Source organism: Megascapheus bottae, chromosome 16 (genome assembly GCF_031878675.1).
Source record: "Megascapheus bottae isolate mThoBot1 chromosome 16, mThoBot2.hap1, whole genome shotgun sequence".
Taxonomy (NCBI): Eukaryota; Metazoa; Chordata; class Mammalia; order Rodentia; family Geomyidae; genus Megascapheus; species Megascapheus bottae.
This window is the reverse complement of record NC_143524.1, coordinates 29,292,190-30,396,908: the sequence shown is the minus strand read 5'-3', so window position 1 is coordinate 30,396,908 and position 1,104,719 is coordinate 29,292,190. Positions and strand designations below refer to the sequence as shown.

General features: G+C 38.3%; 5 protein-coding genes, 1 long non-coding RNA gene and 5 pseudogenes across 9 annotated transcripts; 7 read left to right on the top strand and 4 right to left on the bottom strand.

Moving 5' to 3' along the window:
- Positions 1-13,953: 13,953 nt before the first annotated feature.
- Positions 13,954-18,038, bottom strand: Dbx1 (developing brain homeobox 1). The gene is made up of 4 exons (XM_090348941.1): positions 17,672-18,038; positions 17,025-17,126; positions 14,870-15,072; positions 13,954-14,295 (listed from the first exon to the last, which is right to left on the bottom strand). Exons 1-4 carry the CDS (start codon positions 18,036-18,038, stop codon positions 13,954-13,956), a joined length of 1,014 nt encoding a protein of 337 aa, XP_090205067.1.
- Positions 18,039-79,751: 61,713 nt separating this feature from the next.
- Positions 79,752-100,676, top strand: LOC150053073 (lymphoid-specific helicase-like; annotated as a pseudogene).
- On the top strand, positions 99,206-99,312 carry LOC150053074 (small nucleolar RNA U3; annotated as a pseudogene).
- Positions 100,677-136,407: 35,731 nt separating the features above from the next.
- Htatip2 (HIV-1 Tat interactive protein 2) lies at positions 136,408-152,082 on the top strand. Of its 2 annotated transcripts, none has more exons than XM_090348001.1 (6): positions 136,408-136,514; positions 137,033-137,228; positions 138,918-139,025; positions 147,703-147,840; positions 150,375-150,436; positions 151,707-152,082. In XM_090348001.1, exons 2-6 carry the CDS (start codon positions 137,034-137,036, stop codon positions 151,939-151,941), a joined length of 738 nt encoding a protein of 245 aa, XP_090204127.1. In that variant the 5' UTR covers positions 136,408-136,514; position 137,033; the 3' UTR covers positions 151,942-152,082. The 2 variants fall into 2 exon arrangements, with proteins under 2 accessions (XP_090204127.1, XP_090204128.1); XM_090348002.1 differs by lacking the exon at positions 136,408-136,514 and adding an exon at positions 136,548-136,707.
- A 2,373-nt stretch (positions 152,083-154,455) lies between these two features.
- Prmt3 (protein arginine methyltransferase 3) lies at positions 154,456-235,261 on the top strand. Of its 2 annotated transcripts, XM_090347998.1 has the most exons (16): positions 154,456-154,526; positions 154,756-154,897; positions 156,471-156,553; positions 158,547-158,596; positions 159,455-159,557; positions 163,318-163,477; positions 164,880-165,021; positions 168,891-168,956; positions 170,431-170,552; positions 178,911-179,010; positions 192,433-192,511; positions 201,908-202,095; positions 204,055-204,141; positions 227,995-228,045; positions 228,240-228,327; positions 233,697-235,261. In XM_090347998.1, the coding sequence occupies exons 1-16, from the start codon at positions 154,499-154,501 to the stop codon at positions 233,804-233,806; spliced, it is 1,599 nt and encodes a 532-aa protein (XP_090204124.1). In that variant the 5' UTR covers positions 154,456-154,498; the 3' UTR covers positions 233,807-235,261. The 2 variants fall into 2 exon arrangements, with proteins under 2 accessions (XP_090204124.1, XP_090204126.1); XM_090348000.1 differs by lacking the exons at positions 227,995-228,045; positions 228,240-228,327; positions 233,697-235,261 and adding an exon at positions 202,820-202,878 and having other exon boundaries at positions 204,055-204,140.
- Positions 235,262-275,949: 40,688 nt separating this feature from the next.
- On the top strand, positions 275,950-322,935 carry Slc6a5 (solute carrier family 6 member 5). Its single transcript, XM_090348940.1, has 15 exons — positions 275,950-276,462; positions 279,095-279,233; positions 281,662-281,793; positions 282,062-282,235; positions 289,467-289,608; positions 290,794-290,926; positions 295,862-295,996; positions 297,731-297,834; positions 300,238-300,362; positions 305,291-305,403; positions 306,159-306,290; positions 307,532-307,631; positions 314,820-314,920; positions 319,552-319,719; positions 322,780-322,935. The coding sequence occupies exons 1-15, from the start codon at positions 275,950-275,952 to the stop codon at positions 322,933-322,935; spliced, it is 2,367 nt and encodes a 788-aa protein (XP_090205066.1).
- Positions 322,936-336,523: 13,588 nt separating this feature from the next.
- Nell1 (neural EGFL like 1) lies at positions 336,524-1,097,786 on the top strand. 2 transcript variants are annotated; one of them, XM_090347996.1, is made up of 20 exons: positions 336,524-336,800; positions 344,667-344,795; positions 406,825-406,975; positions 453,267-453,437; positions 498,137-498,233; positions 516,929-517,001; positions 518,359-518,441; positions 530,314-530,448; positions 531,648-531,750; positions 545,720-545,793; positions 554,921-555,020; positions 569,727-569,855; positions 713,680-713,805; positions 810,176-810,298; positions 919,544-919,639; positions 1,053,849-1,053,989; positions 1,081,769-1,081,962; positions 1,092,242-1,092,418; positions 1,094,375-1,094,599; positions 1,097,030-1,097,786. In XM_090347996.1, exons 1-20 carry the CDS (start codon positions 336,746-336,748, stop codon positions 1,097,078-1,097,080), a joined length of 2,433 nt encoding a protein of 810 aa, XP_090204122.1. In that variant the 5' UTR covers positions 336,524-336,745; the 3' UTR covers positions 1,097,081-1,097,786. The 2 variants fall into 2 exon arrangements, with proteins under 2 accessions (XP_090204122.1, XP_090204123.1); XM_090347997.1 differs by lacking the exon at positions 1,053,849-1,053,989.
- On the bottom strand, positions 787,137-798,440 carry LOC150053068 (uncharacterized). Its single transcript, XR_016538150.1, has 3 exons — positions 798,282-798,440; positions 787,496-787,606; positions 787,137-787,305 (listed from the first exon to the last, which is right to left on the bottom strand). It is a non-coding gene; the product is annotated as an uncharacterized LOC150053068 (long non-coding RNA).
- Positions 792,187-793,193, bottom strand: LOC150053069 (methylthioribulose-1-phosphate dehydratase-like; annotated as a pseudogene).
- On the bottom strand, positions 825,805-826,458 carry LOC150053067 (complex I assembly factor TMEM126B, mitochondrial-like; annotated as a pseudogene).
- On the top strand, positions 843,081-844,448 carry LOC150053066 (isocitrate dehydrogenase [NAD] subunit gamma, mitochondrial pseudogene; annotated as a pseudogene).
- Positions 1,097,787-1,104,719: the final 6,933 nt, after the last annotated feature.

The following is a 1,104,719-nucleotide window of genomic DNA, read 5'->3' as shown; positions in this document are numbered from 1 at the left end:
TCATTCATATGAGTGTTGTTGTGCCTGCCTGGAGTGTGTGTGTGTGTGTGTGTGTGTGTGTGTGTGTGTGTGTGTGTGTGTGTGTGTGTGTGTTTTCCCCATCAAAGCAAACAGGGCTAAAAAGTCATCAGTTCATAAGAAGAACTCAAGTTGCTGTGATTTCTCATCCAAGAAACTCATCTGTGTGGATTCGTAACCACGGGGAAAAAAAAAGAAAAGAAAAAAAAAAAGAACCCATTTTTTTTTTTTAAAGATTTATGTTTTTGACCGGGAGTTTGGCCTAGTGGTGGAGTGCTTGCCTAGCATGCATGAAGACCCGGGTTCAATTCCTCGGTACCACATACATAGAAAAAAGCCGGAAGTGGTGCTGAGGCTCAAGTGGTAGAGTGCTAGCCTTGAGAAAGTCCAAGGACAGTGCTTAGGCCCTGAGCCCAAGCCCAGGACTGGCAAAAAAAAAAAAAGATTTAGATTTTTGTCATTTCTCGAGCTAACTACCTGACTGGACAGTGATCTGTCTCATGCAGGAAAAGGCAGAAGTTCCTACAAATCCACATGACCCATTGCCCTAACAGAAACCCAATCTGCTGTGTCTCTAATGTTTTGCTATTTTCTTTATGAAGTGTTGTTTATTTCTGTTTTTATAAAGAAAATCTTTATCGGGCCCTAGTAAGGGAGTCTGTTCATGATCAGGGTTCTTATTCTCTCATTTGAATTTCCATTTCTGAAGTTGTGTCTCAGAATTTGTGTTTCTTCTTTCCTCCGCATAAGAGCCTGACCCAAAACTGCCCACTTCATGTGGAATGGCACCCAATTTTCTCCCCCTTTGAAAGGAACCAAGGATGATGTGTCCCCTCAGCTGATGAATAGAAAAACCTTTCAACACAGCCCCTTGCTCGAACCTCTGTAAACTCACTTTCCTGCTCAGCCTTCATGACTCATCTAGATGCCAGTGTGTCTTGCTCTATTTTGGTTTTTAATAAAACTTTTAAGGCAGATATTTAGCCTATGACTGGAGGGGCCACACCCGAAGCCTTCAGGTAACCCCAAGGGGTGTCTCTTCCCAGTCTGTTTCCCAAGCAACGATCTTATACCCTCATACTGTGAATTTGGGAGGAGGTAAAATTAACTTCCTCTTGGGCAGTTTTTCCAGTCACCTTGTGACTGACAATATTGTTTGATTTTTTTTTTTAATGACATCCCTTCCCCTTCCAATTCCCAGACTTCCACCCCTGGGTCCTAGTGCTTCCTGATAGGTGAACAGTGACTTCAGGTGGCACAGCCCTGTGTCGGCCACGGCTCAGTGTCCTTCCTAAGGTTTCAGGGAGCAGGGTTGTCTAATATACACTTTTCTGATTTGATCATACTTTTACTTTAATGTCACTCACCTTTGACAAAGTGACTTTGTACTCATTTACAGCTCTGTCTGAAATTTGCTTCCATTTGCCTTTTTCTACAAAGTTAGGCTAATGTTGAAATATATGAAATTCTATGCAACATTTATGTGGAGTTACTAATGGAAGCCAAAAACTTTTTTTTTTCCCTTTCCCCAAACTGCCAACAATTATACAGGCCATAAATAAGATGGGGAAATATCTTTTTAATTTTAGGGTTGGGGGTGGGGTAGGGGTAGAATAAGGAGCAAGACTTGCCTAGACCTTCTTTGTGTCTTGAAGACATTTTTTTATTTCCTTAAAATTCTGTGTATTCGAATCTGATTGAGGCAAATCTACTTCAAAAGGAAAAATAATCCAACTTCGTCTATATTGAATGGAAGGTTTGCTGTTTTGACCAGTGGAGCAGTTTATGAAATATGTTCTATAAGATGTACATTTTTTCATTGTAACATAGAAATTGTAAATAATCGATTAAAGTGCTGCATTTTGATGAATTTTTTCTAGCCATTTTTAAAGAGAAAACTAGGAATTGAGTATTTTGTGTACGGTATGTCTCCATCCTCCCCGCCCCCCTTCTTTCTGCCTTCCCTCCCTTCCTATTTAATTTTCATTGGTCATGAGGTTTTTGGATTTGCCAATGATCTGCTGGAGATCATGCCCCACATCACAGAGAATAAAGCTGATGATTGTACCAGTCTTAAATTATTCATGATTCAATAAAATTGATGCTTATTTATTCAGATTAGTGGTTTGGCTTGTCTGTGCTAGAGTAAGAGCTCCTTGATGGGTTAACTTCCTGCCAAAAGGAAGTTGTTCTTAGCTGGAGGCCACAAACATTGCAAAACAGCATTTGACAGAATGTCATCACCATTTCCCTTCTAGTGAGTGTCTCCTGGAGTGCCCTTCACTCCGAGCTTGTTAGGAATACAGAGATAAGGTACCATCACCAATGAACCAGGCACATCTGGTGGAAGGGAACTGCTGCCAAATGGTAGGTTTGGGGTGGCAACTGAGAGTCACAATTTAATGCTTTTGTTTTTACCCATAATTACATGTTCTAATTTCACCTATTTATGGAATGTAGTGTGATAAATCAATATACCTATACAATGAGTAACAATCAAATCAGGTTAATTGGCAACCCTCCTTAAACATTTATAATTTCTTTGTGTTGGTAACACTAAATATCTCTGCTAGCTCTTTATAAAATGTATATTAAAATTATAATCTGTAGTCCCTACGTGGTTTTGTAGAACATAACTATGATAAGCTATTTGTAGGACATATCAGATTATTGTATGATATATTCTGATTATGTCCTAGAAATGGGATTTGTACACACAAGCAGGATGGGCTAGATGACTTTGAAGAAAAGGGAAGGAAGAGAGCTATGCATTAGTCCTATAAAAATTTCACATGGAATTCCACATGGAATCACAACACCCCTGAAAGTGGATTGGCTCTCCATTTCACAGATAAGTAAAATAGCTTCAGTTGACATGGAATTCTCCACTTATTTGATTCTGAAACCTAAGCTCTTTCTGCTATACTGTGCTATAAGCTGCTTAGGCTGGTCTTGGAATGGAGAACTGTGTATCCCCTCTGTATTATCATTTGGTATTAAAAAAAAATTGTCCTAGAAAGGAGCAGCTTAAAGCACTGTTTTCTTGAGTGTTTGTGGGCTAGGAGGCCAGCAGCCTTGGCAGTTTCCGTTCCCTGGGGGTCTTCACAAGGCTGTGTGCACGCATTTGTGAATGCGGTAAAGGTTGGAAAACAAGTTTTGACAAGAGCAGGGTTTTTTTTTTGTTGTTGTTTTTGCCAGTCCTGGGCTTGAGCTCAGGGCATGAGCCCTGTCCTTGGACTTTCTCAAGGCTAGAGCTCTACCACTTGAGCCTCAGCACCACTTCCGGCTTTTTTCTATGTATGTGGTACCGAGGAATCGAACCCCGGTCTTCGTGCATGCTAGGCAAGCACTCTACCACTAGGCCAAACTGCCGGCCCAAGAGTAGGTATTTTTTAAAATGTCTTTTAAAGGGAAAAAATAGTTACCACATCAAAATACTGTCTCTTAATAAACATTTTACTACATTAACATATTGAAGTATACTTTGTTTAAACCAAAGTTTAAAAATTTCTTCCAAAATCAATAAAACCACAATGTCTTTTTCTTAATGATATAGTCTCCATAAAAAGATGTTAAGCCACAGTGGCTCAAGCCTGTAATCCTAGCTATTCAGGAGGTTGAGATCTGAGGAGCAAGGTTCAAAGCCAGCTGGGGCAGAAAAGGACCTGAGACTCTTCTCTCCAAATAAACTCTAGAAAAATGGGATGTGGGGCTTGGCTCAAAGGTAGGGCAGTAGGGTTAAGCTGTAGAGTTCAGGGACAATGCCCAGGCCCTGGGGTAGGTCAGCAGTGTTGTGCTAAAGAGCTCAGAGACAGCCAGACTGAATTCAACCAAGTTGTAGTATTTAAGACAACAGTTTTTAATAGTATTCACATCTTCTTAGATTACTGAAGGCCTCTTGGTCTACCAAGACACTGGTCTTACACTGACCAGCTAGTAGGTACTTCTACCATAATACCCTGTCTAGTTGGTTTTTTTTTTGTTTGTTTGTTTGTTTTTTTGTATACCCTATCTGTTTTGCAGAATTGCAGGAAGCAATGTGTGAAGAAGGCTCCCGGCTGTCTTCCTGGTCCTCCCAGCTCTGCCCGCCCAGCCTGTATAATCCACACAGGTGTCACTGGATGGAGCATCTGGGTCTCCAAAAGCCCAGTCAGGTCTCCTGTGGGTGGGCATTTCTCTACAGAGGTTCCTGTGGGCCCTGTACAAGGCGATGTCCTGGAGGTTCCAGGACATTGGCTTTCCAAGTTGGTCAGTGCCATCCCTATGGAAGTCCACTATGATTGACAGGGGAGTCCTGGTGTCTAAAGCTCTGGGAATTTGGCAGGGGGGTATTCCAGGCGGAGGGAATATTGGAAAGAGCACTGGGATCTGGAAACCTGAATCCGTGCGCCTATCCTGGTGGCGGCTACTCTCAAGAGGAACTCCACTTACTCTGGGCTGTAGTTCTCTGTAGAAGATTCAGCAGCAGATTACAGCTGTGGAGTCACCATGTACAACAGGAGTCCATGAAGCCCTTCCAGCCCCCTATTCCAAAGCTATTCCTAGGAATGGCCACCTGGGGGTGGCAAAGCCCAAGCAATTCCAATCATTTCAGCGACCAGCTCCCTTTCCCATTCTCCCTTTTCTTTCTTTCTTCCTTTTTCTCTCCCTAACCCTCCCTCTACCCTTTACATTCTATATACAAGAAAATAGGAAAATGAATGAAATGTTCATTAGGTATGTTCTTAAGCCAAATAGTGTTCTCCCATGGATATATGTGACTTGTCTAACAAATGTAGAGCTGGCACCATCCATCTCTACACAATGACTGCATAAGGGTCTAGGGCTAGGTTTCCCCACTGGAGGGCAGAGTAAGGACTTGACCTACAGAGCCTGATTCAAAAAACTGGCATCTACTAAAGACTACAATGGCCTCCACCAGTAGCAGCCACTCAGTACTACTACCCTTAAGGAGGAAACAGAGGCTCAGAAAGGAAATAAAATTGTCCCAGAACAAACCCTGAACCAGAACAAGAACTCGGTGTCTCTGCTTCCTTTCCAAAGGAACTGACTCAGATGTAGTCAGGTGCACAAGTTTCGGAGTTGAGTGAGGGATTTGCAAAGCTGTGGCTCTGGGCATCCATTTCACGCATGGATATATCCTCATGCACTAGATTCTGTGAGTGCCCTCCTCTGCCTCCATTGGCCTCTATTTCCTCCTAATTGAGCCCTGATTTTATGAAGAAATGACCCTGGCTCTGTCTACCACCGCCTTGTCATTCGGCAGAGAATCTGGTAGCTGCTGGAAGAATGGAGCAGAGAGACAGGACAGGATCCTTCTCATGTTGAACCACTGGCATCAGGAGTCCTGTTTTGCTATAGATTGATGATGATGGTGAGGATGGTGATACCTACATACTAGAGTTAGTGCAAGAATCAGATGAGTGAAGATGCATGCCCTCCTTCCATGACACATCTGCCCTGCCTGTCATAGTTGTAACTGCAATGGAGTCAGTCAGCCTAATGCCCTCTCTCCCCTTCCTGTGCAACAGAACCACACAGAAGTTAGCTTCCATTTCCTTTCCTTGAAGCTCTATGTAGACCTGTGACTGAGTCCTGGAGCAGAGGTAGAATGGGGGTATGCCGTTTCAAGAAAAGGACATGGTCTTCTTCCCTCTTTCTTCCTTTCATTGTGTGATGACTGGAGCCAGAGCAGCTTCTGAGGACCACAGAGTGGGAGCCAAATATTCACGAAGGTGAAGAAGTGTGATATCTTAAATCACAGCAACCCCATATTACACAGGTGAACATGGTGCAAGACCTTTGTACACTACTGTTACCTGGAATTTCCCCTCATACCCATAAGTTAATTAATCTGTACTTTAGGATCTTTTTAGCTAGTCTTTTCTTTCTCATAAAGACTCCCATGTGTAGTTCTGGGGCCAGTTTTTTTTGTTGTTGTTTTGTTTTGTTTTTTAACCAAATGGCACATCCCTTCACTTCCCCCACCTTTCACATTTCATTCAATACTACAACCTGTTAATTCCATTCTTCGTCCTTCAGTGTCTGTCCTCATTACTACTCCCCTAGCTGACCTACTATAATTTCCTACCCGGTGCCAAATGTCTCTGCTTCTAGTGTTGATGAGCAAGTTCCTTCTCATAGTATTCAGGATGATTTAAAAAAAAAAGAATAGTACTTTAAGTCCTGCAAATCCAGGTTAGAGAGGCTCCTGTGTGTCCCTGTCCCGTGTAGAAAAAAACTTCAAATCCCTTGGTGGAGCTGTGCAGCTTCAAAGAATCCCACCCTAGCCCAGCTCTTTGAGCCCATTCTGATCCAGGCCATCATTGTTTCAAAATACACATAGACCTTTCAAGTATCTTTCTCATGATCTCTGCATCCCTTTCTAAAAGGTGTGTATGCTCATCTAGATGGCTGCTAAAATACCACCTCCTCAACTCTTCTGAGTACTTCTAAGCCTTTATTTCCCTTATCAACTCAAGGCCTCAGACCTTTGTGTAGGTGTTTTCTTTGTTTTTTGTTTTGTTTTGTTGTTTGTTGTTCCCCCCCCCCCCCAAGATTAGTGTTCTACTTGGGCCATGCTTCCTCTTCCAATTTTGGCTTCCTAATTGGAGCTAAGAGTCTTATGAATTTGATTGCCTGAACTGGTTTCACACTAAGATCCTCATATTTCTGCTTCCTTAGTAGCTAGGATTACAGACATGAGCTACTTACGCTCTGCTCTGTCTCCCTATTTCTTTTCTTTTTCTTTCTTTTTTCTTTTTTTTTTTTTGTCATCCTGGGCTTGAACTCAGAGTCTGACCACTGTCCTTGGACTTTCTCAAGGATAGAGATCTACCACTTGAGCCTCAGCCCCACTTCTGGCTTTTATCTATGTATGTGGTACCAAGGAATCGAACCCAGGTCTTCGTGCTTGCTACACAAGCACTCTTACCACTAGGCCAAACTCCCAGCCTCTGTCTCCCTATTTCTTAATACGTGATTTTTTTTAATCCATTTACTTGGTCATCTCCTCCTCTCTCACTGGATTGTCAGGTGCCTGAAAGCAAGGTCCAGGTTTATTCCGAGTATCACTTTAATTTCAAGAAAACCAGGGAGATACTTATTAAAAACTTGGCAAATGAACGAATCCTGAAATGAAAAAAGCCTCATTTCAAGGACCATCCTCCTGCTGCCAGGCTGTGTAGAGGAATTCTATCAGCATTTCTGAGGAACCTGAGAGCAGTGAGAGCTACCTCAATACCTCACGAGCTTGTGAAAATTAAATGTGAGAAAGCAAAGTGGGGGAAAAACATTTAAAATCTGGACAAAATCAAAAGGCTAATCTATTGAGGTTAAAAAAAATGTAACATATATTAGAATGTGGCTCATCCGGGTGTAGGAGGTCTGCTTCTTTACACATGGTTTAATCAGCCAGAACTGTTTGTTCCTGGCCCCTGCCTCCTGTGACTCTGATGGTAAGAGGAGAATTTTCTTGGTACACAACATAGCATCACATTCACCATCAGAGGCTGCAAAAGATTCCCTTTGACTTGAGGATAAGGAATTTAGCAGCAGCTGCTAACTGAAATACAACTTTTTGCTTAGAGCAATCAAAATTCAATGTTTCTTGCCCCTTGATTTGGTTTGCTGCACTTTTAGTGACTGCTGGGATGTGGTATTTACAGAAAAGTTTAGTAAAATGTCAGGGCTGACCTGTCCTTTCACACAGGATGTCTGTATGGTGTAAATAATCCTCTTTTAATCACAGTCCAAACATAGTCCTAAAACAAGTTGTTTGTGCCAAAAGGAATTCCAGGAGGCATTACCCTGTTGGGGCAGGGGGGCAGGGAGTTGAGATGAGTGGGTTAAATAATAGAACCCTCCTCCCTACCAAGCTTGGCGTAGGGGAACTTCACTCTTCTTCCTTTGGATCTCAGAGAAAGAATTGAAGCTTCTTTTTTTTTGCCAGTTGTACAGCTTGAACTCAGGGCCTGAGCACTGTCCTTAGACTTTTTTTTCCTCAAGGCTAGAGTTCTACCCTTGAACCATAGCACCACTTCCAGCTTTTTTCTATATATGTGGTGCCGAGGAATCGAACCCGGGTCTTCGTGCATGTTAGGCAAGCACTTTACCAATAGGCCAAACTCCCAGCCGGCTTCATTTCTTTTTTAAATGAAGACTTTTTTGGGGAAGAGAGAGGGAGTCATGGGGTCTGGACCCTGGGCCTGGGCGCTGTCCCTGAACTCTTCAGCTCAAGGTTACCACCCTACCCTTGAGCCAAGCCCCACTTCCTGCTTTCTAGAGATTAATTGGAGACAGGAGTCTTAGGTCCTTTTTTCCTGGGCTGGCTTTGAACCTCAATCCTCAGATCTCAGCCTCCTGGGTAGTATTACAGACATGAGCCATCACACCCGACTGAAACAATGTTAAGTGATTCCTTGTTCTGCCTTATACAAATCATACTGTGCTTCCAGGCAAATTTCTCTACAGAACTTTTCTTTGTCATTAGCAGGGAAAGAGAAAGGGTTTTGGAGGCAGAAAAAAGCAGAAAGATCTCTGTGTCCATTTTTTTTTCATCTGTAAAATGAAATTTTAAAAAAAAGTTATAGTGCGGATTAAAGAGAATAATATAATGTAAAGTAGTAATCACTGAATCTAACATATAATACATGCCTAAAAACAAATAAACAAAAAGAATGGGCAGGACATGGGTAGTGTACATGTACAAACCTAGCTATGCAGGAGGCTGTGCTCTGAGGATCCTTGTTCAAAATCAGACCAGATAAATCTAAAAGACTTATCTCCAATGAACCAACAGAAAGCTGAAACAGGCATGTTTCAGGTGGTAGGGCACCAGGCTTTGAGTGAAAAAGCTTAAAGTCCTAGTACCAAGCAACAAACAAAAAATAATGGTAATTTTTGTTTGAAAGTCAGTGACACTGTAATTGCTGAACAAAAATAAAAAAAATCTATTAAGGATGTATATGTACAGGCAGCAACAGGTCTTCGTGGTTGATTGATTGGATGGTGTGGAAGGGAATGGCATTAGGAATGTCATTGGGATCGCCAGATGTATGTGTTACTGGGGGTTAAACTCGGGGTCTCTGTCACTTGAGTCATGCCTTCCTGAATCTCTGAGTGTGGGGATAGAACTGGTGTGAACACCTAGCAGAATGGCTATTTGTCAGATAGTAAGTGCCTAATAAAAACATTTCTCATTACAACAATAGATTCTTCTTTGCCTTATGGATATAACTATTGAATTCTTTTGAACTAAAGTCATCAAATCCAAAAGTGAGCTAGTGATATGGCTCAAGTGGTAGAATGCCCAAGCTAAGCCCTGAGTTAAAATCTCAGTCCTGCCAAAAAATGGAACACAACAAAACAAGAGGGGAAAGGGGGGAAAACAAGATGAGGGTATGGGTGGGGGAAAGGGAAATGGGGACCAAGACATGAGAAAGGGTATCAATGTATGTGAAGTAATGCACCTTCTATGTGGCAAATGTAATGTAACCCTTCTATTAATTACAACAAAAAATATATGAAAAAAAAGAAAAAAGAAAAGCTCTCGAAGGAGCAAGAGTTAGAAGGGTATCTATCATATAATTATGTTTTGAGTTCTAAATTGTCTTATAATATTGCTCTTATTTTGCTGCTGGAAATAATGATGATGGTGGTGATGATGAGTAATTTCAAAATGTGAGGGTTTTTCAGGTTTTTTGGTGTTTTGGTTTTTTTTTTTTTTTTTTTTTTGGTTTTTTTTGTCAGTCATGGGGCTTGGACTCTGGGCCTGGGAACTGTCCCTGAGATATTCAGCTCAAGGCTAGCACTCTACCACTGGAGCCTCGGGGCCACTTCCACTTTTTTAGTGGTTAATTGGAGATAAGAGTCTTGTGCTTTTTAGTGCCCGGGTTGGCTTTGAACTGTGATCCTCAGATTTCAGCCTCCTTTGTAGTTAGGATTACAGGTATGAGCCACCATTCCAGGCTTGAATTTTTTTTTTTTTTTTGCAAGTCCTGGGCTTGAGCTCAGGGCCTGAGCACTGTCCTTGGACTTTCTCAAGGCTAGAGCTCTACCACTTGAGCCTCAGCACCACTTCCAGCTTTTTTCTATGTATGTGGTACCGAGGAATCGAACCCAGGTCTTCATGCATGCTAGGCAAGCACTTTAACCACTAGGCCAAACTCCCAGCCCCTTGAATTATTTTTTTTAATTGAATTATTTTTGTCAGTTGTGGGGCTTGAATTCAGGGCCTACGCACTGTCCTTGAGTCTCTTTGGCTTCAAGGCTAGTGCCCTACCCCTTGAGCTACAGTACCATTTCCAATTTTTGAGTGGTTAATTGGGGATAAGAGTCTCATGGGAACTTTCCTACACAGGCTGGCTTCTGTGATCCTCAGATTTCAGCCTCCCAAGTAGCTAGGATTATAGGAGGAAGCCACCAGCGCCCAGCACAATTGACTTTTTAAAATTAAAGGAACTTTATTGTGGTGAAAGCCATCAAATAGCTACTGTTTAAGCCACTTAAAGTGTGTAATTGTATAGGGTGCTTAACAGATCTCTAGATCTGCCTTTGTCACTGGAACTCTCCTGCTCCATTTCCCTCTCTTCTCATCCCTGGAAGGGAGAATTCTACTTCTGTCTCAAGTACTAGTATAGATACCACATACAGTGGTATAAGGTTATTCATCTTTCTGTGTCTGATTGTGACTCAAAGTTCATCCATGTCAAAGCACATGGAAGGATTTTCTTCTTTTTCGATGTTGACTAATATTCCATTGTAAACACAGACCATATCTGCTTCTCCAGGCATTCAGTGAAGGATGTGCAGACATCTCCCACCTGCTAGCTATAGAATATAATCCATTCCCATGCCTGAAAACAGCTGACTGTAAGTTAAAACTGCTGCAAATGCAGTGAATATATTTGGACAGGCGCCCATCTCTGGATATCCAGGCAAGAGGATTGGGAAGCAGAAAACGATGGAATCCCTGAGTTTGTTCCCTGTATGAAAGGCAGGCATACACTGTGTTGAATGTTAAGAGAGAAAGGTGAGGGAGGTTTCTTGGATTCTAATCATTATGAAGAATAGCATATTGAAACAATTTTTTCCAAGGCTCCTCCAGTCACCACAAAAAAAACCCAGTGATGGGCTGGGAGTCTGGCCTAATGGTAGAGTGCTTGCCTAGCATGCATGAAGACCTGGGTTCAATTTCTCGGTACCACATACAGGGAAAAAAGCCGGAAGTGGTGCTGAGGCTCAAGTGGTAGAGCTCTAGCCTTGAGAAAGTCCAAGGACAGTGGTCAGGCCCTGAGCTCAAGCCCAGAACTGGCAAAAACAAACAAACAAACAACAACAACAACAACAAAAAAACCCACAGTGATTACCAAGATCAAGAGAAGACCTGCGGGTGATATTTGCATGAAGAACATTTGTTTGAAAAGGGAGAGAATTTAACAAGAATATATTCACTTCTCCCCTAGGACATAAGCTATTTGCACACAATACTACCTAAATTCATGCTGGACAATCTTGTATTTTTACTTTTGAAGGTGAGTTAGAATCACACAGGAACGTGTGTGTGTGTGTGTGTGTGTGTGTGTGTGTGTGTGTGTCTTATGTATGGTAGAGACTAAACTCTTAAAGTTTCAAGCCTTAGCTATGACATTTTCTTTTCTCCCATGATTGCTGGTTAAATCCATCATTTCCACCAAATGCTAGTGTTCAAAAAGACTTTTCTTTGTGGACCCCAGAGTCTCGCTCTCTTCACTGAGGCCATGAGTGCTGCTGACATTCCTGTTGAAGAACAGTCATACATAAAAGACAGTGTGTCTCCATCTATTTTGAAGCTTTTCTGAGGATTCATGTGTAGGATTTGTGTGTGTGTGTGTGTGTGTGTGTGTGTGTGTGTGTGTGTGTGTGTGTGTGTGTGCCAGTACCAGGGCTTGAATTTAAGGCCTAGGCACTATTGCGGAGCTTTCTTCCATTGAGGTTGGGACTTTACCATATGAACCACAACTTAACTTTTGGCTTTTTGCTTGTTAGAGATAAGAGTCTCACAGTCCTCCCGCCCCCCCTTTTTTTTGCCCCCAGACTGGCTTGGAACAGATGACAGATGATGCTCAGATCTCAGCCTCCGGAGTATTTAGGATTACAGGTGTGAGCCACCACATCCCGATTGTGTAGACTATGAAGGAGAAAAGGAAAGCCATTGCAAACTGCAGCTCTGAACTTCCAGCCTCTCATTTCAGTCTTAGAGGAAGATTATTGTGAAACTAAACTGTCTGGGCTTTCTTTCCTGTAGCTGTTTTATGTGTCACATAGAGAATATGGCTTTGATGACACAGCAAAGCAGAAAGACACTAGGCTGAGAGCCAGAGGCAAGTTGTGGTTCTGGTGGCTTCTTACTAGCTGGGGGACAAGGCGGAGGTGGCAGGGAACTGTGGATGAAAGCCTTGTATCTTAACCTTCAGATTCCTTTCTCTAAAGCTTGGGTTAGACCATCTTACATTGTGTGAGCTTAAAAAAATCTCTCAACTAAAACAGCCACTCTACTTTTTATTTGGCATTTATTCATTTGACACATATATATATCTTGATATATATGTATATATTTGATACATATATACACATATATAAAAATCTGTACATGGTAAAAATACAAAATATTTCTTTATAAGTTATGCAATTAGACAGCTATCTTTTTTTTTAAGTTTAAAAACAATTCCAGAAAAAGAAAGAAAGAAAAATCTAGTCAGTCTTTTTTCTTCTTCTTTGCCAGTTCTGGGGCTCTCAGGTCTTGGATGCAGTCCCTGAGTCTCTTTGTGCTCAAGAGTAGCTATCTCTCTACCACTTGAGGCACAGCACCACTCTGGCTTTTTCTTAGTAGGTTAATGGAAATAAGAGTCTCACAGACTTTTCTGCCAGGGCTGGCTTTGAATGGTGATCCTCAGATCTCAGCCTCCTGAGTAGCTAGGATTACAGGTATGAGCCACCAGTACCCCACCTAGCCAGTCTCTTATAGTCATTCATAATAACCTTGGTATGAAATATACATACATAACCTATATACAACATAGTGTACAGTTCATAAGAGCTGTGCAAAGACATAACATTTCTCATGGGGGGAAAAATTAAAGAAACTTCAGATTTTCCTCTCTTTCTGTCTCTGTGTACCTCTCACCCAGTCTTCAGACCTTTGCAGCTGAGTGAGTCCTTCCCAGAAACCAGAAGAGTGATAGGATAGAGTGCTTGGTGCTTGGACTGTGGATGCTAGAGACTGGAAAGTTTGCAACATGCATACAGGAAGTGACTTCCTACAGCTCTTCATTTGGACAATATACATGTTTTCCCCCAAAAGAGTCTTTGGAAATGAGAGAAGACTACACACTCATTTGCCCTTAGGCCAGAAGGCACAACTACTTCTTTCTCAGCATGCTTGTGCTTCTAAAGAAACTGTTTTGGGAGTGGCAGGGAAGCTCTGGCTACTGGAAAGTCAGGGGTCCTGGGCGTGGTTATATACTTGAGTCCTGTTTCCTCTTTCGTGAAACCCTGCATATTCAGGGTTGTCCTGGCTGAAGACCAGCAGGGCTTTAATCCCCTCAGCGTTAACCCTGTAAGCTCCAGGCTGTGGGGACAGAGATGAGCCCCACCCCCTCTTCCCCACACCATTCAAAATCTACTGCACACAGTAGGGTTGTAGGGGTGTGGGGAGGAGAACCTTATGGCTGGGACCAAGACCTCCATTTCTGTGATTTGGAGCTGATGTAGGGGGACATGTCTCTTTGGGACAACGGAAAGGCCTGTGGCACTGTTGGTGACATCGTGGCAGTGGGGAGGGGGCGACAGAAGGAGGGGGGCGCGTCAGCGTCCTGTCCGCTGGCAGTCTGGACCCCCATCTCTTCGGTCTGAAAGTACTTAGCAACAGTACCGGGGGGTGGGCTGGACAGGCTCCTAGGACACAGTGATCTCCTCGTCCTCCTCGCCTTCCTCGTCCTCCTCCGAGTCGGAGAAGTCCGAAGGTTTGCCGGGGCTGCCGGAGCGCGCGGGGGAGGCGGGCGGCGGCGGGAGCCTGGGGGTCGGGGACGCGAGGTAGGCCGGGCGGTGAGGGTGGCGGCCCGGGCGCTCGTCGTCCTCCGGGTCGTCCCCGGGGCCTTTCTGCCCCACGTCGCTCAGGTCGGGGTGCGGGTTGAGTTTCGTGGGAAGCGTCTGCTCACGGCATCCCCCGCTAGACAGCAGCTCGCGCTCCTTGGAGTTGCGCCACTTCATACGCCGGTTCTGGAACCAGATTTTCACCTGGGACAGCAGGCGGGGGCGAGGTCAGCGAGGAGTGGGGAGGGGGGCGAGGTGGGGGAGGGCGAGCTCCGGCACGGGGAGGGGGCCTCCGGGCAGGCCATATGGGTGAAGGGGGACCCAGGTGGGGACAGGGGGTCGCCCGGTCCCGGAGGGTAACAGCCTTACAACTTCTTGGTTCTTCTTTCCCTGGCACGTAGCCTGGTTGGGTGGGGGTGGGGGTGCCGGGCCTGGGATAGGGGGGAAGTGGCGCTGTGGCCCAAGTGGTAGAGTGCTAACCTTGAACTGAAGGACCCGGGGACAGCGCCCAGGCCCTGAGTTCAAGGACCTGACAAAAAAAAAGGAGGAGGAAGAGGAGGAGGAGGAAGAGGAGGAGGAGGAAGAGGAGGAGGAGGAGGAGGAGGAGGAGGAGGAGGAGGAGGAGGAAGGCTCTCTGAGGAAGCTGCCTCAGGTGCTCCTTGCTTCCCTAGGCCTCGATTTTTCCCGAGTCTGCAATGGGCCTAAGTGATTTCGGATCACCAACCCCCTGCTTGGCAGGAGGCAGAGCGTAAAAGGCGGGGCGGAGCCGGGTCCTCACCTGGGAGTCTTTCAAGCCCAGTTTGGCCGCCAGCTTCTTGCGGTCGGGCTTGCTGATGTACTTCTGCTTCTGGAACATCTTCTCCAGCGCCTTGCGCTGCACGTCGGAGAACACAGCCCGGCGCAGCATGCCCCGGCGGGGCTTCCCGCGGGCGGCCAGCGGCCAGGAGAAGGTCCCGGGGATGGGCACGACGCTGGAGGAAGCTGCCGAGCAGAGGGAGGTGGCGAGTGAGTGGGGGTGTCCCCCAGGGGCGGGGTAGTGTCCGCCCCTCGATCGCGCCTTTCCCAGTGTTTTCTTCGCCCCCTCTTTCTCTCGGTTCCCTTCATCTCTTTAAAGCACGCCTTTTTCTCCGGCTAGAGAATAGCCATCGAACCTACAAACCTGCAGAGAGTGAAAGGCGCTTTCCGCCCAAATAACTTTCCCTTTCAACCATGCAAACCCGGATTAGAAAGGAATTGGGGGGGGGGGAGAGAACCACCAAAATAACCCCCACAATGGCCTGGTGCGTTTTGTTTCCCCCACTCAGCGTCTGCAGGAAAACCTGCATAGGCCAGCGAAAATAACTACAGGAAAAATAAATTTCAAAAAAGAAAACGAACACATTTAGCCACTCATTCCTGTAGTCACACCCCCAAGCCTTGTAATCTCACCTTGGTGGCTTTTGCATCATTTAAATGAGAATTAACTCTTCGCTGATTTGCTGGAGAGGGGCAAGTCCTCTGCTGGATGATTTTTGTTTGAAAACTCCAATCAGTATTCATCTTTTTTATATTAATCTTTCTTCCCCTCCCCCACAAAACATAAAGAATTCGGCCCGAATACATGAAGAGTGGCAGCTAATTAGCACATTGCCGGCTTCCCAATGGGTATTGGCATGGTAAAAAGGGGGAGAGTTTCGATTTAAGAGAGAGAAAAAGAAAAAAAAAACAAAAGTAACAGAGACTCTAATGAAGCGTGAATGGTAATTGTGTAGTAATGAACTAACAGAAAAAGGCTGTGGACAAGCAGAGAAAGCCATATATTACTGGGACAAAAGAGATTTACACTTTCAAACTAAACACAACTGCAGGCCAAGACCATTGAGAGAATACTGATGGCAGAGGCTTCTCTTTCCCCCATCGTTCTCATTAAATGGACATGAAAAGCTATTTATAAGGCTCGGGTTGTTTTTGTTAGCACATTGAGAGTGAGGAGAAAGGGAGCAAATTCCATGACCAGCGGGAGTGTGAATGGTGGTGAGGGTGGTGGTGTTGGTGGTAGTGGTAGTGCTGAATTTCCTTTCCCTATTAAAAAAAAAGTCAACTGCTTGTTTCTTTGGCTGCTATGTGGGAGAGCTCTCCTTGCTTTGCCCACCCGCTCCCCCACCTGCCTCTGAGTTTTGATCATTTGCAAATTTTAGGAGTCATCATTTGAATCACCAGGGGGAATTCAGGCTGAACACCTCATGGAAACAGTTCAAGGTGTTTCTCCTTTACAGCAGGTGACTCGCCTGCCATCTTAAGTTTACAAGCCCAACTGTCTTATAATAAGCCAGCGGGGAAAGGGTACAAGAAGAGGTTGGGTAGTCAGAAATGGAAAATCAAGGTGAGGGGAGGCATCTAGTTCATCACTCCCCTCCTCTGGCTAGCCCTCGGCGCCCCACACAACAGGGCACCCCATGTGGTCTTGTGAAAAAGCCCAAGTACTGAATGAGCCTTAAAGAGAAATTAGCCCCGGCTGGTAGGTGTCTCTGGGCAGCGTGGAGGGGCCAGGGTCGGTCTGTGTGTGGCTGCCCAGAGGAGCTGACCAATTGGTCATGGTGCTGAAACCTTTGTGGGAGAATCGTGGTCAAGTGCAATGACTCTGTGGGAAAACGGTGGCGTGAAGGGATGCCAACAGCTCCTCGCCGGGAAGGGAACCGCCTCAAATTGGGACCATGACAATTCTTGCTAATTTGTAGAGCAGGGAATTGGTGCAAAGTGTCAAGCAGTCACTGCTTGTGCTAAATAGGGCATCAAATTGGCGCGACGGATTCGTGAATGTTGTCGCCTCGCAACCTCTGAACCAGAGCGTAACCCCGAGGGGTGGACGGAGAAATATCGCTCCGGCAGAGAGGGAGAGGCCAAGGCTGGGTGCCTGCTGTCCTGCCTTGTACAAGAAAGCAGATGAGACTCACCTGGGAAATAGGAAGATCTGATGAAGGGTTGGAAGGAGCCTTCAAAGTAAGGAAAAGCGAACGTTTTGGGTGGAGGGCTCTGGAGCAGGCCCGGAGATGTTTCTGGCAGACAGGGAGGGGAGACAGCATTTGATTACCTACTTGATTATTGTGTAGCACATGAGATAACGAACACTGCCTGATTTCAAAGGCATCTTAAAAAAAAAATTGACAAGAGTCAAATAAATGTTCCTAACACTCGCCCTCCTGTAGAAACCCTCCCTCCACCCCCAAATTTCCATCCTGGGCACTCAGAAGAGAGATCGCAGATACATAATAATAGCGAACCCCCAAGGCATGTCGTGTGGACTGGCATAACGACATCTCTTGAGTCTTTAAAAGTTCGAGGGCAGAAATTTCCGACGCCTCGGGCCTGTGCTCAGCCTCGCTGCGCCAGAGCTCGGCCCCACGCGCGCTCAAGTTCATTCTGAGCCTGGGTCAAGCCTGAGGGTGGCTACTTTTTCTGGAAGTGGCTTGGCCTTCGGTCACATTACCCAACAAGAGGGTCTCTGGTTTCTGTTGGGGACCTGCGTGCTCAGGGGCTCGTCTGTAAAAAGTCCAGAAAGTTGGGCACCTGGATGGGCTCTCAGCGCGCTGCCTTGACTTACCTGTTCTGGGAGCTGAGGAGAGGATCGCATTCACCCCAAACTTCAGAAACGTGGGCTCGCTGGCCGGGGAGAGGGCAGTCTGCGGAGAGCTGCCCCGCCGGTTTCCTGGACCCGGGGAACCCAGGTCTGAGGTCCCAGAGTCGGTGACAGCGGCAGGCTCCCCCGGCCTGGGTGGTGACACGCTGGCTGTGTGCGCGTCCCGGGGCAGGTAGGCTGGGGGCCGGCTGATGCGAATCAGATCCTCCACCAGGAAGCTAGAGTGGCCAGAGAACGCCGACTGAAGGGACTGGGGCAGGGTCAGCGTGGGTGTGGGCCGCAGGAGACTGGGATAGCCCGCGGGGGCCGCGAGCAGCCCGCGGAACATCATGGTAGGCGAGGGGACGGGTGGAATGACCCCTTTTCCTCGTGGCTGGAGAGCACAGGCCTCGCTTCCCTCCCCTCCCGGTTCCCGCAGTGCCCTCTCAGGGGCGTAGTAACTGTTGGGCTTGGGCGTCTCGTGGTCCTGCCGTCGAGGTGACGGTTTTATAGCGGCCCGCCTGCTCCCCGTGCTTTGAAAAAGTGACAGCTCTGACAATGAAGTTCAACAAAGTTCTCCACTCGAGCTTCATTCGCTGCAGCCTCTGGGCTCTGTGATTGGCGCAGGGGGTGCAATTTATGATTGGATTAGTCTTCATAAGCCCGGCCCACACAATGGACAGGCAACAAAGGCCCCCACATCGATTCTGCAGATCGACCGCCTCTTTGCAATACAGTGCGCCCCCACAGCTCTTGTCCCGCCGTTTTTTGTTCCGAAGCAACACCCGGGCTAATTAAATGCCTGTTTAGAAGTTCCAGATGACATCTTGTCTCATAGGAAAAGGAATTATTTAAAGAACGCACTACATTTATTTGCAGCTCCTTCCTCCTCAATAAATATTCATCGAAATACATCTTCAGGTTATTAGTAAAGTAACTCCTTCCCCCTTGTGTGGGTGGGGAATGAAAAATTTCAAGTCCTTGAACATGAGAATATACTTCCCTCTCCTGTCTCCAGCCCTATTGGTCACTGGCTCCAGCTGAATCGTGAAACAGATGCAAGGGATGTGTTTAAGTCTCTGTTAAAAGTCTCTCTGGCACAATCTGAGAGAATAGGAAATGGATGTTTTGGGGTTAATAAGTGTGTCTGCATAAGAACAGTGGACCTCTTGATTTGAGCTGGTTGACCTGGAGACTAGAGAGGCAAGCAATAAAACCAAGATGGTGCAAACCCCAGACAGTATGGCAAACGTTTTCCAGAGAATTTTCTCCAGGACGATGAGGCTGCAGAGAACCCCACTGACATACTGGAGAATTACACCTGCAATCGGCTCAGTCCTAGAGAAAGCAGCAGGATCCCTCCGGACCTGTCCGCTTCCCCTGCTGGCTCTCAAGCACCTGCTCTGGGCAGTGTGAGATGAAACTCAGTAAAGGTCCAAAAAGAACGATTTGGCCACCGTTTTCGCAGCTTCCTGAACTGAATGGCACTGACCGATGCTGAAACGTGGAGGGAAGAAGAAGGCTTCCCACTCACACCAGGAAAACCTTGCCAAAATCTGGAATGAAAACCCTGGAGAAAAATTCCCTCTCTTCCCTCAGGGTTGGGACAGAGGTGGCCTTGAGCTTTCAATCTACCATTGCTCTGCTCAGCGAGATAACAGATGTGTTAAATGTCCCATTCATTTCTTTAGTGTGGCTGAACCTCCCCAAAGAGAAGTGTGCAGTCCCCCCAGGCCGCCCTGATCCTATTAACCATGCACTAACTGTCACCTTCAGCTGGTTTTCCCTTTTGCTTTTTAACACAAAGCTTTCTCAAAAATCTTATTAGCCAGCTTTATTTCTCTCTCGATGGTTTTGTTCAGGGTGTTTTGTGTTGATGATCTCCATGTTGCTGCTTTAACCATTCATTAGAAGTGCATCTGTGATTTATATCACATTCGATCAGAAAGGCAGCCTTCTCAACTCCTCCCTGAATTCAAATTAAAAAGGTATTTAGGGATGGGCTCTGGAGACGGAAGTGATGCTGGAAGATGGGAGAGGTGCAGTGTTTCTTGGGGAGTTCTTAGTTGGCAGGCAAGGTAAAGAGGAAGGGGGGGGGTGAGTAATGGCCAGGCAAGAACTTTGAAGTAAGTGGTTCTTTAAATAGGGGGAGCACATTGCTGGAATTAAGTGGAGGCCTCTGGGACTAACGAGAGGCACAAATCTTATCTCAGAACTTCAGAGGTTCCTCTTGGCTTGCTGTTTTGCAGGAAAAAAAATAGGCAAGAAAAGTTTAAACTATTTGAACATTTGCTATGGTAACAAGTTCACTTTTCAGAGCTGCTGGGGTCTGTCTGTCTGTCTGTCTGTCTGTCTGTCTGTCTGTCTCTCTCTCTCTCTCTCTCTCTCTCTCTCTCTCTCTCTCTCTCTCTCTCTCTCCCCCTCCCTCCCCCTCCCTTCCTCTCTTTCTCCCTCCCCCCACCCCTTCTCCCTCATTTTCCTCCACTTCTCTCCTTTCTCTCCTACTTTCCTTTACTCTCATCTTAGTCCCCTCCCCCACCCTAGCCAGAAAGTTGTGTGTTCCAGAAAAGAAGTGGTAGTAGCTGTGGCTACTTAGGCTTTAGTCCCTATCCATAATGCATTAGGCCAGTCTTCTGGGTGATGCTACTAAAGCTAAAACACTGAGATACCTGTTTGACTTTTGTGGAGGTAGGAGTTTGAAAACACCCCCCCACACACACACCTCCCCACCAGGAGCAGTCCCAGGACACCACTTTCGTTTGGCCTCTTCATAGCTGGCGCACTTCCTGGGGCAACAAGTAGCTTTAGCTGTGACTTTGCCAACATAGACACACTCCCAGCCCCCCTGACACACGCGAGCGTCGGGCCTCTCTACAGGCGAACTGCTGCTAACTTCTCGGCATTGAAAAGGCAGTCCCGACTCTTTGGAAGGTGGGTCAACCCCTTGCTGCGATCCACGTGGACTGGTTTCCTGCAGTCAGTCCTCACAGCCTCCTAAAGAAAGTCCAAGGCACCAAAGGAGTGGGGGGGGATCAAGAGCGGGCGGGGGCTGGAGTTGGTTGCCCCTGAAAAGGCAAAATAAATCCCAAAGGAAGCAAGAAATTGGGGAAGGGATCTCACTTGAAGCGATCTCCTTGAACACGCCTTTTCAAACCCTGTGATAGCCTTAGGGGCAGCGCTGTGAGGCGGCTGTGGCTAAGACCTGTGACGAATGCCATTTGACCTGAGCCCCTGGGTTTTTGTGCGTCCTGCCATTCATTGTAATGTCGTTATCTTCAAGTTGATGTTTGGAGAAATCACTGCGTCCTTTATGCTAAGCTGAGCTTTCTGCCTAGTTCTCTTTCAAGGAAAAAGAAGATGGGAGGGGAAAGGAGGCTTGGAGGAGGCCTTGGCTAATGACCCAACTCCAGGGGTGAGGCCCAGAGCAGAGCTGGCTGCACGACTCCCTGAGGCCCACAGAACCAAAGCTGCCAGGGCTCTAGAACCAGCTTAGAGAGTAGCATCGCTAGGCAGCAAAGAGACGGGGGTGTCCCAGCCCCACACTCCAAGCCCCCCCATCTCAAAGCCCCCTGCAGTGTGTGCATCTAGGAGCCCCCAGGAGAGCTTAGGACACCGAAGGAGGGAAGGATGCTTCAGGGGAAAGAAGCACAGGGATCTGTCTTAGCCTTCCCTGGAGATGGGGAAGAACCCTGCAAAAGGTTCTAAACTTTCTGGCCTCCACAGAAGAAGCCAGACTTTGGCGGTCCACCTTGGAATCCTCAGCCCTAGGGAAGTTTATTGGCAAGATCATTAAGACTCTGGGCCTAGACTTGAAAAAGCAGGGGTTGCCTAGGCTTCTCTCATCCAGGCTGGGGGCTGGGGTAGGGAGGGAAGAGAGAGTTGCCCCACCAGGCAGTGGGGCACTGGCTGAAAGCTTTCCTACCGCCTCAGCCTCTCCATTAAGACAAATCTAAGGGGTTCACCTTTAGAATAAACCACAAGGAGCTACCGGCTGGCCCAACCCTTTCTAGAGTTTTCGCCTCCGCTCCCCCCCATCCCTTTCACACTCACTCCTCTCTTTTTCCTTGAAAATCCTTCTATTGTGCCAATCAAGCAGATGGTTTGCAGGAAATATAGCTTGGCCTCACTGACCGAAACTAATTTTAACTAGCTTTCCAAGCCTGAAACGTTTGTTTTGCTCTTACAAAATAGCCCCCAAAACAGCTGGCAAGGGTGAATTAAACCCATTAAAGACACATTTATAAGAAATTATATTCACATAGATTGCCCGAACCCCCTTGTGCAGCCTAAGAGAGGAGATGAGCGCATTTAAATGAAAATGTCTCCAAAGGCTCCCCTCCTTAACATAGCCTGAAAGTCTCAAAACATTTTACTAAATAGATTAACTTGACTATTGTCTTGCATCACATTTATCAGCTTCATTAAGTGAATAGCTGAACAAATATATTACGCATGCATGAAAAGCTCTTTTTCCAGGGGTCTCATTGTATCCTCAGCCCTGACAGGTGGTTAACTGTGTGTTGTGTTTTTTGTGGGTTTTTTGTGTTTTCTTTTTCTTTCTCTCTCTCTTTTTTTTAACCCAAAGAAAGAGAATCTCTGTAGTGCAGTGAAGCCCGTATTCCTTTTGGATGCCTTCCACATCAGCGATATTAAACACAGCGAGTGTTAGGCAGAGGCAGTTTGAACCTATTCAAAATAATGAAAATTAAACTGGTGCAGCCAGGCCTTCCATAGTTTTTCTTGCCCCTTTACCTTATCTGGGAAGCTCATTTCAGATTACTTCTTTTCAAAGGTAACATAACCCTCCCCTGTCTTTGAAATAAATGACCTTTGCTTTGCTCATGGAAGACGATGTGATTAGGTCATCTTTTAACTCAGATTGGAATCATTTCACTTCAGTCTTTAAGGGAAGCCCTCTTCTCCTGGGCCTCGGTGGCTCTATGGATAAATTGAAGGGTTGGCCTAGACAGCATTCTGAGGGTCTTTTCAGATTGGACCTTGTATGGTTTAAAGGCATTCAGCTGTTCTTGGCTCACTTTGGGGGAGGGATGAGCAACAGCTCTCAGCCATTGGGCCTCCAGATGACCGGAAGGACATCATTTCCAGATATTAATGTAGGCTAGAGGTGCTAAGAGGGAAGAAGTTGTCTGCTTCTTAGATCTCAAGTTTCACTGGGTGGAGAGAATGAAAGTCTATCATTGGTCGCCAAGTCCTACCATTCCATTCTCCAGGAAGTTATTGTGTCCTGTGGCCAGTTGGCTCCTCTTTGTCTCTTAATCTCAACTTGAGGTATCACTAGCTGACAGGAGAAAGATTTAGAGTACCCTGTCTGGCTCTCTCTTCCTGTCTTCATCCTCTCCTTTAAATTCCTTTATCCACTGAAGTTTCTTTCTACTAGTGTCCCATTCCCTCTCCTCTGCCTAAAACTATTGATTTGCTGGCCTAGACTCCTTCTGCTTAAAAAGGCTTGGATGCAGACAAACGTGGCCGATAGATTCTGGATAAGAAAAGGCATAGGGTGTTTCTCTCTCTCCCTCTCTCTCTCTCTCTCTCTCTCTCTCTCTCTCTCTCTCTCTCTCTCTCTCTCTCTCTCTCTCTTTCCATAAAAAGGGCTGTTTTTGTTGATGGCTAGAGGACAGGAACTTGGGAGTTAACTCTTTCTAATGTCTAGCCTTCTATTTGCTATCTCCAAGGACCAGGGATGCAAATAAGATGTCTCATGATGTAAAAAGTTAGTGCTTAGGTGTTTTGAGATCTATACCAACCAGTTTCAGACTCTCTCCAGATATATGCTGTCTTAATATCAAAATTTAATTTTTTCCCAACATTTAAAAGGTCTTAAAGGGAAAAAAAAGTTGTCAGTGAAATAAGACCATCTTCAAAACAAGATTTTTGCTTCATCATCTCATCTTTTCTTCCTTTTTAGTGTTAAAAAGGAATATGCTTTTTTAAACATAAAAGGTAGAGAAGTTATTTGTAGAGCTGAAGTTCTTCAGCTCCTCTTGTCTTTGAAGTTTACAGATATTCAGGAGCAAAGAGGTATTTTCTAGTCCAGACATCCATGGTAGGACCAAAAGAGTACTAGATCTTTATAACGTAGTGAAAATTAGTTTTTATAATTATTTTTCTTGTTTTTTTTCCCCCCTGAAGTGCAGCCTAGAGGGAGGATTGATGTTTCAAATTATGAGCTCCAGCACGGAGAGGAAATAGTCCAAAGTCTGTGGTCCTCTAACTTGCCAGAGGATTGCTCACTTGAGACTAAGGTAGGGACAGAGATTAATGTGGGAAAGAGAAGGAGTAGCTGGAGAATAACACCTACTTGTTGGTTTTAGTCTGTAGAGGGACTGATTCCATAGCATAGCATAGCATAGGGTAGCACAGCACAGCATGGGTTCCACAAATGTCTGAAAATCCAATGCCAACTTCATCTGTGGGGCGAAAATCATATATAACCTTTTCTGTCAAGGCTTCTATTATCTACTATCAACTTCCCCTCCAAGGGCAAAGAGAAAATGAAGGTTCATTAGACAGAAATGCTTCCATATCCTTCCTATCAACTTACCCTCGCGTCAGTTCCCACCCCTGCTCAGTTCCCGCTTCTTTGAAGCTTATGTTGTTGATCAATAGATCAACAGAAAATATTCTAAATCATATTCTTTACCTCTGCCTTGCTTTGACCACAGAAAAGAGGCTTATCTCTGAGGACTGTATTGACCCAGGGTGACTTTCTGGCTAGGTTTTTCCACTTGGTTTCAATCAGTACCAGAAATTAGTACCAACTCCAAGAATGGAGGAGAACCTCACTCCTTTCTTTCCATGTTGCTTTGTGTGTCCGGGAGCTTGAACTCAGGGCCTGTGCATTGTCCCTGAGCTTTTTTGCTCAAGGCTAATCCTCTACCACTTGATCTATTTCCCCAATTCCAGTTTTTTATTCATTAATTGGAACTAGGAATCTCAGTTACTTTTCTTCCTGATCTGACTTCCAACTGCTATCTTCAGCTCTCAGCCACCCCACGTAGTTTAGGGGTAAGCCACTGACACCTAGCTTCCTTATTGCATTTTTAAAAAGAGGGACTGTAGCCATTGCTTCCATAATTTTTGGACTCACCCAATATTGTTCTGCCAACTTGCTGTCTATTTGGCCTTAGGATACAATGCCATATACTGGCTTTCCACTGTTGCTAGGTTTTGGGTGCCTAAATCTTCACTGTTTGCTTTATCTTACCTACCTCTATAAATGGTCTCTTCCATCTGAACTAGCACTGTTGGTGGGATTCTGATGAATACAGATGATTGCTCTTGATTATTTTTTCCCCTCTAGACATCAATACCTCCCCTGCCATTGGTCCTTTCAAGTTGTGCTCATTTCCAAAAGCCCCTCCCTTGTGTTCATCTTTAACAGTCTCTTCTTATGGGTCTCTCTAATTTCTGTAAGACTTGGAATATGTGTACAGAAGGACTTCAAATGGCATACCTGACTCCTCTCCCCACCTTACATTGTGAAGGAGCAGGCACCCTAGAGTGTGGGCATCGGGCCTAAAATCTGCCCCCAAGTTTATCCCTCCCTGGCACAAATAGGCATCTCTGGACCATGTCTCAAGCAAAGAGGAATGGGCAAAGAGAAGCCTGGGAAGAGATTTATGAAGTCTCTGAAACCAGACAATTAAATCTATGAAATTCCATGAGCTAGTAGTTATTTTCTAAAATATTATGTAGAGATGATTCTGAGGCCAACTCTGGGTAATACAGGAGAGGTTTCTTATTAGTCAACAGTGTTTTCTGCTCTAAAGACGGGACAGTTAGATGATGCCTGCCTGTGTATCTCTGAAATGAGGATTGTGAGCAACTGGAAGGAAACTCCCCATGCAAAACACATTTGTGGCCTTGCGATCATGTTAACAGCAGTTCTCCCAGTGACAATGATTTCCCATCAATGAGCACAGCGCTAGGGTTTCATGTGATTTTATTTCATTGTCTCCTCATAATCAGTCCATTTAACAAAGAAACTGAGCCTCAAGAAGTAGAAACTTGGGCCGGGAGTTTGGCCTAGTGGTTAAAGTGCTTGCGTAGCATGCATGAAGACCCGGGTTCGATTCCTCGGTACCACATACATAGAAAAAAGCCAGAAGTGGTGCTGAGGCTCAAGTGGTAGAGCTCTGACCTTGAGAAAGTCCAAGGACAGTGCTCAGGCCCTGAGCTCAAGCCCAGGACTGGCAAAAAAAAAAAAAAAAAAAAAAGTAGAAGCTTAAAAAAAAAAAAGAAGTAGAAACTAGCTTGCAGAGAGCTGTGTCGTTAATTTGATGACAGAAGCAGATATGGGTCAGGGTGAGCTGAAACAAAGCACTACATTGGCCAGTGGAATCAGAGAAAGGACTAGCTAGCAGAGCAAGGGTTTTCACTTCCGTTCTTGTTAGTGCGTCTGTGTGGTACATTGCAGCATGTTTATCAGAATTCTCCCATTTCATGGAGAGAAGCCAGCCACACATCCTCTCATCCATCCTGTCAATCATGACAATGGCTTCAGAATCTACCAAAGGGTCCCCTGGAGGATCCCTTGCTGTGGGATTTTTTGGGGGTCCATCTTGGGACAATGCTGGTTCTGGGCAAGCAGATGACCAAAGGAAGGTTCTGAGAACAAAAGGACAAAAACAAGGTTCTGTTCTAGGAATCGGGAGGACAAGAGTCAATCTGGAGAGTCTAGGAGTCTGTTAGCAGCAGAAGACAGTAGTATTGTGAGAAGGGGCTGAGTCCTCTGGCTGGTGAACTAAGTCTACTACTAAATGATTCCCTCTAGCACACAACTGAAGAGAGCTGAGATGCTGAGGGATGATACATATGGACCAAATTGTAGAGGAAAGACATGGAGCAAGGAGCTTTTAACCGCCGTGTTCATCCTGAATGCAGTGGACAGCCACCACTGCAGACACATGCCACAATCACTAGATACCTTACGGATGTTTGTTGAGTGAATAGTAAACCACCAGAATGAAGAAAGGGGAAAAAAAGAAGTTGAAATTAGTGTTGTTGTTATTATTTAGTTAAAATACAGTTTTCAATAACTCCTGAATGGCCACAGAGTCTACACCTGGCAGATTCTAAGAAGCAAATCTGAGTTCAAAGGCAGCAGGTTAGAGTAAGAAAGAAAGAGAGATTCTCATTCAGTTGAACCAATAGAGATGATTGATCATGTTTGTTCAATGTTACTCCTAATCCTACTTTATTTTGATCATATTAGGATTTGAACTCGGAGCCTTACAATGGCTAGAAAAGTGCTCTAGCACTTGAGCCATGTCCCTCTTCTACTTTTAAATGGACACATTAAAAAAACAAACAAACAAACACAAAAGTCTTTTGTGGTTAGAGGGAGCAGATTTCTTCGGGGGGGAAAAAAACCATGAAAGTGACTAACTAGCAAAATCTATACAATTTTTTGCAAATAGCTGAACATTCTTGGGTTTTTTAATTGTAGCATTTACCTTTTCTCTCATTCCTAAAATGTGAATAGGATTTTTTTTCCTGCTTTTGTTTTGTCACTTTGTTTTTTAGCTTTATTTAGGTGTTCTAGGGGGTTCACTCTGACATGTCCAGCTGGTCACGCAGAGCAGCCTTGTTCAGACTCACCCGTCCTCTACGACCCTTCCTCTCCCCACCCCTTCTCTACGCCCCCCCTCTCCCTCCCAGACCAATCTTAACAAGTTTCCTTGTGTCATTTTCACAAGTGCCCACAAAGTACTTTGGCCATAAAAGATGTCTCTGATATATATATATATATATATATTTTAGCTAACACTAGTTTCAAAGGGTTTCTTGAATTCAGAAACTTCTGTGCAGGGAAGGCTATAGTTGGAAGAGTATTCCTACCTATCAGTTCAGGAATCCAGGCCCAGCCTGGAAGGGTGTCACACCCCCTCTCTTTTAGACTTTGTTAAAAGTAAACATAGAAGTAGGTGCACTACTTAACCATGAAGCTGACAAATATACCCACGGTCCCCAGTTTGAGTTTGTGCGAAACTACTAATACTATTTTTTTTTAAAAAAAAAAGCAAAACAAAAGCTATTCAAGTTCTATAATTACTTAGAGTTGCTTTAAAAAAATAAAGCTTGCATTGTTTTATTCTTCTCATTTCCATTTTTTTTGCATAGAGCAGTTTATACCCCATGTTTAATATTTCTACCACGATTTGGGATGGTTTGCGATCAGTTATGTGCAGTATGTGGCAAAGAGCTTGTAGGAATGGCTACTATTCACATGATGCCTGTTAATCGAATTACTAAGGTAGGCGTCAGAAAATGAGCTGCCCGCCTGGAAGAGCTTCCCCCACCTGGTGGATTGTTTGGGGGTAGAAAAGAAGAAATAAATCTTTTCCCCCCTCCTCCTCTTTTTTTAAAAGTTTCTATGCTAAGCAACAGAAAGAATTTAGTGGTTGTCAACATGAGTTTGAGACAAAGGTATGGTTTAAAATGTAGGTTCACTTTGCCCAAGCTTCAGGTCATGCGAGCTTGGGGAAACCTGTGCGGGGTTTTTTTTCTTTTCTTTTATGAGTTCATAAGATGTTAGGGAGGAGATGAACCAGAGGGGTTGCTGCGCATTCAGGGGTGGCTACTCCATCCCTGTTATGTTAGAGGCCCTTAGTACATTATGTGAAAGGGTAGCTTTGAATGGTCAGCCCCAGCTAGGCTTGATTTTGAACTTTTTTTTTTAAGTGCTTGGTTCTTACAAACAAAATAAAATACCTTGTCGAATAGAGCCCATTGAGTGGGGATGATGGGTTAAGAGCGGGGGGTCTGAGGTGGCAGCGTGGGTGCTTGTTTATTGAAGAGGGGTTGCCCGTTGTTCCTGCAGCCCGTGAAAGGAAAGACGCCAGAGTGTGATGGCTGGGGTAGCATTGATGTGGAGTAACGGGGTAATCGGATTGAAAAGGAGCCATGGTATTTATGTCAGTTCACATCTCGTCAAGGGAATAATGTGAGGTGCTACCTAGCTGAGGCAGTTCAGTTAGCAAGCATCCCCGGCCTCCTTGGATTCAAATATAAATTAATTCTCACAGGAGCAGTGCCTGATTAATCTATTTGCATAATAGTAGAAACACTGCAGAGTGGTTACTTTTTCCCCCCTTCCTCTTCTACAGGGATTTTAGGGGGGAAAAGATTTCAATTCATTTGCAAGGAGATGTATGAGAAGTCAGGGAAAGAAAAGTCCCTTCGAGGACTCTTAGGACTGTTTTCTGAGAAGATTGAGTGCAGAAGGAAGGACCTCCCTCAAGTTTAACTCTTCCCTGAAGAGATACCATCTTTCCCCCAGCCTTTTGGGGCCTTAGCTCTTGGCAAGGATAGCAGGATGATGGTCTCTGGCTCAAGGGAGAAGCAGGCAGGTGTATGTCTTTTGCTCGCGTGTCCTAATCCCCACTCTCTGGTTCCCATCAGAGGCCAGTATATACCCAGAAACATACAGTTCTGTGAAAGTTACTCGAAGTCATTTGCCTTTATTATTTTTGTTTGTTTTATTTTGTTTGTGCCAATACTCAGGCTTGAACTCTGGCACTTGAGCCGCAGCTCCATTTCTAGTTATTTGGTGGTTACAGAGTCTCTTGGTCTGTCTTGTCCAGGTTTGCTTTTAATTATGATCCTCAGATCTCAGCCTTCTGAGTAGCTAGGGTTACAGGCATAAGCCATTGGTGCTTAGCTTACTGGGAGGTTTCTGAAAGGAATTCCAGGTGTATTTTTTAATCCATAAAAATAAAGTAATTGAATTTATAAAATACATACTGTTGTGATTTATTTTTACTGAGTGTGCTTAGCAAGAAGTACTTACTGAGCCTGACTGGTCTGCTGGCCTATGATGGTAGGTGTGTCAACAGAACCTAAGTCGTCGTCATCATCATCATCATCATCATCATCATCATCATCATCATCATTATTATTATTTTTATTTTACCAGTCCTGGGCTTGAGCTCAGAGCCTGAGCACTGTCCTTGGACTTTCTCAAGGTTAGAGCTCTACCACTTGCACCTCAGCACCACTTCTGGCTTTTTTCTATGTATGTGGTGCCGAGGAGTCAAACCCAGATCTTCGTGCACGCTAGGCAAGCACTCTACCATTAGGCCAAACTCCTTGCCCTCATCATATTATTTTTTCATGCTGGTCCCGAGGCTTGAACTCAAATGGTACTGGGCATATGCCAATATGGTCATGTATTATTTCCAAGATTGCCAATTTCCTGGTGTCCCTAGGTGTGTCCATCTTATCTCTGAATTTTATAGGATCTTGGCATGAGAAAGTCCTATAATGGCAAAACTCTGTTTGGGTGGTTAGTTCTGAGCCTAGATACTCCCGGTTTACTTTTTTGTTTTCTGCCAAGGAGGAGCTCCAGTTCCTCTCCGAGCTGTGTAAACAATAGTAGTACATGGTCTCACAAGTGGGCTGGCCGTTTGTTTCAACATGAAATCTGTCCTTAGTTTTGTAACTATTCTGATATGTGGCCTGTCTATCCAGATTGGCGTTGAAGCTGATTCTAAGATCTCAGTGTCTTGAGTAGGTAAGGTTACAGATGTGAGCCCAGGGTGCCTGGTGTCCCCTTTCTTTTTGCTTGTGATTTTTTGGTTGGCAAATAAGTCACAACCAGAGAGACCTGCAGGCTTTAAGTACAGATTGATGATTTAGAAAAGGTCAACTTATGTGTAATCATATTTATGTTGTTACACTGACCAGGTCCCTCACGGTAGAGAGTTCTCTTATGTACTTCGCTGGCTATTGTCTATGCTAAACCATAGGTGACTACTGAGATTATTTTCACCATACATTATTTTGTCTAATTTTTAATATTAAAAAGTTCTTTTGGTGCCAGTCCTGGGGCTTGACCTCTGGACCTGGGTGCTGTCTGTGAGTCTTCAGCTCAAAGCTAGTGCTCTACCTCTTTGAGCCACAGTGCCACATCTAGCTTTCTGGTGGTTAATTGGAAATAAGAGTCTCATGGACTTTTCTGCCCAAGCTGGCTTTGAACTGTGATCCTCAGATCTCAGTCTGCTGAGTAGCTAGGATTATAGGCGTGAGCCACTGGTGCCTGGCTTAGCTCCCTTGCTCTTCATTCCATGCCGGGCATCTGTCTTTCTGGACTTTGATACAACAGAGAGACAGAGAGAGGTACAGAGTGATGACAAAAGCAGTTATGAGTAGATCCTTACCTAGGATCCCACACATGGGTAGAAGTTTTGAAGTTTTCTCTAGCACCTCCATTTCTCACACGCACACACCATAAGGAACTAAGGGGAACAGCTGTTCTCATGATCTCAGCCTGCTTGCTGACTAGAGAAGGATGACTGTGGTTTTATAGGACAGATACCTTCACGAGTTGTGTGAGACACTCGGTGACATCATGCGGTACACACGTGCTTCTCCTCCTCCTCCTCCTCCTCCTCCTCCTCCTCCTCCTCCTCCTCCTCCTCCTCCTCCTGCTCCTCCTCCTCCTCCTCCTTCTTCTTCTTCTTCTTCTTCTTCTTCTTCTTCTTCTTCTTCTTCTTCTTCTTCTTCTTCTTCTTCTTCTTCTTCTTCTTTTTTTGCCAGTCCTGGAGCTTGTACTCAGGGCCTAGGCACTGTCCTTGGACACTTTTTGCTCAAGGCTAGTGCTCTGCCTCTTGAGCCACAGTGCTACTTCCAGCTTTTTCTGTGTATGTGGTACCAAGGAATCGAACCCAGGGCTTCCTGCATGTGAGGTGAGCACTTCACCACTAGACTACGCTTCTGGCCCTCAAAGTCTTCTTGTGAAACTCATCTGAGTTGAAGTACCGGGTGACTTGGTCCTTCTTTTTCACTCCCATTGCTCCTTCTCCCCCATTGCATTGAAGATACAGTGGCGTGTGTGCCTGTCATCTGCACTTCCCTTCATATGCCTCGATGCCTCTGTTCTGCTCATCTGCTTGGCAAACCTCGCTTCATATCTCTAGAGCTATTTTCTCTGAAAGACCTAAATTCTCCTAGGCTTCTGCATAATGTCATGTCTTGTATTGGAGTTATTTTCATGCTGACTGAATCCAGTCTTTGATGTTCCTATTCCTGACATTTTCATTTCCCACTGCTAAATATGATGCCTAGGCACAAATGAATGCATGATCTTGTTTTGTCCCATGGGTACCCTGTAAAATGAGTGCATTTCTAATCTCATTCCTAGTGAATCTCATTCCTAGTTCAGAAACCTAAGGAACTTAGGTTTCTATGGCAAACCTAAGAGGTAAACAGATCACATCCAACCATGTCTGTTTCCAAAGTTCTGCCTCTCTCTGCCATGCTTCAACTGTGGTTGCCTCATCCTCAAGTTCTGGTTGGAGTAACCGCTGAGTGGCCAGCCAGAAATCTTCAGTACACCAAGGTTAGCCCAGACTTTTCTTTACTGACCAGGAAGTCCTCAACCTGCTCTGTGTCAACACAGTTCAGAATCTACCTTTGCAAGTGCCTGATGTGGTTAAGGAGGTCTGATGTTTTTGTCTGTGTGATCATTATTGTGTTAGAGTTGAAACTGTCTTCTGATCTTATGGTCTATTATTTCTGTGCCCTAAATTCTCTGGAGCAGCTTTAGGACTTGAGCTGCACCTGGCTCTCATCAAAGATTTTTGTTGTTGTTGTTTGGTTTTTCCTTTCAAATGTTCCCTTTGACCTCCTGTCTCCTTTTCCAGATTAACCTATGTTTGAAGCTTTGAGTCATTTTTTTCTATACTCATAGGGGACTCTGAACTTTGTGCTTCTTTGCAATAAGCCCTGTCAGGTCTGTCGGCTCTATGGCTCCAGTGGAAATGATCTTCTGCCACATAGCTATAGAAAATCAAGTGGCAGAAGTAAATTAACCCACCATTTCTACAAAGGGATATGCTCAGAATTGCCAACGATATTTATGTGGGCATTGTGCTCTCAGATACACTTGGATGGCAGTGAATTGTCAGTTGCTATAACAAAATGACTGAAGAAATCAATCTGCCAAGTATGAATAGCTCTCAATAGGATGTAAGGTTCTCAAGTTAAGAAACCCACAAAGCTGACAGAGATGGGGGCCTCATATCGATATGACCTCCATTGGAGAGCATATAAATTAACTGAGATGGAACCAAAGAGATCTGTCACCAACCCTGCCTGTCCCTAAGCAGAGCATTTTCAATATTCTCATGGAAATGAAAGCCATTTCAGAAGGCTTAGCAGTAGAGCTATGTTAATGACATTCAAATCAGGCCTTCTCCCCAGAGGAATATAGACGCTTTTCCTAAAACACCTACCTGCCCAAAGAAGATGCTTGAATTTCACTTTTTCAAATTACCTTTAATATGTGTAACCTTCCCAGCTAACTCATATTTGATTGTACAAAAGGTAATACATGGAAGACAAAAAACAAGAATGAGCCACTCTCTCAATAGATGACGGTTAAATAGATAATAGATGGGCAGACAGGTGGATAGATGGATGGATGGATGGATAGATAGACAGACAGAGGACCTTTTCTGTTTCATAAGTAGGACTTTCAGATTTTTCTCCATGAATCCCAGCACCTTCTCCTATTCAGAGTGATTTTCTAATAAAAGCATTTTATGGGTAAGTGAGTGTAAGTTCCCATTGCTAATGAAAAGAAAGCTAGAGCCATTCATATCGTATACCACTTGATTTGTGAAGTCATTTTTTTATCTTTTTCTGGTTCTGGGTCTGGGCCCAGGGCCTGAGCTCTCTACCTGAGCCTCTCTGTGCTCACAGCTAGCACTCTACCACTGGAGCCACAGTGCCACTCGTGGCTTTTTCTGAGTCATTTATTGGAGATAAGAGTCTCATGAACTTTTCTGCCTGGGCTGGCTTCCAACCATGATCCTCAGATCTGAGCCTCCTGAGTAGCTAGGGTTGTAAGTGTGAACCACTAGTGCCCTGCAAACTTGGCTTTTGAGGCAAGATTCACAAGGTACAACATATTGACAGAACAGAATATTTACTTTGTTTTTGTCAATTTGTGATATGATTTTGGGGTGAGCACTATAAATTATATATATATAATCGACCTGGAAAATGAATTTTGGGAGAAATTTGTTATTCCTTAGTCTAAAGACAAAAGATCATAAAGTAATTAAGGTCAGAAAATTCAAACTTTCAGGCCTGATTCCATTTTGAACTGTCAGGTCTCTGAACTGTGTTCCATGCATTCTGAATGCACTAAAAATGCGGATGGATGATTAGGACTTAATCTAAATGTAAACATGCTAATGTGAGTACTGGAAAGTTACTCATTATGGGGGAATCAGACGGTCTGGTTAGGGATCAGCTATGAGGTTGCACACTGTAATCCACCTACTTACAGGGCAGTACAGATCAGAAAGACTGAAGTTTGAGGCCATCTCGAGCAAATATTTATGGAAAACTCATCTCAACCAATAAAACCAGGCATTGTCATCTACACTCTGTGGCATGTGTATGAAGCAGGATCACAATTCAGGATATCCCCAGTGAAAATTCAAGATTCTGTTAAGAAAAATAACTAAAGCAAAATGCATTGGGAAGAACATGAGTCAAATAAAAATAAAAGCCCGTTCCTGCACCTACCAGCAGTAACTATCTAGACTGAACCTTATCTGGCCACCTAACTCTACCATTATTTAAATGGGATTAAGCTGTTGCAACTAATGACACTAAGAACTCAGAGGTATCAATTTACTTATCTTTGTATGTATATATGTTTTTTGTGATGGTCCTGGGGCTTGAACTCAGGACCTGAGTGCTATCCCTGAGCTTTTTTGCTCAAGGCTAGTGCTCTACCACTTGAGCCAGAGCTCTGTTTTTTGCTTTTGTTTTTTTTTTGGGGGGGGGGCGGGGTTAGTTCGTTGGAGATAAGAATCAAAGGACTTCTTGTCCAGGCTAACTTTATTTTATTTTATTTTTTTGCCGGTCCTGGGCTTGAGCTCAGGGCCTGAGCACTGTTCTTGGACTTTCTCAAGGCTAGAGCTCTACCACTTGAGCCTCAGCACCACTTCCGGTTTTTTTCTATGTATGTGGTACCGAGGAATCGAACCCGGGTCTTCATGCATGCTAGGCAAGCACTTTAACCACTAGGCCAAACTCCGGCCCTGTGCAGGCTAACTTTAAACTGTGATCCTCACATCTCCCGAGGAGCCTCCTGAGTAGTTAGGATTCTAGTAGTGAGCCACTGGTTCCTGGCTAGTTTTGTATTTATTAGTCATGGACTCTCCTCTACAAAGTTAGTTATATTAAACAAAACTCTAAAGAATTTCAATCAATACATTGCTCAGTAGCAGATTCCTCTTCTTCTTCTTCCTCTTCTTCTTCTTCTTCTTCTTCTTCTTCTTCTTCTTCTTCTTCTTCTTCCTCTTCTTCCTCTTCTTCCTCTTCTTCCCCTCCTCCTCCTCCTTCTTTATCTTCTCTTTCTTCTTGTCAGTTCTAGAGGGCTTGGGTGCTCTTTTGTCTCAAATGAAATATTACATTAAAATAGAAATTCAATTACACTCTTATTTTTATTTTTTTCTCCCTCCACTTGTCACTTATCTCTTCATTTATCTACTCCTCTTGGCCTTTCCTCCCACACCCACCCCTCTTTCAGTTAACATTTTCCTTATATTCATTTTGCTTGTGAGTTGATTTTTCTAAGGGATTGTACTATCAAACACTATACTTGGGTTAATACATTTACCTACACTTGCATTCAATCCTGTTATGTCTTCATTTGTACATTCATAAATTCTAGTTTGCACATGTGAGAGGAAACACATGTCATTTATCCCTCTGAGACTGCATTACGTGACAAAAATTTTGTGAACACGATGAGGCTATTCAAAGAGTAATGGAAGAATCCATGGAGAATACAAGGTTATTCTTAAAGATATCTTAGTGGCATAGAAAAATATATCTGGCACGAGCTATTTAAAAATTAGGCTAAAAGTTACATGTAAAGCCAGATGCCAATGGCTCATGCCTATAGTCTTAGCTACTCAGGAGGCTGAGATCTAAGGATTATGATTCAAAGCCAGCCTAGGCATGGATCAATTAGTAGAATGCCAACCTTGAGTGAAACACTCAGAGTATGCAGGGCTCACGTTCAAGATCTGGTACCAGCACATACAACCTCCTCCCCACATATACATACTCATTCACACATACACGTGTGCACACACACACACACACACACAATTACACTTAAAATGTCCCTACAGGTATGTATTATCTTTATGGATTGCACATATATTGCCAAATCTGAAAATGGTAACTGTTTCTGTATGATAGGACCTGGTATCAATGTCTTTTTAAAAATTTTGTCATTTATACTATATTTTCTACAGTTTTTATAGATATAATAAATATCAGTTTTTTCTTTGTATGCATTGCAGTTTTGTATTTATTCTTTATTTGGGGGTGGTGGTCATGGGGCTTGAACTGTATTTCTTTTTTCTTTTTTCTTTTTTTTTGCCAGTCCTGGGCTTGAGCTCAGGGCCTAAGCACTTTCCTTGGGCTTTCTCAAAGCTAGAGCTCTACCACTTGAGCCACAGCACCACTTCTGGATTTTTTTATGCATGTGGTACCAAGGAATTGAACCTGGGTCTTCATCCATGCTAAGCAAGCACTCTTACCACTAGGCCAAACTCCTCGCCCCTGTATTTATTCTTAACAGAAAAATTCTGGTGTTATTGTCTGCCTATATAAGCAATGAACCCCATTTTCTAGGATGTCTTCATATTTTCTGCCAAGATAAATTCTTGCTACTCTAGGACATTGTCTAAAGATCATCTGGTAAGACTAACTTTATGCAATATTTCCTCCTTTTGGTTATTACTTGTTTTGTAAGCCAAGCCTAATTTATAGCTTTCCAAATGCTTCTTTAAAGATACAGATGCTCAACTATGGTGGTTAGATAAGAACATGGACTGGAGTCTCATTAGGTTCTATAAAGCCTTGAAAAAAGCAGGGCACCTGGACCAGATGCCCTGCACAGTAAAATTAGCTCTTGTGTACTTATTGTCCTTCTTGGACAAGAAATACATTCCCAAACTCACCTTACTCACTTGAAAACTAAGATATTATAACCTCCATTGTAGTGTTCATGGGCCAATTACTTATACAATAACATGTTTTCCAACTCCCATACCAAGGCTGTATTTTCTCTCCTTCCAAGGCAGTTGGAATGTGCCTTTCTTGACACTTAATTCCTAGCTATACAATTTAGGACACTGGGAATGACACTTCCTCAGAGCTCTTAAATTCTCTTTCTTACATAATTGTGTTATGGAATGCCCTCTGATCAGCAAGTGACTAAATAGAGATGCTACTACTCATCGTTTTCAAACTTCTTTTTCTGCCATTCCACCCACTCGTGCCCCTTGCTCACCATTTGCACTCAATCTGCAGAAGCAGCTGCAACATCAGTTTCCTGTCTGTCCAAGTGTCACTCTTACCATTCTGGATAAACAAAATGAATTCACTCTCTTTGCTAGAAGTGGATACTTGGTAAATGGCGACAGCAGAACCCTAAATTTTGTAATATTTAGTCGTTTTTCATGGTTTTCTAAAACAAAAAGAAACATTTCATTTCCATAATTTTCTTTAAAAAATTTAGTGACACAGAAACAAGAGGCTTTTCTTTCATTGTGCTTGAAATGCATGATGATGAATGGCTTTCATCCTTAACTCCAGTGTCCTGTGAGATGCAGCAATTTGAGCCATGAACTGTCACAGTTTTTTAAGTACATGTGAGAGCAAAGTAATTAAGTAATCATGAGGAAACCAGGTGTGGGCAGTGATAAAAAAAATGAGAAAGAGATTGATAGCATTGAACTCTAAAAAGTCTGCTGAGTAAGAAGCCTGAGTAGCCTATGTAGTTCAGAAAAGGGTTCAATTCCTTTTGAATCTGTCTATCCTGTGGTTCATTTCCTTGTTCAAATTCACTAAAGACTCCCCAAACAGCTGGGTGAAATCTGGAATAATATAGGGTTAATGTTAATGTGTTTAAATTAAGCTCAATTTTAATCTTTCTTTTTTCCTTTCTCCTAGTCTTTTCTGCTTATTTGCTTCAAAAGACTTCAAGGGCAGTGATGTGAATTCTTCTGCATATGCTTGATAGATTTCAGGCTTTGTGAGGAGCAAGATGCCTGCTGACTCAGGAGAGTGAAAAGACAGCTCTGGCTGTGGTGTTCACATTTGGTTTATCTGAGAGTAGTGACTCCTGTAGGTCATTATTTCCACCAGGCAAAAGACTTGTCTAATTGGAGTGGTGCAACAGGTGGTTTGTGCCAGGTTTTTCTTCTCTTGGCTCTAATACAACAATAACAAGAAAAACACACATGTTTTGGTGAGAAGAGTTATTCTAGCTTGCAAAGGTTCACAAATTAATTTTCAATAATGCTACATTTTGAAGGAGGTTTTTAATATTAGAAGACAAATGTTCAGATGTTGCCAAGTACTGTAATTTCTTTCCTGATTTGATTGAATGGAAATGTGTAATCAACTGTACTGTTTCCCGACACCCCCAGTCTCTCCTCTAAAAATTCTGGAGCAAACACCAGAATCAAATAGAGTTTATTTATGTAAAGGCTATCTTATTCAGGATTAGGCTCAAGTATAGAATATTTAAACTCATTATCTCACTTTCTCCTCACAAATATGTGAACATTGCCCCAATTGAGTGCATGGGTTTAAAAATCCATTTATAATCTCCTAAGAGTCTTTAAAAAATTTACCCAAGATATTCTTAGTTTTTATATTTCTTGCCATTTTTTCCCCATGGAAGGAAAATAAAGTGCCTCTAAATACAAATCTGGTTTTAAATTCTATGAAATATTTATATAAGTGACATTCCCTCCCCTTCTTTTATCTAGTTCACAGACGAAAAGTCACTAATTTCTTTCAGTTTTATATTTATTCCTGGAGAATTGTTGATGTATATATCTATAGACATGATTCTCATGGATAGTTTTAAAGAAACTTTGTTCAAGGGAAAAAAAGACATGCCCAACAGATGAATAAGGAGCTCTTTGCTCCTATTTTAAAAAGTCTATGTCGTACAGAATAATTGGCACCCAAGTTCAACTACAGAAGCCATTGTGGGTTGAGAACATGAGTTTGTATTGAAGATATATTCTCAGAAGTGTGCAATTCTTATTTTAAAATTTTATTACATCAGCCTTGTTACCTAGGGAGCTATGATTTTAAAAAAACAACTTCAACATGGTTTTCTTTCCTTTTTGACCTATGCAAAAGCTGAGAAATAATGTTTCTAGAACTGGAGGGAGTGTAGAAATACTTGAATGAAGCTGGGTATTGATCTGGATCTTTAGATGGGGTGAAGTTGTTCAGCATTATTTTTACTTTTATGGTTAATTTATTATTAAGTGTGTGTGTGTGTGTGTGTGTGAGAGAGAGAGAGAGAGAGAGAGAGAGAGAGAGAGAGAGAGAGAGAAAGAAAGAAAGAAAGAAAGAAAGAAAGAAAGAAAGAAAGAAAGAAGGAAAGAAAGAAAGAGAGAGAGAATTTGATCTAAGAAGGTAGCTAAAGTTTCTGGTCTAAGAATGATGGAAACATCAAATAAGGACTTTATATGTGTGTGTGTGTGTGTGTGTGTGTGTGTGTGTGTGTGTGTGTGTTTTAAATGTAAAACAACAAGAAACTAACCAACAAGAACAACAAGAATGTTGTGGTTTGCCAGGCATGGTGGCTGGGGTCTGTGACTCTTGCTCTCTGAATGCTGATACAGGAGGCTAGCCAGTCTGGGCTACAGAGAGAAATAGAAAAACAAACCACCTAAAACACATGACATTCTACAAAGATAAATGTGTTGATTAAAATATTATTTAGCTTTTTTAGAAAAAAATTAAAACAAGGATCATGCATGCCACCCTCACTGACTCCCTTTCTCCTCTGCATCTTCTAAACTTTGGAATCTGAGACATCTTCTAAAAGAGTCCCTGTGTCTGAGATCCCCCCACCCCCCAACTTAGGCACACTGAATAGAATCAGTCAAGGGAAGGAAACAGGAAGAGTTTTAAACAAATGGATATTTATAAACCAAAGACACTTTAGCCAAGGATGGAAGCAAAGTGTCCACAGTGCTGTCTCTGATGGTAAAAGAGAGTCATGTTCAGAAATGCTGCACATGAAATATCAAACCAGAAGACAGAGGTTTGGAGGAAAGGCACGAGGGGAGAGACTCAATGGTTTTAGCTGAGGCTAGAGGTCATCTTTGGGGCCCCTGGACACTCTCTTAGAACCTTTTGAACTCTGGTCATTTGACAAAAAACATCCTTTCGAAAAAGTGGCATTCACTGGGCTGTCAGGATTCAGCAACACCAAATGAAGGCACTAATTAAATGGTTGTTGGGCTCAAAACTGAGTTTCTGCTTTAATCATGCTTGTGGGTCAATACGGATGCTGATTTGAGGGGAGCTCTTTGGAGAACACAAAGAAGACAGGATGTCCTATTTATTAAACTTCTTTATTAAACTATTTTTTGGCTTTAACAATGTGTTTTTTTTCTTTTCTGGCTGTACATGAGTCCTTTTGCTCAAGACTAGCACTCTGCCACTTGAGCCAGCTTTACTTCCAGTGATTTGGTGATTAATTGGAGGCAAGCATCTCACAAACTTTTCCTTCCCAGGCTGATTTTGAACTGCTATTCTCAGATCTCAGCCTCCCTAGGAGCTAGGATTTACAGGCATGAGCTACCCATGAGCCAGCTTATTTATTTATTTAGCCAGGCTTGGGGCTTGGACTCAGGGCCTGGGCACTGTCCTTGGACATTTTTGCTCAAGGCTAGCACCCTGCCAACTGAATCACCACACCATTTCCGGCTTTTTCTGAGTATGTAGCACCAAGGAATCAGACCCAGGGCTTCGTGCATGCTAGGCAAGCACTCTACCACTAGGCTTTGCTCCCAGGCCCTTTTTCTTTCTCTTTCTTTTCTTTTCTTTCTTTTTTTTCTCTCTCTCTTTCATTCTTTCTTTTTTTCTGACTTATTTTTCCATGCTGAACCAGGTGGAGGAGGGGTGCGCTTCTACCCAGGAGCAAGAGAATCCCAGCCGTCTTTTATTACCAGCCAAGAAAGTAATTGTTAATCACTGCAGGCAAAAAGGCCAAAAGCTGTGCCTTTCCTCCAAGTCTTCTTTGGATTGGACCACGTTTTCGAGAAGGAGAGACACTTTTCACTCTAAATTTTCTGCAGAGTGGCCCCCGGTTTACAGGCAAAGGTAGGTGTGGAGCAGAAAGTTGGAATCCTGCTTCCTAGAAATCAGCCAGTTGTCCTCTGACCAGCACCCCCTTTCCCCAGTCCTGCGAGGCTTGCTAGGAATGGCTAGGGCAGAGTTGACCTTGCAGGGTTTATAGGAAGCTGTGTTTTGTTGGGTCTCCTGGCCTGAACGTGTAGATGCATCTCAGAGCCGCACACAGTCCCTTTGAGTCTGCTATCCTAGAGCCCCAGTTCTGATGAACAGTGGAATTCACAGTGTGATCCTATTGGTTTTATTAGGTGTATGGAGCAAGAGGCCCGAGTCGGGTCTACTGCGCGCCCCACTACTGGGGCACAGCTTTAGAGAGAGTGCTTCAGCTCTCCAGCCCCTCTTATTTCAGCATGAAGCATTTGGGTAAAACCCTGAGGCGGTCAGAGTGAAATTTCTGCGCTTTTTTTTTTTTTTTATCCAGGAGCATTGCAACACAAAGGATTTAAGAGGGGAAATTGTTAAAAGGAAGCCCTTTTCTCTTTAGGATGAATGCAGTGGAGAGATTAAAAGTTTCATTTGAGATTTTGTGGTATTCATGGTGGTGGGGCTGTGAATAGGGCTTCGTCAAAGCCCCCAACGCTGGTGTGTGCCCTTTCATCCCGGGCACATCTTCAGTCCCAGGTTGCTTTGCACTTGAAAGAAGGGAAAGAGGAGAATGTGGGATTTTGACAGCTGATATTGGCCTCTGAACTCTTGATGGGGATTTTCTAATTAACCCCGTGTAGGCATCGGGTAGCCAACTAGGAATAATTTCTGTCAGAGAGGGCAGGCAGTTTTCCACTCAAATCACACAGACGGAATTCTCATAACATTTAACATTAGGAAACTCCGAATTTCTGAACATGTAATCTTAAAACCAGATTCTGGATGGTGGGTCCTGGAAAGCCTGAGGTGACAGCGGTTAACTGAGGCACTGTGTTGGCATCACCCATACTGGACCCTCAGAAGAAGGAAAATAGGTGCCTGAAGTTCAGAGAAAAGGAGTTATTGAAAACTGAGGTCAGCTTTTAAAAACAATCATGGGGAAGTGGAGCTGTGGCTCAAGTGGTAGAGTGCTAGCCTTGAGCAAAAGAGCTCAGGGACAGAGCCCAGGCCCTGAGTTCAATCCCTATAACTGGTAAAAAAAAAATAAATAAATAAAATAATAATAAATAAAAATGTACTCATGGGGCCGGGAGTTTGGCCTAGTGGTTAAAGTGTTTCCCTAGCATGCATGAAGACCCAGGTTCAATTCCTCGATACCACATACATAGAAAAAAGCCGGAAGTGGTGCTGAGGCTCAAGTGGTAGAGCTCTAGCTTTGAGAAAGTCCAAGGACAGTGCTCAGGCCCTGAGCTCAAGCCCAGGGCTGGCAAAAAAAAAAAACCAAACAAACAAACAAACAAAAAAACCAAAAAACAAAAAAAAAAAACAAATCATGGGAGATGGAGAGCTTTGTGTAATGTAATATGTTGTCTGGATTGGAGATTCCTGTTGGCACACTTAGGCAAGACTCCACCACAAAAACCGTATGGGTGCATTTCAGCATTTCTTTATTTTTTGAGATTAATTAGCATTCATCCATGATTGGTATCAATGATCATTGGTATCAACGTTGGATCAGAATTTGGAAGTAAAAAGTTGCTAGGAGAGAGCACATGGTGTCTTGGCTCAGTGGAGGAACTGCAAGCTGTAAAAAAAAAAAAAATACATTTGCATGATGAGCTGCCAGGGAAGATAGGTTTAAAAGGGCCCCTGCCAGGTGGTTCCTGACCCAGAGGATTATGATACACTCTATGGGCTGTGTTTCTCAGGCTACTCCTCCGACAGTTACATAGAGGTAGGAACTTGCTTTATAAAGCGTTCAGCCATCAGCATACATATTGCATCAAAACTCCAGTAAGCATACATTCTTCATATATTCTTTATATATCCATATGTGTACTTTCCTCCAAGCTGGTTTTATTAATATACACACAGCACAGATGTTCTGAGACACAGTTTTAGTTGCCAGAATGTAAGCAGCAAAAACATAACTGGATGAAAATAATCAAGCGTGGTGGGTCAGTCTATATTATGGGATATAGCTTTGCAACAAGAACCAAACTGATATGGATTCATGCTACCCATGTTAAATGAACACAACATTAAGTAAAAGAACTAAGTTGCAAAAGGACACATTTTGTTTTTCCCTTTATAAAACTTGAACAATGGGCAAATTCATCAGCAGCAAATGGCTTAATGGTTGCCCAGGATATTCTTTCAGGAATGTTCTGAAATTAGATAGTGGTGGCTGTGGCATAGCCTTAAGAATAGACTGAAAACCTACTGATTTGTATACCTCAAAACTTTTTTTGGTATGTCAATTATACTTCAATACAGCTATTACTTTAAAGTAAAATAATGTTTGCCAGATGTGGTGACTCATACTTATTCTCCTAGTATTTGGGAGGCGGAAACAGGAAGATCACAGGAGGGTAGGCTCAAGCCTATCCTGGATGTATTCAAGAGGCTTTGATCTCTGTGAATTTCAGTTTCAATTTAGCCTTGTTTTGTTGTTGTTGTTATTTTGTTTTTAAAACTTTATCTCCAAAATAACCAGCAAAAAGCCAGATTGAAGCTGTGGCTGGAGAATCAAACAGTAGCTAAGCCAACAAGCTGAGGAGCTCTAGGCACTGAGTTCACTGGTGCCAAAAAGTAAAAGGGAAATAAAAAGAGATATGCAAGGAATTAACTAAAATGCTATGCCCATTACATCAAGTCTTCTTTAGTCTTGACTTATTTAGCCATTACTGAATGATGGTCCGTAAAGTAGATAACTGATTGCACCCTCCTTGCAGTTCCTGTTGTCTAGAAGAAATCTACTGGAGTTGGGAATGGGGAATGATACCAGGATGGAGTTGAATTTGGGAATGGTAACCCCTGAGTAAGGCCAATAAAAGCATATGGTGTGTATATTATTACTAAGTATAATAAAACAACTATGGAGTCAGGTGCCACTGGTTCATACTGGTAATCCTAGCTATCCAGGAGGCTGAGATCTGAGAAATGCAATTCAAAGCCAATCCAGATAGGAAAGTCCATGAGTCTCTTATCTCCAATAAACTATCAAAACAGTGGGAAGATATACTGTGGCTCAAGTGGTAGGTAGAGCACGAGCTTTGAGTAAAACAAAAGTTCAGACACAGCACCAGACCCAGATTTCAAGCTCTAGAACCAGCAAAAATACAAATTAAAAAAAAAAGAAAACAACAAAGCAAAACAAAAACCAACTATAAATGTGATCTCTGGGACTGAGGGTAGAGTGTTTCAATCACATTAAGCACTCATACACATGGATCTTTAAATCCCAAGTGTGGCCTAGAGTCTTTCTAAAATTTCTTTTTAAAGTTATTTTCACAGTAATACTAAATGGTAGGTGGAGTTTACCAGAGGTAGCCTCTGCAACAAATTCAATGCAGAAGCAGATAGAAAAATCTGTCTTTTGAAGAGGTAGGGATGTGGACACAAATGCAAAAGGAAAGGAAAGAAGGAAGGAAAGGAGGGAGGGAGGGGGGGCATTCCACTCTAATGTTTTGTCTTAGAAATACAGTGGATTTTGGGGGGGGCTTGGAATGAGTGTTTTTTCCTAACTATATTATTATGTTAACAAGTTATGGCTTTTTAGATATGAACTCACCAAATATTTTAAATTTTTCTCCATCTTCAGTTTTCATATCTAATATAGTAGTAATTGACAGATACATTCCATGTATACGAATTAAATTTTAAGAATGTAAACAAGTCCTGAGGTCAAAATAAAAGAGAGAGGCATGAATATTTCAGTTCCCAGTAATGGTTTATTCCAGTAATTTCTATGGGCCACAGCATTCAGAAGATGTGAGATTAGAAGACATGGAACAATTCAGAACGTATGTTAAGGTAGCCTGGCAGGTTTTTGTCATTTTTTGTATTTCTGTTGTAGAGATAAGATCCTAAAAGTACATATGTGAGGGTTATGGGAACAGATCTCTCTTCTACAATCATGGAGAAGTTGATGAAGGATTGGAATTTGGAGGGGGACACTAGCTGAAAATTGAAGCAGATATGAAAGTAGATGTTAAAGATGTTAAAGTGTGGATGTAAAAGAATGAGGAGAGGGAAATGGCTTGTGTGCCAGTCCTGGAACTTGAACTCAGAGCTTGGGTATTGTCTCTGAGGGCTTTTGCTTAAGATGAGTGCTCTGCCACTTGAGCCACAATCCATTTCTGGCTTTTTGGTGGAGAATTGGAAATAATAGTTTCACTGACTTTCCTGCCTGGCCTGGCTTCAAAACATAATCCTCAGACCATAGCTTTGTGTGTAGTGAGCCCTGCCACCTGTGCTTTGTTATACTAGATAAGGCATTTCCCTTCCTCGCCTTTGGTTTCCTTCCTCTTAAACCTCATACTGTAAGAAGCAGGAGAGAAGTGGACACACTTTTTAAAAAAGTTTTGTCAGTCATGGGACTTGAACTCTGGGCCCGGGCGCTGTACCTGAGCTCTTCAGCTCAAGGCTACTGCCCTACCTCTTGAGCCACAGCCCCACTTCCAGTTTTCTAGTGATTAATTGGCAGTAAGTGGTCTTTAGGGCCGGGATGGCTTTGAACTGCGATCCTCATATCTTAGACTGCTGAGTAGCTAGGATTACAGGCGTGAGCCACCACACCTGTTTTTTTGTTGTTGTTGTTTTTTGTTTTGTTTTGCCAGTCCTGGGCTTGTCTTTGGGCTTTCTCAAGGCTAGAGTTCTACCCCTTGAGCCACAGCACCACTTCTGGCTTTTTTTTTTTTTTTTATTTTGTATTTGGATCTGAGGAATTGAACCTCAGTCTTCACTCCCAGCCCCCACACTGGCTTTTATAAAACTTTTTTTGGGGGGGCAGTCCTGGGGCTTGAACTCAACTCTTAAGCACTGTCCTTGGACCCATTTTTTGCTCAAGGCTAGTGCTCTGCCACTTGAGCCACAGAACCACTTCCAGCCTTTTCTGTGTATGTGCTCCCAAGGAATTGAACCCAGGTCTTCCTGTAAGCTAGGTGAGAGCTCTACCACAAGGCCACACTCCCAGTTGGATTAGAATTCAAAAACCATTTCACTGAGCAAAACCTCTGCTTGGCAGCTCTTCCTAATCTATTAAGATTTTGCTACTCTGAGGTGCTGGGATTATCCTGGTATGAATCGTGCCTAATGAGGCTGGTAATAGGTCAAGATGGACAAGGTGGGCATGTCAGATGGGTACACAGTCAGCAGCGGTGGGGTGGACCCTCTGATCCCAATGGTTAAGGATAGAAAGAGGGTGATTTGGGTTTCCTTGGCCTTCAGAGCTTGGCTGGTTATGGTTCCACAAGCATAGGCTGGAAGAAGGAAGCGGTCATGGTTGGTCTGATGGGTGCTGTGATTGTAATAACAAGCCTAATCGATCTTACTGACATTTGTTCTTTCAGCTGTTGCTGTGACAAATTGTTTCTTTGCTGAAGTTCAGCCCAAGTATCAGTTGCGTGTGTGTGTGTGTGTGTGTGTGTGTGTGTGTGTATGTGTGTGTGTGTGTGTGTGTGTGTGTGTGTGGTTGGAGGACAGGGTGTGACTGCTGGTTATAGCCACATGTTACCTTTGTAGGAAACTGTAGACTTGTGGCAGTCAGGAGAAAAGCTAAGTTTGTTCCTTCAAGTTATTCTCATTTAATTTTTTTCTCATTTAATTTTAAATTCAGAACGGGAAAGGATTTTAGAATTATCCTGCTCTAAGGCACTCTTTTAAGCTGGGTGCATATGTGCCTGTAAATCACACAGATCTTCACTGACGCAATCTCCATCTAGGAAGATGACAGGAATGTTGCTGTTGGTGGGGTGTTGGCCAGGACTATCCTGAGGATGGGACCAATGACCACTACTGACTGACCTTTGTGTGAATAGTAAAGAAGAATCCCCAACAATCACAAGCTTGGATTTCAGACCAGCACCTCCATTCACCTTGTTCAGTGACGGCAATACACAGAACCAAAGGTATAGCCATGCTCTGTAGCCCTGGCTTACAGTGGACACTTGGTAAAGGTCTGGTAGATGATTGCCTTCTAGAATACAAAATCATCTAATCTCACTCTCATGACACCAAAGAGAGACAAGCTCTAATCCTGGCCCCTCTGCTAAAAGCTCCTTCCTTAGTTGCGAGGCCACCTACTGCTACCATTTTCTCTCTGTCCCAGAGGTTGCTTTTTAGTGAATCCTTAGATTATGCATCTCATTTCCTTATTGTCTTCTTGACTTGTTCACAGTCCAGTGTGTCCATGTCTCCTCCAAGGTTATATCAACTTGCGCCCATTTACTTCATTTCATAGCAATTTCCAAAATGGCTCAGTGGACATAGCAATATGTACTGTTTATCCACATCATTTTAAACCAAAAATGTGCTTTTATGGTATTTTTAGGACATGAGAGAAATACACTTATGTCCATATTCAGGCAACTCAAGGAAAAATGGTTTTTAGTATGTAGAATCTGCTGTATCCAGGACAGGGTTTTTTGTTTGTGTGTTTGATTGTTTTGTTGTTGTTGGTTCTTTTATTGTGCCAGTTCTAGGACTTGAACCCAGGACCTGGCCACTGTCCCTTAGCTTCTGTGATCAAGGCTAGTACTCTACTGCTTTGAGCCATAGTTTATTTCTGGCTTTTTGATAGTTAGTTGGAATTAAGCGTTTCACAGATTTTCTTGACAAGATTGGCTTTGAACCATGATAGTCATATCTCAGCCTCCTGAGTAGCTAAGATTGTGGGTGTGAATCACCAGGGCCACCTTCAGTTCAGGGTTTTAATAGTGTCTCAGATCAACTGGGAGTAGGTAGGTATAATGATATATCAAGACACTGTCTTTCTTGTGTTTAATTCTCTATGCACATGTGTTTTGTCGATGGATCAGCTGTCTTTGCTTTTCTGGCTCATGTGGCAGAAAATAGGCATTAAGAACCCTGAGTTTTTTTGGTAATTTTTTTTCAGTCCCTGGGCTTGACCTCAGGGCCTGGGTACTATCCTTGAGCCTCTGTGCTTAAGGCTAGCATTCTACCACTTGAGCCATGGCATCACTTCTGGCCTTTTCTGTTTATGTGGTATAGAGGAATCAAACCCAGGGCTTCATGCATGCTAGGCAAGCACTTTATCACTAAGCCACATTTCTAGCCACCCTGAGTTATTTTATGGTACAAGTTTATGAACTTGAGAGGAACCCAATGAAACCCCGCAGGCAGGAGCTTGGTGTAGCTTAGGGACGGAGAATGAATCTAGAATGTTTTCTGAAGTTTGACTGGGAGAGAGAGTGACAGAGGTACAGATTGAATGGAGTGGGGGAAGTGCATATGTCCATTCAGAACTCCTGTGCTAGGCCATCTGTGTAACATCCAAATGGAGTTAGGAGAAGGCACTCTAATATAGTAATGTGTAGTGTTTGCTTAGTAGTCCAGGAAAGCAAAAGCAGATATTTATATTTGTTTACAAGGCATTCCAATTTTGCTCATTTGTAGTTACTTCTGTAACAATTCAAAAGAGAAGTATAATCGTCCTCTATCCAAACTTGCTTTACCAAATTATTTAAGTAATAAAAATAAATATTTGATCCAAGGCTGTTAATTTCCTCCTGGAATTTTCTAGGATCCCACTTTTCATTATTTGGCTACATAGTCAATGCATAACTGTTTCTTCTACTTTGAGACATAACAAACACTTGAGTTAACTTGGTATCCTAATCTAAACATTTGTTACCTTAAGATTACCTTTTCAAGGATCAGACAATGAAGTACTAGTGAACTTTTGGGCATCAGCCTGTTTATAAATTTGGGGAAATCCACTTCCAGTGAGATAATTATGGTGGCTGATTGTTAAAAGGCTTTTGGGATTTTCCCCTTGGAAGTACTTTGTAGTTCTTCCTATTCAGATTTAGATTTAGTTTTTCCCACCCACTGAATTAGGCTAGCCTGATATCTTTGGCCAGTAGAATGAGGCAAAGAACTGTTATGGCAGTTCTGAACCTAGACTTCAAGAGATTTTGACAGTTTTTGTTGTTGTTGTTTTACTTTTTACTATTTCTCTCCTAATGTTTCCACTGTTATAGAAACAAATCTGGACTGGGTGGCTGGAGTATGTACTGCTAGATAGAGCAGAGCAGAGTCATGTTAGCCAAAGCCCCTGGAGACCAACCAACTCACAGTCCACAAAGTATCTCAGCTGACCTTTCCTAACCAACATCAGCTAAGTTTTTTGCAGATCAGTAGAATTCATGTTAATTAGAGAATAGAGATAAAGGTTTTTGTTTACTAAGCAACAATAATAACTAGCTGATATGTAGCTTTGGACCTTGAGAGATAGTATTGAATACATAGGCTGAGTTTTCTACGATTGATGATACCAACACTTCAGTTGCTTGAGACTTCTTAATATAGAATGTACTAGATTTGCACTACCTTGAACATCAATTGTGGCTGTTACTACCTCACATACAACCAAGCACATATGGGAAAGAGTTGGGTTTATTTTTAAGTTGTGATTTTCATGACGCCTGTCACAGAACCATCTCAAATCTTAATATTATGGCAGCATAATAACATTCTTTGCTCATTAAGTAGAAGGATTACAATTTGGTTCCTTCTTGGGGAGCAGAAAATTGCTGAAATGATACTAATGAAACCATTACTGACTTACATGCTCTTCAAAATATCTCAATTATTTGTGTCATTCTCTTACGTTCTTTTGACCTTTCTGCATAGATATCTACTTGGCATATGATACAAAGGGATGTTTTTCAGCAAATAGGGAAGAAAATGTTCACCTGTTGTAAAAAGCTGCCACCAGGATCCTGACACAGGCAAAGACTCTTTCTCTCATCACCATATCGTTTCCCTGAACAGACTGTAATTTCATCAATTTTCCATGCTTACGGTCATGAATGCTTGACATTACCATATCTTAGTGTTAACAAAAAAGGAATTTCATGGCTTCAGTTTCCCCTTAAAGGCAAGGAAGGCGTGAAGACCTCATCAGAAATATGGTGTGTCACGTGTTGGCTGACACATGGCTCTGGGTGAGGCTTTCCTTTGCTCTTTTTCTTCTCATAGATGCCACTGGTAGATGTTCATCCTCACTCTCCTATCCTCTTTCCCAAGCTCCTTGGGCAACGAAGAGACCACAGTCTTTTTCCACAGCCAGTTGCCTTGATGCTGGCAATGACAGTGCTTAAAAACTTTGACTGTTTTTTCATTTTAAGGTTAGAGTAGGAGCCACTTACAGGAAAACATGTTTGGTAGTGCTGTAATAATGCTTTTTCTTTGCATTTTCCACACATGTGACTTTAAAATTAGATAAATGCATATATATATATATATATATATTAATCTCTAAGTCATGGTTAAAAAAAAAAACCCCTAAGTATTGGAAGAACTCTGTCACATTGGAGTTTTTCTACTTAAACTTCCTTTTGACTGTGCTACTGACTAGTTCTTTGACTTGGAACAGATTTAGTAATCCATTGTTGCTTCTCTATCTCAGTTTTCTAATATACATACATGTATATATACACACATATATTCAAATATATACATATATATTCAAATATATACATATATTCGAGTGCACACACACATGCACATACACATATATAATATATATAATTTTGCTTTGGCCAATCCTGGGGCTTCAACCTAGGGCCTGGGCACTGTCCCTGAACTTCTTTTGTTCAAAGCTAGTACTCTACCCCTAAGCTACATTCCCAGCTCTCTAATATTTTTTAAAAGATTGTGTTAGCCAAACTTTGTTCACTGTGAAAAATGGCCGAGAAAACATCCTAGGCAGAAAAATCATTGAATTTGGTTCAGGGAAGTCAAAGGTCATGATAGGGGAGCATATGGCAAAGACTCAATGACTTAATGACTCAAGTGGTAGAGTGCTAACCTTGAGCAAAAGGAGTTTAGGGACAATGCCCAGGTCCTGACTTCAAACCCCAGGATTGGCCAACCAATAACAAGCATAGACACCAAAATAATAAAAGAAGTTGAATTTCATAAGAATAAAAATACTTGTATAAGCAAAGCATCCTATCAATAGAATTAAAAATTACCTATACAATGGGAGAAAAATCACATATCCAACATGGGTTTATAACGAGAATATAAAAGAAAATTAAAATTCAGCAACAAAAAATAACAACAACCCAATTTAAAAGTATGCAAAGAATTTAAATAGATTTTTCTCCATTGAAGATATTAAATGACTAAGAAGCACATGAAATGACTGTCAACATTACGGAACAGTAAGAAATGCAAGTCAAACCCACAATGAGCTATTGCATTTATTAGGGTAACTTCCATGAATGCTAAAAAATATGATGCACATGCCGCACCCCCTCATAAGTTTGGTAAAGATACGGAGATATAGCCGGGCACAGTCGCTCACACCTTTAATCCTAGCTACTTAGGAGGCTGAGATCTGAGGATCCAGGTTCAGAGCCAGCCAGGGCACTAAAGACTGTGAGACTCTTTATTTCCAATTAACCACTAAAATACTGGAAGTGGCACTGTGGGCTCAAGGGGTAGGACAGTAGCCTTGAGCTGAAGACCTCAGAGACAGCTCCCAGGCCTAGAGTTGAAGCCCTACAACAGACAAAAAAAAAAAAAAAAAAAAAGATATGGAGCTGTTTGAACTCTTCTATGTTACTGGTAGAAATAAAAAACAATAAAAATATCTGCTGTGACTATGAACTAAAGTACCTTGTGAAAATGAACCAGAAACTCTGTTCCAACATATTTATTATAGAAAAAAAGTCTGCTGTTTAACTCTCCAAATAACCTTGAAAACTAATAATTCTGTGTCTCTGTGTGTGTATGGGTGTAGGTCCTGTTGTGTTTCAAAAAAATCTAAATCTGTGAGAATGAGATGTTAAAATTTGGGAGAGAATGAGGGATGAGGTGACATTGTTTAAAAAGAAATGTACTTTAGCTGACATGTAACTGTAACCTCCAACCCTGTATATCACCTTTATAATAACAATATTTTTTTAAAACTAAAGGGATTACAGACTTAATACTGAATAAAGTACAAGTCAAGGTGATGTTATATTAACAATTTCACATGCAGACTCAAAGGAACATAGACTCAATGGTTTCCCTCATTTGTCATAATTAGTACACACTTAGGACTCTCCTAGCAGAGGATTACAATAGGGCAAAACCTAGATACATAAGGCTATATAGGATGAGGCTAAATGAAAGGATCTCCAGGATATAGAAATAAGAGCCATATAATATATGATTGTTGTTCCTAATGTACTATGTTATTTCTCATCTCTTTTGTTGTCCCTTGGTTATTGCATATTGTTACAGTATCTTATCTTGTTATCTGATATATTGTGTATATGTTTATTTGTTTATTTGAAGTAGGAAAGGGAAAGGGGGAAAACAAGGTGAATGGAGAAGTGGGGGGAGGGAAATGGGAACAAAAACATGAGTAGGGGTATCAATGTGTGAGAAGTAACGCACCTCCTATCTCACGAATATAATGTAACCCTTCTATTAATTACGATAAAAAATGAAAATGTGGAAAAAATTCACATGTACATCAACTTACAGATGGCTTAAAGACAAATAGAAATCTAAGGATATAGTTGTGAGTGATGTAGTGAAAAGAGTCACGCCTTTCCTCACTCCCTCCCAGCTTTCCCTTCCCTCATTTTCAACAGTATCTAGTGAGTGCCACTGCTCCATTTGTTCACCCTCTGAACACATTTAAAAGTCTACCTTCTCCTGAGTAAACAAACAAGTGTACAGATTTAAAAGTCTACCTTCCCCTGGGTAAACAAAAAAGTCTAGGGTTGATGGTCCTGAGTGTGCCCACACTGACTAAGTGGCATGATAGCAAATTCCATGTGTGGAAGGCTTGCTGGCCTTGTGCCAAGTGTGGTCATTCCTTCACTGAATCCTTAAAACAACACGATGAGGTGGGAACTCTCTCTCTCTTCCTAGTTTTCTTTAGTGAAGAAACCAATGCCCTGGGGCTGAGGGACAGAGACCATGGGTACATGACTTACAAAAGTAGGAGCCAGGAGATGTCCACAATACAATGGTTCTCCGCCTGTATTCTGCATTCTACACAAAGCAATGCTTCATGGTGCATGAGTATTAATCCGTGAGAGAAATGGTGGTGTAGAAGATGCAGAGAGGTCCCTTTCTTATTGGATAAAAGCATAGGCTTAGGATGCCAGGCTGCCATAGGCACATTATTTGACCTTTCTTAATATGGCAATTAAGACAGAACTAGATTTGATGATTTCCCTCTACCTCAGTATCCTCATCTTGCCCTAAAATTAGATCTGAAGGATTTCTCAGGACTTCCTGCCTTCCACCTGTTTCTTACTTGCCACGAGAGGGCACTATGTAGAAAAGATGGGCTAAGTTTTCCTAAAAACCTGTAGTGATTTTTTAAAATTTTATTTTATTGTCAGGATAATGTATAAAGGGGTTACAGTTACATTTGTCATGTAGGGAGTATATTACTTCTCACATATTTGATTTTTTTAATTTAAATTTTATTATCAGTATGATGGATAGAGGGGCGGCAGTTACATTCATAAAGTAGTGAGTATATTACTTTTTTATTGTATTTCATTGTTTGGGTAATGTATAGAGGGGTTACCATTACATTTGTCAGGTAGTAGGTGCATTACTTCTTGAACTTTGGCCTGTGGTGATTTTTTAACATTCTCAGGAGCACCTTGGGTTGCTCTCGGATTTAGAAGCATGTCTTCTATGGAATAAAGTCTTCGAAGGTACTTGTTGATTGTAGTATGATGAGAAGCAGGGAAGAGATAGTGTGGACGACGAATCATATGACTATAGTCCTAATGCTCATCACATTTGAGAACACAGCCGACCCGGGTTCAATTCCTCGGTACCCCACATACATAGCAAAAAAGCCGGAAGTGGTGCTGAGGCTCAAGTGGTAGAGCTCTAGCCTTGAGAAAGTCCATGGATAGTGCTCAGGCCCTGAGCTCAAGCGCAGGGCTGGCAAAAAAAAAAAAAGGGAAATGGGATTTGGGTAGGGTGGTAGCCTTGAGCTGAAGAGCTCAGGGATAGCGCTCAAGCTGAGTTCAAGCACTATGACCCACAAAAAAAAAAAGAAAGAAAGAAAGAAAGAAAGAAAGAAAGAAAGAAAGAAAGAAAGACAGACTTCTGGAGTTGGGCATAGTGGTTCACACCAGTAGTCCAAGCTACTCAGGAAGTGAGAATTCAGAAGACTGTGCCTTGAGACCAGCTTTGGTGCCAGGGGAGAGGAGGAGGAGGGAGTCTGGTGAAAACACATCTCAATAAACAAGCTGGGTATGGTAGGAAATGTCACCATATTCTGGTTGGAAGCTCATGGTCCCAGGCCGACCACTGGCAAAAACACAGGATTATCTGAAGAAAAAAAAAGTAAAAAGGGGCTGGAGACATGGGTCAAATGGTAAAGCACCTACTAGTAAAAACGAAGCCCTGAGTTCAACCCCTAGTACTATAAAACAAAAGAAAGAAAGAAACAACAACAACAACAAAAAAGCCCAACCCCTTGGAAAATAAAAACACCCACTAAGAGCTTTCTTAAGAAAGTTGTTCATTATTCACAAACCCAAACACCATATAGTTATTGCTGAGGTCTCCTAGATGTGTTTGCTAACAGTGAGGCCAAGCTGTCTTCTCCTGCTATTAATATGGAGGTTTGGTTTTCTTTTTTTCTGAACAAGGGGCAGAGAACTTAAGGCTGAGTCCACGTGGACCCAAATTCATGCTACAGTGGGGAGTTGCATACAACCTGATGCTTGTTCTTGTGTGCTTGTTCTGTACCCTACCAGAGATCTTACACAACCTCTGTGTGGAAAAGTGACAGGATACATATTCCTCAGTGGCCTCCCTTCCTAGCTCCTGCCCAAAGTGCCCATTGTGGAATTTAGGAACAACTCACTCATATGTATGGCTTCCATGTTTTCTTTAAATTCAAGTATGTAAACCTCCACACTTTTGCTGTACTGAAGTATATCAGATTGGGATCAACGTTTTCCTTTTCTCTCTGACTGCCCACATTATAATTAGAGTGTGCTAGACTCCAGCTCCTCTATTGGAAGATTCAGAACTTTCTGAGTAAGTTAAACTCCCCAGGCTCCACAGTCTTGGCCCATCTACCTGTCTACCCTGCTGTTCTTGTGTGGGTTGATGGACTGCACATTGGTCCCATGAAGCTCCCTGCTGTCTGCACCTGCTCTGGGCTTTCCTCTCTGTGACTTGTACCTTGAACCTTCTCCTCCCACCTGCTCCCCCCTCCCTCTGTCCACACATGGCCCAGTCTTGTCTTCTTCAAGACATTGTTGAAATACCAGCCTCTTGATGCAGAATGCCTTCCCCCAAGCCCCCACTTTCTGCTTTGTGCACAGAGAAGCTCTGGCCTCTCTTCCTCTAGGGTCCAATTTATCTTTTTCATTCCCACAATTTCAGCCCAACATAGGTCCCTATAAATATCCATTAGACAACACGAATGAAAGGAATTTAATCTATAAGCTTTTTAAGGGAGTACCCCCGTTGGCATCCATATTTATCCAAATGAACAGTTTTCTTTCCTTTAAAAATGGCTATTTGTTGTCTCAGTTTCCTGATTGACCCTTTGCTGAGGTCTGTACTTACTCTTAACTAACTTTTTGCTTGCCTCCACATTAAATTGATGGCCTCTGTGAAGGCTGCTCGTTGAAATCGTTGTGCCCGTTCCCACTCTTCTCATCTTCCTTTACAATGTATGCAATTACATGAGCTGCCTTTGAAAGCAAGATTAGATTTTCAATCTCGTGATTAACCTTTCCCATTTGGAGACTGCCAGCCCCAAGTTCCTCTTGCTGATCCCTTCTTGTGCTGCCGACTCATTTCTCCATTCCATCTCTTCTGTTTCCTGGGGCTTTGCAACTTGAGTCTTCATAAATTTCCTGCGATGACTCTACTATGCAAAACCAAGCAAATGGGAAAATGTGGGAAAACAACACCCCATGCAGCTCAGCATGTGAAGGCAGCTGCTGCAGGCACATCCTTTTTATTACTTTTGAATCCAGGATTTTGCAAAGGGATGTTTTAAATACTTACTTACCTGAAATACAAATTGTGTATATTTACATGGGAAAAACAATTTAATCAACATGTTAAATGAGGGGTCTTTTTGAACCCCCCCTTCTTAAATGCTAGGTTCTGGGGATACACTTACTGAGTTTTCTTTTATCACATAAAAGTATTTTAATATTTTAGAACTCAGCAGAAAATTGCCTTGTTAGTATTTAACTATTAAGCCAGATTCCTTAGTACGCCAAATATTGTCACTGAAGTGCTCAGACATACTTATTTTGAGGTTTAAGGAAAAACTTTGGTTAAAGTGATTTGAATTTCACCTTAGAATATCCAATTTTGGAAGCATTCTATCCCTGATAGTTAATTCTGTATGTACTAGTTTTCTGGAAATAAGCATGTTACACTGAAACTGTTTGGTGATAAGAACTTACCATAGGTTTTTCTTTCCAAAGAAAAGTCTTATTGAGTGGGACAAAGCTAAATTAATTTAGGTATGTCATAAAAACATTTTTTAAAAGTTATTCATCAAGGCTGTATATGGAGATCTAGTGACTAGTCACATTCTGCCTTAAAAAGTAACAACAAAGTGAGAAGAAAATGGAAGAGTAAACAAACAAAAAACAAAAAAAACAAACAGGAAAAAGAAGAAATAGCTTGCCAGTTATCCCAAGCAATATATTTTTCAGGATGTATAGTATTCAATGCAAGATATTTGACATTTGAACATGTTTTTCTTAAGATTTTCTCAGTAACTCCCAGTGATACTCGATTTCCTGGCAGTCACAATGAAATCAGCCTGAATGAGCAATCAATGTTTAGATGAATAAAAGGAATTACTTTATGGTCATTGGTTATGGACAACATCTTAGGTGGAGAGTGTATCTGAGCCTGGCTTGAGAGCCCTAGTTGTATTAAAATGGACGTTTAATGTGTTATGAATGATATTTCATTGGAAGACCTTACCACGTCACATGCAGCAAAGTCCTTGTCATTATTTTTTTTCTTTCCCTCCAAGTGATGCTTTAATGAATCATGTCAGCGTACCAGCGTCAGGATACATTTCATTAATACCCAGTACTTTTGTTCTATGCTTTACATTTGGAAACAGATTTAAGTATTAAGTGCTTCTAATGTCTGCAGCCAGGGAATCCTTTCCGAATTTGTAACAGTGACCAGAACAGACCGCATTACACTCTCCAAATGGTGCGATTTTGCATTTGAATGTGTGAATTATCCCCGTTTCTTAGAGACGACCACAACACCAACATCTTAAATCCTCAAAATACTGTCTGCTTCATTGAATACCCACGATCTAAGCATATGTGTAATTATTCTGTAATTCTCCCCAAAATGTGATTCCTTGGAAATGCATACTAGGTTTCTCCTATTGTAAGTCCAACGACTATTTCTTTGTGGCCTCTTCTTTAAATGCGGTAACAAGCAAGTCTGTGTGTCTGGGTGAACTGCCTTGGAAATGATGGTTTCTTCTCAAGCTCTCCTCAGGATACCCATGGGGGAAATATGCCCTTCATTTGTTTAAGGGTAGAAACCACAATCACACAGACACACAGACACACACAACCCCCCCCCCAAAAAAAAGACCATTTAAAATAGTATATATTACAACGAGAGGCTATCTGGCAAGAAACAAGCCTGCCTGGTGTCACTCACAATAGTCTTAGAAATAGTCTTAGATAGTAAATGAGAATTTGCAAACGTTACCAGAGCCAGCTGTGGTAATCCATGGCTGTACATAGATTTCAGAGAAGAATAGACTCTCTTGCTTCTTGAAATAGCTTTGGATGTGCTCAACTGTGGAAAATTAAAACATACACTTTTAAAACTGACAGCTGAAAGGAAAGTTATGCATGAGTGATGGAAGACATAGAGTAGAAGCAATAGAGGGCCATTTTTAACTTTAATATTTTGTTTTTTAATTTTAAGATTTACATGTTCTTTGGGAAAACTCACTGGGGATCACTTTTGCCCTGGGAATGATCTCCATGTGAGATCTTGCATGTGGAAGTCCCTGGAAAATTGTTAATGCTCTGTTGAAATGGGGCTAGGTTGCTACTAGTCTAACCCTCATTAACTCCGGTATGAGCTATTTAATGTGGATCTTTCTTTCTTTCTTTCTTTCTTTCTTTCTTTCTTTCTTTCTTTCTTTCTTTCTTTTTGAGGAGGGGAGGAGGGTTGGCAAAGTAGAGTGGATTTGTGAGGGTTAAGGAAAGTCAACTTACAGGGTCATAGTTAGGCTGTGAATAATTTGATAATCACACTGAAGCAGGTGCTTGTATTGAGTAATCCCCTGTCCTGGTATAATTTTGCAAATCACTTGGTTTTTAGGGCCTTGATTACTCCCACAGCATCATTTTGAGAGGTACCATAGCCTCCAAAAATAGCATTAAAATGGTTTTGGCATCTGGGAGTTTAAAGGGTAGTAGTCTGTTTCACTTAAATTTGTTCTTGGTGAGTGTATTTTTTAAGAAACTTAGGATCTGGGGGGAAAACGTTAGGTCACAGTAGGAAAATTCATTTCATCAATCACATGTGAAAATTTTTGGATGAAAGCATTGATGGCTTTATCTTTCCAACAAAATATAAGCCATGAGTAAATGAAATGAAAGTGCTGGCTAGAAGAGGGAGACAGCAAGAGGTACATTCTCATTTAGAAGTTCCACTCTGTACTGCCAATCCCCTGTGAGGGAGAGATGTCTAGATATCTGAGGGGCCATGCTCCCGTATGCTCTGAACTTGATGTTAGGGAAAGATCAATTTTGCGTTGAATGCTGACTTGGGAGGCTTAAAAGAAATGAAGGAAGTAACATAAAGGAAGACCCCAGGACTTACTCTTTATCTAGAGATCTAGATTTCTTCTCAAAGAGAGATAGATGAGTAAAAATAAGCAAAGGACATCTGAATTATTTATTTGTACTTATTTAGGTTATTTTTTTTTAAGCCTTATACTACATTATTTATCTAGTTGTTACTAATTTCCCAATCTAAAGATAAAATAAGTCAACAAGGCTTTTTGTTGCTATTGGTGTTTTTTTTTTGTTTTGTTTTTGTTGTTGGTTTTTTGTTTTGTTTTGTTTTGTTTTGTTTTTGGTCTTGGGGCTTGAACTCTGGGCCTGTGCACTGTCCCTGAGCTCTCCAGCTCAAGGCTAGCACTCTACCATTTGACCCACGGTGCCACTTCCCATTTTCTGATGGTTAATTGGAGATAAGAATCTCATGGTAGTTTGTTACTGAGCTGGCTTTGAACAATGATCTTCAGATCTCAGCCTCCTGAGTAGCCAGAATTATGTGTGAGCCACTGTGCCCAGCTTTAACAAGGCTTTTTTTTTTTTTTTTTTGTGGGTCATGGGGTTTGAACTTGGCCTGGGCGCTGTCCCTGAGCAATTCAGCTCAAGGTTACTGCCTACCCCTGTCCCTGGGTGCTGTCCTTGAGCTCTACAGCTCAAGGCTACTGCCTTATCCTACAGCCAAGCTCCACTTCCCATTTTCTAGAGGTTAACTGGAGATAAGAGTCTCAGGACCTTTTGTGCCAGGGCTGGCTTTGAACCTCAATTCTCACATCCAGGCTCAGGAGACTATTCAGCCTCCTGAGTAGCTAGGATTACAGGCGTGAGCGCCTGATTTAACAAGGCTTTTGGACAATTGAAATCCATCTGTCTGTCAGTCAGTCTGTCTATCTGTCTTATCTACCTACCTATATATACCACCATTGGTGTGCTCACTAATTTGATGAACAAGAGACCCCCTTCTTACTCACTTGGAGCCCATGACTCTCATATTACAAATACTTCTAACAAACATTGATAGCTGCTTCATCCACATAGAACAGTTCAAAAACAGCACAGCAGATGGACAGCAAGTGAAAACAAGAACTCAAGACATTCTGAGGGCAGCAAAAAATAATAGCTGACAGCTTGACTGTGAAGGAAGAGACAGAAAATCCACACAAAGTGAACATAAAACTATAATAGTTTAGAAGTCTGGAAGATGCCCAGGGTTTTAGAATCTCAGGATATTACAACACCAAAGAGAGATAATAATTAGGACTGCCACATCAAGAAAAGATTGTGTTCTTTCACATGCCTGACTTGACAAAAGTATACTTAGAATCATATCCACTGAAACAGGTTGAAATTAAGATCATTGTCCTGAAAAGGCTGACACTTCATTGTCTGAAAATCTGAATTCATGAGGAGATTATTTCTTTCATCGTTACACCAAATTAGTGTATGAAAGTTGCTCATACTTTGGGCACGTAGCCCAATATGATTACTCAAATTGAGTTTTATGACTACATTTCTTTCTATAGTGAGACAGCTGGTCTAGGGAAAGGCAGCACGGTAAATGGCTGCCAGAGGAGTTTTGTGGCCCTACTCTGCCACATAGTTGTGAAGGAGTATGGGCAGCTAGTTACCCCTCTAATGCTCAGTTTTCTCATTAGGTCCAATCCAGCTTCAAAATAATATTTAAAAAAAAAAACAGGCATTGGTGATGCACTCTGTTTGTTGCAGAGCTGGACCACATGTGCACATTCCATCACTGGGAAATGGAAAGGCAAAACCTCGGGTTTGTCATCACAAATATCCTGTAGAGGAGGTTTGTAGAAATGGCTCTATTTTAGTTGGAGTCTAAAATGTTCATGACCTTTATCTCCTGGTGCTAAGGATACAGGGGAGAGTTTTTTGTTGTTTTTATGCATTTTTTTTTGTATTTTTCAGTGCATCTGAAAAACTTGTATACTTATATAGTAAGGGAAAAAAGATCAAGGTGGGGCACTACACTGGCAAAAAAAAAAAAACCAAAAAACCATTGGGCAAGTAGGCATGATGGCTCATGCCTGTAATCCTAGCTACTCAGGAGGCCAAGATCTGAGGCTCACAGTTCAAAGCCAGCCCAGGGTAGAGAAGTCTCCGTGAAACTCTTTTATCTCCAATAAACTGCTCAAATATAGGATGTGTAGCTGTGGCTCAAAGTGGTAAAGCACTGGCCTTGACAAAAGAGCTCAGGGACAGTGCTCAGGCCCTGAGTTCAAGCCCTACAATTGACCAAAAAACAACAAAAAAAATCTATTTAAAAATGTAGATATGAAAGAACTTCCAAACTCTCATTGTTGAAGGTGCGTCACATTTGAAATAGAGGGTGGCTATGGCTCCATCCTGAAAGGGACACATCCACTGTGGAGACATCCCTCCCATGCTGACCTCTTCACAGATACACACCTCCAAATTAGTGGCAAGTTTTCAGACCTGGGGAATACAACCAGCATGTAGCAAGTGGGGTAAATATTGTGCTAAAAAGAAGAGTCCCAAAGAACTACTCATAACTCTGCACTCTCTTGTCTTCCAGATTATTCTTGGCATGGAGGTTATTTTGCCAGACAATCTCATTGTCCTGTGGCAAATGCTAACTGATCAGGAAGGAACATTTTTCTGGAGTGTGACTCTCTGGCTAGTCTCCCTAAGATATCTTTACAATAGTAAGAAAATTCATAACTCATCTCACACACACACACACACACACGCACACACACACACACACACACACACACACACACACACACACACACACACACACCTCTCTAAAAATACTGGTGAAAAAATTATCTGGGACTTGGGCTCCTGGCAATAAGGGAACGAATGGATTGGAGCTCAGGAAAGTGGGCTAGCCCAGGCAGCCTCAGTCTGACAACAGCTTGTGGGGAGTAAATCCTTTCACTGAAGGTTTTACCTAATCTGAATAAATTCAATTTCAAAATCTGCCCTTGATCTAAGCCCTTTAAGCCTCGGTGGAGGACGAAGGACCTTCAGGGTCAATGCCAATAACAAAAGATAGGGAGAAAAATTCACCCTTCTTCATATCTCATTGCTATGTTCTCTAAACCAACTCGCTGCAGAAAATGTTTCCTTTTAATAAAGCTGTCTTTGGACAATTCTCCTTCCCTTACTTTAAAGGTGACACTCAGTGTTTCCTTTTGGCCATTCAACACATTTAACAGAAGGAATTTTGAACAAATTATTAGGTGAAAGTCCTGAATGTCATAACCAAAAGTGGGTTTTGGCAAAGAAACAAACGAACAATTGCTTGTTCCCCAATGTTATCATCAGAGCAGTGAATTGCTGGGCTGTTGTATTTTCCTTCTAACTGTGGGGTTTGTAACACTTATTTTTAGAAGTACTTTGCTAGAGGTAGGATCATCATTAGTAAATAGCTGGGGAAACACAAAGACACAGTTCTGCTCTGAGAGAGATCCCAATTTTGTTTCCCATACTTCTTTTCTTTTCTTTTTTTGTGTTGTTTTGTTGGTCATGGGACTTGAACTCAGGGCCTGGGCATTGTCCCTGAGCTCTCCAACTCAAGGATGCCATCCTACCCCTTGAGCCACAGTGTCACTTCCGTTTTCTGGTGGCTAACTGGAGATAAGAGTCTCATGGGCTTTACTTTATCTCATGGACTTTATAGTGCCTGGGCTGGCTTCAAATCATGATCCTCAGATCTCAGCCTCCTGAGTAGCTAGGATTACAGGCATGAGCCATCACGCCTACCTTCCCCAACTTTTTTTTTTTCCCCTTAAGGCTAGAGCACTTCCACTTTGAGCCAAAGCACCACTTCTGACTTTTTTTTCTATAAATGTGGTTCCAAGGAATCAAACCCGGGTCTTTGTGCATGCTAGGAAAGCACTCTACCACTAGGCCAAACTCCCAGCACCCCAAACTTTTTTAGTAAATCACAAAGCTCCTTTTGTCTGGTTATTCCTATGGTAGATCCAGGGTCCCTCAAACATTCTCTGATAATTCTAGGACTGTACAAATGGTCCTGTGTGCCATCTCCACTGAGGCAGTTACATGGTTATATTTGGAGAAGACATGATCACAGTCTTTGACATTGCTGGTGGTTAAAGGTTGGAGAGATAAAATTGACTCATTGGATTAGGGATGCAGACCCAAAACACTCGAATATTTGCATTACTTTCCTGTAGTTATGGTGACAGATTGCCACCACAACAAAGATACATTTAAATAAGCCTGAGGTAAAAATTGTCATCAAGACTGTATTCCCCGTATAGGATCTGGGGAAGGACCTTCTATCTCTATTCCAGCCTCTTGTGGCTGAGACATTACTTGATTGGAAAAGTCTCATTCTTGCCTTTATCATGCTGGACTCATTGCCTGTTTGCTTTTTCTTTTTAAATCTCTTGGAGTTTCTCTGGGTCACTTGTTAGCATTTAGGTGACTTTGGATAACCCAGTGTCATGTCATATCACACACAAATTAATTACTCCTGCAAAGTTTCTTTTCCAAATGCATAAAATTCATAGGTTCCAGGTATTAGGTCCTGGTATCTTTGGGAGATATATATCTGGAAGTTAGATCTGACAAGATCAGTATTTAGGCATAAATGGAATGAGTACAACACAATTTCATTTTATTTAAAAAATTATTGTAAAGGTGATGTACAGAAGGGTTACACTTTCACTAGCCATGAGCACATTTCTTTTTGAATAGTGTTACCCTCTCCTGAATTTTCTCCCCATTTTTCCCCTCTGTCCTCACCACACTCCCTCCCAAGCTGTATAGTTCATTTCCAATATAGTATCTAGTATCATTGCTGAATTGGTTCACTCTTTGTCCTACCATTTCTATACTTTCCCCTCCACTCCCCTCCCCAAAGCAGATAAACATATATAAGACAAAGGGTACAGAAATCATTAACAGTGATATGAGGGAATAAAGGAAAGAAAAAAGGAAAAAACAAAGAACTTAAGGTAGTATAAAAACCTCTTGTCTCTAAGATTACAATAGTGTAAAACCTAGATACATAAGACCATATTGGATGAGACTAAATTAGAGGCTCTCCAGGATATAGAAACAAAAGCTTTATTTTGAGTGATTGTTGTTCTTAATGTACTATGTTATTTCTCTTCTCTTTTGTTGCCCTTTGGTTAATCTCATATTGTTACAGTATCTGACTTTGTTACCTGGTCTATTGTATATACCATTTATTTGACATAGGGGAGAGAAAGGGGGAAAACAAGATGATTGGGAGGGGGTGGGGAAAGGGAAATGGGGACAAAAACATGAGAAGGTGTATCAATATGTGAGAAGTAATGCACCTACAATCTGGTGAATATAACTGTAACCCCTCTATATAATAAAAAAACAAAAACAAAACCCTCTTGTTTCTAGCTGTAAGTGGTACTGTGGCTTAAATGGCAGAATGCTAGTCTTGAGAAAGCTCGAGGACAGTGCCCAGGCCTTGAGATCAAGCCCCAGGACCAGCAAAAATCCCCCCAAACTTTTATTTCTATTTATTGGAGTTCATTTTAATAAATATTATTTTATATGATCATATTAACATAGTTATTGAGCTCTTGTGATCCTCTCCTAAGAAAATCCTTCTTTGTCTCACATGTTTAATTTATCACGTCCAGTGTAGCTTTTTGTCCAAGTGTAGTTTCATGTTTGTTTGCTTGTTTATGTGGGTCATGGGGCTTGAATTTGGTCTGGATGCTGTCCCTGGTGTTAGTTTTATAGTTTTCTTAATCCATTCATCCACTGAGGGACATTGAGTTGACTCCATATCTTGGCTAAGGTAAACAATGATGCAACAAACATGGTTGTTCTGGTAGCTTGTTTGCCGTCATTTGGATAAATGCCCAGGAGTAAGCTTGCTAAGTCATAGAGAGGCTCTACATTTAGTCTTTTGAGGAACTTCCATACTGCTTTCCAGAATGAATTGTTGAAAAAAATTTATACTCCCACCAATGTAGTAGCATTCCCTTTTGGCCATATCACCACCAGTATCTATTATTATTACTTGTTTTGATAATGGCACTTCTAACTGGGGTGAGGTAGAATCTCAATATAGTTTTGACTTGAATTTCTTTTATGACCAGAGATATTGAACATCTCTTCATGTGTCTATTGGTTGTTCTTATTTCTTCTCCTGTGAAGTATCTCCTTAAATCTTTAACCCACTTATTAATGGGGTTGTTTTAGAGGGGTTTAAGTTTTTGACCTCTAAGTATATTTTAGATATAAGGCCCTTGTCTAATGTATAGTTCTAATGAAGATCTTCTCCCATTCTGTGAGCTTTCTATTTATCTTGCTAGCTTTGTCCTTTGCATTGCAGAAGCTCTTCAGTGTGATACAATTTCATTCTTTCTTTGATTTGTTGTAATTCTGGATCTTTACTTAGGAAGTTTTGACCTGTACCAAGGAGCCTTAGTGTTTTTCCTATCCCTTTCTGTAATATTATCAGGTTTCTGGTCTTATGATCTGTTGCTACTGTGGAGCAACACGGGTATGGAGAGGGACACCCAGGGCCAGCCTGAAGTCCCCCCAGAGTCGAGTGAGATGGTAAGTATCGATGACCCAGCCCTCCCCCAATTACTGGGGAAAGAAACCACACCTGAGCCAGGAGCTGTGTCAGCCATGAAAGCACAGCAGATCTCTCGTTTATTGCATCAGGCACTTAGTTATATACTGTTGGAGAAAGAGAAGGTGGGAACTGGGAAGCTAGCCAATAGGAAGAGAGCCATTGTGCTATCACTAACCTCAGGTACTGGGTGGGACCAGTGCAGGAAAGAGCACAGGACCTGCACTGCTGGGGGGTGGGGGGGGAGGGGGGGCGCTCAATCGAATCACGTGAATCAGGTGCACAGAGATAAGAGAGGAATTATGCAAGGAATGCCTGGCCAAAGCCCTTTCAGCTGAGCTGGAATGATGAACAGGCCTCAGAGATGGAGATAAGGCCCCAACAATGATCAATTTGGAATTGATTCTGGTGCGAGGTGATATATAAGGATCTAACCAGTTTTTGCCAGCATCATTTGCGGAAGAGGCTGTTTTGTTTTCCGATCTTGTGTTTTTGGCTCCCTTATCAAATATTAGGTATTTGGTGGCTATTGGTCTGTGGGTTCATTTCTGGGTCTTCTACTATATTTTATTGGTCCCCAGACCTATTTTTGTACCAGTGCCAAGCTGCTGTTATTACTATGGCTTTGTAATTTGAAGTTTGGTATTGATATTCATCCAATATTGTTCTTCTTGGTAAGGATTGTTTTTGCTATTTAGGGTCTTCTATTATTCCATATAAATTTTTGAGTTGCTTCTTCTATATCATTGGAGAATATTGTTGGGGTTTTGATGGGCATTGCATTGAATCTGTAGATAAAAATGCAACTTTAAAAAGTACAAGTAGAGGGGCTGGAAGTTTGGCCTAGTGGTAGAGTACTTGCTTAGCATGCATGAAGACCCAGGTTCTATTCCTCGGTACCATATACATAAGGGAAAAAAAAGCCAGAAGTGGTGCTGAGGCTCAAGTGGTAGAGCTCTAGGCTTGAGAAAGTCCAAGGACAGTGCTCAGGCCCTGAGCTCAAGCCCAGGACTGCCCCCCCCAAAAAAAAGTACAAGTAGAAGCTTAACCTAGCATTTATGAAGTCCTCAGTACCTCATAAAAAGAATAAGTGAGAAGTGGTGCTGTCGCTTGAGTGCTAAAACACTAGCCTTAAGCACAGAGGGGCTCAGGGACAGAGCCCAGGTCCTGAGTTCAAGCCCCAGGACTGGCAAAAAAAAGAAAAGCACGAGTAGAGAGGAGGGTGCTAGTGACTTATAAAAATAATAATCCTAGCTACTCAGGAGTCTGAGATCTGAGGATCAGTGTTTGAAATGAGCTGGGCAGGAAAGTTTCTGAGACTCTTACCTCCAATTAATCACAGACAGAAAACTCTGGAAGTGGCCCTGTAGGCAAGTGTTAGAGTGTTAGTCTTGGGGCAGTGCCCAGGCCCAGAGATCAAGCCCTGAAAAAAAGTACAGGTAGGTAGAAATAAACAATATGATTTATTTACTACCTGGTTGTATGAGCAGTAAACTAGGTGCCTTAGCAGTGGAAGGATCAAAAAGCCACTGTCATTGAGGACCCATCTATACAGAAGCAATGTTACTATGATTACACTATAGTTATGATTATATGTTACAGTTATTTCATATGATTCTAGATGCAATAAGAGGCCTTTTACCCAGGCTATGACATTGGTATTTGGTAGCAGTTATACATTCAATTCCAACCCTATAAATTAACATCTGTAAAACTTTCGGCTAATTATTTCATTTTCTTCACCTCAAATTTCTCCTTGAAAGAATGAATACAATTGTAGCTTCTTCATGGGGGTAAAATGTAGGGTAGCAGTGTATTCTTGAAGCCTCTCCTCAGAAAAGAACCAATGGAGCACATCAACATGTGACATGGTATATGACAATTACTGCAAAAACTGGCAATGTTAAATTGGCAATTGAACAAGTAGAAATAGAAGATGTGATTTATTTGCTACCTGGTTAGATAGACACTCCATTAGGTGCCTTCGCAGTGCTAGGATGGAAATGTCACTGGCATTGAGTGGCCATATTTATTTTGTGTGGCTGTAAGGCAGATTCTCTGTGAAAGACTGAAGGGTAGAGATTCTCACTCCATTCAAAGGAAGTCTGGGCCTACCACCAATCCATTATATTGCTTCTAGAAGTGAGTTCCCCATCATAAGAGGAGGTCAAGAAGAGATAGGACAAATGATCACTTGTAGTGTAAGGAGCCCATTTCTCATCTCCGAATGAGCTTTAGTATCTGAGTCCCCCAATACTATGTCTGCCTATGAGAGCTTGTAAGGCCTGCAGTGTAAACTGCTGTATTCCAAGAGTCTGTGTAGTGCATGATACATGCTATTCAAAAATAAATGAATGAATGAAGTACAAAAATGAATAACTGAACAAGATGGGGGGGTGGGGGGAGGGTAATGGGGACCAAGACATGTGAAAGGGTATCAATGTATGTGAATTAATGCACCTTCTATCTGGCAAATATCATGTAACCCTTTTATTAATTACAATAAAAAATATCAAAGGAAAATGAATGACTGAGCCGGGAATTTGGCCTAGTGGTAGAGTGCTTGCCTAGCATGCATGAAGACCTGCCACATACATAGAAAAAGCCAGAAGTGGTGATGTGGCTCAAATGGTAGAGCTCTATTCTTGAGGAAGTCCAAGGACAGTGCTCAGACCCAGTACTGGCAAAAAAAAAAAATGCATGAATGAATGAACTAAAAAAATATAGTAAGATCTATTGACCCAAGCTAAAGAAGCTGCAGGTTAGCCCATACCAAGCATGGTGCCAGGCAGAGTTTGAAATGTGTCCATAACTAAAGCACATTATGTAAATTAAGCAGGTTAGTAAAGGGAAGGACAAGCTGCTGTGGAAGCAAGGGAGATGAAGAACTTCATTTTACTGAAGGCCTGGGACAGAGGCCTACCTTTCACTGGGCCTAAAAAGAGGGATAGGGCTTTACCAGATGAGAAAAGTGAGAGAATGAGATGGATCTGCAAGGACATTTGGGCAGAAACAGCCATGTGAATGCAAGTGTGGAAGTGTGTTGAGCATGGCAAGTCTGGGGAAAGGCAAGATGGTATAGGTTAGAGGTATTACAGGGAGCAGGTGTTGACTAGAGATGAGGCTAAAAGCACAGGCTATGGTTAGATCACGAGATGATCTTGCTTTTAAGGCATACTGAGAATCCTAGTTTTCATCCTCATGACATTGGGGAGTCCTGGAAGGGTTGCAAGCAGGAAATTTGGTATGGAAGCCTGTGTTAAATAAGTCTTCTCAACCACTAGGTTAAGTTGACTTGGCAATTAAGGCCTTCCTGTCTCCCCATTTCTCTCATTGACCTGCTATGCCTCCCCCCCCAAAAAAAAAACCTCATCTAGCTTCATTGCTAGAAATGAAGCTACAAAAATACAGTTGTGCTATCCAGAGTGGCGTGGTACTACCACTAACACCACTGACCATGTGCATGGGGTAGATTTTCTCAGCCTCTGTGCTGCCCTTCCATCTTGTGTGTACTATACCACGTGTAGCAGCATCCCTGGCCTCGCTGCATTTGGCACCAGTTCTTCCTTCTGCTCCTCAGTTGACAGCTAAAATGCCTTCAGACCTTGCCAATAACAATGTGATCTAGGGATCCCAGAAGGAGATGAGAAATTCCCATTCAGTGCCTTGGTGATTGGGTGTGATTTCTCTCACTGCTGCTTATAATCCTCTGCCTAAGGCTTACACTCTGCCCCCATCCCTGGTCATATTTCTCTGTAGTCTATCTTCTGTTTGAGGGCACATTATTTCTTAGACCCAAATGCTAGAGCTTGTGAGAAAACAAATGGCCCTTTCCCATAATCATGAATACTGGACTTGTGACCATGCCTTTCCAAGGGCCACTCAATACAGGGCCAGGTTGGCTGCAGTATGTGAGGCAGGGCACAAATCTGGCCTATAGATGTGGACTGTTTGGCTGGCACAGTCCTTCTTACACTTGAATGTATACCTCTAGGTGAAGCACATTCTCTTGACATTCTTAGCGTCAGTGTTTACTACCTGTTTAGTTTGTGTATTTCTTTTACCTGTCTTGTCTTTTGTGATTTAGGGGTAGGAGGGCTGATCTAAGTGGAATGTTCTGACTGCATTTTGTTCACACTAGTTTGAGAAAGTCCATCTCAACCAAAGACTGAATGTCATTGTGCATACCAGTCATCCCAACAACAAAAGGAAGGGCAACTGGGAAGACTGAAACTTTGGCATAAACTGAAACCCTATCTCAAAAACAACCAATGCAAAAGGGATTGGCAGTGTGGCTTAGGGGGATACAGGGTCCTGCTTACAAGCCTCAGACCTTGATTTCAAAGTCCAGTACTAGGGGGAAAGAAAAAAGAACTTGTAAGCATTTTCAATTCTAACTGAATTCTTGAAAATAAAATTGTGAAGTATCAGGGAGGCTTAAGAGTAAATACAGAAGGATAGTTTAAAAAAATATCAAAGTCAGGGCCCGGAGTTTGGCCTAGTGGTAGAGTGCTTGCCTAGCATGCACGAAGGCCTGGGTTCAATTCCTCGGAACCACATTCACAGAAAAAAAAAAGAGCCGGAAGTGGTGCTGAGGCTCAAGTGGTAGAGCTCTAGCCTTGAGAAAATCCAAGGACAGTGCTCAGACCCTGAGCTCAAGCCCAGGACTGGCAAAAAAAAAAAAAAAAAAAAAAAAAAAATCAAAGTCCAGTGACCATATCTGCTTAAAAAATTATTTTGAGGAAGTAAACTTCTAACGTCTGTTCAAAATGACCCCATGCTTGGAAGTGTCTGTAAAAAATTAAGTTAGGGAGAAAATAATAGTCCATAAGTGGATTTTCTGTTGTGTAAATGTTTGTACAGATGTGAGACTTAAGAAAAAAACACAACTCCTTAGGTTGCTGACAGCAGACAACTTTGCATATCTGTGTTAACAGGGGAATGTACTGTGTTTCCGATGAATGGGGACTGGGCCTAAATGACTTTCAGATTAGCTGGAACAGATGGAAGGGTCACAGTTGAACAACTTGACACACCAGCATAAAGGCATCGCTGAAGTGGAGTTCATTGCCTCTGACAGATGCTGTCAATCAGCTCAGCCTTACTTTCAGTTAACCAATAGCCTGGACCTCTAAAGACTTAAAAAAGAATTTTTAAAAAGCATTTGGTGATAAGACCTAGAGTTTAGCTGGTCTAGTTCAGTACTAAATTCCATCCCAATTGGACCAAAGTTTTAGAAAGAAACCAACAGATTATAGATATTTTGGAAAGTAATATATTTATTTGGCATCAGGAGTTTTCACTAATAGTTCTGCAAATATTTAGACCTCCTGGCTTTTGAGCCAAAAATAGAGAAAATGCAATAAATCTCTATTTAGAGATCTATCTGTCTGTCTGTCTGTCTGTCGGTCTGTCTGTCTGTCTGTCTAGCTAGCTATCTAGCTATCTATCCTCACTCAGAGACTAGTGGGAAAAGCCTGGAAAACTGTGGACTCCTGCCTGGTCACAGCTGCTGAGATCAGGTTCAGGCCTAGCTAACTGACTTCTACTGAGGAATTTGGGGAGTACATAAAGTCTTCCTTCCCCCCTCTTCTGGTGTCCTTTACATCTGCTTTTTTGATAACCGACCCTTAGGTACCAAAGCACTCACTGTGAGTGATTGCAAGGTAGCTGATACTCTTATTTGTTTATTCCCAGTCTTCTCATCTTAAAATACTTTTTTTCCAATTCCAATTTTCATTGAAGCTGCTAAGAAATAGTAACACATTAATGAATTATTACATTGTGGTATTTATGTCATTTGTGTATTCCTAAGGGAGAAATGTGTCCAAAAATAATGGCTTAAAACAGCATTCATTGAATTTGATTTATAAATCTTCAAATAGGGCACAGTATTGTAAGCATAGAGCATATGCTTCAGGAACTAGAGTTTGGAAATAGAAAGTACCCCTTCCTCTCTCCTTCCCTCCTTCCATCCCCTCCTTCCTTCCATCTTTCCCTCCCTCCCATCTCTCCCTTTCTCCCTTCTTTCCCTTCTTTCCTTCCTCATCTTCTCCCTCTCTCTCTCTCTCTCTCTCTCTCTCTCTCTCTCTCTCTCTCTCTCTCTCTCTCTCTCTCTCTCTCTCTCTCTCTGATTTCTAGCACCATGATAAATCATTTTGCTTGGCCTTACCTTCTTCTCTGAAATGTCTGATGATGGGAGCAAAAAAAATCATCCCTCCTTTAAAGTGTTCCAGTCAAATATTTTCTCACAGCAAAGAGAAATCTAACACATAATACGAAGATAAATATAATGAAAATAATTTATAACAAAATAGGCATTTTAATCTTCAAAGGCTTAAGAAAGCTTACTTGAATAACAAAGACCAGACATTCCCATCCTCATATAAGACTTTTCTCAGGACTAGTGCCCTACCACTTGAGCCATAGCACCACTTGGGCTTTTTCTATGTATGCGGTACCAAGGAATCAAACCCAGGTCTTCGTGCATGCTAGGCAAGCACTCTACCACTAGGTCAAACTCCTGGCCAAATGAAGATCTTTGAATCATTTTAAATTGATTTTTGTACAGAGTAAGGGATAAAGACCTAGTTTCAGTTGATTGGTGATTAGCTGGACTCTCCAAAGCTATGGCTTTGAACTAGGACTCAGTTCATTCTGCACAGACCTCTCCAATAATTCTTTTGGTTTCAATAGCACGCATCTCAAAGAACAAAGTGCTTTATAATCTAGATACCATGCTATCTATTATCTAACTAGTAAGTAATACATGCCTTTTAGGCATCTTGGCCCAGGGTATTACAGGCAGTTTACAATTAATTTTGAATTGTTCAGTATTAATAGTGAAAATAATTTAAAAATTAATCTAAGGAGAAAGAATAAAAAGCATATTGAAGCCAAGTGCGGTGGCTCACTCCTGTAATCCTAGCTAGTCAGGAGGCTGAGATCTGAGGATCCCTATTCAAAGCCAGCCGGGGCACTAAAGTCCATGAGACTCTTATCTCCAATTAACCACTATAGCTAAAGAGCTCAGGGACAGCACCTATGCCCAGAGTTCAGGCCCCATGACCGACAAAATAAAAGAAAAAGGAAAAAAAGCATACTGATTCCTTGTGCAGAACATGTTCAAGGTAAAAAATACTAGTGAATTAAATAGATTAATTTATAGGGATAAAAAATATTGTCCACGTAGAATTTCTTATGTTGGATATGACATCTCCACCCCTTCCCCATACCAACCATCCTTCCAAGGCCAGAAATTATTTCTTCTTACTACTATTTGTAGGCATCTTCCATATGCAAGTAATCTAAGTACTTCATGGAATCCAATTGAACCCTCTCCACACACCTTCCAAAATATGCATCATTATTCCCATTTTACAAAGCAGAGTGATTTATCATGGTGTTAAAAACCATAGACAAAGAGAGAGAGAGACAGAGACAGAGACAGAGAGAGACAGAGAGAATGCCTGCACTGTGGGTTCCCCCTCATCCAATTTTATTCCATTTAGTCCTTGGTCTATGGGATGGTACCATGTACATTTTAGGTAGCTCTTTCCCACTTTACTTCATCTTTTCCGGAGGTATCCTCACAGACACAGAGATTTGTCCCTTAATAAAAGTGCGTCTAGGTCCAATCAAGTTGACAATCAATATTAACTATCACAAATACCCCCTTTGCCAACCTGATACCTGTTATAGCTCAAATATAAACATCCCTCACAGGCACATGTGTTGAACCTTGATTCCTGGCTGATAGCATCTTTTTCATTGTTTCTATGGCAAAGTATTTGACTTCTTTTAATAGTGCTAATTTTTTCAGAAACCATTTTTTTGGGGGGGCCAGTCCTGGAGCTTGAGCTCAGGGCCTGAGCACTGTCCTTGGGCTTTTCTCAAGGCTAGTACTCTGCCACTTGAGCCACAGCACCATTTCTGGCTTTTTTTTTCCCCTACGTATGTGGTACTGAGGAATCAAACCAGGGTCTTCATGCTTGCTAGGCAGGCATTATACCACTAGGCCAAACTCCCAGCCCCAGAAACCATTCTTTTTATTAGCTCTAATGTTATATATGTTTCTCTAGGGAAAATTTCAAGTTTTTCAAGATACTCTGCATTTTTTGCTCAGAAGTTTTACTGTCAACTTTGTTAAAAGCAGCTAACAATAACAACACCAAAACTTTAACACTGACTACCTTGATATGTCCTCTGCCAGAGTAGCTCATCACCATTAAACCCAGCTTTACACAAAATCTCAGGATACAGACAATGTAGAGACAAGTTATTTGCAAGAATTAAATGTGTATGGTCTCTGGTAGAATTCTCAATAATCTTTGTTCCTGCCTGAAATCTCATAAACACAGACTTTACTTTTCACATTCCTATCAGCATGATGCTCTTTGCAAGCTCCCACCAGAATCACCCATTCATCTCTGTGACAGCATTGACAGACTTCTCTAGGCTACATCTCCACACTTCTCCAAATTCCTTACATAAACCATACTGAAAAGTTTGGAGACTTTTCAACCACATTGTCCACTAGTCAGAACAACGACCCAGCTTTTCTGTACTAATTTTCTTGCATTACATATTTTTTGTTACTGTGAGAAAATAACATACAGGGGAAGAATGGTGGGAAGAATAGTTTATTTTGCTAACAGTTTCAGAGGTTTTAGTGCATTGTGACAGGAAGGGCATGCTAAGCAGAACAGCTCGCATTATGGTGGTCAAGAAGTTGAGAGGGAGGGATGGGGAAGGGGAGAGAGAAGAAGGGAGAGATGGAAGAGGGAAGCAGGGAGGGGATAGGGAGAAAAGAGGAGGAAAGAAGGGGGAGGAGAGGAAGGAAAAGGAGGAAGGGAGAAAGTGAGGGACATGCACTGCAGGCTTTTTCCAAAAAGAATCCCATGGGATGGTGCTGCCCACATTCAGGATGGATCTTCCTCTCCTTAATTCTTTCTGGAAATGCATTCATAAACACAACCCCACAGTTGTGTTTTATTAATATTGTAAGCCCTTCTCAAACCAGTTAGGGTGACAATCAAGATGAACCCTCAAGCATCAATTGTGTAACTTAAACATCACATAGGTTGTTTTGAAGCCACACCATTATGTAGGTAACACCACCTATGGTGAGGGGTGGAGATCAATTCAATACAGTAAAGGAAGTCTAAAACACTCAAGTTTGGGGAAAGAAGAGGGCGGAGAAGTAAGGCTGTCAACATAGCAAAATAAAGACCACGTAGCATGCTTGTTTCTCTTCCCAGAACTCCTGGGAGAATGCTGGAAAGTACTACTTTGGTACTCTTGCTTTGGAAAGAGGTAAGGATAGGATCTAACCAAACACATAATGATGACTTTGAGACATCTATTTAACATTTGACAGTAGGTAAGGATGTCCCCTTTCTCTCCATGTTTTCTCCTACTTAAGAAATGTATGGACATATGTCAAGTCCCTGTTTCCTGAACATGTTCTTGATCCCATAACTTCCTTACCATTTCTACTCTAGGAAACTTTCCTCTTCCTTATCAATCTCAGTAATGACCAATTCACTTTTTTTTTTTTTTTTTGTCAGTCATGGCGCTTGAACTCTGGGCCTGGGCGCTGCCCCTGAGCTATTCAGCTCAAGGCTACCACCCTACCCCTTGAGTCACAGCACCACTTCCAGTTTTGTAGTGATTGATTGGAAATAAGAGTGTCACAGACTTTAGTGCCCAGGCTGGCTTTGAACCACGATCCTCAGATCTCAGCCTCCTGAGTAGCTAGGATTACAGGTGTGAGCCACCACACCTGGAAATTCACTCTATATTTTAAGATGTGATGCAAGAGGATTTTCTGAATTTTCTCTTGTTCCTACTCTGAACATTTTAACTGATGTATCTTCTTCTGAACTCCCACAATATGTATTCTGTACCTCTTTTGTGTTACAATAAACTAAAAAAAACATGTCTTATAGTTCTTTGTATATAGTCTCCTTATCCCACCCATGCAGAGGATGTTTTGCTAGGGGATGGTTATTCTCATCTCATTTTTCCATCCCCACACTTACCAAGGAACTGGACACAGAGTACATGTTCAATAAACAGCTGCTAAGCATGCCATTACTATAAAATTGTTCTGCTTTATGGAGCTTGGTGGAAAGATGTTTCAGAGGAATGGATTCTTCATAGTGGGTGAGCATTCTGGCAGAATTTCCTTTGAATAGCTTTCCCTGGTACTTTGCCACAGAGAGGTCTACACTAATCCTCTAGTGGGGGAGGATTAGAATAGTATGTACATTTATTCTTGTTCAGAACAAAGATGCTAATGTGATCTGTGGGGCAGCCTCCTTTCTGACTGCCTTCCCTACTGAAATTTGAAGACCAATGCACTGCTCAGCATGTGGAGAAAATCCCCATGGCTTCATCAAGGAAGTATTCCTGATTGGGGTTTGAAATTCTGAAGCTGAGACCTTAGAATAGATCTCCTTGATGTTTGAATATTGTATCCATGATAGTCCAGAAGTGCCGGGGATAGCAGAAAGACTAGGAGATGGCCCACTTTTGTATTTATTTTCTTTCTGGCTAAAAGGATTTTTTGATCTTCCTATAGGAAGGAAACCAAAATATCCACCTTGTTTATTTCACCCAGTGAAATAAAGACTAAGTGAATAGTGCAAAATTAAAAAAAAAAATCTTCTCCACACATTCTCGTGCTTATTGTTTCAATGACCTTAAAACCATCCTTGGAGGTCACAGGAATTTCAAAACTCAGTATCTGGATATGACAAGATAACAACATGTGCTACTTAGAACACTGTAAAGAGTTGGGCTATAAATATTAAGAAGAACATAATGCCTCTTTTACAATTTAGGAAGATCAAATGGCAGAGAAAAGAATAACTTTAAAAGGCAAAGACTGAAAATATAATGAAAGTAAATAAAATAATAAATAAAATGCAAAATGGGAGAAGGAAAAACACAGCAATGACTGGCTCAGAAGAGCTTCTAAAGTATCTGATGAAACAGAATAATATAAAGGGAAAACATAGTAATGAAATAGGAATGAATTCTATCTTATTCATCTCCTGGAGAACATGCTAACTCTTTATATAATTGATATTAGCCATTGTGGGGGGGGAAGCCCACGAGGATATATTACTATGAACCCTCTTTTGCAGCTGAGAAAACTTAGTGAGAAAGGCAAGTGAGTTGCTGAAGGCACCACAGGTTAGTAAGCGGTCGGGCTGGATCCCACCCCAGCTTGGCCCCACTCTATCTTCCAAAAACACGCATGTCCCCAGAGGCTTTACTCTGTAAGGATGCTCCTCTTTTTCCGAAACCAAGTGCTTAGACCCAAAGACAGGACTCTAGTCCCTAGAGAGTAAGTGTTCTGTAACCAAATTAAACTCATCTGAAGAGAGGAGCAGAAGCAAGGCCACAGGCTCTGGATGTTGGCCTTCACCTGTGGAAGAAAATGCAGGGATGGATTTCTTGGGACCAGTGACTGGTTGGTTTTGGCTCTGTTTTGTTTTATCCCCCTTCTTCTCTTGTCGAAAGACACTTGGCTGTGAGGCTTTGATTCAGAACAGGAGTGCATTCAGAAGCATCCTCCGGCAAGGCTGGGAAGCTGTTCACATCCCCGGAAAATTCAGTGGGAGAAAAAGTTTATGGAAGCGAGTAGGAGTTTATTCAACAGTGTCTGAGGCCTTTCAGAGCCTGAGTGAGGGTCTATAAAGGGGCAGTCAAGCATGGGCTGGGAATTATCTCTGTTGGGTGCCTACCTGTGACAGGCCCTCAAGAGCTGCTAAGAGGCTCATTCAGTAGCACAGAGACAATAGCCAGTGGGGCAAACAATTCGGAGGAGTCTATCATTCTGGTGGTGTTATCTTTAGCACTGAATGAAACCGGAGTTCCCCCTTTCTGCCTCGTAGTCAGCACTGTTTTTAGGAGCCAGTGGTACTTTTCAACTCTCTTTCAGTATTTTTCAACAGGTTCACAAGGGCACGAAGTGCAGTATATAAAAAGAGGATAATGACTTGGCTTGAGTGCAGGAAGAGCCTGATGAACAGAGCAGCCAAGCCTGCCAGGACTAGAATAGATGAAAGTTTGGAGGAGAGTTGGGAAGAAAATGGCATTGTCTATAGCCAGAAGCAGTCTGCTTTACATACAGTACTTCTGAGGTGCTAAAGTGAACTTTTTCAAGTTCAAACAGCTAAGCAGTCATGGGGGAGAAATGGGAAGAATGGCTGGGTGGCCTGTGGAGCATTTTTCAGTTGTTTAGTGCTTGGCTTTGTCAATGTGTGAGCTTTCTTTGCAGGACTAGCAAGCTGGAGGTCTCACCTTCATACTCTCCCAGGACTCCATTTTTAGAAAGGGCCTGACCTTGCATTCATGTTCTGTACTACCAATTTGAAATCCTTAACAGTTATTTATTTATTTATTTATTTATTTATTTATTTATTTATTTATTGCCAGACCTGGGGCTTGAATTCAGGGTCTGGACACTGTCCTTGGACAATTTTTGTTCATGGCTAGTGCTCTGCCACTCGAGCCATAGCACCACTTCCAGCTTTTTCTGTGTATGTGGTACTGAAGAATTGAACCCAGGGCTTCATGCATGCTAGACAAGCACTCTTCCACTAGCCTATGTTCCCAGCCCCTTTAACGTTTTTTTTTTTTTTAAACAAGAAATTCTATATTCTCTCTCTTTTTTTTTTTTTCCTGGGCCCCGCTGGTCCTGGGGTAGAGAGACAAAGAACTGTCATTGCACACTGTTCCAGACACCTGGCCTTGACTGCGTCCAAACTGGCTAAGCAGTTAAGAACATCATTTGTATTAAAGAAGTTCCAAATTGTGTAGCTACTTCTTTTTATGTTATGTTTCTGTTTTCATGCCTTACTTCTATTACAGACATAGAACAGGTAGAATGGATTTGGGGTTTTCTTTTTTTTCTTAATGTGTACTATTTTCAAATTCCCCAGGAAGGCAGCCAGCTCATTCTAAAATGGAGTCTGTGTAATTAGTATAATTAGTCATCTTATGTATCATATTCTACATGAAATGTTTTTATTTATTTATTTATTTATTTTTTGTCTATTGTGGGGATTGAACTCTAGGCCTGAGCATTTTCCTTGAGTACTAGCTCAAGGCTAGTGTTCTACCACTTGAGTGACAGTGCCACTTCTGAGAAGTTTTTGCTCATACGATTCAACCCCTAGAGGGTTCAAGAAATAAGGCCCTTGTTGAAGTCAGACAAGAGTCAAATTTGTGTGAGGCATTCCACAGTGCTTTGTGTGACTCAGAGTCCTGCCCACCTCTGTCTCCTCCCAGCTTCTCTTCCTGTTTCATCCTCACAGTCTTCCTGTGCTCTGGGAAAACCACTGGGCCACACATCTGGAATGCTAGGTAGCCTGTAGAAGTTGGGGCCTTCACCGCAGGAGAGTTCTGGAGGTTTGAGTGTCCCCACTCACAAGTCTAACCCCAGTCTTCTTCGTGGGGTAATAGTTTCTAGGAACATTTTCTCTTTGCCACCAGAGTGTTACCTCACAGAGTGTTCCCTATCTGTGGGAAAGAAGAGACCATGACTTATCGGAACATATGGTTTCTTAATTCAAGTTAAAATGTCTGAACCCTGTTGCATCTGGTGCCATTTTAGTTAGTTAAAAATGCCACACAAGGCTGTGACTAAAGGGGAAGAAATGGAGAAAAATACAGTTATTACACACTCAAGAGCCAGGTTTTGCGGCTCATTACCCAGTGGCCTCCGTGACTAATTAGGTTTTGTCACTGTTGCCGGGTCATTATGCCTTAATTTTTTTGCATAGTTATTCAGCCGTCACTTGAGGAAAAATGAAGGAAAGAAATACCCTCCTCTGTCTCTCCTGCTCTGAATCACTCAGGCTAAACAACTCTTTGGGCAGAGAGTACCCGAAACTGATGAAATGATCATTTTGCCACAAAGGGACAAAGCAGGGTGAGTGGATTAAAGAGGCGCTTCTTTATCTGATGGCAGAGACCTCATAGAGCGGCAGAGGGCACCATTCATTCAGTAGTGGGGAGGATCATTAACTTTGAAGTCAGTCATCCAAAGATAATGTTTGTCCCTTTTAGCTCTCTTTGTTGCCCAACTGGCCTTAGCAACCTCTATTTTTTTTTTTAACTCATCCTTGGGGGGGGGGGGGAAACTGGACTAAAATAAAGCCCTTAGGTCTTCCACAGGCTGAAGGCCTAGGCTAAGTTTTGCCAGTAGCAAAGGAAATTGAAGACACCATGGTTTTCGCACAGTGGGGCTTGTGTTGGGTCCAGGATGGTAAAAGGACCCATGGTGAGAGGGGAGACATTGGTGTCAATCACGGGGTGAGACACCACAATGGCTGGTAATTGGCATGGGTCCACCTTCTACGTCTGCCCTGCTGAGCCCGCAGCCCCCAGCTCACTCTGGAGCCCCATGGCGAACAAGTAAACAATTTATCAGGGCTAGGTCTCCTGCGGGCTACTCCATCACACACTCCATTCAGCCCCGGGATCCCTCCCCCACCACCCCCGTGCCAGCCCCGCCACACACACAAAAATTTACGTACACCGTGCAATTTGGGGCAGACGCACCATGTAGCAACAAATTTACAACAGGCCTACCATGAAAATGGCTGTGTCAATATAGCTACAAACTGGGGTGACAGTGCAGCTGTGTCGGGCCACAACTGGTAGGTCTCAGAGGGTGTCAGGGCCTGTAGGGGTAGAGGAGGGGGGGGGGTCACAGGCACTGGATCATAGCAGAGCTGGTGATGACACTGGCGCCTCCAACACCTTCTCTCACCTAGATGTCCACTGGATTCCACATGTCATAAGGACTCTAGCATTTTGATGTCCTTTTCCAGATTCGTTTCTTCAAAGCCTTGTTTGTGAATTAGGTAAGCGGTGCTTTCAAGAGCCAGAGTCCAGGGCTTACTGGAGACCCTGCATCCAACAACAAGGATTTCTGATGGACTTGACTGTGGTAAGGGGCACCATCTTTGGTAGTGGAAATTCTGTTTGGAAATCCCTGGCTCGGGCTCTCACCTGCTGTACGGGATGCTCAAGTTACTTAGACCCTCTCACTTGATGGACACTCTCACTTGTATGTCCGGTATAATAAATTATTTATATATATATATAAAGAAGGAAATGACTTTGAGCACCTCCTATGTTCATTGCTTTGTACCATTTAATCCTACAATAAGGACAGAAAATATTCCCTCTACCCTTTAGAAAAAGGCTTCAAAAAATGTACAAAGGATCTAGGTGCCAACAGCTCACACCTGTAACCCTAGCTACTCAGAGGGTTAAGGACTTGAGGATCCAGGTTTGAGGCTAACTGTGGTAGAAACATTTGCGACACTCTATCATCAATTATCTAGCAAAAATAAAAAACAAAAAACCAGGGCTGGAAGTGTGACTCAAGAGGTAAAGTGTCAGTGTAGCCAGCCTAAAGCTCTAAGTTCAAACCCCAATGCCACCAAACAAAATGTAAAAAGGAAAAAGAAATACTAGGTAAGACAAATGTAACTTAGAGTTGACTGTATAGATTTGGTTCTGTTTTCCATCAGCTTTGTGAAAAACTGGGATCTCTTAGAGAATTTAAATATTCTGATACTTAAATATTTTGATATTTAGATTGTGAAATACAATTCTGTCTCCTGGAAAATTGGAGAGCTGGGACAAGCTGGGAAATAATTCTTATAAAATAAGTAAAACATCAATATAATCTTTCAGGTTGTTCTTTTTTTTTTTATCAGTTTCAAACATTGTCATTGACTTTTGTAGAGAGGTTTTTCAGCTACGACAACTTCCATATTAACATGAACCATGTATTTTAGAATTTTTGGAATGAGCTCTTATTTCATATGACTTGAATTTGGGGTGCCATTGCCCTTATCCCTACTTAAGGAGCATTAAAGTTATTTAAAAATTGAGCATTTTATTTAGAATATGAATATGGACCACTCCCTTTTAGTATAGGTTGACATTTTCTAAGTTCTTCTTGGAAAAAAAGCCCCAACTTTATTGACAATTGCTCATCTTTTTCTCAGATGCCAAGTGATTTGGGCAAATGAGTAGTTAGCAAGTGGCTGAAACATGGCAGTCAAATTACCAGAAGGAGTGAGTGAAAGGTGTTTCTGATGTCTTCACTTCCAATTCTTAAAGGAAAATGAAGACAATAATACTTCAGAACATTAATATTGTGCTTCCGCTAGGTTTCCAGGTCACATCTCACCACGCAGGGATAAAAAAAAAAAAGTTCCAGGTCAGGGAGGCCCCTTTTAAAATCACAGTTGAAAGTGTGGTTGACCCTGCTTCCTCAGGGTTGGGGGATGGGAGGGGGGCAGCTGGCTGGCTGAGCTCAGGGTGAGGAAGGCAGAAGAAGCCATTGCACCAGTTCACAGTCCCAGCACCATTGTTCCCCCTCACAACTGAGACAAAGGAGCAATTTTATGCTAATCGGAGTACATGAAATGAGCAGGGGCTTTTTTGGCCAATCTTACTTCTTTCATTTGGGAGCAGGGCAAATGCAGGGACGTTGTGCTTGCTTTTACATTCCTTGGGGGAGGCACACAGCTGGTGGGGCCTTTGTCAGAAATGCGTGCAGTCAGTGGAGCACTGAGCAGAATTGGCCCAGACTAGCACTATCTTCTATTTGGAGCCCAAGGAGAGGTGGGAGTGTTGCGGCCAGCTCTCTTTCTAGAAATGCAGCTTACAGACTCACCTATTTGAAGACAGGATGATGCATATGGAAAGTTGAGGGCAATTGGCTCATTATCAGAGACCAAGGAAAGTGAAAGTAGGAGAAAAATTGCATTCACCAGACCCATCCATTGCAAGGAAAGCTGAAAACTTCCAGAATAAAGCAGACCCTTTGAAAGAGTAGAGTCATGCACCTTCTGCTGAGGATTCTCAGTCTTCCTAACTGCATGTCTGACCTCCTCCTCTCTGCCAGTCCCCTGCAATGCTGAGTTCTGCATGGGGGGGTGGGGGAGAGGAGAATACTCCTCAGCCTTTTTCATGGCCTCTAACACTGGCATTGCCTTTGCATTCACTTACTCTGTCTTCTTCATCTCCATCATCTGCCCAAAAGTCTTGCTCATTTTCTTCTTGGTCTCAATCAAATGCCTCTTCCCTCTCCCATGCAACCTTTCCCGATTTCAGGAGAGATGTGAATTTCTTCTCCTTTTAGCTTTCATAGCACTCAGTGTCGTAGAGCTTTTTGCTCACTGTACTTTGTGAATATAGTTTGAGATTATTCAATCCTGTGGTCCTTTCATGGCCTGAAATGTCCGTACCTAGGCAAGAGATTTCTCACTAGACAATGCTGGACACCAAGATGCTATATGTAGAAACGTAAAACTACAGTTTACCATGCTGAATACACAGCAGTTCTAGAGCTCATATGTGTGCATGTGCGTGATACTGAACTCAGGACCTTGTGCTTGCTAGGCAAGCATCTTACTACTTGAGCTATACCCCCAACCCTGTGTGCATTAGTTTTCATAGGGCCTTGTGTTTTAACCTGTGCTGACCTCAATCTCTAATCCTGTTACCTCTGCTTCCAGTATATCTGAGATTGTAGGTATATACAACCATTCCTGGCCCTTAGAACTTTCTTAAAAAAAAATTTTTTTATTGTAAAGGTGATGTACAAAGGGGTTATACTTGTATAAGTCATGTAATGAGTACATTTCTTTTTGAAGTGTCACATTTTCCCTCTTTTTTTTTCTCCCAGTTTACACCTTCCAGACTCTTCCCACCCCATCTTCAATATTTAAAAATACAGAAAAAGCAAAAAGAGCTTTTAAAAAATCACCATAGGGACTGGGAGTGTGACCTAATGGTAGAGTGTTTGCCTAGCATGCACAAAGCCCTGGGTTTGATTCCTTGGTACCACATACACAGAAAAGGCCAGAAGTGTTACTGTGGCTTAAGTGGTGGAGTGCTGGCTGTGAACAAAACTGCTCAGAGACAGTGCCCAGGCCCTGAGTTTAAGCTCCAGGACTGGCAAAAAAAAAAAAAAAAAAAATCCAATTTGTGTATTCCATTCTGAGTCAGACACAACTACTCTCTGCATTTTGCAGTTAAAAACAACTGGGAGAAAATGATGGAGGGCCAAGACGGGTAGGGGAGGGTGGGGGGGGAGGGTAATGGGGACCAAGACATGTGAAAGGGTATCAATGTATGTGAATTAATGCACCTTCTATCTGGCAAATATCATGTAACCCTTTTATTAATTACAATAAAAAAGAAAATGATGGAGGGTGTGACGCTGCTCAAAAAGAGACGTATTCGGGGCCGGGAGTTTGGCCTAGTGGTAGAGTGCTTGCCTAGCATACACGAAGACCGGGTTTGATTCCTCGGTACCACATACACAGAAAAAAAAAAAAAAAGCTGGAAATGATGCTGAGGTTCAAGTGGTAGAGCTCTAGCCTTGAGAAAGTCCAAGGATAGTGCTCAGGCCCTGAGCTCAAGCCCAGGACTGGCAAAAAAAAAAAAAAAAGAAAAGAAACATATTCACTGAGTGCGGTGGCTCACACCTGTAATCCTAGCTACTCAAGAGGCTGAGATCTGAGGAGCAAGATTCAAAGCCAGTCCTGGCACAAAAGGACCTGAGACTCTTATCTCCAATTAACTTCTAGAAAACAGGAAGCTGGGTATGGCTCAAGGGTAGGGCAGTAACCTTAAGCTGAAGAGCTCAGGGACACCATCCTGGCCCTGGGGTAGGGACAGTGCTTGGGCTGAGTTCAAGCCCCATGAACCACAAAAGAAGAAGAAGAAGCAATGTACTCATTACTTGCTTGTGTAACTGTAACCCTACCTGTATATTACTTTTACGATAAAACTACAGCAATGACAAATCCCAGTTCATTCAGCAAACTCAGAGCCCATGTAATAATCAGAGAACCACAGAATCTTCAGTATCCCCAAGGATATTAAGGTTCAAGGCTTCATTTGCAGAGCTCGATTTGAATCATGTGTAGCTGCCTCCTGTACCTCTTGTAAACTGGACTAACTCAGTCTGATCCATGAATAACCTTGCATTCATTTTGGTAGGTAGTTGTAGCCTCAGAACAAGTTAGTAGTGGCTTCTCTTCTCACTCTGGTTTCAAGAGGATAATGAGAGTAAATTTCAGGCTAAATTCCTCACATGTGCAGGTACTTCCTAACATTTGTAGGCAGCTTCTATACCCTGTCGTCTGTGTTGGATCAGATGCTAGCTATCTGCTCTCTGAGACTCTACCACCATCCCCTATGTGAAAATCTCATCTGAACATACACTCCAATACTTCTGGGCAACCTGCTGTGGCTTCTACTTGTCATTCTATAATCAGAAATACTGCATGTAGACCCAATTAGGGATCAAGTTAAGGAGGGAGTTTCATCCCCAAGCAGTCAGAATACAGGCTCTGGTGGATTGATATACTTCACCATTCAAGGGTAGAAACAACTCTAAACTATTTTAATTCATTCCTATGTCTTCAACGCTCTGACTTCCCCAGTAAGAGCCCATTTTCTTTTACTTATACTCAAATAATATTTAATAGGATACTATTTTAATAACATACCCATTTTGATACCTGCTATGCCTCTTAACAACATGTTAGGAGTGTGAGCAAACACAGCAGTGGTACACACTAGACACCATATTGAACATTAACTAAACAAAAACTTTTGTGTGGAGCTGGGAGGGAAAAACTGGGAGAGAGTGAGGGAAAGAATGACATTGCCCTAAAAGAGATGTACTCGTTACCTGACATGAGATGATAACTTCTCTATACGTCACCTTTACAATATCAATAAAATATGGAAGTAAGGCAGGCACGGGTGGCTCATGCCTGTAAATCCTAGATACTCGGAGGGCTGAGATGTGAGGATTGCTGTTCAAAGCCAGCCCAGGCACAAAAAGTCCGTGAGACTCTTATCTCCAACTAATCACCAGAAAACTGAAAGTGTCACTGTGTCTCAAGTGGTAGAGCACTAGCCTTAAGCTGAAGGGCTCAGGAACAGCGCCCAGGCCCAGAGTTCAAGACCCAAAACTGACTGAGGAAAAAAAAGAAAAACAATAAGAATACATACAGATTAGGGTCAATTTTTAGTTTTCTGCACCAAACAGTACAAGAGTGAGGACTCAATATTTGCGTACCCAATGCTATGGACATGGTATTGGAAATATAAACACACCCACATAGACGTAAACATTTATGATTATAGACATAATGTTTTATTACATAGATTAATATGTACTATGACATACAAACCCTCAGCCTGATTTTAATTATGTTCTAAAAATCTAAGTGCCAGGGATTGTATATAGAGATTTTCTTCTTGAATACTTGTTTGTTAAACACATCATTTGAAATACGATGTGAAAATCAAGGTTAATAAATTCTTTAATAAAATTTTTTAAAAATACATACAGAAAAAAAGAGAATGACTTGGCATGACTTCCTCTCAACTGTTTCTTTTCTGAGGTATCACTAGCTGACTTTCTCTGGGTAGGGAATATTTGATATGTGAGCTGCCAATTTCTAGACCTACAGTTTAAGCTCATCCTTGCTGTTACCTGGGTCATGGCAAATTATTGTCAATCACTGCTGACATTTCCAACTCCATTGTACTGATTACTGGCCAATACTTTCAACTAGAACAGTCTTTCCCTAGTAGGTCTGTCTCTTTCAGCCTCATCTAGCTCTCTTTTTCACCTTTGCAATCTCAGTTGCCTCATTAAAAGGGGAACAATGGTACCACATCAAACTATCACAATACCAGACTGTTGTGAGGCTCAAGTGAAATGTAAATTATTCTCATTTTGTTCCTCTATCTCCAGATTCTTACAATCAACTTAATATGAGTAGGCTCTGCAACTGGAACCCTTGAGTTCTGAAAATGAGATGTACTTGACCAAAAAATATTGAAACTAAGAATGTCTTCTTTGCTAATGTAGGACTTGATTTTGATTCTCATCCTGACATGATCCTGACTTTTTTTTTTTTTTGAAGACTTGAACTGCCTTTGGAAATTTCAGCTCTGCTAATTAACATCTGCCTAATTCCTGCTGTGGATTCAAGGTTATGCTTTTCAAAAGAAAGAAAGAAATAGTGGAAGCCAGCTAATTATTAGGGTTTTTTTTAAAAATGAAATTGCAGACAGAGTTTTTCTCTATTTCAGAATCATTGGTGGTGCAGAGAGAAAGTACTTGAGAATAACATCATGTTTTAATACCACATTTTATCCTTTGTCATGCAAAAGGGGAAGTTTTGATTTTTTTTCCCCAATGAAAGAAATCTCTTTCCTTAGGAAATGCAATCAAGACTGCCTATTACTGAATTCCTTTTCTCTGTTTTACTTTGAACAGTCTACTTTTTGCAAAAAAAAAAAATACTTTCTTTTGTAGCAAGTTTGCAAGTACCAAGATTGCTACTTGCTCTGTGGATCTATTTTTCCAATTTGTCAAAATAGATAAAATGATTTTTTTCCTAACCTGTTGGCATCCTTATGTTTTCTATTCCCTCTTCCTGCTTCTCTGCCAAGCCTGGACAGCCCAAATTACATAAACTTGCTTGATGCTCTCTTTCCAGAAATAAGTATTATAGTCCTTATTGCAATGTCACCCAAGGAACATCTGCTCAGAGAAGCCCGTCAATATTGTGGAAAAGTTCAAAGAATGCAGATGTAGAGTCAGCTTTACAACCAGGAGGTGATGACATTAAAGAGGATGGTCATAATATCCAACAATAGTGACCTCATTAACCAGTGATTTATCATGATGAAAAGACCTGTTTAACCTTTGGTCTCCACAAGCTTTCTCCTTTTAACAAAAAGATCTATTATTTTAAGTTGTCAGGAGATAATTTGTGAGTTGTTTAAAGACAGATTCAATTATTCTCTGTGTGTGTGTGTGTGTGTGTGTGGACTGGGGTTTGAACTCAGGGGTACTGTCTCTGAGCTGTATTTGCTCAAAGCTGATGCTCTACCACTTGAGCCACAGCTCCATTTCTGGTTTTTGATGATTAGTTGGAGATGAAAGTCTCACAGACTTTCCTGCCTGGGCTAATTTTGAACCTCAGCCCTCAGATCTCAGCCTCCTCAGGAGCCAGGATTACAGTCCAGCTATAAAGGAAGTAGGTCCCTACAAGGTGCTTAAGCAATAACTTTTGTTTTCCTTAGCTTTTCAAGGAAAAAATAAGAAGTCGGTGTTTGATAACTTTTGCCACAAGGCACAATTACAGTGGTGCTTTCTTATGGCCTTCCTGTTGACATATGGTTACAAAATGGGATTTCATTGAAACTGAAATAAGGGAGAGTTCATTTATGCGATATCACTGGTGTTTATGAAAACTTCTCAAGTTTCTCTGTTACAATGATAGAATGGTGATTGTAGAATCAAATGAGCTTGGTAATATAATATTGGTAATATTTGTGGGGGAATATAGATAGATAAATCTGGACTCTATCGTCCAGAAGTTCATAGATTTCTGTAGAGATGTCCTCTCAGCTAAGATCTTTGTAGCCCTTCCAACAGTTTATGAAAAATGAGAGTATCCTTGTTGCCTGCTTGTTGGGTCTGTCAGTGTTGGGTGTTTACTGTCATGCTGAAGACATTGACCTAAGGAAAACATCAAGGAGATAGAGGAGAAAATAGAACATGGCTCATAGTTTGGTTGGGAAGATTACTTGGAATTATTAACTCCGTTGGTTACATTTTATCTCTTTGGTCCATGAAGAGTGATTGAAAGTATAACATCTGTGCAGTTCCAGATGTGGGCCTCGTTGGAGCAGAAACTGTCCGTTGTGACAAATGGAACGCAATTGTATAGGAGCTTTTGTGAGGCAGACAAACATCCATCAGGTTCTCAAACAAGACCACCAAACCCAGTGCACTTGTGCTTGCTTTCTAATTTACACTCTGGGTCCCTAAGGTGAGAGACCGTGTTAGTCGGTCATCTGACCACAGTAAATAACACCAACTGGAGGGCTTCTAACTGAGGTGTTTAGCGAAAGCTCAGCTTTCCAAATGACCTACCAGGAATTGCACAGTGCTGCTGGCCCATACCATCTTACAGGGATGGGGGACGTGAGATTGTGAGAGGTATTTGAAATATGGCCATAATTATATTTCAGGGTAAGTTAAAACCGTAGACTTTCATTAACACTTAAAATTTTAATACTGTCTTTAGGAAAACATATTACTTACTATTTATATCATCCAACTATCTTGAAGATTTTTAATTTTTTTTCCCTAAAGACTACTTAATTCTAGTACTCTCAGAGGGAAAAAAATTACCCACTACTTAGTTTGGTTGTTTGCAAAATCTTTTAATTTTTCTTTGCTTCTATAAATTGTCTTTTCCAGTAACTCAATTCTGACATTGTTATTTCTGGTTTGATTAGGAGACAAATATGATCAAATTTTAGCTTAGTAAATATTTTACTGATTTTACTATAACATAGACTTTATTAAAACAAATAGATCTAGTCTCTTGAAAGACCTGTACCTATATCTTCAAGGAATTAAACAAAATACTAGTGAAGGATGAATGGACTGAGTTCTTAAAGGCAGTTCTTAAACTTTCTTTAGTAAAGTAATCAGCTTACTTCTGAACATTATATACCTACTTACTTCCATATCAATGCCTAGTAGTTTAAACAAAATTACAAGACATATAAAAAAAAGTTAGAAATCATAAAGAGCCTAGAGTTCAAGCCCCACAACCAACAAAATATATCATAAAGAGGAAGGGTAAGTGTGAACTAGACACAAAATATTTGATTTCAATCAAAAGGAAAAATATAATAAATCATATCTCCAATTTTGTGATAATGTTTAAATTAAACATGGATGGATTAGTAAGTCAGATTTTCTTCTGAAAAAAATTGAAGAGGGAAATTCTTTATATGTGAATCTTTTGCCAGGTATTAGTTTTTAAATGAAAAGAATTTTTAGGGGCCGGGAGTTTGGCCTAGTGGTAGAATGCTTGCCTATCATGCACGAAGACCCGGGTTCGATTCCTTGGTACCACATACATAGAAAAAAGCTGGAAGTGGTGCTGCCTTGAGAAAGCCCAAGGACAGTGCTCAGGCCCTGAGCCCAAGGCCAGGACTGGCAAAAAAAAAAAAAAAAGAGAAATGTACTCTGGCCGGGAGTTTGGCCTAGTGGTAGAGTGCTTGCCTAGCATGCACGAAGACCCGGGTTCAATTCCTCGGTACCACATATGTAGCAAAAAGCCAGAAGTGGTGCTGTGGCTCAAGTGGTAGAGTCCTATCCCTGAGAAAAAATCCAGGGACAGTGCTCAAGCACAGAGCCCAAGCCCAGGACTGGCAAAAAAAAAAAAAAAAATTATTTACCTCTTGAGTTTTACACCATTTTAGCAGAATAAAAACATAGAAATAAGATCTCTACAAGCATTCAGCACTTGAAAGAATCAACAGACCAAGGGAAATCAATACTGTGTCTATTTGCATAACTGAAATACTTATAAAGAAGTAAATGCATAAACAAACAAGAAAGAAAATGTATAAGCAAGCAAAAAAGCCAACAATGGAGAAAGGAAGTATCTAAAAGTCCTCAGTGTTGAAGACATTGCCTGGTTTAGGCACTGGAGGCATTGAAATTGGATGATACTTCTAAATGGGCAGTGAAAACAGTGTGGTTTTTTTTTTTTTGCCAGTCCTGGGCTTGAGCTCAGGGCCTGAGCACTGTCCTTGGACTTTCTCAAGGCTAGAGTTCTACCACTTGAGCCTCAGCACCACTTCCGGCTTTTTTCTATATATGTGGTACCAAGGAATCAATCGAACCCGGGTCTTCATGCATGCTAGGCAAGCACTTTAACCACTAGGCCAAACTCTCACCCAAACAGTGTGATTTGAAGAAAAAAAAACCCTTGAGAGTTGATATTTGGGTAAAATTAATGCTTTATTTATCTGTTTGTTTTTCACAATTGTTCATGAGGCTTGAACTCAGGGCCTGAGTGCTGTCCCTTGGCTCTTTTTACCAAGGCTAGAATTCTACCACTTTAAGCCACAGTGCCACTTTGGGTTTTCTGGTGGTTAGTTGGTGGTTAGAGTCACATGAACATTTCTGATGGTCTGGCTTCCAACTACAATCTTCAGCTCTCAGCCTTCTGAGTAGTGAAGATTACAGGTGTGAGCCACTGGCACCTGGCTTGATATGTTTATTATTATTTGTTTATTTATTTTTACCAGTCCTGAGGCTTGAATTGAGGGCCTAAGCATTGTCCTTGGGTCTTCTTGAGACTCAAGCTCTACCATTTGAGCCACAGCACCACTTCCAGCTTTTTTCTGTGTATGTTGTACGAAGGAATCGAACCCAGGGCTTTGTACATGCTACTCAAGCACTCTACCACCAGGCCATGCTTCCGGCCTTTAATATGTTTTTAAATGTAGAAATGCTAAGCTAAAGAAAATGTCTGAGCCAGGACATAAGAAAGGGCATCAATGTATGTGAAGTAATGTACCCTCTAATGAATATAATGTAACCCTTCTATTAATTACAATAAAAAATATATGGGAAAAAAAGAAAATGTCTGAGGATTAGAGAAAAGGACTAGGGTAAGCAAATGGTATTTACCTTGCCAACCACCATGATAATTAACTTTTTCATAAACCTCTGTTGAAACCTTAGGATCTTAAAACTAGAAGGAACTTCAGGTTGAGGCTATGATTATCATAGCCTCTAATTTAGGAAAAGTAAAATTGCCAGTGAGCCTGTATTGGAGAATGCATATTACATTTGAAATCCAGTAGAATTTGTAGGCTTGTAATCTAATGGTGAGATTGAGTGTTCAGGGTAGAAAATGACCTTATCATTTTCCATTCTTGCAAGGAGACCAACTCATATACATACATATGTTGACACAGAAACATGCATGTACCCATACACAGGTTTATAAATCTGTTGCTAGAATAGTGCTTCTAAAACTGTCTATGCTAAAGAACCAGGATTTTTAAATTCTTAATTCATAGCTGACCTATAAATTTGTAAAATATAATACCAATAAATAGACAAAGGAAGCAAAAACATAAAATAGGAAGATCAATGTTTATTAGATTCAACTGTTTGAAAATTATTTTTAATTAATATAATGAGGAAACCAACTTTTTTTTTTTTGGTCGGTCATGGGGCTTGAACTCTGGTCCTGGGCACTGTGTCCCTAAGCTCTTTAGCTCAAGGCTACCACCCTACCCCTTGAGCCACAGCATCACTTCCAGTTTTCTGGTGGTTAATTGGAGGTAAGTGTCTCATGGCTTTGTAGTGCCCAGGCTGGCTTTGAAGTGATCCTCAGATCTCAGCCTCCTGAGTAGCTAGGATAACAGGCACGAGCCACGAGCACCCGGCATAAATGTATTTTTATAAGTTAGACTTATTGAGGTATCATTTGCACACAGCAAAATTAATCTTAGTTGTACAGTTTGATAAAATTAAATGTGTAAAATCATGTAACCAAACAATGTATAGATTATTTCAGCATAACATGAAATTCTCTTGTGTTCTCTTATAATTAAACCCTTCTCACTACTCCCAGACTCTGGCAATCACAGATCTATTTCTGATATTACAGTTTTTTCTTTCCCAAAATGATATAAAAGTGAACAAAATATGATCCTGTTTCTGTCTGGCTTCTTCCACAAAACACAATACTTTTGGGAATTAACCATGGATATATGTATGTCTCCATACTTTATTACTTTTCATTGTTGAATATTATTCCATTTGTATGGATACGTTACAATTTGTTTACCCCTTCACTGTGGACATTTGAATGTCTCCAGATTTGGATAGCTATAGAGTAATTTGATATGGAGAACTGTTTGTATGTGGATTTTTGCATATATATATATATTCATTTCTCCTGAGTAGATTACCAAGGTTATTGAGTTTTAAGTTAATGGCATACCTTACTTTCTTAGAATATTGGCAGAATTTCTCCAACTATCTTAGTATGTGTTCTCACCAGAAACTTAGAAGAGCTCATGGCTTGTTGATACTCAGTATTATTACTTAATTTTTTGTCTAGATGTGAAAATAGAAGCCCTGGTATTGAAGATTTTACGCAGGGCCTCTAGCTCTTGCTTAGCTTTTTCACAAAGGATGGTGTTCTACCACTTGAGTCACACCTTCAATTCCAGCTTCTTGGTTAATTGAAAATAAGAGTCTCTCAAATTTGTCAACTTGGGATGACTTTGAACCAGGATGCTGAATAGCTAGAATTATAAGCACAAGCCTCTTGTGCCTGGCTTAGCATAAAAATGGTAACTAGTATTTTTAAATAGCTATTACTCATATCTGCTGGGCATTGTGTTACACACTGAAGGCAAAGAAATCTGTAAACTTTCAGATATTTTATCAAATAATTAGAATACAATATGAAAAGAATATGACCCATATTTGGCATACAGAATCACATATATGTGAAGATAATTACCATTACAGTAATTCTGCAAATTCAATGACACAAACAAGGTAAACAGTCGAATAGATTTGGTTTTCTAAATTGTATTTTATTGTTGGGGTGATGTACAGAGGGGTTATAGTTACATTCATCAGGTAGTGGGTACATTACTTCTTTAACAATGTTACCCCTTCCCATGTTTTTCTCCCACTTTCCCTCCCCCATCCCCCACCCCCTCCCACTCATCTTGTTTTCCCCCTACCTTCCCATTTTCAAATACGCAAATAAAGTATATATATATAAGATTATAGGAAGTACTAAAATGCATTGTTCTTTTTCAAAGTTGTTTTGACTACTTTATGTGCTTGATTTTTTGACAAGCTTCCCATTTCTATAAAATACATTGCTGTGATTTCTAACACCACATGTCCAGATCTTTGTTTGTTTGTTTGTTTGTTTGAATAGCTCCTCACAACTTTTGCCCAGGACCAACTTTAACTTATGATTCTCCTATTTCTACTCCTATATTGACCAGATTATAGACATAAACCACTGTACCCAGCTTGCTCTTTAAGATAGTATCTTGCTAACTTTTTGCCTGGGCTGGCTTTTTGTCTCCTAAGTAGTGGGGATTAAAGGTATGAGCCACCATGCTTGGATATACTTCTTCTTCTCTCGTTTGTGTCTTTCAAAATATTTGTCCAAGTTACTAAATTCATGGACACCATGTAAACTATTACTTTATTACACTTTTAATCTTTAGATCCACACTGACTGTGGCCTAGTGGTAGAGTGCTTACCTAGCATGCTATAAAGCTCTGGGTTCAATTCCTCAATACCACATACACAGAAAAAGCCAGAAGTGGTGCTGTGGCAAGTGTCCAAATACAGTGCCCAGGCACTGAGTTCAAGCCCTAGGACTTGCAAAAAAAAAAAAAAAAAAGATCTATTGATAATCTTTCATTCCTGCCTTTTCACTGGAGCTGCTTATCCGGAAGTTCATCACTTTATTGATTTTTTTTGAAAGAACGATCTATTAATTTCAGCCATTTTTCTCTTTTATTTTTCTCACTTTAAGTTGTTGCATCTTAAAATTGCATTTTCTGTGTCCTTAGTAATTCTTTCCTTTTGACTTCAATTTCACTTACTCTTCGTTTACTAGGGTAGAAACTTAAATTTTGGATAATAGACTTGCTTCTTTTCAAATACAAACATATAAGGTTCCACATTACCCTTTATGCTATGCAGGAGGCTTTAATTAGTTTGCTTCCTGCTTATTAATTTTCTATTCTAATTTGGATTGACAGATTTTTAAGTACGTAATGACCATAACTATCTTACTTATTCTCTATCAGTAACAATTTTGGTGACGTGATTCTATTTTTAATAACTTGGTTTTAGGAGATTGGACCTGGTTTCTGGTCAAAATTTGCTAAGTAGATAGTTGAAAAGGTCAGGGCTGAGGGAGAATATTGTGCCTATGACTTCTATCCAGTCATCTAGAAGGAAAGGTAAACAGGTCCAATAGAAGCCAAAACCTTCAATACCCCACGCTACCCAGACTCTTCCCATCTCCCATGTTACCAAGGAGTCAGGCCAAAGAAGAGCCAAAGGTGCCTTTTTAACACCTGATTAAGTAGGAATTGTAATTCTATGGACCTAAGTCAATAAGGGGAAAAACAATGTGTTCACTCTACTGTCCCCTTCCCATTACCATCTAGCTCCACAGTCATATACCTAGAGGCAAAGCACATGCACTAGAATTTCTTATCTAAGGCTCATGATGAGGAGTAAAAACTTCCATGGAGTGAAGGTTCTGAAGCAGAAATTAGTGTTAACAGAGCCATTGCTCCTTTTACAAATTGTCCTCAGAGCTAGGAATCCACTTGTTCTCGTTTCTTTCCAGCCAGTCTTGCACTGTACACCATATCCCTTTTACCAAGGCCAAAGGATGCATGTCTATCTGCATATTCATTAAAATGCACTAAGTCCCAGAATTGGCTTTCTCTCCCCATACATTCTACTGCCTGACAAAAGATTTGTGACAAAAGACCTTCTTCCCGGTTTGTAAAACAGTTGTGTAAAACTCGGACTGTAAAGTCACAGTTGACTGCTTTAATGTGGAACAGCTGGGAGGGTGTAGACACACTGGCAGGTTGAGACAGGGACTGGGAATGGGCCTCCATTCTGCACAGGGTCGACTTAGTCACACCACCTGCTGCCCCTATTATTTCAAGAGCAAACCAGTCATGACAGCCTCAACAGACGGACACACGGCACCAGACGGTGCAAGGGAAGTTAAGAAAAGATAAATTAAGTGATCAATAAAGATAAGGGACCTACTCAGCAGTAAATGGTGCTGACAGACCAGACAAAACATGAAGCAAAGAAGCATTTGATAACGTGGGGTGTGTGCGGAGCTTAGCGTCAACTTCCATGGTATTGACATTTCAGAGACCATAGGGAACATTGGCAGTGGATTTTCCTGACTGAACTGACTCAAGTTGGAGGTGGTTGCTCTATCTTTCCATTGTATGTAAAGGATCCAGAGTACACTTGTGAGGTGTGGTAAGCCACATACTTGGAGGAGGTCAATCACTGCTGGCAGGACTTTTGGCCAAATTAGACTGTGTATGTAGGTGAATTCTGAGACCCAAGGCCCACAGAGCTGCCTCTTTATTTGATGTGATGAGGAACATTCATTTGTTTGGATGTTCATTCATTTATTCATTCCATCTAATCTTCTAAGCCTAACAGTAAGCCCTAGGGAGTTGAAGACATTTTAAATTAGAGAGAACATGAGCACATCTGTGGAATGTGTTGTTTGGATTTGATGTTTGGATATAAGAAAGTTTCTTTGATTATTACAAAAGAAAGAATTAGATAACAAGAAAGGAAATGAAATATTGAGTGCCTTTCACTGTTCACATATTTTGTGTTGACTCTGTGTGACAAAAGCACAACAATTTTCATTAAAATGAAGTTATATATTTCAAATCACACAAAAGACAAAGCCATAATTATAGGACTGAAATAACACTCCTCTCCTCCCCCATCTCAGAGTTTTAGGTTCCTTCCAGGTCTTTGTTCAGTCGTGCTGCAGGACCAAGAAGTTTGGTGAGCTATAGAATATCATGCATTTTCTTTCCCCCAAGAAATAGGAAAAGATTAAAGAAAGACAGTTTGCAAAGTTTAGACCAAAATTTAATCAGCTGGACACAACTAGGTGCAAGAGAGGCTGGGAACCAAAGCCTTCTAAAAGGATAATCTGAATGTTGAAAAGAAAAGAATATTGATACTGGTACCAACAATAGGAAACTTTGCTACAGTTATCTAGATGGTATAACATGCACCACAAAATTAGAGACTTATAGAGCCTAGGTATGATTCTAGTATTCATTAAAATAATGAATGATATCTAAATCTGATGTTATTTGTGTTCCGGTCTTCCACCTAGACATGACACTAGAAGATCCCAGTATGATAATAGCAAATGCTGAATAAGGAGTAGTGAACAGAAAGATGCAAACATTGAAGAGTATTCAATAGCCTAATAAGTAACAAGAATAGCATTCAGTAGAATTAATTAGCATAATAAAATCAGATAAAGAATCATATTCAGGCTAGAAGAAAGGTGGAGAATGCAGTCCAAAATTCAATATATATCCTACAAAAGTTAAGAGAAGGGAGGGAAAAGATGGATTAGGAGGGATGGGTATGAATGGTGAAAGAGGTGACATTTTTCAAGACACATAGAATACCCGTCAACCACTTTGTTGAATGGAAACTCTTGTACAACTGCTCAAGAGCAATGCAAATGTTGTTTTGGTTTTTTTGTTTCCTTTTGTTTTAAGAAAAAGATGGGCCAGGAATGTGGCCTGGTGGTAGAGTGCTTGCCTAGAATGCACGAAGCCCTAGCTTCAATTACCGGGCACCACATACACAGAAAAAGCTGGAAGTAGTGCTGTGGCTCAAGTGGTAGAGCTCTAGCCTTGAGAAAGATCAAGGACAGTGCCCTGTCCCCAAGTTCAAGCCCCAGAACTGGCAAAAAAAAAAAAAAGGAAAAGAAAAAAAGAATCCTAATCAATAACTCTTAAACTTTTGACCAAGGGTTTACATTAGGTCATTAATTCCTCCAAATTTGAGTGGTAGTTCCTGTTATTTCTTATTGTAGACTAAGAGGACTGAGGAATTTACCAAATTAGGTCTTTTTCTTAGAGTCATGACTTTTTATTTTTATACCCCACCTCAATGTGCTCTTATAAACCAATAACATTTACATGTAGATATTGATTTGCTGGTGATCACCGAAGCTCAGAATATGAGTGTTTTGTGAAATCACCAACAACTGATATATTTTGTAATGTTTTCTACTGTCAACTGTGATTTTAGAAAGAAAAGACCAGGTCACATTTGCCTTAAATTTCTTGTAGCCAGGGTAGGGGGGGAAACTCTACAGGAGTCTTCTAAGAATTTAGTGAAATACTCTGTGAAGTACCCAGCATTCTTTAGTGCCAATGCTTGCTTCTAATTCATATTGGCTAAGGAGTCTTGAAGGCTCTCTGTACTTCTAAACACAGCCTTTCTGTGAGACCTTGCTCTCCCTATGTGAGCTAATTATTCCTTGCTGGGACTCTGAGTTCCCTAGTAAAGGCAGCGGCTACCTCCTCCTCCTCCTCCTCCTCCTCCTCCTCCTCCTCCTCCTCCTCCTCCTCCTCCTTCCGTTATTATCAAGAGGTTGTATAGAGGAGTTACCATTGCATAAGTCAGTTAATGAGCACATTTCTTTTTGGATAATGTAACCACTTCCCTTTCTGTCCCGTAGTCTCTCCCTCCAGTTCTTGCCCACAAGTTGCATAGTTCATTTTCAACATTGCATCTTCTGAACATGGCTGCTTTTGCTCACCCTTCTATCCTTCATTTCTGTATTCTTCTTTTTCCCCCTCAAAAGACAAATAAAATAACAAATAAGACCAAAGAATGAAAGAAAGAAAGAAAGAAAGAAAGAAAGAAAGAAAGAGAGAGAGAGAGAGAGAGAGAGAGAGAAAGAAAGAAAGAAAGAAAGAAAGAAAGAAAGAAAGAAAGAAAGAAAGAAAGAAAGAAAGAGAGAGAGAGAGAAAGAAAGAAAGAAAAGAAAGAAAAAGGTAGAAACAATACCATCTCCACTACCGGCAGCAGCAAAACAAAAAACATGTTTCCATTTTGGGGGCCAGGAGTTTGGCCTAGTGGTAGAGTGCTTGCCTAGCAGTCACAAAGACCCTGGTTTGATTCCTCAGTACCACATACATAGAAAAAGCTGGAAGGGTGCTATGGCTCAAGTGGTAGAATGCTAGCCTTGAGAAAGCCCAAGACAGTGCTCAGGCCCTGAGTTCAAGGCCCAGGACTAGGAAAACAAAAACAAAAAACATGTTTCCTTTTCCTGGAATTCATTCTGATAAATAGTATTTTAAATATTTCAAGAAGTTACACCTTTGGGTTCTTCCCCTAAGGGTATCCTCCTTTAGTCTCAAGGTTAGGATATGAATGCCTAGAATCCTGTATAATTTATCTTGTCCTGGTATATTTTAGATCTAGCTTCAGCATATGAGAGAAAACATATGCTATTTGTCTCTGAGCTTGGTTTACCTCACTTAACACAAATTGTCCTAAGTCCATCCATTTTCCTGCAAATGATATAATATTTTTTCTAATAAATGTGTCAAATTCCAGTAGATACTGCTTATCATATATAACTGTAATTCTTCAGTACATTGCCTTGACAATAAACATTTAAAAAAATTTCAGTGTGTAAGACCACATTGTTTGATCTACTCATTTATGGCAGGGCATGTGGACTGTTTCCATAATTGCTTATTTTGAATAATGCAGCAGTGAACATGGATGTGCAAATGTCTTTATGGTATCCTGGCTTGTGATATTCTGGGTAGATAAATAAGTATTAAGTGGGAAGTGGGGCTTGGCTCAAGAGTAGCCTTGAGCTGAAATGCTCAGGGACAGTGCCCAGGCCTAGTTCAAGCTCCATGACCCACAAAAAAAAAAGTATTAAGTGATAAATAAGTATTAATTTTCCCATTTAGCTCTTTTGTGTTTTAGCACATATTAAATATTAAAAGACATTGTAAGTTAATAGCAACAATAACACAGACTCTGTTCTGAACAATATTCTAAGTGTCTTAGATGTATTCACTTATTTCACACTCACAGTACCTCTCTTTCAGGAGGGCATTGTTTCTATCACTATATTACAGAAAAGGAAGTAGGCCTTTTCCCAACATATTTTGGCTATCATCTAGCAATGCCAAGAGTTATACATGGACAGTTTGGCTCTGGTGTTATGAGCAAAAACTATGATCAAATATAAAACGCAAATGGTCAAAAAAATTCTTCTAAGAATATATTTTCAAGGATCATTTCTATAGTATGTTACCAGAAAAATCTCACTGATCATGTAGAGTACCGAAAAACCAGGAAATCAATAAATTATAGCAAACTGGATGAGTTTCCTAATGAATTGGAAAAATTAATGAGTCAAATACAGCCAGAAGTGGAACAAGAAAAGAGTGTTGTAGAAAGGAAAATTCCTGGGCCGGGAGTTTGGCCTAGTGGTTAAAGTGCTTGCCTAGCATGCATGAAGACCCAGGTTCGATTCCTCGAGTACCACATACATAGAAAAAAGCCGAAAGTAGTGCTGAGGCTCAAGTGGTAGAGCTCTAGCCTTGAGAAAGTCCAAGGACAGTGCTCAGGCCCTGAGCTCAAGCCCAGGACTGGCAAAAACAAACAAAAAAAGAAATGAAAATTCCTGTAGAATCCAAAGTTAATCTGAAATTGCAGAATATAATGGTGCTACTTCATAAATGTTGTAATCATACATATTTGATTGAGTACTCTATAGATCCTGTCACACAGGAGTTTAAGATTGACGAAGAATTAGTAACGAATTCTGGGAAGTTCTTTAGTTTGAATCGAATGCTGCCAGAACTTAAGAGGACACAGGTGCTGCTTTTTTCACAAATGACAAGAATACTGGGCATTTTGATGGACTACTGTCAACTTAGGGATTTCAACTTTAGTAGACTTGATGGGTCCATGTCATATTCAGAGAGAGAAAATCATATGCAAAGCTTCAACACAGATCGAGATGTTTCTTTTCTTAGTGAGTACACAAGCTGGTGGCCTGAGCATTAATTTGATGGCACCAGATACAGTTATCATTTATGATAGTGATTGGAATCCACAGTCTGATCTTCAGGCCCAGGATAGATGTCACAGAATTGGTCAAACAAAGCCAATTGTTGTGTATCACCTTGTTACAGCAAATACCATTGATTAGAAAATTGTGGAAAGAGCAGCTGCTAAAAGAAAATTGGAGAAGTTGATCATCCACAAAAAATTATTTCAGAGCTGGGAGTTTGGCCTAGTGGTTAAAGTGCTTGCCTAGCACGCATGAAGACATGGGTTCGATTCCTTGGTACCACATACATAGAAAAAAGCCGGAAGTGGTGCTGAGGCTCAAGTGGTAGAGCTCTAGCCTCGAGAAAGTCCACGGACAGTGCTCAGGCCCTGAGCTCAAGCCCAGGACTGGCAAAAAAAAAAAAAAAAAATTATTTCAAAGGTGGTCAATCTGGATTAAATCAACTTAAAACTTTCTTGGATCCTAAGGAATTGATAGAATTATTAAAATCTAGAGATTATGAAAGGGAAGTAAAAGGATCAAGAGAGAAAGTGATAAGGATCTAGAGTTGTTAGATCGAAATGATCTTATTGATCAAATGAAAGCCTCTGGACCAGTTAAAGAGAAGACAGGAATATTCAAGATACTAGAAAATTCTGAAGATTCCAGTCCTGAATGTTTGTTTTAAAGTGAAGCTTTTTTTTTTTTTTTTTAAAAAGGCCTTTTTTAAAAAGCATTCTTGTGTATAGTCAGCAATTTTGTTACATTGGGTTCTTACAATTGGGTTTTTTTTTTTAATTTTATTTTTTTTATTGTAATTAGTAAAAGGGTTACATGATATTTGCCAGATAGAAGGTGCATTAATTCACATACATTGATACCCTTTCACATGTCTTGGTACCCGTTTTCCTCCCCCCCCACACCCCCCACCCGTCTTGGTTTTCCCCCCTTCCCTATCAAATTTCAAATATCCAAATACAAATAAATTCAATATATCAGATAACAAAGTGAGATACTGTAACAATATGAGATAACCAAGGGACAGCAAAGGAGATGAGAGACAACATAGTACATTAAGGACAACAATCATTCGTTATATGGCTTTTCTTACAATTGGTTTTGAAGTCCATTTTGTCCACTTCACGTTGTTGATTATATCAGTTTGTATATTGTAATTGATACCACCACTTACTTAAGAATGTAATTCTCTGAGCCTTATTAAGAATAAAATTCCTAACAAGTTTAGATTTTTAGTTACTTTTTCCGGTTGGGTATACTCTTAGATATGGCCTAATGTTTACTTAACCCTTGCCAGATTTATACAGTCTTCCTGTGGAAGTTTAGGAAATGTCTCTTTTGCCCCTCCTTTCTCATAGTAGTGATATAGGTTAAGGAATTAACACTTCTGTTATGAAGTACACTTTCAAGAGGAAGGATTGACTGAGGTTGTACTTTTTGTCACTAAAGTAAAAAATTGCTTTTACTTTTAGAGTCTATAGTTTACCAAATAAATGTTCCTTATAAAATGGTTTTATCAAATTACTTTGTCAGGAAAATAATCGAAGTGAAATAACACAAACATGACTAGTTTTGATATTCAACATTATGCTTTCTTGGTTTCATTCACTAGTACATATAAGCATGTTGTAGAAAATTTTCAAGTCATGGTTTAACAAAGGATACTGAAAGAAATGAAGCATTTTAGCAAAACACCAAAATTTGGAAATGGTAGTATATTCTGAGAGGAAAATCATTGAAATTTATAGAAAGGTCATGAGAACCATTACAATGAAAATAAGGCCTAGAAGTATAACTCAAATAAAAAAGATTATAAAGTGAACAACATAGGGCCCATGTAAATGGTTATAAGCCTGTGAAGAAGACTAATCCTAAACATATATGCTGGGAAGAGGGAACATGCTTCCTAGACTATGTAATTTATTATTGGTTAGTATCTCTTGGAAAACTCAATTGTATGTTCATGTTTAAATTATAGTACTATGGAAAAATGAAACCAAAGGTCTGGTTGAGAGGCCACTTAATTTAAGACTACAGAGCAATTTTATTTTGTGGATTTTTTTTTAAATAAATGAAAATGTTCATTCACATACACACAAAAAAAATTCTCCTAAATCTGGAGGATGGCTGGCAATGTGACTGACTTGCTTTGCCAATAAAATCATAGGAAGAGACTGTACTGTGAGCTTAGACCTAAGTAGAACCTGGAACTTTTGCTCTTATTCTCTTGAAAGAATATCTTCAAATGAGCAAGTGAGCATTTGCCTCTTTGAGATTGATCCAGCTACCCTAACCATTGGAGCTTATGCCCAGACCAGTGAAGGAGGCCATCCCAGATTATCCCATCCTAACAAAACCAGCCCAAAGCCAAACACATGAAAATAGGGAAATGATTGATGTTTTAAACCATGAAATTTGAAGTAGTCCATTATGTCCAAGCAGGTTTATCTGCCTAGTGACTTATTAGCTTAGCCTGGGCACGATTGTCTCTACATGAGAAAAATTAGTACCACTTCAGACACTGAGTGTTAGCACTTACTATATAGTATATACTATATACTATAGTATTAGGTCCTTTCTTTTTTTTTTTTTTTTTTTTTGGCCAGTCCTGGGCTTGAGCTCAGGGCCTGAGCACTGTCCTTGGACTTTCTCAAGGCTAGAGCTCTACCACTTGAGCCTCAGCACCACATCTGGCTTTTTTTTTTTTCTATGTATGTGGTACCGAGGAATCGAACCCGGGTCTTCGTGCATGCTAGGCAAGCACTCAACCACTGGGCCAAACTCTAGGCCCCTGGAATTCCTTTCTTATGAAGAATATGTTATGCAAAGATAAACTTGATAGGAATGGAGAAAGGCTAAGAAATCAGTGTGTAGAATAGGTTTGCTAGAAGTTAAGTACAGAATCACCACACCTGTTATCTCAGAGATTAAGAAGACTGAAAGAAGATAATCAATGCCTGAGGCTACTCTGTGCACATTAATGAAACCCTACCAGTAAGACTAAGTGAAGTGAAAAGTCCTGAGGATATGGCTTAAGTTGGATAATGCCTGCCTAGCAAGGATGAGGTCCTGAGTTCAAATCTCAACACTGCCTAAATAAAGAAAAGAACATGATAGGTCATGAGTACTTGGAACTGTTGAGTAGTTTAATTTTAAACTTTGTCAAGGAGGGGATTGAGAGTGCTGATGATATGAATAGATTTGAAGGCCTGCCACGGTGGCTCATACCTGTAATCCTAGTTACTCAGGAGGCTGAGATCTGATGATGGAAGTTCAAAGCCAGCCCAGGCACTAAAGACTGTGGGTCTCCAATTAACCACTAAAAAAATGGGAAGTGGGCCTAGGAGTAGGATGGTAGCCTTGAGCTGCAGAGCTCAGGGACAGCGCCCAGGCCCGGAATTCAAGCCCCGTGACCCACAAAAAAAAAAAAAAAAAAAAAAGATTTGAAGGCCTTTGAGATTTTTTTTTTTTTTTTTTTTTTTTGCCAGTCCTGGGCTTGGGCTCAGGGCTTGAGCACTGTCCCTGGATTTTCTCAAAGCTAGGGCTCTACCATTTGAGCCACAGCACCACTTCTGGCTTTTTTCTACGTATGTGGTACTGAGGAATCAAACCTGGGTCTTCGTGCATGCTAGGCAAGCACTCTACCACTAGGCCAAACTCCCGGCCCCGATTCATTCTACTTTTGAGATTCTAAGAACTATAGCTCTAAGAATCATTTTATGATCTAAGATAAAACTTTCTCCAGTTTTATTTATTTATATTTCATTCTAACCATCCAGGTTTCCTTTGCATGCTTAATTAGATAGACTTCTTTGTATTCAACTTAGGCACAGCAAAGAGTAGAGACTGCAAAACACAGATGATTTACTGGATTTATTAGCAATAATACAAAAGCTAAACAAAGCTGGACATGTACTTGCTGTCCCAGCTACTAAGGAAGCTGAAGCAATAGGATTGCTTAAACCCAGGCAATATAATGAGACAATCTAAAAAATTTTAACTAAAACAATTAAAAATAGTAGAAGATATAAATGGAGAATTTTGTGTTACTGCTTGGTAAAACTTTCATAAATGTACCCATAGAGATGTTATTGAATAATACTTTTTATTTATTTATTTTATTTTATTTATTTGGTTCCTTGGTTTGTTTATGTCTGTTTTGTTTTCAGATTTGGTCTTGACTTTACTGTTATAGAGATTTTACAACTGCGATAATGGATCTGTTTCTCCTTCTGTTTCCTGTAGTAGTCAGTATAAAATTCCTTAGCCTTGCTAAATGATGTCATGGAAAACCTTGTAAAATAATACAGTTGTTTTTAGTGGATATTTAAAATCATTTATTGTTTCACAAAAGACATTCAAAAACAAATGGAAAGGGAATATCTGGAGATGATAAAACTGTTAATACTGTTTCACAGAAATCTAGGAAAGGAACTATGGTTTAAAAAAAAAGCAAAAAAAAAAATAAAGCAAGCAAAATTTAAAGTAAATCACAGAATCTAAGTCAGTTGAAATAGTCTCCAGTGCTTCCTGGTTTGTTGGTTTGTTTTTGACAAAAGAAAAATAAAATCTACGTATCCCCCTTATTTTCTCTCACTTCAAGCTCTGATCTTGTAAGCTGGTCCCATTGCTTTCCACTCTTAGCTGATGTAAGTCCTCATCTTTGGGCTTTGCAAACCCGAACAGGATTAATGAATAAACATCACATTGCAGACAATGTTCAGCTTCAAAGTTTTCAGAATTGCCTGGTGCAGTTTTGTTAACGACATTAGTGGGAACACATTGTTGGGGTAAGGGGCAAGACAATGGTGCATTTCTGACATCACCAAGCACAAGGCACTCTGTCTCCAGCTGTACAAACAGCACAGGAAATGGATTTTGTCTTCATGTTATTTTTTTTTAGTCTATTAAAGTTATGCAAACCCCACAAACACAATCGCCTTGTTAAATCTCAGAAATGTCTAACCATTCATTTCCCAAATAAGACGTCTGCGGTGTGTTTGATGCTCGGGGTTGTTAATCTCAAACGTGGAGAACTAATAAAATAAAATCTAAAAAAAAAAAAAAGGTCCCCAGAAGTGTTTATAAATTTCAATTATCTCTTTCTCTCTATCCTGGGATTGGATGAGGTGGGATGGAGTTGCCTTCAAGTAGTACTTGAGTTGGGCTGGATTTTCTTCTCCCAGGGGCCCCTGGTCACCAACATCCCTTTTTTTGTGTGTGTGATTGAATCGTCTTAGCCAGGCTGGTGTTCTGAGGTGATCAGGACCAGAGGAGACAAAGCAGGCCTGCTTCACAAAGGCAAGGGAGCCAAAGGAAGCAAAATTGAATCTCTAGCACCCTGCTCGTGAGTAAACAGACAAAACTAATGGGCCTGCCATTTCTCCTCCCATCCAATTACTGGGCTCCAGTAGAGAGAAGATGGCAACATCAGTTCACACAAATTCTAATACTCTTAATCCCTTCCATACATATAACCCTCACATCCACCCACATGACTTCATTCCCAAAGCCACCCAGGCGGGCAGTGTGAAGGAATGGGCCCACCAGCTGCAGAGACCTGCCTCCTTCAAGTTTTCAGCAGCTAATGAGGGATATGTAAATGAACAGCTTATGGGATTATGGCTTGTTGGGCAGCAGATCACTCCTAGCCATGGAAGACAAATACAGGTGTTAGTAAACGGGTTATTAGGCCTGGCCTGATTTAGTTCTATTCATGCCACCGTGCACTCTTAGTCAAACCATTTGTCCTCATACTGGGGGCCCAGCAGGAGCCATATTTAGGCTTGTGGTAGGTCTGACATGAACTCCTTGCCAAAATATATTAAGCTAATAAATCTTGGCCATCCAGTGTTTAGGCCTACACACAGCCTCACGGTAGGGGTACTTTCTTTCCCAGCAAGGGAAAGGGCTGAAGACATGGATGTAGAGCATTAACAAGTGATTGGAGTCATTTTCAACACTTATGGCTGTCTTTCCAGCTTATGTCAGGCAGGAACTGTCAGGGAATTGCCCAGCCGCTCATAGTTTCACTACCCCTAGAACTGGAGGCAATTACTCTCATTCCTATCTATAGCGGATGACCTGTCCTTCCTCCCTTCAGAATGTATACCTGAACAGGGACAGCTTAGAGGTAGACAGAGAACTTACCCAGCATGCACAGGGACCCATGTTTGGTCCCCAATGCAGCAAAAGCCACAACAAAAGTTGAAGACAGACATACAGGCTTGAGCTGCCAGTTTCTCTGGTAAGGGCAGGCTTCCCCGGCTCCACCAGCCCAGAGGCCATTACAGGTGTGCATGCCTGCCTTTCTAAAATCCCCTGTACTCAAAGAAACCTAACTCACTTAACAGCAAAATCATTTTCAAAATGAATTTCTCAAACGTGCCTCACCCTAAGATGTCTTCCTTTCATTGTGTTGTTGATGGCACAAAACTAGTGATAGATCTGGAAGCCTTTCCACAACAGGCCACAGTACTGCAAATATCTTGGGTTCTTCACCATAGTTCATTTGCAGGAAAATTCAAAATTCTATTTTCAAGTATTTTCTTGAGGAAGCCATAGAAAGTATTAATTTTGTTAAATAATGACCCTTAAATATGTGTCTTTTTAATATTCCATACGATGGTGCTTTGGTTTGGATGTGACTTGAACCCGGAAGGGTTTTGGCATTAAAGGCTTGGTCTGTAGTGGGGCTATGTGAGAAGTGGTGGGACCTTGTGGGAGGTGTCCAGGCCAGCGAAGGTGATGTACTGGAAGAGGAATGGAGCTCCCTTTGTCAATAGAAGTCTCTAACCTCTTTATCCTGGAACCAGAAGCTGATAAGTCACAGTCCAAGAGTATGCTTGACTAATTCTGGGTTTAAAAGTGTGAGCTTGAGCCGGGCATAAAGTTCAGAGGTACAATGCTTTGTTAACATGTGCAAGATTTGGAGGTTAATTCCTAGCACTAAGGGGAAAAAAGTTTGGATTTGGCAGAAAAAAAAAAAAGCTAGATTGTTCCAGCTTCCACCAGCCCCCACCCTTACAGTCTCTAGTTGCCACCTTTCTCTTACTGGACAGAGCTCCTACTTTTCAATGAATAGAAGCTATTACATGCTATGACCTCATTTTCTGTAAATTATCACTTCTGGAAAATAGTAAATCAATGCATCTGCCCTCATAAGAATTTTCTCTTATCCTCGTCGGACCATCTTATAATAAGTTAGGTTTAAAAATCACAACTTGTAACCCAGGTGAGCTGGTGACTCACACCTGTAATCCTAGCTACTCAGAAGGAGGCTGAGATCTGAGGATCATGGTTTAAAAGCCAGCATGGACAGGAAAATCCTTATCTCCAATTAGTTTTCACAAAGTTGAAAGAAGTGGTATAGCTCAAGTGGTAGAGTTCTAGTATTCAGGGGAAAAAAAGCTGAGGTACAATATTCAAGCCCTGAATTCAAGCCCCAGACTGGAGAGAGAGGGAAAGAGAGGGAGAGAGAGAGAGGGAGAGAGGGAGGGAGAGAGAGGAAGAGAGAGAGAGAGAGAGAGAGAGAGAGAGAGAGAGAGAGAGAGAGAGAGAGAGAGAGAGATTGCTATCTCTTATCATCTCATCTGTCCACACACAAATTTTATTATCTGTTCATAGTGTTGGTCATGACTTGCTCCCCTTTTAATAAGGCAGGGAGAGAATGGACACAGCTGAGTTCTTAGTGCTAGAGACTTCTAGACTTTATAATATGCTTTCTTACTATTATAAGTGCCTAAAAGAATGTACATTATTAAGGATTCTACAAGGAATTTTCCTAATGTAATAGGTAGAAGTTAGACTAGTTCTAATTGGTTATCAAGTTTACCTAGCTCCTGAAGGACACAGAGATGAGTCTAACCACCTTTTTTTTTTTTTTTTTTTGCCAACAAAATCCTTTCCTCTCTTCATTCTACCTTCCCACACCATTTCATCATCCCCATCACTCTAAATTGTTTGGGCTTCACAATGCTCTGGTAGACTGTCTATCTATAGGCCGGAACCAGATCTACAACACCAGCACAGCATCTGGCAGGTCCTAGGTAATTTAATCCATATTTGTTAAACAAATGCAGCTTTTTCCCCTTCCCTTTCTCCAAACTGCTGAAGAGCTCAGGGCTAATGAGGAAAGTTGATATGAGTTTTGTCACTGGACAAAACTGAGCAGGGGTCCTTTCAGAATGTGTTGGACAAATACATAAAGAAATGCTTTAATGTCCCTTCCCACCTAGATCTGTGATTGATTGCTATAGAAAACCACATTTTAACTAACAACATTGCTAAAAGACAGCCTTTGAGTTCCCTACATCCTGAAGGGAATAAAATTCCTTGGCCTGGGAGTTGGGAATCCAGTTATCCAATTTTTACTCAAATTCTGCAGTTTTCTTCCACTTCCTACTCTTTGTCTCAAACCTAGGATTCAATGAACTATTCATTTTTTCCCTGAAAAGTAAAAAAATATATATTAGAAATATTAAGATAGCAGAGTTCTCATAACTCTGGTTATTATGTAGAGATGTAAGTTATTGAGCAGGGACTCTTACGATTTTATATTTGCTCTTACATAACAAAACAATGCCTTTTATCTAGAACTGTCTTCTTAAGATAGGGGAGAAAGCTTTGCCCTTTTGGTTCCCTTGGAGGAGAAGACCCAATTAGATTTCTCAGATTCTTCCACACTGAAGTCTTCTTTTGTTTCCTAAATACTTTTTCCATTGGAAATAAAGAACTCAGCTGACTAAGTCCTTCAGCAAATGTTCTAAATACCTAATGTGGGCCAATTCCTTGTCCTGGGATTGGCCTGTTAACCTTTCACCCTTTACCCAGCCTGCCATAGGGAAGTCTTTTGGACTCTACCCCAGGCAAGGCCAGCTACATGGGTCACTAAAGCCTGTTTAACCTGGGGATTTGGGAAGGCAGCTTTTCCACACCACATTGTTCATCTCTGCCATTAGTTTTCTCTAGTTCCTCTCAATTAGCTGGCCAACGCTTTGAAAATACGTGTGTGTGTGTGTGTGTGTGTGTGTGTAAATAAAACTTGAAGCCTTTCACAGGTCATCATATATGATTTTAATGTCTTGTATATCTAAGTTGAGACAAACAACGTATTTCATAAGCTGACATCATTTACATATCCCCAAAGAAATAGATGCCACACATATTAGAATTGATGTGAAGACTAGCAGACATTTGTAATTCTAGAATTTACCAAGTGTTTTATATGTTCCATTTCTTCAGCTCCTTACAATAGCAGGTGGAAAAAGTGATGAAAATCAGTAGATGAGGAAACTAAAACCAAGTAAAGTACAGGACATTTCCAGTTAGGTAAAACTGATTTACTGCTCCTTCCCATTACAAAAATGAAGGTCAATTAATATTTGATTCACATCAGATTCATATGGATTTGCTAGTGTGATCCTTAGTTGTTTTTGTCAGTGCCAGCATATACAAATCCAAAACTTTGATATGTCACTAGAAAAAATAAACTATGTCTGATTGGCTTCTTAAATTTCAATAAGCTTTTAAATGTAAAAGAAAAATGTTTTTAAAGTTAATTTGTATGTGTGTGTTTGTGTGGGTGTGCACACTCATGCAGGTGGGTCCTGGGGCTTGAACAGTCTGATCACTGTCCCTGAGCTTTAATGCTTCAAGGCTAGTGCTTAACCACTTGAGCCACAGCTCCAGTTCCAGCTTTCTTGCCCTGGTTCTCTTTAAACCTCACTCCTCAGATCTAAGCCTCCTGAGTAGCTAGGATTACAGATGTGAGACACTGGTGCCTGACTGGCATTTTGGCCTGTCTACCAGCTATCCCAGGAGATGTAGGTAGAAGGATTGCAGTCACTTCTGGCCAGGCAAATACTGTGCAGCTGCCTAGCAAATCTCAACTATGCTTTCTAACAGAAGTACTACCCCAACCCTCCTCTGCAACTCTACTATTCTCACAGTAGAATAGAAGATTGGCAAAACAGAAAAAAAATAAAACAACAACACAAAACCTTGGAGAGCATCAGGTTGAGCCTGATAAGCCAAACTCAGAAATAAAAATATCATGTTTTGAGTGTGTATACAAAAATCTACATACTAAAAGAAATATAATTGCAAAAAGGGAATATGTAGGGGAGAAATGTGAAGTGAGGAAGAGGAAAGGGCATGATAAAACTATACTACATATCAGATGAAACTAGCATAATGAAACCCATTTACAAACTGTTCAAAAAGCAGAAATGGAAAGATTGGGAACTGGTGGCTCACATCTGAATCCTAGCTCCTCAGGAGGCTCAGATCTAAGGATTACGGTTCGAAGGCAGCCAGAGCAAGAAAACCGGTGAGACTCTTATCTCCAATTAACACCAGAATCCCAGGAGTGCAGCTTTGGCTCAAGTGTAAACATTAGCCTTGAGCAGAAATCTTAGGTCCAACACCCAGGTTCTGAATTCAAGCTGCAGGACCAGCACACAAATAAAAGTAAAAAGAGGGATGAGGAAGTCAAGAAAAAGTAATAGAGGAGGGTGAATTATGAAAATATAATATGTTTGAAATTTTAAAGTGCCAGATGTGGCATTATAATTCAATAAAAATTGGTATTATATACATATTACTAGCTAATTGCCTGGAAGAAAAAATGTTGACCTAACCCATGTCGTCCATAAGAATTAAAGGTTTCAATGCCTTAAAACTAAAATATAGAGCTGAGGTATTCCTCAAATGGTAGAGCACTTTTCTGGAATGCATAAGACCCTAAGTTCAAATTCCAGAATTGTAAATGAGGAATTAAAATTTAATAAAATTTATAAATCTGGAAGTATTTGTAGAGATTTATTGTGTGAAAGACCTGCATAATAATACAGAAAATTTAGATGCAATGAGTGAAAAAATTTTTAATGTGGCCAAATATGTTGTAACAAATTAAAAATTTCCGTCATCCTAGTGGGAAAATGAAATATATGGCAGAAAAAAAGCTTAATAAAATTGTAATGTTAATTTTAAAAGGCAAACTATAGAATTTAGAAGTTTTATATGTATATTATATTGTATAATACATATATTTACTTAAGAGGTAATCTAGAAGTTTTGAAACACATGGAAGAGGTTTAATCTCAGATCACATGATTGTATCTATTTTAGAAATGGTGTGGTGCCATTTTATCTCATCAGATTTTTTAATTTTTTACACAAAAAGAGTGATATTGTTGTGATTTAGGGAAGATGCTCTACAATTTTCATTCCCTGGAAATTTGGAAGAGCCCCAGTGCTTGAATTCAGGATCTCATGTTCTCATTTGACTTTGTATTCAAGCCTGTCATTCTACCTTTAGAATTACACTTCCAGTCTAACATTTTGTTGGCTTATTGGAGATAGATTCTCAGACTTTTCTGCCTGAATGGCTTCAAATTGAAATGTTCCAGGGTTCAGTTTTCTGAATCCTGGATTATACAGATGAGGTATAAGGCATTTGCATTTTTTTTTCCTAATGGCCATTCTAACTGATGTGAGATAGAATCTCAATGTAGGAATGCTTTGTATTTTTCTAATGGCTAAAGATATTAGGCAATGTTTTATTTATTATCTCTGTATGTCTTTTAAGAGTGTCTGGTCAGCTCAAGTTGATTGAACTACTCCTTTCTTTTCTTTCTTTTTTTCACTGTCCCTGAGTTTCTTTTGCTCAGCTCAAGTCTAGCACCATACCCCTTGAGCCACAGCGCCATTTCCAGCTTTTTCTATGAGTGTGGTACCATTGAGGAACTGAACTCAGGGCTTTCATGCATGCTAGGCAAGCACTCTACCACTAAGCCATATTCTCAGCCTTACTTTTATTTTATTGTTGAATTATTTGAGCTCTTTCAATATTCTGGCTATTAGTCATCTCTCAGATTAAATGCTGGTAAAACTGTTTACTTAATTCTGTAGGTTGGTTTTGCATGCTGACTGTTTGTTTTGCTATACAGAAGCTTTTTAATTTGAACAAATTCCATATGTCAATTCCTGATTTTATTTCTTAAGCTATTAGAATCCCAATTGGCAGCTGTTTCAGTATCTTGAAATACTTCCCCTATGTTATTTCCTAGTAGTTTCAGAATTTCCAGTTACCCTTTGATCCATTTCTGAGTATTTTTTTAAACAGAATAGGAAATTCTATATATCAATATACAGTTTCCCAAGGATAATTTGATAAAGGGGATATCTTGTCTCCAATGTATATTCTTGTTGAGAATTCTCTATAGCTTTGTGGAGTTGTTTAGATTCTGTTCAATATTCCTGTTTGTATGCCAGTCCTATGCTACTTTTATTGGTATGGTTCTGTAGTATACTTTGAAGAGGAAATGGAAAGACCTCCATATTTATAGATAGGTCAAATTTATATTGTGAAAAAAATGGCCATACTGCTAAAGGAAATTTACAAATTCAATAGAATTCCCATTAAAAAAATCTCACTGTTGGACTGGGAGTTTGGCCTAGTGGTAGAGTGCTTGCCTAGCATGCATGAAGACCCGGGTTCAATTCCTCAGTACCACATACATAGAAAAAAAAGAAAAAGCCAGAAGTGATGCTGAGGCTCAAGTGGTAGAGCTCTAGCCTTGAGAAAGTCCAAGGACAGTGCTCAGGCCCTGAGCTCAAGCCCAGGACTGGCAAAAAAACAACAACAAAAAAACCCTCACTGTTGTTCTTCACTGAGATAAAGAAAAAAATCCAAAAATTCACATGGGTACCCCCAAAACCCCCAAGAGCCAAAGAAATTTTAGACAAAAAAAAATAATGCTGGAGATATCACAATTCCAAACCTCAAACTATTCTACACAGAGATACAATAACAAAACAGCTTGTAACTAGCCTAATAATAGGCCCAAAGACCAATGACATGGACTTTATAGAACCAGAAATAAACTCAAGTATATACAACCATCTGATATCTGATGAGGGAGCCAATAAACATTAGGAGAAAAACAGCCTCTTTAATAATTGAGGCTAATAGAGACTTCTCAGAAGAAGATGTAAGAATGGCCAATTCAATGTTCAATATCCCTTGGCATAAAGGAAATGAAAATCAAAACATCAGTGAATTCCATCTCACCCCAATAAGATTGGCCAACATCAAAAAGTTGAATAATAACAAATGCTTGTGGGATGGGGTGGGGGAAGAACCCTATTGCACTTTTGGTGGAAGGTAGGTGGTTTGGAGATTTTCCAAAAGGCTAATAATCATAGAACTATCTCCCATGATGCAGCCATACCACTACTATATATCTTCCTAGATCATTGCAAGTCATGATATGGTAAAGATATTTGCCCATCCATATTCATTTCTGCACTATCCACAATAGCTTAGTTATGGAGACAGCCCACATGCCCTACAACAGATAAGCAGATCAAGAATATGTGGAAAATATATCAGAATAAAATTTGACCCTTTCATTAGAATGAGTATTATATCATTTGCTGGAATATGGATGGATGTAGAACAAATCACATTATTTAAGCCAGACTTAGAGAGACAAACACATGTTTTCTGTCATGTGTGGAAGCTAGATCTAAAATGCAACTATGCATGATAACATATACAAGTCTCAGTGGATCTGAACACAAAATGAATAAAAGAGGTCATCTGTAGGGAGGAAGCTGAAATCATAATTCCTCTGTACAACTAAAGTACTGTTTATCAAAATGAATACCAGGAAATGGAAACTTGTTTTAGGAAGTAGGCAAAGGAGTGGAGACAGAAATGAAGAGAGGAAGGATGAGCAAATGTAGTGATTATAGTCATTGTACATTATGTTAAAAAAAATCAACCATGTAACTTGAGGGTAGAGGCATGAAGGAGAAAATGGGAGGGAATGAAAGATGGGGTGATAATGCCTAAGAAGCATGTACTCATAACCTGACTTCTGAAATTGTAACCCCTTTGTACAATTACTTAATAATAACCATACTTCAAAAAAGACACTTAACCAGTGAGTTCCAGTTCCAATTCTATCACCTTCAAAATAAAATTAAAATCTCTACTTGAAAGATTGATGGTCAACTAAAATAAGATAATAACATGTGAAAACACTCTATGAACTAGAAAGTGAGTGGTATCAAATGTCAGCTTTACTGTAGGCGGCTGAAGTGTCACATTTCATGCTAGTGCATGAAATGTATATCTATGGGTAAGATCTAGGTATACAACATTTAACCTTTCCAATACTTAAGAAGGGAGGAGTCATGGAATCGTAAGGATGAGTATCCGACAGATCACAAAATCATAGTCTGCTCTTCTCATTTTGTGGTTACAATAAATAAGGTACAAAAAATTTGATGGCCTTCCTTGGGTCACATTGAAAGCTGATTGAAAAGCTGGATCCTTTATACCATCTCACTTTTTTGTGTTGCCTCTACAAGGAAGTGATTTCAAGCAGAATGTTCCCTGCTTTCACAGAAATTCTTTTAATTCCAAGCACAGCCCTAAGATGTCTTGGAGAAATGCATTCATGAGTGGAGTAACGAATTAATTATTGTCATTGCAAATGTACATTTCCCTAAAATATTGAGTCAGTTCATCAATGAATTTCACTACAAAACAAATATTAACCATAATAGCAAAACAAAACCCCACAAGATCTCTGAACTCAGACAAAAGCTGTGAATTTCCAGCCCTGACTCCACTAATTCGGTGATGAGGGAACTGTTTGAGGCAAAGGGTTTGGTGTTGTTTTCAGAATGGTGAAAAAAAACAACTGCTTACATTCAAGTGTTGGTGTTGGAATGTTCAAAGCAATATCATGCATATTCTCACTTTGATCTTCCTGAGATGGAGTCATGCAAATTCTTAAGAAAGCCCACTGATCTCCAGTTTTGTTTCAGGCATATTGTGGTTTAAGGAGCTATAAGTCTCAAGTGTAGAGTCAGAATAAAAGGAGCTGCATGTGTGTGCGTATGTGTGTGCCCACATGTACGCACATGCACGTGCACACACATGGTAATATATATGAATGATAAAAAATTAATAAGGAAATGCTGGACTGGGTCAGAAAAGAATAAGAATTCCAGCATCTATGGGAACAGAATACTTATAGAAACTCAAGTTACCATTTTAGGTTTTCTCATTATATATTCCATTTGATATAAGACTAATTACTTTGAAACTTCAGTTTTGGAGAGGATGTTTTTATTTGTCATGATGTATGCAGTTGTGCTTGGGCCACTTCTTCAATATTCAAAATCATCAGCTTTGTGGTAAGGTTGGGATAAGATCAAATGGTGGACGGGAGAATAGTTTACATCCTGTCACCACTGCATCAGCTCATGAACCAGTAGCTGTTCTGGTAATCCTGTGAAACTTTGGGTGAGCCACTTCACCTCTGTGGATTCACTGGTGGTAGGATTATTGTGAAGATTGAGTGACTTACTACATGGGAAAGTACAAACCTGTCTGATAGAAAGTAAGAACTGTATTGTGTATTTTTTCTTTTCTATTCTTCCTTCCTTCCTTCCTCTTTTCTTTCCCTTTCCCTTTTCCTTTTTTTTACTAGCTTCTTTTGCTCAAGACTAGCACTCTACCACTTGAGCCACAGCACTGCTTCTGGCTTTTTCTGTGTATTTGGTCCTAAGGAATCCACCCAGGTCTTCATGGATGCTAGGCAAACACTCTCCCACTAAGCTATATCCCCAGCCCCTGTATGTGTTTATATCATCAACATCATCTTTCTACTTCTAAATCCATGGCCTCAAATTCTCTTTAAACTAGGTTCTAGAGAACAAGATATGTGTCCTATACAATATAGAACTTCATTGTTCAGGTCAATATCTTATGACCCTTTCCACCTAATAATATGATGTGGAAGGATCCCACATCACAGTGAAATTTTCAAGTTTTTACATGGTGATTGCTGGCTCTAGAGCCAGACTACAATGTACAAAAATGTTTCCTTGCAAGTTATGTGGCCTCATGTAAACTATGTCATGCTCCTAGAGCTTATTATGAGAATAGTAGCTACTCCATTGGGTTGTTAGAGGCTTAATTGAGAATTATATATGCAAAACACTTCTAAAATTACTAGTAGGAAAAGAAGGAGGAAGAGAAGTAGAATTGCACTCACAAACTAAACTTTTATTTTTTAAGTATTCAAAAGAATATCTAAAAATAAACCAGGGGCAGACTATTGTGTCACGTTGTATAGTAACTTTTATGAGTATCATCTTAGTGGGGTTGGTGAATTTTTTCTTCTTCTGTTCTTCTAGGACACACTCCCATCTTTTCCTCTAGTCAATCACATTCAACAGGCCGAGTCTTATAGCACTTGAGGAAGTGACAGATTCTTCAGCGACCTTCATTAGGATATGAAAGGCTCCATCTTGGCATCATTTACAGAAGTAGGAGAATGCACCCTGCCTCTAGGGTCTGCCTTCAGACATCAACAATAAGTTTATTTAACCTCCCTTATCCTGAATCCTAGCTACTCAGGAGGCTGAGATTTAAGGGTCACACTGGTTTAAAGCCAGCTTGGGCAGCAAAGTCTGTTATATTTTATCTCCAACTCATTATTTAAAAAAAAAAAAAAAGAGTCAGAAATGGAGCTGTGGCTCAAGTGGTAGAACACTGGCCTTGAGCAAAAAGAAAAATAAAAAGAAGAAGCTAAGGGACAGCACACAAGCCCTAAGTTCAAGCCCCAGGACCAGCACCATTTTTTTTTAAACCTGAAATCCAGGCAGCTGCACATGACTCGATTTTCAAATAGAGTTGTGGGACTGTCATTCCATGGGGATTTGTCCTTTAAGCTGCAGAACGACAGGCTTCAAATGATACCCAGCCTCTGCCACCAGGGAATCCAGGGAGAATTTTTACATTTCACAGCTGAACCAAACTGCACAATGCACCAGGGAAGAATTGGTAAAAGGTTGAGTTAGAGTGATGGTCTTCAAACTGGAATACTAATGATGACCTTTAATGAAGCCTGACAGTACAATCTGTTTCTCATTGTTGCGTAAGAAGGGTTCTTCCAAGCCCACTCTGGCTTTCCAGGCAGGGACAGACTGGAATAAATGGGCCCTGCTGGTGAGCAGGCCAGAGCACAGCTGATCTTTCAGGCAGGATTAAATTAATTAAAGTGATTCTCTCTGCCAAAGAATTAGTCTTTTTATCTGTCATTATTGTATTGTTTATTAATCTCCAAAGGAGGCTAATTGGTATCTGAGCTTTAGGGGACAAGAGATCTTAGAGTGATAGGGATGAAATTGTTCTCATTTGGAACAAGGAGAAGAGAGGAAAGGTTGTCTTAGTTCTAGATGTGAAATGAGCTTGTTAATATAAGAGCTTCATCAAAAGACTACAACAGCCCAAGGCAATAACAGTAAAGCAAAACAAACCTAATAAGAAGCAAGGTTTAGCTGCTCTGCCACAGGTTATTAATCAGTGGGAGAAGCACAAAGAAACTGGCTACATAGATAGCCAAGTCCCATGTACCCAAAGGAGTCTGGGTACAGTAAGGAATCTTCCTTAATAGTAAGGAAGATTCAATCTGCAGTGAGGAAGATTACCAAAGCTAGTGTATGTCTAGGTAGGGACAAGTGACACATCAAGTTGTCACCAGAGTTCAAAGGGAATAAGGTCTTGTCTATGGTACTTTCAGTTCTGCTTCTCAGGCCTTGGGTAAACATGGACGGATGATTCTGGGAAAGGCTCCAGGGGTTCAGTAGTTAAGGGAAGAGTGTGTACCCTAGGCCTTTTGATAGATCCTAGCCAGGAGAAAAGTTCTGTTTGCCTTACTAATAGTTCTTTCATGTTGAAAGTGATAGAAAACTCGTTGTCTTATTTTCTTTTTCTTTTTTTGGTCATGGGGCTTGAACTCAGAGACTGGGTGCTGTCCCTGAGCTTTTCTGCCCAAGTCTAGGTCACTACCACTTTGAGCCACAGCCCTACTGTTTTCTGGTGTTTAATTGGAGATAAGAGTCACATAGACTTTCCTGCCTGGGGTTGGCTTTGAAACATAATCCTCAGATCTCAGCCTCCTGAGTAGCTCAGATTACAGGCATGAGCCACCAGCACCCAGCAACCCATTGTCTTTTGCCTTTCTAAAAAGTGTTTCAGGGAGAAATATTCTAGGGGAATTTCTATTTTGAAGGATATTGTATTTTAGCAGTTCTCTTTTTATTGGTGTGAGTTCTGGGCATTAGATCTGGAGGAAAGAAAAACAAGTGAACTGTAACCTTTGGGCTTCTCTATCAATTCCAACTGTCTATATTATCCTGCTTAAGAAAACAAAGTATAAATCTTCACATCACATCAAATCTTCCATGATTTTAATAATTCTTAATTGTGCATCATTATTCATAACCAGCAAGGATCCAACTCAGGAAGTACTTTGGAGCAAAAAAAAAGATGCCAACTGCCAAAAGAAAAAGAAAAACAAAAGCAACAACAACCAGAAAACCGAAAAGAAAATCGTGTTTTCTAGGCTAGCAGTTCAACTCTGAGTTCTCATAATTTCTAAGTCCTAGAATGTACTGAATAAATGTTTGCCATATAAATAAATATTAATTGGGTATGCTCAATAAATGTTTGCCATATGAATAAATATTGAGCCTTCATAATACAATTACACTTCACACACATGGCATCACATTTTTGGTGTCAGTCCTGAGTTTTTGAAAACTAAAACATGTCTCATCTTACCTTCAAAGAATATTGTTTAGAAACTGGCACAATCTAAAGATTTCCACTGGATGCTCTTATTATCAGGGCTAGTAGCACTCAACACAGGGTGTTTGAATTCCAATTTTCAGTTCGCTTAACGTCATCATTGCTGCCTTTTTAAAAGAGCCAGAACAACAATTCATTCAGTGAAAATCCCCTCATATTCAAATGACACATTAGAGCCCATACAGCAGGATATTTTAAAAATGTATCCATCTACTGCTGCCCACCATAGATAGAGCTATGAAATGTGTGACATGTGTCTCCTCTGTTTAAATAATATTTACCATTCTTAAATCTGACATGATAGTCAGGTGGAGTGGCTCACTCCTGTAATCCTAGCTACTCAGAAGGCTGAGGTCTGAAGCTTGAGGTTCAAAGCCAGCCCAGGCACAAAGTCCATGAGACTTTTAGCTCCAATTAAACACTAGAAAACCAGAAGTAAGGCTGTTGATCAAGGGGCAGGGTGGTAGCCTTGAGCTGAAGAGCTCGGGGACAGAACCCAGCCTCAGAATTCAAGTCCCATGACCAAAATAATAATTTTTTTAAAAGTGAGATTGTTTTAAAAAATTGTATGGTTAAAAACATGAGAAGGCAGGCTGGGAGTTTGGCTTAGTGGTAGAGTGCTTGCCCAGCATGTACGAAGAATCAGGTTCCATTCCTTGGCACCACCTACATAGAAAAAAGCTGGAAGTGGTGCTGCAGCTCAAGGGTAGAGCTCTAACCTTGAGAAAAGTCCAAGGACAGTGCTTAAGTCCTGGGTTCAAGGCCCAGGACTGGCAAAAAAAAAGAAAAAGAAAGAAAAACATGAGAAGGGATATCAATGTAGGAGAAGTAATGTACCCACTACCCAATGAATGTAACTGTACATTATCCTGACAATTAAAAAAAGTTTTTAAGTGCTTGTTTTTTATTATTATTATTACTATTACTATTATTATTTTGCTGCCTCTTATGTTACTTTAATTATTCCAAGGACAGGAGCCATAGTGCATATTTGGTTTTAATATGAAGAAGCTTAGAAAATGAAATGTTAAAACCATAAATATTCTCTCTTCTCTCTCTCTCTCTCTCTCTCTCTCTCTCTCTCTCTCTCTCCTCTCTCTCTCTCTCTCTCTCTCTCTCTCTCTCTCTCTCTCTCTCTCTCTCTCTCTCTCTCTCTCTCTCTCTCTCTCTCTCTCTCTCTCTCTCTCTCTCTCTCTCTCTCTCTCTCTCTCTCTCTCTCTCTCTCTCCTCTCTCTCTCCTCTCTCTCTCCTCTCTCACCAGCCCTTGGGCTTGAACTCAATGTCTGGGCACTGTCCTTGAGCTTTCTCAAGACTAGCACTTACACTTGAGCCAAAACACCACTTCCAGCATTTTCTGTGTATGTGGTACCAAGGAATTGAACCCAGGGCTTCATGCATGCTGGGCAAACACTCTACCATTAGGCCACACTCCTGGCACCAGATATTTTCATTCAACCTTTAATTTTTCAATGTACTCCTATGAGTTTGTTAATGCTGACTATCATGTTAGGGTCATGTGAGTCTCTCTCAAGTTGTTTGGAAATTGGATATATTTCTAAAGGATATGGCTATAGTTTCCAAAAAGGAATTGCTTAGGTAAGACTTTATTAGACAACATAATCTCAGACTTCTGAAATAGGTGATTCCATTGCCTTTTAACATTATAGCATGAATCATTTTTGTAAGTTTCATTTGTGTAATAATTTATAGTTTACAAAATATTTAAAATGAGCCTAACAGACCAGCAGGGGATATCCTAATCTCCTCCTCCTATGAAAATACCGTTGCCTATAATCCTTAGCTCCTCAGGAGGCTAAGATTCTGAAGACTGAGGTTCATTGCCAGCCTGGGTAGGAAAAATCTATGAGATTCATCTCCAATTAACTACCCCAAAAGCTGGAAATGGAGCTGTGGCTCAAGTGGCAAAGCACTGGCCTTGAGATGATAAAGCTCAGGAATGATAGCTCCCAGGCTCTGAGTTCAAGCCCAAGGATCAGCACCAAAATTAAAATAAAAATAAGTGTAAGGGGGCTGGGGAGTTTAGCCCAGTGGTAGAGTGCTTGCCTAGCATGCACAAAGACCTGGGTTCGATTCCTCAGTACCACATACATAGAAAAAAAAATGCCAGAAGTGGTGCTGAAGCTCAAGTGGTAGAGCTCTAGCCTTGAGAAAGTCCAAGGACCATGCTCAGGCCCTAAGTTCAAGCCCAGGACCAGCAAAAAGAAAAAAAAAATAAGTGTAAGGTCATTGAGTGGAGGATGAAATTTTAGATTTTAGGCCTAGTTTCCTATCTCTGAACCTTATCTAATTAATTAGTTTGACCCCAAAACTAATAACCATTACTCAAATGAATGTTTAAACCTGAAATGCTGAATCGCTGTTTTTCAATACTTGCTAATATCCTTAGGCTTAAGATGAAGTCTGAACCAGACATCTTATAATTTTCTTGTGTTTTCACACCTTTTCTTACTTGAGTTTCATGAGCTTCTTTGAGAGAGATGGGATTATTAACTTCACTCTACAAAAAGAGGAAACTAAATCCCAGAAAGAAAAAGAGCTTGTCAAAGGTCAGTTAAGAGGTATCAAATTCAAGTGTTTTTACTCTGAGTTCTTTCACAACAGTCTGATACATATATATTTGGAAATTTATGGAGAGTACAACAAAAATATCAGATTCACTTTGGGCTCCAGAAAGGACTTAAGATATCTGTATAAATCAGTCAAACAAGAACAGAATCTTCATCCTTGTGAGAGTTTTCCAAGGTCAGCAGAGTCTCTAGTTTAATCTAAACACTAGAACAAAGTGCTAAATATTTTGAATACTCTTCCAACTCTAAAGGTCTGGAATTCTGGAATCCACAACTCAAAGGTCAGAGAGACATTCCAAAATATTTGATTGTATTGTCAAAAATGACTTACCCTTCCTAAAACATCTGTTTCTGACAATTACCATGTTTTACTAACAATTAGCCTCCCTTTGAGGCATGACCACAGAAGAATTAGAGTTTCCTAGCAGTTTATTCTATCCCAGAAAAAAGTCATACTAACCAGATGAGTTCATGTTAGCACTGTTAGAATGGCGAAATCTCCATGAAAATGGAAAGAAATGTGTCATCGAATTTTAAATTGAGGAATTCTGCCGATGAAGCAACAACTAACCACAGTTTTCCACTTAATAACTCTCTAGGTTATAGTTGATTTGATTTAAGTCACTGATTAGGAAAAAAATGAATCTAATCAATTTTTTTTTTACAGTCCTGGGGCTTGAACTCAGGGACTGGGTGCTATCCCTGAGCTTCTTTTGCTCAAGGCTTGAACCACATTGCCACTTTCAGCTTTTCAGGACTTCATGCGTGCTAGGCAAGCAGTCTACCACTAAGCCACCTTCACAGTCTGCTAATCAACTTTTCAAAGGACACATTTTGAGCCTTTTTTGGGTGTAGTCCATTATATATGAGTTTGCATCTCAGAAATCTATAAGTGTGTACTTTACTACAGAAGCACAATACTATTAAGAATGTAATTTGATGTAATTTTTTGTAGCACATTAGAAAAGTTATGGATTTGCTATAAGAAGAGTTAACTGAAGCAATTATTTTCAAATAACACCAGATAGCTCTCTGGTGTTATTTTTTGTGTATTGTCATAACAAAACTATTTCTAAGTGACATTAACTTCAAGTAAATGCTTCAGTTTTAGATGTTTCTTCTGAGCAAGTATACATAATTATTTTAATTTGATACAGTATGCTTATTTTAAAGTAGTCGTTATACCTTTTTTTTGCCAGTCCTGGGCTTGAGCTCAGGGCCTGAGCACTGTCCTTGAACTTTCTCAAGGCTAGAACTCTACCACTTGAGCCTCAGCACCACTTACGGCTTTTTTCTATGTATGTGGTACCGAGGAATCGAACCCGGGTCTTCATGCCTGCTAGGCAAGCACTTTAACCACTAGGCCAAACTCCCCGCCCCATTTCCTTATTTTTTAGACCATGTTTGCCAGGATACCCTGTACTTCTTTTTCTGTGTTCTATACAGATGTCCCCTTCCCAGGCATTTCAGACTTAGTTTCCCTAGTTGGAGCTCCCAAAGGACCCCATGCAATCCTGAATTGCTTGAATACCATGACATTTCCCACAAAACTCCTTCTCCTTACCACGTTTAGCACCTACTTATTTTCCAAGAACCAGGTACAAATCCACTTCCTGTCTGTCCTGCAATTTGAATTTGAAAGTTTGGACATATCTGCATGGAGCCTTCCCTTGGCTGCTCATGACTTGATCTTTGAGATAGGTGGAGGGCTTTGTCAGCTTTCTGAAAAGTGTTCCACTTCAGACCATACACAAGTCTAGCGCAGCACTATCACAGCACTTCATACATAGGGAATGTGCGTTCTTCCTGATGGGTAGCGGGTAAGGACTTAAATATTTGTTCTCCTTCCCCCAGATTCATGCTGAAATATAAGTCCAGATATGCTGGCATTGGAGGTGTGGCCTTGGGAAGTTTACGACATGAAGGTTTGTGAATGGGTTAGAAACTTTGAAGCTGTTCATGCAAGTCAACTATGATCACGAATTGACCATGCTGGCCTCTTGACATGACTGGGATTCACAGCCTCCCAAACTCTGAGAACAAATTAAAAGCTGTACAGTACAAACAACAGTAGCCCAATAGACTAAGTCAGCCACACCCCTAAACTATCTCAGCCACATCTGCACCTTAATCTTTGTTGAAGACCTGCTTGTAACAGACATTTAAACTGCTTTTGCTGAAAAGTACTGACTATTTACTTGGGCCTAGAAATTATAGCAGGAGAAAATTTGGTATCCCTGTCTACATTTAGTAGACAGAGATATGAAGAGACCTCCCTCCAAATCTTTGCTCTGAGCCTTCCTTTCTGAAGTCACTTTGCTGTCAACTTGGAATCCAGGAAGGACAGGACTTATTGATAACAGCTTTACTAAGAGGAAGAGGACACCTGCCCTAGAGGAAGGGTACAGCAAAATTCCTCCCCAGGACAGCCCATCCTCCAGGCAAAGGAGTTACCATTCAACAAATCGATTTATGAATACAATGCATTTTTAAAAACATGGAACACTTCATTAATTCGTGTGTCATTTTTATGTGGGGGCATACTTGTTCCAACTTTAGTATATGTGCTGCCAATATGAGTCCTACACATGCTTATTAATAGACTATTTTAGGTCCACAAACTAAACTTAAAATGCTAGCAGCTAATTCCATTGTCTTCTTTGTGTTTATATACAATTTAAGTGTAAACTGAAGTTTTCTACTTTTCAATTCTCAGATGAATTATTGTTTCAGACTGAAACAACAGGAACAGTAGAAATCTTTCTGGACTTGCAAATGCTTACAGCTTGTAAACATTAGATTCTTACACGATGATCTCTAGTGAACCAGGGAGCTTAGATGGTGCTTTCCACTGTTGGTATTTTTTTCCTTAAGCTTTCACCAGCCAGTGTGCATTGCTGACTGGCTGTCATGGCCTTGTGATTTGCTGTGATTGACATGTGGATAAGGAGGACTGTTAGATGTGCAGGTGAATTCTCACGATCAATTAATCTTGTGGATTTGGAAAGCACAGCTACAATTGCTATTGTTTTTCTTGTATTGTTTTTGGATGGGGTATTAACATTTGAAAAGTGAGATTATGAATTTTTGGCTGCTATTCATAAGCCTTTCTTTGATACCATGTTGGCATGTAATATGATACTTTCATCTGCTATGGCTTTGCAAGAACTCTAACTTCTAGTCATTACATAGTTTTTCCAGCATGACAATGGTTTGTTCTCATGAAAGGCTCAGCCAAGGAAGACTTGTCACCCACGTGAGGGTGAAAATGAGCCATGTGTTCCCATCATCAGATTGTGTGTTCCCTGGTCTTACTCAGAAATGGTAGTATAAAAACATATCTTGATAATAATAAATTTTTTATTATAGTACAGCATTCTGTCCCAAGAGCTTATCATAAAATGTCTTATTTAATCCTCCTGTGTCCCAGGAAAACCACTCTAAAAATAAAGAAATTGGAGCATAACTCAAAACATAGCTGAGCTGCAGTTTTTTTTGTTTGTTTGTTTGGGTTTTTTTTTCCAGTCCTGGGCTTAAGCTCAGGGCCTGAGCACTGCCCTTGGAATTTCGCAAGGCTAGAGCTCTACCACCTGAGCCTCAGCACCACTTCCAGCTTTTTTCTATGTATGTGGGGTACCAAGGAATCGAACCCGGTCTTCGTCCATGCTAGGCAAGCACTCTACCACTAGGTCAAACCCCTGACCCTGAGTTGCAGTTTTTTTTTTTTGTTGTTTAGTTTTGTTTTTGCCAGTCCTCAGGCTTTGAACTCCAGAGCCTGAGCACTGTCTTTGGGCTCTTACCTGAAAGCTAGCACTCTGCCACTTGATCCACAGCACCACTTCCAGTTTTTCTATGTATGTGGTACTGAGGAATTGAACCTAGGTCTTCGTGCATCTAGGCAAGCACTCTACCACTAGGCCAAACTCCTGGCCCTAAGCTGCAGTTTGAATATGGATCTATGCCTCCAACTATTAGACTCTGTAGTTAGAGAGCAAGAATAAGGCATAAAATTAAAAGCTGTGATGCAAATGCTCCAACATCTGTAAAGGATCTGTTAGGAACACAGCATTGATCTTCTTTTGAGGAGGAATCAAGTAGACAAATCAGTTTTTATTTTTTCCTCAACAAGTCAATGGCCACCAGAAAGGCAGGGGACAGAGGTGGAAGAGAAGTTTCATGAGATGGGTAGTAACTGTTATATCCAGGTTGAAAGTGTGAAAGAAGTAGAAGGCTTAAATATAATTTATGGGCCTTGTTTGGTGACTGATTAAAACTAAACCACAAAATGATATATTTGAAGCAATTGCAATAATCTGAATATAATTGGGTGTTAGGTAATAACAAGGATTTTTATTGGTATTGATAGTGGCTTTTATTCTTTTTTTTTTTTTAAAGAATAACAAACCTCCATACCCTAGAGGGACAGGAAAAAATAGCATCATATCTAGGATCTAGGTTTGGAACACTTCAGAAACAAATTGAAGAAAAGAGACATTAGTAGTCAGAGGGGCCAAGCTCCTGTTAATTTTACTTTTTGGATGGAGGATTTGGGAATTTAATCCACAACTCCTCTTCCTTTAAAGTGTGTTTCATGTCTTTCATAATAATACTACTAAAGCTTTCAAACACACATGCATTAATTTTGCTGACATTTTTCTAAACAGGATGCTATAATCTGTCGCAAGAATTTGAATTCTAATGTTATGTTTAGATTCAATTCAATGTGGGAGTCCCACTGTGGGTTAATGGAATCTTAGCACTACACTGCCCCCTTGCGCTGTGCACCGGCTTTACAACGTCAAGGCTTGCTTCAAACATGCTCTTTCCACCCAGCCAATCTTTCGCGTTTTTTCTTTTTCTTTTCTTTTTCTTTTTTTTTTTTTACTACAACAGTGAAGCTTGCCCAGTAATTCTTCATGTAAATGGAGGTTTTAAGAAGCCTTTAGCAGATAATAGTGGTTTTGTCCACACTGGACTCCAAACAACTTCCTCTCTGCCCAAGGAAACTCTCCCATCATTGCTCTCCCAACAGTAAACTGCATAAAAGTGATAAATATATTTTATAAAAGACCCTAAAGCAGGGGGCCGGGAGTTTGGCCTAGTGGTAGAGTGCTTGCCTAGCATGCATGAAGACCCAGGTTCGATTCCTCAGTATCCCACATACATAGCAAAAAGCTGAAAGTAGTGCTGAGGCTCAAGTGGTAGAGTGCTAGCCTTGAGAAAGTCCAAGGACTTTGAGCTCAAGCTATGAGCTCAAGCCCAGGACTGGCAAAAAAAAAAAAAAAAAAAAAGACCCCAAAGCAGCCAAATGTCAAGGACACACATGTTTGCAAGGAAAATGTCAGTACAGTATTTAACCAGCTGCGACATTGACTGTGTTCTGATGATCCTTCCCCCTCCCCCCCCCCCAGGCCTTGGCTTGGGCTCAGGTCCTCAGTAGTATCCTTGGATTTTCTCAAGGCTAGAGCTCTACCACTTGATCCACAGCACCATTTCTGGCTTTTTTCTATGTATGTGGTACTGCGGAATTGAACCCAGTTCTTCATGCATGCTAGGCAAGCACTCTACCACTAGGCCAAACTCCTGACCCTGGTGATCCATTTTTTAAAAATAATTACTCAATTAGGATTTCCTGGTGAGAAATTGTTTGATATTAATAAATCTTCTGAGTGGAAGCGCATTTGATAAATGATTAAACTAATGGATATCTAACCCTACATTGTCCTTTAAGTGAATTAAAATGGAGAGAGGAAAACTTCTGAGCCCTTCAAAGTAAAACATGCTAAAGCATGCACAAACTCCACTGCCAAAGTAAGCCAAACTAAATAATAATCTTTATCAAAATCAATGACGGAAACAAAGTTATCTCTGCCCATCTGCTTCTGTGATCAAATTGTTGCATGTGTTAAGTCAAACTGAATCAACTTTCTTTCAAATTATATTTGATTACATTGTTTCTGATTTTCTGTCAAATGTGATCACAACCAATCGATGTAAGAAACTTAGTTATCAAAATGAGACTTTAACTTTTTTTTTAACTCATAAAGTGATATACTTCGGGGTCTTCTCCAGCTATATAGGTTGATTCTCATAAAAAGTGTGGAGATAAACTGGTCTGAATTATTGTCTCTGCAGAAATTGAGGTACAGAGATGCAAGAGCATTTGTCCAAGGTCACAGAGCTGGTATGTGGCAGGGCTGGGAGGAGAACCCAAATCTACTAGGCTGCTGGACTGGGTTCACAAAACTGGGAACATTCACAATCCATCTCTATGTACTAAATACAAGTTACACGCAGATTCTGACTGAGGAACCTTCAAGAACACACACATATGACTGGAGCAGGGCCTAGTGGTAGAATGCCTGCCTAGCATGCATGAAGCCCTGAGATCAATTCCTCGGTACTACATAGACAGAAAAAGACAGAAGTGGTACTGTGGTTCAAGTGGTAGAGTGATAGCCTTGAGAAAGCCCAAGGACAGTGCTCAGGCCCCGAGTTCAAGCCCCAGGACTGGAGTAAAATAAAAAAGAGAAAGCAAACACATTTTAAGGATCTGACAGTCAAGGAGTGTACATGTTTGTGTATATTTGCTCACATATATTTGTATATGTGTATATATATATTTGTTTTCAGCATCTATAGTGTAAGGATATGGAAGATAGAAGCCAAAGTGATTTTGATCAATGTTATCCAGTGTGTAATGTTCTTAAGTATTCTACAGCTCTCCTTATGTCCAATGTAGTCAAGAAAAGATAACTCACATTCATCTATTCAACAAGTATTTATTATTCACTATATATTGTTCCTGAATATATTCAGAAATCATTGAGATACTGAGGATATCAGAGCAATCAAAATATAAAGTCTACTCCAGTAAGATAGAGAATAAGATATAATAAATCATACTGTGCATGTACTGTACAAGTACATGTACTATTTATATGTTATATATTATACATGTTGTATATTATAATATATAATAGACTTATGCCTACAATCCTAGCAACTTAGGAGGCTAAGATCTGAGGATTATCTTTCAAAGTCAGGCCAGACTCTCATCTCCAAAGAGCTGTGGCTGAAATGATAAAGAGCTAGCCCTGAGAAAAAGTGCTTAGGTTCAGTGATCAGGCCCTGAGACAAACCCCAGAACACACGCGCGCGCGCACACACACACACACACACACACACACACACACACACACACACACACTAGTGCATAGTGCATCATAATTTTGGGGCAGGGCCACTGTGGTCTCAGAGAATACTCAGGGAAAGGGGAGCTCAGTGAATGTTTGAGTAGCATCAGAATGCACAGCTGTTCTATGGAGCTACACACAATTGAGGTCACACTATGTTGTATCTGGAATAATCTGTTTTATAATAAGACTAAGGCTGGAATTCAGTTCAAATCTTTCTTCCATTTACAAGTTGCTTAATCTTAGACCTGTTGTGTAATGATTTTCAAACTCCATTTCCCTCTCAAATATTATTGTTAGTATTATTATTATAACTAAATAGAAATCTATTGTTTTGTGGCAGCACGAAGTTCACAAAGTTCCAAGGACATGTCTTCACTTCTGCCTGATCTCATTAGTGTTTCTGCATTAACTCAATATTTATTAAGCATCTACCACGAGCAGGACACTGTTCGAGATAGCAGGAATACAACAATGGAACAAACAAATTCAATCCTATATTGAGATTGGGTTGGTGTCTGCCACCAACTCAAACTTCCGCTTACAATTTGAGACAGTTAGCTGTGGGCATTGATTCATCCCTGAGCCCTTTTCAGAGCCACATCCTTTATTTCCAACATTGCTTTTTTTTTAAATCCAGTAACGCACATTCACCTCTGAAAGCATCATCCAATAAGCTCACTTGTATAACCACTTAATTCTTTGGTTATCAAGAGAATCACTAGTAAGCATCCTTGCAAATGAAAGCTAGATGGGGAGATTTTGACACCAAGTAACTCCTGTGACCATGTTTCTCTGGCGCCCTCTTGTGTTGTGTCACTGTAACTATCCCGCTGCAGCTGAGTTGTGGGAGGCAAGACTGAAATTGGACTTAACTTTCCGCAGTGTGCGCACAAAAGCGCATGCGCGCCCCCACAGCCTGCCCTTGTCTTTTTCTGAACGCAGCTCTGATCCGTGCTTGTATCAGGAACTGCAAACTTGGATTTCTCTAGATTTCACTAAGCTGTAAATTACCGTATCCAACTGAATTTCTTTCGGCTTCTGGAGTCTCATTCTATGAAAATGCATTTATGTGTTTTAATGAAGTATATGTCACATATATTTGACAGGATTCATATTATATTTAGCTTTTCCTCTTTCTCTCTCTTGTTCTATAAAGGTGTTACAAGTACTAAATGAGTTTGTTAAAAAAAACCATTTAACACTACTTGACATTCATTAAGTATCTTTTTAAATTTTTTTTAAGTAGAAGAGTAGACGTCCAGTGTTCTAGTCCTGCATGGTCTCCCTAAGGGAGAAGGCTATGTTTTCTTTGTAGCTATTAAAGATAGATCCTAAATAACCTGTCTTTCCACAGTATTTTTTTTTTAATTAGGCAGCAGAATTTGCCTGAGAATATTTAATGCAAGTCCAGGCAACGTTAATTTCTAAAGCTTCATGTTTATTTCTTTCTAGTGTTTTATTTCCTAAACACATTCCCATATGTAGCCAGAATCTCATATCACTGTGTTGGCACTTAGAAATTTGCCATGTTCTTTTCCATAAAATAATTGTTAGTGTTCTCCCAGGGCTCACTGATGCCATCTAGGGGTAGAGTCCATAATTTAAAGGCAAGAAAGCGGGGTTAGCAGCCAAAGCTGGGAGTCCAATGGGGTTCTCTCTTGGAGGGTAGCTATTACAGAGGGGGAGGGAGGAAGGATAGGGGGGACTTCTCCTTCCCTTCACCACTGAGTTTTGTGCTGATTGCTGGAAGGCTCTTTTTAACAGTTGGGCAGAAACATGGGGTATTACGGGAAGAAGCACTGTGATGGACACCCACTATTTTTTATGTTATTTCAGTCTACCTGAGGAGATTGAACTCTCCCTCCTTGCTATGAGCTGGATACGGAGTGTTTTGTGTATCATGTCACATAATGCTCCAAAAGAAACTCTATGACTTTGGAAAGTAGATCATGACAAGATGAGAACTGGTGAGGTGGGGTTGGGGAGGGAATGTAATGGGAAAGAGGCCAGGGTGGAAGGGAAAGGGACAGCCATGTCAAAACAGAGGCAGAGATTGAAATTTTGTTGCCACAAGCCAAGGAATGCCTGGAGCCTTTATGGCTAGCAACCATAAAGACAGATTCCCATCCAGAGAGAATACTGCCCTCCCCATGTCTGGCTGGATCTCAGACTTCTGGCCTCCAGCATTGGGTTCTTGGGCCTCTTTATGTGCTTTCCTTCTTGCTGCTTCCTCTTCTGGGAAGAAGAATCTATCTTAATGAATTTTCCTTCAGGAGAGAAGTGTCTTGTGAAGTGGAGGAAAGGACAAGAGATCTTTCCTTCTCACTGTCCCTTTGAAGGTATGGAGAAATTTAGCCATGCAAAACTTTTTCTATTGAGCACTAACTGCCACATATATCTGCAGAGAGATATGGCACTGGATCTCCCTGAGCAAGTCTTCCTGGGTAAATGAACACAGTGTTTTATCTGGACTGGTCTCAATCATACATCTAAGAGGTGGCTGCACAGGATTCAAATCTACTTTGGCCTCACTTATTTCAAAGTCCATGCTTCCAGCAGGTTGCACACATGGGTCAGGATGCTGGCAGGGAAGAGAGAATGTGTTCAAATGGGGCCCATGGGGCGAGCCTGCAGTTACCTCTCTTGGGCTTCTATCCTGAACATCAGAACCCGGGGTATGACAAGGACACCTGCGCATCCATGTTCATTGCTGCACTAGACACAATAGTCAAGGTATGGAAACCACTCAGATTTCCCACAATAATTGAGTGGATACAAAAAAATGTGGTACCTATATATTATGGAATTTCACACAGCCAATAGAAGCAATGAAAATAATGTCATTTACAATGAATGGAAGGAGTGGAACTAGAGCAAATCAAGTTGAGTAGGGTAAGCCAAGCTCAGAGAGAGAAACAGGATCTATTCTCTCTCATATGGGCAAGTTAGATCTAAAATGCACTGGTCTATAACAAATTATACAGGATTCTAGATACTCACAGCAAGACCAAAAGAGGATACTCTTAGGAGAGGATCACAAAGGCGCAATGCCTAAGTGCCTCTTCATATTTATTTGTTTCTTTGCTGTTATTGTTTGCTTTTGTTTTGTTTTTGTCAATTGTGGGGCTTGAACACTGGGCCTGGGCACTATCCCTGCTCTCCCAGAGTTCTTCAGCTCAAGGATAGTGCTCTACCACTTTGAGCCACAGCCCCACTTCCCATTTTCTGATATTTATTTAGAGATAGGAATCTCATGGGCTTTCATGGCCAGGCTGGCTTTGGACTGCGATCCTCAGATCTCAGCCTCCTGAGTAGCTAGGATTACAGGTGTGAGCCACCACGCCCAGCTCCTCTTCATATTTATACAAAATAATTTACATACTGAAATGAACTACAAGATATGGAAAAGAAGACTTTTTAGTTTTTAGTTTTTGACGATTATGTATTCTTTGCCTTTTGTATAATATATTCGTATATACTTTTGGGAGGATGGGGAGAAGCACAGCTCACTAGATACTGATGAAAGTGAACTAAACAACTTGTGGGTAGAGAGAGGAGGGAGGGACAGGAAGAGAAGGAGGGAACAGAAGACAAGATATGAAAGGAAATGTACTCATCACCTGATGCTTGCCATGTGATGACAATAAAGTAACTTTAAAAAAAGGCTCTCTACCCCATAGTTTCTAAAAAGGAAAATAATTACTACTGAGAATGTGACTCATGAAGGAGACCCACTACCTAAATTGTAGAATGCACCTCGTGATTAAAACTGATTCTCACAAGGGAGAATGACAGCATTTTCTTCCAGACATCTACTGGTACCAAATCCACCCTCCCCCACACATCTCAGTCATGCACATTTTGATTTGAGTTTTCAATTATTCATAATAGTTTTAAAGCTTAACTTAAAAAAAAATCTAGGGGCTTTAAAGTAGAAACCCATAAATTACTGATCCGAAGGACTCTGCAATTTATCTAAGTCCATTCTCCAAAAAGCACCATTCTACATCAGATCCTGTTTTCAAATTTCTCAGAGATCTTGTCATGAACTTAGGTCCTGGACATTGTCCCTGAAAGTTACAGTCCTAATTCTGGCTTTCTGGTCGTTTCTTGGACCTATGGGTCTCATGAACTTTAGTAAACTTTCCTTCCCGGGCTGGCCTCAAATTGCAATCTTCAGATTTCCTCGTCCTGAGTAGTTAAGATTATAGGCTTGAGCTTCCAACACCAGTACTGACTTTACTGATGTTCACTGCAATCTTTGTTTCTTGGAATAACATGAATGTTCCCATTTTACAGACAGGAAAATAAATGCCAAAGATGTACAAAGAGTCTTCTTCCAGGTCAGCGGTCATACCACACAGGGACTTGGCAAGCCAATGATCTTTTGGTCCAGGATTTTTTTTCTAGTCCTGGGGCTTGAACTCAGGGCCTGAGCACTGTTCTTAAGCTTTCCTCAAGGCTAGAGCTCTACCACTTGAACCACAGCACCACTTCTGGCTTTTCTATATATGTGGTATCAAGAAATTGAACCCCGGTCTTTGTGCATGCTAGACAAGCATTCTACTCCTGGCCCTTGGCCCAGGATCTTGATGTTCCCTTCCATTTTTCCTGATTTATTTATTTCTGGTATGGCCCTGCTGTCTTTGTAGCCCAGGTCATATCACATTTGTCAGCTTCTTGATGGTGGAGAGGCCATCCATCCATCTCCAAGAGAAGGTAATCCATATTCTGAGTTTCAATTTCCTTTCCAGGATGGTGCCCAGAATTTCCTTAGCATGAGCTGCTGTATGAACATCTGGGGGTATCTAATTTGTACCTTTATTGGATTTCTCAAGTATTAATGCCTTGCCTTCCCAGCTTAGTGAGACATAGCTGGCATCCAATTCATTTTATATTATCCACTACGGTTATCTGCCTTGCATTAGCTAATCAATCAGTATCCCTTGACAAGACTGAAAAGTCAAGTCACTAGCTGAACTATTGTTGCAAATTTACAGAACTAACTTGACCAAAGCTGATTTTGTTCCCACTGTTCAGGGAAGAGTAGGCAGGAAGCTCTGGTATGACATATAGAGGCCTTGATCTTTGCTCTGCTTTCCTCTATGTTAGTTTTCTCTTCCTGGTCAATCAGCCTCTCATTCACATTCTGGCTTAAGGAAAGCAGAAAAGTGAAAGTGAAGGAAAGCAGATGGCTTCCTTATAAACATGTGACTACTCAAAGGTGCACCTATCCCTTTTGCTTGAATCTCCTTGGCTAAATCACTGTCAGAAGATCTTAATGGGCATCTGTGTGTTCTAATAAAACAGAGGGCACTGGAGGGATTGAAGTTTAGCATTAGCCTAGGCAATGTTAGTGAGACCTCATCTCAGTCACCAGGCTCAATGTTTTGGTTCATACTTGTTTTTCCATCTATGCAGGAAGCATAAGTAGCTGGTTGGTGATCTGAGGCCAGCACTAAGCAAAACCAGGAGACCTTATCTGAAAGCAAAAAGGACAGAGTGCATATCAGGCAGTAAAGCACTTGCCTGGTGAGCAACCATGCCCTGAGTTTAAACCCAAGTACCATCACCCCCAAACAAAACACCAGCAAAACCCCCTTGGGCTCTGTTACTAAAAGAAAGATGAGGCCACCTTTACCACCAAATCATAACAACTTGGGCTCTACTTTAGAAAATTTGAGAAAAGTAATGAAAACATACATCCTCAGGAAGACAGACCATAGGATCCTTCCTTACAATAGCTAAAAAGAGAATGTTGAAATATATCATGGCGTATTTATACTTGAATGGTGGAAGGCAACTCAGAAATAAAAAGGAATGCCTTTCATCTTTTTATTTGGGTAGTAGTTGGGTTTAAACTCAGGGCCTCAAAACTTGCTAGGTGGGCCCCTGACCACTTGACCCACACACTCAGTTCTTTTTTTCTTTTTCTTTTTTGATAGAGCCTCAAATTTTTGCCTGGAGTGGACCTCCAACCACCATCCTACTGAGAAGCTGGCATTATAAGTATATGCTGCCATGTCTGGCAGGAATGAATTCTGATACATTAAATAGCCAAAGCTGGCGGACTTATTCCTCACAAGAGGAATAGCTTCAGGCCCTATGAAAATGTGATTTCAAACTCAAGAAACCATGTACTATGAATATTGTTATATGTGCCTTTACAGAGGCAGAGTCGTAACTATACGTGCTTTTTTAATGAAGGAAAGACTCCATAAAATGCTTAGGGACCACAGAAGTCAAAGGCTGCCATATAAACAAAGCTAGCCTTGAGAAAGCCCAAACACGCTGTCCTTGGGCTTTCTCAAGACTAGAGCTCTACCACTTGAGCCACAGCACCATTTCCGCCTTTTTCTATGTATGTGTATGGAGGAATCATACCGTGCACTTTAACAACAAGGCCAAGCTTAAGCTTTCTAATCACAAGGAACAGAATAGAACTTGGTGCCTTAAGCAGGAGGAAAACATTGGAAGAATAACAGGAAAGACTTGAGCTCTAAAAACAGGCAGCAATGAAAGGAGGCAAAACACAGGTGAGATCCTCACATTATCCAATTGCTGGTAGTTCTGGAACCATGGGGAAGAGTCCAGGTCAGAAAAACATATTCTTCATCCTTAACATCCTAGCTAATGCACCAAATATGTTACCAGAAAGTTTACAGCAGCAGAACAACCTCAGTCCTTGCATGAGGCAAGAGAATTTAGGCAAGATGTGAACATAAATAAAGGTGATAGGAAAGTCTATTAGAAGAGAAATGATAAAGAGAGCGTGTGGTATATAAATACCATGAGGAAGGTAGCAGTTCAGCCTAGTTCAGCCATCTTGCGCCATCTCCTGCTGTTTTGTTTTCATTGGCTTTGGATTTAACATGGAGAATTGGGTGGCTTTGTGATAGTTGGATCCCCTTTCTGTTTCCTGTTGGGCTATGACACTCAAGATTTACTCTTCTATCCTTATTTCCTCATCGTTTTTGTCCTTCGTAGTGCCTGACCCCATTTTCTTGTCAGGCAGGTTCTGGTTTATCAGCTTAATTTACCATCTGTAATTTGTAGAAGCCTGCTTTTCAACTAGTCATATCTGTTCTTAAGATGTTGTTATTTTACACCCTTTGTAAAGGGCGCCAGCACAGGCTGGAATAAAATTTCCATATTTGTATGAATCTCCCTTCCCCCAGGTGAAAATCTTAAGTGGAGACCATCTAAATGGGCTGAATCTAGGCCAGGCCAGTATGTGCCAATACATAATCATCCCCCAGGGGCTAGTAGAGAAGGAAGAAATGGTTCTTTTGGCTTCTAGATTGGTAGATGGAGCTGCAACATGAAGTGTGTGTACAGCACAATCCCTGTGCACCATTCAGCTTCTTGGTCATTCTAACCCCTGCCTGAAATGTGCTCAGAGTAGCAAAGTGTGAACCACAGGTGCAGGTGTGGAAGGTTCGTTCCCCGGGCTGAACCGGTTTAGCAGTGGAGCTGGAGCTAGGCCGGGAGAGAACCAGTTACACTGGAACTTCAGGGAAGAAATATTTGGAAGGCATTGTCAGGATTTGGTGATTCAGGTGGAAAGATGGATGAATCAGTCGGAGATTTGGATGGAAGAGGGGGAGACACGAGTGTGTAAGTGTTGGGGGAGGGAGGGATAGTGCCACCCAAGAGAAGCCAGGAATTGGTGTTTGGTTTTTAACTCCTGTTTGGAGTGGTCGGATGGAAAAGATTTCTTTTTTTTTTTTTTTTGAAGTGAATTTGAGTTGAAGTCTTTTAATGTACAAATGGGGGGGGAGAGAGGGGCGGAGAGTTAAGGTCCAGTCTGGGACAACTTGTGTCTGGAGCCGGCCCCAGGGGAGGGAGGTTCTCAGGGACAGTTAGGAGAGGGCCGAGGCCTGGCCCTGCGCTGGCGCCGCGTGCGCCCACTCCCCCCACCCCCATGCCCTCCACGTGGGTGCGCCACGCTGCGCGCGGGGTCCCTTCGGCTCTCCGGTCCAGACCCCGCCCAGGGGCGGGGCAAGGCGGTCCTGGGCGCAGCCACCCGGAAGATCCAGCGGGTAGGCTCTCGGGGCTGGTCAGCGTCTGTTTCTCCCCTTCCCCTCCCCGTCCCCCGATCTCCCTGGGCTCCCCCTGCCCAGGGGGCGCAGCCCCGCAAGCCCTGGCCCGCGGCGGCGCTGACGTGGGGGGTGGCCTGCTGGCTGTGCTCCTCCTCCTGCCATTCGACGACCAGGGGCCCGGGGCTGGCCTTAGGTAACCTCTCCCTGGGTCGGGGACCAAGCTGGGACCCTGGCGGGCTTACGGTGTGGCAGAGAGGCCCTGGGGTACCAGTACCTTGGGCTCCTGTGGGCATCCTCCCGACTGGTGGGGAACCCCCCCTCCCCAGTATCCGCGCCCCGCCCCGCGGGTGACTCAGCTCCTGCCGGGTCCCCTCTCCCCTCTCTCAGGAATAGATAAACCACCCCTTCTCCCAGGGTAAGGCCTGGGGCCGGGGGAGTGTGTGTGGGGGGGGGGGAGGAACACCCCTTAGCACCTTAAGGCCAAGCTCCCATCGTCGTCTTATTTCCCCACCTCCCAGCATGGCTGAGACCCAGAAGCTGAAGAAGCTTCGGGAAGCCTTCAGGCTGAAGAATAAATCCGCCTTCATTCTGGGTGCCAGCGGGGCAACGGGCAAAGTACTCTTGAAACAAATTCTGGAACAGCGCCTGTTTTGCAGAGTCACCATCATTGGCCGGAGGAAGCTCGACTTCCAGGAAGAAGCTTATAAAGACGTGGTGGGTATCTGAGCCGCAGTCATTTCCAAGGTGACCCCTGGGCCAGCGGTGGAGGCTTAAAAAACAAACAACAACAAAAAACCCGGCTACCATCCCCAGATCTGGTCCTCACTGGGGTCTGAGAGACTCTGTCTAGAGCCCAGGTTCCCTGGACTGAACCTGGGGTCGTAGGCCTCTTGCCTCTTCCCATGTGGCTGTGGGCACAGCCCTTCTGTACTTCTGGAAGCTGATAAAGCAGGACTTGGCGCTGTCCTGAGGGTCAGCCAGATAGAAAAGCAGGTCTGAGCTCATACCATTAGCTTTCCTCAACCTTCAGAGCTCTTTGTATCTTCGACAGTGTTCTTTAACCACAGGGTATCTTCACATTATCTTCACATACTCCTGACCTCACTGAAATGTGAGAGAGCCTGAAAATACTTCGCAGAGGCCTATGGCCGTGAGTGTATGAGAATCTGTCCTACGACCTGTCATATCTGAAAAGAAACTACTACTACCTTAAAATAAGTTACATTCCCATGGTTAAGCAAAGTGCTTCCTAGCAGACTTCCAGCTGGTGATAACCCCTAAATATCTCTAAGCTTGAGCTTTGGAGAGATTTAAACCATGTTACCTGTGAACTGAAGCAAACAGAACAATACAGTGTACTCCTGAGACCATGCTGCAAAAATGTGGTCTCATGGGGTTTTACAGAAGGCACATTTTAAATAACAAGCAGGCTTGCAAATACATGTTCTTGATTCCCAACAGTCCCTGTGCAGATCATGCTGGGGATGTTTTTGGTCCATCAGGACTTGTTTGTTTAAAGCAGACATCTTTGCCCACACTTAAGCAGGTGTTGAAGTGGTCTTTGTTGTTTAGTTTCCTGGGCTGTGAGACATTGTTAGAAATTAGAACCAGATCTCTGTATGTGTGTTTGTATCTGTCTGTCTCTGTCTCTGTCTGTCTCTCCTCTCTGTACCTATCTCTCTCCTTTCTCTCTCTTATCTCTACTTAACCCCCCCCCCCCCCCGAAAAAAAAGGAAAATGGGGCTGTGGTTCAAATGATAGAGTACTAACCTTCAGAGCTAAGGGACAGCACCCAGGTCCTAAATTTAAGCCTTAGTACTGGCACAAAAAAATACAATAAATCAACTAGTCAAAGCATATTAGAATTCTTGTGGATGCTTGTTCGAGGTGCAGATATTGATTCATACCCCAAAATGTGCTTTCAGATCCTGTCTGAATCTTGTGTGGGTAGTCCATGAGTCAGGCTAACACAAAGTTTATCATTTTTATTTCGTGACTGAAAAAAACTGAGTCTTATGATCAATAACTTTGCCAAAATTACTTATGTAGTAGATAGTAGCACCAAGTTTGATCCTCAGTTTTCTCTGGGATCCTAAACACTCTCTTCTGTCTTCATACTGTCTCTCAGTGATTGCCTTCCTGGTAAACTACAGAGTTTTGTTGTTGTGGTTCTATAAATAATTAAAATGGAACCTGATTTTAGAAATCTGGATCACCCCTAGTGTAGTTGTACATACCATGTACATTGTTTATTTGCAATTCAGGTGACTTGCTTTTTAGTGGGGAACAATAAATTTGCAAAATCTTATAAGTAGTTATGCCATTTAGTAATGACCTACCATTCTTTAAATTGTCTATATTTTTGAATAATGTGAGATTATACACAACTGTGCCCTTTTTTAGAATCAAGAAGTGGTGGACTTTGAAAAGCTGGATGACTATGCTTGCGTCTTTCAAGGTTATGATGTTGGATTCTGTTGCCTGGGTACCACCAGAAAAAAATCTGGAGCGGTAAGAAAGAAAAATATATCATTTCCTCTTTCTATAGCCAGCAACATCTAATATTTCCTTCTTACCTATGTTTTTCTTATGCATCCCTCCTAACGTCACCATATTTTCAATATTACTAATCAATCCATTTTTCTTTCAAACAAGTTCTGACTTAAGTGCTGGATCACTATCAATATTTATGCGATTTGCCTATAGAAAATTAGTCAGCAATCATCACAACAATCTCTGACTAAGAAAAAAGAGTAAAAGCAATCGGCCTGTGCTATTGGCAGTAAACTATTTTTATTTTCCTTAACATTTGAAACTTAAAGTTCTTTTTCACTCAAGTGAATGATTCAACCTATTTTTCACACCAAACTTTAAACTTCTAGGCTAGAATATCAGAATCCAAAGGCACGATTCACTCAGCTACCAGTGGTGACTCAGCCTTTGCAGTGATTCAGTGCTAAGGATGATTCAGCCTCTGCTGACGCAAAACTGTTATAACACACATTTTATTATTTTTTTAAATAGTATCCTAAATTGAGTCGGCCCCTGTCCAAAAGTCATCGCTTATAGTTTACTCCATACTTAAAAGTCATAGCTTACAAGATAGAACCTAGGTAAATCACACACACACACACACACACACACACACACACACACACACACACACACACATATTCATTTCCCTGGCAGAATTTATTTGCTGGAGCCAAACATTAAATATGCAGGGCAGTGATTCTACCCTGGGGACTTGCTACAAGTTTATAAACTAGATCCAAACATCTGATTCATTAGGAGAGCATGTGGTTATGAACTTCTGATTTAAACCGACCAAGTAGTTAGGCTCAGTTATATTTCTCTGGGCTTTGTGGTGAACCAGGGGATAATCAAGATCTGTTTCAATCTCTTTTGCAGTACTATAAATCTCCCCTGTAACACTATTAGGTTTTGAGCTTCGTGCTTGAGTGCTATAGATTATGAGAAGTTTGATTTCCCTAGGAACTGCATTTTCTATTCTGAAAAGGGCGATGTTCTCAGTGGCTAATGTGATCTTTTCTGTCTCAGGGACAGTCACAAGCTATGTGTCCTCCAAAAGCATTGAACTTTTTGTTCTAGTACACTGCAGGTTTTCCTGTCTGAAGTTTTTGGTAGTGACTCAGCAGATTTTTTTTTTTTTTTTAAGTTGCATTAAGTATAGAGCAGCGGATTTTCATGACATACGGCAAATCTCATAGGGCACTCCAGGGAAAAACTGACGTTACTTTATTGCATTCAATCTATGTAATGCAGTTTTAATCAGAAGGATGGTTGTGTTGTTTTGTTTGGTTTTGAACTGAGAGTGGCTTCTCACTTCTTAGACTATGCAGTACCTTTGTTCTCCTTTAAAATCAGCTTGGAAAGCTAAAAGTAGTTAATGAGTAAGGGAGAAGATTAGCAAGCCAAATAGACTCAGAAATGGGTTAGGATTTAAATGGTTTAAGAGGATAGGAGTAGAAAGTAAGCTGATAACTGCTTCTAGAGAAAGCATTAAACATTAATTCGATGGGGGGTGCAGTGGATAGTTTGGAGGTTGTAACTTTATGCCCTTTAAAAGTAGCTAGATAACAACACTTTCTTGGAAAGGGTCTATGGCCTTTCAAGCTTATGGCTGCTGGAATTCTCCATCAGCAAGCAGCTCTTTCTCTGGAAAATCTCACTGAAGGAATACTGCATTGCTGCTCACAAGCCTAGTGGCATTCTGTAGCTGTATTATAACTGAAATACTTTGCCTTTTATGTTAGAAATTAGAGTTTTCAGCAGAGAAACTTTAAAGACTTAAGGACCTATCTCAATATCAAGCTTCTCTGAGGAGTCAGCTCATTTCCCTGTGACCTTTAGTGTAATTATTTTCTAGGACTGCCATAATAAAGTAAGTGTATTGTCTCAGAGTTTTAGAAGCTAGACATCTATGAAGGCTAGCAAACCACAATCAAAGTGTCAGCAGAGTTGGTTCCTTCTCAGTGCTAAGGGAAGAATCTGTTTAAAGGCTCCCTCTTTCACTTACAGCTGGCTAAGTACTCTATCTTTTCACAGGACATTTCCCCTCTATTGCATATGCCTGTGTCTGTGTTTTCTCTTTTATAAATACACAGTAATACTGGATTAGGGGCCAGCCTGCTCATGACAATCTCATCATAACAGGACCAGCAGTAACCCTATTTCCAAATAAGCTTAAATTCTTTTTGTTTTGTTTTGTTGGTGTGAGGCTTGAACTCTAAGCCTGGGCACTGTCCCTGAGCTCTTCAGCTCAAGGCTACCACCCTACCCCTAGAGCCTCAGCCCCACTTGCCATTTTCTAGAGGTTAACTAGAGATAAGAGTCTCAGGGACTTTAGTGTCCAGGCTGGCTTTGAATCTCGATCCTCAGATATCAGCTTTCTGAGTAGCTAGGATTACAGGTGTGAGCCACTTCGCCTGGCTAATAAGCTTAAATTCTGAGATACCGGGATTAGGACTTTAATGTTTTGTAGGGGATACACTCAGCCCACAAAATTCAGTCTACTCAGATTTCTTTTAGAACTGAACTAAGTCTATTTACTTCCATCAGTTGTTTTAGAAAACAATTTTTCTGAGTCATCCTGGGTGCTGTCTTGAGCTCTTCAGCTCAAGGCTCTGCCCCAACCTTGGGCCAAGCCCCACTTCCCATTTTCTAGAGGTTAACTGGAGATTAGAGTCTCAGGTCCATTTGTGCCTGTGCTGGCTTTGACCCTTGATCCTCAGATCTCAGCCTCCTGAGTAGCTAGGATGACAGGTGTGAGCCACCACGCCCAGCAATAGCTGATTAAATTCTTTTTTTTTTTTTGTCAGTCCTGGGCTTGGGCTCAGGGCCTGAGCACTGTCCTTGGACTTTCTCAAGGCTAGAGCTCTACCACTTGAGCCTTAGCACCACTTCCGGCTTTTTTTTTTTCTTTCTATGTATGTGGTACCGAGGAATCGAACCCGGGTCTTCATGCATGCTAGGCAAGCACTTTAACCACTAGGCCAAACTCCCGGCCCTAGCTGATTAAATTCTAAACTTCCTTTTATACCCACAGTCCATAGTTGTTTTTCTCCCTTGATTTGGACCTAATTCACACATACTAGATGAGAAACTCAGAGCTTGGAAGCTTGGAATCTCAATCTTGAACAGGTTTCTTAGGAAATCCCAAGAGAAGAAACCCTGATCTTCCTTGGACTTGCTTTTGAGAGTCACTGGGAGGTTTTGTTCTCCTCACTTGCTTTAGTTAGTCCTCTTTACCTTGCTTTAGTAAGTGACTTAGGCGCTTGTGAAGGCTAACATATCCTTTGAAAAACAAAATCAACATTGATCTTGGGTTCAGAGCAGAAAGTCAGAGATACTTCTGTGAATAATGCATTTCCCTTGATTTGGAGTAAAAGGATTTGGGTGCTTTGATGTAGTTTCACTTCTTCATATGTCTCCTCACTTGTTAGGAGCAGGCTGTAGGAGGCCAAGTCCTTGGTTTCTGTAAAATGGATGATGGTGTTTATGGGGTGGATGGAGGCACCTGTAACATTTTATTAGGCATTTTTAGAATCTCAAGGCATTCAAGTCTACTAATACAACGTTCTAATTGAGGAGTGTGCAAACTGTATCTGTAGGGACCCAATATGGCCTGCCACCTGTTTTTATATGGTCCATGAGCTGAGAAAGTTATTCTTTTAAAAATGGCCAAACAGTTCAAAAGAATAATGCATCAACACAGGAAAGTACAAGGAATTCAAATTTCCGTATACATAATAAAATATTATTAGAACATAGCCAGGCCCATTACTGACTCTCCATATTATCTATGGCAACTTGGTACTATAATGGTAAATCTATGTAGATGCAGTCCCTACTGTGCAGTGGACACTATTTATTAGTCTGGTCCTATAAAGGAAAAGTTTTCCCAACCTCCATTCTATTCTTCATAGTCTGATTTGATGTATGTGTTGGGAGGGAGTGCACAGCAGAGTGATGAGTGATTCTTGTTTGGAAATCAAGGAAGGGCAGAATCCTAGGTGTGTCAGCTAGCTTCTGTGGCTCTCCTCCTTGTCTCTACTACTCTGTCTGCCTTCCCACTGCAGAATCCTTTGACCTTACAGAAGAGAACAAATAATGATTTTAATGGGAAAAAAATTGTACAGAATGACAGGGGAATCCCCAGTATTGGTTTGATTTTATTTTCTTATCCAGACTGCTTTCTCTACTCACAATCTTTCTCTTACATCCATACATCAAACAGAAAAATGCCCTCCCAGACACAAAGAACGTCTCAGATTATACCATTTATTGTGTGTGAGCATCTGTGTTTTCTGCCATGATTTAGGGCTCATTTTAAAAGGGAATGAAGGAGAAAGAACCTGAAGCAGAATTATGGCTAAGTGAAACCACTGACAGAATGACAGATCCTTCCTTCTCAGAAAAGGACCCTGTGACCTTTGTTAGTCCTTCTGGACAGGCTCTCTCCTCTGAAATACCTTTGTAGCCCAAGTTAATCTTAAGTCACACAGTATTATTGCTAGTTTTCAGTTATTGGAGAAATACTTACTGGCTTTGGATTTTAATAAGACTCAAAATTAGAACATCTGTATTCTTAGAATGTATTGAGCCTACAGAGCGAGGATGTGTCAGCTGAGCTGTTGCATTATTGTGAGTAGGTCCTGCAAAAGAAATTAAGGTGAGAATTTACTGAATCAGTTCCTTTTTTCTAGAAGGAGTTTGACAATAGACTTAATAATCTCAGAAGAGATGACTGTCTTCTCCTGTCATATAGTTCGTTTTCCTGCAAATGGTGTTTCTGGGATATGGAGTAGCTTATTTTAGTTTGTCTTATAAATTTTTAAATTAGAGTTGTTGGGGAACAAGAAAGGGAATTAGTAAGATTTTTTAAAGCTAGCTCCAAGTAGAGTCTCCAAAGCAAACTGGTGTACATTGATACTGTCACCAGAACCCTCCCTTCAGTTAGATTTCTAAGTCCTCGAAAGCCCTTGACCTATTTGCTTTTGAGTTTTATTCACCGGCTGAAAAGGCCATGCCATTGGGGTGAAGGAAATGAAATTTAAAATTTAGTAAGCTTGGAAAAAAAAATGCAGGTTTATAATCAGCTTGAAGTCTTGGAGGATTTGTGAAATCATTTTGGATTAACAGCTATTGATTGCTAATAAAACAATATTTAGCTTTGTCTAATGAATAGCAATGGAGAAAGGTATGGGCACCTTGTCAACAGGCCCCTTTGAGCAGGGATGATGGGCTGGGGGCAAGGGTCCGTGGAGCAGCGTGGGTGCTGGTCCTTCAAGGAGCCGTTGTCAGTTGCCAGTGAAGCTGGTGAAAGGAAGGACGCCAGAGTCTGATGGCTGGGGTGGTATTGATGTGCCTTTGCCGACTAATCAGATTGAAAGAGTCCCATGGTATTTATGTCACTTTAATTTCCATCAAACAATTGGAGACGACAGCACTCTATTAGAGAGGTTGATCCAGAACTAAAGCCACATAAATTAGGGTCTTAGTTTAATCAAATTATCCCTCTCTTGCCTTTGGATTAAGTGAGAGAGAGACAGCGTCGGTCTGGAGGCTTGTGATTGGCTGCATCTTTCCCTTAATTTTAAAGAAGCTGCTGAAAGAAAAAAAAAGGCATTTTAATAGAGAAGCTCAATGATCTTTCTAAGCAATTATGCTGACACAACAATAAAAAATGTATTTCACTGAACTATTTTATTGTGACTAACAAACTAGTTACTACTAAAACAGGCTTTAATTGGAGTGAGGAAAAGAAACTGGTGTGACAAGGAAATTGTTAGAATTTTTACTGTGTAGTTTTGGTTTTTTTTGTGTGTGTATGTGGTATGTCTTCAGCACGTCTAAAATCACAATTTGGAGAAAAGCTCTGATGAGAATCATCTTTCTCAGGATGTGCTAAGTGTTAACATTTCTTTGCCTCACACTGATTTTTAAAAGCACCAACAGGATTATGAATATGTTTAATGCTAGATGCCAAGGTATGCAACAAAAAGAAAGTGTTGATGATTTGTGGGTCACCCAGTTCTGTGTCTATACTTATAATTTATTTTCTTTAATGTTTTTTTTTTTAAACTTTGAAGTTTAAAAAGTTTGCTTTGTCCTAAGGCTTTAAGCTTGAATTTGGTGTTCGTTTTTATTTCTTATCCAAATGACCTCACACTCAGAGGTTCAAAAGAACCCGAATATATTATCTTATAGTTCTACAGGATGGAAGTTTGGCATGAGTTTTACTGAGGTAAAATTGAGGTGTTGACAGGGTACATTTTTTTCTGTAGGCCATAAAGGAGAATTCATATCTTTACATTTCTAGCCAGTATTTCTTTGGTTCATGGCTGTCTTCCTTCCATCTTCAAGGCCAGAAATTTTTATTTTACTTTTCTGGGGGCAGGGAGGGTGGGGTGGAGGTACCCTTTTCATATTGCATAACTCTAAATACCCTGCTGCTTTCCACTTCCAGCAGCAGCCCTTGTTATTGATTACACTGAGCTCTTGTATAATCTAGAATCATCTTCCTATTTTAAGGTCCACTGTTTAGTACCCTTATTGCCATCTGCAGCCTTAATTTTCCTTTGACCTGTAACCTAACATACTGTCAGCTAGGGGGATCCAGACATAGATCTGAAAGAGCATTAGTCGGTCAGGTTAGGGATCAGTCCTTTTTACTAGCTATATATAGAAAGTCAAGAACCTGTGTTCTGTCTTCTGTCACTCCCTAGCCAGCAGCAGTTCCCTAAACTATTAGACCTTGTCATGTAGGACATTTGAGTAAATAACTACTAAAGAGAAAATTATTAATTTTATAAAGTCCCTTGGGACCTAGCACAGTGGCTGATGCTTACTTGGAGGATTGCGATTAGAGGGCAGGATGAGCTAATGGTGAGATACTCATCTCAGAAAGCAGCTGGAGTGTGATGGTGACACATGACTGTCATTCCAGGTACATGGGACATATCAATTGAAGGATCATAATCTAGGCCTGCCTGGGTAAAATCATGAGACTCTGCCCCCAAAATAAAGTCAGAAGAGCCATGGGGCATGTCTCTAGTGGCAGAGCACCTGCTTAGCAAGTGAGAGGTCCTGAGTTTCAATCCTGGTACCACCAAAAAAAGAAAAAAATTCCTTTGAGTAGTAATCTTGAGATTTTGAATCTACCCATAAAAAGCCCCTATCATATAATGGTGGCATTCAGCTTTGTAAACTAGCTTTCTTTTCTGGACAAAGGTACACATCGTTCAATTAGGCCCCAGAAGTGTGTTGTGTTATGTTCTTTCCTCGTTCTTTTATTACCACTCGTTTTTTTTTTGTTATTGTTGTTTATTTCCTCTGAATGGGTTCATCTTGTTATTCATTTGTTCAAATATGTTTAGAGCGCCAGCTATGTACTGGTCATGTGCTGATGTTGTGATATGAATTAAGAAGAAAGTCTCAGCCACCATCCACACTGGACTAACTCTAGATCATTTTTGTTTATACATTTTTTTTTTGTTTATACACCCATCATTATTTTACACTTGACAGATGTTCTTTTTTTTTTTTTCCCCCAGTCCTGGGTCTTGAACTCAGGGCCTGAGCACTGTCCTTGGGCTTTCTCAAGGCTAGTGCTCTACCACTTGAGCCACAGCACGACTTCCAGCTTTTTTCTATGTATGTGGTACCGAGGAATCGAACCTGGGTCTTCATGCAAGCTAGGTAAGCGCTCTACCACTAGGCCAAACTCCCAGCACACCCATCATTTTTTAAAATGTGCATATTCATCTTTACTAATATTGCAAATATATTGTAAAGCCTGAACAACATTGGAAATCAAGCAGACCTTTCTCATAGTGCCTGAACAGTGTCCTGAATTGTACTTTAAGACCTGACCCTAGGAGAGTTGACACAGGAAATATAGAAGAAAAAAAGAGAGGATGCTGTAAACATGCCTCAAGTGGTAGAACATTTGCCTAACAAGCATGGGGCCTGGAGTTCAAAGCCTGGTACTGCCCAAAAAAGTAAGAAAGAAAACAGAGTAAAGGTTTAAGGTTGAGAAGCGATTTTTTTTGTTTGTTTGTTTGCTGGTCCTGGGCTTGGGCTCAGGGCCTGAGTACTGTCCTTGGACTTTCTCAAGGCTAGCACTCTACCACTTGAGCCTCAGCACCACTCCCGACTTTTTTTTTTTTTCTATGTATGTGGTACTGAGGAATCGAACCTGGGTCTTTGTGCATGCTAGGCAAGCACTCTACCACTAGGTCAAACTCCAGCCCCAGAGAAGTGATTTTAAGACAAAGAAATGTATGTGTGGTTCAACAGTGGAGTACTAGGTACTTAGCAAACATAAAAAAGAAGAACAAAGGAATGTGATTTAAAGTAGCTTTCCAGTCTGTTCTCACTGTTCCCTTTGCTCCTTATGGATTTGTTTACTGTCTTTGTTTCAATGTTAGTGTCCTTGTTTTCATTGTAGTTCAGCCTCACTGATAAATACATTTGTCTCTTTGGAAGAAGGTTCTTGGAATCTCTTCCCAGGTCTGAGCCTGAGTTTCATGTATTGCTTGAATGCATTTTATTTAGATTGTCCTTCTCTTCCAGGCCTCTGAGCCTGCCACTCTAGCCAAGTAGTAATCTGTAAAATGAACTCACAGCTATTAGAAATAACTCACATCCTTTTCCCCCTCAGGAAGGATTTGTTCGTGTTGACCGGGATTATGTGCTGAAGTCTGCAGAACTGGCAAAAGCTGGAGGGTGCAAACATTTCAACCTGGTGTCCTCCAGAGGAGCTGATAAATCAAGCAATTTGTTATACTTTCAAGTTAAGGTGTGTGTGTTTCTTTCATATACGCTGGGCTAACTGGCATTACTAAATACTATATATTATGCAAAAAAGTTAAATACAAAATTTCTGCATTTTTCATTGTTCCAAGGACTTATTGTTTTACAGGAATATGTTTAGGAACTTGGAGCAGTTTGAAAGACAACTTGTAATACTACCTTCCTTCTGTTAGCTTCGGATAGTCAGTGAAATGAGTGGTGGCAGTTCTGGCCTCAAGCATTGGCAAGGCTTTTCAGCTTTAGGGAGACTTAGTGCAGTGATTATTTATTTGTCTTGGGGCTTGAACTCCCAGGCCTGGGTGTTGTTCCTGAGCTCTTTTAGCTCTAGGTGAGCACTCTACCACTTTGAACCACAGCTCCACTTTCCAGGTTTCTAATGGTTAACTAGGACAAAATGTCTTCAGGTTTTTCCTGCCTGGGCTAACTTTGAGCCACGATCCTCATATCTCAGCCTCTTGAATAGCTAGGATTACAGGCATGAGCCACCATTGCCCACCAGGGCAGTGATTCTTAAACTTATCTTGCAGTTTCCCCAATGGCTGAGAGACAGGAACTTTTACTTCTGTAGAGTTTTAGGGACAGTTAGCCTGAAGCATTCTGCTCAATTATAAGCTTAACTTCCTTAATAGTCTTGTGTTTTATGTTTTTATAATTCATGCATATTTGCTATTCTCAGTAGAACACATACCCTCTTTAGCTTAAAGTATCCATTTCCTAACCAAGTCGAATTGAATTTAAATAGGTCCTGGCTGGTTCTTAGGTTCCCAGCAGCCCCTGTTTAGGAAAATGAACTTGGGGTTGAGAGTTTGGTGTAGTGGTAGAGTGCTTGCCTAGCATGCATTTAGCCCTGGGATTGATTCCTCAGCATGACATACACAGAAAAAGCTGGGAGTAGTGTTGTGGCTCAAGCAGTAGAGCTCTAGCCTTAAGAAAGCCCAAGGACAGTGCTCAGGCCCTAAGTTTAAGCCTGGGACTGGCAAAACAAACAAACAAACAAGCAAAACAAAAAAAAACCCTCAGAAGGCTTTTTAGTGTGAAATGCTTCATCCCCTCCCTTCCCCCGCACAGGTTCATCTAAGTTTAGCTTCAATGCTGAACTCTGGCCTGAAGGAATTTACTATCTTTTTACCTAACCCATTATCCAAAAAGTCTTCATCACTTTCAAATCCACTTATCAAAAATATGCCCACCTTGAGGCAAAATGGATTGCTCTGTAAGTGCTAATTGTCAGTGGTGCTTTTTAAAATAACAGAAGCAAAATCAGTTTGTCCTTTGCCCTGTAGGCTTTCTAGATACTTGCTTAAATTGTATTCCTCCCCCCACCCCCAGTAACCCTTTTCTTTGCATCATTTTTTTTATTGGCTCTTATCTTAGTCCTGGTTATTACCCTGGTCACTACTGTGTAGACTCTACAGGGATCGCAGTGGGACTTCCTTTTCATTCTCTGACATTATGTGTATGTGTGTGTGTGTTAAGAGAAATAGACAATTGCTATAATTGTGTTTTCAAAGATTGATAGCATATGAAGGTTTCTAGAGCCTTTTCCCATGGCTTGCAGCCAAGCCATTAGTCTCCTGTTGTAACATTATATTTTGGGGAATAGGGATCACTGAGCCATCAATTAAGTTATATGAAGAACAGAAAAGTTTCAGTTTAATTGTTAAGAATCCTAAGTGTGGGGGGCAAGTTAGGGGGAAGCGTTGGTTTGTTCTTCAGAATATATATTTGGGTTCTGAGAAAGACTTGCCAAATGAGATTTTGTTTTTCCTTTCTCCTTGGCAAGATGAACAATTACCTCCTTCATGAAAGAAAATGCATATTTTACTCATCTGCAAAGATAAAGAATGTACTGCTGTTTACTAATTTTTATAATAATGATGATTCATAAGATTAAAAATACCTAATGTTAATTGCTCCAAGCAACATTTTAGGGGCTTTTATGTGCATTTGTGTGGAAAGTGAATATTGCGATACTAAGCTCTGAACTGGTGAGTGGCAGGGCTGGGACTTGAATCCAGGCAGCCTTACTGTACAGTCTGCTAGGTATAAAGTAATGGATAGCTTTTGTCACTGACATGTATACAACGATCTGTACATCTGTACAGCACCTGGGTATTGTAGGAATCAAAACTCCTAGGTAAGGATATTTATAAACACAAGGGCTGCCAGGCACCTGTGGCTCACCACGTGCGTAAATCCTAGCTATGTAAGGAGGCTAAGATCTGAAAATTGCTCTTTGAAGCCATTCCAAGCAGAAAAGTCCTCACGAGACTCTAATTAACCACTCAAAAACTGGGAGTGGTGCCTTGGTTCAAGTGGTAGAGTGCTAGTCTTGAGCACAAAAAGGCTCAGGGACTGGGCCTAGCCCCGAGTTCAAGCCCCACAACTGACAAAAAACCAAAAACAAACTTGAGACCTGTAGAAGCAGATCTTCTTCAAAACTTAAGTTTTCTCTAAAGCCTCACTCAGTCTTGATAAACTATGTGTGTTTATGCGTATGTGTTTGTGTTTGCTAAACAGGGAGAAGTGGAAGCCAAGGTTGAAGAACTAAATTTTGATCGTTACTCAGTATTTAGGCCAGGGTAAGTATTCATGTTGTCTGAGCATGCCACTGTGGGTCAGTCCCAGAAGCCAGTTAATTTGAAGAGGCTGATAGCAAGCTATCCAAGCCAGGAAAGAAGTTAGCTGGGGGTAGACTGCCTCTCTGCAGGGCCCATCCTTTGAATCTGAAAGAGGGGATAGGTTTGGGGACCAGCTTCAGAAAAGTCAAAATCTTCCGAGGTTGCAATTACAGGTTTATTTTGTTTCATCTCACTTTGTCCATTTATTTCATTGCATTGCACTTCATGCATTTAATTTTGTGTTATTGAGAATTGAACTCAAGTTCTCACACTTGCTCGGCAAGTGCTTTACCAGGTGGAGCTTCATTCCCAGCCCTACTTTTTTTCTTTTAAATTTTGCACCAGGTGTGGTGGCTCACGCCTGTAATCCTAGCTACTCAGGAGGCTGAGATCTGAGAACCAAGGTTCAAAGCCAGCCTGGGCACAAAAGGACCAGAGACTCATCTCCAGTTAACCTCTAGAAAATGGGAAGTGGGGCTTGGCTCAAAGATAGGGTGGTAGCCTGGAGCTGAAGAGCTCAGGGACAATGCCCAGGCCAATACAAGTCCCATGATACACACACACACACACACACACACACACACACACACACACACACACAGAGAGAGAAAGAGAGAGAGAGAGAGAGAGAAATCTTCTTTGCATACCAAATTAAACCTTATGCTACCAGTATTAGTGTGATTGGACTTCAGAACACAGTATCGCAGCCAGAGGTGGCTTTAACAACAGAAACTTACTTCTGTTGGAAGTCTGGGATCAAAATACTTTCAGGGTTAGTATCTGGTGAGCGGTTTCTGCCCCAGCTAGCAGAGGTAAGCACCTTCTTGCTGCGGCCCTTCTTGGACCTTCTCTTATACGTTGTGCAGGAAGAGATGTGTGAGGTCCCCTTTTTGTCTTTAAAGGATGTTTATCAGATCAATTCTATCCCATCCATAAGACTTTTTTTCACCATAATCAGATTCCCCAACGGCCTGTCTCCAGATCAGTCACATGGGGATATGCCATTTTTTTGGGTGGGGAGAGAGGAATGTCATTTTTTTCTTTTTTTTTTTTTTTCTGGTACTGGGGACTGAACCCAGGATGTCGAATTTGCTAGGCAAGTGCTTTGCCTCTGAGCTACATCCCATATAGCAACATACAAATTTGGATGAAACAAAATACAGTGTGTAACACCTACTATTGTCTGAAGGCAAGTTACCATGTCTTCTTTTGCTTTCCTGTTTCTGTTTAGAGTCCTGTTATGTGATAGAGAAGAATCTCCCCTAGGGGAATGGCTGGTAAGGAAATTCTTCACTGTCTTACCAACCTCTTGGGCCAGTGGGCACTCTGTACCTGTGGAGACACTGGTTAAAGCAATGCTGAACAACATGGTGAGGCCATGTGACAAGCCGAAGGAACTTCTGGAAAACAAGGTCATCTATGAGTTGGGAAAACTGGATGAGCCTCACAAACCATGCCCACAGTGAGGAAATGCTGTCTACTGCAAACCTCAACACTTCTTTACCAAATTGACAATGTCTAGGTTCTAGAAATGAGTCTGTGTTCTGCCTTTGTTATCTTACTTTCTCAGTTCTGCAGATGCAGCCCAGTCAGGGTTCTACTCTAGGTAGTTTCTGGGTTGTTTTCTCCCTCCAGTCTGCCCTGCAAGCCTGTTCCTACATGAAGATCACACAGGGAGCTTTTGATAAACAGGCATTGGTATCCCAAACCTTGTGAATCAGAAGTTTGGGTTTGTGGCCCGCTATTGGAAATCTGTAGTTTTGTTTGCAGTTCCCCTGGTAGTTCTTGGTAGTTCTGATGTCCCTGGTGAGAAGGAAACCAGCCAGGAAACAAGTGTCCAAATGGCCACAGTCAGAATAGCAGGATCACCCCAACATGTCAGACAGATGAGTTTCAATTTGTAACTGTTGGCATTGCAGCTGATGGTGTCATACACATGCTAATAATTTGTAACTGTGTAAGTAAACATGGTGCCTTTACTACTGTTTTATATAGTCAAAATTAGTATACCAAGCTTATGTAATTCATGGGAAGAAACAAAGGAATAAAAACAAATGGATAAATCTTAGGTGCTGCTGAGATTGTTAAAAAATGTGGGAATGTTAATGGTGATATGCAAGCATTTGGTCAATATGGGATGATATAGCAGCAACTAGTCCCTATCAGGTGCTTGTAAAACTCCATCCAGTGTGTGTTCACTGCACTTTGACCCTCTAGCCATCTTCATAAAGTGATATTCACTCTCAATATTCTTATATGTTATACTTAAAATTATCCTTTTTTTTAACCCCTCATATCTTAGATAGGGAAACTGAGGCTCATTGTGCCTAAGCACCTGCCTAAGCACTGCTCAGAGATCCATAGCTTAAGACCTGAAGCGAGCAAATGGCAGGATCAAGATTCTAATTGAGATCTCATAAGTTTTATTTGTTTTGCCAGTCCTGGGGCTAGTCCCTGAGCTCCTTTTGATCAAGGCTAGTACTCTACCAGAGTAGCTGGAAATTGTGCTATGGCTCAAGTAGTAGAGCTCTGGCCTTGAGAAAGCCTAAGAACGGGGCTCAGGCTTGAGTTCAAGCCACAGGACTGGCCAAAAAAAAAAAAAAAGTGACCACCTAGTTCTGACAGGGGAAGCTGTTTTTGACAGGGTGGAAGGAAGCCGTTCTGGGTTAAGAATAAAAGGAGATCCTACACATTTGTGTAGAGATCATTAAATTTCAGTGACTCACAGTAAGGCTGGGGGGGGGGGGGACGACATGAAATGCATGGTGAGGGCTAGGCTGGGCAGAAGTGTCCAGATTGTGCATGACAAGCAGTCTAGTCTTTTGGACTAGAGCGTGGGACGGTACCAACCAGCACACTTGATGCCCTCCACCTAAGAGAATTCTACGGTTAGATATTATGTTAGAAGGGAGGTATTCTGAGGTCTAGGATCCTTTGCATTTTTGCCCACACTCAGCCAGAACATTTGTTTTAAACACATCGGACAGCATCTTCCCTCCTATAACACAACTCAATCGCTTAGCACATTTTATCTTCATCCTAGCCCTCAAGTTAGTGCAGGCATGATCCCTGTTTTGAAGATGAGAGAACTTCAAGGCAGGAAACTTGGTAGGCTGACTCTGGAGTCCATGCTCTCACCTCAGATTTTTTTTTTTTTTTTTTGCCAGTCCTGAGGCTTGAACTCGGGTCCTGAGCACTGTCCTTGGACTTTTCTCGAGGCCAGAGCTCTACTACTTGAGCCAAAGCACCACTTCCAGTTTTTTTTTTTTTTCTATGCATGTGGTACCAAGGAATCGAACCCCGGTCTTCCTGCATGCCAGGCAAGCACTCTACCACTAGGCCAAACTCGCGGCCCTTAGATACTTTCTGCGCTTGGCCCACTCCGGGTTCTACAGTACACCCGCGGTGATAAGGCTCCTCTCCTCAACGGCGCCTCCAGGCAGGGACGACGGGACCTCAACCTCTAACCTAAGCTCCAGCCTCGGCCTGCGTTCCTCCTCTAGGCCACCAGAGGGCGCACCCAACCGGACGTCCCCAGAATACGGGACACACCGAGGACCACGAGGTCACAGCGAAACCTCCACGGTTTCTCCTCACCTTTAGGCTCAGGGTTTCTGGCTGGCATTTTTTTTTTAAATTTAGCCCTACTAACCCGAAGGAGGAGATAAAAGTCACGTCTAAGCCTGTCACGTGCAGCGTGTCCCCGCAGCGTGTCAACCGCGGGCACTGCGGCAAACCTGTCAGGAGGAGGCGGGGCCGAAGCTTCGTCCCGCCCCCGCCGCTCTCACGTGACCTCCAGCAGGCGCCTGAATCCCGGAAGCGCTCGCTGGGTGGCGTGCTCGCGCGCGCTCCGGTTCCCAGGCACCCGCGCGGTTCCCGGGCTTGCGGCGCGCGCGCCCGCGCTCGTTCCCGGGGTTCCCGGTGCCGAGCTAGGCGCGCGCGCGGCCCCCTGGTCCCCGCCTCCTCTCTTCTCTCCACCCCACCCCACCGCCGGGCCACGCGGCGTTTTCGGGCACGGCAACCATGTGCTCCTTAGCGTCGGGCGCTACGGGTGGGTACCCGGTTCGCCCGGACGCAGGCCAGGCCGCGTGGCCGGTGGAAGAGCTCCCCCACCCCCTCCCCGGCGCGGGCGGTGGGGCCTGGCCGGAGGCGCTGGGGCGAGGGCCGGGGCGAGGGCCGGGGCGAGGGCCAGGGGAGGGCGGGCGGAGGTACGCCCTCCCCAGCCCTCTGCCGGCCGTGCCCGGGGTCACGGGCAGGTCTGCTTGTTTTGCGTGTGTCAGGCGGCCGGGGCGCGGTGGAGGAGGACGAGGACCTACCCGAACTGTCGGACAGCGACGGCGAGGCCGCCTGGGAGGACGAGGACGAGGACGAGGCCGAGCTCCCCCACCCCAGGCAGCAGACCCCCTGCCTGTTCTGTAACAGGTTCGTCGGCCTCGGCGGCCCGGCCCGGCTTGCTGAGGGGTCTCTTGACGGACCACCCGCAGTGGTCTGCACCCCCCCCCCCATTCTCGAGCCGGTTGTTTTGAGGGTGTGAGTGTGTGTGGGGTGATGGTTTGGGGAGAAGTCCACGGTAGTTGGAGGGGAGGAGCCAGGAACCGGAAGCCCGTGTTCGGACCGGCCTCAGTGTCACTGGCCTAAAAGGAGCTGGTTTGGGATTGGCTCTGTAGATCCCGAATGACCCTTGTTACCTGAAATGTTAAACAAGAAAAGAAAAAAGAGATACAGATAGGGAATTCACGCAGATGGCGTCCGGGACTGCAGTTTCACAAGCCCACGGAACTGGTTCTCACGCCGTTGAGTAACAAGTCTGGGAGTCTCTCCTCGACCCAGCTAAGCTCCAGATCGCCCTTCCATTTCTAGCACCCTAGGAAATGACCCCTGGAGCTGCTTAAAATTGTAGCATTGTAGCCCTTCCGGTGTAACATTTCTACTTTGAGCCACTTAGTCGTACTTCGCAATTTAAGTGGAGGCACCTGTTGAAGGACTGGATGCCTTTTTTTCCCCACTCCGTGGAGGGTAGATGGGGAAGACTGCAATGTCATTCAACTGTTCAAGGTCACAATGCTGTGGTTCGTTTCCCCAGTCCATCTTTCCACTTAAAATTCAGCCTCTTAAGTCTCAAGAAACTTTGGCTGCTGGGCATCATGAGGCCTGACATGGATCATTCTTACTTTCGTAAGCATTACTTCCAGTGTCCCCATACCTGGTCATGATGCACATTGGCATTGTATCCTGTGTTCTCATAGGAGCGAACATGACTGCCCCTACTCCGGTTAGTTGATTTATTGAGTATTTATTGAGCATCAGTGGTGCAGTGCCTCCTGATAGGCTGCATACATACTGCAGTAACCTGTCTTGGCAAACTTTGATTGAAAATTACTGCCCATGTGCCAGGCATACAGAAGAGGAGTGCAGTGCCTCTGCTGTGTATTCCTGTCTTGTGTGTCTTCGAGTTTTGCATCTCACTTAGAGGCTAAGTCTTTACAATGTCTAATGCAGGTATTGTGAGAACACTACAGGATCACTTGTGAAAAAAACTATACCTGGGGGATATGCCAGCTGTAAAATTATATTTTATACTTTAGAAGCTTTTGCGCAGTACCAGTTCAGAAATCCCCTGAAAACAGAGATGACACTGGGGAAAGAATCTCAAGTAGGGAATTTTCATGATTTCAGAGAAACAAAAATCTCTCCAAGGGAGCTCTTTGTACAGAAAACCCTTTTGATAAATACAGTGCTTTTTGTTTGACAGATAAGTTAACTGAGACATTTAAAAGATAGTTCATTTGTTTTAGGTGTTGAATATGACTCAGGCATACTACTTTTCAGAAGTGCTGGGCACTGTTCCTTTATTTCTGAGTGGATTTCTTTTTGTCTCATTGGAAACAAAACTAAAAGTGAGCTGATTAACAATTCAAGTGAATATTTAACATGAAATCAGCATTTAGACTTCCCAGGAGACTGTTCCATGAAATGGTTTTGATTTTTTTTTCAGGTTATTCACATCTGCTGAAGAAACATTTTCACACTGTAAGACAGATCACCAATTTAATATTGATAACATGGTCCAAAAACACGGTGAGTATTTCTTAAAATAAAGAACAGCTTTACTTGTGAAAGTAAGAGACACCTTCCTTCACTAGTCCACTATAGTAAAAAGAGTAGCTACTTACCTTACTGAAATGTCTTTTGAAGAAAGATTAAGTCATTCTTCTAAATGAAGTTCAATATATTTAAACTTAAATGATTTTGCAACTAAAAACAGAAAAAAGAACCCTTTGGCATAGGAATATGTTATTGACCAAATGGAATTGGGAAGCTGGTACAAGTCGTTGTGAAAAAAGTAGAATATGAACTAACATTAAGACCTAGCAGGTTGTGTTTTATGTTTACTAAAAAATATGGAGGACCGGGAGATTAGCTTAGAGGTAGAGTGCTTGCCTAGCTAGCATGCACGAAGACCCGACTTCCATTCCTCGGTGCCACATACATAGAAAAAGCCAGAAGTGGTGGTATGGCTCAAGTGGTAGAGCCCTAACCTTGAGAAAGCCCAAGGACAGTACTCAGGCCCTGGGCTCAAGCCCAAGACTGGCAAAAAAAAAAAAAAAAAAAGGAAAAATGGAGTTGTGAAGTTAAGGAAGCATGCAAAATGTTGAAGAAATGTTTCTGTTGATTTGTGTTCAAACATTTCTTAGACTTACAGATTTCCACTTCTTTAAGAAGATACAGAAGATACAAAATTGAGTTTTTGGTCCCTATTTTTATTAAGAACATTGTGACATGGTTGAGGAATATCAGCTTGGTTATTCACATCTATTGGACACATCTTTGGATTTCAAGTACATTAAGTCAGGCACTAGTGGTTCACAGCTATAATCCTAGACATTCAGGAGGCTGAGATCTGCAGGTAGAGATTCAGATCAGTCTGGACAGGAAGGTCCATGAGACTCTAATCTGCAGTTAGTCAGCAAAAAGCTGGAAGTAGACCTGTGGCTGTAGTGGTAGAATGCTAGCCTTGAGCAAAAATGCCTAAGGACAGTTCCTAGGCCTTGAATTTAAGCCTCAGTACTGCCCCAGGCCCATACATTTTGTTTATAGATCAAATCCAGGTGTAACTATTTGTGAATGATGTACGTAACATCCTCGGCTTATCTTCCATTACTAATGTTGCATTTTAGAATGAATTGGAATACTACTGCTTTTTTTATACTTACCGATATAAGGGTTTTTGTGTGCTATCGAAGCTTCTTTATAACAGCATTTCTCAGTTATAATCAATTTCCTGTGATGATGAACAACCAGTTTGTCCAATAGTAAATAATAGCCCTTATATTACTGCTCTCCTTTGACTTAAATGCTGCTTCATTTTTGGCAAGATAAAACAGATAAAAAGCCTCATTATTTTTTAGTTTGCATCATTTAACTTCATGGAAAAGCTAACACACTTTGTATACTCATGTCGTGGCAGAATTATAATTTGGCAAGCTCCATAAAAGTTATGGATTTGTAACATCTTAGTTCTATTATTAACCGTCAAATATTTGGTAAAATTTATGATCTAGTCATTAGGCTGTGTATTAGTCTGATAATGGAAAAATAATTGCATACATTTCTTTTTATGTATTTTTTGTTAAGAAATACAAGAAAAGTACATAATGTTTGTCATCGAGGCCTGTTTTTCAGATAAAATATTCAGAAGTGAACAAATGAAGCAGTGGTACTCAGCAGATACCATGTTGAAAATGTACTATGCAATTTGTGGGTGGGGACAGGAGGGAAAAACTGGGAGAGAGCAAGGGCAAGGGTGACACTGTCCAAAAAGAAATATACCCCTTAACTGGCGTATGTAACTGTAATCCCTCGGTCCATCACCTTTACAATAATAAAAAACATATATTGAGAAATATCAAGTATTCAGAAGTATTTCCAGTACCTAATACGAAATTCAAAGTATAAGTGATAGTTTGGAGATTTAGAAGTACTATCTAAGCAGAAAACCATTTATAGAACAGGTCAGTTAAGTAAAACTCCCATTAAAATAGGTGAATTGTCTTTTTTTCTTCCCACTTAGGACTTGAATTTTATGGATACATTAAACTAATAAACTTCATTAGACTTAAGGTAAGTTGGCAGCTTGAGTTATAATTTTCCTTAGAAATTTATGAATTGAATACCTCAGCACTTAACACTGTTTTGATTATTTCAACTTTTGAAGTTTAACGGATGGGATACATCCGGCCTGTTGGTGGTTTAAGGCCTGCAAAGTCTTTGGTGCATGAGTAGACAGACATATATGCTCCTTGTCAGCTACCAATGGCTCTTCTGTTTGTATTGATGATTTTGTTTGGCCCATAAATGTTGTGATAAATATCCAAATAGCCCTTGGCAGAACATAGTTTCCCTAACTCTGAAAGAAATATGGGGAGTTGTGCTATTCATCATATTGTAGGACTCTTGGATGCCAGGAACAGGCTCAAGGTACTAAATGAATGTCTATGCAGTGACAGGTGTTATATTTTAAGAAGTGAATCAGTGCTATGAGAAAAAATTAATTTCATTTCAGATGAAAGACTGATGGTATTTCTGTAAAATCCGATGTGTTTTAGTCTGTTTTGGATGCTCTGTTTTGTTTGATCTGTTTAAAGTAAATTAAATTTGTATTTTTTTTCCAACAATACGAAACTCTTCATTAAAACCACTTCAAATGACTACTAAACAATGACTACTGAAATAGCAGTACAGTCAGTCATCCCTCACTATATGGCTCTTCATTTATTGCAGCTTCACTGTACCACAGGTTTTTAAAGAATTATATATATCTAATTCTGTATCATGGAGCTTTCATTATATTTTGGGATTTTGCAGTATACTATAGGTATTAGATTTCTGCTTTTGCTTAATTTCCCTAGTCTTTACTAGGCTTTTTCTAGGCTTGTACTACAAGCTGTGAGTAAAACATGCAATTATTTTTATATTCAGAATCCCACAGTTGAGTATATGAATTCCATATACAACCCAGTGCCTTGGGAGAAAGAAGAGTATTTGAAACCAGTATTAGAAGATGACCTTTTACTTCAATTTGGTAAGATGATCATACTATATCTACTTTAACACCTGTTAGGACAAAATGAAAGTACTGCTTTAGGAAAATATATATATGATCCCGTCTTATTGGTGATTTTTTACTGTGTGGTTTTGCTTACGTGATTTCAACTACTCCTGCAGAAATGTTAAATGGAAAGTTCAGAAATGAATAATTAGTAAGTTTCAAATGCATGTTTGTGTGTGTGTTTGTGAGTGTGAGAGTGAGTGTGAGTGTGAGTGATAGGGCTTGAACTTGGCCTGGGAGCTGTCCCTGAGCTCTTCAGTTCAAGGCTACCACCCTACTCTTTAGCCAAGCCCTACTTCCCATTTTCTAGAGGTTAATTGGAGATAAGAGTCTCAGGTCCTTTTGTGCCCAGGCTGGCTTTGAACCTTGATCCTCAGATATCAGCCTCCTGAGTAGCTAGGATTAAGGTGTGAGCCACCACGCCCAGGTTTCAAATGCAAGGTTTTTTGACTAGAGTGATAAAATCTGTTCCCTCTAGCACTATCTCTCTTAGATGTGCATCTTCCTTTTGCTCTGTGCATCTATGCAGTGGATTCTGTTTTGCCTGACCTCAGTAGGTAGCCCTTTTCATCTAGGCTTGACTCTTGCAATGGCGCTTGTATCCAAGTAGTCATTGTTCACGGAGAGAAAAAGATCAGATATCCATACTAGTAGGCTTACTAGGAAGTCATTTTAGAAGTATGAAAGCATGAAATTGTTTGACATTAAGGGGCATTTCAAAATATAGGGAGGCTGGGCACTGTGGCTCACACCTGTAATCCTAGGTACTCAGGAGGCTGAGATCTGAGGATCACGGTTCAAAGCCATCCTGGGCAATACAAAGCCTTGAGACTCTTATTTCCAGTTAATCTCTAGGAAACCTAGAAAATGGAAGTGGGGCTGTGGCCCAAGGGTAGGGCAGTAGCCTTGAGCTGAAGAGCTCAGGCACAGCGCGCAGGCCAGAGTTCAAGCCCCATGACAAAAAAAAAAAAAAAAAAATTTGCAAAGTAACAGCATTATATTTGTTATTATTTATATGTATTTTAAGACTTCTGACTCTCCTATAAACCTTTCCCACTCTCTTATTAACCTTAATTAGCATTTTTATATTGTTTTAAAATTTTCAGGAAAAATAATTAAAATCATGTGAACTAGGCAAGCACTCTACCACTATGCCACATTCCCAGTCCTAGACAATGCTTTTTAAAAAAACTGCAAAGTAGATTTAATAACTTGTGCTGCTTTTCTCTCAGATATTCAGATCACACAACTAACTAAGCCATCTACTTTACTGAGATTTGTTTTGACACAAAATGGATTCCATGTACCTTTCCAAAGGCTTGTCTCACATACTGACTCTTAAAGCCTCCCTTGTGGCAGAACCACTTTCATTTACTGCAGGTTTCTTCTGTTGCTTGCCTGGTACTTTGGGTTGTTCTGTACTGTGTAGGAGGCTTGTGGAAATTCTGCTATTGTCTTGTAGTTTGTTGATCCAATCTGTAGGAATGAAATCTTATATTCTTTTCCTGATTATATTGGTTTTTTTTTTTCCCCATACTTCTTATACTGATCAGAAGAGATGTACCTGAAGAGACCATAGTTTTATATTGTGTTTGAGCAGTTACTTGGTTCTTACCTCTCCTTTCCTTGAGAAGTTGCCATTGAGTTGTATGGCATGGCATTCTTAGGAATACACTTTAGTTTTAAGAACTTTATAACCTTAGAAAAAGCATTGAAGGGAAGTGGTACTTTCGCCAAATCTCACTCTTTTTTTTTTCCATATATTTTTTTATTGTAATGAACAAATCTCACTCTTGAACTCAGGACCCGAGCACTTTCTCAAGGCTACCGCTCTAGCACTTAAGCCACCATACCACTTCTGGCTTTTTCTGTGTATATGGTACCAAGGAATTGAACCCAAGGCTTCATACAATCTAGGCAAACACTCTCCTACTAGCCACACACCTGGCCCAAGATGGAGTCTTAGAACTTTTTTTGCACAGGCTAGCCTGAAACTATGCTTTCCTGATCTTGGTTCTCTGAATAGCTGAGATAGGTGTATACTTTTTTTTTTGGCCAGTCCTGGGCTTGAACTCAGGGCCTGAGCACTTTCCTTGGACTTCCTCAAGGTTAGATTTCTACCACTTGAGCCTCAGCAACATTTCCGACTTTTTTCTTTGTATGTGGTACCAAGGAATCGAACCCAGGTCTTCATGCATGCTAGGCAAGCACTGTATCACAAGGCCAACCCCCTAGTCCAGGTATACACTTTTTGTATTTTTTTTTTTTTTGCCAGTCCTGGCTTGAGCACTCCTTGGGCTTTCTCAGGGTTAGGGCTCTACCACTTGATCCATACCACCACTTCCAGTTTTTTCTGTGTATGTGGTACTGAGAAATCGAACCTGGGTCTTCGTGCATGCTAGGCAAGCACTCTACCACTAGGCCAAACTCCCAGCCCCATACTTTTTGTATTTTTATATAATATTCTTATATTCCCAGCTGTGTGTTGAGATGGAGGTCTCATAAGTTTTTTGCCTAAACTGAATGTGAACTAGGACCCTCTTAAGCTCAGCCTCCTGAATAACCAAGATTACTGCCATGAGCCACTAGGGTCTAGTCGATAATGTGTTGTTATTAATAAATGAAAAAGTATATGAAGTATATAGTAAATGAAATAGAGCTAGAAGTAGATATGGTCTTATGTGTAGTGCCTGCATTCTCGAACGACTTTGCCATTGTTGGAGTGAAAGTTGGTATAATTTGTTATTCCCATAGCCCTAGGTTCAGAACACTCCATTTCCACCAAAGAAATAACACTTGACACCATCTTTTTGTTTTATTATCTTACTATGGTTTGAATCCAGGACTTTGCTTGCTTGCTAGGCAGGCAGTTTTGTTTTTGTTTTTGTTTTTGTTTTTCTGTCATGGGGCTTAAACTCTGGGCCTGGGTTCTGTGCCTGAGCTCTTCAGGTCCAGGCTACTGTTCTAGCTATGGGCCTGGGCATTGTCCCTGAGCTCTTTAGCTCAAGGCCACTGCCCTACCCCTTGAGCCATAGCCCCGTTTCCCATTCTTTAGTGGTTAATTGGAGATAAGAGTCTCAAGGACTTTAGTGTTAGTGGACTTCAGTGTTAGTGCCCAGGCTAGCTTTGAGCCATGATCCTCACATCTCAGCCTCCTGAGTAGTTTGGATTACAGGTGTGAGCCACCATGCCTGGCTTAGGCAGGCAGTTTTAACATTTGGACTATATGCCTAGCCCAGAGAAATGTAATTCTCTTCTATTTTGTTAAGGTGTAATTGAAAATTATTATTGCACATTTATGATGCAATATGTTAAGATATGGTGTACATCTCATTTGTGGAATTATTACCACTATCAAGCTAATCAATTATCCGTTACTTTCTATAGTATTTTTCTTGTGTTTACTGTTGTCACTCTGTGGTAGATGAGATGCTCAGTGCTTAGTCATCATGTGCATCTCTATATTCCTTCTAACTCTTAGCCCTAATGACCACTAGCCTTCTTTTTGCTTCTGTGAAGTGTTTATAGATTTCACTTGTAAGTGAGATCACTTAACTAAATGCTGAAACACTTAGACGGGCATCATATTCTTTGATCTCCAATGAAAACTGTCTGGATACTGAAGAGTACTTTTGCTAGGATGATAATGGGCACTTAGAAATATTTATTCTGAGCCTATTTGTAGTCATTATTGTAGGGTAGCCTGATAATGGTTATCTGTTTATTTCTCTAGATGTAGAAGATCTCTATGAGCCTGTGTCTGTCCCATTCTCCTATCCCAACGGACTCAGTGACAGTACATCTGTTGTTGAGAAATTGAAACATATGGAAGCGAGGGCACTGTCTGCTGAAGCTGCATTAGCTAGAGCACGAGAGGATCTGCAAAGAATGAAGTAATTTATCAATTTTACAGAAAACTGTTCACTTCTCTCAGATCACATTGCTGATAAAACATTGTGTATTCTAGAAAGCACAATGGGTTTATTAAAACTTAGTAGTCTTTTTTCATATATTTTTATTGTAATTAATAGAAGGGTTAAATTATATTCACCAGGTAGAAGGTGCATTACTTCACATACATTAATACCCCTTCTCATGTTTTTGTCCTCATTTACCTCCCCCACCCCTGCCCCTCATCTTGTTTTTCCCACTTTCCTATCCGATTTCAAATAACCAAGTACGTATATATACAATATATCAGATAACAAGGTGAAATACTGTAACAATATGAGATAGCCAAGGGACAGCAAAAGAGATGAGAGATAACTTAATACATTAAGGACAACAATCACTCATTACATGGCTTTTAAAAACTTAATAGTCTTTAAAGATATAAAGCATTTTTAAACAATATGGATATTATTGATTAATATCACATATTTCATAAATATTGTTTACATATAGTTAGAGCTCTGACATTTTTAATGTTTTGTGTGCCTTGTCCCTGAGTTTTGTTGCTCAAAGCTGGTGGTGCTATACCACTTGGTCCATACTTTGAGCTTTTTTCTAATTAATTGGGGAAAAGAGGGACTTGCCTGTCCAGGCTACCTTCAAGCTATAATCCTCAGATCTTACCCTCCTGAGTAGTTAGGATTACAGGCACAAATCATCAGCACCCAGCTCATGCCTCTCTTTTAATTTTATATTACAATTGGTTTCTTCACTTTAATTTTCCCTTCTTAAGTCTTCAAATATAGAGATATTCATAGTTTTTAAATTGAGGGGAAAATGTGTTGTTAAAAGTTCTGTTTTGAAAAAAGTCAAATGTAATAATGGTATAATAGTTAAAGCCAGATACATAGTAACAAGTTTTTTCATTAAGTAAATTAGCATTCTGCTGGTATAGTACTTCTCAAAGTATACTGTGAGCATGAATCTCAGAGATTTTGCTAATGTAGATTCTGACTAAGGAAGTCTGGAGTAGGATCTAAGTGTCTACATTTCTCATTGATTTTTATCTTAGAAAAATTTTTCTGTTCGGTTTATGAGCTGTGAATACACGTTTGATGGTATGCCAGAATGCCCTGCATGAAAAGTCAATTTTAGTTCACCCTCCTTTTTTTTTTTTTTAATGCTGGGAGCTAGTCACATTGCTTTACGATTAGCAGAGATAATGAATTGTGCACCCTTCGGGTTTGGGAGTCTATTTCTTAAGATCCAGCAGGGGGATCATTGCGTTACTCTAGATGGGCTCTGCAAACCACCCCTCCCCCTTCCTCTTCCTCAACCTCTAGCCTTTCCTTTTTTCATGGTCCAATAAACCTGTCTCAAGAGTGTATTTCAAATTGATTACAGACAATTTGCTCAGGATTTTGTGATGAACGCAGATGTCAGAACCTGCTCATCATCGACTGCCATTGCAGACCTCCAGGAGGATGAGGATGGTGTTTATTTCAGTTCCTATGGGCATTATGGGATACATGAAGAAATGCTAAAGGTTAGAAAAACACACTGATAACACTTAAGTACATACTAGTGAGGAAATGTGTGGAAACTATTCTTTTTGTTGCATATTTTAGAACTGCATTTCAAATTTCTCATGCTTACATAGCTGATCTTGAAGTGAAAAGATTATAGTTATGGTAGATTTTTATTTAATATCACTAGTACTCATTATTATGGAGTCTTATTTTTTCTTGAAACTTTTGTAAGAAACAACTTGTTATTTTACTTGTTTCAAGAGAAACTATTAAATAGAATTTACATTATACCCTTTTTAAAAAATATGGAAATGCAAAGATTAAGAATTAACTAAGGGGTTGGGAGTTTGGCCGAGTGGTAGAGTGCTTGCCTAGATGCATAAAGACCTGGGTTTGATTCCTCGGTTACCACATACATAGAAAAAAAGCTGGAAGCGGTGCTGAGGCTCAGGTGGTAGAGCTCTAGTTTTGAGAAAGTCCAAGGACAGTGCTCAGGCCCTGAGCTCAAGCCCAGGACTGGCAAAAAAAAAAAAAAAAGACTAAATCCACCTTTGCCATTTTAAATCTAGGTAAGTGACATGATGGCTTGTGTTGCTTTTCAGACAGGTCTACACAGATCACTGAAAGTCCTACTAGGTATGAGTAGTTTCAGTATAATCATGAGGGAAATCCATTTTGAGCAATTACAAATTCTGTCCTGAACAATTATAACTATATAGAGAATCTGCACACGACTATTATGCAAGTATTTTTGATGTACAGCAGACTACAGAAATTCTAGTATCTTTTTTGCCCTTTGCAAGAATCATCTGCCTTACAATGTAATTATCTCTTGGAGATAACTTAAGTATTCATAGAAAATAGGGATATATTTGATTCAAAAAGACTGCTTTATTTTGCTAAGCAATATAGCAGATGAATGAATTATGCCTTAAAGCAAACTTTTTCCTCTGTTTTTTTGTTTTGTTGTGTTTTATGTTTTGTCCACAGTAATTCTTGACATGGACAGTCTAGAGATACTGTTTATAGGGAGATGGAATATGTAAACTTTAAATATTTCTCCTTTGTCCTTCTTGATGAAGAGTTGTTGACTAACATTATGAATATGCAGTGCATCATTATCTTTTTATGGAGAGAAGCCCTCCTGTGTATGCATATATCACATATTATAGTGTTGTGTAATAATTTGAAATTTTAGCTTTGTATCTGCAGCTGACTCATGCTTTCAGTCCACGTTCATGAGCCTGTACATTAAAACTATTCTTGTATTCCTATGTAAAGATTTAGAGTATATACCATTTTTGTTGTCATTAGCCTCATTCTTAGCTGTTCATATGTTTGTAGGAAGGACTTCACAACACCCTAAAATATTATTAAGAGTTCTAGTTCATTTATTTCTTAGTTTTAATAGGCTGGTATTAAAGATCTTTTATTTCTCTGGTGCTCGCATTGATATATTAGTCTTTGTTAGAGTAAATTTTTAGAAATGATTATGAAGGCCAGTTTTGGATTTGCTTGCATTTCACATTCTTGCAAAAAAAATCAGTTACTACGCTTAAGCTCTGTTATACTGTTTTAAGCACTGGTTTTCGTTATACCCAGGTAAGCACATGAACAAAAGCGGATGACTCTATAGAAAGAACCACATGAAGGATTGCAGCATAGCTGGGCAACTGTGCATGGAGCTGGGACAGCAGTTAGGGTTCTATTGATTAAGTAAGGGCAGTGGTAGGGCAGGTGATTGGTGAGAGCTTTCCAGGTGACTGCATTCATGATTGATGTTCACATTTTCTTGCTTCGGCAACCATTACCACTTTCCAGTGCAAAGAATATGGAAGTAGAAAATTAGACTTTGAAAAGGGCCATTTGAAAATTAGACCATGAGTTTTTAACATACACTGGTTTAAACATTAGACTTTAATAATTCTTATAGTAGCTTTTAAAAAGTAGACTCAAAGGAAAGATAATAACTTGAGGTTACTTTTTTGAAAAAAGTAATTAGAAATAATGAGAATGCTTGGAATTCTGAGTAATAACAATGAGAAAGCATGGAGTTCTGAGTACTTCACTTCACAGTTCTAATAAGTAAAATAACTTGCCTTTCAAGATGTTCTTTAAAAAACTGTAAACCTTGGCATAAAAATGTTTTAGAAGGGTATAATTTGTATAGCATTTTTATATTGTAGCACAGTTGTCACTGTGGGTATCTCTTGGTACCCTTGGGGGATTGGTTTCAGTAGCCCTGCGAATGCTTAAGTCTGAAGTGACTCAAGTTATTACGTAGTGTGCCGCAGTGTTCACATACATGCTGTATGCTTTAAAATCATCCCTACGTTACAGTACCTTGCTAATACAATGTAAATGCTGTGTAGATAGCATTGTATTGCATTGTTTAGGGAACCATGACAAGAAAAGCCTGTACTTACTCAGTTACAGATGGAATTTAAGATATTTTTTGTTTGCAGTTGGGTGAATGCATGAAAGTGACACACAGCTATAAGATGGTTGAATGTATTTTTTTTAACCTACTGTGAAACCCCAAATTAGAACTTTTGTGAGATCTGTTTTTATCACAGTCATATCATAGTCATATTTTACTTCTTTGACATCCCTGCCCTTTACCTTAGCAGTCTGTATGTGTCTCATCTTCAGGAATCTGTTTGTTCTTGACATGGTATACATGTGAGAATTTTTAGTGCATTCTTTATTCACAGTTCAAATGGTGTTTGAGTGCAGAGGCATCCATTAATGTGGGCTGTAGGTTTACATGATTTACTTTTAGACTTTCAGGCATTTAAATATCCCTTTTTTGTGTGTGTATGTGTCTGTCTTGGGGTTTGAGCTCGAGGCTGACCCTGAGCTCTTCAGCTCAAAGCTGCTGCCCTACCCCATTGAGCCACAGTCCTACTTCCCCTTGTGTAGAGATTAATTGGAGAGAAGAGTCTCATGTTCTTTAGTGCCTGGGCTGGCTTTGAACCATGATCCTCGAATTTCAGCCTCTTGAGTAGCTAGGATTACAGGCGTGAGCCACTGCGCCCAGCTTATCACTTCTTACAGAAATTTAAACATCATTGCCTACAGAAGTTTCTAGAAAGAAAACAGAATTATTATTATTATTATTTTTTTTTTTTTTGGCCAGTCCTGGGCTTGAGCTCAGGGCCTGAGCACTGTTGTTGGATTTTCTCAAGGCTAGAGCTCTACCACTTGAGCCTCAGCACCACTTCCGGCTTCTTTCTATGTATGTGGTACCGAGGAATCGAACCCGGGTCTTCATGCATGCTAGGCAAGCACTTTAACCACTAGGCCAAACTCCTGGCCCCAGAAAACAGAATTATTAATCAGATAAATGCTGGAAATTATTTTCTTGGAGATTCATTAGATTCCGCTTTTAATTGTGCCTTCCATTGTTACATTTGTTTTGTTTCCTCTTTTACTTATTTTAAGAAAACAGAATTATTAATCAGATAAGTGCTGGAAATTATTTTCTTGGAGATGCATTAGAGTCTGCTTTTAAATGTGCCTTCCATTGTTACATTTGTTTGGTTTCTGCTTTCACTTATTTTAAGATAGCTTTGGGGCAAGAATTCAGGCTTTACATTCCTGAACCTTTTAAAGATGTCTTAAAGTCACAGAATGATACTATAGTCTTTGTAAATAAAAACATGTATGTTTTTAAAGAACATAGATGCGTTTTGTCTTTCAGTGATGTTTTTAGAATAAATACTTTGTTTTTGCTGGTGTTATTCTTTATTTTTGTCTTAAAAAAACTCTTAAAAACTTGGTTTTTTAGGCAAAAAACTGTAAAAACTAACAGTTTGTGAGCAAGTTGCAAATATCTACCTAAAATTTTTTTTTTTCCTAAAAACTTTAATTTTATTTATCCTAGGACAGAGTACGAACAGAAAGCTACAGAGATTTTATATACCATAATCCACATATCTTTAAAGATAAGGTGAGTAATATAAGCTGTTATTGGGTGGTAGAAGTCCTTCTTTTGCTTATAATTGTGATAGCAATTGATTTAATACATTCTAGCTTTATTTCTGGGAAGAAGTTTATGGTGCTGACCTGTGGTGCAGAAATACTGATTTGTGCTACCTGCTAGTATAGTTGTTTTTCTGATTTGGAATTTAGTTTGCAGCCAAGTTCCTGTGGTTTACACTGGTAATTCTAGCTATTCAGGAGGCTTAGTTCTCAGAATCACCAGTTTAAAGCCAGCTCAAGCAGGAAAGTCTATGTGAGACTCTTATTTCTAGTTAACCAGCTCTAATGATAAAACTCTGTCTTTGAGCAAAAAAAATTCAGACCCCGAGTTCAAGATCCAGTACTGGCACAAAAAGTAACAAAAAAGAAAGTCATTAATTTCAGTAATATAGTTTATTTATTGAAATAATTTTGCCTAAACCATATTTATGATGTAGAATAATTTGTGGGGTTTTTTTGTTTGTTTGTTTGTTTTGTTGTTGCTGTTTTTTGCCAGTCCTGGGCTTGAACTCAGGGTGTGAGCAGTGTCCTTGGACTTTCTCAAGGCTATAGCCACTTGAGCCACAGCACCACTTCAGCTTTTTCTATGTACATGGTACCCAGGAATCGAACTTGGGTGTTCGTGCATGCTAGGCAAGCACTCTTCTAGTAGGCCAAACTCTTGGCCCTGCAGACTTATTTTTCTAAAGAATGTTGATAATTAAGTTTCCTTCCTTTTTTTCCCCCTCCTCTGTCCCTCTTTTTTTCTTTTTTCTTTTCTTTTCTTTTTTTTTGGTCAGTCCTGGTCGTGGGCTCAGAGCCTGAGCCTGTCCTTGGGTTTGTTCTCAAGGCAAGAGCTCTACCACCTGAACCACAGCACTACTTCTGGCTTTTTCTGTGTATGTGGGACCGAGGAATCGAACCTGGGTCTTTGTGCATGCTAGGCAAGCACCCTACCACTAGGCCAAACTCCCAGCTTATTTTTCTTTTTCTTAGTGTTATTTCAAATCACTAAGCTCCTGTGGAGACCATATGGATCCTCAGATTAATTTACCTTGGTTAGTGGGTAGCATTTAATCGAGTTATGACCCACTCATAATTAATTTCTGCACTCCCTGGAAGAAATTCCCAGCTAGGTGTCCTCTTTACGCCTCTGATTTTTATTTACAGTTATAATTAATTTGCTTTTCCACCTTGTTTTTAGAAAAAGTTACAATCAACTTCCTTCATCCTTATTTCATTGTTTTGAACCCGAGTCTTTGAGTCTATCAAATTTGTTTGCCTAATCACTGACTTCTTAGCTAAAAGTCATAAAAAACTAATTCAATTAAAATATTAAAATAGAACTTGAAAAATATATTTGCCTATGTTTTAATGCTGTTTTCTGTGATTTACCAGCCCTGTAACCCTGAACTGGCTTCTTTTCTGAAGTTTATTTTCCTTATTTACATATTTTACGACAGGTAGTTTTGGATGTTGGTTGTGGAACAGGAATTCTGTCTATGTTTGCTGCTAAAGCTGGGGCAAAGAAAGTTCTTGGAGTTGATCAGTCTGAAATTCTTTACCAAGCGATGGATATCATAAGGTAGATGCATTTTTAAGGCTTGATTAAAATTATTTTTAAATCTGACAATTATTTAACATGTTATTTTTTTATCTTTAGTTGCTCTCTAATGAAAACCTAAGACTTTTTTTTTGTCTTTTGATAAACCTCTACGCTGGAATAATGAGATTAAAAATTGAGAACAAGATATGTTTGAACTGTGGCAATGAGTAATATTTTCACAGTTGTTCTAGCATTGTTTTATATAATTATTATTATTATTTTTTCCAGTCCTGGGCTTAAGCTCAGGGCCTGGCACTGTCCTTGGATTTTTGCAAGGCTAGAGCTCTACCACTTGAGCCTTAGCACCACTTCTGGATTTTTCTAAGTATGTGGTACTGAGGAATTGAACCCGGGTCGTTGTGCATGCTAGGCAAGCACTCTACCACTAGGCCAAACTCCCGGCCCTGTTTTATATAATTTTTATATTACTGAATGTAACTATAAGAATGCTAGTAAGCTAAGAAGTGATTGATATGTAGGATAATACTGATGGGGGACTTAGAGAGCTAGATATGTCAGTTGCATTTTCTTTAGTAAGTAGCAGACTATAGTTTAAGGGTTATCTTTTTTTCTTTCATTACAACATTTAGCTCTTTTAATACTATGTATAATTTAAATTCAAATATTCCTGAAAATAAGCAGAATGCTTTATCCCCTAAAAATGTCCATTTCCTTAAAAAAGTTTTTTCTCTAAAAGTGTCTGATTTATAGTTAATGTTCTGTTAAGAAGGACTCTATTTGAAATCCAGTTTATAGAATTGGATTTCTTTAGCTTTTTAACAAAAACGTTTTTTATTTGACATTTAGTAGTCATTTCCAGAGAAAGTAACAGAAAGCATTTTTTTCTTATATTTTTTATTGTGCTAGTGGATTTAGTATGTCCTTGTTTCTGGACAATTGGGTAAATGCCAAGTAGTGGAATTGCTGGGTCATAGGGGAGCTCTATGTTTAGTCTTTTGAGGAGCTGCCATACTGCTTTCCATAGTGGTTGAACAAGTTTGCACTCCCACCAGCAGTGTAGTAGTGATCCCTCCTGGCCACATCCCCTCCAACATCTGTTGTTACTAGTTTTCTTGATCCTGGCTATTCTAACTGGAGTGAGGTGGAATCTTAGAGTTATTTTGATTTGCATTTCTTTTATGGTCAGAGATGTTGAGTATTTCTTCATGTGTCTATAGGCCATTTTTGTTCCTTCTTCAGAGAAGATTCTCTAAGTCTTTGGCCCATCTTTAATGGGATGGTTGTTTCTTTGGAGATTAGTTTTGGAGTGATTCAATTTTTTGAGCTGTTGATATATTTTAGATATGAGGCCTTTATCCGTTGTGTGGTTGTTAAAGATCTTCTCCCATTCTGTAGGCTTCCTAATTAATTTACTAGCTATGTCCTTTGCCATACAAAAGCTCTGCAGTTTAATGCAGTCCCACTTATCCAGCCTTTCTCTGATTTGTTGTGATTCTTGGTCCTTATAAAGAAAGTTTCGACCTGTGCCAAGGAGGCCTAGTGTATTTCCTATTCCTTTTTGTAAAGTTTTCAGTGTGTCGGCTTTTACCTCGAGGTCTTTGACCCATTTGGAGTTAATTGTAGTGCAGGTGACAAAGAAGGATCCAACTTTAGTTTTCTGCAGGTGCTTATCCAGTTGACAGAAAGCATCTTATAGCAATAGTTAGTTGGTCCTTCCATTTAAATTTGCATTCTAATACTTTCTGTTGTTCTTTATGAATATTTCAAATTTAAAATATGATAATACAAAATGTTTCATGTTTTTAGATTTTTTCTAACTATGGACTGTACATAATATGATTAAAGTGCAGGTTTGTGTTAGGTTTGAATTATCCTCACTTTAATATTTAACCAACATTTTGAACTCTGGGCCTGGGTGTTGTCTCTGAGCTCTTCAGCTTAAGGCTACCACCCTACCTCTTGAGCCAGAGTGCCACTTCCGGTTTTCTGGTGCTTAATTGGAGATAAGACTCTCACAGACTTTAGTGCCTGGGCTGGCTTTGAACCATGATCCTCAGATCTCAGCCTCCCAAGGATTATAGGTATGAGACACCAAGCCTGACCAGGATAAGATATTTCAAATCTTATAGGATAGACCATATTAATTTATCTTTTAAACTGTCATTGTTTTATTTCTGTAAAACAGGACTTACTGTGCTCTTAGCTTAGTTTCTTTATGGAAGAAATTGAAAGTATGCCAGCAACACTATTATATTTCATTTGATTTTAGAGAAGGCTTGATTTCCAATGATTTTTTTGTTTTGTGGTAGAAAACTTGCTTATACTAAGACTATATTCAAATTCCATATGTATACTAGAGAATATAGTATCAAGGCTTTTTAGGAAAAAAATTGGGATGTTTTATATGTATGCCTATTAATTTTTAGTCAGTTAATGAGTATTATCAGTCAGTCATCATCGTGACAAGTTACTGAGAAAACACTTCAAGGAGGAAAAATGATTTTGACTCAGATTCAGATATGTCAGTTCAAGGTCAGCTGGATCTGTGACAAGTCAGAACAGCAAGGTTGAAAGGTGTGATAAGAGGAAAGCTCCTAACCTCATGAGGACCAAGAAGCAAAGAAAGAGAAGGAGGGACAAGGAGAAGATATATCCTTCCAAATCACTCTCTAGTGTCCTTTCCTTATTTTAAAAAAAAGACATAATATTCCGAGAAAGGAAATTTAGTTGTGTAATGTAAGCTGATATAATGCAGTTTAAGAAATTAAATCTGGCTACTCTTTTTTTTAATATATTTTTATTGTAATTAATAGAAGGATTACATTATATTCACCAGATAGAAAGTGTATTACTTCACATACATTGATACCCTTTCTCATGTCTTGGTCCCCATTTCCTTACCCCTACCCCTGCACCTTATCTTGTTTTCCCCCCTTCCCTATCCTATTTCAAATAACCAAATACACACACACACACACACACACACATATATATACAAATCAGATAACAAAGTGAATTACTGTAATAATATGAGATAACCAAGGGAAAGCAAAAGAGATGAGAGATAACATAGTACATTAAGGACAACAATCACTCACCATATGGCTTTTGTTTCTATGTTCTGGAGGTTCTTTCATTTAGCGTCATACTATATGGCCTTATGTATCTAGGTTTTGCTGTATTGTAAATCTCTGCTAGGAGAGCCCAAGGTTTCTACTGATTAAATCTGGCTACTCTTCACTTACAGCCAGGAAAGAACAATACAAGTTATCTAAGATACTACATTAATAAGGGAACATAGAACTAAAGAAGAATGATGTATAGGAGAGAATGAGAACTTGTTTCTTATTCTTGCTGTAATGTTTTGAACTTTACAGTGAATGACTCGTTCAGAAACATAAACTTACCTAAGGATAGCAAAGCTATTCTGCCAAATGATTATATCCTCAATTCACTCCCGGGAAGCAGAGATAGCTTCTGGTAATGTTTTCGCTGTTACTCTGGCTTGCCTTTGGTTTCTCATTGACTTAGCCCTAGAGTGTAAGCTCATTATTCAGACTATAGCACATTACTGAAGAATTTTCCTGAGACAGATCCATCATACTGCTTCAGTTCAGCACTTAGTCGCATTGTGACACAAAGGCTGCAATCTTGTGTTACCTGTGTACAGAAAACTAGGAAGGAAATACTGAGAAGAGGGACTGGGGCTGTAGCACACTTGCTAGCATGAACCAAGCCATAGGTTTGATCTCCAGCACCACAAAAAATAAAAAGGAAAGTCTAGAGGGTGTTTAGATTTGCTATCATAATTTATGTGAGTATCCTTCTCAAGATTCTAGTATGAGCTTTGTTGTCATCTTTTTCAACACTTAGTTGAAAGCCAGTTGAATTTTTTTTTTTGGTGGTTCATGGGGCTTGAACTAGGCCTGGGCACTGTCCCTGACCTCTTCAGCTCAAGGCTCCCTCCCTTGGCTCAAGGGAGCCAAGCCCCACATCCCATTTTTAGAGGTTAATTGTAGATAAGAGTCTCAGGTCCCTTTGTGTCTGTGTCCAGGCTGGCTTTGAACCTTGATTCTCAGATCTCAGCCTCCTGATAGCTAGGATTACAGGTGTGAGCCACTGGACTCAGCTCAGTTGAATCATTATATGAACTCCCATAATACTTTATGCTATTTGGTTGTCTAGCGTATCAGCTGTGGTGGTTTTTATCTACATTGCTTTGGGCAAAGTGGATTAGAGATTTGATCTAATACTTATTCTGAGATCCTGATTCTTATCTTTAAGTATAATCAGCCTCATCACCTTTTTACACTTTCCAACTTTTGTCTCTCTTCTATGCATACTGAATTGTTCATAATTCTTTAAATTTGCCATTTTATACTCCCCCTGATGTGTTCATGGCCAACACTCTGGGCCTGGGCACTGTCCCTTACCTCTTCGGTTCAAGGCTTCCGCCATACCCTGAGCGACAATGCCACTTCTTTTTCTAGTGGTTAATTGGAGATAAGAGTCTCAAGACTTTAGGGTAGGGACTGGCCTTGAACTTCCATCCTCAGGTCTCAGCCTCCTGAGTAGCTAAGATTGCAGGCTTGAGGCACTGTACTCAGCTCTGCCATTCAGGTGAAACTTTCTTAGCTAAGTCATATAATACTATGGTGGTCTATAATTTTTTTTTTTTTTTTTTTTTGCCAGTCCTGGGCTTAAGCTCAGGGCCTGAGCACTGTCCTTGGACTTTCTCAAGGCTAGAGCTCTACCAGTTGAGCCTCAGCACCACTTCCGGCTTTTTTTCTATATATGTGGTACCGAGGAAGTGAACCCGTGTCTTTGTGCATGCTAGGCCAAACACTCTACCACTAGGCCAAACTCCCGGCCTGGTCTGTAATTTTTAATGTTCTTTCTGTCTTATACTGTCCGTATTTAAGAACATGGACTGTGTTTTGTTTCTGTATGCCTTGTCTAAGAGAATGGAGCACTTCATCATTAATGAAGTAGAAGTTTAATTGCTACTGTTAAACTAGGAAATGTTGTTTCTAAGTTTCCTAAGTAAACTAATTTCTACCTAGACACTAAGTCATTGTATTTATTGGATTTTTGTCAACCGAATTGCTTAAAATGAGATTATTATTACAATGAAATATCCCCATAGATTAAAGCTGCACTAGTTTTTCGTCAAGCATTGCTAAAGATAGAAGTTTCTTAGAATGTTTTTATGCTTGAAGTGAGATTAAGGGAATAGCCACTTGAGAAAACTTTGCTATTGTTGTTTTTGGTGGGTTATGGGGCTTGAACTCAGCCTGGGCACTATCCCTGAGCTCTTCAGCTCAAGGCTACCATCCTACCCTTGAGCAAAGCCCCACTTCCTATTTTCTAGAGGTTAATTGGAGATAAGAGTCCCAGGTCCTTTGGTTCCCAATCTGGCTTTGAAGCTTGATCCTCAGATCCCAGCCTCCTGAGTAGCTAGGAGTACAAGCATGAGCCACTGCTCGAGCCACTGTGCCCAGTGCGTTTTTTTTTTTTTTTTGCCAGTCCTGGGCTTGAGCTCAGGGCTTGAGCACTGACCTTGGACTTTCTCAAGGCTAGCTAGCACTGTACCACTTGAGCCTCAGCACCACTTTCAGCTTTTTGCTATGTATGTGGGGTATCGAGGAATTGAACCTGAGTCTTCGTGCATGCTAGGCAAGCACTCTATCACTAGACCAAAATCCCGGCCCCCAGTGCATTGTTTTTTAATGGATGGAAAACCAGGTGACAATTAAGATTAATAGCCAAGCAAGAGATTATCTGTGTGGATGCTATCTATGTATAGGCATTTTAATCCAAATGATTGGGAATTATGATGCTTTGTCTTTTTTTCCCTGAGTATTCTCTGAAATCATAATCTTCTCTGTTATATTCATATTTGAGCAAGGAGTAATTTACTCATGCAAATAGGATTATGGCTTGTAGTAGGCAATGAACATCTTGAGCAGATGGCCATGTACAGAACACAAGGTCTTTTTCTGTACAACCATTCTGAAGATAGTTCTTGGCAATGGGGACATTTTGTTTTTATAAAAAGCCTGCCTTTTGTTTTTATTAAAGTACTTATAATTGTTAAAGCCTAATAAGGATTTTGGTAAATAATTGGCAGTCATATTATTACATCAAAAAGAATCTTACTGCATACCTTTTTGAAAACAGACATGCATCTTTTTTAAGTTTTTGATTGGCATATTGAACAAGTATGAATAGTTAGCATTAATATACATAAGTATACACGAATAATAAACAAAATTAAGCATGTGAATGATACCCAAGGTAAGAGATTTACCACCACTTCAATCCCCAGCTCTTTCTCAATCAGTTCAATCAGTTGGCCTTCTATGAATAGATATGTTGCAGATATTTTGCATACATGTCCTGGAGTTCTTGTAGCATATACTTACAAGTTGAATAGCAATCTTCAGGATGTACATATCAAGATTTTTTGACATGGTTAAAGTGTTTAGAACAGTTTATGTCAGTCATATGTGACAGGCTCTAGATTGTGCTTTTAAAAGTTTTTCAAATGTGCTTTTTTTCTTGTTGTTTCTATCATTGTCTATGAGAAGGACATTAGACATCTTCAGTATTTGCTTATATGTTTATAAGTTCTCCTCTTTCCCTCCCTTTCTTTCTTTCTCCCTCCCTTTCTTTCTTTCTCCCTCTCTTCCTTCCTTCCTTCCTTCCTTCCTTCCTTCCTTCCTTCCTTCCTTCCTTCCTTTCTTTCTTTTCTTCCCTTTCTTCTCTCTCTTTCTCTCACCTTTTTTTTCTTTCTTTCTGCCGGGGCCAACCGGCAGCAAACCAGGGTTCGCAAATTGGGGTTCCTGAAATAGGGGACAAGGACTAGGAAGAAAAAGAAGAGAGACAGACACACCGGGTCTGGGATGTCCACAGTCCAGGCAAAGACTGCCGAGACTGCCGCGTTTATTTTCCACTCCCCCTTCTTCCCTCCTCCTCACCCAGGGAACCTCCAGGTGTTACATTCATATGGTAATTCTCAGGTCATTTACATAGAATAGGGCCAGAAAGCAATAAGACAATAAAGCCATCGTCTGATGCAAGTCAAGGTACAGTTTGATTCCACTCTGGCTCCCAACATCTTTCTTTTCTTTTCTTTTATCGTGGCACTTAAACTCTGTGCCTGGGCACTGCCCCTGAGCTCTTCAGCTCAAAGCTAGCATTCTGCCACTTTGAGCCACAGTACCACTTCCATTTTTTTGGTGGCTAATTAAAGATAGGAGTCTCATGGACTTTTGTGCCTATGCTGGCTTTGAACCATGATCCTTAGATCTCAGCCTTCTGAGTGGCTAGGATTACTGGTGTCAGCCACCAGTGCCCACTTGTTGCTTTTTCTTATTTGTTGACTGTTGAATTTGAGCTCTTTATAAGTTTTATGTAATTGAAATGTTTTTACCTCTGTCTTATTTTTTCATAGATGTCTTTTATTAACTAAAATTCTTATATCTTTTTTTTTTTTTTTGGTCATGGGTCTTGAACTCTGGGCCTGGGAGTTGTCCCTGAGCTCTTCAGCTCAAGGCTACTCCCCTTCCCCTTGAGCCACAGTGCCCCTTCCAGTTTTCTGGCAGTTAATTGGAGATGAGAGTCTCACGGACTTTGTTTTTGTGCCTGGGCTGGCTGTTTTCCATCCCTCCTTTAAAATTTTTCATTTCAAGACCTAGTAATTTCATTTTATTATTATTATTTTGCCAGTCATGGGGACTGAACTCAGGGCCTGAGCACTGTCCTTGGACTTTCTCAAGGCTAGAACTCTACCACTTGTGCCACAGCACCACTTCCAGTTTTTTTGCTATGTATGTGGTATCAGGGGATCGAACCCAGGTCTTCATGCATGTTGGGCAAGCACTTTTTACCACTAGGCCAAATTCCTGGCCCCAAGACCAACTAATTTTATTATACACATGTTTTCTTAAAAATGTTTGCATTTGGGGGCTGGGAGTTTGGCCCAGTGGTAGAGTGCTTGCCTAGCATGCACGAAGACCTGGGTTCGATTCCTCGGTACCACATACATAGAAAAAAGCCGTAAGCGGTGCTGAGGCTCAAGTGGTAGAGCACTAGTCTTGAGAAAGTCCAAGGACAGTGCTCAGGCCCTGACCTCAAGCCCAGGACTGGCACAAAAGAAAAAAAAAGTTTTCATTTCATGTACACTGACATTTTTATTACTCAGTGTAATAGCTAGAAACATTTTAGGGCATTATTATAACAAAAATACTACCCAAGAAATATGTAAACTTATTCTATAGGACAATATGAGCACTTGGTAAAAGAATTATGTAATTTAATTAGTTTTCAGAATCTGCTTCACATACTAAGCCCACTCATTATTATCATTTTCAGACTAAATAAACTTGAAGATACTATTACACTAATTAAAGGAAAGATTGAAGAAGTTCATCTTCCTGTAGAAAAAGTGGATGTTATTATATCCGAGTGGATGGTAAGTGTTAACAATAACCAAAAAAAACCCTGCTTTTGTAGTTAAATTAGAAAGAAAAGCAATGAATATTGTCTTGAATGGTGTTAACAACAAAAAACAACTCTGCTTCCATTGTTAAAATAAAAAGAAAAGCAATGAATATTGTAGCAGTTTTTCTACATTTAATTATATTTGATAAATGACAATGTAGTGGTAGCATTTTTAAAATAGCAACAATCTTCTACAGTAGTTTATTCTAAAACGACATTAATTTGTTATTCATCTTTTTTAAAAAAGAATGTATTTTCACCTTTAAAATCATAACAAGAAATTATTTCTCTACTTTGTTAATTTGTAGAGACCTAGATGTTTGCAGGAAAACCTAAAAAGAGTAATAAGGACATATTAAAACTTAACTGTTTCCAATATGATTATCAATCTGAATGTCTTTGTGGATTGTCAGGCTGTATAAACAGTGTTGTTTTTACAAAAAAACAGAATGTTTTTGTATTATTAAAATAATAGTATTAAATTATGTTCTGTAGCTTTATAGATTGCTGTTGTCACTTTGAGTCAAAGCAGAATATTTGAGAGCATCCATACATTAGAATTCATGAATGGTATTTATAAATTTGATGTGATTTATTAATATTTTGATGAACATAATATTTCCAGTAGAGAAAGATTTCCTAACCGTATGCAAAGCTTAATTATTTTAAAATTTCTATTTAAGTTTTGCTTTACAATTTTCTCTCAGTTTTGAATGAATGGAATAATAATTCTGTCTTGTTAGGAATCTTAAGGAGTATTTTTTTAAGTTTCAGATTTAACATAGTAGCTTGTGTCAGTGTAGAGCCATTGATAGTCAATTGGTTTTGATAGTTACTCTTTCATACATGAAAAAATGCATCATCTTTCTTACTTTGTATTTTATTTTTTCAGTTGTATATATCTGTGAGCTACAATATAATTTGATATATATATATATATATACACACACACACATAGTGTGCAATGATCAAGTGGAAGTAATTTGCCTTTTCAGCTCAATCATTCATAATTTTCTTTGGCTGGGAACTTTAGAATGCCTCTTTTGTACCTCATATACTATATTACATATTGTTATGAACTATAATTACGCCATTGAGTTGCAGAACATTAGTGCTTATATTCCTTCTATTCAACTCTATTTTTGTTTCTCTTACCAACCTTCATCTGTTTCTATTCTCCCTGCCCTCTCTATCTCTAGTGAGCACTATTCCTTATTTCCATGAATCAGCATTTAATTTGATTTCCAGATATGAGTTAGGTGATGAAATGTTTGACCTTCTTTGCCTGGCTTATTTCATTTAACATAATATTCTCTGATTCCATCCTGTTGTTAGAGATGATAGTTCAGTTCGTGTGTGTGTGTGTGTGTGTGTGTGTGTGTGTGTGTGTGTGTGTGTGTGAAGTGGGGGAGGGAAGAGGAGAGAAAAATTGAGGACTTATATTTTCCTTATTCATCTTGTGATGCACACTTCTTTTTTTTTTGTTTTTTTTTTTGTTTTTTTTTTCACGGCGAACACCAAGTTTATTTTATTTCCTGCAAAGTGGAAGCTCAGCTCATGCTGGGGCATGAAGAAGCAAAATGTCCTCATCTTTCTGCCGGGCTGGCCCTCCCTGGGGCAGCTGGCTGTGTCTGTGGAAGATGCAGTGCCACTGTCCCAGCGACACAGGGTACAGGAAACCCCAGCTCTCTTGGCCCTAGGCAGTAGTTGCCTGGTGGGCAGGCTATGGCCAGGCTCTCAGCCCATGCTGCGTGGACCCCATCATTTGTGCTTTGCTTGTGGGGCAGTATGGAGATGTTTTGGGGGATACATACTTCTTATCTTGACTATTATAAATAGTGCTATAGTAGAAATGGAGTGCAGATGTCTGTTTGAGAGACTGATTTTATTTCCTTTGGATATATATTTAGTACTGGTATGTCTGGATTATAGCATAGGAAAGTTTTCTTTTATAGAAAGTGTGGGTCCAGGAGTTTGGCCTAAGTGGTAGAGTGCTTGCCTAGCATGCAGATAGACTTGTGTTCCATTCCTCGGTACCATATACGTAGAAAAAGCCGTAAGTGGCACTGTGGCTTATGTGGTAGAGCTCTAGCCTTGAGAAAGTCCAAGGACAGTGTTCAGGCCCTGAGTTCAAGCCCCAGAACTGGCCAGAAAAATAAGGGGTGTGTGGGGGGGAGACTTTTGTTCCATGGGCTTGAACTCAGGGCCTGAGCATGGTCCCTGAGCTTTTTTGCTTAAGGCTAACATTCTTCCACCGGAGGTACAGTTATACTTCTGGCCTTTTAGTGATAAATTGGAGATAAGAAATAGTCACAGACTTTTTTCCCCAGCTAGCATCAAACCTCGATACTCATTATCTCTGCCTCCTGAGTTGTTATGATTGTAGGCATGAGCCACTGACACGAGGCCTATGTTTTAGATTTTTTTGAGCAGTGTTCAAACTGTTTTATATCATTATTATTGCTTATTTAAATTCTTACAAAAGTATGTAAGAGTTTCCCATTCTCTGTGAATTTTTTTTTCCCCCCAGTCCTGGGCTTGAGCTCAGGGCCTGAGCACTGTCCTTGAATTTTTTTCTCAAGGCTAGACCTCTACCACTAGAGCTACAGCACCACTTCTGGTTTTTTTCTATGTATGTAGTACTGAGGAATGGAACCCAGGTATTCATGCATGCTAAGCAAGCACTCTACCACTAGGCCAAACTACTGGCCTCTGTGATTTTTTTTTTTTTTAAAGTTAGAATTGGCTTTAATAATTCTTAGTTCTGGGGTCGGGAATTTGGCCTAATGGTAAAGTGCTTGCCTTGCCTGCTTGAAGACCTGGGTTCAATTCCTCGGTACCACATACATAAAAGCCAGAAGTGGTGCTGAGGCTCAAATGGTAGAGCCCTAGCCTTGAGAAAGTCCAAGGACAGTGCTCAGGCCCTGAGCTCAAGCCCAGGACTGGCAAAAGAAAAAATAATAATAATAACAATTCTAGTTTCAATATTCTTTTTAAATAATAGTTTATGTCAACATTTTGATTTTTCTTTTGAATTAAATAAGATATGAATTAAAAAATATTTTAACAAGAAGGGACAAAGTAGTAATATCCGCTACAAAATTAAACACAGGTGTTTAATGGTTTACAAGCCAGTATATCAATGTAGACATCACATATGCAGATAAATATCTATGTGGCCCACTAAGCATTCCAAGCTTTGATCTAGATAGATGTTTTTTGTCTATAGTCACAAATTTTGCTGTTCTTTTAGATTTCCTAGACAATAATATAATTTTAAAATGCAAGATTTCTGTTAGTAAATTATCACTTGCCTTTTTTAAATTCAATAAATATTATTGTATGTGATCAGATGCCCATAGGCATTTCATCTTTGTATTCTTCTCTAAGAGTAACCTCCTTTGATGCTTGCCTTTTAGATGAATGAATTTTCCAGATTTTTTTTTTTTGTGTGTGTGTATGTGTTTATGTGATACCAAGGAATCTTAACCCAGGACCTCATGCATGCTAGGCAAGCACTCTACCAGTAAGCTATCTTCCTTGCTCGAATTTTCCAGATTGAAGCTTCCCTTTGAATTTGCTTTTCCATTATTATTCATTTAAATCATTTGTATATTACAAGTAAAATTTTGTTTACCACTGTATAAAATAATTTTCAGGCAGTGTTACCAATACCTAATGCTTTTAAGTAAAATACAAAATGCACATTTCATAGTACAGTAGTATTTTTCTGGTATGCAGATGTTAACAGGAGATACTTGTGCTTAAATAACCAAGAATAGTTTGCACTTCATGAGGGTATTTTTTTCATAGACCCTGAAAGTCTGAATCAAAGCAAAAAAAACGTAATTAAGATTAGGCCCTTAGGCATGATTATTCCAGCTCTATAATCTTTATTTTTGTTCTTGTCCGTGTTCTTAAATACTTCCTAGTTTCTCCTTTATGTAACCTTTATACTGTGTTCATTGGAATCTAGATCACTTCAAATTGTGAGTCAAGTTTTTATTTGAGTTAAGCTGGCATAAAGCAAACTGTTATCTGTTTTGTGTCTCTTTTTTTTTTTTTAATGGAAAAAGGAATCCGATTGCTAATTGTTTTGATTGGGGTGTTGCTCATCATGGCGATAAGTGCCTATAACTCCAACAATGGTAGGCTGAGGCAGGAATGTTACAAGTTGAGGACCAACATGAACTACCTTGATAAGATTTTGTTTCAATTCAAAAAGAGTTGCCATCTGACTATGTTGCCCTTGCTGAACCTTTGAACTCAGGTAAATCTCCTGCCTTAGTCTCTGGAGACCTGGATCTCTAATCTTTAATGCATTTCAGCATAAGAAATTTAAATACCATATACTCATTTCAGTTGTAGAATTTATAATAAAGGGAGAAATGTCTATTCTAGAACTGATGAAATAAGTACCCAAACAGAGAGATATTATGAGATTAATGTTGTTGTATAAGTAAAAATTTCTCTTTTCTAATTGATGAGCTGTCAGTAAATGGAGAGTTATTGCTAGGTTTAAGGTCTGGGAAGCACTATATAGATGTTATATTAATCTGTAGATTCAGTGCAGCAGTGTTTGCGTGAAGCTTGAAAAATCAGCTCTAAAGAGAAATAAAGCCAAATGCCTCAAATGAAATCTTTGAGAGCATGTGGTAAGGCAACTTGGTCTACTAGATATCACATTATAATTAAAACAATGGTGTGCTGGTGTGAAGACTGACCTAAAACAAGCCAGAACTGGAGCTCTGGCTTAGGTGGTAGAGTACTAACTTTGAGTAAAATGAAGCCCAGAGAGTGTGCCCAGGCTTTAAGTTCAAATCCCAGGACTGACATAAAAAATAGGATTTTTACTAAAAAGTCTTTGACTTTATATTTGTATGGTGAACACTACTTGTTCAAAAATAGTGTGGAATTTTTCATAACCATTAGAAAAAATGGGCTGTGCCATTTGCTGGGAAATGGATGGAACTAGAACAACTCATGTTGAGATAAACCGAGCTCAGAGAGACCTAAGGTACACATTCTCTCTGATATGCAGAAATTAGATCTAAAATGCGCTTTGATATGATAAATTATACAGGACTCCAGACAATCACACAAAAGAGGAAAATCTTAGGAGAGGAACAGAAAGGTACAATCCCTAAGTGCATCTTTATATAAAATAACATATAGACCGAAATTAACTCTAAGATAGGGAAACAAAAGATCTTAAAATTTATTTGATTATTTGGTGATTCTGTCTTCATTATGTATGGTGTATTCACATGTGTATCTTCGAGAGGGTGAAGAAGGTACAGAACTGAAGGGAAAATGGTGAAAAAGTGCATCTGTGAAGCTCACTAGACATTGATGAACATGAACTGTAGCACTTGTGCGTGGAGATGAAAGGAGACACTGTATGAAAGGAAATGTTCTCCTTACTTGATTCCTGTAATTGTGGTCACCTTTAAAATAGCAATAAGAGAAATAAATTATGGGAAACATTTTTTTTTAATCTAAAGTAGCTTGTAACTGTTACTGTTTTAAATTCAGATTTGGGGATATTTGCATATACATGATAAAGTATGTTGGGGAAGGGACCCAAATATAAACACAAAACTCATTTTACACAATACCAAAGACTTGGTAATTTATAGACACTAAAAATTCCTCATAGTTTTGGAAGTTGGCAGTCCTCAGACACAAGCACCATGCCAATTCAATATCTAGAGAAAGCCTGGTCTTCACTTCCTTGATGTTGTTGCCTTTTTCCTAAATACCATGTTCTCCCATGGCAAAAGGGACAAAGAAAGGAACTCCACTCCTGAAAGTCCTATGTATAATCCTCCTTAACAAACCCATCCACCCACAAGCACTTGACACTCATGACCCAATCATGTTGACAGCGTCACCTTCTCCATACTGTTACAGCAACACCGAAAAATCTGGGGAGAGACATTGAGACTGCAGCTCATTTTGTTATGTATATTTCCTCAATATAGTTATCTTGAAGAAAACTGCCCAAACATACTTAAGTTGTCATTGAGAGTAGAGTATCTGGTTATGGTTAATGATCTTTTTTCGACAAATGTGTATAATTGGGAATATTATTTTAGAAATATACATACATCTTTTCTTGGAAACTATCCTGCAGATCTAGAGGGAAATCTACACAGGCTTTTGGAAAAATATTAAGATGACTCAGTTTTCAGCTCAAGGCTACTGCCCTACCTTTGAGTCAAGCCCCACTTCCCCTTTTCTAGAGGTTAATTGACAATAAGAGTCTCAGGTCCTTTTGTGCCTGGGCTGGCTTTGAGCCTTGATCCTCAGATCTCAGTCTCCAGAGTCGCTAGGATTACAGGCAAGAGCCACCTTACCCGAGAGCCACTTCGTCCAGTGTGAGGGATCTTTTAGTAAATGTTCGGAGTCTACATTGCTAAATAATAAAAACTCTGGGGGAGGGGGAAGGAGAGGGATAAGATGAGGAAGAGGAAGTTAGTTATTGAGGACAACAAGCACATGGTAGGTGCCTTACCAATAGTTTTTATGATGGTGGTTTTTCTTTCATGGAAGCTGACAGTCACATCAAATTATAGTTAAATAGCAACTGCTGTAACACAAGTTACATGTGTAAAATTTCTTTTGACTGCGTACTAATACAGAAATGTTAAAAATGTTATCCTACACTCAGGATTCATTCTTAGTTTTCTAGTAAAAATCTATTACTAGTTCCTAATATATTCTTCCTGAAATATTTTGATTGATTGTAAATATATATGTGTATCTTTACCTCTTGGCATACGGCATACTCATTTTTAACAAATACTGTCTATAGCTACTCTGTGGCTGACACCTTTATTCTTAGTAGGACAAATATTCCCACCCATACATTTAGTGCAGAGTAAACATACTCATATATTGCTCTATTCCATCTCTTGTAAAACTATAAATATCACTCTAATGGCTGCAATGCCTGCATCCCCCAGATTTAGCCTGTTCAAAATAATAACATTGTGGTTTCTATTTTGATCTGTGGATTATGTAGAGATATATTATTTAATTTCCAAGTGTTAGGAACTTTTTTAGATACCTGTCTGTGGGAGTTAATTTTGATAAGAAAATATCATATGGCATTGTTCTTTTAAAACTTATTCATACTTCTTTTTCTTATATCCCAGTATATGGTCTGCCGTGATAATATTCTATATTGGTTTACAATGAATATATTGTTATTGCCAAATGGAGTATTATCTAATTGCCATTTGAATCAAAATGGTTGATTGTCTTTCTCAAGTCTTTTAAATATTTATTTCTGAAACAGTTCAGTGAATTGCTGCCTATTCATTTTTTTTCCCTGATGTCAGGTTTTCCTTCAGTTATTTTTGTATGATTACACATTAGGTTTATCGTGTCTTCTTGATAAGTGATAGCTTCTTTATCAGTATGAAGTGGAGGTCTTTGATAATATTTTTGGCTCTTTAGTCTGCTTAGAGTCACTGTAGCTTTTCATTTTTTGTATTCAAATGTTATATATTTCTATCCTTGTTGGGAGCCAGAGTGGAATCAAACTGTACCTTGATTTGCATCAGACAATGGCTTTATTGTCTTAGTGTTTTCTGGCCTTATTCTGTTTAAATGACCTGAGATTTACCATATGAATGTAACACCTGGAAGTTCCCTGGGTCTGAAGGGCGGAAGAAGCTGGAGTGAAAAATAAACGCAGCAGTCTTTACCTGGACTGCGGACATCCCGACCCAGTGTGTCTGTCTCTCTTCTATTTCTTCCTAGTCCTTGCCCCCTATTTCAGGAACCCCAATCTGCGAACCCTGGTTTGCTGCCGGTTGGCCCCGGCATATCCTTTCCCTTTTTCTTTTTCCAGTACTGGGCATTGAATCTGAGACATTGTACTTGCTAGATACAGACTGTGTATCTGTACATCTCCAACTTTATTTATACCTATGTTTCTATGTTTAAAGTAGATTTCTTAAATATAGTATACAAATGGTCTCAAATGTAAGATGGCTCAACTTTAGCTTTTCTGGCTTCACAAGACTGTAAAAGCCAACATCATTTCCATAGAAACATTGCTTCAAATTTTGCAGTTTGTTCTTTCCGTAGGTTAGCAATATGCTGTATGAAGTTGCTGTAATGAGTTGCAGCTTGCAGTCAGCAATGCCAGCACAGAAGACAACAGCTGTCTATCCAGTGCTCTATATTGCTGCGCTGTGATGTTGGATAGGTGATGAGTAGTATTTTTGCTTTACTGTATTTTCTGAGAGTCTTATTGCTAAAGTCCATTGTAAGTTGAGGAACATCTGTAATGGATTCTTTTTTTAAAAAACCCACTGTGTGCCAGGAGTTTGGCCTAGTGGTATAGTGCTTCCCTAGCATGCATAAAGACCCAGGTTCGATTTCTCAGTACCACATACATAGAAAAAAGCGTACCATATACATAGAAAAAAGCCAGAAGTGGTGCTGAGACTCAAGTGGTAGAGCTCTAGCCTTGAGAAAGTTCAAGGACAGTGCTTAGGCCCTGAGCTCAAGCCCAGGACTGGAAAAAAAGAAAAAGAAAAACATAAAACAAAAAAAAAACAAAAAAACCCACTGTGGATCTCTGTCTATAACCTTGATGTTTCTTTTTACAGATCAGTTTCTACTTTTGATTTCCAAAATAAACTATGAAGGACCACTTAGTCTTGTTAGAATATGATTATTTGTACTTAACTTTTGGAGTGAATAATAAATACCATGACATGAAATGAGTTTATAGTGAAGAATTTAATCCACTTACCTATATCCTGGTTTCATATTCTCTACCTCACATGCAGACATTTTTCTTCTTTATTGTGTGCTGTTCCATACATTGTAAGCCTTTATAAATCAGCGAGTTTATCCTTTTGCTTCTATTCATATTGCATATTATATACCGTAGCCATATAAATCCTCCTTTGAAGTTGTGAGATGTACATAGGAAATTGTATAAACGTAAAGCTACAGTGTAACCACTATAATAATAATAATAATAATACCTATGTAATTATAAGTGAAATCAAAGCATTGAACAAAGCTATTCATGTATTTCTGTTATGGCTCCCTTCCTCCACCATAGATAGTCGATTTTCTGACCTCTATGGTAATCATTTCCTTGCTTCCCTTTATGGTTTCAGCACTTCTATTTACATCCCTCAGTAGTCTCCTGTTTATATTACCAGGTTTTTGACATTTACATAAAATGAACAAAAATGTTTCACTTCATTATTAAAAAGTAGGATTCTGCTTTCTTCACTCAGTCATACTCATGACATTCACTAATCCTGCCTTGTAAAGATCATTTATGTTCATTTCTGTAGGTACAGTTTTGTGAATGCCATACAGTATGGGTTTTTCCTTCTACAGAAAATGGACACTGGATCATCCCCAGTGTTTATTGTGACACATAATACTGCTTTTATATACTTATTTATGTACACAGTCACATTTAAATCTACATTTCTGGGTATATAAGTAGGAACAGAGTTGTTTCCTCCCCAGGTATTCAGTGTTAGTAGCTAATGCCAACTTTTCCAAAGAGGTGAATTTTTTTACTCATTCATATCTCTGCACTTCTGGTTTGGAAGTTTGTGTTATTTGCTGTAATTTTTTATTTTGTCTTTAACTCCAGATCACTGACTACTTGTCACCAGTCTTTCTCCAAATTCTCTTTATTTGTAACTCTTTAGAATTTTTTTTGTGTGTGGATCATGGGGCTTGAACTCTGCCTGCATGCTGTCCCTGAGCTTTTGGGCCTGGGCATTGTCCCTGAGCTCTTCAGCTCATGGCTACCACCCTGCCCTTGAGCCAAGCACCACTTCCTGTTTTCTAGAGGTTAATTGGAGATTAAGAGTCCCCAGCTGGCTTTGAAACTTGATCTTCACTCAGATCTCAGCCTCCTCCTGAGTAGCTAGGATTACAGGCATGAGCCACAGTGCCAGCTCTTTTGACTTTTTTAATAGTTAAATTTTGCCTAGAGACATTTCAACAATTCATTCATTTGAACTAAAAGAGGTACAGAGATGTACATGTATGAGTAGACATTTTAAGAATAAAGCTTCTATTTGCATGAATATGGTTAATATCTAGTTTCTGGTTTAAGACCATATTTTTTTGCAGTACTTAATTTTTGAAGGTAAATGCAGTATCTAAGTTTTAAGAGTAAATGTCAGATTTGAAAGAAGCACACCCCACGAGCATCGTAGGAGAAAGTGTCAGGTGTAATTCTCCTTCCAGATGGCACCTCTACAGGTGAGGCAGCAGCCTGTGAAATTGCAGTCTGAATTACACTGTAGATGAGCTGGATGGACATTTGGAGCAAAGCTTTGATAGCAGTAATAAGTGACTTGGTTCAGAACCAAGGACAATTCCCAGGAATTAAAAGCTGTTTAGTCACATAGGGAGCCTTTAGTAAAATGAAGCTTAGCAAACTGGAAAGTTGAGAGAAAGGACAATAGTCATTAGCAATATACATACATATATATATATATATAATTATATATGAACCTCACATCTGCCATATTTTAAACTGGATTTATTAATTTTAATTTTATCTGATAATATATTATTTCTTCATACATTCTAGTATATGCATTGATTTTTCCAGACTAATTATTTTCACAATGGATGGTGGTTAAGAGCCAGTTACCAGCTAAGATATCACTCTGGAATATTCTTACTTGTAAAACTTGCAAGTTATAATCTTGTTAGATATTGTTTATGATTAATTTTTTTCATTTCAGAACCCTTTAGTCCTGAATTACCAGTGTAGTCTGTTTAAGAAACAAAGAATAGTAATTCAGAACCTATCCTGAGTCACTTAGGCCACGTTCAGATTCTGTCTCATTCACTCTTTGTCATGTAAATATAAACTATTTTTTGTCTTTAACATTTGTGCCAAGTGTCCTCATCAGTTAAGTGCAAATAGCAAAATATACTTTGAGATCATCCTTCTAAAGCAGTGCAGTGCATTGTTAACAATGAGCATCATTATTACTACTTACTTGACAGTTGTAGTTTAGGAAACAAAGTAGCATTTGAAAATAATAAATTTTAATCTGAGCCAGAAATATTTTAAAAGGCAAGCACTGTTCGCTTTTTGATAAGTATGCACCTGAAACATTGACTCTTCTGCATTTATTCATTCAGAAATTTATTATTGTATATCTCATCTCCTGTGTAGGAAGCACATCTCCTGTCTTAGCAATGTAGCTTTAAACAACATGGGCCAAAAAAGCCCCAACATGAGCCAAATCTTTACACTTATGGGAGCTTCTGTTTTAGTAAAGAGAGAGAAAATAAACTATTTTAATTTATAAGTGATATATAAAGTAGGATAAGAAATGGACCGTAAAGAAAAAGAAGGTATTTTATATATTGACATCATAGAAGCCCCCTGTTTGATGGGGTAATAGTTGAACAAGTATCTGAATACCAAGTAAAATGAATGATCTGTAAAATTGGTTGGGTTTTTGTTTCTTTTTTGTTTTACTTATTTGTGTTTTTTTGTTTGACTGTCATTGTTTGGGCACAGTCTTACCAGATTGACCTCAAATTCTTTATCTTTTAGCTTGGCTTCCCCAGTGCATATGATGATCGCCATGCTTGGGTCAAGTCTTAAATAATGTAGCATAGTACCTATAGTCATATCATTAAAAAGGGTATTGTTTCTGTTATCGGTTGGCCCAGCCATGGGCTAAGGCCAGGTTTAGGAAGGGTTCATGAACTTCTCTGCCTGAGCTAGCCTGGAGCCAAGATCTTCCCCTTGGAAGAATTAAGTAGGTTAGATTAAACAGATACCTCTCTTTTTTGGCCAATCCTGGGGCTTGAACTTAGGGCTTGAGCTCTACCATTTGAGCCACAGCACCAACTCTGGCTTTTTTTGTGTATGTGGTACTGAGGAGTTGAACCCCGGGCTTTGTGCATGCTAGGCAGGCACTCTATCACTAAGCCACACTCCCAGCCCCAAATTCCTCATTAAAAAACATAATTTTATGGATCTATAATTCACATTAATCAATAGGTAGCGGCCTATTTATACTGTTTTTTTGTGTGTGTGTGTGCATAGACCTGTATTATTCAGATTGGAAAAAAAAGAAAGGTTATTTTTGTTGTTGATTTCTAAAAATCCCTGTTCTTTGATTATTTGAGTCATATTAGTAGGGAACTAACTTTTAAGACTTTAACAAACTACTGAAGTCCTCTATTAAGAAAAAGTTTGCTTCAAATCTTTAAATTTCCTTATGTGAACATGTCAGTAAATAAGCTTTGCTTGCTAATATTTTGCTGGTGTTACTTTTCTTACCAGTGAATTAGTTTGTTGGGAGCAGTAAGGCAGTTAGTTATTAGTGGTAATTGGGTGGATGGAGATGTAGTACTGAGAATTGAGTTGAGGAACTCACTTGGAACTACAGCCTGGTCCACTAGCCATAGTCTAATCCTGTTTCTTTGTAAGTGATTCTTGCCTAAGAACTGCGTTTTCTATACATTTACTAGATTTAGTATTGTCCTTTCTTGAAAGGGGATTCATTGCCATATTCTAAAATCTGGACTACAAATCTGTGTTGTATTTTTTTCATGTTAACACAAGTGTATTTCAAGCAACAATAGGTCTACAAGATTTTTCATAGATGTTAAATAAAAAGTCTGTAGTCAAAAAGAGGGTAATACTTGATTAAAATACATTTAACGCATCTGTTATTGATGGTATTGAAAATTTCATTATGCTCATGTATATTATGAACTTAAGATGAAATGTGGTATCTGGTATATTTTGATGCTAGGTATGTATAACATCTGAGTAAGGATACCTTCTACCTTGTCTAATCAAAGGGAAAGTTCCTGGACAGGAAACACTTTGGGAGTGGTGCTCTGCACTAGGATGTCTCAACCTTAATCATTGACATTTTGGGCCAGGTAGTTGTTTGTGGTGGGCTGCTCTGTGTATTATAGGCTCTTCAGCAGCTCCCATGGCTTACCCAGTGATGTCAATAGCACCTACCAGCTCCCATGTTTTCACAGTCACAAATACATCATGACATGGATCTAACCACTGCTATAGACTAATACTGCAACATCACAGACAGTAAGAGAATTTACTAGTTTTCCTTATAATGAGGCAGAAATAATCATGTGGAAAGTGGACCATAGGTAAGTAGTCTCAGGCTAATCTACTTCCTGGGTCCATTGTCTACCTTGGCTTGATTTTTTTAGTTGTTATTAGATGAAGAACCTATTGCAAAAAATAATTTCTGACTTCATAGACAGGCAAAAAATATTTCTTTGTTGTTAAAAGAATAACTTCAAATATTTAAATTGATGTCCTCACAAGAATGTTGTCTATTTTTAATAGAATTTTATATTTTTTTCTCTTTTTATGCAGGGTTATTTTCTTCTCTTTGAGTCTATGTTAGACTCTGTCCTTTATGCAAAGAACAAGTACTTGGCAAAAGGAGGATCAGGTGAGTGTAAAATTTTAGTTTTATTAATGTAATTTCAGTCTGGCTGAACAAAATGAGCCTTTGAATTTCAAATCAACTATGCATTGCTGAGAAAGTTCACTGTAGACATGAAAGATGCTTCCATTAGGAGAAGCTTTAAAAAATTCATTTCCTATATTGTTGAAAGTAGAATTTTATACAAGATATGTAGGATGGCAAGTTAATGGCATTTTCAAGAACATTTCATTGTAAAGAATTTTATGTTAGAAATCCTTTAATGGAATTTTCAAGAATAGTTTTGTTATAAAGGATTTTTAAAAAAATTATAAGGACTAAGTTTTGGAAGCTTTATGTTAATCATATAAGAAATCTAAGAAGAATGGATTTGAAATCTAAGAGAAATGGGTTTTCATTTTTAATATTCATATCATTTGTTTTTCCTCCAATATCATTTTATATTATATTGATTTATATGATCCATATTTTATTGGATATTTATTCACTTTGTTGCCAGATTGTTATGACTTCTAAATAAACCTGGCTTCTGCCAGATTTAATGAGACCATTGAACTAGTGATTATTTGGTTTCTAAAAAGGTTTAAAGCACTACACACCCAGTAGACTTTGTTTGTTTGTTTTAATGTCTCTTACGTTTCTTGGAGACAATCTCCAAGTGAGGTTGTATTTGCTTGAACAAATGTCCTCAAGAGCAGGGATTATGTGTCACATTTTAGGAAGCTCCATAGCTTCTGGAACATAGCTATAGGAGCATATGTGATTATTGATTCCAATCATTAAAACTGAATTGAAGGATTAGATGTATGTGCATGAGGCTCTAAGTCAAACCCTAGTTTGAAAAAAAATATAAAATGTTAGATTGAATAGCCTATGTCTCTCTTCACTTACCCCTACCTACCTTATCTCAAAGCTTTAGGATCAGCAAATGATTTCCACAGTCAGCCCATAATTAATGGAAAGGGAAGAGGCTGAAGTAGTGACAGAGCACTGGAGCGTAGTCATACCTCCTTCCCATTCATTCTTTTCAAACTTACCTTGGCAGCTGTGGCACAGTTGAAACACCTAAGACTGAAATACAGGGTACATAGAAAATTCTCTATGACAATAGTTCTTTTTTTTAATTGCCAGTCCTGGGCTTGAGCTCAGGGCCTGAGCACTGTCCTTGGACTTTCTCAAGGCTAGAGCTCTACCACTTGAGCCTCAGCACCACTTCCAGCTTTTTTCTGTGTATGTGGTACCAAGGAATCGAACCTGGGTCTTCGTGCATGCTAGGCAAGCACTTTAACCACTAGGCCAAACTCCTGGCCCCAATAGTTCTTTTTATAATAGCATTTGAATGGATCCCTAATGTCTCCCATTAAAACCTGACTAGAATTTTTAGGTGTATTGTTACCCTACAACAGTTGGCTATATATTTCTATATTTGTAATATTTGGAGTGGGCAGAATGGCAGTACTGGGGTTTGACCTCAAGGCTTCACTCTTATTGGGCTGGTGCTCTTATCATTTGAGCAACCAGCTTTACCCTGTTAATATAATTAGATATAATCCTCATATCCTCTTGGAATATGGGCATTTGCTTTGAATCACAGTACAACAGAAAGTTGTTGGATAACAGGAAGGAGGTGGGTAGTGGCTCAGTTGCACCCAGAATAAAAATGAGAACTTATCCTAAAAGTAAGCAGTGACAAACAGGGTTGGAGGTATGATCAGTAGTAGTGCCCCAGCCTAGCAAGCAAAGGCTCTGAATACAAAATAAAACAAAAGATAGCTAAAACAGAGGCCATTTAATCTACGAAAGCTGTACATCAAATTTTCCTGTCTTCTGATTATTTTTTCTGTCTTCAAGTTAATTTTGTGTATGTTGCTGTTTCCTAAAACTCTTTCCCAGTATCTTTTTCATTAATCACTTGGCATCACTTGATAATTGACCATATTCATGTGGGTCTGTTCCTCTGTTCTTTTTTTTGTTTTGTTTTGTTTTGGTCAGTTGTAGGGCTTGAATGCCGGGCTTGGGCATTGTCCCTGAGCTCCTTAGCTCAAGGCTACTGCTCTACTACTTGAGCCACAGCACCACTTCCGGTTTTCTAGTGGTTAATTGGAGATAAGAGTCTCACTGACTTTAGTACCCAGGCTGGCTTTGAACCCTGATCTTCAGATCTCAGCCTTCTGATTAGCTGGGATTGCTGGCGTGAGCCACTGCCGGGCTATTTCTCCATTCATTTTATTTGATCTTTAATCTGCTCTTTCCCTAATTGCTGGGAGCGAGTAACTCCATGTCTAACTTTGAACTATATCGTTGGTATTGTAATCACTTTCTGCTGAGAGGCAAGAGACAAGGCAAGGTGCAAGACTTGATTACCATTGGTTACAAATGTGTTATTGCTTTATCACTCTCTGCTGATACCTAGAGTGAGGGTATATTAGCTGGAGGGACTTCCTGAATGGGGGTGTGGGGGCTAGAGTTCCTGCCTTGAGGAACCTGCCTGATGTGTCTGTCCTCCCAGGAAGGAGGGCTGGGTGCATGAGGTCAGTGGGCCCTTTCCCCTCTCAGTTCATCCTGGTCCCGGGGTTTGGGGTTAGAGATTCCTGCCTTGGCAAACCTGCCTGGCGCATCTGTTTGTCCTCCGGAGAAGGAGGGCTGGGTGTCGGGTGGGTCAGTGGGCCCTCTCCTCTCTCGGCTCATCGTCGGGGCGTGTTTTCCCTATCCCTCCTGCTGGTGGAGAGGGACCGGGGACAAAAGACCCCGACACCTAATGCCTTAATGTCTTCATCATAGTAGCTTTATATGAAGTCTGGGTAGCAGATTGGTTAATTGAAGATAAGAATCTCATGGACTTTTTTCTGTCCATCCTGGCTTTGAACCAACAGTCTTCAGATATCAGCTCCCTTAGTAGTAGCTAGGATCACAGACATGAGCCACTGATGCCAACTGGATTTTCTTTTTCTTAAAAAAATGGAAATGTAGCAGGTGCTCACACCTGTAATCCTAGCTACTCAGGAGGCTGAGATCTGAGGATGATCCCAGTTCAAAGCCAGCCTGGGCACTAAAGACCAAGAGACTCTTAGCTCCAATTAATCACTAGAAAACTGGAAGTGTGGCTGTGGCTCAAGGGTAGGGCAGTAGCCTTGAGCTAAAGAACAGAGTTCAAGCCCCGTGACCCACAAAAAAAAAAAAAAAGGAACTGTTTGTGATTTTTCAGTTCCCTGATGCTAGTATAAAAATCATAGGTGATTTTTATTAACCTGATCTTATGACTTTACTGAGTTTGTTTTGTTTAATAGTTTTCTACATGCCTTAGTGTTTTACATCTACCATCATATACTTCATAGTTTTAATTATTTTATGCCTCTAATCCTTTAAAGAAGACAGGAAACAGTCTTTTCAGTTATAAGTAATTAGAACTGAAAAATTTGAACCTTACCACAAAATATCTACTGACTACAAATGGGAAAGAGTCACTTTCAATGTAGAAACTGACACGTTTATCATGTAATCAAAGTAGACACAGTCAGGAGTAGACAGATTCAAATTGCTTACTTTAGAGTATACAGAAATAATTTATTTTCCTGAAGCCAATCATGAATCATTGATAACTTATAAAATCATGAAATTTTGAAAGACTAGCGAGGAGCCTTTAATGACAGCATCTTCTATGCTACTAGAGATAAATGTGCCTTTTGTTACATGTATAGATCCAAGAGGGTTTTCTACCCTCAGAAGTCAGAACTAAACTTATTTTCTTCAAGTTACACTTTAGTAAACACAAAATTGAGAATTGTTTGTCCAGTATAGTGCAGTAGTATTAATATAACTACGTTCTAAGGCATTTCTAATTTATCTTTATGAAAACCATCATAATCATCCCACAGGACTTTTCACTTATGTAGGTATGAACATGTATATGTGTATGTATCTATATGTGTTCAGATCCTCTTCTCATCAGATGCTTATGAACTGAAATTTTTATTTTTTTACTTTGTAAACCACAGATTCCCTGTGGACTAGGAATGTGAGATCCAGGTGCCAGCATGGCTGGGAAAAGCAAACTGTCTAAGGAGTTCTGTTATTAAGAATTTAAGTGTCTATTTTCTTTTGTATCAATCCATGAACTTGTTTTAAGAAATGTAAATCCATCAGGACCAAAACAAGAATTTATTGAAAGAAGAGAGTATCTTACAAAATGTGAAAACTGGAAATCAGACTAAAAGGTTGTGTTGCTTGGAACAGTGCTCAACGCTGCCAATGGGACATCTTAGAAATGATAGCAGTACCTTTAGCTGATCTTCCTAACATAGACAGTGCTGCCCCTGAAACGTAGACATAGCTTTTGATGCATATCATTAGTGGAGCCTCAGTGGTATGCCAATGCCTAACCCATGAGAGAGAAAGGAAAAATAGATTTCTGTCGTTTTCTGCTTCCATAGCTGATGGACACCATGTTTCTCTCCAAGAGTTTGGAGTACATTCTATGCTAATAAGAAACTGCAACAACAACAAAAAAACCCCTCCAGATTTGCAAATGTATGTTTGTAGTTGTTTGTTTCTCTGCATACTGAGCTATGCATTTTATACCTCTCATTTCTGCTCTGCTGCTTCTCTTTACTGATTTGTTTTGCCCTTATCATGTCACCCCTTCACTGAGAGTAAAAGAAATAGGGCTGAACATTTCCATTTTTCTGAGTTTATTAAATTTTATCAATATATGATCTTTCTCAATCCATTTTCTTTTTTTTTCTTGCTACAGTACCCATTTGCTTTAAGAAGACAAGGCTCTTCTGTCTTCCATTTGAACTGTATCAAATGTGACAGCATGCTGAATAGAAAGAATGTGGATTACATAGGCAGACTTTAAGATGAATTTGCTCATCAGATGACTGGTTGTTATGTTGGCTGATGGGGAGTAGTAATTTTTGCCAATTACCTCTCTGAACTTCAGTTTCCTTCTCTGTACAATGATGATTATGGTGAAGCTATAATGATCGTTTAAAAATGGTTAATGTAAGTTGTTCAGTGAATGTTAATTCTCTAACTATAATTAATTAGCTTTATACACATAAAAGTTAAGTGAATGTAAGCACTGTAGTATTAACACCTGTCCCTGTCTTTTATGTAACACCTCACCTTTTCTATCCTCTCTTGTTTTCTATCAAATATTAACAGCCATTGTGGCTGTCATAGTGTTCAATGTTTTCCTTTACCAGTTTCTTTTTCACTGTCTACTTCCTCATCTTCAGCTTTACTTTTTTCACATTTCTTACTATGGCTTTTTTCAGGAGTGTTTTACTAAGATCGTTTTCTACCTTTTTGAGTAACTAATTTTTCAAAGCACATTACAGGTAGGTACATGTTAGCCTCGCTAAGTTTTATGGGCCCAGTCACTCTTTGTAAATTGAGAATGGAAACCTGGGATCAATTTCCAATTAATATCTAATTTTTAAAGATACACTTGACATAGAAATTGGAAGCCGTCTAAGCTTATTTGACTTATTGTACATTTCTTTTTATACATATAAGTTGAGCCTTTTACATCTTTGGTGGTTACTTCACTAAATCTTGGTATATTGTTTATGTGTTTTAAAAGCACTGTTTATTTAGGCAAAATATCTTCTTTTTTCCCCCTATTTATATACAAGCAAGATGCTTGTGTTTTACTAGAAATTGTGTCCTTGTGCATCGCATCCATTATTGTCCAAAATTTTTTTTGAGACATTTCTGAGAGATAAAGGCTTTCCCATCATAGTGAGCTGTTGTAGTGACAAATGAATTCTGGGCAGTGAATCGAGAAGGACACAGATGTCAAAGCCAGGAATGTATAAATGGTCTGTTAAGAGGTTTCTTTTGTCCAGTAAGTGCTTTGTTAATTTCACCTACAAACAGAATAATTATTTAATTATAGCTTCTATCTGAAAAATTCAAATGACAAATGTGTCAGAATGTGAAAATAAGGATTATTCATTCACAATTCTGTCAGGGAGCCTAGAATTTAGGCAGCTGTGTGAAACTATAACTGTGATTACAAATGTTCATGAGTATTTACAAATCTTACCAAGAGATTTTTAAAAATCATTTTGTTTCTATTTTTATTTTTTTATTTATTTGTTTTTGTCATTCTTGAACTCTTGAGCCTGGATGCTGTTCCTGAGCTCCTCAGCTTAAGGCTACCACCCTACCTCTTGAGCCACAGTCCCACTTCCCATTTTCTAGTGGTTAATTAGAGATAATAGTCTCACGTTCTTCAGTGCCCAGGCTGGCTTTGAACCGGGATCCTCAGATTTTAGCCTCCTGAGTATCTAGGATTACAGGCATGAGCCACCATGCTCAGCTTGTTTCTAATTTCTAAAACACAAAACTATCATTTTTCTCCTTGTGAAATAGAATCAGCTTAGAAAATAGATCTCAGCACTAGAAAAAGTAAAATATACCTCTTTGTTTCCTATTATCAGTACAATTTCATAGTTATTCTGTTGCTTTCGATAAGTTGCAATATTTTCATAAGAAAAAATTGTCATTTTTCTTCATAGTATACATAATGTTGTATCACTTGAAGTAGAGTCAGAAAAGCTAGTTGTATATTTGGATTCATAGGCCATATGATCTCTCTTCTACTATTCAACCCTATTATTATAACAGTACAGCCATAGATAATATGTAAACAAATAAATATGGTGGTGTTCTAATTGAATGTTATTTTATAAAACATAGGCAGCAAATTGGATTTGATTCAGGGACCATTTTTACAATCTGAAAAAAAAAGTGTACACAAGACAATCATCAACAAAATTATATATATGTTAAGATCACTTGTTTCCTTGTTTTGGAGTTAGTTTTGGTATCTATCTATCTATGTATCTATCTATCTATCCATCCATCCATCCATCCATCCATCCATCTATCCGTAGGTAGGAAGAGACAGGTAGGCATTATTGCCTTACTTTGTGTAAGTGTCTAGACTCATGTATAATTATCGTATCACAGTGTACTTTAGATCTGATTTCCTCAGATTGTACCATTGAGGTTGGCTTAATTCACTTAGCATAATTTGTTCTACTTCCATCCATTTCACTGCAAATGGTATAATTTTATTTCTGAGGGTTGTGTAAAATTCCGCTGTGTATAAGCATCCACTCATCTATTGTGGAGTATCTAGGCTGTATCCATATTTTGGCTATTTTGAATAGGGCAGCAATCCATATGAGTGTGCAGGTATCGTTTTCTTTTTCACTAGTCCTAGGGCTTGAATTGAGGTCCTGGGCAATGTCCCTGAGCTTCTTTTGCTTGAGGCCAGCACTCACTACTTGAGCCATAGTGCCACTTTTGGCTTTTTCTGTTTATGTGGTACTGAGGAATCAAACCCAGGGCTTCATGCATCCTAGGCAAGCTCTCTACCACTAAGCCACATTCCCAGCCCCTGCAAGTGTCTTTCTGATATCCAACTCATGATGTTCTGGGTAGGTGCCCAGGAGTAGTATGGCTGGCTGGGTTATAGCTTAGTTTTAGGTCTATGTATAATTTTTTGAGGAACCTCCAGACTGCTGCGCAGAGTAGTTGTACTAGTTTTACATTCCCACCAACAGTGCAATAGGGTTCCTTTACCAACCCTCATCCCCCCAACATTTGTTGTTTGAACTCATGTTGGCCAATCTTACTGGTGTGAGATAGAATCTCAGAGTTGTTTTGATTTGCATTTCCTTTATGGTCAGGGATGATGAGCATTTCCTTATCTGTTTCTTTGCCATTCTTACTTCTTCTGAGAAGTTTGGCCTTTGCTCTCTTGCCCACATCATTATTAGTGTTGAGAGGGATTAGTTTCTTGAGCTCCTGTGTATATTGGATATTATACCTTTGTCTAATGTATTTGTTGTAAAGAGCTCCAAATCTGTTGGCTGTCTTTCTAGGAAGCCAGTAATTTCACCAACATTCATATAGCCCACAAAACCTAAAATAATGAGTTTACCCCCCCCCCAAAAAAAAGACCGCATTTGCTTATTTAAGCCTCTTCTGTAGTATTCCATGAGGATTAAATTTCAGGACACAGCATGGCAAAAGCCAATGAAGGTCATAGAAAAAGCTAACAAATAGCTAATGCTTCAGAATCCTTTCTTTTTAGGGTTCATTATCTTACAGATTTCCTTCCAAAGTTAAATACATATTTCCTTATGGCTGATCCCTTGCTGTGTTAGCATCCCAAATAACAAACCAGTAAGAATTTGTCCCAGTCATCAATTTAAACCCAGTCAGGAAGCATTACCTGTTTGTGATGGAAGGAGAGAACGGAAATAACACAGGCTCTCTCACAGACTCTGTGGGGATGAATTGAGAAATCTACCAGTCATGTAGTGATATTTTTTTCTTCTTTGTGGATATCTCACAAAGTGGGTTGAGAAGCAGTTGTTTTGATGCCAAGATACCTTACTTTGAGTTTTGTTTGGAAGAAAATTTAGTGCTGTTGTCACCAAGTAATAAAATTTCTAATACTGTAGATATAAACAAAGTTTGAGGGTTTAAGTCCTAGGCTAATTGACAATATTGGAATTTTTTTATTTCTTTGATATATTTGCTTTTTGTTAGTAAAGAAATCTGTGATTTATATTTCAATCCAGGAGTCAACTCCAAGTTGAGATTTGAAGTTAGTTTTTTTATTTACTTGTCAAAAAGAAAAATCATACTATATTGTCACATTAAATTAAGTTTCTTAAGGGTAGGGATATGTGTTCACAGTTTTCAGGCAGGCACACATGCCTGACACCTATGTAATGCTTGTAAATACCTCTTATTATATTAAAAAAAGATTGTATGAACTGGACTTGTGTACAACTAAATTCCATTACATCATTTTTTATGTGTTGTGTCTTCCTAACTAATTTGATCATTTCTACATATTTTAGAGGATATGTGAATAAAGAGGTACTGTTTTTTAGTCTGTCCTGAGGCATGAATTAAGAGTTTGAACTTTTTTGTTCAAGGCTAGCACTCTGCCACTTGAGCCAGAGCTCCATTTCCAGCTTTTTGGTGGTTAATTGGAGATAAAAATGTCATGGATTTTCCTGCCCAAGCAGGCTTTGAGCCACAGTCTTCAGATCTGAGCCTCCTGAGTTGTTAGCCAAGAGTACCTTTTTTAAGATGGCACATTTTAAGTTCTCATATTAATTGCATATTCATTTCAAATTTATTTTAACGGAGGCTCATAGGTGGGATTTATAATTTAGTTTTGCTACCATGATAATAAAGTATGCCAACAAGAGGGAACTTGGTTGTTTTCCCTGACCTTCTATCTTTTTTAATCACCCTTGCTAGTAAATACACTGGTGGATTTGGCATTTATGTTTAGCCTTTTAAAAAATATATTCTCTCATGAAAGAAACATAACTGCGTTGTTGGGCATTTTGTTGGTTGCAGTCTACCCTGACCTTTGTACCATCAACCTAGTAGCAGTGAGTGATGTGGATAAGCATGCTGAAAGAATTGCTTTCTGGGATGATGTCTACGGGTTCAACATGTCTTGCATGAAGAAGGCAGTTATTCCAGAAGCTATTGTGGAAGTGTTAGATCCAAAGACTCTTATTTCAGACTCTTGCAGTATTAAGGTAAGTGTTTCACCAATTTTTGGTTTTATAAACATATTGCCTTTTTTTCTTAGTTATTATTTGAAATAACAGTCATTTCTCAGTTAATTTGGGCATTTGGGTTCCAGGATGCCTTACAAACACCCAAGTCCAAGAAAAAGTCCTTAAGAAAAATGGCATAGTCTTTGCATATGACCTATACACATCCTCTCATAGACTTTTTAACAATTTTTGTTACTTATATTTAATGAAATATATATGCTATGTAAAGAGTTATACTGTATTGTTCAGTTAACAGTCAATAAATTTCTATAAATATTCAGTAAAGCTGCAATATTTTAAAAATACTCAGTCCACAATTGGTTGAGTCCAAGGATGTGGTGATATACAGGACCATCTAGGGGTTCATTTTAAATGTAGATGTCTTCAAACTTTAGTCTCAAGCAACTCTAGGTTGTAATTATTTACACTTGACTTTGCTATCCCTTTGAAATTGCTTCTATGTGTATATTTAAGTTCTTTTTACTCAGTTTTAATAATCTTCAATTCTGACTCTTGAACTGCTTGAATCATTCCCATTCACTGACTCAATGAAGGAAAAAATTTGTTGCCTGTATTGTCACATGTGCCTCACCGACCCTTCTGGGCTTTATTCTGACTTCCCCTCTATTCCCCCAGCAGCTTATTTATCCCTATCATGTGTCTCATGCAGTTTAACTTATCTCATTCACATTTTTAATTCTAGATGGTTTTGCTAATAATTCTTTACTGAGAAGTCATGTTTCTTTCTGCACTAAGTAGATAGTAAGTAAACAGATTAAGCATTTTTATTAAAGTTCTTAAGTAAAGTATTAAAATTATTACAGAATAATAAGCATAATGTTTCTCAACAGGAACAAACCTAATTAAGTTGCATTTAACTTAAAGGGAAAAAACCCAAAACAACAACCTGAATGATGACTGTTGGGTTTTTCATTGTTCTGGTACACTGACTGAAAGGGATTTAGGTGAGCACTTGGGCTCAGAGTAGGCATGTACAATTTCAGCTAACCTAGCGTAAAGGCAGAGCAAGAAGAGGGGAGTGCTTCTTTCTCTCCCTCCCTCCCTTCCTCTCTCCCTCTCCCTGTGTCTCTCTCTCTCTCTCTGTAGTGATCTTTTTGTTTAATCTCCAGAACTGCTGTGAACAATAACTAAAATGAAAAGTTTAGGGTTGAAGAACAGATTTTATAAGTGTACATTTTAAAATAAAATCATTATAAACATTTAAGTGTCATTTGTTCTGTGTTCCTGCCTTACATATAAAAGGTATTTGCATTTAACTCTATTTTATTTTGAAACTTTATTCATGCCTCAGGTATGTGGTTATTTGAATTCTTTCACTGAGTTATTATTTAGTCTACACATCACAACTCAGCAGTGGTCTTCAACATGAATTTGGACTAGCGCAAGGTGCAAAACCAAAGATAATTGGCTATTTTTTTCCCTGACTTGAATCTTTACAGTTTTACTATTCAGTTTGCATTATGGTGGTTTGTCTAATAAACTTGCCTAAATGAATTGCTAAAACATTTTTCCTTTTATTAGCATGTGCTTTAGAGTTGCTCATCCTTATTAAAAATATTGATGGTGATTACAGATGACTTATAGGAAAGGTATGACAGAAAAATATTGTTATTTGAAAGTATTTTTGTATGCCTTAGAAGAACTAGCAAATCAGAGCCACAACTTAATACATACGGTTGTTTATAAGAAGTCAAGTAAAAGGTGCTAATTTTCTTTAAAGAAAAGTTGAATAGTAATGTTAGTAATCCTTATATTTGGAAAAAGGTCTAAAATGGTCTATAAATAATCCAAATTTGCACAATAGTACACAGCAATCCTGTGTGTGTGTGTGTATGTGTGTGTAAAATTAATTTATTTTTAGTAGTTTTATAGTAGTTTTAAACTAATTTCTTTCTTTCTCTTCTTTATAATGGGTAGCATATAGATTGCCATACTACATCTATCTCAGATTTGGAGTTTTCATCAGATTTTACCATGAAGATCACAAAGTCATCCATGTGCACAGTAAGCTATTTCTATTTTTTATTTGTTTTGTTGTGCTAGGCCTGAGGCTTGAACTCAGGGCTTGGGCTCTGTCACTAGGCTTTTTTGCTCAATGCTAACATTCTGCCTCTTGAACCACAGCTCCACTTCTGGCCTTTTGGAGCTAAGAGTTTCACAGACTTCCCTGCAAGAATTGGCTTTCTAAACTGTAATATCAGATCTCAACTTCCTGAGTAACTAGAATTACAAGCATGAGCCAGTTACACCCAGTCTCCTTTCATGAATTTACTAGCAGTGTAATTGACTGGCAGGCTAATGAATTAATTATCTGGCTTTTGATAAATGAAAGTAACTATTGCTTTTGACAGTCTATTTTTGCTTTAGCAAGCCACTGAACAGATCTTATTTAATAGGTGAGTAGACTAAAAGAAAGTTGGGTTAGTTTAATAGACAAACACAGTAGGAAATTATGCCTACATAATTTTTATCTTTTTAAATCAAATTATTATCAATCTTAGAATTAATCAAGAGCATTCAAATTCCTCTTCAAAGACAAAAATTTATATCTTGGGGCCAGGAGTTTGGCCTAGTGGTAGAGTGCTTGCCTAGCATGCACGAAGACCCGGGTTTGATTCCTCAGTACCCCACATACATAGCAAAAAGCTGGAAGTGGTGCTGAGGCTCAAGTGGTAGAGTGCTAGCCTTGAGAAAGTCCAAGGACAGTGCTCAAGCCCTGAGCTCAAGCCCAGGACTGGCAAAAAAAAAATTTTATCTTACTCCTTCCAGCAACTCTTAACACTTTATATATATATATATATATATATATATATATATATATATATATATATGATCTAATGCTTTATACTTATTTATGAAAAATAAGCAGGAGCTGATATTGATTTATGTTTCTTTTAGGAAGCAGCTTGGCATACAAGAAAAAGTATGGGTTTTAGAAAAATTAGACCTCCTAGTGGAGCGCTTTTCTGTTCTTTTTTGGCAGAACTGGGCTTTTGAATTCAGTGCCTTGTACTTCCTAGGCTGGTAGTCCACCATTGAGGTATACCTCCAGACCTTTTTTTGCAGTAATTAAATTTAGGGTCTCACTTGCTGAAACGACCACACCCAATTTTTTTGTTTTCAGAGGGAGTCTTTGAGCTTTACTCTGGAGGGCTGTCTTGGAGCCATAGTCGTTCCAATCTCAACCTTCTGTGAGTCCAGGATATCAGGGCATGCCATTGTACCCTATGGGTATGAGTTGAGAAGAGTGCTCATAAACTTTTCTTCCTCATCTTCCCATGTAATTAGGATTAGGGGAGTGAGCCACTGGCATTTGTATCCTGTTTGATGTTTTGAGATTGGGTCTCAGTCTCCTAGGCTGGCCTTAAACTCCATCTAGCTTTTACCATATTTTGATATTAATAATTCTTAGGAATTTTAAGAGAAACAATCGTGGTTAATAAAAATTGATCAGTCTATAAAGAAAATCATAGAAATTATTTGTCATATCACCAGTATTGTTGAGTACTATTTCAAATCCACGTTCCAGTGCACTTGACATAAGTTAGAACAGATATAAAATGAATGGAAATGTGAAAAACTCTATTTGTGTGTCTTTTGCTTAGTTAATTTATATTTTAAAGTAAAACAATTAAGAGTTCCATAAGAAAAATGTATTTGAGGACTGGGAGTTTGGCCTAGTGGTAGAGTGCTTGCCTAGCATGCACAAAGACCTAGGTTCTATGCCTCAGTATCATAGACATAGAAAAAGCTGGAAGTGATGTTGTGGCTCAAGTGGTGGGTAGAGGAAAGCCCAAGGACAGTGTTCAGGCCCTGAATTCAAGCCTCAGGACTGGCAAAAAAAAAAAAAAAAGAAAGAAAAAAGGAAAAAGAAAGAAAAGAAAAATGTATTTGAAACAAAATTATGTTCTTGAACGAGTGTACATTAAGTAAAGTTTATATTTTCTCAACTTAGCTGAATTGTATTTATAGAAAGCCTGAGCCAGGCGCAGTGGCTCACAACTGTAATCCTAGCTACTCAGGAAGCTGAGATCTGAGGATCACAGTGAGACTCTTACCTCCATCTAACCACTAGAAAACCGATGTGGCATGGTGGCTCAAGGGACAGTGTGGTGACTTTGAGCAGAAATGGTCAGGGACAGTGCCCAGGCCTAGAGTTCAAGCTCCGTGACTGACAAGAAAAAAGAAAACAAAACAAACGTTAGGAATGAAGAAGAGGTCTCAGAAGAAGGTGGAAGGAGGTTGGAGAGTTCATTTGTTTGATCATTTCTGAGTAGCATAGTTCTACAAATCATCTTAAAAAGAAGTGTTGTTTCAATCCATGTTTATGGAAACATGCCAAATACTGAAGATAAAGAGATTGTAGCTTGTAACTCTGTTAACTCATCTCAGAATTTTTGGTCAGTAATGCCCTCTTGTGATAACATCTACCAGCCATTGAACATCAAGTAACATACTACATTTTGAAAAGCTCCCTTTCTTTTAGTTCTTACAGCCATTCAAAGTGAGTGCTAATGTTCCCATTTTATTGATGAAGAATAGGAGTAATTGTTGGGCCAGGAGTTTGGCTTAGTGGTAGAGTGCTTGCCTAGCCTGCATGAAGCCCTGGGTTCGATTCATTGGTTACCATATATCCAGAAAAAGCCAGAAGTGGTGCTATGGCTCAAGTGGTAGAGCACGAGGACAGTGCCTATGCCCTGTGTTCAAGCCCCAGGACTAGCAAAAAAAAAAAAAAGAATAAAAATCATTGATTCATGGGAAGCTTTCTTTACTATTTGCTTACCCAACCCACGAAAACTATTAGGATTGTATACACTACCAAGAAAACATTTTTAAAAAACTTATAAAATAAGATATTACAGATACTGATGTGGCATTAAGACAGATCTGAAATTTGTTTCATATAAAAGTTTTCCATAGTTTTTACAGGTCTAGGTTGCATTGAAATGGGGAGAATAGATCAGTGTAAATTATACACATTCCTCAAAAATAGAAGAGAGTTGTTTGATGAAAGATGTAACATTCTCAATGTAACATTCTCTCATATTTTCAGCAAATAAAAAGCATAAATTCTTTTGTGCGCTAGTGGCTCATGCCCATAAACCTAGCTACTCAGAAGGCTGAGGTCTAAGAATGGTAGATTTGAAGCCAGCCAAGGCAAGAAAGTCTATGAGACTGTTACTTTCAGTTAATCACCGAAAACCCAGAAGTGGAGCTGTGGTTAAAATAGTGGAATGCTACCCTTGGGCAAAAAAGCTAAGGGTTAATAGTCCAGGCCTTTATTTACATCAAACCCCAGTGTCAGCACACTAAAAAAAAGTGTAGCTTCTGATTTCATTCCTTAGGGCAGCGTTTCATTTGGTTGGCCTGCTTTTTCTATCAGGAGCCTGACATGAGTAAAATTTTGTGGTCTAATTCTCTTACTGGAGTTTCACTATTGTGAGTTCCAGCTAACCACGGCTATGCACAGATCATCTCTTTTGCTTTTTGATATGATGCCAGTTCCTGATTCCCTGCCAACCTTCTGGAGCTGTTAGAATACCATAGATGCTAAGTTCTCTTTGAATAGTTAAATTAGCTACCATTATAACAAAGAAAAATTTACAGCAGAAATGTTAAAAGGGATGAGTGCTTAATTGGAATTTAGTTTCCCTCTGTGTTGTCAGAAGAGTTAATGTATTGGTGAAGGGATAGAGAAAAAAAAAAACTAGAGAAGGAAGGGGGAAATAATTAGGGACTTTTACATACAATGCATAGATTGGGAGGGGATGGGGAGAAGGAAATGGGGACAAAAACATGAGAAGGGGTATCAATGTGGGAGAAGTAATGCACCTACTGTCTGACAAATGTAACTGTAACCCCTCTATACATTACCCCAATAATAAAGAATTTTTTAAAAATGCATAATATCAGGATTTGTCCTGGAAATAAGTACAAACCTTCACATATACTACATTATTTTTTTTGTTTTTATGCTTGAGGCTTGATTACAGAGCTACGATAATTTCTGATATTTAAGCCCATGTTTAAATATACACAACCATTTATTTCTTAACGAGCTTCTAAATTTTTAGCTTGATTAAAACTGTGAAAAAAATTGGATTTTTCACAGTAACAAGATGCTAACAATACCTCCTTTGGATTTAATGTCAATAGCTTGTGTGCTCTAGACTGATAGTGCCTTTAGAAAGCTTCTTAAGGTTTTTAGAACCTTTTATTGAAAAACATCTTTCCTTTGCAGGCTCCATTACCACCACCACCACCACCACCACCACCACCACCACCACCACACACACACACACACACACACACACACACACACGCACGCACGCACGCACGCAGTGTATACCACAGAAAATTGATAACATTTAAAATTTTATATTTTTATTAAAAATAATGAGGGACATTAGATAGAGAACTATAAAGTTATATCTTGTAAGTCCTATTTTGTTTTGTATGTGGTAGGTTTTTTTTAATATCATTTGTTAATTGTATAGTGTTCTTGCTCTATGTGTGTGTGGATAGCACCACAGTGGCTGCTGCACATAAACTTCTCACCAGGATAGAAAAATATTCACTGTCATCTCGGCACGATGGCTCATGCCTGTAATCCTAACTATTCAGGAGGCTGAGGGTTGTGGTTCAAAGCCAGCCCGGGCACAAAAGGGCTCTTATCTCCAATTAACCTCTAGAAAATGAGAAGTGGGTCTTGGCTCAAGGGTAGGGCAGTAGCCTTGAGCTGAAGAGCTTAGGGACAGCGCCTAGGCCTAGTTCAAGCCCCATGACCCACAAAAAAAAGCATTCATGTTCATAATTCTAGGTATACATTAGATGACTGTTAGTAACGCTTCCCTGTAACACATGAGTTGACCTTGAAAACAGAAATACTGAAGATGGCTTTATCAGAGTACATGCTAACATGAATGTTATTGAATATTGTAGATATGCCATCTCTTAATTGCTTAATTTTACCTTTTTTGTTTTTATATTTTATTATTATAAAGTTGATATACAGAAGGGTTACAGTTACATAAGTCAGGTAAAGAGTATGTTTCTTTTGAAATAATGTCACCTCTTCCCTTGCTCTCTGCCAGTTTAATTTTATCTATTTGCATTCTCTGAAATAATGACTGCATAGCAGTTTGTAGTTGATGCAAACTGTCCTTATTATGTTTCTAAACATTTAAAAAGAAATGTTATTTTCCTAGTTATTCTTTTATTACAGTTAACTGGAAGAGGAACTCCTAGATTAAATAAATAATACAAATTTACTTTCTAGTCTTATTTAAGATCTCTTAAAATAAGGGCCTTTATTTTAGATTTATGGAACTATGTATGTAAATGGTGGGTTTGTTAATCAAAAGTACTTCCATTTATAAGCAAATATTCAATGCTACTTGCCAACCACTTGACTTTACCTGGGCACCAAAAGAAAAAAAAAAAAAAGGACCTATTTCCTTCTCTGAAGAGGCTTATGACAGGAGATAGGCAATGAGTACCTTTCATTATCAATATGAAGATTAAAATTCAGAAATAAAGGATGTTCTGGGACTGGGAAAGAAGGTGGAAAAGTATTTTCTGGAGGAAAAATTGATTCATTAATCATTTTCTATGTAATTTCTGTTGATAGTAGTTAGTAAATGTTTTTATTTCAGTTATTGTATTTTTCAGTTCTAGAATTCCTACTTAAGTTTTATAGAGTTAAGATTTTTTTTTATTTTACTGTTGGAGTGATGTACAGAGGGATTACAGTTATATTCATCAGAAAATAGATAATTACTTGTTGAACATTATTTCCCCTTCCCATGTTTTTCTCCCACTTTTCCTCCCCCCACCCCTCCCTTAGAGTTAAGATTTTTTTTATCCCTTTAACCAATTCTTTGAGTTACCAATTTTATTTAACACCAATACAATTGTTATCAAATGAAATTGAAATGTGTATATCTCAAATTTTTATTGTTATAGTACTTTTTATTTTCATTTTAAATTTTCTAATGTTTTAAAGAAAAGAAAATCTTCCAGATGAACTCATTTTAAAATTATGTTTATTAAATCTTCTTCCAATATTTGCGAGAAAAGTCTCTGGTAGTAGAAACTTAGTTCTAAACTAATACTTGAGTATTAAATCAGCTCAGTACTATCTGGCATAAATTGACCTAATTTTGACCTTGCAAACCTAATCAGCCAAAGAAACTAATTATTAAAACACATCTGTGCTGCCTAGAAATAGTAAGATTTGTTTTGAACTTGCATCATAGATTTTAGTGGTACATCTGCTGCATATTTTTATAGGCTTCATTAAGTAAACTTGCTTTCTGGGGTGAAGAATTTCTAATTATGTGACTCTACCAGTACAGTTGGTCTTACTTGGGTTTCTCCTTATGTGAATGACCTTATGACTTAGAGCACAATCCTCATTTTGTTGTTCTTTGAAACCTGAACTTTCCTACCTAGATCTAGACAGTAGTTGAAACACTTCTATTTCTTCATTTATTCTCAGAAAATATATAAGGCCATTGTGGCTACCAAAAATAATTTCTTTTTTTTTTTCTTTTTGCCAGCCCTGGGGCTTGAACTCAGGGCCGGGGCACTGTTCTTGGACACTTTTTGCTCAGGGCTAGTGCTCTGCCACTTGAGCCACAGCACCACTTCCAGATTTTTCTGTGTATGTGGTACTGGGGATTTGAACCCAGGGCTTTGTGCATGCTAGGCAAACATGCTACCACTAGGCCACACTCCCAGCTGATGGCATTATTTTTAAGAGTGTCAAACTGAACCGTATAGGGAAGCAATTACATGATGTAGAGGTAGTGCTTCAAAATACTTGATCAGAAAAGGGAGAGTTAGGGGAGAAAAGATCAAGTGATCATCTAAATACTGTTCAATAATAGGCAATAGGTACCTAAAGGTTCTATAATTGTGTGTATATTTGAAATTTCCCATAGTTGGGTAATTCTTAAAATCTCTGACAGTATTCAAAGAAATGTGGGAAAAATGTGTTGCACAGAGACAAAGGAATTGCATTTTTGTGTGAAAAATTAGAACAAAGAAATTTATTAATTTCTTCCACAAAAAGACTTTTCCAAAAATGCCCATTGCATCCTTCTTTTTTTTTTTTTTTTTTTTTTTGCCAGTCCTGGGCTTAAGCTCAGGGCCTGAGCACTGTCCTTGGATTTTTCTCAAGGCTAGAACTCTACCACTTGAGCCTCAGCACCACTTCTGGCTTTTTCTAAGTATGTGGTACCAAGGAATCGAACCCGGGTCTTTGTGCATGGTAGGCAAGCACTCTACCACTAGGCCAAACTCCCAGCCCTGCATCCTTCTTTATAATAGCTACCTACTGAAAATAATCACAATACTTCGCAACAGTAGAGTTTAGCATAAATAAGTGTAATCTTATGGAGAAGAAAAAGCAATGAAAAGTAATATGCTTGATTGTAGGTATTCAATTTGTATCAAAAGAGAGAAAGCCAGATAAAGAAAACTTTGACTATTTGAATTTCTGAGACAATGCATGAATTGAAAAGAAAGCCTATAGAATGAGAAGAAAATATTTGGCAATTATACAACTGACACAGTGTTACTATCCAGAATAAAAGAACCAAAATATTATCCAATTAAAAATGGGCAAATGATTTGAAGAAAAGAAACACAAACATCCAACAAAATAGTCTGTATCTTTAGCCATCAACAAAATAACACTTGTGGCTGTGACTCACACCAGTGTTCCTAGCTACTCAGTAGGCTGAGACCACAGTAGAAGCCAGCATGGGTAAGAAAGTCTGAGACTTATCTCTAACTGCCACCAGAGCCAAAATTGGAACTGTTGAACAACAAGAGGTAGAACACTAGCCTTGAGCAAAAAAAAAAACCCAGAGAGCTCCCAGGCCCTGAGTTCAAGCCCCAGGAATGACACAAAACTAAAATGGAATAACTTATGGTAAAAATGAAGAGAAAAAATGAACTCTTACAAGTTAATGCGTAGTATATTAATGTCTCAAAAAACTAAAAATACAGGGCTAGGAACTTGGTCTAGTGGTAGAGTGCTTGCCCAGCATGCACAAAGACCCTGGTTCTATTCCTCAGTACCACATACATACAAAAAGCTGAAAATGGTGCTGTGGCTCAAGTTGTAGATCTCTAGCCTTGAGAAAGCCAAAGACAGTGCTGCATAGGCCCTGAGTTCAAGCCTCATGACTGGCAAAAAATAAATAAAAATACAATTACTGGGCCGGGAGTTTGGCCTAGTTGTTAAAGTGCTTGCCTAGCATGCACGAAGACCCAGGTTCGATTCCTTGGTACCACATACATGGAAAAAAGCTGGAAGTGGTGCTGAGGCTCAAGTGGTAGAGCTCTAGCCTTGAGAAAGTCCAAGGACAGTGCTCAAGCCCTGAGCTCAAGGCCAGGACTGGCAAAAAAAAAAATATATATACAATTACTATGTGATCCAGTTAGTAAGTTGATCTTTTCCTTAGAACAGTGGGAAGTTAATTATGATGGTCTTTTGGCAGAAAGTAACATGATCAAAAAAAAATCCCAACAACAACAACAAAAAAACCTACTTTGGCATAATTTTATATAACTAGAATATGGAGAACAAATAGAAAGCCACAATGGATGTGGGAGGTTAATAGTCTCAGGCTAGAAATAGCAGGGATTTACACAAAGATAGCTTTTGTAGAAATGGAGAAGTGGTCATATTCACGGATTATGTAGGAGGTATAATTAAGAGAACATGAGATTAGATGAAAAAGGAATAAGAGAAAGAATTAACAGTGATAACTCCAAGTGTTCTTGCTTTTTCACTTCAAAATATTGTGCTTCTGTTGATTAAGACAATCATAAAATTATAGAAATTGTTCTTCACTAGACTATATTTTTAACCTAGGCTGTTTCTTTTAAGTTAGCAGGTTCTGAAAACTTACTTTTAAGCAAATGTATCTTAATGTAGGTTAACTTAAAACTACTCGGGAAACAAAGTCTGTAAGAGGAGTAAAATCTGTGAGAAGCCACAGTTGACCTGTCATCCCAAATGAGTATAATAAATGGCCATTTCCTAACTTGCCATCAGTTCATATGTATTTGTCTAGAGAAAGCATCTTGCTGTACCCCATTTCACTCTACTCTTAAAAAAAAAAAAAAAGTATTTCTTTTTCCGATTTAGGTATGGTTCATGCCTGAAATCCCAGCTACTGGGAGCTTGGGGAGGAGAATGGTGAGTTCAGGTCAGCATGGGCTACATGATACCACATCTGGAAACAAAAAAGCACACCTTTTTTTAGTTCTGGATGTTGTGATATCCACTAGTTGTACAAGGGTATTTCATTTTAACAAGTCTGTTATGAGTATAATACTTCATTACCACAATCACTCTGCGATTCTCCTTTTTCTCCCAGCCCCTTTCAAAGCAAGTTCTATCAAGTTGTCTTGTTCCATTTTTCTACCCATATATAAAGTATCTTCCATACAAAAAGCATGCATTCTTTTTTTTTTTAAGGACCTGAGACACTTTTTTTTTTTGGCCAGTCCTGGCTTGAACTCAGTGCCTGAGCACTGTCCTTAGGCTTTCTCAAGGCTACAGTTTTACCACTTTAGCCACAGAACCACTTCCAGCTTTTTTCTATGTATGTGGTACTGAGGATCAAACCTGAGTCTTTGTGCATGCTAGTTAAGCATTCTACTACTAGGCCAAACTCCCAGCTGTGCATTCTTAATATAACTGGTGATTTGTAATATACTGTTTACTCTATCTGAGCTCAGCCAAAAAAATATTAAGGGATTTTCCTGTGTGATTTTTTTTTTTCTTTTTTTCCTCTTAGGATGGAGATTGAACTCAGGGCTTCAATTACAAGGCAGGTGCTCCAGTATTCAAACCATGCCTTCAGGACCTTTTTTCTGTTTGTGTGGGGTTTTTTTTGTTTTGTTTTGTTTTGTTTTCATTTTGTCAGATTCATGGTCATGGCCTGGGCACTGTCCCTGAACTCTTCAGCTCAAGGCTACCGTCCTACCCCTTGAGTCACAGCACCACTTCTACTTTTCTAGTAGTTAATTGGAATGAGAGTCTCAAGGTCTTTAGTGCCCGGGCTGGCTTTGAACCTTGATCCTCAGATCTCAGCCTCCTGAGTAGTTAGGATTACAGGCGTGAGCCACTGCTCTGGCTTCAGATCCGTTTTTCTATGATTTTCAAGGTTGTATCTCATTTTAGGCCCATGGTGACCTCAAACAGAGACCTTTCTAATCCATGCCTCCCTGGTAGTGAGAATTATATGCTTGAGCCACCAAACCTGATTCCAGAGTAATTTTGATTGTATTCTTCCCTGTATGATTGAATACTTCATGAAACTTTGTCTTATTACTTTATATGTGTAGTTCCAAATGTTTTTATAGTTGACTGAAGTCTAAGTGCAACTCTCAATATAACCTATACAATTTATATCACTTGGTTTTCTTTAACTTTCAATTCTTTCAAGCCCAAAAAGTCTTATGTGCCAGAGAAGTGTAGCCATTGTAAAAATCCCAAATTCTTCGATTCATACTTCATTTAATTGAAGAATGGATTTATACCCTCTTCTTAAAACATTCATGAAGAAATAATTTTTTGAACATCAGTTACATTTACCACTTTGTTACCTTTGAAGTATATATAAATTTAGTAAAATAGAAAAAGATCATCTCCTAATATTTAAGTCACTGTATCTATTCAGAGTGAAAACACAAAATGAGGAATTCTGAAGTTAAAAAAAAATAAGTTGTCTACAAATAGTAATTTATTCATCCTATTCTTTTCTAAAAGCCACTAAATCTATCTTGTTGTTTGGGTTCATTTGTTGTTGTTGTTGTTGTTTTCATTTTGTTTTGTGGCAGTACTGAGGTTTGTCCTTGAGGCCTTGCACTCGCTAAGCAAGCAGATCTGCATTTTTACAAAAATTAATTACTACTGGTTCTAAAACCAGGTTGAGTTATATATTTAAGAGGATATAAATATCAAATTTTTCTGAAACAACTTGAGTAGATTTAAAATCTGTAAAAAAACGTGGTACTCATTTCATTCTAGATGGGCATCAGGTCATGCTTGAAATCAGTGTCATAATAAGTTATGACAGAAATAATCACACTCGAGCAGAGCTAGAGTGTCTAGCTCTAGCATAGCAACGAGCAAGAAACAAATGGCTTATTTATCAAATAGTCAATAGTCATGGACTTGTGTAGAGCTGTCATGGCAGTTTGACCTAGTCTCATCACAAAGGCTGCCAATTAGCATTATTAGGTAGTGATGGTAAATGAGTTTGACCAGGTATTTTTTTCTCTTTGATTCAGTCAGTTATCCCTGAAGTAATGACCTATAAGAAAATAATCTTCCCAGTTTAGATTTCTTTTGTCCTGACAGATTTCTTCAGTTCAGATTTCTTTTGTCCTAACAAAAACCATTCTGAATATTGGCATCCAGATCTCCTAAAAACCTTAAAGTACCTAATATGTCTAAACAATAGATGTGTATGACGTGATAGAAAAACAAATCAATATATATGGGAATGTGCTTTGTAATACCAAAACAAATCAGGCAGTTCATCTTTATTTTTTTAAGAAAACTGGATGAGAAAAAATTAAGATGCAAGGAAGTGTTCTGAAAACCAGTTCTCTTTTAAACAGATGGACATAAATTCAAAGAGAAACATTTACAGTGGTAACACTGTGGTTAAAAGCTTTGTGCTAAGACCCACTGGACCCAAGTTTACCAGTATCATATTTGAGGTATTTAATTGGAAGTGAGGTCTTTAATTTGAAGTATTCAATTTCTCTCTCATTTTTTTTAACCTTAGAAGTGGAGATAACCCTAAGTACTACCCTTTTGGTATTATTTTGAGAGGTAAAGAATTCACTAGTTTAACCATAGGCCCCACACATAGAAGACCCTCCTTAGGATTCCAGTCAGTATTTCCCTTCATTTTCTGGTCTGGATGCATTGGTAAAGAAAGGATTGTTGATATTTGTTTCATTTTGAACACAACCATTTGCTTGTAGGGATTTAGTACTCTGAAATTTCATAGATGAGGTTTATGTATTCCTTCAGAATTATTAAACAATTTTGCTTTCTCCACATCAACAACCACTTTCTATATATATGCAAAGCATGCAATAAAACCCTTGGACTTATTCATACACCTAAGTATCTACTATGTTAGAGAAATTATATCTTGTTTTAAAATGTCAAATTTATGCAGTTCAGCTGTTTCCGAAAGCAGTAGCTGCCACCTGCAGTCTTGCAGAGTCATGTTTTTAATATAATTATTGCAGAATATTTTCTTCTAACAAATGATAGATCTGGATTTTCCTCAAAAGCTGCACACCTGGTGGCCAAACTGCTATCTTTTCTCCAACTTCAACCCCATAGATAAGGACTAGGTCTGACTGAACTCTGGGGACCCTGTGATACAAGCAGCTTTACCAGCATTTGCAGAGATTGTAACAAAAAACAAAATAAAACAATCTTGAAGGTACAAACACAAAGCCAGAACTCAAGATAGCTAGTATAATTACTTTTTTTTTTTAATGGCAGCTTGTTAATGAGAAACATGATGACCCCTGGGCTTTGCAGGGAGGTCATAACCATCTTTTCACGTTTTCAAAATGAAGCAGACTGTTTATTTCTGGAAAGCAAAGATATTCCACCTTTTCCACCCCTTCTTTTCCTGTCTGTTAATGGTATCTATGCATTTAAAGGCAAACTAGCATTTGGTAGCACTTGATCATTTAGCCATAATGATTAATTTTAATAGTTTTCAGTTTCAAACACTTCAATGCAGAGATACATTTCGATTTTGTTTTCCCTCATCCATGTTTATTTTGAGTTTGGGTGTCCCTCTATTGCCACCCTCCGCCTCCCAATCAGTTCGCTCATGCGTTCTCTCTCTATATATATATATACATACACACACACACACACACATATATATATATGTATGTATATATATGTGTATGTATACATAGTATGTGTGTGCATGCGAGCGCACATGCATGTGCATACACATATGCAAATGTCCTAAACTTTGAACTCCTCAAGGCTTTCTAGCTCTTGCTTGACTGTGTTATTTAGGAACTGGCAGTCTACAACTTGAGTCATACTTTCAATCTCATTTTTCTACCTATGGATTTTTTTTTCCTCCTCCCTGTGCTGGCTTTAAATGACTTTTCCTGCAGGTCTCAGCCTCTTGAGTAGCTTAGGATAACAAGTATGAGCCACTGATACCACTGTTGGATATATTCTTAAGAGTGAAATGTTTACTAAGCATTGGTGATGTCTCTGCCATTTGATGAACTGTAAGTGGGAATTAGAATCCTCACATGGATAGGTTTTAGGGACATTTGAAAGCAGCATGAAAAATAGGGTATAGTAAACATTAATATCAAGCAGGAAGAAACTGATGGTGCATGAGGGAGAAGGAGATAGAATTTTGGGGAAGCAGTGAGCTGCTTTAAATGCAAGCACAAGCAAAAAGATATTTTTCCTGACTGCTTTTTCCTTTTCAGTAAAATGTAGTGATGAAAGTCATGTAAAAGATAACCATTGCTGTCACAATTTTTTTCTTTCAGAAAGCCTTTTAATACTTTATGCATTATCATTAGTGAGCATAGTTAATTTTTGGTACAGATATCAGCAAACATCTTGTAGTAGATGGTATCTAATATCAATTTTGGGTAAAAATAGTTATAAGGGGATCTTTTCCTCAAAGGTTGGTACAAGCCAGGTATGGTGGCTCACACCTGTAATCCTCACTACTCAGGAGGCTGAACTCTGAGGATGAAAGTTCAAAGCCAGCCGGGCACTAAAGTTTGTGAGACTCTTATTTCCACTTAACCACTAGAAAACCAGAAGTGGACCTCTGGCTGAAGGGGTAGGGCTAGGGCCATATCGTTGAGCTGAAGAGCTCAGGGACAGTACCCAGGCCCAGAGTTCAAGCCCCACAACCCACCAAAAAAGAAGGGGTGGTGGTGGTACAAATTTAGCCTATATTCCTGCATCATTTAACAAATAGGTCACTTAGTTAACAAATGTTTATTAACTGTTTGTAGTTTTTGAGTATCCTAGGCTATGTCATTCCTTTGTAACCACACCGTCCTTCTCACTGTTTGGTTGAGATTAGGCATTGAGGATAGGCGAACTGTTCTAGAATCTACTCCTTTGGATTAGGGAAGACTTTCCAGAGTAAGGAAAATTTCAACTGAGACAGTAACCAACCAGTTAGTTAATTTAGGGAGATTTCTAAGGCCACTGAGATGCTATGAGGCTGGGCTTTAGGCCAAGAGACTTTTAAGTATATTCAGCAATGTAAGAAAGACTGCCTCTGAAAATGATAGACTATATAAAATTGAGAAAGACCCTCTCTCAGAGAACAATTAGAAAAGTTGGGAAAAAAAATAAAAATACTATCTAAGTTAGTAAAGCACTTCGTAAGTCTAAGCTCAGAAAAGAAGGAAATCCAAAGAAATAACATTTGGGGCTTAATTTGCCTATAAAATTTGCTTATGCAAAGGAAGTAGCTGAAGTAAGATTTGAGTAGAGCTTGAGATTATATCACATGGGTAAGAATATAAATGGAACCCTTGTAAAGCAAAATGCTGGGTACTTTAAGAATCTTGAAAAACTGATCTCAGGAAGAGTGTCAAGATCAAGGAACTCTGGCCTGGCCTACAGCCCAGCCTCATAACTTCTCAGTGGCCTTAGAAATTCGGAAGACTCAATGTTAGGTTAAGATGGTCTTAGTTTATTTGTGCCCCCTTTTTCTTCTAGATGTAAATAAAAATTCTTTCTAGAAGAGTATTATTATTATAGGACTTGGTTATTTAAGCAATTTTTCAAATACAGTGTTCAGAAAATTAAAAAAGCAATCAATTACAAGAGGATATAAGACAACATGGACTCAGTAGGTAATGAAAAGATTTCCAGATAATATTCCCTATATTAGAAATTAATTTTTGAAACAACTCACTAAGTTCAAGGAGAAAAGAAGCTGCAAAGTTTGAAAAGTTGGAGCTGGGTGATGTGGATCAAATCGTAGAATACCTGCTGAGCCAGTACAAAGCCTCAAGTTCAAACACCAGTGTAAGTGGGGGGAAAATCAAAGAACTAGAAACATTTTAAAAATGAAACCATAGATTTGAAAAAAAAAACAAATACACATTCTAAAACTGAATACATGGAGTTCAGCAGATTTTTGTACATTAATGTAGAAAAGACTAGAAGACTAGATTTCAGATCTGAAGAAAATATCCCACAAGATAAATAGAGACTTACAAAGATGAGGCAAAGACAAAAGACAAGAGATACAGTGAATATAAGGAAAGCCTGATACATGTTTATAAACAAGAGTCCAAAAGAAAAGGCAAGTGAAATATTACAAACAGTAGTTGAAGACTACTGATATAAGACTGATATAAGCTTATCTACAATTCAGTAAGTACGTAATAACCTGCGATGTTTCTAAGTTCCAAGCAGGTAAAGATACAAAATGAAACGAAAGCATGTTCACAGAAATGTTTATAATATTATCAAAGCTAAAATGTAGAAGCAATATAGATATCTGCCATCTGAAGAGTGGATAGATAATGTGATATAGCTTAACAATGAAATGTCATTCAGCTATTAAAAAAAAAAAAAGAAGTACTAGAACAACATGAGTAAAATCTTGAAAACACCATGGTGAGAGAAACTACATAAAAAGCCACATATTAAACCTAGTACTCATGCTTCAAGCCTGTTGTAACCCCAACTACTCAGAAGGCCAAGACTTGGAAGATTGTGGTTTGAAGTCAACCTGAGCAGTAGAGTATGCAAGGTACCATCTCTAACCAGCAAAATGCCAAACTAGAGGCGTAGCTTAAGTGGGAAGCCTCTCACTGTGAACAAAGAAGTTGAGTAAAAGCATAAGGCAATAAGCTGAAGCCTCAGCACTGGCACACATGCACACACACAAAGGCCATATATTGTATTATTCTATTTGTGGAAAATATTCAAAACAGTCAATCTTATAGACATAGACTAGTTGGAAGGAGAATAGTCGTATTTCTTTGGGGAGAAATGGAAGTGTTGTAAAATTAGATTATGGTGATGGGGAGACAACACTGAATAAATTAAAGATCTAAAGTTAGACACTTCTCTGTCAGTTCAAAGAGAAAAGAAATCCTATAGGACCCAAACAGAAGATCTTCAAAACAATTATTGGGGCTAGTAGAGGTCACTAGAATTACCATCTAAAGCCAGGTAAGAGATGAATGGGTAAATTCTCAGCAGTCACAATAAAATAAAAAGAGGAAATCTGAAAACTGAGGCAGGATGATCACAAGATGCAAGGCAAGACCTTGTTTAAGGAAATAGAAAATTCTTGAACCATGACATCATCATTGTACTGAAAGACAACTGCCAAAGCTGAATTCTTTTTTTTTTTTTAATATTTCCCAAAAAAAACTTCATGAAGGAAGCCATTAAAGGGTATTTCAACAAACTAAAAATGATTCCTGGCAACAGCAGTGAAGATTAACAAAAGTAGGAAATGTGTGCACACCAGTAGTTCCACTGTGATGCTATACCCAGCAGTTATGAACGTGTGGCTTCTCCAGAAGATGTGTATTAGTATTTTCTAACAGCATTCCTGATAAAACTCAGAACATTTTAAAGATATGTCAACAGTTTATTGGATAAATGGGTACACTAGTCCTCTCTTATCTAAAGTTTTGCTTTTCCAAGTTTTCCATTGTTTGAGAATAACAAAAGTGAATACAATACTATGATATTTTGAGAAATCAATCACATAGATTTTCCTGTAGTATATTGTTAATGAACTGGTCATTTCATTGTTGCTAGTGTATTTTTGCTGAGGGAAGGCAGGGTAAAACAGTTTTAAGGCTTGAACTCAGGACATGGGCACTGTCCCTGAGCTCTTCAGCTCAAGGCTACCACCCTGCAGGGTGTTATCCTTGAGCTTTTCAGCTCAAGGCTACTACTCTACCCTTGAGTCAAGCCCCACTTCCTGTTTTTCTAAAGATTAATTGGAGATAAGAATCTCAAGTCCTTTTGTGCCCTGGCTGGCTTTGAACCTTGATTCTCAGATCTCAGCCTCCTGAGTAGCTAGGATTACAAGGTGTTAGCCACCATGCCCTGCACTAGTTTCTTAATGTCCCTTATTTTATAAAAATCAGTCACATGTCTATAGCCATGAGAATGAAGTTATTATCAGCTTGCAAGTATGTATATACACCCACAGTTTGAGGGGAAATTAGCCAAATGCAAAAGACTATGGCCTCAGTTCCTTTATGTTGAACATATAATAAGGAAACTTGTGCCCATAAAGCCTAGGATAGTAAGTGCCCTTTTCAGTGGAGCTGCCTGGGATTATGATTAGGTTCAAGAGAGGTCTCCCAGGGTGCTGTTTCTTAATCCAAGTATGGGTTTCACAGTTCTTTTTGGATTGAAAAAGTGCCATAATATTCCCTTGTATATGCTTTTCAGTATTACATCATGTATTAAAACATTTTAAAGATGAAAACATTGGTACATATGTATATGTATACACATATATATATATGTATACACACTAAATAACAATAATACTTGTGTTTCAATCTGGCATAATGTCCCACGCATCCATCCATACTCCTAGCTACTCCAGGAAGCTAAATAAAGCAGGGATCATTTGGCCCTAAAAATCATACCAGGACCCCATGTTCTTTAAAAAGAAAAACTTAAAATTTTAGAAAGAAAAAATAAAATCTTTCAAACCCTGAAGAAAATACTGATTTTGCTCCTAAAGACACTTTAACAGGCAATTTTGAAATTGTAAGTAACCTAAATAATTTAAAATGAATTTCAGGTATTTGGAAATATTTTGAATAGTCCAAAATAAAGAGGGAGGATGGGGAATTTTTTTACTGAGTTTTTTTCAATGCAAGTATCTCGTACTATTAGATCGTTTGTCTATTTTGCTTCATCACATATTGCTTATTGTATTGCTAAACGACACTCAATCTGGCAATACCCCTTGAGGATTTTATGACACTTAATGTGTATTGTTCCCTAGAGGAATCATGAAAGAAAGCAAAGATGGAAATTTACACTTGGGATAAAATGAAAAATTAATTGAAGAAGAAAGCCTATAATTTAAGGCATAGTTAATATTGTGAGAATTGTGATCTTCATATTTATTGATTGTGTGCCCTAATCATCACAGTTCTTGCTCTTGTGTGCCACAGTTTGTATGGCTTATGTTTATATTTTTTATCAGATTGGTTTGTATAAGACCACGTAGGCTGGTTTTGTTTTCTGTTTTCCCCTTTTATCTGGTAGTTCTTTCTTTGCTTCTGTCAGAGTTACCATCTTTTGACTCAGAAATTCCATATTAAGATTTTGAAAGAAACACTCCAACAAAAAAATGAATTGTATGTCTGTTATAGCAATTCTGCTGCATTGATTACAAGCACTCTGTCTCCATGCTTGGATAAACTCCATCAAAAGCACATTATCCTCCTACTTCTGAGGCCAGCTGCCTAATTGTATCTGCTGTAACCACACGCTGTTGGAACATGATACCAATGAAGAACAGAAATGATAAATTACTCCCTGCAGGTGATAGTGATAATGATAATTTTTAATTTCCTTCTCCCTCATAAGGTCTAGGCTGATCTTATTTCTTGGCTGTCATCCTTTTACATACACACATGATGTGTGTCCTCTTCAAGGAAAGAAAAATTTTTATTCAAAATCATCCTTCAAATGAGTATGTAGAAAACAAATTACTTCTCTTTTTATACCTACGGTGTATAAGCAAGCAAAAATGTGACTTAAAAATGTTATGACTCAATTTACAAATGTTGAGTGATTTTTGCACAATCCACTACCATGGGCTAAACATCTCATTCTGAAATTATTCTAATGCATAGGAATTTTTTGGATGTGCAATAAAGCTACATGACTCTTATTATTTATGTTCTTCTAAACTGTTGTGGAAGCCTTACAGCAAATTTCAAGAGTGATCAAACTGTGGCAGAAAATTCTCAATATACATTTATCTTCCCTTTTATTCTGTTGGGTTTTTTTTCTGTCACATCATTGTTTTTACTATTTATTACCACCCATTCTCCTTTTTCTTGGTCTTAAGATCTTATGACTAGAATTTGCCTGGTTATGGTGTAATTGCAGAGATTTTATTTAGTTGTAACCCTGCCTTTGCTAATTAACTCAGCTCCTAGATACTTAACACCTCCTGCCTCCAGACAGCTACCAGTGCTCCTGGCAAGAGTTATATGTGAGAGGAGAGAAATTTATTTTCTGTTCAGACTTTTAACCTATCTGATCTTTCCCGAGCACATATCAAGTGGTAGCATGAGCTATTGCTATAACTTACTGGTCTTCATTTTCAATTTCCTCTATTGTTGTTTATTCTTATATTTAATGACTTATTTGGGGAAAATATAACTTCATTGCAATCAGCACCTAAAATATCAAAGAGAACTTGTGAAAATGATGATAGCAAGATCATGAAACTACAGTTGGAAAAAAAAGTGCTGATATGTTCTCTATATAAAAATTGTCTCATTATTAAAACAGCTGCTTTACCTTCCCTAAAAAGAAAACAAACAAACAACAAAAAAAAAAAAAAACAGCATCCGGGAGTTTGGCCCAATGGTAGAGTGCTTGCCTAGCATGCATGAAGACTTAGGTTCAGTTCCTCGGTACCACGTACATAGAAGAAAGCTGGAAGTGGTGTTGTGGCTCAAGTAGTAGAGCTCTAGCCTTGAGAAAAGTCCGAGAATAGTGTTCAGGCCTTGAGTTCAGGTCCCACAACTACCCAAAAAAACCCCATCATTACCAACAACAAAATAATGTGCTTCTACTTCCTGAAATTCATTTCAATACGTAATGTTTTCAGTGTTCAGAGGAGTTACACCTCTTTGATTTTTTAAATCATAATTCATAAAATTGGGGGACTGAAGACAGTTCTAAATTATTGGTTTGTTCGTTTTGTCAGTCATGGGGCTTGAATTCTGAGCCTGAGTGCTGTCCCTGAGCTCTTCAGCTCACGGCTAGTCCTTTAACACTTCACACAGCTCACTTCCAGTTTTCTGGTGGTTAATTGGAGATAAGAGTCTCATGGACTTTCGTGCCCAGACTGGCTTTGCATCTTGATCCTTAGATCTCAGCCTCCTGAGTAGCTAGGATTACAGGCATCAGCCACCACACCCAGCTGGATTAGTTCTGATGGCCAAATGATATTAGAAGAAATTTTTTTCTTCATATAATCTTCTGACACCAAAATGTGTAAGTTTTCTACATGTGTGACGAGTTCTCTAATAGTCTGTGACTCCAGCCAGGTGTCCTGTAATTCAATTCTGACATTACCTGATTTAACACAGGTCTTGGCCTGATGAGGCTGCCCCACACTTCAGATACCAGCCATAAGAACTGGGCCCCAAATTACCCACACTTCTGTCCACTTGGTTAGACAGAACAACCAGGGATTCAGATAACTTAGAAACATTTCACCAGTTTCATAGACAAAGTTCCATATACAAAATTACAAAGAATATAAATGGATAACCAGATGAAAGTGTTCATGGAGCCAGGTCTGGGAACAACCTGAGCACACAGCTGTACTAGTGCTGTCCTGGCATATGGATGCGTCCACTAAGCTAGACACTCTGAACTGCTCCTGGTCAGGGTTTCTAATGCTGTTCCATTGTGTTGTATAACTGATTAAATCATTGACCATTAGTAATTAGCACAGTCCATGGCAACCCCTTTTCCCTTCTTAGAGAAAAATTACATCTGGTTATTTTTCACACATACCTGTGTTTTTCTAAATATGGCATGCTTTTTTTTCACATGTTATTAATAGTTTGATTTTCTTTTATGAACTTCCTGAATTTATTTTTTGTTCATTTCTTTGGTTGTATTATCATTCATTTGTAGTAGCTTAATACACAAAGCTTAATTAGTCTAACTATAAGGCTGACTGTATTTGAGAGACTGAAGACCAAAACATTCATTCAGCTAAAATTTTTCAGAAATTGTGTTGGCTGAGGAACATAAAAACAGGTGTTAAGCCTGGGTCCTACTATTAAATAATAGATGCTGATAGGACAGACTACATATCATGATAGGAACTGTAATGGAATTATGTATAATCAATACATATCCAGCAAGTATTTATTTGTACAAGGTATGCTGCCATTGCTCTGGGTACTAAGAATATAGTGGTGAACTAGACAGTTATAAAGAAACAGGGCCAGGAGTTAGGCCTAGTGGTAGAGTGCTTGCCTAGCATTCACGAACACCAGAGTTCGATTCCTCGATACCACATACATAGAAAAAAGCCAGAAGTGGTGCTGAGGCTCAAGTGAGACAGCTCTAGCCTTGAGAAAAGTCCAAGGACAGTGCTCAAGCCCAGGACTGGCAAATAAAAATAAAAATAAACGAGTTAATAAAATGTTTGAATTTGTCTGTAGTTGGTAGATTTTATTGGAAACCTACTGAAAAGGTTTTGTTTTAGAAACATATTCTGGAGGCCAGGAGTTTGGCCTAGTGGTACAGTGCTTGCCTAGCATGTACGAAGACCTGGGTTCGATTATTTGGTATCACATTCATAGAAAAAGCTGGAAGTGGTGCTGTAGCTTAAGTGGTAGAGCTCTGGCCTTGAGAAAGGACAGTGCCCAGTGCTTTTTGCCAGGTCTGGCAAAAAGAAAAAGAAAAAAGAAACATTTTGAATGACTACATGTTTTTCTTCAATCATTTGTAGCTGAGTACATGAGTTTATAATCTATTAGAATTACAGTTTTTCAAAATACAGGTGTTTTATATATGTGGGGAAGAGAGGGATTTTGTGTAAGTTTTATTCATTTTGATAATATTTTGAAGCTTAATTGACAATTTTATGTGCTTGGGGGGTTTAATAAAAGGTTTTAAGGTATTTTTTCAGTTCTCTCTTGGTATCTAAAATGTAATAGACTTGAAAGTTAAATATTGAATTTGCTTTGGACACAATCCGTATTTAGCCCTTCAAGATCAATAAAACTTAACATTCTTAGCAAGAACAGCAGAGTACACAAATTAGCTTAATAATGATTTTTCAATAATCAATCTCTTATTTTTAAAACTTTATAATCTTAATTAAATGCCAGTTTTAAGAACAGATTATATCAACCTTGTCCCTTTAGTGAATGGAAAAGAAGTAGTATGGCTTTAATTTTAAACAAAAGTAAAACTACATATTCATTTTTATTATGAGCTTTTTAAGCTATCAATGTAATATTAGCATTAACTTTGGAGTTTTCCTTTAGGTATTTGCTTAAATGTAAGTTTTACTTGAATTGAATACTTATTTGTGTATATGGGTCATGGGGCTTGAACTCGGACTGGGCGCAGTCCCTGAGCTCTTCCCTTTTTTTTTTTTTTTTTTTTTGCCTGTCCTGGGCTTGAGCTCAGGGCCTGAGCACTGTCCTTGGGTTTTCTCAAGGCTAGAGCTCTACCACTTGAGCCTCAGCACCACTTCTGGCTTTTTTCTATGTATGTGGTACCGAGGAATTGAACCCGGGTCTTCATGCATGCTAGGCAAACACTTTAACCACTAGGCCAAACTCCCGGCCCCTCTTCCCATTTTTTTAGAGGTTAATTGGACATAGGAGTCCAGGTCCATTTGTGCCCAGGCTAGCTGTGACCTTGATCCTCGGATCTCAGCCTCCTGAATAGCTAGGATTACAGGCAAGAGCCACAGCACCTAGCTTTGAATACTTTTTTGTTTGTTTGTTTGTTTGTTGTTGTTGTTGTTGTTGTTGTTGTTTTTTGCCAGTCCTGGGCTTGAGCTCAGGGCCTGAGCACTGTCTCTGGACTTTCTCAAGGCTAGAGCTCTATTTGTTTTGCCAGTCCTGGGCTTGAACTCAGGGCCTGGGCACTGTCACTGAACTTCTTTTGTTCAAGGCTAGCATTCTACCACTTGAGCCACAGCACCACTTCTGAGAAACCCAACCCCAGTGCATCATGCATGCTAGGCAAGTACTGTACCACTAAGCCACATTCCTAGCCCCTCAAAATTATTTTTGCTAATCTTATCACATAAATATTCTGGTACTTTGCTTTATAATTGAGTACACTAAGATTAGTGACACAGTACAAGGGGCTACAAAAATTAATAAAATTGGTAATACTAGGTCAAAAGAAAAGTAAATGAGCTGGCTTTGTATAAAAGAATGTATTCCCATTATGCATTACTATCTTTATAACCCATCTAAATGCGTTATAGCCATCTAGTGTGTTATGCTATGAATCAAGTGTGTATACTTGTTCATGATTGTGCAGTCTGGACTGAACTTATCTGACTAGTGTTTGCATTGGTCCATCCTGCAGCTTCAGTTGTCTCACAACAGTCAGAGGCTCCCAGATGGCTTAACTTTGCTGTCAGCATCTTGGTCTTCAGGTTTGGGTCAATTAAGGAATGGTTCTCTCTTTGCCTGGTCTATCATTTCTAGTTTATCATTTATCTTGAATAAAATATATTGGTATTTGATTAAATTTTTTACCCTCCTTGTTGCATTGTTTCTGTGGTGAAAAGCCAAGTTATATTCTTTGTAGTTTAAGAGGTGTTTTGGTTGCTGGGTGCCAGTGGCCTATTCCTATAATCCTTATTGCTCAAGGGCTGAGATCTGGGGAACCCTGATTTGAAGCTAGCCTGGGTAGACAGATCTGTGAGAGTCTTATCAATAAAAAGGTGTCTGGTCTTTGAAATAAATGCGTCGCATCTTTAAAGGCCAAATAGTTAACTATTACATCACATAAATTGTTTAATAATCATTTGTGTTCTTTTAAATTAACAGGCAGTTGTTGGCTACTTTGACATATATTTTGAGAAGAATTGCCATAGCAGGGTAAGTATCCTGACTTATTCATACAAATTAATTATGTGGAGTACATTGCATTTTACTTTTGTGCCCCAAGGTGTTTGATCATAGCATTTTGCTGTTGTAAGCACTTGGAGCTTGTATGATTTAGTAGATTTAATGTACCATGATATTAGAAATCTGTACTTCATCAGAAATACTTCTGAACTTTACCAAAACAGGTCATGTTCTCCACGGGCCCCCAGAGTACCAAAACGCACTGGAAACAAACAGCATTTCTCCTGGAAAAGCCATTTTCAGTAAAAGCAGGTAAGAAGATAAGAAGGAGAAAATACCTGATTTGTTCTAAAGTAAACAGTACCTTTCATGTTACAGCCGTTATGTATGTACCTGCTATATACATTAGGGACAGTATAACAGATATTAGGGTAAGCTGTTTCTGGAGAATCCTATCTGTGTAAATTTCAGGTGGCATTTAATTAAAAGACATGTTTTTAAGAGAAATTTTAATTTTCAATGTATTTCTCCTCTAAAATAGAGAATGTAATGCATCTTACAGCTGATAGCTAGTAAGATTTAGATGTAATGCATCTTACAGCTGATAGCTAGTAAGATGCAGATGTAACTGAAAGAAAGTATTTTTCATTCCCAAAGTGACTAAAGAGAAATACCACCAATAGAACTAACATACAAATTAAAGAGACTGTCACTCAATCTTACTGTATTATTTATAATAGATTTCTTTCCTATCTTCCTCAGAACTCAAGAACTGGTCAGATTTTACCTTCCTTTTATCTCACAGGTTATTATTATTCATTTATCAGCACCTATACTTCTCATATAGTGAGAAATTTTTAGAGACTTTCCGATCTCTTTGAGATGCAGTGTCCTGGAAGGCAGGAATACTTGACTTCAGGTTTCAGTGAAGGAGAGGCCACATTGCTAGAAACTCATGGAAAGAGTAATAGCTGAAACTGAGACACTTTCTTATAAACAATTTGGTGAATGGAAAAACAGGTAAACATTTAATAATGCCAACTGTTGCTGGGTGTAGTGGCTCATGCCTGCAATCCTAGCTACTCAGGAGACTGAGATCTGAGGATCACAGTTTCAAAGCCATTGTGGCACTAAAAAAGTCCAATCCGTGAGACTCTTATCTCCAGTTAATCACAAGAAAGCCAGAAGTAGTGTTGTAGCTCCAAGGGTAGGGTGGCAGCCTTGAGCTAAAGAACTCAGGAACAGTGTCCAGGCCGTGGGGTAGAGTAGTAGCCTTGAGCTAAAGAGCTGAGGGGCAATGCCTAGGTAGAGCTCTAGCCTTGAGAAATCCCAAGGACAGTGCTCAGGCCCTGAGTTCAAGATCCAGGACTGGCCAAGAAAATAAATAAATAAATAAATAAATAATAAGGTTTATGTGAAAGCATGCATCCATGAAAGAAGCTGGAACACAAAAGGTATAAAAAGAGGACACAGGGACAGGTAATGCAGTGGATAAAATAAAAGCTAAGTTTCCTTCCTTCCTTCCTTCCTTCCTTCCTTCCCTCCTTCCCTCCTTCCCTCCTTCCCTCCTTCCCTCCCTCCCTTTCCTCCCTTTCCTCCCTTTCCTCCCTTCCCTCCCTTCCCTCCCTTTCCTCCCTTTCCTCCCTTCCCTCCCTTTCCTCCCTTCCCTCCCTTCCCTCCCTTCCCTCCTTTCTGTCCTTCCTTCCTTCCTTTCTCTCCTTCCTTCCTTCTTTCTCTCCTTCCTTCCTTCCTTTCTCTCCTTCCTTCCTTCCTCTTTTCTTTTTTTTTGTCAGTCATGGGGCTTGATTTCTAGACCTAACAATCCCAAATAAGTCCCTATGTTTTATCTGTACTGACTAGTCACTTCAAGCCTAGAACCTCACATGTGTTAGGCAAGTGCTTACCCAGACTGAGCCATAATCCCAGCCTTTATTTGACTGAGAAATTCTACAGAGACAACTGTTTTGACCTCTTCTGCATAAGTTACAACTTTCTCTTTCCAACCCAGCTCCTTCCTTAGTTGACCCACAAAGTCATTCTTTCTTCCCTGAAGTAATTTTATACATACATCTGTTTTATAGTGCGCTATAACAAGGAAAAATGAGTTATTTGCCTCTCTCCCGATCTGATACATTATTTGACATACTGTAAATATTATTCTGAATAAACAAATATGTTAATATATGTTGTCATGCATTGAAATTAATTCCTGTCAGCACTTTGGATGATACCATACTAAACTGGCTGCTGTCTATAATTCTGTTTTTGCCAACTCTGATGTTCTCAGAAAGTTATTGAACTTGAATAGATTGTTATTCAAATTTATCTTGGTGAGTCTAAAACTAATCCTCCATATTTGTAAGTATGATTAGAGTTTTTCTCGATGCAGTGTACAGTTTTCAGGTCAATTTAAATCTAAGTCTCATTGGGAAACTTTGCAATATGTGAAGTATGTTCAGGTTCCAAAATGTAATATAAAAAAATGTTTTTGCCAGTCCTGGGGCTTGAACTTAGGGCCCCTGAGCACTATCTTTGGGCTTTCTCAAGGCTAGGGCTCTACCAATTAAGCCACAGCACCACTTCTGGCTTTTTCTGTGTATGTGGTACCAAGGAATTGAACCCAGGTCTTTGTGCATGGTAGGCAAGCACTCAACCAATAGGCCAAACTTCTAGCGTCTGTAGTAAGATTTTTTTGAATAAGTAAAATAATTGTAAGTAAAATAGTTATTCTGCCTAAATTGGTGGTTGTACTATATGATTTGTAAATATGTTCATATATTATGTATTTATACTAATATTTTTACTAATAGTAAACCTTGTTTTGGTAGTAGTAACTTCATCCTTGTAAATAGTGCTTAGGAGAGGAAAGGAAAATGATGCAAATATAGAATTTTTTCATACTAGGAATTTACCTAAAATAAGAACTCAGGCAGGTACACTCATGTCTCATGTCTGTAATGTAGCTATATTCAGGAAACAAGGATCAGGGGCATCATAGTTCCAGATCAAACGGTTCACAAGGCCCCAGCTGGAGCAATAACTGGGCATGATGGTGCCTGCCTGTCATCCTATCTGCATAGGAGACTAATAACAGAAGGATCATGATCGCGGGCCAGCCCAAGTTGAATACTTGAGAGGTTGCCATCTGAACATAAAAGGCTGGCTGGGTATGGTAGCATGTGCTTTTCATCCCAGCTGTGTTGGGAACAATAAAAAGAAAGCCTGTGGTCTACCTAAGCAGGCTCCAGCAAAAAAGCGAGAACACATCGCAAATATAACCAGAGCTAAAAGGACTTGGAAATGAGGCTTGAGTGGTAGCAAGCATGAAACCCTGAATTTAAACCCCAGTTCTGACAGAAAGAAAGAGAGAAAGAAAGAGAGAGAGAGAGAGAGAGAGAGAGAGAGAGAGAGAGAGAGAGAGAGAGAGAGAGAGAGAGAGAGAGAGAGGAGGGAGGGAGGGAGGGGGGGGAGGGAGAGAGGGAGGAAAGGGAGGGAGGGAGGGAGGGAGGGAGGGAGGGAAAGGAAAAAGGAAGGAAGGAGGAAGACATTTGGCTAAGAGCAAAATAGAACTGTAAAATAATGAACCTAATTAGTTTGGAGTTTTTAGGGTTTTGGGTGTTTTTGTTTTTGAAGTCTGGATACATTTCATATAGTTGGGCTTAGAGATATTAAGACTAGGCTAGTTATTTATTTTTCTTTCTCTGAATCTGGACTTTTTTTCCTTTCTTTTTCTAAAATTTAAGCTTTAATAGTGACAATAATTTGTTGTGTTTTTTCTTTTCCATTTCTCGGGAAATGAAATATTCTAGAAGAAAATTAATTTTAAAAAAGCTCACTAACGGAATTGAAATGAAACCAGTTTTCTTCCTGCTCCAGCTGCAGCACTTCTGTGTGGTACTGAGAGCTAAGAGCTGTCTGCAGACATAAACACAAGACAGTACAACCTGGCTCCACCATGTCCTTTCCAGCTCCCACCACACCACACATACATTACATCAGTCATCTTGTATCTAGTTGACACTGATTAATTACCCTGATCTGTTCTGCTGTTACAGCCACTGCCTTGGCACTGTAGATAGGCCTGGACAATAGAAGGGAGTTTAGCACTGTGAATTATGTATTTATTACTGTGACCCTTCATGCCATTTAATTAACTTAAATATCTGTGCACCCTAGTTTTTCAGATTATTATTATGGAAAACAGTATCACATTTGTCTTTTATTTAAGATGTAAAAATAACCATCATCAGCTTTATACCTAAGGCAATGCATGTTAATTTTTCAGATGTTTTCTAAAATGTTGATACTTAAAATCATTCCTGTGAAAATTTAACAGAAATTTTTATTGCTTATTCATTTTGATTGGACTGCCTTGCTGAGTAGAAAAAAATGTACAGAAATCTTATAGGTATCATTTGAAACTGAAATGAATTAGATCTCCTGCTTCCAAGGATTTTTATATCAACAAATAAGCTTACTCATTTTTAATTTAGCTTTCTCTATTTAGATCAGTAATCTATTTCATGTTAATTTTAAAAGGTAATGGGTTATCTTTCCCAAATGTGTATTCATTTGTTTCATCAAATCTCTTTTAAAAATATATTTTATTGTTATTGTAGAGGCTAAGTACAAAGGGGTACAGTTATGTAACTCAGGTGATGAGTACATTAATTTTTGAACCATGTCACCCCTTCCTTTGCTCTCTCCCATTTTTTCCCCTCTCTTCCACACCCACAAGTTATATAGTTCATTTTCCACTGTGTCTAGTGAATACCGCTGCTGTATTTGTTTACCCTTTGTCTCACCTTTTTTGTGTCTTTCTTCCTCCCAAAGACAAACAAACATGACAAAAGGAAAAGACAATAAAAACAGCAGCAACCACAAAAATGTCTCATTTCCATTTCTAGAAGTTCATTTCTAAAATATTGTTTTGTATGAGTATATGCACATAGCTATTGAGCTTTTATGACCTCCTATGGATATTATTAATTCCTTGAAATTATTCTTTACCTATTTAGTTACCTTAGTTTAGCTGCTTTGTCAAAAATGAATAGACCACGTGTAAAAATGTCTTTTTTTTTTCCAGTCCTAGGGGCACTTGGGGCACTGTAAAAATGTCTAAGCACTCATTTTGTTTCATTAATCTGTACATCTGTCCTTTATCCACTAAGACACCATGTTTATAAGTTCTCGTATTTGTTTTTTTTTTTAATTTTTTACATATGTATTTATCAGCTTGTGATTTTCCGCCCTGTAATTCTTGGTGGATAGGTTTTCTTTTATCACTGTAAAATGTTTTTCCTGCTTAGAGTTGGTTGTTCATTTTTAGATCTCTGGGTTTATTAGTCTTATAGCATATTTTCTGAATTCTTATTTCCTGCTTTAGCCTATTTTAACTCTCTTCTCAGCTTTCTAATTCAATAATTGGGTTGTATGATGCAATCCCCTAGTTACCAAGTCTGCATCCCTGATAATTGATTGATAAGAATTAGAATTCTTCCTATGCTCCAGTTTGGGTGATTTCTCTTTTAATCATTCAGATTCACTGCTTTTTCTTTTTTTACAGTGTTTCCATTATTTTGTTGTTAGAGTATGCCCTGTAAATTCTTACACATGTTTTAACTCTCTCTCTCTCTCTCTCTCTCTCTCTCTCTCTCTCTCTCTCTCTCTCTCTGTCATAGGTGAAGCCTTAAAGGGAAAGATCACAGTTCACAAGAACAAGAAGGATCCTCGTTCTCTCATTGTGACTCTCACTTTGAATAACTCCACTCAGACTTATAGTCTTCAATGACAAAGCCATGATTGCACAACTAGCTTGCAACTTTTAATGTGGGGATAGGGCCAGTAGTAGGCTGGAGGTGGCAGGTTTTACATGAGGCCTTGGGAGAAATCTGCCATCATTCAGCTGAGGACAAAGACCAAGTGATTTAGTGCTTCACTGTAATCTCATTCTTAGAGGTCTGCCCAGCCGGATTTAAGCAAGTAGTAGCCCCTCTCTAGAGTTTAGCCATATTGAAAATTGTCTAAATTGGCTTATTTGGAACAGTGCTCTTTGTTTTTCTATAAATTTCTAACTAGAAATTTTAATAATTGATTAGTTTTTAGATAATGTTTTATTAAATTCATAGCACAATCAAGTACCCATTTTATTGACAATTTCCTTTCTAATAATAACTTTTAACTGTATTTTTGCTAGATTATCAGCATATAGTAGATAGCAAGTGGAAGGAATTGGAAGCAACCTTCTACAAATTGCATTTGAAAAGAAAGTTTAAAGTTGGTTTGGCTGTCTAACATACCTTCAATTCTTGTTTTGTAGTGTCTTCCCCTTTTTTGAATATTCTTTAGCTATAGACTTCTAGTATTGCCCAAGAAATCTAGTTTCAATATATTTACTTTTAGGTTTCATAGAAGTTTTTAAAGAATGGGATGTGTATTTATTTACTAATATATTACCTTTTCAAAGTAGATTTATGTGCAGAGGTCAAACATGTAACTGCTAATATGTCACTATGAAATTGTGTCATTTGCAGTTACTGATTTCAGTTTGAAACTGAATGGAAAATGCTTAATTAAATGTGTAGAAAAATTACCATTGTAGAACAATATTACCATTATATTTCAACTTTTGTAAAATCTTAAGCATTTAGGACAAGCATTTTAAAAAGGAATTCATTTTAGAAAATAAGAGATTTTAGTGGGAAGGGTGGTCATGTATGTCTTGTAAGTTCAACTACATCTGGTTGTGGTGAAAATAAGGCAGCTTAGCATGTTATTAAGCCACATAGCTCTGTGGTCAGTGTCATGTTCCACCAGGCTCTAGATCTTACTTGAAGTGTTATCTCCATTGCTTCCTTAGTCTCTACCTCCTTTTCCTGCCATGGATTACTCATTTATGGTGTTTAGATCAGGACCTGGCACACTGAAAATACTCGGTCATCCTGAGTAATAGTTTTTTAAAAACATTCAAGGACCTCTTCAGAAGAATGCATGACCCGCATGTCTGATCAGAGTGAGAATTATCAACCTCCTTGGATAGTATTAAGTATCTTAGTACATAAATGGGCAAAAGATTTTAATAGAAAATATCAAAATAGCAAAAATCCACATCAAAAAGAAAATGTCTTAAACTACACTTTCAGCAGTGGAAAAAATAACCGTTTTAAATGGTGGTATTGGAACTATAATTTTGGTCTTTTGTCATAAGCATCATTTGTTTTCAGTGAATTAAACCAGTTTGTTTTTACCATTGAATTCAAACCATTATTGAAAATATGTGCTGTTGATACCTTTTTTTTTTTTTTTTTTGGCGGTGGGGGAGTGGGTGGTCATGGGGCTTCAACTCTGGGCCGGGGTGCTGTCCCTGAGCTTTTCAGCTCAAGGATACCACCCTACCCCTTGAGCCATGGCCCCACTTCCAGTTTTCTAGTGGTTAATTGAAGATAAGAGTCTCTTCATCTTTAGTGCCCGAGCTGGCTTTGAACCTTGATCCTCAGATCTCAGCCTCCTGAGTAGCTAGGATTACAGGTATGAGCTACCACACCTGGCTTGGTGTTATCTTTTAAAAGTATTTTTTTTGTTCATTTGTTTCCTCCCTCTTTTATTGTAATTAATAGAAGGGTTACAGTTACATTTGCCAGATAGAAGGTGCATTAGTTCACATACATTGATACTCCTCTCTCTTTTTTTTAATTTTTTTGCCAGTCCTGGGCTTGAGCTCAGGGCCTGAGCACTGTCCTTGGACTTTCTCAAGGCTAGAGCTCTACCATTTGAGCTTCAGCACCACTTCTGGCTTTTTTTTTTTTCTGTGTATGTGGTACCAAGGAATCGAACCCGGGTCTTCATGCATGCTAGGCAAGCCCTCTACCACTAGGCCAAACTCCTGGCCACCCCACTTCTCTCTTTTTTGTCCCCATTTCCCTCCCCCAAACCCATCCTCTCATCTTGTTTCCCCTCCCTTCCCTTTCCTATTTCAAATAAACAAATGTATATACAATATACCAGATAACAAGGTAAGATACTGTGACAATATGAGAATAACCAAGGGACAACAAAAGGGATAAGTAACATAGTGCATTTAAGAACAAGTCTAAAACTCCTGGGCATAAGTGAGTTATCTGCCTGAGTCTCCAGGCCCTCATTTAAATTCTGTCTTGGATGATTTTTTTTTTTCAGGCAGAAGAATATATTGGGGGGAGAGCAAACTGCTGGCCCTCTAGATGATTTTTTAAAGTGACCAAAAATGACCAAGTTATTTATTTACTTTTGTACCAGTTCCAGGGTAGGAACTCAGGATCTAGGCACTATCCCTGAGCTTTTTCACTCAAAAGTGACAGTCGGCCACTTGATCCACAATTCCACATGCTGCTTTTTATTGGTAAGTTGGAGATAAGAGTCTAACAAACTTTCTTTCCCTGGTTGCCTTTGAGCCTCAGATTTCAATCTCCTAAGTAGCTAGAATAATGTGTGTGAGTTACCAGCTATTGTCTTGGGCTTTTTTTTTCTTAAGTGAGTAACAGATACTTGCTACTGTTTAAAAAGATATTTCTCAAAAGTTATTCCTCTGTGACATTTTTGTTTTGGTGAGATTTACCCCGATGACCTTGATACTCTTCGTTTGACCTGCTATAGTGAATAGATCTGTTCTATTCAGTCAACCTTCCCAGACTGGGATACTGTATGCAACTAAGCATTTTATGAGAATATGAGCCCCAAATGTTAGCTCCTCAATTGGAATTTCTGTCATTAAACTGCTGTGAAAAACAAGTACTTCATAGCTCTTGACAATGATAAATATAGTGTCCTTTCAGGCTGTGGGCAGATGAGCATTTAGAGATAACAATTTGTTTTATTTCCATTAAGAAAATACATTTTCTTCTATTTGCCTTTGTGAAAGACAACAACATAGTGATGTGTAGGCTTCATCCAAATATGATATATGATAATCATCTATGTGGAGAACAGCATACCATACTTTGAACTAGACAATACTTTGGGAGAAGTATTCCAAGAAAATAGTGTTCTTGAAGGTGCATGTATTGCACAAAATTTTTCCATCATTAGCTACAGTGGCTGGGAGGTATACACACCTGTAATTCCAATGAGAAGCAGCTAGCAACCTGTTTCAAAATGCAAAAAGGAACTGGATGCTGGTGATTCACTCCTGTAATCCTAGCTACTCAAGAGGCTGAGATCTGAGGACCACCATTTCAAAGCCAGCCCAGATAGGAAAGCCCGTGAGATTCTTACTTCTGACTAATCACTAAAAACAAAGTGAAGCTGTGTCTCAAAGTGGTAAAGCACTAGCCTAGAACGGAAGAGCTCAGGGATAGCACCCAAACCCTAAGTTCAGTCCCCATAATGACTCCCCCCCGACAAAAAAAAAAAAAGAAGTAGAGGCATGTGGGTATAGCCTAGCAATAGAGCATTTCCTAGCATACTTCAAGCCCTGAGTTCAGTTCTCAGTATCAAAGTTAAAAAGAAGCCGGGAGTTTGGCCTAGTAGTAGAATGCTTGCCTAGCCTGCACAAAGACTGGGGTTTGATTCCTGGGTACCACATACATAGAAAAAAGCCGAAAGTGGTAGAAAATCCAAGGACAGTGTTCAGGCCCTGAGCTTAAGCCCAGGACTGGCCAAAAACAAAAGAAGCTACAACTGATATAGAACACATTTTAAAGTAATTATGCAGCTCTATACAGTAACTTTGCTACGACTAGAAAAGGATGAGAATCTTGATCCTACGGTTGTGTTTTCTTTCTCACAGTCTCCCTGTATCCTCCAGCATTCTACCTCACTTAAAGTAGAATGAGAAAAGTGTCCCACATGACATTGCTGGTTTGAGGTCAGGAATCTGCTTTCATCTAGAGGAAGTAAAGTAAGATACTGCTAAGGAGCATTCAAGGGAGGAATTGAGATAAGGTGGTATTCTGCTCAGCTCCTGCTAGCTATGCCAGAAATTATAACTTAAATGTGGAGCATTTTGATTCTTCTGTGTACCAGAATAACAAAAACTTGTCAAATCACACACTACTGTCATAGACTTTCAGATATACTTCAAGTCATTTCCAAAAACTGAAAATACTACAGTATCAATATGCTTCCTATCCCACTCCTAAAAAGAAAGGTCATGGATTATCTGATGTAGGGCTGGCAACCTAAATGGCAAGATAACTTGAAATTAGGCTAAGTTTTGTTTTAAACCTACATCAACCAAAGTAATATAAAAGAAAACAATTTGTTGCAGTGATTTGAGTTTTAAGTGATATTTTTTCTCTACTAGCTATACCTTCCATAATGTTATATAACTTGGCTATGTGTTTAAAATATATGCTCAAAAATAAAACAGTGACTGAAATAGGTTTTGCTCATCCTACAAAAGGAGCCCACAGGCTATGTATGCCATTAGCTTGGATGAAATATGTGTACCAAGAACTGTGAACTTCTGGAAGGACCTTCCCACCTTAGGACCATGCTTTCTTTTTTGCCAGTCCTGGGCTTGAGCTCAGGGCCTGAGCACTGTCCTTGGACTTTCTCAAGGCTAGAGCTCTACCACTTGAGCCTCAGCACCACTTCCGGCTTTCTGCACGTATGTGGTACTGAAGAACCCAGATTTTCATGCATGCTAGGCAAGCACTGCTGCTCCTATGAGGCAGTAGCTCACATAGATGATCATCCATTTTTATAACCTTGCCTTTTGGTTTATTGACCACTCTGTGCCAACACATTTAGCCATCTTCCAGAGTAGGCTATAACTCCAACTCTGATTCCTTTGTGCACTTAGTTTTTATTATTGTAAGTTCATTCTTGACTATGGAAATTCCAAAAATCCTTTATCCTCCACCAAAGGAAAATTTCTATTCACATCTTCACTACTACTTGCCTCCTTGTGCTTTCATTTTTCTCTTTGTCCATCTTAAATTGTCACTCTCTTGCTTCTCTCACCCTAGTACAAAAAAAGGAGGGTGGGGACAGAAGTGTAGCCTAGTGGTAGAATGTTCGCCTAGCATACATGAAGCCCTAGACTGGCAAAAAGAAAAAAAAAGGCCGAGAGTGTGGCCTTGTAGAGTGCTTGCCTAGCATGCTCAAAGCCCTGGGTTCAATTCCTTGGTTCCACATACATGGAAAAAGCCAGAAGTGTGCTGTGGCTCAAGTGGTAGAGCACTAGCCTTGATAAAGCTGAAGGACTGCCCACGCTCTAAGTTTAAGCTCTAGTATCAGCAAGGGGGGAAAAAGGGAGGGGGGGGATAAAAAGCCAGATGTGGAGCCAGGCACCTGGCTTATGCCTGTAATCCTACCTACTTAGGAGGCTGAGCTCTGAGGATCCCAGTTCAAAGCCAGCCTGAGCACTGAAGTCCATGAGACCCTTATCTCCAATTAACAACCAGAAAACCAGAAGTGGCACTGTATCTCAAGGAGTAGGGCAATAACCTTGAGCTGAAGAGCTCAGGAACAGTGCCCAGGACCAGAGTTCAAGCCCCAGGACTGACAGAAAAAAAAAAGGCATTATGCTCCTATAATCCCAGCACTTCAGAGACTGAGCTGGAGGATCAAGACTTTGCCGCCATCCTGTACTATAGAATGAGACTCTCTCAAACATTCATGTAAATATCAATATTTTGTTTAACTATGAATTCATAGGTTAGGAAACAACGATAAAATTGTGGATGACTCACAAAAAGATTCTCAACATACTATATAGACAATGCTAATAATTAAAGATAGTTAATGAGGGGCCGGGAGTTTGGCCTAGTGGTTAAAGTGATTGCCTAGCATGCATGAAGACCCGGGTTCGATTCCTCGGTACCACATACATAGGAAAAAGCCAGAAGTGGTGCTGAGGCTCAAGTGGTAGAGCTCTAGCCTTGAGAAAGTCCAAGGACAGTGCTCAGGCCCTGAGCTCAAGCCGAGGACTGGCAAAAAAAAAAAAAAATAGTTAATGAGAAGTCTTAATCAAATAACTGTACACCTTAACTGGGTTTTGTGATGATGCTACCAGTATGAATTTCTACAGATTTCTAAAGATTTTTTTTGGCAGGGGTGGGGGGAATCCTTTTGTGAGGCCTCAGGAATATTTATTGAAGACAGACATCTCATTTTCCCTCCACACTCCTTCCCATGAGTGGCTCACATTAATGTAGCCTACATTAAAGTGAAGGGAGCTCAGGTCTTTCATTAATGTGTCGGCAGAGAACCTCCTGCTGGGAGCCCTAATAGGATTTCTTCCCCTTGCACCTCTGTGCACCCTGGCTCCTCTGTGGTGGTAGTTGGTTTAATGAGACAATGCTGTAATGGGGCATGGGGGGAAAGGGGGGGATTGTGCCTAGGTCCTGTCAGAGGTGTCCCTGATGGAATTTTAAATTTTGTTTCCTGATGGGATATGTTACCAACATTTGGTGACATCGTGAATACACCAAATACACACTGAGCCAAGATTATAGTAGCCACTTGATCTCCAGCTTGGCCCTAGCTGAGCAGATTGCCTCTCACATCTGTTCCTAAAGACAGAAGGGAGGGGTGGAAGGGAGGATAAGGAGATGAAGAGGAGAGTAAGACATTAGAAGCTCTTTTCATGAAGAATTTGAAATACGACCTAGTACTAATGAAATAAGAAGCTGAAGAGTGTGTGTTTACATGTTCGTATGCATGTAGAGAAAACTTTTGGGGTTTTTTTTGGGGGGGATCGTGGTAGTGGAGTTTCAATTCAGCCCTACTGCGCAGATGCTCTACCACCTGAGCCACCTCCCCAGCCCTTTCCTTCTTTTAGGTATTTTTCTAATAGGCTCTTACATTTATGCCTGGATCTATCTGGGCTGAGATTCCCCCATTTACATTCTTGCACAGCTGGGTTGACAGGCGTGTACCACCCACCATATCTACCTTTTCCCTTGATATGGGAAAAGGGTCTCATAACTACCTGGATTGGACTCAAAATGTGATCCTCCCTACCCCTTGTAGTTAAGATTACATGTGTGAACCACTCTGCCTAGTAATAAATATAAGCTGTAAAAATTACCACATAATAAAAATTAAAGGTTTAACAAATCAAACTGTTGATTATAGGAAAGGCATGAGGTTGACAGACGTCTACGGTGAACTTTTCTTATATTCTCGGATATGTGTGTTTTTTTGCTTTTTCTCAAATATGTGTGCTACCTCAGTTATAAGAAAATATTTAAAAACAAAACCGAATTTCACATAGTTGTCACCATATTGGTAGTTTAAATGGGGCTGGATAGGGGTGGAGTCTGGCCTGACAGGCAGGACATAGGACTCTTTCACTGTACCCGCTATAGCTGCTGGCCTTATCGAGACAAAATTGATGAGCCTTCAGCTGTCTGGAGTGTTTCAACTTTATGTTGAAGATTTAGTGTTTCAACCTTACTGTGAAGATCTGGATACAAGATAGGAGCTGCCAATAATAAAAAAAAGCATTACAAAGTGGATTTTTGTTCATTATTTCCACGTTCTCTGGATGGCCTAGAGAAATAGTCCTGTCCTTACAGAGTACCTGTAGCAGATTAATTAGACACAAAGTCACTCTGGGGCCTTGTGGGGAGGGAGAGGAGAACAGAGACTTTTTCTGCCTTGGCCATAACAAATGAGTGATGATTCAAAAAGAAATTGAATTCTGGGATGACAGGCATATACCACCATGACCTGCTTGAAGTCAGTATTTGATGTGTATTTAGTAGTGGTGTGTTGGTATATGGGTGACCATTCCCTAAATCAACTTCCTTCACCTTGTACTAAATTTCATTCCTTCTCATTTTGATGGTTCTCAATCTTTGGTTGATTTCAAACTTCATGAATATCATCACTGAATGGAGGAAGAGATGTTTAGAGATACATAAAATGTCAACCATACAGATATAAAAGACAACTTGCAGACTGTTCATGAGAGGTAACAAAAGGTGGGTATTAGGTGGTTGAGCTAAGCAGGAAGGTGGAAAGTGCATGTAGTTAAAACAATTGCTTAGAACTCAAGTATAAATGCAACACAGAACAGGATGATTATTGTTCTTGGAATAGGACTGGGGAGGGTGTAACGGTAGAACACTAGGCATGCATGAGGCAGGGCTAGGGGTAGAAATAGTCCTGGAGCATAAAAAAAAATTACAAAAGAATACAGAAGGAAAGGAGGAAAAGAATTGAGAGGACAGAAATGTAAAAGGAGGAAAAGAAAACCAAAAGCTATCTCCTTTTAGCCAGCCACATGGAAGGTTAAAGAGAAGGAAAATTCAAGCACAGATGACAGCATAAGCAAAGAAAAGGGGGCCTGAAAATTCAAAACTAGCTCGTGGTTAAAGCTAAAAAAGCATGAATAAAGTTAAACAGTATTCTTACTGAAAGCTAAAGATTGGGCTGGGAGTTTGGCCTAGTGGTAGAATGCTTGCCTAGTATGCACCAAGACCCGGGTTTAATTCCTCAGTACCACATGAACCGAAAAAGCCAGAAATGGTGCTATGTGTGGCTCAGTAGGTAGAGCTTTAACCTTGAGAAAAACCCAAGGACAGCGGTCAGGCAGAGTTCAAGCACCAGGACTGACCAAAAAAAAAAAAAAAAAGCTAAACATAGACAGGAACCATGGCTCATACCTGTAATGCTGGATACTCAGAAGGATAAAATCTGAGGATTGCTGTTTGAAGCCAGCCAGAGCAGGAAAGTCCATGAGACTCTTGCCTCTAATTAACTAGCAAGAAGTTTAGAGTGGAGTGATGGTTTCAGTGGTGCAGCACTAGCCTGGAGTAAAAATGCTCAGGAATAGCACTCAAGGCCTAAGTCCAAACCCCATGACCAGAAAAAAAAATTGTCACATAGATCATTAAGAAATATTGAATTTTGTTTAGTTTATTTAAATTGAAGTTTATAGAAGGAACTTTTTAATAATGGTTATGTTTAGCCACTAGCTTTCCTGAACAATTAACCATTCTTCCTAAGTGACATAAGCCAGTTCCAGTTGACCTTTATGTATCTGGCTCCAAAGCCCTCTGTACCAGTGATCTGTGAGTACTTTAAATTCCTATCTGGATCTTGCTGTATTGCCCAGAATGGACTGTAACTTACAGTTCTGCTACCTCATCCTCCTGGAGGACTGGAATTACAGGCATGCACCACCACACCTCGCTCAAAAAAAAAAGAAACATATATTTAGGAAACACTGCTTGGTTGGTGTTTTTCTTTGAAAGTCTACCATTTAGATTGGTATAAAACTCTACTTTGGGGAATACTGTGCATTTATGGAAAGTCTAATAAAATGGTTAAAAGCACAGACAAACTGGGCATAAAATGATCTCACTATGCAAAAGATTTGAGATCTGAGGGTTATAATTCAAAGCCAGCTTGGGCAGGAAAGTCCATGAAACTCTTATCTCCAGTTTACCACAAGAAAGCTGGAATTGGAGGTGTGAAATTAGAGTGCTAGCCTTGAACAAACAAACAAAAAAAGCTCAAAGACAGTGCCCAGGCCCTTAGTAACAAGATAGTACCAAGTCTCAGTACCAGGACATGCCCCTTCCTGGGCATTTATTTTAATACTAGAAGGATTTAAGGTTGCCATTTTCTTACTAGAACCTGCCAACAGGTTCTAACAGTTTTTTAAATGTATATACATTTAGCTAAAATTTCCCTAAATAGAAAACACTTAGCTGTTTCATAGCATTGGTTATAGAGGAATCTTCTTGGCATCAGATGACAGTGATTTTGCAGCTGGACTCTTCTGACTCAGCACCATTAGGTGAAGGAATCGTCACCCTTCACAGAAGACTAGCCTACGTTCTCAATCACTGAATACTGATGACTTTTTCCCAGTCAAATGAAGGGTATGAACCCCTCAAAGCCTGGTCTTCTTGCCCACTCAGCCAGCTGCATTCTATTTGGCAGAAGCAGAAGTGTGGGGAGACTCAGTACCTGGAATTACACAAGCATTGAAAGTCAGAGAAGCCAGTGGAAAAGTCCAATTTAATTTGAAAAGGGGAGAAAAAAGGATGGATTCTTGATCCATTCACCCCTTGAGAAGCATCTGGTCTGATTCCATACCTTGGCTCTGGTGAAGAGTTACAATGAACATGGTTTTTTGCTCATGACTTTACTATCTCTTTGTCATCTTTTGGGTAAATGCCCAAGAGTGGAATTGCTGGATCATAGTTTAGGTTTTTGTTTTGTGTTATTTTGTTTTGAGGAACTTCCATCCTGCTTTCCAGAGAAGTAGAACATTTTACATTCCTACCAACTATATTAGGGTTTTCTTTTACCCACATCCTCACCAGCATGTTATTTGATTTCTTAATAATGGTCATTCTAACTGGGGTCAAGGAGAATTTCAGTGTTGTTTTGATTTCCATTTCTTTTTTAAATATTTTATTGTAATTAATAAAAGGGTTACATGATATTTGCCAGATAGAAGGTGCATTAATTCACATACATTGATACCCTTTCACATGTCTTGTTCCCCTTACTCTCCCCCAAGATTTCCATTTCTTTTATGGCAAGAGATGTTGAGCACTTCTTCATGTCTGTTGGCCATTTTTACTCCGTCTGAGAAGTCTATTTTTATAAAGCTCATTAGCCCATTTATTTATTTATTTTTTTTGCCAGTCCTGGGCTTGAGCTCAGGGTCTGAGCACTATCCTTGGACTTTCTCAAGGCTAGAGCTCTACCACTTGAGCCTCTACCACTTCCGGCTTTTTTCTATGTATGTGGTACCGAGGAATCGAACCCGGGTCTTCATGCATGCTAGGCAAGCACTCAACCACTAGGCCAAACTCCCAGCCCCATTAGCCCATTTATTAATTGTCAGTTCTTTGAGGGTTTCATTATTCAAGCTCTTTGTATACTCTGGATGTTAGGCTATTGTCTGATGTACAGCTGCTGAAAATCTTCTACCATTCTGTGGGCTGTCTTTTCACCTTGTTGGCTGTATCCTTTAGTGTACAGAGATGGAGTTTACTGTGTTGCCTAGGCAGAGCTTAAATTCCTGGGTTTAAATGATCCTCCCACTGCAACTTCCTGACTACCTGGAAATACACCTACCACCCTTGGCTTATTGTCAGTTCTTGACTTCAGTCTGCTCTCCTATGTCTTCATCATAAGTAAAATCTACTTCCTTACCTCTTGTAGTTGGACTTGGCCAGGTGATGTGCTTCGGTCAGTGATATATGTACAGAGGTGACTTTAAGCCTAGACCTTAACAGGTCTCAGGATGAGACATTTGTGTCTCATCCTTTGAACAGAGGATATGATATAGAGGAGTGACAAGGAGGAACTTATCCAAATAACTGAGCTCCTACAGTGGGATGGACTATGGATGAAGGTCATAGCATTATAACAGAGGACAGATTATAGAATTAGCCAGAATCAGAGGTCACATCCATAAAATGCTAATAGGTAATAATAACGACAATCTTAGGTTTTATTGAACATAGTAATTTGATCAAGTGAGATGAAGAATGTGCAGCTAACCAAGCAAAAATGTTCCTCACCTGAGCATGCTGTGATAGGAACTCTGGCACAGGGCTGGTGATACAGACACTATGTCATGTGGAAGAAATCTTCAGTGGAAAAATCCACAGGACTTGGTAACTGGCTAGTACCTGGAGATGAATAAATGTGACAGGTTCTAAAGGTCACCAAGGTTTTAACTGGAAAAATAGTGATGAAATTGATAAAGAATTCTTAATGATCAACTCCTTAGAAGTGTATTCAAATATCAGCAAAGGACTTGCCCATTTGTTCATTCATAAATATTTATTAAGTGCTTACTATGGAGCTGGCCCCATGCCTGTATTTAAACAGATAATATATTACAGTGGGAGAAGGAGGAGCGCATGGCAGATTTTTTTTTTTTTTTGCCAGTTCTGGGCCTTGAACTCAGGTCCTGAGCACTGTCCTTGGACTTTTTCCTCAAAGCTACCACTTGAGCCACAGCACCACTTCCAGCTTTTCTATGTATGCAGTACCAAGGAATCAAACCTGGGTATTCATGCATGCTAGGCAAGCACTTTACTACTAGGCCAAACTCCCCACTCCAGAATCCTATTTAATGACCACACAAATGGATGGGAAGCACACCTGTGGAAACCAGGTAATGAAAAGACCTAGTTGTGCAACAGAATACAAAAGGATTTCCTAAGAAAATTATAATCTTGGCATAGAGATTAACCGAAATGTAACACATCATGTTTTTATTAATATGAGACAGAGTGTAGTATCAGGTTGCTTGTTACCAGGGAGATTTAAATCAGCTTCTAGGACAAGTTAGACTCAGCCATGTGAGATAGAGGTTCCTCAACTTGAACACACTTTGTAATTGTGTAGGCCTGCTAAATCACCCATTGCTGGGCATGAGATTTGAAAAAAGTCAGAGGTAAGGTCTGAGGATATTGTATCTTGTATCTCTAATAAGCTCCCTAGTGACCTTGCTGTCACTGACCTGATGAGTGCCACATTTTAAGAACTGTTATAAATTAACACTCATGACATCTCTTGTCAACTAATAGAACTACATGTGAAAACACATATGACTTCTGATCAGTTTCAGGGTTGCTCAATTTCCAAAATCCTCTTGTTGAAATGTAGATTGAATGTTAACATAGCCTTTCAATCCTTACTGCAAAGGGGAAAAAATGCTACTGTAATTGTAGAATCATCCTGTACTTAGCTCTGGGTGACCAAATGTCAACATGCTGATGAAATCTGGGAGGCAAAGTCCAGGGCTGGGGCCTTGGAGATGACAGCACAGTTTTTGTTTGTTTGTTTTGGGGGGTAGGGATGCTCTCCTCCTGGCCAAGCTAGATGAGGGATGTGCCTCAGAAGGGGAGAAAGACTGGGCTTTGGCAAGTACCAAATGAACACCTCAGTGTCAGGAAACCCAGTTCATCCACTTACTACACACATCCAAATCTCATTTAGACTTTGATCAAAGGCCCCACAAGAACTATAGAGGCTGATTACAACATCTAGGGACAATCATGAGTTGACATCTTAGCCACATAGTCTTTCACCTGCTTGTTCCATAAACAGAATCAACCTGCTTTATAGGATTATTCTTAGAATCAGCAAACTAATATACACAGAAATGCTTACTGTGGTGCCTGACAGTAGGCCATAAGCTCTAAATAAAGAGACCTATTAAATTTTCACTAAATGATTTTCATTAAAGTGGTTTCTACTCATATTTGTTTTGGCAATAGTAGAGTTTGAACTCAGAGCCTCTAACAGGCAGGTATTCCACCACTTTAGCCACACCTCCAGCCCTACAATCACTACTTTAGTATGTACAGAGTTCTTTGTCAGCACTTGTAGATCATACCTCATTCTTTCTCATGATCTCACAGAATTCCACTATGTGGGAGGGCACATTTTGTTTAATCTCTCCTGAATCAATATCACAATTGTTCCTAATGTTTTGTCATTGTCAATGGTTCTTGCATTAATATCCATGTGTATTTCATGATTATCTCCTTAGAGTACATTCCCAGATGTGAGGGATTGCCAAACTTCTAACATTGAACTGTTCTATTTTAACTAACAACTTTTGAGCAACTGTTATATGTCAAGCCTTGTGCTGGTCTGTATAAAGGATGCAAAGATAAGTAAGATATATGCTGCAATCAGAAAGGAATAACCACAAGAAGTTCATGTTAAAAAAAAAAGAAAGGAATAACCACTAAGGTTTGTGAATAAAATGTTCAGGATGCTGGGTGCTGAGAATAAGGTTTGATGTAGTGTAGAAATCTAGAAATGCTACTCAAGGAACTGCTCATTTGCCTGGACCCTGAGGTTAAAACACTCTTGAAAGATGTGAGAAAAAGTATCAGGGAAGAAAAGTGTGCTCTAGGAAGAGGAAACGTAAGAGGGAAAGAACATTGTAATAGCCAAAAACATATATTCTGGAACCAGAGCATCTAGATCCAATTCTTTGCTTTGCTCATCCCCTGGTTTCCTCTCCTTAACAATGGGGCTGAAAGTGATGGTAGGGTTATTGTGAAGACTGAATAAGTGATTGCACAATAGTTCTCAGTCAAACACCCGGCAAGAGAAAGCACACTGGGCCAACTAACACCTGCTGTCATCTTCTTGTCTTTAAGAATTTAAACAAGACTGAGCGTCAGCATTGAAGAATCCTTCCCCAGCTTCCCCTAGGGCTTTTCCCTTCAGTCTCCGAAGATAGAGCTATTGGTGAGTCTCAGACTCAGGTCAAGAAATTGTTCGCTAGTTGGAGATATTTTCAGTTAAAATACTGAAAACAGTTCTGGGAGCTACAGTCTGTGAAACGTGGGGAGGCACAGGCTAACCCACCTGGGACATGTACAGAGAGGAGTGCCAAAGAAAATGACAGGCCAAGTCCTGGCAGCCAAGGGAAGCAATTGTGGATGGGGCAGGAGCAGCGTACAGAAGGAAGATGAGTAAGGAGAGCTTCACACGGGAAGAAATGAAGGAACAGTGCAGTGCAGGGAGTGGATGGAAACAGTAAGGAGAAATGTCGTGTAAGTAAGTTTGGGACCACATCACACAGAATGTCTAGCGCCCATGGATAACCCCTGCAGCCTAAGGGACCCTGGCGACTAATTTCTGAGTCTCACCATGCTGCTCTGTGGCACTTCTAAGGTCTTCATTTTTGCTTACCTAAATGTGCCTCTCTTCCAGTCTATATAATTCCTCAAAACTACCCTTGGCGTTGGCCCCCACACAGTCTTGAGATTTCAAAGGAGAATCTTTCCACACTAGCATTGCTTCAAACAAACACCTTTTACTAAACACCTCTTTCAGGCCAAGGAATACTTTGAGCTTTTTAAAACCCATCTTACCTCATGTCTAACCACCCAGAAATCTGAGCTAAGTAGCACATTCATCTATAATAGAACAGAAATTCAGAATGCCACAAGTAGCTTGCCTGACATTTTATGGCAATCAGATATTGGAGTCAGGCCTTTTGAGTTCGAAGTTGTGATCATTTATGCCATCTTACCCAGACCACAGGGAAGACACTGCTGTATTTTGTTTAGGCTTGTTAGAATCTCAAGAAGCCACTTCTTGGTGTGGAGTGATGCAGTTTTGAGCAGTAGAGAGCTGAAAATTGCAGAAATTTCTCAACCAAGTATAGAGTTCATTAAGCTGCAGGGAGCTCTTAATATCTTCAGCATTTCAAGGTAGCTCTATGCTCCCTGAACAAAGGGACAAACCAGTACAGTTACTAAAAAGGTGAATGAGAGTCTATGCTAACTAAATACTGTAGAGAAACATCTTCCCCATTTGGCTGCAATTACCTTGGTCCCAAGTTACATCATTGCTAGTAAAATAATTAACAAAATAATGGTAATGATACCAATGGTAAATTAAATGGAAATAAAAGGAGCTCAGTGTACTGTTCAATTTTCCACTTGGGGACTACTCCTAAGTTGAATTCTTCAACTCCCCCCTGGGAATCTCCACATGTAAATAAATTTGCCTGATTGAAACTGCAAACTTACACGCACTACAACCTAAGCTTGGAGTCACTTCCCTCCTACCTCAAATAGAGGTCCCAAGGCTAATGTCACTGAAGATGGATATTACACACACACACACACACACACACACACACCATCAAATGTCAGTGTTCCAAAGAATGATGTAAATATAGACAAGTACCTTCTAGGACTGACCTCTGTCACAGACATTAACATCTTCCTGGCCTAGGCAAACCAAGTGGAAAATTGGATTTAAAGGAAGAGAATCAGAACTTCATTACAACCCAGATGGTTTGTGGTATCTGGACAGACCACTACAAATCAATAAAGTTCACCAAAGGAAAATTGAGACTTACTAGATCAACATTTTATGGAATAGTAGCATATCTTGAAATGGGGTTGAGTTCTTTGGGGAAAGAATGGCACAGGAGGCTGTATAACCCCACCAAAGTCGAGTGTCAAGTAAAATGTATAGAGTTTTGGGCTAGTTTCCTGCACTAGGCCCCAGCAGACAGTCAAAACAGGGTTACCTGTGCTTGGTTTTACATAAACTGAATTCTGAATCAGGCCACTTGTAGAAATAAGTGTAGGTGCTTTAAAGCAGCTATTTTCAAAGGTCCTGGTTTGCTGGCGTGATTAAAAAAAAAAATCCCTTCATTCAACCCTGTAAGGAAAACAGCTCTGCTTTTTGTTCTATTTCTGCTTTTCTCAATCTTTTTTATTTGGGGGGGGGTGTCAGTCCTGGGGCTTGAACTCAGGGTCTGAGCACTGTCCCTGAGCTTCTTTTATTCAAGGCTAGAGCTCTACCACTTGAGCCACATCACCACTTCAGGCTTTTCCTGTGTATGTGGTACTGAGGAATCAAACTCAGGGCTTCTTGCATGCTAGGCAAGCACTCTACCACTAAGACACATTCCCAGTCCTCCTCAATCCTTTCTCTATAATATCAACCTCCTCCACTCTGCTCACAACCATACTCATCCTATTTTAAAGAATGAGAAATTACCCAATTACAGAATTGCAAATAGAAGCTAATTAAGACTGTTAAACTAAATTTGTTGTAATTTTGTCTTTTAACAACAGTACCAAAAATTTCAGCTGTCTATTATAAATATCAGCAAATTCAGATTAGCTGCCACCTATGCAAAGTGGTAGTAGATCGCTTAGTAACCATTAATAGTGGATATTTCTTAGTGTGTGACTAGCCCTGTTCCAAGCACTGTCCAGTGAAGCTCATTTGATTCTCATAACAGCCTTGTGAGGTTTTAAGTGAAAAACTGGGGCTCAGAAGGCAGAGTGGCCCCTCAGTTGCCTAATACTCAGGATCTCTGTCTGCCAATGTGACCTTTCTCCATCCTTTATTGCTTTCTCCATGCTGCTACCTGGATGGGGTCATAGTGTGTGCTTAGTCAGCAGTGAGCAAGTAACAGAGTTAAAAATAACCTCATCATTTCTTGCTCTATTTCTTAAAAACACAGAGTGTGATCATTTCTTTCCTTCTCTTTTTTACGCCTTGCCCTTCAGTTTTTCTTGATGCTCAGACAGGCATAGCCATTTGCTTGCAAGGCACACACTCCTGACTTCCCAAGGCTAGATGTGTTCCTCTTATCTAAGCCGGACTAGCTGGGTTTTAACTTGCTCTTTTGTAAACATCTGAAATCCAGCAGCTTCCCAGCGGGCTCCTGAAGCTCAGTAAGGCTCTACACCTGAGAAGTTTGCTGCAAGAAACAAAAGCAGCCAGATTTTAAATGCCTGCTATTTTTTTTCTTTCTTCTCACCTCCAGCCATAATGTTTTGTTTGCAACACAGTAATTGTTCCACAGTCAGTGATTCTTCTATCGTAAACACAGGAATATGACTTTTGGAATGCCGCAAGCTGTGGGAGATGATAGATTGTGCAGGCACAGTTTACTGCAGGCTGGTCCTGATGTCAGAGTTTTACATGCGCTTTGGCACCTGCCTCTCTACAACCCTCCTGCTCCTGCCTGTGTGAGAAGCCAGACCTTACTCCACTGTCAAGTGACTACCCATGTCAAAGTCCAAACCCAATAGAAGCTGCCACTGAGTCTCAAATACTTATTTACACTTTATTGACCTTAGTCCAGCCTTGGAGCTTTGTTATGAGGATAATGCAGGTCAGGGTCAGTCCTAGCCAAGGACTAGGCTTCATAAGAGTCCAAAGTCTCTGGGTGAATGCTCAACCTGCCATTAGGACTTCAAGAGTGCTGTGTGGAGGCTGGGAGTTTGGCCTAGTGGTAGAGTGCTTGCCTAGCATGCATGAAGACCCCGTTTCAATTCCTCAGTACCACAGACACAGAAAAAGCTGGAAGTGTGGCTTAAGTGGTAGAGCTCTAGCTTTGAGAAAGTCCAAGGACAGTGCTCAGACCCTGAGTTCGAGTCCAAAGACTACCCAAAAATAAAAAAATAAAAAGAGTGCTTCATGGCTACCTGAGATCTTTGTTTGCGGCATTTAGGCCTTGTTAATGACAGCTGGGTCTCTGTGTGGATTGTTGGTTTTCATTGTGGGTTCTGAGGATCTGAGCCCACAGGCATTCTAGATTTCTATGTCTCTTCAGAGAAAGCTATTGAACACGTTGGCATGCAAGAGGGCTCTGGGCCCTGTATGAGCTCCTGAGGCGAGCAGGTAAAACAGATACCGTGGTTGCTATTGAACTAGTAAGACTGGACACTGGTCTGACTCTGCCTGAGTAATGCCCCAAGATTTTTCCTGAGTTCCTAATTCATGACCATAGAAAGTTGATTTAAAAAAAAAATCCCATGAGTCAGACAAGTGGACATCCCATCTGAATAACAAGGACATCTGCTCAGCAAAACAGAATTCTCTTTAATGACACATGCCCAAATACTGCACCTGCCTGTCCTTAAAACTTTTGGGAGGAGAAACTTAAAAGCCTTTTGTGTGTGAATAGGACTAATATCGTTGTTAAAATGCATTGTGGGCTGGATGCCAGTGGCTCATGCATGTAACTCCAGCTACTCATGATGCTGAGATCTGGAGATTGTGGTTTGAAGTCAGCCTGGACAGGAAAATCCATGAGACTCTTCAAAAACTACCCAGAAAAGGCTGGAGATAGTGCTGTAGTTCAAGTGGTTGAGCGCTAGCCTTGAGCATAAAGAGATTCAGGGGCTTCACCCAGGCCTATAGTTCAAGCCCTACTACTGGAAGAGGGAAAAAAAAAAAAAAAACTGGCCAAGTGAATGAACATGTACAGTTGGAAAACTTCTATAACCACCACCTGTCACTCAAAACTGTCCATCAGGAGGGGTCCTTCCTGTGGGAGGGACCTTGCAATTTTTTCCTCAGCTCAAACCAACCTTAAGTTGTCCCAGACATTGTTCCTCAGAGCCTTGGAGCAGTGCTGGATAGGCCCACTCTGATCTTACTTTCACGCCAGTAAATCGGGGCTTCCCTTCCTCTGGTGTCTTTTCCCCAACTCTTTGAGATACCAAGAACCTGAGATGGCACCTAATCAAGATTACCAACTGGTAACACTCTTGCTTTCCATAGACCTCCAGAAACAAGAGAGGAGGTGCCTCTGTACCTACTATTGTCCATATCTGAGAGGAGACACTGCCCTGGCATTTGGGTGGCAGGCCAACAATGGGATTTGGTTGGGCAAAACCAGCTTTTCTTTCAGAAAAAGGAGCTTTCTCCATAAGAGCTTGGCCTCAATAAGAATACTTCACACCTGCCTCCCCTCCTCATTTTCTTTCTTTGCTCTCCTCCCTCTGGCTCAGCTCTGCCTCTCTGTCTGCTCAGTCTGCTTCTCCTCTCTTCCTCTTGCTTTGCTCTTCCTCTCCTTCCATCTTTGCTCTGTACTCTTTCCTTGTCCCTTTCCTTTCTCACTCATTCTCTGTAACTCTCCCACTTCTATGTGTTCTGGTCTCCTCTTTTCTTTTTGCTCCTGGGTGATCTGAGTCTACTTCCTGTCCAGGTTGCCCTACTCACGGGTGAACACACCATTATCCAACGTGCATTGCTTCTGTTTCCAGTGGCTGCCTGCTTTGAATGTGCTCCCTGCATGGTAAGCTCTCATCCTGCCCAGGCCTCTGCCAGCCTCACAGATTGTTAGTTGGACTGGTGTGAGATGAGCAACTCCTTTTGTAATAACCTATCAAACTCGGCCGCCAGAATCTGTTTTTGTTTTTGTAAAAATGCTTAACCTACTCCACCACCTGTGTGTGGTTACAAACACCTGTGTGTGGTTTCGTCCTTGTGGTTATTGACTGTGGGCATCATAGGGTGACATCATACGATGACAACTACCTGTGTGTGGTTATGATCCTTTGTATCTGGTGTTTACCTTTAAAAGCTCAGCCCCATGGAAGCTGGGCACTGCTTTCTATCAGCCCTGAAGATGGAGCGCCATCTCTATGCTACTATTAAAATAACTCTTAGCTTGGTTCACTGAGTGATGCTGACTGACTCTTTGACTCGGGGGTTCAGGTCCCCCCAAAGTGGCTTTGAAATGTGCTTGTTTTGAAGATACCTGGAACTTTCTTGATTGTTACAGTCTGAGAAAGAAACAGAAAGAAAGGATAAAAAAGAAAAGGATAGCTCAAATTTAATAGCCAAATTACATAGCTACTGATCTGATGACCTCCCTTGCGGTTAGCAAAATCCCAGTCCTAACACCACTTCCTGGCCTGAACCCCTGCAACCACAATCACCTGGGTGGATGTTGCATAAAACATGTTGAGCACAACCTCAGAGCTTGTTGTCCACATCACAGGCAGCAGCCACAGGCACCCGCACCCCCTTGGGTCACTACACCATATCTTCCTGCATGGCTGGATCTCCAATTTACTGCTTCAATAAATGCTGTTCTCTTCCTTAACCAGCCAGACAGCCCCAGACTGGGAAGAGCGAGACTTGTACAGAGCCAAGTAAAGGGGAAAACAGCTGTCTCCAGTCCCTGCAAGGAGGAGCAACAATGCATCCATGAAACATGATAGAATAATTTCTCTTCACTAAGCTCTGCTGAAGAGGGTAATGGAGAAAGGATGTGGGTGTAACATAGGCAAAATAATCCACTTGAAGTGGGTGTAGGTGGCCATGCACTTGTAACAATAGGTAAACATTGTCCCTTCCCTGGGAAGGTAAGTCAGATTAATTGGAGGAAAGCTGTTTGGGGTCACAAGTGACTGGTTTGGCCAGAGAGGTAAGAAGCTGAGTTTCATCTGCTGTTCTCCATCCAAAGCTCTCCTTCCTTCACAGTGTTCCTCCTCCTCTCTAAATGACCACAGCGTCTGACTGAAGAGGCATCTAAGTATCAAGCTCTTAGAAATCCCCTTTACAGACACAATCTGGCTATTTGACTGCCTGCGGGCCTGGACCAAGTCTCTCAAGCACCAGGCTGTGGAGTCTGTATTGTAGTTTACTCTGTCATAAAAGGCTGAGTAGCAGAATTAGAAACTTTTTTTGTACATTCTCATGATGGTTCTCTTGGGTTTGTTTATCCCTCACAGTCTCTCTGAATCTGGCCTGAAAGAACTGGGCCGCAATCTGATGATCAAAGCAACTGGTGCAAGACAATTGCTCTGATTTGCTGTTGGCTTCAAATCTGGATTAACAATTGCTTTCCTAAGTAAACCTCTCTGAGCTTAGAACTTAAAAAACTCACAGATATTAGGGCTTCCTAAAATCCTAGTGCTTCCCAGTCTGTATTTTATAATACCCTCTTTACTATTCTGAAATTAAATTTATGAATAGAAGCTACCTATACATATAATTTTAATAGATAATGACAATACTCTTATTGTATAAAATATATAAAAGGAATGAAATTTTAAAGTACTGTATTCTGATATGGAAATATTTGGGCACAGCACAACTAATAGAATAATGAAGTAGAAACCTATCCTTGTACCATCCTGTACAGTGAGCCTGCCTTCTTTACAAATTTATTACATGTAGTGTCAACCAAGAGCAATCAAATAATAGTAATAAATTAATATTGTGTGCATATCTCATTAAGAAAATTGAAGGTGGGTGTTGGGCTGGAAAGCGTGATGAAAGGGGTGGCATTGATAAAGATGTATCTAAACTTTTTTTGCTCAAAGGTAATTCCTCTGTACTACTTAAAGACCAATATTTTAAATTCCTTCATGGGCATTATGCAATTTAGTTGAGGCAAAAAAGCTCTCAGTTGGTCCCCCAATATCAATGGTTGTGTTTAAATCATGAAATCCCTTAGTTCTGTGAAACTATGCCTCTGAAACAGGCAAATGGTGCTGGGAGATTGGTAGCTCACTCCTATAATCCTTGCTAGAGCTAAGGATTGATATTTAAAAGCCAGCCTGGGTAGGAAAGTCTGTAAGAATCTTATCTCCAATTAACAATCAAAAAAGCCAGAAATGGAGCTGTGGCTTAAGTTGTAGAGTGCTAGCAAGAAGAAGAAGAAGAAGAAGAAGAAGAAGAAGAAGAAGAAGAAGAAGAAGGAGGAGGAGGAGGAGGAGGAGGAGGAGGAGGAGGAGGAGGAGGAGGAGGAGGAGGAGGAGGAGGAGGAAAAATTCACTCAGGTCCTGAGTTCAAGCCCTGCCGGGGCCAACCGGCAGCAAACCAGGGTTCGCAGATTGGGGTTCCTGAAATAGGGGACAAGGACTAGGAAGAAAAAGAAGAGAGACAGACACACCGGGTCCGGGATGTCCGCAGTCCAGGCAAAGACTGCCGAGACTGCCGCGTTTATTTTCCACTCCCCCTTCTTCCCTCCTCCTCACCCAGGGAACCTCCAGGTGTTACATTCATATGGTAATTCTCAGGTCATTTACATAGAATAGGGCCAGAAAGCAATAAGACAATATAGCCATCATCTGATGCAAGTCAAGGTACAGTTTGATTCCACTCTGGCTCCCAACAAAGCCCCAAAACCAGGCACACACACACACACACACACACAAAGAAAAGGAGATGTTGTCCAAAATGTCAAGTTAAGTGTTAATCTGTTTGATTTAATTGATAAAATAAAAAGGAAGTTATGAACAGAAAAAATGAATCAAGCATCTGTAGTACAGCACTGATATTATATCTGTATAATCTACACACATAAACACAGAGGCACAGCCATATACACTTACACGTACATATTACACAGCTAATTATGAACATGATTTTCAGCTTTATGAATGCCCAGTAGGGCACAGGACAGTTGCAAGGATTATGGGCTAAGTTTTTAGTCGAGGCACTATCCCCAGCCCACTAAGTGCCAGAAGCAGCTCCCAGTTATTGTGATATTGAGAAATGTCCCTGCAGAGTTCAAATTACCCCTAAGAAGTGGCCCTGTCCCTTCCTGAGTCCCCCATATAGTCCAGTGTGTAAACCTAAGTCAAGTGAGAGGCAAAGGCTTGTCCAGAATATAGTGGGAGCGAGTACTTAGATGCACTGAATTCAGACTTCCTAAATCAAAGTGGAGAGAACCTTGGCCCATACTATACCAGCCTTTTTCATTCTTGCTATTATTTCTCTCCAGACTTCCCCATCATTCTAGTAGCCGACAAGTAAACATCTCAATCTTACTCAAAGCTCTGGAAATGGCCAGCAAATTGCCAAAGCTAGCATTTCCTTGTTTTGGAGTCATACTCTATGAAGCGAAGCAATGGGGTTGATGAAGTAGTGGCGAATGCATTAGCCCAAGGCTGCCACCAATCCACCATGAGCCTAAAGTTTAACCACTCTACATCAGACATTGATGATAAGCATACTTTTTTTTTTTAGGAGACTAGATACAGGTTCCATCTCCTACACATGGCAGCCATTGCTAGAGAACTGAAGGCTGCAGAAGGCACAAGTGTACTTGCCCAGGATTCCAGGTCCAAAGAAAGAAGTCAGCTCCCATGCAGGTCTGAAGATGAAGAACCAACATTAGTTTAGAAAGTTCAATCCAAGAGAGGAGAAAAAGACTTTTGGGTGTGATAAACAAAAGAACAGACAAAACAAAAGACCAGACAAGGACACTGCAAACAGTTTCAGACTTTGGTTCTGACAGATGGGTCCTTCCAGAGCAGATGCTCTGTAACTTCTTGATGAATGACCATTGAAGGAAGAACAGGGGAAAGTCTGTTTCCGTTCTTTAGCCATCTCTTGGTTAGCGTTGGAGCAGGCGTTTGCTGTTCCCCAATGGAAAGCTGGAGAGTGCAAGCCACTGAAGGCAACCTCAGTGTCTGGGCTTTCTGTAGAATACCTGGTCCCTAGCCTTAACCACAGTTACTCCCAGCACAGCCAGAGGTGGGGTGATCACAAGAATCGATTTCTCAAATCGGAAACCTGGTAAAATTCATATAATGTCTAAGACTCGGGATACTAGAGGCTAGAGGCCAAGTTCACAGAATCAGGCCAAGGTGGTTTTTCTCACTCTTTATGGAGTATTCACAGGTGTTCTGAGGATTGAGTGCATGCGTCTTTATCTGTCTCTTCCCCCATTTCAAAGTAACCATGTACCTTAGGATAACCTACACCACAACCTCCAGGGATAGGTTGATGCAGCCTCAGAGATGGCAAAGCAGGATAATGTCAGTCCCATGGCTACTCTTGATTCAATGGTGAGTTACCTAAACTATGCCCATCGTTCTCTTACTTCATGCAGCTGCACTTGTATCTTTCACTGTCACCGTCTTCATCTATCTTCAAGGTCCCAGAAGAAATTCTGAAAGAGGCACTCTGGTGGTGCTTCCTGTCTTCCTGTGAGCTTCCATACTTCACTCTACTCTGCACTTTTGGTTCCTATGAGTTTCCTTGTCTCCACCTACTCAGCTTCCAGTTGGCAATAAACTTGCTTTCCTCTCTAAAGTCTCTGAGCTTTGATAGAGTACATCTATTTTTATGATTTCAAACCACAACTTCATCCCTTAGGTTTGTTTTCTGTGTGCTGGCACTTTCATTTGTCTACAAGTGGCTTACAGGGATTTGAAGAAATTTGATTAGTTTCTGGCTTTAATCCTAGACTTTTCTGCTAACTTCGATTCTTTTTTTTTTTTTTTTTTGCCAGTCCTGGGCTTGAGCTCAGGCCTGAGCACTGTCCTTGGATTTTTCTCAAGGCTAGAGCTCTACCACTTGAGCCTCAGCACCACTTCGGCTTTTTCTAAGTATGTGGTACCAAGGAATCAAACCCGGGTCTTCGTGCATGCTAGGCAAGCACTTTAACCACTAGGCCAAACTCCTGGCCTAACTTCGATTCTTATCATAATGTAAAGTTGATGGTGCCTTTTCTTGACTCAAAGCCTTCCTTACATAAGAAAAAAGAAAAAAGGACATTGCATTTCTATCTCCAATCTTGTCCTTTCCAGCTTTACTTTTCATTTGATAATATACTATATATGTATTTTTTAAACCCAAGGTATCACAATAGTTAAGGTGGAAAAGCTCAAAAAGGAAGGCATCCATCCAGTATCCCTCAGCCTCACCTTAGAAGCAACTATACTATAAATTGGGTATAGGGCCTTCAGCCTGGTGGAGTCACATAAGCACCAAAGGAAAGTCTCCTGGATTCATATCTCAGTCCTGTTACTTACTAGCTGAATTAACTTGGAAAATCAATAATAGGGGGCCAGGAGTTTGGCCTAGTGGTAGAATGCTTGCTTAACATACATGAAGACCTGGGTTCAATTCCTAGATACCACATGCATAGAAAAAAGCCAGAAGTGGTGCTGAGGCTCAAATGGTAGAGCCTACCCTTGGGAAAGTCCAAGGACAGTGCTCAGGCCCTGAGCTCAAGCCCAGGACTGGCAAAAAAAAAAAAAAAATAGGTTCCTTTGGTTGTTTTACTTGGGAGTCATAGATCTTCACTTTTCAAAGAAGGTTTTTACCTATTTGTACATTGATGGGAAAATAGTTTGAGAATTCATTTTCTAAGAAGGGTTATTCTTCTTTCCTCTGTACACAATGGCATCCTTTCCCACCTCCCAAGTTCTATGTCCTGAAGCCAGCACTCTGGAAAATGAACTGACTGCCTGGAGCTGATAGCACTGCTAATTAAAATGAGAGCAGTTTTTTTTTTTTTTTTTTACATAACTGGCTGACAAAACCTTTATTTATTAACAGTTTATAGTGACCACAAAGTGTTTTTGTGTTTGAAGAGTCTTCTTTCCTGGAGAAAAAGAAGAGAAAGAAGGAACCCAGACCAGATGGAGCTAAATTGAACACACTTTTCTCATCACTTAATTTCCTTTACACAAAGTGCAAATAGCCTGTTGGGAATACTTCCCAAGCGGTGCCTGGCATTTTAACCATTTGACAGCCGTTAACCATATTGAATCTCACAGACTTTGCTCCCCACCCAGCACCAAGGAGCCCAATCAGAACAACCATTTACTCTGGTGTCCTGTAAGTAGTACCAACCAATCTTCCCCAATAAAAGCAGACCACAAACAATGCTAACAATTGTGCTTGGCAGAGCTTTGATCTGTAGATGCAGATGGGAAAGAAAAGGAAGATCCAATATAGCCCTTCTTTGCCAAGTAAGACATCCATTTCTTTATTGTCTCCTTCTGTTAGTGGTTCTATCAATTAACAATCATGGGGTCAAAGTCAGATCAATAGAAGGTGGAATTCTCAGCCCTGGTTGCTTTTTCACTTCTAATATCCAATCAGCTGCCTGGTCAAGTCTGCTCTGTCATAGATCTTGTTTTCTCTGAGACATGGTCTCATTATATGTCCCAAGCTGGCCTTGAACTCATGCTGGGACTATACTCATCCTGACTTTTGCATTTCTGCTGTTCTAATCTCTTCCTTCTCTTTCCTCTCTTTCTTTCTTTCCTTTTTTTTTTTGTTATTGTTGGTTACGGGGATTGAACTCAGGGCCTGGGTGCTTTCTCTGAGCTCTTTTGCTTTAGATTAGTGCTCTACCACTTTGAGCCAGAGCTCCATTTCCAGCTCTTTTTGTTGTTGTTGTTGTTTGTTTGTTTTTCTTTTTCTTTTTAATTATCAGCACCTAGGCTTTCTTTCCTTTTCTTTTCCGAAGTACTAGGCTTTGAACTCAGGTCCCTGGTATTGCCAAGTAGACCATTCTACCCATGCCCTTTTTGATTTGGATAAAGCATGTATACCCAGGCTAGCTTGGACAGAACTTCTATTTATGTGTATGTGTCTTTCATAGCTGGAATATCAGGTATGGAACACCATAAGCACCATTCATTGGTTAAAAAGGGCTGGCAAAATAACTGGCATCATCTGGGCATCCAGGAGAAATTCTGCTCCGCTTTCAGGACTCAGTGAAGTCAGGCTTTTCCACTGAAGGTTGGAGTTCTATCACATGATCTATAGCTTCCCTTCTAGCTTTTTGTTTGGTTAACTAAAGATAAGTCACTTTTTTTCCCTGTGCTGAATTCCAACTAATATCCTCAGATTTGAGCCTCTGAGTAGCTAAGATTATAGGTGTGAGCCACCAAAGCCTAGCTGTTTCTTCATCTTTTATTATTATTGTTATTATTTTTTGCCAGTCCTAGGGCTTGAACTCAGGGCCTGGGCACTGTTCTTGGGCTTTCTCAAGGCTAGTGCTCTACTTCTTGAACTACAGTACCACTTCCAGCTTTTGCTATGCATGTGGTACCAAGATCGAATCTGGGTCTTCATGCATGCTAGGCTAGCACCCTAGCACTAGGCCAAACTCCTGGCCCACATGATTCTTCATCTCTTATATAAAGGTAAGAATATTATCAACCTTATCTCATTGTCTTAAGATTAAGTAGCTAATGCACTTTGAACCTGACCCTTAATAATCATACAGCTAATGTTTGCTGTTGCTACATAACACAAGCTTGTTATAACTTATCATAACAACCCCATAGTCCTGTCCTCTGATTGACTGTAAAGGCAGAGGCTCTGTCTGTCTGGTTTGTTGTTATATCCTCAGCTAGAGACACCTAACCTAAAGACTGGCCAGTTAAGAATTCTTGAGTAAATAAACGAATCACACAATGTGAATAATAGCATGTGAAATCTAAAACATGCCAAGTAAAATGGCTTTAAAAAAAAATATGCAGCCAGTGAAGGAAGTTAAAAAAAAATCAGCATCTACTTCTAATAGGCTACTGCTAGAACATTTCCATCATTAACTCAAAGGGTAAAATGCTCAAGTGCTCAGAAAGCTCGAAGCCTGAGAGCTTCATTCAATGAAGAGAAACAATCACCAGATCAGTCCAAAGAAACTCAATTTGTCCATGAGCATCTTACCTCGGCCTTGTCTGAAATCTGGCCTTCTAAAGAAAGAGTCTTGTAATCAAAGACAGGATAGGGACAGTATATACCAATTTTCCAGATAACTGTTGCTCTGAGGACTTTCTTACTTTACTTTTAGTTACCATGTTTGTTGTTCTGCTGTCTGGGCTTTCAACCAACTCATCCTTATTCCTTAGTTGGCTAGAACCTTATGCCAAAGTTATTCTTTGTAGTGTCTGTGAGCCTGAAAGTAAGAAAGGAAAAACAGCCCAGGAGTGATTGCATATAATTGTGCAGTTCTAGTCTCTTGTCTGACAGATAGGATGGGGAAAATGCTTTTTGGGTCTTCAGAAGTCTTTTACCATCGATCTTCTAGATAATTTGCTTTCTTATCTTTTTCTTTTTCCCTTCACCTTGAGCAACAATGGCATGTTTCTTTGTGGAAGTTCCATATTTGGAAAACTGGTTTGCAAATCTGATAACTTTCCTTAAGATTTTTTTCTTATCACACATAAAATAAAAAGAATGTGAACAGCAAGAAAATATATGTGCATTTTAGTGAGATTTAGGACATGGAAATTGAATTTAGCATTCCCAATTATTACCTTTCAGGAAGAACTTGGATAATACAGGGCTGGCTTATTTTTGGTTTTGTTTAATGGATTTTTCTTTAAAATATAAAAGTACTTGAATTTAAACTATTTGAGTATCAACCACAGAAATTACTCCATGACTTAAAAAAGATAATAAAAATAATCATAGTAATGAAGACCGCTCATATTTATTGCATAGTCTTTCTTGGGTTTCTAAATGCAGTTATCATAGGCATGTGCTATTAATTACATCTTATGGGGCAAAACAAGTCATGTAGCCAAGCCTGGTGAAGGATCATTCACCTTATTACAGAAAGCTTAAGCAAATAGAACAGTCTTCTGAATCTACTTCCTCTAAGTCTCTAAGTTATTAAAAGAAAAGTTTCCTGATTATCAAATTAATATCTCCTCTCTCTCTCTCTCTCTCTCTCTCTCTCTCTCTCTCTCTCTCTCTCTCTCTCTCTCTCTCTCTCTCTTTTCATCTTATCTTTGGTTCTGGGACTTAAACTTAGCTTGGGTGCTGTCCCTAAGCCTTTTCTTTTTCTTCTCAAGGCTAGCATTCTACCACTTGAGTGACAGTGCCACTTCTGGCATTTTTGAGTAGTTTATTGGAGATAGAAGCCTTACTGTCTTTCCTGCCCAGGCTGGCTTGGAACAGCAATCCTTAGATCTCAGTAGCTAGGATTACAAGCAGGAGCTACCCACCCGGGCCTGTTCATTATTTTAAAGAGAGTTCACAAGTACAGAAATGTACTGAAGCAAAATTCAGTCCATCTTCTACCTTCTCAGATATACCTATTGTTCACATTCTCATTTTTTCCTTCCAGTCTTCAGTCTGGGAATGTTTTGTTTTCTTTACATAGATCATAGCTTAGTTGTTTATTAAGCACTTTCCTGGTACCTTACCTCTAAGTCTTAATTCAAGCATCAGAGTAAACTACCAGCAAGGGAGAGAGTCCTCACTTAACAGATGATAATAACAACTGTCTTTCTTTTTTTTTTTTTGGTGGGTGATGGGGCTTGAACTTGGCCTGGGCACTGTTCTTAGCTGTCATGGTGGCTCACATCTGCAATCAGGAAGCTGAGATCAGAGGATCAAGGTTCAAAGCAAGCCCAGGCACAAAAGGACCTGAAATTCTTATCTCCAATTAACCTCTAGAAAACAGGAAGTGGTGCTTGGCTCAAGGGTAGGGCGGTAGCCTTGAGCTGAAGAGCTCAAGGACAATACCCAGACTGAATTCAAGCCCTATGACCCTCCCACCCCTACACACACACAAAAAAGTCTCAGGTCCTTTTATGCCCCAGCTGGCTTTGAACCTTGGTCCTCAGATCTCAGCCTCCTGAGTAGATAGGATTACAGGTGTAAGCCACTGTGCCCAGGTTTTTGACTTTATGGTGGTATGAAAGTATTATAAGGGCTGGGGAGGTGACTTAGTGATAGAGTGCTTGCTAGCAAGCATGAAGCCCTGTGTTCAATTCCTAAGTACAAATAAACAGAAAAAAACAGAAGTGGCACTGTGATTCAAGTGGTAGAGTGCTAGCTTTGAACAAAAGAAGCTCAAAGACAGTACCCAGGCCCTGAGTCCAAGTCCCAGGACTGGCAAAAAGAAAAAAAGAAATTAGTGATGTACATTCAACAGAACAGAAATCAAACTCCGAATTTGGATCATTTCCTAAGCTAGAATTAGATTGTATGCTATTCTCTAGACAGTGGTCAGTCTATTCACTGGACAGTGTCAGTGAGCCACAGCACCCTTGACAGCCACTTGACCACCAAAATAAAGAGTAACCCCTACAGTGTTGTAAAGCTACTTCATTTCTGGTTATATTGGACAATATCTGGCATGCTAACATTTTCCTAATTCAAGCAACTGTGCCTCTCTGTTTCTCACCCTGAGACCTTCTGACAATGCTATAACTATTTGATTCAATGCCTCGAGAACAATTCTCAGCCAATAAGGGTAAGGGATGGAAGCCTGTGGGCAAATTTCAGGGCTTCTTTAGAGGGAGAAATTTGATGTGTTCCATCTGATTGATACCTTACACCCTACTTGCTCACAGAGCTACATCACTGATTAATTCTATTGCCTCCCATTTCCTCCCTTCCCCCTTCCCCCAGCCTTACTAGTTCCTTATGGGACTCTTTCCCAAATAATTTACCTGTATCAAAAATCTTGTCCTGAGATCCTTTACCAAAATTTACCAGACTGCAGCTGAGTCGTTCCATCCCCACAACTACCCCTAGATTATAATCTATGAACATGAGAGCCCACACCTGACTTGACCTCTGTAATATGAGTCTGAAAAGTTGAGACAGAAGCATGGATCATTGGAGGCTAAGACTAAAAGGCTCTTGATGCCAAGGACAGGCTGAGATCCAGCCTTTCTTGAAGTCAGCCTCATTTTTAACCTGGGCCTGTAACTTGCAGCTTGTGATTTAGTGTGTTTTAAGTTGCATTTCTGTCTTTTGTCATCAAGAGTCCTGATAAAATGATGTTTGTTATACGTTTGCTTATTTTTCTTCTATGCTATCATACAAAAGAGGTAATACTAAAAGGAATGAAAGAGTTCTAACACAAGGAAAAAGTTCAAAAATGTTTCTTACATTGTCACCTTGAACAGTCCCTGAGGGAGCACAGTCCACACACTTTTCCTTTTAGTATCAGTGGAAGCAGACCTTCAGGAAACAATGCAAGCATTGAACCATGCATCCTCACAGGCAATCACCCTCCCCAAATGCACTCACAGCACTGAATGATGGAGGCTCTTTCCTTTGTTGTCTCACCAATCATCTAGACCCTTAGAGTTTGGATGTAGCTTCTCATTTGGCCCCAAAGCTTTGCCCAGGTTAATGACTTGGAAAAACATGCCATCATCTATATAATCTGCAGACACCAGAGCGAACCCTAAATCAGGCATTTCTACTGCAGAGGGAATGTTCACAAATCCTGCACATTTCCACAGTGTTTGCATTATTTCTCAAAACTGTTTAATTAAATCCTGTGTAAGCAGATGGGCTCATTTGTTTGGTCCTAATAGTTGTAAAATGTGGGTGTTATGCCTACTGACAATTATAAATATTTGTATTTTCCCCAAGTAATATTCTTTCCATTAAAAACATTCCTTTATGCTGAAGAGGAAATTTGTTTATTCTTTATGGAAACATCATGACTCTTTGTTCTCCTGGCTTTTTAATAGCAGAGGTGTTCGTGAACTGCTGGGCATCACTGAGATGAGAAATGGAAAGAAGTCACAGAGCACTGTTACCCTCTGCTCAGAGCTCATATACAGTTACAGGTCGATGTTTGGAACAGGCTTATTATTATTATTTTTAATGTAGTTCATATGAGAGATCAAATTCTTTTTTTTTTCCAGTCCTGGGCCTTGAACTCAGTGCCTGAGCACTGTCCTTGGACTTTTTCAAGGCTAGAGCTCTTCCACTTGAGCCTCAGCACCACTTCCAGCTTTTTTCTATGTATGTGGTACCAAGGAACCAAAGCTGGGTTTTTGTGGATGCTAGGTAAGCACTCTACCACTAGGCCAAACTCCCAGCTAGCAAGGAGTGAATAGAAAGATGTCTAGAATAAAGCAAATATAGGAAATTAAATGTAGGAAATCATCAAAATCATAAAAAATAGCTTCACAGTTAAGTTGTGATACATTACCAGAAAAACTACTCAGCAATTACAAAATGTAGGGCTGGGAGTATAATTCACTGGTAGAGTGCTCACCTAAAATAAGCGGGCCCTAGGTTCGTTGGCCAGCTCCATAAGGAGGAAACAGATAATGCAGATTTCATGCAGTGAGACAGAGCTGTGTGTGCAATGTAGTATAAATGATAAGAGGCATATTACAAAAGGCAATGGACGACATGATTTCAATTTTATCTTTTTTTTGGGGGGGGGGGCAATCCTGGTCTTGAGCTCAGGGCCTGAGCCCTGTCCTTAGACTTTCTCAAGGCTAGAACTCTACCACTTGAGCCTCAGCACCACTTCCGGCTTTTTTTCTATGTATGTGGTACTGAGGAATCAAACCTGGACCTTCGTGCATGCTAGACAAGCACTCTACCACTAGGCTAAACTCCCGACCTAATTTTACCTTTTGAAAGAAAGCTATATGTCAGAGACACACCCAATAGGCCTCAATGGCTTGTCCCACTATATATGGATATCTTGATGCTTTATCTCTTAAGGGTGAAGGCAAGTCATCTCTCTCTCTCTATGAAGGTCCATCAAAATGTTAATCAGACATATTTTTGAGATGATGGAAAAATACTTCCATGGTTTTCTTTAAATTTCCCTGCATTTTCTGTATTGAGAATGTGTTACTTTTATAATCAGACTAAAACAAAATAAAAAAACAAAAACTTAGGAAATATGTATCTAAGAATATGGTTTAGTGAAGAGACATATAAAAAAAGGTATAAGAAAATAAGGGGTGGGCCAGGTGTTTGGCCTAGTGGTAGAGTGCTTGCCTAACATGCACTGTGTGATTTCTCCAGACCACATAGATAGAAAAAGCGGCAAGTGGGGCTGTGGCTCAAGTGGTAGGGCTTTAGCCTTGAGAAAACCCAAGGACAGTGCCAGGCCCTGAGCTTAAGCCCAGGACTGGCAAAAAAGAAAAGAAGAAAGAGAGGAAGAAAGAAAGAAAGAAAGAAAGAAAGAAAGAAAGAAAGAAAGAAAGAAAAAAGAAAGAAAGAAAGAAAGAAATTAACAAAGAAAGAAAGAAAGAGAAAGAAAGAGAGAGAAAGAGAGAAAGGAAGAAAGGAAAGAAAAGAAAAAGGCTGGGATGTAGTTCGGTGGCAAAGCACTTGCGTAGCAAGTACAATGTACTGGGTTTGATCCCCTATCAAAAAAGAAAAAGACAAGAAGTTTAAAAATATCTAAGAAGTTATATATATATATATATGTATATATTCATTGAATATATATTCATTAAGTAGTTGTAGAAAGGAGGTTTAATTCCAGAAGTCATGGTATGAGTACAATGCATTTTTTTTTTTTTGCCAGTCCTGGGCTTGAGGTCAGGCCTGAGCACTGTCCTTGGACTTTCTCAAGGCTAGAGCCCTACCACTTGAGCCTCAGCACCACTTCCAGCTTTTTTCTATGTATGTGGTACCGAGGAATCGAACCCGGGTCTTCGTGCATGCTAGGCAAGCACTCTACCACGAGGCCAAACTCCCGGCCCAAGTATGATGCATTTTTTTGGTTGGTCATGGGGCTTCAACTCAGGGCCTGGGGGCTAAGAGTCTCGTGGACTTTCATGCCCTGGGTGGCTTTGAACTGCCATCCTCAGATCTCAGCCTCCTAAGTAGCTAAGATTACGGGCATGGGCCACCTGCGCTGGGCAGTACAATGCATCTTGATCATTGTCATCCCTTCCATTGTTCTCCCCATTTTCCCTCACCCCATCCCTTCTCTCAGGTTATGTAGTTCAGTTTTCATTGAAGATACATTGAAGATACAATACAGATTCAATACATTGAAAATAAAGACTTTATTTGCTCATTTTCTCCCTTCATGAGTGTGCTTCTCTTTTATTGTAGTTTCATCCCCAGAACATGTTTCAGATTCCATTTGGTTGTGAATCCATTTGGTTAAATGGTTCCATCAGTTGTTGAAAGGAGTTATGTCATTGGCCTTTTCCCTTAAGTACATCATCTGTTAGTCAGTTTGTGTGTAAATGCACTGAGTCCTGTATGTATTATCATGCCTTGTTATATTTGAGATCTAACTTCTATATGAGAAAGAAAAATATGTGCCATTTATCTCTCTGAGTCTGACTTCCTTCACTTAATTTTTTCTAGGTCCATCTATTTTCCTGAAAATGATATATTATTCTTTCTGATAGATGAGTAAAATTACACTATATATGTGTCACATTTTTTTGATCCACTCATTCATTGTAGGGATCTGGGCAACTTGTCCATGGTGAATAGCACAAGCGTGAACATATTTGCTGCATTATTGTAATATTCTGGGTAGATGCTGAAGAGTGGTATCATTGGATCACAGGATTTTGTTTTTTGAAGAATATCAAAATGACTGTCCATAGTTGTTGCAGTAGTTTACATTCCCACCAACAGTGTAATAGGGTTCTCATGGGGCTTGAACTCAGGGCCTGGACACTGTCCCTGAGCTCTTCAGCTCAAGGGTAGCACTCTACTTCTTGAGCCACAGAGCCGCTTCTGGTTTTCTGGTGGTTAAATGGAAATAAGAGTCTCAGAGACTTTTGTGTCTGGGCTGTTTTTGAATCATAGTACTCAGATTTCAGCTTTCTGAGCAGCTAAGATTACAGACATGAGCTACCAGTGCCCAGCCTGTGACATAATCTTACTGGGGTGAGATGGAGTCTCAATATTGTTTTAATTCATATTTTGTGTTAGCCAAGGATATTAAGCATTTCTTCCTGTTTGTATATGTGTGTATGCATGTGTGACATACAGAGAGAAACAAAGAGAATAGGAAGGAAAAGGAGAAAGAGGAAAGGGTAGAGAAGAAGGGAGGAGAGGAGAGAAATCTTACCAATATTATAAGTACTATACATTTACTTATACCCAATATAATTACAAGCTTCCAGTTGACTTAACTCCTCTTAGAAGGATAATGTCTCCCATTTGGGGGAGGGGGTTGGGAGGTTGGAACAGATGGATAAGCTCAGAAAAGTTACAACTGGAAGATTACTAAGTAGTTATAACAAACATATGCAATGAATAATGTAGGACTACCAAAAGTAAATTAAAATCCTAAGAAAAGAGAAGAGAGGAAACAGATGAAAATATGACATTTCCAAGGAAAACACAAATGTGGTTACTATGGAAAAATTAGAAACTTCTAGTGTTAGTAAAATTTTAATATAAAAGATTTTCTGGTTCAGTGTGCAATTAAAGAATGGGACAGTGGGAGTATGGTAGGTTTGTATTTTCCCAAGACTCCAAAACTGTGTCATTCCATTGCAGCAGAGCCAGGTGATAGAAACACCAGGGCTTGAACCAAATGTTTGTAGATGGGATCGTTCATTAATTGAATTCTTTTTTTTCCCCTGAACTTTATTCCACAGAGAAAGACAGTAAAACAGATTTAAGGTTAATACTTCCTAATGAAAGTAGCCTGTTTTGTGAATAGTCTCATCCATCAAGGCAGTAGATTCTACTACAGAATTTTTCTTTAAAAAGACTTTCTACATAAATTATAGATATAAGGTTACAACCAGTTGTTTTTCGTTTGTCTCCACCACTTTCTACACTGCCCAGTGACCTCTTTGCCTACCAATAGTCTTTATTTCCACCTAAAACATGCATCTCCACATTCTACTAGAACACACACACACACACATTTAATTATTATTTTGCAAAAAAAAAACCCCAAATGACTATAGTCCACACATTTCTATGCATCTGGCTTTTCTTAATATTTCATGAAAATCTCTCCAGTCTTCCCACAGCTCTAATTCACTCTAACAGCCATATGGCATCCCACTTTATGGATACACTAGTGGATTTTTTTTTTTTGGCCAGTCCTAGGGCTTGACCTCAGGGCCTGAGCATTGTCCTTGGGCTTTTCTCAAGGCTAGATTGAACCAAAACACCACCTTCAGCTTTTTCTATGTATGTGGTACCAAAGGTCTTCACCTATGCTAGGCAAGCACTCTTACCACTAGGCCAAAATCCTGGTCCCTGCACTAGTGTTCTAATGTGAATATTTCTTTCCTCTTTTTTTCCCACAGGCTTTCACTTCATCATCAATATGACAGTAAACTTTGGAGTTCTAAAGTTTGGTGTTCACTTTCTTGAAATATATTCTAAGAGTTACAAGGATAGTAGAGTTGATTTCTTTAAAGAGATGGCACTAGACCTTGTTTCTAATACACTAAGTGACACTGAATGCTTTCATTTCCTCTCTGGATTCTGTGTTCTCAGTGGGAAAGTAGGCATCTGGTATTGCAGATGACCTTGAACATTTCTGGAATCCATGCTCTTGCGTTTTGGTGCAACAATATGTAAATTTTCATTACTGTTCACTCAGAGGCAAGAATCCTGCCTGTCTAAGTCTCGGGATTTTGGAGCCTCATTTTACACACAGGTAAATTACTTAGCAGAGCTATTGATTTCCAAATATATCCTCCATTCTGAGGTGGTTTGTTGAAGGAGCATCTTCACGTGCTGCTCATGCCTTGATCTGTTTGTGTCTCCCTGACACATGGGGTATATAGGAGACCTGGATTGTGAGGCTGGTTGCAAAGGTCTACGCCTCTGCTTTCTACATTTAGGTTTACCTTGAGTGCAAGAGAAGGTGCCTCAAGACTCACAGCAACTTCTGTGTTGCAGCTCTTTTTCCAGGATGTTCTCCTAATTTCCGTTTAATTAGGGTAAATATTTTATTACTGAGTGTACAAGTCACAGATCAAGAAAAAAATGGTGCACAATGACTACTAGTCTCTAAGTCCCTGCTTTTGCGCTTGTGTATCCATCTCACACTTTGTGGACTGGAGAGGGAGGACTGCAGTCTCTGCTAAATCTCTGAGCTTTAAACATCTACATGCATAATAGCAAGAGCTTGCAGAAAACATACCTTCAGTCTAGGCACTTCGCATGCATGTTCTCATTTAAGCTTCCAGCCCCCCTTGAGGTAAGTTTATTGTTCTTATCCTCATTTAACAGACTGGCAGTTTTCTCCAAGGTCACAGAACCAAGAAGTGATGCAATTCGTCTGCAGAATCCACATCATTGGCACAGAACAATAGGGCAATAGAACTAGTCAGAAGGAAAAAAGTGGGGCAAAAAAGAAGAAAAAAAAAACGACTTCTTGACTGTCAGCAATGTTTCCTGAAACTTACACAGAGCTCTCCCATCCATCATGTGTAGAAGTTGTGGATGTTAATACAAAATCACCTAAACATATCATCTTTCCCAGAGGTGAACTGGAATCAACACAGACCGACCTGAGCTAAGTCCTAGTCTGGCTGGCTCATAGCAAATTTCCCCACTTTTTTGTGGAATTACATTGTGGTGGCAGCCCTTTATTACATGCTGTCCTGAGGAGCAGAGAAGGGTGGTGCCACAAGCATCCAGAGAACAGGAAAGCAGGAGCTTGCTGGTCACTGCATACCTTTCATTTTCTCTCAGCCCTCCTTCCCCAAGGCACAGAAAAGTGTCCTCTTGGCCTTCCCCTGCCTGGGTTCCAGTTGACTTGGTACAAACACTGGCATCGGAGCAGTTACCTGATGGCTGGATGGACTCGTCTTTCGCAAATAGCTATTTATTTGCTTATCTGCAAGGAAAGGGAGGGGGGACAAAGTGATGGAGGACAAAATCAATTACTATTTTTCATCTTTGACAAAGTAATTAAGACCATAGTGACTGGCTAATTCCGACCGAATGGCTGCGCAGTGATGGATGCAAATTTACAGCCTCCTGGCTGGGGCACACGTGGAAGGATTATCACTCCTAGCAGGCGGCTGCAGAAGGCGGGGGTGGGGGAGGTGGGGAGGTGGGGAGAGACCCTGGTGGTGAGAGCACCTCTCTCTCTCTCTCTCTCTCTCTCTCTCTCTCTCTCTCTCCTTCTTTTCCCTCCCTGTCTCCTCTCTCTTTCTCTCTTCCTTCCTCCCTCTCTCCATGGCACATCCATCCTCTGTTTTACCAGCACCAGTACATAACCGGATGCCGGACTACTGCCCAGAGCTTGGCCCCTAGCCTCCCCCTATGGTCTTTCCTACCTTCACAACCAAATTATCTACCCAAGATGGGCCGAATCCCTTCAGTGGGCTTGATTTCAGAGCAACCCCTCTAGGCCTCTTGGCTCTGCACTCTCTCCCTCACTCTCCAAGCAGCCCCTCCTTTCTAGAATCTTGCGGCTGAAAGTGGGGGCAATGCGGAGAGTCTGAGCAACGCCTCCACCAATGCCTCTGCAGCCTTTCCAGCACCCGCCACTGCAGAGCCTGACGTGGCTCGCTGGGGCCCACGCAGTAACCTAAGTGCGTACTTGGTGAAGATGGCCAGCTGGTGACACTTCAGGGACGTGCACCCAGCCCATCACTCAAAGCAGGAGCCATAGCTGTGGGAGGCGGGAAAGCGCAGTTACCGTCCTCCACTGCTGGCTTGGGCGATTTCAGTGGCAGACAGCCTCCACTCTCACTGCGTATTTTGCCAGGACAGCCTAAATAAAAATTTGGTGATTGGCCAGAATCTCTTAAAGTCGTGACTATCCCTCTCGTAGAATCTGACCCAGGGCCAGTCGAGGGAGACCCACACCAAATTAGGGGCACGTTTTATGGTTGCACTACTGGCAGGCCTATTCTGTAAGTTTCAGGTCTTGCAACTAGTTGCAAATTGGAATCGGTTTCTAGGATCTGTTTTGAAAAGAAAAGCCCCTTAGCGGGGTCCCCTGCCCCCACCCCCAGTAGCTCCAAGCTTCTTGTGGGTTTCCCCTGCTCCTAACTCAGCAGGATTCTTACCAGATTCTGCTCTCCCCCGGCCCAGGGTCTACCCCCCAGCTTCATATCCTCCTCCGGTTTCCCTCCGAGCTTCCGAAGGGTGATTCAGCCCCCAGGAAGAGCCAGTTGGGAGGTGCTTAGAAGGGCTTTCAGCAGGGTTAAGAGACTTTCCTGTTCCCCTAGTTTACCCATCTTTAAAATTAGGTTCGTTTCTCAAAGGCTATTGCCTAGGCTAAATGCGACATTTTCACACGAAGATCTTGCCCAACGCTTTCAATATTGAGATGTCAAAAAAAAAAAAAAAAAAAGGTTAACGCGAAAAGCTACCACAAAATCGACCTAAAACGGAAAGAAAGGTCTCTGGAGGAAACCTACACCTCATTTCCCCCCCCCCACATCCCCAAATAGTGTAGACCTTGATTCCCCAGCTGACTTGACCTTTGAGGGGCTCGAGGGCAAACAGACTTGCTAGACCCTAGCACACCAGCGCATCTGGGGGAGAGGGAGGGAGCGGGGAAGAGGCCTCCGCACTGCCCCCCGGCGCCCGCAGCAATCTGCCGCCACAGCCTGCGCCCCTCGGCCGCTGGGCATTGTCTCCCAGTGGAGACTGCCCAGCCAAGTGCGACGGCGCCTGACCCAGAGGCAGTGGGGCCGAGTTGAGGGCAGCAGGGAAAGGGACCAAAAGATTTCTGTAGCTAACTCCCATGCTAGAGGTTTCCTGAGCCAGACCCGTGAAGAAGAAGGGAAGAATTGTACTGCAAATTCTTGTCTGGTCTCGAAACTGTATCGTGTGTGTGTGTGTGTGTGTGTGTGTGTGTGTGTGTGTGTGTGTGCGCGCGCGCGCGCGTATGTGTGTGTGTTATGATAATGACCATTTTGTATAACCCTAGGGAAGTCCACCGTTAACCCTGGCTGCAGTTTGGCTAAACATGGCTTTGCAGGTGGCCAGATCCATATCCTGGTTTCCAGAGACCGATTTGGGGGTGAGGGTTAGGACCCTGAAGCTTAAAAAAGCAGGCCTGGCTCTGGTGGACGTTTACTAAAAGGGCAAGGAATAAACAATGGATTGTCTTTGACTTTGAAAATAGCCCGAGGAAAGTAAGTCAGTATTGAAACTGTTTCTGATTTCTCTAGAATGTATTCAGAAAAGCCCCCCCGGTCACACCCCAATACAATGAGAACAGACCATTAAACTCAGTGTGTGTGGGGGGGGGGGGCGCGCGCGCGTTGTGATCATTTTAACAGTGATAAACTAGGCATCAAAATTCTAATCTCATTTTTTTTCTAAACGAAAACCCAGGATTCCTCTAAGACTGATTATGAGAATCTGAAGTGGCACATGGGTATAGGACCCCCCACTCACCCCATAACTACACTAGCCTCTGCGGGGCTCTGGGGGCTGCCTGCAGAAAAAGCCCCCATTCCTTGCTTACAGAATGTTTTGGAATCTCTGACAGATTCCCGGAGAGACGCGATGGTGATTCATGCCCCCCCCCCCATTCCCACCTTCACAGCCCAGTCCACTCGGTGGACGGCTGCTGCGGTGGCCGCTGCTGCGTCTTGCCTCGAGCGCAGTGAGACGTGTCCCTCCATGTTTCCCTTAATTAGGGGGAGGCAAACTTTTGTCGTCTCCTCCCACCAGCTTTGGTTTAGTAATCAGACCCACTTGAGTCACGCCGAACACGCAGCCGCCTCCTGCGACAACTGGCTAGCATACTCTAGGCTGTTGTCCCTTTAAAATTCGAATCCAAGGGGGTAATGATTTATCAAACTTGCATTATCAAGAAGATGTCAACCGAAGGGCACCTTGCTTTGCACTGACGCAAAACCGGGCCTTTCCCAGGGAGATATAGAAAGAGCCTCTCCTGCCGGTGCCCAACTCAGTCTTGTCTGTAGCAGGTACCACTCTTCGGGTTCAATCTGTTACCTGAGTCGGACATGGTGAGTGTTTGCTTTTGTTCTTTTACCAGTCAAGGGAATGGGGGGATGGCTTCGTTTTGGATATTTCTTTTAGAAGTGTCAGTGTATTGGATGATATGCATAGGCAAGGGAATTGTTTGAAGCTGTAGGTATGCTGTTTGTGTGTTTCTTTAGCATCACCAGAGATCAGAAAGTGGTTGCCTAAAGCAGTAAGAATGGAGAGATCTGGAAACGGAACTCTAGGTGCTGTCCTTGGTGCTGAAAATCCCGAGTCCGTGCTAGGTCCTCGAGGTTATTGAGGAGGCTGGCTGGAGGCACTTAGATTTGGCACACATTACCGAGGTCTGGTCTATGCATTTGTGAGGGTTAGATGAGAGGTGTGTGGCTGAAGTGAAGCAAATCTAATTATCCTAGCGGCTATTATAATTATTGGTGATAATGTATAGAAAGCCCTGGTAGATAACAGGAACTGAGAAAGAGGATTGAAAAACCCATTGCTGGTAATTCTTTTCATCTGGAATTTAATTGGGAGAAAGCAAATGAAAATTATTTGTGAGATTTTTAACCCCTCGAGAATAAGGAAATAAAAGATACTAACTCTCCCCCTCCCGGGAATGGGGGGGACCCAAATTCTTTACAAGATCCTTTTGCATTTCTGGAAGTGAATGTGGGTGGTTGTGGATGGTAGGTAACAAACCCGAATAGCTACTCTTCGTGTCAAGTCTGGTTTTCTTTTGTAGTTTTGTTCGTTTGGCATCTTGATGGTCATCTTTATCCTGGCCTTTGCTACCTGATGGGCAGGCGTGGGTTTGGAGCGTTGCGATTTAGGCAATGTCCGCTGTGGCCTCAAGCGCTTGCTGGCTGGCTTGTGCCAGCGCTTCAGCTTTGTGGACTCAGCTTGTCTATGGCAAGTGGGGGGAAAGGCAATGTGCATTGTTGAATGACAAAGGAAATGGGGCGGAAAATTAAAGAATCTTCCTACAATGGTGATTGGGATGCGGGCACCCCACAGTCGTGATTTGAAATCCAAAGAGGGTAGAGAGCTCATGGCTCTAGAGCTATTTTCACCCTTCTCCCAACATTAAAAAAAAAATATCTGCCTTTTAGTTCATCATCTTCTGTGAGTGGGGAGGAAATAGCTGTTTGTTTCGTGATATCAGATTATTGACAAGACCGGCAAATTGAGACTACTGATTGCAGTGGTGAAAGAAAAAAAAAATCCGGATTTTATTTGCTCCCCTGAGTACTGTGTCTGGAGCTGAGGTCCGAACTTCTCCATTTGTAGAAGTGTCAATACAGGGTTTTGGTTTGGTTTTCCACCGTGACTTTTTTTTTTTTATCTTGCATGAACTTGGCGTTGTATTTGCAGGAAATGAATACACCACCAGCCAACAGCCTGGAGGCAGCGGCGGCGCCGGGCCGTCGGGATAACCCGTGCGCGCCCCAGACCAGCCCAGAACAGGAGCTTTCCGCGGCCGCCGCGCCTCCGCCACGTGTGCCCAGGTCCGCTTCCACCGGAGCCCAAAGTTTCCAGCCCTCGGATGCCCGAACCTGCGAGGGAGACCGGCCAGGAGTGGGGCTCTGCAAACTCAGTGGCCAGCGGGCGCAGGCCGCCTCCGCCGCCCTCCGGGACTTCAGCGAAGGGCACGGCGCGCAGGCCAACCTCCCCGCCGGGGGCGCGGGGCCTGGCAACGCGCTGCAGTGTAAGATCCCAGCTCTGCGCGGCCCAGAGGGCGATGCGAATGTGAGTGTGGGCAAGGGCACGCTGGAACACAACAATACCCCGGCGGTGGGCTGGGTGAACATGAGCCAGAGCACCGTGGTGCTGGGCACCGATGGAATCGCCTCGGTGCTCCCGGGGAGCGCGCCTACCTCCGCCGCACAGGTAAGCTGGCCCGCAGGCCCGCTTTGCCTGCTCCTCTCCAGCCGCGCCGGCGAGGGGAACCGAGCGGTGGCCGGGTTGCACGTGTGCTGATGGGGAGACGGGTTGGCGATGCAACCGGGAGGTGGATGCTGGTGGTGGCAGCTTCGGGGGCTTTGGAAACTCGCTCTGCGCTGGGGCCGTCAGTTCAGGGTTCCAGGGCTGCAGTGGCTCTGCTGGGAGGAGGGGACTGGATGGGGGAGGTGGGTGCGTGGGGGGCGAGCTTCCCCTTCCCAGCCGCGGTAGTTATTGGCAATCAGCATGTAGATCCGTTCAATAATCGAAGCGAATACATTCTAACCCTCTAAGCACACGATTACCATTCCTCCTCCTAACCATGGATAGTCAGTCTCTTCGTTTCTAAAAAAAATTTTTTTAAAGAAAATCATACAAAAGAAGCACAGAAAAGATCTTACGTGTGGCCAAGGTGGAAAATAGTTTACATTCTTTAGGCTTTGCATTAGATGCTAACTTGCATCACCCGTGAACTCCCTGGAAGAGAGGAAGTTTCACATGAAGCTAATGAACTGGAAGCTTCTAGACCTGTTACCTGGGTCTTTGCAACAAGATTATCTAATTGTGCCAACGCAATTTTTTAAGGGAGAATCTCCCACTCTTAACGGGATACTTCCATTATTAAGACCTCTGGCCCCACTTGAATCTACCTAGCATTTATCATTGCATAAGAAGCATGAAATTGCCAAGTCCAGTCTCTTCTGAATAGGGTTAGGGATAAAGGCAACTCTCCCTCTCCTTACAAGTCCTGTCACCCCTCTTTCCCTCCAGTCTCCTTCCTCCCTTCTTTGATTTCTTCTTTCTTCTGTTCTGCTTTACCCACTCCAGTGCTCCCTTGCCATATCTGGACTTCTGTCTTCTGTCTTCCCTGGGCTTGGGGGGGGGGAGGCGGTTGGCAGGTGTGCTGTGTGTGAAGTGGGGTGAGGGCACGGAGTACACCAGAATTTGAAAAGCAGGGTTTATATATCCCTCTGTCCTTAGTGGTTTGTCCTCTTGCATTTGTGCATACACACACCCCACCACCACCACCACCACCACCACCACCACCACCACCACCACTATCACTACCACCACCTTTCTTATTCATTCACAGGCCTACATGGCCGAAGCTCTGCAATGAGGAAAACTAGAGAGGAATCTCTGTGTGTATTGCGGACCTTTGGCAGCATATGCTCCACCGTGTGACTGGGAGGGGGGGAGAATTGGTTTCCTTGGCATTCCTGGCATTCCTTAACTTCCGCACTGCGGCAAAGGACAGGAAGTCCCATCTTTTCAGCTCAGAAGGGATTGCAGGGTGGGGTTAGGGTTGGGGACAGTCTGTAGAGGGGGAGAAACGTTGGAGAGGTTGTTAGAGATGTCAAGATTCTTAGAGTACTTTCTTTTTTCAGGCTGGAGCTTCTTTCTGATGGTGGCCTATGGATACCTGGCTCCTCCCTCCCTTTCCAACGCCACCTCCCCTCTTAAGGGCCACAGCTTGAAGCTCCAGTTAGGCTAGTTGAACAGTGTGAGGCATTTTCAGTTGTTAGCTTAAGAGTTGGGGGGTGACTGAAAAGGTGGAGGCTGTGCTGGGGCCTGAGTCCCTGGAAGCTTTGTGTGGAGTGCAGGTTTGCGGGTTACTTACAGAGTACATGCGGGTGCTGCTTCTGCTTAGTAATGAGGTATTCCAGAACCTGCTTCCAGAAAGCACCTTAGGGTCAGCTGGGAGAAGTGAGCCCCAAGGATTCACAGACTGCTGTATCCATCATGCTTTGAGGGGGTGGGCAGTTATTTTAAGCCCCTTCCCTTTTTTTAACCCATAGGGACAGCAATTGAGAAAGGGCAAACGGTTTGCCCGGAATTATCTATGTAACTACTAGTCAAGATGGCGCTCACACTGTCTGATGTCTCTTACCACATCCACCCTGTCTATCCTCTCTCTGTTTCACTTCCAAGTCTCCATTTTGCTCATTTCCCTTGCACTTCTCTTAACTTAGTTGACCAGGCAGGTTCTCTCCTGATAGAGAAATGAGGCCGGGCCTCAGACAGGCTTTAAGAATCACCACAGCTCCTTTTAGATCTTGTACGCACTTCAAGGGAAGAAAGTGCTGAGGAAAGGGTGCAAGTGATGACTTTTTCTTTTCTTTTTTTGGTGTGTGTATGGATGGGTGGGGACTCAAGAATCTGCTTGCTGGGAACTGTAGGCATGATTTGGGGGCCTGCTTGCTAAATGAACTCTTGATGAGGGTGGAGTTATGTGCTTGCAATCAAGGTAAAAGGTCATGATTTGGGGAGAGAGCTGCTTGCTGGTGTGCTGTGATGGAATAGGGATGTAGGGGAGGTATACTGAAAAAGGAGTTTCAGATCGAAACCACCGAGGCCTGCTTACAGGGTCGAGGGATGCCCTACTCATAAGTGCATCTTCTTCTTCTTCTTCTTTATTTTTTTAAATGGAATTGGGGTTCTGCTTGCCGATGCATCTTCTGTTGAGAAGTGGGGTCTTGCTTGCTGGGAAGAACCCTCCCTTGGGGGTGAGGGGTGGAATGTAGCCTGCTTGCGGACCTAACTAGGTCTGTTATCCAACAATGTGCTTTTCCGCCCTCAGGAGGACGAGCAAGGGGATGAGAATAAGGCCCGAGGGAACTGGTCCAGCAAACTGGACTTCATCCTGTCCATGGTGGGGTATGCAGTGGGGCTGGGCAATGTCTGGAGGTTTCCCTACCTGGCCTTCCAGAACGGGGGAGGTATGGCTTTTCAGCTCTTTCCGCCTGTGGCTCAAGCGGTGGGGTGGGTGTTGGAGGGTTGAGGGGAGGGGTAGGAATCAAAGCCCCACAGCAGTGTGGGAGAGGGGGTGCTCAAAGCAGGCAGCTTTCCAGCACGCTAGCCCAGAAAGGCAGCCGGAGGGCAGGAGAGAACTACTACATTGGTTAGCACTAGGTCCAGGAGGCTTTTCTCTTGAGATGGGGTCTGTGGGAAGCACCGGACCCCTTTGCCCCCACAATCCTCCACTGGCTCAGTCTGGAGAATTAGGTCCTGAACCAAGCGGACAATGACACAAGTTCATTCGGACTCTAATTTATCCGTCAAATATTCAGGAAGTGGAGCAAGCTCTGCCCAACCCATTTTACACAGCCAGTGCTCACACAGTCTTGAATCTCCAATTAAGAATACTCCAGGCTATGATTTGGAAATCAGATTCTGCAAAGGAGACTCAGAATGGGCATTCATCCTGCAGAATGCAAGACACCAAGGAGCCAGGGAGAGCCAGAAGAGGGGCTGGAACTGTAGGAGTTCTGTGGGGAGGGGAGTTTCTCAGAGGCACCCTATCCCAACACACTTCCTGGGAGGAAGCAGGACACATTTTCATTTTAGTAAAATCATTACACAAAAAATGATTTCCTTCCATTTGTCCTAACTGGGCAAGAAAAAAAAAAAGCTGCTTTCGAATGAAGAAAAGAGTTTCAAAGATGCCTGTAGGGATGCATTCACCACAGAATGCATTGTAGCTCTTTTGTATACATTGAAAAAGGGTTCAATGCAGTGTGGGGAGTGGGGCTTTGCTTGTGCATATTGGGATCCCCTTTCCCCAACTTCACAAGTCGCCTCTAGGAGTAGGTATGTGTCCTTGAGTCTCCCTTCCATATTTCAAAGAAATCAGAGAGTCAAGAAACGAATTACCTCACCCTTCGTTTTCTTTATTTGATCACAGAAAATTAGATGACCCCGGTCCATTCCAAACGAGAATACTTTGGCAAATATTCACAAAAGACTGAAGCACTTTTGCAATCAGAGAAACAAAATTACCTGCTGGTCACACAGATTGAGGGACTCCAGCTAGGTTTCTGTACCCTTTTGCAGGGAGATCTCTCTCCAGACAGAGTGCTAATGTTCTCCCAGGGTTGGGGGAGGGAAAGGGAACTCGACCAGCCCCAGGTAGTGGGTGGGGAAGACATTCCAGTGTAGAGAGCTTGGCCCCGTGAAGTGCCTGCTTAACAATGCAAAGTTCATTTGCAAGCTCTGTGCACGGACTTCAGCTCCAGCAGCTTTTTCCGCACTGCTGTGCCAGACCTGCCCCCTCCTCCTGCCCCTCCTTCCAGCCCTGAGCTGAGCCCCGCTGGTGGAGCTCTGCTCTTCCCCTTCCTAGGAACAGAACAGATTTACAGTCCACAATTTCCCTCTCCCCCTATCCCCTAAGCCTTATCTAGAAAGGGTAAAGCAGGATTCCAGGGCTTACTCATGTCACCCCCTCTTTCTCCCCAGTAACTCATAGCTGAGGCTGAGCCTTCCAGCTGTGGGAGCCCTTAGCCTTGGCCCCTTGGGAAGTGGGGAGAAGGGTGAGTAAAGGGTGGGACACAGCTTTCCTCTCTGGAGCACAGTGTTGTTTAACCCTGACCTATCCTTTTCCAAGATTAGCACTGGCCCCCAAATCCTCCCAGACAAACTCAGAATCTTTGAAGGGATGAACCCTGGCGAAATCAACAAGCCTGAGAAGGCTTAGCAAGTACCAAGACCCCGGGGACAGAGCATCACAGTGCAGAGAATAAACACCCAGGCAGATATTCTCATGAGATCAGTGTCTGGAACATGTGCCTGGGTGAGGTGTGATGATAAAGGTGGTGATGGTGGTAGAGGCATCTCAGGTGCCTGCCGGCAGAGCAAAGCCTAGTTTTGTACAGATGGCTTGGGTTACTGTAGAAAGTCCCATAGAGCAGCCTAGCAGATTTCAGGGCCTTGGAAGGTCTAGGTTCTACTGAGATTTCACCAGTAATGGGCCTAAGGCATGGGTTTGGTGAATTCTGGAAGGACTTGATTTGGGGAGATTGAAATGCTGTAAAGAATAAAAGTCCAGAGAAGGGCTATCAATGTTTGTGAAGCAATGCATCTTCTAGCTGGTGAATATAATGTAACCCTTCTATTAATTACAATAAAAAAGAATAAAAGTCCATCAGCACATAAGCCCCCTACATCCTGTCTGGTGGGAAATTGAAATGATAAAAACAAACATGTTTGCATGCATGCCGCCTGAAGCAAGACACCAAAAACATCAGAAAAACAAGTCAACTGTCCTTAAGAGTATGTAGAGAGAGCCTAGCCCCCAGCCCTGAGGGTTAAAATGGGCCAGAAACATGCCTTTTTCTCCCTGGACCTTACTTTCTACTCTTCCTTCCACAGGTGCTTTCCTCATCCCTTACCTGATGATGCTGGCACTGGCTGGATTGCCTATCTTCTTCTTAGAGGTATCACTGGGCCAGTTTGCCAGCCAGGGGCCAGTGTCTGTGTGGAAGGCCATCCCAGCCCTGCAAGGTGAGTCTACACTGTCCTTCAGCTTCCTCTGCCACTTGGGAGGGAGACTGGCTTTTGAGATCAGTAGACCACACTTTCTCTTCTCTTTAATTGGTCCTTCTAAATAACTGCCCAAGAACATCGCTGTCATCCTTAGGTTTCTGGCAGATGTCTCAACATCCCTGGTAAATGTCACTCTTAGTACATCATTGAAACAGCCCTATGATGAACTGGGAGATTTCCAGAGGATGTGGCATGAAATGAGTCTCTGGAATTTCTGCTTTTGCAGGCTGTGGCATTGCAATGCTGATCATCTCTGTCCTGATAGCCATATACTACAATGTGATTATTTGCTACACACTTTTCTACCTGTTTGCCTCCTTTGTGTCTGTGCTCCCCTGGGGCTCCTGCAACAACCCTTGGAACACGCCAGAATGCAAAGATAAAACCAAACTTTTACTAGGTAAGTGTAGATATGTCTTGAATGTGGCTGTTGTGAGTGATTCGTTCATTAACAATGATTATTCTAGCACTTACTCTGCATGTCAGGCTCTATACTAGGTTCTGGCAGCACAGCCAAGCATACTTAATTCTAACATTTAAGAAGCTCATCATCCATAAAACAATAAGCTCATAATCAAATAGTTCAAGTTAAAAATGTAGACTCACATTTCTTACTGCAGATGGATTGAGTTTTTTTTTTAGACTGGGTGTGGAGAGGAAATTTAAAGGGTTTTTTGTTTGCTTGGTTTGTTTTTCTGTTGGGGGGGCAGGCCAATCATGGGGCTTGAACTCAGGGGCTCAGCTGTTCCCTAGCACTCTACCATTTTGAGCCACAATTCCACTTCAAGTTTTTTTGGTAGTTAATTGGAGATAAGAGTCTGACAGACTTTCCTGCCTGGGCTGGTTTTGAATCACAATCCTCAGATCTCAGCCTCCTGACTAGCCAGGATTACAGGGGTAAGCCACCAGCAGGTGAGGGAAATTTGCAGAATATTTTTTTTTGTTTCATAGTATTATACTAAAAGACTGGCTTGAGAGGTGGTTAGAAGTCTCTCACCAGCCTTCTTGAACAAGAAGCTGCCTTTTCCTCATATCCTGCACAGTTCAATTCAAACAAGCAATATTCCAAGTCCTAGAATCTAGGAGAGTGATACAAATGGGCCCAGAGTCATATTTCACAAAGTTCTACTCTGTGCAAGACACACATGAGTGTAGACATTTAGGCCTAGGACTTTGTTAGGAATATGCATCATATAGGGCCTGGTAGGGAGATGTGTTTCTGGGAAGATAGGGAATGTTCCTGTAAGACCTTTTCCAATTTGACATCCACTGTGACTTGGTGATATCCACGAGGACTTGAGGACTAGGAGTGGAGGATAGGAGAGACCATCATAATGCGAAGTAAGGCAGATAGGAAAGGCTCTTTCATCTAAAAACTATTTCTGCTCCCAAATGGATCAGAAAGCTTTTTTCTGGAATCTGTTTTCCTTATATGCAAAATTGAAGTAATAATAATCTGCATCCTACATCTTTTACGGTCTGCTCCACTGAGAAAAGACAGAGGGATATGATAGCAGCTGCAAATGTTTAAAACTCTACAAACAGATGATGCTAGTGTCAGTCACTTTGGGCCTAGTCTTTAGGGAGGACCATAAGCAAGAGGTCATTCCTTTCCCTGTCAGGTAAGTTCTCTCCACAACTGGCTCTTGCTGCTGTCCTCCCTAACGAGCTACTGTCTGATTATCCAAATGGGGCATGATTTGACCCACTGAGTGTGTTAAGGGAAAAAGATAATTCTTCCCTCCTAATCCTTCTATCTCCTCCAAGAGAGATACATACACTTAAAGACAATCATTTCAGTGTGCTTTTACACACACACACACACACACACACACACACACACACACATATGTGCATGTACCTTCTATCATGTCCAGCTCACACCTGGAGGAGCTTTGAGTGAGAGTGAGAGAGTAAAGCAGTACTTACCCATTAAATTGGAGCAGTGAACCTGGAAGAATACAGGACACATAATCAGGACTTATGTGTCCATCAGCCTTCCTGGACCTTGATGTCCTACAGTTTCCCTGTTGATCTTAGAACAATGGTTCTTAAGCCTGGATGCTGGGTATCATAATCACAGGGGAACTACAAAGTTGAACATAATTAGTGGGTACCCCCAAACCAATAAAAAATGTCAGACTATCTCAGTGGAGACAAGGGCTCTATTTCAAGTTTTCCAGGCACAACTAAGAGGGTTTAGAACCATGAGGCTGGGGGCTGTTCACATCCTTTTTATTTCCCTCTGTTGATTGCTTTCTTCAGTGTTAGGACTGAACTCAGGACCCTGTATATGCTAAACACACGACCTACTACCTGGCTATCACCCCAGCTCTTCCTCAGCCCTTGATTGGACTTCCCTTATCCAGTTTTGGTGTGGAATGGTCCATCTTCTTTGACTTTACATAGCTCTAAAGAGCTATGGTCTGTGGGGCATCCCACTTGGTTACTCTTGTCTGAGTCACAAACAACCATCTGCTGGCAGAATGGTTTTCTGAAAATGGTTGTCATGTTAAGCAAAGCACCTTCTAGTTGGTCATAGGACATCCCAGAGTCCTACTTGTCCTCCAGATTGTGCTTCACAGAGGAGTCACTTTCCAAGAGAGAATTTGCTGGAGTAGGCTGGTCATGATTCAGCATCCCCAGGATGTGTTCTGGGGACTTGCTGCAGGATCCACGTGAGTCATAGCGGTCCTCACCCTGCCGCTGTCCTCCAGTGGGAACAGAAGTTCAGAAACATAGCCATCCTCTACTAATCTGTGTGCAGCATCTTCATTCTTCATAGCTATCAGCACAAATGTTAAATGCTTGTATTATATTATTAACAGTAAGATGGACGATGAACTGACAGGAGTTCCTTTATTGTTTTCATTTTAAAGGTGACAGACTACAATACATAACTTGACACCAAGGTCAGACTTAGTTGTGTGGTAGACCCAGGTTTCTGAACCCACATTTCCCTGCCTTCCGAGGCTGTGCTCTTAACCACTACGCTAAATGCTTTCCAACCTACAAAGAAGCGTCATAAATGATATTTTTCTTATTCCTCATAGGAGCCCCATGAGCTCCAAATGGCACGGTCACTATTTTGAAGGCAACTGAATGGACTCTTAAGCTCAAGTTGTATGAAGCCAGACGAGCCCTGGAACTTGGGTCTCATGACTCGAGAGTCTCTGCTTATCCAGGGTTCTCGAAGGATCATTGATCCAGAGTTTCTATAGTATAAGTCCCAGCAAAGTGACATAATGGGTGTTCCCTAAGTGCTGTTTGTGGTTGAAATTCTATGCGATATGCAGGCTATTTTTGCAAATGGTAGTGTAACCTGGACTTAAGGGGAAATTGGAGAGATGTATGTACTATGCAAGACTGTTAACTGCAGCCATACTTACAGGATTAGGAAACAGTACACTTAAACATGTAATGAAACACATGTAATTATCTACTAATTCCATATCTCAGATGACCTATGGTTCATTCCTAGGAGAAAGTATTCTCTAGCCATTAAAAATGACTCCATAAGGGTCGGGAGTTTGGCCTAGTGGTAGAGTGCTTGCCTAGCATGCACAAAGACCCAGGTTCAATTCCTCGGTACCACATACATAGAAAAAAGCCAGAAGTGGTGCTGAGGCTCAAGTGGTAGAGCTCTAGCCTTGAGAAAGTCCAAGGACAGTGCTCAGGCCCTGAGCTCAAGCCCAGGACTGGCCCCCCCCAAAAAAAGACTTCATAAAACAGGAAAAGCCTCACTATATTACATTAAATGTTAGACCAAGATGCACATGTATAGTATAATTTCATCTTAACTGTAATAGTAATATACATGTATTTATGTATGTGTATAAAAGAGGAGACAGACAGAAAGGTTACATAAAGAATATTAATAATAAAATAGGGATTGTTCTTTTCTACATTTTTTGTCATGTATGTGAATTTGCTGTATAGTCTATATGTGGATATGTGGTATTATTTTTTTTTAAGCAAGTTGAGTGTCAACCAAGTGGCTTATGGTCTTAAGAGGAAGGAACCCTGCCCTGCTATGCTTTCATGATGTTTGTAGTTTGGTTCACAGGAAATATGGAAGGTAGAGTAAAGACAGATAGAGCTAAGCTTCTAGACCACAGAAACAATGGACATTTTTCACTCTGATTATTCCCTGAGAGCCCATGGACAGGTTGGGCAGATACTATCTACTTCTTAGTCAGGGCTTTAATTTTATTTCCGTTTAAAAAACGAGGTGTCACCCCCCTCTCTTTCTCCATGCAGCCCTTCCATCCATCATTCTCGGTGTTATCTACACTTGAGTGTGTTCTGTTCCTGCAGTCTGACGCTCCTTTGCAAGAATATTGATCCTATGGGTTTCTGGGAGTAACTTCGAAAACGGAACAGCAGCCTGGCCTGTGGAGATCCAGGCGGCTTTAGAGCCTCTCTGCTTTGCTGGTCAATTGGAAATCCAGACAATAAATCTTCTCAGGCCATTTCCCAAATGGACATACTGAGCAAGAAAATGGAAAACCCCCTTTTCCACCAGTGTTCTTCAGCTGACTTTCTGGACACACTCTTTCCCGATCAAGCTCATGACCAGCCACCGCTTATGACAGCTAGGCCAAGGGACATCCAGAGAGATCGGGGCTAAATGGCTGTCCCTGGGACCTTCTGTAGCAGTGTTCCCATACCTATGGCTCAGTGCTGCTAGAAGCATGCTACCTGGGAGCCATGCTTCATGGTGGAGATACCTGGGGAACACACCCACTCTAACCTAGACTAGAGTCTCCAGATTTCTCATGTGGATAAGTAGACTTTGCTGTGTATTTTCTAAGGTTCTGTTCAGTGGTGAGGCTCCTTGTTTAAGGCGACTCAACCCTTTGGGGAAAATGACTAATCTGTCCTCTGCCAAATGAGACCAGGAAGTGGTTTGTGCGAACAGGAGCTAGCTGGGTCAGTTCAAATGGGAACACCATAAATACCATTTCTATTCTTGGAATGGCTTAATTTTCATTAGAACTTTAATTAAATGATTCCGTTTCTCCCTAGCCTTTCATGTGCTTTCATTTATTAATAATTGCCGGCGTAAAGAGAATCCCATTCCAACAGCTTTCCAATTTAGCACGATCATTATCGCTGTTCTTTGTTCGGGGTTGCTGGGCCACAGCACTCTCCAAAGACAAGGCCCATCACTCCTTTTCTGGCCGACCTACAGGAGTGGGAGCTGGGAAGCATGCTCCTGCCTCCCGGTGGTGGGAAAGGATATTGCAGAAGACTTGAGGCTGCAAGGAGAGAAGGAGCAAAGGCATATAGTTTCTCCAATGCCGCAGGAAGAGGTGACCTTGAGCTGCTGCAGTGGGGAGAGATCCGCAGACATCCAGAATCCAGAGATGCCTCTAGGGAAGACACACTCGTGCTCCACAGTGGCAGTTTTGGAATTTGGGGACTTGATGTTCGCTTGTGTATTAGTGACCTCTTCAATTTTAGGGATGGATGGCAGGAGGATGAGAAATACTTCCTGTGTTGATTTACTGAACAGGAGTAGGAATAGAGCTTTAGTTGCCTTCATTCAGGTTGCCACTAAGGGAAAAATCATTCCTGCAACAAGCTGTTGATCTGGGAATTTGGAAATAGGTACTTGATTAAATTGAAGAAGATAATGTAGAATAGGTAGGTACTTAGAGACATCTAAAAGTAGAAGTTGTTACATTACATACTGTGTGTGTGTGTGTGTGTGTGTGTGTGTGTGTGTGTGTGTGTCCGTCCGTCCGTCCGTCCATCCATCCATCCATTCATCCGTCTGTCCTGGAGACTGTCCCTGAGCTTCTTTCCAAGGCTGGTACTCTACTGCTTGTGTCACAGCTTCACGTCTGGCTTTTGTATAAGTTTACTGGAGATAACAGTCTCATGGACTTGTCTGCCCTGGTTGGCTTTGAACTTCTATTCTGAGATCTCAGCCTCCCGAGTAGCTAGGATCACTGGTGTGAGCTGCCAGCACCCAGTTTGCATATATATATATTATTTTTTTAAGTTCACAATATTTAAAATTATCTTATTACATTTCTATGACTTTAAAAATGAAATTTCATATAAATGGTCAAATTTTCTGCATCTCCTGTCATGACAGCTGGAAAAGAAAATTGGTGATCTGTTCTCTCCTTCTTGATTTGTGTCTCCATACAGGAATCTGTAGGTGCTTGAGCCCATGATCCCAGCTTAGTGTAGTTAAGAGCAAGGGCTCCAAAGGGAGTGAGTTTATGTTTTTTCTTAGCTTGAGGTATATATGAGCATAAACACTGCATTTCTCTCTGCTGCACTTTTATTTCTGTGGAACACAGAAAGAAAGAGGTCAATGCATGACCATGCCCTAGTCCAAGCATCTTCCAGGGGTATGCTGTCATTTCTACTTTGCTCTTTACAAAACATACCTGTAGGATTAGGTCTGGTGGAGTCTGTTTAAAGTATCTGTCCATGTATCTGTATTTTAATGCTATCAGAAAGGCACTGTACTATGACCAGAAAGACTTCAATTCCTACTTTAAAATAAAGACAATTTAGTCTAGGCATTGAGGAAGACTTTAGGAGCTAATCATTGTTTTAAAGGTCCAGCATAATGCTTGATGCACTAACACACATAGAGTTACTTTTCTCCTCTTATTCCAGGTCTTCTTAACCTCACCACTGTTGACATTTTTGGACTTTGTTGTGTGTGGGGGGGCTGACCTATGTACTATGGGACACCCACAAATGTCCCTCCCCTCTTCTTAATAGATGCCAAAAGTGTTCAGTCTCCCAAGGGTAAACGTGAAAGTTCATCAAATGGCCCATGGGTATCCGATCCACTGACAAACATGAGGTTAGATTACCAGCACATGTGAAGTTAGGGAATACACACCAGATGTATCATGAAGATCTCACTGTGTGCCAGCTGTGGTATTGAGCTGTGGGCTCAAGGTGAACTTGATGGTACTGGAGTTTAAACTCAGCACCGCGAGCTCTTGCTTGACTTTTTCACTCAAAGGTAGGCACTCTTACACTCCCCCCTCCTCCCCACCCAGCCATGCCTCCACATCTCCAGTTCTTTGCTGGTTAATTGGAGATGAGAATGTCTCATATTTGGCTGTCTGGGCTGGCTTTGAACCTTATTTCTCAGATTTCAGTCTCTTTGAGTGACTGGGATTAGAGGCATGAGCCATCAGTGCCCAGCTCTTGTGTTTGTGAGGCAGGAGCCGCCTCTATTTGAGCCACTTCTCAAGCCCATGGTGAACTTGGAGTGATACTGTAGCAGTATCCCTTCAGGATATTTCCTTATCTTTGATTAAATTAATTTCTACTATTCATTATCTTCTGCAATACGAAATGAATCTAGAATTTAACTCTGATTCTCATCCTCATTACTTCAATAGAACTACTTAACCTCTTTAAATCTGTTTATTTTAAGCAATAGAGATATTACCTCCTGCTTAGATTTTTTAAAAAGTAATAATCAATACAGTACCATTCTGTAATCCTTGTGCATGTTATTCAGTTCATATGTTCCCTGAGCTACTCTCAAATACTAGGCAGATGTTTTTGGTTTCTGGTTTTTCAATGGATAAAGACAGGCTACCTGCACAGATTTCATTGTTTCTATCCCATATTTTCCTGGACAGATTCCTGTGTCATCAGTGACCATCCCAAAATCCAAATCAAGAACTCTACTTTCTGCATGACTGCCTATCCCAACTTGACAATGGTTAACTTCACCAGCCAGGCCAATAAGACGTTTGTCAGTGGAAGCGAAGAGTACTTCAAGTAAGATGGCTGGTCTTTGGGGATGGGGGGTGGGCAGGCAGACTTTCTTAGAGCAGCCAAGAGAATTAGTAAACATCTAATTTATAGTATGACTACTGGGGTGGAGGGAATGGGCCCCTGACCTTGCATTGTCTGCATCTACTGGAATGGTCAGAGAGGAAAACTTTTTCCTGATTTTCTTCTGAATGACCATTATGAAGTATGGGCCTGGAGGTGAGTGTTGGCTGGTGGTAACAAAAACTTTTCTGCCTGCATTTGCTTCGAACTGCAATCTTCAGATCTTAGCCTCCCTTACTAAATTGGATTATAGGTGTGAACCAGTGGTACCCGGCCCCTATTTTATTTTATTATTTGCAAGTCCTTGGTCTTGAACTCAGGGTCTGGGCACTGTCCATGAGCACTTTTTGCTCAAGGCTAGCTCTCTGCACTTGAGCCACAGCACCATCACTTCCAGTTTTTTTTCTGTGTATGTGTTACTGAGGAATCGAACCCAGGGCTTCATGCATGCTAGGCAAGCACTCTACCTCTAGGCTATACTCTTGGCCCCATTTTTTTTTTTTTTGGTCAGTTACCAGGTCCCATTTTAAATGTTAGCAATATAATTCCCATAGTTCCTACTTTGTGGCCTTTACTTAGATAATAACAAACAGTCCTTGATATCTCTGTGTTAATTCCATTAAATCCTATGCAGGTTTTTCTGTTCTGCATGTAGCCAGAGGTACTTGGCTAAACCCTGCAGGGTGAAAGCCAGGCAAAGCAGAACGAAATACCATGCTTAGCAGTTTAGAATTTTGATTACACTTCTGCAATTTCACATGATCATGTTCTGACCATCTTACACAAAATCCTATTGCGGATCTAGTGTAACCTCTCCACACAAAATTAAGAGAAGCTGGTGTCTCTGAAGACAGCTGTGGGTGAGAGCCCAGACTGGCCAATCCCTTCTAACCTGATCTGATGAGGCCCCTGGTGAGGAGGGGTGGGAGGTTGCTAGATGTGCTCAGAGATTAAAGCCAATGGATGGACCATCATCTCCTTCTCTCTCTCTCTCTCTCTCTCTCTCTCTCTCTCTCTCTCTCTCTCTCTCTCTCTCTCTCTCTCTCCCCTTCCTTTCTTCCTTTCTTCCTTCCTTCCTTCCTTCTTTTCTTTCTGCCCTCCTTTCCCGCTCTTCTTTCTGACTTTTAGGTACTTTGTGCTGAAGATTTCTGCTGGGATTGAGTACCCTGGTGAGATCAGGTGGCCGCTGGCCTTCTGCCTTTTCCTGGCTTGGGTAATCGTGTACGCATCCCTGGCTAAAGGAATCAAGACTTCAGGAAAAGTAAGCCTGTGGATTTATCTAAACAAAAGGAAGGCTGGGCCTACCCCTGGGTGGTTGTGTTCTAGAGCAGGCCGCAGAGCCTAGAAAGAAACAGTAAAATTAGAAGTGAAATCATTCTAATTTTTGCCCCATTGTCGTTATGGGACCATGAGAAAGCAACTTCACTCCTATCTGTAGAATTGGGATGGATGCCCCTGTCTTGCAAGGCCATTTTAAGGATTTGATGGAGCAAGTGTGTAATGAACTCTCAGGTTAGGGCAAGGATATTGTGAGGCGCTTCATCCTTCTCTGTCATGGGCTACATTCACAGCACAGATGGAGGAGGGTCTCAATACAATTTTACATTGCTTTCCTTGAACTCTGTTTGCCTCCTAGTCTGGTCATTAGGTCAATTATTGCTTGTATCTAGGAGTTTGGTGGCCTGGCATTGTTGGCTCATTCCTGTAATCCTAACTACCCCAGGGGATGAGAATTGAGGATCACAATTTGAAGCCAGCCAGGGCAGAGGAAGTCTGTGAGGCTCTAATCTCCAATTGACCAGCAAAAAGTTAGAAATGGAGGTGTGGCTCAAGTGTTAAGAGCTCTAGGCTTGATAGAAAAAAGCCAAACAAGAACATAAGCCCCTGAGTTCAAGCCCCAGTATCAACATATAAAGAATTTAATATTTAGCCAGGCGTGTTAGCTCACGCCTGTAGTCCTAGCTATTCAGGAGGCTGAGATCCGAGGATCAAGGTTCAAAGCCAGCCCAGGCACTAAAAAGTCTGTGAGACTCTTATCTCCTTTTAATCACCATGCTGAGGCTCAAGGGGTGGGACAGTGAAGAGCTCAGGGACTATACCAAGGCCCAGAGTTCAAGTCTCATGACTGACAAAAAAAAAGTAATTTAATCCTTGGTGTTAGATTTTGTAGCCTTTCTGAAATAAGAACTTTTAAGCAGTCTGGAACAAATAAAATTTTCTTTTTGATCTACCAACTTAATTCCATGCCTCATTGAGAAAGGCTTCTAACCAAAGATCAGTAACCAATTTGTCTTTCTTTCTTTTTTAAATAAGAATATCCCCAGATGGGGCTGGGAGTTTGGCCTAGTGGTTAAAGTGCTTGCCTAGCATTCACGAAGACCCGGGTTCGATTCCTTGGTTCCACATACATACAAAAAAACCAGAAGTGGTGCTGAGGCTCAAGTGGTAGAGTGCTAGCCTTGAGAAAGTCCAAAGACAGTGCTCAAGCCTTGAGCCCAAGCACAGGACTGGCAAAAAAAAAAAAAAAAAAAAAAAGAATATCCCCAGAAAAAACGAATCACAATTTATTTTCCTACCCTGGGTTTGTGCAGACATGAATGATGGAAAATTCTTTGAGAACTATAGTGAATGCACGACTAAAGCTGCTCATTGCTTCATGACAAATTCCTTTGTGATAGAAATTGCACAGGTACTGGTGTGTGTGTGTGTGTGTGTGTGTGTGTGTGTGTGTGTGTTATGCGTGTACACATGTGCATGTGTGTGCATGTGTGTACCTGATTTGCTCACAATTTGAGATGCTCAGTTCCTCTCATGCATGACACAGGGAAATAAAAATGGCCCATGACTTGTTCTGCAGCAGAGAACTCCCAAGATGCTAGGATTCTAGAGGCTTGTAGACCAGCAGGTTGGCCTGAAGTTCCAGTGTAGCCCTTCTGGCCTTTGAGGCTGCTCTACCTGAAATTCACAGGAGCAGAGCACAGCTAACCTAATTAGCTAGCACAGACTGGCAGTACCTTACCACCTATGCAGGGATCCTGTTGTGAAGAGGAGGCCCAGAGGCGACAGGCTCACAGGCTGAGATCAACTAGTCATTGCCATTCCTGATAAGCATGATTCATTACTCTTCAGGTGTAATTCCTCTGACAGCACATCCTGAAAACAGGTGTGTCCTTCAGGTGTGTTCCCCTGACACATGGATGTAGCCGTGCATTGAAGCCTCCACGTACACCTCCTTCACGTTTCAAGCAGTCACAGGACTTAGAAGCCAAACCACAAGTGCCTAAGGTGGACATTTAAGGAAGCGCTCATCCTTAGGTTTCTGTCAGTATATGGAATGGCACTAGAGAGAGGTGCTTCCTTAAATTTTGTACCTACATGCCTCTCTCCTTTACCTCACTCCATAGAATGGCTTTGGAGTGAGAAAGTTCAGATGTTGGCTCAATCTGGGAAACTTTCAGTGACATATTAAACGTGAGTTTCCTATTCTGCAAAATGGAACTAATATACATGGCTTTCAGAGGGAGTGTCAAGCACCTACAGCCATCAGCACTCAATGGGAGCTATCTCATCTGGTTTGACTGGGACCAGCTCTAGAGGTAGGAAATTCAGAGGTCACAGGATTCGTGCTGTCTGGGACATCACTTTTGTGATGTCCAGTCCCAGGTCAGGTGGTCCTTAGTTGTTCCCCACATCCATGGACTATCTTGCTGGGAGCAACAAATCAGACTGCTCAAAATGTTACTTTGTCTTATAATATCTTGCTCTCCTGGCCCCATCTGACAGCTAGGAGGCCAGACTGGACCTTTTAAATATCATCTCCTCAGATGCCAGATGCCCTTGGGTTTCATAGTGTGTGTATGTGTGAGTGTGTGTTCGGACGAGTGCATGCATTCTTCCTCCTCCCCTAGTACTGTGAGTTCTTTGAACTAGGAGAGAAGACTGCTATCTCATGGGGAAGAGAAGAGGTGACCTGGCCTGTGGTGGTAGTGATGGAGGGAAGAGGCCAGTTTAGCTATAGTCTGCAACCACAAAGTTGGCTTTGAGTAGTAGTATTTAGAAGCAATAGTCCCTTCCCATTTTTGTATGGAAGCTCCTATTTTCAGAGGCTAAAGGCCTGAAGCATCCTGGACTTGCCTTTCCTTTCACACATTCCATGTTAAATATGCCAGGAAACTGGCTGCCAGTGGCTCATGACTATATTCCTAGCTGCTCAGAAGGCTGAGATCTTATGATTCAAAGCCATCCAGGACAAGGAAGTCCTTTATTATCTGCAAGAAACCAGCAAAAAGCCAGAAGTAAAGCTGTGGCTTAAGTGGCAGAGCATCAGCCTCAACAAAAAGCCAAGGGATAGCATCCAGGCCTTGAATTCAAGCCCCGGAACTGGTGCCTGCATATGTGTACACACACACACACACACACACACACACACACACACACACACACACACGACAAAATATTCCTTTGGCTTCTTGAAAACATATGCCGACGCCCTAACCAGAGCTATCTCCTGCTATCCTGACTTCCTTACCACTGCCCCTGACTGCCTCAGCTGGGCTGATATCATGAGTACATCTTCATGCCTGGCTCCCTGGAGTTATATGTCCTAACTCTCACCTTCCCCAACTTGTATCCCACACAAGTCCCTATATCCCTGAGATGCTGGTGCCTAGCCCTTGCTAGGTGCCCAAGTCTGTGTAGCCAGTGTGTACACATCTGTTCCCCTCACATAGGCCCGTGTTCTCACTATCCAGCACGAATCACCACCGGTGGAACCACCTTTGAACCAACAGTGCTCACTCAGCTCTGCTGTCCACGTTGTGGGTGAGAGCAGGCTTGATGGGCTCTGATGAGAATTCAACCTCATTCTTCAAAGTGACTCATGAACTGACTATTGTCAGTACTATGAAATTTAGAAATGGAATCATAGGCAAGGTGGAGTGGTACTTTCTGCCCAGTGCTTAGTCCTGTCTCTCTTTGCATGTCTTAGTGAATTTTTCCCTTCCAACATCCTCAATAGGGATGGAGAGAAGTCATGTCACTTCGAAAGGTGACCCTGCTTGTAAGTGGTGAAGGCAGGATGTGAACTCAGACCCATATACAGGTTGTCATAGTTGGCTCTTCTCCCCCATTGATGGAGTCTTAATCACAAGCTTTAAAAAAAAGCTCAAGGATGGTGCTCTTCCACCTGAGTCACAGCTACACTTTTGGTTTTTGGTGATTAGTTTAAGAGTCACACAGACAGACATTCTTGCCTGGGCTGACTTTGGCCTCTGAGCCTCGGATATCACCCTTCTCAGCCTCCTGGGCAGCTAGGATTCCAAGCAGGATCCTCTGAACAGCCAGGTCTGGTTTTGTTTTTTGTTTTGTTTTTGCCAGTCCTGGGGCTTGGACTCAGGGCCTGAGCACTGTCCTTGGGCTTTCTCAAGGCTAGCACTCTTACCACTTGAGCCTCAGCACCACTTCCGGATTTTTGCTATGTAGGTGGGGTACCGAGGAATCGAACCCGGGTCTTCATGCATGCTAGGCAAGCACTCTACCACTAGGCCAAACTCCCGGCCCTCTTTTTTTTTTTTTTTTTTTAAATGAGTTCTTCTTCCCTATGCAGCTGATGTCTGGCCATCAGCTCACAGGAAGTCCTCTGTAAAGGCTGGCAGCACTTAATTACATTGGGCAACTCTCATCTAATTATCAGGTCCTGTGTTAGATATTACCCCAGGCATTAATGTGCTTAATCTTCTTGCTTATTTCAAATTATCTCACTGTATATAGAAAGAAACTGAGGTCAATGAATGTATTAATTTGTCCAAGGTCACTCAATTATTTAGAAGATCAGGGTCTTTCCATCTTACCAGGCCGCCCCATTTGTGGTGGATGGTTTAAGCTAAAATGACTCAACTTTTAATGGTCCTTCCATCAGAGACCAGGTATGAGTTTTGGAGTAGAGAATCGCAGAGCCTCCTTCTCTAGTGGTTCCTTCCATTTAATGGCTGGATGGGATGGTACTTCTCTTAGCCTTTTGATTCTTTCTAGGCTGTCATGCCCCTAGAGCTTTAGGTGTGTGCTAGAAGATTATTTCTGGGCCTCTCTGGGGGAGCTCACAGCCAGGTGCCCCTGCTGGGTGGCTGATCCTCCTTTTGCAGGGGTTGTGCTCTGCAGGTTCACTCATCCCGCCTCTCTGCCCCAATGGCTCTTCTAGGTGGTGTACTTCACAGCCACGTTCCCTTACGTTGTGCTGGTGATCCTTCTCATCCGAGGAGTCACCCTGCCTGGAGCTGGAGCTGGAATCTGGTACTTCATCACGCCGAAGTGGGAGAAACTCACAGATGCCACGGTGGGCTTATTATTTCCATTTCAAGCAGATCCCTGGGAGGGAGTTTATGGTGGGCTACGCTCTGGGTTGATTTTGGCAGAAGAAATCAGATTTCCTTTTGGCTGTGCTGGGATATCTCTTTTCCTTCAAGGTGCTGATGATCTTAGTATACTATACACTTGGGAACATCTGAGGGTATTCAGATAGGTATCCTGCGATTGCTGACAGGAAGAATGATACACTTTCAATACTGATGGGCCACCACATTCCATTTGTCTGCTGCCAATTTTAGTTTATTGGAAGTAGAATTTTGCTGGCTGAAAACTACACAGCATATATGTTAAACACAGCACCACTTCCAGCTTTTTCTGTGTAAATGGTACTGAGGAATTGAACCCAGGGTTTCACGAAAGCTAGGAAAGCACTCTACCACTGAGTCACATTCCCAGCCACAGAGCTCATACTTCTTGAGTGGTGTGGGGTTTTCTGTCGATGATCAAGAGGAATGGCTGAGGAGAAGCAAGAGGCTCTGTGATCAGGCTCAGGAAGGGGGTGGTTCTGGGACTCCTTTTGGTTGTATTGCTGCAACTTGTTTCACTGAGATTGGGGGCTAAAGACTTTAAGCTTTGCAGTAGCAGATGTAATCCATAGGAATTCCACTTAGAAAAAGGATTTTTTTTTTTTGCCAGTCGTGGGCTTGAGCTCAGGGCCTGAGCACTGTCCTTGGACTTTCTCAAGGCTAGAGCTCTACCACTTGAGCCTCAGCACCATTTCTGGCTTTTTTCTATGTATGTGGTACTGAAGAATCGAACTCGGGTCTTTGTGCATGCTAGGCAAGCACTCTACCACTAAGCCAAACTCCCGGCCCCAAGGATTCTTTTTTATTAGCATCAGTTACTCATATAAAGGTGTTCCAGTTTAACATGGAGTGTCACTCCCTTTGTCATTCTCCCTCATCTCCCTCTCTCTTGCTAGAGCAGTCTCAGCAAACCTTTTCTGTTTGCACATATGTATATGAAGTATTTTGTTGATATTTATCCTCCTTTCCTGTCTCTGTTGGCCCATGCCATTCCCTGCTAACACCTACCCCCTAAACCGCCCCCCCATGACATGTTTTGCTTTGTAATTTTTTTGTGGTTAAAATTCATGTTACTTGTTCAAAGAAGGGGACTTCAGCATTGTGAAGTCCTACCACACACTTGCATATATCATACTTTTATCAGGTTGATGTGTCTGTTTTTTCTCTATTTCTTACCCTCCCCCCCACACCAATCAATTAAAAAGGATTTTCAAGGCTCATGCCTATAATCGTAGCTACTTAGGAGGCTGAGATCTGAGGATTGTTGTTCAAAGCCAGACTGGGCACATGAAAGTCCATGAGATTTATCTCCAATTAACCACCAGAAAACTGGAAGTGTCTCTGTGGCTCAAATGGTAGAGTGATAATCTTGATCCCAGAGTTCAAGTCCCATGACTCACCAAAAAAATGGATTTTAATTTGTTATTCACGACTATGAATTGTTGCTGTAAAGAAGGGATCTCCCATTCTATGTGGTTTTACCAGGTAAGACATATAAGTAGGGAATGTGCAGAATTTATCAGGATCCCCATGTTGTATTAGAGGGAGTTAAATCTTCCAGGTAATTTACTCCTGTTTGGCTTCAGGCACAGATGAAATGTAGTTCTCATTGACATTTGTACTCAGTTGTTTTGTCCCTGGGAAGGTTTCTAACTCTCCTCTCCTTTTGCTTCTAGGTGTGGAAAGATGCTGCCACTCAGATTTTCTTCTCTTTATCTGCTGCCTGGGGAGGTCTGATCACTCTTTCTTCTTACAACAAATTCCACAACAACTGCTACAGGTAGGTGGAGACACCTTGCCAGATCCCAAGATAGTGGATGAGTGAAATTGGGGTCAGGGAACAGAATAGGCTGTGTTGTCAAACGCCGAAGGCCAAATCCTCGCCTTTCACCTAAGGTAATGATGGAGATGGAAGCCTTAACCTAGGAGAAATTACCTTCTAACACCTAGCCATTAACTTCTGGACCCCAACTTACATCACCGACTGCCACACCAAGCTGGGGCTGGATGCACACTTCCAGGATGCTACTCAGCTCTTCTGGATGTTTGTGCAGTTGGCTGAGCAGTGACAGCCATTTGTGAGTTATGTCATCCATCATAGAATTATAGAATGGGAAATTAAACTATTTTATACAATTACAGATTTTTTCTAGAGCATTTTAAAGGAATATCAGCATGGTACAATAGAAAGAAAACCTTGGAGTGAGGTGAGAAACATTTGATTATGACGCCACCCTATACTAAAACTGAAGGCAGGAGAAAGACATGTTCTTTTCCAGCATCTGCTTTTTCATCTGTAAAGCACAGATTATAATGATTTGTTGGGGAAGGGTAAAGGGCTGATATATGCAAGGTTATCAGAGCAATATCTTGTATATACCAGGTATTGAAAAATGGCAGCTTTCATTGTTGCAATTACATGTGAACCAAGAAAGAGATAGAAAGATTTAAATCATGTCCTTGTTCTCAAATAGTTTCTGCTGCAGGTATGGAGGTGCAAGATCACAGGTGTGCATTTGAGGTCTGATTGTCAGTCACACTCACAAGACATAACAGGTCCACTGAAATGAGTTTATTTAATTTTTTCACCCAAGGTAAACAATAAGTTTGAAAGTGAAAGGAAAGCTATGAAAGGCAAGTAGAGAGACTCCACCTGGGAAGGGGACCAAAGAGAAGTCCCAGAAGTTTATTTGATTTTAAGAAAGTAAAATGGGGTCTAGTAGGGATCTAGAAAAGAAGAGAAAATGGGAAGGTGAAGGAGAATGAGAAAGAGTGGGGCGCTAGGGGATTAGGCCAATAATCCTAGCTACTCAGGGGGCTGAGATCTGAGGTCGAAGTTGGGCAGAAAAGTCTGTGAGAGGGGCGGGGAGTTTGGCCTAGTGGTAAAATGCTTGCCTAACTTGCAGGAATACCCGGGTTCGATTCCTCAGTACCACATACATAGGAAAAAAAAAGCCGGAAGTGGTGCTAAGGCTCAAGTGGTAGAGTGCTAGCCTTGGAAAAGTCCAAGGACAGTGCTCAAGCCCTGAGCCCAAGCCCAAGACTGGCAAAAACAACAACAACAACAACAACAACAACAACAAAAGAAAAGTCTGTGAGACTTTTATCTCCAATAAAAAGCCTGAAGTGGCAGTAGCCTTGAACAAAAGAAGCTCTGGGACAATGCTCAGGTCTTAAGTTTAAGTCCTAGGGCTGGCACACACATACAAAAAGAAAATAATAGAGAGGCAAATATGAATGAAATGCCTTATATACACATATGGATAACTATAAAATCCCTTATTTGTATAATTCACATATGCTAATAAAATTAAATAAGAAGATTTTGGAACAAGAGCTTAGCCCCATGCACAGCCACAGGACCATACAGACCTCCAGCCCCTGAACTCAGTACTTCCCACTACAACTTTGAGATAAAGAAAAATGGCGATAGACAGTGTGGATTCTGCTCCCATTAGAACACAGGATGCCTCTACCCTTGATTACTGCTGGTCATTAATCATGGTGGGTGTAAGCATACTTCCTTTTTAGGTGATGATATATAAATCAGGTTTGAGGCACTTAGGGACACACTTAAGTGAAAAGTTCATCTTTAGCAGCTGCCACAGTATCTCATTTATTTAGTTGATGATGCAAGAGTTTTGACTGAGGGCCAAACTCTCCTCAAGCATTTTTGAAGCCAGTGGAGAAAGATGACAGGTCAGCAGTGGCTTGGGCTGTCTGGGACAGCCTCAAAAGGTGAGATTTATGCTGGGCTGAATTACAGAAGGTGCAGAAGAAGTGAGGTGGATGGAGAGAGTCATAGTCTAGGTGTTAGAGTGGGAGATGGGATGAGTAGGAACAAATGAGGCGCTGTGTGTGGAGGGCGGGTAAATAGAAGGAAAAGTGGGTGCACTTGTGTCAGGAGGCAACGGCCTGAGAGTCATCTGAATCCAGATCAGACAGGATCACTGTACTGATTTGTTAAGGCTTCCTTAGCACATTTAACAGACTGGAACGTTTCAATCATGCAAGTGTACTCACTGTTCAAGCTAGAAGTATGGGATTAAGGTATTGGCAGAGCTGGTTTCCTTTGAGGTTTATAGATGTCTGTCTTCTGATGACTTGTCTATACATGAGTACACGTATACATGTCCCCACAAATCTAGAGCATGAATGAATGACAAACTCTGGTCTATTCCAGGGACACGCTAATTGTTACCTGCACCAACAGTGCCACAAGCATCTTTGCCGGCTTCGTCATCTTCTCTGTCATTGGCTTCATGGCCAACGAACGCAAAGTCAACATCGAGAATGTGGCTGACCAAGGTACAGGGCACTTGTCACTCTGCCGATGCAGGGCAGGTTCCAGGCTTGCTTGAAGCTTAAGTATTCTTTGCCAGGGATTTGGCCCCTGGAGCAAGCAGTGGGTAGGAGAGCCTATGAGACTTTGAGGAACCAAGATAGGCTCTAGTGGAAGCAAGCTTACAGCTAGCTCCTTTCTGGCTAGAGAATTTACATAAGGAGCCCTATTTCTTTCTCTCCCTCTCCCCCTCCCCCTCCCCTCCCCATCTCCCCCCCCCCCCCCGCGTCCCTCTCCCTCAATCTCTGTCTCTCTCTCTGCCTCTCTGTCTCTCTGTCTCTTCTCCTTTCCTGTCTTCTCTTGCTTAATTCTACTCCAGCCCTATTCCTGTTAGATTTGTATCAGGTACAAGCAGAGGATTTATTAGGCAAACGAGACCCCCTTGAGCTGCAGTAGCTACTGCCTGTCACTGGATACCCTGGTTCACAGAGGGCCCTCTGGAACCTGAGCATGTGTGCTTAATGAGCTCTGACTTCAGCTCCGACTTTTCCTTACCAAGCACTTTCCCAATTGTTAGGTCAAGTGTACTCTCAAGGCCTTCTGCTTATTTAGCAATGCAGACCTGCATTTTTTTTCTACCTCCACAGGGAATGGAGAGTTCGAATGGTAGTGGGTGGGTAGATGGAAGGATGGCTGTAGAATAAATGTTTACCCTCTACTCAAATGATCCTTTTGTGAATGGTTAACATTTGTATGTGCTTTTGAGTTTACAAAGGACTTTTATTTTTATCTCCTTGAATCCACATATCTAGGACAATATTTGAAGAGAGAACATTTAAGATTTTTTTTTTTTTTGGCCAGTCCTGGGCTTGAGCTCAGGGCCTGAGCACTGTCCTTGGACTTTCTCAAGGCTAGAGCTCTACCACTTGAGCCTCAGCACCACTTCCAGCTTTTTGCTATGTATGTGGGGTACCGAGGAATTGAACCCGGGTCTTCGTGCATGCTAGGCAAGCACTCTACCACTAGGCCAAACTCCTGGCCCAACATTTAAGATTTTTATATAACTCCAATCTGCCTGGTTCTACGTTTTCGTTTTTCTGCCAATTCAGGGCCTGGGTACTGTCCTTGGGCTTTCTCAAGGCTAGTGTTCTATCGCTTGAGCTACAATACCACTTCTGGCCTTTTCTGTGTATGTGGTACTGAGGAATTGAACCTAGGGCTTTGTGTGTGCTAGGCAAGCATGCTACCACTAGGCCGCACTCCTAGCCCTGTGGTTTGATTTTCTAATCAGGAATGTATGGGATGCTTCTGTGTGTGGGTTCTGGGCTCAGTGCTAAGAGGCATGGCCACAAGCTTTGGCCATCTAGAAACACACCTGTGGGAGTTTTGTCCCTTGTCATCTTCTTTCAAGATGCTCACTGGCATTCTCAGATAGATTCTGCTACTAAGAGCACTAAACTCTAAAAATGCTGTATATATATATATATATATATAATTTTTTTCGGGGGGGGTGCTGACTGATCTCTTTGCACTCCACTGAAAATTAATTTCTGCCTCCTTTTGTACCCACAGAGCCTCAGAGAGTTAAAGAACTGATATATTCCAAGGGTGTAATTATTTCTCTCTGAAGAGTGTACAACCCACAGGGATATTTAGTTCTGTAGCTGTACATTAAATTACGGGGGCCCTGAGAGCTGAGCAATGCTTTTTTGTTCTTTCTGCTTGAGAATTCTTGAACTCCATGGGAGGTAGGAAGAGAAGGTGAGAAGGCTTTGTTCTTAGGGGTGTCTGAGTCACCCCCAGCTGTCCTGTAACCTCATTTTCTCCCAGCAGAGTCCCTGAAGCAGATAGGCTCTGCCCCATTTTCCAGCAAATCTGAGAAGTTTTGCCGTGTGTGTGTGTGTGTGTGTGTGTGTGTGTGTGTGTGTGTGTATGATTGCTGGGTTTATTGGGAGCCAACAGCTACAAATAGTGTTTATTAAAATACAGGCCACATAAGTTAACTCTTCTGAACTCTTTTCTGCACTTGGAAAGAGATTTGGCATATACTATAAAACTCAAAGAGAATTTTATTTATTATGTATAATAAGCAGCAGATAATTATGTGTTTTAATTTTTAAATTTTTCCCTTTGAGGATTTTTCAGTGCCTCTGATTGAACAAGGAATAACACTTCTAATAGGCTCTAACCTGCTGTGTTAATACTTGATCTCTGGTCCAGGGATGATGGGCCTTATTCCTTGGGAGAGGAAACAGCAGCTCTTGAGACTTTCTCCCAGACCTTGTGGGAGAACTCACACCTACTTTCACACCAGCTTATCTGATTTCTCTGAGTTTAAAGGATGCTTTGCAGAAAGCAGGTCAGATATTTGGAGTGAGCTATGAGTGAAATCCCTGCCCTATCGCTTCCTAGCTACACAATCCAGTTAACATGGACACAATTAATAAGATACTTCTGCTGACCCAAAGTTGGTCCTCCCTCCTTCCCTCCCTCCTTTCCTCCCTTCCTCTTTCTCTTTTTCTCTTTCCCTTCTTTCCTTCCTTCCTTCCTTCCTTCCTTCCTTCCTTCCTTCCTTCCTTCCTTCCTTCTTTCTTTCCTTGCTTCCTTGCTATCTTTCTGTCCTAGGTCTTGAACTCAGAGCCTGGGCATGCACTGTCCCTGATCTTTCTTTCTTCCTTCCTTCCTTCCTTCCTTTCTTTCTTTCTTTCTTTCTTTCTTTCTTTCTTTCTTTCTTTCTTTCTTTCTTTCTTTCTGTCTTTTTTTCTTTCTTTCTTTTTTTCTCTTTTTTTGGCTCAAGTTTAGTACTCTAGTGAGCCAAAGGTCCACTTCTGGCGCTTTTTTGTTGTTGTTGTTGTTTTTTGAATTATTTTTTAGGTGGTTAACTGGAGATAAGAGTCTCACAGTCTTTTCTGCCTGGGCTGGCTTTGTACCTGGATCTTTAGATCTCAGCCTCTTGAATAGCTCAGATTACAGGTGTGAGCCATTTAAATCTGGTGGGCCATGTACCTTTTAAAGCACTAAACAGGGGCTGGGAGTTTGGCCTAATGGTAGAGTGCTTGTCTATCATGCATGAAGACCTGGGTTCGATTCCTCAGTACCATATACATAGAAAAAAGACAGAAATGGTGCTGAGGCTCAAGTGGTAGAGCTCTAGCCTTGAGAAAAGTCCAAGGACAGTGCTCAGGCCCTGAGCCCAAGCCCAGGACTGGCAAAAAAAAAAAAAAAAAAAGAAAAGCACTAAACAATATTATTCCCTAGACGACTCTACTGCTCCCCATCCCCAGGAACCCTGGATAAGTGACATTAGTTGACATGGAGCTTATTGAAAAAAAGGTTTCTTCCCTTGAGTATTAGAGAGACAACTGATAAAACAAGCTGGATATTTCAAATTGATTTCTCCCCTTTAAAGTAGTCAAATCTTGTCTGTGTGACCCACTGAGGTCCTCCTGTGGTGGCCATTCAAGACCTTCTTGGCCACTTTATGGATCTGATTGTTGTCAGCCCTGTACTGATTTCCATGTTGTTTTGCATTCGAGACCCATTTTGAATTTTAGTTTAATACAGGCTTTTCTTTTATGGTTCACAGAGGGAGCTTTTGGAGGCTGGCTCTGAGGTCTATTCAATAAATGCATGAAGTGGGAGAATCTTAGGCATTTGAGGCTTTATATTTTAAATACCCTCCGGCCCTAGGCAACTTTAAGAACTAACAACCAGAAAAATTCCAGTTTTAAGAAGTGCTATCATGCTTGAATTATAAAAACCCCAGGTGCTGGGATTTCTGCTTTCTGGATGTGCACTGGCTATGGGTTATCCCAAGCTCATGTTCACTTGTCTTTGACCATTATCAATTAATTTTCTACTTACAAGGGAGCTCATACCTGCCATGCCTGGTGCTATGTTTGGCTACAGTGATTTTTTTTTCTTTTGCCAGTCCTGGGCTTGAGCTCAGGGCCTGAGCACTGTCCTTGGACTTTCTCAAGGCTTAGCACTCTACCACTTGAGCCTCAGCACCACTTCCAGCTTTTTTTCTATGTATATGGTACCGAGGAATCGAACCCGGGTCTTCGTGCATGCTAGGCAAGCACTCAACCACTAGGCCAAACTCCCAGCTACAGTGATATTTTTTAGGGAGACAGTGAGGCAGGTAAGAATGGCTGCATGGCTTCCAGATGGTTGAGAGAATAAAATCTTAGATACCCTACCAGAACAGCATGTGGTATTTTTAGGACAGTCTGAATCAGGAGATCTGACTACCAAGTTCATTGTTTACTCATGAGATGAGTGAGTGTTGATGCTCCAGGCACCAAGCTCAGTCTATCATTCATGTGTCTTCCTTTGTTCTTATACCTCAGTTTACAGATAGGGAAAAAGTGAGGCTTAAAGAAAACAACTGACTTGGCTGAGATTACTCAGTTGCTGAGTGATGAGGCTAGATGTGGGTCAGAGTGTCTGACCTTTAATGACTGCACATAACCCCAGGTCATGTTCCACTGCCCCCTTTCCCCAGCTAATTTCTGATGGGTCAACATAGTCCTGCCTATTTATTTACCAAGTAGGGAGGGATCTTAAAGAGGTTAGACAAATTTGCGTATCATATGATTAGCTTCTCCCAGTTCTACTTACTATATCCCATCCCACTCTTGATTATCAAAAATGTCTCTATGTATAGCCAAATATCTCTTTGTTGATCATATCAAACATGTTTCTAGAGGGTAATTATTATATTCACCTCCAACTCACCCAGCAGAAAAATGTACTTTTTCATGTTATTTGCAGAGAGATAGTCTGGTTGAACTGTCAAAATGGGCAGTGAAAAGTAAAAAAAAATCACAAATAGTGAGAAACAATATATCAGTAATCATTTAGGGTCTCAGTGGACAGAAGGTCCTGTGAGCTTTGGGGAGAAAGACTTTGAGCCAAGCTTGCCTGTGATTGTCTGTGTCATTCCTTCCAGGGCCAGGCATTGCATTTGTGGTTTACCCAGAAGCCTTAACCAGGCTGCCCCTCTCTCCATTCTGGGCCATCATCTTTTTCCTGATGCTCCTCACTCTTGGACTAGACACTATGGTGAGTCCCTTATCCTGAGATCCCTGGACCAGGCTCCTTCTCAGGTACCCTTTCCTTTTGTCCTGGTTGCTATGTTCAGAAAAGAGGTAGGATTACAGGCACCTGAAGGTTTATCCCTGAGCTAAGTGGGGATGGGGAGGTACCTCAGATACCTTGCTGAATGCTCATGTGAAGTGTGAAGGAGCTGTCCCTCTCTTTCTTCCTTTTCTTTGTTCTCCATGTCAAGTTTTAGTCTGCATACATCCTGCCTTGGCATCATTTTGCCAAAGCAAATTCTGTACGGCTGGATAAGAGAGAATAATATGAAGTCAATTTTAAGGAAATTGCTGTGGGCTGAGCCTACTACAAATCATCCTGACAAGCGCTCAGAGTTTAGTCGTGGGGTGCAATGAGGGTTTTTCCTCAAGTACGAAGATCAAATGCGAGGTAACTGGAGGAGAGGAATTTACATCTCATGAATACAAAATGAAACGTAAAGTACCCTGATGAATGAACATGAGTGAATGCTCTGGGGTCTGGTAGTACAGTTTCTAGAGCTCACATCTTTCTTGATTTCTTCAGGCTGACCTTGTGGATTTGAACCCTAGAAGGTCTTTTAGACCTACAGAAGCAATAGCAGCCTAGAAACTAGACCTAATATAAACATAGCTTTCCATGTTGAGACAGAAAACGATTTGCGGGGGAAGAGGGGACAGCAGGAGGGATTTCTGAATGAGGCAGTTTGGCTCAGATGCTGGTTTTTGGTCCTGTTCTAGTTTGCTACCATCGAGACCATAGTGACCTCTATTTCGGATGAGTTCCCCAAGTACCTGCGTACTCACAAGCCTGTCTTTACTCTGGGCTGTTGCATTTGCTTCTTCATCATGGGGTTTCCAATGATCACTCAGGTAAGAAGCCTGCTGGGTAGTTTCTGGGGTGGGGCAGGTCTTTGAGGGGCTATAGCAGCTATTTCTCCTTTTAGCCTCAACCCTCAGACTTTATATCCGTAGCCCAAATCGCTGTTACTTTCATTTAGATGGCACCAATTCACTAGGGATTCTGACTGCCAAGGACAATATGTCACCTTGGCTATTGGTAATGCTCCTAGCATTTTTATAATTGAGATGTAACCTTCTTGAGCCAACAAGGCAGATGCGTCCTACTGAAGGAAAATGGAAAATATAGCCAGGCATATGAGTACATGCCTGTAACTTAGCACTTGGAGGATCAAGATTTCAAAAGAAGCCTGAGATATGTAGTATCTCTAAGCAACAAGAGCAACAACAATAAAAGAGAAAATGGAATGTACAAAAGTCCGTTAATCAACCAGATAAGTTTCTAAGATATTATTGATCATATGTGAATCTGTATGATCGCTAGAATTTGTTTTTGCAAGTCCTGAATGTCTTAATGTCTTGGTACATTGGCAGACTTTTATTTTTAGCCAGTCCTAGGGCTTGAACTCAGGGCCTGAGTACTGTCCTTGGACTTTTTCTCGAGCTTTACCACTTGAGCCACAGCACCACATTTCTATGTATGTAGTACTGAGGAATCAAATCCGGGTCTTCGTGCATGCTAGGCAAGCACTCTACCACTAGGCCAAACTCCCGACCCCCAGTCTTAGTACACTGGCTGTTAACTCAGTATATATATTTTGCTCTTGCTGTCTGGGTGACCTTAAATGAGTCACTGCTCTGGGCTTTAGTTTCTTCATCTGTAAAATGATGGATTGGAATGAGATCATCTCTAAGACCTATCAATCTTAGAGTGATTTAAAGGATAAGAATAAAGATTAAGATTCATGAACCTGTGGGAGAATACTCAGAGATATTTAAAGGTTAAATTCAGGCTCATGTGTGAAAATAATCAACAATTGCTTACAGGAAAAAGGTAAAAGTCCAGGTTTTCCCTCATACTTTCCCATACCCTTTGCCTTTCCCGTTGCCTTTGAAAAATAAGAGCTGAGAAGATAGAGTTCAGCTGGCTCCACAGTCTCTCTGACAATAGTCTCTCTCTCTCTCTCTCTCTCTCTCTCTCTCTCTCTCTCTCTCTCTCTCTCTCTCTCTCTCTCCCTCCCTCCCTCTCTCTCTCTCTCTCTCTCTCTCTCTTTCCCTCCCTCTCTCTCTCTCCCTCTCTCTCTCCCTCTCAGGGTGGAATTTATATGTTTCAGCTTGTGGACACTTACGCCGCCTCCTATGCCCTTGTCATCATTGCCATTTTTGAGCTTGTTGGGATCTCCTATGTATACGGTAAGCCAGCCAATCACATACTGTTTTCCAGGTTGACCCATGTATGGCTAAGGCATTCCTGACAAAAGGTTCTCCTTTTTTTTTTTTTTTTTTTTTTTTTTTTTACCAGTCCTAGGTCTTGAACTCGGAGCTTGAGCACTCTCACTGGGCTTTCTCAAGGCTAGTGCCCTACTGCTTGAGCCACAGCGCTACTTCCAGCTTTTTCTGTGTATGTGGTACTGAGGACTCAAACCCAGGGTTTGGTGCATGCTAGGCAAGCACTCTACTACTAGACCCCACTCCCAGCCTCAAGATTCTCCTATTTACAGGATTCAATCATGTTTTTATTTCTGTAGACTACTATGAACCAGCTTTGTTTTATTTTTGAATTAGCATGCATTTGTGAGGAATTTCACTGCGGTCACTGCATACATGTACACGGTGCACTTTGAACAGATTCATCTCTAGCCACTATATTCTCGTGTGGATCTAGAGTTAATAGAGAAACAAAAAAATGGTGAAACACTGTGATCTTCTTGTCAAAGATAAAAGAAACCCAGCCTTTGTGTATGGCCTGACAGATGAACTGTGACTGCCTATGGCCAAGAGACAGATGAGGGAGGAGAAGGAGGAGAGTGTGACATTTGTGGAATTATTTCCTGGTGTTGGTAGCTGTGGAATCCATATAGCTTGAGGTGAGGAGTTGTTTTGTTGCTTGTCCCTGGACATGAGAATGAGATGAGAGACCACTTGACTCACAGATATTTAGGAAATCTTACAAGCATCAGAGAAACTCATGATGTGGTAGATTGATGTCACATTTTCCTAAGAACAAACTTCCAGTTTCCTAGAGTTAGTTCTTTCTACCAATCCCATATCAATCAGCAGCCCAGACTCAGAACATCAAGAATGGTGAGCCTTCACATGTTGCCTGGAGGGCTTCTGTGTGTTCTGCCATTTAGCACAAGGAAGTCCTGCTTGATTCACGGCAGTGCTAATTTCTTTTTTGCCTGAAGTATGTTCAGAATGGTTCCAAGATGAAGGCCTTCAACTAAGGCCACCATAGCTAATATCAGGAAGATAAAATAAATCCAGTTCAGTCTATTTCAAATGCCTCCAAAGATAGCGACACAAAAGGAAATGCAGGCTGGGTGTCAGTGGCTACCACCTGTAATCCTAGCTATTCAAGAAGACAGAGATGAAGATTTTGGTTCAAAATCAGCCCAGATTAGAAAGTCCATGAGACTCTTATCTCCAGCAAACTATGAAAAATCCAGAAATAGAGCTCTGGCTCAAGTGGTAGAACATTAGCCTTAGGCACAAAAGCTCAGAGACAGTACTCAGGCCCTGAGTTCAAGCCCCAAGACTGGCACAAACAAACAAAACCCAAAAGGAAATGCAGGATAGGATGTAATTTAGAGTGCAGATTTGGTGTCCTCAAAGACACTTGTGGCCTGAAGGCACAGAATCCAGGCCAGAGGTGTCTACAGAGTTCTGCTTCAAAACCGGGTGCCCAACCATGCAACCCTAACTTCTGGAACATTAGCCTCCTATCCACAAAAAACACAACAGAATTTTGCTTCTTTGGAAAACTCATTAAAATGGAGGAGGATCATATAAAATTTAGATACTACTAAAACAAGAAGACGGTACAACCCTTTTGGATTTTAGTAGAAGATGATTTTTTCTCAGACTAGAGATAGCATTCCTTCTGCAGGGAGAGCCTAGTTCCTGGCAAGAGGACTAGGCAGGCATGCCAGCTGTCCTGGTGAGTTCATGAGATCAAGCTGCCAAGGCTTTGGCTGAGGCAGCAGTCTGGGCATTGCTGTGACTGCAATGGAGACTGAAAGGCAGAGGCAGAGTGAGACTTCACAGTGCTTTCTACCTGAACAGAGAATGGCACAAGCCCACCACCACCCACTGCAGCGAGTCCTAACATTTTTCCCAGATACCCAAATTCTTGACTTTGAGAGAGAAGAAAAAGTTATTGTTTGGACACAGAAACCCATGTAGGTCCCTAGGTAATCTGGGATCATTCATTTATAAACTTGGAAACTTGGGGGAAAAAAACCCAGTTTATTTGTGGCACTGCTTAGGTATGGATTGTTGTCACTTTTACCTGTTTTCTTCATTAAAACATGCTGCTTGTAGCTGTTTTCTAGCTGTTAATGAGACACAAGGCACATCTGTATAGGTCTTTCCTGTTCAGTGTGCTTTTAAAAACATTACTAAAACAGAAACCTTTTAATATTGCTAATTTTAGAAGTTAAATAGCTTCATTCCCCGCGACTCCACCCTCCCCTCTCACCACTCCTACTAGTTCCCATAAGTCTGATAGGTCTATCAATAGAGCCCTTGGTTTTGAAAGAATAAACAAATCTTTGGGTTATGCTAATTCCTGCACTATGTTAATTTCCCTGGAGATAAGACATCTTCAGGTCCCTAGGAGTTGCTGATATTGGGCTAGATTCCAGAATAAGGTTGACTCTGTGCTGGGCTTGGGCTGGACTTGGATCTAATGGAGTGTTAAGAAGTAAGTCTCAGGAAAAAATAGTTGAGATTAGTTAGCATAGTTGTTAAGCGATGAAAATAAAAATCACACACAAACATGAACATTGTACCCCTTTCTCCCCAACGATAGTGCATTTCTACCGAAATGAGGAGGCTGCAAACTAGTGCAAGGTTAGTGTAGGGTAGCTGAATGTGAACATGAGAAGAAAAGAAAATGAACCTAATTGGTATAATTGCATTCCTTTCCAGGCTGAAGTGAATTGCAGAGGTTTGTGTTTTCCATTTATTTTTAGTCATCATTAAATTACAGAAGATGCCATTCAAACATTTGCTGATTTGTTGTATAATATGCATATTATGTGTGTGTGTGTGTGTGTGTGTGTGTGTGTCTGTGTGTGCATGTTTGTCTATATGTGAGCTAGTCTTAGGACTGGGAGCTTCTTTTCTATGTACGTGGTACCAAGGAATCGAACCCGGGTCTTCGTGCATGCTAGGCAAGCACTCTACCACTAGGCCAAACTCCTGGCCCTGGGAGCTTCTTTTACTCAAGGCTAGCTAGCACTCTACCACTTGAGCCACAGTACTACTTTTGGTTTTTTCTGAGTAGTTTATTGAGGATAAGAATTGCACAGACTTTTCCTTCCTGGGCTGGCTTCGAACCACAATCCTCAGATCTCAACCTCACGAGTTGCTAGGATTACAGGCATGAGATACCAGTGAGTGCTTGGCACTTTTTTCAGGTTTCATCATTAGATTGAAGTTGCTGGTTGAAATTCTTAAGTCAGCACCCCTCCAAGTCTGTTCTCCAGGTGGGAATTATCCAGTGTCAAAGGCGAGACTATCTTAGTTTGTTGTAGGAGTGATTTCTCTAACCAACTTTTAAAGTAGAATCTCTTTCCAGGAACCTGACTAAGAGGAACAGCCTCTGACCAAACATCCCATCCCCTAACTGCTGGCTCACTGCATCTCATTATAAATACATAAGAGAGTTGGTCTTGCTCCTACCCTAGACTCTCTCTCCACACCCTTAAGAGATGGTGGTGGTGGTATGAGTTCTACATTAGTGCCTATCCTTCTGGATGAACTCGGTGAGATGTTTGTCCAGTACAGAAGAAAATGAAAGCTATAAAAATGAAACAAAATTTACAAAGTAATCCAAAAGTCCTTCCCTCCGAGGTCTACAAATCTCAGCCATGGTTCTTCCATACCCCTCCCTCACCCCCACCCATACCTATGCTTCAGTGACACTTATGTTTCTGACTGGAAAGACATTAATGTGGCCCTGGTAATCTATCTAGGATAGATTACCACACTCCATGGAGGCTTAGCACACATTAAGAATAAGAGGCTTGGTCTGTTGTAACTTCTACAGGTCAATGTGTGAGTTGGCAAACAGGTATTTGTTAAGTGCTTACTATATGTCTTCTGTGCTCCAGAAATGTGGGGAGGTTTGGAGTCACTCCTTTTCTTCAGGTGGCATTGCCAAGTAGCTCCTAGGAAAGAGCAGGCAGGGGAAACTATAAAACAATACAACCAATACTAGATAATATAGAAGAAGCAACCATTAATTCTGTAAGGGACTCAGATGGGGACTTTGGTGTGAGGCATGGGGGTAGATGAGAGATGGTGTGAGGCAGAGGTGAAGTTGGAATCATGAAGATACAGTGCGAGAGGGAAGCTCAGATGATGCCTCTGGGCTGCATGTGCAGGGCCAGTCTCCAAATAGGAAGCACAGATAGCAATCACAGGATTTGGAGTGATGTGGGATGTAGGATAGGTATCTAGATCCTTCATAGCAGGCCCATGGAGGAAGATGACTTTCCAGGGTCCAAACTGGCTCTATTACCCAAGACTTTCACTGCTAGTCCTGGGACCAGTTCTCTATAACAAGTTGTCTCTTACTGCAGACAGAGCTCTCCTTATCCACTGCTTGGGGGTCCAGTTCTTCTTCCCTCTCCCCGCTGGGGAAGCTTGAGTGCTTTGACCACACTGTTCTTCTTTCTAGAGGAGGCTGATGGCTGTCTTCCTCAGATCTGACTAAAAGTCTGCTAAGTTGCTGTTACCAGTGAAGCCATACATCTGCATCAATTAGGGATAGTTGATGGTTTTGTGCCTCCTTTCCTCTTTGGTTTCCTTCTTTCTCTTTTTCCTTTCTTTCCTTTCCATCTGAGGCCTGCTTTCAGGGTTTTTGTATGTTTTTGAGGGCCTTGTGACTTCTACTTCTTTGCTTTGCTCTGCATCATCTTGCCCCAGGAGCCTCGTGTCTGCAGGTCACTCAGTGTGTGTATTTGGGGGGGAGGGTACTGGAGAAGACACTAAAAGAATCACATAAACAAATCTGCAGTTGGTGAACTCCACCATCAAAAGCATTTAGTTGATGTCTATAGATCTGGAGCTTCCCTGCACCATGCATCCACCTGTCTAGACAGTCCCCAAGAGCTCATGCAGCCCAATCCCCTCAATAACCAGCTAGGGCTTAGGAAGTGTGTGTGTGGGGGTGTTGCACAGAAGTTAGAGGCAGTTAGGTAGAGGAACCTTCTGGTCCAGTGCTCTTTCCACTGTACCACTTTTATGAATGACAGCTGTCAAACTTAACTTTAAGAAGAGCAGGGATCTCAGAAGAGAAATTGTAGAACAATTTGGAAAGAGTTGTTGGTGAATCCCTGAACGTTTTCTAGGATCACTTATTCTATAGCAAACCTGAATTCTGACTGTCCTCTACATTAGCTTTTGTCAGTGTGTGTGTGTGTGTGTGTGTGTGTGTGTGTGTGTGTGTGTGTGTGGTGTATCCAATAAAAAGAACTGGCTTGACAGGAAGTAGGAACAAAACTGAGGGCTTATAAATGACCTCAGAAACCATTATTTTAATGCTGGAGGCTGGTGGGGGGTTAACTTTAAAGTCTAACATGTATATCAGAAAACATGTGTATATATATTTTAATTACAGAGCTTATTTATTTATGTATTTTTTACTTGGTATTGGCAAATTATAATTGCCTATATTTATGGGGGACAATATGATACACAATTTATGCATATAAGATAGAATGTAGTATTGAAGTAATTAAAGTCATAGTCACAAATACTTAATTTTTTCTCTTAATGAAGTGCTGTGCCCTTTGACCAACATCACCTTATTCACTCCTTAGTCTTTTATAACCTCCATTTCCTTCTCTGCTCTGTAAGTAAGATTTTGAAAAGATTTTATGTACAAATGATAACAAATCTGGTATTTTTCTTTCTGTGCCTGGCTTGTAATGACCTTCAGGTTCTTAAAAATGTGATTGTATATCACATATTTTCCCTCTTTTTAAAGGCCAAATATGATTCCATAGTGTCTATATACCACATTTTCTTTTAACATTTATCAGTTGCAATTTTCATTGGCTAGGATTGTGAATAGTGCTGTCATAAACGAGAGTAAGGATGTCTAATGAACACACTGATTTCAAGTTCTTTGGGTGTGTATACCCAATCGTATGATCATTGTTTATGGACTTCTTTTTCTTTAACTTTTTGAGAGGACTCCAAATGATTTTCCGCAATGACTGAACTAATCTGTATTCCCACCAACTGTTTACTAGTTTAATTTTGTCTATAGGGAACACATATCTCCAATATACAGTGGGATGAATTTTCAGACCTGGTAAATACAAAGGAGCTTGAACTCTGGGACCTTTCAAATTCCTTTGCTGTCAATCTCACAGTTCTGAGAAGGCGACATTTCCCATTAAGTTCGGTGAAGGCTGCAGAGAACTGCCCCATTCAGTAACATCCATTAGTAGCTTTTCCTTTCAAGGAGTGGTTTAAAATCCTTCCTCAACCAAGAGGGGCCAGAGAAGGCAGTGATGTGGGGTGAAGAGATTAACCTTCTCCTTTGCATTTTACTTCAATGAAGTTACTCACCCAGCAGCAGCCATCCGTTCTGACAAAGTGGGTGATGACCTCTTGAAACCACCAGAGCCTGTCATGATCATCTTACCCAGAACAGAGATAAATGGACTCACTGAAATTGTGTTCTTGGGCAGATGAGGGACAAGCATACCAAATGGAGAATAGCTCCCATTCTAAATCTTGGAGCTTTTCAAATACAACCTCCTCAATGGCCACAATTTTTTTTTTGCCAGTCTTGGGCTTGAACTCAGGGCCTGAGCCCTGTCCTTGGCCTTTTTCCTCAAGGCTAGTGCTCTACCACTTGAGCCACAGCACCACTTCTGGCTTTTTCTATGTATGTGGTAAGAGGAATTGCATCCAGGGCTTTGTGCATGCTAAGCAAGCACTCTACCACTAGGCCATGCCCTGACCCTTGGCTGCCATCTGAATTGGTTTTGCCAGACTGGTCATTAAGCTCATAAGGTCATCTCACAAAGTAGCCACATACACCAGCAATCATACAGCACTGACCCAGCTAGGGCAGTGGGGCTGGGTTGAGCTAAGCTTTTAGATGTTGACATTTTTGAACTTTATTGCAGAGAGTAGTTAATATCTATTTCAGTGTTCAATTTGCCCTAATCTTTTTGGCTGTGAGTCATTTGTCTAATATCCCCTTAATTAATTAATTAGGGGTCAGGCTGACACCAGGTTGGGCCCACCCCTAGCCAATGGTGCCTGCATGACAAGTCTTGAGTACTTGCCCTCTGCCTCTGTGTTCTCCTAATTGTACCTTCATTCACTTGGCCTCTGCTTGTGTATTTGCAGGCCTGCAAAGATTCTGTGAAGATATCGAGATGATGATTGGATTCCAGCCCAATATTTTCTGGAAAGTCTGTTGGGCATTTGTAACCCCAACCATTTTAACTGTAAGATTTTCATGCTTTTTAAAAATATACAAATATTCCCTTGCATGTGTCTATAAAGGATTTTTGTAAGTATAAGAACACATGTGTGAGCCTGTGACAGGCTGGTGGGGTAGGGTTATTCTTATGTTTCAGATAAGGAAATTGAAGTTCCAAGAGGTGAAATCGCTTACTTACAGTTGCCTCTCTGGTCAGATGAAGAGCTGGGACTAATGCATAGATCTTGGAAGCACCTCTGTGGAACTTTTTCCACCACAGAGTTTTGTCGTATGAACTGCCAGTAAGTAGCAAGCAATCACAGCAGACATCTGCCATGTGGTACCCGTCTCAGGCTCTGTTCAAGGTACTTCGTGTCTAAAGCTTCATCCCTCTAAGCAGATCAGTGAGGCTGATATAATCATTTCCATTTTGCTGATGAGGAACTAAAGACAAGATACGAAATGACTTGCTTATAGCATTGCAAATCTAGTAATTAACTATTTGAACCCAGACAGTCTGCAGTCTAGCTCCAATATGAATTCTCCCAACCAGTACTCAATACTATGGGTCTACAACTAATATAACATTAATTACACTTTCATTGTTCATTCTATTGCTTTTGAGGACTACTTTGTCATCCTTAAGTGTCAGGTGACATTTTCAGATCAGCTGACATTCATCTTTTTAAAGATCAGAGCCTTTCGTGTTGTCAGTAAATTTGCACAGGGACTTGCATTCATTCACATCTTGTCACCTTCATTATTGTGTCATAACTGTCAAGTTGGCCTCACTCATTCTCTAAAACTAGTGATTAATAGAGATCTTGCCTTTTCCCCACTTTTTGACTAGTAATACTGGTGTCATGTTGGCACAGTTGGAGGAAGCTGGCTGTAGTTTCTGTTTATCCCAGTAGATGGCACTAGGAACCAGATTAAGACAATCATTTTTCTAGGGAATTTTTAGCCTTGCTTAAGAATTGTAAGAAAAGGATGGCTGACCATTTGTAAGGAAATGAAAAGACTTGGAAAAAAAATCACATTAAGTGAAGTAAGCCGAACCCAAAGGAACATAGGCTCAATGGTTTCCTTCATTTGTAATAATTAGTATACATCTAGGACTCTCCTAGCAGAGGATTACAATAGCTCAAAAACTAGGTACATAAGGTCATATAGGATGAGGCTAAATGAAAGGGTCTGTTTAGGATATGGAAACAAGAGCTTTATCTTGTGTGAGGGTTGTTCTTAATGTACTATGTTATATCTCTTCTCTTTTTTTGCCCTTTGGTTAATCTCATGTTATCACTGTATCTGACTTTGTTACATGGTATATTGTATATACGTTCATTGGTTATTTGAAATCGGAAAGGGAAGGGGGGAAACAAGATGATTGGGAGGGGTTAGGGGGAGGGAAATGGAGACAAACACATGAGAAGGGGTATCAATGTGTAAGAAGTAATGCACCTACTACCTGACAAATGTAACTGTAACCCCTCTATACATTACCCTGACAATAAAGACTAAAAAATAAGAAAGGTAAGAAGAAACATTCCTCCCTCCTTTCCTTCCATCCATCAAAATGCCTCAGTTTCTTCATTTTGAAAAGCTAGAGGTTTAGGACACAAAAACCTTTCAGCATTACTTTTTCTTTGAATAAACAGACATGTATATTCATATGTCAGTTTGCGGTTTACCTGAAAATTCCCATCTGAGTTGTGGGGAATAAGAATTGAAAAAGATTCAGAAAGACTCCATCTCATGAGTTTAGAACTGAACTGTGTATGAAAAACTGGGATTTACCCCTCCTCCACTCCTCATAGTTTATTCTTGGCTGAGTCAGACTTAAACATCTGTTCTAGATTCTGCCTTATTTTTCTTCTGTTCTAGAAGATATTAAACTTCAGAGAGTTTTCTTATATTCTGCAGAAACATTACCATGCAGAAATAATCAGCCTTAATACATGTGAAGGTCAATCATTCAGGTAGGATTTTCATAACACTACCTTTAAAATTATGGCCACTATTATATATGTACTGAGGCTTGGAGAGTTTGAGGAACTTGTCTAAAGGTTTACAGAGCCAAAATATATGCAGTGTTGTCTAGGCTTCAGGCCCATGTGCTATGCATTTCTTAAAAACCCAGATGTTCATTTCCTGGTTTGGCCATTTGGGGTTAAAATACTCTTAATCTTTTGATCAGGAAAGAATTCTAGGGACTTGCTGTGTGGGTTTTTTTTTTTTTTTCATTTTAGTAAGTTCCTCGACTCCTTTGTGCCTAAATCAAGTTAAGCCAGGTGCCGGTGGCTCACTCCTGCTATCCTAGCTACTTAGCAGGCAGGAAAGTGTGTGAGATTTTTATCTAACCTAAAGTGGAGCTGTGGCTCAACGTGAAAGGGGGACAATCTTGAGAAGAAGGAGCTTAGGCACAGCACTCAGATCCTGAGTTCAAGCCCAACAACCCAAACAAAAATGAAAAAACAAAACAAAACTCATGTTAGAAATTTCAGCCAGTTCACAGAGAATATTTTAGACAAGATTCTCTTTCTATCTTAGTTGGAAGCTAAGGATGATTAGAAATGGTCAATTTCATTATCATTAACTACCAACCAGTCTCTCTGCACTGACATTTGGCTGTAATTAGCAAAACATCAAGGTAGCCCTGACTTGTTGGCAAAATTACCATCTCTCATGACCAGGCCCATCTGACAACAAAGTTTATGAGAGCTGACTGAGCAAAGAGAAATTTATAGCAAGGAACAGGTCTGTACCTTTAAGTTGGATGTGATGTTTGTGCAACTGGAAATGGGTATCCAAGGACTAAGACCTACTTATCTTTTGCGCCTTCCCCTTCTGTAAAATGGTATTTGTGGTGTGCTAGAATAGGTTGAGATTATAGGTTTAAATTACTTCAGAGCCCCTGAAATAAAATTGATCATTTTATATATGCCTTCAAGGATTTATGGAGCTATAAATATTCTCCATGCAATTATTGTATACATAGTCAGATCACGTTTCTGAGCTATGCACACACATAAGCAGATGTATTGCTATTTATATAGTAAATGAAATGAGCCACTTACCATAATTTCATTAGGCCCTACTTCCAATAGACTGGCTAATAAAGCTTATAACTTTAGGGCAAGTATTTTAAAAGGGGGCCCCGAACAGGCAACACCTCTTTTTTTTTTTTTTTTTTGGTCCTGGGACTTGAACTCTGGGCCTGGGCACTGTCCCTGAGCTCTTCAGCCCAAGCCTACTGCCCTACACCTTGAGCCACAGCGCCACTTCTGGCAACACCTCTTTCTATAGTAACATTTTTTTCCCCCTCAACAGTTGTTTGGGCTCAGGTTGCTTCAAATCAATATATTGAAATATTGTTGCATTGAAAGAATCATTTGCTTAAGCAACCTGGGATTTGCAACAACAATATAGAAGCCTTCTATTTGTATAGTGTGTCACGTATTTCTAAAATACTTCCATATCTTCTTTTCCTTGATGTTATTTCTCCCAGTTGTTCTTCAACAGTTATTTCACAGCTTAATGGGATGGGAATGGAAGAGTTAAGGAGAGAATTCAGGTGGGGAAGGGATTTCAGGCTGATGCTGCCATGGCCAGAATGAGTACCAGAAGCCACAAGATTTTCTCAGGAAAATGTTCCCCTATCTTTGAAGGTTTGGCTAGAGCAGTTAGAACTCATGATCCAACTTTGCAGGTGCCTCTGTTTTCTGCAGATGCATTTTCTGTTCTTCAGTTGCACTAGCTGAGCCTTCAGAGAGATTCTATGTCTGTTTCCAGCCAAGTGTGCAGTGATGGGAGATAATGGGCAGAAAATGAATCAGGAGAGGGGAATGCTTCAGCAATGATCAGACTCTTATTCCCAAACTTCTGTACTGGATACATGGTGTAAAATATATCCATTTTATAGCAAAGAAGTCTGAGACATAATGGTCCCTCAGCTAATTAATGGTAGAGCCAAGATTAGCCTGCAGGTCTCTGGGCTCTCAGCTCACTGTTTGGCAATGACACTGGTTCACCTTGAGTCAGTTGGAGAGAGAGTTGTGGATCCTCTCTGCTTGCCCAACAGCTTATTATAGGACTGGGCTTCTGGCTCAGTCACTGCTCAGGGACCACTTTGGGTCTCACTCAGACAGCTTAAAAGGCAGCTCCTGGATGTGGGCCATCCCTCATGCAAGAATAAAGCCAATCTTCTAAAAAATTAAAGTGGATAAATTTATAGTTTATGCTTATCCCAAGCTTGCTTATCCACCGTAGACAATCTCTTACAACTCCCAGCCCCTCCCTCCCTCCCACTTGTTCCTTATTAGTCACTTTGCTGGCTATCTGTTTAGCTCATCTCAGCTTGTACACACACACACACACACACACACACACACACACACACACACACACACACACACACAATTCCTAAGGGATGGCAAATGCTGGGGCAGCACAGCAGCTAAATGTATGTCATCATCTCCTCTTTGAAATTCAGTTCCTTCATTTGGAAAATTCTGTTTCAGAGCGGACATGGGTATAAAATAAGATAATGGAAATGAGAGCATTAGGCTCATAACGGGTTCAGCACATGCCTGTTGAATAATGCATGATCCACAGCACCACCCTAACATGTGGATTTCTCTTTCTCCCCCTCCCCAGTTTATCCTTTGCTTTAGCTTTTACCAGTGGGAGCCAATGACCTACGGCTCTTACCGCTACCCTAACTGGTCCATGGTGCTCGGATGGCTAATGCTTGCCTGCTCAGTTATCTGGATCCCGATTATGTTTGTGATAAAAATGCATCTGGCGCCAGGAAGATTTATTGAGGTAATTCTACTTGCTTCCCTCTCCCACCTGCTATCCTATGCTTTCTGGAAGGAGAGTGCCTAAAAGCTGTGTGCATTCACACACACACACACACACACACACACACACACACACACACACACACGCAGTCAACTTATTGAAGAAGGAAACCTGGTGCTTAAGTGATTACAATTGCCATGGTTTCTATTAAATCCATTTGTATTATATATTAGTCCTGTAATGTAGGTGCTCAGCCAATCACAGGCTGAGCTTTGTCATGGTCCTGTCATGGTTCCTGTGTGGGGACAGCTTTGGGGAATCAGTGATGGAAGTGTCTTCTCTTTCCTGAAGCTTCCTCCTCCTTTCCCCTTATCCACTTTTTGAATTTCATTCTTCAGTTTTTTTATTTTTGCCAGTCCTGGAGCTTGAATTCAGGGCCTGAGCACTGTCCTTGGGTTTTCCTTGAGGCTAGAGCTCTACCACTTGAGTCACAGCACCACTTCTGGCTTTTCCTATGTATGTGGTATGGAGGAATTGAACCTGAGTCTTTGTGAGTGCTAGGCAAACACTCTATCACTAGGCCACACTCCTGGCCCCAATCATTCTTTAGTTTGTTTTTTTTTTTTTGCCAGTCCTGGGGCTTGAACTCAGGGCCTGGGCACTATCCTTGGACACTTTTTGCTCAAGGCTAGTGCTCTCCCACTTGAGCTACAGTGCTGCTTCCAGCTCTTTTCTGAATATGTAGTACTAAGGAATCAAACCTAGGGCTTCATGCATTCCTAGGTGAGCACTTTACCACTAGGCTACTCTCCCAGTACCTCATTCTTTAGTTTTTAACCACACATAAGCTCCTATCTTTTCTAGTGTTCCTCCTCTATCTAAGCCTCCTTCCTCCCAAATATTAATTACTATTACATTTCAAATTACCACCCCTCCTTTTGGTCCCTGTGTTAGGAATGACTGAAAAGTCCAACCTGATTAAATTTCACTACTTTCATAGACTGTAAGAACTGCAGTACGTAGGCGACAGGTGTGGATTCCCAGTGACTCTGGAGGCAGAGTTTGGGAGAATCATGGGTCAAAGACAACTTGTGCAAAAATGTTAGTGAGAATACATCCCAACCAATAAATCAAGTATGGTAGTATGTCCCTAAGATCACAGCTACACAGGACATATAGGTAGGATGATGGTGGTTCAAAACTGGTCTTAGAGAAAATATCTAAAAGCATGAAGACAAAACAAAAGGGTTAGGGGTGACTCAAATGGTAGAGTACCTGCTCATGTGTGGAGCGCCCTGAGTACAAATTTTAGTATCCAGGACATAAATGGAGTGAAAAGAGATTTATCTTTATTAATTTATTCCCAAAGTCATTTCCTTTTTGTAATAATAATAATAATAATAATAATAATAATATCTACCTTCATTCTGGAGTTGTAGGATCCAGTTGATTAGACTGTTGTTGAATCCCACTTATGCAGGACTATTAGGAATCAAGACAGAGCTCAGCCTCTCTCTTGAAGATGCAAGGGGCTGGCATTTTGGACCAGAGCCCTGCTACTTGCAGGTCTGTCTAGGAGATATCTGGAAGGCTGTTGGAATTACTAATGTTTAGACTCCAGGAAGCTTTCCCAAACTAGGATTTCCTCCAAGTGATTCACAGACATGCTCAAGTTTGAGAAGCACTGGATGCGATCAAGACATAGAAATATCTACCAACAGAGACTGGGAAGCAGCTCTATGGACTTTGCTCATGGACAGCCAGTTTAATAAAATAAGGAGGGTCTGCAGGGAAGAAATAGGATGGGAATTAGGTCCTGGTGAGTCCATCACTGTACAAGTGACTGCTGCTTGGGCTCTACAGATGGAGGAAGAGCTGGGCAGTTTAAGCCTAGGAGTCTTCTTACTGAATCAGTATCCTGGTTAGTGTGCTCAGAAAATTCTGTTGAGTGTCCTTTTGAGGTGAATTAACTGTGGCACCATGCACACAAGCCCAGCAGTGGGGCAGAAGAGCTTGCTCTTGCTCCGGATGAACTTCTCCAGCCATAGACCTAGAAAACCTTTCTTCAAGCAGAGTCTGGTAGAACTTCTGCTACTGTTATCTTAGGGAATTTTTTAAACTGATGAGTCATATAAATTATTATGGCTGATTTGAGACACATAAGTGGCAAACTGATAATGAAGGGGAGATTAAACCAACAGCTAAACGAACCAGCTTCACTGTAATTGGTAATAAACATTTAATTATTCCCTCTATGTATTCAGAAATACGTTTTCTTTTTTCCTAGAAAGGATTCCAGTCAAACAGTGTTTTCCATAAAAAATTCAGTTGACAGGGTAGAGACACTCCCTTTACTTTTAGCTCACTTAGAAGAACTCACACTGCAAGACCAAGTTAGGAATGTATATTTTCATCGACAAATAATTAAAAATTTCAGTTGTTCCTGGCAATGACTCTTCATTTTTCATGCTGTTCTCCCACTAGTCATTTTTATACTTTAATATATTCATTTATAAAATATTTATTGTATAATAAATATAAATAAAATGTAGTAAATTAAAATTATTTAACTTATAGTTACATATTATATATATCAATCATATTTTATTTAATATGTTTATATTTTTGTATGCTGTTAGGAAAAATACTAAAGAAAATAAAATGATTTTGATGAAGCAGCTCACTATTGAGTCCATAGAGCAAAGTCATGGAGCCCATGTCTTTTGCTGACTCTGTTTAACAGTAGAGACTGACACTCACTGATTTTGCTCATTTGGAGAGGGGAAATGTGTAATCAAAATCTGGGCCTTTTGTCCTCTATCAAAGCAAACACGGAGCAATTGCAATGTTGCTCGTAGGGTGGCATAAATAATTTCAAGTGAGCCAAACAAAGTGTCTTCCTTATTATCATTGGTCTAGTTAATGAATGGGAACTAATCTTTTGAGTTTGGGGCTTTTGGCTTCAACCAATGTTCTGGAGAAGTGGTCCTAAGCAAGTATAGGCAGGGGTAGGTGGTTCCTGGGGACAGAAGGTACACTACTTCTCTAATCATGTATGTCTCTACCATTTTGTTTCTGCAGAGGCTGAAGCTGGTGTGCTCTCCACAGCCAGACTGGGGCCCGTTCTTAGCACAACACCGTGGAGAGCGTTATAAGAATATGATCGACCCCTTGGGAACTTCTTCCCTGGGACTCAAACTGCCAGTAAAGGATTTGGAACTGGGTACCCAGTGCTAGTCCAACAGTGTGGAATAGTCCAACCTTCATTCCTCTCTGTCTCCCCATAAGATTTCCCCCCAGTTTATTCCCGTTTTTTCTTCTTTCTCCCGACATCTTGGTTCACAGCTATGCATGAGAGTGTTACATAGAAAATAGTCCATAGTGTCGCATGCTATAGTGAGACACACACAGACTACTGGAAGCGTTGCTTGCCCGAGCCCAGGGTGTCACTTTGTGGAAGGTTGCTCCTTTTGAGCACCTACTCTATCCAGAGGGGACAGGTTGACTGGGGGAGCTCTGTTAGGTCCTTGTGGTTTGGTCAGTAGAGAAGTGCCCACTGGGTGCTGTCATTGGGGGAATCCAGTAGGGCATGCAGAGAATGGTAGATTTTCAGGACTGTCAATTTGGACTCATTGGTATTTTAGAGCTGAGCTGAGAAATATAGTGATTTTGTATAGATGAGAGACATATAGGGCATGTACATTTTGAGGGATAACAGTGGCTTGTAATTGTTATGGACGTAACACATAGCTGGTAAATTTGTACACTATTAAAGTGGTTGTATTTGATGTCACAATTGGGTATCTGTTTCCTTCATGTGGACCAAGTGTGCCACAAACTGGGATACTTCACTCTGTCCACTGTAAGTCTGGGTGAAGCACCCTTCTCTCTTCCCTCAAGTTATCTTTATTATTATGATTATGATTATGATTATTATTATTATTAGCCAGTCCTGGGCTTGAGCTCAGGGCCTGAGCACTGTCCTTGGACTTTCTCAAGGCTAGAGCTCTACCACTTGAGCCTCAGCACCACTTCTGGCTTTTTTTCTATGTATGTGGTACCAAGGAATTGAACCTGGGTCTTTGTGCATGCTAGGCAAGCACCCTACCACTAGGCCAAAGTCCCGGCCCCTAGAATTATTATTTTTAAAATAAGTACATTTGTGACTTTCCTTGGTTGGTTCTTAGACCTGTGCACAAGAAGCCATCCTATACTTTGTGCCTGATTTTTCTTTACTATGCTCATAGCAGAGCTCATCCTCAAAGTACAGTGGTCCAGTGTCATGATGGTTTGTTTCTTCTTGTTTAAATTTCTTTCTGAAAGCTGGAGATATCTTGTCTTTCAACCTCTGGGAGAAACAAGACTTAACCTGATTCTGTCTAATATATAATATATGATGCAAACCCTTAAAAGACCCTTTCTCAATTTTTGCTCTTCTTCATTCACAAGAAATTCCAATTGTGATCATAGAGAAATAACGAAATAAAGGATGTAGTGAAAAGTATCATGATATTCACCACTCTGGTAGTACATCTTAGGCCACTGTATTTACAGAAATGTCTGATAAATACAGCTTAGGTAGGTAGTGAGTGAGCCAATTAAGACTATAGCTTTTAAGATGACATTTAGCCAATTCAGTCCCAAGAGTTCCTTTGCACAGTGCTCATTGTAACTGCACTCTAATGAGAGCAAATCATGTATCGGCTGAGATTGGTGAAGCCGTAACCTTTATACTCTTCTTGTATCCTGAACATGCATAGATGAGATTTTAAAAATGTGCTCATGTAGTTTGTACTTATAGTGGTGTTTTCCGTCCTTATAAATATCTTAGGAATCATTATAGAGACGGTGCATTTAGAATAGTGTAGTCTGAGCTCCACCCCTCCCCCGTCCCCATACAGTATTAATATCTAAATCTCAAACTGTTTCCTCTTTAGGAGACCATTTCAACCATTTTCTTCATATTACAGGGTCTCAGGCAAAGCGTTTCAGTTCAAATCTTGTGTACTGATGTGACATTTTCATCCTGCCTAACGGCAATGAAATCCAACAACAGATTTTTGTGTAACGTTCTAAAAACGATGACTTCATTTGTATAAAAATGTCTCAACTCATTTTCTTCCATTTCTAGGGCAAATATATCATCATCATTTGCCAGTGATTTCATGAACTTCCAGCTTTTCAGAGTAGCCTGAGAGAGGGAGACAGAGAGGGGCGAAGGGAGGAAGGTTTTAAGAAAGGAAAGAAAGGTGGGGTTAGAATGGTAGGTTTCACATCTTTCATCAACAATGTGTGTTTATCTCTCTTCTTCCTTTTCCTTGCCCTCTGTCTCCCTGAGTTAGGCCTTATTGAACTATCTGTTAGAGACTAAACCTGGAGCCTCCTTGAAACCTAGCTCTAGAAGCAGAGCCAAGACCTTGCCTGTCCACTATTGGCCACCATGACCTGTCTGTCCTCAGCACTTGTTTCCCTAAGAAAGCCATATTTATGAGAAGCTCCTATTCTTGTACCAGATGACATGAGGTGGCATTAAGCATTAGCCTTTCCAATCAGTAGTTGGGGAGTGAATTGGCTGTATAGAAACAAGATAGGCCTGGAAACCATCTGCAGCCTTTTTCCATTTTGAAATTTGAAGAAAAGTGCTTAAACCAATTAGCATTCTCTCCTGGGGTTGGTATGTTTGTGTCAGGATGCATGGCTTTTGGCTCTCCTCTCACCTCTTGGCTAAAACTGAGTCTGATGCTAGAAGCCAACCTAATTTCTGCTGCCCTAATTTATAAAAAGGGTGGTGGGGGGGAGGGGAAATAGCCCTATGGATGTTACCAGATAAAAATGGAAACTTTACTTAATTGTAAAGATGGAGCCTTTCCCCTTAACTAGTGTGGTTTCTATAGGAGTCTGGCTACCTTGTGGTTTTTAGGGGTTTATAAGACCTTAGGAAAGACCCTAATGGCTGCCTCTTGAACAAGCTGGACTTTAAAAAATGTTTTTTTTTAATTTAAAATTTCTTTTTCCTTGTAATTTTCAAGTTTAATATAAAATCTGCTTGAAGGAAGAGGCTCAGGTGAAAATTTACCTTTTAAATTTGGGTGTGTTGACTCTTAGAGCTGTGTTCACCTTCAAGGCTTTCTCTGGCAGAGAAGTGTTTGATGTGAGAGCTGATTTCAGTTCTTGTTCATCTCCAGTCTTGTGCTTCCTGTGTACTTGGCTGGGGTGATGAGAGCTGAGATGTAGACCACCAGATGGTTGGTTTCCACATAGTCAATTAGAAGACAAAAATATGAATGAATACAAATAAAATAAATAACACTATAGTATACTGCCACCTGAGAACTGTCCCTTCAAACTGAAGAGGAAAAATTCCCACAACAACACCTGAGTTACTTAAAAAAGACTTTCATTGGCTTGCTGTGAAGCATGATGGAGTAGTTTCCACTTATGAGATTATTTCATATCATCAACAAATGCCAGAAACCCATTCAGAGAAAAACAAGCCATATGTGAAAAACAGTTAGCCTGAAATATCCTTTACAGAAAAGAAAAAAAATATATTTCTTACCTATTGGTGTTGTGGCTTCTTATGCAAATGTTTGTCTTGCACATTAGCAACTTTTACTCTCTCTCTCTCTTTTAGGGCTGTGTTTGTTGTGTACAAATGTGTCCAGTGCTATTTTTTTTATAGTTGTTCTTCCTTCTGTATATTTATTTATTGCATGATGTCTGTGGTCAATGCAAAATCTTGATGACCTCAATGTCTTTGCAATTTCCAATGTGTTTCTAAGACATCAGAAATGGAATCAACTTGCATTGCAGTGAGCAGCACTTTAAGAAAGAGTTTAATATGATGATCTTTCATTGGGTACAATTTGGATTGTCTTTATGCCACTGTCTTATGAAATGGCACTTGGGTTTTCATTTCAGTATGTCTTCTACTCATCTCCATGTGCCTCAGCACTCCTTGTCCACTATCTCCTATCAGCATGGGGGTTTCCATGCCTCAAATCCAGCTTTTTCTTTCCTCATTGTTCCTAGAGGCTGGCATGTAACTAATGCTAGATGTATATGTGGTGGCAGGAAGAGGCTGCTCCCAGAGCACCTGGGTTGGGTTTGTGAGGTGTTTTTGTTTTTGAGGCAGATGACTTGAGTGGAAGTGTTTTGCATAGCAGGTTACCTTTCAGGGATGCAGGCCAAAGCCAACAAATGAGTACTTCCTGTTTTATACAGGGTATCATCCAGAACATTTCCAGGCTGGGAAAAAGGACAGGTGATTTGGCTCTTGATTCTCATCCCCCTGGAGTGACCCTGAGATTTTGCAAAGTGAAGCTTCCTGTCTTTCCCAGGTTTTGTTTCAGATCTAGAGAGGCCAAGAAATTGTCAAATGTGGTCTCACATATTTTTGTGGTCTCACACCTGCTCAGGTCATCTCCAAACAGCCTGCTGCCGAAGAGAAAGTGCTTTTGATTGGGTGTTTTTCACCTCTAGAAAGCAAGAAGTGGTTTGATTTGCCTGCTGTGGATGAGATGTATCTCAGGCAACCATTTTCCTTTGGTGTGTTTTGTGAGAGTGATACTTAGTAACAGACAAGGAGCTGTTTGCCTCTCATTTGCTGGTCATTTTTTGCACTTTATTATGGACCTATCAATGAATAGGTTAATTCTTAAATTGCGTGTGGATAATATCCTAAATGCAAGCATTTTATGTGGGTACTGTTGCCCATGGGAAAAGAAGATACGTTCCCTAATCAGGTCCTTATATTTTTTCATTAACTGTACATGAAGAAAATATATTATGTTACAAATGATGCATCATATATACATATATATATCTTACAGAGCACATATTATATATTGTGCATTATTCATTTAAGAGGTCATTATTCTTGAGGCCCTACCTCAAATTTTGTATTTATGTGTATAAATGCAATTTATTGTATTATATATTTGCTTATTATATACTGATATAAATTAGAATTTATCTTAACAATGTATGAGTCCACAAAAACCCCAAATAAATGTCAGTGTTTAAAACATGATGATTGTAGTACTGTGTCTGTTGCAAATGCATGAATCACTATTTTTCTTTCTTAACAAAGGGGCTCCAGGTTTCCTTAGGATTGATGTTTCATTGTGAAAAGCCTGGAACAGCCATAGAAAATTGTCCTCCTGGGAAACTGTTGTGCTTCTGCAGGAACAAATATCAATTAAATTGTTATATTCTTAACCACTGGAATGCACTATTCTCTGCTGAATTATTAATTGTCCCTTACAGGAAGGAAAGAGAAAACGAGATAGAGAAAGATCTGGGGAAGGGAGACTGGAGAAGTTAATCCTTGTACTTGTTGATATGATTATTTTTATTTATTTTTATTTGTTTATTTTTTGCCAGTCGTGGGGCTTGAACTCAGGGCCTGAGCACTGTCCTTGGACTTTTCTCAAGGCTAGAACTCTACCACTTGAGTCACAGCACCACTTACAGCTTTTTTTCTATGTATGTGCTACTGAGGAATAGAATCTGGGCCTTTGTGCATGCTAGGCAAGCACTCTACACTAGGCCAAACTCTCGGCCCTGATATGATCATTTTATCACAATTCAACTTCATTTCAATTAAAAAAAATCTACACAGGCCATGAAATTACACTTCAGAAGATGTACAGAGTGGAAAATACCAAAAGTTTAGTGTTATGTCTTCTCTGAGATTCTTTTGCTCAGTGCTTGTGTGTGTGTGTGTGTGTGTGTGTGTGTGTGTGTGTCTGTGTCTGTGTGTGTATGTGTGAGTGTACTTAGGAAGTTTTTAGATATACAGAAATTGAATAGATGATGAAGTCTTATGCCCCATCCCTGTATCCATATTTATCAACTCATGAGCAAATTTTATTTCATTTATGACTCTCCTCACCCTAAGAGGTATTTCTTTTTTTTTTTTTTTGCCAGTCCTGTGGCTTGAGCTCAGGGCCTGAGCATTGTCCTTGGGCTTTCTCAAGGCTAGCACTCTACCACTTGAGCCACAGCACCACTTCTGGCTTTTTCTATGTATGTGGGATGCTGAGGTATCGAACCCTGGTCTTTGTGCATGCTAGGCAAGCACTCTTACCACTAGGCCAAACTCCCAGCCCCTAATAGGTAGTTCTTTAGAGTATTTTAAAGCAGATACACAATATCATGGGACTTGTTTGTCTTTTGACCAATCTTCTTCTTAATGGTATACACGAGTTACTTTTGTGTTGCTGTGAGCAAATACCCAGAAGAATAACTTAGAGGAGGAAATACTTATTCTGGTTTGTTTACAGAAAGTGTGGTTCTATGTGCAGGACATTATGACAATGTGAGCATGTGGAAGAAGTTGTTTATCTTATGGACAACAGAAGACAGAAAGAGGCAGTCACCAGGGACAGGTATAATCTTTAAAGGCAAGACTCCCAAATTATGTCATTTCTCAGTTAGGCCTCACCTTACTTAAGTTTTCACTGCCTCCTAAATGTTGCTGGAAGTGAGGAGCCAAATGTCCAACACATGACCATGTGGATGATAATTCATTTCTTTTTTTCATGTATTTTTATTGTAATTAGTAGAAGGGTTACATTATATTCACCAGATAGAAGGTGCATTATTTCACACTGAAATCCTTTCTCATGTCTTGGTTCCCATTTCCCTCCCTCCAACCCCACCCCTCATCTTGTTTTCCCCCCTTCCCTATCCTATTTCAAATAATCAAATAAGCGTATATACAATATATCAGGTAACATATGAGATAATTCATTTCTGAACCATCAAAAACCGTAAAGACCAAGGCAGAAAAATTAGAGTTCACACATTAATGGCACATCTAGCCTACATTGGGATGTTAGGAAGAAATGAAACAAGGATCTGCCTGGAAGGAGATGGGCATGGGAAATCCACTTGGAGAGCTATCCTGGCTTCCTCATGCATCCTTGCACCTCTTTGCATTTGTATGCTGGCTCTTCCTCCACTTAGATTTTACTGTTATTTACCTTTTCTCCTCTCTTTTTTGGTGTGGGTCTTTGAGAACTTGGTTTGGGCACTGTGCCTGAGCTTTTCTACTCAAGGGTATGGCTTTACCATTTGAGCCATAGCTTCACTTTCAGCTTTTTTGGTAATTAATTGGTGGTAAGATTCTCACAGACTTTCTTGTCCCTGTTTAGCTTCAAACCTTAATCCTCAGATCTCAGTTTCCTAAGTAGCTAGGATTATGGATGTGAGCCACCCAGTGCCCAGATTTTCTCTTCTTTTTCATTAGCATTAATTGATTGTACAGAGGAGTTTCATTGTGCTATTTACACACATACATATAATGTGCTTTGACCAAAGTCACCCATTTATATTATTCTTTATTAACCCCATCCCTTATTTTTCTATTTTATTTTTGTGGACTTCATTGTGCTCTTCTCTCTTTTTTCTCTCTCTACATATACATATCCATATGCCTATATGTATTTACACACATAAATACATATGTATAGGGCTGGGAGTGTAGCTTAGTGGTAGAATGCTCACCTTGCATTCACAAAGCCCTAGGTTTGATTCCTTGGTACCACATACATAGAAAAAGTTGGAAGTGGTGTTGTGTCTCAAGTGGTAGAGAGCTGGCCTTGAGCAGAAAGTGTCCAAGGACAGTGTCCAGGCCCTGAGTTCAAGCCCCACGACTGGCAAAAATGTACATATGTATAAACATACACATATATATCTACAAGCATACATATATACACATGTTTATTATGTGTACTCTATTCATCCTATCACCCTTTCTTTTTCTCCCCTTCCACTTCTCATTGAAACAGTCCACAATCTTTCTATTACTTTTTCTCTTTTTTTTGCATTTTATTACCATATAGTAGTTGTACAAAGGGGTGTCTTTGTGACTTTGGTGTACGGGCATTCATTGTACACAATCAAACTGAGTTGCTACACTCTCTCTTCCTTCCTTTCCTCCCATTTAAAAAAAAAACAATTTCTTATTCTGCTTTCTCCTGCCCTTTTGGATTATTTTCTGTCTGTGCTTTCTTTCCCTCTTTGCCTAGATGTCTCTCCCACAAGTAGATTCAGAATTTCATGATTGCATAGAACTCCAAGGTCATTTACATCTGAGGTGTGAATTCTTTCATGACAGTCTATTTTGTGGGGATCATATTTACAGAGATATGCATGTGGGATGAGACCTTGCTGTTTTAAAGATTCACAGCAGGGGCCCTTTTCAGCAGAAAACTTCTCTAGTGCCTTTAAAATGGCCCAACTTCACAAAGATTGGATTTGTTTCTATGATTACACATTCTACAGTGTAAGGCAGAATCTGTGTATGGTTCAGGACACTCCTTTTTTGCCTTTCAAGCAATTTATAGTTCTATGAGAATTTTATATTGAAAATTATTTAACCCATTCTTCTTCCTTTTGCAGATGACTTCTTATAGATCCTAGTAGGATTAAGAGAAAAGAATGACAGGAGTCGAATGTGAATCAACACTGAAGCTGAATTACATTTCATCACTCATTGATTCCTTTGCCCCTTTAGTTATTTTCATAGTATATTCGATACCATAATCATTTATGCATTTCTAGGACCTAATAGTTTGTGACACAAAGTTGATACTCAAAAAGGCATTTTTTAAAAAATTGAATAAGCAAATATTGAGTGTTGGCTCTGTCTAAAGAATAGAGTTTTATGTTATAATCTGCAAGGAACTATGGGTAAAACTGGATCTACCTGCCAGGTTACTCAAAGTGAGTGGGATCATAACATATGCATACACAGCCACAGCATCTATTGGAGAGCATGGGAATCCCATGTAGGACAGGACTGTGGAAAATAGAGGAAGAATTTCCCTGTAGCTTCATGAAATAGCACATTGGTATAGGGGGGCTAGACTCTCAGTAGGCTAGCAAGATAGTTTGCCAGCTAAATGAAGGTGTACAACCTCTGGGTAAGACAGACTTTTTGTTGTTGTTGTTCAGTCCTGGGGTTTGAAGTCAGGGCCTAGGTACTGACCCTGAACTTTTTTGCTTAAGGCTAGTTTGGTACCTTTTGAACCACAGCATCACTTCCAGTTTTTTCTGAGTAGTTTATTGGACATGAGAGTCTCATGGACTTTCCTGCCCAGACTGGCTCCTAAGTAGCTAGATGTACAGGTGTGAGCCACCAGCACCCAGTTCAGACCTCTTTTTTTTTTGTCGGTAGTGGGACTTGAATTCTGGGCCTGGGCATTGTCCCTGAGCTCTTCAGCTCAAGGCTACTGCTCTACTTGAGCCACATCACCACTTCTGATTTTCTGGTGGTCAATTGGAGATAAGAGTCTCAGAGACTTTCCTGCCTGGGCTGGCTTTGAACTGCGATCCCCAGATCTCAGCCTTCAGAGTAGCATGAGCCACCAGTGCCCAGCTTAGACCATTTTATTTTAAAAGGCAGGAATGTTTTACCTCTTCTAGAGAGGGACCCCAAAAGATCCATTAAAATGGTCTTTCTTGTGACTTATCTTTTGGGATCCCTCTCTAGAAGAGGACATACTGATGGAAAGTGAGAACTAAGGCTGAAAAAAAGTGTAGTTTAGAAGTGCTTTCAGTGTCCTCACAGAGTTTAGATGTTATGTGCAGGCCACATTAGGCAAAATGTGGATAGTGGATTGACATTTCCTGGCAGGAACATATTTAATATCTCTGAGAAAACAAATGAGAGTCTTCTTGACTGCTTTCCCATAGAATGTGTCAGTCACATCAGGTAAAACAGGCTTAGTACTTAAAACTTGTCTTTTGGTGTGTGTGTGTGTGTGTGTGTGTGTGTGTGTGTGTGTGTGTGTGTGTGTGTGTGTTGAGAGACACAGTCCATCATAGTATCACGCTGTCTCATTTCCTCCTGTCTTATAAACAGGTTTGTTACATGTCCATAATGTGAAGATAGTTGTAAAGCTGTGTGGACAAATCACAGTGATTTAGAGAGGGAAATTTGAAAACAGTAAGATAGGCAGTTTCTGAGGCCTGGCTCTACCTCTAGCTCATGGAATATTGAATCCTTCTCTCCCCCTTTTGTGGGATCCACTCCCCCAGTGCCCCTTCCTCCCACCCCCAGCAAAAGACTCAACAATGGAGTATCTCTGGGGCCCAGAGGGGCAGGTCAATCTGGTTGCCTTGGTGACAGCCAATAAGAAGTCAATTCTCCATGCCATGTCTTGCAAGAACATCTGTGGTCGCATTCACTCAACTAGTATTGTGCTCCGAAAATGTGTCAGGCACCGCATTAAGTGGAAAAATGCTATGGTGAACACGGAAGACAAAATTCCAACTCTGTGGAGCTGGGGTTGTATTGGGGAAGACAAAAATCATACTATTTCCAATAATAATCACTGCAAAAAAAGCAGAGTGTGTTGGGGTAAAATGGACTTATTTTTTAAGGTCAGTTCTCCCCAGGAAGCCAACATTTGAACACAAGTTTGGTCACAGTAAAAGTGAGCCAAACAAAGATTAGTGGACGACTATTCCAGGTAAAAAGAGTAAGCACAGAGATCACAAGGAAAGAATGAACTTTAATGTTTAAGGTACTTCAAAAACAACTTACCCAGAGGGAGGGAGGGAGGAATGGGGTGAGATGACACTGGGGAGGAGAACAGGGACTTTACAAAAATGTTTGGATTGTTCTAAACTATGGTGATTTTCAGGAGGGTTTTGGAAAAGAGCATATGATTGGATCGTGCTTTGAAAAGCAGACCACGTCTTCTGGAGGAGGGGAGTGACTGAAATGTAAAGGGCAAGAATGGAGGCAGTGGAAACAGTCAGGAGTCTGCTCTGTATGTGCTCCTACGAGTAGCTCTATTGATGGTTTGGAGGAAGTTGGGAGGTGGGTATACCGAGATATGATTAATGGGATTTTTCTTTTAGGCATGCTGGCAGAGTTAGATGAGTTGGGTGCAGAGGCACCAGACCAACAAGTGGGTTATTGGGCTTGGGCATGTAATGAAGGTACCATCCCAGTTGGCAGGGAGTTCATTCTGGAGGAAGGAAAAATCGGAAGTACCACTTGGCTGTGTTGCAATCTTTTGCTAAAGTCATTAACTAGAAGTGCAGCTCACATAGCAAACAGTTCACCCACTAAAAACACACAGTTCAATGGCTTCAGTGTGGTAGGATCTGTGAGAACTTTACACCCATCAACTTTAGAACACTTTCAAGTCCCCCCAAAGACCCCCTGTATTCCTCAGTGGGCTCCCATTTATCTTCCCTCCTGACCCTTCAGCCCTAGGCAAACTGTGATTACTGTTACATTTCTATAGACTTGTCTTTTTGAAGATTTCATAGAGATGAAACATGATCTCTGTGATGTTTCCTTCAGTTAGCATGAGGTTCTCAAGTTAATCTGTGTTGTACTGTGTAGCAGTACCCCATTTCTCTTTATTATGAGCAAGATTCCATATGTATATATGTATATATATGGTCACACTTTATCCACTCATCAAAGGACATATGCTTTGGCCGGGAGTTTGGCCTAGTAGTAGAGTGCTTGCCTAGCATACATGAAGACCCGGGTTCGATTCCTTGGTACCACATGCATAGAAAAAAAGCTGGAAGTGGTGCTGAGGCTCAAGTGGTAGAGCTCTAATCTTGAGAAAGTCCAAGGACAGTGCTCAGGCCCTGAGCTAAAGCCCAAGACTGGCAAAAAAAGAGGACATACGTTTTGTCTAAAGTTTTAACTATTTTGAATAATGCTGTAACATTGGTGTATAAGTTAGTTTGTAGGCAAAAGTGTCCATTTCTCTTTTATCAATACTTCGGATAGAATGGATGGATCATATGAAACTTCTATATGCAGAGATGGATTCTCAGAGTTATTTTGATTCTCATTTTCTTTATGGCCAGGGATGATGTAGCCCATTCATTTTTATACATGTATACCATGTAAGTTGGTCATATTTGTTTCCTACTCCCTTTTCCTTCTCACTGGTCCTTTTCCCCCGAGGATTCTGGGAATCCTCGAGGATTAGTGAGTATAAAAGAAAAGAAAAAGGCTTGGGAAGCAACAGGTCAAAGCCATGATAGGCTGCTGAGGTATATTTAAAGACTGCGTGGATATCTTAACACAGTATGGCCTATGGTGCCCTGGATACAAAACTAGCTAGATTTAGTAAACCATACTTTCTTCAAAGTGTGTGATTTAACATTAGTGTTATGTACAATACACTCTAGGTGGAAGGAAAAGTTTAGACTCTGGATTGAAGAGACAAAACCTAGACAGAGAAGTCCCTTCCTGGGCAAGCTGAAGCCAGGTAAAGTTAACATCAGTTTACCTTTTATTATTTCACCTCAGCTTGTGGCCTTCCCAGAACACTTCCTCACCTGAGTTCCACCTGTTTGTTCATTCCCGTTTTCATCTGTCAAGGGACCACAATGTACAGGATCAAGTGGGACAATAGCTTACATACAGAAGTACCCAGAAAAATAAGGCAGAGACCAGAAGCGCATGCGTGTCAAACCTGTTTTTAATAAGCTGAGGCTCCTAATTTGACAACTTTCATTGAAGGTCAAGTGGTCAAAGGCTGCGGGATGGTGTTCGGAGGGCGCGAAAATTGAGACATCCTCTTGAAGAGGTTTTGGGAACCTGACTGGTTTTCAGGAGATGGAGGAGAGACGTTGGGGAATTTGTTTTTCACTTTTTGGATCCCCAGTGTGTCACTGGGGTGGGATAGAGACACTTGGGGTGGTGGTACTTGCATCATGCAGCACTCATTTGGTTATTTATCAGAGGTGCTGTCATTTCTGGTTCCGTGAACTCTATATTCTGGTGAGTAATAGCATCCTGGATTGACTGTGGGCCAACTAAGAAATAGGACAGAGGTCTCCTCCGAGCCAGGTCATGTTAGGACGGTCCTGGAAAAGATAGCCTGGAGAAAGGGAGAGCGCCTCAGCTACTCCCCCACAGGCCGTAAAGGAAACCTACTTTCTCTTTGCACAGAATGCTTTTGGGGCGAGAGTCCCAGAGGAAAGGGCCCGAGAAGCCCAAAATGTGCCTATGAAGGGAGAGTGGCTTATCTTCACTAAAACCATCAAAAAAAAAAGTCATATAAGGGGAGAGGATGGTGGGGGGAAAAAAAAGGTTAAGAACTTCCCCTATGTGGCAGCATTTGCCCTGCAGAGAAAGGTTTGCAAATAGACTTCCCAAGCCTCAAAGGCAGATCGCTCCAACTAGGGGACCTAGTGTCTCCTGCACGCCCCCCCCCCAAAAAAAAATAGCCCAATCCCCCATGTCCTCTCATTAGGGATCTGCCTGGAGAGAGCAGAGAGCGAAGGTCCCGGTGGCGAACCCGGGCTCAGCCATCATCCCTCCCCACGTAGCTGGCAGAGCGAATCCCCAGTAATTGTTATCCAAGGAGGGGCCGGCCACGCTGGGTGGCGCCGCCTCGGTTTGGGTTCCCCGAGGGGGAGGGAAAAGAAAAATAATAATAATAAACCACCCAGCCAGCTACCGGCGAGGGCTCCGCGGCTTTTCGACTCGGCCCGGGATGACCCGTGTCCACTTCGGCCGCCCCCACTGCCGCGCAGAGGCAGAGGCCGCGACGGTGGTGAGGACAGCGCGGCGAGGTCGGAGCGTGTGAAGCCTGACGCCTCCAAACCGTCCTCCCCTCCTCCTATCCGGGTCCCCGACTCCCACTCCAGTGCTCTGGGTGGCAGAGGCTGCTGTGACTGCTTTCCCGGCTCTTCGCAGCTCCGAGAGCGCACGAAGAAAAGCTCGATCGGTCCCCCGGTGCCAAGGACAACCTGCCGGAGTGGCAGAACCCCCGCCCGGCGCTCGCGAGCCGGAGCTCCGGGGGGAGCGCAGCCGCAGCGGGGGGCCGGGCCCGGTGCAGCCGCTGCCCGCGGCGGGGGGCGGGCTGGGGGCGGGGCGGCCGGGGTTGCCATCCCGGGTGCCGTCCCCGAGCGCAGCGCCCCGCGTCGCCGAGCCACCTCCCCCGCCGCCCGCTAGCAAGTTTGGCGAGACCCGTGCGCCCCGCGATCCGGGCGCATTTGTTTTCTCCTGGCTTCGGCGAGCCCTGCTCGGCGGGGACCCTCGGGAGCGATGCCGGGGGATGTGGTCTTAGTTGTCTGGTTCTGCGTGTGCACCGCCAGGACAGGTGAGCCAGCCGGGGCGGGTGGAGGGGTGAGCCCTGGAAAGCAGGGTGTGCGTGTGTGTGAGAGGTGGCAGGGGGATGGGGGGGAGGTGGGAGCTTCCTGACGGCTCCAGGCGCCCGTCCTGACCGCAGAGAGGGCTGGAGGCGAGCTCTCCGCTGACCCAGGGGAAGGGCGGTAGCGTGGATGGATCCTTTCACTCTTCCTGCCCAGTTTTGGGGTGAAAGGGTGAGAGGAGGAACTCGGGAGCTGGAAGATGCCCCACAAGAAGTGTCTCCTTCGGGTGTGTGTGTGTGTGGTGGTGGGGGGGAGAGTTCAGGAGTGAAGGGCGCGGCCGAGCGTTCGCACCCTGGTGTAGCTAGTAACCAGTTTCTGGGTTCCGGGGAACCCAGCGATGCGCAGCTATGCGAGAGCCTCGGGGACCCCCCCACCCATCCTCGAACTTGTGAGGCGCGGTGGGAAGCGCTGTCTCGGGGCGGGGGAGCAGGGGAGAAGGGCAGTCGCGGGGAACGCGCCGGCAGAGGGAGCGAGGCCCCGCGCAGCGCGGAGACGGAGGCGGGAGAGCCCCGGGGTCCCGGGATTTCTTTTGGTCCTTTCCTTAACTCGCCCCAGGCCGGGAGTGTTCTTGCTCCACCCGCTTCCCGCCCCTAGGGCTGAGCGAACATAGTTGTGTGTGTGTGTGTGTGTGTGTGTGGTGGAGGGGTTGGTGGCAGGTGTGTCTATGGGCGGGGGGGGGGGGGGGCGGGAAGACATTGGAGCAGAAAAGAGAGATTTTCCTCAGTCTCCAAACCCAATTTTCCCCGGCTGGAAATGAAGGATTGCTGGCTGGGGAGGAGGAGCAAGGCGAACCCGGTGTAATTGTCTCAAGTCCCCGCTTGATTGAGGCAGTTGTGAGGACTCTAAGCACATCTTCCGCTTCCATCAGCTCCCCTGCTTCCAAGTCCCCCGGGGAAGACTGGCTGCTTCAGGAGCTACTTTCCCGTGGATGCCAGGACATGACAGGGAGGTGGGCTAGGATAAGAAATTGTCAGAAAAGGGCTTGACCATGGAGGGTTTTCAGTTCTACAGCAACCATTCCCCGTCCTCCTCCTTGGTGCCTGACCCTAGAATGGACATGTGGTCACTCTATCCCAATACCTTGTCCCCGTTACAATCGTCTTTCTTTCTTTCTTTCTTTCTTTCTTTCTTTCTTTCTTTCTTTCTTTCTTTCTTTCTTTCTTTCTTTCTTACTTTTTTCTTTCTCTCTCTCTTTCCTTCTTCCTTCCTTCCTTTCTTTCCTTCTTTCTTTCCTTCTTCCTTCCTTCCTTCCTTCCTTCCTTCCTTCCTTCCTTCCTTCCTTCCTTCCTTCCTTCCTTCCTTCCTTCCTTTTTTATAAGCATATTGTCCTTCAGGGCAGGGAACAAGTTGACCCTGTGAGGGCTGAGAAAGGGCTCTGGCCCTTGGTTAATTTAAAAGTTCTCCCTGTTTGTGATCATCCAGGACTGGGCCGGCAGCAGTTTTCCTTGCTTAATCCAAGAGCATCAAGGAGAGCGTTTCTCCAGGTGCAAAAGAAACCCTACTACCTTTCCTTATCTTCATAGGACCTTCCCTCCAGGCAGAGATACAAAGACTCGGTGGAGTCTGGAATAGTTGCTTCTTACAATCAGACTTATCAGGATGAGTTCTCTTTAAAAACTATGAACACCCTGGAAGGAGGAGGCTCCCAGAAGCTGTAGACACCCAAGGCTAGAGCAGAGCTTGGGCTTACCAGCTGAGCACTTGGTCAGATTGATCCCACCTGGCAGAAGACAGAAAGAAACAATGCAGGTGGAGGCATGTTACTTCATTACCGTATATCTATATATCTCTATATTGGTATGCAGCCTTTGTTTTCATTACTGCTTTGAAAAGTTTCCCCTAAAGCCTGCTTCATTCTGGAGTAGACACCGTTTTCAAAGCATATTGTTTACAGAGACACTCTTAAAGAACACAATCTTGTTCTTCTCCCCAGCCTAACACCCTTCACACCTGTTGTAGAAATTTGGTTGTAGGGAAAGAGTCATGTTTACTTTTGCAATTGACACACAGTTGAGAGTCATACTTGGTGGGGAGTAATGTAGAGGTAAAGAGGAAATGACTTACTTGGTTCTTGACGACTGGGAAAGTATGTCTTATTTGCAAAGTCTGTTAGAGCTGGGGAAGGTTTTATTAACCAGTTTGATAGGAGGTGGGATTTGTGAGAAATTTGTCTTAAGGAAATACAGGAGAAGGCAGGTGGGAATTAATTCTGCAGAGAGGTGGTAGTGATTAGGAAAGGTGCTACTTGGGACGTGATAGTTCCAGTTGTGTCCTGAAGGCTTCAGAGGATTAATGTGTGGGGAAGCAGTGGAGGCAGAGACAAGAGCCATGCAAAAACAGAGAAGCAGGGAACTGTCTGACCCATTGTCCCTGGGGCCTGCATTTCTAGGGCCACTTGATAGAACTGCAGCACAAGATGACACGTATTTCTCCTGCGAAGGAGACATGGAGAAATTGTCTCTTATTTCATAACAGTTAAAATTTCTTGTAGCTTGAAAGGGTAGGGGTAGTGGTTTTTTTTTGGGGGGGGGGGCAGACCTTTTAATTCTGCCTAGGAATTCTCTTTCTCACATCACACATCCATCTTCTTTAGGTAGTAAAGTTTGGCTGGTGTTAAGTTTGCCAGGATCCAAAAAGCTGCTTGGAAAGTTTATTTGTCAAGTGAGACAATCATCTGAGCTATTAACAGTCCTAGATGAAATAAACATGTGATTCACTTAGTAAGCTGCTTAGATATCACTGCCTTGTAGTGGAAATGAATAGATGATATCAGGTGCATTTTAATTAAAGCAAGACTGCAGCGCATCAGCAGTTACATATGAAAAGATCTAATGATAGGTGTTCTGAAGAGGATGCTCACATGGCTCTGCTTCAGACAACTTGATTTGGAGTGCAAAGAAGAGTTGAGCTAGGGGGTGCTGTTCTTCAGTTCTTGTTATTTCTGCACAAAAAATTAATCTGGGTATCACTAATAATAAAAATTTTCGCAGGTTACAGTAAGAGTAGAAATGGCACAGTATGTCCATGAATTTTCTCCCATGGCTTGCAGATGTGAGGAATATGAACTCAGTGATGGCTCCTCTCCTTGCTATCCTGTCTGTTTTTCTCACCTGGATAAAAGGAGAAGCCAGTACCTTTCCCCTCAGGACTCCTCTGTGCCATGCTAGAATGGAGAGTTTTTTTTTTTCTTTTTGAAGTAATTCCCAGGTGGTTCATTAATTACATATTGAATACCAGAGCAGTGATTTGAACCCCCAACCTATGATCATAGAAAACATTGGCTGACTTGGAACATGCATTATGCATATCGCTTAAGGAAAGTTGCTTTTATGATATTAGGAATGGATCAAATGACCACGAAATTCTGCTGTTAAATGAGGTCCTAAGGAATTTACAGCACCATTGTACTCTTCACGGACCAGGAAAATAGCAGCTGCCATGGGCAATGAGCCAGACTAGACTTGAGTGGGCCACAAAGGTGGATTGATAGGGCTTTGGGCTCCAAACAGGACTGATCAGTGGCCAGTAGTACAGCAGCAGTGACAGCAGGTGTCCTGCTGTTGCAAGTTAAGGTGGAAGTTCTGAATGCTGGAGCCAGGCTTCCAATGCCTCTGTGACATTGACATGCGGCTTTCCAGGTTTTTAAAATACTTTCTCCCCAGGAGCTTTTCATCCTGCTTATGTCTAATTCCTGGTTTCAGCCATTTGCAGAGCTGTTATGCCAAAAGTAGAAACTTTAATGGAGTTTCTTAAGAAAGAGCAGGAGTCTGTGTTGGACAAGAAACAGAACTACTAAAATAAAAGTGGCTAGGATGGGCCTGGAGTGTGGCCTAGTGGTAGAGTGCTTGCCTAGCATGCATGAAGCCCTGGGTTTGATTCCTCTGTACCACATACACAGAAAAAGCTGGAAGTAATGCTGTGGATCAAGTAGTAAAGTGCTAGACTTGAGACAGTTCAAGGAAAATGCTAAGGCCTGAGTTCAAGACCCAGGACTGGAAAAAAAAATGTTGCCAAGTGCTGGTAGCTCATGCTTGCAATCCTAGCTACTCAGGAGGCTGAGATCTGAGGATCACAGTTTGAAGCCAGCCAAGGCAAGAAAGTCTGTGAGACTTTTATTTCTAGATAGCCACCAGGAAACTGGAAGTGACATTGTGGCTCAAAGCAGTAGAGTGCCAGCTTTGAGTGAAAAAGCTCAGGGAGGACGCCTAGCCTCTGAATTCAAGCCTCAGGACTGACAAAAATAAATAAATAAATAAAATAAAAGTGAATGGAAGCAACACTTGCTGAATAGTAATAAGGTTCAGGAGGGACTGTGTAAATGATGCCTTACTGATAAGTTTTCTGATTCTCTATGCAATATGCGAAGTGTTATCCTTTATAGATCCTATTATTGACCTGGAACATTTCCATCCTGAAGAAGATGGATTAATGGGGAGGAAGAAAACTGTATCCAGAAGCCTAATTGATTTCACCTGTTTTATGGGCTGTTTGAGTAAAAGAGCAAAAACAGTTCCAGTAGAGCTGAAGACTAGGGACTTGGCATGGTCTAGAGAGCAAGTCTTATGAAAGAAAGTAAAGCAAACTCCAGCTGAGTTTCAGCAATGTGCCAGACCGCTCTGTTGGAGGGTTCATGTAAATACCACGGAGACCTCAAGAGTCTAGGAGGAGGTATTATTATCTTTTTTTTTTAATGGCTGAGGAAATGGCTTTGAGAACTGGTTTCTCTGATGGCATGTGTTTTGCAGAAAATGAATTTGTTTTGTGTGTGTGTGTGTGTGTGTGTGTGTGTGTGTGTGTGTGTATGTTTCACAATACTTTGTGGATCAAGGGTGTTGTGTTCTTGTTTGGGGTAGGGATTCAATACACCATTGGTTGTTCTGTCAGTTCTCCAGAGTCTGCTTAGGTCCCTTTGAGGCTTGTTTCATTGTTGGGAAATATGACTATTTTTGGAATGAGAATCATGGTGAGACTTTGCATGGACTGTGACTACAACAGTGTTGCATAGTAAAACACAAAACTCTGACTGCCAACGATATTTATTGTGGTATACATAGCTTTAAGTTGGTCTGGCATTGCCTTACCTGATCAGATTTGGTGGAGCTCTGTTCTCAGTTAAATAGGGTTCTCCTCTATGTGGCCTTTTGGATTAGTAAGCTTCCAGGACCATGTCCTGCAAGGCACAGAAGTACAAGACAATAAGTCCTACTTCTCAGGAAGAGTCAAGCCTCAGCTTGTGTAATGTCACTAACATCTCACTGGCCCAGAAAGGTACGTGGCTAAGATCAAAGTCAGGGGATGGAATCTTAATTCTAGTGAAAGGGATGGCAAAGCATGGAGCACGGATATGGGCAAAGATTTGAGGCCAATTATTCAGCCAACCAACCATAGTTCCTATGAACATTTCCTTGGCCTTTCTGCCATCTGGTCTTCTCATGGTATCCTCAAATATGCAAATTGCTCTGAGGTTATTGTTTCCAAATTGACAATGATTCGACCACTAATCATGTAATTAATCAAATCCTAAATTAAAACCCTGTAATATGTCAGGGTCTATGCAGTGCACTGGGGCTATAGAAATGCATTTTTTGTGTGTCTAGTCACTTTCAAAATCACCCTTGATTTAATTTCTGCCATATAGGCACAGAACAGTATAGATCATATTGAAATATTAGTTCCTTTCCTGTCTTTTCAAGGTGATCACAGAGCTACTGGCATCTAAGCTCAGTTGAAGAAAAATATTTTCAAGTCTCAACAGGTTCCTATGTCCATGATTTAGAATGACAGAAGACTATCTAGCTCAGTCCTAATTTTTACTGTGTATGCAGAATAAGCAATATCAGGCAGGTAGAATGCAAAGTTAGATTGTATTTAAGGGAAACAGTGCATCTCTCACCTCCTCCTCCTAAATATCATACTTAAAATCTTGCAAAGATTAGAAATAAAATAATATTGTGGGACACAAGATGACTGTAGGTCAAGTGATTCCCTAACTGGCTACATTTTGAGGGAGAAACTTCCACTTATAGGTCAGGAAATAAGAAGTCTGGCACAAGACAAGAACTCAGCTGTATGCACAGTGCCTTCATTTTAAGCTTTTTTCTGCCTTGGTAATGATGGGTTTCAGTTGCCCAACTTACCTGACCAACCTTCTGCTGAGAGGAGCCTCAAGTGTTGCAGTAGCTTTTCCTCCCAGGAAAAGAGGAAGGAGAAGGTAGATTTTCTTCCTCTCATCTATAGAACTAGTGGGGATGCTGGGAGGAAAGGTGAGGTTATGGTACCTCATGATTTCCTGATGAATATTCAGTTATTCTCTGTGGGACAAATTGGGTGCAAGCTCTCAGAATCCTGCCCGGGAAGACTGCATTACTAGCACGTGAAAGTTGACAGCTGTTGCTGATTAAGGCGGTTCCAACTGCGCAATCAGAATCACAGTATTGAGATGCTGAGTGTAGAGAGGTAGAGCCTTTGTGAATGGCTTAAACACAGTCTCTTGGATGATCTGTAGTTTTATTAATAATATATATGTATATATAATTGGGAATCACTTTATAATCATGAATGAATCGTGCCAAGAAATACTCCATGGGTAAGAGGCACCCTTGGGACTTGCCTGTCTCAGACAAGGGAGTTTGGATGAGGAATTATTCATCTGTAAGGGGGAACTAGGGCTGGAGAAAAGTGCAAAGAAAGTTCATTTTCAGTGGGGTGAAAAGACAGAGCTGCTTTCCTTTTCTCTCTCCTGGAAGAAAAGGCTCCCAAATACTGGCTTTCTTGTATCCCTTTTACTCCCTGCCCAGATTAGGTTTTGTACTGCAGCTACAAGTTTGCTGTTTAGGCCAACAAATTCTTTTTTAAATATATTTTTATTATAATTAATAGAATGGTTACATTATATTTGCCAGATAGACGGTGCATTACTTCACAAACATGGCTACTCTTTCTCATGTTTTTGTCCCTATTTCCCTCCCCCACTCCCTACCCTCATCTTATTTTCCCTCCTTCCCTATCCTATTTCAAATAAAGAAACGTATACAATATATCAGATAACAAGGTAGGATACTGTACCAATATAAGATAACCAATGTACAACAAAAGAGATGAGAACTAACATAGTATATTAAGAAAAACAATCACACATTATATGGCTCTTGTTTCTATATCCTGGAGATCTTTTCATTTAGCGTCATCCTATATGGCCTTATGTATCTAGGCTTTGCTCTATTGTAAACCACTGGCAGGAGAGTCCAAGGTTTCTATTGATTATGACAAATGAGGGAGACCATTGAGCCTAAGTTCCTTTGAGTCTGGCTTACTTCACTTAATATGATTTTTTTCTACGTCTTTCCATTTCCTTACAAATGGGGTGATGTTGTTCTTTCTGACAGCAGCTTAGAATTCCATTGTGTACAAATACCACATCTTGTTGATCCACTCATCAACTGAGGGGCATCTGGGTTGATTCCATATCTTTGCTATGGTAAATAGTGCCGCAATGAACATCATTGTGCTAGTGGATTTAGTATGTCCTTGTTTCTGGACGATTAGGTAAATGCCAAGTAGTGGAATTGCTGGGTCATAGGGGAGCTCTATGTTTAGTCTTTTGAGGAACCACCATACTGCTTCCCATAGTGATTGAACGAGTTTACACTCCCACCAACAGTGTAGTAGTGATCCCTCCTGGCCACATCCCTGCCAGCATCTGTTGTTATTAGTTTTCTTGATTATGGCCATTCTAAATGGAGTGAGGTGGAATCTCAGAGTTGTTTTGATTTGCATTTCTTTTATATTAGCCAACATACTCTGTCTCTTTCCAGTGGTGGGCTTTGGGATGGATCCCGACCTTCAGATGGACATCATTACGGAGCTGGACCTTGTGAACACTACCTTTGGAGTCACTCAAGTGTCTGGACTGCACAATGCCAGCAAAGCATTTTTGTTTCAAGGTAAAGACACTTCCCCTTTGCATGGCAATAGAGGCTAGGGAGAGGGTTTGCCTGGGGAGATTTATCTCGTGTGTGTTTGGGGATCAGGGTTGCTATTTTTCTTATTGCCTGAAGAATATTTAGATATGCAAGGAATGTTTTCAAGGTGGGAGCAGGCACCAGGGGGCGTGGTGGTAAAATATTTGGTTTGGCAGCAAAATGTTTTCCTGAGGATTTTGGTGGGGGACCTATAGTGGGATGTATTTATAAAACTTTTGAAAACTACACTCATATTTTTAGAGGATATGTCCCTTACTACCATCTCTATATACCTAGCCTGTTCTTACCTAAGAGTAAGCCATATATGCAGAGATGTCTTATGGCTGCATTTTCTTTGGAAACTTGACTACAATTCAGTGAACCATCAAAGAGACACTTTATAGAGCAACACAGGATCACTGTTAGAGCATGGGTTCAGCCGGGCACGGTGGCTCACGCCTGTAACCCTAGCTACTCAGGAGGGTGAGATCTGAGAATTGAGGTTCAAAGCCAGCCTGGGTACTACAAAGCTGTGAGAATCTTATCTCCAATTAGCACTAGAAAATGGGAAGTGGAGCTGTAGCTCAAGGGTAGGGTGGTAGCCTTGAGTTGAGCTCAGGGACAGCCCCCAGGCCCAGAGTTCAAGCCCCATGGCCCTCCCCCCCAAAAAAAATGGGTTCAAACACTATTCTTGCCACTGGTTCTAGACTCTGGGCAGAAATTTAACTTGTTTTCTCATCTAAAATCATAGGCCCTTGTTTTGTTTCTATGTATGAAAACAGAATGATGAGGCTGGCTGAGATTGGAGGAGATAAGGGAGAGTGCTGAGACTGATTGGGATATATTATAGACATATGTGGACATGCCATAGTAAAACTCCCTATGCAGGTAATATATGCACATAAAAATTAACAGAAAAAGAAATAAGTAACAACAACTGTCTGTACAGAAAGAAGGAAAACACACATGGGGAGAAAAGATTGATTAAAGTATGTTCCTTTGGATGTATTTAAAAAATTTCAAGTCAGGCGCTGGTGGCTCATGTCTGTAATCTTAGCTACTTCTGAGACTGAGATCTGAGGAACACCGTTTGAAGCCAGCCGGGGCAGGAAAGTCTGTGAGACTCTTATCTCCATTGCACCCCCAGAAAATTGGAAGTGGCACTGTGACTTAAAATGATTGAGCTCTAGCCTTGAGCAAAAGAGAAAAGAGATCAAGGATACCACCCAGGCCCTGAGTCCAAGCCCCAGAACTGACAAAAAAAAAAAATCAGCCATGTCTTTCACTCATTCCTAAAACAACAACAAAAAAGCCCTTCAAAACCCCCAGATATTTAGGCTTCAATCAATGAATAAAATGATAGGTCATTGTAACAGCTACCTCATGGGAATATGCAGCAGCATTAATTTGCAGAAAGTTCTCAGTGACTACTAGCAATTGCTTTGGAATTCCTTCTGTGTACTGCACATCATGCGAATGAATAGTCGGGTTATCAGTAAGAGTAAATAAGACAGATTCAGTCCCTGTTCTAAAATCTAATGAAGGACACAGCAAATTACACAGGGTATTATTAAATTAAAATGGTGATAATCATATTGAAGGGTATGTATAGGCTGTCAAACACGAGTAATACAGGCAGGTCTGATTCAATTGGAGTAGGAGATGGTGGTAGTCAGAGAAAGGCCACCTTGAAAAAAATGGTAAGTCAGCAGACTTGAAGACTGAATAGAAACTTCGTGTTGGAAGGAGTGGATGTGATGGCAGACCATTATAGGAGTGGGAGTCAGACCATTATAGGAAGAGGAAACAGAATGTAGGAAGGTTATAAGCAGAAACCAACAGAATGAAGTCTAGCATACCTGAAAGGTGATGAGTACCTGGATATGCAGGCAGGCACTAGATTATAGGGGACACAGTAGTTGGAACTGATTTTCTGTTCATATGCCTGGGTTTATCTGGCCAACAATTTATGGCCAGTGTCTAATATGATGTGCAAGAAGCCATGTGTTTGTTGCTTCTAGGCTATTTTAATGGCTTTGTATTTTAATCTCAGAGTAGTTGGGAACCTTTGTAGAGATTAAAGTTGGGTGGGAACTTATCAGATATGATAGTAAGGTGACTTGGATATTTCTGTATGGAAAGGAATGTCTTTTGTGAAGGTAGCAGAAGGGCTATTTTAACACGAGTGGATCACCATTGTATATGACACTTACATATTCAGGCTTATTCCTGCTGTGCTCATCATCCATTTATTTCCCTCTGCCTCTGGGATGGCTTCCATGGCTGCCAGAGTGCAACAACTTGGAAGGACCATTGGTTTTAGTTTCTGGGAAGAATAATTTCATTTTGGGAATCTGAGGCAGCCTTTCCCTGTACTCTTATCTCCTATGATTATATTGTGCCCAACTGGATAATCCAAGATAAAAAAAAATCTTCCTAGCTCAGTATCTAACATTTGATTGCATTCCAAAAAGTTCCTCTTGCCTTGAAGGTCTATAGGTTCTGGTAATAAACTCAGGGAATCTTTGGGGGAACCATTATTCTGCTCATCACAATGTGTATCGCCTACCCCCCAAAGATTTGTGTCTTTCCCACTTGCAAATATTCTCTCTAATTCCAATAACTTAAAAATCCTAATCATTACAGGGCCGGGAGTTTGGCCTAGTGGTAGAGTGCTAGACTAGCATGCACAAAGACCTGGGTTTGATTCCTTGGTACCACATATATAGAAAAAAGCCGAAATGGTACTGTGGCTCAGGTGGTAGAGCTCCACTCTTGAGAAAGCCCACGGACAGTGCTTAGGCCCTGAGCTTAAGCCCAGGACTGGCAAAAAAAAATTTAAAAATCCTAATCATTACATTATTAACTCAAATCTCAAATCCCTTTTTATCAGCTGGTAGGTCCAAATTGCATCATCTAAAGCATGTTCAAGACCCCTACAAGAGCCATGAAACAAAAAAATAAAAGTAAATACTGTGCTTCTAAAATACAACATGCAGGGATAGGTACAGAATACCATGTGTAGACATTCCTGTTAGAAAGTGGGAGGAAATGAGAAGAAGAAAAGGGTCATCAATCCCAGATAATTTTGAAGTACTGCAAATGCCATCGAGGTCCGTAGATTAGGATTAACCCTTTGCCTTCTGTGCAGGTGGTGCATTCCTGTGAAGCATTTTTTTTTCTTCTAAATGAAGGATAGCATGTGTTTATTGAGTAGTTTGTTTTTTTTTTATCAGTTTTCTTTCTGCCAGAAAGATTTCAGAGGTTGTCAGTCTTTTTTCATTTTGTCCTTGCCTTGCTCTCTTCAGTTGAAGTTAGCAATGCTTCTGTTTATCTAAAATTCTCAAGCATATGATTAATTAATTTAGATAAGATCTCACTTTGTTACCTAGGTTGGCCTTGATCTCCTAGGTGTGAACTACCATGTCAGAATTCAAGGTTGTTTTTTGGGGGAAGGGAGATTTTACTTTTTCATCACAGCTCAGTTACTATAGGCAGACTGTAAGACCTTGGTTTTCAAAATTAATACATGAAAGCAACTGGCAAGATACTAACATATACATATAATAGTACTTATTATTTATGATTATAGTAAGAATGGTATGAATATATAGAGTATATAATATATAATAGTACTTACCATATAATATACTATGTATAAAATAATGCATGTAGTAATACATATAGTTGTAGTGAAAATGAGATTAATCAATACAAATATAGTGCTAGAACTGTATTTGGTACTTGGTGGGCACCCATTAAATATAAATCTACATATTTTACAGTTATAGGTTATTGTTTTGGCCTTTTGTCACATGTTATCATTTGTTTTGTAGCTTGCTAATGCCAGAACTTCACATACAAAGATAGATCAGGATGATGGGAAAAGTAGGTCACTGAGGAGCAGAAGATCAGGGCTTAATATTTTATGTATTTACTTATTTTGCCTTCACTTTAACCATAAAGGTAGATACTATTTTTATTTTATGATTACTTTTTAATAATATACTTCTATTAAATCTTTTATTCTTTGGTTGCCAGTAGTGGGGCTTGAACTCAGGGCCTGAATACTTAGTTTTAACTGTTTGGCTCAAGATTGGCACTTTACTAATTGAGTCACAGCTCCACTTCTGACTTTTTGGTGGTTAATTGGAAATAAGAATATAATGAACTGGGGTCGGGAGCTTAGCCTACTGGTAGAGTGCTTGCCTGGCATGCACAAAGACCCAGGTTTGATTCCTTGGTACTACATACACAGAAAAAGCCAGAAATGGTGCTGTAGCTCAAGTGGTAGAGTGCTAGCCTTGAGAAAGCCCAAGGACAGTGCTCAGGGCCTGAGTTCATGCCCTGGGACTGGCAAAAAAATAACAAATAAAAAATGAAAAGAGTTTCATGAACTTTCTTGCCTGGGCTGGCTTTGAACCTTGATCCTGAGATCACAGCCTCCCCAGTAGCTAGAATTATAGACATGTCATAGACACTCAGGCATTATTATGTCTTCTTATCATTGAGTAAGTGGACATACTCTGAGACAGGATTTCAGGAGCAGCTATGGTCTCCTTAATGCCTTTTGACTCACTGTTTTGTATCTAGGAAGGGGAAGAATGCACATGCAAAATTGTAGCCATCAATTTGCAAGGAATGAGGAAGCACTTTCAAAAGTGTAAAGTATAAACAACAAGTTAATTGCTATTTTCTTCATTTATTTCTACGTCTTCTTGTATTTCAGCACTTCATGTTCTGCTATGAGTTGCTCCACATTTGGGGAATGAAAGACTTCATTTCAATGCTAGCTGATTAATATTGATAAATTTAAGGAGAAAGCTCATGTAAGGCAAAGCACTGTGACAGCATCAATTTCAAAGCCCCTAGGACATATTTCAGGGGTAGACAGATTTTTAGTTCTATGTCACATTATCTTTGTGTACTACAAAGAACTGAATTAGCAAGACTGATTCTTCTCTGGCTTGATATTAGAGGGTGAGGGGAAGTATCTGATAATGGATAGGGGAAGATGGGAGAATGGATGATATGTATGGAATGGCATAGATTTTTTTTAAAGATGAAAAACATCAAAAGAAAAAACAATAAAATGCTGTGGTCAATGTTGCATTCCTGTAATGTTAGCTAATCAGGAGGCTAAGATCTGAGGTTCTTGATTTGAATCCAACCTAGAGGAAAATGCACGAGACTTTTATCTCCAATTAATCACCAAAAAGCCAGAAGTAGAGCTGTGGCTTAAGTGGTAGAGTGCTAGCTTTGAGTTACAAAAAAAAAAAAGCTAAGAGAACATTAATGCTCAAGCCCTGAGTTCAAGCCCCAGGACTGGCACAAAAATACCAAAACAAAATAATCTACTGTAAATACTAGCAATGGACTTTTCAAAGCCATTTTTGTACCTCTGCTTTGCTTTGGATGGAACTCAAAAGGAGAGCTGAGGGAAGGAGGTATCTCTTGGTGTTTTATTGATAAAAGAGAATTCAAATATGCAAGTTCAAATATGTTGCTTTTTATTCCTGTTAGGAAAATTCCTGCTACTATTTTTTTCTTCCAAAAAAGCAGTTCTGTTTTAGAGAATTTCTAAAGAAAGAATAGAGAGTATCTTTCAAGAACCTTTTTTATATGACAAAGGAGAGCAATGACTAATATCAGCAGGCTACTTTGAGGGGAAGATATTTGGCACTTGCACCTATATGTGGTTTTGGCTTTGGGCTACATTTGTGGAAGGTACAAGTGTTTCAGGCAAAGATCATGGCCTCACAGGAGGGTAAACACTATATGACCATGTCAGATACTCCAAAGCAGAGAAGAGAACCAACATGCAGTCAGATGGGGATAAAGTCCTGAGAAAACGAGAGAAATGACTTCTTTCTAGATGATGTAGAGGAGACTTTGGGGAGAGGTGACACTTTAGCTAGATCCCCCCCAGAGATAGCTTATGTAGCTTATATTTTGTAGAAGCACTGTTTATGTATAATCATTTTTCACAAAACGGTGTTCAAGGCATAAGCGATAGCCTTTAGTGCTTAGGAAATCTGAGTAAGATGGAGTTACCCAAAGGGTTTGTTTAATGTCGATCTTTCCAGATTTCTTGCCACCCACTATTGCCCAAGTCTGAATTGTTTTTGCTGCTGATTGGATGCGCCCAGTCACTAATTACCTCTGGGAGCATTTACAAGTCAACCTCACTTGGAGTGGAGTGATTTAGTATAACTTTGCATTTAATCAATTAGTGGAGTGATTCAATTCACATACCAGTGTCTCCTAAATATAGGTATTTTTGCTCTTGCCAAATAAAACCTCAAGCAAGCTGTGAGTGGGGTTTCAAGTCCCTCTCTGGGGCAAATTAACACCTGCACTGGCTTATTTGAGAAAATCATTAAATGGCTGTGTGACTAAATGTATATCAGAGCAAATAAACTCCATATTTTAGTTCCAGCATCTGCACCAAAGCCTAATCTCTTGGTCATGCTCTTTCTCCTGTTAAGTAACACAATGAGCAAAGGAGAGATGCAGCAAGAGAAATAAACAAAGCCATAAGAATTTGTGATTTTTTTAAAAAACTTGTTTACATAAGTCAATTCTGCATGAATAAACCTGATCTTGGGCAAACAACTTCAATAGAATTCGTTTCCTTTTCTGGCATTGATTAATATTGGTACTGTCTTATGCAAGACATTTTTAAAGGATGGATTTAGATGACATAATTTGTTGTTTAAGTGTGGAAAAGAAAATTGTTAGGTGATATCATTGAGTAGTTGTTAGAAAATGTACATTTTTCTATTTAATGTATAGGTGGTATCTAGTATGTGCTAGGCCTTCTTTAAAGCACAATAGTATAAAGAAGAATTAAGAAAAAGGTAAGAGGAAAGTATGTACAAAGTATGTTTGGTTTAGATAACTTGAAAGTTTCATATATTTGGAGCGGGAGTTTGGCCTAGTGGTAAAGTGCTTGCCTAGCATGCACAAAGACCCGGGTTCGATTCCTTGGTACCATATATGTAGAAAAAAGCCAGAAGTGGTGCTGAGGCTCAAGTGATAGAGCTCTAGCCTTGAGAAAGTCCAAGGATAGGGCTCAGTTCCTGAGCTCAAGCCCAGGGCTGGAAAAAAAGTTTCATATATTTGAATTTGGGAAAATACTTGGTTTTCTCTCAAAGTATACACACATGCCTATGTGTGTGTGTATCTCCCCCCCTCCCCCCTCTCTCTCTCTCTCTCTCTCTCTCTCTCTCTGCAGTTACCTTCTGTTCTTAAGTTCTAGTTAGAATAGATAACTACTATCTGAACTGGATTCTTTTGAAGATATTCAAATCCAAGCCTTCATGCCTGAACCATGCCTCCAGTTGGGATATTTTTGCTCCTTATTTTGGAGCTAGAATCTTGTGGACAGTTCTGCCCAGGTTGGCTTTGAACTGAGTAGATCTTAGTCACTTGAGTAGTTAGTATTTTAGGCATAAGCCACTGACTCCTAGCTATATATTTTTTTGAGCAAAGAATGATCTCAATAGTTACATTCATGCCACATAAACTACCTCCTGTATGTGTACTATTTTCATTTTCATTATGGAGGTAAGGGAAGGGATACCCCAAGAACCTAACTTACATACATTAATTGTGATGCACATGGAATTTATACCAGCAGCCAGAGTCTGCAGTCTGTGTCTTATATTGGGGCTGTTTCTTTTTCTGCTTCATTAGATTGGGATTGAATACATGTGACATGATTGAGATGAAAGCTTCTCTTACAAGATACTGAAAGACTTCTGCCAAAATGCCTGGACAGGTATTCTAATCCAGCCAGGACAGATGATAGTCTTAGCAGTGGGCAAATCCTATGTTAGTAAAATTTTCATAGTTTTCTACTTCAAATTGCCTACTCAATACCAGCAGGTGATCACAGTGGCTGCTTAAAGAGCACATGCATGAATCAACTATGGAGCTATTTTTAATAAGTTTAAAATTAAAGTGTAGTTTTGGTGGCCATTTGGCTAGAAGTTTTTCTTTATCCTTCCTCCCCCCTTTTTCTCTCTCCTCCTCTCCTTTATCCCCTCTCTTCTCTTTCCCTCTCTGGCATGTGTCATGGCACCCAGATTTTTACTGGTTGAGTCTTATTAACTTGTGCCAGTAGACTGGCATTGAACTTCAATCTCCCGATTTCCACCTGAGTAGTAGGAATACAGGTGTGTGTCATTGAGCCTTGCTGACTAGGATATTTTTGTTTGTTTGTTTGTTGTTGTTCAAGTCTAACCTCTCTACCACTTGAGCCATTTGTACCTTTTGCCAAGCTAATTGGAGATAAGAGTCTCACAGATTTTTCTGCCTGTGTTGGCATCAAATCTCAGTCCCCAGCTCTCACCACCCTGAGATGCTAGGATTACAGGTGTGACCCACTGGCACGTGGCTTGACTCAGGATTTTCTGGAGAGTGCTTTGTGTGAGAATTAGATTTGCTGTGACTGTGGTGTTCTTTGATGAATGCTGTGATTCTTAATTGGGATTTTTTTTAACATATTGGGATTAATTCTTTTCTGTGGGAACACATCCCTAAAATTAGAATGTAAATCAATGGAACAAATATTTGATATGCAAATATTTTATTTAACTAGTTTTTTTTAATGAATGCAGCCAATGCATGATGAAGTGAAGTTAAGATCTAGGGACAAGCTTGGCTGGCTCTGTCCTCACACTGACAGCCTGTTAGAAAGTAAGGTACACAAACTTCCTGACAGCATGGGGTAGCAGAACTGTCTGGGGTTGCATGCCTGGGAACCAAGACTCTCGTCTGGGTGCTTTTACTGTTCACCCCTTTCATATATCACTTAGCTTCATCCCACCACAAGTTTTTAAAGTTATAATAGGTTTAGCTCCATAGAGAATTACATTGCAAAGCAAAATTGCAGACAATCACAAAGAATGCTACAAACATAACAGCCCTGGAACTATCCCCCAGTAAAAGAAATCTTAACATTTTGTCATAGTTGCTTAGAACCTTTAAAGAATAATTCTGAGGTAAGTTTAGGTCCTGGTTTCTCCCATTTCCTTTCTTCCTTTAATCTCTCTAGAGGCTTCCACTATTGTGGTTGATGAGAATTCAGTTTATGTGTGTATGTGGGCGCGTGTGTATGTTTGCGTGTGCATGTGTGTGTTTGTGTGTGTGCGTGTGTGTGCACATGCATTCATGCACCAAACATACATGCTTATGCATGCCTTACTACATTTGTGTGTTTATATGTCTATTTACAATATATATAGTAGAAATGACATATGGTAGAAATGGCATATGGTGAAAGGCCAAATGCAAAATCTGGGATCACATCCCAGATCTGATCTTTACTAAAGATTTACTCTTGAGCATGTCTTTGAGCTTTTCTGCCTTATTTATTTACTGTTTTAGTTTCAATATAAACAAATAAAGCAGTCATTCCCATGGCATTATTTGTTGGATTAAGCCAGCTGACTCACGTAGTACATTATTAGAATATTAGTAACCACTCAGTGAATGTCAGCGGTTGCCTTGTGTGGTTTACAAAAATCCCATCAGTGGTATAGTACTGTATGGATCTTTCTGCAACCTATTTAGATTACTGTTATTCTTGGAAGACATACAAACTGTCAAAAGAATTAATTTGAACCGCTGCAGGACACTACAAGCTATTCACTTATTTTGCCTACTGATGAGAGTGTCTTGGTTCGGAAGCCTGAAATATAATAGTGCAATCTCTGTGCACATGCCTTCTTATTTATGGTCCTTAAGTCTTTAAGATACATACCTTACTGATAGACATTTTGGTCCCTATGTTATGCTTACCCATGGACTGTTGACTATAGAGGATTCTTTAATGGGATCCCAAATTATCCAAAAGTCCAGATCATCGTCAATGATCGAAATAACACTACAGCAGGAGGCAGTACTGTATTAGGAATAAATTAGAGGAAGCTCAATTTCAATGTATTGCCTCTCCATTGTTCCCACCTAAATCACCCCAATTTCATTGGCTGCCTTTTCATACTGTGAATATTCCCTGATTTACTTTGGCCCATGCCACCATTCCTACTTACATTGGTGTAGTAATCCCTCCTTATCTAACCTCCACTTTCTGTATCAGGATCCTACTAATCCTCTAGTTTTATCCCTACTATCATTTTTTTTTAAAATTTCTGCCAGTCCTCAGACTTGAACTCAGGGCCTGAGCACTGTCCTCGGGCTTTTCCCTGAAGGGTAGCACTCTGCCATTTGAGCCCTAGGACCGCTTCCAGCTTTTCTATGTATGTGGTACTGAGGAATAGAACCTGAGTCTTTGTGCATGCTAGACAAGCACTCTACCACTAGGCCAAACTTCTGTCCTCCCCACCCCCCCCCCGTCATTTCTTTAAGGGAGCATTCTGTGACCATCTCAACATTGAAAGGCCTGTTTTGTTATCAGTCACTACCTCCTGTGACTTAATCTTTCTAATTTTTAAAGAAATAATACAATGAAATTATGTACTTTTCTTTATTTTCTTTTAATTATTTTATCCCACAGTAAAGTATGGATAACTACAACTCTGTTTTGTTTCCCATCATAATTCAATACCTAGCAAAATTGCCTGGCTATTTTTATAGTTATCATTCAAGAAAGATTTGTTTAGATAATGAATAAAGAAATTATTTGGTGAAACATGGTAAAATTGTCTAAGTTTTTTCTTTTCTTCTCTTTTTGTCAGTAGTGAGCTTAAACTCAAGGCCTGGGTGCTGTCACTGAGCTGTTTTGCTGAAGGCTAGCAGTGTTCTGCCACTTTGGATTTTCTGGTGGCTAGTTGGGAGATAAGAGACTGACAGACTTTCCTGCCTAGACTGGCTCTGAGTGGTGTTCCTCAGATCTCAGCCCCCTGAGTAGCTAGGATTATAGGTATGAACCACCAGTGCCTGGCTATATAAATTCTTTCCCTATGAGATGTTTCCTCAGAGTTTGTATTCAGCTTTTGAGGACTCTTTGCCTTTTGCTAGGTTAAAAATGTCTGGTAGTTTCTTGTTTCCTAATTAGACATTGTTTTGAATTCTCCCATCATTTTCTTGTATCTGAGTTCCTGGCCATTTGTCCATTTCCTAATAGTATTTGCCAACTTGCACTGGCCAAGACATTACAGAGCAAATTCCTATGTTTCTATTTAGTTATCTTCCTTTCTATTTACTTATCTTCCTATGTTTCTATTTAGTTATCTTTAAAGAGTTGCACAGAGGAGTTGCCACTTAAGAAAGCAATTTGTGAATACAACGTCTTCAGTGTCACCCCTTGCGTCATTCTCATCCATCCCTCCCCTTCGCACTCCTTCACTCTTAATTTTGCAGAATACACTGGATTATTGACTAAATTCTCCCTCTCTTCTTTTCATTTGTCTACCCTTTACCTCTTGACAACACTCGACCCATTTTGAGTACCAGCTTCCTGATGTTTTATTTTGTTGAACTTTGACTTTGCCTTTTGAAGGAATTACAGTATTGAAGTTCTCACTTGAATTTTTTTGGCCAATGAGTTTGTGTATACTTGCATACCATGCAGCATATTTACTGACAGGTTTATAAGCTAAATCTAGCTTTCATATATAAGGGAAAGCGTACATCCTTTGTCTGATGAGGTTCCTATGTTTGTATTATTGCAGTTCTGTCACAACATTAATTCAGAATGAGCTGAATGTGGACAGACCCCCATAGAAGCTTGTTTGTTTTTTAATAGTTTTTGCTAAGCTCTGACTACTTCTCCCTTCTTGATTTCATGTGTTTTTTTGAGGGGCCCACATTTATGTCCTTATGTTCATTACTATTCAATTTCATTGCCATCTATAAAAAGAGAGGTTTGGATTCAATCAGCAAGGTCACTCGCTGCTTTTAAAAATGAATTTGGTTATTCCAGAGCAACATTGTCCCCTGGAACTTTCTATGACTGTGGAAATGTGTGTGTGTGTGTGTGTGTGTGTGTGTGTATGTGTGTGTGTGTGTGTGTGTGTGTGTGTGTGTTAGAACTCCTGACAGTTTGGGGGCTGTTGTGTCCAGCAAATCCTCACACATAAATATATAAGCATACTTGGATATGGAGGCTATATGTCAGGGAGCATAATTTATCTGTTGTAATATGGGACTTCATTATCCTTGGAAAAACTTCACTATGGCTGAGTGATAGGATCAAGAATCTTTGGCTTTAGGCAGTCTTTGGTATAGGGGAAAGACTTTTCTCTTGACAAGTAGAAGGAGAGAGACACATTTAGAGTTCTACTTCAATGTGATGGCTTAATCATCCCTCTGCACCAGCAAAGATGAACTACTTAAACTTGGAGACCCACTAAATCAGCCACGTGGACTTATTTGTTGTTTAATGGTGTAAAACCTGTAAACATTTCATCAAGGGAAGCTATGAGCTCTATCTCCTGTCAAAATGTATTCTTGATTTCAGACTCCAGAGCCCAGTGCTCCTTTGGAATCTTTGGTCTTGAACAGTTCAGATTCTAGACCTGATAATTCTACAAATCAGTCTGAGTTGAATAAGAATTAGGATCCAGTCACTGATGAGGCAGGAGAAAATATTGAATCAGATCCTGAAGAATAAGGAAGTTTATACATGTATCATTCAGTACAGAGTAGATTTCATTGTGGTTAATTGCCACAAGGACTAATTTCTCTCTCCATAATAATCTCTATGAGATATCTGAACAAGGTGACAGATATTTTTCTTAAATGTAGAATACTGCTGGTTTCTGTGGCAGAGTCATAAGAGATCCCATGAAAACATCAACTGGCTTTTAAAACCTTTGTCTGGAAGTACATTGCTTTAGCTTAAAGCAAGTTTCATGGTTAAACAAAGACATGGCCTCATCCTGTACAGAGCAGCAAATGTTTGCAAAAGATAACATGGTTTATTTCAATCTACTCATCACACATATTTGGTTTAATCTCCCTTTGGAACAAAATATATTCTTCTCCTTCTGCTCTGTATGGAGACCATACAAAATTTTCATTTAATCTTGCAATAAGAACAAACCTAGGAACCTGAAATGATTCTTTACATGAGTATCTATTTCCCTCCTCTTGATTCAGATATCCATGAACTAAGAAAGGCAGTTATTATTTTAATATTTTTTTGGAGAATAAAAAATATATAATAGTTACTTCTAGTAGAATCTTGAGATTTAATAGAACAGGTCATATAAGGACCCCTTACCTTAAGAAATGTGTTTGCTTTGTGTTATTATTAGGAAGTGTCTGGCATAATTAATGTACAAATAGAAAACAAAGTTTATTTTGGTTCACAGTGTGGAAAATTTCAGACCATGATCAATTATCTCTTGTTCTGGGCCTGTATCAGAGAGTATGGTAGAGGAAAACTGCTTATCTCATTGCCAGGAAAGAAAGGGGGTCAGCAACCCACAGTTTTCTTCAAGGGACTTCCTCCAATGACCTAAAGATTCCCCAACAAGTTTCTTAAACCTCACCATTCCCAGTAGTATCACACTGGGACCAGGTCTTAACCACATAAAGTCTTTGTGTAGGCACCGAAGATCCATTCTAGTAGAGAGAGAGAATACTTTTGGGAGGAGGCCTCCAAGTCCATTGTTTTCTTTGGCTCTTAATTTTTCTTCCTAGAGGAAGGGTTGTCCTTGTTGGGATTTCATGAAAGCTGAATACTTCCTTTCCTTGCTTTATATTTTCAGGTGAAAAAAAAAACATTTTTCTGGGAATTCACTTACCAGGTTTGTTTAGATGATTTAGCAGTGGATGGGGTTGCTGGCCCATCTGTTGAATCCCTGAATCAAACCCGAGTTTTACTTGATTTGCTTACAGTCCTTGTCAATTTTTTATTTTGTAATTGAGGATTCAAAGGAGTTGTCTCTTTCAACCCTACATGCCCTGAAATTTGACTCCTTTTCCTTCCCTTTTACTTCCATTTATCTGGTGGCCACTTCTGTTCATCTTGTGTTTGGTTGGGCTTCTGTAGCAGAACACTGCTGACTTGGTGGGATAAATAACAGGAATTTTTTCTTTTCTAGGTCTGGAAACTAGAAGTCAAGAATCAAAGTAGCAGTGGGGCTAGTTCCCTTTGAGTGCTGTGAGGGAAGCTCATTCTAACTCTCTTCTAGGCTTTAAAAGACTATCTTCTTTTTTTGCTTCTTTCCATAATTTTTCCTTTATTTTAATAAGGACACTTGTAATATTAGACTACCTTTTACCTAATGACCTAGTTTTAGTTTCACCACTTTTGCCAAGATTGGAACTTCAACATATATGAATTAGGAGAGAGAAGGCACAATTCAACATATAATTTTCATCCTTGTCAAATACAGCAATAGTAATGGTTACATACTGCCTGGACTTGGGTTTTCCAGTTTCAGTAGGTATGTTTTTCTTTTCCAATTTGTTTCAGATGACAGCTTTACCAAATGTTTCACCCTTGTAAAACATGAATTAACATCAATCCACCCTCCAATAAAACAATTTTCTTTCTATTCACTTCCTGGCCCTGGGAACCAATGCTGTGCATACTTGGTTTGTTGTTAATGGTGCATTCTTCCATTTCTTGTACCAATTTTTGTATCAACAGAAAGGCTAGATTTTTTGTGGCAATCATCAACCATTTAGTATTAATGATGTATAGTATTAAACTTATCTATTTTTTGAAGGAAGGTCTTGCTGAGTAACTGAGGGTGATTTGGAACTTACAGGGAACATTGAACAACATTGAACTGACACATGATCTATATCCATGGTGAATTTACTTTGTCTTCACATTTTCTTCTCTCTGGGAAGAAATACCTTGAAAATGCCTGTTAGGATATTGGTACAGAAATTTGTTGTAATTAATTATAGGGAAAAAAATAACCCTGAAACATCCATTGGCTTAAAAAATATGGTTCCTTAGTAACATGTCACTGTTGCTCAAATTTTATTGGCAAAAGAAATTGTACAGTCAAACCTTAAGTTAAAGACAGAAACTACAGTTCTTCCTAGGAAGGGACTGCACATGTTTATGTGCATTATTAGATGGCTAGCACAGCATGTTTATCAGGTCAGTAGTGGGAGCAGATTAACTTGGGAAGACCACAACAGGGATGGAAAGGAGAAGAACTTTGGCTTTGGCTCTGCCAAATCGAGTTAACAGTAGAAAAATCTGTTTATCAGAGGCCTCACAGGTCAGAAGTCAGGGATGGAGGAGTTCTTAGAGGGGATATAATAGGTGTAGGCTTCAGTCTAAAACTTCAAGTTGAAGATCCATCATGGTTTAATCCATGAATGGAGTCAGATTCAGAAAGTCGAATTAATTTCCTCATCTGTCACACAGGCACAATAATGGTTCATAGTTCATAGGGCTGTCACAGAGATTTAATGACCAAAAACATTTAAGGCAGTGTTTGGGGTAAAACTGAAATAAGTGGTAATTGTAATTCCCTGAGGTGACACATGTAAAGCTTTTTGCACTGTGCCAGACACACAGTAAACACATTCAACAAATATGAAGGAGGACTTTCTGCACTCACACTTGATTGTGGGAGTGCAAGTCTAAGAAGCCAGAGCCAGGGAAATGAAGTAGCGAATGAGGGAGAATAAATATAAGAGAATTCAGTACTGAGCAGGCCATAGTTTTCCTAATGAGCGGATTACTTAGTATCTCAGGATGCATTTATAGGGGCTATCTACAGTCACTACATCTCTCAATAATCCATGGCAGTAAGGGAAGGAGGGAGAAAATTTTATTTGTTGACCCTCATATCCCATTGGCCTAAATTCCCTCCATAAAGCATCTACTTCTCCACGTGCATACATGCCATGTGAGTCCTGAGATAATCTCCTGCCTCAGCACAGAAGCTGCAGAGTGTAGGAAAAAGGCAAGAAGCATGGCATGAGAAGTGTTGGAACATATATATGAGCAACAAGAAAGTCTAGGGGCCATGTCCTGAGGCAGGTGGCGAGTCTGTTGTACCACAGGCAGCAGGAGCAATCAAGCTACATCACCACGAAAATCATGCAAGATGACTCTAGGACTTTCTGAAAGCAAGGCAGATGCATGAGTCTTCGGTTTCGTAGAAACTTAACTGCCTTTTTAGCACCAGCTCTTCACTGGATAAGGGAGGACACTGGTATTCAGGGTGGGGGAGGATTTATTTAAGGTTATACAGCTTGTTAGTTGCATAATAAATATTAGAATCCAAGAGTTCATTTCGAAAATTTCTAATCTTTAGATTGACAATTCAGTATCATCCATCATCTCTGTGGTTGAGGTCTTTTTTTTTTTTTAATACCTGACGTTATACTGGGCTGGTCACTTTCAACAGAACAATGGGGCCTAAGCATGGAGAAGAATTTTGAGTTATCTCTTCTCTGTAGCACTTCTGCTGTGGTGGCTGAGAAGGCTAGGTTGTCTGTGGAGCCTGTCCAACAGGGAGGATATTGGATGCACTTAGGATGGCTGATAGATGGAATGGCTGCGATTGTTTGGGCCAAGGGAAAGGGAAAGCAGCTGTTCCATCTCTGGCAGGAGCTCCAATGTATTGGCAACAACCCTGAAATTCAGGGAGATGGATTTCTGAGGAAGACACCTGGCTTCTCTGAATCCCATAGGACTTCAAACACAGCGTTCTCATTGATAAACAAATTCTCAAAGAGGCCTCATGTAGGACTGTGAATTGCTTGTGTTTAGGCAATGAAAGTATAGTTGGAAACGAGTAACTGCATAAAAGATTACTTCTATACCATTAAGACTAATAGCTAACAGTATTGTGCTTGGCTAAAATGAAAGTGTTGTATCTCAGAACGAAAAGCTTTAGTAAGTCATGGATCTCTTGAGATGCATACAGATTTTATATGCAAAATATATATGTTTTCCTGGGCAAAGGGTTTGTTCTTACATCAGATCCCAAAGTTATATGTAGACCTCCATAAATATAATAAGCACTTTTATTATATTTCATCTTCATAGCATCCCTGTTTTTCAGTTAAGGTTAAGACCTACAGAAATTGAGTGGTGGATGCTGTACTTCAACCTGTCTCTGACTCCAAAGCAAATTAGTAAGGGGAAACTATATCAAGAGTGATTGGTTCATTTTTTTGAGCTTTGATTTCTGTCCAGGAATGGCATGTAATTATTACTTCAAACAGAAAGGCAATGATTCAGGAGAAATCACAAGACTTAGCTAGAGAAGATGGCATGTGTTCTGTGGGATGGCTGAGGGTGCAAGATGAATGTGATGGTGATCAGATGTCGTTGATTCCACAGGAGTAAAGCCTGCTGTATACCTAAGGAAGGATTTCCTGAATTTAGAGTGGCTTGCTGAGGGAGGATGAGATCTCCCCAGCAGTCAGGTTTGGATCTGTCTTACACAATTTTGTTGGCCATTAGTGGAACAATACATACATCTCTGATGGCTTCCTTTGGTCAGTTGTTTTCCTTGCGGGTCAAAATACATTTTGTCTTCTTCTTCATGTCCCCATGCCAATGAAGTGTTAACTGGTGTGTATAGTTCCTGAATCTCTGGTATCTTCAGCTGTAATCCCAGCAGGAGCTTTTGACACCTATACCATTCAACTTTATTATTCACCTTGAGAAATGTAGTTCAGCAGATGCCCAAGGAAGTCTGTATCTTCAGTGAGACACCTGGGGTTTCAGATATTCTCTGAATGCCTTTACACCTTTGCAAGCTGCAAAGTCTAAAGAGGCTTTAAGCACCTTGAAAATGACTTGTGAGGTTCTCTTGTACAAAGGAGATCACATAGGAAACCATTGTTCATTGGGTTTACTTGACTGAGAGCTGTGGTTGAATGAAAGAGCAGAGAAAACTGGTGCTTAGGAGTTCGTAGACCTCATGGCCAGTCTAAATCTATAGCAATACCAAATGGAGGTAGGTGAGGTAATAGAGGGAATTGATATGAATGTAAATATCATGGATGTGTGGATGGCTTTGGGAGTGTGAATGTGGATATGAGGGTGAGAGGGGAGTTGTCTGGGTATGAAGGTGTTAAGACTATGAGTATGGAGTAATTAAGAACTACATTTGAGTCTCAGATCCATCAATTACAATTTTTAAATTACCTATCTTTAAATATCTGCACAAAGGAGCTGCCATTTAACAAAGCAGTTGATGAATGCAGTGCATCTTATCTTGGTCAGTGTCACCTTATTCAACATCCTCACTCCCCCAACATACCCTTCCCTTTAAAAACTTTGTAGTAGGGGTCGGAAGCATGGCTTAGTGGTAGAGTGCTTGTCAAGCATGCATGAAGCCTTGGGTTCGATTCCTTGGTACCACATACAAGAAAAAGCTGGAAGTGGTGCTGTTGCTTACGTGGTAGAGTGCTAGCCTTGAGAAAGCCCAAGGACAGTGCTAGGGCCCTGAGTTCAAGCCCCAGGACTAACAAACAAACAAAAATCAAAACCACGACTTTGTAATACACACATTCAATCTTTAACTGTGCTCTTCTCACTTTTTCCTCTTTTCCATCTATTCCTGCCCCCCTCCACTTAGCCTCATGCCCTCTCTTGAAAGTATCTGTTTGCTGACGTTGATTTTGTTGGGCTTTGACTTGCCTTTCTATGGAGTTATACTATTTGAGTTCTCCGTTGAATATACCATATTTCAGCTAATACGTTTGTAACCAGTTGTATACCATCCAACTTGTTTACCTACAGGTTTATAGGCTAATTCTAACTACCACATATGAGGAGACCTCATTTGTGAGACCCAACCTTTAGGTCTCTGGGCCTGACTTACTTCACCCCACAAGTTTTCCAAGTCTCTTCATTTTTTTTTCTTCTTTGGGTCATGGGGCTTGGTGTTGGCCTGGGTGCTGCCCCTGAGCTCTTCAGCTCAAGGCTACCGCCCTACCCCTGGGCCTGGATGTTATCTTTGAGCTCTTCGGCTCAAGGATACTGCCTACCATTGAGTCAAGCCCCACTCCCTGTTTTCTTTTTTTTCATTATTGTGTATTTCTTTTTTTTCATATATTTTTTATTGTAATTAATAGAAGGGTTACATGATATTTGCCAGATAGGAGGTGCATTAATTCACATACATTGATACCCTTTCACATGTCTTGATCCCCATTTCCTTCCCCCCAACCCCGCCACTTCCTGTTTTCTAGAGGTTAATTGAAGATAAGAGTCTTTCGGCTTTGTATTGCCAGGGCTGGTTTGAACTTTGATCCTCAGATCTCAGCCTCCTGAGGAGCTAGGATTACAGGCATGAGCTACCACACAAGCTTTCTTCATTTCTTTACAAATGACGCACTGTTTTTCTAAAACAGATGAGTGAAATTCCATTGTGTATGTTTGCCACATCTCTTTGCTTGTTTTCTCTGATGCTCGTCTAGGGGTAGGGATTAGATACCACTGCCCCTATTAAAGAATGAAAAGGCAAGAAATTATTGTAAACAGAACAAATTTATTTGAAAATGGAAGGAAAATGACCAGTGGTGCTTTGCATTGGGAGAGGGGTCCTATGAGGAGCCCTGTGGATTCCTCTCGGAGGGTGGTTATGGTGTGAGGCTCCTTCTGTGTCTCTTCCTCTGGGCTTTGTGCTGGCTTCTGGATGGCTTGTGCACGTGTTATCTCAGCTTTTTTCTTTGGTTGAGTGGCCACTCAGGGCATAGGAAGAAGCAATTAAGCAGGAATTTGAGGTATCATGGGAACAAGAAGTGCCTGTTAGCTGCCACCAATTACGTCTGCCACTTTGAAAAAAAAATCCCTGCCTATCTAACAGTTTCCCTTCCTTTTCCTCTTCTCACCTGTCAAATAAGAGCAACAATATTTCACAAGGTCAAAAATTTTTTAAAAAGTGTGAAACATGAGTAAGCCTATGTCCAGCATTAGTGAGTGTTGAGGAAATTGCAGATATTGTGGCTTGTAATAGGAGTAGATGTGGGTGTATGTGTGGGTGCCCCTATTAGGTTGGCCTTCTAACTGTCTTAGCTGACTCGAACTAAATGTAAAATCATAACATACTCTCCAATCAGACTTTCCTTGGGAAGGCCTTTCACAGAAGGACCCTTTGCGGGGTCCTACTGAAACTTGTCTCTGAGACTTGCCTGGCTTCCTGATGAGCATTTCTACATTTTTTACACTGCTATGAGAGTCTTCCCTTCCTCCCCTCAACCCCCAAACTCATCACTTCCCAGTGTCCTTGGTGGAAGTTAGAAGTCTCCTGAAAAAATGGCAATCTATGTACATTGGATCTATCTGTTACCACCTGAGATCTGGGTACAACTTGCACCTTTATTCCTACCTGTTCCCTTCTTGTTCTTTGTTAAGTGGATCTGAATAAATAGGAGAGGATATTTGGGTTTATCTGTGTTAAGTGACACTTTTAATCCTCACAGTAGATTGTGTGTGTGTGTGTGTGTGTGTGTGTGTGTGTGTGTGTGTGTGTGTGTATGTATGTGCACATGTGCACCAGTCTTGGGGCTTGAACTCAGGGCCTGGTCTCTGTCACTGTTTCTTTTGTTCAAAGCTAGCACTGTACCACTTGAGCCACAGCTCCTCTTCTGGTTTTTATTTTTATTTTTAGTAGTTTTGGATATAAGAGCCTCAGAGTCTTTCCTGTCTAGATGGCTTCAAATTGTGATCCTAAAATCTCAACCTCCTCCTGAGTAGTTAGAGTTACAGGTGTGAATCACGGGCATCTGGCTCACATCAGCTTCGTGTAATAGTATCACTACATCTTCCCAATTTTGAGATGACTATTTTACCTTTTGCCATAATGCAAACAGAGAAAGTTCTATTTCTTATTCCTCATGATTTTACTAAAATAAGGGTGCATCTTAGTATGGATTTGTTCCTAGATTTGACTGTTAGTACTCACAGCATTTAACGATCTCTTTCTAGGACTGTTTCCACAATTACAGTGGGAGCAACTCCTGGGTGAGGGCTGGTCATGGTTCTCAGTAGTGTCAGGTACCTCACCAGTGTAAAGGCAGCAAAGGCTGGCTATTTTCCATGGATAAGTCTACATGGTGAGGCTCTTCTCTGGAGGAACCTCAGGCTGGCAGGCCTCAGTTGTTTTTTGTTATGTGTTCTTTTTTCTTTCCATTAATTATTTTGATCTTGGCTGCTAAGAGTCTGGGCTGCTAATGTAATTTGGAAACACAGGGAAGTTTAAGCATAGTGAGCCCTGTGGAGTTTTATTGGTACTTCTGATTGGCTTTGCATTGTGACTGCTATCTAGGGTTGACCTTAAACTTCAACTATCCTACTAAGACTTCCCATATAGCTAGGAATATAGATATTGCCCGTTGGCATGACCACCTTGTTGGTTGAGAGAGGGATCTTACTATTTTTTTCCTCTTTGCTTAGACTGGCTTTGAACTGTGATGCCTCTGATATTTACCTCCTCAGTAACTGGGATTATAGGTGTGAGCTTCTACACTCAGTTCAGTTCTTTCCTTGAAACATTTATTGGAATGATAGGTACTCTTTCCACTGTTTCCAGTGCTGGAGCTATAATGAAGGAGAAGGGGAAGGAGACCAGTCCCTACTCTTATAAGTTTTACATTCTAGTAGAATTAACCCCCAACTTCTTTATTTTGCAACAAGATAAACTCAATACTTATTCAAGTACTCAAGGTCTCAATTTCTTTGTAGGTAAAATAAAAAGTCATACTTGAAATAATATAAATAATGTGTAATTGATATTGAAATTGGTCAGCTCCCCACTGACTTCTTGGTATTTCCCTTCTTTTGTTTTTCTTTTATGGGTTCCAATAACTATGGGCCCTGTTTTATACCTTATAAGGCCATTTCAACTGCAGTGTTACAATTGCAGTTACAATAAAGCAGTCCATGCATGTTTGGCCTGGTGTATTTTCTCTCTGGAAGTCACTGTGTATTGATTTAGATCAAAGCAGCTTATCAGCAGTAGAATTAATCTATAGGTGCCTGGAGGTCATCCAGAATGGCCACAAGTTCAGACTCTGGTCAAAGCTCAAGCTAGACCATAACCAAGATATGAGATCAACCCAAATGCCCCTCAGTGGACAAACAGATTAAGAAAATGTCACACACACACACACACACACACACACACACACACACACACACACACTCCTCACTGCAATTCTTTTTCTTTTTGTAGCAGTTGAAGGGCTTGAACTCAGAGCATAGGGGCTGACCTTGACTTCTTTTGCTTATTGCTAGTGCTCTACCACTTTGAGCCACCAGGGTCACTTCTGGTTTTTGAATGGTTTATTGGAGATAAGAGTTTTATGGACTTTTCTGCCCAGGCTGGCTTTGAACCATGATCCTCAGATCCCAATCTCCTGAGTAACTAGGATTACAGGTAGAACCAGCACCTGGTTAATGATGGAATTCTGTTCATCATTCAGAAAGAATGATATTGTACTGTGTGTATCAGGAACTCTGGTGAGTGGAGTCCAGTGATGTGTATTTCCGTATGCCCTCCAGGGAGTTCTGGTGCAAACTCAAGTGTTTGAGAGCAAGTGTTGAAGAGTAGATCCAGACTGAATTCAGAGATCTCTAGTATTGAAAATCATGGAAAAGGGCGAAACAGTGAAGGCCAGTGAGAAAAACCAATCTGAGATTCCAGGGGAAACTCAAAAGTGTTTTGCAGAAGATGTCAAGCATTTAAAAAACAAAGTGGAGAGTTGAGTCAAATGTTGCTGACGTTTGAGATGCACATTTTGTTTTGCAAAATGAGGGTCTTTCCTTAATGTTGTCTAGAATAATTTCAGTGGAGTAGCCAGCATGATAGATTGCAAAGAGCAAGTTTAAACAGAATGGAAAGTAAACAGAAAGGAAAGTACAAATGCAGAGATAGAAATTACAGACAATAATTTTGTAGGATTTTTAGAAAGAGGAACAGTGAAATGGAGCAGGTCCTAAAAGGTAACTTGGAGTATAGGGATTTTTTTTTAAAGATAGGAGTTTATTAGACTGTATTTTAGAAGCAAGAGATTACAAACTATAAAGAGTTGTATTGGAGAATTAAATGCCAGTGACTCACACCTTTAGTTCTAGTCTCTTGGGAATTGAGAGCGAGAGGGCCAAGGTTTGAAGCCAGCCTGAGTAGAAAAGTCATTGAAGGCTCTATTTCCAAATTAATCAAGAAAAAGCTGAACTGGAGATGTTATTCAAGTAGCAGAATTAGCAGGTAAAAGGTCCAGAGTTCAAAGCTTAGGATAATGGATACAGATTCATGAAATGGGGAGATTAAGTTGCCAAGGGGAGCTAGTTCTTTCTCTTTCCTCAGTAAAATAAAATGTGAGGTGATGAACTGACAGCAAGGAGGGTGGGAGATGGTGGTGGGAGAGAAAGATGAGAAATGGAAGAAAAGGGAATGGGGTGATGTGATGAGACATGCTTCAGTGTGTACTCTGTGCACCCTGTAGACAGGGCCAGGTTGTGTTCTTTGTAGTGATCACCATGGTGTCTTAGCAATTATCATAGTGTTTGCTAAATGCATGTAGTAGTAAAGAGCAACTAATTGAGTAGCAGAGAAAAGACTGGATGGAATCAGCTCTGATGCAATGTGAGCAAATGTAAGAATACAAGGCCACTGTCAGTATGTCTGATCAGGGTGGCAGCATGTGTGTTGGTATATATGCATTATGTTTTCTAGGAAAACATTCCAGAAAAGAATGCTCTAAGCTTGGTAGGGGGTCAGTGCTTTACAGTAGGACAAGAAGCAGGCAGGAGGCTTTCGGGGGTAGAGATACATTAATTTGAAAAGATCCTGGTATGCATAAATGTTTAATGTTTGTTAGTCGAATGAATGAATGAATGAATGAGTGAGTACCAAGGTGCAGTCAGGTTACTGGGTTTGCTGGGTTTGCTGTACCAACGTACAGTCAGGTCACTGGGTTTGACAGGGAATCACTGATGGCTTTTAAGCAGGAGCATTTCCACTTAGACATGAAGTCCTGGGAGAGATGGATCTGATCTCCTATGGAAACAAAATCTGGGTCACTTTCCTGGTTGCATTTATCTAAGAACATTTGATGTTTTCTTGGAGGCTTTTCCTTTTTTTTTTTTCTTCTGCATTCTTCTTTGGTGAGACTGAATCATATCCTTAGGTTTTACACTTGGATCTAGATTTGAGTTCCAGCTTGTCCATGATGAATCTCATGATCTTGGGCCATATTCCGATTTTAAAAGTAGAGGAAATAAGATTCACGTCCTGTGTGAACCACCAGTGAAGTAACATCTGGGGAAGACATCTGTAAGCTAGCTTATGCTATAGTGGTGAAGGGGAGGGGCTTGGAGCTGGCCTTTGGCCTTTGATCTTAGAAAATAGAGCATAGGTGGCTTGCTCCTCAGGAAACTGAGGTCTGAGCATTGTGGCTCAAAGACAGCCTGGGCAGGAAAGTTTGAGATTCTTAATCTCCAACTAACCACCAGAAAACTGGAAGTGGTTCTGTGGCTCAAAGTAGTAGAGCTCTAGTCTTGAGCAAAAAAGCTCAGGGACAGCAACTCAACCTCAAGTTCAAGTCCCACAACTGACAAAAAATAATGAAAATGAAAAAAAAAGAAAATAGAGGCACTCATCTTAAATTAGTGTGTTCACTAAAAGCTTGCTTGTACTGGAGGAGCAAGTCACTGAGGAATAGATGCAGAGGCAAAGGAGCAAGTAGGACTCTTTTAGCACCTTAGAGGTGTGATATCCAATATGTGTAGCCACATGCTATGTGTGCTGAGTTTGATTATTGTGAAAATGGAATACACGGAATATCTAGTTCCTCGGTTGCAGTAAGCTTTTAAGTGCTCCATGGTCACATGGTTTTGGCTACTATATAGAGTAGACAACTAGAAAGATGTTTTTTTTTTTTTGTACAGCTGTTGACAGTCAAGGTGCAGAGAGAAGGGCCAGGTGGATGAACAGAGAACTTGTATAGAGCAGTAGTGGCTTAGCAGAACTTCCAGGGCCTTTTGCTTGGTGAGACCATCAGGGAAGAGAGCCTGAACTGTCAATATCACTATGTCCTCCTTGTGTTTGGGGATAGGATGGACACATGGGCAGATTGCTTCTTGGACGCCACCTGCTCAATATAAATGAGGACTGTCTCTTGGCTTCCTGCTATGTTTTGCTGCTCTTTAAACATTCCCAACAGACCAAAAAAAAAAAACCAAAAAATGAAACAAAACAACAACAAAAACCCCAGCCACTTGTTTTCCTGTATTTACGTTTTCTGTTTAGGGAGAGAGAATAGAGCTCTGACATGGTAAAAATGCTTTACTATTTTGGTCATTCTTTTGACAGTGCCTTTCTCAGAATACTTGGAATGTGAAAGAGCTGGGGTCTTCTCTCATCTGAGTGCAGTGAGGCCAGGGTGGCATTCAGCTTAGTACCTTCCTGTCTGGCTAATGGATGCCTTCCATATGACCCATTGTTCTCTGGACACAGAGGCAGGAAGTGCTCTCCTGAATGTTGGTCTGGCTACCAAGAAGAAGCGGTTGATGGGAGGAGAAAGGAAGTTGTGTGATAAGATGGATAACTCTGGTTGTCTAAATTTTAAAGAATAAAAAGAATTAATTCAGGCAGAGATGGACAATGGAACAGAGACAGTATTCTAGTTCACTTCATCAAGTACCCATCATACTGGGAGGAAAATTCAGGGAGAGAACTATCCAGTCAATAAAATTTATTGAATAACTACTGTTTGCCAACATACTGTTCTAGGTGCTTAAGCCACTACTCAGCAGTAAGAAGTAATCCCCCTGTGGATTTATATTGTCTTGAAGGAAGATCAGGAATACTTAGTGTAAGTGGCATGCCAGGTGTTTTGCTACTGTTCTCTATTCTTCTAGTGATGCTATGAAATGCTTACCGTAATCCCCGATTTTCAGAAGTTAGGTCATGTATTCAAAAGGTCGCCTTGCTTGGTAGTGGCAGATTGTGTTGTCTGACTTTCCTGTCTACATCCTTCCATGTTTTTGAGCTTTACAGCTCAGCCACACATAGGAAAAACAGAAGATGGAGCCTAGCCTGCTATCTCTAGGACAGAAAGAAGCACTTAATCCAAGTGTCTCTATGAGGGTTTTGTCTTTTATACCATATTCAAAGCCATCAGACACTGAAGTTTTCTTAGCCTTGTGATATCCTGGCTCCCCTGATCCTGGAATTCCTTGAGCTGTTGTGGAGATTTCCCCCTTTACAGATTCCTGGTACCCCAGACTGCTACCTATAGCAGCATTTCCTCTCAGCCTAATTTCTGCAGGCTTAAGGAATAGTGTTTCAACCATATCAGAAATATTCTTTTTTTTTCCACAGCAGAAATATCCTGCCATGATTTTGCAAAATCCTTTATTGAATTTAATATTTATGTAACAAATATAATATGAATTGCTAGGTGTAGTGGTGAATACATGAAGAAAGGAACTTGAACTACTGTTTATTTTGGATGGTGATTTGCATTTAGAGCCTCTTGCTTGCTAGACTGGTATAATACTCCTTTCTGAGGATGCTTCAAGACAGCTTTATTGAGCTACAGGTCCACTTTTTCTTGTTTTTTTCTTTCTTTTTTTTTTTTTTACTAATTTTGTTTTTACTAATAACAATCTATTATTGTTATTATTAATAATTCTGAACTTTTCTGCCCAGGCTGGCTTTGAATCACAATCCTCAGATGTCAACCTCCTGATAAGGTATGGATTATAAGTATGAGCCACCATCTCCCAACTAAGAGTGTCACCAGACTTTCAGATGATCTGAACTCTCTGGGTTTCTGAGGTTCTCATTTCCTTGCCTAAAAAGCAGCATTTTGTCCATGTCAACTCCTGAAACCTTCTGGGGGCCTCATGATACTTTTCCTGCATTTTTAAAGCAAGTCTGGATCTTAGCCAGGGTCTCACAGGCTTACCTTTCCATGTAGACAGTGGGCTTGTGCTTCTGTCCTGCTTTATTTACACTTTATCACAGTGTAAGGAAGTGTCACATTGCATTGCCTAGCAGAGGGCTGCTGTTCACAGATGACAATACCTTTCCATGATGATTGAGTTCACTCTCAACTTTTTGAAGTCCACAAATGCAATCAGAACATATTATTCCCCATGGTTAAGACTAAGAAGGGGCAGGGTGGAGTGGGGGGGGGGGAGATTTCTGAGAATCCTCCAAGCATCTGGGTCTTTTATTTCATCTCTGTTACTATTCCTAAGGAGTTTCTAGAGATGGAGTCTACTTTAGAAGGTGAGTGCTGTTGGTGGTAGGTTCCTCAAGAATGACCTACCCAAACTACTAAGAATTAGTTCTGTAATGGAACACACCAACTCTGGTATAAATGTTTCTCAGTTCTAGAATTCTGGTACCATTTGACCACAGAGATTAGATGGAAAATTTGACCAGAGAACTGAAGAATACATAGTTCTTTGCTCAAATAGCCACTATTGCCTGCAAAGTCTCAGGGGAAATAAATGCTGGTGTCGTGCTTTTCAAACTTCGACATGCAGAGGAACCTCTTGGGGATGCTGCTAATGTGTGGATTCTAATTTAGTAGGGAAGGGATCCTACATTTCTAACCATTTCCAAGAAGACAATTAATGGTGCTGTACTTTCATGGATTCTCTTGTGAACAGTAAAAGCTTAGAGTTCAGGGAATCAGTAAAGAAGCATCCCACAGTTCCATATATAGTCATATGGTGTTACTTGTTTGCTTAAAACACTAGAATAAAGTCTAAACTGCAAACAGTATCTTGCTCTGTATCCCAGGTTGGCCTTGAATTTCTGATTCTCTTGCTTCAGCCTCCCCCAGTGCTGGGGTGTCAAAGGACCTCGCTTGTGATACTTTTTCCATCCAAAGTCTTCCTATTTCATCTATAGTTTTTTCTGTATATCTCATCTATAGTTGCTTCTTCACTGCAAGAAGATCCATCTTATTTCTGTCTAAAAATATCAGCCAGCTATTGCTATAGGATAAACTACTCCAATACTCAGGAGCATATAATCCTTTTCACAATCTCTTTTCTTTTTGTTGGCACTTGGAACTGAACTTATGGCCTCATGCTTGCAGGACAGGCCTTCTTTCACTTGAGTCATAACTCTAGTCCCATTTGCATTGGCTATTTTTGAGATAGGATTTCATTTTTTTTTTACCTGGGCCAGACTTGGCTGTGATCCTCCTATTTGTGCTTCTTCATGCCACTGGGGGAGACAGGCAAACACTACTGTTTCCAGCCATTGTACTTCCACTGTATCTGGGATCATACCTATGTACCACCACATCTCTCTAAGCAGTTGGTTGAGATGGTCTCATGCACTTCTCTGGGTATAAGAACCCAGGTTGGCCTCAATCCTCAATCTTATGTTCTCCATCTCCCAAGTATCCCATTTCACTTCTTGATACTTGTGACGTTATCTTACATACTTGTTTTGTTCTTGTGGTTTCTGCCTGTAAACTGCCCCCCCCAACTTGAATATGCAGTTTTAAACAACAAAAGCCTGTCTCATTCATAAAAGCATTCCAGTGACAGAATAGAAATTTGGAATAGAATTGTCATGTAATAGGTGCTCTGTAAGTATTTATTTTTACCATCTGTCTAATATGTTTTAAAACGCAACACTTGAAAATGATAGTAGCTCAAGCACTATGGATCCAAACAGGCATCACAACACGTGGTAGAACTAATCAAATGACCCAGCACAGTCTAAACAGATGATTATGGAGCTTATTAACATTAAATTATAAGCAGTCATAACAGCAACTGAAAGCCACCATTAAATGAAGGAAGCAACAATGTCAATACACATATATTCTGCCTGTAAACTGTGGGTCTTAGAGCCATCTGTACATATCCATCCATGCTCAGTGGGAGTGTTTGACATTGCCAAGTATGTGTGTCCTGAATTAACTTGAAGCATGCTGGTAAGAAATGATGGTGGTCTGCTGAGTAGCTTACTAGTAAACAACCCTTAGCTGAGCACACAGGCAACAGCTTGCAGTGGTATGCTGTTAGCTCACACATTAATAAAAAAAAACCTTAAGTTTTTAGCTCATGTGAAGTGATAGGATGTGCCAAACTATTGTCCTAGTTCAGTGGCTTCACCTAGAGGCTCCAAAGAAGAAGTATTCTGTCAAATAATACATGGAAACTAATGGCTGAATTACTTGGAGCTTTGATTATGGGCATCTACTAACTCTCATGTTTTAACTCTAAATGAGAATGTGAGGTGGATATTATCCTATTAAATTGGAAGGAAAACCAAGACATCAAGGAGCCAGTCAGTGGTAGAAACTCACTAAAATCTATGTCATTTGATCTGAGAAAAGTTTTTCTGGTCATTTTCACTGTGATTGCAGGTAGGGAGTATCTTCTTAGGTGCCTTCCCACTTACTCTTTACGATAATCTGCAAACTAGAGTTCACTAGAGATCATTAGACACAGACTCAGATTGTATTTATTTACTTTATTTTATTTTTTTAAATTTGATTGTTGTGGTTATATATAGAAGGGTTACAGTTACATTTGTCAGGTAGTGGGTGCATTACTTCTCACACATTGATACTCATGTTTTTGTCCCTGCTTTCCACCTCCAACCCCCTCCCGATCATCTTGTTTCCCACCTTCCCTTCCCTATTTCAAATACATAAATAAGCACATATACAACATACCAGGTAACCAAGTCAGATACAATAATCACATGAGATTAACCATAAAGGAAAAAAAAGAGAAAATAAATAACAATACATTAATAACAACAATCAGAAAGACAAAGCTCTTGTTTCCAGATCTTAGAGTTCCTTTCATTTAGTCTCATCCTATATGACCTTACTTACATCAGTTTTGAGCTATTGTAATCCTCTGCTAGGAGAGTCCTAGATGTCTACTGATTATTACAAATGAGGGAAACCATTGAGCCTATCTTCATTTGGGTCTGGCTTACTTTACTTAATATGTTTTTTTCCCCAGTCATGCCATTTCCTTATGAATGGGGTGATGCCATTCTTTCTGATGGCAGCATAGAATTCCATTGTGTATAAGTACCACATCTTCTTGATCCAGTCATCTACTAAGGGGCATCTGGGTTGGTTCCATATCTTAGCTATGGTAAACAATGCTGCAATGAACATTGTTGTGCTTGTAGCTTTAATATGTCCTTGTTTCTGGACATTTGGGTAAATGCCAAGGAGTGGAATGCTGGGTCAAAGGGGAGCTCTATGTTTAGTCTTTTGAGCCATACTGCTTTCCAGAGTGGTTGAACCAGTTTATACTCCCACCAACAGTGTAGCAGTGATCTCTCCTGGCTATATCCCTGCCAGCATCTGTTATTAGATTTTTTGATCATGGCCATTCTAACTGGAGTGAGGTAGAATCTAAGTTGTTTTGTTTTGCATTTCTTTTATGGCCAGAGATGTCAAGCATTTCTTAATGTCTATAGGCCATTTTTATTTCATCTTTAGAGAAGTTTCTCTTTAAGTCTTTAGCCCACCTTTTAATGGGATGGTTGTTTCTTTGAGGATTTATTTTTGAGAGATTCAATGTTTTGAGCTGTAGGTATATTTTAGAGATGAGGCCTTTGTCTGTTGTGTGGTTAGTGGAGATCTTCTTCCACTCTGTGAGTTTTCTATTTAACTTGCTAGCTATGCCCTTTGCCATACAGAAGCTCTGCAGTCTAATGCAGTCCCAAACTTTCTTTAATTTGTTGTGCTTCTGCAGACCCAAGTTTTATGAATAACTATAGGATGTCATCTACTAGGAATTCGGAATCACATAGATTTGAGATCAAATCCTGATGCCCATTTATTAGGGCAGTGGTCTTGGACAAGTAACTTAAAATAGTAGTATTACTTGGAGCTCTCCATACAGCCTCCCCCCACATGTTTGCCAGCTGGAAATTTTGGGATGTTGGTAGAAGTTCTGGTCCAAATTCGAAGTCCTCAGGATCAGGAAAATGAGTGGTATTGTTAGGGTCTGTGATCAAAGGAATGAATCTGACACAAAAGCGGAAGTTGGAAGTTAAGTTAAACAGAGTTTTATTCCACGCCTAGCATCGAGAATCACACTGACTGGTTAGGGCCTCCTCTAAGATGTGAGCGAGAGAGCGACCCCGCCTGATCTCACAGGCTACTTTTATAGGCCCCCAGCCATGTGGTTGGGCTGGGCAAACACAGGTGGCCAATGGACTCTCAAAATACCTGAGTGATGGCTGGGGCAACCACTGACACCTTTGCTGTTTGAACGGACCTATCATCTCGGTGGGCTTCTGGTGCACTGCTCTGACGACAAAGGAAGGTGAGGGAATTCCCTGGCAGGCCAAGGGGGTGGGGTAGGGAGGAATTCTGGTAACTCCACCTGGTTTAACTGCTCTTGTAATCTGAGCTGTTATCAGGGATTCTGCAGCCCCTGAGTTAGGTCAAGTCCTCCTTTGTCATAAAGATGGGAAATGCCTATAGGGGATGGATTTGGGGGAAGTCAAGAAAGGGGTCCCTTCAGTATAACTCCTAGCCTGATGCCAAAGAACTAAGAATCCAGAAAGATGCTAGTGTAAGTCATAGAGTCCAAAGATCTCATGTCAGAGAATAGAACAGGGCAGACTTGCTTCAGGTGAGAGAGAGAGAGAGAGAGAGAGAGAGAGAGAGAGAGAGAGAGAGAGAGAGAGAGAGAGAGAGAGAGAGAGAGAGAGAGAGAGAGAGAGAGAGAGTCCACCGTTTTGTTCTGTCCTGGTGTCTGTGGGGTGATGGTGTCTGCCTCTTTGGAGCACCCATCTTCCTCATCCTACAGACACTCATACCAGTCCCTAGAAACATCCTGCAGTTGCAACATCACAGAATCCTTTACCTGTTTTCCAGGTGACCTTTAATCCAGTGTGGTTGATGGTTCAAGTTCACTATCACATCACTTTCACCAGAAGCTACTAGTCTGTTGTAAGTCGAGGGTGTTAGGACTGCCCTGCCATCAGGCATACAGTAAAGAATCACGATGTGTGCTAAACAGTGCTTATTATTATTATTTCAAGTGGTTTTTCCAGATCCTACCATATTGGTCATTTGGAACAATGAGGTAAAGGACACTGAATGTGAAATTTCATTTACATATTCTAGATAATTTTGGGCTTTGTTTTCTTTTCTAGTGTTTGCATTATTTCTGTCTCTTTGGTGACACCTTGAAAATCCAGGATGGATAAATTGTGTAGCTTGTGGGAAGTTACCCATTGATTCTTCACATTTAGCTCAAGTCTGGAAAGAACCTTTGAAGGACTTTCAGCCCATCTTCCTGGCTGGAGTGAACTCCTTACCAACACCATTCCAAACTGAAAGGAAATCTCATTTTCTTTGCCCTCTCAAGGAGAAGTCCCCAGTGGTGACTCTGCAGTGAGCTGATTGTTGGTCTGCTCCCCTTTGGCTCAGAGATGTGTCTTGTTCGCAATTATACGCCTGACTTCCTTCTTATAAAACACCTGCCACGTATAATAAAAATTTTGTGGAACAATTACATATTTCCTCCAAGTGATGGGTAATTCTGGAAAGGAAGGGCAATTGAACATATTTAAGTAGTGAAAAAATATTGCCTGTGTGGACAAGGTACATGCTCAAAGAATCTGTATAAAAAGCTATCATTATGTGGTTGTGTGTGTTTGGGAATATATTGAAGAATGTTTCATTAGAAACAGGATGTGTTGAGTCATTTGAAGTAAGAATGCAAATATAATTTCTTCAAGAAAAATTTGTTATCTTGGACAGCAGGATTCCAGGTAGTCTAAGCATGGTGAGAAGGAAGGACCACTCAACAATGGAATTTTACTCATCTGTTAGAAAGAAATGGAAAGATTTGAAAAAAAAATCACATTAATTGACGTAAATCAAGCCCAGGGAGCAAAGATTGCATGTTTGCCCTTTTATGTGGAAGCTAGATTTAGCCTAGGAACATCTAAGTAAATGTGCTAGGTAGTATGTAAGTGAATACAAATGTACTAACTGAAGTGGGGAAGATTCAAGGGAGAGCTCAAGTAGCGTAGGAAGGTAAAATCAAAGTTCAACAAAGTAAACAGTGCCCAAGTCCAGAGTTTAAGCTCCATTACTGACTATAAAGAAAAAACCCTGAATGTTGAAAAGGGTGACATTGATCAAACTCCATTGTATTCATAAACTGCTTCATAAAAATAAATAAAAAGAATTTTTGAGCCAGTTGAAGAGAACATATGTATTGGAACTCGAACTTGATAAAATACAGGTAGGATGCAAGTTATTTAACAACATTCAAGTAAAATCATGGCAATTGAATTTTTTAAAAAATGTGGTTTTCTCTGTTGGTTTAGACTCAAATGAGCTTTGCTGTTGAATTACTTTATTTTTGGGTACATGAGTTGTGAGATTAAGGTTGATGCTGAATTTTAAAAATAGAAATCTCCCAGTGTCTTGGCCCAGTGCACTAATAGGCTTTCCCTATTGCATAGGCTTGGTGAGAAATCATCTGAGTGTGTTAAGAGTCTGCTCCTGTTCTCTCCATCCCCTCTCAGTCATGTGTAGCTTGGCCCATGTTAATGCCACATTATGCATTACTGCAGTTTTACAGTGAATCTTGAAATCAGGCCATGTAGAAATCTCTACTTTGTTCTTGTTCCTCTTGATGGCTCATCTGTTAATCCTTTCCATTTTACAAATACATGATCTGCAGTAAATTTCTTTAAAAAATTTCATGAGGATTTTGAACTCAATGTATGGAATCTGTGCATTATTTTGTGAGCAATGAACATCTGAAAAAGCTGTTTAGTTTTGAGGAGCAATGTATGTGTTTTATGAGTCGAGGTTTTAAAGAGTATTTTTTTGAGTTGCAGTTCAAAATAAAGCATTATTCATGTTTCCTTTTTGTGTTCTATCTCTGGGCTATAGCCAAATCCATGTGCTTCCTCTTTGCTTTGATGATAATTTAGATGGCACTATATTTAACCATAATTTTGTTATTCTAGAATTATGATTAATTTTTATATCAAAGTTTGAACCCTATGAGCTCTGTTTATTAGTTCTGATAGTTTTTTTAATTTTGTCATTCTCTATTGGGCTTTCTTTATTGCAATAATATCCTCACTGAATAATGACAGTTTTAGTTTTTTGTTTTTGCTAATCCTGGGCTTTAAACTCTGTTCCCTTCTCCAAATCAGATTATCTCTGAACTGTTAGTCTCAAGTCTAGAGTTCTACAACTTTGAGCCACCATACAACTTCTGGTTTTCTGGTGGTTAATTGGAGATAAGACTCTCACAGGCATTCCTGCTCTGGCTGGCTTTAAACCAATATCCTTGAATCTGAGCCTCCTCAGTAGCTAGGATTACAGGCAGGAGCCCCCAGTGCATGGCTTACAATGGTGAATGTTGGCAAGTGTTTTTGTGCATCGAATGAGAAAACCTGATACCAGTTCTTGCTTCAGTCAGCGTTGGGAACAACCAGTTCAATTGTTGGAATTGTGTGAAGGCAAATTTTATAATTTCCCCTTGTGAAGATGGTGAAGAAAAATTGGCTCTTCTTTGACATTTTGTTTTTCTGCTGAAGACATAACCAAGGAATCATGAACTGATTCTCTGTCCAGCTCATTGTTCTTTAAGCATAAAATGTCAGAGATGCATCCCATGTACCAAAATTACAATGATTCTGAGATCTTGTACTAATTGTGCCTAGGGAAAGTAGAAAGAAAGAAAAACAAAGTGGGCCCTGTGTTTTGGATAGAAGTACCAGGTTAACAGATATCAACCTTTGCCCATTTTATTCAATTTTCCTTCTAGAATTATCTTAGTATAAGATCATTTGAAGCAAAAAGGAGGAAAGTCCCAGTTGACTATAATGTGGACTTAGAGGCTCAAAGTGCTTTCAACAACTTTTAGTTCTGAGCATAAGTGGATATCACCCAGAGAAAAGAACAAACATGTTTTGATCACCAGAGATTCTGTCCTGTAAGTCACGGAGAATGAAGGAAATGCTGAGGGTGGGACACATGTCATTATTAGTTTCTGTGGAAAAACTGTGTGTTCCAAAAAGCATAGCATAGCTTTGTGATTTTTAACACATTTTTTTTTTGCAAAATTTTGGATTTTATAATTCAACAGATGGGAGAATTAAGACAGAAATTAGTGACCCTGCTGGATCTGACTCAAGAATATACTCAAATGTCACCTTCTCTTATGACTTTTTTAGATCTTTGAGTGTAGGAATCATTCAGTTTGGTCTTTATGTTCCTACATTAATCATACTCTACATCTGATCACTCATTTTCTTTCGATTTGTGTCTTCAGATGCCTCTTCATTCTGCTTGTGTCTGATTACAGTTAGGTATGATGTTGTGCCAGGGCAAAGTGTTCACTGTGATCTCACACTTAGGTTATATCCTTTCAGGAAGTCCAACTGAAAAGTGTATCCTTTTTATTAATAAATCAGACAGAAGTTCTATAGTTGCATCTCATTAACTTGCATTGGGACATTTACTTACCCCTAAGCCAATGCTGTGCTATGGTCAGGAGAATGGGTGGTGCTGGTGAGATAGAGTGAAGTCACATTCCTACCCACATGAAGTGCAATCATTCCTGCACCATGTGTTGTAGAAAACTGTGGAGTAGTTATCATCAGAAGATGGAGTAAAAGATAAGCAAGCAGGAAATCAAGATGAAACAGAAAGCCAAAGAACAACCATCCACATATCACCAGGTTTCTGACATGTTTATTCATTGTTATTTAGCAGACAAATGCACTGTGATTTCGGCGGAGCCTTTAAAGGTCTCTGAGGATGTTGTCTGGGAAAGATGGTGAAATGTGAGCTTATTGATAATACACTTATTTGGATTTCTAGTGGGCTGAACAAACATTCTGTAGGAGTGTTGACTCATGGATTGATAGTTGACCTGAAGGATTTTCCCTAGGGTCATGCTGTCTGATTTTGTACATAATCCTTTCTGGGTTGGCATTTCTCATGAGCCACGTGGATGAAGACATCACAGATACATTTGTCAAATCTTTTGGTAAAGTGCTCTGAGAATTGTGTGCTTCACAGTCTGGATAAGTTATAAAAAAAGTAGAAATGATTCAAGGTTTCTGACTTTCTATTTCTGCCCAGCAAGGATATAAATAGTATGTTAACTGCCACCTTATCATTTAACCAACATTTTGCTAAGACAAAGAGTTTTATGTTAAAAAAAGAGGAGGAGGGACTGATGTCATGTGAAGATGCAATCCATCTCAAGAAGGCATAATTGGCTGACATTAAAATAACATACTATTGTATATATAATGATTACAACATAAAATTCACATTTCAAAATTACAGCAAATCTAATGGTAGTTTTCTCTTGAAAGATGTGTCATTTTTAGAATTTGAACTTGACAGTTTATCATAGCATGGAACTTTAATGTCAGCCTGTGGACCTGATTGCTTTTTAGACTTGGGAAAAACTTCACAACCCTGTAACTCTGCTGATAAAAACAGAAGAATAGTCAAGTAGTTTCCATTTTATCAAGTATGGTAGGGGTAAGAATTTCTTCACCCTCCACCCTCCCTCCTACAAGCCACATACACTCACATCTTTGACATTTCTTCTTTCTGTATAGAATAGGCAGGGAAAGAGCTGTGATATCTGGTTATAAGGTGTGCAGGAAAGATAATGTTGCTCAGATAATAACTTTGATCATCTGGATTAAAGCAGGCAGGTGACGAGTGGACGATATGGTGCAAACTTACAACTGCTCTGTCTGTCCCATATGGAGTAATGTTTGTGCTCCTCTGTTTAGGAGCTACTGCTAGAGGTAATGGAGGCGAGAAGAAATAACTCTGTTGTTGGATGTTAGAATCAGGCCTCTATGTGTTTCATTGTGCTGGAACCAGATACTATGGCTGATGGGGTAAAACTTCATTGGGTTTACCTCTATGAATTTCTCCCTACTATCCATAACCTATTAGTAAGAACAAACCTATCTGGAGAATACTTCATGTGGAAAAGACCTTAAGTTTAACTGACTCAAGTTCAGGGTGACCGAGAGTGTATGTCATCAATGTTAGAATGTTAGACAATCTTAATAGGTATAGAAGGTCCAAACCTTGGGAGATTATGGGGGACAATAGCTATACTAGGGCAGAATTACTGACATTATGAAGCAGGTAATGTGTGTGTGTGTGTGTGTGTGTGTTATATGTGATACTTCCTATACTTGATTTAGCAACATCTCTAGCCTTCTTTCTTCCAATGTCCATCACATTTCAAAGTTTTAGATCTTACATTAAGATCTGAAGCCCCCAAAATGTAGGTTGCATAGTTTCCCTCATTTGCCATAATTAGAATATATTCTTAGCAGGGGATCACAATGACCCAATCACTAAGTGCATAGGACCATATATAATGAAGTGTATCAAAATGAACTCCAATAATCAGAAACAAAAGCTTCTTATTATGTTCTATTTGCAGTATTTCTACTTTTTTTTTTTGCCAGTCCTGGGCTTGAGCTCAGAGCTTGAGCACTGTCCTTGGACTTTCTCAAGGCTACCACTTGAGCCTTAGCACCACTTCCGGCTTTTTACTATGTATGTGAGGTACCGAGGAATCGAACCCTAGGCAAGCACTCTACCACTAGGCCAAACTCCCAGCCCCTATTTCTACTTTTTTTTCTGTTTTAGTTTCCTGTATCCTTTTTCTTGTGGAAGTGAAGGGGAATCACAGAAATAGCAGGGCAAAGGATGAACTATGCAACAATGATATTCACTAGATACTATGTTGGAAATGAACTCTACAACTTGGAGGAAGGGGAGTAGGGAGGGGGTAAGGAGAGAAAATGAGGGAGGGGATAACAGTGTTTAAAAAGACATGTATGGAAACAAGAGGTTTTTCTTTGTGGTTGTTGTACTCAATGTACTATGTACGTGCAATTATTTCTTTTCTTTTTTTCCCCCCCATGGTTAATCTCATGTGGTTACTGTATCTTACTTTATTACCTGGTATATTGTATATATGTTTATTTGAAATAGGGAAGGGATGAGGAGAAAACAAGATGACTGGAAGAGAAAGAGGGACAAAAACCATGAGAAAGGGTATCAATGGTTGAGAAGTAATGAACCCACTACCTGATGAATGTAACTGTATCCCTTCTATATATTAACCTGGCAATTAAAAAAAAGAAATGTAGGAAGTGGCACTATGGCTCAAGCAGTAGAGTGATAGCCTTGAGCTGAGGAGCTCAGGGACGGTGTCCAGGCCTAGAGTTCAAGCCCCATGACCAAGGGGGAAAAAGAAATATACTTATTACCTTACTTATGTAACTATAAACCCCCCAATTCATCACCTTTATAATAAATACATATTAAAAATACCATTGATTCATCTGGAACTGATGATCATGCAGGGTGAGAGAAGGTGCCTAGTTTCCGTGTTTTGCATGTTTGAGGGACTGGATAAGTTTTGGTTGTGGCTGTAGGGGTCTGTTTTCTGTATTGTAGCATGTTTAACCTCATCCTTGGCTGCTGCCCCCAAAATGCCAGCAGAGTCTTTAAGTTGTGACCATCAAAATTGTCTCCAGACTTTTGTACTTGTTTCCTACGGGCAAAGTTACCCCAGTTGAGGATTTGGGCATTAAGATCCTTACTAAGGGTAAAATTGTGTACTATTTTGTTCTGTTTTTTTTGGAAGGATAAAAGTGAAGAATAAGGATAATCTGTTATTTTTTTTAGGTAGTACTGTGGTTTATACTCAGACGGGTGCTCTATCATTTGTCCATTGCCCCAATCCTTTTTCTTTAGTTTTTATTTTCTAGATAGGGTCATTTGCTTTTGCCCAGGGCTGGCTTCGAGGTACAACTTTCTTATCTTCCCATCTTGAGTAGCTGGGACTATAGGCATGCATTTGTGATGCCTGCTTTAAGAAATTGATTTTTTCTTGAGTTTCCCATATGCATGGCAATTTGTGAGATGAGTTTTACTTGAAGAACTTGAGTCTCAGAAAAGTTATGCAGCTTAAGTGGCTCAGTAGGGTCCCAAATGTTTATCTGCATGACACTCCTGGTCTTTTTTCACCATCCTTCATTTTCATCCAGCGTAGATTCTCATTGTCTTTATACCGCTCTCCCTTTCTATAAGCCTCACATACAAAACTTGAGAGTGTTTTGAAATTTTTCTGGATAGCTTGGCACAGTCTTTTCTTACAGGGCCAACTTAGCCTCTGAGATACTCAAAATATCCATGACATCTGAGTGTTTCTATTTTATTCATATAATGATTTATTTACTTATTTTATTAAAAGATTTTTATTAACACTGATTTTTTATATCATATTTTAAATGTCAAGAATGGAATCTATATGCAATCACTGGCACATGAATTTAAGAATGAAATTAAAATTAAGCTGAGGGTTTGCATGTCATAGATACATATTGATGTATATATCATTATGTCTATAGAATATATATCCCATCATTGATTTTTATGTCTATGTAGTTATACTTATATCTCCAAGTTCATGTCAAGACCTTGAGTACTTGAATGTTGAGTCATCACTCTTGTACTGTTTGGATCTAATATCTACATATCAAGGAGACCATGCACCTTTTGTTCCTTCAGTCTTGGCTTATCTCACTCAGCATGATTTGCTCTAGTTTCATCCACTTCCCAGAAAGTGCCATTATTTTATCTTATCTGTTGGCTATGTAGAATTCCACTGTATATATACATATACCACATTTTTTGTATCCATTCATCTGTAATGGGATAGCTGGGTTGTTTCCATTGCTTGGCTATTGTGAATAGTACAGGGATGAGCATGGGTGAGCAGGTGTCCTTATCATATCCTGGGTTATGATGTTCAAGGTAGATGCCTAGGAGTGGTATGGGAAAGTCTATTTTTCTTTTTACAGGAACCTCCAAATTGCCTTCCAGAGTGATTGTACTAGTTTACATTCCCACCAGCAGTACAGTAGGGTTCCTCTTTCTTCTCAAGCCCACCAGCATTTGTCTGAGTTCAGAATACTGGCTATTCTGATTGGGGCAAGGTGGTATCTTAGGGCTGTTTTTATTTGCAATTCCTTTATGACCATGGATGATGAGCATTTTCTCAGGTTTCTTTGCCATTTTTACCTCTTCCTTTGATAAATCTTTCTTTAGTTCCCTTGCCCATTTAGTGACTTGCTGGGTTTGGGAGGCAGGATTAGTTTCTTGAGTTCCCTGAAGATATTGTATATTAAACCTTTGTCCGATGTAAATATCTTTTCCCAGTTGGTTGGCTATCTTTCTACTTTAGTGGCTATATCCTTGTCTGTGCAGAGGCTTTTTATTTTTACATAATCCCAATTGTCAAGTCTTTCTCCAATCTGTTGTGACCCTGGGACTATGGTCAAGAAGTTTTTGCCTGTGCCTATGAGTTCCAGTGTCTCTCCTACTCTGTCGTGTAGCAGTTTCAGAGTTTCAGGTCTTTTTCCTGATTTTTAAGGTAAATGGTTCTAGTTTTTCTCCATTTAGTATGATACTAGCTGTAGGTCTGTCATATAGGACTTTATTTTAAAGAATGTACCTCCTATTCCTATTTTCTCTAGTGCTTTCAACATGAATGGATGCTGTATTTTGTCAAATGCCTTCTCAGTGTCCAGAAAAATTATATGATTTTTTGGTGGGTCATGGGGCTTGAACTTGGCCTGGGCACTGTCCTTGAGCTCTTCAGCACAAGGCTATGCTTGAGCCAAGCCCCACTTCCCGTTTTCTAGAGGTTAATTGGAGATAAAAGTCTCAGGTGCTTTTGAGCCCGGGCTGGCTTTGAACCTTGATCCTCAGATCTCAGCCTCCTGAATAGCTAGGATTACAAGTGTGAGCCACTGTGACCAGCTTTTTAACCTTAGCTCTAGTAATATAATGCATTACATTAATTGATTTGCAAATGTTAAACCAGCCTTGCATCTGTGGGCTGAAGCCTACTTGATTATAGTGTATAATTTTTTTTTTTGCCAGTACTGGGCCTGAGCACTGTCCTTGGACTTTCTCAAGGCTAGAGCTCTACCACTTGTGCCTCAGCACCAATTCTGGCTTTTTTCTATGTTTGTGGTACTGAGGAATTGAACCTGGGCCTTCCTTCATGTGAGGCAAGCACTCTACCACTAGGCCAAACTCCTGGCCCAGTGTATAATTTTTTAAATTTGGATTCTGTTGGCTAGTATTTTATTGAGGTTGCATCAGTGTTCATCAGAGAGATTGGTCTGTAGTTTTTCTTTTTTGTTGTTTTTGTTGAGCCCTTCCCTGGTTTAGGGATGAATGTGACATTGGCTTCATAGAATGAGTGTGGATGTCTCCTGCTTCTATTTCTTGGAAGAGTTTCAAGAGTATAGATATTAATTAACTCATCTTTAAAATGTCTTATAGAATTCCACAGTGAAATCATTTGGGCCTGGGCTCTTCTTAGTTGGCATGTCTCTGCTATCTCATTTGTATGAAATTGGTTAATGATTTGTTTTAAGAGTGACCCAAAGCATCACTAGCAATTAATAGCCTGTAAATACCATGTGGAATCACATTATTATTAATGACCACAAAACACCTACCACTTCTAGTTCCATTCATCTTAAGCAGAACCTCTAACTTTTTTTTTTCTGAATGCTTTCAATGCTTTCTAGTTTGATATCTCCATCTACCAACACCAGAGAAATTGTTCTTTCTACTCTACACTAGACAGTCAGGAAGCTTCCAGACACTCAGATGCTGGTCTTTAGTTTTCTTCCCTGTTTTAGTTTCTTGAGGGAGAAGTATTTAAAATCCGAGTATAAAAGCATTCTTATTTCAATGATCTCACACTTTGTTTCCTGCCCCCTCGTTATTCCTGCTTTTCCTCAGACTTGAAGAAATATTCCCCACTCCATCTTTATATGTATTCTTATCCTTCTAAACATAGAAGCTCAAGGGCTGCCTGAGAGTGGAAGCAGGTTATCATTCTCTACCTATCGTTGCCATCCCATCAAAAAAGAGAAACACCAGTTTATCCTTCCCTGGGTACTAACCCCAAATCACCAGAATACATAGTGGTTTTTATAGTGTGGAGTAGAGAAAGAGGTTACTACTACCTGTAGCATTTGGGCTTCAAATTCAATCAGCCACTAGGTTCCCTTACACAAGTGAAAATAGTCAAACATTTGTTTTGAGAATTGCCACCATTTTCTAGGCCATCAAGCAAAAGACTTAGGCTGTGGCGCATGCTGCTGCAGTGCTGTTCTCAAATATGTTTGACTCATGCCTTGGTTGACCTGAGTAGCTAGGTGGGTTCAGTTGTCTGCTGCCCAGTGTGTAGGAAGCTAGTCATCTGTCAGATCTGGCTAAAACCTCAGACACATTTGGGAACGTATTGGTGCTGGTATAGCAAGATTACTTTCATGTCCTAGATTATAAATCCATAAACTCATCAAATGTTGTCACTTTTTTTTCTGTCCCCAAAAGAGTGTGAGTAGCAGATAAATAGGATGTGGAAGGTAATGCCACCTAGAGGACAGAGGGGCCCTAGTGACAGAATTCAGCTCCTGAAACTATCACAGGAGATTTAACCTTTGAAACTTTTTTTTTTTTTTTTTTTTTTACTTAAAAGATCTCAGATGGTTGATGGATACAAGAATATAGTCAGGCTATAGAATAACTGATTGACAAGTATCTCTTTCAAAACAGATAATAGGATTTGAGGGTTTCTTTTAGGATTTTTTCAACATAAAGAGATGGAAAATGTGAAAGTGATGGCTAGACTCATTAGCCTCATCAAATAATTGTTCCTTGTATGTGCATCTTGAGATATAATGTTCTACCCAATAAATATGTGTAATAAAACAAAAGAAAATGAAGTCAACAATGGAAAAATCTTCTAGATCTGTCAAAATTTCATGTATCATTGATTGGAGACACACAGGTGGCTTTGAGAATCTTGATAATTTCTCTTTTGTTCCTTTTTACATAAGGCATGAAGCTCAGTGAATTCCATTTAATGGTGTTATCATATACCTATTATCCCTGTATGCTGCTGGGAAGGGTGAAGCCAGAGAATCATCAGTTTTAAAATTACATATACTTTTATTATGTTTAAGTAGTATGTTCAAAGGACTTGTCATTTAACAAGGAAGTTTATGAATACAGTGTATCTTGATCCATGTCATCACTTTCAACATTCTTTTTTCTCTAGTCCTGGGCTTGAACTCAGGGTCTGAACACTGTCCTTGGACTTTTCTCAAGGCTAGAGCTGTACCACTTGAGCCACAGCACCACTTCCAGCTTTTTTCTATGTAAGTGGTACCAAGGAATTGAACCCAGCCCTTCATGCATGCTAGGCAAGCACTCTACCACTAGGCCAAACTCCCCACACTTCTTTCAACATTCTTTTTTTTTCATATATTTTTTATTGTAATTAATAGAAGGGTTACATTATATTTGCCAGATAGAAGGTGTATTAAGTCACATGCATTGATACCCTTTCTCATGTTTCTTTCAACATTCTTAACCATCCCTTCCCTACCCATTCTGCTCTACATAGAAAGACTGTTAAAAAAAAAAACAAAAGAAAAAAGTTAATGCTTTTGCCAAATACACTAGCCTCATTTGGCCCCTTGAAAAATGGGGTTTAATAGAAGGAAGACTCATCCCAGTACCTCCAAATGATAGTGCCTCAGAGTGCCAGAAGCTGCCATTGCATGCTACAGCACACAATAAAATAAAAATGAGCCTTTTTCACGACTGTTCAAGCTGCTTTCTTATATATCTACCAGGGATTCAAACTCATCTTTCTGGCCAAACTGCATGCATGTCCAGTGTACCGTTTGTGTGGGGGGTGTGGGAAGTGGTGAGGCACAAAAAATTTTTATTTGCACCTGTCTGTAAAAACGGTTGGTTTTCCGAGTATGGTAAACTATTGGCCAATGATAATGACCCTGTGACTCACTTGATCTCTCAAGTGAGCAGTCATCACGTTGGGCTTCAGACTTGTTTCTAGGGTGGAAGGAGAACCTGGATGATGATGATATAAGTAATGTAGCCCTGCAATTTCCAGAGTTATCATGATATGTCTGCATAGTAAACACAAGGAAACGACAACGTCAGCTTAAGCTTTCATACGATTAGTGTAACTGATGAAAACAGGGTTCATTCTCTTCAGGCATGTCCAAAAACATTTTGTGGTCTCAGCTTCATCTGAGATTTGTTTGTAAAGCTTCACAAACAAACCTACAATTTGGGAAGTTTGGTAAATTGCTTCATCCCAGGAGATCTAAATCTCATCTCTCTGTCCTTCAGTTTCTAGGCAAGGGATGACTTTAAAAAATGTCTTCTTTTTGCTTGCTTGCATGTTTAGAGACAAACTTGGGAAAAATTGCATTTGGAAGAAAACTTGGAAGCCAGTGAGTTTTGTATGTGTGATAGAACAAGATGCTTATAGATTCGCTTCAAAAAAACCTGAGACCTCAAAACTTGAAGTCTGTCATCCCTGGGGCCAATTGATAAATACTGATCAGTTTGCAGCTACACACTGCGATCCTTTCCCTCTCACGTTTATTTCTTCGAACGACTTACCAGAGCCTAAACTTAGAAGGGACCTGACAGCTTAGCAGCCTTGGCTGAGGAAAGAAACCTCTTGAAAGAGAATTTTTATGTGCCTTAAATATCTTGCCAGCTTGGTGCAGTCACATGACTGGGTTTTTCAGATGTCAGCTTAACTACTTTTTGGGTTCCTTTGTGACTTGTATCTGCACCTCTTTGAGTCAACTGCTTGATGTGTTTGTTTCAATCCAGTTTTGTATTGAGCAGTGCTCTCTCTCTCTCTCTCTCTCTTTTAAGTTTGGCCCTTAATTGTTTAGAAACATCTTCAACCAATGACAAAACAAATATGGTCTCAGGTGTGTTGTGCTGAGTGCAGGAATTATGGTGCAGGAGGGAGGAAGAAGAAGGAGATGGGTGACTACATGCACTGTTTCTTTTAGATAAAAACCCATCCCAGAAACAAAGGCTGTGGAAACACAAAGCCTCTTTGTACACAGAGCACGTCTTCTGTTACGGATGAACCTTCTCCAATGGCTGCTATCAAACTTGTCATATTTTATTCATGAGTTGTGGTGTGCCTGGATGAAATAAAAAAAGCAAAGCTCCAAATCATAATTATGGCATAGAAAAGATAAAGTAGTTATTATTCAGACATTTTTTGAAGAATTTTTAAATCTCCCCAATAATTCATTTGAAAGAAAAGTTGCCATAGAACAACTGGGTGTGTAACTGGTGTTTGTGCTAGTTGGAGGCTCCAGACTCTCAGTATCAGACTCTGTGCACAGTGGACAGAAGAGCCTGAGTATGAAAGAGGATTCCAGCAGTAGTTACATACAAATAGAAATGTTAACAGCCATCTTTGCATCCATCATGTTCACATTATTCTTCTGTGGTTGATTAATGTATTGCCTTCTGTTTTTTTTTTCCCTCCAAATTTTTGTGTTCTATAGAAGATGAGGTCTGGATAATCTAGTATCACTGGTCTATGGATATACTAGTGGACAGAAGAACTTACTTAGAAAGTAAATTTAGGGCTGAGAATGTGTCTAAGTGGAAGAGTGCTTGTGTGGCATGCATGAATCCCTGGGTTCAATTCCTCAGTACCACATAAATAGAAAAGCTGGAGGTGGCACTGTGGCCCAATTATAGAGTGCTAGCCATGAGCAAAAAGAAGCTCAGGGATAATGCCTAGGCCCCATGTGCCCAGAACTAGCAAAAAAGGAAGCTAAAACACTTTAAAAAAATACCTAACTCGCAGTTTTAAAGAAACTATTGAATGATTTCTACTCTGTCACAGGGCTTAGATTCTCATTTATTCATAGGTTTATCTGGCGACATTTACCAACCCATGCCATCCATCTGCATATGGCCTCTCTCATCTCTGGTCCAAATTATTTGTAGATCTAATTTGAGGCATGAATTGATCCAATGTTTATTTTCATCATCTGAGCACCTAGCCACCTGTTCACACTGCTTAATTTTAAGCTGCTTAAGAAGGCTGCTGAGATCGAGCCTTTCCACGTTGCTCCTCTGTATGCCTGCCCTGCATGCTGTTGCTTAACTTTGAATAATGACATCTAGCCTTACACGACATCATCAGACCTTGTGTGATTTTTTATCTAGCTCTCCATGATGTTATTAAGCCTTATGTGATGTCATCCTGCACTGTATGATGTCATACAGCACATAGCAATATCTCACATATTAAAAAAATGAGGGAAAAAGATCTTGAGTTGGGATGAAGACAGTGTACTCACCTGAGCTCTCGCCAAAAGGGAAAATAGGAAGATGAAGCTTGAGGCAGAGATTGTAAGATGCTGTGCTGACAATGTTCAAGACAGGACAGAAGCCAACGGAAAGTAGAAAATGTAAGGAAACAGACTCCTACCCTGAGTGTCCAGAGGGATTATGTTGCTACTCATAATTTGGTTTTGATCCAGCGAAATGCATCTCAGATTTCTGAATGGGAAGATAATAAAATGTATTATCTTATACCACTGTTGGCAGTAATTTGTTACAACAGCCACATGAAATAAATACAGATATTCGAGGATCAAAATTATGGGATCAAGGTGATTGATATGATATGATTGAAGTTTTGACAAAACCTCTCTGATCTTTTGCTACATGGGAAGGAGGAAGAAAATAAGAAAGGGGAGAGAGGAGGTGAGAAAAAAAGAGGATAAAAGGAAGAAGTAAGACACAAGTGGAAGCTGTTAGTTGATGGCTGTTGGAATGCCACAATTAAGAAGACAAAAGGTCATGGTGGCGGTAGATGGGAAGCTCAGATTCCAGGGACAGATGGATCTTTTCTGAGGCTTCCTTACATTTGGCAAGTCAACAGGGAACGTCACAAAGAAGGAAACTCAAGATGGACCAAGAGGGAGGAAGCAAAGCAGAAGAAGATAGTGCCAAAAAGACTGCCTCAAATTACAGAAGAGGACAACTTTTGGCAGTTTGTGAGAGTCACATAGAAGTCAAGTTGCCTTCTGGCTGATGGATTTGGCAAGATGTTGCATGGGACATGTAAAACAGTACTGAAGTCAGTACAAATTAAACTGAGGAAAAAATATCTTTCTCCAGACTGGATCTGTCTTACTATGCTACAGAGCCTCCCACAAAAGACACACTACATAAATATATGTTTAAGTGACTATGGGATTGAATTTAGGAACCAAGCAAGGAACCAAGCTGGGGTGCTGGGACTTAGTTGTATTAGGGGAGCTGGGCTAGACCTCAAAGATGGGTAGGATTTGGACGTGTATTGAGAAAATGGTGAGAACTCAAGTGGGAAAAGAGATATTTTATTGGTTTATTGGTTCACTTTCAGTCCAAATGGAGATGTGTAGTGATAAACCCTACATCCTCTCTCAGTGCAGGAGAGGAGCGTCACAAGTTCAGAAATTGTCTGTAAGTCAGACCATGAAAAAATAGAAAATATTCCTCAGGAAACCACCAGGCACCTTGTGAAATGAAATACCATGACGGTACCATTTAATGCACCAGAGGAGCAATTCATTGAAACTGACTCTGTGTTGTTACTGTAGGACATGAAGAACCAAATTATTTGCAAGCATGATCAAAGACCAATTTTGTCCTTAGTCAACCTTTGTATTAAAAAAAAGATTTAGTAAATAGAAAATTATAGCCCATGGTTGTTGCTCTTGTTTGTAAGGGTGGGAGAAGAAAATTGGTTAAGCAAAATCTTGCTGTCAAACAGCAATTGGCCCTGAGCTCAAGAAGCAAATAGCATTTGCAGTGATTTTTCTTTTTGGCAGTACTGAGTTTGAAATCAGTTTCTCACTTGGTAGGCAGGGATGCTGCCATTTGAGCCACACTTCCAGCCCTTTTTGCTTTCACTGTTTTTCAAATACAGCCATGCATTTTGGTCAAGTAAGACTGGACCTTAATCATTTTATTTATGCTTCTCATATAACTGAGACCACAGGCCCATGCCACTGTGTCCAGCAACTTGTTGAGATGAGATTCTTGCTAAGTTTTAGCTGGGCTGAACTTGAACTGGAATACTCTTAGTCTCAGCATCCTGAGAACCTAGGATTATAGTCATAAGCCACCATTCTTGGCTTCTGATGATTCATTTCAATGATGATATTTGCTTAATATAGAATTTCTACAGAGGAGGTAAAATTTCAAAGAATAGTAAGACTGCAAAAAATCGTATTTCTCGACAGAACCTTCCTGAATAGATGCTCTCATTTCTGGAGCTCAATTCCAAAGCCTGGAGTGCCTTGTTCAGAACCCTTCTCCATTCCTCCCTGCACAGGGTGGAAAGGAAAATAATTGCTTGGTTTCCACAGGAACCAGAAAGTACAGATTCCCTGTGGCCAAGACAGATAAATAGTGAGTGAGACCTTACCAGCAGTGACACTGGAACTAATTAGCTAACAAGGCGTGTAATTAGATTAATGCACGTGATCCAATAGCTGATGATGTGCTTTTTAGGCCAGTGGAAATAAAAGAGTTGAAAAGCAAGCATTACATTGAAACATTCCAATTACTATCCCTGTCAGAAATACACCTATTCAATATTTTATGAATAGCTAGATGAGAGGAGCATGAAGATTCCACACTTAAGAATCATGATTGGGAGATGGAAACATTTTTCCCTCTGAACTGAGAAGTGCATTGTATGTGTGTGTGAAAATATCACACGGTACCCACTGTACATCACAAAGTACAGTGTGTTCATTGTGATGAACACAATGATTGTGTTTATTAAATATTAAAAAATTGAGGTGATGGAAATGCTAACTTTCCCAATTTGATAATTATATATTATAAACTATCGTACGGTATCCCACAAATATGTATAATTAAAGTAATAATTAAAAAGTACCAGGCTGTGAATGGGGTTAGTGGTGAGTACTGGAGTGAATCGCTTAGTTCCTACTGGTTTGCTTGGGAGTGATGTTACTTTATGATTCTAGTTTGTGGTAGAAACATTTTCTTGAGCAGATTGGGTGGTGGTGGTGGCAGCTGAGGGAGCTGAAGGTGCTGCTGTGAAGCATCCCAGAAAGAAAAAACAAAACAAAACAGATTCCCTTTTTATCCTAGTGGCTAGCCTTGCCTTAACCTAATAAGCTACTTATTTCTGGGTGGTTAGGCTCTAGCTTCCCTTTCTTTTAGTTAATTTGGAGAGAAACAAATTGCACGCACGTGTGTGTGTGTGTGTGTGTGTGTGTGTGTGTGTGTGTGTGTGTGTCTGTCTGTCTGTCTGTCTGTCTGTCTGTCTGTGCTGGTCCTTGGGCTTGAATTCACAGCTTGGGCTGGTGCTCTATCACTTGAACCATAGCTTATCTTTTAGCTTTTTGGTGGTTAATTGGAAATAAGAATCTCAGGAACTTTCCTGCCTGGGCTAGATTTGAACTGTGATTCTCAGATCTCAGCCTCCTGGGTAACTAGGATTATAACTGTGAGGCCCTGGCACCTGGCCAGGAATTGCTTGTTTGAAGTTTGTAAAGCCTCAGTCCTGGGCTTCTGCAATGCGAAATCCTGCCTCCTAATATTCACTCCATACTATTTACTTCTGGCCACTTAGATCTCAGTGAAGCTCCTCATTCATTCATGATTTTCTCATTCATTCTTTCTGACTGGTCTGAGGCAATGATGTCCTGTTGGTCCCCAAATGACAAATGTACACAGTTCTGGGGTGAACTATTGCTGAAATCATCCAGGCCATTTCTCCTTGTGTCTCTGACAGTTTGCTAATTAATATGATCCTTGCCATTGCATCCTATATTGAAGTTGGAGCAATTTCCCAGGGGTGGGAAGTCAGACATTAATCCAGTAAACCAAGTAAATTACTTTCTTTGTGTGTGTGTGTGTGTGTGTGTGTGTGTGTGTGTGTGTGTGTGTGTGTGAAAGACAATTTCATCAGGCATAATTTCTCGTGGTTTGACATCTTGCTTTGCAGGCTGTGAACTTCTCAAAGTGCTTTCTAGTCCAATGACAGCACTGCTTGGATTCTTGATAGAAAAGTTAGATTGAGAGAGCCCAAGATAAACAGATGCTTAGAACTGCTTGCATATTGCAGGAAGGGGAAGCCAGTGATGTTTTGAAGCTGGGAAAAGAAATAGCCAGCACTGTTTTCTATCAGGCTGAGTGCAGGTTATACCCAGCTTTCTGCATCTCTATACCATAATCATCCTTTTGCCCACAGAGTCAAGGGAGCTTACCTTTGAAACATTAGCTGTTCAACCTAGTAATTGCTCCATCCTCTAATTTAATGAAAACCCATTAAACTGAAACAATAATTAAAATGAGACATCATCTCTGTAGGAGGTTTGCATATTAAAATCACTGTGCATTTCAGTGCAGGCAGAATTTTAGTCTTGAAAAACAGCATTTGAAGCAACATACAAAAAGTGATCTACAATGAATATTCATAAATGAGAAAGCTTGGCAGTTGAACATGATTTGCTACTATTTACTATGAATCTGAGTAGGTGTGGCAAGGTGAAGCCTAACACAGTACTTTACATGTCTCTTTTCATGTCTGAGAATTAGGACTGTGCACAGAAGGGAAACACTTATAATGAAGTCAGCTCCTCACCACTCCAAACTTTTAAACTCAGGGCCTTGTGCATTCAACAAGGGCTCTACCACTTGAGCCATGTCTCAGTGCCCTCTCCAAACACTTAAGAAGGCAAAAGATGGTACTTTTCATGCATGGAGTCATTTAGGCTCTTGTAAGAAGAGAATACCATTTCCAAGGGCCACCGGCACTGGAGTGGAGTTGAGAAACTTAATTATTCGATTGATTTTCTCTTGTGTATGATTAGGGAAGCCATGTAGAAATATAATGAAAGAGTTCCAAGTTCAGAGTGTGTAGACACATCTTTATTATTTTCTTTTTTTAAATTTTTTATTGAAGAATTTATTAACATTGATTTTTACATCATATTTCAAATGTCAAGTTTAACAAACAATTATTCAAGAAGGGACTCTCTTCTAGAAGTGAGATCTTGGGCAAATTACTGCATGCTGCAAGCTGGAGTTCCTTCTTTCTAAGGTGTGGCTATTCATGTTTTTCTCAATGTGTTGTCAATGTCCCAGAATGTGATCGTGCATGTGATCTCCAATTTCAGAAGTACTTTTAGGTGTATACTACCTCTGTAATGTATATGTCACATCAGTTGTCCTTTATTTATTACAGTTAGGTAATATCACCATCATATAACAGATATGACAACACAAAGATGAAGAAAGGTAACAGAGGAGTCCAACTCTCACAAAAAGATACACCATGGCATGATGGAGCTGAGATTCAAGTCCTGCTGTCTGGGGCAATAGGAGACACTAAAAGTAATGAGAGCACCTGATGTAGTTCGCTGTAGGGAAAAATCTTTGTCTTGCAGTTCCAACTATACCACTCCATAGAAACCTTTTTGACTCTTGGCACTTCATCTCTAACGTGCAGACTAAAATACTGACTACTATGGGTATTAACTTAAATCCTTTGCTGGTTATCTGGAAAACAGCAAAAATTCAGAATGTTTGGTTTTTGGATGGCTGAACTAATACTGGAAGTGCCAGAAACACCAAAGATAGTGCCCTCTTGTTGTTGTTGTTGTTGGTCGTGGTGCTTGAACTCTGGGCATTGTTTCTGAGTTCTTCAGCTCAAGGCTATCGCTCTACCACTTGAACCACACTGCTGCTTCCAGTTTTCTGGTGGTTAATTGGAGATAAGAGTCTCACAGACTTTGGTACCTCAGCTAGCTTTGTACTGCAATTCTCAGATCTCAGCCTTCTGAGTAGCTAAGATTACAGGCTTGAGTCACCGATGCTCGGCCCCACTTCATTTTTAAACAGAAGAGAATTACAATTGGTCATTAACTATGTCTCTAACCATGGTTGGCAACATCTGTTTTATTGCCTGTGGCCTTCTTGCTGGCCCAAGTCATAACCAACTGTAAATGAAGCCTTTTATACCTCCAGGACAGCACGTAGGTTCCCTTGGTGACACGGCAGTTGCTCAGATAGCTTGATATTCCAATCCATTCTAGAGGACCCAGAACCTTCCCTTATATTCCAAATATGTGAATAATTACCATGTGTTTTTAATGTGGCACACATGGTTTTAGGAGCTTAACATCCATGAATTGATTTAAGTTTCTTATGATCACTAAGGGATAGACAATTTTACTCCCATTTTACAGATGGGAAATGAATTTGCCCAAGACCCCTTATGTGGTAAAGCTAGAATCTGAAGTAGTTAGGTTTTAGAGCCTGAGCTTATAGCCACTTCTTTCTCTCTCCCCTCATTTGTATATATCTATGTGTAAATCTATGTATGTATCTATGTATATCTCTGTCTCTTGCTCTCTCTATCTATATTTTCCTAATCAAAAGATCAAGTTCCATATGAGGTACTGTCTCATTCTGCTACAGGTCATTCATCCTAGATTTTTCATGCTTTTTGTTCATACTAAAATTAATGAATAGCTTCTGTTCACTATGCTTGTGTATGGGTGCACATGCATACATAATATATTTGTGTCAGAACTGAGGCTTGAACTCAGGGCTTTGGCATAGGCCCTTTGCTTTTTCTGTTCAAGGCTGCCACTCTAAATTTGAGCCACAGTTCAACTTCTAGCTTTTTGGGGATTAATTGGAGACTTTCCTGCCTTAGCCAGCTTTAAACTATGATCCTCAGATCTCACTCTCCTGAGTGGCTAGGATTGTAGGCATCAGCCAGCAGCACCTGGCTTTGTGTATCTGGACTTTCTTGCTGGGGCTGGCTTTGAACCATGATGCTCAGATCTCGACCCCTTGAGTAGCTAGCATTACAATTGTGATCCATTAGTGCCAGGCCCTATGTTATTTTTATGCTTCTATGTTAACATACATAGTTTGCTATCATAATTATTTGAACCTAATTACCTTTATCTTTCTTAACTGTTGGATAGCTGTTTTTCCTATCAACTACAATCTTAATTACATCATCAAAGCCTGTCATGAATTTTTTCCTTTTTGTTACCCTGTCTTGTCTTTCAAATAGTTCAAGTATTCATACTTCCTTTCTTTCTTTATTCTCAGGTTTACAACTGAGATGGAGTAGAGGGATGGGAGAGGTGGAGGTAGAGGGATAAGGAGAAGGGAGAAAAGGGGGGCTTGATTGGTAGTGAGTTGCAGTGACAGTGAAGGTATAACCCAGGGACCAGTGGTTGCAGCTTTGTTAATTTCTTAGTAACAAAGGAGATGTGTTGATTTTTTAAAAACAGAATCATCAAACGTTTATAAAGAAGGGATAAACTGCCTTACTGTGCCAGAGCTTGATATCTATCCAATTAGTGAAATTATAGAGGCACCGGAATATCTTGATTGAGTCACAGTAATTACAAAAAAGAATTGATTAATACCCATGTGTCACAGGATTCCTTAGGCTTAGTTTCGTAATGGAAAAGTTGGGTATGCTCAGCTAACTTTATTATTCCTTAGACAGCTCATTATTTTAATATACTATATTTCAACAGGTTGGCCTTATCGCCCTGTGAAATCTCTTTTTCTATGTCATGTTCCAGAGTCTGGAGTCCAGCTATGCATTATTAATGCAAGGTGGTCGAGGCTTTGCCCTATGTCAGGCACTGTACTAGGTGTGGAGTACATGGGATTTACAGTGCATTGAGCAAGCCAGCCATTTATAAAATAACCACACATGAAAATATTACACACGTGATGCCAGGCACTGGTGGCTCATGCCTGTAATCCTAGCTACTCAGGAGGCTGAGATCTGAGTATCATGGTTCAAAGCCAGCCCAAGCACAAAAGTCCGTGAGACTCTTATCTCCAATTAACCAAAAGCAGTGCTGTGACTCAAATGGTAAAGTACCAGCCTTAAGCTAAAGAGCTCAGGGACAATGTCCAGTCCCAGAGTTCAAGCCCTGTGACCACCACCACCAACCAAAAAGTGTACATGAAACTGATGATTGTGATAAATTCAATGAAATCAAAATACAAGGGACTCTAGCTAGCCTGAAGTGATCTGAGAAAGCTGGCATGAGTAATGACTGAGACAACACTCAACACAGTGGGAAAGAAGTAGGAGGCCACTACTATTAAAGAGGGAGCCTTGTGGATCCAGGAAGATGAGAAATGATTGTCATGATGCTGGATTGGAGGAGCAGGGCAGGAATAAGTGGAAGAGGGAGAGGGGGAAGGAAAGGGAGAGGATGAGAGAAAGATAGAGAAGGGGGAGGACAAAGACAAGGATAGTAGAAGTAATAATAATGGGGGAGAGGAGTGGAGAGGGAAACTAAAAGTAAGCAGAGTACTAGGTAAAAGCCATAAGGTTTTAACTTGCCTTGTGACCCTTGATGGATATAGAACTTCTTTGTATCTCAGTTTCTTTCACTTGTAAAATACAAATCATATATATATATATATATATATGTATGTCTGCATGCCTGTATTTACATATGTGTTTGTTCCCTTTATGAGGTTACATATACATCAATCTATCTATATCTATCTATACCTTTATCTCAGAAATACTTACATCATAAGGAATATATAGATAGATGGTCCATTTAAGCATGCAATATATGTTTCCTAAGGGAACACAAAGGGCCAGCAGGTATTGAGTATGTATATATATGCTTTATTCTTTATCTACACATATCAAATGTGGGGATCACATATTTTGGCTGAGAGCAGACATAGTAGAGTTGAAAGGCTTCATATTGTTCAAGATTGATTGTATTCATAAATTGCTTTGCTCAATGGCAACTCCTTTGTACAATTACTTAAAGATAATGAACTTTTTTTTAAAAAAGATGATTTTAGTTAAATATTATTTAAAAAACCTTAATAATAAAAAAGAGTATGATCCATCAATCCATCCTTCTGGGTTGAAATCTCTGTACTTTTTTTTAGCCCATTATCCCTTAGAATATTGCTTAAATTCTGTAAGCCTTCTCTTGTTTATCTGTAAGCCAAACAAGAACAATAACAACAACAACAATATGGTGATCGAATGTAAAATGACATGTGCAGAGCAGTCTGATAAACCAAACCCCTTTGCTCTCTCTCACTTTAGCCTCAGTCCTCATGGAGGGTTAGTGGGATATCATTGTGGAGATGAAAACCACTTACATAGGAACTGGAATTCTCCAGGTATTCCCAGTACTTTCTGCTTCTGATTTCTGCTTGTTTGAAAGATGCGTAGATCAATAATGGCTGATGTCCTCGAAGACAGGTGAAAGGACCTCATAGTGGGAAAAGGGGTTTGCTACCCCCTTTACACACAGCAGGAATTTCTCTGTGGATGGTTGGTAGTTTGAATCAATGCATTTCCTCCTCATTTAGAAATAAAAAGCCAACTACCATGTCAAATGTACAAATACTACTTTTCTTTTGGGAACTCATCTTATCACTCATTAGTTTATGTGGGGTCCAGGCTAAAAGGACATATCTTAGCTGTATGTAAATACTTAAGTATTGCCTTTCATTCTCCATCAGTCAGGGCTATGATGGGCCATCCTGGTGTGTTTATTTTGTCATGTTTCTGGCTGCTGTTGCCTTTGCTACCTGAATTCCTACCTGATCCCTAGCTGGTACACTAGTGGAGATTTTACCTGTAATTCTGCTTTGTACTAATCTGGCACCTGCTGACTGGTTAGGAACCTGAGAATTCCCTTCTATATTGGAAGATCCTTTCCCCATTGGATAATTAGCAAGGGATATGCTTGCAGAGAAAGAAAAATGGCAGAATAATATAAGACACGTGGGTTTTCCAATCCAGACAGTGATCCATCACTAAATAACCTATCCTTCCTCTCGCACTCCTGTCCAGTAATAGCTTATTTATCTTTACAGCTAGAGCCCATGGTGTCATTCCCACCCTCCAGGGGCCTCTTTTGTCATTTGTGCCTGGTCCTGTTGTGTAGTCATTGTTACCAGGAACCTGTCTTGAGTATGCTTCTGTTATTTGGGGTAGAAATTGGAATTTGACTTTTACTTTCCAGTGCCCATTACAGTGCTTGGCATAGAGGACACACAGTCATATATTTGTAGACAATGAAGTTCACTGCCACCCTCACCCTGCACCTGAGAAGGAAATAAAGTCCTCTCTAATTTCTACAGAGAACTGTGTATGAATATCATATAATTTCCTTTTTACTCTCACTCCTCAGTCATCTCCCTTCACCCCAACATCCCCAATTTTGGTTCATGTTGAATCTCACAGAAGTAAATCTTTCTTTAAAAATGACTAATGCCATTGTCATCCAAGGAAAGGAAAAAGCACTTACCCTTGCTGCTGAGTTAGCATTTCTTATTTAGATCATGCCACATCTCTTGCATATTTGCAATGGCATTCTCTTTTTCCTCTTTTAAAACAGAAGGAAAACATATTCCTTTTGGTTGGCTGTTGTACAGGAAATTGCTTCAGAGCAATGCCACCACTAAGTGCATCCCAGAGGTCTGAAAACAGACCAGATTCAGATGCTTGCATCACGTGGGTTCATTAATGAATTTGCAGTTTCCAGGAGGTCATACTCATAAGGGTGGGGTTCAAACAGGGCAGAAAGATACCTGAATCATTTCTGTTGAGACATGCTGTGTTTGTGTATTCAGTTCTCTTTCTGTCTGCTGTATCTGCATCTCTGATAATGATAGGGTCATGAGGACTGAGCTTAGGCTAGAACCAGGACATCCAGAGGAAGTGAGGTGCTTTAGAGCCAACGTTCTACCTGTAGCTTTGGCTCATCAGTTAGACTGGTGAGCAGCAATGAATTTTCTTGGAGAGCCTACATGGGGCCAGACATAAGAGTAGAATGCAGGTCTATGATGGGTCAGTTTTAGGAATGATTTAGCTGAAGATGGCATGGTTTGTATGTGCGACTTGTTTTTTTTTGCACCCCATTCTATTTGGCAGCAACATTCTTATACAACCCTTTTAATCTACGTTTAGCACACTTAGGTTCTGTTTATTTGGTCTATATTTACCACATTTCACAGATTTCTAACTTGCTATCCACATTTAACACTTCTTACAGTGCTGTATCCACCCTACTTGTTTTTCTTGTTCCTTCAAGTGGATTGAATATTTGCAAGTAATTCAGTCAACACACACCATCCTGGTTGCCTATGGTAGTACGATATTCACTGTAGAGTTTATTAATTTATTTTAATTTATTGCTTTTTTAACTCCAGGGGGAAGAAAAATAGGCTTCTGCAAAGTAGGTGGCATGCCACTATTTTCAGTAATTGAAAATGTTGTATTTGATGTTAATTGGGAAAATGAGCAAAGAAGAAACACCATAAAATCGGTGTGGTTTATGGGTGGATGAAATCCTCAGATCTCTCCTTTACAGTATGGCTGGTTCTAGGAGAAAATAATTAGCCGGAAAGAACTTGGAGATCATAGATTCCAGTCTTGTCAATTTTCTGTGGTGGGTATGAGGTACAAAAAGGGCAAGCGTTTTTACCCAGGGTCACCAGCCATAGTAAAGGTCCCTCCCTTCAAATGTGGTTCAGTATTCTTGCATCTATATTTTAAGAAGTGGAATTACTTTGTTGTGTTTGTTTTTGGTTTTGTTTTTTTTTTACTGGCCAAGTTATAATAAACGTTTATTTGAAAGGGCTTTTCTAAAAGTGAGAATGCAACAAAGCACCATGTATCAAAATAAAAATTCCTTTCATATCATCCTAGTGAGTGTTAATGGGGTTTCTTTACTTCAGTGTGCCAATCGTTTATTTTTATAAAGAGAAACCAGGAAAGCCAACAAAAGAATGTTCCTCTATGCAGGATGGCTTTGTGAGGAGAAGCCTGGTTCCTGTAGTTGGAGGATGTGCGATAAGGAGGGAGGGAAGAATGAGTACCGATTTTGTTTTTGTGCTGGTTTGAGGACTTGAACTTAGGGCATGGTTAGCTTTTTTTTATTGTTTGCTTCAGACCAGTGCGTTACCACTTGAGCCATACATAACTCTACTTCTGATGTTTCCCCCCCCTCTGGTTAATTATGAATAAGAGTTTCACAACCTTTCCCATCTGAGTTGGATTTGACCTTTGATCCTCAGATCTCAGCCTCCTGACTAGATAGGATTATATGTGGGAGCCATTAATGCTTAGCCAAAAGATTGTCTTTAATTGATGGCTGCTGGCATTTGGGAAGGAGCTGTTTGTCTCCCGATTTTCCAAAAGCATCGTACCTTTTTCTAACTGTAACATATATGTCCATTTAAAGTAATAATACAAATGAGACAAGGAAATGGGGGAAGACATTAATAAATGCCTCATTATTGACTGCCTGTTTATTGTCAAATATAAAGAACAGTGGATCCATGAGTGATTGAATATCTGCCCTTATGGAACTTGAATTCTATTGGGAGAGACAGTAACTCTAAACTAGAAACATGGAACAAAATGTCAGGAAATGTGAACTGATCACAATTCACATACGAGGATGAGTTACATGGCGAAAATACCTAGAGTGGTATGGTAGATATCACAGGAGAACCTGCTTTGGAGAGAGTGGCTAGGAGGTGGCATTGGCAGCAAGAATTGGAGAAGAAGCCAGAAGTGGGCAGAGGAGTTCTCTGTGGGAGAAGATGGGAGGCAGGACTGGGCTTTGTGAGCAGAGTGGAGGACGTGCGAGCAGTTTCAGAGGCAGGTTTGAATCTGCAGGTTTTGCAGGCCATGTTCATGAGGCTGTGTCTGATCCTAAGAGCAGTGGAAAACCCACTGGAGAATTCTGAGCAGGAGGCTGAGATGATGATTCAGACATGCACTTTAACAAGGCACTTCTGCCGCTGTGTGAAACCGAGGAAAAGAAGGCCATAAGGGCCCAGTCAGAAAACAGTTGCAAGAGTGTCAGGAGTGATGATAGTGACTGGGAGAATAAGAGTTGGAAGAAAGAAAGTGGGGGACGTGTACAGATTCCAGACAAGGGAACTGTATGATTTAGCTTTGGATTGGCTATAAAGCGTTGCAATGGGGGAAAAGGGTGACTTCTAGTTGCTGTTTTTCTTGAGGATCTGAATGTTATCATTTACTGACTAGGAAGTAAAGGAGAGAAATGAGGGTTAGAGAGAGAACAGGAATTCTTTGTGGGAACATATAGTTTGAAATGTGAGGTAGTTATTCAAATGGAGATATTAAGTAAGAAATTGAATATATGAATCCTTTGCTTAAGGGAAAGTTTAGGGTTGCAGATTCAAATTTGAAGGTCATTGGCCAAGGGCTTAGATATGTCACCCTGAGAATTAAGTGCGAGTTGAGGGAACCCATGCACAACACAATATTCACACCCCTTTCCTGCAGCAGGATTGATCCTGGCCCTCTAGCAGTGAGACTAAGCCTTACAGTCTGGTAATGAGCTCTCCAGGCAGCTACTACCAGTAAGTGGAGTCCTAATTCATAGGTAAAAAAGCAAGAAAAAAGTAGCAGATAAAGTAATGTTTTTTTATCTGAAACTAAATTTTAGGTGGATTTTATTAAGAGGATTTTTTTGGAGCAACAGTTAATAAACCAGTTAATAAAATTTGTTGAATTTACAAATTTTGTAGCTTACAAAATAAGTTGTTGGGGCCGGGAGTTTGGCCTAGTGGTTAAAGTGCTTGCCTAGCATGCATGAAGACCCGGGTTCAATTCCTTGGTACCACATACATAGAAAAAAAAGCCAGAAGTGGTGCTGAGGCTCAAGTGGTAGAGCTCTAGCCTTGAGAAAATCCAAGGACAGTGCTCAGGCCCTGAGATCAAGCCCAACCAAGACTGGCAAAACAAAACAAAACAAAAAAAATAAGTTGTCGATGTAGTCAATAAATTTTGAATATTCTAGAAAGTCTTGAGGTATAATTATGTAGAAAGCATAGTAGTATGTATGTATGTATGTGTGTGTGTGTGTGTGTGTGTGTGTGTGTGTGTGTGTGTGTGTGTGTGTGTGTATGTATGTATGTATGTATTGCCAGTCCTGGGGCTTGAACTCAGGACCAGGGCACAAACCTTGAGCCTCTTTATAACCAAGACTAGTATTCTAACACTTGAGCCACATTGTTACTTTCAGTTGGACTTTCCTGGGCTGTCTTTGAACCATGATCTTTAGATATCAGCCCACTGAGTAGCTAGGATTATATTCATGAGTCACTGGCACCCAGCTTATTTTTCGTTTTTTAGATAACTATTTATACAGTCCTTCCTGTATATTCCAGACTTGTTTAGAAGTCATGATGCTTCTATTTCAGTTTCTCTAGTGCTGAGACCAGAGGGAGCTCATAGTGATATCATTTCTTCTTCTTCCTCCTCCACCACCTTCTCCTCCCTATCTTCTTCCTGCTCTTTCTCCTTCTTTCTAAGGATGGAATCAAGCAGGAGCTAGGCAAATGTTCCTGTGGCTTGTGTCACACAGCCTTTTTATTTGTTTTAGGAGCTGCATAACTTTTGCCTGAGACTATTTAGCCTCTACCTCCTGAGTATCTGAGATTACAAGTGTGAACTACAATGCATAGCTCAGTGTGACTATCTTTTATTTCAGCCTTTAAAAATTGGTCATTTAAAAATTATCCTTAAGATAAGAGGTTCATTCAGCATGTCAGTTTGAGAGTACAGTGAATCTTGACCATGTCACTCCTTGTAGTATTCTCCCTAGCTCTCTCTACTTCACCCATTGCCTAGTGTGAGCTAGTTCCATTTTCACATGTATATGTTCTGTATAATGACTGTATTCTTTGACAAAGGTGACTGTATGCCACTTAGCAGTAGTGCCATGCAGGACTCTCTTTGGACAGAGAAGCAAGTATGTGAAGGTAGGTTGCATGCTAGAGTAATGCTCTGCTTGGCTAGGTGAATTCTTATATTGGATTCCTTGGTTTCTACCATTCATATCTCTGACTTTCTCAGCTGGGAAAGACGTGTTGTTGTTTTCCTGCCAGTGTTACATAAGGGAAGCAGCGATTTGTAAAAAAATGGGCTAAGCTGGCAGCTCTGAGATACCATAAAGCTCATTTCCGCTAGTTGCTGAGGATACTGACCCCGAGAATTCAAGCATCTTTTCCAAATATCAGTTCAGGATGAGATTCTTTAAAGTTGTTATAGTAAATTTTCAACATTGCTTGGGCAATGCAGCCTTTGACAGTCTATGATTTTCACAAACTCCTCACTTAGCCCTAGAGGAATGATTAAGTAGTTCTCAACAGTCAGAAGGCATGGTCAGCATGCAAGAGGATGCTGCCACACACCTCTGATGGTCCTTCAGCATCCCCTGAGTAGCCCTCTCTAACTTTGTTCAGTTGCTTCTCCTTTCTGATGCCAGTAAATGTAGTGTGAAATACTGAGCTACCACTCTGCCAATCATGATGAAGAGGAAGCCTTGATGTGAAGTGATGGATGTTTCCTATCATGCCAATATCAAAGAAAGCAACTTTTATCCAGGAGCAGGATTAGCTGGACTCACATACTTCTAGACCTGCTTGAATTGGTTTCAACTTCAATAAATATTTCATGAGGAAAGTAATCCATTGTATGTTTACAGAGAAATTCCAGGCATGCTTACAGATCATGAGTGTGTCTTATATTTATTCTATAAGCAAAGACAGAGTTGTCTGGCCTTATAAGTGCTAGTCATCTCTATACCAGGAACAAAGCAAAGATAGATCTGTTAGATGCATAGCAAGGAGATGGAAATCGAGTCCATGGGAAATTAAAAATGGATGGCCGCTGAGTGGCTATAAATTCTGTTAGGCCCAAGGTTCTCTAAATTTTAGGACTGTCTTTGCCACACCTTATTTACAGCAGCTTAATTGGTTGAATTGCTCAGTGTCCCATCCACATTCATGTAAGAAAAATCACTGGTCAATTATGAACTTGTCAAAGTGATAAGGAGACAATGTGACAGAGATTGCATTTCTGGGTTTTTCACTGTAGGACTGTGGCTGTATGGAGTGGGAAATGGCATCTGAAAATCAAAGCTTGTGATGAGGGGGGAAGATGAAAAAAATGCACCCTAGATCCTTGAACATGAATTTGTAACAGCGATCTTTTCTCCCTCCTTTCTCCTCTTTCTTTCTCCTCCTGTATTTCTTTCTTCTTTTCCTTAATCTTCTCTCCTCCTCTGTCTTTTCATTGCTCCCCCCCCTTTTTGATTCTTAGATATAGACAGAGAGATCCACGCTGCCCCTCGTGTGAATGCGAAATTAATTCAGTTGTTCCGGAATAAGAGTGACTTCACGTTTTTGGCCACTGTAAAACAGAAGCCATTGACATCAGGAGTGATTCTGTCCATTCGAGAACTGGAACACAGGTAAGGAAGGGTTTTCTATTTTTGAAAATCTCAGACTGTGACATGCCCGGAGTTTAGAGATGGATGCTCAGCAGAAACATTTAGCTAACTGTAATGCTGTTATTGTTCACTATCTTAGTGACGTTACGTTGCATTAAGAAATTATTTTTTGGTGGGGTGCTCAGATCAGAATTGTTTGAGGCCAGTGTAGGCAAAGGTTCATAAAATTGCATGTTACCTGATATATCGGATATATTTGTATTTGGTTATTTGAAATTGGATAGGGAAGGGGGGAAAACAAGATGAGGGTTGGGGGTGGGGGGGAGGGAAATGGGGACCAAGACAGGTGGAAGGGTATCAATGTATGTGAATTGATGTAACTTCTATCTGGAAAATATCATGTAGCCCTTCTATTAATTACAATAAAAATATATGAAAAAAATAAAAAATAAAACGACAACATCAACAACAAAAAACCCAAAATAGGCCTGCCTAAAGAAATTGATTCATCTAAAATTTTTCCATATATGTCAGTTTTTTAAATGAAATTTACTATATTAATATAGTGTTAATATAACTGTGTCAAATTAATATCTTAAGAACAAATTATTTGTAAGTTGCTGAACATACACTGTAACACAAAAAATAAAAATATGTATAAAAGCAAAAAAAAAAAAAAGAAACAAGCCAAGGAAGGTGTGGTACATTTCTGCAATCTTATCTATGGAGAAAGATAGTTTAGGAGGTTTGTGATCTGAGGTTATCCCTGAGGAAAAACATGAGAATCTATCTGAAAAAATAGCTAAAGCAAAAACAAAAAAAGCTGGAACATGGCTCAAAAATTAATTTGGGGGAAGGTAGCATTATGTTCATTCTCGAAGGTCAACTCAAAAGTGTCTTTTCATCTGTCCTCTGGCTGCCTCTGTTCCTATAAAATGTATTGTATCTACCATACTTAGGTCATAAGCAAGTTAGTTAATTTTATTTAACCACCTTCAATAGTTGCCATGTATTATGTACTTCAATAGAAACAGCTTATATGAAAGTGAATAATAGGGAATTTGTACTCCAGGGATCACCTAAGCTAGAAGGTAATATAGATGAGTAAATACCATAAAGTAGGCAGGGTCACTTCAGCTTAGGGAAGCATCATCCACAAGAGGCCCCAAAAGAATGACGGTTTTAGAGGGAGTAAAACATGAGGTGATATTCATCTGGTGGAGGGGAATAGGGGAATAGGAGGGATGGGACAACACTGCAGAAATACTGAGATTTTTAAGGAGGATCCTATCAGGGTATATGTGATTGGAACTAAAGGTGTGTCTGGCAAAGCATTAGAGTTTGAGGTGGGCAAGTGAGAGGTGATGTTACGGAGGAAAGAACAAGCCAGATCATTGCAATTCCTCAGTGCCATCTTGAAAATCTTGTATTCAAGTCCCCAGATGTGGATTCTTTCTCTTATTTTATGTACATATTAATTGTGCAGTTTGAGGAGTTTCACTGTGATATTTGCATGCATGCATTTAATAATATGCTTTGATCATGTTTGCCCTTCTATTAGTCTTCATTAGCCTTCATCTCCCACCTCTTTCCTATCTTGTTAACAATTTATAAAATGGGGTTGTATTATGACTTGTCATACATAAAATATAGTTCAATCATCTTCTCATGCCTCACTTTCTCTTAGCCCACTAGTTAACACCCCCAGTAGTCACCATTTTTATTTTTATGCTTTCTATGTAAAGAACCATCTGAGAGAAAACATACCACATTTTTTTAAAACAGTGTAGCTTTCATTTAATATGATTTTTCCATTTCCACCATTTTTTTTTGCCCCCATTCCTGGAGCTTGAATTGAGGGCCTGAGCACTGTCCTTGGCTTTCTCAAGGCTAGAGCTCTACTACTTGAGCCATAGCACCATTTTCAGCTTTTTCTATGTGTGTGGTACTGAGGAATCGAACCTTGGTATTTGTGCATGCTAGGCAATCACTCTACCACTGGGCCAAACACCTACCCCATTTCCGCCTTGGGTATTTTTTTTTTTTTGCTGTTTTTTTTTTCTTCCTTGGGATCAAGTAATATTCCCATGGTGTGTATGTACCACATTGTCTCTACCCATTTATTGAATGTTGGGCTGCTGGGCTGGTCATTGTGACTAGTGTATCAATAAACACCGGGGGATGATATACTAGTTTCCATGCCACATATATACCAAAGAGTGGTGTACTTTTTTGAGGACTATCCATGCATCTTTCTAGAGTAGCTGTGCCACTTTAGATTCTAAACTAGCAATGCATGGAGGTTCCTCTTGACAATGAATTTATTCCTTAAACTTTAAAAATTATCTTCAAATAGTTGTACAAAGGCGTTTCAATTCACTATGTCTATTTGTGAGTACAATACATCTTTTTTTTTTTCTGTCAGTTGTGGGGCTTGGACTCTGGGCCCTACCTCTTGAGCCACAGTGCCACTTCCAGTTTTCTAGTGATTAATTGGAGATAAGAGTCTCATGGTCTTTATTGCCTGGGCTGGCTTTGAACTGCAATCCTCAGGTGTCAGACTCCTGGGCAGCTAGGCGTGAGCCACTATGCCCGGCTTTAATGCATCTTGATAAATGTCACCCCTTCCATCCTCCAGGCAATGGAGTTCAGAATAATGATTATTGGGTAGCCTAAAAAGCAATTCAAAATTTTTGCTAGCAGTTTTATTTATGCTGCTATGTCGACAATGTTTCTGGAGAAGCCACTAGCAGGTCCTTTATCAAATAAGTCATGCCTCTTCCCCCTACTTTTTTTCATATATTTTTATTGTAATTAATAGAAGGGTTGCATTATATTCACCAGATAGAATGTGCATTACTTCACAAACACTGATACCCTTTCTCATGTCATGGTCCCCCCACCGCCGCTCATGTTGTTTTCCCCCCTTCCCTATCCAATTTCAAATAACCAATCAAGCACATATATATATATATATGTATATATATATATATATAACATATCAGATAACAAGGTGAAATACTGTAACAATAGGAGATAACCAAGGGACAGCAAAAGAGATGAGAGATAACATAGTACATTAAGGACAACAATCACTCATTATATGGCTTTTGTTTCTATATCCTGGAGGTCTTTTAATTTAACATCATTCTATATAGCCTTATGTATCTAGGTTTTGTTCTATTGTAAATCTCTGCTAGGAGAGACCAAGGTTTCTACTGATTATGACAAATGAAGGAAACCATTGAGCCTATATTCCTTTGAGTCCTCTTACTTCGTTTAATATGATTTTTTCTAAGTCTTTCCATTTCTTTACAAATGTGCCTCCTACTTTTTTGCCTCTCACTTTTGCTTACCTTTTTGTTGAAATTTGATGCTGTAGCAATTTTACTGGTTAGTTGGAGATAAAGGAACTCAATGGATTTTTCTGTCCTGGTGGGCCTTGAACTGCAAATCTTGGATCTCAGCCATCTGTAACAAATATGAATCCTCCATCATCAAAGTTCTTTTGCCTCTTTACAAGGATTCTAGGATCTAATGGATAGGATAGAGCTTTCCTGCAGACACTTAGCATGGTCATGTGGCCAGATGTATAATAAGAAGACCAAGGGTTTGGGACTTTTCTTTGTTTAGTAGCAGAGAATTTAGGTATCTGATGGGTAGAATGTCAGTGACCCTCATTCCTTTTGAGGATCTCTCTTGTGTGATCCTGATTTTATAACATAACCAGGATTAATTAAATATGTTTACCATATTAGAAATATAAGTATTATAAAATTCTTGATTTTATTGTTTCTATGAACCCATAGTTTTAGGCTATTCTCAGAGTTATAGATTCATTATCACTATCAATTTTGGAACATTTCTGTCTCTCCTGAAGACTGCCCCTCCAATATGTAAATATCCTTCTATTTATTTAGGTCTTCATTAATTTATTTCAACAGCTTTAGTTTTTATAGTATTAGTTTTTCATGATTTTAAATATATTTCCAGGTATTTTTGATGTTATTGCATATGGCATTATTTTCCTAATTTTATTTTGGGGTTACTCATAACTATTACATAGAAAAGCAGCTGCATTTTGTGTATTGATTTTACCTTTTAGCATCTATGGTAAGCTTATTTACTAGTTATGATAGATTTCCTGCCTGAGCACCCTTCTCCCCGCCCCCTCCCATATTTCTTTGGATTTTTTTGCATATGAGATGACCTTGTCTTCAAATCAAAGTCATTTCTTCCTTCTTACCTGAATGCATTTATTTAATTTTCTTGCCTAATTAGCTTGAATAAGAATGGTCTTGAATAGAAATGGTGAAAGGCAACATTACTGATCATAAGGAGAAAGCTTTCCATTTTTACCAGGAAGCATATGTATTAGTTGTGGACCCACAGAGACTCTGAGCCCAGTAGAAGGAGGTGAATATTCTTTGTCAGGTTAAATGTGTTCCATTCTATTCCTTATTATTCAGTGTTTTCTTATAAAGGAGTGTTACTTTTGTTTTTACATTCTATTTCTCCATCTACTAGGATGCTCATGTTGTTTCTACTCTATATTTTATTAACGTGTCATATTAAGCAAATTGATTTTTGAATGTGAAACCAAGCTTGCATTCCTCTATGTGTGTATGTATGTGTATCACTGTTCACTCATTCATTCATGATCAACAGGCTGATTTACACCTTTGGATATTGAGTGAGATATAGGAGTGCAATTTTTCTTCCTCTGGGATTGCTGAATCATATGGTAATTCATAATGGGCTTATTGATTGTAATTCCTATCAATACTGTGTGAGGGTCACATTGATGTCAACACTAATCTTTTGTCTGTTTGACAATAGCCATGAAATGGGTATGAGGTACAATGGCAATGTGGTTTTAATTTGCATTTCCCTGTGGATTAATAATATCGCTATTATTAAACATTTGAAACATTCATCCATTGGCCTTTTGGGCCATTTATGTAACTCCTTTTGGAAAATGTCTCTTAGATAAGTTGCTTGATTTTTTAATTGGGTTGTTTGTTTTCTTTCTTTGATATCTATATAATTTTGAATATTAATTATTTAGGATAATATTTTTCCATATATTTTTTATTGTAAATAATAGAAGGGTTACATTATATTCACCAGATAGAAGGTACATTACTTCACAAATATTGATACCCTTTCTCATGTCATGGTCCCCATTTCCCTCCCCCACCTCTCCTCCAATATCTTGATTTCCCCCCTTCCCTCTCCTATTTCAAATAACCAATTAAGCATATATAAAATACATCAGATAACAAGGTGAAATTTTTTAACAATATGAGATAAACAAGTGACAGCAAAAGAGATGAGAAGTAACATAGTACATTTAGGACAACTATCACTCATTATATGGCTTTTGTGTCTTTTTTTCATATATTTTTTATTGTAATTAATAGAAGGGTTACATTATATTTGCCAGATAGAAGGTACATTAATTCATGTACATTGATACCCTTTCTCATGTCTTGGTCCCCATTTCCCTCCCCACCAACCGCCACCCTCATCTTGTTTTCCCCCCTTCCCTATCCAATTTCAAATAACCAAATACAAATATATCCAATATATCAGATAACAAAGTAAGATACTGTAACAATATGAGATAATCAAGAGATAGCAAAAGAGATGAGAGATAACATAGTACATTAAGGACAACAATCACTCATTATATGGCTTTTGTTTCTATATCCTGGAGGTCCTTTCATTTAGCATCATCCTATATGGCCTTATGTATCTAGGTTTTGCTCTATTGCAAATCACTGCTAGGAGAGACCAAGGTTTCTACTGATTATGACATATGAGGGAAACCACTGAGCCTAAGTTCCTTTGAGTCTGGCTTACTTCACTTAATATGATTTTTTCTAAGTCTTTCCATTTCCTAACAAATGGGGCGATGTCATTCTTTCTGACAACAGCATAGAATTGTGTACAAATACCACATGTTGTTGATCCACTCCTCAACTGAGGGACATCTGGGTTGGTTCCATATCTTTGCTATGGTAAATAGTGCTGCAATGAACATCGTTGTGCTGGTGGATTTAGTCTGACCTTGTTTCTGGACAATTGGGTAAATGCCTAGTAGTGGAATTGCTGGGTCATAGGGGAGCTCTATGTTTAGTCTTTTGAGGAACTGCCATACTGCTTTCCATAGTGGTTGAACAAGTTTGCACTCCCACCAATAGTGTAGTAGTGATCCTTCCTGGCCACATCCTCTCCAAAATCTGTTGTTACTAGTTTTCTTGATCCTGGCCATTCTAACTGGAGTGAGGTGGAATCTTAGCGTTGTTTTGATTTGCATTTCTTTTATAACCAGAGATGCTGAGCATTTCTTCATGTGTCTATAGGCCATTTGTGTTTCTTCTTCAGAGAAGACTCTCTTTAATTCTTTTGCCCATCTTTTAATGGGATGGTTGTTTCTTTGGAGATTAGTTTTGGGGTGATTCAATTTTTTGGGTTGTTGATATATTTTAAAACTTTCCCTCTTTGCAGATGACATGATTCTGTATTTAAAGAATCCTATAGGGGCCGGGAGTTTGGCCTAGTGGTAGAGTGCTTGCCTAGCATGCACGAAGACCCGGTTCGATTCCTTGGTACCCCACATACATAGCAAAAAGCTGGGAGTGGTGCTGAGGCTCAAGTGGTAGAGTGCTAGCCTTGAGAAAGTCTAAGGACAGTGCTCAAGCCCTGAGCCCAAGCCCAGGACTGGCAAAAAAAAAAAAAAAAAAAAAAAAAAAAAGAATCCTATAGACTCCACTCCCAAGCTCCTTGAGCTGACTCAAAACTTTGGAAGGGTAGCAAGGTATAAAATTAACCCTCAAAAATCAACCACCTTCCTCTACGCCAACAGTGAGAAGAATGCGGCAACAATCAGGAAAGCAACTCCTTTTGCAATAGCTTCAAAGAAAATAAAGTACGTAGGAATTACCTTAACTAAGAATGTAAAGGACCTTTTTGATGAAAACTTTAAAACCCTGAAAAAGGAAATTAAAGCAGAATTGAGGAAATGGAAAACCTCCCATACTCCTGGATTGGAAGAATCAACATCGTGAAAATGACAATCTTGCCAAAGGCTATCTACAAATTCAGCGCAAACCCATTAATATCTCAATGTCATTCTTTAAAGAAATAGAACAGGCAATCCAAAATTTCATATGGAATAATAAAAGACCTCGTATAGCAAAAACACTTCTTAGCAGAAAGAACAGCGCAGGAGGAATTTCAATACCGAACTTTAGACTCTATTACAGAGCTATAATTATCAAAACAGCTTGGTACTGGCACAAGAACAGGCCTGAAGACCAATGGAATAGAACTGAGGACCCAGATATTAAACCACAGACCTATGGCCACCTAATCTTTGACAAGGGAGCCAAAAAAATAGAATGGAAGAAAGACAGCCTCTTCAACAAGTTGTGCTGGCAGAACTGGATAAGCACCTGGAGAAAACTAAAGTTGGATCTTTCTTTGTCACCCTGAACTAGAATTAACTCCAAATGGATCAAAGACCTGGAGGTAAAAGCTGACACACTGAAAACTTTACAAGAAGGAATAGGAGATACACTAGGCTTCCTTGGCACAGGTAGAAACTTTCTTAATAAGGACCAAGAATCACAACAAATCAGAGAAAGGCTGGATAAGTGGGACTGCATTAAACTGCAGAGCTTTTGTATGGCAAAGGACATAGCTAGTAAATTAATTAGGAAGCCTACAGAATGGGAGAAGATCTTTTCCAACCACACAACGGATATGGCTTTTGTTTCTATATAGGATAATAATTTGATGCAGTTTCTTCCATTAGGATGCAGCACTATCACTTTTGATGGTTCGATTTGCTGTGCAGAGAATTTTAGTTATGTGTGGCACCATCTGCCTATTTTTGTGTTTGTTTCTTATGATTTTGAGCTCATTTTCAAAAGAGTCAGTGCCAAGATCAATGCCACAAGGCCTTTTCCATCATGTCCTCCAGGATTTCCATAGTTTCAGTCTTTGCATTTGTCTTTATCCCAGTTTGAGTTGATTTTCATCTGTGGTGTGAGATAAATGTCTAATTTTTATTTTTCTACACGTGAATATCCACTTTTCTCAAATTCACTTATTGAAAACATTATCCTTTCTGCATTACATGTGCTACATGTGTTCCTGTTAAATACCTGTGTCACATGAATATATGGATTTATTTCCAGGTTCCCAGGTTCTCATTTCTGTTCTGCTTATGTATGTATTGAGTAGGAGATGTTTCTCCATTTGTTTGTGTCTTTTCAAATTCCTTTTTTCAAGGTATTATAGTTTTCAGAGTGGAGATTTTTTAATTTATTGGTTTAATTAATCACTAAGGATTTGTTCTTTTATAATTATCGTAAATGGAATTGTTTCCTTAATTTCTTCTTAAGTTAGTTTGCTGTTACTGCATAGATACCCTATTAAGTCCTGTAGTTGCTGAGTTTGCATCCTGAAACTTTTAGTGAGTTAATTCTGTTTTTCAGTTATGTCATCAGCAATCAGGGTAGTAATTTAACTTTTTCCTTTCAAATCTCTTTCTCTCTCTTTTTCTCTCTCTCTCTCTTTTCTCTCACTCTCTCATTTTTCTTCTCTCATTCCTGATGGCTCATTATATTGAGTAGAAAAAGGGAAGCGGGGAGTCTTGCTTTTATTCTAAATCTTGGAGGAAAAGCTTTTCACTTTCCCCATTGAGAATGACTTTAGGTGTGACCTGAAATATATGGCATTTATTTGGAAATTGCTGTATGCGTTGTACTGAGTTAAAATGATAAGTCATACATGTCCTGTAAACATTCCCCTTATAGAATTAGCCTGAAAATAATTCAATTTAAAAATGATATGTAAATGTAATTGGGAAAGTACAGAAAATATTTAGTACAGAAAATATTTGTTCTGAAAACTACAGCAACAGTTTGGGTTGCTAATATGTTTGGGATATGCTAAGGAAAATTTTTTTGTTATTGAATATTTATTTTTAATTTTTGCAATATAATTTGAGATAGTTAGATCAGTTTATATCTTCTAGAAAACCACAATTTTACTGCGATTGTGGGGTTTTTTGGTAAGTAGCATTACATTCTCTTAATATAAATTTTGTATTTGAAGTTAGTTATCTTCTATTTCTAATGTGAAATAAATATATATTTTCTTTTGTCTAAGTCCTCATGAGATTGTGTAATTTATTGATCTTTTTAATGAAATAGCTTTTAGTTTCATTGACCAGTCTACTGTTTTTCATTTCAGGATCATTGATTTCTTCTTCTTACTTCATTTTGAGTTTTCTTGTTGCCATTGCTACCAGCTTCTTAAAAATGTTTAGGTCATTTCCCCCCACTGTTTTCCATTTGTTGTTCAAGTGGAATCACTTAAGATTTTATATTTTCTTGAAGCTATCCTTTGATTATGGTCATTGTTATGTCTATGCAGTGCTTCCATTTTCAGTTTCCTTAGGTAGATCTAGTTTCAGTGTTACTTTGACCCTATGTAGAGAAATTAAAAATTACATAGTGAATACACTAAACAAAACAAGGCCAGGAATTTGGCCTAGTGGTAGAGTGCTTGCCTGACATACACGAAGACCCAGGTTCGATTCCTTGGTGCCACATACATAGAAAAAAGCCGGAAGTGGTGCTGAGGCTCAAGTGGTAGAGTTCTAGCCTTGAGAAAGTCCAAGAACAGTGCTCAGGTCCTGAGTTGAAGCCCCAGGACTGGCCAAAAAAATATACCAAGAGGGAAATTTCTGGCTTTATTGTTAATCAAAGACAGCCCATATATTTTTTTATTTAGGTCTTTAGATTTTTTAGATTTTTTAAAATTTACTGGAAAATTTCTGGGCATCTTTTACAGGCTCAATATGTTTAATTTAGAGGGACACATTTTTTTTTTTGCCAGTCCTGGGCTTGGGCTAAGGGCCTGAGCACTGTCCTTGGACTTTCTAAAGGCTAGAGCTCTACCACTTGAGCCACAACACCACTTCTGGTTTCCTTTCTATGTATGTGATACCAAGGAATTGAACCCATGTCTTTGTACATGCTAGGCAAGCACTCTACCTCTAGAGTCCCCTCTACCTGGAGGGACACATTTTAGACCAATGGGCCGTTTTTGTGTGTGGATAAGTAGATATGCAGATATAACTTCATAAGTAATGCCTTTCAGTTATGCTATCTCACTTGTATGTGTTTACTCATTAATTTATTTTCTACTTGTGCCTTGTATTTGAGAGAGGCAAATGAATCACTTCTGCTGTCATTCCTGTTTTATCATAGTCTCCTTGGATAGGTGTCAGGGCAGTCTATAGATATCCTGAGTTACAGGCATCATACTGCATTGACTGCTACTGGAAAAATTAGGGCCAGCATTATGCTAAGGAAGATGGAATAGAAACTTTGGGACAACTAGATAGTATTTATCTTGACTGAATAGGATGTTTAGTCTCTACCCAAATATATGAAAACAATAAGAGTTTGCCTCACATTGAAGCATTCATACTAAATATTTTGTTCATATTAAATGAACAGAAGTTCTCTCTCTGTCTCTCTCTGCCTCTGTCTCTCTCTGCCTCTGTCTCTGTTTCTTTCTGCCTCTGTCTCTCTTTGTCTCTTTGTCTCTTTCTCATCATGGCTTCTCAGAATCCTTATGACTAGTTTCCACTGATTATCATGGATTATATGGACATTCTCATAGGGGCAGTGTCACCCTATATGTATTACAGTGGAGAGGCTAAAGAAGATAGTTATAGTTGGAAAGGTTTTGGAATTTGAAGACTAATCAACAATATGTACATTTCCAGAATTAGAGGTGCTTGTAATTCACCTGGCACAGGAAAAAGTTGATTTAAAGCATCATGATGATGATGATGTTAAGGTAGACATTTGGTAATAAGAGGAGATAGCTGGATGAGACAACAGTCATCTTCCTCTTGACTGGGTGGTTAAAAGAAAATGATGACTATTCACCACAGTCTCCTGGTGTTGTTGAGGTTCCAGTCCAAAGTCACCTTCACTGATGACGCAGAACGGGGGAACAGCCTTGCAGATCTGAACCACCTTCATGGCCGTGCTGCACACCACAGGAGGCATTCATCCAGCCGCATGTTTCCAAAGCTGCGAGCCAGAGAAACTTCTTTTACTGTTTTGGGAGTCACTGTTTCCAATTCCTGCTTGGCTCCCAGCTATTCTCAGGCAAGGTCATTATTGAATTAATGGCTGAAAAGTTCATTCCGTGGCAGAGTGCCTTCTGGCCAGAGGCAGGCATTGCTTACCTGGTGAGGACCTAACAACCTGAGGTGGATTATTTGGAAGATTGCGATTCCTTTATACTAGAAGTGAACTTCTTTCCAAAATATCTGGAAACTCCCTAGGTAACAGAGTCATCTCACTTCCCAGGGATAACTTAAGTGGGTAGAAAAAGTGAAATGGAAAAGTTAAATATAAAGACCATTGAAAAAGTACTTGGAGGTTGTAATTGAAAAAAAAAAGACTTTTATGTAATGGAATCCGTGCTCTGTTATTAATTCTAACCTATATTTCAAATGTGGTGGATTTTCTTTTAAAGTACCATTTGAGCACATTGGAAGAGGGAGAAAGATGAATTTGTCTTGTTGAACTATCTTAATGGCACTGCTGATTTAGTGTTTATTTATTTTTTTCAGATCCAAATTTGTTAAGATAGAGCTTTGTTAAAATAGAAAGCTTAATTAACAGAGATTAAAACTAATTGAACATTCTGCCAGTCTATGAAACTATAAGACATAATGGTAAATCTTCTGTTTTTCAATTTTATTTCTAGATTATAGATCAAATTATATCTCAATGTAATTAGATGGGAAACTGAAAGTCATGATCCAAGAAAAAACTCTCACATTACTGTGAGAAGATGAAGAGGATACTCTGGTCCTTTAAAAAATTTAATTTTATTGTTAAAATGATGTGCAGAGAGGTTACAATTACATACATAAGATAGTGAGTATATTTCTTGTTAGACATTGTTACCTCCTCCCACTTTCCCTACTTCCGCCTCCCCAAAGTTGTAGAGTTCATTTCCAATGTATTGTTTTGTGAATATCACTGTTACAGGGGTTCACACTTTCATCTTTTCTTTTTTCTTTTTTTTTTCTTTTGGTTGGTTATTGGGCTTGAACTCTGGGCCTGGGCATTGTTCCTGAGCTCTTCAGCTCAAGGCTAATGCTCTATCATTTGAGCCACAGCACCACTTCCAGTTTTCTGGTGGTTAATCAGAGATAAGGGTCAGAGGAACTTTTGTGCCTGAGCTGGCTTTGAACCACAGTCCTCAGATATCAGCCTCCTGAGTAGCTGGGATTACAGGTGTGAGCCACCAGCTACCCTTTGGTCCTTTGTTTCACTATTTTGTTGTTCCCCTTCCCTTCTCTAATTGCAATAAAATGTATACACAATACATCAGGTATCCATTTCAGATTCAGTGACAACAGGGAATAAACCATCGTGGGGAGGGGTGGAAACAAAAGAAAAAAAATAAATTAGTTCACATAGTACATTAAAAACAACAACCAGAAAAAAATTCCCTTGTTTCCATATCCTGCAGTTCATTTTGCTTAGCGTCATCTTCTGTGGTCATATGTACATAGCTATGGAGCAATTGTGTTCCTCGACTAGGAGAAGTCTAGACATATACTAATTAAATCAAACTTTGTATTTCAACAGAGTCTGTTCGGTTTTCTAAGTTCTAGGGGTAGAAAGAATTTTCCACAGTCAGGTGAGATATATATTGGGTTTAATTTTTTTTAATCTTTAATTTACCTGAACTTCATTGTCCTAGGTAATATGAAACTATGATGCAAAGTGGAAACTGTGATGGGGGAGATGGTATGACTCAATAAAGAACTTAGGTGACCACCAATTCACATATCTCTTATTTTAAGGGACGCAATCCCCTTTCCTTCCGTTCCTTCTCCTTCCTCTCCTTTCCTCTTTCTTTTCTTTTGTCATGGCTGTACATATTTCTCTGTAGATATTTCCAAATCCCTCCAAATTCTTTAAGAGGGAAAATAATTGCTAATAGTACCTTCTCATCATTTGAAGTACTTACTAGATTTTCACATCAAGGGATATTATGGATAATACAAAGAAATGCACCGTCTGTGTGAAGTGCAGTCTATAATTTCTAAAGAGAAGATTGCTTCATTATGAATGACGTAAGAAAGTAGTTAAATGGTGATGTTTTACTTGTGGACTATTGAATAATATTAGATGGAGAATTTGAGGAAACTGGGAATTCTGGAAATATATTACATGGTTCATGAAGCCAGCCCAAGGAAAACATTTTCCCTTTGGTAATTACCAGTCCAATAACATAAACCAAATTTGTTATATAAATGTGAAACCTTAATTTCCTTCACAATGAAATTTAACAGAAGATATATTATAAAAAGTAGTGTTTTAAAAAATGTGAAATTAAGCTGGTTGCTCATGCCTGTAATCCTAGCTATTTAGGAGGTTGAGATCCTGCAAATTGTGGTTCAAAGGCAGCCCAGGCACAAAGGTCCCTCAGATGTTTGTCTTCAATTAATTACCAGAAAACCAGAAGTGGCGCTGTGGCTCAAGTGGTAGAACACTAGCCTTGATCTAAAGGGCTCAATGACAGGCCCAGAGTTCAAGCCCCATAGCTGATAAAAACAAAAAACAAACAAACAAAAACTCCACTCCTAACAAAATGTTAACTCCATCATCAATATACCTCAGACTCTGGGCTACACTTGTGATGTCTGCATGTGTGTGGATAGGCTACTGGTTAGTACTCTGATATGGCAAGCAAGGCCTACCTTATCCAAAAGGAGCTGCAAAGACTTCCCACAATAGTCAAGAGAAAGTTAAGGAGATCATGAATAGAAGAGTGTGCCACATGAAACATAAATAAGAGAGTGAGACATGTGAGAACATGATAGATGAGGGAGAATGGTGGAAGGGGTGACATTGATCCAGATGCATTATTTTCCTACATAGACATGATGAATTGAAACACCTTTGTACAACTACTTAAAATAATATTTATTAATTTAATTCACCAGTCCCGGAGCTTGAACTCAGGAGCACTGTCCTTGGGCTTTCTCAAGGCTAGAGCTCTACCACTTGAGCCACAGCACCATTTCCAGCATTTGTGTATGTATGGGGTACCAAGGAATCAAACCCCAGTCTTTGTGCATGCTAGACAAGCACTCTACCACTCAGCCAAACTCCCGGCCATTTAAAATAATTTTTTTAAAAAGAGTAAGACAATTTAAAAAAGAGTAGGACAGAAATCCAATGTTAGTAAAGAGTAGGAAGGTAGGGCAAAGTGGAAATAGTGAAGCTGGAGAGATAATCAAGAGGTCAGATCGTGAATGATTCTGTAAGCAAGGCACAGAAATGTTGTCTTTATGCCAAGAGCCATGCAAGAGATTTAAAGACAGGTGCAACCTAATTGTAATTGTGTTTTAGGAAGATTACATTGGCTGCTTAGAACAAGGAATTAGCAGAAATGGAACCAAAGATACAGTTAAGAAGTTGTTTTACTTGTCTAAAATCTGCATCTCACAACAGGGTGGGGTACTGGGCTGTGGTAGGTAGTGGTAGTGCTGCTGTACGGAAGGCAATAGTTCAGAGTGGCTGCATGCTGCATGGAGAGGAAGGAGGAATGAAGGGTAATGCTCAGGGTTGTCCCTTGAGCTTTGGTGAAACTCTGTCTTGAGCAAGTAAAAATGGGGCGAATATCTTTTCTTTAAAAAATTATTATATTAGATTTTTTCTTCTTTTAAAAAACACTCAGATTTTCAGTTGAATAAGTTATCAAGACATTAAAAAAAGAGAGAAGGAATACTGAGTGGCATAGATTCTTATGTGTTATGTGGGGCCACCTGGTTTGTGCTGAAAATCCTTCTGCTAGGTGATGAGACTCCAGGATTCTAAGACTGTCATCTTTGTCTTCATACACACAGCAAAGTGAGTATCTCTGAAAAGCAAGAGGATGGGTAGTTAGACTGTGCCACGAATTGGAAAGTAGCAACTTTCCAGCAGAAATGAAAATGAATGCACGATCTTCTGTCAAGAAAATGAGGTTTCAGAAACACACTAATTAAGTAAAATTTAAATCTTTGTTGGAAGAAATAAAGCTGTTCAACTGACTTTTGACCTTAATTGAAGACAAGAAGTATCATAGAAATAGAGTATAATGTTTTAGGCGAATTGCTCATGCTTGTATATATGCATATTAGTTTTTGGATTGCCTAGTGTTTGAGAAATGAAAAAACAGTGTATGTGGCCATTAACCTTTACTTTTTTTAACTACAAAAGTCACAATTCCATTAATATTTATGCATAAAATCATTTAAATGCAGTGGAATTCTCCTAGAGAATCAGTAGTTGTGAAACACTTGCATTTCTGTGGGATATTCATTTACTCGATTGGTTCTGTGGAGAGAAATGAGGACAGATGAGCTTGTCACTGATGAAAGATTAAATCCCTCAATAGCTGCTCTGTATGGAGTATCACTGACTCTTAGAGCACAGATGAGGCAGTGGTGCTGAGCGAGGAGGCAGAAGACATGAGCTTTCAAAGGTTCTGCTCTGCCAATGGCTTGGAGATTCAAGGAACAGTACTAGCTCCTTCTCCCACCTCAATGAACTTATCTGTCCAATTAGAATCCAGTTATCAGGTAATCACCTATTTCACATGTTCATACATGAGCTAAGAATGTTGGCAGACTTTAACTGGTGAAGTGGATATACAATGGGTTGGTTCTCAGAAAGCTTATATTCTGGTGGAGGGAGGCACAACAAATCAGGACAAAAGTAAACAGCATGGTAAATGTCATAGAAACATAAAATTAGAGGGGTGATTAATACAGGAGAGACACTAGATGGATCTAATGAGGGTTAGGCATAGGCACCGAATTAGAAAGACTGGAGCTATGAGAAAACCAGAAAGACGGACATCCCAGGTAGAGAATGTAGTAAGTACAAAGGCCCTGTGGCAGAATCCAGTTTGTTTTACTCAGGGAACAGGCAGGCAACAAGTGTACACAGAGCTTTGTAAATTGCTGGTGAGGAGAGGGAGTGGTTCCGGACGAGAAGATATTCATACCAAGAAGTGCCTTGGTGATTTCATAGTGTGAGAGAAAAAACTTCAGATCAGACAAAATAAAGTGTTTACATAAGTTATTTTAGGTCAGAAACCACTTAGTAAGCACTAGCTATGTGCAATGAAAAAATTACTCTCTATGAAGATTATTCCTTGGGAATAAAAAATAATTTCATACTTTATGAATTCATAGCTATTCAATTATTTTTGGAAAAAAATGAGCTCAATTAGAGTATTTGGGTTTTGTCTTTTCCTCTTCTCCCTTCTTTCCTTCCTCCTTTCAATGACAACATATTGCTAAAGAGTCCAGGCTAGCTTCCTATGTGCTGGGATTCACAGCTGTGTAGAACCATGATCGGCTCAATCAGTGCATTTTATTTTTAGAATTTTTCTTAAATCTCCCCTTGTAATTGAGTGAGTTTGTAGAAAATTAATTACACCTTGGTAAGAAGGACTTGGCAGTCCATCACCTGAAACATGATCAGTTCAATGGGGTTACTTAGACCTGGATGTTTGTAGCCAATAACCAGCATCCTTGAGAGGTGGAGGGTTTCACCTCTAGGTAGCTAGATGAGAGTACCAAATGACTGTTATCCAGTGTTTGGAGTAATGCGTTGTGAAGAGACTCTTGTGCCTGGACTGCAGCCTACAAAGAAAGGAACTGCAAAGAGATGAGGCTGGGCAGTCCTGCACTCGCACTGCAAGGCAGCCTTGAGGAAATTGTTAAGGAACAGAGGCTTCGGGGAAAGTGATAAAGATGGAGACTGCAGTTCATGTTTGATTTGTGACTATATTTTCTGAGTCAGGAATTAGTTATAACATTTAAAATCTGTGTACAACTGGGCACATTCGCTCACGCCTATAATCCTAGCTATTCAGGAGGCTGAGATCTGAGGATCAAGGTTCGAAGCCAGCCCAGGCACAAAAGAACCTGAGCCTCTTATCTCCAAATAACCTCTAGAAAATGAGAAGTGGGGCTTGGCTCAAGGGTAGGGTGGTGGACTTGAGCTGAAGAACTCAGGGACAGCACCCAGGCTGAGCTGAAGCCCCATTACTGCCCCCCCCAAAAAAAATTCTGTGTTCATAGCCTACAAAACATCCATCATTCCATTGATTATGAAAAATAGACATGTATTCTTTTTTCCATTTATTTTTTATTGTGATTAATAGAAGGGTTACATTATATTCACCAGATAGAAGGTGCATTACTTCACATACATTAGTAACCTTTCTCATGTCTTGGTCCCCATTTCCCTCCCTCCATCCTCGTCCCTCATCTTGTTTTCCCCCCTTCCCTATCTGACTTCAAATAACCAAATACACATATATCCAATATATCAGATAACAAGGTAAAATACTGTAACAATAAGAGATAATCAAGGGACAGCAAAAGAGATGAGAGATAACATAGTACATTAAGGACAGCAATCACTCATTATATGGCTTTTGTTTCTATATCCTGGAGGTCCTTTCATTTAGCATCATACTGTATGGCCTTATGTATCTAGGTTTTGTTCTATTGTAAATCTCTGCTAGGAGAGCCCTAGATTTCTACTGATTATGACAAATGAGGAAAACCATTGAGCTTATATTCCTTTGAGTCTGGCTTACTTCATTTAATATGATTTTTTCTAAGTCTTTCCATTTCCTTACAAATGGGGCAATGTTGTTCTTTCTGACAACAGCATAGAATTCCGTTGTGTATAAATGCCACATCTTGTTGATCCACTCATCAACTGAGGGGCATCTGGGTTGGTTCCATATCTTTGCTGTGGTAAATAGTGCTGCAATGAACATCATTGTGCTACTGGGTTTAGTATGTCCTTGTTTCTGGACGATTAGGTAAATGCCAAGTAGTGGAATTGCTGGGTCATAGGGGAGCTCTATGTTTAGTCTTTTGAGGACCTGCCATACTGCTTTCCATAGTGGTTGAATGAGTTTGCACTCCCACCAACAGTGTGGTAGTGATCCCTCCTGGCCACATCCCCTTCCGCATCGGTTGTTATTAGTTTTCTTGATCCTGGCCATTCTCACTGGAGTGAGGTGGAATCTTAGAGTTGTTTTGATTTTCATTTCTGTTATGGCCAGAGATGTTGAGCATTTCTTCATGTGTCTATAGGCCATTCTTAGTTCTTCAGAGAAGACTCTCTTTAAGTCTTTGGCCCATCTTTTAATGGGATGGTTATTTCTTTGGAGATTATTTTTGGAGTGATTCAATTAAAAAAATAGACATGCATTCTTGAGATCTCCTTGTCTATAGCTCTTCCTGTTGCCTCCTACCACTATGAGGCCACCTGTCTATTGCCATTTTGGTATCCTTGGGACAAAAGGGAAATTTGTGTACCACCATCTCCAATAAAAAATGGAATGAAAGAGATGCTAAGGGCTGCTTATTTCAAGAAATGTACTTCAGGCTCTCAGCCCACTTCAGTCCTATAAAGTATCCCTTGGTTTATGTCTCCTGGAGCTCAAACTCTTCTCTGTAGGTGTCTGAGTGTTCTGCTTTAGAAGCAGGAGAGTGACAAATTGAGATGGCTGTTTTTAGGAAGAACTCTGAGATGGTTATGTGGAGGATGTGTTTGCCTTGCTGGCTTTATTATTTTTTTTTGCAATTAAAGAGTTAGAGTAGTTTAGGAATTATAGTTTGAAAAAGGTGGTCTTCGAATTGAGAAAGGATGCAAGGAAATGGAACTAGCTAAAAGAGATCCATGCATCACATTTTCCAAACAGGTTTTTTTATTGTTATGTTTTTTTGTTTATAAAGATGTCTCAGGTTGTTTTCTATAAATCACCATGAAGACACTTGTTTCATTTGTCTTGTTGGCATAGTGGCTCTGCTTTCCTCAAGTGAACATGGGGTCAGATATGGAATTTTAGGTTGATTTCGGATGTCATTGTTAGTCTAGAAGGTAGGGTTTAGTCCTAGCATGTAGACTGCTTGGGGAATATTGATGACTAAGTAGAAATAAGATGATAGACTGGTCCATAATAACTGTCATGAATAATCTAGGCTGTAGTAATGGTTGAATACTAACTATATTTATAGATATAGTTAGTTAGTAGATGTATGTGGTAAACTGGAAGGAAATATGAAAATAACCATACTTAACCCCTTGTCATATTTAGTTCTAGTCTCATTTGATTGAGTTTACTCAATTCTTAGCTGCAGGAATATGGAATAACTTATCTCATTCTGAGTATTCTATATGCAATGTCTTGAATGTCTTCTAACGCAAAGGCTCCCAATTATAATTATGTATTTTTTTTTTGCTGGTCTTGGGGCTTGAACTCAGGTTCTGGATACTGTCCCTGAGCTTCTTTTTGTTAAAGGCTAGTGCTCTCCCTCTTGAGTCACAGCTCCACTTCCAGCTTTTTTGGTGATTTAGTGGAGATAAGAGATTCACCGACTTTTCTGCCTGGGTTGATTTGGACTACAGTCTGCAGATTTCAGCCTTCAGAATTGCTAGGTGTGAGCTACTGCTTCCCAGCCAGATAATGCAGTTTTGAAAAAGATGAATTCATTTGATGTTTTTTGACAGCATGGGATAGTCTTCAGGTAGAAACAGTCTGTGCGTTTGGCTGCCCTTAAGCAGTTATGTTGTATTTCTTGTTAAGTGAAAATGAGAAGAGACTCACATTTGACTGATACCTAAAACATAAGAGTTGTCCACCTAAAATGCTTCTTTTTTCCCCACATAATTGAGCTATTGTAAGAATTCTTTTTGTCTTTGAGATCAGAAAGTTATTGCTCAGAGAAATTGAATAATTTTCTCTGACTTATATAGGTAGAAGATGGCAGAGGCAAAATTCCATTTCAAGTCTGAAGAATTGGACATAAGAAGTACACCTAATAATTCTGACTAATGTTATCTCAGTCATTGTTTATATTTTGGTGACTAATGTTATCTCGATCTTTGTCTATATTTTGGTTTTTGTGGTACTAAGCTTTGAACTCAGAGTCTTGTGCTCACTACACAGCACTCTAACATTTGTGTCACACTGTTCCAGCCATAATTTTTTTTTGATTCAGACATATTCTTTGTTGGGAGGTTGTGCTACTGGGATTTGAACTCAGGGCATTACACTTGCCAGTCAGGCATTCTACCACTTAAACCACATTCTCAAATTTCATAATTTTTCTTTTTTGGTGGTGGTGGTTGTGGGGCTTGGACTCTGGGTCTGGGTGTTGTCCCTAAGATCTTCAGCTCAAGGCTACTGCCTTACCCCTACAGTTCCACTGTAGAAACTTTTTGAATAAGGTTTCACAGTTTTGCCCAAGCTGATTTGGAATGTGAACTTCCTATTTTATACCTGTGAAGTAGCTGGGTTGTTATATTTGAGCCACTATTCCTGGACAGCATACTGGTGGATTGTGTTAGCTCATTCAAGAGTTCTCGAGCTTATCTTTTGTCAGGTAATGCTTGTGGATTATTCAGTGTGATTAGTTTAGCACGCTAATAAATTCATAGAAATGTTACAACATTGATTTAAGGCTACATAAGGCTTCTGGTTCAGAAAAATCACTACCAACAGCAACAGACTTGGAAAATCTAGACAAAATAGAATTGTTGGTGAACTGGCAATGAGAAACCACACAAGGTTTGGTAGAGTTGAATCTTGTTACATGTTCTCTTCTGGTTGGTGCTTGTGTGGTGCCTTTTTGAGGTCACTGATGAAACATTTACTAAAAAGGACTGTTTCCTACAAAGTTATCTAGTATCCATCCAGGCTTTGTGGTGTACTGAGGGGAAGACCTAGGACTTTCTTTACCTGTCAAGGTTCACAGGCACCAATTGAGATCCAGCAATTACATTATCTTCTTATCAATTGTTAGGTAAGACAAAGTTATCAGTTGCAGCCAAGGGTAAGATAAATAATTCCTGTGAAGTCTACTCAATACAACTGACAATTTTATTATTTTTTTGCCAGTCCTGGGGTTTGAACCCAAGGCCTGGACACTGGAACTTTCTTTTTTTTTAAATTTTTTTATTGTATTTAATAAAAGTGTTACATGATATTTGCCAGATAGAAGGTGCATTAATTCACATACATTGATACCCTTCCACATGTCTTGGAGCTTTCTTAAGGCTACCACTCTTATCACTTGAGCCACAGCGCCAGTTCCAGCCTTTTCTGTGTATGTGGTACTGAGGTATCAAACCCAGGGCTTCATGTATGCTAGGAAAGTACTCTATGACTAGGCCACGCTCCCAGCCCCCATTTGTTTTTTTGTGGGAGCTTGAACTCGGTCTGGGCACTGTCCCTGAGCTCTTCAGCTAAGGCTACTGCCCTACCCCTTGAACCACAGTGCCACTTCCAGTTTTTTTCTTTTTTTCTAGTGATTAATTGGATATAACAGTCTCATGAACTTTAGTGCCTGGGCTGGCTTTGAACCTTGGTCCTCAGATCTCAGTCTCCTGAGTAGCTAGGAGTACAGGTGTGAGCCACCGCGCCTGGCTAGCCCCCATTTTTTAAATGTTAAGTTTATCTATTTTAAATCAGTGTGGATCTCAGAAATGGGTGGGTTTGGCTAGTGAAAATTCTGACAATTCAAACTTGAAGGAAGCCACAAGAACTCATAGGAATCATTTTCTTTTTGCCAAGGATCAGAAATATGGTGAGTGTAGCAACTCCAGGGTTTCAAAATGGCTTCATTTTTCATCTTCCAGAGTGCCCTAGGGACACTGAGAGTTATTTACTATGGCTGTATGGTGCCTAAGGGATAAAGAGGCAATTCGCTGGATCCCTGAGCTCCTCTGAGGCAAGCTATTTAGGAAGATCTTTAATAACTGTTTCTGGAGGATGAGATGAGGTAGGTTTTCAATCCATACTATAATAGCAAAGAAATATCTACCTTAAATCAATTTTGATGCATATTTCGATGGCCCAAGAATTCTGGCTATAGGAATTAAGAGTAATCCATTTCTGTGATGATTCATAGTATTTCACTGGCTTGGGGAGACAATTGTTAGAACAGCTGTTTCTAAATAAATTCTGAGGTAAGACAGCTACAAGTATAGATAGTACTGATGAGGCCAATTCTTCCTCTAGAAGGTTAGTGAAAGGGACAATCCTGTATGCCATGTATGCCTTTGGGCAGATTAGGACCTTCCTATCTGAAAAATTATTAAACACCTTTGATAAGTTAGATTTTCTTGGAGCAGGGGAAATGGAGATTTTTCTTGAGTGATATACCAGTCAATAAGGATAGCATACCATGGCACTGTTTATGAAAGGAGTGTTTAATTTCATGGTGTTAATTTGCTGAACACTCTTCAATTGCTTCTCTATGAGTCCAGGGTCAAATCTAAAGGTCTTCAATTTAGCTACAAGTCTCCCTGTGATCTGGCCCTGGCCTCTCCCATACATCTCTGACCTTCACTTCTGCTTCTCCTTTCAGCCTCTTGCCTCTGCCTCAAAGGCTATGCACTCATTTTCCTTATCTAAGAATTTCTTCTCCTTTGTGGGATTCAGCCTTACTTCATGCATGTGTTCACACCTCGGTAGAGAAGCTTCCTCTGACAGCCCTCTCTCATGGTCCTTCCTCTACTCCACTAGGCTCTGTTCTCATTGTGTATGCTTGTGCTTTATTTATCTTTATCAAACACAGTATATAGTTAATTTTAATCCCCTCTCTTCCTTTAGATAAACAAGGTATGTGTAGAAAATTAATTTGTTTGGTTACTGCTGTTCTTTAAGCACTTTGAATCATGCCAGGTACCTAGTATTTTTATTGAATAAATAAATGAGGGTGAGGGGAATTCTGTTGAAGAACAGAAAAGGAACCCACTAACTATTTTAGGGAAAGGAAAGAGATGCTTCTTTTTTTATTTTGCTAGTCCTGGGGCTTGAACGCAGGGTCTGAGCACTGTCCTTGGGCTTTTTCAAGACTAGAGCTCTACTACTTGAGCCATAGTACCACTTCTGGTTTTTTTTTCTATGTATGTGGTACCAAGGAATCAAACCCAGGTCTTTATGCATGCTAGGCAAGCACTCAACCACTAGGCCAAACTCCTGGCCCCAAGGAATGCTTTAAAGAGAAGATACAATGTAAGCTGAATCTTGAAGCATGAATAAGAGTTTGCTCTGTGTAGAATGGGTAAGTTGGAGAGAGAGGAGAAGGAAGCATGAAGAGTATTTCTGAGCATGACAACATAAACAAGAGCATGGCACACTGCTTCTTTCTTTCATTCTTCTCCCTCCTTGATCTCCCTCCGGAATACAAAATTACTAGCCAGCATCATTTGAGTAAAATATACCATTGGCCATCTCATTCTTTCACTCCCACATTGCAAGATGATACGTCAAGTGCCTGATTGAGCTTAAGTATGATTGTAATGAGATTGGGGAAGGGGAATGTATTCATTCTTCTGCAGTATTATCAGCTCACAACTGGCTCCTTATGTAAAGTACACAGGGGTTTCCCAGGCTGATAGAGGGATTGTAAAACATCTTGAATTGATTGTAGAATAATAATGTCCATCTCCAAAAGGACTTGTTACGACTGTAAAATGTCCAACTGTTTTCTTACATTGAAAACGCAGGATGAAGTTTGATCTCCACTTGAGCCTTTTTTCTCACTCTGACACTTCGGAATTTTAATTGAGCCTTGGCAACCGGATATTTAAAATGAGATAATGTTCAAACAGTGTAATTAAATTTTTCAAAAGGGCAATAATAACTTACATTCCAACGGGCTTAGCCTGAGTTCTGTAGTGATTCACACACTGCTTAATTTGAACATCAGGACGACTCTCTTGTTCTTTTGTGCTTCTGGGGAACGGATGCTTACAAAAATGACAATGAGCTGTCTGTAAGCTCTTACCTAAGATTATCAAAGAGATGGGCAGAGGGCTTCTGACTAGATCCCACTATGGAGTCAGTAAAAGTAGGTTCTGTTCTTGAACTAGGTCAAAGGGTAGGTTTTTGAGCCTTGAACTAGGTCAAAACATAGCCCTAAGTGAGAAGTGAGAGAAACTAATCAAGGTAAAGATGATAGTACCTTCCCTCCCATCTATGGCGGAGGGTAGACTGGGGATCAGAGACCATAGACAAATTGGGTTATTAGGAAATAATGGGTAAGAAGTAAAACAAAGACTTCAGAGGAAGCTGGGCACTGGTGGCTTATACCTACAATCCTAGCTACTCAGGAGGCTGAGATCTGAAGATTGTGTTTCAAACCTAGCCTGGGCAGACAAATCAATGATTCTTAACTCCATTAACTAGCCAAAGTCATAAGTACAGGTGTGACTCAAGTGGTAGAATGCCAGCCTGAATGAAAAAGTCAAGTGAGACTGTAAGGCCCTGAGTTCAAGTCCCAGTACTGACACGCAAAAAGCACCAGCACAGATATCCCTCAATGGATGAATGGACCAAAACAATGTCTACACACACACACACACACACACACACACACGCACACACACACACACACGCGTGTGCGCATGGGCGCATACACACACACAGACACACAATAGATTTTTCCATCTATTAGAAAGAATATTATACCATTCCTAAGTAAATGGAAAGACTTGGAAAAAAATCACATTTAGTGGAATAAGCCAGATCCAGAGAAACAAAAGTTGCATGGTTTCCCTCATTTGCGGTAGCTAGCAAGTACTTACAAATCTGTAAATAAACACATTGGGTTGTAGGCAAGTGGTTACAAATAAATTAACTGAAGTCTAGTAGACTCTATGAAGAGCACGAGTAATATAATTTTTAAAGAAAGATTAAGTCAAAGCCCAATAAAATCAGCACCAGGAAATGGGTACATGCAAGAGAAAGGGTGGGGTCAAAGGGAGAGTGGTAGACAAATGAAGGATGAGGGAGTGAGAATGCAGTTAAGAAATCATTGCATAGGGCAGGGAGTTTGGCCTAGTGGTAGAGTGCTTGCCTAGCATGCATGAAGACCTGGGTTCGATTCCTCGGTACCATATACATAGAAAAAAAGCCAGAAGTGGTGCTGAGGCTCAAGTGGTAGAGCTCTAGCCTTGAGAAAGTCCAAGGACAGTGCTCAGGCCCTGATTCCAAGTCCCAACTGGCAAAAAAAAAAAAAGAAAGAAAGAAATCATTGCATATACCACAAAATTAAGAAAAGTAAGGGAGGGGGTGAGCTGAAGTGGAGTGAGAATTGTTTCTGGGGGGGAGGTAAGAATTTTGAAGGGAGTGATGTTGATCAAGATACATTGTATTCATAAATGGCTTTCTTAAATGGCACTTCCTTTGTATAAGCACTTAAAGATAATTAAAAATAAAAAAAATCAGTAGCAACAGAAACAAAAATGAACTCCAGATGATATTTAGAAGTTGAAGAGGTAGCTCCAGAGGCTGTTTTGCTGAACCAGCACAAGCAGGTTCATAACCTCTGGGTTATGGCCATTAAGTCTTCACAGAAGGAAATCAAATACTGATGGAATCATGATGGAAATTATTAGCAATGAGGTGATTTCATCTTCTCTCCTTAGGCCTGGCGGAATGTGCTGTGACATAAATGCTTGATATATATTAGTGTTTTAATGAAACAATTTTCATTTTTTTTCCTAAGAAGCCTTTTGCTACATGTGTGTGCCCAGGGCATACAGGAGTAAACAACCCCAGAGAGATGTTAATGGATTCAACTGTTTGACACAGGGACATGGGGCTGGATTTTCAGTGGATTGTCATGAATCTTGGTGTCAAGGGTATTATGGAAGGTCTCATAGGACTTTGTGTAGATGCTGGAGCTGAAACTTAAAGGCTGATATGACTGCTAGGGGTCCAGGAGCAGAAAAGCATGCCAATCTGAAGGAGCAGTTGGTACAAATGCAGATGGGAAAGGCAACATTTAGAGATGAAGCTGGGGAGTTGGCAGTAGTCAAATCTTGTTTAATTTTGTCTTTGACTCTGAAGACTTTAAACTTTTTTATATATTTTTATTGTAATTATTAGAAGGGTTACATTATATTCACCAGATAGAAGGTGCATTACTTCACAAACATTAATACCTTTTCTCATGTTGAAGACTTGAAACTTTGAATCATTTATGCTGAACGGATGGATGAATAAATGAATGAAAGATAATGGGACTAAAAGGCTTAACGCAGGTCCAGTTTGTAGTGTGGTACAGGGCTGACTTCTGAAGGTGCATGTAAATGAGAAAGAATTTTACTCCAGAAACACATGGAATGAAAGAACTGTGAGGAGCTATACCTCCTTACATGGAGAAAAATACTCAGAGCAGTGGCAGGACTCCTGGGAGGTCTGCAAAAACACAGATGTGTTCTGCACACCTGCCCACATTACTATAGGCTATAGGAAATGTAGTTGAATATTTTCATTGCTTTAAAAGGCTTTTAAGAATACGATTTTCATCTGTGTGCTCTTGTCGCTCATGCTAGCTCAGTAATACTTGTCTCTTTAGGGACTGAGATGTGAAGATCCATGATTAAAATCAGGACGGGCAGGAAGTCCAGGAGACTCTTTTAAACATCAGCTTTAAAAACTGGAAGCTGATGGATCACACTTGTAATCTTACATACCCAGGAGACTGAGATATGAGGAGTATGGTTCAAAGCCAGTCAGGGCAGGAAAGTCCACAAGATTCTTATCTCCAGGTAACCACCAGAAAACCAGAAGTAGAACTGTGACTCAAAATGATAGAGCACTAGCCTTAAGCAAATTAACTCAGGGACAGCACTCAGGCCCTGAATTCAAGCCCCATGAACGACAAAATAAGTAATCTTTAAGTAGTTATACAAATGAATTGCCATTTATCAAAGTAGTTTATGAATAAAACATATCTTGATCAATGTCACCCATTCCAACACTCATATCCATTCCTCTTTACTCAATCCTTCCCTCACTTTTCTTATTTTGTAGGATATACAGTGGATTCTTTCCTGTATTCTCCCCCTCTTCTCTTCATTGTCACATGGCCACATGTAACTACATGGAAAATAGGGGAATGTGATTTTTATTCTGGGTGGCCATCTGCTTCACCAAGGTTTTATTACTGAGGGAAGAAGAAGAGAGTGCACTTTGAGACAGCTGGCACCCCCTACTTTTAACAGTTGTACAAATCTTAGTTCACAGAGTCCTAGATTCCTTGTTGGGCAGCTGAATGTGAATCCTTGGAGAATTCATTTTCATTGTATAATTAGCGTGAAGAACCAGTTGGAAGATTGATTTCCATCCAGGAAAAGTATCCAAGGCCTGATTGTGGAAGCTGGCTTCCCGTATTCTTACCATAAAACTCCTCCAAGCAAGAAAGAGCTTTGGTTAGAATCCATCATTGTGATTTGATACAGCTTAATTTCTTTTTGCTGTGAGCACGACCTTTTTGCACACAGGAAAAGATAATAGCAAGCAGGAGAGAGATTATATGTGGCAGAGTGGAAGGTATCCTTCTATGAGTTAGTGCATTTTGTAAGTTAACAAGCATTAATTACACACATTAGTGGTCTTCAGCATGATATTTCCATGTATGCACACATTATGAACTGACCAAATCCATCAATCCCTCTGCCCCTTTTCCATATTCCATCTGCACCATACTCTTCCTAATTCTTAGTAATCACCATTTTTCTTTCAGATGTATTTTGGCATCCATTGTGCACAAATGACAGGGTTGCATTCTGTTATGACTGAATAACATGTGACCATTTGAGCCTAGGAGTTCAGATCCAACAACATAGCAATCCTAGACAGCTTAGCAATACTTTTGTCTTCACCCCTAAATATAAAATCTAAATGCAAAAGGAGAGATACCAACTTGTGTCTTAGATGTGGTCTCATTAACTTTTGCCAAGGCTAGTTTTGACCTATGACCCTCTCAATCTCTGTCTCTTGAGTAGCAAGATTTACAGCATGTACAACCACATCCACATCCATATAGCATACTTCGATCAAATTCATCTCTATATTTTTCTTTTCTATCTCTTCCTTTGCATCTGCAACTAATTTTTGAATGCTTTTAAAATTATCTTTAAGTAATTGTACAAAGAAGTTGCCATTCACTAAAGCAGGTTATGAGTATAGTACATCTTGATCAATGTTTCACCTTTCTGCATTCTCACCCACTTTTCTAACCAGTTTCTTCCCTTCCTTCCTTCCTTCCTTCCTTCCTTCCTTCCTTCCTTCCTTCCTTCCTTCCTTCGTTCCTTCCTTCCCTCCTTCCCTCTCTCCCTCCATCTTTCCCTCTCTCCCTCCCTCTCTTCTTCCCTCTTTCCCTCTCTCTCCATCTCCCTTCTTTCTATTTCTTCCTTCCTTCCTTCCTTCCTTCCTTCCTTCCTTCCTTCCTTGCTTGCTTGCTTGCTTGCTTGCTTGCTTGCTTGCTTGCTTGCTTGCTTTCTGTGGGTCATGGGGCTTGAACTCAGCCTGGGTCCTATCCGTGAGCTCTTCAGCTCAAGGCTACCTCCCTACCCTTGAGCCAAGCCCCATTTTCTAGAGGTTAATTGGAGATAAGAGTCTCAGGTCTTTTTATGCCCCTGGCTGGCTTTGAACCTTGACCCTCAGATCTCAGCCTCCTGAGTAGCTAGGATTACAGGTGTGAGCCACCGCTCCCGGTTCTAACCAGTTTTATTTATTTTTTAAATGCTTATAAGCATGGTGCCTCCTGTCTGCTAAGGGGAGGCATGATGAAGATAAGCAACACAACAGGCATTTTGACACAATGGGATGAGGTTTGCCAGTTTGCTAACGTTTTCTTAACTGTGAGAGAAATCCCTATATCCTGCAATCACCTTGTCTCCTTTGACACTGCCAGATAGGGCATAGATATTTTTCAGTTTTCCCCAAATGAATCATTCTAAAACCAGTTTACCTAGCAGTCAGTGTACTTTGTAGTTTTCTCTAATACTATTACTTAAGTAAACTTTGATGCTTGTGAAATTCATTACCATTCAAATGTGATAGGAAGTTAAATTGGCTTTAGTCCAATTTGGTTTTAAAGAAAACTATTTTAGGCAAAAATGTTTATTTCTGTAGACTAACTCCAGGCAAATTGATTTTAGATGAATTTGCCTGATTCAGGTATCTTCTCCTATGAGTGGACAGGAACTTGAAATGAACATTAACAATAACCGTTCCCTGGGGAATTCTGACACTGGCTATAGGAGGTGGCTTCATAATGGTGGGTGGGCTGTGTGAAATCTCACTGAACTTGTCTTTCGGATGGCTTCCAGGGAAATTTAAGACAAAGCTCATCACCTATTTGTCTTACTTCAATACATATTCTCACCTAGCTCATTCCTTCAATAAATATTCTCACCTAGCTCATTCCAGTCTTGCAGGTTCCTTGCTTAGCATATCTTGCATTGACTCCAGGAGCATAGGCGAGGTTCTTGACAGAGGTCTTCCCTGTGCTTATCAGCCTGGTTGCTCTTATCCAACTGTGATTTAAACTAATTTAGGCTATATCATTGAGCCATGTTCCTTTTCTTCACAGTACTTATCTGTTGCGAATTTTACATCTGTTAGTGTGATTATTTTGTTAACATCTGGCTCTTCCACTGGTTTTTGGGCTCTACAAACACACAGACTTTGTATGATTTTTATCTTCATTTTTGCAGAGAGCCCAGCCTATTCTAAGTACTTTGGGAATGAATGAAATAAATAAATTAACAAACCTTTTTTTTTATTAACAACACCAAATTACATATAGGACACCTCACAGATGATTGCAAAACATCAAAGTGCCTTGACATTGAAGCTGAAGATCATTATTGCAGAACATAAAAACTTACCATGGAGGAAACAAGGCAGTAAAAAACCTACATTTAAATAATGATAATAGTAGTAACTGACGTTTACTGAATTTTTATAGCATTTCAATTCTGATAATACTTTATAATATAACATACTTCACTCTATTTGATCAAGAGATCACATCTACCTAACAGCAGCAGTCAGGAATCACCAGGGCCAGTCTTAGTTCCAGTACTTTGGAGCCATTGGCACTAAGGACAGAGGAAAATTCTGTCCTGGCTCTGTGCCATGTGTTAGCTTCCTTCTTGCTCACATGTGCTGGCTTCACACCAGGTGGAACTGTCTGCCCATGACAACTAGACTCTTAAAGATGCATGGAAATATTGCTATGAGACAGATGAGCCAGTGTTGATTTGAATTCTTCTCTCATTCAAGAGCATCCGGCTTAGACATCATTGTTCTTGTTTTTTATCTTTGGGCAAGTCTTATAACTTCTCTCTGATTTTCTTTATTCACTAGTGAAAAGAAGACAATGATAGTGCTTCCTCTCACAGAGTTACTACAAGAATTCACTTATGTATGTAAATTACTTACTGAGCTGGCATGTGGTAAAATTTGATAAATGCTAGCAATTATTATCATATTACCATTACTTAAATGTGCTTTCAATGGGTTACCTCTTTGATGAAGGACTTTTTCCCCCACTCTTTTTATTAACATCAATTAGTATCAGGGTACACAATGGACCCTTAGATTCAGCCTATCACATCACTGTTCCATAGGTGTTCTTTCCTTTTCTCAAACAAATTCAACTGGCTTTATTGCTTGTGTCCACTCATGTACATACTCACAGTCTTTCACTCTTTCTGCTTACCCTCCTACCTCCTGCTAGTACTTATACCCAGAAAGGGCTTGTTTCTATCATTGAGTTTGTAAGTATTGTGTAGGTTAATTGTTCAGTGGAGTTCTACCATGCTATTTCACACATGTATGTATGGGATTTTGATCAGATTATCTCCTTCACTCTTAACTCTCCCTATCCCCACCTCTCCTGTCATTCAACTGCTTTCAGTGAGTTTCATTTTACTGTCTTTATTCATAGATGAAGTGTGTACTGTAGAACTGTTACCTTCTTTTTGTGTGTGTGTGGGGGGGGAGGGGTTATGAAGCTTGAACTTGGCCTGGGCGCTGTCCCTGAGCTCTTCAGCTCAAGGCTACCGCCCTACCCTTGAGCCAAGCCCCACTTCCCACTTTCTAGAGGTAAATTGGAGATAAGAGCCTCAGGTCCTTTTGTGGCCAGGCTGGGTTTGAACCTTGATCCTCAGATCTCAACCTCCTGAGTAGCTAGGATTACAGGCGTGAGCCTGTAGCTCCTCCCTGCAATGCCCCCAAACATTCCCACTGATATAAACCTGTTTTCTCACTCTTTCTCTCTCTTCCTGTTTCTTTCCTTCTTTCCCTTCTCTCCCACCCCCATTCTCTGCGACTGTCTTTTTCCTTTCCCCACGGCAGTCTTGGTGTATGTAGATACACATACATACATACTCACAAATATGTATGGTCCTTTATGCGTTTACATATATGTTTGTCTTTTCAGTTTAGCATCCATATATATGAGAGAATTTTTCCTAAACCCATCTTACTTCATTTAACATATTTTTCCAGTTCCATCTGTTCTCTCATGCTCTTCCTCCCAACTCCTCCCAAGAGTTGCTTGGTTCACTTTCATCAGTGTCCAGTGCTACACTTTGTTTTTTAAACCTGTTTTCTACTGATTCTGTGCCCTCCCCCTACTTTCCCTCAGATGTACATGACCATATATGAAGTCAAGAACACAGGATGTCTAAAAATGAATTCCATCCTTCTTTATGGCTGAATAATATGTTATTGTATAGATCGGTTTATTTAAATATATCTAAACATTTATGTCACATTCTCATCATGCATTTATCAGTTGTAGGCCATGTGGGCTGTTCCTGGTTTAAGTGCTGTATTGAACATGAATGTACAAATGTCTCTATTGTATACTGACTCATATTCCTTCAAGTATTGCTTGGATGATATTGCACTGGACAATAATGAATTTTTGTTTCATTTGTTCTTTTTTCTAAATTATCATTAAGTAATTGTATGAAGGAGTTACCATTGAAAAAAGTAGTTTATGAATATAATATGTTTTGATCAACAACACACCTTTCAACATTCTTACCCATGCTTCCCCTACCTACCCACCTCATCCCTCACTTTTTTTTTTTTGCAATTCCTGGGACTTAAACTCAGGGCCTGAGCACTGTCCTTAGACTTTCTCAAGGCTATCACTCTACCACTTAAGCCACAGCATCACTTCTGGCTTTTCTATGTATGTGGTCCTGAGGAATCGAACCTGGGTCTTTGTACATGCTAGGCAAGCACTCTACCACTAGGCCAAACTCCTGGCCCTATTGAACATATATTCTATCCCCTTAGCTTTATCATATTCTCTTTATTTTATGTTTTGTGTCCTGAATTTTTTGCATAGTCCACTTTTACTTATTTCTCTTTTCTTTCTTTCTGTCTTCATTTTTTCTCTCAAAATTTGCCTATTTGACTTCTGATATAAATTACTCTAGTGTAGAGACTGTCCATAGTAGTTTTCATTAGATCAATTAAAATGTACCTTTCTAGAATTCATTTGATTCTTTTTCAAGATTTCTGTGTCTTTATTAAATTCATGTGGATTGGGGGGGATAGCTTAATATCCAAACTTCTGTCATTTTTTTCAAGTACATCAGGGCTGTTGATGAGAGTCTTCTGGTATTGGCTGCTATTGTGTTTTTTTTTTGTGTGTGTGTGTGCGTATGGATTGATGCTCTAGGAAACTTGAGGGTGAGGCTGGTTAGAGGGCAGTTATCCACTTCTTTGAAGCCTCCACTTTAAAAGCAGACAAGATTCTACTTGTGTCACAGAATTCTCCATTTATGATCCTTGGAGAAACACACAGGTCACTTTTGGAGTGTGCCCTGGAGTGTGACTGATAGTGGCAAAGGAAGGAGAGTGGTATACTGAATTCTGTAGCTCAGGTGGGGATCTGAATGACTTAGGTTGTGTCTGCTGATCTCAGTTCTCTCACACCTCAAACAGCAGATTGTTTCCCAGTGAAGAGGATGGGAGTAGAAGGGATTTTGTGTATGCTCTGTGCTCTGTTGGAGACCTGATCTCCATTCCTCCTAGTAGCAAGCCCTTAAAGCCACCAGCTAGCTTCTAGTTGGTGAAAATTCTGCCAGCCACAGGCTTGGCACTGTTTCTACAGCGATCCTTATGCACAGGGACTTGCTGAAACCAGGGAAAATGATGCTATCATCCCTCAGGACTCTCACTGTGGTATTGCTTTAACTTCTCAGTTTTCCTACCTCCACTGGGTGAGACCCCACCCCATATTCTCAATTTTTCAGTCAGAACCTCTTTCTCCCTACTTCTGCCTCTGTTGGGAATCTTCACCTCAATGCCATGGGTGGTTGGTTTAAATTTTCCCTGAGTTTTATGTTTCAGGTGTGGTGCAGTCTTAGAAGTTGCCTTGCTACCTACCACTCACTTGTAGGCATTTAATGCAACTGCTCACTCTTGAAAAATTCTGTAGACTGAACTCTGTACGGGTGAAGTCTAGGTGCTTTCTTTCTGTGTTCCCTCTCAGTTTGTCCCAAGTCAAAACTTCTCCCATTCTCCGTCTATCTCTGGTAGGGTTCTTCCACTTAAATGCTGTGAGAGGTGACCCATGTCTCTTCGCATGTCTTTGCTTTCCTTTCCTGAATCACCTTCCTCATTCATCTCTCTCCAACCCAAGTAATCCTCCACATCTAATTTTGTTATGTACCTTTTCTGCATTATCATTCCAGAGTGGATTTCAATTCTTTTCTTTAAGGGTCAAGTTTGTACTGTCCACTTCTCCATATGTCTTTATTTTAACATGCCAAGTGGCATGAATTTGAGAAGGTAGAAATTGGTTTTCTTTAGCAAGAACAACATGGCTAATTAATGTGGATTTTAAAAGATTGTAATAGAAATATTTTGAAATATTTATGTCAGGAACCTTATTTTACATATCATTTCACAGTGAATGATTTATTTTTCAATAACAGACATAGAAAAAAAGCCAGAAGTGGTGCTGAGGCTCAAGTGGTAGAGCTCTAGCCTTGAGAAAGTCCAAGGACAGTGCTCAGGCCCTGAGCTCAAGCTTAGGATTGACAAAAAAAAGAAGGGAAATAATAATCAGTGGTTTAGAGTTACTTTGAAAGGTGGTTTACCAATATTCTATCATTTTATCTGGAAAAAAGTCCCTGTAAAATAGACGTTTAATTTTCTTCTGATTGAAGCAAATTATTTGTATGAAAACCATGTTTTTTCCCAATAAACACATAGGTGGAATGACAGAAGCAGAGATTGGACAGAGATTGTTGGAGTTCCCTTTATGTTTGTTCTATAGCTTTTAGTGTGGTTTTTATTCCATAGCTCTATATTGCTGTGGAAAAATCAGTGAAGAAGTTTGTTCAGGGAAATTAGGATTTTTCTTTAAAAAATAGATTGGTAGACTAGGAAAGCAACTTGGAACTGGAAACAAGAGATCTGATTTATGAAGGACCACTGAGATAGATACTATTATTTAGGTCAATATGTAAAATGAGGTTTGAGACTAATATGATGGGGCTTAATACTGGAGAAATAGTGATTAATAATGAAGAAGCCAAGGAGTTCTTTAGCATTTATTTCTTTGAAAAAGCTGCTAAAGTATGTATTTTAAGCATGTATTTTTAAAAGGTATAAAGGTTTTTGGTTTGTAAGTCATTGTTTCTAGTGATTTCATTTGAATTTTAAGTTGAAATCTGCATTAATGCCAAGCTATGATTTATGAGTGTAGTATGGAATAATTAAATTGGTGAGCCCACTCATCACTTCAAATACTTTTATACAGTAAGAACATTTGACACTTATTTTCTTAGCAGTATTGAAAATATGCAGTATTCTTATATTAACTGTGTGGTGGACTAGAACAAAATGAAGTCATATTCTTCCAGTCTTGGATTTTGTACTTCTTAACTATCATCTCATTATTGCCTTCAACCTTCAGCCTTGGTCACTGCCATTCTCCACACTGCCTGTATGCTTTGGTGAACTTTTATTGCATATGTCATGAGCAGGCAGTATTTGATTTTCTGTGTCTATTTTCAGTATTATCTATTCTCTCTTTCCTTCCATGTTGTTGAAAATGACAGAATTTCCTTCTTTTTCCCAGACCATTTCTATTTGCGGAGGGCATGCTCCTCTTTTGTAGAGAAAATCATATAAACTCCACAAAAGAGCTGTTGGAACTAATAAATGAATTCAATAATTAGGTCATGAATGTTAGTGTCTCATTTCTCTATGCTAACAAAGATCTAGAATTCCACTTTTTATCATGTAGACAAAATGGATAGTTATAAATCTATGGGGAAACTGTCACTTTGAGATCTAGTTTTCTGATTAGTAACCCTATACATTTAATAAGAAGGCACATGTGTTAAAAAATCCAGCTCCACACTTTTATATGCTCACAGGTACTGAAGATCAGGACTTTGTCCAGAGCTTTGAAAATTTGGCATATCTCTATTCGATAATGTTAGTGACAAATGTTGGGGGCTGGGAAGCCATTTGGAAGTATTTTCACTTCCATATTCAGTATTTATATTAGCTGTTGTCTGGGAGCCCAATTTGGGGTTGTTAGCAAGAATATCTATGTGCTGCCTCCCAGTGTGGTCTGGGTTTCCTTACAACATGGTGGCCTCAGGAGAGCTAGACTTCATACAAGGTAACTCAGCTACAGATATTATGATAAACCAGAAAAACTGCTTTTATGCATTTGTGACCTATTCCTGAGCATCTCCAAGCATGAAGAGTATCATCCAGATTCTAAAGTAAGGTACACAGAGTCCACTTTCCAATGAAAGAAGTGTCAAACTCACTTCTTAGATGAGCATGTAATAGGGGAGATATGGTTGTAGTTATATTCAGAAAATACAGTTTACCAAACAGAATGAGGTGATAAATGCAAATTACCTGTTCCATCTAGGGCAGGAGATGACTGTGTTTATGACTCCTGATGTTTCTCTTTATTTGTAGATTAGCAGTGGATTTGTGTATACGAATACTTCACAATGTTCTGCCTTGCTCTCCGGTTTCTTCTAACAGTCAAGTTCCTCTAAATACCTCTAGGTCTGGGGGAGTATATTTCTGATCCATGTCACCCTTACAGGCCCAGGATTCTTCCATTCAGACTTATCTTTACTGAATAAGCTCTCAGAATCCTCCAGGAGACTCTACAACTGGCACAGATAAGTGCTTAGGCTTAGTCATACATATAGTGTGTATGGAGCCTGAAAACAGGGCAGGGCATGGATACAAGTTCCACCTGCCCCACTTGCTATCCAGTATCCTCTGTCCTCCCGTCTCGTAATGAGCCTATAGCCTGAAAGTTGACAGAAATGTTAAAGGTCTAGTGAAACGAATTGTCCACCTATTTTCAGGTCTATCAGTTTGTAAAGCACAACATGAACTTTAGAAATTTAGACCTGAGCTGTCCCTTGGAGATTACTTAGCTCAATGATTGAAAATTGGTTTTTACAAGTTATTCTATTGCATTTCAATGAATTCTCTTGAGGAATTCCAATTAATATAACAAATGGAAATAAAGCTTCTACGGTCTAAAAAGGCTTCACCGCATCCCTTTCACCGATTCTAGGGTCCTTGCAGGGAATCCTAGGGCTCTTTTGATAGATTCACTCACTTCATTTGGCAGATAAAAGATATTGATGCCCAAGTAGCAGAGACATAATTTTCCAAAAATCACATCACTTTTCTGTAGTGATTTAAGATTTAAGTTTCACGATAACGTTTTTGTACTATGATTTTCTTAAAATGATGGCGTTACTCTGTTTTAGTATACGTAGTCTTTAGTATATGTAGAAATTCTTTTCCTCTGTTTTGGTGTATGTAGTCTTTAGTATACATAGACACTCATGGTCTGGCCTAGGACACAGTACATGTTCTTGGCACATTTGGCTTTTCTTTTTCTTTATCCAGCATCAGACGAAAGACTAGGATAGTGAGAGTTGCTTCGGCATGAACAACTGCAGAATTTTTTTTTCTCCAGGTGATTACATGAATGGGGTGGGCTGCAGTGGGTTTTCAGAGGGTGACTTGGCAGCTTGGGACAACATGGGAAACATGGGAAGGGATAGCTGAGCACTCCTGCATTCTCAAGCCTTCTGCTCTGTCCTCAGAGAGGAGCACAGTGAAGTGGATCAAACATGGGTCCCAGAAGAAAACAGACCTAAATCAGATTCTTAGGAGTTGCGTGACATGAGACAAGGCACTTTATTATTTTGAATAATGTTTACCTTTCCAATATAAATATAATGACAACAACAGCTATTATATGATATTGTTGGCAGAACTAGAGTGTGGTTTTGTAACCCTTGACAGTCTTTTTTTTAATTAAATATTTTTATTGTAATTAATAAAAGGGTTACATGATATTTGCCAGATAGAAGGTACATTAATTCACATACATTGATACCCTTTCACATGTCTTGGTCCCGATTGCCCTCCTCCCACCCCCCCATCTTGATTTTCCTCCCTTCCCTATCCAATTTCAAATAACCAAATACAAATATATCCAATATATCAGATAACAAAGTGAGATACTGTAACAATATGAGATAACCAAGGGACAGCAAAAGAGATGAGAGATAACATGATACATTAAGGACAACAATTATTCATTATATGGCTTTTGTTTCAATATCCTAGAGGTCCTTTCAATGAGCTTCATACTATATGGCCTTTTGTATCAAGGTTTTGCTCTATTGCTAGGAGAGCCCAAGGTTTCTACTGATTATGACATATGAGGGAAACCACTGAGCCTAAGTTCCTTTGAGTCTGGCTTACTTCACTTAATATGATCTTTTCTAAGTCTTTCCATTTCCTAACAAATGGGGCGATACCGTTTTTTCTGACAGCAGCATAAAATTCCATTGTGTACAAATACCACATCTTGTTGATCCATTCATCAATTGAGGGACATCTAGGTTGGTTCCATATCTTTGCTATGGTGAATAATGCTGCAATGAACATTGTTGTGCTGGTGGATTTAGTATGCCCTAGTTTCTGGATGGTTAGGTAAATGCCAAGTAGTGGAATTGCTGGGTCACAGGGGAGCTCTATGTTTAGCCTTTTGAGGAACTGCCATACTGCTTTCCATAGTGGTTGAATGAGTTTGCCCTCCCACCAACAGTGTAGTAGTGATCCCTCCTGGCCACATCCCCTCCAGCATCTGTTGTTATTAGTTTTCCTGATCCTGGCCATTCTAACTGGAGTGAGGTGGAATCTTAGTGTTGTTTTGATTTGCATTTCTTTTATGACCAGAGATGTTGAGCATTTCTTCATGTGTCTATAGGCCATTTTTGTTTCTTCTTCAGAGAAGACTCTCTTTAAGTCTTTGGCTCATTTTTTAATGGGACGGTTGTTACTTTGGAGATTAGTTTTGGAGTGATTCAATATTTTAGATATGAGGCCTTTGTCTGCTGTATGGTTGGTGAAGATCTTCTCCCACTCTGTAGGCTTCCTAACTAATTTACTAGCTATGTCCTTTGCCATACAAAAGCTCTGCAGTTTAATGCAGTCCCACTTATCTAGCCTTTCTCTGATTTGTTGTGATTCTTGGTCCTTAGTAAGAAAGTTTTGACCTGTGCCAAGGAGGCCTAGTGTATCTCCTATTCCTTCTTGTAAAGTTTTCAGTGTATCAGCTTTTACCTCCAGGTCTTTGATCCATTTGGAGTTAATTCTAGTTCAGGGTGACAAAGAAGGATCCAACTTTAGTTTTCTGCAGGTGCTTAACCAGTTCTGCCAGCACAACTTGTTGAAGAGGCTGTCTTTCTTCCATTCTATTTTTTTGGCTCCCCTTGACATAGTCTTAAATAATGAAATTATGCTTCCAGAAGCACTTTCCTTATTGTTTTAACAAACCACCATTCAAGTCATAATCCTACTACCCATAGCTTTATAAGCTTCTAATCTTTAATTTCTTTTTTTAAATTTATTTTATTGTCAGGGTGATATATAGAGGGGTTCCAATTACATTTGTAAGGTAGTGAGTATACTACTTCTTGAACATTGTTACCCCTTCCCATGTTTTTTTCCACCTTTGTCTTCCCCCATCCCTTTCCAAATTGTAGAGTTCATCTCCAACATGTTGCCCTGTGTGTATCTCTATTACATTGCATCATTCTTTGTCTTGCTTTTCCCCTTCTCTTCCTTAATTCAAATAAACAAATAAATGTATGCACAATACATCAAGTACCAAAGTCAGATACAGTAAAAATAGGGTATAAACCATTAGGGGGAAAAAAGAGAAAAGAAATAACTTCACATGGTTCATTAAAAAAAACAACCACAAAGATCAACTCGTTTCCATATCCTGGAGATCATTTCAATTAGTATCATCCTACATGGCTACATGCAAATGGCTATTGAGCTATTGTTGGTCTTTAATTTCTTATCTGCAAAATGAGGTAGTGGTAGAAAGGATGGGCTTGCGCTGGTCATACAACATTGTATGTAAAGTTAATAAAGTATGAACCTTAGAACTGGATTGTTCTGGGCTGGATCCTCTATTGTTCTACTACCCATGTGCTTTGGGGCAAATGATATAACCAGTCTGTTTTTAGTGCTGTCTTTTATGAAAGAGGGGTGGCACTAGTCGGTAAATTTTATGGTTATTTTACAGATTAAAGGAATAAATATTTGTAGAATAATATTCATCCCATAGCCAGTGCTATGGAAATATTGTAATAGAAAGTAATAAATACATAATATGGATTTGTGGTGGTGGTTATCTTGCTGTGAAATGTAAAAAATGAAAAGCAATTCTGATATTGATAACTACTTGATAACCCTTAGGTATTATTGCATAATTGCTAGCTAACTATTTACTTTTATTTATTGCTGTCATTTATACAGTTAACTTTATCGAGGTCCTACCATATTGTATGAATTCTGAGAGACTATTGATTTTTAATCACCTTGGGGATTTATAAAAATGATTTGAGCAATTGTCCCATCCAGGTGCTCTCTCTATGTGTGTAGAGAGCAGATAAGTAGCTTAGAGCCTTGTTTTTTTTTTTTTCCTCTATCCTGACAATCTAGTCACAGGGCCTTTTGTCCCAAGTCCATTTTGCCTTGACCTCGCATCAAATTTCCACAAAGCAATTGTTTGTTCAGGCCACACAGGGATCAGAGACTGAGGGTAAGTAGATGTAGCACTAACTCTTGAGCAAGTGGTGTCATGTGTTTCTCTAGATAAGCAATATAAATTTGATCTAGATGATATAGTAGAAAATGGTACTTTGTCTTAGAAATTCCTGGCCTCTGGTTATTATTTACCATTATTTGTATTTTTAAAATTTTAACATTTATTTTACTTTTCCTTTTGTAAATTAATTTAGTTAATTGTTATTATGGAGGTGGTGAACAGAGTGATTACAATTACAAGAATCAGATTATGCATACATTTCCTTTTGTGCAGTGTCTTCATTCCCTCCTTTCCCAATCCCTCCCTCCTACCTCCCTACCAGGAGCTGTATAATTCACTCCTATCAATGTCCCCTCAGCTCCTCTGCTGCACTTTTCATTCTTTTTGCCTCCAATTTTGTATTCTCCCTGCAACCCTTCTGATGATATACACGTGGATACACCATACATAAGGTAAAGAAGACAGAATCATCAAAAACTAAAAAAATATTCACTACCTTATGAATCTAACTGTAACGCATCTATACAGCACTCCGATAATAAAATTAAATTAAAAAAATAAAAATAAAAAAGAAGTGTTTTTCATTTCAATATGAAATGAGATCTAAGATATGGAATATTATTTTATATAAATATGAAGACGCATGGAGGCAGTGGGCCTTTGTGTTTCTCTTCTATGTGTATCTTCCTTTGGCCTCACTGTGTTTGCAAGTCTAGAATCCTGTATAATTTAACATATCCCAGTGCATTTTAGATATGATTTCCATGTATTAGAGAGAACGTGATGTTTGTTTCTCTGAGCTTGGCTTACCTTACGGAACATGAGTTGTTCTAGTTCCTTTCATTTCTCTCAAAATTACATTATTTTATTGTTTCCAATGGTGAGTAGAATTTTATCGTATAAAGGTACGACCTTCGCAATTATGAATAGTGTGGCGATGTGTCTTTATCATATCCTAGCTCATGATGTTTTTGGTAGATGCTAAGATGAACTTAAAATTAACCATTTTTATTTTATACTACATAAAGAAGCAAAGCAAAACTTTCATCCTTACATAGTCACTTTAACATTGTTTGGTATGTCTCCCAAATAAATATGCAGTATATACAAGTCTTCCAATGGGTGATATTATTATAGAGTAGAATCTGCCCAATACTTAATCAAAGACTTGGGTTTACAAAATTCAGTGGTGAAAACAGAGAGTGAGAAAGTTGTCTTCATAGAAGTATGGATGAAGTTTGGTTTTAGTTGATGAGAAAGTCAGTGTGAACATTAGGAAGCTTTCATAGTTGTGCATAGCCTGGGGCAAAGCAGGTGGTAATGGTGTTGCTTTTTGTGGTAGACCATGTTGGCACAAGTGCCTTTATTTCTTAATGCTGTAGTTAAATGTAAAGAGGCTCATTTGACCATGTGTATACCGTGGTGACCAATAGGTGGATGTAGCAAGAGGACTAAAGCTGAAACCATTTCTAGTAGGAACTGATAATCTAGGTGGGAGACAAGAATATAAAAGAAAATGCTTGTTCTGAAAAATAAATTAAAAATGGGAGGGAATAGCATGGTTCTTTTTAGATGTTTGCAAGATGAGCAGAATTTCAGGGGGGCCATAGCAGTTCATTGAAATGGCAATGATGTATTGAAGTCACAGGCTTAGGGGAGAAGGATCTCTCAGAATATGTTCAATATGTATATAATTTAGATAATATAGTTTCTTAAGCATTATTTTATGTTACATATTATATATAAATATATAATAGATACATTAGTGAGAAAGTTTCCATTCCCTTCCTCTCCAGACTTCCAGGAAGACCCCAACTCAGGGTTTGAAGAGTAAGGAGCTGTAATTGTACAGAGATATATTGTTCATTAGGCACTTCCTATGACCATTTCCCATATCCTCCCACTCCCTGCCAGCACCAAAACTCCCTGTAGCACCAAACTTCTGTTCCCATCACAACCAGCTGGCCAGGAAATGAAACAGCACCTGCTGTAGTCTACTGCAGGGCTTCTTAAACGTTAATGTGTTCATGGAGCCATCAGGGGGTCTGACTGAAATGTAGATTCTGATTCAGGTCCTGAGTGGGATCAGGAATCCTGATGCTACTATAAACAAGGTATATTTTTTTCCATCACTATGAGCAATTAATTACCTGGGAGTAACAGCATAAAACAGAAGATGGATTTGTTTCTTTTAATTTTTGTTCTGGAGCTTCAATTCAGGGCCTGGGTACTGTCCTTTGGCTTGCTCAAGGCTAGCGCTCTACCACTTAGCCACAACACTACTTCTGGCTTTTTTTTTCATATATTTTTTTATTGTAATTGATAGAAGGGTTACTACTTCTGGCTTTTTTCTGTGCATGTGGTACTGAGGAATTGAATTCAAGGCTTCACTCTACCACTAGGGCACACTCCTAGCTAAGATGGGGACATATAGTTTCAGTCCATATTTGGCTGGCTTTGTTTCTATAGATCTGGGGTGAGCAGAATAGAGGAGGGGGTGTGTGACAGAGGGGCGTTCATATCTGAAGGTGTCTTAGAAGTAAAGACGCATAGAAAGAAGGAAATGGGGGGCTGGAAGTTTGGCCTAGTGGTAGAGTGCATGTCTAGCATGCACAAAGATCTGGGTTTGATTCCTTAGTACCACATACATTAAAAAAAAAAACCAGAAGTGGTGCTGTGGCCTTTGTGGTAGCCTTGAGAAAGCCCAAGGACAGTGCTTAGGCCCTGATTTCTAGCCCTAGGACTGGTACAAAAAATAAAAATGAAAGAAGAAAGAGAAAGAAAGAAAGAAAGAGAGAGAGAGAGAGAGAGAGAGAGAGAGAGAGAGAGAGAGAGAGAGGAAGAAAGAAAGAAAGAAAGAAAGAAAGAAAGAAAGAAAGAAAGAAAGAAAGAGATGACATATCTTCCTAAGGCCTGCCACTAAGAACTTACTTGTTCCCACTATGTAAAATTTCCTTAAGTGTCCTTTTATTGTAAATCCATCAAGTGATTAATCTGTTGATTAGGTCAGAGCATTCAGAAATCAATCACTCAATAGGGACCAAGCTTTAAACACAGAATCCTTTTGAGAGGACACTTCATATCCTACCTCTAATACCCAACTGTGTCATAGGACTTTACTACAAATCATGAGACTTTTCCCTCTAGGCTATAACCAAAGCTTATCAGGTCAATTCTTACATCTTTGGAGTTTCTGTTAGGACTGTGCCTTGCATCTTCACAGAATTACTGTATGGAATTCTGACCTACTCCCTACTCCGTTTTCATGAAACAATTTTGTACAGATGTCACTTACACATCCAGACTTTTTTGACATCCCCTTGAACACTTCATCAGTTATCTGACACTTCTTTTGTAAAAACATATCATCTTGCATTTCATGCAAGTTATTGGACGTACAGTGTTTTCTTTTTTGAGTATGTATACAATACTGTCAGGAAATTACCCAAAAGACATAATCATTCACTGTGTGACATTAGGGTAGGATTTCTTTCCTCATGGCTGTGTATTTGCAGTGACGACAAGGTAATCACTTACCTTAGTGATTTATAAAGTGATTTTTACATGATCTACTTGTAATGCATTAAACACTTGCTCAATGAGGCCATAACCTCAGGAATAATGACTGAATCTGGTTCAATGTATTTACCTACCTTCTTAATGGTTCCCCTCGTGGGTCTCTATGTATGAGTATTCCTAATTGTCATTGATTAAAGTCCTTTCAAGGTCATGTTCTTTCTCCTAAGCTAAAAGTAATTGAGAAATTTCTCAGGATATATAGACACTGATAAAGTTTCAAATATAAGATCATGGTGGCTTTCTATAGGAGTTGTGTGATCTTGGGTAAACCATTTAATGTCTTTGATTGTATATAAACCCAATCTATAAAATAGAAGTGGTAGCATCCACTTTAAAGAAAATCATAGGGATGGTACTTGTGAAAGAACTTGATTTGTCCTGGCAAATGGCAGTCACTCAATCAATGATAATTGATCCCTTTCCTCCTTTGTTTCTCTTAGGTCACTTGTTACTTTTTTTTAGCGCAATACATCTCAAGGACCTGTATTTTAAGTCATTTTTTTCTTTCCTTCACTCTTATCTCTGTGTTCAGTAGAGGCATACTGAATGAGTTAATGAATGGCCAGGTAATTTGAAAAAATCCTTGACTTTTAAGTTCTGTGATATTTTGATTCCTCTCATGTTAGAAATTCTTCTCAGAAAAGAAAATTGGAAAATTAACTTAAAATTAATGTTAAGGAATTTTTTGCTTTCATGATCTTATAAAATATGCATTATATTAATTATTACTAATAAGCATGTACCCAGAGCCCAGGAGCTGGTTGTTATGGGATAAACAATCTCTTTGATCTAGGCCTGATTCTTTCTACTGGTGCAAATGAGTTGGATCAAGTGCTGGTCTTGATGTTCTACTTCCTCAGATTGCTCTGGGTAGAATCCTTATAAAAGATGAGCAGGAAATATTCATTTGTTTTCTAATGTGAGATTTGGGAGTCATGCATAATAGAAGCTGAGTCTCACCATGCATTCATTTTAGTCCTGATAGAAGATGTATTTTGTATTTTAGATTATATACTAGAAGGTGACACTAATTAGTGTATTAGAGGGGAAGAGAAGGTCTTTCTAAACTGAGGAATTAAACTGGTCACCTAGACAGGTACTCTTGAGACAGAGTTGGTTTTAGTTGTTGTGTGAATGCATTGCTAGAGGTTAATTCCAGTTGAGATCATTCTCGATGCTACTTGGTGATGTATTTTGGTGCCGATAAAGTGTGTAAAAGTGATGAGAACATCAAATTTAGATCTAGGTTTAAATCTTGCCTTGGGTATGTAAATCCTTGATTCTCTATTTTATGAATGTTTAAAAATATTGTCGGGGTGATGTATAGTGGGGTTACAGTTACATTCGTCAGGTACTGGGTACATTTACGTTTTCGACATTGATACCCCTTCCTAGGCTTTTCTCCCACTTTCCCTCTCTGCACCCATCTCAATGAATCTCCATTTTCGTTTTATTTTAGTTTTTTTTTTTTTTTTTTTTTTTTTTTTTTTTTGGTGGTACTGGGATTCTAATCCAAAGTCTCACCCTTGCTGGGCAGGTATTCTACGATTCGAGTCCCACCTCCAGTTCATTTTTGTTTTAGTTACTTTTTTTTATTTAAAGAGGATCTTGTTTTTTTTCGGGGGGGGGGCTGGTCTTAAATCATAATCCTCCTACCTTCCCTCTTGTATAGCTGGGATTACAGATGTGAGCTACCACAATTAGACCTTACACTTTTAAGTTTTAAAAGGCAACAATATCTTTGGTTTCTAAATTTTTACCCTTGGCGGGTGAGAAATATGATAGCTTATGTGACATCCTGGACATTGTCTGGCAGAGGGAGCCTTGATGTTAATGACAATGGTAATGGTATATTTCGGAGGAGACACAGGAGATGGAATCCTTCTGCCACCCCTCAAAAACACTTCCAGTCCTGGGAGGTGTCTAGAAGTATTCCAAAAAATATTCTGTACTCTGTGATTCAAGTCAGACTTTAATGGTGACATTAGCAAATTCTTAGGGTCTGGAAAATACAGTGATCATTTTTGAAAAGACAAAAATGCTATGATATTTGAAATAGTGATTCAGATGTGAGTAGTTTCAATCTTTTCTTCCTTATTCATCATCTAAGAATTTTCTAGTTACAATTTTTTGTCCAGGGGAAAGAAGAAAAATAGACTTAATGAATCTCTTCACACTTGCAATTTATTCCATTCCCTGATGCCCAACGTAACTTTTATTTCTCATTAATTCTCAGAATAGTGAAAATGGCAGTGCTAAAAATAAACATCAATAAATTCACATGAATAGCTTTTTTTTTTTTAGACAACAGAAAGAGGATTCCGAACTGTCCTTTTAAGTGGTTAAGAGACATAACACAGAGCTTTGCTAATTAGCTTGTGACTATTTCTTTTTCTTCTTTTATTTTTAGCCTCACAGTGGATCAATTGATCTCCATTTCAGTGACTCAAGGGTCTCCTATAGTACAATTGATTTCGGGTCATGGTTCTTTTGTGTTGTACTTAGCTAATTTTAGATTCTGAGAAATCTAGTAGAAAGGGAATGGGGATTGATGATAAATGTGATACTTTAAATTCAAATAAAAACAGGTTTTTTTCCCCCCTTTACATACAGCTATTTTGAACTGGAGAGCAGCGGCCTGAGAGATGAGATTCGATACCACTATATACACAACGGGAAGGCCAAGACAGAGGCACTTCCATACCGAATGGCAGATGGAAAATGGCACAAAGTTTCACTGTCAATTAGTGCCTCTCATCTCCTGCTCCACATCGACTGCAATAGGTATGTCTTTGTCTTTGATCTTCAGTGATTCTGACATTGACAGTGTGCAATGAGAAGGAGGTGGGGGGGGAATCACTCTTCAAGACTTACCAGGAAGCAAAACCAAAAGACCTCAATTATAATGTCACCTACCAAATGGGCCATTAGCTGTGCTGAAATGATGAATTGTAATAGGATAAAGAAAACAGTTCATTAAGATGAGACTGTATCCCATGATTAAGACCAAATGTACAAAAGGTTGATTACAGGTTGGGGACTATTAATTGTACCTTGGTGTACTCTAGGCACTGGCTGAAATTCTGTGGAGTTGTGACTGCAGTTAACTGTGATATATTGTGGTGAGTTCGTTCCACTTGGAAGTGAATAAGCCAGTTCCCTCTTAGAATGAATCTGAGAAGCCTATGCTACCGAGGCGGCTAATTCGATTTTATTTCATCAAGTGCACTTTGCTTAAGTACTTTTTCTAAATGGAGCCTTCTTAAAGAGTTTCTTCTTGGAATCTTTTGAAATTAATATCATCTACTTTCAACAAAGGAAAGAGACTGCCTGCCTGTCAAGGGATGGTAAGTTACAGTGAGGTCTGAGTTCACACAGGACATTGTGGGATGTGGTGAGGAGATGATGGCCCTTTGTCTGACATTGGGGGTGTATTTCCTGACAGATGAGCCAGGAAGTGGGGGCCCCTGGTCTCTGTTGGATCATTTGTGGTTGGACAGCTGGACAACAATGGCCAAGGGAATATTTTGATTTCTCCAGTACCCAATGAAAGTCCTTATCGATAGTGATCCAAGTGTAATTATAGAGATTTATTTTTTTGTGTGCCCATGCATGGTTGGTTTCATTAAGGATGTCATCAAAGCTAAAAGGACTGTTTTGCCATCAGCCTGTACCCGAGGGCCCAGGGTAAAGAACAAATGTGTTGGGGACATCCTCCCTTTCAGAACCCATAAAGAAGAGTGGTATTACAAGGTCAGTCAGTGACAGACTACAGATGAGAGATTCTTAAATGTGCTTACCAGTCCAGCTCTGAGATCCCTGTTAAAAGGGCAAGAGATTAGTGTCAGTCTCAAAGGATGGTCTTTTATGTTGATGTAAATCTTTGTCTATTCTAGTCATTTCTTTAAGGTGCTTTCTAGACTCTTTAAGTAATGTGGCTTTAACTAGATATGAAGTATGTGTCTGGACAGTTTCCATAGAAACCACCAACTCTTTTCTATCCTCCAGGCCTGGCTAGGCATCCTGGTTATAAAGCAAGCCCTTAGCCTCACTCTCCATTTTTACCTTGAAGTCAGTTTTCTAAAATCCAAGTGGTCTCTTCTCCACCTTTGTGCTGCCCAAATGGGATTGCAGAAGGAAGGAATAGCTTTGTCTTTCTGACCCACAGGCCAGAAAGAAGCCTCAACTCCCTAGTTTAATAATGCCCCAAATTCCCAGACATTCTTGTTTTCTTGCTGTATATGGTTGTGTTTCTTTCCTCCTGAAGTTATGTTATTTTTTGATACTGTTCTATTTGGAGAAGAGAAGAAAAAGGAAAAGGAACATTGTTACTATACTATCATTTCTTGCTCAGACTCTCTGACCTCTCTGGTCTCTGTAAAGTGGTCTTTCCTGCCATCCTCAGCTACTTGTAGCTGTGTGAATTTAGGCTGCTTAATTTCTTTGCAGTTTCTTCATTTCTCAATTTCCTCATTGCTAGAATGGGAACAAATATACAAATGCACAATTATTCACTATGCACATAATGACATTTAAACAATAAGATGGTGGTGCCATTAGATATAGCGTTATAGTGACATCATAGATTTCTTAGTTTGCACAGTCGTATTGAAGAAACAATGACATCACCTTCCAATGCATTTAACAGTATAGTCCACATGACTTTCATGTTATCAGAATGGTCACTAAAATAGTACATGTAGTACGTAGTTCTATAATGATGAGTCTATATTTGTGCTTGTTGCTATGAGTTTTGTACATCTCTGGTGGCTTTGGGACAATTCTAGGAATGTGGTCCTCAAATCTGACTATTCATGAAAGCTCTTCAGGAATTTATAAACAATATAGGTTACCAAACCCACCTCTGACCTACTGTATCCGACTCCCTATCAGGGAATATGGTATTTTTTATTTTATAATTGACACATACTGTACTTACTTATTTACTGGGTATAATTTAACAATTCAATATATGTGTGTGTGTGTGCAGTAAGTAACAGTCAAATTAAGGTAGTTCCTTTCAAACATTTATCTTTTGTACATGTTGGTAACATTTAGACTCTTAGTTGCAGACTATAGTTAACCGATGGTGCTACAGAACATTAAGTCAAAGCCTTCCTACTTATTCATTATTTAAGTAACCTTTCTCAATCCTCTCACCCCCTCTTTATAGCCTCCAGTGACCACTGCTCCACTTTCTGATTCTATGCGATCAGCTATTTTTAGCTTACATAGAAGAGAATATGAAACATTTGTCTTGCGCTGTCTGGATTTAGAAAATATTTATTTATTGTTATTATAAAGATGATGAGCAGAGGATTCGCAGTTACTTAAGTAAAGAGTACATTTCTTCTTGGACAACACCACCCCTTTCCTACTCATTCTTTCTTAGTTTTTCCCATCTGTCCTTACATACAAGTTGTATAGTTGATTTTCAACATAGGGTCCAGTGAATATCACTTTTGTAGTTTTTTATACATTTGTTTTTTATTTATTCCTTGATTCCTAGACTGGAATTTTAAAACCATTGGTTTAGATAGAAGAAAAAGAAGGTGGTGAAGACGCTGAGCTCTATGAGTGAGGGCTTGGAAAACTCAATAATTGAAGCAGAACCCTTGAAAGGAAGAGGAAAGAATTAAGGAAAGATGGTAGTGTCTGGGGCACAGAATAAACTTACTTTGCTCACAAGTTTCCCCATAGCCTCTCTTAGCCAACCTTGGAGCAGTGGAAGCTCGATCTCATACATCATAATACTGATCTACCACTTCTTTTCTGGGTCACCCTCACAGAGTGAATTTCACAAAGACTTATTTTTTTACTTCCTCAGCTGAGCATTTTATAATACCATGAGATTCTTTTCCTTTTAAAAATAGTTCTTGCCCTTAGATTTATGCTGCCTTATTTCCTTTTCCTCCTCTCATTCTCTTACCGACTAGAGTCCATATTCCAATTCCATACCCATGCCATTATTTTTCTCTTTTTAAAGTAGAGGAACTTAACAAGTATTTGTCTGCAAGCCTGCTACTGTTTGCGTGACAGCAGTGCTCATTTTGAGTGTTCTCTGCCATTACAACTGTGGGGTTTACGGACATTGGCTGTGAAACCTGACCAAGAGCTGATTCAGGGGAAGATGTTAGTGTCTTTCTACCATTTTCTTTCCACATGTTTATACTGCAGATCCTTGGACTTGTCTGCGGAAATGTAGAATCCAGTTAATGGAATCTGTTGCATTGGTATAGAAGCTGAGACCTACATAGACTGAATATCCACTGTAAGCTAAGTAATGTGCTTATGGGTATTATTTTTTTAGGATAGCCATAGACAATTTTGTTAGCTCCTTTGATCAGAGAAACAAAGTAATTAGGTTTCAGTCACATTATATATAATAAACACAAAAGCAAAACCTTGAGCCAGGATTTATGCTCCAAATTATTCTTGCCATCTTGCCATCTTCCTCTGTAGTGTGCTACCAGTTCTTTCTCTGTAGAATCCCTGCTATAGAGTCATAAAAACATCTAATACCATGACAAAAAGACTTCCATAGCAATTCCATTACTCTAAGGCATTTTAGTGTGGAAGAATTTTCCACTTTTTCTTTTTTTTTTAAAGTTAGAATTGAGAAAAAGAGCTTTTTCCAACTTAATTGCACAAATTGTGACGCAGAAAGCAATCACTATTTTAGTCCGTAGTTCACACATTTTGCTTCCTGAGACTTCCACTTTTTTCCTTTCTTCAGCTGTTTAGCTGGGTCTTGTTAGAAGCTCTCAGCGCACTAGATTACCTACAGCAAGAAACATAAAGTAAATTATTCAAAGTTGCTGTTTAATATTTCAAAATACTTTCAAGATCTGAGTATCTGTTTATCAATGCAGATTTTTCATAATGGAATATGCTGATATGAAATCTTCCTTCAGAAGAGTTTCCAAAGTATTTACAAACCTCACATTGTTAAATCTCACATTTCTTAAGGTAGTTAAGCCATCTGTATAATATATTACATGTCTCAACACTGCTGTAGTATGACTGACTGGGGAAAGTAAGAGATGATTAAGAAGGTCATGGATTCCCAGAGAATAGGCTGAGACTCAGTTTCTTGGTTAACTGACTGATACAATATGTTCTTCATTTCACAATCAGTATACCACATCTCATCACCAACATATGAAGTTGGGAAGCTAGCATATACCTCATATCCAACTAAGAAAATAAGCTCCAGACACTTCATCTAAGCATAGATGACAAGCCAACTAGGAAGCTAGGATACATCATGTTTAAATTAAGTAATAGCACATAAATGTCAAAAATAAAACTACCATGTAATACTGTGATCCAGCTACTGGGTGTATTTTCAGTGCTTATTTTGTTGTTGTTGTTTTGGTTGGCAGTGGGGCTTGAACTCTGGGCCTGAGTGCTGTCTCAGATCTTCAGCTCAAGACTAGTGTTCTACCACTTTAAGCCACAGCGCCACTTCTCTTTTTTTTAAGTTGAACTTCAAGTTTTTATTTTTATTTATTTATACTTTTATTTTATTATCAGAATGATGTATCAGGGGGTTACAGTTACATTCATAAGGTTCTTAGTACTTTACTTCTTGACCATTGTTACCCCTTTCCATGTTTTTCTCCCCCTTTTCCTCCCCGACCCCTCCCAAACTGTAGAGTACATTTCCAACCTATTGTCTTGTGAATATGGCTGTTATCTTGGTTCACCCTATGTCCTTTGTCTCATCATCTTGTTTATACTCTTTATTTCCCTAATTCAAATAAACAGATAAATGTATATATAATACACCAGGGACCAAAGTCAAATACAGCAACAATAGAGGATAAACCATAAGGGGAAGAAAAAAAAGAAAAAAAGAGTAAAGCAATAACTTTGCATAGTACATTAAAAAAAAGAGAGATAAACTACAAGGATAAATCTCTTGTTTCCCCGTCCTGGAGTTCATTTTGCTTAGAAAGTCTGGCTATATGCACATAGCTTTTGAGCTATTGCACTCCTCTGCTAGGAAAATCCTAGAGCATACTAATTATTACAAATGAGGGAAACCATGGAGCCTATATTCCTTTGTGTCTGGCTTACTTCACTTAACATACTTTTTTCCAAGTCTTTCCATTTCCTTACAAATGAGGCAATGGCATTCTTTCTGATGGCAGCATAGAATTCCATTGTGTAAAATAAATATACCACATTTTCTTGATCCACTCACTTGCTGAGGGGCATCTGGGTTGGTTCTATATCTTAGCTATGGTGAATAATGCTACCATGAACATGGTTGTGCTGGTAAGTTAGGTATGGCTTTGTTTCTGTACATTTGGGTAAATGCCCAGGAATGAGACTGCTGGGTCACAGGGGAGCTCTATTTAGTCTTTTAAGGAATCACCATACTGCTTTCTAGAGTGGCTGAACAAGTTTATACTCCCACCAACAGTGTAGTAGCATTCCTTCTGACCACATCCCCACCAGCATCTGTTGTTATTAGATTTCTTGATAATGGCCATTCTAACTGGAGAGAGGTAGAATCTTAAAAGTTGTTTTGATTTGCATTTCTTTTATGACCTGAGATGTCAAGCATTTCTTCATATTTCTATAGGCCATTTTCATTTCCTCTTCAGAGAAGTATCTCTTTAAATCTTTTTGTTTTCTCTTTAATATATTTTTATTTTACTTAATAGAAGGGTTACATTATGTTTGCCAGATAGAAGGTGCATTACTTCAAAAACATTGCTACTCTTACGTTTTTGTCCCCATTTCCCTCCCCCTACCCCCACCCCTCATCTTGTTTTCCCCTTCCCTATCCTATTTCAAATAAACAAATAAACATGTATACAATATATCAGATAACAAGGTAAGATATGGTAACAACATGAGATAACCAAGGAACAGCCAAAGAGATGAGAAGTAACATAGTTCATTAAGAAAAACAATCACACATTATATGGCTCTTGTTTCTATATCCTGGAGGTCCTTCCATTTAGCCAAAGAGGCTGTCTTTCTTCCAGCCAGGTTTTGGTCCCCTTATCAAAGATTAGATGGCCATAGGACTTTAGGTTCATTTCTGGGTCTTCAGTTTTATTCCATTGGTCCTCAGGCCTCTTCTTGTGCCAGTACCAAGCTGTTTTTATTACTATAGCTTTGTAGTATAGTTTAAAGTTTGGTATTTATATTCCCCCAGATTATTTTTGCTATATGGGATCGCTTATTATTCCATATGACTTTTTGGATTGCTTCCTGTATTTCATTAACGAATGATGTTGGGGGTATCAATGGGTATTGCATTATTGTAGAAATTAATGCCTATTATATAATGTTTGGAAATATAATCCCTTTCTCACTTATCCATAAAATAAAAAATTTTAATGTGAAGTATTGTTGAGGGTAAGAAAGGGAGAAGAGGAGCTGTTTCCAATAATTTGTATTCCAGACATATGACCTCTGTGCTTTAATGTAGAGTGAAATGAATTTTAAACCCCTGTCTTGGTTTTGACATTTTAAAAATGACATGCAGGAATATAGAATATGGAAGGAAATCTGTGGAGTAATTTTCTCACTCGTTTATTCATTCATACATGCGTTTCTTCATTCAGTAATATACCAAGGACTGTATTAATATTTGTGAAATAGAATTCATAGTAATTTTCCTTCCTTAGAGTAGCCATAGAGATGTAGCTATAGGGTATATGTCAAATTTTCTGAAAATTTCAAGCTTCATTTTTTAAATACTATGGCCATGTATTGTCATCATATAGAGAATAGTTTGAAATACAGCACAGGGAATGAATACAATTTATTCAAATTTTCATCCCTGTAAAACAGTAGCTGAGGGTCTTCTGTGCAATGTAGCTACATGATGTAACACACAGTTTGAAGCCAATCTGATTCCTGAGGTCATTCTGATTGTAGTTCCCAGGTCTGGTTCTCTAAAATTGTCTTTGTTTCCTGGTCTGTTTCTTGCACAGTGGTACATGATTTTTATGTCAACAAACACACTTAAAAATATATGGGCGTAGAAATCTTCAGAGTTGTATAACGTGTTAAGTTGACCCTGTCTGGATTTTGAGGATGTATTGTGACCTCTTTTTTATTCTTGTGTATATATGTAGCAGTGGCAGAAATTTATCCTTTCTTCACTCACATGCCAAAATTATTATAGTTTTAGGAGGGAATGTAAAGCTTCATTAAGTAAGAGAATACATTTGTCACAATTTCTCAGATATTCTAAAGCCCCTTCAGATAGACAAAATAGTATTACCATATTTTTTTTTTTGCTTTAAAAAAATCTGGCCTTTTAACCCCCAAATGTTCTGCATTGAAAAATGTGAACTGTGGACCAGGAGAGTAGTCTACTGGTAGAGTGGTTGCCTAGCATGCATGAAGCCCTGGGTTTGATTCTTTGGTATCAAACAAAACAAAACAAAACAAAACCTGGAAGTGGTGTTGTGGCTCAAGCAGTAGAGCGCTGGCCTTGAGAAACCCCAAAGACAGTGACCAGGCCCTGAATTCAAGCCCCAGGACTGGTAAGAGGACAACAACAACAAAACTTTGAACTGAAAGAAATAGTTAAGCTTGTCAAAGCTATTTAGTGTTTTTGGGCTTTAGATTTTGAAGTTTAATAATAAGGGGTAGAACTAGATAATGTTTAAATTTTTATTCAGCTTTCACTTTCTTGGCATCTCTGATTCATTCTGCCTTACAATAAATGACTCTTTCAGGGCAGAACTATACAGTGTGTGCATTTACCTGTGTTATATATTGATTCACAGGATTCATGCAGCTGATAAACAAAGACCTAATAAGCTGGCTGCATCGAGAGGCCCATTCATTTAAAATGTGTCTTCTTTTTCTTTGTTGTAGTAGATGCTAGATACCCATCTTTGGACTCTTCTCCTCAACACATACCATTCCTTCTTTCAGTGCACTCATTGGCAGATGTATGTTACTGAGTAGCTTTTTGTAAATGAAAGCTTGTCTGGTCATAGAAGCCTTGCTTGTTGATTTGTAATATAACAGTACTGCAGCAAGCAAATGAGGGATAGTTGTGCTGTTGACAAAAATACCACATATACTCTGAATAAAAAGTGTTTTTATTTTGTTCACTTCTGAAGATCAGAATTATATTAGGAGTGAATGTAAAAATTTAAGTGGCTAATGTAATACATTGAATACTGCTAATTCTTTGTCAAGATAGAAAGTGGCTGCTTAATAGTTAAGGCATCCTAGACATTATGAATTGGGGTAGCTCATTCTAACTTGGCTCTTTAAGCTTTGGCTGTTACAGAATACCTCGTGGCTTATTTATTTCAAACTCATTATGTGGATTATGTCCTATGTTAGGTTGACATCAGTGGCAGATGTAGTTCTAATTTTGTCTTTTCTAGATCATTCTTCTTGAAAAAGATTGTTCCCTAGTGAGTTTAAATACACCATTAGTTATCTGTGGTCTGAATGGTAGAAACATAAGAGCTAAAAGGATTAATTGAAGTGGATGATAGAAAGTGGCTTCATTTCCTCCCCCATCAGCTACATCCTTAACCTTCAAAAGTTATCATGAAAAGGGCTGTAAAAAGTATCATGTAACCCTTTTATTAATTACAATAAAAATATCAAAAGAAGAATAAAAAAGTACAGTAGAATCTTTCTTAATGTACTGTTATCTCTCATCTCTTTTGCTGTCCCTTGGTTATCTCATATTGTTACAGTATCTCACTTTGTTACCTGATATATTGGATTTATTTATATTTGGTTATTTGAAATTGGATAGGGAAGGGGAGAAAACCAAGAGGGGGGTTGGAGGGGAGGGTAATGGGGACCAAGACATGTGAAAGGGTATCAATATATATGAATTGATGCACCTTCTATCTGGCAAATATCATGTAACCCTTTTATTAATTACAATAAAAAAGAATAATAATAAAAAAGAATCTTTCTTTTATGTAATGGTTTGTTGGCTGAGGCCATCAGTAAATTTTGAAAGTATTTCATTGCATATATGAGGTTCAATATGTAGAGGGAAAATAAGACTTAATTTACAACTCATAATGGGTGACTTCATGTTCATGCCTTCAGACACATCCTGTGTTATCTTTGCATTGCATAGACATGGGTGTGTATAGCAAGAATGGAGGAGAAAAGTAGGTTGCAAGAGAAAAAAAATACTTTCTTACAGAAAAAAATTACTGAAGTTTTCATCTATATTGTTATAATTTTACTTCATGCTTTTGAGACATAGGCAAAACTATTTTATTTTTTAAGGAAAGCACAGAAAGAAAATAAAAATCAAATAGACTACACATGCTATGTATTTATACATTAGTTGTATATTTTCTTCTAATGTTTTGGTTTGTTAAGAAGGAACATTGGGAAATAAAAAAATGCATGATCCATTGGGGACTTCTTTTTTTTTATTGTAATTAGTAAAAGGGTTACATGATATTTGCCAGATAGAAGGTGCATTAATTCACATACATTGATACCCTTTCACATGTCTTGGTACCCGTTTCCCTCCCCCCCCCCACACCCCCCACCCGTCTTGGTTTTCCCCCCTTCCCTATCAAATTTCAAATATCCAAATACAAATAAGTTCAATATATCAGACAACAAAGTGAGATACTATACCAATATGAGATAACCAAGGGACAGCAAAGGAGATGAGAGACAACATAGTACATTAAGGACAACAATCATTCATTATATGGCTTTTGTTTCACTATCCTGGAGGTCCTTTCAATTAGCATTGGGGACTTCTTAATTGAAAAAAAATCCAATTTCTGAATTAGTTACCCAGTTAGAACAGAGTTGTTGATGATGTCATTGAAAAGAACTGATTTTCTACACTACTGTGAAGAAATTAATCTATCTTCCTCCTGGAAGCTTTAATTAAAGTAATGGTGTAAAAGAATAACAGACAGAATGCTGGATGCCAGAAAACAGATCTATAGCTATTTGGCATTTTTTTTTTCTAGGTGTGTGTTGAGGATAGGTGTGAGATGGAGGAAGTTTAGGAGGAATAGATTTCTGTGCACTCTTTTTCCCTGTCTGAATCCCGAAGTCAGATGAATTTTGTCCCCTCAGCTTATCCCTCCAGACTTCTGCTGAGAATTTCTTCAATAAGGCTCTAGTGCTACTGACCCAGCTAGTTAATGTGCAAAGGCCCTCACTTAAGGGTTTTCCTTGATAATTAGGGTGGAAATAATTTCTCTTCTCCTTAAGCAGCTTGTGTGGTGAAGTGTCTAACTTTTCCTCGGCAATGTCATGTTGCGTCCCTACTCATTAGAGTCTATTAGCCTGAGGGTATCACTTTCCTGACAGCAAATTTCACACATATGTACTTACAGGCATCAAGTTGGAGCCATCATCTGGCTTCATTGAGACACTTAGAATGCCTGTATCACCCACAATGATATTTTATCTCAATGGGAAGTAAACATCCTCAGGCTGTGATTAGTACTGGTACATCTTTAGTAAAGGCCTTGACTAACTTAGTCCCTCAGTGTGCTTTGACTGTTGCAGCTTTCCAGATCTGATGCTGTCTTGTCTGAAGGAGAAGCAAGGAGGGGTTTGTGGGAATGCAGAGGTCAAGTTTTCTTGAAGTCATTGACATTTTAGTCTCAGAGGCTTAGCACAATGCTGGAGGCATCCTGACAATTTTCTCAGTTACCAGTGAGTTGAGGATAACATTTTATAGTTATTTTTTTTAATGGCTCGTATATTTACTTGACCTTCATTATAACCTGGTGAGATGGATGCTCTTGTGTCACAGATGGAAACTTTGGAGATGTTTGGGAGAGAAATAATTTATTCAAATGTTAAACAGTGGCACACTACAGCCAAAGCCAGAAGTCTTACCACATTCCTTTTTTTTCCCAGAGAGTTTGTTCTTTCTAGCTCCTTTTACCTACTGTAAAGAGTCAAGGAGGTTTTATTAGACTAGCTCTTAGTATTTGAGATTCCTTTTCCTCTTCTTCCTCTTGTTCTTCTCTATGGGTCAAGACAACACTTCCACTTTCCTACAAAAATAAGTGAAATTATCTCATTTGTCAACTGGAAAAAAGGAGAAAACTGTTGTTTTGGTTAAAGCACAACTTTCATGTATTACTTTCTAAGGAGAAAGGCACCATCCATCTCACTGGAGTACTTCCTTATTGATGCCTGGTCTTCCTCATTGAAAATTTCAACTTTCTTGGCAACATGTGGGACATTCTCCAAAACAGTCCACATTTTAGGTCACAAAGAAAGTCTGTACAAAATCACAAATATTGAAATTATTCCCTGCATTCTCTCAGACTACAATGGAATAAAATTAGTCCAACACCAAAAGCCACCCTAGAAAATTCTGAAATTCATGAGGATGGAACAACACATTGTTGAATCACCAGTGGGTCATTGAAGAGATAAGAAAAGAGATTCAAATATTTATAATATGTAACAAAAATGAGCATTCAAAATACTAGCTTCTCTGGAACACAATAAAAGCAGTACTCAGAAGAAAGTATATAGCTCTGAGTTCTTACATCAAGAAATTGGAGAAATCTCAAACCAACAATTTAATGATGAATCTGAAACTCCTTAAAAATGACCAACAGTTCAAGCCACAATCCAGTCGATGGAAACAAATCTTTAAAATTAAATCAGAATGAAATGAATTAGAGTTCAAAAATACCACAGCAAGGATTAACAAAACAAAGAGTTGATTCTTTGAAAAAATGAACAAAATTGACAAATCCTTAGCAAATATGACAAAAAAGAGAGATCATACCCAAATAAGTAAAATCAGAGATAAGAATAGTTATACCATGACAGAAACAAAGCAACATTCAGAACATTATAAGGGAATACTTTGCAAATATTTATGATAATGAATTTGAGAATCCAGAAGAAATAGAAAAATTTTTAGCAAATATTGATATACCCTGAGCCAAGATGATCTAAACCAATGGAAAAAAACCCATATCAAGTCTTAAAGTAGAAATGTCAATAAAACTGGATGTGGTATTTATAGACAATGGAATTCTATGCTGCTGTCAGAAAGAATGACATCGCCCCATTTGTAAGGGACGATGATATTAAGTGAAGTAAGCCAGACTCAAAGGAACATAGGTTCAATGGTTTCCCTCATTTGTCATCATCAGGAGAAGCCTTGGGCTCTATTAGCAAAGGTTTACAATAGAACAAAACCTAGATACATAAGGCCAGATAGTATGATGCTAAATGAAAAAACCTCCAGGATATAGAAACAAAAGCCATATAATGAGTGATTGTTGTCCTTAATGTACTATGTTATCTCTCATCTCTTTTGCTGTCCCTTGGTTATCTCATATTGTTACAGTATTTCACCCTGTTATCTGATATATTTTATATATGTGAATTTGGACATTTGAAATTGGATAGGGAAGGGGGGAAACAAGATGAGGATGAGGAGTGGGGGTGGGGGAGGGAAATGGGGACCAAGACATGAGAAAGGGTATCAATGTTTGTGAAGTAATGCACCATCTAGTGAATATAATGTAACCCTTCTATTAATTCCAATAAAAATATATGGGAAAAAAGGGGGAATCAGATTTCAATGTTTTAACTACTTGAGAATATTTCACTTAAGTTTTTTAAAATGAATTTTGTTGTTGTCACAATTGGAAGTAACTTCTGTTAATGGAAGAAATAAAGAAGAAAATACAAAAAAATAAATGGCAATAAAAGAACTCTACAAGCCCTGGCCCCCCACTAAAACCCAGGACTAGACAGATTCATAGCTGAATTCTGTAAGGCTTTTAATGGAGAACAAGCTTCAATACTCCTCAGACTCTTCAGTGAGACTGAAAGTGAAAGATCACTACCAAACTCAGCATAACCTTCAGCATAACCTTCATCCCCAAACCAGATAGGAACCCATCAAATAAAGAGAATTGTAGATACATTTCTTCAATGAACATCTATGCAAAACTTTTCAATAAAATTCTGGCCAACAGTGTTCAACCCCTAATAAAAAAAGTTCACATACAGGATTCATTTCAGGGATGCAAAGCTGGTTCAATATGTGTAAGATGATTAACATAATTAAGCAATTCAGTAGGAGCAAGGACAAGAACCACATGGTCATCTCAATAAATGCAGGAAAAGCATTTGACAAGATCCTAAACCCATTTATGATGAAAGCTCTGGAAAAACTAGGATTCCATGGAACATTTCTCAATATTATAAGGCTGCATATGGCAAATCTACAGCCAGTACTGTACTTAATGGTGAAAAATTAAAACCAAGAACAAAACAAGGATATCTGCTCTCCCCTCCTCTTCAATATTATATTGGAATTCCTAGCCAGAGCAAGATGGCAAGAGACAAACATAAAAAAGATCCAAATAAGGAAAGAAGAAATAACTCCCTCTTTGCAAATGACATCTTCTTGTATTTAAAGAATCCCATAGACTTCTCTGTAAAGTTACTTGAGCTGATTGGAAATTATGGCAAAGTAGCAGGATATAAAATGAACCCACAAAAATCAGTAGCTTTTCTGTATGCCAGTAAGAAGAGGAGCAAGGCTGAGATAGCCTCAAAAAATACCTAGGAATTAACCAAAGAGGTGAAGGACCTCTATAATGAAAGTTAAAAAAGAAAAAAAACCCTGAAAAATGAAAAGGAACAAGATTTAAGGATGTGGAAAAACCTCCCACGCTCCTGGATTGGAAGAATTCATATGAAAATGGCAGTGTTGCCCCCAAATTATCTACAAATTCAGTTTAATACCATCAATATCCCAAGGGCATCCTTTAATGAACTAGAAGCAATCAAAAATTTCATATGGAATAACTAAGGACATGGAATAGCAAAAGCAAGGCTCAGCAGGAAGAACAGTGCTGGAGGAATATCAGTACCAAACTTCAAACTCTATTAAAGTCATAGTTATAAAAAGAGCATACTGGCACATTAACAGTCTTAAGGACCAATGTATAGAACTGAAGACCTACACATGATCCCATGGACCTATGACCTCCCACTCTTTGATAAGAGAGCCAAAATTAACAGAAAGGCAGCCCCTTCTCTGGCCGTGAGCTGAAGAGCTCAGGGACAGCACCCAGGCTGAGTTCAAGCCCTATTACCCACAAAATAAATAAATAAATAATAAATAAATATTTTAAAAAAGAAAGACAGCCTCTTCAACAAATGGTGATGTCAGAACTGGCTATACACATGTAGAAAACTGAAATTAGATCCTTATATATCACCCTGTACCAGAACTAACTCCAAATGGATCAAAGAGCTCAAAGGAAGAGCAGAAACCCTGAAAATATTATAGGAGGGAATAGTGGAAACACTCAGGCTCCTTGGCACAGGTTGAAACCTCCTAAACGAAGATCCAGAAACACAACAAATCCCAGAAAGGCTGGATTAAAGGGATAACATTAAACTGCAGTGCTTCTGCATGACAAAGAACATAACTAGTGAGATAAATAGAAAGCCCATTGATTGGGAGATGATCTTCAATAGCTATACAACAGACAAGTGCTTTATATAAAAAATAAACATAGGGCTCAAAAATTAAACTCCTCAGTAACACATTTTCAAAGGGACAGCCATCACATTAATAAGCAAGCTAAAGAATTAAAAAGAGAATTTTCCAGAGTGGAAATAAGAATTTCCAATAGACACATGAAGGAAATGTTCAACATGTCTGGTCTTAAAAGAAATACAAATCAAAACAACTTTGAGCTTATACCTCACCTCAGTTAGAATGGCCATTATCAATAAAACAAATGATACTAAATGGTAGAGGGGATGTGGCCAAAAGAGAATGCTATTACACTGTAGGAGGGAGTGTAAACTTGTTCAACCATTCTAGAAAACGGTACCGAGGTTCCTCAAAAGACTAAACATAGAGCTCCATTATTTACCCATCAATCCCACTCCTGGGCATTTACCTAAATGTCCAGAACAAGGCCATACTAAATTTATCAGCACAACCATGTTTACTGCAGCATTATTCACCATAGCTAAGATATGGAACCAACCCAGGTGCCCCTCAGTATATGAATGGATCAAGAAGATGTGGTATATTTACACAATGGAATTCTATGCTGCCATCAGAAAAAAATGATATTGCTTCATTTGTAAGGAAATGGAAAGACTTGGAAAAAACATGTAAGCCAGACCCAAAGGATCATAGACTCCATGGTTTCCCTCATATGTCTAGAATAGTCCTAGCAAAGGATCACAATAGCTAAATAGCTATGTTCATATGACTATATAAAAGGATGCTAATTGAAATGAACTTCAAGATATGGAAACAATAGGGTTTTCTTTTGTTGTGCTTTTAATTTACTGTATGAAGTTCTCCACTCCCCTTTGGCTTACCCCTTCCCCTTGTAGTCATTGTTTTTGATTCTAGTACCCTGTGTCTTGTCTATACATTTATCTGATTTGGGGAAGGAAAGAGGAACAGCACAAAGGTGAGACATGGGATGAAGGATGAACCAATGCAACCATGATCCTTACAAGGCACTAGGTTGGAAATGAACTTTACAACTTGGGGGGAAGGAGGAGAAAACTAGGGAGCCAGTAGCAGTATTTGCCAATGAAGGTATTCCCATTCTACCTATGTAGCCATAACCCCTCTGTACATCACCTTACAGCAAAATAAAATAAAATTAAAAAAATAAATCTCAACCATTGCTGATCCTTTGGTCTTCATTTTTTGAAGAACTGCTATTGTATTGTTTTTAGATTTAGACTCATTTTGTCTTGGAATGCTGAGAGGTTCATAGCTTCAATACCAGAGAGTGGTGGGCCACGGTCCTTGTATGATTTGTATGCCTCTTGCATGTCTCTGTGCTGATACATAATGTCCAAGGACCTAATCTGAAATCATGACTGACTGCAAATGAGCCATTTGGCCATTTCTTTATTTTTTATATTTTTAATTGTAATTAATAAAAGGGTTACATGATATTTGCCATATAGAAGGTGCATTAATTCACATACATTGATACCCTTTCACATGTCTTGGTACCCTTTACCCTCCCCCTCACTACTCCCCTCTCCGCCCCTTCTTGGTTTTCCCCCCTTCCTTATCCAATTTCAAATAACCAAATACAAATAAATTCAATATATCAGATAACAAAGTGAGGTACTGTAACAATATGAGATACCCAAGGGACAGAAAAGGAGATGAGAGACAACATAGTACATTAAGGACAACAATCATTCTTTGTATGGCTTTTGTTTCTATATCCTGGTTGGCCATTTCTTTAAATATGTAGTAGCTGCATTGCACTAGTCTCCAGTGTTACGTATGTGACGTTATCCTTTTCCACTATAGATAGTAATTCTTGCTGTTTCAAGGTGATAAACTGAGTATTCAGTAAGGTGACTTTGCAGTCTTAAGGTCTCATTAAATATGACTGGAGGAATCATCAAAAAATAAAAACTAAACACTAAAAAAAAAGAAAGAAGAGCTCTCTTATTTCCATCTCTTGGAGTTTGTTTTGATATGTGTATTATATATATATATGAAGAGACAGTTAAAGGGAGCATATAGAACTTGAGGGAAAAAAGGTAAAACAATGCAGCAGTGGAGCTCATGGATGCTGATGAACATGAAGTATATAACTGGAGGGTGGAGATGGGAGAAAACGAGGGACTAGAAGGCACGGTAGGAAAGGAAATGTACTCATTACCTGACTCTTGTAATTGCAATCCCTCTGTACATTACCTCCATAATAACACTAAAGTAATAAAAAATTATTGACGGCCAAGGGTTGGGCAGTGGGAGACTCTCAATTAGGAGGACATTTATCATTATTGCTTCCTTTATTGATACCTAATTAGAAATGTACCAGAACCTGCAGGAGCTAATCAGACAGCAGGAGAGGTAGTCGAACACATTGAATTCTGAATAATGTCCATAGACAGCAATTTTTCATGACCATGAAAGTTATAGGTACGAACTTTATATTACAAATTCAATTTCCATATTCATTTCCCACTCCAATCAACAATTAAGCCCAATTAAGGAATCCTATGAGTTTTAATATAAAACTACAAATCCTTGCATTAAGTTTGTATGATCTGGCCTGTTTCCCTCTTCAATCTCAATTGGCACTGAATTTATTCCTCCTCTGGACTCAGCTTCTTGTCGTTCTTTAGATATACCACATCCACTAAGCCACTAGACTTTTGCAGATGCTATTTCTAGAATGCCGTTACTCATTTTAACCTTCAGCATTAAGGAAAGGGGCTGCTGGCATTTTGTGCATTTATCCCCCCTCCCAAATAGTGTTCATTTTTCTAGCAGTATTTATTTATTTGGCAATCCTAGCATTTGAATTCAGGGTTGGCACTCCAACTTTGAGCTATATATAACTCCAGCTCTTTTTCCAGCTGGTTATCTGTGAGAGTATTTTTTTTTAATTTCTGTCTGAACAAATATCTGGACTACAATCCTCTTTATTTTCACTTCCCATTGTAGCTGAGATGACAAGTATAGCACTGTGCCTTACTATTGGTTCAGAAGGGGTCTTTTAAACTTTTCTCCCTGGGCTGATCTCAAATTTGATCCTTATAATCTCACTTCTCCAAGCAGCTAGGATTATTAGCGTGAGCAGGTGAAGCCTGCTCGATGTCTGCTTTTCCCCACAGATGTGGGAATATATACCACCAAGACCTTCCATACAGCTGCCTTACAATAGCTAGGTAGCAAGATTTGTAGACTTGGATGGATGGATGAATGGAAGAGTTGCTCTAGGATTTTCTGCTCTTTGCTTTGGCCTATGCTCCTATCCTTCTAGAGGGTTCCATTAGTTTTTTAGTTTTTTGGGGGTTTTTTGGCCAGTCTTGGGCATGAGCTCAGGGTTTGAGCACTGTCCTTGGACTTTCTCAAGGCTAGCACTCTACCACTTGAGTCTCAGCACCACTTCCGGCTTTTTTCTATGTATGTGGTACCGAGGAATTGAACCCAGGTCTTCGTGCATGCTAGGCAAGCACTCTACCACTAGGCCAAACTCCCAGCCCTGGCCTTTTTTTTTCTATGTATGTGGTACTGAGGAATCAAACCCGGGTCTTCGTGCATGCTAGGCAAGCACTCTACCACTAGGCCAAACTCCCGGCCCAGTTCCATTAGTTTTGAATATGTATCCTTTCTTTCTACACAGTTCTCTTATAGGAGCAAAGAATCTGTATATGTATGTGTTGTAAATTTCAGGAAAGGTGAAGATGAAGTAATTGTAGTATTTTTTGCTTTGAAAAGTTTATTATCCTCTTCCAGAGGAAGCAAGTGAATTTATATGAAGTAGTTGGTGTTTTCCTGGCCTGACTCACATCACAAGGTGAGTTGTACCCTGCTTTCAAGTTAAATTTACATGTAGTCTGTGTCTGTGGGAGCTCTGGAAGTCAGGATGGAACAGAAGAGATGGTAATTTACAGATGGGCATGAACCTTGACTGATCACAAGTGAGTTTAAGTGACACGTGCTCTCCCTGCTGGACAGCCAACACCATTGAGTACATATGTTTTGCCTGTTTGGTGGACATAGCACCATCATAAAATCCTATGATTCAGTTTCTCAAAACTGCCTTTGAAGCCCATAGGCAAGATTTCTCGTCGAGTCAATAAGGTTAAGTCCTTGGGCACAGTTTCCTGGGCATCCTATGTAACTCTGGTATAGTACAATTGTGAAACTTGGTTATTGTTTTCTTTAATTTGTTACAATTATGAAAAGTGTATGCTATTTAAAACTATAACCCTGCCTTAAATCCCACTGTATAGAAGTGGTATGATTACCAGTTTTATTTCTGTTCTTCAGAAATTTTCCTTTGAAGATGTGAACACATTTCCCCCAATAGTGTGAAAGCATTCTACATATTTCAGCTTGCTCTTTCATTTAGCAGACTATAAGCCTGAGACCCTGTGGATTTGTACCTGTGACATAGTCAGGAAGAATGAGGACTGCTTTGTTTCTCACAGGATATTCTGGGCAGCTTTGTTCCTTGACAGTGTGTGCAGTGGCACTCACCTACAAGCTTCTAGCTTTCTGCTTTGGGCTGTAATACATCCCTCCTACCTGTCACAAACAGCAGTGACTGTAGAAACAGGGCAGTGAGCCAGGAGCCCCTGCCCTTGGATCAGAATGTCCTATCTTGGCTGTCTATTTAGGTGAGACCGTGACAATTAGTCTGTGCTGTGATGGGAATAACAAAATTGAAGTGGATATGTGATAAAGGTTAACAGGAGTCTATTGCTAGATTTTATTTTATGTGGCTGAAGTGGAACCAGTGTTGTCCAAGATCAGACATGAAGTAAAAAACCCAAGAGAAAGTGTTGTTAGTGGTCAAAACATGAGCATCTGGATGTACCACTGGCTTCATGAGTATAAGCAAGTTACTTCACTTTTCCTAAGCCTCAGTGGTAAGGTAGAGTTAGTAATTGTGCCTCCCTTCTAGGATTCTGAGAATTAAACAAGACAGCATGCCTGGGTAAGCTAGACTGCTTCTTGGTTACACATAATTGGCTTAAACTGGAAGAATAAATGGTATTTACCAAGACAAGAAGTTTACATAAGTCAGTTCCTGGAGTGAGTTTCCAACTTAGACATAGCATCTGGGAAAAGGCTCTTTGTATCCTTCTAGCCAACTCTCTTAGGAATTTGTCTTTTGATTTAATTTTAATTTATTTATTTTGGCCAGTTCTGGGGCTTGAACTTAGTGCTCGGGTGTTGTCTCTGAGTTTATTTTGCTCAAGGCTATCATTCTACCATTTGAGCCATAATTTACTGGAGGTGAGAGTCTCATGGACTATTCTGCCCAGACTGTCTTTGAACTACAATCCTCAGATCTTAGCCTTCTGAATAACTAGGATTACAGCTGTGAGCCCAGAAATTTGTGTGTGTGTGTGTGTGTGTGTGTGTGTGTGTGTGTGTGTGAGAGAGAGAGAGAGAGAGAGAGAGAGAGAGAGAGAGAGAGAGAGAGAGAGAGAGAATGTGTGTTTGTATGTGTGTGTTTGAGAGAGAGAAAGAAAGACAGAGACAGAGAAACAGTGTGCACTGGTCACTGGTGCAGGGGCTTGAACTCAGGGCCTATGTTTTTGCTATTTGTTGCATTGTCTTTTAATTCTTTTCCTTAGCCCAGAGGACAGAAGTCACCATGACTGTCATAGACCAATCATCTTTCTTTCCATAGTACTGACACTTTAATTTCCCTGCACAAAACAGAGATTTTTTTTAGCAAAGAAGGGGAAGTAGAGTAGCTTGTTACTGTGAACACTCCAGTGCTCAGTAGTTCAGCACCATACTTAACCAGTAATTAATGTAAACCATTATTATGATCATGCTGACATGAATGTTCAATCTGATCATGATGATTCTTCTTGCATGTTTGAGCAGAACAGGAGGGTACATAATAGAGTTATTTGATTACACAGAAGTTATTATTTTTTGCTAGTCTTGGGCTTGAGCTCAGGGCCTGAGCACTGTAGTTGGACTATTTTTTATGGCTAGAGCTCTACCACTTGAGCCTCAGCACCACTTCTGGCTTTTTTCTATGTATGTGGTACCAAGGAATAAAACTTGGGTCTTCGTGCATGCTAGGCAAGCACTGCACCACTAGGCTAAACTCCTGGCCCCCATAGGAGTTATTTTTTTAGATATGACTATTACCTACCATTAAGGCATCTTCAAAAGACCTAAGGCTAGGATCCAACAGACCAAACTGGCCTCTTGCTTCCAAAATCCATCCATCCATCGGCAAGGATAATTCTTGTTAGGCTTTCACCTTGGAACCTGGCTTCAGTGTTGCTGCCTACTGAGACTGCTGTCTTTGGTCATTTAAGCATGGTTACCTGTTAAATCTAAAGTGCCATGGCAGAGCCATCTAAGCCAGTACCTGCCTATAGCAGTTATTCTTGCTGGTGCTGTAATCTGTTCTCATCCTCCCAGCTCTTCCTGTCCCTGACTTTTGATAACTGCATCTTTACGTGCTCAGCTTGAAAGCTTGTTTGCATTTCTTCCCTATTTGTTGATAGCACAGCTTTATAGCTACTTTGCCATTCCTACTCCATAGCATTTTTGCTGACAGGAAAAGGCTAGACTCTGCTTTGCCAAGGTCTCTGCTGTTGACTTCTCAATATAACCTTGATGTTTTTATGTTCCTGCAATATTTTAACTGCGTGGTGAAGCCTGGACTGTTTTGGTGGGATACTACTTTGCTTTCCTGAAGTTAGAGCTATGCATCTGTGGAATGTGACAAGGGTTGAAAGATTTCCTTAGAGTATTTCTGAAATCTGCAGAAGAAAATGACTACAACCTTTGCAGTATCCATATGCCGTTAAACATGCAAATTATGTGACTTAGCCTTGCTCTGAAGCTTATCCTTGAAAAGCACTGTATGATAAATGGTGACCTAGTATTTGCAAGATGAACAACCACTGGGATTATCCCAAATGTCACTTCTTTCAAGAAAGCATGTAGTTATCCCTCAGTGGGGAGGCAGGGTGAGAGGGTGGAAAGGGCTTCGAACTGCATTCTGGGTACCTTATATTTGCTTCTCTAGAAATACTGTCTTCCTTCCTGTCTTCACTCTGCTATCTAAATTCCTTAGGAATTATCTTAGCAGTGAGAATACACATAGGCTTGGAGGAAGGGAAGAGAGGGCCTTCATTCCTCTAGCTTCTTTCCCTTGGAGTCACTCTGAGCTCCCTGTATTCTTTGACTAAATAAAGGCCATGCTCCTAATCAAATTGTCCATTTTTCACTTCTGCCATTTTATGCCCAGGAAGGTAAGAGGTCTTCCAGTCTGCTTAACATCTTTACCAACAGTCGGGCAGGATCTATCAACCCCTTTCCATTTATCTGCTCTCCATCCACATTTGTGTAAAGGAATCTTTTGTATTATTAATTCCTTTATGCATTAAATCCCAGACCACTGACTTCTTTCTCACCAGAACCCAGACTTTTACACATTACCTTTTGGCTTCCCAATTTCCTATCTGTGTGTCCTCCGGCATATTTCTCAACTGCATGGGGTCTTAGGTTTCTCCTCAATAAAACGAGGATGGTAATAATTCTCACTTCTGTAACCACACTGGAGAGAAACAAAGAATGTACAAGTGCTATGTGGACTGTCACAGGCCATGCACAAGGGAGCAGTTTCTTTATCTGTGTGAAGTCCAGTGCGCTCAAAGCGAACACCAGGGAAAGCATCCTTTGAGTTTGGAGCATGTAGTTCTCCAGAGGTCTCTGCCTCTTCACTATTGTGTGATGACAGGGAGAAACAACTTTGACAGGAGAACAACCCAAAAGATCATCCCCCTCCTTCAGAGCTGAGCCCACAGGACCGCCTTTTCCAGAGTCCACAAGACTGTCCCATCAGGAACTCCTTCAATGCAGAAAAAAAAAACATGTGATAAAATTAGTCTGAGCTTTGGTTGGGAGTTTAGCCTAGTGGTAGAGTGCTTGCCTAGCATGCACAAAGACTTAGGTTCAATTCCTCGGTACCTCATACATAGAAAAAAGCCAGAAATGGTGCTGTGGCTCCAGTGGTAGAGCTCTAGCCTTGAGAAAACCCAACAACAGTGCTTAGGCCCTGAGTTCAAGGCCCAGGACTGGCAAAAAAAATTAGTCTGAGCTGGGATAGATTTTATGCTCAGGCAAAGTTATAGGATTAGAAAAAGGAAATTGTTTTGAGGATCGTGAATGAAAAGTTGGATCCCTGGGTTTTGTTTTTCCATATTTGAGGGAGGAAATCCTGTTACTTGTGCTTGCTGTAGTCTGGCACATGATGCTACAGAGAATTATCAGTGGAAATTTACCTGGTGCCTTTGCTGTTAATGGGACTTGAACTCAGTGCCTCCTGCTCTTGCTTTAGGTTTTGGCCCTCAGTGCTGGATTTTTGCTGGTTAATTAATTATAAGACTCATGGACTTTTCTGCCCAGGTTGGCTTCAAACCATGATCATCAGATCTCATCCTTCTAAGTAGCTAGGATTATTGCAGTCATGAAACAGTAGCAAATGAAGTGGGTTTCTCTTTATCGTATCCATCACCTCACCTCATTATGTGTCTGGATCACTTAACTCTTCTAATTTATGACAACTGATTGGCACAGAGGGGATATTCAGTGACATTTGTTGAATGAATGAATGTAATATTTGATGAAATGTGAGCAAAGTTTTAATTCAGAGAACTGTAAATACTCAAGTCCCTAATGGGTCCAAAGACACAGTTCAATTGTTGCAGAATTTAGAAACGGGGAAATTAACTGCTGGTGAAAATGAGTGGCTTAAGAGAAAAGCTTAGATTACAGCCACATTATTGAGTTTTTATTCAGCTTCAACATTTTCTAAAATCATTTTTTCTTAGTTACTTGGCTCACAGTTCATATTTCCCTTTAAAAAGAGGGTTGGGAGGCCAAGTATAGCGGTTTACATCTGTATCCCCACTATGTAGTTGGCAATGTTAGGTAGGTAGTAAGAATGGTAGTTTGAGACTGGTTCAAGAAGATCCTAGCTGAAAAAAAAAACTAAAAGCAAAAAGCTGGGGACATAGCTCATGTATTAGATTTCTTGCCTAGAAAGTACAAAGACTCTGAGTTCAAAAGGACTGGCAATATGGGTCAGTGGCAAAATACTTAGCATGCATAAAGCCTTAAATTTGGTTTCTATAATATTTTCACTTGCATATGGAATCTAGAACTAAAATGGTAATAAAAACAAAAAACAATAGGGTATGTGTTTAAGAGGGCACTCAGGAAAATCAGAAAGTGAGAGACAAAGTAAGAGTAGTTACTAAGGAGTGAAGAAGATTGAAGATGTGTACATGAAATATGTATGTGTATATCTAATTTTCTTTTTTTTTGCAGATTTCAATTATTGTATTTACTTGTGTCCTATGAATTTTCATCTGCCCTCCTTTTTTCTCTTGCTCTCTAAGAGGACAGGGATTCTTCAGAACTTAGTACTATATCTAAACCAGTGAGATTAATTTCTGTTGAGTAAAAGAATGATTATTCTTCATTTGCATTTTATGTTACTAATTATTGAGAACCATGAATAATATGTTCTATTAGTTCAAAACCCAACTGATCAAACCAAAACAATAAATGAAAAAGATGGCCCCAAGTTTTTGGATGCCACTAATTGGCAGAGCAATGGTCTCTTGTGGGGCCAGATAAATGAGAATATTTTACAATAAGTACAGAACAGAAATAGCTGCTGACAGGAGAGAGGTCCCACTGGGACTCCTCCTTTGTTGTATCTGGTCAGTGATATGAATTCTATTAGAAGTGTGGGAGATATTGGGAGGAGCATGAAGTCACCATTCCTTGAAAATCACTACCAACTAGGATTCATGACTTATAAATGTTATTGTATTCCAAGATCCCACAAAACATAGAAAGCATTTTTGTACCCCCTCATTTTATAGACAGGTGAAGTTACTACATCAAACTCTCTAGTTCAGAAGCATTAGAGCTGGATGTGGCTGTACTGGAATCTCATGGATGGGAAGGAAAAGGTGAGATACAAGAAAGCAGCTGCAAGTTTCTCTTCAGATCAGTCTTGTAACCCCTAGAGACATATCCAGAATATGTAGATGAGGATTCAAATACTTACTAAATCTTTCAGAAAAGCATTTGTCAAACCTATATCTTTTTTTTTCTTTCCAGCCAGAATGATGCCGTAGGGAATATAGAAGTAAATATCCATATCCTCTTTGTTTTATTTGGAACATAAAGGTAACACAATGACTAGTAGATTGTAGCACAAAATACTATCTAATGCAATGCTGAATTGTGTGTATTAAGTGTATTTTAAGTTCCAGTACAGTGGAGAAGGCATAACAATTGGCATTATTCTTTCCTTCTTTATTTATTGAGTGTGTTTTATATGTTAGATCTGGTACTAGTTCTGGGGAAGAGATATTGATGTTGATGACCTAGATAAAACATATAGAGTAGGCAAACTAGAGATACAGAAAGCAGACTAGAGTTTTCCAGGGCCTGGGGTCAGGGGGCGAGTAAAGAAAAGGCATTGCTTCATGGTTATTTAGATTCTATTGAGGGTAATGAAAAAGTTTTGAAAATAGTCATGATAGTAGGAGAATATTTATGAGTGTGATTAATGCCACTGAATTATACAGTGAAAAATAAATAAAATCTCAAAAATTCTACATATATTTTACCATAATTACAATGAATAATGCAATGTATCAGAATCTGTTGAAAAATATTTATTTATTGACAAATATTGGCCAAATATTTATACATGAAATATATGTCACTAGAACTGTTAAAATGGTCATGCAAGAAAACAAACCACTTAATATGATCTTTTCTAAGTCTTTCCATTTCCTAACAAATGGGGCAATGTCATTCTTTCTGACAGCAGCATAGAATTCCATTGTGTACAAATACCACATCTTGTTGATCCACTCATCAACTGAGGGACATCTAGGTTGGTTCCATATCTTTGCTCTGGTAAATAGTGCTGCAATGAACATTGTTGTTCTGGTGGATTTAGTATGTCCTTGTTTCTGGATGATTGGGTAAATGCAAAGTAATGGAATTGCTGGGTCATAGGGGAGCTCTATGTTTAATCTTTTGAGGAACTGCCATACTGCTTTCCATAGTAGTTGAACGAGTTTGCACTCCCACCAACAGTGTAGTAGTGATCCCTCCTGGCCACATCCCCTCCAATATCTGTTGTTATTAGTTTTCTTGATCCTGGCCATTCTAACTGGAGTGAGGTGGAATCTTAGAGTTGTTTTGATTTGCATTTCTTGAAGTAAGCCAGACTCAAAGGAACTTAGGCTCAGTGGTTTCCCTCATTTGTCATAATCAGTAGAAACCTTGGGCTCTCCCAGCAGAGATTTGCAATAGACCAAAACCTTGATACAAAAGGCCATATAGTAGGATGATAAATGAAAGGATCTCTAGGATATAGAAACATAAGCCATATAATGAATGATTGTTGTTCTTAAGGTACTATGTTATCTCTCATCTCTTTTGCTGTCCCTTGGTTATCTCATATTGTTACAGTATCTTACTTTGTTATCTGATATATCGGATATATTTGTATTTGGTTATTTGAAATTGGATAGGGAACGGGGGAAAACAAGATGAGGGGTGGGTGTGGGGGGGAGGGAAATAAGGACCAAGACATGTGAAAGGGTATCAATGTATGGGAATTAATGCACCATCTATCTGGCAAATATCATGTAACCCTTCTATTAATTACAATAAAAATATATGAAAAAAGAAAACAAACATGTATTGTCTGAGGGGGTGTGGCTTAAAAGGATGGGAAGAAGAATGAAGAGGCTGGACTGGTGGGTGAATATAGTCCAAGTACTCAATATACATATGTGAAAATCAAATTAGGCCATTTGAGAGTATGAGTGAGTTTGGAATAGTCTTTCCATTTCCTAACAAATGGGGCAATGTCATTCTTTCTGACAGCAGCATAGAATTCCATTGTGTACAAATACCACATCTTGTTGATCCACTCATCAGCTGAGGGGCATCTGGGTTGGTTCCATAACTTTGCTTTGGTAAATAGTGCTGCAATGAACATTGTTGTGCTAGTGGATTTAATATGTCCTTGTTTCTGGATGATTGGGTAATTGCCAAGTAGTGGAATTGCTGGGTCATAGGGGAGCTCTATGTTTAGTCTTTTGAGGAACCGAGCAGATCCATCTTGAATCTGAGAAAACTGATCTATGAAGTTGACTGAGACAACAATCTTAGTAAAAGTAGAGAACTTGGTGTAAAAAGACTGTACCACTTACAAAGGAAGTAAATTTAGGTTGGCATTAGACATTTTGAAAAGAACATACAAAATAAGACCCAAGCAGTGTTTTCAATGAAAGTCAAGGACACAGTCAAAAAGCTTCCCACTTTGATAGCTGTGTTGAGTCTTTGTGTATTATCTAGATAATTATTTACTAAGAAGTTATTTCAAGCCAAGCAACCTAATTATACAAAGGAGAAGAAAGTGTATGAAATTTCTAAGAATTGCAAATAATTCAGTAGGACTGGAGTTTCTTTAAAGTGAAGTGGAATGACTCCTGAGCCTTAGATTTTGTCAAGGAGTTCATTTATCCTTTAATTTACTTTACTGATATTTCTTGAGCATTATTATTAAGTGCCTGAGAACACCCAGTCTAGAGAGAAAAAAAGAGAGCCCTTTATGAGATTTATATAAAGAGATGAGGGAAGATTAGAAAGAAGGGAAATGAGCAGGCACAATTTTACTTATACATGGAAATGTAGCATGATGTTCACTTGAATAATTCTTCAAGTACTCTAAACACTAAACACTATCCTGATCATTTGTAATTTACACTTTCCATCAATCTAGTATTAGAAGTGCTGATGGATAACTTTTGAATTTCATTTTCTCTTTTTAATTAACAAATGATAATTCTACATATTTATGGGTTACAACCTGACATTTCAATACAAATACATTATACCTTTGGTCAAAAGCAAGGTAATTAGCATTTCCAATTTTCTTATCATTTCTTTATGCTTTGAATGAGCCCCCCTATCTTTTAGTTCTTCAGAAAATTTGTAGTTATTGTAACCTGAAGTCCCTCTACTGTACTATGTACATAATTAGATTTTACACCTAACTATACAGTCTCATTTTCCTCTACCTCTGCTCCAACTCCCTGCTTTCCTAGCCTCCTTAGTTATTCTATTACTCTCTTTTACATTGAAATATTTTTTTAGTTTCTGTGTATAAGAAAGAAGATGCATATTCATCTTTTTGTGTCTGCCTTTTTAACATATCCTCCAGTTCCAACCATTGGAGTTGGTGGACAATTAATCATTTAGGAATAAGTCAGAGGAAACAGACAGTTTCATTATACACTTACAGGGAGAGAGCTGAGCACAGAAGTTGATCAAACAGACACAGTTTGGTTGCAAGAGTGTAAAAGTAAATGAAATGAAAACTGTTATTCTTCAGTGTATATTCTGTTGCAGTAATTGATTTAGGTATTGGCGTTGTCAAAACAAAGAAGAACTGTTTCCTGCCTTCTCATAATCAAAACGATAATATATTGCTGGTTAAATGATAGGGTGGAAGAAAAACAAAACTTCTGTTGCACTTGTGCTGATGAGTGAGCATCCCAAAGCTTATTGTAGTGCTGAATTGTTTGAAGTGTATCTTCCTGGGCACTTTTTAGTTAGTTAAGACCTTTTGATTGTTAGTTAACAGAAATCAAATTGAATAATTTAAGTGAAGAAAGAAAGTTTATTAAAAAGTTATCATCTTTTAGAGCAAAAACAAGGAAAAGGATTTGACTGGATTCCTGGAAAGATCTAGATGAACAATGAACAATAAATATTCGGATGGCCCAGGATCTCTGTACTTCAACCATTATTGCACTTTATCTCATTGTTCCTCAAAATGAATAGGCAAGTAGGGTAGACATCATTTCATTGATGTAAAAGAAGAACAAAATGCTATGGAAGGGACTGGGAGTTTGGCCTAGTGGTTAAAGTGCTTGCCTAGCATGCACAAAGACCCGGGTTCGATTCCTTGGTACCACATACATAGACAAAAGCTGGAAATGGTGCTGAGGTTCAAGTGGTGGAGTGCTAGCCTTGAGAAAGTCCAAGGACAGGGCTCAGGCCCTGAGCTCAAGCCCAGGACTGGCAAAAAAAAAATGCTATGGAAGTGAAGTAATCTGTTTGAGATTACATCCTAAGTTGATCAGTTAAGGACAGGATTTAGGATAGGGACAGGCGGTGTGTGTGTGTGTGTGTGTGTGTGTGTGTGTGTGTGTGTGTGTGTATGTGTGTGTGCGCACATTCACTATGCATATGTGTTATTATATTTTAACTTTGAAGTTATTCATTTTATGTTTCTATGCATGCCTATAACATGTACTGAGCTTATCTGATCATATTTGCTTTATTACATTTTGTTTTCTCCTTTTTATTGTATTTTATTGTCAGGATAATGCAGAGAGGGGTCACAGTTACATTCTTCAGTAATGGATACATTACTTTTCAAACCTTGATACACCTTCTTATGTTTTTGTCACCCTTTCCCTCCTCCGACCTGCTCACAATCATCTTGCTTCCCCCTTTCTCTTCCCTATTTAAAATAAACAAATAAGCATATATACAATATACCAGGTGCCAAAGTCAAATATGGTAACCACATGAGATTAACCATAAGTGGAAAAAGAAAGAAGAAATAACTTCACATAGTACACTAAGAACAACAATCACAAAGGTAAACCTCTTGCTTCTATAATGAAGAGTTCATTTCATCTTGTATGACCACATGCACATAGCTTATTGTGATCTCTGCTAGGAGAATCCTAGATATGGACTAATCATTACAAATACCCTTCATTGTTTTTGTCTTCCACATTCCTATAGTTCTCCTTTTGTTTTCATCTCTTCTTTCTTCCTTAAGTCTACATATGAGAGAATACTTGTAGTTCTTATCTTTGTGAGATTGGCTGATTCCACTTTTCATGGTCACCTCCAGTTCTACTTACTTTTCCTTCAATAGACATAATTTTATTTTTTATGAATGAATAAAATACCATTGTGCTTATATGCATTTGCTTTGTTCATTCACATGTTGATGGACACCTAGATTGATTCCATTACCTGGCTCTTGTGAGTTATGCAGGAAGAAACAGGTTTGTAGATATCTTTGTGGTAAGCTGACCCTTGTGGTATGAGTAGACCATATGGAAGTTCTATTCTGAATTATTTGAGGAAGTGCCAGAGGGATTTCTATAGTGGTTGGACTGATTTATATTCCCAGTGGACAGGGATTTTGTTCCCCTTATGTTTGCCAACATGTGTTGCAGCCTTTCTTGATGGCAGCAAGAAAAGCAATGAGGGGGAATCTCAGTGTAGATTTGATTCATGTTTTCTTGGTGACTAAAGATGTTCAACAATTGGGCCAGGAGTTTGGCCTAGTGGTGGAGTGCTTTCCTAGCATGCACGAAGACTTGGGTTTGATTCCTTGCCACCACATACATAGAAAAAGCCAGAAGTAGTGATATGGCTCAAGTAGTAGAGCTCTAGCCTTGAGAAAGCCCAAGGACTGTGCCCAAACCCTGAGTTCAAGCCCCAGGACTGGCAATAATAATAATAATAACAACAACAACAATAATAATAACAAATAATAATAACAACAACAATAAAGATGTTCAACATTTATTTCACATACTTGCTGGCCATTTGTGTTTCTTCATTTGAAAACTTCCATTCATTCCCCCATGGCCTGATGCTCTTTTGCTTTTTAATTTGTTGAGTTTGTTGTATTTTTTTTTTCTGGATTTTAATGCAGTAAACCTGGATGAGTAGCTGGTGGGGTGGGAGCTTAGGAATCCCATTCTGCAGGCAAGTCTTCATTTTGTGGATTGTCTAACTTTCTGTGCAGAAGCTTTTTAATTTAATGTGATCCTGTTTGTCAGTTCTTAATATTATTTCTTGAGTAAGTTGGTGTCCTATTTAGGAGGCTATTGCCTCCTAACCACTATTTGAAATTAAATTACAAATTTATGTGTTGATTGCCATCAATCTACACTGTTTTCTTGTAACACCCCATTTTGGTTTTTTGTTTTTTTTTTTTCAAAACATTAAAATTTTTAATGTTAAAAATAGGGAAAAGGTCCTGGAGCATGGCCTAAGGGTAGAGTTCTTGCCAAGCATGGAGGAGGTCCTGGGTTTGATTCCTCAGCACCCCATTTTGTATTCACAAAATCAGGCCTCAGCTTCCTCAGATAAGACTCACCCTTTGTTTCCAAGGTTGCAAGTACTTTCCAGCCAGCAGATTTTCATCTATAAATCTGTCCTATGTAATTTCCTGGCTCCACATTGATTTTGGGGTTGGTTGGTTGCTTTCCTTGTAGGGGTTTGCTTTGACTTTATGGTTTAGAGATATAAACATTTAGGTTTTTGTTTTGCTTTGCTTTGTTTTCTTCTGTCTTTTGTCTCCATAGTTTTAAGGGTTGACCATAATACCTCTCCCAACCCACTATGGCACTAGTGACAAGCTAAGAAGTCCAAGAAGGTAGAGAGCTTTCCTGGTCTCTGTCAGCTGAATGGGTTACAGACTTTTTTTTTTAATTTAAATTTTATTGTAAAAGCAATGTTCAGAGGTATTACAGTTATATAAGTCAGGTAATGAATACATTTCTTTTTAATAGTGTCACACTTTCCCATCTTCTCCTAGTTTCCACTCCTCTTCCCCTGTTATGCAGTTCATTTATAATATAGCCTCTAGTAAGTATCACTGCTGAATTGTTTCATCCTTTGTCCCACTCTTTCTCTGCTTCCCCTTCCCAAATCAGATAAATGTATATACAAGACAAAGGGTACAGAAATTAAAAAAAACTGATAAAAGGAAACAAACCAAAAGAGGAAAAATAACTGTAAACACTACAATAAAAAAACAGAATGCCTCTGAAAATTTCCGAGGCTTTCTGAAAATCTTTCCTGCTTTTTCCCCACTGATGATAGCTTTACTGTGAGCATTTACCTCCTTCTTTGCTAGTTTGTCTGCCATTATGTGATTCTGTGTTAGGGATCCTTATTTCTACAAAGAAACTTTTACATTGACTGTTTTTGAATTTCACCTGGTTTCTGTCTCCTATTTACTGTTGCCTTTCCATGTCTGGCGATGACAGCCGTTTCTCCTTTCAGTCAGGTACTTGATGTTTGTTTTCAGATTCATAGAAATATGCATGGAGGTTCTGGTTGTCTCTGTTCTGCCGTATTTTCCCAATTTAGGACCCTCAGGACTCTGGAATCTATTCTTTTCCAATTAATCTAGTATAAAAGTCTTCCTCTCTTATTAATAATATGCTTTCCCTTATTTTATAATTCACTTCCCTTCTTTTTCCTTTGCATTATTTTGGACTTAGAAATAAAGGAGTTACTTGTGTGTCTTTAAAAATAGGCTTATTTGAGACAGTCTGGAAATGGTCTTTAATGTATATCCTGTAACCTGAGCATGGAGGGGCACTGAGAAAAGGGATAATTAAAGGGATGAATAGGAGATCTCCATTGTCGCTGTCATTCTCTTATTAACATCCATGAAATGCCTTATCAGAAATGGGCCATTATAGTTTAAATGTGGAGTGTGAATTTAAAAAGGGTTTGAAACTTTATCAGACACTTTCTGAGCTTTGAGTTGTAGCCCATTGTTTCTCAAATTTTCAATTTTTCCCCCTCTACAAGGAACAATAACTTTTTGATTAAACAGCTGGCAGTTGCTAGTGAATGCATCACATTTAATAACAAAAGTCTTTCTTCAGAACAGGAAATTTTATCTAAATTGCTTTGCTCTTCTTTGGTGATTGTGAACTTCTAAAGTCTGACAGGACTGATAGAATGAGAAAAAAATGTGAAAATTTCTTTCAAGAAGATGATGATTACTTTTTAAAAGAGCCTCAAACTAAATGAATAATTCAGCCTACATACCACAAAGCAGAAGTCAAGGCACACAAATTGTCCTTTCTGTAAACATTATTAAAAAACAATCAAGTTTGTATTGACACATTTATATTGAGAGGACTGGCTGTAGGCAGCAGCTGACAGGAGGAAACTATAGAACTATGATTTGGTAACAAAGACCTTCATTCTATTTTTGAGAATAGGAGCCACTACCAGGATTCTGTTCTGTGCTAAGACCTTCATACATCAGTACATACTCCATTCCTAACCCCTTTTTGTCCAACTGCTGGAACTTACCTTTGCTTGAAATCAAGTGGGATCCTAAGATAGAAGGAGTATGTTGATGCAGACCCAGAGATCAATCTCCTACAGCTCAATGGATGGCAAAGAGGAACCGAGTGTATTTAGTGGGGGCAAATGGAGAACTTTCAGCTCATTCTACTTTTTCTTTCTATGCAACTTTAAGCAATGCTTGACATTAAATTACAAGTTTATTTGCTGATTGCCTTTGATCTATAACAATTCAATCATGCAAAGGCAGGGATATATTATTACTCTTGTCAAAATAAATTGACAAGTATCTGTGTATCTGTCTGTCTGTCTTGTCTGTCTAGCGATATCATCTACCTGCTTATCTATTCCTCCATCCTTAATTCACATTACAGTTCATGGAACACAATAAGGACCATTCATCTCATTATACTTGGTGAAAACATGGGATGCTGAATGAAGGATTATTTTTGTACTGTTTTTCTTTTTTTTACATTCAAGTAGAAAAGTTTTTAGAAATGATCCTACAGTGAAGACTCATCTTCCTGTGTCTGTCATTCTATGTTAGAATAATCCCAGCTACTTCCATCGTCAGCCATCTAAAGTTGTAGTGAAGTGATCACAGCAGCTGGGGTAGAAGCTCCAGTCTAAGTCTGACTGCCATGTGGTGCAGACAATACCAAATCAGATTTCTGTCTGAGATTTTTGTCTTCCTCTGGCTGGTCTGGCACCCTTACGTCTGATTTTTTTAAGTGGCCTAGGAATTTATGTTTTTGTTTGTTCTGAGACTTCTCACTGTATATTTTAGTTTTTTTGTCACCTTTTCAAATGCTGATATTACAGGCATAGGCTATCATGTCTGGAAGAAAGTAATTTACATGTTTGATGAACTTATATGGGCCGGGAATATGGCCTAGTGATAGAGTGCTTGCGTAGCATGCACAAAGCCCTGGGTTCAGCTCCTCAGTAGCACATACACAGAAGCTGGAAGTGGTGCTGTTGCTCAAGTGGTAAAGCACTAGCCTTGAGAAAGCTCAAGGACAGTGCCCAGGATTGAGTTCAAGCCCAGGATTGGCAAAAAGGTTACCTATCTAATCAAGTTTAGAAATTGCCAAGAAGCCTATTGTCATTTTTCAAGTACTGACAGAAGACAAATAACAAAAAGAATATCCTTGATTGAATTTTGGAGACTTGCCAGCGTTGGGGATGCGGATGTGTATGTGCATATGGGGTGACTTTATAAGGACTTAACAGAGAGAGAACAAAATATTTCCTGTGCTCCCTACCATAGCTGCTGGACCCTGTCATATTCCACATGGGTTGGTGAGAAATGGTCAATTATTTGCCCATTTGGGGAGATATCTACTGCTCTGAGAAGCTTTAAACTGCCACATGAGGATGTCAAGCTCACTGCATGACAGATGGCTTTTGGATGCTCATATATTATTATAACAAGTGGCAGATGGAGGTTGGATTAGAGGGCAGTCAATATCCTTTCTGACCCTGAGAGTCCTTGTTGCCAAAGTATGCTGACTATAAGCAGCAGACATTTGATTTATTATCAGTAGCAAATAATATTTACGTATCTTTCTACCTTTTTTTTTTTTTTACCAAATCTTCTTCTTTTGGGTTTATACCAGATCAACACTACTCAGGTGCTGCAGCGAATGTTTTGCAAGTAGCTATCACAGGGAGGAGATGTGAACACTAGTGGCTCACACGCGTAATTGCAGCTTCTCAGGAGGCTGAGATCTGAGGCTGGAATCCAGCTTAGGCAGACATCTCTGCAAGACTCTTATCTCCAATTAACCAGCAAAAAGCTGGAAGTGGAGGAGTGGCTCAAGTGTTAGAATTCCAGCCTGGAGTGAAAATAATAAGTCAAGCAAGAGCACATGATCCTGAGTTCAGGTCCTAGTCCTGACAGAAGCACATAAACCCATCCTGTGTAATATAGTTTGGAGCACTGACTAAGATAGAGATAATGGCTGTGTTCTCAAAGTGCCATTGGTGGCACTATCTAAAGAGTGATTTCCGAGGTTCATACTCTGTTCTCTTTCCTATCGTACAGTTGCTTCTACGTTCCCCCATTTTAGAAATTGTCATACTTACTATGCTTTCACTATTTAACCAAGTTGCTCTGATGAGGTTTTTTTTTTTTGGCATTTTGCCTCAAAATATCTCAAATAAAAGTATCTTCTGGATTTAGTTGTGAAGATAGCAATGCCAGTTTTACTGAATAACACTAATAGTGCTCCATTTGTAAAAATAAAGTATTATTAGAGAACCTGTAAAGTATTATTAGAGAACCTGTAAGCTGAATGTTCATGGGAAACCTGTATACTGTTATAAGTATTACCATTAAAGGTTAGTGGAGGATCAGGGTACTGCTTGTGGTAAAAGTAAGATATAAGTGGGGTTTTCTGACTCATGCAATGATTTTCCTGTATTTGACACTGTTTATGTAATCTACTGGTTGTATTTTTAGGACAATAGAGTTGAGGAACATAAGACCTTGCAGAAGTTTGTACTTGGATTTGAATGTATGTTTAATCATTTTCTGAATGGTATTAGGCAAGTCACTTAACCATTCTGAACATCTGTCCATAGTATACACTTCTTGTAATGTCTACCTGTTGGTGCATATTTTACATCTTTTTTTTTTTTGCCATTCCTGAGCTTGGGCTCAGGGCCTGAGCACTGTCCTTGGACTTTCTCAAGGCTAGCACTCTACCACTTGAGTCTCAGCACCACTTCCAGCTTTTTTCTATGTATGTGGTACCGAGGAATTGAACCCGGGTCTTCGTGCATGCTAGGCAAGCACTCTACCACTAGGCCAAACTCCCGGCCCCCATATTTTACATCCTTGAGTTACATGAGAAAATTTTTTATTCTTATTTCTTTTATAAATTTTATTTTACTATCCAAGTGATGTATAGAAGGGATACAGTAACATTTTTAAAGTAGTAAGCATACCGTTTCCTGAATGTTTTTCTCCCATTTTCCCTCCCATCACCCCCTCCCAAGTTGTAGAGTTCATTTCCAACATATTGTCTTGTGAATATTGCTGTTATACTGGTTCATCTTTTGTCCTTTGTCTGATCATCTTGTTTTTCCCCTTCCCTGATTCAAATAAAAATAATAAACATGTATACAATATACCAGGTGTCAAAGTCAAATACAGTAACAACAGAAGATAAACACGAGATAAGGGAAAGAAAAAAAGAGTACATTCGCAAGAAAAAAAGTACATTCGCATAGTATATTAAAACAACAGCCACCGATGTTCATTGCAGCACTATTTACCATAGCAAAGATATGGAACCAACCCAGATGCCCCTCAGTAGATGACTGGATCAACAAGATGTGGTATTTACACTCAATGGAATTTTATGCTGCTGTCAGAAAGAACGAAATCACCCCATTTGTAAGGAAATGCAAAAGACTTGAAAAATCATTTTAAGTGAAGTAAGCCAGACCCAAAGGAAAATAAGCTCAATGGTGTCCTTCATTTGTCATAATAAGTACAAACCTTGGACTCTTCTACCAGAGGATTACAATAGCTCAAAACCTAGATACATAAAGTCATATAGGATGAGGCTAAATGAAAGGATTTCCAGGATGTGGAAAAAGAGCTATATAATGTGTGATTGTTGTTCTTAGTGTACTATGTTATTTTTCATCTCTTTTGTTGTCCCTTGGTTATTCTCATAGTGTCACAGTATCTGACCTTGTTATATGGTATATTGTATATACATTTATTTGTTTATTTGAAATAGGAAAGGAAAGGGGAAAAACAAGATGATTGGGAGGGGGTAGAGGAAGGGAAATGGGGAAACAAACATGAGAAGGGGCATCAATATGTGTGAAATAATGCACCTTCTATCTGGTGAATATAATTGTAACCCTTCTATTACTCACAATAAAAATATATGAGAATAAAAACAGCCACAAGGATAAATCTCTTGTTTCCCTATCCTGGAGTTTATTTCTCATAGCCTCTTCCTCTATGGCCATATGGCCATAGCTTTTGAGCTATTGCACTCCTCTGCTAGGAAAATTCCACATGCATACTAATTATTACAAATGAGGGAAAACATGGAGCCTGTTTCTTTGGGTCCGGTTTACTTCATTTAATATGATTTTTTTCTTGGAATATTTCTGTTTTAAAAATTGTTATTGTAGAAATTATTATTGTAAAAGTGATGTACTAAGGGGTTACGGTTACCTAAGTCAGGTAATGAGTACATTTCTTTGAATAGGGTCACCTCTTGTTTTCTCACAGTTTTTTTTTTTTTTTTTTTTTTTTTTGCCAGTCCTGGGCTTGAGCTCAGGGCCTGAGCACTGTCCTTGGACTTTCTCAAGGCTAGAGCTCTACCACTTGAGTCACAGCATCACTTCCGGCTTTTTCTATATATGAGGTACCAAGGAATCAAACCCGGGTCTTCGTGCATGCTAGGCAAGCACTTTAACCACTAGGCCAAACTCCCGGCCCCTTCTCACAGTTTTTTTTTTCTTTCCTAGCCCTTCTCCCACAGGTTGTATAGTTCCTTTTCAACAAAGTGTCTAGTGACTATCACTGCTGAATTACTTCATTCTTTGATGTTTCTTCAGCTTGAGCATCTCTATTCTCTAACCTTTCCTCAATTGATTTGACTCTCAAGGTCCTCAGAGTATTTCTTGATTGCTTGTGAAATATATCTGTCCATCACCTAAATTCCCAGAACTCATGTTACATCTAGGAAGATTGACTCAAATTAGAAGATAATTGCTTCTTCCAATAAATTCACTTCTGAGATTATAAGCAAAATCTAGCTTTCACATATAAGGAGAAACATGCAACCACTGAGCCTTCCTTTGGGTCTCCCTTCATCACTTAAGTTAATCTCTTCCGGTCTTTCCATTTCTTTACAAATGACACAATATCATTCTTTCTTATGGATGAGTAAAATTCCATTGTGTACATGCACCACATCTTCTTGATCTATTTGTCCACTGAGGGCCACATAATGGTATAATTCCTTAGAAAGGCAAAAATCAGGGGCCAGGAGTTTGGCCTAGTAGATTGCCTAGCATGCATGAAGACCCAGGTTTGATTCCTTGGTACTTCATACATAGAAAAAAAAAGCCAGAAGTGAGGCTCAAGTGGTAAAGCTCTAGCTTTGAGAAAGTCCAAGGACAGAGTTCAGGCTCTGAGCTCAAGCCCAGGGCCAACCAAAAAGGCAAAAACCAAAGTTTAGCAAAATAAAACATCAGGAAACAGGTACTTGAAAGGGGTAGCATGGAGTCAAGGGAACAAGATGGACAAATGAAGAGGAGAAGACAGAATGAAGACAAGATCTCAAGTATAGCCCACAAAGTTAAGAAGAGTAAGGGAAGAGTGTGTAGGGAAAGCATGGGTGAGAATGTTGATAAAAATATATTATATTCCTTAACTGCTATGTTAAGTGGCAACTCCTTCATCCAAGTAATTAAAGATAATTAAAATATATTTAAAAATAAACTCACTTCATTTAAAAATGAAAAGAAATTCATTGACTTCTCACAGAATTATTTGTTCTCAATCATTTTAACGTCTTACCTTTGCCCAATATTGACTAAACTAAAGCTAATGTTTGCTCTTCAAAATACAGTCTCATATTGTATATCTGAGAAGCATTAGCTATCCCAAACAAGGAAACCCCATCATTCTCCAAAGCTGAATTTTATCTTATTTCAGTTGACTAAAACTTCTGCCTTTTAATTCTAATGTTATTACACTAAATCTGTTATGATTTGCAACTATCACCTCCCTTCATATCTTCCTATAGATTGAAGAAGCATACCTACTATTATACTGCTTAATAACTGTCACAAATGTAGTATAATAAACTTATTAAGCTTGCTGTTTCACTCAGATCCATATATCAGAATCATTTTAGGATACTACTTGGATTTTGAGAATCAAAGGCTGAAGAGGATTAATAGGAGAGAGATACCATAGATACCAAATATGGTTAAGCAAAACCAGAACCTTTAATGAATGTTAGAGGACCAGTAGAGAAGAGAAAATGAAAATGTGAAAGGAAGGAGGAACATGGAGTTGAAAATGTTTTCTATGCATATAAGTTGGGCCACATACAGATTTGGTCATCTCTGAAACGACCTCTCTCTTGTCTTTGAAGATCTTCATACCTGGCAGGCTATCCTTCGGTGGCATTTGCCAATGTCCTTTGAACACTGCTTTCTTCTCCTTGCAGATTTCAACTCTGCCTCTTCTTTTGGTTTGCATTTGTGTTGACTTTCAAGCCAGCTAAAAGGGAGCAGTTTGGAGACTTGCCATGCTTCCCTATAGTCCTTGCTCCTGTGCTCTGCATGGGTTTAGCTGGGAATCCAATCCTTATAGGTTGGGGAATACAGTATTTATTTGCACATTCCTCTCAATTACAGTCTGTTTTCTCTTGTATAATGCCAGAGGTGCATTTTTAACTCTGATCATTTGTTGAGTGTCATCTAGAATTGTTAAACTAGTTGGCAGTAGGAAATTACAGAACTCCTCTTTAGGGCCACCTGCCATGCTCTTTGGGTACTGTGTGCTGTGTGTTCACATTAGCAAATAATTAACAACAGCCAGGAAATCTGACAAGATAATTCAACAAGCAGCTCATTAGAGTACACAGTTTTTATAGCACACTGTCCCAGAGAGTAAGCTTTGAGGAACCATTGTGTAGGGTAAAGAGGTCTGGACTGAATGCATGTTTAGCATTTATGGGTGTTAAGAATGACACTAATATATTGCTTGAATTCCAGTGGATTATAAGAACTTTGTTATCTTCATATTTGCCCTCTTACGTCAACTAGGGACAGGGTACATTTTACCTAAGGTCAGCAAAAGTTCTGTGCTTCAAGCAGTGGGCCATTGGGTGGGAATATTCTCTATAGGAAACTTGCTCTAGGGAACACCTGGATGTTCCCTAGTGGCAGCTAAGAGGCAGCACAGAGAGTCTGTATCCAGTGAAGGAAGGTCATTGCAACTATCTTCTTTAGGGAATGCATGAAAGCTTTTCTTCAATACTAAACAAAGTCTAAGATAAACTTCATTTTTAGTGTCTCATTTGGGCTTCACATGGTCTTATTGAACAGGGGCACAAACACATGTCGATTCACACGATCTACAATAGATACTCATTCTTCTGTATAATTAGGTAAGGTACTATAGAGTCCCTTCAGAAGACTTCCTTTACCCAGGCAAATAAAAAGCCAATATTCCACATGGTTGAATCACTGCTTATCTTTGTGTTGAGCTCTGAGGACTGTGTCTTTAGCAGGAAAATCCAAATTCTTCATAGTACTAGTCTTTTCAATAGATGGAACACCTACTGGTAAGGGTGCATCTAAGCAAAGACAGAAATGAAGAGAAGTTGTACCTTGTGAAGACAATTTGTATTGTGAGCCCTTTATTCTGCAACCAGCTTTCAAAAGGGCTCTGTTAGTTACTCTGCATCCTTCATTCCTCTCAAATGTATGAACATTTGACTGGATGTTTAATTTTGCTTGGTATTGTATATGAAATGAGTAGCTTACACTTTAAAATACTGAAATACTAATAGCATGCAACATTCCATCAGTCTCCCAATACTATTCAATAGGCAGCACCTTTTTGAGTGGCTCCAGTGAGCTCAACACCACAGAAACATGATGAAGTAGGAATTAGGATTTCTTCTGCCAAAGGAAATGATAGCTTTTAGAAGGCTGTAAAGCAAATACAATGTTTGTGTCAGACAGCCTAAGAGAATGTGCTACATTTGGGTTGATTGTAATGTAACCAACTTAAGCGGAGAATCCTTCACTGATGGAGAGGATTGTGCTTTTGTAATTCCCAACCTCAGCATTGGGAAGGGAAGAAAAATCTGTGGCATGAGGATATGAGTCTGAGACTAGCCTGGGCTGTGGCTCAAGTGGCAGAACACTAGCCTTGAGCACAAAGTGTCCAAGGACACTGCCCAAGCTCTGAGTTCAAGCCCCAAGATAAGAGAAGCAGCAGCAGCAGCAGCAGCAGGAGGAGGAGGAGGAGGAGGAGGAGGAGGAGGAGGAGGAGGAGGAGGAGGAGGAGGAGGAGGAGCAACAACAACAAAAATGAATAATAGGTCTGGTTCATTGGGCACATTTTCATTTTCCCAGAAACTCTGAGTTGAGTAAATCCAGTGGATTTGGGTAGAAGGAAAACAGTCTTGCTACATCATCATGTGTATTGTATTATTTTCCCTCCTGATAAATGAGTCAAGTGAGGAAGTGTAACAAACTTGAATAAGTTAAGGTTTTAAGTTGCTCTTTTAGGAAAAGCAAAATAGATACCTGCCCATGAAGAGAGAACCCATCATGATGTGCAAATCCTTTCCTCTCCTGAGCAGAACTCTACCTTAGCTTTAAGTAGTTGGAGTCAACCAGGGAGGATAACACATTTATTGCATTGTTTGCTATGCCAGCTTTTATTGTTTCTGGGTCTGCATTGTAACTTAGAGTATTTGTGACATAGTATATTAATTGGGGGAAATCATAACTTGGATGTATTTTTTGTTTGTCCTTGTTAATCTACAGAGGCAATATTGGGAGGTGGATATAGCACAAACTGTGGGAGTTTGGTTCAAATCCCAATTCTATCACTCACAAGTTGCTTAACAAAGACAAGGTTATTTGTACCTGCTAATTTCACCCTGGAGTTTTGTGGTTTTTTTTTTAATACAATCTTGTTATTCTGTTTTTGTGTTGTTGTTGTTGCTACATCTGTGATTAATTTACTGATTCTGTCTGTTGCATGGAATTTTCTTAGTGAGAATCACCTTTTGGAAATGATAGACAGGGGTCATGAAAAGGCAGCAAGTAGCAGATTTTCCTGAGTAAGAAGAGGCGATTCTGGTAGGGACAGGAAGAGGAAGTCAGAGCCTCATTGTGCTGTGTGCTGTGTGTTATCCTTTGGTTAGCTGATGGAGTGGGGTCTCAGACATTTGCTTTCTCAACATTTGCAAATAGGAGTTATTATGCTTATGATAGATAAGGCAGGATAGAAAGTTGATCTTTTTGATTGTTCTGTCCTTTATTCACTCATGCACTTAATAAACATTGATTAAGCAACTACTCTGCTAATTGGAGCTCATATGCTAGTATATTGAAGACCAGGAGGAAAGTTTTTGCACTGAAAGTTCCTTTCACTCAGATGGAGGCAAATATTTTAAAATGAAAACTAAGGCAAAATGGTTTGACAACATTTTCACTTTATTAGTCAAACAGTGGTATAGAAAATTATGTTCCACTTCTTCTCCTAAATACAGATTTCCATTTCTCTCTTCTCTTTCTCATATTTATCAACACTGAACATAATTTTTGCATCATTATCTTCCATAGAGCATAAATAATTTTGCACTCCATGTTCTCCAATGAAAATTATTTTGTATATGCTTACCCATTTTTCATAACCTGCATATTTATCACTCCTAATGACTGCAGTAAACTCTTTCATGCTGATCTGCTATAAGTTATGCATTTTTCTTTTGTTGTAAATTTGCCTTGTTCCAACTTCTTCCCACTACTATTAGGGGAAAACATTTTTTTAAAGGAAGTATATAGCAGATTCTTGTTTGAAAGCAGTTTTGACAAATTGTTTCATCCAAATTGCCTTATTCTAACATAAAAAAAGATTGGATTCCTAGGAAGAAAACACAGCCTGTCTTTTTAAAGGAAAACTTATTTATTTTTCCTTAATTATGTTCTGATTCTCCATGTGTAATGGAAAGATAATTAGTAGAGAAAGACCAGATATACTTCCTGATAGGGTTCATATTTCTAATGATTCCTTGTACATATTCTTTGTCAATTGCAGGTTTCCAGAGGGAAATGATAGTGAAGCAGACTGTGTAGCTTGTGTAGACAGCTACAGCCTGGCAGCTCGCATGTTCTCTCCTCCCTCTCCCCACTCTAGTTCTGTGACACAATTATATGCTCTTCATTTCTTCTGCACTGTCCTTCTAATGACTATTGGAGGAATAAATCACTCTCAGGCAGGAGGCACTCAGATCCATCTCAGCAGAGAGGACAGAGTAGTTGTCCTGACCTCTGGCTATAACTAAGGAATGACTCCTCAGCATTGGTCTCTGTGAACATGGAGGAACGCAGGAATAGAAAGAGTTCTCTCATGGAATTCCAAAATTATCAATTACCTCCATTCCATCCACTGAGAAACCTCTGAGCTTCAGGCACTGGGAGGTGCTTCCCAGGATTGAGATGGAGGCTTACAATCCCCTGGTGGTAGTATGGACTAGTTCAGAGGGAAACATAGTTTAAAGACTGTGACTGAGTAATTGGGCATTGGCAGGGCTGAACAATTGAGACATCCAATTGTGCTGCAGGCTCTGTAGCCATCTTCAAAGAACTGTGGCTTCTGCTGGCTTAGTATACGCCTATTATATATCAGTTAAAGATTTTCTTCATCTAAGGAATGTCATCTGGCTCTTGTTCCAGGGAAGTGGTACCAATGTGTCTGGCTTATTGCTCCATTTACTTATTATGTAGTGTGGAGGATGTATTTGACAATCCTAGTGTCTAGACTCGGCAGGCATGCTACCATTTGACTCATGTGATTAGTTAACCCTTTTATGTTTTCATTATTTTTCAGATAGGACCTCTTTTTTTTTCTCCAGAGTAACCTTAGATTATAATCACCCTACCTGTATCTTCCACATTCTTCGAATGATAAGCATGTACTACCACATCTGACTCCTTGTTAACCTTTTTTTGCCTGGACTAGCCTTGAAGTCCATGGATTGATTTTGTTTTTAAAAATTGGATGATGACATCAGTTACTCAGTTGACTATCTGAATAACCACTGCCCACTTGTTTAATATTTATTTCAAAAACTGGATAGCAGCTAAATTAACTAAAGTCAGGGAGCAATAGATTGCCAAGGGAAGCATGTGGCTACTGGAGGGTGACACATGAGAGTTAGTCCTAATTCCACTGCCTGTTGACGTCTTCACTTAGGTGATGTGTGAGTATGAACAGCTTCTTCACCTGTGGATGAAACCACTTTCTTCGGGATTATTTATAAAGTTCATTGGTTATCTCATATTGTTACAATATTTCACCTTGTTATCTGTTATGTGATTAATTGGTTATTTGAAATTGAATAGGGAAGGGGGAAAATCAAGATAAGTGGGAGGGAGAGTGGGAGGGAAATGGGGATCATGACATGAGAAAGGGTATCAATGTTTGTGAAGTTATGCACCTTCTATCTGGTGAATATAATGTAACCCTTCTATTAATCACAATAAAAATTATTTTAAAAAGGTTTCCCTTTTCTTTCTTCCTCTGCCAACAAGAAATGACAAAAAGGCAGAAGGGGTCCAGATAGTGTTTCCAAATACTCTCCAGAAACAGATCTCCATATTCACAAAACCTGGCATGGAACATATAGGATATCTTGGCATCATCTTTTCACCTTGTGTTGAATGCAGGAATACTTTTTTTTTGGTTCATTGTGGGACTTGAGCTCTGGGTCTGGGCGCTGTCCTGAGCTCTTCATCTCAAGAATAGTGCTCTACCACTTCAGCCACAGTGCCGCTTCCAGTTCTTCTGGTGGTTAATTGGAGATAAGCATCTCACAGACTTTTGTGCAGGCTTTGAACCCCAATCCTCAGATCTCAGCCTCCTGAGTAGCTAGGATTATAGGTCTGAGTCACCAGTGACCAGCAATGCAGAAATACTTTAAACAGCTTATGTGCCTTTCAGTTCTGGTTCAAGCTTCTCTATTAGTAACTGTGTTTTTCATCTTTGCAGGATTTATGAGCGAGTGATAGATCCTCCAGAGACCAACTTTCCCCCAGGAAGCAGTTTATGGCTTGGACAGCGCAACCAAAAACATGGCTTGTTCAAAGTAAGCTCTTTCTTATTTATGTGCATATAGGTAGCACTCCAGTTTCAGTGTGGTTGGAGGCAACATTGTATGCAATTATACTAGCTAGACACTTCTTACTGTGTGCCATTTACTTTTTTTTTGCATTTGACACAAATTAAATCATCTTTTGACTCTATAAAGGAGATACATTGAAATTAGGTGGAGAGCTAGGTGGCTTGCTCAAAGGTCATATGACTCACTGTACTACCAAGCATGACTGTTTAAATGGTCCTTACAATATGTCCCTTGATTGGATGTCTGTGGCTCAGGCCTGTTATTGTAGCTACTCATGAGTCTGAGATATTGAGAATCATGCTTCAAAGCCAGTGAGGAGAGCTGCACCAAGACAAAGGCACTGGAGCCTGAGTACTCAGATCATCGTTTACCTGCAACACAAATCTGCCAGCTACAGACAAAGCCAGTGAGGAAGAAAAGTTCTTGAGACACTATCTCCAGTTAAATAGTTAAAAGAAGGATCAGAGACATGGTACAAAAGGTAGCAGCCAACTGAACAAACAGGAGGCCATTCATTCAGACCCATGTACCTGCAGAAAAAAAAGCAACAAACAAACCAAAAAACAATACAGAAAAAAGATTTTGTCTCCTTGATGCCAGTCAAATGGGAAACCAGTAGGGTTTGATGTGTATATGTACAATAGCAAACAAATCTCTACTTCCTTTAAGCTCTGCATTCTTATCTATGAAGAAGGTAATGTAAGGTTTTGTATTGTTGTTCTGCAAGGAAATGTTACAGAACTGTGATAAAATGAGTTCAAAAACTTAAAACACAGTCGCATGTGAAGATAGTCTTATTGTGCAAGAGAATAACAGTTCTTTGCCTCTGGCAGTCAGGGAAACTAGGTATTCTAAAAGCCTTCCTGATTCAGAATGTCTGAAATGCTAGAGAAAGTACAATAGAATTCTTTAAAAATTCATCATTGCATTTAGAAGGGGATTCTTTAGGAACCAAATATATGATTTTACCTTTTCCAAAATGTTATGGAAATGGAATTGTGTCTACCTATGCATATATATTATATTCATATCTCTATATTGCATACACATGGCAGTGAGACTCACCTATGTTCTGTGTTTTCTATCGCATAGAAACACACCAATTCAATTTTATTTATGTACCACAGTTTATTTATTCAGTCCTTAGTTGATAGATATTTGACTTCATCACAACTACCATAAACATTTGCATATAAGTTTTGTATGAGCAGAGATTTTTCATTTCACTTAGGTAAATAGGTAGGTTTGCGATTGCTGAATCTTACATGAAGTGTATGTTTAACATCATGAGAACTTTCCAAATTATTTTACCAGGTGTCTAAAGCACTTTGCCTGCCCCAGCAATGCATAAAGATTCTTTTGGAATCTTTTGTAAATTTGAACAGTGGGATGTGAGAAATTTCTCAAATCTCATGCATGTTTGGGAGTTGGAATGGAAACTTCTGAAGTGAAGCCAGTATTGAGAAGACTAGACCTCCAGTGAAAAGGTCAAGAGGAAAAGTCTACTTTCTAGCAAAGACAGGCAATCCAGTAACCTGTATGTCTATATCTTATCTCCAGTTAAGAAAAAAAAAGGTACTTCTCTCAGGATACAGCCACAGTCTTATCCCTGACAGTCTTGTCCCTGTATAGACTTGAAACACAGATTTACCTTATTCATGTAGCTCTTCCCACTTTCTTTTTTTCTTCATATATTTTTTATTGCAATTAATAGAAGGGTTACATTATATTCACCAGATAGAGGGTGCATTACTTCACATACATTGATACCCTTTCTCTTGGTCTTCATTTCCCTCCCCCAACCCTTGCCCCTCACCTTGTTTTCCTCTTTTCCCTATCCAACTTCAAATAACCAAATAATCATATATACACTATAGATACAATATATACAATACTGTAACAATATGAGATAACCAAGGGACAGCAAAAGAGATGAGAGATAACATAGTACATTAAGGACAACAATCTCTCATTATATGGCTTTTGTTTCTGTATCCTAGAGGTCCTTTTATTTAGCATCATTCTATATGGCTTTATGTATCTAGGTTTTGTTCTATTGTAAATCTCTGCTAGGAGAGTCTTCCCACTTTCTTAACGTGATCTCCCTGTAGATTCCCAATGAGAAAATGAAAATTATCTTTGGACAACATCAGGGTTGATGCAGACCTCACAGAAGGCTTATAGAATCAAGTTTTGAAGATAGTCATTTTTCAACCATCATGAATTACAGTTAACAGGAAAATCAATTCTATTAGCCCTCCCAGGGCTTCAGAAAATTTTTAAATCCCTGTGGGTTGAAAATACATAAAGAAAGAAAGCAATGAAGAATGTGTGATGTTTAGCAATGATAAATTTGTCCAGGAGTAGTTGAAATAAAAAGCACTTCTAGAAATGAAAACTCTAGTCATTGAAGTGAGAAGATCCCTCAGTGAGCCTGCTACATGGTAGATTAGATGCAGAGTGAATGGTCATGAAATCCACCTTTACCCTGAGAATAGAATGTAGATTTAAAAAAAGACTAAAATGTATAAAAGATAAATGCATACAAAAAAAATTTAAATAACTTTTAATAGTTACGCATATGCACATATGTATTTTTGTATGTAAGTATATATTATGTATCATATGTAGGTACATGCATATGTCAATACATTCGAAAATTTCAGAAGATAATAGAAAGAAGGAAGTTATAGGCACTATTAGGAATCTAATCATTAAGAACTTTCTAGAATTGTCAATTTTCATAGGAAATAAAATGAAATGAAGTTATGTGTTACATTAATTTCACCTGGAAAACTTAGAGGGTAACAGAGTAGCGTTTTTCCTCAGCTCCCAATTCTGAAGGCTTTTCTGGTTTGGCCTATTAAGCTTAAACCTGATGAGCTCTCTCCTGTGTCTCTGATCAACTGGCCCATCAGCAGGAGGCAAGATGATCTCTTCACACCTCTGGCAGCAGGCTGGGTATTGAGTAGTGTTTCTCAGTCATCTCCATTTGGTCTCTTGTTTTTCCAGTAGCCCAGTTCAGATTTACTCATGTGGCTACTGTCCGATTTAAAGTGTAAGAAGATAGCAGGCTACAGTATTCTTGTGCTTTTCAAGGCTCTTTTTATATAACCACATTTGCTAATATCTTATTGTCCAAATAAAGTCATATTATAAAATCTAGAGACAATGAGTGAAGAAACTGACTTTATTGAAGGATTGTTCTGTGATGTTACAAATTCTGGATTAAAAAGAACCAGGGGGATTGTGAGTTTGACTTAGGGGTAGAGTGCTTGCTTAGTATGCACGAAGGCCCAGGTTCAATTCCTTGGTACCGCATACATAGAAAAAAGCTGGAAGTGGTGTTGTGGCTCAAGTGGTAGAGCTTTAGCCTTGAGAAAAAGTCCAAGGACAGTGCTCAGGCCTTGAGTTCAAGCCCCTTGACAGGCAAAAAAAAAAAAAAAAGAACCCAGGGAATATTTTTTAAATCATTCAAACAATCACACAACTATTGGCAGACTAGAATTCCAAAGACACAGGAAAGGTCTTAAAAGCATCCAGTGAGAAAAAGGTAACTTTTTTCTATAAAATAATGACATATGTTGCATAGTAGATGCAGAAGCAAGAAGACAATGTAAAAATATTATCAAATTTCTGTATGTTGTTTTACTCAGATATAATGGAATGTATATAGCTTAATCATTCTTTGAGAATGATTGTAAAGTACTTGTATACTTTTAGATAAAACTCTTAGTTTATGACTGATAGATTTTTATTTAAAAACCTTATAAAGAAGATATGAGATATAAGAAAAATTGGTGAAGAAATAAATACTGAAATTATGTCTAGGCCTAAATAATCCATTTGAGAAGCTGGGCACAGTGGCTCACACCATTGATGACCTATAGTTTTTACGGTTAAATAGGGGTCAATAATCTCATCTATCATATATAAAATTCGTAATGAAGGTAGTGCAATCCTAGTTGCTCAGGAGGCTGAGATCTGAGGATTGCAGTTCAAAACAGCTAACCACTAGAAAACTGGAAGTGGATCTGTGGTTCAAGGGGTAGAGTTCAAGGGGGTTCAAGGCCTTGAGCTGAAGAACTCAGGGACAGTGCCCAGGCCCAGAGGTCAAGCCCCATGATCAGCAAGAAAAAAATGATTTAAACAGTAATAACCATGTCTAATTTAGCAAAAATAAAATTAGACATATAATGGCAATAAAAGAATAGGATAGAATGATTTGATTTAGTTAGGATGGAGAAAATATTCTATAAAATAATAGAGAAATTAATTGTTTGCATGTTACACATGGAAGCCAAGACCAAAATATTAAAAAAGCATGTTTAAATTCCAAATCTAAGTATTAAAGGAAGAGGATATAACAGCAACATAAACCTGTGCCAAGTACTTCCATATACATTAGAGGAAGAGGGAGGAAGATTATTGGAGCCTATAATCTGAGAAGAGTTTGAACAATATAGTGAGATCCTGTCTCAAAACCCCATCAACAACAGTAACAAAATTAAATGAAGAGGAGGAAAATATTTAAAGTAAAATAGCAGTTATAATTCTGGTTTATAGTATTCATTATCAAATTAGGTGATTAATATTAAGGGTAGAAGAAAGAATAATAGATTGGATTCCTGTACTCAAATTCTGCAGGACAGAGCTACCACAAAATAACTGAAGTTTCTAGTAGTCAAGTCATTGAAAGAAAAAGGAAAACTAGGTGCAAAGCAGCTAGGGAGAGCCATTATGTAAATGAACCAAATAGATATGTGGCTGAGAAGTACCAATGAAATGAAAAAATTCACCAGAGGAATTCAACAACAGAGTTGAACAGGCTGAAGAAAAATCACTGAACTTGAAAATAAGATAATTGAAATTAAAAAGTTTGGGGAGAAACAGAAAGAAGTATTATGAAGAGAACCTAAAGGATTTTTACTTTGCTATCAAATATACTAATTGATGCACTAGGTGTGTGTGTATGTGTATGTGTGTGTACACATGCATGTGAATGTATGTAAGAGAGATAGAAAGAGAGGAAGAGAGAAAGGAAGAGAATGACTGGGACATACAGGACTGATGATTTGATTCAGAAGTCTACAGCTCTAGGATCTAAAGCTTAGTGGTAAGCTTTAGAAGACAGACATAGCTCTAGGTGTACAGGTCAGACAGAGGCCTCTCCAGTGGCCTGCCATTTGGTATATTATAATTCTTGACTTTTAGCTCATGCTAGTAATCATTGCCAGCTGGTGTCATACCTAGCCCTTAAGTCATGGGTGATAGCACACTTTGCCTATAACCAAGGGCAACTCTCTTTTTTTTTTTTTGCCAGTCCTGGGCCTTGAGCACTGTCCTTTGACTTTCTCAAGGCTAGAGCTCTACTACTTGAATCACAGCTTCACTTCTGGCTTTTTTCTATGTATGTGGTACCAAGGAATCAAACCCTGGTCTTCCTGCATTCTAAGCAAGCATTCTGCCACTAGGCCAAACTCTTGGCCCCCATTTTTTTTTTTTTTGTGGGTCATGGGGCCAGCCATCCTAACTACTCAGGAGGCTGAGATCTGAAGATGACAATTCAAAACCAGCCTGGCAGGAAAGTCCATGATACTCTTATCTCCAATTCATCACAGAATGATCTAGAACTGGCACTGTGGCACAAGCAGTAGAGTGCTAGCAAAAGGAGTTTAGGGACAATGCCTAGACCTAGAATTCAAGGCCCAGGACCAGCAAAACAAAACAAACAAACAAAAAACAAAACCTAAAACAAAAACAAACAATAACAAAAATGATCACAAGAAGACAGGAAAAGAACACTTGAGAAGCCTTTTATTGGGCCTAATGTTCCAACATGCGGGCAGCACATGAAGATTATCTTCAGGCTGTGTAGAAGATTGAAGACATATTGGGTATATAGCCAGAAGGGGCTAAGTGGCATGAGTATGGCGTGCAAATGTAGGATTGCAATTTATACCAATCACAACCCACCCAGCTTCTACTTCCACCAATTAGAAACTTACATAAGGACGAATCACAAACCTTGCATGAAGACCAGTTTGTAGACTTTATTACTCCAGTCTCATGCTTTCCATTGAATCTCTGGGGAACATGCTCTCCCTGGCTTTAGAGTTCACTGTATTATGGTAAGCTTAATTTCCAGTTCACCAAGGCATGTGACTGAAGTGTGTATAGAAATAATGGTAGGAGCAGGGCCTTCTGGAACAGGACTTATGGCTTCAGTTTCAGCATTCCTTGCAGCTGGAGTGTAGTTTCCTCAAGGCATCCATGGAATGTTCCAAGCAGCTGGGCTGTTATAATGACATCCAATCAGTGGCCAAAAGTGGATGTGCTCAGTTGACAGCTCTCTGCCCAAGGCCAATTTGGCATAAGGGAAAGGTCTGTCAACTGTGGATTTAACAGTCAAAGTGGCCCAGCCTTTCACCAGCATAGCTTATTGATTGGAAAATTAACAATTAAAAGGGCTGCTTACAATAATGATCTATTATTAATATTCTTAACAGTATCGATGCTAAACTCAGCCAAATAAACTTATTGAGACCTGATTGTGTTCTCCCTCTCTCTCTCTCTCTCTCTCTCTCTCTCTCTCTTTCTCTCTCTCTCTTTCTCTCTTTCTCTCAAAAAAATAGAAAGCAAACAACAGAAGAGAAGTTCTTTGAGACAATAAAAGATGTAAATGAAAATACCCACAGTCACCATCATACATAATGGTGAAAGATTGAAAGTTTTCTTTTTAATATCAGAAATGAGGCACGGATCACATCACTGATATTCCACACTATTTCTAGCTAGTGCAGTTGAACAAGTGAAAGAAATAAGATTAATTCAAATAGAAAAGGGAACAGGTTAAACTACCTCTATTTTCAGATATGATCCTATATATAGAAGATTCCAAAGGGCCTATAAGAAAGCTACTAGAGCAATAAATGAATTTAATAAAGTCAACAGTTTACATGATCAGAACAGAAAAATCAATTACAATTTCTATAAGCCATGAGTAAATATTTTGAAAAGGAAATTAAGAGAAAATTCCACTCATGGGTGTAACTAGGTGAATATAATACATAGTAATGAGTTTAACCAAGGAAATACACAGCTTGAATTTTTTTAAACCATAAAATTTTGTTGAAAAAAAATTAAACAAGACCTAACTAAACTGACATCTCTTATCTTGAATTGGGAGGTTAATACTGAGTACCACCCAAAGCAATCAATAAAGTCGATACAATCTCCAGCAAAATTCTAACATGTTTTCCCACAGAAAGGTAAATGCTTGTTATGAAATTCCTATGGAACCAAAAAGAACCCCGAGTGGTCAAAGCAATCTTGAAAAAGAAGCGATTTAGAGGACTCAAAATTTCAAAACTTGCCACAAAGCTGTCATAACCAATGCAGCCTGCTTCTGTATGAAGATGGAAGTATACCCCAATGGGATATGTGCCCATACATTGCATGCATGGCCAGTTAACTTTTGACAAGAATGTCAAGACCACTTAATGGGGAATAAAAGTCTCTTCAACAAATGGTACTAAATTTCCACATGCAAAAGAATGGTGTTAGGTCCATACTTCATATCATCTATAAAAACTAGCTTAAGATGGATCAACAATTAATTGAAGAGCTAAAGCTATAAAACCCTTAGGAGAAAATGTATGGGAAAGTCTCAATAATCTATTTCATAGTGAATTCTTAGATAAAACCACAAAAGAAAAATAAATAACTTGAGCTTCATCAAAAATATTTGTGTGTGTGTGTGTGTGCGTGTGTTCAGGGGCAGACTATGCACCATGCCTTAGTTTTTTCTTTAAAAACTGGCGTTGTACTACATGAACCGTATTTCCACTTCTGGTTTTGTTTTTGATGGTTAATTGAAGATCAGAGTCTTCTGGACTTTTCTGCTCAGGCTTGTTTCAAACCACAATCCATGGATCTCAGCCTCCTAAGTAGTTAGGATTACAGGTATGATGTGATCTAGCAGTTTTACTCCTGTGCATCCATCTAAAAGATTGCAGACCAGAATACAATAAAACAATGAGCAGAGACATGCTTATTGCAGCACTCTTCACCTTAACCAAGTTAAGAAATCAGCCCAGATACTTCTCAGTGGATGAATGGATTAAGAAAATGTGATGGTGGTGGTGGTGGTGGTGTGTGTGCGTGCATGTGCGTGTGTGTGTGTGTGTGTGTGTGTGTGTGTGTGTGTGTATGCAAAGGAATGTTAGTCATCCATTAGAAAGAATGGCATTATTTGTAAGGAAATGGAAATATATGGAAAACTTAAGTGATTAAGTCATGCTCAGAGAAACAATGGATGCATGTTTTCTCTTATATGTAGAAGCTTGATTTAACTTAAAATTTTTAAGTGAAATATGTTGAGTAGCATACATATATATATATGTATACAGATGTATTGACTAAAATATAGTAGAATCAGAGAACTCAGTGTCATTCCTTTGAAAGTCAAAGCCAAAATTCAACAAAATAGGAATCAGGAAGTGGGTACTTGAAAGAGGAGGGGTGGGGTCAAGAGCAAAGGTTAGATGAATGAAGATGAGGAGGATAAGATAAGGAATTTAATGTATATACTATATAATTATGAGGAGTGAGAGACATGGTAGGTAAGGGAGTGATAGGTGAGAATTTTGAGAAACTGGACATTGATTAAGGTAGATTGTATTCATAAGCTCTTTTGTTCAATGGAAAAATACAAGAACAGTATTACCAAGGATATGGAACAAAATCCCATAGAATGAGGGAAAGTATTTTCAAATTACATACCTAATAAGAACCTAATACCCAGGTTTGCAAAATATTCTTATAAAACTCAACAACAGAAAGACAAATAACTCAATTAAAAATGGACAGATCAGTTGACATTTCTCTAAACATCACTAATTCACTACTGGAAAATAAGCACATGAATTGATGCACAACATCCTTAATCATTATGAAAATGTTAATCAAAATGACAATCATATATAAATACACAAACACACACACACACACACACACACACACACACACACACACACACACACACACACCACACCATGCCAATACTGGAGCTTGAATTCAGTACTCTCATTTGGCTCTATTTTTTTTTATTTTTATTTTTTTGCTCAAGGCTGATTTTCTGCTACCTAGGTCACAGTTCTACTTTGGCTTTGTGTTGGTTAATTGAAGATAAGAGTGTAAAGAACTTTCTGCCTGAACTGGCTTTGAATCATAATCCTAATCTCACCCTACTGTGAGCCACCACACCTGAACATTATACATTTTTTTAAGTAGAAAAAGGCTATGAAAAATATGTAACCTTGTCCGTTGGTGTGAATGTAACATGGGATAGTGGCTGTGAGAAGTAGTTTGAAATATTTAAAGACAGAATTCTCATGTGACCCAGCAGCTTCTAAGATTGCTTAAACTAACTTACTTTATTGTTATTATAAAGGTCATGGAGAGAAGGATTACAATTACATGAGTCAGGTAATGAGTGCGTTCCTTTAGTATAGTGTGTTCTGTTCCCTCACCTTCTCCAAGTTTGTCCCTCCCATTTTTACCCCAAGGTGAATAGTTCACTTGCATCAATGTTTGGTGAGCCCCACTGCCGCACTTTTTCACCTCTTTTCCCTGGGGTTCTATACCCTCTGCCCACCCTCCCAAAAATATACACTTGAACCACACATAAAGAAAAGAAGAATCATTAAAAATTTTTAAAAGAAAGATCTCTTGTTTCCATATTGTGGAGATCATTTCAACATATTTTATATAAGTATGAAAAGGCATGTGGGCATTGTACCTTTGCGTTTCTCTCCTGTGGGTATCCTTTTATGGTCTTACTGTGTGTATGGTATGCCAACCTCAGAGAAACAAGTGGTGCATATTTTATGTGACATGCAGAAATTGGATCTAAGATACACTTGGGTATGCTAAATTATACAGGATTCTAAACCCTGTCTTAGATTTTTGAAAGGATTGAAAGCTGGCTATGCCAGCATTCATGGTAACATTATTCACAATATCCCAAGGAATAAACAGCTCAAATATTCATCCATGTAGAGAAGGATATAAAAATGTGGTATATGCATACATTTAATAGGCTATAAGTCATGGAAATGATTATTAATTATCAGAAAGTTCTGAATCACACTATAATATGGATAAGCTTTAAGCAGATGCCATGAAAAAAAATGTCAGTCCCCAGAGGACAAATGTTATATAATTCAACTGTTACATGCAATATCAAGAATCGTGACATTTATTGAAGTCAATTAAGGTTAATAGGCATTGAGAACAGAAGGTGATAATATAATAAAGCTCTTGTTTGGAGCAATAAAAATTTGTAAATAGTAAGTGATGATAGTTGCTTTACGTTGCGAATGCAGTTAATGGCACTTAAAAATATATTTTATCACTAATACAAAAAGAAAAAAGAATGAAGTATATGGACCTTGTTTCCAGTGTCTTATTTATTAGTGATGGAATGGTACCCAACTACCATAATTGTTATGATTTCTAGCAGATTGCTAAGAGATGCCTATGCTGGCAATACTGTAACATCCTTTAATGCTTTACATAGGCATGTAACTGTACAGAGAAGGTAAGGGATTTGGGTTTAAGTGAAGATCTGAATTTGGTTTCTGGATTTACCTACTCATGGCTGTTGAATGTCACATTCACGGTTAGCCTAGGTTTAAAACTAATGAAGTTATACTCCTGCTTCAATCTTTTTCAATGCATCTTCATTACATATCAAATCAGTGTGAGATTTTTCCCTCTACTGTTCTCTCAGTTTTATCTCTGCTGTTTTCATTTGTGCCCAACATGCCATAATCATACTACTTTTCTGTTCTCTTTTCTTCTCCCTTCCTTCCTTCCTTCCTCTCTCTCTCTCTCTCTCTCTCTCTCTCTCTCTCTTTCTCTCTTTCTTCTCTCTTTCATTTTCTTCTCTTGGTTGTGGGGCTTGAACTACGGGCTTGGATGCTGTCCCAAGGTGCTATCACCCTACCTTTGAGCCACAGTGCCACTTCCAGTTTTCTAATGGTTAATTGGAGATAAGGGTCTCATGGACTTTAATGCCCAGGCTGACTTTGAATTGCAATCCTCAGATCTCAGCCTCCTGAGTAGCTAGGATTACAGGTGTGAGCCACTGTGCCTGGGCACAGATCCTTTCTTCTTAGTGAGTATTATCAGTTAATGATTGCGGTATAATAGTCCATTACTCTGGGGCTTAAATTGTTAAATAGCTGATTGGAAGGCCATATTAAGGCAAAGCTTGGTTGAATCCCTGTGGGTTTGTACACATACCTGCAGTGGGTTGATAGGGCTAGCTCTGGGCTTCCTTATCTGAGATAATTTCAGTCATAGTGATTGATTGTTGTCTGGGGATAATGTCTAGAACCTGTGATGCTCATTATCTAGCAGGTTGTGTGTGTGTGTGTGTGTGTGTGTGTGTGTGTGTGTGTGTGTGTGTCTGGGTGTGTGTCTGGGTGTTTGGGGGGGGTGGGAGTTGATTCCCATGAAGCTTGGCAATAATTTAGGGGAGTGGGAATAGACTGCTCACAAGGTTTTTGAGACCTGAACTTAGAACGGCCACTGTTGACTTCTACTATATTCTATGTGTTAAAGAAGGTCAGAAGAACAGATTCAATGGTTCAGAAATAAACTCTTCCTCTTGATATAAGGTTCTATAAGTTGGTTCAAAGTTTGTGAATCCATTCTGTTTCATCACATATTTTCCAATGGAATCATCTCCATTTTCTGCAACACAACCACTCACTAGTATGAAAGTTCAGGCAAGTAGAATCATAGATAGATAGGTAGAAAAAGTCTTTCAGTGCTGTCAGTCCTCTGTTAAGTACTCAATGTCTGTGGCCTGGCCTGAACCACCTAAGACTCTTACAGATCTAAGTCCTGAGATGCAGGGGCATCAGAACGGAGGCTTGTTGCTCTGGGCTTTATCTACCAGGTGGCCTGGCACTTAGCAGCTACTAAAATTTTTGGTCTCCTACATCTGGGGATTGCAGCAGACAATGACAGCAAGCATTAAGAAATGCCTTCTAGCCTTTTAGTGTTACAGTTCTTGTACAGACCTATGGCAGTAAGTATGTCAGTGGTTAAGCCTAGGGCATCTGAGAATTGGCAGCTCTCTGGAAGAATTTCAGTGACTAGGTCCCTTGGTTTCTCACCTTCAGTTCTTCCCAGTTTTTCCCCCCTTTCCTTTATGGCCTCTTTTCTTCATTGTTTCTTCATTGTTTCTGTCCAGGTTACGTTTGGGGGAGAGGGGAAAAGGAAGAGGTAGGGTTGCCTGCTTTGGCTACCATTTGCTACTGTAGCTCTACGATACTTTCTGCTACTCTCTGTGTTACCAGTTCAGGCAGCTCCACCAGTGATAATGATCAAAAGTGGTAAGAACAAACAACAAAACAAACAACAAAAATACTCAGAAGCTTTTTTCTTGTGCTTCATGTTGCAATATTGGGAACTGCATGCAAAACAAAGTGAGCTAAACAGACTGCTTATGTGGCCAAAAAGAGGATAAAGTCAGAAAAGCTGTACCAGTCATTCAATCCTGTATTTGCACCACTGATGGCATAATCTTTCATGCAAATGAGGACAGCAGTTGTTCCAATCACAGTAGTCCCTCTTCAAATTAGGAATTGTGTGTTCACCAGTCACGGACTTTCTGCTGGGTCACAATGAAAAATGCTTGTCCTGGGGTGGAAATGGTTATAAGGATCATCTAGAGTTTACTCAGGCTTGTGATAGCAAAGCCCCCAGTGCAAGCTTTTTGAAACAGTTGTGGCTGGAGCAATACCTCCAGGATGTAGAATTGTGCTTTGACAGCAAGTCGCTGTGTTTACCATATTGCTTCCCTAAGGCAGCTGTGGAGTGTTCAAAGCAGCCAGTACTGGCATGAGAGTACTCTCATGGCTGCTTGGCTTATCGTCTTTCACTCAAGGTAGTCAGGGCACAAGAGAGGGGCCTAATGGCTGTCAGATTATGCAGATGTCTTACATCTTTGCTTATCTATAGTGAAAAATAGATATCCAAAGGGGTACTTACACTAAAGGTATATCATTTACTGTAATAGTATGTTAACAGTTCTCAGCAGTGCTGTAACATGTCCCAGGAGAGGTAGGTCTCTCTAATTTGTATTAAAAAGTCATTTCCTCCTTAGAAACCTCCAAGCCAGTGTTTCTGTCTTTTAGAGACTAGAGATGTCTGCTCAGGCCAGTTTGTCATTATTGCAGTTACCTTTTGGTTATGTGTTGATTAATTGAATGTTGCAAAATCCTTAAAACAAGGCAGTTGTTTTCTCAGGTGAGAGGCAAGCATTTCATATTTGCCTTATCAGTGCTACTGCCAGGGGTCCAAGGAACCACTGGTTTTATTGCTCCAGAATTAAAAATATTTATATGTTTTCAGTTCAAAATAACAATATTCTGTCTTAACATATTAATAGGTTGCTTTACAGGCAAATTAACAGCAAGAGCTCCTCACTTGTCAAATCTAATTTCTGGGTCCTGGTGGACACTTGCTTCTCCTAAAAGAGCAAAGGATGGGTTCACGTGCTTGATGCCAGGGCACATAGCGTATAACATCAGATAATTCCTGAGATAATTCCTGTGTGAGACACAGAACAGAGGCTGTTTTTTTTTCTTCTTCAAAATAACATGTTTTGAGAAAATAGCTGGTCAGTAGTGATAGGCTTATCTGAATCTCCCAATTGCCAAAGGTTTTCAATATCAAGATGGGTGGACTAGCCACTCAATTTCCCTTTGATGTATTTTAAGCTGATGATGCTGTTAAATTTTCAAGGGTATAAGGAAAAAATCAGACATGAAAAAAAATAGGTGATGCACAATGAGTTGTGGGATGCTTCACAGATTCACTGTTCTGACAGTTTGGATGGAGATTTTCCATCCAAACCCTGTCATTCAGGCAAAGATTTGTTGTCTGTGTCTTTGTATCTTTGTTTCTCTGATGATATAGGGTCTAGCCTTTAGCTTACCTAGCCTTACTGTCTCCTTTAACAGCCGAACTGTTAATGGGAGGTGAAATTGATTATACTTTTTTAAAATACTACAGCTGTTGGATTTTTGTTTTATTTATTTATTTTTAACTTCAGCTGCTTCCCATAATTCTACAGATGGTAAACATATGTTTATAGGCACATAGAAGAAGCTAGATTGAATTATCCCCCCTTTCCAAATTTAATTCTTATTCTTTCTGTCATGCAGAAAGTCAAAGCCACAGAACTGGCAAATTGTATACAATTGTAGATTAATATTTCTGTGCGTTATGGCTTTGGAAAACAGCAAGGCAAGTAACGATATGCTAATGAGCTGACAGTTTTTATTGATCATAATGGAAGTCGACAAGTGTCTTTGTTAGCTTCATGCAAGCTGGAATATTTTATTAACTGTCTTCAGGGCAGAAAGAAATAATTGGATGCGTTTTGAACACCCTCCTCCTGAGTTTGCCAAGTCTTACTTTTTGCTAGCCTGTTGCCTGTTGGGGTCGTTTCCAGTTTATAAACGGAACACATCTTCATCCATATATTTACATGCCTGGCAGGAAGTCCTCCCACCCCTTTTCTCTTTCCCTTTCACGACAATTTGTTTCAGTGTTTTAGCATAGAAAAAAGATGGAACCATTTTCTTCGATGTAAACAGAGATCTGCAGGGAAATAAGAGTGTTAAAAGGAATTAGCATTTGTTTGGTAGTAAAGCAGCTTTCATTTGTGTCTTATCAGAAAGCTCTTAGGGATTAGGAGAGCTTGCCTAATCTTGGTTATTCCAATCAGAACAAGGTCCTATCAACATAATGTTCTGAAAAAAAGAAAAGAAAAAAAAAGAAAAAAAAGTTCAAGGAATAATGGAAATATGGGCATTAGTTCTTCAAACATTAATGTTCAGCATAATGTACAACTTCTATGGCATAAATGTATTTTCCAACTGACTGCAGGAGATAGAGACATGGCAACAGGTGGGATAAACAAAAGGGAAGAAAGGAGGTTTATTTTTGTCCCAGCTAACAATAAAATCTCATTAATTTGGGTTCTGCCTTATAGGAATTTATTGGGGTTTTTCAGACATGCTGAGGGTTAGAAAATGGATGGAGAAAATGGATTGTTCAGGAATTTATAGTACAAACAAGATTGTAGGGAAAATAAGCCTCCGGGAAGAAAAAAATGCCTCTGCTTTTCAGCACTGAATGATTTTTTAGCAAACTATTTTAATAAACTGCTAGCAATGAATGCATCAGCATTTGAATATGGATAATTTGTTATTTGTGTTTCATTAGAATCCATTTAAGGTGATTAAAATTAAACCTTATTTTGAAAACAGATTTTTTTTGGTAGAAATATCTTATTATTACATGTAACTAGAGCCCCATGTGTTCTTACCCATAACATTTGTAGGATGCAGCAATATTTTTGGAGTTGGTAGACTGCTACTGTATACTTTTTTTTTTTAAGGATACTTACATGATCAAGCCTTTAATTTTTTTTTCTTTCTTGTGTCCTTTATTTTTTTAATTTTTTTTATTGTAATTAGTAAAAGGGTTACATGATATTTGCCAGATAGAAGGTGCATTAATTCACATACATTGATACCCTTTCACATGTCTTGGTACCTGTTTCCCTCCCCCCCCACACCCCCCACCCGTCTTGGTTTTCCCCCCTTCCCTATCAACTTTCAAATATCCAAATACAAATAAATTCAATATATCAGATAACAAAGTGAGATACTATACCAATATGAGATAACCAAGGGACAGCAAAGGAGATGAGAGACAACATAGTACATTAAGGACAACAATCATTCATTATATGGCTTTTGTTTCACTATCCTGGAGGTCCTTTCAATTACAAGCCTTTAATTTCTCCTTGGTCAAATGACTACATTTTCTGGTCCTAGACCAGTAATAGGTGGAGATACCAAAATCATTCCAGAATTCCCTAAACATAATTCACTATCTTCATCCAGTATTTTTTTTTGAAAATTTGAAATGATGATGTGAACTCTATTTCAGTATGAATGTAGTAGATACTGAGAGCAAGTAGAAAAATGCAGAAAAAGTATGGGGAATAAATTTATAACTTATCATTTGTCTAAAATTAGTAGGGTCATTAAAGAATAGGTGTGTCCTCTATGAGGTTGTTGTTGAGTGATGTGTGATCGGGAAGGGAGTATCTTTTTCAAAACATAATTTTATTATTATCAGTAAGTAGTTATAGAGAAGGGTGGGTTACCATTTCTTAAGTCAGGTAATAACCTTTCTTGCTTTGGACAATGTCACCCTTCCTCTCTTCCCTCCATTTTCCTGCAGCCATACCTCTGTGTATTCTGAATATCCACACAGTGTATATTGAGTAGCACGATTGAATTTGTCATCCTTCCTCCTTCCTTTTCTGCACTTCTTTTACAATGCATTTTCTAAGTTTTTTTGATAAACTAATTTGTGTCATGGCAAACACAACATAGAATTTTGAGTATTGGTTTTCCTTGGATGACAGAAATAAGAATGAAGGATCTTCTGATGAGGAGGAAATAGATGGGCCCAATCTTTTTATTTATTTTTATTTTTTTGGGCAGTCATAGGGCTTGAACTCTGGGCTTGGGCGCTGTTCCTGAGATCATCGGCTCAAGGTTAGCACTCTACCACTTGAGCCACAGCTCCACCTTCAGTTTTCGGGTGATTGATTGGAGATAAGAGTCTCATGGACTTTCAGGGCCTGGACTGGCTTTGAATCACAGTCCTAATATCTCAGCCACCTGAGCAGCTAGGATTACAGGTTTGAACCACAGGCGCCCAGCTTCCAATCATTTCTTGATATATGTGTCTCTAACACTTCTGTATCACCGTGGATAAACAGCTGTCTTAGGGGGTTTTTTTTGACAGTCTTTTTATTTTAGGCCTGGAGTTTCCCATATTCCAGGAAATCCCTATGTCTTGGGCAAAATGAAAATGTGGTTGAGTTACTGTAAATCTATAATCAAATCTGATTTTTCTAAAGTGATGTTCCATTTTCCATGATAGTCTATTCTTTGGTGAAAATCTATGTCTTTGTTCATATGTATGTGTTTATATATGCTGCTATATCTCATTACATATGATATATGTTATGACATGAAGAATTACACAATGAAACCACAGAGATCTAAAATTTGGTAGTATCAGCACTTATTGCTGTTTAATTGATCCAGAATTTGACTGTTGGAAGGATTTTGTAGTATTGTATTTATCTAGCACTCCTTTTTCTGATGAAGTAACAGAGATATAGAGAAAATTATTGATTTATAGCCTATGTTTACCCAGAAAGCTAGAGTCAGATCCAGAATTCGAGCCCATGACCCCTTACTTCTTGTCATTTATTTATCTATTTTTCTAAGTGCCAAACCTTGAAAGATATGATAGCCTCTTGGAGGAGCTTGTTTGGAAAAACTGAGCAGTCTTGTCCCAGAGAGAAGCTGATTCACTTAGATTGTGAATCCATTAATTGGTCTCTGGTAACCCCCTGCAAGTCATTATGGATTAATATCGATGGAAGAGATTTCTTCCCCATGGTGAGGCTATCTACTTTTGTAATCACAACACTTAGTCATCCTCAAAGAGGAAGAGGTTAATTAATACATATAATTCTGCTGCAGAGATGCTGGGATCTTGATGTTTCTTTTCATATTTCTAATTCATAGTTTAGCTTAAAACAATAAAGGAGAAAACAGCATTTGCTGACTGCCTTCTGTTGTTTAGAAGAGGATCACATAAATGTTAAATGTTACTCCCTTAGAAAGACTTGCAGCACTATCTTAAGCAGATATTTTATTTATACTTTAAGCTCAATATTCTGAACCAGCTTCCACATCTTCCATCTGTTCTGTAATAACTCTTCTATCAAATCTGAAAGAAAACTTTCTAAAAATAATAACAAACCTAAAGACAGAATCTTAAATTTATCCTCAGAAATTCAAATGCCCAATCAGTATTTCCTTTGAGAAATGCTGCCCCTGATAACTTTCTTAAATTTGGGGGTAGTCTTCCAGCTTGAATTCCAATATTAGAAGACCCATTTTTACTCACAGATGCTGAGCCTTATGACTTAGCAGCAAAGACTCTGCTCCTTACTTGGGGCAGGGGGTAAAGATAATGTTTGATTTTATTTCCCTGACTGAATGAATCATTGCATAAACATTTCAGTCTATTACCTTTCTTCCTCCCTTCAAAATGCCTCATAGGTGTCAGGGGCTTGGCTCAGCAGAAGAGCCCTTGCCTGGCAAGCGCAAGGCCCTGGGTTCGGTCCCCGGCTCTGGAAAAAAAAAATCCTCATTAAATCAATCCGTCTGATTAGAGCATTGAAGAAAATTGTTCTGGTGCCAATACCTTTTTGGTGTGATAATTTAAGAACATTTTCTGCTGGATTCTTGGAACTTTGATCTCATCGACATTAACCAGTGGTGGCTAATTGTAGCTTTGTCAGGATGGATGTACTTCTCAAGATTGAAGAGAGAGATTTGAAGTAGTATGGGTAGATAAAGGCCAAGTCTCAGTTTGAATGCTTTAGTTTTGCTAAAAAGTAATCTGACTTGCAATGGCCACTTGAAGTGGTAACTGTCATCTTGATTGTTCCTTGTCTTTTCTTTATTAAGGGAATCATCCAAGATGGGAAAATCATCTTCATGCCAAATGGATACATAACACAGTGCCCAAATCTAAATCGCAGTAAGTAGCGTTTTTAAATCATTTGTGAATTTTTAAATATTATATAACTTGTTCTAATGATCAGAGAAATGTGTATAGAAAGATACACAGAAACTACCCCTTATTATTGTTAATTTCCAAAATGGTGGAAATAGTGAATGAGACTGGTCTGTAGTAGACATTTCTGTGCCTTTAAATATTTAAAAATGACATGACATTTTACTAAATTAAAATGTGAAGGCGTGTAGTGGTTATAATAATAATAATAGGTTTGTATTGAGTGTGTATGTGTCTGTGTGTGTGAGTGTGTATGTATGTATTCACAGAACTAGTCTTTAAGCTTAAAAATTGATGGGGCTATAAGTTGACTTTTTCCTTTTTTTTTATAGTAGTTTACATTTCTGTATTTATCTGACAACAAACACAAGGGTTTAATCTTATTTTACATATGGGTTTAATCTTATTTTAGAAATGTTATATTGTTAGAGTTATCCTATGATCTAGCTATACTATTCTAGGACATTTAGCTGAAAGATTACACCTATAACTCATGTTCATTGCAGCTCTATTCACAATATTTGTAATAGTCAAGCAAGGTACCAGCTCAGATGAGCTGCAGCCAATAAATGAATAAAAAAGTTATATTTATTTATATATCTATATATTATCTATATATCACGATCTAATGAAATTTTATCTATTTATCACAAAAAATAAAACTGTTATTTGTGGAAATGGATGGACCTGAAAAATAATCCTATTGAGTTGCAGTAAGTCAGGATTTGAGAGACAAATGATGCAGGTTTTCTCAAGTATGTAAACACACTTGAAACATACAGGGCCATATGGATATGTACAGACAGTTCAATAAAATGAACACCAGAAAGATGAAACATGACTTGTCTGATGGGCAGGGGCAGGAGAGGATTAAAAGGAAGAATCTAATGAGGGAACGTAGGAATGGTAATAGTTGTTGATATAGCTATATTACTCCATTTATACCCATGAAATATGAATAGATTTGAAGAAAACACTGGAGTTTGGTTAAATGTGGGGCAAGAAAAATGATGGAAGAGGTAACCAAGATGTATAATACACATAAATTGACCTCTTAATTTGAAACTCCATTGAGGAAAAAAATGGTAAATGAAATCATATTGCTTTTCTTTTCAGTTAACACCCCTCCCTCCAGCAAAAATTCTGTTTTTTCTTTTTCTTATTAAAAAGGAAGCAAAGCCAGGCTTGATCCTCTGTGATTTCACAGAGGATTTAGTAAAAAAGGTAAAACCCTTCTAGAGTCAAACAACTACTGTTTCAAAACTGCCTTTTTTATATTAGCACAAGATCAATATATATTTTTTATATTTTCTTTATTGAGCTTGCCCAACCTGCAGTGATTTCTTAAGCCTGGTGCAAGGAATAATGGATTTACAGGAGCTTTTGGCCAAGATGACTGCAAAAGTAGGTATCTAAATTTCACTTGCAATGTTTTATTTCTTTCTCTGTCCTATCTGGAATTTAGAGTAATAGGTTGTAATGGAAACATTTTTTAGCCTTGACATCTGCAATATGCTAGTACAAACAAGTTTTATTCTTGCTAGAAATAAGACCACCTATTTTAAGTGTCACCATTCAGGTTCTGATACTATTAGACTGTATTGAAATGTTTTTCTTGCAAAATGCTTTAAAGCAAGAGGTGATATGTATCACCGGTGGATTTTTCTATGAGTGGTATAGAGATTTTTTCCTATTGGTTATTAAACTAATAGTATTATGACATGATGTATGATCAGAGTCACTGCTGCTTATAAAGTAATATGTTTTGGTGTAAGAATAATTGCTAATAATCAGGAAGAAAAAATAGCTATTGTTAGAAACAGACAACAGTCATAGGAAGGTATTATATAAACTTTCTAATGTATGTTTTACTTTCAGAACTGGCTTTGAGTTAAATAGGGGAGGAAGCAAAATAGCCTGCTAAGATCTCCAATTTTTATAACTAGGCACGTGCCCCTTTCTATTACTCACAAAGCAAGCTTTGTGTGAGGACCTATGTTTCTGATGTCTCGTTAGGCTCATAGAGGCAGTGTTGAGCAAAACGTGATTCGTGCTTTAGACATATTTGCATAGATGGACTAATCAAAAGATGTAAATAATTAGGGCATTAATATATATTCATATAGTAGAGATTCATAATGAAAACCTGAGTTTTGAGGAGAAAGGCAGTGAAAAAAAAGACAGACCAGAAAATGTATCTAATGTTATGATACCAATCAGATGTGGACATGAATTCCAGCCTGAGGCCAAGAAAGAATTAGGTTTGGCCTAAGAGACATTATTCTCTGCAAAAGAAAGAATTTTAATAACAATGGAAATGATACATTAATCCCATTCTACCTGCAGCTATGACTGCTTCCTGCCTTTAGCCATGGCACAAGGAAAAAAAAAATGGTGGGTAGGTGTGTGATTGGAGGTTGGGCTGTATCTTGGGCCCATAGATTGTGCCACTAAAAATAACAACATTTCTGCTTCAAACTGGATTTTTTTTTTTTTTTGCCAAGCCATGTCTTTCCTTTTTTCTGTAAAAGATGAGACACTTTTACAAGGAGAAGAATGAGACTGGGCTCGAGATCTGAAGCATGAGCTTTTTACTTCAGAGTGTGGTGAAAATGCCATCCTAGCTTGTGGCATATAGAGGCTTTTATTTTGTATTGTCTGAAGCAGCTTGATATCAATACTGTCAATTATATTTTAGCATGCTACCAAATTTTTGGAACAAGAAACATGCCACACAGTCTCAGTTCTCCATTCTCAGGCTTTGTGAATGCCCCTTTCCTTTCCTATTTTTTCTCATCACAGGGAATCTCATTTTTCTTTCTTTTCTTTGGGGGGGGTGCTATATATTGTCTAGGAGCCACAAAACACCATTATATAAAATGAGCATTTGTGAAGCAGAAAATACTTAATTGTAGGAAATTACTAGCAGAAAATTTAATTCACCTCAAAAGCTCCTTCTCCCAGAACTATGGCAGATTTATAAGTCTGTTCCTTCCAAAACAGATAGAATTATAATTTTATAACTGGTTACTTATTTTTATTGTATATTTTTGAATCTATGATAATCTGGAATAGGTAATTTTTTCCCTATAAATTTCCAGCTAATAGATTTTGAGCTTTGCAAGTCAAGAGGCAAAATTGATAATATTAGGAATATTCTCGTTTTGATCTAACTATAGAATCATTTATAATAATTTAACATATAACCATTGGAAACTGTAAGAATCATTTTTAGGTCACAAAGCTGTATGAAAATATGGCCTGTGGGCCTTCATTTTTCAACCCTTGATCTAGATGAAGGCACACATACTAGGTAAGCTGAGCACTTACTATAAATTCCTTCCAAAGCTTAAGCTTTTTTTAGTCATTGTTATTTTGTTCTCACAATAATTCTGTGAACTCAATTTAATTTATTAGTGTACTTTATGGATGGAAAGAGTGCAGTCCAGAAGTGTTAGATTACTTTCCTAAAGTAGTGGATGGCAGAGCTTAACATATGTGACTTATCCTATGATGAATCATGATGGAGAAAAAGAGGATTGGGAAGAGAAATAAAAAAGAAAAATGATGTAGAATGATGGATAGGGAGAAAATAGGGGCTGCTGCCAGAAGAATAAAAAGAAGAAAGGAAAGGGAGAATTCACGTCTGATCTCATTCTTCAGCAGAGGTAAAGTTTTCACATGGCATCTGCTGGGAGAGAATGTGAATGATGCTTGTAGAAACTTAGCAAGAAGCAAGTCTGGGCAAAACCAAAGACTCTTAACTCATATATTTTGGGTATAAACTGCTTGTTTTTCTTGAAACATTGAAGGAAGTCTTTAAAATCCTGTATTGACATTGTTGATACTTCTCTGAAGGCCATTCAGGACCATTACATTTTATAATTTATTGCTCAGAAATAGTCTATATGCAAAACCAAGACAAGATTTCTATGTTACCATGTTAACACATTTGTTAAAAGCCCCCCTTTCACAACACTCAATAATGTTAAGCCAAATGAAAACGATGCCCTAGCCTTATGCATTATCTAAAGCTAGGTACTGAATAGTCCAGCTTGTAAGATACAATGGGACAAATGAAATATTTTGAAATTTACTTGTCAATCATTGATTCAGAATAGTCCCATAGATAGGAATGACACTTTCATCAGTTTTCTATTGAATATGCCTTTAAGATCAAAATTATTTATAATGAATTAGACATCTGTGAACTTCACTTTATAAAAACTTATAGGAAGATATGTAAACATATTTAGTGTTTTAGTTTCATGTATAATCATGTTGAAAAATTTTCTCAAAAAGTCCCCATGGAAATACATGCATAACTTAAAATGGAAGAGAAAGGCAAAGTAACTTTCATGTAAGTTTAAACTTTGGTCCCAGTTCTGCCAGCACAACTTGTTGAAGAGGTTGTCTTTTTTCCATTCTATTTGTTTGGCTCCCTTGTCAAAGATTAGCTGGCTATAGGTCTGTGGTTTAATATCTGGGTCCTCAGTTCTATTCCATTGGTCTTCAGGCCTGTTCTTGTGCCAGTACCAAGCTGTTTTGATAATTATAGCTCTGTAATAGAGTCTAAAGTTTGGAATTGAAATTCCTCTTGTGCTGTTCTTTCTGCTAAGAAGTGTTTTTGCTATACGGGGTCTTTTATTATTCCATAGAAAATTTTGGATTGCCTCTTCTATTTCTTTAAAGAATGCCATTGGGATATTAATGGGTATTGCGTTGAATTTGTAGATAGCCCTTGGCAAGATTGTCATTTTCACAATGTTGATTCTTCCAATCCAGGAGCATGGGAGGTTTTTCCATTTCCTTAGTTCTGCTTTAATTTCCTTTTTTAGGGTTTTAAAGTTTTCATGAAAAAGGTCCTTTATATTCTTAGTTAAGCTAATTCCTAGGTACTTTATTTTCTTTGAGGCTATTGCGAAAGGCGTTGCTTTCCTGATTATTGTCTCATTCCTCTCACTGTTGGCGTAGAGGAAGGCAGTTGATTTTTGAGGGTTAATTTTATAGCCTGCTACCCTTCCAAAGATTTGAATCAGCTCAAGGAGCTTGGGAGTAGAGTCTAGAGGATTCTTTAAATACAGAATCATGTCATCTGCAAAGAGGGATAGTTTTACTTTGTCTTTCCCTACTTGGATCCCCTTTATGCTTGCTTCTTGCCTTATTGCACTGGCTAGGAATTCTAGTACTATGTTAAAGAGGAGTGGAGAGAGTGGGCATCCTTGTCTTGTTCCTGATTTTAGAGGGAATGGCTTTAGCTTTTCACCATTAAGTGTAATACTAGCTGTGGGTTTGTCATACACAGCCTTTATTATATTGAGGAATGTTCCATGGACTCCTAGTTTCTCCAGAGCTTTTAACATAAAGGGGTGTTGGATCTTGTCAAATGCCTTTTCCGCGTCTATTGAGACAATCATATGATTTTTGTCCTTGCTCCTGTTGATGTGTTGAATTATATTAATTGATTTGCGTATGTTGAACCAGCTTTGCCTCCCTGTGATGAATCCGGTTTGATCATAGTGTATAATTTTTTTGATGAGTTGTTGTAGACGGTTGGCCAGTATTTTGTTGAGAAGTTTTGCATTGATGTTCATCAAAGAAATAGGTCTATAGTTCTCTTTCTTTGATGAATCTCTGTCTGGTTTGGGGATGAGGGTTATACTGGCTTCATAGAATGAGTTTGGTAAGGAACCTTCATTTTCAATTTCGTTGAAGAGCTTGAGGAGTATGGGTGTGAGCTCTGCTTTGAAGACCTTATAGAATTCAGCTGTGAATCCATCTGGCCCTGGGATTTTCTTAGGTGGAAGTTCTCTTATTGCCATTTCTATTTCAGTGCTTGAAATAGGCCTGTTTAGTTGGGTTAGTTCTTCTTGGTTCAGTGTGGATATGTTAATATTGGAATTCATCCATTTGTTCTAGATTCTCAAATTTGTTGGCATAAAGGTTTGAGAAGTATTCCCTCATGATACTCTGGGTCTGGATCTTAGTTAAGGAATTATCTTAACTAAGAATATAAAGGACCTTTTTCATGAAAATTTAAAACCCTGAAAAAGGAAATTAAAGCAGAACTGAGGAAATGGAAAAACTTCCCATGCTCCTGGATTGGAAGAATCAACATTGTGAAAATGACATCTTGCCAAGTGCTATCTACAAATTCAACGCAATACCCATCCATATCCCAATGTCATTCTTTAAGAAAATAGAAGAGGCAATCCAAAATTTCATATGGAATAATAAAAGACCCTGCATAGCAAAAACACTTCTTAGCAGAAAGAACAGCACAAGAGGAATTTCAATACCAAACTTTAGACTCTATTACAGAGCTATAATTATCAAAACAGCTTGGTACTGGCACAAGAACAGGCCTGAAGACCAATGGAATAGAACTGAGGACCCAGATATTAAACCACAGACCTATAGCCAGCTAATCTTTGACAAGGGAGCCAAACAAATAGAATGGAAGAAAGATAGCCTCTTCAACAAGTTGTGCTGGCAGAACTGGTTAAGCACATGCAGAAAACTAAAGTTGGATTCTTCATTGTCCCCCTGCACTAGAATTAACTCCAAATGGATCAAAGACCTGGAGGTAAAAGCTGACACACTGAAAACTTTACAAGAAGGAATGGGAGATACAGTAGGCCTCCTTGGCACAGGTAGAAACTTTTCTTAATAAGGACCAAGTATCACAGCAAATAAGAGAAAGGCTGGATAAGTGGGACTGCATTAAACTGCAGAGCTTTTGTATGGCAAAGGACATAGCTAGTAAATTAATTAGGAAGCCTACAGAGTGGGAGAAGATCTTCACCAACCATACAACAGACAAAGGCCTCATATCTAAGATATATCAACAGCTCAAAAAATTGAATCACTCCAAAACTAATCTCCAAAGTAACAACCATCCCATTAAAAGATGGGCCAAAGACTTAAAGAGAGTCTTCTCTGAAGAAGAAACAAAAATGGCCTATAGGCACATGAAGAAATGCTCAACATCTCTGGTCTTAAAAAAACGCAAATCAAAACAACTTTATGATTCCACCTCACTCCATTTAGAATGTCCAGGATCAAGAAAACTAATAAATACAGATGCTGGAGGGGATGTGGCCGGGAGGGATCACTACTACACTGTTGGTGGGAGTGCAAACTCATTCAACCACTATGGAAAGCAGTATGGCACTGTCTCAAAAGACTAAACATAGAGCTCCCCTATGACCCAGCAATTCCACTACTTGGCATTTACCCAACCATCCAGAAACTAGGGCATACTAAATCCACTAGCACATCAATGTTCATTGCAGCATTATTCACCATAGCAAAAATATGGAACCAACCTAGATGTCCCTCATTTAATGAGTGGATCAACAAGATGTGGTATTTGTACACAATGGAATTCTATGCTGCTGTCAGAAAAAACATCACCCCATTTGTTAGGAAATGGAAAGTCTTAGAAAAAATCCTATTAAGTGAAGTAAGCCAGACTCAAAGGAACTTAGGCTCAATGGTTTCCCTCATTTGTCATAATCAGTAGAAACCTTGGGCTCTACTAGCAGAGATCTGCAATAGAGCAAAACCTTGATACATAAGGCCATATAGTATGAAGCTAATTGAAAAGACCTCCAGGATATTGAAACAAAAGCCATATAATGAATGATTGTTGTCCTTAATGTACTATGTTATCTCTAATCTCTTTTGCTGTCCCTTGGTTATCTCATATTGTTATAGTATCTCACTTTGTTATCTGATATATTGGATTTATTTGTATTTGGTTATTTGAAATTGGATAGGGAAGGGGGGGAAACTAAGACGGGGGCGGTGGAGGGGATGGGTAATGGGAACCAAGACATCTGAAAGGGTATCAATATATGTGAATTAATGCACCTTCTATCTGGCAAATATCATGTAACCCTTTTATTAATTACAATAAAAAATATAAAAAATGACTAAAAACCCCCCCAAATATTTGTCTAATCATAAAATACATATTTTCTTATAAAAAGAAACATTAAAAAAAAACTTTGGTCCCAATTACTAAGCAGAAACGGAATTCTAGGCAACTGGGCTGGACCCGTAGAAAAGTACTTTTTTAGCTAATAGAAGCAAAATACAGGCATAAATCAAAGGAGGATGACTGTCCTAGAAGTTTCTAAGCCCACACTAAAATCTCAGGTTTTACCACTGATTACAACATAGACTTCTTAAAAGTCAAACCAGCATTTCAGAAAGGAAAAGTGAGGAAATTTGCCCCAAGACTTAAGCTACCTACCCAGGCATTACTAGGCCAAGGCAAAGGCCAGAGGACTAACTGCCTGGTAGAACAACATATTACTAGCCAGAGGAGAATATTGTTTGGGAGGGAGGAAGGAAAGAAGGAAGGAAGGGAGGGAGGGAAAGGAAGAAAGAAAAAAGAAAGAAAGGAAAAGAAAGAAAGAAAGAATACTTTCAGAATGGAAGTCATAAAGCAAGAGATACATGATCCAGAATAGTTTTAGGTCTTAATCTACTTTTTTAACCAGTCATGGGCCTTTTCTACTCAAGGCTTTCTATGAGCCATATTGAAATGAACTCCAAGAAATGGAACCGATGAATTTTTTTTTTGTATACTGTTTATGGTTGGTTATTTCTTTTCTCTTCTTTCTTTCCTTTTTCTTTTTTTTTGCCAGTCCTGGGCTTTGAACTCAGGGCCTAGACACTGTCCTAGGGCTTTCTCAAAACTAGTGCTCTACCACTTGATCACTTACAGATTTTTCTGTGTATGTGGTATGGAAGAATCAAATTCAGGGCTTCATGCATGCTAGAAAAACACTCTACCACTAGACTAGCTCCAGGTCCTATTGTTAATTCCTTTTTCATTCTATACCCACCCTTTGGTTTATTCCTTGTTGTCACTGCTTTTTATTTCTGTTCTCTTTCTGTTTTATATAAGTTTATCTGATTTGAGGAAGGAAACAGGAATCACAGAACTGGTGAGACAAAGGGTAAATCAATGTAACAATGATATTGACTAGACACAATGTTGGAATTAAACTTTTTACACCTTGTGGATGAGGGGAGTAGAGGGAAAGTGGGTAAAAATGAGAGAGAGGATGACACTGTTCAAAAAGAAATGTACTCATTACCTTAGTTATAAAACTGTAACCCTTCTGTAATCATCTTTACAATAAAATGTTAAAAAAAAGAAATAGTCTATATACCATGAATAGACATTTAAAAATATTTTCAACACAGACCTCTCCCTCTCCATTCTATTTAGAGCTAAGGTATGGACAGGAAGCCTTTATACATTAGGGGGGCTACCACCCTATCCCTTGAGCCACAGCCCCACTTCATGTTTTCTAATGATTAATTGGAGATAACAGTTTCATGTTCTTTAGTGACTGGGCAGGCTTTGAATCTCGTTCCTCAGATCTCAGCCTCCTCAGTAGCTAGGATTACAAGCATGAGCTACTGCACCCTGCTGGGATGCTTTTCAAAAAATCTATTTATGTTGAATGCAGCATTCTGTTTGCTTCAATACATGAAATCCATTAGGGTATCTCATCAACCTCTTGGTAGAAATATACGTATAATTTATGCTTTTGTCAGGAGCCTGTAGATGTGAAGATGAATGGGAAGTTAAATTTGGTTCCTTGAAACAGAGGGAATACAATGGTCTAAGTCCATTTGCCTATGGCTCAATCAGCCAATTGTGGCAAGGCTTATTTGAAGGGGTTAGAGCTGAAGCTTGGCAGATTGCTTTGAATTGTCCAGAAGACTGGATAAGCACATGTCATCCAAATCAAAGTAGAGCTAGAGATGGTGTTTTGGGATCAGACCAAAGTAATACTGAGTATTATTTTTATCACTTTTCTGAGATGTCTGTAGCTTTGAGTAAAGTAGTACTTCTTCTGGTTGCTGTTTTCCCACCTATAAAACAGTGATAATTATCCTTTTTTTCCTGTAAAAATTCCATGACAGCAGACAAATGAAATTTGAAGCAAAAGTAAACCCTATAAATAGACTAAGTGGTGACTGTTGTTGATTTTCATGGTCAAACCTAGAAAATGAATGGTCAACCACAAAGGAACAATAGTCCCTAACAAGATACACATCTTTGCCAGTGTTTAGGCCTTATACACTAGCAGAGACTGGGTTGTTGCAAGCCCTTGGTATATAACATACACTGACAGGTCTTGCAAAACTGCACAAAGTCTTCATCCTCCAATCATAATTGAAACTCTGGCACTCTCCTGGAGAGCAAGCCCAGTGCACAATCTGGATAGCAATTGTTAGCCAAAGCCAGATTAAACCAGACAGAAATAAATCCCAGGGGTCTACTTAGGATGACTCATTGTTCTTTTTCTCCTTTTAGAGTTGATGGTGCTGGAAAATGAAGGCACCCTTGCTTGAGACAATATATATTATAGCAAGCAGCTTATACTCACTCACATTCAGATGTCAGAGACTAGGGTAGACGAGAGACCTCTTGAGAAATCCTGACATTCTGACAAAACCAGACCTCTTCAAGCAGAGAAGGTGCATAGAGGTTACCCACAGTATCAAACCCCGCTTTTTGTTGTTGCTCTCTTGACCCCTTTAAGAGCCACGAGATTCCACAACTCTATGGTTTACTGTCAAGTTCCCCCAGGTGGTTTCATTACTGTGGGAACCACATACCTGTTAGGTCAGGTATATTGTCATAGGTTCAGGAAATAGTGTCTTGATCTCCAACTTCACTGCTGTCATGACCTCATTCTATCTCCAGTTTGGGAATTTCTTGGTTGATTTTGCTTCCATCTTTGACAAATCTATGTGGTCAAATCAAGCAACACCTGAAGTGACATTTCAACTTATAGCATTTTCTTTTGAGATCTTATTGTTTTGGACTCAGTTATGACTTTCCAATTAAACTTAAAAATTTTTTAAAATAGGAATTTCATTCCCCCCCATCATCTATGTAGCAAACACCAAGTAGTACTGGCAAGACAAAATGAAGTCTACCCTGTGACTAATGTAGCAGATACATTCATTGCCCTCTCTCTGTACAAAGGGCCTCTGCTGTCTCTCTTTCCATGTGTAGAGTTAAGAATAAGTAATAGAGCCAGTGGTCACTGAGATGAATTCACAAATAAAGATGAAACCAAATAAGACTATAGGTCTGATACCATATCTACTTTGAATCTATTCTCAGAGAGAAGGCAGATAGTATGGAAATCACTTTTGGAAATAACATATAAATTTATCATACTAATACCAATGACAAAAATGCAATTCATTTTTCAAATCAGAGTTATTTTCTCCTTTATTATTGTTATAGACTTTATGGGGGGTGAAGAAGGCAAGATTACATATTAAATGCCTTTGAAAAGTTTTTTTTTTTGCCTTGAGATCTTGTTGCATTTGTATCTATTGGGTTCATTATTCTTGTTATTACAATAGAGATAAGGTATTTTTCAATGCTGTCAGTAAAGGCTAAATATACATTTAAAAAACCCCAAATATATGAAGGAAAACAAAATGCACTGCATTAAAACCCATGTTTTCCTCAGGAATAGAATCCTAGAGATGAACACAGCTCAGCTTTGTTGGATCAGTACTGATAATTGCCAGTATTAACCTTAAGCAAGACCTTAGAATTTTAGGGAACTTAGATAGATACTGAATTTCTTTGGGGATCATGTAGTCTTTAAGAAGCTTCCTTCTGGAGTTGCCAAAAGTTTTCTGAGCAATGAAGAGTCCTTGCTCTCACAAGCAGAGACTACATCATGAGTTACTTTTAGAAGATAGTTGGATTCAGTTAAACTATTTTTTATTTGATCATAGGTCATATGTTAATCATAGTCTTATGTAGGAACTACTGTAGTGATAACAAGTAATAAGTTCTTAGCACCCACTTATTATCTCTGATCTCTATATATAGTTGATCTACTTAACCTCAAAAAATTCTTAGAAGTAGATTCTATCTGTATTTCTTAAAGAATTCCCACAGATCTTAATTATCACAGATTCTAGAAACTCAATGACTAGGCTAGAGTTTTAAGTAAAAAAAAAGAAAAAGATTTGTTATTGGGTGATTGTATGTATTTGAAGGGGCTCTAGGAAGATATTTTTTCATCCACAGTCACCTTAGTTCCATGTTGTTTGTGGTTGATGTAGGAACCTAGTTGGTCTTTTCTCTGCCCTTTGCCATTTCTCACAAAGGTGAACAACAATCAAGTTTCCTGAGAAATCCCAAAAGTCTGGAGAAAGAAGATGTAATAAATGCTAAGCCTGTAGGAGAGAAATACAAATGGATCCAATTCCAGAGAGCAGTTCTCTTATGAGGAACAGTGAAATACACATTGAATGAGACCATGGAAGGGGCTTGGAATGATTGCTCAGGCTCAACCACTATGTAGAGTAGTTTGTGGGACAAAAGACTGAAATGATTTATATGGAGAAAACACTCAATACACATAAATGTGACTGGGAAGGAAAAGATAAACTTAGGAATTTAGGAGTATGAACTTTTGGTAATGGCACCTACCCTGAGAAGCTTCTGGAAGAAACTAGGTGATGTAGAGCCAGAAGAGGGGAATGAGGAATGGCTAGGAGAGAGAGAGATGGCAGGAGCCATACCACGAGGAGTTGTTAAGGAAAACCTCACAGTCCAAGAAAGCTCAGGTGTACAGAAATTAGATAGAGATATTTCATAGCTCCAGCCCAGAAAGTTTTTTCAAATATTAGGGCTGGCTGAAAAAGAAGTGACGTGGCGAAGGGGAGCGAGAGCTTTCTTCAGAAGATAATATTCATTCCTTCCACCTCTGGGGATGTGCAGATTCTTCAGAAATTTCTCATAAGAGAAGAAGCAGTCAGTTCCTGACTTGTAAACCCTAACACTCTGGCAAATATGGGAGGAGTATGGAGAGGATAGTAGAGAATAAATGTAAATATTGCAATTGGTTCTAGAGAACATATTCATTATAAGTACATCTATGTAGACTTGAGCTGAAAGCACTCACCTTTCTGAGTTCACATGTGGCTTCAGAGGTACAGTTTCATGTCTCATTTGGTGTTCATTAGACCATAGGAACCAATATGTCTTCCCTATCAAGTAATTTTATCTTGTGTTAAACACAACAACCCCCCCCCCGAAAATGAAACAAAGCAACAGCTCCTGCTAAGAACCAGTGAGTTATCCTAAGAATTCCCCCCTCACTCTGCTTGGATATGTATTTTTTTTTTGCTGTAATAGCTTAGTTAAGACAACACAATTGAATGGCACAAATCACACTCAGTTACTCTCTCTTCCTCTCTTTAACAGCTAAATTATGCAGAGACAAGACTTAGTCAATTGGAAAACTGTCATTGTGAGAAGACCTGTCAAGTGAGTGGACTGCTATATCGTGACCAAGACTCTTGGGTTGATGGTGACCAGTGCAGGAACTGCACATGCAAGGTAAGCTCAATTATAAATAGAACACAGAGCAGTTTTAAGAACGTGAGCTCATTATTTACAGTGTAATTAGACTCCTTAATATCTAACATTGACTCCTTTAGACCCATCACCTCTTAGCAATCTAAGCAGTTGTGAATCTATTACTGGAGAATTGTCATTTCTTATATAAAAACTCAGACATTTAAATGTCATCCCTCTTGATTTATTATCATTTTATTTTTGTATTATTATTATTATTATTATTATTATTATTATTTTGTGCTAGTACTGAGGCCTGAAGTAATTCAGGTTCTGGGCTCTGTTCTTTAGCTGTTTGTTTCACTCAAGGCTGGTTGCTATACCACTTGAGCAACAATTCTACTTTTGGCTTTTTAATGATTAATTGGAGATAAGAGTCTCATGGCCTTTCCTTCTGGGCTGGCTTTGAATCTTGATACTCAGATTTTAGTCTTCAGATTAGGTAGGATTACAGGTGTGAGGCATTGGTGCCTGGTTTGGGTCTAATACTGACAAACTTGTTATTGCAAATTTCAAAGTGGAACTTGAGAGAAAGGTAGAAAGTCCTCTGATTCTCTTGTAGCTTAATAGCTAGATTATCTCTGTTAGAATGAGCTCCAAAAAGGTATAATTAGTCTCTGCATGTTTTTATTGTAATTTGGAAGGTATATATCATTTATTTCAAGGAATTGTGGGGCATTTCCCTCATTCTCTGCTTTTCTGGATATCCATCCTTTGTAGACACATTTCAGGGAATTACAAGAGCACTGTACAGAAATTAGTATGTAAACCCTGTCTTGCTGAAATGACTTGATAAATATCTGAAGAATGCCATTGTTTGTCCACGAAAATACAAAATGGATTGTTAGAGCCTCAAAAATGATTGACAGGGTCTGCAAAAGGTGCTATTTATGTTCTTGTAAAAATAGGCTTTTTGTTTGCGGCCTAATCTACTTAGTCCACATGGGCAGGTGGGATGAAGCCAGTGATGTATATCAGAAAAGTAATTGAGGTGATGTGGGTTCATTTGAGCTGGAAAAACACTTGATTTGTGGTCATGGAGTGGACTGGGAATTCCTCACACTGCTTCTGTTTCCCTGATGAGGTTTGGGAAATGAGATGTGAACTTTTTTTTTTTTTTTTACAAAAGAACCATTCAAAGCATATTCCTGAGTTTCCCTCTGCTGTCTTTCTTTGTTCAGAGTGGTGCCGTGGAATGCCGAAGAATGTCTTGTCCCCCTCTAAATTGCTCCCCTGACTCTCTTCCTGTGCACATTGCCGGCCAGTGTTGTAAGGTCTGCCGACGTAAGTACTGACTTGAGGGTTCCAGTGGTCCTGGGTGCTTTGAGATTAATCTATGTTTTCTTCTATTTTTTCAATACCTTATGGATTGGCACTGAAGAAACAAAGCACAGGCAGTTGCTGTCATATTAAATGTACGATCAAAGAGTTCCAAGATATTAATTACTTTTGCTATGGCAGATAATGTTACCTGAAATTACTTTCCCCTCCAGAAAATTCCTTTTATTAACTCTAATGACTGTTTTCACATGCTCAATGGTGCTAACATTTTTTTTCTTTAAATAAGGATTAGATCTAGGGCTAAACAACTGGGTGGGATTAAATTAGACAACACAAGGCATTGGCTTGTCCATGTAATACAAAGACTTAACAATCCCTGTCACTTTTGTGTTTCAGTTTCTTCAAATGAAATAGTGAAGATAAGAACTTATGATTTGAAATAATTCTTATGTACCTTATCCAGTGCTGGATTACAATTTTATGCTATTATTCTACCTTGTAGGAAGCATAGGCTTAAGGAAGGTAATTTCCAGGGTCAAAAGGCTGGTGAAATATCAAACTAGTGTTTTCTTATTTTTGTTTTTCCTGTCAATACTACTTAAACTTACAGCCTTGCACTTGCTAGGCTGGTGCTATACCATTTGCACTGCACATCTAGCCTCTATTTTGTTAGTAGTTTGTGTGTGTGTGTGTGTGTGTGTGTGTGTGTGTGTGTGTGTGTGTATGTGTGTGTGTGTGTGTGTGTGTATGTATCTGCACGCACATGAATAAGCATGTGTGTGCTGGTCCCTGGGCTTGAAATGAGGGCCTGGGTACTATCTCTGAGCTTCTTTTGTTTAAGACTAACACTGTAGCACTTGTGCCACAGCTCCATTCCCAGAGATTCACCTATTTTCCTGTCCAGGCTGGCTTCCCACTTCAATCCTCAGATCTCAGTCTCATAAATGGCTAGGATTACAGGCATGAGGTACTGGTGCCCAGCTTCTTAGCTATTTTTTTAAGATAGGCCTTTTCTTTCAGAATGGGCCTGTAATCTTAGTCTCACTCAGCCTCCCTGGTAGCTAGGATTATGGGACATGAAACACCAGCACTTGGGCAAACTACATTTGCTGACGCGTCTTTACATTAAGTCACACAGTCGTCCACAGGCAGATGACTGATCATGCCATCATATTTACTGAGTGGTTTCAGAAGGAACATTATAACACTTCTCCTTATACTGTCATCGGAACACACTGCCTGCCTGGGAGGTATACTTGGAGTTGGTGTAGTGAAGAAAACTTTCTCATTTCTGCTTCAAAAGCTTGTAGAAGTCCTATCTGGCAATCCCAACAGCTCAGAGGTCCAGATGTTGAGTTGTAGTTAAATGATTAATGAAAAGATAGTTCTCAGTAGGCACATTTTATTCTTTCCAGTTGATATATATATATAAATATACATACATATATATATACATATATATGTCAGTAGGGGAAGAATTTGAAAAATGATGAAAGATTTATTAAAACTATGGATTTACTTTTGTCTGTCATTTTGTTTTCTGCACAGATGTGTAAATATTTAGACATATTTGCTTAAACTTGGAAGGAATAAGTCCTTCAGTTGTTTTATATTTTAACCCTTTAATTTTTCTCTTTAGATTATTTTTAAAACAATCAAAATTATAAAAGCATGTTGTTCTTGACTGGCATGTTGTACTGATGATGGCGTACTTGTTTTGTTTGGAAAACAAATTATCCTGATAATTACCTACAGGATAACAATTTTAACATAATTTTTCTCTCTCTTCCTTCCCTCCCTTTCCTTCTTCCTTCCTTCTTTTCCTTCCTTCCTTCCTTCCTTCCTTCCTTCCTTCCTTCCTTCCTTCCTTCCTTCCTTCCGTACTACAATTTGAACTCAGGGCCTCACATTATCAAAACATTATGTTTATTTCATAACATGAACAAATCCAGAGGTTTAAGTACTGATGGGAAATTTATACAATATCACTTACATAGAAACAGCTATCTTTGAAATTTCAAGGATTTAATTTTCATAATCCATTTTGTGTGCATTGGTGTGCAGTTCCAGTCATACTCTGCAGTTTTATATCTTATCTTGTTGATTTACCATTATCAGTCAAGTGTTTCCATGTCTTTTGAAGAAACTTTGTATCATTTAATTTTAATGAGTCTTATAATCTCTTGTAGTTTGTCTGCTGTATAACTTGCTTAACTGTTCCCTAACTATCGGATGTCTAGGTTGTTTTCCATTTTTTTTACTACTATAAATTCATCTTCATTAATGCATTTGCTATAGACAGTGTATTTTTTATATTTTATTTATTCTGTATTTTCTAAAGAAAAAATTGTCCACAGTAGCTGGACGCCAGTGGCTCATAGCTATAATTCTAGCTACTCAGGAGGCTAAGATCTGAGGATTGTGGTTCAAAGCAAGCCCGGGCATGAAAGTTCATGAGACTCTTATCTCCAGTTAACCACCAGAAAACCAGAAGTGGCACTGTGGCTTAAGTGGTAGAGTGCTAGCCTTGGGCTGAAGAGGTTAGGGACAGCGCATAGGCTAAGAATTCAAGTCCCATGACTGCACCGTAGAAGAATGAATAACTGGATCAAAGCTTGACAGTTTTAGTGTCTTTGATACAGATCACTAAGTTATCTTCCTATGTGATTGTCTGTCCCATACAACTGATGTGGAATGATTACTTTTTTTCTTTATTGTACTATTTGAGAGTTCTAAACCTTTAACATTATTTTAGAAAGTAATCTGGTTTTACAAGATAATAATATTCATGCTATGTGAAACATTAATATTGGCTTTTTTCCTCTTTATTTGTATAGAACACATATCAATTTAATTAGGTGCCATTAATTTTCTGAGCAGAAAATTAACAGTTTAATGTATTCCAAGTTTAATAAAGTGGGACTCTGTAAATTATTATGATTGCTACTTGGTCAGGTACTTGTAGCTCCTGTCTTTAATCCTAACAACACAGAAGCCCGAGCTCTGTAGATCAAGGTTTCAGGAAAGTCTTTGAGACTCTTATCTCCAATGAACTGCCAGAAAAACAGAAGTGGTGCTGTGGTAGAGTACAAGCCTTGAGTGAAAAGCTCAGGGACAGCATCTAGCCCCTGAGTTCAAGCCCTATCATTGAGTTAGAAAAAAAAACACACAAAGATAGGAAGAAAGAAAAGAAAGCAGAATGAAGTGGTTCACACCTGTAATACTAACTCCTCAGGATGCTGAAAGTCCATGAAACTCATCTCCAATAAACTAATCAGAAAAAGTGACAAGTAACACTGTGGCTCAAGTGCTAGAACTAGCCTTGAGTACAAATGGCTCAGGCACAGTGCCTAGGCCCAAAGTTCAAGCTCCTGGATTAGTCAAAAAAAGAAAAGAATCATTTCTTAAGGAAAAATTTTTTTTAAAAAAAATTACACAACTTTAGTGATTAAAACACTGACAACCTCTGGCTTCAAGAAATTTTGTCTTCAGCTTTTGTTGTAGAGCCTGGGATCAACCTAGGGTTTTGCACGTAGGAGGCAATTGCTTTAACACTGAGCCCCTTAATTCCTCAGAAGTTTTACTAGTTTTTAATATAATAGAAATAATATTGAATAGAAATATAAATTTAGCAGCTTCTGAGTAAGGGTGCATAGAACAGTGGTGGGAGAGCCCTCCCTGATAACAGAAAAGCTCAATTTTGAGTGAGAGATAAGGTTTGGAAATGTCCAAATTTTAAGTGCAATGCCATTAGACATCTGTAGGGGGCCTGGTTAGAGTAGAGAGGAATGCTGGGGAAAGGAGGAGGAGGACACAGGTAGATGCTCCTGCAAGAGGAGCTAAGTAGAGACTTTGTAGACTTGTATGGATGGCTAGAATGGGTTGTTCTGTGGGTAGAAGAGAGGAGAATAGAGACAGATATGAGTTCTTAACCAGAGTCAGGAGAATTCTTAGAAAATTTCAAATAGCTTCACAGCAGGGGCGGGGAAATGATGGAGAATGTACTTGAGTTGTTCCTATCAAAGATAATAAATATGTAAGGCAACACACATATTGATTAGCTGAACTCAGTCATTTTAATCTGTACATATTTCAAAGAATCATATTGTACATTATGGACATAAACAATTTAGACAATAACAGTAATAGTAAAATATAAAAGGAAAAATGATACAAAGAACAGAATATAGTTTAAGACGCATGAATAGCGTAAAGTTGTTTTTAACAAAGTTTGGCACTAAGAATTGCTTCGTTTATATATGTATTTTTAAGTGTTTGCTTTTCTTGGCACTAGGGTCTTATTCCATAGCCTAGGATGACTTTGAATTTGTTACACTCCTTTCTCAGCCTCTGTAATGGTTTATTTCTCATTGAATCCATTCACATGTGATATTATGGATATACTTAGAATGACTATTTTTTTGCTTTATGACTCCCAGCCTTCAGTTTATTATTTTAACTTTTTTCCATATTGCTGGAGAGTCATGTCTAGTCAGTTTTTTTCATATATAAACCAAAGCTATTCCTCATCCATTTACAACTAGAGATAATAAAATAATAACAAAAAGATAAACTATTCCTAAGTTTTGTTAGGTTTAAGTATGACCATATTGTAGGAACACCAATCAAAGGTATTATTCTGACTCAGGCAAGTAAAGCCACTGTACATAAGTGAATTGCTTTGTCTGTTGACTTCCTAGGGGTTCATGCATTTGTCACAGCCTCAGGAGATTCAGTTTCTTAGACAAGAACATCCTTTTGGAAACAAGAAAGAATTTTATCTAAGCATTCTTGACAGTCCAGGATGTGGAACAGGAGTTTTCATTTCCCAAATGTTTTTACAGGCATTTTCCTTGTTCATTAGCTTTCATTGCTGTGACAGATACCTGAGATAAACAATTTAAATGAGGAGGGATGCATTTTTGTTTACAGTTGCAGAGGTTTCAGTTTAATTTTTAGAAATAATATTGCTTTGACCACTTCATGGACTGCCATCCATGTATAGATAGCTTCTTTTTGAGTAGGCAATGACCTTTTTTTCTTTTAAAAAACAGCTATTTATTTATTTTATTATATATTTTTTAAAATTTTTATTGTAGGGATAATGTATAGATGGTTAACAGTTACAATTGCCAGGTAGTAGGGGCATAGATACCCTTTCTCATGTTTTTGTACCCATATCCCTCCCTCTAGCCCCTTCCAATCATCTTGTTTTTCCCCCTTCCCTTTCCTATTTCAAATAAACGTATATACAAAGTTGGATACAGTAACAATATGAGATTAACCAAAGGACAAAAAAGAGACGAGAAATAACATAATACATTAAGAAAAACAATCACACAAGATAAGCCTATTGTTTCCATATCCTAGAGAACCTTTCATTTAGTCTCATCCTATATGACCTTATGTACCTAGGTTTTGAGCTATTGTAATCCTCTGCTAGGAGAGTCCTAGATGTGTACTAATTATTACAAAAGAGGAAAACCATTCCTTTGGGTCTGGCTTACTTCGCTTAATATGATTTTTTTCAAAGTCTTTCCATTTCCTTACAAATGGGGTAATGTCATTCTTTCTGAAGGCTGCATAGAATTCCATTGTGTATAAGTACCACATCTAATCATCTAATGAAGGGCATCTGGGTTGGTTCCATATCTTAGCTATGGTAAACAATACTGCAACAAACATTGTTGTACTAGTGGCTTTAATATGTCCTTACTTCTGGACATTTGAAAAAATGTCAAGGAGTGGGATTGCTGGGTCATAGGGGAGCTCTATGTTTAGTCTTTTGAGGAATGGCCATACTGCTTTCCAGAGTGGCTGAACGAGTTTACACTCCTACCAACAGTGTAGTAGTGATCCCTCCTGGCCATATCACCACCAGCATCTGTTGTCATTAGATTTCTTGATCATGGCTATTCTAACTGGAGTGAGGTGGAATCTCAAAGTTATTTTGATTTGCATTTCTGTTATGGCCAGAGATGTTGAACATTTCTTCATGTGTCTATAGGCCATTCTTAATTTCCTCTTCAGAGAAGTCTCTCTTTAAGTCTTTAGCCCACCTTTTAATGGGATGGTTATTTCTGTGAAGATTTAGAGAGATTCATTTTTTAGCTATAGGTATATTTTAGATATGAGGCCTTTGTCTGTTGTATGGCTAGTAAAGATCTTCTCCCACTCTGTGGGCTTTCTATTTAACTTGCTAGCTATATCTTTTGCCATAGAGAAGCTCTGCAGTTTAATGAAGTCCCATTTGTCCAAACATTCTTTAATTTGTTATGTTTCTGGGTCTTCATTAAGTGTATCTCCTGTTCATTCTTGTAAGGTTTTCAGGGTATCTGCTTTTACCTCAAGGTCACTGTTTCATTTGGAATTAATTCTGGTACAGGGTGACATAGAAGGATCCATCTTTAGTTTTCTGCAGATGCTTAACCAGTTCTACCAGCACCACTTGTTGAAGAGGCTGTTTTTCTTCCATTCTATTTTTTTGGCTCCCTTATCAAAGATTAGGTGGCCATAGGTCTGCGGATTGGTTTCTGGGTCTTCAGTTCTATTCCATTGGTCCTCAGACCTGTTCTTGTGTCAGTACCAAGCTGTTTTGGTTACTATACCTCTGTAATAGAGTCTAAAATTTGGTATTGCTATTCTTCCAGTGCTGTTCTTTCTGCTAAGGATTGTTTTTACTATATAGGGTCTTTTATTATTCCATATGAAATTTTGGATTGCTTCTTCTACTTCCTTAAAGAATGACATCGGGATATTGATGGGTATTGCATTGAATTTGTAGATAGCCCTTGGCAAGATTGCCATTTTCATGATGTTAATTCTTCCAATCCAGGAGCATGGGAGGTTTTTCCATTTCCTCAGTTCTGGTTTAATTTCCTTTTTCAGGTTTTTAAAGTTTTCATCATAAAGGTCCTTTACATTCTTAGTTAAGTTAATTCCTAAATACTTTATTTTCTTTGAGGCTATTGCAAAAGGAGTTGCTTTCCTGATTGTTGCCTCATTCCTCTCATTTTTGGCATGCAGGAAAGCCATTGATTTTTGAGGGTTAATTTTATACCCTGCTACTTTGCCAAAGTTTTGAGTCAGCTCAAGTAACTTGAGAGTAAAGTCTATAGGGTTCTTTAAATACAAAATCATGTCATCTGCAAAAAGGGAAAGTTTCACTTCCTTTTTCCCCTTTATGCTTACTTCTTGTGAGTGTGCAGTATGCTATAATGAACTCTCTAAGTGGGGGGTTTAGTCTGAAGTGGAAGTAGATATGAACTGTGATAATAGAGAAACACATGTTTCTATGTTCTTAAAGAGTATAACTATCCATGACCACTTTTGATCTGTCTCTTTTTGCTTCTTGTCCGCCATGAGGTGAGCAATTCTGCTCTACTTGGCATTCCCTGTCATAATACTGTACCTGGCCACAGGCTACAAGCAAATTTTCTGTTAGGAAAAGTTTACAGATAACAGCTTAGCAGGCTATTTCCAAATAAGGAGGATTTTGCTAGGTGCCAAGCTGAGTGAGAACATACTTGCCAACGGGAAGTGCATATGTAAAGCTGTGCTTTTGGTACTTAAAAACAAGCTTTTTCTCTTTTGACAGAAATTGGAGACAGGGTCATGGTATTAAGGTTTGAGCTCAGGTCCTCACATTTGCTTAGCTAGTGCACTTTAGACTCGCTTTCCGCTGATTGTTTTGGGGAATGGATTCTGTTTCTGCCAGGATGAGCCTGAAACTGTCATCCTCCAGATCTTGGTCTCCTAGTAACTGGGATTACAGGATTAAAGCATGGATTTAAAGCAGGGTCGTGGCATGCTCAGTGAAGGGCTTTTAGGAAGACCATTCTATCAGTGAGATAGAGGTAGGGGAATAGATAGGAGAGTTTTGGCATTTTCCAAGGTGTAGGTGATTCCACTGGCTGACAGATTCTTGTGGGGGAGGTACAAAGGTAGGGGTGTATGTGAGTGATAACCAAAGGCCCTGACACATGACAGATACTCAGCATTGTTTTGCATGAGCATCTGTGAGGGAGAGGTTGCCAAGGTTTGAGCAAGAACCCAAGGGAGAGTCATAGTGTGATTAACAGAAATAAGATTGTGGAGGAAGTAGTCTCGGAAGTGACACAGTATCCATTTGGCATGTTTGAATTGGAAATGCCTGTGGGATAACCAGTTTGAAGTGGATGTTTTGCGCAGAGAGGAGTTGTTTGAAGGCAAGGCTGTGAATTAGTTCACTGAGGGAAGAAGAATCCTTGGGTGTTCAGCCCCTCTGATCTGCCTTCTCTCCTTTAAAGTGTAAAGTGGACTGCTGATATTTTAACATTCGAAGATAGTGACTACATGGTTGACATATGTTCAGGGAAAAAAAAAAGTAAAGGCAGTGTCATCTCATATCCATATGTGACAGGAGCATGAAACACTGTACGTACCTGTACCTGTCAATTGTTTATTCAGTGTGTCATCCAGCTGGCAAACTTGTTCAGTCCTTGCACTTGAGAAAATCAAGGTCAAATTTGAAGGGCCAGATGTCAGTGGGTGTCAAAAGATACAACTCTGTAACCCATAATTCTCTCTCTCTCTCTCTTTCTTAATCTCTCTCTCTCCCTCTCCCTCTCTCTCCCTCCCTCCTTCCCTCTCTCTCTCTCTCTCTCTCTCTCTCTCTCTCTCTCTCTCTCTCTCTCTCTCTCTCTCTCTCTCTCTCTCCCTTTCCTTCCTCCCTCCCTCTCTCTCCCCTCTCTCCCTAAATCCCAAGTGTGTTTGTCTTTGACATCAGGGGGAAGTATGTTGGTCCTGGTTTCAATTTCATGGTTGGACACTGTGAAATATTCTAGTCTGCTTGTCCCCAAAGTGATTTGAAGGGCTCTGGTATCCATTTACATATCTACTCACAATGAAAGCTGATGAAATGAAGTCTCGAATGCCCCAGCCAGAGGCACCAGAGCCTGACTTACCTTATGCTTGAATTTCCTCAGTCATCAAAACTAAGCTGTTAGGCTGTAGATCAAGGAGATTGGATAATGAGGAGTGATGTTAGGCATAAGGAGGTCAGTGGCCATGAAGTAGGGATACTGTCAGAGAAGCAGAAGTGGATATGCAAATGCATCTTGCAGCCTCTACTTGTGACCTGAAAGTTCGGGAAGTAATTTAGTGTCCTCTTGGAATGCTAATCATCTAGGCATTCTGCTGTGCCATAGCTACAAGTGATGGAGATGTTCAGTTGACGTCATCCGCTAGTTCCCAAAGCACCCTGACACAAAGTTCTGTGCCAGGCTGGTGGGTTTGAGGGGTCGATCTGTCTCCAAGGACAGTGAGAAAGTAAACAGTGAGGCATCCTTATTTCTAGATCAGAGTTCTGGGATGGAGCTGGCAAAGAAAAGAATATACAAATGTTTTATGACAGGCAAGTGCATCGATACCTTTGTGGGAGTGACAAGGGTCAAAAGTAAGAAGGGGCAAAGGAGTCTTGCTGTACTTCTCAGCCTGGGCCAGAAAGCAGATGGCACTTGGACAAGCAAGTTATTTAGCAGAACTGCTACTCTGGACTGGACCACCTTTTCAGTTTGGTCGCAGCTGTGTTTGGGAGTATGGGAATTTGTTATCCAACAACTTCAGGCCTTTGGAGAAACAGTCTTTTTCTGTAAGTAAACTGGGAAATCTTAAGTCCTTATTGACCAATGATTCATGATCAACTGATTTACCTAGAAAACTGAGGCATAAACAGTGACCTGGGTTAGTTCTTTTGTGAGTATGCATGTGTACGTGTGTGTGTGTGTGTGTGTGTGTGTGTGTGTGTGTGTGTGTGCATGTGTATTGATGGGAATTGAAGTACATTTTAGGCTCTGTTACTGAACTGTATCTTAGCCCTTTATTTTAACTATTTTTTTGGCATGTGTGTATGTGTGCTGGTATTTGTGCTTAAACTAGGTGCTGCCATTAGCTTTTTTGCTCAAAGCTGGTGTTAAACCACTTGAGTCACAGCTTCATTTCTGGCTTTTTGGTGTTTAATCAGAGATAAGAGTTTCATGGACTCTTGCTTCCAATTGTGATCCTCAGATCTCAGCCTCCTAATTAGCTAGGATTAACTAGGATTACATGTACAAACCATCAACACCTGACTTCGTTGCTACTTTTGTGGGAGCTAGCTTTGAACTCATGATTCACTTGACTTGATGTCTGGAATAGCTAGGATTACAAGTATGTGTATCATGCCTGGCTTATGTTTTTTTCTCTTGCATTTAAATGAATTGAGGAAGAGAATAATTTGGACAATTATACTGATTCTATCCATTTTGTTGTTGTTTTGGGTCTGAACCCCTTGATATCTATGTAGGAAGTTTCATTGAATAGCAGCAATAGGTCGTAGCTGGGCATCAGGAAATTTGAACTGTTTTGCTACTAAGTCGAGCTTATTGATTCTAAAACTATTCACAATTACTTAGAATAAACCAAGAGAGGGACTGAGTTAGAGGCTAAACATAAAATTATAAATAGACCTTGCTCTTAGGGAATTTATAGTTCTAAGGAGAGATAGGTAATTAAGTGGTCAATGAAGACATTGTTGTGTTCTATGCCACAAATAGGGCTAAGTCCAAAGAATGATGGAAGCACAAAGTGACAGCAATTAGCTAGTATAAAAGATAAGAAACAACTTCTCAGCTAGGCGTCTGTGGTGCCTACCTGTCATCCTAGCTTATTCATAGGCAGAAGGCTGATTTCTGAGGAGTATGGTCTGATGCTAGCCTATGTAGGCAAATCTGAGAGACTCTTGTTGCAAATTAACTAGTAAAAATCCAGAAGAGGAGGTGTGGTTCAAATGGTACTATACCAGCTATAAGCAAAGAGTATAAGGCTCTGAGTTCAAGCCTCAGTATCAGCACACACACACATACCTACAGAAAGGCTAATTTCTAGTTGCTATATATAGTGAAAACTCAGTATAAGTGGAGAGTCTGAGTACTCTTATAGAAGATAAAAACATATGCAAAACCTAGAAGTGAGAAACAAAGCATGACCAGAAGATTTGGGAAGGTGTGCATGTTTGTGCAGGTGAGAGAAAGCTTAGGAATTGGTAGGCTGTGAACTTTAGAAGCTACGGAAGAGCTACATGAATGACTTTATGAGTTGAATGAATAAATTTAAACTTTATTGTGAAGGGATTAGGGACTCATGATTCTAAGAAGTACCTCATATTTGCACCTAAAAGTAGACTTTGTTGTCACTTTGTGCTTCCATCGTACTTTGGACTTAACCCTATTTGTAGCATAGAACACATAATGTCTTCATTGACCATTTAATTACCTATCTCACCTTACAACTATTAACTTCCTAAAAGCAAGGATTATTTCATAATTTCATCTTTAGTCTTCAACTCAGTCCCTCTCTTGGTTATTATAAGTAATTACGGATGGTTTTAGAATCAATAAGCTCTACTTAGTAGCAAAACAGTTCAAATTTCCCGATGCTCAGCTATGACCTTAGTGTTCTAAGGAAAGGTCTAGAGAGCATTGAGATTGGAATGCAAGAGACCTAGGAGGTTCTGGTAGAACTAAAGAAGAGGGTGAATGGAGAACAGAGGAAAGTGACTTGAGAAATTTGAGGAAGAATTCTGTTGGACTTTGGGCACCAATGAAACACAAACTTAAGTTAGAGGCAGACATTAGAAAGGTCTCAGGGCATGGATGCTGATGTAGATGCTGTGTCATTCATGGAAAGGAGGGAAAATGAAGTGGAGCAGGTGTGGGTGTGGTATGGAAACTGAAGATTCTGTTTCCAGGAAACAATGGATTTTACTTTGGAGACTTGCATGAGATTTATGAGGATGGTCTCTCAGGAACAGTTGTGTAGATATGAGATGGTGAAGTGTTCACAGGAAGAAGAGGCAGACAGAAAAAGAGGCTAAACTGCAATGCAGTTACAACAAATGACTCTGTTATTGCTTTAGGAAGCTTCATAACTAGACTGGCCTTACAGAGTTGCCCCTGAATTTGGGGGCACAGGAGATAGGGCTTTATACAACTTTCATCAACACATATTTTTTATTGGCTATGGGATGCCCAGAAAGGGGATTTCATCTAGAACAAGTGACTTTCTACAGCCCAGGCTAAGTCTTTGATATATTTATCAAATATACCTGATGGCTCCAACCATCAGATTCCAGGGTGATGAATGAAGAGATGCCCATGCAGTGAGATTTCAGAAAATTGTTTATTAGATAATTAATATTCAAATTATCATCTCGGGGCAAGGAATGGTTCCGACTGACATACATGGTTAAGCTGCAGTTCTCATCTCTAAACCCTTGCTAGTATAAGCTCAACTTCCACTAGGACAAACTTAAGGAAGGGGGAGGGGTATAGGAAAAAATAGACAGGGCACATTCCAAGGGGTAGATGACAAAATGTCAAGAAGCCTTTAAGCAGTTTTGGTAAGGGTTCCAAGAATTTCCTCACTAAGATAAGCACACATGGGAAATCTGTCTTTTAACAAGAATTATTGGAAAAAGTCAGATACTCACACTACTTGAAACCACAGTCAAATCTCTTGCAGCCAATCAACTCCTCGTAGGGTTCTATGGTCCCCTCTGGCTAAGACCTGCTGTGTGCCACTATTCCAACAGGTGCACAAATGTGTCTCTTACTCATGCAGAAACTTTGAAGAGCATATCACACAGTCCCCATGGCGGAAGTATGATGATTAGTGGATTATTGTCACTATGTTTTTCCTTCCTTGTGCCTAAGAAGAAGGGTTTCAACTACCTGTTTGTAAAGGTTATGCACACTTGAACATTACATGAGAATCAGAAAATTATAGAACTAGAAAGCATCCCAACTAAATTACTAACACCCCTCTCTGTTGGTGTCAGTTCTGCCACTTGAACTCAAGGTCCAGGACCTGTGCTTGAGCATTTTGCTCAAAACTCAAGGCTACCACTGTACTACTTCCCTTCATTTTTTGTGTGGTTGGTTAATTAGAGATAAGAGTTTCACTTTTAATCACAACCCTCAGATTACAGCCTCCAGAGACACTAGGATTATAGGTGTGAGCCACTAATATCTGGCTAACTACCCCTTTTTAACTGATACAGAGCCCGAGAGATAAATTCGTTTTAGTGGGAGAGAGCTTTTAGAGTGCCGGTCATTGTTTCTGTGCTTTTGAGTAAGGGAGCTGGAAAGGCTGCATTAAGGCAGAAGAGAAAAGAATCAGGCCATTGCTTGTTCTTGTTGAATGGGTTCATATCAAATTGGCATATTCTGCATTTGCTTACAGAGTGTTGGCAAATTGTCAGGGACTGAGTCTCTAGAATTCTAGTAATGAAGGAGAAATTTCACTTAATACTTCTCTGAAATTTTCTTTAAGTTCTACTTCTACCTTTTCCTCCCTGTTCTCTTGTTAAACTCACCTTTCCAAGGGCAGTCTTTCCAATGCATCCATGTAGCAGTATATTGAGTTGGCTTGCATTTCAAAGTTGTCTTAAAACACACAAGCTAAGACAGCTACTGTCTATAATGATAAGGAAAAATAAATAAATGCATTCTGCTCCACTAAAACTGAGTTCAGATAAATGTAACACATATAAGCTCCCTTTTACTGAATCTGCTTCTTTCAATAGTTGGAGTGTCTCAATTAAAACTGCTTCTAATTTTACTCAGTGGTAATGGTAGCCAACTCTTCCTGATGTTAGCCTCTGACTACAGCAATTCATTCTCTCAAGCCCTGTGGCGCTTGCAATTTTGAACTAACTCGTCTGTTCTGTGTGTGAACTCCAGGCAAACACAATTGAGGTCAGGTCTCCTTTGGAAATCTAAGGTTTATCCCGCCCAAATTTATTTCATGTCATACTTTTTAATAAAGAGATTTGTATTGCTTAGAATTAGTGGTTCAATATTTCTGTGAGACCTGTTAAGTTACATGGCACCTTTGAGTTCATTTTGTGACAGTGCACGACAACGGACTGACCCATTTTTCTGTTTTATTACAGCAAAGTGTATTTATGGAGGAAAAGTTCTTGCAGAAGGCCAACGAATCTTAACTAAGAACTGTCGTGAATGCCGAGTAAGTTTTCATCTTATGGTCCCTGTCACACTGGAAGGTGAATAGATAGGTATATGGGTTTTACATGCAGCTTTTGAATAGGCTACATTGGCCTGGATGGGCCAACCAGACGCAGAATCCTCTGTGGTGGGTGGGAATAAGAATATGGAGAGAGGGCAGTGCACAGCCATTGCCATTGGGTGATTATCTTGTGATCAGATGTGGATCCCATAGCTTGGGAAGGAGCTGTCTCAGGAATTGATATGAGAAAGGAGAGTCAGAAGCTGCTAGGGTGTGCGGCCCTGAGAAAGGTTCCATGTTGTTATTAGAGCAATGTGCTTTTTTGATGCTAGCTGTGATAATGCCATGCAACTATGTGTCCCTTCCTACGTAAGAGGAAGCATGGAACGTTAGGCGTTTTTCAGTCATCATCCAACATGCGCACATAGCACATTAAGCAAGTGCTATGTTCCCTCATTGAGAAGACAATGGGAAAGCAAGTAGTCTCTGACATTATGGAACTCCAGTGTAGTGAGGGAGTAAAAATATGAAGGAGGCTGAAAGGATGGAGAGGTTTGAGATGGGGACGGTAGTTTGGGAAGAGCTCCTTGAGGATGCAGTAACAGAATAAAGCTTTGGACCCATAGCCTTATGAGGAATCCAGACCAGCTATGTTCCTCATTCTCTGCATAGTAGCCTCCTCAGTAGCCTGCTCACCCATCACGTCCTTCCAGCTTTACCTTATAACTAGTTCTCAAATTACTTTCTGTTTACATCTTCGTTGTCATTGCTCTTGACTGGAGCATCATCATTTCTTACCTACTCTTAGTACCCCTCCAATCACCCACCAAACAAACACAGCAGCCACTGTGACCCTGGAAGGCGTAAATCAATCAGGACACATGCTCATTCCCATTTAATGGACCCTCATCTCTCAGATCACACTCCAGAAGTCTGAAATCAGAGAGAACAGCCATGGTCTAGTAGGGAGAGTCTAATAAGCACATCTCTGAGAGATGGAAGAGAAAGCAGGAGTTCTGTGTGGTTGTCATCATCTGACCTCCCTCTCAGCAACATAGGAAGAGATCCTAGAGGCAGACCAATTGGCCCTGGAGGAATATGAATGGATGGAACAGATCAACCGCAATAAGAAGGTTTCCCAGTGCTGAGATGCCTAGCCAAACTTTCCTTCTGCCCAATATTAGCCAGAAAATAGATAAAAACAAAAACAAACAAAAATAACCCTACCTTCCTTACCTATCTAACCCAGGCTCCTCAATAGCACAACCTGAGGTATGGACTCTTGTGTTGACTCCTTCTCTCCCTCTCTCCCTCTCTCCCTCCCTCCCCTCTTCCCTCCCTCCCTCCATCCCTCCCTTTCTTTCTTTCTTCCTTCCTTCCTTCCTTCCTTCCTTCCTTCCTTCCTTCCTCTCTCTTTCTTTCTTTCTTTCTTTCTTTCTTTCTTTCTTTCTTTCTTTCTTTCTTTCTTTCTTTCTCTTTCTTTCTTTCTTTCTTTCTTTCTTTCTTTCTTTCTTTCTTTCTTTCTTTCTTTCTTCTTTTGTAGTGATAAGGACATGCCTAGTAATGCAAGACTGAAGGGCAGATACAAGGAAGAAGGGAGGAAAGATACAAGGTCGTGCCTTTATAGAGCAGCCCCAAACCACAACAAAGCACAGCTGGTTTTATGAGGCTCCTTCAGAGCAGCTGACAGAACCACTTGGACTCAGAGCAGACCATCTTCCCAAGCACTTGTACCCACATTATTTCCTCTTCTTTTCATCACATTCTGGGAGAAAATAATGAAATGTATTTTAAAGATAGAAGTGAATGAGGCATTAAAGACTTACAGATGTTTTCAAGGTGATGCAGACCAAACATCCTTTATGGGAAGAAGGTGATGGGGAGAGAGATCTTCTTCCTATTGCCAAAATCTACCTTTTGAAATATTCCTAATCCCAATTCCCCATTTTGGGTAATAATAGGAATGCCAGTTTTTCTGCGGTTCCAGGCAGTTTTGTGGATACACTGGTGTGGGAGATTCTCTAAATTGAGAGGTGCTGGATATAGAGATTCCTTGCCCTATGGCAGAAGCAGAAAGTGAAGACTTCCTTATCTCTCAGGAGATCATGCACTCTCAGGACTGAAAGTTGGGAAATAGCTAGGTGACCCATAACTTAGGACTGGCACATTATCATCTAGGGGTGTTGCATGGGGTAACTACATAAGGTAAAGGATGTGGAAAAATTAGTTCTTAGGACAAAATAAATGTAAGCTTCTTGAATATAAGATGGGAATTTATACACAATGGAATTCTATGCTGCTGTCAGGAAGAACGACATCACCCCATTTGTAAGGAAATGGAAAGACTTAGAAAAAATCATATTAAGTGAAGTAAGCCAGACTCAAAGGAATATAGGCTCAATGGTTTCCCTCATTTGTCATGATCAGTAGAAACCTTGGGCTCTCCTAGCAGAGATTTACAATAGAACAAAACCTAGATACATAAGACCATATAGAATGACGCTAAATGAAAGGACCTCCAGGATATAGAAGCAAAAGGTATAGAATGAGTGATTGTTGTCCTTAATGTACTATGTTATCTCTCATCTCTTTTGCTGTCCCTTGGTTATCTCATAATATTACAGTATTTCACCTTGCTATCTTATATATTCAAATATATATATTTGAAATTGGATAGGGAAGGGAGGAAAACAAGATGAGGGCCGGGGTGTGGAGGTAAATGGGGACCAAGACATGAGAAAGGGTATCAATGTATGTGAAATAATGCACCTTCTATCTGGTGAATATAATGCAACCCTTCTATTAATTACAATAAAAATATGGAAAAAATATCCAGTAACTTAAAAGAAAGATGGGAATGATAATTGATTTAGATTCTTCCTTGAATTTTTTTCTACCTCAAAGAGAGAGCTGACAGCTATAATCCTAGCACCAGTCATGGATCTGCTACCTAGAACCACCCCCATCCCTTTTGACATCTGGAGCAAATGTTGCCTTTATAATTTTTATCTCTGTTGTTTTATCAAGGCATACACACATGAATCCTGTAGAAGATACCAACAGGGGTTGAAATGCCATCTTAGCTGACTATCTGATACACCAAATTATAGATGTTTTACATACTTTCATTTAGCTTTTACTGTTTGTTTTGTTTTCATTAAGTTAGAAAGAATTTGGGGCAGACAGGTTATGCTCTTTAGACAAATTTTGTATGCATGCATGCAAGCATATGAGTTCACTTAAATAATTTCCACTTCTTTTGAAAGATCATTATTTTGTGTATTCTTTCATTCCTACTTATTGAAGCCATTGCATCCTGGCTGTTAGGCCAGTACTCTACTTCATGAACTGTACCTACAGCACTTTTGTATTTCTTCTGTCATCACTTGTTTTCAAGAAGGTTGTTTTTGACTGACCTCAAATTCACAATCTCCTTGCCTCTGCTTCTGGAGGTACTGGGACTGCCAATGTTCACCACTACATTCAGCATTATTTATAAGTTTATTTATACATTATTTTGTTCTCAGAAAACAAAGTATTTTTGTTGTTGGCAACAACACTTTATATTTCCTAAACACTTCTTATTTTTCTGGACGTGGCTTAAATTATTTTAAACATCACCCTATTTAAACTTATAATAACCCCATGGGGTAAATACCACACAGGTTCAGAAATCATTGTACAGAGGCATCACTCCATATAGCTAGCGAGTGAGCTAGCCAGTGCCTGAACCTTTGTTTTCAGTCTGGCTTCTTCATTTTCTTTCTTTTCCTCTTGAAATACTATTATACTTAACTTGGATATAATTCTCACCTGTACATTTTAGAGTGGTAGTTTCTGAAGGATTAAATAATTTCTTTTCAGACTCTAAGGATAGCACAGCAGTCAGACTAGAGCCCAGTGATTTCTGTCCTCAAAGGCAGCTTTATCAAAAGACAAAGAAGAGTAAATGTAATGGATGTGATCAGTAGAGACCAAAAGTGGTGAGTGCCAGGATGAGTGCTCTTTCCAAGGCAGTCTCTGTCAAGCTCCTGGCATAAACGATATCTGCTATCCATTGCATGTAATGGATTGACTTCTCTCCTACGCATCTCAAGTGATACACTGCAGTGGTGCTATCCTTAAGGAAATAGGAGAAATAGTTCTGTTTCTTCTGATTCAAAGAAGATGTCCAAGAGATGACAAGAGGTGACCTGAAGATCCATACATCACAATTTTCTGGGTCATGTTTAAGTCTTAGCAGCACTACTGAAAGAAGAAACAACTTGAATATTTTCACTGATTGTTTTCAGAAATTAGTATATTATTTTCTTTTGAAAATCAAGAAGAACACGCTCTTTTGTTTTTTTTTAGCCTGGCTTTATTTTGTTTAGTTACGGCTTTTCTCCAACATTTCTGAAGCATTACCAATAATTTTTGATTTGAAGATATGGTTTTCATATGTGATTCGAAATTAAAGTTGAAGCATAGTGGTTAATTAGTGCAGAACTAGACTGTTTACATTTGACCAATGACATATAGATGGTTTTGCCAAGCTACAAAAAAGAATAATAAGAATAATTGCATTTTTCCAGAAAGACAGAACTCAATACAGAGGTTATAAAATATCATCCAATAATCAGTAGAAGTTAAAAATAGTTAAAATATATTTTAAAAAAGTTTTCATAGTAGTGAAGAAAAAAAGATTCATATTGCCTTATGTAGCTGGACTAAATGGATTTATGGATTTAGTAGTGTTTTTACTAGAGTAATCACATGTCAGCTTCTTTTGAAATTCATGAGCGAGTTTCTCTCTCTCTAAATATTTAGAATTAAGACTTTATTCATTAAATATTAAACATTAATGAGGTAGCTGGGAATGTGGCTTAGTGGTAGAGTGCTTGCCTAGCATGTATGAAGCCCTGGCTTCAATTCCTCACTACCACATAAACAGAAAACTCTGAAGTGGGGCCGTGGTTCAAGTGGTAGAGTGCATGAGGAGCAAAAAGAAGCACAGGGATATTGCCCAGGTCCTGAGTTGAAGCCTCTTAAAGATTAGAAAAATAAAGTAAATGAGAAATATTGACTGTTTAGTAGTTAAAAGATATATCGGATATATTTGTATTTGGTTATTTGAAATTGGATAGGGAAGGGGGGAAAGCAAGATGAGGGGTAGGGGTGGGGGGGGGAGGGAAATGGGGACCAAGACAGGTGGAAGGATATCAATGTATGTGAATTAATGCACCTTCTATCTGGCAAATATCATGTAACCCTTCTATTAATTACAATAAAAATATATGAAAAAAAGATAACCCCCTTTACATATTTAAATTTTTGTGAGTAATTAAAAATTGTGCATTATTTTAAACATTGTTTTGTTTCAGAAACACAAACATGCATTCATCTAGTCAGATTTGGAATTTAGAGAAGAGCTTAAGAAACAAAGAGAAAACCACTCTAGAATCTTATCACCTAGTGATAATTACTTTTATCGATTTGACTTTTGATAGCAAGAATGAAATGTGTCTTAATCATCTTAGTTTGGATTCTTCAGAAGTAGACCCTGAAGTAAGGATTTCAGTATAAGTTACTCATAATGTCAGTGCTCTGTCAGATGCCAGCTTAGCTGTAGGCTGCTCAGGATGCAGTGTGGGGGAAGGAACAAAGAAACAGAGAAAAGGTACAATTTCAGGTGAAAGATCAATGGTAAAAGTTCAAGTGAAAGACCAGACATACTTTGAACATAAATGAAACCCCAGACATTGTCTGTTCTTTATAAAGAACATCTAATATAGTCATTAGTGTTGAACCATCAGCATTGCATTGTGGGATTTACAGGTAATTCTGGTTCTTTGCACAACAAAATAGTCCTTGTGTACTAGGGCAGGCCTCCCAGGGTGTCAGAGATGAGTCATTAGTAGCAAAGCATTTACAGTTTGGGAGTAGGCACATAGAGTTCATAAAAGGATGCAACCCTGTCTGTTTTCCTACTTAGGCCAGGAGGCAGTGGAGAATTAGGATAAATATATTAATATCTAAGGATAGGATTAGATTCAGTAATGGTAATTTGGCATATTCCAATTGCATTTAGTGAATACCCCTAATAGGGGTATTTTCATCTACTGGCCTATAATAAGTAGTTTTATTCTCCCCAGGAAAAACTAATTTATGACAGGCAGGAATCTAATATTAGCACTAGTGCTAACTTTTGAGGTTGCCCAGTTTGGCCTGGAGTGAAGCACGAAAATGGACACTAGTAGAAAATAGAGATTGAGAGGCAGAGGCAGAATTACTTCTCAGATATTAGGGTTAGTTCTAAGAACCAGTATACAAGAAAAAGTTTAGGTAATGGAGGGCAAAGGAACAGAAGCAAAAATACAGAATGCTAGAGAATGGCTTATCCAAGTAGGAAATTATGAGAAAAGACAGGGAGCCATGTTAAAAATAATGTACTCAAAAGATGATAATTGGAATTCCCTACTTGATATTTAATGTTATAAGCATTCACATATTATAATGGTATGCATGACATAATGATAGATCTTGCTGAACTAGAAAACCAGGGCTGGCAATGAGGAACTGGAACTAAAGAACCATTTAGATATGGAAAACTCAGTCATTTCTCCATGTGTCCTGGCTGATGGCTTTTATCCTGTTCTGTGTTTGGAGAAGGTTTTGGGCCTTGAATGAGGCTCTTCTCCATTTTGCTTCCTGATTATCTTTAATATCCCTGTAAAACTAAGAGAGAAAATACTTGTAGATAAATAAGGACCCATCTAACTTTTTAAAAAACAGTAATCAGGGGCCAGGAGTTTTGCCTTGTGATAGATTGCCTAGCATGCATGACACTCTGGGTTCAATTCCTCGGTACCTCATAGACTGAAAAAAAAAAAGCTGGAAATGGTGCTGGAGCTCAAGCGGTAGAGCGCTAGCCTTGAGAAAAGCCCAAGGACAGTGGTCAGGCCCTGAGTTCAAGCCCCAGTACTGGCAAAATTTAAAAATAAACTTAAAAAAAACAGTACTCAGTCCCACTTATCCAGCCTTTCTCTGATTTTGTATGGCAAAGGACATAGCTAGTAAATTAATTAGGAAGCCTACAGAGTGGGAGAAGATCTTCACCAACCATACAGTGGACAAAGGCCTCATATCTAAAATATATCAACAGCTCAAAAAATTGAATCACTCCAAAACTAATCTCCAAAGTAACAACCATCCCATTAAAAAATGGGCCAAAGACTTAAAGAGAGTTTTCTCTGAAGAAGAAAAAAAAATGGCCTATAGACACATGAAGAAATGCTCAACATCTCTGGTCATAAAAGAAATGCAAACCAAAACAACTCTAAGATTCCACCTCACTCCAGTTAGAATGGCCAGGATCAGGAAAACTAATAACAACAGATGCTGGAGGGGATGTGGCCAGGAGGGATCACTACTACACTGCTGGTGGGAGTGCAAACTCGTTCAACCACTATGGAAAGCAGGATGGCAGTTCCTCAAAAGGCTAAACCTAGAGCTCCCCTATGACCCAGCAATTCCACTACTTGGCATTTACCTAACCATCCAGAAACTAGGGCATACTAAACCCACTAGCACAACAATGTTCATTGCAGCATTATTTACCATAGCAAAGATATGGAACCAACCTAGATGTCCCTCAGTTGATGAGTGGATCAACAAGATGTGGTATTTGTACACAATGGAATTCTATGCTGCTGTCAGAAAGAATGACATCGCCCCATTTGTTAGGAAATGGAAAGACTTAGAAAAAATCATATTAGGTGAAGTAAGCCAGACTCAAAGGAACTTAGGCTCAATGGTTTCCCTCATTTGTCATAATCAGTAGAAACCTTGGGCTCTCCTAGCAGAGATTTGCAATAGAGCAAAACCTTGATACATAAGGCCATATAGTATGAAGCTAATTGAAAAGACCTCCAGGATATTGAAACAAAAGCCATATAATGAATGATTGTTGTCCTTAATGTACTATGTTATCTCTCATATCTTTTGCTGTCCCTTGGTTATCTCATATTGTTACAGTATCTCACTTTGTTATCTGATATATTAGATATATTTGTATTTGGTTATTTGAAATTGGATAGGGAAAGGGGGAAAACCAAGATGGGGGGTGGGGGGGCAGGTAATGGGGACCAAGACATGAGAAAGGGTATCAATGTATGTGAATTAATGCACCTTCTATCTGGTAAATATCATGTAACCCTTTTATTAATTTCTATAGAAAATATAAATATATATATATTTACACTAAAAAAACAGTAATCAATGGGCTACTTTTTAACACCCAGCAAGTGAAAAAAATAACAACTAAAATACCTGAACAAATACAGGTACAGTAATGCCAACAAAAATAGACCTTAGATGAAGATTCCACTGCTGAATATTTAATATTTAGTTGTAGGTGGTTTTATTTGCAATCCAGGGAAACACTAATATTATTTAACTGACCTTCTTTCATTCATACCTGAATTATTTCGCTCCTGTACATTTCCTATGCCAGAAAGACCTCTTCTTCCTTTACTGTATTATTCTAGAAAACTTTCTAGCATAGCCCACTTTTTAGGTATTGCTATACTGTATTGTGTCTTTTTAGTGTAAGAGATTATTATTTTTTCCTCTTTGTGCCAAACTGTGAGTTCATTAAGAATAAGGCAGGTGTTTGCTTATGGTAGGGTTTACAGGGCTTGTTACCCTGTGGAATGCAGCAGCAGGCTCATAGAAGCTCATGGGACTAATTCTGCTTTCAGTGGAGCCTTATTAGTGGTAGCTCAAAACCGACCTTTTAGAAAATTTTCACCAAGAAATTGGTCAAGTTTAGGAATTAGACCTCGTCACACAGGGGTCAATGGTGAGCACCCCTCTGCTCTACAAAAAATACTCAGAAACTTTAAATGGAGTCTGTGTGCCTCCTTTTCAAGAAGAAGTTGGCCTTCCCTTTTAAGAGTTTCATCAATGTACTTTTCAGTGCCACCATTATTAGTGGAATTTCCAAGTGCATTGCTAAGGCGCTCATAACATTGTAGGTTGTGATCATTGCAGGATATTAAAAATGAGTCATGTAAGTTTGGATCACTGACTATTTATTTGAACACCATTTAAAAATTTTGTTTTTCCCCTGATATTTGGCTTCCAGGATGGAGTTTTAGTAAAAATTACAGAGATGTGCCCTCCATTGAACTGCTCAGTTAAGGATCATATTCTTCCAGAGAATCAATGCTGCAGTGTCTGTCGAGGTGAGTAGAGCTGCTGGGGGCTGTGATAGTGCTGGGATGAGGGTGAGGGTTTAATGAATAGTACAATGATAATAACCTATATTTCAAAATCAGCAGTGCTTTACAGGCACTCTCATATCCCATTTACCTTTCTCAGTTGTGGTCTCTTCGATTGCAAAATGAGGATAATAATAGTATCTCCTTCATAAGACTACTATGAAGATTAAATGGGATAATGCATAAGCACCCAGCATAATTCCCAGCATGTGATAAACAGTACATGATTATTCCTATATTAATGCTAATGATATTCTTGTAATAATAACCATTATTGTCATCATTACATTATTTCTCATAGGGAGGATTGGAGAAGCTCTTTTTAGCCTAGTCCATGAGCCAGTTCCCATATCAGATTGACAGAGACTTAAGATGGAGGCTTATTCGTGAGATAGATGCATATGTAACTTTTCCATTTCTACATTTTCCTTTTAAGAAAAAGATCTTCAAATAAGCAATGTTTGGTTGTGAATTCATTCTTGGGTAGGAATGATATTGCTTTCTTTTTTTATTGGAATCCCCTTCCTCCTCAAATTTATTCTTACTTCTTTAAACACTTGCTTAAATATTCCTCATTCTTTGAAATGTTCAGCCAGGGAGAATTATGCACATTAGAAGAACCTAGTATTTATTCAAATCTTAAGAAGTAACTGCAGTTAAACTCAAAACTACTATTTTAAAACTATTCCTACCTTCAAACACTTCATTCACACCCCTAAACCCCTACCAAGTTACATCATTTTTGGATGATCTTTGTGTTAAGGAGGATATAGCTACATCATAGTTTAGTCCAGGTAACTTCATATTCTAACTTTGTAAAATCAGTTTTTTCTAGCACAGAGATGTTTAAAGAAAGGGACACCAAGAGAATGCTAGCAGAGTACTTTCCCTAATTTATCTGCTGCTTTTGCACTGCAGTTATATTTACAGCTGGGATATCTTAGAACATATTTAAAAATCAAATGGAATTTTCAAAGGGATACATTTATTGGGAACAGATAAGGAACCTAGGTAGGTTTTATAATTTAATGTGGAATCCATCACTTGTTATTTGTTAGAGCACCAAGTTGGATTTAGTTCATGCAAATACTCTCTAATTTACAGCTCAATTAGACTAGAATCATTGATCAGGCCACAGAAATTCAGGAGGAATTTCACGGATCTTGCCCAGTGTAGAATTGAGCAGGTCAGGTGCCACTGCTTCTGCTAGCACTTGTGTTGGCAGCATGCCTGCTTTATCAATAAAGCAAGAGTGAGAGACAGGAGTAAGACTTCCTACACTTATTTTAGCTAGGGCCAATTTGTGAAACAGAGAATTTTCTTCTTCATACCCACTTCTTTTCAATTCAAGCCATCTTTATGTGGAAACTGACAGTTTTCCTTTGAGATGCATATGTATGGAAAAGTCCTTGGGGATTCTATATTTGCATAGGAACTTTTTTATACATTTGTAGTAGATTAAAAAATGGCAAAGTTTAAAAAAATTATAAACCATGTACCAATTTTTTGGTTGAAAATGTGTAGGATAAGTTAAACTTAAATTGCATTCTGTTAACCGATATGAGTGTATTTCTGTAAGCATAGTTACATTGAAATAAAGTTTTAAAAAATAAAAAAAAAAAGAAAAGATGTACTGCATTGGCTGTCTTGGATTTCTACAGTGCTTCCCTCACTTCACAATTCATATATTAGAATGAAATAGTAATTTTGGGTTAATGGAATTTTCAGCACTTCCCACCACCATTTATTTCCTGCTTCTCTCGTTGACCCACAATATAGAAGATTCCAGAATATTAGCTCACTTTCCCAGTGTTTGGGTTTGCTCTGCACATCAGGCAATCAGAAAATAAAAGGAGTGTTTATCTTGGCAGTAAGCTATCTCTTCTTTATGAAGTTCTACAGTTTTTAAATGACAAAAAATTCACAGTCAAACAAACACAAGGTTCTATTGTCTTCAACCTTCTTGTGCCTGTAGGATCTTTGCATGCTGTGAATTCTGTGACATTTCCCTTTTCAAAAGGGTCTGTAGATGTAACATTAATTGTTCCAACTTATTTTGTGAGACTGATTTCTTCTCTTTTGAAAAGGTATTTGTATCTGTGTACATATTTTTGCTGGGTATTGGTGACTCACATCTGTAATCTTAGCTACTTAGGAGGTTGCAATCTAGAAGACAGTGGTTTAAAATTCATGTATCTCCATCACTGTAATAACCAGCAAATTGTTGAATGAGAGGCTTGACTCTGGTGATGGAGTAGGCTAGCTACAAGCAAGATAAGACTGCAAAATCTCCAGTCAAGAATCTGGGTGTAGGGCCAGAAGTTTGGCCTAGTGGTTAAAGTGCTTGCCTGGCATGCACGAAGACCCGGGTTCGATTCCTCGGTACCACATACATAGAAAAAGCCGGAAGTGGTGCTGAGGCTCAAGCGGTAGAGCTCTAGCCTTGAGAAAATCCAAGGACCAGTGCTCAGGCCTTGAGCTCAAGCCCAGGACTGGCAAAAAAAAAAAAAAAAAAAAAAAAAAGAATCTTACAGACTTTCCTGCCCAAGCTAGCTTTGAGCCATGATCCTCAGATCTCAATCTTCTGAATAGCTAGCATTACATACATGGTTGCTAGTGTCTTGCTATGTCTGTGAATTTTAAATGACATTGTTATCAGCATGAGCTAGAACTCTATATATTTCATATTTGAAGTAATATTTAAATCTATGTTGGCAGTGAACTAGTGGTTGACTCCTGTAATTCTAGCTACTTTGGAGACTGAGATCTGAAGATCATGGTTTGAAACTACCCCAGATGATAAGCCATAAGGTTCTTGTCTTTGATTAGTCAGCAAAAGGTCAGAAGTGGAGGTCTGGTTTAAGTGGTAGAATGTCAGCTTTGAGCAAAAAAGCTAAACAAGACCCCGACTTCAAGCTCTAGTACTGGCACAGACAAACAAATACATTTTATTGGTTGCAACTTGTTTTCTCAAATTATTACTTTCCATTTTGAATGATTCGCATTTTCTAATATAACTACTGATACTCTATTAACTAATCAAAATGAAAAAGCATAGACTATTGCTTTAAACTGAGTTTTTCCCTTTGTACAAATTAAACCCACGACCTTATACATAAGCCTTAACATATGCTTGGGGGTGGAAGCATAGCTTAAGTGAGGAGCCCCGTCTAGCAAGAACAAAGTCTTTAGTTCAGTCCCCCAAACTGACACGACACACAAACAAGAATAGCTTATTTTGAATTCTGTTTTTATTTGGAAATTTGATGAACCAATATTTTAACCCATAGGCTGTTGGCACTGCCTGGGTGCCCCTAGGAACAGAATTAGGGAATAATTTGGGAAGATACATGCAAAAAGAATCTGAAGGATGGACACTGTACATGGAGATGGAGGGTTGTGCTTCTTTGTAATTGTGGGGATCAAGATGCCAGTTACCAGCTGTACCGCCCAGAACATCCGGGATCTCTCTCTCTGCTGCAGTGTTTCTGCAATGCATCTCAACAGTTTGCACTGGCAGCATGAAATTTGTTTATGCTCCTCATTACTTTGAGATAATGGCCATAGCAGGGGCCTGCCCACTTGGTGCGTGAGGTCATGAGACAGAGATGGGGAGTAGGCAATTGCAGTGACATCTAATACTCTTTCCTGGAGAGAAGTAATAAAGGCCTGAATATAGACCCAGTAGAAAAGATTGTACATGAATACCTGGTGCTTTGTTAAGGGCTGGGGGTGTGGGGGGGGGGAGCAATGATCTTGACCATGCATTCTCAGGGCTGCTTCAAGAAAACACACCAATCATTTGGCCCATCCCCAAATTCTTGCCACACTCCTCAGGGTTTTTATTCCCTTCATAATCAACTCTAATTGTATCTTCAATGTCGCCAATGACTTTGGAGAGTGTCGCTGCATGTTTATGACTTCTAGTGTTAGAAACAAGTTCTTCCCAACATCTGTTCCCAATGTGTTTATCTGTAATTTTAATTCATGCTCACTTGCCTTGTCATCTGGCCTGGATGGAAATTAGTTGAGATTATTTGTACTATTGAAGATTTTATGCTTTTCAATTAGATCCTCCTAAAGAATCTTGGCATTGCACAATTTCCTCCTTCCCCCACACTCCAGTCTTCCCTTATCATTTGAGGTGAATTTATAATTGCAGTGATTTTAAAGAGAGGATCTGAGAGTATTTGAGGTGAAAAGAGACTTGGAAAAGAGGCATTTCAAGAGCATGTAAGCTAGCAGGCAGATGGAGGAAGTGGGTGTTAGGATGGGTTAGATCCTCTGGGCCTTGATGGATGGCCTCTGATCCAGAACCATGCAGACGTGACTTGGACTTGGAGCACAGGGCTGTAAGTTCATCTGCTGAGACTGGGAGCAGGGCACATTTGAAAGGGAGTGAGATCTCAGGGATGACACGAAGCAGTGGCCATGAAAGTACGCTCCAATGGATGAAGATAGCCTATTGTCCCAGAAAAAAGACCTGAAAATAGGCCCAGACTTCTTTGGAAAGGACTTAAAGGACTTAAATATGGACTATTACAGAAAGAAACCAATCACTTCCTAAGGTTAAAGTTTGGTTAAGTATGGAATTCAGTCTTTCCCGTTGCCCCAATCCTCCAAAAACCTAAAGGCGTGTTCTCATCTGTCTGTGTTTTAGTTAGAGTACCAAAGGGTGTCTAGGTCTCATAAAGGATCTGTGGGCCAAAGTGTTTGTCACCAGCTCATAAATCAACCTGACTCCATACCTCTGAGGAATATAATTTCTGTGTACCACAGAAATAACATATCAATTGCAAGGTTTGAGGAAAGTAGTATTGAATGAAAGAGGTGTTGCCTCGTTCAGATTTAACAGAGTAGAGGAACCTGTAGTGCTTTCTCAGAGTGTTGAGGTATGCAATTCGAAGGAAAATTGCTTAAACTACTGGAGGGTACATTATGAGCAGGAAATGAAAGACAAGAATTGGTGTTCTCTATGGGGTTACTTTACCTCAGCCATGTTAAGTCCTAACATGATGACCTGTTTATTACTTGTTGTAGAAGAAGCCCTGGTAGTAAATCGTACAGATACATGTCCATCATTGTCAACAGAAGCCATAAATGCAATGAAGTAAGTGAATGATTTTGTCATGATAAAAAAAGGGCACAGAGGGGCTGGGAGTTTGGCCTAGTGATAGAGTGCTTGCCTAGTATGCACGAAAACCTGGGTTCAATTCCTCAGTATCATATACATAGAAAAAAGCCAGGAGTGGTGCTGTGGCTCGAGTGGTAGAATTCTAGCGTTGAGAAAGCCCAAGGATAGTGCTCAGGCCCTGAGCTCAAGGCCCAGGACTGGCAAAAAAAAAAGGCACAGAGAGTTGTGATCTGGAGTGAGTGCTTTATTGTAATAGGGGACAACAGATTTAAACAAAGCAAATTATGTCCCTACTGTTATTGGTCATAATGAAAACGCTGCAGATACAGGACCAGTATAAAGAGTCCAAAGTTTAGATAGATTCTAACGAGAGGAGGGAAAAAATGTGACCCTAACATTTATCTTCTGTCATTATTTCCTTGGACATGTCATGGACACGTACTCCTCCATGTGTTTGGAAGCTACATTCAGTGAACTTCACTCATCCCTGAAGCGTCCTCTTCAGTCCTTTTCCTTAGGACTCTTTTTGGTAATACAGTCCCAGAATTCTGTGCACCTTTCCATTAAATGTCCCGAGTATAAAGTGATCAAGATTCGTGCAACGTTTCTACAGTATTTTTCTTCTTGATACATCCTTATTGCTTGATGCAAGCCCTAAGCACATCCAAGATGTTTAATAAATTTTTGTTGAGTGAAGGAATGACACCTCTTCTTAAGAACTGAAATTAGGCGGGTATTCAGAGTAAAACCTGAAGGCTTGTTTCGGCAGACTCTATGTCTTTCTCTGAGCATCTGTTTATTTTTAACACTTAGCAAAAAACAAAACAAAACAAAACAAAACCTCTAAGTGTATCTTACCCATCTTGGCTTCTTCTCCATGAATTGTGTTTTGTGACAAATTATTTTTCTGCTATTGTGTGTTTCCGAAAGCAATGAGTCATAACAGTATGTTTCCTGCTGGGAGGAAGGAGCAAGCTTTCTTCCTCTGAAAGATCTAGACATGTGCTAGATGATGATAGCTGATGGGATACTGGTCTATTTGGGTCATGGCAAACATTCCTGGAACTTCTCCTGATGATTCCAATCACCACTAAATAGTCCTTAAGACAGATTCTGGGGACCAGGCTTGGGTTTATTACCTACTAGTTATATCATCAAAGGGAAAGTAGTTAACTTCTTTGAGACTCAGTGTATTCTTCTTTAAAACAGTTTTCTGTGACTTCTTATTAACATGTGAGTTGGAAAGTGGGGAGGTTTCATTGTGATGTTTCCATACATGCATACAATGTATCCTGGTCAAACTCACTCTCGTCCTCTCTGTTTTCTCCTCTATCCTCCTGATTTCTTATAAGTTTTTTTTACCTTGTTTTATTGTTCAATTTTTATACGTGTGTGTAAGGAACTATGTTCACCTTCATTTACTCTCTCCGTTGACCTTCTCTCTTGTTGCTGCCCATCCCTCAATATAGCCTGCTTCACTTTCCTCTGTTTTTGTTGTGTGTATATAGATTTTTCTATGGTAAGTCACATTTGCAAGACTAGAATTTAGTCCACTTGGCCTTATCTACCACTCTCCCTTTCCCTGCTCCCTCCTGTTAGTAGCTTTCCGTGAATTTCCTTATGCTATCTCTCTTCAAAGCTGTCATGTATTTTAATCATTCTCTTTCATCTCCCCTACTCCTTTTCATCCCCCAAATTGTTTCATAGTTACCTTCATGTTATTTGTATGTGTGTATATGCATGTGTATATAATGTAATATTTAGTTTTTATAATACTGATGATTGACCTCAGGGCTTTATATTTGCTAGGCAAGTGCTACACCTCTTGAGCAATGGTTCCAGTTTTTAAAATAGTGCTTTTAGAGATTTTTCACACTAACTTTGCTCAGGCAGGTCTGCATCTATGATTCTTCTGTCACTGTTTCTGTGGTAGCTGGGGGGATTGGAATGTGTCACCATAACTGACCCCTAAAACATCTTCAAGTCTAAGTTGGAAAGACTAGAAGAATGTAGTCATTAACTCAATAAATTTTAATCAAATACCTATGTAGTGTGATATTGTCTTAGGGACAAGATAAACAAATATGTATGGCCCTTTCTCTGGTAAAAGTGAGATTCTTTCTAGTTTGGAAGCAAGAGTGGCTTCCTTGAGTAGAACATTGTACATGTACTTTTGGAGGGGTGTCAGGGGTGGTGTGGTGGTGTGTGTGTGTGTGTGTGTGTGTTGTCCCTTGTAAAAATTTTGTTCCCTGTGTTTAATACAATATAACTGACATAAAACTTGTGTGATTTTACAGTTAAATCATGGGTTCTTTCTGCTTTTCGGAAGTAGTGTAGTGTGAAGCCATTGCCTCTTGCATGCTGAGCAGGCATTCTACAACTTGACTGACATCCTCAACCCTTTCCGTATAAGTCTACATTATGACATTGCTGAATCACTCTAAAATCACCTTACAGTCATTTTTTTTGTATGTCGTGAAAACATTTAAATCTACTTGCTTAGCAATTTTCCGGTATTATGTATATTCCTCATACTGTCCATTAGATTTCAAGAACTTACTCATGTTCATTTCTTAACTAAAATTTTGTACCCTTTGATCAAGATCCCAGGTCCCTCCCTCTTCCCATGAGAGACTGTTTTAAATTGTTGATTGACCAGTGAGCTTCTAATAAAGATGGATAATAATGGTATGAGTTGGGAGAACAAAATTTCCAAAGATTGCAATCAGAAAAGAGATGAGAATAATAGAGGAATAACAAGATGGAGTATTTGTTTCAAGTTTTTTGTTTGTTTGTTTTGTTTTGGGGAGAGAAACAAAATCCAATTTGTGATTGAATGGATCTTGCATTGTGGAAAATGGGTTAATGATAGAGAAGAAGGAGATCAGGATGGCAAATGAAGTGATTTCCAGTTAAGAGGGGATAGTGGAGCAGAATAAGATTTTTTTTTATTATTGTTGTTGTGGAGTGGAAGAGAAGGTTGACTCAAGCCATGTTTATGAAATACAAGTCTAGAAATGTAGCTTAGTGGTAGAGTACCTGGTTATCATAAGCAAGCCTAGGATTTGATCTCAGAACTTCAAGAGACAGATGGACCTTGACAGGGCTGGTATTTGAGGAGCCCTGACATGGCTCTTCTTGTTTAGTCTGAATCTTCTTGTCTAGTCTGAGTAGACAAAGTGCTAAAGATAGAAATGGGGAATCTGGAGAGGATAGATTTTGGAGGGGTTAGTGGGGGTTAGTGTTAGTGGGGTTGGGCATGAGAAGTATGTGAGTGCATCCACATGGAAGGATCAGGGGCTACTGGTTATAATGATGTGTCATGCTGGGAACTTGGAGTTATTTCCTGTGATCATGGAGGGGACTATAGTCCCGCAGTATTGCTCCTAGAAACAGGTAGACATTGTCAAGAAAGATTTATATATAATCAGAGTTAAGTATTGGAAAGGACTTATGGAAGGGTTACAATCTCTAAACCTTATAAAAGAGTAACTGTTTATAGTTGTATGTGCCCCTAGGTATTTTAGTCTCAGAAGAAATATTTTCTTGATTGTCCTAACTTGATCTTTAGAATCAAGTGATGAGGATTGTGACCTGGCTGCATTGCTTTCAATATGTAAACTGTTAGCCCCAGTCTCCTAACCTGCATTATGGGGGATAAATGTAATCTTCAGGGTTGTTGTATAATACATGTAACATGCTAAGCCCTGTAACTGATATATTGGCAGAAGTGCATAATGGCACCAATTATAGTTTGGATATTTGTATATTTGGATTAGTCCTTGTTGATAGATGACCCTATGTGCTTCTAATTATAGAATTGTTTCATTCATTAAAAGACTCAGAAGAACTTGAATACTGGGCATATTACTTGTGCATGTGTTTTTTTACAATCTACTCCAGGTTTCTAAATCTATAAGAGATGAAAGACAGAAAATGATATGTAGGGAAGGGAGTAATTGTGAGGAGCCTCATGTATCAGATCACACTGATAACTACCTGAAGAAAGAAAAAGGAACTGAAGTCTAACTGGAGCACTTGAGAGAAAGATGGGCTAGCAACCATCGACAGATATTCAGGAAAGCAAGCTGTGTAAGTGAAGTGCTGTACTATTCAGACACATCAGATAAGAAAGACAAAGCTTTTAGCAGGATTTTGAAAGGCAGGGAATTAATTGAGGATTTATAAGTTGACAGCAAACTCAGATGCTGAGGTCTGTTTTTAAGAATAATGCTGGCCATCTGGGGTGATGAAAAGGTTCTAAAACCTCAGTGTTGGCTGACACCTGAACAACTGTGTAAATTGATTTAAGAACATCAACCTATCTGCTTGAATTTTGTGGCATGCAAATTTTACCCCAATAAAAAATGTTTAAAGTAATAAATGTAGTGGCTAGTAAATAAGTCAAATTTGCTTTTCAGGTGGCCAGGATAGAGGATGGATTTCATGCCTTTGCAGAATTATCCATCTATTTATTAAGTCATTAATTTATCTACCCATCATTTTTGCTGGCCCATTTACCCATGATCTAAGTCACATATTCATACAACTATCCTTATGTAGAAAGCGTTAAGTCAACCCAAATGAATCAATATGGAAGTACCTAAAGAAGTGTGAGTGATTAAAGGATATACTTTTTGTTAAGAAGATTTAGAATTACCTTGAAGAAAAATTACAGGTTTGGGAAATAAGATGAAATTGAACTTGTAGTATGTTTGAACATATACATGTATAAATAATGTCCTCTATCTCTACGGAAGACTTAGAAATCTGTTGCTCTTGATGTAAGGCAATGGATTAGGACAGTGACTAAGCTTTCTGGCCTCAGTCAGTCCCTGGGTTATGTTTCCCTTCCATACCTGCACTAACTACTCTGAATTTCAATGGTCACACCCGTTAAATAGGCATAATACATACACATTCTTGGACTTGGTAATAGAATTATATGGAATAACATGAAAACACTAAGTTGATTGTTGAGCACATTGTTGTGTTCAGTAAATGTTAAATAATGTTGTTATTGTATCTGTGTAGATTACTTGATGCTTTCTTTTCTTCCTGAGAGGTGAAAATTTCCCTTCTTCTCTTGAGAATATGTATCCTACTCCTTCTCAAGTTTTTTTCTTCCATGGTTTTGCATCATCAAGAATGCATACATTTTTGGTTCAAGTTTTGTAATGATGAAAATATAATTAAATTATTGATCAATTCTGGCATGCAGAGAGAAGTCCAAGCTCTTACTCAGCAACACCTAAATTGCTCTGTTGATAGTAAAATGGTCTAGTCCTTTTAGTTGTAATGATTATTGTAAGCCTTCCAAGTCCTGTAGAGGTGTTCTCAGCTGTCAGATATTTCAGATTTTTAACAAGTTAAATATTTGCCCTAATTAGGGCAATGAATGACTGGAAGGGCATGGTTAGTAAGGCTAGATGTAATACCATGTTTACTCAGATGAAGTATCTTTCAACTCTTTGATGTCCTAAGAAGTGGCTATATCTGTCACATTTCATTACTAGGTTTTGCTACTGGAGAGGGTATGTGACATAGTGAGAAACAGACATTGGAGTTAGCCAGACTTTATTTAGAATCTTGGCATCTTCACTTAGTTCTGTATTGGTGAGTTTGAGCTTTTCTTATCTTGAAGTTAAGGATAACAACATTATAAGTTATTTTGAAGTTTAATAATAATGATTGACATCATCATCATCATCATCACCATCATCATCCCCCACCATGACCATTGTCATCATCATTGCTTTCAACATCCCAGTAAAAACACTTTTTTGACCTTTTTAGTATTTACCAGGGATGCTTCCAATTATTTTACATAATTAACCCATTTAGCTTTTTCCGCATCTTTGCAAGATAAGTAGTACTATTATTGTCAATTAAAATAACAATTATAATGCAAAGCATATGATAGGTGAATGCAATTTTATCTTCATAATTATTATTTAATAACAATTATGATCTTTTAGACTAACTGCAGCATAAATATTGTTAGTTTAAAATTCTGTTGCAAGGGAAAAGTAGTTCTAGAATGTCATGACTGAAAGGAATTAAATTTGGAGTTTATCTGCTCTAGTGATTTTCATATTTATTAAGCCAGAAATGGTTAATGGTTATTCCTATGATTCATATGTCAAAACTATAAAGGCATAACTATCCTACTTCAGTAAGGTTCCAGGGACTTGGTCATTATTCACAACATATTTATATGCAGAGCCCTTAGAAGCACAGTGTGAAAACCACTGATGTCATCCACACTTAGTACAGATAGCAAAGAAGAAGTGATTTATTGTGTTTGTTAGCTACAGACTCTGAATTATACATTAGATCTTCTGATTCTTAGATGTACTGTTTTCTATGAGGCCATAATACAAGATGCATTATGGTAATTATTATTCACTAAAATATACTGATTTAAGATGGTAGGTCACCTTATCTTATTTGAACTTTACAATTTTTGTAGGAAGTATTTCCTGTACCTGGTAGTTTACCACAAATAGTGTAGGATATATACATATTTTCTTTCTTCTTTTCAAAGCTGGTGGAGCTGGAAGTAGAGTAAGGAGAAAAATCTTTAAAAAATATTGAAAGAATATGATGCAGATGAAATAATCAAGTACACTGGTATTGATTAGCATTTAAGCATAGGACAATTTCTAGTCGAATGGTAGTTTGTGATTTGGCCGGTAGTAGACACTGTGTAAATAAAAGACAGCTGGGAACCAGTGGTGGCTCACATATATTATCCATGGCTACTCAGAAGGCTGAGATCTAAGGATCTCGATTCAAACCTAGCCTGGGCAGGAAAGTCTATGAGACTCTTATCTCCAATAAGCTACCCAGAAAAAGCCAGAAGTGGCACTGTGGTTCAAGTGGAAGAGCATTAGCCTTGCACAAAAGGAAGCTCATGGACAAGACCCAGGTCTGTGAGTTCAAGCCACAGGACTGTCAGGAAAAAAAAGGACAAGAGATGACCTGGGGCTAGTTTCAGATGCTTGTCTAAGAATATTGAGGGTGAATCCCTCAGGGAGCCAATTGGGAAAATTCCAGTGTGAAATAGGAGACTGACCTATCAGTTTGACCCTAGATTGAGATCTAGAGGTGGGAGAAAGATTTGTATTTTTGAAAGCATAAGGCTAGAATTTATTCTACCTGTGTGACTCAATTCTTGTCCCTAAGGCAAAAGTGTCAAATGATGTTGGGCTGATAATTCACTCAGGCAACCAACAGAAGCAAACAAATACTTTCTGAAGAAATGAACATTTAAAACTTAAACCACAAGATTTTCCCACAAATTAGATTCCAAAGATGAGCTCTCACACTCAAAAATAGAAGAAAAGAAACAATTATGTTTGTTGCTTGACCTAAACAACATACTGTTACAAGCATGAAGTTTGAATACATTACCATCATCAATGTAATACCCACACATAATATATTTAAATAAATAAAAAATACAACTTAATGAATGAATATTGGTCTATTGATATGACTGAGCAGATATAAAAGAGTCAAACAATACTTCAGACCATAACATATAATGAGTAGAATTAAAAATGATCTGAATGTCTGAAACAATGTGGCACAGCTCAAGAGAGAGTTAATGAATCGTAAGTTTCTTGAAGAAGTTACAGAAAATTCACAAAATAGAGAAAAAGAAAATGATTTTTATGACAGCCAATCTAAGTAACATGAAAGAGATCCCAAAAAGGAAAACATCAATCCAGTTAGAAGCATTCATCCAGGAAGAAAAACTGAAGAGAATGGTAAAAGATGATGTTTGGATATTTTTCAAAATGATGAATGATTTCCCCAATTCTTAGCTTCAAGAGTCCAAACTAAAAATAAAATCATAGCTGTGGACCTTAGAGTAAAACTGAAGAGTATAAGACAAGATGCAGCAAAACCAATAAGGTTTCCACAGAGACTGAAGAGTTCACTTATGTAAAGGAATTAGATTATCTGTGGACTGTTCAGCAATAGTAATAGAAGGTATAAAAATGGAACAGTATCTTCAAAATGTTCAAACAAGATGCATGTCTACTCTACAAAACTCAAATCTGAGTGTGATTTTTATGTTTAGATATATTTAGGCAAAGTTGAAAAGTTATCATCTAAAGATATTCACCAAAGAAATTTCTAAAGAATGCTTTAGGAAAAACAATTATCCTGAGAGGAATAGTAGAGATTCAGGAAGAAATGTTGAACAAATAAAATGGGTAATTAAAAAAAATAAAATGGGCAATTTGTAGTCAAGAATGGAAACATGTTTAAGAATGTTTCTAAACTGAATGTCATGGCTCATGCCTATAATCCTCATATTAGGAAGTACAGAAAAATTGCCATACCATATCATGCAAAACAAGAAAAATCACAAGACCCAGGCCAATAATAATATCTGGATGTGGTTGCACACACCTATCATTCCAGCTATAATAGGAAGCATAAACAGTAGGATATTTATCTAGTCTGCCAGCCTGAAAATGAGACTCTATCTCAAAAATAACCAGAACAATAAGAGCTAGAGGTATGACTTAAGTGACAGGGTACTTTACTAGAAAGTGAAAAACCCTCGCAATTCAAAACAACAACAACAACAAAAAAAAACAAAATAAATAAGCAACCAACAGAAAGAACAGTTTTGTTTCAAACAGTTTTGTTTATAATATAAAATATGCAAACAACTAATACATGAATTTGAAATACAGTGTATAAAATAAACTAGGGATTATTTATGTTATAGAATGATTTCATGGCAATGCTGAATGACATTCACTCATGTTAATGACATTAAGGTACACCATACAATATACATACAGTATGATTTTAATTATGTGAGTCTTCAAATGGGTCATGCAGTATATTTGTTTGGGAGTAAATATCTACATGTGTAAGAAATGTTCAAAGAGTAGTTAACACAAGATTCAGAGCACTTCTGTGTGTGTGTGTGTGTATCATGGGACTTTGGACACAGGGCCTGGGTGCTGTCCCTGAGCTCAAGGCTAACACTCTAGTTAGCACTTTGAGCCATAAGACTGCTTCCAGTTTTCTGGTGAATAATTTGAGAAAAGAATCTCACAGACTTTCCAGCCTCTTGAAATGGAAGAATTATAGGTGTAAGTCACCAGCCGCTGGTCAGATCTTTTTTTCTGGTGACTGGGAGAAAGATTCATTGGAGAGAGGTGCTGATAAAGCTCTAATTGAATTATTTTAGGTAGTCTTTTCTCCATACCATAACGTTTATCAGAAGAGTATTGTTAAGTGACCAGTCATTTAAGAAGTAATAGAAAGAACTTTAAGATCAGCATGGATAAGAGCCTTTCGTTAGAAAAAAATCTTAGCAAATCTCTTAAAAATAGAATGGTCCAAAGTTTTCCTTTTTTCATCCTCACTACTCACTTCTTCTCTACCCACCTCATCCTTGCATATGGACACGACTAGTGATCCATAATGAATGTGTTCTATATTCTATTATTTAGAAATCTTCCCAGTCTGCCCTTATGTAAACATTTTGTTGTATCTTTCAGGTCATAATTTCTGTGCTGAAGCACCTAAATGTGGTGAAAACTCAGAGTGTAAAAACTGGAATACCAAAGCTACCTGTGAGTGCAAGAATGGCTACATTTCTATCCAGGGAGACTCCGCCTACTGTGAAGGTAAGCGATGACTTATAGAAATTACTTGTCAGAAACTGACTAAGAAACTCATTCCTGGATCCTTCAAGAAATCAGAACTGCCTAAGGTTGTATCTTCTGGTTTATCCAGGATGTTTAGAAAGCAAGTACTTTGTAGGCACTAAAAACACATAGCAAAGCACCTGAAGAAAATATCATTAAAAGCACCATTCACATATGAAATCCCCTGCTTCACTGTACTTAATTATCGTCAAACAACCATAAACACATTGTCCTCTATTTTATCTGACATGTATTGTCATCTCTAGGTTCAACTATACATTTGAGATGCAAGATTCTCTTTTCAAATGATACTTTGGCATTATCATATATCCAGTGACTATCTATTTCATTTGCCAAGTTCAGATTTATTTTATTTGTATTTTTGTTTCCAGTCATGGGGCTTGAACTCTGAGCTTTGTCACTGTCTCTGAGCTCTTTTGCTCAAGGATACCACCCTACCCCTTTGAGCCACAGCACCACTTCCAATTTTCTAGAGGCTAATTGGAGATAAGAGTCTCATGGATTTTAGTGCCCCAGCTGACTTTGAACCTTGATCCTCAGATCTCAGCTTCCTAAGTAGCTAAGATTACAGGTGTGAGCCACCTCACCAGATTGACTTTTTAGCTTGTGCTGAAGAGCTTTTCAGCTCTTACTCACTTCTTGTGATCCGTGCCTATTGAATAGACTCTGTCATTTTCATTTCTTCTGAAAGGCTGAGGGTTATTAGTTTCAATACATCAAATTAATACTTTCCTATTTTTATCTTAAGATATTTTCTGTCACATACCTCAAGTTATTAAGAATTTTATGCATGAGTATTCTACCCACCATTCACTGTTGAAATATGCTATAATCCCAATAATGATCTGAAATAATGTATTTTCTCACCTTCAATTATATGTGGGAATAGACTCAAAACAGTTAAAGAAACGATAGCAGAAACCTAACACAATCCAATCCTGCTCCCTCAAACACTGGAATCACCTCTGACCCTTTCTTAAGTATTTAAGTATTAAGGCGCAGAAGAACAGGAGAGAAGAATACTGATACCAATGCTCTGTTTCCACCATTCTCTCCTCATTGATAACATTTTTAAATTATATAGAGTCAACTTGAAGAGAAGTTATTGATAATATTTATGCCAGCTTTTATATAAGAGAGTTCATTGGTTGAGTAATTGTAAATCTGGACCATTGTTTTCTTGGACATACTCAGCTCAGTGTGTGAGCCTCACTTTGATCCACTGTGCATTGTGTTGTTACTATGGCTAATATAATCATCAAATTTTGGGACTTCAGTCATTTTTTTGTTGTCTTGGAGACTTTCCATGAGTACCAGGGAACTTGTTCCTGGAGAGAAGGAGAACAGCCCAGGAGAAATGGCTAAGTATTGAAGCTCTCCTGATATAGAGGTATAGAGAGCTTGGTGGTAAAGCAGGGATCACAGTTGGACATCCAGATGGGGCACTGAGAGCCAAGTGCAATAAGTATGAACATTCAGAACAGATGTGATTTCTTATTCCATCTGCCAACTTCAGCATGTTGAACGTTGTCTTTGAGTGTATATCCTAGTGACTCATGACACTGCCACAGCTCCTCCTACAACATCCAATGTAAAAAAAAGGCAGGAGGAAATGAACAATCTTCTGCATGGGACATTCTGTCTCTACTTTGGCCACTTCTGGGGTGATACTCAGGGACTGCACACTATTCCTGAACTTTTGTGCTCACAACCAGTTCTCTACCACTTGATCCACAGCTCCAATTTTAGTAGTTAACTGGAGGTAAGAATCCCATGGACTTTCCTGCCAAAGTTGGTTTTGAATGGTGACTCAGATCTCAGCCTCCTGGAGGAATTACAGTTTCAGGCATGAGACACTGGTGGCTAACTAGGTTGTCTTTCATGTTCAGAGAAATTTCTAGCTGGAAGAAGCTCCTTATCCTTACCAATAGTGCATACAGATTTCCCATATTATTTTCAGACCTGGGTTATGCCTCAACACCCCTAGACCAACTTTTGAGGAGAAAGGAAATGCATGTCACTGATTTGGGCTAGTTGCATTCATCCATAGGAGTTCAAGTTTTCTACTGCAATGCCAAAATGATCCTTGGAAACAAAGGAATGTGGCAACAGAAAAGGATATGGATGGTTTTTGAGAGGCTATAACTATGTCTACCCCATTCCTTCATTCACTGCTATGTCCCCAGCCCTCTTGGGAAAATCATCTGGTAAAAATACTTTTCTTCGAGAGTGGGACTGGTATTTTATACTAGCCTAAAGAAAACTAGATACCTAGGAACTGGAGGCAAGGAGTTCTTTTACCTCAAATAAATGGTGTGAAAATGACTCATATTACGTGAGCTACAATGAGCACCACTGGCTTGCAAATTAAAACAAAATATATAAATTATCCAGGCTTTCTTGAAAAACCTGCTGGAATTCTCAGTAGAAAATGAGGCACAAAAGCTTTCATTTTTTCTTAACTGCCTTGACTCTGCCATAGAGAATTATTGGAACTTCCAGTCAATCAGTAGAAAAATAAAATCTTTGTTGACTATGATCTAATTCATAGCTATTGAATGAACAGGAAGTTTCATGGGACTGAAGCAGGTACATTCTTCGTTTGGAAAGTGCTTTATTTATGAATTTTAGTGTTTTGTGCATCTGGTGGAAGGAGCCTTTATCCCTTGGTGGTACCATTTTCAAATTGGTCCTCAGTTTCTAGTAGTTCCCGACGAAGATAGAGCAAGAGCATTTCTCCCGAAGCTCTTACTTTTTGAATGTGGGGTCAATGGAGATGGTCATAAATGGGTTCTTTGTGTAGTAAAATGTTTAGATGATCAAAAAATAACAAGGATTCCATATCCATCCTGCAACCATTCTTTCGGGTAAGGAAAATAGTACAATTAAGGCTAAAGGAAAGATATGTTACTTACAGTGTTCTGAATTTGCCAGATTCTTTTTCTATCTGCTGCACTTTCTGAGACTTAACAGTAAATCTCTGAGAAGAGTAGTTGCCCTGGCCACCATTCACTCTATGTTACAATTTCAGACACTACGAGAAATCTAGTAAAGATAAAACTCGATTCATTTCTCCTCCAGTGCTTTTTATGCCCTGACTTATGAGGCTTCTAACCCTCCCACCACTTATCCTGCCAGAAGTTGTATTTCCGTTCAACATCTCTGCTGCCTCCTCAATTCATTCTTCTGACATCTGGTTTGGCCAAAGAAATATAAGTAAGCATGACATGACATTTCAGAGTGGGCATTGTAGGAACATTGCATGATTCTACATTTTCTTTCCTTTGTCTCTAAAATTGGCAAATGTTTCAGATCTGGATTCTCTGGCTAGGATTCCAGAAAAGATGATTCCAGAACAGGTATCAAGAGGCTAGTGATGTACGGGTGGTGTAAATTAGAAATAATCATGTATTCAATGAAACGTGTGGGTTTAGGGGTATGTGTTCCCTTCCCATAAGCGAGCTAAGTTTGCTAACATAGCCTTCTGAGTGAATTGATCTAAAATTTCAGGGCTCAGGCTTAGTTCTCTGTGAGAGAACTTTTAACAAATCAAGTATTGAAAAGTCACCAGAAAAAGCAGTATGATTTATTCGGATCCTCAGCAGTCTTCTCTCATCCTGCTGCCATATAAAGAAAAAAAGTAGTTTTTGGTTTTTTTTTTCAGATGAGAGTTGTAAATCAGTGTTTTGTTAAGCCAAATCTAACATGGTAAATTGAATCCCCAATTAATGAGATTATGAGATGATGCAGGCCAACCATTTAGTAAATTGTCTAACATTCACCAAACATTTAATAGATGATGAGTTATTATTATGATCATTGCTATTAACCTATCACATCTATGTTTATATGCACCTGTCTTGGATTTCGAGGAGTGTGTATTCTTTGGTGTCAGACCATTGAGGATGGATGTGGAGTTCCATGTTGTACAGTTCCATATTTACACTGCTTGAGATACAATTTGGCAGGTAGCAGGGGAAAATGTTTTCATGTAGTTGGGCCAGCTTTTATCAGTTCTGCTTGGACCAATTGTGGGCCATAGGAAACCAAGGATACTAGTCTATGAAGTTAACTCATTCCTTCCTCAGAAAACCATATTTAGGGTTGTACCAAAGGAAATATTTTTACTTATACTAATATGTGTTTAATGATTTCATGTAACCAAGATACTGAGATATCTAAAGCAGAGCAATTAATTAGTGAGGTGCTTTTGTAATTTCACAGTCATGATTGGAGGTGAGGAGGGCCTGACCCTGTGAGTGATAAGACACTGGAAAACCTGCAGAAAAACCAGAGTTCAATCAGGAAACAGTTCTCTGAATGGCTAACAGAGAGAGATTTGTAAGGATTTGAAGCTGGCATAAATGCTATTCTGTAGAAACAACATTGTCTATTTGCAATTCATGTGTCAAATGGGCCCAGTGCTTAATTATTATACTCCTAATTTTCCAAGAACTAATTTATTTTTCACGTTTTAGCATTTAAATGTTTTACGTTTTACAAAATTCAGGAACATCATAATCAACCCAGCCCATTTTATGTTCAAATCTATGGCTTCAGAATCTTGGAGTCATACTTTGGAAAGAACAGGGATCATATGCCTATTAATTATTTTTTTTTTGGTTGGCTATGAGGCTTGAACTCAGGGCCTGACTGCTGCCCTGAGCTTTTTTTTCACTCAAGCTATGGCTCTGCCACTTTGAGGCATGGCACCACTTCTGGATTTTTGATGGTTAATTGGAAATCAAGAGTCTCATGAACTTTCTGCCTGAGTGGGCTGACTTCAAGCCATGATCCTCAAATCTCAGCCTCCAAAGTAGTTAGGATTACAGGTATGAGCCACTGGCACCACCTGACAACCTCTTAATTTTTATTTCCATTAAATACATGCTTTAGAATACTTAAGGTAAGAGTATCTTGAGGGCATCCTCCTTTTTTTTTTTTTTTTACTTTTCTTTTAAAAATCTGTTCCAGTTCTGGGATTTGAATGCACAATTAGAGCATTCTCCCTTAGCTTTTTGCACAAAGCTGGTGCTTTACCACTTCTGACATTTTTTGTGTGGCTAATGGTTCTGCCTAGCCTGACTTCAAACTTAGATCTTTGCATCTCAGCCTGCTAAGTAGCTAGGATTACAGGCATGAGTCATGAATATCCAGAGAGGGCATCTTCTTCAACTTTTTCTATTAACGAGACATAGTTCATGAAGATACCTTGTTACTTACATATTTGTTAAGCTTTACTCCCCCTCTAGACCTTACTTTATCATTACAATCCACGTGCCTCCACCCTCTCAATATCATGTGCATGTGCAGTCCTTCCTAGACTTGTCATTTATCTCCCAGTCATAGTACAAAAGCATTTGCTCCTTTTTTTCCCTGCTTATGAATTCTTTTTAACCCTTCCACATCTTTGGAATGATCTAAATCGGATTATTTCAATCCCTAGGTTAAAGCAAGGGGATTTATTTTTTACTCAGTGAGGTGCCCTGGTCAAACCAACTGGACCAGTAATCTGGACTAGAAGTTAAATTAGCTTCTTCCCCCTTTAAAAAACCCATTGTTGGGGCCAGGGGTTTGACCTAGTGGTAGAGTGCTTGCCTAGCATGCACGAATACCCGGGTTCGATTCCTCAGTACCACATACATAGAAAAAAGCTGGAAGTGGTGCTGAGGCTCAAGTGGTAGAGCTCTAGCCTTGAGAAAGTCCAAGGACAGTGCTCAGGCCCTGAGCCCAAGCCCAAGACTGGCAAGAAAAAAAAACATTGTAAGTCACATTCTGGTAGCTCACATCTGTAATCCTAGCTATTCAGGAGACTGAAATATGAGGATCATAGTTCAAAGCCAGCCTGGGCAGGAAAATCCATGAGACTGTTATCTCCAATTAACCACCAGAAAAACCAAAAGTGGTGCTATGACTCAAGTGGGTAGAATGCTAGCCTTGAGCAGAAATGCTCAGGAACAGCAACCAGGCCCAGAATTCAAGCCCCATGGCCGACCAAAAACAAAAACAAAAACATTGAGATGCTCACCTGTAAGATATTGTTTGAAATTTTTGATATGTCTTCGTAATAAAATGGTGTAAGTATGGATTAAGTTTCCAGGGTAGTTCATAGAAGTGCAACTAACTCACTGGCTGAACTCTCAGGTTACAAATTGCTTGGTTCTCAATGTCCTGAGAACAGAGGGACCATGCACTTTCCCAGCAATGTCAGCTCATTGTGCATCATCTACTCAGTTGTTCAAATCACTCTTAACTCTACACTGTTCCTCACTGCCAATACCTGCTACATCAGGCAGTCTTGTTGGTTTTACCTCCAAAACAAGCCACAAACATCTATTTCTTATTTCCCTTTGGTCTGAATCTCCTTATCTCCTGGATAATGATCTCAACATTATCTACTGTTGCCTCTCAGTTCCTTTGCCAAACATCCATCAAAGTGAGCTTTTAAAGCATAGGCCAGATCATGCCACTTCTCTTTTGAAGATTCTTTTGTGGCTTTCACACCTTTTAAAAATAATATCCAAACTCAGTATGGAGAAGAATGGAAAGGAAGGAGGAAAAGGAAGAGACGAGGAAGGGAAAAATGAGAGAGGAAAAAAAGGGGAAGGGGAAGGAGAAGGGGAAGGAAAATAGTTGATCCATGATATGGTCCACTTATGTCAGACATGCCTTGTGAGTGTTGCTCAAGGGCTACTTTATAAAACTTTGGCTTGTAAGTCAGGTGGTACTTCTAAATTTTGTCCTTCTTCAGTCCATGTAACGATAAAATATTGTCAGTTAAGTTTATCCCATATGAACTTTACTGACTTTATTACAGAATATCTTTCCTTCTTCACATGGCTCTGGAGTCATTCTTCCTTGGTTTCAATAAGAGAATCAGTTTTGAAAAAAAGAATTTGCTGGATTATTTACAGAAAAATAATAGTTATTTGAGGCGTAAAACAATGTAATTTTTTATTTCTCTTTTTCCTGGCTCCCCTCAAAACTGTGATTCAGGGACTCAGGCTCCAGCCGTCATGTGCCCCCATTATATAAAATATACAGCCTTTAAAGTCATCATGGGAAAGGAAAAGGAGAATGACTAGTGGGAGGTCTTTATGGACTTGTACTGATGACATTTTACTGGCCACAATTTAATTGCCACCTATGCCTAACTTCAAGGGACATTGTTAAATATTCTCAAGCTGTGTGCCCAGGAGGAAAATGAATCCATACTGGTAGATGATTTTCTGATCTCATCAGCTTTTTCTGTTACTAGATGAACAATATTCCCTCATTAGTTTCAAGCCTTTTGCTTTTTATGTCTAGTGTCCCATTAAATAAGGATCTGGCTTCAGCTGATAGAGCAGACAGTGGCTCACTTAGGGCCTAGATCAAGTTTAATGACAGAATCATTTCCATTTATTGGCTTTACCTCCAGGTGGTGCTGTGACTACCACTGTATTATCTTCCTGAATGTCTAAAAGTGACCCATTTCTTCTTTTTCTCCAGACAAATCTCATAGTATTTCAAGTACTGTAGTTCTGAGTTTTATGCCAGGATGAAAATTGTTCCTATAACACACTTACATACATTTGTCAATGTTGCTATTTATCGAATATCACAAGAGAGAAATGCATTCTTTAAAAAAAAGACATTTGTTAATGCTTCCAAGTTACTGAATTTCAAGATGCATACCTAACGAAAGTGAGAAATGGAAGCAATGTGACTATTGGGGGTGGGGGAAGCAAGAGCTGTTAGGCAAGAAGACCAAACAAGTCATTGCTGCCTGGAAGGTTGCCTTGGTAGCCAGCCAGCCTCAAATAATGCTGCTTTCTTGTTCTTTCCCAGCCTCCATTTATTTCCTTGACAACTCCCAAGGCAATATATAGTAGAACATTGAACCAGGGGTAAGGAGACCTTGATTGATCCTGGCTCTGCCACTTACCAGCTGGATGACCTTAGAATACCACCCCACTCTTCTCTGTCTCAATTTCCTCACAGTTCCAATAGGATCTGTGAACCAGGTCTAAGTAAAGTCCTACTTTACTAATTGTTGGTAAAGCTTAACTATGACAGCAAATGTGAGCACATTTCGTAAAGGCAACAGCATCTAGCTGTATGCGGTTAAATCATCTATGATTTTACTTGAATGATTATAACATAATTGTATAACCTCTGATTATATTAACATCATAAGAACAATAAATATTACTTTTTATCATTGCGGTGCTTGGGTTTAGAACCAAGCTCTTTATGGTTTGTCTATACACCTTATAGATAGGGATATGTGTCTACCTACAATGTAATCTTAGCCTCTGCTTCGTGCTGAATGGTGCTGGGATGTATAAAAGTGGGGCTTTGTGAACAACTCCAGGGCTGTCATTATTGGATGACTTAGGTAAATGGTATCTCTGCACAGAGACTGCAAGATGATTCATGACAGTCCTACTGAAGATATAAAGGAAATAGGCCCAGACTTTTCTCTCATTCACTCAGTAAACATTAATTAGCCACCTTTGTGGTGAGAACCTGTGTTGACGCCTGAGAATCTAATGTTGTTAAGCTGTAGATCCTGTCCTCAGAACCTCATTGTCACAAGAGAGCCCTTCAATTAGAGAATGCAAATATGACAGGATTTGTTCCATCCAAGGATTTAAATGGTATCTAGAAGCACTATGTGGTAGCAGTGTCTTCTAAGGACAGGAACCAGGGGCCCGAGTTATAACAGGTGTTCTGACAGTGAAGAATATTGTGGACTTTCTAGCTTGATCTGTAGGCTAGCATGTGTGTATGTAGTATACAGACATCACATTGGGTACAAAACTGGATCCCCTGTGTTATTTATGGTCATTTTTTTTAGTTTTCATTTGGGATTCATTTTATAATGGGCATTATATCCTGGTATAATAAAACATGCACATTTTTAAAATTTTATGCAATTACGTATAGGAGATTCATACTCATGTAGGGATATATGATCAAAAGACTATTGAAGAGCATGGCTACAGGCCAGAGGTGAGAGGGGGTGGATGGAAGTAAAGAGAAGAACATGTCTCTACTTAGGGACGGGGGAGACGAAAGAGCAAAGGACTATTTCATGTGTGTAAAACCAGTGTGGAAGATAGAGGGTAGAGTGGTCAGAGCAGAAAGGGGCAGCACAGAGAGGCTTTGGGTTAAGAAATTTCGATTCTGCTTTAGAGGTCATTGAAACTGTTGAAGGATCTTTAAATGGTTAGGGTGGTAAGGTTCAGTTTGTATTTCTGAACAAAGTATTCTGGCTGTACTAACCAGGAACACCACCTGTCAGGCTATGGCCATAATTGAGGAGAGTTATAGGGTTGGGCAGGAGGTGGGATTCAGAGGAGTGGTTGATTGATTGGATGTGAGGGGTAGATTGGAGGTTGTCTGGGAAGTGAATTTAGAGTTAATTCTCTGGCTGTTTCATTTATACCCCATCAAAGTGTGGTGGCTGGCTGTGGCAGACTCCCCTTGACTCTGGTAGCACGTTGTTCGACATTTTATTAGAGTGCCTATCACAGAGGATCTTCGTTGCTTTTCCACATACTTGTCTAGATTCACAGCTATTGAGAGGGCAGGGCTGTCTCAGATCCATCTTTTTTTTTTAGTATTATTTTTAAGTACTTGTGGAAAGGACTTGGCATTCACCAAAATATTTTTTTCATATAATTTTATTGTAATTAATAGGAGGATTACATTATATTCACCAGATAGAAGGTGCTTTACTTCACAAACATTGATGTCCTTTCTCATGTCTTGGTCCCCATTTCCCTCCCCCTACCCCCATCCCTCACCTTGTTTTCCTCCCTTCCCTATCCTATTTCAAATAACCAAATAAAAATATATACAATATATCAGATAACAAGGTGAAATACTGTAACAATATGAGGAAACCAAGGGACCACAAAAGAGATGAGAGATAACATAGTACATTAAGGACAACAATCACTCATTATATGGCTTTTATTTCTATATCCTGGAGATCCTTTCATTTAGCGTCATCCTATATGGCCTTATGTATCTAGGTTTTGTTCTGTTGTAAATCTCTGCTAGGAGAGCCCAAGTTTTATAATGATTATGACAAATGAGGGTAACCATTGAGCCTATGTGCCTTTGAGTCTGGCTTACTTCACTTAATAGGATTTTTTTTCTAAGTCTTTTGATTCCCTTAAAAATGGGGCAATGTCATTCTTTCTGACAGCAGCATAGAATTCCATTCTGTATAAATACCACATCTTGTTGATGTACTCATCAGCTGAGGGGCATCTGGGTTGGTTCCATATCTTTGCTATAGTAAATAGTGTTGTAATGAACATCGTTGTGCTAGTGGATTTAGTATGTCCTTGTTTCTGGATGATTGGGTAAATGCCAAGGAATGGAATTGCTGGGTCATAGGTGAGCTCTATGTTTAGTCTTTTGAGGAACTGCCATACTGCTTTCCATAGTGGTTGAATGATTTTGCACTCCCACCAACAGTGTAGTAGTGATCCCTCCTGGCCACATCCCTGCCAGCATCTGTTTTTATTAGATTTCTTGATCCTGGCCATTCTAACTTAAGTGAGGTGGAATCTTAGAGTTGTTTTGATTTGCATTTCTTTTATGGCCAGAGATGTCAAGCATTTCTTCATGTTTCCATAGGCCATTCTTATTTCTTCTTCAGAGATTTAAAGTTGTTGGCCCATCTTTTAATGGGATGGTTGTTTCTTTGGAGATTAGTTTTGGAGTGATTCAATTTTTTGAGCTGTTGATATATTTTAGATATGAGGCCTTTATCCGTTGTATAGTTAATGAAGACTTCCTCCCACTTTTTAGGCTTTCTAGTTAATTTGCTAGCTATGTCCTTTGACATACAGAAGCTTATGCAGTTTAATGTCGTCCTACTTATCCAGACTTTCTCTGATTTGTTGTGTTTCTTTCACCAAAACATTTTATGAATGCAGTGCATCTTGATTAGTGTCACCACTTTCAACGTTTGTACCCACCATTCCAATCCACCCCTTCCCATACTTACCTTATTTTAGGTAATACATTGGGATTTTTTGCTATTTAACAAAGCAATCTATATGTACAAAGCATCTTGACTGACATCTTCACCCCCTTCCCCTATATTTCTCAAGTTTGTTGTATATACAATAAATTCTTCCCTGCATTCTCCTCTTTTCCCCCTTAATTCTTCTATTCCTCTCTCTTGACCCCACCCTCCCCATTTGCAAGTACCCATTTTTTGGTACTTATCTGGTTGGCACTTCAGATTCATCTTCAATCAATAAAATCCAGACTAGAGCTTGGAGCACTATAGTTATTCAGGCAAAGCTTTTTGAATGAACTGATGATTAAATGAAGGTATGATTTCATGAGCAAACTTGGTGTTTTGTAGATGCTTTCACTAATAGTTTAGCATCTCATAAGCAAATCTTGCTAATGTTTTTCTGACTTTAAGTTGGTAAACGTACCCTGGAAGTGTGTTCTAGTTATTAGTTGCACATTTTTGCCAGAAGCTGTCCTTCTTTCTTTTAGTATTGAAAGAATTTTCTGAAAATCCTGCACAAGTAAAGTTCAAAAAGAGCTTCTGTAGAGATTCAGAGACTGTTCATTCGTTTCTGGATCTATATTAAGTTTTTCCACTGCTACTACTATCGAATGAATGGTAGGATTGTATTTAATATTATTTTTTATTTTTTGGTGCCAGTAATGGAACAAAATTCATGAGCTCATGTTCTCCTTCTTTTTTTTTTTTTTTTTAGTTTCTTTCTGTGCCAGTCCTGGGGCTTGAACTCAAGGCCTAGGCTGTGTCCCTGAGCCTCTCCATGATCAAAGCTAGCGTTCTACCACTAGAGCCACAGTGCCAATTCCAGCTTTTTTCTGTGTAGTTTATTGGAGATTGTGTCAAGGACTTTCCTGTCTGGCTGGCTTAAAACTGTGATCCTCAGATCTCAGCCTCCTGAGTAGCTAGGATTACAGGTGTGAATGACCAGCGTCTAGCTTCTCTCTTGTTCTTTACTCAATGCTAATGCTCTACCACTTATGCCATACCTTCACTTTCTGGCTTTTGGGTGGCTAACTGGAGATAAGTCGTTTAGATTTATCTGCCTAGGATGACTTTGAACCATATCTTCAGATCTTAGCCTCCTAAATAGCTAGGAATACACATGTGTGCCACAGTGCCTGAATTTGAATGGCAGAATTTTAATGTTTGGTACATACTAGACTCGTAAAAACTTTAGTGGAAACTTATCTGCATCCAGTTGAAGAAACTTGATTTGTCATAAAGATTACAGTCTATACACTGATTGATTCTTCTAGCACCATCCTGAAAACTTGTATTTTGTATTTAATTGATGCCAAATGAAGCTTAGTTTCTTTATGTTTGATAGAAAAGAAAAGAAGTAACATGAGCATTCTCTTTTACAACCACCTTTCTATTCATGAAGACTGGGCTTGCTGGCTATTTTGTCCATCATTTAATTGCTTATACCAGAACAGAGCTGGAAACCCAGTAGGCATGTAGTAATGACGGAATAATGAATAATTGGGGGTAGGATATTGTAGGACCCTAGAGTCCTCTGGGAGCTATGACTGGGTACAGGAAGTATGATTGGATGGTGTGTACATCAAGAGAAAGCCTTACGCCAGTGGAAATTACCGGTGTGTGTGTGTGTGTGTGTGTGTGTGTGTGTGTGTGTGTGTTTGTGTGTGTGTGTGTGTGTGTTTGTGTATGTTTGCTTGATCCTGTGTTAATGACACAGAATTCCACATACCTGACATTGTTCACTGTTCTTATTCAAAGATAGTATGAGCACCTATGTATCTCTAATCTTATTATCTAGACATCCTACTTTCTATCTTTTGGAATATGCCCTTTCACCTGGAACTGGAAACCACACCAAGCTAATGTATACTATCTGACACTTTAAAACTTCATGACAAAGGTAGCTCAGGAGTTTATTTGGGAACTGTCCCAAATGTTGTCTTGTTTCTTTTTTGTGTGTGTGTGTGGGGGGTCATGGGGCTTCAACTCGACCTGGGTGCTGTCTCTGAGATCTTCAGCTCAAGGCTACCATCCTGCCCCTGGGCCTGGATGCTGTCCTTGAATGCCTCAGCTCAAGGCTACAGCCCTACTCTTTTTTTATTGTGATTAATAGAAGGGTTACATTATATTCACCAGATAGAAGGTGCATAACTTCACAAACATTGATACCCTTTCTCATGACATGGTCCCCATTTCCCTCCTCTCCTCCCCTCCCCCCTCTTATCTTGATTTCCCCCCTTCCCAATCCAATTTCAAATAACCAATTAAGCACATACAAAATATGTCCGATAACAAGGTGAAATATTGTAACAATATGAGATAACCAAGGGATGGCAAAAGAGAAGAGAGATAACATAGTACATTAAAGACAACAGTCACTCATTATATGGCTTTTGTTTCCTTATCCTGGAGGTCCTTATATTTAGTGTCATACTATTTGGCATAATGTCTCTAGATTTTGTTCTATTGTAAATCTCTGCTAGGAGAGCCCAAGGTTTCTACTGATTATGACAAATGAGGGAGACTATTGAGCCTATGTTCCTTTGAGTCTGGCTTACTTCACTTAATATGATTTTTTTCTAAGTCTTTCCATTTTACAAATGGGGTAATGTTATTCTTTCTGACAGTAGCATAGAATTCCATTGTGAACAAATACCACATCTTGTTGATCCACTCATCAACTGAGGGACATCTGGGTTGGTTCCATATCTTTTACAGCCCTACTCTTGAGCCAAGCCCCACTACCCATTTTCTAGAGGTTAATTGGAGATAAGAGTCTCAGGTCCTTTTGTGCCCAGGCTGGCGTTGAACCTTGATCCTCAGATCTCAGCCTCCTGAATAGCTAGGATTACAGGGGTGAGCCATTGTGCCTGGCTATGTTTCTTTTGACTCTGTGTATTTAGAGTAATCCTTTATTCTACCATCATGTATCTGCTGAATGGAACCGATGGATATGGGGCACTCTCAAGTCAGGTTCTGGACAGAAAGCAAAAACTAACATTTCAGCAGACCATCTGCTAAGTAGACCTTTATATTTTTACCTTCGTCAACCCCTATTGGTCAGTAAATAAACAAAGTCACAGTATTACACATCTAGTAGATGGCAGAGTTAGGATTTAATTTAAGGTCCCCTTGACACCAAAAATAAATCACACACATATAGGAAATGACCCAGAGGAAAAGAACTCCAGTGTAATTCTATTACATATATTTTTTTTAAAATGTCGGGATACATTTGTTAGGATGTCCATTTTCCCCTAGCCTAGACTTTGGAAAATTTCTTATTCAGAAATAATATTTCTCTGAATGTATATTTGTGTTTTCTGACACACCAGCTCAGCGTATTTATTTTGGTGTTCAGGATAAACAAAGCATCCTTTTTTAGGCATGGACAAGCTGTGATGAAAAGCAGTTCTCAGGGTCTTCAAGAATCTAAGTGAGCTCTCTCACTGGGCTGTTCCCACAAGCATCTATAGCAGGAATTGTGATTTCTCTGACCGTAGGTTTCAGTCTGAGTTATAGATATAATGGTAATTTTGAAATGATTAAACATTGGAATGATATGTAATCTTCATACTTTTGATATACCCATTGTCCTAATCTACTTCTAAAAAGTATTAGCTCTCCTCCAACCCCCACTAAATTTAGTTTCATAAATTGTAGCTCATTTGTCATCATGATTATTTATGATTAGTCACTAAAAGCATGCCAGCAGGTAGTAACATCAGAGGCTTTCTTCTACCATCCTTGAACATACCTGGTACTATAACACCATTTTTCTTCCCTAAGCAAACGGTAATAGGTTGGCTTTCATGACTGTGTAGCTGAAGTGTGGTGCTTGTTGTATGGTTAGCTCCAGTATAGCTTCAACAATAAATGGTTCTTGTTGATCATGGATACATACATGCATACATATATACATATAATGTGCATATTATATAGTACCTGTTGCTTCAGGTGATATGTGATAGGATACATACACTTCCATATCAAATACGTATCATTTTCACATTTGAACATAATACAGTAATAAATTTTAATCTAGACAAGCTTCATATCATATGGTAAATGGCAAAAGCACAGTCAGACTGTGCAACAATCAGATAGATTTTATAATTTCATTTCTATTGATATTGAATATTTCTTATTGCAAATCCAGGCAGATTTACTTAAAGTGCTCCAGTTGTGTTTTCTTACATTTATTAGTGTTTTCCCCCTCTTCTTTGACAATGGAGGGAAAAATATTTTTTGCATACGTTGAGAACATGTTTCATAGAAGATATCAAAATCACATATGATGGTTTTGAAAAGCTCATGTGTTTAGGCAAGCCACTGTCTAAATGGAATCATATTAATTTATGTTTGAAATTTATCATCACTCCACGACACTCAAATTCTGCAGAAAACACTGTGGGAAAATGGATTTTGGTGTATTTCACTGCTGTAGGATCAAGAAATCCTATTTATAAATCCAGGATTCCAAGGATTTCTGGATATCTCTGCCATACATGCTAAGATTTTCTGTTATAACTGTGGTGAATTATAAAAGTTAAATTTTTTAAAAATGAAAACCCCACTAAAACCAATTGCTTCTCTTCCATAGTTTACCATCCTAGGCATCATAAATTTAATAATAGTTTTTTTGAGTAATAAGTAAAATTAAATGGGGGTATCATTTTGTATTCCCTCATTTGTAAAAATTTGAATGCAACCTTAGTAAAATTGTAGTTACTCAGCATTTCTTTTGGTAGAGTTAATGCGGTATTTGAATAATGCATAGTAATTTATGAGATGCTTTGATATATTGATTCATTCATGTCCCAAGAACTTTTTATCTCATAGGTCCTCCTTCAGAGAGTTTCTTCACATGTGAAGAAACTTGAAGCCATGGGAGAAAAAAATGGCATGTGGAAGATTAAAAGCCAGGTCTCAAACCAATATAAATTAAACCTATTGGAACCATCATTTCTTTTTTCATATACTTTTATTGTAATTAATAGAAGGGTTCACAAACATTGATACCCTTTCTCATGTTTTGGTCCCCATTTCCCTCTCCCCACTCCTGCACCTCATCTTGTTTTCCCCCCTTCCTTATCCTATTTCAAATAACCAAATAAACATATATACAATATATCAGATAACAAGGTGAAATACTGTAACAATATGAGATAACCAAGGGACAGCAAAAGAGATGAGAGATAAAATAGTACATTAAGGACAACAATCACACATTATATGGCTTTTATTTCTATATCCTGGAAGTCCTTTCATTTAGCATCATCCTATATGGCCTTATGTATCTAGGTTTTGCTCTATTGTAAATCTCTGCTAGGAGAGTCCAAGGTTTCTACTGATTATTGTTAATGAGGGAAACCATTGTGCCTATGTTCCTTTGGGTCTGGCTTACTTCACTTAATATGATTTTAGGACATACTAAATCCACTAGCACAACTATGTGCACTGCAGAACTATTTACCATAGTGAAGATATGGAACCAACCTAAATGCCCCTCCGTTGATGAGTGGATCAACAGGATGTGGTATTTATACACAATGGAATCTATGCTGCCGTCAGAAAAAATGACATCACCCCATTTGTAAGGAAATGGAAAGACTTGATACTATCCTTTCTTAAAACATTCAAATTGCCTAATGAACACTCAGAGTGCACAGAGTACACTTAGTAGCAAAGATAACAGACTCCAAGATCTCAACATTTTTTGCCTCCTTTATGTACTGATCACATTTATAACATTGAATCTTGGTTACTACATAGCAACTGTCCAGAAAATAGTGGTTGAGTGCTGCCAGAATGAATACACTGTAGTAAGCATTCATTTTCCCCCCCAAAATGCTACATGCTTTTCCTATTGTTCCATAATCTAAACATTGCTATTTTCATTTTACAGATGAGGATACCCAAGCTAGAAAACCTCAAAAGTCTTGCTTGGGATGTTGATATACTTAAGCTGTAGAGTTAGATTTCTTTGAGTTTACAATATTCGTTCTCATTTTGGCAAAGATGTTAACTGAAGCTCAGATGCTAAATGAAATCTTCTGTTCCACACAGCTGCTTCTATACCAAACTGTGTATATTCTCTCAATCTAATTCAGCCCTGTGGTAGATCGAGGCTGACAATGCTGCTGTTGCAGCTGACATCTAATATTTCCTCAGCATCTAGTCACTGTGACAGGCATTTATCTTCCTGTTTCCCTAAATTCTCCATGTTATACAAACTAGCTGCAACTGCTGTCTCTATAAAATTGAGGTTCTGAGTGAATTCATGGCCTGCCCAAAGTTACAGCGTCAGTGTTATGCCGCCTCGTCAAGTCCAAGACTGTCTTTATGAAAAGCAAAGCAAAACTGGAAAATCACTAATGAAAGAATTTTTACCGTTTTTATTTTTGCCTGCTTTCACTAATACCTTAGATAGGGAAGAGTTTAGGCAACTCCTATATTACTGTCTTACCTCAGACAGTAATAAGCCCTCCATAGATTTTTATGTTTCCTGGATTCCCTTTTCAATCTTTCCTCTCTGGAGAACTTCATGGAAAACCTTTCAGAACACTAATCCTGGCTCCACCTTCAAACTCTCCATGACACAGGATTCCTCTGACTCACCTTTCCTTTCCATACAATCACATTTTTGCTTAGATATTGGCCCCCATTCACTTCTTTTTTGAATCCTCCAATTTCCTCATTTGCTAATTATTGCCAACATTATCGAGACTGAAGTGTGAAGAGTGATGTGAAATGCCATATGTAATGGCCATAGGTAATAATGAGAGACAAAGTTAAAGAGTATTTACTGTAGAAAGATAAAAGATTTAAAACGAAGGATTAATATTGGAAACCTCTTAGGTTCACTTAGTTTCTGGTTGACTGAACCAAGTTCTTCCCTTCAAAGGTCAATAAGTTTTTCCATAATTTTTAGCTGTACCAAGAAAGAAACCGTAAATCTTTCTGTTTATTTGCTTTTATAAATCTCCCTCCAGCTCATTTAGTAAGGAACTGAACATAATAAATCCATGGCTTTCCTTCAGAAAAAAACAAATCACCTTACCATAAAAGGAAATCTGGGCTGCAGAGACTATAAACTCTTCTTTATAGAATCTCCTGACAAGGTGTGTGTATGTGAGTGAGAGTATGTGCTTATGTGCATGTGTGTATGTGTTAGAGTACATTATACAACTGGCCCTAGGCCTGACTGTATTATAGTATGTGTAAATAGCATGCTTTATTATGCTGTTATTGGAGGAAGGACATATGGCACCTTCAAGTTGAAAATAAAGTGCTGTGTTCAGAGAATGGCATGTTCAGGTTACTTGATTTTTTTTTTTTACTAGCAGGGAAGAAAATCTGGGAACACTTTTAGGCCTTTTGTTCTTAAAATATCATTAAAACTTTAATCCCTTTTCTGGCCTTAGAGTGACAGGCCATGTTCTTTGGTTTGCTTGGTAACAGAGGACACTCAAAGAGCCTCCAGCATAGACATTGATTCTAAGTCTCTTGCTCTACCATGTATATGGCGAAGTTGAACCTTATTATTTATTATCTGTAATTTTATATCCTTTGGTCATCATTTTGGTTTCTTTCCCAGAGAAGACACACAGAAAAGGAAGAATTAGCTCTTCTTAAGGTCCAAGACAATGTCTCATTGTTGCATCTCTAATGCTGTACATGGTATATTGATCACAATTGAATAGTAAATGATTCGAAGCAGACATAGTTAATTCAAGGTTGTCAGTACCATGACTCTTCTCTCCCTTTCTTTCTTTGAGTTTGTGGAGTACCACTTTTGCGCAGGTATTCTGCTAGGTACTAAGACTACAAAGGACAGAGGTGATTAACAAGTCCTGAAATCCCTCTCTCAATCAAACATTGTATTGACATCTTTTGCATCCATCACTCTATCTAATGCTCAGAGTACATTAAACATTCTATTTTTGACAGTCTGCATAATCTTTTGAAAGGTCATTATTAGTTATATACCTGTGGCAAAATATATATTTTAAAAATCATAAATGAGGAAAGATTTATTTGAGCATGTGACTTCAGAGGTATTAATCAGTGGTCATTAATCAGTGGTGCCCTTGTTTGAGAGAACATCTCCCTTTCTTCCTCCCTCCTTTCTTCCATGTCGCCCTTCTTCCTTTCCTTCCTCCCTTCCTCCCTCCCTTCTTCCCATCCTCCCTCCTTCCTTCCTTCCTGCCCCCTCTCCTTTCCTGTTTCTCTTCTTCCCTTTCTCTTTTCCTTCTTTCACTTATTTCTTTTGGAGTTTAGACCCAGGGTCTTGTGCATACTTAACAAGATGCCCTACTGCTTGAATCACACCCTCAGCTCTTTTGCTTGAGTTATTTTTTAGATGATCTCATGATTTTTGCCTGGGCTAGTTTTGGACTTGTATCTTCATATTTATACCTTGTATACAGATGGCATTCTAGGCACATATCACAATGCCAGGTTGGCTTTCTCAGATGAGTTCTGATTCACTATTTTGCTCAGGCCAGCCAAAGTTCTAACAGAGGCACAAAATGATTCAGGTTGCCCCTATGATCTGAATAATCACGTCAAGTAAATTACATTAACTTTGTTTCAAACTATGTTGATGAGGGATTTGGATTTTTGTTATCTCAGCAAAACCTTAGATACAGAATCCTCCATGCGTTATGCCAGATACCTGAAAATAAAATTTAAAGGCCACATACTAGAGTTACACACCAGGAAGATTAGAGAAGTACTAGATATAAGGAAATACTTATATGTATGTTGAGATTTTAACATCTAAGCTTTGATTTTAATGTCTTAGAAATTATTTTCTTTTGCCAGTATAATATTTGAACTCAAGACACCATGCTTCCTCCACTGCTTCTCTACCAATTGAGCTCCACCTCAAGGTTAATTTGGAGATGAAATCAAATGAACTTTTCTGCCTAGGCTGGCCTCAACCACCATCCTCTGTATCTCAGCCTCCAAGTAGAGTAGTGAGGATTACAGACCTGAGCCAATAGCACCTGACATATTTTAGAAATTCTTTTAGAGGAGTGCATAGAAGCTGAGAAAAGAATTTCAGAACAAATGATGATTCTGGATCATCTCAGCAGACCATCAAATGTATAGTATGACAGAAAATAGGCTGTAGAGTAGGGCACAATACAATGGAATAGTTTACTATAGCCAGAACATAAATTATTTATGGGAGACTGCTAGGAGCCAAAGCAATATGAAGTTCATCTTTTAACAGTGCCTAATAACAAAATCTAGTAGGTATTTCTTATCTAAGGAAAGCACTCATATCTATTTTCTTCATTTTATGAGTAATTTATAAAAGTCATCAGACCTTTGACAAACTCAATTAAGCCTGAAACATTTGCCTTGACCTTGTGTCTGTTTCTCACATCCTGGCTTCCCTTATGTTAATAAACTAAAGACATGTAAATTATAGCTTCAGTATTTCCAGCCAGAAAAAAACCCCACTCTTTTAAAAACCAATGAAATAAAGAATTCATGGTGATGGTATATGAGTGTGCTGATCAGATTTCTTTGATATGCAAATGGTAGGAATATAAAATCAAAATGGCTTACACAGAAAAATTTTATGACCTAAAATAAATGAAAGTTCAAGATTAGTTTCAGGCAAGATTGGATTGTAGGTGCAAAGACTGTCACTGGCATCTTCTCTGTGTCTCTTGTCTGGCTCTCACTGGTTTTATTCACAGGTAGATCTGTCAGCTAGTACCTGTGGCTTTAAAGTTGTCTTTCTAACAGCAATTTTTAGTGCTTCTGGCAAATGTCACAGAATCAATGGGTGGGGGTGAGGTCATTAGTTGGTCCCATGCTTGTCCTTGAACCACCCAGTTATGTAGGAATCTCTCCAATGCTATTCCATGCAGTAAGAGTGAGAACCAACTTAACTCAGACCATGTGACTGAAGATAGACATTGCTCAGAGGAGACTGAGGGTGTTGGAAAGATAATACCCCTTGGTAGGAAAAGACAATCTCTTTCTTTTGCTGTGGATGTCTTTTAGTTTTACAGCTGGGACATTTTTTTTTAAACGCTATCGCTGAGAATGAAATGTGGGAAAAGCCTTGAATTGAGAGTAAGGAGAGCAAGATTACAATTCCTATTTGCTTATCTGGCTCTGTGATCTCATCCCCAGGAGTTTGATTGTGGTACCTGCTTCACAGGAGGAAACTGATGCTCAATTCCTATCAGTTGCTGCTGTGTAGGGATGAGAGAGAGGATATTACTATCATCTAGTCCCTTCATTTTGCCATGAGGAAGGTCAAATGACCTTGGTCAGATGACCAAGATCTGCACAAATACAGAAAGAACCAGAAAAGAATTCTCTGTCTCCACATTTTAAAGCCCTAACTTTATTTTTTAAGTTTTATTGTATTTTATTGTTAGGATAATGTATAGAGGGGTTATCAAGTCGTGGGTACATTATTTATAGAAACTTGCTACCCTTTTTCATGTTTTTGTCTCCCTTTCCTCTTCCTCCCCTGTCCCAGTCATCTTATTTTCCCCTTCCCATCCTTATTTCAAATAAACCAATAGGTGTATATACAGTATGCCAGCATACAAATTCAGATACGGTAACCTCATGAGATTAACCATAAGTGGAAAAAAAAGAGATAAAGGAATAACTTTACATAATATATTAAGAACAGTAATCAAAAAGAAAAACCTCTTGTTTCATTAACCTAGACATCACTTCATTTAGTCTCATCCTGTATGATACAGCTTTTAAGCTAATGTTAAACTAACTTTCTCCCCATCTCCTATCCTTTTCCTCAATAGCATGTGACTGGCTACTTGAACTTTTCTGCGTCAGAAGTAGTCATAATAATTAATTTGAATGTACTTCAGTAGGATGATTATAGAATTGGAATATGAAACTGTTGAACAGCTGTGAGATATTTGTTATATCAGTAAATTTTTCTTTTTTTTATTGATGAGGTAATGTATAGAGAGGTTACAGTTATATCTGCCAGATAGTAGGGACATTACTTCTCACACATTGATACCCCTTCTCATATTTTTGTTCCCATTTCCCTACCCCCTCCTAATCATCTTGTTTGCCCCCTTTCCCTTTCCTATTTCAAATAAACAAATAAACATATATACAATATACCAGGTAACAAAGTCAGATACAGTAACAATATGAGATTAACCAAAGTAAAGCTCTAACTTTAATAGCCAAATGATTTTTAAAGAATTATGCCAACATAGTTCGCTGTTTCTAAGAAGTGATTTGTATATACATTTGATGTTAAAATAATTTTTAAATGACAGCTTACCATAGAAATGATTTCTCTAGTTAGTCTTTTTGAATCTTTGTGAAGTGAAATAAACTAACAAATTTAGCCTTGCTATGTTAAATATTTTACAGATACCTTCTTTAGGCAAAGCAGAGTCTGGTGTGCTTATATGCTATTTTAAGATTGGATTCTGCTTTTGACTGTTGTTTTGCATAACACAGTGGAGCATGAACAGACTTTGTGATCCAGAAGGCTTAAGTTCTGATCCTGTTCTGGTTCCTGTTACCCTGTTACATTTCATGACCATGGAATAGTTATTGAGCTTCTAAATGCTTGCATGTTTTCATTCAGGATTATGGTATATTACTGTCCTAAGCAACATCCTGAATACTCCATCCATACTGTTCTTGAATTTATTGAAACACTTACATTTCTTGAAACACCCTCATTTCATAGTGGCAAGGAATCATTGCTACTTATTGGCTCATGTTTCTTCCCATTTACACTGAATTAAAGATCTCCTCAAGACTAGACTCCAGATATGGCCTGTGCTCACCCCTTAGTTTTTTGCTCACCCTCTAGTGCCTTATCTACCACATCTACATCAGTGCTTCTTCAAAACTAAATTGATTGACCATATACTCACATCTCTGGCCTGGACCTCCTTTCTAAACTTGATGAAAGAGGAGGAAGAGTTGACATTGTCTCACAATTTTGGAATTTTCAGTCAGTTTGTGGTTGTTTGGCCCATAGCTTTGAGCATGTGACAAAGAAGGAATACATAGCAGAGGACACCTTTTCATTATACTGTAGCGAGGACATAAAAGAGAGAAAGCGGAGGGTCCACTGTCCCCTGCTTTTGTCATGTCCTCTTCCTTTGATGGCATGTCTTCAGTGACCTGCCTTCCTCCCACTTGGTCATTCTTCAACATTCTACCATCTTGCCACAGTACAGAAAGCGGGTGAACAAGCCTTTAACACATAGGCCTTTGGGAGATATTTCCTAGCCAAGCTATGACATTCCCCTGAATAGTTGCACATTTTCTGGTGTTCCAGAAAAGTTATAGCATTAACAATCAAAATTCTACTGATTTATGAGATTTATTTAACCCTTTCATCACCACTTAAGCTTCACTTAATATTATCTGTCAAATATCTTTATCGTTCATGTACTTCCTTTGTACTCATCCTTCCATGACTTTCATTTTGACTCTGACAGTGGCACCTTAATTTCTTCACAAGGAATCTTTTCAATTGGTTTTCAGTGGTGCATTTTGAATAATCTTTTCAAAGTAAAAACTGCAATTATCATCCTCTTGGCCATGAAGCATGTAGCTTCTCATGGTTTTAAGGTAAAAAGATACATCTTCATCACAGACTATGGGGAATCTTAGGATCTCTGTGCTTTCTGTTTTTTTTTTTTCCATTCTCCTTCCTTCTTTCCATTCACACTGTCTTTCCCTGACACATCTGTTAGCCCTCCCAAACCCTTCCATTATTTGTCTTTTGTTGTTTTGTTTTGTTTTGAAATTTCAAATCAGTTACAACCCTTGCAGTTCAGTTCACAGCCTAGAGCAAACTTCCAGTGCATATACTCCTTTAACACCCCATAGCTTTCCTCTATTGTAACCTCATAATGCTACTTTCACAATTTTTGTATGATTTTTTAAATTTTTAGTCACTTGTTTCCTACATTACATTTCTAGCTCCTAGTAATTAGAAATAAGTTGGTAATTTTTAATACCAGTATATTATATGTGTAATTAATACTATCTCTTTGTGATGATGGTTTTTTTCCTTGAAAGCCAAGCAGAGCATGGCTTTGCACCATATTTGCTATCTGAATTTGAGTGAATTATTTAACTTCATGAGATTTTTATACCCCATTATCTGTACAATGGGCTAGTAATTCTACTGCATATGTTTGAATCAAATGAGACAATGCTGTTTTCATTCTACTGATGCACAATAGAGAATCAAGTAATGTTCTTTTCTTTCCCTTTCATGTCTTCCCAACCTCCCCTTAGAATAGAGCAAGTATGTTCCACAAAAAATAGAGAGGTTCTTATATTTTTCCTCAGTCTCTACAGCTGTCTCTTCCTTTAGCTTGTCTGGGCATCTCTGTGTCACCTAGTGGATGCTGGGCAATTCATTAGTGATGACGGTCATGTGTCCTCTTGGTGGTTCATGCAGAACCACTTGGTTCCTTAATGGCCGGCATTTATGACGATAGACCATTTGCAGAGAAAAGGGAGTAATTTGCTTAGTTTTGAAGGTACATTAACTTGCTTTGGTCACTACGACTCACTGGCTAAATTTCTTCCTGAAGTCCCCAAATAGCATTTCTACTTGGGCCTTCAGTGAGCTAAAACAATACATTTTAAAAACCTGTGTTGATTGATAAAAGTTAGTTGTTTCTTCCTAGTTATGTTTAGTCTTTCAAGGTTACAGGTTGATTAGTTCAGTGGTGTGTGCCAAAAAAAAAGCTAGTCAAATATTTTTCTTTTGATCTGTTTTATTTAGTTAATTTACAAGTTACAACTTTAGCTTTAAGTAGCTGTGGATGAGCACAATGATATGTCATTAAATAGATGATGAAGTTAAAGAAAGTTACCTTTTGTTAAATAGACCCTATCTCATTTCATAAAAAGTCTGAGTTGGCTTGCAAGAATATAAGAAAGTAATGTGAAAGAGTAGAAATGTACTTTAAGTAAAAGTCCTTTTTTAAGCAGTGAAATCAGACCAGAAAGATAAGGAACCAGGAAATTGATCTCTGAATTTGTTGGTATGTGCTATGTATAATTAGCAAAATTTATCTGTACTTTTTTTTACTGACTTTTCAGGGTCTCTAGACTTACCCTTCCATATCTTAGGCTTTGCTATCTCCCCCAGTTCTTCCACATTCCAGAGGAGGGACTAAAGACAGAGTCATGATTAGCTGGCTGCTATTACCTTCAACTTTAGAGGAATACTTGTTTTATTTATTGGCTGTCTTCTGTATTCTGCCATGAATCTTTAGCAACTGTGATTGTCAACAATGGTTGAAGGGCCTGGAAGGCCCTTTATCAGGGGTCAGGTGTGAGTGAGTGTGTGTGTGTGTGTGTGTGTGTGTGTGTGTGTGTGTGTGTGTGTGTGTGTGTGTGTGGTGTTGTGAGACAGGGTGGAAACCTGTGGAGTTCCTGATTTATTTAGTCTGAGGTATACTTTCCAGATGAGCTGGGCTCAGTGGCTCATACCTGTAATCCTAGCTACTCTAGGAGGCTAAGATCTGAGGATCCAGGTTCAAAGCCAGCTCAGGCACAAAAGGACCTCTAATTAACCTCTAGAAAACAGGAAGTGAGGCCTGGCTCAAGGGTAGGGCTGTAGCTTTGAGCTGAACTGCTCAGGGACAGCACCCAGGAGTGTTTAAGCCCCATGACCCACATATACACACACACACACACACACACACACACACATACACACACACACACACACAAAGGAAGGAAGAAAGAAAGAAAGAAAGAAAGAAAGAAAGAAAGAAAAATACTTTCCAGATGAGGATTTTTTTCCTTTTCTGATTTTAGCACTATGCTAAAACACATTTCTAGAAGTATATAGAATAACAACCAGTCCTAGAGAGTGCAGGCATTTCCAGGTAGCTCTGCTCCTCTTCATTCATTTTAAAACCTTCACTATTATGACATGTAAATAACAGCTTTCTATGTCAGTAAACTTTTAAAGTATTACAATGTGCTTATTAGCTATTTGGAAGAATTAATTATTTAAAAAATTAAGACAGATGAGAGCTGCAAAAATAAAATACAATATTTGCCTAGCACAATGTCTGACATATGATTGGCAATAATCAAAATGCCTTTTGATTACACAGATATTTTTATCTTTGAACAAATAAAAAGGAAGTCCTCTAGGGCTTAAACATAGCCTAATTCTAATGAATAAAGCCAAAGCTACTTTGACCAGGGTGCAATCGTATTGATATATTGCACTTAATTGCTCATTCTCCCTTTGTAACTCTTCTGAACTAACTTGACCTTGTCTATACTTAACTGTTATCTAATCAAAGCCAATGCACTGTGGGCTCTGGAGACAGACTGCCCAGGTTAAAATCCATTATATTATTGTTAGCAATGGATGTTGGGAAACTTCTTTGTGCCTCATTTTCTCTCATCTTTATAATGAGGATAATAATAGTACTTATATCCTACCATTGCTCTGAGGAAAAATGAACTGATTTATGCAAAGAGACTGGAAAAATGCATAGCACATATTTTAGTATTAAATAGAATTTTTGCCTTGCCGACAACATAGAGTATTTTTTGGAAATGGCATGTTGGTTCTGAAAACTATGTTATATTGATTTACAGTTAATACAACAGAAAACTAAAACCCACTCCCCAAAGACTGAAATTTCATTGTGCTTATGAAAATTTCATTTCTTCACTAGAATTTGGGCACTTGACTTCACATTGCTCCCAGCCTTCATACTAATTAGGGCTGCAGGAAGTTCTGTATAAGCATCTTCTGATGCTGACTTCTCTGGCTCTTGAGTTCAGGAATTTCCTTGGCTGTCTTTCCTGGCAGTCTTCCGGTTTCTATGCCTTGGATTCTCCGGACCCAGTCCTGTTTTCTGAAAAATAGTTCTGATGTTTCCCTAGCATGTGTAAGTTTTTGCAGATGCGTGTTGCCTCTTTGGAAAGATGATTTTCCTACTCAGAAGTGGCCACTGTGAGAGGATACCAGTGGCCTGGTGAAAGAACCTGAAGCCATTATACTTCTAAGGGAATACCTTCCCCCAGAATTTGCTTTCTTGTCTCTTTATTTCTGCCTCTGATAATGGCATTTCTGGTAATGAAGGTTTGTGTTGTACTATCTTTGTTCCTCCAAAGCAGTGAGTTGAGCCAATGGATATAAATCTACTATTAAACTGTTACTGGGATTCTTTTTCTTTCTTCCTCCACCCACCACCTCCCCTTCTTTTCAGCCCTGGGTTTGAACTCAGCATTACAGCTGTTAAGCAGATGCTGGGTTACGTCTTTACACCATTATTTTTTGAGATAGTGACTCCTGTTTTGCTCAGGTGTGCCCTTGGATATATTTTACACTTCCCATTGTAGCTGAGGTGCCTGCCACATGTCACTGCACCCCACTGAGGTCACCTCGCATAGCTGCATAGGCTGGCTTCAAACTGTAGTCCTTCTAGACTTAGATTTTCATGTAGCCAAGAGGCTGCTTTTGAGATTTCGAAGGTGAATTTTTCCACAGTATAAATGTTCCTTTACTGGGTACCTGATAAACCCCTCACATGTACTCTCACTGAATGATCCAATCCACTTTATTTGCTAGTTGCTCTTGTTCTCATTTGAAAGAGGAAAATGGAGAACTTCAGAAATATGAGTCACATACCCTAGCTGACTAATTTGTCTGTGCTAAATTTAAAATGCAGATCATCTTGTTTCGAAAACCAAAGCCTTTCTTCCCACATTCCAGTGAAATAATGGTGCAAAAGGCATTTCTGGCTAGACTAGCACATCACCTCTTGTTTTGGGGTGGCTTTTAACATGTATTTTGGTCAAGACCTCCTGCCACTGTGCTGCTGGCCCCAGCAGCTGCTGTCCTACTGTGGGAAAGATGCTCATTGTCCACCATGGCTCTCAATTCTCATGGCCTATCGTTATGCACGTTCCTCCCAGCAGCAAATAAGGATTCTAATTCAACAGAAGAAAGCTAAACTTGTCTCTGTCTCTCTTCCCCCAGAAATTCTTTGCTTGAAGAGAATGACATTGCTGAGGTGATAAGGGTGGTGTAGAAAGGGCATGGCCATGCCTTTGTTCTTCAAAGCTATGTATGATGCAAAACAAAGTAACACAAAAAGCTGGAAAAAATATATGTATATATTAATCCAGCCCAGTGGCATTTTTATGAATACAAATATATTTACATGCCAGCTCATTAATTCAGAGTTACAGACTGTTGAATATGTTAAACAGGATGGGTTCCTGGGGGCAACTCTGTTGACAGGGCTTAGGAGAAGAAGTTAGACCAGGAAGGGAACTATTTCGATTTCAGTGTGATCTCATTGACTGCAGGCATAGCTGGCAAGCAGGACGGGGTTTCTATATTTCTTGCTTAGTTTATGATTTTAATTTTGGGCTGTTATTTGAAGTTAGTTCCTTCACAAATTATATTGCCATCCAAGATGCTGGTTTTGGAGGATTTGCAAAGCTTTTGGGTGTTTTGTTGTCATTGTTGTTGATCGTATTTTTAAAATTTTACCTTTTGAACACAGCCTTCAAATACCCTTGGAAAATATTTCAAAATGTGTGCTTTGTAGATTAGAGCACATAAAGACCTGGAGCCTGGTCAAGGTCAGGTGAAGAGGAATTGGTATAGCTAAAACAGAGCCTCTCTGTTTTTAAGCAGCATCCTAGGTTTTAGACATGAGAATGACTGGTCTTGGCCTAGCCGAAAGTGGAGTTCCGGACACTTCCTGGCAGCTTTGGTTTAGAGGTGTGGTGTTCATCAGCCGCATGCCACACTTTCCACTCTTGATGTCCACCCGGCCCTCCTCCTGCTCTTGTGAGCCTGGTGAATTCTTTCTGCAGTATTTCTGGCTCATATCAGCAGATACCTTTATGAAGCCTCCTTGACTTAAATATTTTCCCTACTGAGTGTCTGCATTAGATGTCCTCCCCAATGTAATGCTAGATGTAGTAATTATTGAGTGATTCCTTACTGGGTACAGTGGGTTGTGAGTTTCTGGAGGGCAGAGGCTATTCTACTTAGCCTAAGGTTGTTGCTTGATACCTCTTTTTTTATCCCTGTTTTTAAATGAATAGATGGCACTAGGTTGGGGGAAGTACATTGATGAGACTGTTTCTGTACCAATCAAGGGATTATTAGCCATGTTAGCCATGGACTACTTTTGTCAAATGTCCATGAGTGTGGTCAGTAAATAGAATATTAGTGGGTAGATTTACATGGTGTGTTGTTGCAAGAAACATAAAATTAGTATAGTCCAGACATCACCATTTTCTATATTCTTGAAAAAATGGCAACAAAGTTAATGTGATTCCCATATTCCTCCAAACCTTCAGATCTAATAATGAAAATAGGAAGTGTCACAATCCTATAATATCTGTGTAGCTTACAAATAATCTCCTGGCAAATTAAAATAACATAAGAATTTATAGTTACTTCTGATTATTTTTCAATATGTAATATAGATTTGGGGGCTTTATCTTTCATAGCTTTTAGGTCATTATTATTTCCTACTTGAATGTGTGATTCACAGGTACATAGCATGCCCATGTTTTCCATATGCAGCCCACTATCAAAAACAATCATGATACAAACGCAGCAGGCCAATTTTGAAAATAAGCACTGAACAATGTCATGAAAAAACATGAAGATCCCCCGAGCAGCCAAATGCTGCAATAAAAGAGATTTGATGTAACCTATGTGGGATGTAACAGTTAGAAATAGCTGTAGTGCATCAATACCTGCACAGGCTCACAATAGCAGTCCTAGTTTTATGATCTGATGTATTGTTCACTGTGGAGAGGGAGCAAAAGTCATGCAACTGGAACATTCGCCTGCTTTCTATGCTTCCCACAATTAAAAGTAAGAAAAGACAGCACATGCATTGCTAAAGACTAGGTTATTTTTTAAGTAGAAAATGTAAAAACAAAGCAGAGGAAATTTGAAAGGAAAACACAAATTATACATGTCTTCAGGAGGCAAAGTAATAATATTTATGCCTATTCTCATAGCAGATAGTTTACATTTTTCAAATATGCCACTATACTTATAAGTAAATTACTTTAAATTTTAGATTACAAGCATCAGCCTTTACAGGATCTACACTAGGATTATTTGTTGTCCCCTGAAGTTACTCTAGTTATTTTAGTGTAATATCCTGCTGGGATTTATATGAAAATGGATTTTAATTTCTAATAAGGTGTTCATATGCTTTGGAGGATGTTGCCATAAAGTGTCATAAATATTGTTTCTAACAAAGTCAGCCTTGAAACAATCAGATTTCATTTTAACAAACAATGCTAGATATAGATTTTAGCTATTTCCATGTTTCCTCCAATCTCACCTTGGAATCTTCAAATAACAAAGAACAATATCTCAGGGGAAACTTTTTTCTCCTTTTTTTTCCCTCCTCAAATTACATACTGTTAGTCTATCTTAGAATGGCAAGCTCTACAGAGGAAGTAGATTTCCAACAGATTTCAAATTTTTTCAGTCCTAATTGCTATTAAGAAAAATCGATTTTGTTGGGTACAATGTGTGTGAATTGTCTAGAGGCATTAACTTAGCTCATCCTTTTCTTGTGATTAATGGTTATTAATTTCAGCAACTGTGAATAACTAAGAATTAGAGGGTACAAAAAAGAATTACCTTCCATAAATAGTTTCACCTGTCCACAAACCAGCTGAGCAAACTCAATTCTTCTTCTTTGTTATATGCTTTCTTCCAGCTGCCTTTACCTTAGTGTGTATCAATCAATAAGTCAATTAGCACATATTTATGGGCTGCCCTGTTTCATGCAGGGTAACATGTGACATCAAAAGAAGAGGGAGACATGGCCTTTGTCTTCAGTAAATGACCTACTTGGAGCTATTGGGACTCCCTAGAATGCTACAGGATTGAAGTGGAGGAATTGATGGAAAACCTGGATTAGTGTAGCCTGAAATAAATGGGCTTTCTATGAAAAAGGTGACCTGTTGAAGGATGAGCAAGGTTTTGACTGAAGGATGAAAGGACATTTCATGTTCTCCCTACAAAAAATCATTCTTATGTAATATATTAATCTCAAGCTATTGGAGCTGAAATTTAAACCAAGTCATTTGGTTTATAAGAATTTATTTTCTTCCATCTGATCTTATTCCCATCGATCATTCCTCTACAAGAAGGAGATAGTGTTCATTTTCCGCTATCAGGTCTCTCTTACTTTAGAATTACTTGGTTGAATTTAGCTTCAATTGTATAAAGCAGGTAGTTAATCTATTCAATGATTTAGGTGGGGTTTTTTTTTTTTTGGTTTTTTTTTTTTTTGGTAGCCCTGGGGCTTGAGCTCAGGGCCTGGCCACTGTCCTACTTTCTCAAGGCTAGCACTCTATCACTTGAGCCACAGCACCATTTCCAGTTTTTTCCATGTATGTGGTACTGAGGAATCAAACCCAGGGTTTTTTTGTGTGCGAGGCAAGCACTTTACCACTAGGCCACATTCCCATCCCCTATGTTTTGGCATTGAGAGAACTTCATTTCCCCTATTCTCTCATAGGGGTGCCAGAGGGATTGAATGAAGCACGATTCACCTTAGTCTTTGGGTTGGTGGTCTTTGTCTTGGCTACTTCCTTCTGTGGATTTCCAGGGAGCCTTTCCATCTTATCCTCTTCCCTTTATGCTTCTGATGTCACTGAAGTAGCTGATTTTTCTAGATCTGATCCCAGCACCCATTTGCTAACCTTCATAGTTTGGGGCTATGGGACCTCTTATCCAAGTGGTATCTACCTTCCTAGTGAATCTCACAAGTTAGCATGTCCGGTAAGTATTTTTTCCTGGAGGACCTAGAAAACTCTGGATCACTTCTTTCTCATAACCTGTATCTTAGGAACCACCAGCCTTCCATCTGCATATATATGCAGCACCCACAGTATCCTTTTATGGACATGTCAATAACATTGCTAAAGAAAATTCAGCAGCAATCTTCTTTGCATTACCATTCTATTTCATTATTTTCAAGTAGTTCTGCAATGGAGATGCCATTCATCAAAGCGGTTCATGAATACAGTGCATCTTCATCGGTGTCACCCCTTTCAGAGCAGTGACTCACCCCCTTCTTAATTTTTAGGATATACGTTGATTTTTTGGCTATTTAACAAAGCAGTTTATGTATATATCTCTTTTCTCTACCTTCTCTAAGGTTTTTATCTTCTTGGTACTTCCACATCCATCTCATAAAGCTACAGAGATGGAGACATTTTTTTTTGTGGGTCATGGGACTTGAACTTTGCCTGGGCACTGTGTATGACCTATTCTGGTGCCAAGCCCCACTCCTCGTTTTCTAGACGTTAATTGGAGATAAGAGTCTCATGTCCTTTTGTGCCCAGGCTGGCTTTGAACCTTGATCCTCTGATCTCAGCCTCCTGAGTAGCTAGGATTACAGGCATGAGGCACGGCACCCGGTAGCTTTTTTCTTTTCATATTCTGTTTGAATGTCTCCAATTCCTCCCCTTTCCCTCTATGAAAGGGGCTCAATTTATTCTTTCTGTCTTTTAGCTGCATAACATTTCTCCTTTTCCCTACAAGTTATGGGAATACTTCTCATTTTGCTTGGTGAAAATTCTTATCCTTAATTATGATGGGAAGTATAGAGAAAGAAAAATATCTCTATTACAACAGCTAAATTATCAAGAGGAAAAAAGACCTCCACATAGATTTCATAGAATCTATCTGATACACATAAAGATTGAATGAAACAGTGAAAGGTGGTAAGTGCCTTAGATTGAAGCTTCGTTAATACCAGGTCTGACGAGTGCACCAAAGTAATATGTATGTTAACTTGAGAGGAAACAGGGGAGGCTCATTGGGGAGCTTGGTATATAGTCTCTGGCTGTGTCTGAAATTATTGTGAAGTGGCGTTTATTTAGAAATTAATGCCTATGGGTCAAAGCCTGAAAAGAGGAAGCAAAACTAAATGGTGCTATTTATTATTCAAATCTTTTTCTTTTCCTCCTCTTCCATTTTATATTCTATAAGATTAAAAGTTTTTACTGTTCATTTAGAAATCATCACTTTTCTTCCTCATATAGATATATATCTAATGTTTTTTATTGTTTTACTTACATGTGCTACTCTCTATAGGCAGTTATGACAGAGTGAGACAGAGAGAGAGTGAGACACAGAGAGAGAGAGGCGGGGGGAAGGGAGCGTGAGAGCCCTATTTTTAAGTTCCTATAGATATAACTTCCCCCTAAAAGCACAGGCTATTTTGTATCTGACGGGTGTCACTTAGGAAACATAAAGCTTTCTTCTCCCCCGCCCCACCATTTATTTTCAGCCCCAGTGAGTTTTCTTTGTTACCACTATTGAAGTTTCTTTGGATAAGAATATATTTTTACACTCAGGTCACTCAGGTTAGTCTTGTTTTTTTTTTTTTTCATCACGATGATGGTGACAATTTTCATTAAGCATTTCACTGATTGCTTTCCACTATCTCTACATGCCTCCAGTCTTGTTATTACCAAAATGAATCTTCCTTCCTACATATGTAAGCACCTTGAAACAAAATGCTCCTTGTGAGCTATTGAGCCGAAACAGCAGGTAATTTAACAGCTTTGACTTGGTCAATAATGTTGACCAATAGGAAAACTTGGGCTGTTTCCATCATCCTGATGCTCAGTACAATTAAATCAACAGACTAATGAGTGCACTTGAACTTGCCATCCTGTATGCCTCTGTATAAGAAATTAAATTCAAGTTGTATCATGATAAAAATGATTAAAATGGTGTATTTTCTTTATAAACTTATTGTTTTAAGAACTCTTCATTGTTTCTGTAAACTAACCTGTTCAGTAGGAACTGGATAAAGGATAGCTTCTACCATGTTTGGAAGGTAAAAATGAAATGATGGATCAAATTACATGAGACTCTGATCCTACATTAGGGTAGATTCTGGTTTGTAAAATGGACTGTTGGAATGTGTACTGGATAGTGGTTTGTGCCATTTTACATTACATACCATTTCCCTACTCTTAAGTCAATAATGGATGAGAAATACCAGAGTTAGAGTATTATGCCTGAAAGACTGGATGAAATCCTAGCATATGGAATGTGTATTAAAAATATGCTCAAGACTGATACTTAGATTTCCTGCTTTATTGTGCAGCATTGATGACTCATCTCTAAGATTTGGGACTCCATCAGGGTTTGATGTAATGTTATTTTATCATCTTAGTCTATCCATTTTTGTTTTACAAGCTGATCTGTGGGATCCTGGCTTCTTCATTCTGTCTTGTGTATGGTATGTCTGTGGCATCAATAGCTATCAACCAAGCCAAGTGATATTTTTTTTGCAGTGATAGTGCTTGGTATTCTTTTTTATTAAAGAATTTATTAACATTGATTTTTTTTTTTGCCAGTCCTGGGCTTGAGCTCAGGGCCTGAACACTGTCCTTGGACTTTCTCAAGGCTAGAGCTCTACCACTTGAGCCTCAGCACCACTTCTGGCTTTTTTTCTATGTATGTGGTACTGAGGAATCGAACCCGGGTCTTCATGCATGCTAGGCAAGCACTTTAACCACTAGGCCAAACTCCCAGCCCCTTAACATTGATTTTTACATCATATTTCAAATGATGTGAATCATGCCGAGTGAGACAAGTCAAGACAAAAGGATCAAAAGGCACATAGTATCCTTAATATATGGCTATTAGATCCAAACAGTATAAGAACAAAGACTCAATATTTGCGTACCCAATGCTATGGACATGGTATTGGAAATATAAACATAACTACATAGACATAAACATTTGTGACTCTTTTTTAAGAATTTATTAACATTGATTTTTACCTCATATTTCAAATGACATGTTTAACAAACATGTATTCAAAAAGGGAATCTATATACAATCCCTGGCTCTTAGATTTTAGAATATAATTAAAATTAGGCTGAGGGTTTGTATTAAGAAATTGGTTCCCCAGTTTTAATTTCCTTTGTTTACATTTTACTTTTTTTCTCTTTTCTGATGATAATAGGGTGTGAATTCGGAAATTTCTAAGCAGATATTCCATGGTTTGAGCTATGCCCATAGTTCTAGTTATGTTTGTTTTACTTATGTTTGAGATAGGGGTTTGTATTTTTTCCTGGGCAGGCCTTGCTTACTATCTTATTTATGCTCCCTTCCAGCTCAGAAGACTGGTGTCTGCCACCACTCCCAGCCTTTTCTGCTGAGAAACATTTTTGCCTGGGCTGGCTTAGATCTTTGATCCTCTGAATTTTAAACTCCCATATAGCTAGGATTACAGGTATGAGATACCAGCACCTAATTCTACCTTCTATTTTTTTTTCCAGTTCTGGGCCTGAGCACTGTCCTTGGATTTTCTCAAGGCTAGAGCTCTAGCCCTTGAGCCTCAGCACCACATCTGGATTTTTTTTATGTATGTGGTACTGAGGAATAGACCCCAGGTCTTCATGCATGCTGGGCAAGTACTCTACCAGTAGGCCAAACTCCTGGCCCCTTCACCTTCTATTTTTATGTTCAAAGAAAGGATGTTTCCTTAAATGGAAACTAAGGAACAAACATTTATTGCACTCATGCAAAAATCAGAGCTCCATACCTGGTTGCTAAAATGGCATAAATTCTACAAGTTGAACCGTAAAATGGTGGCATGGCATACAAATGACCATTTAACTTTTAAAAAGATTACATTATTGACTAACACGTTTCCTTCAGTTTTTGTCTTCTAACAACTTCATTGATATAGAAAATGCTGAAGACCTCTCCAAACACAACACTTGTGCTGGTTCGAGTTTTGTTGAAGCCTAGCTTTTAAAAAGCCTAGCTTTATCTTGAGTTAATTTTATTTCTTTGAGTTTTAATCTGTTTAAGTGGAAATTTGTCCCAGCCTCAAATAAGGTGGCTTCTGTTGTTCTTTTGTTGATGATGGTATTAAAGTTTTAGCTCTAATCTGCCACCTGCTCTGTAAAGGACATGGATACTCCAGAGCATGTTTGCTAATTACATTTGATTACTTGAAAGGTCAGATGGAGGTTTGGAGTCAGTGTTTGAGTGGTGGAGTGTTTAAATTAGAACATTGATGGATGATGCCTCTCAGGTCTCTAAAGGGCAAAGAAATGGAACTGGACAAGAGCTGTTGGCAGTGATTGACTAAGTCACAGTGAAAGATGGAGATCTGGCCTTGGGAAATTTTTCTAATCAACTGACATTCCTATTTCTCATTTGACTTTGATTCAGAACCATGTCCAGTTTCCTGTGTCATCATAAATGATGGCATATAGAAACAGAGAGAGAGAGAGACAGACAGACAGACAGACAGACACAGAGACAGAGAGACAGAGACAGAGACAGACCTAGGCAAGACAAAAGTAGCTTAGGGTAAGTTTCATAATCTTACTTTCTTAAAATGAAGATAACATAAGGACAAGAGCAATGTAATGCCTCTGTCTCATTTCAGTGTAGTATACTGACCAGGGTTTATAGAGATCAGATAAACTGCTTTTCTACAAGCTACAGCAGAGCAGGAGGGAATAACTTTCAACTTTTCTCCAACTAAGGTATATCTGGAATGTACAAAGTGGTCTTTCTTTTGGATATGAACATACCAGTATGATACTATCACCATAATCAAGTCCATAGATAAGGTAGTTACTTCCCAAACTTTCATACCACCCTATTGTTGCTGTTACTATTTTATTGTTAGAATCTTGACCACTGAATCCACGCTTATTAAAAAGAATTGAGATGTAAGGTAGGAACTGAGGACTAGGGAAAAGAAAAACAAACACATTTCTTTGTTAAATTCTTTCTACTTCCCAGCACTGGGAAGGGTTGAAGATGGTTCTGCTTCCCACTGAGTATGATGAGAAGAGCTGTAAGGGCAGCTGTGCTAGTCCTGGCAGGAGAGGAAGGCTGTGGACTTAACTGGCTCACACTTTGGAAATCAGAAGAATAAGAGGTGATGGCAGCTGTTGTAACATCAAAGAAAAGGTCTCACATGGAAAGGACCTTTATATCTGGTGGAGTTCCAACTGTCCCTTGTATGTCATTTGAGTTCTTAGGAAAGCTGATGTTTAAAGAGACCTTGAGGGACAGTGGTTTTTCTTAGGTAAGAACTCCTGAATAAAAAGGATCTGGTAGTGAAGCCCCAGAATGGTATAAATAACCTAGCTTTAGCACTCCAGCTTCTGGCCTAGGAACAATGCCCAAAACTCAACTCTACTGTAGGTGTGTTGAAACCTATGAATGATGTAAATAGAAATTGTTAACTAACTATTTTTTTTTGCCAGTCCTGGGCTTGAGATCTGGGCCTGAGGACTGTCCTTGGATTTTTCTCAAGGCTAGAGCTCTACCACTTGAGCCTCAGCACCACTTCTGGCTTTTTCTAAGTATGTGGTACCAAGGAATCGAACCCGGGTCTTCGTGCAAGCTAGGCAAGCACTCGACCACTAGGCCAAACTCTCGGCCTAGTGTTAGCTAACTATTAAAAATAAAAACTAATATGGAGACAAATAATATCAAACTGTCTCTCTATGTATTTCCCAGTTTCCCAATGATGTCAACATCTCCGCAGCTAGTAGTTCAGAAGAGGGTGTCAGAAATATAAAAGGATTTAGATTAGAAGAATATAGAAATTTAGTGAAAATATTGTATAACAATTGCTTATATCAATTAATGAACAAAAGGAACCTCCATGTAGTTTTAAGAATTTTCACCATTATTCTTTTTCTTTTTTGGAGGGTGGGTGAGGGGAACAGTTCTGAGGGCTTGAACTCAGGGCCTACGTGCTGTCTCTGAGCATCTTTGCTCAAGGCTAGCACTCCATCGGTTTGAACTGTAGCTCCATTTCCTGTCTTCTGGTGACTAATTGGAAATAAGAGTCTCAATGACTTTTCTGCCAGAGCTGGCTTCTTTTAATTGCCATCCTCAGATCTCAGCTTCCTGAGTAGCTCAGATTACAGGCCTGACTTGAGCATTCTATCCCTGATAAATGTTATGTTTATCTCAGGGAGTTGAAAATACTGGTGTGGAGGTGAGTGGATCAGAAAGTTTTTCTTCTAGGCCAGCCAGTTTACTGGATTTTATTTGATGAGAAATCTTGTATCATAGTAAAGATAGTTGAAAAGGTTATGCCATTTTTCTGTTGGGTCACCTTCGTCTTGTGCTTGGGGCAGTAGAAAATTCTTGAAGGAAGGAGACTGAAGCATGAAAAGGAGAACTGTTTTTTCCAAGATTATGAAGCCTAGAAAGGAGAGAGCTGAGACTCTGGCTTCTTTTCAACATTCTTGGTTTTTTTCAGTGGAGGAAGCCTCTGTAATTTGGCACTAACCTACCTCTGTATTGCCCACACATATATACCTCTGCTTCATCCAAAAAACACAGCAGAAGTAGGTTCTGTTGCTTAGAGATGCTTTATTGAGGGAGTTGTCTAGTGCTGTGAATCTCAGCCAGTGAGAAAGTTGTTGTGGTTTTCTGTAATAAATCACCTCAGTGAAGCACCATGACTTGAACTTGCTCTTCTACCAGTTCTGTCTTCTCTTGCAATGATCACACATCATCTCCTGTCAAATCACTGGCAATGGAGTGACTCTTCTGAAGACTTAGGCTATGCTAGTACTAACTTTAAATGTCAGGGATTTCTTCTAGCCCTCTTAGAATTCTTGGCTCTGAGGTATTGTGCTATGTCCTTAAAAGCGTACTTATGATTTTAAACTATGAATAGAATGAATATTAGATTGGTATTTTTATTCATTCCATAGTCAATTAATAGTAATCCACTCCACTAATAGAATGGATTTTTAAAGGTATTTCTCAAATAGATATATCATCTATTGTCATTAATTACTTGATAATTAATTGAGTGAAAATATTTAAAAAATAGTATATTGATAATTGTATTTTTGTATGTGTGTGTTTGAGTGTGAGTCTGTGTGTGTCAATGTCTGTGTGGTGGTACTCAGAGCCTGGCTTGTACCTTTGCTTTTCTTGTTCAAGTTTTACACTCTTCCACTTAAGCCACATATACTGACATGTGAGTGGTAACCCTTTTATACTAAAAGATAATAAAATATAAGTTATAAAAGAATATTTTTGTTCAATTTACTGAGCATCTCTATGTTCCAGGCTTTGTATTAGAGTAAATTGGGGCATAAAATAATTAATAATTACCCATTGTCTTTGACTTCAGGATGTTCCTAATCTTTAGATTATGCCTAACACATAACTGTCTTTTTCAGAAAAATGTATGTGTGTGTGTGTGTGTGTGTGTATGTGTGTGTGTGTGTGCTTTTTCCATGTAGCTTTAATGATAGGCCTCTGGCTCTTTGACAGTTGGGACATATTTTTTGAACCAACTATTCCTGCAAGAAAACAATACTATGCAAAGAATATCAATAAAGCAGTTGTTACAAAAATACCATTCTTTTTTCTCTTGAGTCACTTTAGTGCTGGGCATTGGTGAGTCTATCAAGCTGATGCTGACAGGAGCACTTGAGATCATTCCATTGTTGGATAGCAAGGAGACCAAAGCATGAAAAAGAGAAATAACTGTGAAGCCCAGAAACGAGAGATCTTATTTTTCTCATCTACTTCCTTTTTGGTGTGTTGCTACCAACAAAATGAACTTATGCCAGGAAATGCTAGAAAAGATAGGGCTACTATGTTTAAACCTAAGCTTCAGGATGGGCTGGATCCAGAATCCGTATCCTTGAGAGAGCCTCTGACGACAAGATTGCAACAACAAAGTCTGCATTGCCTTTTGCATTTGCATAAATTATTAAATTTAGTTCCTTGCAAATTTTGTAGGCATAAACTTCATTTTATTTATTTACTTGTTTGTTTGTTTATATATTATGACGCTGGAATTTGAACTCAGGGCTTCATACTCACTTGCCTTGCTTTTCTTGACTGATGCTCTACCACTTCAACCATACTTCTAGCCTTGCTTTTTCAGTGATTATTTTGAAGATGAGTCTCAAAAGCTTCCTGAATAGCTAGGATTACAGGTATGAAAGAAATTCTTAAAGCAATGAAGTGTTCCAATAAGATGTAAAGATCAATATTTTCTGGACATTGTGCAGTGTTGAATGTGAAAAAAGTAGAAGTTCCATGCAGATTTTCTTGCTACTTTCCTTCTCTGTGAATTCCTTTCTCACACTTTTATTTATCTATCACTAATGTTCTTCAATCTCCCTTTTAGAAGGGATTGTCCTGCTGTCTGTGGTTCCACAGTCCTTTGTGCTACCTACCTCCCATAGTACTGGGACTTGAAAGGACAGTTGCTGATTTTTAAGACTTTTCTCCCTGTGTTGGGATTTGACTGGTTCACCGTATTCATCTGCATCCCTAAAGCCTATAATATTCACTTGTGAACAATATATATTCAAATTATATTAATTGAAATAATAAAGGCTAATTAGAATTATTTAGGTTTAGTTTATGTAATATATGCAAAGATTATTTTTAAAAATTACAGTGTCTTTATTTGGTCCTGATATCAACTCATGAAGGAGGTATTATTATTATTCCTCTCTTTCACATGTAAAGGCACAAAATAAGAAAAGCCATGTTAGTTAGTGCTATTTAATGAGAAACCATTGAGCTCCCAACCCTGACATTCCTCACTCTGATTTGCATACCCTGGCTTCTACCAGGAAAGTTTTCAAAGAACAGATGTGAGATGCTTTAGTCTGTTTTGCGTTGTTGTAACAGAATGAGAGACTATATAATTTTTAGATAAATTTATTTAGGTTTACACTTGTGAAGGTTAGAAAGTTCAATATCAAGGTTACCTGCATTGTATCAAGGGTTTTCAGGATGTGCCATCCCCTGGTAGGGGAGGGAAGGGCAAGAGAAAGCCAAACTCACCTTTAAACTTATCCACATCTATGAAACTAACCCCTTCCCACACTGATGTTATGAATCTGCTCATGAAGGTGGAGCCTTCCAGATTTAATAACCTTATGATCCACTTGCATCTTATTAATTCCTATCTCTGACATTGCATTGATGATTACATTTCCCAGTGCATAAACTTTGGGGAGGGGGTTGTTCATATCAAACCATGTCAGCTTGATACTCATTTGATGGCTATTCTAAGTCTTTGAGAAAAAATTATGTATTGTGTTTATTCAAAACAAGTTGACAGAGGCAACATATGGTGCAGAAAAAAACTTTACTTTCCAAGAGGAAAATTGCTTATCATTTGTAATATACAGATTATTTAGTTTTTTGACATATCAGCAGACTGTAAACTCTCAAGGGCTGGAAGGCACAACGGTACCCCTCAACTAGTTAATTTTTTCTACATCTGCCCTTTTGAAGTAAATGATGAGAAAGTAAGTTTGAGTCAGGGTTGTTTTATATGTTTTTATTTATGTTTTTTTATATGTTTTACTTTAGGGCCTCATACTTGCTACACAAGTACTCGACCACTTCAATTTTCATATCATAAATTTAATTAAAACAACATCTATCTGAAAACCATCTAGAGGAAACCAGATCTAATGTCTCATATTTGCTTCAGCTATAGCTCTGAAATGTGAGAGCTGATACTCAGAATAACAATTTCGAAGTCATGTTATTCTTAGAAACTTGTATTTCATTATTGCATTTGCTGATACTTAGATATGGTTAAAAACATCTCTAGGATAATTTTCTACAGTAAGATTTAAAATGAAGTTTATTACAGCTTTTTATTTAAGCCATTTTAAATGAATATATATGAATATATATATATGTACAGAACATCTTGAATCATTGCATTTGATTTTGTGTTTACCAATTTGATCACATTGAAGATTTCCTCCTTTGACCTTGACTTTGACATTTGGATCCATGGTCTCAAAAAGAATGTGTATGGTTATGTTTCAGGCATTTAGAAGTGTGGCTCCTTGATCACTGGCATTTTGCTGCCTCTTGGCCCTTGTCTTATAAATGGATAGCATGTATTTACCATTTCTTCTCTTCTTGATAAAGATAGTGTTTATGAGTGTCTACATTAGCCACACAGTTTTTCAGCCCTGAGGTTAAAAGCTTTCCAATGTCTCATTAACTTAGAATGGCATTTCATTTTTAATATTGTCTATGCACCCTTGCTGAATCATAACAGCTTCACTGACTTTAATTTGTTGAGGCAGACTTAACCTTGATGAATACTTTAGAAAGGCATTAGCCACAGTGGTGGCTCCCCGCCATGGGCTTATTCTTGGCTTTTTTTTATTAGTTCAATAATGGTAGACACATCACTTTTGTCATTAGTGTAGCAAAATGGTAAGAAAGCAGGTTTGGTCTTAGGCAAAACTGAGATTTAATCACAACAGAGTCTGTTACTAGTAGCCTAGGACCACTCATTTGACCTCTTTGATCTGTTAAAGGAATAATTAAATGTGAGAAAAGACTATGTATTTAGCATCTAACAAATAATAGAATGAAGTCTGTTCTTTTGGTCAAATTCCTGTTAGCACTCAGGAAGATTCCTTTTGCGCATGTGTTGTGCCTGGGTCTCTGAAACATAGAATGACAACATGGATAGCCAATCGTAAACCTTTTTGCTCCATCACTGTCATCTCTCTTGGAAGAAGTTTTACTCTGACCTTTTGGATACAGACAAGGTATCAATCTCATTTTAAAATTATTATTATTATTTTAATAGATTGTACAAAGGTATTGCTACTTAACAAAGAAGTTTATGAATAGAAGGCATCTTGGTCAATGTGACCCCTCGCAACATTCTTAATCTCTTCTTCTTCTTCTTCTTCTTCTTCTTCTTCTTCTTCTTCTTCTTCTTCTTCTTCTTCTTCTTCTTCTTCTTCTGCTGCTGCTGCTGCTGCTGCTGCTGCTGCTGCTGCTGCTGCTGCTTCTCCTTCTGCTTCTGCTTCATCATCTTCTTCCTCTTCCTCCTTCTCCTCCTCCTCCTCCTCCTCTTCCTCTTCTTCTTTCTCCTCTTCTATATAATTAAGTCTCTTTCTACAGTCAGTTGAACATCCTTATTCATGTTGGGGTTGAAACTACCAAATTTATCCCATTCATGTGGAAGCTCTGCTTTAGTGCTTTGGCTACTGTAATAAATCATCCCTAGAAAATGGTTTCTGTGTGGTGATTTCCTAAGAAAGTGGGCAGACTGAGTCAAATCCAGTTTCTTGGTGTACAAATTCAATAAATGTCACCTTAAGCAGTCTGTCATGTGTGAACCACTGGGAAGCCAAGTTGAAAAATTAAGACTTCTTATTTGTCCCTTGGTAAAATAAAAGGTAATATAGTCACAGATAACAATGCTAGGTAAAGATGTATTGATTCTGCCTTATTCTTGAGAACCTAGCCTTTTCTCTCTTCCTTTCTCTCTTTAAGTTAAGTCTTCCTATATAGCCAAGGCTGTCCATGAATTCATGATTCTCTTCTTTGAACCTCCTGAGTTCTGGAATTGCAGGAATCTGACACCACACACACACACACACACACACACACAAACACACACACACACACTTACACACACACACACACTTACACACACACACACACACACACACATGGGTTCTGCTCTATAGCCAACTCTCTATTCTGTCCAATAACTAGAGACAGAGGAAACTACAGTTAGTTGTACATAGCATCTTTCATTAATGCATTTGTCTGGTTATACATTTCTGTCTTTAAATTTGGGACAATAGAAAAAAAATGGGATAATGGAAGGCATTTCTGAAATTACTGGAACCTTTAAACTTGTTACAAATGTCAGTTCTTAGTGAAATATTCTACCCAGAAGACATAATAATGTGTGACATATTGATAGGATGAGGGCATTCGTATCTAGTGTGTATGTGACAGGCGTGGGGTGAGAAACTGAAGATATGATTGAGATGGAGGTTATTACTAGCCTGGGGCTACTTTGTACTGAAACTGCTGCAACCCTCCTTTGGAGCTTTTTGCATGTGTATTTGATCCTCCTGCCAGCCTTCCTCTCTGGCATTCCTTTTTCCCTTGGCTATTTCTGTTAAACCAGGCATCCAGATTCCATCGTAGTGGTATTTCCAAGCAGGCAAATGAGTAGGAGGGACATGTGCACATTAACACTCATTTGCAATTGTAGGTGCCATGCAATGATGATTTCACAGTGAGTAATTTTATCATGTCTCCCAATTCCCAACTCAAAGAATGAGGATAATAGAATCTAGATGACCACTTAGAAACGAACAGTTTTGTAAATTATGATTAAGGTGCGACTTACTATTTAAGACTGTGTTCTTGTTTTTGTATCACTTCACATACATAATAGAAGACAAGAAGATGACTAGAAATGTACACCTTTGTTTATTTGTAAAAACTCTGATGAGCTTAGTGACCCACACAAAGTCTTTGTGATTCTAGAGTTGGAAATGGCTTTGAAGTAAACTCAACCATGCTCTTTCGGCTGCTAAAAGAGTGAGGCATGTTTTGGATGCCAAAAGTTTATTGGTGGAAGAGGTTATGCTCATTGTATGATTAAGTGTAATCTCAAATGCTCGCCTCATTCCAGCTCCCATCACAGCTGTAATCTGAATCCCAAAACAAGCAGAGTCTTACTGTATTTTTGAGACACCTTACACTGCTCGCTTATAGTTTTATGTATTCAGACATGTCTATACCCACTTCACTGAAGGTATGTTGAGGTTATGAGCTGCAACTTCAAGTCTTTCTATCATTATAATTAGATTGCTTCTGTCTACTAGAAGAATTGAGTAACTATCTGTGGATATGTTAAAATATCCAGGAATTTTTGATTGCATTATTTTTAAAGAAAAGTATATTAGGAAATCTTTTCTTCTATCTGAATGTTTTATCTGGTTTTATTCTGCTAGATGGATTCTAGACTAGAGTAGGGTTTTCTTTATAATATTTTTTTTGGTTTCTGCTGCCTGGTATGTAGCAGATATGGAAGAAAAGGTTTGATCAGTTAATAAAAAATGTATATAATAAACTAGTAAGGATAAAAGCTACCTACAATAGCATGGAGGAAAAGAATGTTCATAAGGAAAGATTAACTTGTGTGAGGACAACAATATTCAACTTCATATGTATTCTGAACCAGAATGTGGCATAGGCAGATTCCAGTAGTCCTTTGTAGGGCCTAGGGCAATGATAGAGCTTTTTCCTCCATGGTAGTTCTCAAGCAATTTGAATCATAGCTCCACTTCCAGTTTTCTGGTTGGTAATTGGTGATAAGGGTCCCACAGACTTTCCTGCTTTGAACTATGATCCTCAGCTCTCATCCCCCTGAATAGCTACGATTACAGGCATGGCCACCAGTGACTGTCATTGTATTGTCTCTGTATCAACTTACTAACCCTGAACTTAGAAGGGGGTAAAATTTAACATGGGTCCACAGAAAGTGAAGTTCTTAAGTTATTGTTTTCATAATGCCACTGTACCATTCATTATACCCCAAAAAGGTAGAATCCACAAAAGGTTCCAATCACGATCATCAGCTAGAAGAATATACATGGTACTTTGGGTGGTAAAGGTCAATGTTTTGTTTTCATACTTTCATGTCCTTGGATATGTTAACAACTAGTGTGTTCACTTTATTGTGGTAGTCATTTGGGTACTAGTGATGGTCGGTCACATGTGACTCACTGCTGATTCCAACAAAATGAGTCAAACACTAATTCTATGTCATTTTCCCAGATATCAGTTCCCCCTCATATCAATCATTAAGTTGTGTCATGCATTTAGCATCATTTGTTCATTTATGCTAGCAACATCTATTGAAAAGATTCCATTTATTAAGCAGTCAGTACATAAAGAAGAAAAGACACATTGCCTATGTTGACTGTGAACATTGCGATGAGAAGAATCTAAAAAATACCAAGCAAACCTAGAAACACAACAAATCAGAGAAAGTCTGGATAAATGTGACTGCATTAAGCTTCAGAGCTTCTGTATGGCAAAAGACATAGCTAGCAAACTAACCAGAAAGCCTACAGAGTGGGAGAAGATCTTAAATAACCATACAACAGACAAAGGACTCATATCTAAATATATCAATAGCTTAAAAAATTGAATCACTCCAAAACTAATCTCCAAAGAAACAACCATCCCATTAAAAGATGGGCCAAAGACTTAAAGAGAGTCTTCTCTGAAGAAATAAGAATGGCCTTTAGACACATGAAGGAATGCTCGACATCTCTGGCCATAAAAGAAATGCAAACCAAAACAACTCTAAGATTCCGCCTCACTCCAGTTAGAATGGCCATGATCAAGAAATCTAATAACAACAGATGCTGGAGGGGATGTGGCCAGGAGGGATCACTACTACACTGTTGGTGGGAGTGCAAACTCATTCAACCACTATGGAAAGCAGTATGGTAGTTCCTCAAAAGACTAAACATAGAGCTCCCCTATGACCCAGCAATTCCACTACTTGGCATTTACCCAACCATCCAGAAACTAGGGCAAACTAAATCCACTAGCACAACAATGTTCATTGCAGCATTATTCACCATAGCAAAGATATGGAACCAACTTAGATGTCCCTCAGTTGATGAGTGGATCAACAAGATGTGGTATTTGTACACAATGGAATTCTATGCTGCTGTCAGAAAAAATGACATCACCCCATTTGTTAGGAAATGGAAAGACTTAGAAAAAAATCCTATTAAGTGAAGTAAGCCAGACTCAAAGGAACTTAGGCTCAATGGTTTCCCTCATTTGTCATAATCAGTAGAAACCTTGTGCTCTCCTAGCAGAGAGTTACAATAGACCAAAACCTAGATATATAAGGCCATATAGAATAATGCTAAATGAAAGGACCTCCAGGATATAGAAACAAAAGCCATATAATGAATGATTGTTGTCCTTAATGTACTATGTTATCTCTCATCTCTTGGTTATCTCATATTGTTACAGTATTTCACCCTGTTATCTGATATATTGTATGTATGCTTCATGGATTATTTGAAATTGGATAGGGAAGGGTGGAAAACAAGATGAGGGGCAGGAGTGGGGAGGAGGGAAATGGGGACCAAGACATGAGAAAGGGTATCAATGTTTGTGAAGTGATGCACCTTCTATCTGGTAAATATAATGTAACGCTTCTATTAATTACAATAAAAATATATATGAAAAATAGCAAGCAAATTGGTCTCCAGTAGCTCATGTCTGTAATCCTAGTTGTTCAGAATGCTGAGATCTTATCATCATAGATGGAAGCCAAGCCAGGCAAAAAAGACCATGAGACCCTTATTTCTAATTAACCATCAAAAAGCTGGAGGTGGAGCTGTGGCTCAAGTAATAGAGTACTAACCTTAAGCAGAAAAAAAAAGTCAAGGACAGCACCCAGGTTCTGAGTTCAAGGTCTAGGACTGGCGCGCACACACACACACACACACACACATCCTAAATCTTGTAATATCTCATATGGCACAGCTGTGGCTCATAGTGTTGCAGTAGAGAACATGCCACTGGTTGTCCTGAGAACATACACAAGGTGACATTTCCTCTGGTGAAAATCATTGCCATGAGAGCTCTTAAGTCATGTTGCTTCAGAAATCTGACTCTGGTAATGATGAGAAAGGCTCCATCTCTTAGGAACAGGCTGATATTTGACATACTCATAGAACTTGATTATACGTGATATGGGAGAATGTCAAATCAATAATTTACAGTAACTGTCAGGCAGGTCAGACATTTATCTTAGACAGACTAGGGTATTCTCATCTTGAAGGGGAAGAAAAGTGATCAGAGGCTTTCTTAAGGAACATGTCCTTAGAGGAAGTTTTTAGTAGCTATGGAATTATTTCCACAGTATACAAACACTGTCAAGATTTAGTTGTTCTTGAGAAGCCATGAAAGCCCACTCTATTTCCCACGGTTGGCTTTGCCAATGTACTTATCGTCTCCTGATCTGAGAAGTAGCTTAACCCAGAAATGAATGATAAAGTCTGTCAGAATAGATCAACTAGATAGATGTCTTACAGACTGCAGTGCACTTTTTTGTTCTGTAAGTAGACCATTGTATTGCAAACTAATTTGAGTTTTAACAAAATTATTCATACGTGATGCATGATTTATCATGTAAAACAGGCAGTAATCTACTGCTCACTTCTTACTCATAAATTTCACAGATTCCTAGTACATTGCTTTTATGCATTGTTTATTCACCATCTATTGCATTTTTCTCCTTCCCTACCCTCCCTCTCTTTCCTCATTCCTCTTCTCTCTCTCCTCTCCTCTACTCTCTCCTCTCTTCTGTCTTCCCCTCTCCTCTCTTCTCTCCACTCTCCTCCCCTCCCTTCCCCTCCCTGCTCTCCTTTCCTTTCCCAGGAGCTTGCACTGATGACCTTGTGTACTTGCTTGGCTTTTCTTGCTTGAAGTTGGTGCTCTATCACTTGAACCGTACCTGCACATCTGACTTTTTTTCTGGCTACGTGTAGATAAGTGTCTTCCAGCCTTTTCTCCCCAGGCTAGCCACAATACTCAAATCTCAACCTCCCAAGTGTTTGTTCTTACAGGCATGAGCTACTAGTGCCCATGTGTTTTCCTTTTATAGTAAGAGCTACCATTTCCACCCTACCTGCATCCCTGCTTCTCTTCCCACCTTTCCAACCACCCCAGAACTCACCCCCTTCCAAAATGTTAGAGCTAACTGAAAGCCTCAAGTGAAATCCTAAAATAAGGACTTTAAACTTGTGGTCTACAGATTTTCAGGAGTAGATCTCCACGCTCTGACCTTGCAGCCAAAGCTGTAAACCAATCACTTAACTGTTCCAGGTTCTCTCCTCAACATCAAAGTAGTAATACTTTGGTCTAGAAAGGAAAGGTGATCAATATACAAAGTGCTTAGAATAGGGTAAACTTGAAGGGCTCATCAGGAAGGCAGAAATGTTATACAGCTTGATGAAGAGCATGCTATTTTTACTAGAGCCTTTTTTAAGCAGGCAAAAATACTACCCTCTCTCTGTCCTAGCCAAGTTAAAACCAAGCCAAAACAAGGACAAAATCTCAGCAAACTACCCATAGCTAGCCCAGCTTTGAACATATTACCTTCTCAAGTACTTCTGGAGGTTCTGCTGCCCAGCCTTCTTTTCTGTTCATCTTTCTCGAAATAGGTACAATGTCATTGATTAGGCTTCCTTCTGCTTAGTAAATTACAATCACTCTGCAGTTCTCATTCTTTGAAATTACTCCCAAATCACCTTGATTGGGGTTTCTCCATACTCCTGAATTCCTCAGTCACACATTTATAGATATTTTTTAGGTTTATTTCCCCAGATGGCTAATCTTACCAATTGTATGTGGATTTTATGTGTTTAATGCACAGGTGGCAAACTTATTTCTCCCAACTTAAGAACTTAAGCACATCCTATATCCTCTCTGGACCTCTAGTCTAGTGGAGATTTATTTGGTATATAATTTCATAAAGCAATCCCTTTCTTACTGTGGTAAGATGAATTTTCTGGAAGCAGAGACTGCTGAGATGGAGTGTAGGGTGTAGAATGTTTATGAGGAGTCCACACATATGTAAGGACAGGGGAAGAAGTAGGATTGGGCAAGGGAAAAACCTTATAATGCAGAAAGGACAAAGGTCTGAAATGAATTTGTGTCAGAATTGTTGCATGTTGGACTCCAAGGATGATAGTTATACTTCCCCTAGTTGATTTCCTTCCCCAGATGCAAAATACCCTGGGTAGACAGTATCCTCAGATCAGGTTTCTCAGCAAACCTTGAATGAGTTGTCAGTAAAGGATGTCATTCTTCCTTATCCTTTCTTGAAAGTGTCCATCTTTGTGTTCAGCACAGATGCGGAATTCTTGCTCTATCTTCTCACTCGACATAGTTATATACTCATATGACTTACTTTCACCTTCCCCAGAAGATGGAGAATAATTTAACCTATGTTTGTTTGCTGTCTCCAGCATATGGTATGGCATGGAAAGTCAGTAAGGGCTTCAGTAAGCATCCCACAGTCATATAGTCAGGATTCACTTTCAGTTCCGTGTCTCATGTTATTTCTAGCAGTGTAATCATCATTTTAATCCGAGGAACAGAACATTAATATTTCCTGAATCTTTCCTAGGTACTGACCCAGGAAAATACAAGGACTGCTAAAAGCTTTGTACTGACAAATGAATTTTATTTTCACAATGACTGCATGTAGTCATCGCTCTCACTTTGCAACTGGAGGGATGAAGAGATCAACTTGTTCTGATTCCAGAATCTTATCATTTTCTAGTGCATCATGATGTCTCTGTTGGTGGGGCTGGGGTTCTAGGCTAGGATCTGAAGCTTATGGACTTCCCCACTGAGACTAAAGCAATGTCAAGGAATATAGATCATCCCCACCTTAAGACCCACTGTAGCCACTTTACTTTTCCAATTACTGCTACAACAAGGTAAGAAGAATGCTCTATTTTATATGGCCTTCGAGGCTTGCAAATTTTCACAAGCTTTGCTCTGTCTATTCCAAGCTTGGAAAGATGTCTCAGATACCATCCCTGTATAACATTTAGGGATTTTCTGTCAGCCTTCTGTTCAAACCCACAAACTTTTCCCTTGAGTGATCTTTTTTTTTTTTTTTTGAGGATGGAGAATGATGAATTTCCATACCTCTTTATCCTCCATGAAAGTCTACTTTTCATCTTTTAGTTTTAGTCTCTTCCATACAGGAAGAGTGCTGAGTTCCACTGAAACTTTTTGGTTTGTACCCCATATTAAGTGGATACTTGACAACGCCCCCCAGCTGGTAGCAAGTTTTAAAAAGTGGTGGTTAGTATATTAGGCTAAGGAAAATTAGAGAACTCTGAAGCTGATACATGCTAAATGGCTGAAAGACTGGTCTGAGAAAGTGACGTCAGATGTGGTCATCAATCAGGAAAAGATATTAAGGTCTGTGCTATAAGAGCCCTACCACTGCAATCTGGATAAAGTTCTATCTATGGACAGGGTGAGTGTGAACAGAGGGCTTGTATATGAGAAGAGATTTTTGTCTCTTGGCTAGGACATCCACATTGTGTGATGATTACAGTATTATCTCTGAATCAGATTGCTTAAATTGGAATGGTGACTCCATCAGCCATGTGACCTGCAGCAATTTCCTTTCCTTTGTCTGTTTTATTTTCTCTTTCCTTCTTCCCTCCTTTTTCATGCTAGTACTAGAGTTTAAACACAGTTTTCTCAGCTTGTTTACTCATGGCTGATATAATGCCTTTTGAAACGTGCCTCCAGTCCTTGCATTTTACTGGTTAATTGGATATCAAATCTATGGGACTCTTCTGCTGGCTGTGATCGCTGGCCCTCAGCTCTCAGTCCCCTGATAGCTAGGAACTATCAACACTCAGACAAGCAATTTCATAACTGGTCTCTATCTTTGATTTTTCAACAGAAGGATACAATGGCAGCTACCTTAGTGGGCAACCATGAGGATTAAATGGGTCCTGCTAATCACTTAAGTACGCATTCCCCCTTCTCCATTTCTATTTAGTGGACTTTATATTAGGGAAGTTTTAGATTTACAAAGTTGAAAAAGATAGTGCACATAGCTTGCAATTTCCTTACTGTTAACATATTATTATGATATATTTGTTATATTTAATGAACCAATATTGATGTATTAGACTTAACTAAAAATCCATACCTATATTCAGATTTCCTTAATTTTTACCTTTTATCCATTATAGTATCCAATCCATGATACTACTTATATTTTGTGATCATGTCTCTCAAGGCCTCTTCTTGGCTGTGAAAATATTTTGGTTTTGTTGACAGCTTTAGAAAATGGAAGGAAGAAGTGATTGTTCTTAATGTACTATGTGAAGTTATTTCTTTCCTCTTTTTTTCCACTTATGGTTAATCTCATGTGGTTACTGTATCTGATTTTGTTACCTGGTATATTGTATACATGTGTATTTGTTTATTTGAAATAGGAAAGGGAAAGGGGAGAACAAGATGATTGGGAGGGGGTGGAGAGAGGAAAATAGAGACAAAAACGTAAGAAAAGGTATCAATGCTCAAGAAGTAATGTACCCACTGGGAGTGTGGCCTAGTAGTAGAGTGCTTGCCTAGCATGCGTGAAGACCCAGGTTTGATTCCTTGGTACCACATACATAGAAAGAGCCATAACTGGTGCTGTGCCTCAGATGGTAGAGCTCTAGCCTTGAGAAATCCCAAGGACAGTGCTCAGGCATAATGAAATCAAGCCCAGGACTGGCAAAAGAGAGACAGGAGAGGGAGGGAGGGAGGGAGGGAGGGAGGGAGGGAGGGAGAGAGAGAGAGAGAGAGAGAGAGAGAGAGAGAGAGAGAGAGAGAGAGAGAGAGAGAGAAAGGTAATGTACCCATTACCTGATGAATGTAACTGTGACCCCTCTATACATTATCCTGACAATAAAATTTAAAAAAAGCAAAATAATAATAATTTTAAAAATATTGGTCAGAATTTTTTTTAAAGAATAGCCCTCAATTGAAGATTTCTTTTTCCATGTTTTATTAGTATTATGGGTTCAAGGGTATTTTATTCTGGCATCCCCATACATCAGACTTATTCCCTTCATCACTCTGCCTCCTCATCCCCCCTTTCCGGTCTCAGCATACTCTGTTGCTTTGTTGTTGTTGTTTTGGGGCTGGGAGCTTGGCCTAATGGTAGAGTGCTTGCTTAGCATGCACGAAGACCTGGATTTGATTCCTTGGAACCACATATATAGAAAAAAGCTGGAAATGGTGCCTGGGTCCCAGTAATATAGCTCTAGCCTTGAGAAAGCCCAAGGACAGTGCTTAGGCCCAGGATTTGCAAAAAAATAACTTTATTGAAAAGATGATGAGCAGGGTGGTTATAGTTACATAAGATAAGGAGTACACTTGTTTTTAAACACTCTTACCCATTCCTCATTTTCTCCCACTTTCCTCTCTTTCCTCCCCTTCTTCCCAGGTTGTTAAGTTCATTTCCAATGTCGTGCAAAGTGAGTATCAATGTGTCATCCTTTGCCCTGCTGTTTCTGTGATTCCCTTTTCTTTCCACAGACCAAATACATTTATATACAAGACAAATGGTACAGAAAACTAAAACTGAAAAATTGTTCAAAGGGGTTTCATTATGGTATTTACTACGTGTATACACAGGATTCTCACAGGATTGACCCTCTCTTTCGATCCCCATTCCACTACCCCTTGGAATTCAATTGCTTTCATTCCATTGTGGATTGATCTGGTGTTTTCTTTTCCACTATGACACTGGGCTTATATGTTTTGGGGAAGGCTCGTAGATATTTATTTAGTATTTTTAAAGTTATAATCCATTTCTTTTTTTTATTGCTGTAATGGTTCTAGCTTTGGCAAATAGAGGATGTCTCAGGTAAAGACTCCATTGGGGATTTGAAGTTTAAGTCAGCTCAGTGATTTGGTTGGATTTGATGTGCTAGGTGACGTTGTTATGGGCAGGGTGACCATTTCTGTGGTAGCCAGTGTTAGGTATGTGACCCTAGAAGATCTTCCTAGTTTCTAAAATGGAAATTCTTGGGGTGGTGCCAAGCTCACTTTTGTTTCTTTTTCTCCTTGTTCTCATTGTAAATTCTGTTTGAATAAGTGAGAAAAATTCCCTTCTAAGACAGATTAATGAAGAAATGTAGTTTAATGTACCATTTCCTTTGCCTTGCAATGCTGGTATTCCTCATAGAATTTGAACTTTTTCAGAACAAGCACTAGGCAGGCTTATTTCACAGGTGGATTTTACATTATCAGGACAGATAAGCCCATAATTCAATACATGTTTAACTCATGCTTTGAGCACTTATATTTCTGTGATTATTTTCTTGAAGCATGCTGTAATTTAGTATACTGTGAACTCCTGGAGGGCACAGACTATTTTTTTTTTTTGCCAGTCCTGAGCTTGAGCTCAGGGCCTGAGCACTGTCCTTGGATTTTCTCAAGGCTAGAACTCTGCCACTTGAGCCTCAGCACCACTTCCGGCTTTTTTCTATGTATGTGGTACCAAGGAGTTGAACCCGGGTCTTCGTGCATGCTAGGCAAGCACTCTACCACTAGGCCAAACTCCTGGCCCTTCACAGACTATTTTTTTAAATACATATTTGTGAACCCAAATGTCTAGCATGGTGCTATGCTTGATTCTTGGTAATATTTATTTAAAAAACAAAAGAACATAAAACTGGAAAAAATAATTCACTTGTTTAACTGAAAATATTGGAATTAACTTAAATTAAAAAGTCAGAATTCCATGCTATGTTGTGGTTGCTTTGATTATGGACCTTTTAATCTACCCTTGAAAGAAATAAGAGGGGATCATGTTTCTTATTTTCCTGGCAGAACTTCACCACTGAGTTTGTCAAATAGTTTTGCTGCTGAATTTCACTACTTAAAATACTTATTAACTGATTTGAATCTTGTCCATGTTTTTCAGATCCTCATACTTTTATTGTTAACTATTTTTTTAGGGTAACTGTCTTCTGATAAATTGTCATGCTATTCACCAGTTTTCTTTTTCTTATTATGGCAATTTGCTGTTCCATTTTCTGCAAGATGTAACACCAGGAGTATAGTGAATATATTAGCTTTATACAATGCTGGGATGCTTGCATAAAGAGCATAAAGAGTGAACAGTTCTCTTGAGACTCAGTTGGAAGTGAAGCAGGCTTGTCAGAAGAGGGCCTTGGAGAGGGAGGGGGACAAAAGATTCATTTCTGTTACTAAAACTATTTGTCTGGGCACTAGGTAAGAACAAATTGTAGGCTCAGACTTACTCTGCATATCTGCACTTTTTCCTCCATGACAAAAGTGGTTTCTGCCCAGGAAATGACCTTAGTGATAAATTTCTGTCCAAAGGTAATGTTGGCCTGGCAATATATCAGCTTTTGAAAGGCAACTCCTTTCTCCTCCTCACAATTTTCTTTAGCCTACCTGTTACCCTGAGGTGACTTTATTTGCTCAGTGGCTTTTATTTTGTCCTGTGGCTGAATCGATGTAGCTGTGAAAAGGTCAGCAGCTACTGAAATGCCTTTGGTTTGTAATGGATTATAAGGCCCATTTTCAAGATTTTTACTCCCCTCTGGTCCTTTTCTCCTTCCCCTCCCACCAAGAATCAATTCCACAGCCCCATCTGTGCTTTTCCTCTAAATGATTATTCTTTACAGGCGTTAACATTGCATTAAGTAAAATATGACATGGCCCCCATTTAAGCCTGGCAGATCCTGCCAGCAACACAGTGTTTTCTATTTCCAGATACCTCCTGGTAATTGTCCTTGCACTGCTGCCATTTCTGGGACCATTTTGCTATATAATGGGCATTTAGCCTTGGTTTATGTGAATACAATATCCAGAGCTTTTGTGTCTGAACACTGAGCTGTAGGACCCATGAGCATTTGCCTTTTGTGTTTCAGTTACTGGAAGAAAGTAACTATGCCAACAGGTCCAGCAATGGAAAGAAGTCACCACTGAGGTGTTTATTGGCATTTGTGAACAGTAGATGGATAGTAGATAATGACTTTATCGGGAGCCTAACCTTTCTACTTCTGTTGTATATCAAGGCAGACCATATAATTATATGCATTTTAAAATAACCATTTTGGGCTTAAATAATTCACTTCTCTTTTTCGACAAATAAAAGCAAACAAAATTATCTAATAACAAGAGCTATAGTGAACATACTGCCCATTCTTTCTTAAACATTAGAAGCATTTGTTTGTAAGACATTTGGCAAATATGAACTCATGCTTTCAAAAGCCTCTCTACAACCCTAAGAAAGTTATATAGAGGCTGCTTTAATTTGATTTCACCATCTTTCTAATCTCCTTTGTCTATTCTTACCTACATGTGCGTTATGCTCTGGACATGGTAAAGAAATCAGTTTCTACCCCTCTATCTTAGTGCTTGAGCTCTTGTTACCTCCTCCTGTTATCATTTTCCATTTCATAGCAAATGAACTATGCCACATTTAAGACTTTGCCTCATGTCCCATATTCATTAAATTTTCAGTGATCTTTTTTTCCACTTGGAGAATCAACCATTTTTACCTTCATGAAACATCTATATCTGATACATTAACATATCTACCATGATGCCTGTTAACTTCCAGCCTATGTACTTGACTCAATGGCTGTTACATGCAAGGAAGAGCTTATTCTATATCTTTAATACATAACAGCAGCAGCTGTTATGTCTGCTGAACACTTGAGTGTGGCTAGTGCTAGTGACAAATAGAACTTTTTTGAATGTAAATTATTTGATTTCAGTTAGTTAATTTTACTGTACTGGAAAGTAAGAATATAGAGCAGTGGTTCTGAAATTTTAGTATATATCAGTATCATGTAGAAATACTTAATGAAACATAAGCTCAAAAGGCCCACTCCCTCAGTTCCTGAAGCAATGAAACTGTTCAAGGTTAGTGCCTGAGAATTTGCATGCTTACCCATTTCCCCATATATCAGTGATATATGGCTCAGGATTCACAGTTTGAAAACTGGTGGTGTGTGCCCCTTTCAGCAGATGACAGTCTATTCCTAAGTGTCTTTCTGAAAATGTTTTACTGGAAATAGCGTAACCCTTAAGCTTCATATTTTGTTTGTCTTCATATGCAGAGTTAAGTCGTTTTAACAAAAACCATATGATTGCTAAGCCACAAGTATTTATACTAGAAGGTAGTGGCTTTTGGTCTCTACAATCTATAAGCACTTTTTAGTTCTTTCCATAGATTTGACCCCTTGCCTCAGATGGAAAACCATATTATTCTAAATGGAAAGAGATATTGACTATCCACTTTTTTTTTGCCACTCCTGGGGATTGAACTCAGGGCCTGCATATTGCCCTTGTACTTTCTCAAAGCTAGCACTCTACCACTTGAGTCACATCACCACTTATGGCTCTTTCTGTGTATGTAGTACGAAGGAATCGGACACAGGACTTTGTGCATGCTAGGCAAACACACTACCACTAGGCTCCTCACTTTTTTTTCTATAGTACTAGTACTAATATTTTATGAGTCTTAACGGATATTATTTGATCCTAGAACTTGTAGGACAGCCTTCTCCTCCAGATTGAGAACAGGATACAGAACTCAGGCTCCATACCTCTTCTTTTTGGTCCTTCCTAGGGTGATGATCAAGGAAGTTTTTAGATTGCAAGTCCTCGTATACTCTCTAGGCCACTGGAGTCATAGTGCACTTGATTGTTTCTAAGTCTAGAGGCAAATAATCAGGAACATTTTGAAGTCTCAACAAACTGAAGATTATAGCTATTAAGCATTGTTTTCTTCTGTTCTGTTTTGCCTTGCTTATTTGAACAAAAGAATAGGCTAAAAATCATCTTTTTTAAAAAAATCAGCTTTGAAGGGACAATATCCACTCTCAAACTAGCCAGTTACTCTTGATCTCCATTTTCCTCTAAAGTCACATATAAGCGTAGTTGTTAAATGAGTAAACCTTGTCATATCAGCAAGGGTCCAGTTTCTGTGCCTCGCTCCAATTCCTATCTTTCTCCTTCTTATAGCCTATGGGATCCTGTGCATATTATTTAATTTACCTAATGTCCTAATTTCTGGATATTCTTGGGTAATGGCAATACAATTTTCACGTGGCCTTTTGTCCTTTGTGTTTAAAACTCTCTTTTTGGTTCTATTGCCACTGGTTTTCCAGTGAGCGTTGGAAAATACCCTTTGGCTACAGCAGCTCTAGTCATTGGTAGAGATTCCCAAAGGCTCTTTAAACATTCAGTGGCCTTGTGCGGATTTCTTGAAATAACTGATTTCATTGATTTGGCCTGAGTCCACTGGTAGCTGTTTTCAGCTTTTGTTCCCTTGAATCTTCCCAGGTTAATGAACACATCTAATCCTCACTCTTTATCCACATTCTTAGCTTCACTACTATAACATTTAGCTAAAATACCATCCCTGCTGTGCTCCTAGGCACAGCTGGTCACATGGAGTTATTTCATTGTTCTCCTCACATATTTTAGACTTACTTCTCAAGCTGAACTCAAAGTATTCAATTATATATTTGCATATTTGTATTTTCCCTAATTTTCAGAGAATATTTGGGTCAAATGCCTGTACTTATTTCTATTAATACCTCCAGCTTAGTGTCTGGAATAAAATAGGTTTTAATAATAAATATCCCCTGGCTTCATGATCAGACACTTGAGTATTTACGTAGACTTTCCAACTGTTCCAAGGAGAATACTTAGCCAGAGGGGTTTGAGGACATGGTGGTACAGATTCTGTTATCTTGCAAAACTTATGCTTGAGTGCACAGACTAACAGACCCATACAATTTTTAACCAGTAAACACAAGCATGACCTGTGAAACAGTAGTGACTAGTGAAAAACTGTTACAGCTCTTGTGGGCACAGTGTTGTCAGGTGTTTAAATTTGATCTTGCTGATCAGGAGAATATTTAACTGTCCAGGCAACACAGTTTCTCTCCCCATCAGACTGGCTACCATCCTTAGCTGTTGCAGTGTGCCAGGTACATGACAACATGACTGCTGGTAGCAAGAGAGATCCTAGCTACCCACAAGCTGGTATAAGGGATAGATATCATCAGTGATTCTTGAGCTGGGCTGGAAAACTTTTATACAGTGGGACTACTACAGGAAGGCTTAGATCTATTATTTATTAACTGGTACACATCATAGATGAATGCAGTGTGGCAGGGTTCTTATTCATTTCTCATCTACTGAAGCTGTTTCTCATTCAGCTCTGTATGCTACTTCATTTTTAGTATTCCTATTGTTTGGACATCTCCTACTATCTTTAAGATGATTTAATCATCATCATGCAGTTGGGAAGTCTATGCTTTTTCTTTTACTTTAATTGGTCTTTTGAAAGCTTTATTCCCCTAAGGGTAGTAGGGAACTATAATAAAGTTTGAGATAAAAGGTCTGGGCTTGAGTGCTAGCTCTAGCATGAACTAGCTTTGTGACTCTGGACAAATTGCTTAACCTTTCTGAGCCTCTTGTTCATGCCCTTTTAAATGGAAACGATTATAATTGCTCTTCTTAACTTTTAGGTCTATTAGTCTGATTAAGGGCTTTTTAGTTGTAAGGCAAAGCTAGAAAGAGTATTTCTTCTTCTAAATGAATGAACCCTTGCTCAGGGAGCTTAGACTTTAAAGCAGTGAATAAGAATTTGGCTGAGCTTTAATTTTACCTCCCATCCGGCCAACATTCAGTGAAAGAATAGGCAAATGTGTATGTCCTAAAATAGAGTTTAAGGGCTAGAATTTCTTGGCATTCCAAGCAGAGAAAGGTATATCTTGATGAAATTTTGCAAGGTTTTCTTGTATAAGTGTGTCATTTTGCCTCATAGGACATGTTTGACTGTTTCTGAAAACACATTTGTTTCTTACAACAAGGGAGAAAAAAGTGCTGGTGGTATCTAGAGACTATCTACTGGGGTGTGGCTAAACATTTTACAATGCACAAGACAAGCTCCCCACAGCAAAGAATAATCTACTTTCAACTGTCAATGTAGCAGAGGTTGAGAAACACAGATCCAAACCACTTCAAGAGGCAACGAACACTGACCTGCTTGCCAGAGGGCTGATTCTTGGCTTAGTCCTGCACACAACTCTTAGAATTTGCCCTAAGTTTCCACCCTAATAAGCCTAGTATTTTGCTTTCAAGATGAACTTGCATTAGACACTTCTATTTTTCTCCTTGAAAGTCTCTTTCATTCCTGCACATTAACAGTTGCAAATTTGAAATTTGCCTTCGGATAGAATGCCTGTGTGTGTGTGTGTGTGTGTGTGTGTGTGTGTGTGTGTGTGTGTGCACGCACACACACGCGAGCGAGACAGAGAGAGAGAGAGAGAGAGAGAGAGAGAGAGAGAGAGAGAGAGAGAGAGAGAGAGAGAGAGAGAGAGAGAGGGAGAGAGGCCAGAACAGGGGTTGAACTCAAGGCTTCATGTTCTTGCTTGGCATGGCTTTTTTGTTCTAACTGAGCAAAAATCAACACTCGATCAATTTAACCATATCTCCATTTCTGTTTTTTGTTTTCTTTTTGTATTGTTGGAGTCTCAGGGGCTGGGCTTGGTGGGTTACTCCTATAATCATAGCTACTCAGGAAACTGAGATCTGAGGATCATGGTTCAAAGCCAGCCTCAGCAATAAAGACCATGAGACTCTTACCTCCAATTAACAACTAGAAAACTGGAAGTGGCGCTGTGGCTCCAGGGGTAGGGTGGTAGCCTGGAGCTTGAAGAGCTCAACTGAAGAGCACCCAGGCCCAGAGTCCAAGCCCCATGACCACCAACAACAAAAACGCCTTGGGACTTGTGCCCTGGCTGTTTTTGAACTTTACTCCTCAGATCCCAGCCTCCTGAGTAGCCAAGATTACAAGCATAACCCATCAGTGCCCAAAAATCTTACTTTGAGTATACTGGTGCTGACCATAGGCAACTCTCTGTGCTTCAGCTAACTAAATGATAAACTAAAGATATTACTATGTGTTGCATACAGCTGCAGGCCAATAAATATGTACACATGAAATGATGTATGCCAATTGATAAGTACCTAGCATGGTGCCTAGTATATTGGAAGTACTTAGCAAATGTTAATCAATATATAACTGACAATACTCCAAAATGAGAGCATACCATCACAGCGTTATTGTGTTTTTCATATCATTTCAGTTCAGCTGGCCACAGCTTTGTTTCAAGCCTTCAGCGTTATTTTTTTTAAAGCCTAAAGTCAAAGGCATGTGAGAAATGCATTATTGTATAGTCCTACAGTATGATAGAAATATGTATCTATTATTGTGGTCTTTCCAAGTTGGGGTGACTAATTCCTTCTGAAGACATCTGGGTTTTCCTTTATGGGAGGTTAGCTTTTAAAAGGTTACAAAGCAGTTAAGAGGAGGATGTTCTAGGAGGAAAGCAGGGATTCCATCCATGTTATTCAAACTCAAGATAACTTACCACTTGATCCTTTGTATCTAAGCTGTTCTGTCTCCCTGGGTGATCTCACTTTGGATTTATCTCCATGATCTATAGTAGAAAGAGGATCTCATTCCTTCTTACCTTGTTCTGTTTGCTCTGTCTTGATCAAGAGACTCGTGTCACACAGACATCTTTGTGTGGGAGTGCATCTGAACATTCTCCTTTCATTTTCTTTTGTCTAGGGAACACAGCCCTATAGGAAACCCACAAACAGCCATTAATTTCTGCAGCTCATGCAGCAAAGTAACTGGCTTTGAAGTTAGTGCAACACTGGAAATAACTAAGGAAAAATCTTTTCTGGTAGGATCATGTGGCTGGTATGCAGGAAGATGGGACTTTCAAAAATAGTTAAAACTGGGCCGGGAGTTTGGCCTAGTGGTAGCTTGCTTGCCTAGCATGCACGAAGACCCGGGTTCGATTCCTCAGTACCACATACATAGAAAAAAAAGCCGGAAATGGTGCTGAGGCTCAAGTGGTAGAGCTCTAGCCTTGAGAAAGTCCAAGGACAGTTAAGCCCAGGACTGGCAAGAAAAAAATAGTTAAAATTTTCTACAGTTTTTAGGTCTTTAGAAGGATAATCAAAGGACACCACCCTTTTCATGAGTTAGATTGGTCATAAGAGTTGAGATAAATGTGAGTTTGTATGCCTTGTGTTTCAGCCACTCTCGTAGGCCTAGTTGCACATATTCTGGGGACATTCAGTCTTAGCATGTGACTTAATGGGGATGAGGTATGTAGCTGAAGACAACTTTTAAAAGTTGCTTATGCATTCATGATTGTTAGAAGTATGAAAGTGTAAGCGAATGAGCCATTAATTATGGCCCATGCAGTTAGTAGATGATTGCTCATTCTCTTTCAGAGAACTTTGGTTTCTCCAAATAGTCATTTCACTGGAGGCATCAGTAAGGTAAAAATTAAACTTATTTTTAATAAGCAGAGCACATTCCAGGGAAAGGAAGTCAGATGAAGGCTGTATTATTGCTAATTATAATTGTATACCTTTAGAGAAGCACCTGTGTTGATTGAACATGAACTGCTGTTCTTTGAATATATGCAGATTGCATTATGTACATGGTACTTGGCCTCTTGTTCTCTTGCATAGCAAGTTGCTTTGGAAATGGGAAGTGGTACTTTCAGAGTTGTGATAGACCCATTTACAAATTTGTTGCTTGCAATTATACTATCAAAAGAATGTACCATTTCCCTTGAATTCCATAGGGGCTGATTTCATTACTCCCTCGTTGGGTTTTCTGGTTAAGACTGTGAGAAGTAAAGTGTGCTGTTATTCTTTTTATTTTTTATTGCCCGGGGAGTGTATAGAGGAGTTAGTTACATTCGCCAAGCAGTAGGTGCATTACTTCTCACACATTGATACCCCTTCTCATGTTTTTGCCCCCATTTCCCTCCCTCACCCCCTCCCAATCATTTTGTTTTCCCCCCTTCAATTTTCTATTTCAGATAAACAAATAAACATATATACAGTATACCAGATAAAAAAGTCAGATACAGTAACAATATGAGATGAACCAAAGAGCAAAATGAGATAACATAGTACATTAAGAACAACAATCACAAAAGATAAAGCTCTTGTTTCCATATGTTAGAGATCCTTTCATTTAGCCTCATCTTATATGACCTTATATACCTAGGTTTTGTGCTATTGTAATCCTCTGCTAAGAGAGTCCTAGATGGGTACTAATTATTACAAAGGAGGGAAACCTTTGAGCCTATGTTCCTTTGGGTCTGTCCAAAGTGAGCTGTTATTCTTGGCTCTAAACTTTCTCTATTCTCTTTTTCTCAGTTAAGAAAGATGATTTCATGGGGGAGTTTGGCCTAGTGTTAGAGTACTTGCCTAGCATGCATGAAGACCGGGGTTCGATTCCTTGGTACCACATACATAGAAAAAAGTCAGAAGTGGTGCTATGGCTCAAGTGGAAGAGCTCAGGCCCTGAGCTCAAGCCTAGGATTGGGAAAAAAAAAACACCAAAAACCTGTGATTTCATATTTCATCACTGATCAACCCATTTGGGGTTGAAAAACTCTTTGGTTTGTCTGTCCTATACATCACAGGATGTTTAGCATCATTCCAACCTCTGTCTAACAGAAGCCAGGAGCATCCCCTGCCACATTTGTAACAGCAAAAAAAGAAAATAAAATTCTGGGGGCCGGGCACAGTGGCTCACACCTGTAATCCTATCTACACAGGAGGCTGAGATCTGAGGATCAAGATTCAAAGCCAGCCCAGGCACAAAAGGACCTGAGACTCTTATCTCCAATTAACCTCTAGAAAACAGGAAATGAGGCTTGACTCGAGGGTAGAGTGGTAGCTTTGAGCTGAAGAGCTCAGGGACAATGCCCAGGCCTAAGAGTAGGGAAGTAGCCTTTAGCTAAAGAGCTCAGGGAATATGCACAGGCAAAATTCAAGGCTCATGACCACAAAAAAAAAAAAAAAAAAATTCTGGGGTCCAGGAGTTTGGCCTAGTGATAGAGTCCTTGCTTAGCATGCGTGAAGATCTGGGTTCTATTTCTCAGTCCCGCATACATAGAAAAAAATTCAGAAGTGGTGCTATGGCTCAAGTGGTAGCTCTGTAGCTTTGAGAAAGCCCAAGGACAGTGCTGAGACCCTGATTTCAAGGCCCAAGACTGGCAAAAAGAAAAAAAAATATTTCTGAAGGTATTGAGAACTGCTTCCTTGTCACAGAAGTTTTGGCACCAGGCTCAAATTTCACAGTTGCATATGTGAGATCCAGCCACTTGCCCCAATATGCCAAATAAACAAGAGAGGAATTTGGAAAAGGAAATGTAATTGACATCTCATGGACGTGCTGCAGAAAGAGGAGAGGTATACATTCACCATCCTCCCTGATACAGATGTTTGTTTAAATAGAGGAAGAACTGAGGGTGGGGGAGGAAAGAGAAGCATGCATAATTGTTAAAGTCTGTGTTATCATAGGTGATGATCACAGGTGGTCCAGATGCTTGGCTGGAGGGGAGTTTGATAAAGGTGAAGACATAAAGGAAAGCAGATGAAGTCCTAGAGTCTTCTGTAGGCATGAAGGTGAATGGAAGAAAGGTTTCTGAGCTGAGGGGTAGAGTGATGTCTCATTTGTTAGAGCACTGTGGTTCTCCTGAAGGGTCTGTATCTGTTGTAACCCAAGTTTATACTTTCTCCATTCCAGGAGTATTTCAAATTTACAGGGAATCATTGAAAAGCAAAGGGATTCTTTTCACACTCCCTTCCCTTCCCCCCCCCCCCCCCCCCCCCGGACAATTTAGTAGAGTGTAAACCCAGGAAATTAAAAAGCCAGTACTCTAGCTTTCTTCTGAGCCAAGCAGCTGTGTGCTCTTCAGCAAATTATTCTCTTCCTTGGAGCCTCTGGGTTTTTTTTTTCCCTATAAAATGAAGATTTGGGACTAAGCCCTTATATCTTCTTACTTATTTTTTAAAGACTGTCCAACAACTTCATAGCAATGTTAAAAGAACAACAGAACTCTGTCAACTTTCTAAATTGCTTAATTTTAATTTTTTTTGAGAATCTAGGAGGTTATTCTGAGTAGTGGCAATATGGGTATGAGTGCTTTATATTTTTGTGTGCACTTTTCCTTTTTGCATTTTAAAAATTTTATTGTACACATATATAATTTCCAGGTAGGCAAATAGTTAACCTGCTCTTTCAATTTGATTTTTTTTTTTTGCCAGTCCTGGGCCTTGAACTCAGGGCCTGGGCACTGTCCATGGGCTTTCTCAAGCCTAGAACTCTACCACTTGAGCCACAGCACCATTTCTGGCTTTCGTGCATGCTAGGTAAGCACTCTACCACTAGGCTAAACTCCTGGCCCCTAATTTGATTTTTTAAAATTTGTCAATCTGCAAATTTGTTAGACTAGTGAGTAAGGAAATACTTTCTACCCAGAACATAACTTTCTATTAATTCTTAGAATGTAGATAACATGTAACTCTGCTGGGCTGTGGAACATTGCTTGAGAGGTAATAAACCATAAAACATGCTAATGAAGACATATTGAGCCCATCCCCCAGTTATAATTTGTGGTTTGATCAAGTGATCTGAACAGTCGTTTTGGGTTCTCTGACAAGTCATTTTTTGCTCAGTCATTCTGGTGGGTTTTAGAGCACTACATTTAATTTTCATTTTGTATATGTATTCATAATTACCACTACCACTTGCTCGAAGGTAATGCAATGTTACACAGGAGTTGTTCAACCAAAACAGACATAAATTTTCCAAAGACTATTTTTAAAAAATAAAACATGGTTGTTTAATTCTCAAAATTCAGTTTAGTCCTTTATAGGAAATAGATAAAAATCTAGATATGTTTTGTGGTCCAGAGTGACATCCGCTTCAATCAGAAATTTAGAAATTTTAAGAATTGGACTAGTTTCACTCATCCATTTACAAATGTCAGCACTTTGGAAATAAACTTAGAAGTGACCTTTTAAGAGGATGTACTTGAGATGAAATAAATCAAGGAGTGATAGCAATTTATTATCTTTATTGTTATTTGACAAATTTTCTGTCTTGTGGCTTTTTTTAACCAACACCTGTGTGTGTGTGTGTGTGTGTGTGTGTGTGTGTGTGTGTGGTGTGTGTGTGATGTACATGTATACGTGCATGTAACTTGAATGTTTTGGCCTCCAGAACTAATCGCTATGTTTAGGAAGCAGGGCGGTGTAAAGCTCTCAATTCTGAAGTCCAGAGACACACCTTAGTAGCTTTAGTTTAAATGGTGATGTTAGTTTAAATGGTTTTGTCCAAACCTCCTTGTTTACCATTGAGACTAATAAAATTATCAATGTTGTTGAGGAAGGACTGCATATAAATCACTTGTAAGAGTGCCCTACTCATCATTATTTTGATTACCTCTCATTTAAGGAATTAGCTTGTATTCCATCCATGCAATCTGACAAACTTCTCTCAAACAGGATTTACTAAAACTACAGGACCTTTTCTCTATTTTTATTCTGTAATTCCTGAGGTCATAGTTCTTTTTTTTATTGTATTTTATTGAGGCTACAGTTCTTTTTTTGTATGAATTTATTTCATTGTTATCCATTTATGGGCTCCCCTGGACAGGGTTTTATTTGGTTTCCTATTATTCACATTTTCCATGTATTTTTATTGTAATTAATAAAAGGGTTACATTATATTCACCAGATAGAAGGTGCATTACTTCACAAACATTCATACCCTTTCTCATGTCTTGGTCCCCATTTCCCTCCCCCCGCCCCTCATCTTGTTTTCCTACAATACAGATTCGCCTTCCCTTCTAACTTTCTTGTTTAAGTAATTGTGGTTCTATAAATTGGAAACTTTTATTAATGAAGCACTCTCTATTCACCTCAACTTCCAGTGATATCTCTCTGCTATAATGTCTGTTTCTAAGTTTCAATATTTCTTTATTGATCCATCACACCGTGAGTGCTAGCTCTATGCCATGTCCACTTGCTAAGGACTTTGTAGAAGCCAGAAAGAACAGGTCATTTTTCTTAGTGCCCTTGTCTTAGAGACTAAAGTCTATGTCATGTCTTTGAAATTTCCATGTATCTTTATGTTAGATTTCTCCATACTTGACATGGTGGCTTGTGCTTCTATTGTAGGTGCTCAAAAAGGTTCAATGAATAATAGTAACCATAGAAACTATAGCTGTCCTTCTTTTGGTATGCTACACCTTCCTATGCTTTATATGCAAAATGTCTCATTTAATCATAATTTTTACAAGGTTGGTGTTATTCTCTTCCCTTTATAGTCAAGATTGCAAGGTTGAATACCTTCCTAGGGTCACAGGGCTGGTAAGTAAAAGAACTTAGATTTAAATCCTATTTACTTCTTTCTGAAAATTGATTTAATCTTTAGATGGTTGTGATTATACATGTATTTTTTGGCTTTTCTCCATGGCTGTTGGTCCTCAGTCATCTTTGCTCACTCTTTCACTCTTTTTCTGAGTTGCAAATTTTGAAGAGTCCTAAGAATTTCTTCATGACCTTCTCTTTCTGTTTAAATTCATTCTTTTCAGTAACCTTGTAGTGTCTCATGGCTTTAAGCAGTGACAACCTGCAGGTAGCATCCACCTTTCCAGGGAGTCCAAACCTCACCCCCATACACTGGATTCAAATGTTTTCCAGATTACTTTATACCTGCATTTGAGATTGAAAAAGCATGAAAACTCCACATGTGCCAGATGGTGCTCTCACTCTCCTCACAGTGACTTCTCCAGGTCTACTTTTCCTTCACTTGCTCACTAAACTAAGGCTTTCATTCTAGTTCCTCTAGCTAAAACCTTTGGGGTTATTTCTGATCCTTATTTCTCAAATCACACAGCTGATTCATCAGTGGATCCTGTGAACTCTACCTTTAGAGCTGTTCCCTCAGGCCAGCTCTTCCTAAATTTCCTTATACTTAGCCTTAGAATTCTAGGCTCTCTGTGTGCCACATTAGCCTCCTTTCTAATTTACAAATATAGCATGCAAGCTTCTTGCTCTAAGCCTTTGAAATTACTCTCCCTTCTTCATGGTTCCTTACTTTGACTCTCCAGTTGTTACTGACATGTCATTTAATCAGCGCTGTCATTGCTGACCACTCTAATATCTTGTATCATTTCCATTGGCCCTCTCCAAGGCTTTTCCATTCTCCTTAGCAATCAATACTCTCTCCATTTATATTTTCTATATAATTTCCCTAACAGAGCAATTTGAAGGCAGAGATTTTTTTTTTATTTTAAAGGTACTTTATTAGCATATGTGTGAATTTTAAAGGGGGGATTTCATTATGACATTTTGCATACTAGTATACAATGCAACTCAATCAAATCCCCAACTCCCTTCCCCATTCATGAATTTCCTTCCTACCTCAACCTTCTCAGAACAATATCAACAATATCAAGAGTTTCATCCTTCTCTTTTCCTATGTGCATGTAAACTTTAAAAGTCATCTTCACCTTCATCCATGCTGGCCTTTTGGCCTGTCATCAAGTTTATACCCATGACCCAACAGAGCACTTTTTGCTTTCCTGTCATCTATTTGAGTAACAGGGATTTAAAAAAAGTTATTGGGTGGATGTCCCAGCCACCAGGATACATACTGCCATTCTATACATTGGTTAAGTAACTCTTTAATCAGTTAATAACCTATGCACTTACTTGGTATGAAATGTATGCGTATGTTGCATTGATTATGACATTATAAAATATTGACCATAATCTTTTTTACTAATTTTACTGTATATTCTTTGCAGATGAAAACTGTGAGCTGGGAGAGATAAAGTATCTTGTTCAAGGTCACATGGCTCATTGTGGACAGGGGTTGCCACAACCTTAAAAAAAACAAAACAAAATAAAACAAAACACCCTGTTTCAATTATATTTTGCTAGTTTTTGTCTATAGCTCAGACTCCTGTTCCTTTCTTCCTTTCTTAGAAACACATGCAATTTTAGCCCCCTTGAGATACTTCTCCTGGTGTACTATACTATGGCATTTCACGACATCCTTTGAAGGATTAATATATATTCTTCTGGAAAAGGGAGAAGAATCCATTTTAACACTTTTCTCTTTCTGAGCATTAGAGGGAAGGTTTAGGGAAATGTGAGATGCATTGTATTCTTTTTTGCAAGGTAATCAATGATCATGCTTGAGAGACATAAGCATTCTTAAAGGAGGACAACTGCTTTTGGAGTTTCAAAAGACAGCTCCTATGATTACTTTGGGGAAAGTCTGATCTGACTCCTCTGTTTGTATTTCTGGTCTCCTAGCTATTATTCAAGCTTCTGCAGGGCAGAAAATCCTTCACAAGTAACAGCTAATGAAGCACTAGTGACCATTAACAAAGGTAATCAAAACTGTGTCTTCTTTTAGCAGTGAGCCTGGTGCTAGTGACCATTATCAAGGTAAATAAATCAAAAGCTTCCAAGCTGGCACAGGAAAAGATTATGTGACCTCAGAGGAAATCTATTCCTGAAGATCCTTCTCTCTGAAAGATCACACCAAACTTAGTTGGCACTGACACTGAACTTCCTGCTTATTTATACTCCCCCTTTGTTGTTTCTCTCTAAGAGGTCAACGGAGTATGTATGGGCAAACAATGCCTTTCTTTTCCAAAGCCAGATGATTTCAGGAATAACCATCTCTCAAGTTTTAGGATTTTTGCATGGATACAACTGTTTTACAAAGAGGGTTTTGTGGTTGTTTGTTTTTGTTTTTGTTTTAATCACTTACATTTCCAAAGGCAACTTTCTTCTTTCAGTTTCATTTTTGATTTGTAGCAAGAAGCCGTTTGGTTTCCCTGAAACTGTATCACTCTCTCTGGAATTGTTTACTTATTGGACAAAACCGAGTAGATAAAAGGCACTAGCGGGGCTGCACTGCTGGGGTGGGGCTGTTGGTGGGGAGGAAAGCTGGGCTGAGCCTAGGTGTCAGGCATGCAGCCTCACTCACACGGCCTCTGATGTGTGCTTTTGCTTTTCCTCAGGAGTCTAGTTCCTCCTGCATACATAGAAAAAGTGGGTTGTGTTCAACTCAGAAACAACAACATATCCTCAAAATTGGTTCTGGAAAACTCATTTGTTCCCCACAAGGACCCAGCAGAAAAGAGAAGAAAAAGACAAAACATAATTATATAAAACTCTCATGCATCTGTGCCCTAGACTTTCTACATTTTTGAGGGAATGTAAAAATGTTTTTCACCCAGAACATAAGATGGCCTAGTTTGGGGAATGTCCATTTATTAGTCCAGGATAGGTAGGCCATCAGTATTTTATTGTTGTGTTGCCCCAAGGATCAACATAGGACTTCCTACAGCGTGTAAATGAGCACTGTATCATCTAGCTGCACCCCAGATCGCTCTTCTTTCTCTCCTTCCTCTTTCCCTCCTTCCTTACATTTGTCCTTCCCTTCTTCTCTGCTCTTTCCTTTCCTCCCCTTCCTAACCTTCCCTTTTCTACCCCCTTCTTTCCATCTATTTCCTTTTCTCTCCCCATTTGTCCTCTCCTCCTTTCTTCTTTCTTCTTTCTCCTCTCTTTTGATAAGGTCTTATTAAGTTGCATTTGGGCTTGAGTCTCCTGCTTTAGCCTTCTGAGTAGCAGGATTAAAAGTAGATGCCACCATGCTGGGTGCCAGTGGCTCACAGCCGTATTCCTAGCTACTCAGGAGGCTGAGATCTGAGGATTTTTAGTTTGAAGTCAGCCTGAGCAGTAAACTCCTTGGGACTCTTATCTCTGATCAACCAAGGAAAACCCAGAAGTGGAGCTGTGGCTCCAGTGACAGTGCTAGTCTTGAGCACAAAAGCTCAGGGACAGTGCCCAAGCCTTAAGTTCAAGCCCTAGGATGGGCACACATACTCCAAAAAGCATGTACCACCATGCCAGGCAGTATTTTAAATTTTCCATGTGGTTCTAAAATATAATCCAGGTTGAGAAAGGTTTCTTTCAGCTGTCTCTGGTCTTGGAACTAAGAGAATCACTTCTTCTTATAAGCTTAATGCATTATGACCATGCAAAATAAGGTCTATTTAGAGCTAAGTAGATCTTTAGTTAACTACAAGGGTTTCAAATTAATGACTCCATGCAGAAGACCTAATTGGTATTTCCAATGACAGTGCTAACAGGTAATATCCATTGATGAAATAGGTTGACAAAGCTGTTTAATTATTGCAGACTTAAGAATATACAGAAAATGTCCCAATTTGAGAGTACTGTTGCTCTCCTTCATATCTGTATATCTTCCAGCTTTTTTCATTCTGTCTACTGTGCTTCTTCTATCCACTTTCTCTCTCTCTGTCTCTCTCTCTGTCTCTCTCTGTCTCTTTGCCCCCCCCCTCTCTCTCTCCTTCTCCTTCCCTCTCTCTCTCCCTCTTTTTTCTGGTGTTCTTCTGCTCATGTTTCTCTACCTTTTTTTTCCCTTTTCTTTAGTTATTTCTCTTCTTGACCAGAGTAAGAAGTAAGTTATATTATTTGTTGTTTGTAGTGATTATTGAGAATTGCTTGCCCATAATAAGTCATTTGAAAGTGAGATAGAGTTGACTGTAGATATTTCTCTTTATTTACAAGGCTTTTAATTTACTATTTTTGTACATTGTCCAGAAAATTGCAGATTGTCTCCCCAACCTCCAAATCCATCTTTTCTGTTGTTAGAACCTAATGGAACCATATTTCCTTCCTGGATTATTGCAACCTGAGTTAAATTAGAAGTGCCAATTCATCCCCTTCCTTACCCTCTGATTTTGGATTTGTAAGTGTGGATTCTAGTGTTTCTGAAACTAATAGAGAAGTATATACATTTCTCACTTCCATTTGGAAGTAAAGGGATTCAGTGACTCCCTTGTAACTACTACCTTGTTTATATGGCCAGAATGCTTTTTTTCAGCTAGACTGCACTGAAATTCATTGAAGGTGGAAGAGACAGGGGGACAAGTGGCAAAATTAAGCTTCATTCAAATATTTGTCATGAATTTCAACTCACAAACTTAATTTATACTTTACAAAGTTAACTTAACTTATACTTTACAAAGTTTGTGCTGTATGTCTCTGACGTGCTTTAAAAAAAAGTAGGTAAGTTCCATGTCATAGGCTTTTTATTTGCTAATTTTCTGGTTTATCTCACTTTATTTTCAATCTGTTCCTTCCTTCTCTCACTATAATGCATCAATATCCTCACCATCATCATTGCCAATACCATGACACCACCTCCACCATCACTCTGACCACCCAGAAAGACCAGGGAAACCTTTACTGAGATCTGAAAATAGTGCAAGAGTAGAATATCCTGAAATTGTTCTTGAAAGCTCCTTTTCTGATGACTTTAATTAGATTAGTCTGTTTGTCAGAGTCCCAGACTGATTGTTTTTCCTAAACTGATTTCTTTCTATGCATATTTCTGATTCAGGCACATGGTCCCAAGAAGCTTGTGAAAAAGGGAGCAAGGGGGAGGTTAGAGGAAGGGCACAAAAGATTATTTGATTTCAATCAGCTAAAGGAACCACCTCCAGTGTTAGCTTCCAACTTTCAATTTCCTCTCCATCCATCCATTTCTCCAGCAGAAAAGAAATGGAAAAACCATTAAGTGCTTTTTATTTTGATGGCAGGTACATTGTACCGAAAATAAGAATGAACATCTTAACATTTCTATGTGCTCAGCAAGATTTGTAGAGTGACCTGCTGAGTGGGTACTTGAGAGAGTGGCATCTTAGAAGTAAATGAAGTGATCAGAGGCTCATGGAGAGGTATTAGGTGATGGGTAGGCTCTGTGGTATTATTGGATGTTAGCTTGTGAACTGAACTTTAAAATCCCATCAGATGTTCCTTGTAGGGTTCAGCAGAAGCAATTGGTAGAATGGGTATCTTGTGTAAAAAAACCAAAAAAATTGTCGCTGCCCTTGAATGTTGTGTTGTGAAGTGTGAATGGCCAAGAAGGATCCTTGATGTGTTTTGGTCTGTGCAAAAGCCATCACTCAGCGTGATGTGATCTATCTCTGTATTTGGGCTGCTTCTGCCACTTTTTAAGGGAACATTTGACCTTTCGAGTGCACAGATGACAGATATAGATGAAATGCCTTGGTTGGAGTACCTTTCTTGAGCAGCTAATGCCACTAAACCAGAACCTGGGGAATTTGAGTTGCTTTGTCAATTTTAGCTTTTCAATTCTATGTCTGAGGCCATTTAGTCAATTTGATGAGGACTTAGTGATAATGAGAATTATATCATGGACTCACACAATTTATTTCAGAGATGACTCATATTCATCTTTGAGGTTTTATTTTATTTGTATTATTTTCTTCAAGTGTGTTTATTTTTACTTCTATAGGTGAGGGGAAAGGCAGGTATTTAATGTTATTGGTAGTTTTGCAATGAAAGAAGTTGTAAAAATGTACTTGTGGAGTAGTTCTAATTTGTTAAGAATCGATGAGCCTATGAAAAGTGCAGCACTTTATAATATAGCACTTCAGTCTTACAAAGTTTTTTGCTAATATTTTTGTACAAAAGGTATTTTTTTCTTTTTCAGTGGGTCTCATTTATTTCTTTTATTTGTTTGAACTTATGAATGGGTTGAGGACTTACATAATCTAGTTGGACTATAATACCTTGTTTTAATTACTTTGTGTCCACTACTTTCTAATTTGAGCCCCAAGAAATCTCTGTGCAGAATTAGGTACTTATTATTTCTAGCATGGATTTATAGCTTCATTGGCTTTAAAAGTGTATACTTTATTTCTCTATTTTTTAAAGTTATCCTTAAAGCTGCATGTAGACATAGCTTAAAGAAATCTAAAGGGCCGGGATTTTGGCCTAGTGGTTAAAGTGCTTGCCTAGCATGCATGAAGACCCAGGTTCGATTCCTCGGTACCACATACATAGAAAAAAGCCGGAAGTGGTGCTGAGGCTCAAGTGGTAGAGCTCTAGCCTTGAGAAAAAACCCAAGGACAGTGCTCAGGCCCTGAGCTCAAGCCCAGGACTGGCAAAAAAAAAAAAAAAAAAAAAAAGAAATCTAAAGATAATATTTTATCTTTTTTCTGAACAGAATTTATTTAGAAGATTTTAATTTCAATACCCCCATTTTGTCTTTCATGGTTTTTATCCAGAAGAATTTTGGCTCTATTTTTTTTTACTACTTAAATGATATATACATATATATTATTACTTTGCGAGTGTTATTCATGTGTTTTATCTGCATGACTGCTGCTTACCAAATTCCATCCTGACTTCTTCTCTAAGTGTTTTATCTGAAAGAGGTTTCTTCAGTAAGAATTATTGGTTGCAAATACATTAACTTTCTGTTTGACTAAAAATCATGATTAAACTTGTATTCTTTAACGATAACGTGTCAGGAGTTAATTTTTAGTTTAATATTATTTTTTGTGGGAGTAGAGGATGTTTTGGAGTGAATTCAGATCCTGTCACATTTTATATAAGTTCTCTACTATTGAACTAAAACTTCAGCAACCTCTTGGCATTTCAGTGGAATTGTCTTACTGTTGCCTTCTGACTGTTAGTGTGGAGATATCTGTGGCTGAATGTACTAATATTCCTTTGGAAGTGATACTCCACTTAGCTTGGATAATTTCAGTGGCGATCTGCAGCTGTGGTATGATTCACATAGGTATATTCTTTGTATTGACCATGTATGCCTTTGATGTCTTATGTTTAAGAACTGATAACTGTCATGTGATGCAGAAAATTCCCAGTATCTTCAAATGTTGTATCTTCTCTATGGTCTCTCTTTCCTTGTTTCTAACTGGACGTTTTTGCTTCACCTTTCATATCTTGTAACTCTTATTTTCACACTGTCTACGATCACACTATGTTCTCGGGAACCTCTTTAGCTACATTTACTGGTTAATTAATTTATTCCTTTTATCACTAAACTTGTAATTTCAAGGATCACATATATACACAAGTACACATGCACACCTATGCAACCATAGATGCATGTACTCACAAACATCTTTGGTTAGCACTTTTTCCTTTGTTGTATTTTTAGTTCATCTTAGATTTTCAAAAAAAACATGTAGTTTATAATACATGTTTGATACATATTGTTTAGTTGGTATTATGTAGGTCTTTCCCTACAGTTTGTTTCTTACCTGTTTTGTCTCCTTTATGATACCTTGTTTCCTTGCTTGTTTAGTAATTTGAGATTTTTGAACTTACTTTCAAAGCAACTGGGTGTAGGGATCCTGTGAGGCATAAATTAAGGGGGTATCTCTGAAGATTGTTACTGTTCAATAAGAAGTTCTACATTGCTGGAACTGGTGCTTTGGCTCAAAGTGATAGAGCACTAGCCTTGAGCTGAAGAGCTCACGGACAGCACCCAGCCACAGAGTTCAAGTACCAAAACGACCCAAAAAAATGTCTAAAATGATGAGAATGTAACATGTATGCATTTGTGTGCTGCTCAATAAGAGCCAAATGTGCTACCATGCTGTGAAATCTGGCTTGTTTGAGAACTGAAGTTTTAAATAAGGTTAATGTTAATTCATTAAAATGTAAATGTAGTTATATGTACCTAGTGGTCAACTTGATAGGTGACATGGATCTAGAGCTCTGTCTTTGTTTCCTCTAAGTGAACTTAGGAACTACTGAGCTACAATCAACTCCTATATGTTAGTTTTGTGATCTGAGGTTCATCATACAATACAAATGAATAGATTTTGTCCTGAAATTGTCAGACAGGCTTATGGTTATATCACTGTAGTGGATCTTCTATCTATCTATCTATCTATCTATCTATCTATCTATCTATCTACAGTAATTTGTGTGTGTATGTATAAACATAGTCCCCTTTATCATTCTTTTCTGGTAGGAAGGTATATATATATTTTTTTTCAGATTTCTTTATATATATATTTTTTATTGTAATTAATAAAAGGGTTATATGATATTTGCCATATAGAAGGTGCATTAATTCACATACATTGATACCCTTTCACATGTCTTGGTACCCTTTACTTTCCCCCCCACCACCCTTTGATAGGGAAGGAGGAAGGTACATTTTCAGTTCACACTTTCCTTAATGTGTGCATAGTTCTTTATTTGAGGATTTAATTTCCTGTTTGGGGGAAAATCTAAATCTTTGTTCACTTTTCCACACTGTCACTAAAATTTGTGAAACAGCTCAGGAAAGTCATTTGAGCAACAAGAACTTGTGTCTCTGCCTTTCAACTCTACTGTATCTTTGGTTATCTGCTCTGTTTTTTTTTTTTTTTTTTTCTAAACCAGAAAATTCCCCATTTATTCTGTTCTCTTGCTGGAAATGGAAATGTCCCCAGCTCTCTCCGAGTCAATTACTTGTTTGCACAGGTATTGGAAGAGTTTCTTACTGGGCCTGGAGAGAGATGTTTGTTGGCAGTTAAGTAACAGAATAGGAATGTAAATAAGTCCCTTTCATGGGCCATTAGCCCCTGAATAAAATAGATGAAACATGATACTTTGTATTGGCAACTGAATACTATGTACTTGTTTATAGCTATGGTTTAACTTAGCTTGTTTATAAGCAAACAGCATGTATCCTGTTCTCCCAGCTGTACAGGATTATTGATATGGGAGTCATGAATCCATGATGTGAAGTTCCAATCACGTTATTTCATCTGAACAAGAAACCTACGGTAATAATGAGAGCTGGTCAGTGATAGGATTCTATCACTAAAGCAGTTAGGTTCTAAATGCCTTTGTTTTGGCACAGACAATCATGTTCGATGGATCTATTGATGATAAGTAGTCAATAAGTATTTTTATCCCTGTCCATTTGAAAATATGTGTATAAATCAGACACTAACACCAGAAAAATAACCGTGTAATGCACAATGAGAAGACAAGGTACTAGAAAGAAAAGTGGAGGGCCCATCAGAGCTAGGATAGAAATAGAGAAGGGCAAAGAGAGTTTATTTGCCTATTCTTATTCTTTTGATCTTATTCCATCAGCACTATCATAATTTCTCAAACTCATTTGAATAAAATGTGTATAATATTTGTATTATTTATAAATAATTATTACATAAATCCCTTATATATTAAACTAAAACACATTAAATTATTTTTGCTAATTTTAATACATCACAAATATTTTGAAATAATATCTATATTTTGGGTATATTTGTCATATTTTCGGTACAATTCTACAAAATCATTAGATCTTTTTGCACCTTCAACTACCATGTAATGAGGTTCAATTACAGTTTGTATTTTTCAGAAAGATGTTAAAAATCTTGTTCAAATTCATGTAAGTAATAAGCAATTAGACTGAGATTTGAAACCAGACTCCAGAAGTGCATGTCTTAACTATTATGCTTCATTTTCAGCAATTGTTTCTACTGGATCTGTCATTATAGAATTGAGGGTGGAAGTGTTTGAAGTCTTCTTGCTGCTACAATATTGTTCTCCTTGTCTTTTCTTCTCACATGGCAAGATAACTGGATGTTGATTTGATGATTCAAGGATGTATAGGCTGTTGTTTTTCTTCTTACCATCTTGTAAGAAGCTGTTTGACTCATCAAACTGGTCTCAGAGCTGCAATGCAAGGATTGTAATTTTCAGGATATCATATGCTTGTTGGTGATGAGGAATGGAAACAGAATTATCAGCAATGTCTACCTCTTTAGTGAGGAGCAAAAACTTTTTTCTTGGTAAAGCCTGGAGAGAGCTTCTTGTATCTCATTGGCTTGAACTGTCACATGACTATCTCTATCTACAAAGGATGTTGAGAACTTAGATGCTCCATTTTTCTTCAGACTAACTTAGAAAGTGATGAAGAAAGGAAGTCAGTTAATCATGGGTATTCAGCTGTTGTAAACTTTGAATGAAATCTGAGCTAATGTGACTCTTCTGGGATTCAAGTATTTTCAAGTGGGAGCTAGAAAGCCCACTTACAGCAGCTTTTCCTTACCTATGTCTATACTAGTGCTGGTCCTGAGACTTTTCATTGGCAGATCTGGCCCCATTCAATCCCGAGTATGCCAGCCAACAGTTATGATATGGAAATTAAGATCTGGTCCTCACACCAGGCTTCTGGAAAGTCCAGCTGAGATCATGTCTCCCACCTACTTACTGGGTGTTTTGTTTCCTTTCTAAATGCCACATGCTTCCTCCATATTCTGAGGCCAACCATCAGCCTTGTTTCCTTTCCCCTTTTCATTGACAGTACATAATAGTGTTTTTTTTAATTCACATATGTACATAATGCACTTAAGTCATACTCATCTCCCATCACTCTTTCTTGTCTCATAGTAAAGCCCCTCTGACAGTCCTCAAGTCATTTTATTTAAGCTCCAGATTCTATATGTAAGAGAAAGCATGTGATATTTGATTTTTCTATGTCTGATTTGTTTTGCTTAACATGATGCTCTTCCAATACCCCACAATGGATGGCGTGGCACAATTTCTTCACATACACATCAATGGATGGGCACCTAGGCTGATTCTACAGCTTGGTTTTTGTGAATAATGCTGATATGAGCATGGATGTGCAGGTCTCTTGTTCAAATGCTGACTGCTTCCTTTGAGTATGTGCTCAGGAGTGGCACTGCGGGATCACAATATAGTTCTATTTTTAGTCATGTGAGAAACTTTCATACTGATTTCATAGTTTCAGCTTTGATGTCTCAATAGTACTCCATCTGTCCTTGACAACCATCATGCTGGGCTGAGATTAGGAGACCTAGATGAATACTAAGGAGGGGTGCTCTCCTTGGTGCTGTGTACCCAGTCAGTGATGGCATCTTTGCATCACTGACTCTTCTATCTAGAACTTCCTTTTCAAGGTCTTTGCTTGACCAGTTTTGTTAGCAATTCAAATGGTAGTGGAAAAACTCTGACTACTGTAGTCCCTCAATAATCTATCTGCCTGAATGTCATTTTTCTTCATTATATTTATTGCCATCTGAGCAAATTGAGCTGAAATTTTGAAGAAGATGTGAAAGGTTAGAACAGTTAAAATCCAAATGCAGTCAGTATACTAATGCTGGTTCTGCAAATGACTGTTAATTTATAACAAGCAAGGTACTTGCTCTAGAATTTAGAGTCACTATATCACTGTGGATGATGTTTAGCTCAGGTTTTTTTTTCAGGTTGTATTATTATTTTTTTGGTAAGATTTTCTTTACAAAGGAAAAAACATACATACTGATTGCAACAAGAAGTATGCAAGTTAACCACTTAGAATAAGTAATGGGAGGATAGAAGATGAGGAAGGTCCCAAGGATGAAGAACACTCAAAGTTGCTGAAATGAGACAGGATAGGAGACAGATGCCAGGAACATCAGGTATGTCTGATCAAAGGTAAAAAGGGTGCTGGGTTTAGAGGAAAGAAGATAAGTTCTGCATGACAGAAATTGCTTTTCCTTTAAAGGTACATGTTTACTTTGCCTATAAAGAATTTCTATATGAAAACTAAAAGAGTAAGCCCTATTCAATGTTTTTAAATGGAACAAAATTCATATATCAAGATTTCGAATAAGGATATCCAATATTACCATAACTGCCTAGTTCAGTTTTCAATGTGGAAAGCAAAAGTATCAATAAGGACAATATGGCTCAATGCCCTAAAAATAGTTCCAGAGGACATTAGAGATGAGTGCTATTTTTGGTATCTCTGGGTCCTATAAAATACAACATAGTTTCACAATATTCTCAACTTTTTCACTTCAATATAGCCCATATTGTTCTGATGGGAAAAAAAGCACAATTAAAAAGGCTTGCCAATGGTTCAGATACAGCCAGAGATACAAATGGGCCATCTTGCCATCTTGGTGGTGTGCAGATGCTAACTGCTAGGAACTGCACCACATAGTCTGCACTTTCAATTCATAGCCAGTGCTGATTTAATTTTCACCCAGTACTGTTACTGATCATGTTTCATCAGCAGAATTACTTTGAATTTTTTTTTAAAGTTAAACAGAGTTTTATTCTGCGCCTAGCATCGAGAATCATACTGACCGGTCAGGGCCGTCTCTAAGATGTGAGTGAGAGAGCTACCCTGCCTAATCTTACAGGCTACCTTTATAGACCGCCAGCCATGTGGCTGGGCTGGCCATACACAGGTGGCCAGTGGAATTCAACATAGTTGATTAATGGCTGGGGCAACTACTGACACCTTGCTTTTTGAAGGGACCTATCATCTTGGTGGGCTTCTGGCACACTGCTCTGACAAGGAAAGGGAGGGAGTTTCCTGGCAGGCCAAGGGGGGTAAGGTGGGGAGGAATTGGAGAAGTCCCTTTCATTCCCCCCTTGTTTTGGAAAATGAGTCAAATCTTTGACTCTTCCTCCCACCCTATATCCTCCTGTAATAAGGGCCATATTGAGTCCTCAGCACTGGCCTTTTGACCACTCCAATTCTCCTTTGTAAAATGGTCATTATGCTGTTTACAATGCAGGGGCCAAGAGCAACATTAGTAAAGCTAAGGATTCTGCAATTGCAGATATTCGGGATGTCATCATGGAGACCAGCTGGCTAAGCTTTTATACACCATCCTTGGGACCCCTGCTTCTCTCTTGCTCAAGTCTCCTTTTTCTAGCTGCCAGGTTATCTTTCATTACTCCATCATGGTTTGTCCAAACATGCTGTCTCCATCTGGGAGTGATGAGTCCAGTAGCTCTTTCCCGGTACTTTTACAGTGGTTGGAGTCCTGGATATCACAGTGCAGGTACACTTGAGTGCCAGGATGTTAGAAACCAGATGATGAACATGTCCCCCAATCAACCTGTAAGGCCTGTAAGAACTGGATTGAATCATGGTTAACACTATCAGCTAGTTCAACTTCCCCAAGTTTTAGGGGAAGGTCTCCCTCCAATGGGGAGAGCTTTACATGTGGAGAGTTCCCATTATTAGGACATGCTTCATACTATCTGCTACATACTCATACTCTCTGGGATCTGTTGTCCTCCCTTTTTAGAACATTTAAGACAGATCCTTTCTTTTCTAGAATAAACCATTTCTTTAAAAATTCCTTTCCTAAGGTTTCTTTACTGTCCTTTCTCTCTTTTCATTTGACCATAGCCCTCATTCACATTTAACACCTCTCACCCCTAGACTTCTCATTATAGGGTGGAGAATTCCCCTCACTAAGCCATAGACACCAAGATGGCTATGACTGCAAAAGGCTAGGTGCAGCCTCACTTTATTTTCTCTCCCATGACCTAGGGGACTTTGAACTTAGCACAGATACAGTGTCCCACCACCAGGGGTTTAGTTCCAGTCAGGAATCAGCTGTAGAGTTGTGGAGTCAGGCTGGATACATATAGCAGCAGCCCTGTCTCTCTGCAGCCGCAATGGAAAGTCATACCTCCTGCTGAGTTGCTTCCACATTCCTACATACTGGATAAAGAAGCTTAACCTAAGGCCTGACTGGTGAATTCTCCCAATGGTTTCCTAGTTGCTTTTCCTGAGCACACTTGTTTTTACAGGCTGGCACCCCATTGGTTTTCAGGGCAGTATAGGGTTGAGATTTCAAAGTAGTACCAGGGTCACAACTTTTAGTAACCAGATTTCCTTTACATGAGGCTAGGATTCTCTAGACAGGTATAGAAGACTTGAACCTATAGCTGGCATATAATTTTGATAACAAACCTAACTGGTAAATTGCCCTGTAGTAGTTTCAGTGCTATTATTGTTAAGAATATGCAACTCACTTCATGTTTTTCCATATTTAAGAAGTGTTAGAACAAACAGAATTAAATCATACCTTATACTTTTTCATTCCTTTATTCCACCTTTTGAAGTATGTGAATACTGATATAGTGTAAGAAAAAGGAAATTTAGAATCAGAGCACTCTGAGCTCACAAACAAGGGCTCTACAAACAAGAGGCACTGTGGTCTTATGGAGCTATTTGCATGTATTCTTTGAACCACAGTTTCTCCAGAACCAAGAAAGATGATCATGTGAAATATAGTAACCACTCAGGCAATGGTTTAAAGGTATTATTGAGCACTGTATTGTTGTGCGTAGAAAGAATCCATTATAATGCTAGTTCAAATTGCTTATACGCCAGGCGCCAGACACAGAGAAGTCAGGAGTCTCTTCTCAGTACCAGGTGCTTGAAATGGAAACTCACTCTGGAGATCATGGCTTCTTTGGTGCAGATGATTTTCTTGTCATCTCTTGGTGATGAGAACCAGTCCTGTACCATACTGGCCTCCAGGCTTGCAGGTGATAGTTTCTGAAAGCATCCAATGAAAGGTGAGTCAGGAGGCTAGCTATTCCTGAACTGAATGCCAAACCATGTTCTCCAAATCCTGTTGGAAACTGAATTTTACGCTATTAGGCTTATCACCATGACCATGGCTGTAAGATATACAACATGGTGTTGTGAAATACTGTTTCCAGTCCATTGATGTCTTTGGAATTGTCAGAAAATTTAGTAACCTCACTTAGAGTAAAAGGCAGGAAATTCTGTTCATTCAGTGATTTTTTAAAAATGCCTTGTATGTCAACCATGGCTGAGCAGCAGTGTTCAATGCAGGGCTGTAATTCCTTGGCCCTGATATCCTGAAAGATACATCATAGTTGGGGGAGAGGGTTGGGTATTTAATGAGAAAACAAATACAGTGAGGGAAGACTTTAATAAAATTTCAGAAATAAAATCTCTGTGGAGTGGTGAGTAGTATCATCAGATGATAGATGGAGGTAAGAGAAAAACACAGGAATATTTCCAGGCATAGGCAAGATATGCTAAATGGAATGTGTTGTAGTGGATATAAATCACTTTGTAGAGATGATTACGAGACCCTGTTTTTCTGAAACATTCTATTGACTAGCTTCAAGCACCAAAAGATAGGCAGGTGAGTTCCACAAAAGTTAGGATTTTGCCCAGATGGTCAAGAGAGATGATGAACTAAGTAGCATGTGAGAGTAGAACAATGAGGCTTGCTGAGACTGGGAAAAGGACAGGGATAAAGGAGAGTGACATGGGATGAGTCTTCTCAAGACACATTATATATATGTATATTATGTATATATGTATATATGTATATGTGTATATGTGTATATATGTATATATGTATATGTATATTTATAGGCATGTCAAAATGAACCCCACCCCATCATACAATTAATTGATGCTAATGAAATATATCTAAGAAGAAACAGAATAGAGGGAAAGTGAAGTCAAAGGAGATGGCACACAACAATAGTACACAAATGGATTGGCGTACTTTTTGAGGTGAAAGGATCATGACAGAAGCTAACCAGGGCAGGGAGACCAGTCACCTCAGTGTCAGTGGGTTGAATGTAAAGAACTGAAGTAAGGTTGTGGGTTTCAGTAGAGCTAATGATGGTGTGGACAAGGGTATAAGTGATGGTATAAATTGATAACTTGGATTGGAGGAAATGTATTTATGATTAGGAATTCTAGAAACTGAGTGTCCAGGGAGTTGGCTTTTGATTATTTCTCTTTGGGGATGTACAGGAGATATGTCTATGAACTGTTGAATAGAGAATTACATGTTCTAATCCAATGCTTTCTTTTATATCACCTCTTTTCCTCAGACATAGTTCGCATCAGTACACACAAGTCTCCAAGAAGGTCTGCTGGAAAGAGACCTACATAGTTTACTTTATTAATTAAGGTTCATTTTCTCCTAAGTGTTTGTTTTCTTCTTTCTGACCATCTCTTCATTTCTTACCTTTTACTAAAATTTTCTTGGTTATTCATACCATTATATTATTTTAGACAGTCACATTTTGGTAATAACCCTATGTGGACTTTAATTGAAATTGAATTAAACATGTAATTAAATTTCAGAATAATAGTCTTTTAGGCTTTATTTAGTTTTCTCGCAAATGTCTTTCCATTTATGCTCTTCCTATTTCCATTTTTCCGTGCATCTCTACATAAAGTTTTATAATCGTACCCCATATGCACATATGCTTACTCTGAATATTTCTTGTTAATGTTGTTTCTGCTTATCTTTTGTTGTGCTGGTAATATGGTATTATTTTTTTCCATTATATTCTGTGCCTTTTTATAGTTTGTGTTCAAGGATGCTGTTGATTTCTTATATATTTATGTTGTATCTCTTTCTATTTCTGAATACTTTTATTGCTGCTAATGATATTTTAATTGATTCTCTTTTTTTAAGTTCAATTTACTGAACTGTTAGATATTTTTTATTGTGATTAATAGAAGGGTTACATTATATTCACCAGATAGAAGGTGCATAACTTCACAAACATTGATACCCTTTCTCATGATATAATCCCCATTTCCCTCCCCCCACCCCCCCCGCTTATCTTGATTTCCCCCCTTCCCTATCCAATTTCAAATAACCAATTAAGCACATATAAAATATGTCAGATAACAAGGTGAAATACTGTAACAATATGAGATAACTAAGGGATGGCAAAAGAGATGAGTGATAACATAGTACATTAAGGACAACAGTCACTCATTATATGGCTTTTGTTTCCTTATCCTGGAGGTCCTTACATTCAGTGTCTTACTATTTGGACTAATGTCTCTAGATTTTGTTGAATTGTAAATCTCTGCTAGGAGAGCCCAAGGTTTCTACTGATTATGACAAATGAGGGAGACTATTGGGCCTATATTCCTTTGAGTCTGGCTTACTTCACTTAATATGATTTTTTCTAAGTTTATCCATTGGCTTACAAATGGGGTGATGCCATTCTTTCTGACAGCAGCATAGAGTTCCCTTGTGTATAAATACCACATCTTGTTGATCCACTCATCAACTAAGGGACATCTGAGTTGGTTCCATATCTTTGCTATGGTAAATAGTGCTGCAATGAACATCGTTGTTCTAGTGGATTTAGTATGTCCTTGTTTCTGGACCATTGGGTAAATGCCAAGTAGTGGAATTGCTGGGTCATAGGGGAGCTCTATGTTTAGTCTTTTGAGGAACTGCCATACTGCTTTCCATAGTGGTTGAACGAGTTTGCACTCCTACCAACAGTGTAGTAATGATCCCTCCTGGCCACATCCCCTCCAGCATCTGTTGTTATTCGTTTTCCTGATCCTGGCCATTCTAACTGGAGTGAGGTGGAATCTTAGAGTTGTTTTGATTTGCATTTCTTTTATGACCAGAGATGTTGAGCATTTCCTCATGTGTCTATAAGCCATTTTTGTTCCTTCTTCAGAGAACTATAATTAAGTCCAAATGGATCAAAGACCTCAAGGTAAAACCCGACACAGTGAAAACTTTACAAGAAAGAATAGGAGACACACTAGGCCTCCTTGGCACAGGTCGAAACTTTCTCAATAAGGACCAAGAAACACAGCAAATCAGAGAAAGGCTGGATAAGTGGGACTGCATTAAACTGCAGAGCCTCTGTATGTCAAAGGACATAGCTAGTAAATTAATTAGGAAGCCTACAGAGTGGGAGAAGATCTTCACTAACCATACAACGGACAAAGGCCTCATATCTAAAATATATCAACAGCTCAAAAAATTGAATCACTCCAAAACTAATCTCCAAAGTAACAACCATCCCATTAAAAGATGGGCCAAAGACTTAATTGATTCTCTAAGGTAGTATTCTTATGTAAGAAGAAATACCAGTAAGGTGTAAGACAAATTTTGAGAGGAAAAAAAAAGAAAAAGAAAAGATCAATCTGAGATAATGTAAGTGATCTTTGAAGAAAACTAGGCCAATGATCCTGAACTTTGAAGACAAAAACTAAGAGTGTAGTTCATATCCTGACTGTAGTTACTTAAAACTTATTAAATAAACAGAACCCATTATATGTTCATATGGTTAATGGCATTATTTTGCAAAACACAACATCTGGGGATTGAACTCAGAGTCTAATACCTTACTGCTTGAACCCAGCTCCTGCTCTACCTTGATGCTTTCTATTTGACTATGTACTTATTGCTGGAGCCCAGAATCTTTGGGTATGCCATAGAACAACTAAAATTGCTCCTCAAAGACTCAGTTCCTTTTCGTTTTTGTTGTTGTTGTTGTTGCTTTGTTTTGCTTTTCTCATCAATGCAAAACCTTCATGTTACCTTTTGATGAATGTGTAACATGAACAGATTATGTCTAATTCTAGTCTTTCATAATCACGTGGTGATTAAAACATAGTACTTAAAGGGCACTTGTAACCAAACCATATGTCCATTCAATCATCCATGGCCTATAGGTGAAATTCAACTTTGCCTATTCATTTGCTCTAGATTTTTTAAATGCTTACATTTGTTATTTGGCTGATCAATTGAGTATACATATAAATCTAAGATCATTTCTGAGCATGAAAGGTTCCCTGATAATATACTCATGATCTCTGAAGGTTCTATGAACTCAAGCATGAGAAATATTGCTCTTGGGGAAATTTAGATAAAACAAACCAGTAAACCACTTATATACTTTTCTATTCAGTGGCTGTTTATATTGCAGCTGTTTGAAAAGTAATAGGCTTCATAGCCCTTTCTTAAAAAGTCTCTAGTGTTTCCTATAATTTAAGCTGAAATTTTTATGTTCATTTTAGTTATTTATTTAGCTGTTCATTTTTTAGATGATCCTATGTGTCATTAATACATGATCTTTTGATTTTATGTAGTTATCAATGGATTTTTTTCTAATATCAAGCCAGTTTTGCATTACTGAATGAATGCCTATTTTATAACAATGTATAAAAATGCAGAGTATAGATGTAAAATTTCTATATTTCTGAAATAAGATTTATCAGCATTTTATTATAGAATATTTTAATAAAATTAGCTTTTATCCTAACACTGTCTTTCTGAATATTGGTAAGGTTTTACTAACATGAATGAGTGAGATGACAGCCAGAGGCTCGTACCTATAATCCTTACTACTCAGTAGGTTAAAATCTGAGGGTTGTGGTTTAAAACCAGAGCAGAGAATCATGAGAATTATCTCCAATTAACAATGAAAAAGCTGGAAGCGAGCCATGACTCAAGTAGTAGAGTGCAAGCCTTGAGCAAAATAATCTCCAGGACAGGGCCCAGACCTTGAGCTAAAGACCCAATACCAGCACTTCCCCCAAACCCCCAGTAACACAAGATTTGGAAAAGAGAGAGAGTTTAACCAAATTAATGAGAGAGAATTATAATGAACACTCAATGGTTTGAAGAACAATGTACACTGTGAATATCCATGTGAATAACTACAGAGTTAATGTGATCCTTACATAACATTAAGAGATAGCATCCTTCCACCACCCACTCCCCTCCCCTCCCCACTCCCAAGGGAAGAACTCAGTGTGTTGCCCAGGCTGCTCTCAACATTTTCCTCCTGCCTCTTAGCCTTCCAAATTGTTGGGATTATAGGTACATGATACCATGTCCAAAAGTTAGGCAATCAAAACCCATGCAGAAAGTGAATCCTTCAAGTCAGAGAAGCTCAAAGATGAGCATTCTTTTTCAACCTTAAGCCTAAGAATGGGGTACATTGCATTGCAAGATTTGTCTCTCACTAAGGCAATTCTTCCTTTTCTGTTCTATCAGCTGTCAAGTAGGCTTGGCTATGGTTCATCAGGGAACATTCAATTATTGTTTAATGGGAGAATAATATCTTTAATGCAAGTATTAACAAAATGATTCTATAATGAATAATATAATTAAAGTATTCTTTGTTTATAAATTTTAATGTTAAGATTAGGTACAGAGGGGTTACAGTTATATAGGTAAGGAGTACTTTTCTTTTTGAACAGTGTTATTCCTTCCCTCATTTTTACCCATTCTCCCTGACTCCCCTCTAGTGAGTATCACTGTTTCTTTGTTTCACCCTTTGTCCTACCATTTCTGTGAATCCCCTTCCCTCCTCCAAATCAGATAAACTTATACATAAGACAAAGGGTACAGAAATTTAAATATAAAAAAGTAATGAAAGACTACCACATAGCTTAGGCATTATTGTTAAATCTGAAGCTGGAAAATGAGAATCTGAAGATTGTTTAGGAAGTAATTATTGGATTTTTCTTTTGTTTTTTAATGTTCATTTTGGTCTGATCAAGCTTTATATTTCTAAACTAGCGTTAGTTATGTTTTCTAGAAAGTTGTGTGTTAGTCACATTACTATGCAAAGGGAACAACAAAGGGAGTATTTGGGGGGGGGGCATGTATCAGGGCTTGACCTCTGGCCTGGGTGCTGTCCCTGAGCTCTTCAGCTCAAGACTACCACCCTACCCTTGAGCCACAGCCCCACTTCTCATTTTCATTTTTTTTAATTTTAATTTTTATTTATTTTTTATTGTAATTAGTAAAAGGGTTACATGATATTTGCCAGATAGAAGGTGCATTAATTCACATACATTGATACCCTTTCACATGTCTTGGTACCCATTTCCCTCCCCCCCCACTTCTCATTTTCTAGGGGTTAATTGGAGAGAAGAGTCTCATGGCTTTGTATTGGGCTTTGTATTGCTGGAGCTGGCTTTGAACCGTGATTCTCAGATCTCATCCTCCTGAGTAGTTAGGATTACAGGCGTGAGCCCCTGAGCCCGGCTCAGAAGGGAATATTTTTATAGGATCTTTGGCCAACTACTTATACAATAGATGGGGCAGATTTCTGTCTTTGAGTCTCAGATCACTAAATCTTGGAGCTAGTTTTCAAGACTGCGTCTTCTCACTGTGTTTATTTCCCTGGGCTAAGAGAAAACCAAGTGATTGGTCTTCCCATTTCTTAGTGTCTGATGTTGTTTTGTCTATTAGATTTGGGGAAGTTTCTTTGTTATCCCATAGAACTCTTGATTCAATTTAACTTTATTGCCTGATTTCCATCCCCTAGCCAAATATGAGCTGTCAGCGAATGTTTATAGAACAGATTGGTGAATAATTGGATTATGGAATGAATTACTAAACGAGTGAACTTACTGTTGATAGATGTCAGAACATTTTTAAAAACTTTTAAATTAACATATATAAATGGTGCAGAATAATGGGTTTCATTGTGACATTTTCATGCATATAGATGGCGTATTTTGATTATATTTCCTTTTTCTCACTCTTCCTCCTCTTTCTCTCCTCCCTCTCCTTTACTTGCATATATTTTTTTAAGTACAAATTCCCCATTATAAGAGAAAGTATTCTACATTTGTCTTTTTGAGTCTGGATTCATTTATTTAATGTGATGCTCTCCAAGAACTTTATAGTGAAGCTAAAAAGTCCTTAATCTTACCATTTAGGCATTGTCCATTTGATTAAGAAATAGTGTTTTGATAACAGGCATCAGTAGAAAAGGAGAGAGAAAGCAGTAGAGGAGGATTACAACACAACACTATGAACAGTGTAAGTATGGGATGAGTATGACTCATTCCCTCTGAGTTGTGTAAAATGGATAGCCTACTACCACATCATCCATCTCTAGCTAGATGATTTCCAGTCTCCTAGTTGATATATCCTTTTACTTTCATGGAAATTGTGTTTAAGCATTCTGAGCTACATTCTAAGGTCCCATCATACATACCATGCAGCCACGACATTTCCCTGCTGCGCCAATTGGGGAAGAGGTTGATCTTACCCACTGATGTCCCTTTAAAATCTCCCCCCCAACTATAATAGTTTTCAGAACACACAGATCCATCTTCAGTCAGGATCCCAGCCCTCTGTTGCTGCACAAAGCTAAATCTTTTGAAGATCATCACAGCTCAATAATTCATGGCAGTTCCTCATTGCAGGCTTGCGTTCATTGCTTTAAAAGTTAAATGAGAAAAGAAAATGTTAATGAAATGTTAGTTTGACAAGTGATGACATAAGCAAACACAGATGTAGATGTCAATCACCAACAGTGGCTAGGCTGCATCTTAAATGCTTTCAGAGACAGATGAATAACATAAATAATATATAATTTTCTGCCTTCTCCAGCAGTATCATTAACTTGCTTCCCCCCCACCCCCATCACATGAAATGGTATGGGTGGTTTTATTTAGCATTGCAGTTTCAAGAAGAAAGATGGAAAAACCAAAGGGAAAACCTGAGACGCTTTCCCTGTATTTCCTCTTGAACTCTTCTTCAGTCTTTCTTCTGTAAACTAATCATTTTAATCAGATTCTTGCAAATGACAAGCTGAATAGAGATTACTTAAAACTCATAAATTATATCAATGTAATCTTTGAGACAGTCTATTTTAAATTGACTTTGTTTTTAGGCAGTTGATTTAATAAGATGTCACGTGCATGTTAGAAATCACAGGCCCTGAAATTACTGGCAGGACTAATATATTCAGTCTGTTATCTTTCTCAGAAAAGAGAAATTATTTCTACATCATCAGTGGCATGGAAATATATAGACCAATATCCTGGTTCATATCACTGTGGGAGGGGCTCAGTAAGAGTTTTGTTCTGGACAAAAAAATTTAAAAAAATTTGGACAAATGGGACTGCATTAAACTGCAGAGCTTCTGTATGGCAAAGGACATAGCTAGCAAGCTAAATAGAAAGTCTAAATAGAAAGAGTGGGAGAAGATCTTCACTAACCATACAACGGACAAAGGCCTCATATCTAAAATATAACAACAGCTTAAAAACTTGAATCACTCCCAAACTAAACTTCAAAGAAACCAACCATCCCATTAAAAGATGGGCCAAAGACTTAAAGAAATATGTCTCTTAAGAAGAAATAAGACACAGAAAGAAATGTTCGACATCTATGGCCATAAAAGAAATGCAAATCAAAACAACTTTGAGATTCCACCTCACTCTAGTTAGAATGGCCATTATCAAGAAATCTAATGACAGCAGATGCTGGCAGGGATGTGGCCAGTAGGGATCACTACTACATGGTTTGCTGGAATGTAAACTCATTTAACCACTATGGAAAGCAGTATGGCCATTCCTCAAAAGACTAAACATAGAGCTCCTTTATGACCCTGCCAATTCCACTACTTGACATTTACCCAATCATCCAGAAACAGGGACATACTAAACCCAGTAGCACAACGATGTTCATTGCAGCACTATTTACCATAGCAAAGATATGGAACCAACCCAGATGTCCCTCCATAGATGATTGGATCAACAAGATGTGTTATTTATACATAATGGAATTCTATGTTGCCATCAGAAAGAATGACATCACCTCATTTGTGAGGAAATGGAAAGATTTAGAAAAAAATCATATTAAGTGAAATAAGCTGGACCCAAAGGAACATAGGCTGAATGGTTTCCCTCATTTGTAATAATTAGTACACATCTAGGACTCTCCTAGCAGAGGATTACAATAGCTCAAAGGCCATATAGGATGAAGCTAAATGAAAGGACTTCCAGGATATGGTAACAAAAGCCATATAATGTGTGATTGTTATTCTTAATGTACTATGTTATTTCTCATCTCTTTTGTTGTCTCAGTTATTCTCATATTGTTACAGTATCTTACCTTGTTATCTGGTAATTGTATATATATTTATTTGAAGTAGGAAAGGGAAGGGGGAAAAACAAGATGAGGGTAGGGAGTAGGGGAGGGAAATGGGGAGAAAACATGAGAAGAAATATCAATGTGTGTGAAATAATGCAACTTCTATTTGGTGAATATAACTGTAACCCCTGTGTTAATTACAATAAGTATATGTGAAAAAATTAGCAGAACCACAATAATTGTGCAACTCAGGCAAAGTTGAAATGAGATTCTATCTCAAAAATAAATAAATAAATAAATGTAAAAAAATAGTTTCATTCTAGCACAAATACTATTTTTACAAGTTCTCTCCTTTCTTATTTTTTCTCTTATGTAGTATATGGGAGCATCTAGGTGACCTCAGACCCCCTTTACTTCTCTGAGACTTAGTGAGGAGTTTGTATTCTAGGGCTACTGAGATTTTCTTGGATTTCTAGGTCATCTGTGATCCTGAGATCTCTTCCAGACATTTAAGGGACATTGCTCTTATAAATCTGGGGTTCAAAGGATTATTCCTAACAATTTTTTATTACACTGCTGGCTTATCATACTTGTCCTAGTAGCTATCAGAGGAACTGGAACAGAAAACTAAGAAGCTGTACTTCTTTTTTTTTTCCAACCCTGGGGCTTAAACTCAGGGCCTGGGCACTGTCTAGCTTTCTCAAGGCTAGTGTTCTACCACTTGAGCCACAGCACCTCTTCCAGCTTTTCCTGTTTATGTGATACTGAGAAAACAAACCCAAGGCCTTATGCATGCTAGGCAAGCACTCTACTATTAGGCTACACTACCAGCCCCCATGACACACTTCTTATATCTTACTTCCCCAAATACTCAGCACCCAATAAAACTCCCCACACTTCAATTGTTTTGATATCTGCTTAATCTTAGTCTTCTTTTTATGAATAGTAACACTTTTTATCCGTAGATTCTGGGACAAGAGCAGTAAATTTTCAGTAAAAGCAGTTTTCTTCAGCTCCCGTGGTCTGGGCATCACTGAGAGAAGTTTTGTTTTTCTGTGGGTTCAGATGCATCTGAACCAGAGTCACATGAGGGCATTTATATTTAAACAAGAACAGGGTCTTCTATTATTACATATGAATTTCTGGATTGCTTCTATATCACAGAAGAATGTTGTTGTGATTTTATGGGTGAATTTGTAGATAGCTTTGGGTACTATTGCCATTTTCACTATGTTAATCCTTCCAAACCAGGAGCATTTCCCGCTTCCTTAAATCTGCTTTAATTTCCTTTTGCAGGTTTTTAAAGTTTTCATCTTTGGTTAAGCAAATTCCTAAGTTTTTTCTTTTTGAGGCTATTGCATAAGGAGTTGCTTTTTTTTTTTAATTTTAGCTTTGCTCTTCTCAATTTTGGCATACAGAAAAGCTGATTTTTTTTTGGCCTGGTAATTTTATACCCTGCTATTTTGCCAAAGTTTTGGATCAGCTCAAGTAACTTGGGAGAGGAGTCTATGGGGTTCTTTAAATACAGGGATCATGTCATTTGTAAAGAGGGAGAGTTTTACTTCTTTCATTTTTGGGATCCCCTTAATGTTGTCTCTTGCCTTATTGCTCTAGCTAGGAATTCTAGTACTATATATTTTTTTTAGGAGTGGAGATAGTGGACATCCTTGTCTTGTTCCTCATTTTAGATAGAATGGTTTAACTTTTCACCATTAAGTAGAATGCTGTCTGTAGGTTTATTATATATAGCATTTATTACATTGAGGAATATTCCATAGATTCCTAGCTTCTACAGAGCTTTTTATCATAAAGGGGTATTGGATCTGTCAAATGTGTTTTGAGAAGATGATGTGGCTCCTGTCTTTGCTCCTGCGGATGTGTTAGAATTAAGAGTTTTTTTTATTATACGTTTGGGGGTTCTCCTCCTCTTCCTCCTCCCCCCCCCCTCCTCCTCCTCCTCCTCCTCCTCCTCCTCCCCACTCCTCCTCCTCCTCTCCTCCTCCTCCTCCTCCTCCTCCTCCTCCTCCTCCTCCTCCTCCTCCTCCTCCTCCTCCTCCTCCTCCTTCTTCTTCTTCTTCTTCTTCTTCTTCTTCTTCTTCTTCTTCTTTTTCTTCTTCTTCTTTCCTCCTCCTCCTCCTCCTCTTCTTCTTCTTCTTTCTTCTCCTCTTCCTCCTCCTCCTCTTCCTCCCCTCTTCCTCCTCCCCCTTCTCCTCCTCCTTTCCTCCTTTTCTTTTCTTTCTTTCCTTTTTTCTTGGTTTATCTCCCTTCTGTCCGTGTTCTTTGTTTATCCATTGTTTTTTGTTGTTGTTGTTTGATTTTTTTTTGCCAGTCTTGGGCTTAAGCTCAGGGTATGAGGACTGTCCTTGGATTTTTCTCAAGGCTAGAACTCTACCACTTGAGCCTCAGCACCACTTGTGGCTTTTTCTAAGTATGTGGTATCAAGGAATCGAACCCAGGTCTTCGTGCATGCTAGGCAAGCACTCTACCACTAGGCCAAACTCCCAGCCCCTATCCATTGTTTTTTTTATATAAGTTAATCTGAGTTAAGGAGAGGAAGATGAAACACAGAAGCAGTGGCACAAAAGATAAAGCAATTCAGCAGTGAAACCCATGAGACACTATGTTGGAAGTGTGCTATACAACTCTAGGGATAAGGAAGTGAGGAGAGAAAACCTGGGAGAAAATGAGGGAGGGATTGATACTGTTCAAAAGCAAATGCACTTGTTACCTTACTCAGGTATCTGTCACCCCTCTGTACGTCATATTTATGATAAAATTAACAAAATAAAGCAGATACCCTGAAGGAATAAGAGATACACTAGGTCTCCTTGGCACAGGTTGAAACTTTCTTCATAAAGATCCAGAAATACAACAAAGTAACGAAAGTTTGGAGAAATGGGACTGCATTAAACTGCAGAGCTTCTGTATGGCAAAGGACATACCTAGCAAGTTAAATAGAAAGCGCACAGACTGGGAGAAGATCTTCACTAGCCATACAACGGACAAAGGCCTCCTATCTAAAATACAGCTATAGCTAAAAAAAAATGAATCTCTCTAAAACAAGCCTTCAAAGGAACGACCATCCCATTAAAAGGTGGGCTAAAGATTTAAAGACAGACTTTTCTGAAGAGGAATTAAGAATGACCTATAGATACATGACGAAATGCTTGACATCTCTAGCCATAAAAGAAATGTAAATCAAAACAACTTTGAGATTCCACCTCACTCTAGTTAGAGTGGCCATGATCGAGAAATCTAATAACAAGAGATGATGCCAGGGATGTGGCCAAGAGGGATCCCTACTACACTGTCGATGGGAGTATAGGCTTGTTTGACCACTATGGAAAGCAGTATGGCGGTTCCTCCAAAAACTAAAAATAGAGCTCCCTTATGACCCTGTATTCCAATACTTGGCATTTATTCAAATGTCCAGAAACAAGGAGAGATTAGTGCCACTAGCACAATTATGTTCGTTGTAGTACTATTTACCATGGCAAAGATATGGAACCAATCCAGATGCCCTTCAGTAGATGATTGGATCAAGAAGATGTGGTACTTATATACAATGGAATTCTATGCAGCCATCAGAAAGAATGACATTGTCCCATTTGTGAGGAAATGGAAAGACTTGGAAAAAATCATATTGTGAAGTAAGCCAGACCCAAAAGAACATAGGTTCAATGGTTTCCCTCATTTGTAATCATTTGTACACATCTAGGACTCTCCTAGCAGAAGATTACAATAGCTCAAAATCTAGGTATATGAGGTCATATAGGATGAGACTAAATGAAAAGATCTCTAGGATATGGAAACAAGAGGTTTATCTTGTGTTCTTAATTGTTGTTCTTAATGTACTATGTTCTCTTCTCTTCTGTTGCCCTTTGGTTAATCTCATATTGTTACTGTCTGACTTTGTTACCTGGAATATTGTATATATGTTTATTTGAAATAGGAAAGGGAAGGGGGAAAAACAAGATGATTGGGAGGGGTAAGGGGAGGGAAATGGGGACAAAAACATGAGAAGGGGTATCAATGTGTGAGAAGTAATGCACCTACTACCTGACAGTTATAACTATAATCCCTCTATATATCACCCTGACAATAAAAATTTAAAAATTTTAAAAAAATTAAAAAGACCAAGAAAAAGCAAAACTCCCACAAGATCATTCTGACAAGGGTATGGACAGACTACAAAGACTACTATTGAAGAAACTCTGTGTGGTTTAACATATCAATGTTCTTTCCAGAGTTGGCCTAACATCCACTTCCATATGTTTTGATAATATAGTCAGTAATGTATTCATTTAACAAATTCATCAATATTTACTACATGTTGGTATTTTGAGCAGTGGATTGAAGAAAGCACAACAGATTACATCTTGGCTTCTGCAGAAGTGGTGTCTGAGGGTGTGGTGTTCTTATAATTTGGTCACTGAAAGGCCATTCAATGGTCACTCATCTGAGCTGAGAATGCAGAGAAACTATCACCTCAAACCATCCAGTAGAGCCATTATTCAGATGTGAAAGCATAGGCAAAGGCCTTATGGCAGGTACACTCTTGCCTTGCTTGGAAAATAAAAAAAACATGTTGAGGAACATTGTGGGCAGCTGAGCCTAAAGAGTTGGGAGGTGGAGTGAGAAGATGAAAGTGGAAATGTTAATTTGATCCAGAGCAATGATGACTGTAGACACAGAGGGTGTTTGGATCATTTCTAGTATAGCAGCTTGAAGGGAGACCTGTACTATGGAAGCAAGGAATGCCCTGCTGTCTCCAGTCCAGATTTGAGAGGGTTTCTGACACTATCGATCAGTTATGGTAGGTAGGAGTGCTCATTCTGAACTTAAGTGCACGATTAGCACTGAGAACTTTGTGGAAGAGCTTTGAAGTGTTTGGGTCCAGGATCTCTCCCCAGGATGCTCAGAAGGGTGTCCTGAGCATATTAGATTTAGGGGCAGCAGCTGGCACTAGGAAAACTGTCCTGAGAGCCATACAGCCATTCTCTCACTATTACTGTCATTTTCAAGACCCTTGAAGCATATTCACCATCAGTGAGAAACACAGGGTGTTAGAGGCAATGGGAAGCCTGGAAAACATTCAGTAAAACATAACTGCTTGGCAGTTATGGTTGCTTTTCTTTGAATCTTGTGTCTATGTTTATAATATGTCTCTTCTAGGTTGCAGGTTCCCTACTGGAATTGATGTGTTTCTCTGATAAGCAAATTCTTGCTTAAAAATCAATCACTATCTATGTAAAATCTAAACAATGTGAATAATGACAGCAACACAAAACTTGATATGGTTTTTTCCCCCTCATTGTTTGATAGATACATCTATATTTTTCAAAATTTGATTACCTTTCTCTGACTTTTTTAGTAATATATTGTCAATGCAGAAATAAATGAGATGTAAAAATATCAAAAAGTAAACTAAAGGGATTGGAGACATGACACAGGTGGTAGAGCACTACCTGTGTCAGAACAAAATTCTCTGATACTAAATTTGACTCCCATCTTGTATAAAACAAGTTTTAGCACATAAGTTAGTTAACATTTTGATATGGATCTTTTCTGTTCTCTCTCTCTCTCTCTCTCTCTCTCTCTCTCTCTCTCTCTCTCTCTCTCTCTCCTCTTTCACTAAAAGAAGTATTTTATTTTTAGAAAGTAAGGATCTTGTGGGCAGATATGAGAGAGGGAAACTTGGAGGAAGAGATGACATTGTTTCAAAATAATTGTACTCATTAACTGATTTAAGAAATTTTCATAGTTCTGTACAATTCCTAAATAATAACAATAAAATTATATTGAAAAAGTAAAAGAAAGTCAGAATGACATTGTAGTTATACTCTTTGGTGACATGCTTATTTTCACTTTATAATATATCCTTAAAATTTAAATACCAAAGACCATAATTCTAATGAGTTTTTGTAGTGCAAATTGTGTGTATTGCCTTTCTCTACTGTTTAAAATTTTGAAACAATCACTATAACAACCTTGTGTGAATAGCTAAATGAATTTTTAGAACCTATAGAATGACTGAAACTGAATTTTTGCCTTTAAACTTCGTTTATAGTGTTTGAGAAAATGCAAGTTTTTGTTTTTAATCTCAAAACTTGCAAGTCTTTATCACTGGCCTGAGGGACCAATAAGTGTCCTAACTCTCAAGGAGAACATACCAGAGGCCTCTGGATTTGATCCCAGTCACTCTAGATGTACAAGTAAAACACAAACACAAAACTATCATCAGTGCTTCTTTCTTTGTTTTTATGATTGAAAAGTTATTTCTCCTTGGAAAAAATCATCTTAACTTATATATTATTTTATAACTTAATATCAAACAACTTGAAGTTTACCTTGTCTTGCGAATGATCTGAAGGCCTAGCATTATTATTTTTTCCTTAAATAGCTGATCAAATGCACTATTTACTAAACAAAGCTAATTTGATTGCCAATTTAAAATGTTTTGTCATAATAAAAATTTATGTATACCTAGGGCAAAATTTAGATGTCATAGATTTTAAGTATGTTTTTTTACTATTAAATTGTATAGGCCTTGGGCCGGGAGTTTGGCCTAGTGGTTAAAGTGCTTGCCTAGCATGCACGAAGACCCGGGTCGATTCCTTGGTACCACATACATACAAAAAAAAAAAGCCGGAAGTGGTGCTGAGGCTCAAGTGGTAGAGCTCTAGCCTTGAGAAAGTCCAAGGACAGTGCTCAGGCCCTGAGCTCAAGCCCAGGACTGGCAAAAAAAAAAAAAAATTGTATAGGCCTTAAGCTGAACCCCTCCCTCCCACCTTCCTTCCCCCTTCCTTCCTTCCTTCTTTCAAAAATTGGTTTACTCCATCCTTCCTCATTTTTACAGATGTTTCTAATATTTGTATCAAATTTCAGAAGTAAATTTAGTTGGAATTGCATTACATTTAAAAATAAATAATTCTGTGTGCAAGGGCATCTTTACAGAAACAGAGTACCTCTCCCTTTTTGGTAAGTTCACTTTCATATTCTTTAATAAAGTTTTGCAGTTCATTTTTTTCATATAGGTATTGCATATAAATCTACTGATTTATAAATCTTCTTTCATATAGCTCTTCTTTAGAAAGGTACTGCTATTATTTATGAGTATGATTCACTATTATAAGTTTGTTATCTTCAGTAGGCATTTTGTATAATGGGCTGGTGGTTCTATTTAGCAAGGATATTGGCATGCAATTTCATTTTGTAAATCATTTCATGTCCGTTGGAGGAAACACTGGGAAGGGATTACTTAAACCAGATCATGATGGTGGCAGTGAGCCAAGGACAACACCTGGGACTTCTCTGTTTCTTTTTTTCCTCATTCATAGCAGTGTGGTAAACATAACGTGAATCTCAGTAAAAATCCTCTTTTAAATCTTTTTCAATATTCAAATGTCTTTTTCTTCTTCTTTTTTAAAACTTTTGGTAATAATGAGTTTGGGAAAGCAATGCTAGCAGAGCATACAGATTTCCATTCTGTATACTTGCTATTATAATATATAAGGCATATCAGTAACTGCTGAGACTTAGTAATCACTATCACCAGTCTAGGCTTTGAGCCAAGAACTGAACATGGATTAATCCACTTAATCCCCAAAACATGCTTATGAGGTTGACATTATGACTTCTAAGGAGAGAAAAGATGATGATGATGATGATGATGATGATGATGATGATGATGAAGAGAGAAAGAGAGAGAGAGAGAGAGAGAGAGAGAGAGAGAGAGAGAGAGAGAGAGAGAGAGAGATCCAGTGATTTACCTAGACCTCTCCCAGAAAAAATAAGAGGTGGAACAAGATTTTAAAGAAAGGCAGTCATTAATCGCTGTGCTTCCCAAATGGTGAGCTGCACTGTTTTCTGCTGTTTCCACCTGAAAACATTTCCAATGAGTACCATGATGTCTTATAGGACATATTGCCAAAGGGTTTTTCCTTACACATGAATTTCACAAATCAAGCATTCTGAGGTTGATATGTAGAGTTAAAGATACACTATACAGAAAAGCTGTCTCCCCAAAGGGAGGAGGTTTTGCTCCTTTTGCTCAATTCTGCATCTAGTTCTTTATCTGACATTTTAGTCACCTTCACTTTCTGACCTTAGTACCATCAACTGGAAAATGAAAGTGGTATGTAAACTTTAGGAGCTTTTCGTAACCTTTGTGTAAACTTTAGGAACGCTACCAATCTATGATTACAGTACAATCTTCTGAGAGATCTACCTTTTAAATGTGGCATTCATGGGATATAGACTTCATTTTCATGCTGAGAAGAAAGTTTATTCTTTGAATAAATCAATTGCTTTAGCAGGATCTTTTCTCCCTTGATTCCATTTTGATTAAATTTTAAAATAAATGTTACTTGAACTACAAATGCACATTCAATGAAATCTTCTACATTTGCTAATCTGTAGAATCAGTAAATACTAGAACAGGAAACTATGTTAGAGATTATCTAGCCCAGATAAGGAAACTGAAGCCATGGGTTGTTGATTGCTTCCTGAGATTACAGTGTGTATTGACAGAAATAGGAGTGACGATCATGTTTACCTTCTAGCTGTGTCAATGATTTGTATTACAAAAATATTTGGGTTGCCAAGACATGAAAAATTTCTAGTTTCTTAAAATGACAAGAAAAGAGGGTCATGGATTTCAAAGTTAGAAGGATTTAAAAGTAAAGCTGCATAATATAACTTTTCAGTCATATTTTTAAATATATCCTTAATATGTTAAGAATTTCACCAAATAAACAAAGCAGGTAAGCATGTAAATTTTGAAACGAGACAAAAAGCATATCAGAAGGCATTTTGTAGAGGAAGACATGTGAATATCCCAGTAAAAGTTCTTGTATATCACAGGTAATGAAATATATGCAACCATGCTGTTTTCAAACTAGCCAGTTAGTCAAGATTAAGATTTAGGTAGAATTAATTGTGGACACCTTCACTTAGATAAGTAGAATAAAACTACTTTTTAAATTAAATGTCCAGCTGGAAAAGTTTTATCAGCTTTATTAAACATTGTAAAAAGCTATTTCCTAGGAATCCATCTTCGGAATATGAATGTGGTTGTACACAAATATTTTAAAAAGTGGGTGTTTATCTTCTGTGGTTTAAAATAAAGACCAATTTGAAACAAGGTCCAGTAGCAAGACAGTGATCCCATTCATTAGGGTCAGCAAAAAGTTCTTGAGACTGTCACAGCCAATGGCTAGGCATCTTGGCACATCCCTGCCAACTACCAAAAGAGCATGGCGACTGAGCCCAGTGGTGTGTACCTGTCACCTCCAGCAATGCATCCACAAGGAACAAGGATCACAGCCTAGAATAGCCCAGGCCTCAAGCAGGAACCTATCTTTGATCATAACCAATATTAAAAGGGGCTAGAGGTGTTGGTTCAAGTGGTAGAGCTCCTGTTCAACGTGTGAGACCCTGAGTTCAATCCCTAGTAACACCAAGAAAAGAAATTAATAATTTGTAAAATTATTATGTATAAAAAAGTCATAAGGCAGATTGGTATTCTTTTTCAACAAAGCTGATGACTGGTATGGAGCTGGATGGGAAGAGGATCAGACTCTGTAGATAGATAGGGAGTTTTAAATATGTGTGTGTGTGCGTGTGTGTGTGTGTGTGTGCATGTGTATGTGTGTGTGTGGAAACTTTTTTAGAGGGAAGGATGTAGTGACACAGGATGTGGAGTTGACTCTAAAACCTTGTAAATGTGTGGTGATGTAAATGAAAGCTCCAATGAAGGCTCCTCCTGTATAAATAATATAATCCAATAAAATATAAATAAAACTAAAAAATGAGGAGAGGTCTCCATTGATTATTGGATGTAGCTTTCATAATATGAACCCTATGGACTCATGAGTAGAGAGACAGCTGACATTTAATTGTATGATAAAAATGTTTACAATGTTACTTCCTAGCTCAGGCAGAAAGATTGGGTTAGTTCATGGCAAGTTACTTAATGTAAAAATGTGTAATGTTTTGTATGTTCCTATTTTCTATTATAGCAAAGTGGTGTTGACAGTCATCTTCTGAAATGAAAATGTGATTTAATGAAATGACACTTTTCCAAGCTTTTAATGAAGGAAATGTTTGGATGAGCTTGTTTAAATTAAATTGTTTCCTATTATTTTTCTTAGTGCAGCACAGCCTGTGTCATTTCCTGGTTCTCTGTACTATGTGCTGAGACTCCTTGCAGAACTAGGGCAGGGTCGTAAGCTTCTTATCCTGACTCTAGTTGCCAGATGCTAATGCTGATGCTATTTGTGAGGTGCCCTAGTGTACTAGCTTTTCTTTCTGCGTAGTGTCAAGCATATTTTCTTTGAGTTTGGGGAAGTTTATAATTAACAGAGAAAAATCTCCGAATTATTCATGTAAACCAGATTTTAGAGCCCTATAGCATCTAATGAAAATGTGAGATCTAGTTGATTGTTATTATTTTTTGTTTGTTTTTATGTCAGTACTAGGGTTTTAACTCAGAGTCTCATGGCATTTTCATTCACAGGCCATTTACAGCAAGTTTTCTGTTTGGGGTTTTTGCTGTTTAATTGGAGATAAACAGACTTTCTTTGATTTGTTGTGATTCTATATCTTTATTTAGGAAGTTTTGACCTGCCCCATGAAACCCTGGTATTTCCTCTATCTGTAGATCCTGTGGTATTTTCAGGGTATGTGATTTTACCTTAAGATCTTTGATCCATTTAGAGGTGATTCTGGTGCGGGGTGACATATAAGGATCTAACTTCATTTTTCTACTGTGTATAGCCAGTTCTGCCAGCACAGTTTGTTAAAGAGGCTGTCTTTCTTCCATCTGATGATTTAGACTCCCTTATCAAAGATTAGGTGGCCATGGGTCTGCGGATCATTTCTGGGACTTCAATTCTATTCCATTGGTTCTCAGGCCTGTGCATGTGCCAGTACCAAACTGTTTTTGTAACACAGCTTTATAGTAGAGTTTGAAGTTTGGTATTGATATTCCTCCAGCACTGTTTTCTTCCTGTTATGGATTGTTTTTTTTTTTTTTTTGCAATTCAGGTCTTCTATTATTCCATATGAATTTTGGGATTGCTTCTTCTGTTTTATTAAGGAATGTTGTTAAGATATGGATGGGAATGGATCCAGAAAATGATATATACACAGTGGAAATTTTTGCTTCCATCAGAAACATAAGTTCCATGTTTTCCCTCATTTGTAATAATTAGTATTAGTCTAAGAGAGTCCTAGCAGTCCTCACAATAGCTCAATAGCTATGCGCATATGACCATATAAGATGATGTTAATTAAAATGAATTCCAAGAAATGGAAACAAGAGGGTTTTTTTCCCTTCTATGTACTATGTGAAGTTACTTCTTTTTTTCATACTTGTTTTCATTCCCTGTGGTTTATCTCCTATTCTCACTGTTTTTCATTTTGATGCCCTGTTTCTTGTATATTACATTTATCTGATTTGGGGAAGGAAGGGGATAACAAAATGTTGAGACAAAGGACAAAGGATTAACCAATGAAGCAGCAATATTCACGAGACACTTTGTTGGAAATGAACTTTACAACTTGGTAGGGAGGGAAACAGGGAAAAATGAGGGAGAGGGTAGCACGGCTTTCTCAAGCCTAGCACTCTACTACTGGAGCCACAGCACTACTTCTGGCCTTTTCTGTGTATGTGGTACCAAGGACTCAAACTCAGGGATTCGTGCATGCTAGGCAAGCACTTTAACACTAGGCCATACTGCTAGACTTAAAACTTTTTTTAAATTATATTTTTATTATCTTTAAGTAGTTATACAGAGAAGTTACAATTCAACATGTTGGTTTACAAGAACAATGCATCTTAATCAAGATCACACCTTTTATAATTCTCCCCTACGTCCTTCCGGCCCCACCCATTTCCTCAGTTATCCTGGGAGAATTCAAACAGTGTAATTTCTTAGAACAACTAATTCACAGCTTATGGAAATAAATACCAGGAAGCTGGTAGTTGAGGTATGTATATGGGAGGTCAAGAAGAGAAAGGTAGATAAGTAGAGAGAGGGGAAGGAGGGAAGAATGAAGTCACAATATTCATCTTATAAAACAGACTTTTTTATTCAAAATTTTATCTAGAATACCAAAATAATCATTACACCTAGGTGAATATGTGCTACCCTTGCTGAAAAGAACTTTGGGATTTCCTGGGCATCTTTTCTACTACAGACATGCTTGTCTTATTTCCCATTCTCCAAAAATTTTACTTGTTGGCTTATAGTCCAGATGAAAACAAGGGATTCCATTTATAAAATTATCCTAGTATAATATTTTATTTTCACCAAGCCAAGGAAAAAGTAGTATTTTCTAACTCAGAGAAATTAAGAGTTTCTCATTTAAGGTTTGAAGTGTAAGTAAAAGACATGATTAATGTCACATGGCTAGCCTTCCATATTCTACAGCACAGTTGCCATCTATCTTGTACCCTATGGGAACCCAGAAATGACAACAGGAAGCCGAATAGCTGAAATCTCATGGAGTAGACCTTGGCTGGATCAGAGATTTGAATGATACATTCTTTTTCCCATCCTGGGCTTGAGCTCAGGGCCTGAGCACTGTCCTTGGACTTTCTCAAGGCTAGAGCTCTACCACTTGAGCCTCAGCACCACTTCCGGCTTTTTTCTATGTGATACTGAGGAATCGAACCCGGGTCTTCATGCATGCTAGGCACTAGGCCAAACTCCCGGCCCCTGAATATCTATTTTTTAAAAAATTTTTAAATCAGTTTATTCTATTATATATCTCAGAGCCCAGCCTCCTGGTCATAATAAAAATGCTTTATGCTAATGAGCCACATGGGGTTAGGCACATGAATTAGGTAAATGAGACCTTAGTGTCCCTTTGTGCTTCTGCTATGACCATCCATTTCCTCTTTCCATTGTTCCAATGTCTCTTGGCACAGGTGGGTCTGAGGACTCCCCATTTCAATCCAACCCGGCTACTTACAAGTTCTGAGCAAGCTCAAACAAATCTTTTAATTTTCACAATTTCTGTGTTCTTCTCTGTGGACAGAGGTGATAAGGTTATTCCAAGAATAAAGTTACATAATATGGGTTAAAAGTTTATGAATTATAGCCACTTAAAATTTTCCAGCTATCATCATTATCTAGGTTACTGGACTTTCTGTGATTATTGGCTTCAGCTAGCTCAGCATAGTTCTGGAGGATGCCCTTTGCCTATGTATGTGTTTCTATATAACATTTCAACCTAGTTTTCATTTTACTTGCTGACATCTAATAAAATGTTATATTATTGATTTCAGCACTACATTATGTACCAAACAGTAAACCAGTCTGTATGGAAGAATGAAATAGAAATGAAGAACTTTCTTCGGTTGTTTAGAACCAGCTTCATTTCAACACTGAAAGTGGTTGTGTTTGTCACACTCCTTCCACCCTTTCTCTTTTATGCTTAAAGGAACTTTGATATTGTAAAGCCTTTAAAAACAGTCTGAAGCTAGTACAATTTGTTTGTTTCTCCTACACTTTACACAAAACATAGATTTAAACCCAGAGAATACAACAGTAAATAGAACAGTAAATAACTAAATAGACAGAGTCTTAGCACTCTGGGTACCTTGTTCTGGGAATTTTGTCTCTTAAAAAGAATGCAATCCACAATGACATTTAAAAAAATTATATAAAAAGAATGAAATTTGGTAATTTGCATTAAAGTGAATGGACTTGAAGGTCATTTTGTTAAATTAAGAATACCAGGTATAAAGGTACAAGAATTTTATGATCTTATATGTTGAAATTTTAAGCCATCTCAAAATGGTGAGAATAGAAGTGGGGGGTGGGTACCAGAGGGCAGGGAGACAAGACAGTAAGGCAAGAGGGGACAGGAGCTTAGCCTAGTGGTAGAGTGCTCGTCTAGCATGCACAAAGCCCTGGATTCCATTCCTCTGTACCACATCCACAGGAAAAATCAGAAGTGGTGCTGTGGCTCAAGTGACAGAATGGTAGCCTTGAGCAAAATGTGCCCAAGGACAGTGTCCAAGCCCTGAGTTCAAGTGCCAGGACTAACAAAAACAAAACAAAACACAACCAAACAGACAGTAAGTAAAGATTGTACAGTGGGAATGAAGTTATACTTAAGATAGGAGCAAGGAATTCTTGTGAAGCATTGCACAATATGGTGAAAATAGTAATGATAAATCAAAATGAAGAAACTTGACATTTCAAAATTGTAGAAGAAAGGATTTGGAAAGTTTCCATTCCGAGCAAATTATGCTTAAAGAGATAAGTGTATATATATATATTATTGAAATACTAATATTATATACATGAATAGAATATTTTTATAAAGTTTATGTTTTTAACCTATCAGTTAAAAGTAAAACAAAGTGATCTTAGCTGTCATTGTCATCTGCAAAAGTATCACAGTAAAATAAAGTTAGATAATTTTCTTCTCTAGTCCTAATTTTGCAATGGGTGAAATGACAGAAATACCCAGTATCAAACTTCAGAAGAACCAGTGATTGGGATGCTCCTGCCTCTTCCTGCTCACCACTTTAGTTTGTCTGGCGAGTGTTTGAAGCAACTACTACGCTGTATTATTATTTTTTTTTTTCACGCTAGTCCTGGGGCTTGAACTTGGGGCCCGGGCATTGAAGTTGGGAAGCTGGGCTTTCTCAAGTCTCTACCACTTGAGCCACAGCACAATTTCAGGCCTTTTCTGTGTATGTGGTACTGAGGAATTGAACCCAGGGTTTTGTGCATGCTAGGCAAGCACTTTACCACTAGGCCACAATCCTGGCCCTGTATTTGTTTTCTTTTAAAAGATGAGATGTTCTTTAGGATGGGCTCTGTTCTTTTTCAACTAGCCAACACTCCCAGTCTTCAGTCCTCAGCATCAGGTTTAATACTTTATCTTTGTAAAAGAAGTCAGACTGGATATGCTTCAGGCCAACCATTTTCCAGATTGCTTGTAACTAGTTGACTCAATTCACTCCAGAGGGTCAATTGAGAAACACATTTTTAAAAGTCATGGTGGCAAGCAAATGGTGGAGGGATAAGAAAGGGGAAACAAGTGTGAGTGGGGGTGAAGAGGTGGTATTTAAATAGAGTGTAGGGAATTAAGTGCTCTTTGTAGTAGAGGATCAACTTACTTCCCAGATTAAATACATTTATCTATTATTAAGTAGTATATTGTTATAAATATTTTCAAGGAGTTTATTAACTCCTGTTGACATTATTTGGCCTGTGTTGCACTCTTAATTCACAAATGACGTTGTTAATCATTAGGTAATCACTGAGAAAATCAAACCTAAAAATTCAATTCTTTAAAGATATAATGATACTAGTTGACAATTCATGGATTTAGTGATGCAGAATTCAATGGTATAATGTAGAAAAATAAATATATATTAAGACTGTTTCAGTTTTGCTTTTAAGGTTTTAATGCAGAATCTAACAATTTGCAAACCTGATATAATGAATTTAACACTGTTAAATTGACATAGTGCTATATTTTGTAGACAAATCCATATATATTAAGGCAGATTTTTTTTTTTAGTTTTGGTGTAGAATCTGCAAAACTGCCATAATAAATTTAACTATGAAATAGATATAGTGCGATATTTTGTGGACAAATCAACATACATTAACATTAAATGTGCAATTTCTTTAAACTTTTGATCACACTTTTAATGGGTCTTAAAGATTTTTGTAAGACTCTAAAATGTTTATGGGCTCATAATCCTAATGAAATAAATAACCCTAGGTGCCAAGAGAACAGTTCAGAAATGTTTTATCTGAGAAAGACCTTTGAAAGAATAAGGTTCCCATGAGCTTTAGGAAAACCATATTTTAGGGAAATTCAACTGTAAACAGGGCCTAGACTTTGATAATTTCTATATTTGTTTCCTAAAAGTCACCTTGTGTTTGTTAGTTACACTGGTTGGTTTTGTTAAAATAAATTGAAGATTTTATTTCTTGCCTCAGTTTGTTTTATTATGGTTGTTCTGGTCATGTCATTTTTCCACATGAAGAATCCTGAGAATGGAGAACGCTTGAGAAGCTTAAAGAAGCAAATACAAAACACTGATTTTGTTCTTACCACCCTTGATAATGGATTCCCTTTTTATTTTCATGGTAACCTGGTATTGGATTGCATGTCATGAATTTAGAGAGCAATGTAGTTATAGCTATATCACATGGGGCTAGATGTTAACTGAGGGGGAAATAACTCTAAGAGGATAATGTTCTTAACTCTGAATTCACTTTCAGTTATTATAAGACATGGTAAAATATTTCACAATGAATATGGGAAGAAATGTCTTTTATTCATTTAACTGAATACGTGCTTTATTTATTTATTTATTTATTTATTTATTTAGGTGGGTTTTTTGGTTTTTTAGGTCGTTGGAACTTGAACTCTGGGCCTGGTCACTCAAGGTCATTGCTCTATCCCTTGAGCCACAGTGCCATTTCCAGTTTGCTGATGGTTAACTGGAGATAAAAGTCTCATGGACTTTTGTGCCTGGGCTGGCTTTGAACCGCAGTCCTCAGATCTCAGCTTCCTGAGTAGCTAGGATTACAGATGTGAGCCACCAGCACCCAGCTTAAGTGCTTTCTTGACTAAATATTCTGATATTCTATATGTAACACACGAAGAAGAAATCTCAGTTAAAAATCAAAGCTGTAATCTGTAAAGAACAAGATCTCTTATTGTTCAAAAGGCTCTGATGAGGACCATTATAAACACTTGTTCCTTTGCCGGGGAAATCATGGATGACTGCCCTAAAGTGTCCCTAATGCATTTATAATTTTGAATATTACTATTTTATCTCATTTCCTGAGTGGGATTCCTAGTTTCATTTCTAAATGAATATAGTTCATCAAATTTGATTGTTCTCTTGTGCTCATTTGAGGTGAAATCCTTTCTCTTAATGAAACAAAAGGCTTTTCAGGGTAGGTATCTGAGTGACACCCTTTTATCCTGTACCTTACTTCACACTGCCAGTTTTTGCAAAGTGGCTTTGTTTCTCCCAGTTCCATCAGTATGCCACTTTCATTGACTCTGATGGCAAACTTTGGCAGCTATCACTGCAACCACACTCATTGTCTGATTTCGTGTTCTACAGAATGCACTTCTTTCTCCCACAGTAGCGGGATGTTTTCTTGTTTTCATTTTGTTTTTAGTATATTATGAAAAAGCATGGGATGAAGCAGTGGATACCTGTGAGCTGTGGGTTTACACTTTTCCATCTGTTAGCCTTTCTGGCCATTGGGAATTTTGAGCAAGTTAATTTGTGACTCTTTGTGTCTGTGTACAGATCTCTGAAATAAAAGAAATGCTATCACTTATTCAGTGTATGTTCCATGAGAACCTATGTGCCAGACAGTGTCCTAGGCACTAAGTTTATAAATGTGACATTTTTATAATAGTGTTTTTCCCTCACTGGGTACTGGTGGCTCATGCTTGTAATCTTAAATACTCAGGAAACTGATATATGAGAATTGATCTGATACCAGCTCAGGTAGAAGATTCTTATCTCTAACCAGCAAAAAGTCAGAACTTGAGGCATGGCTCAAGTGGTAAAATGCTAGTTTTCAGTGGAAAAGCCATGGTAGAGCACATGGCCCTGAATCTAAGTCCTAATATCAGTACACAGTAAATATCACTTGATATTTACCCTTTATTAGAGCTTGAATCATCAAGAGAAAGTGTAACATCTAACTATTCCTAAACTAAATACTATTTTTTCTGCCCTTACCCTTTCACAGTAGGAGATTAACTTGGTTGATAGTATTAGCTATTTTTTTGGAGACAGGCTCTTATTATATAGTCCAGGTTGGTCTTGAACTAATGATTCTCCTTTCTTTGGTTTCAGTCCTAGAACTATAGGCATGCACCACCAGGGTTTTCTCCATGAATGTATTTTCTTAAGATTATTTACCCGGTTTTATGTCTATTGATTATTTATCGTGAAGCTTATAAATAAGAACAAACCTAACAAGAACAAGGGAAAGAAATGATTAAGGGAGATTTCTAGACAGTATATCAGATGTCCCAGATCATGAGTTCTTGGGGGAGTTGAAATTTCAACTTGCAGACACAATATTTCATGAAAGTGTTGCATTTTAAAGTAGCGTTCTACTTTGGGATTCACTAATTGAATGAGACTTGTTCTGCTGAGACCTTCCATATACTGAGGTGAGGAGAGTTCACCATCCTCAGAGGACTATCTCCAGGAATACATCTGACAAAGGGAAAAATGATGAAGGAATGTTGTAGAGAGGAGGTTCTCTCTCTATTGAAGAAAACATTGTTAACAAAGGAGTCTGAAAAATCTGATGCAAATACAAAATGCTGGTGAGATCACTGGCTCAGTTTTTACTATGAATATGACCTGTTTTATATTTTGCTTTATTTTTTTCTAAGTTTGATATATATATATTTTCTTTTCTTATTTTTTAATGATCTTGAAGTAGTTATACAAATAATTTGCTATTCAACAAAGAACATGACCTGTTTTTAAAATGACAGTTTATATTCTTGAATATATATTTTCACTTTGTATATAATAATGTTCTATTACTATTTTCTCTGATAGATGTGTTTCTTTGCTTATTTTAAGTAAGTCCTTCTCATAGTGTAAGATATGTTCTTTCTACCTATGGTCAAAACTCTGAATATAGACAGGAACAATGCAAACAGCAGCTAGCAATTTTGGTTTGTCTAATCTGTAATATTGTTCTATTTTAAACCTTACACATATATTACATCATTTAACCCTGGTGACACTCTTGAACTTCAGACGAGGACATGGAGAGTAACTAATTAGCCCAAGGCCATCTCAGAGATAAGTAGTAGAATCACTTTTATTTCCTAGGCCCTCTGAGTTGAATTTACTCTTTTCTGCATCACTAGATAAGCAATGAATAATTACATAATGGTTGGGATCTACTGAATAGCCTAGAATAAGTAATCAAAATGTCAAACATCCCAAGAGCGTTGAGTCTCATTCTTTCCTCATATTTCTTTGTCTTTTAAATACACATAGGCAGCTGAGTGCCAGTGGCTCAAGTTTGCTGATCCTAGGTACTCAGGAAGCTGAAATATGAAGATTGTGGTTCAAACCCAGGCCAGGCAGGACAAATCTGTGAGATTTTTATTCCCAAGTAACCAGCAAGCAAAAAAGCCAGGAGTGAACCTATAGATCAAGTTGTAGAGTACTAGACTTAAGCAAAATAATTCAGAGACAGTACCCAGGTTCTGAATTCAAGTCCTGGCATGCACACACACATACACATACACACATACAAAAATACCCAGCTGAACACAGAAATATAAGCATATATGTATAAAGACAAATGGTGTGCTCCATTGTTGGGACTACAGAGAATGTAAAAATGATACTTTAACTCTGACAAGTCAAAATGAGTAAAGGTCTGGGCATGGCAGTACCTATTTGTAATCCCAGGATTTTTTTTTCTTTCATCTTAGGGCTTGAACTCAGGGGCTGAGCACTGTCCTTGGGCTTTCTCAAGGTTAGCATTCTATCACTTGAGCCGCAGCACCATTTTCAACTTTTTAAAAAAATGTACTGAGGAATTGAACTTGGATCTTTGTGCATGCTAGACAAGCACTCTACCAGTAGGCCAAACTCCCAGCCCATCCTAGCATTTTTAAGTTCAAGACCAGACTGGGCTCCATGTTGGAGAGGATGGGAAAGGGAAAAATGACCACCCTACAGGTAGTTCACAAATCCAAATAAACAGTTTGGGTGGAAATGAGTTGTATAATAAAAGATTTTTGTTTTGGTCTGTCTGTTGAATACACTTCATTTCTCCCCAAAGCAAATTTCTTGAGAAATGCTTAATGTTCATTAACATTAACTTTGGAGGTCCAGAAGTCCCTGAAGTGAGGCAATGTTAAGGAAATATAGTCTTGAATTGTATGTACATGTTGGTATCTACTCATTGCTTTGGAGTTCTGAAGAAGTGAGGTCCTATAGAACACAGATCCACTATGCTGTTTTCATTTGAACTACTTTCTTGTGAAAACACTCTATTCAGATCTAAGGACCTAGAGTTGAAAACTATGGATGTCTCTCTCTATTTGGCAAAAAAGAGATGGATTCAGAATTTGGAAACAGATGTGTTTTCTTTCTGACTGCTTTTGTAGGAAATTGTCACATAAGGTGCCTTGCATTTTTGATGAGCACTTCTAGAAGTAGTGCCAACTCTTCTTAAGGATATCAACTGATGGATTCTTCAAAATATTATTACTGCATGACCAGCTTGATTGTATTATTCTCAGAGAGAGAAGCATAGGAGGGAGTATCATGAGTAGTCCAACAAGGCCAACTTTTGGTAAAGTTGACTTGCCTGATATTATTTACTTAATTCATTTTTCTCCACAAGTATGATAGGTATACATTTGTTATTAATCTTTTAAAATAAATTGGTAATATTTTTCTTGCAATGTCTGATACGATAGGCTAGAAATCACTGGTTAGGGGCTAGAACAGTATATCAAAAAAATGTGGACTTCAGGAAAGGTCAACCCTCTCACTTCCCAAGGTTTTCTACTTACTGTATGTTGACTGTAGAAAATTCATTTCACCTTTAGGTCATTGGAAACCTTTAATAAGGTAAGTGGGCATAGTGCCTAACACACAGTGGGTACTCTGGAAGCATCCCTATCTTTGTGTCTTCTCTCCTTTCAGATTTATAGGCACTCCTAGAAATTGGTAGTGCTGTCCTACCAGCAGTGGCCTGAACCCTGTTACAATGAAGATTCAAGCTAGTCCTCCCACCTAAAATGACAAGCTTGTTTGTCTCAGACTCCAAGTAGCCTACTTGCTGAGTGACTTGGGGCTGTTTTATTAAAATAGTCTGACTCTTAATATATGCTGATAGGAATTTCAGAATGGAGCACTACAGTAAATTAAATGAAATGTTCAAGAAAGCTAGATGTACACCAGCATTCATAAATATCTTTTCTCCCTGAGGGCTTTATCATTTAACAGAGATGGAAAAAATCACAGGAGATAAAATACCCCTTATGAACAAAAGAAGATTGTAAAATTGGTAGACTTTATGTTTGAGAATCTAAGATGAACTTTCAGCTAGATTTCTTTATTCTCTCCAAATGGTGTTATAAATGTATCTTCTCCAAAGCTGAAATTGAAGTTGAAAAAAATAAACCAGACATTGGAACCAATCCTACACCACTAAGTCTATTATTGCTACTGCTTGGCCTACAACAAGAATACGGATACTAAAACAGACAGATAGCTAGCTAGCTAGCTAACTAGCTAACTAGCTAGCTAGCTAGCTAGCTAGATAGATAGATCTTTCCATGTCTTGCATAAAATAACACTAATACATAGAATATGCTTATTTGAAAGGTTTTCTTCCATGTTTTTGACTTAGTTTTAGTATCTAATATTTCCTGCCTTGTATAAAGCCTGGTCTGGGCTGAAAAGATACAGTACAGCTTAATATTACCTGAGTTAAAATATTTTATTAGTTCATAGTTACAAAGAACACTCATTACATTAAAATCAGCATATACAAAAGTCTGAGAAACCAAAGTTTAAAATCTGAACCAGAAGATGCCTTAGAAAGCACTCCCTAAATTGAGAATATAGATAGATCACCCATCTCTGTGGCCTGATGGAAAACATCAGAGCCATTTTTTTTCAGTTGTTTCTCTTATTGTGACAACCAGGAACCTTCTGTACTGTGTTTAATGAACATGTCTCCCCATTCTAAAGATACCATCTAGTGGAAGAGCCATCATGTTCTCAGCCTCCCCACATCATAGCTCGAGTTGCTCCCATTCTCAAAACACCAGTATAAAGAGGCTATGGTTTTTGGATGAGGTGTGACTTGGCCTGAAATTTTCCTGATTGCTTGTGTAGTTCTGGGCAAATTATAATCTCAGTTTTGTCACTTCAAAATATAAGCATTAGTATATACCTACTAAGTTTGTTATGAAGACTATGTACATTAAATTAATAAGTCAGAATTATTTGCCCATTTTGGAGAAAAAATCCATGTCTGGTTTAAACATTACTATAATCTAATACCCCAGCAAGTACTCAATAAGTATTACCTAAAGTAGTTAATGTAAAATGTACATTAAACATTAAACAAGGGTTAGAGGCAAGGCTCCAGTGGTAGGGAGCCTGGCAAGGAGAACAAAGCATGAGATAATGAGCTCCAGTCCTGGTGATGGGTGAAAGAAAATACAATAACAACAATCACAAAACAAACTTAACATGTCTGCCATGAATCTTTCCCTTAATGATACAGATGCTATTAATAATAATGATAGTAACAGCATTTATATTATTAGCAGTAATTTATTGTCCCTGTCAAAAAAAAAAAGACCCAGAAGAACATTTTCTAGTGAGGAAGAAGGACAAATAATTTTAAGAAAAATCCACATCAGGCTTCTAAAGCTTTTGTTCACAGTGTAAGTGTGGGCTTGGTAGGTTTCTGGCCAAACCTTGAGGATGACTTGACATGTAGTGTGTCTTTCTTTGTGCCTTCATACTGTTGAAAGCTGCTCAAGGAAGCAGCAGGGGGTTCATAGACATACACATCTGGAATCAAAGCTTGACTTTTATGGGGAGATAATGACAAGAACTTTGCTACCTTTCCTCATTCGGTGACTTAAGAAGCTGGCATTCCAGAAAGCATTTCCATTGCCTTTCCTTAAAGAATGAGAATGTGTGGATGCATGTATTTAGTCTTCTTGTGGGGTTAAGCACCTTTAGGACTTAGCCCCTTTGATGTCTGTGTAGGACTTCTTTTCTCCATCCCATGGATCTCTGATTGTTGGCTAACAATAATTATCAGATCTTCATCATGCTGCTAGTTTGATGGCAGAATCCCCTGAGAAGCAAAGAAAATTGGGAGTCTCAGCCTTCTCTTCCCAGAGGAATAGGAATTCCTTGTCACTGATCTATGCAGAAAATAATTTAAACTAGCAATATGTCTTTGTGATGGTTTAGTCTATCAGCTAATTTAGCTTTGTGGTGGAAACTATTAGAGTTAATGGTGTGGCAGATGAAATTCTAGAGAACTAATGCTGCTACTAGCAAAATGGCACATGATGATCAAGTCCACAAATGTGGACAGGACAGAATGAAAGTACAATAGCCTGAGTGCTTCTAAATTAATCCCATTATTTGACAGAAACAAGTTAACACATGAAAACTATGTAGCACATCTCTGTCATTATTACTGTCCTGTATAAAGTGATACCATGATTTTATTGATTAATTTCCAGGCAACTTCTTTTTTCCAACTATAGGACTCTGACTTGAATTCTGTTATTTACTTTAAACATCAGTAGTTTATTGTGTAAAACTATTCTTTGGCCTGAAAGTTTGAAAGTTCTTGGCATTGTCTGAGGAACAAAATAGCTTAACAAGCCTTTGTAAAGATGGGAGAAATGAAAAAAAATGATAGACTAAAGACAGGTGATTAAACTCTAACAAATCCTGTCTATAAAGCTTGGAAAGATTTATGCAGAGAGAAAGAACCACTACTGTTCAGTCAAAAGAAATTAGTAAAGAGGAACTAAACCAGGAGTGGAGAACATATACTTCAAAGCTGTATTGTGATTTGGCTATCTTAGGTAGCAACAGTAAGTAATTTCTTGCCCTAATTTTGTTGTCTCTGAAACTCCTTTTTTTTTCTCTGTTGATTATTGAGAATATGTGCCATTAGCCATCTGTGCACATTTTAGTCAGCAATATACTTCATCATCAGGTTTTCTATTTATTTGTTTATTTATTTATTTACTTCTTTACTTCCTTACTTAACTTTTATGGTATTTGAATCCAGGGCCTTGTACTTACTAGGCAAGCACTCTACCTCTTGAGCAATATTTCAGCTCTTCAAATGTATAATGAGTGTTTTATTTCTTGATCAAACACACAACCCAGGAATGCTTCCTGACCTTTTCATTTAGCTTACTCTTCGCTGCTTTAATTCTCCATCATTTATAATATACAAGTTCATGAGCCTACTCTTTCTATGCAACAACAGAAAGGAAAAAGGAGTCTTTCCTTTGTCTTTTCTGACTATAGGTCTCTCATTTTCAATTTTGTTATAGATACTTGGGAATCATGAAGGCTGGAAAGTCTGGGTGGTAGATCTTGGAACTAGATAGAAAACCTCATTCAGAGATTACATTAGGTAAATTTTCTTTCATAATCATTGTCAATTATTATTCTTTTCATATATTTTTATTGTAATTAATAGAAGGGTTACATTATATTCACTAGATAGAAGGTGCATTACTTCACATACATTGATACCCTTTCTCATGTCATGGTCCCCATTTCCCTCCCAGCCGCTCATGATTTTTCCCCCCTTCCCTATCCAATTTCAAATAACCCATGAAGCATATATACAATATATTAGATAACAAGGTGAAATACTATAATAATGAGATAACCAAGGACAGCAAATGAGATGAGAGATAACATAGTACATTAAGGACAACAATCACTCATTATATGGCTTTTGTTTCTGTATCCTAGAGGTCCTTTCATTTAACGTAATACTATATGGCCTTATGTATCTAGGTTTTGTTCCATTGTAAATCTCTGCTAGGAGAGCCCAAGGTTTCTACTGATTATGACAAATGAGGGAAACCATTGAGCCTATGTTCCTTTGAATCTGGCTTACTTCACTTAATATGATTTTTTCTAAGTCTTTCCATTTCCTTACAAATGGGGCAATGTCATTCTTTCTGACAGCAGCATAGAATTCCATTGTGTATAAATACCACATCTTGTTGATCCACTCCTCAACTGAAGGGCGTCTGGGTTGGTTCCATATCTTTGCTATGGTAAATAGTGCTGCAATGAACATTGCTGTGCTAGTGGATTTAGTATGTCCTTGTTTCTGGACAATTGGGTAAATGCCAAGTAGTGGAATTGCTGGGTCATAGGGGAGTTTTTTGTTTAGTCTTTTGAGGAACTGCCATACTGCTTTCCATAGTGGTTGAATGAGTTTGCACTCCCACCAAGAGTGTAGTAGTGATCCCTCCTGGCCACATCCCCTCCAGCATCTGTTGTTATTAGTTTTCTTGATCCTAGACTTTCTAACTGGAGTGAGGTGGAATTGTTTTGATTTGCATTTCTTTTATGGCCAGAGATATTGAGCATTTCTTCATGTGTCTATAGGCCATTTTTCTTCTTCAGAGAAAACTCTCTTTAAGCCTTTGGCCCATCTCCATTGTTTCTTTGGAGATCATCTGGAGTGATTCAATTTTTTGAGCTGTTGATATATTTTGGATATGAGGCCTTTGTCCAATGTATGGTTAGTGAAGATCTTCTCCTACTCTGTAGGCTTTCTAGTTAATTTGCTAGCTATGTCCTTTGCCATACAGAAGCTCTGCAGTTTAATGCATTCCCACTTATCCAGACTTTCTCTGATTTGTTTTGTTTCTTGGTTCTTATTAAGAAAGTTTTGACCTGTGCCAAGGAGACCTAGTGTATCTCTTATTCCTTCTTGTAAAGTTTTCAGTGTATCTGCTTTTACCTCGAGGTCTTTGATCCATTTAGAGTTAATTCTAGTGCAGGGTGACAGAGAAGGATCCAAATTTAGTTTTCTGCAGGTGTTTAACCAGTTCTGGCAGCACCACTTGTTGAAGAGGCTGTCTTTCTTCCATTCTATTTTTTTAGCTCCCTTATCAAAGATTAGGTGGCCATAGGTCTGTGGTTTAATATCTGGGTCCTCAGTTCTATTCCATTGGTCTTCAGGCCTGTTTTTGTGCTAGTACCAAGCTGTTTTGGTCACTATAGCTCTGTAATAGATTCTAAAGTTTGGTTCAATCATTTTATTTTATTTTATTGTGAGTTATGGGGCTTGAACTCATCCTGGGCACTATCCCTGAGCTCTTCAGCTCAAGGCTACAGCCGTACCCTTGAACCAAGTCCCACTTCCCATTTTCTAGAGGTTAATTTGGGATAAGAGTCTCAGGTCCTTTTGTGCCCAGGCTAGCTTTGAACCTTGATCCTCAGATCTCAGCCTCCTGAGTAGCTAGCATTACAGGCCGTGAACCACCACACCTGGCTTATCAATTATTTTTAAAGGCATAAGATTCATCTAGAGTCTCAATGCCAGGAATTTTTTTTAAAGGAATAATGGGGGTGGGAGTTTAGCCTAGTGGTAGAGTGCTTGTCTAGCATGCACAAAGACCCGAGTTCAATTCCTTGTTTACACAAACATAAGAAAAAAAAGCCAGAAATGGTGCTGTGGCTCAAGTGATAGAGCTCTAGCCTTGAGAAAGCCCAACGACAGTGCCCAGACCCTGAGTTCAAGACCCAGGACTGGCAAAAAAAAAGAATTAAGATGGTACAATTTCCAGGATGCTTTCAGTCTGATTCAGCAACTATAATTTTTCTAAAAAATAAGTTAATAAATTTAAAAGTACATATTTGTGAGGAAGTTAAATGCTGAGCTAAAGATGCCAGTTTATGGATCTCAAAGTGTTAGTGAAGAGGACAAGAATTTGATGCTTAAAGTGCTAGTCATGGCATGAGGGCTTTGTAATCAAAGGTTATTGGTAAGGGATGAAGGTTATAGAGGTTATTATGTGTAAGAACATTCATGGAATGTTTTGTTAAGGAATCAACATTTATATTCAGATTGAGGGGAGTAAAATTCAAACCATAAAACTCATTTTTCTTTGCAACTCTATTATTTAACAATATATTTCTAATTTTTTCTATCTAGGTTTAATCCATCAATGCAGGTGCCTAGAAAATAAGTAAATGCTTTGCTTTTTCTGTTGAGAAATGTACAAAGAGAATGGAAATAAGGAAGCTTCTTATAGCCTAAACAAATATATTAACCTTGAGACAAATGGCAGACTACCTTTTTCTGATAGTTATTGTATATATTCCAGAATTAAAAACAATCTGTGGAATGTGTACTAAAGAGGAAGAAGGAACCAGAGAGAATGTGAGGATCATTTTTCCATGACATCCCCTCAAACATATACAAGTCTATTAATAGCTGGGTGCGGTGACAGATGCTTGCCTGTCATCTCAATGATGAGAAGTATACATAGGAAGCTGATGTTCCAGGCTGAAAGACAATAATAAGACCTTATTTGAAAAAAATAACTTGAAAAGGATTGGGACAGCATAGCACAACCCCAGAATTCAAATCCTATTACTATAAACAAATAAACAAAACAAGTTGGAGGGTGAAGAGGCTTAGGTCTTTATGCCTTATTAGTTGGGGGTGGGTTTGGTGTTAACTCATTTTTAAGAGATCCAGGCCACTGCTATTGGAGTGGCTTTGTTATCTTTAGCAATAGATAACACTGGATCTTATTAGAAATGCAGCATCAAAGACCTTTCTGGACTTACTAAATCAGATTCTGCATATTGATAAGACTCCTGGGTCGTTTGCAGCCACTTTAACATGTGAGAAGCTCTGTTGTAGGAAGCAGTAACATGCTTAGGTGAGCAACCTGCCAGTATGCAGCTGTGTTTGACAGTACAGGTTGGCAACATATCAGTTTCTTTTCTCTTTCTTTCTTTTTTTAAATTAATGATTCAGATCTCCAAAATCAGAAATTGGAGTCTTGAGTGAAGGGAATTGAGGACATTGTAGAGAGGTTACTACATCTTGCACAACTCTCCAGACAATTCTGGTAATCTAGGTACAGAGGAGATAGAAAATGTGATCAAACACTACAATGAAAGGTGATAACTTAAAGAATCCCAGAGCTGCGATCTGACCTTTAGAAACATTAATTTTTAAAATTAAACTGAGGTGGAGTTTTTGCATAGGTATTTTGAAGTAACCTTATTCAAATATAATTTGCACAACAGAAAGTTGACTCGTGAATACTTCTTTAAAAAACCTTTCTAGTTGACTGTCATATGGAGCCAAGTTTGAGCAGCGCTCACTTTAAGAGGATCTGAATTTGTGTAGCATCTGTGAGCATGGCATGTGGAGCTGTGTGCAGCATGATGTGGGGAAGAATGCAGGGAATTCCCAGAGCAGTGGAATTGTCAGCATTTAAGGATAAACCTTGCCCAGGGCAAGAAAGCACTTCAGGGATCTAAGGCTCTGTGAGTTCTTGTCTGTGGGGCTGAATGGATATTGGTACCTGTGTATTCACCTGCCTCTTTCTCTTGTGGCATTTCTTTCCATCCATTGGTCGGAGAAATAACATATGTGTAAATGTTTTGTCTTCCTGATTTTTTTTATCTTTCAAAACAAACAAACAAACAAAAAGACAGAATTTATTTTCTCACAATTCTGGGGGCTGAAGTCCAAGATAAGGGTAGCAGCATGGTCAAATTCTGAATGAGAGTGCTCAATATTTAATTCTCCAGACATACTCTGATCTGCCGCCATTTGCTTCTCTTTCTTGCTGAAGCAAGCATTTCTTATTTCATCAGAGGCCAGCCCTTACTAGTATGCTGTATTCTGTCCCCTCAAAGCTTTTTGGAAATCTCAAATCTTCTGATTCCCTATATTTCTTATTATTTTACTTTCTATCATGAGCTAGTGATAGAATAATGATAGTATCCTATCAGTATTCTCTTCCCCTGGTAGTAATTTTTTTTGCCTTGTCTGTATTCCCTACCAGCTTTCTAATCTCTCTCCTTTGCCCTTTTACAGTCATTTCTTAGAATTGCCTCTACATTAGTTTTTTATGCCCATCTACTCTGTCATCCATTACAATCTAATTTGCAACCATCCTATTCTCTTCTGATGGATACATTGCCAGATCCAGGTACTCTCTCTGACTTCATCTTACAGTAAGCCTGACTTAGAGGATATGTTTATCTACTACATAATCTTAAACACCCCTAAATTCACTTTCCTGCCAATCCCAAAAGTTTCTACTTAGGAATTTCCTCATGATTTACACATCAGACTATGGCAACCTAAGACAATGTTGTCACAAAGTAGATTCTCAAAAAAAGACACATGCTAGCTTTTGTTTTGTTTTATTAGAAATGTGTGCTTCTTCTTTTAGATTAAATTGAATTTTTTCTTGTATAAAAATTGTTAGATATTAAGTAATACTTTATGCATTTCTGCCCCATAAACTTCTTTAACTTATCAAAGAAAGATCCTTTAAGTGTATTACACCACTATTCAACCAGTTCCAAACAGAATTATCAGAATCATTCTTAAATGCATCAAGCCAGCCCTGTCCAGCTTATCTAGAAAATGTATCTGAATCCTTCTACATTTCCCACACCTTTAAACTTCCATGTGCTATCTAGTGGACTAGTGAGATGACTTTCTTTAAATTTCCCCTTTTTACTCATTCAATACCCAACAGTCAAAGTGTTCTTTGCAAAAATAATTAATTAAATCTTTTCACTATCCTGTTTAGTGATTAATATGGATTATCTCCCTTATATTTGAATCATCATATAAGTAGACACCATCACATTTAGACAAATCAGATTAATTTACTCAGGTCACATAAATGGCTAGTTGGTAGACTGGGGCAGAGAACAGAGATCTAAACCCAGGCTGCTTGACTTTAGAAACCACACTCTGAAAGGCCAGACAATATGCTCAGGAAAATGTACCATTTTCCTTTTAACGGCAACTTGAACTCTTGTAGCTTAACATTTCTTCTATATTGCCTCTGGGGACATGGAAAATTACAGCTGAATTCCTTACAATTGTGATCATTTGTTTTTCTGGCATTCAACATCAAAGGGAGTCTTGTTTTTTGGCAACTGAAATTAGGACAAGCTTATTGGGGCTCTGTCTAGAAGCCCTAGAGGGCTTCATTCAGGTGAATGGGATTTTCTATACACTATTTTATGATGCTGTTGAGGTACTGTTCTCAGTGAAAGTACAGACTGACTTAGAAAAAAGGCACAAGGTGATTTGATGGAAATAACATATTTACATACTCTTTCTCTGCATCTGACTGCAGAGTACCCATTGGTCTCTTATCCATTAATCATAGTAATCACAAATGCAGAGAGAGCCTGCTATCATTATGTGACAATTTCCTCATGAAGGCATGCAGAAATCACAAGCACCTTTCATACCTTCCTTTCAACCGTCCTTCTTAGAGTGCTAGATCCATCTTTGTAAAATACAGCCCAAGTGTAGCATGTTCATGGTTTAAATGTCAATATCTTCCCACTGCTTGCCCAACAAAGCCCAGATCTTATTTCAGCATTCAAAACCTTCAGGATATGGTTCTAGTGCTATTTCGCCCCAGCTTATCTCTGCCAGTTCCCTTTATGTACATTATACCCTTAACAGTAAGACCATTAGTTCTCCCCATTTGAGCTCATATTTTCTCACTATATTTTTCTCTTAGTATTTTCCAGTGAAAATGAAAACTCTGCATTTAAAGATATTTCTTGAGGTTTGGAATGTGTCATAGTGGTAGAGTGTTTTTGCAATCATGCATGAAGCCCTGGGTTTGATTCCTCAGTACCACATAAAATAGAAATAGCTGGAAGTGGTGCTGTGGCTCAAGTGGTAGAGCTCTAGCCTTGAGCACACAAAGGCTCAGGAACAGTTCCCAGGCCCTGAGTTGAAGCCCCAGGACTGGAAATAAGTAAATGAATAAAAACATATCTTGAAGGTATGAAATTAAAAATAGCATAGTGTCAGGTAGGTAATAGATTATCTTTAATATTTTTTTGCTATATTTTGGCATTATTGGGCCTGCCTCCCTCTCTTTCTTTCCTTCCTTCCTTCCTTCTTTCTTTCTTTCTGTTTGAGACTATGATTTGAACTCAATATCTGATACATCCCTCATTGAATGGTACTCTATCATCTAAGCCTCCAACCCCAACACAAAGAAATTCAGATAAAAACCATGATTTCTGGATGCTGTAAAGGGTGGAGCATAATTGAGGGGAAGGGTGGTTTCTCTAGTCTCTTCAGATAGGACCTGTCTGAGGAGGTGACATTTGAAGGCAAGACATGAAGAATGAAATGGAGCTAGTTTTGGCCAAGTATTGTTTTTCTCGATGGCATCCACAAAGGCCACAATGTAGAAATGAGACCAGCTAGAAGTATGGCATTATTCGAGTAGACAGTGGGACAAGAATGATAGAGAAGCAGGTGATAGGTCATGAAAAGACCTTGAGAATGTGGGTCTAAGGACTGTATTATAAACATGATGAAAACCAACAGTGAGTTTCAAATGAAGGTAATAATATCACCTGATTTTTTTTAAATTACATACTTTAGCTTGCTATGAGGGGAACAGAATTAAGGGGGCAAAGGCAAAAATGGAAACCCCATTCAGCAATTATAGATTATATTATTACATTCAGGAATTCTTGAAGGATCACTACTATCCGTCTAGCCTGTTTTCTGAAATGAAATAGTCATTTAGGAATATCTGTTGGATGAAGAGCTCAGTTGAATGAATCATTAATGTTCCGGGTATTGCAAGTACCTTATCTACCCCTCTTGCTGTCAGTGGCACTGTTGTAGCTAAGCATCTGAACAAACCCAATTGTTTTGCTCCACAATGAGTTCGCTGAATATTTCCAAAAGCATATGGAACATGAGCCTTGTATGGTGGCAGCTCATTTTCTGTGAATTCTAGTGACGGTGTGTGTATGTCACAGTCTCCAGGTCTAGGTTTTCTTACTTAATCACAGGAGTTTGTAAGTGACTGTGGTGATACCTAGGGACATGACCCAGTATAGATCCCAAAAGATACATAGCAACTTTCCTGAGAAAATAAATATAACCTTGGCAGATGTAAACTAATACTGAATGAACTAAATAGGTGTCATCTCCAGATTAATGTCAAGCAATAGACTTTGTAAAATTAATGATCACATTTACCCTGCAAAGTACAATTTGAGTTTACTGAAGGAAACTGAGGCTTGGAAAAGTTATTTGCTTTAAGCAATAAATCTAGTGAATAAGTCTAGATTTAAACCTGAATTTGACCCCAAAGTCTACAGATATCCTTTCTACACTTGGTCTTTTCCTGGGTGAGCTGTAATAAGCCAGACAAATTCAGCAGATCTGTACTGAAGGCAACAAGTCATTTTCCTCCACTTCATACTATCTTAGGCTGCATGTGTAGGTCAAGTAAATACAATTTTTTTTTCTCTAGCTACAAAGTGAAAGAGTATTACTTTCTTACCACAGCCTGTTATTCATAGCTCATGTCTTAATATTTTAAAAGTCTATCTTCAGAATGGTGATAGAGGTCAATGTTCACGCTTCTTAGGAGATTTGAAACATTTTCTCAGGTAGAGTGAGACGTCTCCACATCAGAATTTTCATCAGTATGTAATTTTTCAAAGAGGTGCAAAGTCCTTCAAAATGCCACAGCTAAAGGTTGTAGGGGGCATGGGGAATACAAGATCAATTATATGGGTAGCTTGCTACGATTTATCATTTGAAGATAGCGTCTATGTGAATTTAAAGAGTGGCTAGTCAATATCACATTCCAGGAATAGGACAGAGCTAAGGTAAGAGAATTAGAGACAAAAATAAGGGATGGGATGGGGGTAGGGTAGGTAGGACTTGCTTGTTGTTCCTAGTTTGTGAATGAGGGGTGAGAAATAGAAATGCTGAGGGTGCTGGCAGTTCTGATACAATTGTTCAGAGTAAAGAAATGTGAAGACAAGAAATATCCATCCCAAGGACAATAATCCAGTGTACATCCCGGGCCCTTTGAAAATGCAGTTGTAATAGATTGCAGAAGTGAATATTTTAGGGTGGAAATTAATTGCATTAATGTGTCTCACTTATCATTCTCTTCTTTGGGGCGAGTGAAAGTTATGTACAGAATCAACCAAACTGCTAATGCCTTGAAATTTCTTCCATAGTTTAGATAGGGTTATGTCAAATCAGCAATTAGGTTAAAATTAAAAATAATTATGAATGATTCTCTTCCCACCTTGGAGCATGCTAACCCTCTTTCCATTGCTTCCTCTTATGGACAGAAGGTGTGAGTTATCATAATGCAATAAACCATCATTAGGATGCATGCTTTTATGGCTAGCTATATAAGTTTTATTCGAAACAAAGCCAAGTCTGAGCCTGTTTACTACTTAACTTCTAGGAAATCCATCTGCTATTATTTTTGTTCCTGCAAGGGTTTGAAACAACCAAGTTTTACAGAATAAAGAGTGGGAAAGTTGAAATAGTTTCTGATTGGCAGGTATTGGAGAAGGGGAAATTTGTGGAGGTAGCAGAGACTTTCTGATTAGGGCCTAGGTACTCTGGTCATACTTGCTGACTGTGAGGAGCAAGCTAATCATTCTGAGATACTCTACAAGATTAAGGACAACACTAGATGTGTTTATATGGTTGGTTGTTTCCTGGAACAAGTGTAGGATCAAGCAATGCTTTTCTGACACCAGATAGTCATAATAGTCCTCATTCTAGTGCTGGGGATTGTCATGGTAGGCATTTGTTTTCAGTGTGTGGTTTTTCTTCCCCTCTGGCTGAAGTGAGAAGTGATTGGAACAGGGATTCCTTTGGACCATGTTGTATTTGTGAATCTGCTATCTCCATTTATGTATCTGAATCCAAATTTTATTTTGACACTTTTTTTGTAGTCTGAAGTGTTCAATAACACAGAAGTAATAATAATAAAGAATCTACAAAGAAGTGGAAATAGCCAAAAAAGTACATGTTCAATGGCTCAGAAACCTTGGTTTCAACTGGGTGTAAAAAGGCCACTTCATTTTCCCAGTATTCAACGACCTCATTTGTTGTGGTTGGTGGCACAATGTTAGTCACAGCATTATGGTTAACATGCTCTCAAGGAGGGTAAGCAAAATATAGCTCAGACATAGACATTAATAATGGGAATAGGCATGAGGGTTCTGTATTTTTCTCAGCAGTGTTTATTTCTCCAGGTCAAACAGGAATTTCAAAATGAACATATATGTTGATGCTGGCAGGGTATTTCTGATAAACAACAGTGAGCTTCAGGTCAGGGGGCCTGAGCCAGAGACTTGGTGGTATAACTTTTCAGCAGTGTGATCGTGAGCTTGTGAAGAGACATGACATGTTGGAGGGGTGAAAGCAGTAACGGGAGTACAGACTTGTCTACTTAAACTCTGATTTTTCTTGATCTGTTTAATTTCAAAGAAATGGTTTCATTTTTCTACATACCCTAAACAAACACATTTATGAGTGTAGATGAAGGCAAATTCTTTCTTTAAGGTGGGATTTGAGTGTGTGTCAAAATTTCTAGCTAGGGAGTATGGGCCAGGAGATTGGCCTCGTGGTATAGTGCTTGCCTAGCATGCATGAAAACCTGGGTTTGATTCCTCAGTACCATATACACAGAAAAAGCTGGAAGTGGTGCTGTGGCTCAAGTAACAAAGTGTTAGCCTTAAGCAAAAAGCATCTAAGGACAGTGCCCAGGCCCTGAATTCAAGCCCCAGGAATGGCAAAAAAAATGCTTTTCGTAGTTGTTATTTTAGTTTTTGCTTATTTGTTTCTTGGTTTTTTGAGTTATTGTGGGATGGTTATCATTAGTTATGCTTATTGGGAGACCAAAATGAACTTACCAACATTCAGATTTTTCCCCCTAGCGAGTGCGCTTGTTGATTGAAGCAGCTTTAATTTGCTGTTTCAGCCCTTTCTCCTATTTTCAGATTATCTGTTAAACGTCTGGGACTCTACCTGTCCATCAACTCTGTTATCTTTGTTCACTGCCCACCAGGATTTTTAGTGATTTCAAGATCCTATGACCATTGTGTGTCTTTTGAGCTGATTTTTCCTTCTTGTTGATTTTTGTTTTGTTTGATTTTTCCCCCTTTTTTCTCACTATCCTGTGTTGTCTGGAATTCTCATTGCACTGTTTAAAAATGACTCCTATCTGTTCTAAGGCTTTCTCTATGTTTTAGACTCCTTGCATTTCTCTGAGGAAAATGTCTCTGAGTGGAAACTTGTTTTTCTTCCATATCTAATATACTTAGAGCCCAGAGGCAGCCCCAGGTTCTCTGAAGGCAGCTTGGCAGCTTGGCTTCCTTCAGAGTAATTTCTTCCTTCCTAATACAAAATCCTTTCTTTATAGAAGTGTCAGCCATCTGCTCACAACACCTGCTATCCCTTTAGCTCTTGTCAGTGACAAATCTCTTAGACACTCCCTCTCATTCATGGAGGTCTTTGGTACCTGGCTACTCAGGCTTCATTTTCATGAAAACTTATGTCATCATTCCGGACTAATGTCCAACCTTAAATTAAAAAAAAAAATCTTTAGGACTACAGTCATCTTTACTCACACACCACTTCCTATGCTCTTGACCTTACCCTCTCCTAAAATCATAAACTTCACAGACGGATCTGTAGGCATCATCTTCCAGCTCTGAGCTCTCATGTTTTTTACACCACTGAACTGACAGTAAGTAGACATCTACTTGTTTGTTTTTTTTTTTGTTTGTTTGTTTTTTTTTACTGGCATGTAAAATACCCTCCCATTGCTTGTAGAATGATGCTTCGAAAATACATCAATGATTATGTTACTGGCTAGCTAAAAGTACTTTAATAATTAGTAGTGCATGCATCTATTTTTTTTTGCCAGTCCTGGGCTTGAGCTCAGGGCCTGAGCACTGTCCTTGGACTTTCTCAAGGCTAGAGTTCTACCACTTGAGCCTCAGCACCACTTCCGGCTTTTTTCTATGTATGTGGTACCAAGGATTCGAACCTGGGTCTTCATGCATGCTACGCAAGCACTTTAACCACTAGGCCAAACTCCCGGCCCCTGCATGCATCTATTTACAAATGGATGAAAAAAGACTAAGCAGTTAAAATTATTCCTTTCAATAGATTTATATTTCTCATATTAAAGAATAAACTAAAATATTTCTTATCAATATTTCTTATCAATCCCCTATAAAACTAAGCAAGCTTCTTGGCACAACAATTACTATCAAATAATCTTTCCCTTAGAACAGCATTTGACAATAAATATCACCTAACTTCGATTTATCTATTCTTTGTCTACCTATGCCCCTCATGTGTTCAGGGATTATCTTCTAAAATTCTACAAATTATTAATTATTAACAGACATGTGTGAATTAGATCTTAGCATTCACCTACAGGATATATTTTAGCATTTAGGAAAATGTTGTTATTAAAGTGTGAACTAATTCAGTAGATACTTACTAAACACTATGTTGGAAAAGAACTATGTAACTTGGGAATAGGAAGTTAGGAATGAAAAAAACAACTGGGAGAAAATGAAGGCGGGGATGACAATGTTAAAAATCAAGTATACTGGGCCGGGAGTTTGGCCTAGTGGAAGAGTGCTTGCCTAGCATGCACAAAGACCCGGGTTTGATTCCTCAGTACCACATACATAGCAAAAAGCCTGGAAGTGGTACTGAGGCTCAACTGGCAGAATGCTAGCCTTGAGAAAGTCCAAGGACAGTGCTCAAGCCCTGAGCTCAAGCCCAGGACTGGCAAATAAATAAATCAATAAATAAAAGAGAAAAAAAAGAAAAAAAAACAAAACAACAAGTGTACTCTTAGGCCTCCTTGGTACAGGTCGAAACTTTCTTAATAAGGACCAAGAATCACAACTAATCAGAGAAAGGCTGGATAAGTGGGACTGCATTAAACTGCAGAGCTTTTGTATGGCAAAGGACATAGCTAGTAAATTAATTAGGAAGCCTACAGAATGGGAGAAGATCTTCACCAACCACACAACGGATAAAGGCCTCATATCTAAAATATATCAACAGCTCAAAAAATTGAATCACCCCAAAACTAATCTCCAAAGAAACAACCATCCCATGAAAAGATGGGCCAAAGACTTAAAGTGAGTCTTCTCTGAAGAAGAAACAAAAATGGCCTAAAGACACATGAAGAAATGCTCAATATCTCTGGTCATAAAAGAAATGCAAATCAAAACAACTCTAAGATTCCACCTCACTCCAGTTAGAATGGCCAGGATCAAGAAAACTAGTAAAAACAATTGTTGGAGGGGATGTGCCAGGAGTGATCACTACTACACTGTTGGTGGGAGTGCAAACTTGTTCAACCACTATGGAAAGTAGTATGGCAATTCCTCAAAAGACTAAACATAGAGCTCCCCTATGACCCAGCAATTCCACTAGTAGGCATTTATCCAATTGTCCAGAAGCAAGGACAGTCTAAATCCACTAGCACAATGATGTTCATTGCAGCACTATTTACCATAGCAAAGATATGGAACCAACCCAGATGTCCCTCAGTTGAGGAGTGGATCAACAAGATATGGTATTTATACACAATGGAATTCTATGCCTATGCTGTTGTCAGAAAGAATGACATCACCCCATTTGTTAGGAAATGGAAAGACTTAGAAAAAATCATATTAAGTGAAGTAAGCCAGACTCAAAGGCAGATAGGCTTCATCGTTTCCCTCATTTATCATAATCAGTAGAAACCTTGGTCTCTCCTAGCAGAGATTTGTAATAGAGCAAAACCTAGATACATAAGGCCATATAGTATGACGCTAAATGAAAGGACCTCTAGGATATAGAAACAAAAGCCATATAATGAGTGATTGTTGTCTTTAATGTACTATGTTATCTCTCATCTATTTTGCTATCCCTTGATTATCTCATATTGTTACAGTATCTTACTTTGTTATCTGATATATTGGATATATTTGTATTTGGTTATTTGAAATTGGATAGGGAAGGGGGGAAAACAAGATGAGGGGTGGGGGTGGGGGAGGGAAATGGGGACCAAGACATGACAAAGGGTATCAATGTATGTGAATTAATGTACCTTCTATCTAGCAAATATAATGTAGCCCTTCTATTAATTACAATAAAAATATATGAAAAAAAGTAATGTACTCATTACCTGGCTTATATAACTGTAACCCCTCTGTATATCACATCGTTTAAAATGCTATTTTTGTATTGTGGGCATTTTGAATATATTTTCTTTCCAACAAATTGGTTTCTTTGCCTAAGATGGAAATCCTAAAGCATCTTTATTATTAGCCTTTCATCTATTGATGATTTTTCTATTCCCACAGAAGTTTTTTTAACTAAACAGTTTTAAGGTTGGGAGCATGGCCTAGTGGTACAGTGCTTGTCTAGCATGTACAGAACTCTGAGTTGGCTTTGTCAGCACCACCTACACAGAAAAAGCTGAAAGTGGTGCTGTGGCTCAAGTGATAAACTGCTAGCCTTAAGAAAGCCCAAGAACAGTGTCCAGGCCCTGAGTTCAAGCCCCAGGACTGCCCCTCCAAAATTTTTAACTCCATTCAGTTCACAGTTTATAGGTGAACTATTAAACCACACACACACACACACACACACACACACACACACACACACACACACACACACAGTGGACATGGGGGAGTGAGCTCACACACAGGACAGCTACCTAGCTGGACACTGGCTTCCACTAAGGATTTGAAGACTGGGCTAGGGAGAGTACTGCCAACCTGTCAAGAAATAACTTGTTGTTTGTAAACCTAAAACAGTGAGAAGTAGCTCCTCAAGTCCCCCCACCCCCGACCCCTGAGATACTGTACAAGCCATCTTCCTGTGTGTTCCATGCTTACCAAAACAACCCATGTCTCAAATAGGAAATCTGAAGTTCAGAAATAAGTACTTTTTCCAGAGTAACACTAATATGTAGTCAAACAGGAATTTGGACAGAAATATATCACTTTATCTTTTTCTGTATGTGATATTCAGCTACATAGGAGAAAATCTGCTTACATCTCTTACAAAAAAAATAAGAAATACATGCTTAAGATTATCCCCCATTTTATTTTATATTATTTTTATTTCATGTTGTTCTTGGGGCTTAAATTCAAGGCCTGGGCACTGTCCCTCCTGAGCGTTTTTTGCTCAAAGCTCTACCACTGAGCCACAGTTCCACTTACCCATTTTTTTTTCTGGTTAAAGATAAGAGCCTCAAAGATTTTCCTGCCTGACTGGCTTTGAACTGTGATCCTCCAATCTCAGCCTCTGAGTAGATAGGATAACAAATGTGAGCCACAAGTGCCTGCTCTGTTTTTATATTTGAACACTTTTACTGAGACACAATTGGGCACATGACAATTTATCCATTGAAAGACTATAAATTGGTGGGTTGTTGTATACTCTTGTTATTTGGTAAATTATGCTAAAATGATTTGTCTCATATGCAACCTAAAATTTTCCATGTTAAGTGAAAATTTTAGTGGCAGTAATAACAGTAGCAATGTGTGAAACTATCACTATTGTTTTTGAAACTTCTTTAGTTCCCCAAATAGAAACTCTACCCAGTAAATACCACTTTCCCACTATTCCCTGAAATTCCTCAGCCCTTGGAAATTTCCAGTCTATCTTGAAGGAACAAACAGACAATGATTGGGCAATTCCTCAAAAAGCTATGTGCAACGTTATCCCTGAGTCTTTCAAATTCAGTGGGAAGAAAACATGGGAAGAAGTATCAATGTTCAAGAAGTAATTTACCCACTATGTGATAAATGTAACTGTAACCCCTCTGCACATCACCCCAACAATAAAAATTTAACAGCAGGATAAAAAAAAAAGAAATAAATTGAAAGCAGGAACTTGAGGAGACTTTTTTTACTTTTTTTCTTTTTGCCAGTCCTGGGCTTGAGCTCAAGGCCTGGACACTGTCCTTGGACTTTCTCAAGTCTAGTGCTCTACCACTTGAGCCTCAGCACCACTTATGGCTTTTTTTTTATGTATGTGGTACCGAGGAATCGAACCCAGGTCTTCATGCATGCTAGGCAAGCACTCTACCACTAGGCCAAACTTCCAGCCCAAAGAGACTCTTTTGTACCATGGTTTAGTGCATTGTTTTTCACAGTAGCTACAAGATGGTTTGTTATGTTTTACTTTTCAATTATAAGTACATTAGAAACCCTGACTCTCGTCTTTTCACAGAAGCTCTGTTTGATTCTATCTGACATACTATTTTTCCATTTTATATGTTAATACAGGTCAGTAGAGTACAAGACTTTTTTTCATCATTGCTTTCCTATAGAATCTTGCAGTCATTGTATTGCTTATCACTTTGTATGAAACTTTAATACAATAGACACACTATCTATTTGTCTGTATAACTATAGTTCTGTGGGAAAACCCCAGGCATTTTGAGCATCAAAGAATTTCCCCAATGCTACCTCCAGAAGAAAATTTTTTCATATATTTTTATTGTAATTAATAGAAGGGTTACATTATATTCACAGAAGGTGCACTACTTCACAAATATTGATACCCTTTCTCATGTCTTGGTCCCCATTTCCATCCTCCCACTCCCACCCCTCATCTTGTTTTTCCCCCTTTCCCTATCTGATTTCAAATAACCAAATATGCATATATACAATATATCAGATAACAAGGTGAAATACTGTAACAGTATGAGATAACCAAGGGACAGCAAAAGAGATGAGAGATAACATAATACATTAAGGACAACAATCACTCATTATATGGCTTTTGTTTCTACCTCCTGGAGGTCCTTTCATTTAGCCTCATACTATATGGCCTTATTTATCTAGGTTTTGTTCTATTGTAGATCTCTGCTATGAGAGCCCAAGGTTTCTACTGATTATGACAAATGAGGGAAAACATTGAGCCTATGTTCCTTTGGGCCTGGCTTACTTCACTTAATATGATTTTTTCTAAGTCTTTCCATTTCCTTACAAATGGGACAATGCTGTTCTTTCTGACAGCAGAATAGAATTCCATTGTGTATAAATACCACATCTTGTTGACCCAATCATCTATTGAGGGGCATCTGGATTGGTTCCATATTTTTGCTCTGGTAAATAGTGCTGCAATGAACATCGTTGTGAAACAAGGACATACTAAATACACATTAGTATGACCTTGTTTCTGAACAATTGGGTAAATGCCAAGTAGTGGAATTGCTGGGTCATAGGGGAGCTCCATGTTTAGTCTTTTGAGGAACTGCCATACTGTTTTCCATAGTGGTTGAATGAGTTTGCACTCCCACCAACAGTATAGTAGTGATCCCTCCTGGCCACATCCCTCCAGCATCTGTTGTTATTAGTTTTCTTGATTATGGCCATTCTAAATGGAGTGAGGTGGAATCTTAGAGTTCAGACCAAATTTTTTACCCCCTCAAGGTGACATCACTAGTTGAGTACAGGTATACAGGTTAGGAGCCATGTATGCTTGGATTTTGGTCCATTTTTGGCCCTAACTTGCTAGGTCTTTTTGAATATATTGTACAAACTCTCCAACTCTTACATAATTTGTGAAGTTGGGATGCTGAAAGAAATATTTACCCCAAGAGTTAAATGTAGAATAATACTGGCACTTATGAACTGTAAATGTCTGCTATTTATTTATTTGCTTATTTATTTTTGCCAGACCTGAGGCCTGAATTCTGGGCCTGGGTGGTGTCTCTGAGCTTTTATGCTTAAGGCTGACACTCTACTACTTGAGACACAACTCCACTTCTAGATTTCTTTGGTTTATTCTCCACAGACTTTTCTGCTAGGGCTAGCTTTGAATTGCAATCTTCAGATATCAACCTCTTGAATAGATGTGGGCTGCTAACACCTAGATCACTGTTGTTATTATTTTTAATTTTTTGTTTCCAGTTCTGGGCTTGAGCTCAGGGCCTGAGCACCGACTGTCCTTGGGTTTTCTCAAGGCTAGAGCTCTACCACTTGAGCCACAGCACCACTTCTGACTTTTTCTATGTATGTGGTACCAAGGAATTGAATCTAGGTCTTCGTGCATGCTAGGCAAGCACTCTATCACTAGGCCAAACTCCTGCTCCTGGCCTATTTTTTTTTTTGCCAGTCTTGGGGCTTAAACTCACGGCTGGACACTGTTCTTAGATGCTTTTTGTTCAAGGCTAGCATTCTGCCATTTGAGCCACAGCTTCACTTCTGGTTTTTTCTTAGTATGTAGTACCATGCTACATGCTCATGCTAGCTGAGCCCTCTTTCCACTAGGGTTTCACTCCTGGCCACTGTTATTATTTTTAATGAAGCTCTTTCATTTAAAATTCAGTTTACATACTGCCACTAGATGTTCTCCTATTTCATGGTTGTTGAATAATATAGTAATTTCTTTCTTTTAAATGTAGAAATAATAGGCCAGGAGTTTGGTCTAGTGATAGAGTGATTGCCTAGCATGCACAAAGACCTGGATTCAATTCCTTGGTACCACATATATAGAAAAAGCCAGAAGTAGTGCTGTGGCTCAAGTAATTTCTGACACTGAATTGTATTTTTAAGCAGGTTAAGTTCAAAATGTCTTCAAGTTTTTTCTTTATTCATTTGTTTTTTTAAATTTTCTTGCAAAATATAAAGGACCATAGACTTAATAATAATTATTTTAAGGACCAAGGTAAGCATACGTCTTAGAAGATGATGAAAGTCACTAGGGAACCTTAAAATAAAAAGTTATGAAGTTAAGCTTAAAGTTATTAAGTTTCTGTTGGTGGGAGTATAAACTCATTCAAACACTATGGAAAGCAGTTATGGCAGTTCTTCAAGACTAAACATAGAGCTCCTCTATGACCCAGCAATTCCACTACTTGGTATTTACCCTAATGTCCAGAAACAAGGAGATACTAAAGCCACTAGCACAACAGTGTTCATTGTAGCACTATTTACCATAGCAAAGGTATGTGCTTTCTTACATGAAAATGTAAATAAAAATATTGTTTCAGTAGAACTGAATTTTAACAAGTTATTAAGTTTCATAGTGTACTCATACTTAAAGGCATAAATCAACTCAGTCAACTCAAATATCAGTATACCAGAGATAGAGTAGCTTAAAACAATCATCAACAATACCCAAAAGCCAGAAGACTGGCTCACCTAAAGTTCTAGCTACTTAGGAGGCTGAAATCTAAAGATCCCAGTTCAGAGCCAAATCAATGAGATTTGTATTTCTAATTAACCAGCAAAAAACCAGAATTCAAGGCATAACTGAAGTGGTAAAACATTAGCTATGAGCAGAAAAGTCAGTTGAAGACACAAGGCTTCTCATTCTAGTACCAGTACTGGTGTGTGTGTGTGTGTGTGTGTGTGTGTGTGTGTGTGTGTGTGTGTGTGTGTGACACACACACTTATGCAGATTTGTAAGTCTCAGAGCTGGGTTTCAGCCCAATCCAGTTGCAGATGAAGGGCTCCCTTCTCCACACTTCTTCAAGAAAAGAGAGAAAGAAAGAGACTTTCTTATAAATACAAGTCCACATAATGAGGGCTGAAGCTAAATTACCTCCTAAAGTCCTCATCTCCAAATGTCCTCACATTGGGGAATTAGGGCTTCAAGAAGTGAGTTTAGGGGAGATACATTTTATTAGTTCATTGTATCTACGTAGGCAACTCATAATTTGTCTTTTAACTTTTACTGTTCCTTCTCCTCTTCTTTGCCCTTTATTATAATCTCCCTCCCTCCATCTCTTGTTCTTTTTTTAAATTCTTTTTTTATTGTAATTAATAGAAGGGTTACAGATATATTCGCCAGATAGAAGGTGTATTACTTCAGATACATTGATACCCTTTCTCATGTTTTTGTCCCCATTTTCCTCTTCCCCACCCTCCCATCTTGTTTGTCCCTCTTCCGTTTCCTGCTTCAAATAAACAAATAAATGTATATACAATATACCAGATAACAAGGTAAGATACTGTAACAATATAAGAATAACCAAGGGACAACAAAAGAGATGAGAAATAATGTAGTACATTAAGTACAACAATCGCACATTATATGGCTCTTGTCTCCATATCCTGGAGGTGCTTTCATTTAGCCTCATCGTATATGGCTTTATGTATTGAGGCTTTCAGCTATTGTAATCCTCTGCTAGGAGAGGCCTAGATGCATACTAATTAGTACAAAAGAGGGAAACCACTGAGCCTATGTTCCTTTGGGTCTGGCTTACTTCACTTAATATGATTTTTTTCCAAGTCTTTCTATTTCCTAAAAAATGGGGAGATGTCATTCTTTCTGATGGCAGCATAGAATTCCATTGTTTCTAAATACCACATCTTATTTATCCAGTTATCTACTGTCTGGGTTGGTTCCATATTTTTGATGTGGTAAATTGTGCTACAATGAACATCTGAACATTGTTGTGCTACTGGCTTTAGTATGTCCTTGTTTCTGGATGATTTGATAAATGCCAAATAGTGGAATTGCTGGGTCATGGGGAGCTCTATGTTTAGTTTTTGAGGAATGGCCATACTGCTTTCCATAGTGGTTGAATGATTTTGCACTCCCATCAACAGTGTAGTAGTGATCCCTCCTGGCCACATCCCTATAAGCATCTGTAGTTATAGGTTTCTTGATCCTGGCCATTCTAACTGGAGTGAGGTGGAATCTCAGGGCTGTTTTGATTTGCATTTCTTTTATGGTCAGAGATGTCGAGCATTTCTTCATGTGTCCATAGGCTATTCTTATTTCTTCTTCAGAGAAGAATCTCTTTAAGTCTTTGGCCCTTCTTTTAATGGGATTCTTGTTTCTTTGAAGATTAGTTTTAGAGTGATTCAACTTTTTAAGCTGTTGATATATTTTAGATATGAGGCCTGTTGTATGGTTAGTGAAGATCTTCTCCCACTCTTTTTATTTAGGCTTTCTATTTAGCTTGCTAGCAATGTCCATTGCCATAAAGAAGCTCTGCAATTTAATGCAGTCCCTTTTGTCCAAACTATCTTTAATTTGTTGTGTTTCTGGATCTTTATTAAGAAAGTTTTGCCCTGGGCCAAGGAGACCTAGTGTATCCCCGATTCCTTCTTGTAAATCTCCTGTTCTTTCTTGAAGATTTAAGGCAGAAATATCCTTGCCTTTAATCTAATAAGTAGTTTTTTTTCATAGATTGAGTTATCTGGACAAGACATGAAGTCATTTTCAGCTTACTTAGAAATATTAGGGATCAAGACCACATTTTGTGAGTAACAACACTACTGAGTAGTGATGTGTTACCTGAGTTCACATCCTGTCATTCATGTAACCTTTGATAATTAACTATGCATATCTATGATTCTAATGTCATACTTATGAAATAGGATGATACTAATCTGTGCCTGACATAGTTTTGAGTATTAAATGAATGCATACATATAAAGCCTTAAATTTGGAGCTGGTACTTATTAAGAACTGTATTAACAGAACTCTCTTACCACTTATTTATGGAAATATTAGACTTTAACCTTCAGTTTTCCAAAGTTTACAATCTTTTAATTGCTTTCCTAAAACTGAGATTACTTTCATTTTTCATTAATTATAGAAATATTTATTTGCTCGTGTCTAGCATCTGTCTGTCTATCTTCATCATCATTATCACCATCACCATTTTATACCTGCTTGTATAAGGCATTTGGTTTATATTGTTAGATTCTGTAGGATTTGATTTTTCCTCTTTGATTTAGGGGAAAAAAACACCAGAATTTCAGAAAAAATATGCAGAATTGAATGAAACACTAATTATGTAATTGGAAGATTTAATTTTATTTCCAGCGAGGTCATTGTCTATGAAAGTAAGAATTGTCTTTGAAAGTAAGAATGTTTTTCTTGACCTCTCTTTTCCTTTCCTTTCTTTTGATCTGTTGTGGTCTTGCATATTAAACTCAAGCTAGGCTAAAACTTCCATTCTCTGTTTTGAAAGTGAAAGATAACAGTCTACATTCTGTCTTAGTCAAGTAAACATGTCAAGTTTATTTTTTATTTAAAGAAAAGTTCTACATTTATAGCAAAATTGAAGGAACATGGGTTCTCCATAAGTTCTGCCCGTACCCATGTATTACCCATTATCTATTATGCTCACTAGATGGTCCATTGGTCACAAATGGTAAAGCTACTTTGATATATCATAATCACTTAAACTCTACATTGGGGGTTCATTCTAATTATTGTGCATTCTATTACTGGATGATAAGGGCACTCATTCATCATTTTACTTAACAACATACAGAGAATTTTCTCTGCTCTAAAACCTCACTATATTTTTCATAAGTTCAACATCAGGGATCACATAGGCTCAAATTTTAGAACTCATCCAGTTTGACATAGATGGGAAATATTGATAGTTCTAATATACCAACCCACTTGCTGCCATTTCTGTGTTTTTATAGCCCATGATCTCTGCAAAGTCAGGAGATTAGTCTGGTAAAATTGCTCTGCACGTAATCTTACCAGTCTCTTGAGAACTTGCCCTAAGCTGTGCTTTTGTGTGAATATTTGTTTGCTTGTCCAAGCTGGTTTTACGGGGAGATGCCAACTAAGTTGACAGAGGAATAAAATGAAGGCTTGAGTCATCTTAATAGTATTTCCTAGGACTCCTGTCTTAGATATGGTGTGATATACATGCAAGTTCTTCCTGTAAGAAGTGGTGGCCTAAGAGAAAGTGCTCCAGACTCAACTAAATGGTCAGAAATCTGAATGTGCCAGAACATGGGTTTGTAAATGGTCTGAAGTCCCACTCTTTCATTTTCTACACAGGAAAAACAAGGTGCAGAAAAGAAAAATGACATATCCAAAGCCATAGTTAGCTAATAGTCAGAAACAAAATGGAGTTGGCCATGTAACTTTAGTGATTGAACACTTGCCTAGCATATGTGAGGACCAGAGTTCAATCCCATGCAAAGATAATTTAAAAAAAAAACCCAAAGTTCTTGATGTAAAGGCAGACTCTTGGGAATCGCATAGATCTCTATTAAGATTCTATGTACTTTATATGCAGTATCTGATATTAGTCTCGGGGGATCACTGGAAAAAATAACATGATGTGTAACAGTTTGTGCCATAAAATACAGATTCTAAATATTTATTTTCTTACCCTACTCTGTTATTTGCTTGTTGTTATTATTTTTTGTAAATTTGCACAGGGAATGGAACCCATCCTGGGTTATATTTTTCCTAAGAAATTCTTATATAGTAAATTCAGATCAACCGTATCATTTTGTTAAGAGAATTCTTTACAGTTACTTCTCTGTGATGCCAAGACCCTGCACTCTAATTTAATCTTCCTTCTGCTATCAAGACCTGAACTTTAATTGAATAACAATAATGCCCAATTCAGGTCTGTGTTTGTGTGAACTCATGTAGCTGATGGCTGGTGATTGGTGAAGAATCATTATGCCGCATCGTTTCATTCTGAAGTCCATAAGTATACCTTCTTTAAAAAGGAAAACAAACTACTTTACCAGGCTGAGGACATATATCATGTATTTTCATTACCTCAGAAGACCACCAGAAGATGAGCTCTAATATTTCATAAACGACAAGCAATTTATATGAACAGAACACAATTTGTGCCCTATTATGTTCCAGCTCATATATTCTGCAGGAAGATTTTAGTTCTTTTATTCGTTTAACAATATTTAATAATAATAAAAAGCCGAGCCCTCCTGTTACTAGTGTCTTATCCTATAGGAAACAACTGAAGCAACTGAAGTAGCGGTTGTATTAAATAGTGGGCTCTGCGTGGAAGTATAATTTTTTTTAGTCAGTTGAGTCTTGAACTCTGGGCCTAGGCACTGTCCCTGAGCTCTTCAGCTCAAGGCTAGTACTCTACCACATTAAGCCATAGCACTACTTCCAGTCTACTGGTTGTTGTTTGGAGATAACAGTTTCATGTACTTTTGTGCCTGGGCTAGCTTTCAATCATGATTCTCAGATCTCAGCCCCCTGAATAGTTAGGATTACAGACGTGATCCCACTGATACTTGGCCAGTGGAAGGAGAATTTACATATCTGTTTTGGGGACCAAAAATCTGTTTGTATTTGATATTAAAGGAATAATGAAGCAGCAATGGACAGCATGGGACTGCTGTTTCAAATAGATACTGTAATAGCCAAACACATGCCATATACACAAACAAAGAATTTGGAAGTATGTTTATTTCTATATCTATGTTGGCCATGTCGGGCATATCTAGCATAAAAATAGCATTGAAATGTTATTGTGTATTAGAAATACCATAGTGAAAATGCCAAAAATTTTCAGTTGTACTGCTGGGATATAAATCACAGTTTTTCTGCTGGCTAATTTTTGTGCTTTTATCAAGTGATCTAATAGTCCCCAAGCCCCAGTTCACTCATCATGATATGGGGATTGTTTTCTCCTGCAGTAGTCAGAAAGAGTGCATGTTTGAAGAGATGCTCTAGAGAGTCGCTACCATAGTGACTAGTATATAAAAAGGACAGATGTTTATTGCTCACCAGATGCCAGGGGCTGTTCCTCGTTTTATCCTATGGGATATGTACTATATAATTCTTCATTCATGTGAGTATGTAATATGTAATTTTGAAGTCCATCCTTCCAAACAGATATCAAGTTAGCTGTGTTCTTCCTAGAAAAGTTTCCTGGATTGACTCAGAACAGTAAGCTGATTCCAGACTTTAGTGTTTTCAACTGTACTTTTAGGTTCAGTCTCAGGCTTAGCTCTTTTCCCTTCCTGTCTTTGGGAGGACTGTCACCTGTGAGAGACCATTGCTCAGAAGAATGGCATTATGCAGAGCACTCTTCCATCTGGACAATAGACTGCAAGTTCATTTTTGTGGTGAGAATCTTTATTGCTTTGAATCTACTCATTTTCTCTCTTGCGTGTTGGTTCCTTCTTTTTCTTAGGAGTTATGGTTTCTGCTTTGTTCTATTTTGTGCTTCTAAATTACCTTTCAGAGCATTTTCTCTGTGTACAAAATGTATGATTTGTCCCAGGTTTACTTTGCAAATCTCAGTTGTTGGTTATTTCTCCAGATGGTTTCTCCAGACATCCCATCTCCCTGAAACTGTTAATTCTGTTTTTGATTCCTTCATAATCAGATTTCCTTTTGGAGCACTCTTGAGTCCTATTGAAACTGTCTGTTGTGGTTAGGTGTCTCCTTGGAGATGGAAAAACAATCTCTATTTTGACTAAGTTCTCATCCTTCTATCAGCATACTATTCTTCCAATACCTAGTCTCAAGAAACTCAGCTAAATAACCTTTTACTTAAAATTATTATTCTATCTGGTCACCAGTGGCTCATGGGTGTAATTGTAGCTATTCAGGAGGCTGAGATCTGAAGTTCAACATTTAAACACAGCCCAAGAAGAATTCTAATCAGTGAAAAGCCAAAAATGGAGCTATGACTCATATATATATATCGTATATAATATAATATATATGAATACATCTATCCTATTCTTCATACCATTTATACCTCAAGATCATTGTTACATGTGGTAGCTGCATGATGAACATTAAACAAAATAGTAAGATTAGGACAGTTTAATTTTCTGATCTATGCCTTTCAACTTTGTGATATTATTTGTTTTTTCCCTTTTCTGGACAAAGATTAGGAAAATATTAGATATTTGAGGGCCAAAATTTAAAATGGTTTGAAGTGAAAACAAAACTCTAAGACCTATCCAGAGCAGCGGGGGTGAAAGGTCAGGGAAGGTCTTGGATAACTTATAGAGAGTAAATATTTGATTGACTTTGTGGAAGGAAGTCTCACTGGGGTTTTGCAGACATTTTTTGTGTGCTTTTTTGCAAATGCTTTTGCTCAAGTTCTCATTACTCTGTAAACCATGGAAGTAGCTTCTTCCGTTTGAATCAAAATAAGCATGCTATAGCCAACATCTATATGAGGTTGAAGCTGCTCAGCAGTTACAGCATGGCCTAAGGGAAATGAGCAGGGAATTTCCTCAGGAAGGATCTGACAGGGGTCCATGACAGGGAACATTCATTTCGGTCAGCAGCTGGGTTGTCAGCTGTGACCATGGGAGAAGATAGAATTGTCTCTAAGGCAGGTCCTGACTAGTTTCTCATCTTGAAGAATGGCTGAGGATCATAGCGGCCTGAGCTTCAGTGTAGTTGTGTAAAATACCAAGATGATTTGGCCTTCTGCTTGCCCCTGCTCCCATCAATCCTTTCTACTCCATCTGGAGTGGTATTTGAAAAAGAGAACGTGGATTGTGTCACTGACCTGATTAGCCCAAACTCCTTCAATTTGGCCTTTGAGGTCTACTGGGTTCTGATCTGAGCTTGTGTTCCAGTTCCACTTCAGAGAAGCAAAGCTCTTTGCTGTAGCTAGGTTTTCTAGAACATTCTTTTCTGTTTGCCATGCTATTTTTCTTTCCTTTATCTGTACCATTTTTGTCTGATGATTTAGATGACACATCATCTCCCGAGATAGTTCTTCTCTGACCCCATCATAGCAGGTCAAATGCCTTTGTAAAAAGACCTCATATCCCTGGGAGAAATGATCACAGGTTTTGTTAAGGCCATGATTCTTTCCTTTTCTGACTCTATAGTGACAAAATCTTCTACTGGTATAAGTTTCCCTTCTGGATCTTCACCTCCATTTCCTACCTAGTGAATTTCTATTATATTTTAAAATCTAGCTTAATCATCCCCTTCTTTGAGTTGCCTTTCATATATGCTCTGGGTACTAGTTATGGTAGGCTTAAAGATACAATCCATAGCGACCTATCTGTAGATCACTTATCTTGTCTTCCATGCTTGCTTAGGGCCTTGAGTTTATTCAGAAACCCAACTAGATGTCTCCATCTCTGTGCTTCTATATATTCTAAGACAGGAATAAGAAAAGGTAGTTAACCAGATGTTGGCTCTGATCTTTCCAACCAGAAGTAATGTACTTCTACTTATATTTCATGCTTAATCATACAGCCAGCTTGAATCAGCAAAAGATATTCTGCTGAGTGTCCTTAAGGCAGAACATTGACAATGTTTTTTCCAAATAACGCTATTCCAATAAACCTTTCCAATGCCTGGCTTTTCTTGATCTTTATATTTCTAGTAATTTCATTTTCTATACTATTATAGGTATACCAAAGACATTGTAATCAACCATATCTAAATCACTTTCAGAATCTTAAAGTCAAAAGGAGGCAAGAAAGAAGGATCATAATTTGAGGCCATCCTTGGCAATTCGTGGCACACTATCTAAAAACAAACTGAACATGTAATGTATACCTGTAAATCCCAGTTACTCAGGAAGCAGGGGCAAGAGGATTCATTGGAGGCTAGTCTAGAAAAAGTTAGTTTCTATACCAACAAACCACTAGCAAAAGAACTGAGTATGAATCAAGTAGTAATATACCATCCTAGCAAGAATGAAGCACTGAGTTAAAACTTCAGTATACCCTCCCTCTCTACATACACTTTAATGCAAACACCAGTCTATTACTCCATCTCATGGATTCTACTGTTCACAAGATAGTAATTTCTTGACTCCCTCAGGCTTCCTATTGCAGGTGTGGTTTTCCATGAAACAATCCTGAGATGGAGACTGTCATACAACAACTGGCTGACTTCTTGAGTTACATCATTTATTTTGTTGTTGTTGCTGTTGTTCATTGTGGGACTTGAACACTGAGCCTGGGCATTGTCCCTGAGCTCTTCAGTTCAAGGCCACCACCCTGCCCTTTGAGTCACAGTGCCACTTCCAGTTTTCTAGTGATTAATTGGAGATAAGAGTCTCATGGTCTTTAGTGCCTGGGCTGGCTTTGAACTGCAATCGTCAGATCTCAGCCTCCTGAGTAGCTAGGATTACAGGTGTGAGCCACTGCACCTGGCTCCAAATAACTTTTATATATATAGGATGATGGCTCTTTAGCACTCAAAAGAGATGATGTATTCCAATGTATTTTTTTTAACCAGGAAACTTTTCCATCAAAAATAAATGATACTGGACACTGGTAGCTCATACCGCTAATCCTAATTACTTGGGAGAGATCTGAGGATCATGGTTTGAAGTCTGCCCAGGAAGGAAAGTCTGTGAGATTCTTATCTCTAATCATCAAAACATTGGAAGTGTATAGCAAGCAGTAGAGCCCTAGCCTTGAGCAAAAGAACTCAGAGACGGCACCCAGGCCCTGAATTCAGTCTCAAGCCTGACACACACACACACACACACACACACACACACAGACAAATGAGTTTTGCAATGACTCAACAAAGCTATTTTTATATGTAGTTTCTATGCATTAAGAAACACTTCATTTGTTACCATTTTCAAAGTTCTTTGATAAAATAAATCACAGTGAATAAGTGATCCACTTCTGAATTCAAATATCAGGTACAGCATGTGTTAATGACATGATTTTATATTACATATTTAGCTTGTTTGAATCCCAGATTTGGGAACTATAAATGACAGTGTTAATGGTGCTTTGCTTGGAGAATTCCATGTGGCTCCAGCTTGATAATGCCTATGAGAATATAAGGTATCGAGTTCAGAACTGACCCTTAGGGTAAGTTGATGAGGATATGAGTTCTCACAGTGGTTAAATTAAAGCCAATATGTAGAAATCACCAGCACCAGAATGAGAGCTTATATTTTCTGTCTTGAATGCCCATTCTGAACTCAGTTCCCTGTCTCTCTAGTCATCACAAATAAACATTGTGAGTAAAGTGAATACAAATCCATTTTAAAAATGCAAACCCCAGAAAAGACCAAAAGTTGTAGGTTAGTTTAATTGTTGTTGATGTCTTTTGTGTGTATATGAATGTGTGTGTGTTTGTGTAGGTGAAAGAAAGAGAGCTGGTGATGATACCCTGACCTCTGCTCCAAATAAAATGTCTTTCGTTGTATCAGCCCATTAGTCTTTTACATGAGATGGGTCCCTAGTCAGAGAATGAGCAATTTTCATTTGCATTGGACAACAGCTGCTGTCTATATTCACTGGATGCAGCCTCATTTTGTAACAGATGGATTAAAGCATTTCTTAGTATGACACATAAGCAGAGAGGGACAGGATTCCCTTGATCTCTCTGATGAAAGCAGTATCATGAACTGTAGATGTCCAATGCATATTAATTGGTATAAAATCCTTGGGTGCAAACTGCCTTAATTTTGGACATTATTTAAATAGAGTATCCTGTTTCCTTGGTGAGAGATTAATAATTGATTCTGCCTTCATACTTCATAGCTTCATGACCATGTATCTCTCTAGGAATATTTTCAGCTCAGGATGGGATCCAATGCACCAGTGGAACTTCAGCTTTTGTATTGAATGCATTTCCGCCTCTTCTTTTGACTTCAGTGGGCATGGCCTTTTGTAGTTTCTCTGCAAGATGATTATATTCTGGTTCAATTATTTGATTAGTTCTGGTGATTTTTTTCTTCCTTTAGATATTGATGAGTGTGCAGCTAAGATGCATTACTGTCATGCCAATACTGTGTGTGTCAACCTTCCGGGATTATATCGCTGTGACTGTGTTCCAGGATACATTCGTGTAGATGACTTCTCTTGCACAGGTGAGCATTAAGACACATCGTTTTCCCAAGTCACCTCTCCACTGTACTGCGTTGTTATATTAAACTCAGTAGCACCAAGTACTATTTTTTACTTCAGTGATTTTTCTCTTTCATCATTTCACCTTCCTCTTTGGAGACAAGCATTAATAATGAAAGGAATTTGATCTGCATAACTGATTCCTTAGTATTTCTGCCAATGGCTGTGGACATCCATATAGGAGTGTGCTATTTGAAATTGAACACTGAAAGATTGAGTGAAAATTGTCCTCAGGGGGAAAAAAAAGTACCAAACTATTTTCCTTCTATTATGATGACTCTTTGTTGTTGTTGTTGTTGTTTTGCCAGACCTGGGACTTGAAATCAGGGCCTGTGTACTGTCACTGAGCCATCTCTATGCTCAAAGCTACCTCTGTACTACTGGAGCCCTAGAACTACTTCTGACTTTTTGGTAATTTATTGAATTTTAAGAGTCTCGTGGAATTTTCTGCTGTGTATGGCTTTGAACCACACTTCTCATTCTCAGCCTCCTGAGTAGCTAGGATTACAGGCATGAATCACCAACATTAGCTAAGATCTAAAAATTGTAAGAGGTCAAAACTGTTTTGGACCTGAACAAAAACACTATGTAGAAGCTGAGAAGTTTAGTGAGTATCACTGTTCTTACTAGTAAATACAGCTTGTAACTTATTTTTAACCTGAAGATTAAAAGAAGCCAGTGAAGATCCTTCCAATAACAGACCTAAATGCAGGTCCTGCTGTGTGGAAAGCGTTGTTAAAATAACATCAGACAGTTAGTTCTACTCTTATTTTCTCCATAGGAAGGAAAAGAATCCGATACACTTACTGATGCTCTATAAAGGGCAGATGCTCTGCATGGTATTTCAAGATGGCAAATAAATTTTCTTTCACACTTCCTCAGATTGGTTTGCTGGACTGCTGCTTGAACAAGTGAGCCTCAGGCCTCAAGTGCTATTTTTTGTTGATTAATTACATGTGGAGTTTCAAGGACTTTGATGTTTCTCTAATTTCATCGAGTAGCATTTTCCTTTTTGCCTACTATGAGAGGACTGCCCTGCTTGTTGCCTTCTCTCTTTAACAAGTCTTCTTCCACCATGGTTTCTTAGCATGGACTGGCCTTCTTCCAGTCCTTTTCATTTTGGTATCTGCATAGAGCTTTTTGGGTTGTCATTTATAGCTTGCCTAAAATGATCAACTCAGGCTTTAGTTGATAAATATAGTCATTCACTTTTTCCCTCTCCTATTATCTAATTTTAATTATGCAAATATTATTTATCATCATTTAGACTGGCAAAGAAGTATTCCAGATAATGTATATATGTATGTATGTATGATGTATGATGTATGTTTGTATGTGTGTATATAAGTATATATATGTGTATACGTATACATATATGTATGTGTGTGTATATGCTGTACTAAGTTTGAATTTATAGCTATGCAAGCAAGTACTGTACTGCTTGGGCCATAATCCTCCTATCTATTCCTCCTGCATGGTTTGAGATTATAGGTATGTGCCTCAATGTCTGACTTATTTATTTAAATGGAGTATTGCTAACTTTTTGTTTGGGTTGGCCTCAAGGCATGATCCTCTTAGTTTTTGCCGCCTGAATAGCTGGAATTACAGGCGTGAACCACTCTGGCTCCCTCAATTAATACTGATTGAAATAATATGTAGAATGAATTCACCTTGGATAAATGTTCCACTTCTCAAAACCACATTTATAAAATACTATTTGTATCTCTCTCATACATACAGGTTATTGTAAACATTACTTAGCATAATATATGGCACTATTGTCCATCAAAATAGGCTATTGAGACATCAATATAACAATTGTATTTCTTGTTCTTGCTATTTTTCTATCATGGAGTAACAGAGTTGATCTACTTATAATAGCTTTGGGATTCAAGCTGATGGAAGAGCCATTACGATGAACATGGCTAGTCACCAAATTAAAGACTGGGTGGTCCTTCATCAAGCATTAAATATGCAATGAAGAAGTGACATGTGTTACTTCATAATCTGTCCATGAGAACTAGTCATTAGTCCCATCCAACTTCAAAGGCATGAAGTTCTACATGATCTCTTATTATACATGTTCTGATAGGGAATCAGATATATTTGCTAATGAGTACTGTTGTGACTGACACTCCAAATGTGCTTTGTCACGAGGAACAGTTAATTTTTTGAACAGCAGTTGGTGATGTGAGAGGGAATGTAATGTCACAAAATATCCTTAACCATATAATGAAGGTAAAACTAATGATAGAGGTACTTTCTAGAATGTGTAAGGCCCTGGGTTCAGTTCAAGCACCACAAAGTAACACACACACACCACCACCACCACTAACTACAAAAGGAATATTCTATTAAACCCATCTTGTTAAATACTATGATGGAAGAGCAAGCAGAATTTAATAAGACAAAGGTACTTGATTGCCAAATGGATTATTTTTCGTTTTTTCTCAAGCCAAGGAAAACTGTTGGAATTTACTGAAATATATCAGGATACAGTGACTAAATTAGGTTAGAATTTTACAGAGGGGAATTTGGATGGATGAAAGAGAGAAGAGCTAAGAGATAAACATTTTCTCAGATGGTCATTTTTCCTATAGATCCAGTTAGATATTTTGATTGATGTTAGTTATGGGACTTGAACTCAGGGCACTGTCCATGAGTCTCTTTGTGCTCAAGGCTAGTGCCCTACCACTTTGAGCCACAACACCACTACCAGATTTTCAGTGGCATTAATTGGAAATAAGAGTCTCATGGATGTTTCCACCCAGGCTGACATTGAAGCATAATCCTCAGATCTCAGCTTCTAGTAGTAGAATCCTAGTAGGTAGGATTCTAGGCATGAGTCACTGGTGCCTGGCCCATCAGCCATTTTTATAATAACTTCTCAACTTCTCTCTGGAATTGTGATGTCTTCTTTGGCATTCATTTGTCATTTTCCAAGATATATCATATCCAGACCTAATCTTCTCTATTTCTTTATTGGCAAAGAAGATTTCTTCCTCTGAGTGGTTATTTACATATTTTAATAAATGAGGCATATAATAGATATCTGCCATTATTAGGTATATTTTTCTTCAATGTTTCTTTTCCAGAGGACACTTTACTGGAAAGAATTGGCAGGCTTAAAGACATCTTTTCTTTATGTCGTGGTCCTGAATTAGCATTTCCGATATCGACTTACTATATTTCCAAAGATCATTGTCCTTTTGCCCTAAAATCAATTAGTATCTGCTGTTGTTATTCACTCTTGGTTTTCTACTATGTCAAGGTCATATCTGGTTTTTTCTTTCTTTCTTTTGTTCTTTTAGGTTGGACACTCACTTTGGAGAAGTCAGTAGTCATACGGAAAAATTCTTGTTCAACCAAATATTAGTTCTAGGTTAAAGAAAATGCATTAGCATTATAATTCATATTCTATCCTATAAGCATCTTGACTTATTCACTTATTCATTCATTATTTTGTTCAATATACAATTAATGTCGGCTATGAGCAAATATTGCCATCAAAATTAGCTAAGTAAAAAAGTGACTCCTTTGCCTATGCAGAGTTCCAGGGGAATGACAAAGTGTTTTCAAAATTGAAAAGCTTGTATTCATTTGGCATTAAAATCACTCCATTTGCCAAGCCAATACTTCAGTGTCTTAACAGAGTTTGGACAAGTGTTGGATGTTTAATCCTTTGTAGTTAGTACTCTGGTAGATCTCAAGCAGGACCCCCCATCCCCACCCTCCGATGTACACCTCTGCCTTTCCGATTTTGTGCTGCCAGCAAGTCCTTCCAAAGACTGCATCCGCACCAGTGTTAGATGCTAAACCAGATGCTGGAGGGGGAAAGACAAATTTTTCACTTAAGCTTTTCCATTAAAAAAAAGTCAGACCTATGAGATAATAAAGTATTATAAGTTTAACCCTGAGTACAGTGATCTAGAACTTAAAAGTGTTCTATAATCATCACTACTTTGGAGACTAAAGGCTTCTTCATGTGACCATGTGTTAATAGGAAGTCATATGCTTTTTATTTATTTTTGCCAAGAAAGTTTCTCTTGGCCTTTTCAAGGGTGAATTTTGAAATTTGTGTGTATATAGATTTTTTTTCTATAAGGGATCATTTAGTAGCTCTTGCGCTTTTATGAATTTTAGAACTAGAGGAGTCTCAGAGTGCAGTTTTGTGAGGACGTGGGAGGTAGCTTTCCTTTCCCTCATATCCCTTTGGTTTTGAAATGGTCAACTTGCTTGATTTATTGACTTCTGACTTTCATTTATTCCCAGTTAAACTCCCCGTGTTTTGGCGGATGGCTAAGATGTTATCATTAGATACACAGGCAGTTTTAAAGGAGGATACTGTCATTTACAAGGAAAGCATGCAGCAATAAGACACATGCTTGACAGTAATGGAGAAGCATTCATTTTTATGCCAAAAACATCCCATGAAGGTAAGACATAAAGGAAAAATGAGATAACAAAATATCCCATGTGATTTCTACTACCTCACTAAAACCCTTTTTATTTTCTTAATATTGGCATTGAAGAAACTTTCAAGGAAGTATTCATTTGAAATACTTAACATAAGCTTAAAGAGTTAGATATAATAGTCTATTAATTTAATGGCTTGAATTAATCACCCTATAATAAAAACAGGTTAGTCCCTTGCTTAAATGCTCTAGGAGTAAATGTTAGCTGCTAGAAACTTGGGGCCAGTTCTCTGGAAGGTGATTTTTACTCAAGGTTGGAGTTATTTAGGACATTTTAATATATGTGACACTTAATATTCTGTCTTTCAGTAGAGATATATGAAAGGGAGCTAAAATAAAACACCCCATCACCACCTTGATAGAGGGAGGTAATAAATCACCCATTGATTGTTCTTATCTTTCTAGCACAAAGCTGTGCTAGTTTAGGTGCTAGTTTAGGAGTGCTTGTGCTTGTCTGTTTATGCTTTGACTGTCAGCTCTGAGAGTCAGGTTGCTGGACAAGATCTTGCTTTTTGGATTTAGAGGATGTGATGATATACTGTCAAGAATGATCTAGGTCAGCAACTGATTTTATTTTAGTTTGAAAAGCGATTGCTATATCAAGTGCTTTGTAGAGTGCAAAACCATTCATTTGTTTATTAAAGACACAACAATTTGTTGATCTACTGAATGAGAAAAAGTCAAAATAGATGTGAATCTGTGTATGTCTCAAAACTCATGAATGTTTGGTGATAGGAAATATTTTTGTCTTTTGTATTAGTTTATTTGCTACTTCTCTCTTTTACCCCCCTTTTCTTCATTTAAACAGCTTGTAGATTCTGGAGTTCCTCTTCCTTTTCTGTACCCAAGAGGAGGAATATTACTGGGAAAAATCACAATTCCCAAATCCTAATCTATTAGGGCAGAGGTCATCAATGTTTTATCATGGTAGAATCATGTGCAGCATAAAAAATAAAGAAATAAAACTGTTGCTTCAGATATATCCTAAGAAATTTTGATTACTTTTGGTTTAGAATTGTGATTGGCCGGGGCCGGGAGTTTGGCCTAGTGGTTAAAGTGCTTGTCTAGCATGCACGAAAACCCGGGTTCAATTCCTTGGTACCACATACATACAAAAAGCCGGAAGTGGTGCTGAGGCTCAAGTGGTAGAGCTCTAGCCTTGAGAAAGTCCAAGGACAGTGCTCAGGCCCTAAGCTCAAGCCCAGGACTGGCAAAAAAAAAAAAAGTGCTTGTCTAGAATTGTGATTGGCCTTGGTGTGTTTGTTTAAATTTCCTGATAATTCTGTTGCGCAATTGAGATTGTTAGAGAGAAGAAGTCACCCTCTATAGTATAGAGTAAAACTGAATTCTCTTAAACTGGTGGTGGGAGAAAAGTTGGAAGATAAAAGGTACTTTCTTAGGTGATTGCTGTGGCTTTTAATGCTGTAATGTGTAAGACATTGGGGGGAGGTTTATGGGATGTCTCTGAAGTGAGACATATGGAGTCAAGCCTGAATCTTCTAGAATGCCATGGTAGGTAGCTACAATACCTGAAAGCTCCCAAAGGGCAAGTGGAGTGTCTTCCTGGTGACCCATGTTTTCCATTGGCCATGATAGATTGCTTTTTCTCTACCAATACCTTGATTATTTGAAGTCCCTTGGAGCCAAGGCACAATCAAAATGAAAAAGAGAAAGCCCCAAATGGTCATTTCTATAAAAGAATACAAACTCAAAATCATTCATCAGGCTGAAGAACAGATAGAAACTAGATTTCTCTCTCAGCATTGTTACATATATATATATATGTATATATATATATATATGGGCAGGAGAACACAAAGAGACCTCTTAAGAGTGATTATAGGGTGGAGATTTATGAACAGTTTAGATTATCAAATTAATTTTAGTTTTCCATATGTAGTATTAGATGTTATAATATGAAAGTCATGTTGAGGTCTATGAATCCAGAAAACAGCTTAGAGAAGACAACAGAAGACAAATCTCCACTGGTCTCTTCTTAGCAATACATTACACATCAGCTACTCTCACAGATTTTTAGCTTGAAATTTCCATATGAAGGCTGAAGGACATGTCTAATGTTTGGCTCCTTTGTTGGGTTTAAGTGGGAATTCTTTTTGTTAAATTTCATACTGTATTGTAAAGGATCTGAACACCTTGATTACTGTAGAATAAGCCAGACAAACGATGAAATTTCCCTTTGGGTGTTTAGGCACAAACCTATTAAGTACTGCATTGCCCTTGACCCAAATTCATTATAAAAGCTTATTAATATTTCTGTACACTTTATTATTGAAGCTATACATCTAGAATGACAATTAGGTTTTCACAAAATGAATTTGATTAAAGATGCTCTACCTATTACAAAATTGTATAGGCTTGTTTTGTATCTCTATTCGCTCTGCATTTTGGGTCTTAAAATTACTGGATGCTTCTATTTAACAACTTTGCTTCTTACTGTTACATTTCTTAATTCCATACCTACAGATATATAGCTGCCTCAACTGTTCTAAAGTATAAAACAGTATCTTGTGCTTTATTTTCTTTCACTAGGATTCTTAAGCTAAGATGAAAACTCTCGATTCACACTGATAAAATTTAGTATATAAATTCCACTGTGTTCAGTTTTCAGTTCTGCCACTTATTTATTCTTTGACTTGAAAAGCCATTTACATTCTCCATACCTTTCTTTATTTCTCAAAGAATTGTGAGGGAGACTATGACTACAGTGTGTATGTGTGTGTGTGTGTGTGTGTGCATGTGCATGTGTGTGTGTGTGTGTGAATGTATGTATGTGCATCTGTGTGTCAGAGTATGTATATGTATGTATTTATATGTGGACATATGTATACATATATGTGTATGTCTGTGTTTGTGATATTAATTGAGAGAATAAAAATTCAGGGGCTGGGAGTGTGGCCTAGTGGTAGAGTTACTTGCCTAGCAACAGAAAAAGCCGGAAGTGGTACTGTGGCTCATGTGGTAAACTAGCCTTGAGAAAGCCAAAGAACAGTGCCCAGGCCATGAATTCAAACCCTAAGACTGGCAAAAAAAGAAAAATCAACCAAAACACCAATAAATGTGAAATAGCTGAAGTGATGAGTTTATTTTTACGTGACACAAAGTACAGTGATATATACTTTCCAGAATTAGTAAACTCAGCTATTCTTGTTGATTGTCAGTGCAATAAAATATTTACAGAATTTTACTTCATTTTAATATGATAGCCTGAAACTTGATCTCACTTCCTTTACAATCTCCAAATTGACAAAACAACCCCAAGAATAAATATAAATGTAACCATTTCCCAAAGTCAGAAGTGAAAAGAGAGTTCCCTTCTTTCTGTTATTTCTTATAATCAAAGATAACTTTATCAGAATCTCTGTCTCCATAGATTTATTTCCATGTGTCACAGGCAAAAACTAGTTTTATATATGTATTCATAAAATATATCGTGGAGAAGTAAATAGAATTACCTTGAATCTAGTTTTATACTCTGAATCTGGGGCAGATCCAAGCTTCCTTTGCATTGCCTGTTTAACTTACATCTAAAGAAGATATAGTTTCTGGGCTGGGAGTTTGGCCTAGTGGTAGAGTGCTTGCCTAGCATCTATGAAGACCTGGTTTCCATTCCTTGGTACCACATATGTAGAAAAAGCTGGTGGTGCTGTGGCTCAAATGGTAGAGCTCTAGTCTTGAGAAAACCAAGGGCAGTGCTCAGGCCCTGAGTCCAAGCCCCAGAAATAGCAAAAAAAGAAAAAAAAGAAAAAAAAAAGAAAGAAAGAAAGAAAGGAAGAAAGAAAATATAGCTTCTGTTGTCAAGGAAGTTGTATGTGTGTGTGATGTGTGTGTGTATATATGTGTGCAATTGCTTGTAGATTCAGAGTTGTATAGGCAACTTGTAGCATCTTTTAAAGTACACTCAAAACTTTGAGCTGGGCGTCAATGGTGGCTCATGTCTGTAATCCTAACTATTGATGAAACTATAATCTCAGGATTGCTGTGTGAATCCAGGCAGGGCAGGAAAGTCTGTGAGACTCCTACATTCAATTAACCAGAAAAAGCCAGAAGTAAAGCAGTGAGTCAACTCGGGGAGTGTTAGCCTTTAATAAAAGTGCTCAGGCCTGAATTCAAGACCTAGTATGATGGACAGAAGACGGCACAGAGACAATAGGGACGCTGCCTAGCTCTCTCTCACAAAAAGAGAGAACCAGGGAGTCCCAAGAGCCAACTACCTTAAGAAATCCACAACAACAAACTCAAAAAGCAACGGAGAAGGACTCAAACCGGAAAAGAAATCCAGATAAAGTTCACATCCAACTTTCTCAAAGAATTTGGAACGCGAGGACCCCTCCCCCACCTCTCGCCGCCAGCTCTGAGCTGGCCTATAGACACATGAAGAAATGCTCAACATCTCTGGTCATAATAGAAATGCAAATCAAAACAACTCTAACATTCCACCTCACTCCAGTTAGAATGGCCAGGACCAGGAAAACTAATAATAACAGATGCTGGAGGGGATGTGGCCAGGAGGGATCACTACTACACTGTTAGTGGGAGTGCAAACTCATTCAACCACTATGGAAAGCAGTGTGGCAGTGCCTCAAGAGGCTAAACATAGAACTCCCCTATGACCCAGCAATTCCACTACTTGGCATTTACCCAACCATCCAGAAACTAGGGCATACTAAATCCACTAACACAGCAATGTTCATTGCAGCATTATTCACCATAGCAAAAATATGGAACCAACCCAGATGTCCCTCAGTTGATGAGTGGATCAACAAGTTGTGGTATTTGTACACATTGGAATTCTATGCTGGTATCAGAAAAAACGATATCGCCCCATTTGTTAGGAAATGGAAAGACTTAGAAAAAATCATATTAAGTGATGTAAGCTAGACTCAAAGGAAATTAGGCTCAATGATTCCCCTCATTTGTCATAATCACTAGAAACCTTGGGCTCTACTAGCAGAGATCTGCAATAGAGCAAAACCTTGATACATAAGGCCATATAGTATGAAGCTAATTGAAAAGACCTCCAGGATATTGAAACAAAAGCCATGTAATGAATGATTGTTGTCCTTAATATACTATGTTATCTCTCATCTCTTTTGCTGTCCCTTGGTTATTTCATATTGTTACAGTATCTCACTTTGTTATCTGATATATTGAATTTATTTGTATTTGGTTATTTGAAATTGGACAGGGAAGGGGGGAAAATCAAGACGGGGTGGGGGTGGAGGGGAGGGAAATGGGTACCAAGACATGTGAAAGCATATCAATATATGTGAATTAATGCACCTTCTATCTGGCAAATATCATGTAACCCTTTTATTAATTACAATAAAAAATAAACAAGACCTTGTATGAGCACCAATAATAATAGTAATAATAATAATAATAACTAAATTTGAAAAATATTTTCAAGTTTAGAAGTTATAAAATGTAAACTTGAATAACAATAGGTGCCAAGTATGCTGAATTTATATATGTATAGGTTATAAAGTATAGATTATACAGGTTCACATATATTTACATGAACATCATTCACTGGTTTTTGGAGAGCATATCAGACATAGGTACACTGATGCATTGATGATGAGATTATTATATCTTTCTTTTTGGCAGCATGTATCAAAAGCAGCTTATTTATAGCAACCTATTTACATTAGATGATTTTCACGGCATCCATCTATTTCCTTTATGATTTCTAATAAAAAACCCAGAAGCATCAAAAGTAAGCACCAGTATTGATTTGATTAAACTTATAGTAAAGTCATATAGTATAATTTAATTCATATTAAAATAATGCTTACGGTTGGGATGCAGCACAATGGCAAAGCCCTTGCCTAGCAAGTGAAGTGTCCTGGGTTGGATCCTCAATACTAAAGTAGAAAAGACAAATAAAATACAGTTTAAAAAAAACAATGCTTAAAGGACTACTTAGTGCCAGTGGAAAATTCTTAATATAAGACTTAAGCTATTGCAGATATTTCCAATTAAAATAATAAAGAAAAATTATGGCTACACACATGAGTACACAGACATATCAAAATGGAGTTGGGAAATATCTCTGTCTACCTCAAATAAAGAGGGAACAGAAGGTAACTGAGTAAATGGCCACATGTGATACTTCTCTACATTCTTATGTGTTTTCCAAAGTAAGAACATAGTGAACTGTATTAGGTTCCGTTATCTGAAATATAAACAGTAAAATATTATGAAACAAAAGGCTAGACAATGTGACATTGAGAGATTTTTTTTTGCTTGTTTCAAAGTCTCTTAGGTGTTATTTTTGAAATTATAAGAATATATAATTAAATGTTTACGGTTTTGCTTTTTATCTTTAGTGACACAGATTAAAGGTCTGAACTAAGGAGATTAAAAGCAATGGCTGTGCTTTATCAAGTTCATGTAGAATTAGACTGGCCAACATGGCAAATGAAGGACATTTACAATTATCCTGCTGTCTTATTTCCTAAATCCTGGTATAACAAAGCACCATCATTGGTTGGCTTATGAACAACTGAAGTTCATGTCTTCTGAAAGGTGCTCAGGAAATTCACAGTGAAAGCACACAGAGATTCCCTGTCTCTTGAGGGCCTGATCCTCTATAGACAGCTTCTTTGAGCTGTGTCTTTACATGGTTGGGCTGGAGGAATCTCCCTGGGATCTTCTTTGTCAGGGTATTAATTGTTTAATGACTTCCAAAGGACGTATCTTCTAATATCATCACTTTGGGAGTTAAGATTTCAACCTATGGATTTTGAAAGTAAAATAAGTATACTGGGTCTAACTGGTGCCATCTTTGGCCACATGGCAGATGATATAGGGAATTGAGTTTAACTGGTGCCATCTTGTCTTCATGGTAAAGGCCAATCCCAGGTTATGGGCTTGTCTTAATTCCTAGAGGTAGGAGCGGGGATGGGGACAATAGGTTTCTGATCCAGTCAGTCCTGTACCTTGAGCTTGTAAGAGGATTGTTTGTTGTAACTCTGCCCTTATTTAGGCTCTGACTAGCTCAGACACCAAGGAGAGCCTCCTGGCTCTCCTTTGGTCACCATGGCATCCCACTTCAGCTCTCTATTGGAGTTGATCTGGTTGTTGGTACTGTTTTTCTACTTTCTTTCCTCTCCTACTCCCATGGCTTCACAGTGTTAACTTAATGGTGTTAAGTGTACTCAAAGGGCTATAGGTCTTTCAGTCACCAGCTTTCTAGTAAGGACTCCAAATCCAACCTCTAAGGTTGAGTTGTGGCATCTCTGTTTCTTGTGACTGAGTTCCCCTACAAAGAAATGAATGCAGACAGATTTCATTGCTAATGATGCATTCTCAATTTAGCACCTGGCAAGTGATCTCCTATTCCTAGTTAACTTCTACCACTGAGTTTCTACCCAGAAACTCTTCTGGTAATTTCTAGAATCAGGGCAGATGGTCCAAATTTTTTGATTTGGACAAAATTTTTGATGGTCCAAAATTTTCTCTACCATGGATAAGACAAATGAGATGGTGATGAGAGAGAGAAGGATTGGATCTTCACAGCAAGGGCTAGTAAAGGTAATCAGGGAGTGCCGATTATGTTTGGCTTCTCATTATTTCCTGTTTTTTCTTTTCCTTCCTTCCTTCCTTCTTTCCTTCCTTCTCTCTCCCTCCCTTCTCTCTCCCTCCCTCCCTCCCTCCTTTCTTTCTTTCTTTCTTTCTTTCTTTCTTTCTTTCTTTCTTTCTCTCTCTCTCTCTCTCTCTCTCTCTCTCTCTCTCTTTCTTTCTTTCTTTCTTTCTTTCTCTCTCTCTCTCTCTCTCTCTCTCTCTCTCTCTTTTCTTTCTTTGTACTGGAGAGATTTAAGGCTTAAACTAGTTCAATGGTTTTCGACCAGAAAAGTTGGAAATACAAATAAACTTTCTTTTGAAAACTGCTTAAGTTCTTTGGGGAAAAAAAGAGATAATTTTTACAAACTATTACTTTTCTAATTCTGTGATTCTGTAAGATATGGTTTCTGACCTCTAGGAGATTATAGGCTGTTTGGAAAACATAAAATTTACATTTAAGGAGAAAAATTTTATAGGGCATATAACCGAGTGCTAAATTGTGAGGTATGGGCAATAAATGCCATAAGAAAGAGCACGGATGTCAGGAGAAAGGACATTAATTACCAAATGATAGGGGGAGCAGTGCTTTCCACCCTCTTCTGGCATATCTGGATTTGGGTTGGATATTAAGTCGGAGTTAGGTAAAAGCATTCAGAATGAAGGGTGTCTGGTGCTTTAGGAAACTGTCTCTCTCTGTTGATTTACAGTCTGACCCAGAGCTATCTACAAATATGTAGAAGTGAAAGGAACACAGGCTTTAACTCAAATAGGCCAAGCTTCCTGCCCCAAACTGAGTATGAATTAGCAGCCTCAATCTAAATTGATTTCAGGGAATCAGAGATATATTTCTCCTAAAATCTTTCTTTTTTCTTCTCTTTTCTTTTTGCTGTCTTAGTACCTGGAATTGAACTCAGGGCCTTACACTCCAGCTTGTTTCTGGCCGTAGGCTAGAAAGTTAGGAGATTAGGGACTGGAATGTAGGCTCTCTAACTACCCAGATGTCAGTAATAACTCATTTGGAGTTCTTTTGAAGATGCCTTTATGATGCTAATGTATTTACTTAGCTAGAGCTCAGCAAACAATAGGCATCTTTAGTGAGAATGAGGGAGCCTGGAGTTTCAGGGAAGGCAAGTTGCACTCTAGGCACTGCCAGTGTGCTAAGGCAGGTTTTTAAAAGCTTCATGTTTAAATTTATAACCTCAAGAAATTTATAACCTCAAGAAAAAAGGTTAGATTTTAAATTTAAACACTTAAATGAGTGTCAAATCCCATGACTGGCTTACATCAGATACTCAATATTGAGGTCCTAATACTTAGTCACAAAATGTCTCCCCCCTTTTCTTTCTTTCTTTCTTTACTTTTTTTTTTTGAATCACAAAGTTTCTTAAGGCAATTAAAAGAAATAAAGATCTGGATACCAGTGGCTCATGCTTGTAATCCTAGCTACTCAGGAGGTAGTATTACAAATTTGTAATCCTAGCTGCTGAGCAGTGTAGTGGCAAGAAATCAGTTCAGGCAGGAAAGTCCCTGAGATTCTGTCTTATCTCCAAATAAGCACCAAAAGTGAAGTAAGCCAGACCCAAAAAGAACATAGGCTCAATTGTTTCCCTCATTTGTAATAATTAGTACACATCTAGGACTCTCCTAGCAGTAGCTCAAAACCTAGTTATATAAGGTCATACAAGATGAGACTAAAACACAACTTATTTTGGATAGATGGTTCTGAGGTCAAAAGTTTCATCTAAGTTAGACATCAGGATGGGGACTAGGCCCTCTTGAAATGTCCTTAATGGGAATTTATATCACAGGGAGAGATGTGTGAAGAATGCAATGAGTTTATTGAAACAATAAAAAGACTTCTCTTAAATAGAAAAGTAATATATACCTACTGTATGGAATGAATATATGAATGTCATGGCATCATTAAGAGGATCAGAAAACTATGAAGGAAATAAAAGCTATTTGCAATTTCTTTTTTCTTTTTTTTGCCAGTCCTGGGGCTTGAACTCAGGGGCTGAGCACTGTCCTTGGGCTTTCTCAAGGCTAGAGCTCTACCACTTGAGCCCCAGCACCACTTCCAGCTGTTTTTTTTAAGTATGTGGTACCATGGAATTAACCTGGGTCTTCGTGCATGCTAGGTAAGCACTCTACTGGTTTGCCAAACCCCTAGCCCTGCAATTTAGCCCTTCTAAGACATCCTCCACATTGTGAACATTTATTCTTACTAAGATTTATATCTACATTTGAGTTTTACACTGAGGAGGTCACATTAGAACTATTCCTTGATATTCTGTGTTTTTGTAAACCTCATTTCAGAAGCATTACAAAAGTAAAGCTATTGCAAAATGCAAATACTTATGGTTGAAAATATTCTTTTGTGTAGATACATCATCCTATCCTTTACCACACTGGATAGAGGTTAACATCCAGCTGCTGCTCTGTCTTTATTTGGTTTTATGAGACAAGTGCAATTTTTCTGTATCTATTATGGTAATGACCATGGTTTCTTCTTGTTTGAAATGATGAGTGACTCACAGACAGAGCTCACATCAGCCCAAAGCTGTCCTGACAGATTTGTTCAGGAAGAAGAAATGCAGTTTCTGATGTTCTTCACTTAGAGATATTTTAGAAAAGACAAGACACTAAAGAGCCATGTACTCTGGATCAAATACTTATACACCATCAGTCTCACAGAAAAGAAGCATTTTGTATCTAATGGTGATACTTCATTGAGCTCCTGCCTTGGCTGTGAGGCATACTTTCCATACTTATGTTTTCCTATTGAATCATTTTCTTTTCTTTTTTATTGTCAGGGTGCTATATAGAGGGCTTACAGTTACATATGCCAGGTAGTGGGTACACTATTTCTCAGACATTGATACCCCTTCTCATGTTTTTGTCCTCATTTCCCTCTTTCCACCCCCTCCCAATCATCTTGTTTCCCTCCTTCCTTTTTCTGTTTCAAATAAACAAATTAACATATATATATATATATATATATATATATACCAGGTAACAAAGTCAGATAGAGTAATAATATGAGATGAACCAAAGGGCAAAAAAAGAGAAGAAAATAACACAATACATTAAGAACAACAATCACACAAGATAAAGCTCTTGTTTCCTATTGAATTATTTTTGCTTTAAATATTAGTGTTTCCTCCATCAGCTAGCACTTAAAGGACCCCTAAGTTGACCTAAGGGGAGAGAAGTATTATGTTGATGGGAATTTTAAATAGGTGACATGTATGGCCTCTCCATATCCCTTCAAATTAAAGATAATTATTTCTGAATTTTGATGTGCTATTGAAGAAAAGTACCTGTATGAAAAATCATACTCGTGGATTGTCAAACATTTTTAGGGTGTTTTCTGATTAATAGTTATCCCATACAGGTGATCCATATGACTGGTTGTAATAAAATTGTGACATCAATCAGAAGAGACAGACATGATCCTCACCCATCAGCAGGAAGAAGGAAGAGGGCAATTATTGTCTTAGCCAGAGTGTGAGGCAATAAATGGATTGTACATCACAGCAGCACCTGGGTTGAATGAGTACTTATAGGGGAGTAAGTCAAGGAAAGAAATGCCTTGCACTGTTCTCCTCAGAGTGAAGAAACTATTTGTTTTATTATTTTATTTTAGGGCAGCTTAGGATACCTTATAGTTTTAGAGCCAAGTCAGTCCATTGGATAGATGGATGCAGAAAAGTGAAAAGTTACAAAATAACACTTTCATTCTTACCTCTCCAGTCAGTAAGAGTAATCAGCTTAAAGCATCACTATTTGGATATGATTTATTTTTATTTCATTTCCTCATCTGGTATACTCCTTTCCTCTTTGGTGGTTAGTATAGATTTTCTCCTTGAATCCTGTTTTCTTCAAATTTTTGTATTTGATTCACCAATTTTTTAAAGTATTTATAGTAAAAATTACTTAAATGGTTTTTAATGAGAAACACAGTTCCATAAAACAGAAAATAGCAAGTATTGGTGAGGGTGTGGCAGAATTGGAAGCTTCTTGTGTAATTAGGTGTAAAATAGGAATGTAAAATAGAGGTAGCTACAGTGAAAAACATTTTGGCCGTCTCTCAAACCAGTAAAAGTGGAGGGGGTGTAAAAATAGATTCATCATGACCTGGAAATTCTGGGTATATTCCCAAAGCATTGAAAGCAGAGTCTTAATGAGATACTTGTATATATTATTCATAGTGACATTATTCACAGATACAAGGAGGAAGTATGGCTAATGTCTATCTCTAGGTGGACAGAGAAGCAAACTTGTCCAAATAAATACACCAGAATAATTTCATTCAGTTTTTATAAAAAATGGAAATTCTGATATATACTGCAATGGGGAAGAAATCGAGGACATTATACTAAATAAAAGGAGCCAGTCCCCAAAGGACAAATACTGTATGATTGCAATTATATTAAATAGCTAAAGCAATCTTATTCATAGAGACAGAGGGTAGAATGGGTGCTTCAATAAGTGAAAGGAAGTGGGTGGGGAAGTTATTGTTCAATGCATGAAGAATTTCAGGACAAAGATTTCTGAGATAAAGGGTGTCAGCTTCTTAGCAAGCTAAATGTGCTTAAAACCAGGGAACTATACTCTTCAAAGCAGATAACATGTCACACTTTTATGTTATAGATATTTAGCATAGTTTTTAAAATATAGCATCAGGGAATGACCTCTTCATATGTCAACTCTTGAAATAAGACTTACCAATGTTTTCTTTAGATGTTTAACTCACATTGGGCATTGACTTCTATTTTTAACTCAGACAGTAGTTTACTAATTTGTGATTTTATTTATTCATTCATTGTGCATGTGTTTGTTTAATGAGACTCTACTAAGCATCAGATGGTATTCTAGATGCTAAGAATATATCAGCAAATAAACTAGGCAAAAGCCTTGCTATCCATGGAAGTAAGTTGAATAGAGACAGTTAACTGGTTCATACAGTATGCTGGAAGATGTAAGCCTTGGAGAAAAATAAATTGGAGGAGAGAGAGATGGGATGCAGGCATGATGAGTCATTCAATTTTGTAAAAAAGTAGTCTAGAAAATCTCACTGATGACACATTAAGAAAGGGAAGGAGTTGGGACATTCTGCTGTCTGAAAAAGCTGGGACCAAATGTTGAAAAAAGCCAATCTTTGGAGTTTTAAATCAGCTGATTGATTCCAGTGAATTTCAGATATGAGCTTTCACTTTTTCTGTAAGTTATGAAATACGGATAGTAATTATTTCACAGAGATACAGGGAAAGCTGGAAGAGAAAAAAATATATTTTGTTAGCTGGAATGTGATCGACAACAATTATTCTTTCTACAAATATTTGCGGTCCAATTTCTAAGTCCCATAGGTATAGGAAAGGATTTACATAAGACAGTTTTCCAGATAATTGCAAATATCCAATTTTTTATTCTAGTTTACTTTGTAAGTATAGAGGTCACTATTTCAAACAGTCATCTATTCAATGGCTGAGGATTAAGTAAGAGAGCTTGCTAAATCAATGATCTACAATCAGCCCTTCTCTATTCTCAAGTACTCTATGGTGAAATTAAGTTCAGAAGGTTCTTAGCCTCAGAGAGTCACAGATTCTGGATCAGGTCTGTCCTCCTAAAGCTTGAAGATGATAGAAGTCATTGACTAGATAAATGGATGTTACTGTGTTTATCTTCTAAATAGAGAGCAAGGCTTTAGTGGTGTTAGTCATTACTAGGACAATATTCCTTTTAGAAAAGGAATGGAGTTCAGGAAGGGACATTTTAAACCCAGCATGCAGGAAATTCAGTGCCCTTGCCGCATTACTGATAACAAGACCTTCACATTTCATTCTACAAGGTTAATGTGGTAACTCGGAGTCTAGGCGAGAATATCTCTAAGCAACCAGAGAGCTGAAATCCCCTTTACTTTTACAACTGTGGTTTTCCATTTTCACTGCTGTTGATAAATAATTCAGAAAAGAAAAGAATGCTAGAGTCCTGACTTTTTAATATAGAGGACAAATACATTATGCAATTGGTCCCCAAACACCCACTGGGTTTTGTTAGCAGGTCAGTATTTTGTATTGTTGGTCGGCAAAGCAGTATGTTCTTTGGGGCTTTACATGTATTTGCTACGTTCTTATAGCTAGGGGAAAAAAAAGAGGGCTGTGGGTAGGAAATAAACAGAAATAATACTGTCATCTTGTCATGGTCCCTGAGTGAACTGCTCAACAACAGGTAATTATGGGTTACAAAGCTGAGCTCAGAAGGCAAGATTCTCTGAAGATATCTTATGACATCAGGAAATTGTCTTGGAATGCAGGTAGATATGGGATAAGATTTGTCAGGATGCATTGTGTTGAAATATTTCCCTGTGTAACTAGGCCACGTTTACCTAACAATGGTACTTACTCCTTTATTAACTTCTGAAAAATCACTTCTCAAAATCTTATCTCATATAAAGATAATAATAAGAATGTAATGTAATATATAAATATATATTACATATAATCCAACAAAGTTGAAAGTAGGCCTTTAGAAACAATTTTTTTGGGAGAATCATGTTGAAATAATGTTACCATTCATATGCTGAACAAATAATTTGGTACAATAATTTGTGTGATTCTTGAATATTTTGTAAAGATAATGGAGTCAGAAGAAAAGATATAGTACTGGTTATTTTAATTCAGACTAAATAAGGCCTTGTGTAAGTCATTTTAAATCTTTGGGGCTTATTTCTGTAACCTGTGACTCATACATAAGTTTATCTGATTTGGGGAAGGGAAGAGGAATCACAGAAATAGGGGGACAAAGGTTGAACCAATGGAAAAAAAGAAAGAAAGAAAGAAAGAAAGAAAAGCCACAGTGATACTCACTAGATAACTTATCAGGAAGGTGAGGGGGAGGTGGAAGGAAATAGAAGAGGTAATACTGTTAAATAGAATTGTATTCATTTAAAAAAGTATTATAAAGGTGATATATAGAGGGGTTACAGTTACACATTATCTGTATATCACCTTTATAATACTTTTTTAAGTGCAAAAACTTTCAAGAGATTTACTGAGTTGTCACTTCTTTTTTAAACCAAGAATGACTATTTATTTAGAATCCAAAATACCTGCTCCTGACTATTTCTTCCCCACATCCCGCCTCTGTTTTTTGTTGGATTATTTTCCTTTTCTTTACATGTACTGCAGTATGACTCAGAGCCTCATATTTATTAGCCTAGACTTTGCCAATATCTTTCCAGACTGATTTTGCAGATGATTTTAGAAATGGAAAGGTCACTGGACAATGAACTTTTCTGCCTCGGCTGGACTGGAGCCTACTCCACCAGATCTTAGCACTGTAGGAATGAGCCAATAATGCCTGATTTGTTTTTGTTTTAATTTTTTTACTTAAATATACATCTATAATCATTTGGAGTATTAAAATTTGTTTTTAAAGATACCTTTTAGTTTCACATTCAAAACTTTTAAACAGATGTTTCACAAAAATATGGACATCATTCTGACATAGTCCTTTTTTGGCAGTGTTTGTGGCATTGAATATTTCATGTAACTTTTTAAATATTGACTCAGGCCATGATGATGTTTTATTAACCACTGTTAGCTTGTGAAGGAATTATCACCCGAGTGATCAAAGAACCTTCCTTTGCACATCAGGAAATTTCTGTGAAGGAATACTGGAGACAAGGATTTAGAATGGACAGCTGCTCTTCCCTTTAAAGTCCCCATCATACTGAGTTTCATAGATGCTTTTGAGCAGTTCTTGGCATTCATGTTACTCCTTTGACATATGCTTTGCTGTTTTTTTTTAGGGTTGATACCCACAGAGCCAAAACAGCTATATAACAGCTCATGATATAATGAAATTGCATTGGCAGTTTGTGGCTTTCTTGAGGATTGGCCTGTACCAAGTGGGATGAGAAGTAATAGGGATTCTAAAAAGGGTAGATGTTTAAAATCAAAAGACCTACATTCAAGCCTCTGCTTTGATAGCACTGATGTTGTGATTATGGACGAGATGTTTCACATACTGATCCTTTGATTCTCTGGGGTAATATGAGTGGAGACCCAAGTTTAGGGTTTCAATATGTCTTTTGATTCTAAGTATAGTAAGTGATCTCAGGGGCCAGAGAAAACACAGCTCTTTCCTCAGGCTAAGAGGATCAAAAAAGGGCGGGGAGTGGTAGCATGCTTGCCTATCATGCACAAAGACCCAGGTTCGATTCCTCGGTACCACATACTTAGAAAAAGCCGCAAGTGGTGCTATGGCTCAAGTGGTAGAGCTCTAGCCTTGAGAAAAATTCAAGGACAGTGCTCAGGCCCTGAGCTTAAGCCCAGGACTGGCAAAAATAAATAAATAAATAAATAAATAAATAAATAAATAAGAATTAAAAAAAACTTCTTGTAAGCTATGAAATAGGAATTTTATTTTGCTTTGTTTTGGTGGCAAAGCTGTGAGTGAAAAGATTGGATGGAGCCAAAGTATGAAGAAGAAAGGTCCAAGGGATTATTTACAAATCTTTTTGAATGATCTCTTTAACATTTGGGACAATCTTGACCTGTTTTATCTATGATTCTTTCGTTTCTTAGCTTTTGATGCCTCATTTGGACAATTCTGATAAATGTGGCGTCCAACAGCAAATAGTTGTTGAATGTCAACCCTGTCTCAGGTCTGTTTATGCAGTGAACATAAAGCAGTGGAAATGACTAGTTTCTCTCTAGAAATAAAGAGGTTTTTTACTACCTTCCTGCTTACTTAGAATATCTGATCTTTGCAGTTGACTTGGAGAGGGTAAATATTTTACCACAGTTTTAAGTATCATGTGAGAGAGGGGTACTTACAGGTCATAGCATTCTATTTAATATTTAATTAAACATAACTTGAACTTCAAAGTTCGCATGCATGAATATTATAAGCATGAATGAACAGCAATGTGGGGCCAGGAGAAGTGGGTTTATTAGCTTACTGAACATAAATGAATTATTTAATTTGCTCATCTGTGATCTCTCATAAGTGTAATGTGTTTAATATTAATGTTTAGGTCATGACATGATTTGAGGGTTAAATAATCAATGTACTAAGTACACAATATATTACATGTTAATGCTACTATTATAATTTGCACTATTTTTGCTTTCTGCTTAATAGTGGACATAGACTTTTATTACCTCTTTAAAAAGCAAAAAAAAAATTATCACTTTTATTACTTGTTCCTTTATTGTCCTTTACTAAATGCAGAGAGGACCTTGGTTATTGGAAGAATGTGTACTAGATGTTCAATCTTTTTGTGCTTTTACAAAAGCATCTCTCTGTAGCATGTTTGAATAGAAAGAATGAAAACTATTTACCTTTAGTATACCTTTTTGTTATGATGGTAATTGTATTTCTTAGAGATGGTCAAACATCATATGGATGTTAATTTATAAAAGAAGGAATTAGAGAAGTGTGCACTTGTCTCATGCACTGCATATATCTAGAGAGCTGATTAAAATGATTCAGGAGGCAACTTGCTGATATGATAAAATTGGTCAACTGAGGGGAATATGTATGGTGAAGCTTTGAATTCAGGTTTTGGATTCAGAAAGAGCTGAATTTTCTTCTTAGTCACATCTTATGTTTCCTAAAGCAAGTCATTACAAGAGAATTATTTTTATCAAGGCATCATGTGAAAGTTAAATGAACTTTGAAGCACCATTCACAAAGCAGTTACTTAGTAAATGTCAGCCTTATTTTCTGTCTTCTACAATTTCCTTACATATTGTGTGTGTGTGTGTGTGTGTGTGTGTGTGTGTGTGTGTGTGTGTGTGTGTGTGTGTGTCCGTGTTCTGGGCCTTGAACTTAGTCCCTGGGTATTGTCCACGAGCTTCTTTACTCAAGGTTAGTACTGTATCACTTCAATCATAGCAACACATCTAGTTTTTGGTGGCTAATTGGAGATAAGAGTCTCCTGAATCTTCCTGCTTAGTCTGGCTTTGAACCATGATCCTAGGTCTCAGCCTCTTGAGTAGCTAGAATTACAGGTATGAGCCACTAGTACCTGGCTTCCTTATATACTTTAATGTATTTATGAATATTTGTTTTTTACCTTTTGACAATATTTATTAGGTCTTTTCATTTGTAGACATGGGGTTTCATTTTCATGCCTAAAAGGCAAAGTGATTTTAGATTTTTAATACTTGAAGGATTCCCCAGGGCTCTGTTTGGGAACATGTGATTTAAAATGTGTAGACATGTAATGCCTCATTATTAAACATATGAGCATAAAGGGTTGCAAGAAAGATTTTAATGGTTTTGAGATCAATTAAGCAAAATACAAGCATTTTAAATTTTATATTGGATTTTTTTTTAAAGACCACTGAACAAGATCCATTGTATATCTGACATGTTGAATTAAAACTCCTTTGTACAACTACTTAAACAAGAGCAACTCAAAAAAATAGCCACGTACAGTGGCTCACGTCTGTAACCTTAGCTACTCAGGCGGCTGAGATCTGAGGATCATGGTTCAAAGCCAGTTGGGCACTAAACATCTGAGACTCTTATCACCAATTAACCACTAAAAAATTGGAAGTGGAGCTGTGGCTCATGGGGTAGGGCAATCTCCTTGAGATGAAGAGTTCAGGGACAGTGCCCAGGCCCAGAATTCAAGCCCTGTGATTGACAAAAAAAAAAAAAAAGAAAAAGAAAAAAAAAAGGACCAATTGCAGAAATACATTGCGCCTATGTAGGAAGGTAGCATAAGCAACTTGAGTGAACGCTGTTGCATGACAAGGGGTTGGGGTGCAGTGAGTGTGAAACAAAGAAAGTGGCTATTCAGATTGAAATCAATCCCATGTGCATATGTAAAATATGGTATAGTTAACACACAGATACATATGCACACAGAGAATGACAGGAAAGTAAGCCAGGTTTGGTTGGTCACAGAGTACCCATGAGAGACATAGAGCAAATGGGAAAGTAAAGAGGAATAAAACAGTGAAACCTATTGTACTCAGGAGGCTGAGAGCTGGGGATTTCAGTTCAAAGCTTGCCCCAGCTCTAAAATCCATGAGATACTTATCTACAATTAACCACCAGAAAACTGGAAATGGTGCTGTGGCTCAAGTGGTTAGAGTGCTAGCCTTGAGCTGAAGAGCTCAAAGACAGCACCCAGGCCCATAGTTCAAGCCCCATGACAAACAAACAAAAACCAAAAAGGAGATAAAGAAGAATGATGAGGTGGATAGGAGATGAGGTTAATTGGAATACTTTGTATTCAAGTATGGGAACATCAACATGTGATTCCTTTTGTAAAACTAGAGAATAGAATAAACTAAGAATAAAAATAGTCCCAGCCATCATGGATCTTACATTCTAGACAGGAAAATGAATACTTGTTATAGGTGTTTGATGAAATAAAAACAACAACAACAGGGAAAATGTTAGATGACTAACATGAGTAGGGAGGCCGATTAGCATGCATGGAACAGGAAGGAAGACCTTACTGACACCCAAGACTATTTGAGCCAAAACCTGAATGAGAGGAGAGTGTAAGTGATGAAAATTTCTGCACAGATATTTTGGTCATGTTGCCCAAGATTAAGCTTGATACAACTGAAGGACAGAGAGAAAGCTATGGCTCATTGTGTGAGACACATATGGGTTAAGGCCAGAGCATGCAGCAGCCAGCCAGGTGCCCAATATGAACCCTAATAGAAGATATACAATCAGTTACAAATAGTATGTGAAGCTATTGAAAGATTATTCAATTTATAGCAATGAGAGTCACTATTGACCACAATTGGGGTAATACCCTATTAGTCAATCAATACACAGCACATTCTGTATTACCAGTTGTGTTGAGGTTGAGAGAGGGCTTATGGTGTTGGTAAGTTGAGAAAATAAATACAGAGGATGACTCTGTCCATAGGGATCTAATTAAGTAGGCTGAAAACTCAATTTATATAGAGAATAGTTGGAAAATAATTTACTAAACTGTTGTGCTGCCTCTAAGTGTAATAGAAGTTATAAGAAAGAGAAGCCTCTGTGGTTTGGAGCAATTTAACAGGAATGATGTTATTATTATCATTGTTAATATTATCATCATTTGGGTAGTTATTTTTTCCAGTACAGGAATATTGAGCAAATTTTTAATAATCATAAATTTAAATGGAGATAATTTCTTCAAACCCAAATGATGTCATTGATACTTCTTTATGAATTAAAATATGTAGTATTCACCAGTGAACAAAAAAAAGCAAAGGCTAACAAGTTGGCTAGGCCTTACTGTTTCCTTAGATACAGTAATTGTATACATAATTTATATAGCTAAATGACTTTTTGAAATTTGTGTCCCTCTGATTGACTGTCCTACAGGACAAAAGCAGGAGAGTCAGCATGAAGTAAGGAAGGCAGGAAAGGTAGAACCCCTGGGCTGCCTCTTTCAAACTCAGGTTATCTAATCTTTTCCTTTTTTTTCTGTTTTTCCAGTCCTGGGGCTTGAACTCAGAGCTTGAACACTGCTCTTGGGGTTTCTCAAGGGTACAGTTTTACCAGTTGAGCCACAGCACCACTTCTAGCTTTTTCTTATGTCTGGTACTGAGGAATCGAACCTGGTCTTAGTGCATGCTAGACAAGCACTCTACCAGTAGACCAAGTCCTGACCCAGGTTATTTAATTTTATATGTAGATGCTAATATGGAACTGGATTAATGTGAGAGAGCTAGGCATTTGAGGTATGCATGTGAGTTATCTTGACACAGTATATGAATTAATATTAGAAAGTATGTAAGGAAATGTCCTTGGATGTGAACCCTGTAGAGAAACTTGGAAAGAAGAGAAGCAACAAAAGTGGCAATTAAATTAAGAGATTATAAAATGGAAATAAAATGCAGAAAGTGATGATGAGTTGCCAGTATTGTTATAGGATCGCACAGAGGCTTCAGAGGGTGAAGGCATAAAAAATTCCATTAGGTTTGGCAACAAGAGTCATTGGAAGTGTTCCAAACAACAGAATCATTGCCATTTCCAATAATAGGATTTACAGAGAGATATTTTGATGGGAAGTTGGACAGAAGGTAGAATTTGGAGGATTTTGGCCATCAAAGGATTAGAAAAAACTGCATAGAAACCCGCAGAGGATAGTAAGGTCAACTGAATGACATTATGTTACATTCAGACTGACTTCTCAGATGAGGAATACTTAAAGACTAGATAAAAGAAGGGGATTGAAGCAGGAGAAGCATGCTCTGTCTCTTCATTCAGCACTTTTTGTGCAATGCCTTTTCCTTCTCCATCTTTCAGAAACTATGAAAAATAGTTCCCTTCAATGTAAATAGAAATATAAGGTTTTCCCTGGAGGGACTTTTGCATTATAGTATACACTTTATTTCTCTGTCACATTCCCAGATATTTGTTTTGAGAAGATATTCTACTCTCTGAGGATGGAGAGAAGCTCAGAGTAGCATTGAACATGTAAAGCTGGGATTGAAAGTCCTGGGTGCTTTGGGGGAAATCTCATAATTGCTTTCTCAGTCTCCACATCTGCAGAACTGGCATAAAACTACCCTTCTCTTCCTTAGGGCATCAAGGGGATTACTGAGTTAATGTTTTATAAATCACTAGAAGGTTCTAAATGGAAAGTGCTATCATTACCCACCCACTAGATATGATGGCACTCATTATGATATATTTATTACCGCGTGCTCATTTTCGTGGCAGTAGTCGGTGCATTTGTAAAGAGATTATGTATTCTCTGCCAGGGCAAAACCAGAGGAAAACCATCTATCACCCAGAAACATATCAGCAAGAAAACAAAAACTGAATATATGGTTTGTTTTGACTTAAATATTGTTTTGGGTGCAGAGACTGCTGAGAAAAAAAAGTTTCCTGTAAACAAAATCTTGCTGGGAAAACACACACACACACACACACACACACACACACACACACACACACACTCACACCAGCTTTGTGGACATACAGCTTTTGTTATGTCAACATATGAAATTTACAATGCAACTGTGCATACAGGTGTCTTTTTCAGTGGATTCTTAGCAAAATGTTTAAAGTTATATCCAAACAATACTGATGGCAAGAATTCTCTGAACTTCAGCTCGATGCTGATTGTTTACAGGTGTAATTCTAGCAACCCAGGAGGCTGATATCTGAGGATTATGGCTCAAAGCCAGCTCAGGCAGAAAAGTTTGTGAGACTCTTACCTCCACTTTAACCATTAAAAAAACAGAAGTGGAGCTGTGGACCAAATGGTGGAGCACCAGTGTTGGAAAAAACAAACAAACAAAAAAGCAAGTCATTTTAAGTAGTCCTGAGTTCAAGCTCCAGTACTAAAACAATAAAAAAAGAAAAAGAAAGAAAGGAAAAGAAAATCCTCTGAATTTTAATTAGAAAGCTTGATAGTTTCTCCCTGAAAACATGGGGGATTGAGGGGTCCTTCCTGTGGATAGGGCAAGCATTTTTTCAGGATAATTTATAGTTGGTACTGTTGGATTACTGTAGACTTAGACAGGAATAACTTTAGGAAATTTTTTTTCTGCCAGTCTCAGGACTTGAACACAGGGCCTGAGCACTGTCCTTGGGTTTTCTCAAGGCTAGAGCTCTATGCCTTGAGCCAGCATTTTCTATGTATGTGGTACAGAGGAATTGAATCTGGATCTTCATGCATGGTAGGCAAGCACTCTACCACTAGGTCAAACTTCCAGGCCATTTCACTGCAATGATCTAATGAGTATGTAGTTTGTCAAGCAATATCCAGTTTTGAGGTAGGGTTTGGTCTAAAAATTCAAGGATGTCATTAAGGACCTGATTTTTTTTTCTAATTTCCCTTTCTGTCCTCTGATTTTAGTCATTCCTAGAATCCAAGACAAATCAAATGCCTATAGCAATGTTATCTTTCACATTCAAGAAGACAAAGAGCAGACTATCTCTGAATCGATATTTATAGGAGCTGGGTTGAATATGCACTTTCCCAAAGGATCTGTCATCTGTGTATGTGTGTACTTTACTGGAGATCAGGCTATTTGTAATAAAGATTAAGGAAGCAAGTAGTAGGGAGAGGACTCTTGCCTCACACAGTTGAAGGGCTACTAAAGGAAATTAAGTATGTACATTAGAATGCTGTGTTATGAGCTAGGAGCTGGGAACATGAGTTGTGAGTGCTTAATGAGTGCTCATAGGTTCTTATGAGATCTCATAGGTAAAGCAGTTGGAACTGATGGACACTTCAGAATTTAATAACTGGTAGGAAAGTTGCTTTGTTATTAGCATTTCAACACAGAGAAGGTTTGGAATGTGTTCTGGCAGGTCCTTTCTTTTGTCTTTCACCAGCTTTGGACTGAATGTCAACCACACTGTTAGAAATAACCCTAAGGCATTTGTTTCATCTTGAAAAGCCTTGCATAATAGAGTTTGCCCAATTATTTCCTTTTTTAGATTATTGTCAGAGAAAGAGAAAATATATTCTTTTTTTTTTTTTAACAGTGCCGGGTTGAATTCAGTGACTCATATTGCTATGCATGTGTTCTACCACTTAGGCCACTTTTCCACCCTTTTTTTCTCACTGGTTAAGTTTCTTTTTTCTGGAGGGGGGGTTAGTATCAGTAGTGGGGCTTGAACTCAAAACCTTGGTGTTGTCCCTGAGTTCTTTTGCTCAAGTCTAGTGCTTAATGCTAGACTTTTTTTCTGGGAGTTAATTGGAGATAAGAGTCTTGTAGACTTTCCTGCCCAGGCCAACTTTGAATTGTGATCCTCAGATTTCAGCCTCCTGAATAGCTAGGATTATAGGTATGCACCAGTGCCTGGGTTAATTTTTTAGCTAAGTTTACCCTCTTATCCAGGCAGATGACTAAGCTTCCATTTGCTATGTTATACTTCTAGTTATGAGGATCACAGATATGCATCAGAATATCCAGCTTTCCTTCATAAAGATGGAACATAATGTACTTCTCTACATGAACTAACCTGGCACCATTATCCTCCTAAATTGACATGGATGTGTTACTGTGACAAACTATGGATTAAGAAGGGCTCTGGCAAATTATTCTGGCCTTTCTAGTCAAGAACCACTCTCCACCCAACCTCAACCTCTCATGTGTCTAGGTTTACAGGCATGAGCCACTAGTGCTTGATACAAATCAACATTATTTATATTTTGATTTTGAATTTGGGGCCTTCTGGGGTTTAAAATCAAGGCCTTGTGCTTGCTTGTCAGGTTCTCTACCAGTTAATCCATTTCCCCAGCCCCTTTTTTGCCTTATTTTTTCAAATAGGGTTTTGCATTTTTACTTGAGCTGACCTAGACCACAAATCTGCCTTTTGCTTTCTTTTAAAAAAAATTAATTTTGTTGTAAAGATGCTATACAGAAGGTTATAGTTACATGAGTAATGTAATGAGTACATTTCTTGCCAACTATTGTAAAAGGGAGTTTCTGTTGTACACGTGCATTCATGAGCACAAAGGAACTCGTCCCTCCCATCATTTCTCCCTCCATCTTAGCACTTCCTACTTCCGTTTTCACATACATACATGGAGCACTGTGAAAGTATTCCTCTTTTCATTCACCTTTAGTGTATTTCCAATTCTGTAAGTATTGGCAGACTTCTTCCCTGGTTACATAACTATTGAATTGGTGACCTTAAACTTGATAGGCAGATTATTGGTCATCCAGCTATTACGTTCATTTTATGAATGAAAAATTGAGGCTCAGAAAGGTCACTTTGCTGCAAGGTTGTTACATAGGTTGTTAGTGACAGGACTGGAATTTAAAACTGGGTCATCCGATTTTGTTTTCATTTCTTCTAGACTACGTGTAAGACTTTTCTCTTTTATTAAAGCTAGAGAAAATGCATAGATGACCATGTTTATAGATCTGGGGAAGTAGTCTACCTCCATCCCAAGAGAGAAATATTTCAGAAGATTTATTAGTTTTCAAATGTGAAAGGGTCAGTTTTATTACTTCAGATAACTGGAGACTTAAATTTGTACTCATCTATACATCTATATTAAACAGTTTATTAGCTGAGGGAAGTCTTACTTGATTAAACAAACTGATCTTGGCACTCAAATTTGAGGAGATTTCAAAGCTGAAAAGAAATAAGTATGTGAATTAATGCACCTTCTATCTGGCAAATATCATGTAACCCTCTATTAATTACAATTAAAATATATGAAAAAAAAAGAAAAAAGAAAAAAAAATCTTACTAGAAAAAAATGTAGTCCTTGATAATCACTTAATTGTTCCTTCAGGGTAAAATCTGAAGCTAGCTGCCTTTTTCAGCTCTATAGTTTTTCTCAGCATACTAAAGATGGAGGATTTCTTTGGTAATCACATACCTTCAGTTGATATTTTCTATTGGCATTTTATCCCTCAGCCTGTTTACGTAACCTTGGGTGAGCCAGTTAACCTCTCTGTGCCTTAGGGAAAAAGAAAAAAGAAAAGAAAATCCAAACTAGTGCCTTCTTACTGTGGTAATGATAAAATATGCTCCAGTAAATTTTAAATAGTAAATCCATAAAGAAAATAATGTCAGTGTTTAGGCCTTATAAATCCAATCAGGAGTTATAAGGAAAGAGACTAAGTAAACAGCACATGGCAGACTTCAAGAACCTAGCAATTCAAGGAGACATGGCATCACCATTTGGTGACACTTTTCCTCTCTTTTCTCTTTCCCTCTCCCATACTCCATCTAAATCTATTTAAAAGTGCTTAAATAGAGTCCTGGCAAAAAAGTCCAGTGATCTGTAACCAGCTTTCATTCCTGTGTCTCTTTCCTATTCATATCAATTTCTACCAGCTTAGGATATCTGCCAGTGAGCAGAAGATCTCCTATTTGCAAAAGTGTTTTCACACCCTTTAAGAAATATGCTATGAGTGATAACAAAATATACCTTGCATTATCCTGGGATGGCAGACTGTGTGGATTGGCTCATTTACCACCAATTCCAACCCCTGTGGACATGCCAGTCTTTTCCTATCTTTTGTGAAGGGCTTTTCTTTATTATTTCTGATCCATTTCCCACTATCATCATTCCAGGTATGAGTTAATATATTAATCTTGGTGGCTTCAACCAGTATCCAAGTTATGTGGAAACTTAGAGGTGTTAGAAATTTCTGTTTTGGTGGCTTATTTCATAGTAGGGGTATTATCACACTTTCCTGATATATTTCAAGTCAGTAAGTTGGCCTGAAAACATTTGGATTGGGGAAGAAGTTAGTAGTTCTGAAATAGTGGCTCCTATCTGGTTCTTCAGATCCTGGTTTTATTTTGTTTTGTTTTTGTTTTTTTGCAGCCACTGGACCCTTCTGAACCTAGTTCTGTGGTGTGGTTTGGGCATTTGTTCTTGATATCTCAAATTGGAGAGGGGCATGTGTGTGTGTGTGTGTGTGTGTGTGTGTGTGTGTGTGTGTGTGTGTGTGTGTGTGTGTGTTTTCCTTACTTTCTTCTTTCCTGTAATGGAATAGATTGACTAAAGCTTTAGTAGTAATATTGAGTTAGATAATAGCTTAGACAAGAGAGTCTACCTACTAAGATATAACTTAGGCCAGAAAGAACCTGCTAAGCATGGACTTATTCCCTAGTGGTTTGTGTTTTTTGCTTTATTGTTGTTGTTAACCCTCATCCTAACTGATATGTTGGCCCTGCAGAAGGAAAACACAGTAAGTATAATTACTCTAATTGTTTGTAGGCCACTGGGTATTTTTTTTCCTTCTGAATCCTAAGTTATATAAAAATGAGATAAAGTTGAAGTTAATACCAATGAACTTAAAGGGCAAATAGAATATAAGAAGTGAAGTGCATGTGGATGAGGATTTATGGAGTGGGTGTATACTTGTGAATTTCCAGGTAATAATTTTTCCTCATGCCTTTGTTAGTAGTTTTCTGGAGTCTATCTTCACCATTAAAGAAAAGACTGAAAGATGTCTTTGCTCTAAATCACTGGCTAACCTTACTTAGACACAAGAAATGAGAGAAGAGGTGACACTGTTCAAGAAGAAATGTACTCATTACTTGCATTGTGTAACTGAAACCCATCTGTACATCACCTTTATAATAAAAATTAAAAATGTTACTCTTAAGCATTATTGTTTCGGACCATAAGTTAATAAACTCAATGACTAGAACTGAAAGAATGGAAGACACATGATTAAACAGGAGTTTGTAGGTGATGAAGGAGAAAATAGAAAGGAGTGAAGGTATAGTTAAGAAGATAATATGCTACTGAGACATTATGTGGATGGAAATGAAAATTCCTTGGTAGTCTGGCCAAAAACCTTACAAAATACAGATATCTCATGTTCCATATATTCTTTTTACGATGTGAGCTCTATGGCCTTTCTTTCTAAAAACACATATATCCACCTGAGTAAATATATATTCTATGAGGGTGATTTGTATTTAAAAATTTTATTTTGTTCTTTCTGAAGTTAAGGAAGGGACTGGATAGCAGAAGCACAACAGCATACCTAGAGCAGTACAACCATAGATCAGTTCAGTGAATATTGAAGTTATGCTCCTCAGCCCAAATCCATTGAAATTTATATACACTTTGCATGCCACATTGCATTTCTGTGGTTGCTCATTAGGAATGTAAACTATTCTGAGAATTATCAGAAAATTCCAAGCTTACAAGATATACTTATTTGTACAAAAGTTTATCTGTTACTAAGAGGCAGAACAAATTCATCAGGGTTCTAACACAGAGCAGAAGATGAGATTAGGAAAGATAAAAGAGGTATTTATGTCCATAGATCTAAAAGTAAACACATTGGATAGTTAAAAGGCAAAAAGTTAAGCCTGGTGCTGGTGGCTTACCCCTGTAATCCTAGCTATGGAGGAGGCTGAGATCTGAGGATCACATTTAAAGCCAGGGGGCTCTTATCTCCAGTTAACCACTAGAAAATGGGAAGAGGGCTGTGGCTCAAGGGTTAAGGTGGTCGCCTTGAGCCGAAGAGCTCAGGGACAGTGCCCAGGCCCAGAATTGGAGCCCCATGACCCACAAAAACAATACACTTGAACATAATAAATTATACAGGACTATAGGCATTCATATGGTGACACCATAGGAGGCTATTCCTATGAGAGGACCAGCTTATGTGACATGTATAAGATCATATAGAATGTTGCTTATTGAAATGAACTCCAAGAAATGGAAGAGGTTTTTATTATACTGCTTGCGCTTTTGTTCTCCTTTCCTGTCTTTGCTTTATTCTTTTATGTCACTGGTTTTGATTTCTGTATCCTTCGTGTTGTATATAAGATAATCTGATCTGAGGAGGGGAAGGGGAAACGCAGAAATACTGGGACAAAGAGGAATAAATTCAGTAGCGAAACCCACTAGACACTATTATTAGAAATAAACTCTACAACTTTGGAGGGAAGGAGATCAGGAAGGGAAGAACTATGAGAGAATGAGGGATGGGGTGGCATTTTTCAAAAGGAAATGTACTAATTTCCTGAATCATGTAACTGTAACCCCTCAGCATATGACCTTTATAATAAATTTGTTTAGAGTTTACATCAAGACAATGTAAGGACAGGGAACCACTGGTTACAGAGAAAATGAAGATAAAATAAACAAATCCAGCAAAATAGAAGAGAATTAAGTATGAAGACTGATTTGAAAGAAGAATATGTGTAAAATTTCAAAATAATATCTCAAAGCAAGCAGGGAAAGGAGTGAATGAAACTGGAGAACAAGACCATCGGGAAATTGATGAATATTGTCTAAGGAATACTGTTTATGAGGATTCGAAGAGAATCAAGTGCATTATGTTGCATTTATGTACAGAAAAACCCCGGGTGAGCCTGTGATGATCTGAGGAAATGAGGAGATGATAATGAAGATGAAGAATACACTTTAGGACAAGCAGGAAATTAGAAGCAAACCACTGTTTTCCTTGATACTTATATGTAAGGATAATTACGCAAAGATTGATTCACATAGTTGAAGAGGTAATGAATATGCATGCATGCTCATATCCCTCACTTGTTTTTGTGTTGGAATCTAAAACTGCATCAATAGGCTCTTACCACACAGTGCATTCCATAAAGATTTAGCTTTTCAAATTTGTCAATAATGGATGGAAGGAGAGATTGAGAGGGCCCAGGTTTTATTTACCAGCAGGAATGTCCTATCTTTTTACATTGTAATTTCTATTCTACTCTGTCACTGGGGTTTCATGTCTGTGGAGATTTCCAGAATATGAGAGGAGTGGGGAGTGGGTATTTGCTACCCCAGGTCTGCTGTATTTAGTGTGATTGACTCAGTAGCATGATATGGGATGAAGGTATTGGTCACAGTAGATAGAAGATCTGTTGCCCATTGTAAAAATGAATTTTTCCCTCAGAGGCTAAAACAGAGTCGTGAAAGATGTGCTGTGACTGAGACATTAAGCACGAACAGTCATTTCCATAGGAGAACATGATATGATGGGAATTCAAGAAATAGAAAGGCTGACAGACCTTGAAACACAGAAGTTAAGCAGTTTTCTAGGACAAGAAAATCCTTAACATTCTTTTTCCTAGTGAGTTTTATTCCAGGTTCTGGAATCATATAGGCCTGATAGAAATGCTTGCTGTATTATTTATTGTTGTGTACATGGTGGTGAATCACTGCAATCCACTTGTGCCTTGGTTTTCCCTAGTAGAGTAATAGTAACTTGTACCCATATAGACTTGTTAAGATGATGAACTTATACAAAGGAAACACTTGGAGCTATAGCAAGAGCTCTTTATGTAGATGTGTTTATTACTATTGAAATATATAGAATTCTCTGTGTAGATACTAGTACACAAAATGCATGAATAGGTAATAAATCCATTCCTTATTCTGTCAGTCATGGTCTAAATGAAGAAATACATCCATAAATGCTACAAACAGAATAAAGGAAGGGCTATTTTTAGAAGTATGGGTGGGATGGAGGAAATGAAAAGGAACATGAGACAGGGAGGGCTGTCACCATCTGGAAACCTTAGAACTGAAGAATAGAGAGAATAGGAGAGCTAGACGGCAGAGAGAAGCAGACAGTGGGGCTAAGGCAAAGAGTGGGAGCTGTTGTCATAGAGGCCTGAACACATTGCCAGAGAAGTTACATCAAACCTAGAGCCATGGAACCTGGATGAGTTACCCCTATTTTTGTTCCTCCTTCTGGCTGGAAGTTTACCAATAGGGAATCTAAAGGAAGACACAGTGCAGTGTGGATGAGGAAAAATAGTGATATGAGAATGAAGTAGGCAAACTGCAAATAGAAAATCATCAGTATCCATACCACACAGTGAAAGATAGTAAAGGTGGTGGGGGTAAGGGTTTTAAAGGCTCACTTCAAATTATCTAGACAATATTTCTTGCTTCATGGCACTGAGCAATACCTGTGCACCAGTCTTTTAAGTGATGGTGAAGGGATTGATTCAAAACACCTTGTCATCAGAACAATGGTAATTCTGTGGGGTTCTCGGAACCTGTTGTTGGAGAAAAGGTGATCTCCAGGCTGAAATGAATGTGGGAAATGCTAAGTGAATCAAATCAGATTTCTTACTGGATGTTTTTTAAAGAGCCTTTGCTAAGAAAGGAACATTTTGAATTTCCCTGTGGGAGGACTAATGTAAAGCATTCTTCACATCTGTATTCATGACTTGTCTCCTTGGAATACACCTAAAGGAAATTCTTATCTGGAGTTGATGGTACAAGGGAATTGATGCTCCTCTAAACTCTGCTCAGATGCATGCTGGGCTTGTCACAGCTCACTCATCCTCAGATGGAAAGTGTCTTTGTGTAAGCCATACTCCTATTTTTTTTCTAATACCTTAAGAAAGGAGTTTCTTTGGATTAGTTTGGCATTAGCAGTGGTACCCTAATGGAGAGCTAAGCTGTACAAAGCTAAGCGATCTCTACATTAAAACCTCTACTGACCAGGATTTATCCCTGTTGAATCTCCTCTGAGCAAGCTGACTATGGAAACATTCCTGATACCATTTGTCATGTATCTTAAATGTGCATGACACAGAATAATAGGGAGAGAGCTCCAACTTATATTTGTTGGAAAGGAAATTGAAAGATTGTTGCAAAGGTTTATAACCTAAAAGATTCCAGTCAGTCTTTGGCCAAATACCAAATCCTATTGTAGAATGAAAGGATAGTAAGTAAATAATTGCTTACAGTTGTATGCATGTATAAAAATAAGAGGCTTGGCAGAAGTTACCTAAGATTCCTAGTTGGTGAGAGTGTAATAGAGTGGAAGAAAAGAGAAGGGGCTAGAAAAAGAGAGACTCATCTTTTTAATAGATGAAATAAAAGCAGTAGAGAGGGTGCAAATAGCAGGGTTGGGTGAGTAATGTATGTGTTCTCCAAGTGATAGATTTCTGGAAAGGATGGGCCAGGCTGTGAGTATTTTATAGCAAACTGACGCTCCTGTGAGTGGATTTCAAATAACAGGAGTTTATGAGCCTTACTTCAATCAGCTCCTTGAGTAGTTGATGAAGAGTGTGGCCCAACTTCTCCTCATGGGCTATTAGTATACTTTTAGCCACTGAAAGTTAATTAGAGGAAACAACCCCCTGAATGCTTTTCATATATAAGGAGTCAGGAAATTGAATTGGGGAGATGGTTGATTTCTTTCTGTAGGGAAATTGTCAGAAATAGAAGGCCTGTAAGTTTCTGAGTTCCCCTTCAACAAATTTTCTATGTATGGTAAAAGCACATAAGAGCATAATACATTATGTTGTATCACCTGAGAGACCTTGTTGCAGCCCTGGAACATAAATTCACAAATGGTGACATATTTACTTTATCTACTTAACTTTGTTAGTTTTCTTTCCCATCCTACACCCTTCCTTTGTATCACCACATGCATAGTATGTATCATACTATGGAAGGAAGAGCAGAGAAAAATCCATCAAGCACTTGTTGCAGTTTTCAAAACTGTGACCTTGGCTATACTTATAAAGGGCAACTACATACCAATGTAAACATTATAGTGGCTAGTAACACAGGCTTGGCCAGCCCATGCATATGAGTTTGATTTTAAGGGACTGACGGCTAAGGGATTGCAGAGCTGCCTCTTATCATTACATGTATCACCTTCCCAGTGAAGTATGTTAGTTTGTGATCTCATAAAGTTTAAATAGTTTCACTCGTCACTTAATATTTTTCTCTTTTGTTCAGATATTTATTGAGGGCCAAGAGTTTGGCCTATTAGTAGAATGCTTGCACCGAGACTTAGATTCGATTCCTCAGTACCACACACATGGAAAATGTCAGAAGTCGTGCTGTGGCTCAAGTGGTAGAGCTCTAGTCTCAAGAAAGCCCAAAGATAATGGTTAAGCCCTGAGTACAAGCCCCAGAACTGGCCAAAAGGAACCTCACAAATATTTATTGAATTTTTCAGAATCGGTAAATAGAGAGATAAACATGCACGTGTTGTATAGAATTTTACCTCACTCGAACTTGTGTTCTAGCAGTGAGAGGAGGTAGAAAAATAGGTGGGCTGATTAAAAACTGTGTTTCTGACAATTCCTGATAAGCTAGCAAGTTACTAGTATACTAGTGCTAGAGGAGGGGCATATTAGATGGTTGGTCAAAGAAGACATCTCTTGGTGCCAGGAGTGGGGCCTAGTGGTAGAGTGCTTGCCTATGATGCATAAAACCTTAGATTCAATTCCTTGGTATCACATATACAGAAAAAGCTGGAAGTGGTGCTGTGGCTCAAGTGGTAGAGAGTTACCCTTGAGGAAGCTCAAAGACAGTGTCCAGGCCCTCTGAGGAGGTGGCTTTGAGCTGATGTTTGTTTCCCAGCCATAAAAAGACCTAGGGAGCATGTATTTCAGCAGTTGTAAAGAGGTCATGTTAGTGCAAGACAGTGTATATGACTTTGGCAGCACATTTGAGCCATGTGAGATATAGCTGTCTTGTGTATGTGTGTTTGTGTGCAGTTGATATAGTAATTTGTCTGTCATGTGAACATGTTGTTTGTAGCATGAGTAGTGTGTATGTGTGTGTATGTGTATACTTGGCATTGACGGTGTGTATGGTGATATGTGCATTTGAAATCAATTTTAGAGGCTAATTTAGCCATTCATATATGATGATCATCTCTGAGTTCCTCACATCCACATCTGAAATTTGGATGGCAAGAGTATCTTAGTTTCATAGGTATTCTTTAAGGATTAAATGAGGATAATTCATATAAAACAGCTTAGTCTCAAAAATAGTATGCCCTTTATAGAAGTTACAGGATGAAGAAAATATCTGACTGAGTTTTCTTAATTTTTCAGAGTTCTACTTTCTGGATCAGTTAATCAGGAATAACTATTACTGAAAAGCAGTAATTTGGCAAAACCCAAGCAAGGTAGAGTCCCTAAAAGTTTCATACAATGTTGAAGAAAGTACCACACAACCAGAGGTGTAGCTGCAAGTTTCACTATATTGAAACCTTTCCTCCAATCATTAAGCTGGTCTGCATTCTGAGTTATAGGAAAACACAGGTCAGTTAGGTCTTCCCATTTTTTTTTAATTTAACTTTTATTGTTGTTATAAAGGTGATGTGCAGAGGAATTTCAGTTATATAAATCAGGTAAAGAATACATTTCTTTTTGTAAAATGTCACCCTTTCCCTTGCTCTCCCATTTTTTCCCTCCCATCCCACCCACAAGTTGTACAGTTGATTTTTAACGTACTGTACAATGAGTACCTCTGCTGCATTTGTTTACTTCTTGTCCCTCACTTCTGTTTCTCCTCTTCTACTCCTAATGACAAACAAATGAACAAAAAGAAAAGAAAACAAAATCAGCACAAAGGAAAAAAAGCGTTTTCCTCTTTTAGAGTTCATTTCCATTAATAGCATTTTGAATGATCAGATACACATAGATCAGATGCCTTTTTTTTCCCCCTTCCAATCTTGACTGATGCTGGCTGACAACAGAGAAGCTACACTTGGAGAAGTCAAATTGGGAGTCTTAGAAGGTCAGTGACTGCAAAGACCTACAGCCCCATGAATACACTTAATGTTGTCAAAAATGGAGCCATAAGAGCCCCAAGAGGAAAGGAAGAGCAGGAAAACAATACCAACAAACCAGATCAGCTCCAGTGGAGCGCCAGGAGACAGGACACAAGCAGACAGGAGACTTGTGGCCTACTGGGTAGTTATCTGAACTGGTCCCTGCCTAAATAGGGTCAGGTCAGAAGGCAGGGTCACGGGGAGCTTGAGAGTTCAAGACTCAAGGATGACAGATCTAAGTTCCCAACCCTGCTTCTAGGAATTCAGGCAGACCGATTACCTGGGGTAGAACTTCCTTGCCTCCACCAAGAAGACAAGATGGTAACAGTTAAACAGAATACTCCATCTCTACTTCTGCTGAAAACACACACACACACATATACATATATGTGTATATATATGTATATGTATGTATATATAAATACTGGCATATATACATACACATATATGTATATGTATGTATATATAAATACTGGTATATATACATACGCATATACATGTATATGTATGTATATGTACATGCTGGTATATATACATATATATGTATACACACACATATATATATATGCAAATATATGTATATACCAGTGCTCCCTGAGGGTAAATTCTCTCCCTTAGCATCCCTGGAATTCTGGAGTGTTTAGATTACTGAAGAACATGAAAAAATCAATTTCTAGTAGTTTGTCATATTTTCAGTTTTTTGAAGCAATGAAAGGTGATGAAGGAGGAAGAAATCTTTGGCTTTTCACAGAATATATATTGTCAAGCAATGGACAATGGGATTGAGAATTCTATTCTTTTAATCTATATCCTGATCCCAATTCTCTCCCTGCTACCCTTCATTGCTGCCAACTTCTTTTGACAGGTGGTAGGTTTTTACTTGACAGTGATTGAAGTTCTAACTTCATGGCTCAAATCAAAGTGCATATTGAATGTTGAACCAGTGAAGACCACTGCAATTTTGACTGAGAAACATTGTTTCTAGAAAATTCAATCTATGTTTGTTTTCTTGTCAAAAACATTCAGAAGAGGTTGGAGGAGGGTGGGAGGAATGAAAGGACAAAACTTTGAATGAAAAATATTGACTTTTATGGATACTGACTACATGATAACATGGTAGAATTTATTATAAGATTATTAACATTTCCATTTTATCAAGCTAAACTTCTTTTTGTCTATACAATTGACAATTGTAGAGATGGTTAAAATTAGAATTCTTTCAAGTGGATTGTCTTTTTAATTAAAGAAAACTTTGCAAATAGGAATTTATAAGTTTTTTTATTACAAAAAGGAGAATGAGAAGGAAATATTTCAGAAACAAGTTACTTCATTTTTGTGTTCTTTTTTGAGCTACCTATCCCCAGAGGACTTTATCCATTTATATTCTGAATGATTTCACAAATTTGGCCTCAACCATTTCTCCATTGTAAAGCATTTACATAGGCTTTCTCAAATAAAAGTTTGATTTTGTTCCAGATTTGTTTTCTGTAATTTTCATTTATGTCACCTCCCAACACCTTCAAGTAACCTTTCTAAATTATTTTTCTGAAATTCATGAGATGCCTCTTGCCTGTGGATACAGATGGCATATAGACAATTGGATCTTTTTTATGTTCCTCTTAACCTTCTTAGAGTGAATGAATTTTAGTCTAGGCATTTGGAATGCAATTGTATTTCTATCAGGTATTTTATAAATCATAAAATTACTTGTGTGTAAAAAAATTGCTTGTGTGTTAAATAGACATTTTTAATTGAACCAGATGGACCATTCATTAAGCCCATCTGAGGTCATCAGGCAGAATTTCAAACCTGAGAAGCTCAGTTGTGAACTTTGTGTGTGAGTTAATGGGGTACATGTTCGTGTGTGTGTGTGTGTGTGTGTGTGTGTGTGTGTGTGCGTGCATGCATGTGTTGTGACAGAGTGTCAACTGGACTAGAATAAATTAGGAAATTTTAGTGGAATAGCAGCGTCCGCTTTTTAAAAGTTCCTCAAATGGCTATATAAAGGGAGTTCAGTTTAACCTGTCTCTTTATATGTACCATGTGTTTTGATCAATCACCCCTCAACCTATCTCACTCCAACCCATTTAATTTAGTTTCCTAGATTCATTTTTACATAGGTGCATTTGTTGTTATTACTTTAGTCATCCACCCTCCATACCTTTCTATTCATTGTCCCTCTTCTTTTAGCTCCCTCTCTCCCAGTCAAGACATGTTTCAGCTTCTTTCTACTCATTTTGTTAAAGTATGTCTGTTAGGAAAATTTATTTATTCATTTCATAAGATAAATGATTATTGAGCAGAACACTTATTACACACCAAGCATTATATTAGGCACTGGGGATACTGAGTGAATGAGACAGAGAGTCGGTCTTGCTTCATATCATTTCTTATCAATAGGGCTTTGGGGGCTGGAACAAAGAGAAATAGCACTTATTTCAATCCTGAAGCACTGCTATGTAAGATAATATATCATATCAACTTATGTATTATAGTTTCACATAAGGCAGGGAGGTAGGCATTCACCCTCATTTGTCAGTTAAGGAAATCCAGTCTCATAGATTAATGTCAATTGTTCAAGATGATACCACTAATTAGAGGTGTGTCCATGAATGCCTGACTTCAGGGTTTATAACACCATTATTATACTGTGCTATTTCTCTTTAAAAGCTGAGATGGGTTCTTTTCTTTCTTTTTTTTTAATTGTCAGGGTGATGTATAGAGAGGTTACAGTTACATTTATCAGGTAGTAGGTAATTACTTCTCACAAATTGATACTCCTCATTTTTTGTCCCCATTTCCCTGCCCGCTACTCTCTCCCAATCATCTTGTTTTTCCCCTTCCCTTCCCCATTTCAAATAAACAAATAAATGTATATACAATATACCAAATACCAAAGTCAGATACAGCAAACCATAAGGGAAAAATAGGGAAAAGAAATAACTTCACATAGTTGCCCATTAGAAATTCTACTCCCAACCCTTTAAGGCAGCCATAGATTTTTGAGCCTTATAATGAGAACAGAGAACCATGCTCTGGGCAGTACTAAAGAGCCCATGTGTAACAAAACTCATGGCTCTTTCTAGCTTTCCATTTAGTGGGCAAGATAAAAAGAGCTGTGAAAATGAGATTAGATAGCCCAAGTTACAGGCCATATGGCACTGGGGCTGATGTTGAAATGTTTGATTGAGCTGTGACCTATTGTGAATAAAATGTAATCTTTTGTGAATGTTATTTAATGAACTGTAGGGCTTTAGCTACTGCTGGGGAGGGTGGACTGTTCTTAAGACTACATTTCTATATCTACTTAAATCTTTGTGAGTGATTGAAAACAATACTATTATCTCAGAGAGTACTTTCTTACCTTGGGGGATAGTGACATTGAATAGGGGTTGAAATATGATTGGCTTGATACTTGACATGACAGGGGAAATCTATCTTTGCAAACTTCTCTGAGAAAAATAAGAACTGAATTGTGAAGTCCAATTCCATGAAATGCATCAAGCATTTACTCAGTGATTATTATCTTCTAGATTTAATGTGAAACTGAGAATCAAGAGATGAATACACTGCATATTTCCCAACTATTTTTTCTCACAAGTTACAATTGTGAGTTTAAGGGAGAATAGGGAAAAACATAAATATATGCTTTTCTTAAGTTATAATAAGGAAAAGAGAAAGAACTGAGAAACACTTCCATGAGGAAAGAGATGTTAAGCTCAGTTTTGTGTGATGACAAGAAAAAAAACCTAAGAAATCATAGATAAATGAAAAGAGATTGACAACTATAGAAACATAATTTTATTGAGGGACTCCATAAAATAAATTTGAGAAATGTATGGAGTCCTATCTTGTAGTGGTATATGTTGGAAAAAAAGGGAAGTGATAAAATTTCGAGATGAGAGGTTCTGTAGTTTGTATTAGTCAGCTTTCCATTACTGTAGCAAAATATGAGTAAATTAACTTAAGAAGAAGAAATGCTTACTCCCTTCATAGTTAGTTGACCCATTGATCTTAGGCCTGTTGTGAGAATTTCTTACTTACAGGCAACCAGAAGGCAGAGATGTAAGAAAGGGGCCAGGAAACAAATATTCTATCTAGGGGCCCACTCCCAGTAACCTAATTTCCCTCCACCAGTTGACTCCACTTTGTGAAGATTCTACTACATCTCACTGCCACAACATAGGAGTCATGAAATCATCATTAAGTGACATTGCGGATAACAACTAGAGTGAGCATAGGCTATGTGCTGAAGAATTTTGTATTTCATGGTGAAGAACACATAAGACTGAGTTACTATAAGTATGCTTATCTAGAAGTACTGTGTTGGTGAAACTGGGGCAGAAAACTCCTCACCTGAAAGACAAGTTCATTATTTTATATGGAAGATAATGCCTTTAATCAAGACAGTGAAAGAAGAGGATGCAGGGTTGGTTTAACCAGAAGGTTGAAGTTCTTGGAGATTGTTGGATTTAAGAATCCATGGAGAACATTTTTAGAGAATGACTTTCAGTTTTGACTCAGGACTAGATGGTTGATATCACTGCTAAGAGGTATCTAATAAAAGGGGAGTCTGACAATGAGTTTGGCAAGCATTTATTCAGTTTGCTTAGATTGTGTGACAGAAATTTAGACATCCTAATGGATATAATTAGTAGTTGGGTAGATGGCTGTATCAGAAACTGAATCATTGAGTATGGAGAGAGGTATGTGGGTATTGTCAAGGTGAGAATGGCATTTAAAAATATGAGGCTCAGAGAGTGTAACTCCATGGCAAACACATGATTTGTATGCATGAGTCATTGGATACTATTCCTAACACCAAAGAGAAAATGGAAAATATATAGTTGTATCTTTAGAGAAAACACAGAGGAGACTCCTAGGTAGATCAGTATTGAAGAGATTTAAGGAAAAGAAAGGCAATATAGTCAAGCACATTTAGAAGTATAAAAGATACAGGTAGGACAAGAGAGCACTGTTTTGAAATGAAGGTTTTCCAAGAGAAAATTGGAAACCACGAAGCAAAACAGCATTGTAAAATGTCTCTTGATTGGACAGATAGAAGTTCAGTGTGATGCTTACCAGGGTTATGTTGAGTACACGGGACAGAAAGCAGAGGACTGTAAATGAGAGTATAGATGAGTGTTCAAGAGGTGAAAATGGCAAGTGTAAAACAATATTGCAAAGATTCTGCATGGATAGAAATGAAGGAATGGATGGTAACAAGAGAGAAAGATGGAGAGATTGATGGAGAGGGCTGATTTTGATGAGTTAGGGAGAGATATGAACAAACACTTCAATCAAGATGACATTATTGTAACAAGTTAAAGGCCTAAGATCAAGGACAAACCTGAATAGAAAATAGATTAAGTAGCTACTTATTAATACAGAATGCTGTTTTTTTCACCTGAGGAGTCAGGGTGAAGTAGGAAATAACATGTTTTCTAATGAGATGGTATCTCTTTGTATTTGGGTCACTGGGAAGTGTGCTGAGGAAGTTTATTGCTATGGGCCACTTGTAAATGGATCACAGTAGAAACTGAGGACAGTTGGTGAGATTAAAGGAAAATGAATTTTATTTTGTGGGTCATGGTGCTTGAACTTGGCTTGGGTGCTCTTCAGCTCAAGGCTACTGCCCTACCCCTGGGCCAGGGAATTGTCCCTGAGCTCATCAGTGCAAGGCTACTGCCCTACTATTGAGCCAAGCCACACTTCCTGTTTTCTAGAGGTTAACTGGAGATAAGAGTCTCAGATCCTTTTGTGCGCGAGCTGGCTTTGAACCTTCATCCTCAGATCTCAGCCTCCTGAAAAGCTAGGATTACAGGCATGAGCCGCTATGGCTTGTCAGGAAAATGAAAATTTAAAGAGAGTGAGAATATAACTGAAGATATGGAGACATTGTCTTCCTGCAAGGAAATTGTTTAAACTAATTAATATGACATGGTAGAGATCAATATCATTAAAAAGTGAATGTTCACATCAAAGCCAGTGCACCTGGACAAGTGACAGTTTTTCTCCAGCACTGCAAATTTGCCTTTGCTGGAGTATACAGGACTAACATGAGTTTAAATAAGGGATTGAGGTATTCTTCTTGGCTAAAAAGTCAGAAAACAGACACCAAATGAGGGTAAGACTCAGGTCTATTATTTGAAAGGTAGAGATATGAGGAATGAAAGGGAGACATGGCCAGAAAGAGAGATGAAGTAAAAGTCTAAGACCCTGGAGGGTTAGCTTCTTAATGTGGATGCATTAAAGATGATACTACTACCTAGCATCTGACCACTACAGGAAAACACTGAAGCAGAAAGGAAATAAAGAATGTTAGATCTGTAGAAGTCAGAAACTGAAAATCAGTGGTTAGTGGATCAGCTGTAAAGACACTGAAACCTTTCAGGATAATGCTGAGAAACTCAGAGCAATTATTAATGTATGTCAAAGGAAAAAAATTTAAAGAGATTTGAACCTCTTCTAAATATTTGTCTTTGGCATTGTGCTTGTCCTTGCTGATTCATCAGTCTCCAGTATTTCAGTCTTCACTATCTGTTCGGTATTTCTTGCTCATCCTCACAAAAACAGAACATGCAAGTATTCGTTTTATGTGTTTGTAATGGGAAATTATACAAACATTACAGGAAGCATTGTATATTCAATATTTGTTGAGTGAATTAAAATGTTTACTGTCAATGTTGTCTGCATTTTTGAGAACTGCACACTGAAGACTGACATACTCTACATGCCCTCATCTTTGTATTTCTTGGTACAACAATTCTTGCTGAGACAAGAGAAAGCAAATTGTCTCCGCTTCAAATGAAAACTGCAATCTTAACTTGATTATATATGTTGCTTGTTCAATTTTGAATTCATGTTCCTGACATCTCTGCTCTTGAATAACATTTTTTTTTCTTCTTTGAGAAGCAATAGTTTAAAACATAAATTCCAGAGCCAGGCTACTGGAATTTAAGTCCTATATTTAACCTCTTTCCTCAGCCAGTTTAACTTCTCCATTGTTTGGCTTTCTTATCTCTAAAATGAGCATAATGCCAGTTTCATCATGTTACATAAATGTAAGAATTAAATAAAGCTTCAATGAATTGTAAAGATTAAAGTAGGACCTAAAATAGCGGCTAGTTTGTCTTAGAAAAATGCTGTCTACCATTATTTTCCAATTGTTCACATAAAATATATAATCACTTGATGTGATCTTGTGATTTGATGCAAGATGTGATTCTGTCACCTTGATGTCCTATATTGCTTTTTTCTTTGACTCTCTTACCATTTGCAATGTCTGACAGTCCCAACTTGTCAACAAATTCTACTATGGTATTAAACTTCATCTTATAACTATATTTGATTCAGACTTGCCATTAATAGTACTTTCGTGAGCAAGCAAATTTTTGTTCAGCTACCTGTGTTAATATGAGTTTAACAATAAATATGAATTTTATTCATTGTGCAATAATAAAATTTTATCTTTCTATCATTTTCACTTCTTAGGAAGCTTAATGTTTTCATGTATATGAAATTTGTTTTCTGAATTTAGGCATATGGTCATCAATATTTTTGAACATTAAGAATGGAAAATTGAAAAATTGCTTGATTTATCTTAGGCCAACTGATGATTCTTTTGTAATTAACACAGCATTCACAGTCCTGCTAATCTGGGTTTGATCTCTGTTTGATTGCTAATGCTTTTCTTATTTTTGACACTAAGATCGTAATGGCAAACTAATTTTGTTGAAGTTGGGACTTTGTTCTCTCTCAGTTTCCATCTAGGTAATCTGTTTGCATCCTCAAAAGCTAAGTTCCTGCCTCATTCTAACCAGTCACTCACTTGACTCATATCATTATACTTGTGTTTCTGTAACACCATACCTGACACTAGTGATTAATGAAGAACATCTATTTATTTTTTTAATTTAATTTTATTGTTGTGGTGATGTATAGAGGGGTTACAGTTATATTCATCAAGTAGTGGGAACATTCCTTCTTGAATATTGTTACCCCTTCCCATGTTTTTTCCCTCCACCCCCTCCCACAAAAGCTATATACATATGTCCATGTAGGATGAGGCTAAGCAAAATGAACTCCAGGATATGGAAACAAGAGGTTTATCTTTGTGATTGTTGTTCTTAATGTACTATGTAAAGCTATTTCTTTTTTCTTCTTTTCCCCTTAAGGTTTATCTCATCTTGTTACTAAATCTGGCTTTGGTATTTGATATATTGTATATACATTTATTAGTATTTGAAAATGGGAAAGTAAGGAAAAAACAAGAAGAAAATCTAAATCATGAATATAGTGGCATAGAAATTTTTTCAAAAGCAAGGTATTGGTAACTAGTGAGAGCTTCTTGGATGTGTACAGTAGAGGAGACAAGCAAAAGGGGAAGCATCCATGTGCAAAAGGGTCCAAGCAGGTGGAACGACCTTCCTTTATGGTAACTATCATGACAGTTACTCCTGAAAGACTCAATTTCCCTGTGCAATGTGGTCAGTAATCTCTACCAAGGGAAATGTCTCTATAGACTTAATTATTTCACTTTTGATGCCATAACAGTGGGGAATCAAGTGAAGTTGTCATTGAGAACAAATGCAATTCAAATAATAGCAGATGCTCAGCTGATAGATGTTTGAAATTCAAAAGGCAAGCAAAATATCAGCTCTTCATTGTCCCATTGCTCTGATAGTTTAATATCCCTCCTCTCTGACCCAATACTGTGTCATTTTAGGATTCAGACCTCAGTTCTGGTCCATACTTAGGACCAGATATTATCTCAAGGTCTAAGGACTAGACTGATTGTTAGTGAGTCCTAATGGCTTTAACCATTTCCGGAGACACACTTCCTGACTAGCTAATGCACATGCAAATCTAATAGTAGTCACTTTTTCTCCCCAAGAGAAGATTGCATTTGTATTTTATTAAGGCTAAACACATTTCTCTACTTCAAGAACACAAAAGAAGCATATGTGAGTGTATTTATGCTCCCCACCCAAGCCCTTAAATTGGAACAGGTAAAGACAGGTAAAGGCCTTAGGGGATAATTGAAAGTAACTAAGACTGCAGTGCTATACCTTCTGGGGACTATATTAAAAGTATCTAAGAATGCAGTACTATACCTTTAGTGTGTGTTGTGTTTTAATTTCCTTATGTGCCCTTTTCTTCCTGCATAATAGTTTAAAAGGGACAGGATTTTCCCATCAATGATATTTTCTATTGGCAATGTGTATTTTGCTGATATTCCATGACTGGTGCTAGATCTGTGTGTGTATAATCATAACATTTGGAATATCCCTTTCTTTTGTTTAAATGGAACAAATGGAGCTTTCAGGGAAAGTAATTTGCTTATGAATATTTTAGCAAGCTTTGAGCAAAGGATATTTTATTTCAAGGCAAAGGAAACTAGACAGTGTATTTTCACAGAAATAAAGAAAATTTATACAAAACTATATCTAGGCAAAGGATGCTAGACAGTGTGTTTTCACAGCAATAAAGGAAATTTATATATTAGTATTTCTAGAATATTGGTTACTTCATTCATGCTCTGTTCTAGCTCTTCAACAAATAGCAAGGTTTTATTTCCTGCATGTATTATTGAAATGTTTGGTGGACTCCTTAAGCCTTATCATTTTAGTTATAAAAAAAGAAGTAATATGTCATGGACTGGGTACGTTGGTTGTGATTTTTACCTCTTGTTTAGCCTAAACACACACACACACACACACACACACACACACACACACACACACACACACTGATATTTGTTAGTGTGAGAGAACCTTCCACTGTGCTGAGTGCCTGTAGTCAAATTACCTTATTACCTTGCACTAGGGTTATGGCTCTATGTCTTTGTTTCTTCTTCATTAGAACTAACTTCTCTTTCATCTTGTGCCCTAAGTTCCACACCAGATAACACTATACAAATGTGAGAGCATAGGTATAGTTGAAAATTTTTATTGATTTAATATTTAAAGGAGAAAAAGTGAATTTGTTTTTCATAATGTATCCCATTAATTCCTATGTCCAGTATATCATCTCAATATAATTAGTGTATAGATGTTGAAATATTTTTACAATCTTTTGGAATCTTTGAAATCCAATTTGTTCTTTACACTTAAAGTACATTTTGCAGGGTTATCTTCCTGTATGGCTGATGGTTTCTTTCTTGAATGGCACATCATTGTTTCTCTCTGCAAGTTTACGTAGGTATGCTTGCCACACATAGGTCAGCATTTTTATTCAGTTTGCTTTGAGCCAGGTAGAGTAAGAGAATGCTACTGGGTGAATAAGTATTGGGGGTAAAATAACAATTGGTACAAGTGCAAAGAAACAAAGGAGTAGTAAAATTATTGATAGTGACTAGATGAATATAATTGAAGACATTACTTTGTTAGATTGATTTTAATGGTTGGTTAGCCTTAGGGTGGAATAGTGTATTTGTACATTATCCCGCAGGAATGGAGATATATAATCCTATGAAAGTATCCTAATCTAATATAAAGTATAATAGAAAGTAATTGCTTTGGGAAAAAAAGGGACTAAATCCATTTGAGATAGAAAGATTTTTCTGAGTTACTAATTCTGTTGAATGAGTTTTGAAGAAAGATGAGAACTTGAGAGAAGGAGAGGGGCCACTAGTTCCCTGCAGAAGAATCACATGGGGAAGGGGGGGGCAATTATGTAGAGATGGTTTTCAGAGGAATATAAAAATGTCACAAGAAGAAGTGGCAAGAATAGAAATGGAAAGACAGATGGCCCAGTTCACTTGTTTGCTGGGCTCGGAGTCTGAATCTAATCCTGTAGAATTTAAAGCGTGGTGATTTTTGCAGTCTTAGTAATAATGGATGGAACATGCTGAACAAACTCTCTAAAAGACAGGTTGTTTAAAAAGTCTTTGGGAGGGTATGGATAAAGAATGATAATGACCAGAAGTAAGGGAAGATGAGCTATAATTTAGTAGATAGAAATTTGGGACATGTCCCTGATGGGCTCAATTATGTTTCACCCCAAAGCCATACATTGAAACCATTACTTGTAATGGAATGCAATTATGGACAGGGCTTTAAGGAGGCAATTGAAGTTAAATAAGGTTATATTTATAAGTTTTGGTGCTATACAAAAATGCTATAGACTGTCTAGCATAACAATATTTATTTCTCAGTACTGGAGGCCTGGAAACTAACACCATGATGCCAGCTGATTTGGATTTTTGGCAATTATCCTAGCTTACATATGGCAGCCTTCTTACTTACTGCATTATCATGTGATAAAAAGAAGTTGTAACTTCTCTTCTTTTCATAGTAATGCTCATCCTACCATGAAAGTTCTACCCCGCAGGAACTCATCTCACATTAATTATCTACCAACATTTGCTTTTTGCTTCTAAACATCACACTGGGAGTTAGAGCTTCAGTGTGTACACTAAGGGAGGTGTGGTTACTCAGTACATCACAGAGGTCATAAAGCCAGGACTCTAGTCAGAGAGCACTGATAGACTTCTATCAAAAAAAAAAAAAAGAACAGACATTAGGATGATGCACCTGTATAGAAAAGGACGTATGAGAAGGCATACATAAACATAGAGAGAAGACAGCCATTGGTCGGCTAAGGAGAGGGGTTTCAGGAGGAATCAAATATGTGACTTCACTGATCTTGAACTTCAGACTTCAGCAGCCAATCACAAACAGTCCTTAGTTGTGCAAACTTTCAATATATGAACATTTTGATGGCTACTCATACACTTTTTATTTACTTTGTGAGAAGCTTGGCAAAAAAAGGTTTTTATATTACTTTGTGAAAATTTCCACTAACGTTTCTACTTAGATTCAATAAGCAGATACTTTCACTCAGCCTCTTATTTCCAATGACCTACACAGTATCAGGTTGTTCTGCCCTTAACCTCACTAGCCACAATGACCTGCATGTAGTCGCTAACCTTTTGTTCTGTTTACTAGGTATTCCATTTCTTATCTCCCATCCAAAATGCTCTACTGCTTCCACCCCTGTTAGTGCCTTCGCTCTGACTTCTTCTGGGAGGTTTTTGTGGGTTTCCATTCTGTATTCCAGCTGCAGAGGTTTGAAATACATCTGTTTTTACATACAGAGATTTTGTTGTTCTGATGACCTTAAATAATAAGTTCTCTCTAAATAGCTTCAAAATTTCTATTTCCAGCTTTCTATCTAGTCTTTAAAATCCAAGAAATAATATGACATTCCTGCCTCAATAGTTAGTAAGCATTTGGCAGTTATTATTAAAGAAACTATTGACTTTCCTCAAATCCAGTTCTCTTCTATTTTCTATTTCTGTAATTATCATCATAATCACCAGAGACAGATGATGCACACCTGCAATTCTAACTACTCAGAAGGCTGAGATCCAGAGGATAGCAAAGCAAACCAGAGTGGTCAGAAAAGTATGTAAGACTACATTTCCAAATCTACCATCACAAAGCTGAGATGGAGTAATCGCTCAAGTGGTAGAGCACCAGCCAAGCAAACAAAACAAAGTTTCAGGCAGTGAGATCAAATCCCATAATTCCTGACCCAAATGATCCAAGAACTAGAACCAAAACTTTGGCTTAATGAAAAGAAAAGAAAGAAAAAAAAGAAAAGGAATACGGTAATCTAAAATAAGCCTAGAGATTATGGAAAAGTAAAATCTATAAAGAAGTGATTATAAAAGGATGCAATTCTGATATAAGACATTACTATTTAAAAGATCTTTAAAAGTAAAAATGATATTAAGATGATTTCCATTTGAAAACTAAAGTTAGCTTCATGGGATAAAATGCTGAAATCCCTTACACACTGTGTGATAGAATCCTTTATTCTTGAGGAACTTGAAACAACTAAAATTGGCTTACATGATAAAGAGCATTTATTTTCTCAAGTAGCTAGAAAATCAAGATACTACCTGGGTAGAGAGAGGCAGAATCCAGAAAGTAAAATAATATTAGAGCAATTAATCTTTTTATTCACTTATAGTCCTTAATTATATAGTGTAGTTATTTGAATCATAAGTTATTTTCCTAGTTTGAGAATGTGACAAGCGGAGTGCTTTGTGCTTTTTTTGTTTTTGTTTTATTTTGTATTAAATACACAAAATGTATTTTGTATTAACACAAAAATGTGACTGGGCTCTAGGATTCAACCCAAACAGGCAAGATTGTGTTGGTAGCCTCTGTAGACCTGACTTGGGTTCTGTGCTTTCCAAAGGTATTACAGTAGAAGAATATTGTAATTCACGTTTGCCACTTAGTATGGTGATAGTATTAATTCTTCTGTTATATCTATGTTTTCCAAGGCTGACTCCCTCCTATCATTTACTTCACAGGTTAAAGACACTTTCTAATTGTATTCATTTTTTGACCATTTGACCAGGGCAGACAAAATGGTACCCCTATGCATTCCTTACTGCTCTTTAGTTGCTCTAAATTATCTTGGTTTCCTTCATAGTACTTACTAAAACTTACAGTAGTTCTCATATTCTTGCATATTTATTGTATGCATCTTCAGCTTTCTTCAAAAGCTGTTTTTTAGAGGGGATCATATCGGTTTTATTCTATGGTAGATATATAGCATATATAAAAAATGCCTATGACCCAGCAATTCCACTACTTGGCATTTACCCAATCGTCCAGAAACAAGGGCATACTAAAGCCACTAGCACAGCAATGTTCATTGCAGTACCATTTACCATAGCAAAGATATGGAACCAACCGAGATGCCCCTCAGATGATGAGTGGATCAACAAGATGTGGTATTTATACCCAATGGAATTCTGTGCTGCTGTCAGAAAGAACGACATTACCCCATTTGTAAGGAAATGGAAAGACTTAGAAAAAATCATATTAAATGAAGTAAGCCAGACTCAAAAGAACATAGGCTCAATGGTTTCCTATTTGCCATAATCAGTACAAACCTTGGACTCTCCTAGCAGAAATTTGCAATAGAGTAAAACCTAGATACATAAGGCCATACAGTATGATGCTAAGTGAAAGTACCTCCAGGTTATAGAAACAAAAGCCATAAAATGAGTGATTGTTTTCCTTAATGTACTATGTTATCTCTCATCTCTTTTGTTGTCCCTTAGTTATCTCATATTGTTACAGTATTTCACCTTTTTATGTGATATCTTGGATATATACATATCTGGTTATTTGAAATCAGATAGGGAAAGGGGGAAAACAGGATGAGGGCTGGGGTAGAGGCAGGGAAATGGAGACCACGACATGAGAAAGGGTATCAATGTTTGTGAAGTAATGCACCGCACCGTCTATTGGGCGAATATAATGTAATCCTTCTATTAATTACAATTAAAATATATGGAGAAAAATGTCTAAAACACAATTGATAATATATATTTGTGAAGTAATAAATGAATTTTTTTGTGGGTCATGGGGTTTGAACTCCGCTAGACCACTGTCCCTGAGATCTTCAGCTCAAGGCTACTGCCCTACTCTTGAGCCAAGCCCCACTTCCATTTTGTAGAGGTTAATTGGAGATAAGAGTTTCCGATCCTTTTGTGGCTGGGCTGGCTTTGAACCTTGATCCTCAGATATCAGCCTCCTTAGTAGCTATGATTCCAGGCATGAGCCACCGTCTAGCTGTGAATGTTTTTTTGTTTGTTTGTTTGTTTTGTTATTGTTGTTTTTCAAAACCATCAGAGTCTCTGTGTTGGAAGGAAATTAAAAGGTCATCTTTAACAAATAACCATCCAGTCTCTGACACGTGAATCCTGGTGAAATGGAATTTACTATCTCCCCAGGCATTCCATTCCACTTTGGGATCATTAGAATGTTCTTCCATATTTTTCCTTTTTATTCATTGACCAAGTGCTTATGCTAGTTCTGTTTCTTAGATTCTAGTTTTTATATGACATTTTTTTTTTCTTTTTTTGCCAGTCCTGGGCTTGGGCTCAGGGCCTGAGCACAGTCCCTGGATTTTTCTCAAGGCTAGGGCTCTACCACTTGAGCCATAGCACCACTTCTGGCTTTTTGCTATGTATGTGGTACCGAGGAATCAAACCCGGGTCTTCGTGCATGCTAGGCAAGCATATAGGGCCAAACTCCTGGCCCTATATGACATTCTTTTGAGTCGTTGAAAAGAGCTATCATATCCTCCTCAGTTTCTGTGTCTTCTTTTCTTGATACTTGGCCTTCCCCAATCTCTTCATCTCTTCTTGTCTAATAGGATTTTGACTCCACTCCAGCCTAGTGACTCTTCCTTTAATGTGATCCAGTTTGAATATTTTCAGGTGTATTGCCCATAGTATTATCCATTGTCTACTGAGTAGGACTTTCCTCTTCCTTCCAACTAAAGATGTTGCAATTCTCTTAGTCGTCCTAAAACCTCTGCACTCCTGATTCACCCTGCACCTGGGTTCAGTTAGAATGTTTTAGCATTTTTCCCTTCGTGTTGCTCACAGACATTAACTCACAGATATTAACTTACACAATTACATGTTTTCAGTGATTTGTCTCTCTCTCTCTCTCTTTTTTTTCTGGATGCAGTTACAGACTTACTTTTGGAGAGTAGTATTTTCAGCCAGGTCATCTGTACCAGTTAGACTCTTTGAGAGCTGCAGAAGACTTTATTGCTATCCTTTTCTCAGATTACATATGAACTCAGTTCTATAACATATCCACATTTTTTTGTGTGTGTTCTGCATCTTGAACTCTGGACCTGGGCACTGTCCCTGAGCCCTTCAGCTCAATGGTACCACCCTACCCCTGGAACCACAGCCCCAGTTCCCATTTTCTAGTGATTATGTGGAGATAAGAGTCTCACAGACTTCAGTGTTCATGCTGACTTTGAAGCACAATCCTCCTATCTCAGCCTCTTTGAATAGCTAGGTGTGGTCACCTAGCAACATATTCCTTTCCTGAGAGGTAAAATCCTCTATATACATTACTTACTGAAATTTTTGTCCAGCCATTTATCGATATGTATAAAAAGTATATATTGTTTAATATAATACAAGGGAGGATTTATATATATATATGTCTATATATTTATACAAGACAGGAAATATTTACATCCATCTCTGTTAACTACAGTTTAAAGTCCTTGTACCATCTTCTTGGTCATATGATATTCTTTCTGGATTAATATTCTATCATCATAAATTGCCACCTTACTGTCATATTATCTGTCCTCTGCATATCTGAAAACTATAAAATAGATATCGTCCAATAAATAATTAGCTACTATAATAAATGCAGCAGGCCTGGGGCTGTGTTTTAAAGACCACTCCCCAGGTAGGTAGCCTGTTAGGATTTGTAGTAGTATATTTTTCAGGAGTGGATACAAATATACACAGCATTTCCCTGACCTCCAGAAACATAAATAGATTTTGTTTATATTATTGTTTTTTTCTGTTTGTTTTTACATTTGCTCCTTCTGCTAGTACTCAAATAAACATTGATATCATTTCCTGTAAGACTCTGAAAAATAGTACACAGTTTGAGCCTGTTATATCAGATTTGTGGTCATAAAACATTACAAGTTTACTTCGAAACTTATTTACCATGAAAGAAAGCAAAACTCATCTTTAATCCAACCCCAGCCAGAAGACACCTTTGTCCTTTTCATGCATTTACTAAATATCTTTGTACTTTTTAAATACCATGGTGGAATCTATTACATAATGCTCCTTTCTTACTTAAGCTGTTTCTATGTATTATCATTTTTAATGCCACATAGATTTTCTCTGATTTTGAATATCTCTGTAAGCTTCTTACACCTCTTGGATGAGCGGTTTTCTTATTCTAATTTTGGCCTTACAGTGTAAAACCACTGAGCTTGGGTTTCTTTGTACTTTGAATTAGTATATATGTGCTGCTCTGGCTGTGTCATTAAGAAACTAATACCTTATTACTGCAAGGTATTTCTTAAGGTCCAAAATGAATGTTCTATACATTAATATAATACTACAGTGCCCTTCTTGGGCTGCTAGATGTGAATTTGAATTTCTGAGGCTTTTCTCTTAGTTGTCTGTCCTAATATTTCCTCTAAATTAGATCAATAATGCCTCATGCATTCTTACTGAGTTGCATTAATCTTTTGTAGTAAGATATTTTTTCTTTTTTCCCTATTTTTATTGTAATTAATAGAAGGGTTATATTATATTCACCAGATAGAAGGTGCATTATTCCACAAACATTGATACTCTTTCTCATGTCTTGGTCCCCATTTCCTTTCCCCCACCCCCACCCCTCATCTTGTTTTGCAGTAAGATAATTTTATTTACAATGAAAATAAAGTTTCATATTTCTTATGACTTTTGCAATTTAAATTACATTTGCATGCTTCTGAACTTTGTTTGAACCTGGTGAAATGAATTTTGTGGTGATCTGGTTTTCAAAGGTTCAAACAATGCTGTCTCAGAGTGTTTTCTTTTCCAACCATCAGCTACTGTGAGAGTAAAATACCCAATAAAAATGTTTAAAAAATTGTACCTGAAAGATTATTTTTTTTGTCACAGCTATTGAATGTCAAAAAGGCATCAATGTTAATCAGGACTCTACGCCCCAACAGTTCTTTCCAAATCTAAAATTATAGACTTGGTATTACTGGATCTTAAAACCATAGCCAGGTTCTGGGGCGGGGGGGGGGGTTCACGCTTATAATTCTAGCTGTTCAGGTGACTGAGATCTGAGGATCACAGTTTGAAGCTAGTCCTGGCAGGAAAATCTCTGAAACTTTTCTCCAATTAACCAGAAAAACGTGGAAGTTGAACTGTTTGATTCAAGTAGTAGAGTACTGGCCTTGAGCATAAAAGCTCAGGCGCAATGCTTATATCTAGAATTCAAGACCCAAGACTGGCAAAATAGTAGTAGTAGTAGTAGTAGTAGTAATAATAATAATAATAATAATAATAATAATAATTCACATCAGTGGACCAAGGAATTCCTATGGTTTAGCCAAGTTTGTTTGCACACAGTAACTTACTTTCTACATGGTTTTCAGATTCCTATATATGGTCTGGTATATAGACCATCAGGGCACAAAGCCACATTTAACTAGCCAAGTCCAAAATACAGTGCAAGAAAAATGATTTTGTGAAGCTTCTTTTCTGTTTGAAACATTATCCTTTTTCATGATCATGTTGTTGACACTGATATTAAATCCATTCTCATCTTCTTCTTGCTTCAGATGATCACCCACATAGTATGCAGAACATACTTTATTTGAGTGTATATCAGAACCTGCTATGAGGACTTAGTCTCATGGTTTAAATTTAAGTGCCTTTAAGAAGCATTCCTTCTTTCAAAATGACACAGCCAATCTAAAGAAGACCATTTATGAGGTATTTATTACATGCTACATACTGTGTGAAATAATTTATGTACATGTTCCAAGTCTCAGGCTATTTTTTGCACATGTAGCTTCAATAATTCCTTTTGAAAGGCAGATTGCAGACCAAGACTTTGGCCTAGTGGTGGACTGCTTTCCTAGCATGCACAAAGACCCAGTTTTGATTCCTCAGTACCACATACATAGAAAAGCTGGAAATGGTGCTGTGGCTCAAGTAGTAGAGCTCTAGCCTTGAGAAAGCCCAAGGACAGTGCTCAGGCCCTGAATTCAAGCCCCAGGAATGGCCAAAAAATAAATAAAAAATAAATAAAAAGGCAAATTGCATTGTGCAAAGATGATGGGCAAGCCATGTTTAAATATTAACAACTTATGGTGCTTCTAAAGCTTAATTTTTTTGACAGATGTGTGATGAACCTTCACCCTGGATTTGTAGAATTTCCTCTCTGGAAACCAATGTTTAGAATCAATCAGGATTAATCTGATTGAATGTACTTTGTTCTATTAATATAGTCAAGTCATTTTACAATAGAACTCACTAAAATGAGCCAGCCCTAAATAGCTAGCTCTCTGCATGCACTTCAAATATGATTGGACTTGCAAAAATTTGATTTATGACAACTTCTCAGAAAGATATGCGTGGAACAAGGCTATGGGTATGAGATATACCCTGCTCTAGGCATCCTCATTTAGATGAATTATTTGACAATAGGAGGCAAATGGGATAGGTTTCAAGTTCAACTCTTGAGGACAGTGAGGAATAGGCATATTATAAACACTTTGGCAGATTTTGTGGAATTATCACACTAACTCCTAGTTCTCTGCTTTGCAGTATAATTAGGAAGGTACAGTGTGCTCAGATTTAACAGAACACTTCCACATTCTTTAAAAAAAACTCACAGCTATGTACTTTGCCATATGGAGACAGAGAGAGAGAGCTAGAGAGAGAGATATGACAAAGACAGAGGCAGAGACAGACAGATACTGAGAGAGGACATCAGTAAACTCAGGGACTGGCACTCCCACTTAACTTTGTACTTCTGGCTTTTTGATAGTTAATTGGAGATAACAGTTTCACAGACTTTCTTCCTTCCTACCATTCCCAGATCTCAGTCTCATTTATGACTTGGATTATGGGCATGAGCCATAGGTGCCCAGCTATTCTTTCAGTAGATTTTTGAGAGAAAACATCATACTAGGCAAATGAGTAAGGACATATTTTGTGTCAACAAAAGACATGCAAAAAAATCCCACAAAACTGGTGGTTGATACTGTGCCTAGTATGTCAGGTGTCATTCAGTAAATATGAGGTGATTTGATAAGTGTCTATTGTGTGTATGTGTGTATGTGTGTGTGTGTGTGTATGCATATGCATATGTGTGTGTTCCTTCAGGAATCTAAAAGAAGCTCTTTAGATTGATGTAGTGTGGATGTATGGTTTTGAATTGAATGCAAATGAAGTTTTGTCTATTCAAGGTTTTGAATTGATAATATGTGATCTTCTTATCTTTGATAATATCAATAATTGTGGCTATTATTTCAAGTCAAGAACTTTTCCAAATACTTGACGTATATCTATTTATTTCATCCTTACAAGTTCACCTCAAATCATACAGCAGTTGGTTAAATGTATTCTTTTTGGTAAACAATCAAGATACATGACAAGCAATGGGCAAGGAGGTAGAAGAAAAAAAACCTGCAACATTCATGGCAAAGCACATGGGGGCAAGGGGAAGATTGCAGGGGAGGAGACAGGAGGAGTGAAGAATCATCGTATAGCTTCAGAGACTGTTTTCAGCCTGTTGTTCTTACTATGTCTTATGTTTTAGTCACATGATGAATAAATTCCTTTTATATGCTTATATTAGCCCACACTATTACTGACTTCTTAATGTGGGCCTCAGAAAAGACAGTAGGTTTCATGTGCAATGAATGTCTGCGTTGTAGCTCTAACTCTTTATCCTTCTTCATCAGAAGTGAAATGCAAATGAATGAGAGATCTTATGTTTGCTGTAACCTTGAGTTCATTTTAATTGATATTTAATAAGCAAATCATTTCAAATTTCTGTATTTTGATCATGTGTAGCTGCAAATTAAATTTCGGTATCTTAATTACAAGTTGTTGCAAATTACTTGCTGTTCATTTCCCATGTCCAGAAGTCATATCTGAAAATTGACTCCAAGCTAGAAATATCTTGCATACTATTCAAGTTTGTTGGGTTGCTGTCTAAAATTGGGAGCATTGTAACCCTGGTCCTCTTCCATTGCACAAAGATATATGCTATTTATTCAGCCCTTTTCTATCAATTCTGAATTCTGCACGGGTTTGTGAGTCACCAGCCCCATTAGCACTTGCAGACGACATCTTCTCATTTGTTTGGTTTCTGGGCCTTTCTGTATGGCTGGGTTTTCATTTCTAACCATTCTTCAATTTCATGTTTGTTCTTTTTTCTCCCTAACTCAAGAGTCATTGTAAGAGTTCAATTTTATTGTGAATGCACATATGTTATATGCTGATATGAAGTGATAGGTTAGAAAAGATTTTTAGCAGAGCATATTTAATCACTGTAAATATTTATTTTTATACAAATTCCTAATGAATTTTAATAAGATGGAAAATAACCTTAATTGGCCCAATTTGGAATTCAAAAGTAACCCATTGAAACGATGTATGAGAGTGCCAGTTTAAATTTATGAATTTCTCATTTTTAACATGGTAAGAAAACAAAATGAAACAAAACTGGGTCACTTGGTAGATCTCAGACCTATTCTGCTTAACTTCTCTTACACACATACACACAAAATCATTAAATGATTCTTGGAAGCTCAGCTGCTGTATTGAAGAAGACAATATAGAACATCATTTATTTGTTAAAATAGTGGTGCTTTTTCATTGAACACATTTAAAATTTGAACCTGGTTTTAAAATACCTCTTCTCTAGGATATCTGCTTCATAATGCAATGGTATTCAAGATCTCCTACTCAGCTTGTCTTTCAGGTTTATCTAAGCTGAACGCTTAGGGCAAAATGCCTTTAATTATCTGTGATATTTATTCCAGGTTTTGTGTCTTGGTACTAAAATACATCTTCTTCTATATTAGAACACTCTACTATTTTCTTCTTAACTATGAGTTTCTTAAATGTAAGATAAGGAGTTATATAAAATGTTGCTTGAGTAAGCCTGGCCTCCTGAGGATTTGAGTTGATACTGTTACTAAATGGTAGTTTCTGACCAAGAGTCATACAAGTAGGCCTGGCTCAATTAGTAATTGCCATAGAACTCAAACAGTTATTGTAACATTTTTTGGGTCCCGATTATTTGATTTCCCTGTAATTGCCTCCCTAACCTGAGAGAATAAAAAAATCCAAAGTAACCTTTTCTAAAAGAAAAGGAAGTAACCCAAAGACATGTGTACACTTGGCCTATATTTGTGTCACGCAGTGAGTGTAGAGAAAGAATGGGCCCTCTCCACTCTACATTGAGCCCAGCATTGTTTAGACAGTAGAATAAATGTGAATTTCTGGTAATGTGATTCTGACAGAAACGTCTTTGACGTCTGTTGAGGCTGTCTGTGTTAAGAAACTCCAAGGTTTGGCAGTAGGAAGGAGGAATTCCCAGGAGTGAGAGTCTAACAGGCATAATGATCTCCTCAGTGGGTCTCTGGTATGTGTGGCCTAACGTTGGTTTAGGTAGCTAATAGTGACAGTAGTGATCGAACCTCAGTTTTTCAAGCCCAAATTACCTAACTAGAATTTTATTCTAGTGGGAGATTATCAGCATGAGATGTAGTAATGAGAAAAATAACTAGTTGGTAAATGTATGTGCTTGACATTGCTTTTTTTTCCCCCAAAAAAGTCACAGGCACTGTCTACTGTCATATTCTGTTTTGGGGCTCACAGTATGGGTATACCATGTCAGTAGTCAGTTCTGCAAGTTTCCAGTGGTAGAATTATTCTCAGAGAATTGGTTTTGCATGCTGATTGTCAAGTCTCCTCCCCAGAGATTTAGATTTAGTAGATCAAATGTGACTACCAGGATTCTTCAGTATAATGATCACTCAATGCCTTTAAAATATTTTTTTGTAAAGATGATGTACAGAGGGGTTATAGTTATATAAGTAAGGTAGTGAGTTCATTTCTTTTTAAATTGTGTTATCCCCTCCCTCATTTTTTCCTTGGTCCCCCCACCCTGCTCACTCCATGTCTAGTGAGTATTGTTTGGCTGATCCTTTGCCCACTATTTCTGTGATTTCCCCTTCTCTTCCTCAAATCAGATAAACCTATATATAAGACAAAAGGTAAAGGAATCAAGAACTATGAAAACAGAAAATACGACAAAGATGGGGGCGGGAGAAAGAAAAATAAAATAATTGCAAATAGTACACTAGAAACAAAACAGAACCAAAAATCTCTTGTTTCCATTTCTGGGAGTTCAATTTGATAAGCATCATTTCATATAGTCATACACACATAGCTATTGAGCTCTTGTGATTCTCTGCTAAGAATATCCTAGAGATATTCTAATTATTGCAAATGAGAGAAACTATGCAGCCTATGTTTCTTTGTGTCTTTCATGCTTTTCAAAGTCTTTCTATTTCCTCACAAATAGGGCAATGTCATTCTTTCTTATGGAAACAGTGTTGTATGTTTACCACATTATTGGTGGGAATGTAAACTTATTCAACTACTCTGGAAAGCAGTATAGAGAGTCCTCAAAAGATGAAACATAGAGCCCTTTATGACCTAGAAATTCCATCCCTAGGCATTTACACAAAAGTTCATAAACAGGGCCACACTAAAGGTACCAACACAACCATGTTCATCATAGTATTATCTACCATAGATAAGATATGTAATCAACCCACATCCCCCTCAGTTCACGAATGAATATTCATGGATTTTCTTCTTTTTGCCAGTCGTGGGCCTTAAACTTGGGGCCTGAACACTGTCCTTGGACTTTTTTCAAGGCTAGTGCTCCACCACTTGAACCACAGCACCATTTCCAGGTTTTTTCTATGTATGTGGTAGTGAGGAATTGAACCTGGGTCTTTGTGAAGGCTAGGCAAGCACTTTACTGATAGGCCAAACTCCAAGCCCCTGTTCATGGATTTTTGAAGTAAGTGTTCAGCACTTTGAAAATTGATGCATCAAAAACTAAGTAGCAGTTTTAACACTGGCAGGGTGGAAAACACAAATGTATGTTCTTTTCTTCATTCAGTTTCTTCACTGACCACTATATAAATGAGTGCTGTAGGAAAATTTCTAACTTATACAAAAATTAGATGGAGGTAAGCTATAGGTACTCGTTAAACTTAGATCACTGGACTTGTACTAGAATTTCTTACCTACTGTTTATTTAATCCTGTTATTTCAGCAGTATGAAGTAGATACTACTATTGTTGCTTTGAAGACTAGAAAGCAATTTCCTAGAAGACATATGTCTAAGACCATGTAAAAACTGAACAATAGATTGAAGGTTCCTATCCAGACCTTTCCTGTTCAAAAACCAGTACCCTTTCCATTATAGAATATACAACTTACCAGAATATTCAACTTCTTCATCCTACTTTTCTCACTCAAAGCCATGGAAAAATAGTTGCTATGGGCTGAATATTTATATTCTCCCCAAACCTTATATGTGGAAGCTTCACTCTTAGTGTGGGACATAGTTGTAGCCTCCATGATAAACTTAGTGTCCTATAGAAAGAGAAAGAGAAACCAAAGTACATCCTTTTTGGAAAAGCTTTAGAGAACTTATCTACTAGAATCTTCATCTTAGGCTTCTCAACCTGAAGAATTAGGAGAAATAAAGATTTCTTATTCCAACTACCTAAGCCATACATTTTATTATAAAAGATAAAGGACATTAATGGACTCCAGGTTTAAGGAATAATAACATGTTATGTGGCCATTCTTTAATCTTTAATAAACAAGTAATAGTTGTCTATATTTAGGAGTAAAGCGATTTTGATATTTGTATACACTGAGGAATCATATAATCAGGCTAATACACTTACCTACCACCTTATGAACTTAATATTTCTTTGGGAGTAGAACTTTTAAAGTTTGTTATTTTTAGTATAATTATATTGTATATTATTATGGTTATGTATAATTGCAATTCTGTACAATAGAGACCTAAAATTGGATATTCCTATCTAACTGAAATTTTGTGGTCTTAACCACCATCTCTCCTTTCTCTATCTGTCATCTTCCTACCCTGGCCACCACCTTTTTATTATTTACTGTTCTTCCATTCTTTTTGTAAATTAGGCTTTTTAAGAGTCCCTATATATGCAAAATCATTCAATACTTATGTCATTTGTGTATGTCTGGCTCTCTAGTTCTTAATTTAGTATAGCATCCTCTAGTTCATCTAGGTGCTACAAATGAAAATTTTCATCCTGTTTAATTGAATGGTCGTGTGTGTGTGTGTGTGTGTGTGTGTGTGTGTGTGTGTGTGTGTGTAAATATATCACGCAAGTACACATGTACAAATATATGCATAGATATAAACATAATATTTTCTCTATACATTAATTCTTGGTTCAATCCTACCCCTATAGGGCTAATCTTCTGGTTATTCTATTCAGAATTACCACCTGTAGACATCTCTTTATCATATTGCTATAAATTCTCCTATATCAATATCCATTGGTGCAATTGCTGTCGTATGGCAATTCTGTCTTTAGTTTTTTTGAAGTACTCTCATGCCATTTCTCATAATGATTGGACTAATTTAAATTCCTATCAACCATGTTCAGAATTCCCTTTAATCTACAACCTTGCCAACTGTTGTTATTCTGCTTCTCTTGTATAACAGTCCTTCTAACAGGTGTGAGGTTTGTGCTTTCCATTTTCATTTCCTTGATTAGTGATGCTGAACTGTTACTTATACATCTGTCATCATTCATATGTTTTCTTTTGTGAAATGTCTATCGAGATGGTTTGCTCATTTTTAAATTGGGTTTTCATTTCTTGTTACTCATTAGCAGAATTCTCATATATTTTGAATATTAATCTCATATTTCTCAATCTGAATTCTCTTCACTGCAAATTGCCTTTGATTGCAGATCTCTTTGATATAAATTATGAGAAATTAGTAAATGATCTAATAAAAGATGTACTGTTTTGCATGTATGTTTGTATGTATGTGTGTTCTTAGTTCCCTAATCAAAGTTTCTAGTTTTGATACAGTGCTTATTACACTGCCTTTGCCTGAGGCCACCAAATATTAAATATTTAACAGGCTAGATTCTTTAATTTTAAGGAAGTTGAACTTACTTGAATAGATGAAATTAGAAACAGAATCATCTAGGACACTTTGCCTTTCCCCAAAAAGTGAAAATGATATACAAGTGAGAGCCACATTACTAGAGCACCACTTCTCTTACAAATTCTAACCTTTTTCTATTAAGTAAATTTAGTTAAGTAAATTTTAAAAAATCAACTTGGATGAAAATATAAAGTAAGTGATAAAATGGAGTTTTATTGTTGTAGGACAAAAGTTGGAAGAGAGTCTCTTTTTGGAGATTGGAAGGAACAATATTATGTGAAGGCAAAATTTGCAAAATGCTGAAGAATTAGATTCAGAAAGGAATAATTGCAGGCAACTGATGAACTTTTTAATACTAGCTAGAGTCAATCATAATAGGGACTACTGATTTATGAAACAATTCATTTATTGTCCATCGATTTTTAGCTTTCAACTAGCATAGACTTTCAGTAATAAAGTGTTGTTCATTATCAGGTGATCAGCTGATATCTTCTTTGTAGTAATACTAAGCTAAAACTTTGTCCTGAAATCAAACGATGTTGAATATATTATGATAAAGAGAGGCTATAGAGGATATTTTAAATTTATCTCTAAGGAATGGCGATATAGAAGAAATAATCTATTTTGAGGATTCTAAAGTACAGGTTGGTCATGTACACAAGTTAGCTCTGCTGCAATAACATTATATAAATATTCATTCATGTAAAAACATTAATTTATTTTTAAAGATGTGCCAGTTGATTGAGGAGGCTGTGTTCACAATGTGAGTCTGTTAATGTGTTTCTCTCCTGCTCCTTAGGCTGGGAGATTAGCAGCATTGCAGATTTGTTAGGACATAGGCAAGTTCAAGCAAGTCCTTAAATACATGAACATGTGTTTTGAACTTTACTCATGTCTATCTGTTAACAAAGCAGGTCAGTTGGCTGGAAACAAAATCCAAGAACAAGGAAATTCTTTGATACAATTCCTAGATGCAATTCAATTTAGAAACCATTTATTTATTTGCTTCCAGGAGCTATAATTTGGATAGTCTGAGTTACTACTGCTCTTATCATATGTACTTTTGCAATTCTAATGGAGAAAAGTGTTAGCATAAGAATTTCAGATGAGTCAATAAGTATGAGTGTGTGTGTGTGTGTGTGTGTGTGTGTGTGTGTGTGTGTATGCGTGTGTGCCATTACTAGTGCTTGAATTCAGAGCCTGGGTGCTATCCTTCATTTGTTTTTAGCTCTACCACTTGAGACATGCCTATTTTGGTGATTAATTGGTATCACATGGACATTTTTACCTGGACTGGCTTAGAACTAGGATCTTCAGACCTCATCCTCTTATGTAACTCAGATTACTGATGTGAGTCACTGGTGCCTGGCAACAACCTTTTTCAGATTCAGTTAGATACTTTATTTAGTCTTTGTGGGCTGCATTTTCCAGGATTGGATGAAAGAATCACACATAACACATGTAAACAATGTGTGTTGCTATGTCCAAGTAAAGCTTAGACAAAAGAATAGCTGTCTAGATGATTAGATTTAGTTTCATGGGCCAAATTCAGCCTGCAAATGACTATAGTCCATAGGAAAGTAACTTAGGAGATAATTATTTGTAAATCTGAGCTAAGGAACATCAAGCATCATTTTTTCTGACCTTAGAGAATTAACTTTTACTGCATTATCTCTGATTTATATTCTGTCTTAGGAAAACAAAACAAAATCTGGCATGATTTCCAATGCCAAGATTATAGTAGAATTCCCTTTCTGTTGTGAAATCAACCATTGATAACTGGGAGATATTGTCTTATATGACTGTTGAATGTTCTGATCAGGGGTTGCTAATTTATGCCTCGCTCTGCACACTGTTACTCAGACTTCTTGTCACAGATGGCATTAGAGATTCTCTTTGGACCTCTGATTTGGTTTCTGAAACATCAGAAAAGATTTTATAATCAAGAGTAGAACTTTTTCCTTTTTGTGGAAGAAAAATGAGTTGGTAAATTAATGTAGAAACGAATTATTTGTTTCTGTTTATTTGTAACTGGGAGCCATTAAGAATTCAATGCAAGCAGTTTGATTAGATACTGTTTCTAAATTTTGTCTCAGAAGATTTTTGACTTTGAGTTCTGCAGTGTCTTATATTTGTCTCTTGTGTGTTATTTTGTCCCTTCCTTGGCCACAGTGTAAGGCATCACCAGCTAGGTCTGTTCCTGTGGAAACAGTTCTGCTAACTTTACATCATAAATTTTCCTCTCTCTAAAGAAATCTTTCTTTTTGTATTTACTTTATGAATGAGCCTTATACTGAAGAAGAAACAGTCACAGCTTCCATAACTGCATGGTCTAGCTGCATCTCAAATCTGAGCCCTTTTTATGTGTTTCACTATTTTTGAATGTAAAGTAAGCATGAAGTCTAGAAGTTTCTGTAAAAGTAGAAATACAACCAGACACAATTGGTCACAACTGTCATACTATCTACTTGGGAAGTTAAAGACAAGACTATAGTGATTCCAGGCTAGCTCTACCGAAAAGATGAGATCCCCTCTGAATCAATACAAAGTGAAGCGCATGAGTGTGCCTGTGGTCTCACTTACATGAGAAGTATAAGCGCGATCATTTTCATCCAGGCTGACCCAGCATAAATACAAGACCCTATTAAAAATAACTGAAAGGAAGATCACATTTTTTAAAAGTAGAGATGCACCTGTGTGCTTATATTTGTTTTTCTATTAAGATTCACATTTCATTATTAGGCTGGTGTCTGTCTGTGTCTGTCTATCTGTCTGTCTGTCTTTCCATCTGTCTGTCTCCTTTCTCCCTTAAGCAACATAGCAGAAACGGATACAACCTTAGATAAAAAATAAAATAAATAAAAATACTTGTATTACCTTTAAGTAGCTGTGCAAGGAAGCTGCCATTCAGAAAAGTTTATGAATACAATGTGAGCTGTAGGGAATCATATCTCTCCATTACTACCTATGAACTAGGTATTCAGTAAGAGATTTGAATTTTTATGCTATATTCTAATGGAATGTCCTTATACATTTTCCCACTTTTTTTTCCAGCTGAGCCAGAAGTCACAAAAACCTCAAAACTTCATGAAATAATAGAAAATGCAGCACCTTAGTTTTAGTAAATATTGTGTCCTTACTAGCATACCAAAGGAGATAATTTTGTTGCTGTTGTTTATGTTTTGTTTGTGTTGTTGTTGTCACTGTTGTTTTGGTAGTGGTGGAGATTTCACTTAGGGCTCTGTGCTCACCAGCTAGACACTCACTCAAAAAAGATTTGCACATAGCCTTGAGCTGAAGAGCTCAAGGACAGCGCCCAGGCTGAATTCAAGCCCCATAACTCCACCACCCATGCACCCCCTCCCCCCAAAAGATCTGCAGTGTTCCCCGCACCTGGTTGTTTTTGAGATGGAATGTTATCTTTCACCTGGGACAGCACACTCCTAGTCATATTTCTTGCCACAGCTGGGATAACAGACATTGTCATCATGCTCAGCTTTTATTTGTTGAGATAGGGTCTCCCAAACTTTTTTTTTTCCTTGCCTGGGCTGGCTTGACATTGCAACCTTCATAGATCTGAGCCACTGGGATTTGGATTTCTGAAAACAGTGAATATTCAGAAGCACTGAAAGCAGTGCTTCTATGAGTTATGCATTATTCTAGGACTACCATATGTTGGTTCATTTCATAATTTGGGATGTTTCATTTCCTCCGCTGGTATGACCAAGATGAAGCAGATGCACAAAGAGGGTTACTAACCTCCAAGCTGATCTTATCACAGTCACTAAGTGGTGGGAATGATATTCAAATATAGGAAGTCAGATGGCATATGTTGGTTGGGGACATCATCCAACTAGAACTGGTGCTGGGCATGATAAGAATCTTTCTGTAGTTGCTGGGGAAACTGCAAACTGGAGACTTCTTCACTCTTTTCACAAAAATAATTTCTTGTATTAGATTGAAGAATCATTGCTAAGATGATGATGATGATGATGATGATGATGATGATGATGATGATGGTGATGATGATGGTGATGGTGGAAGGAAGGAAGATGATCTTTCATTGTGGACATGAAGACCTGCTCTTGTGTCCTTCCTCTGGACAGAGCTGACAAAGAAGCGGCTGCCAAAACAGATGTGATTTTAGAAGTCCCAGTTCTAGTACCATGAAGTAGAGGGGGTTTAGACTGCAAGCACTATTTCATGACTAAGAAATCAGTTAAAGATTTAGCATTAAAAGTGCATTATTCGGGAAATTTATTTGGTTACTCCAGCACCAAAGACTTTTGTACACATTATTTTTGAATGTTGAGCCTGACTGCTGTCACATAGCTTTTTTCATTTAAGGCTGGTGCTCTACCACTTGAACCACAGCTTTACTTCTGACTTTTGGCTTTTTTTTTTTGGTTCATTGGATTTTCCTATGTTGAGTTCCAACTACAATCCTCTTTCTTGGGTAGAAAGAGGCATAAGGTGCCAGTGTCTGGATTTTATACACTTTTTATGGATATTATCGTTCCCATTCAATTATAGATTCTCTGAAGCAGAGCCTAGCTTAGACCCTTTTCAAGAGCCAGCTCAGAGTGATACATAGAGCATGTATAAAATAAATAATGTTTGATGTGGTATTCATAATATTTGATTGAGCAGAAAAATTACTTTTCCGTACATTTCCACACATTTTTTACATTTCACCAATTCATAGGGTCAGCTGAACAAATAAAGCTTACAAGTGAGTATATTATGCAGGATCAAGGTTGTTATATATTTTTGAATGCCCAAAAGAGCTCCAATGTTTGTAGAAGAGTTTCACCCATGCTGAGACAATATCCACTTCCTCTCCTCTGGCACACTGATCATTAATTAAGGAAATGGATGCATCGATCTGGGTCAGTTGGGTGGCATTCTATCAGCAGGGCATAGCCTGTGAACAGCAGGTTGAGGATTTCATTCATATTCAGGTATGACAGCATCCTGATTCCCCATGTTACCTGTCAAAGAATAGTGGATTCCACTACTGGGAACAATGCTTGCCCAGTTGTTAGCCTTTGATTTTCCTCATGTGATTGGAATAGGGTTTGTGGCACTGAGTTCTGAGTAGAATGCGGTTAGGTAATCAGTCATATCTCCGTGCAAGAGCAATAACAGCCAGTGAAAGGAGGTGAAAGAAAATGACAGCTAATCTGAAAGAAAAGAAAATTTTTCTTTTAGACTCCCAAGTAGAAGGAATACTTTGATTTCTTGCCTGTTAACCCCCAGTTTGTAGTCATAGAGAGGGAGTACATTCATTGTAACTCACCAATATATGAGCCTGAACCACAAATTTGCCATACATTGCCCCATAGGCTTTGAAGCTTTAATTGACTTTACTGGCTGTCACTTTTTTCCTTTTTGGGAAAGGAAGTAGTTTTTTTTTTCACTTGTAACAAACACCCTTCATCTCCCCCTCATTCTTGTATCTACTGCTCTTTAGTTATTTTCCTTGCTGTGCTAATATGTGTCATCTCAAATGTATGTCGAGAACAGGTGCTTACTTTTTTCAAGATGTACCTCAAAATACTCTTTTTCATCTGAGTAAAAAGAACCTGTCATCCCCCCAAGCACTAGTTTTTCTGTGAAGTGATAGCATTTACGATGATTTACAAAAAGAGATTTCCCCAGTTCCTTTATGAGTGAGTCATGTTTGAAACAAAACCAGATTTGTAAGTAATGTAGATTCTTGCCTTCAGTTCTAGTTGTTGAGATGGAAAGCAAGAAGCCACCTACTAGGAAGCGATCTGTAAATTTCTTCACTGTTTCCAATATAATATTCAATATTATAGTCTGCCTACACATATACAGTAAAAGATGTGTTGTATCTTCAAATGGTTACTTCTGATATTCTCTTCTGTCTTGCTAGTATGGGGGGGCAGTAATTGCCTATTGTGCAAGAATTGCCTTTCCTGAAGCCCTAGTAATTGTCTATTGCCTTTTAATCTATCCATTTATCCGTCTATCTCTCCATCATTAGGCTCATGCTTTATTGAATTATCCCAGCACAATATGGGAAAGTTTCTTTCTTGATGTCTGTTATAGAAGATTATTTACAAACATTCCAAACATTACTCATTTCACTTTAGAATTATAAAAAAAAAACCAGTTTGGTTTGGCATTTCATTCTAGTCTTCCTCATTTCTTACCACTCAACTTAAGGATACTAAGGCACTACTTGCTCCTTCAGGGGGTTGATGAAGATGTAGTGATAACTTTCAAGCTCTTTGCATAGTGCCTGGCCTGTATCAATACCTTGTTTTTTGTTTTTTTTTAAACCAGTACCTTATTTACTGTCATTCCAGTAAAAAGAATGTTGGTATCTTATTTGGACTTTGATGAATCCCTTTGTTTCTTACAAAAGAGGTACCTGAAACTGACTCTGAATTTGTAAACCAAAGCATATTTTATTACGGGGCTGTCAGGAGATCATAGAACTGATTGACAGAGTAGAGAAGGTTGTACAGAAAGGGACTGGGTCCATAGCCAGGATGTAGGAAAGAAGGAATGATGTTCACAGGAGGAATTGTTGGACAGATAACCTTAACTAACTTTGCTGTCTAAATATCTCTGAAGACTCAGAGTTGAAGGAGATGGGTAATCTGATGGGCTGAGCTTAAGCCACAGGGCTTCTCAGTGGCTTTAGTTAGTATGTTGAAAGGTGAGTCCTGTTTGCTGAGACTCTGGGATAGAAGTATTTGGATTTTTCCCCTTATACCACAATATGCCCTTCTCTGTGAGGAACTTCAGATGCCAATAGGAAAATAAGTGATGTGTGCTCACTTTATTCCAATATGATTTTTATAGACTCTGAATCCAGCAATGCTCTGTCTTTCTCTTGGAAAAATTCAGGGTCTTTATTGATTTTAATTTATTCTTTGAAGTCAGCCCTTTCCACCTCTTTGGGTATTTTAATTGCTCCTTTCTGGAACTTGTCCAAGTCTTGTTAAATCTTTGTTGAGTTGTGGCAACCAGAACTGCACAATTACATTTGCTGTTATAGTATAGTAGTTTCAAAGAAAGGATCATTCATTTAGCTTAATGTGCAATATCCTAGGTCCATGTTAATACTGTTTAGGAAGAAAATAAGTTTGTTTTTCATCTTACCCGGGAATCCAATAGGGCAGGCTTTCCTAACAAAGGAGAATACTAGTATTTTAGAACTTGAAGAATTTGAACAAACTCGTGGTTACTTTGGCCCCACTTATGATAGGGATCTGAGTAAGCAGAGATCTTCATTTCTATATACCTGTAGTCAATCTGTTTTGGGAATGGAGAAATCCTTCATTTTGGACTATAGGTCTAGATTAATTTGGTTTTCAATTCTGGATTTCCAAATGCATGGCTTATACCAAGTCATTTGAATACTGCTGTTAGTTTTGTTACCACTGAAATGGGAATGAGTAAATTCCCAGCTTGACAGCAGTAATTATAATTCATGTAATTACCCTTGTTTAGGCTAAGGTAGAATATCTGGCATTGTAAAAACAGAATCAAAATAATCTCATTCTCTTTTCTGTTTGTACCAAAGAAAAAAGAATAATATGAGATAGCAGTACTCACTGAACCCTGTTGGAGTAAGTCAAGGAGAAGCTACACAGAAGAGGTGAGCCTGAAGCTAGTCATAGAGGGGAAAACAAAACCATGAAGGAATTCAAGGGGAAAATAATGTCAGGATATGAAGGAAAAGATAAAATAACTGAACATTGCAAGTTTGGAAGATCAAAGAGTTTTATGTCTTGCTATCAGAGCAGCTGATTTAAAAAGGATAGAAGATAAGTTATCTCCCATCAAGAGGCATAAAATCAAAGTAACACTTAAGATGATTAATTCATGTGTGATAGTCTGGACTACCTTAAAGGGTAGATTGACTGGCCTGATAAGCAACAAATACATTATTTTGAAACCTTTTTCCTATTTCTTTTGGGGTAACATAGTATCTTTGTCAAGAATGCTGGTTCTTTCTTTTCCTCTGGTTCGATGCTGGTCTCCTTTCTTCAAGTTGTCTGTGTGTAATATTACACTTATGTGTCTGTCTTTCTAGAGTTACCTTATTTCAGAGATGTGCAAAATATTCAAGAAAGGTTACTCTGATCTGTGTAATTTTCAGATGAAATACTTGAAGGCCTGAGAGAGCACATGGAGTGCCAAAGACTATGGAAAATCAAAAAGACCATGTAGTTCAAAAACAACCTGGGTTGTCAATAGACAACCGGGGTACCTTACCTAATCACTGAAACTCCCTGTCTCTCTGTCTCTGTCTCTGTCTCTGTCTCTGTCTCTCTCTTTCTATATCTGTGTGTGTGTCTCTCTCTGTCTCTCCCTCTCTGTCTAATAGGGATGCCCAGGCCTCCAACGGTGGCTGTGAAGTTGAGACAAATAGATACCCATAGAATATTTGCTAGAATAAATCAGAAAGTGTTAGTTCTTTCTCTATCCTTTTGAAATTATCTGTGTCCTGGGATTTAAAGCAAGGCTAATACCATCCTTTAGGGGGAAAAAAAAACCAAGGAGAAAGGCAAAACCACAGAGAACTAAGCATAATTGGTTCTGGTCTTTGCTTCTGTTCTTTTTCCAGTCAGAATCATTTTTAGGTGGAAAAAAAAGAAAAACATTTCTCTGTTGTTACAGTGCCTGGGGCTAGGACACTTCTGGTGATTCTGGTTGAAATGTCAGCTGACATTTGAGGGCTGAAACAGATGGCTGTCATCTCCATTAAGAATAAATGTACCCCAGCCCTTTCTCCACAACTCTGCAAATGTATTTGGCTCCCATAGCAAGTTTATGTGCTGGCAGTTTCTTTCCATCTTGGATGTGCAAAACCTTTGAGATAGCTAGGTTTTTTCTTTCTCACTTTTACTTGTTCTTATAGTCTAAGAGTACACACATAAACCCATATGCAACAAAGGCTTTATTATCTTGGGACTTTTGCCCATTATTAAAATTGTTAATATTAAGATGTTCATTTAACTAAGAAGATCTAGAAACAAAAGTGAACCATCATAAACTGTAGGCAAGAGGACAGCGAACAGCTGTGCAGATTAGAGAAACTGGCCTTTACTTTTAGTTTCCAGTTACCTGTTCTGGGGCCTCTGGCTCTGGGACCTAGGCCATGTGAATTTTAGGGTTCTTTCCAGCATGAACTTTTCATTAGATTCCAGAAAATAATATTCCCCAAATATCATTTATTTCATAAAAATGATATTTCCGTCAATGATTACAAACATGTACAAGCATTTAAAGCATGATGTTATGAAGAGCTGTGTCCTCAGTCAAATGCTGTCAGATCTTAGCCTATTTAGATATATGTGTCTTTCATGAAAAGCTGTAGGTAGTGTTGAAGGGCCTCTAGAGCTGTATTTTATATTGCTTCTGGTAAGTAAATTCTCAAACTTGTAGTATATGATTTGTTTTGTGTTGTGTTCCTACAAAGTTATATAGAGAATTCCACAAATAAAAAGGTGACTTGAGGTGTTTGAATTTGTCTTTTCTGAATGATAGGAATAAAGGAAATGTTTAGGAGACTCTCTTCTGATTTCACCGTGGCACAGAAAATGGAGAAGTCAAAATCAGAAAATTTTCATTTTCTAGCATTTTTATGAAAAAAAAGTGCTCCATGATGTTTATACTTAAAATTCTTAGCTTTGCCAACTTTATAGGATGAGGTGTTAACTGTACTGGATTTCCTCTTGCAGGAGCTACACTGAGGTAGTTTGTTGTTCCATTGAATTTCATTCCTGTTGGACCAGGTGATGGTTTCAGTGTCTGTATCCATCATACAGGAAGGGTCTCTAGTGATACAACAAACAAGAAGGATTTAGCAAAGATTGACTTTTAATCACTATTAAAACATCTTTAAAGGTCAGATTCATGAATTATCGTAATTTCAGCTACTGAATTTTATCATTTCTAGGGAATGCTTCTCTTGCATTGTACCTGCTCAGTGGTCTCTAAACTCCCTGTACTCTCCCTGATACCTACCTCATAACTGTTAGCCTTCTATCTCACTTCCAAGTTGCAGTTGTCCACAATAAATCAATAAAGATTAGAATGGGCTTCATAATTTATTTTTAAATTCATCCTTTGAATCATCTAGAATTAAGGAGGAAACAGAAGGACTATGTCATAGATACCAACCTTCAGTATTGAGAAGGCTTAAAAAAATGACTAAATCGAGTCAGGAGTTTGGCTTAGTGGTAGAGTGCTGGCTTAGTATGTACTAAGACCCTGCCTGGTTCGATTCCTCAGCGCCACACACATAGAAAAAGCAGGAAGTGGTGCTGTGGCTCAAGTGGTAGAGCTCTAGCCTTGAGAAAGCCCAAGGACAGTGCCCAGAACTGGCCACACACACGCACGCACGCACGCACCCAAAGACTAAATCTAGGCTTCACCATAGAGATCTTGACACACTGGGTCTGGTCTTGTTAAGCGTTGGACATTTGTTTTAGGTTCCCTCCCCACCTCCTTCACTTCTTTTGTCTTTCTCTTTCTCCTCTTTCTCTTTCTCTTTTTCTCTCTCCTTCCTTCCTTCCTTCCTCCCTCCCTCCCTCCCTCCCTCCCTCCCTCTCTCCCTCCCTTTGTCTCTCCCTCCCTGCCTTCTTACTGATGATTTGAGATGTTGCTAATAAGATCAGGGAGCTAGTCTAAACTAGAGATTTTCAAGGTATATTTCTAGAGTAGAGATATCAGTATCATTTGGAAACTCAAATCCTTAGATTCTATATTAAACCAACTGAATAAGAAACATTTTAAGGGCAGGGAACAACCATCGGTGCTCTAATAACTCCTCTACATGTTTATGGCCTGAGAACCATCAACTTTGAAAGTGAGAGAAAAGAATGAGATACATTCTACTGTTGACTATTTTCATGTATCACACATCAACTACTGGAGATCAAGCTGATTACAGAGCTCCATGTTAATATTCAGCAACACTAGGAAGAAATTCTTTTCATCAAGAAGCAGCTCCTGTTCATACCTAGTGATTAGCATGTGGACCACGTTCTGCTCTGCTGTCTATGGAAGACATAAAAAATTAATAACACCAGATTTCTCCTTAATCTTAGGGCTGGATGTTCAGTTCTTTATAATACTGTATTTTAGGCAACCCCTATCAGACATCTCAGATCTGACTCTCAAAATGATCCCATTTACAATTCCTGGTTAAGAATGCAAAAATGTTTTTATACATGCTTCTTTTTTTCCCCTGCTCTTTAAGAGAAAATAATGAATACATACTTGAAATATTTAGTAGTCTCATTAAGAAAAATAAAAGTGGGTGAAATAAAATTAAAATCCTTTTTATTGAGTGCAATCTATTGAAGATATAATTTCAATATGCACGAATATTAAAAATTATTAATGAGAAATTTTTACATTTTTGTAACTATCTTTAAAACATAACATGAGTATGTTACAATGAAAGCACATTTCAAGCCATTCTAGCCATATTGGAAGTGCTCTAAAATCTTATGTGGCTAGTGGCTGCCATACCGAATAGAGTATCTCTAAATCTTAGGTCAAAGATAAATGCCTGGTTATTGTTCAGCTAGCTCCTCATTTATTCAGTGACTCAGGCACAAGCAAACAATGTTTTCTTACATGCCATACACTACCTCCTACTTAGGATTGGCAGGAAGAATAGAGTCACATAAAGAATGGATTTAGGTGCTCTGAGTGAAACCAGGTTGTCTAACATTTCTATAGGCTTCATATCATTTTCCCATTTCCACATTTTTACATGTGACAAGAAGTGTCCACTCCACCGGTTTTGTGTCAGTCATGAACTCTCTGATCTGATTTGCTGCACTTACTTTTGCTGGTGAAAAGCATGTTCTGATCTCTTGCCTTTCCTGGATTTTATAGTAAATTGGCAACTCAAGCCCTAGGCCTTATAATTATTGGTATAAGCAGTTTATATGGTGGGTGATGGGAAGTCCACCAATGGCTTCCCACCACACTTGGAATTCAGTCTAGATAGTTTCAGAGGTCTGACTTGATTGCATCACTCACTGTCTTAGCCAGACAGAATGTCTGGGTTCCCATTTCCTTTCATTCAGATCCGCATTGTGGGCCATCATAGAACATTTTCCCGGGCTTCTTTCTTTTTCTTTTTTCTTTTTTTTATTGTAATTATTAGAAGGGTTACATTATATTCATGAGATAGAAGGTGCATTACTTCACAAACACTGATACCCTTTCTCATGTCTTGGTCAGATAACAAGGTGAAATATTGTAACAATATGAGATAACTAAGGGACAGCAAATGAGATGAGTGATAATATAGTACATTAAGGATAACAATCACTCATTATAAGGCTTTTGTTTCTATATCCTGGAGGTCCTTTCATTTAGCATCATCCTGTATGGCCTTATGTATCTAGATTTTGCTCTATTGTAAATCTCTGCTAGGAGAGTCCCGGGCTTCTTTCTAACTCCATACCATTTTAATACTCTAGTACATTCCTGTGGTTCATGTGTCTTTACATTAAGCAGTCCTACATTAAAATAGACATTACCTTGCATATTCATCATTTGTTTCTCCTATTAGAATGAGTGCTCCATTATAACAAACACTTTTGTTAACGTGTCCTTAGGACAGCTCAAGGACACAGGGAAGGAAATGGCAAATACTTAAATAGTTAAATGCTCATAATTTTACTTAATCCCATTTAAATCTCTGTCTTTCCCTCCCTCCCTCCCTCCCTTCCTCTCCCTCTCCCTTTCCCTCTCCCTCTCCCTCCCTCCCTCCCTCTCCCCCCCCTCTCTCTCTTTCTTTCTATCTATCTTTCCTTCTTTCTGTCTTTCTTTTTCTTCTTCAGGAATTTTAATTGAGCCAATAAGTAGCTGAGCTGAGAATTTAATCCAACATTGTGTATATCCAGAACTCAAACTTGTAGTCACCTTCCTACTTTTAAGGAAGTCAAATCTTGCTTCCTATGCTTTTGAGTTTCTGAAATGTGTCTTAGGAAAAACAAATTGGCTCTTTCGGTATGATCTCTGCTATCACTTACATTAAAAGATTGCTAGACAGTATCAGCCTAAGGAAATGGATATGGAATTTAGTGACAAGGTTCAGCAGTGCTGTCAACATATGCATTGAGGCTCACACAGCAATCACTGAATTGATGTTGGTGAAAATTCATACTGATTGCTACAAAATTGCCCTCTTTTTTTAGTTTATTTTAGAGTCTGTGTAAGTTAGGTGATACTTGAAGACTGCTGGGTAAAGGTAGTGCAAGGTGACTGAGATAGTTGTCTTTAATCTGCCTCACTTTGAAGATAGGAGATGGTTTAGGAGGAATAGAATCTTTCCAAGGGCTTTGATTGTTCAGTTTGATTTTTATTCAACCCAGTTCCATAAAAGCTCACTGAGTTCCTGTATCACACCATGCCCCAGGCTCAGAACCTGGGGTGCTGTCCTAATTATTACTATTCAACAGCTACCTCTAATGTAGTGGTTTAAAACAGCTAACATTTTATGGTGCGCATAAGTTCTGTGGCCCCATAGTCCAGACAGGGTCCAACAGGAATGGCATGTCTCCTTAATGTCTGGACCTCAGCTGAAATGTCAAGACTAAGGGGGCTCTAACAGCTGGACAATGGAATCATCTGAAAGTTTCCTTCAGAAAGAAAGAATGGTAACTAAAAGGCTGGGTTTAGCTCTAAATATTAACTGAAACATATTCATGAGCCTGTCCCTATGTCTTTGAGGTTTTTTTGACATGGCATCTGGGTGCTAAGATATGATGTCTTAAAACAAAGCACCCCAAAATGCACATTCTAGGAGCTATTGGAATTGTTCTCTCCAGTTTTGGAAGGAATATGCATTCTGCTGTATTTTGTTGGTTACACCTTTCCAAAACCAGTTCAGATTCAGAGGGAGCATAACTAGATTTGCCCTTTTGATAAGGGCAAGGTTACACTGGAAAAATAGCACGTGGGAGGAGAGATACTGTTGTGACCATTTTTGGCAAATCTACCATACACACAGAGAAGAAAATGATATTTATTAACACCTGTAAACACTAGGAGTTCAACCTCTACTGGAGAGACAGGTACATCAGATTTCTGTCACAGAGGTTAATATTTTAGGACAGTAAACTTGGCTGCATAAATGGGAGTCTTTACTCTGTTTCAGAGTACCTACATTTACAACCCATGTATTCAAATAGGCATTGCTTCTAAGTCTTTTATTTTGATGTAATGACTTAGCATGTATCTTTAAAATTTGTCTCCCTCATTTTGCTTGGCTTCCATTGGGTCTTTTCAATAAATGTCGCTCTTCAGGGAAAGTCTTCCCCCTACTCTGCATTCCTCTGGTACCCTGCTCACCTCTCTGCCTAGCTTTTGCCATCTGACATTGGAATTGGAATGGAATTTTTTTAATTCTTTTTTATTTTTCCATCTTTAGACTGTAGTATGTGTGAAGGCCGGTCATTGTCTTTGCCATGATATTCTCTGTGCCTAATATAGTTCTTTTTTTTTACACTGAGTAAAAATCATTTATTCCATTGCCTTGTTGCTTAAAATTACAAGAATAAAGCAAATGCTCAATGTCAGAAGAAATTGTGACTATTTGTAGTATTCAGTGACAAATTCATGGCATCCTGGACATTTCAAATCATTTAAAAAATAGACAAGTATCACTTAAGTAATAGATTGTCATTTAACTCTGTAGGTAAACTTCCACTTGGCTTACACAATTCCATTCTCTCCAACTGGTAACTGTGTGGGATTGAGTCCTGCGATATCAAACAAATAGTCATAACACTCACACATGGTTTTAGCCTTCTCCCATGTTTCTCCCCACACATATACTCCATCATGCCTGACAAGTACTGCACAAGAGTCTGGGAACTCATTTATTGCTTGGGCCATCCGTTATTTAAGGTCTTTTTCTTCAGGAATATTCTCAATAATGGGTACCACTAACATATCATCATATCTACAATACCCTCCTGAGATACATTTCTGTATTCCTTTAATCATCTCCTGATGTGTAATTTTAAATTCCTGTCCTGGGAAAAGAAGAGTGGCCACGACAGCAACTTTGGAGTCAGTATGAATCACTGTGCCTGCTCCTGAAGGAGGAAGAATAGAGTCATGTGATCAGAGAAGCCATGTTATGTTTTTGAAAGACATACTACACAAACACAAGTCAGAGGGGGTGGGAGAGGGGGGGAACCCAAGTACAATGATAATGGATGTTCAGATGCGAATGGGTAAAAACACTGAAAATGTCTGTCCTTAGTATCTATTAAAAATGTTTACTAAAATAATAATTTAAGGAGCCTTCTCTATTCTCTTGATGTCAAACACATTTCTGCTTACCTCTTGTGTAAGCATTCACGAAAAGAGGGCTACACTGGCTTTTTTTTTTAGCTTCTTGATGCTGGAGGTCCACTTAGGTCCTGTTCATTTATATCGAGCACAAACATGTCTTCTGGCTGAATTCGTTCCTTTTTGCACTCCTGAAGGAGCAATGTGGATTTCATTACCATGCTTCAAGCAATTCCTCCTCCAGTCCTAGTGATCCAGCCCAAATTGTAAAACTGCAAAGTTCTGGGATCAGGTATGTTGGATGTTCCTTGTCCTGCTCGCCGCATCGCCAAGGGCAGCAGTCCCTGTCGGGAGCAAGGCCTTCAGACTTGGTCAGGACCTGCAGGGTGCACAGCCCACCACCCCACATCTCTAATATACTTCTTAATTCACATGTTTTGTCTGGAAGGGAAATAGGTAATCAAAGGAAAAGAGAGTTGTAAGATTACCCTGATATATTTATCTCCTTCCTCTTCCTTCTTTCCTTACTGAAGAAACATAGCATACATGCTCTAGTTGCATCCCTAGTTAGCTCTGTAGTTAGGCTTTGTCAGTAACAAAGAAAAATGGCAACAACTGATAGTCAACCAAGAGAAAGTTCTCCCAATTATGAGGCTGAGAAAACATTGCACTTTGTTATGCTCTAGGGGCTATCTTTTATCCATAGCAGTAAGGATCCAATGTAAGACTTCATACTTTTCTTTTTGTGATTCCGTAGGTGAATCTCTCCTACTTTTCTGGTTTATATAGTTTGAGACTAGCTAGTTGAAAAAGGAAAAAAAAATGTGTAGCAGTTAGCAATCATCAATACATGGAGAAATGTGAAAACTTATCAAATTAAGTTCTTTGAATACTCAACTTCCTCAGCACAGGAGGTAGTGGAATTTTTTAGACACTGTTCAGCACATTATAATTGAATAGACTATTCAATAGGAATGAAGGGATAATTTGTAAACTGTGGTAATAGTAGTAGCACATTTTCTATGTGTTCCCACTTGTTCATTTCCTTTCATTTGTTTAAAGAGAATGAAGAGTCGGGCACAAGGTTCACATCTGTAATCCTAGATACATGGGAGGTAGAGGTTGGAGGATCAAGGTATGAATATGGCCCAGGTAAAAATGTGTGAGACAATCTGGAAAATAAACAAAAAAGGGCTAGAAGAATGACTCAGGATATCACTCTACCACTTTAGCCACAGTACTATTTTTGGCTTTTTCTGTGAATGAGGTACTGAGGAATCAAACCCAGGGCTTCATGCATGTTAGGCAGTCACTCTACCACTAGGTGGCCACACTCCCAGCCTGCCTCTGTCATTACACAGTCTTCTGCATCATATCAGGACACATGTCATTAGTTCCCTTATATTGACCTTGGCTATTGCTCAAGTAGTGCATATAAGATCCTGTGTTCTATCTTCAGCCCTGCAAAATGGAAAACAACAATGACAACAATAGCAACAACAACAATAAGAACAATCACAAGAAAATCACTAGCAGTGGAGCTTACTTTAGTTTATATCTTCAAAGACTCTGTTTTCTAAATAATATTATGCTGTGAGCTTCCTGGAGAACATAGTGTTTTGAGTGATGGTTCAATCACGTATAATTAGACATGGCAGAAATTGCCATAGGAATGGAGGAATGTACTGGAAAGTGCAGCAATGCATCAGAAGGAACAGACTGTTTTTAAGGATCTCTTTCTCTTGGATTGAATCTTTTTTTTCTGTGGAATTTCTTATCAACTGAGTTCCAGAACACCTGGATGAGAAGTCCTACTCTGGTAAAGAAAGATGAAGTTAGATTTTTTTTTCCCTTTCTCAATGTTCTTCTCCATTTCCCTTTCGTTTTCTGTACCAGCACCTATTTATTTTTTTCCAGAAAGGAAAAGAGTACACTCAGCCTGAGAATCCCTAGAGGACGAGATAAGCTTGTGTGATAAGGAAAACACTAACCTAGCATTTTTCTGCTACGTTTCATTTTTAGATATTTTTCAGTAGAGTTTCTCAAGGTAATTGTGGAACTAAAGAAATATCACAAGCCAGTCTCTTTACAGAGAGAGATAAAAGGCCTCAGAAAAGAGGGTCACCATGGGGATGCTTATGTGACCATTACGTGGAACCAAAGTCAAACAATAGCTTTACTTTTTTGAATTTTGTTCTAACTTTAGATATTCCTATTGGGCTGTTTTAAAAGAAATCCCAAAGCTTTGGAACAGAGTTCAGTTAGCTATTCATTTAATTTTGTAGTTTAATGATGCATTTCTAAATTATCCCGGTGGAGCAAAACTGATGTTTACAGAATCTGTATGACTTGCCTGGGATACTGTGAGAATCCTTTTCCTTGCTCTCTGTTAACCTGGGTGATGGCTCTCAACAGGCAGTTTTAGGCTCAGGAGATGATAGGAATGCTTATTCGGGTCACAGAGGGAATAGCAAAGTTGAATCCAGATCTTTTCACTTCCTTAGAAGTCTAGGAGCCCAGGGAACCTAGAAGCAAATAATGTAACACTCCCTGTAAAATCTTCTAGGAACCACTGGGGCAAGCTTCCTGACGAAAGGAAGTAGCACCAGGCTTTGAGATGCTAGTGGTGGTGATGATGGAGAGGTAGTGGTAGTGATGATCATGAGGATGATGGTAATTGCAGCAGGGCAGTTGTGATGGTTTTGGTTCTTGTGGCAGGGCAGTGGTAGTGGTGATGAATCTGCATGTCAGAGTACTTTTGTGCCATTCACAATGCCATGTGGTTTACAAAGTTCAATCTCAGAATGTTCATTCTATAACTGTTTCTGCAGCAGAATCCATTTGGATTTGAGGAAACTGTCTAGCCTTTAGTCACGGTAAACTTGTCTATAGTTTACACACAGAGAAAAGAAGCACAGAGAGTATGTTTGGTTGTTTGCTGATTGCAGTGCCGGGATTTCCATTCAGATCTGTCATCCTCCAGGGCTCCTCATTCCATAGGATCTTAGCTATATATGCAATTCATTAATGTCTTCATTCAATTCATTTCTTCACAACCTCACACCCCCATCCCAAAAATTCTATCAGTCTGATATTTATCAATAAAATATGCGTGTTGGTTGTAAATATTCAAAGCATTAAAAAAGAGAAAGTAATTACAATGACTAATAAGATCTCAACCACTTATTCTATTTCATTTTATTGTATTGTGCCAGTCCTGAGGATTGAACTCAAGGCATGGGAACTGTCTCTGAGATCTTCGCCTCAAGCCTATTACTCTACCATAACACCACTTCTTGTCTCTGGGCTTCTTTTCCTCAAGGCTAGCACTCTACCACTTGACTCACAGCACCACTTTCAGCTTTTTCTCTTTATGTGGTACAGAGGAATCAAACCCAGGGCTTCAAGCCTAGTAGGCAAGCATTCTACCAGTAAGTCACACTCCCAGCCCAACCATTTATTCTTTATTTTTATTATTATTTTAATTTCAGTAGTTTGATTATCTAAATTTTCTATTCTGTTTTTCATATATTTTCATTGTAATTGTAATTGATAGAAGGGTTACATTATATTCACCAGATAGAAGGTGTATTACTTCACAAACATTGATACCCTTTCTCATGTCTTGGTCCCGATTTCTCTCCCCCCCACCCTTAGCACTCATCTTGTTTTCCCCCCTTCCCTATCCAGTTTCAAATAACCAACTATAAAATATATCAGATAACAAGGTGAAATACTGTAACAATATGAGATAACTAAGGGACAGCAAAAGAGATGAGGGATAACATAGTACATTAAGGACAACAATTACTCATTATATGGCTTTTGTTTCTATATCCTAGAGGTCCTTTCATTTAGCGTCATCCTATGTGGCCTTATGTATCTAGGTTTTGTTGCATTGTAAATCTCTGCTAGGAGAACCCAAGGTTTCTACTAATTATAACAAATGAGGGAAACCATTGAGCCTATGTTCCTTTGAGTCTGGCTTACTTCACTTAATATGATTTTTTCTAAGTCTTTCTGTTTCCTTACAAATGGGGCAGTGCTGTTCTTTCTGACAGCAGCATAGAATTGCATTGTGTATAAACACCACATCTTGTTGATCCACTCAACAACTGAAGGACATCTGGGTTGGTTCCATGTCTTTGCTATGGTAAATATTGCTGCAATGAACATCCCTGTGCTAGTGGATTTAGTATGTCCTTGTTTTTGGACAATTGAGTAAATGCCAAGTAGTGGAATTGCTGGGTCATGGGAGAGTTTTATGTTTAGTCTTTAGAGGAACTGCCATGCTGCTTTCCATAGTGGTTGAATGAGTTTGCACTCCCACCAACAGTGTTGTTGTGATCCCTCCTGTCAACATCCCCTCCAGCATCTGTTGTTATTAGATTTCTTGATTATGGCCATTCTAAATGGAGTGAGGTAGAATCTTAGAGTTGTTTTGATTTGTATTTCTTTTATGGCCAGAGATGTGGAGCAGAGCATTTCTTCATGTGTCTGTAGACCATTCTTATTTCTTCTTAAGAGAAGACTCTCTTTAAGTCTTTGGCCCATTTTTTAATGGGATGGTTGTTTCTTTGGAGATTAGTTTTGGAATGAGTCAATTTTTTAAGCTTTTGATATATTTTAGTTATGAGTCCTTTGTTATATGTTTAGTGAAGAACTTCTCGCACTCTGTAGGCTTTCTAGTTAATTTGCTTAGCTATGTCCTTTGCCATACAGAAGCTTTGCAGTTTAATGCAGTCTCACTTATCCAGCTTTTTTCTGTTTTGTTGTGTTTCTTGGTCCTTATTGAGAAAGTGTCGACCTGTGCCAAAGAGGCCTAGTGTATCTCCTATTCCTTCTTGTAAAGTTTTCAGTGTATCTGCTTTTACCCTGAGGTCTTTGATCCAGGGTGCAAAGAAGTATCCAACTTTAGTTTTCTGCACATGCTTAACCAGTTCTGCCAGCACCACTTGTTAAAGAGGCTGTCTTTCTTCCATTGTATTTTTTTGGCTCCCTTGTCAAAGATTAGGTTGCCTAGGTATGTGGGTTAATATTTGGGTCCTCAATTCTATTCCATTGGTCTTCAGGCCTGTTCTTGTGCCAGTACCAAACTGTTTTGATAATTATAGCTCTGTAATAGAGTCTACAGTTTGGTATTAAAATTCCTTCTGCGTTGTTATTTCTGCTAAGGATTGTTTTTGTTATATATGCCACCCATTTATTCTTTTTCCAGATTTCTAGTGTACATTATTGCTAATGGTTTACCACAGACTTTTATAGATATTTCCTTCATGCACATATAAATAACATTACAAGTTATATACACTTCACCACATTTGTTAAACTATATATATCATGCAGAATACATTTGAATGAGTTATTACTGTCATTTGTTTCTTTCTGCTGTTAGGAATTAGAGAAGACAAGAACAAGTTACTTGCCCACTTCCTTCTTACTTTTGTCCCTGCAACCCAACTGTTGTATCCATCCTTCCTATTACCTTCAGGGCTTGAATTAAAGGTAGGCTCTGAACCTGGAGACCTGAGGCTTCTACCACTGGCACAAAGTTGACAGCACATTTTGAATGAGACTGCCTTTGTCAGAGGAGCTGGTATTGATTCTTGGAGAGCTAGAAGCAGTTTTAACTAAAGTAGCTACACTTGGGAGAGAGAAGATAGGGGCCTTTAGGTTTGTGAAGAGGTGTCTCCCCAGATTGCACATTGTTTCTTCACAAAGCATATTTGTTGCCTACACAAAGATTCAGGGTGTTGGTCTTGGCAACAATCTCAGTACCTGAAGCTGAGCCTCCAGCCTCAAAGAAATTTTCTAGTTAAGATCATAGTCAGTACAAAACTTTGACACTCCTAATCATGCAAGGTGGCTCACGCCTGTAATCCTAGCTATTCAGGAGGCTGAGATTTGAAGATCAAGGATCAAAGCCAGCCTGGGCACTAAAGTCCATGAGACTGTTATCTCCAATTAATCACCAGAAATCCAGAAGTGATGCTGTGGCTCAAGGCATTAGGTGGTAACCCTGAGCTGAAGAGCTTTAGGACAATGCCCAAGCCCAGACTTCAATCCCCACTACTGACAAAAACAAAACAAAATGAAACAAAACAAAAAACTTGGTTAGTCCTTCCCAAAGATTTTTGTCTAAGATTCCCAGAAGTATGGTGGGATACTATTGAGTGTGATATAGTGAATGAGACATAGCTGTTTATTCTGGAATATAAGGAACTTTAAGTTATATTTATGTGGACAAGAACAGTGTTACCTGATAAGTAACTCATGTTATTTAACCCCAAAATGAAGATTTGCAGGTCTTAGGAAACTTGAAAAATTCTGTAATTGATACATTTTTTTTGTACATAGTGCTATGGAATCAGTACTGATTTTCAGTGGAGGAGATTTGGCAAATATCTAGGATATTATCAAAAGAGTTCACGTCTGTAATTCCTTGTCTTGGAAAGCTGCTTCTTCCAAATTTTACTATTAATGATTCTTCATGGATAAAGCTGTCCCATACCTGTAATCTTAGCTACAGAAGAGACTGAAAATAAGAGGACCAAAATTTGAGGTTAGAACTGTTTTCTACCCATAGGTTGGAAGAGTGACAAATGTCTATCCTGTTACCCTAGGCAGGAAGATGAGATCAGGACTGCCATTTCAGGTCAGTTCAGGAAGAAAAGTTTGTAAGGCTGTGCTACCATGAGGAAGGCTGGTTGCTGTTGATCTATGAACCGAGCAATGATGGTAACCCTAAAGAAGATGGCTTGCCACTTAGGTGCATGGCTTGATATGAGGTGTGATTTAGTTCATCTAAAAAATAACCAGATGGGCCAGGACTGTGGCTATGAGTGTAACCCTGGGTTTTATTCCTTGATATCACATACAGAGAAAAGACAAGAAGTGGTACTGTGGCTCAAGTGGTAGAACACTAGCCTTGAGAAAGCTAAAGGACAGGTCACAGGCCCTGAGTTCAAACCCCAGGACAAGCAAAAAAAGACAAATAACAGGATTGGAGGCATGGTTCAAATGGTAGAGCCATCATCATTCAAGGGATAGAATGGCAACCTAGTGAGTTTAAACTCCAGTACTTCGTCCCCCTCTGGAAAACCCATATGGACAGAGAAATAACTTGTTTAGAACTCTTCTTAATAATTCATTTACTTTGTAAAGACAATATTTATGTAGCCTAAGATGTATCCCTAAGATATATACATGCTAAGACATATACGTGCTAAGATATATAGCATTAAGTATAGTGGTTTAGGCATACCTTTGTTAGAGTTGCAAAAACATTTTGATAATTTAATTTGTTTGTGTGTGTTTGTGTGTGTGTGTATGTGTGTGAGTACACACGCAGGTGTGCATGCACACTTGTGCACAAAACCTGGGACTGGATCTCATAGCCTGGATGCTATCCTTAAGCTCAAAGCTAGTAGTCTACTACTTGAGCCACAGTTCCTCTTCCAGTTTTCAAGCAGTTCCTTGGAGTTGAGAGTCTCAGGGAGTTTGCAGTCCAGGCTGATTTTTAAACCACGACCATCAAATCTCAGCCTTCTGAGTATTTAGGATTACAGATGTGAGCCAACAGTACATGACTTCAGATTTAATTTGCTAACATTTCTCAGCTCAGAGGGAAAACATCTGGTGTCTATTAGTTGTCATTTCCCATTTCAGTGTGCTTTGCTGTCAGTAATCATTGATCCACTTTCTAGCTTTTATAAATCTGGCTATTCTAAATATTTTATGTAAAGTGGATCATGTCTTGTATCCTTTTGTGGCTGGCTTCTTTCATCTAGAGCAAAAATTTTGAAACTTCTCCATGATATATGCAATATCATCAGTTGGTACTATACTTCTGTTTTATTGTTGAATAATATTCCATTTTGTGATTTTGCTATGTTTTCATTAAGCATTCATCAGTTGAAGTGGGCTGTTTTCCCCTCTTGGCTATTGTGAATAATGCTGCTATGGATGTTTTCATGTAAGTCTTTGTGAGAACATGGCTTTTCATTTCTCTCAGATATTTATTTGGAAAAGAAATGTTGGATCATAGTTTAATGGTTTGAGAAACTGACAAGTTAATTTTCAATGTGCTTGAGTATTTGACACTCCCCCTAGCTGTGTGCAAGGAATTCCAATTTCTCTCCACTCTTCCTCAATTGTAATTGTCTTTGTGATGATTATCATGCTAATAGATGTGAAGCAATATTTTGCTTTTTTCTTATTTCTCTAATTACTGAGGATATTGAGTATCTTTCCATGTGCTTATTAGCTATTTGTATATCTTCTGTGAGGAAATCTATATTTCAATATCATTTCCAATTTACAACGGGATTTTTTTATTACCGAGTTGTAGAATTCTTCATATAGCCTAGATTCAAACTCTTTACCAGATATATGACTGGCAAATACTTTTTCCATTGCATGGGTTGTGTCCTCAACAATTCATTGGAAAAGAAATGTCTCCCTTAATGACCACTTCTTAATCTCATCACTGTCTTCTTCCACAAAGTTACTGTGATAAATAAATATGACATTGAGTGTGGCCCAGACACATTTTTTTTTTTGCCGGTCAGGGAGCTTGAACTCTGGGCCTGGATGCTGTCTCTGAGCTCTTTAGCTCAAGGATACCACCCTACCCTTTGAGCCATTTTTGAAAGTGATTAATTGGAGATGAGTCTCATGGTCTTTAGTGTCAGACTGACTTTGAACCTTGATCCTTAGATCTCAGCCTCCTGAGTAGCTAGGATTACAGGCATGAGCCACTGCACCGGCTAGACAGACACATCTTTTTTAAAGGATGTCATTTATCAGCTGGAGTTACATTATGAAGCTCTTTCCTTCTGGATTGCCCCAGCTGCTGATTCCATTGCCTTGTGTTGCCTTAATTCTTTGTGATCTCTCTGTAGCTTTGATACTAAAAGCATTAAAACATTTTTCTTTATCTTTGTCCTTTCTTCTTTCTTCCCTTTCTCTCCTCTCTTTCCATCCTGCTTTCTTTAGTAAATGTCTATTTGGAGTAGCACTTAAATTTTAGAAGCTCTGCCAGGGGCTGGTGATAAAAGAATGATATAGTTTCTATTCTCAAGAGGTTTGTGCTCTAGAAGAGACAGAAGATATTCATAATATACTAATAATACTAATAAATGTGGAATTTTAACTGTGATTAGCCCTATGAAGGTGAAGTGCTGAGTATTATGTGAAAATGTCACAGGGGAAATTGCTCTAGCCAATAAATCCAGCATTGTTTCTAAGATGAGCTGAAGACCTAGTTGCTATCTCAAGGATTAAAAAAACATACACTATCTAGTTTGAAGATGGAATACCATGTGGCTAAGCCTTTCATGAGTCAGAAAATGACTTTTTTTTTTTTGCCAGTCCTGGCCTTGAGCTTAGGGCCTGAGCACTGTCCTTGGACTTTCTCAAGGCTGAAGCTCTACCACTTGAGCCTCGGCACCATTTCTGGCTTTTTTTTCTATGTATGTGGTAACAAGGAATTGAACTAGGCCAAACTCCCAGCCCAGAAAAAAATGGCTCTCTGAGAGAGGAAACCATGTCAGTGTGGTTGGAATAGAATAGACAAGAGAAGAGATGAAGCTAATTATGTTGGTTAGGTGAGGGTAAGACTATGCTGGATCTGGATCCTTAAAATGATTTATATGGGGGCTGGGAGTTTAGCCTAGTGGTAAGGAGCTTGCCTAGCATGCACAAAGATCTGGGAAGGTCTGTGAGACTCCTACCTTTAATCAGTCATCAAAAGCTGGAAGTGGAGCTATGAGTAAAGTGGTAGAGTGTTAACCTTAAGCACAAAAGTTCAGGAACAGTACCCCGATGCTGAGTTCAAGCGTCAGGATAGGCACACATCTAATCAGATTGGAGAATTTTGGATTTTTTTAAGGGGCAATGGGATCATTGATTTAAATTTCTAAAAGATGGCATTAATAATAGTGTGAATCATAACAGCAAGTAGGCAACAGAGGAAGAGAGAAGAAGCTTTGGAATATTATAGCCATAGTTCAAGTGAAAGAAGGTGATACGTGGAGGAGAATTGTGACAATGGAAATGGAAACATGAGACTAAATGTAAGAAGTACTTACTAGAGAGAAAATCCTTTGGAACTTGGTGATACAATGATTAATGACTACATGACTATTTCTTGTGTCATAGTTTGACAGTGAGTATCTTGGTTTGAGGATACCATTTTATACCCACAGTCTACTTGCAAACTCATTATTTTTATTTCTTCCTCTAGAAAATAGGAATGGCCATACTACTCAGTTCCTATAGATGACAGAATATATTATAGAGCTATCTGTCTCATACAGTGTGAGCCTAATTATAATGACTTATGGAAAATTCCAATTGTTTTATTAGTTATAAAAGAAGAGGAAATGACTGATTTTCCTTAAAATGGATTTTTTTTTGTTAAAGCCAAGATTGTATAGCCCCCTTCTGCCTATGTCTTCCTTCTAAAAAGCACCTGGACATAGCACAACAAATACACTCTGAAAGGCAAAAAGAAGTTGGATGCCATAAGAATCTTGGAATTTAAGTAAGAGAAATGGTATGAGTCCTCAAAGTTTTCCTTTTGTATCTTATATGTTCTGGAATAGGAACCAATAGAGTCCACAGCCTGGAATTCCCAGCAGGCACAGGCAATAACAACAACAACCAAAAAAAGCAAACAGTAAAAATCCCTGTACCAAAAGAACCAAGGGAAAGGGGATCTAATAGAACAGAATATGCCCACAAGTGGAAAAAACTACTTTGTAGAAGTAGGAAAATCTCTGATTCCTCCGATGGAACAATGGAACAATGTCACTCTAGGGTTCTATGGGGAGTCTACCAACCACTTTCCCCCACAGAACAGAGATTCATAGAGGCAAAGTTAGTGGGCTGGTCCTCCACTTTCTTCCAACTCCACCATTAGTGTGGTCCAGTAGGAGCAGAAATTACACTTTCATCCAGCATTGACAAACAGATCTGAGATGGGGCTAACATAGAGCTTCCTTCCTAAGTTTGGCATCGTTGCTGTTACTCTTAACCACTCTTGCACAAAATGGACTTAGTTAGCTAGCATAATAAGGCCAGGCAAGATGGGGGGTGGGTAGGAAGGAAAAAATGAAGGATGGGAGGGAGGAAAGGAAAGGGAAAAGTAATGGAAAATGAAGGAAGAAAGAAAGAGAAACATAAAAAGAATGAAAGAGGAAAAGGTATGCAAAGTTGTAGACCAGTGGTCTATGTCTTTAATCTTAGCTACTCAGAAGACTAGGATCTAAAGCTTATAGTTCAAAACTGGTCAAGTAGAGAAAGTCTTTTAAATTCTTATCTCCAATTAAAGACAAAAAAAATCAGAAGTGGGGCTGTGGGCAATGATTAAGCTCTTGAATGGAAAAGTTAAGGGACAGCATCAAGGTCCTGAGTTCAAATCCTAGTAACAGCACACACATACAAAATGGCATGCAGATTGAAAAAATAAGAAAGTAAAGCTATGGATACACATGTTATATATACATGTCATATAGATTGGTATAGAAAATATGAAGGAATCTACAAAAATATTACTCAACAATAAATGATTTTATCAGTCACTAGCTATAAGAATTAGACACAAATCAATTGCATTCCCAGATACCAGTAACCATCTTGTAGAAATAAAATTTGTATCATATAGATTCATTCTGGAATACAACAAAATACACAGGTGTAAGACTAACAGATGTACAGGATTCGCATGATTAAAATTACAAACTTCAGTAAGAGGAAGTGAAGAATATGTAATAGGGATGTATACTGAGTTCATGGGATTGGAAGAAATATATTGTTCTTCACAAAATCTTTAATACAACTCTTATAAAATTTCCAACAACCTTAATTGAAAATTTATTTAGAAAGATATAAGACCTAGGATAACTAAAGTGGTCTTAGAAATGAAGAAGAAAGTGAGAAAATTTCTCTACCTGGCATGAAAGATTCTGTACAGACACAGTCAATAGGGGCACTGAGAAACTGCCAAAGGACAAATGAGGTCAGGACAGAACAGAGAAACAAGAAGCACATCAATACAAACACAACTAATTGCTTTTGACAAAGGAATTAAAAGCATTGCAAGAGGGGAGAATTAGCCTTTTGACAAATAGCACTAAAGCAATTGGACATACCTAGGCCAAAAAAAGTTTTTATTTATTTATTTCCTTATTTTTTTTTTCATTTCAAGCTAAATCTTATACATTGTATATCTTATGGAAACAAGAGCTTTATCTTGTGTGATTGTTGTTCTTAATGTACCAGGTTATTTCTCTTCTCTTTTTTTTTGCCCTTATGGTTTATCTCATGTTGTTACTGTACCTGAGTTTAGAAGGAAACAGGAAAATAAATCTCGGGAACCTAGGAATCGACAGTGTTCTTACTATGATATTAAAATCCCTGTCTATCAAAAATGATACTTTAAATTTTGTCAGTATTAAATAAAATATTTTTTTCAATTAATTTTAACTTCCATCTGACAAATACGTCTAAAAGACAGGAGCTATTAGGTCATACCTGTAATCCTAGCTATTAGAGACAGCTGAAGATCATAGTTCGAAGCCACCTTTGACAGAAAAGCCATGATCCTCTTATCTCCAAGAAACAAGCAAAACGCCAGAATTCTGTAGAGCTGTGTCTTAAGAGACAGAGTACTGGCTTTGAGCAAAATAGCTATTCGAGAGTGTAAAGTCCTGGGTTCAAGCCCCAGTACTGGTACGTACATGCAAAAATAGAAGTGGAAGTGTTACTAAGATAAGCAAGCATCCCAAGTGAGAGCTTAAGGAGTACAGTACTGACAAGAAAGAAATAAAGTATGTGAGAAGTAATTCTGGTAGTAGGCACAATATTTTTCCTATGGAGTACTTTCTAGTTGAGATGAGTTACTCAGCAATTTAATCCATAGAGAAATACTAAAAGATAGGTTCTGTGATTCACATTTTACCATTAGGAAGTAGACACAAAGAAATGGAATAACTTACATTAGTACACATAGCTTGGAATGGCCAAACCTAGGATCTTCCCTTCTTGGCTCAGCATTCTTACAGTCTATCATCTTCATCTCTACCCCATACTACATCTTTTGCTGCTTTTCTAGCATTTCCATCAACTGGAAAGGAATATTTTAAGATTTCATCATCTTTGGCCAACTCTTTTCAGTACTTTTCAAAGTTGGGCAAGTCTAATATCATGAAATGTGTATATTTCAGTCGTAGTCCTTTAAGGGTAGATGTGTTCTACCTTCTCACAAAGTATGTGAGAGTGGTCAGTTAGAATTGGGGACCAGGATGTAAAAGGCTGACATTTTTTGACATGATGATGTAATGGTCTGTTTTCCGCCACATCCATATTATTTCCAATTATTTCTCATTGGTATAATGGCTCCCCAAGTGTCCAAATTCACAAATCTGAACTCCTTCACTCAACTGTTCTGTGATGGTAGGCAGAATGCTTAATGATCTTTAGTCTTAATTTTCTTCATTGTAAAATGAGCAAATTTGCTTCATATGGTTCTGGAAAACATGATATAATAAATGCAAAATAATAGTTTACTATTTGGTACTCTCTTGGTTTAATGTCATTAGAAATGCTGATAGGAAAAATGAGAGCTGCAGAAAATATACAACTTCCTTCTTTCAAAATTTAATTAGTAGTCACAGTGTAGTTACAGCAAATGAAGGAAACCATGCAGCCTATGTTTCTGCGGGTCTAGCTTATATTACATAATATAATTTGTTTTCAGGTTTTTCCATTTCCTTATGAATGGTACAATGCCATTATTTTTTTTATCAGAGCATAGAATTCCATTGTGTATATAAACTATATATTTTTTAATCCATGTGTCCATTTGCCTGGTTGTGGTCTATTGGATAAATTGCTAGGTCATTGGGGATCTCTGTGTTTAGACATTTGAGGAATCCTCATACTGCTTTTTATTTGACTTATATAATTGCAAATTCTTCTGTATGATAAAAAGTTTAAAAGATAGCTAATTGGGTACTAATGATAAAACTTGCAAACATGCAGTGTACTGTGATATGGTTATTTCCAAATAGGTAAAAACACTAAAGTTCATAAATTTATAAGAGCAAGGAAATTCACTTAGTCTTCAGGAAAAAAAAAAACAAAACATGTGATTTCTGTACTATTTAGAAGCCAAGCAGGGGCACTCATATTCCAATGGCAGTGGAGAAAAGTATTTGGGGTTTAAGGACAACATGAAAAGCCTGGAGAAGTAGAAATAAAATGATACATATTTAGGACATCAACAGGCTACCTCAGCTCAAAAGAATTGGCTTCAAGGATCCTAGCAGATGAGACATTTTAAGGAGGGAAGACTAGGCTTTTACAATTGCATAAAATGTAATTAGTCCAGATTGTGCTTTTTTCTACAGTGTTCTTTGTGAACTAATCTGGATGAGAAAATTGTGTCCATTTAAACAAAAATATTGCTATGATTCAGAAAGATTGTAATAACATAAGTCAGGTAAAGCATACATTTCTTTTTGAACAGTATTACCCCTCCCTTCACTCTCTCCCAGTTTTGCTTCTGTCCCTACCCACAAGTTGTATGGATCATTTTCAAAATAGTGTTTAATGAGTACCAATGCTGTGCTCCTTCTTAAAGGACCAGTTTAAATACTACCTGCAAGATGATTGTTTTCCCTCTTCCCATTATAAAGACTATCTTGTCTCCAATAAATTCTCATTCCTGGTTGTTTTTATTCCTCTTATCTAGTATGAACAAGCATGCTGGTTTGTTTAGGTCATTCTGAATTATGCTTGTTATTCTGGTGCCTTTATTGGTAAAAGACTTCAGCTTTAAAATATGTCTTGTTGGTATGATAACTTATACAGTCACCTCTTTCAAACTTTATCACTTTCTTCATGGGTTTCTGTTAATTACATACTGAAGTCTGACAGCTCCTATTAAAACTGCTGCAGGAGCAGAGACAGTTATCTACTTATCTTTGTACTCCCAGTACAGACTCTAACAATTACTTATGAAATAAATTTAAATAAAGGGGCCCAGAACTCTGGAGAGAAGGTTTATGTCTGTAAATTATCTTGTCCCTCCCATCACCTGGTATGGCACCTGTACATACTAAGTGTTGGATAGGTCTATAAATTGGATTGTATTTCTACAGGTTTATACTATTTCTACAGCATGGTTGAAATGGCTTTTTCCACCTACTAGAAGTTTGTCCTCATAAATCTTTCCTTTTCTACTTAGTGCTTTTGAACCTGTGCACATTTTTCACTGACAGTTTGGATGGCACTTAAAGCCTAAACAAAAATTTTTTTTGGAAAATCCCATGGATGAAAACTAGTCAAATTGGTGTATTTGCCTTATCTCAGTGGTGTGTAGGTGATTAAAATGGATCTGTTTTGAGAGATTTAACCTTTCTCATTATGAAGTCCATGTTAGGAAATTTAAAATAAAAATTAATGAAGATGGATGATATTTCCATTGATTGGAACATTGACTTAACAGTTCAATTAACCACATACATTGAATTTTAATCTTTATTCTAATTAGGGTTTTTCTTTGCAGATTTTCCCTGGAATCCCTACTCTGTTTTATACCCTTGTATTATCTCATTAGTCTCACTAGATTTTCCTCCTTAAAACTTTTTAAAAAGTTATTCTGTCAGTCAGTACAGCAATTGTACTTTCCCACATTATTTATTTACAGAATATTATTGATATTCCTCAGTAAATCTCCTGATATTGAGAAAAATGATAATTATGTAAGATATTGTGATCTCTAGTCTGAAATACATTAACGTGTGTGTGTGTGTGTGTGTGTGTGTGTGTGTGTGTGTGTATGATTCAGAGGAGTGGCCTGGGTGACAAGCATCTCATAGATTTTCTTACCCAGGCTGGCTTTGGACTGAGAACCTCTGATTTCAGTGTATTGAGTAGCAGGATTATAGGCACGACTTACTGGGTCCTGTCACATTATTACATTTTATTTTAGTATAGATCCATAGATTCATTTTCCTCCTCTGTCTGAGTGTATATATGTGTGTGCATGCATAGATACAGACATATTTAGTATATATAATAATAAATAATAGCTATGTAATATATAAATAATGAAATCACCTGTGTGTGTGTGTACCACTCAACATTAGGCTACAACCTATAGATGAATGAAAATTTTGATGATCAAATAAAAGGAACTAAAAAGCACCATGTTAAGCCAAGCAAACCACACCAAGATAGACAAATATTATATGTTTTCTTTTTATATGAGTATCTAGTCCTTAAAATAAATGACAGGAATTAATGCAAAACTGGTTCTGTTGGACAGTAAGAACCAGCAAAGAAATGAGGGCAAACGAAAAGGGTACAGTGAGAGGTGAATATAGTTAAAATACTTTAGAAACATATATGAAAGAAGAATAATTAATCCTGTTGAAATTGATTTAAAAGGGTAGAGGAGATAGGAGACAGTGCTACAGGGAGGTGAATTTGTTTGGAATACAGTATCTGCATTTATGGACATGTAACAATGAAACCCATTTGTACAACTGATATAGGCAAATAAAAATGTAAAAAAATTAAAATAAGTCATTTGGAGAATTAGACTGAAGCTCTGAAATACTCTAAACGCCAAAAAGCTAGAAATTCTTAAATCTACCCCTGAGCATAAGTTCCAGTCCTGTTCACAGTCAATTCTGTGCTCAATGTTCTGTGTGTCCAGTGATATGAGCTACAAATACATGTTGTTAAATGTCCTTACCCAGTCTATTATTAGCTGGGCCTTCCTGTTCAGTTTTGCCCTCTATATTTTAAAGAAGCTATGCAATCTATCATATAGATTCTTTTTTTAACCTTGGAGGAAGGTTTCCTGCTCATGATGCTGTTGACATTTGAGCTTGTTAATTCTTTGTTATGGTACTCCCTCCTTTGTACTTCTTAGCAGTGGTATTGATTCCAGTAACACTGGCTGTCCCTGACTGTGGCAACCAAAACAGGTCTATAGATGTTATCAAATGTTTCTCTATGAGAATATGTTCCCTGTGGAGAACTGCCTTGGAGCCTCTTCTATAAATGTTTAGAAGGTGCAAGAAACAACACCCAGAGGGCAGTGCTTATAATTATAGGACTTGATGTAAGTTGCTTGAGTGCTCTGGCATTGTTTCTTGGTCATTGTTTCTTGGAGATGATCATATCCATATGTTAGAGTTACTGAAGACCATGTAAGGTACAGAAACCACTAGGCTGCTGGTCAGGTACCCATACACGATAGTTATTGTTATGATTAATGGTGAGTTTTAGCTCCATTTTCTAACAGCATTGATTCCTACCTAAGAAAAGATTGCCTTTCTTTCTCTCTCGCCCTGCAAACAGAGCACGATGAATGCGGGAGTGGACAAAATAACTGCGATCATAATGCCATCTGCACCAATACTGTCCAGGGCCACAGCTGCACCTGCAAGCCAGGCTACGTGGGGAACGGGACTGCCTGCAGAGGTAGGCTTGCCGCCTTGGGGGTAAACTGGGAGCTCATGGTCCTGGCATGGCCCACTGCCTTTATTTCTGGTGGCTGAACAAAGCCAGGTTTCCTGCTCTAACTGTGCAAGAAAGAAAGATGAAAAGGACCCTTAATTGGCTTTGGGGGTTGAGAGTATGGAATTGGGGGCTCAGAATCACAATTGGATATTTCTGCTCATTGAGACTGAATTTGTCAGGGAAGTTCTTCTCCTAGGATGTGAATTTTCTTCCCTGTGAACTTTTCTCAAATGCACGTGGGCAACATTCACGGTGTCTGCATGAATAAAGAACTTAGCATTCTAAATTTTAGTGGTTGAGGCTAGTGTAGCTTTGGTATGCATTTAGGATAAAACTAAAGTTTGTCTTTCTACCTAAGAGGCATTCAGGGCCCTGAGTCCTCTCACTCTGTCTCCTGCCCCATTGACACTGTGCTTTCCCATTATCCATGATCACTGCTGTCTCCTCATCCTTGATGGAAGATCATTTCCTTCAATTTTCTATGCTAAGCTCCTCCTAGTCAAGAATCACTATGTGATAACCTGTGGACCCTAGCACCTTTCGTATTTCCTAGCCACAAGTTTGCTTTCTTCATAAATGACCTGACAGAAAGCTGTCACTATGTGCTGGGGCCTATATTATCTCTGTCCACTACAGGCTGCTTGCTTCATAACAGTGACCATTTGGTTTTGTCCTCCTAACTTTGCCCCCAGGAACTAGAAAGTTTCCCAAACACTGTAGGTGTTAACAAATGTCATCAAAGATAGCTGAGATACCATCAACTGAAAAAGAATAAATCCCATGAGAAATCTTGAGACCAGATATTCTTATCACCCTTACTTTAGAAGGGATAAAATTCAGATACAGAGAGGTTAAGGAAGTTGCCGTATGACAATCAGCACTTTATTAATACTGTATTTCAGAGATGTGCAATATAGAGAAAATATAGAGAAACATAATATAGAGGAATAATTCAGAATATATATAGAGTTGGTAAATATAGAGAAATAATTCAGAATGACTGAATCACCATTTTCATGCATTAGACTAGAGGATAAAATTGTGTATGTATGTGCCAATCAGTATTAGGGCTTGAACTCAGGGGCTAGAGGTTGTTTTTTTATCTCTAATTCATTCCTGACTGATGCTAATAACGCTTAAGACACAGTTCCACTCCTGGCTTCTTGGTGGTTGATTAGAAATAAGTCTCTAGGACTTCCCTTCATGGTTTGTCTTCAAAGTGTGATCCTTAGATCTAAGTCTCCTGAGCAGTTAGGATAAGAAGTCTGAGACAGTGGCTCTTGTCTAGGGGATAATTCTTAAAAGTTAATATCATTTATTCTGTGCAGATGAATGTGCAGAAACGTATTTATATCTTATTAAGAGAGTAACCTGGTGAAAATTGTTTTGAATAGCTATTTGACAAAAATCTTTCAAAGTTCAGTGTTGGTGTTGCTTTTCAATTCTTTTTTTTTCTAGTCCTGGTACTTGAACTCAGGACCTGGGTACTGTCCTTGGACACTTTTTGCTCAAGTCTAGTGCTCTGTCACCTGTGCCACAGCACCACTTCCAGTATGTGTACTGGGAAATCAAATTCAGGGCTTCATGCATGCTAGGCAAGCACTCTACCACTAGGCTACGCTCCTGGCCCCTTAATTTTTCAATTCTATCAGCCTTACAGTTTGAAATAGATTTCAAAAAAGTACAACTTCATACAGAGGGGAAAATACACATATCATGATTTATTACAGCATTATAGTCACTGAATATTAGAACAATCAAAATATTCAGCAGTAATGGATTGCCTATATTTATTTGCTTGTTCCCTTATGGAATAAAATGCACTAGTTTGAAATTTTAAGCATATGTGTATGTATATGAATACCCTCGTGCAAACACACACACATAAAGATGTTCATTGAAAAAAACCCATAAGTCATAATTTTGGGAAGGAAAGAGAAAGAAACAAAATCATGTAGCACAACAATATGTATAGTATGACAGCATGTTTGTTATTATTTATAAATATCCATACACTTACAGAAATATCAAAGATTAGAAATAAACACACTGTTCATTATATTACTTGTGGGTATTATTGCAATATATTATATATTCCATAAATTACAATGGAAACTTATACATGGAGTATTTGTGTAGCTTTTAAGGATTTTCCTAAAAACCAGCTTTTAAAAGAAGGACGAGGTAATTGCAAAGCAAAACAAAACAACCAAGATATTCATATAGCTTCATGGATTATCAAGCCCATTGCTGGTACAAGCATACTAAGAATGTATAAATCAAAGGAGCAACCCAGGGATTTCATTTTAATACATTTGTTTTCCTCCCCGATATGTATTACCTAATAAAATACTATTAATTGCCCTGGCTTGGTGGGCAAGTCCTGTCTTGTCTTTATGATAAATGGGGTCATCACCTCTGTGAAAAATATTACAGAGCCATATCTTCCTTGAAAGTTATGTTAGTTGATTGTTAACAAAGTTGTAAATTAGGGAAAATAATTTTTGGTGGATCATGTGGCTTGAACATGGTCTGAGCATTGTCCCTGAGCTCTTCAACTCAAGGCTACAGCCCTACCCTTGAGCTGAGTCCTATTGCCCATTTTCTAGAGGTTAATTGGAGATAAGAATCTCAGGTTCTTTTGTGCCTGGGATGGCTTTGAACCTTGATCCTGATATCATCCTCCTGAGTAGCTAGTATTACAGGGCGTGAACCACCATGCCTGGCCGGGAAAATTATTTTCTTAAAGTGATTCTCATATTTAATTATGCTGATCAGGACAAAGGAGAAAGTCCTGTGTTTATAAATGTTGAAGGGGAAGCACCACCATGAGTCAATGAATTTGATGAAGATCTCAGAAGAGCCAAGCTTTAGGCTTCCTTTCTTTCATTTTGGTACATTGCAACTTTTATCTTTATACAGGATTATAGTACCCCATCCTTTGTTTATCTAATATAGTTATCACAGATAATTATTAAAATTGTATATTTACAAAAGTGTTTTCCATTGTCAAAAGTAATAAGGACATTGTTGTTTACAAGGAAGGAGGAAGAAAAATGAAGGGAGAAGAAAGTAGAGGGGAGGTAAGCAGAACTGGAAGGCTGTTCATGGGTTGGCCTGAATTTTTGTTCAGTATGCAAATCTGCCTCTTGGTTTCAGAGCATACCATCTGTAACTGAAATATGATGAGTTGGACAAAGATAACTTGAAGTAATCCTTTAATAATGACAATTCTTCCCCTTCTCCTTCTTCTTCTTCTCTTCTTTTTCTTCTTCTTCTTCCTCTTCTTCTTCTTCTTCTTCTTCTTCTTCTTCTTCTTCTTCTTCTTCTTCTTCTTCCTTTCTTCTTCTTCTTCTCCTTCTCCTTCTTTTTCGTCTTTCTTCTGCTTTTTCTTTCTCTTCCTCCTCCTCTTCTTCCTCTTCCCCCCTCCTTTTCTATCCCCTCATCCTTCTTTTTTTTCTTCCTTCAGTATAAGGGCTTGAACTCAGAATTTCAAGCTCTTGCTTAGTCATGGCTTATGCTTTAGCACCTGAACCATGTCTCTACTACTGCTTATTGTTGCTTATTTGTAGATAAGTGTCTCCAGGATTTGTCTACTCAAGGTAGTAGTTTGCATTATAAGTGCAATCCAATAATACCAGGTTAATCTTTGTTTTTAATGGTAAATATGTATGCCTTTTCTAGAAAAGATATTTTTGATGAATAAATGCAGGGAGGATAGAAAGTATTTTCACTTACATTAACAAGCATAGCCTAAGCCACAGTTTTTCACAACAATACTAATTGGTGGGATTTTTTCCCAATGTTCTTTCCTGGTGGCTGATGCTCATATAAGGAGATTTTTCCCCCCTGCAAGGGGATGGGAAGTATCAGTTTTAACAAGTACCACAAATTCATACATTATCTCACTTAGTCCCACCACACCTGGAAAGTTTTTGCTTGATTCTGTTTCAAGATAAATCATTAAAAGATATAATTATACTTGATTTAATACAGCTTTTGGTAATTCTTTTAGTTTCATTCTTTTTTCTTTCCTCCATTTGCTTTCCTTTCCTTCTTTGTCTTTCCTTTTATTCTTCTTCTTTATCTATTCATCATGTCTCTCATTTTCCTACCAAAGAAAAGAGAAAGAAAGAGGATACAATGGCGATCTGTAACTTTTCAGATAAGGTTTTATCCTCATTTGAAAAACAAATTAAATTGCTTATGAAATTGTGTGGCATGTAATGCCGAATATGTTGACTTTTGGGAGTTAAATGGATAGAATGTTAGCAAACAGTTTAAATAAGATTTGTATGACCTGACATGAGGGTTAAGGTTATCTATGGAGTAGTGTTTATCTGCTTGCCTGCTCTTACATTTATGCTGAAATGGAAATCAGGCAGTTGTCAATATGTGGCTGATAGACTAAGCCTCTTCTCTTTATCTGTTATTAAGGCTGGAGAAGATGTGATGATCCCTTGAAGGATTCTTTTTACTGACTGATAATATTGGCATGTCTTGTGTAAATATAGAGCGTGAATATTGTGTTTGCAACATAATTCCAGACACTAAAGAGCAAAAGGCAAGTAAGCAGGGTCCTTGACCATTTCACCATTTAGTACTGGAGAATGATTTGCTTTCAATCAATGTTTGCAACTCAAGAGAACAATTCACAAAATGAAATTATCCCATATAAAAGAAATCCATAAGGAATTCATCAAAATCAGAGCCATGTGTAAAGCATATATGCTTGTTAGAATTCCTTTGGTCACAAGCAATTTAATACTTGGTAGGTCTGGCTGGGCAATTTGCAGAGTTTAGTTTATAAAAGGAAAGTGTGGGAATGTTGTTTTAAAAAAGCAGGAACATGTTGCTATTGGAAGGCAATATTTACTTTATATGTTTGGTGTTGTGCATCCTATCATGTCTGGTGTTTGCTGTTTAATGTTGTTTCCTTGGTTACGGAGATACTTATGGGGTGGATGTTGACTCTGGAGAAATTTAGGTCCACCCTGTAATTTGGCACACACTTGACAAAGGCATTAAGACCTAGCCTAAGGCAGAGAAGTTGAATCACATTTCCCCTTCTCAATAGCCTTCCAGTCTAATTCACAGGAGATGGGTATGGCAGGCTCAGCATTAGTTTCTTTGATCTCTGGCATAATTCAACACACCCTTGCCAGTTAGCAATAGGGACAGAACCATCAGGCTCTGCCTCTAAGAGCATGCATGTTCAACTCCAGCCCTTTAAGGGTCTGTGCACAGGACCCTGCTGCAGCATCTGGATAGAAATGAAGAGGCATAGAAGGGCAGGGTGTGGTCTGCAGTGATCTTCCAAAGGGTACCCTCATTTTTGCTCACTTGTAGTCAGAACCAACTAAGAGGAAGACAGAAATTATTCATAGGGACACTGAAGTGTTAGCAGGAATAGTTACAAAAATTGTATCCGTGAGTATTCCTTATTCCTCCTATTCAACCTCCCCATTAGATTGGCTTATACAGCTAATCCCAGGTGGACCGGGCCAAACATGGAGTTTCCTTTTATACCACAAGGACAGAGAAACCATCCAGAATGTTTTGTCTTTCTTTTTTTGTCAGTTGTAGGGCTTGAACTCAGGCCTGGGTACTGTCTGTCTCTGGACTCTTTTATCCTAGACTAGTGCTCTGCCACTTTGAGCCACAATGCCACTTCTGGTTTTTGAGTGGTTAATTGGGTATAAGAGTGTCACAGGAGCTTTTCTGCCTGGGCTGGTTTCAATCTGTGATCCTGCCTGAGTTGCTAGGATAACAGGTGTGAGCCACCAGTGCTCAGCTCCAAAATATATTTTCAATGGGAATATTGAACTTTAGTGCAGAAGTGAGGAAAGTGATGAATGAAGTGACGAATGAATGATTTGTGTACTTCCTCTTTTCTACACACTGGTAGTTAGGGAAGGATGAGGGGATGAGTAAAGGGACCAAAGGGGCATTTGACTCCTAGGAACATCAGTTACATTGAGTAGAATCATGTTCTCCCCGTCATCATTTTCTTCCTCCACTGCACTGACAACTTCTTTACTAAAAAGTAGCAATATATTTCTGTCTGTAGTCTTCAGCTTCATTCTGAAATGAATGATATATAGAGAGCCTTTTTACCATCATCTAATTGTTTAAGTGAACATGAGAGCCAAGGTGTTAGCTGGGAATTTTGTTCGCTTATTGCTTCGTTGTCATGATGCATCCATCTGTACTACAGGGAAAGTCACTCTGAAGCTAATGTAAGGCACTGGTCCAAGCTTGGTTTCAAAAGCTTGTCTTATCTTTTGATGTCTTTCTGTTGCAAGACATTGCAATTTCTTTCTGTTGAGAGACATATAATTTAATTCAGGGAACTAAATTAATCTTCCCTTGCTAATAATTCATTTTTAGATCACTCAAGAGACACTTGCGTGACTCTATAGTACATGTCGATATGTCCTCCATTTTTGTCTCATGTACCAGAAGCCGACTATGATGCTCTAATGGATGAGCACCTTTTGATGTCATCAAGAAAGTTTCTGAACACTACTGTAGCTCATACCATCCAGTTCTACCATTTTCTCTTTAGTTGTCTGTTTTCAAACTGTGACTTAATGCATCCTTGTAACCAGTATTTAATAAAGAGCTGAGAATCTTGGAGCACTCAGAAGTTCCCAGATGAGAAAGCACATAAAGAGTTCTACCTATCAGTATATGCACGTATTTATTTTAAGACTATAAGAAAGCAAGCAAGCATCTGTCTGGGAAAATATTAGTTCTTGGGTCCCACAAAGCTCTATCCCCAGTTCGAGGAGACAATTGTTGCTGGACATGCATATGCAAACCAGTTTTGATGTGTAGCCTGGATTGCTAGTAGATAATTGGTTTTCAAAGAAAATCATTTCAATACAGGCCATTGTATACCTTTCAGGAATGTAAGTGAATCTTCCTCCTAAGGTTCTTCAGAATCTTGTCATTCTCTGAAGTGACTTATTATGAGCATGTTTGAATTAAACACCTGAGCAGAATGATCGCTTCCTAGAAATATATTTTAATGAGCTGCTAGATAAACTATATACAAAGATGACACAGTAAGCTAGAAACAGAGGCAAGAGAAGATTAGATAGAAACAGAAAGATTAATGGGACAGCACATACTAAAGGTGTAAATGAAAGCTTGAATTAACAGAAATCCTAAGTAAAATAGACATCTTGCATGTACAAAGACGTTTTCAGAGGCTCACAGAAGAAAATGGAAAGACAGGTTGTCATAGAAAGGTTATCACTGGAAATAATAAAATAGATAAACTGCTGAGTCGTGCATCAGAGAAGATGAAATTTAGAGATTTTTGAAGCAAATATCAAGGGAACAAGGAAGCCGTTGGCAAAAATACTTACAGCACTCTAGACATAGTTTTGAAAAGTGGTTAATGTAATGAGGAAGAACTCAAGAAGGCACCAATCTAAAACTAAAACTCTGCCTTTAGGTGTAGAGAGGAAATGTTGGAGAGAATGAGATAAGGCAAGACTGACTGATAATGCAGGCTGGTTTGGCATAGCTAGAGGTGGGACTCTTTGTAAAAACATTCATATTGTTAAACAGATCAGAACGGTGAGTCTATTTCCTATAGTGCCACTTCTGCTTATAGAGCAATTTCAAAGCAGTCTAAGAAAGAATTTGAAATTGTACTCCACATAGAATTGACTTATAAAGACAGAAAACAGATAGATTAGATGTGAATCAGTATTAGATACAGTCCATCAGACAAAATGTAGCATATATGGAATATTCTTATAGCAGTTAGATCCTTCAAAGTATCCTGCTTATACAGGCATTATGTAGAAAGTCTGTTTACTAGTATTTGAGATTCTCAATTGAAATAATTGATCCAAGTTAGATTGCTGTGAGAAACGTGACTGCCACGATTTCTAGGATTATTAGATGATTTGGCCGTAAGTTGTAAACATAGAGACAAGGCTTAAGTGAATGTGGATAACAAAATCTATTTTAGCTAAGATAACTACTAATCAAAAAGTACCATTAGCCAAGAGACATGAATTTTAACACATAGTAGTGAAAACATAAGTTGTCAGAAACATGCAGAATCCACAACACTATGCCGATAGACCTGAGGCATCACCTGTGGAATACTGGCAAGACACATCTTACAAGTTTCCTTCTAATAAAAACCCTATTTCCTGCAAAGAAAGTCAGTGCTCTTCAGGCTAGGCACTTGATACCCTGTGATATCTGGCCGCACCTTGGCATTTTGAGCCTGACACTCAAAACTATCATCTCTCGCCTATTACTCTATCAGTCACACATGAGAGTTAGCAAACCATTTCCCAACAAGCCAGGCTAGATGATTTCATATGCATTCCTTCTCCTTGGGTGTTTGTATTATCCTAAAGTGCTTTCTTCCATCTTCTTCTTCTTAGGATGGGAATCTTATTCACCTTTCATAGTACAGAGCAAATTAAATTTTTTCCTTGATCTTCACGGTCAGAATAAATTGTTTCTCTCCAGTCTGCTCATAGTCTTCAATGTATGGTCAAGTTAAACTTAGCTATTTACATATTAGCATTTATCACGGACATGAGACCTTGTATATCATGTTCACTTGAGAAGTATATATTGATGTAAAATAAGAATAGGCTAGAACATTTAACAAAAATGATTTTTGCACTTGTAGCATGGCATATTATTATTGAACATAGACCAAGGTTTGGAAAATAGAATCTAAAGTAATGCTATCAAGGCAGAACATCAAGTAACCATTTTTTATAATTTTCACTATTGCTTTAGTTTTGTAGATTAAATTTGGCATTCACTTTTAGAATTGTCTCTTGCCTGATTGACATTACAAGATATTCAGGGTCTTTATCACAGGTCTGTAACGTGGTTCTACTACTAACTTTCCACCAAATGCTCCAATTCTTTCTTTAGTATGTTTATGTTGTTTTCATTGAATGTGTTCCTTTTCTTAATTTTCTCATCATTATCCTGTTTTAGATATTTTTCCTATAGGAATTAGTAATTAACTTGAGACAATCAACAGAGAAATTATGCAACAATTATTTATTATGTACATACTATGTTCTAGGTTCTGGCTGACTAATTAAGAAGAAATAAATAAGGATGGTCTAGTAGTCAGATATGAGTTTAAATAGAACTCATCCTCCTTATGTTATTTGAAGTCATAAGTCTTTAATCTTAAAATAATTTGCCTAAGTAGTCCTCATACATTTCTTGATATCCTATGTCAGGCAATCGCTCTGATTCTTTGCTCTTTCTAGTCTGTAAAAGTAGCAGGTTAGAATTTCCTTTCTGTCTGTCCTTTCCCTATGCAATTATTTATAAACAGATTAATTTGAAACATTATCAGTAGGCAGATGACTGTGAAATTCGTACCTTCAGCTTCAGCATTTTCCCTGGTTTCTTAAGAGTCAAGTTTCTCAAGTTAACCATTAACTAGGTGACCTACACACTTGGATCCCTAAAGATATATCCCTTCCCCTTGGGGATACATTCCAAGACACTCAATGATGCCTGAAATGGAAAATCTTGACCTCTGTTACATTTTTCCCTTGTGATATTGGTCAGGTGTCTACAGACACAGTAGAGAAGAGAGAGTCATGACCAAGGCAGGGCAGCATGAGAATTCATCATACTACTCAGAATTGAGCACAGTGTAAATCATGTGAAGCCTTTCTTATTGAGAATTTCGGTGAAATGTTTTTAGACTGCAGTTGGATATGGGGAGCTTCAAGCACAATAAGCAAAACTACAGACAAACAAGGATAACAGAAGCCCTGATTCCTCTTCTCAATGTGGACTGTCCCTTTCCATGTCTTTAACATCTTAGGCCTTCAGGTCACCTTTCAGCAGCTTGCCAGGTGTAAATCTGAGTGCTTTGCATGATTTCTCTCTCTCATATTTTATATCAACCCCTCACTTTTCCCTTCACAGAATTATCTCCAGTACAATGATTCCTTTCTCCTCCAGCAATTCAACCATGATCAGTTCTGCATTGGAATAATGCACTAGCAAAACAGCTAGAATTTTGAAGACTATAGATTTAATTGCAGGAGATCAGATAATACTGTTATTTTCTCAATAAAATATAGGCTTTAGTCTACAAGTAAACACACTGGATGGTTAAAAGAAAGTACACTGGCACATGATGATTTATGCCCATCTCTAAACATTCACACAGTAAGATGAAAGGAGGATATTTTCAGGAAAGGATTGCAAAGGTGGATAAACCTATGTTCATCCTATCATGTAAAATATCATGTAAAATAATGTTGATCACAAGGAGCTCCAGGAAGTGGAAACAAGAGGTTCTTTCTTTGTTGCTACTGTTTTCTTTCCCTTTTGTCTTGTTGGTTCGTTTGTTTGTCTTTGGGAGGGCAAGGGATAGTAAGGGCACAGAGAAATGGAGGGACAAAGGGAACAAATGCAACACTGGTAATCACTAGACACTATGTAGAAAATGAGCTACACAACTTGTGTGAGGGGACAGGAGGGAAAAATTGGGAGAGAGCAAGAGAAGGAATGACATTACCCAAATAGAAATTTGCTCTTTATCTGACTTATATAACTGTAATCCCTCTGTACATCACCTTCACAATGATAAAAGTGCCTAAAAAATGTAAGAGTGAAGGATTGGGATTGGTATGGAAATCACTAAAGTAGATATGCCAGTTAGTGAGCGGTTGTAGTGATGGACAAAGTGCAGAATGAGCTTCAAAGGAGCAGAGGCTTTCATTGGTAGAGAGTAAACTATACAGAGTAGAAGTAGAAAGCCATGAAGAATGTAATTTCCTTCCTTTCCTGAGATTTGGAACATAGAGGAAAATGTAGTCTTCCCTGAGTGGGAAGCTGCAGACCCAACACTCAGTTAAGGGGGAGAAAGAATATCAGAAGAGCTGTTGGTGACTTGTGATGAATACATACACATTGTATACACACAGGTGTACATATATATATACACATTTTCATACACATATATTTATATAAAAATCTATCATAGCTATCAAGGGAATGGGTTTTTGTGCTGGATTGGTTGGGTTCAAATGCTGCCACTTAGGTTTTTTAGAAATGAGGCCTTAAGAAACTGAATGTCTCTGAATTTCAGGTTGGTCACCTGTGAAGGTGAAAATAAATTCAGAAGTCAAGTTTCCCAAACTCATTCTATAAAAAATGACACCAAAAGAAATAATATATGAATATTATTTGCATAACAACTGCACTGTAGATATTAGCACTTACCAATGTTGTAAGCAGCACAATGAAAATGTCATTGTTAATTTCTGCCTTACCATGCTTCCTGATCATGTTAGGCAGTGATGTCCCTTAGAACCTGCAGGGGTTCCTATTCAATTATACTCGCAAACATTGTGCATGTATATATTTGTATGTCATGCTCATTTCTGTCCTTGCTTATGGCATTGACTGTGTTAATACTGTATTAATATCAATATTGCATTAATATAATCATGATATCTCCCTTAATTGCTACTACAGGGAAGAAACATTTCAATATATTCAGAGAAAATAAAAACAAGAAGCCTTGATGTTTATGATCTAAGTTAATCTTATAGATAACCACTTAGCCTGCTGTAACATGTTTTTGAAATATAATGTTGTCTTTTTCTATGGACCTTACTCCAGTATAACAAGGGGGACGCATTTGTAAGAATCAAATCAGTATTCTACATATAGAATATGCACTATGCCTCCTGATACATAGAAACAATGCCTCCGTAGGTCATTTAACTCGCAGCTATATATTGAAGGTCATTTCAATTTTTCAAGAATCCATAAATATGCAATATTCTTATTAGTGATTTGAAATGTCACTTCTGTCTTCTCCATTCCTACAGATTTGAACAACTTCAAGAGAAGGAAAAGTCCTTAGCCCCAGTAATGGTTATTAAGCTTGACATTTCAGTAATACTTGCTTTGAAAATGGATCTGAAACTAGGAAATGAGACTGAGCATCTAGTATTTGGTTATCAAGATCATTTATGTCCATCAACTTGGTAAAGACCTATAGGCAGACATGGAAGCTGTATTAAAATCCCTCAGAAAAGCAGCCGTGAATACACTGGAGGATTAAGGAAAGGAGAGGGGACTTATATGGCATATGGCATAATACATTATTGTGTTCTTTGAACTAGCAAGTAGCTCTTGAGGTAGTCTTATCCCAGATTTTAATATTCCTTTTTTAAGTGCATTTCTAGTAGGGAAAAAAATCTTTTGGATGCACTTAAAACACTTTCCATTACTTATGAAAGTCAGTACTTTTTAAAGTTTGCATCCTAGCAGTTATGCTTCTTGCTTAAGGGAAACCTGTTAGACCTGGGTGGTTCTCAAAGGGAATGACAACCTGACACTTGGACAAGTTTTGTTTGTTTTCAGTGAGTTTTGAGGTTTCACCTTATGAGTTCCATAGATGTTTGTGATCTGTGATTGTCACATCTGAAATGACTCAGGAGATTATCAGAGCCATATTAAATATGTGTTTTTACTTTAAAACAACTTACTGAATATTGATTTTTTTTGTATTGAGCAATCAGATTAAGACTGATTTCTTTCCTAAGTAACAATCATTAATGGACCAGAAGACTTCCTTAGGAGACATTATTGGAAGATATTATAGTCAATGTGTAGGCTATATGCTGGATCATGATCTGTTTTAATTAGCAGTCACTTACAAATTATTCATAATATTTAACAACCTATACTATTTTAAAATGGTATCCAGCTCTTCTTGATATGCCTGTATGAGCACAGGTTATATGTATAGTTGGTTTGTCTTACATAAAACCAGAATCTATCATATGTGGTTGGGTGTCCTTTTTTGGAGAGAAGGGATACTGAGGATTTGAACTCAGAGACTTATACTTGCTAAGCTGGCATGATTCCATCAATCTGTAGTTTCTGTCCCTCTGTGGCTAGCTATGCATTGAGAAGGAGTCTTCTTAACTTTTCTGCCAGGGTTACCCTTGAACTGTAATTCTCCCTTCCTCATTTTCCCAAGTCAGTTGGGATTACAGAAATAAGCTATTGTCCTCCAGCTTGGATGCCATATTTTAAAGCATTACCTGAGGATTGTTGTGCAGTGTGGGCACAGTGGTCAGGAAGTGTAGGTTATGTGCTCTTTCAGAGTCTGCCTGGATCAGGCACTTCTTAACCATATCTTACTGTACTGTGTTGCTTTGGGTTCTTATTAAGGCAACAAAGAATAAATAGAAACGTATTTATACATTGTGTACAAGTGTTAACATAATTTAGGAGTAGACTAATTGCAATCTCTCTTGAGAAGAATGCACACTGAAGAATGACTGGTAGACTGTGTTGAGGCCTATTGTTGTTTGCCTTTAAGTTTCTGCTCCCTACCACCCCAAACACAATTTCTTCATTTCAGCCATGAGCAAGCACACTACACTGTTTGCTTTCCAGAATAAAATGCGTTATATTCATGGCAGAATTCTCTCCGCTCAGTTGACAGTTGTTCAAAGCTTAGTCCTTAAACTATGGCCATCTTCTAACTTTACCACATGGAATTTTGTGTCTTTTTTATGGCTTTTGCCTAATCTCATTACAGCTAGATGTTTACCTGCCCAGGCCTGGGAATTATACCTTGTCTTGTGACAATGGACCGGTGAAAGGGTCTCTTGTTATTTATTTATTTCTCACTTGTTAGTAAATGTGAAGATATTTTCAATTTATTTTTCACTCTGACCTCTTAAAGGAAAAAAACCTCTTTTTTGTTCAGGGTAAAATTGCCAATACATGTAAAACAAGTTGCATAAAGCAAGGGACTATAGTCTCTACTATGAATGGCTAAGCTGCAGCTTTTCAGAGGGTCCCACCTAGTAGCTTATGATTTATTACTGATGTCATTGTATATTAAGGTTTGCTGTTGACTAGATCCTGTACTGTTTACAGTGATTTAGAAAAGCAATCACTATTTGTCTTATGGTTATGATCTGCTTGTTTTTCAGAATTGAGTTTACGTTGTGTCCAAATATGGGCAGAAAATAAGGTCCTGGCTAGGAGGGTGCTATAAGTCAGATCTGAAAGTGGAACCTCACATTGAACTGTTCACATTGCAATGCTTACTCTCCCAGTGTAGAGATAAAGAGGGGGAAGGAACAACTATTGACAAAACTGGCAATCTCTGCTAACCATTGTTTTGTAAGGGAAATTTTATGAATAAAATGAATAAAGGTAGAAAATAGACCTTTGTATGTATTTCTGAAATGGATTCTGACTGATGCATTGTGACAATCATTTGTAGGTCTAGAAGTAAGAAAGACTGTAAGTACCCATGGTTTAAATATTTCTATAGTTGAATGAACTCATTTTCTCCAACCATGCCATCACTACTTCTATCTGGTTTCAATCAAATTAAGGTAGTTCTCTTTTTATCTAAGCTTCTGATCCTACCAGTTTTAAAAGAAAATTTAGAAAATGCTTCAGGGGTCACTGGAAAGTAGTGAGAAGAATTCTGAATCATTAAATTTGTCTTGAGTAACACTCCACCTAAGTCTTGCCCTGCTCATAATTCTTTTACTTTATATGTGATTCCTACTTCTTGATATGACAGTACCTTTTCTGTGTTTAGTGATCATTCCTTACAACTGGTGAATTTGACATTTGACAACTTACAAGAGAGAAATTATGTTTTTATATATGGTTATATGAGGAATTATTCATAACACAGCAGAATCTAGGCTCTTTTTATAGATGTAACTAGGTGAGATTGGAAAATAGTTTAACTTTAGCATCATAGGCTGCTTGATACTTGGCAATGATTCAAGGATTCTTATTGTAAATACTTCATTTTACAGTTAAGATAACTAAACTTTGGTATCTTTACACCTATTATTTCTTTGAAGACTGTATTATGGAAATTAATCAAGGGATAAGGCATTCATTCTAAGATTATGGCCATATAGGAAGAGGTCTCTCTTTTTTTTCCTCTATGGTTTATCCTCTGTTGTTGCTGTAACTGTACCTGGTGTATTGTATATGCATTTATTTACTTGTTTGAATCAGTGAAGGGAAAGTGTAAAACAAGATGTTGAGTCAAAGGACAAAGGATGAACCAGTGTAACAGAGATATTCATAAGACCATATGGTGCAAATGAACTCTACAATTTGGGAAAAGTGGGGGGAGGGAAAGTGGGAGAAAAACATGGGAAGGTGTAACAATGTTCAAGAAGTAATGTACTCACTACCTTACGAATGTAACTCTACCCCCTCCATACATCACTATGTTAATAATAAATTGGTAGAAGAGTTAAACTCTCTAGAATATTATTGTTCAATGAAATCATGTGTGAACCACATCTGTGTTTTAAATTTTTTGTTGTATAATATTTATTGAATTATTACATATTTATTGTGTATCTGACATATTCCAGGCAACAGAAAACAGGAGTTGTTTTTCATTCTTTAAGCAATGGCTTCGTCATGTAAAAAATAATCCTGAGTTAGCTTCCATTCATTGCTTGGTTCATCTTTACATATGGTTTTCATGTGTGCTTTCATATATCATATAATGTGTTAGACCATTTAATAGTCCAAAAGATGTATGAGAGATCAGAGGAATTACCATTAGTTTAATATCTGTTTGACAAAGCAGCACCCAGTGGAGTATAACTCTTCCTTTGGGTGGCAGTGGAACAGTACTGTACTTGACAGCCAGACGACCATTTTTAGAAAAAGCCAAAGCAGTAGGATGTAATACTCCACATAGTAGACTAACTAGAAAACTTGTCAGGACACAATTTTCTTTGCTTATGTTACCTGTATACAAAGCATCAGTTACAAAGAGCTTGTAAGTAACTACTGAAGATAAAATGGAAGTGTAGCCAATGATGTATATGTCTTCAAAGTATCGTAATTGACTCCTAAGCACTTTCTGAAGACCAAGTTTGCTGATATTCCAGAGATGCCAGCTGTTATTCCAAAGAGGACTGTTCCTCTTATATTTAAGGCCTTTTCTTTTCTAAGATACTCAATTTTTTTTCTATGATATCCATGATCACTGGTATTCTAAGGTTTGCATCTATTAGGGGAGGAGTTGGATGGCCAGGTGGGTATACTGCCATCTTGGTGTCCATCACACGGGAGCCCCGAAGCGGCCCATCACATAGGGGCCGTTTCGGGCCTGAGTACCGCCATCTTCACGCCTCTGTTTTAAAATTTTATATACCACATATTCTTTTTTTTTTTTTTGCCAGTCTTGGGCTTGCGCTCAGGGCCTGAGCACTGTCCCTGGATTTTCTCAAGGCTAGGGCTCTACCACTTGAGCCACAGCATCATTTCTGGCTTTTTTCTATGTATGTGGTACCGAGGAATTGAACCCGGGTCTTCATGCACTCTACCACTAGGCCAAACTCCTGGTCCATATATACCACATATTCTTGATCCAGTCATCTACTGAGTGACAACTGGGTTGGTTTCATGTCTTAGGGATGTTAAGTAATACTGCAGTGGACATGGTTGTGCTGGTAGATTTGGTGTGGTCTTGCTTATAGTCATTTGTAAGTATGCCCAGGAGTGGGATTACTGTGTCATAGGGGAGCTCTATGTTTAGTCTTTTGAGGAACCTGCATACTGCTTTTCAGAGGGTTTTAACAAGTTTACATTCCTCTCCCACCCCTGCCAACAGTGTAGTATCATTCTCTTTTGGTGATACCACCGCCCACAAGCATCTGTTGCTTTCTTGATATTGGCCATTCTACTTCATGCAAGGTGAAATCCCAATGTAGTTTTGATTTTCTTTTTTAAAATTTTTAACATTCTTTAAATTTTTTAAAATTGTAATTAATAGAAGGGATACAGTTATATTCACCAGATAGAAGGTGTATTACTTCACATATCCCTTCTCATGTTTTTGTACCTCTTTGTGTCCATTGGCTATTCTAATTTCCTTTCCAGATAACTTTTTTGAAAGATAACTTTTTTCTTTTATAAATTGCATTTGATTGTTGGAAATGTATAAAGGGGGCATAGTTATATTCATCTGGTAGTGGGTGCATTACTTCTTGAACCTTGATACCCCTTCTCATGTTTTTGTCTCCCTTTACTTCCTCCACACCCCATAATCTTGCTTTCCCCTCCCCTTCTCTATTTCAAATAAACAAATAAATGTATGTACAATATACCAAGTAACAACGAGATACATTAACCACATAGGATTAACCATAAGAGAGGAAAAAAAGGAATAACTTCACATAGTACACTACAACAACAATCACAAAGATAACTCTTTAATTCCTTAGCCTATTTATTACTAAGGTGGATGTTTCCCGGCATTTAACTTTTGAGTTCTAGGAATATTTTTTATATGGGGCTAGTGAAGACCTTCTCTCAATTTGTGGGTTTTCAATTTATCTTAGAATTAGGTTTGACATATCTCACCTTAAACTAGCTAAATTCCCAGAGCTAGTGGCCAACCAAATAGCCCTAAAATGTCAGAATATATTTAAATTAATATCAAAACTTCTTAGTAAACTTGTTAATCTGCAGCCATGAGATTTCTGAAGTGGCAACGGGCATACTGAAAATAAGAAATGCTGCATTCTGAGATTGTTATGTTAAGCACCCTATTTTTGGCTTTCAGTCAAAAGCAGTAAGGTAGCACTTGTTAAGCAGACAGATGGCTGGAGTCCATTTACCAGAGGTTGAGAATATTTAATTCCTTCTACAGTACATTTCCTGTCTTAGGACATCATTTCACTATAAAGTCAAACGTTGAACTGAAATGAGTAGTATTCATCAGCACTCAAATTATACTAAGAAAAAAGAGGACATAACAACAAAGAAAAGAAGTCTGTCTTAGTTACTTCTGCTGCATTTCAGAATCAATGTCATATTAAAAACAATCCATAAGAGAGCAGACATAATGCTTTTCATAATGACCTGCTCACTGAGTTGATGCTTATCAGCTTTAAATAGTGACAGGTTCTACAGTCTCTAGTTACAGCCGTTAGTTGGAGGAGAGCCATGCATTCTCAACGATAGAAAAATGTAGCAATTTCTGGGTAATTCTCTGATAAGCTTAGGTATATCACTTACTGGGTTCATATTTGACTGCTGAGTTTACAGATCACACAAGTTCACTAATGTAGACTCAAATAATTTCAGATCTGTAAAGTTTCATAGAGGTTATGTTAGCAAGAGGAAGCTACCAAATCATAAAACATAACCTAGTACTCTTGGATTTAAATCTCAACTCTAGTATGTGAAGTAAGATCCAGGTAATGTAGCTTAACTTCTTTGAGTGTACCTTCTTGGCCTAAGGACTATGGAAGACACGTGAGAAACCTCATAGTAGGTATTATAAGCTAGTTTTCTATACATTAATCACACATGCAGAAGAGTGATCAGGCTCACAGTGGGCATGGGTACTGCAGATAGACTGGCTAGAAATTATTTCAGTTCCTTTTTACTGTTGTTTTAAACAATTTACACAAGACTGGGCAATTTAAAAAGGAAACAAATATATTTAAGATTGTGGTTTTGGAGGCTGAAATGTCTGAGAGTAGAGTCTGCTTAAAATTTAGAGAGGTTCTTATGCTACTTCAACACATGCCAGGAAGTAGGAGAATAAGCTAGCTTTTCAAAAAACACAAAAGACAAGGGACATTCTTCAATTCTACCTCAGTAATAATTCAGTGTAGTAAGAAAAAGGGAAAAACGATTTCTCTGACCTAATGAACCTCTTCAAACATACAGCAACCCTTAAGACTTAAATTAGGACATTCCTCAATTTAATAAAGGCTGTATATGACAAACCCACAGCTAGCATTATACTTACTGGCAAAAAGAAAATTAACCCTCAAAAATCAACTGCTGTCCTATATGCCAACAATGAGAGGAATGAGGCAACAATCAGGAAAGCAACTCCTTTGGCAATAGCCTCAAAGAAAATAAAGTACCTAGGAATTAACTAAGAATGCAAAGGACCTTTTTGATGAAAACTTTAAAACCCTGAAAAAGGAAATTAAAGCAGAACTGAGGAAATGGAAAATCCTCCCATGCTCCTGGATTGGAAGAATTAACATCGTGAAAATGGCAATCTTGCCAAGGGCTATCTACAAATTCAACACAAAACCCATCAATATCCCAATATCATTCTTTAAAGAATAGAAGAGGCAAACCAAAATTTCATATGGAATAATAAAAGACCCCTTATAGCAAAAACAATTCTTAGCAGAAAGAACAGCGCAGGAGGAATTTCAAAACCAAACTTTAGACTCTATTACAGACCTATAATGACCAATACAGCTTGGTCCTGACACAAGAACAGGCCCGAAGACCAATGGAATGGAACTGATGACCTGGATATTAACCCACAGACCTATGACCACCTAATCTTAATAAGGGAGCCAAAAAATAGAATGGAAGAAAGACAGCCTCTTCAACAAGTGGGGCTGGCAGAACTGGTTAAGCACCTGCAGAAAACTAAAGTTGGATCCTTTTTGTCACTCTGCAACAGGATTAAATCCAAATGGATCAAAGATCCATTTCAGATAAACTCAAAACTTTACAAGAAGAAATAGGAGATACACTAGGTCTCCCTGGCAAAGGTTGAAACTTTCTTAATAAGGACCAAGAAACACAACAAATTAGAAAAAGACTGGATAAGTGGGACTGCAATAAACTGCAGAGCTTCTGTATGGCAAAGGACATAGCTAGCAAATTAACTAGGAAGCCTACAGAGTGGGAGAAGATCTTCACCAACCATACAACAGACAAAGGCCTCATATCTAAAATATATCAACAGCTCAAAAAATTGAATCAATCCAAAACTAATCTCCAAAGAAACAACCATCCCATTAAAAGATGGACCAAAGACTTAGAGAGTCTTCTCTGAAGAAGAAATAAGAATGGCCTATGGACACAAGAAGAAATGCTCAAAAACTCTGGCCATAAAAGAAATGCAAATCAAAACAACTTTAAGATTCTACCTCACTAGTTAGAATGGCCAGGATCAAGAAATCTAATAACAACCAATGCTGGCAGGGATGTGGCCAGGAGGGATCACTACTACACTGTTGGTGGGAGTGCAAACTCGTTCAACCACTATGGAAAGCAGTATGGTAGTTCCTCAAAAGACTGAACATAGAACTCTCCTAAACCAACTCAGATGCCCCTCAGTTGATAAGTGGATCAACAAGTTGTGGTATTTATACACAATGGAATTCTGGTATGGGGCACGATGGAATTCTATGCTGCTGTCAGAAAGAACAGCATCCCCCCATTTGTAAGGAAATGGAAAGACTTAGAAAAAATCTTATTTAAGCTAGACTCAAAAGAACATAGGCTCAATGGTTTCCCTCATTTGTCATAATCAGTAGAAACCTTAGGCTCTCCTAGAAGAGATTTACAATGGAACAAACCTAGATACATAAGGCCATATAGTATGACGCTAAATGAAATGACTTCCAGGATATAGAATCAAAAGCCATATAATGAGTGATTGTTGTCCTTAATATACTATGTTATCTCTCATCTCTTTTGCTGTCCCTTGGCCATCTCATATTGTTATAGTATTCCACCTTGTTACCTGATATATTGCGTATATTTATATTTGGTAATTTGAAATCGGATAGGGAAAGGGGAAAAACAAGATGAGTGGTGGAGGTGGGGAGAGGAAAATGGGGACCAAGTCATGAGAAAAGGTATCAATGTATGTGGAATAATGCACCTTCTATCTGGTGAATATAATGTAACCCTTCTATTAATTATAATAAAAACATATAAAAAAAACTTACATTAGAATCAAACTTGAACATGAGTCACAGAGGAGTTAAACCATATTCAAAGCAGAAGTGAAGCCTGGATCTTTTACTAGGCTAAGGTGAAGTGGGTTAGTCACTTAACTTCTTATTAGGTCATGTTTCCAATGGTGGATAATCAGTGGATCTACCTCCTTGGGTTGCTTTCAGTTTTAAATCCAATGGAAGTACATTTTTTTTTTTGCCATAAAATTCCTGTCTGTCTGTCTGTCATCTATGGATCCTTATTATCTCATTATCTATCTGCAATCTCAGTATTATCTATTTAATGTATATTTATTACCTATTATTTATAATTTACCTTTTATCTAATGTTGATTGATCTGTCATCATTTCATATCATATCTATCTTCTGTTTATCTACCTACCTACCTAACTGCCTACCTATTCATCTGTGGCCCTATTCTTAAGAGTCTTCTGTGCATCCTCTCTGTGTATTAACTTCAGGACACGTTTCACACTTCTCAGAATGATACAAGGACTTTTTTTTTCTTTCATATATTTTTATTGTCATTTCCCTCCCCCCACCCCCACGGCTCATCTTGTTTTCCCCCCTTCCCTATCCAATTTTATTTTTTTAATGTGGTTGCCACTTACAGTTCTAACCTCATTTGCTTTTCCCGGATGAAAACTGTATAGTCAAACTAGAATAGTTTCCCATGGTTTCCTTGTAGAAAAGACCAGTGATTAAATACATAAGTTTAGAGAATCACATTGCCTGTCTTCAAAGTTGGACTGGAGCACATAATGGTTCTGTCATCTTAGATATTGTTTACCTGTTTGTGAACATGCTTTATTATAGTTTAAGGTAAAAGTGATAATCTTGAAAACATTTTTAGGTGTCCATAAATGTTTACACTTTGAATGAAACATTATCTCCAGTATGCATTTCAAATATTACTCCTTTCAGTGTTCTGCATCCACTCTGTACTCTTTCTTTCTCTGGGTATTTATCTCATTGCATTTGTTAATTTACTTAATCTATCTCCCCTACTGGCTTGAGGGGACCTCCAATACATCTCTGTCATTTTTGTATCTTTGAAGCTTAAAACAAAGCATTTGCTTTCTATGGAAAAAAATAAGCAATAAAGTACTTGTGGAGATTGAGTGAAATGGTGTATGTTTATTATACTATTTAGCACATATTTAGAACTCAGCAAATGCTCATCTAGTTCTGGTTACCTTTTGGTAACCATATCATATAGGAAAGGATTTTAAGCTTTATTGCGAACAATTGGTTTCTAATTGTTGGTAATTTTGGAATGAAGAGCATGACAAATAATTCAGTTTTAATTAGATTCAAGTAAAAATTTTTAAAAAACTTCTTAACATTCAAATGATAAAAATCTTTCTATTCCTAATTTAATGAACCCATTTGTTGTAAAGATTATTCAAATCAGGTAGTGAAAGTTCCTATTTTTGAGCCAAAGGAAAGATAATGTCTTAAATGGAAGAATAATTAACATATTTGGCTATTTTGTTTCCTAGACATGGGAAACAAAACTTGTCATGTGAATGCATTTGTAGAGATTTTTCTCTTCCTTACTGTATTCTGTTGCCTTTAAATCAGATCTATCAAACAGCCTCTGTCATTCATTCTGTTCTCAAAACCTGGAGGCTCTTTGCTCATGGCCATCGAAATTAAAATATAATTTCTCTCTTCTTTTGGAAGGTGCAATTTTGATTCCTTATCAGCTGTCAGCTAGATTTGGAGAACCATAGCCTAAATACCTAGATAGGCAGATCATCATATTTTATGTCTAGCAGATAGGAATTAGAGCAGCCATACCTTTGGGTATGATTGAATCAATGACTCTAGCTCAGACAATTCCATACATTTTATTATCTTTAGCAAAAACACTCTACTCCTTGAGACTACATGTAATAAATATAAGGCTTAGAGACTGAAAATATTGAAACATGATGGCTTAGGCCTAGAATTTCAGCTACTCTATGGGAAGCTGAGTCAGAAGCAGAAAGAAAATGATTCCCCAGCCAGTTTGAGAAAAATTAGTGTGAGACCATATTTTAAAAGTATAATATAAATTAAGGGATTTGGGGCACCGTTCAAGTGGTAGAATACCTGTGCAAGGAACACAATGAGGCCAGGAGTTTGACCTAGTGGTAGAATGCTTGCCTAGCATGCACGAAGACCCTGGTTTGATTCCTCAGTACTACATACATAGAAAAAAGCCAGAAATGGTGCTGTGGCTCAAGTGATGGAGCTCTAGCCTTGAGAAAGCCCAAGGATAGTGTTCAGGCCCTGAGCCTGGCAAAAAAAAAGAAGCACAATGAGTATAGTATGTGTGTGGTTTGTTCTGTCTCCATATGTTTGGTCATTCCACTATCAAAACTGCTTAAGCACTGAAAGCTATTCATCTACATGGAGCATTTCATTTCATAGTATTGGGCAATGAAATAATAAATGTGCTTCTGTGAAGTCAACATATGTTAAATAGCTGACTAATTGCTATACTAAATGGAACATTTAGAATGGTACCTGAGGAAAATGTAGTGATGGGGGGAAAAAACATATGGCCTTTCTACCACAGAAATTATATTGTAGAAATTGTGCCATCATAATGAATTAATGGATGGATTCAAAAGAAAATTTCAATACCTAGAAAACAGATGTATAAATTAAGTGTTATGAAATAGGTTAATATTCACATAATATTTGCTCCATTTATAGAACAAACAAACAAAAGACTGACTCCATGGTAATTAGTGGATGGAAAGGGAGCTTTGAAGTTGAGTAATAGGATTTCATAGACACAGAGCTGAGAACTATTGAATTACCTGGAAGACCCTTTTGCCTACCAGCCATTATCAATCATCACAAGCTTATATTTATGTTAACTCCCTGTCTGTCAAGGAGACAGACACTGGTAGTCACTGAAGAAAAGACTAAGCAGGTGAACAGTACTGTGATTAGTGAGTGTCTTCTCCTGTGCTATTAACTAGTATTTTGCCATCTATTCTTTTGACAGTACATTTCACTGCCTTTTCAGAAAGAGCCCAGCTGTGCTCAATGGCCACTGGGAGTGGCAACAAGGTGGTCATGTGGAAAACAGGGACATATTAGAACAACAGCGCAAGCCCCACAGCCTTCAAACACTCACTGAATTGCTTTCCAGAAGCAAGTTCTTTGACCTTCTTCTAACACAGAGGGGAGCAGAGGGAATTTCAATAGCCTGAAAAGATGGACACAACATATGGGGGTGACCTAATTTACTAGTAGAATTCAATCTCCGTGGTAAGAACAAGGAGACTTGAGTGTCACATGGACTGTCCCAAGACTTGAATGGAACAGACTGCATCTTTATTGGGCTCGACTAATCAAAAGGGAGTGCCTTGAGGTACTTACTGCTCACTCAGGCAGGTTAGCAGGACTTTACATTTATCTGGCCTGTACACAGAGCTGAACTTCCAAAGCTGACATCTCTGTTTCTGTTTTCTTACGTGTGTTGATAACCTGTGGTCTTCAGGCTTTCCATCTCCCAGGAAAGTAATTTCCTTGTTCTTGTAGTGGTTGAAAATGGAGATGCTATCCTTAGGAAACCCCCAGGATATATTGTAAGGCAAATAGACTTTTCTGCTTGGATCATCCTCTAAGGAGCTAATGAAATTCGAAGTTTCTTAACAACAAAACCAAAATACAAAAAAAAAACCCCAAACCTTCCCAAACTAGCTTTGGAATGCAATTTGACAAGATTGTATCCAGACAAACATCTGGGGAGGATAAACAGCTTTCAGTAGAGCAAGGAAACTAGAAATGAAGATGAGCTCTTAAAGATGTTGCTTCTCCACATTTTTCTCTCTTCCCACGTCCTGAAACAATTTGGGTATTGTGTTTCCTGATTGCAGATTATGCTCTAGTTGGATATTTTTGAACAGAAGTATGCTGAAAGTTAACACATACCTATTGTTTTTTAAATGTCATTTAATATGCACCTCCTGTTGAAATACATTTTTCATGTTTTTAACCTCCAATTCTAATGGGGAAATGCCCGTGACCCTTTTCTACATTTGTGTTTTTCTACTTGTTGCTATTTCTGCTTGGAATTTAGTATAGATTATTATTTTTTCTTTTCCGTTTTTTTTTCCTAGTCCTGGGGCTTGAACTCAGCTGGGAACTGTCCCTGAGTCTTTCTGTCCTCAAGGCTAGTGCTCTACCACTTGAGCCACAATGCCACTTCTGCCATTTTCTGTTTATTTGGTACTTAGGAGTTGGCACTAGGGCTTCATGAATTCTAGGGAAGTACTCTACCAGTAAGCCACATCCCCAGTCCATTTTTTTTTCTTTTAAGGAAAATTTAGTTCCTCCTTACAAAAGTAACTCGTTCTTAGCTTCTCATTGAAGACTTTCACAATTCCCTGCTTCCTCCTGTCTATTGCAGCTTGTAAGCAAGTTTTTTCTTTATATCAATAGTTGGTGTATACATTACACTTTTTTTCATATAGCTATACCCCTACAAAGCAGGCTCCTTTAAAAGGCAAAGTTAGTACTGGAGTTTGAATTTGGGGTTTCATACCTGATAAACAGGTCTTGAATTACTTGGTTCATGTCTCCACATCCTTTTACTCATTTTTTTTTGCCAGTCCTGGGCTTGAGCTCATGGCCTGAGCACTGTCCTTAGGCTTTCTCAAGGCTAGAGATCTACCACTTGAGTCTCAGAGCCACTTCCGGCTTTTTTCTAAGTATGTGATATCAAGGAATCAAACCCGGCTCCAACCTTAAAAGGTGCTCAATTAATTAGATGGTGACATGTCCCCAAACAAACTGTTCTTGTTCTGGTGTAAGCCAGAACCAGGTGTGTTAAAACCAGATAGCTGTATAAGAATTTGTATGTTTGATACTTAGAAGGAAACTATAAAAGTTGGGAGAGATGAGCACAGAAAACACTGGAAGAAAAATGGGGATGACACAGAGGAAAGGTAAATGTTTGGCACTGTTTTTTAAGGGATAGGGGTTTTCACTCTAGACAATTGGAATTTCATTTTAGTGGGAAATTCTAGATTAATTTACTCAGGAAGCAGTAATGAAAAGCTACTCCTTAGAAAGCTATATTTCTGAGTAATCTCTATCTTCCTGTCTGGCTTTAATATACAGAAGATGTGGACAGTGGAAAGTCAGGCAGGTCTTTGCTTGTACAAAAATAAAGGTTTTTCTTCCTTCAATCCTTTTAGCTGTTTTAGTTTCTCCTTCTCTCCTTTCATTAATCTCTCTATCTTCTTTTCCCTCTTCATTTCTTCCCATCACTTTTATTCCCTTTGACTCAGAGACTTGGTATATAGCCCAGGAAGCCCTCTAACTTGAAATTCCCTTGCTTCATTTTTCCCTGCAGGCTAGGATTACATGTATATGCTAACATGCCTGGATTTCTTCCCCTCATTTTCTGTGCATAGGACAAATGCATAAATGTTCCTCTCTTGTGAGCTGAGTTGCCTGTCCTAGATTCCATAGCTGAATTAAATATTGCAAAGGAGATTTCATTCCTCCAGTTGAGATGCATGTAACATTCTTCTTGATTTTCATATACAAAAACTGAAAGCTTATTTATCTCCATTTGTTTCATATTTCTGTAGGTTCAGGGGTACCATAAAACTTTTCAAATTATTTTTTATCAAGTAGCACCAAGAATCCATGGGTTTTAGATTGCACTAATGCTGTCAAAATTTTTAACAAACCTAGTATATTACATTTGCATGCATTAAAAAGCTCCTTTGTATCATATCATTTAGAATGCTCAGATGTTGATGAACACAAGCCATGTTTCCCAATTTTATTCAATGAACTCAGGCATTACTGTGTTCATTTCACAATGGCTCATAGTGGACACGTTAACAAGGTAATAGTGATAGGTTTCTGTTTTTCTCCTGGTAATTATATTTCACAGGCAATATTCCACACTGCCCCAGGAAAGAGAGAGATTACAGTCCATAAGGTTACTCCAGACAGGTAAAAATGTCTTCTTCATCCAGGTAACCCTTTGTACAAGTAGAGGAGCCCAGGATGGTGTGACCGCAATGTGGATATTTAAATGGGGCTAATTAGTGGCTTTGGAGCATCATGGATTTTATTTTTAATACAGTTTTTGTTAGGAAACCCCCACATAGATTGTTCATGTTCACACATATGTGTGTATATATGTATATACTTATCTATATATGTATGTATATATACCCTCATTGTCATCCTTTGACAGTCCATACAACCTGCAGCTCAGGGAAGAAAAGTATGCCAAGTTGCTGGAGAATGGTCTGTATTAGACCTGATAACTTAGAAGACTAGTAAATATGCAACAAGTAGAGAGTCCTCATACAAGTGCATGAGAAAAATGATATTCTGTCTTGAGGATTCTTCAGCCTTTCCCTTTTTTTGACAAATCTCACAAGAATTAATTTTAATATACTCTCTTGTTTGCAGGTACTTTTAGTGTTACATAATTCTCAGTTAATCTTTTAAAAGCATTAACATCAACCATGGCAATGCATGTGCTTGTGGTTACATGACCCTTCTTTCTCTTCTCATGAGTGGGGCAGGGGAGATACAGCAAAACACAGAGGAAAGCAGAAAGATGCAGGGAGATGGGCACAAGCTCAAAGTGAAGAGACTTTGAAGTCTCCTACTTACAAGGGGTTTTTCATCCCATTGGCATCTCATTTTCCTTATTTATGCAATGAGGTCGATAATATGATCTCATAGCTGCATTCTTGTGATTGAATTAACACATTACCAAACAGGATAGAATGCCCAGTAGGTGCACATTTTCATCTTAAATGAAAGGAAAACACTTGCAGGCAGGAAATTGGGAGGTAAGAAGGATTCCAGTTGAGAATATTTTTAGCTATATATAACTGTTTTTAATAATTAAACCTACTCTTTAATACTAAACTAGCACTAGTACTCTTTAATAGTTATGCTTCTTGTCTAAAATATTGGCTTCTGAAAGCCTCTTTTAATCTCTAGAATCTATAATTATTATAAGTGCTATAAGAACTGAATCACAGTGGTTAAGGGGTAGGAGGTATATTTAATAGAGGAGATGACTTTTGGCCTAATTAGAATAAAAAATATTGAGGAAAAACTGTAGCGTATGTTTGCCAGAGCTGGTTTGAGAAGTTGGGAAATATGTGCATGTCTGTAAATAGGTTACTTATGTGGAGCAATAGAGAGAGTAATTCTGATCCACATATAATATACGTGCAACTGAAATGCCATGGTGATGCAATTAATACACAGTAAGAAAAAATGAATGTCAAGAAAATGAAAAAAGTTTTGGGGAGTACAGGTAAAAGCTGATTAAAGAAAGAGGGTAAATGAAGATGAATATAACAACAGAATTATTGAAACTGGTTTAGGAAGGAACAGTGATAGAAGGGATGTACTTGATTAGAGTGTATGGTATTCAAGTATGGAAATGTTACCATGAAATTCCACTCATCCAATTAAAGTAAATGAATAGAAATCATAAAATAACAAACAAAAATAGATCTGACAGAGAAATATTTATTCAATATTTTCACAAAGAGCTGCTCTTGCTTCATCATCTTTAAGAGGAACTCCTCTGAACTAGAGAAAAATTGAAGAAATAATGTATCTCATCTATGAATTGTTTCGGGAGATCAGAATCTTGCTAGAGAAGGTTTTAGAATGGTTTGGTCAAGGCTCCAATTTAGAAGAAAGTATGTGCTGAAGCTTTTCCTGGGCTGTCATTGTGTTCAATGGGACAACAGAAGCTTCCAATAGACAAGGTTTTTGTTTTGTTTTGTTTGTTTGTTTTTGTTTTTTTGCCAGTCATGGGCTTGAGCTCAGGGCCTGAGTGAACTGTCCTCAGATTTTCTCAAGACTAGAGCTCTAGCACCTGAGCCACAGCACCACTTCCGGCTTTTTTCTATATATGTGGTACCGAGGAATTGAACCCAGGTCTTTGCGCATGCTAGGCAAGCACTCTACCACTAGGCCAAACTCCCGGCCCCAATGGACAGTCTTTACCTGAGACATTTTAAGGAAGGTGAACCTTCATGCTTACATATCACTTTTGTCATTTAATTATAACTTCTATTTTAGTTAAAAATAAAACAAAAACATGCGGTCATAATGTTCATTGAAAGCTTATGAACACCAAACCTCGGTAGCCTGAAGGGATGGGTGAATTTGGGATAAGGGAGAAACATGAGAGGGGTGACAGTGATGAATACACATTGTCCTCATATTCTGACATGTTTAGTTGAAACCACGTTGTATACCTATGTATGTATAACAATAATAATAATTTTACAAAGGAAACCAGAATGCACAAATGCTGCAAATAGAGTTAATTCTCTACTCATACCTGAATACCTTTTCTTAAAGGGGAGAATATTTTCTTTACTAATGGGCAATTGTATGTGTGAAACTCTCTGAAAAAAATATAGGTAGCTTTTCATCAAGGCCTCCGCTATATACTTGGTATTGTGTAGTATGGTTCTGGTTGGGTAGAAAAAGAGGACATTTATAGATTATTTTAAATATTGTTTTTCAGTTTTCTCCATTCTGTCAGTTCTTCTTTGGTTGTTAGTATTAATGGCACGACAGGTGAGAAAGTATATTAGTTTTACAATAGAGAAAATAGAAAATAAAACTGTACATTCCTTTGGAAACAAAATACGAAACAATGCTCATACTCTGGTATTCTAGGACATCAAATAAGAACTTTCCTAAAGAGAGGGTGTATTTTAAAGTATCTCCTTGATTAAACAAAGCTTTTGTATTGAGTGACTGAGGTCCTGAAACTTTATTGCCGGTTTCACTCTTTTTGTTCCTAATGCATGTTTTCCTTTTTAAAGCAATATCTTTCAAAGCCTTTTATATTTATTTCAAACCCCCTTAATGTTTTTCTTCTGCCCCAGGGGTATCACATAAATCCTTGGATTGCCACTCAAGGCTCTCTACTTTCTGACCCCAATTTACTTTTCCCCATTTGTCTGTCACTTTTCCTACATATATCCTTCCTTTAAGCCAAATAGAATTGGTTAAGGTAACTCACCAACCTTTTAGTGTTGCCTCTAGTTGAGACCACTCTGGACCCTCCTCTGTGCCAGCCCTCTCTCAGGATTGGATTGAAGTCCCTTTCTAAGAATCATAGCCCAGGTACACAGTCTCAGCCAGATCTTTAGCCACCATTTAGCATCTAGATTCTTTTCACTTAACTCTGCCAAGACTAAAGGGTTTTATTGTTTCATAGCATTCATTTTTTTTCCTGGCACTGAAAGATCCACTTATTTTTCTCACTTGTTTACCAACCTAATATTATATATATATTTTCCACTGTCATCTTCCACAGGAACGTAAGTTCCAAAGGAGGTCATAAAGCTTGAAAGAGTTGCAGAGGTGGTGAATATAATGTAACCCTTATATTAATTATAATAAAAAACATATGAAAAAAACAAAAGAGTTGCCGAGGTCAGACATGGCAGACTGGCTGTTGATCCTATCTATGTTCCTAATCACAGATTTACATTGAAGTGTGTCAGTAACTCTGCTCCACTGAAATTTCTACTATTATCTCACAACAGTATCTTGACAATGTTGACTTGTCATCCCTTGAGTGTTTTGTTTCTGTGACATCTATCTGACTGATTACTCCGGCATCTGACCTCATTCCTGTAGTCATCCTCTTTGAGCACTTTAAATATTAATGGTCCCTAGGGTTAGTATTATAATTTTCCTGTGATTACTCTATCAACCTCTGCCTAGCTCAGTACTTCACAATATTAGTTGCATATAATCTTGCAGTGTGTCCATTTGAACCACTCACTAATTCATAAGTATTTAGCTATAAGTACTCGCTAAATGATTTACTTTTCAAATACATTAGATTCAAAGTTAGTATAATTTCATTTCAATATTGTATTCCAGCTTCTGTGTGCCAAGGTAGAACTTGAGTGGGCTGGAGTAAATTGCTCATAATTCACAGGCCTATTTTAAATTTACAGAAAATGTGCATGATCTAACATTATTGATATACCATCAAGAGTTATGATTTTGAAATATTATAGTGTGTAAACTATGGATTTATAGTTGTCATTTTTACCCACAGGTTCATATTTAATAAAGAAGAGAGGTAAAGGAAGCATATTTATGCTTCCATGTATCACAGCATGAAAATGAGTATGTGGTCACTTACTGCTTCAATGTCCAAATATAAAGCAAAATGATGGTCAAAGATTATTTGTGCTAACACTATAGACAAATGTAAAATACTGCTATGTTATATTTATAATGATATTAAAGTAATCTTTTAAGACCTTATTCACATATACTGGTTTTCTTATTTTAATGAAAAAGTCTGAAATTTTATCTTTTAGGTAAAGTTCAAAGTATGGTTTTTATACTGGAACAGCATTATCAAGTTTTCCCTCAAAAATAACACTTTGAGATTATTAAATAGATTAATCACTTGATAGTAAAATTTTACTTTTGTGAATATGACCTCTAAAATAATTTAGCAGTAGTTTGCTTCATTTAGCCATGTGTGAATGTGTATGTGTGTATGTGCATGCTTTCACTACAGTTAGTTATTCTCCTAAGATTCCTATAAGAATGCCATTTATCAAGTGTCTCTGCTCTATGGTATTGTATATATATATGTATGTATTTATTCATATATATATGCATGTATATATACATACACTTCTGTGTGTTTAACACTCACATAAGTTAATGACCTTTGATTCATTTGTTGATCATCAACAAGGACTCTTTTCCTGGAGCTGGAAAATTCCTATTAACCCACTTTATTAATTGGACATTATTATGTGGATGTCTTATAGCCTACTACATGGCATTCTCTGTACATCTTGTTCTTCCAGTGTTGGAATAATTTCATTGATTGCATCATCATTCATCCAGTCTCCTAAATACATTAAGAATAATGTTCAGTGTCACCTGTGTTAGCAGTCTCCCCTGTGTATATACTTCAGATCAGGGGAAGCATTTTTCTCTCTTATCCTTGTCTTCAATCAAGTATAGCTGCTCCTAGGTCCTTATTAGGATCATTTCATAGCCCGCTGGTTCTCAAATTTCAGTGTACATCAAAATTATTAGATCAGCTTGTTACACCTCAATTCCAGAACATCTGATTCAAGAAGTCTAGGGAAAGTCCCAGGAAATTGAAATTCTAAATAGATTTTTCTGAGAAAGTCTTTATTTCTTTACAAAGAAGACAATATCTGTATGATATAATGATGAGCATGTGTGATCATACATTTGCTCAAACCTATGGAGTGTATGTATCAATCGTGAAATCTAAACCATGGAATTGGAGTGATAATATTATGTCAGTGTGGATTAGTCACTGTGAGTTGATGCTCCATTCCTCTATGGGATTTTGAAAGTGGGAAAGATTGTGCCTACGTTGATGCAGAAACATATGGAAAATGTCTGTATGTTCTCTTCAATCTTAATGGAGACAGACAGACAGATTTTGATTTTGGTGTCAGTACTGGGCCTTCAAATTCAGGACCTTGGTATTATTCCTTACCTTTTTTGCTTAAGGCTAGTACCACTTGAACCACAGTTCCAACTCCAACTTTTCGATGATTAGTTTGAGGTATGAGTCTCATGAAATTTCTTGCCTGGGTTGGCTTGGAGGTATAGTTCTCAGATCTTAGCTTCCTAAGCTTCTAGGATTACAGTTGTAAGCTACTGACACTTGGCTGTAGGGTCTATATTTTTAAAGTATAGAATGTAGTTCTCAGCACCTTTAATGTACATTATTATAAGCTCCATCATGTATTTTTTAAAATGTCTATTATATCACACATTACCTCTCCTCCTTTCTAGACATCTCTCCCACTACAGTAGAATGTCAAGCATAGAATACAAGGAAGGACAGATAATTGTGTCATGGAAGCTAATTCTAGATTTAGAATTCAATCAAAGGAAGCCAATTCCAAGCTAAAGGAAAAACACGGATTTTCACATAAGGGAAATACATCTTGCTGGTCATGGCACTGAGGATGCTGACCATAACTGGTAGCTCTTTGAAACCAGTTTTCCCTTCTATTCTTGGCAATGTTTGGAAAATGTTTCATGGCCCTCAAATTTCTTGGAGGCACCTCTACACTAACATTCTTAGAAGCGTAGTTACTCCCTCGGCTAAATATGGGGGACGTCACACTGTAGCTATGATTCCTGGAGATGGTGTTGGCCCTGAACTTATGCTGCATGTTCAGACAGTGTTCAGACATGCCTGTGTGCCTGTGGACTTTGAGGTGGTCCAAGTGACCTCCATGTCTTCAGAGGAGGAAGTTCACAATGCCATTAAGGCAGTTCGTCGAAACCGCATCTGTTTGAAGGGTAACATCGAAATGGATCACAACTTGCCACTGGATCACCAATGCCGCAACAACATGCTTCGTGCCACTTTAGATCTCTACGCCAATATCATCCACTTCAAGAATCTGCCAAGTATAGAGACCCGGCACAAGAACGTAGACATCATAGTTGTTCGAGAAAACACAGAGGGTGAGTACAGCAACCTGGAGCATGAAGGTGTGAAAGGAGTCGTCGAGAGCCTGAAGATTATCACCAGGGCCAAGTCGTTGCGCATTGCTGAGCATGCCTTCAAGCTAGCCCAGAAGTTGAGGCGCCAAAAGGTGACAGTAGTGCACAAGGCCAACATCATGAAGCTAGGAGATGGGCTCTTTCTTCAGTGCTGCCAGGAAGTAGCAGTCCGTTATCCCAAGCTCTCCTTGGAGAATATGGTTGTAGACACTGCTACCATGCAATTGGTATCCCATCCCCAAAAGTTTGATGTCATGTTGATGCCCAATCTCTATGGCAATATTATCAACAATATCTGTACAGGGTTGGTAGGAGGGGCTGGAGTGGTACCCGGAGCCAACTATGGAAGCATTTGTGCAGTGTTTGAGACAGCTTCCAGGCAATCAGGCAAGAATGTAGCCAACAGGAATTTAGCCAACCCCACTGCCATGCTACTGACAAGTTGTAATATGCTGGATTACCTCAAACTCCACAAACATGCCAGCTGCATTCGGAATGCAATTTTGAGATCCATTAAGGACAAAGCTATCCATACACCAGACATGGGAGGCAAGGGTAGCACGCTGGATATCATTCATAGCATCATAAAGAAAATTCCACACATTGGTTAAATGATCAGAACCACAGAGGTTTTGAACACTCATAGACCCTCCTGTCCTACCTTTTACCCATTCCTCTCATCTTTTACCCATCCACTCAGAATCCTCAAGTAGTCTGACCAGTGTGTGTTCTGCAGAATAAACTAATCCGCTCCAACTCATTAGAAGTGAATCATGACTGAGTTTTTCTTATTGAAGCATCCATAAAAATTACTTGCTTCAATTAACCAGGTATGTCGCATTATAAATTAATCTAGAGCCTACCTTAATATGTTAATTCACAATTCTCACTTCTCTGTGATGTGATACATTGAGTAAACAAGAACTTTTCCTTTCAGTGGAAACCGGGAGCTTTTTCCAAACCTCCCATACTGATTTTCTTTTTTATCTAGATCCTAAGAATGCGGTGGAGTGGCTTTTTTCTACAAATTATTAATGAGTTAATTAGTACAATAAAATTCACGTCTAAAATAAGAATGGTAGCATAAATAAGTAACAGAAAACTAAGCTGGAATAGAATGCTTTCACTCCATGCCCAATATCCTACCTTTTGCCAATTGTATTGTATGTGAGCTTTTTGTTAGGAATTTTCTCTGGTGGTATTCTATTCATGGTTTGCTAACCTGTTTTTTCCTCTCCTCATGTTTCTTAAAAATGTCTATTAAAAACCTGAGCATGGTAGCTCACTCCAATAATCCTAGCTACTCAGGAGGCTGAGATCTGAGGATTGTGGTTCAAAGCCAGTCAGGGCACTAAAATCCTTGAGAGTCTTATCTCCATGTAACTACTAGAAAACTGGAATTGGTGCTCTGGCTCAAGTGGTAGGGTGGTAGCCTTGAGCTGAAGAACTCAGGGACAAGGACAAAGCCCAGAATTCAAGCCCCCCCCCACAACCATATATATATAATTATTAATAATTAATAATAACCAACAATTAATAATATAACATTGCATATTATATAATATGTTTTAATTGTACTAGTGGGTTTTATTTTGACATGATCACCCTCAGTTCTATCAATTCTAACTTTCTCCCAACCAACTCAACATGCTTTTTTGTTTCATAGTCGCACATATGCGTAAAGTACATTGATCCATTCACTTTTCAGCTCTCCTAAAAATGAATTTTGCATTCTGAATTTCTTTTAGTTGAACTCAAGAGTTTAGAGGGACGTCAAAAGCTTTTGGGTCCATAATAGGAACAATGCTTTGCAAACTCCATTCATGTTCAGTGATTCAAAGTTTTCAGACATTCTGTTAAATATTATATGAGAATGTAAAGCCCTAAGCTAATTTGAATATTTACCATCACTTGCTTAAATTTTATTCCCTGTACTTTTAAGATAATAATTTAGAGACAGGCAAACAAAAAATAATTTTATTAATACTTGGAAATTGTTATTCATGTAGAAAATTAAAGACAATGTATATAAAATACAATATTTTTGTCATCAGGAATGCCTTCAGACAGAAGTAAAATCAAGAAGAGTAGTGGATTACTCATTTTGGAAGCTTCTATATTTCACTTGTAAACTGTATGCCTCTGCATTGTTCATGTCCTACACATTAAAGATATTTGTGTTGGACCTATGAATTCCAAAAGGTGCTGACTCAACTCTTTTTCTTTGATACCATCTATCCTTATTGTGTGTAAAGCCAGGGCCAGGGCACTGAAAACTGAAAGCTTGGTGAAGGAATTTACTTTGAGGAAGACTGCCTTCTTTCCTATCTTGAGGTCTTACTGGAAGAACTAAACAATTCAGAAGATTCAATTATAAGACAATTAGAATATAACCTTTCATTGGATAGGTGGGGAGAGATTGGGGTGTTGCTACCTCCAGAAAAGCATTTTTTTCTGGGCTTACCTAAACCTATATTGCTAGTGTTTGTCTTATAAGTAGAGAATGAGTGTATTTAGCCCAAAGTTCCAGCCAGCGCATATGCAGAGAATGGGCCAACTGCTTGCTATTTCATGTAGGATTGGAGAGTTTTGTTTTTTTTCCCCAGTCCTGGGCTTGAGCTCAGGGCCTGAGCACTGTCCTTGGACTTTCTCAAGGCTAGAGCTTTACCACTTGAGCCTCAGCACCACTTCTGCCTTTTTTTCTATATGTGGTACCGAGGAATTGAACCCGGGTCTTTATGCATGCTAGGCAAGCACTTTAACCACTAGGCCAAACTCCCGGCCCAGATTGGAGGGTTTTATAGTAAACATGAGATAAGGTTTCTGTCTCTTAAATGTGGTCATTTTCAAAATTCTCCTATAGTTCTTGGACTAGACTGCTGTGATAATTAGCACTCAGTGGTAGAATTCTCCACTTCTGTTATTAGATTTTTCCACTTAACTATGGCTGTATCTAAGGATAATACCTTGATTGTTTCTTCATTTATCTTTTGTATTCCTTAATAAAATGGCTGGCACATACAATATAATTAACACATATTTGTTTAATTAATTAAAATTTAGTGCAGGTGGTGCTGGTAGCTTATGCCTGTCATATTATGTGACTCCGTTTGAAGAGATCTAAGAACTAAGGTTCAAAACCAGACAAGGCAGAAAAGTCTGAAACTCCATCTCCAGTTAACTAGCAAATTATCAAGTTGAAGACATGACTCAATTCATTGTTAGAAAAAAAGAGTTGAGAGCGAATGTGAGGACCTGAGTTCAAGTGTCCGTACAAACACACAAAGGAGAAAATCTTATGGTCTACACTGCCTTACTTTTCTTATCTGTACAGTGAATAATGGCACCAACCGTGCAAGGTTATTGGAAAGACTGATCAAAAGAGAACTAAACAGACACATACACACACACACACACACACACACACACACACACACACACGCACGCACGCACACACACACGCACACACACACACACACACACGCACGCACACACACACGCACACTTAGCTTATATAGCACCATGGTCATAATATCATAACATGGTAAGTGCATGGTGAGCTTTCATAACTGGTATGTGATAGACACTTGATAAGTGGAGGTATTTAGTTTCAAAGGAGTATGATATTGAGAAAAATCTGAATTGTCAGGAAGCCTAGAGTTTAGTGCTATACTGTGATGCTTGATTCACTTCTCTCAAAATGCTACCCCATTTCTGCTATTGATATGCTACCTTTCAACAATCCTAAATTTTTTACTTTTCCATCTTACATGAACATATTATATGTCCTTTTGACTTGGAGAGATTTCCATAACTTTTATAATTGCTCTTGAAACAACATTTGATTTGGGGGAAATGTATTTTCACAAAATTCAGGGCAGGGAAACAAACATCCAATGATCTGAACACAAGTAATCATTATGGCAGGATGACTGAATTTTTTTTGCATCAACTGAGCTGTGCCATGGATGTACAGGAATTTTGAAATAGTTTTAATTGTTTCTCATTTTTTAATTTATCATTGAGTTTACCAAAGAGATGCTATTTTACAAAGCTGTGTATGAATGCAATCTATCTTGGTAAGTGTCTCTCTTTTCAATATTCTCAACCCTGCTTTGACACACCGCTTTCCTTTTCTTAATTTTGTAGTATATATAATGAATTCTTGGCTGCATTTGCCCCCAATTCTTTTCTTCATTCTTCTATCCTTCTTCCTTTCTGTCCTAACCCCCTACCCCCTGCAAGTACTTATTTCCTGGTGCCTATTTTGTTGGGTCTCACTTTATCTTTCTAAGAAATTACATTGAGTTTTCCCAAGAATCTGCCATATTTTACTTAATATACTTGTAGCCACTTGCATAGAGCCCAATGTGTTTATTTATTCTAGCTATCCAAAATGAAGGAAAACTTGCAACCTTTGTTTCTCTGAGTCTGGTTTACTTCATTTAGTGTAATTTTTCCAATGGCACAATATTTTTTTTACTGATAGATGAGTAAAATCTCATTATATATATATGTGTGCAAATATATATTATATATCATATATAATATGTGTCATATATATTATATAACATTTTCTTGGTTTATTCATCCATTGAGAAGCACCTGGGCTGATTCCATATCTTGGCTGTGGTGAATAGTTGTATAATGGACGTGCTTATGCTGGTCACTTTTCTGTAGTTTATCTTTGATCTAGTGGATAAATCTCCATGAGTGGAATTTCTGGGTCACTGGGTTATTGACTTAAAGAGAGACCTCTCAAATGAAGAAGTAAAAAAATGTGATTGGACTCATAAAGCAATCCTCTGTACCTCTGACTCTAAAGGAAATGCAAATGAAAGCAACACAGATTCTGCCCTTACTCCACATAGAATGGCCATATCAAGAAAACAAACCATAACAAATGCTAGTGAGAATATGGCCAGAAGATAACTCTAATACTCTGCTGGTGGGAGTGTAATCTTATGCATCCACTTTGGAAGACAATGTTTGGTTTAACACATAGTTAAAACCATAATGAATAGGATAGGTGTAGTGTATTTACTATCACCCATTATTTATGCCTTCTTTTAAAAAGTAATCCTAAAGTCATTTGGGTTTATTATTATGTTATGTAATTTCCCGAGTAGCATTCATCCAGTCATAATAATATTTGTATGCAATATATCAACATACCATAAATTATTTGTTTGTAACAAACTTTCAGCCAGGGAAGAAAACCATCTTATTCAAGTCCTTTATTCTCTCTCCTTTTTATTTCTTGAATCCAACAATCTCTCCCCCACCCCTTTCTGGTACTTCCTTTCCTATTAACCTTTCTCATCTTTAGAAACTTTTGGACTTCTCTTACAGTGAGTAGATGCTCTGTAACTTGTGTCCTGACTGTAGTTCAGTCCTCTGTAATCTTATTTCTTCAATACACCCAGCATGATATTTCTAAAAAGCAATAGAATTGTGTCACTTCCCAACTTAAAACTCCTCATTCAATGATTTTCCTTTGTCCTTTAGAGAAAGTCAACTGAATACACACAATACTATACAATACATCCTTGGCAACAGACATGATAGAACTATTCATCACTAGAGCATCAGAACCTAGGACAGGGTCAGGCTTTAGTTTGAGTTCATTCTAAGTATTTATGAAATAAAGGAAGTTAGGCAGGAGCAAATGAATGAAGGGCTACTGTAGTCACAGTGGAGAGTAGGCGACTGGAAGAGGCAATCTCTCAGGTAAAATATTTGTGCCTGTCCTTAGTCTATTACCCTTTTTTTCTTTATAAGATTTCTCCTTCTCCAAAGAATATTAAAATTCTTAGATATAATACGGGTGATTGGCATGCATTACTGGATTTACTGGATAATTTTTTCTTTTATCAGTTTCCCTGGCTTTTTGCACCATTCTGGTGATATTAAGAACAGCAACGGGTTGTCTTATTTTTTTCCAAATTATTTATGCTCATTAACATTCTATTTTGACTAATAGCTTTGCAAATACTCAAATTCCATAGCTAAGTCAAGGAATTGAGGCTCCTGACTTCCAGTTGTACCTTATAGGATTTGTCTTATACTAGAAAAATTCTGCTCTCCCTTTTGCTTATATTTGAGATGAAGGTGAGTGCCTATTTTCATGGGATTATTATATAAATTGAATGAAAATGTATTGGTCATGTATTGCTGCATAACAATATGTCCTAAAACTCGGTGGTTTAGAACAATGATTATTTATATAATAAAGCAAGTAATTTATATTAATGGAAATATTGAAATGTACTGAAAGGTACAATGTCCTCACTCTGAACTGGTCATTGAAATTAATCCTGTTGGTCAGGAGCCTCAGATATCCACATGGCCTGCTGCTGTGACTATTGTAGCCTCTTCACAGGATGATATCTTATTTTCCTTTTTTTTGTCAGTCATGGGGCTTGAACTCTAGGCCTGAGCAAAGGATGTACCTATTTTCTAAGAAGCAACAGATTGAGGGTATAGTTCTTTTGAGGTCTAACCATGAAAAATACCATTTCTATACTTTGTAGTGTTTAAAATTTGCAATCGAGGTTCTGGAGACATGGTTCATTTGATAAGACACTAGCCAGTGAGCAATAGTGTCAGGTAGTGAGTTCAAGTCCTGGTCTTGGACCTAAAAAACATAATAAATAAAATAAAACAGGCAATAGAAACAGACCCTGTCTGAAAAAAACATTGTCTACTGATGAAAACTGTAGTCTGGGAATAGAATCAGCTTAAGCATTGTGATTATTATAGCTATTACTAAATTGTATTTACCCAAAATAGATATTCCTGTGGAAGGGAGAAAATTTCACATACATAAAAGTTAAAAAATAGTACTTTTTCTTTTTATTCTCCAGAAAAAGATTTATTTTAAATTCAATTCCGTGTAAATGTTTTCTCAGTTTCTCTGCCCAGTGTTCTGTCAAGTCTATTATTTGAATAAGAAACTATTTAGGGGAAGAAAACATGACATTGGTCATACTTGACTGATATTTTCACAGAAAATGCAGTTTAAGAAGGGACAAAAATATCTCTCTACAAAGAATTCCTAGTGAGAGTATATAATTTCACCATTGTAAAGATGAATGTCATTTAATTAAATTGTGATTATTTTACAGGGTATTTGTATATCAAATAAGTTATTGATGGAATATGTAAATTTTCACTTAATATGTATATCTCAAAGAATCAAAAATGAAGGTACTGAGATCTGAAAATGACAACAGAAAAATCTTACAGCCAGATGGATAGAATACACCTATAACCCTGGCTATGCAAAAAAGAGGTGAGAGAGAGAGAGAGAGAGAGAGAGAGAGAGAGAGAGAGAGAGAGAGAGAGAGAGAGAGAAGAAAGAGACCGAACAAGATATATAGACAAGAGAGATTCTGTCTCAAATAAAACCATAAACAACTCAGGCTTGCCCATACATGCAATTTTGACACGTTACTTGGAGGAAAAAAATAAAACAAACAACAACAAAAAAAGCCTAAAAAGAGGGCTGGAAATTTAGCCTAGTGGTGGAGTGCTTGCCTAGCATAGCATGCACAAAGGCCTAGGTTTGAGTCCTCAATACCACATCCATAGAAAAAAGCCAGAAATGGTACTGTAGCTCAAGTGGTAGAGCTCTAACTTGAGAAAGCCAAAGGACAGTGACCAGGCCCTGAGTTCAAGGTCTAGGGAAATAAGAGGGCAAGGATGTGGCTCTTATAATAAAGTACATATTTAACAAACATAAGGTCCAAGTTTAAACCCTAGTACTCAGAAAAAATTCAAAACAGAAAAATGTTAAAAATGAATTTAAACTAAAAACTGTAAATTTCAGTACTTGGTTATATTACAAAACTTGCAAATGCATACCTATTAGACAAAATAGAGGAATTTGTCCTAAGATTTCATCTTATCCTTGGGTCTTCACCTAAAAAATTACAAAAATGTTTTATGTCAAATACTTTAGGTAGATGAGATGATGACTTATTTTGGAATCTTAGAGAAATAGGAAATTAGCTGCATTGGAGAAGACCCTGAGGTCAATATTCATGTGAGTAGATTAAGTGGTATTATTTATCTCCTATTCAAGTCAAAGTAGTATTCCCAAATTAATCTATTATTTAGCAAAGTCTATTAATAATGAATGTATTTCATACAACTATGTAATATTCTACAAACCAAATATTCTACACAGTTCCTACTCCATTCTGCACATTGCCCAGAGTTATTCCACTTTTCTCAAAACATTTTCCCTTCTTTAGAAATTACAAGGAAATGTTTTCCTTGTATTGGACTTATGTTCTTATTTAACAATTGACATTATTTAGAAAGTGAAGCATTTTCTAGGAAGGAAATCATTGCACAGACATTTGCAGGAGCAAGGTAAGAAGTCAAAGTTTCTGGATGTATAGATGATATTTTTATAGATGGTACTTTTGTGTGTGCGGGTGCTGGGGCTTGAACTCAGAGCCTCAAGCTCTTGCTCACCTTTGACATTCAGGGCTGGCATTTTTAGTCACACCTCCAGTTTCCCCCTCTTACTGATTAATTGGAGATAAAGAATCTCACAGATTTATCTGCAATGGCAGTTCTTGAACATTGAATTCTCAAAGCTCAATTTCCTGAGTAGCTAGAATTATAGACCTGAGCCATTGATACCAGCCATAGAGGAAATTCTAGAGAAGTTATATTTAACTACTTAATATTGTGTATGGCTGCAGCACACCTATGGATTTCCATCTAACTTTGATATCTCAAATTTATAAAAAATGAAATATCTGTTGGGAAAAGTGTACAATATGCCCCAGAATAAACTTTGTGCACAGCTTCAAAAAGAGATGTTGGATCACTTGATTTATAAACACTCTGTTTTCTCTAGGCTAGGAAAAGTCTTTAGGATTGATCCTTTTTAAAGCATTCAAGTTGTGATGGAATTAAGCCATTTATTCTTGCCAGAAGCAGAGTCGTGCACACTGATTCCATCCATCCATTCTTTCATTCACTTGCCCCTCGCTATTGTTTTTCCTCTGTTGAGTATTGTACTTGTTTTGAGTGGCAAACTGTGCAAGTCCAAAGGGAACACTTCCTCTTGAGGAACCACAAGACTGTGAAAATCAACAATAATTAAGCAATGAATACCAGAAAGTGATGCATATTACCAGAGAGATATTAGCAAGGAACTATGAGAGAACAGGAGAGAATAAAGGAAATCAGAGAAATATCTCAGAGTAAATCATGCCTCGAGTGAGCCTTAAAACCATTTAAGGAGAAAGATAAGGAAGAAAGAAAATGAGAAGTGAGAAGGAGAGACGTCTGAGGACAAAGCCTCTTTGGCAGCCCTTGTATACCAATTATCTGATATTCAAAGCTTTCACATTGTTCTCCATCACTTCAAGTTCATACCCTGTAATTATTGTTGAACTAATTTTATCTACAGGAGTTTCTTCATAAGGTGAGATTTCCAAGACTTAAGGAGAGCATCTGTTTTTTTCTGTTTCTCTTTCAGTGATGAATTCTTCATATTGATTAATTAATCTTATTAGACTTCCTTGTAGTTTTGCCTCTAATCCATGTGATTTGGGAGATTATTTTCTTTAGGCTACTTGTCAACATAGGTGCTGCTTGTTCATTCTTAATCATCTTTGTCTCTCAATATCAGCTTTATTGTGAACATGCTTATCTTCTTTTCTCTTCCTTTTCCCATATTCCTCTATAGCCATGCAATAGCTTTCCTATTCTTTCCTTCCTTTGCACTCAGCTACAGGGTAGACTCCTAACTCTGATACTGTTTTGACCTCTCACTCCCAAGAAAAGCTTTGGCATTTCACTCCAAATCTTTTTTTTTTAATTGTCAGGGTAATGTATAGAGGATCTACAGTTACATTCCAGGTAGTAGGTACTTCTTAAACATTGATATCCCTTCTCATGTTTTTGTCCCCATTTCCCTCCCCCCACAACTTAACTTTTGTATCAGTGGTAAAATCTTGTGCCAATTACTCTGAGAAGCCACTGATATCCAATTTCTTCCCAGGGTCTCTGGTAGTTGTGACTATTTTTTTCCTGTGGTATTAGAAGGATGCTTGCCATCTGGTGTTTTTGAAACATTTCCAAAACATCCCCCCACACTTCCAGGTTGGGGAAAATTAACAGCAGTTACAGCATTTGCAATGGTAATGACCTTGTCACATTCTACTGGAGGCTTTTCCTGTTCCAATTCTATGGAAGGCACTTTTCTCCACAAGAATCAACAAACTTCCCATTTCTTTCTAGGAGATTGTATTATATCTATGTAGAACAGCCCAGATGTGCACAACTGAAGGTATTAGCATTATTTAACCAAGGGTACACTTGTTATCCAGATTGGCAGATGCTGTTTTTACAGTGTCTTTTGGGATTTCCATGGAAAACAACTTAAAATGCACAGGATGTGGAGAAATACTTCTGCCTCAGACCCCTGCTGAGCTAGTAACAGTCTATGGGAAGTCATCTATTTAAATAGAAATAAACATGCTTGGGGATGCCAGGAGACTATTTTCAGCTTTATTAAGAAATCTGTGTTTAATTTTCCATCATTGCCAGCCAGGCCTGTTTGTCAAGCTTTTCTCTACATGGAGATCAATTAGAACACTTGATAGTAATACAGACTTTGCACTCTGTGTGCTTTTGGAGGACAGTGAAGAACCTGGAAGACTTCCAAGTATCTAGTCAGACACTGTGGCTTATTTGGCTGTTCACAGGGAATGGGATTTGCAGTCAGACTATTCCTGGGTCCTGGAAAGTTTCACTTTTTCCTTCTAAGAACTTTCTTAGATATACATACAATGTTAACCTCTAATAAGTCACATTGATGAAGTCAGTGTTAGCCTTTTAAAAATTTTTCTTTATTTTATTTTTGTGTGCCACAGTCAGATGGTAAATCTCTTAAGGATTGTGTATCATATAGTCTGTCTCGCAGCTTATCAACCCTGTCACTCTAAGAGTCATAGTACATGTGACTGTATTCTAATAAGATCTCATTGATGAACACTGTAATTTTAACTATGCATAATTCCTGTATATCATGTCGATTTTCCTTTTATGTTTTTCTGCCATTTAAAAATTCAAAGTCCATTGTTTACTCACAAATATGCCTGTCGATTGTTTTAAAGATACTGCATCTAACTATGGGTGGCATTATCATTTTTAATAGAGCAATTCTATGAGTTGGGCATCATAATTCACTCTATGGGTGAATCAACTGAGATTTTAGTGACTTCTGCATGACATCTCAAAAATAAATAGGTGACAGAGGTCACCTTGAGGAAATCTAGGTCTAGTGGCTCTCTGAGCCTCTAGTCTGATGTTTGTGCTTTTACACTCTTCTCTTTTAATAATCATTTTATATATAATAAATAGTTCAAAATCGAAAGGCTTAAAACCACAATAACCTATCAGCTGGGCTCCTCTGGATGATTCTTTTTCATGTCTTGTTGAAACCTTTCATGGGGTTTAGGAAAATGGAACTTGGGGTAGATCATCCATAATGGGTTCATTCCAGGGCCATTAGTATTTTGTGCTAGTTGCTGAAGTCTCTCCCTTTTATTCCAGAGGACATCTCAGGTGTTTTTAGGTTTTGCTATACAGCATGGCAGATAAGTTCCAGAAGGAAAATGACAGAAAAATCAAATCACCTAATGCAGTATGCCTAGCCACATGCAATTTGTGTGACTATGTACAAAATAAAATTTGAAAGAGAGTCTAAATGAAAGATAAGTTCTATGATCTTGGCTCTTTTTTATGCCATTCCTAGGGCTTGAACTAGGGTCCTAAATACATTTCTGGGCCCTTTTTCATATACTTTTTATTGTAATTAAAAGAAGGGTTACACTATATTCACCAGATAGAAGTGCATTATTTCACATTTCTGGGCCCTTTTTTCTTATAGCTCTGCATATGTCCATTTAGTTATTCCTTCACTTCTAGCTCTATACGGGCTTCTATTCTTAAAACTCCAGGTAAGGAAATGAGTTTTTCTTTTGTAATCTACAAAGATCCTGCTATCTATAACAAAACCAAAGCATAAGTTATTAACTATTCCATGTGTTATCTAAACATGTTTCTCTTCCTAATGTAAATGAAGCTCTAAGTGTCTAGCTGTTCCAATGCTATGTCTTGTTCTGCAAGAAGGAAAGACTTGAATAAAACATTGGCCTATATGATGTTTATCATCTAGAAGAAAATATTATGATAACAGTTGTTAGCCTAGAAAATAAGGGTATATGTTTGTGGATAAAATATATTCCTTAAGATATCTTGCAAATTGCTATTATGGGAAGGATGAATACATTCCAAAAAAGTATTCTTTTTATGATGCTATGCCTTTCTCCTGTTACTATGGTTTTCTCTAGCATAAAAGAAATCAAAGCATATATTTATTATTCCAGTAAATTTGGAAAACATTGTGAAAAGTCAACTTTTCTCAAAGAAGTAGTATCTGGATCAATTTAGTGTTGGAAAAACAGTGCTACTATGACCTCCCACTTAGTTTTCTGTTTGGCTTGTTTAGGTCACTAAACAATATTGATTCTCTTTTCATTGAAACCTTTCAGGAGCTGGATCTATTAAAATAAATAAACAAAAAACTCCACAGCAAGCCAAACCAAACAAAAAAGCAAAACCAGCTGGATATTGTAGTCCTAGCTACTCAGAAGGCTGAAATTTAAGGTTGGAGCCTGGATGCTAGCTTGGGTAGACAATTCTTAGAAATTCATTGCAATTAGCCATCAAGAATTGGACTAGAGGCACATGGACACAGGTAGAACATCATCTGTCAATGAAAAAGCCAATCATTCCTGAGGATCTTAGTTCAAGCCTAAATTCCAGCCCCAAAAGAAAACAAACAAAATTACCCTAAACAAACAAACAAAAAAGATAAAAAAAACTATCAGCAACTATCAGCATAGAAAGTTCCAATCTACTCAGTTTATGTATGATTGATTTGGGTGTAATATAAAATTTTGCATATAATAAATTCTGCCTTAATATGTTAGTACTACTGTAATAAAATACTCTGAACTAGGTAATTTGTAAAGAAAAATTGGATTTATTATAGTTTTAAAGATATTTAAAGTAATAGAACTTGGTATCTAGTGTAGTTTCATGACATGGAGTTACATGTCAATATCCTATTACTGCATCCCTTTGAGGGAATGATTTTATTTTTTACGTTCATGGTACGTGAAAGAAGGGCACCAAGCCCTTTTAATAAGAGTATAGTTCCATTCATGAGACAGATTATTCATAACTTACTCACTTTCCAATGGCCATATCCTTTGTTATCATTGCATTAAGAATTATATATCAATGTGAAACTTAGAGAGGGCACCGTTGTTAAATCTTTAGCAGATATACATTTCATGTATTATAAAGAGTCTAAAACCATACCAAAAACTTAAAAACTCTGCTACTGTTTAATGCAAATGAACAATAGTGCACAAACTATTCAAAAATGTATTATTTCCATTGTATCCATAGTCATATATGGTACCATAAATTACCTTCACTATACATTATCTTAACTTACTTAAGAACAAAGCTTCAGCTTAAACCCAGGTCTTTTTTTATTTTTATTTTTGTCAGTAGCAAGGTTTGAACTCTGGGCCTACACATTGTTCCTTAGCACTTCAGATCAAAGCTAGCCCTCTACCACTTGAGGCACAGCACCACTTCCAGCTTTTTCTGTATATGTGGTACCAAAGAGTCAAACCCAGGGCTTCATGCATGCTAGCCAAGCTCTTTACCACTAGGCCAAACTATCAGCCCTCCTAAGGTCATTTTTGACTCACAAGTCAATTTCCTTATCAATGGGGAAGCCTTTCAATGGCTTTAAAGAAATTTCATTTGTAGTTCCTAGGGCTGAACTATTTCTGTTATCTTGGCTTTACTTGTCTGGATTTTTGAAAATACTTTTAAGCACAAAAGTAATGTACTCACTACCTTACGAATATATCTGCAGGCCCTCTATAATCCTTATTTCTTGCTTTTTACATTTTTTATTGTAATTAATAGAAGGGTTACATGATATTTGCCAGATAGATAGTGCATTCATTCCCATACATTGATGCCCTTTCACATGTCTTGGTCCACATTTCCCTCCTCTCACCCCCAACCCTCATCTTGTTTTCCCCCCTTCCCTATCCAATTTCAAATAACCAAATACAAATATATCCAATATATCAGGTAACAAAGTGAGATACTGTAACAATATGAGATAAACAAGGGACAGCAAAAGAGATGAGAGATGAAATAGTACCTTAAGAACAACAATCATTCATTATATGGCTTATGTTTCATTTAGTGCCATACTATATGGCCTTTTGTATCAAGGTTTTGCTCTATTGCAAATCTCTGCTGGGAGAGCCCAAGGTTTCTACTGATTATGACAAATGAGGGAAACAATTGAGCCTAATTTCCTTTGAGTCTGGCTTACTTCACTTAATATGATCTTTTCTAAGTCTGTCCATTCCCTAATAAATGGGACAATGCCATTCTTTCTGACAGCAGCATAGAATTTTAATGTGTACAAATACCACATCTTGTTGATCCACTCATCAACTGAGGGACATCTGGGTTGGTTCCATATCTTTGCTATGGTAAATAGTGCTGCAATGAGCATTGTTGTACTGGTGGATTTAGTATGCCCTTGTTTCTGGATAATTGGGTAAATGCCAAGTAGTGGAATTGCTGGGTCATAGGGTAGCTCTATGTTTAGTCTTTTGAGGAACTGCCATACTGCTTTCCATAGTGGTTGAACAAGTTTGCACTCCCACCAACAGTGTAGTAGTGATCCCTCCTGGCCACATCCCCTCCAGCATCTTTTGTTATTAGTTTTCCTGATCCTGGCCATTCTAACTGGAGTGAGGTGGAATCTTAGAGTGGTTTTGATTTGCATTTCTTTTATGACCAGAGATGTTGAGCATTTCTTCATGTGTCTCTAAGCCATTTTTTTTATTCTTCAGAGAAGACTCTCTTTAAGCCTTTGGCCCATCTTTTAATGGGATGGTTGTTACTTTGCAGATTAGTTTTGGAGTGATTCAATTTTTTGAGCTGTTGATATATTTTTAGATATGAGGCCTTTGTCCATTGTATGGTTGGTGAAGATCTTCTTCCATTCTGTAGGTTTCCTAATTAATTTACTAGGTATGTCCTTTGCCATGCAAAGGCTCTGCAGTTTAATGCAGTCCCACTTATCCAGCCTTTCCTTGATTTGTTGTGATTCTTGGTCCTTATTAAAAAAGTTTCGACCTGTGCCAAGGAGGCCTAGTGTATCTCCTATTCTTTCTTGTAAAGTTTTCAGTGTGTCAGCTTTTACCTCCAGGTCTCTGATCCATTTGGAGTTAATCCTCGTGCAGGGTGACAAAGAAGGATACAACTTTAGTTTTCTGCAGGTGCTTAACCAGTTTTCTCCAGCACCACTTGTTGAAGAGGCTGTCTTTATTCCAGTCTGGTTTTTTGGCTCCCTTGTCAAAGATTAGGTGGCCATAGGTCTGTGGTTTAATATCTGGGTCTTCATTCCATTGGTCTTCAGGCCTGTTCTTGTGCCAGTACCAAGCTGTTTTGAATATTATAGCTCTGTAATAGAGTCTAAAGTTTGGTATTGAAATTCTTCCTGTGCTGTTCTTTCTGCTAAGAAGTGTTTTTGCTATATGGGGTCTTTTATTATTCCATATGAAATTTTGGATTGCCTCTTCTATTTCTTTAAAGAATGACATTGGGATATTGATGAGTATTGCATTGAATTTGTAGATAGCCCTTGGAAGATTGTCATTTTCACAATATTAATTCTTCCAATCCAGGAGCATGAGAGGTTTTTCCATTTCCTCAGTTCTGCTTTAATTTCCTTTTTCAGGATTTTAAAGTTTTCATCAAAAGGTCCTTTACATTCTTGGTTAAGGTAATTCCTAGGTAGTTTTTTTCTTTGAGACTATTGCAAAAGGAGTTGCTTTCCAGATTGTTGCCTCATTCCTCTCACTGTTGGCATAGAGGAAGGCAGTTGATTTTTGAGGGTTAATTTTATACCCTGCTACCCTTCCAAAGTTTTGAATCAGCTCAGGCTGCTTGGGAGTAGAGTCTATATGATTCTTTTAATACAGGATCATGGCATCTGCAAAGAAGGAAAGTTTTACTTCCTCTTTCCCTATTTGGATCCCCTTTATGCTTTCTTCTTGCCTTAATGCACTGGCTAGGAATTCTAATACTATGTTAAAGAGGAGTGGAGAGAGTGGGCATCCTTGTCTCATTCCTGATTTTAGGGGGAATGGCTTGAGCTTTTTGCCATTAAGTATAATACTAGCTGTGAGTCTGTCATACACAGCCTTTATTATATTGAGGAATGTTCCATGGATTCTTAGTTTCCCCAGAGCTTTTAACATAAAGGGGTGTTGGATCTTGTCAAATGCCTTTCTGCATCTATTGAGACAATCATGTGATTTTTGTCCTTGCTCCGGTTGAAGTGTTGAATTATATTAATTGATTTGCGTATGTTGAAATAGGTTTGCCTCCCTGTGATGAAACCTGTTTTATCATAGTGTATAATTTTTTTGATGAGTTGTTGTAGACGGTTGGCCAGTATCTTGTTGAGAAGTTTTGCATCGATGTTCATCAAAGAAATAGGTCTATAGTTCTCTTTCTTTGATGAATCTCTGTCTGGTTTGGGGATCAGGGTTATACTGGCTTCATAAAATGAGTTTGGTAAAGAACTTTCATTTTCAATTTCGTTGAAGAGCTTGAGGAGTATTGGTGTGAGCTCTGCTTTGAAGACCTTATAGAATTCAGCTGTGAATCCATCTGGCCCTGGGCTTTTCTTAGGTGGAAGTTCTCTCATTGCCATTTCTATTTCAGTGCTTGAAATAGGCCTGTTTAGTTGGGTTAGTTCTTCTTGGTTCAGTGTGCGTATGTTAATATTGGCTAGGAATTCATCCATTTCTTCTAGATTCTCAAATTTGTTGGCATAAAGGTTTGAGAAGTATTCCCTCATGATATTCTGGATCTTGGTAATTTCTGTCATGATATTATCATTTTCGTCTGTGATTTTGTTTATTTCGATATGCTCTCTTCTTTTTTTGGTAAGATTTGCTAAGGGCTTGTCAATTTTGTTAATTCTTTCAAAGAACCAACTCATTGTTTTGTTGATTCTTTCTATAGTTTTTTTGGGTTCCAAATCATTTAATTCTGCTTTGATTTTAATAATTTACTTCCTTCTAGTGGGATTAGGGTTAGTTTGTTGCTCTTTTTCCAGGAGCTTAAGGTGACACATTAAATTGTTGCTTTACGATCTTTCCAATTTGTTTTTGTAGGCACTCAGAGCTATAAATTTTCCTCTGAGTACTGCCTTTGCTGTGTCCCAAAGGAGCTGGTATTTTGTGTGCTCCTTTTTGTTAAATTTCATCAATTGTTGGATTTCTGTTCTGATCTCTTTGATGACCCATTGGTGATTCAACAATGTGTTGTTGAATCTCCATGAGTTACGGGGGTTTCGTTGGTGGAGATGTGTGTTCTGTTCCAATTTGATGCCCTTGTTGTCTAGAGAGTGCAGGGAATAATTTCAGTGTTTCTGAATCTGTCCAGGTTTGTTTTATGGCCTAAGATGTGGCCTATTTTGGAAAATGTTCCATGTGCTGCTGAGAAAAACGTATATTGTGTTGTTGCTGGGTGGAATATTCTGCAGATGTCTGTTAGATCTAGTTGGTCTATATAGTTGTTCAGTTCTAAGTTTTCTCTGTTGAGTTTTTGCCTTGTTGATCTGTCCATAGGTGAGAGTGGTGTGTTAAAGTCACCAACAATTACTGTGTTTCGATCTATGTATGGTTTCAGTGAAAGTAATGTTTGCTTGATGATGTTCAGAGCTCCGGGATTCTGTGTGTAGATATTTAGGATGGTTATGTTCTCCTGGAGGAAAGATCTTTTTAATAGGATGTATTAACCTTCCTTGTCTTTTCTCACTAATTTTAGTTTGAAGTCTATTTTATCTGATATGAGGATGGCAACTCTGGCCTGTTTATGGGGGCTGTTAGCTTGATAGAGTTTATTCCAACCTCTCACTTTCAAAAAATGTTTGTTTTTTGGGGTAAGATGTGTCTCTTGAAGACAGCAGAACAATGGATCTTGGTTTTTAATCTAACTTGATAGTCTATGTCATTTAATTGGAGAGTTAAGTCCATTGATAATGAGAGTCAAGATTGAGAAATATTTATTAGATCCTGCCATTTTTAAAAGCTTCCACTATGGCCTGTGTCTTGACAGTTCTTGTGGTACTTAGTTGGTATGATTTTTAGGTGCCATTTCTTTGTCTGTATTACATTTGTGTTGGTTTTCTATGTGTAGAATATCTTTGAGAATTTTCTGTAATGTTGGTTTGGTTGCTACATAATGTTGCAGCTTTTCTCTGGAATGGAATGTTTTTATTGTTCCCTCATTTATGAATGAGAGCTTAGCTGGGTACAGTATTCTTGGTTGGTAGTTATTTGACTTCAGGGCATGACATATATCCTTCTAATCTCTTCTTGCTTGCATGATTTCTGCTGAGAAATCTGAGTTATTCTGATTGGTTTGCCTTTATAGGTGATTGTTCTCTTCCCCCTGGCTGCTTTTAGGATCCTTTCTTTGGTCTCTATTTATCCTGTTCAGATTATAATGTGGTGGTGGGATGTCCTTTTCTGGTCAGATCTGTTTGGAGTTCTAAAAGCTTCTTGTATCTGGATGGGCCTGCCCTTCTGGATGTTTGGGAAGTTCTGTGAGATGATTCCCTGAAGTGTATTTCCAATACCATTGACCTCTTTGTCCAGACCCTCCTCAATACCAATTAGCCTTAAATTAGGCTTCCTAATTGTATCTTGGACCTCTTGAAACGTTTTCATATATTTCCTAGATTTGAATTGACTCATTTTCTGTTCTTTCTCTATAACAACTAAATTATCTTCAACCCCAGAAATTCTCTCTTCTGCATTGTCTAGCCTACTATCAAAGCTATCTGCTTTATTCTTCATCTCCCTTGCTTCTAATTGCTCATTTTTGATGCCTTGCATCTCTTCTTTTAGATCATGTATATATTTCTTTAGCTCTTTGATTTCCATTTGAGTGGCTAGCTCAGCAGTTTTATTCTTTTTGGACATTTGTTGGAGTTCAGTAACCTTTTTGTTTGTGGATTCTATGAATTCGTCCATTTTTCTTTGAAAAACCTTTATTGTGGCCTCCTTTATGGCTTCCCCTTTTTCACATATCACCTTGTTTATGGTTTCCTCTTGTTTAGCTGTGGCTTCCTTCCTTATCTCTTTCTTTATATTTTCACATTTTTCATTAATGATGTTTATCAACTGCATTTGTATAGCACTTGGAAGACTCTCCTCTAGATTTGCCACTGACTGCTCCATTGCCTGTTTATGTTGGGTGGGAGATACTATTCCTTGATTTGAAATTTTTCTTGAGTTTCTTGTTAAATTGCTGGATTCTCCGGTTCCGTGAAGCTGGCAGGTCCATACACAGCCTGGTGTCAGCTCTGGGCTTGCGCAGGCTCTATGTGGCTCTGTCTGCAGCTGTCGGGTCTGTGCTGCTGTGGAGCACTTTTCTGCTCTGATTCAGAAGCGCATTTGTCTCCCTGGCCGCTCCCCGGCAGAGCTCCATGCTTTCTTTTTGCACTGGTATTCTTACTTTTTTTCCTCTCTGACTGGGTTCTCTGTGGTCCTAAAGCTTACTTAGGATCAATTTCTGTTAGAGGACTGTCTCCTGCACTGCCAGTACATGAATCTTGGCAGGAGCTCAGAATGTCTCACCCTGAACCGCTGCCATCTTCCGCTGATCTCCCCTATAACCCTTATTTCTATGTTAATTTGGAACTCTTGTTATCTTCTCAGTTTATATCATGTATCTTAATTTCCTGTTCTCCCCTGTAACATTATACTTATTGCTTTTTAAATATCATATATTACCTTGAAATAATTCTAAGTCATCAGTTTATTTTTTAACATTTTTAACGTTTTTTTTTTTTTTTTTTTTTTTTGTTGTTGTTCGTTTGTTTTTTGCCAGTCCTGGGCTTGCGCTCAGGGCCTGAGCCCTGTCCTTGGACTTCTCAAGGCTAGAGCTCTACCACTTGAGTCTCAGCACCACTTCTGGCTTTTTTTTTTTTCTGTGTATGTTGTATCAAGGAATTGAACCCTGGTCTTCATGTATGCTAGGCAAGTACTCTACCACTAGGCCAAACTCCCAGCCCCATCAATTTATTTTCATTTGCTATTTATTCTTCTATACGGTATAAACTCCAAAGAGGGTAGAAATCTTTGTTTATTATTTTATATTTCACCAGGACATATTAGGTCCTGGTAAATATAGCTTGTACATTTTTTTAGAGGAAGATAATATAGAAGAGGAGGATACTAAGTGATATTTTGTGGCATAAAATACAGAGTAATTAGAGACAAGAGAACTTTAGGTTCACTGTTCATAAAAGGACTTTGATCTGAGTGAGGTGCAATGAAAATGATACACATTCAAGAGAGCATTCACTATCATATATGCATCCAGAATTACATCTCTAAGAGCTAAAACTTGTGGCACAGTGGTTTGGTTGGAAGAAACTACCTTGAGGTTTTACAGGATTTCGAAATAACATTTAGCTTTCTGTTCCAATATACAATACATCTTTCTTGGGAACTGACAGCCATCATCAAAGGAATAAGAATATATATGATACTCTAAGATCAATGAGGAAAAATGTGCATATGCAGATGTGTTATTCTTTATTTATGGTTAATTAAAATTTTAAATTTAATTTAGCAGCAAAAGTCTGCTATTTAGAGGATTGTTGCACTGTAAAAGATTTGAAAAGCATGTAGATTGCAAGGGCACTTACCACATCATTTGATGCCTGATGGGTGACAAGCATAAACACATTCAAATTAATCATAATTGCCATTCTAGAAAATAAAACGCATCAGTGTGATTATCAAACCATGCTTCTACAGTTTTTCTTTTTCTTTTTTGCCAGTCCTGGGGTTTGAACTCAGGCCCAAGCACTGTCCTTGGACTTTCTCAAGGCTAGAGCTCTACTACTTGAGCCTTAGCACCACTACCGCCTTTTTTTTCTATGTATGTGGTAGCAAGTAATAGAACCTGAGTATTTGTGCATGCTAGGCAAGCACTCTACCATTAGGCCAAACTCACCACCCTCAAAAGAATGCTTCTAAAACATATGAAAAGAATATAATATATAGCATGGCATAAGACTCATGCTACAAAGCTATTAGTAGCTGGTAAATGGGGGGCTACTAATTCATGGCACAGTCTAAATACTATGGATTCAATTTATATGTTATATACAAACCTTACATGAAAAGCATTTTAACAAGTAACTGTGCTTCATTGTGTTTGAATCATTACAAAAGTCTAACATTAAAGGAAGACAGTAATTTGAGGCCCCTCCCACCCCATCCATACATCTCATATTTGGACATGGTGTTTGAAGTCTGTTATCCTAAGCTACATGGCAGGCTGTGATTGGAAGGATCATGACTTCAGGCCAGCCTCAGTAGAGAAGTCTATAAACAGGCATGTGGACAAGAGCCTGCCATTCCAACTAAAACAGGAAACCTAAAGTAGGTAGGTTATGATCCAGACACATACCTGAGAAGGAAATGAGTGAGACTCTCTCAAAAATAACCAGTACAAAAATGGAATGGAGTTATGGTTCAGTAAGTATGAGATCCTGACTTCTCTTCAGAATCACAATTATACTATAATACATTTTTTATGTACTGCTGTTGTTTTTTTCATAATGAGGGCTATTCTCCAAAGAGAATATTTGACCCTCACTGGGTCAAAATATATGCACTATTATTGCCTTAATATTGAAAAAATACATAATACTGAGATCGTGCTTATTAATCAGTTACTTCCTCCTCTCAGAAATGCTTCCCCATACCCTTAAGCTTTTTGATGAGTTGGAGCTTAGTATTTTCAATTTGTATACTACACTGAGAATTTTTTCACCTTTATACAAAGGTTAAATGTTGCAATCAAGTCAAACTGTTAGTATACTAAAAGAATCAATCAATTAATTGAGACAATTTGTCAATCTACTGACAAGATTGTTAATTTTATCTACAATGGTGGATCCATTTTTTATATATTTTATTGTAATTAATGGAAGGGTTACATTATATTCACTAGACAGAAGGTACATTACTTCACAAACATTGATACCCTTTCTCATTTCTTGGTCCCCATTTCCCTCCCCACACCCCCTGCCTCTGTTTTCCCGCCTTCCCTATCCTATTTCAAATAACCAAATAAACATATATATAATATATCAGATAACAAGGTAAAATACTGTAGCAATATGAGACAGTGGATCCATTTAATGATACATTTTATGGAACTTTAATGCATGGCCAATAAAGCCAAATTGGGAAGTATAGCTGAAAATCAAAGAGAAACAGAATTAACAATCATTTGCTCAGGCATTCACCATCACCTCCTTTCTATTGAATATAATGATGGTAGAATAGTCAGGAAGCATGTTTCTCCTTATACAGTAGGAAGCTCCGAATTATGTGAATGGTTTTCTTTCTCTTGAGTAGGCTGGGGACAGTCTTCTCTTTGAAATTAACAGCCTCAGTTCACTCCTCTCTGTAACCCTTAGTCAGATGACTCTCCCGGTGATTTCATCAAATAAAGCAGACTTGTTCCCTCATTTATCATCAATCATCTTTTGCTGCTTGGATTCCTGCCAGATACACAGACAAAGAAATGGTAACAAACTATCTAGAATTATGCATTTGAGGTTAGTATAATTTAGGTGAAAAGGGGGAATTTTTTCCCATATAAACTGTGGAGAATTTTTAACAGTGATATGTTCCAACTTTTCCCATCATCATTGAAAGATGAAGTAACCTTTCAACACTGAGACTTAAGGTCAGCAGGCACAAAAGAGATCTAAATTCTTTTAATCCTCTTTTTTTTGCCATGAGCAGGCATTAAATTCTTTAATTATTGACCTGACTTACACAGACTTAGGATGTTAACAATTTTTTTTACAATTTCCTATTTATTAATGTATTTGCATGTGCACTTAAAATATAAGACATTATTAACTCTAGCCTCTACTATAACTCTGATGGAATGAAATATGATAACCGAATTAGGAAATATTATTCTCTTTTGTCAGAAGTCATAGGCATTAATTGCCACAGGCAGAGATATACGAGGATGTCTAAAAATGCACTTCAAATAAACCTATTCCGGCATGTGTGTACGTTTTATTTGTTACAAAAATTGTTAAGCATTTTGACTATCCTGGTCTTCTCCATCACTTCAACTCTGCACCTCAGAGGCAAGAAGTTATATGAACTCAGATAGTTCTTCTAAGAATATCTTCTAGAAACAGATTCCTAATTGGATTCTCTGGGACTATTTTTAATCTTTAATTGCAGATAACCAACTTTGGCTTTCATTCTGATCACTATCTTAATGCTCCTTATAATTTTAGTGACAGAGTTTATTTTTAGAAAGGACAAGATTGCAACTTCTTTACATTTAATAGAAAAACATTTTGTAATATGTAGGGATCTGTCTTAAGTGTATCATGTATATTATGCTTAATTTAAAAAAAAAACTACGAGGGAAAATTAGTAGAGATTTTATTTTCTAAATGAAAAAAAATCAAGTTCTAAGAAATAGTTTACTTTTCATGGCTATAAAGTCAGTAAATTACAGTGCTAAGACTTGAAACCATATCTTACCTAGCCCCTACATACAAATATTTTCTTTTACCTTTACTCTAATAAATAATATCAGTTTTAAATCTCTCTGTGAAGTAGTGTTCAGACATGCTGGCAATTACACTGATCCCTTAACATTGAGCGTTTTATTTTTTTAAACAGATATATGAACTTAATTTTACAAATAGTGGCTTCTGTTTTGGACATTTTGGTTGATAATGAATCAAAAGAAAATGAAAATCAAGAAAATGTATTTCAGACTTTTATTACCCAATAAAGAGCCTATATCATTTTAAATAATTGTTGATTGGTAGTTGTTATACATAGACATCAATATTTCTTGGAAAATCTAATCATAGGCTGAACTAAGAGGGTGCCAGAATTAACCAATGTAACTATTGATCATCTTTTGTGGCTGATGTCATATGAAGGGAAAATGGAACATAGGATGGTTGTTGGAAGGGTTTAGAAAAGCGGGGGATGGTGGAATAGCCCATGTGTAGGTTCACAGGAAGGAAGGCCTTTGCATGTTGAAATGGAAGAGGTTGGGGTTGGCATTTTGTAGGGATTACAGCCTGCAGAGCACCAAGACAGTGCATGCTAAATAGTTTCATCATATCTAATGGATACTGAGAGTCTTAATAACAGGTTCAAAGTACAGTGTGACTTGTCAGTTAAATTGACTGGCTTTTCATTTCAAACTTTAATAAATAGGCAAGAATTACTGGACAAGTAACCCATGTGGTGATTTTATGAGCTGAAAATTAATCTGTGGGTTTTGGTAACAAAATCTATAGCTTTACTGTCTTTCATGTAGTTTTTATTGACTCTAGAGCAGCTTATTGATGCTATCAGGAAAGTGATACATTTGTAAAAAGAAATGTATTATTCATGCTATAAAATTAAATGTTGCATTGCAAAGCAATAGACTAAACATCTCTTTACTCAATTTTTGTAAACTAAATGTTATAAAGATTATATTGGAGCAAAGAGTCAGCATAAATCCACTGGGAACATATTTAAGTTTATTTTGCTAGTTTGTACTGATAGACAAGTTTTAGTTACCTTTTAATAAAATCATGTGTTTTTCACATCTTGCATAAGTACTCCCCCAATTTTGACCTACACATTTTTGTATCTGTTCACATATTTGAAAGCATATACAATGTGAGAACATATTTTTGTGTATTTACATAAAATCAAGCATATATAGTCTTTATATCTTTTTTCAAGAATAATAAATACATGCTACTTTCTAGCCAAGATTCTAACCTCTAAAATAAATTGCTATAATTTATTAAGTAGCCAGGAAAAAATAGAGATATTTCTAAACTATTCTGAACATTTTTATGATGTATACATTAAAGCACAGTGTCCTCTTATGATACAAGATTCTACCTGGCTTCCTTAAGTACAACTTATACTGGCACCAGTCTCACTAGAGACACAAACTCCTTTTAATAAATGTGGATACTAACAGTTAAGATGACATGGTATTAAGCACTTGGATATAATACTTAAAGCACAGGAAAGACAATTGATACTCATAAGTATTGTTAGTAGCACCATTTTCCATTACTCTACCTGAACTAGACATAAAGTGATGTGTGAACTTGGTCAGTCTCTATTACCGTGTATATGAATATGGATACAATTTATTCTCAGGTTTGAGAAACTGAAAGAAGACATGACTAGAGCTTAGAAGGCAAACGAAGGAATGACAGTTGACATGGAAGAAATAGATACTTGTATATCAAACTTTAGCCTTCATTATAAAACTAATGAGAAGCTAGGAAAGTGGGTAAAAAGGGAAGGTAACAGTTCAGATTTTATTTGGAAATACTGCTTCCTTGTAGATGGAAGGGATATGTGAGGTTTTATTGCCCTCAAATGAAATTATCATAGGTATATACACTTCTTTTAAAAATTAAAGAATTTATTAACATTGATTTTTATATCATATTTCATATTAATCTATGTAATAAAACATTATGTCTACAGAGTCATAATTTTTATGACTATGTTGTTGTGTTTATATTTCCAATACCGTGTCCATAGCTTCGGGTATGCAAATTTTGAGTCCTCGCTCTTGTACTGTTTTATATGCAGTATTATGCTACAGACAGGTGTGAGAACTGAAAACAGGTAAGAGCAACATGTTATTGTTTGCTAAAGCATGAGTTGTCTAGTGCCTGACACTCCTGAGTGGTGGAGATGAGACTGATATGAGAATCTATGCTCTTAGCCACCTAATCTCACCTAAATCAAGTATTAAGGCAAGAGACAATGGATTCCTAGAATTGCAGTGACCATGGTGAGCAAAGCTTCACTGTTCAGGTTGACAGAGGTAAAGGATTTGTTGGATATTGTGTTTAGCAAACAAACCAATCTGTGTTGTCCTTCATGACTCTTAATATTGTAAGCCTTAGTAAGGGTCTGGCTGACATCATAGGAGATACTGTGTATAAGGTAAGCTTAGGTGGATAGTATAAAAAGTAGTTCTGAATATTGGAGATTTTCACAGGTCAGAAGATATCTTCACTGTATAGGTATCACATGTAACATGTTCTGATTATTTCTCCTACAAGTTAGCAATTCACAGACTTGAATCTATTAAACAGCATTTTCTTCAGAGTGCTTGGTTATGACATCTCTCTCCCTTTAAAATAGTGCTTGATATTAAAGCTAGTGGTCCAGATATTAGAGGAAGTATTTTTTTAAATAAAGTGTTTTGAAAGAAAATGCATAGTTACTCAAATGATACTTTACCATTGCTTTCTTCTTTCTTTTGCTTTCTGTCTTTCTTTCTTTCTTTCTTTTCTTTTTTTTTTTCCAGTCCTGGGCTTGAGCTCAGGGCGGCCTGAGCACTGTCCTTTGACTTTCTCAAGGCTGGAGCTCTACCACTTGAGCCTCAGCACCATTTCTGGCTTTTTTCTATGCATGTGGTGCCGAGGAATCGAACCCGGGTCTTCATGCATGCTAGGCAAGCACTTTAACCACTAGGCCAAATTCCCCGCCCTCTTTTCTTTCCTTTCCTTTCCTTTTCTTTTCTTTTTTCTTTTTGTCAGTCATGGGGCATGAACTCTGGGCCCGGACACTGTCCCTGAGCTCTTCAGCTCAAAGCAACCGCTTTACCATTTGGGCCACAGCACCACTACCATTTTATTCTTTTTTCATCTGAACTTATTAAGGGTTTTGTTTTTGGTCATTCTCCAGGGTCTTTTGTTTCTCAGAAAACATTTGGGACAGTTTCAAAGATCAGTGTGTCAAGAACATACTGACTTTGGTAAGAATCTCAATATGTCAGCTTTCTTACGTCCACCACAGTTACAATCCTTGCTTCTAACAGCTAATCCGTAGTTTTTTAAAAAAAATCTGCCAACATAATTCTTTCTGATGGAAGCACAGGATTCCATTATGTATATTTGCCACATTTTCTTGATCTATTCATTCCCTGTGGGGCATCTGGATTTATTCTTTATCTTGGTTATGGAAAACAGTCCTGCTGTGAACATGGTTGTACTGATTTGTGGTCTATTGGATAAATGCCCACAAGTGAAATTGGTGAGGCATAGGGAAGCTCTATGCTTCCATCAGAAAGAATGATATTACCCCATTTTGCATTATATTTCTCCTTTTATGTTATGATTGTGATGATAACATGAATATTTGCCTACAAAGTGTATTTGTCTGGTTAAGATAATCCCTCTTATTGAAGCACTTCTCTTTCCTAGGCTAGGATAAACAATGATAATATTGATAATTATGATAGTACTAAGCTCTAGTTTTATTGAAAATATTCCCCCAAATCACAAGACTTCTAAGTGGTGAAGCTGAGACTAAAATAAGAATTCATATTTTTATCCACTATGGGTTACTGCCAAAACACTTTAAACACAACTATAATTAAATATTAATTTATTATAATTAGATATTAATGTATATTTATTCATAAGTATGTGTGACATTTAGTATGTGTAGCAAAAATAGTCTTCAAGTTGATATAATTCGCAGTACCACTAAAAAATTGTAGAAATCCGGCCTCAGATATTCTCATTCTGTGTGTTGTGTGTATCTCTCTGCCTCCTTCTCTATTTCTTGCTCCCTCTCCTTTCTTTCCCATCATTTCCTCCCTCTTTACTTGTCTTTCTCCTTTCTTACCTTTTTGTGTATTTCTTAGTACTAAGTCTTGAACTCCAATGTATACCAATGGAAACCCCCTGCGCACACACGCGGCACACACGTGCGCGCGCACACACACACACATCTCACTTCCTGCCATTTGCTGGTTACTTACTTTTGCTTGTTGAGCACTGCATTTGCTTTGATGAAATATTTGTGAGTTAACTTTTTGAGGCAATTCTGAACATGAATAAGTTATTTGAACTTTTGAGCCTTCTACTATTAAGTTATAAAGGTAAAAATTTAGATTTATTCAAGTATATACTTTGAAATTTTAATGTTATGCTAGAACCCTATAAATAAAATCAGATGTAAGCCTTTCTGTTTAGTAGCAAAATTATATATGTTCTTTGAATTTTAAAATTTCATTTATTTTCATTGTAAAAATTTGTGTAATATATTTAAGTTTTGAGAAAAAAATGAAACCCTTTTCCCCACTGAAAACACACACACAATATGCATTTCTTTTTGTTGTTATTGTTGTTTGTTTTGCCAATTCTGGGGCTTGAACTCAGGGTCTAAGAACTGTCCCTGAGCTTCTTTTGCTCAAGTCTAGCCCTCGAGTCACAGAACCCTTCCAACTTTTTCTGTGTAGGTGGTACCGAGGAATTGAACCTTGGTTTTTGTGAACACTGGGCAAGCACTCTACCACTAGGCCAAACTCCCCACCCACAATATGCATTTCTACATAAAGATTCTATACTTTCGAATAAAGACAATTACTTTCAGAGGAGAATTAATAGCATTGGAAGATTTGGGATATTATAAGTCAACTATAAAACATTTAAAACCCTGAAGTTCTTATTACCCTCTGAAATTAATAAGGATACTAAATTGCTTTCTTGACCTTGTCCAGATTCCAGGACATTGCATGGCATATCTCTGATACTATAGCTTGAATTTCTTATGAAATTAGGAGAAATATAAATTATGTCAAGCCTAATTATTGACACATTGAAATAGGACAGTGTGAAATCCATCTTCTTAATGTAGCAGGTACCATCTGCTCTTTGGGGTCAGAGATGGTGTTTCAGGATGGAACTGTGGATACACCTTCTCAGAAGATGTGCATCTGAAGAGCACAGAATTGTTCCCCTCTTCCCAGAAAATCATTTCTTGGGGGCACTCTTGGAATTTCCCTTTCTTGTAACTTGTTTGAAACAAGATCATTATGGACCTATCATTCCAGCCACACATTTGGCATTCTTCAATGTCTATCACTCCCTCGTCCCTTAGGTGTCTCTCATTCTAGGAAGGAAGTCATCTTCTCCATGGCTCTGCTTTTGACATCATAGTAATTAATTATTCAACTCTCACTGTTATGTACACTTCAAAGCAGAATTCACTTAATTCATTTGGCCATCCTCAACATCCAATACATTGTAGATATTCAATAAATGGTTGCTTGATAAATACAAGAATACTAATGGATTGATTTTGTTAGTAAGATTTATAATTTCTTTTTTTTTGCCAGTCCTGGGCTTGTGCTCAGGGCCTGAACACTGTCCTTGGACTTTCGCAAGGCTAGTGCTCTAGCACTTGAGCCTCAGCACCACTTCTGGCTTTTTTCTATGTATGTGATACCGATGAATTGAACCCAGGTCTTTGTGCATGCTAGGCAAGCACTCTACCACTAGGCCAAACACCCAGCCTATACAATTTTTTTGTGTGTGATTGTTCCTATTATACTTTGATTAAACTAAGACTGGTCAATAATAGTTGGGAGCACTTGCCCTGGTATCCATCTGAGCTGCATGGCTGGCTGACCATGGCAAATAGCTACTGTCTATGTGTCTCATATCATCCTCCATTTGTGCAATGGAATTTTTTCCATATATTTTTATTGTAATTAATAGAAGGGTTACATTATATTCACCAAATAGAAGGTGCATTACTTCACAAACATTGATACACTTTCTCATGTCATGGTCCCCATTTCTCTCCCCTCCTCCCCCCCACTCATCTTGATTTCCCCCTTCCCTCTCCAATTTCAAATAACCAATTAAGCATATATAGAATATACCAGATATCAAGGTGAAATATTGTAACAATATGAGATAACTAGCAAAAGAGATGAGAGATAACAGTACTTTAAGGACAAAAGTCACTCATTATATGGCTTTTGTTTCTGTATCCTGGGGGTCCTTACATTTAGTGTCACACTATATGGCCTTATGTATCTAGGTTGCAATGGAATTTTTGTACCTGGCTGTTCTTTGCATTTGTAACTAACTTAGTCTATTTTCTACTTTCACGGTTTGTATGAGTGTTGACATTTTTTATTATATTTAAAACCTCTATTGAATAGAGCCTCATTTAATACAGAATCTTAGTTCTGTACTAATTGGGTGGCTACAGCAATATTTACTGAACATAATGTATGTAGTTTAGATAATTCATCTTCGCAAAGCACTAGTAATTGCTGTATTTGTCAATCTGTGACATGATGTAGCTTATAAGCATCAAAATAATTGAGACTGTCCTTTTGTGTACATTGGTTTACAAAATTCAACAGAAGAACAGACCATAAGCCATGAATACAAAAACTGATGTGATAGGGAGGAGCTGGCTAGAAGAAATGGGCTCTGCCTCAAAAGCTCTGCAAAAGGTGCTCTTGAGCCAGTCACTAGTGGCTTAGGGACAGCACTCAGGTCCCAAGTTCAAGTCCTACAACAGAGAGAGAGAGAGAGAGGGAGAGAGAGAGGGAGAGAGAGGGAGAGAGAGAGAGAGAGAGAGAGAGAGAGAGAGAGAGAGAGAGAGAGAGAGAGAGAGAGAGAGAGAGAGAGAGAAGGAGGGAGGGAGAGAGAGAAAGAGGGAAGGAGGGAGGGAGGGAGAGAAAGAATGCTCTCCAGAAATCTACCTTGGAATCTGCTATTGCCAGAATTCTGCCAAAAGCTTTCTGCTAAGCAAGAGTGGGAAGCTTTGCTTTTAAACACTCCTATGTGTATTTAAAACACTGAATCAGGTCCTGTTCCATAGCATGCATAAATGAATAGGAGCATTATTTATAGTAACTATGGCAACTATTTATGTTCATCCTCTGAACAGTAAATGGTAATTTTGTTCAGAAAAAAGCTCCAGAGATCATGGGAAAAGTTGGAAGTTTATTTTTCAGTAAATATTTTGAACTTGACATTGTGTATCTACACTATCCTGATAGTCGGAGGAGCTTTAACACATTCAGCTAAGTGTGTAGATATATCAAAAAAATTTTTCTGAGAATCTTTGGTGTGAATTGGTGCTGTATTAGAGAGTGACCCATTGTACTTTTGTACACACTATCTTGCCCTCACATGGTCCCTGAAAACTAAATAGTAGATTTGACAGATGGAAAAGCTATATCAAAGTGATTGCTTCAAATTACAGTTTGTCTTAGTAGGCTCGAGGCTCTTAATTTCTCTCAGGATCTGACTTTTCTAATCAAAGTGTGTAGCCTCCACATTTGGTCCCATGGCTAGCTAGAGATCAGCATTAAATCTTTCTTGACCTGACAGAGAATTCTGACTCTCCCTTCCATGTGCTGCTCTCCAGGACAAGCCTCCTGAAATAGGATTTCATACACATGTAAATATTTTATGTTAATAGTGATTGAAGTCAGATCTCAAGTAATCCTTCCTGTGGTTTATTGGCCCAGTTAATTTAACACTAAGAAAGAAAGTAGAATGAATAAAAAACATCACACATTTCCATATGCAAATGTGTGCCTGGAGGAAGCTGTTAGATTGTAGGGCAATCAATAAATCCCAGAAATTTAGTAGAATAGCACATGACTCTGACATTAACTTCCATGGGTTCTTGGGTTTGTTTTAGAGCTCTTTTCCTAATCCATTGTCTTGCTTTTATAGGACATGATGTGTTCTGCAGCTCTGAAATTCCCTAGTTCCGAAAATGCACTGTGGATGCCATTCATGAGCAGTGAAAGCTGGATCTTAGGAGATTTGTAATTGCTTGACTCTGACAGGTGCTCATTGCAGGGCTTCATTTCCTATCTAGCATCAACAATCCATCTCAGCCTTAGCAGTAATCCTGCCAGGAAGAGAAAAAGGTCATGGCCCTGGGGAATGGTTTTCATGCAGAATTCTGATCAACCCCAAGATACCTCAAAGGTGATTCAGGGGCCATTGCTGGAGACTGCAGAAGTAGGGAGGGTGGAGGGTGGTGAACTGGCAACACTCTGGTTGAGACTTTTTCTTTTTCTTATTTCTTCTACATCTGTATGTTTTGATTATTTTTAAAAAGAGTTTCTGCTGAACTGAAAGTAACTCACTGATGTAGAATAGGAGAGAATTACTGATACAGACATTTGTTAATATTTACTTTGTACTGGAAAGTGCTAAATTCTGTAACTTCTCATTTGATCCTGTAAATAACTGAGTCATTTTTATTAGACAGATGGAAATATGGGGCTCAGTTATATTAAGTCAATTGTTTAGACAAGATAGCTGATGAAGAACAGAGCTAGGACTCCTCTGTTATTCTTTCCTTTCTGCCAACAAGACTGTTTTGGGCACAAGCAGAGGCCTTTATGTGAGCAGTAAATAAGATGGGAGTAGCTCCCTTCTCACTGGGCTTTTCCATTTGAATCCAGGTTTGTGTGACTGTAATACCTAAGCTTCAACTTCTTATACCTTATTGTTTCTACACATCAAACTCTGGGGCTTTACCTTGAAGAAGTCTTCGGAGGAAGACAAGACAGATTCAAAGAAATCGATGGATTCTGAAAGTAGTCAGTTTGTGATGAGTTTTTTGGGTATGTGGGGACAAGGAAGATAGTTGTGCAAGATGGATTCTGTTCACTTGGCATCTAAAATGAGTCTTCCCCACTACTCAGAAAAATCTCATCGCTATATTAAGATAAAATTTGACGATAGTGAAATGAGTTAATAGAATTTAGCTCATGTATTAATTTGCTTAGCATTTTAGGAAAATAATAATTTTATTGCCTTTTCTGATTTCCCCATCTATAAAACAGGCATCCTTACTTCTACCAAGTTCAGGTACTCTGTCATTCTGAGATTGTAAATTTAGTAGATGTAGCCTGATCAGTTTTGAGGGTCATAAACCAGTTATTCTCTTTAACATGAAATTTTTGCTATAATTGTAGACTTTTTTAATTTAATTTTTTTCTTTTAGAGGGACTCACTATGTGTCCCAAACTACTTTCGAACTTATGATTATTCTGCTTCATCCTCTCAAGTGCTGGGATTATAACCAAGTACCACAGTGCTTGGCTTAGATTTTTTTAAATTGTAGTCAGCAATTAGAAGTAGTTTTTATTTCATGACTGTATACCCAGGCATGCATATATATATATATATATAATCATGCTGTTGTTCTTGACATTCTCTATTGTATTTCATTCTCTTCTATATAGACTGTTTCTTTCTCCATTTTTCAGGGAAATGTTGACTGTGACCCCAAAAAAATCAATTTTCTAAGCTACAAGCTAAATTTTGTTCCATGAAGACAGATGATCAGGAACAGTCTTTCTAGGTTAAACCTTGTGCCTCTTAGTTGTTGTTGAGGAATTAATAAAAAAACAAACAAACATGTCAGCCTTATTTATCTGTGCATTTTGCACCTACAGACTCAATCAACCATTGACTGAAAATATTCATAAAATGTACAGACTTTTCTTGTCATTATTCTCTAAACAATACAGTTTATCATTTATGCATCACTTATATTGCATTAAGTATATGTAAACTGCTGCTTTAAAGTAGATAAAAAATATGCACATGAATAAATGTATAAATAATATACCATTTTATATATGGGGCATTTGCATCCTTGGATTTTGCTCGGAAGGAATATCAGTTCTGAGACTAATCCTCCCTAGAGAGAGAAGCAACCACATATTTACTTCTTAGACTGCTGAGCAAATAACCTAGTGCCCTCTGGGGTGGTCTTTCCTTTCTCTTTGACTAGGCAGGGAATTTCTTCCAATTTCTTTCTTTGACTCCATGATGCCATTAGAGTCTTCCCTATCCTTTAAATGAATTGAAAGTGCTCCCTTAGGATAGAAGTGTAAGGCATTGTCGTATAAAGAAGTGAATGGCCAATTCAGCCTGGAATTAAACAGCTTTACTCAGTCATCAGAAGGCTCTTTAAAATTCTCTAATGCAGGGAGCATGGAACTTAAATGAAGAGAAAGAAAATAATCGTCCATATTTGTCAGTGTACAACTACAAAATAGAAAACTTGTAGCTTGTGAAGTGGCTTTACTATGATCAAGTTGGTTTACCTTTACCTCCATCAAGAAATTATTGTAATAACTTAAGTTTATAAACTAAACCTGGGGACCAAAGGACTTGGAGCTTCCAAGCCAGATCATATGAGGACAGAGCAAAGAGTGATTGCCTGCTGGCCATTCTCAGGAAGTCCTTTTTCATAGGATCTCTATTTTGGTGACACAGACCTGGGAAAATAAATAATAATTTGGCCTAATTTTAGGATAATAACATTTGCTTGTGGTCATCTTCTATCTCTTTACATTACTGCAATAATAACCAATTTTGAATTTAGTGAGACATTTAACCTTATTGGATTTTTCTGATCTAGCTAGAGTTTTTACTTCTCATAATTCTTCCCATTTTACTTGACACTGCTGCCCATTTTATTTAGATCTTAACTAAAACATCATATCAATAAAAACAACCTTGTTGGATTATGTCTACTATTTTTATATTTTATTTTATATTTATATGTGTTTTATATATTTGTTGTGCTATTCTCTTGTTTTACAGTACTGTATACCGCCACAAACTTTTTATGTATTTATTATATATATGTTTTGTTTTTGAAATTTTTTAGTAATATATAAACTCTGCTTACGGTAACTATGGCTGTTTCTCATTGGACTCCAGAACACAGAGCACTGTCAGTCAGGGAAATATTAAAAGTATGTTGAATGAGCTTAAATATATACTATCCACTCCCAATTCTAAAACAATTTCTCCTTTCTCTAATTGTTAAAGAACTTGCTTTTGTACTATGATTTGAATAATGATGTCTTATTCATATGCTTATGTTTTGCTAATAACTACATTGCTAAAGGGTAATACTAACATTTTGTTTGGGAAATTCATCTTTATTAACCATCTAAAGGGTAGTGTTGGTAGCAGTCTGATTTATTTCTCACTTGAACTCTTATGAGAAGTGACTCCCATTTTTCAGTGAGGACCTGAAGCTTAGGAGCTTGAGCTTTGTCTGATTTATTTTGCTAGTAAGTGGTTATAGTAGTCATTTTTCCTACCCTAGGGCATATTATCCGAAGAAAACAATTTAAAGAAGGAAAGATTTGTTTGGGTTCACAGTTTCAGAAGTTAGGATTCATCATCCACTGCTTCCCATCATCCTCTGATTCCATTACTTTGGACCTGAGATGAGCTTGAATACCATGATGGTAGATGTATGTAGTGGTTATGCTTGTTCCTTCCATAGTGACCAGGACAGCTCCAGAGGGAACTAGCCCTGGGATGAGATTTAGCTTCTAGGCATGCTGTCCATAATCCACTTCCTCCAGCTAAGCCCATCTCTTCACAGGTCACTTACTAATGGGATTAAACCATTGAGGAAGTTATTGTCCTCATGAACAAATCACTTACAATAACAGCCCTCCAGATTGAGGATCAGACCTTTTAGAAGCTATTATTCAGACAAAAGAACATTGGCTTTCATTGTATTTTCTTTTTTTTTTTTTTTGCATTATTTGGGTGCTCCCTGAAGAATTATATTAATGAGTATTAAAAAAATTAGTGAGGGGTCAGGAGTTTGGCATAGTGGTACAGTGCTTGCCTAGCATTCACAAAGATCTGGGTTCAAGTTCTTGGTACTACATACATAGAAAAAAAAGCCGGAAGTGGTGCTGAGGCTCAAGTGCTAGAGCACTAGCCTTGAGAAAATCCAAGGACAGTGCTCAGACCCTGAGTTCAAGCCCAGGACTGGAAAAAAAAATAGTGACTCAAAATTAAAAGAACTTCAATCTTGATTCACAAAAACAAAAACAAAAACAAAAACAAAAACAAAAAAAACCCGTCTGATTTGGGGCCAGGAGTTTGACCTAGTGGTACAGTGCTCACCTAGGAATCCAAGCCCTGGATTCGACTCCTCTGTACCACATACACAGAAAAAGCCAGAAGCGTCACTGTGGCTCAAATGGCCAGGTGCTAGCCTTGAGCAAAAAGTGTCCAAGGACATTGGACAGGCCCTGAGTTCAAGCCCTAGGACTAGCAAAAATAAATAAATAAATAAAAATACTTCTGATTTTCTGAAAGAGTTCTAACATTTTTTTTCTATTTTGCATTTTTTTTCTTAATACTGTGCTGCTAGTAGTAGTATTACTTCCTATGGAAATCCTAGGAGCAAATCTTGGAACAAAATAAAGTTTTATAGTCCATGTTTATTTTTAGTAAGTGATATACGTACCAGATAATGTAGAATTTATGAAAAGGGATGAAGGGTATGTAGACAATCTGTCAACTGTGTCCAAGTGAGGCCAGATGTTGATCTGTCACATGGAACTTTTTTGTCCAGGTGCTAAGGAATAATAGGAAACACAGAAGTTGTCTGGTCTATGTTTTACAGAGAGTAAAAGGGGAATATCATAGATAAGAGGGAAAAGAAATAGGTTAGACTTAGAAGGAAAGAGGAATAGAGATATTAAATAGTAAAATATTAAAAAAATCTTTACCTCACAGGTTATTTCTCTTTTCTGTGAAATAATATATCATGTGTATCCTTTCTTTCCTGTCGGATAAGAATTGCAGAATTATACATGCTTTTCCTTCATTTTTTTAAAAAAGTGATTTTTTTGGGGGGGAAGATTAGTCATGGGGCTTGAACTTTGGGCCTGGACACCGTCCCTAAGCTCTTCAGCTCAAGACAAGTGCTCTACCACTTTGAGCCACAGTTCCACTTCTGGTTTTCTGGTGGATAAGAGTCTCATGGATTTTTGTAACCCGGCTGGATTTGAACCATGATCCTCAGATCTTAGCCTTCTGAGTAGCTAGGATTATAGGCATGAGCCAATGATGCCAGGCTTGTGATCTATTTTTGTATGTTTCTTTGTGTATTTTTTTTAACACAGATGAATTTTTGTTCTTGGAATAAACAGGAATAAAACTTAACATACAACTAAAAATTCAATTTAATTCTTTTATTCAAACAAAATTTGATTGCTAAATTCCCTTGTAGTTGGCTGGTTTTTCCTTTCACATATCATATATGTGATAATGGAGATATAATTCTGCCTTTTTTTTTTGATCAGTTGTGGGGCTTGAACTCTGGCTTTTGCGTTGGCTGTCCCTGAGCTCTTCAGCTCAAGGCTAGCACTCTACCACTTGAGCCACAGCACCACTTCCAGATTTTGGTGGTTAATTGGAGATGAGTCTCAAGGAGAGAGGCTGGGAGTTTGGCCTAGTGGTAGAGTGCTGGCCTAGGATTCACAAAGACCTGGGTTGGATTCCTTGGCACCACATATATGGAAAAAAGCGGAAGTGGTGGTGTGGCCCAAGAAGTAGAACTCTATCCTTGAGAAAGCCCAAGGACAGTGCTCAGGCCCTGAGTTCAAGCCTCAGGACTGGCAAAAAACACAGAAGAATGAATTGACACAGGGAGTGGTGCTGTGGTTCAAGTGGTAGAGCATTACCCTTGAACTAAAGAGCTTAATGACAGTGCCCAGGCCGAGAGTTCAAGCCCCATGCCTGATTAAAAAAGAAAGAAAGAAAAAGAAAAAGAAAAAAAAAAGAAGAGTCTTACGGACTTTCAAGACTTTCTTGCCCTGGCTGGCTTTGATCCTCAGATCTCACCCTCCCAAGTAGCTAAAATTGCAGGCATGAGCCACCAGTGCCTGGCATAATTCTGCTTTTGTCTTGCCCCACTTAGAATTTATTAAACATTTAGATTGTTCCTACTATCATTTGATTATAAGTAATGCTTAGGAATATTCACTTTCCATTGATCTCTGTCCGTATCTTTAATTTATTTTCTCTGAAATGATACTGAAAAGTGGAATAATTAGATCAGAGGCTTTCTAAAAAGACTAAACCAATTTAGTCTCTTCCACTATCCTGTGATTATGAAAAAAAACTCCAGCACTGAATATAGTTTTTAAATGTATAGTCTAGCCACGCTTGATGACTCACATGTGTAATCCTGGCTACTCAGGTGGCTGAGCTCTGAGGACCATGGTTCAAAGCCAGCCTGGGCACTACAAAGCCTTGAGACTCCAATTAATCACTAGAAAATGGGAAATGTGGCTGTGGCTCAAGGGTAGGACATTAGCCTTGAGCTGAAGAGCTCAGAAACAGTGCCCAGAGTTCAAACCCCATGCCCACAAATATATATATATATATGGCCTATTTTCATGTAAAAATGAATATTCCATTGTCTTAAAAGTAACCTTTTGATTAAAAATAAAGCTTATTTTTAATTCTATTTGCTTATTCCTTTGCATGTTAATTTATTTTTCCTTTTTAAAATTATATGCAGTATAATACATAGATTATAATTAAGTCCTTTCAATTAGCTACACAATGCATACAACTCATTATTGCAATCACTATTGTAATTCATCCCAAAATATAATCCTGTGTGCTTGCCTTTAATTCTCACGAAGAAGCACTTTTATTTCTTCAAAATAGTTTTTCTTGTCCTAGAATAAATGAAACAATATAATACAGATGTCAAGTTCAGTTCCTTCATCTTAAGACATAGCACTTGGGATTCATCCACATGCTGTGTATATTAATAGTTTATTTCATTAAATGATTAAAAGTATTTAATAATATAACTATCATAATACATATATATATGTGTTTTGATATTGATACAAATTTGAATTGCTCTCAGTCTTTTTTGTCTGTTTTTTTCTTTCAAAATTGTTATCATAAAGATGATGTACAGAATGGTTATCTTCACAAGTTAGGTGATGAGTACATTTCTTTTTGGAGATTGTTACCTCTTCCTTCACTCTCAATGTTTTCCTCCTGTCCTCTTTCTTTTCTTTTCAAAATTTTATTTAGTACTTTAACAAAGGTTTTTCAATTCAATATTATTTTATGAGTACAATGCATCTTGATTAATGTTACCTTGTCTATCATTTTCTTCTATCTTTCCCAACCCACCCTTCCCTTCAGATTACTTGGCTCTATTTTCAAATATTGAATATTATGAGTATATTTATCTATAGTTTTAATATTGATTCATTGATTGAGGTAGTAAGAGTAAAGGTGATATACTCTTATGCTAAATCTTACTTGGGATTTAATTGCTAGTTGTTTTCAATTTGTTCTACCTCTTTTTTAGTCTTCCAATTATAAAAGTCCTATTTCTTGCCATTATTTTAGATGAAGAATATTTTTCCATTCAATTCTAGCTACACTACTGGTTCATTAGCTATTTATACTGGTCTGTTCTACTATTTCAAAAGGTTACTGTATGACTTGACATACATATCTTTAACTTTTGTACACTTTGACTGTAATTAATTTAGTTCATGTTTAAATTAAACATTTTAGACTAAACTTCAATACCCCCCTTATTTATGTTCTTTATATTTTTGTTTCAAACATTTTATATATTTTTGTTATGAACCTTAGAACTCCATTATTTTTTCCTTTAAATTATTAATTAAGAATTACAAATTAATAATGTATTTTTTGCCCATATATTAACCATTCCTGCTAATCTTTTCTTGTTTAGGATGAAGTTTCTGAGACAAGTTTTCTGCTACCTAAAGAAAATCAGTAGAATGCCCATGGTTTATAGAAGGCTTAGAGTTTGTCTGTCTGAAAAATTTTCTATTTTTCTTGCATTTTTGAAGGACATTTTCAGTGGCTATAAGTTGAAGAATATGTATTTTTCTTTAGTATGCTAAGTGTTTTACTTTTTCTTCTGTTTTGAAGTACCTCACAGTCTAACATTTTAATTACTTTTATAATTATTTTTATTGGATATTTTCAGTTAAATTTATTGGTTGTTCTAGGGCTCATGGTGTGCAGTTAATAAAATATGTAAGACACTAATATAACATGATTGAGATAAATTAAAAATTGCTTTCACAGTACTTTGTTTTATTATTTTTAATAAGTGTGTGCACCTATTCAGGCATGTCTACATGTGTGTGTGTGCGTTGTTGATACTGTCTGAGTATGTTGTACTGGGGATTGAACTGAGGGCCTTGAACTTTCACTTCTTTTTTTAACTCAAGCCTATAGGTCTATCCTTTGAGCCACAGCTCTACATCTGGTTTTTGTTGGTTAATTGGAGATAAAAATCTCTCATATTTGTCTTCTCAATCTGGTTTTGAAGTATTTCATGTGTATGTATCCATGTATGAATATATGAACTTAGTTTCACATGCTACTTGCCCAGAATACAGAGATGCTAATTCAATGGGTACAACAATAGTGAATGCTACAAAGAAGGACAAAGTTATGATTGATAAATAGCATAGGCTAGGAGAATATACATTTTCCCCATAAATGGACAAATAACAAATATTTTACGTTTGCTGGTCAGCAGGTAAAACAGCCCATCAGTATCAGCATGGCAGTTCCTTTTTTTTTATTGTAATTAGTAAAAGGGTTACATGATATTTGCCAGATAGAAGGTGCATTAATTCACATACATTGATACCCTTTCACATGTCTTGGTACCCGTTTCCCTCCCCCCCACACCCCCCACCCGTCTTGGTTTTCCCCCCTTCCCTATCAAATTTCAAATAACCAAATACAAATAAGTTCAATATATCAGATAACAAAGTGAGATACTATACCAATATGAGATAATCAAGGGACAGCAAAGGAGATGAGAGACAACATAGTACATTAAGGACAACAATCATTCATTATATAGCTTTTGTTTCACTATCCTGGAGGTCCTTTCAATTAGCTTCACATTATATGTCCTTATGTATCAAGAGTTTGCTCTATTGCAAATCTCTGCTAGTAGAGCCCAAGGTTTCTACTGATTATGACGAATGAGGGAAACCATTGAGCCTAAGTTCCTTTGAGTCTGGCTTACTTCACTTAATATGATTTTTTCTAAGTTTTTCCATTTCCTAACAAATGGGGCGATGTCATTCTTTCTGACAGCAGCATAGAATTCCATTGTGTACAAATACCACAACTTGTTGATCCACTGATCAACTGAAGGACATCTAGGTTGGTTCCATATCTTTGCTATGGTGAATAGTGCTGCAATGAACATTGTTGTACTAGTGGGTTTAGTATGTCCTTGTTTCTGGGTGGTTGGGTAAATGCCAAGTAGTGGAATTGCTGGGTCATAGGGGAGTTCTATGTTTAGCCTTTTGAGGCACTGCCACACTGCTTTCCATAGTGGTTGAACGAGTTTGCACTCCCACCAACAGTGTAGTAGTGATCTCTCCTGGCCACATCCCCTCCAGCATCTGTTGTCATTCGTTTTCCTGATCTTGGCCATTCTAGCTGGAGTGAGGTGGAATCTTAGAGTTGTTTTGATTTGCATTTCTTTTATGACCAGAGATGTTGAGCATTTCTTCATGTGTCTATAGGCCATTTTTGTTTCTTCTTCAGAGAAGATTCTCTTTAAGCCTTTGGCCCATTTTTTAATGGGATGGTTGTTACTTTGGAGGTTAGTTTTGGAGTGATTCAATTTTTTGAGTTGTTGATATATTTTAGATATGAGGCCTTTGTCTGTTGTTTGGTTGGTGAAGATCTTCTCCCACTCTGTAGGCTTCCTGATTAGTTTACTAGCTATGTCCTTTGCCATACAAAAGCTCTGCAGTTTAATGCAGTCCCACTTATCCAGCCTTTCTCTGATTTGTTGTGATTCTTGGTCTTTATTAAGAAAGTTTCGACCTGTGCCAAGGAGGCCTAGTGTATCTCCTATTCCTTCCTGTAGAGTTTTCAGTGTGTCAGCTTTTACCTCCAGGTCTTTGATCCATTTGGAGTTAATTCTAGTGCAAGGTGACAAAGAGGGATCCAGCTTTAGTTTTCTGCAGGTGCTTAACCAGTTCTGCCAGCACAACTTGTTGAAGAGGCTGTCTTTTTTCCATTCTATTTTTTTGGCTCCCTTGTCAAAGATTAGGTGGCCATAGGTCTGTGGTTTAATATCTGGGTCCTCAGTTCTATTCCATTGGTCTTCAGGCCTGTTCCTGTGCCAGTACCAAGCTGTTTTGAGAATTATAGCTCTGTAATAGAGTCTAAAGTTTGGAATTGAAATTCCTCCAGTGCTGTTCTTTCTGCTAAGAAGTGTTTTTGCTATACGGGGTCTTTTATTATTCCATATGAAATTTTGGATTGCCTCTTCTATTTCTTTAAAGAATGACATTGGGATGTTGATGGGTATTGCATTGAATTTGTAGATAGCTCTTGGCAAGATTGTCATTTTCACAATGTTGATTCTTCCAATCCAGGAGCATGGGAGGTTTTTCCATTTCCTTAGTTCTGCTTTAATTTCCTTTTTTAGGGTTTTAAAGTTTTCATCAAAAAGGTCCTTTACATTCTTAGTTAAGCTAATTCCTAGGTACTTTATTTTCTTTGAGGCTATTGTGAACGGAGTTTCTTTCCTGATTATTGCCTCGTTCCTCTCACTGTTGGCATAAAGGAAGGCAGTTGATTTTTGAGGGTTGATTTTATAGCCTGCTACTCTTCCAAAGCTTTGAATCAGCTCAAGGAGCTTGGGAGTAGAGTCTATAGGATTCTTTAAATACAGAATCATGTCATCTGCAAAGAGGGATAGTTTTATTTCCTCTTTCCCTACTTGGATCCCCTTTATGCTTGCTTCTTGCCTTATTGCACTGGCTAGGAATTCTAGTACTATGTTAAAGAGGAGTGGAGAGAGTGGGCATCCTTGTCTCGTTCCTGATTTTAGAGGGAATGGCTTTAGATTTTCACCATTAAGTGTAATACTAGCAGTAGGTTTCTCATACACAGCCTTTATTACATTGAGGAATGTTCCATGGATTCCTAGTTTCTCCAGAGCTTTTAACATAAAGGGGTGTTGGATCTTGTCAAATGCCTTTTCCGCGTCTATTGAGACAATCATGTGATTTTTGTCCTTGCTCCTGTTGATGTGTTGAATTATATTAATTGATTTGCGTATGTTGAACCAGCTTTGCCTCCCTGTGATGAATCCAGTTTGATCATAGTGTATAATTTTTTTGATGAGTTGTTGTAGACGGTTGGCCAGTATTTTGTTGAGAAGTTTTGCATCGATGTTCATCAAAGATATAGGTCTATAGTTCTCTTTCTTTGATGAATCTCTGTCTGGTTTGGGGATCAGGGTTATACTGGCTTCATAGAATGAGTTTTGTAAGGAACCTTCATTTTCAATTTCGTTGAAGAGCTTGAGGAGTATTGGTGTGAGCTCTGCTTTGAAGACCTTATAGAATTCAGCTGTGAATCCATCTGGCCCTGGGCTTTTCTTAGGTGGAAGTTCTCTAATTGCCATTTCTATTTCAGAGCTTGAAATAGGCCTGTTGAGTTGGCTTAGTTCTTCTTGGTTCAGTGTGGGTATGTTAATATTGGCTAGGAATCCATCCATTTCATCTAGATTCTCAAATTTGTTGGCATAAAGGTTTGAGAAGTATTCCCTCATGATATTCTGGATCTTGATAATTTCTGTCGTGATATTACCATTTTCATCTGCGATTTTGTTTATTTCGATATGCTCTCTTCTTTTTTTGGTAAGATTTGCTAAGGGCTTGTCAATTTTGTTAATTCTTTCAAAGAACCAACTCCTTGTTTTGTTGATTCTTTCTATAGTTTTTTTGGATTCCAAATCATTTAATTCTGCTTTGATTTTAATTATTTGCTTTCTTCTACTGGGATTAGGGTTGGTTTGTTGCTCTTTTTCCAGGAGCTTAAGGTGAGACATTAACTTGTTGGTTTGCAATTTTTCCAACTTGTTGTTGTAGGCACTCAGCACTATAAATTTTCCTCTGAGTACTGCCTTTGCTGTGTCCCAAAGGAGTTGGTAGTTTGTGTGCTCCTTACTGTTAAATTTCATAAACTGTTGGATTTCTGTTCTGATCTCTTCGATGACCCATTGGTGATTCAACAATGTGTTGTTCAGTCTCCATGAGTTACAGGGTTTTTGTTGGTGGAGATGCGTGTTCAGTTCCAGTTTGATGCCTTTGTGGTCTGAGAGTGTGCATGGAATAATTTCCGTGTTTCTGAATCTGTCCAGGTTTGTTTTATGGCCTAACATGTGATCTATTTTGGAAAATGTTCCATGTGCTGCTGAGAAAAACGTATATTGTGTCGTTGCTGGGTGGAATATTCTGCAGATGTCTGTTAGATCTAGTTGGTCTATATAGTTGTTCAGTTCTAAGGTTTCTCTGTTGAGTTTTTGCCTTGTTGATCTGTCCATAGGTGAAAGTGGTGTGTTAAAGTCACCGACAATCACTGTATTTCGATCTATGTATGGTTTCAGTGTAAGTAAAGTTTGCTTGATGAAGTTTGGAGCTCCGGGATTGGGTGTGTAAATATTTAGGATCGTTATGTCTTCTTGGAGGAAAGATCCCTTTCGTAGTATGTAGTAACCTTCTTTGTCTTTTCTTGCTAATTTTGGTTTGAAGTCTATTTTATCTGATATGAGGATGGCAACTCCAGCCTGTTTATGGGGGCAGTTAGCTTGAGTTTATTCCAACCTCTCACTTTCAAAAGATGCTTGTCTTTTTGGGTAAGATGTGTCTCTTGAAGACAGCAGAACGATGGCTCTTGCTTTTTGATCCAACTAGACAGCCTATGCCGTTTAATTGGAGAGTTGAGTCCATTGATATTGAGAGTTAGTACTGAGAGACATTTATTAGGTCCTACCATTTTTAAAAGCTTTTATTTGGACCTGTGTCTTGACAGTTCTTGTGGTCCTTAGGTGGTATGCTGTTTAGGTGCCATTTCTTTCCCTATATTGCATTTATTTTGGTTTTCTATATATAGAACATCTTTCAGAATTCTCTGTAGTGTTGGTTTTGTTGCAACATATTGTTGCAGCTTTTCCCTGGAATGGAATGTTTTTATTGTTCCCTCAGTTATGAATGAGAGCTTAGCTGGGTACAGGATTCTTTGTTGGTAGTTATTTGACTTAAGGGCATGACATATATGCTTCCAGTCACTTCTTGTTCTTTTCTGGTCAGGTCTGTTTGGGGTTCTAAAAGCTTCTTGTATCTGGATGGGTCTGCCCTTCTGGATATTTGGGAAATTCTTTGAGATGATTCCTTGAAGTATATTTCCAATACCATTGACCTCTTTCTCCAGACCCTCCTCAATACCAATTAGCCTTAAATTAGGCTTCCTAATTGTATCTTGGACCTCCTGAAGTGCTCTCTCATTTTTCCTAGATTTGGATTGACTCATTTTCTGTTCTTTCTCTATAATAACTAAATTATCTTCAGCCCCGGAGATTCTCTCCTCTGCATTGTCTAACCTGCTATCAAAGCTATCTACTTTATTTTTCATCTCCCTTGCTACTAATTGCTCATTTTTGATGCCTTGCATCTCTTCTTTTAGATCATGTATGGATTTCTTTAGCTCCTTGATTTCCATTTGAGTGGTTAGCTCAGTAGCTTTATTTTCTTTGAACATTTGCTGGAGTTCGGTCACCTTTTTATTTGTGGATTCTATGAATTCATCCATCTTTCTTTGAACAGCCTTTATTATGGCCTCCTTTATGGCTTCTTCTTTTTTACTTATCACCTTGTTTATGTTTTCCTCTTGTTCAGCTATGGCTTCCTCCCTTATCTCTTTCTTTATATTTTCACATTTTTCATTAATGATGTTTATCAATTGCATTTGTACAGCACTTGGAAGACTTTCCTCTAGGTTTGCCAGTGACTGTTCCATTGGCTGTTTACATTGGGTGGGGGAGGTGGGAGGTGTTGTTTCTTGATTTGACATTTTTCTTGAGTTTCTTGTTCTGCCCATTTGAAAATGGGAGCAAGATTAATACTAAACACGATTATAGTTTTTCAGATATGTCCAACCTACACCTCTGTAGCTGGCAGACTCTAGATGTTCACAAGTTTTGATTGGTGTTATCACTCTTTCTTTTTGTGTAGTTACGGACTAGTCTAATTATTCACTGATAAGCGATTTATATCCAAAACAATAAGCCTCTCAATCCAATCTCTATTGTCTGAGCCTAGAGAATGATTAAACACCTAGATATACAATGTTGCTCAACAGCCATCAAGTGTAGATCCATGCAGTATAAGGGTTGAAAGAGGAGCAGAGGTCCAGAGATAGAGAAATAGAATGAGAGAGGTCAGGGGGTAAGTAGGTAGAGTATTTGAGTACAATGTTTGGAAAGTATTAGAATAAAACTTATGTGTTGCTGCATGACTAGCTCTTAGCCCAACCAGTGGCCTCACAGTGGACCATGGGATGGATCTGCGAGCTTCCATCTGAGTGTGGTTGGGGGACGTTTTCCTGTGCTGCTTCCAGGGTCGGCCCCAAGCCAAGGGTATGGGGATTGAGAGTTTCAGGAGCTCTCATGGGGACCAGCAGGAGGCCCCTCTGTTCCCAGGGGCGGGGCCCAGCTGGGGATGTGGGCTCCAAGGGCGGAGCTGGGCCTTTTTGGTTCTCAGAAGGGGAGCTTGGCTGCTGGTTGGCCCTTCAGATCCCTGCTGTGTTTCCACTGCTTGTCAGAGTCTGACTGTGGGGGGGGCCCTCGGTGATGTCTTGCTCAGGATTCCCAGCTGGAGGATGCCCCGCTCGAGAATTGAGGGGGGGCAGATGCTGGCTCCTATTTACCCGAACCCCCTACCCACTGTTGTAAGGCAGGGTCCCAAAGTGCTCCACTCTCCAGATCTAGTGGCCTGGGTGAGGAGCCCGTTGGGCGGGTGGGAATTGGGACAGCCCCGCCTCCCTTGGTGGGGTGCTGGGTCTTAGGGTCTGCCCGCTGGTCAATCTCCAGTCAATGGCCTGAGGGAGGGGGCTGTTGAGGGGAGGGACAGGATTCTAAATTCCTTGCCCCCCTGCTCCCGCCAGTCTTTCTCGGGCGGGGTGTTGGGGTCTGAGTTAAGTTCTATTGCTTGGCACACACTCCACTTTCCCGATGTGTTTGGGGATGCGCTGTATTACTCAAGCCTCTGCGTCCATCTGCGGGAGCTCCATGGTGGTGGGGAGTCTTTCACTCCCCTCGGGTCTCCGCCGCGGCCTGTGTTCTGCGTCTGGGTTCTGCAGCTTCCTGTTCTGGTTCCGCGTCTGGGTTCCGCTGCTTCTGCCGTTCGCTGGCCCGGTTCTGTGCTGGTTTCTGCAGCCGTTGGGCTCCCAGCCTGGTGCCCTCCACTGCCTCTGCTTTTCGTGGGTTAGAGCCGGTGCCCGCCCCCGCTTTCCAAGTGTGGAGCCGGTGCCCGCTCAAGCCGCTATTCGCGGCTTGATCCGGCATGGCTTTCTGTGGCTTTGTGCGAGAGGTGGGGGAGCGGCAGTTCCTTTTTGATTTTACATTTAAAAATGAGAAAATAGTTCTTAGTTCATATAATTCCTACAATTATCAGTCACAGGCTATTATCTGCTCACCTAAAATAAGATGTAAGATTAATTCATAAAACAGTTTGTTACATTTTATTTACCCATCTAGAAAGGTTTACTATTCTTCCTATCTGTCTACCTTAACATATCTCTAATCTTCTGTATCTAAATGATTGACGAGGAATTCCAGTCTATGTATCATTTATGCATTCATGCCTAACATTTTGTGATATTTTATTTTGGTTTCCTATTTGTCTCCTTAATGAAGGGTTTGAACAATTTCTTTAGTTTTCATATAATATTCTGGTGATGGTATAGATGAGTTGCTTTGCTATGTTAATCTTCCAAGATGTGCTGTGTTTTGATGAAGCAACTAAATAAAAGACTTAAAGCAGATAGTGAAGCAACATACAGAAGAAAAGAGCAGATGAAATACTTATTTATACCAAAGTAGTATTAGCAAGCCTGATACATTAGTAATTCATTGTTTTACAGGTTAAAATGAAACAGTTCTCTGTACTTAATAGATCCAGAGGCAAGGTGTCATTCATGAATATGCTAAGTGATTTAAAGATGAGTCAAATCCAGTTAAAAATAAAAAAAAACATTCATTACTTTTAAAAATTCATAGTAAGAACAACATTGCAAAATACAAAGTCAAGATTTTAAGAAATGACATTTAAATGCCTAAAAAATTTAAAATTCTGAACTTTAGATATTTTATTATGTCTGTCATAAGGTAGCAATTCAGACATTCCCATAGATACTTCTAAATAGCTTTTTGCAGATGCACCAAAAAGCATAAAGATCCAGAATCTATATGTAATCATCTTGGCTTTCTTTTATCAACAATTTTCTCTCTCTCTTTTGCTCACTCTCTTTCTCTCTATCACCCAATTTCTCTCTTTCTGTCTGTTTCTCTCTCCATTTTCTCACTTTCTCCTTAATTATATCAATACTTGACTTTTCTGATCTTATTTTTACTTAGATTGGAATACAGCTGTGGCTGGAGAAAATGCCAAAGATCTAATCAAAAATTTGTCAACAGAAACCATGTGATTCATACCATAAATCATTTTGGATGAAGCATCACCCTTCATCTAGGATGAAACCTTTAATGCCCTTTGTTTTCTGTCAAAGGGGTTTGAGATATCCCCTGTGTGGATGTCTGAGAAACTTTTCAATGCCTGCTTGGAAGCTATTAATATAGCTGGTGACATTGTTGAGTTCTTTACTTGCCTAAAAATGTGAGTCCCTTTCTAGATAATATCTGAAGTAGTATATCTAGACAATATCTAGACAATAGTAGAAATTTGGTCAATACTTCCTATCTTGTATATGATTCCAATGAATCTTACTAGAGTTCTAATGACTGGATGCTCTTAATATGTGTGTGTGTGTGTGTGTGTGTGTGTGTGTGTGTGTGTGTGTGTGTCAGAGAGAGAGAGAGAGAGAGAGAGAGAGAGAGAGAGAGAGAGAGAGAGAGAGAGAGAGAGAGAAAATGAGAATGTAGTATTGGCCAAAATCAGATAGTGTTTTCAATATGCATTAGTTCATTTGATTCTTAGGAATCAAGCCAGTCCTAGGAGTTGAGCTCAGGACCTGAGTACTGTCCTTGAGCTTCTCAAGACTATATAGCTTTACCACTTGAGCCATAGCACCACTTCTGGCTTTTTCTATGTATGTGATTCAGTACTAGACAAGCACTACCACTAGGACAAACTCCAGGCCCCACTATCCCCATTTTTTTTTGTCTCTAGATACAAAGAAGTTTAAGCAGCACATCAGGATTTGGCATCCACCTGTACTTCCAACTTATTTGTTGCTTTTGGTACCATATTGCTTCCTACATATGCACACATTACATACACACACACACACACACATACATATTTGGTTTTTATTTATTTATTCATTGAGTCATTTGTTTATCTTTAATTAGTTATACAAAGAAGTTGCCCTTTAGAAAAGCAGTTTATAATTGTATTGCATGCTGATTTATGTCATTTATTTTACCATTTTCCCCCATCCCTTCCAATGTGAATTTTGCTGTATGGATTGCAGATACGTTTTGGCAGTCCAGTACAAATTGCAGCACTATTTACCATCGTGAAGATATGGAACCAACCCAGATGCTCCTCATTAGATGAATGGATCATGAAGATGTGATAGTTATACACAATGAAATTCTATGCTGCCATCAGAAAGAACAACATCACCCCATTTATAAGGAAATGGAAAGACTTGGGAAAAATCATATTAAGTGATGCAAGCCAGACCCAAAAAACAGAATCAATGGTTTCCCTCATTTGCAATACTTAGTACACATCTAGGACTCTCCTAGCAGAGACTCACAAAAGCTTAAAACCTATATACATAGGCCATTTAGGTTGAGGCTAAATGAAAGGATCTCCAGTGTATGGAAACAAGAGCTTCATCTTGTGTGATTGTTTTTCTTAATGTAGTTTGTTATTTCTCTTTTTTTGCTGCCCTTTGGTTAATTTCATATTGTTACAGTATCTGACTTTGTTACCAGGCATATTGAATATATGTTTATTTACACACGCATATATTGGAATGTTTTACATTTCTACTTTTAAAAAGCCATTCTTATTGTCATCTTTTATATCTGTACTTAAGTGACCCTGTACTTAAGTGACCCTGTACTTAAGTGCTAAGGTTATTATATTAAAGCATTAAGTTAAATTCCACAAGTCACAGGAAATGAAAGATGTTCCCTTTGAAGCTGAGAGGATGAGGCTCAGAGAGATAGCTGTAGAAATCAGAGATAAAACTTGCCTATGAAGATGAGAAAAGAAATAGGCTGAATTAAACACTATGAGATTATATAGTGGTTGCTGCTGTGAGAAGGGAACTCTTCTCTAAGTTGTTGGAATAAAAATAATTCCACCCATGTTAAAAACAGGAAGCTACCAACATCTCTGGTCATAAAAGAAATGCAAATCAAAACAACTCTAAGATTCCACCTCACTCCAGTTAGAATGGCCAGAATCAAGAAAACTAGAAACAACAGATGTTGGAGGGGATGTGGACAGGAGGGATCATGGATCACTACTACACTGCTGGTGGTAGTGCAAACTTGTTCAACCACTATGGAAAGCAGTATGGCAATTCCTCAAAAGACTAAACATAGAGCTCCCCTATGACACAGCAATTCCACTACTTGGCATTTACCCAATTGTCCAGAAACAAGGACATACTAAATCCACTAGCACAACAATGTTCATTGCAGCACTATTTACCATAGCAAAGATATGGAACCAACCCAGATGTCCCTCAGTTGATGAGTGGATCAACAAGATGTGGTATTTGTACACAATGGAATTCTATGCTGCTGTCAGAAAGAATGGCATTGCCCCATTTGTTAGGAAATGGAAAGACTTAGAAAAAATCCTATTAAGTGAAGTAAGCCAGACTCAAAGGAAGATAGGCTCAATGGTTTCCCTCATTTGTCATGATCAGTAGAAACCTTGGGCTGTCCTAGCAGAGATTTGCAATAGAGCAAAACCTAGATACATAAGGCCCTATAGTATGACGCTAAATGAAAGGACCTCTAGGATATAGAAAAAAAAGCCATATAATGAGTGATTGTTGTCCTTAATGTACCATGTTATCTCTCATCTCTTTTGCTATCCCTTATCTCATATTGTTACAGTATCTTTCTTTGTTATCTGATATATTGGATTTATTTGTATTTGGTTATTTGAAATTGGATAGGGAAGAGGGGAAAACAAGATGAGGAGTGGGGTGGGGGGAGGGAAATGGGGAGCAAGACATGAGAAAGGGTATCAATGTATGTGAATTAATGTACCTTCTATCTGGCAAATATAATGTAACCCTTCTATTAATTACAATAAAAATATTTTTAAAAAACAGGAGGCTACTTAAGGGTGTTCTCAAATTGATAGCTCTTTTCTGTGTACTTGGTTGAAGAATGCAGAGATCCTGAAACTGAACTTGAAGTGAGCTGAGGATAACTGACCAGTTACAATTATGCCATAGGGAGCATAGATATTTCACTATCAACAGCAAAAGTGAGAGATACAACATCCTGGCTTGGTTATTTATCATATGGAACTTGCTGCTACAGACCATTGGCTACAATGAGTCACATGACCAAAGCCATCTGTTAGAGGAGGCTGAGAAATGTGGAAAGGCAAATTGTTATTTAGTCAAAAATGTCTGTGGTCCGCTTATTGTTTTTTCCTTATATTTTTCTGCTGCACATATTTTTCTCTCTCCTTTGTTCCATTGTCAAGTGGAACATTTTGCCATCCTATCTGTCATATAGTTCTGATCTTCCTTTATCCTTCCTTGTTTCCTGTTCATTCAATATTATTTTGTTAATTACATGTCTAATATGCAGGACACTTGCCCAACTTAAAAGTGTGTGCCTCCTAAGTTGTGCTTTGAGCACCTCACCCTTGTCCAATTCTGCTACTCTGTGATAGTGGCTATTAAGTAGAGGACTATATAACAGTCAAGTTAGATTGTGATGGGCTGATATGATGACTCTATCATGTAATTTATATTGAAATTATATATATGATATGCTATAAGTGTTGATTCAGTACTGTTGTACATTAGAGAAGTATGTAATTTATCTACCTGCTTTTGAAAAGACAACTGCAATCAGAGACAAATAGAGGAAATAGAAAATAAGTATGGTCACTCATTATGACTATCTTTGAAATGGAATATACATGGGAAGATTTGTAGACCTCACTAAATTGACATGGTGGTCTGTGAGTATCCTGTGGCATGTGAGATGATTTGCTCCAGGGATGTATCAAGAGTTAGAGCAAATAAATAATAACAACAACAACAAATCCTAAAAGAGCCAGGCACCAGTGGCTCACACTTGCAATCCTAGCTACTGAGGAGGCGTGGGTCACAGTTTAAAGCCACATAGGCAGGAAAGTTATTAGACTTGTATCTCTAATAAACCACACACACACACCACACACACACACACACACACACACACACACAATGCTAGAAATGGAGTTGTGGCCTGTAGCTCAAGAGGTAGAGTGCTAGCACAGATAACTACTTGTTTGACAAGGCTTTACTTCAGACTTCTATGAACAAAGGCACTTTGACTCAGAGAAATAGCTTACATTATTCATCCCTCTGAACTACTAGCACCAACAATTTTGCAAAGAGGAAAGAAACACTTTTTTTAGTATCTGAGTATATTTATCCCTGCTATTGGACTTCAAAAGCTCATAAAATTTCAGCAATTATGTTTCTAAAATATGCCATTGGTGAAATTTGCAAAGGCTTACACCAAGTGGGACAAAGACTTAGGAACTTGGACTGGACTTTAACAGGTTTGTGAACCCTCTGTAACTTTAAAAAAATTGTTTTACTGTAAACATGATACACAGATGGATTACAGTTCCAGAAGTCAGGTGATGAGTTTCTTTTGGGACAGTGTCACTTCTTCCCCTGTTTTCTCCCTCTTGGGAAAATGCATTTTTAGTAAAGAGGTGCTATGTATAAAAGGTACAACCTAACCTTTCATTTTTAAATTGTGGAATCTTCAGTATGAATGAATTCAAGCAATCAGTTGGAGATCAATCCAGTTAGGAACTCCATTGTTCTTGCCCTGGTTGTTATGGCTTATTTCTCCTCAAAAGCATTGTTGAATATCCCAAGATACTTATGAATGTGACTGTAGAATAGGATCTTTGCAGATGAAATCTGCAATCTTAGATCAGATGAGGAGATCTTAATCTAAATGATTGGTATCACTGTAAGAAGGAGAGTTATATGTGAAGCCAGGCACATGCAACAAGGCAACCATGAAAAAATGAAGTCAGCTAAAAGTCATTTCAGATTTTGTGCTCTTTATATAAAGTCTGAACTCCCAGTATTTCAGAATGTGACTGTACCTGAAGTGAATCATTGCAGATATAATTTCAGAAAATGAGATTATAATGATACTGTGTCAATCCCCAATCTAGTATCACTGGGGTCCTTATAAAAAGGGAAGATTGAATATTCACATACAAATGATAGATGACAGGTCAGTATAGGGATGGAATGATAGATAGATAACTAGATAGATAGATTGCTAGATAATCACCAGAAACAGCATAGAAATCAGAAAAGGATTTTTTCTTCAAATCCCCCACAGGACAGAGGAGCAAGCTTGTCTGAGAAAACTCATAAAATCAGTCTGGTATTTTTTACAACTACACTACTTAATTATCAGCCTTCACATGTAATATGATGTAAATAAATGACCAGAGATAGGCATTTAGTAATGTGTGATGCTGGTAGTTTTTCAGAGAGAGCTCTTTCACATCCCTCAGCCCAGCCAAAACTTTAATCTTGAATTGTAAACAATTAATTTATGATTTTTAACAACCTAGTTTGTGCAATTTTGTTGTGGACCACAAGCTCCCTGATAGACTGATTTTTCCTCTTCTCATTTTCTCTCACTCTTGCTTTTATTGGATTGTGTCAACCCCTAGTCAATACCCCAGTGTTGTTAAAGTATTCAATTTTGTCTTAGGTTCTATATTTCTCTAAAAATTTAAGCTAACAGTCTTCTCTCCCTTCTTTTTGATATAGGGTATCTTTTGTTTCAGATTGAAAATTTCCTGAATGATGGAGGGATAAAAGAATGTGCCATTTCTTAGAAAAGCTTACAGATATTAGCAAGACCAGGCTAATTTTTCAAAGTACTAGGAATCAACTCCAGCAGAATACTGCAAGTTAGGTATCCTTATTGTTAGATTAAAAGTGAGGACTACCTAGAACATATGCTTCTAGTACACCACAGATCATGGGAAACCTATTTTATCTCTGTGATTTCCCAACATCACCAGTAAGTAAGAATTCCCTTTTAACATATTCTGTACATGTTTCTGAATTTTCACACATGGATTTATGTCAGGTAAAGGGGAGTTTTATTCTGAGTGGGAAACATAGGCATTTTTAAACAAGAACCCATGTTGGTAATTCAAATGAAGTAATTAGTATTGTTATTGTGAGAGTCTAGAATATGTAGGATGAATTACATGAATTGAAAAATGATACTGAAGGGGAAAGAAAGAAAATTTGTCCAGCAAAGTGCACAGGACCAATAGCTCCAACTAACCAAGCCATTATCCTCAACCAAAGACAGGGACTAAACACTTTTTAGCACATCATTCTAGCCTAAGTGAAAAGCAAACTAAGTCTTTAGACTTAATTTCTTCAAATATATAATCAGATTTCAAGGAAAGAATAAACTACCCCTAGAGTTTCAGAGACAGTATCTTTCAGAGTTTCGAGCATCAACAATATCAATTTTTATACTTCATACTCCTTAAAGAAGAAATTAGTTGAAACCTTACATTAAAGTTACTGAGGTTTTCCAAATATCACCTTAGTTAGTAGGTCTTGTGAGCTTACATATGTTCATACATGATTATAGTTTGCAACTGACTTGAATTCTAACAGATGGTTACTCCCACAGAATAGTCATTTTTTTAAAGATATTATTAAAAATATTTGGGTACCCAAGGATATGGACATGGTCTTGGAGATATAAACATAACTGCATAGACATAAAAATCTATGATGAGCTATATGCTGTACAGACATAATATCTTATTATATAGATTAATATTCATCTATGACATACAAAGACTCAGCTTAATTTTAATCATGTTCTAAAATCTGTGTGCCAGTGATTGTCTATAGAGATTCACTTCTTGAATACTTGGTTGTTAAACATGACATTTGAATTATGATGTAAAAATCAATGTTAATGAAATCTTAAAGAATAGTCACATTTTAGGTCAGTTATTTATAGAGTTGTTTATAGCCATTAGTGTAGACTGTGATCCATGGATTGGTTTCTAAAAGCCAAATCTGTATTGTGTCTACTGTACCCAGAAAACCTTCAAAAAGCATGGATGGGAGGAGCCATACAGAAAACATCTGTGACACGAGAAAGATCTCATTTCTAATTGGATTCAGTAAAGGGTCAGATTTTTCTCATAAGAGAAAACACCAAAATTCCATTAAACAGATCACACACCAGTTTTTCTTCTAAACATGTTACATAACCTGGGGTCTTCTGTTTTCACTTTAAAAATGAGTGTACATATTAATTTATTTCAGTGAATATAATTAAACACTAGTCCATCTTAACACTGTGATTGGCTAATAACCTTCTTGGCTTCTATTATTTCCTTTTCATCTTTCCCTTATTACATTACATTCAGTATCTGCTAAATGTGCCACATCTTAATTTTTTATTTCCTTATTTGAATCAAATGCAAAAACAAAAACAAACTTCTCAGATACTAACTATATTTTCAGTTAGCAAAATTTATAAGCATAATGTCTTCTTCATTGTTCTACTTTTTGTAGAAATTTTAGCACAACTGGATCTTGGCTCTTGAATCTGCACCTTGGAAAATTTAGTTACCTCCTAAATCAATAGATATTAGTTTCTTGCTCTTCTTAAAAAGAGATCTTTTTAGAATACAAATTTGAATATTATTTTTTAAATTGTCCTTAAGTGGTTGTACATAGGGGTTGTAATTCACCAAATCAGTTTCTAAGTACAATGAATATTGGTCAAGGAGAAGAATGATGGAAGGGTTGATTATTCTTTAGTTTAATCCCGTTTATTTTTGCTAGTATCAAGTTGTAAAAATCACTATATAAGGGATGTCTATTCAGGCTGCTTGATACAATATTATAGACTGGATTACTTAAAGCACAGACCTTGTTTCTCCCAGTTCAAAGTCTGGAAGGGATGGTTTCCAAGTGCTGAGCAATTTAACTGGGGGTGAAAAATTTGTTTCTAGTTTGCAACCTCCCATCTTCTTGGAATATTTTCCTATGATAGAGAAGAATATTGGCCACTTCCTGCTCTTGTGAGGATAATAGTTGCATTATGAGGGCCTTCTCTTCCTGGCTTCATTTAAATCTATTTATCTCCAAAAAGCACCATCTTTAAGCACCACAGACAGGAAGTTCAGGCTCCTAGATATAAGATTTTTGAGAGTGCACAATTCAATTATAGCAAAATACCACAGTAATTACATGGCAAGTTTTTCGTTTTTAACTGAGTAAACTGCATCCCGTGACTGCAACCTTGCATGTATTAAAATATCTTGAGAGCATGCACTCTTTCTTCTCTTTTGTTATTAAAATATGAGAATTCATGTGAAATTGGAACAATAATTTATCTAATTTCATACATTCTATGCCAAGTGGTGAAAAAAAAACCATTCAGACAACCTGCCAGGGTTTGTTAGGAAACTTCCAGAACCTTATGATTTAAGACAAATGCAGGCTGAAATTAAATACAAAGTATTTAATCCTTCTAACGGTTTGAGATTCTCTATAAATAAATTCCAGATTTCTCTGTATGACACAAAATACTCTCCATATACAAGTTTCTTCTCTCTTCTTCCTATGCCCAACTGCTTTTATGTATGCACTTCTTCGAGAATCAAAAATTATAATAGAGGTCTGCATTTTGCTTAGACTATCCTGAAGCTTCACAGCCTCTTTTCTCTCTCTTTTTCTCTCATTCACTCACTATCCTTCTCCCTCTCTCTTTAACCTTTCCAACTCTACTCATTACTTTCAAAATTGCTCGTGTATCCTTTTACCCTACTGAAGGAAAACTTAGTCTTAGATCCTACAACAATGTAGACTACTGGTGGAAAAACATTTTCTAGGGCCATGTGATAGGTTTTTGAGCTTTGTAGTCTATACCAATTTGTCACAACTGCTGAGTTCTGCCATTGTGGCTATAAGGCAGTCAGTGACAATATGTAAATCAATGAGTTTGGCTTCATCTCATTAAAACTTATATTAAAATATGAGTGGCTGGTGAGAGTGGGCACCTGTATTGTGGTTTGTCAATCCCTGACCAGGGACCAGGGTTGGGTTTTTTTTTTTTTTTTTTTTTTTTTGCCAGTCCTGTGCTTGGGCTCCGGGCCTGAGCACTGTCCTTGGACTTTCTCAAGGCTAGCACTCTACCACTTGAGCCTCAGCACCACTTCCGGCTTTTATCTATGTATGTGGTACTGAGGAATTGAACCCAGGTCTTTGTGCATGCTAGGCAAGCACTGAACCACTAGGCCAAACTCCTGGCCCATGACCAGGGTTTCTTAATGTTGGCATTAATCTGTCTTAATATTCCCAGTACCTAACTCACAGCCTGGGACTGAGTAGAGAATTTAATTCAATCTTAGAGACAAAGGCATTATTCTATAATGTTAGTTACTCTATGATTGAAATAGTCACTACAAACGATCACATGCCAAATGATGATTTTTATTTTTATTCTTACCTTTATTTGAAATACAATCAAATTGATTTAAGTATCTTCAATTTTGTGTCGAGTCAGTGTGCCTCATTTGAGGGCTGAAGGAAATTATACTCAAGATCCTACTCAAGCACACAGAGCTACACATTCTGCTCAAGTAGCTGAGGCTTGTTGCTAATTTTCTCAAGTATCCGATTGCTCTCAGATCTTTCAGCTCTCCTTGAAACCAGCCACAGTGTCACCTGTGACCTGTTTATTGAAAGCTGTGTAACTAAGTACAGTAATAGAATTTTCAATCAATACTCAATTGTAGCAGAATCCAGTGAGAAATTTCAGGGCAGCTGTAACATGGTGAGATAACTTGGTGTCACTAAGAAATCAGGCAGCAGAAAGCTGTATTAATTGAGTTCCATCAATCATACATGTGGGCATTGAGCCTGAAACTGGTGTAGAAGGTATAGCTTTGCTGAATGTGTATTTGGTTGTGTAAACCCCAGGCATCAAACACCTCTGAAGTCAGCTCAGTATTATTGCATTGGCTTAGGATATTTCTGGTGTGTTTTTTTTTAATAGTGATTTTCGTCTGTTCATTCTCCTGTGTGCACCTAACAGAAAAGAAAGAGCAGTGGCATCTAATGGTGATGAGACAATTGGTACTGAGGGGAATTTGATGTAGTAGAGGAGTACTGGAAGTCAGGACAGACACAATTTTTTTTCATATTCCACCTTTTCTACCTGCTGTCTATAGTGTGTGTGTGTGTGTGTGTGTGTGTGTGTGTGTGTGTGTGTGTGTGTCGGGTAAATTATACAGCATCAGGTTCTCTATCGTCTTTCCTTCTCTTTCATATTTTATCATTTCAAAGCAGTAGTACAAAGGAGTTTTCAAATCATGGTATGTATTTATGTGTGTGGTGCCCCTTGACAAATGTCACGGGCCCTTTCATCATTGAATTCATCTAGCCAGCCATCACCTCAAGTTTCCTACTTTCATATTTACCGATTGCATATTATGGCTGTATCTACCGATCATCTTTCTCTATTTTTCTACCCCAGTTTCCCTGTTTTTTACAATACAGACCATAGCTGTCTGCCTTATCATCATGTCTCTATGAACTTTCAAAGCAAATTTTGACTGTGAAATGATAGTTTTGCTTTATGGAACCCTTGTACATTCTCTTTCTCCAGAAAACCATGCAATTTTTTTTCTTTAAACCATAGTGCCAGAACTTTTAAAATATTTTTAACAGAACTCTACCTCAAGATATGCAATGAACTCAGTACTTTTTTAACCTATGTAGGTGATAGCCAAGTCAACCCATGTGAGACTCAGAGTTAAAATGGGAAGTGTTGCTTCTGTGACGAGTGTTGTTAAGTTGCCAGTGCTGCTGGGCTGTGGAACTGGCCTGCCATGGAGCTGTGGGTTCAGTAGAAGCTTGGATTATTCTTTTATTTAAATGTTCATTTGTTTAGGTAAATTTTTGATTAGTTACATTCTTTATTTGGAGGACTTGTCTCTTTCACAGAGAGAAACAGTACACTGAAAACTGTACATTTAATAGCTGAAATAATGCTGCAGCTGAAAAGACATTCAGCACCACTGAGTGCAACCTCTTCTTAGAACAAAGTACAATGAGATGCCACAGGCTAAATGATTTTCTTATGAACATAGAGGCTGTGAGTGTTAAATTTCACTCTGAAGTCCTCCCAATGTAAAGGGAAAAAAATGTGTTAGGAAAGGCCCACTGGTAGTTCCAGAATGATATTATCTGTGCACTTCTAGAAGAATACCCTTCATTGCTTCCATACTGACATTGGCATCAAAAATTTTTTTCCTTGAATTTCTTGAGGTGACTATGTTTATTCTTAGTAGAGTTAGCCAACTCTTCTAAAACCACATGGACTGAGGGTAGACATTAAGGGATAGCCCTGAGCCAAAAACTAACTAAAAACTAATTAGTAATGTGATTGAGAAAGGAACAATTTTCAGGCAAAATCTGAAGCTATTTGTTCACATATGAAAACTCCCATACTCAGCACTCTACTAAAATGTCTTATCCACCTATTCACCTAGACAATCCCCACTTAAGCCTCTTATCATCCTCATAAGCCATTTGATAGTGTGGAGGTGCGTTACTTACCCTCAGTGTCTTTGCTTGAAGTTAGTTATGAGGACTGTGTGTTCAATTCATATGAAGTGCTTAGCACAGCCTCCTAGAAAAGTTAAGTGCTCTATAAATGTTAGTCCTGCTGTTTCTGATATGCTGCTGTTGCTGACACTCTGGTATCATGGAGAGGTGATGTTCTGAAGAGCGCAAACCATGGGGAAAAAGGCACAGAGTGTGGCAGTGATGGTATTTAAGAAATTCTGGGTCATGGAAGGCATTTCTGAGGAGACAGTATATGCCTGGAGATGAGAACTAAGTAAAGCTGTGAGCCGTATTATCAACTTGGGGATAAAGGCTTTATAGTAAAAAAAAATAGCTTTGCTTAGTAGAGGAACAAAAATCCTAAGAAGACATTTGAGTACAGGCATCTGTTTCCACTAAATCTTCAGTGTGAACTTTTAACAGAATTAGAGACACATCACATATATATTATTAAAGATTGAGTCCTGTTGTCAAGAAATTTCTATACACTTAATTTGTCTTCTTGACAACTCAGAGTTGAGACAAGTGCAGAGTTCTGAGAACCAGACAGGAAAGTTAATGCCACTGACTTTATTCTGGCTGTGGTATTGGCCCAATGGAACAAGTATGTCTAAAAGAAATATCCATGTTAACTTGAATTTTTGTGGTCCAGGAGAAGGTTACCAGTTTCCAGAGTTGACACTGGATGCGGTGGCTCAGGCCTGTAATTCTAGCTACTCAAGAGGCTGAGATCTGAGGATCTTAGTTCAAAGCCAACCCCAGGCACTACAGACCATGAGACTCTTATCTCCAATTAACCACTAGAAAACCAGAAGTGGCACTGTGGTTCAAGGGAGTAGGTCAGTAGACTTGAGCTGAAGCACTCAGGGACAGCTCCCAGGCCCAGGGTCCAAGACCCACGACTGACCAAAATAAATAAATAAATTAATTAATTAAATGAGTAGAAGACAAGACCTATATCCAGCTAGGTAAAGCCACCAAGGATGTGGCAGTAAAAGGAGATCAATAATCTGTTCAGTGTATGAGAGAACTGCTGTGCAAATTGGGTGAAATCCTTTTTGGAATACTTTATCTATTTAGGTGTTTTTAAGATAGTATTAGGAAGTAAAACCATGTCAGGCTTTTTCCAAAACCTTCATTCTGTGTTCTGAGTAGGATGAGGAGTTTGTAACTGAGATGAAATAGCTGTCAGAACCAATCACATTCTTTGTATTTATTCTACTTCCTTTGGTCATTCAACATCCCTTTCGCTCTTTCATTCTCTCTCTCTCTCTCTCTCTCTCTCTCTCTCTCTCTCTCTCTCTCTCTCTCTCTCTCTCTCTCTCTCTGTCTGTCTGCTTTTCCTGCTCTCTGTCTCTTTAGTACATACACATTTCTCTCTCACTCTTACTGATACTTGGTTTTGTACTTTTGCCCTACCACTTAAGCTACATCTTCAATTCTGCTGAATATATGCTTGGAGATAGAATCTTATTGACACTTCCACCAGGGCAAATCTCCAACCACAATATAGGAGATCTCTGCCTCCTGAGTATTCTGAGACTTGGACTTCAATATGCATTTTCAAACATATATGCAGGCTCTGTGCTGGGCACTGGAGTTGATGTAGATAAAGACCCTTATATATCTTTCAGCAGGACTGTAATAGATTGGAGGTGAATCGAGACTTTCAATAGCATGTGACAGATTCACTACCTCACAAGAGCAGTATAACAGGAGATGTTCTCCTTTTATTATTTCAGGGTAGAGAATAAAAGAGATAAATAGTTTTAAAATGTCCAATGTCTTCTCTATCCCATAATAAGTTTTCTGTGGTTTGTTTGATGACAGTGATTTCAAAAGTGTTGAGATAGCAAAGAAGAATTGATTTATCTAGGCCCAGGAATATCCCTAGAGAAGAATATAATTTCAATATATGAATTTATTAGTGGCAGGAGAAATTATAGGTTGAGAGTTATATGAAACAATATGAAATATTTGGGGATATAATTTTATTTATCTTAAAATTATGCAAGGAATAGTGAAATCTATTGAAACTCTAAGAAAGTTGGGTTGGTGTTAAGTTATGAAAAGCTTCATTTACCATGCCAACCAACTCCTTTTGAGACAAAGTATAGTGTCTATGTGTTTAAAAAAGTAGCAAAGAGATGGAGAGGAGAGGATAAAAGCACATTGGTAGCTATGTACATGGGAAACATTGATGGAGGATTATTTTGCATTAGAACTACAACTGAGTGGAAGCTAAAAGCACACAGCAAGAGCAACCATTGTTTTGCTTCAAAGGCAGCTGGTATACATGTGATGCCTTGAAAAAGTCTAGGTTGAAATACACCACTCATCAGCAATTCGATTTTATGGGAGTTGGCAGCATTAACACATGTGAAAATAATTAACCTATCCATGGTATGTATAGTTGGAAAGAAATGTGGTTTATGTGCACCTATCTGAGTCTATTTAGCAAGGACTAGCAGCATCAACCTTAGGTTTTTTTCAGCATGCAACATACTCAGAGAATGATCAGCCTTCTGAGAGGAGTTCGAATTTTCATGGTGTTTTGGGTGATTTTCTTTTAATCCCAAAATGTTTCATTCCACTCTGAAAAACATATTTTGTAATAAAAATAAAGAATTTAGTATATTTGCTTAGCAAAGTAGTTCTTTTTATTTCGCTTGTAAACCATGAATAGTGACTGCAGACTTTGAGTCCAGAAATGTATGCTATGTTGTCTTTGATAACAAAGCAACCTTTTGAGCTTGTACTTGTTTGAATGCTCCAGGATATATTGTGGTATATTACTGTATTCCAGTTTATCTCCACAGCATACTGTAATGAGCATCAGCCATGTATTCCAGTTCATCTTTTTGCTATACTACAATGAACATCAGTCCAGGATTGTTAATGTGTTGTCACTTACATTTTCTCTGATTACAGTAATGTCCCAGGGAGCCAATACAATGAGCATGAATTGATTTGGCCTTTCTCAATGTTTCACAATCTACTGGATTGTAATCATTTGCTATACAGCTCTTAGAATAAATAAGACTGAGTCTTTTCACTTGCTGTCTGAGAGTAGCCACCAGATTCTACAAGTGTGATAGATATTTGGGCATTACTGTAGTCATGTCTCAAGGCTATTAACCATGAGTTCTGGGAACTCAGACTGACTATATCCATTTTTATTCTTTGTCTCCATTTTCCATCTTCATGTCCATCTTCAGAATTGCCACATGTCCTGAAATGATCTCTGACACAATTTCTGTTGCTGTTGGTCAATCTCGAACTTTCTTCTTTTCTTTTTCTTCCCCTATCTACTATTTCTCAGGTTTTCAGATTTATAATCAATGATCATCAACCCATTTGTTTTCCCTTTGATTTGAGATAACTACTAAATACGATATAAATTCTGGATATTCAAGTTTCTGATCCCACTTTTGAATAATAGCAAATGGAAAATGAATAACTCATAAAAGAACAAAGAAAGCTGTTCAACAATCACTGAAGCAGAATTTTTTTCCATATATTTTTATTGTAATTAATAGAAGGCTTACATTACTTTCACCAGATGGAAGGTGCATTACTTCACATACAAGCAGAATTAAAAAAAATACTTTGAAAGCATCATATTTGCTTTCTGTGGATATGGAACAGGCATGTTAAAATTATTTTAATCACTTCACTGACACATTACATTGTTGCCTATGGGAGGGTGCCCTTCAATATTCCCATTCATGAAAATATTGGGTAATGATCCTACATGTTTTGGTCCAAGTGTGAAAAGAGGCTTATGTGTTGAATAGTTAATGCCCAGCAACTGGGGCTGCTTGGAAAGTTGATGGAGACTTTGGGTGTTTGCACTTAGCTAGAGGAAGGAGATCACCATGGGCAAGTTATTGTGGGATATCTTGTCCCTTTTTCCTTCCTGTATTCCTCTTTTCTTTGTTTCCTGTCCTGTAAGCACGTGAAGAAGCTCTCATGTTTCTTGTTTCTGTCACAATGAAGTTTTGTTCGGTGCATGAGGCTGAGCTTCTGTGGCCTGTACTCTCTGTAAATAGAAGCTAAAATAAAAATCCCTTATCTTGAATTGTTTCTATTAAATATTGGTCATAAGGTTGATTTTTAAAAACCTATTCTATAGGATAATTAGCATATCTATTACTTTAAATCTTTTTTTTTTTTTTTTTTTTTTGGTGCCTGGCCTGGGGCTTGAACTGAGTCTATGCACTCTCTCTGAGTTGTTTTCATCCAAGGCTAGCACTCTATCACAGGAGCCATACTGCCACTTCTAGATTTTTCTGTGGTTAATTGGAGGTATGAATCACACAGACTTTCCTACCCTGGCTGACTTCAAATCACAATCCTCAGATCTCAGGCTCCTAAAGGAGCTAGGATTACAGGTGTGAGCCACCCGTGCCTCCTGGTATATTACTTTAAACTTCAATCATTCTTCATAGTAGGTCTAGTTAAAGTCCTTGCTGACAGCTATTTTGAGCTGAACAATGTATTGTTGTCAATTATGTCTACTTCTGTGTAGTAAACCACTAGTGTTCCTTGCTCTTATGTAGCGCTCGCAGAGTTTTTGTCAGCCCGTTATGTCTCATATAACTCCTACCTACTCCACTCAGCCTGGGTAACATCTAGTTTATTCTTAACTTTTCTGAAATCAATTTTTCTCCACCAACACATGGGAATTGGATTGTATAATATTTATCTTCTTTTACTGGCTTATTTCATTTAACATTCTGTCCTGAAGGTGTATCCATGTTGTCACAAATGGCTGGGTTTAATCTTTTCTGTGGCTGAATAATAGTCTATTGGGCACATATACAGCATTTACTTTATCCATTAATCGAGTTGATGGATACTTAGGTTGATTCAATATCTTGGCTATTGTGAATAGTACTGCAATAAACATGTCAGTAATGTTACAGGTAGATCTTTAACGAAGTGATTTTGTTGCCTTTGAATACATTCCCAGTGATGGGATTGTTGGTTCTCACACTTGTTCTATTTTTAATATGTTGAGCAGCCTCCAAAATAATAATACCTGCACTGACAGTTACATAAATGGCATTAAGTAGTTGAGAGGTGTATTTTATAGGTGTCTCCATAGACAGATTTCCTTCCAGAATAAAAGTCTTGGGTTGGGGCCATTTTCTGAATCGAGCAGGAAAATGAGCATTTCCTTATTTACTCTTAAAAATATTCAAAGCATTTTGTTTAAGCATTTCATAGTCAGAAGAGTGTCCTATAAGATAAGCAGATGGATAAGAACATAAGCCTAGCCTGTTCTGAGAGCTAGGTCTTGCAGACTACAACAATGGCTGCTGTTGAAGAAGAGAAAGGAACCAACCTGTAGCAGAAAATAATGTATCTGACACAATGCTTTTATATTTATCCTTCCATGTCATCTTCATTCCAACTTGAAAGAGAGATGTTCGTGTCTTTATTTCACCAGTGGGAAAACTGAGGCTCAGGGAAGGTGAACAAATTACTCTGATGGTGGCAGAGGTAGTGATTAAATAAACATATGTCTCATTCTATGAACTGTGTTCTTTTACTTTCCATGTTCCCTTGATAAATTGGAAGTATATTTTGAGTGATTTGACTCCAAATCTTTCAAAAATAACACTAGTGCAGAATAAAGGCAGAGCATGTTGGAAATGAGATATAGCTAATCAGCTAGAAAGACTCATCACTGTACAGTGGTGAAGGCCTGAAACCTGGCCCTGTGTGCAGAGAGCAGACTTTATAATTAGAAACACTCACTTAAGAGAGCCCTAAGATTTGACTTCGAAAGCAGCCAAAGGAAGGTCAAATATATGTTTGTTTTTTAAAAATTTCTATGAAAGCAGAGCTTTTTAGACCTCTTTGTATTCTACAATGTACTATGCAATTAATGATTGTCATGCTAAATTCCTTGATTCAGACCATGAAATTGAAAAATAGGAAAATTTTGCATGATATAAATGACAGCCAGACATCTCTTCAAGTTATAGGGTTCCTTTACCACTAGTTCTTAGCGTCAGCATGGGTGTATCCAGATTTCTTTCCCTACAGACATATAACTGTGCAATGAATCATAATGATGTCAATAATAATTAATTCTGTTTGAGTACCAGAAATGTACACAGTTTAATCTGTAGTCATATCATTCTTTATAATAGCCAGGGAAAGAAAGTGCAGTTTTTATTTCCCATTTTAGTCATGCATATTGCAGTGCTTATTGAGGTTCTTATCATAATCCCACATCACACAACTAGAAAACAGTAGCCAGGCTGAAAGTCCGGGGTTCTGTATATACCAGGCATTTGAAAGGGTTAAAGTGAGGGAAGTGCAGAATGGGCTGCAAGAATGGTAAAAGAGATTCTATCTCTATCTTTCCTTCTTTCCCTTTCCTTTTCTGTATGCTCTCCTCACCCACTGTAAACTAGCATTCTTCTAGGGAGTTGACATTGTTCCTTAGGTACCCAATGCAGTGTGCTAAATCTTTTATGTGGACAGAAACCTGAAGTCTTGAAATTCTTATTCTTATAATTAAGTATATTGTGGTCAAATTGTGTCACTTTTTCTCAGTTTCGCCATCTACAAAATACAACTATTGGTGCAAATTACTTTGTTTTCTTCAAGGCTAGAACTCTACCATATGAGCTTCACCACCAGTTCTGGTGCTTTGTAAGTAACTTGTTGGAGATAAGGGTCTCAAGGCCTTACCCAGCTTAGATTTGTACCACCATCTCAAATCTTAGCTAGGATTACAGGTGTGAGCCACTAGCAGCTGGCTGTTGGGAAGCAGTTTTAAACACAAGAACAAAACCAGTCGAGTTGTTCCATGATTTCAGGGTTGGAATGAGAAATGGGCAAGCTCTTTCATGATTATTCAGCTACTACAACTGCAGCTTAGACTCAAATTTGACTCCCAGGGTTAATATCTAATTCAATTTATTCATATCAAATTACAGAATGTTTTTACATGAGAGAATTTTCTGGAAATTATTTCCTTTAAAAATCTCTAGACTTTGAAGTATACACTAATAAAATTATTAGTAATAGAAATATTGGATCCAAATGACAGCACAATGGAAAATCTTTGGCCTCTTTATCCAGGGCTTTGTCCTGTACTATTTTTCAAAGGTAGCACTTTCAGCTCCCTATTTCTTAATGATAGTGTAAACACTGGGCATTATATTTTGCATTGCTTTCAGAGGTTTTGGTGCATAGATATAATTTGTTGTAGCCTTAGAGGTTTATTTGTCTTGAATTTTACCTTTTGATATGTGAGTATCATCTATTACCTTTAGGTTTTTATTTGTCAAACTTACTCATGGTCTTTTTAAAGTTTCTTTTAAAGAAAAATAGCAGAAAGGGTGAACCTCAACATTCCAACAAGATTTATTGGAGAGGAAATCTTAGAAAGGGCAATCAGGTCTTCTTAAGTCCAGCTGAAGGAGAAAATGGCACCCTTCCCCATGGCATGAGGGCCTCTTTAAATCTTAGGCAGGAAGGGTTAAATGGGGCAGGGCAGATGGAAGTGGGGCAAGTGAGGTGGAGTCTAGCAAGTGAGCAATGTTATTTGAGGAGTTTTAAAGTCTTTGAACTATAGTCTTCAGATCTCAGCCTCTTGGAGAGCTAGAATTATAGATATGATCCACTTGCACCTGGCAAGAAGCAATTTTTAATTAACCCTATTCTTTTCTTTTTAATGAGCGTTTTTTTCTGTCACATCTGCATCCATTCAATAAAATGTGTCCTGATCAAACTCAACCCTTCTAGCCTCTCCTTCCCATATGTAAAACAATTTCACCAATTTCATTGTCCTATTTTTATGCATTGCAGATAAACCACTTTGCCTCTAGTCATCCTCATTCACCCTCTCTATTTTCCTTCTCCCCTCCTGCTGATACCCGTCTGCCCCAACAGAGTTTATTTTACTTTCTTGTCATTTATTTTGTTGGGTGTACAGTAGTTGAACTAAGGTATTTCAACAAGGTATTTCAGACATGCATACACTGTCTTACTCTTGCTTTCTCCCTCTCCATCTCTAAACCCACTATAGATGAACAGCTTTCATGGAAATTTCTTATGTCTTCTTCATACATAGTTATGAGGTATTTCCATACTGTTTTATTCATCCTCCATCATTCTTTTACTCTCTCCCCTGTCCTTCTCATCCCCTTACTTCCACAGAGAATTTTTAAGTCCATCAAACTATCTTTCAAATCCAACCTTTGATTCCATCTTTCTAGGGAAAAGCCACTACTCTTATGGTAAATGAAGTTCGAACTATGTAAAAGTGTGAATGTTTGCAGTCCTCAGTCTTTGTAAGACTAATGGGTAACTTGGGAGAAAGAGCAGAAGTGTCTTGTCTTAACCTCTTTTGTGCTGAATGTGACAGACTAGACAATTCATACTGAAAGTAATTTATTCCTCATACTTAAGAGGCTGGAATGCCCAGGAGGGTTAGGCAGTGCCTTCTTGCTGCTTGGTAACAAGGCAGAGGCCATCATATAGGTGACAGAAAGGAAGGAAGACCAAGTTTAGCCTTTTATATGGAAATAATTTCTGCAGTATTTCATTAATTCATTGTGTGTGTGTGTGTGTGTGTGTGTGGCAGTGCTCATGTAATCTAATCTAGCCCTTGATGAGAAACGCTGGGTTAGACTTTCAGATGAGGTAGAAGAGGGATCACTGATAGTTAGACATAGGCTATGTTTCCAGCATGGACAAATTTTGATGAATGATCAAAATTTTAAATCTGCCAAAAGGTTTACTTTAAATTTCAAGGCATGTCTTAAGATGAAGATTTTTTTTCATGAATAATTTTTGTTTACATTTGCATAATGAATGTACTGTATCGGCAAATAGTGTATTTCATTTTACATGAGGTCAAGGTGTAGAAAAATTAAGTTACAATTATGTGACCCTGATCCCGATGCCTCCCACAGTCTAGTTGGAAATGCATATATATTGGCCAAAATAAATGCAAATGCATTATTATCTAACCTTTCAACTCATATCCCTCCTGCATATTGTATCTTCTGGAACAGGGGTTTTCTGCAAAGAGTTGGATAAGTAACTATTTCCATCTTTGCAGGCCATTTAGTCTTTGTTTTCCACAGAAAATAGAACTTTAAAATATGTTTTCTTTATCTTCTGTCTTCTAGAGGCAAACATTTCAATTTGAATATTTTTAGATGAATGTAAAAAATATCTCTATACTTCATTCCTTCAGGACATGATCAGGACTAGAAAGATAAAGATGATGGCCAAGAACATAACAAATGATTTTTAAGCTGTAGGTTTCATGAGTTGTGAAAGCACATCATCGGATCAGAATTGCATTTTGTAGATGATCAGGAAATGAACAGAACTAAGCAGGATGAAATGAACTAAAACAGAATAAAAAATATCACAATGTATTCTACATATTGAGTAAATTTTTATTGACATATGTTAGTATTCTGATATTTCTATCCATATTTAAGTCTGTGCATTGTCCACATGAATAGAAATATCTCACCCACCCCCTGTAAGAGTAAATTGTGTATTTCTACATGTCTAGATGCATATTGTAAGGATCTTTGATCTAGGGGGAAGAAAACACACCTTATTTCTTACTATCTTAGTGTAATAAAAAAAGGTTAGCCAAACTCAGTCTTAAACTGGCTTATTTAAAAAAGAAACAGACAGAAGGAAAGAAAAGTCTATATGCAGGTATCCAAGCAGTAAATGACTGTGCCTTAAGCAAACTAACAAATCTGAGAACTGGATGGCAGATTGAATGGTGTAGGGGATGGCTCAGCCTTTCTAGCATGCTCCTGCTTCCCTTCATGGCTTACTGCATTCTCTCTTAATAGTCATTCTCTTAACTCGATATGAGCTAGAAGCTCTTGTTCATTTTTGTCTCCTATGTAATGCTTTTCCTCAGGACAAACCTTGACCCTAAAGTTTTTCCCTGTACTTCACCTGGCACAAAGCTCCTCCAGGCTTCCAAACTACACTCAAATGCCAGGTCTGCAGCCAAGCTTTCCCTGGGTCCAAAAGGCACAATTAATCATATGTACCTCTCCATTCTCTCAGAGCTTTGTTCATGCTGCTTCTGTAAGATTTGTCACAATTTATTATGCCTTGTCTTATCTGTGTCGCTCTCTGCTCCTAGATATTGAGCTTTGGAAGACAAGCACAATTTTTGTGTCTAATGGAAGATTCCTCAGCATCAAATGCAGGCTATACACACAGTGGGAAGCAAAGTACTAAATGGAGACAGATTAGTGCTGCAGTTACGACTCGACCCTAAACCCAGGAAGCCACTGAATAGCAGCATAACCGTTTATAGAGCTTGTGACTTTTTAAGCCAATGTTCCTGCGTGATGTGTGTTGTGTGATGAACGCATAGTATGGCTGTAAGGCTGTAAGGTGGCATTAGCCACCTCAGGTGTTTACTACAGTGGTGTCATTTAGTTTCCAGGAAGGAAATTTAGCACTGGCTAAGACTGCTACTGTTGAAGACATTGGCACTGCTGTAGGAAAAACAGTAAGGGATCGTATTGAAAGTGATTTTAAGGTGCAAAATTAAATAGCAAAGTATGCAATGTATTATTATAAGCCATGCTTTTGCTTGGCGCGCGTGTGTGTGTGTGTGTGTGTGTGTGTGTGTGTGTGTGTGTGTGTGTGTGTGTACGGGTCCTGGGTTTAATCTTGGGCCTAGATGTTGTCCCTGTGTTTCTATGCTCAAGACTAGCATGCCACCACTTGAACTATAGCCTCACTTCTAGCTTTTTGCTGGTTAATTGGAAATCACTTTTCCTAACTGGACTGGCTTAGAATTGCAATCCTCACATTCAGTCCCCGAGTAGATAGGATTACAATCAAGAATCACTGGTGGCAGGTTTCTCATTTGAATTTTCATGCTTAGGGCTGGTGCTCTACCACTTGAGCCACACCTTCCCTTCCCAGCTTTTTGTTGGTTAATTTACTCACTCTGGGCTTCATATTTCAATATCTACATCTCAGCCTCTTGAATAGCCAGAATTCTGAGCATGAGCCAGAATCAAGCATAGACTATCTTTTCAATTGGTTTTTCACTCTTATCTTTTCTCTCAATTTAAAGCTTGTGTTTAGAGGGAAAGTTGAGGGGCAATACATGGTGGAGTGGAAAAGAGGGTTAAAGTAACAGACTTCTGCTCCCAAAGACCTTTAATTTTCTTAATTGTGTAAAATTAGAGCTAAGTTATTTATTCCCACCACTGTTCACATTTTGGCCCACAGCGTCTTAAATGCACTGCAGAAAATTAAGCTAGTAATGCACCCTTTGCCAACTTGTGACCACAAGGTGCATTCTCCTGTTTTGCTAAGGAGGAAAGCATCATTATGATAGTTCTCTTCCTTTGGAAACAGAGGAATGTGGGTTGACAATAGTCCAGAACGAACCAAAGGGCAGTGCCTCCTCTAGGACAGGATTTCCTACTAGCAGATTGTGCCAGAACTTGTGTAATTTCTTCTCAGGCTTCCATGGTATCCCTAGGAGGTAAATATATTTTGGAAGATCATGAGAAGTGTTCAGAATGTGAAGAGCTTTTACTTGTTATTAGTGGACAACTGCGGTTTTTGAATTTAGCTCACGATGAGGATTCTTGGTGTCCACAAACTTAGAACCTAAATCCCACTTTCTTAGAGTGTCCTCATTTATTTCCCATGCTGCGATTTATTCAAATATAAAACTTTGAATAGATTAAATCTCTTGTCAACCCCAAACCTGAGATTTCATTTGTTTGCACAATGGAAAGAGCCCTTTCAAACAACAACAACAACAACAACAACAACAAAAACCCAGAAGCATACCCTTTTAGAGTTGATTGAATCAACCATCCCCTCTAGGGCAGTACATTAATAACATGTCAATAAAATAACAGATTGAGGTTTGTAATCTCATTATACATATATATATATATATATACAATCTAGTTTTGCTGTGCTTCAGGTTCTGGATAGTGAATGACACACAGGCAACACATTAAGTCACAAATCCATGGTACCTAAGTCTTTCTGGGTTTGCCTACAAGTTCTATGGCAAACCCCATAGTGCCATCCATGTCATCAAGAAAAGAGAGGGGTAGTGATGAGTCTTTAGTAAACAATAAACTCATGGCAGAGGGACTGAGTCTGCTTTGCTCACTGCTGCTTTGTCATAGGATTATGATCTGGTAAAGAAAATTTCTAGTGATAAAACAAACAAAAAAATAGCCCCAAACAAACAAAAAACCACCCATCACTTCCAGTTCTTCCACATCTTTTGCAGAATGTAGTAGGAGTTTGATGTAATTTTCATGATGTGGTGATTACAGTTGTTGATCATTATTTCTTTGTTCTGTAGAAAACTGAGATACATAGACTGGAAACAATTTGCTGATAAATCTAGAGCAAGGATCCTGGATAACGCTGTTCGATAGCCCATCTCTCCCTACCCTAGGAAAGCAATGCAGTGACAAACTGGCTTTATGTTTCTGTTACGAACAAGTGAAAGTTTAAGGAACCTTAACTATTATAATCCTTTTCTTTGAAATACTAGATTGATAGTTAACTAATCATAGAATAAATATCCAGATGCAAATAGTCCTTCCACAATCTTTAGACTAAGACATAGTTTATTTTTATGAGATACACAAAGGAAGTTTACATTAAGTATGATTTCCCTAAAGGAATTTAAGTTTTGGATGATACAGTTCTTCTTTATTGGGTTTTGTATTTTTTTTAATCTACCTGTCATATCCACTAAGTCTCAAGTAGGTAATGAATTCCTTTGTCATTATAGGTAAATTTAATTTATAAAATGGTATGTGCCTAGGTTTATGAATAATGTGACATGGCTCAGATAAAAGAAAGAATGCCTAATAGTTACGTGATCCTGAACAATCCTTGGCACCAATTCTTTAATAGAACTTTTGTAATCTGACTGCATTTTTGTTTTAATTTTTTGGTCTTTTTCTTTAGCTTTCTACATACCTACAATCTCAGCTATTGGGATATGAAAATTGGGGAAGACTGAAATTCAAGGCCAGACAGGGCAGAAAGTTATTGAAACTCCTGTCTCAACTAACAAACTGGGTTGCTAGTATGTACCTAAAATCTTATAATGATGTGGAAGATGTAGATTTTTAGTCTGCTACTGGCCCTGCATTGGAACCTATTCGAGAATTACCAGATTTTGAAGGAAGACATGAAGTAGCTTGAATCCTGGCTCTTCCAGGTAGATCCTATGCAGTCTTAAGACATTTGATACTCAGGCTCATTTTCACCATTTTTTAAAAGGGAAACAATAGCACTTAACAGATAATTCCACAATAAGGGCCAATGATACTTTTTTTTTTTTTTAGAAACTAAGCTAAGTACCAATAACAAGGCTGCATTAACCCATGTATGGGGAAGTTTAAACCCTGTCACATGAGATTATATAGTCAGTATTAAGCTGATTGGTTCCCAGTGTATCCTGCAAAGTCATGGCAGCAACACTACCTGTGACAAACAGCATCTGAAAGTCCAGAGAGATGTTGCCTTTCTTTTCTCCATAGGCCTATATTGACATTTGTACCATCATTGTATATTGTAAAAAAAACACCTCATGATTTCTGCAGAAATATTCCTATTATTATTCCCATTTATGGGCTGGAGTGAAGTGAGAAGTACATACCCACCATGAACTTTAACCCCTCTGCTTCAGTTCTGCAGAACCCATGGAAACCTGCTTCTTTGAACACTAAGAAGCCAATTTCCATTTTCATACCCTTTCTCTCTTTTGCCAGTATTTGAAGCTCTTACTTTGTTAGCTTTCCAGTGGTCATTTGTAGCTTGTGAAAATGCAGTATGTTACTAACTTTGAGGCAGTTATACTATATATATACATCTATATAAATATAATATATTTAAATAAACATATGAAACATATATATATAATTGAGAATGCCAGTGGCCAGAGCTCACAATGTGTGATTTTGTAAGAGTTTGCAGATAAATATGCTTATATCTATTTCAGATTCTATGGCAAACTAATGAGATAGATGTTGTGCAGGTAGCATTATGTATAGTCTAAGTATATTGGGATACTAGGAATAAGAAATGGTTTTTGAATCCCAAGATATGTACTACATATATAGTGGTATTGAGTTTTTGAACATAGGGCTTGCGTTATGATAAGCAAGTATCTACCAATGACTGATACTTTCAGCCCCAAAGAATATACCCCCAATGGATATTAAATAATATGGGCAATGACAATGTGAGAAAGCCTCTATAGTCAGACTGGTACTCTAATATTTGAACACATCTGGTGCTTTTCTCTTATTATGTTGGCTCAACTAATATTAAGTGTGTGATGATGACAAAACCATGACATTTTTCCTTGGTGATATTTTCCAGCTACAATTAAAATTTACAACATTTATTCACCTATTTCTCAAGTGAGTAAAAGATTTCAGGGTTAGTTGTTTCAGTCATGAGATTTACTAAGAAATTTTGTTATTTTTGTTGACTAGTATGCTGAATTTAATAATAATTCACAATAATAGTATAATTGATAATAGTGTACTGAATTTAGCAGCAATTGATAATAAATTAATCTGGATGGGACTGACAAAGAATTGTTTATTCTAACTCAACAATCTCTGAAATGAAGAGTGAAAATGCTCAAATATCTTTGAGTATTTACTATATGATAAATACTGAGATTAGAATACAAGGGCAAGCAAGAACAATTTATGCTTCTTGTCTGTTTTGATTTTGCCATCCAATGGATCAGACAGATGTGGTAAACAATTATGCATAAATGCACAATTGTATTTAATACTGCCAGGTAGAGGTGTGTGTTGCAATGCTGTGAAAGTCTATGATAAGGAGTACCAACCTGATTAGGAAAGGGTAACTGGGGTGGAGTTAGGATAACTTTACAAGGTTTATCATCAGGTCCATATGAAGTCCACATGGGATTTCCCACACTGAGGCATTTTTCTTAAAAGGACTAATTTGAGATAAGCCAAGCATCATAGCTGTCAGGATAAGGCACTATTATTTTATTGCCAAAATATTACTTAAATTTTCAAAATTAATGGGTTAATTTATGATATTGTTAAAAATCTGGTTAAATCCCCAGATTCCTTTTTGAAATATATGTCATCATAAAATGTTATGTATTGCAATACGTGATAAAACACTGAGCATTAAAAATGCTTTGCCTTCAGTGTTACTGTACTTTTTCTACCTTCTGAATTTATCCTCCTTGACTTCAAGTAAGTTAATTATATTACTACCAAGGATAGCTTCTAATACTATCTGCCACTTAACCTACCACAGCCTCATGTGTGAAACTATATGTCCTTTCATTATTCTGAGTACTTTCTCATTAACCAGTACTATTATTATTTATCTATTTGGGGGTATGGAAATTTTTAAATATACCTTTATTTCAAAATGTAAATATACTTACAACCGTAAACAAATAGCTTTGGCTTGTGATACTAGGTTGAGACCTGAAGATTGTGGTTTGAAGCTAGCCAGAGTAGGAAAGTCCATGAGACTCCTATCTCCAATTAAACACCATTAATCTTGAAGTGGAGTTAAATAGCTCAAGTAGTAGAGTACTACCTTGAGTAAAAAAGCTCATGAGCAGTATTTTCCAAGCCCCAGGACTAGCATTAATAAAACTCAATGGGGCCAGGGTTTTGGCCTAGTGGTAGAGTGCATACCTAGCATACACAAAGGCCCGGATTCAATTCCTTGGTACCACATACACAGGAAAAAAGCCAGAAGTGGTGCTGTGGCTCAAGTGGTAGTATTCTAGCCCTGCGAAAGCCCAAGGACAGTGCTCAGGCCCTGGATTCAAGCCCAGGAATGGCCAAAAAAAAAAGTCAATAAACAGGTATTACAGTAGAGAATGTAAGCATACTAACTCATAGTAAACAGTAAATAGCAACTCCTGGCTTTGTTGTGTAAGCGAAATGTTTCATTCTTCCCCACAGCATTTTGTGAACAGGGCTGCAGATATGGTGGAACATGCGTGGCTCCTAACAAGTGTGTCTGTCCACCTGGATTCACAGGAAGCCACTGTGAGAAAGGTAACCTTGGCTGCATGGGAGCAGAAATATATGGGGAGGGGGAATGAGGAGAGGGAACTGAATCAGAACAAGTGAAGCTCCTCTCTGGGGATAGGTTTCTGTGAAGTGACTTCACATATTGTGCTTTGGTGGTGGGTGATTGCATGGCTCTCTCAAAGTAGATACCTTTTGATTACTGCATAATAGCCTTCCTCCTTCTGAACTTAGAGCTTCATTTGCCCTCAGTTCAATGTATTTAATTTAGCAAGGTCAAGTCTTTTCTCTGCTAGACTTTACAGTGTGCGTCTTTTAGTGCTAATTAGAGATAAAACCTGATGAACTGGCCTGCCCCAGTTATCATCAGTTGGGTAGCTCTACACAAGTGCAATAGAGTTATAACAATCTGCTGTGTCAACAGAATCTAGATTAGCAGAACATACTCCTTGAAACAAAAAGCATATTAAATAACTTCAGCAGCAGATTTAATGGCATGCTTGGAATTTTATTCTAATATTGGTTTATTAGGGACATTATCATTCATGGACCTGATAATACAAACCAATTAGTATTAGTACAATTCCATTGTGTGTACTTTTCTGTTGGCAATAAATGTAATGTTTACACTTGAAATGGATACAACTGTCTTACTGATTGAGAAGGCCCTACCTGTGTATCCATGAACTTTAATGTTTATATCAATGTATGTGTCAATGTAAACCAGGGGTTTATGCTACATAAAATAAACAGATAAATCTCCTCTTTCCATTCCTTTTATGAGACTGAACACACTGAAAACACTGCTTTGTGTGTTTTTCAGAGTCTTGATATCATTCTTGATACATATGACAGCACAGCATTGTAAAACAGAAATAAGTTGTTATAACCCTACTATTAAATGAGGAAGCGATTATCTGATACTGAGTATATAAACAGAGGAGCTATTTTCTCTCCTTCATGTTTAAAAGTTATTACTTAGGTAATAAGTTCAAAATGAGCCTATTTATTGAAATCTACTAAGAGCAACATAATACATTTAACCACATCTAAACGTATATACAAATATACATATAAATAAATATATTGTATATATGTATGCAAATATTTGGCAGTCGTGAGGCTTGAATTCAGGGCCTGGGCACTTGTCCTTGAGCTTCTTCAAGGCTAGCACTCTACCACTTGAGCCACAGCACCACTTCCAGCTTTTTCTGTATATATGGTACCAACGAATCAAACCGAGGGCTTTGTGCATACTAAGTAAGCACTTTATCACTAGGCCACACTCCCAATTTATTTGTAAAGGAGCCCGATCCTTTTAAAATTATGTCAAAACTATATATAAATTATTTAACAAAGAATTAATTGGGCAACATTTTCAGCATTACTTTTGTATTTTCATTATTTTGATGAACCAAATCACATTTATTAAATCAGAATAATTAAATGGTTTGTCCTTTAAAATAAAAGTGCCAAGTAGTGCCTCTGAGCAATGTGAGAGAATTACCACATGGAGCTTAAGAATGCTCGCCAAAAGCACAGAAACTTAATGGTAGCTTAGCATACAGGCCATTATTGCAGCACATTTAACTATAATTAAATTTTCTAAAATGAAAAAAAAATCTAAAGGGTTCTCATTAGTGCTTCTAGGACTCCTGTATTTCTCTAAAATGAATATCTAAGGTTTGATAGGCAAATCATTGTGCTGACTATAATGACAATGATGGCAGCTAGTGTTAGCAATAAAATGCCATTCATTATGTGCTAATTATATATCAGAATTTTCAGTGAATATTCTAATATCAAGAGAAAGAAAAAAAATAGTAGATCTTTTTGCTTCTATTTTGTAAATGGCAATCCAAAATTTATCTAGGGTGAGTCAGTAAGTTCTGTAACTATGACATCTGAGCATAGAACCCAGGAAGCCAGCATCTGTTTCTTAAAAGCAGTACCTGCACTGGGTATTGGTGGCTCATGATCTGAGGATTGTGGCTCAAAACCAGTCCAGGAAGTAACATTTGGAAGATTCTTATCTGCAAGGAACTGTTCAAAAAATGCCAGAAGCGGCACTGAGCTCAAGTGGTAGAGGGCTAAGCTTGAACAAAAGAAACTTAAGGACAGCACCAAGGAGCTCAGTTTAAGCCCCAGGACTAGCCAACCAACCAACCAACCAACAAACAAACAAACAAAATGTAGTATCTGGATTTCCGAACTCCAGATTACTGAACTGTCATCTTGGACAAATGGAGTAATAATAAAAGTGGTGGGTCAACAAATCTGTATTTCCATGAGCACCTGTATTTATTGCAATATTCCACTAGAGTATCTACAGGAAAGTTCTTACTCTTTTTACATTATATACAATGGAGCGGGGAGGGTCTAACCAGGCCCTGTGATCAGTAGTGTCCATAGGAAATATTTAGTCTGATATCTTATGCATTGTAGATGTGTTGTTTCCTTCATTCTTTTCTCCAGTCAGTAAATTGAGATTGAATCATTCCTTACACTCTGATCCTTCATGTGGAGCAATAAAATATATAATAAAACAAAAAAATCAAGATTAGAAGATGAATCAATTGACATAGAGAAGCCATTGGTTTCTAGAAAAATCTTGAAGTTGCAGGTAGTCATTATATAGTATTCAGTACTTCAATAATCCTCATGTGGGAAAAAAACACATTAAAATTGAAACAAAAAGCTTTCTCTTCATGTGACATTTTTATCTGTAGCAAAATCAATCCCTTTCACAGTGGCCAATCTCGTACCTAATCCTATGAGCATTTTCATGGAAAAAAAGAAGCAAATGTTTTTCCAATCAGTTGTGCACAATGGATAATAGGTATAGATGAATAATAAGGCAAGTATTAAGTCCATGCTATGTCAGGTCTAAAGTATGTTGTCATGGAGATTATTACCAATAAACACATAAAGCAAGACTACCTGCCTTCCAGTGATGCTGAATGTCTTGAGAATTAGAGTGGCAAAGGAAAAATGCAAATACATTGTGAATGTCCTAAAGCATGATTATACTAAATCTTTTGTTTGGTGTAAATTAGGAATAGCTACATAACCTCCTTTGTGTCATCTAGGATTCACTTACATGTAGCCCCAACTTTGGTCACATGTTGAGACCAAATGTAAGTGAATCTTATATTTCTTATGGTCACATATATTCTTGATTTTAGTTATTGCTCATGCAAAATTCAGTTGCATTGAGTTCTACCCCCGAAATCATTTTTCCATATATTTTATGTAAGTAATAGAAGGGTTACATTATATTCACCAGATAGAGGGTGCATTGCTTCATATACATTGATACCCTTTCTCATGTTTTGGTCCCCATTTTCCTCCCCCCATCCCCGCCCCTCATCTTTTTTTCCCCCCTTCCCTATCCGATTTCAACTAACCAATATATCAGATAACAATCTGAAATACTGTAACAATATGAGATAACCAAGGGACAGCAAAAGAGATGAGAGATAACATAGTACATTAAGGACAACAGTCACTCATTATATGGCTTTTGTTTCTATATCCTGGAGGTCCTTTCTTTTTTTTCCATATATTTTTATTGTAGTTAGTAGAAGGGTTACATTATATTTGCCAGATAGAAGGTGCATTAATTCACATACATTGATACCCTTTCTCATGGCTTGGTCCCCATGTCCCTCCCCCCCACCCCCACCCTTCATTTTGTTTTCCCCCTTCCCTATCCAATTTCAAATAACCAAATACAAATATATCCAATATATCAGATAACAAAGTGAGATACTGTAACTATATGAGATAACCAAGGGACAGCAAAAGAGATGAGAGTTAACATAGTACCTTAAGGACAACAATCATTCATTATATGGCTTTTGTTTCTATATCCTAGAGGTCCTTTCATTTAGTGTCATCCTATATGGCCTTATGTATCTAGGTTTTGCGCTATTGTAAATCTCTGCTAGGAAAACCCAAGGTTTCTACTGATTATGACAAATGAGGGAAACAATTGAGCCTATGTTCCTCTGGCTTACTTCACTTAATATGATTTGCTGAAATCATTTTGTATAGAAAATGTCCATCTGGAACATAATGACATTCACAGTTGTACTCATGCTTGGAATGGAACACAAAGATCAAACTCTTCATTTGTTTTCTATTGATTAGATTTTGTCAGACTTTATGTTTTGACAGTTCTGTTCATGAATGGTTTATATCTGTTGGTTTGTCTACAGTATACTTCATTAGTTCTTTTCTACTGTTTGTTTCTTCTCTCTGATTTTAGCTTGGTTTGCATTCACAGTTAACATGGAAATGAATAAAACATGAGATGAAAGACTGAGGATATAACTGAGTATTGCAAGGTCCTCAGTTTCATTACCAGGACCAAAAAGGAAAAAGCAAACACAAAGAGATATGGAGAGATGGGAGATAAGTAGTAAAAAAGCATGAGGAAGAGTAGCTTTAGGTGGAAAATGGTTTTAAGTCAGACCTCTCTCCTCAAGCTAGAAGTCAAAATGGTATGATGCTACAAGGCTGTATAGTAGCCCAATATAAAACAAAATGTAAACAAAGCTAAACAAAGCACAATTCTCTTAGATTTTTTTCCATTGTAAAATCAAAAGTCTACCCTAAGCCAGGAAAGTATTAACTGGCCATGAAATAGAATTGGGTGAATTCAAGCCCCAGGACTGGCAATAAAGAAGGAAAGAAAAGAAAAGAAAAGAAAGAAAGAAAGAAAGAAAGAAAGAAAGAAAGAAAGAACTTCTGACCTCCATATAGCATTTACGTGTGTTAAAATATATAAATAACTGTGTTACTGTATTGGTTATGGAATATGACAAGACTATAATATTATAATCTGCAGATGAAATCTGTACATGTTCAGTACAGATGATTTTTCAATCCACGGCTACTTGAATCCAGGGATGGTGAAACTCCTGTTGGGCAGAGTTGACAGTATTTCTCTATTTTGATTTTCTTTCCTTTTCTCTAGCAAACATGAATTATCTTAAAATGTATTAAAATTATATGTATACATATACATATGTGCTGATATGCCTACATAAAGATAAGTGAATCTCTATGCTGTGCAATAGTTAAAGAGAAATTTCAAACATTTTTAGATTAAAAATAAATGTTTAAAAGGACCCCTTGGATTATTTTGGAAGTACTCATCACTAATTGAAATTAAAAACTTTAGAATCAGGCTGATATCCATCCTATGGTTTATGGGGAGAATTTCCTTATTCCCTGAAAACCAAAGGTGTCAGAATCTGTATCTACTCACACACTTTGATGGAGTATATGCTGGGATTCATAACTCAACCACGTAACTTGTAACTCTAAGTCATGTGCTCCCTGAAGGAAGACAGTTTTTTATCTTTTTTTAGTCGAAGAACATTTTAACACACATTCATATATATATGAATATACATATATGAATATATATTCATATATATATGAATGTGTGTTAAAATATATATATATACACACACACATAGATACATAGAGAGAGAGAAGAGAGAGAAACAGAAAGAGAGAGAGATTGAGAGAGAGAGAGAGAAGAAGAAGAACATAGCTTTTTTTTTTTGCCAGTCCTGGGGCTTGAACTCAGGGCCTGGGCTTTCTAAAGGTTTAGTGCTCTACCACTTGAGCCACAGCACCACTTCCTGCTTTTACTATGTATGTGGTATCGAGGAATTGAACCTGGGTCTTCAGGCAAGTGTAAATCAGGCAAGTGTAAGTCAGACAACTGCATTGTACAGTCTCTCTTTTGAAGTGCATTTATTGCAAATGTATAAATACAGTTGTATATATCAAATAATCTGAATCTGGTGGATCAGAGTTTGAGAGCTAGACAGAAATTTTCAAGTTGTAGACTAACATATTTTATAAACTTTCATGACCATTGAACCTTTAATGGTCTCTTAAAACTTGGAAAGCCCAGTAAGTATCTTTAACCGCACCATTCATTCACAATATAATTATTATTCTATTTTGCTGCTTTCCTTGTATCTTTGCTTTTTTCAATAATAACCATGAAACTATGTTTGTAATAAGTAATGACTTTTTCAAAGCTAGAAATGAAGAGACTCTAAATGAGACACAAATAACATTGTTCTGTTGTTTTTTATTTTGTTGTTTTGTTTTGTAAACCTTTCCTAAAGGGAAATGACTTTTTACAGTATAATTTATTTTATTGTTTTCCTGTGCCTCAGAGACTTCTAAATAACTCCTTGTAAATACATGGTTCACCTAGAGTATATTGCCCATTTATCAGGCTTAAAAATGGATTAGAAAACAAGGAATTCTGTACTTTTTCACATTTTAAATCTTGTTCTTATTTGGAGAGATTCCTGTTGACATTTATCTACTTGTGATAGGTAGGATGATCTCTATTTCTTGGGCAAGAGAGGTTAGGAATCATTAAAAAAAAGACATGGATAATAGTTTCAATCTCTCAACAGAGCAGAGAATATTTCTATTTCCTCCCCAGGTATCTAAGAACTAAGAGGAAAGCAATAAGAAGGAAGAATGTAAAAATAGCTCTTTAAGTTCATACAGTCAAGAGAGGGATGTAATGCTTCTCAAATTGTACTTTCCCAGGATGCCTCCAACATTTAGTATCTTCTCAGTCAATGACAAGTGTGTGTGTGTGTGTGTGTGTGTGTGTGTGCACGCGCACATGCGCGCGCACACATGTGTGCATGCAAGGGTGGGACAATACTAAGACTTAAACTAGCAAGAGAAAGATTTTGTGTTGTCTAATGTGAACAACGTGAGATCATATATAAACTTTTCAAATACCATGGATCAGATATGAATCCATGGTTCAGATAATCAAAGACAGCTATCTTGTGTTTCTCTGCAAAGAATTGAAAGTTCATAAACAATAAACAAATAACCAGTGTCACATGACTAGAAATCAAAAGGAAACTTAATTCTTCATTTCCTTTGGCTTGGTTTCATTTGCTTTCTTTTATGATGGTACTTGTACTTGAGTTAGGGCTTTGTATACTTAACTTCAGGTTTTGAGTTTCAGTTCTGAGTTTTCCTGGTTAATTGGAAGTAAGCATTTCTAGAGTTTGACCAATCAACTTATCAGACTGATCCCAACCTCTTTAGTAGCTAGAAAAATGGATATTAGCCCCCAATTCCTGGATAGTTTATAGTAACATTTATTATTAGTTTCACTAATTTAGTTGCACAGATTTATAGAAAGAAATGTTTAGACCTTTGTGTCATCTTTTATAAAGAGGAACAGGAAACTTTTAGATTTCTCTGAATTTCACTACTAGAGGATGGCTGTATATGTTTCTTGAAAGTTCACTAAAGTAAAATGTAGTTTGATTTTAGTATTTTCCCATCAAAGAAGGGAGAGAGGGAGGGAGGGATGTAGGAAGGAAGAAAGGGAGGGAGGAAAGGAGGGGGAGTGGGAGGGAGAAAAGGAGGGAGGAGAGATAAATGAAATGAGAATTTGTCTGGAGAACTTTTGCTCTAGTTGTTTCTAGAAATTAAGTCTGCTAGAAGAGAGTCTTTGAACGGACCTTCCAAATCCATCACTACAGAGAGGGTTCATTTCTAGAGCATCTGAGGTTCAGTGTCCCCTTCTTTCTTCAATTTCACCTACTCAACTCCCTTCTTTTGGCTATGATGCAGAAGTTCAGCTAACAATTCAACTCCTGGCTCCAAAATGAAGTTGCCACTCAATTCTCAGAATCATGTTGGAGGTAATATTATAACCTTGCTTTCATCCTGCCAGACCATTATTTATTATTAGACATATGGAAAAAATACCTATTTTCATTCTTTACAAAGAACAGGTTTGAAAGTTATTTCAATACGACTTCAGGAAGCAATGCCTTTTGTTCACAAACGGGGATTTGGAATAGAGATCGGAGATACCACCCAGGTAGTGAAAATATTAAACTATTAAACTGAAGGTAAAAGGACTGAGTTATGATATTTGCTACTTCTGTGATGTGAAACTTGGACTAATATATATTGTAGGTAATATAAAGTATTGTGCAGTATTTTTTCATTTATTTTTATTGTAATTAATAGAAGGGTTACATTATATTCATCAGATAGAAGGTGCATTACATCACCCACATTGATACTTAGTTAACATTGAGACTCAGAAATATTAGCATTGTTTATTTTCCATCTCTCAGGGTTGAAAGGGAAAATTTAATATGAAATTCTTAGTGAATTATTGAGAACTATAGGTGTTTTAGGCAGATCTGAGACCTTATTTTTTCTATATTTTTATTGTAATTAATAGAAGCCTTACATTATATTCACCAGATAGAAGGTGCATTACTTCACAAACATTGATACTCTTTCTCATGTCTTGGTCCCCATTTCCCTCCTTCCACCCCGCCCCTCATCTTGTTATCCCCCCTTCCCTATCCTATTTCAAATAACCAAATAAGCATGTATACAATATATTATATGGCTTTTGTTTCTATTTCCTGGAGGACCTTTCATTTAGCATCATACTATATGGCCTTATGTATCTAGGTTTTGGTCTATTGTAAATCTCTGCTCAGAGCCCAAGGTTTCTACTGATTATGAAAAATGAGAGAAACCATTGAGCCTATGTTCCTTTGAGTCTGGCTTACTTCACTTAATATGATTGAAAAGCCTATCCTACTTGTCTTTCTACAAATATTTCTTTAGCTCTTTGTTGACTCCTCAAATTTATTCAGGAAAGATAAATATTCTAAAACTCAAACTGATACTGGGAAAACTGGATTCCATCAGATGCCACTATTTCTTTGCCGTATGACTTGAGAGAACCGAAACTTTCCTATGTATAATGATAATACCCCACCAGGTAAAATCTTTTGAGTGGTTCATAGTCTTTTATCAGACATTGCAAAGGTATGTATGTTGGTGTGTTAACTGCAATCCAAGTAAATTATGTGAGTAATGAACCATAATACCCTCTTTGATTATTTGTATGAGTTTTGCATTCTTTTCAACATTTGTGTTGTATAGAATGTAAGAAATAGAAGTGTTTTTTTTAAGATACAGGTAGTATGTTAAATGAACATTTTAAGTAATATATTGTAAACAATGTATTATAGATGTAATAATATAGTACTATAGATATAGAAATAAAGAGTTGGTGAAATAAATTATGATTTGCTATTTTATGGATCCTTAAAAATCTGTCTTTTTAGATAAACTATATGAAAGATGTACATACTTTGTAATCAGGAACATCAATTTTGGAAGAAGACTTAGATTATGAGGTCCAGCTCTGTGATTCTGAGAAGTGATTTAAAATTCCTGGGCCTTAGATCTTTGGTTTATAAAATGTATACCAAAGCCACACTGCCTCATTGGAGAATATTTTCATTGATGAGAACACAATAAGCTCTGGACATTAATAGTAGAAATGACAAGTTTGATGGACTCAACATTTTATAGGCAGATAGACCTATATGATGCACCTTCTGGGAAAAATGGTCTAGTCATTAATTTGTTGAATATTGTACGAAAGCTCAATACATGTTCTCTCCTTTCATTACCTGCCTGTCACAGTTTCGGAAGTCACTGGGAGGTAGTAGGAAGCAGAATCCTCTGTTTCATTTCTTACCTTAATTTTTAATCTCTTTCTGCAGAGTAAGATAGTTTTCTGGGAGAATAGATGGTGTCACGTTGCTGGATCAATTACAGTGTTCTCTGTATAGGGGATGTACAGTGGTGTGTTTTCCTTTAGGACTGCTTTGGTGAGGGTCTCATATATATATATATATATATATATATAATATATATATTATGTGGAACTGGTAGCTTTCCTAACAGTGTTTCTCCACAGTAGTTCTCACTTTTGATTTTTTCAGTGGCCTCAAATTATTTTCAAAGCCTATTCCTATAGTTGCAATGCAGTTAATGGTTATTATGGGTGCAAATGATTTCTTTTTTTCATATACTTTTATTGTAATTAATAAAAGGGATACATTATATTTGCCAGATAGATGGTGCATTAATTCCCATACATTGATACCCTTTCACATGTCTTGGTCCCCATTTCCCTCCCTCCCACCCCCACCCCTCATCTCATTTTCCCCCCCTTCCCTATCCAATTTCAAATAACCAAATACAAATATATCCGATATATCAGGTAACAAAGTGAGATACTGTAACAATATGAGATAACCAAGGGACAGCAAAAGAGATGAGAGATAACATAGTTCCTTAAGAACAACAATCATTCATTATATGGGTTTTGTTTCTCTATCCTAGAGATCCTTTCATTTAGTGTCCTACTATATGGCCTTTTGTATCAAGGTTTTGCTCTATTGCAGATCTCTCCTAGGAGAGCCCAAGGTTTCTACTGATCATGACAAATGAGGAAAACCATTGAGCCTAAGTTCCTTTGAGTCTGGCTTACTTCACTTAATATGATCTTTTCTAAGTCTTTCCATTTCCTAACAAATGGGGCAAAGTCATTCTTTCTGACAGCAGCATAGAATTCCATTGTGTACAAATACCACATCTTGTTGATCCACTCATCAACTGAGGGACATCTAGGTTGGTTCCATATCTTTGCTATGGTAAATAGTGCTAAAATGAACATCATTGTGCTACTGGGTTTAGTATGTCCTTGTTTCTGGATGATTAGGTAAATGCCAAGTAGTGGAATTGATGGGTCATAGGGGAGCTCTATGCTTAGTCTTTTGAGGAACTGCCATACTGCTTTCCATAGTGGTTGAATGAGTTTGCACTCCCACCAACAGTGTAGTAGTGATCCCCCCTGGCCACATCCCCTCCAGCATCTGTTATTATTCATTTTCCTGATCCTGGCCATTCTAACTGGAGTGAGGTGGAATCTTAGAGTTGTTTTGATTTGCATTTCTTTTATGACCAGAGATGTGGAGCATTTCTTCATGTGACTATAGGTCATTTTTGTTTCTTCTTCAGAGAAGACTCTTAAGTCTTTGGCCCATCTTTTAATAGGATGGTTGTTACTTGGAGATTAGTTTTGGATTGATTCAATTTTTTGAGCTGTTGATATATTTTAGATATGAGGCCTTTGTCTGTAGTATGGTTGGTGAAGATCTTCTCCCACTCTGTAGGCTTCCTAATTAGTTTACTAGCTATGTCCTTTGCCATACAAAAGCTCTGCAGTTTAATGCAGTCCCACTTATCCAGCCTTTCTCTGATTTGTTGTGATTCTTGGTCCTTATTAAGAAAGTTTCGACCTGTGCCAAGGAGGCCTAGTGTATCTCCTATTCCTTCTTGTAAAGTTTTCGGTGTGTCAGCTTTTACCTCCAGGTCTTTGATCCATTTGGAGTTAATTCTAGTGAAGGGTGACAAAGAAGGATCCAACTTTAGTTTTCTGCAGGTGCTTAACCAGTTCTGCCAGCACCACTTGTTGAAGAGGCTATCTTTCTTCCATTCTATTTTTTTTTTGTCTCCCTTGTCAAAGATTAGTTGGCCATAGGTCGGTGGTTTAATATCTGGGTCTTCAGCTCTGTTCTATTGGTCTTCAGGCCTGTTCTTGTGTCAGTACTAAGCTGTTTTGATAATTATAGCTCTGTAATAGAGTCTAAAGTTTGGTATTGAAATTCCTTCTGGGCTGATCTTTCTGCTAAGAAGTGTTTTTGCTATACGGGGTCTTTTACTATTCCATATGAAATTTTGGATTGCCTCTTCTATTTCTTTAAAGAATGACATTGGGATATTGATGGGTATTGCGTTGAATTTGTAGATAGCCCTTGGCAAGATTGTCATTTACACGATATTGACTATTCCTATAGTTGCAATGCAGTTAATGTTTATTATGGGCGCAAATGATTTCTTTTAAAAATAAATGTTGTGACGATTTAGACTTAGGGATATGGGACTCCTTATCTACCAGAACTCTAATGGGGAAATATCCAGTGTTTATTAACAATAATTATTCACAATATTATTATTATTAACAATATTATTCACAATAATTATTTGATAAATGAATAAACAAAGGCATAAAAGATCTTCAAGTTTATATTGTCTAATCTTTTTATTTTCTGTGATAACTTAAATTAAAACTTTATTTAATGGACTCTAAAAATAAATACAACATAAAAGATGAAAAAAGGGAATGATGGCATGAACAAGTATAATATAGAATATTTTTGTATGTATTAAAATTAGTGCTCTCAACCCACACTTCCATAAAGATGTTAATACATTTGGCATTAGGAAAGGAAACCAATCTTATTAACCAATTGACATTTACCTGAAAATAAATGAAGGTTGTTAGGAATTACCTGTTCTAGCTAGTAATGCAGAAAATAATTCCCAACTACAGCTGACAAGCCGCTCTTGCTTCCGATCATGCAGCCCCACAGTAGTGAATGGTGAAAGTCAGATGTTTGGTTCATTTATTTATTTGTTTATTTTTTGTTTATTTATTTATTTAGTTAGTTAGGGATTCATGGGGCTTGATTTTTCTTGGCCTGGGTGCTGTCCCTGAGCTCTTCAGCTCAAGGCTACTGCCCTACCCTGAGCCAAGCCCCACTTCCCATTTTCTAGAGGTTAATTGGAGATAAGGGTCAGAGGTCCTTTTGTGCCTGGGCTGGCTTTGAACCTTGATCCTCGGATCTCAGCCTCCTGAGTAGTTAAGATTACAGGTGCGAGCTATAGCACCAGGCTCACATATTCATTTTTAATCCTGTGTCCTAGAATCATAATGACTATGAAGTAAACCCAGGGTTCTGTGATGACCCACTGGAGTCCAGAAATTACAAACATTCTCTATTAACTCATCATAAATCTTTTCTCAAAGAGTACTGGGGGAGCGGGCAGGGAGAAGGGAAAGGAAATCGAAGCCAATGGCTTCACTTAGAAGGAATGTACCTCTTAGGATTTGCATCACTCTCTCCTAATAGAATTTACTGATTAGAAAAGGTGATTGCTTGTAATATTCACTTGTGTTGAAACTATGATGAATCAAATCACAAGCTCTGAGCATTCATTTGGTATTGGTTTAAAAGAAGCAGATCCTGCCACAGTGAAGTAAAAGCAGTCTCCAGTTTAACAGAGATCCTGAAGTTATCTGTGGCTGGCAGGAATTTCAGCCAAATAGTTTGAGTTATGAAGGGGACATCCTAGAAGATTATTTTATTAAGTGATACCTTGCTAAGAAAACCTTTCAGTACTCCCTCCATTCTTAAAACATAAATTCTAAATTGTAACGAGTGATATATAAAGATTTTTGTGGTTAGAAAGCTACTTAACTCACTAGGTTTATCTTCATCTACTTCTCCTAAACATCAACCTTCAATTCCAGCCTTTTCCTAACTATATTTCTATACACTGAAATGTTCCTTGTTTTTCTAATCGCTGAAACTTTATAAGTATTTTTTCCTTTTGTAGCATATGTCCACAGGTATATATTTATCATGAACATAAATTGATTTATAAATCAATTTATTACATGAAGTAAGAGAAAATATTGGCTGCTGAGGGTCTCTGATGATAGACATTAGTCCTGTTCTCCCCCCCAACATGCATTTCTCATAATCTTCCCCATTCCAGTTTGTTATAATCTGTTCTCTTTTTTTTTTTGCCAGTCCTGGGCCTTCAACTCAGGGCCTGAGCAATTTTCTCGAGGCTACAGCTCTACAACTTGAGCCACAGCACCACCTCCGGCTTTTTCTATGTATGTGGTACCGAGAATTGAACCTGGGTCTTCATTCATGCTAGGCAAGCACTCTACCAGTAGGCCAAACTCCCAGCTCTATAATCTGTTCTTTTACAATCTCTGGGCTAAAGCACACAAACACACACACATGCATATATACATACATACATACATACATACATACATACACACACACACACACAAACAGAAACCCGAGTTCAAACTCTGTAATACCTGTAATATATATATATATATATATAATATATGTAATACAGAAACCCATAATAGATTTCTGTCTGTCTATCTATCTATGCATGCTAGACAAATGCCATTTGAGTCATACTCCCAGTTTAGTTGCCTCTAATTATGTGTGTGTGTGTGTGTGTGTGTGTGTGTGTGTGTGTGTGTGTATGTGTGTGTATGAAACTTACAGCCTTGTGCTCACTTGCTTGATCATGGCTAGCACTCCATAACTTGAGCCATACCTTCAGTGTATCCTTGTGTGGTTAGTTGGAAATGGACTCTTTCACATAGTTTTCTGCATGGGTAGCTTTAAACTGTGATCCCTTACTTCAGCCTCTTGAGAAGCCAGGGTTGTAGGCATAAGCCACCAACACTAGATTGCTCTAGTTATTTTGGAGATATGGTCTTATTTATTTTTTTTGGGGGGGTGGGAAGAGTCTAGATCATTCTGGATCATAATTCTCCTATTTTTGCTTCTTGAATAGATGGAATGACAGGTGTGTATCATTGTACTCAACTTATTTTATTTTATTTATGTTGGTCATTGTGTTTAAACTCTGGACTGGGTGCTGTCCCTGAGCTCTTCAACTCAAGGCTACCACCCTATCCCTGAAGCCATAGCACCACTTCCAGTTTTCTAGTAGTTAATTGGAGATACTTGTCTCCTGGACTTTAGTGCCCAGGCTGGCTTTGAACCTCGATCCTACCTACACTGCTACTTGAGTAGCTAGGATTATATGTGTGAGCCCCCATGCCCAACTCTACTCAACTTCTTATTGACTGAAGTGGTGTCTTATGACTTTAAGTCTGGGCTTGTCTCATGTGTCTATCCCAGCCACAACCTGTGATCCTCTCTTGAGCACTGCCATTAGCCTCACCTCCTGATTATAAGCATGAGACACTGGCAAACTCAACTAGAGTGCATTTCTCACATCCAAATTATTTATGTTAACTTTTTTGGTAGCTTTTTTTAATTAAAGAATTTATTAACATTAATTTTTACATCAAATTTCAAATGACATGTTTAACAAACAAGTGTTCAAGAAGGGAATCTCTATATACAATCACTGGCACTTAGATTTTAGATCATAATTAAAATTAGGCTAAGGGTTTGTATATCATAGATACATATTAATTTATGAAATAAAACATTATAACTATAGAATCATAGGTTTTTATGTCTATGTAGTTAAGTTTATATTTCCAATACCATGTCCATAGCTTTGGGTATGTAAATATTGAGTCCTCGTTCTTGTACTGTTTGGATCTAATAGACACATATTAAGGATACCATGCGCCTTTTGTTCCTTTGGTCTTGACTTGTCTCACTCAACATGATTCCCCCTAGGTTCATCCACTTCCTAGCAAATGTCATTATTTTATCTTGTCTATTGGCTATGTAGAATTCCATTGTGTGTGTGTGTGTGTGTGTGTGTGTATATATATATATATATATCACATTTTCTGTATCTATTCATCTGCAGTAGGGCATCTGGATTGTTTTCATTGCCTGGTTATTGTGAGTAGTGTAGAGATAAACATAGCTAAGCAGGTAGTTCCTTATCATATCTTGGGTTATGATGTTCAGGGTAGAAGAGGTATGGCGGAATTGTAGGGAAGGTCAATTTTCAGCTCTTTAAGAAACCTCCACACTGCTTTCCACAGTGGCTGAACTAGTTTACGTTCCCACCAAGAGTGTAGTAGGGTTCCTTTTTCTCCACAACCCCGCCAGCAACTGTCATTGTCTGAGTTCAAAATCTTGGCCATTCTTGTTGGGGTAAAGTGGTATCTTGGGGTTGTTTTAATTTGCATTTCCTTTATGACCATGGATGATGAACATTTTCTCATATGCTTTTCTGCCATTTTAATCTCTTCTTCTGATAAGTCTCTCTTTAGTTCCCTTGCCCATTTAGTGAATGGTTTGTTGGGTTTGGGGGAGATTAGTTTCTTGAGGTCCCTGTAAATACTGGATATTAAGCCTTTGTCAGATGTATTATTGGTGAATATCTTTTCCCAGTTGGTTGGCTGTCTCTCTACTTTTGCGACTATGCTTTTATCTGTACAGAAACCTTTTACTTTTAGGTAGTCCCATTTATCAAGTCTCTCTCCTATCTGTTGTGACCCTAGGATTCTGTTCAGGAATATTTTGCCTGTGCCTATGAGTTCCAGTGTCTCTCCTACTCTATCATGTAGCAGTTGCACAGTTCTGGTTTGACATTGAGGTCTTTGATCCACTTTGACTTAATGCTTGTGCATGGCGAAAGGCTAGGGTCAATTTTTAATTTTCTGCATATGGCTGCCCAGTTTTTCCAGCACCGATAATTGAATAGATTGTGTTTGTTCCATTGTGTGTCTTTGGCTCCTTTGTCAAATACACGTTGACTCTAGGTATGTGGTTCTATTTCTGGGTCTTCTATTCTGTTCCACTGATCTTCTGGTCTGTTTTTGTGCCAATACCAAGCAGTTTTTGTTATTATGGCTCTATAGTAGAATGTGAAATCTGGTATTGTAATACCACCAACATTGCTCTTTTTGCCTATAATTGTTTTGGCTATTCTAGGTCTTTTCTTATTCCATATGAACCTTTGGATTGTATCTTCTATTTCAGTAAAGAATGTCTTTTGGATTTTAATGGGGATTGCATTGAATTTGTATATCAATTTTGACAGTATAATCATTTTTACTATGTTGGTTCTCCCTAGCAATGAGCATGGGATGTCTTTCCATTTCCTAGTGTCCTCTTTAATTTCTTTCACTAGGCTTTTATAGTTTTAATTAAATAATTCCTTTACATCTTTGGTTAACTTAATTCCTAAGTATTTTATTCTTTTGGGGGCTATTGTGAATGGGATCATTTTCTTGATGTTGGTGTATAAGAAAGCTACTGACTTCTGAGGGTTAATTTTGTATCCTGCCACTTTGCTAAAGTAGTTTATTAATTCTAGGAGTTTGGGAGTGGCGCTTGCTGGGTCACTCAGGTAGAGGATCATGCCATTTTCAAATAGGGATAGTTCAATTATGTGGATATGTTAACTTTTAAAAGTCATGAAAATTTAAACTTGATACAATCTCTATTCCACTGGCTTGAGTCAAGACATCATTATCACTTCCAATCCAGGTGATGGTAGGATTTTCCTACTTCAGCTCCCTTCTGCTGGTATTCCCATAACACATCTCTTACTGATGGTTTTGTTTGGGATACTGTTTCCAATGCTTGTCATACTAAGTTCTCCAATGCCTTATTGATTAGTGTCATCGCCTCTCAGGCCAGGACCCCTAGCTGAGTTGGCACATGTCCTTGGCTCTGCCACTTCTTTTGTTGATCGTTAGCATCTTTATGGCTCTCTGACACATGGTATTTCTTTGTGCACTCCATGAAGATCATTTTTGTCCCTCTTATGGGAATTGCATTTTGAAAGACTAGGAACCACTACCTGACATGTAGTAATGCTCAAGACATTTGTTGAAGAAATAGAAATTTTAATAAGGAGATGCTCTTTTTATCTTCTATATTAATCCTTGAAACTGTGATACTGTCATCATGACATATCTGGGGAAGAAAGAGAAAATTAATGTTGTCAATCACGTACCTTCATTCCTAATTTTTTGGATCATATATAGTCATTTCTCCTTCTCCTTCACTTTCCTGTTCAACCCATCACCACAACAGATCTAATGTTCTCTTCATCCTACTACCTCATTTAAACCATTTCCGTTTGTTTCTTTCTAACCATATTAGAAAACCAATGTCCATGTTATCAGTCTTATGTCTCTTTGCTCCCCCCTCAAAAAAAAGCCTATTTCAGGATTACAGTCATTGAATTCTTTATAAAATATAACAAAACTAGGGGCTTGGAGTTTGGCCTAGTGGTAGAGTGCTTGCCTAGCATGCATGATGATGCAGGTTCAATTCCTCAGGTACCACATACATAGAAAAAAAAAGCTGGAAGTGGTGCTGTGGCTCAAGTGCACTAGCCTCGAGGAAAGCCCAAGGACAGTGCTCAGGCCCTGAGTTTCAATCCCCAGGACTGGAAAAAAAATAAAAATAAAAAATATAAAATAAAACTATTTCCTTGATAAAAGCATGATGTTCAGTGCCCTTGATCATTACTTTGAACTGCACTCAGTACCGGCGATTCTTAACACTTTCCTCATCCCGGTTTATTAATTAGTGTAATTTCTGTCAGCAACAATATTTCTCCTTGAGCTTCCTGTCCATGGCATTTTCTATACCAACTTGCTTGATGCCCTGTATTTTCACATAGATCATTTTGTTTCTATCTCCCACATACCATCTCTCTTTCTCTGTCCTTTTCTCTTTCTCTCTCTCCTAATTTTCTCTTGCTCTGCTTTTTTTTTGATGTGGTGATAGATTGGGCCTTTGTCATTTTGACACAGCACTCTCAGTCTTTAATGGTGCCGTAGTCCTTCTCCTTCTTCAGTTTATCAGTTCGTTTATCATATCAAGTCCTCCCCTGTCTATCCCCAGGAATGACTTTGGACTTCAGCCTTTTTACTTCCTCCTCCTGCATAGCTTAGATTACAGAATGCACTAACACACTCTGCCTCTCCCATTGATCTTAACTAAGCTTTTCTTCAGAAATATGTGGATTTTCTTATGGACCTAGGAATTAAGGTTAAATCCCTTTCAGCAGAATCCATGTCAGCTAGCATTTCTCCTTAAAAAATACAAATAATGGCCTTTCTACTTGATTTTCTCCACTTTCTTCTTATTGCTTATTCCTAAAACATTCATTTGTAATACCCACTACCCCTTAAAGCTTAAAAAAATACTGTTAAATTGATATATCAATTGTTATACTAATCTACCATGTCTCCAAATCAAAGTCTTATGTTTTCTTTTATCCTGTTTCTAGTAGGCCCTTTCTTTCGATTACAAGTTGCTAAAATCATATTTAATTCACATGATATTTTCTGATCATAAAAATATTGGCATGCATTGTACAAATTTTAATATACATAAGGTAATTAGCTTATTTTTGGTGGACATCAGCCCCTCCCTTGGTCCTACAGACAACCTCTGCCAGCCCAAACACAGACAAGCTCTTCCCTGGTTCTCCCTTCTGGTCATATTATTTAATTGGAACATTTGAAAAAGAAAAAAAAAAGCATAAACAGTCAGATGACTTGCAATTTCAAGCATATTTCTGACTTCCTGTCAATAAGTTTTGTGGCCTTGTCATTAAGAAAACTGATATGTAGCACCAGATAACAAGTTTTGATGTTTTGCTTGTGCTAGGTCTTCAGACAATATGGAGTGCCACAGACATGTGTGTGTTCCTGGTACACTTGACATATTGGTGTTTTCATTTCTCCATGTATTTTTCCTAATGTTCCTTGCACTTCTTTTCTCCTAGGTGAAGGAACAAATTCACCTGAATGTATAGTTGTTATTTTGCAGTGCTGGGATTAAACCAGGGTCTTGGGTGTTTTACGAAGGTGTTCTACCACTTGAGCATGTTCCTAGCTCTCCAGACTTATAGTTTAATGTTAACCTAAACTACAATTTAAACTGGTCTTATATTAAGTGTTTGGCATATATTGTTATGTAAAGCTCATAATACAGAAGGCAAAGGTTGATCTGTAGCTGCTGTCTCACATTGCTATCTAATTTCAGCAAATCATTCTCTTTTCCTTTGCCTTTGCTACAGTATAAGTACACACAGCCACTGAGCCATATCCACAGTCCCTAACCATCTTCCTCTCTCTTGCTATTTTCAAACATATTGGCTTACCTGTGAGACCTTTGAACTTGATTTTGTTGTTGTTTTTGTCTAAAATGTTCTTTCTCCACATATATTCATGATTCATTTCTTTAACCTACTTTCGGTCTCTATTCAAATGAAATTTCTTAGTAAGGCCTTTTTCTATCTTTATTTTTACCTCAACACTCAATCTTTTCTGAACACTAAAAATTTCCCTCCTTGCTTGTCCCATCACAGTTATTTCCAGATAACACACAGAATACACCATTAGCTCTCTTGTTCCTACTCTCTTCTCTTGCTCTCCATAGTTCACTTGTGGTAACTGCCATATCATCAGCTTTTTGAAGTTTCTGTGACTTAATATTCCCTATAGAAATACTACGCAAATGAACTCATGGGTCAATGAACGCTTACTCTTGTTTTCTGAGTAACTGAGAATCAACACTCTATAGTATGATTTTGGAAATATATGGCTAGGAAGTATTAGAGCGATGATTTGAGTCATTCTTTGAGCCTCAAAATCAAGACCTTTAACCACCATCCTTTGCAGCCCTCTCATTAAGGCACCATTGACCTAAGACATTTGGGGGAATTGTTAGAATTCCACTTCTGTGATGTTTTTTTTCTGGATAAGTTGCAGAATTTAGAGTGTTTTATTTATCATGAGCCCCCTAGTATCCCACTTATACCACACTTATGCTTTCTGAACCCAACTCTCCTCCTTATACTTGAGTTAATTCTCTCTGCCTCAGAATACTATTGGCATATTAGTGTTCATTTAACTACAGATTTTATTATCTCAAATGCATTTCTAGGTATTTCATTACTTCACTTTCCTTCATTCTCCACCAGTTTATCTCACTTTCACTAGATTTGTACAACAAGAAACTGAGGCTGGACAGCAAAGGAAGATACTCATTTTGTAAAAATAGTAAGGAGAGAATAGGAGTTAAATTCTGGTCTGATGGTTTAGAATTCTATTATTTTTTCCTGTTATGCCATATGGCCTCCAGCCTCCCTTCCACACTAAGTCATTCAACTTTTCTTCCAATCATTAATGTGTAATTCTAATTTTAAATATTGAACATACCCGAAGCATGCCATCGCAATCCCCTTTTTCCCATAAAGCATTCTGCATCAGGGAAGTGGGCCTAGCACAATCTTCCAAGAGAAAAGATTTATGAATACATATATTTGCATATACATGTATATGTATATGCAACTTCTCAAAGTGTAGTTATTCCTCAACTATTGTAAAATTAGAGAAAGCCCAATCAGTGATCCTAGGTGCTAATAAACTTTACAGATAGCAAAGAGTGGTAATGTACAATGGTACTGATTTTCAAAATAATTTTAAACATGTAGTGTTGTAAAAAAAAAAGTGGGATATGGCATTGCCATACATGTGTACATCACTCTCCTTTACCTCCTCCCTCCTTCCTGAAGTAGTTTCATCTAGTTTAATTGTTGTATTGTTATTAACGCGTATTCATTCTTTCCCTCTTGCTCATACAGAGCCTGTTTTACTTTTGTGTCAATTTTAGTGCAAGCTTTAAACAGTACATAGAGATATTTCAAAAGTAACCATTTTATTTGTTGTATAACTAAAAGAAGCACTATGAAGTACACTTTATATCAATTATCTACCTAATGAAACATTCAAATATTATGTATGCATCATCTAAGCTTGAACCAGAAGCAACATGAGCTTCTCACTGAAAATGATACTTCAACAAGAAATAACAATTAAATGTTATCCTAATTAGTTTTTATGTGTTAGACTGTGGAATATATCCCCTGATAAAGTAAATTTTGAATGTGTTTCAAAGTCACACAGCTGATGGCTTTGAAATTGGGATATGATTTTACAACAGGTTTTTTTTCTCTTGTTCTAGGTTCCTACTTATTTGCATTATCTAGAAAGTTATTACTTTTCATTTATTTTTTATTTTTTGCCAATCCTGGGGCTTGAACTTAGGGATTAGGAACTGTCCTTAGACAATTTGCTCAAAGTTATTGTTCTGCCACTTGAGCCACAGTGCCACTTCTTGCTTTTTCTGACTATGTGGTACCAGGAAATTGAACCCAGGGCTTCATACATGGCTGGGTGAGCACGCTTACCATTAGGCTACGCTCTGAGCCCTGAAAGTATTCCTTTACATGCCATTCCTGGGTATTGGAGATTGAACCCAATTTCTCATGCTTTCTAGATGAGCAGATCTACCATGATCCCAGGCCATAAATATTATCATCTTCCTTACTTTTGGAGGCATTCATTTTAGCTATTTTGTTTTGTTATCATTGGCTGAATGTTATCTCCCATTTTTGTTTCTAGTTCTTGTAGATCTTAGATGTTTCTCAAGATAACAGTTTCTCTTTTTATATATTTTTTAGTATTTACTATTTTACGAACTTTTCATGTATTTCCTTGTGTTCATTTCCTTGTGCTCACTTCCCTGTGTTTATTTTTCACCTTTCCTCAAACATTCTTTGTACTTAGCTATCTACTTATTTTTCTGAGTGAAGTATTAAGCTAGGAATCTCTGTTTCATACCAGCGATTCTAGCTTCACAGAAGGCTGAGAGCAGGAGGATCATGCTTCAAGGCTACTCTAGGCCAGAAAAAGTTCACTAGGTCTTATCTTCAAAATAACCAGCAACACAGAAGACTTAATGCATGGATCAAGTGGCAGAGCTCCAGCCTACCAAGTGAAATCCCTGAACAATCTTTAGTACTGCCAGAAGAAAAAAATAAGGTAAAGCATTATAATATTATTTAGAAATCAGTTTACCTGTGCAGTGTGCAGCGGTCAATAATATTAGGTTCATTAATTAGAGCTAGACAGAACTTGGTGGGTATAGCTTCCAATATTCTTAAGAAAATGAAATTCTTAGGGGATGAAACTTGCTTGCTAGCTACTTGAGAGCCAGCTGGGAGATCTGGGAAGGTTAATGTCAAGGGTACAAATTTCAGGATGCAAACTTTTTCTTCTTGCTATTTCCTATTCTTTTTCAGGGAGTACATTATAATCCTCTAAATGAGGAAACTATCTGGGCTGAATGGTTTAATTCTGATGAATCTAAATACTTATGAATTTATTTTTCAACTAATATTCTTGTTGTAATTATACTATTTCCCATAGTTCTGGAGATAACTGCCATCACCATTCCTGGTCCTGTAGTGTAAATCAACTTGCTTCTTGGCTTTTCCTAGGCAGGCTATGATTCATTTTTCTCTTATCTTCCAGGTAAATTAACAATCATCTATCTTTTTTTTAGCTCCCAAAATTATGTTGCCCTTGTCTCCTCTCCTGCACACTTTGCTCTTGAGGGTACAGACCTTTATAATTTATCTTTAGCATGATCTTATTAATGTTTGAGGGAGAAAGTAGAGATAAATGTGAATATTTAACCCAATATCTTTAATCAGGAACTACACCCTCAGGTTCAAAATTGCATTTGACCTTCAGATGAAAAGTCAAAAGGAATCCTGGCCAACCTGATAATTTATACCCAATTATATTATTCCTTTGAAAATGATCAGATAACATATTTTTCACTTTCATAAGTTATAAGGCTCAAGAATGGAATACAATTTTATCTATATAAGAATTACTCTTTACAAAAACTATTGGAAGAGATTTCATGAGAAGACAGGCAATCCTCCTTTAGAAATACAGTATATGTCTAATTTCAAATACCAATAGATTATTTAAGGTGCTAAATGTTCAAACTATTTCTTTAAGTTTTCAAAATTTTATGGGTATTTGAGACTATAAATCTTCAAAAAAAACCAGGAGCTATTTTGCATTAATTTTATTTGAAATTTATAATTTCAATGAGTTGGAAGTGTGATTTTTCAGCTGTCTTGACCATAATCAAAGGAATGTAAATAAGAGAATGGTAAAGAGAAAAGAGAAATGTACTACTTTAATTGGGGCTGAAGAATCATCAAGATACCACAAAGATGAGCACTAGGATCAGATTTATTTAAAAACTTCATTTAATGGTCTGAAAGAAGGAAGATCCAACCAGTTAATTAAATCTACAGATGGTCCTTAGTGGAAGTTACAAATACCAGAGAGAACAAAGAAATGATACAGAAAGACCAGGAGGTCAAAAGCTTTGATAGCTGTGGGCACAAAAGAGCAAAATTAAAATTAGGAAGGATAATTACAATTGAACACACTTTGTTTAATGAATTAAAAAAGTGTGTGGGGGAGAGTTGAGTTGAACTCCAATCAATTTGATAAAAATTAGTAGAGCTAAAAGAAATTCTGTGGCTGATGGAACAAGTTATTTATCTGTTAGAGCAGAACTCAGAGACTCTAGAAATACATTCATTTCAAAAAGAAAAATTTTTCCAGATGTCCCTCAGTAAATGAATGGATCAAGGAGATGTAGTATTTATACACAATGGAATTCTATGCTGCCATCAGAAAGAATGATATTGTTCCATTTGTAAGGAAATGCAAAGATCTGGAAAAAAATCATATTAAGTGTAGTAAGTCAGACCCAATGAAACATAGGTTCCATGGTTTCCCTTATTTGTAACAATTAGTATACATCTAGGATTCTCCTAGCAGAGGATCACAATAGCTCAAAAGCAATGTACATATGGTCATACAGGATGAGGCTATGCTAAATGAACTCCAGGATACGGAAACAAGAGTTTTAGCTTTGTGATTGTTGTTCTTAAGGTACTATGTGAAGTTATTTCTTTTCTTTTTTTCCCCCCTATGGTTTATCTCATGTTGTTTCTGTATCTGACTTTGGTATATTGTATACACGTTTATTTGTTTATTTGAAATAGGGAAGGGAAGGGAAAAAACAAGATGATTGGGAGGGTGTAGGGGGAAGGAAAGTGGGAGAAAAACATGGGAAGGGGTAACAATGATCAAGAAGTAATGTACCCACTACCTGATGAATGTAACTGCAACCCCTCTATATATCACCCCAACAATTTAAAAACAACCTGAAAAACAGAAAAGTTTTTAAAGGTAGAACATTCACAAAATAAATGTGTAAGGATGAAGAGTTGTCTATTATCACAAAGATGAGTCAAATCATCAAATGATCTTATATTCTAAGGAAATAGATTTGACACTTATTTAAATATCAATTCCTAATTTTAAGGCTTCAGAATGACATAGGAACTACTTCTGAGATAGGACTGATTGTGAAGTTAAACTGTTAATGCTGCTAGAAACTTGGAAAAGATATGCATTGTTCCTGTGTTAACTGATTCTTAATCTTTGAAAGTAGTATGCATTAGATAACTAATCTATAGCAAACACCACACAATTTTATAATATCAAGACCTACTATCAATAATGAGGGTAGAGAACATTGTCACAAAATAAGATTTAACTATTAATATCTTCAAGACATAATTCTTACATATATTTATATATTCAGATACTAAATATATCAGTTATGTATATTGAAAGTTTTTCTGTCTGGACACCAACTCTCCATTCTCTTACCCAAAAGAAATCAAAATTATCAATTTCTTTTGTGTAGGTAAACTTGTATTGATTTCAGTAGGACTCAGATGTGGATTTATTCAGAGCTAAGGGAGATTTCTTAAAGTGGTATATGCATGAGTATTTAAATAAGTTAGAGGGAATGATGATGATAATAATAATTACTCTTAGTTTTACTTGGGAACATCTAGTATAGGAAACATTTCTATTGAAAGCATTAAAAACAAATTGCATTGGTAGTTTATGCCAGTAACCATAGCTGCTCAGGAGGCTGAGATCTGAGGATCACAGTTCAGGAAAGCTTGTGAAACTCTTATCTCCAATTAACCACCAAAAATCCAGAAGCAGAGCTGTGACTCAAGTGATAAGGCACAAAAGCTCAGGGACAGCTCGCAGGCCCTGAGTTCAAGCCCCAGGTCCAACATACATGCACCCCTCACAAACACCCCCCCTACTCACACACATGTGCACATACTCTAAAAGTCATGATCAAAAAGTAACTATGCAAATTGGAATGACATGAACAATGAAGAAATCCAGAAATTTCACAGAAGAGATGCTGTGTGGTAACTACTACAGTTTACTCTGTTTTCTTTTTTACATTATATTGTAAAGGTGATTCAGTGAATGAATACATCTCCTTTTGAACCATGTCATCTTCTACCTCTTTCTCTGCCACTTTTCCCTCCTGTGTTCCCCGCTCCTAAAGTTTTTTTTTTTTTGAGGGGATCATGGGACTTGAACTCATCCTGGGGGATGTTCCTGAGCTCTTTAGCTCAAGGCTCCCACCCTACCCTTGGGCCAATTCCCATTTCTGTTTTCTTGAGGTTAACTGGAGATAAGAGTCTCTGGTCATTCTGTGCCCGAGCTGGCTTTGAACCTTGTTCCTCAAATTTCAGCCTCCTGAGTAGCTAGGATTACAGGCATGAGCCACCGTGCCCCCAGCTCCCCCGAAAGTTTTATATTTCAATTCCAACATGGTGTCTAGTGGGTCTCGCTGATGAATTGGTTCTCCCTATTTTTCTTTTGCCTGAAACTAGTCAGAATGTCTCATGCTTCTGTAGAATAATAACCCCAGGGGAAATTCTGTATCTGTGCTAAATATGACGGGGTTTACATTGGAATCTATTCACATTTAGGAAAGTTAATTATATCTTCTGGAAGAGATAAAGCAGATTATGAAATGAGTTCTAGAAAAGTGGTAATGAACACATTCTGTAAACTTCAGCATCTATGTTGAGCCAAATGAAATATTAAAGAAATTTTTGCCTTGGTCTTTGGGGCAAGGGTTTTAAATATTTCTTTCTTTTACTTAAAGGACTTACTTAGTCTCCAGGATTCATTTCACTCACTAAGAGTATTAATACTGTAGAATACCACAGGTCATGCCACAGAGTGTACAATCCTGAAAAATATAAAATATTAAAAGCATAATTCTACTATCTGACATCTGCGGAAATTACATTGGCCTCTCCAAGACACCTGAATTGTGTTTCAAATCAAAGGAAGCTTAAAAAAGCAACATCAATCATCAGAACCAACCAAGTATGAGCATTATTGATCAGAAACAAACAAAAATAAACAAAAAAAACAATCCCCACTAGTTTTGAGGACAGCCAACCAAGACAGGAGATTGGATCAATTCATGTAGACATGAAATGTCTTTTCATTACTTTTTCAGTTCATGTTGCTTATAGTTGCAAGTTTTGGCTGAGGCCATTTTCACTAGGATAAACCTGAAATGCAACTTCCTTCATCACATAAATGAATTTTTGCTCCAATGGCTTGTCATAAAAATCTCAGTAATAGAATGAGTGTTCCTCTGTGAACTTACTCATCACTAGCACTGTAACCATTTTCCTAAGTAGAAAAATCTATAAGGAACTAAGCTTGTACAAGGAAAGCTCGAGGGCAAATATTTTCTTGAAGTTTTTTTCCAATGCTAGTAATTGAATTCAACCACATTTGTAGATTTTCTTAGCTCTTTTGCATATAGCAAGTTATAGGTGAATCTCAGGCTCAAAATAAGGAACTGTTTAATCCTATAAGGCAAAGGATTTCTGAAGGAAATACTAAAAAGTAAAAGACAGAAACCTGGTGGCAAAGATAATTTATAAATTGAAGAACCAATATGTATTCATTTATCCCACACACGGTTTATAACAATTTTCTAAGTAAATGTAATTATTTAAAACAAGTCCTGATCATGAGCTGCCCGGGGAAGTAAGAAGTGTACCTTAAACAATTATTCATGTAAGATTTAAAGGTGATAAAATTCTGTAACAAAGACATAAAGGGCTTTGAGAAGATTTCAAAGGAGGAATATGGGTTTAGTTTCTGGGGAATAAAGGAAGGATCAAGATAATTGTCACAAGTGAGAGGCATTTGGCTACAGCCTTAAGGAAGAATTCATTCATTCAACATAAAGTGGAGGAGTGGTTTGTTTTCTCAGTAGAGAACATAGTGAGAATGAAATTCTGCAGTATGAAATTACAGGGAATACCCAGGGAACTGTGGTTGAGCTACTACTTTCCAAGGTAACTGAAATGTTCCTCATTTGTACCAAGTGCAATATGTACAAGGATACATTTTCTTCATAGTAACTGAACATCAGTCCATCACCCTAGATTCTCCCTCATTTATTTATTTGATTTCTTTTACTCACTCATCTCTGTGTTTATTCAAAACTTCATCAAAAAGGTAACTATTAGATATATCAGATATGCTCTTTTATATATATATCTTTCTCTCAAACCAGTTTGTGGGTTTTGAGCATGGATTGACCATTTCTTTCAGTGGTGTAATACTGTATATTTTTATCATGACACTTCTATTTTAAAAAGCCCTACAATGCTGTTTAAATATAAGATTTAGATGGGTTGCTCTATTTACTTTAAGTTCACTTCCTCTACCAAACTCACATATTGTACAGCATTTTAAGTGTTTCCCCATCATATATTTTCTCATAAATGTCCCCTCCTAATTAAAATACACACAGTCAATGATCTCTGAGTATCAAAACCAATAGTACTTTGAACAACCTATTAATTCTTCTTTCATGAACCTGCATCTCCTTGGTATATAACCAAAATTATTATACACATACATTTTATTTGACTCGATCTGTTTCCAAGATTTTTTTTTGGTCAATCATGGGGCTTGAACCAGGCATTGTCCTTGAGCTCTTAAACTTAAGGCTAGCATTCTATCACTGGAGTCACAGTGCCACTTCCGGTTTTCTGGTGATTAATTGGAGATAAGAATGTCTAGTGCCTAGACTGACTTTGAACCACAATCCTCATATCTCAGCCTCCTGAGTAGCTAGGATTACAGGCCTGAGCCTCTGGCGCCTGGCTCCAAGTTGATTTTATTAGACCACATTCCTACCAGCACTGAATGAGGGGTATCATGTATGTACAAGCCAGTTAATAATATATAACATTGTTTAGCTTTCTAAGGTTGCTAATCTGAGATACATATTAGTATGGTTAAACCATAGTCTATTATTTAGCATGTATCTTAATATACTGATGATCTTACACACACACACACACACACACACACACACACACACACACACACAAATCAGATCATTACTTAACTCTGGTTTCTCTAGGTCTTGTAAATTTGAGTATCTTTTCCTGTGTTGCTAAGCCTTTAAGATTTCCTCTTAAAAATCATAATCTTTTCCCATTTAATCATTAGGTATCTTTCCATTTGTTATTTCAGTTAATATGTATTAGTATAATGTTAAATAGCAGCAAAGATGGGAACATTCTATTTGTGGCATGTTATAATAGCTCAAAAATTTCTTCATATCCAGGGGTACTGTGTAATCATGCAATCCCACCTTATCAGGACAGGAAAGGAGGATTGTGAATATAACTAGACAAAGTTAGCAATTTCTTATTTCAGAAATAAAATAATAATAAAACAAAAATGCTGGGGTCTTAACTCAGTGGGAAGAGCTCTTGCTAGAAAATGGAAAGCCTTTTGAAATTGGATAGGGAAGGGGGGAAAACAAGATGAAGGGTGGGGTGGGGGGGAGGGAAATGGGGACCAAGACATGTGAAAGGGTATCAATGTATGGGAATTAATGCACCATCTATCTGGCAAATATCATGTAACCCTTCTATTAATTACAATAAAAATATAAAAAAAAGAAAAAAAATGGAAAGCCTTGACTTCCATGGAAGTCGCCAATTTCATTGAGCTTCTGCATTCACTTAGGACAAATCTGCATCTCTGAATCAGTTCTGAGTTCTAGTACCAAACTGGTACCAATCTTGAATCACTAGTCTTTTCCATATCACAAATTCCCAATGTCCAATTAACAGTCCTTACATTTATTACCATTTACCATCTTCTTTTTCTGTATGACCTTTGTTAAGGGGAACTTTTATTGTGTGTTGCCTAAAGAAATCACCATTTCTTTATGGTGATTTATGAGTTGGTTGTGCCACAAATAAAAAAAGTCAAATTTTTTTTTGGTTGATAGGCTTTTGTTTTACATCACTGTTTTGTGTGAGTGTATTGATTGATTCTAGCTCTGTTTCCTTAACTGATCACCTTAGTACAGTTAATAATCCATGATTTTATCAGGTTGTAGTCACCAATTTTAGGATGCTGGTCACCTACTTCAAGAGGCTAGAGTACAATATAAAGTGTGAAAAGACAGAGATGTGAGCGGGTTAGGGAGAAAAAGACTGAAAGTGCCCGTGTCCATCAAACAAAATGACACATTCCAGACACAGCTGATGGCAGTAATGATGAATTTCACAGTATGTCTTTGAATGTCACAGTTATATAAAGAATATGGCAAAGAAAAGCACCACATTTAGTCTCTATTCCTTCCTTCTACTTAAATTATACAACCTTTTCTGTAACATTGGCTGTTAAAGCTGAAATACCCTTGCTATAAAGCAATCTTAACAGAACATACAAAGTGTCTTTTCAGTGAAAACGTCAAAGATCGTTTTTTTTAAAAACCAAGTTGATGATGTCAGTTGTTCAGTTTGAGCTCCTTGGGAAGAAAAAACAAAATATATTTCAGGTGATGTATGTCATCTGGAAGCTGTAATGTTGTCCATAATACAGCACATGAAATGGAGAATTAAAATGGGCAACTGTGACAAATGAAATGGCATCTTTTTGTTTATTGTTGGAGTAATGTATAGAGGGGTTACAGTTACGTCAGCCAGGTAGTAGGTGCATTATTTCTTGCCCGTTGTTACCCCTTCTCATGGTTTTGGAAATGCTGGTTTTCTCATGATGAAATGCCATGTGAGCAATGGCCTGGGCCTTCAGATAAATATTACTGCATCAGGTGAATGACTCATCTTTACTCCTTCACTGGATTGTCAAGCAGGATCATGGAGAGAGAAAGGCAACTTGAAGGGGAAGACTGGGATTGTGAAGACTTTTAACGTTTGGTGGAAGTCTTCTTCTTTTGGGGGCGGGGGCAGTCCTGGGCTTGACCTCAGGGCCTGAACACTGTCCTTGGAGTTTCTCAAGGCTAAAGCTCTACCGCTTGAGCCACAGTACCACTTCTGGCTTTTTTTCTCTGTATGTGGTACTGACGAATCAAGCTTGGTTCTTCATGCATGCTAGGCAAGCACTCTACCAATAGGCCAAACTCCCAGCCCCAGAAGTCTTCATTTAAAAAAATTATCTTGAAGTAATTGTGCAAATGAGTGTCCATTCAACAAAACAGTGTGAACACCAACTCCATCTGTATCTTGTCAAATTCCCTTGGTATCTTTGTTTTTAATGCTCAAATAATCTACTTTCATTCATATGGTGCAAAGCATACTTTGAATTGCAAACACTTAACCAAAGAGCATGCCCAGAACATACGTTTTCTTAGTCTTTTATCAGCAGTGTGTAAAGTGTAGTGAGGTGTCTGAATGCCTACTAGGTACTTCTCAAGTCAACGGAGATTGAGCTGAGCATCACAACTCAGAGAAGGTTGTAAAGGTGAGAGTGAGAAAGGGTTACATGGCCTCACAGAACTTGGCAGATATTTAAAGAATTGAGTAGATGGCAGTAAAATGTGGGGAAACATTGACAGAATGGGGTCAGACATAGCTAGTACCCTATGTTTATTTTTTTTCTGCTGAAGTATTGATAGAACTATATAACACAGATTCAGATGTACACAAAAAGCTACATTCTCTATTTTATTATCTTAAAAGTTAATCCAACCTGACCTGTCTTATTTTGGTGATCAGTGAGTATCCAATCTTGGCTATATTGGGAAAGGGTCCTTCTTTGTGTCGTATGGTCATCTTGGGCCCTCATGAAGCCCAAAGCATTTATGTACATCATATAATCAACATTTTTATTGCAATTATGCTTATATACCTACATTATACCCAACCTAGGTGGACTCTTCAATCTGGAGGCTTATGACAGGAAACCAACTCAAGGTATCTTCAACCGAAATAGGAAAGTTTTACACATACTTGAAAACTTTGTGTCAGTGGATACCTGTATACAGGTGCTCAAACAATGTTATGAATTTCATACCTATTTTCATCTTGATTGGCTTTATGATTAACCAGATCTTGTTAACCATAATACATTGTTTCCTGTGCAATGTTGACTCAGGCATCCAACCTTCCATATCTCTTGAGAGATTCATATTCTTTTATTCTTTTGTGGTTAGTGCCTATGAATTGAAAAATAAAATAGAATACGTTGTATCATTTTCATGCATGTATATAATGCATACAGATTCTTTCCAGCATTGGCTCTTGTGGCAACAATTGGATTTACTGTGATTGGTAAAATTTTCTGTGTGAACCATGATTTCTGAGAGAGAGAAAGAAATGTCCACTGTAGAAAATTAGGAATGATTTTTAAAAGGAATAGAGTATAGATGTAGTTTTTATGAAAACAACCACCATGTATCTGGGTGCAGACAGGATTTTACCAAACTGGGAGACTACCTTTAAGAATTCTATCTCCTGGGGCCTGGAGCATGGCCTACTGGTAGTGTACTTGCTTAGCATGCACAAAGCACTGGGTTCGATTCCCCAGAACCACATACACAGAAAAAGCTGGAAGCCTTGAGCAAAGTGTTCAAGGAATGTGCCCAGGCCCTGAGTTCAAGCCCCAGGACTGGCAAAAAAAAAAAAAGTATCTCCCTTGCCTCTCCATTCAGCTGTCTGCAATGTATCTCTTTTGTTTTGATGGAGTGCTGAGATTGAGTCTCTGTGTGCTTTACTTACCTGTGCTAAGAGTTTTTCTGTATTTTTCAGTATTGTCTTCCTCTCTGCTATTAAAAACACTGGGTTTCTTCCTTTGTGGTGGCAGGAGGTTATTCTCCATGTTGAACTTCAGCTTTCACAAATGATAGACGACCTTCAGGTAACTGTATCTCAGAAATGAAATACAGAGTCAGGGAATTCTTGGAGGGAACAAAGGTATAAATATTAGGGAGAGACTGCAAACAACATTTCAAGTATTTTTCCTCCACATTTGCTTTGTATGCAAGTTTTTCTTCTACTTGACCTACAATAGGTCACACATTCAAAACAGATTCGCTAAATGATTTTATTCTTGCTATTTTTCAGTCAGTTGCTTTTATAGAAAATTTAGAGGGAAGAATAGTAACAGTTCAAAAGCTTTATCAGGAACTTTTCAGTATGTGGCCCATAAGAGAGCAATTAAAATTAGATTGAATTTTCTGATTTATAGTCTCCAGTTCTGTTTCAGAGAGCCTTAAAAAATTTGATTTGGTTTCACTAGCCTAATTTCTCATCATACAGGCAAATTGAAGTCCTAAGATAGTGTGATTTGTTCACAATGTAAGAAGATTTATGACTGCCCATTCCTGAAGCTTGACTTATGATCGAAGGCACTGTAAGGTGATACTTATAATACTTTTTAATGACTAAATCATTATAAGAATGCCATATAAAGCAGAAATAGCAGTAGTGGGGATTAAAGACTCTGGGTGCTTGCCATATAGCTGACATCGTTTAGTACAAGGATTACATATTAATTATTCTTTATTTTCTATTTTGCCAACTAGAATTGATCTTATTATATCACAATAGTTTTCTAGACAAATAGAAAGCATTCTTGAATAGTTTCTAAGCTGTCCTAAGGAATGAATTAATGCATGAAAAAGTAAACTAAAGGGACTTGAATTGACTGAGCTCAATTTTTTAATCACCCTGTCATGAAATACAATAAAAAAGTACAGGACAATTTGAAGCAATTAAGTGTATATTAAATGTACGTGCATTAATTATATCTAAATTTCAAGTGCTCTTTAAATGAACCTTTTGAATGTACATGTTCATATAACCATAACATTTTATTTTTATAGAAATATTATGTTCCTAAATTCTGAAAGTGAATTTTGACACATGTTTCTCCAAAAATCAAATATTTAATAAGTAGAAATAGTTGAATTTATAGAAAATTTATTGAGTTCAGAAGTTTCCAACTGTAATATTGTTATGTGTGCTTGGCACACTAAGAAACCTCTTTGTCATTAGTTTTCTAAAATTATAGTTGAATCATACTGCCTTGAAAAAATTGCCATTTATTTTCTGACTTTAATAATTCTAATTATTATTTGAGGTTTTTTTTTACTGTAAAACTGCAAATGGTTGTACAAAGGTGTCACAATGTTAACATCCATTTATGTGCCCTGTTACCATTTTCATCAATCTCCCCATAAAGCCGTTCCTTTCCCATAAATTCATTTCACATGTTCAACTACCTTATCATAAATATGCACTGAACATTCTGGCTGCTTTTATTCCCTGCTTCCTTTTTCATTAATCCAGCCACTTCCTACTCTCCCTTTCATTAAACTATGTTTCAGCTTCCTGATATGAATTGTGTTAAACTCTCTGTTGATTGCTCTAATGATTTATTCTATGGAACAAAGCTCCTGCACATACTGTACTTTAGTAAACTTGATTGTATGAATATACATATGCCCTTATGAATGCTTATATGGGAGGTTGTAGTTTAGATCTAAGACACACAGAAGAGAGAAAAGTTTCTCTTTATAGACCTAGTTGTACTTGGTATGACATTTTTCCAGATCTATAATTTCCCTGCAAGTGACATCATTTCATTTTTTCTAATGTTTAAATGAAATTCTTTTGCATTTGATCAAAATGTCATTAATTTATAGACTTTAATAATCAGTGTCTGATGTTCAACAATACTGCTAAAATATGTAAATGGCTGTCTTATATCTAGGCCAAAAGCATGGTTTTCTCAATGACCCTAAGACTCTGCCAATTCAATCTCTAAGGATATATTTAGTTGTGACTCATTTCTGATGGCTATAAAATTCTACCCATTGTCCACTTAGGCCTAAGTGCCTTGTCAGTCACAGGTGTCACCATGATGCTCCTGGTCCTGTTGCTCCTTAGCTTTTTACTTCTTCTTCATGATGTTGGCTCTATACATTATAATTATGGCTTGTTTAGCATCCAAACAATATCTCAAATGTCCAACCTCACCCCTTTAGCAGGGAATACAGGACTACCTTGATTTTGGCTAGTATGTTTTGTAGTTTTTTTTTTTTTTAAAAGTTGTTATTAGAAACAGGATTCTAGTTTTTAGTGTTGCATTCATTACAGATTTGTCACTGTTTTCTATTAACAGAACACAAAATCATGTACCTCAGGTAACTGAGGTCAATGGAAACATTTCCGATGTTAGAAGAGATCAGATTCCAGACCATCAGAAAACTGATCCAGACAAACAGCTTTCTCCACATACTATTTCCTTTTACAAGATTTTCATTAGTTCCTCTGCACCATCAATTATTACCACACCCTAAGCAGATGACTCACCACGTTATATTTTTAAAATTAATCCTTTTCAAACTTTAAATGCAAATGCTGCTTTGAAATTGATTTTTCAATGTGTTTATGGCCCTCAACTTAGTAAAATATAGAGCATATTTTTTTTCTCATCCTGAATTAATTTCTTCTGCTGATGATGGAAATTATTTTTCTTCCTACTGATTCCTTTTTCTTTGAAAGCCTTCCCCTTGCCAACTTCTGGAATGAATTTTTAATTAAATCAGTAATGACACCTAGGGAAATGCTTACTGGTCTGAGAAGGACACCAGACTCATGCTGGGATAACTGGGTTCTGTCTCTTAGAGATTTTAATCAATATAATTCAATCAGTTATCTCAACCACCAGGTTGATAAAGCCATGCATAGATAGGAACAGTTGATGCCTGGCTAATGAAATCCATAGAAAATTACAGTAAAAGGTTTGCATAAAGAGAGCTTCATTTCAGCAGGTGAGAAGACATTGAAGGAGAAAGGTGGAAATTTCCTAATGATTATCTAGTCCATAGTATATTAATAATAATTTTCTAGTTAGTAGGATATTAATAATTGTTGTCTTTGGGTTCATTAAATGTCCTTTATATGTTTTCTTTTTCTTATGGTCATGGTCCTGGGTGCTGTCCCTGTGCTCTTTAGCTCAAAGCTACCACCCTACCCGAGGGCCTGGGCATTGTCCTTGAGCTATTCAGGTCAAGGCTACCACTGTACCCTTGAGTCACAGCCGCAATTCCTATTTTCTTATGATTAATTGGAGATAAGGGTCTCAAAGCTTTATAGTGCCTGAGCTGGCTTTGAACAGCAACCCTCTTATCTTAGCCTCCTGAGTAGCTAGGATTATAGACATGAGCCACTGAGTCTGGCTTCCTTCATTTTTTTTGCCAGTCCTGGGGTTTGAACTCAGGGCCTAAGCACTGTCCTTGGGCTTTCTTCAAGGCCAGCACTCTACCATTTGAGCCATAGCACTGCTTCCAGCTTTTTTCAATGTATGCTTTACTGAGGAATCAAACCTAGAGTGTCCTGCATGCTAGGCAAGGACTCTACCACTAGGCCAAACTTTCACACCCCCTACCCCCGGCTTCCTTTGTATGTTTTTAATTAATCAGAAATTCTTTTGTATTCTCCAGGTGGCATTTTTATTCTGTGCAAATTTTGCCCAATTTAGGTATTTATTTTTATTACATTTCTAATAATAATTATTATTATCAGGAGAAGATTACTTGGTGATTATTCTTGCTCAGTTTTTATATCAAACAGTGATTTAGCTTAATTAACCTTTTAAAATAGCCAATGAAGACTGCATCTTTCATGTAGATGAGAAAGTGAAGCACAGAAACACAAATAAATCAAGTTCCTTATCTGAGGTAATATACAACTATAACTGACTCCAGAATGAAGCTTCTAGCTATCTTATTAGATCATTTTTTCTTACTTCTTTTAATATGTTTATCTCACCTCAAGCTTAAAAATTTAAATCTTTTCAACAGTTCCTTATTTTGTACCCATAACACCCAGCACATTCTCTGAATTCCCTTGAAATAGTCTAGTTCTGTGTTTAACTTAGGGTCTCAATACCCATAGTGTACAGTGTTGTTACACTTGCCCATAAATTACCCCTTCAAATTTACTGTAAGACCTTCCTATGCATGATCTTGCCCTTTGAAAAATCAGTTAATTGTTTCTCCAAACTATCCTTGAACATTGCTGTGGTTTTGTTTTTTGTTTCCCTGGTTTCTTTGACTCCACGATAGTCTTCCTTACTACTTGAACTCCTTCTTTGTTTTCTATGGTTCAGATCAAATACTGTGTGAAGTATTTCCTGATTCTCCCTGTTGAATATAATCTCTTTCTTCTTGGAAGAAATACCCATGTTTCTAGTGGTTTCCTGTGACACCGGGTTGTGAATTACACTTGCTAGGGGCTGATACTTGGCATTAGTGTGAAGAACAGAGACCCATGCTGGACAGCCTTGAGTTGATTACAGCTCTTCCCGAGTCTCTGTAACGTATTCTAATATAGCATGCAAGGAGGTCATTACCAATAGATTGATAACTCCAAATGAAGCTTGATTGGCATCACCTTTATAGTAACCCTTCCTCCATGATGCCAACCGTAGGAGTCAGCATAGTTTTTTTTTTATTATTATTATTATTATTCAGCTACGTAGAGACATCAAAAGGTTTTGATTGTTTTCAGATGAGTCCTGCGTAATTCATGATTTTCCATTTTCTTAGGCCAGGGCACTGTTCTGTATTGAGAGGTATAGTTGCCCAGATGGTCAAGTTCCTGGACCTTTTATCTAGTTTTCTAAGTACCTCTAGTAAAAGACCTAGAGCTGCTGAATCATTTAAAAATTGGCATTTCATGTCAAAGAACCTAAAATACAGAATATTAAGTATGGTTTAATGTGAATATTGATTTCCGGTTTGCAGATTATAAAGGCATTACATCGACAAGACAGACACAATCCAAGCACCTAGGTTTTAGCTTAAATGAGGAGACACTAGCCCAAATGTAACCCAGTGTTAAGGGGAGCAGGGACTGGCCCCATCCAGAATACCTAAGAGTTCCCCGCCCCATTGTGGAAGGTCGACAATGTTACAGCCCAGCCACCTTGACCACCCCAACCCCCTCCCCCCCCCCCCCCCCCCCGCCCCGTAAGGAGGGATATGTGGTACAGCCCAGCCACCTTTGCCCTTCTATGAAGGGGCAACCTTGACCTTCTTCCCACCCCCATGAGGAGGGCTATCCGCTTGGGTGGGGAGGGGCCTGGCTTTGTGTGGAGACCTTTCCAATTTGCTTGCCAATTCCAACTAAGGTGATAGGTAAATTCGAACAATGGACTGTGACCCTATTGGCTACCTGCATGTGGCCAGAGCTGGTAATGGTCCCTCTGTGTATGTGACTATCCCATTGGCCACCTGTGTGACCAGGTTCGACCACATAGGTTTTGCCCTTAAAAACCCTGCGTGAGAGCTGCTCAGGGTCACAGTGTCAGCTCCTGAGTCTGCACTGTGTCCCTGGCCAGTCAGTATTTCCCCAATAAATTCACCTTTTTATATGAGACTGTCTCTGTGAGGTGGACTCTGGTGGGACGTGGAATCCCCACCTGGAGGGATGTGGAATCCCCTCCTCTTGATCCCATAACACCTAGCACTATCTTATTGGTGAAATTTAAAGGAACAATGTGAACCCCACTTACATAACCATCTGATAATGAGGAGAATGTTAAACAAGAAGGCATTGGCAATGAGTGAAAGTGGTTAAAGTGAGATGACAGTATTCAAATGAGTTTTGAGGTTTCAATTATTATCTACTTTTACTCTCTTAGGATCTCTATGGTGTTCTAAGTAATCTTTAAAATATACATATTTCTAATTCATACTTACAAAAGCAAAAGAGTTTTTTTGTTGTTTTGTTTTGTTTTGTTTTTTCCAGTCCTGGGATTTGAGCCAGTCCTTGGCTCAGGGGCTGAGTCAAAATAGTTTTGTTGATAACTGTTCTTTCTGCATTGCAAAGATTTTCTCTTTTGACTGAGGCATTTCTTTATTTCTTTTCATGATACAATGGAAACATCAATTGCTTTTCCGCTTTCACTATTTCATTATGTAGACACAAGACAACGCACCTCTTTGAGGGAACAAGATGATTAATGTTGACAATGCAAAGAGTATTCACTTCTTGTGTCATTCATTTGATTTCCATTCTCCTGTAAATGGAGAAACCTTTAGTTATTTGAAAAGTACATTACCAACTGAGAGAATACATCAGGGGTAAATTTCAGGTTCTGTCAGGGTTTGCTTTGTGATTCTGTGAGGGGGAAGAGGAGAAGAATAGAGAGAATAAGAAAACAGAAGAGAAGACAGAACAAAAGGATTGGGAAAAAGGAAAGAGGAGGGAAGAAGAAAGAGGAGAAGAAGAGAGGAAGGGGTCAGAAGAGGAATAAAATTTTTCTTGCATCTTTTTTTCTTCCTAGATTTTCTTTTTACATTTCCTGATCTGGGCTCCATTCCAACACCATATTCACATGATTCAATAATTTATAACCTATTATAAATCAGATACCAGCCACAGTTAAGTATGATTTGTTGTATGTGTGGATTTCTGTTTATGGTATCTTTATTGGGATTTTTCAGCAGTAAGATGTAATATGTAATCTCAACCTATTTAAAAGCTTCATGCTGTTTGATCACAAAAATGATCTGCGTCTTCCTTATCTCGGTGGAGAGAATATTTGATACAAGGTAGCCTACCATGAAGTTCCTATGGTGTAGTGTGCCTGGCAAGCTCTTCACATTGCACTGGAGCATATGGTGTGTTCTGTTTCAAGGGATTAGAGACTATGACTAGAGGCTGAGAAACATCAATTTAGATGTAGAGGGAATTAACAATATAAGCCCAGCATTTCTTGCCCCCACTTTCGACAGATGGCTCCAGTGGTGATATCTGCCGAACAGAATATATAGCCTGGCGAGTTGTGTTTCTCTCAATATACCAGATGCAATGTGAATAGTATCAGTTTGGGTACCAGCTGACCCAAGTTCAAATACCATGTCTGGCATGCTTTTGCATTCAAGCTTAAGAGGTCAAGGTAGAAGTCTAGAGATACAGAGAAATAACAAAATTTGTGTTTACTTTCCTCATCTGGAAGAGAAGAAAATATTTAATCTGTAAATGAGATCCTGATAAATGGGACACTGCCAAATTTATATAGATCATATAGTAGCCATGCAAGAAAAAGAATGTTTTAGACTCCACCTATACCTAGAGCAGGGGAGATCAGGGGGAAAAAAAGAAAGAGAATGGCATAAGTACTCATACACATGGCACTTTTTACTGTATTCCAATTCTGTGGACTACTCTGTGGGATTTGCTTTTTTAGCTTTCAAAATTTCTTCTATGGAGGAAACCTTAGAGGACTTATTTCCATGTATTGGCTTATATATCTACAACTCTGTATTAAAATATGTCCATCAGCAGCATTAATCATGAATAAATAAAATAATGAGAATGATTAAAATTTGTTTTTAAAGGGAGAAAATAATAAGAAAAATCACAGAGGAGACCAATTTTGTCCAAGTACATTATATGTTTGTGAAAGGCATATCCAAATTAAACCACTTTGTAAAATTAACAGTAATTGTAGTTAATTATTTTATAATTCCTAAAATAATAACAATTCAGAAGGACACAAGGGAGCAGAAATAATGGGAATTTGTGATAAAGAATTATTTGGAGTCTTAGCAACACTGAGACTAAGTGAGAAAAGATGGAGGCTTTTACATCAGGGGTTATCAAAAAACTCTGGTGATCAGGATAAATTATATTAATACAGGTTTGGGTTTTTTTGAATGTTGCAGATTACACTCAGGGCCTAATACTTTCTAGGAGAGGATTATATTACTTGTACTAATTACTTGTACTACGCAACTCAACCTGTTTTCAGGTTGTTGTTGACATAGGGTCTTGAGAGCTTTGCCTAAACTGACTTTGAAGCAAAACCTGCCCTTGCCTTTGTAGTAAGCAGGATTGCAGGTATGAACCATCATTCCTGGCTTGGTTTTGAGACACAGTCTCACTAACTTTTGTATGAACTGGCCTTAATTTATAAATCCCTGATTTTGTTGTTTAGTAGTTGGGGTCATAGTTGTATAGTCTAATTTTTTCATATATTTTTAATTGTAATTAATAGAAGGGTTACATGATATTTGCCAGATAGATGGTGCATTAATTCCCATACATTGATACCCTTTCACATATCTTGGTCCCCATTTCCCTCCCCCCCACCCCCGCCCCTCATCTTGTTTTCCCCCCTTCCCTATCCAATTTCAAATAATCAAATACAAATATATCCGATATATCAGGTAACAAAGTGAGATATTGTAACAATATGAGATATAGTCTAATTTTTAAAATAAACATTTTCAAAAATCAAAGTTAAAGCTTGACTTGAAGGCTCATGCCTGTAATCCTAGCTACTCAGGAGGCTAAGATCTGAGGATCACAGTTTGAACCCAGCCCAGGCAGGCACGTCCTTGAGACACTATTATCTCCAATTAACCAATGCAAAATTAGAAGTAGAGCTGTGGTTCCAAGTGTTAGACACTACCCTTGAGCAAAGGAGCTCAAGGGCATTGAATTCAAGCCCCACAACCAACAACAGCAACAAAAAATGAGAGTCAATATAAAGTTATTACTAAAAATATGTGGTTTATTTTGTTTTAAATATGGGATGCAATGAACAGGAGATTAATGTGAAGGGAGACACATCAGAACTCAGCACAGATATTAAGCTCAGATTCCAGCCTTCTGAATAGCTAGGATAGTCATGAGCCACTAGCACTCTGCTTCCATCTAGTTATTTTGTTTAAATTTATACTTACCAAAATCTGTTAGAAAAAATTTATTTTCTCTTTTCCTGCATAATTATAGAAAATTTAAGTTCAAAAATGATTTTGCTTGGAGTGTACTTAACATACTTACAGATTAAAAACTTATCAGCAAGTTCATTTTCAAATGATAGGAGTTTTAAATATTGTGTATTATGTCCTGAGCTAAGTGTTTTGTTCTTGTTTGCTTTGATGCTCAGGTGAGTTCTTTAGGGTGGGTCACTGTCACAGTTAAAGGAACTTGAAGACAAAAGAAAGCCAATGAGTTGCTCAAAATCACCCAATAATAAGTACCAGATCTAGGCATTGAATGTCTGTCTGTCTGTCTGTCTCTCTCTCTCTTTCTTCCCTCCCTCTCTCCCCGCTTTCTTCCCTCCTTCCTTCCTTTCTTCCCTCCCTTCCTTCCTTCCTTCCTTCTTTCTTTCCTCCCTTCCCCTCTCTTTCCTTCCTTCCTTCCCTTTCTTCTTCCTTCTTGTCTTTTCTTTTTTTTTCTTTTCCTTTTTTTTCTTGTCTGATTCTGATATCTGCGCTTAGGGTATTGAAGTGAAGTTTTAGGACTGGATGTTTGCACATTTTATTGGGAGGGAAATTAGTCATCAAAAGTGAAGGACTGAGAAAAAAATACATCAGGTTTAGAGAATTGTACTCCTTTGAGGCTCTCACTTATGGAAGTTTCAGGGATAGAAAAACCAAGACCAAAGCAAGCTACCAGAACTTCAACATATGGGGTTTATTCTTCTTAAGAATGACTCTTCACCTGAGAAGGGAAACTTTCACAGTGGTCTGAGGTGACCTAGGTCCAAACTGAAAGTCTGAGAAAAAGTTCCATAGCTTTGATTGTGCCTTGGGAGGTTTCCTGATTTTCACCTATCATACCTGCATGAGCTCAGCTATATCACTTTGTAAATCTTAGCCAAACAGGAGGTATGTTAGTTCTGTAAACACCCTGACCAGCGATCAAAGCCCTCTCTGTTTTTAATATGTACAAAATGTTATGTTCTGGCTAATCCAATATTGGGACTAATAAGGAAAAAAAAGCCCTCGCAGCAGCAAATTACATGGACTATTTTATTAAACCAATGAAGCCTCTATTATTAATAGACAGTTCATACCCCAAGGGTGGCTTGAATCACTGTCTTAAATGTCAGCAGTTTCATGTTTCCTATGGTCAGGATTTCTGTGTCATCCACAATTCTGAATGATGCAAGGGAAACCACAATCTGAATGTTACATCTGGATGGACAATCTAGTGTGGAGGTTTTGAAACTATTACAGAAAAATGGCACTCCACAGCTACTGGGAGTGAGGAAGAGTTTAGTAAATGGGCTTTTAGCAACTATTCCAATGTCAGTGATAGGAACTTCAATATTATAATTCTATATGTATATTCCTAAACAGTTAGTTTTGAAGGAAAATATGAGATAAATAAGCCACTCATCAAATATAATTCCCTCATCTTAGTCTTACAACACTTTGAATCTCAGAGAAGTTAGCTGTCTTGTCTAGGGCCTCGCACTGGGTTTATTAATGGTGCTATAATAAATTTACTTCTAGTTTAGACTGCTTTTGTCTGCATACTTGTTCCAAGGCACCTGTCCCATCATGAATCCCTCTCAGATACTGGCTGTCTTTCACCTGTGGTAGCATAGCAAAACAATTGTACTCATATAAAAAAGAATTATTTTTGAAGTAAGGAAAAATATCAGCATTTATTTTTCCCCAATGATCTGTCACATTTTGAGCCAGTCCATCCAGCAGCAAAATGCAAGGCATAATTCATCAGCTGCCAAGAGATAGGACAGCTCAGTAGGGGCATGTAAACAGCATTTTTGTTTATCTTCCTCCTTTAGAGGCAATAATAGTGTGATCAAGGTTTTTGTTGCTTATGATGGTAGTAAAATCTTTATAGCCCTCCACTTAATGACAGGTTGGTCTTTTCTGAAGGCTTACAACAGAAACACACCAAGAATTAGAGATGAGGGAGACAGAAATCATGAACTTGAACAACTGTGATCATCAACTGGAGAGACTAATTATGTGTTTAATAAGCTTAAAGCAGGTGGAAGTTGAAGGAGACTTAACATTGAGTCTGGTAAAGTGTCTCTGGAAAACAAGTTCATATAAATATTTGTATGAAAAACTAGTTGGAGGAAGAGTGGCTCAAGAAATATAAAACTGAACGGAATAGGAATGTTCAAGTATTAGATCTGGGGTGTTTGTTGTTGTCATTGTTATTCTTCACCACATTTATTCCACACATACAGACAATTTGTGATGTTAATGTTAGCTATGAAAACTCTCCACAGAAATACATGCTATATCTGTATATACCATGAGAAATGGTATGAGAATGTGATATACATTTTAGTGATCCTCTAAAAACTATGCACAGACCTTCAGGCATCACCAGACTATGGTTTAAGGATCATAGATTGATTGAAAAGCATTATAAGCATGTATAGAAATGTAACAATGAAATCCCCCCTGCATAAATAATGTAAGTAAGCCAATAGAAAAAAAAGCAATTAGTTACAGCAAAAAATACAAAAATAAATGTGAGCTGGGGACAGGCCCTAAAATATATTATGTAATTATTCTTGTAATGGTCTCTATATTACTACTGGCATACCCTTCTTTTCTGGCTATATATTTTTTTAATGCAGAATCTCTATACCACTCATTACATATAGTATTCATGTAATATATTCTAATTTTACTGTCCCTTGTGTGTTTTAAAAGGAATTATAATAAATGGGAATAAGGCTACTTGAAAACACACATTTGATGGTCAAATATCTTGATATAGGTTATTTTGGCTAAAAAGAGTCTTACATAATTTTGAATATTTCAATTAAGGAGCTGCCCTTCCTTCTAGTCATCCCAATATTGGAGCTTGTAATAGACAATGCAATTACTAGACATTTTCTATCTTCTTCCCTTTGCTCAACCTTGGCATGAACATTAAAGAAGAAAGAGGTACCCCAACAAAATGCATCAACAGAAAATAAGATAGCTGGAGGGCCAAGATAATCCCTAAATACCTCTTTACTTCCTTGGTTAACCATCCTAAATAAATGCTCTTTACTCCTTTAGGGTTTTTTAAATTACCAAAAACTACAGTGAGTTGAAACTCTGAGAAAGTTGAACTTGTCTGAGAAACTCTATTCCTAAAAGCACAAATTGAGCATGATTCTCTTCACCTTTCCTTGCCCTTGCTCTCAGCAATGTTATAGAAGGCCAGATCCATCAGAGAAAGGCAGAAAATTTGCCTTTGCTTGCTGTCCCTGTTCAGATACACAACCTGAGAGGTGGCCTTGAAGTCTATTATCCTGAAGGGAAGTGAATGATTTAGATAGCTTGGGTTAAGTATCTCTTTCTCAGACTTAGAAAGGATTGCATTTCTCAGTATGAGGTGTGATAACACCAGGCATCTCATTTGTTTGTTTGTGGGGTTTTTTTTTGTCAGATTCATCAATAACTTTCTTTTGTTGTTGAGTCTGTGAGTATCCAGATTAAACTTGCAATGTTGATGCAATCCCTCCACTTCTTTTTGTTTGGCTTATCCTCTTTCTTCCATTTCTCTGTTTGTGTGCTCTGTTTCTCTGGGAATGTTATCAGTATCTCTGTGGCTGTTCCTTCTTTTAGTAGCAACCGATAACTCAGGTTGGATCTTTTAATCATTTACTTTGCAGAGGATTGCCCCCCACTTTTGTGTTTTGATTTGCCTAACTAAAATTTTGTGAAATAAAACAATAAAATCCAATGTACTGAATATATTCTCTCTATTTTTGACACAGCACTGGAAAACAGAAGAGCTATGTGTGTATAAAGACTGAGGGATCTAAAAGAACCATAGTTCAATTGATAGAGCATCATCCATGAGTGGAAAGCTAAGGAATAGTGTCCAGGCTATGAGTTCAAGCCCCAATAAAGGCAGGCACACACACATGCATGCACACAGCACACACACCAATTTAGTTAAAAACTTTTGCCTGTCATCCTAACTACTCTGAAAACTGAGTCTGAGGATCCTGGTTCTATACTATGCCATCCCAGGTAGGAAAAATCCACAAGACTCATCTTTCATTGCCACCAAAAGGTTGCAAGTAGAGCTGTGACTCAAGTGATGGAGTGCTATCCTAGAGCAAACAAAACAAAACAGCACCAACAAAAATGTCTGGGTCAGTACCCAGGCCCCAGGAGGGGAAAAAAAATGAGGCCCAAAATCCAAGACAAGTAACACTGCAGTTGTCACTAAATCTTATTCACCAGGATCTAGTATTTTTTTTTTGGATCTAGTATTTTTGTATCTTCTTAAAATCCAGTATGTACTTTCTTTGGGAAGGGTTGAGAGAAGGTGGAGGATGTCTCTTGGCAAGATGACTGTGTTTCTTGCAAGAACTGGCTTATGCAATATTTTAGTTTCCTGGAATTTCTATAGCTCCAACACTACAGGAAGCAAGGCTGAAAGAAAAATGGACCTATAAGTAAAGTATCTCTATATACTTGCCAGTTCTATTCTTATAACAAAGATCATTGCCTCTTTCAATGACTGCTTCCAGTGTGTGGATTGATAACATTTTAAGGTGAATTGGGAGTGAGTTAAGAAAGATAGAAGTAAGAAAAGAGAAAATAGTGTGTGGGAGGAAAGAAAGGGGTAGAGAGAGAATAGTGGTATTCATAACAAGATGTATGTTAAAATGAGTCACGATAATTGACATAATTTAGTAATTTAATATTCTGACCTTGTGGCAAGACTGCCTCCCTAGTAATTAGTGAGGATATGGCCTTTGTCAATGGTGGCCTTGTAAGTATTCATTTTTCCTTCAAAAGTCCTATGTCTGTGCTTCCTCCATTAATTAGTCATTTACAAAAAAAAAATAGAAGAGGGAAGGGGAGTGAAACTGACTTTTGATTGAGAATATCTTTCAAATTTCACCAAAGAAGGACAGAAAATCCTTGAAGTATGGATAGATAACAGAAAGATAAATGGATGCTTTATGTCATCTATTTTCTCTTTACTTTTAAACTGGAAGGGAGCTAAAGATGTAGTCTTCTCTGAAGAGGAAATAAGAATGGCCAATAGACATATGAAAAAAATGCTCAACATCTCTGGCCATAAAAGAAATGCAAATCAAAACAACACTGAGATTCCAACTCACCCCAGTTAGTATAGCCATTACCAGGAAACCTAGTAACAGATGCTAGCAGGAATGTGGCAAGAAGGGAATGATACTACACTGTTGGTGAGAGTATAAACTTGTTGAACCACCCTGGAAAGTAGTATGGAGATTCCTCAAAAGAATACACAGAGTTTACATTCCCACCACCAGTGCAGTTTCTTTAGATATTATTTCATTTTTTAATTTCGTTAAACTTATTTTTCATAGATAACTCCAAATCTTTGCCGTGTAATATTTGATATGTGGTCTTTCTTAGGAATAGTTTCTATGGACGGCCTGGACAGCCAAAACTTTCTACTTTCTTAATGTGTCTTCCAAATATTTTTGCATATTTAATATAGTGTAGCAACTTTTGAAACTTTACTTCCCACATAAATTTTCTGACTGCTGCCATGGTGGTTTCGTTGAATTTCCATTTGTCAGTCTTGTGATATTGAGCAACCAATTCTATAAAATACATATCTGTTTTTTACAAAAAGAATACACAGAAAGTTCACTTCTGGGCATTTACCCAAACGTCCACAAACAAGGCCATCCTAAAGCTGCCAGAACAACCATGTTCATTGAAAGCTCTAGCGTTTTTTTCTTTTTTTAAAACATCTACCATCTTTCACCCATGTTCACACAGGGGTTCACATATTTAACACACATGAAACACAGATACAAACATTCAATGAGAATCACTTCTTCATAGTATATTTCGAGTGCAAGGGAGCTAGTGGCAAGTGATCCCAATAGGGAATGGCAGTTGGAGCCATATGTGGACAACTGGGGCCTTCTTCCTTTACTGGGACACACAGAGGAGAGTTTAGGTTCTCTGTTTCTCTTCAATATTTATGGGAGCCAAAGCAACCATTGTATACAATTCATTACATCTATTTCCTTATTTCATTTTGTGCTCATGATCTGTTTCGGCCACATCATCCTCATAAGAAATGGTGTGAATTTATCCTTATTTTTTAATGGATGAAGAATCTGAGGAAGGAAAATAATTTACATAATTTTTCCAAAGACTACAAGTGTTAAATGCTAAAGTAGAAACAAACCAAGGCAACATGATGCCAGTTCTTTACCAAGATAATATAATCTATCAGTTTTCACTATGAAATTAATTCATATAGGCCAAGATTCCAAAGAGAGCATAGAATGCAGTTGTATTCAAGTATTTGTTTCTTGTTTGCATTCTTATTCTTCAATGTCCTTCCCAACATTTTGTTTATATCTCTTCACTTATGGCAAGCATTATTTTTATTTGAAGAGTAGATTATAGCACATGCTAGTTTTCATTAATAAGATCTTATATTGTATACCTTTTTGTGACATTTACTGAGAATTTGCTCAGAAAGGTCCCCATTCATTACTCAAAGTTCTATATATTTACACCTATGATTAGTATTTATATCAGAAGTGTTTATGGTTTTGTTACACTTCTGAATCTTTTTTTTTCAAGTTTGGCACAGACACCAACAAAAAGAATTCTTGTTTAAGGAGTTTAAACCCACAAAAGTATAACTTGCTTATTTCATAAATATGGCTACTTGTTATGACAAGTGGGTTTTTTGTAATAACTCTTATCTACCTATAACAGATATTAGTTCAGTTAGTTTTTCCTAATAAAGATAAAGGGGCAGCATTTAAAATGGAGCAAAGGAATTGATAGTTTGGAAGACCCTGATTATCTCCAGGATCACTCAGTTGCGAAGGGAAATGCCCTCCGACTCCATCATCTTAACTTGATCTGCTTTCCTTTAGCTGTTACACTCAGACCTGGCTCTTTCCACTCCACTCCCTCTTAGTATCACCTTTATTATACATACACAGTTGTTTTCTCTGATAGAAGACTTTGAACAAAACATATCTATTCTATCTAAATACTATCCATTTAAATGAGACCTGATCCAGTGACTCTTCCTTTTTTGAGTTCCCATTATTAGATTACTGAGTTTCTGTGTCCCAAGTACTATGTGAACTCTTCATAAGAGATCTACAAGTTGAGGGTTACATTTTCACACCAAGGAAGAAGATGTTTTTTTCTCAGCTCCAATTAGTCAAAAAAAATTATTGATTCAGGAGACACTTATTGAACATCATCTTTTGGGGACATGCTTGTAATATAATATTGAGAAAAATAGAAATTTTACTTCTGGAGATAGTGATAAAAGACACGTAACTATTTTGTAATTGGATATGTTGTTAATACTTTAGTAATTGGTACAGTTAGGAGCATAAGAAGCTATGGAAGAGACTGTGAAAACAAGTAGTCAAGGATTGAGATTCAATCAGCTAACTTACCACGTTGGACTAATTATCTACTACATTCACTTAGTCTTGCACTAGAGACTCTAAAATGATTGGATTCTAATAAAATAAATCAATCAGGTATGATGATTAGATGTGAATGAGGTTTGGAATGGCAGTTTTATTCATCCACCTGTGCACCTGCAGTAAGCACACTTGAATACACTAAGCACTGTTAATGGCTGTTGTTACTTCTCTTTTCAATGGGCCTTCTGTTTCCAGGTTTCAAAACTGTATCTAATTTGATATTTCCCCAGGGGAAGGATTATCCTTCACACACTGGTGACTGATGACGCCATTGAAATGTAATAGGTGGAAATGTGTCATTTGCAATCAGAAGTTCAAGCAAATGCATAGACCAACTATCTCAGGGTAAAGAAAAAGAAAAAAAAATCTGTGCCATATAAATGGTACACACAAAATATGGTTGTTCCTTTTGTCCAGAATTTAAGTGAAAAGAAGATTAAAGAAGACTCACAGCCAACTTGCAGAAACATGGAAAGTGAATGAGAATTAAAACATTATTTTGCAAAAGCAGCAATATTAGAGTTGTTGATTACTTGAGCATACTTCACTTATTCACCTATAAGACTTGATATGCTGTCAAGAGGATGGAGAGGGTGACAGAGAGAGAAACAGAAAGAAGAGTCTCCCTTGCATGTTCCTTAATTAGCTGTGGTTATGTTGTTCTGTGTCAGAAAGTCTGAAATGAGTGAGAAAAGAGGATTGGGGGATTGTGTTACCTTGGTTACGCTGTGCTGTAATAATATATGGCATTTGACAAAATCCCCTGTATTTGATAGTTGGCTATTCTACTCAGTAATATGAAATTAGTAGCTGTAAGTTCTGGTAGAAGTTAGTGGAATAAAGATATCTCCATGATGATAAACCCCAATTGATCTTTTATAATCCTTTATGGAAAATTTTATGGTTCTGATGGTGTATTGTTTTTTCCCATATATCTTTTATTGTAACTAATAGAAGGGTTACATTATGTTCACCAGATAGAAGGTGCATTACTTCACAAACATTGATACCCTTTCTCATGTCTTGGTCCCCATATCCCTCCCTCTAGCCCCACTCCTCATCTTGTTTTCCCCCCTTTCTGTAAGAATGACATTGACATTGTGATTTTTAAATTTGTTTTTTAATTCATATTTTTATATCTGTATTACAGTTTGAATTCAGGGCCTGGGTGCTGTCTATCTCCCCCCCCAAAGGCTAGTGCTTTATCACTTATCACTTATCACTTTATCTAGCTATTCAGTGGCTAGAGATTAAGCGTCCCATGGACTTTTCTGCCCTGGCTGGCTTCAAACAGCAATCTTCAGATCTCAGCCTTCTGAGTAGCTAGGATAATAGACAGGAACCACTGGAAAAATTTATTTTTTATTATCTTTAAACAGTTATATAAAGCCTTGCACTGAATTTATATATTGTATTAGACAGTATGGATAACACTAATCTTTGATCATGGAATATATTTCCAATTTGTTCCTATTCATTCCTTTTATCAATATTTTGAGGTTTTTAGTATGGAAGTGGTTAAAATCCTTGTTTAAATCTATTACTCAGTGTTTTTTTCCCCCTACTTTCAACAGTATTGAAAATGGAACAAATAGAATACATAGATAATTATTTGTGTGTAGAAATGCTTTATATTGTGCTGATTTTATAATCTAAATTCATTTATCAACTCAGTATTTTGGTAGATTCTTTTTTAATATGTGGTATTATATCAGCCTCAAATAATGCCAATGTCAAATTTTTTTATTCTGATTTGGACATATTTTATCCTAGCAGATATTTGAGAGCAATGCTTCTCAAACTATTACATTAAATATTGAAAGAAGACACACTATTACATTTATTCAATGAAGTCAATAATACTCTGATATTACAACTAGATAAAGACCCACAAATAAAGAAAACTAAAATATGTGAAACATCACAGTGAAACTTGTTTTTATGATTAATATACACTCAAGAAAATGAATGACAGGTTTGAGCGGGGCTGGAATCAACGAGAAGGGGAAAGGGAGAAGAGAGCGTGAATGGGAGGGAGATGATTGTAGTTACTTTATACATATGCACAAAAATAGAGCAATGAAAACCTGCTGCAGTTATCTTAAGGGGAAGGAAGCATGAGAAAAAACTGTTAAGAGTTAACCATGTTGTGTTAAATGTTGTGTGCATTTGATCAAGGATGTTGTGTGTAAGTATGAAAATAAAATGAGATCACATGCTTTAACTTGCATATGCTAATAAATTATTATAGACCCAGTTCCATGATCCACATGCATACAAACTTCTCAATAAAATATTATAAAATAAATCCATGAATATATTAAAATGATCATGCAACATGATCAAGTGGATTTTATTCCAGATATGTGAGGATATTCAAAATACAGGAAAAATGTATTACAGTCCATATGTAGAATCAGGAAAAAAATCACAGTGATCATATTTATAGAATCATAGACAGTCTGTGATAGAATTAATCATTTCTTCATGATAAAAATCCCTGCAATAGCTAGGAATAGAAGGAACACAACCCCCACCCCCACACACAATCTCTATACAAAACCTAGTCAACATTATGTTGAGAAAAGAAAAACAGAATTTCCAGTAAAATCAGACATAAGGCAAAATATTCATTCTCTCTGACCTTATTCAGTATAGTAAACTTTTAGCCATAGCAATAAGGTAAGAGAAAAAATAAAACAGACACTCATATGAAAGGAAGAAGTAAAATCACCTCCATTTGAATATGATGTCATCCTCTAGTAAAAAGACACTACCAAATTATTCTTAGATCTGACAATCAACTTCTGCAAACTAGCATGTTGCAAAATCAGCACAAAAAATCACTGGCTTTTCTACATATGAAAAATGAACATACTATGAAAGGAATCAGGAAAACAATGTGTACACCCTTTATTTTAAAAAATATATAGTAAAATCCTCATGATGAAGATGAAGGCCTTCTATAATAAAAAATACTTCTATAATAAAAACACTGAAGGAATATACTAGAAGATGGGAAGACCTCTGTCTTTATTCATTTGCTGATTAGTAGTGGGAAATTAACCAAATTACCAAAAGCAATCTACATACCAAATACAATCTCCTTAAAATGTAGCAACATTCTTTGTAGGTATAAAAGCTCAATCCCAAATCCTCAAAAGAGCCAAAACAATCATGAACAAAAGGATCCATATTACAGAAATAACATTACTGATTTGAAGCTTTATTACGGTAGCATGATACCTAAACCAACACTGGCACAAAGCTGTCAAAGTTATGTAATAGAACAGGAGACCCAGAAATATGGCCCTACAACCATGATTCTTCACAGAAGTCTCTCACAAGAAATATGTTGGAGAAAGAACGGCTCTTAACAGATGGTGGTGGTAAAATTGAGTATTGAGTATCCAAAAGCAAAATAGAGCAAGCAGTCCCTATCTCTCACCTTGTACAAAGGTTAGCTCAACATATTTTAATATGATACATGAAACTATAGGAAAATGTGGATATGTGTATTACATCAAATGAAATTGATTGTGCATCATTGTGGGAATAGCTTGTTCAGTAAAGATTTGTTGAGATGTATGTGAAAATTTGAATATCTAAATTTAGGAGTGAAAGGAAAACTTGTGAAAGGAAAAAAACCTCCGGAGAGGCCCACACAAACAATAATTTCAATGTGAATATTAATTAAGTGGGTCTAATGTGAGGCACCACATAGAGGTGAACCTGAGGCTGCTTTGGAGCAGCTGGGCCAGGAGTTAAACAAACTGGACCTGGACAGAGGAGGGTGAGCACAGGTAATACCTCTTCCAGCTTTTTCTTGTTTCCCTGCCCCCAGGGCTTTCTACATGGTAGACATTGCTCTACCACTGATCTGGCTTCATTTCTGACTCACACACCTCCTCTTAGCCTTTTTTCCCCAATCAACTCTAACATAAAGTCCAAACTAGTGAAAGGAGCTCTGGGTATGTGGTCCTGAGACTTCACCAAGTTGACCAAAACCTGGTCCAGATTCCAAAGGATTACTAACACGGAAAGGGGGAAATATTTACTTCAGGCCATCGTTAATATTTTTCAAAATGTTTTCCAGCTTTGAGAACTAGGGATATTTGTCTCCCATTGAACGTCAGGAAAATTTTAGGTACTTCTATTTTTCTCCAGTTGAGTGTAAAAATTATACATGTAGGAAGATATATAGCCTTGCCTGAGGCTGTAGGAAGTAGTAAGTGAATATTGGTTTCTTTCTGTATTGAGTAGCTTAGTTGCATAAGTGAGAGAGGCCCTTCTCTGACTACTGATCTCATCAACTCATTGATACACATGATCTCTCAGTCAGATCCCAAAAGAACCACATTAAAGGAATATTGACATCACAAAAACTTCCAAATAGTCCTCTAAACCCTTGTCTTTTGTCAGTCTCTGTGTGAGACTGGGTGGGTTTGTACTGGTGAATTTAACATCATTGTGATTTCTAGCAGCAGATGCCAAAGGTATACAATAAAAGTTAGAATATGTGTGCCTATAGTCAAACATTATTTCCCTGCAAATAAATAACCTGATTTTCAGGTTCAATCAGCTTGCATAGACCAACTTTCTAACTTGAACTTCCCTGGGAGGGAAGGAAAGGAGTGTTTAAGAAAGATTTTTAATATATTCTGAGTTGAGGGGGTAATATGGATAAAGGACAACATGTTATGACCTCCATCCTTAGACTCCTTCATAAAGGCAACTATTATCTTCTATGGAATATAAAATGAACCAATAGTAGTGAAAATCATTTTCTAAAAAAGATGCTGAAGAGAGTTTTCTGATAGCATTTATATTGATGTAATATTTTTATACTATAATCAAAGTCTTCCGATTCAATTATGAAAGACATATACATTACAGAGATACTCATACCTTTTACTTTCTTCTCTACAATATTTTAATGTATTGGTTTGGCTAAAATATTTCAGATTAATTTGTAGTAATTGCCTTAAGAAGCACCAAAACTGCATCACAACATTCATTTTTATAGCGCTTATTATTTTTTATTAGAGAATTTATTAATGTTGATTTTTACATCATATTTTAAATAACAAGTTTAACAGACAAGTGTTCAAGGAGGGAATCTCTATTTACAATCACTGGGACTTAGTATTTAGAACTTAATCAAAATTAGGCTAAGGGTTTGTATGTCATAGAAACATATTAATTTATGAAATAAAACATTATGTCTATAGAGTCATAGGTTTTTATGTCTATATAGTTATGTTTATATTTCCATTACCATGTCCATAGCTTTGGGTATGCAGTTATTGAGTCCTCGCTCTTGTACTCTTTGGATTTAATAGCCACATATTAAGGATACCATGCGCCTTTTATTCCTTAGGTCTTGACTTGTCTCACTCAACATGATTCGCTCTAGATTCATCCACTTCCCTGTGAATGCCATTATTTCATCTTGTCTGTTGGCTATGTAGAATTCCATTGTGTGTATATACCACATTTTCTGTATCCATTCGTCTGCAGTAGGGCATCTGGATTGTTTCCATCGCCTGGATATTGTGAATAGTGCAGAGATGAACATAGCTGGGCAAATGTCCTGATAATATCTTGGGTCATGATGTTCAGGATAGATGCCCAGAAGTGGTATGGCGGGATCATAGGGAAGGTCTATTTTCAGTTCTTTAAGGAACCTCCACACTGCTTTCCAGAGTGTCTGAACTAGTCTACATTCCCACCAGCAGTGTAGTAGGGTTCCTTTTTCTCCACAACCCCACCAGCAACTGTCATTGTCTGAGATCAAGATCTTGGCCATTCTTGTTGGGGTAAAGTGGTATCTTAGGGTTGTTTTTATTTGCATTTCCTTTATGACCATAGATGATGAACATTTTCTCATATGCTTTTCTACCATTTTAATCTCTTCTTCTCTTTAGTTCCCTTGCCCATTTAGTGAATGGTTTATTGGGTTTTCGGGGGATTAGTTTCTTGAGTTCCCTGTAGATACTAGCTGTTAAGCATTTGTCAGATATATTGTTGGTGAATATCTTTACCCAGTTGGTTGGCTGTCTCTCTACTTTTGCAACTATGTTTTTATCTGTACAGAAACTTTTTATTTTTAGGTAGTCCCATTTATTGAGTCTCTCTCCAATCTGTTGTGACCCTGGGATTCTGTTCAGGAATCTTTTGCACTTATTTTGAATCCCTTTGCTTTCTTAAAGAAACTGAAATGACTACCTTCGATTGGTGACTTGCTTCCTTGATTTTTGTGGTTAAAATGCCAAAGTAGGTAGGAAGGTAATAAAGAGGTATATAATTCGTAGATGAGAAAATAGGTCTACCAAATGTTAAAGAACATTTATTGTGGGTGATACTGAAGTTCTGTAACTTATGAAAGACAACAATATCTGTGATCATCTATGAATCATCCATAATGGGTAGGCAGGATTTGCTAAGCATCATGGGTGGCTGGTTGTACATGGAGAGCCATAGGTTCCAAAGTCACTTCTGTTATGAGCTTCCACACTGAAATGTGACTCAGAGACACACGTGATTGCAGGGCTATTTGATTCCCTTATCCTGTGATTCCTAATGGAAGCATTGTGAGACACTACTGCGAGTTCCACATTTACAGTCACAGGAAGTTTTAGAAATCTGTTCATGTAAAAATGCTTTAATAACTTGATTGCCTTGTTCACTGACATAGTAATTTTCAACTACTTAAAATTAAGCTGAAAAGTAAGAAATGTTTTAAAATATCTTTACAAAAATTACATAATGCCCCTGGGCTTAAATATTAAAGCAGCATTGACAAGTTGGGACGAATGAAAGATGAGTCTAATGTTTTAACTGATTTTCAATCAAGGATTTAAAAATGTCTTTCCGGTTTTAGCTTTTAAAATGACTTGAGGACATTTGAAAAAATTCATTTAAAATCCAGTCCATGGATTTGAAAGCTAATTCACTACAGATATTGAAGGCATTTCTGGCACAGGGGCTTCAATCCTGACTTGGTTGTAAATATCCTAACTAAATACAGTGCATGGTGAAAATTCTAAATATATACATTCTGTGCTACATCAGCTTTGAAATTCAAATACCATATAATTCGGAAAGTACTTTTGAGGGGGAAAATATATTATGATGCATTGGTGGATTCTCCTTGACTGGACCGATGACATAGATTTTGCATATTTACCTGTTAGAAGAGGCAGTAGACAGAAAAGTCCCTTGTCTGGAAGATAAATTGATGATCTTGGCTTTGAAATACTTGGATAGCATCTGTGCAAAAATTTCAGAAGGATACCATTCATCTGAGGCAGAAGAGGCCTTTGATATTTATCTTATCTACATGAATCCTCTGATTTGTTGATCTGTAAAATGAGGACTTGTATTGAGGATTAAATAAAATGAGAGACTCTATATATGTATTGAAATCTTGTAGATACTTTTTTATATGCTCCTTACATCCAACAATTTTCCATGTATCAGATTTTCTTTGTGGTAACTGGCAAATAGCATGAATACAAAAACAAGTACAGAGGAAGCAGAGACTTTTAGGATTTCAACTACCATCAGTATAGGTACTATACCTGTTCAAATGATCTCTTGATTATATTTACTCTCTTTCTAGTTAAACTCTTGCTTTAAAAATTCTAATCTTTTTAATCTTGCTTGCGGCCCTTTAGTTATTCTCATGTAGTTTGACATTTTGGGTTCATCTGAAGCATTATCTTTTTGCTGAGGAATCTTTTTCCATGAAAGTTTACAATACATAAAATATATAACATCTTATGAATAATGAGGATATTTTTAAAAATCTTTGAAGTGTAAGCATTAGAAAACTTTTTTTGATATTAATTTTTTATTATTGGGATAATGTATACAGGGGTTACAATTATATTTTTCACATGGTAGGGTCATTATTTCTCACACATTGATACCCCTTCTCAAAACTTTTAACTTCATAATCTGAAAATCCTCATACAAAATAATTTATTAGTTTTTAGCTTAATTTTAATATTTTAGGGCAGTCTGAGCATTAAGCTGACAGATTTTAAGAGAACTATAGCTTATTTTGATGCAGTGTTCATTAAAATCTCAAACACACATTTTTTTTGAACAGGTATTGGGGCTTGAATTTAGGCCTTGCAGTCTTGCATGGCTTTTTCACTTAAGGTAGTGCTGTACCACTGAGCTACATCTTTACCACATGAGACACAATCACAATTTTGCTGGTTAATTGAAGATAAGTGTTTTGCAAGAGGTGGGACCGTGGACCCATGTAGAGTGCTTTCCTAGAATTCAAATAAATCCTGAGTTCGATTCCTCATTGCCACATACACAGAAAAAGCTGGAAGTGGTAGAGCACTAGACTTGAGAAAGCTCAAGGACAGTGCCCAGGACCTGATTCCAAACCCCAGAACTATCAAAAAAAAGTATTTTGGATATATCTGTCTAGGCTGGCTTTGAACCTTGATCCTTAACCTCTAGAATAGCTAGGATTACAGGTGGAAAGCCACAGAGAGCCAGCTCAGATACACATTTAATTATTTTACGTAGAACATAGCACATCAAATACACAGTGCCGGACTGCTTAGATCACATGGAATGATTTGTGAGGTAACATGGGTCACCACTTGAGATAATAAGTATTACCATTTGGTAAGATAAAAAACTTGCCCTACAGGACAAGAAGACAGGAATTATGCTAGGGATGTGTTTGTTCTACCATCTTCAGCACGCTTGGCTGAACTGTGATCATGTATTTGTACGATTGAGCCTTTTCTACTGGGTCATGATATACACCCATATTTACTGCACAATTCTGTGACTTACCAAGTGCAATTTGATTGACATGCAATGAAGACAAAGGCTGTCATGATGCCAACAAAGATAACTATGAAAATCTAAAGCAAAATAAATTTCCCACACTCACACAAATAACATTAGTACTGATAGGAACCTCTGTATCTGCCATTGCATTTAGTGTGGGTTCAGTTAACTATGGGTGACTTGAATTGTAATAAGTTCAGTGGAATATTAAGGAAGCAATCCCTAAGTTTTAAATTGTATACCCTTGTGGGGCACATGATAAAAAAAAATCTCATGCCTCTTCTTGTCACACCTATTAGTCTCTTAGCTACTAATGAAAATGGTTTCAGAGTAGAGTGGTAGTACTGGCAATTTGCAAACAGTGCTTTCCAAGTGTAACTGCTGGTGTTGTGGCTCATATCTATAATCTGAGATGCTTAGGAGGCTGAAATATGAGGATCACTGTTTAAAGGCAGCCCAGGAGAATCAGAGAGAATCTTGCCCCTAATAAACAGACAAAAAGCTAAATGTGAAATTGTGACTAAAATGGTAGGGAGTCATTCTTGCATGAAAAAGCTAAGAGACAGTTACCAGGCCCTGAGACCAAGTCCCAGTATGAGAAAATTAAGATATAACTTCTTGATAACACTATATCTTCTATATGTGAAATTATAAGAAAGGAAATTATAAGGAAGGAAAAAGAAATGTGCCATAAGATCCTAAGGATCTTGAGATAGATCCCCATAGATAAGGGAGATTATTCTTTGGAGCATTTTTAAAGAATTCTAGAGAAAAATGTACTTGTCTTTGTTGGCTGTGGTGCTGCTAGGTGCTTGATTTATAGCTGTAAGCTTCATGTTAACTCAGTGAGATCCTTGCAGTTTCCTACTAGCTAGCAAGGTGTACAGGATGCAGCAAAAGTGAGGGAAAGTTAAGTTCATTATCTGCTTCAAGATAATAAACCAATAATTAAAGCTACTGCAATAAGAATGTATTTGAGAATATTTGATTGGGGGATTAAATTTTGTGATAGAGGATATGTGGAGATTTAGAGGCAGTACAAGTCCATTCTGAGTTGAGTATATTTACAATAAAGGAGTATATATATATTATGAGTATATTAATGATTTTTTATAGAAATTCATATGAATGAAACAGAACTAAAGACTTCAGTAATAGAGAACAGCAATCATTCTTAAGACCATTGTTGTTTTATTTGTGTAATTGCAGTTTTCTTAAGTTTGTCTATTCCCATAGGACTTAAAAGGAATTTTACCAAGTTCTCATCTGTTCCACACACTGACAGACTCCATGTGAAATTGTTTATGTTCAGCAAGTGACTATCACAGCTGAGTTATTAGGGTTAGGACATAAATAAGCCAAAGTTTTTAAGGGGGCTGATTTTTCTTTGTATACCTTTCAGTGACTTGTCAACTTTTCTATTACACATCTCAGATTCCTCAAATTTAATCCAGATTTTGTTTGTGATATTCCAGTGAATCACAACTATTACCTTACTTAGGTTATCTGCTTTCTAGATTTTCTAATATTTATCTAATTCTGTCATCCACCAAAAGTCCTTTTCATTCTTTGTTATTGCATTTGCTTCCATGAAGGTTAGAAGTTGTCTCTTTAATCATGTATTTCAGAGAGGTGACTTCTTCAATTGAAAGGCGTCCTGGGGCCTGTTAGACTTCAAGAGATTATGCATTACCAGTTTCTTCCTCTTTTCTATTAGATGATACTGTCAAGGCAGAAATAAACCTTATAGGACCTGTCTAAAACCAGAGAGTTTATATATATTTGTCCTTCACTTCCCTTCTTAACCCTCCCCTCTCCTCTCTTTCCCTTCTCTCCCTTTTCCCTCTTCTTTTCTGTATTTCCTTCCCTCTTTGCTCCTCTCTTGCTCTCTCTTCCCATCACCACCCCTCCCTGATATTCTCATCACTTTACATGTCTATTTCACCATCAGAATTAAATGATATTTCTTACAAACAAGAGCAATTTTTTGTTTGCATTTTGAGAATCTGTGTATATTTATCAGCCTAAACTAGTCTGCCTCATTGCTGAGATTAAAGGCATGTGTTCTGCTCCATGTCCTGCTTCCAGTTTGCTTTTATCTCTCATATATCCCAGCACAGTGTTGAACTTGCTAGCAAAAATCAAGAAATGCTTTGCAGCATGATTGGCTAGAATTCGCGTAAAGTGTGTTGCCACTATGAGAAAAGCCACCTTCCTAATGTTAGTTTTTCCTCAATGCTTAATAAATTCTGACTAAATGAGGCATAGCAACATAAAAAGCAGCTTAATGCATTTGATTTCTAATCTTTTCACCATTCACCTCCCACTTTGGGGGATTTTATTTTCTGTTCTAAAAATTTTCTTTTTTTCATATTTTGCTGCTCTATACTTTCTGTAGACTTCCCTGTTTCTGTTCAAGTTGTCATCTGTCATTTCAGAAAATCTATCCATTTAATAGGTACCTTTTAGGCATTAGGAGGCTTTGAAAGCTATTGACAGGAGCATGTTTTAAATCCTTCTGCAGGTGTTTTACAATTGTACTTTCTCCTTATATTTTACATTAGTTCAATCTTGATTTTCTATGTTATATATTTTATTGTTATTAAGGGAGATGTACAGAGAGGTTACTGTTATATAAGTCAGATAAAAGTATATTTATTGTTGGATAATGCCACCCATTGACTCCCACTTTCCCAGTTTTCCCTCCCATTCCATTCCACATGTTATAGAATTCATTTTCAACATAATGTCTAGTGAGTCTATTGCTACATTTATTTACCCTTTGATTATTTTCTTTGCAATACATTCAAGTGAATGTATACCTTGCAGTTATGGTCTACATTTGAGTTCACAGATGGATTAATTAATTCCATCCTATTCTTGGCATTTCTCATATATTAATAAGTAAAAGTAATGAATAGTGAATGAAAGTTAAACAGTTAGATGAAAGCCTTCTGAAAAGAAGGCTTAATTCTCTTCATTTTTTGCTCATTAAAATACCTTTTTCCCATTCTTAAAAAATATAAACCTCTATTTTTGTTTAAATTCAAAATGTGTAACATTTCATAAATCCTGTTATAAATCACTGGATTCACTGAATCCTTGACATTAAAAAGGAGACTACTTCACAACGTGTAATTATTGTTATTTGGTTAAAAACATAATTTCATTTTCCTATCCCTTTACCTATTTCTCACCTAATTAAACACAATGAGGAATACATCTTTTCTAATGCTTCAATGCCCCCCTTTCAAACTAAATAGAATAAGCACCATTCTATGCCTCTTTAAGGATTTGTGAGGTAATTATGAATTGTTAATGCTTCCTTTAACTTGCTCCTCTCGCCTTCTTGCTGAAAATGTCCTCAGGAATGACTGAACCCTGAGAATGTTACACAAGCATCTTCTGTCTCATTATCTCATAGACCTATGAGGCTGATTCACAGTAGGCAGGCCACAATCAAAGAGATTGCGATGTCCAGCAAACCTTTCTGAAATAGGATGCTGACTGAATAGCAGCTAATAGAAGGAGGTGTGGTTCAAACGATAAAGATGGGTATTTGTGGGTATGATTGCAATGTGACAGTCTAAGCCATGGTTAAGTCTCCTATGAAATGATTAGGCCTGAAAGAGCAAAATGTTATGACAAAATAAAGCAAGGGATGTTCACATGGTTGTTAGACAAAACCCAAACTTCAAATATTCTGTTGTTGGATGATTACCAACTCTAAGTGAAACCATCTTACAAGGGGAAAGGAATATGTCAGGCATAAGAGAAATTTGAACTAAATTCTACCTGGAAGACACAAGAAATAAGGAAGAATCAAGAGTTCTCCTGGTTATGAAGATGTGAATCTCAGATCAGTGAGTGAAGCTGTGCCTACAGACATTAGTCAAATGACAGCACCAGAACACAGCAAAGTTGAGTTAGATGGTGAGAGATAAAGAGCCAACCATAAACTGATACCATTTTATTGGTATTAACTAAAAAAAATTACAAGTGAAACAATAACTCTGAAGCCTTTGCATACAATTAAATACCTTTCTGTTTTTAACCAAGAATATTCCTTCCATCACTATAACACCTATTTGCTAAAGGTTTTACGTGCTGAATGAGTCCTTCTTACATTGCTCTTCTGTTCCACTCTTTAATGAAAGAAAATAGCATAGTAGATATTCTTCTTTCTTCTGAAAATTTACTTAACACCATTCAGTTTTTATCACTTCTAGGAGAAGATTACCTATTCTTGTCATGATATTTTGTTTGTTATTTGCATTGGTACATTTTTGGTTAGGACCTCACACTAGTTTAAAAAGTGCTTTACCATTTGGATTGTCAACTTAGGCCTTTAATCCAGGTGAAATTAATTTTGAATTCTCTGTTTAACTCAATATTTCTATATTTTCATCATTTCAGAATATAATCAATATAAAGTATTAAAATGATACTTTGCATTAGTTTTTAACTCTTCAAATTCTAACAGTAACCTTGTACTGAAAAGTACATTTCAATTGAGATGATAAATATTAATCTAAAATAACTTGCACCATTATGATTCCCTAAAAGTTTAGTTGAAAAGACAGATCCTCACATCCAAATTCTTTGAAACATACGTAAGATCACTCAGGTAATGAGCACAATTCACTTGGAACCATGTCTCCCTTCCTTCACTCTCTCCCAGTTTTTCTCTCCTGTCCCCAAGTACAAGATATGCAGTTCATTTTCCATGGTGTCTAGTGAGCATCCTATTATACATATTGACCCTTTGTTCCACCTTTTCTATGCCCCCCCTTTTCCTACCAAAAACAAATACACTAATGAACAAGAAAAAAGAGAAAAAAACAACAAATAGACCAACAAAAAGAATCTCTTCTTTCTTTTTCTTTGAGTTCATTTTGCAATATATTATTATTATTATTATTATTATTAATAAATTAATTAATTAATCAGACTTGGGGCTTGAACTCATGGCCATGAGCCACTGTTCCACTTCCAGCTTTTTCTGAATTGTTTATTGGAGATAAGAGTCTCTGCCCTGGCTGGCTTTGAACAGTGATCTTCAGATCTCAGCCTCCTGAAAAGCTGTGATTACAAGCTTGTATGGTATTATTTTGTATGATCATATGCACATAGCTATTGAGCTTATATAACCAAATCTTTTTTATCTTTTAGTCCATTTAGTTTGCTTATAAATGGTGTCTCACACTTTTACCTGGTCAGGTCTACTGTAATCCTTCTACCTTAGCCTCCTGATTTGATTGGATTGTGAATATATACCACTATGCCCAGCCATTGTATCAGTATTATATATCCCCTTGTTCAGATATCCTAAAAAATGATAAATAATATAATATTTAAACTGAAGCTAGAATTTCTTAAGGTAAAGGATAAAATGAGATGTGTTATTTACATTTCAGGAGCTAGCATTCTTCCAAAGAGCGAAGGACTAGAATAAAGCACAGAAAAATGTAGAATGAACATAGTTAGGGAAAAGAATGTAATGGATATGAAAAAGCTTATCAGTTTTTACTGGTAAAATAGGTTTGGGGGACAAAGAATTTGAATGTGAAGGAGGAGGTAGTGGAAAGATGCACTACTACATGCTTAAAGTCAAAGAGAATCATGAGAGAGAGAAGGTAAAGAAATGGAAAGATCATAGGGCACCAGTGCTCATGCCCATAATCCTAGCTACTCAGTAGGCTGAGATCTGAGGACTGTAGTTCAAAGCCAGCCTGGGCAGGATTGTCCTTGAGACTCTTATCTCCAATTAACCACCAGAAAATCTTAAGTGGTGCTGTGGCTCAGCGGGGTAGGGGGGTAGCTTTCAGCTGGAGAGCTAAGGGACAGTGCCCAGGCCCAGAGTTCAAGCCCCACAACTGACAAAAAGAAAAAAAATGGAAAGACATGGAAAAAAATTATGTTAAGTGAAGCAAGTCAGGCCCAGAGAGACAAAGGATGCAGGTTTACTCTCATATGTGGAAATTAATAGATACTGTCTTGGAAATGAACAACATAATTTGGTCAGTAGGGAGGTCAGGAGTGGGTGATCAATAAGCAGTATACTCAATCCTGACTGACGTTACCATAAACCCTCTACATGTCACATTAACAATGGAAAAAATTTTAAACTTGTAAGTAAATATGTTGGGTGGTATGCAAGTGTATACAAATGTATTAACTGAAATATGGTAGATTCAAGGGAGAACTCAAATAGTATAATTCCTTAGAAAGGCAAAGTCAAAGCTGAATAATAAATAACAGAAATCCAGTTGTAGAAAAGGATGGGGTGGGGTCAAGTAGAGAAGGGTGGAAAAATGATGAGGAGAAGTTGAGGACAATGTAGTGAGAGAGAATCCAATGTATATTCTACAAAATTAAAAGGTGTGAGAGAAGCAGTGGTTTGGGAAGGATGGTTGAAAATATTGAAAGAGGTGTCATTGATCAGGATACATTCTACTCAAACTGCTTTGTTAAATAGCAACCCCTTTGTACAATTGCCTAAAGATAATAAAAATATGGTAAATGAAAATAAAGATAAAGGACTTCAAATTGATAGGAACAAAGATGTTGATAGTTTTCAAGAGATTTTCTTTCCACAGAAGTGGTGGGTGCTATTACAGGTCTTCCATAGAAGAGGCCACAGCTCTCATTTACTAATAGATCCAAGTTATGTTAAAATACTTTCACTTCTGAAAACCACATTTACTGGATTGTCTTGCTGAGGACCTGTAAAACTTATGAAAAGTGGGAATTATAGGTGTCGTCTATACTTAGTTCACAGTTTTTGCAGAGCCTGCTGTGTTTTTTTCCCCAAATGTTTGAAACTCTGTTATTATCAAATCTTTTTCATCTTACCTCCTGCATCTCACTAAGTTCATTTCCGATGCCAGCACTGAAGTAATCCTGTCTCAACATATCCTTTTCATTTCTGTGTCAAATTAAACTCATATATTTTCTCTTCAAACATCCTTTTTGTTGAGCCTTTTAGAAAAGTGCCTGTTTTTGAAAAGTCTCTTGTTTGTTATACTTTACAAACAACCATGACCCTGTCTGCCCCGACCCCTATATCTTTTCTCATCCTGGACTATGGGTGCCTATGAGAGATTACTGTAAAAAAGATAAAGGGTTTTCAACTTTTTCATTTAGCAAACTATTGTTGAATTTATTTTTAGACAATATGCGTACATTTGTCATTGTCCTAGAAAGTTTCTTACTTGTGAAATTAGAAGAATAATTTTCTTGTTTGCTAGCTTAAGAAGTACACCTATAGACAATTTATAGGTTGGCTATCCTAAGGTAAAATTCTGGAAAGTAAAATTATAATGTATAATGTATAATCAACCTATTTTCTTTATCACATAAAGTTATTAATAGTCCCAGCCAGCTGTACAAGAGGATTTCTATGTCACCATTCTACCAATATTTTGAATGTTATTATTACTTGAAATCAGAAATGAACTTTCCTCATCACAACAAATAGTAGTGGTCATACAAGTATTTATGCTATTGTTAATTTTCCTCATAATATATTCATATTTCATTCTATTCAGTGAGTATTATAATATCTCCAGTTTCTTTCTTTTTTGTTATATATTTTTTTTGCCAGTCGTGGGCTTAGGCTCAGGGCCTGAGCACTGTCTTCGGGCTTTCTCAAGGCCAGAGCTCTACCACTTGAGCCTCAGCACAAGTTTTGGCTTTTTTCTATGTATGTGATAGTGAGAAATCGAACCCAGGCCTTCGTGAATGCTAGGCAGGTATTCTACCACTAGGCCGAGCTCCCAGCCCCTCCAGTTTCTTTCTTTATGCCAATACAAGTGCTTGACCTCATGGTGCTGTCTTTTAGGTTTACCACTCAAGGCCAATGTTCTACTACTTGAACCAAGGATTTACTTCTGGCTTTTTGGTGATTAGTTGCAGATAAGAATATCATTTTCCTGACAATCTTTGAGCCATGATCCTTAAATCTCTATCTCTAGTACATTGCAGGCCAGAGGCACAGGCTCCTGGAAATACTTTCAATTTAAAACCAGATATAAAATATCATATACTGTTTAATATATGTTGTGTGTATGACTATCATTCTATTACCCTCAAAAAATTGAGATTTATTGAGTTTTTATTTAATATATGCATTACAAATATTTTCTCCCCATCTGAAGTCCATGTTTTCATGATTTTTTTTTTGCCAGTGCTAGGCTTAAGCTCAGAGCGTGAGCACTGTCCTTGGACATTCTCAAGGCTAGAGCTTAGCCACTTGAACTTCAGCTCCACTTCTGGCCTTTTTTCTATGTCTGTGGTGCCAAGGAATGGAACCAGGGTCTTCATGCATGCTAGGCAAGCACTCTACCATTAGGAAATTCTTCATTTTTTTTAACAGTTTCGTTGAAGAGTAGATTTTAATTTTGATGAAATACACATTGTGATTTGAAGGATTTTGACATTGGTGCTATATCTAGGATATGCTTGGCTAATGTAATACAAAAAGTTTCTCCAACATTTTCCCCCTAGAAATTTGTAACTTTTAGATCTTATGTTTTTTGCTACATTTTGAACTAGTTTTTGTAAGTAAGTAATAGAATGTATCAACAGAATTTTTTGGCTTATGGCTAGATAAAAATAGATATTTACAATTTATTGAAAAGACTATCATTTCTCTACTGAATTGTTTTTGAAACTTAGTCATAGGCTGTCTGTACATAGCTGTGCATCCATTTTCTCTTTGTCAATTCATTTGTTTATCTTTAAGCCAACGCTATGTTTATCATTATGCATTGATTATAGATCTTGGGGGGGGGGTGGAAGGTAGCATTTGCCTTCCATCTTTATTGTTTTTACAAAATTATGTCAACATGCTTAAAAATAATGGAAATACCACCCAACATTGGTTGGTGGTTCATGCCTCCAATTGTAACTACTCAGAAAGCTGAGAAAAGATCCTGACTCAAAGTTAGCCTAGTTGGTAAAGTTAATGAGTTTCTAATCTCCAAATAGCCACTATAAAAACTGGAGGTGGAGCTGTGGCACAAGTGAGAGAATGTGATCCTTGAGCACAAAAGCTCAGGGATAGTACCCAGACCCTGAATTCAAGACCAGGACCTGCATGCACACACACACACACACACACACACACACACACACACACACACACAGAGCAATACAAATTTCTAGTCTGAATTATTGGCAACCTATGAAAAACCGCGAACAGTCATGAAAGTGACTAGTTACTGAGTAAATCTAGCTTAGTTCTCAAAGGTTAGAAAAAGTGCAAATGTGTTTTGTCATTTTGTTGTTTATTTAATCATAACAAAAATAAATTATTCATTTCAAAATGTGAAGACTCTTTTAATCTAAGACCAGAGCTCAAAAAGAACAGAGCCATCTGTGTCTTCATTTTCATTATAATTTCGTTATACTTGCTCTGGGGATTTATCTGGGGGATTTCCAGTGAATTTTCTGCAAAGCCTTTCCAAGAAGTAGAAAACAAGGTAAAAAAAATAAATTGTTAATTTGAAAGACTATGCTTGTAGGATCAGGCTGCTGATATAATGTAACATAATCCATGTGTAATTATTTGAACATTGGTATTTGTAGCTTCAGATATAAATGTGATTAATACTAATGAGTTATTTTCTATTATCATCAATATGTCAGTCTAGGTGAAAATTAGAAATTGTAGGATCATGTCTTAGTAGTACTAACAAATTTGAAAATGCAGTTTTTAAAAATAACAAAAAATGTATTAAAGTGTCAAATTTCTTTTTATTTTTTAACTTAATTTTAATGTCAGGTATTATACAGAGGGGTTACAATTATGTACATAAGGTAGTGAGTACATTTCTTCTCAAGCATTATTTCCTCACACTCACATTTTTCTCCCACTTTCCATAACCTCCAATCTCTACCAAGTTGTAAGGTTCAATTCCAACATATTGTCTTGTGAGTATCACTGTTGCATGGATTCACACTTTGAGACACCATTATATTAATTTCAAAAATGCACACTAATTTTGAAGAAAGCTTCTCCATTGACCACTGTGAAGAAATTAACATCTGTATGAGTGTATATACATATATAAAAACATATATGCATGAGTATATAGAGAGAAATATTTATTTTAATTATTTTATCTTTTTGTTTACTTTGAGTGTATTCTTTTCTGTAGAAGTTTCAAAGGTTTCAGGTCCCAGATCAGAGTCCTTGATTTACTTTGAGCTGATATTAATACAAGATTACAAACAAGGATCAACCTTCTTTTTTTAAATATTTTTTATTGTAATTAATAAAAGGGTTACATGATATTTGCCAGATAGAAGGTGCATTAATTCACATACATTGATACCCTTTCACATGTCTTGGTACCCATTACCCTCCACCCACCCCACACCCATCTTGGTTTTCCCCACTCTCTATCAAATTTCAAATAACCAAATACAAATAAATTCAATATATCAGATAACAAAGTGAGATACTGTAACAATATGAGATACCCAAGGGACAGCAAAGGAGATGAGAGATAACATAGTACATTAAGGACAACAAGCATTCGTTATATGGCTTTTGTTTCAATATCCTGGAGGTCCTTTCAATTAGCTTCATACTATATGGCCTTATGTATCAAGATTTTGCTCTATTGCAGATCTCTGCTAGTAGAGCCCAAGGTTTCTACTGATTATGACAAATGAGGGAAACCATTGAGCCTAAGTTCCTTTGAGTCTAGCTTACTTCACTTAATATGATTTTTTTCTAAGTCTTTCCATTTCCTAACAAATGGGGTGATGTCATTTTTTCTGACAGCAGCATAGAATTCCATTGTGTACAAATACCACAACTTGTTGAGGATCAACCTTCTTATCTTGAATGTGGATATCTAATACTCCTTTTTCATTTGTGGAAGAGACAAATGGGGTTTTTTGGATTATAAAATGTTACACTTTTATTTTTTATTATTTTTGTGTATTTGATATACAGAGGGGTTACAGATACATGAATCAAATATAATCAATACAACTATTTTGAGCCATTTTTCCCCTTCCATTGCTCTCTCCCAATTTTTCTCTTCCATCCCCAACTATATACTATGCAGTTCATTTTCTGCACAGTGTGTGGTGAGCATCACTGTTGTATTTGTTCATCCTTGTTCCACTCTTTTTTATTAAAGAATTTATTAACATTGATTTTTACATCATATTTCAAATGACAAGTTTAACAAACAAGTGTTCAAGAAAGGAATCTCTATATACATTCACTGGAACTTGGTTTTTGGAACTTAATCCAAATTAGGCTAATGGTGTGTATGTCATAGAAACATATTAATTTATGAAATAAAACATTAAGGTCATAGGTTTTTTGTCTATATAGTTATGTTTATATTCCCATTATCATGTCCATAGCATTGGGTATGCAAATATTGAGTCCTCGCTCTTGTACTCTTCGGATTTAATAACCATATATTAAGGATACCATGCACCTTTTGTTCCTTAGGTCTTGACTTGTCTCACTCAACATGATGCGTTCTAGATTCATCCACTTCCCTGCAAATGCCATTATTTTATCTTGTCTGTTGGCTATGTAGAATTCCATTGTGTATATATATATATATATATATATATATATATCACATTTTCTGTATCCATTCATCTGCAGTAGGGCATCTGGATTGTTTCCATCGATTGTTCCACCTTTTATATCCCTCCCTCCCCCTTCACAAATACAAATAAAGTAACAATACAAAATGAAAAGAGAATAGAAACAACAACAATAAGAATTTAAGAGCATCTTTTGTTTTCTTTTTTTGGGAGTTCATGAAATATTATTTTATATGATAATCTGTCCTTTGCTATTGAGCCTATTCCCACTATTCCTGTGCTTAGACTCCCTTGACCTCTGCAATTTAATGACTATGGTCATATAAAATTTATCATGTCTTAGTTTTATTTATTTGTTTTGGTCATTCTGTGTTTACTTATAGACTTATAGGTACATTATAATTATCAAAATTGAGAGAAATTTGGTAGCCTATATTTGTTTGGTTCTGGTTTACCTCATATAATATAATATTTTCCAAGTCTTTTCATTTCTTTACAACTGATACACTATCATTCTTTCTGATGGATGAGTAGAATTTCATCATATGCGTATGTGTATACAATTTCTCGATCCATTTGTACACTGAAAAATATCTACATTGACTATATTGGCTATGGTAAACAATACTTCAATAAACATGGTTGTGCTGGTAGCTTTAGTGTAATCTCATCTGTGATCATTTGGGTAAAATGCCCAAGAATGGGATTGCTGTGCTATAGAGACGCTCTATGTTTAGTCTTTAGTACATACTGCTTTCCAGAGTGGTTGAAAAATTTTATGTTCCTACCAAGCATGTAGTAGCATTCCATTTTTGCCACATCCCTGCCACATATGTTATTATTAGTTTTCTTGAAAATGACCGTTCTAACTGAAGTGAGATGAAATCTCATTGTTGTCTTGATTTGCATTTCTTTTATGTAGAGAGCTGTTGAACACTTCTTCATGTGTCTATTAGCCATTCTTTTCTTTCCTCTGGGAATTCTTTCTAGGTCTTTAGCCCAATTATTGATTGGGTTCTTATATTTTTGAGGGTTTATTATTTGGTGGTTTATTTTTTATGTATTAGTATATTTTGGATATGAGGCCCTTCTGAAGAGACAATCTTTTTTCCAACATTTATATTTAGATGGCTATAGAGGGGGTGTTCAACATAACACACATTCTTCTCAGCAACCCATAGAATATTCTCAAGATGAATATATTCTAGGTCAAATCTCAATAAAGAAAAGAAAGTTGAAATAACCTGTCAGACAATAATCAAATATAATTAATCACAAAAATTACAGAAAATATCCAAACTCATAGAGCTGAATAACACATTGATGAGTAATGATTGGATCCTTAAAGAGATAAGAGAGGAAATCTAATATTTCCTAGAATTCAATAAAAATGAGAATACAACATACCAGAGACTTTTGAACAAAGCATAGGATGCTCTCTGATGAAAGTTTATCCATATGAACACCTGCATCAACAGAACAGAGTGATGTCAAATTAATATACAAATGATGAACCATAAGCCCTTAGAAAAATAAGACCAAGCCAAGCCTCAAGTTAGTAGATGGTAAGAAACAATAAAGATTAAAGCAGAAATCAATGGAGACTGAAAAAATCTATACAAAGAATCAACAACAACAACAGAAAAAAAACCCTTGATTCTTGAAGAAAATAAACTGAAGTTATAGCTCCTTAGCCAATCTCATCTGAAAGAAAAATTACCCACATCAAAATTGAGCCAAGAAGATATAAACCATTTGAAGAGATCCAAATCAAGCCACAAGTGAAGCAGCAATAAAGAATCCCCCAGCAAAGAAAAAACAAGGTAAAGGCTAAATGGATTCACGACTGAATTAAACAAGATCTTTAAAGAAAACTGAACACCAGAACACCAGCAGTCCTCAGACTTTCATGCAAGCTTTCTTTCTTACACCTGTTTTCTTATAGAACATCATAAATTTCCAGTATTATGCTTGTTGATAAATAATTTTAGTTTTTGTTTGCCTGAAAATGTGTTTATTGTACCTCATTATTGGAAATTGTCATCAATTGTAGAAATACATATTGCCAGTTTTTCCTTTAAGTATATTAAAATTCACACTAAAATTCTCTCAGGGCACCTGTGCTGTAAGTCTAGCTATTCAGGAGGCTGAGATTTGAGGACTGAAGTTCTAAGCCAACCCAGGGAGGAAAACCTATAAGACTCTTAACTCCAATTTGCTACCAAGAAAGCCAGAAGTGGAGCTGGGGTTCTAGCTGTAGAGCACTAGCCTTGAACAACAAACAAACAAACAAACAACAACCCACCCCCCCCAAAAAAAAATAACCCAAAGGAACAACATCTAGTTCCTGAGTTCTCCCCAAGTTCAAGCCCCAGGACCAGTACCAAAAACAAACAAGAAAAAAACACAAAAAAGACAAAAGAAAAAGAAAAAATAATTTACACTATTCTTTATGGTTTGGAAACATTTTGAAGGATATCATTGATTTTTTTTTATCACTTTTACACCATGTATCATAAATGGAGTAGCTTTTTATGATTTGGGTTATGTATTTTGTCTCCAGTATTTATTATTTGGCTAATCTATGCTTTGTGTTCTTCCACTTGAAGTTTTCAGTTTAATAAATATGCAACTTCAACTATAGACCTATATCTTTGATGAACATCGATGCAAAACTTCTCAACAAAATACTGGCCAACTGTCTACAACAACTCATCAAAAAAATTATACACTATGATCAAACTGGATTCATCACAGGGAGGCAAAGCTGGTTCAACATACACAAATCAATTAATATAATTCAACACATCAACAGGAGCAAGGTCAAAAATCACATGATTGTCTCAATAGACGCGGAAAAGGCATTTGACAAGATCCAACACCCCTTTATGTTAAAAGCTCTGGAGAAACTAGGAATCCATGGAACATTCCTCAATGTAATAAAGGCTGTGTATGAGAAACCTACTGCTAGTATTACACTTAATGGTGAAAATCTAAAGCCATTCCCTCTAAAATCAGGAACGAGACAAGGATGCCCACTCTCTCCACTACTCTTTAACATAGTACTAGAATTCCTAGCCAGTGTAATAAGGCAAGAAGCAAGCATAAAGGGGATCCAAGTAGGGAAAGAGGAAATAAAACTATCCCTCTTTGCAGATGACATGATTCTGTATTTAAAGAATCCTATAGACTCTAATCCCAAGCTCCTTGAGCTGATTCAAAGCTTTGGAAGAGTAGCAGGCTATAAAATCAACCCTCAAAAATCAACTGCCTTCCTTTATGCCAACAGTGAGAGGAACGAGGCAATAATCAGGAAAGAAACTCCTTTCACAATAGCCTCAAAGAAAATAAAGTACCTAGGTATTCGCTTAACTAAGAATGTAAAGGACCTTTTTGACGAAAACTTTAAAACCCTAAAAAAGGAAATTAAAGCAGAACTAAGGAAATGGAAAAACCTCCCATGCTCCTGGATTGGAAGAATCAACATTGTGAAAATGACAATCTTGCCAAGAGCTATCTACAAATTCAATGCAATACCCATCAACATCCCAATGTCATTCTTTAAAGAAATAGAAGAGGCAATCCAAAATTTCATATGGAATAATAAAAGACCCCGTATAGCAAAAACACTTCTTAGCAGAAAGAACAGCGCTGGAGGAATTTCAATTCCAAACTTTAGACTCTATTACAGAGCTATAATTCTCAAAACAGCTTGGTACTGGCACAGGAACAGGCCTGAAGACCAATGGAATAGAACTGAGGACCCAGATATTAAACCACAGACCTATGGCCACCTAATCTTTGACAAGGGAGCCAAAAAAATAGAATGGAAGAAAGACAGCCTCTTCAACAAGTTGTGCTGGCAGAACTGGTTAAGCACCTGCAGAAAACTAAAGTTGGATCCTTCTTTGTCACCTTGCACTAGAATTAACTCCAAATGGATCAAAGACCTGGAGGTAAAAGCTGACACACTGAAAACTCTACAGGAAGGAATAGGAGATACACTAGGCCTCCTTGGCACAGGTTGAAACTTTCTTAATAAAGACCAAGAATCACAACAAATCAGAGAAAGGCTGGATAAGTGGGACTGCATTAAACTGCAGAGCTTTTGTATGGCAAAGGACATAGCTAGTAAACTAATCAGGAAGCCTACAGAGTGGGAGAAGATCTTCACCAACCAAACAATGGACAAAGGCCTCATATCTAAAATATATCAACAACTCAAAAAATTGAATCACTCCAAAACTAACCTCCAAAGTAACAACCATCCCATTAAAAAATGGGCCAAAGACTTAAAGAGAGTCTTCTCTGAAGAAGAAACAAAAATGGCCTATAGACACATGAAGAAATGCTCAACATCTCTGGTCATAAAAGAAATGCAAATCAAAACAACTCTAAGATTCCACCTCACTCCAGTTAGAATGGCCAGGATCAGGAAAACGAATGACAACAGATGCTGGAGGGGATGTGGCCAGGAGGGATCACTACTACACTGTTGGTGGGAATGCAAACTCACTCAACCACTATGGAAAGCAGTGTGGCAGTGCCTCAAAAGGCTAAACTCCCCTATGACCCAGCAATTCCACTACTTGGCATTTACCCAACCACCCAGAAACAAGGACATACTAAACCCACTAGCACAACCATGTTCATTGCAGCACTATTCACCATAGCAAAGATATGGAACCAACCTAGATGTCCCTCAGTTGATGAGTGGATCAACAAGTTGTGGTATTTGTACACAATGGAATTCTATGCTGCTGTCAGAGAGAATGACATCACCCCATTTGTTAGGAAATGGAAAGACTTAGAAAAAATCATATTAAGTGAAGTAAGCCAGACTCAAAGGAACTTAGGCTCAATGGTTTCCCTCATTCATCATAATCAGTAGAAACCTTGGGCTCTACTAGCAGAGATTTGCAATAGAGCAAAATCTTGATACATAAGGACATATAATGTGAAGCTAATTGAAAGGACCTCCAGGATAGTGAAACAAAAGCCATATAATGAATGATTGTTGTCCTTAATGTACTATGTTGTCTCTCATCTCCTTTGCAGTCCCTTGATTATCTCATATTGGTATAGTATCTCACTTTGTTATCTGATTTATTGAATTTATTTGTAGTTGGATATTTGAAATTTGATAGGGAAGGGGGGAAAACCAAGACGGGTGGGGGGTGGGGGGGCGGGGAGGGATACGGGTACCAAGACATGTGAAAGGGTATCAATGTATGTGAATTAATGCACCTTCTATCTGGCAAATATCATGTAACCCTTTTACTAATTACAATAAAAAAAATCAAAAAAATAAATATGGAACTTCTTGGTTTTACTTAATTTTGGAAACATTGCAATTGTAATCTAGCTATTATTGCTTCAGATATGTTAGCATGGTTTACCCTGTTACACCTTTTCTTCTTTTTACACCTTGACTTCTTTTTACTTTTCTTCTTTTTTTGTATTGCCTGATACTGTAAAATATGTTATTGAGACTCCATTTATTTTTCTCTCTTTGCTGATTCATTGAATTTTCTATTGATGTCTTCAATTTCAATAATTTCTCATCTCCAATGTCTAATGTGCTGTATGGTGTTTTTTTTAATACATTAGATAGTAAAATATGTCTAAAGAAGTTACATGACTTTTTTCCTCTTTTTTCCTATAGGATCATTGCTTATTGTCTATATTTTAATGTATTTATTTCATGAACTAAAAATGACTTTCAAAATTTTATTATTTAGTGCAGTAGTACATTTCCATGTTTGGCGGAAGGTTAGTATTCTGTCCATAGATTTTTATGACAGTTTCCTCAGTTTGATCTTATATTCTAACTTCTAAGATTCTCCTTAGAAATACATATTTTGGGGACTTATTTCACTAGACTTTTAAGAAATTTTGAATCTGGACCTGTCTCAAGAAGCAGATAGCTACAGAAACTGAAAATTCTGTGAAGCTGAGTGGAGTGTCTTATGTATATAATCTTCATGACTCAGAAGAAAGAGGTCAAGATGACTGAGATTCAAGGACAGCCCTCCATAAAATGAAGCCCTCATCTTACCCCCCTAAAGCTGCATGTGGTGGTGTATAAATTTCATGCCACTTACAGTGGAAAACTTAAATAAGGAGGCCTTGGTCCAGGCAAAAATCTAGATCCTGTTTCCAAAACAACCAGAACAGTTGGAGGCATGGCTTAAATGAGACTTTCTGCTTAGCAGACACTAAGCCCCAAGATCAAACTCAATGCTTCTGAAAATGAAACATGCTGTGAAATAAGTATAAATTTGTAGCAGAAATATTTAAGGGGTATAATTGAGGATACATATAAAACAATGTGTGAATTTAATGGAAATGTGTACATTGTAAAGAAGAATATACATGCCTCTTTTCCCTGAGAGGATGCACATAGACCAAACACATTTTTAATAAGTATTTGTTTTCTAAGATGTACTCTCTTTTCAACTTGATATATTGATTTCAGAAAACCAGGTTAAATTCTGTAATCCCTAGAGAAATTCCCTAAACTGTGGTAGAGAGGTAGGATTTTCACTGAAGGGAACAGAATAGAGGAAAAATATGCGAGTAAATAAAATAAGAGAAGTATTCTAGAATGGTGTAAGAAGAGATGTAGAATTTCCAGCATGGTGGCTGGGGGCTGGGCGGGGGTGGGTGGTGGTGGTGGTTGTGAGTAGCCACTTCTACCTGAGCAAGCAGAGGTGTTGATTTAAGAATTGTCAGTGGTGCCGAGTCTAAAAATGTAATGGCTTCTGGTGGGTACAATGTGTGTTGTGTGGGTGGCACATTATGGGAAAAGTAAAAGGAAAGTCACAAGGATATGAATGAGATTGTTGTGCTTTGCAATCCCGAGGCAGCTTGAAGTACATGAACTCCTAGTATTATGAATATGCTTGTAAGAAATTAGTGACAAAATTGAACATGGAAAGTCAGATATAGGGTAGGGATGGGTCACTGTCTACTGGGTATTGGCTAAAATGCTGAGATAGATCTATTAAATATCCAATGAATGTTCAAAAGAGACAGTGCAGTACTATACATGTGTAGAGGGTGAATTTAATATCGATCCTAAAATATTCTGATAATTTTATCAGGTACTTTGTCTGGTCTCAAAGAATGAGTCCCTGACAATGAAAATGAAGTAAGATTTATTGAAGAAAAAGACAAGCAGAACTCCCACTAGATGGGAATCAAAGGTTGGTACAATTTCTGGAGGATTGTTCAAGGATTAATAAGTTATCTTGAAGAGAAGGATACCTGGCACTCGTAATCACTAGATAGCTTTCAAACCATGTAGATACACAAACCTGATCAGAGACTCCAACCAACCCTCTTGAACTGTTTAGTTCATGTTTAGTTTAATCTTCCCTGCTTGGTCCTCTGAGTTCAATCAGTCCACTGTTCATGTGTAGGTCTTTCTAGGACAAGAGGCCATGATGTGCTTACCAGCATCCTTCCCAAGGACATAGTGAGGTTCCTTTTTCTGCTCTCAGTCTTGGATTTGTTAGTCCTTAAATACACAAAAACTTCCACTTTGAAAAATCCTGTTGAATGCTGAATGGTACATTCTTGCTACAGTTTCAAGGTCAAGTTGGACTAAATGAAAAGCCAGGCTTAGATTAAATAATCCAAAAGAATTGTAAGGTGGCTGGGAGTTTGGCCTACTGGTAGAGTGCTTGCCTAGCATGCGTGAAGACCCACTTTCAATTCCTCAATAACACATACATAGAAAAAAAGCCAGAAGTGATGCTGAGGCTCAAGTGGTAGAGCTCTAGTCTTGAGAAAGTCTGGGGACAGTGCTCAGGCACTGATCTCAAGCCCAGGACTGGCAAAAAAAAAATGTAGGGAGGGCTAAGATCTGCAATGTAAACATGATAAAGGAGGCAGAGGTGGAATAAGACAGACAGAAGAAAACTGTATCTGCAGGTCCAAACAGTGGGAATGTCTAGAAAACAAAATTAAGAGTGGTACTTTCTTAAATGCAAGGTATACTTAAAAACAAGAGCTAGCTAGACTGAGTAGTTTTGAGGTAGGTGGAAAAGTGGAATGCTAAGGGTCAAATATAGATAGAAGAGAAAAGATTATAGAGATCTAGAAAAGGACCAACTACTTTTCTGGAAACCTGGATGTGAAGAGAAGAAGAATAATATGATACATAAAGACAAACACCAGGTAGAAAGTTACTACTTTTAGCAGATAAAACCCTTAAATATGTACTTTTTAGCCTGTGTTGTTAAGAATAAGTAGAGAAAGAGGTTGAACATTTAACAGAAAATATTATTAATGACAATGTGGATGTGGTGAGGCCAATCTCTTACATACACAGCTTGTGGGAGTATAAATTGGTATAATCTCTCTGAAAAGCAATTTGATAATGTGTATAAAGTGCCTTAAAATAACAGTATTTGACCCTGTAAGACTTTTTTAAGAGATCTGTCCTGTGGATAAAACCAGAGATGTAGATAAAAATTATGTACAAGAATAATAATCACAGCTTCATTTATAATAATGAAAAATAGAAACAATCTTTATGTTCAACAAAGAAGCCATTGTTCTATAAATTATGGTGTATTTGCAGAGTATTACATAACTATTGACAACTTATTTTCAAAGACTTTCGAATTATCAAGGGAAATGTTCTTGCAATATGCTGAGAAATGAGAAATAAGAAAACTGAATACAGATTAATCCAAAGATTGAAAATGAAAATAAATTAAACAAAAATTTGAAAAATATAGAAAGAACTAAGGATTAAAAAGTGTCTTGTTGTAGTTGAGAGGATAGATCACAATAGTGATATGAGGATTCATTTTAGGTAGAAATCTACCTCAATATAAATGAGAGAAATAGGAGGATATTTCCAGATATGGGGAAGAAAAGCAAAGTTGTTTTTTTTTTCATTCAGTAGGATCCTAGTCATCTCCCCCCTCCTCCTGTTCTCTCCATCTTCTTCCTTTCTTGACCATATGCCCAGCATTCCCTCTTCTTGCTTTCCATGGTTATGATGGTCTGAGATTCAACTCACAGTCTAGTTCTGAGCCTTCTGCTGAGTGAGGAATAGAGCAACAGAGAGTGGGGAAGGTAGATGGGGGATTGGAGAAGCTGTGGGGAAATGAAAGGAGTTGGCTAGACACCCCAATATGGATGAATATACCAATTGTCTTCTTTAAGTCACGTATGTGTAGGATTAACAGTTAACAAAATAGTATGCTGTTTTCTACAAATAAAGTAGCCTTTCTAGGTGTACGAGAAGAAAAGAGAGGCATTGGATTGAGTAGATGTTAGATTACTTGGGGGAGTTAATGCAGACTAGGAATTAAATGCTTTGAAAGTATAAACAGTAAATTCAGTTGAATGGGAAATAAGGTTAATATGGAATAGAAAGTTTGGGGATGAGGCCGGGAGTTTTGCCTAGTGGTAAAGTTCTTGCCTAGCATGCACGAAGACCTGGGTTTGATTCATGTACCACATACATTTATAAAAGCCAGAAGTGGTGCTGTGACTCAGGAAGTAGAGCTCTAGCCTTGAGAAAACCCAAGAACAGTGCTCAGGTCCTGAGTTCAAGCCCAAGGACTGTCAAAAAAACAAAAGAAAGAAAAATGTGGGACTGAGGCAACAAGATGAAAGGAATAATGTAAAAGGAGAGACAACAGTACTTGGGGTGTGGCAGATTGATGGGAAGAACTGAAGTGAAAATCTGTTAAACATTTTGTCAAGGAAATGTAAGACTTTAGAGATTCATCTCTGGATAGATGAGCTGTCCAAAATTCTAGGCAAAAAAAGAAGAAAACCCCATAATGATCGAATTATCCCTATGATGACGCTAATCAGAAACAATAGAAAAGTTTGAGGCATATTTTAAAATGCTTATTAGATGAAGTAGTATGTGCAGACGGCAGAAATGTGAGGTAGAGCATGGGTGATGGTAAGGTTGGTTTGGCATGAGCCTTGAAGGATGAAAAGGTTTTCCACAAAGATCAGATCTAGAACTTAGAAAGGACACTCAGAGAATGAGTGGCCCTTAAGGCATTGAGATACCCAGAACAATATTTTCTTAGGGAAGAAGTAGGTTATAGTTTTATTTTTGCAGTTAGAACTTTGAGAGATGGATAACTAAATGTGTGGATCAAGTTATTCTCATTTATAGATAAATGAACATATATGTGATATAGTTTATAATATATATTATATATAATATGTATCATTATATATAATGAATCATTTTCAGGAGGAAGAGGATTTGGGGGAAAAGACAGAGGATGTGGTGAAATGGGGAATGCTATTCACCTTAAAACAGGTCTTCTGAAGAGTATGGCATACCATATTTATAAAGGAGAATAGACATGGAAGAAGAATTGGTTAAGTAAGTGGCATCATGCCTCAAGGGGTAGAATGGTAGCCTGGAGCTAAAGAGGTCAGGGGCAGTGGCCAGGCCCAGAGTTCAAGCCTCAAGACCACCAACAGCACCACCAACAACAATGAATAGCTGGATAAGAATTATGTAGAGGTTTGTTAAGGATAGGATACATGATCAGGGAATGACAGTAATGGAGTTGATAGCAGACAATGGCTATTCTAAAGCCCCTACAATGGAGCCTTTTGAAGACTAAACATCATGAGAAAATCATCATGTTGGAAGCCTGGAGTTGGTTTTTGTGATATGGAGAAAACTTTACCTTACTTTTGAAAGTTAAAATATTTCATGGAGGTGTACTCATGAAGCACATTATTTTCTGGCCTTCCATGAATCATGTATAACAGCAGCATAAGGGGATAGAGTTTCTTTTGTAAAGAAAAATTTAACTCTTTTAGCCAATATGTAGTCCTTAGCTCTGTCATTGTTAGATTTATGATTCCTATAATTGTAAAGCCACAAGTTGTCACTTGCCCAGTTTTGTACTTCAACCAATTTTGGGGAGGGACTCTGAAGCAGCACAGCTTCTCTACTGTAGTTTGCATATCACTGAAATGCATAGAAAAAAATCTGATAATATCTATCAGTCTTGAAGCTACTGGTTGAACTAGATGAATCACTGGGGAAGGGAAACACCCACAGCTCCTTCACAATCTCATTGGAGAAATATAATTTTCCAAAGGAAGAATTATTGACATAGAGTGAAATGTGAAATCAATTGGTGTTATTATTTACTGAATATATCTTGGACATTTATCCTGGATTCATTTGTAAATATCATCTGCAACACATTCCCCACTCCTTGGATGGATTTATGCTTTAATTAACATTCTTTGCTAGAAATTAGAGGCAGATGGGGAGAGTTGTTAATAATCCCATAATTGATAACAATCACTTTGGATACAAGGAAGTAACTCTTAGCTCACTAATGATTTTAAACAGCAAAGCACCCCAAATAGTTAGAAGTTCTTCATGTGCTAGGATGTCAGATTATCCATCTAATAAAGACCTAGTCAGTACAGAAACCCCAAGCTTCACTTTGGACCCACCACCATATGTGGATAGTTTCTACATTAATGAACAAGGATGACTTTCTAATCAATATTCTAGGTTGTTTCAAAGTTAAGATATCAGTCTGATCCTCAATCAAGTATAGATTTCCTTCTTGAGAGCATTAGAAGACAACTTCCTATCTTATCTGAACAAGCAATATTATGAATCATTGGAAAATTGGATAGGAAAGGTGGGAAAACAAGATGAGTGGTGGGGGTAGGGGGGAGAGAAAAGGGGACCAAGACATGAGAAGGGGTATCAATGTATACGAATTAATGCATCTTCTATCTGGCAAATATAATGTAACCCTCCTATTAATTACAATAAAATATATGAAAAAAAGAAATTTGATAGAAAGGAAAAAAAAGATGCCAGTCTGATTATTTAACCAAGCATTACTACACATTTTTCTTCATGAAACTTATTAATCTCAAAACAAAGTAGAGCTCATCAGAAGACAATGAAACTGGTAAAAAGTAAAATGGCTTGAATATGAAATGTTTCCAGTGGGCTCTTAATGTAGAAGATGTGGTCCTACTTGGTGGTAATATTTTTGGAGGTGGTTAAACGTTTATGAAGGAAGGCCTCATAGAATGTCCACAGTTGCTATATCTTGTTCCCTGGATCTTCCTACCTTACCCCCCTCTTTCTCCATCCTTCCCTTCCTCCCTCACTCTCTTACTTCCTCCTAATTCCTAATATCCATGAGGTTAATATCTTGGCTTAGTTATATACTTGGTCTTCCTTTCTTGATATTCTGCCTTTCCTAGAGCAATGCCAGATCTGTAACAAAGGAGCAATGAAGCTTTAATTTCAAATATACCTATTCTATTTTTGTGTTGTTCCCCTGGGTAATTGTCACAGTGATGGGAAGTCTGACTAACCTATGAGGTTTTCAAATCCCACTGTCATTGTTGATTACACTGGAGTTAGTACCACCAGCTGATTTTGAGTACTTTTGTAAGCTCTCACTTTTTTTTGTTGTTGTTGTTGTTATGACAGTCTTGGAAGCCACCATTACAAAACATTAAGGAAACAGAAGAGTTTCTGTGTCTTGCCTGAGGTCATAATGCTAGGAATTAGTGGGAGATGATTGGAAGAAAGGCAGCCTGGCTCCACAGTCAGTTACTGAAGTCTGCTAATGAATCTGTTCTTAATTGTCTTGTGTGGTTCAGTGAAAAGTGAAAACTAGGAAATGAAAAAGGAAGCTTCATGGAATAGTATATCCTGTAGGGCCAACAGCAAGTGTGGAAACCTGAGAATAGAAGTAAAACTAAACAAAAAAGGAGCACATAGGGTCAAATAGACAGAAGTAAAAAGACAGCAGATATGGCTACATTTCATTAGAATGTAAACATTCATGGAAAAACAGTACTGATGGATACCAGTAAGCACTCTTTTGTCCTTAGCCCAAATAGCTTAAAATTGTTTGGTGTCCTGTTTCATCAAAGTTTTGTAATTTTAAAGGAGAATGTTTAAAATAAAGAGGCCCCCTCCCTCAAAAATCCTGGTCTTCTACTTGTGTTTGTTGTTGGAAAATGATGGCATTTTTATTTAGCTTCCAATTTAGGGGTAAATTTCTCTGTGAAAGGGCCCATATGGTGCACAGAAACCCAGAAGTTAACATGAGCAAGTATGCATATTCCCTGATACCCTTCCAAACTTCACATAATTTCTTATGGTTCTTTGAATATCCATTCTCCTCTCCAATAGTGATAATTTTAGTCATATCTGGGCTCTGACCAGCCTAGCGGAACACAGCCCATTTGATCTGGGCTGGATAAGGCAAAGAGAAAATTGAGGAAACATGTTATTTTTACAGTTTCAAAATAGACTCTTGAAAATAGTCCCTAAGAACAAAATTGCTAAAACCTAAAACAAATACTTTGATAATTTAACTCTTCTCTATTCAGTGTTTGAAGTTAATGGCTGAAAGAGGATTAGAAATACACCAGAAAAGGAAAACTATGATTTGGGTGATGATTGTCTTGTTCTTTTTGTTACAAGGAAAAGAATAGTATTGAGCTATCCCAGATCCATCCTAAAGTATTTGGTGATGTTTAGAAAATAATAATTTGTATTTCAATGAATTGTGTCATAGGCATTAATTTTGGTGTATTGAACTAGAACTTCACATCAGTTTACCTCAATGAAAGTCTCAGACTAGTGATGATGATTGGAGGATTTTGTTATTAGACTTTATTACTTAAACCTAAAGCTATGCTTTCCAGCCCCATAGGATTAGAATTATGAAACTGATGGGCAATTTTGCAAAGATCACTTTTTTCCTCCTAGATGAGACCTATTATCTGTAATTTGCTGAAATGTATTCTAAAACATATTTTCTGCTGCTGCATTCCTAAGCTAACATAATGATTCTCTCTGCCATTGAGAGCATACTAATTCAGACCTCATTGCTTCTGGCTATCAACTCTTCCATAACAAGCCATATACCAATTGGTGGCATAAAATAAAGGAATTATATTCCTGACTGGTTATGAACTCAGAGCACTTCAGAGGCTTGTTTCTATTTACTGGAATAGGAATGTTTGAAAGACTAGGTGTGACATGTGCCACTAGAACTGACATCATCTTAAAGTTTCTCTGTTCAGATGTCTAGAGGTTAGGCTGAGATGATTTCAAGGCTGGATCAGTCATAGATCAGAATGACCATTTGTGCTGTAATACATACATGACTTGAGATTCTCAGAGAAAGCCCAATTTAGGTAGTAGAATTTCTTTGGAGCGGGTTCCAAATGAAGTGTTCCATTGAACAAAATAGAAGTTGCATGATCTTTAGGATCTGAGTATCTATATTTATCTGTTTGTCTGTCAGTCTGTCTACCTGTATGTATGTATGTATGTATGTATGTATGTATGTATGTATGTATGTATGTATAAATGTATGTAAGTATATCTTTTTCCTATCAAATGTTTGGAGCATTTGCCTACCCAGATTAAAATAGACAAGACATACTTCTAAGTCCTTCTGGGAAATGTCAAAGAGATGGCAACAATGTTTAGAAACTGCCACATTTGGTAACTGGTATCATGAAGTAATGAGAATGTCTTTTCAACAGATTTCAAGATATCCCCAAATTGAGCCTTCTATTTTTAACCCAGACACATTTTGTGAATTTTTCCCCCTTGACCAAATAAACAAAATCTTTGTGGCACAGCACAAGGTTTGTTGATGAGGCTTAGAAGAAGATCCATCTGCATCATTCTTCTCTGTGCCTTCCATCCAAATGAAGGTTTGGATAGACCTCATCATCTATCTTGATTATGAAAACATATGGCATATGTTTTATCTTGAAATGAGCCAGGAACATCTCTACCTCTGGCAATGTTTTCCTCACTGTGGTGAGCTCAGTTCATTAAAGAGGATTATTGAAAAAGGCATTAAAGGTGGCTGCAACAGTACCCTTCAAACAGCCACTTGCCCCAATGGATTCACAATTCTCTGAGGTTTACATTATTTGACTTACAAGCCTAAAAATCACTATCATACTAGTGTGAATACATAAAAGTAGTTTCAAATGACTAGTATATGATCCAAATACAAGTTCATATTTTTTAATGTGATGCTGTATTAAACCCAGGGCTTCACATTGAACCACATCCTGTGGCTGCAGCCATTGCTTATTTTTGTGACTGTGCAAGGACTGAGCTTGAACTCAGGACTTGGGTGCTATCCTTGATCTTTTGTATTGAACACTATTTCTCCCTCACAGCCCCTCTGGAGTCTCATGTACTTTCCCATCTGAGCTGGCTTTGAACTGTAATCCTCTAAAATCAGCCTCCTGAGGAGCTAGAATTATAGTCATGAGCCATTGTTACCCAGATCTGCCATTTTTTAAAGAGAGGTTCTTGAAATATATGTCAGACTAGCCTTGAATAGACTATGTAGCCCAGTAGGAGTTTCTTTCCAGATCCTCCTGCCTCAGTCCACTGAGTTCTGGAATTATAGGTAAGAATCAACATATCTCTTTCAGTATATACTTTGTAGGGATGACCACAACTATGTAGGAATATTTCCATTGCCCTCCATAGTCTTCCTGGAATCATTCTACATGACAAGGTACATAGTAATTTGAAGATTATTTTGAGTTAGGCTCCAGTGTCTCATGCCTACTATCCTTGATACTCAGGAAGCTGAGAACGGAGGATCGTGGTTCAAAGCCAGCCTAGGCAGTAATGTCTGTGAGACTTACCTCCAATTAAACACAGAAAAATCCTGAAGGAGAGCTGTGGCTCAAGTGGTAAAATGCTAGCATTGGACACAAAAGCTCAGGGACAGCATCCAGGCCCTGAATTTAATCCCTCAGGACTTGCACCAAACCAAAAATAGTATTAGAGTATATGGTATTGGGCACAGCTGTGTAAAACAAGGATAAAGTTTTATTTATTTATTAAACCTAATGCCTACTAAAATGTCAGGAAAATTGTGATATTCACAGAAAATGTTAGTTAGGTATATGAAGATATATACTACAAAGAATGATATCAAATATCCTTGTTTGTATTAGTTGCTTTTCCATAGCCGAGACCCAAATTCTTGGGTACACAATTAAAGAAGGAAAGATGGATTTTGCACTGTACTTTCAAGGAAATCAATCCATAGCTGTTGTGTTGGACAGAACCTGTACTTGAACAAGAACTTTGTGTCTGTACTGGGGCAGAACCTTGTGGACTCAGTGAGTTCTTCATCTCATGTAAGACAGGAAATAGAGGAAGAGAATGGCACTAGGGCGAGACCTAACCTTCAGAGATACACCCCAGTGACTCACTTTTTCCAGCTAGATTCCATATCTCAAACTCTCTACCAACTTCAAAAATAGCACCACCAGTTGGGGACCAGCATTTAATTCATCAGCTCATGGACAGCATTTCATATTTAATCCATGACATTAGATATTATGAAGAGGTGATGTAGGGACTCTTTGGGGGCATGGGCAAAAAAGAGCACTTACCTTTTTTTTGTCTGTGCCAGATATTAGAATTTTGTTAACATTTAAATTGGATATTTAAATATTAAGTACTCAGTATTAGCAGCTATTGTTAAAAATATTGAAAATAATGTTTGTTGGTGGGGAAAACTACACCTTACATAACTAAGTCTTTTTTTTCCCCAGCTAAAATAGTAAGAAACAAAGCTAGAAGTAAAACGAAAGTTTCCTAGTTCCTTGCTTCAGCTGTTTAACATATGCATCATGCTGAAGATTCCTTGTAGCTTCGCCCTCAATTTGTTGTAGAATTCCCTTCTCCATCTCCCAACAACACCATTTGGCATCTGTCCAGAGCTTATTACAGCATCTTCATTCCCTTCTGAGAAGGAATTCTTGACATATCAATCATCACCTTATAAAATCCCTCCTGCCCAAGTTTTTCTTCTTCCTCTCTGTGTCTCATTTATCCTCTCCCCTGACTATCTTTTAATTCCTGGAGCAGCCTCATAGATGAGTTATTTTCTAAAGAAGACAGGAACCAGGAGTATGCAATAGGTAGGTAGACACTAAAGTCTAGCCAGGAGCTCATTCTAAAATACATTTCCCTGAAAGTATTATCACTTCTATTGTTTATACCATTCCATTCCTTCCCTTGAGCTGCCAATCTCCTGTGGATGCTTTAAAGAGGTCAAACCAACCCTGGTAGCTTTGTGGACATTAAAAAATGCAGGCTGAATCCCCAGAAAAATATTACTTGCTTATTTTCAGCTGGCTATGCATCTGACTTTGCCTTAAAGCTGTACACAGTACCTTTGTAACCATAGCCAACTATAGGGATCAGAGATACAGAGAGGGTCTAAGATGCAAAAAGCTTGGAATCTCAAAATTATATCTTCTAGTTTATCACATAAAGAGTCTGAAATGTAGAGAAGGGAAGTAGTTTGCTCAAGGCCAGAGAACTAATTAGTAACAGAGAACAGTGTGTTCTGACACCTCATCCGGAAGGGTCTTAGCAACAGCAGGATTGTTTTTGCTTCTAGCACAACGCATTGCCCTCCAGCTACAGCCCTGGAAGAATCAGAACATAATGCCAGCCTCTCAGAGGACCATATGGAACAGACTGGTCTGGAGGGGCTTACATGCCTAGTGGATAACATTCCAGACAGAGAAACAGCCAGAAGCATAGGAGCTGAGTTCTTTTACTCAAGAAGCAGTTTGTCACTCCAAGTCTTTGTTGTGGTAGATGACACTAGGGCATTAGTGGTTTATTCACTCAGGCTATGGCTATAGGGACAATAGGTAGGTGTTTGTGTTACAATGAGCCGATATGGGCAAGGGCTATATTTCTAGAGCAATAGTTTTAAAACTTTCTGTTAAAATTTATTTAAAAAAAACTTTATTTTTCAGGTAAAATATTACCTGGTACACTGTGTTATAAAATGGGTAAAATCAGAGATTCTGTGATAGAATTTCATCATAAAAGGAAATGTCCACTCACACACTAAGCAACCCTGTTTAGGTATGGATAATGAGTGTCTCTACTCCTAGTGTAGTTTTGGAATGCTGTGATAGTAGTTTGTATTTTCACCGTAGTTAAGAACCATGCTGCTATTATGATCATTTAGTGAACAAGCATGTGTGACAGATGTTTACAGACACCGGGGACTTGTTTCATATCCCACATGACGGCTATGAATATCTCCTCCCGATTTTTATTTAGGTGGAACAAAACCTTTAAGCACCTGACCATTGAACATATCTTTACTTAAGATATAATAATGTAAAGTACTTATGTACAATTTTAACAGATGTAATACTTGGTGGGGGGGAGAATATACTTTTTTTCCCTCAGAAGCCTACCAGGAGTTATTCTCCAAGAGACAAAAAGAATGGTTAATAAAATAAAATAAAATGAAAACAAGAAATCTGGAACCAGCCAGTCTGGCTGTGAAATTAGAGTTCTTTCACCTACCAATCACATGTGACTATGTAAAAGTTTCTTAGCCACTCAATTTCCCATGCTGCAAACTTGGGGGTAGTTTCAGTACTCATCCCAAAATGCTATTTAAATTAAATGGGTTAACAGTACATGGAGCACTTCAGTGGAGAAGTAAGCAGGATTCTGCTTTTATCTTGAATCATGGCAATGAGCTGCCAACTAGATGTGTGCTGTGATGCAATTACATCAGCATTGTTCAACAATTACAATTTTCATATCCCTGGTGATGAAGATATGGCTATCCATGTGCCTATTTATGTCTTTAAAATTCAATTATCAGGAAATTGTTGAGATTATGTCAGTATTGTTTTTTGCTAGATCCATTTAAATTTCAAGTTCTCAGTGACAAACATGTAACAGCTTTATTATTTTTTGTAGAGTAGCTATGCTGACTGACTATATATCACTTTATTTTCAAGTTCTTCCTTTTTGGATATTAAATATTTACCTTGGAAATTTTAAGATTATTTGTGAGAATTTTTCCATATGTTCTTAAGATTTAATTTCAGGAGAGAGGGGGAAAAAGACATGACAGCATGCTTATTAGCAATAGGGGATATAGGGTATCGTTAAATGAAGAACCATTGCAACAGATGAATGAGAGTCTCCTGGATCTGCTGAGCATAGATCTGATGAATACAACCTGCTCTAGTAAGAGGGAGACAATCAAGGTGTTTCTACAATGCGCTCTATTTTTTTTTCTAAATCCTCTTGGAACTTCTTAGGTCCCAATTGAGATTATTGCAATTTATTTAGTGATATATCTGAAGCCCCATTTTTAGTTTCTTACTCAAGGAGAAATGAGAAGACCAGGATAGGAATATTCTCAATTACACAGACTAAGTACTATTGGCAATAAATACCATTATTGGCATTTTGTTGTAAAATTAAACAATTTTTCCAGTTTTTTGCAGATTCAGGGCATTCATCCACTAAGATCCCAGGTTACCAATAAAGAACCAGACATGATGAGCAATTTGCCTGTCATTGGTGTTAACTATTAGCTATTAGTTTGTTTTAATATTTGCTTCTTTTTTTCATATATTTTTATTGTAATTAATAAAGGGTTACATTATATTTGCCAGATAGGAGGTGCATTAATTCACATACATTGATGCCCTTTCTCATGTCTTGGTCCCTATGTCCCTCCCCCCCATCCCCACCCCTCATCTTGTTTTCCCCCCTTCCCTATCCAATTTCAAATAACCAAATACAAATAAATCCAATATATCAGATAACAAAGTGAGATACTGTAACAATATGAGATAACCAAGAGACAGCAAAAGAGATGAGAGATAACATAGAACATTAAGGACAATAATCACTCATTATATGACTTTTGTTTCTATATCCTAGAGGTCCTTTCATTTAGTGTCATACTATATGGCCTTATGTATCTAGGTTTTGCTCTATTGCAAATCTCTGCTAGGAGAGCCCAAGGTTTCTACTGATTATGAGGGAAACCATTGAGCCTTAAGAGGATTTTAAGTTATTTGAGCACATGTGTGTATGTGTGTGTGTGTGTGTGTGTGTGTGTGTGTGTGTGTGTGTGTGTGCGCGCGTACACTTTTCTCTGGCACTTAACTCAGGGCCTGAGGGATCTGTCTCTGAATGTTTTTGCTCAAGGCTAGCACCCACTTGAGCCACAGATCCACTTTGGATTTCTCTATCTGCAAGCATCCTGCTCCAATCATATTTCTCATCTTGTTTTATGTATTATAACATACTTCCACTCTTCATCATTTTATGGCCTGATATTGTACCTGTGGGGTTTTTTTATGTTTGTTTTTTAGATTTGTCCCAACACCATGCTTTCTGGGACATTTCTTTGCTGACTGTGAACCATTAGTGATACATCTCCTCTTAATAGAAATAGTCCATAGGGAAGGCTGAAGCTACCTTCAGATGTTCCAACTTCCCTTCAAGAAATCTATAAAATAGTAAATAGAAGCATCACATTAAATGTTCTTCTCTTCACATACTTAAGATATTTTTGTTTTGGAATTTTAGTCTAGGTTTAGTTTGTTGATCACACTCAATTTACTCATGAAAAAAAATAATGTGTCTTCCTTTGGAGTTTGTGTATCTTCACTGTCAGAGCTGGCCACATTTCATTGTTTTCTGTGCTGAGATATCCTGAAGGTACAAAGCTCTGGTCCCTTCCTCATTATGTGTGACATTGCTAGTCCTGGCCCATAGATCCCTAGAAAACATTAGCTGAAAGGCTCTGATCCTTACGTGTACTATAAAGCAGTTGGCAATTCTTAACTCTAGAGCTCAGGTTCTGCCTTATCACCCTGGACAAATAAACTTTGCATCAGCTATCTTATTTATACCATGATAAAAGCAGTATCTTCACCAAAGTTGTTGTGTAACTTAGACATAACAATAAATATGGAATACTTAGCAAGTTGTCTTTTAAGAAAGTGACAATTACAAATATTAACTGTCATCATTCCTCAACATTGAATTTTGGAAAAATTACATGAAAGCCTTCTAAGAGCAGATCATATCTGTTTAAGGCTAGAAAGCCTTCAGAGAAAAGTCTTTTCATACTCTTTGTATTGCCATTTGCAAAGGTTTGTCAATCCTTGCAGACAGAAGTTTGCATGGAGATACAATCCCATACATAGATCATGCTGTGTTTCCCTCACTTTTTTGTCGTCTTTTCTATTATCCTTTCCTATGTATTTGAGAAAAGATGATAGGCTTGAAAAATGAATTTGGGGGTTTGAGGGAAAGTAGCTTGGAAGATAGGAACAAAATTGAGCTCAAGACAAAATGATCATACTTGCCACCTTCTTTCTCTTGACCAACAGATCACACTCTAAAGATACTGTTCGGGTCTGTGTTTTTATCTTATTTTCCTTGGATTTTCCTGTTCTAAACTACCATCCTTTCCTTACTCGTGAGATGGAAATGTCAGTAAATAAATGTCTGAAGCCTGATATTTTCCTTAAAATGACAGAAAATCTGAAGAACTGAAAATCATTTCAAAGATGGAGTATTGTGGTATAACAATATAGTTGTAATAAAGCTAATACTAATTGTTTGCTTATCACAATAAGCAGTTTTGCATTTCTTATTCAGTAAACACTCTTCACTGAGGAAGGTGAGATCTTAATTCTCATTATGCAAATAATGAAACTGAGATTAGGAGGGTTTGTGATTCGTCTAATGTCAATAAAATATAAAGAAGCCTGTATAACCTGGTGCTGGTGGCTCATGACTGTTAATTCTAGCTAGCTAAGGGGCTGCAATCTGAAGGTTGTGATTCAAAGTCAACTTGGCCAGGAAAATCTGAGACTCTTATCTCCAATTAATTACCAAAAAAGCCAAAAATAGAGCTATGGCTCAAGTGCTAGAGTGATATCCTTGAGAAAAATGCTCAGCGACAGTGCCCAGACCTTCCTTGATTTCAAGACCTAGTATGGGCATGCACACATTTGGGGGAAAAAAAGCCAATGTGGAATATTAAGCTATTGATGTAATCTTTTATGTTCATATTTTTCATCAATTTACTGAAGAAACAGACACAGATAGAGACATGCTTATAAATACACATAAATTTACACATAACATAATATATATATGAAAAACTGGTAATTTATAGTTTAGCTGAAGTCTGAAATATATGTGAAGTCTAAAAAAGTTAAACAAGCTCCTTCACAGCAAAAGTCCATGTTGACTCTGATCAGTAAATACAAAAGAAATAAGGTTGAAGACATTTGCTTTTGCCCATTTTGAAAGATCATGCAGTTCAGTTGAGTTCCATTTCAGGCATGACTTTCACATATTGTCAATGAAGAGCAAGGCTAGCAGATTTCCTGATGGCCTTTGAGTTGTCTAAGCTCCCAGAAGCAACACATGAGGTTTGCTGCCCTTATTTTCTTTTAAAATTCTCTGCCCAGCTGCAGTTCACTGGTGAGAGAATGCCTACAATTACTAGAGACATTCAGCTTCCTCTTTTCTTTCTTTCTTTCTTTCTTTCTTTCTTTCTTTCTTTCTTTCTTTCTTTTCTTTCTTTCTTTCTTTCTTTCTCTTTCTGTCTCTTTCTTTCTTTCTTTCTTTCTTTCTTTCTTTCTTTCTTTCTTTCTTTCTTCCTTTCTTTCTTCCTTTCTTTCGTCTGATTATGAAGCCTTGCCTGCCATCAGATTAGTTCATTATTAGTTTGATTGCACTTCCACATACCTGAGATGCTGTCTGCTTACCAAGCACAGCTTGCTTTCCTTTTATCTACACTATTGAACTTTAAAGACTTGAAACCTTGTAACATTATTTTTAACTCCTGCCACTACACACATTATTCTCCTGATTGTCATTTAGTCATAAATTACTTCCTGGCCTTTACTCATGGCCAACTCTGCTCTCTATGAAGAGTTTATAGTCTTAGAAAATAAAACCTTCCTTGACTTAGTACATGCCCTGTGGCCTAATTATATAGAGAGAGGTGGGAAGACCAGTACAGTGAGTGTATTAAAATCTGTGGGTTGATATAAAAAATCAGAGAGCTGTTCCATGAGAAACTAACAAGCCTTTCCTGTCCTTGAATGATCTGGGGAAACCTATGTTCTTGATATGTGCCAAGATGCCAGCCTTATCCAGGAAGAAACAACCAGAAATGTCCTTTTTCTGCCTTTCTGCCCATCTCATTCCCTCCATCTTCATTTCCATACTTCCATTTTTCTTTCCCTTTTCTCCCATTGAAACTATCCATATGACTGCTAGTCATTTGATACTACTAGTAAGCATGGTGTAAAGTTCTTAGGTTTAAAAAGTAAAAATACAAGGAATAATCATATGCAACTTTTACTCCAGACATTTTTTTTGCTAGTCCTGGGGTGTAAAATCAGGGCCTGGGCATGTCCTTGGACACGTTTTGCTCAAGTCTGGCACTCTACCACTTGAGCCATAGCATCACTTCTGGCTATTTGTGTGTGTGTGATACTGAGGAATTAAACCCATGGCTTCATGCATGCTAGGTGAGCACTCTACCACTAGGCCCACTCCAGACATTTTTATATAACACTAGAGAAAGATATTCTAGGGAGGGAAAAAGTTACTAAAATCCAAGATAAGCAGTAGCCAGCCTCATGGGAAAGACTACCTCAAAGTGGTTCTGCATTCTAGAAAACTCAGAAAAATTCATGACTATTATAGCACTTGAACTAAACACATAAAAAGGCACATTAGAAAATGTGGAAGAGTCCAGAAAAGGGTAGGAATGAGAAATCTTTTATTTCCTTCCTTTCTTCATTCTCTGGACTTTTGAGCTAGTAACCCTGGGATCCTAACTTTGCAGAGTCACTTCTATATTTTCTGAAATCAAACTTATTTATTCTGTGTTTAGAAGATTTCCAGAGTCTAAGTGACTGATTGTCTAATTTGTTGACATTTTCTCACCTATCCATGATATCAGTCATGTAAGATCACCTGTCCTTGTATTGACAGGAAATTTCTGAGATGTGATTCTAACTCTGTGTATTGTTAGATTGTCAAGTTAGTTGATACTATCCTAGAGATAAAAAGGGATAGTTTCAGCATTCTCCATTAGTGAAGAGAACACTGTCCATGTGTTCCTTTTGACAAATGCTACTGGACTAGTAAAACTGAGGAAGGATCAGAGCAATAAATCAGGGTTTTTAAACTATTTTGGGGGGAGGAGGAGGAAGCAGACAAATAACTGAATCAGTAATTATAAGTTTTACAATGGAACACCGTAATATATTGAGGGCAATCCAGGGTATCAATCTTTCCACTAGATTTCTCTGTCAACTGGGACAAAACATCCCTTCACATTGCACAGGTCTCTCTATTCCAACAAGCCTGTGCCTCAAAGGCTTTATTCAGATATTGTACATAGATATTCTACTTTACCACGACAGATCAAAGGAAGCAAATGTTAATGTTTCCTGAATAATATTATATACTATGTGCTATTTCTAGGCTACTTCTCCTACAGAATGCTGTCTCCTTGGCTCCCAATAAAATTCCATATTCACTTGGGCCAATGCAACTCTACATGCCTATTTTAATCTTTCTCTGCAATGTCTGTTCATTCCTTAAACTGTTTCATCCATGTTAACTTGCTTTATCAAACACATCTGAATTTCTGCCTAGTGGTTTGCATGCCCCCTTCATCTGATCTCTACTCAGAGATATCTTCCCTGGTCACCAATCCATCAGGCCTCCTGCTACTGATCTAGATCTAATGAGATCACCCTCTCATTATTTATGTTTATCACATTTTACTTTACTCAATATGCTATATGTTACCTTATGTTTGTGCTCCTTTCTAGAACATAAATACCAAGGAACAGAGACTCTTAGATTACTTTTATTGTCGAATTCTCAATATCTTGGACAATCCAGTTATTGCCTGTGTTTAATCTGCATTTCCATAAATAAAGGTCATATTGTTTAAGAGAAATGTATTTTCTGTGGGTTTCGTGGGTTTCTTACAGTTTGTGTGTTGAGAGCTTAATCTCTAATGCCACAGTGTTGGGAAGTGTGGTCTAACGGGATGGTGATTAAGAGGCAGAGTCCTCATGAACAGACTATGTCATAATTTGCCTCTTCACTTTCCACTGTGGGATCACACAGCAACGATGCCTTTGTCAGACTCCTGACACTTGGTCTTACCCTTTGCAGGACATAGAACTATAAGAAGTGGTGCTGTGGCTCAGCATAGTGGAGTGGTAGCCTTGAGCTGAAAAGCTCAGAGACAGTGCATAGGCCTAGAGTATAAGCCCCATGATTGACAAAAAATATTAAAATAAAAAATATTACTCAGTCTTTTGGTTTTTATTATAACAACACAAAATGAACTAAACCAGTGGTAAATGGACATTAGAAACAGATGCAACTTTGTCAGTCTAATAGTGGAAGCAGCTGGGAGTTAAATCTATCTTTCAGCTGCCCCTTCACTATGGCAAAATAACTTTCAAGAGTGTGCTGTGGTAAATGTTCCCTTGTTGTAGAAACTTTAATGTGAGAAATATTTCTTTACAAAGGCATTTTATAATTAGTTATTTGTTTTCTCTCTTCCTCTTTCAATAAAACCTAATCATCATCTGTAGAGTAAGAGAGTTTTCCGTATGGTAATAATTAATTAGTGTGCAAAAGGTATTAAGTTTAGCACAAATAATATTCATGTTGGTTCTCTCTCAGTTTCTCTAGTTATATGGCAAAGCTTTCAGTTGTGTCTCTTGTCCCTGTTCAGTAAATATCTGAACTGGAAGGCATCTTAGAGAGAAATTCTGACTAGGAAAACTCTTGTTCAATGTCTCATTTATCTCTGCTGTGGGTCTCCATGCTTATTCTGCTATAACTAACAGCCTTACATCCTATATATGAGAAAAACAATGGGAAAACTGATAAGACTAAAATGTCCTAATATCCTACATTTTTCCCCTTGGCTACATTTTTAGCCTTTGAAATAAATCAACTTCCTTGAAACCAGTTCTGTTTATTTTATTATGCCTTTTTAATTACATGGAGACATGACAGAGTTGTGTCTCAGTGTCATTTTAATTGGAAGCATTGATATCTGAAGTTGCAAATCTGTTGGGAACATTTTAATTATGATCTGAAGGTCCCCATCTGGAATCTTTTTTTGTGTCTGTGGTAAATTGTAATAATGTTCCTAGCTCTCCATTTCCTTCTCTTTCCTGGTGAAAGGATTACTTATCCCAATCTTTGTCTCATGACTTACAATAGTTGCTGTGAGTTATGTTGGTGAGACTGGGCATGTAACTTGCTGTGGCTAATGTTTTGTGAGTAAACAAAACATAAGGTTTTGAGTTTGATCTCCTTGCTGTTAAAGAAAACTAGTAGAAAACAGGTTGCTATTTCATTCTGTGGTTGAGAATATAAAGAAATGGAGCTCCTGGCCAGGAGTTTAGCCTAGTGGTAGAGTGCTTGCCTTGCATGCACGAAGACCTGGGTTCGATTCCTTGGTGCCATATACATAGAAAAAAGCTGGAAGTGGTGCTGAGGCTCAAGTGGTAGAGCTCTAGCCTTGAGAAAGTCCAAGGACAGTGCTCAAGCCCTGAGCTCAAGCCCAGGGCTGGCAAAAAGCAAAAAAAAAATTTTAAATTAAAAGAAATGGAGCTCCTGTGTACCTCTGATCATATAACACAATATTTTCTAAAATGAACTCTAGTAAATGAAAACAAGAGATTAAAAAAATAAATATAGAGCAAATTCATCCAGAACCTAGAGTACAACTTGACCTGACTGGAAGGAATCATGTATTCTTAATGCTATGTCATTGATGATTATTCAATATTTTTTATTGGCCTAAAAGATATAAAATAATAGAGGTGTATGCTTTTTTAAATGGAAATAGGCCCTGAGGAATGCATTGTTAGTTATAGTATAGTGGACAAATGGGGAGAGTATACTTACATAGACAGAAATAGTAGTTGATAGTCAATTCCTGTAGCCTCTTGGCGTAATCAAGAGATATATGAACAAAGTAAATCAGTCTCAAAAAGACAAAGCACATTTTTTTCCTCATACATGGATCTTAGACCCCCAAATGCAACCTCCCATATTGCACACACACACACACACACACACACACACACACACACACACACAGAGGCATATGCTTAAATTCAAATTTTAGTTGACTAAAATATAGTATAAACAGGAATGAAACTCCTTTTGAATAATTAACAGATAGTTTAATCATGGATTATCGGGAAGTTGAAATGAGATTGACAATGGAGGGATGGACAAAGGGAAAGGGAAAAGGGGACACATACAGCCAGAACACTTGATGTACCTATGTGATAGATGTGGAATTAGTATTGGGAAGGAATAGGTGGGATGGAGGGAAAATAAGTGATGGGGGAAGAAGTGTCAATGCTCAAGAAGCAATGGACACATTAAACTGTAACCCTCTTGTACAACCTTTGCAGTTCGGGAAATATTTTTTCAAGAGAATAACAAAGCATATATTTTATTGTGTTATATGATTAGTTTATGTGATTAATGGCTGCTTACTCTGTGTCTGTGCATTATGGGTACTGACTTTGATGGGGAAAAAAGGTGAAATTCTAATCCTCCTCCCGTTTTTGTCTGTTTAGTATTTCACATGGTCTTGAGTTTTCTTCAGATAAATATTTCTATGTCATTCAACTTTTTCTTGTGTGCCATGATTCCCATAAGTCAGTTCTGCCTCCATCTATCTATCTATCTATCTATCTATCTATCTATCTATCTATCTATCTATCTATCTATCATCACCTTCCCTTAGTGAGTTTTTTCTTTCATCTTGTGGAAAACTCAACTCATGTTTGAAAAATATAATTGGTCTGCTAACTTCTTATTTAAAATCCTCAACTTCTTTTACTTCCTTTCTCCTAATTTTAATTAAGATACTATAGGAGACTTGGGAGTATAACAAGTATCTAATGAATGACTCTCCAGTATGACTGCAAAAAATCTTGTGTTTTTGATATATAATGAGAACTGTCCCTGGTGCTTTTAATATTAGCATTGGAATCAGTAAAGCTTTAAGCACTCCTAAACCCAAGGGCTAGTTCATTTTAACCATTCAACTTCACAATGGTGGTTAGGCTGCTGTTCTTGCAAAGTGCCTCCCTGATCCCATTCAGATGGAAATGCAAATCATTGGAGTGAGAAATTGTAGCAGCTGAAAATGGTCAAAAAGGGCAGGAGAGAAGGACAATTTCCTTGCCTGGGTAGAACTTGACTGTCACACAGACAGATTTGCTTGTAACTGAAGCTATTAGGCTGTCCATTCGGCTTGACAATGTCAGCCACAGGCATGCTAAATTGTCACACTTCTTGAACAACAACTACAAAAACTCCTGGGCAGCATTTTCTTCCTTGAACTAAAATACTTCTTTCTGGCAATTGGCAATGAACCGGACTCCTCAATGAATTCTCTGTGTAAACTCTCTATGGACAATGAGAAAGAGACGAGTTCTCCCTAACTATGTATTGCCCACTCTGATATAAATGTTCCTGAGTTCATTCTAGAGTACTAAAGTAATGGCTCAGGTCTCTGTAATGTTCTGTCATTCTGTTCCCCTCAGAAGATCTCAATTTAATTTTTGCTTAATATTTCCTCTGAATCTAAATGGCTGGGGAAATGTCCCTTAAGCTACTTTTTACTTTTTTTCCTGTTATCGTTCCTTTCTGTTTCTTTTCTGGCTCTCAGTTATATTTATATGGTTTTGGCCAACTCGCGTCACTCAGAGTCAGTTTATTCCTCAATAAAATGGAAATTTACAATGCCTACCTCCAAAATCTATTGTAAATATTCATTGAGAAGCCATGAGAAATTGTCCCGAGATCAATTGTGCAGATGCATGGGAAGTGCTCAATGTAAATGGCATTTCAATCTGAGTCAGATAGCATAGAATATTAAATCATGTCGTGTCATGGGAATGTCCATCAGGTGAAGTCTAATCTGATTCAAAGAGCCTGTAGAGCAAGCTCATAAATGAGAGCTTCATCAAGGCCTCGTGCACATTATACATCATTCCTATTCATATAGGACTTAATGACTGTTGAAGAGAGCTCAGGAAAGAGCAGTGAAAATGATGAAGGTCCATGAGGTCATTCCTCTGAGAAAAGGTGAGAGGAAATGGGTTCTTTAATTTGGGCAGAGGATGATTGTAGCATGATTTTGTAATGACTTTCCAGTATGATTGATGGTCTGCACAGAAAGAGTAATGGAAGGTTTGAATTAAAGTAGAAACACATCCTTATCATTCTTCTGAGACCTGTTCGATATTCCCCAAGAGTGCAAGCAGATGAAACAGATTACTATTGTTAACAATAGATGTTGAAGCAGAAGTCAAGGAGGAAATTTTCCTGAATGTGCACCTGCCAAAGGCTGAATCTAGTTGGCTGAAGACTGGACAGTTCTGAGATTGCTTTGCCTGGTGGATATTAGACTATTGCATGACAACTGCTTCAGATTGTGACCTTAACTCTTGATCCAGGGTAGGTTCCCAATGCCTCAAACAATTCTAACTCCTGCTTGCCATATATCAAATGAACTCTAAAGAGTTTAGTTACCAATAGAGCAGGTGATATCTCACATAATAAAGCTGAGGTTTGAGCAGCCCTTGTCTCAATTATCTTGTTGGGAGGCAAGTTAGTCCCTGCTTATGGAGTCTTTTTGTAACAGAATATAAGAGGGATTTAATTAGATAGGTAACCTTAAACAAATGGGTTCACGTCTCTGTGCTTTATATACTAGTTTAAATTCTGATTTTTGATGAATAACAGAAATAAAATTTGGTTAACATTAATTGAAACAGGAATTAGCAGAAAGTCTAAGACTTAAGTTCTGGAAGACACCAGATAGAATGCCTTGTGTGAGTCATCACTGCAGTTCTTGTGGCTATAAAACACTTCTGCCTCCCCACTCCCAAGAATATGGGCTCCACTGTAGTAAGTATTCTCCAAAAGGCCTTGAATTTCTATGCTATTCTTTGAAAGTTCTGGGTGGGAGCATGTGATTATCTCCTTAATTTATGTGCTTATACTCTGAGTGTCATATTGCAATGCAGAAAATCTATTTCCAACAGATATTGCTTATCATAGACTATGTCTCTGGATGCTGGCCAGACAGAATAACATTCACAGAATTTCTCTTATTGCTTGCAATGGAGATGATATTCTACTCATAGTTTGGGTGTACATGATGTATACTAACTTAACAAACATTACACTTCTTAATAAAATTTGCAATTTTGATAGTAGTTTCACATATTATATGTAGGGAGTCAGGTGATGTGTATTTTCTTTTTGTCAGTTGTGGGGCTTCAACTCTGGGCCAGGGTGCTATCCCTGAGTTCTTCAGCACAAGGCTAGTGCTCTATCACATTGAGCCACAGCACCACTTCTGGTTTTCTGGGGATTCATTGGAGATAAGAATTTCATGGACTTTTCATGCCCAGGCTGGCTTTAAACTGTGGTTCTCAGATCTCAGCCTCCTGAGTAGTTAGAATTACAGGTGTGAGACACCAGCAACCAGGATTATGTGTTTATTTGTTTGTTTGTTTTCAACTAGATTATTTCTAGTTAAAACAGCAATGTTGACAACAACTTCGAGAAACAAAAATAGTAAAAGTAACTGCTCTGCATCCGAACTGTGATCTCAATGACTCAACATCATAATCTGTGAAGCTTAAATCTCTCAGCACGAAAACCAGAAATTTAAAAGTATTTGAATCTAAATTTCTGGGAAAGATATGTGTCTGGTCATATTTTCTAAGATCTGACTTGCAAGTTATTACTCTAACCAACTGCAAGTCTAAAACCAGTTAAAAAGGAAAGGGTGGATGACCATAAACACGATGATTGGTATCTAGAGCTCTGAAAGCTCTGGAGCATGTTGAAAAGAAAAGAAGTATAGGCTACTAAGAGGACATTGGTGTTTTGGATTTTTATTTCTTACTCTTTTGACACCGCTCCCAATGGCAAAGGAAATTCATTCAACATGACCTTTATTATTTTCCTTCTAATTTTTTTTAACATTTCTTCACATTTTTAAAATTTTCCTTTCCTTTCTTTCCTTTTATTATTTTTTATTAAAGCATTTATGAACATTGATTTTACTTCATATTTCAGATGATGTATTTACCAAACAAGTATTCAAGAAGAGAATCTCTATATACAATCACTGGCACTTAGATTTTAGAACATAATTAAAATTAGGCTGATGGTTTGTATGTCATAGATACATATTAATCTATGTAATAAAATATTATGTCTATAGAGTCATAGATTTTTATGTCTATATACTTGTGTTTATATTTCCAATACCATGTCCATAGCATTGGGTATACAAATATTCAGTCCTCCCTCTTGTACTGTTTGGATATAATAGCCACATATTAAGGATACCATGTGCCTTTCGTTCCTTTGGTCTTGACTTCTCATCTATCATACAAGTCATAGAAACCAATTTTTCTTTTTTCACTTCTTTATTTTTTATTTTTTCATATATTTTTATTGTAATTAATAGAAAGGTTACATTATATTCACCAGATAGAAGGTGTATACTTCACAAACATTGATACCCTTTTCATGACATGGTCCCCATTTCCCTCTCCCCCTCCCCTGCTCATCTTGATTTCCCCTCTTCCCTATCCAATTTCAATTAACCAATTAAGCATATATAAAATATATCAGATAACAAGGTGAAATATTGTAACAATATGAGATAACCAAGGGACAGCAAAAGAGATGAGAGATAACATAGTACAATAAGGAAAACAATCACTCATTATATGGCTTTTGTTTCTAGATCCTGGAGGTGCTTACATTTAGCATCATACTATATGTCCTTATGTATCTAGGTTTTATTCTATTGTAAATCTCTGCTAGAAGAGCCCAAGGTTTCTACTGATTATGACAAATGAGGGAAACCATTGAGGCTATGTTCCTTTGAGTCTGGCTTACTTCACTTAATATGATTTTTTCTAAGTCTTTCCATTTCCTTACAAATGGGGCAATGCCATTCTTTCTGACAGCAACATAGAATTCCATTGTGTATAAATACCACATCTTGTTGATCCACTCCTCAACTGAGGGGCATCTGGGTTGGTTCCATATCTTTGCTATGGTAAATAGTGCTGCAATGAACATCGTTGTGGTAGTGGATTTAGTATGTCCTTGTTTCTGGACGATTGGGTAAATGTCAAGTAGTGGAATTGCTGGATCATAGGGGAGTTCTATGTTTAGTCTTTTGAGGAACTGCCATACTGCTTTCCATAATGGTTGAACGAAGTTGTTGTGGGCTTGAAATCTGGGACTGGGCATTGTCCCCGAGCCTTGAGCTCAAGACTACTGTCCTACACCTTGAGCCACAGTGTCACCTCCAAAAAGGATATGAAAATCTTCCCATGTGAAAGCCCACCCAGTAATTACCCATCATATATCACCACAGCTGGGCATTAGTGTTACAGTTTCTCCATGTCTCTGCTCACATCTAGTGGGTATGATAGGATACCTTATTTTGGTTTCCATTTGTTCCCTGATGAATAGTACACTTTTGTTCATTTATATATTTTTTTGGATAATTTTTTTCAGACCTCATCTCCAATCATTGTTATTTTTGTTGTTGTTTTTTCCTCATATTCATTCAGCTTGCTTGCTCATATCTGGCACTCTACCACTTGAGCCATACTTCCAGCCAATTTTTTTTTTTGCTGATTTTACTGTTCATGGAGTTTTCTGCCAAGGATGGCTTTGAACTCACAATTTCTGGATCTTTGACTCATGAATAGCAAGGATTACAGATGTGAGTCCCCAATGCCAATTTTTAACTGAGATCATACATTTTTCTGATTTGTTTCTTCAGATATTGTAAACAGGTTACTTAAAATTTCTTACATACTCTAATATATGAGCTGGACTACTATTAATTGTCTACTACATATATAAATTGTTGTTTATAAAATAATTTAGGGATGATCATTTTCTTTATTATGCTAGACACAACTTACACTGAGTCACTACTTTTTAAATTTTAGATAAACTTACCTGTAATGTCAGGTGACCCTGAAAACTTTGAAAATAGCTTCTTTATGTTTTTTCAATGCTTTCTATGATCATGGGTGATATTTCATAGTTTTAGTTCTTTATACACAATTACATTAATTCATTTTTTATTTTTATTTTTTTTTGTTATTCCTGTGAATTGAGCCCAGGGCTTCATGCATGCTAGGCAGGCACTCTACCACTAGGCCACATTCTCATCCCTTAATCATAATTTAAAAATGCCATTTTCCCATAGGTTTACAAGTCATTTACCAGACTTTAATGTGCTGTTCCCATGTGATTATTTTAATTCTTTAATACTTTATTATGTCTCTTTTTTCTGCTCAAAGTTAGATTTTTGTTCTTTCTTTGTATTCTGTAATAGGTAGTGTTCCTAAGCTATTTTGCCCAAGGATAGTGCTCTACTAATTCTGGCTTTTTGATGATTAATTGGAGACTAAATTCTCATAGACTTTACTTCCCAGGCTAGCTTTGAACTATGCTCCTCAAGTGTTGGTTTCATGAGGAGCCAGGATTACAGATGTGAGCCAGATGCACTACTTGGCTCTTTATTATTATTATTATCATTATTATTTCATTTCTTTTTCTTTCTTTCCTTTCAGATACATCTTTAAGGTCCTTAAGAACTAAAACATTTTCTGTGGGTCACAGCCCATCATTTGTGTTGAAACATCTTCAACTTTCCTCTGTTTTTGGAAAGCCCATGACTTCTGTTTGGCTCTGTTGACTAAAAAGTTCAATGACAGGCTGAGAGTTTGGCCTAGTAGTAGAGTGCTTGCTTAGCATGCACGAAGACCTGGGTTCAATTCCTCAGTACCACATACATAGAAAAAAGCCAGAAGTGGTGCTGAGGCTCAAGTGGTAGAGCTCTAGCCTTCAGAAAATCCAAGGGCAGTGCTCAGTCCCTTTCAAGCCAGGACTGGCAAAAAAAAAAAAGTTCAATGACAAGACTCCCAGGCAGGCAACTCACTATTAAATAATTACAAAGTAACTGTTTCTCATTAAATAGGTGATGGTACAGAATATAATTTATGTTAAAATTGTGGCTCAAGCCATTTATCGTAGCTACTCAGGATATTGACACATGGAGAATGTTCCTTTGAGGACAGCTCAGGAAGAAAACTTCACTAGACTCCATCTCTAAAAATAATCAGCAAAGAGCTGGAGATATGAGCTGGTGCAGTGGCTCATGCCTATAATCCTCACTACTCAGGAGGCCATCCTGGGCACAAAAGGACCTGAGACTCTTATCTCCAATTAACATCTAGAAAATGGGAAGTGGGGCTTGGTGGTATCCTTGAACTGAAGAGCTCAGCGAAAGTGCCCAGGCCTAGTTCAAGTCACATGACCCACAAAAAAAAAGAAAAGAAAAAAAGCTGGAAATATGGCTTAAGTGGTAAAACATACTTCTTAACAAGCACAAGCCCTTTATATCAAATCCCAGTACCACCAAAGAGAAAAACAATGTTTTAAAATGTATTTCTGGTAAAAGACAAACTCAATTTTCTGCCAACAAGTCAAAACATACTCTTGGTTTACAGGATGTAAGTGTTTAGTAAGTATCATATAGAATACATTGTTTACACATATAAACAACTTTAGACCTATGTAATTCTGAAGTGTTAAAATAACATTTTCAGCAATAGTTTTACTTTGCCAGATTCTATTTGAGTTCATAGTTGCATTTCCTCTTTATAATTTGTTGCTTTATTATAGATAGATTTATGCTGGTATGTTCTACTTTTCCTCTTCGTTTATATAATCTTTATTTCTAACACTTGAGCCATGCCTATAGCCCCCCGCAGCTCTGCTTATTATTATTTTCTCTAATTGTTTATTTTACTTATTTATTTATAATTTTTTGTAAATGTGATGCACAGAGGGGTTGAAGTTATATAAGCCAGGTAATGAATAGATTGTAGTGTCGCCTCTTCTCCCATTAATATGTTATATTTTGCAAGAGTTGGCTTAAACCACTCTCCTCCTATTCATGGTTCTTCCATAGCTAGGAAGACTAGTACACACTACCGACATTTTTTATTTGTTTGCTTGATTCGTTGTTTTTGTCGGTTATGGGGCTTAAACTCTTAGTCTAGATGGTGTCCCTGAGCTCTTCAGTTCAAGGCTATTGCTTTACTACTTGAGCCACAATGCTACTTTGCCAACATTTTCTGTTGAGAAGGATTCCCTGTGAACTTTTCTACCTGGGCTAGCTTGGAACTCTAATTCTCCTAATTACAGCCTTCCAGGTAATTACAAAAACAAACATTATATCTTTACATGCACAGGTATCCCTTCACAAAAATGTCTGACTAATCCCATATTAATAATACACCCTAACCTTGTGGGGTGCATTGTCTGATATAACTTAGTCCATGTTTTATGTTTAATCTCTCTTAGTTTGAATTTTACTGAAACAATATCAGATAGAAAAGCTTAAGGAAAAATACAATTGATGAATAATACAAATCTTTCAGTAAAGGTTTAATATTTTGTGTTTGCATGAAACTTATTAAAATTATATTATTGCAGGTTTGCAAATAGTTGAAATTCTCCCTATTTTGAGGAGTCTTGGGACTGGAACTTGAGGCAGGGCCTCATTTATATGCAACTTAGGTCCTTTACCAGTCAAATTATACCCCTACATCATTTAGAGAATGAGAAATATGTTATAAAAGTAGGAATATATTATTCCATTTTTCAGATAGGATCTCACATTTTTGTCCAGGCCAGCCAAGACTACAATCTTAGACATTGTGAGTAGCTAAAATGATAGATCACTGTGATTAGCTTATTTGTTGAGCAGGTCTTGCTAACATTTTGACTGATCCCCAAACCACAATCCTCTTGATCTCTACATTCTGAGAACTTACAATTACAGAAATGAGCCACGGTCTCTGTATGTTTTCTGTATTTTATTTGTATGCTTTCCTGATTGTATTTGTTCTGTAGTTTCTTCTTCTAGAAGTAATCGCCATAAAGCAATTGCCATAGAAAGAGGTGGGGTGGAGGTAAGGGGAGGGAATGAAGAGAAAAAAGGAGAGCAAATGCAGTTTTAAAAAATCAATGCATGGCCTACATAATTAAGGGAAGGGAGGGAAGTAAGGGGTGAGAATTTTTACAAGGGTGACATTGACCAAGATGTAGTATGCTCACTGACTGATTTGTTGAAGGGCAATTCTTTTCTACAACTACTTAAAGATAATAAAAAAAGAGATATTGTTATTAAATAATGTCCAAATATAAAAATATCAACACTAGGTTTTTAATAAAGCAAGAGAAGCTTTTATCTCTTTTTAAGCTTTTATCTTTGTATATCTTTTGTTTCAGGTTTGGATTGTATTTTAAAGTAGACCCATATACTCATAATAAAGAAATAATGAAATAAATTTTAACAAAATTAAAATATTTGGTATACATGGTTACATCATTTGACTACCTACATCCATACATATATATTCTAGTATATGTAAATGAATGCTATCATCCCATATAATTTTGTATTTAAGTTATAGATAAATATCAATATGTACAACCCACAATTGATTTTTCACTCAGTTATGTTTCTCTCTTTCTCATTTTTTTTGGTGGGGGGACTAGACCTGGGGCTTGAACTCAGGGGCTTCTTGTGTTTGTACACACATGCATGGGATTCTCATGTTTGTTTGAATATCTCTGATAATTGGAGATGGTAAACTGATTTTCTTCTGCCCATTGCTTATTCTCTTTACTTTTAGTGTACATATTCTTCTTATATTCCCATTGTGTCATTAACATCTTCCCTGTACAATTACTGAATATTTTCCTACTAGACACTTGGTTTTCATTTTACATTATCTTTGTAAATATCCTCTGTGTTACATGCTTTGTCACACTGATAATGTGTTTTTGTGTTTACTTCAGAAATTCCTTTATATGGTAGCATGAAAGTATTTTCTTCCTTTTTCTATGTATTATATTATTTTGGATTTTCTGTGGAGGAAATGTTTACTTTTACGTATAGCATGAGTTAAGAGACTATGTTCTATTGCTAGAAGAAGAGATTGTCTCACAAACTTTCTCACTAGTCTTGAATTTGGATCATCCTACAACTGCTTCTCAAATGTTTGGATTAGAGATCTCTACCACCAGGCCAGCTAAGTAAACCAGCTTGAACACATATTTATGTCCCTGTGACATAAAAGTATTACCTTCATTTCTTAGACCCACTTCAGGAGATTATTATACTAACCTGAATAGCTATGACTGTTTACTAAGAACATAACACTTTTAGCACCTTGTAGAACTGAAATTTTATCTGTCATGAGCTTGCTCAATACAAAGGTGGATTTCACTGTTTAGCCCCAAATAACTCCTACAATTATGAATTTATAAAACACCATAGTTTTTCAAATCCACATGAATGTTAATCATGACATCTTGTGATATTCTAACTCAACACTTATGCAAGATATTAATGTGATTAGGACAAGGAAAATATGTTCCTTCGTGACAGAGGAATCAGGAATTCTATTTGTGGGTCATATTATGTCACGTTTTGACTGTATATGTCTTGGTAGGCCCTCTTATCTGAATGCATGGAAGTTAATAATGCTGCTATTTACAATTACTGAAAGTGAAATGAAATAGCATGGCGCTAATCAAGTGAAGAATACCATCTCTGTGTGTTTTCTTCACTCCTGTTCAACTTACATTTATAAACTATAGAGACTGAGTCTGCTCATTTTCAGCTGGCATTCACATACTCTTTTCAATATATAGACCTCTGGTATCCAACATAATACTTACTACCCCTATATGATAACGGAACAATTCAAACATGGCTGGCACAATTGAACAATTTAATTTTATGTTAATTTGTTTAATTAAAATTTAATTTTAATTAAATTAATGGGAATGTGGCTTAGTGGTAGAGTGCTTGCCTATTTTGCATGTGGCCCAGGATTTGATTCTTCAGTGCCACATAAGCAAAAATTATGCAAAATTAAGCAAAAATAAAAAACTAAAAATTTAAACACAAACCTATATAATATATATTTTTCTCTTTAGCATAATTTTTGCTTGACTTCTTGTATTAGATGACTATTCTTGACATGTTACAGTGAGAATGTTGGGTTCTTGAGATGTTCCTAGCATCTGAAGAAATATTTCATATTGGCTGGACATAAAAATGAAACCCATTAAGATATATTGAATTAAATAAAATATAATATTAAAGTTAATTTAACTCTTCAATGTTTAGCACATTTTCACTCTTTAAAATTTGACACACAGCTCCTATTTCTGTTAGACATTAATTCTATGTATAGCGCAGGAAGAAGATAGCTTGCACCAGAATAGATAATTTCAACCCAGGACACAGATCTATCTACATATATCTAGTTCCAGATCTACACATATATAGTTGCAGGAAATATTTGGAGGGGACAGATCTCCACATATCCAGTTCTAGAAAAAGTCTGGAGGGACAAAGTAGGATTTATTAACTACAAGGCTATCTTCTAGTCTACCTGGTTCCCTTCTGTAACTCTCAGGTAACAAGTAATATTTACATTCTTTTCAGCTTCAGTAGTTTGGTATTAATCCAGTCATTTAAAAGCTTTTCTGCATTTGGCCTTGTAAATAAGGTCTCAGGATCAGTCAACTACATCATGAAAATAATGTGGTCATGAGACCTTTTATAATACTGAGTCTATATATTTACCTAATCTAGTACTTTGTCTGGACTCTATACTTGTCTGTGGCTTGTGGCGTTGTTTGTTTGTTTTTCGCATCAATAATTGATCCTCTGATACTCTTTCCCATCCCCCTCCAGTAGCAATGTTTCTTGATTCTCACCTTGATCCACAAATTTGTGTAACTTTATTGAGATCACCTTTTGCACCCACTCTCTTTCCCTGGATCCAGGGACTACTGAGCTAACTTCTCAGCAGGGGATTTCTTTCTTGCTTAAGCCACACTGAACTCATGAATAATTCATGAGCTTTTTTTTCACTGTGAGGATACTGGCTCTGTGTGAGTTCTGTGAGAGCAGAAACCTCATTTCCTCTCCAGAGCTTAGAGCAGCAGATTGGCACATGTGTGCCCAACAAATATTTGGACAGAATAATTGGCATTTAGGGTGCTTTTCCTTGAGTATTTTAAACGTTTATTGTGATGATGCATTCACAGTAATAATTCATATTTGTCAAAGGCCTTGTAATTTATAAGTGTGCTCACATACCTTCCTCATTTCATGCTCACATTAGTGTCATTCAGGGATTGTTGTTTCATGTTCTTGGATCAGACACATAGACTGAGGGGTTAGCAAACACTTAGGTACATGTTGGAAGGTAAGCCTGTGATCATGCGGCCTGTTCCCTCTATTTATTCATTCCCTTCTACCATCTGACTCCAATTTGTGTTCTTAATTGGATAAACTCATGGGGTGCCTTTGTAATTCTATAATTAATTTGATACTTACTCTTATTTACCTTCAACAGGGTTATGGAAACTTGGTTGTCAGAATTTCTGATGTTCTCTATTCCTTTCTTTTGATTATATGAATTTGGTTGTTTTGCTATTATTTCTCTGGCTTTCTTTCACAAAGGGATGTGAGTTATTCTAACCTTATTTCAATAATCTCAATAAGTTCTTATTTATTTTAAACATATCCACTCTCTAGCTCAAAGCAGATTCCAGAATCATGCTTTCTTATCTTTCCCAGAATATCTCCAGATGAGAATGATTCTACTTTCTTGAACTTTAAGCTAACATTCACTCGCATTGATTACTTCAGTATGCTAGAATTCAAAGTTAAATATATTTATAGCCAAACGTTACATGTAATGCCATTACCACACTTTGTAGGCAATAAATACCTCAAAACCTTTACTCAATTACTTTTTCTTGTTGCTTAGAATATGAATGAGGATAAATACATGGTTTAAGTCATCCCCTAGGAGTTACGTTTATTTCCCCATTGCCTAGGTTACGAGAGAGTAACACACACCTCCCACTAGTTCCAATGGTACCACAAATCATTGAACCATTTTTACATTTATTTCTCGATGAGATCACAGAATATCCCCAAGATAGTGCTGCAGAAAGCTACCATCCATCCTTGGAGCATTTTGATGCTGAAGACTGAATCTCAGTCAATCAAGCCATAAACTTATAGATTTATCAATAATACATGTGTGGTAGAACACATGAACTCATGTCACCAGAGTAATTCTTTTCACTGTAAAAATACAGTTGTGTGCTAGCTAAAATCTCTCAGGTTGCTTCCCACTTTCTGCATGACAGTTGTTCAAACTCAAACAGAACATAAGACATAAACCTCTTTGGGTCTGATCATATCACACAAATATGTCCCTTTCTTACTTTGTGTTTCCCTAAGGTATATAATACAGCTCCATGAGATGCTTCAGGGTTTCAAAAACACACTACATTTTCCCCCTCTGCATCTTAGCATTTTCCATATGGTATTTCTATACTTACAATTCTCTTTTATCACTCTGATACTATTCTGTCTTACTTTCAAGGCTCTCTAATATTACTCTCCTTCTATTCCCCCACATAAGAAAATCTCTCAAACCATCCTCTTTATTCTAATTTTTGTAATATTATGATTTTTTATTTTCTATGTCTTCACTAGACTATGAAATCTTAACTATGAGTACCATGTGCCTTTTCTATGTATATCCGATGCATAGTTCTTGCCTCTCTAAATGATTGACTTGTGATGGAAGGTTAGAAATCTGAGTTTTCTCCTGGGTGAATACACCAAAATAAAATAAAATAAAATAAACAATGTTTTATTCCAGAGCATCCTTAGTATCCCAAAGTCTGAAAAAAATATTATGGAATGTTTTGTTCATGTGGACCCTGAGTTGCTTAGTAGGGTTTCCTTTAAAAAAAAAAAATCAGAGTAGGATCTTGAGTAAAACATTCAATCCAGGTTTTGATGCATTTTTGTAGTAAAATCTGGGGCTTCAGTTTCCTGATCTGGATTTATAGGACAGTTGATGTGAATTAAAGGAGATATTATGTACATAGCACTTAAGTAGTGATGACTGTTGTCTCAGAACAGCTACCAAGCCACTAAGTTCTCTACTTCTAGATTAGGTGTTAGGCTTATTCTCCCATTTCCAAACTATGATCTCACCCTTCACTGCCTTGAGTAGAGGAGAAATTTTGTCATGGTTTTAGGACTATTGTCACAGAGCCAATATATCTTCTTGTCTTTCCTCCTAGAAAGAACCGAAGAGTTCTTTCATTTGCTGGTCTGTCATTCTGATATTCCCAAGGAAGAAAGGAAAGTTGAATTGGCAAAACAGATTGAATCATTCATTAAATTTACAATACATTTGGGTAATTTATTAAGTGAGTTAATACTATAGGTAATTCCTAGACTCTTTTAATTCCAAAACAATTAACTATATTGTTAATCTTTGTATTTTATCTATGAGGACCGGCAGTAGAGAAATGTGGACTGTGATAAATCATAAGCTAAAAGGCTCATTGAAACATCTGAGGGCTGAGATCTCATTAACACCTTAGTAGTTCTGTTGAATGGCAAAATCTCTCCAGCCCTCCAAGAGTAGTCCAAAAGGCCTGTACGTGTTTTATAATGTTGATAAATGCATGACTGGGTACATCCTCTTTGTAATTATAAATTCTAAGTATTAATGGATGCCTTTTCAAAACTGCATATTTATAAATGTGCAAAGTGCTAGAGAATAAGGGTGGTGTTTGCTAAACACCATGAGTAACTATGCTAAATTCAAATGCAATTTAGGTGTGCTGTACGGAATTTGTAAGGTTTTTGCTTTAACAGATACTGAGCAAATTCCCTTTCCTGTTCTTTCCTTGAATTGTGTGGGATAATAAAGCAAAGCTCAATTGAGCCTTGTTTCTTGATATTGATCTTTCCCTTCACACACATTTTCATCTGACTGAGCTAAAATATATGCATACTTGTTAAAGGCTGAACTAGCACCAATTTGAGAGGACACACTGCAGTGTATTCGTTCCTGTTGGTATTTTCCAAAATGTCTCCTACCAGTCTGATAGACTGTGGTATGTTTTCCTTCAAGATGAAAAAATTCACTTGTGACTCTGAATCAGCCCCACTCCTGGCTATTTTTTTTCTACACTGAGGTTTTGAACCTTCACTCTCCATTTGCTTCTCTGCTTGGGATCAAATTGTGTGACATTTCCACCCCCCAATGTTTCATTTGTACCATCTGTGCTAGCTCTATGGTCTAGGCTCATTTTTCTCTTTTAAGAATAACTTGTAATGTCTCCTTGCTGTTGCCATGATTTTCTTTGGAATAGTAAAAGAGTTAAGAGAACAGAGATATAATGGCATGGTTTCTATTGTCTTCTTCCATTTCTGGCATGTGAACTTCAGTAAATTTTATAACCACTCAGCCTCTATCTCATTTGTATGGATAATAATTGTAACAGTAGTAGTAGTCGCTATAGTATCAAGCTCCTGAGGCAATTATGTGATCTAACCCATGTAAAATAGAAGAATGCTTGGCCTAGTGAGTGTTTGCTATGGTGCTGTTTATTAATGATGCTTTCATTATGTTCGATAGATTCCATCAGATGTAATAATCAGCTGTATTAATAGCTGTAATAACCTTTCACTTTCAGTAAGATTTCATCGTTTCCTCTAGCTTTCATGTTTCTACTTTATTATATTAAGGGACTTACTACTTGGCTTATTTTATGTAACTCAGCAGGACACAGGAAATGACTCAAAGAAACATTTTACTGATGATGATGGACAAGACAGAAAAGACTTTTCCCTGAGGGGCTTACCCTACAGAGGATAAAGCTTGACAACCAGCAAATACATACTAATTTTGTCAGATACTGATTGATGAGGCACAGAAAAGAAAGCCGGAAAAAATAAAAGTTTCATTTGTATGTGCTTATCTCTCAAGGAATAGGAGCTCCTCGGGGGCAGGAAATGTTTTTAGTCAACTTTTATAGCAATGGAGAATTTGGAAACTTTTGTTGTCATCTACCACAGATATTAGTAGTTTTGTGCTTCATTTAGTAGGCACAAAATGTCTACAGGGAAATATTATTTTTAGTTTAAAAGAGGGGGAAGATGAGAAACAATAATTGAAAGCCATGGAGCAGTAAAGGTTGAATGCCAACCAAAATAATCTGAAATAAAAGTTATGTTACTAGAAAAGACAGTTATACTAGAAAAGAAAAAAATAGCAAAAACTATTTGCATTCTGCCTCACCAAATCGAGTTCCGTGCAATTAGTGCTCCATAGATGTCAGATTTGCTCACTTATTCAGGAAAAACATATTTGGTCATTTTAGAGTAAGTGCAGGAAGTTTGTGGCACCTGTATGTCCAATCAAAGCAATCATTCAAGGTGATTAGACAGAAAATTTATTCTCAGGAAGTGAGTCTATTGTTAGCTATAGTCTGGGAATTTAGGCATTCCCCATTGAAGCAGTACAGAAAAGGTACTTTTCAACTCCAGGCAGCCTATGACTGCTGTTCAATTAAAGTTTGCAATTCTTCATCCTCTAGCACAATTTACTCAGTAAATTGTAGTCAACATCATAGTAGAAAATGCCTGTAAAATAATATTTGCCTATTGGGAATGAAAGCTAAAAGCAATGTACTTCCCTTGTAAGAATATTGGCTTTTTTCTCCAGAAATAATATTGGGGTTTTTGTTATTAAAAAATCATTAGCAGGCATATGTACTGTGCTATGTGTATGTGTACATTTGTGACACTGGTGACTTAGTATCTAAAACGAATGTGTGTGCTAAATTATCATGATTCTAATTTTACTTCATTAAAGTAAATTCATTGTTTATACTTTGTAAAACATATTTATTTTTTGTGAATTGAAAGGGAAAAACTAAAAGTGGTGGACTAAAAGTGATGAGGTGACCTATTTCAAAGACATACCAGGTATACAAACACATCCATGGTATCCCTGAGTCAGAAATAATAACATTGTAAAATAATCCAACATATGATTAAATGAATTTGATTTGTGAAAGTCACCTGTTATTTATTTATTCGGAAATCTGGGGTCACTAATCCACTTCCATAATATAGTTCAGTGACCTTGGGATCATTTCTTCCATTTTTCTAGCATGAAACAAGGATTAAAATAGATGACATATGGTGGCAGTAAGGAGTGAAGCCAAATTTGAGTTTGGTTTGGTCTGACTCCATAGAATATGTATAACAGTCAGAGCTGCCCTGATTAGGTTGTGAGAAAGAGGAAAGAAATTTGTGCCTGTGGAGGCTCCACTGTATCAAGACTGGGAGACTTTTTCATTTCTTGCCACTAACTTTTTTCCATCCTAAAATTCTCAAATTATACTAGGCTGCAAAGAACATAGAGCTCAAAGGAGAATCCATCTGGGCTTCTTTACCTTCAGCAATTTTCTCTGAGGGACTTAGTCACATCATGTATGAAAGAGAATTTGAACCCTGAGGTGCTCAATTCACAGTAGGGATGTGAAGATCAAACCAAATCCTGAATGTGAATTGATTATCCTGCACTAAATCTCTACTTCTTAGGAATGTACCAGCACCCCAAAATATAGTCACTATTACGGCCAAGCCTTCATGACCACAGTACTTCACATCAAAAAGTATCAGCAACTCATAATCTGACTTTGATCATTGTCTGGAGATTTCAAGGCACAAATTGACACACAAAATTTGATTCACTTCAGTTTGAGAGGAAAACAACTGAAGCTCTACTGAGCTGACAGAGGGAGCTTCCTAGTGTTGTCCCAGCAGTCCTGTAAGTTTCTCAATAATAGAGAAAAGTGTTTGTTTCTGTGTCTGCTTTTCTCAGTACAAGGTACACAAATCCAATCTATGTGTGCTGTGCTTACTTCTGACTTTAAAGAAGGTGAAAAAAAAGAGGCAACATTGCACTGTAGAGAAACAATGTTTGCCAACAGAAGGACCTGGACTTGAATCCTGTTCCATCATATATTATCTTGAGAATGTGACATATTCTCTTAGTTTTCTAATCTATAAAATGAGAATAAATGCTGTTAGACTTCTCAGTTTTGCCCTAGTTATTAAAAGTTTGCTGCTGGGATCCTTAATAGCCAAGGAAAACAATATTCTTTTTTAATCTATATTTAATTATTTATTTTTAATTTATTGTTAAGGTGATATACAGAGGGTTACAGTTATGTATGTAACTGCACATTTCTTATCCAACATTGTTACTCTCTCCCTTATTTTTCATTGACTTCCCCTCCCCACCATCTTCTCCCAACTTGTAAAGTTCATTTCTAGCATATTATCTTGTGAGTGCCGCTGTTGTTTTGGTTCACCCTTTGTCTTACCATTTTGTTGTTCCCTTTCCCTTCTCCAATTCAGATAAATATATATTCTTGTTCACATTCATAATTTCAGAATCTAGCAAAATCCTTGATCACATTGCCTGCCATGACCCTATCCATTTTGAATATATGGCCTTCATTTCAGAGCATATCAAATTCTAGTTCTCCGCTGGACACAGGTGACTCACACCTATAATCCTAATTACTTAAGAGGCTAAGATCTGAAAATCAAGGCTTAAGGCTAGTCTTCACAGACAAATAAATCCATAAGACACTTACCTTCGAATATCCAGCAAAAAGTGGAAGTATCAGTTAGAGGTAACTCATCATTTGGGGGCAAAAATGCTAAGGAGAGAACATGAGCCCCTAGTTGAAGCTCCAATACTGGCACAGGAAAAAAAAGAAAAATGTCTACTGTATTCCTGTATGATTCAACAACTTCTCAGCATGTCTGGAGTTTAGATATTCTTAGTCATCACCAACATGACAATGACTAGCTCATATAATTGAAAAGAGCTCTTGTTTCTTTAGAACATGAAAAAAGGCCATTGGACAAATAGCTGTAGGCAATACCATAAGCCTCCCATCCATTTAGGAGAGCTCTACCATCTTTTAAGCTAGCCTCTCACACAGCTGTCTTCTCTACTTACCCAGTGTGTTTTCTGAGATTGGTGTGTATTCATCAAGTAGTATAATACCTTCATTCCCACATGCAGTCACTTGATTCTCACTCCGACCTTTCCAATCTGAGAAACTCAAACTGACTCATGGAAGCCAAGCGTGATTCAGGATTTGCTCAGAGCCATGTCAACCCTCCAAAGATGTTTCCAAGCCCGATACATCCGGGATACTGTGGGCCAACACCCACACAATCAGCATAAATGCAAGTCTTCAACTCTCGTACTCATTGGAATCTGTTCTGAATTTCTTCTCCAAAAGGGATAGTGTTATTTATTCTTCCATAAACAAAAAGTAAAAACTTTGTGAATTTGATAGTCTCTTATTTTTCTGCAACATGACTTTTTCATTATGATGATTACTTATCTACCAGTCCAAAACATAAAAGGATTTTCTCTGGATGCACTTCAAGGGTGACAGAAATAAGGTAAAGCTCGCTGAAGAACTGACTTACATTTCTCATTTTTCACTGAGAACAGAAGCATCTCTGTTTATTTGGAGGCAAATTATCTTATTTATCATGTCTGCATAAATACTTCCATGATGAATAATGCAAGATTGTTGAAATTCTTAATGTAGAAAACAGACCTGACTTAAAAGGATTTGTTTAGCATCTTTCCTAGCTAAATTAAGCACCAGTTCAAGATCCTCTTTTTAAGGAAGAAAATAAAGCAATAAGACATAATCCAGAATTGTTTTGCTGTTGTTTTACCCAAGGAAATATTTTTTTTTCTCATCCTAGGGCTTGAACTCAGGTTGTCTCTGAGCCACTTTGTGTTCAAGGTTAGCACTCTACCTTTTGAGTTTCCATTCTACTTCCAAATTGTTCTGAGTAGTTTATTGGAGATAATTCTTAGTGTAAAATCACAGCAGCTCAATATCTATATGTATATGACCATATAAAATTTGCATATCTATGTGAACTTCAAGGAAATGGAAACAAAAGGTTTTTTCCAGTTGTTTTCTCCTATGGTTTATTCCCTGTTGTTACTGTTTTTGATTTCTATACCCTTATAGTATTGTTTGATTTGGAGAAGAAAAGGGGAATTACAGACATAAGGGGACAAAGCGTGAAGCAATACAACAGCCATGCTCACTAGACTCTATGTTGGCAACAAACTTTACAGTTGGAGGTGGGGAGAGAGTCAGGGGAGGGAAGCAGGAGAAAATGAAGACGGGGATAACACTGTTCAAAAAGAAATGTAACTATTACCTTACCTATGTAAGTGTAACCACTCTAAACATCACCTTTACAATATTTTGTTAAACAAAGAATGAGTCTCATAGACATCAATCCCTCTCCTGGAAGTCAGACACCTTAAACAGACACCAGAATTTCAAATCTCTCCTCTCGGACTTATCTTAACCTGGAAATTGTTGTATACATGGAAGAAAGACACCTGGAGTTAGTTACTTTATATTTCTAGAATTTCCTACAGTTTCTTTTATCGTTAATTCTCAGCCTTTCTGTCTCTCTGTCTCTATCTCTGTCTCTGTCCTGTGTGTGTGTGTGTGTGTGTGTGTGTGTGTGTGTGTGCATATGTGTGCATGCATACCAGTCTTAGGGCTTGAACAGGCATGAGGCACTACCACCAGGCCTTTTCAATGGTATTGGGGCTTGCATTTAGCTCCTGAACTTGATAGCCTGGCATTCTGCCACTTGAGCCATACTCATTGCCCTTTTGGCTTTAATTATTTTTCAAATTGGATTTTTCCATTTTTCCAGGAAAGCCTAGACCATGGTGCTCCTATTTTGATGTTTTGCTTAGCTGGATAATAGGTGTATTACTAGCAGGCCCAGCTTTGGAATAATTGAAATAGGGTTTCATAAACATTTTTTGCCAGTTTGCTTCAAATGAAAGGGGTGACATTAATCAAGATGAATTTTACTCATAAATTGACATATTGACTGGAAATAACTTTGTACAATGGTTTCAATAATAATAATAATACAATAAACATATCCTTTCAATTTCAGCCTCCTAATGTCTAGGACTTTAGGAATAGGAGACATGATGCCTGGCTCTATTTGTCTTCTTGATAACAATGGATGTATGTTGAGAATTTTGATATGATAGAAGAAAACAGATGTAACAGATGCCCTTTAGATTTTGATGCGTTCCAAAGACAAAGCCAAATCAGCATAGATTCTTGAGTCAATATCTCCATCTCATAATATATTGTAGTAGTAACATATAAACCTCTCAAGGAAATCAGTTCTCATTACTTAGAATATATTCTCCATTCTAGTGTTGTCCTTCTAATGTTTCTTGGAAAGCTGAATCCTCAAGCTTCCATTTTACAAATCCTAATTAGTGTCCATTTTATCTCTTGCTCTAGCATGTAACCCACAGTGCTTGCTTCAAGATTCTACAAATTAGTTGGGTGTGGTGGCTCACACCTCTAATCCCAGCTACTAAGGAGGCTGAGATCTGAGGATCATGGTTCAAAAGCAATAAGATTCTTATCTCCCATTACTCTCTAGAAAAGGGGAATTGGGGCTGTGGCTCAAGGGTAGGGTGGTAGCCTTGTGCTAAAGAGTTCAGAGATAGTACCCAGACCAGAGTTCAAACCCCATGACCACCACCCCCCCAACTGGTTTAAACAGTTTTTTTAACAGTTAGGTACTCACATAAATTATTCTTCACCATTGAGGTGAGACACACCAGTATGTTCTATTCAGCATTGTTCCGTTGATTATGAGATATTTTTTTCTCCTCTAACCTGTAGAATCCTGCACACTTTGCCTCATGTCTGAATGCCAGGAACGCTTACTTCTCATCTATTCTGATGTTCTTCCTTCAGCTTTGTAATTTCATCAATCTAGTTTTTCTTTAGTATTGAGTGCTTGAATGGCATTCTCTGCAGGACTTTAAAGTTCTCTTTCTGTGAAGCTTTCTTTTATATCACTCTTCTCAGCATACCATAGCTACTTTACACTTCCATCCTGTCAGCTTTCTCCTCCTGTTGTGTAGTATTTCTTAGGCTCCTTTTTCTTGTAGCATGAACAGGCACTCTTTCCAGCAGGCAGCCAGGACAATTGCAAATTCCTGTTTCATGTTTTTCAGGACTCACTCTCCTTTGTTGCTTTTTTAGCAAGTACCTTAAAAAATATTTTTTTTTCAAATGTGTTAGTTTGGATTTCTTTTATTAAAGAATTTATTAACATTGATTTTTAGATCATATTTCAAATGATGTGTTTAACAAACAAGTATTCAAGAAGGGAATCTCTATATACAATCACTGGCACTTAGATTTTAAAACATAATTAAAATTAGGCTGAGGGTTTGTATGTTATAGATACATATTAATCTATAATAAACATTATGTATTTTAGGTGGTTTTTTTAGATGAGAGGATAACTCCAAATTCTATTATTTTGGTTTGTTTGACATTCAAATTTTGTCCATTATTTACTTGAGTATACTTTTATCTTTTTTTTTTAAATTTTTTTATCACATCTTTTTTTTATTGTAATTAGTAAAAGGGTTACATGATATTTGCCAGATAGAAGGTGCATTAATTCACATACATTGATACCCTTTCACATGTCTTGGTACCCGTTTCCCTCCCCCCCCACACCCCCCACCCGTCTTAGTTTTCCCTCCTTCCCTATCAAATTTCAAATATCCAAATACAAATAAGTTCAATATATCAGATAACAAAGTGAGATACTATACCAATATGAGATAACCAAGGGACAGCAAAGGAGATGAGAGACAACATAGTACATTAAGGACAACAATCATTCATTATATAGCTTTTGTTTCACTATCCTGGAGGTCCTTTCAATTAGCTTCACATTATATGTCCTTATGTATCAAGAGTTTGCTCTATTGCAAATCTCTGCTAGTAGAGCCCAAGGTTTCTACTGATTATGACGAATGAGGGAAACCATTGAGCCTAAGTTCCTTTGAGTCTGGCTTGCTTCACTTAATATGATTTTTTCTAAGTCTTTCCATTTCCTAACAAATGGGGCGATGTCATTCTTTCTGACAGCAGCATAGAATTCCATTGTGTACAAATACCACAACTTGTTGATCCACTCATCAACTGAGGGACATCTAGGTTGGTTCCATATCTTTGCTATGGTGAATAGTGCTGCAATGAACATTGTTGTGCTAGTGGGTTTAGTATGTCCTTATTTCTGGGTGGTTGGGTAAATGCCAAGTAGTGGAATTGCTGGGTCATAGGGGAGTTCTATGTTGAGCCTTTTGAGGCACTGCCACACTGCTTTCCATAGTGGTTGAACGAGTTTGCACTCCCACCAACAGTGTAGTAGTGATCCCTCCTGGCCACATCCCCTCCAGCATCTGTTGTCATTCGTTTTCCTGATCTTGGCCATTCTAGCTGGAGAGAGGTGGAATCTTAGAGTTGTTTTGATTTGCATTTCTTTTATGACCAGAGATGTTGAGCATTTCTTCATGTGTCTATAGGCCATTTTTGTTTCTTCTTCAGAGAAGACTCTCTTTAAGTCTTTGGCCCATTTTTTAATGGGATGGTTGTTACTTTGGAGATTAGTTTTGGAGTGATTCAATTTTTTGAGTTGTTGATATATTTTAGATATGAGGCCTTTGTCCATTGTTTGGTTGGTGAAGATCTTCTCCCACTCTGTAGGCTTCCTGATTAGTTTACTAGCTATGTCCTTTGCCATACAAAAGCTCTGCAGTTTAATGCAGTCCCACTTATCCAGCCTTTCTCTGATTTGTTGTGATTCTTGGTCTTTATTAAGAAAGTTTCAACCTGTGCCAAGGAGGCCTAGTGTATCTCCTATTCCTTCCTGTAGAGTTTTCAGTGTGTCAGCTTTTACCTCCAGGTCTTTGATCCATTTGGAGTTAATTCTAGTGCAAGGTGACAAAGAAGGATCCAACTTTAGTTTTCTGCAGGTGCTTAACCAGTTCTGCCAGCACAACTTGTTGAAGAGGCTGTCTTTCTTCCATTCTATTTTTTTGGCTCCCTTGTCAAAGATTAGGTGGCCATAGGTCTGTGGTTTAATATCTGGGTCCTCAGTTCTATTCCATTGGTCTTCAGGCCTGTTCCTGTGCCAGTACCAAGCTGTTTTGATAATTATAGCTCTGTAATAGAGTCTAAAGTTTGGAATTGAAATTCCTCCAGTGCTGTTCTTTCTGCTAAGAAGTGTTTTTGCTATACGGGGTCTTTTATTATTCCATATGAAATTTTGGATTGCCTCTTCTATTTCTTTAAAGAATGACATTGGGATGTTGATGGTATTGCATTGAATTTGTAGATAGCTCTTGGCAAGATTGTCATTTTCACAATGTTGATTCTTCCAATCCAGGAGCATGGGAGGTTTTTCCATTTCCTTAGTTCTGCTTTAATTTCCTTTTTTAGGGTTTTAAAGTTTTCATCAAAAAGGTCCTTTACATTCTTAGTTAAGCTAATACCTAGGTACTTTATTTTCTTTGAGGCTATTGTGAAAGGAGTTTCTTTCCTGATTATTGCCTCGTTCCTCTCACTGTTGGCATAAAGGAAGGCAGTTGATTTTTGAGGGTTGATTTTATAGCCTGCTACTCTTCCAAAGCTTTGAATCAGCTCAAGGAGCTTGGGATTAGAGTCTATAGGATTCTTTAAATACAGAATCATGTCATCTGCAAAGAGGGATAGTTTTATTACCTCTTTCCCTACTTGGATCCCCTTTATGCTTGCTTCCTGCCTTATTGCACTGGCTAGGAATTCTAGTACTATGTTAAAGAGTAGTGGAGAGAGTGGGCATCCTTGTCTCGTTCCTGTTTTTAGAGGGAATGGCTTTAGATTTTCACCATTAAGTGTAATACTAGCAGTAGGTTTCTCATACACAGCCTTTATTACATTGAGGAATGTTCCATGGATACCTAGTTTCTCCAGAGCTTTTAACATAAAGGGGTGTTGGATCTTGTCAAATGCTTTTCCGCGTCTATTGAGACAATCATGTGATTTTTGTCCTTGATCCTGTTGATGTGTTGAATTATATTAATTGATTTGAGTATGTTGAACCAGCTTTGCCTCCCTGTGATAAATCCAGTTTGATCATAGTGTATAATTTTTTTGATGAGTTGTTGTAGACGGTTGGCCAGTATTTTGTTGAGAAGTTTTGCATCGATGTTCATCAAAGATATAGGTCTATAGTTCTCTTTCTTTGATGAATCTCTGTCTGGTTTGGGGATCAGGGTTATACTGGCTTCATAGAATGAGTTTGGTAAGGAACCTTCATTTTCAATTTCGTTGAAGAGCTTGAGGAGTATTGATGTGAGCTCTGCTTTGAAGACCTTATAGAATTCAGCTGTGAATCCATCTGGCCCTGGGCTTTTCTTAGGTGGAAGTTCTCTAATTGCCATTTCTATTTCAGAGCTTGAAATAGGCCTGTTGAGTTGGCTTAGTTCTTCTTGGTTCAGTGTGGGTATGTTAATATTGGCTAGGAATCCATCCATTTCATCTAGATTCTCAAATTTGTTGGCATAAAGGTTTGAGAAGTATTCCCTCATGATATTCTGGATCTTGGTAATTTCTGTCGTGATATTACCATTTTCATCTGCGATTTTGTTTATTTCGATATGCTCTCTTCTTTTTTTGGTAAGATTTGCTAAGGGTTTGTCAATTTTGTTAATTCTTTCAAAGAACCAACTCCTTGTTTTGTTGATTCTTTCTATAGTTTTTTTGGATTCCAAATCATTTAATTCTGCTTTGATTTTAATTATTTGCTTTCTTCTACTGGGATTAGGGTTGGTTTGTTGCTCTTTTTCCAGGAGCTTAAGGTGGGACATTAACTTGTTGGTTTGCAATTTTTCCAACTTGTTGTTGTAGGCACTCAGCGCTATAAATTTTCCTCTGAGTACTGCCTTTGCTGTGTCCCAAAGGAGTTGGTAGTTTGTGTGCTCCTTACTGTTAAATTTCATAAACTGTCGGATTTCTGTTCTGATCTCTTCGATGACCCATTGGTGATTCAACAATGTGTTGTTCAGTCTCCATGAGTTACAGGGTTTTCATTGGTGGAGATGTGTGTTCAGTTCCAGTTTGATGCCTTTGTGGTCTGAGAGTGTGCATGGAATAATTTCAGTGTTTCTGAATCTGTCCAGGTTTGTTTTATGGCCTAACATGTGATCTATTTGGGAAAATGTTCCATGTGCTGCTGAGAAAAACGTATATTGTGTTGTTGCTGGGTGGAATATTCTGCAGATGTCTGTTAGATCTAGTTGGTCTATATAGTTGTTCAGTTCTAAGGTTTCTCTGTTGAGTTTTTGCCTTGTTGATCTGTCCATAGGTGAAAGTGGTGTGTTAAAGTCACCGACAATCACTGTATTTCGATCTATGTATGGTTTCAGTGTAAGTAAAGTTTGCTTGATGAAGTTTGGAGCTCCGGGATTGGGTGTGTAAATATTTAGGATCGTTATGTCTTCCCGGAGGAAAGATCCCTTTAGTAGTATGTAGTAACCTTCTTTGTCTTTTCTTACTAATTTTGGTTTGAAGTCTATTTTATCTGATATGAGGATGGCAACTCCAGCCTGTTTATGGGGGCCGTTAGCTTGATAGAGTTTATTCCAACCTCTCACTTTCAAAAGATGCTTGTCTTTTTGGGTAAGATGTGTCTCTTGAAGACAGCAGAACGATGGCTCTTGCTTTTTGATCCAACTAGACAGCCTATGCCGTTTAATTGGAGAGTTCAGTCCATTGATATTGAGAGTTAGGATTGAGAGATATTTATTAGGTCCTACCATTTTTAAAAGCTTTTGTTTGGGCCTGTGTCTTGACAGTTCTTGTGGTCCTCAGGTGGTATGCTGTTGAGGTGCCATTTCTTTCCCTATATTGCATTTATTTTGGTTTTCTATGTATAGAACATCTTTGAGAATTCTCTGTAGTGTTGGTTTTGTTTCGACATATTGTTGCAGCTTTTCCCTGGAATGGAATGTTTTTATTGTTCCCTCAGTTATGAATGAGAGCTTAGCTGGGTACAGGATTCTTGGTTGGTAGTTATTTGACTTAAGGGCATGACATATATGCTTCCAGTCACTTCTTGCTTGCATGGTCTCTGCTGAGTAATCTGGGGTTATTCTGATTGGTTTTCCTTTATAGGTTACTGAACCCTTTTCCCTGGCTGCCTTTAGGATCCTTTTTTTGGTTTCTACTGATCCAGTTCGGATTACGATGTGGCGGTGAGATGTTCTTTTCTGGTCAGGTCTGTTTGGGGTTCTAAAAGCTTCTTGTATCTGGATGGGTCTGCCCTTCTGGATATTTGGGAAATTCTCTGAGATGATTCCCTGAAGTATATTTCCTATACCATTGACCTCTTTCTCCAGACCCTCCTCAATACCAATTAGCCTTAAATTAGGCTTCCTAATTGTATCTTGGACCTCCTGAAGCGCTCTCTCATTTTTCCTAGATTTGGATTGACTCATTTTCTGTTCTTTCTCTATAATAACTAAATTATCTTCAGTCCCATAGATTCTCTCCTCTGCATTGTCTAACCTGCTATCAAAGCTATCTACTTTATTTTTCATCTCCCTTGCTACTAATTGCTCATTTTTGATGCCTTGCATCTCTTCTTTTAGTTTATGTATGGATTTCTTTAGCTCCTTGATTTCCATTTGAGTGGTTAGCTCAGTAGCTTTATTTTCTTTGAACATTTGCTGGAGTTCGGTCACCTTTTTATTTGTGGATTCTATGAATTCATCCATCTTTCTTTGAACAGCCTTTATTATGGCCTCCTTTATGGCTTCTTCTTTTTTACTTATCACCTTTTTTATGGTTTCCTCTTGTTCAGCTATGGCTTCCTCCCTTATCTCTTTCTTTATATTTTCACATTTTTCATTAATGATGTTTATCAATTGCATTTGTACAGCACTTGGAAGACTCTCCTCTAGGTTTGCCAGTGACTGTTCCATTGGCTGTTTACATTGGATGGGGGAGGTGGGAGGTGTTGTTTCTTGATTTGACATTTTTCTTGAGTTTCTTGTTCTGCCCATTTGAAAATGGGAGCAAGATTAATACTAAACACAATTATAGTTTTTCAGATATGTCCAACCTAGACCTCTGTAGCTGGCCGACTCTAGATGTTCATAAGTTTTGATTGGTGTTATCACTCTTTCTTTTTGTGCAGTTATGGACTAGTCTAATTATTCACTGATAAGCGATTTATATCCAAAACAATAAGCCTCTCAATCCAATCTCTATTGTCTTTAAGTCCCTCTGAGCCTAGAGAATGATTAAACACCTAGATATACAATGTTGCTCAACAGCCATCAAGTGTAGATCCATGCAGTATAAGGGTTGAAAGAGGAGCAGAGGTCCAGAGATAGAGAAATAGAATGAGAGAGGTCAGGGGGTAAGTAGGTAGAGTATTTGAGTACAATGTTTGGAAAGTATTAGAATAAAACTTATATGTTGCTGCACGACTAGCTCTTAGCCCAGCCAGTGGCCTCACAGTGGACCATGGGATGGATCTGCGAGCTTCCGTCTGAGCGTGGTTGGCGGACGTTTTCCTGTGCTGCTTCCAGGGTCGGCCCCAAGCCAAGGGTGTGGGGATTGAGAGCTTTAGGAGCTCTCAGTAGGACCAGCAGGAGGCCCCTCTGTTCCCAGGGGCGGGGCCCAGCTGGGGATGTGGGCTCCAAGGGCGGAGCTGAGCCTTTTTGGTTCTCAGAAGGGGAGCTTGGCTGCTGGTCGGCCCTTCAGATCCCTGCTGTGTTTCCACTGCTTTGTCAGAGTCTGTGACTGTGGGGGGGACCCTCGGTGGTGTCTTGCTCAGGATGAGTATACTTTTATCTTAAGTCCATAATGCCGCTCTCTCTTTCTCTCTGTCTCTGTCTCTGTCTCTGTGTGTCTCTTTCTCTGTCTCTCTCTGTCTCTCTCTCTCTCTCTCTCTCTCTCTCTCTCTCTCTCTCTCTCTCTCTCTCTCTCTCTCTCTCTCTCTCTCTCTCTCTCTCTCTCTCTCGCTCTGGTGTGGGACTTGAACTCTGGGCCTGGGCATTGTCCCTGAGATCTTCAGGCTCAAGGCTACCACCCTACCTCAAGAGCCACAGTGCCACTTCTGCTTTTCTGATGGTTAATTGGAGATAAGAATATAAGAGTTTCACAGACTCTTTAGTGTCCAGGCTGGCTTTGAACCATGATCTACAGATCTCAGCCTCCTGAGTAGCTAGGATTACAGGCATGAGCCACCGTACTCAGCAAACACTAATCTCTTTAAAATTCTATAACCCCAACATTTGTGGAAGAGTAGTTGGTTTCTATAACCATTTTTTCACAAGTAATCCTACTTATTTATATATCTAGGGATAATATTGGCTTAACTGACCAATGAGTTAATTCACCTTAGGACTGGAGTGAATTAGTTATGTGTTACTATTAAAGATACTTTTCTTCTTTTCCCAGAAATGTGCAGAAGGCTGGATATAGAACAATGATTGGAATATATATACTGCAATCACAGACCTTGGTTTAAATCCCCACTCTAGAACCATCCAGATATTTTGCCATGGCTTTATTATTCAATGCATAAGTGCCCATTTTCTGCAAAAGTAAGGGAATTCAAATTATCTCAGAACCATTCTGAAGATCAAATAGAGTAGGGAGTATAAAGCACTTGTCAGAGGACCTGACACATGGTAAATTATTAAGAAGTGGAAGTTCAAAAATCCTTTCTATTTTAGGAAGAAAAAGGTACAGCAGGAGACATCATCTTCTAAAAAAGAATGCACGTCAGAGTTAAATGGGGTTGTGGAGCTGTGAAAACTGTAGAAATTCAGAGAAAAGAAAGACAGCTTCACGGTGGATTTAAATTTGTGTTTAGATTTTAAGTAAAAGCCAATCTTTTGTAGGTTGGGAAGCATGAAATCGAGTTAGATAGGAATGATATGGGTATCTCACCATATCAAAAGGTTTGGGGTTGAAGAATTTTAACCAATAAAAATAAAATGGCGAAAGAGATCATTTTTAAAAATGGTTTGGACATCTGGTAGGAGGTATTTTTATTAGGGGTCATTTGTAATTACTAGAGAGTCAGGACACAAAGTATAACTATATCATCATAGAATGTTCAGGCTTAAATAGAAAAATCTAATTCTATGATTTTTTGAAACTGCAGTGTTGATAGTGTTTCACCTTTTTGTAGTTCTACATTACAGATGCTCATGCAAGCAAATTTGCTTATATGAGTAAGAGAATCTTCTTGGAAATCTAGTGCTCTCCACAATAGTGGATTTCCTAAAAACAAGTATTATTTGTTTAAACTTTGCTTTTTTTAATTCAAATAAATATGTTGCCTTAGAGAGTGACTAACAAAAACAGAATTTGTTTTCAAATGGTAGGAAAGCTAGAATATTTTAATTAGATCTGTCTAAGTGATTTATTTGGGGGTAGATTTCTCTGTGTTGCTAGCTTGAAGATGGGAGCAATAGAAAGGCCAGCAAGAGTTGTTCTTGCACTCATTCATGTCTGTAAGAATGAGAAACAGAAGCATGCAACACTGGAAGCAGATTCAGAAAATGAATGGCAAGCGTATTTTAAAATTATACCAGAGGAAGAATTTCCAGTGCATTGATGCTCTAAAGAAAATAATGTGCTAAATTTGTTTAGAGAACACATAGTCAAAAAGGAAAGCACCAAAGATAAATGTGCCCAGCCAGGAAGAGACTGATTAATTTTGTGAAATGTCAATAAAGGAAGAGATTCACAAAAAGCAAGCAACCACATAACCAATGCTATTGAACCCATTATTGATAGCAGGCGGCTTTTAATTTAATGGATCAAAAATAGTTATTAACCAGTATGTACAAAGAAAAAAACAGTAACAATGCTACCATACATTTTAAGTAGAAATTGACATTTCACAGCTTATTCCTACCAAGGCAGCTTATTCCTGCCTTGTTTGTGAAGCAGAGAAAACATTTTTAAACTACATTGTGGATAATGAAGAACTAAGGTACCCTTAAAACTGCTGGCCGTTCACCTGGCCAATAGTAAATGAAAGCATAAGCCCAAAATGAGATATCTCTTTCTGTAGGACTTTCAGGCTGGAAAGAAGTTTCGAATGCATAGTAGCACTGTTCTTTCATTATTCCAGGTAATACTACATTCATTTAAGTGCCAAAGAAACTAAAGCCCAAGGAAAAAAATAACTTTCTCAGAGTGATGTAGCAAGTGTGAACAACAGGATTTAAACTCCAGTATTAACAACAAAACTACAGGTTTAAAATTCAAGTATATCTAACTACAAAGCATTTTCTGCTTTGTATATTATCATCTCAACTCAGCAGAAAGCTCTTGTATTTCCACAGACAACTGTATAATCTGTGATTAGTACTTAAGATATTTTCTTGTGTTCTTATTATTTTTATTTTATTTTTAGATCTGAGGCAATCTCTTACCTCAGAGTTCCTGTAAAAAAAATTCAATTTACATACTTCCAGTATACAATGCCACAAAATAAATATTCCCATTCCAACAGAGGAGATGGGGGGGCATTTAAAGGACATATCCAGCAGGGAAAGCATAACATTTTGCTATCATTGTCTAGCTTTCAGGACAGATGATGTCATGATGCAAGCTCCAATTGGATTGCTCAGTTCTGTATCTTGCCATTTGAAACCCATTGACTTCCCTCTCATCCCAGCTCCAATCATTTCCTGTGACTTTCCTCAGCAGATGTTCCGCATTCTGGTGATCTACAACACTCTGAGGTCTTCATTGCAGCTTCTTATATATACCTACCAGATGTTGGATGGAAGACTTCAGTGTCTGCCATCCACTCAAACAGTAGTCAGGTCCCATTTAGATGAAAGGACAGTGTCCTCTGAATGCCTACATGAATACTCATGATAAAAGGAATTCTGAGTAGACAATTTTCCAGGCAGGAATGCACCTTCTTTATGCAGAATGCACATAGCATGTATCTGTCAGTGGCTGGATCATCTCAAAGTATGACTCATGTATGTTGAAACATGTATAGTGTTGAAGCTATAGTGAGTGTAACGAATAAATGATATGTCTTCAGAGTGTCTTTCCTATTGTCTTCATGCAAAGCACTTGGCTACTTTTTGTGTTTTTGTTTTTTCAATAAAGCTATTGGCTAATTCATGTTATTTTTTTTTTTTTTTGCCAGCCCAGGAACATGAACTGAGAACCTGAGCACTGTTCTTTGGCTGTATCAAGGATAAATCTCTGCCTTTTGAGCCACATACCACCTCCAGCTTTTTCTATGTATGTGGTACCGAGGAATTGAACCCCGGTATTCATATATGCTAGGCAAGCACTCTATCACTAGGCCAAACTCCCGGCTATTGGCTACTTCTTAATGGTAGCTTTTTAGTTTCTTCAGAAAACTTTTCTTCCTTAGCACAAACTTGTTAGGTTTTTTTTCTCCTGTGCATTTTCATTATATACTTGGCTGGAAGCAGTCTAAAACACATGCCACAGATTGAGCACTTGATAATTAATCTGTCACTTTGAAACTCAGTTTCACCAAACATCTTAGGATCTGAACAAAATGTATACAGATTATTTGCCAGTAGGTAATAGGAATGGCCTCCTATTCCTATTCTCCTATTTTCCTTAGTTCTCATTCTATTTACCTCATGAGTTCAGTCTTCACTGTACACATTCTTCTTGATATTGTATCCTTTGAGTTCCTAGAAGAACCAACTTATTGAACTTTGCTTATAGTATTTTATACTTTCTGTAGTCTGTGACTTCAAACTCTTTCAGATTCCCCAGGAAGCAGTTCCAGAAGCTTACATACCATAAGATCAAGTTTATTCATATCAGTGACCTTACCTATCTGGTATTAAGTCACTATAAGATTTACTCTTGTGTATCTGTGGCCAGCCAAAATACATGAGAAAAAAACAACCGAAAGGAGAAAATACCTTGTTATCTATACAATTTCAGGTGGTTCAGTCTTTGGCTGCTGGTCCTCATGGGTATGAGAGAAACATCATGGGTGTCAGAACTATGTAGTAGAAGAGATTCTTCACTTCACAGAATATAGAAAGGATCAGGGTGGATGCACAGAAAGACAGAAAAAGAAATAGATAATGAGAAGAAAGGGAAGAAAAGGAGGAAGAGCAGGAGGAGATGGAAGAGGAAGAGGAAAAGGAAGTGGTGGAGGAAGAGAAGAAGGAGGAGAAGGAGAAAGAGGAAGAAAGAAGAAGAAGGAAGAAGAAGAAGAAGAAGAAGAAGAAGAAGAAGAAGAAGAAGAAGAAGAAGAAGAAGAAGAAGAAGGAGGAGGAGGAGGAGGAGGAGGAGGGGGAGGAGGAGGGGGAGGAGGAGCAGGAGGAGGAGGAGGAGGAGAAGGAAGAGGAGGAATAAGGAAGAGGAGGAGGAGGAGGAGAAAGGGGGGAGAAAAAGGAGAAGAAGAAGAAGAAGAAGAAGAAGAAGAAGAAGAAGAAGAAGAAGAAGAAGAAGAAGAAGAAGAGGAGGAGGAGGAAGAGGAAGAAGAAGAAGAAGAGGAGGAGGAGGAGGAGGTGGTGGAGGAGGAGGAGGAGGGGAGAAGGGAGGAGGAGAAGGAGGAGGGGGAGGAGGAAGAGGAAAGTGGAGGAGAAATAATCTTGAGAAGCGTTACTGATTATATACATTTTCAAATAGAAAGGAGATTCAACATAGAAGACTATGCAAGAATCCAACTATGGCCAGGCATGGTGGCTTATGCCTGTAATCCTTACTACTCAGGAGGCTGAGATCTGAGGATCAAGGTTCAAAGCTAGACTGGGCACAAAAGGACATGAGACTTTTATCTCCAATTAACCCCTAGAAAATGGGAAGTGGGGATTGGCTCAGGGATAGGGCAGCAGCCTTGAGCTGAAGAGCTCAGGGACAATGCCCAGGCCCAGGAATAGGGAGTTAGGCTTGAGATGAAGAGCTCAGGGATAGTGCCCAGGCTGAGTACAACCCCCATGACCCACAAAAACAAAGAAAGAAAAAAATCCAACTATCCAACTATGTATGTGTAAATGGGCTCTTAGTAGACAATGAATTTTGAATTCTTTATAGAATTCAATGTAATGACTTAAGACATATCTTATGAAAACCCTTGGGTCTTCATCTGTTTCTCATTGGTAGTTTAAAAAAAAATAGCTCACAGTACATGCAAGACTATCCACTAAGGACAATTATACCTGTCTTTATCATTTCATCCCATTGAAACTTTCAAAGATTAAACTACAGGTCTCTTAAGTAGTAAATAATATACGAGTATTAAATTAACCCCATTCATTAGTATATTGGATGGGCATTCTATCTTGTCATTTTCCAAGGGCAGAAAGTCTTGTGGTATTTTGAATCTCCACTGCAGCTCTTATTCATTATTCCTTTCACTGGGCCTACTGGTCCATTTACTTTTCCTATTTGCTCTAACCTATGAGCTCCCTTTGGGATTTGTTATTGCTTATCATCAATGTACTGGGAATACCAACCTTAATAAGATGCTGGTCCCTATTCTTTGGAAACTTACATTTGAAGGATGAATACAAAATATGCTATCTTGAACAGAGCAAGAAATATATGCAGAAGTACTGAATTATTGTCAGAGAAGATACATTAGCTGAAGTTGAAGAATGTAGGAATGTCTTCCCTAATTGTGAAATTTGGCATTTTAGCAGGCATGGAATATTTACTTTATATTCACCACAATGTAAAAATAATTAATGTTTACCTCAACTTTATTTAGCAAGCTGAATAAATGCATTATGTTTGTGCAAGTAATCCTTTCTTGATTTGTCAATATGATGATAGAGTAATGATAAAGGCAGTCATAGGCTCAGACAGTCTTGGGCCAGATTTCATCAAGGTTCAGCATGCAACCCAATCAATAATGTTATAGTGTAGCTTATGTTGGATAATAAGAATATAGAAATTAATACTATTGGTTCAACTGTCTAGAATCCTCTAACATGTTTTTATTTCTCTGTTATATTTTTATGTCTATGATTAATTGCATTCAGATTTAACCCAAACCCTAATATTAAATATAGGAAGAAAAAACATTTTCTTTCTGTTTCTTTTGGGATGACTGAATTCATATTGAAGTTGCGCCAGTATCATGGTGATTTATCAAAATTCCTGGGGTAAGAGTCACATTTTAGAATGAACTCACAGGGACCTCATTCTCACAGCATCTGTCTTGTTTGTTTGCCAGTAGCAAGTGCTGACTGGGAGAAACAAATCTCTGAGGACAAAGACAGCCACATCCCAGCTTTAGGGAGAGGATGTCATGGATAATTTGGAAAGTCTCCAGTGTGTTGCTTAAAAGCCTCCCAGTATTTTCTATGTTTGGATTTGTGGTGAATGCATTTAATACTGGTATGATTACATAGGAAAGCATAGCCAACTTTATGAACATGGTAGAACTCCAAGGGCCTCCATGTGCAGTGGTTGCATGGATAATGCTTTTTCTGCCTTGTAGATCTTTCTACAGAACAGAAATATGCTCCCTTACAACCAGGTACCAGTGTATGATGAGTCCTAGTTATTGGCAGTTGTGGGAAACTCCTCACCAAGGCAAGGTAAAAATGAACTCCTTTTTTCATTTCCAATGCAAGCTAGGGTGAGCTACAACTTGCCATTGTACTTCACTTCAATTTCTGAACATTTTAGTGATCTAGCCCATGTTTTAGAGAACTCACACCTTTAAAAACTGGAAATCTTCATAAATGTTGGGGGTTTGTAATAAATGCACATACAGTATGACTATACTCTCTGGAGATACCATAGAAGAACCAGGTCGTGAGGACAGCAGCACTTCAGAGCATAAAGGATGCTAACTGTGCAAGGATATGATGGGTTAAACACGTAGAGGAAGCTTTGGTGCTAAAAAGCAAAAATGAAGTTGAACAGGATAGTATCTGGGCCTTTTCTCTTTCATGGCTGGCATGTTGTAAGACAGCAGTATGAAGCTGCAAACTATATTCACCACCCAATGCTCAGTTTAGGGCTTGTCAACATAATAGAACCAGTGATAGCTGATTGCCCTAGAGTTAATCTCCACAACAGGATTCTGTTCCAGGTGATTCCCAGATTGCATTTTACTCATTATGTTGTGCGTGAGTAAAGCTTGTATGTATATATTGTATAGTTCATATATTCCCAGGTGAATCAGGAGAAGATTCTTAGCCAGGGATAGCTACTTTCCAAGTCCTAATTACCTGCAAGGGTTGGATGGCGGGGAGGTATGGAGGTAGATTCTGTATGAATGGGCTGACCCTTGCATACAAGTTAGCAAATATTAATTCTGTGATGGAATCAGCAGCCAAGTTTAACTCATCAACAAATTCCTCAGCCTGAAAAATCTATGCACTAAACCTGAACTGTACAGGGAGGAATTTCACAGAGAAAATACAGAGCCCAGGGGGCTTTTTTTCATTAGGAATGAGTGAAGGATGAAGGTCTTTGATTAAGTTACTAGTAGCCAGTCAATTGGCAGTTTCAAGTGAATTAGAGAAGTGGTTCCTCAACTGTGTTCCCCAGAGCATTAGTTTCATGAGGTGTTTAAGATATTCCAGGAAAGAATTCATCTGTGACGTGAAGTTAGAAGATAGTATTGTCATTCTCTCAAAGCTTTGTAAGAGACTCATTATCAGGAAAGGCCTTTGTTGATAAGCAGCCTTGTTGTCTGTGCCTTTGCCAAAGTGACAGTCTGCTTTGATTTTCTGGCACTTTGGTATTTTGTTTAGTTCTCAGTGTTAAAATATAACTACTCGTTGGTTAAACTAATTACTTCCAAATTCTTTTCTTCTCTTTCTATCTAGGTACATACAAAATCTCTTAGGTTACAACATTTTATTTTATAAAAGCATATACAGTAAGGGATTTGTTATGACATTTCAATGTATGAATTCAATGTACTTTGTTCATATTCACGACATCCTTATTCCCTTGTCTTTTTCTCTTTCTCTGCTTTCCTATCCTAGATACCCCGCCCTCTGTTTCTGGGACCTAGTTTTTGATTTGGGTATTTTTTTTGTCCTATTCACTTGCACAAGTGAAAGACTATATAGGATACTTGTCTTTGTGGGAATAGCTGATTTCATTTCATATGTTATTCATTTTCTCTTAAATGACAATTTCATTTTTTATATTGCAGTTAATTTCTATTGTGTATGTATTAAAATTCTATTGTGTATGCCTCTTCTGTACCCACCATCTGTGGGGCACCTAGGCTGAGCCTATAATTTGGCTATCATATTACATGTTGCCACAAGCACATGTATATAGGTGTCTTAATTATAAGCTGACTTTGCTCATATAGATTATATATCTAGAGGCAACATGGCTGTTCTGTCTTAATATTTTAAGGAACTTCTATTCTAGTTTCCATAATGGCTATATTAATTTATATTCCTACTAACAGCAAGGGTTTCTTTGTTACTGAATCATCTATTGTTATTTATTATCTTAACAATAGCTATTCTGATAAGAATGAAATGGAATCAACATAGTTCTGAGTATGTATTTCCTTCATTTCTATGAATGTATTGTCTACTTCTATTTCTTCATCTAAGTGTATCTATTAAGTTTATTTTACGCACATTTTGGTTTGATGATTTATTACTGTTTTATTTGAGTTTTATCACCCTGTATATACATGATCTCAATTCAGACAAGACTTTTTTTATGAGCTAACTAGTATTCAATCCTGAGCTTACCTGTTCATAAACATGCCCAAAGAACACAAAATAATACCTAGAATTAACTTAGGAGGCAATCATATATGCTGATTATCATATACGCCCTCTGTTTAGTTTTTTTTTTTTTTTGGTTAGTCAGATGTAAACATAGCATTTGCAGCTAGGAACAGCTTTGTGACCATCCAGTTTTATCTATCATCCAATATTTGGGAAAGCATCTATGACCAATCCTTTCAATTGGTTTAGATTCTGAAAAAAATGGGATTTATTTTCCTCTACCTTTCATTTTAGATGACTTATCAGTTATAATTAATATGTAGAGATGAGCATGAAGGGTTAGTATCAAAAGGCATTAATGTCCTGGTGGGCTTGTGTTTTTCTCTGAGGCAGATATTGATGAATGTGCAGAGGGAATCATTGAGTGCCACAACCATTCTCGCTGCGTAAACCTGCCAGGGTGGTATCACTGTGAGTGCAGAAGCGGTTTCCATGACGATGGGACTTATTCACTGTCCGGGGCGTCCTGTATTGGTAAGCAGCTTTCAGTTTTCCCATCCATGCACATAGACATTTGCAAGAAGGACAGCCTTCTTCACTACTCTGAGTAGATCTCAGTGATACAATATAACCAGTCATTGGTTACACTTCTTTTTTATTTTTTTTTAATTTCCACCCTCTACAATATAGAGATTAAAGCAGGAATTATGTAGCGTTTTGGTGTTTGTTGTACAGTCATAAGAACAAAGCCTATCTTCTGTATGTTATAGATACATTTGTCTTTTTATGGAAAATCAAGATGACTTGCAGATATAGTTGACAGTTTGAGAGACTGCTGCGGATATTCAGAATTAGGAAGTTTAAGTTCCATCTCATATTTCTAAAGTCGTTGAGGACCTTTCATTCTTTGTGTGTATGTGACTGACTGGGAATAATAGACACGTATGTGGTTAGGATTCAGTGGCATGCTATCCACTTTAGAACTGCAATCTCTGTCTCAATGCACATATGCAACACAATTGCAAAGTCATCTCTCATCACCATTCTGCTTGTGGTCCTTTTAAATGCTAAACACACAGGAGGATAACAGATACAAACTTCCAGGTTTGATGAAATTCAAACAACAGATCAAAAAATGTCATTTCCACTGTCTTCCTTATATGTCATGTGGGCTCAGCCAAATTCATAATGATTGACAAACCTGGAAGGCATGTGTTCTGGTTAGAGATTCTAAAAGTTCCAGGCTACTGAATTAGTGAAAATTTTATTTGGAAAATTTGTGATATCTATTCATTACCTATCATTGTTTGTGTAACAGCTTCTGCCAAGACCTGGTCATTGCTATTCTAACTTCTTTACCTTGTTGCCATAATGCAAACAAAGATGAATTGTGGAGTGGGCACAGGATATCAATTGTACCCCAGTCTGGAAATGATGCTGTGGTCAAAGTAGTAGAGAGAGGGAGGGAGAGAGAGAGCAGTTGTTTTACCTTGAACTGATTCCTGTCTTCAGAAAAATCTCAACATTTTGGAGTGGGAATAGGACAGCTTTGGCTGATTGCTATAGGAATTTCCTTCCAGTTCCATTTTCTGAAGGTTTTCAGAAAACAATCTTCATAAATGGGCTTCCTATGGACAAAAATCTAAATATCACTTAGTGCTTCATGAGTGCATGACAGTAGTCTATGTGTTTTAAACCTCTCCTGGGCAAATATAATTCAATCACAGAGCCTTCTTGTATGGGTAATATCTAATATGTCAGTTACCTTTTTATTGAATGCAAAACAAATTTCTAACTCTGCATGGCCTTTAAGACTTAGGTGATGAAGACCCTGCTTGCATCTTAACTTCACCTCCTGTATGTGTTATCCTTTCTGACCATCTCATACTTTGAGACTGACAAGTAGCTCCTTCTAGGCTCATGGCCCTTGACTAGGTTGTTCTCTCTGAAAGTCTTAATGCCTGACTTGTGACTTGAAAGTCTGATATCAAATGTTAATTTTTGTTTTCCAAAAATTATTTTATGCTTCTCAGTCACTTCAGCATAATATTCTTTTGGAGATGCATTTTAGCTTTTTTTCTTTAAAATTAATATGCATGAGCAGGTGTCTAAATGACTCACGTTCACAAGTTCTTTAGGAGCAGAGACCTTGTTTATCCTTCACTACTGTATCTACATCCACTAGCATAATGAAGACAGGTAGTCAGCATCTTATGTGTCCTTGTGAGGTTACTGAAGGAGTAACATTCAAAGACATATCAGGTCAGGTGTATTTTCTATCTAGATTGACATACTAATTCTATAAATTCTACATCATAGCATATGATATTATATATCACAACCAAAGGAGACTTTTACTTCCAAAAAAATGAGAACAACTGTCACAGCATGCCTGCATTAGATCTTCGGTGAAGGTAATTGGGGGCACGTTAAGATACCTATTCCTGAGGGCTTTATGACTTGAAACATTCTGAATGATAATGGCACAGCTTATTGGTATTAAAAGTAGCAAATACATCAGAATAAACCAACATTTAAAGTTGTATTAAAAATCATGTTATTGAAACATGTACTCAACTCTGCTTTTTTTTTTCCTCCCCAAACAATGATGGGAATGGCAAATGTTAGGATCTAAAACGTGGCAGTTCAGGCTTTGAGATCAATCACTTTCTGTCATTCTGTGGCATTTAAGTTGTTTTGTCAGATGTGCAGAAACAGCACCTCTCTATTGATCTCCTCAGCTGCTGTAAGCAACAAGTGTTGACATTACAAAGAAATACACTCTGATAACATTTATTATTTTTATGAACATCAATGTTTCATGTTTGCCACTTATATAATTATATAATTGAAAAATGAGCATCCCCCATTGACACAGAGACAGATATATGACCACACCTGAGTGACTTATGGGTTAACACCCCCGTGTCTCTGTCTATCTCTTCCCCACTGTCTTATTTGCTTCTATATCTTTCAGTGTCAGGAAAAGGGATACACAAAAAAGGGGCCGGGACTTTGGTCTAGTGGTAGAGTGCTTGCCCAGCATACATAAAGAACAGAGTTTGATTCTTCGTTACCACATACATAGAAAAAGCTAGAAGTGGCACTGTGGCTCAAGCTGGTAGAGCTGTAGCCTTGAGAAAGCCTAAGGACAGTGCTCAGGCCCTGACTTCAAGCCCCACAATTGGCAAAAATAAAATTATAAGTCACTTGTCACAGAAGGTAACAGAAATCCTCTTATACTTTTGTTTTGATGCAGGTTCTCAGACTCTCAGTTTTAATGTAGAAATGGTGAACAAGTTTTTGTTTGGTCTGTCAGTCATGGGGCTTGAACTCAGGTCCTGGGTGCTGTAATTGAACCGCTTTCTGCTTAAGGCCAGCACTCTACTACTTTGAGCAGCAATGCTACTTCAGGTTTTGAGTGGTTACTTGGAGATAAGGATTTCACAGGGGACTTTTCTCCCCATGCTGGCTTCAAATCAAGATCCTCAGATGGCAGCCTCCTGAGTAGGTAGAATTATAGGCTTGAGCAATCTGTGCCCTGCTTTCAGTTTTTAATGCAGAAATCTTTTCTTTTCTTTTCTTTTTTGCCAGTCCTGGGGCTTGAACTCAGGGCCTGAGCACTGTCCTTGGGCTTTTTCAAGGCTAGAACTCTGCCACCTGAGTCACAGCACCACTTCTGTTTTTTTGTATGTATGTGGTACTGAGGAATCAAACACAGGGTTTTGTGCATGATAGGCAAGCACTCTACTGCTAGGCTAAACTCCTGGCCCTAATGTAGAAATCTTGAGCAAGTTCTTCCCTTTTTTGTCAGATAGGACGATATCTCCCCATTCGTTAGGAAATGGAAAGACTTAGAAAAAAATCATATTAAGTGAAGTAAGCCAGACTCAAAGGAACATAGGCTCAATGGTTTCCCTCATTTGCCATAATCAGTAGAAACCTTGGATCTTCTAGCAGAGATTTGCAATAGAGCAAAACCTAGATACATAAGGCTATACAGTATGATGCTAAATGAAAGGACCTCTAGGATATAGAAACAAAAGCCATATAATGAGTGATTGTTGTCCTTAATGTACTATGTTATCTCTCATCTCTTTTGCTGTCCCTTGGTTATCTCATATTGTTACAGTATTTCACTTTGTTATCTGATATATTGGATATATGTGTATTTGGTTATTTGAAATTGGATAGGAAAGGGGGGAAAACAAGATGAGGGTGGGAGTGGGGGGAGGGATATGGGGACCAAGACATGAGAAAGGGTATCAATGTATGTGAAGTAATGCAATGTAATGTAACCCTTCTATTAATTACAATAAAAAATATATGGAAAAAAATCTAAGCCTAGAGAGCAGAATTATTTAGAAGCTAGGAACATGAATCTATAACCAACAGCCACATGGAAGATGGACAGTATTTTGCAGTTTAAGAAAATATTAGTCAGACTTTCATCTTTACAAATTTAGTTCTGCATAAGAGGTTCTATTATCTTCTGCTCTCTCATGATCATCCATGATGGAGTTAGACTTAATGGTGGGGTTAGAGTTAAGCTTAGATATTACTTACTAGCACCTATGTGTGCATGGATCTTATTGCCTGTCTCAGTGTTTCTGGTGGTTTGAATCCAGAATAGAACAAGGAAGGAGTAGGCAGAGGGTGGAGTGTAAGAAAGTTGTTTTCATTTGTTTATCATCTATAGCATAAAAGTAATTAGTCTAGCATATATAACAAATATTATACACTTGAGTTATTAAGCCAGAGTGTGTATAAGTATTTATGACTATTGTGGCAGCCAAATAATGACTTTTACAGATTATTCTAGTGTGAAAGAAGTTAGCATACAAAAAGATTGCACAAAGAAAGACACAAGTATTCAATTTTCCTCTGTTCCATAAGAAAGCGTCTCCACAGACTAGGAAATTTCACTGTAAAAACATATAAAGAGCCAGGATCATAGCTAGTTGGTAACGTGCTTGCCTAGAATGCACAAAGTCCTGGGTTCAATTCCTTGGCACCACATACACAGAAAAAGCTGGAGAAACCCTGAACAAAAGTGTTCCAGGACAGTGCTCAGGCCCTGAGTTCAATCCTAATGCATAAAAACCAAACAACAACAACAAAAAACTTAAGAAGCAGAAGCAGAGGTGTAGATAGTGTAGATACAGATTATTTTTATGTTCAAAGTACTTTATTTTTTATTATAATTAATAAAAGGGTTACATGATATTTGCCTTATAGAAGGTGCATTATTTCACATACATTGATACCCTTTCACATATCTTGGTACCCTTTACCCCCCCCACCGCCCCCACATCTTGGTTTTCCCCCTTCCCTATCAAATTTCAAATAATCAAATACAAATAAATTCAATATATCAGATAACAAAGTGAGGTACTGTAACAATATGAGATACCCAAGGAACAGCAAAGGAGATGAGAGATAACATAGTACATTAAGGACAACAATCATTCATTATATGGCTTTTGTTTCAATATCCTGGAGGTCCTTTCAATTAGCTTCATACTATATGGCTTTATGTATCAAGGGTTTGCTCTATTGCAGATCTCTGCTAGTAGAGCCCAAGGTTTCTACTGGTTATGAGAAGTGAGGGAAACCATTGAACCTAAGTTCCTTTGAGTCTGGCTTACTTCACTTAATATGATTTTTTCTAAGTCTTTCCATTTCCTAACAAATGGGTCAATGTCATTTTTTTCTGACAGCTAGGCCTCCTTGGCACAGGTCGAAACTTTCTTAATAAGAACCAAAAATCACAACAAATCAGAGAAAGGCTGGATAAGTGGGACTGCATTAAACTGCAGAGCTTTTGTATGGCAAAGGACATAGGTAGTAAATTAATTAGGAAGCCTACAGAGTGGGAGAAGATCTTCACCAACCAAACAACGGACAAAGGCCTCATATCTAAAATATATCAACAACTCAAAAAATTGAATCACTCCAAAACTAATCTCCAAAGTAACAACCATCCCATTAAAAAATGGGCCAAAGATTTAAAGAGAGTCTTCTCTGAAGAAGAAACAAAAATGGCCTATAGACACATGAAGAAATGTTCAACATCTCTGGTCATAAAAGAAATGCAAACCAAAACAACTCTAAGATTCCACCTCACTCCAGTTAGAATGGCCAGGATCAGGAAAATGAATAATAACAGATGCTGGAGGGGATGTGGCCAGGAGGGATCACTACTACACTGTTGGTGGGAGTGCAAACTCATTCAACCACTATGGAAAGCAGTGTGGCAGTGCCTCAAAAGGCTAAACATAGAACTCCCCTATGATCCAGCAATTCCGCTACTTGGCATTTACCCAACCATCCAGAATCTAGGGCATACTAAATCTACTAGCACAACAATGTTCATTGCAGCACTATTCACCATAGCAAAGATATGGAACCAACCCAGATGTCCCTCAGTTGACGAGTGGATCAACAAGTTGTGGTATTTGTACACAATGGAATTCTATGCTGCTGATAGATACAGATTTTAGAGAATGAATGTTCTTTTTTCCCCCCATCCCTTACAAATGGTAGGCATAGAGGAGGTTTTCTTTCTTTCTCATCTACCTGGATATTATTTGGTGCATTCCCATTGATTTACAAATTTATATTTATTGTTCAAGAAGTTTAGACTTGAGTTTTAGCCAAATTATCAATTCTTCAGAATTAAAGATCCTTTACAAAGGCTGTTGCCTCCTGGCTTTGGAGCAACGTAAACAACTCTATGGATCAAAGTAGAATCACTATGGAGTATAGGGGAGCATAACTCTGTAAATCAAAGGAATTCAGTATCATGGCACAAAATTGTCCAATTTCATAATTAAATTCAGAAGAATCAAGAGATTATTCACCTTGGTAATATATGTATATCTGCAGGGATTGGTGTCATCAGAACACAAAATAAAGAACATTTTCCCACATCTAGCAAAGATGATCTTCTAGCTCCCCCAGAAAAGGCTTTTTCATAGAAATAACATTTCAGATAATAAATTAAATGAGAAATATGTACAATGACACGTTTGAGAAGCATGATTGAATTGTATATATCACTCTAGACCTATTCAGTATGAAAGACAGGTAGAAAGGATATATTTTAGAAATTTCATGGGAATGTAAGTGATTAATACTTCAAAAATGACACTGGAACACAAATGTATTGCACTCAAAGGATGATAGATTAATCCTGTATGTTATTTTTTCACTTGAACTTTGGAACTAAAATTGGACATTTCTGGAATCATTCTAATAGGGCATCAAACTAGCTATAGCATCTATCCTCTAGGCACAATACCTTAGTCAACTTTGTATCATGATTGCATAAAAGAGCTCATAAACCACTTGGGAGAGGATGTACTTTCACTCACCGTTTTTGAGGCTTCAATCAATGGTCATCTGGCTCCACCTCTTTTAGGCATGTGGTGAGGTGAAACAACCCACTGGGAAAATAAAAGCTTCAACATGGCAGCTAGAAGTAAATACAGGGAATACAAGATCATGGACAAAATGTATACATTTGGTATGCACTCAGTGACCAACTTGCCAACTAAGCCTCACCTCCTAAAGTATTGAATATTTTCCTGGTATTATATTTGTAATGAGTCTATTGTGAATTATCCCACTCATGAAGTCAGAGCCCTTGTGATCCAATCACTTACCTAATGTTCTACCTCTGAACAATGTAGCATTGAGAAACCAGGCCTTCCTTCAATGCTGACCCTATGGAGGTACTTGAAGTTTCAAACCATAAACTTCAACCCAGTTTCATGACATCTCAATGACAATTTCCCTGTTGTTATATTTTCCTACTGGAAGCAGTGTCTATACATGAAACAGAAAAACTAACCAGGAATTCCAACCTCACAGTGTTTGAGGAAGTAAGAGATCTTGAATCTATTCCAGATGAAAACCACATGGCCAGTAATTGAGAGGGGAACATTTTAAAACTACTAAAAGTATCTTCACAAGTATGAGAATATTTGATACATTTAAATTTATCATATTACTGTATGGTAATATATGCATAGTGCATCCATAAAATCATGCTGCAGTGATATTGACATTAACATAGACTACATATACTATAGTAGATACATTTCTTAGAAAAGAAAATTATTGTAGCAGAGCAATAAAATTATACCAGACTGTATATGAACAATTGGACATTTTTATGGATGATAGGACTTAAGAATTTTATAGGTAGCTAATAAAATAAATATTAATAGTATCTTAATAAAAGTAAACAATAATAATTTCTAAGACCCATTATCTCATGTTCCTGGTATCATTTTAGCCCTCATCCTCTCAAAATAATTCTATCCATGTTTTCTAATCTCTGTTTAATGAACAAAGACACTAAGCCTTTATGATGCATTCGTAATAACCTGAATTTCTTTTGCTTTGGCATTCTTCTGTCTCCAGGCATCTTGTAGATTTAACACTGTGAGAAATATGCCAATTGAAAACTCAGGAATAAATATATCCTGATATAGAAATTTCTAGAAAGTCTTACTTGTTCGGTATCATTGAATAATGAGCTACTTCCAGAGATATCTTTCTTTCCTGAAACAAATGCTTATTGAGCACACTACTTGTTTATTAATTTTTGGGATTTTTGACTTTCTCATAAAAGCATCATTTCAGAATATGTATATTGATCTATTACTTTAATGAAAGTAATATGATCATAAAACACATAAATCTTTCCACATAATTATTTTATACTTAATTATTTCTAGTGGCTAATTGGGTGGTAGTTGGTCTGTGCCTAAGGTAAAGGCCCTAGTCATAATGTTTTTGATAAATATATTTGTTTTACAAATTAATCTCTCTACTTTGAAAATGAAACATCAAAAGTTGCTCTTTCTAATGTGGTCAAATGAGATTTGGTAATGAGGTCTCAGACCACAGCAACTCAATATCTCTAGAAGTCATGTGCAATTTTGAACTCAGGAGAGGTAAAGTGGAATGTATGAAGTAGAATTTCAGCTCTGTATAGTTCTGTATGGTGCAAATAGTCCCAGTAGGCTTCTGAGAAAAGGAAACAGTGAAGTGGGGGAACTGTGAGGAGGCTTCATTGGCCAGTGTTGAAGAATAAGAGTTGGACATTATTCAACTGATATACTCCTGCCTTCTCTCCATAAGAACAACTTGGTTGTAAGTTTTCTTAAAGCCTTCTCAGTAGATATTGTTCTTTCTTTCTTTCTCTCTTTCTTTCTCTCTTTCTTTCTTTCTTCTTTCTTTCTCTCTTTCTTTCTTTCTTTCTTTTTTTCTTTCTTTCTTTCTTTCTTTCTTTCTTTCTTTCTTTCTTTCTTTCTTTCTTTCTTTCTTTCTTTCTTTTCTTTCTTCTCTCTTTTTTCTTCCAGTCATGGAAGTTGAAATCTGGGCCTGGATGTTGTCCTTGAGCTCTTTAACGCAAGGCTACCACTCTACACCTTGAACCACAACACTACTTCCAGTTACCTGGTGTTTAATTGGAGATGAGAGTCTCATGGCCTTTAGAGCCTGGCTTGGCTTTGAACCTCGATCTGAGCCTTCTGAGTAGCTAGGATTATAGGCATAAGCCAAGGTGCCTGAGTGACTTTTTTTTTTGTCTTTATAGGCCTTTGAAGGTTATAGCATGTAAATATTTCCATTGAAGTTTTAAGTGATATTTTGTGTTCTTTCTAAATAGCTGAAAGTAGCTACTGAGTGACAACAGTAGGGACTTTAAAAATTAAAGATTCTTAAAACTCTAAGGAATTGTTCTTTTTTGGTCTCATTTTATTTTATTTTATTTTTTATTGTCGGGGTAATATATAGAGGGGTTACAGATACATTTGCCAGATAGTGGTTGTATTACTTCTCACACATTGATACCTCTCATGTTTTTGTCCGTATTTCCCTCACCCTCACCCCCTCATCCTGTTTTCCCCAATTCCCTTTTAAGGAATTGTTTCTCAAAATCATTTTCTAAATCTGGGCGCGCTACTCAGGAGGCTGAGATCTGAAGATCATGGTTCAAAGCCAGCCTGGGCACAAAAGTCTGTGCCCAATTAACCAATAGAAAACTGGAAGTGGTGCTGTGGCTCAAAGAGTAGGAGCAGTAGCCTTAAGCTGAAGATCTCAGGAACAGGACCCAGGCCCAGAGTTCAATCACTATGACTGACTAGACTTAGAAGTGAAGTGAGCTCCTCACACAAGCAGTGCTTACCTATCACCTGAGAAAAGCCATTCTACTTTGGACTTATTGAATTGGCAGCTGAAAGAGGGAACTGGTGACTGATTTCTTAGTTGTATTTTTGTCTTTTAGGGGTACCAGGGTTTGAACTTAGGGTTTTGTGTTTGCTAGGTAGTCACCTTGACATTTGTACCAAGCCTCCAGCTTTTTGGTTCTGGTCATTTTGTTTTTCATTTTTTATTGTGAATAATAGAAGGGTTACATTATATTCACCAGATAGAAGGTGCATTACTTCACAAACATTGATATCCTTTCTTATGACATGGTACTGATTCTCCCCCACGCTTATCTTGATTTCCCTCCTTCCCTATCCAATTTCAAATAACCAATTAACCACAAATAAAATAATGTATCAGATAACAAGATGAAATATTGTAACAAAATGAGATAACCAGGGGATGGCAAAATAGATGAGAGATAACATAGTACATTAAGGACAACAATCACTCATTTCTTTATGGTTTTTTTTTTGTAGATCCTTGGCTCAAATGATAGAGCACTAGTTTTTCTTTACTAAAGATTTTATTAACGTTGATTTTTATATCATATTTTAAATGACAAGTTGAACAAACAAGTGTTCAAGGAGGGAATCTCTATTTACAATCACTGGGACATACTATTTAGAACTTAATCATAATTAGGCTAAGGGTTTGTATGTCATAGAAACATATTAATTTATGAAATAAAACATTATGTCTATAGAGTCATAGGTTTTTATGCCTATATAGTAATGTTTATATTTCCATTACCATTTCCATAGCATTGGGTATGCAGATATTGAGTCCTCGCTCTTGTACTCTTTGGATTTAATAGCCACATATTAAGGATATTAAGGATTAAGCCTTTTGTTCCTTAGGTCTTGACTTGTCTCACTCAACATGATTTGCTCTAGATTCATCCACTTCCCTGCGAATGCCATTATTTTATCTTGTCTGTTGGCTATATAGAATTCCATTGTGTATATATACCACATTCATCTGCAGTAGGGCATCTGGATTGTTTCCATTGCCTGGCTATTGTGAATAGTACAGAGATGAACATAGCTGAGCAGGTGTCCTTATCATATCTTGGGTTATGATGTTCAGGGTAGATGCCCAGAAGTGGTATGGCGGGATCATAGGGAAGGTCTACTATATTCAGTTCTTTAAGAAACCTCCACACTGCTTTCCAGAGTGGCTGAACTAGTCTACATTCCCCCCAGCAGTGCAGTACGGTTCCGTTTTGTCCACAACCCCGCGAGCAATTGTTACTGAGTTCAAAATCTTGGCCATTCTTGTTGGGGTAAGATGTTATCTTAGGTTGTTTTTATTTGCATTTCTTTTTTGACCATGGATGATGAACGTTTTCTCATATGCTTTTCTGCCATTTTAACCTCTTCTTCAGATAAATCTCTCTTTAGTTCCCTTGCCCATTTAGTGAATGGTTTATTGGGTTTGGAGGAGATTAGTTTCGTGAGTTCCCTGTAGATACTGGATATTGAGCATTTGTCAGATGTATTATTGGTGAATATCTTTTCCCAGTTGGTTGGCTGTCTCTCTACTTTTGCGACTATGTTTTTATCTGTACAGAAACTTTTTATTTTTAGGTAGTCCCATTTATCGAGTCTCTCTCCTATCTGTTGTGACCCTGGGATTCTGTTCAGGAATCTTTTGCCTGTGCCTATGAGTTCCAGTGTCTCTCCTACTTTATCATGTAGCATGTTCACGGTTTCCGGTCTGATGTTGAGGTCTTTGATCCACTTTGACTTAATGCTTGTGCATGGTGACAGGCTAGGGTCAATTTTTAGTTTTCTGCAGGTGGCTGCCCAGTTTTTCCATCACCAATAACTGAATAGATTGTGTTTGTTCCACAGCATATCTTTGGCTCCTTTGTCAAATACAAGTTGACTATAGGTATGTGGTTCTATTTCTGGGTCTTCTATTCTGTTGCACCAATCTTCTGGTCTGTTTTTATTCCAATACCAAGCAGTTTTTGTTATTATGGCTCTATAGTAGAGTTTGAAGTCTGGTATTGTAATACCACCAGCATTGTTCTTTTTGCCTAGAATTTTTTTGGCTATTCTAGGTCTTTTCTTGTTCCATATGAATCTTTGGATTATATCTACTTCTATTTCAGTAAAGAATGTCTTGGGATTTTGATGAGGATTGCATTGAATTTGTATATCAATTTGACAATATAGCCAGTTTCACTATGTTGATTCTCCCTAGACATGAGCATGCAATGTCTTTCCATTTCCTAGTGTCCTCTTTAATTTCGTTCATTAGGATTTTACAGTTTTCATTGAATAATTCCTTTACATCTTTGGTTAAGTATATTCCTAAGAATTTTATTCCTTTGGGGGCTATTGCAAATGGGATCATTTTCTTGATTTGGTCTTCTGTATGTGTATTATTGGTGTACAAGAAGGCTACTGACTTCTGAAGGTTAATTTTGTATCCTGCCACTTTGCTAAAATAGTTTATTAATTGTAGAAGTTTGGGAGTGGAGTTTGTTGGGTCACTCAAGTAGAGGATCATGTCATCTGCGAATAGGGATAGTTTAATTTCTTCTTTCCCTATGTGGATCCCTTTGATGTCCTTTTCTTGCCTTATTGCTCTGGCTAAGGATTCCAGCACTATATTGAAGAGAAGTGGAGAGAATGGGCATCCCTGTCTAGTTCCTGATTTTAAGATGAATGGTTCCAGTCTTTCACCATTTAGTATAATACTGGCTGGAGGTTTTTCATATATGCCTTTAACTATTTTGAGGAATGTACCTCTTATTCCTATTTTTTCTAGTGCTTTCAACATGAATGGATGTTGTACTTTGTCAGATGCCTTCTCCATGTCCAGAGAAATTATCATATGATTCTTGTCCTTAGTTCTATTGATGTCATGTGTTACATTGATTGATTTGCGAATGTTAAAGCAGCCTTGCATCTGTGGGATGAAGCCTACTTGATCATAGTGTATGATTTTTTAAAATTTGCTTCTGGATTTTGTTGGCTAATATTTTATTGAGGAGTTTTGCGTCTGTGTTCATTAGAGAGATAGGTCTGTAGTTTTCTTTTTTTGTTGGGTCTTTCCCGGGTTTGGGGATGAGAGTAATATTAGCTTCATAAAATGAGTTTGGTATTGCTCCTTCTGTTTCTATTTCTCAGAAGAGTTTCAAGACTATTGCTGTGATTTCATCTTTAAACATCTTGTAGAATTCCGCAGTGAAACCATCTGGACCTGGGCTCTTTTTGATTGGCATTTCCCTGAGTGCTTCCACAATTTCATTGTAAGAGATTGGTTCATCATTTTTCAGTGTGGGTAGCCTATATTTATTTAAGAAATCCTCCATTTCTACTAGATTTTCTTGTTTCTTTGAATATAGGCCCTGGTAATACCTATTCATTATGGACCGAATTTCTTGGGAATCAGTTGTGATTGTTCCCGTGGGGCCTCTAATCTTATTTATTTGAGTCTCCCCTCTCCTTTTTTTGGTTAATCTTGCCAGGGGTCTGTCTATTTTGTTGACTCTTTCAAAGAACCAACTTTTTGATTTATCAATTTTGTGTATAGTAGATCTTATTTCAATCTCTGAAATTTCTGATTTTATTTTTGTTATTTCTGTCCTTCTAGCTGTTTTAGAATTAACTTTTTCTTGCTCCTCTAGGTGTTTCAGTTTTTTTTTAAGGTTATTTACGTGCTCTTCTTCTGTCTTTTTAATATGCGCTCCTAGTGCGATAAATTTGCCTCTTAGAACTTCCTTTGCTGTGTCCCATAAGTTGCTTTGTGATGTTTCTTTATTGTCATTACATTCAAGGAAGTTTTTAATTTCTTTTCTGGTGTGATCTGTTAGCCAGGAGTTATTCAGAAGTGTGTTGTTCAACTTCCAAGTGATTGAATGTTTTTTGACTGACTGCATTGTTCAGAATGAGTCTGACTCCACTGTGGTCTGATAGAATGCATGGGATTATATCAGTCCTCTTGTATCTGCTTAAGTTTTCTGTATGAACTATTATATGATCAATTTTGGAGTGTGCTCCATGTGCTGCTGAGAAAAATGTAAAAAGGTTCGCTGATGGTGGAAGACTCTGTGTATATCTGTTAAGCCTAGCTGGGCTATGGTGTCATTTAAGTCGATGGTGTCTTTGTTTGACTTTTGTTGAGGTGACCTGTCATTTGTTGAGAATGTTGTATTGAGGTCTCCCACTATGATTGTGTTTGAGTCTATCTTGTTCTGTAATTCTAAGAGAGTTTGTTTGACAAATTTGGCTGCTCCCGTGTTGGGGGAGTAAATGTTTATAACTGTAATATTATGGGCATGGATTTTACCCTTTACTAATATGTATTGGCCGTCTCTATCTTTATGTACTGATTTTACTGAGAAGTTAATTTTGTCGGAGATTAAGATTGCTACTCCTGCTTTTTTGCATGATGCATTGGAGTGGAAAATTCATTTCAATCCTTTCACTTGGAATTTGTTTCTGTCTTTGGCAGTAAGGTGGGTCTCTTGGAGACAACATATGGATGGGTGGTGTTTCTTAATCCAGTCTACTGCTCTGTGTCTTTTGATTGGATTGTTCATCCCATTCACATTTAGGGAAATTATGGAGAAGTGGTCAGTGTCCATTGTCATTATTTATTTTTACTTCTAAGATTCTTTCTTTCTCTTTTTCCCCTTTTGTGTTTAGTGAATTATAGATATTTGCTTCTTGATGGGGGTTCTTGATGTTCTACAATTTGTTCTCAATTTATTAATATTTTTGTAACGCTGGTTTAGTGTGCATGTATTCATAAAGCTTCTCTTTGGAGTGATATATTCTTGTTTCTCCCTCAAATATGAATGCTAGTTTTGCTGTATATATCAGTCTGGGTTGTTGGTCTTCAGGACATCAATGATGTTTTTCCAAGCTTTTCTTGCATTTAGTGTTTGTGTGGTGAGATCTGCTGTAATTCAAATTTTTTGTAGTATAGCTCTTTCTTTGTTTTTGCAGCATTTAAGATCAATTCCTTGGTGTTCGGGTCTAGTGTCTTTACTATGATATGTCTACATGAGTTCCTTCTAGGATCTTGCCTGTTTGTAGTCTTGAAACCTTCAATAATATGAGTATTTTTCCTTTTGAGGTTGGGGAAGTTCTCTGTTGTGATTTTGGTGAACACGGGTTGCATTCCTTTGTCCTGAAATCTGGCCCCCTCTTCAATCCCTATTCCACGAAAGTCAGACTTCTTTGCTGCATCTGCCAGTTCCTGGAGTTCTCTCTTGTGGATTCTGACTAATCTTTCCAAGGTGGTGATTCTCTGTTCTAGCTCTTGTGGTTTATCTTCTATTCCTGATGTTCTATTCTCCATCTCAGTCAATCTGGTGCTTAATGCCTCCATTTTTGCTTGAAGTGTGGACATTGAGCTGATCATGTCTGCTGAGAGGGTATTGACCTTTTTTCTTCCACTTCTTTTTTGAATTCAGAGTTTCTTTGAAATGTCTTGCTTGTGTTTATGGAATTCAGCCTTAATTTTGTTAATCATTTCCAAAATCATCTCCTTGATTTGAGTTATATTTTGTGTCTCTTCAGGTGTCATTTCTTGGGATGGTGACATCTCTCTCATCCCTTCGCTCTTGTTTCCTTTTGGGCGTTGTGTGGTACTTTGATTATTTATGTAGGTCGTAATTCATCTTTGCACTCTTCTAGGCGTCAAGAACTGTTGTTGTAGGTTTGCTCTGTGATTGGTAGGTGGTGGTTTTCCTGCACTGCTTTCAGGGGCGGGCCCCCAGCCAAGGGTCTGGAGTTTGGGAGGTTCCAAGGGCTCTCAGCTGGACCAGCTAGTGTCCACTCTGTTCCCAGGGGCGTGGCCCAGCCGAGGAAGTGGGATCCAAGGTCAGAGCCACGACTTTCTGATTCTCAGAAGGCGAGCTTGTCTACTGGTCTGCCCTTCAGTTCCCTGCTGTGTTTCTGCCTCTTTGGCCCGGAGTCTGTTACTGTGGGGGGCCCCTTGGTGCTCTCTTGCTGGGGATTCCCAGCTGGAGAGTGCCCAGCTCATGATTTGAGTTGGACAGATGCTGGCTCCTAGCCTCCCACACACCCCACCTGCTTTTGGAAGTCAGGGTCTCAGCACCCCCCACTCTCCAGATCCAGTGGCCTGGGAGAGAAACCTGTTGGGCGGGTGAGCTGGGACACCTCTGCCCTCTTTGGTAGGGTGCTGGGTCTTAGCGCCCACCCACCTGTCAGTCTCTGCTCAATGGCCTGGGAGAAGAACCTATTGGGCAGGTGGTAGTTGGGACACCTCTGCCCCCTCTGTTGGGTGCTGGGTTTTAGTGCCGCCCACCTGTCAGTCTCCAGTCAGAGGCCCGGGGAAGGAGGCTGTTGGGAGAGTGGGGGCTGGAACAGCTCCATCTCCCTTGGTGGGGTGCTTGGTCTTAGCACCCGCCCGCCTGTCAGTCTCAAGTCAGTGGCCTAGGGGAGGAGGCTGTTGAGGGAAGGGACAGGATTCAAAATTCCTTGCCCCCCCCCCGCACTTGCCAGTCTTTCTCGTGGGGGGGGGTGGAGTGGTCTGAGTTATGTTCTATAGCTCACCACCAGCTTTGCTTTCCCAATGGGTTTGGGGACTTCCTGGGCTATCCCCTGGGCTACCTGCTGGGCTACTCACTCCTCTGCGTTTGGCTGTGAGCTGGTCCGCGGTGTTGGCGAATCGTTCACTCCCCTTGGATCTCAACGGCCGGCTGTGCTCCACATCTGGGTTCCGCTGCTTGCTGGCCTGGTCTGCACTGGTTCCTGTGTCTGGCTTCTGCTGCTTGCTGGCCCGGTCTCTGCTGGTTTCTGTGGTGGTTGGGTCTTCCCAGCCTGCAGGGCCCGGTGGAGGGCACCTCAGCTTTCCTGGCTTGGAGCCGGTGGCGAGGGGTTGGGGAGGGGTCCTAGTGTTTTGAATTCTTTGAGAAAGTTGGATGTAAGCTTTATCTGGATTTCTTTTCTGGTTTGAGTCCTTCTCCATTGCTTCTTGAGTTTGTTGTTGTGGATTTCTTAAGGCAATTGGCTCGTGGGATTCTCTGGTTCTCTCTTTTTGTGGGAGAGAGCTAGGCAGTGTCCCTATTGTCTCGGCACCATCTTCCTCCCTCTCAGTTCTGGTCATTTTTTAAATGCCTTGTGGGTGGGACCATGAACTTTTTGATCATATCTAGGATGTCTCATGTGTGTCACCAAACCCAGCTGTTTCTATTTTGGTGGGAGCCTCGTTGTTGTTTTTTGTTTTTGGGGGTTTTTTTTGCCTAAGCTGGCTCAGAATTAAGATCCTCCTAATCTCAGCTTCTCAAGTAGCTGGGCAAACCATAGTGAGCCACCAGTGCCTAGATGTGATTGGCTCCATTCTGATATTCACTCACATCTGAAAACTATTTCCTCGTGGTTTTCATGGAAAGCCTTCAGAGGGTGCATGAATACTGGAACTGTATTGGTATGAGCAAAACCTGCCAGCCTTGAGTTTGCTCAAGTAGGCAAAGGGTGTTAGATGTTACCTTCATAGCAATGTGGCCTCTATCTGTAAGAAACAAAGTACCAGTGTTTATTCAACTATTTGAATGGGAGTTGGTTGGGTTGTGATGGATAAAAATCTCTGGAGTCTGCTCAGTAATGTTTGTTCAGGGATGAACTCTTCATCAGTGGCTTCCTTTGAGTTTACTCAGAATTCAGTTTAGTTGTATTTGCCTGGTTTAATCTGGTTTAAGGTAACAAGCATAGACAGAGCAATTCAAAATAAAGATAAAAATTGCATCCTAAGAGAAAGGTGGTAACAGATCTCATCTGTGCTTCCATTCATTTCGTTTTTTTTTCTTTTTTACAAAATCCTTCTAGATCTTCACAAAAGTTATTTCTTTCAAAACTGCCAGAGCACTTATTTTAGCAGGTCATGTGATTAGAATTTTTTCTACAAATACAAATAGAGAAAATGTTCAAGGAGATGAAGTCTCTAATAAAAGACACATAAACATCTGAAAACTCATTTATTTGTCTTTTTAGCAGCTACTCCCTTTCACAACATCATGGTCCAAATTTTTATACTTTGTGCATATCCGAAATGTCCTACTAGGAGACAGTCTTTGCAAGAGCCTTGATTGCCCATTACCCACTTGAACTTAAGAACCAAACAAGTAGGAAAATGGAAAATGTTTGGTAAGTTTGAAACATCTTTGAATTCTTAGCTTCTATAGTCAGACATTCATTTAAATAGAGATTTGGTGTGGAACTGGATGACTAACAATGTTTTCTGCATACATTGAAGGACAATTCCTGTAGTAAATGAATTTACTTTGTAACCTCTTTGTGCCTAAGACTTCTCATTGCCGTAGAAGGGAGAAGAAATAATTTCTTATCTGACAACTTACTTAGAAGAATGATTTTTCAAGATAGGGAGTTTGTGTTGGCTTTGACCCTGAGTGAATTTTCCATCTGTATTTGTCACCAAGGATTACTTTGCCAACGCTTCAAGGTGGACAGGAAAACCATGTTTCCTGACTTTGGCTCTTGCTTTTAAATGCTCATTGAGAGAGAACAAAAGTGCTTCCAATAAATATTCAATATCCAAGTAAACTGCTTAATTGGAAGAAATCTGTTTTGTTGAGGATGGTGCTTTATTTCATTTCTATGCTACTGTCAATACTCATTTTCTCATCTTTGAATTACAAGCTCAGTGCTACAGAGGAGAAAAATAATCATATAAATTGGGAAGTGGACAGAAGCTTAGGAAACATATTATGCAACTCCCATATTGCAAGAGATAGAAAACAAACCAACAAAGGGCAAGAGTTCCTTTTCCATCTTAAAGCTCAACCAAGTTCAATAACTGTTTATACATTTTTGTATACTTCTGAGAGACACTACAAAACATGCTGTGATACACTCAAAGGTAAATATAAATCCATAATCTGAATAGGGAAGGAGGATAGAAAAGAGTGTTTAGTGCTAAGCATGCAAAATAACATAAAAGAGACAAGCAATGTAAACTTAAATGCATAAAGGCATAAATCTTTTCATCAAAAAATGAAATTTTCTTGAAGAGATCAAACAACAGGACTATAAGATTTAGAATTCATATGGATTAGGTGTTGAGCATTTACTAGATGGAAACTGTAATATTACTCCCACCATACAGATACATGAAAATCATATTAGTCTAAGATTCTTGGCATCAATACTGTAGCTACTGTGTACAATAAAATTCTCTTTAGATAGCAAGTCTGTCAATATTTATAGATTTTCTATTTATTCTCTTCACTGGTCATAATTATATTGATTTAAAACAGAGCTTAATCAGTAGCTACAGAAGTATGACCTACTGAGCAGAAAGTAAACCAACTTGGTTAAATTCAAAGGGTTCTAGGCCTCCTGTTTTATCCTTGTTTTTATACCCAGAAAGGTATTGGCAGGCAGAGTGCACTCTACAAATTGAAGGTGCTCAGTGACCAAGACAAGTTTGAGTGTTAGAAAAATAAGATCTTTTAAATTTTATCCACTTAATCCTACAATCAGATTTAGAACTGACAGCTATGAGAATATGGATGGGGTACTGATATTTCTGGATTTCGCTAACACATGTGATTTTATGCAAGGCTTGAGAATTCAAGTGAAAATAAAGCAGGGTGAAGGAATGCTCTGTCATGGTACAGAGCTGAGTATATTCTCAAGACACAAGCAGGGAAATAAGTGACATAGAATCCTTCATGAGAAAAATTACACCAACCACAGGAGCAAGAGCAATGATGAGACAGAGAAGCACCTTTGATAAACTATTCCATGATTTCATTGTATTGCTCCAAATTACCAAATGGAGTATATTTGCTTCAATATTTTCAACGAATGACCCCAGACCTCACGATGTTAGAAACCTTTTCCAAAATCATATAATTAATATCTTTCAGAGAAAAAAATGTACCTATATTAACTTACTACTTGGGATTTTCACTCTTTGTACCTTAGGGACCTTTTAATACCAGGAGGAACCTTTTAATACCAAGAGGATTTTGGCAACAGGTCACATTAGTGGTGCTAACCATTGTTGGATTCCAAAGAGCTTTTAAGATTTTTTAATTAGAATGGTGTTTGTTTGTTTGTTTTTTACTGTGGAGAAATAGAAACAAAGAACAAAGGTAGAACTTCTACAGAGACTAATAAGTTTTTTTAATGGGAGAAGACTATAATATCCACACCAATACAGCATAGAGGACTTTCATCCTCATTGTTAAGTCATTTCTTACCAGTAGTCTATCACAGTAGAGGCTTAATAAAAAGGTGAGAAATTATTTACTTGATGGTTGAGATAAATTAATAGGTGCAAGGATAATCAGGGAAATATGGTGTACCAAAAAGGGTTGAAGAGAGAGCTGTTAGGAGATAATTATTAACAATGTTTATTTCAATCTGTACTAATAAGAATGATTAATTGCAACACAGCAGTCATGAAAAACCTTAGGTTTCTGAAAACTTTAGGCTCATGAAAGACTTTCATCATGAAAGATTTTGGTTCTGAGGGTAGGATCACAGGGAAGCTTACACATTTCACAGACAGGAAAGACAAACAAATAGAGAATGTTTCTAGTAATAGATACCAAGAAACAAGGTCTGCATGTGCAGGCTAGATGCAAAAGTAGTGATTCCAAACGCTCTTTTCTTTTCTCCCCTTTAATTAAATAGCTCGCTCAAGAAAAGGAAAGGAGGCTGGGTGCAGGGGTTCACTCCTGTAATCCTAGCTAGTCAGGAGGCTGAGATCTGAGGATTGTGGTTCAAAGCCAGCCCAGGCACTAATGTCTGTGAGACTCTTTTCTCCAATTATCTACCAGAAAACTGGGAGTGGTGCTGTAGCTTAATGGGTAGGGTAGTATCCTTAAGCTGAAGAGCTCAGGAACAGCACCCAGGCCCAGAGTTCAAGCCTCACAACTACCACCACCACCAACAACAACAGCAATAATAGAAGTAAAAGGAAAATAAATTATTTGTTTTATTTTGTAATACAATTAGATACTATATATTATTAGCTATTTCAAAGGAAAAGAGTTGTTTTATTTTCCCCTGACCCCACATATTTGGTAGATGAAACAGAGACTGAGGAGTTCACACTGAAGGGACATTGAGAATCCTTAACAGCATTTCAAACAAATTCTTACTTACCTCTTCTTTCAGTCTTTGCCGTGTGTGTGTGTGTGTGTGTGTGTGTGTGTGAAGTATTTCACATTTTGTTAAAGTGCAGTGGCCAAAGCCCTATGCTGGTGAATCCTTTTTAATGTGTCTTGTGTGTCAACCTCATTCTTAATAATCTGTTATCAAAAAGTGACAGCTTATCTAGGTGTGGTATGACCACGAGACCACAGAAAGAAGCAAGGTCCCCTATTGTGGTCCCAAATCTGTGTAGCTCAGTGCTTCATCAGTCTTTTATTTTGCAAATCACAGTCGACAGATTTCTATACTTGCTTCACTTATTTGATGATGTGAGGTATCATTTTCCCCCATATTTTTCACTCTGGCACTATAAAAGAAGGATTTCTGCTTTAGCTGTTTCTGAGGAATCTTTGTTCGATCCCGACTATCATTAATAACCCCCCAAGCTCTCTTCTCCTTTCTGCGCTAGTGATGTCTAATAATGATTTCCAAGTCAGAACACACACAGCTGGATATTCAAACCCCAGGTTACATTTTGTTTTCTGACACGCTGCCTGTGTTGAGTTTGAAGCTGAAGATGAGATGTGGGGTGGAAGTTATTCAGAAAAGGAGGAATATGAGATAATGAGAAACTTCATTTGTGTGAACTAACTGCTACCAAACTCTTAGGGAGGGAGGAGGAAACATTTTCCTTGATCTTTGAAACCAAGTTGTAGAACTTTTCACCTCAAAGGCAGGTATCATTACAGTGCAATGCTATTAAAACAACCAAAGAGCCATTTTTATTGAAGGATAGGAAATTGTTTGGTTGCCTATAATATAAACATCTCTGAATTGTATTTTTTTACATGTTCAAGTAAACTAAGAACCTCACCTCAAAGAAGGAACCACATTACTATGTAGATCTAGATTTTTTCAGTTACTTTTTTTTCCCTTTCTTTCTTTTATTGTAATTAGTAGAAGGGTTACAGTTATATTTATCAGATGGAATGTGGGATCTAGATTTTTTAAGGCAAAAAATGCAAACCATAATAACATCTTTCAGAAACTGAGAAAATTCCAGTATAGGAAACTTAGTTCTAGGGCGAGCTTAGTCATGGAATCATCTTGAAAAAAAAAAGGCTCATCGGAGTATAGAACATTCAGATCACAAATTTATAGGGAGAAACATAAAGAAATTATAGAAAGCCATTGTTCACAATAAGAAAGAACAAGTAGACAGTAATGATTATAAAGTTGAGTAAGAATACTTTGCTTGATTTTTGTTCCATTGTTTTTGTCATTGGGAGACATGTCTGATGATTTGGGTGATTCTCATGAGTGAATATTTTTGTATTAGTTCAGCAGAGAACAAGTTGCAATATGTAAATAGGGTGCCTCTTCCTTCCGGGTTTCTTGGGATATGTAGAATAGATTAAGTTGGCTTTGTGCACAGCAAACAGGTCTATATTACCAAGAATATGAATAATGTCAGTTTCCATAATTGCTAACATCTGGCTTTCTATAAATCTGTTAAATTGCATGGAAACAGAATTAGATTTCTCTGTCATAAGTAAAGCAATTACATGGAACTCTGTAGGCAATATGGCCCTATATTCTATTGTGAAATCTTTTCATTCTGGATAGCAAATTCTACTCAGTTAGATGTGTTCCTCTTCATGTTCAGATTTTTTTAATTTATTAAAGAAAAACGCTGCTAATATATTTTCAGCTTTGTAAATATGAAATAACAAACTATTTATAAATCATATTATTCTTGGCATTGATTGACTGTTTAGGGATTATGTTAAAGGCAACTTCAAATTACAGGTCTTTTCATAACCACTGGTGGTGTGTTGGCTGAAATTACATTTCCATGCAATTTCTGAAGTGATTTGTTAATGGGTCTTCCTCTGCTTTGGAGGATAAGCATTTAATGGAAAAATAAAATGTCTTTGGGGGAGGGTGGAGAAAGCATTGCTTTCTTATTTCAAGGCAATGACTATTTTTATGTATTTGACTTTTAAACTAGATGCAAGTACCATTACAGCTGAGAAATTAATAATAAAATGTTTATCCTAAAGGGCAAAGGTGTTTTTTATGCTTTATACTTCTTGGACACTTAAGAACAGGTTTGGCAAATTAAGCTTTTATAAATATTCCTGTAGTGAATTTCCTCAATTTAGGTAAATTAAATTAAATGACTATATTTCCCATCCTCAATATTTTCTGTTTTCTTGACATTGGGAAGAAAAATAAAAATGAAATTTAGTTCATCTCTACAGTTTCACTTCTATGGAGATAAGCACCAGAAGTGTGTAATTCCTTGGAGTTTTTTTTTCTTTTCATGAGATATGCAGATAACATCCAGAGACAGCAATGTCAGTAGTAAGCTTGATGCAAAATGAGGGGTGATGATGCTTAAGCAGGATTTTGGAGACTAAGAATGATTTTTGGCAGACTAGCCATCGTGTTTTCCCATCAGTTAAATCTATACTTTACTAAATTCAATATCCATTAATAAAAATAAGTTAAAGAAGAAAGTAGGTTAATAGTAACAACATGGGTGGATTTTTTTATATATGTTATGGACATATGTATATAATTATGAGATACATCAGGATAATTTGAAATATAGACACATTATAGAATGGCTAAATAAAATTTCCTTAAAGAGTGTATTTGGTTATTTGAAATTTGATAGGGAAGGGGGGAAAGCCAAGACTGGTGGGGGGGTGGGGGGGTGGGTAATGGGTACCAAGACATGTGAAAGGGTATCAATGTATGTGAATTAATGCACCTTCTATCTGGCAAATATCATGTAACCCTTTTACTAATTACAATAAAAAATTAAAAAAAAAAGAAAAGAAAAAAGCCGGAAGTGGAGCTGAGGCTCATGGTAGAGTTCTGGCCTTGAGAAAGTCCAAGGACAGTACTCAGGCCCTGAGCTCAAGCCCAAGACTGGCAAAAAATATTAAATAAAAAAAAATAAAATAAAATTTCCTTAAACACTGTTACCTATATTCAACACAACTTGCTCTTTTTTGCTCACTGACATTTTGTTCTCAGTGATGTTGAATCAAAATGAGAATAGACAAAAAGTAATAAATGAAGTGTTACATAGGGGTTTAATATTCTGACTACTTGAACTTTCTATTAAAAGCACTAGAGAAATACAGAGCATAGGAGTGATGTGGGGCGATTTGCCTTTTTTTTTCTTTTTTTTGTGTCAGTCCTGGAGCTTGAACTCAGGGCCTGAGCACTGTCCTTGGGCATTCTCAAGGCTAAAGCTCTACCATTTGAGCCATAGCACCACTTACAACTTTTTCTATGTATTGGTACTGAGGAATTGAACCCAGGTCTTTGTGCATGCTAGGCAAGCACTTTATCACTAAGCAAAACTCCTGGCCCCTAGGTTTGCTTTTTCTTTAAATTTAATTTTATCATGAAGGTGATGTACAGAGGGGTTACAGTTACATATGCAAGTTAATAAGTACATTCCTTTTTTCTCCCAGTTTCCCTCACCCTAAAACCCCACGCTGTAAAGCTCATTTCCAACATATTATCTTCCAAGTATCACTGTATATTGGTTCATCCACTGTCCTTTGTCTCACCATTTTGTTGTTTCCCCAATTCAGACAGAGGTATCTCCAAGACACGGTAACAAAATATAGTGACAACAGGGGATAAATGAAAGGAAAAAGGAATGACTTCATAACTTTACACAGTATACTAAAAACAACAAAGAGAAAAAACCATTGTCCTCCCAAAGATGCAATGGTTTGCATTTGGCTGAACATATATGGATCCTACATTACACCGTTAAATCAATTCCTAGTCATAGTAAGAGGGAACACTCTTAAGGTCCTCCACATATCACAAATCTCACTGTCAGAAATCACTACATTTAGAATAAGAAGAGGTTTGGAAACAAGAGTTCAAACAAGAAACTAATGCAATAAATTCCCAGTGATGAGTATGAAGATCTGAACAAACAGTTTGAAAACAACTTAATTTTTTTCTTCCATTTTTACATATAATGAAAAATCTACTTGATATCTACTTGATCATTCCTTCTCATGACAATCTTTAAACCAGCAATGGCCCTTTTCTCTATCACAATCTTCTACTTCTGTCATTGATCTACTGCTGAGCTTACTAATATCCTTTCAAGGAAATATAATTCTAATCATTTTTACTGAAGAACACAGGCACTTTACATGCACGCTAGGTGTGAAGGTGTTGAAAATAACATGTGAGACAGCACTCTGCTTAGGGACATGGAAACAAACAGATAACTATTAGTTGTCTTCTGATTGGAGGGCTTGATATTAGATTAATAACTTGTCCTAATCCTAAACTTCATATCACAACAAGGCATAAAATTTTAATCATTTTGTTAAGGATAATGGAACCCAAATTTAAAAATCATAAATGGCTTTTCCCACGAAGTACACTAGGCAATTTCAAAGGCATAAAATCAACTTTACTGCTACTACTATATATTCTTGTTATAGATAAATATGTGTGTATTTATATAAACCATAAAGCTACACACACACAAACATACACACACACAATTTCAGCTCTTCAAAAATGTTTTCATGTGTTACATCATAAGACCACAAGACAAAAATAGTGATTTCACATTTAGCATAAGGGGAAAATGAGGTCTTATGGCTAGGACTCATTTAGAGCAGGGACTGCATTTTGAGAGTTCTGTCAGAGTCACTATTAATTCTACTTGCTGTACTATGACAGCTTAAGATTTAAAAGTCATTTGTCATCATAGTGGAATGTTTTGTGGTTTTATCTACTTTCAACTATTTATTCTGTAGACAGTGTAATTCATTTTCACAGGTAAAAAAATACATCTTATATTAAACCTCTTCAGTACTGTTGAAATTCTGAGTTTTATGTTGCAATTACCCAGAATTTGTCAGAATTTTGAAGCAACTGAGACTTGATAAAAATGGGAAATCTTAATCATAAACTGCTATGTTAAGTAGTATCTCCTTTGTATAACTATTTACAGATAATTTATTTTAAAAATAAAGATTTTAATTTAGTTTTACACAGAAGCAAAGAAAAGGATGGGGAAGTCAGGGACCAGTTACTTATATTATACATTTACCATACACACATAAAACTTTGATTCACAGAAGAAAAACAATACATTTTATTACATAAAGGAGAACAATATTCCCAGAAGATAATGACTCCACAAATATATCTTTTGTCTTTCTTTTTTTTTTGCCAGTCCTGGGCTTGCGCTCAGGGCTTGAGCACTGTCCTTGGACTTTCTCAAGGCTAGCACTCTACCACTTGAGCCTTAGCACCACTTCTGGCTTTTTTCTATGTATGTGGTACCTGGTACCGAGGAATCAAACCTGGGTCTTCATGCATGCTAGGCAATCACTCTACCACTAGGCCAAACTCCTGGCCCTCTTTTGTCTTTCTTTTACCAGTAACAACCTAAAACAAGTCATTTAGTTAATGAAAAATGATACTTCCTTTCTTAAAAAAATTCTTTAGAAATCATACTGAATCATGATGGCTAGTTTCAAGCCAAGGACAGCCAATTACCATATGACCCTCAATTCATTCAATCATATGGTGATTCTTTCTAGGTGACTCACATCCATATTCTTCTTTCTCTACATTAATTCTCCCTAACTAAAACTGGTATTGACGAAAGTCGAAAACATTTGAAGTCGAATCTTCTATTTAATTATGTGCTTATTATATACTAGTCATTTCCCACACCACAAATGTTTTACTTTGGACATATTATTTAGCTTCCTTACTTTTCCTTGATCTTTATAAGCCATAGAATCCAACTATGGTCCTCTAAAGCTCTCCTCTCCTCATTCTTCTCTGTTACAATAGTAAAAATCATACAACAGAAAAATAAATGATAATGATGGATCATGATGACAGATAGATTTGACATCAGTTAGATGCATGAATAGATACTTAGATACATAAATACATTAGCCTCAGGAAATGTTACCTTGTAATATATTTTCCCCTCACTTTAAGAAAGATATTTCTTGAAAAGGTTATTGAAAGTAAGAGTTGTGTGCCTTATGAGGTAATGAATTACCTGTTAGGAAAGGGCTCAGACTGGGCTGGACAGGTGTGTGCTTATGATGTTAAAGCTACTTTAAGCTTGGAATAGGTTGAATGGGCTTACAGTTTCCTTCTATATTTGACTATCAGTGAAAATAGCACAAAATTTGTAGGTCTTTCATCAGCATACATACAATATTTTGGTTGGAGAATAACTGCCATGGGCTATTTATGTTAAAGCTACTTTAAGCTTGGAATAGGTTGAATGGGCTTACAGTTTCCTTCTATATTTGACTATCAGTGAAAATAGCACAAAATTTGTAGGTCTTTCATCAGCAGACATACAATATTTTGGTTGGGGAATAACTGCCATGGGCTATTAGGGTGCTAAGGACCTTTTTAGACAAGGCACTTACCAACATTTATTCCCATTACAGACTAATTCTGAATCCCGAGAACAGCCTACTTGGATCAAGGATGCCCTATTGTCCAGTAGCTTTTACTCAGAAGCTGGTCTACATGTACATTTTCTAAAAGACCTAGGTCTCCATGTAGGTAGGACTACTGCATAGATGAGACCTCCAGGCTATCCTAAACCAAGTTAGTTCAGAGCTGCTACTGATTATTTTAGTAATTGTAGTCAGACAGTTATAGATTCAGTCTCAATAAGAGCCACCTACTAGCTAACCGTGGGCATGCTATTTCCCTCTGCAACTCAGCTTCATTATTTGCAAAACAGGGACAAGAACAGAACCTCCTCCACAGAGCTGCCTTGCAGGGTAAATGAGATAATACATACGAACAGCTTGGCAAAGTACCTGGCACAAGCTAAATGCACAATAATGCTAGTTAATGTTCTTGTAAATTATTGTTATTTCCTCAGCTCCCTTGGCTAGATTCTAAACTTCAGTGTTTTATTTATTGCAGACATTGACGAATGTGCCTTAAGAACTCACACCTGTTGGAATGATTCTGCCTGCATCAACTTGGCAGGGGGTTTTGACTGCCTCTGTACCTCTGGGCCCTCCTGTTCTGGTGACTGCCCCCATGAAGGAGGACTGAAGCACAACGGACAAGTGTGGACCCTGAGAGAAGACAGGTGTTCTATGTGTTCCTGCAAGGTGAGACTGCAGGAATTGTAACTGCTTTGACAAGAGAATCTGTTTCCCTACCTTTATCCCAGGGGCTGGTGACTCCTGTAGTTCCTGAAAAGGCTCTTCTTCTAATCCCCCAAACAGCTAGTGGTGATGTTGAGTGACAGGAAGATCTTCTTTGAATTTATTGTGCTCTCAGTGAATACTGAGGTATGGAATTGAGATTGGGAGGGGAAGCAGGACAGAGAATTCAAAGCTAGTCCTCCTACAGAGAGCCCACAGTGCCTTGAAGGCTGGTTGAGTGACATTAGTGAGCCATCATTTCACACGCACACAGAATGGCTGACTAAAACAGCTCTTTGCCTACAATGATCACCCATATGAACTGCTTGCTTTCGTGTTGATATTAACCAGAAAAGCAAGACTTATAGATTTGTACCCAGGGGTCAAAGACAGGTGGACTTCCGTTCTGAGCAAGTGATCGTGATCATGTGTGGCCTGTAAGTAATTGGTATTCCTGTCATCTCTATGCTGGGTCATTTTTTATAGTAAATTGTTTGATAGTGAGTTTACTGCCTATGGAAATAAAATTCTGTCACCATTGTGGCTTTGCTTTATGCTTTGCAAAATGGAACTATGAAAGTGTTTGATTTCCTTGTGCTTTATTTCTTCTTTGCTGGTCTTTCCTGTTAGTTTTCCTTTGTTATTGCTTTATTGTAAGTATTACCTTGTATTTCTGTATTTCTTGGGATGAGACTACTTGAACTTGGACTTGATGAAAATCCAGAAAAATTACTTGGTCAGTTGTCAAATAGCCAGGTCTCCTGATAAGTTTTGTGTTTCATAAATATGTCGCTGAAATAAGCTACAAGAACTCATTCATTTCTTCCACTGCCTTTAAGTTCTATCATGTTCAAATAGACCCAGGGAGAAGTATATCACCACATACCAAAACCAGTATTTCCCTTATATCTGAATGTTTCCATAACCAAAATTAACATTCTTTTCTCCCATTTATTGAGTGGCTGCTGTGTTTTGCACAGTCATTCTTAGAGCACAACTTTAAAAGATAAAGAAATGGAGTCTATAAGAAGTATTTAGGGACTGGGAGTTTGGCCTAGTAGTAGAGTGCCTGCCTAGCATGCATGAAGACCCAGGTTTGATTCCTCGGTACCACATACATAGAAAAAGGCTAGAAGTGGTGCTGTGGCTCAAGTCGCAGAGTGCTAGCCTTGAGAAAAGCCCAAGAACAGTGCTCAGGCCCTGAGCTAAAGCCCAGGACTGGCAAAAAAAAGAAGTATTTAGAATTTGCTGTAAATCTTGAAGGCATAAATGTCTATCCTGAAGCATAGACATGGTATTTTGCAGGGTTTTGAGCTTTACTTGTTTGAAAGTTCATAGTTTTCCCTTGTTGCCAGTCATCGCTTATGGATGATACCAATGGATGTTTTTCAAATCAATTAGGAGTCTGCTAATCCACCTTGGCTGAGATTAAATTACAAGATGAAAATTATGTTACTATTAGTAGGCTAGGTCCTCAAAAGTTATGTTAGTAAGTATGTTGTTCAACCAGGGGGTGATGGATCAATGACAATTGGAAATAGATTATTTTGTTTTAGAAAGATTGAGAATAGCAATTTTCAGTGGCAATACTTATTTCTGCTCAGCCAGCAAAATGAAGATGGGTTCTTTGCTGTTGGTTTTTAATGCTATTTTTTTTCCAAACTTTTGAGGATGACTAGACTACAACTGAAACTGAAATCCTGTATAGGTTTTCTAGGTCACTCGGCTCTGGAATTTTGCTCAACTATGGACTGCTATAAAACAAAAATTTGTTCTTTTTTTGCATCTTAAGTCCAGAGACCCACTAATCATTAAATGCCTCCTTGGGCTTCTTTACTATTTAAATTTATTATTAATCCAAGCATCATCATTTTTTTCTGTATTTACTTCTAAATTGTCCCACAAATCTCATGAAAATTAGGCTCAAATTTTCCATAGAAGAGAAACAATTCTTTAGTAGTATTATATTATCAATAACATATGCCTTCACTAACACCACAATGCTCAACCATGTTCTGAATAAAACACTAGGCAGATTTCTTATTATAATTATTGTTGTTGTTGTTTTTGTTTTACTGTGACTCCATTATCCACTTACGTGGTAGCTTCCCACCTTTGCAAAAAGAGGGAGAACCACATTTTAGGAGCTGAATGCAATACCTCGAATCAAACCTGAAAGTCACCCTCATAAAGTGAACTCTCTGAAACATCTTTATTTTCATTATTTGTAGTTGAAAGCATCCAATTGCAATTCATAAGAAATTTCTCCAGTCCTTAAGCATCCAAATGGATGGGTATACTCACATCATTTTTGAAGCCATGAAATAAAATCAAGATTAAGGTATAAATTACTATCTTTTCAATTGTATTCCCTCAAATAAAAATGAAATCACACAATAAAAGAGTCTTACACAAGTCATCAAATGGCAAAGGCTTACTTTTGAAAAAAAACAGAATGAAATTTTTTTAAGGTCAGTTTTCCCCTTGAGAGTCATTATACATGTGCAACTACTAGTGCACGATACCAATTGAAAGAAATATCTCCAAAGTGTGTCCACATACAAATGGAGTTCAATGATGAATCTGTGTCTCACAGTGGATTTGATTTTTTTAGATTCTATTAATTTCTTTGGTAGTAGCACAGCTTTGCATATTTTAAAATTACTTATCTCATCAAACACAGACAGTTTGAGCTGCTTAGAACTAGTCTTTCCCAGCAACATTTAGAACACAGAACCACGTTTTTAAATTTGACCTTTGAATTTTATTCCAGTCCAACCTCTTTCCATGGGCACTCATCTATAGGTTTTTGAGTTCACCTGTCATATTGTAGTGGCCATAAATTATTTACTAGAATATCATAGGGAAAAAAGTATGGGATGGGATGAGAGGCAGTATATGAACATTGAGGGTGACTTCACAGAGAAGATGGCCTATTAAGGAAATCTCAAAGATTGAGAAATTCAGCCAGGAATAAGGAAGGGGGGGGAATGAATCCATCCCCCAAAATGAAGAGCAAAGTCGCATAAGCAATAAGTTTGTATATCATATTAGAAATGCTAAGTGAATAAGGCTGGAATAAAAGTAGCAAAGAAATTATGGAAAGAGTGTAGTCTTAAGTCTGAAGATAAGGGCTGGAGAAAGAGGTATGGCATGGAATTGGGGATTCCTGAAACCAAAGATCATGAGAGCTTTTCTATTTATGTGTGATATGCCCCAATTGAGAGACTGAGAAGAGGAAAGGGAAGGGAAAAAAATTTCAGGGGCAAGGTTGAGACTTAAATGCCCATTTTTATAGGATGAAAAGATTCCATTTCCATGTGCCATAGACAAAAGAAAGATTCAGGACTTGCAAGTTACATTTTATGCACTTGATCATAGCTTGTATTACATTTCTCCCTACCTGCTGTACTTAGGATCACAGCAGGAAACATTTATTCATGATTTCTTTACTTCATACAATTTCAGCTAACCATGTCAACCATTGTCTAAAGACTCAACAGTGTAAGAGCGATCCCTCCTGGCCACAGTCCTGCCAGTATCTGTTGTTATTGGATTTCTTGATCATGGCCATTCTAGTGGAGTGAGGTGGAAACTCAGAATTGTTTTGATTTGCATTTTTTATGGACAGAGATGTGGAGTATATCTTCATGTGTCTATAGGTCATTCTTTTTCTTCAGAGAAGTTTCTTTTTAAACCTTTGGTCCATCTTTTAATGGGATGGGAATGTAAACTCATTCAACCACTATGGAAAGCAGTATGGTAGTTCCTCAAAAGACTAAACATTGAGCTCCCCTATGACCCAGCAGTTTCACTCCTTGGCATTTACCCAATCATCCAGAAACAAGGACATACTAAAGCCACTAGCACAACAATGTTTACTGAAGCACTATTTACCAGACCAAAGATATGGAACCAAACCAGATGCCTCTCAGTAGATGAATGGATCACAAAGATGCGGTATTTATACAGAATGGAATACTATGGTGCCATCAGAAAGAATGGCATCACCCCATTTGTAAGCAAATGGAAAGGCTTGGAAAAAATCATGTTAAGTGAAGTAAGCCAGACTCAAAGGAACATAGGCTCAATTGTTTCCCTCATTTGTAATAATTAGTACACATCTAGGACTCTCCTAGCAGAGGATTACAATAATCAAAACCTAGGTACATAAAGCCATATAGGATGAGGCTTAATGAAAGGACCTCCAGGACATGGAAACAGGAGCTTAATTATGAGTTATTTTTGCTCTTAATGTACTATGTTTTTACATTTCTCTTTTGTTGCCCTTCAGTTAATCTCATATTGTTACAGTATCTGACTTTGTTACCTGGTATATTGCACATATGTTTAGTTGTTTATTTGAAATAGGAAAGGGAAGATGGGAAAAAGATGAGGGGAGGGATGGGGGGAAGGAAATGGGGACAAAAGCATGAGAAGGGGTATCAATGTGTGTGAAGTAATCCACCTTATCTGGTGAATGTGACTGTAACCTCCTTTATATTAAAATAAAATAAAAAATACTGGAAACTCAAAATTCTAGAAATAATCAATTCATAAGCTTTAAGTTGCTCGCTGCTCTGAGTAAGGTGATAAAATCTTGGGCCATCTGGGATATGAGTCATACTATTTTCCAGTGGATTTGGGCTGCATTTGCTACCTACTGTACATTTCATAGCCATCTTGGTTATTAAACTGGCTTGTTTTTGTTCTGTAGTGTTTGCATTCAAATCTCTCTCTTCTCAGCCTATCATGTAGGTATGATTTCATCTCATATCACCATAAGAAAGGGGAGTGCAGTGCAATGAAAGACCACATTCATATAATGTTTTATTACAGTACAACTTTATATTTTTGTATGATCAATTACTATTAATCACAAAATCATTCATTACTCATAATTTCTAGTATTCACAGTATAATAGATAAATTAAACTTTATCACAGATTTTTTATATATAGAATATAATGGTATGGATGGTGTGTTTGACACCATCCATAGTTTCGAATGCCTTAGGTATGTGGACAGGGTGACACTGCACTGTTATTAGTAAGTAGAAAGCCTGTGGCACAAAGACATCTATAAAGGCAGTATTAAATTCATTCAATAAAAAGTAATAACATATATCTGAAACTAGATACTAAGAACAAAGCGGTAATAGACTAAGTTTTGTGATGATTACAGAGATAAGTAGAAAAGGATATTATAATAAATGACAAATGTTATAACGAAGTCATGAGCAAAGTGATCTATTAACACAGAAGGAGTCAAAATGGAAAAGAACTTTGCTATGAGACTGTCTGTAACAATACTAGGTTTGGTAGAAACCTTTATCCAGAAAATAAGGATGGTGATATTAGGGTAACTGCAAGGATTCAGGAGTAATTCTGGCAAGAAGAGAATAACTTGAAAATAGTACTGCCATTGTGAACAAAACACTTACCTACAGGGTGAAATTTAGACAGAGCCAGTTTGTTTCTGAGGTTAGAAACCTCAGAAATTTGTCCTAGGGTGAAGAAATTGGCATCTGGAATTTTGCGATATTTTGCTTTGCTATCTGAGCCTCTCCAACTGAATAGTCAATACCTCCTTGCCTATAGTAATTTTGATGACAGGACTTGACTGTGCAAGACTTAAGATTGATTCATTCATCTTGTGAAACTCTAGGAACCTAGTCAGAATAGAGGATCACCATTTCTAGTTCTCTGACTTCATTATTCTAGTGTGAGATTCCAATCCTCTCTTCTGATTATGAGAGGCTGACTGTTGTGCCATGCCAATGCCCCAGATTGCAAAATGTTCCCTTCTTTTAGGACCACCAGAGGGTTTATGGAAGTTTTAATCACTGTCTCTATCCCTAGCATTTCTTATCCAGTAGATTTAGGATGGTACACAAGAAGTCTGACTATTCTAACTAGCTCCCAGGAAGCAGAAACACCTTGACTTGACAAACACACTTGGAGAACAATTCTGCACATCATCATTTTATCTGAAGCCATTTTTCCTACCGTACAGCCTCCTCATGGCATAGGACATATTAAACTCAAGAATATTTGTATAAATCCAAATTGAGGTATAATTTCTGTTTTGTTGTTAATTTTTAACATGGGAAATCACTTAGCTCTCTGGGCCTGAATTCTTGTTTCATTAAAATGGCTTCTGAAGGTGTTTCTACCCAACGTGTTCAGAGATGACAAAGGAACCAATTTGTTTGATGTGGCCAATAGCAAAGTTAATACTTAGCAAAAAAAATTGGAATCTACAGTCCAATGGGTGGAGAACACTACACCTAATTTTATAATATACATCAGCAAATACCTTTTGTAGGAAGAGGCAAATAGTAAATATTTTAAGTTCTGTAGTCCATAATTTCTCTGTCTCAAACTTTCAACTTTGACATTATAATGTGAAAATATCTAAAGAAAGTATTTGAGTGAATGAAGGGAAACTATGATCTAATAAAAACTATATTTACAGAAATAACACCAGGTCAAATTTAGACTTCCAGCTTCCAGTATATATTTTTATTGAATGCACATAAATATTTTTTACTAAGTCCATTGCTGGTTTAAATGTTAAATAACTCAATGTGATTTAAAAATAATGATAATATGCATTGGGATAAATGTAGCAGTATATAGACAAGTGATGAAATACTTAATATATAATGTAATACCTAAAATATTTCATCATCTAATAAGAATAAATCCATTTAGAAATTTTCTAGCAAAAATGAACATCAAGCTTTTTATAATTCAGAAGAAATTTCTGTATTACAGTTTTTGTTGGTTGTTCAACTTCCATTATGATACTTTTATTATAAAATATAAAGCATTTAACTTCTGCAGCAGAGGATAGGATCTTTAGTATGAAAGTGAGGATTGTTTTGACCATTTCAGTTTGGAGTTCCTGCTCTGAGAATAATCCAAAGAACAATGGCCAGGAATACACAGAGTGGATTCCATTTCTTTCCCAAATGTGGTGTCTAAGTATAGCTGCACTCTGACTGTTAAAGCCTCAAAGTCAAACTCCAGTGGGATAAGGAGAGGTACCTGTGGTGTTTTCTTTGTTGAAAATTATTTTCTTGACGGTTGCTCTATAATCCAAAGGCAACTTGAACATGAACATTATTCTGAAACCTTTAGAAGCTAAGAGGGGCCTATTTAGCATTTCATAAAATTGATGAAATATAAACTGCTTTATTTTGCATTAATCCTGAAGGTTCATTATATCCATCCATTCTTGATAAGTATGTGGGATGAAACCTGACATTTCTGGTACAAATATAGTAATTTCTTTTAATTTTTTTTTTGCTTGATGCTGGTCAAAGACTGGGCCATGGTTTATAAGGTTTAATCTTCCTCTAACCAAGGAACTATAAAGTGCCACAGAAAGCTAAGTCAATGCAAGTTTCATATTGTAGCTACTATTATTATTTTTCATAGCTTCATTTTATTAAAAGAAATCATTAAAACCTTGGTATCTACAATGACCTGAAATATATTAGAATGTAAGAAACTAGATCAATAAATATGATAGTATGCAACTCTAAACAAACACACTTTTTTATTGGACGATGCCAACGTCATGGATTTTCACTGTCTAAGCTGATTCTGTGATTCAATCCATCAGCTTCATGTCAGTCTTTTTGCTGTCTTTCTGCATATAAATGCACACAAAAGTTTCTGTGCTCGTATGATCTTTCATGTCTTGAGATATTTGGGACACTGGAATTTCTGTTGATGCTTTGGAAGACAGCAAATACTTGCAATTTAAGAGAAATAATTTTTTTCCTAAATAATTATTAAGTGCACAAGAAGTATATCTTTTTCCATGCTCTGTAAAGAATATAGAGCTTTTAAAGGTTTCTGTTATAGCTGTAAGCAAATTTATCTTAGCAGGTTCTGTCTGATCCAGCATTGTTTACATGAAGATGAAGACCCTGAAGGCTAGTCCATCAAGTTTGCAGATGTCACTAGGCTGAGAAGGAGGGAAATCTATGATAGATGGAAGAAACAGAATTTAGAAAACATTGTATCAGGCAGGAGAGGAGAGATGGTCTAATAAGGTAAAATAACAACAACAATTCACAATCCATAACCTTGCTTACCCCAAAAAACCAACTGCACAAGTTGGGCCAGTGCTATATAAGGGTTTAGACTTCATTAAGCTCAATATAAGTCAACACTGTGACAAAACCAAAGTAAGCAAATAAATATTGAAATCAGACTGATAATGTACAGCATCAGAAACAGTCACCTGAGTCCTGAGTTACTGTGTTTATTAAAGACATGTTTAGTTCTGTCTCGGCTAAGTCACTTGAGAAATGAGTATACAAATGCCTGACCCAAGAATTATCAAGATTAAGTGTGATTAATGAAAAAGTGTTGGCATAATGAATAATGAACACCATAATGGTTCAATTTATGGTGAATAATGATGCTACATATCATGGTTGTGATCATAGACTATACTGATAACTTGAAGAATTTAGCTGTGACCATGAATGGATGAAAACCAATGGACCAGACCAAGAACTGACATAACTCAGTAAATACATAAGGACTTACTTTTAAGAATTGCAAATTAGCTTGAATCCAAGCCCCAGATTATCCTTTTACTAATGCTGTAAAGATTTCATCTCATTTTTGGTTAAAAGTTTGAGAGCTTTCTTTATCACATATGGAATGCATTTTTGTGAATGATATAGTATAGATTGTTGATTTTATCTCAAAATATAGCCAGATTCATTATAAATAAAAAGAATTGCAACTTAAAATATGATAGAGGGTATTGGGAGTGCTATAATTACAAAAAGAGAGGTAAGGAGGAGTCCGATATTCCAAAAATGGACACTCTGGATGCTCATACTGAAGAGTCCTTTATGACTGTAGATCTTCAAGAATAGTATTGATGTTTTTATGTTTGTATGGAGATGGGTTATATGTCCTTTAAAGTAAATATAAATATTGTAAATATTCAGAAAAAACCACAAATGTAAGTCTTACCTTAGGTTTTAAGCTTCTTCTGTAGCTGAGGTATGAGATTATTTGAGCAACAAACATGAAATAAGACAGGTTGCAAAATGTTCAACCTTAATGACTAAGTGTTATTGACCATCAGCGCTCTGTAACTGGGAGTCCTCAGGGCCAGTATTCCAGAAATCATGTTGGGCTTGTAATTTGGTGAAGGGCTATATGGTAGAAAGTGGCACCTGATTACAAACTCTTCCAATAAACAAACAGAAGGATTTCTTGCTGAAAAAGAAATTGTTTTTAAACAGTAGGTCTGGGTGAAGATGCTTACAGGTTGTGTTACTTAACTTGGTTAGTTAAGGTATTTCATGTCTCTGGGAACCAGTTTATTTTTCTGTAAAAGGAAGAAAAATCAAACTTCCTGCTAGTATAGCAACAGGGATAAATTGAGATGAGTGCCTTTGAACACATTAGGTGTTATATCCTTATGAATTAACAGACTGCACTACTGGGGTATGAGCTCTTGATTGCATATGCTTTTCATCTGGGTAAAGTTCTGAATAATTCTTATTTAGAAATATGTTTCTACAGAAACTTTGAGGTTAAACAAGGACTTTTGAAAAAAAGTCTTTGCGGGCCGGGAGTTTGGCCTAGTGGTAGAGTGCTTGCCTAGCATGCATGAAGACCAGACTTTGATTCCTCTATATCACATATATAGAAAAGGCCGGAAATGGTGCTGTAGCTCAAGTGGTAGAGCTCTAGCCTTGAGAAAGCCCACGGACAGTGCTCAGGCCCTGATCTATAAAACCAAGTACTGGCAAAAAAAATAAAAATAAAAATATATATTGACTTCTTTGCTAAATCTAAAAAGAAAAAAGAATACAGAAAAAAATGAAATACAGAAAAATCTGGCTTACCTATTAAATGATACAGATGCTGTATGTCGATATTGGAAACATTGATATGTCAAATGCTTTCTATGTGTATAGAAAATAACTGAAGACTTCCCTAGTTATTAATCAAAAGTTACTACTAAGAATACTTGGAAGGTATGTTTCCATTTGATGTGAGAGGTCTGTTCTAAGCTCAGGACAAGAAAGGGTGTGTTTGCAGAATAGTGAATCAACGTTGAGCAAAATGGGTTGACTAAGGTTTGAAGAAATCATTCATGTGAGCTTTGTAAAGTCTTTATGAAGTTTGATTTTCATTGCACAGTTATCCTGTCAGTTCTGTGTTGATGAGACCTCCTTCACCTCATTTCTAAACAGGATGGAAAGATATTCTGCCGGCGGACAGCTTGTGATTGCCAGAACCAAAGTGTCGACCTTTTCTGTTGCCCTGAGTGTGACACCAGGGTCACAAGTCAATGTTTAGATCAAAATGGACACAAGCTGTATCGAAGTGGAGACAACTGGACCCATAGCTGCCAGCAGTGTCGGTGCCTGGTATGTCAGTTCCCTATGTTGCCCCTTTATTCTAAGATTCTAAGATGCTTGTAGGCTGTAGATCAGAAGTGTTTCATATATTTCTAGGAACTTCCATGGCAGTGTCAAAGGGACATATGCTCTGACTGAAGACATTCAGACTGTATTCAGAACACTATACAACACAAAAAGAACACATCTATGGTACTGAGTTAGCCCCCCCAAGTTAATTTCTATGTAGTAAATTTTAAGAAGCCCAGAATAAGAATATCCCCCAAAGATAGAAGACTTTGAAAACCTTAACTGGTCCTTTTAAAATTGAATCAGATTTTTTAAATATGACATTTAAAATATGACATTAAAAGTAATAATATGAGAGATAACAAAATATCGTAGAAATACTAGCAATTAAGTGGTATAGAAATGGAATCTTGTCCTGTGCTAACTTGTTGAGTTCTTTCATTCTACTGGGCAATCATTTCCTTGGAATCTATTTCAGATAGCTTTCTGGATGATTGTAAAATGTGATGGACAAATAAACTACTGTACTTCTTACTTAGAAGGCACTTAGTTCTATAGAAAACCCTTGGCATGGTAGCTAGTGTTGTGAACAATTCCTACCTTAAAAAATGGTCTCATAGGGCCTGTGGTTAAAGTGCTTGCCTAGCATGCATGAAGACCCGGGTTCGATTCCTCGGTACCACATACATAGAAAAAAGCCGGAAGTGGTGCTGAGGCTCAAGTGGTAGAGCTCTAGCCTTGAGAAAGTCCAAGGACAGTGCTCAGGCCCTGAGCTCAAGACCTGGACTGGCAAAAAAAAAAAAGGTCTCATATACTAAAGATAAAGATGCTCTATATCTATATTGGAAAAAATTAAGATATGTCAAATGCTTCTTGTATGTACAACATAAATTAATACTGTTCTTGTTATTATAGATACTAGTGAGAATACTCAGATTTTAAGAAGTCTAAAATAAAAGGCTTAATTTCTGGATTTTACTTGTGTTTCAAATAGTGATTTCTAATGATGGGAAGACTTTTGAGTACCTTATCATACAAAATGGGATGTTTTATCTGTGAAGAGTTCCAATTATGGAACATAATGTTGACAATGTTGAAAAGGATGGCATTGACCAAGATGCATTATATTCATAAACTGTTTGGTTAAATGGTACCTCCTTTGTATAAATATTAAAGATGATAATGATCAGTAATAATATTAATAATCAATGAAAATATTTAAAAAGAGTTTAAAAATCTGCAATTGTTTTTGAAGAAGCCAGTTATCAAGTAGCTAGAAAGACTGATTTTAATTTTACCCATGAAGTTTTGTTAGTTTCAAGTGTATCTTCATTTTCTCTATCCCTTCAGTGAACTTTTTTTAGGAAAAGAGAAGTTTTTAAACAATATCTTTAAATTTACTTGAGAATAATGTGGATAATAGTTCATAAATATTTATCAGAGTCTGCCTGTGTCTGACTGAATGATATAGGAGCAAGCAGCATTCATTGTGATTGCGAGTACCTGTAAAAGCTGACCATAGTCTTCTAAATGGACTGAATATTTCCTTGTGCCTCACAACATAGTATAATAACAATCATTATTGCAGAGGAAGAGACTGTGTAGAGAAGCAGTTTTATAACAGGCAGCTCACTAGAGCCACATATGCCAGCTGCAGAGACACAACAAGGCTTCATTTCAACTGTAATACAGAAATTTTACTTGTCATACATAATCACAGGCTGAGCTTGACACACAAAAGATCTGACCTAACTCTTTTTGTGAGCCATCAAAATGGGGTTTACTAAAAACATCCTTGAGGAAGATGGTTTTCTGTAGTGTATTTTTCCACCTAGAAATGAATAATGTATACTATAACTGTGGTAACGTGATATTCAATGAGGAGAGCTGTGGGAACTACTAGGATCTCTTTCTGCAGAAGAGTCGTAATGAGTCATTTTGGCTTACTTTTCACAGGAAGGAGAGGTCGATTGCTGGCCACTTTCTTGCCCTAACCTGAGCTGTGAATACACAGCCACCTCAGAAGGGGAATGCTGTCCCCGCTGTGTCAGTGACCCCTGTCTCGCTGATAATATGATCTATGACATCAGAAAAACTTGCCTGGATGGCAGTGGTGTTTCGAGGCTTAGTGGCGCGGTCTGGACAATGGCTGGATCTCCCTGTACAACCTGTAAATGCAAGGTAATTGGCTGTCCTGAGGATATACAGGTCTTCAACAGTTACCGGAGTATACTTGCAGGAGTGTCTCTCTAGATGTTACTGAATACTCAGGTTCAGTGAATGCACAATGGAAACACAAGGATTTACTTCTGACAGGGGGTTAATAAGTATGAAAAGATTGTAGCTGCATCTTATTTTACAGCAAATTCCAAATGAACACACAAGTAATATTCCTTGTATTTAAGCTACAGAATTTTAACAATTATGGTTGATCTGAAATATTTTAATCTGTCTGTTAGAAAAAGAATGAGATAGATAGATACACAGAGATGAGGAGGAGGAGGAAAGGAAGTAAAAAGAGGTTGGGTCATAATCAGTAGAAACCTTGGGCTCTCTTAGCAGAGATTTGCAATAGAGCAAAACCTTGATACAAAAGGCCATATAGTAGGACGCTAAATGAAAGGATCTCTAGGATATAGAAACATAAGACATATAATGAATAATTGTTGTTCTTAAGGTACTATGTTATCTGTCATCTCTTTTGCTGTCCCTTGGTTGTCTCATATTGTTACAGTATCTCACTTTGTTACCTGATATATCGGATATATTTGTATTTGGTTATTTGAAATTGGATAGGGAAGGGGGGAAAACAAGATGAGGGGTGGGGGGGGAGGGAAATGGGGACCAAGACATGTGAAAGGGTATCAATGTATGTGAATTAATGCACCTTCTATCTGGCAAATATCACGTAGCCCTTCTATTAATTACAATAAAAATATATTAAAAAATAATCCAAAAAAGAAAGAAACCAAGATAACTCTGATATATTGAATATATGCTTATTTGGTTTTTTGAAATAGTTTAAGAAAGGAGGAAAAACAAGATGAGGGGTGGGGTGGGGGGAAGGGAAATGGGGACCAAGACATGAGATAGGGTATCAATGTTTGCAGAGTAATGCACCTTCTATCTGGTGAATATAATGTAACCCTTCTAATAATTACAATAAAAATATATGAAAAAAAGAAAATAGCTGACTTTGTTCATCATGGAAATTTTTGTAAGATTTTTATGATACTGCCGATAAGAAGTGGAAAAGTATTCTATTCAATTAAATACTTTGTTATGACCTTTTATCAAATTGTCTAATACAGGATCTGCTGCTTTTGGTACAGTGTTTAATTGTAATTATTTCTCTGTCCCATAAAATATCCTCATGCATTTTTAATACAACCCTTCTTTTAATGTTCATGAAAATCATGACTAATGAATTTAGAATTTGAGAGCAAATATCTGTTTAATATCCCAGTTTGAGTGTGTCATTATTTAGTTGATCCCATTAAAGCCTGGCCCAACTTCAGTCATCAGTGCAGGGTTGCCAACTTTCCATTTTATGATATTATTCTGAAATCTTCTCTCTTTCCTGAAATGTCTCATATTGTGGAATAATCCTGATATAAAAATAATTACACATTCTTATAACAAAATGTCATAGTTCTATCTGGCTCTTTGCCACAGAAAACTAAATGTCCAGCCATGCACAAATATGCTATTTAATATTTTTGTTATCACATTAGAGGTGCATTAGAGGTAACTGTTTTTATATCAGTACACAAAATTAATTTTTAAAGAATTTCCAAGATTTTCATATGCTGTCTTCTTTCTGGTTGTCATGTGAGACATTATATTTTTACTTACTATGTATACTTTTATTCACCTTGTCTTTGGATTTCTATAGAATCTGTGATACTTTTAATTTACTCTGTGTGTGTGTGTGTGTGTGTGTGTGTGTGTGTGTGTGTATTTTAGTAAGGTTTGAAATCAGGGCCTGGCACTGTCATTTAGGTTTCTTTTTGCTTTGTTTTATGTTATGTTTATTTGTTATGTTATATTTTTGTTTCTTGTTTTTTGCTTTTTCAAAGCTGATGCTTGAACCCCTGGGCCAGAGCTCTACTTCTCCTTTTTGGTGATTAATTTGAGATAGAAGTCCTGACTTTGCTGCCACAAGGGACAAATTAGAAAACATGATCCTCAAATCTCAGCTTCCTGAAAAGCTAGGATTACAAGCTTGAGCCACCTACACTCAGTCACTTTTGAAGTGGAAAGTTGTCACTTGGTAGAGATTTATGCTTGGTAAGACTCTCACTTGGAATAAGCCAGCAAATAAGCAATGCTAAAACTTATATTACTGAAGTGTTAACCCAAACATGGATTGGGTGTAGGCAGGGCATGGAATCACATTAGTAGTAAGCTCTAGCAAAGAATCTGGAGCATCTATCAAACATTTTCTTTCTTTAAAAAAAAAAGTCCTCCTTAGCACTTGTCTTATCATCATTTTTCCCTAGTCATTTTTATCTCCAAAATGTCTTAGATGCCGTTCAAAATGGAGATTTCATATTGCTCACTGGCTTCTGTTCTGGTTCCATTGGCTAACACTTATATCTTGTCATCCAGAATGGGAGAGTCTGCTGTTCAGTGGATTTGGAATGTCTTCAAAATAACTGAAGTATTGAAAATGGACTCATCACTGGAGGAAAAAATGGACAAAATGACCATGTACCATGATGAAGAATAAGAGTTGATTTTTATAACACAATTACCAAAGTCTCCATCCTGATGAAGGTGTTTGGGGTTGCCTTTGGACATACCACTTTGCTCATCCTTGCTAATCTAGTCTAGGTGACCTACAGTGCAGTGCATTTAAGTCTATGGTTGTGAAACGAAGTTTCCCGTGTTGTAAATCACATTTCTCTTCTCTGATCATTTTCAAATACACTCAATTGATCCCATGGTTAAAATATTGATGTATTTTTTTTTGCTTTATTTTGTGTACTAACATAATAGAGACTCTGCACCATATATTTATTTATTTTGATTTTGGATCCAATTCTAAAAAATAAAGTTGCCTGTTGTGATTTTGGTTTCATTCACTGCATACTAGCATCAAGATATCCCTGTGAGATATTAGTGTAAGGGAAAGGAGGCATGGGTTCGGTTGGTAGAATACTAGCCAACGAGAAAAACAATCAGGTACTAAGTTCCAATCCCAGTCTCAGGCCTAAATAAAAAGGGAGATAAAAGGCGATGTAGTGCTCAAATTATGCATGTGGTATCCACGTGTATCAACTTTACATTGGAAATTCCTGAATATACTTAGATACTTATTCAGCTTAAACATATTGAAGGCAGTTATGATCTGAAAGAAGGGAAAGACCCCAAACATAAATGGATAATTATTCTTTTTAATGATTGAGTGTGTGTGGCTCCTCTTTGTGATTCTAGCTACTCAGGATGCTGAGATCTAAAGATGGCAGTTGCAGCCCACAGGAGCAGGAAGGTCCATGAGACTCATGTCCAATTAATCCCTACCCACCCTCACAGAAAAAAGTCAGAAGTGGAGCTGTCGCCTAAGTAATAGAGTGCTATTCCTGAGCAAAAACATTTCAGAGCCAGCAACCAGGCCTTGATTGCAAGCCCTGGAACCAGCACTAAAAAAAAAAAAAAAGCTGGCCAGGAGTTTGACCTAGTGGTAGAGTGCTTGCCTAGCATGCATGAAGACCTGGGTTCGATTCCTCAGTACCACATACATAGAAAAAAGCCAAAAGTGGTGCTTAGGCTCAAGTAGTGGAGCTCTAGCCTTGAGAAAGTCCAAGGACAGTGAGTGTGCAGACTCTGAGCTCAAGCCCAAGACTGGCCCCCCCCCCAAAAAAAAGATCCTCTTTCCTCAAAGAAGAAAATAAATGAAACAAAATCCAGACCCATAATTTATAAGCAGCTGTGCAAAGGCCTTTCTCTGTATTAAAAGCAAAATGATCTTTGCATACATTTTTGTATAGTATTGGATAATTCACAAAACACTTTCGTAGTTAATACAGTTAACATCATAATATAGATGAATATTAACCCCATATACATCAAGGAGTCTAACCAACTAGCTGGGTTTTTTTGTTGTTGGTGGTGTTTTTTGTTTTTTTTTGGGGGGGGGGTGGGCTCAGGGCTTGAGCACTTTCCTTGGACTTTCTCAAGGCTAGCACTCTACCACTTGAGCTTCAGCACCACTCTGGCTTTTTGCTATGTATGTGGTACAGAGGAATTGAACCTGGGTCTTTGTGCATGCTAGGCAAGCACTCTACCACTAGGCCAAACTCCCAGCCTGTTTTTTTTTTTTTTAAAGAACTAATTGATTTACAGCCTATTGGGTCAAATATTTGAGGTTCCTGATTCCTGTTTAGTACAATTTTCCACTAATACACATTGCCTCTTGTTTGGTGGTAGAGATGCTTTTAAGGGAAGATATTTATATCCTCAGTAATTGTTTTAGAAGAGTGAGTTTTCCTATGTGGGTCACCTCCAGATTTTTAAGAACTGGCAGGTATTAAGTTATACAAAATTAGAAAACGTGTAACTGAAATTTTGTTTGATCTAAGAATTCAACTTTGAGTTGTATTTTCAGGGGTATTACATTTGTGCTGAATGAAGTTAGCCCATAGATTTCTGATTACTACCCTAAACAAAGAGATGAACTAGGCTGGGTTTGGCCATGCCCCTTATCCCAATACGTGGAAGACAGAGGCAGAAGAATCACAAGTTCAAGGCCAGACCAACCTACCAGTCCAAACTTAGTCCCCTCCTTATCCCTCCTCACCAAGATGGAACTAGTTATTCAACCATGACAAAATAATGTTTAAATCCCACTTGGTTTAGTGACATATGTCTATGATGTCTGCCCATTGGAGGCAGAGGACAGAGCATCATGAGTTTGGGGTTAATCTGGATCATAAAGTAAAACTGTCTAAAAAAAAGAACATAAAAACCACAACTAACAGAATTATCCACTTTAATAAACACAAATCACTTAGTATTTACTGATAGTTCATGGAGATGTAATGATTTTATGAAAATAGAATTCAATCTATGAAGCTCATTTTAAGTGATGAATTATGATAATCACCACCCAGAGAGATTATCTGACAAAGACTGATACAATATGGCAAATTAAAATTAATCACTTTTGTGTTATTTTCTTAAATGGAATCCTGTAATGTAGGATTTGAAAATCACTCTTTGAAAGTATGTATGGCAATTCAATTAAAACAAATTTCTCAATTTTTGTTGTAAAAGCAAGGCATCCATGAAAAATATTTGTGATTGCATATGTCTGGAATTGTCCAAGAACAGAAACATGTCAAGTCCAGCTTCTGCTTGTCTGAATAGAACTCAGATGGGTAAACACATTCACTTATTTTCTAAAGCTGTGGGATAGATCGGCAAATGTGAACAGTGAGATTCCAAGTGAGACACACAAATTCAACAGTGTCGCTATCTTTCAAAAATAAAAGTTTGCCAATATCCTGTAAGATAAAAACTGCAAAATGATATATATTATCAAGTCATTAATGCTTTTTCTGAGGAATTATCAAACCTCAACAATTTTATTGAAATTTTATATATGTATACTTTATTGAGATTTTATTAACATTAATAGCAATCTTCAAATATCATACTACTCAATATTCACTTTGTCTGAGACCTGATGGGGAAATGATTAGTGGGATATGATTAGTATTTAGGAGTATACAACTTAAAATATTGCCAGCTCCCATCAATAAACTAGTTCCTATAAAAATAATGGATGACATTACTAATTAAAAATTATTTATGCAACCAAACACTAGCGGATCATACCTACAATCCTAGCTACTCTGGAAGCTGATATCTGAGGATATCAATTCTAAGCCAGCCTGGACAGGAAAGATACTGACAAAATGGGCAGGGCATGGTGGTATATACAGGCAATTTAATCTAATCAGGGGACATAGATAGAAGGATCACAGTAGACCTGACCAGGCAGGCTAAGACAAAGTGAAACAAAAAGGACTAGGTTATATAAGCTCAATAGCTACGTGCATATGATTGTATCAAATAATACCTTACAAGCTGGATGCTGGTGACTAATTTCTAAAATCCTAGCTATTGAGGAGGCTGAGATTTGAGGATCACTGTTCAAAGGTGAAAAAGGTCCATGATACTCTTACCTCCAAGAAACTACTCAGAAAATCCTCAAAGTAGTACTGTGACCCCAAGTGATAGAGATCTAGTATTGAGTAAAAGAAGCTCAGGGATAGCACTCAGGCCTTGAATTCAAGCTGCAGGACCAGCACAAAAAAAATTAACTAAAATAAATTACTTCCAGGCAAAGTGAAATGTGATTTTAGTCTTTCCTACTCAGGAACCTGAGGCAGAGATCATGAGTGAAAGAGCAGCTTGCACAACATAGAAGACTACATGTCTAAACAAAACAAACAACAAAAAAACACTATTGATATTGAGTATGATTCATATAAAATGTTTTGCTAAGTTCTACTGAAAATATAAAAAATATAGCGTAGATTTGTGTTAAAGGTCACTGAAAAGCACTAGTCTTGAATGTATAAGGCCTTACCAAACCCCAATAAAAGAAAAATGACAACCAAAAATAATAGAAACAAGAATGTAGTAAATCTTCCAATAATATCTGTTTAGCTGCTATGGTATAATTTACAATGTAAAATGAACCAAAGCAGTGTGTGATGAATCTTATTTCCTTAGAGACTGCACCTTTGTCTGTCTGCACCACCACTGTTACAAAGCTACTGACATACACATTGTATGAAGTAATAAAAATACATAAACCATGATAGCTCTCCTCCCATAATTACACCTATGATTTAGGGGATTACACTATGAAGACAGATGAAAATTCTACATATTAACTAAACACATATCAATTAAACACAAGGTTCTTTGCATTCTTTTCTTCTAGGTTGTGTATGATATATGTATACATATAATTTTGTATGAGATATATATGAATAGATGTAGTATTTATTGCAATCTACAATGTAACTACCAATCTATATCTATCTCTCTATCCAAACTTGCCACAGAAATGCATACTCACTCTTAGGTTTTGGAGCTTTCTCTTTGAGCTATTCAGATCTGCTCATATCATTGTTGGGCACAACATTCCTTTTCATAATCACCATAGTGTTGGTATTCATATTCAATAGGCATATGATTAAATATGGGTCTATGAGTCAGATTGTACACTAAGTTCGTTTACAGTCATAGCTCCCAGTATCAGCATAGTACCTTGCATATAATGAAATCTCAGCTATTTTTTAAATAATGAATTCACATTTTTGTCACAGAAAATTTTAGTCTATTTGCCAACATACAATAGTGGATTCCAAATACTCTTAAGGTATATGATCTCTTTAAGAAGCAAACTTTATTTACTAATTCACTAAACCAATATACAAATTGTATGAAAGTATATGTTTTCCAATTGGAGCAGGAATAGGTCATTTAGAACTATTTCCATACATACCTTACAATTCATATCTTTTATAAGTGAACAGATGACACTGGACCTGGAGCAGGCCTTCTGAACTCAGCTTGTTTGCTCATGACTGACACTAAGGTTTCCTTTTTGTTGATAAATTGGAGATGGAATCCCACCCACTTTTCTTTGTAGGCTCATATCAAACTGCGACACTTCAAGTCTCATCCTCTTGAGTAGCTAGGATTACAGATATGAGCTTACAGTTTCATTTCACCTTTACTTCTGTAAGCTGGCACTAACAAAGTGTATAAGATACTTGTCCAGTGCTCACATGTAATTAATTATAGAACTCAAATTGCCATCCAATCTAGGTTGGTTCAAATCTATTCAATCATGCCATGGATTCCCAGCTTGCTTCCAACATTTCCATTTCAACTAAGTTTTTTGCTATGACTCTACAATGGATGACCATCAGAAATGTTATGTGGTATCTTTTATTGTCTCTGTGTTCCACAGCTCTCTTGACTGTGACAACTGCTTTATGGAAATTCTGATAATAGTTCAGTGAAAAATTTAGATTGCAAGAGCATGTGGCACATATGAACTCGAAATACCAAAGAGCTATTTTTTTCAGTCTCCTGATCTAACACTTTATAGGAAGCAGCTGAAGGGAGACAAAATAGATTGCAAAAGCAACTCTTCATTAGATTTCAACAACACAAGCACACTCAGACACAGCACCTCAGAATACAATGAGATCTCACACCAAAGAGCAGTCTTTAATGTATAGCCTATTTTCTAAATTCATTGCTCAACTATCATACTACTTTCATTAATTCAATGTCAGTGTGGCAGATTTCACAAAAATGAATAGAAAGACTTGGTCTGCAGGTCTATGCCATTTGTAGTTTCATGTACCAAAGAAAGAAACTGGAAATAGTTAATGTATTAGTCAAAGGGAGAACAGAATCCAAAGTGGTAAACTGATGTGGAACTGGAGAGTCCATTTTAGAAGCCGTAAGGTGCTCAGAATTCTGTAGGGGGACTGGTATGACAGGCACCACGGTCTCAGAATGGGGAAAACCCACAGGTGCACAGCCTTCTGGAAATATCCTTTCAGGCAAAGCAAAGGAAAAATATCACAGAACTTCAGGGTGGAAAGAAGTTGGGTGGATTAAAGGTCCCGTATAGAGCTGAAAGCCAATAAGAAAAGGGGAAAACAACAAGGTAACAAATAATGAGCCATGTGTCAGAGAGCTGACTGGAGTCAGCAGTCAAGCTGTCATCAGTGTGAGTGCATAGCCAAGATTTTGTTCTGAGATCAGTAGAAATTATTAAGGAATTAGGCTGTTGTTTCCGCAGCCTCGTTCACTCATGTATATATGCATTTTAGTTGTCAATCCACATATAATTAAAATTAAATGAAAAGCAACATATCTAAAAATGTAAAACTCATATGTGTATATTTATAGTATAAATGTGTATAATATATATACTGTATGTACATATACACATGGTATATATATATCCTATACATATATAATATATAAGAATAAACAACATTATCTTTTTAATAAGTTCTTGAAACTAAATATTGGGAGATCTCCAAGTACTGAACTGGAAAAAGGAGAAAATTCCCAGGAATAATTTCAAGGAACATAGAGATAACAGAACTTGCCAACTACAGTGGCTCATGCCAATAATCCTAGCTAGCCAGGAGCCTGAGATCTGTGATATTCAATCAAAGTCATCAAAGGCATTAAAATCTGTGGCACACCTTATCTCCAATTAACCACCAAAAACTGTGAAAGTAGGGCTGTGGCTTGAATAAAACAAAGCTCAGTGACTAAATCCTGAGTTCAAGCCTTGAAAGTGGCACACACACACACACACACACACACACACACACACACATAGATGGACCTAATAGGTGACTCCACATTACTCTCACTTATCAGTTATACTGTAAGTTCTCTTGTTATGTCCTCTTATAGGGACAAAAGAATACCAACAAAGCTAAGAATATTGATTAATTTTAACAGAGTCATAACAATCACGATTCTTACAATATTAGAATATGTAGTAAAATACCCAAGTTAGATGGGAAATGCATAACATGCAAACCTTTATGTATATTATTAGATAGATATTTGCCTAACTTGAAGAAGCAAAATAAAAATATGTTAATTCATTTAAAATATCCCAATTAACTTGAAATCTATAGGAAAACGGAAGGTGTTTTGAAAAAAATCTGGGTTTGTGCATTCCTGACACCTATATGCAAACGGTAATATTTGACATTCCATAGGGCTGTGATAGAAGAGAGGATTCTAGGCCAACACAGCACGATTTCATGCATGAGATCTGAGAATGATATTGAACACACGGTTCACTAGACTAGAAAACCAGAATTACAAGAGTACTAAACAGGCTTTAAAAAGCAAATGTTACAAGGGACAGTGTGATTTAATGTCCAGCCCTAGAGTACATTGGAGGGGATGATGAAATCTGTATAGACAGCTCATACTTCAAAGGTCACAGCAGATTATCAGCAGTTGAGGATGGGGCACAGTAAACTACAATTTTTCTCTTTGTTTTAAGAAAGGCCATCAATTTGGATTTTAATGTATGATGGGTATTATGTGTTTTAAAGATTGAATTCAGACCACACAAAATATCTATATGGACTGATACAGCCCAGAGAGAATCAACTTTAATATTTGGAGCCACAGGAAACCCCTATAAACTATCTAATACTCTTTCAAATTTGTTGATGAGTAAACTAATTGCTTTTCTACTGACTCTGACTGGAGATAGTCT

What these genes read in the sequence shown, in the direction of transcription:
- Dbx1 (XM_090348941.1), bottom strand. Translation starts at nt 18,038, where the DNA reads ATGATGTTCCGCGGGCTGCTCGCGGCCCCCGCGGGCTATCCCAGTCTC. An exon ending in CTCCTCAGCTCCCAGAACAG is followed by an intron (nt 17,127 to 17,671) that starts GTAAGTCAAGGC and finishes CCTGTCTGCCAG; the next exon opens with AAACATCTCCGGGCCTGCTC. An exon ending in TGGGCTTGAAAGACTCCCAG is followed by an intron (nt 14,296 to 14,869) that starts GTGAGGACCCGG and finishes CTGCTGTCCCAG; the next exon opens with GTGAAAATCTGGTTCCAGAA.
- Htatip2 (XM_090348001.1), top strand. Translation starts at nt 137,034, where the DNA reads ATGGCTGAGACCCAGAAGCTGAAGAAGCTTCGGGAAGCCTTCAGGCTG. An exon ending in AAGAAGCTTATAAAGACGTG is followed by an intron (nt 137,229 to 138,917) that starts GTGGGTATCTGA and finishes GCCCTTTTTTAG; the next exon opens with AATCAAGAAGTGGTGGACTT. An exon ending in CCAGAAAAAAATCTGGAGCG is followed by an intron (nt 139,026 to 147,702) that starts GTAAGAAAGAAA and finishes TTTCCCCCTCAG; the next exon opens with GAAGGATTTGTTCGTGTTGA.
- Prmt3 (XM_090347998.1), top strand. Translation starts at nt 154,499, where the DNA reads ATGTGCTCCTTAGCGTCGGGCGCTACGG. An exon ending in TAAACTTCATTAGACTTAAG is followed by an intron (nt 158,597 to 159,454) that starts GTAAGTTGGCAG and finishes TTTTATATTCAG; the next exon opens with AATCCCACAGTTGAGTATAT. An exon ending in GAGGATCTGCAAAGAATGAA is followed by an intron (nt 163,478 to 164,879) that starts GTAATTTATCAA and finishes AATTGATTACAG; the next exon opens with ACAATTTGCTCAGGATTTTG.
- Slc6a5 (XM_090348940.1), top strand. Translation starts at nt 275,950, where the DNA reads ATGAATACACCACCAGCCAACAGCCTGGAGGCAGCGGCGGCGCCGGGC. An exon ending in GGTTTCCAATGATCACTCAG is followed by an intron (nt 306,291 to 307,531) that starts GTAAGAAGCCTG and finishes TCTCCCTCTCAG; the next exon opens with GGTGGAATTTATATGTTTCA. An exon ending in CGCCAGGAAGATTTATTGAG is followed by an intron (nt 319,720 to 322,779) that starts GTAATTCTACTT and finishes TTGTTTCTGCAG; the next exon opens with AGGCTGAAGCTGGTGTGCTC.
- Nell1 (XM_090347996.1), top strand. Translation starts at nt 336,746, where the DNA reads ATGCCGGGGGATGTGGTCTTAGTTGTCTGGTTCTGCGTGTGCACCGCC. An exon ending in ATTCGAGAACTGGAACACAG is followed by an intron (nt 406,976 to 453,266) that starts GTAAGGAAGGGT and finishes CTTTACATACAG; the next exon opens with CTATTTTGAACTGGAGAGCA. An exon ending in AGAACTGTCGTGAATGCCGA is followed by an intron (nt 545,794 to 554,920) that starts GTAAGTTTTCAT and finishes TTTGGCTTCCAG; the next exon opens with GATGGAGTTTTAGTAAAAAT.